The sequence below is a fragment of the Megachile rotundata genome, chromosome 12, assembly GCF_050947335.1.
Source record: "Megachile rotundata isolate GNS110a chromosome 12, iyMegRotu1, whole genome shotgun sequence".
Classification (NCBI taxonomy): domain Eukaryota; kingdom Metazoa; phylum Arthropoda; class Insecta; order Hymenoptera; family Megachilidae; genus Megachile; species Megachile rotundata.
This window is the reverse complement of record NC_134994.1, coordinates 9,447,959-10,601,391: the sequence shown is the minus strand read 5'-3', so window position 1 is coordinate 10,601,391 and position 1,153,433 is coordinate 9,447,959. Positions and strand designations below refer to the sequence as shown.

Genomic DNA, 1,153,433 nt, shown 5'->3' with positions numbered 1-1,153,433 from the left:
ATAAGGATGGAGAAGAAAGATCGGGAACGGAAGAGACGAGAGGGATTCGGCTGAGGGAAGCAGAACAGGAAGAAGGATGCGAACGGAGGCGGAAAGAAAGACGCGTTGCAGCCGTATCATTCGGGAGATGGTCGAGAGCTTAGACATCTGATATTGACAGAGGTGAGATACCTTATCGCGAAGAGATCATACGTTACATTTCTCGGTCGAATACGGATATCGAGGATCGGTCGAATAGAATCTCTTTCTCGTTTCTCGAAACTCGGTCGAACTCGGACCACAATTCAAGACTCTCCGCGCGAAATTACACGTTCGCCTCGCGATACGCCAGCGAATTATCGTCGTTTCTGTGTTGCTCACGACCCAAGCCTTTAATCCTTGCTCATCTTCGAACTTCGACTCGAACCCATTTTCCAGGGAAGACGTTTCATCGATACCGCGGTATACAGCAATTACTTCTCTTGCAATCGCGTTAACCCTTTCGGATCAACCGACCAGATATCTCGTGAACTAATTTTTATACTCTCGCCAAGAGGAAAAAATACGCCGGGTTTCCAAGAACTGGTATCTCATCAAAAGTGTAATTAAAAATATCGGATATTCCAGGTAAAAGTTCAGTAAATCAATATCAACGGATCTCGTTTCCTGGAAGTTATAGAATATCAATTTGCTATCGATTTTTGTCATCGATACCGCCATTTAACAGTCGTATAAATGTTATTGCTTCAATCAATTATGAAGATCGTTTCTTTGAAAAAAACATAGTTTCTTGTGTACACTCATTTCTGAGCACTTTTAGCTCGCATCGCGTGAAACGTTTCGAGATCTCCATCGAACCGGTAATATTTCACCGGATAAAATCAGTTCGCGAAATAGTCCGGTTCTCGTGTTTGCGTAGAGGATGTTTTTGTTAAGCGCTCGGTAATTAACGGTTGAGTCTTGATAAGCATTTACAAAACCTGAAGAGGCAGTCTCTCGAATAATACTTATTGCTCCCTTCTTCTAATACCACTCCCGTTGCTGACACTTCCTTTTTTTTTTCTTGCGCTTCGCGGCCGTAATTGACGCGGTTTCCTTTACGAGACTTTCAGCCTCACGCTCATTACGAACGGAAAGATGCCGTTTCGTTACACCGATGTCCTTTTATTTCCGACGTTCCAACCCTTGGGAGCACTGCCTGCAAGAAGGAGCGTCCGGCTCACCTTTTTCAGGGCAACCGTGTAATTTAATGCGTTTTATCCACTATCGCCATCGGGGCTGATTTTTAGCTCGCGCTGAAGTTAGACCTGATATTTTGTAGCCTAGCAAACTATAATCCTCGAGCGGAATCGAGTGGCGCAAACATTATAATCGAAGCGAGAACGATGATGGAGCAATCTTCGAGTTGCCCTATCATAAATTATCGCAACACCTAGTTTCGGCATTCTGCTCATTTTCGACCATCGTGCTCATAAACTTCGCGTTTCAAGGTAGTTGAAACTGGGCCAAGTCCTTTAGTTTGATAGCGTTAATTCACTATGTTACCTAGGTTAAAAGATTTGGAAATTTTTGAATTAGACTACAGGAAAGGGTATATGGAAATTTAAACTGTTTGCAAATGATAAAATTTCAAAGTTTAAGAAACCTGAAAAATCGGATATTTAGGAGTCGTAGAAATTTGAAAATTGAAATTTTGTGAACTTTGATGTGAAAGTGAATATTCTATACGCTAAGGTAAATTTTAGGGAGATCTAGTTTTTTCCTAAACGCGCAAATGGCGTCAAATTATGTCGAAGCTTAATGGTACCATTTCAGCTTCATTGGTGCAACATCATACTTGCAGCCGGCAACGAATTCCCGTTGTAAAGTGAATTGCTCTCGAACACGGGCGGCGTGCTAATTAAACGCATCAAAAAGTTTGCTTTCGTCGATGAATAAATTACTGAATCTACTTGCTGAATTACCGGGAAGAAAAAACTTCTTTAATTTAAACCGTCCGTAGTAAAAAGAAGTCTGGAAAGGATTCTCGCTAAGAAATTACATAGATACAATCACAGAGGATAACGGCTGTTCGTTTTCGAACAGGATTAAAACTTCAGGGCGAGGCAAGTCATCATCGATCCAGGCTGACAGACGGGAAACAGTAAACCGTGGTGGAAAGTTAAAACACATGGGAACTGTCGGTGCAATAACGAGCAACGTTCATCGTCCTTGATCGTGCTAGAAAGTATCGGCACGACAGGTATCACGGTTACACCGTGGAAGGTCGACTGAAAGGACATTCGTGTCTCGAATGAAGAAGGCTCGAACGAGTTGCTCTATTTGTCCAGGTTGAACCGAAAGGATCCAAGTGAGCTGTCCTTCGGGAAAGTTAGCTCAGAGCAAACGACAATAATGCTTTAATGAGGCCGGTGCACGCGATCCGCTTTGCCACTCTTGCTTCCACGTCGTTCTCTGTGTAGATGTGGAACCTTTGCGGTGCTCAACGTGTACCCGATCGCAATCGTTGCATCCACTTTGGTCGTAACTGCACCGCCGAGCTCGTTCGCGGATACGTTCAAACCTCTATCGACCGGTCTTCCCTCGAATGTTAGCCTCATAAGGCCTTTTCGCGGAAAAACACCGCCGTTTCTTGCCATCGCGGTTAATACAATTCTTACTTAATTGATTTGCCAGATTCGATGTTTACTCTATTTACCAGGACATTCTCTCTGGTAATTCCATGATTCGATGCTAATTTTATATAATATAACATGGATTATCAACCTTCAGAAATGATTTTACTGTCCTAAATTACAAAACTGACAAAACGCAAAGTTGGGTTTAATTAAAGACAACCAATTTGCAAAGCAAGTTGTGTAAACTAGTAGATTACTTCAAAAAATTTGTAACATAAAACAGAGATATATAAAGTCATTATACCTCCATACAATTCAGACGACCTCACATGAACAAATTAAAAACACCAGGAACAAAAGTAAACAGTGATTCTCGCAAACGTGTCGAATTAACATAAGAAACCCATGAAGTTCAAATGGGACAAGTTTTTGAACATACATAATTAAAGCAGAGAGCGAACGGTGACAACTTAGCCATTGTACATACATCCTCACAGTTTTTTTATTAGCAATAGTGTTTGCCTCACAGTAATGACCATTAAGCTTGCATCACAAGTTGCATGAACGGCGAAGCAGCAAAGCAGCTGCTGATCCGAACAAGGTCTGCGAAGATTCTCAGAAGATGTGGAGGATCGGAATGTCCATCGGTCTTCCATCTTGGCCGACCATTTTCTTTCTTGCGCGTCGCTGGACCGATATTACCGGCAGCTGTCGCAAGCGTCGCGATCCACCGCGTACTCGCAACCGGCCAGTCATTTTAATTATTACTCGATCATTGGATCACGCTACGTGCCGCAACACGCTTTCTCTCCGAGGCTTCATTTAATCAAGCTCATTGTTCGCAAGAATCTGGCGTCACTTTTACACCTTCGTACAATTACGGACTTATTAAGTCAAACGCGTCGACATTTAATTTAGAAATTCGTGAAATCGGAATTAGCGTAGTTACGGCTCCTTTGTTGAAGCTTCATTGGAACTGTTTGAGAACCTTTGTGACGCAGGTGTCAAAAGGAAAGAATTCTCATTTAGTATCTTTGACGACGTGAACGGTGGCTTATCTGGGACGTGAAGAGTTATGAAGGAAATATTGTGAAAGTTGTGTGAAGAGTGGGGTGGAGTTTTCTAGGGCGAAAAGTTTTAGGGTGATTTTTGGGGGGTTTGGAAGTTTCAAGTGGGGATTTGGGAGTGTAGAGATTTGGGATTGTAGGGATTTGGGATTGTAGGGATTTGGGATTGTAGGGATTTGGGATTGTAGGGATTTGGGATTGTAGGGATTTGGGATTGTAGGGATTTGGGATTGTAGGGATTTGGGATTGTAGGGATTTGGGATTGTAGGGATTTGGGATTGTAGGGATTTGGGATTGTAGGGATTTGGGATTGTAGGGATTTGGGATTGTAGGGATTTGGAATTGTAGGGATTTGGGAGTGTAGAAATTTGGGGGCGTAGAGATTTGAGGATGCAAGTATTTGGGGATGTAGGAATTTGGGAATATAGGAATTTGTGGATGTTGGAATTTCGGGGACGTAGAGATTTGGGGATGTAGAGATTAAGGGATGCAAGGATTTGTGGACGTAGGAATCTGTGAATGTTGAGTTTTGGGGGCGTAGAGATTTGGAGATGTAGAGACTTAGGGATGCAAAGATTCGTGAATACAGGAATTTCTGAATGTTGGGATTTGTGAACACAAAAATTTGGAGCACAGGAATTCGATGATGTACGTATTCGCTAATATAGAAACTGCAAATGCAGAAATTTCTGAATGCAAAATTTCTAAATATAGACCTCAGTCCCCAAGAAAAACCTCAAACTCCCGTTAACTCCGATACAGGAAACATCCTCCACAACTCTCCTAATTGCCATAACAAATTTCAACCGCTGGAACTGTAAAAGAGAGAATAAATAAAGCACCCGTCGCAATAGAACAGAATGACTAGATAATAAATAGTGATGATACGGTGTTTAACGCGATACTGCAAGCTGTGATTCAGAAACGGCTAGAGGCGTTAGAACATCGTTTTCAGCGATAAAATGAAACCGCAAAAATTCAGATTGTCGACTATCACGAGTATCATTGAAAGGTACACCGTGTCCGACACGTCCCGAATGATTCTCAGCGTTGAAGCGTATGTAATCCTGTCACGGACATGATCCCGTCTCTTTACACGCAACAGTAACAATGTGTAATGGGACATTTAACCGATGAGAATATTTTTTACCTCGTGCATCGAAAATAGAGCATCGTGCAAGGCGGTAACGAGAATATAATCAATTTCTTTCAGCGTTACGAATTCTCCGAGGGTGACTCATCGGAAATCATAACGTCGGTTAATAACGAGGTTTTCTATTCTAAGGTGCTTTTATCGCGCTGGCGACGAAAAATAAAGTAACCAGAGTGAAATGAGAAAAGTCCCTTCAACTCGCGTCATTCAAGTGTTTTGTATGCACGGTTAATGCGGTGAAATTGAAAAAGGTCGTTGTACGAACATTACTCGTTATCGAGTTTACCATTTTACATCGCTATGCGTTTACCATGTGTTCAATTTTGTACAAACAATGCCCTGTTACTACATTAAAACTTTAGTATTCAGGGCTTTGATGATTTATCCTTGATTACTATATATAGATTTTAGAGTTTTACATCGTGGTTTTGACGCTTTGTAAAATATTCGTAACTTCAGGATTTTGGAAGTTTAGAATCCTGTTAGAATATTGATACACGTTGTAACTTTGGACGTTAGTTTCGAAAATATTTGCAATTTTATAAATTTGAACTTTGACAACTTTAACAATTTGAACTTTAACTTGGTAGTAAATGTAAGTTTTATTTGGTGAAATGATCAGTTGCATTTTATCGGCAGGTGACGATGGCTCAGCCCTATTACTGCACTGTGTGCCATAACCTTAAATTTTCCGGATCGACGCCGCGATTTATAGGTAACGCTTGTTGACACTGGTACAGACAGTTTGCCATGGTAACTTCTCCAATTACGGTGTCAGGAGGTGCGCGAATAATGGCGAGAAAACATCTCGTTGAACTTTTCTAAAGGGCTAACGTCCTAACGGGGCGACGTCTCTCCCGAGTCACGAAACTTTGTGACACCGGTCGAAATATAACTTTTCCTTGGCGAGCAGTACGTGTCATTCGTGCGAATGCATGCTTGACAGAGTGCACTGGCCCCGTTGTATATGCAATATATAACGTGCAGCTTCGAGCAGAGAGTGCTCTCCCGTGAATATGAAAGTTTAATGCTTGAAAGATAGGATCAAGTTGGAAATTTAATGACGTTTTATCCGCGTCGCAATGGCCGTCTGGAATTTTTGCGAAACAGTCGCGTGAAAAGAGTCGTTTCGCAAAAAGGATCTCTATAAATCTCTCTCGACCGTATTATTCAATGCATCGATATCGTTGAAACCTGCCGTCCTGTATCGACGTTTAATCGCATCCGTCGTTATAACCGGAGCAGAAAGTTCGCCGCAAAATGAATAAAATCTAAAAAGGAAAAACAAACATCGAGTAGGTGTATCGGGGGTATGTGTACGCGACAAGTTTCGAGCGCACTCGAAAATATTACCGGATATTATCGAATGTTTTCGACCCAGTAGTACACACACGCCTGCATACACGATACTCCTCTTTTATTTTTTCAAAATTTCCACGGAAATTTCATTACGTATATTGCTAAACGTCCCGGATTTGAGTGACGTGTTTCCGAACGTATTGGAAATCCCATCCGAGGGATTAATACCGATAATAGCGGTGCCGAGTAAATCGGCTCGAAACATCAACGCATATTGCCGACTCGTTTTTTCCTCCAACTATCGCAATTTCGACGTGTAAGTTTGCGAATAAACAAGCGACCTACAAGTAATGAGATGCCCGCGGGCATGTTGCGTCGAGCACCGACACGCTCGCGTTTTCCGTCTGCCAACGATGAACATTAACTTTTCCGTCGGTTTCGAAGCGATACGCTTCGCTTACGGCTCGTTCGGGTGACAACGGACAGACGTGACACAGACAATACGCCAAGATTTGTGGCTGTTGCGATATTCCTGCCGCTGAATTCTCAAAGTTTCATGCCTCATATACTGCGCAATTTGCAACAGCTATTTTACGCTGTACCGCTCGTGTAATTAAATTTAAACCGAGCAATAACGTCAACGACATGTTTCGCTTGCTGAACATTTTGTCGCTTTATTGCCTTTTCAGCTTGTTGTAAATTACCACGGAATTTTGGATTTTAGACTTTCGGAGATTTTATTAGGGGTGTAGGAATTTGAGGATGTGGGTGTTTGGAGATGTCAAGATTTTGGGGGGTGGTTATTTGGGGATGTAGGGATTTGGGGGCGCAAAGATTTGGGGAGGTAGGGATGTGGGACGTAGAAATTTGGGGGAGTTGGAATTTTGGAAGGTAGAGATTTGAGTGTGTAGGGACTTTGGGGGAGTAAATATTTGGGGGAGGTAGAGATTTGGGGACATAGAAATTTGGGAAAGTACAGATTCGGAGATGTAGAAATTCCGAGGTGTAGAGGTATAAGGATGTAGAGTTTTGGGATGTAGGGAGTTGGGGATGTAGAAATTTGGGGGAGTAGGAATTTGGGAATGTAGGGATTTGAGGACGTAGAAATTTGGGGATGTAGGGATTTGGGGATGTAGAAATTTGGGGGAGTAGGAATTTGGGAATGTAGGGATTTGAGGATGCAGAAATTTGGGGATGTAGGGATTTGGGGATGTAGAAATTTGGGGGAGTAGGAATTTGGGAATGTAGGGATTTGAGGACGTAGAAATTTGGGGATGTAGGAATTTGTGGATGTAGAAATTTGGGGGAGTAGGAATTTGGGAATGTAGGGATTTGGGGACGTAGAAATTTGGGAATGTAGGAATTTGTGGATGTAGAAATTTGGGGGAGTAGGAATTTGGGGATGTAGAAATTTGGGGGAGTAGGAATTTGGAAATGTCGGGATTTGAGGACGTAGAAATTTGGGGATGTAGGGATTTGAGGACGTAGAAATTTGGGGGAGTAGGGATTTGGGGACGTAGAAATTTGGGTATGTAGGGATTTGGTGAGTGTAGGAATTTAGGAACGTAGAGATCTGGGGGTGTAGGAATTTGGGGACGTAGAAATATGGGGATGTGAGATTTTGGAGATGTAGATATTGGGGCATATAGGAAGTTAGAAAGGTATGGACTCAGAGGCATAGGTATTTGGGTGTAAAGATATTTGGGGATATAGGAATTGGGGAAAGTGTGGACTCAGCGGTATAGGTATTTGGAGATGTAGTGATACGAGGTTGTAGGGATTTGGAAATGTAGATGTTGGAGGATATAGGAATTTATGAAGGTGTGAACTCTATGGTATAGGTATTTAAGCGTGAAGATGTTTGGTATATAGCTATGTTTGGAATTATAGCTACTTGAAATTATAACCATATGAAGATACGTATGTGGTGATACAGACATTTAGACTTAGAAAAATTTAGAAGTATAGGTATTTAAGCCAATATTCCTTTCGAGGCTACAGGTATTTGAAGATATAAAAATTTGTCAATTCATTTTGTCAAAAAACATATCAACTCATAAATTCACAAACCTATTTAAAAATTCACAAACACACTTTTCAACTCAGAAATTTCAAAGCTTCACAAACTCGATAATTTCGTAATTCTCCTCGGCGATTATGAGTGCCATTTTGTCCACAGGCAGAGTTTCACCTAGAAAAAACGTTAATCCAGTAATTTAAGCGTGATCGCGGTCCGCAACTGTCTGGAATCACACACATTTTAATTTCTCTCATAACAGTTTGAAATTCCGGAATAAAATGCAGCGTGTTGATACAGTCCAGCTCGATGGCACAATTTGCCACGAAAAAGCTCTTCTCTCCGGTACAAACAATTGGATCAATGTATGTAAGTACTGTAGATGTTGGTGTTTGGTACGCATAAAAGGTTTGATTGCAACGAGACGGCAAATTGTCCGGCAAATAACCAGGTAGCACAGACTGGACGTGGCTTCTCTGAGGTTTCATTCGCGCCAGACGTGTAATTATTATACGTATGCAAAAATTTGTGGCGTATGCTGGCACTTTAATGAAATTTGCAATATGCTTCTTTTTGCCGCATTAATATATGTCAATTTCTGAAACGGAGAAAAAGCCACAGCCATTAACGTAATCACGCGTGATTGACCTATTTTGGTAATCCTTATTTCGAATTTACATATTCAAATTGTACATTACACAAAAATGTCCGAGACGAAAAAACATTCGGATTGTAAAAAAATGTCACCAGACTAGTACAAAATGGCATTTATTATTCGATCAGAATGACACGTTGATCGTCGATAATAGCAAGCTATTTAGCGTACAATGCGAGAAAATTGAGTCCATAAATTATCTCCGCACGCAAAGCCATTTCGATTTCTTTCCAGCGTACACGCGCGATTCTCACGCATTTCCATCGTGGGATATCCGCTTTCAATAACAATTCAATCTCGCGTCCTCCGCGGTCCTAAACTGACACCCTCGCCGTAAAATCGGCCGTTGGTAATGCCTGTGTGCGCAATGGAGCAAAGTAAATTTGATTAAAGCCACGAATACAAACGTTCCGCCCATCCGATTGGCGTCAACGAAACGCAAACTGAATCCACCAACAATTTGTTTTTTGGCGTCATCTATACACACTTTTGATTATAAAGCTGCCTGTACTCGCAATTTTAAGCCAACGTTACATCGATTTGTGTTGTACGAAATGGCTTTGCAAAAATGTGCACCATCAGAAATTATTGGAACGACGTAGGGGTTGTATATTTGAGGATAGAGGGATTTGGGGAGATGGAAATTTCGAGGGATATAAATTTAGGAGTGTGGGAATTTTATGTGAAGAGGATGATAGAAAATAGGGATTTGGGAAGATGGGAATTTGGGATGGGATTTGGGGATGTAGGGACTTGGGGAGATAGAAATTTGGGGATATAGGAATTTGGGGGCGTAGAGATTTGGGGATATAGGAATTTGGGGGCGTAGAGAGTTGGGGATGTAAGGATTCGAGGGTGTAAGAATTTGGGATGATAGGAATTTGGGGATTTTGAGATTTGGGAAGGTAGGAATTTGGATATATAGCGATTTGGAAGGTAGAAATTTGGGGGCGTACAGATTTGGGGATATAGGAATTTGAGGGCGCAGGGATTTGGGGATGTAAGGATTCTAGGGTGTAAGAATTTGGGATGATAGGAATTTGGGGATTTAGGGATTTGGGAAGGTAAGAATTTGGGGATGTAGGAGTTTGGGAAGATAGAAATTTGGGGATATAGGAATTTGGGGGCGTAGAGATTTGGGGATATAGGAATTTGGGGGCGTAGGGATTTGGGGATGTAAGGATTCGAGGGTGTAAGAATTTGGGATGATAGGAATTTGGAGATTTTGAGATTTGGGAAGGTAGGAATTTGGGAAGATAGAAATTTGAAGATGCAGGAGTTTGAGAAAATAGGAATGTAGGGATATATGGATTTGGGATGATAGAAATATAAGAATGTGGTGATTTGGAAAAATAGGTATTTGATATAGAAATTCAAAGAAATATACATTTGGGTCTATAGAAAGGGAATGTCCCTGAATACATAGTAATTTAAGAATGTACAAATACCTACATATGTGGAAATATGAACTTCAGAAATTTTGAGGTTAACTTCACAGTTAAGAAATTTATATATTTCAGAATTTGTAACATTTGTAAATTCGATAATGTAAAAGTCAGTGAACGTAATAGAAATTTAGCAATTCGAAAAGTTTCTATTAGTTTACAGCAAGGTAACAAGGTTAGGTTATCGAGTTTCTTAGGTCCGAGTAAAGTGGCGGGAAAAGAATGGCAATCGTGTAATAGCGAAGTCGAATGCAGCGGTAGGGTAATGTACGTCGTTTACATAAGCAAACTAATTTCAATGAAATTTTACGTAGCGAGGGAACATTTGAATTTTAATTACTTCATAGAACGAACGTCGGTCGTGCGTTAGATTTAACTGTAGCACGTGAGCCGCACCTTTCGCAATCTTGCTTCCGTTATTAACGGTGGGATGTCTTTGAAAATGGACTCACGATTCGCGGCTCTTGAAACGGTCTCGAGGAGGGATTTAAACGTGCCTGGAGTAAATGAAATCGCGCTAGATGTAGTTAAACGGTATTACGCCTTGATATACACCGAATAGAATGGAGAGCTGCAGACATTACGGATCCAACAATGTTCTCTTAATTTCCCTGGCAAGCTTAATCGTTCGTAGTTACGCGTTAGGAGGGCCGGCCAACACATACGCTCGTAATAGTGCACGCGACGATGTTTTAGGAAGTATTATGGTCATGTGAAACAATTGCGAAAGGAAATGCTCTCTCTTGGTTCCATCGATCATCCTACGGACGCTTAGTAATTAAAAGCGTTGGGACCTCCGCGCCGCTTTTAAGCACGCGTACTTCCAATTTCCACCTGTGCCTCCTTCCCTCCACAAAGAACTTTTCAACGTTCATAATTTCTCCGACCGTAATTGGTTTTTCCCATTGGTATTTATTCAACAAGAACTTTACGTCTGTTTTTACTCTCATTTACACAATGTTCAAAATGTTTACCATCCAATTTTCTCTCCTAATATTAAAGAAATCTTCAGACATTAATGCTTGAAATTTTATCTGTATTCTGAGAGTTGATCATTTTATATTTGTGCACATGTCAGCGAAGAAATTTATTTTAACACGATTAAAATGTGGGCATTTTTTAATGATACGAAGAACATTGGACATTTCGGTAATCATCCCGAAACATATAATAAAAAGCACGTTAAGAGTGAAGCTATCTCCCTATTTCTGCAAGCTCTGCCGCTGCAGCACTTTTTGCATTACTTATTTAGGGATTTGTCCGCCCATTAGGCGGCCGTTGCAGGCATTTTGTGACAAAGCTCATTTTCAAGTGGAGGAACATACGTATAATCCCCTAAATAGGAGTTTTATGCGCCTATTCTTTTCTCGGAGAGTTCATACTTTTACACAGTCCGGAATTCAGTAATAGAGAACATATAACGAGAACACTGACTAGTAGAAACGTATCTACGTAAACAAGGATGTTACCGTATTTCTTTCAGTTACCATTAGACTAATTAAGAAGATGCCAGCCGGCTGGAATAGTGCATTAATTTGGATTATACCAAGCAGTCCCTAGGCAACATTAGACCTGCAAATATCTCGCGCAAGAGCCGTCAGTTCCATTTCACGTGTAAGTCTCGTGATCGCCCCTGGCAGCCGAGGGCTCCTCATATAGTAGCGTACCAGCTCGTAAGGCTATTAGGTATGCTTTCAAGGAGACCGAGCCTTTTCTGCATCGAGTGGGTCTAGATTTAAAATCTATCCCCTTGCAAACTTCCCTCTTTTCGCTGTCCTCTCGCAAGGCAGCGTAATCGTGAATAAATTAGCAAGCAACGTATTCCAGAAAATACTGTTGCGAGAAACTCGAAGGAACTTTGTGCTCGCTTAATCTATGCAAATGGAACTCTGAATAAATTCGAGAATAGGTAACGGCGGACTTGTCAATTATCCCACACGATCAAATTATCGATGGATGACGAAATTCGATCATTTTTAATTTATCGCGTTATCGGCAATCAATCAGTGCACGGCCAGTAATTGATCTCTCGTTTCGACCAATGTGCGCGATGCATGCGCGCGTTTGCTCCGATTTCACAGGACGATATTCTGGTCATGTTACGAATATAGATGGTCGAAGAATTTGAAAATTTAAAAACATATCCCACTCGTGGACTGATCCACGGAAGCATCAGAATGTCCGTTTAATTAACTAAACCCAGAGGGTAACTGGTGAAGGACAGATAAGGCTCGTCAAGTTAAGCCGGCAACATGATCGCTGGTGATCCTAAAGCTCTTAACGATATCCAATGTCCTTGGGTAGCCGATTCTTTCGACCTACCCCATAGTTTGTTCTCCAGCGCCTATTTATTCGTTATTTTTTATTCGTTAAGCTCCATTAGCTGTAATAGTGCAATTTGTGTAATGGCCAGACTCGGGACTTTCCGTGGACGCTCGGTTAGAGTCGGCCACGCGAGCAACACGCGATCGGCAACCCGGCTGGACCAGTTCGAGATCTTCCAGGTAGGTCTGGTGGGGAAAATAACCAGCCTGATCCCCGATGTGCGTGTGACTCCTCGCTTACGGGTGTACGTGTCCGCTACTTTTTTACCGCGGTGCTGCCGGAGAAACCGAAGAAGAACGGGGTCCAGGACGAGGATGGTAGCGAGGAGGACAGAAAGCCGTTCTCGAAGATGCCGGGAGGCTTGACCCCGCCAAGAATCTTGCATCTGCTCCGTCCTTCTCGCTTCCTCTTCGCGTTCGCTCGCTTTCCCTCCTCACCCATTGTATCTTTCTCCTCTGTCTCTATCCACCGGCTTAATCCGCTCCGATCTTCTCCTTGCCCCTCTCGTTTCACAACCTGGTGCTGCTCAGGGACTAATTTACCGACTCTGAGTCGGTTCTACCTGCCAGCTTCGCAACATCCACGGATACGGGAACAACGTGGTACTTGCGCGCCGATGTGTCGGGGTTTTAAAGGGGAGGAGCTTGGATTTATGTCCCAGAGAAGTTGTAAGGTCGAAGGTGGGAGTTTCATGATGCTGTTTGCTAAGATTTGTTGTCGTTTTGAGTGCGAAACACGCGGCTCTATCTCCCGGTTAATAACTGCCCCTCTTTCAAAAGGAACGGTATTGATGCGCCCTTTTTTTTACAGCTACTTAGCGGAACTTAGTCGCCGCGTTCGTCACGCGTGAATTCTAATTAAATTAATACACACGTAAACGTTAACGCGTTTCGACGAAATTTCGCGCCCGCGGAAGGTTGGTCCCGGTCAAAGAACCATGCCCTCCTCTATTTTTCAGCTTTTCTGTGCGTTGTTCCCGCGCTCTTATCCCCCGGGTTCTTTGGCGAGATCGCAAACGAGTGCGAAGAGATGGTGTACGTTATACGGCGAGGCGAAAAGAAAAGGCGGAAACGCTGCACCATTCAGCTGGTTGTACGCGTCTCTAAGCTCTGAACTGAATAAGCACGCCCGACGACGGATGGGAGCTTCTCTTTAATTCATTAAAACTTTACGCATGACGTTTTAGATATTTATCTCGGCAACCCCTTTTATCCACCATAATTCCGCGCACTTTGAGTCTGCCTCACAGCCTCGACTACACTTTTATTCCTGCGCCGCGATTTCGCTTTCCTTTTTCTCGTTACCCTTTCTATATGCTTCTCTTATTTCGTCTTTCCTTTTCCTTTCTTCACCCTCCACCGTTCGCCTTTCTGTCTCGTCATTCTTCTGTTTCGATCATCTAATTGTATTACGTAAAGACATTGATCGAGCCAGTAAAAACATAAACTGCTCTCAGCATTTTTATTGAAATATTCGGTTCATTGAAAATCCCTCGGAGATTGCAAATCATCGGTAGTCCATTTAACTTGTTCATTGTTCGTAAACGTTCAACCGTTTAAAAAGTTTGATCTGATATTGATTTCATTGCTGAACGATAAATGTTACATAGCTCATCGTCAGAGTAGCATGAAGCATAACACAAAACAATATTTTTTTCAGTCGTTTAACTTAATACAAATCATCGTGTATTTATAAGAATTCAATCAGTGGAGAAACATTAATAATTCAGAAATCGATATAAATTCCGTGCTGATCTAATACTTTAGATAAATATTATCGAGGTTTGCTAACCTAAACGCTTTCAATTCACGTACGGTTATCGATAAGATTCTACACGCTGTCTGCGTGTCAGAGAATCGAAAATTCTCGTTCGAACATCGCAGATCGAGACGTTATGAGAAATTTCAGACATCGTATCTCTTCGCGAGGGGTAAGTGAAATCAATTTTCAATGCTTTGAAATGGCAGACGTGAGAGGTCGTCGTTCGATTGAGATTCAAATTTTCGATCGATATTATAGCAAAGAAAACGGGTTTGTCTCGTGATTTCGTGTTCCTTTTTGCGCCTTGTTGTTTCCTTTTGGCCCGTGAACGATATTTACAATTCTCTCGCTGAGAAGGGTACACCTGAAACCACTTCTCCAGCGTACACAGCTATCGACGATTCGTTCGGAATGCGTTGTATTGGTGTATCGCGTGAAAAAGGGGGATATAAAACGACGTCTTTATCGAATCAAGACTAAGCAAACTTTCAATCGACTTTTTACGGTCTTGTTTGTACAATGTACGAACAAAATTTCGGTATTAAATTGAGACTTTAATTATAGCTGTAGATATTTTTATAGATATATGTACATATTAAACTTTATCGCATTGTCACTTTTATGCAAACTATTATATTTTATATTTTACGTTTTTTTATTATATTTGATGCGTTGTATCATTATGTTAGATTGCAACTTTATTTTACCAGCATTCAACTAATTTTCTAAAAGGAAGTTAAAGAACTATAATTTTCGAGCCTATGCTAATCTGCAGGGAACATTTGTCCGTGATAGTTTGATTTCTTTTTTATTGAAATCTTTATAACCTTTCTTTATATTCGCGGAAACGAGTGTCTCTACGACTAATACATTTTACACAGTCTATTATAACAGAGCATAGGAAACGTTAAAGTTTTACGGAGCTTTCCAACCCCTCCGGCTCTTCTCATGAATTATGATAGTAATCTCAAAGCTTTTTCATACGATGTGTTTCTTTATGAGCAGAAATTTAAGTACCATTCACACGTTTGAAAGAATAAAAATACCGAAAAGGTCGTACACGGAGAACGAATTAGAGCTGGATTTAGAAGAACGTTAAGTAACGTTTTAAATCGCTCCGCAGTTAGAGAGTTGGAAGCATATTGCTACATTTACATCTTCTTTTATCATTAATTATTTTATACAATCTACTAATCTTTCATAATTCCCTCCTTTGCTGCGGAATTTTTAAAAATTGCAGGTATTTTTTAACTCTCCTAATAATTAAATAACGAGTACTTTTTGTTAAATAAAATTTGCTTGAAATTATATAACATTACGAATTAAGTCCTTTGAAAATACGAGGTGAAATATAACTTCGTAGTGCACATTATTTTTTTGTGAGAAAATGTAACAGAGGTTAAAGAGAATTTTAACCCCTTGTCTTTGAAAAAGTAATGTTCGCTTTTTACATGTTCGATCGATTGAAGGTTGTGAATTTAACGTTTGAAGTCCGAAGAAGGTATAGCACCTTTTTAACATCTGCAAATATTTCTTGCTTCGGTTAAACGCAAGGTAGACGACGTTACCGAACATCGGTTCGATTCGTTGAAGCCAAGCCTCTAAACGAAGGACGAACGAGTTTCTTGGCTATAACCTGCTGTTATGATCCCGCAGAGGGTTTAGCCGGTTTTGCAGGTTGAAATTGGCTAGTCGTTCGTATTATGGTGTGTCATTACGTTGCTCCTTTTGCGGCAATCCGGTTGCTGCTTCGAAATTCGAGCTAAGGATAGGCAGCCTAGAGACGAAAAAGCAGATCCGAATAATTATATCTTTGCACCTTCGACTGTTTTTATTTGGAGGACCAGCTAATTTCGGACAATCAGGTTCCTCTTAACACTCGATGCCGTATCGAATTCAATTTCGACTCGTTTCGTAACCTACAAGTCGTTTTATTAGCGAACCTAATGAACGTGCCAACTCTATCATTAGCTCTATCTTTCCTCCTTTTTTCTTCGTTCAACTTTCTGACGCCAGAAATGTTCACCGCGATTGGTAGACATTCGATGATTAAACGGCAAACGTCGGTCCGTGTAAAATGTTCTGTGTTAATATCCGGTATTTGATTGGAACTGTGACGTGAAATCACCGCTAATCGATTAACGAAACGTACACACTCCCTTCGAAAATTCTGTGTACGCGTGCGCACACCGACTTTGTTTAATAATATTACAATTACGCGTTCGATTACTTTTGAGCCAATTTGATGCTCCAATTAACCGGTGTCCACGGAGAGGTTACCGTATATTGTACTGTGTGTATTATTTTAGGTATTTAGTTTCGCTTATGTCGATATTAACGTTTTTCAATATTGTTACGTACTTAAACATTCGAAACAATCACTGCGTTTCCACCACTTTAGATGGAGTAAATTAATTCCACTTTATGTTTCGTACACTGTATAATAGAAAGGTTCTAATTTTTAAATTTACAGAACACATTTAATATTCTCTAATTTACAGATTGTCTCATTTAAGCATTTTCAAATTTACAGATGGTCTCACTTAAGCTTTTTCAAATTTACAGATGGACACGTTGAAACATTTTTAAATTTACAGATGGACACGTTGAAACATTTTCAAACTTACAGATGATCATTTTGAAACACTTTCAAATTTGCAGACGGTCATATTGAAACATATTCAAACATACAGAAGTACTCAAAGCATCTCCAAATATTCTGTTATTTCGAAATGTTGAAGTATACGGATTACGCAAGCAATTAGTATGAAATTGCCAGTAGCGAAGTTCAGGTGGGATGGAAACAGGGTATGTTCCACAAATTGCGATGGAATTATAAGGTAAATAGTATGCGATTAGTAGACGGTGTGAATGGTTGCTTTTGAAATTTCAATCGGATCACGATATCTGGAGTTTCGGCGTATCGAGAAGGCAACAGGCAAGAGTTCGCGTCGTGTTTAAAGGCGCGGAAGCCGCTTGCACGAGCAGACGGTTACCAAGCATTCAGCGTCGCGGCGCGGTTTTCCCCGTCTGCCATGAAACGGCACGTATTCAGACTAATCGGCCTAAAAGCATTTCAAGAGTGACTCATCGTCATTGCGACTTTCGCGAGCGCTCGCGAAAGAAGGGTTGGAACGAAAGGAAAATAAACAGCTGGTTCTTGCACAAAGTTCGAATACGCTAGCTTTTCCGAGCGTGTTCCACGCGGCTGGAGAACCGTTTGAAAATCAGCCCCTTACGACAGATCCCCTTGCGTAATATAAATCAACCTTTCATTGATTTACTCGGTTACCTTTGCCATTCATTTAATCGCGTATCTCCACTCTTTTATCGCCAGAAGAGGTATTTCCTTTGAACGAAGACAAAGCTTTCGACAGTAGTTTATATACAGAAAGCCTTGTCTTTGCTTACAAACGGTACAAAGCTCAATTTGTTCGCACTGTACAACGATTCCAGTTCATCCAACTATGATCTTGCTTTACAAATTCGTCGATGAACATTATCTAATGAGTCCTTTCGACCAGCAATTTACTACGTTTTATTACGTATAATTCTGGAGCACAAACGAGCTTGGCACGTGCAAATAATTGTTAAAGAAATATGGTCCTGGGTTCGGGAATATTTTACGACAGTTCATCGAAAATGGTCCTACAGAAGCTAGGCCTGTAATTTTCCCTCGATCGAACCTTTCTTCGAAACAATTAGGGTTACGAGTTCACCTTTCGAAACCTCGTCACATCTCTCCCATGAAATACCACCTTCACACCTTTCCACCATCTTTGATATTCGACGTTCCTCCATCAAATTTCTTTACATAAATATTCGAGTTAATATTCGTATTAATATTCGAGATATATGTAAGAAAGGTTCTGTCGGTCACGAAAGGTTGTATTCAATTTTGTGTACCCCAATATTGAGATTAAAGTCAGACACTCAACTATCACATACTTCGACTGGAAACGTCCCGGATTTATATTACTGTAAGTATTCAGAGACTTGGTCCGCAGTTTCCAGAGATACCTTGAGGAGAAATTGTTATTCGTGGCGATAGTCGATGGTAACCTTTGGTCGACTGTGTCTCGCATATGGAATCGCCGTGGTACCACTTTTCCATCGATGTAACGGCCATAGTAGAGCAAGCGTACGTACAGTTATGGCCGTTCTCGTATCGGTTCCCAGTAAAACAGAACAGGAACACCGTTACGCGTTGAAAATGGACTTTCCTCATTCCCTTAAACGTATCTCGCAGAAATTCACTCTGAGTTCTTCTCCGTCGTCCTATTAAGATCGATAAAGTCTTCTGTTTACACCATTTTCAATTCCTTTCAGTAATCTTGTTCTTTCCCACGCATCGACGCATTATTTCCGGCCTTAACGAACGTTTATCGCCGAAGGTTCAATCTCGAAAGAAACCGTCGTTGCTATTCTACGCCACGATATTCGCACACGAGCGAACAGGCTTTAGATCCTCACTGTTCGCGCGAATTGTAACGTAAAATTTCTCGTCACCCTCTCTGATACGTGGATCGCTTCCGTAAGTACAGTAAATACAGTCGGAAAATTTGCATTAACATTTACATAATCAGCGTATGTACATTTTCCCGGATGTTCAATTCCGACACACAATTTCGCCGATGCGAGCGTGAAACGGGGTCGGGGACTTTTACATTTCAGGATTTGATTATTTTGAAACTTGTGCTTGCTGGTTTTTAAACACTCGAGGATTTTTAGGTTTTCGACATGGAAAAAAATCAGAGATTTCAGGATTTGGTTGTTTGAAAATTTAGGGATGTGCAAACTTCAGGATTCAGAAATTTAGACTTTTGGAATTTTAGAGGAAGTTTGGTAAATAATAAACTTATAAGTTGTTCATTTGGAAATTAACCATTTGCACTATTTAATGTCTGTCTCTTGTCTGTGATCAATTTTTTTTGAATTTTATATACATTTCAATTTTTCTTGAATTTCATATACATTTCAATTTTTCTTGAATTTCATATACATTTCAATTTTTCTTGAATTTCATATGCATTTCAATTTTTCTTGAATTTCATATACATTTCAATTTTTCTTGAATTTCATATGCATTTCAATTTTTCTTGAATTTCATATACATTTCAATTTTTCTTGAATTTCATATGCATTTCAATTTTTCTTGAATTTCATATACATTTCAATTTTTTTTGAGTTTCATATACATTTCAATTTTTTTTTAATTTTATATACATTTCAATTTTTCTTGAATTTTATACATACTTCAATTTGTAATCCAAGTTCAATTTGCATAGTCAATAATTGACCTAACATTTTATCATTCTTTTAACATGGTGGCTGTTCTGATGCATCACAAATAAATCATTGTGCAAGTTAATTTCGAGACAAATCTGTAAACTCGAAAATCAGAAAATGTTAAAATTTTAAGATGCATAAACACGCGCGAAAGATCCACACTATGAATCCTTAAGTACACGGCGTACCACATCTACATGAATGGTGTCTAAATAAATAATCGTGGGTAAGGTCGAAGGTGGAATTAATTCTTAGTGGTCTGATACATTCGGTAGGCGAAATTTGGTGGGATTAGCAGAACTTTCGGTCGTGTGTCGTCAGCAAACGAAACCGCAGAGTGGACCGATCTACGGGGAGATCCGTATGCACGTGGCGTTGCATTTCATTAAAACGAAGGGGATGGGTCGCGAATGAATCCTGGAAAAAGAAAATCGTGGTCGGAGAAGGAAGGAGTCGTGTGTCCACGTTGCTCCAATTACCAGCGGGCTCATGAAATTCACCGGCCACCCTCGTTAACAAAGCCCCGCGCCCGTGGTGCATAATAAATTTCCATGTTTTTCTTTTCCACATAATTAAAATTTGAAAAGTTTCTTCGAATTAACGCTCGCGGTACCGTCGTCAAAATAGCTGCTTCTTTCGCGTTCGCATATTGAGGTATTCCTGGACATAATTCTCTATTAAAAGTGGGTTAATTAAAATTTGTCCGGGATAATTCGCTGGATGATCTCGCATTTTGAACAAGATACCGAGATAATATTCGTAGGTAACTTTCGACGTGAAAAGCTTAACGAAACAACGCACCAATTTTTCTCACCACCAAAGGGTCATTCGGTCGTTTTACCGGCTTACTTTTACGCGTTCGTTCTCCACAAAGAAACCGGGGAAAAATAAATTTTTTTCTTTACAACGGCGTAGTTTGCGGCGGTGGAAACTCCTCGTATAACGTCCAATGTATCGACTCTTCCTTGGGAATATCAGAGCACACGTGGTTAAGCATGTATCGCTTTTTCTTACTTTTTTTCGGTACAATTGCAACTGCAGGAAGAAGCTAGTTCGAGAGTCGAGAATAATAGATCTCGTGTGCTCGTTCACGAAACAGTTAGCCTGCTTCACGGTATTTATTCGTAAACTTAATAATTCTCGCAATTACTCGCCAACTTCGGAACGTATTTGTCTCGCGTAAATTTACGCGGCTGATTCTGCCTCGAAAGTTCGCCACGTTCGAAAATGATGTTCATTTTGCTATTGTTGAGAAAATGTGACAAGTACAATTACTGTTAAAAGTTCCAAATGGTGATTCTGGAGGTTTGGAACTCAGGGACAATGATATTAGATATTACGGACTTTGAGACTTCGTTTTGAAATTTGATCTATGATGTTGGATCTTGACCTTCATACTTTGTGTTTTAATGCTTTGTGTTTTAAATTGAGACTGTGGGATGTAACTTGATACTTTGAGACTTCACTTTGAAATTTGATCTGTGACTTTGGATCTCGATCTCCATACTTTGTGTCTGAATGATTTGTGTCTTAACTTGAGACTGTGAGATGTAACTTGATACTCAGAGGTATGTTGTGATATTGGGACTTTGCGACTTCACTTTGAAATTTGATCTATGACATTGGATCTCGATCTCCATACTTTGTGTCTGAATGATTTGTGTCTTAACTTGAGACTGTGAGATGTAACTTGATACTCAGAGGTATGTTGTGATATTGGGATTTTGCGACTTCACTTTGAAATTTGATCTATGACATTGGATCTCGATCTTCATACTTTGTGTCTGAATGCTTTGTGTCTTAACTTGAGACTGTGAGATGTAACTTGATACTCAGAGGTATGTTGTGATATTGGGACTTTGCGACTTCACTTTGAAATTTGATCTATGACATTGGATCTCGATCTCCATACTTTGTGTCTTAATGCTTTATATCCTAACTTGTGACTGTGGGATGTGACTTGATACTCTGAGATTTGTGATATTGGAACTTTGTGCCTTCAGTAGTAAATTGAAATATCTGACAATAGCAACAGAAGGAATGTTTTGCATTTACGTCCAACTCTGCATTCTTTATAACAGTTCCGTGTTAACCGTCCGAAAGCGTCCCTCGTTGCTTTTCCATGGTAAACCTCGTCGAAAAAGTGAGACGGAAGTATTCTACGAATTCAGGGAATTTACTTACGCGTGTCCGTGTGTAAGTACACGTGCAAAAAACAGTTAGCGTTGAAAAATGGATTCGTCTCTGGTTTTCGTACAAACGTGAACGTATTTAAAGCTCGCGGAACGGAACGACGAGGCAACAGCAACAACAGGACGGCCACTTAGTTTGAAATTCTGAGTGATTAAGTAACACGTTAACACAACGGTCGTGTCTCGCGTAGAAAACAAAGCGGTAAATGTTACCGAGGGCGCGAGCAAACGAAGACCGATGAGAACGAACAGCCGCACTTTCTTTTTCCCTCGGTGTTCTCGAAAAGGCAAGACCGGATACGCTCGGTCGAGTGCGTCGTTACAGAAGCTTAGGCGAAAGCTCGCTCTGCCCGCGAGTGCTAACGGTAGAAACGGCCAGGAACAGATAATGCTCGCGTGAGCGCTTAATGCATTACCACAGGAGGCGGAAAAAAATGCTAACATCCTGTTTTCGCGAATAGTTTAAGATGTTCTGCGAGGTTCGTAATGTAGCCTTTACACAAGGACTGCTCGAGGATCTTTCAAATTTTACACTCCGCAAATTTTCAAGCATTTCAAGTTTTCGTGTATGGAAATTTTCATGGCTTCAAGTATTTGGAACATTCTACATTCTCTCTGGATGGAAACGAGAAGGTGCGAGATCTTATTACACATGTTAATCCAATCGCGTTACATTATCTGGAGCAAGCTCATCTTATTTAAAATTGAAGTTCCATCTTGTCAGACTGAATATTTTAACGATCTAGGATTTCGACTACTCACCTTCTAGGTTCTCCAAGGTTATGCAGATTTTAGGATTCACTTCCAAGGTATCTCTGATTCTCTCTCTTTTTCCTAGGTTCGTAGACTACATATTTCAGATTCTTTATTTCTAGAGTAGACTTACTTCTAGAGACTCATAGATTGTTTCTAAACTCTAGAGTGTACTTCTACTTGTATTTATATTTTTGTACTTATACTTGTATTTATATTTATGTACTTATACTTGTCTTTATATTTATGTACTTATACTTGTATTTATATTTGTGTACTTATACTTGTCTTTATATTTATGTACTTATACTTGTATTTACATTCGTGTACTTTTACTTGTCTTTATATTTATGTATTTATACTTGTATTTATATTTTTGTACTTATACTTGTATTTATATTTATGTACTTATACTTGTCTTTATATTTATGTACTTATACTTGTATTTATATTTATGTACTTATACTTGTATTTATATTTATGTACTTATACTTGTATTTATATTTGTGTACTTCTACTTGTATTTATATTTTTGTACTTATACTTGTCTTTATATTTATGTACTTATACTTGTCTTTATATTTATGTACTTATACTTGTATTTACATTTGTGTATTTAAACTTGTATTTATATTTGTGTACTTATACTTGTTCATTTTAAAGTCTCTCAAAACTAACGGCAGTAAATCTTAATTTAGGTGAAAATCGTTGCAGAAGACTGTACCAAGATATCTGAAAAATCGAAGACTCAGCGAAACAGATCAATAGCGTCATTTGGTATTACGATTCCAAGGAAGCGCCTCGGTAAAATCGTAACGTCGAGTACTTTATTCCGTTCATAAACGCGAAATGGATTCGTAGACTATTCCTGCTGGCTATCTTCGTAGGATTGTTCGCAATGTCTCGAAGCAGGGTTGCGTATACCGAATTAAAATAACGTAATCACAGCGTCTCGATCTTGGAGGTGCATTTTGCAGAAGCGAAAGAAGTTTCGGAAGAATGCGGATTGGATCGTTTGCCGGTCTCTTGATTCTCGATAACGTCCCGGCGAGGAAAGGGGATTCGTACTCGGGCGAGTTAATTGTCCGTGGCGCGATTGCGGCGAGGACAGAAGCGCAGCGCGCGGAATTCGCACGGCCATCGAGACAATGTCGTTGCCGTGGACAACGTTTCGGTAATACGGCGACGAAAGCACCGGAAACCGTGGCGAGCGTTTTGCGAGACGGCGAGCAATAAAATTCTCATGAAACCGGGATCCTCTCTCTCGGAAGATCTCTCCACCGTCTTCGGCATTGTTTCGCGTTATCATTCCGTTCCGTTTCTTCCCGTCGTGATTCGCCACTAAGAAGCTTACTTTCAATACGAGAAACCGAGAACTTGTACGGTTGGAAGGTTCCACGATCGTTGGCTGGCTCTTTGTTGTTTCATTTCTGATCGTCCGTCTTCCTTTCTTCGTCGTCGTGCTCGATCTTTCGTCGTTTCTTTGTGACCCTCCCTCATCAGTTCCGCGAACCACGCTGCTTCCCTACCGTTCTTCCCTTTACCCTCCGCTGTCGATCCCACTTATATCAACCTGTTACTGTCCGCTCGTCGAAACTTTCGACGGATCTGTTTTTACCCCGTTATCGCATTCCCAGGCGAGCCTTCGTGATAAATCGTTCACCTTGAATCTAGAATGATGCGCGGATATCTCTTCCGCTCGTTAGCTTATTCGTCCGGTCCGTTCTTTCTCATCTTCTTCGACCGCTGTCCGTCATACAAACTGCTGTCTACCATCTACGGCGAGTCCTCAATTACCAACGTTGTATCGTCGCGTTAACTTTCGCCGTAGCTAAACGCAATTAACGAGACTTTTCTTCTGCCATCGCCTCATTTTTTCGCGGTTTGTCAGCTTACGTGACCATCGCTGGGTCGCGTTTAGAATCCGTGTGTCTCTTTACTTGTTGCACGCTCGCTGGGCACGTAGCGAGCCACCGATTCCCAGCTGCAAAAGTGTCGCGGAATACGACTAGCTTACTTTGCTTTTTACGTCGATTGTTCTATTTCTGCTACCACGTATGAGTCTCTATCGATCGCATCTTTTCTTGCGTTATTTGGCGGATGTGACATTCGCAGCTGGACAAATAATTTCTACACCGTACTGTTTGTCCGCGAGCCGAAGACAAATTGCACCATTATTTGAAGCTTCGATGTCGTATATTTCGAACAGGGAAGAATCATTGCACCAACGAGGAAATACCTTTATATATCGTATGATTTGAAGACACATTCGATTGAAAAGTACTGGGACTTTAAAGACATAGGATGTTCCATGAATTGAACAGTGATCTCGTAACGGGAATTCTTGTTAATTTCTGTATGTGTAAGAAAACAGAAGTATCTACGATCTCTTGTCCACGACTAACGTCTGGTCGTTAATCATAACGATCGTTTGGAATTACGTATAATAACTAGAATTTGTTGCCGGGAAGAAAATGCTGCTGGATAATCAACGAGTGTTTTTAGCGTAATCGAGTACGAACACTTTAGATGCGGGAAGTATCAGAAAATCCGTAACGAGACTTGGTACCGAAGTATTATTTAAACATTATCATTACACTTGGGAAAATTATAATTTTATTATATAAAGGAATTTCAGATTGCTGTATTCAATATTAACGTTGTAAATTATACTTTTATTTACTGTTTCTATGACAAGTCATTAGAGGTATAAATTATGTTGATGATGGAAGAGTTCTCGTCTTCTTTTTAGCACGAGCTGATTCCAAAAATAATTCTTCAAAAACTTGGAGTTCGTAAGGTTTAAAGACTTCAAGTTCGCAAAACTTTAAAGACTCGAGTTCCAATATTGACTGCGGTAATTTGCGTGATCAGAATAATCTTTTCCTGGGTCCCTAACTCAAGTCTCTCCTTTAGCTTCAAAATGTCTATAGGCTGCTGCTAAACGTTGTCTCAAACTTTAGAGTAAGCGATCATCTCTGATTTACATTAATAGAATTAATAAAAAAAAAATAAGTGTTCCAGTAACTTTGTTGTTCACGCGATCATTAGAGCAGTGCGCTGACGTCTTATTACGTCTTCCCATCGTTTCCATTTACGTGTCCCGGCATATTAATGACCTCGGCAATGTGATTAAGCAAAATGAGGATACGGGATTCGAAAGCTGCTCCGGCTCTCCTCACGAGTGTCTCGTAGCTTAAACTCGTTCATTGAATCTAATCCATGGAATATTTAATATCTCATCAGTCGAGGTATCGGTTAAGCATTTAAAGCGTTTTCGTGTTAAACAATATTCACCCCGGGATGATTGTAGACTTGAAGCAGCCACATTAAAGCTCACCATGGGTGGTATACTGAACGCGCGAATGAGGAACTTTAATGAAAGTGTTTAAACGTTTCGTCGATCTGCGGAGTAAGACAAGTAATTATACGATATTACGCGATGTTCTCTGCTGTACAATCGTTGAGACACGCTGCGTTGAACACGAAGGAAACCGTAAACGCAATTTGCACCGGGAATGGTAATATATTTAAAGTGTCACATGCAAGGGCGAATCGTTGCTTTCTTTTGCATTTTCAACGACGTTGTTAATGACCTTGCGGATGAATCATGATCACAATTATTCATAAGAGCAAAAATTCGATAACCTTCGATGTTAACGTCTAAATGGCGAATTTTCAAGCGATGTTTTTAATGCTTGTGGATCTACGACTATGCACGTTGCGCCGACAGTTTGATGCCCGTGTTATTCGATATAAGCTGCATTGGATATTCCGGAATTCTGTTCGGTTGTGCGATATGAACGAGAAACACGATATCCTTGTAATAGTATTTGCTCGGATGGGAACCGATGACAGCCACAACAGCTCTTAGCGCTCTATTCTAACTTTGCCAACATTTTTGCTTTTAATTTGTTTGTAACGTAAATCAGGAAATGTTATTGATAAGGTATCAAATAACTAGCGGGCGATTTTAAAAAAAGTAAATTGCAATTCTTTACTGACGTTTCACGGCAAGAGCTAATACAAGAATGTCTTCATTGACACGATCCTGTTTTGCGGACAACCCCGTCAGCATGATTGCTTAGGGCACTTGGGCCCAGCGACGTTCCCTGAGGAAGGGAAAGTGCAATGACAAAAAGCGGATGGCCTGTGTCGGCTAATTCTCAAATCTCCAAATTCTGAATGCTCCAAATTCCCAAATCTCCAAATTCTCAAAGCACCAAATTTTCAAATCTCCAAATTCTCAAAGCTCCAAATTCCCAAATTTCTAAATTCTCAAATCTCCGAATTCTCAGCGCCCCAAATTCCCAAATCTCCAAATTCTCGGCGCCCCAAATTTTCAAATCTCCAAATTCTCAAAGCCCCAAATTCCCAAATCTCCAAATTCTCAACGCCCCAAATTCCCAACTTTCCAAATTCCCAGCGCCCCAAATTCCCAAATCTCCGTTCGTTAATTTCTATTTTCTAACATGTCCAAAATCACAAACTTTCTTTCAATGGTTTATAGGGGTTAGTAAAATGTACTTCATCTCTTGGTGCACCATCTTTCCTCCACCTCCCTCTCCATCTTTGCAATGAGAATAAAAATAGTCCTAAGTGTAGATTTAATGTCTTGTTCCTTGGTGTAGTCCTTTATATTTGAAATTATTATAAGACTCCTATCAATAAACCTCGAATTTCAGAATGTTTGAATAAAATTTTGAGCAAAAATTTTTCTCTTCATTCCAGTATTTCCGCGAGAGGTAGAAACTAATTTCAGCAGAAATTCATGCGCTGTTCAGCCCGCAAAATTATGTTTCGCGTGCGCGAAGTTACGATGGATATTGAAACAAAAAATACGGGCAGACGAAGTGCATTTGCGCATATGTCAGCTTGTTATGACGGAATATGTTAAAACGTTCGTATTTGTTGACAATCAGTTTGTTTACAAGAGTTTCACGCAATAGCGAGCCGCCGTTTCGCAAACACGCCCGGGCTGTCCATCAAACGACACCGGCTCTTTCGCGGAGAATTATTGGCTCTCCGTTGGAAGTAATGTACCGTTTTTCCTTTCTCGCGTTACAGTACAGCAAATAGAATTATTTCGAAATTCTGCCTCTATTTGGTCCGTTACGTACTTTCCGTTATTTGTTCGCGATGCCGCGCTGTCGATTCCGCTATATTGTTTCCGCAACGCAAACATCGCGAATTGATATTTTTCCGGCACAGTTTTTATTCTTCGAAGGCTCCTCAGTTTTCATTGTTTGTACAATTTTATCGAGTTGTTCGGGAACTTCGCTGCGAAATTCGATAATAAAGTTTAGATAAATTCTTCACAATTATTTTGTGTTACACGGTACTTTACTTCGATACGGTCTCTTTTATAAAAAATTCTTACAAACTTAAAAGTTCAAAATTAAAATGGTAATTGCATGTCCAGGGAATGACAATATAAACTACTATATCATAATACAATTTTTAATATTCATTATTCTGAATAGTCTTTACAAAAGCTCTGACCGAAATTTCGAATAAAGCCCCAAAATTTAGGTTTCAATCTAACGTAGCATAAATGTTTTCTGTCCCAAAATCGGGTCAAATGCCATATCCCGAAAATTACTATTTGCATAGTAAGTGCTATAATGCAGGTTAGTTTTTCACTGAAGTCACTAAATTGTGTGGACGCCATGGACCGTCCAAAAAATTTCTCCGGTTACTTGGCTGGAACAACGAAAACCTTTTTCCAGCCTTCGGATTCCTGCACGCGTACGCTAAAAATGAATCTTCTCGCAAACACGAATTCGCGTATAGTCCGGGAAATCGTACTCCCGTTTCGCAACGATGCGCACAGCCAACAAGGTATGCGTCATAAAATATTCATCAGCTCATAAACGAACGTAAAATCTTCAGTTTACGGTGATTATTGTGCTAATCAAACTGTTTTATGCGAATTCCAGCGAGCAATAAACAGACATTGAGTGCATGCAGATTGCAGAAGGATCAAATTGTGATGTTTAGGTTTCGTATTTTATGCGTTAATGGGATTTGATGTGTAGAATATTCATTTGGGGATATTGGATTTAAATTTGATATGTGGGATGGTATTGTTTTAAATTACTGTTGTTTGATGGTGCTGTATTGTTGATGACTATGGACTGGGCTGAGTGTGATGGAACTAAGATGGCGGCCGACGGTCTCTGACTGAGGGGAGGTTAGGGTGGTGATTTAAGAAGAGGATAGTATTCTCAAATTTTGTAGTTTTCCAAATCAACTAATTCTCAAATCTCTGAATTCCCTAATTTTCAAATTCTCAAATCTCCGAATTCTCAGCGCCCCAAATTCCCCAATTTCCAAATTCTCAAATCTCCGAATTCTCAGCGCCCCAAATTCCCAAATTTCCAAATTCTTAAATCTCCGAATTCTCAGCGCCCCAAATTCCCAAATCTCCAAATTCTCAGCGCCCCAAATTCCCAAATCTCCAAATTCTCAGCGCCCCAAATTCCCAAATTTTCAAATTCTCAAGTCTCCGAATTCTCAGCGTCCCAAATTCCCAAATTTCCAAATTCTTAAATCTCCGAATTCTCAGCGCCCCAAATACCCAAATCTCCAAATTCTCAGCGCCCCAAATTCCCAAATTTCCAAATTCTCAAATCTCCAATTTCTCAGCGCCCCAAATTCACAAATTTCCAAATCTTCAACTTCCCAACTTCCCAACTTTCCAATTCCCCAACTCCCCAACTCCCCAACTCCCCAACTCCCCAACTCCCCAACTCCCCAACTCCCCAACTCCCCAACTCCCCAACTCCCCAACTCCCCAACTCCCCATCTCCCCAAAACTCCAAAATCCCCAATTCACCCCAACCCTAAAAATCCCAGTCCACGCGACAAAGAGCCTTAAAAACTGTTTAAAACGGAAATGGCTCCGGTGAAAATTGCTTTGACAAAGCTGTCCATAGGTGGTCACCGTAAGAAGGATTTGAAGATCACAGTGGATGGTATTCCCGGGTGAATTCAAAAATGTATGGGGAGTCGATAAGCGGAAGACGAGTTCCCGGAGTTTCTCGAGCTTTCTCTTTGCTGTCGTTATACTATCGAAACATGCTTCACGTAAGATCACTGGCACGAGAGGAAAACTTGTTGGAAGAAATGTTCTCTCTTACCATGGTGTCTCTTGGTCTCGATCGTCAGACTGCAATTTTTATCGGTCCCGTGGCTCGATACGTAGCTTACAAGCTACAGCAATTTGCATTCCAATGTCTAGCATCGACGTTTCGGATTGCTTAACGTGCTGCCTCTGTTTTCTTCTTCTATCGATGTTTTTCCGTGTGTCACGACGCGACGTATTGACAAGCAGAATAATATCGAGAATATGTACTTAGCGACTATTGATAGCATGTTATATTTATAAAGGAGGCACGAGAAATTACGTTTTCAACGTCTCGAAGTCTTCTTATTCTTCATTTTGTGGATCAAGTGTCTTGCTGAGACATTGATCAAATAACGTTACATAAATACATACAAATGCGCGGATCAAATATACAACGATTACGTAGATCAAGCATGCATATGTGATCCAGCACGTGGATTATGTGAATATGGTCGAATACGTGTTATCAAGTACATATGATGTACATAAATTAAATACACATGATTACATACATATGATCAAACACATGTGGTCAAGTACATATGATGAAGTACATAAATTAAATACACATGATTACATACATATGATCAAACACATGTGATCAAGTACATATGATGAAGTACATAAATTAAATACACATGATTACATACATATGATCAAACACATGTGGTCAAGTACATATGATGAGGTACATAAATTAAATACACATGATTACGTACATATGATCAAACACATGTGGTCAAGTACATATGATGAGGTACATAAATTAAATACACATGATTACGTACATATGATCAAACACATGTGATCAAGTACATATGATGAAGTACATAAATTAAATACACATGATTACATACATATGATCAAACACATGTGATCAAATACATATGATGAAGTACATAAATTAAATAGACATGATTACATACATATGATCAAACACATGTGATCAAATACATATGATGAAGTACATAAATTAAATAGACATGATTACATACATATGATCAAACACATGTGATCAAGTACATATAATGAAGTACATTACTTACAAAAGAGTGTCTAAACGTAGATTAAGTACATATGATCAACTACATGTGATCAGGCACATATGATGAAGTACATTACTTACAAAAGCGTGTCTACAGAAATTTTCAACTTGATCATGAGAAAAGATGGTTCTATCTGAGTATTACCCTAGCCGCCATGTGTATGTCTCACACGGTGCTCACAGTTCAGCAAGATCGTTTTTACGTTTCTCTCGTCGATGAATCAGAATTGAACTTAGTCGACGATTCACCGTGGCTGCACTTTGGCAGAAGTTCGACAAGGGCTCGAAGATGGAGCACACAAACTGCGATAACTAATGAGATGCGCGACGCGACGCTTTGAAACGTCGGTGCCAGATATCTCGACTCCCAGTTACCAACTAATTATCTAGTAACATGGAAATCGTGGCCAGACACGCGTGAACGATCGATCTGAATTGTTCGAGTAACTTTCGCTCGCATCATTCAGGCCGATTATCTTTGATTCGTTTACAGGGAGGTTCCCCTTTTTCGTCGTACAAAGCCGCCGTGATTAAGTTTCCCCGTTGTAAATTACACGCGAACGAACAACACTGCTTTGATTAAGGAATTCGCCGGGGGGATCGAGCTAGTCGTATAGAAACAGAATAAGGAGACGAGAGAAGGTGTAACGAACCGGCGGAGAGAGAGGGAGAATTAATGTACCTGGGTGAAATCACGAAGAAATAAATTAGAATAGCGGGAATATTGGACAGGGCCAACGCGAGCTTGTGATTTTACGAATAATAAATTTCGATATCTTTACGAGTGTACATAAATTTAATAGATAACAGTAACTACGCTCGAGTCTGGCCCACCCGGCTTCTCTCTCCACCTCCTATGGATGCTGTCTATTGGTCGCGGGCGAAACTACGGTAACTTTTATTCACAAGGTCACTCGATATCGTAACTTTCGAACGGACGAGTAGCACGTGTCTCGATCATGTTCCTCGGGATTTCGCGCGATATACGTTAATAGGCCTCTTAACGATTCCGAGATGGTTTCTCTAATTATTCCGTATTAAATTGCTATCGTATCTTCAATCTCTTAATCCCTCAATCCCGGCAATTAGTACCTTATTTGGTGATTTAGCGGAATCCGTACTTGGAATATTTGAAATGCTTGAAAGAATCATTAGCTACAAATGTTACTAGGCAGACTTCTACATAGGGTCTCTCTTCAGATAGTATCCCTGAAAATCCTCAAACTTTTATTCCCTTAATGACTTCCAAATTTCTACCTGATCAACTTGTAAAATGTACATACTTCCAAATTATCTAATTTCTAAACATTTCCTAAGTTTCCTTCCAAATAGCACCTAGCTTTCCAAGATTGCAGTGAAATTTAAAAATTCCGAGGCTCTCGTATCTGCGAATCTTCATATTAGCAATTTTTCTCCGTTATCGCGATTATTGGCTATTACTTAATTCCCGGATGGTTGTTCCAGATCGTTAAAGAAAAACGAAGTCGTTGGATAGAAGAAGAAGCTTATGTTTTATGGCGGTCGTTCACGAGAGGAGCAGAAATTTTGTAGAAAGGCCGTTCCGAAGGTCGTTAAGGGATGTTGGAAATGATATTGCTACGTCTAGTTGGATCGCGAGCTGTATTTAAAGGTCCCCGGAGGCGCGTCCTTGGCGATGCTGTCCTTGAAGCAGTCCTTTCGTGATACAAACTGATCATTATGCAGACACGTGATCTGTTCGAATTCTCTTTTATCAAAACGAACGAAGCAAATCTTCCTCAACGAGGAATCGAAAAACTGTTGTCCCGACCACAATTTACGAGTATCAACTTTTTTCGCTGTTAGGCTGTTGTTACTCAAAACTGAAAATCCCCGTGAAATTAACCAAAGTATGCCCGCCATTAAACGGCAATAATTGCGGAACACCTGCGCCGTCGCGTAAATCAGTTTCCCTGGATGCACCGTGCAGAAGTGTAATTCGCTCGTGCATTAAAATTTCTATTTATAACCTTCGCGGTTACTCTACTTTATAACGCGTTATGTGCGGGTGGCCCTGTGCGGTAACATTTCATTTTCGCTTTGGTGAAGTTATCGAAACGGGAAAATGAAAAAAGGATTAAGGCGGTGACGAATCTCGAACACTGGAAATCTAGATTGCCAGATCTTCAGGACACTTGGATTTTTAATTTCTGATTTTTCTAGATATGTGGATTATCTCTAAACTCTAATGTTCCTTGATTATATCTCAACTAACGCTTCCTAAAATTCTTCATATCTCTGGATACATGTCTGGATCCACATATGCACCTGAGCACCACCTAAACACGTTATCCACCCCATCCCTAAATGTCTACATCGTTAGCTATACTCGAGATTCCCATATACCTAAATCCTCAAACCTCCAGATCCACATACAGAGTTAGATACCTACCTTACTAGATCTCTACATCCTTGAACCTCTACCTGCTCCACATTCTTACATCATATCCCCATATTCAATATCTCTATGACCCTAGATTCAGACATTTAAATTCATGTATTCATACACCCGACTGTTCATAAACCCTTCTCATACCGCATCCCTAGTTTCAATAGAAGTTCGAAAAATCTCGTTTTCAAAAAATTCTCTCTACCCGAGTTTCATTAGACCTCCGAGCAGAACCCCATAGTCAAAGCACGAACCGTGTACTTAATCGAAAATTACCCGAGATCAGAATGTCGGGTCCAGTACCGAGAATGTCGTCGAGTTCGCTGAAAGTCTATCATCAGGCATTGAACGTAGCCACCGAGTGCTGCGTACAGGTTTTTAATCTTCCATAAAAGCGTGTCGAATGATGCAGCTACACTTTGTATTACAGCGTGTTAATACAGGAGGACATTACCGTAACACATCTACGGATCTGCATCCTGCGTAACCAGATTGCGACAAAGGAATCGTTCCTGGTCGCCGATCGAAGAACAGGGTCGAGCGCTGGTTGAGGAGGAAAGAACAGTTTAGACAAGAAGTACCGTGCTGCCTGGAGGTAAGCAGGTGCGCAACAACCTATCGCCCCTTCTGTAACTTCGTTCGTATCTTTCTTTCTCCCGTGGTCTCGCTGTTATTTCTCTTCCACTTTATCGCTCCCTCTCTTTATCGGCGCTCTTTTTCTCCGTCCCGCTCTATCTGTTCGCGACGCGCGCACACGCTCAGTAGGCGAGGGATAGAGAAGAATGTAAATTGTGGTCGCACACGAGGAAAATAACCGGCCCTCCGTTGATGCGTACCTTACGACCATTCGTAATTTCGTTCGCTAGGGTAATTCCTAGTCGTTCGTCCCCGATACGATACTCACGGGCGCTGTACGGGCTTCGAAATTTGTGGGAAGCGTAGCATAGCGGAGCCCATCGGCTATCGTATCGTAGGCGGCAGCTCATCTCCCGACTTAACAGTTGGGGAGAAAATATTTGCCTACAGCCTTAAATTGGTAAAGCAGTTACACGGAAGATCCTCAAATCCCAGTCCTGCAATTCGATCAACGTCCCTTGGGGATCGAAGGATACGGGACGTAATTATATAGGGATATAAATATTGGCGTATTGGGGTATGCATAGTTTCAGGTACGGAATATAAACATATATAGGAATTTTTAAGATGTCTACGAATTTATGAACGCAAGAATCTATGTATACATGCTCGTGTGTCTGCATCTATATCATAAAAAAATTTTCCAAAGAAGTCAGCTTATTAAAACGCCCATAACAGTAAATCTTGTTCGAGCAAGAAACTCGAGTAGCCTTGAAATATTTTGCAAGATGCTTAGCCACAACGAGGTGTAATCGTCGCTTATACAAGGCGGAATAACGTCCTTACAAAGTAGCAAAGCATGTATTCTCCGTAGAGTAGCGGTATAAATTAAACATGAGATTGATCGAACGGGTTCTTCTGTCGCGTGTTTCCATCCTCAAACATTGACATGTCCAAAATCCAAACATATGGAGCAAAAAGGCAGCGATTAATGAACCGGTGCAGCCAAGATACACAGAGTGGAGGAAAGAAAAACTCGTCCCGAAATAAAACAAGTAAGACACGGATGTTGGCAATCAGCCGTTCGATTGCCCCGGTCGTATCGCTTCGAGATGAGCTAATAAGCGGTATTAGACACTGTATGTACGCTGGATAAATCATTGAATCGCGGTTAAATCACGGGTTCCAACGATGTTGCTCGGATAATTTCTATGGCGCATGGTCCGAAACAATTAATCGGTCATTGCGATCGTCGACTTTGCATGTTTCGATGGAAAAGCTGTATTTATGGAACTAGTTCTCGACCAGATGCCGCGGTCTTTCCTTCCATTTTTCCGTCGACCTTCGAACCGTTTTTGCTGCCTAATCCTATTAACAGCGTCCTATTAAATTTTATTGAAATCGTATGCCTGTTATTACGTCGGTACGCGAGAAACGCGAGCATCGGAATTTCCGATCCTTCTCCCATTTGGCAATTAATTTACGGCTATCTGTTTGCTACCGGGTCGCGTTTTAATTGCTCCAACAACCAGTTGTTTTTATATCGCTAAATTTTATTCCGCGAGAGTTCTCTCTAATGAGAAACTCACGGTTAATCGTTGCACTTTTCAATTTTCGAAATTTTTAATTACAGGGGTTGCAAACTTTTAAATTGCCGGGTACTTACGTTTACAAATTTGCAAATGTGCAAAATGGCATGTACTTGTATTTGCAAATTTTCAAAATTGAGAAAGATCGAAAATTTTCGAGGGTGTAATTTTGGAGATGTATGAGTTGATTATGTTGTCGATTGTCGCATCAGAGATGTAACAGTAGTCAACACAGGTGTCTACAATAGACATAACGCAGGGACAATAACGTCGAAAATTTGGTCGTGAACTGCAGAAATTCTAATAGCAACTCTGTTTCTACTTACACGTTAAGTTTCTTCTCGCGAATCTTCGTAACAATTAAGTCGACGATCAACTCTGTGAATTATCGTCCGAAACGTGCTCGAATCTGAAATCTTCCATGCGAAACAGCAGAATTTAATTAAAGCCAGACTTAACTGCCTCTCACCTACACGCCAGGGCAATGTAATATCGGGAACCTGTGTGCAGCCTCTGATCAAAGATATAGAACGTAAAAGGAGATAATATTAAATTCTACGTAATATTTTATAATTTCTACCCGTTATTCAATTAACGTAGGGTATGATTATCTAATATTATTGATGTGTAATCCTCTTTTAATAGGTAAACCTAGTTAGAATCGAGATACATTATATCTATTTTTCACAAAATGTTACAGTAATTATAGAAATCTAATATTAAATCTGAAACAGTGAAACTTTCATTGATACATTTAATACTTGTGCAACTTTAATTTCTACATATGCGGACATAGGTGAACATACGTGGACATATGTGAACAATTATCACATGTGAACACTTTATTATTATTATGAAAAAAATTAAAAAAAAACAGTTCAACAGCCAACCTTAGAAATCACATTTTATGATTTTTATTTTCATTTTAAAAATTCAGACACGAGTTAACATAATATGTGTCCACATAAATAGCACGTGTCACATGTTCCACTAACTCTTCGTACTTCGTATCAAATAAATTAACTTTTTATTCAAATCTCTTACAAAACCCAAATTCCTATCACGCTGTGTTTTACCTCGTTCAAAGAAGTTTATAAATAACTTGTTTCTCTACCGCTTATTCATTTCGACTCTAATCGCGTAATCATGTCTTCGGAGAACTCGGAACAGCGGGAGACTCTTTGTCGAGATATTTCTTCATTGCCATGACAGCGTTGTATCCTCTAGAAAAATGAGGAGGGAAGAGGATCACCGCAATTTGATCAGATATCCACTCTGTTTCGTGAAATTATCCCCTACATTTTTGTGGTATTGCTGATTCTGCATTGAGATTTACGATTTTATCTAGCGGCTATAATTTGTGAACATTCTCGTAGTTTGCCGGAAATTGGTCAATGAGAGGCGATTAGATTTTTCTGCGTCGTTAGGGAATTATAGGGAGGCAGGGATTATAGGTGGGTTTGAAAGGGATTTCTAGGTTTTCAAGTTTGCAAATACTCAAATTCTCAAATTTCCAAATCCTCAAATTTCCAATCTCTCAAATTTCCGAACTCTCAAATTTCCAAACTCTCAAATTTCCAAACTCTCAAATTTCCAATCTCTCAAATTTCCAATCTCTCAAATTTCCAATCTCTCAAATTTCCAATCTCGCAAATTTCCAATCTCTCAAATTTCCAATCACTCAAATTTTCGAATTCTCAAATTTCCAAATTCTCAAATTTCCAATCTCTCAAATTTCCAAACTCTCAAATTTCCAATCTCTCAAATTTTCAATCTCTCAAATTTCCAATCTCTCAAATTTCCAATCTCTCAAATTTCCAATCTCTCATTTTTCCAATCTCTCAAATTTCCAAATTCTCAAATTTCCAAATTCTCAAATTTCCAATCTCTCAAGTTTCCAATCTTTTAAATTTCCAATCTCTCAAATTTCCAATCTCTCAAATTTCCAATCCCTCAAATTTCCAAACTCTCAAATTTCCAAATTCCAAAATCTCCAAATTCCTAAATTCCCCAAATTTCCCAAAATCCCAAATTTCCAAACCCCCGACTTCTCAAATTTCCAAATTCCAAAATCCCCAAATTCCTAAATTCCCCAAATTTCCCAAAATCCCAAATTTCCAAACCCCCAACTTCTCAAATTTCCCAATTCCCAAAGTCCACAAATTCCTAAATCCCCAATCTCCCAGATCCCCAAATTCTAAACTTTCCCACTTCCCAAATCTCCAAATTCCAAACTCGCCAAATTCTCAGCTTCCAAATTTCCAGCATCCACTAAATCACGCCCAGCGTAGAATCCTCGACCTGTTACTAAATCTACAGGTCCTGACCTATCTCGACAAGAATTCTAGTTACGCCAATGTCAGCAATCCGAAGGTTCCATACAATCACAGCTTCTTCGCAATCTTCTTCTACAGACATCAATTATCAACAGATATTATACATATTACAGATATCAACCAACGATCATCAAATCAAAATTCAAAATTTTTCTAATAATAAAAAAGAAACTTTTAATCGCTCCCAGAAACAGAAGCATTTTTGTCAAATTTTTTCGTGGCTCAGGCGTTTAAAATTTCGCCACAACGACAGGTTTGGCAGATTAGCAAACATCTCACGCGTTCGCGGTGCCAATTTCGTTGCTAAAGGCAGACTTCTCGGACGGTGGCAATGAATTTTTATCGGCTTAACGCCAGTCATTTGTTCCGGCTTGAACGTGGAACGGTAATACTTAATCTCGCTAGAAATTCAACCGCAGTCGGTTCACGTAGATCCCTTTCCCGAAAGGATATTTAAATGTATTACCACGGAAGCTGGCGGGCTCATGAGAAAATTCACGAAAAAATTCCTTCCGCTGACGAACCTCGGGGAGAATTATTCTCTTTTATTCTTTCTGTTGTTTCCGCCACGAGTTTCTTAACTTTTCGAGCTATGTTAATTGTTTTGCTTACTTGAACAAACCTTGTAATTATGGGATTTACTAAATTTTAAATGTCTTTGTAAATTGTCATTTTAAAGTACTTTTCAAGTTGTTGGTTTATTAAATTTTGTGAGTTAACTTATCAAATTTTTAGGCTAGAAAATTGTTTAGTTTACAAATTGATAAAGTAGTAAGTTGTTAGTCTACGCTTGTTTTAATTTCACAAGTAATTAAATTATTGTTAATGATGATCAAATTTAATTTTGACAACGAAGAGTTCAATTTTGACTAACTTTTTATTCAGTGACATACAATGTGAAATTAGTAAGAACATCAGTTAGAATGTGTTTGAACATCAATTGCAGAAAATTCTGTTCAATGAAAGTTCAATTTTGACGAAATTTTTATTCAGTAACTTACAATGTGAAATTAGTAAGAACATCAGTTAGAATGTGTTTGAACATCAATTGCAGAAAATTCTGTTCAATGAAAGTTCAATTTTGACGAAATTTTTATTCAGTAACTTACAATGTGAAATTAGTAAGAACATCAGTTAGAATGTGTTTGAACATCAATTGCAGAAAATTCTGTTCAATGAAAGTTCAATTTTGACGAAATTTTTATTCAGTAACTTACAATGTGAAATTAGTAAGAACATCAGTTAGAATGTGTTTGAACATCAATTGCAGAAAATTCTGTTCAATGAAAGTTCAATTTTGACGAAATTTTTATTCAGTAACATACAATGTGAAATTAGTAAGAACATCAGTTAGAACTTGTTTGAACAATTGTAGAATATTAAGTTCATTTGAGGTTCACTTTCGACAAAATTTTTATTCGGAAGCTTGTAAAATTCGTAAGATGTATCAAATAGAACATTCTGCTTGTGCATTCTACTTTATCATGGCGTAGCGTATTGGACCTTTATTATGCTATACTTATTTATCGACCGCTGCATATACATGGCGTATCAAAGGAAATCGCTCCGTAACCAAGAAAAAGAACGACCATCTTACATCGACCTTTATTCTGCAACAGAATCCGAACAAATTTGAAATAAGATTAGCCTTTTCCTCCGAGACATCCTTGCAGGATTTTAGCATCGAAATTCCTTTGCATTTTTGTCCACCGTCATTTTTCGTTGTTCAGCCTCTTGCGATATCTCCAGCGGGGATGATCGATATCGGACTTTTCCACGGCAATAAAATCACTCGAGGGGTCAACGACGGAAAAACGACGGGGCAGAGAATCGCGAAGAAGCGTTTCAAGATGAAAGTTTGAAAAGTCAAAGTAAACGGCAGGCTTCCACTATGTTTAATTGGGTTCAGCGTGGAACTCGATGGCGTACGTGGCCGATGGCGTAAGAAAAAAGGAGAAGGTTCAGATTTTGCGGGATATTGATTTCTGGAATGCCTGGTATTCCCGACACAAGGATGAAATTTGTACCAGTCACGTTACCCAGGATTTTCGCTTTACGGCCCCGCGACGTTCTTTTTTTCCATCTTCGTTCATTCGCGCCCCGCCATTATCTCGTACCGACTCCGTTTTGCTCGCCTCTTATTGCCTCGACGAAACGTGGCTGTAAAGTGAAACAAACGATTCCACGGGTTTTTACGCTCGTTCGAGTCCTCCACGTACGAGCTCGCGTTAAGAAGACGAAGAGAACGGACCGTGGAGGGCAGAAGTAGCCGCTGAACTCGTAAGTCACTCCGCTAATTTCGTTCGCCACCGGAAGATTTCCAGCTGCCATTTGCGGGGATGAAGATTTATCGACTGCTCCGGGCGTCCGGTCTCGCCTGTGACTATCGATTACCGATAGCTCATCGATACCTTATTGATGCACGATATATCGATAATATCGGCTAATCGCTCGGACTACATCAATTTGTTCGAGATAGTGTGTCATGCATTTATTATTGCATGTATGAAACATGTGCGTATGGAGAAAATTAACTTCGAAGATTAGTAAACTGTCTTTTATAAAATTTTGATAAATATAAATTTTATGGAATAAGTGCAAAGGAGTTCAATAAAATAAGCAGCAACGTTAATTATAATACATGATGTATTTTATACATATGTACTTGACTGCACATGTGTGTATGAGTATGTTTCTCATAATTTGTCAAGACTTAATCATATTATTGAAAATTTGAATAAATCTAAATTTTATAGAATAAGTGACAAGGAGTTCAATAAAATAAGCAGCCACGTTAATTATAATACATGATGTATTTTATACATATGTACTTGACTGCACATGTGTGTATGAGTATGTTTCTCATAATTTGTCAAGACTGAATCATATTATTGAAAATTTTAATAAATCTAAATTTTATAGAATAAGTGACAAGGAGTTCAATGATAGCAGCAACATCAATTATAATGATGAATTTTACACATATATACTTGACTGTACATATGAGTACGTTTCTGAAGATGGTGCGTAATTTATCAAGAATTAATCAAATTACTGAAACTGAGTCTTCACGTCTACATATCTGTGTCTTTAAGCTAAATTGTTTAAATAGCATTACTGTTGCATTACTATGTTACTGCAAATAATTCAGGAACCCAGAAAATGAACTTCCTACCTGAAAAAATTGCAATCTCGAAGCTTAAAAAATTTGAAACAGTATATAAAAAAGAGAATAAAAATCTGAGTTATTAAAAAATAGCAAACTTGATGGATTTCAGAGGAAAATCTCGTATCCGGAATATTCGTGATCGACTTTCTCCGGGCGTCAGCGCGATGAAAATTTTGTGGAAGTTCCAAAAGCGAGGCTGCTTATCGTTCGCTAACGAGCAACCAAGGCCTTTAAGTCGCCTCCTTAGTTGGGCTCGTTTAAGCGTGCAGGTTAATGGAATTAGTTGGAAGCGCGGTCGACTTTTCCACCGCAATAATTGGCCAGATTAATTATGTTTAGCTTATCGAAATCTCCCTCTCGTCCCTTGATCACGATCAATGAAATCGCGTATTCAAGAGAGGACGAAGCCCAAACTCCGAGGACCTTAACGGTAACTTTACTCGAAGAGGCTCCATTTCGAGCGTGTCATTAAACATTCCCTCTTTCATATCGAGCTTCGATTGAATATTTTATGAGGTTTTCTTAAGATGAATCGAAGAATCCTTGATGAAGAGAAAGTTTCTTACTCTTTTTTTGCTACTCGTTAACCCTTCTTTGTAACCGCCTGTAGATGGGGCGTGCTTTGTATCGGAAATGAACTTTTATTGTATTTGGGAAATGTACTCGTAATTTTATTGTTTTTAAATTGTTGGATTTTTCTGGGTCTTTATATTTGCAAATTTAGATATTTTTATAGGTTCAAGTTTCCAAATTTCTGAATTTTCTAATTTACAAGCTTTTAAATTGTCAAATGACCTAACTCCCAAGCTTCCAACTACTCAAATCCCCTAATTCCTATATTTCCAAATTTTCAAAACCCTAAATTCTCAAATCTTCTAATTTCCAAATTTCCAAATTTTTAAACCCCTAAATTCTCAAACCCCCAAATTCTCAAAACCCCTAGACTCTAAATTTCCAGCTTCTTAACTTCCCCAATTCCCAAGTTTCCAAATCTCTAAATTTCCAGCTCCTCAACTTTCCCAATTCCTAAGTTTCCAAATCTCTAAATTTCCAGCTTCTCAACTTCCCCAATTCCCAAGATTCCAAACCCCTAAATTTCCAAACTCTTAAATTTCCAATCTCTCAAATTTCCAAACTCTTAAATTTCCAATCTCTCAAATTTCCAAATTCTCAAATTTCCAATCTCTCAAATTTCCAATCTCTTAAATTTCCAATCTCTCAAATTTCCAAATTCTCAAATTTCCAATCTCTCAAATTTCCAATCTCTCAAATTTCCAAATTCTCAAATTTCCAATCTCTCAAATTTCTAATCTCTCAAATTTCCAATCGCTCAAATTTCCAAATTCTCAAATTTCCAAATTCTCAAATTTCCAATCTCTCAAATTTCTAATCTCTCAAATTTCCAAATTCTCAAATTTCCAATCTCTCAAATTTTCAATCTCTCAAATTTCCAATCTCTCGAATTTCCAAATTCTCAAATTTCCAATCTCTCAAATTTCCAAATCTCCAAATTCTCAGATCTCCCAATTTCCAAACCCCGAAATTTCCAAACCCCAAAATTTCCAAACCCCTAAATTTCCAAACCCCTAAATTTCCAAACCCCTAAATTTCCAAACCCCTAAATTTCCAAATCCCTAAATTTCCAAATCCCCAAGTTAAATTTCCAAACATCAAGTACCTCAAATTCGTCAATTTCGAAATATCCCTAAATCGTGCAAGATGTCAAATACCTCCGAATCGAAACAAAGACAGTGTTGGAACAAATTGACTAACGACGAACGAGGATCTTTTTCTCTCCATTTTATCGATATGTTTCTGTTAACACGGGCGTTGATAATTATTGAATTACCAGCTGCATCAACAGGCCGCGTTCTCGCAACGACCCATGCATATATATGTCTGCATTTATTGGAATTTGAATACCTTGCTGGTGATAATGCACATACGGGTCTGATGATGAGTTTACCGCTCCGTACTGCGTACATCATGGAGCTGCATTAATTAACGCGAAAATGGATACAAAACAAGAGTTGTTCCGTTCGATTTGAAGTCAAGGGAATGGCGCAGAGGCTGGGGAATGGTCGGCTGGAAATGAAGAACGCTCAAAGAGGAGGACTTCAATTAAGGGGAAAAATTTATTACCGCGCATATATTTATTTCAAATAAAGGTAAAACGAATATCTTGTTACAATTGTAAAAAATATTTCTTCATATATTTTATCAACGTGTTGCAAATTTATTTGCATAGCGCCTCGAGTGCAAATATACATTTCAAATTTTCACTTTCAGAATTTTGAATTTTTTAGTTTTCAAGATTTGAAGTTCTTAAGTATTCAAGTTTGAAGGTTTCGAAATCTTGAAATTAACTAAATTGTGGAACTCTTAGATTCTTATATGGGGATATTTGTAAATTGTCGAATTATGAAATTTTTAGATTTACAAGATCCTAAATCCTAAAAATATTTTTGAGTTCATAAATTCCTAAATCCACTTTCAAGATCTCCAAGTTTCTGGACTACCAAATCCTTAAATATGGACTGCCATATCTTTAGACCCCTAAACCCTTAAACTTCCACCTCCCTAGATTCCCTTCCAGTTCAAATTCCTGAATTCCTTATCCTTAGATCTTCAAAGCCCAAAACTACCAAAATCCCCTAGACTTCTATATTCTTAAACCCTTAAATCCCCAAACTCTCAAATCCTTAAACCTCTAAAGTTCCATATTCCCAAAATCCCTCCTCAACTCCCTAAACTCCTCATCCTTAGACCTCCAAACTCCCAAACTTCCAAAATCCCCTAGACTTCTATATTCTTAAACCCTTAAATCCCCAAACTCTCAAATCCTTAAACCTCTAAAGTCCCATATTTCCAAAATCCCTCCTCAAATCCCTAAACTCCTCATCCTTAGACCTCCAAACTCCCAAACCCCCAAAATCCCCTAGACTTCTATATTCTTAAACCCTTAAATCCCCAAACTCTCAAATCCTTAAACCTCTAAAGTCCCATATTTCCAAAATCCCTCCTCAACTCCCTAAACTCCTCATCCTTAGACCCCCAAAATCCCCTAGACTTCTATATTTTTAAACCCTTAAATCCCCAAACTCTCAAATCCTTAAACCTCTAAAGTCCTATATTCCCAAAATCCCTCCTCAACTCCCTAAACTCCTCATCCTCAGACCTCCAAACTCCCAAACTCCCCAGATTCATCCCTAGAAATAAAAACTACCAAGTCTCCTACCTCCATCCTCAAATCCACAGATCTCCAAATATTAAAATTCCCATAACCCCAAATATCAAAATCCCAAACTGTCCCAAATGTAATCCCCAAAATCCTCAAAAAACCCTAAAGAGTCGACGACTAAATATCCACAGCTTGTCACATTTTTCCCAGTGAATATACCCGTCCGTTCGTTAATGAAAATTTTTCCGCGATAATATTAAAGCGAGCAGGAATTAATTAACCCAACTCAAACGATCGTCGGTTTCACTTAGGAGATTAAAAAATCAATTAGCAAGTGCGTGACCGATGCTCGTTGCTCACCGTGTGCAACAAATTAGATAAAGTCCCTCTCTGAAATTAATCCACCTTTTGAACGATTTAATTGAGTCACATCTTGATTTATAGCTTGTTACTTTGCCCCGACTTCCATATATTCGCTCCTCGAGCTCACCTAAGCTAAACGCCTGACGAAACTGGTTTTCCAGGTGTTAAGCTTGGCCGACTATCGCGCACGGCAATCACGTGCATTATTGTCCTTTCGTTTTGGTCCCTCCTATCTAATCAATGGCGGAAGGACGGGATATCGACGGAAATATCGCGCAATTGCGGTAGAAAAACCTGCTAGGCTTCTATTTGCTTTGGGATGGTTGAACTCGCTCGGGTAATAATAATTCGTCATTTTCGAACGAATGCTCAAGCTTAATGGGTCGTTGCGAACCCTCGGATTCGGCTATTATGAGGTAAGATCGCAAAAAGAAGCTGAAGTTTACAGCTGTGAGTTCTGTTCTCTGATTTGTTCGCTTGGTGGCGGTTTTGGGGGAAATCGTGTTGATTTGATAGAAAGATATGAAGCTTTTGTGTTTATGGGTATTAGTATTTTTGAGTTTGTTGATTTTTGGATTTTTGAGGTCTTGGATTTGGGTGTTTCTGGTTTTTTGGCTGTGCATTCTTAAGTTTGGAAATTTTAGACGAGTTGCAATTTTTCTAGTGTTCAAAGGACCAATACCTAAATTATAAAATTTTCACGCCTCCAATTTCTCAGATCCCCAGATTCTCACGCTTCTCAAATTCTCACACTTCCAAATCCACACATTCCCAATTCTACACATCCCCAATTCCACATATTCCCAATTCCACATATTCCCAATTCTACACATCCCCAATTCCACACATTCCCAATTCCACACATCCCCAATTCCACATATTCCCAATTCCACACATCTCCAATTCCACGTATCTCCAATTCCACACATCCCCAATTCCATACATTCCCAATTCCACATATTCCCAATTCCACACATCCCCAATTCCACATATTCCCAATTCCACACATCCCCAATTTCACACATTCCCAAATCCACGTATCTCCAATTCCACACATCCCCAATTCCATACATTCCCAATTCCACATATTCCCAATTCCACACATCCCCAATTCCACACATGTCCCCAATTCCACACATCCCCAATTCTACATATCCCCTATTCCACACATTCCCAATTCCACACATCTCCAATTCCACACATCTCCAATTCCACACATTCCCAATTCCACACATCCCTAAATCCCCACATCCTTAAATCTTCACATCCCCAAATCCTCACATCCTCATATTCTTACACCCCCAAATTCTCACACCTCCAAATTCTCACATCCCCAAATTCTCACACCCCCAAATTCTCACATCCCCCAATTTCAAATCTCCCAAATTTCCATGTCCCCCAATTTCTAATCTCCCAAATTTCCATTTCCCTCAATTTCTAATTCCCAAATTTCCACGTCCCAAATTTTCACATCCCTTAATTCTCCTACCCTTAAACTTCTATACGTCCAAATACCCACATCTCCAAATTTCTACACCCCTATTTCCATCTCTCCAATTATCCTCAAACCTCTGTTTCCTCGAAACCATAACCTCAAGCTCCACAACCTAAACCTTCATAATCTCAAATTCCATCCTCCACTCAAAAAATACCATAACTACAATTGCAATATTTGCAGCAGGCTTCTAATTATCCACCTCAACGACCACAAAGGTCATTAGAACACATAAGCACTTAATATGTCAACGTCCTACCCATTCTCTCCACTAGTTCAATCGAGTATTTTTTCCATACACGTCCATCGAAATACTTCTTAGGAATATTAAAAGTTCTCCTGGAGACACGAGTCATTTAATCAACTTCAAATTCGCGACACCGTGACAAGCAGTTAACGAGTTTCTCCATAAAAGTGTTTCAGTGAAGTTGATTCGATGCTGGAAGATAAACGGTCATATTGGAAAAATGTTAATGTCCATCTTCTGTTATTGCATGATTGAAGCCTCTTTAATGTCCCAGTACGCTGTTTTATCGTTTCATTGTTCCGAATAATTGCGGTCTCTATTTAGAGATATAAGGATACAACGTTAATGTCAATTAGCAAGTTCTTGAATATTCATCACACGAAAGTCATACTGTTTATCAAAGTCGTACATCAAGTGCCATAATCATGTCACTATCAGTCGACATTTTCCAATATCAATTTTTATTCAGAGCTCAACGATTAGCTTTATGAATATTTGATACTGGAAGCGAAAAACAGTTGAATCCTCTGTTCAAATACGTCAGTAAAAAGCTTTCATGCTGTAATCATTTTTTTCTGAAAGCTTTGATATCGAGCAAAGGGTCTTAAAAAAGCTTATCTCAATTAGCTGTCGATTAAAATTATTAATGAAACATGTATCGACTTCGCATATGAGAGGTTCTTAGAATAGAGAAATTCAGGAACATGTTGGCCGAAATAGCTCCATGGTATCCGGCTGTGAAACACCAGTGAAAGAAAAGACTTCAGAGTCTCTGTTCGAATGGAAAATGGACTTTTCGTGACGGAGGAAATAGCTCGGGAATCGCGCGATGTTTCGATTGGAATACTTACATGTACAGGGCGTTCAACGTATTGGGGTCCTTGGGAAATTTTGATGCGATTTTTAAATTTTCAAGTTGGGAACTTATGAAGGAGGTTCCTAAGTAAAGTCTGAGAGTAGCAAAATACTAAAATTTTGGAAGTATTGAAAGGTTCAAAAGTATTGAAATTTTAGAGTCTTCTGTTCTGATACTTTTAAATTTCTCTGTTTCATAATTTCAACTTCAAAAGGCTTCAAAGACTCAAAGTTCTAAAATTCAAAAATACTTTGAGGTTTAAAAGTACTGAAATTTCAGAGTCACTGCAACATTTTTAGCTCCCTCAGTTCCATAATTTCAACTTCAAAAGGCTTCAAAGTCTTAATGTTCTAACATTAAAAAATACTGACATTCTTCCAACATTTTTACCTCTCCCAAATCTTCAAGCTTTATAAACACTTCCAAATTCTAAAATCTCCAAAGTCCCAAAGGTTCAGAAATCTCAGCATTCCAAACTACCAAAATTCCCAACAACTCAAAAATTCCAGCAAGCACTGTGATTTCACGACGAGCAGAATCGGTCGAAAGAGCCAGGGGGAACCCCTCGAAAGTGGGATAATGAGGGATAAGGTATAAGATTGCGTGGTTTGCCGAACCGCAAAGATCTCCCGCCATCTCAGCTGCGAAACCGATCGAAAGGAAACGTGGACAGTGACAGAAACACTGAAAACTGCGAACAGCGTATAAATGAAATTTCAACGAGACACAAGGTGAGCCGCATTGTTGCCTTCTCTTTTCTCTATTTCGTTTACTCTGTCTCTCACGCCAGCGGGATGGAATACGAAATATTTCCGTGGTTTTCAACTTTTGAACGAGGAGTTTAACGTTTCGGAATATTGTAAATATAGTCGAAAATGCGAAAAATCTTGATAGAGTAACTGTGATGTACAGACTAGTACCGATAACGATTATTGTAACGATAGCAGAGAGCCGTGTACTGTGTCGGGTAAAAAGGAAGCAAGAATGCGTTCGGTTTATTCGACGCTGAAGTTTAATTTAACCGTGCTCCATGGAAACTGGAATGGATGTTATGGCACTGCTTTAACTCGCCGATAAACGAGCGATTATGGGGGAACTATTTCACTCGGGTGTTTTAGAATCTTTTCGAGCTCTGCTCTTTTGCTTTGTGAAATTTTAGTAGAAGTTTAAGTATAGCAAGTTTAAGTTAATGCAAGTATAGTTGGATATGTAAGGATTTTTATCTGGGTTGAATTAGATTTTCAAGGTTCTTCAAGATCATACAGGGTGTCTCACAACTAGTGTCTCTGAAATGGGGGTAGCTGAGGTTATTTTGAATAATATTTTACTTTACAAAAATGGGGTTCGAAGCCTCCTTTTTGAATTATTAAACAGAAACACTGACCAAACACTGATTGACTATGTAGAACAAATGTATATTTATTAATATATGGAATACAAATGTATATTTATTATTTATTAATATATGGAATATGAATATATATAAAAAAATTTCTGTATATAGAACTTTCTAAAATGTAATTGTAGCAAATGTAAATGTAGTATGTATGTATATCTTCACACCTGATGTGGATATCTGATCTACTCTGGAATTAGCAGTCAAAATTGCAGAAAGATGTAAAATAATAATTGTACACATACTAAATGTTCATCTTGAGTGCATTCACACAAAACCCAGTTACAAATTTTCATACAAAAAAAAAATTGAATAAGATCCTTCCTACATAACTTCAGTAATAAAACGTTTTAATGAGGGATTCGATAAATGGCAATAAATGAAAAGTGACAACAGTAGGTCGAACAAGAGTGGTATCTTTTCAATTAAGACCACTTCCGTGATTCTTTCTCTGGCATCCAGTTTCCAAGTGGCCGTTCGTCGAGCGAAGAAAGTTGACGGCAAAGTGGAAATTGCGTTGTATTCTCACTTCGGTACCGGAAGGCCGGGTACTGGGAGGGGAAATTGCGGCACATAGCGTGCATCCTAAATATTTACCCAGCTCTCGCCGTTACATCGTGCAAATATTCCGTTTGCCACCGAGAAAACACGCACGTCCAACAGTTCCACGAATTGTCGCCGCAACCCTTCAGGCGGACTCGATGGCTCCTCCAATGGCTTGCTTAAATACTAAAAGGTGCAAACAACTTGCCTGCCTTTTGGCTATCGTGATCGCTCGTTTTCCCTGGATTAAGACTAATGAGAACCTATGTTCAAGGAGTTAAATCACTGTTTAAGGTTAGGTTACTTTCGGCGTTTCGGAACATTTTTTAAATTTATTTACAACTGAATATTGATTATGGGATATCACAGTTTTTATTTGAAGTTGTCATTTTTATATTTCACTGCGATATAGTGGTTCAAAATATAACATAACCTCTCAGCCTGTTGTCACCTGCAGTGAAACATAATTTGTTAAAAATATTAAAGTTGTACACCCACTTTTTATGAGACTTTAATTTCAATCTTACAAGGATAATTGCAAGGGTATCTCAAAAAAGAAACGAGGTCTCGAAGTAAATGCAGAGAACGATGGGAATGGTATGACGATATTTGCCGCTTATTACATTTGTTTTTGTGCAAATTTTTGCAACCATGTCTCGTTCAGAAAATTACCAGTTAATACGAACTGAAAACACGAAGATACGGACTCATTACGGTTAATGATTAATTAAAAATAAGTACCTTAATGAACGAGAATATGAAATATTGGGTTTTCCTGTAAATTTTTTGCGACTCGTTCAAAACATTATTATTCATTAGCAATTACACGAAGATTAGCACATCGGGTTATCGATGAATTTACTGGTTTCATTAGCTTCGATATTATAAATGAAACGAAAATGAGCCGTCGAGGCTGCGCTTAAACGGATATTTTATGAACTATCGTTAAGAGACGAAATTTCACGAGATATTTCATGCTCGATTATCCTATCATCCGCCACGTAATATGGACATCGTTGATATCAGACAGATTCGGCCCCATGAATGACAAGCCAATTAATTATCAATCAGTTTTAATGAGTTTATCACAAACTCGAATATCGAGTAAATATAACTGGTTGATCGTTATTCTAACGAGGCTGATTCGATCCGGTTATCGGCCGAAACTTTGACCGTTCCACCTCCTATATAGCCAGAACTTTCTCCATATTTTTCCTCGATAAATTATTTCCATTAGAGCAATAATCTCGCGATTTATAATATCTCTAAGCGAACTATATCTGGATCGGCTATTCCCACGGTAATGGCTGGCAAAGTTCGTTCCAATAACAGTTAGGAAATTAATAGAGGAATAGTATCGAACGTTTGCTTCCTATATGCATACCTTTCTAAATATATTCCATTTCCATAATTTTCATTCTACTACGATTGCTTTAGATGAACTTTCTTTTGGAAATTCATTTTATTATCGGGGGGGAAGAGGTGCTATGTGCAATACAAAACTTAAGTTTTTTCAATTTTAAAATTTTATATGTTCTGGCTCTCAATGTTCCAAAAATCTATGTATTGAAATTTTTACTGGTCAAAAATTTTAAAGATATCAAGGTTCCAAAATTCCATCCTCTCGGAATTCCAAAGTTTCAAAATATAAAAGTTCCAGAATTCCACCCTCTCAGAGTGCCAAACCCCTAAAATATGAAAGTTCCAGAATTCCACCCTCTCAGAGTTCCAAAGTTCCAACATTCCACCCTCTCAGAGTTCCAAAGTTTCAAAATTCCACCTTCTCAGAGTCCCAAACCCCCAAAATATGAAAGTTCCAGAATTCCACCCTCTGAGAGTGCCAAATCCTCAAAATATAAAAGTTCCAAAATTCCACCCTCTCAGAGTCCCAAACCCCTAAAATATGAAAGTTCCAGAATTCCACCTTCTCAGAGTCCCAAAGTTCCAAAATTCAACCCTCCCAAAGTCCTAAATCCCCAAAATATAAAAGTCCCAAAATTCCACCCTCCCAAAGTCCCAAATCCCCAAAATATAAAAGTCCCAAAATTCCACCCTCCCAAAGTCCCAAATCCCCAAAGTATAAAAGTCCCAAAATTCCACCCTCTCAAAGTGCCAAATCCCCAAAATATAAAAGTCCCCAAATTCCATCCTCCCAGAGCTCCAAATCCCCAAAATATAAAAGTCCCAAAATTGTCCCCTCCCAAAGTTCCAAATCCCAAAAATATAAAAGTCCCAAAATTGCCCCCTCCCAAAGTCCCAAATCCCCAAAATATTAAAGTCCCAAAATTCCACTCTCTTAAAGTCCCAAACCCCCAAAATATAAACGTCCCAAATTTCCACCCTCCCAGAGCCCCAAACCCCGAAAATATAAAAGTCCCAAAATTGCCCCCTCCCAAAGTCCCAAATCCTCAAAATATAAAACTTGCAATATTCCAAAGACCCAGCTCTATTCAGTTTCCTCTCGAATCGATCTGTCCATCACTGTCGTGCAGCGACGAAGTTTTACGTCGAGAAGAGTTACCCCTCCATACCGAACAATCGAGCAGACGATCCTTTAACGTCAGCCGGTATCATTTCCCGAACATAATGATCCAAGCCACGATGCTTGGGGATTATTTCGAAAACCGCCAGGTCACCGAAACCCGACTGGTTGTGCGTTTTCTTCGCCGTCGGCAGAACTTGTGTTAAAGTGCTTGCGTAATGCAAGCCTTTTACACGCTGGTATGACACCAACAACTTCTCGACAGGAAATTCGAACGGTTACTTTGAGGGATATCTCCAAGCAGAGCAACTTCCAAGGAGCTTAGGTCAACGGCCGAATTAATGTGCAAACTTCAACATAATAGTTGCCCCTCTTAAAGGTCTTAACTATTGGCTGCTACTCTAAACTCCTTTGGACAAGTTCATTAACTGCCGGTGTACGTTATATCCTGCTTCTTCGATTCCCTGAAGATACTATTTGTTTATTAGGATCGAGTATCAATTGCGGTAGTAATTTTACGTGGTTAATTCGTTAATTTTCATGAGAGTGATTTTCATTACATTTTCAAATTGGCGTATTACTTCAGGGCTTTTGCAAAATCTGTAACTGTAAATTTGCACGATGTATACCGCAATTGTAAAGGCATTCAACAAATGTAGTTAATTATAAACCGTTGCTTTCGAGTGTATAATTGAAATAATTTAACACGTTCCGTTTCATGTTCAGCATGTTAAACCTTTAGGTTCTCGAATAGGGTGATTTCGGCATATTGTTTGAACTCTGTTTTGTAAATTCGTGCCTTTGCAACTATTACTGTCCCGCGCAATTATAGGGTAATTAATACATTTTCGGCGAATTTTCGAATTTTGCTTCCGAGAATTGAATGCAAATTCTTATTCAAAGAAAGAATTGCTTTCTAGGTGCCTTCTAGATTGTGAGTGCACAGGATTGTTAAATTTGAGAAAAATGTACCATCTATTTTTATGCAGATGTACAGAGTCCTGGTATCTGAGGGTTAAAAAGCGGAAGCCCTCGGGAAACGTAATTCTGCGTCAGCAGTCGTGAGTATGTTAATGAAGATCAGAAGTAGCGAGCAGAAATTGCGCGTAATTTTCATGGCAATTATGTAAAACACAGGAGGTTTCATCAATGGTTCCCCGCGTACGTATCTAGCCGAGGCGAAATCAATTACGCGGGAACAATGATCGCCGATGCGTGACGAACGTTGTCGCGCGTTTGCAAATTGTTTATTATGTATAAATTCGAATTAACGGGCATCGATCGATGCAACGTCCCGTTAACCAATGAGGCTGGCAACCGGCGAACCCTTTTCATTCGGCTCTAAACGCGTCCCTGAGTGGTCTGGAACGTGAAGTTCCATCGAGAGATACCAATAGCTGCAATTTATCGGCGATAATTTCATTCACCCGGTTTATCGCTGCCACGAACTCTTCGACAGCTTTAATAGCCAGATGCATCGGTACTTTTCGATCCTCCATTTCGATTTCACTCGTCACGGAGCATTCTACGCGTATGCACGCTTCGTTTCATTCGTGTATTCGTTTCACGGGATTCTGATCGTTTCTTGATAAACTTCGATTTATAGCTACTGTTCTGTCATCTCCTGCGAATATATACAGAATCATTTCCTGAAGATATTTAGATTCGCGCGCTAACAGGAAATGGCTGACGCTCAAAAACTTCTGACATTTTAAGTCCTTTCAATATTTGAAATAGTACAGGTTATATCACCTTTTATAATTGTCATCCTTTATAAGTAAATGGGTTTCCGAAAATTTTTTTAATTTATTTACAACTGACAAGACTCAAGATTTTTATGAAATATGACTGTTTTTATTTGAAGCTGTCTTTTTTATATTTCATTGCAACAAGTATGACGGGTCAAAGTATGACTCTCAGCCTGTTGTCACTTGCAGTGAAACATAATTTATTAAAAATGGGTCGAAGCACATTGATGTATATTTAAATAAGCACCTCCTAAACTGCAGTAGGCCAGTGCTTCAAGAATTAAACTCACCTTTCTTCAGTCATACCAAAAGAGCAATACAGAGATTCATAAAATATCGAAAGCAATAACCGTGTCACGAAAGGCAATGTTAAAGAACAAGCGAGTAAGCGATAAATGGTGACGTCCTCAGAGGAAGAGTAGAATTAAAAGGAACAGGACTAAAGATCCGGTGATTGAGGGATCGTGGGAGTTGATAATTGGACACGTGTACCGTTGAAACACGGTCGCAGGTGAAGTAGTTCTTGATCGGGCGCGTGCACTAATTGGGGGCGCAATTAAAAGCTACGCCATGTATCCCCAAGGGAAGGCTACAATCCGCGTCCTGCCGGTGTGACGTGATCAAAACAAAGTGCGATCCAGCGACAACAAGGGACGAATGGCGGGGGCGTTCGCTGCGAAACAAAACCGACGGAAATAAAATAGAAAGACGGCGGGCCGTTAATTGACTGGGCTGACACGGGGCCAGAAAACAAAACGTGTCGCCGAATGCGTCGATGCTGACACCCTGCGTGTCCCTTGCGTGTCGAGAGCGTTGCCGTTCGAATACTGATCATCATATCCTCTTCTTTTTTCGTCCGTTTCCGAAAAGCGAAATAAAAAAAAAGGAAAATAAAAGCAAGAGAGAAAAGCGGGGATCGACAGACAGATTGCGTTTCGCGGCAACGACTCGTATATCCGTAACCGAAACGGGGATTAAACAATTAGCGGCGGAGAGTGTTGTCGAACCGGGACGAGCGTGAACGAAAAACACGCAAAAAGAGATTGTAATTCCGCGGGAAATTTACAAACGAAAGGTATCGGATCGCGCGGGAAATTACAGCGACGTTCAACGCGCTGGATTAACCTGTCATTTCGTGTGACGAAACTTTGGAACTTGCCAATTTTTTTGACTGATTGGGAGATGAGGCTTGATAACCGTGTTAGTAGAATTTCTTCTAAGGTTCAATAGCTTTTAGCGATATTTGTGACAGTGTTGATTTTACGGACTTGAAACTTTAGGAACTCTAGAATTTATAAACATAGGCATAGAATTCAACAATTTGTTCAGAAGTCAGAGAATCAAATTTGAGGATTGGTGAATTTAGAAATAACTGATTGCATTTCTTACTTTCAAATAAAATGGGGGTAGGTTGAGATTCCAAGTTTCTCCTTCATCTCGTCGAATGTTTAATAAGCAACTGGTAATGACAATCTAAGAAAGCGGAATATTTATTGCGACTCAACATTAACTTCTTTAATAATTTCTGTTCAAAGTAGTTTTCGTTTCCTTTAACCGAAACATCTTTCCTTAATATCGTTTGCTGAAGATACCAAGAAGCAAGCAGGGTTTAATTCCTCGAACAGAAGGAGCCGTTGTTTACAGGGATATTGTTGCAAATATTAAAAGAGATTTTTCTTCTTCATCCGTATCGCCACAACTTTTTCAAGAAACTTTTCCCCTCCTTCGCGCTCGCTGCCCCGCGGTGTGTTTACGGCTGTTACGGATCCTCGGTAGGATTAAATGGATCGGCCCGGATGCCTGGGGAACGGTAATATTAAATTTTATTCAAGAAACATTCTACCCCGGCTTGTAAATTTCCCTCGGAGACCCTGTCGTGCACCTCGCGTGCCTTCTCTCGCGTAGGCAGCTGCATAACTCCGGCCACTTCTCACCGAGAGTATCCAAAGCAATAAGCAATCGATTGGTTCACGAGAATCGTGGTATCCTGCAAATTTCGAATAACCAACCTTTTCGACGTTTTAACCGAGCGACACGGTAACTGATCACCCATCAGCCATTTATCTCACGCGAACGCACGAGTTTTACGCATTTTATTCTATTTTACCGCGATACGAGTATTGCCAGGCCATTCAATGAATTCCTTCTACGGCCGTATCATTTACTATTACAGTCATGCACTACTGCGTGGGCACCGGGATGCTACATGCAAGTGCTGCACATTTACGATGAATTATTTATTCGCAAGTTGCATTCATAAGTTGAATAATTTCATTCAGAACTTTCTGCATTTGAAAATTTCTGAACATTCATGGACTTTCATTGCAGCATCGAAACTTAGGAATTTCTGTTTCATCTTAAATTCTCAGTTAATTCTACATACTTTATTTTTTTTATTTTATTCTACTTTATACTTCATACTTTATTTCATTCTACAATTTTATTCTTTTTTATATATCTTTTAATTTTATTTTCTCCTATCGCAAAGTTTCTACATCTTTAATCAGTGAAATTGCTAAATTTCTAAAAACTACAATTTTCATCCCTTATTAGTGCACCCCAGTGTAAACCCCTTGACGAGCACTGAATCTATTTCTGTGTAATATTGCGAGATCTAAGGCACCTGTAATCTAATAACTCGATGTACTTAATGTACAGAGTTACCTCACTTGCATTTTCCAACGATGCGTGTTGCGATATTCTAAACCCCTACCGCTCGGAACCTGATACGTGGCACGTGGAAATATTTTATAGAATCAGAGACATGGAGTTCGAGAGTACTACTACGTTCCATCTGATCGACTATCGAAACCATTTCTTGCTCCAACATTGAAATTCCACGGATTCTTGCACCGATGGACTGAATTAGATTCTGGGAATTGGATTACGAGTTGAAACTATAGCTTTGATAATGAAGCTTTTACGATTCGGATCTCGGAATAATTTCCTTGATTGTACTAAAAATTTGATTACGGAAGTATGTTGGTACAAATATATCGTATAATACCCTGACGTTTTTGTACATTTAGTTCAGGTTTAAAATTCAAGCTCATTTTGAGGTTATGTTATGCTAAGAAGTCGAAAGTATTTAATGTCGTTCAAAGAGGGTTAATATGGTCTTGATTATTTATAAAGAAAACACAATTATTCAGAAATGATTACGTTGTAGATTATAGTTGAATAAAAATTGACTTTAGTTGAAATTATTTTTCTATCTATTACTGGAAGTATCTAAAAGATCACGGTATCCACATAGACCGTCACTTCAAAGAAATTAAACTATCTCCAAACTATCTCGAAACTATGTGAATGTCAAAGGAAGAACTTGCGGACCTCGAAAACTAAGATAAGACATAAAAAGATGGTAGTGTTTGGTACGAACATGAGCTAACTAGCCCGCTTATTATCGCGTACGAGACGGATAACGGGGACCATAGGACATTGGTAGCAATGGCGGAAAGCGGTAAGGCAGAGAGGCTAGAGGGGTTAGGATGACATTAACAAATGACTGCATGGTTGAGCTTCTGCCACCCGTCCCCTTTCCGCCGGTACCTGCAGAGCCTGCAACCCCTCCAGCTCGTTTGAACGACGAACCACCCCTGCACAACCGAGCCTCCACAGCTTAACCGAGCCGGGACCGCGCATTCGCGAAATCTGGGCAAACTTTCGTCATAAATAAAGGGTAAACAACGCCGCCTACCTCTCTGACGTCGTGGCTTCAGCCTCGTAAGTCACTTGGCTACCGCTCCTCGCGTCCTCCGCCTTTCTGGCTTCTTCTTTTCAACCGCGATACCGCTCCGACAGCTTTCACGGCTCGCGAAAGAGTCGAAGTTCGAGGTCGCGATATTTTTAACCTGTTAACTAGGAATGACGAGCTAACTCGTTATTGGAAACGTATAGCGTGTCAAACTACGTGTACCGACGGTCAGCTACTTACCCTTGCTTCGAAAACCACGAGCCTCGTGACCACGGACGTGTACACAGGGTTGTGAACTTTGGGGTACTCTTATTGAAAAGAGATGTGTTCAGTAAAATAAGCTGAGTAGTGTGAAAGCTAACCTCAAAATATTCTCATTCGATATTTTCAGTATTAAGAGACATGCAATTTTTATATCATAGCGCCATTACGGTGATCATGTGTAAAAACCTTCATGCTACTGTAAGCTTGATCGAACTCTGAATTGACTTTTGTAATTAATAAGATTTAAACTCGATAGCTGTACTACATATAATTTAACAACGTACAACGTAATCTTGAGGTAACTTTAACACTTTGTTAGTGTAACATGTTCAAGCAACTTTAACACTTTGCACCCCGTTAGTATAATGGACGTAGACGTAGTTATAGAAGGTCGACATTCGGAAAGCCATGATGCAATTTTTCTGGTACTGTCAGAAGCCCGTAATCAATACAATTGTAGGGTTAATTCCCGCCATATCTGCTCAACCACGTTTATTGTTCCTCCCTGAATTTCGATGCACGGATCGGTGAATTCGTGGGCACCGACCGCGCGATTCCTTTTCTAAAGGATAATCACACGGTGACGTGCGGGTGCATTATCCTCTAGGATCATTGTTCGCACGAGATAGATTTTTCCGCGGGAGTTCGCTCGAAGAACGAAAACAAGGGTCGTTCTTGATGAGTATGACAGATGAGTAGGGACTAATGAGGACAGGGAGACACGCTAGTAGCCGGTGGAAATGCGGCGTTACCGATGTCGAATCGGAGAATAACAAGTGGTCCATCGAATCGTAAGAGAATAACAAGTGAGGTAACTTTCTTTGTCGAAAGAAAACTAAAGGTTCGTCGTTGCGCGAACGCGGCAGACGAAACGGGCGATCTTTGACCCGGCAATCGTCCAACGAACACGACTCTGTGCCCGACAGACATGGTAGAATGAAAAGTCACGGGAAACCGTCTTACAACGTTGGCAGAGGCAGAAGATGGACTTTCGTGTCTGTCGCTGTTGTGTCGCGTCACTTTGGCGGATTAATTCCTGGCCGAGAGACAAATAAACTTGCTCTGAATGCGCCGCGATCTTCCATCCGCATTGAGCGGTCTATGCAGATTAATTGAAGCGTAGCAGTCGAGGCAGCCCCGTAATCACGCCGAGCGAAAGGGATGATGAGGATGAATTCGAGGAGCGAGAGAAAGACGGAAAGGGAAAGGAGAAAAAACGAAAAGAGAAGCTAGCCGGAGATTAATTGAAACGTTCTTGCCGGGACGGTGGCGCAACTATCGTGAAAACGCTGTTACTCGTCTTACCAAACGACCGGGGAGATCTCGTTTTAAAACGTTCGTCTTCGATCGATCGACTACGTGTTTGCGATAAAGAGGAAAGGGCAACTTCAAACGAAACTTGCATACACGATTTTGCGAACCGGTAATGTCCGCCATGATTGAATGTCAAGGAAAATATTTCAAACAGAATAAATTTCTTCTACTTTTCAAATCTTACAAGTTGCACACTTCTGAATTTTCCGAATTTCCCAGAAAGTCCAATTTCCTAAATTTTTTCTACCCATAAAAGTCCTATTTCTGTAGCAAACTTTTTAAATTTTATTTTAGCCGACCAGGCTCTCGTCGCATTCAACGATGCATCCGTTGTTCCCGGTTGTGTGCCTTCAATTATCCCTCTTCGTATCCAGAAGGATAGAAAACCGCGACCACTTATCGAACAACCGACTCGATGGGACAACCGGGAGGAAATACATCTACGTTTGGTTTGGACACTGGTCAGAGCTTTTCTGTCCCATCAGAAACATACGTGGAGAGATGCTCTCGAGCAACGAAAATAGGTGGAAATTCAAGTGGTACAATTAAGATCGATCGCGGTATCGTTGAACCCTTTGGAACGATACAATCGTAACTTTGTTTCGATTGTTCCTCCCTTTTCCCTCCGCTCATCGACGGTCGATCGTGTTCATTTCCTTGAGTGCTTCGAATGCTCGCATCGGCTGGAAATCTCGTCCCGTTTGCATTATTCCCGTTCGCGGTACAAGTGCCCGGGACAGTGGATAGAAACGTAATTCTGAAAATGGATGCCACCGAAATATAATAAATATCGTCGCCGAGACGTATCGCGATTTCACGGCGATAGAGCGCGAAATTACGAAAGTGGAAAGCTACGCCTGGTATATTGCGCGGGGTCTTTTCTTCGTTTCAGATTGTTCCGCCGTGATTTACCCGCGATCTTAATTAACGCTGGTATCCTCGAATCTTTCGACGATGTTTAACCGGCTAATTTATATTTTAATCTCCGCGATTTCCCGCAGCGTTGTCAACTTCCCTATTCATACTTTCTCCACCACTTTACTGTCTCGTAGAACATCTACGATGTCTTTTGTCGTGTCTTAGCATAAAAATAGATACGGTATAATAGATATAATACAACACAATAGACACGACAATATATGTACACGATACAACGTATTACGATATCGATTCATGTTTGTTGCCAGTATAAATTTTTAGACTATAATCTGATGTCCTTGTGTCTGAAATTTTTGAACATTGAGTCTATGTATCAGAACTTTAGAACTATACAGCTCGAAACCTAATGACATCCTAAGAAGCCTAAGAGCTTATAGAGGTAGTACCTAATGAGTGCCTAAGAGGCTAGAGCCATAAGGAAGCCACAAACAGCTCGAACTTAACCTAAATATCCTTCATTCTCCGTCCGATAATGAACGTGTGAATTGTCCAATAGTTTCTCCGCGAAAAGAAGCAATTCCTCGCATCCTGAATAGTCGCACCTGCGATCGAAGTTTTTTCCGCGGCGGATAATGCTTTTATCGTGTCGCAAGACGGAAAGGGCAGGAAAAAAGAGGTAACTAGATGACACGGGTCACACGTGCGTTCATCGGGAGGTTCTTGCTGTACGCGTAATTTTTTCGCTATTAATTCTCCCTTGGTATGCGGTTAAAGGGGATACGAAGGGTTGGATCGTTTTGTGGTCCGCGTCCGCATTGTGCGGCCGACCGGTACTTCTGACAGCGGGCCTTTCAAATTCATAACGCTTTTCCAATATTCGTCGAATGACGCGCCGTCACGAGTACCCGGCCCATCTCTGGCCTGGTTCCTTTCTACTGTTCCGACAACGACTCGACCGAGCCGCTTTCGAAAGGGACGACAAATTAGACGGCAATTTGCACCTTCGTGGCTCTGCTTGCGGTTGAATGCCGAAGGAACCCGGTGGATTTCCAAATGAATATGCCATCGGACGTTCGGTCGATTGTACGATTCGGGAATTACGCTGTGGAACCAGCATGGTGAAATTAATCCGCCGCTACTTAGCGTGTGTTTTCCTCTCACGGCCAAATTTAACCCGCTCAATCATTTTGTCAATTGTAATCGACGTTTGGAAACTGGGTTACGAACTTTATTCCGGTTGCGGACATTTTGAGGTTATGTCGTTTAACGGGACTTTTGGGAATTAGTTTTATAATGGTATTATAAATACAGGGTTAAACATCAGTACGTGTATCAGACGAATAAATGCGGAAATTGAAATGCATGAATCTTATAATCTCCAGATAATAAACAACAAGTAACGACTAAATGGATTAATGTCGCAACTAGACCGCAGATGTTTATGCATTTATGGCGCGAAGTAAATGCACCCATTAGCGACCAACTGTTTAATTTCATTCCATTAAAAATGATGAATATTAAGACATTACGGTTAAAAGTATTTTATTTACCGTCAGTGGATTATACTTCTTGTTCAAGTATTCGTTAACGAGCATAATTATGAAATTGCATTTATGCCATGACACAGAAATCAAAAAATATGTTCACGAAAATAACTTGCCTGGAAACTGTAAGATATTCGTAGATTAATATTTAAAATGGTCCCGAAGAAAAATTGTATAAATACGCGCATTTGCATAATGCGCAGTCTTATAATTGGTTTTATGAAGATAGCAGATGGAATGTAATATGTATAATATTCTTGAAGTCTATAAAAGGAGGAATTAATCTCGCTCAAGTTAATGAGAAACATGCAATTGAAGTTTCGCGAAGAAGTGTACAATTTCAATAGTTGGAGCAAAGTTTATATAAAAAGACTATTTCTGTAATTAACTCGGTGTGTAGCTATAGCGTTACTGTCATCAATTGTAACGATTTTCAAAGTTAAAAGTTTAAATATCTGTCTGGACTAATAACAAAGATGGAAGACAAAGATGTCACTGCTACTTTTAAAAGTGTTACCCTTAGCTATAATTTTCTTCTGCAATTTTAGAGGGTTTAGTAACAAGTGATTGATCGATAATTTTCATCGGTGAAGTATCAAGATTCCCAGCATCAGATTCTGCCAGAAGTGTTAAATGATATGGGGCAGTGACTTAACAGCCTGACCAAATACCGATCTCGAATTCCTGATGTCCTTAGTCCCTTTTTCCTCATCTCCCAATTTGAACCCAGGTGATTGGCGCGAAACGGGTATTTATATTAAAATACCAGACGTTCCTTTGTTGCCCTCCGATATCGAAGTTTAGATTTATTAATTCGTGGTCCCACGCGTTTCGAATAAAAATCCACGGAGATTTATGAACGCCCGGTAGGCACGAATCGCCCTCGGGGATCAAGAAATGTTATTCCGATAGTAAAGATTCCTCTTCGGAATCGGCTGTTTGCGCGGGTCGAAGGTCGAAGCCCTAAGAACGACGATCCTTGTGGTGAAAAATGAGGCTTCGCGTGGCCGGTTCCTCGCGACCCGACACACCGCGATTCTCCTTTTATTCCCGGCCATTACGATCTTTTTATCGTGCCATATCGTCACGATCATCGATGAAAAATGTCACTGAACAGCTACTCCCTCGACGATAATTACTCAACGATAAATATTCCTAACTGGCGTAAAAAGTTAACTTCGGCCAAAGTCGTATCCATTAAACTCTGAAGTGGTAATAAAAAAGAGTACCATTCTTTTTTAAAATTCCTTTTTGTTCGTAGAAAGAGTGTTTATACAATCTTTATGGACAAATATAGATTAGATTGCAATCGTTTTACGAACAAATTTTGATACGGTTTAGCTTTCGATAAATGACATCAATAAAAAATAAATATCAAGTCACATGTGGACATGTGAGAAGAATATCAGGTTTAAGGATGTAGAGATCTAAGGATATGAGGTCTAAGGATGTATGTCTGTAGGGTACTGGAATTTAAGAATATGTGTCGACATGTCACCCACACATATGTATAGTAGATCGATGATTTCTCGATGAATATCGAGTCGTTTTAAAAATCATCCTTAACAAGTATTCGAATCTCCGAAGCTTCTTGCACTGCCAATTAAACTTTCCATCTCGTCGACGAATCTCGGTTAACTATCGCGTGGCATCAACGGTCCGTTTTCCTCTTTTCTCCGCGACTCTTCGATTTATCAACGCGGTTAATTAGCAACGACAGCTGCAAGCGATCGAGCAAAGAAACAATCGATTCGATCGGGGAAAGTTTACCCTTTTGGAAAATCCGCTTTCTCGGATGTGGGCTCGATTTCGAGGCTCCTTGAGACCTTTCAGTCGAGACGAAGAAAAAGCGGGGAAACTCGAAGCGAGAATAGTAAGACGGCTAAGGTTGTCCGAAGAAAAAGTTACCAGGATTAATTTACGGCGAGGAGATGGGTTTGTAGCGATATCACCGACGATCAATTAGCGGAATGGAAGCTGGTCTTGGCTCGCGAGGTCGTGTTCGATTTCTTCCTTTTTTCCCTTCTTCGACTTTGGCCAGCTGTCGCGAATCAGCGCTCAATCGGCTACTCTTTTTTTTACATCTCGATCGATGACACTCTGAAAGGAAAAACCAGGCCAAAGGGCATGACCAGGGATGGCTAAGGGAGTCGAGCTTTTACGGCGAGAACAGAAGAGAAATAGGGAGCAGAGAAGTAACCAAGTGAATCCAACGTACCGTGTGATATCCGATCATACTGATTCAGTGTTTCCATCAAGACGGAACTGCAGAAAAGGTTATCGCGATGATAAAGCCCCCGGGGGTGGGGAGAGTATCCGCTTGTTCTTCAACTTGTTCCTCGAGAACGATCGTTCCACCCTGTAGAAAGAGGATTTCTCCGAACGCCGGATGCGTTCGATTTATAGGAAGAATTTTCTGCAAGAATCGACTCACATATCCGTTCCTTAAATTATGCCATCTACTGACAAACTACCCTTTTATCCGACATGATGCACCGTCGTAAATTGATGCACGTTCTTAATTGAAATTAGAGAATTACAAAATTTTTATTTCGCAGAGCCTTTGCGAGCGCAAAGAATTCGGTGCAGAGAAAACCTTGGTACTTTGCAGTCGCTTTAAATATTTAATAAAAATTAAGCGATATTTTTTATGAGAGCCTTCCACCTTTTACAGTATACATCACAAGTTTTGGGTAACTTTGAAATTTCTGGTCTCTGAAATTACGGAATTTTAGAATCTAGTTCTTTCAATGTTGGAACGCAATCTTGCAGTTTTAGTACCTGATTTTGGAAAATAGTACATTACAAATTAATGGTAGCAGAAAAGTTAGCATTTTCGAAAGTGTCCCATGAAAGTTTGAGAATCCCAAAGAACCTCATTCTTTGGTCCGGAACTTGGAAGTTCCGGAAACGATAGTTCCAACGGCGAAACTATGTCGAATCGAAAGTTTAAGTTTATATTACTTCAATTTCCTATCGAACCTTGCTGTTTGTCTTCCGATATCTGCTCGCTGGGTGATTAGCCGTTCAATGAGAACGAGCTGAAACGTTCATAATGCGTTTCCGCTTGAATTTTCATAGCATCATCGTTTTAATGTCCTGAAAATTGCTCGGCGATCAAGCCCCGATATTTCGCGAGCGAATTAGTTTCTCCTGTATCGATAAACGCGGCGAGTTTGGAACAATCGCGGACGCCATTGAATCGATTCGACCCGTTTCGTGGGTCAAACAAGCAATCGAAGTTGACACGGTTAAACAACGAAGAATAGTCGGGCGCGGGTACGCTTGTTTGCCGCTCATTCAAATGGCCGCAACGAAGTTTCCGATCGGAAATACGATTAATTGACCTCTGAAGAGGGCCCACATCTCGGATCTGGAGAGTTAGAAAAAGGGTGGTCAAGGAGCAAGTTATAAAGTTAAATATCCAATTTAAACTATGGAACCATCTGCATAACCTTCCATAAAATTAACCCCTTGCCGTATAATTTATTTGTCAGATGCGACAGTCGAAACTAACTATTCGTAGGTGTAACGTTCAAACAAATAATAACAATTAAAATGTGAATATTTTATAATCAGCAATCTTTGATAATGCAAATTATAGTTGGACGTAAATTTTAAGTTGAAGACTATTACAAATTTTAGTAAGATTTGTTATGTTTGAGCTGTGAGTGCGTCAAGGGTGAGACTCGTCAAAGTATGACAAGAGGTTAAACCATCATACAAGTTATGAAGTTTCAATTTTGCATATGAAACCCCTATTACGACACTTTGTTACATAATTTCAAGGATGAAAGTAAAAGTGAGATATAGATTGCAGATCAGTAAAGAGTGACCATTGCTCGATAGAACGTGCCCGTTCTTAAAACCGATTTCAATTAGAAAGCCCGGGCGTTTTAGTGCGTTTTTGCCTTCCATTTTAAACCGGTTGGCTGGAAAATGCATTTCGCCGCGTCATTAAATGCGCAGCATCGTTGCTGTCGCTTTCGCTTTTAGCGAAGGCCGCACGGGATACAAGCAGAAAGCGTCCCTGGTATCCCAAAGCTTGTGTGCTTCCTCATTTTTACATTATCGTCGGCCACCGTGACTCTTTTTCTTTCTTTCCGCTCGTTTTTCCTCCAGGTCAAACCGGAGGGAAAATACAGCCTCGTTGCGGCTCCGTAAATTCACCCTTTCGTTTCATTATCCCTCTTTTTATTCTCTTGGACGAACCTGTCGAACACGTGTCTAACGAGCTGAAACTGTTTACTTACTGTTTGAAAGAAGCATTGTAAGGAATTACGAGACAGATGCATTGAGGCGATATGTAAATAAATGATGCAATCAATATATCGGTTAAATGATATTTCTTTATCTCGCAGACTGCGGTTTATTATAAATGCATAAACGTTCGTAGACACATTATTAACTTTTAAGAAGATTAATTTTACATAATCGAATGCACGACAAATAAGAGGATAAGGTAACCTAGCGAGTTCATGTACAATTCAGACCAGTTTCCAAGATTTTGCATCTGAATGTCTACACGCTTTTATCCTCATGAAACGAATACGGAATATTACGCGTTACTTTCGCCTTGTCGAAGTCTATTCGACTTTCAGTGAATCAACCGAGGTATAGGTTTTCCTTGATGCGGTCGATGCGTCGAATTACTCGTTCCGTTGAAAGCTCTTAAAACGAAGGGGTTACATCGGCTCGACGAAACTTATTCACCCGCGATGTCACCGTAAACTCGCCCGCCATCCATGCAGCCCGTATCGGAGTTAACGTATCGGAATCAAGGTATTACGATACACGCAGTCCTTTCACTCTTCTGTCTCTCGAGTTCTCGTTTTTACTCCATGGCTTTTTTCCTGCCGTTACGAAAGGAATTTGCAATAACCGATCAAACAGTCCGCTGGAAACTGGGTCAACCCTTACGCGGGACCTTTACGGGTTTCGTACAATAGTCGAGCGCAAAACTTTCCGAACTAACGTTTCCCCGGCTTTTTTCTTCGAGAAGGAATTTAATTTCCGGGAATTGAACGCTCGAATTTCAGGTTTGATTCACGATTACCTTCAGAAATCGATTTATTAAATTAAGTGGGAAACTCCGTAAGTAAAATGCGAAATTCTTTTGAAAAAGGATTAGTTACTTTTGACTCGCTAGATGGTGAAGACAGCTTGTGGTCACACATACAGATTATTAGCAAGAATACTTAATTGTTCAATTTCATCTTTTCATCTGTGGATATCATTATTTCAATATTGGGAGTCGTCAGAAGTTCGTTGTTTCTGTAAATAATTAATTTGACTGAATAATGTTGTTCACATATGGTTTTAACAGTCATGTTAGTATGCACTCATACGTAGGTGGTCCTTAATCCCCTCAACAAATACATACCACCGAAATCAAAATTAACCCTTAAAATCGAAGAACACAATGTACTATGTGTCCCATAAAGAATTTAAAAATCATACACATGTCTGTCTCATTTATAACACAATAACATGAAAAGTGCAATCAAACAAAGATTTAACGTAAGGTAATATTTGTGATTCCACTCGACCTCATAAATTCGTTTCCCGAAACGAGGACTTTGGAGGTATTTCGATGTCGAAATAAAGACCCGTAGAAAAGTATAGCTCGGAAATAATTCCACGGAAAAGTCCTACTTCCTTTGGACTACAAACGAGACCGTAATCAAGGAGAAACGATTGCGTGAAGAGTTTCGAGCAACTCTTTGTGTACACCCGATGAAAAGCGATTTTTTCCTTTGAAGGAAATTAACGAGGCTATCAAGGATGATCTACGATCGGTAATCTGGGTCAGTAAACAGCAGTTGATCCGTGAAATATCGTTATAACGAAACCGTTATGGGTACCGTGTATCAGCGTTCGCTCGATCGAACGGATATCGTGATACTTGAGGCCGTTTCGGCTCGTAAAATCGTGTACGCGTAATTCCAGGGGGCATGTTGCGCTCGTTTGAGGTCAAGCTCTTAAGCTTGCGGCGGCTTAAATCGTTTTGCGCCCAGGTTACGTTAAGAAGAGATTGCCAACGACAACTAGAAGGCCTCTTTGCTGACTGAGCCTGTTTTGCGGCCGTAATTTTCAAAGGTTTATCGTCGTTGTTCGTGAAACGGCATTGACGTAACGACGAAAGACTTTCGCGGGCACAAAGGGGTAATTTTCGGCCTGAGAGACCGTTGCGTTTGTTTGCGCGATTTAATCGCGGCTCGTAGTTTTTACGGGGCACAAAGGACAACGAGTGGTAAAAAACCAGATTGAACAGACACTCGCCGTGAAATTTCTACGTTTCTCTTGACCCATTCCACCATTCAAGATAACGCGATTTATGCCAAATGAACGTCCGGTTCTTAAGGCCGACCTTTGTTTTTACTAAACGCGAAATAAACTTGTTCAATGGACTAATTTGTGCCGCCATTATGGACACCGATTTGTACATAATTTTTTCAAATTTATTACTTATTCACATATCTAAAAATTTTAAGGTCCTGAGTCATATCTGAAGATTAAAAATTCAGACACTTAAAAATTTGATAATTTTCCAGGCTTGCATCATTTTGATCAGTCTGACGGACTCGTACAGTGATCAATTTTATTTGAATTCTTAATGCAGCTTTTGAGTTCAACTCCAATTAATTGCATAGTCGATATAATCTTTCTCTGTCCCTTTCGACATTGCAGCTGTGATTAGTTCCGACCTCATTATAAATACCAAATATCAAATCTTGCAAAAGAATGCTTTATGTTTGATTCGGTAACGGGATAAAAGCAGAAAGAACCAGCGTAAAAGTAATATGTAGAATTTTCACGGATCGTGATCGCAATCGAATCGCGTTAAGCATCAAAGCAAGCGCAAATGCGAAAAAATTTGTCATTTGCACGACGCCAGCTCGAATTTGAATTCACGGTACGGCGCCGCTCGAACGGGATTTGTCAATGATACTTGCACCTGACCGTCGCACAAAGCTAACCGGAAATAGGCTGGCAGTCGGATTCATTGTGCACGCGAAAGGCAGCCGAACAATGAAACAAATAAAGGCGGGGAACAGTTGCCCAGGAAGCATCGATGAAATTGCTTTTGCAAGAATATGCCGGCTCAGATACGTGGCCGAAAATCAATTATCGGAGTAAAGAGTCCAGTCATCAACATTTTAAGATTTCCGTGCACAAAAGTGTACAATGATCAAGAATTTGTGATAAGATAAATTTAACAGGTTACTAGTTAAATTTTTGTTAGTACTTGACGAAGTTGGTTATTTAGAAATAAGAATGAGGTCAGCGGTTGCTGTTTCAGTGGGTAAATATTTTTTAATTCGAGAGTCAGAATACAAACTTCGAAAGATAAAACCAATTCTTAACTGTACAAAAGAGTTGGAGAAATAAGTTCCTCAAGTATAATAATTGACTTGCTCCTCTAATTACTGGGAACGATTAAAACTTTGTTTCCAGAACAGTACTTTTGTAAGCGTTATTAAACCATCATGGATCAGTGGATTAATTCACGTTATTGAATTCTTTTTTTCGTATTGCAGAAATTTATTTATAATTTCTCTTCTCTTATTCGTCCTATATAACAGGCTTTTATTATACTTGACATAATCTTCACATAATGTGTCTTTACATAATCTAGCATTTGTCTACAAACTTATAGTAAAATACTGTGAATGTTACTTCTAAAAAATTATAAAAGAAATGTGTCTTATATAACAGGGTTTTATTATACTTGACATAATCTTCACATAATGTGTCTTTACATGACGCAGCATTTGTCTACAAACTTGTCGTAAAATACTGTGAATGTCATTTCTAAAAAATTATAAAAGAAATGTGTCTTATATAACAGGCTTTTATTATACTTAACATAATCTTCACATAATGTGTCTTCACATAACACAGCATTTGTTTACAAACATATAGTAAAATACTGTGAATGTTACTTCTAAAAAATTATAAAAGAAATGTGTCTTATATAACAGGGTTTTATTATACTTAACATAATCTTCACATAATGTGTCTTTACATGACGCAGCATTTGTCTACAAACTTATAGTAAAATACTGTGAATGACTTCTAAAAAATTATAAAAGAAATGTGTCTTATATAACAGGCTTTTATTATACTTGACATAATCTTCACATAATGTGTCTTTACATGACGCAGCATTTGTCTACAAATTTATAGTAAAATACTGTGAATGTTACTTCTAAAAAATTATTAAAAGAAATGTGTAAAAAATAATAAAATTAGAAAATGTCATGTGTGACGTTAGTTAAGGTGCGAATCGAAGATTTTTCTCTCGCAATGATTCAATTTGCTCTAAGGTAGAAGGTGTTTGCCAGGAAACAATGCAATTTGTTGTCGCCGTTCACGAAGAACGGAATAAAGGTCCCTTTTAGCGTGGGCTGCGCAACCCACCCCCAAGTTACCGGACCATTCTCACGGCTATAATACGATTCGTATTTACCTATTCGCTGTCGTAGCAGTCAGCATCTTAGAGCCGCCAAGTCGTCGGCCCGGGGACCTGGCAATAATAAGAAATTGATAGTGAAGGGGGCATAATTCCGAGTATACCGTCGGCACTCGTCCCCCATGAATTTTTCATGAATTCCCGGGGCTGTATGTATGCAAATCGGGCTATTTTCACGATTCGGAATGCCTTAAACGGTTTAAATATACGGCCGGGAATAGACGCGGATATAACGTAACACGGTTTGCCTCTCGAGGCCATTAAGTTTTCACTTAACCCTGCCTTTCTTCCATTATCTTGTGTCACAATACCTTCGAAATAACCGTGACTGTTTAACAAGCCTGGATCGCCGTTTCTTTCGATCAATCGATGTTCACATCCCGAACATTTCCCCTTTAGCTTCCTTCCTGCAGACACCTGACATTTCAACACGCAGTTCAATTGACTCAGCATTTTCAACTGTCACCAATCTTGTTATATTTATTGGAAAATCCACAGCTCCGAAAGTGAATAGTCTCTTAAGTGAACAAATCCTAATAATACAAACGGTGCATCTGTACAGAAATTTAAGAAGGGTGTCATATGTGTGACGTGTTAATACAAAAACCTTGTTCAGCTCTGATTTCCGAATATCAAGTGTGGCCTGCACCGCAGAAGAATTAAAAGAACTCAGATGGACAATGTGTTAAGATTCTTATCGCCTTTAATCCGAACGAAATTGATATTCCTCGGGTCGAGAAATCGTTACAGTTGGCAGGCGTTCGACTACCGGAGATTATTACCAGGTTCGAAATTCGTGTCGGATTTCGGGGCGAAGCCTGCAGGGAATCTTGTCGGGATCAGGCAACAGGATATCCTTTTTGCTAATACGTTAGGAACAGGTTTACTTATCGCTGACAGAAAGGAACAGCAATGGAATGCTTTTTCGCGCGTAACTGTACCGTGTTAATGGCTCCATAAGGGTACAGATAAACCGTGAAACGCGTTGCTGGCTAAGGTGTATACGGCGTTAAACGGCTCCGCGAGGATGTACGAGACGCGGGGAACTGTGCCGCGCTTTATTGGCAGTAAAGTTGGCCACTTTCGAAGAAGGAAAAGGAACTTTTAATAAGTAGATGGTACGAACACGAATGCTGCTCCGTTCGATAAGGAGATCCCCTTAGGGATTCAAATATCAGTTGCAAGAACTTCGCTTATAGTATTTAATCATCCGAGATATTTGGTCCCATACCTTCTACAAACGCTGAAGAATTTGCGGCTAGAATTGATAGAGAGTCAGCTTCATAATTCTTAACATATTAAGAATTTTAACATTTTTATACATCGAGACACTTTGCTACATTTGCACGAAAGGACACCTATTTCGGTTATCTGTATGCTTGTCAACACTTTCAGCAGCAAAAACTAAGTTTTCAACGGAGTTGCTAACAAGTAAGTGTTGTGAATAAGGATGTCTTGAAGACTTTCAAGTTTTATGATTGTTCTGTGGACTTGTAACTTCGTATTTCATTTCTTTACAAACATATTTCTGTATATTTTAAAAAGACCATTACTATAAATTTTTACTACCATTGATCTCACGTGTCTTTGGAAATATACGTAACTTTATCGTGTTTCTTTAGAAACATAACAAGTAAGTGTTGTAAATAAGGATGTCTTGAAGACTTTCAAGTTTTATGATTGTTCTGTGGACTTGTAACTTCGTATTTCATTTCTTTACAAACATATTTCTGTATATTTTAAAAAGACCATTACTATAAATTTTTATTGTCATTGATCTCACGTGTCTTTGGTAATATACGTAACTTTATCGTATTTCTTTAGAAACATATTTTTCTATATTTTAAAAAGAACATTACTACATATTTCGTCTACTACAACGCGTCTTTGGTATTCCTATTTAGAACATCCGTATTTTTTTTATTGGACCACGTTTATCAAACCGTCCGTCATAGTTTCCTCGTCATCCGAAGCAAAAGAGTTTCAGCGCCCTATCTTCGTCGACCGTTTAAAAAATTGACTTTCGCCGTATCGAAGTTCGATTAATAAAACAACCGTCCGTTACCCCGACGTAACTTGTCCGTAATAAAAAGCCCCGACGGGTAAATAAAACGAGAAACACGCGGTAACTTTTAAATAGTCTCGGAGAGGACGATCATCGAATACCTTCGCCATCTTTGGAAGTTTCGCCCCCAGGCGAATCGCCCTCCCTCCAGTCCGCTTTCGATACTAACTGGGAAGATCTATAAACGCAGCGATCATCTTAAGGTGTTGTGCAAACCCAGAAACCTCCAGCGATTAGGGAGGAGGATTATCGAAGGGGGAAGGACCGCCTGGATCGAGGTTAAAGGCGCCAGCGATTAGGGTAAGCGTCCCCGAAGGGTTTTCAAACTCTCTCCATTCAATGTTCGTCCCAATCTTGTTCGCAACGTGGTAATAAAGCTTCCTCGAAGCGTAAGCTCGCTCGTTTCCAAGACATTTTCGCGTTCACCCTCGATTCTAATTTTGCGTATCAGAACTGTACTTCCGGATTGAGGACGTCTTCGATTTTTGGGGATCTCATGACAGATATCTCTAAATCTGAACTTTTTAATTTTTAGCAGAGTTGAAAATGTTCAAGATTATAGATTGTGTTCTAAATTGCTAAATACTGAAGTTCGGACAATTGTCTTAGTCGTAAGCTTCCAAATTCTCGATTTGCTGCAAATCCCAATTCCCTGGATTCGTCTGGTTCTAAATTTCCAAACTACAAATCTCCCAATTCGTAAACTCCTGGAATCCCAAGTTTCTAAATTCTCAGATCCTACAATTTATATATTTGCAAACTACCAAACCCCAAATCCCTCAGTTCCCTAAGTTCTACATTTCCAAGTCTGCAGATTCCTCACTTTCCCAGGTCCTGAATTTCTAAATTTCCACATCATCCAACTTACAAATTTGCGAACTCAAACTTCCAAGTCCCTAACCTCCTAAAATCCTAATTTTCCAAATTCTCAAATCTTTCAATTTATACATTTGTAAATTCCGAATCTCTACAACCCTTAAATCCCTCAATTTCCCAAATTCTAAATTTCTAAGCCTTTAAATCTGAAAACCTTTTCCCAAATATTAAAATTCCAATTATCCAATTTGCAAATTGTCAAACTTCAAAATCCCCAAATAACCTTCTAATCAGTAACCTCCAACATAACCTCCTAAAATCCTAATTTTCCAAATTCTCAAATCTTTCAATTTATACATTTGTAAATTCCGAATCTCTACAACCCTTAAATCCCTCAATTTCCCAAATTCTAAATTTCCAAGCCTTTAAATCTGAAAACTCCCCCTTTTCCCAAATATTAAATTTCCAATTATCCAATTTACAATTGTCAAACTTCAAAATCCCCAAATGACCTTCTAATCAGTAACCCCCAATATAACCTCCTAAAATCCTAATATTCCTAAAATCCAAACCTCGAACCCCCGAATCCTCCAAGACCCGAATACCTAAAATAAATTTCAAGTCCCGCCACTATTTCCCCTGAAATAATTTACGCAATCCAGCGTACCATCCGTTCTAAGAAACTCGGTACTCGTTTTCCGCGCGTCGTCACGTTGTTCAGGTTCTTCAGGTCTTCCGCGAGGAAGTTTCTAGCACCGCAGGGTCGGCGTGACCACGAAGTAGGAAATTTATCGAGCCGTTCCTGTTTCAAACATCCCTGCGATCAAACTCGCGCCGCCACGACGTGGCTTACTTTGAAGCCAGATAGGAACGCGGATTAAAGGAGAAGAGATGGATTTTCGTTGACTATTTTAGTGCCACGGTATCAAATATTCGCAAAGGGAAGCTTGCGGATAAAAATTGTATGCCGGCGCGCATTAAATCGGGCGACTTCGGAATGCAACCTCGAGATTGTGCTTCCTTCATTCGATAAAGTTGCTGTTTTTTTATACGATTTACGAGGCGTTCCTAATTATGTACGTCGTATTTGTTTAACGGTGAGGACTGCTGCTGGAATGATTGCGGATGGGATCGAGTTTTTGCGATTTGCTTCGTTTTGTTCGGGGATTGCCATTTTGCAAGACTGCGGTCTTCCGCCTTTTACTGGCAAAACATAGTCCGAAGGACTTAAGAGTTTTTACTGTTGATGGTGTAAAATGGAGAGTGGAAACCTTTCTGAGGAAATTTATATTTTTGTATTAATAAATCTCTGGATCCCTTAGATTTCTGTATTATTAGATACAGGTCTCTCTAGGTTCCACTATCTTTAAATTTTACTACCCCTAGACATTTCTATTTTTTAGATCCTTGTGTACCTATGTGCTACTATACCTACGTCTCGCAGTATTCGTATCTCTCTATAGCTAGATCGTTCTTACATCTCTCTATTTCTACATCCCTCTATATACTTCTACCCCTACATCTCTCTACTCCATAACCTTCTATCCCTACACCCCCACTTTCTATCAATGTTTAAATTCCCCCCAAAAAATTGTACAACACAGAGAACACCTTAATTCAAATCAGACACCATTTTACCTCGCAATTACCTTTTATGAAAAGTTTGCAACGTACGTAATAACGTGTATAATTAAATAACCAATGAAGGTACGAAGCCCCGAGAATAGAAAGAATTTCGTGGGGTCCAAATTCAATTTTCCAAATATATTTTCGTGGCCATTGTGTAAAAGAATCTTTTCTCGAGCACAATCAAGCCACGTACGCGTGCACAAGGCCGTGGCTCGTAAGTACCGTGGACCGTTTCTTTTTCCACCCTCTCTAGTTTCTCTTCCTTTCTTCCCTCGTACCTTTTACTTTTTGCGTGTTTCCTTTTACTTTTGAACGCGATATGCATTGCTTCCCCGGGAAAAAAAAGAAAAACACAGTGAAACCGCTTTTGTGCGAAGGAACGACGTTGGCGGGCGAGAGTCAGCCACGGTGTCTCGTCTCCGCCGGCAGCCTTCCGCGAGCAAAACAAACGTTTTCGCAATCACAGCCTTTGTGACGTGGCAAGCTTTCTTTTTTTTTCTTGTCGCTGGAAAACTGGGCTCCGAGAGAATTCGTTTACTCGAAAGGAACCGAAAGCTCGAAGAGTGAACGGAGACCTGCACGGCCGAGGAAATATCATTCATGAAGACTTTATGAATGGAAACAGCGGTGAGTCGTTCTAATAGGATTCCATATCCGCCTCGCAAAGTCTTGAATATTTCTTTTCCAACAGGAAAACAGAGACTCTGTTTTATGCGCGCAGCAAAAATGGTATTTATGACTCGATATTTCACGCGACCGTTAATAACAAATATCTTCGCGATTATTTCGCAATATCGTACTGTATAAATAATATATTCAACGGCAATAACAAAGAGAATCCACATGGGGCAGTTAATTTATGAAATCGAATTAAACGCCGCTTCGGGGTGAGAAGAATCGAATCATTTTCCAACCTACATTGGCGTAAGTAGTTTCACTCATCTTCCGAAATTTCCAAGAGACTCGTGACTATTCAGCTTTTGGAACGCTAGTCGGTTCAACGCGTGATTTGGCGCGTGACAATTTGACACGTGGCAATTTCACGTGTGGTGGTTGGATACGTGGTGATTTGGCGTGCGAACGTTTAACACGTAGATCGTGGCGAATTTAATACGTGAATGCGTCTGCGATTTAACGAGGTCTAATGCTTGGAGAACTTAACGTAGTAAATCACGCGATGAACTCACTTAAATCTAACACTTATTGAATCTAACGCCTGTTTAAAACTAAACATATCGACATAAAGTGTGTACTTAATTTGAAATTAAAAATGAGGTTCAAAAATAAAAAACAGAGGACAAAACATAAATTAGTAGACACTTTTATTTTTAATTTTAATGAACATCAATTCTGAATTCAAGGAATGTACTTATAATAAGTCTTATTTATAACTCTGATAAAATGTGTACTTAATTTGAAATTAAAAATGAGGTTCAAAAATAAGAAACAGAGGACAAAACATAAATTAGTACACACTTTTATTTTTAATCTTAATGAACATCAATTCTGAATTCAAGAGATGTACTTATAATAAGTCTTATTTATAATAACTCTTATAAAATGTGTACTTAATTTGAAATTAAAAATGAGGTTCAAAAATAATAACAGAGGACAAAACATAAATTAGTAGACGCTTTTATTTTTAATCTTGATGAACATCAATTCTGAATTCAAGGAATGTACTTATAATAAGTCTTATTTATAACTCTTACAAAATGTGTACTTAATTTGAAATTTAAAATGAAGTTCAAAAATAAGAAACAGAGGACAAAACATAAATTAGTACACACAGTTATTGTTAATCTTAATGAAAATCAATTCTGAATTCAAGAGATGTATTTATTAATAATAACTTATTTATTTCTGATAACTCTTATATCTTATTTATAATAACTCCTATAATAGAGACTTATGGAGCGGACATTTGACCGGTTTGGTAGTTTACTGTTAATGTGACAGGTATCCTAGTGAATTTGGTACATTCGTGAAGGGGTAAGATTTGCAGGGGATGTAACTAGGTCCATCTAACCTAATGAAACCAACCTGTAGAAAATCCTATCGTAAAAGTAAAAATCATGAGAAATTAACAATCGTATAAAACCTTGCATAAATGTAATTTGTGAATTTAAGAGAATTTACGTCTAGTAAAATCTGAGACATGAGTTACGCCAATGATCCCGCAATATCTTATTAACGCGTGCAACCATCGTCCGCCGTGATTTATCGTACGTACCGCTTGCACGGTTCAATTAATTAAACGAAATCGTTCGCGTGCATTTAATTACAATCGCGGTCGTGCAGAATACCATCCAGAATATACGATGTAACGTGCCATCGAATAAATCAATATACCAATATCGTTTTCGCACAAAGAAAGTGAACAATGAAAGGTTTACGATGGCCATTGTGTCCGGCGTTTTGGTGAGCGGAGGATAGCGCAATATTATGCATCGAGCCCGTTTATTATTTCGACCGTTTCACGATTAGCGAAATGCGATACGAATATACTCGGTGTCGGTTGTCGTTTCAATTCCATTGATGTGTGCCGCTGATCACGTGTAATCCGTGTAATGTTCAGTTTATTAGCAAATTACGTGCGATGGAGGGTGCCACGATATTATCATTCCATTACCAGGAAACATCTTCCAACATCTGTTTCGCAGCGCCGTTCGTAAACGCTGATACGCTATACTTCTTAACGTTTCGACCCAATTTTTTTCTTCCTCTCGTGATACAATTAACCCCGAGAGCACACGCGTTGAGCTGAAAATTACCACGGAAGTTTTTATAATAATAATGGATAACCGAGGATTTTTCATCTTTTCAGCGGGAAAACTTTTTACTACAACGTTGGCGTGGTATAATCTTTTAATAATACACGAAATTAATATATTGTGCAGTTATTATTTTCGCTAACGTATCGCGGGAATAAGAATACGCGAAATTAAAAATGGCAGAGGTAAAATTGTAACGAGATTTATGGCATTGTGCACAGATCTAATATTATGCTCCGTAGTTTGTCTTTATTACATGCGACAGATTCTGATATGCTCGTCACCGTTATAAATAGCTACACAATTATTTTCAATAGTGGCAATAAAGATATTTCTGAAATATTCCTCGGATCAATATCGTACCTCGATCGTATAGAAGCCTTCCAAGAGTTCGATCAAATATTTAAACCTCCGATACACGATTCTCCTTTTATCTTCAATTCGATCGCACAAAGTCAATTTCCTCATCAAATCTTCCACATAAAAAATCCAGTTTCATAGCAAACGTTTCACGTGATAAACAGCCAATCGACTTGTTCGGAAAGCTTTTAATCGGTAACTTCCGATCTTCGCATTCGCACTTACGATTTGTCCACGTCGTTAACATTTTGTATCGCCTTCTCGACATCGAAAAAGCTCGTTATAGAGCGTACGGTGTGCGACGAATCGCCGTGAAACGAGGCTTCGGTATGTATTCATGGAAACAAACAGAGGTAAAAGAACGCAGGAAATTAAAGATAAGGATGATGTCGCTTTTGCCAGGCGATAATTGCGATTTGCTGGACGAGAAATTATAATTTTTACGCTTCCATCAATTTGGGTAATTTAGTTAGGGGAGGTAGCAGTAGAAATAAGGGGTTAGGTAGGTTTCAAGTTTGGCAAATTGGAAATTTGGAAATTGGAAGATTTGGAATTGGAAGATTTGGAATTGGGAGATTTGGAATTGGGAGATGTGGGAATTGAGAGATTTGGAAATTGGGAGATTTGAGAATTGGGAGATTTGGAATTGGAAGATGTGGGAATTGGGAGATTTGGAAACTGGAAGATTTGGGAATTGGGGAATGTTGGAATTGGGAAATATTGGAATTGGGGAATGTGGGAATTGGGGAATGTGGGAATTGGGGAATGTGGGAATTGGGGAATGTGGGAATTGGGGAATGTGGGAATTGGGGAATGTGGGAATTGGGGAATGTGGGAATTAGGGGAATGTGGGAATTCGGGAATATTGGAATTGGGGAATGTGGGAATTGGGAAATGTTGGAATTGGGGAATGTGGGAATTGGGGAATGTTGGAATTGGGGAATGTGGGTATTGGGGAATGTGGGAATTGGGGAATGTTGGAATTGGGGAATGTGGGTATTGGGGAATGTGGGTATTGGGGAATGTGGGAATTGGGGAATGTGGGAATTGGGGAATGTGGGAATTGGGGAATGTGGGAATTGGGATATGTGTAATTGGGGAATGTTGGAATTGGGGAATATTGGAATTGGGAAATGTGGGAATTGGTGAATTTGAGAATTGGGAAATTTGGAATTGGAAAATTTGAGAATTAGAAGAATTAGAAGTTGATAAATTAGAGAATTGGAAACTTGAGAAATTTCTATCCCAAAAATTCTAAACCCTTGAAACTTAAAAAATCCAAAAACGAATCCTAACAAACATAAAACGGCTAATCACCCTCAACCACACTCTCCAAAGAAACTAAAAACCAAGAAATAAACGTAGAAATGTTCACTAAAAAGCAGCACTGCAAGTCTCCGCATCAAGATCCTTGAATACGTGAAATAAAGCGTGAAATTTATGGAATATCCGGTGACAGTTTAACGAGGTAAACGACGTACACACGAGGTGATTTTTGAAATTTATACGATAGATACACAGAGTAGGACGCGTTTCTCAATCGGTATCATTACCGACGGAGTACAATCGAGGCGCATCTCAGAATAAACGATATCCGCCTCAACGTCTTCGAATAAGATGATATCTCTACGAGAGTTGAGGACATTTCATTTCTTAGCGTGTCTTCAATGCCATCGATTCACGACATCAAATCTTGTTACTGGTGGTTGTACGTCTTTCATCGAATTCACTTTGGGAAATTAAATTAAATTGTTAGTGGACATCTCATTTCCGGACGGTCCTTCTGGGAAATTAATATCAATTCCAAAATACCGAATGTAATTACTGTGTGTTGAACTCGCATAATTTTTATTTCAAACCAGACATCGTTTTCGAGCTGGAAATTTTCGTTTCGAGAGTCGGGAACACGCTTTTCTACTTGACCCTTCATTTCTTTTCCTAACGACCACGAGATGTTTTTTTTTCCTTTTAATATTCCTGCGTGTGCTGTTTCGTTTTCCATTTATTTAAATAGGAAAATTAAAAGAACGATATTAATTTTAATATTGGAGAGGAACGTAATTAAAACTCGAGAATAAACTTACCTACATTTGTTCTTTTTACGGTTAAAAATACTTCTCGACGACTTCGTTTCACCGTGTTGACTGCTGTCGTCCACTTGCTAATTGCTGGCTCAACTTATTTCCAGTTTCATAATTATTAGATACTTTAGGGATTTGGACTCGTGGAGGCTCATAGGTAGCCAACCGTAGCCCATAATTTAAAAGCTCTTCAATTTCTAAGATCTTACATTTCAAAATTAATAAATTTACAATTTTACAAATTCTCACATTCTCCATGTTCTATAAATTCCTAAATTCGCAAAGTCCCAAATTACCAAATTATCGAGTTCGAAAATTTCCCAAACTCCCATCCCACATCCCCAAATCCCCGCACATAAATTCTACAAATGCACTTCCCGCATAATCAAAATACAATCGGACATCATAAACAAGATACAAGGAAGATTTAACAGGACTTAGCGTTGTCGTCGCGCGTTACGGTGCCCCATTTAAATCAACTTCCTCTCGAGGCGTCCTCCGTAAAGAGACACCTCCTGCGAGAAACAGGGTTAGAGGGACGCTAATTATTTCAACACCGGAGCCAGGCTTCCTCGCGTCAGTTTCCGGCAACTCGGCTGCTTTTCCTCCGCTTTTCATCCTTGTAAACAGTGCAGTTTCTGATGATGGAAACGGATGCGAGGTTAGGTCGAACGAGGAAGGAAATGATCGGCAAGAGGCGTCGGATCGCAGGAGGCAAAGGTGGGTCGAAGTTGCCGCAAGTAGCGGGCTCTTCGTGGTTCTCCGTACAGGCTTTATAATTAATTCCATTGTTCGGGCGAACCTTGTAGTGTACGCACACACACACACACACGTGCACACGTGTGTAGTGGCAACAATTACGAAGGACGATCGTGGGCCGCCTTGGCGTTTCCTTTACGTGCCGTAATACCGTTAATCACGTAACACCACGATTGGCTGAATCGAGCTTCTCTGGTCGCACCGTGCCGTGTACCACCACCCCTCGTGATCGCCATTTCACGTTCAGGAAACATTTTCATTCGACCCACGCCGGAAATGATCGCGTCCCGTTCGCTATTACGGAACGAAGGGCGCGAGCAGTCCGGACACTCGGGCAACGCGTTATCGAGAGGGTGGACTGGCAACTCTGATTACTCATTTTGATCTTCGAAAACCGAGAAGAATTTTTCCTTATCACTTTATCTCCTTATCAAAAATTTATTTATCGTTTAGACTTCCGACTTTTCTGTAGACCCCTCAGGGCAAATTTACGAGGTACTAACAGGATCAATACTCTGTTGATAACGATGCTTAATTTTTTTAATAGTCTCCGTGTTAACAGCAGATTTTTCCTGCATACATGTTCAACATGAGTGTTTAATTTCATACGTCACTGCGTTATAATTAGAGTGATTGTATTTCATGAATGCATATTTCATTCATGTATGCTGAATCGTTTACACGTGTACGAAGATTCTTGGATCAGTTATTATCAACTCTGCATTTCGCCCCTCAAGCGTTATGGTTTATCACCGAAAGTGTTCTCCATAGTGGCAGAATGTTTTACCTCCAGCGTATTTATGGATCGTAACTGGTAACTAGTGTGAAAGTAGCTTGTACGTTATAACCATTACCCGAAAGATATGTTGCACCGCATGAAATAACCGTGCAAGATGTGCAAGAAAAAATATAAAAATCTTTATATCATTCCGTGAACGATTTTTGATTCACGTACAGCAGAATTTTTTACAATGAACGTACAACGTGCGCCACATGCAAAGGTCGCTTCGTGACCAATTTTTTGGTGTTTCGACTATTGCTTTCCCCGGAAATCCCGTTCGGAGAGTTTATCCCATCCTGGGCACATCCCCGAAATCCCCTCGTATGGAGGTACCGGGAAGTTGTCAAATTGTCCTCGTGTTGGCTCGATCCAAACGTGGTTGAGTCGCGAGCAAGCTTCTTAACACAGTTTTCGTAAGAATCTCGTAAACCGTGGGTTTGCAGAGCGAGCAAGGAGAAAGCACGCACGTCCGAAACGTAGGGTGAGGCGAGTTGAAGAATGGCGTGTTACGAGCCGGGGGTGGAAGGGCGCTCGAAAGGGTAAATGGACGGCGCTGGAAGCTCAGCGAAGCAGCAGCACGGGATACTAAGGGAGGTTTAGAGCAGGACGAAAGGCAGAGAGAGGGTTACAGGCAAGAGGATATGGAGGCTTCGTTCGCAAAGGAATGATGTATGATCTATCCGTGCCACGCTCTGCGGTGGCGAGATTTTCAACCCCTTCATCTTCGCAGCCGGCCGTATGCCGTGGCCAGCTATCGTCCGAATTGATGGTGACGCCATACCTAAAAATGACCCTAATGTATTTCTGTCCAACAACTTATCCTCGATACACCTGTTCGAAAACCTGTTTGATCGAAAACGTAAATCAACCAACCTCTTTCACGATCATCCTTAAAACGATCATGATTTTTTTATTCTTATATTATAATATAAGTTTCGTACTTATTCATTTTTCGAGACTCTCAAACTCCCAGCGTATTTCGATGAAACATAACTGGGTTAAACATAATAGCGAACAGTTTTAACCAACTTGTTCCTAGTCCTTTTTTGTGTTATAAACATGTGAAATAACGTTTTGCGGTCTTTGAAACTTCCCCGGCTGTTGGTGACACTTTTACCGGAAAATGTTGCCCGCTTAATCTGGATGGTAATTCAGCCACCGATAAAGGCCGCTTTCAAACTACATTTCCTTCCAAGAGATTTTCGAACAAATCTACTAATTTTCATTTAAAACCCTCGCACGTGGCGCGAGTTTGCAAATTTCAAACAGAAGTAACAGTACAAATTGGGAAATCTGGTTAAAAGTAATACTTCTAATATGCTACACATGGTGCATACTGATCTTCTATAATCGTACAAGTCTCGAAACGTTTATCCACTTTATTCGTCGCACAGTTTCCTGTACCTTTCTGTACATTTTGTACCTTTCTATACATATTTCCTTTCGGTCACATATTAACAAATGATTCGAAAGTCTTTCAAATGATCACAAATAGCTCTACTCTATTTCAGATTGTGAAAGTGCAGTGGCAAGAAATTTTATAGGAAGAAATTACACGAAGAAAAATAAACGCAACAGCTAAAGATAGTGCACGGTATAAAGTAAGGTGTAACAAAAAGCGCAAAGTTAGATTAATGAATGTTTTAAACGGTGGCGGCAAAAATGGCCGATAAATCACGCGACGTTGCGGTAGCGTTGGATCCGTCAGTGGGTTAATGAGTCAGAAGCGTTCGTTAAAATTCTTGGTAGATCGCAGAGGGACGTAATTGCGCGACAATAGCGTCATGGCGCGCGTAAAATCGGCCGTTTCCCATAAAATCATCGGCGTCAAGCGGATGGTCTCGGTGGCGACATTCGCCGCTCAACGTTCAACGGTTACTTATATTTTCCATGCCGCTTAATTTGATAACCAACACCGGTGCGGTTCGATAAATCGCGGCTCTCGTGGACATCCGTTTGCACCCGGAGAATTTTACCGGTTCGCTTGGTCCGCCGTTGTCAGCTGGATACACCATTAAAACCGTGTAATTGAACCGGTTATTCTAGATGCATTGCGAGCTTCTAACAAACCGTGTTGCATAAACTTATCGGCGTGACGCGTTTTCCCTGCTGTATTTCGCGGTCGGGTTGTTTTCAATCGCGACAAATGCGCCATTCGAAATTGGCCGGCTTCAATTTTGCACTTCTTTGATAGGCGAACCACGTTTCTCTGTTGTCACGAATTAGATGTTTCCGCTCGACGGATCGGCGCCACCATACATCGCACATATCTCATTTGGCGATTTCGCGTTGTCCACGCACCAGGAATTTGCTATTCCGTTCGACGAGCTTTAATTTCATATTTCTTTGAAAGCGATCACGGGTTTAGCCGTGTTACCGGGACAACGGCGGCCGTGTAATAGATTTCGAAATCACAACGAATCCGTTGTTCCAGCGGACGAGTTTTAATCTCGTATCAGGCCGGAAAACGAATCGCGCTTGTGTTAGCGCGAATTAGGTTGCTCTTCGGTGACAGATTGTTCGTCCGGCATCGAAAAATACCGGCGGAAGGTCAGGATTTTCAATTGTTTCGATTCCCAGGACCGTCATAAAATCTGGACGCCAGTTAATCACGGTTGATTAGTCCGTTTGTTTGCCGAGATATCCGTCAATCGATAGCGCGTAAATCGTATTCCCTGTTCTCCATAAATTCTGATGGGAATAAACACGTCAGCGTATTATGTCGGCGTCCCGGCGGCGCAGAGTCGTTTTTAATGTCCGCCCTGTAAAACTGACAATTCTTCTTTCCGGATTAATGGACGAATAACGAGACGTAATGAAGTTTTCGCGTACAGGACGGATAATAATGCCAGAAAGCTATCCCACGAGCTTCACCGTTGTTCCGACGTATTTCAAAAGTAAAAGTTCTAGCCGCGTTGCTCGAACGTGGCTCGAATAAATATCTCCATTTACTACCCAGCTATCTCAGGAAATTAGGCAAAAATATCGTATACAATCCGTAGAATAATTCCCGAGCTAACTTTTTTATAGTCCCTTATCTACGCGTTTTAAACGATGTCCCATCAATAAATTAAACATTTCTATCGCTAAAAATTCAACAGATTTTCCGGCACCTTAGCAATAAATTCTACGACAGTTATTACGAGTCTTGTAAAGTTCTGTAATTGGTCTTTTATGAATCAAACCGTGTTCGAAGCAAGCCCGTATAATTCGTCTCGCGGGTACCATGAATATGGATTTTTCCGGCGCGAAGAATGCCGGATCTAAAAATTCTGCTGCTCGTAAACTGGCGATTACCGGTACAAAAACGGAAATGCCACAGAAGGGAAAAAGGTTGGCGGATACGCATACAACGCGGCAGAAGAGAGGACTCTTTCACAAAGGGTCGAATCTTCAGACCACCGTGAATGAGCCTTCGGAGGGACGAGAAAATGGAATATAACCCTTTGTGCGACGCGACATCAGTCCGCATGGGATTTGCGCGCCGCGTACAGCTAACATAATACAAGAAGATTGTAGATGCAAGTACCTGTAGGTCGCCAGGACGTGTAGCGTATACCGGTAGGAGGGTGGTCGTTGAAACGGCGGTGGGGCGAGAAGGGGGTTGAGCAAGAGGATACAGTAAGGGGTTGGAGTGGTCGCCAGGCATGGGACGTCCAGGAATGGCACAGAGGTAATGGAATCAGTTGCCGCGTGCCGTGAATCGCGTATGTCCTAGAGGTTCTCATTTGCGGACGGAGCCTTTGCCTCTTAACTGATTTAACATCGTCTAATTACGATCGAGGTTCAACAATTTTACACGTACCGCTTCTTTTGGTGAAATCTTGTTTAATTTGGCTCGTTGAGGTGGTTGGATAATTTTGCGACATTTCTTTCGATAATATGTGAGCAAAATGATGTCAGATCAAGGTTTGGGAATTTTGAAACATTGGGACTTAGGTATTGAGACACTAGGTGTATTGACACCCTTATTGAGACCTTCAGTTATTCGAGTCTTGAAGTGTTGAGACTTTAAGATTCTAGGATCTTGAAGTAGTGGTACATTAATTTATTATGTTAGTATATCAGAACCTAATGCTAGAATAGTAGAATACATCTTATATATTAAAACAAACTTTTAATTACAAAAATTAAAATTTTGTCAAGCCATGGATTACTACACAGAATTGGTTTGAAATATTTAAGAGCTAGTTAGATTGAGAATTTAAGATATCCTGAGGAATTCTATGCTAGATAAGTTGTGAGGTTGGATATTTGAGCTCCGTTGAACTTTGTAGTCTCGGAATTTTTGAAAGTTGTGACATTTAAATCTCGGAACTTCGTGCCGGCGCAATGCAATTGAAATCTGATTAAAAACTTCCTCCCAAACTCTAAACATGCAATTCTCGGGCCGAGATTGGACTATCGTTCGTGTCAGACGTCGGTGCAACCCATGTATTTAATTAAAAAGCGAGTCATGATTGATAATCTCTTAGGCTCTGGTCATTCGCAACGGTGTTTATCAGGGGGTACGTGACTAGTTTTCAGGGTTTCTATCGAGCGTTCCAATTTTTCTCCGTTTTAAAATCTCGCAACGTTGTTTCACGATACGGATCGTACAATACACGAATTCTTTAGAAAAAAAAAGTAGAAAAACGGGAGCGAATTGTCTTGGTGGATGCATTGCGCGGTTTAATCGCGCACTCTGAGCGGCGATAACCTACTTTCGCGAAGCGGTGCGCCACGTTTTTCAACGACAAAGGACCCCGGTTTGATTCGATGACATATCGAAGTCTTGACTACAGAAAAGCTCTTTCCATCGCTATCGCGGTTAAAACGCCGCGACTAGAGCGCGAAGTCTAGCGTGAAACGTGATCGTGCGTTCGCTAAGTGCACTCGTTTACGCCGGCGCTATTTTAATGACGATCCGATCGCGTGGAAGCGTTCCGTGACGCGCGAGTCATCCGCTTCGAATACGCTCGCTGTGAATTGCTCGTCCTCGTTTCTTTTTTCCTTTCTACGTTTTTTTTTCTTTTTTGGGGCTGTTACTTATCCGTGGACGGCAATCCTCGCCGCGCCGAGCTTCAATCACGTCCACGTTTACAATGTTGTTCCCGTTGGAAAGTTTACTCGCTTTGCGATTGATTTTTTCTTGCAATTTACACGTGATTGACGTATTGATAGGGGTTTAATTAAAGCGTCAGCGTGATTCGACGCGAGATTTTCAACCCGTTATCAAATGGTCAAATTTATGGCTCGCCTGACATGGAAAATTTGTATAGCTAACGATTCGACGTATCTCCGATTGTAAATGTGGAAATTGTTTATCGGATGGGAAACTTGTGCAAAAATGCGCGAAGCGACAAATTAGAGATTGCTGTTTATTAAATAGTCCGTATCAATTATTAGCGAGTTGGTACGCTATGTGCAACGAGAGATATTGATCTTATCAGATTTATACGATCTTTTGCAATATCTGAGATAGCTACAATAAAATTATTATTATTAAAGATAAATGTTTGTTGAGATCCTTGTTGCTTACTACAGATGCTGTTGGTTTATGCTTATATTGCTTTATGTTAAGATACAATATCATAGTATGTTATTTTATATAACATATTGTATCACATGTCTACAATGAAATGTAACAAAGGGTTGAACAGCCCGTTAACTTTACAGCAATGTCACATTTTTAAGACTATAACATAAAAGTATTATAAAATATATCTAATCATTCTGCAGAACTTCAATTATGTCCACATAATTCTTCTCACAATTCTACCCCTATTATCACCAAGCATTTGTCTGACCAAAATCAAGAAGCTACCGCAAACATAAGTACGTGGAGATTAGGTATAATAGAATTTCATTTGTGAATTTCTATTTGTTACCAAACTATTAGGTGTGAAACTAATCTGGTATCTAAAGACGAATAACGCGAAGAGTTAACCGTTTGGGAAAACGCATTAAACCTTTACCACGATTTATCCTCGTTCGTTGATCGTGGATCCCGCTTTGTGACAAACTTCTGGCGAAATTCTTCGAGGAACTGTTCACAGCACGAAACAACGACAAACGCCACGCTTACCAGCAAAGCGTATTATGCCGAAGGCGAGGCACGAAAGGGGTATATCTGAAACGCGTTACTGCAAAGCGCGCTGTTTGTTTCTCGAAAGGTTGTCGTGCCCGTCTACGAAACCACAGAAAGGGCCTCGCGTGAAACGCTGGAAACGGAACTTCACGGGATATACGGATAGCGTTCAAACTTTAAGCTACGATTTCGTCCGGACATCCTCTGGCTACGAACTTTCGCGCGTACCTTAAATCGCATACAACAACGCTCCGATACCGGCGAAACTTTCCATCGCGTTTCGGGCTATTTTCGTCATTAACGTCTTATAATACCAAAATTTTAATCTAAGAATGAACGAACGAACCAGATGAACGTGAATGAACATCTCAGATTTTGAGTTATCATCATTCTTTATTATTATTAAGTGTAATACTTAATTATTACTAAGAATTATAGATATATTAACGTTTCGAATAATTATGAACACGGTACTGAACTATATTTTCTGAAATAAAGTAACCTTTTTAAAATTACAGGAGTCTGAAGAAATATTTTTATTGCAATTTTATTTCCTTTCCTGTGCAATTTATTTTTTATTTCTTTTTAATGTTATAACCTTTTTTTAATTTACCGCCCATGTTATATAATCGTAACAGCTGTAAAGTGTATGTAACGATAATCAAGTAATTAACATTTTCGAACGATATCCACACGTCTTTCGTAATAGCGGGATTACCACAAGCGGGTTTAAAGCTCGCGTTCATCTCTGACGTCTTGCTCGAAAATAAAATGAAAAAATAAAGCGCGAAATGAGAGGGCAGGTGGGCGGAAACGCGCAGCCGGCGCACAAATAAAACGCGGCGCCGCTAATAAAACTATTATTTTATATTATAAAGTTTCACAGCTGTAAACTTCACCTCGTGGTCCGTTGCTACAAAAGGGGGCAGGAAGGGAACATGAAAACTGCAAATCCGAAACATTCGGTCTGGCCCGGAATGGCTAGCTGAAATTTAAAGCCAGAAACTTTCGGGTTTCCGACAGGAAACCGTCCAACAAAGCCCATCTGGGTATCCGTAGCTTTCCGGTTCCTGGTTATCCTTTGCCCCGCCAAATGATAAATTTTGTCCCGCTAAATGTCCGTCGCGTTTAACGATGAATTTTCATCGGCTACCTCTTTTCTTCCTTTCGATGTTATTCTATTTTCAAATTTCTCAGCTCGCTAGATTTCTTTGAAAACTAGGATTCTTTAGTCCATGGGTTGCAAGGTTAGCAAATTTTAAGTCAGTAAAATCTCAAACTTTCAAATTCGTAAATTTTTCAAGATTCTCTATATATCGAATTCAGGAATCATTATTGTTATATATTTCTGAATTGATAAAGCCATAGGTGTACAAGTTTCAAAGGTCCCAAGTCTCCAAATCCTCAGATCCTCAACTTTCCTAAGGTTCCAACCTTCAAATTTTAAAAATTCCCTGAAATCCCAAACACCTGATTCATCAAACTCATTAATTTCGAAATTACCAAATTCTCAAACCCTCAAAGCCGCAAATTTTCAAATCTCACTCGCACGCATAGATTTAGAAATTTCAAAGGTCCTAACTCTCCAAATCCTCAAATAAACTCTTCTCTAAAACCCCAATCTCGCAAATTTCTAACTCTCCACCTTCCTAAATACCTAAAAATCCGAGTTCTCAACATTTCCAACAGTGATTCGTCTATCACAGTTTTATCAAACCGGTCAACAATGGTTGGCCACGAATCGCGACCGTGTCAGCGCACGGTCTGGCGTGTCCGCAATTTCCGTGTCATTGACATTATTCGCGGCGAAGACTATAAATAGAGAGAATCGATACTTATACCGACCGCAGAGCCGAATTCAAACTATCAGACTAATCCTAACGCGTTTTGTTCAAACCTCCCTCCTCCCCCGATCCCTAGATTACACGATGATCTAACGTTAGTCGAGTTACGTAAAGGAGATCTCGTCCGAGAAACGTTGTCTTCTTTGATCCCCGGTACGCGGGTATTTTGTGGCTCGTCCGTTCGTCTCTGTCTGCAGAAGCATCTTCTGCTTTCCTTGACTCTTTAGTATTCCCGGGTCTTCGTCGCAACTGGGGCGAAAACCGAAACGCGACCCATAATTCCTCTGTGACCGCTTATCCTTCGTGTTCCACGAACCCGCTCTTTTTCCTCTTCGACATGACTTTCCTCTTTCAAGCGTTTCCTGTTACGCAATCGCTCGGCACCGTGAGAGACCGGCCTCGTAAAAAGCGCCAACTTTCTTCTTTCTCTTCTCTTCGGTTCTGCGTCGTGTTTTACAAAGTCCAGTCGCGATTTTTTTACGGTGCGGACGAAAGCGAGCGTGCTCCAAGTTCTTGCGATTCTTGAATTTTGCCGGGGTTCGAAATTGTTGCATACTGGATATTGAAACTTTGAAGACGAGATAAGAAGGGATTTTATATTGTTTGTCATATTTGTTTAACTTGTGATTTTCGCAGCGAAGACAGGGCAATTATTGTTGTAGTATTAAGACTGAGAGAATGTTCAAATGTTAGGGACATTTTTTATGTGACGATCATTGATGGAGGAGTGGGAATTGAAATCGAATGAGAAATTGAATCGTGGTGAAAATTTGAGATTTGTCCAGCTCCTCTCAGTCAATCCATCTTAACCTATTTTTAACCTAACCTTTTTTAAGTATCTGAACTTTGTGACTCTTCAATTGAACTGTGGACGAACTTACTTTAGGACCATGGAAGATAAAAATTTAGTGATGTTAGAACATCAAAAATATTGCCTAATCAGGAAAAATAGTACGTGATTGATCTCGAGGAGTTTGAAATGTCTATTTTAGAACCCAGTTCCACAAAACCGTGCAGCAGTATATTTCTGCAGCGAAGCTAAAGTCGACACACGATCTTATGAAAGCGTCTATCGAAATCTCTGCACAAAAGCGTATCCTCCGAAGCACGTATATCCGTATAAGTTACAGACAGTGGAGAAGAACGAAGCGCCATAATAACGTCGGAATTATTATCCCATCGGATTGTTGACGGAGGTCGTGTTCGCGAGGATGCTCTGTCCGAACGCCATCTGCTCCGACGAAGTAACGCCATTTCATCTAGCCTTTATAATCTGTCCGCTTCCTTCTCTGGAGTCCCTGACACCTCGAATTTCCGTTTCTCTCTCGGCCTTTTTTTCTCTTTCCGTTCTTTTCTTCCTCCTTTTTTACCTCGGCGCATTCACGGTTAAATCTTTCCTCTCCTCGAACAATGTTTCATCGAGAGAATGCGTTTCACGCCGGGAGACGCGTCCTCGCGAAACTGCTTCCATTTCACATTCGATAATCTCGGATAATCCCGAGCCGGAGCAACTATATTCCTGATTAAGAGCTTTTCCATTCTGGCTGGAAGGAACGCGTTATTGTTCGCGATGTTCGTTCTCTTTTTTCGCGCGCGAACTTTCGAAAAAATGGCAGACAGGAAGGGAAAAACGGACGGCGAAATCGATACGCGGCTAGGAGAAAAAACACGAAGCAGGATTTTTTCATCCAACTACGTTGCGGGGGAGGGAAAAATTTTCGTTTCTGATTGTTCAGGAACGCCGACGTAGCTTTCCGAGCATCCGTCTCGCTTTCTCACGTTCTGTATCTCTCTGATCGTGCGGCACATCCGTTGCTCAGTTTTTCATCCAGCGTCAGGGTAATCTGCCCCGAGGCACCGCCGGCTAGAGAATTCCCGGTCCTCTCTTTTTCTTAACGTTTTCTCCGCCACGCCTTAGAGTTCTCCTTGCCCCGTATAATGTACGCCGAGTTAATTGGATGAGGCGGCCTCCTCGTCGCTGTTCAGGCCACTTCTGCGACTCGCTAAAGCTCCGGCTAAACTCGTGAAACTCGCGATTCTGAAACGCGTTACCGTCTTCTGTCGACGTTAAATCGCGACTCGATCATACGGCCGGCTTTACGACGATATTGCAACTAATTATAACCTAACTTTTTGTGGACGCTACGGTAATAGCGGACGATACAATAATTTGTCGATATAATCGAGCCATTATTTTGATATCGCTGCAATATTTGCGGATAATATACCATTTTCCTTTTATAATTCCCCCTAAGGTGTTATTACAGTCTTTTAAAGACTGCTATTTCGTCGAACATATTTTGCTTTCATTCAATTATTGATATTTCGAATATTTATATCTATATTTATATTTCGAACTTTACATTCATTTGACAGATTTCAATGAATCTATGTTCAGACATTGATCGTTCACCTTATTCACCGGAATTTATATTTAATTTGTTCATGTAATCAATGATGCATGTGGTTTATAAGATTCTGATCTATAATTCACTTCTTCTTTCCATTAATAATTTATTCGATAAGTTCGTACTCAGACACGTTCATGTATCTAATTAATGTCCTCATTCATACACATTCATGTAGTTTCAGAATTTGAACGATAATTAGGCGGATAAACAAAAATCGAGCTATGTATCAATTGCGTTTAATTGAACCGAGTGGCATCGGATTTCGTAGAAATGAAATGCGTGGAAATTGAATAGCGTATCATTGGATCAAAATTAAATGGCTTATAAATGAAATGCGTGGCAATTAGATTGCATGAATGAATTGACTCGTTGAATTGACTCGTGTCGAATCTGATAAAATGGTGATTTAATTGTGTGGAATTGAATCGTATAAAACAAAGTGCATGGAAATTGAATCGTGTGGAATTGACTCGTGTCGAATCTGATAAAATTGGTTATTTAATTGCGTGGAATTGAATCGTATAAAACAAAGTGCATGGAAATTGAATCGTGTGGAATTGACTCGTGTCGCATCTGATAAAATGATGATTTAATTGCGTGGAATTGAATCGTATAAAACAAAATGCGTGGAAATTGAATCGCGTTGAATTGACTCATGTTGGATTTGATAAAATGGCGATTTAATTGCGTGGAATTGAATCGTATAAAACAAAGTGCGTGGAAATTGAATCGCGTTGAATTGACTCGTGTCGAATCTGATAAAATGGCGATATAATTGTGTGGAATTGAATCGTATAAAACAAAATGCATGAAAATTGAATCGTGTGGAATTGACTCGTATCGAATCTGATAAAATGGTGATTTAATTGTGTGGAATTAAATCGTATAAAACAAAGTGCATGGAAATTGAATCGTGTGGAATTGACTCATGTTGGATTTGATAAAATGGCGATTTAATTGTGTGGAATTGAATCGTATAAAACAAAGTGCATGAAAATTGAATCGTGTGGAATCAAGTAGAATTGAATAGGGTACAAATGCGTGGAAGTAGTGGTTAGAATTGAACAGGATAAAAATAAACTGCGCAGAGATTGAAATGCATGAGATTGAATCAGGTAGAATATCGCAGAAATCGCGTCGAATTGAACGGTACCAGATGAAATTGAATCTCGAATTAAATCGCGTCAAATTAAATCGTGTTGATAGAAAAGAAGTGTATGAAATTAACTCAGAACGTAAGTCGAATCAGAATTGAATAGCATAGGAATAGTGTGCAATCGTAGAGAATTGCCTCGAATCGAATCGCAGCAAATTGAACGCAATTTAAATAAAACGAATAATAATGTATTTGCCAAGGTCTCAATTCAAGTCCATTAAACAAAAACACGATCCCCGTTTCATGAAAACAATATGGACGATAATGCTACTTAATGTTAGTTTAATGGTTGCACGTTTCGTTGACCACGAGAGGCCAGAGATCGTCTGATTGAATTTTCCTGCGAGCGTGCAAATGCACACGGATTTCCGTTCCGCGCAGAACTCTGCAGAATCAACGAAGCTTTTATCAATCGGCGAAACGTAGAGAAGATAAATTCCCTTTTAATGCGTTGTAATCGCATGTCCAGGAATTACCCAGCTTCCCAGTCAACTTCGAGTAATTCCATTTTAGAGAAATCCGTTTGTTTCTCAAACGGCGCCTACGTGCACAGATTTCTTCCTCTAACGAGCTGACTGCACAAAAAAACGTTTCTTTAGATCTCATCGATCTCGAACGGAAAGTTCTCACGCATCTACTGTAATCCATAAACGACTCTATTTCTTTCGATAATATAGATCTGTTCACCATCATTAATTTCACACGATTCATTTTGCAGTAAAATTGTTATTACCGTTAATTGATATTGGAGACAGGTAATGGAATTAATGACCTATATACGTGAAGTGTATGCAAGATTGATTCGTTTCAAATTTGACACCGAAATTTGATAATAAACTATATCGGTGCATTAATATTGGGCATTATGAAATTTAGTTTCAAATTAAACGCACCGTCCTTCCTTTTTAATTATGCCTCGGATTCCCGCAATCAACTAATTGTCTTCGAAACAGAAACACATTTTCAGAAATTTTTAATTATAAAAGCTGTTCCAAAATCATTTGTTACCGTTCCGGAAGAAAAGAAGCAATCGATGAAAAGCTCAAGTGCTCCTTACGACAAAAACGACTAATCCAATCTTTTCAATACCCATTGAAAAGCTCCCTATTCAACGTCCCTCCTACAAAATAGACGTCCTCGAGTTTCGTTTGTCAACTTGTCACACGATATTGAAGCAATACCCGTGTATTTATGAAGCATTCGAAACAGTCCCTTTCCGCGTTTTCTTCCTTGCAACAGAAAAATCCTGTTAACCGCGGACTGACCCAATATCGTACGCGTACATCGGTCAAAAGGTGACAACAGCGGTGGAATTTCATTGAACGTTTTTTTCCTGTTTTCTATTTTTTTTTTTCAACACGCTGTGTGGACCGCTTTGCTGCGAGCAAACTGACCTCGTGGATCCTGACGCCAGTTTGTCAGAGCGACAATGCTCGCCGTTGTTACACCGCTAAAGTATTGAGCGGGTGTGTTTACATAGGCAGATCTCGTAAGCGTTGGATATCAGCCGTCAGGCGTCCGCGTGCAAAATTGCTTCGTGACGTGTTTGTCGTTTCGTCGCTCGTGTGTGCGCACCGCGACAAAATCACGACCAGAGTCCGTTCGTCGATGGGGTGTGAACCGGTGGTTGGGACAAGGGAACGCGTGTTCCGAACCTAGCGTGGAAAACAACCTCGAGGTGCCGACGTCCACAAAGGATTATCCTCCCTTGTCACGGAAACGCCATTTATTCCTAAGTTTTATTTCTACATTCGCAAATGGGATGACCTTGACATACATTCCAGGTCTCTCGAGTAATCTGAAAGTCTCATTGTTCTTTTACGAGTTATTTGTTAAAAGTAGGACATTTTGATTGTGAACAACCTTCAGTTTCTAGTATTAAAATGTTATGAGAAGAAATTTATGGTTCAGTGATTGCAGGAAAGCATATTGGGAACAGATGCGAACTTGTAACATTTCTCTGTGATTCTTTGTGACCTTTTCTAAATCTGCTGACTCTACTGAAAATATCCTAAAATTTCAGTACTCTCAAATATTCGTATCCCCAGAATACTTTCTCAAATTTACGAAAATTTCAAAATTGTGAAAGTACCAAAATTGGGTGACCCAATAAGCTCTTGAGCACTCATCGGAAAATGTTTATCCAATCAAAAGCTGTTACTCGTCCATCATCCAGATGCGAAGTTAGCCGAGGATTACATTATCGACAATACAATCTCGCAGCGATTAAGACAGATATAGGCGTCGATTTATCCGCAGATTGAAATCTTCTATGGGCGAAATTGCCACGTGGAGAAGGCTTCCGCTTTATTGAAACGTTCGCGTGTTTGGAGACCGACCTTGGCAATTCTCGAAGGTTACATTAAGCTGTTATTCGCGATATGTATTTATTACGCATCAACGAGTCTTTTTGCCACGGTTTACGATCGATCGCTATCGACCTGGGAAATCGTTGATTGAACCTGCGGTGGATACTTGCAGATACCTGCTCGTTTCCCCTCTTGAAACGGGATCATTGACTTCACTCGTTGCGTAACATTTATGCGGCCTCGAATCGTGTCATGGCGATGTCAATGCCTGTTAATCCATACAGCGCGTGAAATTCGCTGCACTGTCACTGACAAGATGCTTCGTCACACAGGATATTTCACTTAAGCGATACGATCGCTTAGAAAGCATGAATCATTAATTTTACGCGTATCTCTTTAATAAAAAGCGGTACCTGATATCAACTATGATATACTACATGCGTTCTGCTGTATTTCTTTAAAATTAGAGAGATTTTTTAACGAGTTTGGTGTCAAATACCATTGTTGAAAAGTTTAAATTTATTTTATAATAAATTTGATGTGTTCTAATAATTTTCTGTTAACTGTGAAATACTACATTACTGTGAACTGCTGTATTTCTTTAAAATTAAAAAGATTGTTAATGAGTTTGGTATCAAATTCCATTGTTAAAAACTTTAATTCTATTTTATAATAAATTTGATGTGTTCAAATAATTTTCTGTTAATTATGAAATACTACATTACTGTGAATTGTTGTATTTCTTTAAAATTAAAAAGATTTTTTAACGAGTTTGGTATCAAATTCCATTGTTAAAAATTTCAATTTTATTTTATAATAAATTTGATGTGTTCAAATAATTTTTTATTTCTTGTTCAATAATTTGACTACATTTTGTATTTTTAGTCAAGTAAGTAAAAGCTTGTAATAGGTCAAAAATATGACTAACTTCTGGAAGTGAAATTGGTAAATGTACATCGAATTTACCGTACGAAGAGGGAACGTAAAGCTATGAATGAATTTCATGGCGTTTAGTCGATAAAAAAGGGAGGGACAAAAACGTGGAAGCAATGATGCGTTACGACAGCGTAATGAAGAGAAACACGACGTTACACGGTGACGCGTCAATTAATCGAATTAGTTAGAACAGCCCGTTGTCAAAGTACACCGCAAATCGCGGCCCGATCACCGTAAACGCGCACGGCAATCGCGTTTATTTTCCAGTTACAATTCGTATCGACGTTTCTGCCTCAATCAACGCTTCGGAAGTTCGATTCTCGCGCGGCTGACCGTGGCGTTGTTTCGTGAAGGGGGCGCGCTGACGCGAAATCGCCGGAAAGGGGATGAAACGAGGTCGTCAGGTCAACTACGACGTTGGAAAGTATTTTAATCTTTTTTTCTCTACCCGAGAAACTACCCTTGTTTGTGGACCACTATAGTGCCCACTTACGTGGCAGAAAGAAGTTTTCTATCATTAACCAATCCTCTTTCTATCTAAGCTGTTTTGTAATTGCAATGTTTTCTTTTTCGCTGTCTCTGAATTCTAGAGATCTTGAAAAATGACAGATTGTAATACTCAAAAATTCTCGAGTAATTTTAATGACTCATTGTCTCTGAATTCTAGAGATCTTGAAAAATGACAGATTGTAATACTTAAAAATTATCGAGTAATCTTAATGATTCGTTGTCTCTGAATTCTAGAGATCTTAAAAAATGACAGATTGTAATACTTAAAAATTCTCGAGTAATCTTAATGATTCGTTGTCTCTGAATTTTAGAGATCTTGAAAAATGACAGATTGTAATACTTAAAAATTCTCGAGTAATCTGATTCCATATTCAGCTGTCAGACATTGCATAATGAAAAAAATAGCAGAAAAATTAGTACAGAAATCGTTACTATTCGTTCAATCACAGCTGCTAAAGAAGATAATTTTAATCTCGTGATAGTACGGTTAAATGATCTATCCGGTTCTAAGATACGGCAATTGAAGGGAAGAGTTAAACGCTGGATAATCCAATAACTCAATTGTCCCGTCGAAAAGAGGCGAGATTATCAGCGGCGCGGTTATCAAGCGGCCGTCATTGATTTACATCTTCGAGCGTATCGACTGGGAACGTGGCAATAAATCCACAGGTCCCTCTTTCCCGACTATGCATATTAATTTACGGGATTGTTGTTTTAACCGAGTTCACTGAAACTTTGCGTAATAACCAGACAAGCTTAAACACCCCGGCGTCGGGGCGATTAGAGTCGCCATTGCTCCATTATCGCTTCCTGTCAAAGCTTCAATCTGATCGATAAGTCTGTATCGAAATAAACCAAAAAGCGTGAGCATTCATAATTAAAGAAAGTGATACGATCGATTGATTCAAGTTGGGAATTGTTCAGTCAGAGAACATACTTTTTCACTGTCAGATCTTAATAACTATGGGTACTCAATTACGCACATGATCGAGAACAAATCGAGAATAATTGTATACTGAATAATTATATACTTGAAAGTGACTGACGTACTCAGGATACGACTAGAATATTTAAACGTAATGTGATAATGGTGCTATAATGCATGGCGATATAAATGACTTCGTAAAAAACAATTCAACGAAGAGCATTTGTTTAACGCCTTTCTTCGTTTCCAATTTCCAGTACGCTTGGAATATCGGAAACCGTCGGTAATGTTTAATCAATCGCGCATTGATTATTTATAATTAGTAAATTGAAAATAAATTAGTCTGCCACTCACGGTATCGGTTAGCCAGACCGGTCGATTACTTTAGGATTCATTATTTCTGTAATCTATCGATCTTCATTTACACTCGTCACACATAATTCTCTAGAGTTCACAGTTAAATAGTGTCCAAAGTTAGCTGCCCGCGCAAATAATTACATCCGTAATTGAGCGCGATCGATGGTCTTTTCAAACACACACACCACTGCGATGGTCAGCTGATCAATCAAAAAACGGGAAGTCAACACAGGCACCACTGGGAATCTTCGGTGTTTGATTGTTTAGCTGCTTAATTAAAAAGTGTGTCTTCATATTTTTACGAGGGCTGGCATTTTTTGCTGTTTAAATATTTTCATAGTTTTATGGTCTTATATTACGGTGGGGTGGAACTGGGAGAAGTGGGTTTGTAATGAAATTTCTTGGAGCTCAAATTTTTACTTCAGTGAATTTGTACGGTTTTAGATTTCTAAGTTTTCAAGTTTTTGCATTTTTGATTTTCAAATTTGGAAATTTCAAGGTTTCTATGTTCCTGCAATACGAATTCTGATATTTCGACATTTGCAAGTCCCTAAATTCCGAATTAGTACATTTCCAAATTTTAAATCTCTCAATTTCCCAATCTCTCAAATTCCAAATCTCTCAAATTCCCAATTTCGCAAATTCCAAATTTCTCAAATTCCCAATCTCTCAAATTTCCAATCACTCAAATTTCCAATCACTCAAATTTCCAATCACTCAAATTCCCAATCTTCCAAGTTCCAAATCTCTCAAATTCCCAATTTCTCAAATTCCAAATCTCTCAAATTCCCAATTTCGCAAATTCCAAATCTCTCAAATTCCAAATCTCTCAAATTCCCAATTTCTCAAATTTCCAATCTCCCAAATTCCAAATCTCCCAAATTCCAAATCTTCCAAATTCCAAATCTCTCAAATTCCCAATCTCTCAAATTCCCAATCTCTCAAATTTCCAATCACTCAAATTCCAAATCTCTCAAATTCCCAATTTCTCAAATTTCCAATCTCCCAAATTCCAAATCTCCCAAATTCCAAATCTTCCAAATTCCAAATCTCTCAAATTCCAAATCTCTCAAATTCCCAATCTCTCAAATTCCCAATCTCTCAAATTCCCAATCTCTCAAATTCCAAATCTCCCAAATTCCAAATCTCCCAAATTCCAAATCTCCCAATTTCCAAATCTCTCAAATTCCCAATCTCCCCAATTTCCAATCTCCCAAATTTGCAACTCCCTAAACCCCGAATTCTCACACGTTCCCAAATCCTCAATTCCTCAACGACCCAACCTAACCTAACCAACTTCCCAACCCCTCATCTTCCAACCCCCGAATTTCCAAATCTCCAAACCTCCTCCAAAACCTTTCCTTCTTCCACCTTTCCCAAAATTTTAAAATTCACAAAAGTCGCCTCACGCAATTCGCGAGGAAGTAAACCTAATTTTCATACACTCAATTACCGCGAGATCGTAAAGCAGCGGATTAAGAGCTCAGCGTCGAAGCTGGCCGAAGCTTTGCTGGCGCGTTAGTTTCAAGAATAATTAAGCCGCACGTTGGGGAAAAAACGTGTGTTTTTCTCAGTGCCAAACAAGCTGGCCGTAAAAACGAGCCCCGTTTCTGTTGTGTCGGTCGTAACGAGGCGCAACGAGATGCAACGGCACAAAGTAATAACGAGAAAGAGCAACCCGTCTTCGAGCTCGTGAACGTCGCCGGTAGCGCAGGCACAAAGGTAGCCCGCGATTTGTCGTGTGATCATGTACGAGTTTCACAGGTAAACACGGACGAGGATCCCGTTTGTCACGGAGATTCAGTAAATGCAACGCGATAATTTCCGCGACGCCGCTGACCGGACAGTTTGCTCGTGATTCCCGTTGTTTCGTTACCCACGATCATATATCGTGAGATTTCCCTACGTTTCCTTTTCCGTTACTGTTTCTCAGACTCTTCGGGGACCAATTTACGAAGACAAACTTCCAGTTTGTTATATTTTTCAATGTTTGCTAGGAACGTGTTTCCTTTTTCTTTAGGTTATGTGTTTTAGGTTATACAGAATTTTAGGTTGTAGTGAAATCGCAGAGTCTGCATGTTTGAAGAGAATGTTAATGATAAAGAATTCGGGAATAATGAAACATTGCTTTTGGGAAGAATTTCTTTTAATGTCTGACGATTCTATGTTCCATCTCTGAAACTGGATCATTAGACAGCTCGGGTTTTTGTTGTTAATGAAGTTACGTGATACTTCGTTACATGGTTAGAGTTACGGAGCTTTTTCGGCAAGGGAATTGGAAAGCTTGAATTTCGTGCTGGTAATCTGAACTACACTATTCTTAATTGATAGTGCTGTATTATCACATATTCTATCCCTTCAATCATTCGAAGACAAATATCGTATAGACCAGTGCAGTTGAACGCAGATATATGTATGTATATGTCTATACATGTGTGTAGATACAATTTATCTGACAAGTTCATTTTATCTCCTAAATAAGTTTCATTTCATCTTCTAAATAACATTGAATTAAAAAGAAAATCAAGTACCAACAATATTTTATGTTGAAAGCTGCAATGTAAAGAGTTCTCGAAGTAGAGCAATTTTCTTCTAAATTATTTAGATAATTTCAAGGCTTATACGTGTTTGTACAAAGGATACAGCACTCGTTATGATCGGTAAAATTTATCGGAATTTAAAAAGTTTAATCTTTTCTAAACGATACCGACATGCCTCCGTGGCAAATATGTTTCCTTGCAAGAGTTGCTATACCATAGGGAATTATCCGACAAGTATTTTTGAACGAGCGAGGAATGTTTCGTAATAAAACAAGGTTTCTTTGAAAAACTCTGCTACGAAAACAACGTTCAAGAGTATCGGCGCTTTTGCCGGGTGAACGGGTACAAAGGAGATCTTTGTACCAGATTTTAAGAATTGATTTGTTTCGATCGATTTTCTGTTCTACCTTCCTAAAATAGCAGGTTTATTGATCCGAAATATGCGTACATATTGTTATTAAATTTCTACCTGTCTAATTTTTTGAAACCTATTTATAAATTGTGGAGATGCTTTATTTTCTGTTATGCACGTTTTATAAAAATTTTGCAAAGAATTTTTTCACGTAATAAATAGTAAGAATTGTAAATAAAATCTTTTCGAACAACAAGTAATAAAATAGTTGCAATAAAAGTTTTGAAGAGTGTCGTAAATAAAATAGTTTATCTAGAAGAAAGCTCTTCGCGCGTACTTATAAAGTTGCCGGGACCGTTTATAGAGTAACGGAAGATAAAAAATGATTCCGGTCGTATCATTAAAGCGCACCTCCGAGCATTTTCGCCGTTTCGTCGGGAAGTTCGCAAAAGCGTCGCGAAAGGACGGGAGGATTTGAATGTTAAGGATGCTTAGCGAGAGATTAGCGAAATCTCGGGGCCAAAACTGTACAACGATTTTCGACTCTTAGCAGGCGCCGGTAATCTACAGGCAAGTCGGAAGAGAGCGGAAGAGAAGACTCTTTGCGCCTGGAGAAGTCCAAGTAAGTTTGAAACTAAGTTAGTAACGTAGATCCTATTAACTAGTAGGGTAACACAGGCCAAGAGTCTTATCGTTGAAATTATCTTCACTTTATACGATTCTTTTTTAAATTCTTCCTTTTATGCCACCCTTCTTTGCCCCTCTTCTCCGCTCCTTCCTTCGAGGACGTAATACGAGATTCTTAAAGTCAATTCTGGGACACGGTTACCTTTGAGCACTCTTCCGCGCGTAAATTGAATAGACGCGATTTATCGCGCGACCCGTAATTGCGAACAAAGACGAGAGATTGTAAAACCCTTTGGAAACAGGTGGAAAAAAGAAACAGAACGATCTCGGAGGTAAACAAAAATTGAAAGGGAACAGGGTAATTTCATTTCACCTCGACCTGTGTAGTCAAAATTATTCGAGACTTGCATCCTTCCCTTATCTCTCTCTCTTTCACCCCCTGATTCTCGACGCTGCCTCTCACCAAGGGAGAAAACTTTATTCCCTAGACTGCAGCCAAGAATACCGCTTCGCATCAAATTCGCCTCTCCTGCTAGAATTGAATAAGCAATTTGTCGTAACAGCACGCCTGACACTTCTCTCACGGATTTTTACTTCGCATTTAAATGCGCAGGAAATTAGAAATCACACAGCTATTACTCTCGCTGTTTTTATTAATCTTCACATAATTAAACTGCTAAAACTTCCTTCTCTAATACATGAAACTTAAATATCAAGTTTCTCCTTATAACTCAGGCCGTTGTCGAGTAATTTTGTAACAAACATACACTTCTGAAATTTCATATCCCTTGCAGATTTTTATGATGATGCCCAAAACCATCATTACGTATCTCTGTATAAATCATTAATACTACAGACTTTATTTTACATTAGATATAGATTTTATTTTATTTTATATAAGTGCTCGAACACCTCCAGTGCCTCAAAAATGCAACCATTAGAGAAAAGGATGACTTTGTGACAATTCCGGGATCCCCATAGTACTTTAGCTGACCAGGCCTCTGGGACGGTTGCGGCTGTCAGGTAGATTCATGGTGACGCAGGTGGCGAAGGAAAAAAGTGAATTTTCGGCGTGACATCGGTTATTCCGGTCGTGGCTACGACGACATAAATCGTAAGCCACCGACTGCCGAGCAATCAATACCAAGTGTGTGCGTCCACGAATGTGTTCGTGCGTGCCTCGAACGTGTGCGGATCGTTCGACAATGAGTCCTACAGATCCCCGGAGATACGATCGAGCAAAATGTAACCGGGGAGAGTCCATCATCTTCGATCTGTTGGACTGTTCCAAACGCACCATGTACGACCCGCTGACGCAAGCCTCTTTGATATATTGACGTTTTCATCATAAACAAGAGGGGTTTGAGTATAATTCTGCAATCGGTGATGCTACTTTGTATTTATTCTTCGTAATTTATTAATGGAGGAGGTAGCTGAAAATGGGACTGTGCTGGGAGATTTAGGGACAATTTACGACTGTGCAGACAGTAAAGAATAATAAAGAATATTACTTAATACAGTAAAGAATCCAGTTTGACTCTTGGTTGTTACTAGCGTGCTCCACATTTTGCAGTCACCAGTTTTCCAAAATGACCCAAAGCATCAAAGTTCCAATATATCAATGTTTCAATATCCCAAAGTTCCCATGTGTCAACGTCTCCATACGAGCGTTCCACATCCTGCAGTCATATCTCGAAATCAGCTCTCGAGGTCTCCAAGTCGTGAGTCTCCATACCAGGTCCACGTCTCAATCTTCATATCTCAAAGTTCCCATACAAGGTTCGAAAGTCGAAATTTCCGAAAGTTCCCATGAAGACATACCGGCGTTAATGTTCGAAAGCTCGTACACGAAAGGAAATATCGGCTCGTGTCGGTAGTTATCATTCTATGAAAGGTAGTTCGCGTATTGGGATCGAGCAAAGTTGTCGAGGGTACATATCGAACACGAACCCATCGCTACGCAACAGTCGGAGGCAATTATAAGAGTGGATGGACGAGGGTAAGCGTCATCGAAGTCGAGACGTCTCGTGAGCTCGTTTCGAAGTCATCATTCCCCTTTTCATTAGTCTCCTCGAAGCATTTCAAGGAAATCGTCAGAAGTCTCCACTTCTCCCCGCTTTCTTTCTGCTCTCGTGTCCCCGTCGTCTTCGTTTCCCCGACACTCGAGCAGAAACGCTGCCGCGGCACTCGCCACCCTTGCTCGCCACTCTTTCGAGCCCTTCAGCACCCTATGCCAGCCTCGGAGGCCCTTCACATCCACCACCACCAGCGTCATCGCCATCAGCATCGTCGAGCTAACCCAGACCAGTGTCAGCCAGCGTCGTCGACGCCGTTACCACGACTAACACCCTCCCTCAACCCCTCGTTCCACTAGTCATTTCAGGGGCGGCCACTCGCGCCATCGAGCACGGCTGAGGCGCGTCTGAAACCTCCGCCGACCGTCTGCGAGGTTTTTTTGCGATTGCATCGAAAAAGTAGAAACCCTTGCGCCCTCGTTGCACTCTCAGCGCCCTTTCCTTTTTAGCTCGTTCGTTTCGAGCTCGCTGCTAAACGCGCGATGGTAAACGTCGAGGGCGAACCTAGAGGCTGCTGTTTCGTAATTGGGAGATTATTAAGCTGCCATGCTCGTCCGACACAATGCGCCCGTTTCTTTTCGTGCGTTATACCCGTTCTTTCTGCGAAAGGTCGCCTAGACGAGCGGGCATTTCGTTAATTGAAACGCACCGGGCTATCAGGCTACGGGAAACTTTTACCACTGGCGTAACCATGCAGGGACCTACGTGGGCCAATCCCAAATATACTTCACGAGGAACATAACACGAAAGTCAGACTTTTCCGCTCTACATTCTGACTTGCAAATTTTTTGATTTAGAGATTCTCTGGTCCCCAAACTTTCAAATCCTCAGCTACAGTTTATTGACTGTAGCTTTCAAGTTTTTAGATTTCAAGCTTGTAGATCAAATTTTTACATCTTCCATTTGCAAGTTTCCTACTATTCAAATAGCAAAATTTTTTAATTATTACATATTTAAACCATCATCAATTTTATCAGTTTTTAAGTACGTGTATCTTGTTCAGATTCAGTAAACGTTCAAATACCAAGTGCACGATTCTTCCAATTACCCGGTCGAAGATAAAAATTGTGGTTACGCCAATGTGTGGACCGTTGATCCCGAGTATACCGAAGCTTCATTCGCGTTAATTGAGATTGGCCCTCAACAAATCTCCTTAGGACCGCGTAATTTCATTCTCCGGGTTACATTTGATGCGCCGCCCGAACGAGCCAAGTTTTTTCATTCGTATTCAACTTTGAACATCGTTGCCTCTTAAACGTTTATTTTCGCTAAAAGTGTGGCCGGTTAATCCCGCCTTCGCTTCTAAGCCCCTTCGATCGGGAACTCTTCGACCTTTTAACGTCGCTTATTTTTCAGCGAATTTGTCGACCGTGAGAACGCATTATCGCCTAAATATTCGTTCGAAGTAGCCGTGTAGGCGCAATCCGGCCATCGACCGATGTAAAAGCGTTATCTTTTTAAACTACCTCTGCTTTCAGCCGCTGCGCTGATCGAACGATGGCAAATCGGGAACGTGTTTTTTCAGTGGACCAGCGAAGAGCCTGACACGACGTGAAAAAGAATTTCCAGAAAAGGAGAAATACCGTTAGTTTTTCAATATTCTCTTTCGTTCGTTCGCTTTGAAGGCCCTTTTTAGATCCACTCGTGCTGGTCTTTGCCATTTGGCTTCAGATTGTGTCTGTGTACAGTCCGCCAAAAAAGGTTCTTCACATCGTACTTCAAAACCGACAATTTTTAACAAAATTCAAGTTGTCACAAAAATCCTAAAATGTCTGGTCTTCGAAGTTTCGTGAAACACCCTGTTTTTAATTAGAATCACCTAGAACTTTGTAAAGAGGAAGTTTGTAGATATTGTTTAAAAGTAGGGTCCATGCAAAAGCGAGAATGTTGGAGGTTCCGCGAAAAAATTCTAATTTCCAGGACTATACGTCTGAAGGAATGGCGGGGCGAAAGTTCACGGCGTAATCCAGCGAGCGTTCATTGCGCGGCGTAATCGGGTCTCGTTTGAATTTAAAATGCACTCCCCGGGCAAGTGTTTTTCCTTCTGTGTGGTACGCGCGCCAAAAAGGATCCAACGACCTATTTACCGGTTGTACACGTGTACAGGGGGATGAGGCGGAAGGACGAGAAGTAGTGTCCGGATCGTAGAATCCTCGTGAAGCTTCCGACGTTTCTCTTCCGTGCAATTCTAACCGAGCTCGCTATCTCTCCCCGTCGCCATTAAAGTAACCACCGGTTACAGCGGCGCGATTTGAATATTAGGATACATTTAAAGGTTTACGTACCGCGGTCTCCTTTTCCTGGAGCGTCGGTGCAGGCCCTCGAGGAACAAAAAAATTGCTCCCGAGATGAGAACAACGTTCGATCGGCCTCAGAGAGGCTCTATCGGGTCCAGATCGTTGCGTCGATATGATTGCAATTTGCATCTAAATTGCGTCGCTTTTTTTCATCTTGCTTTTTCGGAGGCTTCGATCATTTTTTTGCGAGTAACTATCGGCTTGCTACGATAATTTAGACCCGCTGGTAAACTTCAAACCAATAATGAATTTTCGAATACACCTTCCTTTGAGAATTGTGCCTAAATTTGATGAGCTATTCGGACCCGCTGGTACTTTCGAATGCAGCTTGCTTCGAGAGTTGTGTCTGCGTTTGATGATACGGTAGGGGATCGTTATGTACAGGTACAGCTGCTGTGCAGAGGCGACTTGTCAAAAGGGCCATACAGAAACACCTACATCTCTTTTAACATCTCTTGACCGTCAAGGTAAAAAAATTTCTAAATTCGTAAAAACTAAAAATGAACTAGACTACATTTCTGAAATATAGTACACCTACAAGAGTGTACCCTTTGCGCGCGAACGTAATGTGACTGTTTACAAACAGCAACTTTAAAACTTAAATTAAATGAATTCTCTTGAGGTTATTATTTCTCTACTAATAATTTCTACTATTGTTTGTTTCTCTGTGTTTATACATCACACGTGTCATATTATAGAATCAGTTCAAAAATGCTTATTTCAAGTTATTGTATTAAATAAAATGGCGACTGAGAGTAAACATAAAAGGAGGCCTTACAGGAGCTTCGTAGGCGCCGCTCAGAAGTGTACCGGTATTTTTGATACCTCGTTAACCTTTTTCCGCTTATCAGAGCAGGAAAAGATAACTGTTGAACTGGGTCTATAGAACGGAACGCATCGTCGCGTGTCTATCGAGCTTATTTATAGCGGAACTGCTCGTAAACACGAGGAAGTCGCTCATAAAACGTCGAGCTGTACGCGATTTCGATGACAGGATTCTCTTCTGGAATCGATTTTGTGTTCCCATGCTCGGACTTCGAAAATCCCCGTTTCGCTCTATTTCGTACCGCGAACACGCGATCGAAGAAACGGCTGTCGAACGTTTTATCGCGGCTGCATCAGGTGCGGCCGATCTTTAAGTCGCCGTTATTCGAACAACGCTAAAATAGCCGTGAACGGAAACTGCGAGACCGAGTGAAACGTCGTTCGTCTCGATGGAATTAGAGTCTACGTCTTGACGCAGGAAGGATATTGTTCTTTTCTTATGCTGACGTTAATCGTTATTAAACGTCCGACAATTTTGACACTTTGACGGTTATACGCTTAGCAAAATCTGATTATTGCAACTTTAACGCGTAGAGTAGCGGTTCACCGGAGCAGATAGTAGATGCACGTTGAAAGCACGTGCGGTCCAGTAACGAGGAGGTAAGTGCTTCAGGAACATTTCTCTTTGGAGAAATGATTAATAAAATAAAATTTTTTGATGTGTTCTTTCGAGACACGGATTCAATATGGAGACTGGAGATGAAGCTACTGAAAGTATAATGCATATAAAAGATTCAAGCTGCTTTCATATTGAGAGTATTAATGATTCAGTCTTGCAAGAATTTTTCTATGAAATTTTGCACAGCAATGTTCTATTTCATATGATATCAGTATTAAGCAATCCGGAGTTTCGCTGGAAAGTATTCAACATAAATCTCAATGGCTCGTTTTTCATAGACGAAGCGTATGGATAGGGAGTCACCTGAATAGGATGGCACTCTGAAAGGACTTAATATATTCACTTTGACAAATCGCAGACACTTTATGCCGCCATTTTTCTTTGCAGAGAAATTGCTAATCCTGATGAATATCTATCATGTTTAAATTACATACTTTCCTTATACCCGGACAATTGAAAACGAACGATCGAAAGCGTATTACGAACGAATCTCGAAGGGTCTGCTGTAAAAATAGTCATCGACAGGATATCAGACACTAAAGTAGGATTGGATCTGGATACAGCTGCTCGTTCGGGACGTACGATGTCCGGGCTGCGATGGATAAAGGGCGATTTGTATTGCCAGTACTTTACACTAGTCCACATTTCACATTTCTTTTAGTGTCCAAAATAATTTCTTTAAAATTTCAAATGTACTATGTTAACCATTTTACAAGACTTAAGATTAACCAATTTTCATTGAACCATAATTGTAGCACATGGTGCATCACCTCAATTTAACGATACCTTTTTATGAAGTTGCTCGAGTCATCCAAGCAGAAACAAGAGGGTGAGGTTGGTCAACCTATGAGACCTCCGGGCTGCGATGGATAAAGGATTTGTATTGCCAGTACTTTACAGTCCTCCACATTTAACATTTCTCTTAGCGTCGAAAATAATGTCTTCAAAGTTCCAAATGTACTATGTTAACCATTCTCAAAGTCTTAAGATTAACCAATTTTCATTGAACCATAATTGTAGCACATGGTGCATCACCTCAATTTAACGATATCTTTTTATGAAGTTGCTCGAGTCATCCAAGCAGAAACAAGAGGGTTAGGTTGGTCAACCTATGAGACCTCTGGGCTGCGATGGATAAAGGATTTGTATTGCCAGTACTTTACAGTCCTCCACATTTAACATTTCTCTTAGTGTCGAAAATAATTTCTTGAAAGTTCCAAATGTACTATGTTGACCATTTTAGAAGACTCAACATTAATTTTCATAGAACAATAATTGACATAGTGCATCACCTCAATTTAACGATATCTTTTTATGGGGTCGAGTCATCCAAGAAGAAATAAGAGGGTCAACCCATGAGACCCCCTTTATTTTCCTATGAAAGAGTGGCATAAGACCCCACGATAAATCCACCGCGAAAGACCTTTGACTCACGATGTCAGACTAACGGTTGTACAGTCATCGCGAAAATCCATCCCCTGCGGACCTGTCTAGACGCTTGCCCCTCTATTATTGATCCTGCCGCTGCAATGGGATGAAAATCCCATTGACGTAAAACGTCGAATTTGCGGGAATTCCTGACGTGACCGGCGCGTCACGCGCGCCACAGGATTCCACCGGTTCCATGGCTCGATAAACAACATCACCGTTCCAAGATTTATTTATATTCGCGTCTGGCACCCTCGTCAGTCTAGGAATTCGCGAACGCGAAGCGCTAAGGGGCTGGCATTCTATGTTCGCAAAGTTTTGAAGCTTTGGTAGGCTTGTCGTAATTGTTCACTAACGGAGTAACGGGAGGTTAGGCTAAGGAAAATAATCCGACTCTGGCGTTACAGATAACTTCGGTAGTTTCTTGTCTTATTTCGTGAATTTCAAGGTACTTGATCTTTGTTATAATAATAGTAATTTGTATAGTAATAGGTCTTTGTCATAGCAATATTCTGATGTGGAGTATCAGGTTCATTTTGCTCAAATTGCAGCAATATTTGTATTACTTGTGGAGACACATAGTTTGATTTTTAGATACATTGCAACTTGTAAGTTATGTAAAATGGAGGTATAGAGAGAATGAGAGAATTTCAAAGCGAAGCAAGTTTGATCAACATAGCTGACCAGTCTAAACACGTTTCGCTGCATCATCCAATAAATTGTTGGAGAGTGACATTGTACGACACCGTATCCAGCCACGAAGGTTAGTGTCGGAAAGAAGCTCAGGAAAGTTTCGAAAGCACGCTCTCACGATGGGAACTCAGTGAATTCGATTCGAACTCGCAAGTTGGTGGTCGTTTTAACGACGGAGTTCTCGCGTTGGCGAAATTTCGGCGCATCGTTCTCGTATTAAATCTGCTGCTATCCTCGGGCGACAAATTCGAAGTTCGTCTCTTCGTGGAACAAATGAGAGTTGATCTTTCACTACTGTTCCATTTAAAATTCAAATACGAGACAATTAAATATCGACGAGTACATCGTTCCTCTTCCATAATTCTACAACTGGTACGTCCTTTCAGTTCTCGATTTTCAAAATCGATGCAACATTTGGATAGATTAGATCATTTGAAAGTTTCAGAATTTTCATATTTATCTAACTTTTTAACTTTCTTTACTGGTCTTCATATTGTAGTAATTTGTGCATGGCTGTCTAGAAAATTGTAGGCTAGGGTGAACATCCCTAATGTGGAAATTTCCAAATCTAACAATTTTCAAACAGTTAAATTCCTAAACTATTAAAGATTTGATCGCTGATTAAATATTCTCCTCCGTCCATTAATTTAGACCATAATCTTAACAAGGATAAAAATGTGAAGCTCGTAATGACTTCCTTTGATTTTCAAAAGTTTGCATAAGAGCTAACGTGCAGCGTAAAAGCACAATGTATGTATAAGTGCATACATGCAGTGCAACGCTGCGGTTAAAAGTCGCATTACACGCATCCACGTCATTCGACGACGAGATCTTACGACAAGGATGTTAATGCATGCTGCTATTATAGCGTGTTAACAGGAGCACCGAGGAACGTAATCAAATTGCACATCGGCACAAATTAATATTGACGTTGCTAACTGTGTTACATTGTCTGTGCGTGTTAACCACGACTGGATAAAGCTTCTTCGACGGATTAATTAGGCTTCTCATATGAACGAATATTACTGCTATTCGCAGGGACTATTACTGCAACATCTCCGGAATTGATCATTTGATGGATTCGGTGGAAATCCTTCTTTCAACTGTTCTAAAATTCACTATCAGCAAATTTCCTCTTTAAAATTAAAATAAGTATGAATTTATTCATTGGCTGTTTAAGATACTTTGTATATCATACGAGTATGAGTATGATAAAATTTGTATGAAGTAATTAACCTATTTTCGAGACACGCAACGAAGATAAACGCGAAAAAATCGAATAATAAAATACAATTCCAGCAAAGTGAAGAATGTATCATGAAATAGAAATATTTTTGAGAAACGTGTTCTAGAAGTTGAAGAAAAAGAAATTGCATTCCATGTATTACACGAAGCGCACGAATAGGTCATTTTCTACATGCTCTATGCATCACTATGCAGGATATCAGGCGAACGTTAGGTATATCACACATGATGCATGGGACAGGCAAAGGGTTAATGTTAATACTGACAACCAAATTCAATTTATGGCGCTTGAAATTGAGTGCAACTTGCCAATCGATCAAAGAGGTAAGATTGCTTTGACTACCATACCTTGTCATTCGATACGAATACCTTAACATTAGCCTGTATTTCTTGCGGAATAATAATTTAACAACCTAACCGAGTTTCCGTAGCAAAATCGATTATGGAGGTGCTAAGGAAATTGATGGATTTGGTGGTAAAATTCGATGTGAAATTTTGAAAGAAACATTTTGTGAAAATAAGTAAAGTAGTCTACATATGATTTAACACATATGGTATTATATATGATACTACATATGATGTTACATATGATATTACATATGATATTACATATGATACTATATATGATATTACATATGATATTACATATGATATTACATATGATATTACATATGATACTACATATGATATTACATATGATATTACATATGATATTACATATCATACTATATATGATATTACATATGATATTACATATGATATTACATATGATACTACATGATATTACATATGATATTACATATCATACTATATATGATATTACATATGATATTACATATGATATTACATATGATATTACATATGATACTACATATGACATTACATATGATACTACATATGATACTACATATGATATTACATATGATATTACATATGATACTACATATAATACTACATATGATACTACATATGATACTACATATGATACTACATATGACACTACATATGATACTACATATGATACTACATATGATATTACATATGATATTACATATGATATTACATATGATATTACATATAATTTAAGACATTAATATATTCAAAACATCAATATTATTTTCTTAATTTCCAAATTAGAAAACAAGTACTACGATCAACAAGTCATTGTCCTCCGTCGCCATTTTCCTAAGGAAGCCTACCCTGCTCATACACACTTAGTAATCGGTGACTCCTTGGCTTCGGAAGCTATAAAAATTGATCGATTGGAAACTTTGCACCTTTCCTGATTCACCTCAAAATCCAAAAACCCTGTTTCGAAGGTTTCGAGAGAATATAATAACCACGGTAACAGAAGACGGTGTTGAAAGACCCTGATTTATGTCGACACGTGGAGACCTCTTACAGAATGTCATCCGAGAACGTACATTGCTCAGAGGAAATGTCCAGCTGTGAATTTGGCCCCGACCGTTTCGAACCTCTAAATGAAAACCTGCATACTGTCTTCTACTCTCTTCTCATACTTCTTATGATTTAAGTCTCAAGGACTGAACCTTTCGTTGTCATATAGCGAGCAAGAAATACTCAGAAAATTATTTGTGGCTACATTCAGAGGATTTACCTCGAATACGATCGAAAATGAAGGAAATCACTGTTGGGCATTCAGATATCCCCACGCAAGAAACATCATTCAATTACGAAACAACGGAGTACAATCGTACTATTCAACAACGTGGCATCAGAACGTTGCCACATACACGGCTACAAATGGATACAATGTACTGTGCATTATCGCCGAATCCGTGGAAAAGCAACGGCATTATCGTTATCGAGCAGGCTTTAGTAGCTGTACGACAAGGTGTAAGGGCATGCCGAATGTTGTTTCCGAAATTAACACTCCACGAAGGGGACACGCAGTCACGGCCGTTTGCCATAGACACCGATTAGCGCTATTCACGTGCATTTCGCGTGGAACACACGTGTCTGGCTCGAACGTCATTTCCATTCAATCGAGATCCCATTTCCGATAAGGTGATCCGATCAATCCAAGCATCCCAAACGAATCTTCCCTCTGTGTCGCTCTGTATCTTTTAACTCCGCCCAAACGCTGCTTTTAACGTTCTGAACATTCGGTTGATTTGGGGATTTGGGTTGGAGCTTGCGTAATGGGAATTTGGGGATTTTGCAATTTGAGTGCTTCAGATGTTAGGAACAGGTACTGTAGAATTTGAAGATTTTTGGAATTTTTGAAGGTAAGAATTAGTAAATATAAAGATTAATTGGTAGGTTCTTTGGGGAGTTTTGGATTTCAAGGTTCCAGATTTGTATGTCACAAGACACTACAGCTCCAAATTCATATATCATCAAAGTTTCATATGTGGATATCCACACATTCTTAAATATTTGTATCTTGAAATCCATACATCCTCATATTGTCACAACTCGAAATCCACACATACGCAAATTTACATGTCTCTGGATCTACACATCTCGAAATCTACACATCCCCATATTCTCACATGTTGGAATCCACACATCCGCATATTCTCACATCTAGGAATCCACACATCCCCAAATACTCACATATCGACATCCACACATCTCCATGTACTCACATCTCGAAATCCACACATTCCCAAATTCTCATATGCTTAGATCTACACATCTCGAAATCCATACATCCCCATATTCTCACAACTCGAAGTCCACACATACACAAATTCACATGTCTCTGGATCTACACATCTCGAAATCTACACATCCCCATATTCTCACCTGTTGGAATCCACACATCCCCATATATTCACATCTAGGAATCCACACATCCCCAAATACTCAAATATCGACATCCACACATCTCCATGTACTCACATCTCGAAATCCACACATCCCGAAATACTCATATGTTTAGATCTACACATCTCCAAATTCTCACATCTCCAAACTCCCATTCTCGACTCCCACATATGCAAATCTCCACTTATCCAAATACCTCACAACACAAACACATCCCAAATTTCAACATTTCCAAATCTCCCCAAATTTCCCACATCTTGAAATATCCTCCTCTCAAAATCTGGATATATCCGAGAATTCGCAAGTAGGAAAATTCCCCAGTTAAAAAGTAACGAGTGCTTCCCGGCATTTTCCCTAGGGAGTCTACCGTGCCCGCCACTGTACAAACGGCAGTCTAGCATGCCTCCTATTTGCATAATTTTCTTGCTCATCTATTCTCGACTCGCGTGTACGATTCCCCGCGTCGGAAAGCGAAAAAGTCGGTCGATAGAAACTTTATTCGCTCTCCGATGCTCGGCTTTTCTCGTCGATACGACTTGGACTACTCGTTAAAAGTTTCTCGCAGACTCGCGCGTTCCTCCGCTGTCGCTCGCTTTGATTTCGTTCCGCGTCCTGCTCGGGATCTCGTCGAACGCTTGCTTCTCGGAATCCAGCTGGGTGTACCTACGACAAAATTCACTTAGCCGCGAGTCGCGTTACATAATTCGCACGATTTCGTCCGACTTACCTCTCGCTTCTCTTCTCTGATCCTCGTTAAACATTCTTCGCGCGAAACATCGTCTCACGTATTTCTTCCTATCCTTCCAGACTCCTGTGAAACATCCTCGAACGAGATTCCTTGTAAAACACGGACCGCGTGACTCGTTCCGAAACGTCGTTTCTCTTTTGTCTCGTCCTGTTTCAGCGTGCTTAAATGAATCACGCTCCTTCGAGAGCGAACTTGCAAGTGGAAATAATAAAGAGGAATGCCGCGCTGATTTCTTTGCGACGAATCCTAATTGTTTAGGAGTTATTGTCGGATTCCGAACGAATGGAATCCGAACGATTACTGCATTTCAAGGGATAAAGCGGTACGCTCTTTAACGCTTTTTCCTCAATCCTCCTTGTCATTCATACTTATGTAATCTTGCATTTAACCTTTTGTGTTCATGTGGGTAGTAGATTAGTTATGTGTAGAGTATGTGACATGTCTTTCATTTATTATAAATAGTGAATATATGAAAAAATATGCAACCATCTATTTATGAGATCCAAGAGAAATGTGATATCGAACCTCACTCGACATAGTACTGCTAAGAACCCTTAGTATAATCTCTACTAGTATATACTATATAGGTTAATCTCGTATTAACTCGTATAATCTTGTAATTATTAGTTAAAGAACTAGTAAGAACATACGCAGTCAAAAGTCAACTGTCCTCCACATAATTTAATTTGCAACGTGACACCCGTTGCCTCAAACGTCCCAAGTCATAGATCACAGCTTTTGCAGCCAGTAAAAGCTAAAATAAAACTGTTTCCTCTATTTCCTTGTTCGTGATATTTTCTCGAGCAAGAATAAACACGGAATAAGGGAGAAAAGGGCTTCTGCACGTCCAGGACGCAGCTGGCGCGGTGTCACGTTACTCTAAAAATCTTTCAGGGTCTCTTCGTCGATAGTCGACGATCAGAAAATCAGTCAAGGAAAAAAAAAGATCGTTTTTCCGACGACGAACTTTCCCCTGCGGTCGGCTCGTTTAATGCTCTTATCTAAATGCTAAATACTTTTAATCTCGGCCCGTTTCCACGAAGGGCGAAACTATCAGCGGATATTGGCTTCGTACCGGTAACCAATGGTTCTCACGCAACTGCGGTTGCACACGATATTGGAAACGTGCATAAGCCCGTAAAGGAGCTGTCCGTATCGAGGAGCTCGTTGTTTAACAATGCGAACGTACCGCTTCCAATTGAACGGAAGCTGCCGGGAAAAATTGATTTATTCTGGCTCGACGATTTATCGGCCACATCGTACGTGGGGAATTGCGATTTTTGTCTTTGCGTGAATTTTTGGATGTAGCGGTCAAATTCAGTTAGGAGTGAAGGTTTAGGTTGGGTTTAGAGAAGGTTTTAGTTATGGAGATTTTTATTTGGATCAAAAATTTTATGGATGTGTGGTTCTAATTTGGCGCCAGATCCGTTGGACACGTTGGACACGTTGGATTACTACGTGCTGAATCTCCAAGCACCGAATTACCACGCGTTGGATTACTACGCGCTGAATCTCCAAGCACCGAATTATCACGCGTTGGATCACCACGTATCGAATTACCACGCGTTGAATCACCACGTATCGAATTACTACGCGCCGAATTACCACGCATCGAATTACCACGCGTTGGATCTCCAAGCGCCGAATTACCACGCGTCGAATTACCACGCATTGAATTACTACGCGTTGGATCTCCAAGCGCTGAATTACCACGCGTCGGATTACCACGCATTGAATTACCACGCGTGGAATCACCACGTATCGAATTACCACGCGCCGAATTACCACGCATTGAATTACCACGCGTTAGATCACCACGTATCAAATTACCACGCGTCGAATTACCACTAGTTGGATCTCCAAGCGCCGAATTACCACGCTTTGGATCTCCAAGCGCCGAATTACCACGCGTCGAATTACCACGCATTGAATTACTACGCGTTGGATCTCCAAGTGCCGAATTACCACGCGTCGAATTACCACGCATCGAATTACTAGGCGTCGAATTACCACGCGTCGAATTATCACGCGCCGATTTATCACGCGTCGAATTACCACGCGCCGAATTACCACGCATTGAATTACCACGCGTTAGATCACCACGTATCGAATTACCACGCGTCGAATTACCACTAGTTGGATCTCCAAGCGCCGAATTACCACGCGTTGGATCCCCAAGCGCCGAATTACCACGCGTTGGATCTCCAAGTGCCGAATTACCACGTGTTGGATCTCCAAGCGCCGAATTACCACGTGCCGAATTACCACGCGTCGAATTACTATGCGCCGAATTACCACGCGTTGGATCACCACGTGTCGAATCACCACGCGTCGAATCACCACGTGTCAAATTACCATCCCATAATTCCACAACTCCCAAAAGATGAGAACCACTGCAATAAATCCTAACAGACCAAAATCATTAAATTCTCACGCGCTAATTTTGGAAATTTCAAATTTGTAAATTTATACTCTGTAAATTTGAAAATTTACAAACTTGAAAATTACTTAATCTGCAAATTTCATGACCTGAAAATGTGAACATCTGTAAATCTAATATTCTCAATTCACCCCATTCGTTGCCAATCAACTCATTACACAAATCGCAATTAATCCTCATTTACTCGAATCCTCCGCTTGCATCGAACATTAAGAAGTCTATCAAATGCACAATACCTTCCCCAGCAATTTTCCATCCCACTTAATTACACGCCATTGAACATCTCTCATTTAGATCACCGTTGAGCAACGCTCAAAAGTAACAGTTACAAAAAATTAAGAAACTAGGTTAAGGGTGGAAAAATTTGGTGGGTCGCCAGGACTAATTATCGAGAAACATTATAGCCGAGACGGAAAGAATTCGTGGACACTTAGCCAGGCGAACGACGAGGGGAATATTGCACGGGCCGTTTAATCGCGAAATAATGCAACCTTTTGTTGGCCCGGTTATTATCATGATTGAGGAAGCGACGCGTTAGCTACTTTACTGTAGCCGGTTTTCTAATTACACGCCGTAATGAAGCGTTGGGTGTGGCGTAACGAAAGGTAATAGCCGTCGCGTGGCCTTCGCGAACAGAACCCTGTATCACTTTTTTCAATTGCACGTAAATAACCCATCAATATACGGTAACAATATGTTGAACGGTAATCACCGATCGATAAGACTTGATACATGACCGATTCAGTTGGAACAATTTGTTACGATGGAGATGTTCGACCGGTTTTTACAATTTATCGTGGGTTCTTTATTGAAACTTTCATGGAAGCATATTTTATAGAAAAGTATTTATTAGAAATGAGCATAGTTGATTTTACATGTAATGAGTTTTGTTGATGAATACGTCTAGTAAGAAACACATATGTTTCTAGTAAACACATATGTCTAGTAAGGATCACATATGTATATACATTTATTCTTACATAATTTACAGAATGTGTAAGAAATGCTGTAGAAAGAACAAACCGAGAGTCAAATTAATTCAGACAGATTTGACCATTTATTCATACCCCTAATTTTTGCAGAAAATAAATTTAAGGGTTCCCTAAAATATTTGCATAAAAATATATTTCCAGCAAATAAGAAAATAAGTGTTAGTGTCAGTATAAGTGTTCCTAGAGGGTTGCGTCTAATTGTAATGCACGTCGCGGCCCCGCAGATAACGTCACACTAATTAGGTTCCAAGATAATCGAAAAATGAAATAAAGAAGAGAAAACGTTTTATCTTATCAGGGGAGATTTGTCGCAAACTTGTCCGTATCACGGCCACGATCCTCCCTATCTCCCTCTGTTCCCAACATTCATCGAGTTTCCATTAAAAGCATCCAATTACGAGCGTCTTCCTGGTATCGTAACAGAAATGAATGACCGACTCCCGTCTATTTCACGCAAGCCACTCGTGTTCGCTTTGATTAATGCCTACTTTTTCATCCGCGGTCTATACTCCTGCTTTAATTACCGCATTAATAGACGTCGGTGATTAAACACCTCGCGATTAAACGACGACCAAGGCCATCGTGTTCCATCGAAGGGTACAGTTTAATCCTCCCTGACGAGCGGAACATTACTGTTTTCACGCGTAATAAAATTACGAGCAACATGCGAGTGTATCAGCATCGATGTCGCCTTCGAGCTCGACCGCATTAATCTTCCCAACCGAAGAAGGTTCTCGTTAACTTTTTGACGTCGTAACGATTTATGAGACTCGACGCTTTTCTCACTTTCGAAAGAATCGATGTAGCTGCGGAATTACCGATCTCGAAATTAGTATATAATCCAGTGCGCAATTAGGACTAATATGTGACGGCAGCTGTCAAAGAGTTCACACCGTGCCACGTACACGGGTAGTTTACCTCGATCGATACTGTCTGCATCAGTCATTTGACTCTGCGATTTGATGTTTTGACGTAGTAATTCACGATATGGAAATGCGTTAGATTGCCACGCGTTGTATGGCCACGTAAATATTTGTGGTAGATGTATTCCTAGATTCACATGTGTCAAACCCATGCGTTAGATTCTCGCGTGTTAAATCGTTGCGAGACCACGTGGTAGATCGCCACGCACTAAATTACCACGCGGTTGTGTCACGCGCCAAACTTGCATGCGTTGGATTTCGACGCGAAAGATTACAGTATGTTGGATTACTGCGCGCTGGATCTCCAAGCACCGAATTACCACGCGTTGGATCACCACGTATCGAATTACCACGCGCCGAATTACTACGCGTTGGAGCTCCAATCACCAAATTACCACGCGTCGAATTACCACGCATCGAATTAGTATGCGCCGAACTACCACGCGTCGAATTACCACGCATCGAATTAGTATGCGCCGAACTACCACGCGTTGGAACACCACGTATTGAATTACCACGCATCGAATTACCACGCGCCGAATTACCACGCATCGAAATACCACGCGTTGGATTACCACGCGCCGAATTACCACGCGTTGGATCTCCAAGCGCCGAATTACCACGTGTTGAATTACCACGCGTTGGATCTCCAAGCGCTGAATTACCACGCGTCGAATTACCACGCATCGAAATACCACGCGTTGAATTACCACGCACCGAATTACCACGCGTTGAATTACCACGCGTTGGATCTCCAAGCGCCGAATTACCACGTGTTGAATTACCACGCGTTGGATCTCCAAGCGCCGAATTACCACGCGTCGAATTACCACGCATCGAAATACCACGCGTTGAATTACCACGCACCGAATTACCACGCGTTGAATTACCACGCGTTGGATCTCCAAGCGCCGAATTACCACGCGTTGGATCTCCAAGCGCCAAATTACCACGCGTTGGATCTCCAAGCGCCGAATTACCACGCGTCGAATTACCACGCGTTGGATCTCCAAGCGCCGAATTACCACGCATTGAATTACCACGCGTTAGATCTCCAAGCGCTCAATTACCACGCGTTGGATCACCACGCGTCGAATTACCACGCGCCGAATTACCACGCGCCGAATCCCCACGTATCAAATTACCACCCCTTAAATTCACACCTCCCAAAAGCTGAGAACCACTGCAATAAATCCTAACAGACCAAAATCGTTAAATTCTCACGCGCTATGTACACTGCCATCTACAATCACTTAGCAACAGCATATCGTATTAAACGAACCTTACAAGCAAACACAATATAATACTCAAGTTCCATTGAATGAAATTTCTACACGGGAATTGACCCAGTTTCATCGACTATGTACATACTAAATTCGATTCTATCTTTAGCTCCACTCAAACCTCCAGATAATTCAGCGATTCTAATTCACGCGTCCGTCAGCCACGGAACACCCGTGGGTAGACCAAAGTGACTCAAGAAACGTGTAACTTGGCTCGTTAGCCGAAACGAAGCGTCGTCGAAAAGGACAAGTTCGACTGTTAGCTGATCCAAAACGTGTTCGAGGCCATAATTCTCTGCCGTCTCTTTCAAGAGTTTCACGTTCGTACGTAGAAATAGCTGCGTCGACTAAGTTCACGGTCGACGCCCCAGACCTATCCCTATGCAAACTCTATGTACACTTCGGTGCAACGTAGGCTTACTTTATGTGAGGACTCGGTGGAGCGGTTCTCCATTGCTTGATTTGGGGAAATTAATATGGAAGCTGGGGTTTTTGAATGTTAAACATCTTGACTCCTAGATATTCACTTCTGTAAAGCACTAAATTTATGTTCAAAGCCTTAAATCTTCATTCTTATAATTTCTTTTAAATGTCTAAATCTTCAGGTGGCTACATTTCTCAACTCTACAAATGTTCACCTTTGCAAATGTTTATAATAATTGAATTTCTAATATGTCAAATCCTTTCTAATATGTCAAATCCTTTCTAATATGTCAAGGTAACAAATTAGGTAATTTCTAATATGTCAAGTTTTCAAGCTTGCTAAATCTGTTACTCCCCAGAATTGTATCCTCCAGTGAGGTAGTCAGACTTTCCAATCCCAAACTCGTCAAATATTCACTTGGCCAAGTTTTCAAGCACCCCAAATCCCAAAATCGTCAACTATCCCCCTGTCCAAGTTCTCAAATACTCCAAATCACAAATTCGCCAACTATCCGCCTGCCCAAGTCCTCAAGCACCCCAAATCCCGAGGCCGCCACATATCCAGCTGTCCAAGTTCTCAAGCACCCCAAATCCCAAAATCGTCAAATATTCACCTGTCCAAGTCCTCAAGCACCCCAAATCCTGAAATCGGCAATTATCCACCTGACCAAGTTCTCAAATACTAAAACTGCCAACCGTTCACCTGTCCAAGCACCCCAAGTCCCAAAAATGTCCTAAGTTCCCTTAGTTCTTGTGCAAAAATTTAATAATAAAAAATCAGTGAATATCATTTTCCGCATCATGAGAGTTCCGCTGAAGGAAGCCTACATGTTCAGGAGTGTACCGCAGCAGCTCGGTGCTTTCAGGCAGGAACCGATGTTGCTCTCGGGGCCGCTTTTAACTTTTAAGCGTACTCACACGCTGCCATGGATCCCATGCACGTGTGCGGGAAAGATAGTCGAGCGAGCATAGTCCATCTTCTGTCGGTGAACATCGTCACATCCGTCGCATCTGTGCATCACCATTCACTTTTTTTTTGTCAGGGTCTTTCCTCTTCCCTTGTCTCGTACACCCCACCCACTTACCGCCACATGACGCCCTTTCCTCGTCCTACGCGTTCGACCTCGTACCCTAAACGTTCCATCGACTCGGTGTACAGGCCCGTACAAAAGGGAGGCTGCCACTCGAGTCTTTCAAAGGAACTGCCAATAAAGGAGAAAGCAGTCCTTTCTGCGAGCCCTTACACGCACCCTCACGATGGTGCTAATGCTTTTTGTGGTTCACGACACTGGCAACCTCGCGTTGCACCTGTAATAATCCTCGTTGAATAGACGGATTCACGACCCCTACTCCCTTGTACTTTATTTTTTCAAAAAGCAACTCCATCCACTCGCTGAATATTTACGCGCGGTTCTTTGCCGTCACTTTTAGCCCTTAGTCGCGTACGATGGGTTAATTACGAACGGATGCGCATTAAATCCGCAGCTTTCGTTCTGAAAGATTTATCTCGTACTCGGCCGTCGTTAATCGTTGCCTCTACGGTTTTCTTTCGGGAGAATGCAAATTGCGGTTGGGTTTCTTTCGCCGGGATGCTTTACCATTTATGGGAATCTTCGTGTGTAATTTCTTGAAGCTGCTTGACGTTGAGATTAAGAATATCGAGGATTTTTTGAAAACTTGAGATTTATGAATGTCGTAATTTGCAAGTTTTCTGAGAGTTTTGAGATATAGAATTAGAGAAATGTTGCAAATAGAGAAATCTACAGTGTTACCTTCGGATATACCCTCGCGTGTTCGCTCAATTACGGTCTTATGACAAGCAGTATTGTAGCAAGAAAGGGAAACATAATTTAAAGACGTTGATCAGGAATTCCCAAGTCGTTTCGGTTCATTTAACAATTACCCTTTGTTATGGAAGCGAATAATTTACGGGGAAAGTTTCAAGCGTCCACGATAAATAGGGTAGGCCGAAATGAAAAAGCGCGAAAGTTGGATGACAAGGGTTTGCCGGGTTACTTTTGGAAGTAAGTTAGCACGAACACGGTGGCGGCGTAGGGTGGAAAGAAGGCAAGCGAGAAATTTAAACGGGCCAGCAGGTAGTCGGTAGACTGTAGACATTCGTTTTCATGAAAATGAATACGGCGACGTCCGTATTCGCCGGCGTGGCACGAACTTTCGGCCGTATTCGATTTATCTGCATTAAAGCTACGGGGTCCCTGTGTACAGAAATTTGCTCGGCTCTTTTTTTTCTACCGCGTTTCGTTCGTTCGTTTCTCGTCGCGCGAGTACACACGAGATACAAGCACGATATTATTTCCCCTTCGATGGCCTGGGTCAGTTTAATATTTCAACGATGCAACTAGCAGGCGCCACGGTTCCGTGCAAACGAATCCGTCGGCCATTCCGGCTGCGATCCCGAGCATCGCTTTAAATTTCCATTTCCCCCGAAGCTCTCGCGCTTTATTTCGTTTTGGCCGTCGAGCAGCATTGAGATTGGGAAAAAAAATGCCGAACAAATGAGGGAAAAAAAAGGGGGAATCGGTACGCCTTTGATAGCGATTTTTCGCTTCCATGGCCTTTCGCGTAGCTCGCTTTTTCTCTTGTACCGGCAACGCGTATTCTCTTCGTACTTGCCACCGCTGTCGTGATATTTTACCGTGCAACCCTCCCGCCTCCGATTGATATTCGCAGGGATTATTTTTGAGCCCGTTCCCTCGCTGAAAGACTCCGGAAGAAGCTAGCAAAAAGAGAGAACAGTTTCGTTGAACGTGGCTAGCGAAAAAATGCCGGGGAAATATTGCGTCTCCGTTCGAGCAACGACACGACATACAGCCAGGTTATTGCTTGATATTTTAACGAAACACCCGCTAGATATCCGGCTATACTATCATGAACGTTGTACCACCGTGACGGGCAAACTGTTTCGTGTCTGTTCATGGCTTTTTGCGGCCGTGCATTGCCCTCCGCGATCGTTTAAGACCGGGTTATTACCGAATTGCCTTCATGTTTCGTAGCTCTATCTTGCTACACTCGTACTTCTTATTATTATCAGTTATGATCGTTATCGTTCGCAACGGTATCCTCCCACTTTTTAATTTGCCAAACAGGAGGAGAGTGCTCGAAAGTTAAGTACACTTTGACCCATTTTCTCCGAGGAAACAAATGGTAATCCGATAGAATAATTCTTTTCGTATATTTGCTGTCACGCGAACTTCAGCATTTTCTCGATGATAAATTGCTCCTTTCCCGTCGACTAATCCTGACCTTTCGTAATGAAACGTTTTAATTTAACCGGTCGAATGGTAATACCGTCGGGAGTTAATAGTTTTATTACTGTAATTCTACAAACGACAAATCTTCCGTGGCTTTTCATTTACTGATACACGAAGTATAATACTTAAAGTAATACTTGAAGTATATTCTTAAAAGTATTTTATAAGTAGATTTCTTTTTTCTTAAATTTTAAGGCTTTTAAAAATTCCCGAACTACCAAGTTTCCTCCAACAGTTTCGCAATTAAAAATTTTGAAATTAATAGCCTAGGGAGAGAAATTTCTATAATACATTTTTAACGATGTAACTTGTTGGTTTAAACGTTGAAGCATTTTCCGATTAAATAACTTTCCGATCAGCAACCAGTCGCGAAGTTTCTCTTGTGCTGAAGTTTAAATACGTCGAAAATCTGGGTTGCTCACTTTTGTTAGTAAGCAAGCGTTAGATTCAACCCTTTGGATACTTTGGCGTGTATCTCTCGCCCTCTTAACGCTCAGTTGGCGTCAGTAGCAGTTAGTTCACGTCAGAAGCTCGTCAGGTCGACTTAACCTTCGAACTCCGTTTTCACCCTCGTTATCGTTGGAAACTGTTGCTGAAATATATTTCATCGTTACAGCGAACTTCGAACCTTGTAGTCTCTTCTCTCGACGGCCCAATTATTACCCTTCCACGATCATTATTTTAATTTTACACTTAACGCTCTGATCTTAAGTTACCTGAACACAATGAAGATTAATATTCCGCTGCCATTTATTGAACCACTATCTTTCATCTCGTATTTAAAAAAAAATTATTACCGAAATCATATCTATATTTGCAAATATAACTCCTCTACTTTGATACAATTATACTCCAAGGAAATGAAATTGAAGAATAATTGTATAAAATAGATGATACGTATAACTTCTGACTGAGTCCACAAAAAGTTTGATTTTGTAGCGAAAATGTCGATCGAGAGGATAAAGTCAGAATCGGTAAGACAAGAAGTTTGAAGGCGGAGGCTGTTCGCGTGTCAGCGGGTCGGGTGGTCGTTTTCTGTGACAGACTGGCAGAAAAATTTGTCGAGGAAGCTCGTTACTTTCGTTTCCGGATACTTCCGTCCGCCTTGTTTCCTCCGCGTTCTTGAATAACCGAAAATAATTCTCTGGGTCCCAGTGAGGCCGACGACCATAGACGTTTCTCGCGAGACGTCGAACGACAACTGCAGGAAATGAATCCTCCAGAGCACACCGGTTCCGTCGAAGGAATTCTTCAGGTACCTCTTTTCTACGGTCGCTAGTCTTCTGCGACGTTAATTTTTTCTCCTTTTCAAGGAACAAGATCCTTCGAAACGATCGCAGTTGCCTTCTCGACTCGTTTTCTCTCGAGACTGCGACGCATCAGAGAACACCGTCGAACGACATTATTCTAATCAAAAGGATTCTCTTTCTCTATTGTCATCGAATGCATAAAAGAGCACCAATAATTTCTTAACCAATAACTTTGAGAGGAAAAGGGAGAGCGCGATAACAAAACCGTCAACTGGTACGTATCAAATTTGGTTGAACGGGTAAATGGAAACGAGGGATTGCTGAAAATAAAGCAGCAGAAAAGTTGGTGGGGAACGACTTTATCCAGCGTGCGCGACCTGGCCGGCTGTTTATTACATTTTGAATACAAAGTGAAACAAATTGCCGCGGCGCACTCGACCAGACTATCGATCTTGGCGCGCGCCGAGCTCGTTCACTCGGAACCAAATAAAAAGTCACTAGAACTTTTCGTTTCATTATATCGTTGCGAAGGCCTTATTTTCGGAATCAACTTCGATACTGTATTTATACGATATTATGCAATATTTGCATAAGGCAAACAAACTGCGGTCATCAGGCTCTGATACAATTAACAGGACTTCAGGAACAGATGCTCCAATGTGACAAACTTTGGTTTCAATTCATGTGTTAGGTAGATTTGATGCTTCTGTAGACTCTTGTTACATAGTCAGCTTCATATGTAATTCTATACAGTAGAAGTGTAATGATATAGGTTAGGTAAGCTTGCCAGGTATCAGGGACCGAATAGAGGATGCTTGATAGAAGTTATTTTATCAAATTAAATTCTGTGATATTTTCTTAAGTGCTCTTTGAATTATAAGTACACCCTTTTCGTTTTTAATTATAATCATTAATAATTGAACATATAGTATGTTATGTTACACATTGAATTCATATCATACATATTATAAATTGAATTGCTTTATGCATATGTAATATCACATATGTGATTCAACCATTAATAATTGAACATATAGTATGTTATGTTACACATTGAATTCATATGATGCATAATATAAATTGAATTGCTTTATGCACATGTAATATCACATATGTGACTCAACCATTAATAATTGAACATATAGTATGTTATGTTACACATTGAATTCATATGATACATATTACAAATTGAATTGATGTATGCATATGTAATATCACATATGTGATTCAACCATTAATAATTGAACATATAGTATGTTATGTTACACATTGAATTCATATCATACATATTATAAATTGAATTGATGTATGCATATATAATATCACGTATGTGATTCAACCATTAATAATTGAACATATAGTATGTTATGTTGCACATTGAATTCATATGATACATATTATAAATTGAATTGATGTATGCACATGTAATATCACATATGTGATTCAACCATTAATAATTGAACATATAGTATGTTATGTTATACATTGAATTCATATCATACATATTATAAATTGAATTGCTTTATGCCATGTAATATCACATATGTGACTCAATGATTGATAATAGAATATATAGTATGTTATGTTGGAAATCAAATTCATATGATACATATTATAAATTGAATTGTTATATGTACACCAGTATACCACATATGTGATTAACAATTAAAAGCATACATTGTACCTGTAACTCAAGTTACACAAAAAAATGAATTCAACTCTACCCATATTTTCCTCCTATCATTCTACACCTTGAAATTTTTGGGAAATGTTTAATATTCATTTTACAGCGTGTTACATATTTCGCTCATTGACGAGGAAGCGTTTGAACGAGGAACAAACAGAACAAGAGTCGCCCGTTCGAGCAAAGAATCGATTTCATCGTCGCGCTGTGTGCACGCGTCTTCGAGGCTCCGTTCGGCAAACAAACGAATCAACGAAGGCTCGCCACGGTCTTAAACGGCGCGCGATTAAATCCGTCTGAGTGCAAACATTTGCCTCGATCCTCGACGAGCTCGTTCCTCCGAGCCACGGATTTTTAAGCATCCACCGTCTTCTGTAAAGGTTTCCGTGGCTGGTATATCTTTCGTAAATGGGTGAAAGTAGAACGTTCGCTGAATGGTCCGGGTATGAACATTTCGGGTGCACTTGACAAACGTTTGACACTCTTAACCTGATTCTACTCAGCTACGTCTTATTAAGTTTTATTAAAAGTGTCAAGTGTACACCGCTGACAAATTTTAATCCGGCTTTTATTTTATATTTCGCTAAGAAGATTATGAGCTTTTGGACTTAGCTATTTTTTCAATTAAATCTTTAATGATGTAACGTGTCGACAGTTGATTTGAATGTCATGAAAAATTTAATAATCCTCAAATTCTATGACCAACAAGTCCTGAAATTCCCAAAAGTCTAAATTAGCAAACCCTAACTTTTTCTCTACCACCATCAGACGCTAACTTTTCTTATAAACTCTATCTTCAAAGGGAACATTCTAATCCTTCCCTCCGTAGGCCACCCAAGTCGAGACTCTCTACTTTCTAGCTCGTCATTCGTGAACTTCCTGAAGGACTCACCACATCTAAGCGAAAGAAAGAGAGAAATCGAGGGAAGTAGAATGATAAAGGGGATGGCTGGAACGAATGGTGAGGAACGAGGGAGAAAGAAAGGGAGAAGGGAGGACGCAATTAATCTCGAGGCTGAAATTTTCTGGTACAAGTCGGTCAGCTAACCGGGCCGGGTGAAAGGGTTCCCCTTTGTTTTAGCTAGAAAATAATAAAAAGGGGGTAATGGTCCAACAGGGTGAGCCGAGCTTCGTAGCGACTGTCGGCCCTGTCAGTTGTACGCCATCCACCACTCTAACTCCACCCCCGTTTCATTCTCCCCTTTTCCTCCTTTTTTTTCGCTTCTTCTTCTTCTTCCTTTCTTTTAATGCTCTTCCCCGCCGATATTACCGAGCCGGCCTATTTTATACTCTGTATATTTATCCGGCCGTTTCGTTTCCCTCGAAGATGCTCGTCGTTGCAGCTCCACTGTTTTATTGTCCTTACGTTCCGCGTTGCAACGCCTTGAAAGACGCCGGTGAATCGCTCCGCCGGAAAAGGAAAACGTACACCTCCCCGTTCCGTTGAATACATCCTACCAGAACAATCGGGGAATACAGCTGTGTTCCTGTCGGAAGAAAAAATTCTCAATTCTTCGCTCCAACATTTTTAGTATACGTGTTATCTCTGTTTCTGGATCGTACGACTCCATTAGCGTTTAGTAATTACGAATTAATTGTTCAACTGGTGCATTGAGTACTCGTCTTTACCATACGTTGTGTCAGGTGTTACACTTGTATTTACATGTGTATCCACGCGTCGTATTTCCACGCGCCATATTGTCTCGTGTACTTCCACGCGCCATATTGTCTCGTGTACTTCCACGCATTCTCATGCACTGTATTACTAGCTGCTATAGCTTAACTTTCATGCGTAGTATTTTCACGCGTAGTATTTCTACACACTATATTATCACACGTCGTATTTCCACATATCGTTTTACCACGCGTTGTATTTCCACATATCGTTTTACCACGCGTTGTATTTCCACATATCGTTTTACCACGCGTTGTATTTCCACTCGTTTTATTTCCACGCGCTGTATCACCTTGCGTTTCATTTCTACATACTGTGTGCATACGCGTAGCATCTCCATGCATGGTATTTCCACGTATCCACATGTGTAGTATTTCCAAGTCCTCACGCTTACATCCACGCGTTATACCGTCACGTTTAGTATGTCCACACGCTGTATCGTCACGTTTGGTACTTTCACGCGCTACAACCTCAGGTACCGTATTCCCACACGTCGTATAGTAACATATCACATTTCCATGCACTGTACCTCACGCAGCACTTCCTTGCATTGTACTTCGTATCGTTCTACGTGTTGCATTCCCAGCATCATCACGCGTGATAATCCATATTATCTTATCACGCGTTGTATCATATAATCGACACACCATTACATGCTATAATATCCGTGCAAAAATAACGTCCCTATAAAAGAACATCTGGAGAGATACTTAAGACACATATTCCATTAAATATGTGTATATGCATATAGGCAAAGATAATGGATGCTCAAGAAAGGCTTCAGCACGGATTTAATGCGCATTAACATAATTGATAAAGGTAGACGATAAGGCTGATGCGACTTGTCGAAAATATGAGCGCAGGTGATTATCGATGTCGGTTAATTGGTTCTGCGGTACTTATCGATTATAAAATCGTGCGTCGGCTGAGCTCGGCCAAGTTTCGCGCTGGTCGCGTTCGAAACTAACCGGTGCTCCGGGTCGCAGTATAATTTGCTTAATTCTCGCGGCACAACGAGCTAACTTACGTCTCAGGTGTAACGACCTAACGATAACTCGGTTTCCACAGGGAACACGTCGCGACGTGGTTGTTTCAGCTGACCGGCTCAACTGAGCTCTGATAAGACTGTCCGTGCTAACGATCAAACCGAACGTATTCGCTAGATAATTTACTAATAATTAATAGTCTTGCAACTTCTGTAAATTAGTCGACGAATAAACGCACGTAGCTTCGTGAGAAAGTTTCAAGACGTCAGACTCGAAATTGTTGATCGCAGGAAATTGTGGATGAGAACGGCAATATCGGTAATCGAGCTCGGGTTTATTCGAATCAATCTCTGGACATCTTCGACTTCTTTTATTACTGGGTCTTGGAGTCCCAGTACAATATTGCTTCTCAGTTGCGCGGCAAGTATTGATACAAAGAATATAGGCTAGTAAAGTTTTCAAATTTTAACGTTTTTCAATATTTAGAATGGTGGATATTACGTTTTTCAATATTTAGAATGGAGATGCTTGACCATCGTACCTAACCGTGAAAAATTGATTCGTGATTTAAAAACTTATACGAATTAAATATCAGAGAATATGCTGAGCAGTCACAGAGAACTAAAAAGGGAAACGAGATCAGTCGAGTGCGGTCTGCTTTTGTGTCGCACGTCATCGCAAAACGATAAATCATCGTCGCTCTAATTAACGCAGTCGTTCGGTCGCTGAATAAAATTAACCTCCATAAATAACCCGTAGCTAGTCTCGATGTTCGCAAGCCATCCAATCATGCCAGAAGTTGAAATGACTAATAATCCATGACTCTGATGAACTTTTCGACCATTGGATATGACATTACGCAAACAGGTTGTTTGGGAAAACAGAACATTTCGCTGCTTTCTTGATGACTGTTACTTTTACGATAATATCGTTGGGACTAGTTCGGCATGGTTCGAGTTGTCGCAGTACGACTCGGAGTTGCTTAACAGGATTCTGTGGGAAGAAATAGGATCTTATCATACCGTTGGGACTGGGAACCTCGGTCTATCCAATAGTGGCTTCTAAGTTATCTGAACTGTCAACGAATTCTTAATCTTTAAATTCAACGATTCCGTAAATCGTTTCGGAGCCTTTATGGAATTTTTGTCGTTTATTTTATTTACTTGGATTTTTCATTGGATACTTTGTTAGAAATTCTTGAACGTGCAAATATTTCTTTAACACTAAAACTACTAAACCGGTCAAATGACCGTTCCACAAGCTTCTTATTATAAGGAACACATTTTAACAAAATGCATTTCTTGAAATTAAAATTGATTTTCATCGAGATAAAGAATAAATGTGTCTACTAATTTATGTTTCGCCGTTTGTTTATTTATTTTTTAACTTCATTTTTAATTTCAACTTAAGTACACAATATATGCCGGTAGATTTAGCGTCAATCCAATACGGTTTTAGAAAAATATTCGAAGTGAATCCATCGAGGTTTACAAAGTCCTCTAAAAGGATTTAATCCATCGAGAGTGCAAGAAAGAAAAGTATCGTTCTGCGTAAACGGAGCGGCGAAATTCCTGGAGTTAAATCGAGGACCGGGTTTATGCACGAACTTTGATACAATGCATTTATATTTAACGTCTACACGGCGCGTCAATTACCAAGTTAAATTGCTTCGTAGGTCTTTTTCTTTTTTCGTTTAAGATGGATTAATTACCAAAGACGCTGCATAATGAGTCTCCGAATGCGGGGAAAAAGAGGGCGAAGGGCAGCGAAGAAACGAAGAATCACGGTCGTTGAGAAAAAGGACGAAAAAAAAGAAGAGGAGCAGGGGATACGACGGGTAGAAAAGTGGGGCGGGTAGAAGGAATCGTGGAAAATGAGAAGTTCTTCGTATTCACGGAGCATCAGGATCTTCGTGGTCCATCCGAGGAAACGACAGCAGACGCCGGGACCGGTTAAATTCGTTTAATTACCCTCATTATCCATTTCAGCTTTGTTCAATTCAAACGTAGGCCACGCTTCGTCCCTGGGAACATCGTTCAGCTCCGTAATTATACGTCGGCTTTACGACGTGCTACCGAATCGGGTGCAACGTTGCGCGTACAAAAGGCTTTTTGAAATTGAAACTGCGTCGACGGACCAACTCGCTCCATCGCGTCGCGAGAAGTCGCTTGTGAAACCCAAAAGAAGGGGAACTAATTCCATTCCCTTTTCTTTTACTATCGGGAAGAATGTGCCTCGGGCCAATTATGAACTAACTTGAAACGAAGTTGAAATTCGGAATGCAAGACTCTTGAAACCCTGATCCGAAGTGAACTTCATTTCTGAACAATCTTAGCTGACCGATTTTAAGTTTTAAATTTTCCTGGGACAATGGGTTTCATTTAAAAACCACATTGATTAATTTTGTATTAGAAAGAAATTTTTAAGAGATTATTTGAATTTCACAGATTAATTGAAATTTATAATTAAATATAATTGTAATTGGGGAATTATTAAAACCATACAAATTTTCAGATAAATTAACAGTTTCATACAGATACACAGATATGTACACATATGAAACTTTTAAAATTGACTTTAAAAAAATAATTATTGCAATTTGTTATTAACATAAGTCACTGAAATCATCCATTGATAAATTACCAAAATTAATCAAGAAATATTGAGATGCAAAACATCGATACAAACACAAAAATTGAAATATCGAAAGCAGGAATGAAGTCCATATTCATAATTGGCGGCGAAAAAGCGAGGGAAATTTACAAAAAATATTCATAAAGAAACATCACTACATATTAAAACAATAACGTGCTGTTTTACTTGGAATATTGCGTTTTTATTGAGCGTGTATTATCATGTAAATAAACTTGCATGATATACTGTTTATTAACAGGAAATAAAAGTATACTGATCGATAGATGATAAGCCCGCGGCTATAATAATTGGAAATGCAGCTGGGAAATCAACAATTTGTAACTCAAACAAAAAGTGTGTGCACGAAATCACTAGTTGAAAGTTCATTAGCGAAGGTTGAACAAAAACGCGTAGTGAAAGGAACGTGAATACCGTAGTAAATATAATGCATATAGATGGCAAAACACGCGTTTCAATTAAAATGGTCTTAAGAAAACGTTTACGCAAGAAGGAACCCGTGGTTACGGCTTACGAAGTTAAATTTTGAATACGAAACGGTTATATGTCGACCTAGAAAATGGTCGACGATTTTCTACTTTTCGCTCCAATTTGTGCATAGTTTTATGGAGACGAATCGAGTTCAGGTTTTTCGATTCAGCGACTGACGCATTGTTTTTTCGTTTCTGTTCGTCACGCAACTGTCGATAAATTGCGGAGTAGAAACAAAAAATGGCGAAATTGTCGGTGAAGCTGGAATGAGTCAACCATGGATAGAATATCGTCATAAATGGCGTGTAAAAATATATAGCGGTTCGATGAGGAACGCTTACCCTCTGCATGACTCACGATTCCGTGGCACCCGCACCCGTTAATCCGTCGAGAGGTTCGTACGAAGTTCCGGCAAAAAGGCCGACGAAATAATTACGTTACCGTCGACGGTTTGGCAGGGAAAAAAAGAGAACGAACCGCCGGCAAGTCTCACGAGTTTCGTTTCGTTCTTTCAACGTTAATTTATTTCCGCTAATTTTTACATCGAACGTATCTACCTGTACCTAATTAACGGGAACTTCATCAAAGACCGATGTTACGTCGGATATTCGAATAGTCTGACATTTGAAATTCGATGTTAACGTTAAAAAATCAAAGCTGCGAAGAAATTCACCCCTCACGATCGCGGGCCAAAGATCTCGATTCCACCGCAGAGAGAACTCGCGTTACCAATGGGTACCGCCTACAGCGATGAATCGACCCGTCGCTACCCTGCTCGGATTAGCACAAAGACGACTTTACCCTGCTTCCTTTTCCTCTTTCGATTGTAAACGAGCTCCCCGGTAAGCGTTAGCGGCGACGATTAATCTCGAGAAATTATCGAATGACATGGGCCAATGTAATGCGTGAAAATATAACGCGCTGACATCTTAGATGTGAGAAATTACCATAAGAGAATTTAACTCGTAGGAATCCGACGAGTCGGTATGTAACGCGTGAGGATTCAATGAGTAGGAATCTATCGCGTAGGGATTCAACGGGTGGGAATCTAACGCGTAGAGATCTCACACATAGGAATACAACGTGTAGGGATCTCATGTGTAGGAATTTAACATGTGGGAATCTAGCGCGCAGAAATCCGACGGTTGGAAATCTAACGCGTAGGAATCCAACGGGTGGAAATCTAACGCGTAGGTATCCAACGGGTAGAAATCTAACGCGTAGGAAATCGACGAGTGGGAATCTAATGTGTAGGTATCCAATGGGTGGAAATCTAACGCGTAGGAATCCAACGGGTGGAAATCTAACGCGTTGGAATCCGACAGGTGGAAATCTGACGCGTAGAAATTTAATGGGTGGATATCTAACGCGTAGGTATCCAACGAGTGGGAATCTAACGCGTAGATATCCAACGGGTAGAAATCTAACGCGTTGAAATCCGACGGGTGGAAATCTAACGCGTAGAAAATTAACGGGTGGATATCTAACGCGTAGGTATCCAACGAGTGGTAATCTAACGCGTAGATATCCAACGGGTAGAAATCTAACGCGTAGTAATTCACCACTTGACCACATAACACATATTGGCGCAGTCCATCAACTTACCAATGCCCATCTCTCCATCTCCTCCAAATTTCCCATAGAGAATTTCCCATCACATAAAAGCATCCCTTATAACAGTATACCATACCTAATTAATCATCGAAACACAAGCCTCAGTCATCAACGACGTCAACTGGAAGTCCAAATAATCATACGGAATTGTGTACTATCCTAATTCGCTCGAAACAATCCTACATCAGTATTCGCAAGCAAGGTCCAAGCAACACGCATTCCCCGTTATGACTCATTATTACGTCCCGTATATACACGCTGTTAATGGTCCGACAGAAGGAGGCGAGCTACGTACAGCAAACTGCCTGTAATCACTTACCACCTCCGTTGGACAGTGGTGGTTGGTTCCGAGACACTGTAACGGGGGTGAGTCAGAGGTGCTCGCGTTGTCACGCACGTGACGTGTCGTACGATTATCATAGAGAAACCCGGCGTACATCAGGGTTAAGTGACACGCGACACGTTTTCGAAGGTCGAACGTGGTGTCGTAGACTGGACGGTTTAGGGCTGAGACTCGAAGACAGCCATCAGGGGGTGGTTTGCTTAATTGGCTGGCGCGTGCCACGTGGCTGACCGAAGGTGGCGAAATTCTTTCTTCGAGTTAATCGACCTGAAATTGGAATTGTTCTGTTGACTGTAGACATTCACCTGAAACTCGAACGTGAAAGCACTGATATTTAGGTAGAATTTGAGTTACATATTAGGTAGATATTAAATTAGATATTGGGTAGATGTTATATTAGATATTGGGTAGATATTAAATTATGAACTGGATAACTTCGTTTAAAATTTACAAACTTCCAATTTCGAAACTCTGATTTAATACTAAAACTACTAAACCTAACTGCTCCACAAGTTTCTGATTATAAGGTACACATTTTGTTAAAATATATTCCTTGAAATCCACAATTGACTTCCATCAATATAAAAGTTAAATGAATGTTCTATTTTATGTTTCGTCGTTTGTTTATTTACTTTTTAACATCATTTTTAATTTCAAATTAAGTATAAACTATATGTCGATAGGTTTAGTGTTAAGTTCCAAATAAAATCTTCATCAGAATTAATGAGATTCGAAGTTCAACGTGAAAAATTTGGTGCAGGCTTTGTCAACGGGCGCGTTAAGAACACAAGCAGAGGTGGAATTACAGGAGGCAAATCCGGCGATAATATCGAAATTAAATATTTGAGGAGCGCGGCACAGTTTACCCACGATATTTCAATCGGATTCAAACTGTCCCGTGATAGAAAAACGACGAGACGCCGACGGAGTATCCCGGCACCGTTTTCCACCCCCGTGGCTTCTTTGTGCGCTCTAATCCCGGCCGGGACGTCGATGCAGCCTCTCTTTACCGAGTCCCGTTGTGTAAATATTAATAACGCACAGAGGCGGCTAAACTTCGGAACAGTTAGCGAGGCGGAATGGCGCGCGCGTACACGCGAAAGTATATTTAGCGGCGGTTATATTCGAGTTAACGCGATAAAGGTGGTCAGGTGAGGCTGCTGGTCGAACGGCTGGCAGCATGGATTCATCGGCGGATTGTTGCGAAGAGGGGACATCATCGATTGATTCAACGGAATCGATAACACGCTATACCGCTGGCCTCGAGAGCTTCTTCGGTCGTTCGTTCGCTTGAGCCGATACCTCGAACCGTGTTCCTTGGAGATCAATTCAACGATCCCAAGAGGAGCTCGAGGATTTATTAACACCGTAAACGATCTAGGTCTTCTCGTTTACGCAAAATTTAATGGCAACGCGTTCGATCGTCGAATGAAAGCTTTTCGCTAACCTCGGTCGATGACGAAGAATTTACTTCCTCCGCATTGGCGTAACTACTGTTTTTATAACCGGATTCTACATTTTCTGACAATGTCCATATCAGTCGATTTTTACGAATTTGATGCTTCGTGGATTAGAAAACGGAGTTTGGGGATTTAGAAGTTTGGACACTGAAGAATTCAGGAATGGAGAAGTCTGGACTTTGAAGGCTTTGTGGATTCGGAAGTTTGGACATTCAAGAATTTGAGAACTTAGGGCCACAAGAAATTTAAGTACTTGGAAGTTTTCGCAACTCTGAAATTCGAAAATTCGGTACTGAAATCTAAACACTTGTTCATTGCAAATTTAAGAATTTCGCTTACGAAAACTTGAAACCTCGAAAATTTGAAAGTTCAGATTTAACACGTTCCTGCCACGTGTTACACCGATGGTACACAAACTTTCCATTCAGGCCGCGTACCACCGGTGTTACACGCCGGCATATTTATTTAATGCGCCAAAAATATTCCATTACGAGTTTGTGGAACATATTTGCGTTAAAAATGCAATATAAAAAAAATCTAAATATTTTCTGAAGAAGTATACGAAATATTCTTGAGCCCTTGTTGTTATGCGAACTGGACCATCTAGGGTGTTCTATCTAGTTACGCCAATGTCTCTCGTGCAACACGGTTGTGCGGCACGCGATATATCCTGCAGAGATTTTTTTTCTGGTTCACTGTTCGTTGTTCCGTTCCGATTCGCTTCGTTTTCATACCGTTGATCGAATCAATTTGCCCGTGTCCCATGTATATTCGCGTGTTTATTAAATGGCCGCGTCCAGCATTTGCATGGAAACGTTAAAAAATCCAAATTGGTCGAATTATCTGGAGGCACGATCGCGTAGCTCACGGCAGTAATTACTTTAAGCGAAAAATGTATTTTCGCCGGTGGTGCTAGGGAAAAACGACGAGTCGCGAAAGTGAAAGATAGAAGGACCCGAGGAAAAAAGCTATTAAATGCAGGGAAGAAACGTGCGGGAAAAACAGCGGCCATTTCGCGCACTTTCGTTCGCGCACATTGTTTCTCGTTTTTCTTGAAAGACCAACGCCATTGCGGCTGTCAATCGACGCGTTTCAATCAATATTCAGGATGACTCGTCCTGCTCGTAAATCAGTAACAAATTCGATACACACAATCGTGTTCGATCTTGGAAATTGGTTAATTACGGCGTAGTCCATCACCTATCGCAGTTCCATATTTTATTCCCGATATAAACATGTCCGACGGACATACGTCGTTTATATAACACGGGATTTATTGATCAATTTCAAGGACTGTTTATATCGACGGAGATTAATAAAATAAATCATCATTTGCAGCAATTTATTTGACGAACACTTTTCATTTATTATTTATATATTTTTATAAAAATATATTGATATGAAACAACTTTTAGAATGCAAGGGTTAAACAGGTGAAATCATTTTTGAACTTTGTTTTTTCCATCTCTTATTTTATTGTCATGAACCTTAAGACTCAATGTACTTCTTTTGCAATTCCTCTGCGATTATGTCTTGCATTTTTATCTTTCTTTGTATTTATCAATTATCACTTTGGTTCTTGACAAGTCCAATTATAATGAATGTCTTAAAGAAGCAACGTGCAGAATCAAAGAATGAAGAAGAGGTATACCGCGAATTCGGTGTTAAATTTTGTAAATAGAAGAATCGGTGCGAAAATTCCGCCAACATCTCAGACATCCGTTCCCGGGAATCAATCTCGAGAACGTTTGAAACGTATCAAGAAGGAAAAGCTGGTGCATCGTCTATCCACAGATTCGCGTTTCAGAAGGCTGTTAGCGTAGCACGTCGCGAGAAAATTCCCTGACGTTCGATATTTTTCCCGAATCTCGTTGCGAGCACGTCACCGCGCACGTATGTCCGTAAGAGCATAATCTCGCCGCCTAGACACTCGACGTTCGACGGATTTCGCGCTAGGGTCCCGTTGCAGCTGGTGACGCGAATAATTTGCACCCTCGGCGCAAACGAAAGTGGAAGACGACAGGGAAACACGGGAAAAATAGAAGGCTCACGAGGAATATTTCTCGATGCGAAACGAGCACGTCAGAGCGTAGCCAATGTCGCGCACGCGTTTTCATTTTCCCTCGAAATATGCTCGTCGAGAAATGCATACATACGTTCCGGGAACACGTACGTTGTTCCAGCCCACCAAACGAAGAGATTGAAGTCCTCGCTTTAGCCCGACAAATCCTCGAAAATCCGCGCGAAATTCTTTCGCCACTTTGCGATATTGCCGGCGCAGATCGAAATACCCTCCGAGATGTTATTATCGCCTCCTTCGATTGCCACGCGATTTCGAACCTTCCAAATTTCATCCACCGACGATTTCACCGCAAGTTTTTTCACCCTCACGTTGTTATCGAACTGGTACTCTACCACATTTAAAGTCATTCTCAACTTAAGGATAAATCATTGCTTCACAATAAAATAATCTTGAACGAAATATTATATTGGACTGTTAACCAAAAAAGATTTTGTACTGGACACCTGTCTAGCTATTAGCTAAGTGTTCGGACCTCTTGAGGAACCACCCTCAATATCGTCTATCTGCGAAATTATTATTAATCTAAACATTCACGGTTTTTTACCAAACTTGAACTGGTATTTAAAAACCATTCTCATTTAAAAACAAAAATATGTTACCACTATTCGAATCCCTTTTATGTAAACATAAAATGTAGGTGTATGGGGGATTAATAGACCTTGTATTAAAAAAGGTATGCAAACTGAAAATATACTTTGGTATAAAATCCGTTGCCAATCCATGCAAGTAATAAAGGAATCAAATATTCTGCTGCGTGTCGACAAACTGTCTGTTGAAATTCCAGCCAGTCCCATGTGTTATTTTGGGAGTGAAGGTGAAAAAATTGAATCGGAACAGGGAACAATCGGCAGAATTTCGCTTGTGAACAAAAAAAAAAGAGGACGATAAGCCGAGCCGACCAGGCGTTGCGTCGAGTTCGTTTGACGAGTTTATCGTTGACGGATTCCCGTATATTTCGACGGTACCAATAGACCCCCGAAAGTGGCGCACTCCGTCATTTCGACGATTAAGTCGCCGTTGGCGATGTTTCGTGACGCACTGTCGTCGACTGTTCGAACAAGATTCATCTCGAAACAGACGTGTAATTGCGGCGAGCGCGCTCTTCGTCTTGTTATCGCGCGAGTCGCATCGCGAACACGAGTCTCCGCGAATACGCTCGGAGAATTCTGCTATTACGCGCGTATCTGTGCGCGACCATCGCCGAATTGACAGTTTCTCGCTAGCGGAGGAAATCGACCTGTTCGTTCTTCGCTCGTTTCTCATCTCGAGCTCCCTCGGTGTTGCATCGTTTTCATCGATAACAACGACCAAAAAGGAAAGCGTCGAAGGAAGCAGCTTGAACGTTTCTCTTTGCAGACCGTATGAATCGATAATCGAATGTATCGAGATTCTAAAGGCGGTTAAAAGCTTAGAGTGAAGTTTGTTAATCGAATTCGATCTGTTTGAATAAGTCAAGTAACCTTGAGACACCTTCTATTGCAAACGGAAGTAATAATGGACATTTTTTAGCGGATATGAGATTTAACATAGAGTGATAGCCAGGTAGCGAAGGTATATAGTAAAATATAGACTGCGGGATATTGGATATGGAGAGTCTATATTGTATTACAAATTTATTAATGTACAAATTTTCGTGATATCGAATTACTGGAAACCCGAATACATGAATCTTAACATTTTCGGAGTACACTCTCAAAGTTTCAGTATCTGATGTTTCTGCATGGATCGCAATTCCTAAGTTCCCATTTCTTTATTCTTTAATTTCAAAAATTACAGACGTTTGTAAATTGATGACTTTCTAAATTTTCATGTTCTTAATTCTTCACATCTTTAAACTCTTATATCCCCACATACTCACATCTCCACATATATACAGTGCCACGTACTTATATCCCCTCATACATATGTTGCCACATACTCACATCCCCTCATACATACATTGCCACATACTCACATCCCCATATACATACATTGGCACATACTCGCATCAGCACATGCATACATTGCTACATACTCACATGGTCTCATACATACATTGTCGCATACTCACATCGCCTTATATGTACATACATTGCCACATACTCACATCCTCATATATGTACATACATTGCCACATACTCACATCCCCATACACATACATTGGCACATACTCGCATCAACACATGCATACGTTGTCACATACTCACATGGTCTCATACATACATTGTCACATACTCACATCGCCTTATATGTATATACATTGCCACATACTCACATCCTCATATATGTACATACGTTGCCACATACTCACATCACCACATACGTACATTGCCACATACTCACATCCCCATATATGTATATACGTTGCCATATACTCACGTCATCATATACATATATTGCCACATACATACATTGCCACATACTCACATCTCCACATACATACATTGCCACATACTCACATCGCCACATACATACATTGCCACATACTCCTCAAACCATCAAAACTAGCTCACCTTCCACACACATCCTAACTACTCCAAATAGTTCACAAAATTTCCATCGAATTTCATCGAAACATCATCCATAAACAAAACCCATCAGCAGAGTAGAGAAGAACACCGGCGATATTTGTCTAAAGTTAAAATTATATCCCCGTTAAATTAATTTGTAACAGGGTGAAACGTCCGTTGTAAATCTATTCGTGGCTTGAAATGAAACTGAAACTAGAATCACGATACAGCGAGAAGCTACATCGGATTTTGAACGATGTTCGCGATCACGAAAGGAATAGTTTCGTGTACAGGCACGATGTTCTCTCAAGTTAATCGACTGTTTTTTCTGGTCATTGTTCCGCCATTAGCATGGAATCGTTCCGATGGGGAAGTTTCGTTTTCGCTAGTGGATGCTCGGAGCTTCAAAACAAATGGGCTGCACGCCGCTCTAAACTGTTCGGATATTTCCCGATCGAATTTTTTTTTCCACGGCTACAACAGTCGACAGCTAGAAAAATCGAGCGACAGACGTTGATTGTCCTCGCGCTAGCCAGAATTCGATTTCGCTTCCTCCCCTGTCGACCTGGTTAATTGATCCATTTACGATCCGTCACCTAGTGAAAGTTGATTTCTATTCGCTCTGTGACACTGTAAATATTTTCCTTCGAATTAACGTCACGGCTCACGCGTCTGTCTGCAGCTATTCATCGCGAAAATTAATAATTCTAATGACCGCTTGAACGAAGTCGCTGACAACGACGGATTTGTTGGACCGTGATCAATTCTGAAGAGAATTTCAACGATTTTCTGTGTATCAAAATTACTTTTGAAAATCAGGTACTTCAGATGTAGTTCTACACAATTTCATATCAGAATCTAATTTTGAATCCTAAGTTTTTTTACTCCTAAAGTTTTTGTACACCTAAAGATTATTAACAACTCGAAGCTATTGAACATTTCATTATCATTTCTGTTTCTGATTCATTTTCATAATATTATGATACACGTTATACATTTCAAGCAGATATCTGATAGGATTATTCCTAATGCGTATTAAATAAATCACCATTAAAAATTTTTTAATGAACCACAGTGAACGCATGAGCTACGAATCATGATGCATTTAATTTCCGATTCTGAATAAGCTACCAAACAGTCTCGGTAAGTTGTTCGATCAACTCGCGAGACATGTAGTGTGTCGAAGATCAGTGCAGACAGTCGGTGACGCATGAACAACCATGCAACCATTACTTCTGACAACTTGACGTGTTGAAAGATGGCACGATAAAGATCGTGAAGGATCTACCATGTTCCTATCTCCTCGCACGGGCGTGTCAACGTCTGTCTTTCGATGAACTGTAAGGTAATTCAGATAATTCTCTATAACTTTGTACTCAATAAGTTTCGTCTTTACAAAATATCCAAATGCTTATTTCGAATTGAACGCTTCTCATGAAGCAATTAATCAGATCAGAATGTGGAATATTAAAGCTGAAATGTTAGTATACATCTCTGATTATATTCATAAGAAATATAACTCATTAGAAATGAATGCTTCATTAAATCATCAAATAAATTATTGCCTGATATGAAGATTACGGTTTCAGAAATAAAGTGAGAGATGATAGAAGTTTCCCCATAAAATAAAATAAGAAATAAAAAGTTTTTTGTCGTGGACTGCGCGCAGTTGAGTTCTTGAACGTTACAAACTCGCAATGCTCGTCGATACGAATTAACTTCTTTTACCAAGAAATGTCCCGGTAGGTTACCTCGAAGCATTTCAAGTTGCTCGATACCAGAAATTACTGCTCGATCGGGTTTCGAGTATTCGGTATTTCGAGTGGTCGAGCATGCGTGCTATTCGCGGTGGCGTCGTGCGAATGAAATCCATCGAGCGCAATTTACCGTAATATTAATACCTCGATACAATAAATCATATTCTTGCGGGAAGGTACACATAAACGATCCCCCAGATACGTTTATTAACGCATTACCCGTTTATCCTTTCGACGTCTCGCTTCGCACGAGTTTTTGATAACCTCACAGAAGGCTCCCTCCTTCAACGTCGATTGTTTTTCCATTCACGTCTCTCGACGAGTTTTCTATTTCGCGGGGAAATTCTTCACACGTTGCTCCCTCCATCTTGGGGATTTTCGAGTGTTTCAAAGTTGCGTCATTTGGATGTGAAAATGAAGGGGAAAGTTGCGAAGTTTTGGGGAGGATATTTAGAAATTTGGGGGATTGGATGCTTGTGAGTTTGGAAATTTGGGAATTGGGGGATTTGAGGATCTGGGGACTTGAGAGTTGCAGAATATGAAGATTTGAAAATTTAGGAATCGGGAGATTTTAGAGTTGGTAGTTTAAGGATTTAGAAACTTGACAACTGGGGAACTTGTAGACTTAGAAATTTGAGAATTTGCATACTTGAAAATTGATTCATTTTACGGTTTCGGAAAGCATTGTAGAATTTGAAGATATGTAAACTTGAGAGTCGATTTCTGAATATATAACTGTAAAAACTTTTATCTTGTGGCCACTAAAATATTCCAAAATTTACTTTTCCAAAAAACCTTGCTAATACATAACTTCAAAGAATCAACATATGTAAAGTAAGTACATGATTTTGAAGACGTAGTCATTTCCTCCTAGCGATACATTTACGATCAGTAGAGTTGAAGAGGATTTTACTTTCGACATGGCGCCGTTCTTCGTCGTTTACCTTAATAGCGCGTAACGAGATTTCTCCCTTTTCTCTCTGGACTCGGTAATTGAATCCTTCGCTGTTAACCACCCGACAAACGCAAACACAAACACAACCTCCGCAATAACATCCATCGGATGGAGCGGTCTCATGGACGACGGCGTAAATCCGTCTCTTTATCCGTCGGAGTTGAAGTAGCAGGAACAAGCTCGTCGATGTCCATCTCCTCGAAATTTTGTCTAAATATTTCACGCTTTTACGGCGTCCAGCGTCGAAACTCGTTGGCCCATGGTGCTTACCGTTCACGGGATTAGGTACACGAGGGTTCGTAAATGTTTCCGGGGCCACTTAGCGGGGGCTAAATCCTTGGTCGTATTTAAGCTCGATGTTACTCGCTTCGGTATAACGCTAATTGCGAACCACCGTGTCCGTGGTAATTAGAATTTACTTTCTTCCGGAAGCTCGTTCGCGTTTCGTTGTCTTCGTTGAGGGTGTCGCCAACCCTGCGAACGCGTTGTTTTCCTCGTTAAATGGTAACGAAAGACTATCGAAGTGGTGATTTCGCACTGTGATTTCTCTATGTTGGAACAATATCCACTATCTTATGGGACAATAAAGTGTAAACGAAGTACAGTCATTTTATATATAATTTTATGAAAAGCGAAATTTGCACTCTTCGTTAGACTGATTTTTAAAGGTTGATTATTATTTGAGTGATACATGAGTGGATAAATTAATATCTATTTTAATGATTCATTATATGCGATTATATATCGTTTAATTAGCGATGTTACCGTTAATAGGATCTGATAACAGAATATTTGTAATGGTTAATCATCCGTTGTATCAAATATTGCGCCATATCGATTTATTTCTGCAGAAGTCCTCTAAATTTCATTGTGTCCGGAATTAATGGAACTATAGTGTGGATCCATATAAGTCTACATTTCACAAGTCATGAATCAACAAAAGTGCAGTAAGTATTTATATAATTTGCAGTGCAATTATACAGTTACTTTGGTACATGTAAAAAATAATACAGGAACTTGATTACGTGTAAAAAATAATATTGTAAATTTAATTAATGTTATCCGTAATGTTATAAATCTGCAATGCTATGTAATGCTTTTCCGAACGAATTTATACCATCAAAAACATTTGTTCTCTCCCGATTTAAAAACAGTATTTTCGTAAAAAGATTGGAAGAATCATGCAACGAAGGATTAGCGGGACGCAATAAGCAACGCATCCGTACAAAAGTAACTGTACACGTGTTTGTTTTACTGGGAATAGCTTAAACGATAAGCGGATAAAATCGTATTCGTTAATCTTCTTTTTTTGCTAAAAATTCATTGTTTCAACGACGAGACCGGTTGTCCCGATTGTTAAAATTTCCATTGCGAGGAGTCAGGGCGACAGAAATTGGAATCCAGAAACGGAATATCCGGTGCAAACGAACACGATTGAAAAATATTAAATAACTCGAGCACTGTACTGATTCGTGTCTGATCTCGCGGGCGCATGACAAACGTTTGCCCTTTGTAATGGAACGGGAATGGGAGTACGGGCACTGTTCCAAGCCCTTGATTTCCCTAGATTTTCGGGGCTTAGCGTGTCGCTCTATATTCCATCCTTTTTACCTGGGTCGAAACAAAGTTATCGAATCTGGAGTAATCTTTCGAGAGTTCTCGACTCCGTTCGCCAATCGCATTCGAATCGCGGAATTTACTACGGGACGAAGTTACAAAGTCTTCTCTGATCGCTTTTTAAATATTTTTGAGGGGCATCGAATTCCTTCGGGCAACTTGCACGAGAAATATGACGGAATAAGAACGAGAAGGAAGGTTTGCTTTATCAACAAACAGAATTTCAACAACTTGCCCCGGATGTTTTCGAGCATCGTCGAAAGCAACCAGGATATTTTGGACGTTCACGTCAGATCCCTCGGTTCGAAGTTAAGTACGAATCGCTCTTACGATCAAGCTTTTCATTCCTCGATCCAACATTCTGTCTCTCTTATTTTTAAACAACGGTCTCCGGACGATGGAAACACTGGATTGCGCGCTTCGGTTATTATCGAGGCCTTTCTCCATGGTCCGTGCTCTGGGGGTTACTCACCGAGCCACGCTAAACATTCTTAGTTAAACATTGCTTGCATTTATTTAAGAAAAATACAAAATTGACAGGTAATTATTCCTTACATTTAACACTAATTTAATTAATATTATTAAAAAATATATATTTAATGAAATTGTATATATTTATTTCTCTTAAAAGGTTGTGTTATGAATGAGTGATCATAACGTGTAAAATGTATGAATACAAAGATTATTTTCATAGGTATTTAAAAATAGAGTGCTATTAGATGAGCAAGCTTGTCGTAGCCATCGTCAGCTCATTAGTCCATCAACGTTAAATGACGATCGATGACTGTGAACGGGCGACGATTATACTGGACTAGCTGGTTAAATGTTGACAAAGTTTCGTTAAATAGGCGTTGATGCGGTATATCGAATCGCTCTGACGTTCTGTACATTAATACGTAATAATATCAGGGATAGTATCGAGAATAATATCGTATCGTTGGTTTGGATATGGATACAGGAATGCAAGCGAAATTGAGGGAACAAGATACGAGAGCGTGTGTTACTGATCGAAGGAATCATTTCAATTTCACCGATCAAAATCAATTGAACACCGGAGCGTTTCGGGTTACTGATACAATTTCCATAGATCGAACGATCGATCGATGTACGCGAAAACCGGGCTAAATTTATGAAACACGAGTGACACCTCAAAGCTCCTTTCATACGTTCAATAGCGGAGCGTATATTTTTGAAGTTCTGAAATTTGAATGTGAATTGGGTTTTAAATAAGTTTTGTGACAAATTAGTTTACCGTTGGGAACAATGTTATATCCGAGGAACAATACATGTAGAGCTAAAATTGAATTTACCTAGAAACTAATTAAATTTTTATCGATCACCGTGGTATTTGACTTTTCCGATGTCCAGATTCGTTTTTGAGCGATCGATTTTCGATTCTTTTAGCGAAACGAGGAATATCAACGTTGCTATTTGTTTCGTTCACAAAATCTACCATTCACCGACGTTTTCTGGTTTATTAAAGCTGAAATTTCGACGAAAGGAACGAAATTTTAATGAATCTCAAGCATCAAAGCGTTTGCACATTTTTCAATCGCGGTCAATATGTACAGACGTGGGATTACCAAACGATTTTTGTGACGAGCTATTCATGTTTTCTAGGCTTAACAACAAAATTCATCACGGGTTTGAATATACGATTTCTGAACATACAGATTGCTATTTCGGAATCATTAAACTGTATGCACCAAAACAACATTAATATCTTGGAAAATAAATACTCGAACTTAAAATAAATTTCATACTTTCAATTTTGATTAGTGGTCCAGATTTTAGATTTAGCCAAATGACCATAATTTATTTATCATTGGCAACCCAATCCCGTATTTATTTTTGTCTCCATTACAGTTTCAATTTAATTACCTCTAGATTTCATATTTCAGTTATTGGTTCGCACACAATCTGTATACATAAATTTTCCTGAAAATAGATGAAACACCAAAACGATATAAATTTTGAATACGTACTTTAAACAAAATAATTTATTCAACACTTATTTGCGCAATTAAAATTAATGGCTATAAATGAGCAAGTATTTACCCATAATATAAAGCAATTAATTATTCAACCACTTCGTTTTTATGACATTAACAATTAACTTCTACTGAATTTTCTCAGGTAACTTAGGTATTACATATTTCTGAGGTGCAGAATTATGCAACATTAATAAGAATAAACGTTAATATTCTATACTCAGATCCTTCACTGTGCAGCCTATAATTTGATTAAAAAATTATATATCAAGAATTTGAGGAAGATTCTGTGCGTCACGAATGAAACGACTTTAACATCCCTCGTAAACGGAATATCGTTCGAACGATAATGAATGTGTTCCAATCACGGAGGCAAAAGTAAAACTGGCAAGAAGGGAGGCTCTTTTTAGTTGCGACTCACGTAGAGGACATCACGTACATCCTCGCTCACCGGTTTTATTTCCGTCGCGAGTTAGAGACGAACGTTCCGCTGTCCGGAAATCCGTGAGACGTTCAGCTTGCGTTCGTCTTGTAGTCCCCTCTCTTCGTCTACGATCTTGGTTTCCTTTCCTCGCGTTCTTCGGGGCCAGAAATAACCCGGCCAGACGTTGCGACCCCTACGAGTTTAAACCGATCAGCTGCTTCCATGGAATCCGTTGCTCGAGGCCGCTTAACCCTTCGTCCCCTTTTCAAGCTTCGCCGTTTCGACGAACCCGTTAACCCTTTCGACGGCGGATGCTGGGTCGTTACAGACCCAGTCTTAAACCTACTTTATATCGAGTTCAGACTTTCGGATAATTACGTTCGCTTCCTCCGTTTAAGTCTTAACTATTAGGGGTATAGGAATCCGCAGAAATACAGTGACCTGGTACAGCAATTTGGAGCTCTAGATATGAACTTACAAGTTTCAGAATTACAATTCTGGGGTGCGGGTATTAATTCGAGGAACTTAAGGAATTTGAAGGTTTTAGAGATATAAGAACTCAAGGGTGTACGAATCTGGAGATGTAATTTAGGTGATGTGGAAATCTAGAGTCGTAGGGATTTGTACATATGTGGAAAGGGGAGTGTTCAGAGATTCTGGATACGAAGTTTGAGAGTGTGGAGATTCGAGGACACACAAATTTGGGTTTATAAGGAATTTAAGATGTGGTATAGAAATTAGAGGCTATACTCATAGGTACACTTGCCTAGGAGTGTAGCAACCTTAAATTATCAAAATTTAAAATAATCATCCAGATGAACCTCCAAATCCTTATAATATAAACCTCAATACGTTTCCCTAATATTTTAAAGTCTGAATACCTCTTATAACTTATAATAAATGTTCCTACACCAACCGAATATTCCCCTCTCCTTTGAGATTTCGATTATCGTGGAACGTAATTGCTTGCAATTGTCATGATAACTGTAATATCGGTGGTCGTCCTCTTTTTCCTCGCTAACTCGACACGTCTACTCTTCAGGCACTCCTCTCTCTGTTTGTTTATCTCGGTTCATCTGAATCGCAACGGGACCGTGGCTCGCTTCGGAATTCTGCTAGTGACAGCTCGTCCCGATCGCTTGACTCGTAATTAAATGACACGCGTGCACCGTCGGTTTATTCTGTATATTCGACGCGATCCGCCCGGAAATCCATTTAACGGGAAACTTTGTAACGCGATCGCGAGTCTCGCGGCATAAAGCAATCGCAACACGCTACTGTTTCGACGATTCCCTTCCGCTGCGGTGTTTGTTGTACAAGCATTGCAAATTCATTGATGTACAAAACTTCAAGAGCTGTTCACTTTCCATCTGCAATCTCTATGCTGATTTACTGTCAATTAATTCCATATTCTCACACCAGCCTTCTATACCGATAGAATTAAATAATCATCTTTAAGGTAGCTGCAAGTTGTTGTTTATTATTGAGGGCTACAAGTCTTTGATAACATAATTGTCAGAAAAATATTTGCATTGTTTTAAAATATGAATTAAATGAAATAATTCTACCTTGATTAAACAAATGACATTTTCAACATTACTGACAGCTTCAAATTGTTATACAGACTTAAACTTATAGAATCGTCTTAAAACTTGCTATACACCATTGAAGTATTGCATAAGTTTTTATTATAATATATTAAGTCTTATGATTATTGCTTGTGATAATCGAAAAGCTTCATAAACTTTCAACTACCACACCAAGAAGTGACAATGAAGAAAAATATTCAAACGCTTAAAAAGTGGAAGTTACGCTTCGTCGATCTCTTCGCAAATGGATTTCTTGCCAGTCAAAAGTTTGCAGTAGAAATTTGTCGACGAAACAGGGAAACGCAATCTTCGTCGGAGAAATGATTATTGCCGAGGAATATCGATTAAGATTTGAGCGACTACGATTTGAGAAACTGGATGCAGTCAAGAAGAAAACATTTTATTGTCGAAACGTGACAAATCCCGGTGCAGGTCGCCTTAACTCGGTCGAACTCGTAAAACTCCTGAAATGATTTTATACTTCGAAGTTATCGGGGCTTACTCAGTCAGTCACGTAAACAACCCCTTGAACCCCCGGTTAAAAAGCCGGTATCCATCTTTCACATACTAATCGCACCACCGTTTAATATCCACCTTTGTGCCGCCACGGGCGTTCGCACAAATTGTCAATTTGCCTGTCGATCAAGCGGTCCGCTGAAAAATTCAACTCCATTATCCAGTTGGAAAACAATGCAATCGATTAACCTATTTTTCTCGCGTGGCAATCGGGTTCGTGATGAGATAAAAAAAACATCAAAACGCGCCCGGTTTTAAGAGCGAACTTTGTTCCCGTCAAAACAATTTCGTTTAGCGAAATAATTGAAACGCGTGAGATAATGGACGTTAGGTATTAAATGGCCAATTCCGAAATGTGCAAGGATGAGTGTCGCGAAATTACACTCGAGTTAGAGCTTATCGAGCGTCAACGCAAGCTTAATCTTCCTAATTTAATTGCTACCGAAGGTAATTTGATCTGGAGGGTCAATAATATTTCCAACAAAATTACAGATGTATCCTTAACATTTAATTCTCAAAAGTTCCAAATAGCAAGAAAAAATACATCCAGGTATTCACGTAGCTCCCTTAAAAATGTACACGGCAATTCTAAGCTCGATTTCATAAAATGAACATGGAAGGAGGTTCCCAAAATATGGACCGATCAGATTCTATAATCAGAAGTTCGAATTTAACGATCGCTATAAAATTTTCATAAAATCTCGACGTTAGGTTCATTGTCCCTGGAAGATCTTCAGATTTCAACTCTCCGTGCAATTATTCCAATCCCCTCTAATCGCGATTCGTCTGGAAGCCCAAAATTTCCTGGGCACGCGTTAAAATGCCTATCCATTTGCGAGAGTGTCGCACGGAGGCGGAATACCGAGTGCACCACCCGGTTGAAGGAAAAGAAGAGAAGCGACCGGGAGAAGATGAAACTGAAGCAGGAGGGACAAAGTTTATCGTCCGACAAACGACACGGACTTCGCACCGACGAAAATATCTCGGAGCAGAGGAATTCGTTACCAGTCCCTGTTTTCTCTCTCTTTTTCTTTCTGTGGACGCCCGCTTCGCGCGATTTTAAGCCGTGACCCTCCCCGGGGCTACCTCTTTGATACACGCTTTCCGCTACTTTTTTCTGCTTCGGTTAATCGTTCGTGTTCGGTAAAAATACTTGTAAGGGCGCTCGATTAATCGCTGCATTCGACATTCAACTGGGTTGAAGTTGGGGTGGTGTGGCTCATGAGTGAAGTTTATTGGAGGATTCTGGGGGATAATTCAACTCTTGGTTTTTTAGAATTTTTAATGTATGAAGACGTAGATTCGGAAATTTCTACTTTTCTAGATTTTTAACAACCTCAATTTTCAAAGCTAAAACTTTGAAATCCCTTGAAACATCACAAGTTATGAAATGATTTCATCCAATGACATCTAATATCAAAGCATGTCATCCAATATGTCATCCAATATGTCATCCAATATCAAAGATCAATATCCAAACCTAAAACCTTGAAATCCCTTGAAGCATCACATGTTACGAAATGATTTCATCCAATGTCATCTAATATCAAAGTATGTCATCCAACATGTCATCCAATATCAAAGATCAATTTCCAAACCTAAAACCTTGAAATCCCTTGAAACATAACAAGTCATGAAATGATTTCATCCAATGTCATCTAATATCAAAGTATGTCATCCAACATGTCATCCAATATCAAAGATCAATTTCCAAACCTAAAACCTTGAAATCCCTTGAAACATAACAAGTTATGAAATGATTTCATCCAATGTCATCTAATATCAAAGTATGTCATCCAACATGTCATCCAATATCAAAGATCGCTGATTATATCGTATACATTATATCGTTGATATATATCCTTCTGTTAATTGCATCAATGAAGAAGAATATATGAGAAGATTCTTTGAATTGCGAGTATAAAAAGATTTCTATGCAAGTTTGGCCACAGCGTGGATTATTGGCAACATTCCCAACGAGTCGTGGGTGTTGCACAGGAAATGGAGAAGGATAAAGATTAGAAGAGCGTCGAAGAGAGAAAAAATCGTTCCATTGGCTAGGAACGTAGTTTGTGGAGGAACGAAGATATCCGGGGGGATTGAGCGTGAATCCCGGCGACGACTAAGTAATTTTAGGCCACCCTTCCTCGCTCCGTTTTCCCCTTGAGTTTCTTTTTTCCGATCCACATCCGGCCTCCTCTCAACGATTCTCTCAGTTGCAACGAGGGAGTCGTACAAAGGGCTTGCAGCAATTTCTGGCATACGATTCTCAAAATTCGAACGTAATTAATTAGGCGAATAAAAAGGACAATTCTCGAATGTAAACACTTGGAAATATCAAAGCTCAATTTTAGAAGTTTTAAAAGGATGCTTATTTAGAACGAGTGGTCGGAAGTGGATCATAAAGAGTTAACGTGTAATTATAGCAATTCCTTTATTATGCGAGTTTCCGTTGTTTTTCCGGATATTTTATACGCGATAAAGTCCGCAATAAAACGGATGTTAACTGAGAGTACACAGTAGAGCGTAAAGAAGGAAACGGCGATCCGTTGTATTAAAACGGTCCCGGCAACTTTCAAATCTTGCCCAAACACCAGAATTTCTTTGGAAAGCTCTAAAAACTTGGGCCAATAGCGCTATCTTTACAGTGCCGGTTCAAAGATACCCCGCAAGTTTTATCCGTGCAACAGCTCGGAAGATTTACTAAAAAGTTGAAGGTAGTCAAAGTTTGATTGCACGAGTAGCTCGACGGATCCCTCCTCGGTCTGGGCGCAGTTTCGAAGACGCGCGGAATTCGCGTTCGTTCAAACCCTCCCCGGAAACGTCATCGAGTTCCCAGCTTTTATTTCGCGTTTCCTCGGGCTTCTATTCTCGCCCCGTATCGTCGGCGAAGACGCGACGCTTACACAACAAAAGACAGATTCCACTGACGAACTCTCCTCCCTAAAAGGCGAGGGCTGCGTAACGAGCCAGTGTCGCGCTGGTATTTACGAGATACCGTGTATTCCGACCGTTATACTCTACACGGAATTTCGGATACGGATTTGACGAGAGTATTTTTCTCCCTCGAGTCGCGGAAGACGTTTAACTGTCCCTACAGAAAAGTTACATGTTTTTTATGGAATAAGAATATTTCGGTAAATACAAGAGGATATTTTCACTGTACTCAAGATTTATTTTATTTTTAAACAATGTAATAGGTAAAATTATTTAAAGGTTACAAGGGATGAATGACGTTGACATCCTGAATAAAAATTGGATGTCATTGAAGCTCAATTTGTATCAAGTAAATAATTCAATTCTAATATTTTATTCTTGAACCTCTATGACTCTTTGTCGTTTGTCTTTTCATGAGACTATTTTAATATGCATGAAACTCGTGTTTAAAATACATGGCTCTTATTTTTGACATTTCGAAAATGAAACTTTAACATCTGTTACCTTCTCTTAATATTTCATCAAAATTGAATTACTGTGAACAGAAATGTTTGCTAAACTTTGCTACAACAAAGTTCTAATAATTTATTACACTAGACATAAATATTCCACCTATTTTATACATTAAATAACTATACTGAAATAAGTGTGCTTTTCTATATAATTTAATGAGTTGTAATTATTTTTGCAAACCATGTCTAGATATCGTTGCGTCAGAATGTTTGCTGCATCAAAGGGTTACAAGGGTAAACGTGAATCTTGTGTAGAGAGATGTAACAGAGGCATTTAGTTTCTATTATGGGTATCACTGCACTGTCTCGACGACGATTATTCTCGCTTACCTCTTGTGCTCGTAAAAGGGCGACGTTGGAGAATGTAGTTTATTCAGAAGCGAGCTGGATTATGACTCCTTGCAATTTATTACGATCGCGCAACGTGCGTGAATTTGCCCGTGTTTCTACACTCGAATATGCAAGAGGAATGTACGAAAAACAAACGAATTAAACTTTCACAGGTTCAACAAACTTTTGGCTTGAAATATTGAAAATAGACGTTGGCTCGAACTTATGGTGGGAAATGAAGATACGGAGATGATAAATTGGTTGCAAACGCTGGGAAGAGTGCTTGATATTTTCTTGCGCTGGGGGCTTTGGGTGGAGGCTTTACTGTCAATGGCGAATGTCATATTCGAATTCTTAAATTTCCAAATTTCCTTAAATTCCAAATCTCCGTATTTTTAAATTAGCATGTTCCCAACTTCCTATATTCCCAAATTCCTTATTTTCGAAAATCTTAGGCCTTCAAATTCTCAGATCCCTAAATTCTCACACCCCCAAATTCTCACTCTTCCAAATTCTCACACCCCTAAATTCTCACACCCCCAAATTCTCACTTTTCCAAATTCTCACACCTCCAAATTCTCACTCTTCCAAATTCTCACTCTTCCAAATTCTCACACCCCCAAATTCTCACACCCCCAAATTCTCACACCCCTAAATTCTCACTTTGCCAAATTCTCACACCCCCAAATTCTCACTCTTCCAAATTCTCAGATCCCTAAATCCTCACATCCCCAAATTCTCACTTTTCCAAATTCTCACACCTCCAAATTCTCACTCTTCCAAATTTTCACTCTTCCAAATTCTCACACCCCCAAATTCTCACACCCCCAAATTCTCACACCCCTAAATTCTCACTTTGCCAAATTCTCACACCCCCAAATTCTCACTCTTCCAAATTCTCAGATCCCTAAATCCTCACATCCCCAAATTCTCAAATTTCTAAATTCTCACACCCCTAAATTCTCACACCCCCAAATTCTCAGATTTCCAAATTCTCACACCCCTAAATTCTCACATTGCCAAATTCTCATACCCCCAAATTCTCACTCTTCCAAATTCTCACACCCCTAAATTCTCACACCCCCAAATTCTCACTTTTCCAAATTCTCACACCTCCAAATTCTCACTCTTCCAAATTCTCACACCCCCAAATTCTCACACCCCCAAATTCTCAGATCCCTAAATCCTCACATCCCCAAATTCTCAAATTTCCAAATTCTTACGCCCCTAAATTCTCACGCCCCCAAATTCTCACACCCCCAAATTCTCACTCTTCCAAATTCTCAGATCCCTAAATCCTCACACCCCCAAATTCTCAGATTTCCATATTCTCACACCCCCAAATTTGTAGATCCCTAAATCCTCACATCCCTAAATTCTCAGATTCCCAAATCCTCACTTTCCCAAATTTCCGAATTCTCCTCCCCAAACCCTGCACCCCCAAATTCCTACTACAGATCCCTAAATTCCCACCTTTCCAAAATTCCAAAACTCCATCACAATCTCCTCCCAGATCAACCCATCATTTTCCAACATCGAACACGTTTTGCAGGTGAATTTCATATGAACCGTAAATCCTCCAATAGAATTTACCACCGTATCTAAACCATCGATCTAATGCTAAGAGCGAAGCGTATCAAGTGTCCTTTTTCCTACGCAGCAAAAAAAAAACCGCTGACATCCAATTCGACGTAGTTTATCGTTGAATCTATCCATTCACGATCGATCCTCTATTTATCCCATTATCTCTCTCCCTGTTTTAAACTCTCCCGAGATTCCAGCAATCGAGATTTCTAAATACGAATCTTCGCACCCATCACGATCAAAACAATTTGGAATCGATCGATTCCATCTCGGCGTAATTTCCACCGATTGATGTACGAGCATAGCCTAGGTAGCTCTCGATAATTAGGATCCCGTAGGCAGCCGTAACTTCTCCGCTTAGGTTCACTCTATCATTGCCAAGATCTACCCGCTGGTCCAGCGAAGCATGTTGTGGCTGGAGGGCGAGGATGATCGCATGATGCGTTACCGAACCGTGTGTTGTCCACCTTAGAGGCCAAGAATGGCTACGGATTCTCCAAAGCAATTACTGCTGGAATTCCCTAGGATGGAATGCGAACGTGGAGAGTAAGCTACTGAAATAAGATCTGTTTCCGTTGGTTGATTCGGAATGAGGGAGGGATAGTGTGGGGGAAGGTGAATAATTCTTGAGGTTAAATAGACATGACGGTAATAATATATTCTAAATAAATTGTGACGAGATAATGGATATGAATAAACAGTGACGAATAAACAGTAACATAATAGGTAACAAGTAATGGGAACAAATAATTGCCTTTGACATAGACTTTAGAAGTGGAGAGCCCACTCCAAGTGCAGGCAAAGATCTGGCTACTTAATTAGATGTTTCTCCAGTAGTTCATAAAAATCAGATGTGGGAAGAATATTGTCTTTGCAAGAATCTGAAGAGTCCACACAAAATGTCCAACCACGTTCTTCAAAGTCTTCTACAGTAATTTATAAGTAAAATAATGTCAACTACATAAGTGTGCAGATCCAAATGACTTGCATCAAAAAGTACTATTTTTCACTAACTATAACTTAGTTCATGTTAGACTTATATGAACGGATATCCGACGCATTCTACCACGCTCCTTTCCCTCAAAAAGAACATTTCCAAGACATACGCTCTGAAAAGAGTATCCGCTCGAGGATGAATTTCACGCCTTTCAATGAATTGCACGGTAGCGGCAAAAACAGGATTCCCGATAGTCCACGGACTCGCCTATGCGCCAGCCATTTTTAACTAAAATAATGACCAGACAGCGTAGACCTTGAAGAGTGTTCAGGCAAAAAACATAGCTAATTAACGCAGGAGATTCACGCAGGCGTCTGCTACGAGCATCGTCCACTTTTGCCGGACAACCGATGCAACCTGAAGAGGCGCGTAGAGGGGTTCCATGGTCGATAACATCTAAGAAGTCCCGCAAATGCTTCCGCTGGCAAGAGCATCGGTCGACCGCTTGATAAACGGTTAACCTCGAGTCAAAGAGGTTCCTGTGCTCGCCCAGTGGCCGCTCGCGAACGGAAGACGAACGTGGCACGGATGAGTGCCACTGATCCGGTCGACCGGTTGATTAACGATCAGGCTGCACTCTCAGCGCCGCTTCCGCGATCTGAAACGGAGAAACGGATTAGGATCGCTAATCGGTTTTGATGCACGATAAATCTGTAACCTTGCAGTCAAACTCGGGAGAAAACCTTGCTGTCAAACTCCATTTTGCGTATAAGCTTTAGTTTTCGTTTATTGAGGTTATGGGAGCGCCATAAGGGGAGAACAAAGGGGAACTAGTCAAATCTAAAGATTAGCAAGGTTAATTCTACACGATAATTTTACACGTAATTTGTCTCAAATTTATAAATATGTAAATTTTGATATCTTCAATGTACCACGCTCCCAAATTCTCAGATCCTCAAATTCTCACATTTCCTAATTTCCACGCCCCCAAATTCTCAGATCCTCAAATTCTCACATTTCCTAATTTTCACAGCTCCATATTCTCACATTTCCAAATTCTTACGCCCCCGAAATTCTCAAATCCCCAAATTCTTACGCCCCCAAATTCTCACTCCCCGAAATTCTCAAATCTCCAAATTCTCACACCCCCAAATTCGCACTCCCCGAAATTCTCAAATCCCCAAATTCTCACACCCCGAAATTCTCAGATCCCCAAATTCTCACATTTCCAAATTCTCAGATCCCCAAATTCTCACGTCCCAAAACTCTCAAATCCCCAAATTCTCAGATCCCCAAATTCTCACTCCCCGAAATTCTCAAATCCCCAAACTCTCACGCCCCAAAACTCTCAAACCCCCAAATTCTCATGCCCCCAAATTCTCAAATCCCCAAATTCTCACGCCCCGAAACTCTCAAACCCGCAAATTCTCACACCCCCAAATTCTCACGCCCCAAAACTCTCAAATCCCCAAATTCTCACACCCCGAAATTCTCAGATCCCCAAATTCTCACATTTCCAAATTCTCAGATCCCCAAATTCTCACGTCCCAAAACTCTCAAATCCCCAAATTCTCAGATCCCCAAATTCTCACTCCCCGAAATTCTCAAATCCCCAAACTCTCACGCCCCAAAACTCTCAAACCCCCAAATTCTCATGCCCCCAAATTCTCAAATCCCCAAATTCTCACGCCCCAAAACTCTCAAACCCCCAAATTCTCACACCCCCAAATTCTCACGCCCCAAAACTCTCAAATCCCCAAATTCTCACACCCCCAAATTCTCACGCCCCAAAACTCTCAAATCCCCAAATTCTCACGCCCCCAAATTTTTCACCTTCCCCAAATTCCCACACCTCCAAATTCTCACCCTCCCCAAATTCTCACCTTCCCCAAATTCTCACACCTCCAAATTCTCACCCTCCCCAAATCTTCATATCCCCAAATTTCCAAATTCTCGCGCCAAATACCCAAATTCCAAAATTAAAAATTCCTCCAACTCTTACAAATCTTTCTAAACTCCCAAATATAAAATTTTCTTGCATCTGCCGTATCCTCAGCCAATGCAAGATTTTCCCGAGGGCAGTGAACGTGCCCATCACTATCGTAGCCCATGGAACGACGCCAGTCTTCTATCGTGATTTACGTCGATCCCGAAAGGATGGTTTCTCACCGTTCGGAGTCGGTATAACACGGACTTTGTCGAACGAATCGATGATCAAGGGAACAATTTATTTCCATTTTCTTGTGATTGTTTCCCGGAGTGCTAGGTTAGCTAGGCCAGTTCGTGCCCTGGTCGTAATTGAGACATTTCTCGGCTTTCGCGCATAATCGTATTGTGTGCTGGAGGAATACACTCTTGAATTTTGTTCGAACAACGAGCTTACAACAATAATAATCCTATTATACACGATGCAATTAGCAGTTCTTTCCAAAGACAATTTCAGGTTAGTCTTCGTTGTAACGAGATTTAATCCTCTTTCGAACTTCGTGCTACATATTTTGTTTTGTAAAGTAGCAATTTTCAACCTCAATATCATATTTTAGAATTAGTTTTTTGAGAAAGTGCAATTCTTTTTTGTTAAAGAAGGCAGCAATTTTCAACGTCATATTTTAAAATCAGTGTTTTTTGGGAGAGTGCAATTTGTTTGATTAAAGAAGGTAGCAATTTTGAACCTCGACGTCATATTTTAGTATTAGTGTTCTTTGCGAAAGGACAATTTTTTTTATTAAAGAAAGTAGCAATTTTGAACCTCGACGTCATATTTTAGAATTACTGTTTTTTGGGAAAGTGCAATATTTTTTATTAAAGAAGGTAACAATCTTGAACCTCCACGTCGTATATTAGAATTAAAGTTTTTCGGGAATGCGCAATTTTCGCGTTACATATTTTACAGAGTCTTATATTTCACCCGACATCGAAAGTGCAATAATCTCGTAACGTATATCAAAAAGGCAAATAAATGTTTAGATAAATCGACGAAGAAATTGTTGCAGTTTGCACAGTTAAACGCTGCAAATTGCCGGAATTCGTGCAGCCTCGCCAAAATCAACAACGATCATAAATCGTTCGCGGAAAACCGGAGACGTTTACCGAAAGAACTTCACGGCAATTTGAAAATCACGACAGACTATTTGCGAGCGTTCGAAGCCGTGACTCGTTGACGGACTCGGTTCCGCTGATGATAAAATACCTTCGTTCCCTGGGGGGTTGCGACGAAGATCGATATCGCGATAGCTAGTTAAAGAAGAAAGTCGACGGTTCTCGGTCCAATATTTATACTTGTTTGCCCGCAGCGGAAAAGGGTGGAAAAAAAAAAACAAAAAAAGAAAGGAAAGGAAACCGGGGTGCTCATTGATTCATCTTCCCTACGTTTCTTGTATCACATTCTATTATACCTGGGATATCTGAAAATCTGATATGTTTGGGAATATTTCTGGGGAATATTTAGTAATTGGATATGGAGATTTGGAGAACGTGGAGATCTAGGAGCATGGAAATCTGGAGGGGTAGAATGAGGAATAGGGACGTGATATGTGGATGTAGAGATTTGGACGGGGATCTAGGATCGTGGAGATTTGGACAAGTGGGGATATGGAGTTGTAGAGATTTGGACAGGTAGGAATTTGGAGATGTGCTCTTCATATAGAAATTTAGGCAAGTAGACATCTGGGGATATAAAAATCTAAGAAGACGGAAAAGGCAAGTAGATATTTGGATATGTAACATTCCTACATGTGGACGTAGGAATCTAAGAAGACAGAAATTGTGAAATATAGAAATTTAGGCAAGTAGACATCTGGAGATATAAAAATCTAAGAAGACAGAAAAGGCAAGTAGATATTTAGATATGTAACATTCCTACATGTGGACGTACGAATCTAAGAAGACAGAAATTGTGAAATATAGAAATTTAGGCAAATAGACATCTGGGGATATAAAAATCTAAGAAGACAGAAAAGGCAAGTAGATATTTAGATATGTAACATTCCTACATGTGGACGTAGGAATCTAAGAAGACAGAAATTGTGAAATATAGAAATTTAGGCAAATAGACATCTGGGGATATAAAAATCTAAGAAGACAGAAAAGACAAGTAGATATTTGGATATGTAACATTCCTACATGTGGACGTAGGAATCTAAGAAGACAGAAATTGTGAAATATAGAAAAGGCAAGTAGACATCTGCAGACATAGGAATCTAAGAAGACAGAAATTTAGGCAAGTAGATATATAAAACTCTATCGTGAATTTACACAGGTAGAGATCTAAGGACGCTGCACAGGATACAGAGAATATAGAAATCTAGGGCAGAAGTGGATATAGAGATCTGACCAAGAAATTTTGAAGATATCTGAGAATATCCGATGTATAACAAACCCTTAACTGTTTCAATTCCTAATCATCAAAATTCTTCATCCCCAAACATATGAAGTAGACGTACTTTGAGGTTATGTAAATTAGTATTATATTTTTAGTCCGTATGGAACGCACAAGCGAATATTTTATACAGCACGCTCTATTACGGCATTCTGACCAAGCTAATGGCTCTATTTACCCAACACTTGAAGTTATTTCAATACACACACAGCGGGCAACCAGTCCAGCACGCCGGGCGTTTTATACCGTGGAAAACTCATTTCGCTTGGCGCGCTTTGCGTTCACGCTCGTAACATTGTTTCGTTTATTAGCGGGATCAATGCCACGCGCAATATCGCTAGATTTTCCGCGACAGTCGTGACTCTACTACTAAATGCAATTAATTTATTTGTATTACTCTTTCGCTTATTGTTCACGGTGTCAGCTGGATACCTCTATACTCTAACCTCTCCTTTGCTGATACGTTATTTCTGTTGTCAGTTATGATCGCAAAATTTCAATTAATCAATGTGGTATCTGATCGAAATTATCTGGTTCACGTCGCTGGAAAATGAATCTGATTTTTAGTAAATTGTTATCCCATAAATCTATTCCGTGACATCAAAAGACTTGATATTATAGATAGCTGATGTTATAGTCAACGTTTAATTTTTTCGAGTGCGTATAGCTGCGTTATAATCCAGCTTCTAATATAATATTAAATATCATATGTATTCTCGCAAAACTCATACTTGTGATATTAAATTTTTAATTCAATCCTAATTATAGTTTGCATAGCTCAGGAGGTCCAATGCAAAATATGCATAATATTGGATTCCAGTTTCATTTAGTTGCCTTTATATTGCAAAAGGGTACGTTACCTTTATCAAGCACAGCTGCGGATGAAATCGTAAGGCAATTATTTTAATCATAAAAGTTTGACTACGAAGCTACGAATTCGAAAACAAAGCTCCCGTTCTTCAGTCATGAATTACTGAAAGCATCTCCACGAAACATTAGAAATCAGACCTTTAATAATACCCTATATCCCCATGTTTTTAATCCGATTTTCATCGTTAAACGGCAGCAGATTGTTTCGCGGATATTATTATGTACACCTGCCGTTGATATTTAAAGAGAGACTCGGTTCAGCACAACCGGTTCTGAATCACAAACAGCGATTATTTGTTTAAAATATTTGAGCCGCGGAATTTAATTGTTGTACGTTTCAATAGCCCGCATACTTCTAAATTGGGACATTCCTTTTTTATGGCAAAACAAACCAATTTTACACTTTGCCTCACTGTGTTTTTCAACTTTTGTGAGCCTTCATTTTTTGTTACCCTTTATGTTATATACAAATCACGTTTATTTAACAAATTTGTCGACAATGTTTGTTGTATTTTTCTAAATAAATTCTGTCTATAATTTTACAGGTTCTGTTAGATATTTAATAATTTATTTGGATTCTTATAATATTAAATCAGAGATGTATAAATAGAATGCAACAGATTGGATTTAATATAAACAGCATTTAATCTTTAAATTTATTATCTTGTGTTAGTTAAAACTTTACTCCAAATATTTCTCCTGGATCTTTTATTTACATGACTGTATTAGTACATTGTATAATAACATGGACCATGAAGAATATTAAAAAAATATATTATAACTTCCTAATTATCAAGTTCTTCATAAATATATGATTCTCTATATTGTCTTAAGTTGTCCATTTGATCAGACTGTATTTATCCACCCCTTTTAACTACCAGATCAAATAATTAATTGGTCAATGACAAAAGAGCACTGAGGTCCATGCAGTTCCAAAAGGTGGCAGACGAAGAATCGAGTGAAACAAATAATTCGAGTTTCGAAACGTCGCGATAAATCTGCTGTCGGCGATTTTTGCAATTACCTCAGCCTGCCTCTTGTTACCCAGTGTAAAGTACGACGGGACTTCCGGTGAATTACGTTCCAGCAGCGATCTTTAACCGGGAGCCTTTCGGGGCGCGAGAAAAGACGCCGGCTAATTCGGTCCACAAATTAACCGTACTTGTCCCGGTAAATTCGTAATTAGACCGACGAATGGAAACGGGTCAGACGAGGGAACGAGAGGGTTAGACCGAGATTGCGGTGAGAATGGTTTGACGATCTCCGAACGTTCGCTATCCCCGTCGATAAATCTCCGTGCTGGCCTCGTAACGCCTCGCGGAAAAATTCTAGGTGTAACGAAGAAATTACGAGACCGTTGGGCGTCGTTTCAGCGGCCTGAATTTCCATTTAAAAACCCTTGATTAATTTTCATCGCTCATACCCTGTTCCAATATTTATTGCGCGGCATTGAGGGAGCAAGGTTTTGCGAACCGTAAATAAAATTCGTCCGGCGATATTACGTTGACGATATGTCTACCTGGTCGTTAGCGTTCTTATGTTTCGCCAAAACTTTTCTATTGTATATGTAAAGTAACTTAGGGGTGAGTTATGTGGACAAGAATAATACTGCTTTCAGAATTCTTACAAATAGACTCCTTTAAATTATCTCAAATTTTGTCAGTTCATAAATAAATAAATCAACCCATGTCTTCGAATAATCTTCGTCTATTGTACATTCGCTATGAAGTAACTTAGGGTAAATTATGTGGACAAGAATAGTAATACCGCTTTCAAAATTATTCTCACATACAGACTCCTTTAAATTATCTCAAATTTTGTCAGTTCATAAATAAATAAATCAACCCATGTCTTCGAATAATCTTCGTCTATTGTACATTCGCTATGAAGTAACTTAGAGGTAAATTATTTGGACAAGAATCGTAATACCGCTTTCAAAATTATTCTCACATACAGACTCCTTTAAATTATCTCAAATTAATTTTGTCAATTGATAAATAAATGATAAATCAACCCTCGATATCTTCGAGGCAAATGAGTGCACGCACGATGTCGCAAAACCCCAACAACAGCACTCATGAATATTCAAGCTGATTATTTTGCAGTTATTCATAGGTTAAGTTCGGCAAAGTCGGCGCCGCCAGCAAGTTAGTTACAGCGGTATAGTTAAGAAGTTTGCACCCGTCGATGGGAGCCAATGTCGTTCGTCATAACCGAGATTTAGCTGGGCCAGCGGAACCGCTCGATTTATCGTGATCTAATATCTCGACGACGGATACCGGATTTTCGGTAGGCGACCGCTGAGGGTGTTCGACTTTTATCGCGAACGGGAAGTATGTATCGGCACAGTTTCGATGTTAAATTCAGAGACCAGAGGGACGAGATGCACTCGAGACGTCTCCAAAGTAAAGACTAAAGTTTCTCTTGGCTCTGAGGAGACCCTTCTTCCCTTTGAACTCGCCTCGCCGGGAAGTAAATCATGGATTTAGCGCATGGGCGTAGGAGCCGTCGTCGACCGGCTAACCTGCTCTAACGATGAAATAGTGCGACTTTCATGTGCGCCTTTTTTTCGACTCGATTAGGGTACATTCGAAGCGCTTTACTTGGATGAGCAAAACACTTGAAGGGAACTTCGGATAGGTCAGAAGAAGACCTTCTGATAGGTCCGATTTTTAGTTTCAAGAAACAAATGTTTATGAATGTAGATATGGCAGGTGCTAATGTAGGGGATGGTAACAGGGAGATAATTTTCTGACTTTTCGTTTTTCATCATGCCCAACGAAAATTTCATTTTGCCACGTTTCGAGCAAATTCGCAGCGCGTTCTCGCAGGCTTCGCCCGGTTTGAAGCGAACTTTGAAGCGGCGAGAATTGAAAAAGTTACGCCCCGTCCCCGCGATCGTGACTATGGGGATTTTAATAATTCGCCAGCGGTTGGAGGGGCAGATCGAGGTCGACGCAAAAACGGAAGGTGAACCGTTCCGGATACGACGACGAGACGGCGGAATGGAAGGGATGGAAAGTTCCTCTCTTTCTTCGGGCGTCAACCACGTGCGTGAAACAAGCGGCAAATCAATGCTCCAGTTGGAGAACTGTCGGCTGCGATGAAAGAGTTTACCTGGCGACGCAATCCCGAAGGTACGAATTGTAAAACGCGAAAGACAAAACTGAAGCGGAAACCGTGACGAACGAATTTCAATGGATAATCGATGAATTCGTCCGCGTGGATACCTCTTCAAAGTGCTTGACATTGTTCGACGGTGACCACTGTATCAGAGAAATTTGATTGCTACCGTGTCCTCTATCCTGTGTGTTTATTAAAAAAGCAAACAAAATACGGGAACAAAGGGGAACAGGAGAAAAAACGATACCGTTGTTCGTGCCTCTGCGAATTCGAGGCTTTTGGAACTTTTTAAAACGCGTATCCGCCGAACGTAACCGACGGATCAAGAGGGATGCTTGTGGCGGGATCGGGTTCGTCGAGATCCCGAGACAGACGCCCAAGCATCGATGTTATCCCAGAAGAGGCAAATCGATTCGATTCGAATACGGAGAAGTCGAACGAACCTGGTCGACTGTGAAAGCTTCCGTTCGCTTTCGATCGCCGCTCTTTTTTGTTTGAAACTTCAACCCCCGTACCGCTCGCTCTTCAACCCACCCCGACTCGGTCGCCCATCTTTCTCTTTATCCAAGAATAGCTCGGCTACCATAATAACCGCGTGGAAAGAATAGATGAGAGGAGTGTAATTCGTGCTCTGTGAAGAGTCGCATCGCGATATACGGGGTGGCGTGTAATTAGGATTTACTAGTCTATTTCACCTTCTTTATAGTTTTTCGCGTTCTTCATAGGTTCCATATGACAGGGGTTTGGTATAACTTTATTTAGACTCGTGCTAGAGGTAGCAAATTTTTATATTTAAACGTTGCTAAACTTGCAGATTTGTAAGTTAAACTTGTAGGTTTTAGAGATTTCAAATTGCTAGATGTGGACTTTAGTGAAACCTAAGTTTCAAAGTTTGTGGACCAAGCCCGCAGATTCTCAATCTTCCGCATTTTCAAATTGCTAAATTCTCACATAGCGACCTTCTTAATCTCTAAATTCCCAAATCCCTAAATTCTCAAATACCACAATTTTCGAACCCCCAAATTTCCAAATCCCACAGTTCTGAATCTCTACATCCCCTAAATGTCCACATTCCAAATTCTCATATGTCCGAACCCTTAAATCTCCAAATTCCCACATTTCTAAATCCCTAAATCTTCAAATTTCTAAATTCCCAAATTCTCAAATTTTCGACTCCCTAAATCCCCAAATTACCAACCCTTGAATCCTCAAATTCCCACATCTCCAAAGACCCAAATAATTTTAAAAATCTCATCTCCTCAAATTCCCAACTCCCTAAACCCCTAAATTCCCAAATCCCCAAATAATCTCAAAAACCCCATCTCCCCAAATTCCCAACCTCCCCAAACCCCCAAATTCCCAAGTCCCCAAATAATTTCAAAAATCCCAGCATCCCAAATGGCTACTCCCAAACCTCCAAATCCGCGAATGCTAAATTTCCCAATTTCCGTGTTATATCGCCGTTTACATGCCACCCTGTACATTCATCCCCGACTCTGTCGCTCTTTCAGCAACCCCTCTCCGTCATGTTTTGTCTCTCTGTTCCTCTTTTTAACTGCAGTCCACTGTTTGTCACCGCAGTTTCTCCGGTTAGCATTGTGCTCGCTTTTCTCCCCTTCTTCGCTTTTCCTCCTGCACCCCTTCAGCCCCTTTTCTAGCCCGTTCTCTACGTTCCTTCGTTCCCTTGTCGTCTGCGTTACGTTTCTCGTTACGACTCTGTCGTTCGTCCTCGGTTTTCGTGTATTTTTGGAACATGGACCCGAAGAAACGGTTCAACGACCTCATTCGTTCCTGTACCGGCACGTATATGCAGGCGCCGACTGACGAGCACCGGGGAAAATCGTGATTAATCGTCGTTTCGACGGACTATGGTAGCCTCTTTACGAATGGGCCTTTACACGATTGCTTAGTTCTCGCCGGATTTGTAGGCCTCGTAACTGGACGGAAAATCGTGGCTACTAGACTTTGTAATTAGTCGGAAATCGGTGATTGATTCGTTGGGGGTTGGTGGACCACTGAGGACTTCTGTTTCTAATTCTGAACTTTGAACGTTTCCAAATGACAGAGACAAACCTTTAAGTAAATCTGAAATACTGAAAGTGATTAAAGTAGTGAAAATAATAAAAATGAGAATTTGTAAGCTTGAACTTTTATCCTTTTGAAGGTCCAGACTCAGAAACCCCAAAGTTGAAGAACGTACAAGTTAGAAGATTTGTAGACATCCTTAAAATGAATATTTATAATATAATTACTATGAATAATTTGTTGACATTGTAACATAAGTTAAACGGTTAATTAAGTCCAGTCGGAAGTCACGAGAAGGAAAAAGAGTTTCTTTGCATTCGCAAAGGAGTTTATAATGAGTAAACTAAATTGCTGCGTAACCATTTTTTCCCTAACTTGCATAATAAATCTCGTATTACTATTAGCCTCGTTTTCATTTGATTCAGAAGGGCCGCGTTGAACTCTGCCCTGCGAACTTCTTGGTGGGAAGTTTTCCTTCTTTGAGTCTTAATTTGAAGTTCCATGAATTTCAGAACGCGCTGCACGCGGCCGCAGAAGAGGGAAATAAAATTTTGCTTTCAAAGTTCCCAGGAACGTTGTGTCGTTTTATGCGTTGATAAGAGCTCGTTGTCCTCACGGATGCATAAAGCGGAATCAAAAAAAACTTCACGTACTTTAAAACGTGAAGTTTGGACAGTCAAATGTCACGGAAGCATATTTCAACTTCGCGAAAATCAATTCCTGATACTTTTCTGTTCGCAATCCTTCGCGCATCGGACACGTAACGTTTTTCGAAATCCCTTTCTATTGTCACCGAACTGTCGTACTTTCGTAAACGTTTTCCACTTGGAAATCCGTCACCGAGAAATAATCGATAAAGCGGTCGGTTGTTTCATCGAAATGGCGGCAATTCACGATCCGTAAGCGTCTCAGTCGTGAAAATTACTGTTCGACGATAACGTTACTTCCCTGAAACGCTTCGCTTTACAATTCCATCCCCGTTTTCGAGCGTCCACTATCATTATCATTCAGTGACTACTCAAATATTTGAGAACGACTCGGCTCGAATACGTTCTCCCATTTAATGTGAGTATTAATATCTGGGAAATCTTTGGTGAAACATTTCGTGAACCCTGGAGACTCGTAATCTGGATTGGACACGTTTTATTTGATGTGATAATAATTACGATGTTTTGCTGTATGTAAAACCATGTGGTGAGATTTACTTTGCACGGTTTGATATGTTATAGACAATCATGCAGTCTAATAATAAAGCAGTAACAATTAATAATTGTTTCAAGTAAGTTTATCTAAAAATAAGGTTATGTATAGACACAATATTATTTGAGAAATTTATTTGCTTCATATGAACATACATGATATACATGAACATACATAACATACATGAACATACATGACATACATGTACATACATAACATACATGAACATACATGTATACATGTATTTACACATATGTGCAGTGAATAGTGAATTTATTCGAACAGAAACCATACAATATTCAAAATTAACCTTGATAAAACATTACCATTCAGTATAAATTTCACACTATTTTCATTTCACCTTACCAATGTATAGACACAATATTATTTGAGAAATTTATATGCTTCGTATGAACATACATGACATACATGTACATACATGAACATACATGTATACATGTATTTACACATATGTGCAGTGAATAGTGAATTTATTCGTACAGAAACCATACAATATTCAAAATTAACCTTGATAAAACATTATCATTCAGTATGAATTTCACACTATTTTCATTTCACCTTACCAACACAACCGGAAATTCTTCCAAATATCTGTGCAAAAATATGACGATTAAATATTTGACACCCGCAGACGAAACCCAGCAGAAATAACAGATCAAGTTGAAAAAAGTGAAAAACGAAACAGCTCAAATTTTCAATGGAATCAGGGAAAAGATAAATACGAGATTGGATGAAAATTTGGATGACACTGTTCTATTTGCAAATTTCTTTTATCGTCGAAAAAGCCGTTATCGGCGAGATTATCGATCTCGCGTCAAATTAATGGGGAACGAGTGTAATCTCGTGTATGAAACCTGTGCCCCTCCGCCTTTTGCCCCTTCACCCGAGGCTAGTGGACGTAATTCCGGGACTGTACGCGTTCCGGACAAATTGACCCCATAGTTTAATGGTACGCCGAGTTTCGAGTAGTTGTGCCGCGGCAGATAATGGAGCCAAATGGTGGATGGGCAAGGGGCGAGGGGGATGGGCATGGGGTGAGGGCTATATTCGAATGATAATATTCGAAAGGCGGCCTCCTATTTCGAACGAGTGGAAATGGGTCGTGCCGGAACCGCTTCGTTGCCGGCATCGTCGATGGCGAAACGGACCGTAAATGACTCGTATAATCGGATCCGCCGTTAATTCGCGGTCCTGAAAGCAAGGATAACAAGGTGGTTGCGGTGGGGCTGTTCGTGTCGACCTTTTCGACCTCTTCGATTTCTGAACCCGTTTCCAACCACTCAACTCCCGCCTCGGAAGGTAAAAATCGATTACTCTAAGGGAATTTTCAAAAATTACTGCAAGTAACACTCGCAAGTACATTCCCTGTTCCTAAATTACATAATTTCCGTGTTCTCCAATTTCTCAAAGTGAACTTTCAAACTCCAATTTCTCAAATTTCCAAATCTCTAAATACTCAAAATTGCCAGATTCCCTAAACCATTCTTCAATATCTTCAAGTCCTTCTAAACTCCAAACACTGTATATTCCCAAAATCTCAAAATCGTCCACCCCGGTCCTCATCGACGAACCTGCCACTGGCATTTACAAAATTTATCACTTCATCCTCTCGATTACTGCAGCAATTTGAACCGGCGTTGACGCGCCCGCCACACGCACATAAATACAGAAAGTTGTTACGGGGTTTTAATGGAATTATTCAAAGGTATAATGAAACTTAACGAAAGTTGCGAGATAATTAGCAGCGGAAGTTCACAGGCGTCCATCTAGTGTCGAGTAGTTGAATTAACAGACATTTTGATTACACAGCTTGTTCCTCCGTCGGATTAAATGATACTCGTTTGCCTGTCCGTGTTTTCATCTTGTTCTTCCCTTCCGCGCGGGTTATTTCTTATCAAATACGCAGCTCTTTGTTGCTTTCATTGTGCCCGCTTTATTAAGCAACATCTTCCTCTTTTTTCCTGGGTTTAACTCGGGTCGCATTTTGAAGGGTTCCCGCATCTTGCCAAAAATGTTTCTCGGAATTTGGATAATGGCCGAGGAACACGCTACCATCGACACGCACGCAACAATGGTGGCGAGAGGATAAAACCACACTCTCTAGCCTCGTCTTTTTCTTGTTCGATCGCCGGGAAATAACGGCAATCCTCGACGAGAGAGCAGACATTTCTCGTTTGTACCCGCCTCCGATTCCTGACATTACGGTATCGAATTGTACCCCTCACCGGCCCTTTGATCCTACGTGACCCTTTTTTTCTACTGTTTTATTACTGTAAAAGAGAATCCAGCGATGGCAGGCAACGGAACGCTTATTAATAGGCGAATATCGAGACAAAGAGGCGGGCGAAACACGACGAAAAAGGGTCACCGTTGTACCCCGCTAAAAGAATTCATTAACGCGGAAACCGTGCGGTGGTCTCGATCAAAGAACCCACCGTTCCTTTCAAATCTCGCGGTTTAACTCGTTACCGCGTTGCTGTTACATTTTCCATGCACCACGAAACTATTATTTTTCTCTTGTCGCTTTGACATTTTCGATCAACTACCCACGATTGCCATTACCTCCTTGCATAACTTATTTTATCGTCCTACGTACGTGCAAATATTTATGTTCGCTGTGTACGATAAGACTGACATCTTAATTTACAGTAAGTTGGAACTTTTTATTAAAAATTACTACTTGCTGCGCAATGCTGAATATGTGTGTTGTATATCTGATAATTCTGACAAATTTCCAGTTCAGGAATTTTATATTTGGTCATTCTAAAACATGGTCATTTGGACATTTAGAAATATAGGTTAGGTCATTTGGAACTTGTCGATGTATATTTAGAAATTTAAATCTTGCCATGTAGATATTTAGACAATTTAGACATGTAAGAATTTAGACAATCTAGAAATGTAAGAAGTTAGACAATCTAGAAATGTAAGAATTTAGACAATCTAGAAATGTAAGAATTTAGACAATCTAGAAATGTAAAAACTTAGACAGTCTACACATGTAAAAATTTAGACAACCTAGAAATGTAAGAATTTAGACAATCTAGACATGTAAAAATTTAGACAATCTACACATGTAAAAATTTAGACAACCTAGAAATGTAAGAATTTGGACAATCTAGAAATGTAAGAATTTAGACAATCTACACATGTAAAAATTTAGACAATCTAGAAATGTAAGAATTTAGACAATCTAGACATGTAAAAATTTCGACAATCTAGACATGTAAAAATTTCGACAATCTACACATGTAAAAATTTAGACAATCTAGAAATGTAAGAATTTAGACAATCTAGAAATGTAAAAATTTAGACAATCTAGAAATGTAAGAATTTAGACAATCTACAAATGTAAGAATTTATACAATCTAAAAATGCAGAAATTCGGAAATCTAAAAATTCGGAAATTTATAGAGTAACTTTGGTGAAAGATAATTAGGGCATGTATAAAAATAAAATGATCGGTAAATTTTCAAGCGTAGAAAGTGCCAGTCAGTGGGCGTGATTGCAGAACGTCCACGCACTCCGTAACGACGGTTCCCCATTAGCGAGCAATCGTAATTTGTTACGATGACTTCGATCGATCGTTTCGTCCATCGCGATGACAAGATCTATGACGAGAGGAAGAAACTGCGAGGAGAGGAGCAATTTGATTCGGCAGACGTTGATAGAAAGGAGGCGAGGTCAGAGCGAGGTAAAAGAGCAAGGGAACTGCAAATAGAGTGTAGCAGGGATAATTGCTCTCGTGATGTCACGGCATTTATCAAACCCGCTCCCCGTGCCCTAACCGAGAATCAACTCCGTGCTTCCCTTTAGCTTACCCTATCTCGCTCCTTAACGATAAGACCGATTCTCTTCGATCGTTCATCCCTTTCCATTTTTCTTATCCGTCGAACTTTCGCTCGTCGCTTGTTTCGCGATTAACCCCACCCCTCGGCATCGGGAGTCGAGGGTGACAAGCAAAGCCACCCTCGGGCTCAACCGCGAGTTTCCGGAAGATTTGTTCGAGATTTACAGAGACAAGCGGCTACACGACTCGGCGTATTGTGACTTAGTGGCTGGATCTTCTCCGACGCAAGTGCTCGAGAACGGGCAAGATTTTTCCGAGCGAAAACACCCGAGGGTTCTTGCGTCTTTAAGGCGGTACATGGCCACCGAAATTCGAAGGGTCACGACAGTTTGGACGCCAAGGAAATTCAACGAGTTTCGAAAGTGTCGTTCGAAGTGCAATACCCAGGGACGGACTCGTTTTAACAAGTAGTCGCGGTCGATCATCGACGTTCTCGGAGGAAGCCGAGACGCTTCATTTGCAACGATGGCTGCCACGTGGCGCTTTCAATTAAGACGGGGCAAACACATACGGCTGGATTAAGACCTCAAGTCCCAAACACTCGACTTACATATTCATATATCTTCCCTCGTATGAAAACTATAGAGTGACATTTTATTTCATCGTGCGATTATGTATTTCAAGGTACTGCAACTTTGAGACTAGAAATTTTTGGTACAAAAGTTGAAAAAATTTGATCTCGCAAAAATATAAGAATTCGGAAACAGAAGATATAAAATTTGAAAGAGCATCCTCTCAGCATGTAATCTGAATAGCAAGTTTTCAATAGGCTGATCCCATTGTCACCGATATAGATCGATGAAAAAAGCGCAGATATTTCATTGAGAAAACGTTACATAGCGAACCCGTTTAAAAACGATGTCCCCCATCCGATTTCCCCTCATTAGGATCAAAAACGAGGACGAAGTTGATTTCGGACGCTTAATTGAAGTGAACATAATCGGAGTTTCCGGTCGCGGAACAATGGGGGACAGTTGAAATGCGGTTGCATTATCCGACATTTCGTCCCGATAAGTTGCGAATCCCGTAGTAATTTCGCGTCATCGATCCGGCAGGGATATCGTTGCCTTATTACCCCGGAATCATGCGGATCCCGTACGCATCCAATCCTTCCGATAAATCTCGTACAATGGACTTTCATTGAAAACACACGATCGCGCTTTAGGATCGGACAAATTATATCCCGCATGCACGAGCGATTCCGGTTACGAGGAATGCATTCGTGAAACCGGATCCATCTTTCTTACCGTTACCGATTCATTCCGACATTTCTTACGATTTTATCGTGCATTTAGGAACGTCGTTTTTCAGGAATCGTTAGATAAGACGATTCTTATATAATTGCGAAACGTTGTCGATTCAATCGTTCTCGAAACACGTGGCGTTCCATTCGATCCACTCATTTTATCGTTCCTTCCGTGTCGACATACTTTCTTTACTCCGATTAAATATGTAAGTGTATTCTCTGAAGTACACAGAAGTACTTGATAATCGTTTTGACTTCTTTGACGATGCGATTTAAATGTCAGACGCTTTGTCGTTCGCTTGATGAATAAGCAATGCAGTTCTTTGTATAACACTTCGATATTGGGAACAGACGTGTCAGGGAATATTTTTTCGTATTTATTAGTCGACTATTTAAATAGAGTCTCTTGTATTGTAATCTTCTTGTAGACCGACAAGTACAAATGTCAGGTTCAAATACACATATACATATCAGTACATATACATATACTTATGTCATACAAGTATGCATGTATATTACATATTATTTGTTTCACACATTATTTGATATTAATATTTGATGTTATTGGATTATGTTCGAAATCAGTTCTTCGATTCTTAAAAAAAACGCAGATACGTTTATGGGCTGACTCTTCGAAAAATTATGTACAGTCGCTTAATATGTAAAACATTCGATCAAGAGTGAATGTCATCACCAACTTGATATATCAATCTCGTGTCAGTGTCGGACTATTCCCGTAAAGATTCAATCGACTGAAACACACGTCAAGAGGCACTTCAATATTCAACAATCTGACCGCCGTAAAAGAAAGTGTTTACAAGTGATTCCACGGAAGTTTAAGTATCCTCGAGAGGTTCAAAAGCTCGGGTAATATTCACGACGAAATCCATAGGCACAATGGCGGCAAGGATCACTCGAGGCAGCGCATAAACTCGTTAAAAGAAAACTCGTGAAGAAGCAATAAGCAGTTTTATCGTCAGCTCCGTATGGCACTTGAACGTTATCGAGACTACTTGCCAGTCGTAATATTAATTTCGACTTATCCGAGGTCGCGGCGGGTTCGATGGCCAGAAGGGCGAGGAGGGTTGGACTGTCTCTCGCATAAAAGTCGAGAGCAGAGCGACCCTTTTGAACGCAATAATTCGACAAATTGGTATTTCTTTGAAAGCGCGCCTGGAAAAGAAGAAAACGAAGGAAGCAGGGAAAAGGAAACCGTCTCTGTGGTAGACGGCCAGCAGGAGGGGAAAACTTAAAACACATCCACACCACTCGACACAGTTTGATACGATAGTCGATGGAACGTTACGATTCTTCGGGTACGTCTTTACGTCGCCGCGAGAGATCGTCTTGAAAATGAAACGGATAAATCGTCTGCGAAGCATCCCGCTAGGAATCGTTTCCTCCGCTGTCGATAATATTACTTTCGATAAAAAGCCTGCCTGTTGTTCCAGTTTGCGGTCCATAGAAAACGGAATCTAAAAAATGTCACGACTAAAAAAACGCCGGTATTGTTCTTGCAAAGATGCTGCGAATCGCGAAGCTCTCCGAGCGACGAGCAAAAGTTTGCTGAACGCTTTTTACTCGTCGAGAGGAAAGAAGTAATGGCTTTCCTTTGGAAACGCGAGAAAATTATTTTTTTTTACCATTTTTACGCTTGGGAATCTCGGAAATTTTTCCAGCTGGAAATTTCAGAATTTTGGACCTGGAATACTTTGAAAATTTCATTCCTAGTGTGAATATTTAGATGCGCGAAAATGTTAGTATTTGGGAACATAGACACCGCAAATGGTGTTCGAGAACTTCGACAACGGAAATTTCGAAATTGAAAATTTTCAAGTTAGGTAACTCGTTAGTTTGACTCTGTAGGAAATGTAGATTTTCCTTTGAAGATATTTAAACTATTCTACAGCGAACGCAATAATTTCTGCGGGAATAACGCGATATTTGCCGTTGATAATGGCAAAGGAAAATCGCGTTCTGGAATCTCTTTACAGGGAAATTCGGTTTAATTTCCCTTCAAATTAACTTGCAGCGCGTACTGTCGAGAAAGTGAATCGCATTAATGAAGCTTGTACCAATAGGCGAGCGTAACGATAGATCCGACTCGAAATACGCGTCGGAATTCGTTACATATGTACATACGTTTGAACGCGGTGGAGTAATATTGACTCGGAGAAATTGTAAAACTCGTCGATTAGCGATTCATTCGTTCCGCACGAGTGGTCTAAAAAAGAAGGAACGATTCAACAAAAGTAGTGTCGAAAGAACTTCTACAACCCCCGTCTTCAAGAATTATTCAACGCCGAAGTGAGTGAAATTTATGACGCTTCCAGCAAAATATAGGGTGGATACAAAATACAGTTACGAAATAAACGCGCATGGTAGTGAGTGACGACAAAATAGCTCGATTAAGAGGTTATAACCCGGCAAGGAAAAATATATTTCCTTCGTAGCCAACGTTATTGGCAATCATCTCCGTTCGACCTGGCAAGCCTTGGAAATGTGAAACATCGGCGTATCGAGAATACGAAATCAAAGGTATCGTAAAATAAAAATAGCCGTTCGACGATCGAAAAGGGAATCGTTGAATTTCGGAAAGCCGGGATTGTACGGGTAAGACTGGATTTATATTTCAATAGAACCTATACTGTAATATCAATTGGCTGCAGAATTTAATATTTTTAAAATTAACAAATTTTCTGTACAGTTTCAGCTGTCTTCGAGAAATATACAAATAACTTTGTAGACCGATTAATTTGTTTTGATGGTCGGTTGAACGTGGCTGTTATATAAAGGCGTCTGCGATAATTTCCACGACAAGGTCGCGTTTCATTTGTCTGGGAATTTCATTGTTTCACGGATTCTGCACGCCCTGAATGAGCCAGTTGCACGATCCAGGTCAGATAGTCGCGAATGTGTCTCGTAATCGATTCGTTGGACGACATTATGGGGCGTCCGCAACGGAGATCTCGAATTATCAGCTGGGAATTTATAATATTATCGGAAAACACTCGGACTCGGTCGGAAATCCTTACGACCCTTATCGCGTGGGTTCGGATGTGTTATCCTCACGGGGAACATCGATACACGTGGCGCTAAAGCACAGCTCGAAATTAAACGCGAATAAAAGACGATCGAGTTGGCATCGGACGAGTCATAAACATACTTCGTAGCTTATCCTGGAGACAGTCCTCCCGATTCAATTTACGTTCGAACGCCTCGCGGAAATTCTACGGCTGGCGTTATGCCATCACGGCAATATGTCCGACCTCTTTTTTCCGCTAGCTCCATCTACCTTTCGTACTCGTTCGTTTCTTGCCGGGGCCAAGTCGTAGGCAAATATGGACCGAGTTTATCTCGCGTGGCGCGTGCTGCAAAAATCCTGAAAATGTTCGGGCACGACGACAGCCGCGTTCATCGTTCTTCATCTGCGTTTACATTAAACGGGAACGTTGAGCAAAAGTACGAGCGCTCGTTTGTGAGAAACTTTAGCACCGTTGCGTAAATTGTTCGGATGTATTTAACTCCCTACGGGAATTTGCAGTTTGCGAATTTGGGAATTTGAAGGGTTTTGAAACTTTTGAGGGTCAGTTGTAAATTTAGAGGGGTACTTGTAAATTTTCGAATGTGGAATTTGAGAAGCAGTATCGCGTGAAAATTGCAGTAAACTGAATACTATCAAATTGAGCCCCGTAGGATTGAAAAGTGTCTCGTTTACGCTTGAATATAAGCTCAGTAGGCTAAGAATGAGCAATCGGTGTAACCCATGCCAAGACGTCTGATCGCGTCTTCTTCGGAATAAAGCGATTCCGAGGCGTGACCTGGAATTTGTTCGACTTTTGAAATTTACTCTCGTTGCCGGAAAGGCCAGGAGGATCCCGGCCGGATAAGTAGTTTTAAATCTGGCTTACAAGCTTCGCTCCGTAACATACTGTTCCTGATATAAATTTGCCTTTTAATAGGCGCCTAACGATATTTCACCGGTGTCCCCGAGCTATGGGATACTCCGTGAACATTATAAATAACGCTTTCCGTTGTGACGCGAAGCAACGATTAATTTATGAGCCGGGCGAACGCTTCCCGTTAAGGAAGCTGAATAAAAGATGAGGGAGGAGAACGTGGTGTACGCGAACAGAAAGCTGTATTTTTGCGCGGTAAGATGAAGAAGCGAAGTCGATTGTTTTCCTCGATTAATTCCGCGTCTAAAAGGGACTTTGGAAATATTATCGACGATGCCGTGACTCATTAATTACGGAAACGAAGTTACGTTCGTACAGGGAGTCGCTTTTGCTTCTATTAAGTTATCGAGTCGGCCCGCGATCGTTCTTCCGCGGTTGCATCGTCAGGTTCGAACACGCTGCTCATCAATCACGACGCTTCTTGGATTACAGATATCGAACGTGCACGCTCGATCTAGGATACGTTTCAGACGCCATTTTTTTTCGTGCAAATCGAGATTTGATCTTAACCCGCGACCATATAACAGTCGCAAATCAATCTCCTCGAGAATTCAACTTTTTACTCACTTTTTCTGGCTGCCGCGATACATCTTTATTCCTTTCTGCCTGAACATCGATTCAACGTCGCCATTGACAATCTACCTTCTACGACACATGTTCCAATAGGCAAGATTTTATGATACTTCTTTTGTTGATAAATTGCTTTCGATACCTCGGTCGATGCAATGCACCCTGTGGACGGTTGTGAATGGGTCTGTTTAGAGGTTATGTTAAAATTTCATTTCAATGAAAATATATCGATACACAATATCCTGAATTATTAGCAGCTTTTACACTATTCAATTATGGTATTATATAAATATATTAATTCTTCATATTATATTAAACAAAGTCTCTGACTATTTTAACCCAATAAATATTAAAGAGAAATCCAAGCAAACTTAAAATCTTTTCTTCAACTCGAAAGCAATTCGAATGCGAAAAAGGCGATATTAAGTGCACTTACCCTAAGCTATTTATGCGAGAATATTCGACTGCGAACATTTCTGGGTGAATCGGTTCTAATGGCACCACGTGGGACCATTTTTCCGCCCCGGTTGTCAGCTTCGACGGAAGAAAGACGGATAGCGCTTAAAATAGGGAAAGAAAGCGGCTGAAAGTGAAGAGAGCGAGGAAAACAGTTTTCAAAGAAAACACCAAGAACGAGAGGAAGTCACGACGGGGACAATAAGCGGTTTGAAAATTTAAACTATACGAAATGTTCGAGCGTCGCGTAGCTGGCATTAAACCGTGAAAACGTTGTCTCCCGAAGTTTCTGTAATATTTAAAGAGCAAGTCCGGGCTGAACTGAATCCGTGATATTTTACCGCGGGAGTTACATGATTTTCCGATGAAAACGGAACTTCTTCAAGAGGATTCTTCGGAACGGCCGTGCATTGTCGTTGAATTCGAATTTCTTCGATACTGCAGAAAATGGTTCGCCGGTTGAAGTTTTCTCTTGTTTCTCCAACTACTAACTACTTGAATTTTTCACCAATGGTGACTGCACTTTGCAAATCTTATTCACGGTAATATTCTTTTGTTATAGTTTTAATATTCAGTTATTCTGTATTATTGAATTGGAGGGTGTAGAGACAGGGAAATTTAAGGATGCAATTTTGCAAAGGAGTTTAGATGTTTGATAATTTAGGGATTTGAAAATTTGGAAATTGAGGAGTTTGAGAATTCGGTCAGAATCTATTAAAGTTGGGAATTTGGTGATGTGCAAATTTTGTGGTGTAGAAGAGGGATATGTCAACTGAAAATTTAGGACTCGTGAAACTTGAAAATCTGCTAACACAATTCGCAAACATGGTAACTTTCAACTTCAGAAATACATATGAAGATTGAAATAATTCAGAATTTTGATAATACGAATACATAGATAAAAAAAGGTGTAAAAATGAAAAATGCAGAACGCACCAGTACCCACTAATGCACCGAAGTAGCACATTCATGCAGGATGCCCTCGTGGGCACAATTTCCCATTACTGGGTTAAACGTAGAGTCGCTATTAAGACAACAGCGATCGTGGCTCTGGGTCGTTTTGCGACGTCATTACTTTCGGGTAATTACTCGTCGTTTCGCACGGTTCATCGACTTTTCGTCGCTGAAAGCGATAGCTAGGTGGCTGGATGATTTCTAGGGAGGATGGGCCACGGTCGTCGGCGTCGGTCGATCGCGCGACAATAGCAAACTTCGAGGTCGTCGCCTCGGATCAATCTATTAATACGGCACATTAGAAAATCAATTAAGCCGCAGTCCCGTTTAATCTCGTGTCCGAGGATTTGCCAGCGAGCAGGCTTCGAGCAGGAAGAGGACTCTCGTCGCCCGAGAGCTGACGGTTCCCGGGGCAAAAAAAGGATGCACGAGAACGGGACTTAACCTCTCCCTTCCTTACTTTATCCCATACATTTTTACTATCCCGCAGGAGTAAGCACGCGCAAGCGTCGTTGGCTGGTAATGAAAATGGACGAAGAAAATCGCTCCGCTGTTTGAATTTTTGCAGGAAATGTTTGCATTAAGGAAAGAAGGAAATACGGTTACTAGTACCATGTTGGAATACATTTTACCGGACATTATTCTAATTTTATTGATAAATTTCACTCTTTCAGTAAAAGTATTTAAGCTACCATACATTTTTTAATATTATTCAGTTAAAGCATAAATGGTAATATATTTCATAACCAATTTGAAAAAGAAATTGCACAGAGGTTTCTAAATATTGTTCCTCAATGTTATTTTACGTGACACGGTGTAGGTAAATATGCAGTTCCATCAAAGAACGAATGAAATGTTTTCGCGACAACCGGTAGCTTGTTTTGTCAGACACAGAGCAGACAAGTGATCAATATTTATCAGCTGATTGATACGGGGACAAGTTTTTAATCGAGAAGTTTGATCGATAAAGTATAAGAGCACCGATCGAATATATCGACGGTATTCATGAGGATGAATTTCAATGAAACTGGTTACTACCACGAGCAACGCGACGGAGTTACAAGTTCAGTTCCCTTGTCGCTGTACGTGGTGCTCCTTACTTCCGATATCTCTCTGTCTACATCGTAGTACGCAAACTTGGAAGATCCAACGGACTGAGTGCATCATTACGGATTAATATCCTCTCGAGGAAGCACGTAACCTCCTGCTACCGTTCCTCGTTATCACCGTTGGTTACGTCAAACGAAATGTCACTCAAAGCTTTGCTCAGCCGTCTCGTAATTTCGCCGTCTCGGAGGTTGGTCACTTTTCGGGGGCCGAATTAAATGAAATCGATCTTGATTACGCCCCTTCTATCTTATTCAACGGTGGCTCGAGCCGTTCCACTTTCAAACTTGATTCACGATTTTTAAATATTCAAGACGAGTATCCGGCAAGATCCACAAGGTAACTGAAATTTTTCGATTAACTTTCTCGATGAACGATGCTCGTCCCAAAACTTGCGCCGTCTTACTCTCCGGGTCTCTTTATCTTTACCGTCATAAATTCCGGAGTTTCGTCGTAGGGAAATTTAAATTACAAAGAAACATAAAGCGTACAACGCGCGGCTATTTGTACGAGAGATCTGTTCCCGTGCTGCGATTCCATCCTCGTCCCGCTTCGCGCCCCCTTGAACGCTACCCTCTCGCGTTGTCCGTCCTCAGCGTCGCGCACCGCCGTAAAATATTCAGCGGCGCCGAGTACCCCGGTTACGAGACCGGATATTCCCTACAGACAACGTGTAACCGGCGCTGGATTAACTATTAGACAAAATAAGCGCGTGCTTAGAGTATCAAGGGAAGGGAATAACACAGGAATTTTGCATTGTTGGATTTATCACGGACCAAATCCGAGGCCCCTAATTATCAAAGTTTCGTTACCAAATACCCAAATTGCTGGAATTCTAAAGTTCCAACTCTCAAAGTCCCAGAGTTGTAAGAAGGAGACATATGTCTGGACATTTAAGGGACAGAGATAAGTATGTTGTGTGATTTCGCACCTTAACTTCGGGTGATTGACCACTAGATGTCGCTGCACAACGCCTTTCTCGCTGCTACTCTGGCTCGGAATTATACAAAGTCCCAAAGTTTCAAACTTCCCTGAAGTACCGAAGTTCCCACAAAGTTTCAGCGTGAAACTTTTAAAATTCCAAAATTTCCAACCGCCACGAAATTGTACAAGTATTCGCCAAATGTCTTAATTCGTTCCTGCACGAAACATCGCTATAAGTCTCGTTGTCCTCGTAGTCTCCGTCGTTGAGTAGCTTTTCCTGGCACGGTCCCCGACGTCGCGATAGTTCCCCTACATACCCTACATTTCTGGAACCACAGAATCCGCTGACGCACGCGCATTAATTCGTCGCACACGCGTTACCAACAAACGAGTTCCGATGCATTCAAAATTTAATGACGAGGTCCCTACGAGTCGGACATGTTCCGGGGCCGAAGGAAGCGGACGAGTATCTCCGGCCGCGAACGAGCTCAAATATTTGTCGATGGCAAACGTTTACCCTTCGGTAGAGCGAAACCTAAGCTCTAAAGACATATCGCGCTCAAGGCTGCGCTATTATACGAGCAAACTTCTGCCCGGCCTGTTTGACGTTCCTCGACATTCCACGTCGCGATTCTCTTCTTAACCGGTTCGCCCGTCTCGAAGCTCATTAATCGCTCTTCTCGAACGACATCCAAACGATCGGACGGCGAAACGTTTCGACGTATCTGCAAACGGGATGGTCGAAAATTAAACTCAATGGTAGTCGTTATCTTCTGCTATCACGCGAGTGCTACCTCAGGAAAAATAGTTGAAATTCCACTTGAGAAAAGGAATGGAAAATCAAATTTGTCTTATGTGGTCTGCTTTTGAAAATATATATAATTATACAATATTTGATTGTTTAATGACTTTCTTTTTTTTTATAAATTGTACTTCTGTTTTTTGGCTTATTATTTATGACAGAGTGACAATAGCAAACATATCAGTAAATGAAATCACATAATTCATGTTAGTGTACCAGTGTTTGCGGACAGCAATTAAGGATTTGCACACGTATAGTATACATGTAAAGAGTATATTTAAATTTGCAAAAAGTGGTAACAATTACGTGTGCGAATTTGTAAAGTTTGGAATCGAGATCCCGCGACACGACAGGTCGTATAGGTGGTCAGCGGAGTCAGCGTCTGTGCATGGTTGGCGGCATAACAGCAGAGGTCTCTGCACCCGCGGCCTTCGTTATCCCGTACGTACTTACCGTGCATTTCACGAGGATGCATTCCCGCAGGAGAGCAGCGCGTCTGCGCGAACGCACCGAGTTTCTTTTCGTCTCTGTCCCACCGGTTCTGTGTCGTTCCCCTTTCGTTCGGATGGTACCCCTTTGCCCTCTCAACCCCCACCGCAAGGGCAGCCCGCCACGCGACCGAAGCCCCCACCAGGAGCGTGAGCGTGTGTCACGCTCCGGGTAGCTCGGTGCGTGCCTATTAGAAGGAGGGGGTAAGGGGCGCGTGTGCCTTACGCGAGACGAGTGGTGGGGGGTTGCTGAACGAGCGGTGGTGGGGATGCAAGTACGGTCGACCGAGAACTCGCCACTAGTTTCGTACCAACTCTCGCGCGAGTCGGATGTCGGTTAATATCCCGTGTAAGTTCGCCCCCGTCGTCGTTGGTTGTTCGATAAACAATCGGTTCACAGGGCCGATAACACCAAGAGGAGGGACACTGGTCGCGATCGGTCACGTTTCCCGCTGCCTACCGACCCGGTGTTCGTTCGCGCCCGTTTTCACCCCCGTATCTGTCCGTCCGTCCGTTCTCCGAGCGCAACCCCGACACGTATCCTCTGTGCTCGATCCGAACCCCTGGAAAACACGCGAGTGTGTGCGACGTAACGCTACGCGAATGCCGTGATGCTGCACGGTGACGGACAACGATCGTCGGGGCAGCTCGACACCGTCTCGGTCGCATCCTCCTGACAGTATGAGCCTCGTGCATCGTCCTCGCCGATAAGATAGTGGTGGTCCGCTCTAAGGACGATGTCGTCGCAGTGAGGAAGATCGCAACTTTCGACCCCGCGAATGGATCGGGATTACGTCCGTTACGCGATCAAGTGGCACTCGGTGAGACGCGAACAGTGTGTCCGCGACCTGAAGAGTGTGTGATATATAATATAATATAATATATATATACAACGTACATCGCGTGTGAGTCGTGGTACTCTGCAACACGTGTGACAGTTTCGAGAAAGAGGGAGATCCACTGGGGAGGTTTGTCAACGAAGACGGTGTTCCTGGACGTGACCGTGTTCCGCATTTTGCCCGCGGATATCCTCGTGATCGGGATTGTCTCGTGACTCGCTCACGCAGATTGTGCCTCTTCGAGCAATGTTGTTCTAGTGCGTTAGATTTGCAGTGACGATGGTCGGATTCTACGCCGCGGACACCATGGATTTCTCTGCTTCGGTCGCGGTGTCGCGACGCTCTTTTGCCAAGGATACGGAAGATCGCGCGAGCAGTGGATCGAGACATCGAACGACGAACAGGTAAGACCCGTGGAGCTTTTTCCCTGATGATATCGGTGTTGGTTCCGTGCGGGGTTGCTTTCCTGGCGAACAACTCCATTGATAATTCTCCGGTGACGTTTCGCGTGTGCTTTCCGCGAGCGCATGTGTGACTGTGTGTAGAAAACTCGGTGCAACGAACCTCCTCGTGTTTATGTACACGTGTTATCGCGGCCGTGGCTGCGGAAAACGGAACAAATTCGTCCGGGCGAGCAGATGCGACACGACAGGATGATCCGACGCTCGCGAAACGAAAAAGACCGTCGAACGAGCTTTTTTACCCCGACGACGATTTTTCTCGTGTGCGCGAAACGGCTCTTGAAATATTCACGCGGGATCGATATTCCACGGTTGTCGCGATACGTGACCCGACGTGGACGACGCAACGCGTTCAGATTGGGCTTTCGGTGATTCCGGAACGGAGCACGGAGGACAGCACGGAGATAAATGTAAGGCACGCGTCGTTAAAGTATCGATCTACGCGGAATAGGCTGGCACCGCATACAGAGACCGGGAATTAAATGGTGCGAGAGGGAATTTAACGGCATCGGACCTCGAAGAAATTTACGCGGTCGATATGAAAACGCGTTACGCGTTAGATACGACGCCGCCAAGACGTGCTCTAGATCGCTCAGTGATTTATGGTCGCGTTAATGTCCGGCACGTAATTAACGAGGAAAAGGCATTTGTCCAAAGAGATTTCACTGACTTTCTGTCCTCGGCGTTGTATGATTGAATTATGAAAGATACACGATATTTTGCTCTTTTAGAAAAATTCTGAAGGACAATCGATCGAGTTCACTTGTTAATACATTATTGCTTCGTGAATATGTATCTAACAATAAATAACTATACGAGTCGGTTTCATCTCTTTCTGTCAATTCTGTCGAATTGCCTCTGAATTGCATCAAAGTGCACTGTTGCTTTTGAACTGTATCGAATAAAAAGCACAATTTATTGGTTTATTGATGTTTTAGCGATCAAATATGTTGACATTGTAAATATCAAAAAGTGGTCATTGAACCGAAAAAGAATGCGTACGCACGCGTATGCTCGAACAGGTTAAACACGTCTTCCCGTCAGCGAATCTTAATTTGCCACATTAAATCCATGAAGAGTTTCGCTTTTTCTTGAACGATGAAAGTGCACTCTTGCAAGCTCGCGAGTGAAGAGCCCAAGAAAGAAGAGAGTACTCGTTTACGAGTGTTACAGTTTTGATATTCCAGGCGTCAAACGCGAAGTCGGTCAAATTTGAATTCCAATTTCCGGGGATATTAAGCGGCCGCTCTTAACGTGTCTCCCTGTAATCTCGCCTTAAAGGCACAGGATTAGAACGCGTTGAAAAAGCCGCGGGAGGCTTTGAATAATCTCGAGACAAAAGCAACACGAGAACAGGTCCCGGTGTAACCTGGTAGCTGGTACCCTTTTTTGCTTGGGGTCACGAATGTCAATGCGTCCTCTGCGTGGGCGCATTTGCCTAATGCTGAAAATCCTCGTGACCCGGTGTCTCGTAATCCGAGCGTGTATTTTAATTGGCTCACCCAGGCTACATTTTCCATGACGCCACGTGAAATAACGTTCCAGAAGTTGTAATCGCGGCTCTACCTTCTTCGTTAACCTACCTTCACTTTAGCCCTCTATTTCGTTCCTGTTTTGCCCTATCAATTGAAACTCTAATTATTCGCAAACAAAGGTACTTTGTTTCGAGGAGTCGGAGCTAGGGAGATAGGTATCTCAAGGTTTAGGAATGTGGACACGAACGTACTTGGGGTATAAGGATGTGGAGATGTAAGCATCTAGGGATGTAGGGATGAGATGATGTAGGAATCTGAATCTTTAGAGACCTAGATCTAGAACGTGTTTGGGATATAAGGATGTGAAGGTGTAGGCATCTGAGGACATAGAGATGTGATCACATAGTGGAGGTTTAGGGATCTGGACATAAACGTATTTGGAAATATCGTGATGTTTAAATACATGAACCCCAAGTCTAGGTGTCTGAGGATTCAGTTATCTGCAAATCCAAGAATCCTAGCAATCTCGAATCCTAGAACTGTAGAAGTCTTAGTGACCTAAACATCCGAAGATGTAAATCTCTAGTGATCTGACAATAAATCTAAGAATACAAAACCTGCCAAATATCTTCTATTCTAAGAATCAGCACATCTATGAATCTTCTGTTATCACATCTTAAATTTCAAAGTTAATTAAGTTTCAACAAGCTAATTTAGCAAGATGCCACAAAGAAAATGGTATCGAAATAAGTGTTGAGCTAATTGATGAGTATCTGTTGTTTCTCGATAGCAGAAAATAAATTGTGTCATTGCGGAAACTCTGTACGTGAAAACGAACGAACGAAGATAACCCAACGTTCACGACCGACAATGTTATCAATGCGTTATGGCATGGCATTACCGGTATCCTTTCTTCCCCTGGGTCGCGTATTGTTTCGACTCGATGATGATAACAGGCGAAACAAGGAATAGGTTTTTGTTCAGGCTTTCAATGAACTGCCGGCTCCTATTTTCGTTTTCCGCAAGCTTAACTATGTGTCCTTTTTGTTCGTTTTATCCGCGCGTACGCGATTTTTCAGGGAACTTTCGAACGAAGTGATCCTACCGCGAACCGTTAACAATACATTCAATGCGTATTATTCATTCGATAGATGCTTTTTTGAAAACAAAATGATCTCCATGGTATTTTCGGTGAGTTCTTCCATTTTTTTTTTTTTTAATAAAAAATCGGGGAATATTCACGATATCGCGTAACAATTGTACGTCAGGATTATTATTTCCTTTCGTTGGAAAATAATGAAAACGCGCGATACGCGAAAATCAACGCGACAGGCGCGTTGTCGACATCTCGTGGACATCAATATTTTTGTTTTCAATCGAATCGCTCCGATCGGCCGCAACGAGATGTTGTCTATTTCCGATGAAATTACAGCGAACGAAAAAGAAATAATAAAATAAAACGAAACGAGAGGGAAGTGGGGCGGGAGGGGTTGAGAGCGGTACCGAAACGAACGACACGCAAGGGGAACGGGGTATATAGTCGGAGCATTTTAAACGGCAACAAAGACTCGTCCCTGTTGAAAATTCGAGCTTGGATAGGATCCTCTCGTTTCGCGAAAGCTTTCCCTATCGCGCGATACGGTATCGCGAGAAACGATACGGCGTGCCTGAATTACTATATCGAAATTCTAGCCTCGACGAACCGTAGCAATTTCGAATCGAAAATAATCCTTTTATTTCCATGGCCCGTGGATCCGTTCGGTGCTCTTTGTCTCTGTCCGTTGCAACGAAATTTCAGCTCGCGGTGCTGTCTCGTCCCGATGAGAGACAGACACACACAAAAAAAAAGAGGAAGAAACGAGGCCAGGCATTTAGAAGAGATCGGCAAAGGGGAATACGAACGACGAAACGGAGTTTGCCGTAATAAAACGAAGGGTAAAAAAGGAAAACGCGTCGCGGCGTGTCGGAGCCGTCGAAAGTTTGACCCGGTTTCGCGAAATTATCCTTCCATTTGGCAACGATGCTGCCAGGCTCCCGTTGCGCCGTAAAATCCACGAAAAGAAGGGTGGAAGGGTGAATTCGCTTCTTGTGTGTGTGAGCGTACGTGTGTAAAGAAACGACGTTCCATTCGTGGAAAGGAAGAAATCGTAAAGAAGCATACGTTGTCGTAAAGCTAACGTAATACGGTGCCGGTGGCAATTTTTGCTCCGAGAACGATAGCCTCGCTGTCTTCTTGTTTCGTGGCCGGGTTTTTACTGCGCTCCAGGCAGCCTGACTTAGCGACAACACTCTTTGACGTACACAAAGGGGGCCCAGGATGGGTCCGGTCGCATACATAATGCAAACTGACCCCCTCATCAAACGCTACACAAGGGAGGAACAATCGAGTCAATTTTCAGTGGTATCTAGATTTGTCAGATCCTTCGCGTACCTGATAATATTATCATCTTTGTGACCACTAGCTTTTGTGCTAGCGATTCAAAATAATTTCTCAAGAACATAGTGTTTGCGCTCGAGAGGTGACTCACAGTCACCATTATATTTAATACAATAATTTTAAATAAGCATTTTTCAACTAGTTCTATAACATAACATGTGTGATGTATAAACATAGTGAAATAGTGGAAATTATTAGTAAAGAAATAATAACCTCAAGAAAATTCATCTAACTTTTTGACTAAGTTTTAAAGTTGCTGTTTATAAACAGTCAAATTATCTTCGAGTGCAGAGGGTTAACATTTAATATCCTCTTGAAGAGTACATCAAAATCTAGCACGATGTGAAAATTTCACGTTGAACTTCAAAGTGAAGGTCAGCTGTTAGAAGACAGCTCACTGCTGTCTTACAGACTTACATCTTGGGTGTACAATTGCAAGATAGATAAGGATATTCATTTTAGACATAAATGCTAATAGTAAAATATACGACCGAGGAAAATAAGTATTCTACGGTCAGGGAACACGATATCCTCGGCCAGTGGATCCCAAATCGAGCTGCAGTGCAGCAACGCGCTGAAGCGTTATTAACGCGGCTTTAATTCGCCTTGACGCGTTGCGTTTCAGACTGCGTGCGTGGGTTCTCTGTGTAGCGAATGGAATCGCGAATACCGCGAGGTTAGAGCATAGTTGCGAAACATTTCATCGGGTCCGTTAAATAGAAACGCAGCAGCGTGGCATCTGAAACGCGAACTACCCTCGAATTCGAACGATACCGATGCAACCTGCCGAGCGGAAGTAGCAGAAAGTTAGAAACCGCGAACGTGTATCGTTGTTTTGGTAGCTTGGATGCTCCGATCGGCTGGAGGAAAGTGTTCACCGCGTTATTTTCGGTCAACGAACTGAGCTTTCAACGGGTTATGCGAACGGAAAACGTATTCTGCTGCTCTTTGATGACTTTAGCTCTTTTAGAATATGGTCGGCAGAGATATTTTATATTCCTTGTATTGGGGAAGCTTTTGAGGAAAATATTGAGTATAAAATTTATTTATAAGGGTTTTAGTATGTCTGGAGATGGTTGTAAAGATAATTGTTCAAATTGAGGTATAGTTTAGAAGTTATTCAAGATTTGTAAATATTGGAGTATACATGTGGAGTGTATCTAAGGGTCAGAGTTCAAGAGCAAAATGCAAGAATCTGATAATTTTTATATTATCGTGCATGAAGCTACGTTGAAATAATTTTTGTTGGAAGTTCATACAGTAATATGTGTATGAGCAGTGGAGATATTTTTGGAATAATTTTGCGGGGTTCCATTCGAAGTTCGAAAGTTCCCTGACAATTATCCGTGGTCCAGCTTTGATTTCGCGTCTGGAGCATACTCGGCGAACTTGTCGGGGATGTTTCGGAGCAGCTTTCAGATAGAGAGTTTCGTTGTTCGCGTGTCGTGATCCCGTTGAATATTGCGGAGTGGTTGGAAAGAAAGTGACATGGAAAGAGATCGGATGTTCCGTGGAACATTATATTACGGTAATTCGGCGGTGTGCCGAAGAGAGGCGGCGAAGCGTGAAACACGGGACGCGTAGCGAGAGATGGAATCGGTTGGAAGCGGCGTTCAGAACGATATGTCGGCGTAAATTCACGACCTTCGAAGGAAGTAGACGATGATATAACGACGAAGGAACGAAAGGCCGGGCCGGGTAGCGAGGCCACGTAACTCTTCGGGTTCGCTGTGCCAGGATTGCTGGCGACCCAGCCTCTCCCGTTTCTCCATCCCTCCGCTTCTCACCTCCACCTGCCGCGGTCGATCGATTCGCTAAAAGTAAATAAAATTCGCCCCTCGTCTGGCACCGAGAGCCAGACCTCCGGCGCTAGTGTAAGTGTCAGTGTTGGGTGTAATGCAATAAATCAAGGCGTCGATGGAGAGCCGAAAGTCATCGAACAAAGTCGGCCCACATAATTCTCCGTCTCGCTTCGTGCCTCGTCGGCCCTGGGAAACGAACGTCTCTACGTTTCTGCCGACCTGCTACCGATCGCTGTGAAACCGGTAAAAGCATGGAAATTGATCGTACCGTTTCGCTTGACCATCCCCCTCGAACGGAACCTTTCTAAACTCCTCCATTTGACCGACCTTTACGACCCCCTTTCTTCTAAATCAAGAGAAGCTACGATGTTGTAAAACTTTCTAGCGAGCGTTTAGGTATTACAGAATGTCACGTTCAGAGTAAATTCTCTGATTCCAACTTTGGAGCTTGGTCCATGCAGTTTGGAGACGTAAGTCCATAAGTAGGTCCACATGTACTTATATCTTCACATACTCGTCTCTACATGTGGAACATTTAAGTCCTCTGCATCAGAAAAGGAGGGCCAAAGTTTAATCCTAGCTTTGCTTTGAATGTCATGTTTTAAAGTGAAATATTTAAAATCAAAATTATTTGATGATAACCTTGAAATTCGTAGCGATCTTAGAACAAATTGTCTATGTCGTCATTGAACATAATTTGTTGAAATTATATGAGCTTCTAGTTATGTTGTCTGCCCTAAATAATAATAATAATAATCAGACATCCATCTGGATATGTATACCGTAACGGAAAGTGAGACTACCTAGTTGCACGATACCCTTCGATTTAATCTGTAGTCACGTTTCGAGTTGCAATTCCGAATTCATCGATTCGGGTCAATTTGGTGGGAGCAATCGTCCGATAAACGAAGAAACCTGCCTGAAATCAAGCTACAGCGGTTCGATGCAGCAATTGCCCCTTTAAACAACACCGTTTTTACTGACGCACCGTGTTCGTTCCCATTCGACGAGGAACTTTTCTTACGACCCCCCGTTTAGGTTATATTCCAATGCAACTCAATTTACTCGACGGTTTCCGAGTTGTTTACCCGAGAATGGCAATCGAGAGCAGGAAGGTTCGAGCTACGAAGCAAATTAATTTGACGCGCGCTGTTTCCTTTGGAAAATAAGCATGGCTCCTTGTTCGCTAAGATAATAGGATAATGGGCTGTTTGTTAATGTTATGGTGCGCTACTTGATATATTGCCATGTTTTGCGTCGTTACGCATTGTTCGACGCGTTTTGGTACTAATTATTAGGCTGACACGCATTCTGTTACTAAATATTGAGATGTGTACTGTATATTTGTGACGCGTTGTATATCTACGTGTTGAAAATTAATGTGTTAGATGTCGACGCGTTGCATATCTACGCATGGAAAATTGACGCGTTGGATATCGACGCGTTGGATACCGACACGTTGGATATCGACGCGTTGGATATCGACGCGTTGGATATCGACGCGTTGGATACTGACACGTTGGATATCTATGCGTTAAATATCGACGCGTTGGATACCCACGCGTTAAATATCGACGCGCTGGATACTGACACGTTGGATATCTACGCGTTAAATATCGACGCGTTGGATACCCACGCGTTAAATATCGATGCGTTGGATACTCACGCGTTAGATATCGACGCGTTGGATACCCACGCGTTAAATTTTAACGCGCTGGATACCAACACGTTGGATATCCACGCGTTAGATGTCGACGCGTTGGATACTCACGCATTAGATATCGATGCGTTGGATACTCACGCGTTAGATATCGACACGTTGGATATCTAATTCGTGCGTTGGTGTGGGGATTTGGGGGTGTAGGAATTTAGGGGTTTGGAGATTCAGGAATGTCGGAATTTGGGGAAGTAGGAATTTGGGGGTGTAGGGATTTGGAGATACAGTGATTTGGAGAAGTGCAAATTTGGGGATGTAGGGGTTTGGGGGTGTAGAGATTCAGTGAGGTATGACATTAGAAATTTAGAGATTTAGAAGATGTGAAGAAATTTAGAAATTTGGGAGGTGTGATTCAAAAATGTGAGAACTTGGTGTTTAGACATCCAGAATTTTAGAGCCTAAAAATTTGAGAATTCACAAATTAAAAAATTTGGGAATATAAAAATTGAAGACCTTGAAAATGAAAGAACATCAGAATGTGACAATACAGTATATCTAACACAAAGCATATCACTTAATAACGTAAGGGTTGCACACCCCTTACATGATAAGTATCACTTCACAATTTAAGGGGGTGTGAGCTTGTTCTCTCCGCATATAGTTACATCAATACAAACAAAGTGTTCACCCCTTGCGTTTGAGCACACCCCATTGAAACGATACCCCTTTTTCATCGTCCGTTTGAACGTTTCGCCTCTCCACATTCAGGGCCACCATCCCAGTTTTCACGATTTTCCTATTTTCTTGTCGACCGTGGAATACGGGTGTATTCGTATACCATCCTCGACGACTCTCGACTTCTCGCTGGCACGCTGATTTATCGACGAGAATTCCGCGAAGCTAGCGCGACCCGGGAGTGTCGCCGCGGAAGAATAACAACCAGAAGAATTGGAAGAAACAACCGTTACTATTCTCGCCCGCGGCATGAGATGCATGTTTTGCTTCAGGATTGTGTGCTTTCGATTACTCAGAGCTTCAACGCGTTCGCAAATCCGAAGAAACATCCAAATACTCGAATATTAATATACCGGATGCCATGAATACCAATCGTTCAACTTTGCAAGTTTAATGTTTGCTTCTGTTTGCGATGTAACGCGGTGATGTACAATGCAACGTTGTTTAGCATGCTGAGATATAACGCGAGGTGATATGTAGTGTGTGAAGATTTAACGTAGAGGTACAACCAGTAGAAATACAACACGTAAAGATACAGTGCTTAGAGATACAATGCGTAGAGTTACAATGTGTAGAAGTACAGCACGTGGAGCTCTAACGTGTCGATTTTCTACGCGTAGATATCTAACGCATCGATATCTAACGCGTGCATATCCAACGCGTCGATATTTAACGCGTAGATATCCAACGCATCGATATCTGACGCGTGAGTATCCAACGCGTCGACATCTAACGCGTGGATATCCAACGCGTAGATATCCAACGTGTCGGTATCCAGCGCGTCGATATTTAACGCGTGGATATCCAACGCGTCGATATCCAATGTGTCGGTATCCAGCGCGTTAAAATTTAACGCGTGGGTATCCAACGCGTCGATATCTAACGCGTGAGTATCCAACGCATCGATATTTAACGCGTGGGTATCCAACGCGCCCATATGTAACGCGTGGATATCCAACGCGTCGATATTTAACGCGTGGGTATCCAACGCGCCGATATGTAACGTGTGGATATCCAACGCGCCGATATATAACGCGTGGGTATCCAACGCGTCGATATCTAACACGTAGATATCCAACGTGTCGGTATCCAGCGCGTCGATATTTAACGCGTGGATATCCAACGCGTCGATATCCAATGTGTCGGTATCCAGCGCGTTAAAATTTAACGCGTGGGTATCCAACGCGTCGATATCTAACGCGTGAGTATCCAACGCATCGATATTTAACGCGTGGGTATCCAACGCGCCCATATGTAACGCGTGGATATCCAACGCGTCGATATTTAACGCGTGGGTATCCAACGCGCCAATATGTAACGCGTGGATATCCAACGCGTCGATATTTAACGCGTAGATATCCAACGTGTCGGTATCCAGCGCGTCGATATTTAACGCGTGGGTATTCAACGCATCGATATCTAACGCGTGGATATCCAACGTGTCGATATGTAACACACCAAATTTCCACAATTCTAAATTTCCACCCACCAATTTCTAAAATTCTCAACTCCCTAACCCCCAAATTTCCGTCTCCCTAAACGTCCCTTGTCGAAACCGTCCCTCGCAGGCAAGAATGCTATTTGCACCAGCGATTGAATTTTTTGACCCGTCCACAGCTGCTTAATGAGAATTTGATCGCGCGTCCGACGCCTCGCAACGTGTCAGCGAAATTGAATGGGCATTTGACGAGGTATAAAGATTACTGCCCGTTAATTTAGATGTTTTGCGACCGTTCGAAACGAGTTACACGACGCATACGTAAGAAACGATTCGTACGGCGGTCGTGTAACAGGTGGTTCCTGGTGGAATGAAATGAAATTAATTTTTGGCCCAGCTGAACGGCGCCGGCGAACTCTTCTGCAGTTCATCACTGTCGGTGTTAATGGAATTACGGCGCGGAATGCGGCTGTTCGGGGGAGTTCGATTTCTTTTCGAGAAAGAGGACAGGCTTGGGCGGTGAGCCGAGGACCAACAGAAATTAGTTTCCCACAATACGATAAATTGCAATAAAAGATTGATGATGGTTTGCGGAAAAAGCGTCCGAACGGAAGCTATTGAAGTCGATAGCCACACAGATGTTCGCTCGCAGAAGCTGTCGCGTTCGAATCAATTTGTTCGTGCTTCGCGAATAATCTGACGTTAATTCGATTGGAAAGCTGCTGGCTAAAAAGCCGGTGACGGGGACTGCCTTGGAACTTGATAAGTTTAAAGTATTATGCGGAATATGAGGCTGGCGTATTTTATTATGTTGGGGTAGAAAATTTAGGTTAGTTTAAGATTTTGTGGTGGTGCATTTGGGGGGTGATGGTTTTGCATTCTTTTGGTGTTGATGGTTTGTGGGTTTCAGATTTTTGAGTTTATTAATTTCCGAATTTTTATATCTTCGAATTCTCGGGTCCCTAAATTCCAAGCTTCCCAAATTCCAAGTTTCCCAAATTCCAAATTTCTCAAATTCCAAGCTCCCCAAATTCCAAGTTCCCCAAATTCCAAGCTCCCCAAATTCCAAGTTCACCAAATTCCCACTTCCCCAAATTCCAAGTCGCCCAAATTCCAAGTTCACCAAATTCCAAGTTCACCAAATTCCAAGTCCCCTAAATTCCAAGTTCCCCAAATTCCAAGCTCCCCAAATTCCAAGTCCCCCAAATTCCAAGTTTCCCAAATTCCAAGCTCTCCAAATTCCCACTTCCCCAAATTCCCACTTCCCCAAATTCCAAGTTTCCCAAATTCCAAGCTCCCCAAATTCCAAGTTCCCCAAATTCCCACTTCCCCAAATTCCAAGTTCCCCAAATTCCAAGCTCCCCAAATTCCAAGTCCCCCAAATTCCAAGTCCCCCAAATTCCAAGTTTCCCAAATTCCAAGCTCCCCAAATTCCAAGTCCTCCAAATTCGCACTTCTCCAAATTTCAAGTTCACCAAATTCCGACTTCCCCAAATTTCAAGTCCCCCAAATTCCCACTTCCCCAAATTCCAAGTCCCCCAAATTCCCACTTCCCCAAATTCCCACTTCCCCAAATTCCAAGTCCCCCAAATTCCCACTTCCCCAAATTCCCACATCCCCAAATTTCTACTTCCTCAAATTCCCAAATCCTCGAATCCCTAAATTCCTACCCTCCCAAATTCACCAAACCCCCAAATTCCCAAGTCCCCAAATACCTTAAATCTGAAAATTCCTGCACCCCCAATCCGCCAATTCCTAAATCACCTCCCGAATTCCCGAGGTCTCAAGTTTCCGAATTTAATTAACAATTGTTAGCAATCGCGTGCGGTATTTCTTCGAATTATTAGGTTATACGAGATTCATAACAATCAACGTACTGATGTATATACAAAGCGAGTATATACGCCCGGCGAATTTCGCTCGATACAACACATTTCCTCATTTACCGAACTGATAGATTATTGAACGTATTATTACATAGCACATAGCAGCAGCTCGGGTAATTGAATATCGAGTATTACTTCAATGTCTTCTTGTTTTTAACCGTGCGGTTTGATATCAATTTCACTGTGGCTGTAATCGGATTGCGAGTTATTCTCCATGCACACTTACTATCCTGTTACATACGTGTTTATTTCGATTTTTAATTGTCGGTTCTTTTTATTCTATTATAAATGAGTATTTATAGCAAGTCATCTCGATCGAAATCTTCTTTACACGTATCAATTTTTATTTTATTTAAAAGATTTTGTATTGATTGAATCTCCAGGTTGGAAGACAGAATATTTTAACTAGCCTATCTCACCATCTTTATGACTTGAAGCACCTTGAAGGGGCTTGCACTGATTATTAATTTAGCACGATATTTCTCCTATTAATATTTCTCTTATTAATGAGACTTTATCAGATCGACAAGTCATATGAGATTTGAATTTTCATAAGAGTTGTCGTACGAATCTAAATAGAAATCTAGCAACCGTATCAAGTAGTGTTATTTCATTAATCTAATTAGGCTGGTATTTAAATAGCGTAACAAGCTCGCGATGACCGAGGCATTTTACGAAGGCGTACATACAGTCATCTTGCTAATTTGAAAGGGTAATTGTTAATAGACTTAACCCTTCGATAGCATTCTTTCCCGAGGGTATTCAAAAGAGACCGTCGAAAAGCTCCATTATTGGTCGGTCATAAACGGAAACATCGTCTCGAAGAAAGTGGCATTTTGCTTTCTTTCCTCACGCAATCCTCTCGGATAAATTTGCATAAATCGAGGGAGATTCAACGCGGAGGTCTACCTTTTTCGTCCCGGAACGAGATGCAAATATCCACCCTTCAGTCCCAACTTATAAATCGGGATCTCGAGAGGTAAAAGTCAACGAACGAGACGCCTAACTCGATTCACCGTCGAAGGGAAAAGTCGGCCGCGGACAGTTTGATTTTCAATCGGGATGCGTCGCACGTCCGTCACGATTCGCGAGGAAACCCGGAAACCCACTAACGTCACCCACGTAAAAGCGTAAACGCGTTAAAGGGACCATCCCCATTGAACGAGTCGTTTCTAATGGACGGCCCGAAAGAGAATTTTTGCGATCCCGACGGTAGAACGCGCTGAAATTAACGTTCATTAATTTAATAATTGACCTTCGGCGCAATTCTAATTAAGCACGAGATCGCTCTTCTTTTCAATATCGGTTTAATATCATATTGATGGTCGTTACTTTCGTTTTTCTGGTTGTTAGGGAATTTTGAAAGGGAAATTGTTTTCATGTGGGGCGGAGATTGTAGAGTTTCGGGTAGCAGAGATTTAGGAATTTTTTAGGTTGGAAGTAGGGAGGTTTTGGAAACCCAAAATTTATGGTTTTTAGGTTTCTAAATGTCAAGGTTATGTGGGTTTCGAATTTCCAAATTCTCAGGTTTCCAAATTCTCAAATTTCCAAATTTTTAATTTTCCAAATTCTCAAATTTCCAAATCTCTCAAGTCTCAAATTCTCAAATTTCCAAATTCTCAGATGTCCAAATTTTCAAATTTCCAAATCTTTCAAGTCCCAAATTCTCAAATTTCCAAATCTCCCAAGTCCCAAATTCTCAAATTTCCAAATCTCCCAAGTCCCAAATTCTCAAATTTCCAAATCTCCCAAGTCCCAAATTCTCAAATTTCCAAATTTCTCAAGTCCCAAATTCTCAAAATTCCAAATCTCCCAAGTCCCAAATTCTCAAATTTCCAAATCTCCCAAGTCCCAAATTCTCAAATTTCCAAATCTCCCAAGTCCCAAATTCTCAAATTTCCAAATCTCCTAAGTCCCAAATTCTCAAATTTCCAAATTTCTCAAGTCCCAAATTCTCAAATTTCCAAATCTTTCAAGTCCCAAATTCTCAAATTTCCAAATCTCCCAAGTCCCAAATTCTCAAATTTCCAAATCTCCCAAGTCCTAAATTCTCAAATTTCCAAATTCTCAGATGTCCAAATTCTCAAATACCCAAATTTACAAATTCCTAAATTTTCAAATCCCCAAATTCCCAATATCCAAATTCCTACATAACCAAATCCCTTTACCCCAAATTTGCCCCCAAAGTCCCTCATCATCAAATTTCCAAATCCCCAAACTTTCACCCACTAATCTTCCCACCTCCCTACACCCCATTTCCTGCCACCCCAAAATTTTCCACATCCCAAATTTCCAAACCCGTAAAATCCTCTGCCAATATCAGTAAAACTAAAGAACCTCCCTAAATACCCTACCAATAAACCCAACCAACGAACACATAAATCAGCATAAGTCAACTGGATCATAAAAACTAAATCTATTCCGCACTGTAAAAGGGGCTAGAGTACATCATGATTTCACCGCCACTCACAATTGATTATAATCGATTAATTTACGAATAGCAAATATTCTTGCGGCTAACGTTATACTACCATTCCGGGCAACGTTCACGCCGCACAAACATTGCGGCGCATGCCTCGTCCATCACTTCCCTCGGCCACAAATTAATTACCTCGTAAGCATTATTTTAATTAACGCGACCAACTCGAAAGCCCGTTGGCCGCGCCGTATTCTCGACGTTTTTCATCCCGTTTTCCATTTCGCTGTCCCGTTTTTTTTCGTTAGCCGATGACTTTTGCGCGCGCAAATAAAAACGAACGATTCCGTTAACGTTGATCCACGCATCGATGACGTTTCGCCATTGCGGTAACGACGATGATTAAATGAAATCAAATAAAGCCACGCTCGTATGAAGTGGTCGTTCCGTTTCTTTTGTTCCTTCTTCTTCTTGTTTTTGATTGTGTCTTGTTTCACGGACGAGAGAACATCAGAGAGCCTGCGAGCACGGTGGCCCTCTGTGACTCGTCGTCATTACAAGACGCTAATTGCGAGTTAGGCACGAGGATACTCCACCTCCGAGAACAACGTCGCTTTAACGTCGGCAAAGAAAACAAAGAGAAACTTGTATGGACTCGGTAGCTAGTTTAGCTGGACGATGACTTTGCAACGATTCACTTCACAGGGAAAATGAAACGAAACGAAAGGTGCGACGAATTGTTCGCTGTAATTATGCTGTCCGTTGCAGCAGCTTGCAAAAACTTAAACTCTTTTGTCCGGACTCTAATTTCACTCCTGATTCTTTATTATACACACCCTTGTCTCTAAATTAACTACTTTATCATTCGATTACTGCCTCTTCACAATTTGTCTACTCTCTCAACACTTATTCTCTCTATAAATCAAGTAGTATCATTTTATCAATAATATCAGTCAAGTACATCGTGTCTAAAATTTACAAATTAATAACCATATTACACTTAGGAAATTTTTGCTCCAATTTTATGTCTTCGCATGAACTGCAACCTGCAAATTGTCTACAAAGACCAAATTTTGTACCGTTACAATCACTGCTGGTTTAAACTCCACAAACATGCAGAACGAAATGAATGAAAATTACCAGTTTCATTCCTCCGGTCATTATTCTAATTATATCGATGTTCGGTGCGTCAAGAATTATCATGACCGATAATGCTTCCGCGCAATCAATTACCCGCGTTAAACAAACGTTTAATCGAGAACACCGAGGATGGAAGTCCTTTCTGCTACACGAATAATTCCTGTCAGCTACATTCCCATTCTGTGGAACAAGGCGGTTAAAGGTTAAGGCTATCCCCGAAACGTAAATAAATGTCTGTACAGTGTATTTGCATAAGCATACATTTTCTCATCGTACGTCCCGGTGGTTTGCATAAATAACGAACGGGAAAATACGGAAATGTAAAATAGCCCCGATATAGTTTCCTGTCGTAGTTTCCACTCGGAGGATGCGACAATGAATTAATAAGCGTGGAAGAAGCTACAGCTTTTGTTCCGTTTCTTATTCCCGTTCGATAAGGGTACGAGGTAACGAAAGGTTATTGAAACGCGTGAGAGCAAATATTTTTGAGACTTCGAGGACCTCTGAAGAACCCTATTTGGAAAAATTGTTATAATTTTATCGCTGTTGATATTAAACGGAGAATTGAAAAATATTCTCGTGTAACAAATAGCACTTCAGTTAACAAGTATTTTAATTTCAGCGAAATTTTTCATATACCTTTGACTCGCGTTGCGTTTTATTAACTGTTTCCTCATTAATCAAATACGTATGTGCAATTTTTGTGAGCATAAAAATTCTCGAACCCTGACCCTTGAATGTCCTCTAAAATTACAAAAGATATTCAAACGAGACGGACTCGCATCGATCGAGCTGACAAAAATTCGCGGAGCGAAAATACTGCGGCTGAATTTCGCGAAAGGTCAACCCACATCAGTTCCCGTGACCGAGATAGAAAATTCCTTTGAAATGGAAAGCGCGAGAGGACGCGAAATGAAACAACGAAAGGGAAAGCGTAGGAACGAAGATCGTCGTGAATTTTTCTGCCCGCGGCTGTTGGTCGAATATTCACGAGGAGTCCCGAGGATCGATCGCACCGGAAGCGGAGGCGAAGTAAAGAGAGCGATAAATGCCGTGGATTAACCCGGGGATTTCGCAGCGTTTCTCGCGAGGAGCAGACACTCTCGGCGCTCGAATTTCAGGATCTTAAGGTTGGCCGGGTCGGAAATGCAAACCGATGGTAAGACGCCTTAAGCGGAGCGCCATTTATCGTTGCGACCGGAAGGAAGTAAAAAGTGGACGCTTAAACGGCCGCCGTTTATCGCGCCGCCGCCGGAATAGTTGCTTTTCACCCCCGGCACGCTTTCAACAATCCGCGGGCTCACTCCCCCCCGCGTTTTGTTTTTTCCCTTTCTCATTTCTTTCTGACCGACTTTCCGCTAATTACCACCCTCGGGGGCCAGCCAACTTTCCCGCGACACATCGTTATTTTTCCTCGAACCGCTCGATCGAGCCCGGTTCATGACCCTTATCGACGGTTACCATCGACTCACGACACCTTTGACCAACTTCGAGACGACTTATTTATTCATGCGGAGGAAAGAAACCCTTTGTGTATGTTAAAGCACGTGACAATAGCGAGACCGACCAACGCATGCAATTATTATAACAGCTTTAGTGCACCTCTGACATAGTGAGACGGTACCCGTTAAACGAACGACTTGTTTGTTTAGATTTTATTGACCTAGTTGGCATCATTAACCGTTGAGGATGCTACACCGGTGTCATAAGTGTGTAAACAATTTAATGCACGCTAACGACCATCGGTGCATACGTGCACCTAAGACACACGGTACCTTGACTTTATCACGTGACCTCTTTATCGACTCGGAAAATTCAAAGGGTTCTCCGCAGTGAAATTCAACGCTCTACATTCTATACTCTTGTTTCAATAATCCTGCTCAGTGTCAACGGGTCACGTGATATTTTCAGGGCAAATCTTGAAAATGACGTGTGACTGTCCCGTTGACCTCGATTCCGACTACCATAAACGAGCCCGTTTTTTATTTAGAACATTTCGTAAATTAACTATTACAGTTACTTCATTCGTGTCATTTCACCTCGAGAGACCATCTATTAAAATTGCAGAATGGCGATTCATTAACTATTTTCATGGAAATATCAAGTACCCAATAAAGCTTTTAATCAAACGAGATAAATGATACGTAAATTAATGAATTAACTTAATGAAAAATTATTACCCGGCGATCAGTTGATATTCACTAGGTCAAGCTTAAAGGTCGATGATTAATTAACATCGTAGAAGATTAAGATTTTGAAAATGTTAAAAAATGTCCAATTTCTAATTATGTTACTCGAAGTTATTAATCACGTCGACGACGTATCACCTGTGCGCCATCTTATAAAGTTGCGACCGTGTCGTGACTCGCGTGCCCAGACACGTTCCACCGAATCGATCAATTGCCATGAATTGGCCCCTTCGTTATAATATCGTAGAAAGACCGTTAATCAACCGACAACCACCACCCACGTATCGCACCCGCCAATTTCAAACAGGCAATCGACGCCTGCCGCGACTAAAATTCAGTTGTGCGAGAATCGTTCAATTTCCTACCTATTTTCATTCCGTTTTCTTTGACGCGAAACAACCTCACTGTAATTGACGAGTTGAAATATACACCGGGTAAACGCGTGTTTGTTATTTACCTCGTTTATCATTCGTTATGAACTTACCTTTGCGTATTTAATACGGAATAAATAGAAATTTCAGCTAACATATAGGGGCGTACAAAAATTAAATTTGTCATAAATTCATTCTCGAAATTAGAATTTAATACAAATGAAAATAATGGAAATTGCTTTTTCGGTACATTATTTCAATTTGCCGTTTGTAATAGGAACGTGCAATATTGGCTTTTCGAAAATTGGTTATTTATTAAAGAAAATCGCTTTTCTGTGTCAGAGCGGCCATTTTGATGACATTCGTTTAACGAGAAATTGTCTGTTCACGAAAAGAGAGATAAAGTAGACTTTTTTCCATATGTCGGAAATTTTAAAAAGTATTCGATTTGTCAAAAGAACCTTTCGACTCGCAATCGTTCCGCGATTACGAACCCGGTAAGAGGATAAGGTAGCGTGAACACGCGTTCGCATCCAGATAAATCACCGCGGAGAAGGATGGTTGCTCTTATCGAGACATTATCATCCTCATCGAATCGTTCGCCTTTCGTCGAGCGCAAAGAACGTGACGACGATAATCATTCGCGATTCGATTATTGACGAGGGCGGGGAACAACGCGAAAAGCAAGCAGCCGCACCCTTCCCGATTCTTTCTGGCCGGATACCGAAATCCGATGGCCTGATTCCGATGAGAACACGCCCGCTGTCGGTCCAAACTTTTAATCAAAATTTTCCACGCTCCGGACCGGATTCTAGGGAACTCGATTACGAACTGGCCAAATCCGTCGAAATTCGCCGGTGATACGTGGGATTAGCGACATTAAAATTTTAGTTGGAGACAGTCGAAAATTCGCGTGCTCAGATAATCGGAGACAGCGCGAACTTCGTCTAGAGATTACGCCGCAAAATTCGAGCGTCACGATAACCATCGAGGCAGCATTAATACGTCGACGTTAATAAAATAGAGTGTTCGCTGCTGTATAATATATCTGTGACCCGTAATTTGCCTGCAATCTTCCGCGCTGAGAGTAATCCTCGTGAATTATCACCCCTGTTGCAATAATTATCCTTCCATGTAAAAGCGTATTGATCTGTTATGACCGGACTTGTTATGTTGCGTATCGATGACCGATGAATTATCGAATTTGACCCGTCACTATCAAACTTCAATAATATGGCCACCGAGAAAAATGGACGTAATGGTTTCGTCACTGATCATCTTCATTAGTAATTTAGTTTAATTTAGCCAAATTAATTATTTGTTGGAAAAGAGCAATTTTTGACTCTTCATAAATAGTCATCATAACCTATAATTTTCTGGACAGCCTCTGTTAGCTAATTATTACTATAACGTTGATATAAAGGAAGTTAAAACATTGGATACATTTAGTCCTTGATTATGATTAAAATTGAATGCAAAATCCAGTGAAATGCAGTGAAAATACGAGTCAGGTTTATTATTCTGTGGAGTGCGTCAGTGTGTCACATCTGTAGAGTGACAGGATATTGTCAGGATCTAAACAGATTAACCTAACTATGTGCATCATGTGGAACAAATTTTAAACTCCGTAAATTTGTTAACATTCAAGATTTCATCTCCGTATCCTTGTTATTCCCCAGGGAAATTGCTTGATAACCAGTTTAATCGACAAGTCGCTGATCTCGTAAATGGATTGTCCATCGAGAATTTTTCTTGGTTTTCTCCTTAACGTTCCAGGGAAATATAACGGGCAATTCCGGCCAGATTGCATCCGACGTGTTCTCTGTATTTATAACGCGGATCGGTAGAAAGTATTGCGGCGTTGCATGCGCTCGCATGGGGAATATGCATATCGCGTTGAACGTATAATTAACAAGCTCGGTGGAAACGGGATTTTAGCGTGGTAATCGAATTACTTGGTTCTACTTGGAAGACCTGGACGCGTAGCAGCTCGCCAATAGCCTCCCGGAGACCACTACTGTCGTCCGATCGATTTCTTAGCAGTCGCTTAAGCGGTCTAGCCACGCCATTACGCGACATATCTATGCAGCCTATCGTAAAAGAAAGAACAAGTTGGTTAGAGAGTGGGTTCGCTAAGGCTAAATCAATAGACAGCCCTACACGAGTTCCATGGTCAGCTAAAAACTTATGACTCCTGCTGCACGAACGTCTTCGACCATCTTTCTTGCACACGATTTCATCTGGGTATTTGTACGTGTCAAAGAATGGAATTAACGAAATTACACTTGCTATACGAGTTTTATTCGTTCGACTACACGAGTAGCTGTGTTCGGATGTCTCAGAAATCACTTGTATTATTGCTTCATTATTCTAGTCTTTCTAGAAATGTAAGAATTTGTAACTCACTGAGCAAGAATCTCTTTTTAACGATCCATCGATTTCTTCTAACAACCTGTCGATCAATTCCGATCCACCAATTAAATTCTCCAAAAAAGAATGACTCAGTGTATTTAATGGATGCTATAAATACAACATATAGTTGAACGAAATGTTTTTGGGCTTCTGACAATTTCCCCTACTGTCAATCATAATTTAGATCTGAACGTCATATTTATTGAACAGAGATAAATAATTGATCGACAGAACGAAAAAGAAAGGGAAGATACAAGCAACCTAAATGACGAGGTTAAATTGATCATTAAGTTGCGTGACTACACGATTCAACCGAGCCGCACAATCACCGAACAGAGTAACTATTTGTAGGTCGAAATCTCGGTAGATAGAATGGGATGATCGTAGGGCTAACCAATTAATAGCGGATCAGGTGAATCAAAATTAACAGCAACGTCAATTTCAGTAGACTGCAAGGGCCTAGCGTTGTTAATTACATGACGTTAATTGCACAGATATCCGCGATACGCTGGCAATCTGAGGAGGCGCGTGCTAGTGTTCGCAGAAGCGTGCACTTAAACGGTGCACTCGTTATTTCCAGCTACAGAATTATCCGCGAGCTCTTAGATGTAATGCGGTTTTTCTTTATTTTTCAAAACACTTTTCTTGTTTATACGTAAAATATGCAAATTCGCGGCTACAAATTATGTGCGGTAATTGCCAGATCAAATTCTTATATCAAATTGTTAAATCTCCAAGTTCTGTCAGATTCTCAAATCTCCAACTTTTTTCAGATTCTCAAATCTCCATCTTTTTTCAAATTCTCAAATCTTGAAGTTTTTAACCAAATTCTTAAATCTTCAACTTTTTTCAAATTCTCAAATCTTCAACTTTTTTCGAATTCTCAAATCTCCGACTTTTTTCAAATTCTTAAATCTTCAAATTTGTTCAAATTCTCAAAGCTGCAACTTTTTTCAAATTCTTAAATCTTCAAATTTGTTCAAATTCTCAAAGCTGCAACTTTTTTCAAATTCTCAAATCTGCAACTTTTTTCAAATTCTCAAATCTCCGATTTTTTTCAAATTCTTACATCTTCAAATTTGTTCAAATTCTCAAAGCTGCAACTTTTTTCAAGTCTTCAAATCTTCAAATTCTTAACCAAATTGTTAAAACTTCAAGGTCTTTCAAATTGTCAAATCTCCAATTTTTTTGAAATTCTTAAATCTTCAAATTCATAACCAAATTATTAAATCTTCAAGGTCTTTCAAATTGTCAAATGTCCAATTTTTTTGAAATTCTCAAATCTTCAAATTCATAACCAAATTGTTAAATCTTTAAGGTCTTTCAAATTGTCAAATCTCCAACTTTTTTCATATTCTCAAATCTTCAAATTTTTAACCAAATTGTTAAATCTTTAACTTTTTTCAAATTCTCAAATCTTCAAGTTCGTAACCAAATCGTTAAATCTTCAAGATCTTTCAAATTGTCAAATCTTCAAGTTCTTAACCAAATTGTTAAATCTCCAACTTTTTTCAAATTCTCAAATCTTCAAGTTCTTAACCAAATTGTTAAATCCCCAACTTTTTTCGAATTCTCAAATCTTCAAGTTCTTAACCAAATTGTTAAATCTCCAACTTCTTTCAAACTGCCAAATATTGAAATTTCCAAATCTTAGATGGGCAAATCCTGTAATCCCCAAACTGTCAAATTTGCAATTCTCCAAATCCCAAAACGTGTAAATATGTGCATTGCCTAAGTGTTACCTACTCACCAACCATGCTCAGTGTATTTGTAGTGGAGGCAGTGTAACCGGTTAGTGCAACGCACGTACAGTATCCAGCCCGAGGAAACGTTGTATGTTTCAGATTGTTTGATCTGCCTACAAGATGTAGCTCGCGACGCCTGGAATGTAACTTACGATTATGGGTTTCCATTCTCATCTAGGCGGTATTAAGCCCGAGGATCTCGAAGACACGCTCGTGGCACGGTTGAACGATCCCGCGCAAGTATCTGTTCTCCAGATGGAACTCGCGGAATAATTTTCTTAATCAAGCACGGGTATAAAAATTTGATTGGATGAATTGTGCTAACAGCTACCTTGCGTTTATCGTTCGATTTCGAGGACGGTATTTATTGTGCGTCTCGATATCAGTTTCAAGTAGATCGTAATTACGAGTCAATTGAATCGAAACGTTTTAATATCCATCGTTCGAGCAATTGGAAAAGGCTGTTAACAAGCGCGATATAAACTCGACAATTATTTAATCGAGTCGATTGCTTTGGCCGTTCGTCTCTGTTTTTGTATGCGTTACCCGGCAAACGGAACCTTTGCTGCTGCCCCAAGCTTAATTAAATAAAGTACGAATTATTCGTTCGATAATGTTTGCTCGGTCTTCTTCAAAGTAATCTGACATTGCGATATAAATTCGTGTCGATGGATTTCTCAAACAGACCTTGTGACGCGTTCGAAAATGTACCTTACGTTTTTTGGTGTAATTCAAGATTAAACATTCATACTTGCACACGTAATTTAATTATATTTCGATGTTCCTATAATTTTATTTCTCACCGACGATTTATCATTTTAATAGCGATTGCTCGGAAACCAGTTTTATTAATTCCGTGTTTTCAATCGTTCAGAGATGTTACCGTGTAAAAGACAAGTAATGCATTCATCTGAGACGTCGTGGCAAGAAATTATATCTGTCGATATTAATGCACTTACTTCTATCTTGGATAATCAATTTTATGTCCGCTTGTCAGTATCGATGCTTTGTCATCTGGAGCCCCTGCAAGTAACTACGATTCTTACGACCTTATCGATCAAGGATTCTTAGGATCTCACGCGTGTCGTCCTCTAATGAACACGATCAAAAAGAAGGGACAAAGTGGAACGAAAGAAACGAGGTAATTAGCGGTGTAGCGAACGAGGACGTTTATTAGCGTGAAACAGCGTACCTTCTGGTCGCCATATTTAGTTATGCCACGCGCATTCTTCTCGTCATCGACGAGCGAAACCAGTTTTTCCGCGGCGCGACTCGGATCCACTAATGAGAAAACCTATCCCCCTCGATATCGATAAGATATTCTTGTATCGGTTATGTACAGCATCCATGTTCCACGGGATCCTGATTTTCTGCCGGTAATCCCGTGGGAAGCGAGCCACTGGCCGTCCGCCATTGGCAAAAGTGAAAAGTTGCACGCACGAGCTCGGCTATAAAAACGCGGACTTCATTACGTTCCACTGAATATAGCCGCGTTTGGCCCGCGACGAGGATTCACCGTGCCTCGTCATAAAACACTTTTAAACAGAAAACATTGTAGAGTTTTTGGTGCAGTCTGCGCCCGCTTGGATGACCAGCCGGCAAATTTATCGGCGAACGGCGTCGCGACGCCGAGCCAACCGTTACTAGTTTCGAGGATGCTTTATATAGCCGTTCGCGACGACGATCCTTTGCCAGCAGCTTGCTTGCACAGACGCATTTTTATCGCGTCGCGGGCAATTTCATACGCTCCCTGGAAAAATTGCGGCGCCGAACGGATTCTTCCGTAAGTGCCAGCTTTAGACCGGGCTGTTAGCTTTTAATTTCCGCTTTCATATTTATTTCTTATTTTAGACATTTCGGCTACACTCTACTTAGAAATTATTACTTTTTGAAGAACATTTGATAGATATATCCCCATGCATTTTTACCATCTGTGTCTTTGCACCATGCTATGTTTTTTTATTATATTATGTTCTTTAGTGTTGCGCAATGTTTACCATGTTATGCATATACTTGTATTATACTTTTTTATAATCATGCGTTGACACACGTGATATTCCTCTGATTAAACGTTTTAATAATCGCATTTTGTATCACACGTGTGATGCGTCACATATCTTCGTATCTTCACATGTGACATCGACGCTCCTCACACTATCGATGCTTCGGTCACGTTGTGATATCAACTGCATCACACGCGAATAGTAATATCCAGACATTATATCGCTATATATCGTAATATCTACCTGACATCCTACTCGTAGTAACGCATAGTAGCTTTACTCGGCCCTATCTTCTCATCTTCCACCATAAGACACATAGATTCACCGAGACACTCATAATGTCAAAGGAGAATACCTTTCACCCCACCTAATATATTACCAACTCCAAGAATTTTCTGCTCCTGTAGCTCCGGAAGTGGCAGTATAGCGAGAGTCTATTATACGTGCAATATACTCGTCTAAATCATAACTGCAGCATTTAAATTTCTTGAATAAATTTTCTGTGTACAGTCAGATGTATGATCAAACGATTTATGCTGTAATCTTGACCACTATAGGGTACATATAATTTAAGAATAATGTATGGAGTCTTAATACAAAAGGACTGTTACATACAAGTATACATATTATAACTGATACATGTATTCTACATATACATATGTATATGTTATTCTACATACGTATATATATGTATGTAGGATACATATATTCATCTCTGTGTTCATTCATTAAACCTTGACCTAAAAAGTAACTTTGCCTCTTATAGCATTGCAGGGTAATTGCAGAATACTATTTCCTACAATAAATCATAAACATTAATATTCCACAACAAGGCGCAGTCTAAGTGAATCGATCTGGTCGATCCATTCTCGCCCCTTTGTCGAGGGTTGTCCGATAAAATCTCAGAGAAGGAGACGCTGTTCTTTTGATCCACTCGGAAGTCTTTTACGATAACTCGCCGGAAAATGGGATGCGTTTCCGGTACAGCCGCTGTCAAAGCTCGTCGTCACACGCATTTTTATCGCGCTCACGATGTAACCGGGATGTATCGCTTTGTCACCGGACTTTCACAGACTGGTCAAACGAGAGAATGTGAACGTTGTCTGCTGAATGCATCCTCATTACGACCACGCCGTCGTAATGTTCGAGGGAATCGCTGAGTACGCGAAATTTTCACATCAGAGTCCACGTTGCTCTCTCTACGTTCATTCACATCTTTATTCAAATACCTTGCCACGTTTATTGCTCCATTCATCGGTTTTAGTGTTTTGACACGAACGTTCTTTCACAGTTGATCTAACATGTGCTATTATCTATTAATCTTCTTGTGCAAAATAAATTTTTATAAAAGATTTTTCTAACTCTTTCGTAAGATGAAACTGACTCTGACTCGTTTTTCACATTTTATCATAAATCGAATTTTCTGCAAGAACACATGATTCGTTGTCAGTCTCAAAATTTTAGCAAACACCCTTACAGTGTATAGATAGATTAAAAACTCACTTGCACAAGGGGTATCTTTGATCCTTTCATAGTCAAGTAAGCTATCAAGATATTAAAGTAACCTTATACTTGAATTTACGTGATATTAAAGTCATGTCAGCTACCAGCCATCTACAGAAATTTGTTCCGGAAGAAAGGGAGATGAAATTGTTTTTCGATTACGCAATGCGGTTAATCCGCGCGGTGTTTGCTCTCCGACAGGAATAACTGGGTAACACGATCGAATAGATCGAAACGCATTCTTATTATTCATAGCAGCGCACTCGGAGCAGTCACCCAGTGTACGACCGAACGCGTGAAATTTTCACACCCCAGCATCCCCATTCCATCGCATTTCCTTCTCCCATATCCGATTCTATTCCGCGGCGCCGGATGTTCCCGGGTCTAGCAACGCCAGATATCATTCGCCTTATTTTAGTCCCTGCCTAGACTACCACCGCTGGCTTCCATGAATTTCCACGCGAACGAAGCCGCACCCTTCGCCTGTCCATTTCTCTGTCATCCTTTTCACGATATTCGAAACGCGATGGACAGACTCCGTCTAATGCCGGGGATCGGTCAAAGGGAGCGGCGAACTTCCGATCGATCCGCAACCTTCATTATCCGTCGCGGCTCGAAATATAAATTCTGCCTTGATCCTCTCTAAAGTCTCTATTCCTTTGATCTCTGTATTTCTGTTCTGATTCTTTCACCTACGCTGCTACATTTCGACTGCAATCTCTGCTCTATGCAGTTCTTTATACTTCTAAAATACTTCGCATTTTTTGCAACTTTACCAGAATAATCTTTGCAATTATAGATTCATTAAATTCATCGGACACCTATCTTAAACTCCGTACAATTAAAAAATCATAAAGCTAGTTTTGTATAAAGCTAGTGTAATCAGACAGCTTCAGGTTATTCATATGGATTATTAATAATACTCGATGAAGTCATACGTTCTTTCTCTGAAGCACTTCTTTAAATTGAACATCTGTGTTTAAGCAGATTTTAATTCGCGACTACAGAAATTCTAGTGACCCGCACAGTCGCCTCCAAACTGGAATTTAAATTTGGGGCGGATTCGCCGCCACGGGCACATCGATTTGCGTGAAATTTTGCTCGCTGGTCTCTCCTGTGTCCGTCGATTCTGTGCGCCAGCACGCTTCGACGAATCGGGTAACCCGCGTCGCTGCATCGTAACACGAGCGAATTCTCTTGCCAACGGGCCGCATTCACCGCCTGCCACTCTATCTGCATAATGTCGATGTATCGAACGGTAGCCACGTGCCTGACGGCTAACGCTTTAGTCTTCGACGTTTCACCGTTTCCGCGACGCGTTCTCGAGGACGGAGTTCGTCACTTAACAGGTGCCATCCATTTGCCTCAGAAGCCTTCCTTGCAATCACGATCCCCTTGCTAGAGCTTCGGGGAAGAATTTTGACTGCAAAAACGATAGTCGAATGGGGTTTCTTCGGTATTGTTGTTTACGTGGTTACTTATTTGGCTTTGGGGTCTGAAATTGGAGAACGAAAGTTTTAGGTTGACTGGTTTCGTTGTTCCGTTGTAATATTGCTAGGTTATTCTGTTGTCTTGTTACGGTAGTAGTTTGCTAGTTTATTATTTCATCCACTGTTTCATTATTTTAATTGCTGTAATATTGTTTAATGTCTGTATACTTAAATTGAAACCCCCTTGTAAGACACACATGACTATCTGCATGAGGTATTTAAATAAGAATGATTGTGAAGTGTGTTCAATTTGTAATATTTCATACGTATATTGTGGTAATTTATGTCTGTATGTTAACAAGAATTTTTAAACTTATTCTACGATTTCGCGATAAATACAAACTTTGAAGTACAGTATTTACAAGGACTCGCTATTGAAAAGCACGAGAAAAGATGAAAGGGAAGTACACGCTGTTTGCCTCGCTGATTAATTTAATAGTTTCCCTACTTCTTTGAAAGCTTCGTCTTCACGATTGCAGCATTTTTCATATTAATATCTCCAAGTCGATTAAGCAGTAAAAGCAGAGAGGTAATTATTGTACATATTACGATCTATTAAACTTCGTACAACCACTTGTACTTGAAACGCAGCGAGAACAGTATGAATCATTTTTAATGGCATACGAGGTAATTAAGAGGCCGTACAATTCCAACAATCGTATTGTTACAATTAACGTAACACAATGTACGCTTGAATTCGAATATAGGGTTGTTAGTTCGGAACGCATCGTTTCCCTGACCGGAGGTCAGCCGATCTCTTCTGAAACCCCTGTAAAGCATCGTGTATCATGTATTTTGCTCGTTAAACAACGGTTTAACAATCTCTTACCCGGATACTCGATCGATTCTGTCGAATGGTTCTGAAACGTGATCCTCCCAATTGTTCCCGAACCGGCGTACAGAAAGCTCGGCACCAATCACTACTGACAGCCAACGAGTTAGGAGTTACTCGAAAAATGTTCTCGACCATCCACCCGGTGAACGTCCACTCGCATCGATTAACACTTGTCTACGAAGTTACATTTTTCACATTCCCGAATTTTCTACATTTTTTATTTTCTGCGCTAATTCGGAAATTGGGGACAAACTACATTTCCAAATTTTCCGAATTTCTGAGAGGACAAGTAGCTGAAGTCCAACCTTCCAATCCCGAATTTCCACATTCATTCAGTTTTATATGTTTTTGAAATTCACAAACATATAAAACTCCATCTAAAATTTCTAAAACTCCACAGTGCTCAAATTCCCTAATTTCCAAATATGTAAAAATTCTGAGAATTCGAAGGTACTCGCCGTCCGCCATCTTGAAGAACATCGAAATAAAGATGTCCATTAAACCTTAAAAGCAATTATCGAGTGTGAGTAGCGCGGAAACATGGGTAGAGTCCAGCGGACGATCGTAATTGTCCGTGGCGGTAATTAATAGTCAGAACGAGCCATTTATGCGGGATACGAGCAAACGAGTCGAAGGTAAATATAATTACAGTCGCATTATTCGTATAAAATCGCGAGGTAACGCGGCACCAGCGAGCAGGAGAGACAAAATCGGGGAGAGAAAGACAGAATGGGTTCTCGAAAATTATGAGCCCGCGCGTTTCCCGTAACCACCTTTCCACCCCGTCACTTCTCACCCCAGGGCACCGTTCTTCATTCGACCTGTGCTAGGGGTGCATTCATGCGTCTCGTCGTGCAACTGCAACACACAGAGCCCACTCGTATTACCCGTGCACCATTGTACCGTCTCTCCCTCACAATCTTTTTTCATCCCCTTCTTTTTTTCTGTACACCCTGTTTTCGTCACGCCGTCGACGTTTATACGCGGTCCTTCTGGTGCACGCTTAACTTGGGTTACGTGTGTCATTACTTTGGGCGAGTGAGGGATGTGGAGCATCGTTTTGATTAGAAGCAAGGGTGCACTCGACGTACACGCTAAACCTTGCAAGGTGTTAGATCGCGCGGTTTTATTCCAACGTTTTTTAGTTTCTGTCTTAGGTCATCGCGAGTTGTTTCGGTATCTAATTAGATCACCACGTGTTTCAACATATGTGGTATCCACGTGATACACACGCGTTATATACACATGTTGGAATATTTATGGGGTGTAACACTTACTCATTGCGTTATCTACGAGTTTAATCGCGACACATTGTGATACTTTCATGTTAGAACACCATATGTAGTCATGGTACAATATCCACATATTGTATAATCCACGTTAGTACCTGGTCATGTTAGTCGCATGCTCATGTTCATCACATGCTTCATTACTGAGGCTATCTCTTTCCTACATCATCCCAAAATATTTCTTAAATCTGCTTAAGGCTCCCCCATATTTCCCACAGTAACTAAGCCTAGATTTTTCTGAATCTTCTCCAGCTTTTTATATTCCTTGTGCTTCCGAATATGTCTCTAAATTTTCAACAACTTTTTTATCCCTTGAAGAATTTCTGATAAGTGTTACTACGAGGAGATTTCTGTTTCCGTGATGGAGCGAGGATCTGAAAGGATGCCTCCGCGAGTCGAAAAGCGAAACGTAACAATGGCGTGTTAAAGGAGTTTACAACGTGGCACGGTATCGTTATCGCGACTCGTTACAAGGGGATTAAAACCACGAGATAAACGAGTCGCCAGCACGTTACACTCCGCTATCCTTCTGCCGGGTCTCGCCGACTGTAATTTCGCGTAATTAAAGCTTTCGATTTCGTACGTGTCCTCGATTCAGCGTTGGCTCTCGAGAAACGAAACACGTAAAAAGATCAATCGTGACCTTTCGTTCCGTTACTCGGAGATTCAACGTTTGAAAATGCTGTCGGTCTCGTTACTGTATTGCGAAACTTTTCTGTTCGCCGTGGTCCCTGTTCTATCTCGTTTCATAGTCGGAGCGTGGTTATCGAGGACGGAGGGAAAGTTAAGCTCGGTTTGCAACGAGCACGCACGCCGTCAGAATTGTCGAGTCAGCGGTACGCCGCGATCGCAGATAGAACCGTAATCGAGGATCTTGAAAAGCGGCAAAACGGCAGTCGCGAAAAACGAATTTCACCCTATATGACTCGAAGAAAAAATGCCGATCGCTCGGCTTACCGTGTCAGCGGTAAATTCGATTTTGTAGTAGGTTACTCTCGATTGAGATCACTTTCGAACCTCTCACATTATCTGATGACTCATGAGGTTTGATAAAAGCTCTTCAAAATAACTCCACTTTTCATCACCACTTTTCACTGCAATATTTTGTTAAATAATTTCCTAGTGTAATGAATAAACAAGCGTGGAAATGATTATCCAAAAATAACTTCAGTAATTCTTTTTGAAAACATGCTTGTTCACAATTACGTCTGGCTCGAAGCTGTCGCTATTGCGTCCGGGCGCGCGCTATTCTTGCGCTCTGATTGGTCATCAATTATATATAAGAAATATTATGTATGTGTGTGAAATTTGAGTGGTGAAAGTGTGTTCGAGTATCAAAAAATTTGTTGCATAGGAAAAGTTGTCAGCGAAGGAACCGAACAAGTAGAAAATATTTTCGAGCCATATTCCCTGAAACGATTACCGTCATCCAGCTTGTCAGGACTATAAAGCCGGCATTATTGGTTGGCAAAAGGTTAAAGTTCGCAAGGCGACATACTCGCGGAAAGTTATCGAGTCGAATGTATATCAATAATATCCGAGAAGTTGGAGGGTATTGGGTCGCAAGTTTGAACGTGGTCGTTCCACGCGAAAGTATCGCGAAAGTTCGTCTCCTCGGGAATTTATACCCCTTTTTGCTCTCTCTCTATTACGGTCGGTCCGCTCGAAGGCGGAACATTATTGCCAGCGGCAAGACGAAAGACGTCCACTTCACAACGAGCACAACGGGATTTCTCCGTCGAGACTAACTGTCTCGATTTTTCATCGTATTCTCTCCGTGACCCTTCCTAATGGCCGCGTCGTATCAATGAAATAGCCGGACGATTTTGCTGATTAACGGGACGCGATACGTCTCGGAACCGCGAAAACTTACTTTCCAAAGGTTGAAGCCTTTTCCAGGGAAAGGCTCTTTTCGCTTTCTCTCCCTATTTCTTCCGGTCGAAACGTGACTTTTCACGTCCGCAACAATGGTGCAAGCTGTGTTTCCGCAACGGTACGTGATCCGAAAGCGTGCTCGCCCTTTCAACTTCCGGCCACCGTTTAGACCGGCGACCACTAATTCGCGCGTACAACTTTCGCGCGATGGAAGTTGCGAGAATGTTGCTCGTGCCACGATTACCATCGTATATACACGTGCACGTGCCTTTTTCATCTCTTTCTCGTACCCGGGTGTACCGCTTCCTTCCGTGACGCCGGATGTTGGCACTTGTTGCAGAAGTGACGAGTTAATTCGGTAATTGCCCGCCCAGGACCTTGCACTTCCGCTCCCTCTTCGCGCGCTCTCCTTATGTGTCACCTGTCTTGTTTCGTTGCTTTCAAAGTCACCCCGTTTTACCAAGGAGAATTTCACGCCAGATATCGAGTTTCCAGTTTGCTGGCGATAATGTTACGTTATGGAGGTCAGCAAGTTTTGTCCTTTACCAGAATGCCGACGATGGCCCACTTTACTAGGAGTGTTGGTTGACCTACGAATTTGTAACTGCTGCGGGAACTTTTTCTAATGGCGACCAATTCTATTGAATACTATTAATTATTTAGTGTCGGCTTGGTCTTTGATGTTAGGTGTAATAAGGTTTTGTCATCTTCGTTTCATTATAATGTTCCAATTTTCCATCGTATTATTCTGTTTCCTCTAAATACATGTAACCAATGTTATTTAACTTATGTTACTTATGCTACTGTTATTTTATTTCAAGATTACAAGCACAACTTCCAAAATGCAATCTTGGTAGCAAGAGCCGAAATACTTTTTCAAATGTCGAGCAATTCTGTGGAATACTATTAATTATTTAGTGTCGGCTTGGTCTTTGATGTTAGGTTAATAGATTTTGCCATCTTCGTTTCATTAAAATGTTCCAATTTTCCATCGTATTATTCTGTTACCTCTAAATACATGTAACCAAAGTTATCTAACTTTACAACCTACAGCTATTTTATCTGAAAATTACAAGCACAACTTCCAGAATACAATCTTGCTAGCAATCTTGATAGCAATCAAAATATCCGTGACAAATCGAAATCAATTCTCCATCCGGAGGCCGTAATTTTCCGCGCGGAAACGTTTATCGAAAAATTCACAGAATCGTCCTGAAATTAACTCGTTTAAGAACGGTTTCGTAATTAAAAAAGAGATCCAACCCCAGGGAAAGCGTTGTGGTTTGCTTTGAACGAGCTTCCCGGTTCGATCGGCTCTGTCGCAACGAAACGATCCAATTATGCCGGAAGGAGTGTCGATAACCGAAGGATCGCGAGATCTCGAAATTCAGAATCGTGTTAGCGATGCCGAGGAAGCCTGCGGCAACCTCCACCGCCGAGTCGTGTCACAATTTCTGCCTGATAATGTCAATAATGTCAATAATGTCGGCCGCTCTTTGTGCGATAATAGGCAATCACGAATCTTGATTAACGTAAAGCGTTTCTGTTACCATTCCCTTTGCTTTTCGGTCTGATCCGATTCACCTACGGGCTAAATTGCGTCGATTGTTCGCTAGGATATGTGGCAGCGAAACGAATCTTTGAAGATATATCTGATACGATATGATAAACCCGGTTTCGTGGGGATCGGGATAGTGGAGTTGATCGAAAATCGTATGCAACCAGTTAGCTATTCATTTTGATGACTTCCAAATTCTCCTGAACGAGTTCAGAATTTTCATTTAACATTATAACACTGTTTCGGTGTCCCCAAATTGCCATATTCGCAGATATTCAGATCCTCGAATCTTTAAATTTAAATTTCCGATTGTATACCAATGGTATCAATCGAAGATGCTAACGAATGCAAATAAACGATTCCGCGCGTTTACAACAGCTGAGAAAAGAGGTTTAAGATTACCGGACAATCCTGTTTCGTGGTCGAGTGTTTCGATTTTCTGAAATCTACTTAGCTCGGTTTAACTCGAATGTAAATTGATGCGCTTAGTTAAATTTAAGCGAGAAGCTCTTTCAAATCAAAGCGTGCATTTAAATCGCGACAAAAGTTTGACTAGATTGAAGGAAGCTGAAAGATCTCAGAAAATTGGTCGCCGGTAATGTAAGCGAGGCGTGGCTAAAATATTAAAAGCTCGGAGGAAATACTTTTCCGAGCTTCGAAACAGAGTTTCCCGTATAATCTTCGAATCGAGCCATTCGTGGAAAATTGATTTTCTAGGACAATCGGATGGGACGTGTAAGCAGAATTGAAATTCGAGATCGCGCTGTCGATACGATACGTTCCTCGTTACCAATCCTGTTAGGTACGTAGAAAGCATTGATTCGATCATCTGATTGCCAAGTTAAGCCGCATTTGTCATGATTAGCGGTTAGATGAATGACCGCGTAGGCGTATCACGTACGCTGTTGAGCTCCGACGAAAATCTGACAGCAAGCAGCTATATAACCTCCATTCATCTCCTTGTGTTATTCTTACATTTGTCTCGAACGCTTCCTTTTATAAATTCTCGTATTCCGACCTGTTTTAAATTCTCTCTCCGAAAATTCCCAGAGTACTTTAAATTCCTTTCGCAAGAGATTCATAGTCGAACGATAAAAGGTTCGACAGTCAGATGCGACGCGCAAACGTGTCTACTTATTTCAAGTTTGGAAACACCTCCCTTATTTTTCGTGCACTGAAATATTGCAAATTTTCCCGGAAATTGATGCACTGATTTTTTGCGAGTTTCGACAGATGTTTGTATTGTAGCTAATATAATTTTAAACATAGAGTGTAAATTTTTTAAATCGTTCTTTAATTTTTGTTAGCAGAAATCTTTTCGTGCTTTGTAGAAGCTAGGTCACGGTGTAAATTTTCTATATCAAACTTCTTTAATTTTTGTTAGCAAAAATCTTTTCGTGCTTTGTAGAAGCTAGGTCACGATCAAATATACAGAGTGAATCGATATCTGTAAAAGCTTGTATGACTTAGCATTTGTAAAGCACGTTAATCAAAGAATGAACTACGTATCGTAAATAATACGTGGCTCGAAAAATCGATGTCAAGATAAAAGGCAGCGAATAATCATGAAGCATAGAAAGAGTAGAATCGAGGGAAGCAAACGACTATTAAAAGATAGTTATCGCCTGCAACGCGTCCCTCGTGGCGTTAATGAAGCCAATTTGTCATGGAGGGTGAAACACTTCGCGGGCGGAAGCCGCGAACAGCTCAACGGCCGTTAATTCCGTAATAAAGGAAAACAGAGGAGAATTTGAAGCGGAGATATTCGAGTCCATTATCGGTCGCGATCCGAATTCATTCTAATGGAACTCGCGAGGCGTTCTAAAGTGCCATCTCGTGTCTTTCACGCGGTCGAGGAGCCGGTGCTAACACCGCGTTAATCGTATTCCGATCGCATCGCGTTAAAGTTCAGCGGCGCGTGGCAAGAACGTGGTAGCCGCGATCAAGATATGTGATGCCGGTTTGCCGAGGGCCAATTAAAATTACAAAGAGAAGCTGACATGAGAGCATGGTCGCGGGCATTAATTGAACGAACGATCACTAATTCACTAGTCTGAAAGCCGCGAGTTCCATTCGATTAAACCTATCCTCGTTTATAGCTTGTTGCCTTCGGTGAAATCATTTTTTATTACTTTCAAATTAGCAACTTTAGCTACTTTTGGGGTTTTCGAAAATTATGGATTCTGCAGATTTGATTTGTTTCATAGTTCGAAGGATGCAGACATCATGGAGAGTGACACGAATTAGATAGAGTGCTCTTGGTTATAATGTGGGGTAGGAAGTAGTAATAGGGAGAAGAAACAAGTGACTTCTATTTTTGAATAATATGACATATTCCAAAATTCTCAAATTTTCAAATGTCCAACTTCTCACATTACCCAGTTTCTACATACCCAACCTTACAAATACGTTCCTACGTTCTCAAAATTCTACATTCTAAATTTCCAAATTGCTGAATCACCAAATCCACTTGTAATATATCTAAATTTCCAGATACATCTCCATCTTCGAAATGTCTAAATTTGTAACTCGTTAGAACCGAAATCTTGTAGTACCAGATGTCTACGAGTAAATGACCTACATCTTGGTAAAGTTGAAAATTCCGAACTTCCTGATTCCGTGAAACGAGCGGTGTCGTCATTGCCTTGAAATAAGCATAGCACGCGTAGCGCCATGAATAATTAATCGGTTCCGTCGCGCAGTTATCAGGGATTCCTGCGAGCGTATTTCGTAGGAAAGAGAATCGAGCGATTTATTTTTATCCGTGGAACCGCCTGGGTCACGAGAGAAATAAAATCACGATAGGGAAGAGGCTTTGGGAGGATTGGGAGGCTCGTAACTTCGAACTAATTTTTAATGCCCTCTCGAGAGACGGCGTAGAGAGGAGGGCAAGCGTCTTGGCGCGGTTGCGCGACTTTCTGCAAACTGCAGCCGTGTCTGGCATGATTTATTCAGAGTGGCAACCGTACACGAATAAATAGTCGGTTGGTAAGTTCGCAGCAGCGACCCCGGGCCGAATAAAAGGCATCGGAATTTCATAAACAACAGACCCCCATTCCGTTGGCCGAGTAAGAACCTTTCGCTCGTTGCAGCCGTGCTCAATTTGCATACACGCTGCTATCGATTGCACGACCACTGAAAACTCATAGCCCATTGAACGCCGTATCGGCTCCGGAAGATACACTAAATTCAATTACGTGTTTATCGGAAAAAGCCTCTGACCCGGCGCCGGAGAGCGCTATCATTCATCAAGTCTACGAATCTGCTCGCGCCGTCTTCCTCCTGCGACCGTATTATCAACGCAATTTTCAGCGGGAACTGCTGAATCGGACGAAAATAAGAAAGATTGCAGAAATCGCAGACAGACAGAAATAGAAGAAAAAGAGTCGGGAAAAAGCGAGCCCCGGGATCTCTATTTTCGAAACGTTTATCAGGAATAATTATTTGTGAATGCGTTCGTTACTCTATCACAGAAATTGTCATGAATTTTACTTATCGTAAAGAAATTCACAGAATCTTCATACTAAAGGTGTATGCGTTATTGTCCTCTCGAGGGTTAGTTCTACTTCCACGTGAAGCTGTATATCTAACTTACATCCTAAGTCTATTTACAAACATTTACATGTATTTACATTCCCAGTCACGGTTTAATGCATTGGAAATGTAAATCACGTCCATCTATTAACCTGAGACTTATCTCTTAAAATCATCACTGAAATAACAGTAATTTAATAAGAAAATGAAAGAAAAGTAATTGTAGTGCACTAAGTTTGCAGTGAACTAAGTTTAATAGTATTATTGTAGAGAATTGTGTAGTATGGAGTTTCAATAGCGTGTCATCAGAAGTAATCGATGAAAATCAGGACAATAAAAGGTGATTATCTGACGCAAGCATAGATAATCGGGCTAAACGACAGCAAATTTACTCGCCGATAGCGCGTTTACATAAGATAACAGAATTACATGATTCGTTACAGGGACAGCTAATTTTAATGAACTAGCGTGCAGCTTGAAAATAAAAAAGCGCCGACAATCGTCAGCTCCATCGATCGGGTGAAAAAAATTTGTTCGCAAATCTACTTATTCCGTTCAATGACGTCGCATCGCGAGTGCACCTGAAAAAAGGATCGATGACGCGTTTTCTCGCGCGGACCGAAACGGGATTTTTAGTCTTTTATTTTTTTTGTGCCAGAGTTTAACTAAAGCCAACAAATCGCCGTGATTTTTTTCGGTCTCGTTTCCGCGAGACCTGCGATATCGGCTCGTTGGTTTTGATAATAAAAATTTAGTGCAGTTACCGCGAACTCTCGATCGAGCCCATTGTTGGCGATGCACGGATGTCCACGTAAAAATTGTATTCGATTCGGCTGTGCTCGATACAAGAGGCTAACTCGAAAACTGTGGAAGTTCTCCTTTGACTTTCTTTCTTTTTGACAGAATTTACTTAACTGATCGTCAATGTTGGTTTGTCAATTTGGGTTAATCAAATTTACAAAGTTAAAGTAATTATTTTGATTAATGATAGTTGTCAGAGCTAATAACGTTGATCTCTACTACTGAAGTCTGACATGCCTGACCACACACAATTATTTTCACTGCGACACGTTGCTTGTCGCAATAAGGTATAAGATTTTGAGGTTATTAGTATGTCAGTTTTTTAATTCATTAATATACGTTATTAGTTGAATATTAAAAACCTTCAAAAGCTTTCTTCTAATCTTGTTAAAGCACCAGTCATCGATGACAATCGTGGCAGGTAACATGTTAATCACCGTTGGTTATATTTTTAACGTATAGAGATTCTACCAGGTTCCTGCTTATCAAATTATATAGTAAGCTAGATTGGCGATTAGCAACACGCGCTTCTAATTTGCTGATCGATCATAAGTAACCGACGACGTTTGCTAAACCTCATTCCGGTATAAAGAACTCTCAAGCGAAAATACATGTGATAGGAGAATATATAAAAAAATATATTAAAAAGAAAATTTTTAGAAATAGCAAAGTTATAAAAATAATCCTAAAACGAAGTTTTCATGCCAATACAATAAGTAGAAAAGAACCTCTCGTTAAAAACGAAAAACGATAATTAGATTCGAAATTGCAGCAAAGTTTGAACAGCGAGGAAGTTGGTAGAAGCAATAATTCGACGAGTAAAACGATTCAGCTTCGACTAATCGCTGAGCTGGTACGTAGCAAAGCTTTCTGGTCGTCCATTAAACAGTCAGTTAACTGGCAGCCATCGTGCACGGCAGATATTGTTGCTCGACTTTCCATCAGTTGCAGCGAACTTCACGCGAAACAGGCTTCCGCAACGAACGAAGTTTTCCGCGTAACTTCACCGCGGACACGTTTAAACGATAGAGGATAGAGACTGACAGCGATACGACGCAACCACGGTAAATACGATAATAGACAATATCGGTAAACCGAAGCTACCGTTGCTTTCGAGCTATAAATTTCGCCAAGTTACCAGTAGTTAAGAATTTATATACGCGGCCGCTAGATATACCGTTTCGCTGTCGGTTTACTGATCGTTTCCCGAAGTTAGAGCTAACACGAGAACTTTTAATCCATTAAGAAAAGATATTTCATGATATTTGTGGTTGCTTGTTCTACGGTTAACTAGTTAAGATTGCTATACACTAGATTAACACACGTTAGATTACTATCTGCTAGATTACTACGCGTTGGATTATTATCTGCTAGATTACCACGCGTTAGATTATCTGCAAGATTACCGCGTTAGGTTATCTGCAAGATTACCACGCTGGATTAGTACTTGTTAAATTACCACGCGTTAGATTACTACCTGTACGATTACTACACGCTGGATTAGTGCTTGCTAAATTACCACGCGTTAGATTACTGCCTGCAAGATTACCACACGCTGGATTAGTACTTGTTAAAATACCAAGCGTGGAATTAGTACTCGTTAAACTACCATGCGTTAGATTACTACCTGTAGGATTACTACACGCTGGATTAGTGCTTGCTAAATTACCACGCGTTAGACTACTGCCCGCAATATTACCACACGTTGGATTAGTACTTGTTATAATACCAAGCGTGGAATTAGTACTCGTTAAACTACCACGCGTTAGATTACTACCTGTAGGATTACTACACGCTGGATTAGTGCTTGCTAAATTACCATGCGTTAGTTTACTACCTGCAAGATTACCACACGTTGGATTAGTACTGGTTAAAATACCAGGCATGGAATTAGTACTCGTTAAACTACCACGCGTTAGATTACTACCTGTAGGATTACTACACGCTGGATTAGTGCTTGCTAAATTACCGCGCGTTAGATTACTACCTGCAAGATTACCACACGTTGGATTAGTACTTGTTAAAATACCAGGCGTGGAATTAGTACTCGTTAAAGTACCACGCGTTAGATTACTACCTGCAAGATTACCACACGTTGGATTAGTACTTGTTAAAATACCAAGCGTTGAATTACTACTCGTTAAATTACTACGCGCTAGATTACCACCCGCTGAATTATCCCGCGCTAGATTACCACCCGCTGAATTACCACGCGCTAGATTACCACCCGCTGAATTATCCCCCGCTGAATTACTTCGTGTATTCATACCCGCTAGATCATCATGCTACGTGATTTTAACGCGTTGACACTGAGGCACTTTGTGAATACGTAGTGATTTCAATGCTTTGTAATTTCAGCGCTTTGCGATTTCAACGCACCGTGGTCGCAACGCGTTGTAATCTCAACGCATCGTGGCACGCTGTGGATTTCGATGCACTATAAATTATGGCGCACTGTGAATTACGCATTGTAATCCGTGACCTCAACGTTGTGATCTCGTCCGGTGAATCTAACTTATGATGAAAAATGTAAGAGCAACTTTGAACCGTTACACAAATTTCAATGAAAAATTAAATTTGAGGTCTCAATCAGAAAATCATTGAATTAATAATAATTATGATCCTTCAGAAATTAAATGCTAACAGTCAGTGCTCCACAGCCTACAGAGCCATATATCAAGACTACGGCATATAAACCATTAAATTAATAATCATGATCCTTCAGAATTAATAATAATTATGATCCTTCAGAAATTAAATGCTAACAGTCGGTGGTCCACAGCCTACAGAGCCATATATCAAGACTACGGCATATAAACCATTGAATTAATAATCATGATCCTTCAGAATTAATAATAATTATGATCCTTCAGAAATTAAATGCTAACAGTCAGTGCTCCACAGCCTACAGAGCCATATATCAAGACTACGGCATATAAACCATTGAATTAATAACCATGATCCTTCAGAATTAATAATAATTGTGATCCTTTAGAAATTAAATGCTAATAGTCAGTGCTCCACAGCCTACAGAGCCATATATCAAGACTACGGCATATAAACCATTGAATTAATAACCATGATCCTTCAGAATTAATAATAATTGTGATCCTTCAGAAATTAAATGCTAACAGTCAGTGCTCCACAGCCTACGGGGCCATATATCGAGACTGCGGCATATTCTTGACCGGAATGTTGCTTTGAAGCTAATGGATCGATGGAACGTGTAAAAGTGATGGTGTTCCTTGCAACGTATCATGGTTCGTGAACGTGGAGCCAGAGTTAATTGTAAGACGGATTGCGTGGTAGCAAGTAGATGAGAGAGGAAGGGTGTTTGGCAGCGAGTTGCTCGCAAATCAGAGAGAATCGGGTTAAATACATGCATGAGGTAAACTAGTATCTGCCTTGAACGCATCCTTGTCACTACTTAATTCACGCAGTAATTTGGTCGTGGCTATAAAACAGGAGTGACTGCTCGCAGACCGATCGCGTCGTGTGCGACTCCTATTAAGCCCCAGACCACACGAGCGTTTACATGTGACGTTGTGGGGGCGTTCGCGTGTGTGTAGGGTGATTATACGTACATTGATTCGAATCAACGTCATTTAAACCCTTGTGTTAATAACGGGGTTGGCCTGGGTATCCATTTTCGCCTCGATGTAACCCAGATATAGAAAATCCCTGAACATTTTGATTATTAACGCAAACTATTGCGCAAGCTATTGATTATTAACTTTAACTTCCGAGTACCGTCAAATTGCCCTCGGATAATGAATACTCCACAATTGTGGGATTAGTTTTATTCGTAATACCGGGATAGCATTTGTAGCTGCAATTCTGCAGCGCTTCAATATTCCATCATCGCGGAGTCACTTTAATTCCTAAAAAATTTAATTATGCGCACCGTGGAAGAAGGAACTCTGTATTTACAAATACGTGAAAGCATTTCTGTGTTTTTACTTATTTTCGCCGGTACGCGATTACACGAAGCGTTTTTTATCAAATTCTTCAGAAAGTCATATTAATTTATAAGAGAAATTTTATCGCGAGGAATTTCATGCCAGTATTTTGATTAAATTCTATTGTATTATTCTGGCAAACACGTCGACGAGCTTCCTTCATTAAATTGCAATGTTGTAAATAGGTTGTTCAAATTAGCGCTGTTAATTACTTCTTCCTCCCCGTAATAAAGTTGCATTGTGTTCGTTGATTTTTTCGAACTCATTACAGTCACGGAAAGAGGTGAAAAAGTGGCGAACGGTGAACCGTAATGGTGGCCGAAGAATTTCGAACGCTCACCGGAAGTACGGTTAAACCGGGGTACATGCGTCGCATCGTTGAGCCACGGTCAAAGCCTCGTCGAGCTTTATCGCGTCTTTTGTGGGGCTTTTTGCGAGATAGCCTTTTAATTAAGGCGAAGTATCGAGCTTTTCTTTTTTCCACTTCCCTGACCGACCAGATTCTGTTTCGGCGTTCGATCAATCGAGTACGGTCTTCTTGTTTCGCTCGGAGAATTTGTTACCGCGAAGGCAGCGATAACTTTTAACGATATTGACGAAAATGTTGCAAGATGCGTCCAAGTGTACCAAGATGAGCTCGATAAAAATTCACGGACGGTCGACGAAGACGTCTTTTATTTTCTCGCAGAAGTATGTAAAAGTAGCGGTCCTTTTAATGGCGGTTGATGGGCAGCTTCAATTCCGTTCTCATTTGTCTCTTGAACGGTTCTTAAAGAGCTCACCCCATCGACTACAGATCCATCGGGATTATCAGTCGATGAGTGTACACCATTTTCTTTTTTCTCCCTCCTCTCTGTTCTTTCTTCTCTCGCCCTCATTCATCGAATCGTTTCGCGGTGAAATTAGCAATGTCCTACCCTTCGTTTTTTTCCCGCTCCTTTTTATTCCATGTCCATCTTTTCAACGAGGTATTCTTTCTCGCTTCGATGCTCCCTTTTTTCTTCTCTTGCCTTTGTCCGAGTCGAGGACAAAAGGAGAATGTAATTTCTCCAGCTTGCGTTATTTCTACGACCCTCTGGGCGCTCGACTCGATTCCGTCCCTTTTCTACCCATCCTTCTTCTACCTTCCGTATCCGGTTGTTTTTTATTCCTCCTTTTTCTTTCGTTTCGCACAAAGTTGCTTCATGGTTACTGCCGGTGACAAGCTGCACCGAGTCATTGGTGTCAAACAATTTGCCGGGGACTTTTGTGCTGGTTCTGGATCGAATGTGATGTGTTATGTTACGCGTTAGCTACCTGTTAGATAGCTACCTTGTATAGATCGTCGAGTATTAAATTACCTGGGGTCACAGTGGGGTACCACGCATATTATGTATTAATTCACTTTGTGTAGAATCATTACGTGTCAAATTATTGTGGAGGATCGTAGTATTACCACGTGACAAATCACCAGGCGATGGAATTACTACGTGTGATATTAGGACGCGTCAATTCACCACGCGGTCGAATTACCACGCGTCAAATCACCATGCGATCGAATTACTATGCGTAGTATTACCACGCGATCGAATTACCACGCGTCGAATCACCACGCGCCGAATCACCACGCGATCGAATTACCAAGCGTCGAATCACCACGCGATTGAATTACCACGCGTCAAATCACAATGCGATCTAATTACTATGCGTAGTATTACCACGCGATCGAATTACCACGCGTCGAATTACCACGCGATCGAATTACCACGCGTCGAATCACCACGCGCCGAATCACCACGCGATCGAATTACCAAGCGTCGAATCACCACGCGATTGAATTACCACGCGTCAAATCACCATGCGATCGAATTACTATGCGTAGTATTACCACGCGATCGAATTACCACGCGTCGAATTACCACGCGATCGAATTACCACGCGTCGACTCACCACGCGCCGAATCACCACGCGATCGAATTACCAAGCGTCGAATCACCACGCGATTGAATTACCACGCGTCGAGTCACCACGCGATCGAATTACTACGCGTAGTATTACCACGCGATCGAATTACCACGCGTCGAATCACCACGCGTCGAATCACCACGCGATCGAATTACCACGCATCGAATCACCGCGCGTCGAATCACCATGCGATCGAATTACCACGCGTCGAATCACCACGCGATCGAATTACCACGCGTCGAATCACCACGCGATCGAATTACTACGCGTAGTATTACCACGCGATCGAATTACCACGCGTCGAATCACCACGCGTCGAATCACCACGCGTCGAATCACCACGCGATCGAATTACCACGCGTCGAATCACCACGCGATCGAATTACTACGCGTAGTATTACCACGCGATCGAATTACCACGCGTCAATTCACCACGCGATCGAATTACTACGTGTAATATTACCACGCGTCAGTTCACCACGCGATCAAATTCCCAACCATCGAATTACCACGTAGCACCATCACGCTACCACCACTCATCAAATCACTCTGAAGTACCACTACCACCGTCTATATTCTATAACTTCATGGCAATATAACTAGTCTAGTAAAGCTCCCCAACTAAGAGCGTAGAGATCCACGAAAGTAGGTGGAAAATGCGCAGAGAAACGAAGCAGGAACAGTATTCTGTCCATATTGGAAGAGCAGTATGGAGCAAATAGACGTGTACGAATCGACCCGTGAATAAACGTACGGTTCTTCGTTTTGATCGAGATGGTCTTGTCCCCGTGAAAAGCTCGATGCTTCTAGGTTGTTCGGCGAATGCATTTGGATGATGCTGTCACTCGACACGCAGTTCCTTCCGCATCGGAAATTTGTCGATGTTCTCGTACTTGTCGTTTCGATCAAACACAGCCGCATATGAATTTATAACGAGTATTGGTTAAACTCATGGATAATCAATCCGTTGAAAGTGTGGAATGAATTAGCGAATGTGTCCAGTGTTTGACAAAACGTATTATAGCACGAAATATTTGATCAATTATTCAAGAGAATTTTCATTGATGGCTTTCAGCTTCTCTAACAGATACGATTACTTTCACCGGTGAATGGTATTTCATTAACCGGTATATAGCATGTAGGCACGTTGGGACAGTTAGGAAATTCCGTGTTCGGGCTTGATCGATCAAGCATAAAACGAGCACTTAATAGCCTCGATCATGGAAACATGGACGCTTGTAAACGTAATTGAGACAGTTAAGACACTTCAACGACCTGACCATTTCTGTATCCTCTCCCTCCTTTTAAGAAAGCGTAACGCCTTGAAAAATGGCAGGAATAAAATTTGATGCCAGCTATTTCGATCTTGCCATGGTGCTCAGCCTCTATTTTATACCTCGCTCGGGCTCGTTTTATTTCTTCCTACCGTGTCATCGATCACGACCCTTTTTCCACATTCGTCGCACGAGGAGAAGTGGCGGCGGAAGTACACGGTGACTCTAAAGGACAATCGAGAAGCAATTTCACGAAGAAAAACCGTGTCAATTTCATGATTACCATTGGTAGATTCAACTCTCGAGGGACTCGTGCCTTTACACATTTTTTCGACACCATTTATCTATCTGTTTATCTCTATAGTAAAAACGGAACATGTTTGCGGATTATATCCTGACATATCCTAGTTGTACTTCTATGTCTCTAAATCCCTTGATTCATGTGTTACAGCGTCATATGTTAGATGCAAATGTATTTCAATATTCGTAGATAAGGGGGTTAGATTACTGTGTCTAAGCAACCATGTATTTCTAGATAGCTACATATGTTTTTATATTTCTGTGATTTTAAGCAAAATATTTCGGAATGACGTAAAATCAGTGAACGCAAAAGGATGAAATTATTTAGATCCTTTGAGGCAATTCGTGTTTCTCTAGTCTGTTATCAGGATGGTTGTTTGTCCCAGTGGAAATCTCTGTTCCGGTTGGCTGTCTACTGTGACCGGTTAGCCGTGATCTCGAGTAGGAGTCTAATCGTTAGCCCGCGGCGAAAACGGTGGCCCGTTTTCGACGAAGATCGATCGAGGGCATCGTGTCTCGTTAGCCTTTCGCTTCCGGTCCCGGGAAAACTCGCGTCTGGTCGCGTCGCTTATAAAAATGCGGCATCTGTCGGGCGAGGGAACGCTTTTCGCGCAGCTGCACGCTTTTCCGTGTTTAATGGGTGTCGTAAAACATTTTACAACGGCCACCATGGGATCCGATTTTCCTTCGTGGGTCGTCAAGCTCGACGAGCGTCGGCTCGCTCCTTTTTTTTCTCCCTTTGCCGCGTCGTTTTTCTTTCTCCTTTTATTATTTATGTTTGAAACGACCGACAGGATACGACGGGAATTATCTCGCTTCATCGATGGAAATATCGTTATCAGACGGGGAGGAGTTCTTTGAAGCTTTCAGCAACCGCGTTTCCGTAGTTAAAAGGGTTATTGGCGAGCCACGTAGATGCAACGTCTCGAATGTCTGCCGTTGACGTTGAGTAAGTGTGACGTTGAAGAAACGTTGGATACATTTTCCTCCGAGATGCAGCGGCGAAACGCTGCTGCGGCTGCTGGCTTTGAACGGTTTTAATCGCATCAGATGGAATTTCAGCTTCTGTTTCGCGACGGAGCCGATTGAATTGCGTAATACTGGCTTAACCCTTTCGCTGCTATGGGCGTGCATGCATGTCCGAAGTGAAACGCTTTTCCTATACTATCGGTGTACGCAGAGCATGCCCCATTTCGAATTATAAATGGAGAATATCCTTCAAACAGTCGCTGAGTAAAGTACGCCTTTCACAGAAATATAATCTGATCTTTTTTAAGTCTGTCCACATTTTTATACACAATATTTAATTCCATTTAATCTTTTAATACTTGTTATCAGAGCTTCTGATACTTTCGGAGAAATTTTCGATCCTTTCTTCGATACCTATCAAATATCCTTAACCGCCTATATTCTCTACAAGATTATTGCGATTAAGATTATTAGATTATTACGACCTCCAGATACAAAGAACAAGTGCATTTTGATTTTATCTACGAACTCGTTAACTCGCCAAGCACCACTCAACGTTTCCTGGCAATTACCTATATCGACAATAGACGAACAAGTCACTGTACGTTCATTCCGCCGGCGCGAATCAACACATGTTTTCACTTCGGAAAATAAACGTGCTGATCTGAAAGTTCCCCTCCGTCTGCGACTAACACGATTACACGGAAAGTTCCGCTTAATTCGACCTAGACCGCCGTTGCTAATCAAACCGGGCAACAGTTTTAATTCGACCGTGTTCCCTTGAACACGTTCAACACGGCCGGTGTACGGCTCTCGATGAAATCGAGTTAGCCAGTATAATGAACGCGGAATTATGCCAATCTCGTGTCGACGGCAATTGAACGCGAGTCACCAGCCGACGCGCCGTTTTGACGCGAGAAAAAGCGTACTGTAATTCACGCACCCAATTTACTCGCCTGATATTGGTCCATTTGGACTCTGTTGGGAGGAGGGTACTTCGCCACGCGTTAGATCACCTTAGGTTGTGGGGTGGATTGTTATAGGTGGAGGAGATGAAGGCGCTACGTTTTTATTTTTTGAGTGCACTTTGTTGGAAATTTTGAAAATTGAGAAATTCGAAAATTGCGACCTTAAATTTTGTACTTGTCTAATTCCCAAATAGCCAATTTCTCATATTCTTACTGTTCAAATTTCCAAATCTCAAAATCTTGAAATACTCAAACCCAAATTTAGAAGAGTGTTAGCCACAAAATTTAGGAACATGGAAACTGAGAAAATTCCAACTTCCCAAATCTTGAAATACTCAAACCCAAATTTAGAAGAGTGTCAACAAAATTTAGGAACATGGAAACTCAGAAAATTCCAAATCCCAAATCTTGAAATACTAAAACCCAAATTTAGAAGAGTGTTAACCACAAAATTTAGGAACACGAAAACTCAGAAAATTCCAAATCCCAAATCCTGAAATACTAAAACCCAAATTTAGAAGAGTGTCAACAAAATGTAGGAATATGGAAACTCAGAAAATTCAAGCCCCTAAATTTTCAAATTTATCAAACACTGATCACGAATGTCTTATAACCCAATTACCCGCATCGTGGTTTCGCGAGCGCAATTTTCGACGTTCATTTTCGAGGATCCGAAGATGCGTCGAAGAAGAAATTTCAAGTTATTTTGAGACGAGCAAAGTGCTCGCAGACGCGCTGCCTCGGTGGTCCGTTTAATATTTCTCGCAAGCTTTATTAGCGAAAGGAAGGCTGGCGCCGTTGTCTGACCCGACAGCTTCTCATTCTACTTGAAGCCGCTGCCGGCGAAATCGAAACCGCGAAGAAACACTTCCGCGAAAATTTCATTTCGATCGTTCACTTTTTATACCTCGATGTAACTCTTGCAAGTAATACCTTAACCTGTGAGCGTTATTTTTATCGCTAGCTAAATTTGGATGGGAATAAAAATACCGATTTGTCAGTCGGAATTCGACACTGGTTTTTAATCGTTCATCCATCGTCCTCGAATTTCAGTCGCAGTCGGAAGGAATCTGTGACCTGAATACTTCGTTTCGGGATCGAAAGATCCAGGATTGGAATCCTTGGCTAACAATCCGATCGAAGCATTCTTCTGCTTTTTTAACCTACAACGTATGTCAGCTCCATATTTTTCTGCCAAATAAATTCCGGTTACAAATCTGAGGTTTTGAGCAAAATTAAACAGACAATTTATAGATGAATCATTTTTAACGTTGCTTAATTTTTTCTTCGTTTTTTACTCCCTTTAAAGCTCCCGCCGCAGGGAATTATAAATTCCAAACTTCATATTATGTTAATTCGAACACGCGACATTTTCATACAAATTACTGTGTATTTGTCCAGTAAAATTCTGTACAGCATGTTCTACACTGAATATAAGGTTTTAGAATATTAAATAAATATTTAAAATGTTATATCCCGGTGAATATCGTACCGCAAAAGTCTGTCGTCCTTGTTAGTCGCAGAGTTAAGTTTCTTGCTTCCGCAAGTTTCTTCTTCAATCTTTTTAACTTCCATCTACTATTAGTTCTACGTTTTTCGCGCAGATCTGGCTAACATCATTGTGCGCTTTCGACTTTCCAGTTCGCACGTTTTTGTCTCCACTTCTAGACTCGGAAGAAACCTTCTTTGCGGACCAGTCTGTTCTGGACCAACGAGCTCCACGATTCCAAAGTAATGGTGCCCATTTTTTCACCTTTGTATGTCCAGTAGAAATTCTTTAATTTAATCACGGAATGGAAACAGCATCTGACAAAACTCTATTCGCTGATATTCGTATACTGTTTTGTAGAAGTGAGCATATTTAACGATGTTGCAAATATTGGCCGCAAAAAGTCGGATAATTCACATGCACAAATTATGTCTGCATGTGAAAAGAATAGACATAGGTGAAATGTTTTAAGAAAACACGTCTCTGACAACAAAGAAAAATATGAAATTCAATTAACCTAAGTGGCAGCGTTGTTAAACGCAATTTCAGCCTTAGAAAGTTTACGAGAGTCATAAATTCATTTTCATTATATTCGTTCAAGAGTATAAACAACCTAGTAATAGGATCAAAATTCTCGAGGAGGAGCAAAGCCGAGGTTTACAAGATGAAAACTTCCTAGAATTCCTAGATACTCTGGAGAGAGAGAACCATGCTGATCAATAAATTAAGCGTGTAGCAAACTTCAGTCCTTTTCACCGACCGAGTCCGCGAATAGATTTGTCTGGCCTCTGTCTGCTTTTTCTGCCACGTCCATGACTCACACATTCCAAGTTCAACTCGCCGCGTTTGCACATTCCAAGGGTTAATCTTATTTCGTGACGTCGGACAGTTAGTGCGACGAATGGATTATTGGCATTAGAAATGCGCTTCGTTGTGACAGGGAACAAATGACATCCGGTGACATCGAACGTCGCAACGTACTTGGCGATACACGTATTACAATATGTATATTACATATCATTACATGTGAATATATTCAATTTTCATCATATATTAAATTAAATTCAAGGTTATATGTTATTTGAGAAGATTTAAAGAGAAAATGTTGCATGGTATCAAAAGGCGTCAGGTACAATCGAGTTAGAAGTGGTAACGGGATTACAATTATGTCGATCTGACGATAATTCATTGGATCTAGCCGAGCTGATGCGGCGCGTTTACGAGAGTGTCGAATATCGAGAACAGGGCCGAAGACAGCCGGCTGTCATGAATGGTGCGGTAATGACGATAATTCATCGCGTTCTACGTCATGCTTATGAAAAGCTCGAATATCGAGAGGCTATTCGCGATCGTGCAGTGTACTAATCGAGATGCAACGAGGGAGAAAGATAGAGCCTTTCCTCGATACGGTTTCACCAATATTATTGTACAGGAGGGAAAAGAATCCTCTTAGGACTCTGTTAGGGTGGATTACTTTCAAGTTTAATACGTGTTATGTATTAAGTTATGAGATATTAAATTTCCAAATAATGAGATGGTGATGTGGTACCTAGTAGGTATTGATGGATTAAGTGTGGTGGTATCAAATACTGGGACCGGGACTATTAAAAGCTAAGACCTCGAGTATCAAGCACTAAACTGTCAAGTACCATGCTCTCAAATACTGCACCCAGATACGAGTACCAAGTTCTAAACTACCAAACTAATTTCCTAAAATATTGTAATGGACATACTGTCGTAAAATACTGCAACATGTAACGTATTACATACCAAGGACTAAATTCCTAAATATATAGCAAAATAACAAATGTCAAATGTTCAAATATTAACCAGTACCAAGTTCCAAACTACCAAACACTAATTTCCTAAAATACTGTAATTGACATACTGTTGTAAAATACTGCAACATGTAACGTACATACCAAGGACTAAATTCCTAAATATACAGCAAAATACCAAGTACCTTTCCTAAATATTAACGTAATGTTTCACCCTAAGCACCTCCTCAAACCCCATTAAAAATCCCCAAAACCCCCAACCCCGAAATATCCAGGTTCGAAGAATAAAATAAAATCGAAATAGGTTTCTCGTGGCAGGATCGAACGAGGCTATGCAAACGGGAAAGCTCGTATTTGGAAATCGATACTTCCGATATCGTCCGGAAAGCGCTGCCTTCAACTTATTCCTCCGTTCTGGTTTCCCCACGAAAATTCCCGCCCATCGTACCCTTCCGTAATTGACTGCTTGCCAATCGTCGCAGCGAAGTTTGTCGAAAATATCGACGAGTTCGAGGATCCGATAGAGTTCCCTTTGTTTCACGTTCTATTTCGCCACGGTTTCTTCCTGCGGATTTTCTCGACGCGCCACCAAATCCTCCCTCTATTCCCGCTCGATTTTTCGACCGTATCAGTTTCTTTCGCCGTTGCATTCAAAAGTGGCGCGAGGGTTCAGATTACCGGCTGACTGGTTACCTTTTATGCGCATTTGCTTTCGCGTTTCACGCTCGGGCGCCTCCGGCTAGGAGCCAGAGAAGCTTAGCTGCAAGAAAAAGGTTGGCCCTAAATGGACGTGACGAAACGCGGTTTATACACCGGCTCGTGTACACTTGGGGATAGAGGATGGTTTTCAAGCTGTTCGTTTCAGGGACTCTTGGAACCGTCGGTTTTGATTCCGCTGGGTTTACAGTCGGTTTAAGGAATCGACACTCGGGAACAACTAACGGTCTTAGAGATAGTGGGTTTTAGAAAACTACGGGAGCTAAGTTCTCCGTTGAATCTTCGGTATTATCCGAAAGCTATCGGGGACTGATTCGTTTTATATCTTCTCGTTCGGAACTTTCGATCCATGACCTTTTCGAGCAGAACTTTCAAGGTCTGCCGCGCGTTAACGACCTTGAATGTCCTCGCATAATGAAGTCACCCAACTGGTTTTAAAAAGCTGCTCCCATTACATCCTTTTTAAATGTACCATCTCTGCGGGTACCCGATCGCAAAACAAATATCACGTTTAATAATGATGACAGTTTAAAACGTACTTGTACAAAGATATGTTTCGAGATAGTGCCAGTGGTACTCTAGGATTTTAGATATTGAAAATTTATTACTTTAGAAATCTTTGAGGGTTGGGAATTTTTTTGGGACTTTAAAATTTTGAAAAAATTTGAAGCTGAAGTATTTCGCAATTTACCTTCTGAAATCACGAATACTCTAAATTTTTTAATTTTCGAATTTGTTGTCTTACAAACAAGTAACGAAAAATTACATCAACACGATTTCCAAGTACACTTATTCGCAGTAATCCCTAGAACTGAATGCCCTATTCCTTTTCATTTTCCAAGTTTTTCTTTTACTTGGAAGTTGCCAATAGGTCAGTGGTCTTATCACGTTCCAAGAATCAGTGCTGTTACTATCGTTTAGCGGCTATAAGATCTCGTGGAGTCTCGCCGGCCGTTCGATACGATCGATACTACCTCCGAGTGTTCTTTATTAATACACGCGCTCCGATTTATACGGTGTTCGCGCCATGTATGCACGTTAGTCGATAACACTGTCGGTGAATATCTAATTCAAACCGCGCTATACTTTATACGTTTCCATTGCATTCGTTAACGACGTTACTCGACGTAGTACATTCATTGCGTCGTTTGGAAAAACGGTATCTCGATAAGAGTTCAGAACTTTGCACCTAGAGACGCACTTACATTTCTATCAAATTTAAGCGCCTCAAAGATGTCTACAAAATTACTTACATTATTTATAAAGAGGTTCAACTTTGCACACTATTTACGTACTTATTTATATTTATATACTAACAAGATTTATGACTGTTTCATTAATGAAGGAGATGTATGCAATCCTCTGTGAAATTTTTTTCATTTGCTCCTCATCATTGTGAAAATGACTGAACATATACAAGACTACAATAAAGAATACAATTTATTCATTGTTGTAATATTAAACTAGACAAGGATAAGTTAACATAAAAATCAAAAGGTCTATTCCTCTCAGCACCGTGTAAATTAAATTGATCAGCAAAGCTGCAAAATTGCGGCTGCCTGAACCTGCATAATCTATTAAACTTTAAATTGAATTTACGAATGTAAAATGTTCCTGTAAGCGCGCGAAGTAAGAAAAGGTGAAAAAGTGCAAGTTCGTCCGGTCCCAGTAAGTTGGTAAATTGGACGCGGTCGTTTAATTGTTCGTCTGTCGGTCGTTTGAGCGTCGATCGTGTCTCAACATTATATCGGCAGGTTTTCGCGAGGAAAGTTCGTGCGGTCGACGGTGCTCGTCGGTGCTCGAGCGGTTCGACCTCTCGAGCTGATTTAATGAGCGAGTGGCTGGAGACAAGAGGTGGTTTTCGGTCGCGCTGCTCTTTTCTCGAAGCTCCGCCTCGCTTCGAGGAGCTGTCGGGGTAAAATCAAGAAATCGAGGGAACACGGCGGCTGCCGCTGCCACTCGTCGGCCAACCGAGGGCCGGGTAATTTTTGTCGAGAGAAATTGGTTATAGCGAATGTAGGCCGCTCGAAGAAGCTGACTGGCGGAGACGCGATCGCGCGGTAATCTCGACGAATCGAGCCGTTGTCGGATCCCTACCGATTCACGCTCGCTAACTAGGCTAACGGAATAATCGGCCGTACTTGACAGGTTAATCCGACGGATAATGAGGACAAAAGTTGTGAGAGTCTTTTCGTGTCCGTTCGGGCCGACGTTATGCGAATAATTCAGCGTGGCGGCTGTCGGCTTTCGTTATCAGTCTGGCAGTAACACCCTAATGGATTCTTACTTAATAATGAGTCTGATCCGGACGGATTTCTTTGGGACGATGTCTAGATATCAATTCTGTCGGCCAACTAACTCTTTTTCCATGGAAACCACCCGGAGACAAAATAGTTGGGGGGCTAAAGACCTTTTCCCTGTTCCTCGTAAAAAGGAGAATGAACCGAGTTTTACCGTCGAGAACGGTGCGTAACGCTGCAACGTAATCTGGCTTGATAAAATTTATCGCTTGCACTTCACGGAAATCGAAAGGACCCACTAAGTTTCGAGACATTTTTATAGATTCTAACGATATAATTAGCTGCAAAGACACCGCCGTAAGAGTATAGTAGTCGATTCTTCGATTGGTGTCGACTTCTTTGACGTTCGTTAGCGCGAGAAACGGTAACGAGCGTCAAACTACCTTGGGAACGTTAGCATCGAAAGAGGATAATTCTGACGACAGTTTTTGTCCCCGAGCTGGCAAGAAACCGCTCGTTCCCACGCCTCGCAAAGACACATGGGATCCCCATTTAGATCGAGACGCAGAGTTCGTCCACCGAGCGGTCTTTGAGCAGCAGCGTCGCGTCGCCTCGAAGAGACAGCGCGTCGTTTTCAATTTGCTCGCCGCGACGAGTCAAGAGGTCGAAAAATCGCGAGAACAAGGAACGCGATGCAAATTGCTTTCATAAAATGGTGTCTTTATGGAAATCTTTTTAATTTACCGCCGACACGTATTATTCCGCGCGTCGAACAACGTTTCAGCCGAGTTTTTTGTGCCGTCGTGAAAAGCTCTGAAAACGTCGCTTTTCACGGACATTTTCGTTCCCGCCATTCGCTTCTGAGCCGAGTTCTTCGCGTAATTTCTGTAATTAAAAGTATTCCGCGAAACAACGCGACGAAAACTGTCGCTTTGACGCGACCCTACGCTCATGCTCGCGGTTCTTGCACGCCCTGTCTTCGCGCCCGACCAAAAATACGCCTGGCAGGGTTGTTGATCCTCGAGCCAGACGCAACGAAGACGAGCTCGATCCAAGTGCAGCGAACAAAAACAGGGCGAGATTCGAGATTTTCTAGGGTACTTGAAATTACGTTTGAGGGCCACCGCTTCGTGTACTCGCGCGATAATTAGAGAAGTCTGCTCCGACTGCAACGATGAGTATTTAGCTTTATCGTCGAATTTACTGGACCGTAGCTTTTCGACGATCGTTGAGTCACGCGGAGAATGCTGCCGGATAGTTTTCGCTTTTATCGGAATGAAATTAATCCTTTGTCTGAGGAACGTATAAACTACCCTGTGGTTTTTCGACTGAAACACGGAGTTTGCTGAAATCGCAATTATATTGAGTTAGAAACAGATTAGTTTCGTACGAATTTTATTGACAAACTGTTCAATTTTTTAGAACTTATATAATTCACTTTTATCTATACGTATAAAATGTGTGGATAAAACAGTTATATTGAGTTATTCGATTTTTATACAGAAACTGTACAATTTTTTAGAATGATATAATTCGCTTATATCTGTAAATGTGTGGAAAAAGCAGTTTTAGCATCTGAGTATATTTTGCTAGAATATCAAGTATACATAAAATATGATGATGTCTTAGCTGTACTAAAAAACAGATGTCACAGATAATCAATATCCAAAACGACTTTCCTTAACTTCACCTTTTTCTGTAACTACTTTAACAGCATTTTTCTTCCTACCATAAACTGAATCTAATACGCTTTGTGGCCTCCTTTAAGTAAAAACAATTTCTGCAAGGTAGCCCGTTCGTTGTAATATTCAGGTTCTCTCCGTCCTCGTAAACGAACTTAGTAACTTTATTTCGCCGAATTATTCAAACGAACAGCAAGCAAAAGGAACCTTAAAACGTCGAAAGACAAGGAAGAGCGGAGATTCGGATCGGAAGGGTTGCTTTCGGTATTATTCAGTGTTGTCTCCGGTTGCGATCAGAATGCAAGCGTTCTCCACGGGAAAACTGGTGCTTCGTAGCATTTTGTTGGAGCGACGCGCCTGGCAACTCGATTTGTCGAGGTAACGAGCCGGCCCCGTGGCCTTTTTATCGAGAAGCTCCCTCGGCCTTCGCGTTTCATTTTTCGTTCCGGGAACGACGGATCTTGAATCAGGATTAAATTGGCCCGAATTGGCTGTGGTCGCGTCTGTCGCGCGATCGGACGATTCTTTCTTTCTTCGAGTAGCTGTTCTGGAGGCAAAGGGCCCCGGAGCAAAGCCTCTATAATCCGTTTACGACGGGGGTAGCCGAGCAACGAGAAAAAGCTAATAATCGTGCACTTTTCATCCGACTCGCTGCGCTTGCAAAACGCGATCTTTCTCGAGATCATACTAGAATTATACTAGATCAGAATTAGAAAGATTATCAGAAAAATTAAATGCGATATTTCTGAATTTGCTTCGTTGTGAACCTCTTTTGGCCTGTATTTTTTCTAAATCGATAATGTATAAAACTGTTACGCTACACTAAAAACTAACTTATGGATGTTCGAACTTTTACAGACCCTAGGCCAGTTTTTAGCTAGTAAGGATATTTATGATTCTACTAAAATAGTCACGCTATATCCCTGCTTCATTAGGAAGCTCTGAATTAATTCGAGACAGTCGATTTACATGGAAGAAGCAGCCCATTTAATTCTGTAATGTTTCTTGCTGCATAATCGCTGACTCGCATGATCCATCCCCGCCCAGTTCCGTGAAACGAGCTGTAGTTGAAACGATGGCTCCGCGATAAACCATCTGTCCCTTTTAACGCGGAATAATAGGCGACAATTGCCGGGAATTATTAGATGTAAACTGATTACTCGAGTCGAGGGGAAAAAGGAACGGGTTACGAGAAGATTGAGGACCGGGAGAAGCAAAGCTAACGAAGATCCGCTCGAACCTGATTCCGCGTTACGGTACCAGGTAAGTCGATGGATCGTGGAAAGGGAAACGTGGGAAAAGCTGGGAAATTCTGCGACCTTACAGCGTGAAACTTGTTAGCGAGAACGGTCTTCATTGACACGACTCGCGTTACGGATAATTTTTAAATCGTGTTACATTTTCGCTACACTTTCTAAATGGACTAACGTCATTAGTCGTTCTGGCACTAAATGAAAACTGGCCTGTCAAGCTTATCGACGACCCGTTTCACGGATTTGCCACGACTGTTTCTTTTACGGGCGATCGATCGTAAATTTTATAAACTGGCGTCGAGGGTCTGGCAAACAAGCCGACTAGTTTCGAGTGTCGTCCATTAGAACGGATGGTCGCGATTTTCACGATCGCTCTTTCGCTCGAGAGGAAATACATGTACGGATACCAAATAAAATAGCTTATGCACTGATCATATTCATAAACAATCTCGATATTTCACATCGTACTTTGTCGTCATAATTTTATCGATCATTTACTCTTTGGTTCTCATTTTTTTGAACTTCATTTTACAGAGAATTCATTTACATTTGTATGAACAGGACAAAAATGGGATCGTATGAAATGACTCGAAAGATGACTCACAGTCATTCAGTTTAATACAATTTGAGATAAATATTTTTTAATTATATCCATAGTGTTATACGTGTATATACTTGGAACAGACAATAGAGACAATTACTAATAGAGAAATAATTATTTTAAAAGAATTATGCAAACATTACAAATAAAAACTTTTCTGACTAATATATCTCACAACAGCAAAAATGACTTCGAGTACAAATAATTAAAATTAAAAACTCAACAAGCTTAATACAATATAAAATTGAAAAAAGTTTCAGAGTTTTCATGGTTTTTGAAGGGAGGAGTATAAGAGAGAACAAAGAAGTATCGCGAGGTTGACCGATTTTCCGCGCGTCTTACGTGCTCCGTTCGCGTAAAAGCCGAGAAAAATCGATGATGGAGGGCAGAACCGGAAGTCCTGGACGAGACAATGCCCGGTCGGGTTCACTTCGCCAGTGACGTTCGTTCGTTTGTCGCCTCGAAAGAGCTGGCTCCGCTAACGGTACAATTTCTCTTCGTTCGAGCAACGTTTCGCGCCGTCTCATTCAGTCCGGGTTTTCGCTCGTGAGCGAGAATATCCAGGATTCCAGGAACGCGAGCAAACGCGGTGAACAAATGTTCCGGAGAAGTTCCGAGATTTTCATTAATCTTTCACCGGCACGGGCATATTGACATTCTGGCCATTTTTGCGCGAGCACCTTGCGGTCCGTATTCGGAAATTTTCGGGGTGAAAAGCAACGATACGCGCGGCTGAACAATCCCTGTTAATTGCCTTGCGGTTGGTCAAACCGAATTCGGTGCATCGACGTAAAAGGGAAGAGGCGATCAATTATTTATCGATGCTTGATTAGCTGGCCTGAATACACCTTTCGGTACGAAGGACGCGTATATTCGCTCTCTGAGAACGCACTGTTGGTCTCGAAAATCAAAAGGGCGTTTATTATTAACCGATATGGACTCTCGCTATGTGACCACAGACAGGCCTGTGTAGTGGAATCGATGGTAATTTAATTGGATGGATATACAACTCGTAACCTAAGGCATTAACGGGTACTAAACTTTATATTCGAGAAAGTCAACATTTGTAATTATCGAATAGAACTGCTAGTTGAAAAATTGACTCGGCCATTCGGCCGGGTTTAACGAGTTTTTAATCTACCCGGAAGGCGCAATTATGGAAGCAAGTTCTTTAGAAACGTAATGGACATTAACCGGTCATGCTGATAGTGGGTCGCTCGTGAATCCACGCATTGTAGTGGCCGTCCTTTTGAATATATCGATCGTCTGCAGTTGCGGGGGAGTAAAAGACGTCGTGGAGGAGGAACGTGTAGTTCCGCGTAGGAAATTATTCTTCGGAACGAGACGGAAGGTAAACGAACGAGAAGAAAGGGAGAAAAAAAATCGAACAACGACCGTTCGAATAAAATGCTCTTATCGTTGGAATAATATGTATCTTTCTCTCTGTTCTTCTTCTTCCTTCACTTTCCCTTTAAGCCCCCCTGCCGTTCGCGTGCATCGTTCAACGGCTATCGTAATTATTTGCAGTCGATTTAATTTCGCGTGGCATTAGTGAAAATATTTTTCATGCTGAACGGGACCGGGGGAAGGAAATGAGCACCGAGGAAAAACGTTCTCCGTCGACGGAGAAATTTTTGTTCCAGGTAATCGGATCGTCGCGATTCCGTTTCTGCAAACTGCCAGAGAAACGCCCGGTTGTTTCAATGGAATAGCGTTTTAACAACGATTTAACGAATATGGAAACACTCGGAAAAATACACCTGCGACGAGCCGGATCGAGCTATTAACTGCTGCTTCAAATTTATTTTTATCTTTTGTTGTGTTGCGATGCAAATACTTCTCGCAAATATTAGCGAATTTATTGCAAATTTTAAACATTTTATAAATAAATATCCAAAACGTTTCTTATTAATACCAGTTTTGATTGAAGAACGTTGCAATTTTATTTCACTCGTTTATTCGCAGTTCTAAGGGTTGAAAAACATATTTTTTGAAAAGAAAGTCATGTAACGAAGATTGAAGTCCGGCTTGTCGCCTGTCAAACGCACAATGAACGTTCAGCGAACAATAACTTTCCTACTCTTTCGATTCTGCTTGTTAAAGATTTAATTCGTGTTCGTTAAATTGCAACACAATGCAAGTGGCGTGAGAGTGCGTCAAAGGCCCGAGTTTAAACAGCGCTCGTAAGAAAATTCTCTGGCTGTCCGTAACGGGTTATTGGCGAACGGGTTGAACACGGGGCGAAACAAGAGGGAAAAGGAGTCGGAAAAGGGATTCGTTATTAGAAAAGAGCAAACTACGTCTAAGTCGGACGTTGCGGGGTGGCTCGAGTGCTCCGGGAGTTTTAATTTAACGCTTTTCCTCCGGTGATTTTAGTCGTCGCGCCTCGAGTTTCCTTAAAAGATTTTCTGCCACGGGGAACTCGGTTTTACGCCAGGCTGGTTGCGCGCGAGCCACAATATTACACTGGCGTACAAATTAAAAAAAGAAGTTTCGGAACCGGTGCCGTCAGAGAGGAGAAAAAAATAAAGAACGAGAGCAACGAGTCGGGCTAATCCTCTTGACTCGTCCACTTTTTTCACTCGAAAGTCGGCCGACCGTGTAAAAATTGCTAATACAAGTAAAACAGAATATTTCTTAGTCCCGTCAACTGCTATTTCGCGGCCGTTCCTTCTTTTTCCCCCGGCGCTGACGCCTTTAATCGAAAAAGGAACACGTAGCTGCCATCGTTCCCGCTCTTAATCGAGAGACAACGGACACCCATGAAATTGGACGGTATTTGCGAACACGGTTCCGGCGACGAAACGGGCTAGTTATGTCTGAAATTAGCATTGAAAATCGCACATACGAAATCGTTATCCCGTTCCGACCCCGATGCCGCAAAAATAAAACGACCGAACTGCAGACTCGCTGCTGTTGCATCGATAATGAGCTCGAAAAGCGAATTTAAGAACAAAGCCAAATGAACGTGGAGCTACGTGAAATCGTATAGCGGTGCACTAATTAAATATTAATACTTGATATATTAAGAGTATCTGGAAAATTGAAAATGTCACAAACCGTTAGACGCACCGTATGCGTCAGCGCAATCGAACGAATTTCCGTGAAAAATGTGTCAACATATTTCGAGGTTATAAATCCGCAAGATAACGGAAGTTAGCGCAAATACGGGTAAATTGATAGGCACGACGCGACAGCGATTTGTATCGAGACACGAGACTCGGATGGTGTCGCTCGTCGTTACCGGTAAACGCGATGTTTTCCATCGGATGTCTGCACGCTACGCGCTGTCACGATTAATGTCGCGACGTGGGCGTGACTCCCCCGTGCACACGCAGCAGAAAACCTCGAAGAAAGAAAAAGCCGGAATAATGGAATATCAAAAATTAGCCGGGGATTCGATCGAGCCCGTGATTAAACGCCACGATTCGATTCCGGCGTGTAACGATAATTGTTTGGCCCCCTTCCAACACGTGGCTCTACGGGGGAAACAGAAGCAACGAGAGTTCGTTAATGTTACCTGAAAAAGGAAGTGCCGGGGAATAAAATGGAGACGAAACGACCGTAGTTTCGTCGAGGATAATCGATAATGCTCGTGAAACGAATGACCATTTTCTACGATTGTAAACTTGCTTTAAGATTATTATGTGCTTAGTTATTTTTCTGTAGAGTGTTTCTTTTACGACGCTAAGAATTATATCTTTCTCTGAGGAAAGCCCAATGGTCATCAATTTTTATTTGAGTATAAAACTTCAAGTTGAAAAATTTAGAAATTTGGATATATCGAATGTAGAGTTCAGAGAGTTTGATATTTAAGAATTGAAGAATTTAGAAATCCAAGTTTAAATATTTGATGAAAAAAGTCGAGCGGTAGTTTGCTCCTACCGCCATACTTATGCAAGGAAGCCTACGCTGCAGCAGAGTTACGCTACCCGTAGTCAACTAGGGAGTTCTAAAATTTTGCTCGAGTATTCCGGAGTCGGGTTACAATCCTCCCATGTTAGCTACCGGTATGAACTCGTCGTGCTATATTTGTGGACCGTGTCTTGGGCCGAGCATCTTCCTTTATACGAGAAGGGAGAAGCTTACCGCGTTGTATACCGAGAAAATGTTTTCCTTGGCCGGTCGGTATCAGTCCCTGTCCAGCTATTCAAATCCCGCACTCGCGCAGTGGCGAGATATATTCATTAAAATCGAGTCGGTAGAAGAAACAAGACAAATACGAGTAAGAGGACAAACACGAAAGAAGTGTCGGAAGTTTCGCGCTAATTTAGTCGTTAACTATCGAGTTTGTCGCGACGAGGTTTCTGAGAGAAAAGGGATCCTGTCGGCCGACGACACGAAACAAGGAAACTTAACGTCCAGGAGAGGGCGTCTTTGCGTTTACACGATCGGAAGCATGTCGACACACTTAATCCGGCTTGCTCTCGACGTCGTTATCCCTTGGGCCGTCGTATACGATCCAGACATATCCGCGTGTACATATCTACGATGCCGGCGCATAATCGTCTTACTATATATCAAGAGGGTACAGATGGAGATGGCCAATGGGTTCAAAGGGACTAGCCAATGCGTTTTCGCAAACGGCACTCAAAGCCTCGGCGCGGAGAACGGTCCTGTACATGATCTCGACATTCCTGGCGCCGTACAGCTGGCTAAATGGAGTGGCGTTAGCGCTAGTATCGCCACGTGGTGCAGGTTACTGATCTAGAGGGTGGGCCGAAACGGAGGCCGGGATAGAGAGCGAAGATTCTACGCTAAAGTAAACGAGAGAGTAGACGAGGTTGGAGGAGACACGGGCCGGAACGAGGCGGCGGATGAAGCTGCCTGGAGAAAGTGAGAAACGGACCGGTGTGCACAGGAGGAAGACAGAGGAGTTGGTCTCGTTCGAGTGAACATAGCAGCGAGTGGAGCGCTATAACACTCCCTGGAGGAGGTTCGTAGTGTGGGTGGATGATGTAGGCAGGGTGGGTCGAGCACAGAAGGGGCTGAAGGGGTTGGTTGGGGCCGAAAGGTGGGGTTGCCGCTCGATACCACTGCGGCACAGCCAAAGTTGAAGCTATACCTCTCTCTTTCTACCCTCTAGTCGCCTCCCTTTCTTCTTCCCAACGCGACGCTTTCTCTTTCTCACCCCCGTATCTCCGTCTCTGTCGCGCTGTGTATATTTACCTTTTTGTTTCTCTTTCTCGTTTCATCCCCGTCGCTCCAGCCGACCGGTAACCCGTGTTCTCCTCTCTCGTGCACACCGGCCGCTATAGCAAACGGCCTACAGCCTTCGTCCGGTATCTACCCCCGAAATCTACCCTCCGTTTCCTCTGTCTCTCGTCTCGCTCGGTACCATCCCTCGGGATCCCTCGAGGGGATCTACCGACTGCCCTCTTTAAACAACGAGACACCTTTCCCTCGACTACGTCTCAATTCTCGCCCGGAAGAGGCCCGATCTGCCTCGTCTTCCGGGTAACTTGCACGACCCCCTCTGCGATCTCCTCTCTCCCGTCTTCCTTTATTCCTTCGCGATCTCGATGACCTGACCTTTCTCTACTCGACATCGATCTACCGTGATTCCGAAAAATTTCCCCGCCGTTCCTCGACGTCGCTGACGACCTTTTCCCCGTTTAGTTGCTTGTTTACCGAGCAGCTACTTCCGGCTAAGATTCGGCGAACGGTAATTGCGCGAGCGGAGGAACGAACCGGCGCGTTCAACTCGCACGGAAACGTATTCCGTGCTCGCAACACCGACGGTAATTACAAGAACGCCGAATGAACCGACGGCGGTAGAACTGGAACGCAACGGTTCGCGTCACGACGTCGCTAGGTCGTTAACCGTGCGCCGGTTACGTTCATTCGCGTAACTAGTCAGCTTAGGCCCTGGACCATCCTGAAATGTATACTAACTCTTGTTACATTCATCGAGATAGTAGGTCCTAGGACAGCTGTAAAATGTGTGCTCTTATATTTATTTACACTGTACTCCTGCACAATATTAGAAGGTTAATTCTTAATTAGACTTGGTAGGTACTAGCAGAGTACCTTAGAATGTAGACTACTCTCTACGACATTCATTCATACAAATAGGCAGAAACCAGAGCCTAAAACACCTCAGAATGTAAACTAATGCCACGTTCATTGACATAGGCAGAGCTTGGAACGCCGTAGTCCTTGTTACGTTCATTGACACAAGTAGGTAGAAACCAGAGCTTAGAGCACTGTAGAATGTGGATTAGTCCTTGTTACGTTCATTGACATAAATAAGTAGAAACCAGAGCACCTTCATTGGCTAAGACCCAGGGCCTGAACCATCCTAAAATGCAAGCTGACCTTTATTACTGGTGTAACTAGAGAGCATTCTGAAATGTAGGCTCTTGTTAAATTCGTGGAAACAACTAAATAGAAATCAGGACGAAGACCAGTCTATGATGCAAGCTGGCGCTGGCTGGAAATGAAGGTATAACACATGGTCATATAACGTGTGGCTGTAGAACGCCTTGTGGTATTCATATAATATTGATACACAGAAATTAGAGCTTAACATAATACGTATTTTGTTTTTTTTCTTTATTAATACTCCGTACATTAATACTCTCTACAGTTAAACTTTTGGTATTAATATTTTTTGATATTAATGTGTTGCTTCAACGTTGGAACATTGTCTGCCAATTAGTTGTTTTAATGGCGCAATTTGGCGTATTGCTTAGCTCTTGCACGTAAATCTTTATGAAGAGATCCGCTGCTGAATCATGGTACAGAGGTTATTATCCTGAGTGGTTTACTTTAGGAACGTTGTATTATGTCAATGTTAAACCTTTTGCCTCGTAACAGAATCTCGTATTAATACTGAAATATTCAGTATAATTCTAGTTACATTGAATTTATGAATAAAACGAATTAGACATTTGTTAGGTTATTAAAATTTTGTGTTAAATTGTACGATGGTACTAAAGCATTTTCATGCAGTTTAAAGTTGAGTAAATGATTATTTTATATTCTCGTAATCATCTCTTGATTAATATGTACCGAATTATTCATGCCCTTCCATTTCGAATCGTTTCAATTACTTCACATTTTCGTTAATCCTTCATTACGGATTACTAATGACTTGATTTTATATATTCATAATCTTTAATCCTTAATTAAATTGAAGCTCATGTTCATCGAAGAATCTATTTGAATTAGTCATGATATATCATCGTGTCAATATTCTATAACTCCATCCGTTACCAATCAATGTACCAAATTCTCAAAGTGAGGACTAAATGATTCCACGATCGCACGATGAACCTGAATTAGTATTACATAGAATTCCCATTGCTCGATGAAGCACAGCAATTGGATGATTCCATTGTATTAAATCAAAACGTGTTCGAAAGCGACAGGCACAATAGACCGACGACACAACAGGGGAACAAAGACGATAAAAACGAAAAGTTTATTTGTTGTACCGCGCGTGTAAATAGCGTGACGCGAAACTTCACCGAGGGAATTCGATTGGTTCACGCTAAACGCGTTCGTTAGAGTATCATATCAGATATGCCGAATTTATATCAATGAAGGGATTTGCAGTTAATGCGGACCGGCCGCGAGAGAATTTAATTGGAACACTCGTGCAAACGAGTATTCCCAGAATGCCGTCCTATTTCAGCGAGCGGAACCGCGCGGGCGAAAATCCTCTCGTCCGTTTTTGCACGGTACACGGATCAGGAAGGGGAACTTCTTTGCCGTCAGAAGAGAGAGAAACCTAACCGAAGAGGATAAAAGCAGGGAAACCAAAACCTCGGGGAAGACCACCAAGGGAGAATTTCGAGATAGTCAACGCGCGTGAAAAATAGTACCGATCTCCTCGGGAGAAAGAGGAATCGAACACCTGACGCTGGATATAATTCACGCTCCACAAATATAAATTTCCGATAAATTCGCGCCGGAGGATTTAAGCGAGAGGACAGACGGTCGGCCACGGGCCAATGATTAATACGTTCGATTTCATAGTGTCGCCGGTTCCTGTAAATATGTTTAATTTATACGAAAGTGCGGCAGCCAATCAAATTATTGATCGGCACCGAATAAACAGTTTGCTTGGCTAAACAAACGAACTCGCGTAAATATCGCGGTGATTCGTCGATGCGACAGATCATTTGGCGTGTTGACGCTATTTTAGAATTACTAGGACTTTTATATTTTAGACGGAGAATACGTATGTCATATATGATCATGCGATAGGTCAGTGTATTGCATGGTACTTCTATGCGTTATGTCGTTACAAGTGGTATACTGTATCAGTACAAGTGGTACGCTATGTCACTATGAGTATTGCTACGCACTGTATTACTACGCGTTGCACTACCACGTGTTGAATCACCACGCATGGTATTCATACGCGTTGTATGGTTACACGTGGTACGTTGTATCACGCTATATTGCTACGTATTGTATTACCACACGCTGAGCTACCACGTGTTGTATCACCATGCGTGGTATTTCTACGTAACCTATCTTCACACAGATCTCGCTCTATATGGTATTCCTATGCGTTGTATCGTTGCACGTGGCATTGGTACGAGTGGTATTGTATTACCTCACGTTGAACTACCACGTGTTGTATCACTATGAGTGGCACTACTACGCACTGTACTACCATGCGTTGAACTACCATGCGTTGAACTACCATGTGTTGTATCACCATGAGTGGTACTACTACGCACTGTACTACCATGCGTTGAACTACCACGTGTTGGATCGCAATGAGTGGTACTACTACGCACTGTACTACCATGCGTTGAACTACCACGTGTTGGATCACCATGAGTGGTACTACTACGCACTGTACTACCATGCGTTGAACTACCATGCGTTGAACTACCATGCGTTGAACTACCATGTGTTGTATCACCATGAGTGGTACTACTACGCACTGTACTACCATGCGTTGAACTACCACGTGTTGACTTCTCACGTGCTGAATCACCCTGCGTGGTATTCCTACGTATCCTATCTCCACATAGATTTCACTATATCCATCACACAATATCAATGCAAACACAATCCTACTCCTCATATCATCAAAATTTCACCAATAGATTTCTAATACTTTCCTCACCAAAACTTTCGTCACCAAGCGAATTCAGTGTCCAACTTTTTATAAAAAAAAAATATGGTTAACCTTGCCCGAACTTTTGCTCTGTTTGCACAGCGTCCTCCCGAACCCCCGTTATTCGTAATTGCAGCCCTCTCGTTTCACAGTCATAAACCGTTCCTCGTTTCCTTTGTACCGCCGAATTTTCGACCCTGTGATTTTCTTGCCCCAACGCACGAGAGTCGAGCAGACAACTGTTCGTATCAACCGTCCCCTCGACACGAGCATACAAATTATACAACGATTCCGAGGTAGCGGCTAATTTGATTCGCAGGCGAAACAGCGTCGAGCACCGTGCGCGCAATGAAGCGGATAGCGAGCTCAAATAGCCCGCGGCTACCGCGTGACCCGACCTTAAGTTCGAGGAACGTGCACGATGTGCTTTTAAGAGCGGCCTCGTTGAAAACGTTTGCCCAGAATCGCTTAAACCGCTCGTACTTCGCTCGGAACATACGATGCGGACGAAGAAACTCACCAGATACACGACTTTGCTGCAAAAAGTTGCGAAACTCGATGAACTTGCCTGCTGCATGTACCTACGCGTTTCCGGCTAACTGTAAGCCGAGTTGTGGCAGTGACTAGACATCGCTTTTATGAACGGCGTGTACTCATTTTTCTAAGGTCATGAACATCATGATTTATGTTTCATCATGACTAATTTTGACAGCATCGATTTTAATTGTTAAAATAAATTGCTGAATTGTTAATAGAAGATTACTCGGGGTTTTAATGTTTGTTGATACGAACTGATGAGTAGCTTTCAAAGATGTAATGCAACACTTTCATGTAATACAAAACCTACAAGGAGCTACTTTCGAAATAAAATACTTTCAGTAACCACGTATGAATTCTGAAGTTTTCAAATTCTCACGTTACAAGTTACATCAACTTCTAACTCTAAAATTAAACTTCCAAGTTTGAAAATTTCCCAAATTCTTTAATGTCCACTTTCATGAGACCTGGATCGAATAACTATCCGAGTCGACCGAAATTTATTTCACACCGCAACAGAATTGCTGGACACACACCGGTACCTGGGTGCTTCTGTTGTTTTGTTTGTTCGCCGTTGTTTCACTTGCTGGGACAAAGCGGGTGAAACAAAAGCGACTAGCATTTGCCAGTAAAAGTAAAGGGGTGAAACACGGTGACCAGCGTTATTTTCTTATTCGTTATATTTCCAGCCGCTTTATACACCTCGAGCTTTTGCTAGCGATAGGATCAAACTCGACTATGCATGTACCACAGCTTTTTCAGGCACGTAAACATATTTACTAATCCGAATCAAATACAATATCGTGTACAGTTCAGGAGATTCGAATAGGCAGATGTGATTCATTTATGAAATATCTTATGATGAAGCACTCTTATGAAGTATTTTTAAATGTATATACATATGTGTACATTCTTCCACATGTGTACATATGCAGACTTCTGAGAGCAGATGGTGACAAAGCTAAATTTCAAGTTCCTCCACAAAACAGAGAATTAAAAGTCTTCCTGAACGTCACCGATCTTCAAAATCTTTAATATCTACATGTACTTGGTGACAGAGTGAATAATTTCTAAAACCCCCTAAAGATAGTCTAGGTCAAGAAATATAAACGTAGACATACCAGTGAGAACCATAGTGTCATAAATAATTGCAAAAATAGTAAATGTAGGTTAGAAGAGTATTCATGAAAGTTTCGTAGCTACTCGATCAATGTTCTACTCAGAAATATTGTATTCGCGAAAATCTATCACGTTCGGTGAAAATTCGAGGCTGAGTGCGAGGTGCTTTATTCCATCGCTAGCTTCTCCATCACTGTACGAAGGCTCGATTAATAATTTTTTCATCGCGTTTCCACCCATGTTAGTCGAGCAGATCTGAAAAGACGATAGCGTCGAGTCGAAGCCAGCGTCGGCAGAGAAACCTATGGAGCCAAAAGGAGATCAGCTTGCGGCTCGGTCGAGTTTACGGAGAATCCTGGAGAACGTTTTCTCGTTGAAACAACCGCCTGCTCGATAGCTGCGTCTAAAATATTCCTCCATGCTCGATAAACGGTGAACGACGAGCATCTCGAACAGCTTCGATACTCACAGGCTGTTTGAACGCTTCGTGAATCGCTTTATTCGTCAGCTTTTATACCGTTTGTCATTTGTACTTGATTTTATACGTTGCAGCATACGTTGATATTATAAAATACAGGAATATCATTTGCGATACTGTTTGTTAACTGTCGATCAATATAAGCGACAATTTCTACTGTTTGAATATATCATTATGCACGGTCTGTGTAACGTACCAATATGTCTGCTCAGTTGTACGGATAATATTTAAACGAAAATATTAGGTGTGCAACTAGATTCAATATTTTTCGCTGCTGAACAGTTTCCTTTATTTTAGGGTCGTAAATTATAGAAGTTAAAAATCACGGAAATGTAGAAGAGCAAGGTGATTTAGTGACGCAAAAATATCTGAAAATGGCGTCCATCGACTTTGCGTATTTAATTTATTGATATATTACAATATGTGATAAAACTTGTTAAAATGGAGTATGAAAGTTTCAAGATGTATTTAAAAACATCTTTTAACAAGTAATTTTATTTTTCTGTTGCAGGTACATTTTACGACCGAGTCTTCCTAGCCTAATCAATGAGCTTGTGATGGAACAGTGAGTAATAGAATTCCGTTGTTAAAAAAGATATTTACAGTAATTATCGTCAAGCTTTAACCTTCTTGCTTCTCCGCAAGTATTATTTTCAGACAATTTTGTATCGAAACGGTAGCAACCTATCGAGCCGAGCCGTTTAATAATTTAATTTACTTGATTTACACTTGAATAACTCTAAGAACGATTATTTCCATTTTTCCTCCACAATAGAATAATCCTTATTCGAACGGCTGGAATTACGAGGAAGAAGCCATTGATCGGCAGGGGCTTGCTTTAAGCACTCGAAGAAATTCCCTCGTTTTTTCTCGGAATATCGTATTTTCCTTCGGTCAGCTCGCTCGAGCTGAAGATGATGGAACGATCGCGCCACCGAGTAAATCACGGTTCTCGACGAATTCGGTGGCAAGTTAGACCGGGCTCCGAGCAAATGATCGATCACGGGTTTCGGCCAGGCAACGCTTTGAAGTATGCAAGCGGACAAATATGAAGTTGTCGCGAAATCGATGCGGTAGCACGCTCATCATGGCAGTCCGCTTTGCCGGTTAACCAAGCCAGACCTTGTTAGCAGCGTTCATCGAAGCGTTTGTACAACATTTCGGCATAAAGCCGCGGTGTCACGCGCACCCAACGCGTTTCATTACGGTGACAGGGGGTTGAACGGTGATCGCGTACGTCCCTCGTCCGGCAACTTTGTATATCGCCGAGTTACCGTCAATCCCCGTCACGAACACTCCGCTCACATTTTCCCTTTCGTTCGGTTACTTCGGTTCGCGTAAACACCCGGGGTCCCAAGACGGAGTGGATGTGCACGGCCTGGGAAACGCGAGGGAGCGACGAAATATCGACAAATATTTAAATAAGCTGGCGAAGATGGATTCTGTTTTGCTGCCTGTCGCAGCAACACGCCCTCCACTTTCTGTTACCCAAACGCGCGACATGTGTTCGCGTGGAGGCGGTTGAAATTGCCCCTGTGGATAAAACAAACTATGAACTTCACATGACTCGTGTTATACTTCTGTTGATGCTCGGTGAGTTAGGTGTGGATGCACCACATGGATTCGATGTTTAAATGAAAGACCATGTATTTCTGTACTTGAGGACTGATCTAACCCAATCTTTCGTTACTTCTTAGAAGAGATGGACTTCTTATATAAAATGGTAAAAATGGACTTGGACCTACCCCTCTGGTACAGATATTCATCTTAACCCTTTGCGCTCGAGAGGTGACTCTCAGTCACCATTTTATTTAATACAATAACTTGAAACAAGCATTTTTTAACTGATTCTTTAATATGACACGTGTGATGTATAAACATGGCGAAACAAAAAATAATGGAAATTATTAGTGGAAAAATAATAACCTCAAAAGAATTCATTTAACTTTTTAACTAAGTTTTAAAGTTACTGTTTGTAAACAGTCAAATTATCTTCAAGTACGAAGGGTTAAAATTATCAACTTCACAATGTTTATCTCGACTGTGTCATGTGAACCAGTATTAATCTGAATTTGTAAACGATAAAAAATGATATGTCTATAAGATTAAGCAGAATTGAATGAAAATGGTAATAACGATCCACATCGCAAAGTTATCGAAGCCCCTTGCAATTGATCAAAGTAGTCTCCTCTATTTCGCGTAAGTAGTTGATCCGAAATCACAGGTACAACTTTCTCTTTTCGTAGCAACAAAGTTCGTGTTCCGGACAGTCGATAACCGTGGCGATCGGTTTATCGGTTCCAGGCTGTTCTCGATTTATCGAGAGCGCACGGTTCTAATCAAATGGCTCATCCAGGCCATCAGATTCCAGCGAGTGTCCGCCATCGACGATATTTCGTTTATCGTCAATCAGCGAACCGGTCTACAAGACACAGAGTCGATGATGCTTTTTTTTCTTCCTACAAAGTGTCGATTGTTTCGCAGAATGTCCATTTCTGGGACAACGAGGGGCGGTTACGGAAGTCCGCTCGTTTTTCAACGTAGAAACGAGCATTCGTGATTTCACGTCGAGCCGATGGGGAACATCGATCGTAAACGTCGCCGAGGCTCGTTTCTCTCTATCTTTCGAGCGTTTTACGATCTTGTCGTCGTATTATGCGAACCGGATCGACGCTACGAGCAAGCTTTTTCATCGCGCTGCTCGTCGGGACGTTTCAATAATGGCGAAATTAACGACCGGCCCACGTGGCGTTCGAAGAATTAATCGTTCGCTTTTGGTGTAACTAGCAACTTTGTTCACCGTGGGCCAAATCAATTAGATTTCCTAATAGTGTCAATATCCCACGTCGGATGTGAATAATCGACTTTAACCGGTCGGCAGTTTCCGGGGTTTGGCGATTGAGATATTTGGGATTTTTATTTGGGGGTTGCAAATTTTGGACTTTGAGCAATTCGGCAGATTGCAATTTGAAGGTTTAAGAATTTGGAAATTTAGATGCAGGGGATGTCACAATAAGGGGTCTAGTAAGGTTAGTCAGGTCTAGGTTTTAGAAATTTAGCAAAATTTAGCAATTTGAAAATATGAGAATTTGGAGATTTTAGTGAGGTATTTAAGAATTTAGGGATTTGGGAGTTTGGACATTTGACTCACCTTGGAAATTTGAGGATTTATTTGCAAACGTGATTATGAAACTTGAAAATTTGTTGCTGTAAAAACTTTCAAACTAGAGGTAATTTACATACTACATCCTACATCCTACATGCTACATCCTACATCCTACACCCTACACCCCACATCCAACATCCTCCACACTGTCCTACCCTTATTTTTATTTTCCAAGCCCGATTATATCCTAGTCCTAATTGCAAAAGATACGTCATCCAATTTAATAACCTCAGAGTTCTCTCCGACAAAATGAATGGAAAATAGAGAAAAAGTGAAGAGTAAAAGAGAATGGGACAAAATAGCGAATTCTTCGATTTCTCGGTTGAAAGGGCAGATTTCTCCGGCTTCGGAACTTTCTGTTCCATTTTTACACGGGACCCGTGGTATAACTTTCGACGCACTGTGCATTGTTCAGAAAGTTCACCGCGGCTCATTTCGACGAAGTTTCCGCGGCTTATTGGATTCGCGAGCCACCCAACGCGCCTTCCATCCTTGATCCTCGTCGTAGTCACGACAAATAAAATTCACTTGACACGACGTTTCATTTCGGAACTTCTGTTCTCTAATTCGTCCATTAGCTCGAAGCTCAGCGATGATTAACGTCCTTAACAGTCACTATAATCGAATATTTAATAAAAGAGAATAAATTATAATGTTCTTATTAACCAAACTGTGGTTTAAAACTGATAGTTCGTATCCCCGTTAATCGGTGTTAATTAGCCTAACAAATTTTCGTAGCCGCGAAATTTTCCTTGCTAATTGTCCGGAGTACGGAACTGGACTTTAGTCTCCAGGGCGTGAAGAAGAGCGAAAGAACAGAGAAGATCGTAGACAGAGAGCAACGTACAAAACGGGGAAGGGCGATAAGTTTCAGGACGATGAAAGTTGTTGGTCGAAAGTCGACCAGGAAAAAAACCTGGAAGAAACATGTTGTTTCTCCAGTCGAGTGCAGGCATTTTTATCGACAGAAAGCTGCATCGTTCTCTTCACGGTCCAGATTCTTCCTGTTACTACCATCCTCTGCTTGTTTTCCTTCTTTATCGTTTCAACGATGCTACGTCGGAGCAACTGAAATTAAAAACAAAGAGGAGCGCAATAAAAATTCTACGATCGTGGCAAACATTTATATTTCTTTCCTAGGTATCGGGGTATATACGGAAGATGGAAGTACAGTGATCTAGGGATATGGAGTTTTCAAAGTATCGAAATATTGGGATCTGGAGATGGGAGATTCTAAATATACTGGAATCAGGAAGATTTGGAAATGTGTTTGGGGATATAGAGATTGATGTCGGAATTTAGAGTTTTAGAGAAGTACTGGGTATAGAAATCTGAGAATGTAGGAAGGATATGTACAGATCTGGAGATCTATAGATTTGAGGATATAGAAACCTGGAAATGTAGGGATCCTAGTAGAGATACAAACAACAAAGATATAACAACAAGGAATTTACTCAGAACTTAAGAACACATTTCCATTTGTACTCATATATCATTTTCAAATATTTCTAACTTTTTGAAATGTCCATATTTTACATCAGAAAGCTTCAAGACTTAAATGTAATATATGAAATATAAATGTATCGAAATTATTACAAACAATATTCTATATTATAATAAATCCTACTTGCATATTACAACAAATCCTCCAATGCTAATCCATTCTCTGAAATACCCGAATGGCGGAAATCGACGATAAACTATGTATCATCGATAATTCAAAAATGCATAATTGATATTTCCGTTGGTGCACAATCGATCAGGCGGAAATAGGCAGACGTCGAAAACTCTCGTCGACGGGACCTCGGGTGAACCTAGGTCATAGGCCACAAAGATTGCCACGATTTGCATAATTTATCGGGGCAACGGGGTTCGGATTACCCGTCGGCTATACATTTCGCGAGAAAAACTAGCGCAACAGCGTTGTTGGCCGAGGGGAAAAAGCTCCTCGCCGCGTCGGGAACAATACTTCCTCTTTCTCCTTTACGGGGACCCGGGTCCGGGTACAAAAGAAAATGGAGCGAGCGAGCCCGGTCCGCCTCTTCCTGCTGCTCCGCCAGCTTTTTCAAATATTATGAAGTCCGTAACTTATGAAACATTCAAAATCCAACCGAGTTTTCCGCCATTGTCCTCGACCTTTCTCTACCTCTTCCTATTTTTCCCGCCCGCTCGTCAATGCACCCTCAACGCCCCCCGCACTGGGCCAAACGAATCTGCCTAATAAAACTTCATTTTTTCCTCCTTTCTTGTTGTTCCACTTCTACATCCTTAATAACTCTAATACATACTTGAGTAAAAGTTCTGTTAGCTGCGATAATTTGAGGTTGCACAGCTCCGTGTATCGTGTAGCTATAATTTCGTTTTGTGTCAGAACATTCCTAAAAGCTAACATTCTTGAGAGACTTTTATTTCATATAACTTTCTAAAAATATAAATCAGAATATTCCTAAAAGCTAACGTTCTTGAGAAACTTGCATTTCGTATAACTTTCTAAAAGTATAAATCAGAATATTCCTAAAAGCTAACATTCTTGAGAGACTTTGATTTCGCACGACTTTCAAAAATATAAATTTGCAACCTACCCTAAAAATATGTCTCCTGCAAATTTTTTAGATAAATGACACAAATTCCTGTGACACCAGAGAAGATGGTAATGTAATTAAAATAAAAATGGTAGATTGATCGAGAAAGATCGTCGTTCCGACCCGAGGCACACATTTCAGTGTCGCGTGTGACCCGGTGTAACCGTAATCCTGAATCCGGGTTAAAAGCTGTGTACACCTCTCGCGCGTGCAGTTTCGAAAGAGCGAAAAAAAAGGCAGAAGTAGAGATTCCTGGACAAAGAATCCGAAGAGAGAGAGGGATAGTTGGAGAGAAGGAGGGAGGACAGAAAATTAGTGAAAGGAGAGAAGCACGGAGAGGACCGATGCCGGATCGAAAACGGGGCGAGAAAAAAGGTCGGAGATTTTTTTGAGAAAACGAGAGAAGAGCACGGCAGAAGAAGGAGCAGGGGGTTGCCGGGGGAAGATTAAAAGAGGCAGCGAGAAGAAACGAAGCGAGAGGGCGGAGCAGAGATTAATAGAAGGAGAGAGGCGGAAACGCGGAATACAGCATCTGGGGCACTCGAGTTTTCCTGGCGAACGTTTCGGGACTCGCGCGGAAAATGTTTACCGGAAAAGGAGGCCTCGCCACGAGTGTTCGCTCTCTCGCGGTTTAATACCGAGACGCAAAACGAGAAAAGTGCGGAACAGAAAGTGCAAAACTGCGCAACCGATCCGGCTCGGCGTTGGCTCCGCCGGAAGTGTGTTGATATTCGCTGGTAATGAGCTCGTCGAACTTCTGTGCTCGTATGTGGGTTAGAAGCTAGGCGTAGGTGGATTTGCGTGTTCCAGGAGGGGGGTGGAGTGTACGTACCAACCACTCGGTCGAAATCCACGGGGTATAAGCCCGCGACGACCGAAGCGTTTCCGTGGTTGCGCGAACCGCCACTGTGAAATTAACAGAATTTCGCTCGCCATCCTTCCGTCGCCTCGCAACGCCCCAGCCCCCTTTCTTCATTAACCCTCCACTGTGTTTCTCTAATTCGTTTTACGGGTTAATGAAAACTACGGCCAAAATTGCGCGACGTGACGCCTTTGTCTTAACCCCCGAACCAAAACTTACCGTTCTGCTCATCCTCTACCCCCTCTCTAATAATCCCTTTTCCCCCCAGAAAATTTCGTCAATTTTTTACACCTAGGACATTTTTTAAAGTCACTTGAAACCAGCGAGAAATTGCAGGAGCACAAAATCCTTCGAGGGACATAAATTGCTCGATAAACAGTATTATCAGAGACAGTCTCGCGTAAAGTCTTTTATGCGTTTTACTGGCGCGATTTTTTCCGCTCGTTTGTACCGACGGAAGTATTCCAGCCAGTGTCTTAGCGTGAAAATTATTAGGGTCGAGGAGTGTCCGTATCCTCGGTCGGTTTTAGTTTCGAGGGGTCGATTTGTTTGTGTGGGAGTACGCGTGTTTGCCGGTACCGGCAAGAGTGTGGATTTCCGTGGAAAAGTCGACGGAGAGTGGGCTCGGCGTGGAAAGAAATGTCGGAAAATTGAGAACCGTGAGAATTTTGAGAGCGGAGATATTTGGGTCGATCTCTTATTACGTTCACTTTGTTTTCGGTCTCCTTTTTCTTCCACTCGTTTTTTTAAGAACTTCTGAAAACAGAAATCCTACGAGGAACCTGGGAAATGGGATGTTTAAGTAACATGTTCTAGCGTGACCCGGTAAAGTGCATGTCACACAAGACAATATGCATTTCTGTTCCTTAATGAAAAATGTATATGACGAAGGGAAAAGAAATCATGAGGAAACGAGGACTATTGTTCGCATACCCTCCTCTTCTGTTCAGGAAAATTAATACTAAATGCGTCTGAATTATGTAGATACTCGGCGAGCACGCGTGTGTGTACGAAGTAGGACACCTTGTTCATACAAATCCTCAAACAATTGTTTATAATCCTTTAACATCCTTCGAATTTTCTACGAATATTAAAATAAATTCAGATCATTTTCTGTGATATATTGTGTTAATTTTAAAACGATAGTTGATAGTTAAAAGATAGAAAATTAATGAAAGAAGTTTGATCAAGTTTTCGTGACACTCTGAAGTAAAATAAATTCACGTTCGTGGAGTTTGTACTTTTCTCCACAATTTAATGTACAAACACCATTTTAATGGAATGTTCCGACAATTATTTCTACGACTGTTTCACGAAGATCAGCTGAATTATTTAATGCATTCCCGTTCTTCGTTTGTTTTCTTCTAACCCGCGTCGTCCGCGTTCCACGTGCCACCCTTAATTTCCTCCTTTTGTGCCGCAAATGAAATCGCATGTCGTGACACTCGACTCGACGAACGCGTTGTTTTTGTCTCGTAGACCCGTTGGAATTTTTACGAGTTAAATTCCAAACACAAGCTGCCGATGTTCCTCTCTGGGAGAAGCATCCTTTTGTTTCCACCCTGGTTAATTATAGTCTGACCACGGACGTTCTACTGCCGATAGACAACCCGTACGAGCATATTTTATCTCTTTTACAATTTTACAATTAAATTCATTCGTGATAAACATAATTATTCGAGGTTACTTCCTTTGTTAACACTGAGTGGCAAATTAGGGGAATCCTTTGAATCATTAATTTTATTTTTAATTCATTTAAGAACTAATTTTTATGAGACTTATGGGGCATTTTTGTTGCGTATGTTTTGTAGAATTTGAGGAATTGAGGAGTTAGCAATTTAAGGATTTGAAAAATTAATGACTTAAGAATTTCAAGATAGACGTGTAAATCATAAATCCATAAAATTCTAAATTTAAAAATGGAAAGACCTGCGAAACCTTAGAAAACAAATAACGCTCGATACCTTTTGTCGCAAAGAATTCCGTGTTTCGTGCCGTGCATATTTCAGAGAAAACAAACGCGGAAGCAAAAAGTGACGAGGTCTGAATTCGACAAAGCGTGTGGTTTAAGTATATTTTATTGAAGAGAAAAGAAGAGAAGCGGAGCGGAAACGCGCACGATCCCCTTCCGATTCGTGAAGATTCGTTCGCGACGGGTGTCTCTACCGGTAAACGATTTATTTCCTCCGTCTCGATTGTGTGCACCTATGTACAAAGCTACGTTTGTATTTGTAACGGTACAGAAAAATCTTCTCTTTTTCTCCCGTTCGCACTTTGTCCCTCGTTGAGGATTTAGGAAAGTTCCGATACAGGCGAAAGGTGTACTTTTATACCTACCGCCAGTGTCGATTTAATTGAAAAGGTGTCGACCGATATCGACATATTGAGCCAGTCCCACGGAACGAATCAGAAACCGAGGCAAACCTGTGAATGATATTTGGCGGAATTTAAGAGGATCGTTTGTTGAATGCGAACCATTCTGTTCGATCGATTATTGATTTTTTCTTTTGTGATGTATGGGTTCAAGGGATATTTGATCACGTGTCACATGTGCTAGCAAATTTCTATAGCACAAAGTCTACAATTTTTTATTTTCTAAAATTTGCAAGTTTCATGTTTTCAAATTTTCTAAATTCTCAAATTTTTAGATTCTCAGATCTCTAAATTTCTGACCTCTTCAAATTCTAAAATTTCCAAATTCGATATCTTCAAATTTCAGCCCTCCCCAAATTCTCAGATCATCAAATTTCAACCCTTCCCAAATTCTAAGATCACCAAATTTCAACCCTCCCCAAATTCTAAAATTTCCAAATTCTCAGATCACCAAATTTCCACCCTCCCCAAATTCTAAAATTTCCAAATTCCATATCTTCAAATTTCAGCCCTTCCCAAATTCCATATCTCCCAATTTCAACCCTCCCCAAATTCTAAAATTTCCAAATTCCATATTTTCAAATCTCAGCCCTCCCCAAATTTCATCCTTTCCCAAATTCTAAAATTTCCAAATTCTAAGATCACCAAATTTCCACCCTCCCCAAATTCTAAGATTTCCAAATTCCATATCTTCAGTTTTCAGCCCTCCCCAAATTCTCAGATCTCGAAATTTCAACCCTTCCCAAATTCTAAGATCACCAAATTTCCACCCTCCCCAAATTCTAAAATTTCCAAATTCCATATCTTCAAATTTCAGCCCTTCCCAAATTCCATATCTCCCAATTTCAACCCTCCCCAAATTCTAAAATTTCCAAATTCCATATCTTTAGATTTCAGCCCTCCCCAAATTCTCAGATCACCAAATTTCAGCTCTCCCCAAATTCTAAAATTTCCAAATTCTCAGATCACCAAATTTCCACCGTCCCCAAATTCTAAAATTTCCAAATTCCATATCTTCAAATTTCAGCCCTCCCCAAATTCCATATCTTCCAATTTCAACCCTCCCCAAATTCTAAAGATGCCAAATTCTCAGATCACCAAATTTCCACCCTCCCCAAATTCTAAAATTTCCAAATTCCATATCTTCAGTTTTCAGCCCCCCCCAAATTCTCAGGTTTCCAAATTTTAACCCTCCCCAAGTTCTAAATTTTCCAAATTCTCAGATCTCCAAATTTCTGCCCTCCCATCTTTGACATGTGCAAATCCCTACATTCCCAACTCCCTATCCCCATTCCCAAATCCACCCCTTCCCTCCCCTAAAATTTCCAAAGTTCTCAAAAATCACACACTGTATCCCAAACATAATACATCACACCGATCAATGGCTACTCAATTTATTTGGCAACAAAGAATATGATATATGACTTTTGTGGTCCATCTCGTAGCGCATGGTAGAAGAATAGAAAAGTGTACAAAGGAGCGTCTCGACGCGGGCCGGCGTAAAATTCAGGACGTTTCCCGATGGAACGGCGTAATAAATATCCATCGGACAGGCCAGGTGCTAAGAAAATAGATCAACTTAGCGTCGCGGATAAAATTGAGTGCAGCCGGTGAGTGCGTTTGATTTATAGCTCGATCCGCGAGATATTACTCACTCGACGCTGACGCGCATCTTTTGCCTGACCTTACGACGCCAACACGATCGACTCGATGCCGCTTCAATTCCTCTCGGCTCTCGTTTTTCCTCCTTCTTGCGCTCCGTTATTATCGCCGTCAGCTCGAGAAAAGGAAATAACGCGGTTTTCTTTCGCTCGTTTCGCTCCGAGCTGAAACGTCGCCCCGACAATTTATCCGGACGAATTCGTCGAGAGAGATTGCGAAACGTTATTGGTTCATCCGACGAGTCCGGATGCCGATTAATTCGATCGCCAGTCGATAGTCGGGAAATGCCCACCTGATGGAAGCTCGGCTGCAAACTAACGAAAAAAACAGCGACCTGAAATAATACGACACGATGGTTATTATTTTAAGAGTTCGCTTAACGTAAATCCGATAGACACTCGAAAATACGAAATTTATCAGATATCCGATATTAAATATCCGGTTTCGGGCTCTGAAATCGTTAACCTAGTCGCGCTTGCTTATTTTTAGTGCAAACTGTGTTATCGAGAATCTAAGACTTTGAACAATCGGAAATTTCACGATTTACAAATGTGAAGATTTCAGGATTTTGAAATTTGCGGATGTGCATTCTATCATATAAATGTCCTCAGACGCGACAATCGAGTGCAAAGGATAAAGAATATTTTGTTAAATTTTATTCTTGGAACTCGGAAGTTTCAAGAACATGTACACTTGAGGGTTGGAAAAGAACTGACTTGAAAAAGTTAGAACTCTAATCTAAGAAGAAGCATTCTTCACCCTACATCCCTTCACCCTCATGCTACATCTGAATAATAAAAAGCCGTTTTACATCTTGGGGTCTAAATTCCAGCCCTGTTGCTTCTCAGACATGTATCATATCATAACACTTGATCTTTCAAAGAAAATAGGCAAGAGCGGAATTAAATCGCGCGGAAAATTTTCGATACGCTGTCGAAGTGTCTGCGCGTCGTTCCTCTGTAAACGTACAAACGTTACGCAGCCTCGAACGTCAACGTTCGAATAATTTGTCGTTGCTAGATAAAACGTCGTCGGCGAAATCTAGCGAGTCGTGACGCTTGCAGATTCTGCAACGGTGTCAAAGACGGGTTGAACCCGTCGGCGAACGAGTGGCGATTAAACGCGCGGAGCGTGGCAAAGCTGGCGAGATTTCCGCTCGTGAAATCGTCGCGCAAACGCCGCGACCGGATTACGAATTGAGAAGATCTGTAATCCTCGCCTAGCGTTCACGGCTCCGTGGAGACGCTCTAAGTGGACAAAGAGGGAACTTCGACGTATATTCTCGTTGATATTTTAAACCTGGCGCATGCTGTTTTAATATTTTGAATAACGTGCCAGACTTGTGAATTAGAAATGGCGCTGGTCGAAGTGCTTTGTTTTTACAAATACATGTCTTACTTAAATCTGATATTGTACTATATATTATGACTGCGTATTTGTTATATTAATTATTTAAGTGTAGGAGAATTATTGATGTCTTCGTATATGTTCAGTCTTCATGTATACATACATATTCATTAACTAAATATTCATAGCCATACTCTAGAATATGATATTCATAGAAGTGTTACCAATGCAAAACATCCTAAAAAATTGACACCTGTTAGCATTTAATCTAACCTCACAGTACTTAAACTCATAACCAAACCTCATAACCTAATCTCATGACCTAACCTTACAGCTCTTAACTTCATAACCTAACCTCGCAGTACTTAATCTCGTAACCTAACCTCGCAGTGCTTAACCTCATAACCTAACCTTACAGCTCTTAACTTCATAACGTAACCTCACAGTACTTAACCTCATAACTTAACCTCGCAGTGCTTATCCTCATAACCTAACCTTACAGCTCTTAACTTCATAATCTAACCTCGCAGTGCTTAACCTCATAACCTAACCTTACAGCTCTTAACTTCATAACATAACCTTACAGCTCTTAACTTCATAACCTAACCTCACAGCACTTAACCTCATAACTTAACCTCTCAGTGCTTAACCTCATAACCTAACTTTACAGCTCTTAACTTCATAATCTAACCTCGCAGTGCTTAACCTCATAACCTAACCTTACAGCTCTTAACTTCATAACATAACCTTAAAGTATCTAACCTCATAACTTAACCTTACAGTACTTGACCTCATAACTTAACCTTACAGCACCTAACCTTATAACCAAACCTCTTAACTATACATCTCTCCAAGTGAAAATGGCACTAAAAAAAAATAATCTCTTCCGCATTCCTTTCACACGTATTTGCAATCGCAGCAAATCGATGACAGTTCAATCGAAGAGATAAATTTGACTTGTCTTCCCGAACTTGTAGAACCCATGTGCATACACGTTACCGAAGAAGTTTGTCGGTCAACTCGTTTTCGCTGTTATTCACGTGAGAAATTCGCAGACCGAGAAAATTTCTATCGATCGCAGGTGGAGTACCCTCTTGCGGGGGGTGTCGGCCCGGGGTCGGCCCTGGGTGTCGTGCGAAAGCATCCCTGGGCAAACACGTGTGTTTTTACTCCGCCTGACATGTCTTGACGGTTGCAGGCTCGTTGAACGTGACGCTGTAACAATCGCCACGATCACCCCTTGCTTGCGGTGTCGTTCCTCGATAGGGAAACCAGAGACGTCCCTCTTTTTTCCCCTCTTCTAATCCCCTAAGCGCATCTCACGTACTTGCCCATTCACTAGTCGTAATTTCGCTACAAATTTCAACTGGTTTTAATCTCCCGTAGAAGTGGGAGAATTCGAAATTCCGTGCTGGAAATCGACTTCTACAAATTCGTAGGTCAAGTAGGTCTGGATAGCTTTGAACCTGGAATTATCGAGTTTCCTCGAAGCTTCACGACGGGAACCGTTATCTGTCCACGCTCGATAGTCAGAAATGCTAATGTGGGACAACGTTCCTTGCGCTCGATAACGTAGAACCGACGAAATTCGGGACTTCTAGACCTGGTGATTTGAGGATTTCGGACAATTCAGAATTTGGGGTTCTGACATTTGAAGACTAGCGGTTTAAGAAACTTAGACATCTGATAAATTTGATAATTTACAATTTGGAAGTTTCCATACAAGAAATATTTGCACCTGTAAGCTGAAATCGAAGGTTCAGAGGCTCGTAACATTGTCCCTCGTGCAAGAAGCGATCGATCATCGAGATGCGCCTTACAGGTGAACAATCGAGGAAGACCTCTCAGTTTGATCCGCTCTTCCGGCGCAAGAATAGCCGGTTCAAAGGGTTGTCATTAGAAAAAAAACATTAGTGCTTGACGTTAGCGAGAGAACCGCACGACTCAAAGGATACGCCGTGACCGTTAGAGGGTCGTTCCGCGGGACGTGACGTTCTAACAATCGTCAGGCTGCGGCCCCACACCCTCGACCAGCGTCCTTTTTCGAAGAGGAAAATTGCGACGTGTCCTGGTGAAAACGTGACGTGCCAACCCGACTGCGCTTCCAGCCTGTGGCCCAACCAAACCCGGCCCTTTTCTTCCTTCTTACGAGTTCAGGGCACGATCCTCCCTGCGTAGCCCTATCGTTTCTTTATTCCGGCTGCGTTGTGTCTCCCGAGGACCGGTTACACTAAATGTTTCTCTCGATATCGGCTGTCTCGATAACGACGGACTAATGTCGTTCGCTCGAGACTCGTCTGGAATTCACTTTCTTCTCCAGATGTCCTCCGACTGTTAATAACGCCGGCGAATCTAATCAGAATCGCGCAAGAAAGGACACCGGCGATATAAAAGTCCTCTTCGTAGGCTATCGTATCACCCGCTGTCATTTTCTTCTTGACGTTTTATTATTGAGCTCTCAGGATCTCGTGGAACTACGTGTTAGGAGGAATTGCTGCTCCTCCTTGATGAGAATTGTACTGCTGGGGCTATAAGCTGCAGTCACGAAAACGGAGTGTAAAGAAGTTAAGGGAAATTGAATTCAAGTAGTACGAACACGCTTTAGTCAGACCGGGCGGAAACTTCGATAACGATTAACCGCGATGTAAAACCTTGATAATGCGGTAATGTGTCGGTTCATGCAGTCATTTTTTTGGAACTTCAGCTTCAAATTAATCTTGTATATTTGATGTCACTTTGAAGTTACTGACTTGAAGTTACTGTTCGCTGACCGGTCATTTTACAGTACATTAATAAAGTGTAGTTCTGAAAACACTAACGTGGAGATTGATGTGCTACGCGATTTTCAAGTACATTGTCAACCTGCTCACTTGTTAAAGGCATGTTTTAAACTCCGTCATAGTTCGGTAACTACCCACCATTTTATACCGCAAACATTACCAACTTCAGAGTCATTTTCAACAAACTATAGTTTGATATACCATGAATGGTAATCGCTTATAAATGTTAGTTACTTTTACAGATATCTAATTTTAATTACTGAAGTCTGATTATAATTACTACTTAGGGATTTTAAATAATGTAACTTGAGTGACGACGTTTTAACATTCTTTAATGAAGAAAATGGCGACTCGCATATTCTCGATCCTGACTACCTAACCCGAGAAAATGAGAATCCGTGGAACGAGCGGCGTGTGGAGCCGCAAGGGACACGCGACCCACGTTCAACATTTAAGGCACGATCTAACTCGGCCGCCGGCCAAACGCCTGCTGGATTTGAGTAATTAAACGCGACTCGGCCGATGTTATTCGCGACGAACCAGGACGACGTAACGTTCCGCAACGAGCTTGTATTCGTCGCCGGTGAACCGGCACGGACCTCGTAAATCTTCTCCGGCTGCATTATTAAATATATTCGTCGCATTTTAGGCGGGACGTTACCTCGTTCCGGGGACAACGTTGCGAACCTTCGTCAACACGTACTCGCGAACTGTTCTCGGGAGACTTTTGGCCACGCGGCCGCGGACGTGACGCTTCGAAACTGATCGATGCCGCTGTCTTCGAAAAGTATTACAAATTCTGTTAAAGGAAAAAACTTAAATCGTTCTTTTCTTGTGGGTTGCATTTTTTTTAATTTTGGAGCTTGTGAATTTTTTAGCTTTGAAGTTTTTTTTTTGTTCCTAAATTATCGACTCTGGAATCATCAAACCTTATACTTCAAATTTCTCGGGTGTTCAAATCCCCAAATCTCCAAATCCAAAATTTTCATTGCCACGTCCTCTAATTACCAACTCTTCAATTTTCAAATTTTTCAATACCCAAATCCCGAAATTTACAGCCCTAAATTTTCAAAATTTCCATTACTGCATCCCCGAATTACCAACTCCCCATATTTCAAATTTCCCAATATCCAAACCCCCAAATCTCCAAACCCCAAATTTCCAAACCACCAAATCTCCAAACCCCCAAATCTGCAAACCCCCAAATTTCCAAACTCCCAAGTCACCAAACCCTCAAACCTCCAAATCCCCAAATCCCCAAATCTCCAAACCCCCAAATCTCCAAACCCCCAAATCTCCAAACCCCAAATTTCCAAACCCCCAAATCTCCAAACCCCTAAATCTCCAAACCCCCAAATCTCCAAACCCCAAATTTCCAAACCTCCAAACCTCCAAACCCCCAAACCTCCAAATCCCCAAATCAAACCCCCAAATTTCCAAACCCCTAAATCTCCAATCCCCCAAATCTCCAATCCCCCAAATCTCCAAACCCCAAATTTCCAAAACTTCCATCACCACATCCCCAAACTACCGACTCCCCAATCACCAACTCTCAACTTCCAAATTTCTCAAATCACCAAACCTCCAAATTCCATTTTCACCTCAATCTCCCCATGGAGTCCCAGAATATTCCAAAGATTCCTTGCAATCACTCTCCAATCTCAATCCGCAAACACAAAAGCAAATTGAAAGGATAATACACCTTAAACACAGCGACACATAGAACCGTGTGGCAAATCCAAGCGAAAGTTACGTCTCAGAAGCAGTGAATCGTGAACCTCAGGGATAAATACTCTTTCAGGCACACGTGCTAGCACTGTACTCCTTCTTCTGAAAGGAATTCACGAGTTTCGACCATGTTTCGTCCCTTTGACGATGTTTCTCTCTTATTGACACTATTTTCCAGCATTGTGTGCGTACTCGGAGGAACCAAAGTCTGAGACCAGAGCCCAATCTCTGTAGATCTTCCTATGTTCTGTACATGTTGTCCAATCAAAGTTACAACCAGCAGGGAAATACAGTTACAACAGCTGCGAGCTATAGTCCGGGGTCTTCCTTGAGCTGCAGAGTCCTGCAGCAGGGACGGTTAATTGCTCGTTTTCTAGCCTCGCTTTGTAACGCGAACGTGCGATCACGTCGTTACGAAGACGGTGATTTGCTCAAGGCGAAACGCTCGCTTCCGCTCCTCGCGTTTGTCTACCGCTTCGAACGGCTATGAATTTCAAAAGTTCCCAAAGTTCGTTATAACAAATTCTCTTACACTTAGGAAGGTTCTTACGGAAATTTTAGATAAGACACAAATTTTTGTCTCCAAACTCTCTACTGCGATAAATTTTAAGTTAAAAAAGAGTCTTTGTTGATCGTAAAAAAATACTTGGAAAAATATTTCGCACGAAAATTCCCCGAATCAGAATTGCAGTGTAAAAATTGGTATTCGGAGTCAAATTTATTCGAATAAAAATAGAGTAATGAAATGAAATTGAGCCCTTTGAGCGCAGAGAAATATTGAATAGAAAAGCTACGGAACGCAAATTTGTTGTATTAGCGATAGAACATGGAAAAAGCATGGAAATCCCTGGTCGGTTTGCGTGAATCGAAATTAGAGCGTGATCGGAACGGTTCGGGTTCGATCCGTGTAATTAAATGCTGGTCTCGCGTGAAAGTCGAGAGCAATCGTAATCCGTGCACGTTCGTCCGCTCTGAAACGTTGCACCGCGAGCGAGCGAGCTAAAAAGCAAAACCACGACGCGTGTCGACCGCGTAACGCCGATACACGAGCCGCGAAAAATCACACCAGTCCCCGGATAGTTTTACGGTTTTCCATTCGACCGCAAACTTTCCTCCGCGTTTACGATCCTCGCAGAACGACGCTGTTCGTCCTCAACGTCGAGACACCCGTGGTTTCAACCACGCTAGGATCGCGTGTCAGCGGAAGCTTCTCGTCTTGCGGACAACCTGCTATCTCAGCACCGTTTCTTTCTACACGAGTTTGCTGCCGATTTAACGGTCTACGTAAATTGCGACCTGTTGGCTCAATCTCCTTCGAACCTCCATCTTGCAGGTAAATGGCTTGAGGGGTGCAAATGGCGATATAATGTGTGATGCTCCATTACGGTAGGGTTGTAACTTTCAACTTTCGGAACTTGTTCTCACATTCTCACGTTTGCAAGTTCTCAGATTGTAATTTCCAAATTTCTGCTGCTCGGTAATAATGCGCCCTCAAATTTACGTGTTCAATTTCTAAATGTTCGGATTTCTAATCTCCCCAAATTTCCAAATCCAAGTCCTCAAACTCCCAAATCCACATGTTTCTAAATCCCTCAAATTTACAAACCCCGATTTTTCCAAGTAAAAATTTTCAAGTTCCCCAATCCCCATCTAATATTTCCCCTAAATCCCTCAAATCTCCAACCCCGAATTTTCCAAGTAAAAATTTTCGAGTTGGCCAAACCCCGACTAGTACTTCCCCTAAGTCCCTCAAACCTCCAACCCCGAATTTTCCAAGTAAAATTTTTCGAGTTCCCCAATCCCCAACTAATATTTCCCTTAATCCCTCAAACCTCCAACCCCGGAATTTTCCAAGTAAAAATTTTCGAGTTGGCCAAACCCCGACTAGTACTTCCCCTAAGTCCCTCAAACCTCCAACCCCGAATTTTCCAAGTAAAAATTTTCGAGTTCCCCAATCCCCAACTAATATTTCCCTTAATCCCTCAAACCTCCAACCCCGGAATTTTCCAAGTAAAAATTTTCGAGTTGGCCAAACCCCGACTAGTACTTCCCCTAAGTCCCTCAAATCTCCAACCCCGAATTTTCCAAGTAAAAATTTTCGAGTTCCCCAATCCCCAACTAATATTTCCCCTAATCCCTCAAATCTCCAACCCCCGATTTCCAAGTAAAAATGTTCGAGTTCTCCAAACCATAATATTTCACCTAATCTCTTCAAGAACTAAAATTCCGTGAAAATAACTTACTTATCGTGAAAAGAATAAAATGAAGTAGGTGCGAGAAAAGTTAATCGGAGATCGCAATCTCAGAAGCGACACGGCGCGCGAACTCGATCGCGCCTGATTATTATACACTCGCTCGAGGTGGAATTTATATTCAGCATTTCTGCGTCGGGATTCCGTGAAGCTCGTAACCTGGTAGGAGGACCCGTGAAGCTTTTAATAACTGCGATTATCGAGCACGGCAGTACTGGTGTTGTTTGAAGGAATTTTTAACGAGCCGCGAAAGAGCGAGGCGGAAATTTATAGCGCGTTCGTTTATTAACACGTAGGAAGATTTCCCCAGGCTGCGATCATTGTTTATGCAAAAGACGGCCACAGAATGCGCGCGGTAGCTGCGGCCGTTTCGTTGCGCAGAGGTTGCAGGCGGTTCGAGGCCCAATTAACGGCGTGTCGTGTGGTCGGCAAACGAGTTTTCGTCGGCGTGCAGGCGTCAAAAGGTGGCCAAGCTTGTCCGTTCAATCCTGTAACGTAGTTACGCGTTAATTGCGAAAACCGCTCGAAAGGGGTTAAGAATTAGCAAGCAGCCGTGCGGTTCGCCGTCGAGTGCGAATCGTCGATTCTGTGAAGCGTGGAGAAAAAAGAAGCGAACAGAATCTATTTTTCTGCCGTCGAACGAAACGAAATGTTTTTCTCCTGTTGTTCCGCCGTCTCTGAACATTTCGGGACAATCGGCGTCTCGTTTCGCGGCGACGGGAACAAAACGAGTTGGAATTGCGTTGAAACGAAACTCACAGCGGACATGTTGTTAATTACAGAAAACCGCGTCGAGGATGTTTGCTCGCGCGCGAACCCGCCCAGGAAAAGCTGCTTGGAAAGTCGAATAAATTAGCTCGATCCGCGAGAGACCGTGGGATATTCAACGAGTTTCGCGAAACCATCCCGCTTTCAATCCCGCCCGCTGGCCGCGCCGATGGTAAATAGGAATGAACGAAAAGACCGAGTTCCAGCTCTGAAGGCAGCTGTCTTAATCGGGACTCGCGGGGTTCCCCGTTAAAAATTAATAACTTTGCCCCTCGTCGGCTGTTAATTTAGCCAGGAGCGGTCGACGAACTCGACGGATCCGTAACCGGGCTAGGCGTTCAGAAACGAATTTATCGATGCCGTTTGGTCGACGTTTAACCTTAAACCGGGTAATTGGCAGTCATTGAGGGACGAGGCCGGCATCGCGACAGAATAGACACTCGTTATTCCCGAGAATTATCTTTCGACGACGTGCCCGGCTGAATGACGTTCCGCGAGCTGGCTGAAGCATATTGGCAGCGGAACAATCTCTCGCCTCGGGGTCGTTAACCAACCCCCGTCATGGTTTTCACGGCGACGACGACGAGAGCAGGGTCGATCCGAAAGTACGCGCGCCGCTGAAAGATTCATCGTCGAGAGGGAAATGGCGCGAAAAGAGAGGCTAGACGAGAGAGAAAGAAAGCAAAGTGGTCTTGCTAGTGGATTCTGACGCGTTTTCAACCTCAGTGGAGGTGCAAACGCGTATTCTATCGGTCATGCTAGAGTTCACTTCCCTTTACCGATAATACCTTTAAGACATGCGGATATTCAGGGATTCGACAATTTGAAAATTTAAAACAATCTCTAATTGGGTCATGTGACAGTGATGAGTCCTTTCATGCATGTATGATAGAGCTCCTTCAGCTCCGGTCGATTGCTTTATCTCTATCTAATAATAAATCTTTGTGAATAATCGCCTTTCCAATCGAATAACGCGTTCAACGGATTAGCACATCGATATCGTAGTTGTTCTCGGGTAGACTCGCAATATAAGGTTCCGTAACGAGCTGGCTAGTTTAGCCGGCCACGATAACGAGAATAACGGTCGATAATAAAAGTGCGAGGGTGCAGGCTGTGTGTCACGGCATAATAACGATTCCGGCCGGTCGAAGAAGTCGTGGTCGCGGCAACAAGCCGGGTGAATTTTACGAACCCTTCCTTCAACGGCAGACGTCTCGACGGCTCGACGAGAGGGTGCGGTGTTTGTTCGCGTTACGTAGCTCGTTGGTATCGGCCTCGAACGACGGTAATGGGGTTCGAGACACGGCGCGGTGCGGTGTGGTGCGAATGCGGCAATCCGGAATTCCCTTTTCCACCCTTTACCAACCGCCAACCCCTGCGGGACTCGCCAGCCGCCAGACGTCGGTGCTGCTTTCCAAGCTGGTTAGTTTGCTCGCGATAGATTGCGAAAAAGGAGAGCTCTCGGATAGAGTCTGAGGGATTACCACCCACCAAACTTCCGATCGTGTCTGATTCGGGTAGTTTGCGGGATTCTGTGATCGTCGAACGATCTGTGTCGAACGGTATCCGGGTTGTTCTTTCCGAAACATCTGCCATTAACGATTCTCGACGTCATGAATTTTTGAACACCTTCGATTGCAATTCCTGGTGAACTGTATCCGCATTGTGGATGCATATGAATAATTTCTTCCCTTCAAATATTGTTCAACGTGAATTGCTGTTTGATTATTTTCTCCGTTCCTCATTTAATATTGGAACCTTACATTTAGTATGAAGCTAGCAATAGAGACGATAAAATAATCATTATGAACTGGTGTAGATTGTGAACTAAAGTGCTCACTACTACGTTTCGTCGCCACTAGATGGCGCACATCGAGAGCGCCTCTCGCTAGTACTGCCTTACGAATCCATCAAACGTTCTCCATCATTATTCTACAGCCAAAGGTTGTTCACCTAGGTATTTATATCAGTGACCGATAACATCCTCGAAGGATCAAACGTTGTCGATAATATCACTGTGATAATATTACTCAAACCTATCTATTTTCATTTCCATTCTGACCTGACTCGAGACACAATTTTACCTTACAATCTATTTCTGTTTTAAAATAAGGTAGAGAAAACTTGAAATTCAAACAGGAATTAATAGAATGATAAACGGATTTGAACATAATGTATCATGTTCAAATTAACATCATTATGTATTAGGTTACAGTAGGTTGGATTCTAAGTTCACGTTTAATAAATCGTTTCATAAATCACATTACGATGGAAAATATTTTGCTTCAAATTCAGCCAATCAGTGTTCTAACAAAACATCATAATCGATGTAAGCCCAAGCAAATTTCCCAATAATTCGATATCTGGCACGACTGTGTTATAAAACGCCTGCAGCGTTCCTTTGATTTCGCCGACCCGATGGCTGCCACGCATTCGAATCATCCCCTAACGATTCAACGTCAGAGTTGACGTAACGGTAGTTTGCACGGAACGTCGTCACAATTCTGTCGAGCGAAGCTCCCAGTCCCACCAGGAACTATCCTGACCACGTAACTGTAGGAGTAGAATTCGCGAAACACGCGGTTAAACGCGACAGTCATCGTGTCCGGTTGCCACACGTGCCTGCAACGAGTTTCGAATGGCCAATAGGAAATTCTACAAAGTGGTTCGGTAATCGATGTCCTAACGGCGGCTATTAATTGAGCGGGGAAGAAAAGTGATAAAAGCCGGAGGAGCACCGAAGAACGCGGCAAAGGTGGAGCAGAGGGGTCGAGTTTCATCCCGAAAAAAGCGTAGGCAGCCGCAATGCGTCGAATAATGCACCGATGTGGGCGTAGAGGTAGCGGGGGTGGAAAAAAAAAGGTAGAAAAGGGAAGAAGAGCGAATGTCACGCTCCGCGAACTGCCAACTCTTTTTACCCGTTGCACGCGAATGCATTCCTGTCGAGCATACCGCGCGCGTGTGTGTTATGTGTTCGAATAAATTTGAATGCGAATGAGCGCTATGAAAAAGAACGGAGCACGAGAGGGACAGGTAGAAAGGGAAAAATGGACGAGGAAGAGGTGGCCGGGGGATCGAAGAGGAGGGGATGATAAAGTGGGCGGTGAAGAAAAAGAATGGCGGGGAAAAGTGTGAGACATCAAGTGGTTGTTGCCAGAGCTCCGCTTCTATCTCTTGACCCTGGGGAAAATTAAAATAAATCGTGGACCGGCTAGAAAATCGACAGTCGAAATCCGGCAGCTGCCAATTAACCGATTGAACAGTATCCTTTTCCGTTCGATACCGTGGCTTCTATCTTTTAATTGGAAGGACACCATCCGGCCAGATTAGCCGCTCTAGGTTTTCGAGGATCAATAAAGCCCGGCTACTTGTGGCAACCCTCGAAACCGTGATATCTACGCTCGATATATAAATTACTATTACTTTTCGCTTTTTTCTCGCTATTTCAATTCTATACAATTTTTAAAGATGTCTAATAATAATTAGATTTCTGCAAGACATTTGCAAATATGCAACCTAATTTCAAATCAGAAATCAATCAATCGTCTACATAGGAGCTGGTAGTGTACACAGGTTCTCTGTATTTCATCTACAATTGATGTGTCAAAAATAGAATTGATTCTTCACTTTTTATCTCTAGATGTACCTCTGAGTACGTTCCTTTTATCTAAATTTGATTTGGAAGCCCGAAAATTTAGGACTACCTCGCTAACACCCTTAACTCTAAAACGCAGAAGTTGTTCTTCTAAATCACCGTTTTCCTTGCCTACTTTTTCCACCATACTCGGTACTGCACCCTCAGACAACGCTCCAGTCAAAATTCATTTACACACAACCGCGATACAACCCTCTCGTTTCATATTAAACCCCCAAGAAGCCCATATCAGTCCACGAACCTTACAATTAAAATTTAATATCTCCTTAGGCCATTTCGAACGAGTTATCGCTAGCATAAAACTCGAGCGTGTTCCAACAGCCATTAGTTCAATTTGAAACGTAAAAAAGTAGCGCGAAAGGGGTAAACGTGAAAAGGGGTAATCTCCCGTGATAAAAAAGAGTGGTTCGTTTAAATGGCAAAGCGAAGAGTGATAAATTAATCGGCGGCAAGCAGCGAAGTTAATTGTTCCCCTCGACGGGAAATAAATGGTAACGGGGCAGGGTATTATCATTAGACCAGGGAAAATATCGCCACGGATAAAACCGTGCAGTTGGATTATAGAGATATATATTTAATTAGCAGCCTGGTGCTCTCTATCTGCCAGCAGACAGGGGCGAGTTTCTTTCTTACCGCAGACCCTTTTGTCTCTAGCTGTTCCGTATAACACACGAGCGCGATAGGGGGTATCGTAGCCCCGAGGGTGAACCTCCATATTGCGGACGTGCGTGAAGGGTGCTACCTGAACACACGCTTGTCTCCATTTCGTTCGACAAAATAGCTTGTCCCCTCGCTAACGCGACAATGTACTAGCGATTGAGGACCCTCCTTTTCCTCTTGCATAAACCAAGAAAAACTTGTAATTCCTGTCTCCTATACGATCAAAATATTCGATAATTATGCGATGCATAGACCAACAAGAATTATACTTCTGTTCTGTTCTGAACCATGTGGAGTCACAATGTGCAGAGCTCACCGCTTTAGGAATGATTTAGGAATGAAGATGAACTTTAGGAATTCAGAGAGGCTTTCTTGCAGGAGGAGAGGCTTTTCTGGCTGGTACATTTGACCTATTATATTCAAAATTATCTGTGATGATCACTTTTTGCTTGAACATCTTGCTGTCACCTTATATCACCTATCAGCTTGATGTTCTGTATTCTTATTTAATTTTAATATGAGTAACATATCAGCTAGAGCAGCCTTTGTCTGTCGACCGTCAAGGAAGTGTTTTATTGACACCCACTTCGGATATAAAGATTTCGAGCCCTGACGGGTGGTCCCTTGACATCCCTTACAATATCGTTCTCCGAACGTCAGACTAAAAGTTTGATAGTTGTTAAGGCACCGTGCCGTATTCGAGCGTGTATCCCAATCGAAGCCTAATTTCGTATGCGCAGGAGGCGAGTAATTAGTGCAGGGGCATGCGTCAGATCGTCGCCAGTTGGTCTGACTCCTCCTGGCTCGTGGATTCGCGTCGAAGATCGACGGGATTGATAAACGATTCGCAGCCAGCGTCGACCGTTAATTAAACCACGGTACCCGTTCGTGATTTGCATACTTGCACCAGAAAGTGCGTATGTCAGAGTTGCGTAATTCCGAACTTCGAAAGATTCCCGACGTCTTTTGCAGTGATTCGATCGATCGAGTTTATGACTGGGTAATTAGTTTTCGAGTTGCAATTTGTCAACGGTACAGCTGGATTGTATACAATTAGTTTATTGTTTGAATGACGAGCGACAGAGAAGTGGTTTATCGGACGAGAACGCGGTAACACCCTTGCCAAGCATAATTAACATTTATGCTTCTATGCTGCTTGTTTAGCTCTATTTTATCTAAACGTGTATAGATTGATTACGTCGATACGTTATCTGGAATCTGTAATGTACCTAATGGTTTCGGCCATCAGGGCTCATCCCCATCTAAATGTGCTAACAACGAATGCGGAACATTAGTCGTTATCTGTTACGATCTTTTGACTCGTAATTAGCCACATTTTATTGAGTGTCGTCATTTGGGCAATTATCTGTGTTTATACTTTTATCTGTATAGTTGTGTCATCTTTATATGTTATATCTTTATACGTATGTTACATCTTTATATGTTATACCTTTATACATATGTTATATGTTTATGCATATGTTACACCTCTGTATATTATATATTTATACATATGTTACATATTCATATGTTATACCTTTATACATATGTTATATCTTTATGCATATGTCACATCTTTATATGTTATATATTTATACATATGTTACATCTTCATATGTTATACCTTTATACATATGTTATATCTTTATATGTTATATATTTATACATATGTTACATCTTCATATGTTATACCTTTATATGTTATATATTTATACATATGTTACATCTTTATATGTTATATTTTTATACATATGTTACATCTTTATATGTTATATATTTATACATATGTTACATCTTCATATGTTATACGTTTATACATATGTTATATTTTTATACATATGTTACATCTTTATATGTTATATCCTTATACGTTTGGTTCTTTAATTTCTCTTATAATCACCCTCCAACCCGTCCCTCATGAATATTTCAAAAAACGACAGTGTTTAAAGATTCGGTGACATTCGGTCATAACCCAGAACGTATATTCGAAAAATGAAAGATTCAAAGGAGCATATCGGGGCAGAGTCGAACAAGGACGATCCGTTGAAGCCGAAAGCAAGGATCCTCGGGATCAATGCGAAACACCGAATGCATAGGAGAAGGTACGGGTCACCGCGGTCTCGAGGAAGCCCGTGAACGATCGTCGAACGAAATCGCGACGCATTCAGTGGTGCAGAAAACTCCGACCTCGTCCGAAGCAACGAGACATATCGTGACTTGGTCCCTCCTCCTCGAGGAGGATCCATCCGACCAGCTCGTGCGTTATAACTTTACGACAGAACGAAACGGTTGGTCGGATCAGCCAACCCTGACCAATATTTTTGAATCGTGTGCTCGATACGTTGGCGGTCGGTCAACGGACTCGGATCCGGATACGTCGAATTAATCGGATTGCAGACTCGAAATCGTGTCGGGCTGCGCCGGAGGAACCTGCACGTTCGGGGAAGATAAATTATTTGATCGCGCGACGGGCTTTAATGGATCGTCGGAATTTTTCCTACCGATAACCTCCGAACGATTTCCACTTGCAATTCCGACGGAAGAGCCATCGAAATTTAGAACGGGTGACCACGCACGGATTAACTGTCAAGTAGGGTTAGTGAGAGGAAGACTTTTTTTAATATTGAATTTAGTGGAGACTATATTTTATGTGATTTTGAGGTATCGAACTTCGGAATTTTTTAAGTACTATGTGATGAGGTTTTTAGGTAGCAAAAAATGGTGTGCAGATCTGATGGTCCAAGGTTACGAAATTCCAAAGTTTCATAGTTGTTGGATTAATTTTAATGTTCCAATAGATTTGGATTTTAAATGTAGTAAGACATAGGATAACAAAATTTCAAAGTCTCAGTGGTCCGAAATTTCAAAGTCCCTAAGATTCAGAACCCCCAAAGTGACAAATCCTTCAAACTTCAAATGCCACAAATTCCCAGTCCCACAAACTCCAAATCCCATAAATCCCAAATCTCACAAACTCCAAATCTCACAAAATCCAAATTTCACAAATTCCAAATCCCACAAACCCCAACTCTCACAAACTCCAAATCTCACAAAATCCAAATCTCACAAATTCCAAATCCCACAAACCCCAAATCTCACAAATTCCAAATCCCACAAAATCCAAATCTCACAAATTCCAAATCCCACAAACCCCAAATCTCACAAAATCCAAATCTCACAAATTCCAAATCCCACAAACTCTAGATCTCACAAAATCCAAATCTCACAAATTCCAAATCCCACAAAACCCAAATCCCACAAACCTCAAATCTCACAAATTCCAAATCCCACAAACTCCAACTCCCACAAACCCCAAGTTCCACAAATTCCAACTCCTCAAAACCCAAAAATTCCAACCTTCCACAACGCCAAACCCCCAAATCCCACTTCCCCAAAATAAAAAATTCCACAAATCCATAAACTGACTTGACCAACAATCTCAACCCCTGCACCGCATTGAGCGACGTATGAATACTTACGCACTGAAATTGAAAAGACGAGTCGCGGTAAATGCGAAGGAAGTTGTAAAGCAGAATAAAAAGTCGCGTTCCCTTGAGTACGTTGAATTCGATAAGATACGATATCGCATGGAAAAATATGCTCGGTCAAGCAGAGCTTCTCGAGTCGAGGAATTGTCAGGACAGAAATCGTTATGCATCCCGCGTTCCTCGCGACGAGGGAACGTTGAAACACAGGTATCGAGAAGGAAGATAAAAATGTATTAGAGACGTATATCTCGAAAAGAAAAGGAGCATGTTTCGTGGACGAGTAAAGGAGTATACGTTAGCGGGGAAAAACGAGAAAACGGGGACACACCAAGAGATTTCTCAAAAGAATCCATATACCCGGTTTTATTCGCGAAAGCCACGATGAACCTCATGTCCCATTGGTTTCGATGACAAAGGATACTGTCCTATTTGTACAGTTCTCCGCGGAACTGTCAGGGTTTCCAGAAAAATTCTGACGTTCTTTATCTCGGAGATGTGTATTCGCAAATTCGTAACTTTTCAAATGACCTGTTCAAATCGGAAGATCACTTCTGTGTATCATATCTCGATTTCTAAGATACTAGTTCTATGGTCATACAAATTAAGGTACCCTAATTTCTGAATTTCTGAGTCTCCCTAAATCTTCTATAATTTATAACCTAACTCTCCTACATAGCAATACATTCTTCAATCAATGCATTCTACATTCTACTGCATTCAATACGTATCTTTCTACTTTATACATTGTCGTGTTCAAATCTCCAAATTCTCAATTAACTGTCCTCAAATCCTTAAACCACACGATCCTCAAATTTCCGTATCCTCTCCTACATAGCAATACATTCTTCAATCAATGCATTCTACATTCTACTGCATTCAATACGTATCTTTCTACTTTATACATTGTCGTGTTCAAATCTCCAAATTCTCAATTAACTGTCCTCAAATCCTTAAACCACACAATCCTCAAATTTCCGTATCCTTAAATCTGGATTCGCAAATTTTATTTTCCAAGGTTCCAAGTATCAAACCCCAACTTCTCAAATATTGAAGTGCTAGTTCTCCATCTCCCAAAACTCCACATGTGACAAGAAGTCGAATTACAAAATTTGAAAGATTGTATCTAAGTTGTCCCAACACAGAAGCACCGAGTCCTACCAGCACTAAGATAATGGCGACAGCCACTGATAGTTGACTCCATCGATACCCGTCGTCGAAGAGGATTCGAGTGATTTGGTCGATGACCAAAACTAGAAAATAGCAGCACGCCCCGAACGGAAGCAATTATTTCGCGCCAAAGTCTCATGAAGTACGTGCGACGACTCAGAAAGGAGATCCGCATGGACGTAACCATGGTATTGTGTTTCTCGTCCGGAGTTTTCTTTCTTCCCGTTAGCCTCGTCTACCTCAAAGGGCAGCTCGAGCTCTGTAATATTTACAAATTCCTTGGCTGAAACTTCTCGAAGTTCCAAGACAAAGGAACGATACAGAGTCTAACTTTGTATACCGTTCGCTTCCTCCGTGTACCAACTTGCCCCTTTTTCGTGTATATATATGTATAGGTATATATAGTCGGAGACAAAGAGTTTGCGAATTTCTTAGGACGATCGACCACCGGAGAGGTTCGAGTTTAGTTCGGATGCGCATTCTTTGTCCTCTGTGCCCGGTACGGGTCAATATTGAACCGTGGATGCTCCAAAGATAGAAGAAAACGTGGCCATTAAAACGGGAATCTCGTACGATTTCAATAAACGGCGCAATACGATAGCGTGAGCAAACACGTGGCGGCCTTTCGTGCAAATACAACACTCGATTAAATATAAACGAGAATGTTTGATAAAATCTCTGTCCGCTTACAAAGTAACTTTTCAAACATTTTTCTGCACGGTATATTAACGTTTGCATACTTTTGATACTTCGTCTCGCTACCAGAGATAATTAGATTAAAGTATCGCTAGCAATTTTCTTTCAAACGGATTTCAAAATTATTATAGCAGTACTCATAAAAGTAGCGCTCATTTCAATCGAAGTCTGCTGAATTTTAACCAGCACGTTAATTTTTTATTTTGTAAAAGAGGAGTTGAAATTAGACTCCAAGAAATAATATCGGTTCTTTTGTCTACATAAGACGAGGTGTACAGACAAGTATATATCCATTTTGCTCAATAGTTAATCTTATGTAAAGGTCGCGAATTTAATCGATGATCTAATTCATTCTTAACGGGGACTGTCTGAGAAAATTCCATCTTGTACTACTGCTAATTCAAGTTGTACTCTATACTATGATTCGTTAATTGTTTATAGACCTAACCGACGACTCGCCACGTGCGTCAGCAAGAGAGATTAAGAGTTATTAATCTGGCTCAGCCGAGACTTTGTCTTTCACTTGGCATAACGAAGACCCCGCATAAAATATTGACTTTATTTTAATAGAAGCACGCCAAGTTGAAAGTTTCACCGATAACATTGCCTATTCCAACGGACGGTTATAAAGTAGTTAAGCTCGCTCGTGTGATTTATGGTCGACACAGCAAATCTCATTTCGCTGCACCTTTTTCGTTCACCCTCTCTCTCCCTCTTTTTTCATCCGTTTGTTTTATTCCGTTCTCATTGCGCCGATACGAGTAATGCGCGAGCCAAGTTGGCAAGCAACGGCTCCCACCGAGGGAGCTTAATTTGGTAGCCCGGATAGATTATCAATCATTAAACAATTTTCCCGAGCGAACTCGCGAAATCGTAGGCGAATACCTCGGTGAAACGCGGCCATTAATCTTTCGTCCGGTCGCGCGCGAAATAAAAACGTTTCTTCTCGCGCCGCTGGGACACGCGAGCTTTCACGAATCCGTGTTTCGCGCTGGTAAATCGAGCAGAGATCTAACGGCTCCCAGTCGTCAAATTCTCCTGAATTTCATTCACTGATCGCAATAATAACTTTCACCTACTTTGGCACAGTCGTTTTTATCTTCCTACAAAGATGGCTGTAAATTTGTTTTCTGAAAATTGATATTACGGGACAAATAAATAAAATACAAATTGTAGGAAATGTAGGGGATTTAAAATTCTAGAGTTGTACGCTATCAACCTCTCAACGTTTCAAAATCGTAAAATACCTCAGTCTCATGGTTCCAAAATAGCAAACTTCCAAAATGATAAGCTTCTAAAATTAAAAAATCTCAAGCTCTTAATATAAATCCCAAAATTCCAAACACTCGGAGGCTATCAAACCCACAAATCCCAAAATACCAAGCTTCCAAAATGATAAGCTTCTAAAATTAAAAAATTCCAAGCCTGTGATATAAATCCCAAAACTCCAAACACTCGGAGGCTATCAAACCCACAAGTCCTAAATAGCAAATCCCCAAAATAATAATCTTCTAAAATTAAAAAACCCCAAGCTCCTAATATAAACTCCAAACCCCCAAAAACTCGAAGATCATCAAACTCACAAGTCCCAAATAGCAAACCCAAAGAATCACATGAAAGAACTAATAAAAAAAAAAAACAGAAGTTTGTTCGATTCGAAGAGTATTAATCCCAGTTAAAATTCTGAATGCAGAAGTTGTCTTCCAAAGTAAATGCTAATAACTGATTCGGTCGCATCCATGAACCCGTCGTGACCCGCTATTTCTGATCGGCCGTAATAAATAGGCTGTCTGTCTTCGTTACGGGTCGAATTAGCTGAAAGTGGAGAAAGAACGAATGGTCGGGCAACGGACGCAGTAGAAACGGTCGACACGTTGTCAGACGCACCAGTCTCGTCATCGTTCACGTGCACGGTGACACGAACAGCTCTACCCGTCCTTTGTTCAATCTCGTTCGACGCAATTAACAACGAAGAAGGACGAACAGAATACGTTCTGACGAGATTTCTAAATGATCTAAATAATTCGCCAAAATGACGACGTAATTTCGTTTCACGCTCCAAATATTCGTTAAGACGACGTTCACTGCAATTAATTCGTTTATCATTCGGTTAATTCCTGCATTTCTTTGTTGCTTGCCAAAATTACGGATTTTTAACACTGAAACTGTTTCGTATTTTACGAGCAACTCCTCTGTTACTTATTGCAGAATTACGTTGGAAATTTTCATTAAACGCTCGCTGCAGAACGACTCATTTTCAAATTATAATAATCTGACAAAGTAGATCAAAGCAAACAGGGGTAAGAAGTTAAGCTTCAAATTTGCAATTATGTGACACCGTCCGCCGCAACGGAATTAATTTAAAACATCAGAAGCTGACACTTCCTTTACAACGAAACGCAATAATTCCATTTAATTACCCTTTAAAATTACCTACCCGATCGATAACGTTCGGACAACATTCTACGAGTTCGCAAAGTCTCTATGAATCAATCCTCTGGCGAGAAAAATAAAATATACGATATGCACGATCTCACGGCTCGACCTCGCAAAAACAAAGGCGGGAATAATATTTGCTCCAGCTCTTTTCGAGCTTTCTTTCTCATTCGTTAGGAGAAGCTTTCTCTGATCGATGCTCCTCGTATTTCGTCGGCTTTCGATTCCCACTGTTCCGCTTATGATTTATTCATAACGACCCCGGAGCATCTCCGGAGGTTACGCGATACGTTAAATGTTTGTAAATATTCATCGTAAACTATCCGCCCTTTTTTTTCGCCGGTTTTCCCTTCTTTTTTCCCCGTGTTTTCCGGGTATTCGTATCGCGTTTGTTACCCGGCCATTGAGGCGAGGAAATTATTCGCGAACATTAAAACCGCCCCGGGGAGCACGGGCGGAGGACGCGACTACAAGGATCAATTAAATATTCAACAACGTCGTACTTCAGTTCTCGTGACCCAGAAACGTGCAATCGACGTGGCCGATTACGAGCAGACAACTTATACCTTTTTCTCCTTTTTAACCCTTTGTACGCGAATACTCTCTCTCTCGTAAATCTTTCAACGACTCTTTCTTTTTTCGGTGCGTTGTACCTGGCTCCTTAACCGATTGCTCGAAAATGTATTCTCGATACACGTTCAAAGAAATCAAAAATAAATTACACGGGTCCGATAGTTTTCTCCGTGAATCGACAGTTTTATTTACACAAGTACTCTTTTATATAGGTCAGTCGTCAAGTATTCTTCACGGAGAAATTTATCAAGGTACAATGTTAAATAAATCATAAGATGAAGGAAACGTAGTTAAAAAGAATAGCGAACTTTAATCTTTTTCTGGAGTGATCTGCAACGGCCTGTATAATAAATGAATAAGGATGAAAAATTAGGAGCTGTATATCACGCGAACTCACGACATCCACATTTCATGTGCGGTAGCGTGAGGGATGGTTCGAGCGCAAAGGGTTAAATCGAGTCGCCGAGGGCAGAAATGTAGTCGTTTGTTCTCTCGCAGGTTTTTTCCGCCGGAAAATCGACGCCCCTCGGCGAGGCCAGGCTTATTTTTAATTACCCCCACGACGAAACAAGACTACGAGTATGAAAGGGAAAATTAGCGGGATGGGATGAGAAACGTGTGGCCCGTCGTAATCCTGCAAAAGTCCGCGAATTACGTTTTTTAATTCCCGCAGCCTCGCCCGATTACGTCATGAGATACCGTCGCGTATCTGCTTTAATTTTTATTTGCGTTTCCTGAGAGACCTTGCTACGCTCGTACTCCGAAAACAAGCATTATTCATAGCCCGTACATCTTCGCCCCTCGCCCCTTTTCCAACAGTTTCTTTACGCCGGGAAGGAAATGTACAAGGAAAAGTACACACCAACTGCTGGAGTTTCTACTTATCGAATAATTATGGTTACTTATTCATACCAACTTGGGTTCGCTCAATTTTATACTGTAGATGAATTTTTTAAAATGTGAAACTTTTGGAGTTGTTGATTTGATACTGAATTATGTGGACACACATAAAGATTTCTGTAGAATTAAATTATTAATTGTTCCATTTCTTTTGAGACAGATTTTTATTGTTGTTTTCGAGGGAAATTTTTTTGTGAACAAGTTTGAACGAAGTTATCAAATTTTACACCGTAGATGAATTTTTAAAAATGTGAAACCTTTGGAGTTGTTGATTTGACACTGAATTATATGGACACACGTAAAGATTTATGTAAAATTAAATTATTAATTGTTTCATTTCTTTTGAGACAGATTTTTATTGTTGTTCGCTAAGCAAATTTTTTTGTGAACGAGCTTGAACGAAATTATCATTTTTATACCATACATGAATTTTTAAAAATGTGAAATCTTTGGAGTTGTTGATTTGATACTGAATTATGTGGACACACGTAAAGATTTCTGTAAAATTAAATTATTAATTGTTTCATTTCTTTTGAGACAGATTTTTATTGTTGTTTGCTAAGGAAATTTTTTTGTGAACGAGCTTGAACGAAATTACCATTTTTATACAGTAGAAGAATTTTTAAAAATGTAAAACCTTTGGAGTTGTTGCTTTGACACTGAATTTTGTAGATACACGTAAAGATTTCTGTAGAATTAAACTGTTAATTGTTCCATTTCTTTTGAGACAGATTTCATTATTATTTACGAGGGATATTTTTTGTGGACGAGATTGAAGTTACCAAATTGTATAAAGCAAATTATGAAAATGATGGTATAGTTTGCCAACATTATCTGGGTAGAATCAACGTTCAACTAGATAAGAGAAGTTAAGCATCCTTCGCCCTTACCGTCGAAAGACTGTAAACAGTATAATAATGATTGTTCTTATTAACATCGCGCGCAAGGGAAGTTTCGCGAATACTTGCCAGTTTCTGCCGGTAGTTTGGCGAGCAGTCTAATTAGCAATGCTAACGAAAGTTAGCGAAATAACGAACACCGAAATCCGTATCGAATTAAGTGGATGCGCGAACGCGTTATGAGTGTCAGCAGGACCAGAAATTCGTTTGAATTTCTGGAACGCGATCGGTTATCCTCTGAGAACGGAATTAAAGCAAAATAAACACGGCCCATTTAATGTGCATATCACAGAAATTCATTGGCAGATTTTCTTTGATGTCCCAATATTCCGGATTCTCAAAGCTGTATATTCACGAAATATTAAAATTCTGAGTTTATGATGTTTTTGAAGTTCTTGAAGTTCAAACTCTGGGGTCCTAGAGTCCTCAATCTTGAAATTCTTAAATGATCAAAGTACTACAGTCTCAAATTCTTGAAGACTGAAAATTGTTACAGGTTTTTAAGACTGAAAGATCTTGGACCAGTAAAATTAAAGAAAAAACGGAGTTACAATAACAAAGGGTTAAAAACCCCAAACTTCCATGACTTGAAGCTACTGAAGCTACAAAAAATAAGGATTCAAAGTCCTGACCCAAAGTCTCAACCTTAAAAGGAGAGCCACTGTAAAGTCTGAGAAAGTTAAAAGCTGAAAGGTGAAAAATGTCGAAAATGCAAAGTAGCGTAGTTAAAGAAATAAGACGTAATTTCGTTTCTATTTAGGCATATAGGTAACCACGAAAATGTTTGAAGCGTCTGTAAAGATGTTAATCCGTCTCCGGCCTCTGGCACCGTTTTCATTCGCTTCTTTCAGGTCTCTGTTTCTCTTTTTGCGAGGAACACGACGGAAGGAACAAGAAATTAATACTAGTGGCTACTAAGCAAAATTGTGCGCGGTATTACCCTCTTTAAAAGGTACGCTGATTAAGAGCACCCTCAACCTACTTAACTCTTTTTACCCCCCGAGGGAATAAAATAATCGTGAAATTAAACCCGCGATGACTGGGTCTCTCATTGAAAGTTAAATCCGTGCCGCGACGAGCCGGAGAAGGGCAATCGTGTTACGTGGCTGAACGTTCTTTTTTTTCGCCGGTCCTTTCGATGCCTTTCTTCTCCCTTTTCGAGCCGTGTCGCGGGTTTCATTGACGCCGCGGGCTTTTTATCCGTACGTCTACTAGCTCGTAACATCCGGCAAAGAAGTAACGGATGAAAAACAAAGTTTTCACGAGGCGAGTGCTGCCGTTATTGTTCGCATAAATAAATATCGCGCGGATAATAGAAGTGCCTAGACATCCTCTATAATGGAGCCTATTTATCTCGCGTTTCTTTCGGGCTCTCGTCATCGAACGGTTCTTCCGCCGGCTGCCGAGTTTTTGTTCTTCCTCCTTTTTTGCGCCAACCACCAACCCCGGCTGGATGTGTTAATCTATTACGCGACGACAGGATTAGGTGCGGCATCCTGTTATCCCTTCTTTCTCGATCGGAAACGGATAAAAAAGCGCCCGGGCGAACCGCAAATTAAGATCGAATCGCTATTTGTCGTCCACGAACCCATCGGGACCGCTCGATCGTTTTATTCTCTACAAGCTGCTCCGAATCGATTCCCGAATACGTGACGAGAATGGAAAAATGTTGCTGGGTGATTACCGATAATCAAGTGCCTGTAATAACTTTCAACCGCGCGTTCGTTAATCAACCCATAACTTCTCCAAGAAAATTGGGGCATCCAGAAAACGGTGACGTTTATGGACTCTTTTAATTTAGAATTTTAGTGTCCTAATGGAAATGTGAGAAATTTGAGAATTGCAGAATTAAATTTATACTTTCGATGCTTGAGTCTATACTCTATACTCGAGGTCCTCAAGAGATCAAAATATACCCGATCCTCAAAATCGAAAGCAAAAATCCTGCTTCTCATCAAAAGAAATATCGCACCTACAAGAAAATGGACAACAGATCTTGAATAGAAAATCTGTTTGATGGTAATAAAACAAGACTCGCCCCATCGAACAAGATTATACTCCGATTATTCGACTGGTAAACGTAACGATGTTATTGTTTGATCCGTTCTTGTTTGCACACGACGGTGATACCTGGACGAAATTCCTGCGTCCTTCACCCACTTTGTTCAGTATGCTTGGTTAGTTGTCGAGCTCGTTAAATATCTTGAAAACCGCTGAAACCACCGATCGATTGCGCCACGGACGTTCGTGATACTCCAGGGGCTACGAGGGGCAAGGATATTCAATCGATTCGTTCATTCGGAAAAAGAAAGAAGTAAAATGAAGCTAATTGAATGATGCGCTTATTTGGGCCGCGTGCGGTTCAATAAATAGACGTAATTCTGAAAAGAATTATGATAAAATTGACGGTCGAAATATTTGTAATATTTCTAAATCCTTGCAATTACACTTAACAATTTCTCAATTACCAAATTGCTGATCTAAATTTTGGAGTTTGTAAATTTTTCTGGACTTCTAGATTTATGGATCTTGAAATTATTTGTGGCATCAAAGTGTCGAGTCACCAAGATATCGTAGGGTGTTAAATCGTGTGACATCGCAATATCGGAGTAGAAATATCCGAATTCCGGAAGCAGTAATAAGGACGTCTCGATTATGATCGAGAGCAAGTCCCGTGACATGTTCTGAATCGTTAGCGGTGCGTCATAAGACAAGATACGGGTAGCATATGGCGTGATCCATAGTCGGTAATTAATTGAAGATTAATCAAATTAGCCGGTATCGCCTTGGCCTTAGTGTTCCTAGCGATCGAAACGTCAATCGCAGAAAGGGCATCGAGCCGCCTGTGTCATCGTTAATCCATTCGGTTCTGCGATGCTCGATACTCCTCGATTATGTCGCAACGAACGGCAACGACAACGACGGCAGACGTTGCTGTTCAAGCGAGATAACCGATTTATTCGTCCAGGCGTTTTCAACGATAAAGTAATTTACGAGGCAAATGGAGGCGTGGATCGTAATGGAATAACGATGGCCCGGTTACGATAATGGAGTTTAGTGTAATACAAATGGCTGGGCAGACGTTGTAACGAGCAGCACGCGGCCCGTTTAAACGGCCGGGCGTAGGAATAACGCTGGACGCGCGATAATTTTATACATCGCGGAAGTATTTCATATTTCCGGCAAGGTGAATAAGGAGACGCCACCGAGCCGCGGAGGATCGTTCTTTCTATCTCGTTTCACTGGGCGTCGCGTTAAATTTTCATCCCGCTAAAAGAATTACTACGGACGAGACGTAGCTCTGTTTCTATTCAGACCCGCGTTTATTAAAATCACGGAAAGACGGTGTAATTATCCCGAGACAGTTTCCTCGGGCTCTACAAAAAACCATGGAAGGACCAGAGACGTATCTTCCCTTTTTTCCCTTTCGCTTCTATGTTTCATATTCTTTCCCCATTTGCTCTACACGTATGAACCAACCTCCCATGTACTGGGTGTCTCTTTAACTACTTCTCACTAGTTCTTTTGGGGAAAGTGCTTTAAAATTTTCAAGATTACCTTCATTGTTTATAGACAATTGTATGTCGTTATGCAAGCAGACATATAGCCGTAGATTGATGCCTTAAGCTACATCTCTTTGATGTGTCAAATTACTTCTCACTAGTGCAATCTTTTGGTGAAAGTGCATTAAAATTATCAGGATTATGTTCATTGTTTATATACAATTTTATGACACAATTTAAGTAGACGTATAGCCCAAGATTTGATATATTAAGCTACAACTCTTTGGTGTGTCAGATTACTTCTCACTAGTTCAATCATTTGGTGAAAGTGCTTAAAAATTCTCAAGATTATCTTCATTGTTTATATGCAATTTTATGACACAATTTAAGTAGGCGTACAGCCCAAGATTTGATTCATTAAGCTACAACTTTTTGGTGTGTCAGATTACTTCTCACTAGTTCAATCATTTGGTGAAAGTGCTTAAAAATTTTCAAAATTATCTTCATTGTTTATATACAATTTTATGTCACAATTAAAGCAGGCGTATAAGGCAAGCTACAACTCTTTGGTGTGTCAGATAGATGATCATTTAGTTTTATGATAAAAGAATGTGTTTCTGTGTGACATTTATTTGAAGCCTGTAGTTGTAAAATCACCCTGTAGGTATCATATTCGGTGTAATCTCGCATGAATCATTTCCCTCGCGGACGGGCCGGCACCGGTAATAGACAATCTCCATTTTTGTTTAGTCTCTTTTCGGCGGAATTCGCGAACTGTTATTTTTTCGGCGCGGAAATTTATACACGCGCGAATCGAGATGGCAGCTCGCGACCGTAATGAGGAAATATCGTTTCACGATATCGATCCGCGCGGCGAAAGGTCAACCCTAGAAGGGGTTGCCGGCTGACAAACCCTCCACGGGCACACACGTACACGGGTGCGGGCACACGAGCGCGCCCCCTCTCTTCGCACTCGGCTCGTACGCCGATACGGCCGCCTCTGTCACGGATATTTTGATTCTAGTAATGAGACAGCCCCGGTGATTAACGCGAGAGCTCCGTTGACAAGTGCTCGTTCGAAACTCGTACGCTCCAAGTTGCTTTTCTCCCCTCTTCCGATCCGCTAGACGACGTTTAAATATGAATTAACCGATCGATCGTTCCGCTTTCGGAAAGAATTTCGCGAATCGCCGGAGCCAATTGTGCAGACCTATGAAAACTTTAGGCGATCTGAAACGATATTAAGACGAGGGTGGAAGAGAATTGACAGTAGCGTGCTACCTGCGGTAGATTGCTACCGCGGTTCGTTGAAATATTTACCAGCGGTATTATCATGGATTTCTACGACGTGGGAGTAGTTACTGATATGTAGGAATCATCAGACACGATATTAAGAGGAATTATTGAATAGGAATGATGGTCGAAACATAATAGCTAGATAGTACAGTGTATGATATTACAGCTATTATTTTAACAGAAGTCATCGAGGGTGATGTAGGACAGCAATGATAGATTGTTCTATTTCTATGCTGAATTGTCGATACCTTTATTGTTATTCAACAATATGTGGTTAAAATACTGTAAAGCATCGTGACCCAGATAAATGTGATTTCACAATTAAAATCTATCTGCGTTTAAACTTAACCTTAAATAACCCACTTGATATGTAATCAACCCATATGTGATCAAATAGGTGATGTTATATAATTCGTGCCATTCCACTAAATACATAAGTACAATTATACTGAATACATAAGAACGAATCAGGAATTTAACCGGGTGAGCTAGTACAAATACTCCAGGGGATCTCTCATTGTAGATGCATAGCCGCGATCATGAAAAGTGAAACGATGCAAATTCGCCTTCGGGATTAACGAATAACCAGTTAAAAACATGTTGCAATTCGCCGCTGGCCATTTTGATGCAGCAGCCATAACGATAAGTGTGTAACCTGTTCCAGCACTTCTTGGGATGATCGTACTATCGCGGCACAAATATTGAATTTGCATGGTCGTCTCGTTTCTGCATTGCAGATATATACGCTCCAGGGATGTGAACCGCGACGATGTACATATTGTACGTACGTATGTACGTATGTAGGTATGGTGTGCCGGTACGTGGAGACATAAACGCTCACGAAGACAGACAATCAGTTAGACAGAGTGCAACGTTTACTGCCTCTTTGCGACGATGTCTTGTTGTATCAACTTGTGTCTAATGAAATCTGATTCGCAGAACGAATGCTATTGGTACGATTTAATTCCGTCGAGAAGCATCCTCGATCAGCCGATCACTTTTCCGATAACGATCGTACTTGTCGCACACCGAGAATTGTACCTTGACGTTTATGAGCTGTTTCGGGAAATAAAGTTGTACGCGATTTAATTAATTGACAAATTGGTTATCGAAGATTTTGCATTTCGTATGAGGAGAAATTTCAGTTCGTGAAAATTAGAAAATTTGAAAATTTAGGAATTTAGGAATTTGGGAATTCGAGGGTCGATTCGGAGAATTTGGGTAATTTGGGGAATTTGGGAAATTTGAGGGAATTTGAGGGATTTGGGGAATATGAAGAATTTGGGGAATTTACAGGATTTGGGAAATTTGGGGATTTGGAGAATTTAGGGAATTTGTGAGAATAGGGGAATATGAAAAATTTGGGGAATTTGGGGATTTGGAAAATTTGAGGAATTTGGAGGATTTGGAGAATTAGGGGGATTTGGGGAATTAGGAGGATTTGGGGAATTAGGGGGATTTGGGGAATTAGGAGGATTTGGGGAATTAGGGGGATTTGGGAAATTTGGGGATTTGGAGAATTTAGGGAATTTGGAGGATTTGGGGAATATGAAGAATTTGGGGAATTTGGTGGATTTGGGGAATTAGAGAGATTTGGGGAATTTGGGGATTTAGAGAATTTAGGAGTTTTAGTATTTGAGAATTTAAGAATTGTGGGATGTGAGAATTTAGGGGTGAGGTATTAATATCTTAGAAATTTAAAGATTTGGACATTGAAGAAGTTGAGGATTCGAAAATGTAGAGGTTTTAGTATTTAAGAATTTAGGAATTGTAAGATTTGAGAATTTGGGGATGTAAAGTATTAATAACTTAGAAATTTAAAGATTTGAAGAATTGAGAAATTAAGGATTTGAGAATGTAGGCATTTTAGTATTTGAGAATTTAGGAATTATGTGTTTAAGAGAAATGTAGAAATTCAACATTTCAAGAACTCAGATATCCACAAATTTACAAATCTAAAAATCCACAGACTTAAAAATTGAAAAATTCAAAGACACAAAGCCACGACCCATAAATTCCACAACATTAAAATATATAAAATCAGTTTACAAAGTTTGTGCCCATTAATTTTCACGCAGCCCTATTTCACCGTCAGAAAAATAAAAAGATCGATGCATCGGAGTTCGGAGTTTGCTTAACGGCCCCTCTAGAAATTGAACAATCTAACCACCCTCCAGTTCGCCATTCGAATACCACAATTGTCTACGGTAATTTGGAATATTAAACTTGGCGAAGAGAAGTCTAGCAGCGAATCCGAATAGTCTGGGTTGGCATTCCTCTCGTTCTTCGATATCTCCGTACTTTCTCGAGAAACAATGAACATCCAGCTTTCTCCTGGGTCCAAAAGATTTTTCGATCTCTCTCTACAAGATCTTAAATCACATCGGTACAGTTGGAGTGTTCTCATTGTGATCAATGTACTGTCACGCCGAGCAACTTCGACGTTGTACACTTCCTGTTCGGTGGTTTTCGACGTCTTGTGGATACGAAAAAGAAGACGAAACTACCGAAAAACTTGTCGGGTACATAAAAAGACATGTAACGTTGTATCGAGACCTGTATTGTCCAGCGTCTTTACAATCGCCTTGTCAAGCACCCTCTGAAAAGCTGACTCGAAACGATTGTCCGGATAAAATACAAATTCGATTGCTACTCGTGCTGGAACATTGTAGAATAACATTTTCGAGGGATTTGAGAGATAATTTAATTCAAAGGAATATTCATTGTTTGCTCGAACTCCACTTCAAACATCTAGATAATATTGAATCACTATTTTTTGGAAATTCAGTAGAGTACTAAAGAAGTAGTGGAATTTTTAACGAATGATAGATTCTTTAACGAATGAAAGATTTCCTCTTCGATCGCTTTTTCGGTAGGAGCTAATATGTATGCAAAATTGGAGCCAATACAGCGTCCCCGGATGAAGCATGGACCAAGTGCTCCCCTGTCGTTTCGTGTAAAATCAGCAACGGCAGAAGGAAGCTATCATTAAGAAAGGAATTCGAGCGTGAATCGGAACACGGTCCGATTGTCGACAGGGCGCGAACGTGGAGGAAGAGAGATAGAAAGACAGCACAGCGAGAAAAGTCAATAAAAGGAACGCGGTCGCGGCGCCATGTTTCGGAACGCACGAAACTCTCGACGCTAAACATCGTTTTCTCGACACGGGTTCTTTTTATGGTACTAATTTGTAGCATGAGGTTACGCCGTAAGGGGAAGATCGGAACCTTTCGACCCCGGCCACATTACCCTGGCGAGCGTGTAAACGTTAACCCCCGGTATCGGTTGTAACGGAAACAAAGTTCGGTTCACGGCCAGGGTTTCGGGATTCTTGCGATGTTTACGGATTCCATAAAAATAGTTCGCAGCCGGTGAAACTGGTGTCGAGTCTCACGCCAGTTTGTACAACATTCGCCGCTTAAATAAACAACGAACGGACTGGTAGACGTAAACCGTGCAGCGGTGGACGGCGTAAGGTATCGCGCCATTTCCGGTGCAGTTGCAGCACCGCAGCCTCCGGAACCGCTGGAAACAGTCGCATGATGTTAACACGTGTGGAGGTTACTTATGGATGACAACGGTGTAATTCCTTCCATTAATTACACTCTAACAAAAATCTAATATGAAGCGGTTATGCTTTCGATTACTCTTTTCAAACTCTACGTTAAAAAAATACACTCTTTGCAGTGGATATATTTTGTTACACGCATCGGTTGTATATAAACAAGTATTAGAATATTTTTGAAAAAACTAACGTTCGAAATTTTTTATGCGGAACATTTCAATTTTGAATTTCAAATATCGCTGTTGATTTTAAAAATTTTATACGCCGCTACCTTTTTACCGGGGACACCGCAAAAAATCAATTTACATGAAACTGCGGTGTACGGTTTAATTCAGAAAACGGGTGCATTTTGATTTTGTGGATGAAATGTAAAGCCTATAAAAAAGCAAGAGTGATTACAATCTAGCATAGGAGATACAATTGTTTTTATTCCAGCGTTGTGGTCCACGCACAGAAAATTCGGTGAGCATACAACGCGTTAATTGAAATGCAATCGAACGAGAAATCCCGCACAATGCCGCGTTTTTTCTACGAATCATTGTCTGATTTCGACTTGCTCTGGATCACTCGAAACCGTATCTCGAGTCACTCGCTTCGCTATTCGTGTTTCTCGTGCAGGCATACGCGTCAATTTAGCATTGTCGGGCCCGTATACGACGACGGACCACACACAGCCAATGTTCATTGTTGTGTGAGCACACAATGCGTCCCCGTTACAACAGCTGGCTGCATCTAGCCAAGCCAGCTTGGCTAGAGGCAGAGGCTTAACAATTTTCGTTGCTCCGTGAATACTGATACGAACAAACACGCTCCGGGAAAACGGTTACGCGATAATAAATCAATTTCCTGGGGATACGTGCATCTTCGACGAGCAAATCGAAAGAAAACTCCCCAAGATGCTCTCTTACAGAAATCCACGAAAATATGCTTCATCCACTGCTTTCTTGGGTGGCGAACTTTCTTCGGGCTTTGCTTTCTCTTTCCCTGATAATTTATGGATCTTTCTTGAACTCTTGGATTTATCAAATTTAAGGGGATTCGTGGGGATATTACTTTACCGCATTGGTACGTTTTGCTACGGGGAATTTGAAAATTTAGAGGATCTAGATGTATTTACGAGTTTCAGATTTCCGTCTTCGTGAAAAAATAAACCTCCTTCAGAAATACTTGAAGAGTTTACATCTGTGTACCATTAAGCGGTACTGCAGATGGAGATGAGATTAAAAATACAAGCTCGCCATCGGACGAAAGAAGCGAGGCTCGTTAAAAACCACGCAGAATTTACATGTTAAAAGGCTGGCACTAATACGGGAAGATTTGTAAAAATTGGTCCGAAAGCCGGGCAAAATACCGGCAGCAAGATGCAACCTACTTCCCTTTCGCTTTTTCAGTGGCTCGCTGAAAAAGCTGGCCAGCTAATAGATATTTAATCGAAATCCGTCGAAGCGATTATAGATTATCCGTTGGAGGAGGTGGAGCTAGCTGTTGGCCCGATAAAAATGATATGTTCGAGCGGGTTCAGCCCACTCGAAAGGTTTTTTCGCGCGTCAGCTGGTCGACGTTGATCTCCACTGGCGCAAACCTCGCAGCCAGCTAAACGGAAGCCGGGAGAAGTTAAGAAAGTACTAATGGCTCCGTTAATGCCGGCAAATCGGCCCGGGAATAGAGCTGGAATTTTCAGCTTCATCCCCGGAAACTTAATCCCCTTCTCGTGGTCCATTTTTCGGCTCGGTTTAAAGCCGGCCACGTTCTCGAAGCCAATCAAAAAATCAGACGCTCGGATTGTACGACGGCCGAGGGACATTGGCCGGAAGAACAGATACACGGGCTGTTGCGATTGCACGGGCAAATTTATTCATCGGATTATTCAAATTGAAAGGCGTACACACGGGAGGGATATTGCGGTTTCGTAGTTATCGGCGGCCGACGAATCGAGGGCGTAGCAAAACAGCGACGAACGAACGGAAGCTACTCGCCTCGTGTCTCTTTCGAAGGGACCATTTATCGTGATTAACACGTTGCCTGCCATCGTGGTTAACGCCGACCGACGCTACAAATTCACCTAAATGAAACATCCAGAAGAAAGATACCTTTTACTGCTCGAACATTTTCTGCGCGGAGAAATGTGTCACTCGGAACTAATAGAACACGCGTTATTATAGATGCATGTATACCTCTCGCATCTATTAACCCCTTTCCGTGCCATTTATCAGATGCGTCAAGACTATTCAGGGCTGTAACATTGAAACGAACAAAGAAAATTAAAATGTAACTATTTTATATTCAGGGGGTAACTATTTTCTATTTTATATTCTTGATAATACAACTTATAGGACCTAAAGAGTATTCACATGACTTGTCACATTTGAGCTGTAAGTCACGAGTGAGACTCGTCAAAGCATGGGAAGAGGTTAAGGCACTTAAATATACTACATATCAAAGTTTTCATAAATACTTTGACTGCTATTGCTGGCAGAAAAAATTCATCCTAAACTTGCTTATTATTGAGAGTCACATACATGATGCTAGTGGAGTACTCTAACTACATTGTACAATGACTGAAGGTCCAGGGTCATTCAAATTTAAAAAAGTACTTATGACATAACTTTGTCAATTAGCTATCCTATAAAATAAAAATCTGTCTTACTCAATAAATCTCCAACGTAACAATATCATCTTCGATATCGTGTAATTGATCGACAAAGTGGGCGGAGTCGAATGGCAGAATATCGTTGATGCACGTGTTCGCACGAACGCCATCCGGTTCTGATCGTCCCCAGAAACATCGTCCCTAGGGATTCTTTGATAGCAATTCGAATCAGCCTTATAGGTGGACCTCTGGCATCAAACCGAATTTTAGTCAGAACGAGTTTTTGAAGCACGTGGACGCCGTTCAAGGAGTTACATAATTTCCGCGACGAGAGTGGCATTCTCCGGCGATGGAACACGCTGGGGACTCGATTAAGCCCCGCTCAACGAACCTTTTTATCCAGGCTCTCGTCAACATTTCGATGGCTCGCGTAAGCAGCCGCGCGACAAACGAGTGCGTTTGTTCAACGCTGTCCCTGCGTCGTGCTGATAATTGCCACGGCATTCAGGTGTAATTGTTCGGATGAGCAGCGGCCAATTAATTATCGCGAGTCTCCGTTGTGTCGCGCCGTTTTATCGGTGGAACATGATCTACGGCCTGCAATTGCGCGACAGCTCGATCGCGCTGCGAGAGGAAAGAAGAGGTTCGGTTTATCGAAAGCAGATTGTCAGATGTGGAACCATTGGTTGGAATTTGAGATATTGCTGGTTTCATACATTTGATCTCGGACTCTTGAGAGTTTGACGATTTGGTACTTTGATAATTTGGGAACTCAGATATTTGAGACCTCGGGTGACCATGGAATCTTTAACGGCGTATAATGTGCACTTAACTTGAAATTAAAAATGAAGTTAAAAAATAAATAAGCAAATGAAACATTAATTAGTGCACACATTTATTCTTTGTCTTAATGAAAACCAATGTTGATTTGAAGGAATGTATTTTAACAAAATGTGTACCTTATAATAAGAAACTTGTGGAGCGGTCATTTGACCGGTTTGGTAGTTTTAGTGTTAAGCATTTGATCTTTAAGTTTTGATGATGGATCTTTCTTAAGAATTTAAGAATTTTATTCCTGTGGAAATTTCAACAGAAATTTCATAAACAGCATGAAAAGATGTAACTCTCAAAAATACTCAAACCACAAATGTACATCTGGCTCTGATTTGTACGAATCGAACTTGAATTAGCAAAATTACAAACGATTGATCGAACGGTAAATGCTTAACGATAAAAGAACACGACCGTAGTGCCCGTTTCCATTTAACGACACAATCGACGTTAGTTTACGTTTCGATGCAACTGAAATCCAGCCTTGAGTTTTGTAAGCCCGGGCACCACGGGGCGTCCCATTAACCTCGTTACGTGTAGCATCGGAACTTTTAATTACCTTTCAACCGTTCGTTGGATAAAAGCTAACGAATATTTTGCCGCCGCCGTGTTTTTTTTGCAGTTCGTGAAATTTTTTAACGACTCGCCGATCCATTTGTTTCGGTCGAGTTGCGATTATGCCTCGTATTTGTGAACGTAACGAACGACCGTACAGGGACAACGAAATCGCGACGCGGCCGGTAATGGTTAAAAATCGTTGATTTGCGAGGCATCGTTCCACAGATTGGACCGTCGATGGAACGCTGTTTGGTACGCGGAAAAATGCCGATGGCCGGCCGATAAATTTTCGAAATTTTTGCTGTCGATGATTATTTATCGCGTCGTCGTTGGCCGTTACAACGTAATCCCTGAATTATAATGTCAGACTGGTTAAATAACAGGAGAAACCTTCGGTTGCTGTTCGATCGAAAACGATTAAATGCCAATGATTAGAATTCGTGTACCTTTTGGAAGGTTCTTTTTGGAACGTTCTTTAGTATCAGGACAGAGTTCGGGCGTAGCAGACCATTTTGTAATCGATTCAAAATAAATTTGGACGACAGCCATTAGGATCGTCCTTCGAATAAATTACAAAATATAGTTACATTTGGTAATCTGTAAACTCGTAACCTCTGTGTATACTACAGTGAAGATTTTGACCTTGACCTCTAAATTCAAGGTCAAATTTCCTACTTGTATTATATACTATTCGTGAAGGAAATAAAACGTCTCAAAGGACCTATGTATCAGAATTCACTTCCCTCGGGAAACGACGTTAAAGAACCGATGTAATTAAAGAAAAATACAGAACGGGAATTGCAGTCGTTGCTGGAAAGAAATTACGTGAAATTGGAAGAAACAATCAGACACAACAGTTTTGTCCTTAAATCCGACTTAACAGAATTAAAGTTGGACTCGAAAGAATCGTTCAAAACAAGACAATTCGATCGGTTAACCTAATTTTCATGAACTTCAGAAATTTCGCTATTCCGTTAGCGGGTCCATTCCGACTCGCCCGGAGGCTGATTGGTTCGGCGCGAACATCGAGCTTATTTCCAGGCGAAAATAGAAGCCGCGACAGAAAAATATCGGTCGTTTAATGGAATCTCGCTTCCGCGGCGTCTCCTTTTTTGTTGTCCTCGTGCGCGATCGTAGGCGTTTCTCTTTATCCGTTCTCCACGGAATTGGTATGCAACATCGAGATTTCTTCGGCTGGAGGAAACGTTCGCTATTTTCATTTCCCACGGAAACGAGGAATCCCTGAGAACGGCGTTAAAGTGCCGCCTATCGATTCGTGCCGCAAAACCGCAACCGATCCAGGCATTTGTCAACGACGACAGGAAACGTGGCCCACATAGGATGCGTTACCCGGACACGTATCAAAGCTCCGTTGTGCAGAGAGAACGACGGGCACAAGCGCAATTATTATTACGCCCATTACGTGTATTGAAACGGTTCGGTCGGTAGTCCGACCATCCGAGGTTATTATCCTATTCAGCTCGTAAGACGCAGCAGGCCACGCGATGTCGTACGAGCCGTCTTACGACATCCTTCCTTGTGTCGCGAGCAATGAGACGCGACCGTCGCTCCGACGTTGTCACAACAGACGCCTGCCTCCAACTTTCCGCCCCTAAGAAACACGACCGAGACGTGTAACCAGCGAAATGCTTTCCAAACGGTGCATGCGTGCCGTGTTTACGCGCAGAGCACAAAAGATGAGAAATTACGGACAAGTTGACGCACGTGTGCCGGGTTAACTTGCCGCCGCCATCTTACCCACGTTCAACGAGCAATTTATGACGATTTAAGTGTACCGAAGCGAGAAACGAGCACACGGAGGATTTCGTTTAGAATCCAAGATGGAATACAAATACCTGCGTGGTAATCTACTACGTTCAACTCACATGTGAGCTTGTGTTAGAAATGTGGAGCCTTCAGAAACGTAAAAATATAAAAATAAAGAAATTACAAGCTAATGTTCTAAATTACTGCTGAAAGATCGATTGCGACAACAAGAGAATCTATTCGTAATCTTGTATGCAACTCCATCGATAAATGTGCGTTGCCTCACGAGCAACCGCTGGAGCCTGATCGAAAGTTCCATATGAACTCTGATGACTATCAAACGGTATAACCATAAATCTTTTCATCGAGACAAGCGGACAAGCGGTACAGACGCGACGTGGAGCGATTCGAGCGTCAGCCAGACGAATGAAAGTTAATTGAGAGGTCGATGGAACGATTAAGCGGACCACTCGTCGCCTGACTGTTGCGTTTCTCGTTCGAACTCGAGAATAGAGAGAAGAATCGAGGAATTTCTACGTAATAGCAAAGCCGGCTGACCGATCTGTTCGATTACGCGAACGAGAAAGCGCAACCAAGTATTCGCGACGAAAAATTTCAATATCGATCCCATCCCTCCGAGCCACGAACGTAATTGTCGCAGCAACGACGACGGAGTTGATCGAGTTTTATTAAAGTATTTCTCGATCGTTTAGCGTGGATCTTCCACTGGCGTCGTTACCCGACAAGATCGTCGCTCTTTGTCCTCGTAAAACGTCGCCGACGTAATAATTGCCGGCAGCGTGTTGTATTTTTCGCTGTAACGAAACGGAATTACCTTCGTGAAGGAGAGGAAAAAACAAACGATGGATAAAGTCTAACGCTCTTCATAATGGTGGCATCAGTAACGATGCACTGTAACAATGGTTCTTCACGGAACCAAATTCTACATCTTTCAGATTTGTAACTTTGGACATTCATTATTTTTATCTTGACCCCAGAAAAAAGCTCCTGACAGAAGCTAATAAAAGTCCGCAGTCGTTGATCAAAAATCATAAATTATATCAGTGAGAAAGGGAAATATTAATCTAAATAAAAACCGTTTAACATTGAACTTAAATTGATTTACATCTGCTGATAATACGAAGCACTTGTTCGTAGAAGTACCGCTGTAGAATGCAATAGTAAATTACCGGTACCTGGTATAGTTTTATCGCGCCATTTGCAGCGACGACTTTTCCCGGGGCCTAGGTTCTCGTTTCCGAATCCGATGGGACCATAAAGATAAATAAGTACGGTTCGAAGGTAAAGCGGCGTGTACAACCGTCTGGGAGATCGTTAAACAAGCTTGAACCGTGGAACGAGGAAGGGAAAAAACGGGGGTGAAGAAAGTTAAATAACGAACTCGCCCAACCAGCCCTCGCTTTTAACGACGACCGAGAGAATATTATTGCGACGCTATAAGTGCGTTACGAGCATCGCGCTATTAATGCCGCCTTTATGTCGCGTTCGGATCGGTGAATCGATTGTTGACCTCTTCTCGATCCGACTCGAGCGTTAATTTACGACGGCTCCGCGTCGTTCGTAAGCTACGCGCAAACATTGTCGCGTTTTAAAAGCACAGGTGATTCCTGACAACGAGCCTTAAATTTATGGCACGATGCTTGTTCACGCAGCTACGACTCTGTCGGCTTTTAATCGTTCAAACCGCTTCGTTATGGGCTGCTCTATTTTCCTTTAGAACCGCCTGACTACCCCTATTTGTTCTACTTAGGCATTTGACTGCCTCGATTTGTCTGAACTTCGCGAAAACCGCGCTTGAACATTCGGATTAGAACACTATCTCGATTTCAAATATATTTTGTTAAAAATTCTGCAGTCACATTGAGACGAATAAAAAGTTTACTGTGGACGATATTTAGATTGTACTTTATTTGCTGTTTTGAAACATTAGGTTCCTAAAAAAAGGCTTAATCTTGCAAGTATACTTTGGGTAACATCTCAAATTACATACCCAAATTATACATATAATTATATTTATATTCATATAATAATTTTGAAACGTTCACTTATGTTCTCAGAAAAAGTCTTAATCTTGCAAGTACACTTTGGGTAACATCTCAAATTGCATGCCCAAATTATACATATAATTATATTTATACTCATATAATAATTTTGAAACATTCACTTGTGTTCCCAGAAAAAGTCTTAATGTTGCAAGTATACTTTGGGTAACATCTCAAATTGCATGCCCAAATTATACATATAATTATATTTATACTCATATAATAATTTTGAAACATTCACTTATGTTTCCAGAAAAAGTCTTAATCTTGCAAGTACACTTTGGGTAACATCTCAAATTGCATGCCAAAATTATACATATAATTATATTTATACTCATATAATAATTTTGAAACATTCACTTATGTTCCCTGAAAAAGTCTTAATCTTGCAAGTACACTTTGGGTAACATCTCAGATTATATAATTATATTTATATTCATATAATAATTTTAGTAACGATGACCAGATTTTTAATTTAAGATATTTGCATCAGAGAATTGTTGTAATAAATATTAGAATAGTGAAACAGTTTTCAGCGAATGACATGACAATTTGATTTCCAGCAGGAGAACAAGGGGTACACGATCGACGACGCCGTTTATAATCTGGCTGTCGTTGCTACTGACATTGGGAACCAGGACAACGTCGTCGGCGGCGAACATGACGAACGTGTCACCATTCGCATCCACTGTGAAACCAATCACGACTACCGAAGTAGTTTATCAGCGATTCGCGATCGAGCCGATGGATCAAACGGCGGTGATTGGCAGCCGAGTGACGCTTCCTTGCCGGGTCCTTGACCAGAAGGGACCTATTCAATGGACAAAGGACGACTTCGGTCTGGGTGCAGTGAGGAACCTCACAGGATACGAGCGTTACGCCATGATCGGCAGCGACGAGGAGGGTGAGTCAGATACAATTTCTATAGAACTGTATTGCTAATACACTCTAATGGATTCTTGAAATTTATGACGTAAATTTGTGAGATAATTTTAGTTAGACAAGGTTAGAAGTAGAAGTTCAGGAGATTCGATGGACTTTAAAATTTGAAATTTTCGTAATTCATCGAATCACTATTTTCGCTAAATGAGTTTATCTGACCGACCTTGATCTTATCAGTACCTTTGTAGTTTTGAAATTTTTTTCGCCGCACCATTGCTTTTAATCTGAACGCCTCGGTCGACCTCGCGAATTCATTTTCGCGAGCTGTCTACGAAGAACGGAATAGCGTTCGTGTTTTCCGAGATTCCGTCGCGATGTCTTCGCCGTGTTTAAATTACACCGTGTCCTCGAGGAGAGACACGCTTCTCCGTAGGCATTCGCGAGATTGCTTTCCTCTTTGTGCGGTACACCTAACACGGGGAACAAGACGGAACAGTGATATTGAAAAATACTTAAATACGTCAACGAGCAGGAAGCAGCAAACAAATGGGAAAAGGAAATGGCCAAGTATTGCCTTGTAAGATCTCTTTTGCCACGGAAGCTTTATCCCTGTTTTAAAGCAAAGCTCCGTGGAATGCTACCTTCGAAATTTACCTTTCTTCGTACGAGAAAAGATAATTTAAATATCTTTCTTTGATTTCTAAGGAAATGTTGACTATGAATTTAAACGAATAGGTATAATGGTAACATTTTTCATGTCAGTCAAATCTGAGGGCATGAATTTTTAGATCTCTTATTTCAGTAGAATTTAAATTGAAGGTAATATTGTTAATGCTTGATATAAAATTACTGGCTAAAATTGAAAGGATCTTCTATGAATTCACAATGATATTCCGCATATTAAGAAATGAAATCAATCTAATATCTACAGGGTACATTAATCACTTCACTATCGATATCATCCGTTAATAGGGGACCTTAATTGGACCATCACCTGTGTGGGGCCATTACTATAATTTGATATGTATAGGCGCTAATTGCTCCAAAGTAGATAGACTACATTTCTTAAAGAGTTAGCTCACAAACACTCCACTTATTTATTAATTTAGTTAAAAAAATGTTCAACTGCCTCAAACTTATGATCGAAACTAAGAAACCATGCATTTCTTCTTGATTCACGAAACTCTAGCCAAATTGTATAGGAATGGTTTCCTCTGTCGAATTCCGAGTTATCTTGGTATTCGAACCCTTCAACCCTCGAGCAATGAATTCACCCTTGGAACTCGATCTGGAATAACGTCGACTAACAGACTAACTCGTGAATCGACTACGAATGACAAAGACGGGAGTTCGATATAATCGATCGGGACGGCAGGGTGCGTTTAGGGGTGCCGGAGTTAAAAAGAGAAACCACATGCACCCTCTATCAATCGCATTCAGTGTCAGCCTGGAATAGATATCCAGCTCGATGACCGGGAACAGACGGTGTAGAAGGGTTGAACATATTTTCAGACTAGAAATCGAATGAATCTCGATGGAGAATCGGTCGCGTTCCACCGACAGCGCCATTTCCTTCACGCTCGTTCTTCCTCTTTTTTTCTCGCAGTAGCCATCGGCGGCACGCAGCTGCGATACACGCTGGCCAGTTTACGCGGGTCGAATTCAATTTCCTGCGGCCACCTATTGATTTCCTTCTCTTTTTTCCCTCTTTTCTTCTTGCTTCGTCCGACAGAAAAATGAAGGAGAACAGAGGAAACAGGAAACAGCGACGCGACGAAATATTTTATGTCGCGACGTGAATTGGCCCGACATCGACGACGCTGCTCGTGAGAGAAACATACGTAAATATTCAAACCAATATTTTCAGACATCAAGTAAAATTGCTTATGTACATCTTTTCACTTTGAATGAAAAGTATTTTACATAGATTCTTCAGACCCTGTACAAATAGGTTGTAGGTTAGGTTACAGAAAAATAGCTCAAATGTTTACATAAAATATCCTACTTTTAAATTTGCTGTCTATCATGAATTGTTAATAATTTTAACATTGTACACTTATACGTTTTTATTGAGAACATCTAGAGAAAGTTGTATACGTAAAAAAAGTTATTTAGAAATCTGTGAGATATTCGGCTAGACAAGATTTTACCATGAGATGTCTCGAGGCAGAATAACTTTTGCTTCACAGATATTTGATAGAGCTTCACATAATCCTCCCTACCGCATCACTTGTCTCTTCCAAACAAAAAGCGGTAATTCGTCCCCGTTACGGTCCGAAAAACATTACGAATTTTCGAAATGACCTGTTAGCCACGAGAGCCACAATGAGCGGGCGCGTCGACGAAACAGTTACAAAACGAAGGCGAAAAAGGAGAAACAAAACACGAGAGGTATCCCACTGAAAATTCAAATGGCCCTCCGAGCGTTGTTTAGGACAACACGACGTTCGCGGGCTGGAAGTTGAAGGCGGGAAAAGTCGCGGAAAGCCGATAACGTGGTCGTATTAACGTGGGACGCGAGCGGACAAGTTAAATTGCCTTTCTAACGAGTTCCGAAAAATGTGTGCCTCGCTTACGTAACATTTGCTCGTCCGTGCCCGACCGTTTACCATCCTACTTGGGTTGTTCGTCGGAGGAAGGGAAAACTCGGCCAGAATTAACGACGATTCACCGGCGAAAGTTTTCTCTTTCGACGAGTTTAGAGATCGGTAAAATCGGGGAAAGGTGGGTTCCCCTGGGGAATGTTTTTCGGGAGAGTCGGATACCGCTGGAATTCGCGCACCGTTCGCCAACAAGGATGAACCGGTTGGCCATTTATTCGATTACCTGCCAATTAACCGACGCGCGTACCGCAAAGAATTCCTTTGGCAACGCGGAACAGGCAATCTAATCGATTCGCAGCCGCAGGTTATTTTCGGTGGCACGCCCCATTGCGGCCAGCAGATTTAGCAATTTCTCCGTGACCAACGCGGGCCCACCAATGTGTGTACACGCCCGTACATGTACCCTGGCGATACTAATATCATAATAACGCGGGTCTTTTGGGAGTGTTGAACAATCGCTCCAACCTTTCCATCGCCCATAATTATCTTAAGACATACGCTTCGCTCCACGCGTGTAAGTGTGAATTAATTCGATGCTCGAACCGGTGGGCTCGTTAAAAAATTGCTTCGAGTGTTACTCAATTCTTTGAGGAATAAACTTAATACACTGAGAAAATTTCATTATAAAATAATTGAGAACAGTAGACACAAAGTACATAAAAGTTCTGAACGATAAAAGCAGCCCTAGTATGCTTATTATCTTGCTTCAAAGAGTTAAGACAGCGCAGTAATTTGATGTCGTTCAAAAGGAGCTTGACCAAAAGATTCTTGTACTGTACGTAGACGTGATGTTTATTAGCCTGCAATATTCTGGACTCGTAAAGGACTAATTATTGCTGCGAGATGAATAAAGAAAGTTAAAAAATAAGACATGTAAACTGTCGATTAGGAAGGTAATTGGAAATGCACCCAAAATTTGTGATGAAAATCACAAATTTGATGATGTCTTATTAAGTATGACTGTAGTGTGCGTCGAGTAGGACAAAGTGTCAAGACACAGTCAAGTGTCAAGTGTCGATGTAGGACAAAGGGTCAAGATAAGATTTGGCTGTTGAAAAAACGTGTCAAAAAAGGTCAATCTCCAAGAATCATCCGATTAGCATAACGAAGTGCGAAGACTAAAATCAGGGAGGTTAATGAACGAACAAGTCGCAGGAGTCGACGAGGCAGCAGTTTCCGGGGTTTATCCGGTGAAAAATTTGTTCGCCATGATGAAACGTCCGCCATACGGTTTTTGGATACGCGCGTACGGGCAGCTTCCGCCGGTTCTGTCGGCTACACGGCGCTTTTGCTTCTATTTGCTCGGCGCGAGCGTTTCGCGCGTCGAGGATTAAACCGACAGCCGATTCTGCGATACATCGTGTACCAACTCGAGTATCGATATTATATGGGTGCACTCGTGCGACCTCGCACGTACTCGCGCACGATTGCGCGGAGAGAAATGCGAGCGAAAGCCGTATCCAGCACGCCATGCAGCCGAAGCGAGTACTCGTAACAATCACGCCGCCCCCCGGCCGATAAGATTCGAGCGGGCGAGAGGCAATTTGAGCCAACGGCCCCCGTCGTATATACAGGGTGTACCAACTCTATTATCCCGGCTTATATCCTCTACTTTTCGACAACGAAACTTGCGTGTGACGTCTTGCCTACGTAAAACGCCCGATACGCTTTGGACGCTGACGACGCCTGAAGTATTTCGCCCCAAATCGAGCGAACCGTACTTTCTCGATTTGACTTCTACGAGATCGCTCGGTCCCCGAGGACTCGAGGGAATTTGGTCACCGTGTGCGACTGTGTGCGCCGGTTCGTGTGTGGCGAACGAGAGCGGAGCCTGATGATTATCGCCTCGTATTAGCATAAGAATTTAAACGATCGATGTTGAATTTAAAAGCGCTTGAAATCGTGGGGCATTGAACCCGTTAAAAAAAGGAAAAGACCGAGGATCACCTCTATATACTTTGCATGTTTAATCCGATGAAATGTTTCAAGACGTTAATGCTGCAAAATCTCGGATGGAACGACCTTGAGAGAACCTTGAGATTATCTTTACGACTGTTGCATGGTTCGCATCTTTTCATACACTCGATTTGAATAACTGGGATGGTTATGCAAACTACGTTTTTGTACAATAATTTACCTTGTTAGGTAACTTAAAATGCAACCTTTCAGAATTCAGTGCATAAGAGTAATTTATTTCGTGTTACTTTTCTTTTAACGTTTACTGTTCGCTAATAGTCTAATTTTTTTGCATCTCTGGAACAAAATGCATGACAGAGATAAGTGGTATGAACGTTGCACACAATATCGCTTGATTGAATTGCAAACAAATGCGTAACAGGAACGCGAAATCATCCGATGTTTTCGTTCCAGTATTATTCATATTGACGTGTAGATGTTTGTACTCCACACGAAAGTCAATTCTTTTTGATTCCGCAATTGGAGTTTGCATTGTTTGCTCAGCAGGTGCGATGTACAGATCGATAATTTTAATAACAATTTGCTCTTATAATATCGGTAACAGTATACGTATTCCAACTCCATACGTCATCTTGGAATTCGTGTCTGGAGAATTCGTATATGGAGTTTCGTCTCAAGAAAATTATTACGAAAGAAATGGACAAATTTATTTATGAGAAAGCATGTAAAAATGTTCCCACTCTCAATGAAAGATTAAGTCAAAAATTTTAAGTTATGCGACTAAAAAATTAACTGTAGGCCAATTTGTTCGGTCGTACTAATTGACGAAGCAGAAAATCTAAATGCTTACAGCGTCGGTCCGCGCATAGCTTTCGTGTTCAGTAGCACTATGTCACTCCATTTCCATAAGATTATTACAATCTCTGCCTTTGTAGTTCGGAAAGGGACGCACGACAAACGAAACAGACACCGTTGCGTGTGTTAGTTGGCGAACTCTCGACGACAACCTTTAACTCCATCGAGGTTCATTGCTCTATGCCGATGTCCAGTTTCGGACCAGCATAGTTTCCACCGTTTAATTCCCCTTAATTCCGTCGGGATTAATTAATTTAGAAGCGTTTCGTTGCAACGTCGGAAGAATCGTCGAGTTTCGCTACTCCGAATTCCCGCTGGAAACAGCCGAGAGCCCGGAATCAACCGTAAATTGCGGCGTGTATCGTTTGTTTTCTCAAACTAACAACCTCTGAGTTCGACGCTCGCTTCCGTTTCCGGAATGCTACGGTCCCTGGGACCGTACGGTCAAAACTACGGGAAACAATCGTAAATCAATGAAAAAACGAAACCGACGACGCCGCAACTTTATGCGACGCGCACTTAAACCGACACTTGTTTACTCGCTTCTCTCAAAATTCCACTGTGTTACTTTATAGACTAGCTTTAACTCTTTGAACCGCTATGTAAACTCACATTTTTTTTGGATCTTAATGATTTTAATAAATAGACTGAATATATATATTTATTTACTACTTACAATAAAAGAAAAACTTGTCACATATGCACTGTTGCAATACATTTAACTATGAAGCCCTTTCTTGATCTACTTTGCAGATTAAAGAGTTGATAGATAAAGGAAGAAACATTTTAGACATTTACAGAAGATACGTATCATACATGAGATGTAGTAGTTGCACTCTTAGCTAGTCCTTAACAAATTTGTATTCTTAAGGATTCTCATTTGAGAATTTGTTCTCTTATCAGTCCAGAAAAAAGGCACCCCTGTTCGATCACCGATAGTCCATTCTCTCGCAAATAGTTCGACGCAGCGATTGTCTCCTTTTTCGCAGTTTCCATCAAACTCGGGAACAAATATTTTCCCCGGGTCTCGTGTTTGCGATTTACTCGGCAAACAAATCTTCCGCCTGTCGATGAGTCGGAATCGAAAAGTCGAGGAAAGATGTCCTCGGCGAAATAATCTCAATCAATGGCACTTAAATACGCAAACACCGTCTCCGTGTCCCCGGTAGCTCTTTTGCCCACGGGGTCCGTACAATAGTTCGAGTCTTCAAGTTACTCTGAATTCGCGCGGTTGTGCAGATTGGCAAACAGGTGCCGCACACGAAACGACGAAACAGAAACTTGAAGTGGAAGTTGAGCCTGTCGACACGATCCTATCGATGTATCGAGCAGAGAAAGATGGAAGAGCGGCTTTCGGCTTCATTTGGCCGGCCACAGCCGGTCTCATGTACGTGTCTCTGCTTTTAATCGACGGATTCGCACGTATCCGCCTGCAAAGTCTTTAAAACGACGCCGCCTGTAGCTGCGGCTAACTTTAAATTAGTTCCGAAACATTTGCCGCACATACACACACGTGCTTGTTGGCTAATGCGTTTCAAGAGTAGACGGAAGATCCGAGACTTCAGCTATATCGCAATATTTCAGGATTCTCGATGTACCGGATATTTCACTTTAGTCGAACATTTGAATTATTTTCATCGCTGTTACAGACAAGAATAACTACCGGAAACTTGCACAGTTCTCTAAGGTATTTAGTAACGGAACTAAGCTTCTGTCGCTTTTACGGTGAAAATAATTTAGATGTTCAACTAAGCTAGACACTCTGGAGATTCGTGATGTTGTAAATTTGAAAACTTGCAATTTTCTCTACTCGCAATTGTTCTATTATCTCACAACGTGGCTTCCCTATTTTTTAATTCCGAGCTTAATTAAAGAAGTTATTAGGTATCAGCCTTGCTTTAATAACTGAATCGATTTCGAGTTGTTTAGCTAAAAGGTTAGCCTAATCGTTTGACCGCAAGTTAGCCGATGTAGCCACTTTCTCCGAGCATCCAGGATTAAAGAGAAGATCGTTACAGGGGATGGCATGTTTGAAAAGCGTTAGCGAACGCCTAAACGAGTAAGACATTATCAGGATGATCCTCGACCGAATAACCTTATAATCCTTTAATCAGCAATTACATTAATAGCAATACTTTTGACATTTCGTACCGCTATTAATTACACGCTGGCTCCCTATCCGCCTCAATTTCGCGATCGTTCGCTTAGACTCGTTGCAGCTGGTGGAATCGACTCAGGTTTGCTCGTAAAGTGGATTCTCGGCCGTAACAGGATGCGAAACCTGTACGACCGGATTGGTGAAGATTGACGAGAAATAATCGAAAGAAGGCGACCTGGCTAGCCTCGATCTCGCGAACAAAGATCAGCCATCTGGTCCGAAAGGGAGAATCGTAATTTTCTTTAACATCGCTGTGCTCAATTTAGCGGGACCCATCGTCGAAACGTAGTAATTTCTTCTAAATAATCCTCGTTATTGCTCGTTAATATCGTGGAACGCCGTTGGCTCTCATCGTGCCTTTATATTCGTACACACCGATCCCAATAAATACATTTGATTAACACGGTTAAGAGCGAATTTGCGGTTCATGCGGCCCGCATTAATTTTCTATCCGCATATTAATTGGCCACGCGGCTCCAGGCAATCGAAGCCGTTTTTCGACCGGTCGTGGTATCAATTATCCGTGTCCTGCGAGCTTAGACGGTGGCAGAACAACGCGAACGGCAGCAGAAACGGCAGCAACGTCGTCAGCAAGTGGAAGCAGAATCGAGCAACCTGCAAGACCGGCTCCGCCCGTTCCTCCTGCTGCAACCGACTCGATTAATCGACCTTACCGGTTTTCAACGCTCCTCTCTTTCTATATCTTTCTTGCTCCTCGCCGCAGGCTCGCTCGACAGGTATCGCATCTGCGCGATGCGTCTCGTTTAAATTACGATCCTCTTTTCTCCTCTCTATGCTGCGAGAGATACGCGATCCTATGAAACAGGCTGCAGGAAAGCGGTGTCCCGACTGTGAACTATTACCACCGAGAGAAAAATGCGATCGGTAGAAGTAGACTCGATGAAAATCCTGCCGGGAGGTTGCGACCCCTTTCATGAACGTCGCGGGATGAAAACCGCCCTCATGAATGGTGAATTAGCTTTTCCCGCCTCGCGATTTTTTGCGAGTTTGCTTAAACGAATTTTGACGGTCAGGTCTAAAGCAGATGCGTTCCGTGCTGGATTCTCGGCATTGAAAAACGAGGGGTTGACGTTTCAACGTTATTAACGCTTTTGATAAAATATACATCGACGCAAAATACTGGTATACTGTTTATTTTCTTTTAATTCTTAATTTAAAAGCGGCGAAGTGCTTTTTCTCGACTGGTAGTTGAACTCGAATCAGTTTAGATCGTACTGATCAGAGTCAGTCAGCAGTTGTAACCGTTTCAATAATCGGTAGCAGCCTAGAATATTAATGCAAAACACAGTGTTCTTCGAATAAATGCACCCAATTGCGAAAAATATTCAGGAGAAACAAGTTCGAGTAAAAAGTTGAAACCTAACCTGTCGTTGCACGGAGGTGGAGTTAATGGCAACATCCTGTAGAACAGGAGGCAATTACTATGATAGAAGTCCGAGCAGTTATAATGGGCGAAATTATATCGAAAATGAAGGAGTGGAACGTAGCTCGATCGTGCAACTTGCTCCCAATATCACCCAATATTGAAACTGACGGTAAATAAGCCCTGCTCGTTGCTAATTTTGAATTCCCTCTGCGAAATGGAGGGTGTGCGGTTAAACGAGCCCAGATGCGTTTGCGTTTCACGCGTCCCACGTCAAGAGGTTCGGTCACGTCCTCATAATCACGTGCGATCGTTTGCCCTCCGAAAAAAGACCCGGTAAAAGTACAGGCAACGACGTTCCGTATCCAAAGTTTATCCCTTAGGTTGCGTACTTAATTCCGCTCAAACTCGAATCGGAGAGTATTTTAGCCGGGTCGAAGAGGAACGTCTCGTGAAATGCAACGCCCCATTTAACCGCGATGCTTTAAAGGAGAAGAATAGGTAGCGAAACTAAGTTGGAAAAGCGACGAATAAAAGTGTAGCTTTCGAGATTTCAACGGTGGCGAGAGCATCGAGGGAATTGCTCGCGACGGTAGACTGCTGGCCCGATTAATCGCGAAATCTCTGCCGGAGGGTGGGAACTAGGTGACGAAGAGGGAACCGAAAAACAAGAAATTGCGAGAACGAACAATTGGCTCCGGCAATAATGGGTCCGCGACTCCGTTGTCGCAGATTTGCCGCGATAAAGCGACGCCGGATGTCGCACCGGTTATCGTCCGTTCCATCGTTTCGCCGTTAAACTTCGCAACCGCGTTTGTCCCGCTTTTCGCGAGCCGGTATCTTTCTATTTCATCCGCTGATACATGAGTTCAACGCCTCTACCGAAATCGTCGATTCCCCATGTCACATCATCGATGGATGTGTCGCTGTTGAGCCCCGAGGACTCTCTACATTCCCACAGAAGACACCTGACAAAGTCACCAATGAAAATTTAGAAAGGATGATTCCATGCAGAACGATTAAAATTTTCCTGACAATAAAAAGTCGGAAATACTGAAGTGGCACAAGGGATGGTTAATATGGATGTATAATTTTTCGGTAATAAATTCAGGAAGATAATCGCGGCCCCGATCGGTATCGCGTAGCTGCGATTCGAGTCTAATTATCCGTTATCTCGACAACCATAAATCCGAAGACAATGTGCAATAGCTATGTGGCTGCTCGATCTTCAGAAGGCATCCGTTATTAGATAGAGCAACCCAACCGATCGTGGTGGCTGTATTCTAGCAGCGTAGCGCGCTTCCGTGCGATATCTGATTAATATCTCGCTCTCGAATGTGGCACGTGTTTGCTGGTGGCAACAATATTTGGACACCCGATAGATATCGGGATACCAGGCGGCCAGTATAATTGCCGCCAGCCGACACGTGTCATGGCCGCGATCGAACGTCGCATGGGAGCTGTTTCATGGGGTACCCATAACAACCGGGGGTAAGAACTAACCATCCGTACGGACGTTGCCACGATCAGGATGCTCGAGCAGACTGGCTGGCTTTTTCGAACTGGGACACGACGTGATGCTTTTGTAACGAGATAAACGGAACGGGGATGAGTAAGATGAATGATCTAATGGGATTTGGGTTTCCGCGATATGAGCAAGGAAATTTGTCGGTGGAATCGAGGCTGGAAGGGTTTCGGTGAGGATGATAGGGTTTATTACCCGTTTCAGGATCCTAATTGTTTTTACTCTTTCCTCTCACGTCTGTAATTCTCTTATTTTATAAATAACAGTGCTCTAAAAATTTGTTTTATGAATTAGTCTCTTTGATGTACATAAATGATTCTTATAGTAAGGTTCTGTTAGTATGGTTTAGTTAGTATGGTTATTTAAAAACAACAGTGCTCTAAAAATTGATTTTATGAATTAATATCTTTGATGTACATAAATGATTCTTATAGTATGGTTCTGTTACTATAGTTTAGTTAGTATGGTTATTTATAAATAACAGTGCTCTAAAAATTAATTTTGTGAATTAATCTATTTGATGTACATAAATGATTCTTATAATATGATTCCCTAGTATGATTTAGTTAATATGGTTATTTATAAATAACAGTGCTCTAAAAATTGATTTTATGAATTAATCTCTTTGATGTACATAAATGATTCTTATAGTATGGCTCTGTTACTATAGTTTAGTTAGTATGATTATTTATAAACAACAGTGCTCTAAAAATTTGTTTTATGAATTAGTCTCTTTGATGCACATAAATGATTCTTATAGTAAGGTTCTGTTAGTATGGTTATTTAAAAACAACAGTGCTCTAAAAATTGATTTTATGAATTAATATCTTTGATGTACATAAATGATTCTTATAGTATGGTTCTGTTACTATAGTTTAGTTAGTATGGTTATTTATAAATAACAGTGCTCTAAAAATTGATTTTATGAATTAGTCTTTTTGATGTACATAAATGATTCTTATAGTAAGGTTCTGTTAGTATGGTTTAGTTAGTATGGTTAGCACACTATGGTTCTGTTAAAAATTTCACTGATACAAGCTCTTACTATAGATGCATATTTGCTCTTCACAAAATTTGTTATATCGTTAATTAAATCTGAACTTTTCGAAATATCAATAAAGTTTTTGCAAGATAAAATTGCAATTAATTTTTGCGACAGATAATGGACGAGAGGAAAGGAAATAAATGACATACGTAGCGAGAAATACTGGTGGAATTATTTGACATAATTACTAATGGCCATTAACCTCGCCATCAAACTGAACGAAATGCAAAGTCAGGCTCGATATGTACCGATATAACAAATCGATCGCACCTTTAATCGATTGCACCTTTGGAGAGGTAATTTCTGCAATGACAATGCACATCTTTGTATCGCAAAACGGAATGTGATTTCAGCGGAAGACATTAATCCCGATGATTGAAATTTCCTTTCATTTTTTCACTACTCAATATTGCCCGCAAAAAGTTGCGAATCGATTATGAATGTTCTTTGTAAATTATGTTGCTACCCGAATTTCCATTGCTTTGTTACTTTCAGACTTTTGTTACTTTGAAACTTCAGGAAGCAATACGAGGGAATATTTTCCATTAATAATAGAAAGGAGCGAAGTAAAAATAAAACGACCACAATGGTTGCAAATTCCGTTAAATTTTTTGCCAGGGAAAACAAAGGAGAACTTTGAAGCTTTTAATATTGAGACAATGGTATAAAAATGAAATATTCTTCATGATCCATATTATAATGTATTTCAAATGGCAGTCAACGCCATTTAACATCAGCAAGTGTCAGAAACAACTTTTACAACCAGCATAAATTATGTAAAAGACAGCAGTAGATATTCGTAAACAGGTTTCGAATGAACCAATCCTTGATTTTCAAATCTGAGTGGTCTATGATGATCGGACCGACAGCGCGTTACGTGGTGCCATGTTGTCGTTGTGGAGCAATGGCCACCGTCCCACCATGTGCCCGGGCACACAGTAGCTACGCCAAACCGTGCTTTCCCGAAATTTACAGACCAGATTAATGTCACGGCTCGCTCGTCCGACGTCCACTCTCTCTCCTGCCAGCCGATTCTACGCCTAACCGATACTAATTTCGACGCCGAGTTATGGCCACACAGCGGTTTACCAGCCTATCTACCTGTACAGAGGTTTCATTGGTTGCGTGACGAGTTTTTTTACGAGCCTCGACGATCAGTTTCTTACGACCGCCATGGGTCATTTGGGTCACGACATTTTGTGACGGGAGATTTTGTCGACGACTCAGGGACGCCTTAATTGATGGAGCGGTCTGACGAGATGAAGGTTACCGATCCTGTTTCTTTCCTATCTCTAGAGACAGGTTTAGGAGCTTTTACGTCATGTTTGGGACTCGTACGCATTCGAAATTCGGGGCCATTAACACGCGACAGTATATACGGCAGTGGATGAAAGAATTTACTACTCATTTATTTTCTGTTGATCAACGTACAAATTTATATACTTTCTCATTTAGAATGGAGAAGAATTTGAGAGAGAAACATTTAAAAATTAAATGTTCTTAATGTACAAATGAAGGGAGCAACCAGCAGAATTGTATAAAAATTATTTTATATTTCATCGACATTTGCTCAGTTTTACATGTTTGAATATTCTAAACGTCTCACACGGAGATATTTCGAAGAGAAAGTTTCGAAGTAGAATCGCTGGTACATTTTTGTGTCTCGTATCGAACGTTGAAAATAATGTATCCATCAGAAGTTACACAAATGTAGGATGTATGATCGACGGTTGGAGTGTGGGTTGCGAAGGAAAGAAAGTAGAGACGGATGGTCCGTTGTCAGACACATTTCACCGTCGAGATAAGAAAGACCATATCCGACTGATTCTAATGCATACAGTTTTTGCAAAGTGTTTGCAATGTATACGTCTTCGTGAATGTTTCTTGTGCGATTGTTACGTGACAGAATACACTTGAAACAGCGTCGATAGAGTTCCGGCAAAAAATGTTAAGTAAAAGATTCGTTAAACACAAACAAGGAGTGCTTAATATTTACTTAACCTGAAGTAGTAAAATGAACGATAAAATTGAGAAACGAAATTACGACTAAATATTCTTATATTGAACTACTTAACGGCAAGGTAAATTTTTCGCTCATCGCACAATATTTTTCCAAGTCTCAACAGTATTTTCCTTCCTGCTTGCGATAATCAGCACGAAGTTATTAAGCGAGGAGTAACTTAAAACGGTTTAAAAATTAATTCAGTGCAGCGAAAGCAAAGAAAAATGTATGATAAAGGACGTGTAAAGGTAAAATGGATTGCCCATAACCGGGAGGCGTTTTCCACTGAAAATGAAGATTACAAGGGTTATATCTCTGAAACTTCTGACGCGTACTCGAGTAAAACTCAGCTGGATTAATAATTCATTAATTTTAAATTCCATTTAAAGTTCGCAAGTAACTCCTCACTTTTGCCCCTTCCAGTCGCGAAAGGGCCCAAGAAATTGCTCTCTATCGTGTCTACGAAAGTTCAAAGAAAAATCCTAATAGCATCGCGATTACGGGCGCTGGAAAATCTGCTTGAACCCCATTGCCGCTCGAAACAAGCGTTAGAGGACCACGTGTATTAACACGCAACCTGTTCGCGAATCTCTCTCTCCCTCTCGATGCATTATCAGCGTCTCGCTGATTTGTTCTTGCCATAAACGCCGACCCACGATGCGTCCAACGGCGTATGTTGTAATTATTGTTCGCTGCAGCCTCGAAGCCCTCGATGACGCCGATAACGTCGCCGATGAAACGGTTACGTAGTCCGCCAGGCTTTTAATCTGTCCGTTAAATCGGCTCCGATAGTCCGACAGAAAATTAATGAAAATTAATTTCGTGCACGTTCGTTTTTTCCTCGTAAACGCCTCGAGGAACGTCGATGAATCGATCTCGCGATACGCGTTAAGAAACGACCTGACCGTTTCGATATTTACGGCATAAACCTGCCCCTTATAGGTAAGGTCAACTGTACATTATCGAGATCCATTTGATTTACCGTAGCAATAAAGGCATTGCGTAGCCTGTGCTCCCGTTAGTACAGACGTTGTTTGCTCAGTTGCGGTACCAAACGGCCGACGATTGTGCCAGACCAGCCAGAACTACGTTCCTGATTAAAGGATTAGTGGGTTTGCGCCAAGAGATTCCCGATTACACATCCCGTGATATCGGCAATTCGCTGATACCGAAGGAACTGGGTTCCAACACTTGCAAAATACTCTTGTTTCATAACAAAGAATTCTCCACTTACCAAAATTTACTTTCAATTGTGGACATCGTGTATTTAACAATTTAGATATTCATACTTAGGGATGTTTTTTAATTTTAATATCGAGTATTCAACTATCCAGGAAAGCATTTTGAAATTTAGGTAAAGAGGGTTAACTCTTCGCTGTAGAGGCGCCTCTCAGGCACCATTTGATTTAATACAATAATTTGAAATAGGCATTTTTTATCTAAATCCATAATAGTGCTCGTGTGATGTATGAACATAGTGGACAACGCGTAGAGTTCCAACGCGTCGAATTCCAAAGCGTAGAGTTCCAACGCGTGGTAGCACAACGCGTAGAATTCCAACGCCGTAGAGTTCCATCACACATAGTTCCAAAGCGTAGAATTCCAACGCGTGGTAACACAATGCGTCGAATTCCAACATGTAGAGTTCCAGCGCGTGGTAACGCAACTCGTCGAATTCCAACGCGTAGAATTCCAACGCGTGGGAACACAACGCATCGAATTCCAAAGCGTAGAGTTCCAATGTGTCGAATTCCAACGCGTAGAATTCCATCACACATAGTTCCAACGCGTGGGAACACAACGCATTGCATTCCAAAGCGTAGAGTTCCAACGCGTGGTAGGACAACGCGTCAAATTCCGACACGTAGATTTCCAGCGCGTGGTAACGCAACGCGTAGAATTCCAACGCGTGGGAACACAACGCATCGAATTCCAAAGCGTAGAGTTCCAACGCGTCGAATTCCAACGCGTAGAATTCCATCACACATAGTTCCAACGCGTGGGAACACAACGCATTGAATTCCAAAGCGTAGAGTTCCAACGCGTGGTAGGACAACGCGTCAAATTCCGACACGTAGATTTCCAGCGCGTGGTAACGCAACGCGTAGAATTCCAACGCGTGGGAACACAACGCATCGAATTCCAAAGCGTAGAGTTCCAACGCGTCGAATTCCAACGCGTAGAATTCCATCACACATAGTTCCAACGCGTGGGAACACAACGCATTGAATTCCAAAGCGTAGAGTTCCAATGCGTGGTAGGACAACGCGTCAAATTCCAACACGTAGATTTCCAGCGCGTGGTAACGCAACGCGTCGAATTCCAACGCGAAGAATTGCAACGCGTGGGAACACAACGCATCGAATTCCAAAGCGTAGAATTCCAACGCGTCGAATTCCAACGCGTAGAGTTCCATCGCACATAGTTCCAAAGCGTAGAATTCCAACGTGTGGGAACACAACGCATTGAATTCCAAAGCGTAGAGTTCCAACGCGTGGTAACACAACACGTCGAATTCTAACACGTAGAGTTCCAATACAATAATTTGAAATAAACATTATTTAATTAATTTTATAATAGTGCTCGTGTACAAACATAAAATACACAATAGTGGAAATTATTAGTAGAGAAATAATAACCTCAAAAGAACTCGTTTAACATTTTAATTAATATTTTAAAGTTGCTGTTTGCGAACAATAAAATTATCTTCGAGTGCAAAGGGTTAACAATGCACTTTGAAAATGTAGAAACTAACTTTTGGATTTGTGAAAATCCTAAATCGATAATAGTTCACCAAAGTAATCTGCCCGACCATCGCTTCATCCCCTAAGAAGCGAAACGCACGAACGATGAACAGATAGCATCATCAAATTGTGCAACGTCCAGTGGTTAGAACATCGATACCGTTTAATGGATATCGGTTCGATCAGTTCGCAAGGCGATATCGCGATACAGTCGCAGGAGGGAATATTAGCATTTCATAACCGCTAATTGTCGATGAAGATAGCCGCGAAGAAACGAGGCACTTAAACGCAGCGTTAAGTAAACGGTGGATGTTGTTGTAACGTTTAAGAGCAATAGAAGGTTCCACGATCGTTTCAGAACTAACGAGCCTCAGGTATTCGTCGTATCGTTCACGGTGTACGTTTGAAATCGTCCCTCGGAGCGATTTACGAAAGTATCCGTCGTTTCGTTTTATTTTTTCCCCGTAACTCGATTCTCTTTGTCCGATTCTCTTAATGGAACGCTCGTCCGTCGAGTTGTAATTATGTAGTCGGGCAAAAAAAGTCAAAATGCGTGGGAAGAACGAGAAAAAAAAGAACGGGTGCAAAAGGGGGCGGAAAAAGGGGCGGGGGTGGTAAAAACGGGCGTGCGGTGGCCACAATGCGACAGAATGCGGTTTCTCTCAACGTGGCGAGATTCGAAACGATAATGCCATATAATTCCCGGTGTACGCGAATGTAACGGGAAATTGTGATCCAATTAACCGAAATAATAATGGCGGTAATAGCCTCGCTGATTGACATACCGCCGCGGTTAAATCTGGATTATTAGTATTCGTACGTATAAAACGAGTACGTGCGGAACGGGTAATCCGTATGTATTCGACGGAGAAAATAGCCACTCAGCGCTACGCAACCCGGCCATTTTCCTCGTTTATTCAAATTTTTCGTTTTCCGATTATTGCCCGACGCCACCAAAATCTGGCCGGAAGCTCGGCCTGATTTCGAATTCGAAATTTTCCGGATATTGCGCCACGAACGCGGCTATGATGTGTTCGTTTCCGTTTGCTGATAAACACTATCGACGTTTTTGCATTCGCACGCTTCTTCACTCGCGTAACTTACAATTTTTCTACAGATTGCGTGGACACTTATCTGGAATCTTAAGTCTACTAAACTCCTGAGATATCAAGCTTAGCTATTTGTAAGCCATCTCACATGAAAACGGTCGAATCTACGGAAACTACACATAGAACCTTTTTGGTAGAGAATTTCCTAAGCAATAAATTTTGTAATAACCGTTTTTGCCGTAGAACTGATACATCACGAGATATGCACGAATACGTACTTCTACCTTTGACCGATTTATCATTTGCAAAAGTTTTATCGGATTTTTTATTTATCTCGCAAATATCTCACAAAAATTGATACCTCGGTAGAGAATTTCCTATGCTATAAATTCTATAATAACTATTTTTGTCATAGAATTGACGAGATATAAAATTTTCTGTCACTTTTGACATGTAAATTTGCCATCGACTAGAACTTTCAACAGAAACGGTTTCCTGCTTAAAACGACAAAAATCAACTTCGAAATTAACCACAGGTCATATTTTTGGTACGTGAAACGTTCATTTCAAAAGTTTTCCAATTACTGTCGTACTAGTCACTCGCTTTAAATGATTTCCAAATGAAACGTATGTTTCTTGTGAAGTGATATGACTTATTCGCCATTTGATATATTCCGACTGGCTTTTCTGTAGTCACTTAGACGTGTTAGTTTAGCTAACTTCCTTGAAGCCACGATATGTACACCTCGAATAGATCATAATTATAATGCAATTACGTCGGGGTTCCTGCGCGCCAGAAGAATCGTTGATCTACCGTTCCTATTTAAAGCCGTTGATAAATCGGGCGCCGACTGGGAATTTGATTAACCACGCTGCTCCATCTTCTTCAATCTATGATTTAATCTTTTGCTTATTTTTATTCCGGTTAATCGTTAACAATTTCACTCCTGTATGATATTTTTAATCGGTACTTTTAATGACGATGTAAAAATATTATAACTGATGTCACTAATGAACGTACGAAAATGTGAAAAAAATTTTATAAGAACGTTACGAGGACGTTAACCTTACAAAGATGATCTAAATTTTGTTAATATCATTTGCATGATTTAAATGCAAAACTATTTACTGAATTACAGATTAAATGTACAGAATGAAATAAGAAGTTTAATTATATGAAACGAGGTTATTCTTGAAAAAGCTTTTAGAGGTACTTCTATCCGAAGTAGCCTCAGTAATGCGATATAGCGAAATGGTTTAAGAGCAGCTCTTGTCGGACAATGAACGCCATCTGTAAAGTAGAGAATAAGCTATGAAATGGCGTTGACAGCAAGACGAGTGAACTATTAAGACACATAGGCGAAACTCAAACAGATCCACCAACGATCTATGCCTTCAAGCCTGACAAAGCGTAATTAATCATAGTTGTAGGTAGTGGAGTGCTCGTTACCTGTACCGTGTAATTAAAATTAATTATGGCCGTTTGTAATATCACCGACTGAGCTGGGACTAACTAATTGTTAGTGATGCATTGTTTCGTCGCATCCAGTTAGTCCTTGCAGCTCTTCCCTGCTGTTTTCCGCTGTAAAGAGTTGTGCACTCCTTTTATCTCGCCCACGCTTTGTTCGGAAGCTCGGAGGAAAATTTCCAAAACGGCTTCTTGGAAAGTCAGATTTCTCAGAAGATTCGGTTGATCCACGTTTATTTGCTAATTTAGAAATTTAACCTTTCATTTGGGGGTTATGCAAAGTTTAGTTTAGGAAATTTAGAAATTCCCATCTTGCAAATTAAGGGTGTAAAAAATCTAATATTCAGCAACTTGGAAATTTGAACCTTCGCGAATTTGAAATTAAAAAATTTACCAAAATGAAAATGAAGGAAACTCGCGAATTAACTAAATTTAGAAATGCAGTGTTCCGGAAGATGCACCTGAAAGCACTTTCTTTGCGTCGAAAATTGCTACTCCTGCGTCCCCGATTCCTTTCGGTGTCTGAAAACTTCAATTCTCCACACGAAGTTCCGAGACGATTCGTGTGACGACAAATGCAGAAAATACCGTCGCAATCTGGTTATTTCATAAACTTCAAAGCACGGCCTCGCGTGACGCAAACTGCGGCGACGAATTCGACGTTTCTCGTCAGGCTCGTGGTCGTCACAGTTCGCAGGAAATTAACGCTCGTGGAGCAAGTTCGTGCGAGTTCTTCGTCTCGTTGGGCTCGCAAGTATGATTCGCGAGCGAGTACGTCGCGCAAATGATCGTCAAAACGACGAGGAAACTCGCGTCGGTTTTCCTGAACATCGCAGTTGCCAAAAGTTCCCTGAATGGACTCTGGAGAAGCGCTAATTATTGTCCTACGTGTCGGAGTTTCTCTCGAGCTTGAATCATTTCTGCGTTACGAAGAAGCTCTTACAATTGGTCCTCGTGACACGATTCCCGGCGAAAACAACGGGAGTTATTTACAAACGAAAACGGAGTAAAATGAACCGCGTTTCGATTTCTATTCGTTTCTCGTTGCAGTCTCGACTGCGTTGCGATAACGCGTCGACGATACGTTCCAATCCAATTTTCCGCGATATTGCGACCTGCTCCGGCGGAAAAACCGGGAAACCGCGCTGTGGAAATCCTTTTTGTTTTCGCGATACGTTAATACGTATCTCGCGGGGCTTTCAACGGGCTCGCGCCGCGTAAAAGGAACGAAACGCGACGTTTATTGCCTCCTTGGATGTTGCTGTTTGCGGCATGCAAAAACGACGGGAAAGCTCGTAAACTCTGTAACCCCCTTGAATATTTGCGTTTCCCTGAAACGAGCTACAACCTAGATGATCCACTTTCCATGGGCTCTCTGCTCGTACGAAACCATACAGTTATGCCGGCGCAGCGTTGCTGACCGAATTAATACTCCAACTGACTTACTCCATGTTACTCGATCCTCATCTTTACTTACATTTTTTAAACTCTAGTTAAATTTTAGTCGTGTCAAAACTGTGTCACATGTTTCTTTAATGTTATTAAACGTGCTATCATAGCACCTTTCTTGTAAGAAGAAAATTAATCCAAACAAGATATATGCTGGATTCATGGAAGTCATCAAAATGGCGGACCTTAGAGTCGGCCATCAAAATGGCGGATCTTACAGTCTTCATTTACACAAATTATTAAAATAATTCAAGTGTTGTCTTTGTCCCTTGGTATCGAGATAAATAACAATTTTACAAACAATTTTACAATTTTACAAACCTACATTTATATTACTGTCTCATCCCTTATTTATCATCCCTACTTGATCTTTAACTTAACCTATCAGTGAACTTCTACTGTCACAACTGCATTATTACCTGCATAAGGTCGTGTTTAAATTGACTTAATTTAATATCGTAAGAGAAGGTTCATGCAATTATAAAGAAAAAAAGGAGAACATTGAAAGTTGGGTATTCGCTTTAAAAGAACATTTGAGTTATAGTCGAAGATGGAAAAGATGAGAAAGATGAATCATCCTTTATACGAGGAAGGGCTGTGAAAAATTTGCTGGAAGTTTTCGTACGTCTTCAATAATTCCGACGATGACACCGGGGGGTGAAACTTCGGGGGTTGCTTCAGCCCCGAAACTCAAACTCCCGCGGTTGGAAAAATACGAGTCCCTTAAGATTGCTTGCTCCACGAACACGCAGGCCTTTGCTGTTATATCTTGGGGAATGTTGTACGGATGTTTTCTGGTTTCTGATTTTACACCGTTTTTATTCCGTTTTCTTGATCATCGATTGTAACAGATTTCTGTAGGACACTTTCACTCGAGTTGAACAAAATTAACTGTACGATTTTTTTGGTGTAACTGAGATATTTCTTCCAGTTTGAAAAACTGAAATTACTGTACAAGGAGGAGTTTAGGTTATGTTCTGTTTGATCTCCTTTTTTATTTATCTTCTAAATCGAACACACATCATAACTTACAGAAATTGTAACTATTTTCATTTGCTAAAAAACCGTGAACCGTAGAAAAATATCCAAAGAGAAATTGAAAGATTGAAAAAAGAGAAGAATTTGACCGAAATGAAAAGAGCCGTTAAGGGTATTTAGGTCACCATAGAAAGAAAGGAATCGCTCTCGCAGTCCATAGAAACGGGAAAGTTTAGATCGCAAGAACGCGATTTATCGCGCAGGCGATCGGTCATTGCGTAGCAGTGAGACGATTTCATTTTTCCATTTGCCGTTTCCGCTGCCCACCCCGTCGGTGTCTCTCGGAACGACAACCCCATCTCCGTTTCCGGATCGACGTCCGTCGGGATCGTCCGGTTGTTCGTTCGTTTCGGTTTCAACCGTTCGCTGAAGCCGAAGCACAATTGCTTCGTCGTGCATGCCGCGGAGAGAAGCGGTTCGTGAAAGTTGCATGAATGGAATGAAAGAAACGCGAAGAGGGTGGTAGAGGGAATTGGGCAGATAGATGGGGGACAGAATGATAGATGTCTAGATGGATAGATAGATGGATGGATGGAGAGGAGGACGGGATGTGGAGTTGAGAGCGGAAGGGTGCAAATAAATCACGCGACAGGACGAATTTACTTGAACACGATTGGTCGCTCCTGGTGGCGATAATCGCCGCATGGAGACACTCGCCGAGAACTTTAAATGCTGACTCGATACTCTGCGCTCGTCATTTTCTGAAACCCGGGTTGACATTCAAACATGCACCTGACAAACATGGACATACTAAAAATTAAGATCGTTAACAAATTTATGATCTATCACATTTTTTATAGTATATTAAACGCGGTAACTGATGAAACCAAACTGAAATTGCAGAAGCGAAATTATGAATAGTCGAAGTGCAGCCAGTAAATCACACGAATAAAAGTGAAAAAGTGTTTTTAAAAAAACATTTAATCCCCCGACCATTACTCTGCGTGATTATTAATTGTCTCTCCAAATGACCATTTTATCAGTTTCATTTCTCATTGTGGCAGAGCTGTATATCAGCGGTGTTTGAGATTCGGAATATAGAGGCGCGAGGGAGGAAAACGAATGAAAATATTGTGACTTTCGCGAGGGAAAATATATTGATCAAAAGGAACGGAGAAGGTTAAAATGGAATTTATATATCGATTCGGGGTGGTAAAAAAGGGGTAGGAGTTTGCTGACGCGGCCAGCGACGGGCCGTTCTAATTCGCGTCGATTCGCGCTGCAACAGCCGCTGCGCGTTGTTCCTGACAGCTAACACGTATATGTGGAGATTTCAAAATAAAACCGTCAGTCGGAGAAATTCCCTACGTACGGGTTCTGACGCGATACGATCGAGCAGACGCTCGTAAACCGTTAGTTTCAATCAACGGGGGTAAATGGCTTTCTATCCCGATCCCTGCTCCATTTCTCGTTCCTCCTCGTTGCGATACGCGGCCTCGTATAAAGTGAAAATCTCCGGCCCGTTCAATTTTCCCGCGGATCGCCTCTCCAAACCTTTGGAATTCAGCTCGCGCCCCGACGCCTGGCTTCGCTAAAAATTCATCGCACCAGCCAGACGGTTCGATTACACCCAACAACCGAAGACGTTACGCGGCGTTTTGCCAGCAAAATTCACACAGATCATTTCCTTTGTTTCGTTAGGATACCCGTTTTAACGACTGTTTGCGAGCTACGGAAACAGTGGAGTAAATAGACTCGCTTTGCGATGCGCCAAGCATGGCTATATCAATACTGTCGACCACCACAGCCCTGGCCAAATTGGCTTGTGGGAATTTGGGAATTTGAAGAGTTGACGAGCTGAGAATTACGGAATTTAGGAATTAGCAAACTACGGAATTCGCAAATTACGTTTGTCCAAGAATGTGGGAATTCGAAGTGTTAGGAATTTAGGATTTATAGAATTTATGACCTTATGAATGTGTGGAAGTTCTATCTTTTAAGCATCCTAATATTATACAAAAAAATAAATCCTAGCTAAAAAATAATACACGCTATTTTGTGGTATATCAAGACGGAGTGAATAGACTCGAATAGAGTATGTATTAAAGTATGACGATTAGCGTGTCGAAAATAAACGACGTCCCGTTGTTCCAGGTGATTTCTCGTTACACATCTACCCAGTGGAGCTGGAGGATGACGGCACTTACCAATGTCAGGCGTCGCCTACGAACGACGGGCAACCGGCATTGCGCTCGAGATTCGCCAAGTTGAGCGTCCTGGTTCCTCCTCAGAAACCGAAGATCCTTCAAGGCGACTTCCTTATCACGACCGAGGACCGAGAATTGGTGATCGAGTGCGTCAGCGTGGCTGGCAAGCCGCCTGCGGAGGTAAGTTTCTCTCTCTCCTTCGTTTGCTTTGGAATATCGATTCGAGCGGATGTTAAGAACTGCGAGATTGCTCTAAGATTCACCGACTGGTAACATGAACGAGGTTTACCAGCGAAACGCGTTACGGGATTGAAAGCTCTTTGATGTTTCTTGACCCCGAAAACGTTTAATCGATATAAACTGTGTTTGAGTCTTCGGAAGAACGTCTTGTCAAAGGATGAAATTTTGCGTTAAATTAAACATCGATATTGTTATTGAAGATGAAGCTTCGAAAACTTGATATCTGAAGTTTAAATGGAAGCCTTGTAGCAAATTTCTATTTTCACTGTGTTATTTCTGTTACCTATATTTCCAAGCGATTAATACGAGAGTTCCCGGTTAGATAAAGTGGACGGCGAATTCGTATGGAAATTGGAGTATCGTTCATATCTAGGTGAAGTAGCGAACGCGTTAAAGAAATATCTAAAATTTATGAAATGAAAGAGAAATTTCAAATTAAATTTAAATTTCTACTTCAATACGGCTATAGAAAACTTAATCCATTTCAGATTATCTCCTCTAGATATAATCCCCAATTTTTTATAACTACGCTTATCTCCTTATTTTCGGTATAATAAATTATTTAACGAACGGTAATTATCTGTGAAAAAGATGGTGGATAAGAACTCGATTAGATGAAAAAGTTGGCAAGTTGATGCAGAAAATTCTCAGTGATTAAATCGCGTTTTCGAAAAGGAGCAGAGACTAAAGGACCCACGGTCCCTTCCATAAAACAGGAACTAATTTAAAAGCGGAAAGAAAGCGCTTGGCCACGTAAACGCGAGAGCCTGGAGGCCGCAATAACGCGTTAAACCGCATTACGTCGGACACATAATTACCGCGCAAAAGCTTTTGGTCCTTTCCTATCCGCGTGACTCTCACAAAAGGGAACCTTGCGTGTTCCCTGTGTATACCGGGGACGAAAAATCTTTTTCGAGTGCCTCGGGGAATATACGGACGCCGTACTCGGATGCTACGTACATTTTCTTTGCCGTAACAGGTGTAGGATACCTTACGATACTCTTACGTTTCTAAGAAATCAAGTGTGCAAGTATTGTCGAATCTCCACATTTTTAAATTTACAAATTTCCTAAGTCCTCGAATTCTTAGAACTCCAAATTCTTAAACTTGCAAGATACTCAGACTCCTATGTTTCAACATCCCCAAATCCGCAAGCAGCTTCCAGATCCGAAAATTTGCAAAAGAGGCAAAAACCGAGTCACCGCCATTTTCCCCAGAAAAATCTGGCATTCTAGGCGAGGTAGAAGAACTGGTAATGCTTTCGGACATTTTCTAGGCACGAAAACGATAACAGGCCGCTTTTAAACCAGAAGCGATTCGCCGAAATGGCAGCTTGACCGAGTTCGGATTCGCTTGGAGGTTGAAACAGCTGCGGTGCCGTTGTTGGAATATCGTGAAAGAGGGAAAAACGGATCTTTGAGCGTGCTGCGGCCTCGTGCATCGTCGAAAAAAAAAATGGCGCGAGTTAAAAGAGTCCGCGAGCGGGCAAAAGCGGACCGCAGCAGCCCCCCATTCTCTCCGCTCTTTGTCCGTTTGCTTTGGCAACGGCGTTATCGCGCGACTCGTGTGCGTGCGTGTCGGTGTTTGAAATGGCAAAATGGCGGTGGCGACTCCCTTTCAATTCACCGTGGACGCGATGATGTTCGAATAATGGTATCATTAATTCCGCTGAAAAGCGTACACGGTGCCGCGTGGCAACCGGCATCGAATTATCGAGCCGAGCCGCGATCTCGCGACGAGAAAGACGATTCGGTGGAGTTAATGCTGTTCCAGGGTTACCAATCTTTCGCGGCGGAATCGAATTATCGGGGATGATCGATTAAAAAGCTGCGGTCTGTGACCCGTAATTCGTGAACGAAATCAATTTACGCGGCGAGTAATCAGGAAATACAGAGCCGACGTCTGTGTATTTCTTCGACACCGGAAAATGTCAAGATGTTTCCACGGTTATATTTTACGGATACTTTTAAAACGTCGGGATTATTACCTACTCTTTTTCGGACGAGATGCGTTTCATGCTCGACAATGAGTTGGATAAAAGTTACTTGTTAATCAGTTTAACCCCATGTTTTATGACTTCCTTTGTGAGGAAGCTTGATTAAATAGAGGAAAGCTGCGAGACGGGATGTAAAATTGATATTTGTCAGACTGAATGTACTCACAATGCTTTCGTGAAAGATCTGATTTTAGACGCAAAAATAACATCGTTAGCTCGAACCTATGACATATTTCATTGAAAATAAACAATTTTATTTGTCATCAATTTATTTGAAGTCAATACAGGAAACAACAAAAGTATTTCATAAAGGTTGCGGGAATTTCATTTAATAGTACGGTTCGTAATATTGTTCGAAGAACAATAGGAAACGGACAAAGACTTTTTTCTATATAACAAATTAGAATTGCAGTATTTATCAAAGAATATGTTATTGCTGAAAAGCGCATCGCATTGATCTCTTCCTGACAGAAAGGGTTAATTAAACAAATCTTTTGATTAATATATATTCATCATATGTATTCATCGGTAGTTATGAAAGCGGTCAAAATTCCAAAGGAATTAAACCTTTCACTTTTGTACTGTATTAATTAATTTTATTAAAGTAGAATTTTTAAAAAATAGCTGAATCGAGAGGTAATCATGCGATTACAAATTTCACGTTTTGATCGGTAGTAGATCACATAAGTAGCGAAAGGTTCAGTTCTCTCGGAGTGTTGCCTCAGACCACTCTCATAATCGTCGGCACATATCCAGCGAGAAAACGCTCGAGCAGAGAGCAGAAACGTGACCGTGATGAAAATTGCCCGGGTTCTGATTTCATCGCGGAGCCCGTCGAATCGATGACGTAATAAAGATCGAACTGACCAGTGGATATCGATGATGCGGCGTTAATGCGACGGCTGATTCGCGACACCGCGAACAATTTTGCGGCGGCCTGGCTTCGCCGCTAATTCACCGTTCGTTCGTCGACCGCGATTGTGTTCGTTAATACAGAAATCCGCGTTCGATCGCGCGTAGGACGCGCACCGTCCTAGATAAATAACGAGCCGCGGGAATTCGTCCTCGAGACGGATCGATGCCACGCTGAAAATGCCCCCCGACCCGCTGAAAAATTAATTAAATTTGTTTCACGACCGTTCGCGGGCCACGCGGTTTTTAATTAAAATCACGCGAATCCCCCTGATTAATGCCGTTACACGGAGCGCAGGGATTTGCGCGGGGCCCGATGAAAAACGTTCGAAATGCATCGGTAAACATTTCTGACCCGGACTAAACGTGTTTCCCGGATTTACCGATCCGAAAATTCCTTTCACCGATCACGACGCTCTCGGCATCCTCCGAATATCTCGTTGCGAGAACAACCATCCCCCGTGAACGAGATTCAATTATCACCGGCCGCTACGTTATCGTTTGCTCGACCATCGGATCGTTTCTCCGCTTTCCGAAACATTATCGTCCCGCGAACGACCGGCTTCCACGACCCTTGTTTCATGTCCGTGGAATTACCCCGCGGTGCAAACGGTTCTGGAAACTATCGGCGAGATGAACACGAACGACCCCCTAGATACATTGCGCTACCTAACAACTAAATCGACGGTGCAGGTTATACGATATGCAACGGCGAAATTTATATGGCAGTTGTATCGAGTTAACTATGATATATCGTTGACAACGGGCCGAACATCCCCTATGAATTCTACCGAAACTGTTACCTGTTAAGAATTACGCAACAAGTACTCGATTCTTGTCAACCCTAGTTAACGTAAAAAACAGATATGTCCTTCGTAACTTGTGTTATAATATTAATAACTTTGATATATACCCTGCATGTACTGTATTTCTTTGTCGTGGGTGGAGATTTATTGGAAAGCGAAGTCCTAGGCTGCTCATATTTAAGCATACTGTACTTCTATTGGTACAATAGAAGATTATACTGCTGTCTGCTTATACATTACTACTATTACTATCTGCTTATACGTTACTACTATTACTATCTATTTATACATTACTATTATTACTATCTACTTGTACATTACTACTATTACTATCTATTTATACATTGCTATTATTACTATCTACTTGTACATTACTATTATTACTATTTACTATCAACATTGTACTACTATCCCATTATTTCACAATAGTATTATAGCACTATTCTATTCCTTTATATCACTGCTACACTACTACAACATAACTCCCATTATATCCCCATATGCTTGTGTCCCTATGTCTCTCCATATCCACGTATTCCTATACTCACATATGTGTATGTGAGTGTCCTTATATCTCCATGTCCCTATATCCTCACTCCCCTGTATCCCCATATTTCTATTCCTCCACATCCTTATATGTATATTCAAGTCTATATATCCTTGTCCCCACATATTCATAGCCCTACGCCGCATCCCTGTACCTCTAATCCCTTATACTCCCACGTACCCATATGTCCCCACATCCTTGCAATATATCCCCAATTACTATAATATCCACCTCGAAGCTTGTCCTCAGAACGTTTGATGTTCCAATGGAAACCGTTTATTCAATTATATGCAGGTAATGGAAACACCACGACAGTACGGTATTGCAAACGGTAAAAAGGGAAAAAGGAATGAAATTTTGATGTGTACTCGTGCCGCGGAACAACTGTCACGAGCAGCTCAATGTTTCGAGTGGAGAGCGGAAGATCAAACTCGACTTGCTCGTTCAATTCTTTTTCATCGCGTTACGACGACCTCGATTCGCAATATAGAACTTATTTAACCGTGTCAAAAAGAGGAAAAAATATAAACGAGAAAAACGGGTCGCGAAATGGAGGTCGAAATAGTGTTTCGAGTAGTCGGAACGCGTGCGACTTCCTGGGGATAGTGACCAGCGAACGGTTTTATTCACCCTCGATATCCCGGTCGTTTGCCACCGCGACGATGAAAGAAATATCATTGGTCGGTATGCGTAAAGCGGAAAGATAGTTGCACTCTGGTTTATGTTGCGCGAAAAAATAACTACCCTTGATCCCGACCCTTTTTTGTCGCAAATCCTGCCCCAACGTTGGATCCCTTTCAAAAGAGAAAACAAAAAAAAAAGCGGGAGATAATACTCGAAAACAAAGCAGGAATAAAGGGCAAAGCAAGAGAGCGTAATCGGGGAACAAACCGCTTCCCGATCCGTTGTAATTCGTCGATGACGCGAGTTCCCGGTCCTCCACGGTGCACGAGGAGGGAAATAATCACGAAAAACCCCCGCAAAATTCCGGCCATTGTTCGATCGTTGAAAGCTTCGCGGTGGCGCACAAACGCTTCAGGATTGATCCGAGCAATCACGCTAGCCATCGTAGCCTGCACTTTAATCCTTTCTTTTTCCCCTTTTTTTTTTGGAAAATACCGTTTCCACTTGAGTACATCGCCACAAGTTGTCTGGGATTGTACAATTATTCCGTACAATGGCAGAATTTGGTAAACAAAGGCTTAATGAGAATGACGGACAATCGACAAAGATAAATGAACGCGCAGATTATTATTACAAATGAAACGAACACCGGATAGAGTTCTCTTTACCCGACTTTTCGAACTCGATATTTTTCGTACACGATGAAATTTTTTTTCGCCGTTACACGCTTTCTGTTCCTACCGGGACAAAGCAGAAAAATATGTATTTTAACAAAACCGTGACCATACACGGGCAAAAATATCAGTTTTATCGCGAAAGTTTTAACTACCTCAGGCGATAGAAAAACTTGCAAATATTGACATAAATAAATATTTAGGTGAGTCGATTTTTTGACACGCCATTGAGGTACCGTTTTTTTCAGTGACATACCTTTCTGCTGTTTTTACTAGAGTAAAAATTTTGACGGACAGAAAAAATATCGGTTTTATCGTAAAAGTTTTCTTCAGACAAAATTGTAAATATTGACATCGATAAATAATTAATGAAATTGATCCGTGGATGCACTATCGGAGATCATGTTGGTAAAAGGAAACACGTTTTACGGCCTCTCGTAGAGTTTTTAACGTGCATGTATGTATCGGTGACACTTACCTTTAATCTGCTATTCTCGCTGAATAAAGGGAGCTCTTCTTTTCCATAAAAATTCATGGGAAGCCGATTTTCCGCATCTCTGAACTATTTTTGCCGCTTTTACCGTCGGTGTTCCATCCCACGGACATACATATTCTCCATTCTGTTCTTGCTTGGGCAAATAAATTTACTCGACCAACGTGGATCTTCGTTTCGGACATAGTTTGCGGAACAAGAAAACCTTATTGAATATGCAAACCGAAGCCATTTTTATTATTTATTTTCCACCTGATCTGTCCATTACCGATCCATAGGAGCATCGTAACAGATAGCGGAAATTTCTATTCAACAATTTTCCGTCTATCGGGTTAATATTAATTTCTGAATTACACGACCGAGATGAGGATTCACCGCGGGAGCTGCTTTATCCTCGGAAAACTCATGAATTAGAGAAAAGATGCAGGCAACCCAATAAACCATGCCACGGTTGCATTCTAATCGCGCCGAATAGTTAATTAATGGACCGGCAAAATGTTAGAAGCCAGAAGATAAATTTCCGTAGCGAGTTTCCGCGAGCGCGGGAAAAAATGTCGAGTGTCGCCGGTAAAATCCGCGAAACTTCTAACGATCCGTTTCAGTCGAGCCTTCCTGTGAACTAACTAACGCGATGAAACGGTTATCGACGAACTTTCGAGTTGCAAAACATGGACCACACTCGTTACGTTGTAACGCAAACCATGAACTCGTTGGTACCTCTCGTAAGCGAACCATTTGATATGGAAAAACGGTGTTTAACGAACAGAGGGGGAGTTTCAAAAGTTCCGAACTAAAATGGAAGCTTCGCATGACGATCTGTTTTCAGAAAGTATCGCGTTTTTGCGAGAGACCGCGAAACGACTATTTTTTTCTCTCCTTTTCATTTCTCCAATTACAGTTTGTTTGAGAAAAAATATTAACACCGGAATAAAAGTACAACGATATCTGAATTTTTTAAGTCCGAAAACAAGAATCGTAGCTCGTACTTTAACGAGGATATCGGCTCGTCCGTAACTTGCACACAGTTTCGATCATTACGAGTCTTCCACGACTTTTCCAGCCCCCAAACAGTTTGAAACTACCCCTCGATCGTTGTCTGTTCTCCCCTATATTCTCTTCTATTTCTTCGTAACTTCTTGCCGCAACTTTCTTTCATATTGTTGCGGCAAGTTGGCCGCGAAACATCGCCGACTTTCCCCGCCAACAAAATTTTAATACCCCTGTCACGGTTTTAATTCTATTACGAGGATCAAAAGAAACGTTCTTCACCCCTGGCCGTTACGGGAGATATAAAATACACTGCGGGGGAAGAAAGTCGTGAAAATCGCTGCATAGATTCATAAGGGAGGTTTCGTTAAAACCGATATCCCGGTGGCGCAGAAGGGGGCCGATAAAAATTAGGCGATACGGGGGTTAAACGAATCGAGCCCTGGACATGAGCCAATTGCGGCTGCCGAAATTAACGGGATATTTGTCCGGCAGTGTTCGAAACGGGTGCATTATGCGTATCGTTGTGGCAGGAATACCGTGGTCAAATACGAAGCCTCTAATTTTTAGGCTACGTCCAAAGGGCTTGTTTGTTTTAAGCTAGAACTATCGACTGATTAATCCGTTATTTTACCTCGATCTAATTTCGAATGGATTCTGTTGAGGCTATTTGTTTTTCGCGCTTCAATCATCCATGTTGCGTTTTTCATTTTATAATAATATTCTTTTGTTCCCTCTAACGCGTCTCTTCGCCCCAGTCGTCGTTAACACGCAAGCGTGATGCGTGCATTTTAGAACAATAAATGTTTCTTTTTGATAGTGTGTTTCGTAGTTTGATTTTTGCCTGAGTCTTTCACCCTTGCGTCGCGAAAATGCCAGACAATTTATCTCAACAGATTCTATTAGTAGAGGGTTGAATTTACGTACTGGAAATTTTAACGTGTAAGAGTGAATGAAATATTTCGACGATTAATAGAAAACGAGGGTATACTTGGTGTAACGAATGGCGATATTATGCGTGGATAATGCAACGTGGAAAATCGAGCATTTGCATAAAATTTCGTAACACATCTGACGAAACGGCCGACACATGGGACTGGTCCGAAAACAAGCCAGCTAGCCGAAAGTTCTAACTCGCCAGCCGTTGGAGCAGAAAGCTGCTCGTTAGGAAGCGTCGCGTGGCCAATTTATTCGATCGAATTACTTGGTCGGGACGCAATTAAACGCGAAACTGTGAGACAGATGAACGATCATCCACCCCCCGTTTCAATCGTTCGATTTCTCTATTTCTCGTTCGTAATTCGTCGACAGCATTCTCCGAGAGTTGTTTTGATCGCGTTAATAACGAACAAACACAATGAATCTCGTTGTAAGTTACGTCTCGGGTAAGAAACTCGCGACTAATATTATCATTTTCCCGGAGCGTGAAACGCACGATAAGTTTGAGATGTTAGGGGCTGAACAGTCGAAGTGAAAAGCAGACGAAGAAGGACTTAGGTGCGCCGCTGCTTGGAGATTCTAAATTGCCAACGGGATCTCGTGCATCCTTTGCTTTTCCAATTAACGTCGATAAGACTGGCATACGACGTGGCCTCGTATAGAAACACGTGACGCTTAAACGCTTCTAATTCGACGTCGCTACATAGACAAGCTGATTGAAGCGATTTATTCCTTTCAGTCGTTTCCGTGAATCAACCACGGATGAATAGCTTCGATTCGTCGAATCGGAAATGTCGCGTGTTTAGACGGCTCGAAATTTCATTTCCAGTTTAGACCTATAAATTAACCCCTGGCTATCAATCCATCGATTTTGATAAAATCTCTACGAATTTTTTGCACAAAATGTCGTATGAAACTGACGTGCATGAGTTTAAAAATTAAAGTTGTTTGAAACCCCTCGTAAATCGTATTTTTAAACCGAGGCAAACATAGTTGATTTCATCGAAGAGACTCTCGCGCCATCTTGTTATCTCTTTCCATGCAACGCGTCGTTCCCCGCTTCTTAATTAATTCCATAAAGGAGTATAAAGCACCCTTTAACGAACCGGCGCGGAAACCTTCGAAGAGATTACCCGCTTACATGGAATTATAAAAATATAAGAGCGTTAGGGGAGGCTGCGCTGGAAATAAACGACTGGTGCCAAGGTTATGGAGGCACGATGTCGCAGAAAGGGGCGAGAGTGGGGCACGATCGGCTCACGTCCATCATAGGGATATTTAGGTCGTAAAAAATCGCTCGACGGAAGAATCGGTGAACGCCGCCACGAACGTTTACGGTGCATTTATTTAGGGGAGGAAGAGGGGTGGAAGATCGAACAGCTCTGACGTTTATATTCGCGATCGATCGTTCGCTTTTCACTGATGAAGCGAGATATTCTTCGATCGCCCCGACTATTGGGACGTTCATTGGCGCTGGAATTGTTGTATGAGGTTAGATTAGAAACTTGCAAAGGGATTTGGAAATTTGAGCGATTGGTAATTCGATAATTCGGAAATTGGAGAACTTGCGGGTTCGGAAAGGAAACTCGGGGATTGCGATTCAAAAATTCACAGGTTTCAGAATTGGGGTGTAGAGTTTCTGAATTTCAAAGTTTAAGGTTTGGAAATCTGAGGAGTTGTTAATTTGGGTATTTAGAAATTGAAGACTGAGCTTTTAAATCTTAAAGGTTGGAAATTTGATAATTTGGAAAGAAGGTTTGGAAATCTGAGGAGTTGGTAATTTTGGATATTTAGAAATTGAAGACCTTAAGGTTTTAAATCTTAAAGGTTAGAAATTTGATAATTTGGAAAGAAGGTCCAGTTTTCTTGTAAATTGTGTCACTTCCTGATCAATTTCTAATTAAAATAGACTGGATTTACTATTAGCTGAACCTCGTTGTATTGAAGTTCGAGTACGAACTTCGAGTTGAAGTACGAAAATTCTATGAGATCCGAAATTTTAACCGAATCCGAGAAGGGTCTTTTATCATCCCTCCGAATGATTTCGTATTGACCCTGAAGATGGACGATCCACGAACCAATGGCCACTTGCCTGATCGCCGACGAAGCTGGAATTAAGTCGGTGACCGTTCTCGAGCGAGTTCTAGCACGTAAGGCCGCTACGCGGAGTACGTATATTTTCCCGAGCGAAGACGCAAGAAGAAAAGTTCCTTTGCCAAGGGGTGGAGGCGCTCATCGAATATTCATCGAGCAAGGAAAGAAATTTCAAAGACCGTCCATCCAGACCCGAAGATCTCGCGTCATTATTTTTTTCTCTTCTTTTATCTTCTCCTCTGCTTCTTTTCCTTTGTTCGTCTTCCACTTTAGCCGCGTAATTGCTGCGCGTTTATTAAAATTACAACGCGTCTTAACTGACGTGTACTCGATAGGCATAGTCCTCGTTACGAACTGTTTAATTGCGAACTGTTGCATATCTATGGACACTGAAACACGTACCTATTTCTTTTAAATTTTTGTAGCTAGTGGATAAATGTTCGAATTTCGTTTAATTTCTATCGATCTGAAATAAAATTTAATTGCGCGAAAAATTATATCGCTAAAGAATAGTAATTTTATTTTAAGCGAGGTATCGATTATTCAGATATTTAAATACTTTCGAGCATTTAATGGAATTATGTATTATTGTATAAGGTACGAACTACTTTATCCCCATAAAATGGCTGACTAGCTAACGTGTAAAATCATGCATATAAAAAATGTGTTTAAAGTCACTTTTTTACCGTGAAATAAAATTACTGGAACGTTGGAAGCAAGCTATAAAGAATGCAAGAGAATACATAATTGATCGAACGTTTACCTCCATCTATAAAAAAATAGATTGGATCGATAACTTCAGCGGACCGCGTTATATCCAGTCATTTTAATGAGATCGCTTTTCGGATTTTCGTAAAATTTTAGTAGGTGCAACTTTCGAACCGACGTGTGTGTGTACATTGGGTGGTAAGTGTCGTAAATAGTGCTCGAGCAAAGGGAACTCGGAACTCGAAGCGATAGGAGAGTGCAGCAGCACTGACGCAGCATGCCTAATTATAGACGATACGATCGATTCGCGTCGGTGCAGCTACGGTAGAGCAACCACTCTCGCGTGTACACGTACACACACTCGGATCATCCAGACGAATAATGGAGGAGCTTCCTGGAAAAGTGTGCGATGCTCGTCAAATGCAGCTGGAGAAGATTTTTTCGGCGATGAGCGCGCTTTCATTATCTGGATAGTCGAACAAGTACTCGATCGCGAGCTTCGATTTTCCAGCTTTCCTCCGCAAACGTTTGATGTTTCTTTCGCGAACTGTGCCGCTTTAATCGCGCGCCTGGCTAATTAGCGGCCGGAAAGAACTGCAAGTTCAACTTCCTCCCCACGATTTTACAATCTTACGACAGTTTCGGGAAAAATATTTCTCATACTCGATTTCTCAAATCCGCTTCGTACGATGGATAAATTCCGAATGAACGATTATCATTCAAATAATAATACATCAACTGCAGTTGAACTGCAAGTTCAACTCCCTTCCCACGATTTTAACGACAATTTCGGGAAAAATATTTCTCCTACTCGATTTCTCAGATTTGACTACAATCTGCTTTTACAATGGATAACAATTTCAACGATTATCATTGAAATAATAATACATCAATACCGTTATTAACAATTAATTTACCGATGTACAGCTTATGATTTCTATTTATTTTCAATCTGCATTCTGGTATTTATGAACTGAATCGAATGAACAGTAAATATATGTACATTGTTCTTCGCAAAGCTGTGTCTTTCATTAGAGCATCGTTACAAATGCACACGAAGTTATACAGCACAAACAGAATCCAATCATATGCTGATTAATGTAATATCCAATCATATTGGACATTACAGTCCGCCAGAATAAAATCGATGATCAATTACGTTGGACGTACAGCCGCAAAGGGTTAATTATCCATGATACACGATTTCACAGCCTCTTGTTAATTATTATTATTATTATTATGTCCTTATCGGTGGAAAGAGATATTTTAATCGGGCTAATAAAATAACAAGATATTTATCGCGTGGGGAGCAAATAACCTCGTATAAATTTTGTCAAATAATTGGGGCGAAGTTTTGTAAAAATGGATAGATTAGGTTCTTTATAAATGGTGAACATTAATTTAGAAATTTAGACTTCAAATTCCCTGCATCTGTAAATCTCTACATTTCCAATGTCCATACATTTTAAAGTTCACAATTATTGTAAGTTACTAAAAGTTTTCTTAATCCAGTGTGTGAAGACTATCAGTAAACGTAGATCTCGTTCTTTGGAAAAATTTAAAGGACCCGAAAAAATATACTTGAATAATACATTTTTTCGTATACTCATTATACTATTCTTCCAAAATTTTATTGACAATGGTCATTGACGAAAATTGTTACTGACAATCATCGTTGTGCAGAACATATGTGGAGTTAATAGGTAATTGATGAAGGAAAATTCAATCAGGTAGATTGAATTAATTTGAAGGAAAATCCGAAAGTTTGGAAAGCTCGTGGTCGCCGGAAGCTGCTTCCAGCTACTTTCAAGAGCGGTCGAAGCTCGATCCGGAGGATCGATTGTAGCCGAATTATTGCATAAAATATCGCAACGTCCGTTATAATGAAATAACTTCCGATAGGAGAGTTTCCGCCCTACCTATTCGCCTGAACTTCTAATGTACTCACCGAAGCCATTACTTGGAAAATCCGGTGGACTTCTTTGACGGAACGAAGCAACTGCCTTAAATTAATGATCAACGACGAAGCAGGTATAATGGTCTCGAAACGGAAACAGTCTGGGTCCGAAATTTGCATGTCGTTTTAAAAACTAAATGGTTTCTCTCGTTGCTGAAATTATTTAATACTCTGTAATCAACGTTGGGCTTAAATAAATGATTCTGTGGAGAGTAAAAATAAAGACGATCGAATCAGACTTGTTTAACGATCGGTTATTGATAAAAGTAAATTTAGACCGAATAAATAATTGTCGTTCGGAAATCTTTCAATGATTAATTAGATGTCATTCACTTCTTTGTAAATTGAATCAATTTCATTCACGTCTGGACAGATATTAGTAATTATTTGATATGAGTGTACGGTGTACTATATTTGTTTTAAGTGTATACATGTTGCATGTTGTTTTTTTCGTTACAGATCACGTGGATCGACGGACTGGGGAACGTACTGCACAGAGGCATTAAAACGACCAAGGAACTGTTCGACGACGGGCCTCTGTACACCGTGAAATCCGTTCTGAGGGTGATGCCTCGCAAGGATCACGACAACACGACGTTCACGTGCCAAAGTCAGAACGCGGCCGACCGCACGCCGCAGAACGCGAAGCTACGCGTCGAGGTGAGTAACCCTAGAAAAATCAAATAAAACAAAATCGGATTCTTCAAGAATAGCAGCAAGTTTTAAATTTACCGAAGTATCAAATATCTAAAATTCTGAAATCAGATCTCAGAATCCGAACATTTAGAAAAGTCCTGAGATATCGGATACCGAAACTGACATCCGAAAAAGTCAAAGTTATGAAGTTTTAAACTGTTCCAAAAATCAAACTGTCTGGATGTCAACGTCCTAGGATTCTTAACTTCTGACGTTTTTGTATAATTCAAGATTATAGACACAAGTAGCTGAGAAGTCATAAAATTCTGAAATCTGAAGATCCTATCTCCTTAAGATTTCCTCAAGTTCTCAAGGTTCAAAGGTCCTGAAATCCCAAAACCTGAAGATCCTACCTCATCAAGATTTCCTTAAGTTTTAAATCTCTAGAGGTCCTAAAATCCCAAAACCTAAAGATCCTATCTCCTCAAGATTTCCTCAAGAAGTCCACAAATCCCAAGTTTTGATAATTCTAATATCCCAAAATCGTAAGTCTTTAATATCTCAAGGTAGCGAATCCCCAAAGTCTTAGAACCCCAATGTTCCCTACTCCCAAGTTCTCAGCAACCCTCCCAAAACAACAAAACCCAGAACCTCGAAAAGTCCAAAAATCCCAAAGACGAATAATTACAATATACGAAAATTCCAGAAACAGTAATTTCTCGCCACTTAACTTTAAGAACCGTAGATTGCACCGAAGCATGAAGGAGTAGCCATAAGCACGTATCCGAAGAAGGATAATTAAACAGGAACGCGTGATGGCTGGTTGTCGAGTGCATCGTTTACTCGGCAGCTTGTCAACGCGCTATATTAATTGTCGAGAAATTACGTTCGTCGTCGAAATAAAGTGCGTCGAGTGTTCCGGGCGTCACGCGAGCGCCGTCGCGGTGCTCGAGGACGATCGATCGTACGCGACGACGATACTCATGAAAGTTTGAGCATCGGTTCACGTGACACTTGGGGAATCTCGTGTTCGATATCCTCCTGCACAGTTATCGAATAGACGTGTCTTCGATTGCAGGTCCGTTACGCGCCGAAGGTCTCTTTGAGGATCCGCTCGGGCCTGGGCAAGAATGGACGTATCGTCGAGGGCAGCGAGCTCCGCTTCAAATGTCGTGCCGAGGCCAATCCACCGAATGTCGAGTACAGGTGAGTGGTGGTGTAACACGAATTCCTCGTTCTGCTTCCTCGTACGCCCCTGGCGAGGCACAAACTGGGTGGCTGATGATCGATACCCAAGGCAAGAACGCCCCTCGAATTTGGAACGTTGTTGTTACGTGTGACTGCATATCGATGCCGATGCTGCTCGTATTTCTCAGACCTGTTTTTAACTCTTTGAATCTCCACTCTATGTACGATTTTCACGGACAACCGTTTCTGGTAATTGCACCGATTCTCCTCTTCTTTACTACTACCTTTTTTACGTTACCTATGTATAATAAATCTACAGCGTTACAATGAACAGAACCACTATGTTAGGTTACTGCAATAATATAAAGGCTCATACTATTGAATATCACAATTCAAAAAAGCAATTCGATCGTTTTTTTTTGGGTCTATCGATACCTCGTCGAACGAAAAGAACAGCTAGTACCTTCAGCTGATTCGCGCGTATTTTTTGTTCCAATTTACCGTACCGTTTAATCCAGCGTGTTTTACACGGCGCACAGAACGCGTTATCTATTAGCCAGGATCGGGGAGTACGCGGACAAAACGGCGAACGCACGCGGTCACAGACCTACTCTGTAGAGAATGCTTAATTTGAACGTTTTTAGCGGCGAAGCGGAGGAACGATTGCTTTATCGAACCGGCAACAGAGTGGTCCGACAGCACGCGGGACAAAAGGAGAATTAGCAAGCAATCGATCGTACCACATAGCGAGGGAATAATTGATGCTCGTTTCAAACAGAGCACAATGCGAAGTTTAGGACAATGTTAGCCGCTCGTGTGTGTTGTCTTGTTGCTCGCTCGATGGTTCGCGATTTCATTCGTATGCCGCGTTTGCCTCAGACAAATAAAGTCGAAGTGTTAACTGCTTTCTTTAGAAATTTTGTCGGTACACATTTCATGCTGGTTGTTTTTGGGGAGTGTGAGGAACTGGTGAAAAACGGCTAACAATTAGAAATGATTTTTGAATTTGGGGTGTTGGGAATTTGGGGAAGTGGAAATTTTGGAAGGTGGGAATTTGGAAAGGTGGAAATTTGGGGAGTTGGAAATTTGAGGAGGTGGAAATTTGGGAGGGTGGGAATTTAGGGAGATGGGAATTTGGAGTGTTGGAAATTTGGGAGGGTGGGAATTTAGGGAGATGGGAATTTGGAGTGTTGGAAATTTGGGAGGGTGGCAATTTAGGGAGGTGAAAATTTGGAATGTTGGAAATATGAAGAGGTGGAAATTTGGGAGGGTGGGAATTTAGAGAGATGGGAACTTGGAGTGTTGGAAATTTGAGAAGATGGAAATTTGGGAGGGTGGGAATTTAGGGAGATGGGAATTTGGAGTGTTGGAAATTTGGGAGGGTGCGAATTTAGGGAGATGGGAACTTGGAGTGTTGGAAATTTGAGAAGATGGAAATTTGGGAGGGTGGGAATTTAGGGAGATGGGAACTTGGAGTGTTGGAAATTTGAGAAGATGGAAATTTGGGAGGGTGGGAATTTAGGGAGATGGGAATTTGGAGTGTTGGAAATTTGGGAGGGTGGGAATTTAGGGAGATGGGAACTTGAAGTGTTGGAAATTTGAGAAGATGGAAATTTGGGAGGGTGGGAATTTAGGGAGATGGGAACTTGGAGTGTTGGAAATTTGAGAAGATGGAAATTTGGGAGGGTGGGAATTTAGAGAGATGGGAATTTCGAGTGTTGGAAATATGAGGTGGAAATTTGGAAGGGTGGGAATTTAGGGAGATCTCAATTCAATTTCAAAATGAGAGATATTTGAGGAGTCAGTAATACGTCAGTTTGCGTTTCCCTAGATATGCAGTGCGTTAAATTCGCAGCGCGTTAGAATCGTCACGCACTGCATTCGCAACGCGTCGGATTTGCTAAGCTGTAGATTTGCTCCGTGCTGAGATTACCAGATCGTATTACCACGAGGTTAGATTCGAGCGTTAGGAAAAATTTCTTGTGGTATCTCTTGTGCATCAAATTCGCCACGCATCAGATCAGCCCCGTGACTGTGCTATAATTATCAACTTCGCAATCCATTCATAGATCCACAAAGTTGCTACGTAATAGTATTCCCGTTCCCACGTCCATTCCCGCTAAAAAGAACTCTAACAGATAAGAAAGCTATGCAGGAAACTAGCGTGCAGAAATGTGGAGCAAGAAATGTAGTGCAGAGGTGTTAAAATCGAAAAAAATTGATAATTATCTGCAAGTTTTTGCGCGAACGATTGATGGGCGGGTTCTTGCGCGGAAATCGTGCGCTGGTTATTCAGCACATTACACGTCCGTCATGTTGTATCCTTCTGATTTCCCAGGTGGTTCATCAACGAGAAGAAGGTGATCGGCGACTACACGACGGAGATGATCATCCACAACGCGACCCGCGATCTTCACGACGCGATCGTAAAGTGCGAGGTCCACAACGACGTCGGCAAGAGCGAGGAGACCGAGACCCTGGACATCACGTGTGAGTGACCCATACAGGTTGACCCCGTTCAACGACAACTTTTAGTTCGGCTTAAGGGGAATCGAAACAACCTCGTATGTCGGGATTACGTGGTTGTTGCTCGAACGGGATAGCTTTACGAGCTCGCGGATCGGCCGTGCCGCGTTATTATTCGCTGACTCCGGAGCTTTTTCCATCTCGCTCGTTCATTTACGAGGACGTTTCGACCTCGTCGCATTATTTAGCCGGGGCGTGCCTTAATGCCACACGAAAATAGGGTCGGGTAAATTGAACCCTCGGATATATTGCTCAAAAACATTAGATCACTCAATGTATACTTTCTTCAAGGTGTTAATTCACATGTAATTTGATTCCTTTTGAGAATTTGTACATTTGCGAGTATTGAACATTTAATGCTAACTTTTTTGAAAGGAATTATTAGAACCAATAGTCCGAGAAATAAAGTATTCGTCAGCATATTTCCTAAGAGCATTCGATTTAGTACCGCTAGCCAAGAAAAAGGGTGAGCATGATCCCGTGTAAACGATCTCGAAAACGAGTCAGATGGAACGATTTCGGGACGCTAACAATTGTACTCTTTTTTCCCCTTGTCCTTTCTCCTCATCCCTAATATCAATCTCGAGGGATTGCCGAGGTCAAAATTGAATTTCACAGACGGGCCGCAGTTCCGACACCCACCAGTCTCCGTGGAGACGCAATACGGCGCCACAGAAATTTTGCAATGCGACGTCGACGGGAACCCGACCCCGGAGATACACTGGTTCCACGAAGACTCCGATCGACAAGTCGCCACCACGCCTAACATAAGCGTGGTTGTGAATCACGAAACTGCCGGAAAGTATAGGTGTACTGCTAATGTGCCTGGTTTTCCGGATCTGACGGGGTACGCCAACATCTACATACGGGCGCCACCTAGCATCGTGTCGCAGAGGGTGCAGTACGTTCCTGATGAGGAAGTTGTCAAGGTACTTTGCTATTCTCTGGAGTTTGTTGAGGAGATAGGTGATTTTTTTCAGAGATGTTAGAGAGTAGAAGTTATCTGATTTTTGGATTAATGTATATTCAATTCTTGAATTTCACGTCCATGTCCCCAAATTGGTAACTGGACAAATTTTCAACTTTGTAAATTCTCAAATTACCAAATTACCAATTCTTCATATCTGAAATTCTCAAATTCCCAACTTACAGATTTCCACCATCTCAAATTTCTAACACTTCAAACTTCCATCTCCTCAAATTTGCAACTCCCCAGTTGCAAATTTCCACCTTCTCAAATTTCCAACACTCGAAATTCCCATCTCTCTAAATTCCCACCCTCCCAAATTTCCAACACCCCAAATTTGCAACTCCCCAAATTTCCACCTCCTCAAATTTCCAACACTCCAAATTCCCATTTCTCTAAATTCCCACCCTCCCAAATTTCCAACACTCCAAATTCCCATCTCCCTAAATTCCCACCCTCCCAAATTTCCACCTCCTCAAATTTCCAACACTCCAAATTCCCATCTCCCTAAATTCCCATCCTCCCAAATTTCCAACACTCCAAATTCCCATCTCCCTAAATCCCCACCCTACCAAATTTCCAACACTCCAAATTCCCATCTCCCTAAATTCCCACCCTCCCAAATTTCCAACACTCCAAATTCCCATCTCCCTAAATTCCCACCCTCCCAAATTTCCAACACCTCAAATTCCCATCTCCCTAAATTCCCACCTTTCCAAATTCCCACCTTCCCAAATTTCCAACACCCCAAATTTCCACCTTCCCAAATTCCCTCTTCCCAAAATTTCCACTTCCCCAAATTCCCAACACCCCAAATCCCTACTACCCTAATTTACAAATTCCATTCCCCGAAACCATACAAGTCCTATTTCCCCGAATGATCGATGAACACCCGGCTTATGGTTGTAGAAAAAGCCATAGCAGTACAGCGAGTTCCCATCAATGAAAGATATCTGCATAGTTGTTTTTCCATCCCTTGTTTTGCGTTTGGTTTTCGGCGTCCCGTACAAAATCGACGAATGGTCCGCGGGTACGATTTATCCATGCCATAACTTGACCCGCGGGAATCGAAACGAGGCATTTATGGAAAATATACGAGAACAGACACGCCGTCTCGAAATCTATGTAACGAATTGTCGAGACTGCAGAACGTGTGCGGATATTTTTCGATGAAATGTAGGCTAGTATATAGGGGAACACCCATAGATCGGTTAAATATCGATGAGGCACGTATTTTTTTTCTGTCCTCCATTTTTCTTGTACTGTCGCGTGTGGGCTCTAGAAATATAGGGCGGATATCTGGGTTAGGCACTGTTTACCGGCATTCCTTTATGGATTAATAGGATTATTATTGCGAACTTTTATTTAAGCCACTTTAAAAACTGACATGGAATTTCATGCAGATGAGCTTGTAATTTGATGTGCATATTGTGGGGCACGAAACAGCGTCAATTATTTGTTGCAATAAATGATAGAGTCTCCGAAGACAATTTCCCGGTCAGTTAACGAGACTTTATTGCGTCTACAAGTACCTATGGTTCGTCATCGGAGTTGAAACTCTAACTTGGGTCTAACTAGGGTTTATGTAGATCAGAACTTCTCGAACTATTATGGACCTTGTCTCCACTCAAACTGATCTAGATCTGAACATTCAAAAAGCACTTGGCTCAAATGTTCGAAGATGAAAAAGGACTCAAAGGTCTGAAAATTCTAAATTTCCAAAATCACAAATGTATACAGCGTAGAATGTCAAAGATCAAATATCTGGTGTTCCACAGTCCCAATGTTCCAAAGTGCCATAATCTCCCACAAGCAGTACCTGCAAGGTCCCAAACTTCCAAAGTACCAAAGTACTAAATTGCAAAATTCCAAAGATCTAACACTCCAAAATTTCAAAACCCCAAACCCAAAATTTCGAATGCCCCAAGTCGAGAAAATAAAATTTGCAAAATTCCACAGATCTGACATTCCAAAACTTCAAAACCCAAATCCAAAATTTCGAACGCCCCAAGTTGAAAAAATAATAATTGCAAAATTCCAAAGATCTGACATTCTAAAACTCCAAACCCCAAATTAAAAATTTTGAATACCCCAAATCAAAAAAACGAAAATGTCAAGGTTCGCATATTTTCTGCAAGCTGTCCCCATTTCGCAGCGTCTCGCCAACTTTTCATTTCTGCACGATACAACACGCAGCGATGCAAAAGGGTAGAAAAGGTGAAATAGGGAAGTCGCGTGAAAGAGTATCGGTCGATTCGTCGAAGAGGGCAAGCGACAAACCGTGGACCTTTTTTTCCCTCCCTTTCTATTCGGCTGTTCTTCCACGATTTCGCAGGTGAAGTGTATCGCGATATCTGTGCCAAAAGCGGACTCGGTGGTATGGAGCTTCGCCGGTCGCGAGCTCAATTTCTCCTCGAACAATACGCCGTTCTACGTGCAGGAGGAATACACCGGCGAGAGGGTCGTCAGCACTGTTACGCTGCTCGATCCCATATCCACGTACTTCGGGGATTACAACTGCACGGTCACGAATAGCTTCGGCACGGATTCCGTCATAATCAAGCTGACGGCACACAGTAAGTTCATATCCATTATAAACGACAGACGTTTCTCTTCGGTTCGTATTTTCGTTCGACTCGCGCTTTTTCACGTGCTCGCGAAATTGCCAGATTTCCGCTCGACAAGACCCCCGGCAAAACGTTGCGAATTCTAACGACGTCTCGAACTCAAATTCCCAAAACGCAAATTTTTTCATTTGCAAGTTTGACATTGGAAAAGATTTCAATGGCCGGTTTCGTGATTTACCGTCAGAATCCCTACGTCAATCTTGCTGAAACGAAAACTCGAGATCCCGATCGATCTGATTTTGCATTTTTCGAAACGCTATGCGATCCACTCGATCAATTTGTTGGCTCGCACGCGATACGGAACGCGCATGAATTTTTTAATGCGTCCAGCTTAAAACCGAACCGACGCGACGAGGATAAATGCAACTCGAAATCTGAGTTTCCCGTGATATATCTCATCGTACCTGTCACTGTCTCCCGTTTAGAACGCGCACATATTTTTACCATTTTCAAAAAGTACGTAAACAAGCGTTCGTAAATTTATCCGCGAACGTAAGCAAATTTATCGGTGAGCCTAGGCGAAGTTATCCGTAACCTAGGCAAATTTATACTCGTATCTCGTCAGATTCTTTCGAGATATTCGAAATTTTGCAAATTCCGTTGCCGGTGTTTTTCAATGCTTTGTAAATTTTTACCGGTAGGGTAGTAAATTCCCTTGGATTCAATTAACAGGCCCATTTTGCGCCCGGCGAAATTTAGCCCGCGTCGTTAAGCAGTCGTTCGCATTCGACGCCGCGAATTTGCAGTTTCAATTTTATTTTGGCGGCGATCATTAAACGCCACGTTATAGCCTTCGTGCGATACAGGTGAGATTTTAATCAGCCGTGACGCTTAGCGTTGATTCCAGTCGATTGGCAACTGATTTTGATCATCGGCGGACTGGTCATCTGCGTGATCCTGATTGGCGTGATCGTTATACTCATTCTGCAATGCCGCGACCGCATCAAACAGCCACGGCCCAGGACAGCCCAGACCCAGGAGACTGATATGCGTGAGTGGAATATCATGTTCGAATGAATTATAACGCCATTATTCGCGTCCCCGTTTCCCATTGTTTTTCCATTCGTGACTCGTAATTTCGTCGTTTCTGCCCGTTCGATTCTTTGCCTTCTGTATCTGCCGTTAACGACCCCGGCTGAGAGATGTGTCATTGAATGCAAACGAGTTTCATACTTAGTCCTTCCAATCCTTTCTAAACCGTTTGTTTATGGTTTATTGCTCATTTCTTTCGCGGTGATCATACCAGATACGATTTACGGTTTCATAACAAGCTTATCTGAATAGAATTATGCGCTCGTTTGCATAAAATGTTCTCTTGATTGCATTCTGCTCGACTCCACCCATACAATTGTTTCTCGCGTTACTTTGCGATTAATCATTTAGAAGATAACTGTAACATATACCGCGTTTTTTAAAACATGGAAAATGTCAAGCTTAATTTATTGAATAAATGTCTGACATAAGGAATCTATTCGTTACGGAAAGTCCATAATCTTTGAAACGTCCTGTATGAAATACGAGGTACGGGATGTCAGATTTCCTATATTTCAGTCATTGCGGTAACCAGCCATCGATGAAGGACTCGCGTAATTTCAACGGAAATTCGAAATTAATATGACGTAAATATTTGTCGATACTTTTGTGTCAGTCTTTCGTTGCACAATTGAATAAACCAGTTCTTTTTATTTTGTGCACCAGTTTGAAATTGTAGTCTGTCAAAGAATAGTCGAAATAGGAGCTTCGTCTTTAGTCAGCCGATTTTGTTCGACAGAAGAAACAGATTCGAACGCGGATCGATATCGAGAGAGCGATAGAAGCAGCAACCTCTCCGATGTCAAAGCGGATATACGAGCGGGTTCGAGTGTCAGCAACGCAGAAAGCGTGACAGCACTTGACAGCGAGGGCGAAGGAAGCACGAGAGGTGTCAATGCTTTGGCGCTGGCCGGCCCTGTTCCGAATCCTCTGGGTTATCGTTACAGCGCCGATTACACGGAACCTTCGTTCCCGCCGAAGAACAACGTGAGCGATACACATTTTATACCGTCCATATAATCCAGTTTATCGCTAAAAAAAACACCAACGCGAAATAACCAGGAAATTAATCCGACACAATTTAATTAACAATCCTCAAAAATTGTCCTCAAATACTGAAACTCGTGGAACATCCGAAGCTTGACCGTGTTTCGAACGTTTCCATTAAAATAATTAATAGCGGTCCCAATTTTTGTACGAATTATAACGTTGAGACTCATTAGACTAATAGCAAATTTCGTGAGTCACTGAGCCAAGTTAATGTCGGGCGAGCACGAAAGCCAGTGAAATAATGTAATAACCTTGTGTCGTGTCGAAAGAATGAATCCCATATTTCGGATATTCGAGTTTATCATATAGAAAGATGTCGTTTGTTCGCAAATCCCATTTCCATGGAAACGAAATAAAAATATTAACAATTTATGGAATAATTCCCGACAGACAGTATTGAATTTTATCTCGTCATTGTACTTAATCAGTTAATCTTGCATCGCGTATAAAGAAGAAAACAATTGCTCCTATAAAAAAAACATACATAACTCATTTATAGAGAACTTCCTAAGCTACAAATTCCCTAATAACTATTTTTATCATAGAACAAACAGAAAACGAGATATTCGCGAATAATTGTTTCATATCACCGTAAGATTTTTAAGGTTCACCCAGGCGGACATTTTTAAAAACACACTGAAAAATATAGGTCGCCGAATAATATTTCATGGTAAAAATGTCCTGGACTAATGGATCGCTAATACTTTTGTTATCGTTTTCCGTTGCAGGATGGCAGTAACAACAACGGTTACGTGCCATACGTGGACTACACACGCGACTACATGCCACCCACGACGCAAGGGGTGGGTGCGTCGCGAGAATCTTTAAGCAGGATACCATCGGGTGGTATCCTGGCGTCAAAGAAGATCGGTTTGAGTTCCGCGAATTTGGGCACACCGAGCCCGCAAACGACCCCCGCGATCGACCCTCGTTTCTCCGCAACGTATGGAAATCCCTACCTCAGGTAAAGTTTCTGGAGGACTTGCAGAGTATCAATTGAACCGGCGTCGTTGTCTGTGTCATCGGGTCCGCAATCTAGTTCGACGCGTCGGGTAATACAGGAACCTTTGACCAGCCGTAATTGTGTTTTAGCGCAGTAATCCTACAGAGGCGCGCGGATTGCAGCAAAGACGATTGAATTATAGTCGGGAACGTGATATTCCGTGAATCGATGGAAGCGAGATCCGTGGCGAAGAACGCGTTCGGAATATAACTAAGAGAGACGATACACTAGCAAATTCGATTTTAACTCTTTGACTGCGAATAACACCGTGCGCCTGATCAGCACATGGTCCGAATTTCTTTGGATAGAAAAACACGCTCGTGTTAGAAATTTCGAAACGTTCAAACATTTCCTTTACCCAAAATTTCCAAATGATAAATTTCTAAAAATGATACATGCGGAGCGTCGTTATCAAAGATATGCAGATAAAAATTGCTAGTCACGTAAATGCCGAATAATATTTCTGTGTAAACCGATCCAGAGGCGTTATATGCTAATCGGCCGTTTCGTTAAAACAATCGACTATAAAAATGAGGGTACTGCAGAATGCCTGTAAATACGCGGCACGTGTTAACGTTACAATATTTACGAGCTATTGATCAACGGATTTGCTGCAACGCGCCCAATTGTTTCTCCGGATTAATTATATCCCGCGTAAATTATGAATCGTTCGTCTTGAATATTTATAACTGGCGGGTTCGATCAGCTCGACACGTTTAATATTAATCCGAGCGAGCCCGCACAGCCGCGTTCTCCGACCCGGACCGTTATCGCGATCATTTGTAACAACCGCGGCGGGGACACACGCGGCCCGTCTACCGCGTACGAGAAATTATTCTGATCGTTTTTTTCCCCTGTGCGAAACAATAGAATGTCAGCGGCGGAACAACTGAGACACGCGCCGCACACGGCGGTGCCGGGAGTAACACCAGCACCACCACCCTACACGCAAGCAATGAGAATGAATAGCTTGAATACCTTGAACGGAGCTGGACCGCAGGTTAGTACAATGACAGCGGTGAATGTGTGTCAAATTCCAAGACATAGTTACGACATCTCGGCTGCATTCTCTCGCTCACCTGAACTAGTTAGAGCACCGAGTTTTGCTGCGGGCGATTGTGCAAGGAATCGATTTAATCGCCTCGATTAAATCACCTGGCCAATTTTTCATTCGGTATTATCCCATCGTTTGCTAATAATCCGCGAGTAAAAGGCAGCAGACCAACGCGAGCAATCGCTAATCGTTAGATCGTGTGATGGTTGTACTATTGGTTCACTGCTTTCATAGAGTGTTATATCTAACGTTAATTTAACGGGGACTGTTACTTATCTTTGATCGATTAATTCTTCTGTAGAAGTAGTTCATTTATGAACATATGTTCCTTTGACATAGGATAGCAATTTGTGACTTGTTCAGAATTAAAGATGATACATCGCATAGGTTGGGAAATATTGCTGTACAGTATTTACAAGAATGTACCAAGTACAGTACTTAGCAGCTTTAGTGAAGGGATTTAGTAGGTAGAACTAACGCAGATCGAACGTTATTAATTTTTGCAGGCTCCACTATCGGCGCACTACATCACAGGCGGTCCAAACGGCGGCGTCGCGACGGTGAAGCGCACTTCGGCGGTCGGGACGTTAGCGACGCATGTATGAGGCCAGGGGGTCTATCCGAACTAGAACCGTCGACGTTCGGGCCTAACTATCACCGCCTTCGAGCATCGTGGAGCTATCGAGGAAGCTAGCTCGCGTTGGAAGTCGCACGAAAGCTTGATCGCGGATCGCCTGGCCAGGAGCTGTCGTTACCAGACCGTTGCCCGACGGGCCGCCAGCGTCGCGCGGCCGTCGGAGGTCGAACGACTGCTCGGGGAATCGAGGCTGGCTGACGATACGAGTGCGAAGAAGTTTCGCGTCAAGGGACGTGCACAACGAATGGCCGAGAACGGCGAGGCGCTCAAGTACATCGAGTCGGTGCTGCGACAACTGCGAAGGGCCAGTCGCGACCATCGGCAACTCGTCGAGCAACGTCATCGGGTCGACGTCTCGCAACCGTTTCGTGCCCCGTCGACGACTTACGAACATCCACGGAGTTTCGCGCAGACGGGACTCTTCGAGGAGGAGCGGGTCGACCCTCGGGAAACGCCTCGAAGAGGGTACGGTTGGCGAGAGGTTGACAGGATCGAGGAACCTCGGGAACTGGACGAATACTCCGTGCTGGACGTCGCGACGAAACTGTTGGCGAGGAGGAAATCGTACGCGAGAGGCGTCGACGCGATGGAAACGATGCCCAAGAGGATCCACGAGAGGACGAGTCTGACCAGCCGACACGAGTTGCGATACGTTCCTGCGTACCAAGGAATTGATACCACGATTATTCGATGAGCCGCGTGTTCGACTAACTTGGACCGTGTAGATCTCTGTAAAAACCGCCTGTCGCACCTGTTGGACCGATATGGAGGATCTGAAAGAGACTTCGGATAATGCAAACGGCAATGGAGATCAACGCCGAGATCACGGGAGCAGATTGTCGGAGAGAACCCGCTTGGAAGCACGTGGTATTCCATTTAAGAAGACTGAAGTCGCGGTAGCAAAAAAATTCCTTCGACGACTCGGGAGCACGAGAGTGTATTTTTCTCCCTTCATCCGAATAATTGACTTTGTACTTCGAGGACAGAAGGCATCGCGAATGTCGAAGCGCCATGAGCTACGGTAATCGATCGAGAAGAGGAAAAGAAGAAAAGAGGAGCATTGGGGATCGACGGTCATCGGTGTTCTTCGGAGGTTCGCGAGAACGAAGGACGGTGGTTAGGTTCGTAAATCGAAGGAGCTCTTCGGAACGAGAACAGACCACTCGGTATCGACAATCTTTTATTCGCATACTTTAGATCTCGATAAGCATTTAATGTTCATTCGAAACGTAACAAAAATGGGAATTGAATCTCATCGCGGATCACAGTAGCAGTCTGTTTCGAGGGAAAATGGCGACGGCGAACATCGGTACGCTTCGACGGATGTATTTCGCTTTTCGAATATGTGATAATACAGACGGGTGTCCGGCTAGACGATCGACGAATCGTTGGGTCCTTAGTAGGGGTGTGCGGGATCGAGGAAGATCGGGAAACTTCGGGTACGGTCTCTATAGGTGGAATTCTGAAAGATGGGGGACAAATTTTCAGATTTAGAAATTTAAATGGTTCCTTTCCAAATTCCCGAATTCCATCTCAAATTTCCTAAGTCCCCAAACTTCCAACTTTTTAAATTTCCAGATTTTTTCAACGTCTACATCCCCAAATTCTCAGGTCTCCAAAATCCTGCTTCCTTGAATTCCCAAACCCCTAAAGTTCTAAATACTCCAATTCCAATATAGTTCAAATTTATTCACATTTCCAAATCTGGAAATTTAAAACTTTCCAATGTACGAAAAATTGTAAATTAGAAAGTTAGAAATTTCAGAATTAATCCGAGAATGGAATTTGGGAACTTGTAAATTTGTAAATGTGAAGATTCAAAAAAGCCTAAATTTCTATATCGAAAGACTTGTAAATACGAAGTTTCTAAATCGTGAAATTTGAGAAATTGAAATTTCGAGATCCGTATCGAAGTGCGATCGCGAGAGTCACCCGCACGCTTCTATTGTTAAATGTCGGACAAGCAACGTCTCGGCTGCTACTTCGACGTTACTGTGTCGTGCTGCCTTTTTTTATTTTTAGGAAAAACTGTTAGATCTCGCGCAGTATTCGCAAGCAAGCGCACTAAAACGAGAGCAAACGATCTCGAGTATCGTGAGCGACTTGTTTGACAAGATGGCCACGGTCTCGAGCCTTCTTCCGGCCTGAGGATTCGATCGCGAATGAATACGCGTTAGAAAGGACGCGTTCCGCAGGCCGACATTTGTAAAATAGATAGCGAAAATGATTAGGTATATATATATATAAATATATATATTATACACCTGTTGTCAATATGAACATAGGGCCTATAGTTTGGTGGCGCTACGAGAGCAAAACTGTATTGAAATAAGCTCGTTCGTAAGTGGAACAGCTTCGTGTAAATAGAACAATCTAAAGCGATATTAAGGAACATGGACTCTGGGGGAGAAAAGAAAAGAAACGCGTGAAATGAAATTGGTCGTGAGTTTCGTTTCGGGGGAACGAAATAGAGCACGACTTCTAAAAAAAAAAGAGAAGAAAAATCGATCATGAATTCTCCGTTCAATTACGCTCGTTATTGAATCATTTTCGTTTCTCGTTTCGTGTTAGAAATTACATTGGTTCGTCCTTTCTGTTTGTTCGCGATGTCTGTAGTTCATGGACGAGGATGTGAGATGAATTTATCGGTAACGTTTCCTCGATGATGATCTACGGGGCGGCCTCGAATTAGGGTCTTTCGATTAAAACAAAAAAAAATGTGAATTGATTCGCGTCGTGACGTACGACGAGGATAATACCATTGATTACGATAACGAAACAGGGTAGCCTATCAATTATTGAAACGATTCCGAAAACAGAAGGCTGCACACTAAAAGAAAGGAGACGGGGAAAGAGAGAACGTGTCGGCGTTGACGACTAAAGGAATTCGAACGAGCGACGAGTATGTTCGTCGCGCGTTCAGAACTAGAACGAATATACATTTGTATCGTGAAAAGATATCTTTATATTACGACGTCTGTAACATAATTTCTGTACATAACTGGAATTATTGCTCACCGTATCTCGTAAGATTTAGTTAGTTTTGTAACTGTGAAAAGGAAGATGAGGAAAAGGAATACACTATGTGCATATCTGATTCTGCGCGAGCAACTGTACGACGGACGGTTCCTCTCGAAAAAAAACTATCGACTTTGTCGCCGGAGATCAAAAAATCAGTATTCGTGACGATATCTTCTTATCGGGGAACCTTCCTCGCATTCAGGGTTTCACAGAATTATCTTCATTAAATCGAGCAGTAATTATCAATTTATGTTCATTCGGAATTAAATCCTTAGTTAAGAATTAAATTGTGCTTACTGATTCAGTCATTTCTTAATTAAAAATTAATATTTCATTTTTAGCTCAAACTTATTAAATTAGAAGCTTCTCTTCATCCCCAATTAATAGCTATATTTTAATCCTTCAATAAAAAAGTATCAATTATAATTTCATTGTTAGTAGCTAAAAATTTTGAAACCCTGTTCACATTCCACGATCGACCCTCGCACGATGATCGTTAGAAAACGATCAGTTCCTCCGTTCGAAAATTCTCGACGAGAAGAACGATCGGTCCGAACCAGATTATACAGTGTAGTATTATCTTATTCGTAAGCATTTTCAATTTTCTCGTGCGGACCGCGCGTTCTCCTCGCCGCGAGGCAGTCTCCATTTTTTTCGGGTCCCGGAACCATCTGCCGTGAGGTCGGCTTTATTGTACATCAATCACTCTGTACAATGTTCATCCTGATGTTACTGTTAACTATTTAAGTGAGCGAGCGAAAGAGCGCGTGCGTGCGAGCGAGCGAACGATTTTTGAAAGTTTCAATTCGAAGCGCGCAAATCGAAGTCCTCTGTGCGCGTGCGCGCGTGCTGATGGCGCATGCGCGGTTACGACAGGCGCGCGCGCATGCGCACTCGTCTGTTACACAAATAACGCGTCTATGTATAAATGCTTGGCGGAATTCCGAACTGTACAGATTAAAACGGGGAGAAAGAGAAACAAAAGACATAGAAAAACACGTACAGGAGAACTCCTTTACAGGAGCGTGTCCAGAGATACGAATACACGACAGAGTTTAAAAACGGCGCATGGCCATATTGGTGAAAGAGAGAGAGTGAGAGAGAAAGTGTGTGAGAGAGAGATCTATTACATACAGACACATGATTTCTATTATAAAAAAAAAACGTAGGTTAACAAAGTATACTGCGGGAAGTAATTACAATCAATGTACTGGATGGTCCGTGGCGATGTTAAAATTAGAAAAGTTTATGTCGTTTGAACCTTAGAAATTTACGCCTTCTTGCCGCTGGGCCATCCTATACGTATTAATTGGTTATCTGTCAATTATTAATTAAATTAATATCGATTTCTTCGCCTTTAGTCAAGGAAAGGAACGAGAGCCGACGGGTTCCAAGCATTTTTCTTCTCGTCGCGCGAGTTTGCGCTCGCGTCGCGCGCTCCTCTTCGCGCGCGCAGCTTCACTCGCTTCCGAGGCTCGCCGCGAAGAGGCAATCACCTATACGAATAGCTTATTTTTCTATAGTGCAATCATTTCGTTTCGTGCAATTCCCCAACGTTGTTTTTTCATTGAAAGTTTATTCGCGCGTTAGAAAAGAACGAAGGATCGCGGGCTCGCGCGATTTGACGAGAAAACTTGGCGAATCGGCTCGGTCACGCTGTGTTGCAAAGCGCGAAATTCTTAGGCAATTTAAAGAGTCCTTCGACGAACGATCATGCGTTCTCTAACTATGGCGCGATACGAGAAACAAAGGAGAAATGAAGAGATATGTTGCCTAATCGGATGAGAGAGGGAAAGTTTTTCAAATTTGTTGATACATTTCATACTTTACGATTAGGGATTATGGCCTATTACTACTATTTCGCAAAGTTTATCCGACGACCCGAGCGTTTCTCATTCCTTCGCGTGGCGCGTTCGGGTTCGATTTATTTTTCTTTTTTGAAGAGAAACGAGGAAAAAATAAAACTGTTGACGTAACTGGGTTAGAAAATGAATTTGAGGATGATGTTTTACATGTCGGGAATTAACGTGTTACAACTCCCTCCGAAACTAGTTACTCCAACAGTAGGATTTCGATTCAACAGCATGTGCCATACTATTCACGTGTAAATAAGCTTTGTGGAACTAAACTGAATGGAAAATGTGAAATAAAAAGTTATCGATCCGCAAAGGAAAGCTGCATCTCCGAACCCGATCACGCGCACGTACCGTGGAAACGATCGAGTCGTCCGCGCATATTTGTGAAACGGAAAGTGACTTTTTAGGAAATGAACACTTTTTCGCGTGCTATGGAGCTGCGTTAAACGCGTCGCGTGAGCATTAAAGAAAAAAAAAGTGGAAAAGGAAAAAAAATAACTATTTCGAATTCGACTGAGCGACATATAATAGAAGATACGATATATACCCCCATATTTTTCTCGATGTTAAGCTTTTTTCTCCGAACGCGTGCGAACACGAAGAATTAGGCTGCGTGAAGGAATTTCAAGCGAATCGTTGCGAATCTAATCGGCGTACCGTTTGTACAGTAGCGGGGAGGACACCGAGAACCGCGATCGTTCTCGCACGAGTAACACAAGGGCGAAATACAAAAAGAATCGAGAGATGGTTGTTCTGAAACGACGCGAACACTTCCGGTTTAGAACGATCATCTGTCCGCGATGTAATCGAATTGCACCCCGAGTTTCGACGAAACCCCGTTTTTCTATTGAACCGATAACCTTTTTCGCCATCTTTTTGTACGGAAATGAAAGGAGAAACACGTATTGGTATCTGGGAAATTTGTTCCGTTTTTATCGAACCTCAAGGTACACTGTGTGTAGTAATCTCGACCAATAACGCGATACTTCATTCTCCTACCGTGCTTGGGAACAATTAAAATCATCGCACTTTTAATCATACCGATAATGAATTCATTTTGCGAACGGTCCTGATCTATCTTAAGCAGACCTCGGATGGTGGGTGAACTTTAACATGATCATTCGATGTACTTTTTTTGACATCCTTCCTCACAAAGTTTCAGAGATTTCCAATTTTTTGTAGACTCCTTTACGTCCATCTCACAACATAACCTAACACGTAATTCATTTTTTCGTCTAACTTTAAACAATAGCAAAATCTGCTACCTCATCAAAACCTCTTCCTTTCTTTCTTTCTTGCGAAAGGTAACAAAACCTCATAAACCCTTTCTCATTTTGAAAATAGTTTCTAAATAAACAGAATGACGGAATAATTTAAATTGATCATGTCAGATAACTCACCCTATAATTGAACCCATAACGAGAGAAGTATTGATCATCAATATTGAAGTTCTCAAACGATTAATACATACTGTGAGTATTTTAAGGTCTTCATTATTGCCCCAGCAAAGTTCCCGCACCGATAGATATTGTCAATAAATATCGAACATACTGGAAAATACAGTTTACCAACAAACATTAACAATGTTGAATTGACTATGTATATTGAATGCCCCCTTTATCATGTACAATAATGGAACCTTGAAATATCGACATCACATATGGAGGATCCCCTAACGAGAGTTAATGGGAAGCAAAATACTTTTCCTCTCAACTAAACGTCGCTGAATAATAAATCAACAGCGTATCGGTAATATATCAATCGTTTGATCTCCTAGCATCGAGGTCTTCTTAAGATAAATGCAGATTTGAAATATGAGCAGCATTGACAATACACACTGGTCTCGACACTGTATCGCAAGAACAAAAAGACTGTAACCGCGTGAAATCGGCTGTCCGTTGTAATCAAACGATAAGGCCGGATGACAAATCCGCGAATACGAAAGGGGTCGATGCACGAGTCGCGTGACTAGCCTCGAAACAATCTCTCGTTCCAAATGCGAATGGCAAAAGGAAAAAAACGGGACACGACGGAATAGCCACGATAATAATTAGGAAGCACGTTGGCGGTATCTCTGAAAAGATCGTTCCACGAGGAACACGTGTTATTACCGTGGTTTTTCTCTGTCGTGCGTTTTCCGTCGCGTGTTTGTTTTCCCCAGCCCTTCGACACTCCGCGGAATCGCGACACGGTTAAATCGCGCACAATAGAATTTCAATTACGTAGCGCCAGGATTCTTACCCACGTAATACACGGTGACGAAAAAAGCGCGGGAAACGTCTCGAGGAAACGCGTTTCGAAACAATTAGCGATGTCGCTGATGAGAATCGTCGGCGATAAAAGAGAACAGGAGTCGAAATATCGAAACGGAAAAGTAAATTAACCGAATGAAACGTAACTCGATCCGAAAGAAATACAACGGGAAACTCGAAGGAAACTCTCGTAACGCGATCGATGCCGGAACTTTTGTTGCGAACCCGCCACGTTATCGCGCATCGAATTGGCAAAGTTCGCGAGTCGAAACGCGTGCCGGATGAACTTCCCCGAAACGCTATTCCGTCGATTCTCCGCCAACCCTCTTCCTGTTTGATAACGAGTTTTTATCGATCCGTTTACGCGCGTTCACCAAACGTTCGCCAACGATCAACCATTTTCTACCAGCTCGATTCTTTCGCTAACGGAGGGAATGTTTCGCTGTGATCGAGGATCGATTTCTCTTCAGGAACGAGTTCGGGAAGTACATTGATCAGCTTCGAACAACCCTTACAATTATTATTTGTTTCATAATTTAAGACACGTACATATTTTTTTGTTCATGAAGAAAGGATTCGTTGACATAATTCTCGAATTTAATAGGAAAAGTTTATGAACATAGAAACGTCCATTATTAATTGTACCTTAAAATTTCAGCAGCTAATATGTCATTTAAATTCTTCAACACGAAAGAATTTACTTGCATATTATTTCTATCACTCCTCGAATTATGCAAGTAACAAATTGAAAATATGTACGAAATTATTTAACAAAATTTAGTGAAACGTTGTTTGAAATTGATTATTGTACAAATATCTTCACATCCATCGACATCGAAAATAGCAAAAATTCTCGACAAACAAGCAATAAATTTTAGAGTTTCATTTACGATGTAGTAAAAGGTTTAAGTACAATCACACTAAAATAATTTGTTAAAAAATTCGTTCCTGAAGAGACTAGACGTTAAAACTACTTATTTCGCCAGCGATGTTATCGATTGTCCTTCGACGAAGCAACGGAAGTGCGCCAAGTGAAAATATTCCAAGGGTGATAAAAATAGGGGAAAAAAGAGGAGGAACACGTGTACATATTTAAACACTAGAGATTTGACTATAAACAGCGAATCATCATCGTTTTTAGTGTACATTACTTTGTATCATAGCCTACGAACGTTTAGCTAGATAACTTTTTTGAGGTCTTACAAAGAACGAAAGAAGAAGAGCCACAGGTTCTGGGATTTTTCGTTGACGATCGATGATCATAAATCTTTGTTATACCGTTGTGACAATGTAGCAATCGATTTAATTAAACTTCACCGAATTTCGTATCTCAGAGGATGACGTACGAAGAACGAGAGTTCATTCAAGATCCTTTTGTACAAACGAACGGAGTCAATTGATCAGAAACGATGCTCTTTTTTTGGTGTACTTTAATCAAGATTCTTTCCCTGTCTTTTCGCGGTGTTCGATAAATCGTTTCCGTGTTCGATCGCGATTCAATCCCGAATTCCTCGCGTTGGGAACACCTCTGGAAAATCATTGGCGTAACTAGGTACTAAAGTGGGCCTGATCTCAAATTTCCAAATTCTCGTCAAGCTTCCAAAGTTCCAAACTTCCAAATTTCTGAGAGCCAATTTCCAAGTCCCCGAATTTCTAGATTTCCAAATTTCAGACGAAAATCCTGACGATCATTCGCACAAGATCTTCCGTTAGTAAAGTAAATTTAGTAAAGACAGGGAGCTGGAGTGAATGAAAGAGTGAATGAATGGAACAAAGATTTTTTTCCTTGAGAATCGAACGTAACGCAAAATCCAGCAGTCTACTCTTCGAAAACGACAGTGTGTGCCAACAAACCTTTTTATTCCGAGTGTAGCTAACGTCTGACGTGTTTCGCGATAAATATACCCGTAAGAATATGTAAGTACAAACGAACGAAAGATAACGGAAAGAAACTGGAGGTATCGCGACGTGTTGCTTTCAAATTTTCGATGTTTTCCGCGTCGCGGCAGTCGACAGGTGTAATAACGCGTGCCCTTATCAACGTTTGCGCTTTTCATCCCTCCCCGTCCCAAAAGGATCATCCTTTAGAATTTCGTGCATTTTGCTTCTTCTGTTCTGTTTCTTTTGTTTCCCAATGCAAAGGACCTATGTTTCAGACGAGACACGTTCCTTTTCTTTCTTTCTTTCTTGCAAAAGATAACAAAAAAACGACGAGACCAAAGAGATGTTTATTTTAATGTTGTGTATATTATTATGAGTTTATGTCGTATAAATCGATGCATTTATCCATGCGAGTGCTTTATACTTTTTATTCTTTTTCTTCTAATTATTATTTTTATTATAATAAGTTCCATATCGTAAGTTTCATCGAATAAGTTTTTCGTTGTAATCATCGATCGGCGATCTTTTATATTTAAGATGTACATTTCCGTTTGTCCATCATTATAAATGCTAACAATTATTATCATCATCATTATTACAGTTAATTATTATTATTTATAGTTAATTGATTTACGTGCTAATGATTAAGCAGCCAGTGCCGTTTATACTTCTCGTAGAGTGTAACATGTATCAGCGCTGTTATCGTATTTTATTAAATCTTTGCCATATAATAAGTTCCGACAGTCTCACGTTTTCATCATCCCATTCACGCGATGCAGTCTTTTTCCTTATTCCCATTACTACCATTGGCGTAACTAGTTACCTGAGGGCTACGTTCATAGTCCTCTATATTTTTAAATCCTCAAATTCACGTATCCTTTAAATTCCTTGCTTTCCAAGTTCTGAAGTTCTTAAAACTCCAAATTCTTAAATAGCCAAATTCCCACAATGTTCTCCAAATTTTCAAGCCTCTAAATTCTCAAATTTCCAGATCATTTAATTCGTTTAAAACGTAGTTAGTGACTACATGATACTCTTAGTAAAACTAGAGGATCTAGCCCACTGTAAAAAGATGCTAATTACGCCAGTGGTCGCAATCCTTTTCACCGTCCCCATCATTTCCCGCACAACGAAGTCAATCTTTAAGAACGCGTCCCCCGTGGGTTGTCCACGTTGTGCCGCATTTGCTTTAATTTTTTAGCGAAAGACTAACTGCAAACAGTAGGGAACTGGGAAATGAAAGTAAAGATACTACAATAATACCGGAAGAATAAAAGCCTTTTGAGACGCGAAGAGAGAACGAGGAACAAGTGGTCCGGATGCACTCGAACATTGCGTCTTTCGCAGAAATTTGCACGAAAAGCATCGCACGCGTGCAATATCGAGCGATTCCGCGTTTCGAAACCGCACACTTCGGAACGTATTGTTGCTTTGCAGTCCCGGAAATGCACTTGAGCACGCATCCCTATTTCGCCGTAGCAGTCTTTCGTTCCCTGGTGCGAGAAACGCAATTCCTTTGTTCGCCAATCCTCCTCCCTGGTTAACAAGGACTCTTTTCTTTATCACGCGAACCTGCAACGTGTACTCTGCGTTTTACTGCTTCTTGGAGAGACCTAATATTACTTTCTGTCTAACGTGGCGATTATTGTTTCGTATGTTCGAACTTCCGGGCCTTGCAACTGGTGCGCAAGGTTTAGGCTCGAACTCGAGGGGTAGCTGCAAGGCCTGGAATTTCTGTTCCAGTGGAGTCTCGATATATGGCCGTGACGTAGAAAAAGTCATATAAATTCCTAAATTTGAAATTTCTAAATTCGCGAGACTGCACTGCACCTCCCGCGTTACTTCCTGATTGGATCGGTGACTTTCGTTCGAACCGTAAAATATCGGTTCCGGGTAAAAATTCCAACTGTCTCTGTTCACCTCGAGGGAAATAAAATAGATGATTTTCACACAGTACGCAGTTCAGTGAACTGTAAACAAAAGCAATGAAAGAAAATAACGCTATTTTTATATGTTGCATCGTCAGCCGTGGTAACCTATAGTTGTACGGAACTGTGCTTTGAGTTCTTCTCCTCTTTGTATTCGTGTATCGATTGGGCCAATTTCGTGTCACCCTCATTTCGATCCTCCCTCCTTGATGAAAAAGAAAAATGAAAAAAGTAATAATTTTTCAACGCGATCGCAATATTGCAGCGTACTCGGATGTCCACCGAAGAACCGCTGTTTCTTTGACTGTGGTTTCATGATTTTGACGAACGATATCGACCGTATTTTTTTATACTTTGTAAAGCTCGGGTTAAATATCGTTTCAAACGGTGTCGTTAGAAATTGTGAGAGGCATTCTCGTATGATTTGACGAAGAGTGTTCCGTTAATATTAGTATCATCATTAGCAGCTTAGAAACGAACGACAGAGATACAATTTCGGAAGATGATCCAAAGGATGCTCTTGCTCACAATTGATCTAGATTACTACATTAAGATTTACTATTATTGTATTATTATTACTATATCTACATTCCTTTTAAGAATCTACCACTATTACTTTACGAAACCATCTGTAAATAAGTATTTTGTATTCCTGCAAGAATAAAATTACGAATCATTATCGTTCGTCTAATAATTTCCACCCGCATGTAGAAAGTACGAGTCCAAGAAATCTTCTTCACAAACTTTATTCATGCATTCTTTCGATAATGGTTACAATACGTTTTTACTTCGGATAAATAACATATAAAATGTTACTAACAATTGACTTCTACAATTTTTTAACATTTGTAGTATACGATAATATCGTTCAAAATTTTAACATTAACCACAAAGAATAATAAACTAGCAATCCAGATATACGTGAAAGTATTCATTCCTTTAAATTCCAGTAGATAAGCGGCCAATAACCACAGAGCTTGGCTGAAGATCCAAATAAAACATAAACATAGTGATCTACGAATGCTTAATCCAAAACGCGGGAGACACAATGGTAAAAGCGATAAGTACCAGAAGAAGTACTGAGATGTTAACACTGGATTGTATGTTACCACCACCATAGCTTGCGTGAACATTGCAAATGGTAATTGAGACTTGTCCGAGTATTTGTACGACAATAACAATAGCAATAATAACTGAGGCAGAAACGTAAGGGTTTTTTGAATTATACTCGATGGTTGATTCGCCGATAAATATAACATGTAAAAATAAACCGAGAAGTTATGTTTCGTGTCCTTGCGCGTTAAGTGATAAAGGAAGCTCTCGTAAAGATACTTGTAACCATAGAAATAGTAATTTATAACGGCTAATAAAACTGTCAGACAAACGCAACTAAGTACCAACTTGATCTGATTTTTGTTTGGCATCAAGTAATTTTTGCTGCGAAGAGAAAAATACATGGGTATACTAAAAATTAGAGGATATAATCTAAAGTGAATTGATATAGCGTGCAAGAAACCTGCTTGAATATATTTGTCTTGAAGAAACGTGTATAAGGTTAACATAACTAAAAGAACGGCTACGGAATCTGCATTTCCCCTGGTTGAAATTATAATTACGAAAGGGTTGTACAACCATAACAAAGTACAAATACTCTTTAAGTTCTCGTTGGTATGCTGCAATGATAAAATTTTATGTATCAAAATTCCTACTAAAATGTCAACAAAAGAAAACAGGATTTTTCCGAAACTCTCGTGCAGAAAGATATTAGGCGTTAAAAGCAAAGCTAATAAGGGTGTGTAGCGGTAAGTAGATCGTTCAAAGGGGGATGATCCTTGTACCATGTGTCTCGCTGCATCGGTAAACACTGTATAATCAACATCAGTGTATGGAACACTGAATGTTTTATCGTGAAAATATGAGTAAGTAACTAAAGTTATTCTAATTAAATAAGCTAATGTACAGTGTCCCTTAAGTGATAGTTTAGCCATTTTAAAAAGCAAAATATACTTTTTATAAAATCTACCAATTAAACATAAAGTCTCTGTTCCATTTAATACAAGATCACTTTTTATAATCTTGTATTGTTTTTTACAGCAGCTTTCATCAGACAAGCTTTAAACTCCTTGAATTCACTGTCACAATCATGTTTGTTCAAGTTAGATTTTGCCAATACACACGCAGCATATTTAGCACCAGATTCGTGACACTGTGCAACTATAATTGGATATTTTCTAAATCGTTCTTTCGCTTTTTTTACTGCTTCCATCTTTTATAAACAAACTATATTAAATATTGTTTAATATATGTTTTTACTATCTATTGATACATTACTGGTTTGATAACATTGTCTTGTTTATGTATGTATGGGTTTGTTTTTACGTGGAGGTTCATTAAATCCCATTTCATAGATTGTCCACGCAGCATAAGCTACTCCACAGGTTATAGTAATTCTACGATAGAATCTTATTTTTTCTGACAACATGATGGATTTATCTTTGAACCTTTCTCTGAAATGAAAATCAAAAAACAAATGGTGGTTAATGGTTCCCAAGGACGAAATAATTAAAAAAGATTTGTTAAACTTACATAATCTACTGTGTTATGCTCGTAAGGTTTTGAAGTATCTATACCGTCGCAAACTATTGACACAGCAGCATGTACCATGCAACACTTCCTTATTTCTTCTATTACCGATTCACAGCGTGACGGTTGATAAACATTGTCTGAAATATAGGTTAAAGATATAGGTTAAAAATAATAAATGAATTAAAAGGAATCTTAAAGCACGAACCTTTTAAGCACTGCTGTAATTTGCATGCAAATTTTTTACAAGGATCAACTGTTGTCATGCGAAAATCGGGGATATTCTTCCTGATCTTAAAAAATAATTAAATAAAGGTTACGTAAGTTCACCGATACAATCGTCACAGTTGCGTTTTACAATCAGAATTAATCAAATTAAAATTCTATAATTTAGAACAAATGAAATACTAATCATTTAATAAATAACTACTTGGGCGTTAACAAAAGACGTGGAAAAATCTTGATTCTTACAAGTTATTGTAAGCGAATTACGAACTCAACATAACCTCACCTATGACAAAAGTTGCTGCCGAATGTAGATGGCACCTGGAGTGTCCTCCTAACAGCAGCCGACACGAACTTTTTTTTATATACATAGTCATCAACGAATGTCTTGTTAGGTTAAATTATACAAATTGTGTATCAGTATTTACAACATTACAATGTTGGGGAAAATTAAAACGAAGCAAGAAAAGGGAGGTAAGTAATAAAGTATCAATTAATTCGTTACTCCTAATATTTTTAACAATTTATATTGCTGATCGTTTATAGTGTTTACTACAGGTTATGTTTTGTTTAATGACATTGTATATACATAAGTATAAAATGTTCTTTATGTATTACAATTCAAATCAGATTAAAAATTGTTTATAATCTCTGTACTTTATTCACCTACACAACAAACAATATAACTACTAGGGTACAATATACATTTATTTTTTCCAGAGATTATTGCATATAGCGAAGCAGCTGTTGTAAATAATGCTGCTGTAGTAGAATATTGCAGGATATCAATGGCAGCTTTATCAGGTGGTACAGCTGGTTTACTAGGGTTAACAGGTTTATATGGCTTTGGTTTTTACATTTTTGCTGTATTTGGATTATGGGTAAGTATTAGGTATTTGGTGGGATTAAAATACAATAATGTACATCAACAATTAAGCTTGAAATATATTTGCAGGCAATGTTACTATTGAAAGCTGGAGGACAGTGGAAAAAATATTTTATAAGCAGACGGAATCTCTTGACAAGCGGATTTTTTGGAGGTCTTTTTGTATCCTTTAAATAATTGTCAAATAATGCATTTCAGATTGTTATTAAAGTATTTTCCTTAACAGAAACTATTGAAATGAACAGACATATGTGCTATTTTGGACGTATCCTTTAAAACCATAATTATCTTTGTTTCAGTATGAAAATGAGATTAGATATTCATCAGGTATATTGTCTATTTTCCTTAATTCCAAATTAGATTTTTATATGGTATGGTACATGTATACTGATCAAAAGTATATTTAGGTCTAAGGTTTATATTTTTTAACTAAATAGGTATGTCGTTAATTAATTGAATATATCACAAACAATTGCCAGTCGCTGAACAGAGTAATAACATTGTTGAAAAAGCACTATGTGATTTATTGTATATGTATGTACATAGGACACTTTCAAAAATATATTTATTCCATCGTTCCATCCGTTTAATCGTGTTCATTATTGTACCTTTCTTCAAGCACAAATTGTTGCATTAAATATATTTATATCTACATTTATTTTCTTGTGTATGTAACATGTATGTAACGAATTATATATTAGACAAATAATGTAAAACAGTGAATAAATTTGTTAAATGGTTAAAGCATTGTTCTAATGAAACATTTGAATCCCTCCTTTATTTAATTATGGACGTAAATAAACGAATACATATTTCGCATCAAGTAAAACATTCCAATTTAAAAATAAAGCTTTTTACAATCTCTTCATTTTCGAAAGGACGATCGACAATAGCACTGATTTGTACTTAATATGCTCAAATTTTTATTATAATTTTGAGTTACTATGGTAGTTACAAATCACGAATCGGAAAGAGTTATACTGGCAGTGAAAAGATAAATTTCGTTAAGCGTCGTCAGCGCAAGAGTAAGCAAAATTTTCTGTTACATCGTCGTGTGGGTAATTGAAGAGGGTCAATGATCAAGAGAATTAAATTTTCGTTTCGGAACTTTGTTCAGGAACAGGTGCACTCTCGCACTGACAATTTTCCGAGATGTCCTCCAAAGGTGTTCCCTTTTCGAGGCCTTCCAGCTTCCTTTCTTGATCCATCTTCTCCAGTTCGTTTTTGCTCAAGTGATAAACTATTCCAGCACCGTATCCATCTCCTAGCACGTTTATCGAAGTCCTGATTCGGTCCCTTAAAATAAAAATTGAATTATGTAGCAATTGTTCGATACGATTTGAATAAAAAAAAAATTGTAAGCTTACAGTAACCAATCGACTGCGAACAACAAAGAAATATCATCGGTGGGCAAACCCAACGCCGTAAGCACGATCAACATTGTAATCAGGGCAGCACTGGGAATACTAGCAGCCCCTATACTTGCCAAGGTGGCCGTAAGGCTGTATGTACGAAGGAGAGCGTAAATAGATAATGAAGTTGGTACTTGTAGCATTGATTCTACTAACCTGACTGTTATAACTTCGCCTATTCCCAACGAGATTCCATTCACCTGAGCAATGAAAATCGCGGCTACGGCCTCGTAAAGAGCCGTCCCGTCCATGTTCACCGTAGCTCCTACGGCTACCACGAACCGAGTCACTCGTGGATCGATTTTGTTATTTTCTTCGAGGCAACGGAAAGTTATGGGCAATGTAGCGGCACTGTAAACATCGAACACGAACATAAACCATTTTTCCAGGAGTTTAAGGTACACTTTGGTACAAGAAAAGAAGAGCTGATCGCTACCTCGACGCTGTTCCCAAGGCTGTTACCCAAGCCTGCATCATACCTTTGAAGAAGATGGCAGGATTCTTTCGAGTCAAGAACCAAAATATCGCCGGCAGAGTGATTATAGCGTGAATTAATAATCCCAGGATAACGGTCAGCATATACAGACCCAACATTTGTGCGGTCGCCGCCAGATTGGCGATCGACATTATCTTGCCAGCTATCAGACACATGATTCCGAACGGAGAGTACCTGTACGACATTAAAACTCGAACCGACGCTCTTCTCGGCCTGATCACGATTGGGGCGAGTAGCAAGGCCAACTACCAAGCGTGAAATTAAGTTGTGTCTCGATCGCTCACCACATCACAATGATGCCGACGAGTTGCATGATTATTTCGTTCAGTACCACGAAGAAGTCGACCATCAGTCTTCCACGAGGACCGATCTGTCCCGCTAGAAGGCCGAACGTGATACAGAACACTATCATGCCCATCACATTCGTCCCGTCCTTGTAGACCAACGTCGGTTCTAGGACGTAATCGCTTTGGTTCGTGCTCCCTACGACTATCACCTTCTTCTTCACGTACGCGGTCTGAGCCTGCTGGAAGCACGCCTGTACCAAGTTTTCCGGCACCATGTTTCTAGAAATGACATCCATCATTGCTGCTCGATAACTCTGTGCTTATTTCACGTACCTAACAATGTCGAGAATGGCATCCAAGGTGGAAACTTTAGCGTCGTCCGCCTTGGGTGCACTTATCGTGATCTTGATCCTGGGATCACCTGGATGGATCATTAGCACCATCATGATACCGACCACGGCTGCTAGGACGGTAGTCACCGTGTAATACGTTAACGCTCTGAATCCCATTCTTCCCGAACTTCTGGCGTCCAATTGTGCCATCCCTAGGGAAGATAGAACTTAGCAATTCAACGAATGACCGTTGGAATGTTGCATAATCACCAGCGATAAGCGAAGAAATAATAAGCGGTAATATGAACATCTTTAACAATCGCATCAGGAGTTCTCCGGGAAAACTGATGAGAGTAATGGCCTGTGGCGAAGGATTGAATAACCGACCGAGGAATCCAAGAATCAGACCCAACAGCACTCCGGCAATCGTCAGGATCAGGAGCATATTCTCCCTCATCCAATCTACCACCTGCTCGGCAACATCGTGCATACATACACTTTAGCAAACCTATTCCATTATTGGAAGATTAAGTAATCTAAAATACTTCTAAATTTTTAAAAGTTTGAAACCCCAAATTAAACATCTAAATTCCAAATCTTCAAACTCTCAATATAATCTGAAAATGTGATAGTTTGAAAACTTTTTAATAAATTCCCAAATTTTCCCTCGGGTAAATTGCTGTGCAGTTACTAACTGCCTGCAGTCTGTCAAGTGGCGACGTCTGCTGACGAACTTTCTCCTCGACCACGGTAGTTATCTTCTCGATCTCGTCGGAGGATGATCTGCAAATTGTTCCCGATCAGAAGATGGTTCAGAAACAAGTAGAAGATTGCAGGTCTTACGTGGCAGCTTCTTTAACCTCCGAGGTGCCCCTGAGGACCGCGACGGCCCCAGATATACGTTGACCCAGCGTCATCGTTGATTGATCTGGTACAACACGTCGCCTTAAGAATACGCGTTCAGCCTTCCTCTGGGCACGAGGAAGATCGTGGAAGACTTGTCCTCTATCATCCCGCGACTCTCATCCTTATATCTGCTTCTCCACGTATCATCGCCGTATAAATTATCATTGATCATCAAACTCTAACTCGAGGAAGATCTTAAACTGCAATTAGAAACTTGATTTTCATCGTTTCGTTCCGTGACGGTTAAACGTTAAAATTGTCCCATCAAGTCGTTCCTCGACGAATCGATTAACGAAAGGTCGCGAACGTCGAGGAGTATTCATGCAAATCGACGCAGCATCCAAACCGGAACGAAGAAGATTTGGTTTCTCGCAGAAGGTCGCACCTGAATCGCCGAGTAACCGATGCACCGTTTCAGGATCACTGAACTGATACGATAGAATCGTATAACGAGCTAAGTGACATCCGTAATCCGTGGATCTTGGCAGGTCTTTTACGCGCAATGGACCACTGCCGAGCGACTACTACCGTATGATCGAATCCCCGGGACTTGGCTAGGTATCGCGTCGTTACGATCTGCCATCACGTAGATAATGTGCCCCATCCAGGAAGCTGATTAGAGCTCGCGAGGAGACGGAGGGTGAACGCTGACGGAGGAAAGGGAGACGCGTCGGAGAGCGAAAGAGACGGCCGGCACAGGAAGAGGGCACTCATCACAACGGGTCGCACGGCACTGAATAAGCAGAAGGGAGAAAAATATGTACCACGCGAGTCTGTTTCATCGAAATAGATCCGTCTTTATTGGGTCCACGGCATCGGTTAAATTGCTCTAAATGGAGAACACCAGAACGGTTCATCCCTTGACGCGCAACCCCCCACGGTGTGATTGAAACGTGTGTTACGTACACGAAACGATGTCATCTTCTAATCGTTCTTACATTCCTTCTTCCACGAAACTCCTATATTTTACCCGTAACAATGTTCAATCATCGTTGCAACTACGAAAATGGCTTCAGATTTCTTACTCGCATCGTTTCGTTAAACGAAATGTACATAAACTTTCATTGGGATTTAATTATTTCAAAATAGCTTTGCGTAAATACGACATATTTTAGAGACTTACTCTCCCAACTGTACGAGCGATTATTTGTAGATGGGACAAATCTTAATCGAGTGTCCGACAACTCGATACGTCGTCACGTATTTGCCAGCTAACGAGTCGGAGTATTAAAGTACACTCGGGAGAAAGATTGTAGGCGTACCTATTGTATGCACGTGCTATTTGGAAGACCTGGTTCCGTCGAATCAAAAGCAACATGTTAATTTGTTCTCCATTGCCAAGCTGAAGAATAAATCACGTCCAGTGAAGATGCGTATCGTTTTCGCTTCGTTGAAATGTTCATCAAGAACTCTGCAGCCTTGACCAATATACAGAATCGTGCAAAATGGTCATTTGAAAATATACGCAAGATTTATCGTCGCGTTATTATAGGATTTCTGATTATCGAATTCGCGGAACGAATTGTTGAAACCACAATGGAATTTGCTGTTACATTTTCCGTAATTGATGACCAGCTCGTTCATTTTAATCTCGTTACATTCATCAGAATTTTTATCAGATCGAAATTGGAACGTTTATGGTGACTTATTTTGAAAGCATGTAGGATATGGACCAATTTGTAGGGCCCCTTTGTATATCCGTTGGAAGGTAACCTAATTTCTGCAACGATGGCTACGTACGTCTATATACAAACCAATATCAGGCTCACTATGGATCGCAGATGTGTAATACGAGAATAAGTCAATTGTCATCTTGAAGCATTCTACACTTTATTAAACATGGTGTACAAAAATTCCCTTCTTGCAGGCGTCTTGATAGCTGAAAATGTTGAAGTCATCCTAATGTCTGTTTCTTTAAATTCGTATTTCCAACAATTCACATACTCGCAATATGTTTTTATGCTATTCTACGCAGATGTCGAATGTATTTCGACGGAAATGGCCCACGAAAACATTGGCGTAACTCAAACTTTTGTATTGACCACATTTCTTTTGCTAAACAAAATCCTCATAAATACATGCATAAATGTAATGAAAGAACTATAAAATGGCTTCAGGAATTAAAAAAACATTGTATTACTTTTCTCATCACTGGATCAAATGTTGATTTTGTTAATTTTACTGCTACTTATGCCTTTGTTATTCTTAATTTTGTGAAAAATACCATATTTTGGAAGAACAGCTTCACCTTAGTCAGTTGTTACGCCAATGAAGATGACACATGCCAGTCCAACTCGATAACATCAATACTTATTTTACCAAATGTGAAATATTTTCAAGATGGAAGGGCGCAACCTTAAAATAAGAACGACGTTCGACTCATCTCACAATCCTGTGCCTGCCCGAAGAAGATTCACATACTTCCGTTTTACAATTTCCTCAAATTTTGTAGAAACATGTGCGGAGTAATTACAGTTAAAATATTAATTCTGTGTCTGGTGCTCGATGCAGTCTGCGCTTATCAAAGAAGACCATGGAACGCTGAAAATACAGAAAGACCAGGGTGAGATTTTAACATTTTAGCTTTTAAGTACATAAAGGTAAAATGTTGAGCAAGAGATTTAAATTATCTAGTCATATGGTAATTACATGTTTTCTTTTTTAGACCCAACGTGTGTGCCGTAGAAGTGAACGACGATATAAATTACACTTATTACACCGAGAGCCAGCAGTGGAATCCGCGAAAAATTTGCGGCAAGCAAACGTAAGCATAATTTCTCGTTGATTTTAATGCAGCCCTTATTTGTATACTTCAGTACTTACATTTGCTTTGCAGATTTGTCAGATACGAATGCTGCGCAGGATATTACAGGGTCGCTGGTCATCCCGGTTGCACGGGAGGTACTTTATTTAATTTACTTTAAATCCTGCACATAATACCAAGTTATTACTCTGTCTTTTTGCAGTGAAGCCGTTAATTAATCTGATAGAAACAGCACGACGTGCGGGTGCAATGAAATTTGCAAAACTGATCGAAAACTCGAATTTTGCGGAAGAATTGAGGGGTGGCTCTCCGTTGACGCTATTTGTTCCTTCTGACGTTGCTTTTGATGTAAGTTAAAAACTGGTTTAAGTCATTTGTATTGATATTACAATGTCTAAGAAATTGAAAATTTACATACTTAAGTCTGAAATCAAAATTAAAAATAGGTGGTAATATACTTCTTGCACCACTTTTCGATGCAACCGATTCAATTACCCATTCATAACTACCTCAGCTAATTTTTTTGTTCACAGAATTACCTGAGAGTAAAGGGTATTCAACCAGAATGGCTGCACGACGGCAACAGGTACATAAATTTAATTGCAAATCACATAACGAATAAACGGGTGCTATCGAGTCAATGGCAAGAAAACTTATTGATCCCATCGAGACTACAGGGAAACGTTCTGAGGGTTAATAAATTTCCCAGTGGGGTAAGTAGCACCTCGCGCAAGGTTGCCCAACATAAACGATACAAATTATTCACCAAGCGATCCGGTTCGCACAGATGGAAACAGTAAATTGTCATCGGATTATTCGCAAGGATCAAATTGCCTGCAATGGAGTTGTACACGTAATTGACGGTGTATTGGATCTTGCATTGGCACAGAATTCGGACATAATTCAACTTGCTGCGAGGGACGGTAGATTCCAGATATTTATGAAGGCCCTTGAAAACAGCGAATTCGCGCACAGGATTAGGTACAACGAAATGCCCTGCACGATTTTTGCACCCACGGATGATGCTTTTCACGGCATTCCTCGGGGACAGTTGAATGACATGCTCGCAAACCGAGATGCATTAAATGGTAAAAAATTAAAATCAAAATATTCATCTGCTCATTTGAATTGTTTGATTTTACATTTTTTATAGCAATGATTGCTCATCATATTGTTACCCATCCTGTCTGTATGTCTAACGTTATTTCGGAGTACCATGCACCCACCATGCAGCAGCAGTTGCTCACACTAAATTGTGGTCCACATGGACCGATCGTGGATCATGCAAATCTAAGAAATGAGATGTACCATGGAGAAAATGGAATGTTGTATATTCTCGATCGTGTATTGCTTCCGGATCGAGGTAAATATACTTCTGTATATGACACTGAGGAATTTACGAGCTGAATCTGTTTTAGCCAAATCGATTATGGATTTGATGAAAGAAGAAGGGGTGTTTACGTTCCTGAAGATAATCAGAACAGCTGAGTTGGAAGAAACGTTGAGACATTTGAAACGTCTTACAATATTCGCTCCATCAGAAGCAGCGATGTATTGTATGTATTTAATATAAATAGAAATATGTTCTTTTTAATCTTTTAAAATATTTGTCTGCAGCTCTCTCGAAACACCAGCTTGTAGAGCTGCAGAGGAATAAGGAAAGTGCTAGGAGATTCGTTTTCAATCACATAGTTCAGGGAGCGTATTTCACGTACGAAATTAGTAACAATCAAGTAAGTTACAGTTTAATTTCTTCGTGAACACGTTCTTATTTTAAAATTTATTATAGGTAGCCAGAACTCTTGAAACGGAGATTCCTTTACGCTTTCAAGTATACCCAGGAAACTTTGGAATAGAGAATGCTTTGATTGTAAAAGCCGACAGAGAATGCACCAACGGCGTTTTACATATTATAAACCATGTTTTACATCCCGCCGAGGAATCTTTAGATAATATTTTAAGAAGAGATGGTAATTTCAGGTAATTTTCATATTCCACAAATTATGCTTTTCAAACAGTACCGTTAGCGTCATCTGGAGTTGAGTCTGAAAACTGACAGAGCATAGTTCTTTTGTTAAACAGATTTTGCCGTTAAATTAACAATAGTATATTGTTCTCACACGACAGTAGCGCATTGTATTGTTAACAAAAGAGCACAGAAGCTTATAATAAAAGGGGAATTGTTAACTTGTGGTTTGTTAATTTCACCGCTTCCCAGGTGATGACGACACTAGTACTGTTTGGAGAGCGCGCAGTAATATGAAATTTAAAAACGTAGAAACCTTGCATATTTTACGTATATCAAGTATAATATTATCTCTCAATAACTATTATTTATAAATAGTTACAATTTCCCAAGTTACAAGATGTCTCAGAGCTTCGAAACAAGTATAAAAATTCATTTACATCAATGTTTATTTAATAAACAGCATTTGCCAGTAAAATAAATTTGAAGTTACGATGAAAGAATGACTCGTGCGTCGTATAATTTCTGTCGCATTTTATATTATTGCTATTCGACTTTGTCGAATGTCTCATTTACGTAAATATCATTTACGTAACCTTTTCTTCTCAAATAGTTACGACGATAAGATATATACAACCTACTGCATATAAAAGAAGCATTATCTTACACACCATGTAGTTATGGTTAAGATACTATTTACCGAGCGTTCTATACTATTAATTTTTGTATAAAGTCCACGAGAAATGTATAAAAACACCAGATATTTTGTCATTAACATTTTATTATTGAATCGATAAATTACTACTCTTGTTGCATGCAAAGTTCTCTTCAATTATGATCAAAGAATTCGTCGTCAATTGGTTTCACTGTTTGCATTGTACTCTGATCAATTACATGCTGCGACATTAGTGATACTCTATCTGTAGTAGTGTGTAATAACAGATAAGTTGCCATTATAGATATCTAACACCTAACGCCTGTCAGTTATATCAAGATATGTATTTCCGCCTACTTTATCATCATGACTATTTGAGAATATCTAATAGGTTACATAAATGACATTAGAGACAGTAGACAAAGTCATATAAATGTGGAAACCAAACACGGTAGGACTTATACATCAATCTATGAATCACATCTTAATAACTTCAGTACACTTCGAATAAATGTTTACTCAATTTTTTTAAAGCTAGACTTCAACCAAGATCGTCAATTTTTCCTTTTGTTTATTTCTGTAGTTAGATGTCTAAGACACCCAGTACAAACTTTTCATTTCTTAAATACAAATTACTGTGATGCAATTTTCCTTCTAAAATTATTGCAGCATTTGGTTGGATGCAATGGAAAGAATAAAAAAAGTCCAGCCGCAAATATATTATCAATTCAAACACCCAAATTCTTCGTGCACGTACTTTATACCTTCTGACCAGGCATTCAAACGGCTGGGGAACGTGAAACTTCAGAAATTGTTGCAAGATAATAACTACTTATCGAAGGTACTATCGTGAAAGAAACATTAAAATTGGGAATAAGATTTTTATTATTTTTTAGGTGATGAAAAATCACATCGTGGATAATATGATGATTTCCGAAAGCTTCAGACCGGACCTTCAATATACCTTGAAGACTAAAGGAGACATGGTATACGTTGTACGAAAAGACAACAAAGTATTGGTGAGTAATTTCATTTATTAAAAAAGTTAGAATTTTATAATTAATTTGTTCTTTTAGGTGGACGACGCAACTCTCGTGAAGTGCGATATTTTAAATAAAGCTGGAGTGGCTCACGAAATAAACTCGGTACTGCTGCCTGAACATTGCTCGCGGTACAGAAAAACATTTAATGGAATGGGAAAAAAACTATGCTAATTAAAATAAATCACAAATGTGAATATTTAATGTTATTTTAACTTTTTATGAGTTATAAATATAAATGTATTCTATACTATTCTGCAGAGTAAAAAGTGTTAATGATTATTCGGACAACCTATTTATAAGTAACACAGAAAAAAATTTGAACTCTGTATACGAGTGAAATGCTGCTAACTGCGCAAAATGGCTATAGGTATTTTCGTTGCTTCATGCAGTTGGCCACTCTTACAAATTTGTTTAGTCGCAAGCGTCTACCGGGATTAGTGTATGCCTAATTGTATGAGATCATGACACTTGACACGAACAAAGAAAGACACAATTTGTTTAATAGCCTCTCTATTTTATTGAAAGCCGTTGAAAATGAACGGACAATTGTGGATCTTCGGAACGAAGCGTCAGTATGTGGGATCGTGGAGCACGCAGACGCGTAAGCGGTTTTCATTTGAGTATAGCTTTATTATTGGTCTAGTTTGTTCAAGTGTTTTTTTGCTTTTTTCCTATTGCAGTTACATGAATATTGTAATGAGAGATTGCGTCTTTACTGATCCCAGAGGTGATTCATATAATTATGACATGTTTTTCGTTCAAGCACGAAACATACGTTTCGTTCATATTCCACCGAAAGTGAGTAATTTTAAAAGTTGCATTTTCCCGCAATTCCATGATAGAGTTATATGACATTATTTTTATTTTTAATACGAGCAACATCAAGTACATATAAACTACGTATCAAATACAGAAAATAACTAACGTTATAAACAGGTTATTTCGGACGTATTATTATACATAAACATATCTAACTGAATGTTCTTTCGTTGCATCGAAAAATTTATAAAAAAAAGTGTAACCAATTCAGATAATTTTGATTGATAATGCACTAACGTTAACACGTTATCTAGGTACTTTTCAATTCATAAGTTGATAACGTACTTCCTAGTTAGATTATCAAGTAAAAATTTCGAAATTTTATTCACAAGCAAATATTGATATTTACAGTTTAATTACTTGGCGATAAAATGCGCACCTTATAAACAAGATAACCGTATTCCACGTGTCAAGAAATGTTAAGGACTTTGCTCACATTGTCTAGTCAATTGAAAACTTTACAAGTGTATAATAATTTGAATAGTAAAACTGGTGTTCATTTAAAATCTTTTACTTCTTTCTTGTCTTTTCTACGTTTGAAAAAATATTCCACAACAGTGTCAACTATCCCAGCAATGCAAGTTAATATGAATGCTTTTAAATTGACAAATTATGATTGTATCGGATTTGATTTAGATAATACGCTTCTGAATTACAATGTGACAAATTTGGTGCATTTGGTATATAACACATTAGCTGATTACTTGATAAAAGAAAAGGGTTATGACTCAAAATACTTATCAAAACCATTGGAAAATAAAGATTTAGATTTCATGCAGAAAGGATTGTTCTTAGACTTTGAAAAAGGAAATTTACTTAGAATCAGTGCTGATGGTACAATTCAAAGAGCATGTCACGGTACTAGTTTATTAAGTATTGAACAAATTAAAGAAATATATTGTGACCAAAGGTGGGAAGCCACAGATGCATTTTCTAAAGACATGCTATCAACATGGAATGGACCTATATCAATGAAAATGAGAAGTTTATTAGATTACTTTGATATTTCTTCATCTGTTATATTCGCAAGATTAATAGATACTCTTGACGAAAAACATGGAGGACCTCTAAATTCTTATAATGTTTGGCCTGATATGTTAGATGGATTGATTGAAATGTATGATGCAGATCATTTTAAATTAGACAAAGGAGAATTCTTTCCTTGCTTGAAACAAAATCCTCATAAATACATGCATAAATGTAATGAAAGAACTATAAAATGGCTTCAGGAATTAAAAAAACATTGTATTACTTTTCTCATCACTGGATCAAATGTTGATTTTGTTAATTTTACTGCTACTTATGCCTTTGGGGAAGATTGGAAGTCTCTGTTTGATATTACTATTTGTTATGCAAGAAAGCCTGGCTTTTTTACTGAGCAACGTCCATTTTATGAAACTATAAATTATGAAAAAGGTGCTATAATAGAAAGTAAAGATTTAAAACGGGGTGGGATATATAATCAAGGTAATTGGAAAGGTCTTGTTGATTTCCTAGAATGTGAATCTGGTAAAAAAAATCCTCGTTGCTTATATATTGGTGACAATCTTATTCAAGATATTTATGTACCTAAAGCATATGTTCAATGTGATACAGTAGCTGTAATTGAGGAACAGATGGCTGAAGGAATGTTTCATCAGGGATTGTCACATCCAGATGAAAAAGTGTTAAATTCCACATTCTGGGGTTCTTATTTCTGCTTGAAAGATTCTAGAATTAATACTGATTCTTTATGGGGTTATGTTATAAAAAAATATTCGAAACTTTGCATACCTAACATAGATATTATAGCTCAAGAACCATTAGAAAAAACTTATTTATGTTTCGTGGAAGATGAAAAGAAATACAGTGGATATTATCCTGCAGCACCTCTCAGTATATCAACTATCTAAGCTTATGTACATGTTGTTGCTATAGCTCTACTTCATGTAAAATCATTGTACAAATGTTCTATTACATTTATAATGTATTCTTAATTTAAGATACGTATTATACCAGCTATCCAGGAACAGTTGCAACAATTACTAAAGCCCAAAAGAACATTGGTACATCCTAAGCAAACATTTAGAACAAAACGAACAGAACAGAGGCAACAAGAAGGGCTAGCAGCAGTGGAGAAAATTTTGGAAGAAAGAAAAATGGCTGACAACGCTAATACAGATAAAAGGTTAAATAATAAATAATTTATATTTTTGCAGTATATTTATTTACAATTTGATTCTTCATGTACAAAAATAATTGATTTGTACAAATTTTAAATATAGTTGGCAAATATATTATTAAAAATGTACTATTTCATAAAAGCAAATAAAATGATTTTACTTGCGCATACTGGTATTAGCACTTGGCTATTCTAACTTAGTTAAGAAAAATGGTAGTATAAATGTATGTTTTCGACATACAGTCATGCTTTTTACACATTCTACTTCTTATAATATTAGCTACTCTTTATTATAGTAGTATAAAGTCATTTAATACTTTAACAAATACTTGATAAAAATAACAATAATAATATGTGATTTATTCACATACCGTCATGTCATAAAATAACTATGCATAAATGCCAACAAAATTCTGTTCCTACAAAATAAGCAAATTTAACTAGATCAATTATTTGCTATTTTCTTTGAACAGCAATTGCTATTCCCATTCCACCACCAATACACAAGGAAGCAACACCTTTATTTCCACCAGTTTGTTCCAAAGCGTATAATAATGTTACTAATACTCTGGCACCTGAAATACATTTATAACAATAATAAGAATAGAATCGATAAAATACATGGAAGTTTGGATATTTTAAATACCAGATGCACCAATAGGATGACCCAATGCAATAGCCCCTCCATTTACATTAACTTTACTTCTATCTAAGCCAAGAGAATCAACACATGCTATTGCTTGTGCTGCAAATGCTTCATTTAGTTCATATAAGTCCACTTCATCTTTAGTCCAGTTTGCTTTTTTCAACTGAAACAATAAAGTTCTTTTAAATGCACAGATTTCAAATTACAATATATGAATCTATTTTAATATACTAACCACTAACTCAACTGCTGGAACAGGACCTATACCCATAATCCTTGGTTCTACTCCAGCTTGGGCTACAGCAACAATTTTACCTAATGGAGAAAGTCCTCTTTGAGCTGCAACTTCTGCAGACATGAGAACCACTGCAGCTGCTCCATCATTTATACCGGAAGAATTACCAGGTGTAACAGTGCCATTAGTCTAGAAATAACATGTCATTCCAAATAATGATTACATGATCATTTTTACTTATAAAGGAAACATGTATGACAGTTCTTACTTTTAAAAAGTTTGGTTTAAGTTTTTGAAGACTTTCAATGGTTATCCCTAATTTAGGAAACTCATCTTTGTCTACTATGGTTGATTCTTTCTTAGTAGGTACTGTTACAGGAACAATTTCTTTATCAAAGAGGCTTTTATTAATTGCAGTTTCTGTTCTTTTCTGAGATGTCATTGCATATTGATCTTGAGCTTCTCTACTTATATTATAATCCTTAGAAAGATTTTCAGCTAGGGAACATTTATACACTTGTGAATACAAGTTTATAATAAGAATAAAGGAACAAAACATAAAAGAGATTTTCCTATACCTGTTATTCCCATATGAATCCCATGAAATGCATCTGTTAATCCATCATGTAGTAAAGTATCTACTAAAGTACCGTCTCCCAATCGTACACCATTTCTAAGATGCATTGCATGTGTTGCCTGACTCATGCTTTCTTGACCACCAGCCACAACAATTTGACTTTCTCCAGCTTTTATGGACATATAACCATTTATAATTGCTCTAAAACACATGCATTTTATAAAAAATAATCTACACAGGCAAAATGAAATTAAAACTGAACAAATGATAACAACATTCAATTTCAAAGTTAATGAAAGTTTACATTAAATGCTTACCTTAATCCAGAACCACATAACATATTCAGGACATATGCAGGTACAGTTATAGGAATACCTGCTTTCATAGCTGCCTGCCTTGCTGGATTTTGTCCATGACCCGCAGTTAATACCTAAGATAAGAAATATTTGATGTTAAAATTATTAACTTTGTTTAATCTATATTCATCAATTAACATAACATAAATTATTTATAAATATTATCAGCATGTATTCATTATCTTTGTCTCCCACCAACATCTTTTTATTTCAATTAAATTATAATAGTCTTCTTTTCAGAAGCAATTGATTCAGATATCTAACTGTAAAATCATAAAAATGTTTTCCCACAGATAGGAGCAAATTAGAATTTCAAATTACTTGTCCAAATATAACTTCAGAAACATCTGAGGCTTGAACATTGATCCTTGCAAGACTTTCTTTAATAACAACACTGCCCAAATCTGATGCTTTCAGCGATGATAAGGATCCACAAAATGATCCTGAAAATAATAAAATGTTTCTCAAAGGCAAGCAGAAAATATAAAATAAATTATTATGATTGTACAATTTTATATGTCTTATTGCACACGTAAAAACAGTAAAAATCTTTCACTGTTACAAATGGAACCTTATACTGTTTTAAATACAAATTAATATCATTATATCCAACAGAAGAGCTCTTGTTAATTTACAATTACATTCATTGTTTATATGATGTCATTTAAACTGATTTAATATTGTACTATATAGTAGATTTAATTATTATTTATTGTCAATATGTTAAAACTTGCAAAGCATAGTGTTATACCTATGGGAGTCCGGACAGCCGATACAATCACAACATCGTCACTACCCATGTTGTTAACTTCTTTAAAATTACGTCTAAACTTGACAAAATCTGAACGAAGACTGCCGCCACGAACGAGTATAACGGAAATAAGTAGTTAAAGTGGTTAAACTGTTGGGGACGTACACCAGTAACGGCTTAATGAAAGTATGTCAAAGAAAATGTAGGCGCATTCTTTTGTAGATAGTTCCTGGTACAACTCTTAAAAGTCTTTTTAGTACAAGTTTTATTTATTTTAAAAACATTAAAAAAAATCCCCATCGGCTACAGATACAAAAAAAAACGCGTATAAATTATGTTCATACATAACGATGTTACAAATCAGATAAAAAAGTAGGACACATTGATGAAACGATTAAACATCAAAGATACATAAAATTTCGTTAAAATTTTATATCATCCAAGAAATAATTCGGGGGATTCGTTTAGGGACCTCTACAGATCCAGGTAAGCACAATACATCCCTGTCCAACGTCACCGGCTGATTGACTTCTACCTCATCGTACAGGTGGCGCTGAACCACCAATCGTTGTGCCGTGGTGATGCTCGTTTGTTTTTACCCAGCGTGCATTGTGAACAGTGACTGGTGCTAAGATGGCCGACAACATGGAGGAGATTTCAGAGCTCGTCGAAAAGCGAGGTATTTATTGCAGTTTCTCGATTTACTTCTCGTGATTGCCGTTTAGAATAAAAGCTCGATACACGGCAAGCGCGTCGACGATCATGGCCGGTCGGGATGATCCGTAATTGCTGCAAAAATCACGCCATCTGCACGCACAGTACCCCAGGAGGAATGATCGCGAAAATCGTCGTGAATATACCAACGAATCGGGCCCGTTTTCCCTACCTTTCGCAATATTCACGGTACTCGTGGCTAAGCTAACCTAGGTTACGTTGACAGAACATGCCTGTCATAGCGACGTCAATCGCGGCCAGTGCCAAACATGCCACCTTTTTGACAGGCTTACATACGTGCACATTCGGCTGCACGACACCCTTCGTACACAGTGTGCGTAGTACGTACAAGCAGACAGAACACCGTGTTCGTTCTCGTGTGTCCGCCTAAGCGCTATGCTCGTTACTCATTAAGGTCATACGTCGACGGCCTTGCAATTCGCACCATCGCTGAGGTAATCTCGACTCGAGATTACCGTTATCTCTTACCGCGAATTTACTGCCGGCTGATTCGTCTGTAACACCTACGTTCTGGTGCCGTGGTGAGCGCGTGTTGCCCACGGTTATCCCGATCACGGTATTCGAACTTCGCCCAGCAAAATCGTTAGCATCGGGAGGCGCAACGTGTTCGCTGATAATCCTCCGGTTAAACACCGACACGATACGTGCTACCTGAATTTCCTCCTGGAATATTCGATCCTCGATATTACACGCATCCTTGTACTACGAACTAGTTAATTTTATTGCTATCCGATAAGAGATTGCGCATACATCAGCGATGTTTTTGCTTTTGTTTTGATACCGAACCGCAGGGAGGGGGCAATTACCGTGTTTAGTAACACGTGGCGGTGTCTATTGTTCCTATCACTTCGACGCGTTTCGACTCGGCGCGATTTAATTCGACGCGATTCAATTCGGTGATACTCCGAGCGATTTAATTCGACGCGATTCCATTTGCCACGATTCAATTCGAACTCATGATTCAATTTGCCGGCTTTCAATTCCTCGTGTTTCAATACTTCCCACGTTCAGATTCAATATCACACATTTCAATTATACGGTTCCGGTGCAATTACGCTTAGCCAAGATTCAATTACGTCTAATTCGATTCATCGTTTCAATTCGATCCAATTTACTCGGTTCCATTATATTCGGTTTCCAAACTTTATCGTATTAATTTGAATAGGCCGATGACGTTAAATGAGCAACGCTCAGTGTAAACTCGTATTTTCAATATAATGCGTTTAATTCTTTTAACCTTTAATACGCAACGGTATCAGCCGTGTGTTTAGCATACGAGTCATTATCTCGACCATCTCCGTTCGACATATAATGATATTCTTTCGGACAATATTTTCCGATTGGCCATGTCACGATCGCGAGGTGATCAATCGTGATTTCGTGGTGCAGCTCGCTATAATGCGATTAACTGTCACACACGCATCGCACGTACCGTGTGCCAACGTCCTGTGGTACATCGGTGTACACACGTCGAACCAGTTTCCATGCGTCTTTATTAGAATTTTCTCGTGAACATATCCCGCTTTTAATACGTCGTCGACGCGTATTGTAGCAAGAAGGATATCGAGTCAATTCATTTCGCGAATCGTCGGAGGTGTGTCCCGATCGCGTGACTGCCACTTCGATTCTTCTCAACGTTTTTCCTTTAATATCCGATGAATCCATTCGGGAACTCCTTTGTCGATCCTCTGACGCTACCAACATCGTTATGATAGCGATCTTATGCAGACTAACGGATCAATATCCTGGCTCACTATTTTGTGCCGTTTTCTATGAGCGTTTTTGCACAATTTCATCAATTTAGACGTCAAGTTTTTTTAGTGTCCCTAATGGAGATGTCGGATGAATTACAGGATTTACGCATATTTACGATCTTGTCTGAGTATAATTAATGCGTTGTGTTTTTAGAAGTTCAGTTGCAACAGTACTATTGCATTGTTTGAACTGTTACAACTTTGCTATGAATATTTCGCTAACTAGCCACCACGTGTTTTATGCGGTTTCTTCGCCTTATCGCTGGATCGTACCAGCTGGCATTACACATGCCTCAACGAATTTCAGCGGAAGGAAGTCAGCCATTTGTGCATGTCGTATGCTAGTAGTTAAATTTCGAATTTCAAGTTCAAGTCGAATCGTTAATCTCTCCTTTCTGCACCAAATATTTTTGCAGCAGATTTAAAATTCACTTAAATTTCAAATTTGGTGAAGATCAAGTTGAATCTTTGATCTCCTTGCTGCACCCAATAAATTTATTTAAATTTCAAATTTGGCCAAGTTCAAGTTGAATCTTTAATCTCCTTGCTGCACCCAATAAATTTACTTAAATTTCAAATTTGGTCAAGTTCAAGAATCTTTAATCTCTCCTTGCTGAAATAAATTAGTTGCCAAAAGCCCACATTGAATTTTTATGAAACCGATAACAAAAATATTATTGTTATTGGTGGTAATTATTTTGAACACTGTAATTTAAAATAATTGTCTTAACCTTTTTAATTGACTTAATGCCCCATTTCGTTTCTTAAGTTACATAATAGTTTATTATTATTAGGGCACCTTATAGTTCGAAAATAAGGTCGTTTGCGTTTGACGTTCTCAATTTTGCTATCAGCCTAGTTATTAACCGGTATGTAAATCATTCTTTTCCGGCTTAACGGAAGCCACCGAGATATATTTGATACCATCCAGTTTCGACGTGCAGCTTTTTATTTCCACGTTTATCCTGGAATCTCGCGTTGGAGCACTTGACATTTTATAAATCAGACTTCTTGGTGCGTGGGTCGGAAAAACAAGTTTTCCATTTAATTTCTTGGAATCCATAAATTATTACTTTCACAAGCATTATTCCTACTTCTGACAATCAATAGCATAATTGTTGCTCGTGATTAGAAAATAAGTTTGATCGAATATGTGACAGGGCGGTCAATTCGATGGGTCGCGGCTTTTATTACCAATTAACTCTAACAATCGTACAATTATGTACAATTAAATCATTGTCCGAAATTACCATTGTAATCCACGTTAACCGCGTGGTCGTAAGTAGCATTATACGGAGCATAGTTGTCATGATATAGCGAGGTCGTAAAACAAAGCGCTAAGACCTCGAGTTATCTCGTTATATGACGATCATATTTAGAGTATGACTTTACAGTAGAACTTTATTATACTGTCACCTTTATATCATCACTTTTGATTTTGAGATATCATCAGGTCAAAGAAAACTTGCTAAAAAAATTTTGTATAACGCCATGTTGGTGACAATATAACGATTTCTACTGTACTGCTACGTTTCCATATGACGCGGCGCTAATAAACGAAGCCTCGATAGATATTTCCCGTTGATCTGCTCTATTTGCCGTTCCATTCGTTCGGTACGTGCCAGCGATAGCGAAACAACGTCCCGAACATCCAACGTATTTTCTCTTAATATATTACGATAAGCATGGGGACCATAGGTCGATAGCTCGACAAAAATCCTTCTTTATCTTTCCATTTTCCCCGGACGTTTTCTCTAGCGGTAAATAAACCCAGACCACTCGAGACGATGCAGTTGCAACAGATGACGGGGATGCTTAAGTAGGCTGCATTTATTTATTCGTGGTGTAGCGTAGAGTATTCGATAACGGTACATCATTGTTTTGGCGTGGTCAGAAGCGTTTTCAGCGAGCACGGTAATCGTCGACTCAATTCTCTCCACATACTTTATTCATACGTCGGATGCATTACGTTTTTTCTCTCGATAGTCGCTTCCTCGAGCGGATAAATGATCGGCTTTCGAGGGTCCGTGTGCGTGGCCGCAAATCATTGCCTCGTCTCGTTTCGTTCCACTTTGACCTCGAATCGTCGGTACATGTAGTCTGTTTAACAGAACCGTTTGATAATCGGACCTTTCGAATCGATACGTTAACTGACGCCTTTCATTCACCGGTACCAATACATCCAAGCATAGAATCGAGTAAATCGAAAATGAGCTGTGAATCATAAATACTCAAATCGTCACATGGTCCCCAAATTCGGACGAAATTTCTACAAGACGGGTATCATCTAATGGGACGAAATTTTTACAAGATGGGTATCATCTAATTTGCAGCTTCCATAAGACATTGCAATTTCCGTTTCGAAACATATCTTTCATCGGAACAAACCATAAACGAAAAGCACCCGGTTCCTGCCATTTCGCCGGTTCCTACGGTGCCACGTGCACACGAGGGGATGTAATAAACAGGAAACGATGCAGAAAGCTTTAAATTGGTCGGCATTTGCGCGACAGCGAATCGTCAAAGGGAAGGTAACCCAAGCGTCGTTTAACGAATTGTCCCGTTCTATTGACGAGTGCTAGAGCCTTCGACGCAATTCCACATGTGGTGGCTCCTCGCGCTACGAGAATATCGATCCTCCCACATCGTTTCTTCGTCGTAAACTTCGTGTTCGTAGCTACTGTCGCCCCTTTCACGATAAGTTTCACCCGTGTACTCGAACGTATTGTGTTTCCGATCGAGATCGTGGCTCCATGGGATGACTACTAATTACCAACGCAACGCTGCACCGTGTAATACGCACTAATTATTTTAACACCGTTACGTAATCATTGACCGTTTTCGTTTCTAGTCTGGCAGAGTCGTTCACGGAATTGTGCGTGGAAAAAAGAAAACGAAATGAATTACATCGACATTAAAACTATCTTTTATTTTAATGCGATAGAACTACTATTTTTATTTTAAGAATGGTCATCAACAAATTTTGTTATATTTTAACAAAAGGCTTATCGCCTAAGTTTCATTTTCGAAATTCACTTATCGAGGACATTCTACAGCTCCTACTGACACGAATATTTTTGTTGTCAGAGTCAGCGAGACAGGCTGTTTACATTCTGCCTCGATAAATATTCATAATTCCAGCATTTAACACGACCGATACTCGCTGTTCGAGTATTCAAATGTACGAATGTTCTTGTCCGATTTTGAATCGCTAAAGGTCGCTTTTTCATCGCGTCCATACGATAGAAAAACATCGACTTTGAAATTCTATGAAGTCTCACCAGATTTCAGTCTTGTAACAGTCTTTTTCAAAACGAATTGGTTTGCACTTATCGAATTTTACTCATTAAAAAATAGAAGCAGTTTTGAAGTTTCGTAATTGTTATAAAATACATGTTACGAGCAGAGCCTATCGTGAGTGGAAAGTCACTGGTAATCGGTCACACCGATAATTCTTTTTATAACCTGCGTATCGAATCTAATCGGTTCTGTAACAGCAATCGAGTCGATCGCTAATAACTCGGTATTACAAGTTTATTGCTCTGGAAGCCTTAGCGCGAATTAGACTACATTACGTAATTAATCGGAAAATATAGCACGTCTTATTACAGTAAAATTGCATTCGGTGCACCCTTTTTCGCGGCGTATCTTTTGCACGGAAAGTCGAAAAGAACCGCTATGAAGAGCGTTCGCACGATTTATTAGCGCTTAAATTGGCGTATGCGTCACTCCGCGGGTACGTGACTAACCGGAACTTTCCTCGGTAACGCACGTGGTGTGCCCGATCTTTTGCGATCTCTCGATAGAAATCGTCGGAGAAAAGTTCGTCGCTCGTGTTTTCACGCATCACGGTCTTTAAACGTCGCGAACAGAGATTTCTGTGTCACCGGTCTACTCGGACGTTTTGTCGTTCGCGCCGGAACAAAACGGTTTATTTCATTGAAAGACCCGTGAAAGTCCGCCGGCGAACGTTTTGTCCGAGCGTTAATCCATACACGGTGTTTATTGTTCGCATGTGCGAGTTGTTTCTGCGGGCTGATTCATGGGGGATGTTAAGAAACTCCCGGAAGACTGGTACCAGTCAGAATGACGGATCTCGAGTTTCGTATTTTCAATTATAGTATTTATCAAGCTATCTTTGTTCGGTGCTTGCTTAACTGATGAATGATGACTATGTATACTAATTTATTCTCCGTGTCATTTATTTTATTTTTTGATTCAGTTCAGGAATGAGCCTATCATTCCTGGTTCGTTTATCTTAGATTCTGAGGCTACGAAAATTTCACCTTGAATTTGTAGGAAATTTCAGTATTGATATTTCAAGTTTTGATAATATTCACATAAGTGTCTAGGAAAATTATTTCATCTTGAATTTCATATTGAACTTCAGTTTGTTCCAGCATTGATAATATTTCAAGTTTTGATAATATTCACATAAGTGTCTACGAAAATTATTTCATATTGAATTTCATATTGAACTTGAGTTTGTTCCAGCATTGATAATATTTCAAGTTTTGACAATATTCACATAAGTGTCTACGAAAATGATTTCATCTTGAATTTCATATTGATCTTGAGTTTGTTTCAGTATTGATAATGCTTCAAGTTTTGATAATATTCACATAAGTGTCTACGAAAATGATTTCATCTTGAATTTCATATTGAACTTGAGTTTGTTCCAGCATTGATAATATTTCAAGTTCTGATAATATTTACATAAGTGTCTGAATGTAAAAAGAACACTAAAGATCAGTATCCTGGAAGAGGTTAACCCTTTCGGTTCAACATGCTTATTTTGCGCGGGTGAAGTCTATAGTCGCCCATAATGTATGTAAATTGATTTACGGCGAACTGCAGTTACCGGTAGCAACGAATGGTTTCTGAAACTTGGGTTACGTTCAATTATATGAATTAAACGACTTAAAAAATGTTCGATTACAATTTGTTGGTCTTTTCGTGCCCTATCATAAAATATAGAATGCTATAAAAAGAGATTGTGTAGGAAACGTTTAATGACGTAAGCTTAGGCTTTTTTTAACGTAGCCCCATAAGAAAGTATGTTGCAAACTTTTATGCAAAGTTGAGGTAAAAAGATGGTGTCTATTAAAAATAGATACTAGACAACAGGAAGAGAAATAGACCTTTATACATGATTGAATTGTCGGACAACTTTATTAGATCTTCAGCTATATCGAGATGACCCACTTGCGTCATTTACCTTTTACAAAGGCTATTCGCAAACTTATTTTTATTCTCGAAATGGTGGCGTATTTTTGCCAGCGATTTCAAAAAGTTTGCACAGTACGGTTACGCAAGTTATATTTAGGGAAAGCTGAATAAGAGTGGTGAATTGAACGCGATGTACGAACCTGAGAAGCACGCGATAATTATAGTCGATGCGGTGTACGGTTCCGTTGTCGGTGGACGTCGGTTTACAGAACCGGGCTGAAACAACTGGGTTCAATTACCGTTAATTTAAATAGGTTCGCTGTAAATTTAGGTGGTCGCAATTTTGTAGGGCCAGGTGTCGTGAAAATAGGAGCAAGATTCGTCAACTTTTACGCATTTCCTGCGCGTTCTTGACGCAGTCGTTGGCACGATGCCTGTTGGAAGTGTCGTCACGACTCTCCCAGCCAGAGATCGGAAAAAAGAAGAAGCTTCCATCCGCTGATGGAACGCAACCTTCGTGCTTTCTATCCTCCACACGACCAAATATGTTCTCCGTCCACTTTCCATTACTTGTACCAACTTTTTCTGTCCCCCGGAGTGATTAACACGTCGTATCCCACGTGGTCCAAAAGCACATATTTATTTAAGCCGGAGAAGGTATTCCCCGGTTAAGCTTCGAAAGAGTACGAGGGGAAAGCGAAACGAAAGTGTGATGAACGTATCGTCGCAATTTTCAATAATTAACCCCTGAGAGCCTCACCGTACTATTAACCTACATTTCTTTAATCACACCTCTTTCTGTACATCTATAAGATTGTAGGAAACGTCAGTATTTGTCGCAATTATCAAGGGAAAAGGAGGGGATACGTGTTAGTTTTAACGCGTGCAATCTCATTTTTTGGTCAACTTCGAATAGTTCGAAACCTCAAATCTGAACACGTTCGGTGTGTAAAAATCGCTACGCTCGGTTGGTCCGCTCGTAAAAACTTCTCGCTGTGGAAGCGACAAGAAAACGAACGGTCTCCGAAAAAATTCAATTACTGAATCTATGTGTGCTGAAATGGGAGAAAATCGGGCGTAACAGAAATGTGTGTCGTGTTCTTCGTTTTTTGCAAAAATTGTAATACAGCATCGATATTGGTCTTAGTTAAAATTCAAGTAAAGGCAAATACTTTTTAGTAAGATTGATTTAACTTAGAAAAGATGTTGAAGCAAGAGTGTTTTAGGATATCAGGTCATCTTGATCTAGGATCTCAATAGGTTCTATTTTTCTTTAGACTCCTCATATTTTCTTATGAGGAGTTCTCTTAAATTTCTGTATGTCTGACTCTTCTAAGATTATTATTAAAATCCCATAGGATCACGTTAGTTCTTAGAATTTTTCTAGGATCAGATTCTTCAGAATCCACAGTTCATTAGTCTCCTGCGGTTTAACATACCACGTATTTTCCTCTGATCTAAGATTCTCTTTAGAATCTGCCTAGGCCCTCGAGATCCTTCTTACAACTTCAATAGGCTCTCCCTAGTCTCTCTCGGGTTCTTATTCTCTTTCGAGGTTCATCTGGGTTACCCCCAAATTGAAGACAAGTGGAAGTCATTTCTTAGCTTATGACTTATCTGACTTTCAGTCATCGAATTTATTTCCTAATGCATTTGGTGTAAACTTCCTATTCAGGTCATATCATAAAATGCTTCTAAACCTTGCCTCATTATAAGCACCCTTGGCTAATTTGCCTAATTATAGGCAATAAACCTTGATAATTCCAAATCCTCAACCTGTGTAAAATATCAAAGGAGTATACATTTCAAAGTTCTAGTGTCTATTCAAGTAGGGTTTATGAAGCTACCCTGTGTCTCGAAATGCCAGAGTATCGGAATCGGGTTATAAAATTGAGGGGGTTTTGGTCACGACGTTCCGCGAGGGTGGAGAAAGAATGACGAAGGTGAGCCGGAGGTGGGAAAGCGAGGAGAAGGGGCAGCGTGGTGCATCGACTCGGCAAGGAGAGAAGGGGGTTGATTCATCGTGCGGAGGCCGCACTTGGTTTCACGCAGTCGTAGAACGAATCTCGTTCATCGCGATCCTGGACGAGCGGGACGAGCCAGTTACGCGTGTTCCACGCGAAAGTCAAGGACACGACGGAATTCCGGTTCCCGCATTCTCGAGACACGCGAGAAAGTTGGTACGCGACGTTTGGCTCTCGTCGCTGATCAGGGAAGAGGAGACCGGCCGTTTCCTGATCTTTCGACCCCGCGTTCTTTTTCTCCGCTGTTATCGAACTGTTCCAAGGTTGTTAACGGTCCCGAGTTCGCGAGTCCAACAGTCGATTGGTAATCGCTCAGCTCGTCGATTATGGAAACGAAGAGACAGAAGCTCCGCTAGTTTCTATGACAATGCGTGCCTACACGTTGGGATGATTCATTGTTTACACGTGGAAAGTGTTTTGTCCCGGTTACCATTTTCGGTCAGTCGTGTTTCGTCTCCTCTTGCCTCGCGATCAGCTGACAAATCGGTGTGCTTTTGATTCGATTTTAATGAGGTTTCCTGTGCGATAGTTTCTCCACGCTGGATTGTGAGTGCTTATGATGGTCGTCGCGATGCTGTCCGATTATAGACAACCTGATTTAGGTACGTCATACTCGTTACGCCGGCAATTATGAATATTTGCGGTGCAAGTTTTTACAACTTACACGTAGTTTCAACATGTGACTCATTTTGAATCTTAATGGAACTTGTCTTAGGGTGACTACTTTCACGTTGAGTTTATACAAAAATACTCTAGTTATGAACTTCAAGGAATTTAAAATATTAATGATCTCTGAGAATGAAAAGCCTTATCACTGTCTGAGTCAGCCTGCACCTAACGTGATGTCCGATCTATCTGACATAATCTAATTTCGATCTAGTTTATAATCTCAGCGAAATGCTTCACCGATTAAAATTGACGATAGGCAACCTACACATATTTCTTTTCTACTATAATTCAAATAAACCAGTGGACTGATGAACCTGTTTAAGTGTCAAATTAAACTTAAAACAGATTGTCTATGTCCTGTATGTAGCATATGATATAATTCAGAATAACTATCATTATATATTAGTTATAATTATATATTAATTGTGTGTTATTTGCTTATTATCCTAAAATTACTGCAGGAGTAATATAAACGAAAATCACCGAGGCAACAAGTGCAGATTAATGCAACGAGGAAAAATTTAACGTTGCGCGTGCAGGCATTACAGCGCAACTCGCGATATCGATCAGTTAGTTAGTTTCTTGCAATTTCTGTATCTTCGTGTCCGCGAAACACGTGCAAGGTTTCTGTTCCGCGGAAAATTGCCAGGTGTAACGCGAACAGCGTGTAAAACCTCTCAGTTGCACGGGGGTTTCTTTTCGAAGAATTCTATCTAGTCGAACAGGGGCATTTCTGAACCAACAAAAAACAACATTGAAATTCATCGCGGTGAATTTGCAAGTCCGACGTTCAACCGGTCCTTCGGATTATGCCGTTAAATTGCACGGAACGTTGCAACGGTATCACGAAACGGCAGAATTCTGTCGTTTAATTCAATGCCATGATAAAAATTCTTGTTCGAGTTCGAGGTACCGTGACTCCGTCATTGTTACGAGCACACGAGACTTCCAGGTACAAGGAACGTTCGGTTTTAACCACTAGTCGATTTCCCGGTGAAATTTCCTCGTTTGCGAACTGGTTTTGTTTGGGAGCTTGCTGGGTCGATTTCCTTTGATGACTGTTCATTAATGGACTACCTGAGGATATTGGTCTGGGATACTTGCCAGTATTTTGTTAATCTATGGATTTGGGAACTTGGGAATTAAGTTATTCAGGAATTTGGGGGCTAGGAGGTTGGGGATGTGAAAATTGGTCATTCAAGAATTTAGAAGGTTAAGAATTTGGTGATGTGGTAATTAAGTTATATAGAAATTTGGGGATCTAGGAGTTCGAGGATCTTGGAATTTGGGGATGTAGAAATTTGGTCATTCAGGAATTTGGAGAGTTAAGGACTTGGAGGTGTGGGTATTAAGTTATATAGAAATTTGGGAATCTAGGAGTTCGAGGATCTTGGAATTTGGGGATGTGGAAATTTGGTCATTCAAGAATTTAGAAGTTTAAGAATTTGGGGATCCAAGAATTTGGTGATGTGGTAATTAAGTTATATAGAAATTTGGGGATCTAGGAGTTCGGGGATCTTGGAATTTGGGGATGTGGAAATTTGGTCATTCAGGAATTTGGAGAGTTAAGGACTTGGAGATGTGGGTATTAAGTTATATAGGAATTTGGGAATATAGGAGTTCGAGGACCTTGGAATTTGGGGATGTGGAAATTTGGTCATTCAGGAATTTGGAGAGTTAAGGACTTGGAGATGTGGGTATTAAGTTATATAAGAATTTGGGGATCTAGGAGTTCAAGGATCTGGAATCAGGATGTGAATATTTGGTCTCTCAGGAATTCGGAGACCTAAGAATTTGGAGATGTGGTAATTAGTTATATAGAAATTCAGGAATATTAGAGTTCGAGGATCTTGAAATTTGATAATCTGAAAATTTGATCATTCAAGAATTTGTAGACTTAACTTTGCACTCTTCAATTTCTTTTACCTACCGACTCCTTAATTTTCCAAAAAGATATCAAGATAGGGCTTCTCAGTAAAATGTATTGTAACAGTGCGAAGTATGTGACAAATACATTTTTCATTTATTATAAATAGCGAATAAATAAACATATATATATTTAACCAGTCTATTTATCTGAATTATTTATAAGATCCAAGAGAAATGTGATGTCGAGCCACACTCAACATAGGAGTGCAAAGGGTTAAGAATGTGAAGATGTAGACATAAAGTCATACATATAAAAATTTATAAGTTTGTCAAAATTCGATGATGTGTCAGCTTATTCCAGAATCGTCAGACCTAAGTATCCGATGATCTAATTGTATGATTCGTAAAATTGAGACCGTGAAGAATCAAAAGACCCCCAAACTGTTTCATATTTTGCGTTGCAACCTCCCAGGGCCAAGTGAATCACCGATTTGGCTCATTGCCCCAAATCTCGTGTTGGAGGTGACGCGTCTCGCAAACGATTCTTAATCCACCTGGGTGATTGTTTGAAGGCGTCGCACGTGACCCGGTATGACGCCCGCTGGCGCAACGCGTGCTCATAAACCATGGCCTAGGTCAATAACAGAAACCGTATATCACACGCATTAAAAATACGTACTAGATTGTTTTCACTACCCTCCGTCGCGTGTGTTTGCTCAGAAGGGCACGTATTATTGCGTTTACTTAACCATTGTTCAGCGACCATTCATCGTGACGCAGCTGTGTTCCAAGAACATTTCGGGAAGACATCTTGACAGCAGGAAAAGTCTAATTCGTGTTTGCATTCTGGTTACTTGCACAAGGCGCGAAACAGCATCGGATGTTCCCCACGGCTGAATGTTTGATTAGTCGGATAAATATTTGACCCACGACAACCACGAGACGCGGTTACATCTTCGGGAACTTTGATAAGCCTCGAAACGCTTGAGAACGCGCGTGTGACGTGGTCGGAAGAGGCTCGCATTCTGTGCGCGCATTGTCGCGAGGCCGATTCATGAGCCGCCATTGTTCTACTCGCTTTTCAGGCCAGACCAGAAAAGTGCAGCTGCCTTTTCCTTTTGTACGCTCCGTCAGACTAGATTTCGCGAGATCACAGATTAAGCCATCCAAACGCCCTACACACTTTTCCAGCCCTGGATTAACCGCTTCTTTAATTATCCGCGTTGGTTCGTCTCGTTAGCGCGATGAGCGATACCTTTCTGTGCCAACGTACGCTCTTTGCCAAAATTTCGCTGCATCGAGGATGCGAGATAACCGGGTGAAAGGTCGATTTTAACTCTTTCATGAAACAGATAGATTGCTTTGCTCAGATTATCAGTGGAGGAGAGTCCTTAGTGGAAGCAGTTAAGGTTCAGTTGATCACATTTCTTGGTGATACTTCTCCTGGTAAATCTGCTGTTGGTACTCTAAATATTGCACGAGCTGTGGAAGTGTTACTTTTACAAATTACGGAATGTTCATATTTTGATATTCTGAAAGTCTTTGACCAAAGTCTTAATCTTCCAAACTATCAGATCTTCAAATTCCTAGGTTTCTTGAACTTCTAGATCTCTAAAATAGTTAAGTGCCTAGATCCCTAAACCTCCAAAATCTTAGAAACCAAACCTCTCAGGTTCTCCTATCTTCAAAGTCCCAAAACGTCCTCCAACCCCTACATCTCCAAGTCCCAGAATCCCCAAATCTCCAGATCCCCAAATTCTTCCAAACTTCCCAGATTACCTAGCAACAAAAATCTCTAATGTTTCGCAAATTTGCAATTGGTATAGCGTTGACCAAAGGGGCTGACTCGTGCATCCCTCCACATAGCACAATTACCACGTCGCTGTTTCCGCTCCATCGACCAGTGACGCAACAATTAACGATCCCTGAATAACGAACTGGATATCGTGCTGTCCGACCAGGAATTATCCCAGTGACCGTCGAACCACGAACAAAGGTCGACGAACCACATCCACCGGCCGAATTTTGTCAGGCTAAAAGTCAGCTGGTTAATTGAACGTTTCTCTGTCCCTGATCGCCGCTTATTGCACCTGCATGGCCGATTACAAACCAGAACATGCATAGAAACGACGCATAGCGACGCTTAGGATGATTATTATCCGGTGTGTGGTAGAGTAAGCGCGTTCCAACTGGTAATCAGTGGTCTGGCGGCGTATAATTGAATATTAGAAACATGTATCGCGAGTCGTACGAGCGGCATTAAACGAGTTTTTGCGCTCGGAACGAGTCAGACCTACCGGCAAAGGCCGTCAGCTGTAGATATTATGCAATTATTACCGCACGGTCACGAGTTGCTTTTTATTATTTTGAGGAAGCGATGCGTGGCATGTGAAACCGGGGATGTTTATGGTATTTCTGAAAGTTAGGCTTCTTCAATTCTTAGCGTTAATTGACTACGTCTGGTTCTGTCGATTCGTTAGCGAAGTATGTGAGACGCTAGGCACTTAGAATTTTGCTTTCTTAATTGTTTTGTTGGTACAAAGTGTGGGTAGGTATACGAAGGAGCTTCAGAGGTGCCAGAGGTATAGGTACTAGGACTATCTACATCTCTTTTGTATTTTCAACACGGGTGCATCAATCACATCGCGGACATAAAGAGATCATACTTATGTCTTGTAGCCAATCTGTCTTTTAAAGTCATTGCAATTGTGGAAGACATACGAAGGAGCTTCAGAGGTGCCAGAGGTATAGGTGCTAGGACTATTTACATTTCTTTTGTATTTTCAACACGTGTGCATCAATCACATCGAGGACATAAAGAGATCATACTTATGTCTTGTAGCCAATCTGTCTTTTAAAGTCATTGCAATTGTGGAAGACATACGAAGGAGCTTCAGAGGTGCCAGAGGTATAGGTACTAGGACTATCTACATTTCTTCTGTATTTTCCACACGGATGCATCGATGACATCGAAAATAAAAGAGATCATACTTATTTCTTGCATCCAATTTGTCTTTTAAAGCCATTGCAATTGTGGAAGACACAGGGTGTCTCAGTGATACATGTCATTGTCAAATAAAATTGAAATCAACAGAAGTTACGTTCATATTAAACGCACACATTAATGCAGAAGATAACCCGAAACATCCTGTACTTTATGTAACATCAGCATAACATAGATACAAACTTCGCACGTCAAGTCTAAAAGGAATAAACAATAGTTCGGGTTTACACACTAATTTAGACCTGCACGTGAATCAATTCGTTTTCAAACCCAAGGTTAACTTACGAGAAGGAAAGTTCCATTTGTTCTCCTAAAAAAATTGACTCCACCAAATTAGACACGTATGTGCACGATAAAATTCTATGGTGTAATTTGCACACCAAGAAGGCTTGTCGAAATATTTTTGCAGCACGTTTTAATTACGATTGCATAAGCGGTTTCACCGAATCGTAACCCGATGCAATATTAGTCAAGCGGGAAATCTTTCGAACGGGTCGACGGCCTTCGACGTATTTTCGATAATAAATCGATTTTACGAAGCCTGCCCTCGTTGCAAAAGCTCTGGTCACCGCTCGTGTTATACGCTTGACCTATTCGCGCAGCTATTTGCGTGGAACGCGCAACAAAATGCTGCGCCCCTCTCGTTACGAGCTGACTAATTCGTCACGAGTACCCGTTTCTTTGCATACATATTCCTTTTTGTGTCACGGTATTTTATTTTCGTGCCTTTTATTTTTATTCTTTATTTCCCTCAATATTTCCTCACTGGTAGATCTGTATTAGTTAGCTTAGTATTCGAATTTTAATAGAATTTGCATTTGGATCATATTATCAAATACTTAAGTTTCCAAGTCTTTAGACTCTCAAGGTAGAAGGTAGATACTCTTATATCTGCGAATTTCTAAATGTTAATTCTTAAGTTTCCATATTTCTGAACGCACAAGTTGGGAGGTAGAAGACACTCCTATATCTAGAAATCCCTAAACCCACAAGTGTTTAAACCTCCAAATCCATAAATCTGCAAATTAGGAGTAGGAGGTGTTCCTATATTTCCAAACCCCTGAGACTTCTTAATTTCTAAGTTCCCAGGTCTCTACACCTTTAAATACCTAACACCCCAAATTTCTAGATCCCCAAATTTGGAATTAGCCAACCTCCTAAGTTCCACATCCTGAGATCCCCATATTTGTAGCTCTCCAAATTCCTACTCTCTCAAATTTCTATCTCTCCAAATTCCTCAAACCATGGACCTCCATAAACTTCTAGCTCTCCAAATTCCTACACCTCCAATTTCTCAAGTTTCCATACCCCTAAAGCCCCGAAACTATAAGTCCTTAAACTTCTAACCCCCAAATTTGCAATTACCCAACTGCTCAAGTCCCGAATCTCGAGATCCCCAAATTTGTAGCTCTCCAAATTCCTACTCCCTCAAATTTCTATCTCTCCAAATTCCTCAAACCATGGACCTCCATAAACTTCTAGCTCTCCAAATTTCTACACCTCCAATTTCTCAAGTTTCCATACCCCTAAAGCCCCAAAACTATAAGTCCTTAAACTTCTAACCCCCAAATTTGCAATTACCCAACCTCCCAAGTCCCGAATCTCGAGATCCCCAAATTTTTAGCTCTCCAATTCCCACATCCCCAAATCCGTAGATCACCAAATTCTCACATCCCTAAATTGTCAAACCCAAAATATCCAAAATCACATCCCTAACCCTAAAATATAGTCGGTTCCAGAATTTTTTCGCTCGTTTAATGTGACTGGTAGAAAGTGATAATCATGCACGTCAGATCTCGAGTCCCCTTTCAGATCTTTATTTAACCCTTCGCCTTATAACGCCAAGTCACTCGTGTTGCACGTTAAAGCGGGAACGCATAAATTTCCTCGGCGAAATGGCAACTGTAAAGCGACTATGTACATAGGCGGGTCGTTTAAAGAAATGTTCGGGGTATAGAAATCGCGGTCACGTTGACGTTGGGGGTCATCGGTTAACCTCCTCTATCTATAACAGCACATACGATAGAAAGTTCCCTGTGACGTTATTAATTGGCGTTATTAAATTTTTATTTGCACGCGTTTCTCACGGGATGATGGTCGTTTTCTGTGAAAGGAGTGGTTAGCCTTTATCGAGCTTGATCATCTGAATGATGGTTTTATTAGTACTCGTGTGCTAAAAATTTGGGTCAATAAAACTGGTTTGAAAACTAGTTGTGACTTAATTGTCAGGCAAACGAGCTGGTTCATAGAGATTGCAGATAATTTACGAGTCCCTTTGACTTCCATTTTTACTTACGTCCCTCAATTCTCAAATAAATTTGTCAAAAACTGGTTTAAAAACTGATCTCACGAACAAGCTTCCCGCAAATTGTAACTCGTGTCTTTCTGTTTTCAGGTAAGCGAGATGAAGAATTTCGTATCCTGCGTGCGGTGAGTTCACCATCGTCTCGGTTTCTCGATTGCATCTGAAATGCGAGTCGGTCGTTGCTTCTATTATGTTCCACGATGAGGGATTCAGTCGACGTGATTCGTTAATTAGAGTTTCATCCTGGCTCAAGGTTTTTGTACTTTGTTTATACGATGAGTCAATTAATGCAATTATCATGGTATAACTGCCGGATCGAGATCTTTGATGATTAGACGATAACGTACAATTAATCTAGTCTCGGTTATAGGAATTAAACCTGTACATTTAACATACCGTAACCGCTGACGTCGTGTTGCGTCTCCTGATGAACTGCTGCTGGATAAAGACGGTGTACCATTCCTGTAATTATCGCTTCAAGTTAATTCGAGCCTTCCGCTTATAAACTATTTGCATTTCGAACATTTTAGCTTGAGATGTCTTGTTTACTAGCCCAAGTTACTAGTCTAAGTTTAACAGTATTGATATTGGATAATATTGAACAGTAAGAATAGGAATACAATACACGTTTACATTCGCAACATTACTTTCAATCTTGATCGCAGCTCGACTTTAATATCGAACTCGGAAGCCAACACGAATGAACCTTATCTCCGGGTTAACTTTCAAGCGAACATCTTCTTACAAGATCGGAGATACTTCCGCTTTCCTCAGCAGATATATCGCAGAAATTAATTCCGAGTTGACTGAGATAGGTAGATCGCGAGGCTGATAGAGGGGTTAACGAACGCCATTTGTAAGCATCGCTGCGGTTTTTCGAGATCGGAGGACAGACAGGTGTACGAACGGAATTCATGGACGAGTGATAGCGCGTGTACAGTCGAACCAGAAGGTTAATTCCCGGGATAGTTTCTCACGATAGGTGGGTCATCGAAGCGCGTTCGTATCGCTGATCAGAACCGGCAGAAATCGGTGCCGGGAAAAACGGTACCGTGAAACCTGTTATCTCGACCAATAATTTATCGAGGTTATATTTGAACTCCGAGAATTAATCGCGACGCGTGTCACAGCAAAGGGTTATTGGATTCTTGATTAAGAACACGATGTTATATAACCATGCAGTTATTACTTGGGGTAAATGGTACTTTTAATCAATTTCTGCAACTTGGTAATTTATTTTTAATTAAGGTGGTGTTAGGATATCATTTAGAGAGACAGGTCATTTAGCTGAGACAGCTCTGGGTTAATCATAGAAAACTTCAGGGATTTTTAAATTTATAAATTTTAACGGACTTAAATTTTATGATTGGTACATTGATAAATTACTTCTTAGGTACTCGATTCGTAAATCAGTCAGTTCTATTTTTTATACAATTTTGTTGTATGTCATATGCTAGTTCATATGTGCATCACACATACATCACTCAATACATTATACACATACATCATATATTACATCATACACTACGTACATGTCACATACTACATTATATAGTATCTCACATAGTGCATAACATACTACATACATGTCACTATGTCATACACTACTTCACATATTACATACATGTCACTATATCACATACTACATACATGCTACTATATCATAAGATATATAATATACTACATATATGTCACATACTACACCATATACTACATCATATAGTACATAACATACTACATACATGTGACTACATCATACAAAACATCACATACTACATACATGTCCCTACATCATACACTACATGAAATACTACATACATGTGACTACATCATATAAAACATCACATTCTACATACATGTCCCTACATTATACAAAACATCACATCCTACATACATGTCCCTACATCATACACTACATCAAATACTACATACATGTGACTACATCATACAAAACATCACATACTACATACATGTCCCTACATCATACACTACATCATATACTACATACATGTGACTACATCATACAAAACATCACATCCTACATACATGTCCCTACATCATACAAAACATCACATCCTACATACATGTCCCTACATCATACAAAACATCACATCCTACATACATGTTCCTACATCATACACTACATCAAATACTACATACATGTCATACCACATACAAAGATACTATCCAGTATACTTACTCCAAATTTTTCCAGAAGATTAAAGTTTCGTGCGGGTGGTACAAACTCTACTAGGAACTTACCTGTTAAATATCTCTAGAGCACGCAATAAATGCATGAAGAACGACCTTGTTAAAATGCGTCCGTGAAACACGAGCGAGCTACTGTACGGTTTGAGAGTCGCATTAAGACGAGCAGCGAGCGTTTCGACTGCTCGTTAACATGCGCGAATTAAATGGTTCTAATTATTCCCATCTCGATGGATAATTCACCGTGACGAGTTCCTGCAAACGAACCACCGCGCAAAATAAAACGGTTTTTCGAATAAAAGGGTGCCCGATCGCCGATGGAATTCTTCGATTCCGTGGCAGAGAGGTATTAAGCTTGCGCGGAAACGATGAGCTTCCTTGAGCGTGTCCGACTAATTTTCTGGATCGCACTCGACCTGACGATAAGAGGCTCGTTAAATTTCTCTTAATTGCTCGCCAAGCTCGAGAGAATGACTTTCGCGCTTTTCTTTTTTTTTCGTTTTTTCTTTTCCGCTTTGAACGGCGATTTTTATAGTCTTCTGACATTTCTTGGTAACTGATTGTAAAGACTTAGGCTACTAGGTGGAGTAAAGATTTTTGATTCGTAGAGTGGGTCCTTGTGGACTCTTAGAGGATGGACTCCTAGGTCAATAATTCTTCTCAAGTTCTTGGATTTCTATGTTCTCAAATTCCTAGAGTTCAAACTCCATCAAATCCACATGTTCTAATTTGGTATAATTTTAAATTGCTAAATTGCTGAAGTCTCACACCTCAAATTTGTAGATTCCCAAAATTTCTACGTCCCCAAATCCACACGTTCCCAAATCTGCACGTCCCTAAATCCACACGTCCCCAAATCCACACATGTCCAAATCCACACATGTCCAAATCTCCACATGTCCAAACTTTCACATGTCCAAATCCCCACATCCTCAAATCGGCACGTCCCCAAATCCACACATCCCCAAATCCACACGTCTCCAAATCCACACATGTCCAAATTCCCACATCCTCAAATCGGCACGTCCCCAAATCCACACATCCCCAAATCCACACGTCTCCAAATCCACACATGTCCAAATCCACACATGTCCAAATCTCCACATGTCCAAATCCCCACATGTCCAAACCCTCACATGTCCAAATCCCCACATCCCCAAATCCCCATATTCCCAAATCTTCACATCCCCAAATCTGCACGTCCCCAAATGCACACGTCCCCAAATCCACACATGTCCAAATCCACACATGTCCAAATCTCCACATGTCCAAATCCCCACATGTCCAAACCCTCACATATCCAAATCCCCACATGTCCAAACCTTCACATATCCAAATCCCCACATCCCCAAATCTCCACATCTTCAAATTCCCACATCCCCAAATTCCTACATCCCCAAATTCTCAGACTTCTCAACAACCCTCAGACCCCTCAAATTTTCAGATTTCTAATTTCCCGCCTCTCCAAATGCCTATATCTTCAAAATCTTCCTCGCAGAACGTTCAGCTCCACAAATTGAAAAACTTCTCCGTCACTCCTTAATTGTCACCAAGCTACGCGGAAGAAGTGCGTCTGATTTCGTGCTTCGTAACCAGCAACTTTTACAATAGCAATTTCCGGCCGTCTGCTCTCAGCTTAATTAGCATTCCCCTGAACGGCGGTTCCCGTTCTTCGCGACTATTCTCGTTAATAACGCGTCGCAATAATCGCAGACACGCGGCGAATTAATTAGTGTCTCCGAAAGAGGTAGCCAGTAACCAGTGGAACCAGGTGTTCTCCCATAATCCGCTTTCGCAGATCGAACCTCGATACAACGTCAGTTATAATTCTAATTAGCTTTCGATAAGTCGTAATGACACGGTTTCATCGACGACCAAGTTAACCGTGTCGTGTTCCTTCTGGTTCATTTGGAACGGAAACACGTGTAAGTTACGTTTGAATGATAGATCGAGAAATCGGTTCAATATCGAACACGTTTCTTTCTTCCTTCTTTTTTATTGCTTTTCAGATTACGTGTTTTTGTGTGCTCGATATCTTGCGGCTGATCGAAGATAACACTTGCACAATTTGCGGTATCGAAATTTAATCGAACCGATGTTTAATTAATTGTTAGAATGATGTCAGAGTTTTTCTTGGTTTAAGCTGAAATTTATATCAATTTTAATCTCTACACTTTCTTCCTTTGGAGATTGCTATCTGGACTTTCACATTCTTTTTCTACGGAGTTATTTATTGAAACTTTGAAGCAGACTGTAATATATTTATCTGATATTAGGAAACATAGGTGAACATATTCTTGTGTGGATTGTATAGAACGTCGAAAAGTAAAAGTACAATGAACATCAATTTTTAATTTCTTCTTAAAGACGGGAAGATCTAATTTCTTAGATCGGTTTAGACACAGTCGGTTTAAAATTAGTTAACAATTGTAAACCAGGTTATGCAAGGTTAAATGAATGACACAGTGACTGTTAAATTAAAGAAGGCACTACATGTCCACATGGCATCATCATTAAAGAGGTCAACCAGAATGAGCACCATTCAGTAAACTACATCCACCAATACCAATATATCCACCAATAGTTGTCATTGACAAGCCAGTATGCTAGTAGTACTATACCAAGTCAGAGTACTAAACTAACTAATCACCGTAATTTTTCGAAAAGCCAGAAACAACGAGATCCACGAACTCTCCCTTCGAGTTATCGACCAGAACGAATCCATTAGTCGTTGGTTCTTCCAGGTCGTCGTTTGCTGAAAGACGCGTGGAAAGGCAGAATGGACGACCTCGCCCACGTTCCATTACCCGATTACATAAACCCGACAGACACAAACCTCCTCGTAGACCGACGAGTTATCCGGCCGGCCAACGCTACTCTCGCCGAGGGCAACGATGTTAAATGCAAAGGCCTACTTAACGTCACTTTATGTCAGTCGGGTATGACTGTCTCCGCTATCGGCACGATGCTTCAACCTATGTACCTCCATGTCAATCAACGATGTATACTAATTACCTCCTTCCTTATTCTCCTTCGTGTGCTCCTTCATCGTCGGTTTACTGTTATAAAATCGAGTTGGGTAGCTACGTCTAGGTTGGGTACGTCTAGGTTTACTTAAGTTCTACTTTACTTAGGTTTACTTGTATTCTTTATTTAGGGAACTTTTGTGATTCATTGTTTTGAAATATGATGATGGAGTAGTGGAATGTGGGGGGTTTATTGAAGGATTGACTGTGGAAAAGTATAGAGGTTATGTTGTGTGATTTGAAGTATTGTAACTTTGAGATGTGGGCTCTGGAGTGTAGGGATTTTGAGACGTGGGCTCTGGAGTGTTGGGATTTTGAGATTTGGGGCTCTGGAGTGTTAGGGCTGTGGATGTGGGGCTCTGGAGTGTAGGGATTTTGAGACGTGGGCTCTGGAGTGTTGGGATTTTGAGATGTGGGGCTCTGGAGTGTTAGGGCTGTGGATGTGGGACTCTAGAGTGTTGGGATTTTGGGATGTGGGCTCTGGAGTGTTGGGATTTTGAGATGTGGGGCTCTAGAGTGTTAGGGCTGTGGATGTGGGGCTCTAGAGTATTGGGATTTTGGGATGTGGGCTCTCGAGTGTTGGAATTTTGGGATGTGGGCTCTGGAGTGCTGGGATTTTGATATGTGGGGCTCTGGAGTGTTAGGGCTATGAATGTGGGGCTCTAGAGTGTTGGGATTTTAGGATGTGGGCACTGGAGTGTCGGGATTTTGAGATGTGGGGCTCTGGAGTGTTAGGGCTGTGGATGTGGGACTCTAGAGTGTTGGGACTTTGAGATGTAGGGCTCCGGAGTGTCGGGATTTTGAGATGTGGGGCTCTGGAGTGTTGGGTCTGTGGATGTTGGATCTTTAAGATGTTGGGGCTCTGAGATCTTGGAACTGGAGAGGTACTGGATCGTTAGGATATTCTAAATGTGAAGTGCTGGGGTCTTAGGGTATTGGAACTGGTGCAGTATTGCAATTTTGGTATATTATTCAATTTTGGAGGATTGGGGCTCCCAATGTTGTGACTTTGAGGTATTGAGGTTTTGACATCTTTGCCATCTTGACATCTTCAATACCTAGAGAGGTATTGAAACATTAGGACATTGTAATTGTGGAATATTAGGACCAGATATCGGACCTGATGTAGTATTGCAATTTTAGAACACTCTACTTTGAAGTATTGGTACTTTGAAATCTAAAATTCCATATCTCCATTTTCTCTGATTCACCACATTTTCCGCTGCGTCCAGACCACCCACAAACTGACCAAATGACCGAAAAGAAAGCCGACTATCTACATGCTAACGTAATTAACGCTACAGCCTTTGCCAGTCAAACGAAAGCCGGCCTTTTTTCCTTTAAACAATACACACTCTCGATTTACTTTTTAATATCGTTCCAAGCGCCATGACGATCAATTCGAATGATTAACGATCACCGTGTACGCAACGCGTCGAATGATTTACAACGGCACACGAGAATCGAGAGTGTCGAGACGCGAGGAACGCGAACAAGAAGGTAACGAGCCAATTTCATCAGCGTTGCCGGTTAACCGATCGCAAGAAACCATCGTACGATCGGGGCAAATTACTCCAATCGTCGTCAGCCGTTTTTACAATAGCCTTCGTCGGAAAAGTACAATCGTCGGCTATATCGTCATCTCGCTGTAATGCAAATCTGGCGGCCTTTTGATCTGCTTAGTGTTTTAGAATTGAGACATAATGAAACATTTTGAACAGATTTGAAAAGCGTTTTGAAGCAGACACTTTCGGTCGATGTGGAGATATTGGGAGTTTGGAATAGTGGAATTTGGGTGTGCTGTTTATTTGGAGATTTAGTATTTTGTGGATTTGATAATGTGGTTTCGAAGGTTTGGAAGAAATCGGTGTAGAAAGAAGAGGTCTACAAATGTGTACTAAAGAATTTGAAAATATAAAAACATAAAAAATGTACAGAGACATATATTCAAAAATGTATAAGTTTAAATGTATATAAATGTGTACTGAAGAATTTGAAAATATAAAAACATAAAAAATGTACAGATACATATATTTAAAAATGTATAAGTTTAAATGTCTACAAATGTGTACTAAAGAATTCGAAAATATAAAAATATAAAAAAATATAAAAAATGTACAGATACATATATTCAAAAATGTATAAGTTCAAAAGTCTACAAATGTGTGCTAAAGAATTCGAAAATATAAAAACATAAAAAATGTACAGATACATATATTCAAAAATGTATAAGTTCAAAAGTCCACAAATGTATACTAAAGAATTTAAAAATATAAAAATGTACCTATACATATATTAAAAAATGTAAAAGTTCAAAAGCTCATATCGCTTGCAAAGCGATGCAACGAAAGTTGTAAAAGTTTCCATCTTATCTGCTTATTATACGAGTCCGGCAGCAACGGGAATAATAATGACACAATCGTGAATTGGCATTCTTTGCGCGAAAACTATCTCGTCTCGCGTAACCGTTATTATTACTTATTACCGTTGCCCGATGGAGAAAATTTTGTGATTTCTGATCGTGACTCATGCTTATCATCGTTTACGTTCAATAAACAAATCGAGTATCAGCGGAGCTTCTCTGAAAAGCCATATGGTTGCCAGATAGCTTATCAGAGCACCCACGGCTCGCTTTTGCGAGCGAATAAAATTTTATTTATATTTTACGTTCCTCCGAATGGCACATTGAAATCATTACATTGTTGCTTTCTATTCTGAATAATTAAGCGAAGTCGGTCAGTTGGAAGGAAATTTGAATAAGAATGTTAATTTGATCTTCTGAATAAAGTACGTTCGGTTTCTAAGCGAGTTACGAACAAAGGGAAGCAAAGAAATCCATCGTATTGATTTCTATAATTTTATTAATCGGAGTATGATATAACAGCGACCGTCAAAGTGCTACCTGATCAAATTCCAGAGATAACGAAACATATTTTTCGTGGCCATGTCACGTTCGTTTAGTATCCGAAGTAGCTTTTATCTCTGTAAACTGATAACACGTGTACCATGGACGTGCTTATGTAGAATAAAAGATAAAACAGAAGGTTCGCAGTAGTTTCTCATTATTATAATGAGGAATTTGTGATTATGTAATATATGTGAATATCTCCAAAAATCTGGAGATCTCTAGAAACCTAAAGATCTAGAAATCTAAAGATAGGAAGATGAGATTTTGATCGAAAGAATTTCGCAGATAGGATCATGTTTTGGATAACCAAAGAAAATAACAGTAGCGATAGTGAAATCAGAAATAAGGTAAAGATTCAATTAACGAGGCGTTGCTTTATCGGCAAGTCGTTGCTGTAAGTTACCGTGTAATTGCCGGCAATTGCTTTACAGGGAATACATAGTGGTATTACGGTTAATTGGAATCTTTCATCGGCTGCCCATGACAGCAGGTACTGTAGGTCGTGTAATTCTAATTAAAACTCTACCCTCAAAGCGGTATCGCGTGAGCACGAATAAAGTTTACGCACGAGGGGAATGTCGTAAAGTTCAAGAACTGTATCATTATTTCTGCCGTGTGAATCTCGAATCATTAAGCGTGTAATTGAGAATCCATTGAAAATCGTTCGTATCGATACGTTTATCGTTAGCTCATTAATTATAACCTTACTATGTTCCATTGTAGCGCGTTACACGTGTGTTATGTATTAGTTTTATGTGTTGAATCACGTTAGATTTGTCACGTGTTAAATTGCCATGCGTTAGATTTACGTGTCACCTTCACTGCGCTTCAAATATCTATGTCACGTGGTAACTTCACTGCACTTTAGGTATCTACGCAGATTTGCCACGTGTTAACTTCACTGCACTTTAGATATCTACGCTAATTTGCCACGTGTTAGATATCTGTTAGATATTTCTGCGTGCGAGATATCTGCGCGTTAGATTTCTATGCGTTGGATTTGTACGCGGTGGATATCTGCACGTCAGATATCTGAGCGTTACATTTCCACGCGTTAGATGTGTATTCTTTAGATTTCTACGTATTGAGAACTCTGTACGATGGATTTCACCGTGTTAAAATAGTCGTATCATAGATTTCTACGCGTAGGATATCTGCTTGTTAGATTTCCACGCGTTAGATTCCTACGTGTCAGATATCTACGCGCTGGATATCTGAGCATTAGATTTCTGTACGATAGACTTCACCATGTTAAAGTCGTCATATCATAGATATCTACGCTAATTTGCCATGTGTTAGATATTTGTTAGATATTTCTGCGTGTGAGATATCTGCGCGTTAGATTTCTATGCGTTGGATTTGTACGCGGTGGATATCTGCGCGTCAGATATCTGAGCGTTACATTTCCACGCGTTAGATGTGTATTCTTTAGATTTCTACGTATTGAGAACTCTGTACGATGGATTTCACCGTGTTAAAATAGTCGTATCATAGATTTCTACGCGTAGGATATCTGCTTGTTAGATTTCCACGCGTTAGATTCCTACGTGTCAGATATCTACGCGCTGGATATCTGAGCATTAGATTTCTGTACGATAGACTTCACCATGTTAAAGTCGTCATATCATAGATATCTACGCTAATTTGCCATGTGTTAGATATTTGTTAGATATTTCTGCGTGTGAGATATCTGCGCGTTAGATTTCTATGCGTTGGATTTGTACGCGGTGGATATCTGCGCGTCAGATATCTGAGCGTTACATTTCCACGCGTTAGATGTGTACTCTTTAGATTTCTACGTATTGAGAACTCTGTACGATGGATTTCACCGTGTTAAAATAGTCGTATCATAGATTTCTACGCGTAGGATATCTGCTTGTTAGATTTCCACGCGTTAGATTCCTACGTGTTAGATATCTACGCGCTGGATATCTGAGCGTCAGATACCTGTGTGCTAGTTATCTGAACGTCAGATATCTGGGCGTTACATTTCCGCGTGTTAGATGTGTACTCTTTAGATTTCCACGCATTAGACTTCTGTACGATCGACTTCACAGTGTTAAAATCGTCATACCATAGATTTCTACGCGTAGAATATCTGCACGCTAGATTTCCACGCGTTAGATTCCTACGAGTCAGATATCCACGCGCTGGATATCCGAGCGTCAGATACCTGTGCGTTAGATATCTGAGCGTCAGATACCGGTGCGTTATATTCCCATGCGTCAGATTTCAACGCGTTGAATATTCAGAATTGTTAGAATTCTAGAATAGTTTAGAATAGTCAGAATTCTTAATTAATTCTGAATAATTTAGAACAGTTAGGATTCTTAATTAATTCTGAATAATTTAGAATAGTTAGGGTTCTATGCTTCAGATTTCCCTCAGATATCCATGTAAGGTAGATTTCTATAAGTTTGATCCCAGTGTCTTACACTCAAATGTATTACATCCTCACACATTGTACGATAACATTGTCATTTTATGCTTTCACCACATGTCCCACTACGTTGTCCACTAAATTATATTTTAACCTGTATCTGTACCTACGTATATTTTAACCCATATTACCACTTCAAATTTTTGTAACTTGTCCATCCACAAGAACCTAACTGCATATAAATCATCATAGCAATAAGTCAGCAATGAATGCCTATTCAAGTATCCATTATAACACCGCAGTTACGCAAGTAACGAGAATGTCGAGGAAAATGAAGAATAGACCGCAGACAATGATGAGAGTCTGTCTACGAGGATGACACGTACACGATAAAATGTTGTTCCGTCTTACATAAGCGTGGAAATCGTGCATTATACTTACGTGGCGAGTCTGTTCGACTCGCAGAAGTAGGTAAAGGCTCTCCTCGTCTGTCCGTCCGGTTCACCTTTGCTAGGACGGTCGGTGCTCTTCAAGGTCGAGGTGAAGGCCTCTCGTAACCCGTCGTCCCGGCACTCGGTCTAGGTCGTCGGTCCGGATGGACGGAATCGTATTTTAGTCATATCTTTTCCTCCTTTAGAAATTTCCGAAAAAGTCACTCCACAAAATTCTAGTAAAAAATACTGCTTCTCATACTGTCCCTATAAAACATATATGTTTATGTATTAGTTGATGTATCAGTTTATGTATCAGTTGATGTATCGGTTTATGTATCAGTTTATGTATCAGTAGCAAATGTTGAAATAGGTACAACAGTATTAGGTAACATTGATGATAGTTATTTTAGACATTAGTTAGAATGATTTTGAAAGACCATCTTGAGGATCTGATTGGGGTCTTCCTAATTTATATAACATGTACAAATAGACTCTTAGGCTTGTTATTTGCGTTACATTCTTCCTCAGACTTGGAGGCATGTGTCTGTATCCTTTGCTTTGTATTTTCGCAAAAGTTTAATATTTGAGAGAGACTCTATAAAGCTAGGTAGCTACCTAGGGCATTTAGATGGCCTTCAGCAGATTATAGTCAACATAATCTTGACTTAACATCTGTATCACAGAGCCAGACTAATCCAGGTCCACTTTTCATCCACCTTTTGTTTGATCTATTTTTATGCAAGCAATATGAAGAAATTCTTATTGTTCTCCTTCTTTGAAACCTGACAAAACTGTACCTGGATTAGTCTGGTTTTTAGATTATAAAATCATATTATGAAGAGTGTACATATTATTGGGACACTATGTATGTACCTTCTTCGCTAACAATATGAATGCCTTCACTTTGCTCGACCATTAAGCTTCATGTCACTCAGAAATAAAAATATGCACGTTAACATAACGTTAACAACTGAAAAGGAAAATCTCATTGAATCCAGCCAACGAAAGGTATTCCTACAAAGAAAAATGTAGACGAGAATTCTTGGAAAGGCGCGCGGAAATAATCGCCAGCAATGGCGAGAAACCGTAACTTTCTTGGACAAACCAGTCTCTGTAAAGTCTGCGTGACTGACATAACGTTACTTCCATTCCAAGGACGTTTCTGCTAATTTCATTCCGTTTTCCTTCGTTTCAAACTCGACGACGTTCAACGTCCGCGAAACTTTCTTTCCCGATCGTTCGAAATAACGACGCTAAATATAACGACGGTGGTATTCGCGAAGGAAAGAAAAAAAATGGCGAATCGTCGACGTTCGACATTCCTGAACGACGGTGAATCGCTTTCGCAGCCAGATGGTATTCGCGATTCGACGGACATTCGCAAGAAATTCGCGCTCGACCTTTTCGATACCTACTCGCGGGAATAATAAATGGCTATCGCCGATATCTGGTAGCGTTAGGGGATTATGAAACGCTCGTTAGACCGCGTGCATTGATGTATCGAGAGAAAGCTTCCTTCGCATCGATGAACAGAACGTAGGCTTTCGTTTGCTCGGGGAAACTTGTGGAGGAAAATATCAGTTATTCATTAGCGAGGTTTAGTTATTGTAGGTAGGGGCAAATTTGTTTTTTGTGGAGTTTTAGGTAGGGATTTGGGAATTTGCGAGGTGGAAATTTGGAGAAGTGGGAATTCGGAGAGTAGGAAATTTGAGGCGATGGAAATTTGGGAGTAGGAATTTGGAGAAATGGAAATTTGGAGAGATGGAAATTTGAGGGAGTAGGAATTTGGAGAGATGGAAATTTGGGGAGATGGAAATTTGAGAGAGTAGGAATTTGGAGAAATGGAAATTTGGAGAGATGGAAATTTGGGAGAATAGGAATTTGGAGAAATGGAAATTTGGAGAGATGGAAATTTGAGGGAGTAGGAATTTGGAGAGATGGAAATTTGGGGAGATGGAAATTTGGGGAGATGGAAATTTGGGGAGATGGAAATTTGGGAGAGTAGGAATTTGGGGAAATGGAAATTTGGAGAGATGGAAATTTGAGGAAGGAATTTGGAGAGATGGAAATTTGGGGAGATGGAAATTTGGGAGAGTAGGAATTTGGAGAAATGGAAATTTGGGGAGATGGAAATTTGAGGGAGTAGGAATTTGGAGAGATGGAAATTTGGGGAGATGGAAATTTGGGGAGATGGAAATTTGGGAGAGTAGGAATTTGGAGAAATGGAAATTTGGGGAGATGGAAATTTGAGGGAGTAGGAATTTGGAGAAATGGAAATTTGGGGAATTTGAAATTTGAGAAGATGGAAATTTGGGGAATTTGAAATTTGGGAAGATGGAAATTTGGGGGAGTAGGAATTTGTAAAAATAGAAATTTGGGGAATTTGGAATTTGGAGAGATGGAAATTTGAGGGAATAAGAATTTGTAAAAATAGAAATTTGGGGAATTTGGAATTCGGAGAGATGGAAATTTGCTAAAGTAGAAATTTGTAAGTGTAGGAATTTGAAGAGTTAAAAATTGAGAAAGCTAAAAATTTGAAAAGTTGTTAATTAAAGAACAAATCTTGCAAGTAGTAAATTCATCAGTATTTGCCCCACCAAAAGTGACCACGTTACATCGAACGCACGTGCGAATGTTGGAGCTCATTCATAGAGATTTATTACGAACCGAATTCCTGTTATTTTTTCTTTTCCATATTGAACAATGTTTTCGAGATGGAAACCGGTTACACGTGAACACTAGATCACTGTCACCCATTAAAGTTACTAGCAAGATTACGAACGATTTAGTTTGTCTTTGTACTTTCACTCGGGCTGTGTACCGTTATGACCCCTCGGGCAAAAATCGATCGATCGTGCTACTTGCCCCTGGTTTCATAATTTAAGCACTTCAAGGCCTTTATTGATATAAAGATAACGAATTTAATAACTTTTTGTCTCTGCACAACGCTATAATTTTGCAAATCTAATAAGACTATAATTTTGAAAAAATATTTAAAAGAACATTTTAGAAATCATGTTCCTATAATTACTACTTTTATGAAGTCAAAAAATGCACTCTATCTTGAAATTTAGTAATCTCTAAATTTTTAAATAACCTATATTTTAAATAAATTTATTATAAATTTAGTTCTTCTATTTTGCACCTTCAGCAAAACAACAGTAAACGAGACAGCACAATAGTCACGCCGGACAAATAAAAGAATACAGACACCATCGTATTCCGAAGCATTCTAGCACACTGTAGATCGATCTATTTCGAGCAGCAGTCGAAGAAGAAGAATGAAGGCTGAAAGCCGATCAACTACAGAGAAGGCATCTCTCGATTTCGTCGAGACGATTCTTTGGCTCCCCTGTTTGTTCGTTTTCTTCGTTGACTCACGAATTTGCATGAACGAGATTCCTCCCTGCCGCGCCCTGAAAACCGGACGTTTCAAGGTCTCGTCGCAGGAAGGGCAAGTTCAAGGCGAGCTGCGAAAACGGAAATGAAGAATGATCCTCGAAATGGATCCTTATTGAACGATTGTCACTCTCAGTTATAATCAGATTTAAAAATAAATTGTGTAGGACTCTTCAGGTTCTCTTGTCGATATTTCGATTAACTTGACACTTTACAAGTACCACTTTCCTCCAAATTATAAATTGTAACTGGAATTTGGAAGATGTGACTTTATGTCGTCTGCCATTTGCAAAGGTTGTAACATTTTCTCGCCAGGAGCTAGGTTTAGTTGGTCATTCATCATCACATCAAATTAATGTCCACTATCTTCCTGTGTGCTTCGATATCTCGAAGTAAATGCAGTGTTCAGCTGCACCTTGGTTTCGACAAATGGCGTGATATGTGCTCCGTTCCCACGTGATGTACAGCTAACTCCTTCCAAGATAATTGCCGATTATTTAATGATGGCGATCTCGGTAAACCTTGACGGGCACACGTCATCCTCCAATATCGACGAAAGGAACAGAACACTTTTCATGGCATCTATAATTTCTTACGATCCGATTCATGGAATCAGGTAGGTTTCCGTTTCTCGTTCGATATATACCAAGCAGTTCATTATGAAACCAGAGCTATATTTAATCGTTGGACTACGCCCGCTGTAATTGCCAAGCATCCGACGTGTTAGCAAACGTATTAATTGACCTCCTTCATTAATCGGTATACGTTGGAAGAAAAATGAGCAAACGTTTCCCACTGTAAAGTGATCAGAATTGTGGCTAAACCCCCTATTACGGAAACATAGTTGCTCAAGGACTATGGGAATTTAATGATGTGGATGGTGGATGTGGGGATTTAATGATATGTGGATTGGGATGGGTGGAGATCTGGTGATATGTGGTTTGGGGAATGTGAGGATGTGGAGATTTGAGGATTTGGGGAGCAAGGGATGGTGAGAGGTAGGGATTTTGGGATGTGGGGAGTTGGGGAGATGGGAATTTGGGGATTTGGAGATTTGGGAGGGTAGAGATTTGGAGATGTGGAGATTTGGGGATTTGGAGATTTGGGAGGGTAGAGATTTGGAGATGTGGAGATTTGGGGATGTGGAGATTTGGGAGGGTAGAGATTTGGAGATGTGGAGATTTGGGTATTTGGAGATTTGGGAGGGTAGAGATTTGGAGATGTGGAGATTTGGGGATGTGGAGATTTGGGAGGGTAGAGATTTGGAGATGTGGAGATTTGGGGATGTGGAGATTTGGGAATTTGGAGATTTGGGAGGGTAGAGATATGGAGATGTGGAGATTTGGGAATGTGGGGATTTGGGGATGTGGGGATTTGGGGATGTGGGGATTTGGGGATGTGGGGATTTGGAGATGTGTGGATTTGAGAATGTGTGGATTTGAGGATGTGGGAATTTGGCCATGTAGGAATTTAGCCATGTGGGAATTTGGTCATGTGGGGATTTGGGGATGTGGGGATTTGGGGATATGGAGATTTAGAAATGTGAAGATTGGGGAATGTAGAAATTTGAATATGTAGGAATTTGGGAATATAGAGATTTGGTCTAATATCTATCCAGCATTATAGAAATCTACACACACTGAAAGAACCTAGAAGAACCTAGTACTGCACACATCTCTAAGAACACAAGTCCCTAAATCTAAGCACTCCACACCCCAAGTATCTAACCATCCAACTACCAAAAAGAACACTAACCCAGAAATACAAAGACCTACTTTCCAACTGAAATTTCGTCCAAAACCCCCAAATACCATATATCAAATCTTGCATACTCCTCTGAATCCTCCATCAAACCACAAAAGATCACTTCAGAACACAACAGAGATGCAATGTTTGATTTTTTTGCTGCCTCGTTGAAAGGAACGCAGACACTGAAGTTCTGGAAAGCCCAGCCGCGAAAATAGCCAACAGGCGACGAATCGCGCTGCTTTTCAACGGGTCACATTTGTCTGTCGTCTGGTGGAGAGCCTTGTCTCGTACGCAGCGTTACCCTGAAAAGTAGTGAACGCTTTCAAAGCGTGCTCGCAAGAAACTCACGTTGTTTCTTCTAGTCGACGATTCGAAGTAATCGGCCATTTACGTTAATGATGTAATGAGGCTCTTTCAGTGGCTTGCATCTCGAATTATCTGGAGGATGGACGAGATTCGAGCGATCAATTAACGTTTTTATCCCGGACGAGATCTGAAGTGTTATTTCTTTCCCTTCGATAATTTCTGTGACTCGTGAGTTCACATTTCGTAATTCAAAGTTTGTCAAAGACTTCAATTAACACTTCGATAGTCTATTTTTAAATTATTTTAAAATCACCCATTTTTTTTTAAACCACCCATTCTTTGTCTTCTTTTTTATTAGAGAAAAAGTCATAATTGCCTGAAAGTCTCTTCAAGATTGCCAGTTTTCACATCCTAAGTAGCACAAAATCTACCTATAACCTACTTCTTTCAATTTTCATTAACAAATCCCAAAGAAAAGAAGCTCGACTAATGATTATGATCAATTTCCCCGTTAATCTGAACTTATCGTTTGAGTGATATATAAATTACGCAACAATTTTGTTTAGCCCCGAAGCAAAAGCCTGATTTCCTTATTATCAAATAGAGAGTTTCCTCCGGTGTATAATAACGATTCTCGGATGTACCGCTTATCGATCGATCATCTCGGCACGAGTTTAAACTAGATCCCTATCGGCGCGAAATTAGATGGGATCTCGAAGTATGGGATAAATCATGGTAAATAACCATGATTCAAGCATGAGCTTATCACGACACCGACGATCAGGAAAAACGTATGACCGGGAGCTGGTTCTTGGTGCAACAGTAATGACGATTCGCGGACGATAATTATCTCGTCAGACGACTTATCCGATGAAATGTTTGGTCTTCGTTATCTGTACAACTCTTATCGGTCCTTATGGCTACTTACAGATGGACCTCACAAACTAGTATACTTTATTACCTTCATTTTATATTTAAATAGATGCAATTCTACACGTACTTCTTTATTTATGTGCATTTATTAATACTATGAACTACAACTAATATTATGAACTACAACTTGGGATTTAATAATATCTTTTGTATATAAAATTTAGTTTGACAATTTGTAACTTAGATTGAATGATTCTTCCAACAAAATTACGCCGACAAAGTTACACAAATGGTAGCTTATGCGTTCTATAAATTTGTCCGTTCTGGGTCTTGCAGTAAGATTTCAGTGCTAGGAGGAACGAAAGATGGAGACAGGTCCGATTCGCTTTCCTTAATAGCCAGCAAGACATTAGCAGCGTGTTACACACACGAATATATTGCCGGTTCTTGTACCGCTGCCATCTGCGAACGTGTGCACTCTTTATCCGCGAGTTCCGCGTGTTTTCGTGCATGACAACCAGCTCATTCCTCGGATGAGATATCGCAGAAACAAGAACGTGCACACGCGGATACTGTTCAACTTTGTTGTAGCTTACGGTCGAGATTCCACGACGAAACTATGCACACGCTCGGTATATTTAGAGACCCGGTGAACGATCCTTCCGGAATTTTCTTCAATAACCGCCTTTCGAAACGGCGAATTCTCGTGCGGCCTGGGAGAACCAGATCGTGTCGAAAATTTCACATATATTCGCGGTAGAGATGGGTATTGTGTTGCGGGGCTGTGCGGTCTTTTTACGCGGTGGCTGCTCGCTAAGTGATCGCTCGGTGACTGCTGGCTAAGTGATCGCTCGGTAACTGCTCGCTCGGTACGGGTACGCTTGCTAATGGCGGGGGAAAGTGACGATGTAGGGAATGTTTGATGGAATTTTTTTTCGATTTTTGGAATTTGGAGGTTGAGAGGTCAAAAATTTCGGGTTTGGGGATTTGAGAATTTGGGAATTTGGGAATTTGGAAATTTAGGACTTGGGGGATTTAGGAATTGGGGGATTTAGGAATTGGAGAATTTGGGAATTTGGGAATTTGGGAATTTGGGAATTTGGGAATTTGGGAATTTGGAAATTGGGGAATTGGGGAATTGGGGAATTTGGGAATTTGGGGATTTAGGAATTGGGGGATTTAGGAATTGGAGAATTTGGGAATTTGGGAATTTGGAAATTGGAGAATTTGGGAATTGGGAATTTAGGACTTGGGGGATTTAGGAATTGAAGGATTTAGGAATTGGGGGATTTAGGATTTGGGGAATTTGGAAATTGGAGAATTTGGGAATTTGGGAATTTGGGAAATTGGGGAATTTGGGGATTTGGGAATTTAGGACTTGAGGGGATTTAGGAATTGGGGGATTTAGGATTTGGGGAATTTGGAAATTGGAGAATTTGGGAATTTGGGAAATTGGGGAATTTGGGGATTTGGGAATTTAGGACTTGAGGGGATTTAGGAATTGGGGGATTTAGGAATTGGGGGATTTAGGAATTGGGGGATTTAGGAATTGGGGGATTTAGGAATTGGGGAATTTGGAAATTGGGGAATTGGGGAATTGGGGAATTGGGGAATTGGGGAATTTGGGAAATTGGGGAATTGTTGAATTGGGGAATTGGGGAATTGTGGATTTATGAATTTTGGAATTTGGGATTTAGGGAATTGGGGAATTGTGGATTTATGGATTTGGGAATTTAGGAATTTGGGAATTAGGGAATCAGGGAATTAGGGAATTTGGGAATTAGAGGATTAGGGAGTTCGGGAACGTAAAGAATATGAAAATTTGGAAATTTGGGAACTTACAAATTTAGACATTTAATAACTGAGAAATTAAAAAATTTCCAAATTTCACTGCCCACCAATTGCTATTTTCTCTAATAAAATCCCATAATGCACCTTCCCTATATCAATCTATAAAACCAAACTTGTCTTTCTCAGTCAAGCTTCTCATACAAAAAGCTCTATTTCCCTATCTCTCTAACTCTATATAACAAACAATATCCTGAAACGCGAAATGTTTCAGTTAATATTACGGAAATTGAAGCACGAGCCCCGCAATTAATGCCAGGGGTTATTAACTCAATTAGTCTTCCTCTGGCGTTTTTTCTCTCCTTAGTTGAGGTATTTCTAGAATTCTCGCGGGAGAAGCTTGCAACGCCGTTAAAGTATATAGTATATACGCTTTTCGCCGTCGATTTATTTCTCGTATCAGAATTATCTCATCGACTCATCGCTGGCAACCGGCTACCTCGCCGTTCTCTCACGATCGTGTTCTTGCTCGCTTTGGAACCTCTTTTGAACGCGTGCGAACGAGGTGTGTCGTTAACCACGAACGACACCCTCACCCTTACAACGAACCGGAAGCTCAGAAAACAAAATACAAGAAGTTTAACGCAGTTAATAAAATGAGGCTACCTGGGCCCTCACTCTTCTCACACGACTTCCACACCAGTCGAAAGATCTACACACTTTTTGCAATTAGTAAAATAATTATAATAACAAGTTCTCTTTTTTCTAGCTATGTAATCCAGTTTCCTATTAATGTAATAGGCATGTGTTCAGCATGTGTCTTATAATGAGTGAATAAGTTTATTCAGTCATCGAATAAATTCTTCAAGTCGGAGTTTAAGTAATAAAATATAACAGTATCAGTGTCAGGTCCGAAAGGTTAAACGTGATCATTTTTTCATCACGAGTCGTGACACTGTTCTTCCATGAAAATCCTAACACGCGTTCGAAGCTTTGGGCACGAGGATAATTACAGCCGGGTTCAGCGGGCGCAATAAATTAAGTGGACCCCGGATCACGTTCGCCTACTCGTGGAATTCACCGGATACCTCTCCTGCTTCTTTTTTCATTTTGGGCCCCTGCAAACCCGTAATTTGCCCGTTTAATCCTATCGTACCTCGACCCAGAGGCTATAGCAGCTCGGCTACTTGCTTCTGCCTCCGTGTTAAACCTGTTGTATCGTACCTTGAAATTCTTACGCAATTACGTTGCACGATCACAGCTTTTTTTACTCCTTTGTATTTCGCCATTTGTCGAATATTTGATCGGCTGCGATATTTTTAGAAGGAGGCATTTCTTCAACGTTAGGTGTATCGACAAATATTTCTAGACAGGGTTATTAGGTTAAGAATTAAGTAAGGAAAGCATGGTGATATAACGCGTGATTTAGCGGATCGGCGACTTCAAAGCACACCTGGTTACAAATTTGACGTGTAATGAACGTAGAAATCCTAACGCGTGACAAATCTGGTGCGTGGCGAACTCAACGCGTAGAATTCTTATGCACGGCTGATCTGAAGCGTGGCGAATCTAACACGTGGATCTAACGCGTAGAATTCTAATTCGTAGAAAATCTATGTAGAATTGTAACGCGTGGGGACTTGAGCGCCGATATCACTCGTGATTTAACATATGGTGCAGCGCGTGGGTTCTAACTCATGACAAATTCAATGCGTGGTGTAATGGGAAATCTAGCGTGGAGCCCTCACGTGTAGAAATAAGCAGTAAAAATCTAACACATATGTCGTGCTTGCTTCTAGAAATATCCTAGCAATGCACATTAAATTTGGTCCTAATTTCAAGTACTTAAATTTGTCAAAGTTAAACGTGTCAGTTGCACATTTCTGCGTTGAAAGTCTATCTTAGAATTCAATAGAATTCCAGTCACGTTTTTATCGCCTCAGCAGCATTGCTCGAAACATGTTGCAATTTTATTCTCTACAGAATTTCGATGTTATCGAATGATTCATAACCGGTCTTCTACAAATTCAAATAAATAAAGCTGGCACCACACTCCCAATACCCGACACTCTGGAAATCTGGTTAAAATACCTCTTGGTAATCTGAATGAAAATATTTAAGGATGATTCACGGGGTCGATTGCGTTTGCAGAGACAATCGGGTCACGCCATGAGATTCGTGTACAGTAAAAATGACGCTCGTCGCCTTCGTAACTCGAGCAATCGATAACCGAGGGAATGGAAAGTAATGGTACACGGGTAGGACAGGCTAGATGCGATATATAAAAGGACTCGAAAAGGACGCTGGTGCGTTCACCTCGGGTTATGTCTGTCTCAAGCCAGTCAGTCTGGCGACCACGTGCTTTTATGGTGTTTCGCGTCTCGCTGCCCTTATGTTGCGCCTCCCTATCTGCCCGTCTCTAGTTTTTATTCTTTACGTTTCTTCTCTTGGATATTTACGTTCGTGCCATGCTGTTTGCACTGCTCTCGATATTCTCGACAATCGGGCCACTTTGGTCTCCCAAGGAAAACTGTTGCCGATAGCAAACAAGGGTAAAATAATATGAACTTGAAAAAACTTCTTTGGATAATGGGGTTCGAAGTGGACTTATGGTCTAAGCTGATTCGAGAATATACAGGATGAGGAAGATTAAGGATGTCCGGAGAGAATTTGGAGTGGTAGCCACATTCCTAAGTTTTGCAATTTGAACTTCTTAAATTCACATATTTGGAAAGTTAACATTAGTACTTGGGTATAGAGTGTGTGGGGACTAAAGGGACTAGAGTTTGGACTAGTCTTTTGATCTTAGAGTTTGGACTAGTCATCTAGAAGTCTGGAGAGACCTCCCTAATTCCACAACTCCGTTGCTAGGATACACTGTAATAGGGAGTTCACATTGACAATAGTTCGGCCCATAAATTGATGAACCGATCACAATCCCCCGGTCTCAAGGGTACATCCCAGCAGTCGTAAAACTCAGAATTCCGTGGACTTACTGTCCCTAGGTATTGTCCAGTCCCTGGAGTGTTGCAACACTGCTTGAATTCCACATCGTTAACGTTGCTATCAGGGTCGTTAGGAACCGTGAAAGAGAGTAGCGATCGAAACGATTCTCGGAAGCGAACGCTAAGGAAGAAAATCGATCGTCCCTGTCGCACCAGCAGGCCACGAAGATCTTACTGACGTCACAAAGATGGCGACAGGCATGACGTTGAAGGCCCGACCAAGGATAATAAAAGCGTACCGCGATGCGAAGGCTCGTCAAGGTCCCCGTGGTAGCCCGATGCTCGATCGAGCAACCCTCCTGACAACACCATCTTCTGGTTTCCCATACAAACTCGAAAAGCAAGCAGCCAGTGAACGAAACGCATCGTCTATCGACCACAGGCGCCATTTGCCGGCGCCGTGCTCCGTCGCGACGCCAAGTTCACTGCGCTCCCCCTTTCGACCGAGCCGCCACCGGACTGTGTGTGTTTCCACGCACGACCGTAGCCACGTCTCACCGTTCATTCTCGATCAAAAAATTCTCTCTGTTTTCTATTTGCGAGCCTAATACACTGGCCGGACAATAATACTGTCGACCGAACTCGTCGCTGCGCCATGTGGTGTTGTAAGAGGCTCGATGGTTCCGATTGGCCTGTCACTACCATCGTTCGAGGTAACGCTTCCTTTTTGCACGTCGCTAATTTGGACGCCTCTTTCCGCTCGGCGAGCTGCATCGTCCACACCGAACCACACGCTGCTGTTGCCTTTTCGTCGACGCTTCTTTTTTTAAAGGCTTGCACGCTCCGGTCTCGTCCAACTTTTGGATCATTCGCTGACATCCACGTTTTTGGTGCTACCACACGGGAACTCTCACCTTGCAACGGCTTCTGGTCTACGCTTTTTAGCTTTAAGCCTGAATGGCGGATTTTAGGACCTTCCGATTTATTTATCGTCGCTTCATTCTTGTCTTTACAAGTGTAGACATTCTGATGTTTATTCACATCAGTTTAACATTCTGATGCTGCATTAGGAGATGCCTTTTTACCGTAGCTTTCGACCTTGTCGGGGTTTTTAGGTTAGAATGTCCTGAGTAAGTTTACGACTGAGATAGAGTATGTTTGACTAGAGGACGTTGTAGAATGTTAAGGGTGTAACGATCTTTAAAGGTTAACCTTTATGATCGCTTAATCGATACCAATTAACTTTTACTGCTTTATGAATCATTTGTCATGTCCTTAATTACAACTGATGTATGAATCATATTGTATCAGGCATGTCCTTATTTCTGGCAAGGATATTCCTGATTAAGAGATCGTTTATACCTGTTGAAACACTAAAAATTGAAAATAAACGACAAACTAGTTCCACACTACATGTCATGGCATATCCAAATTCGAATCGAAAGAGCGTGATGCGCGATAAGTATCCAACACGTACACATTTGTGGTCTATTATCGTTCCGTTTGGTCAAAGTCGTGAATCTAGGATAAGATCGACAAAGCAGCTCGAGTCTAAGACGGCAGGCTATTTTAGATACGTACGTCGGGCTCTAGGATGTAGATAGGAGCCAGATTAATCCGCGAATAGAACTCCGTGGAACTCGAAGAACGCGAATTACCGACGTTCTATCGATCCATGGAAGTGGAGGAACGCCTCGTAGGAAGAAAAAAGACAGACTATACGGCTAAAAAGTTAATGCGACTCGGTGTTCGATCTTGCGGCAAACGAAGCCTTACAGGCAACGACAGAAAACGTTTAGCTAATCGCATCGCTCGGCCGAATTGCTTATTCGATTTAATTCCACTTGTGATGCAACGGACACTGAATCTACATTCTAGATGTGATATTTCGCTTTGTCTTATGGCTGTAAGTGCTCAGGCAGTGGTATTAGAGACCTAGGACAGAAGATGTGGAGTGAGTGGATGTGACATGAGAGATTTGGGTCTAATTTTTAATTTTTGAGTTTAATAATTTATGTAAATTTATATTGGCTTATTCCAATTTTCAAGTGAGCTAATTGCAGAAATTTAATTCACAGATTCAAGGACCCAAATTCCTAGATCTTCACATTCTAAGTGTCAGTCTCTGAGGTTCCAAATTCTCAAATTCCCAGATTTCCATATCCAATATCTAGGCATTCAAATCTTCACATTACCAAGCCTCTGAGTCTGTAAATTTTCAAATTCCTAAACTCCCAAATTTGTGGACCCCCAACTCCATCCCCAACTCAACCCCCTTGATTGCTAGATCTCCAACTTACATTGCCAAAATCCCTAAATTTTCAGATCACTCATCCATGCACATTGCCAAATTCTTAAATTCCAAATTTGCTAAATGTTCAACATTCAATTCCTAAATTTCCAAGAGTTAATTCCCGCATTTCATTTCTAACTTCAAGGGTTCGAGGTGTTTTTCCCGAATGACGCATACGACGGAAATAGAGTACGTCTCTATACAAATGGTAATCGTGACTTATCGGAATTCATCGTTCATGAATAGTTCCAGCACAAAGCTTTACAATGAAATCACTCGAAGGTCGAGAATGGCAAAGTGTATTTTCGCCCGAAACATCTTTTTAAATAGTTGCATCTTATTTCGGATTTCAGTAAATCCACGATCGGTTGCCCTTCGATCTCTTTCCTCCTCTCGAGTCGTTGTTATTCAAATATTCTCGCGTAATGCATATTTCAGCGAGCCGGTGTCACGCGACGCGCTTTACAGCATTTTACAATCCCTGTTACCCTTCTTTTCCTGGAAAACGAACCTCTTGGAACCGGGTTTTAAATCGTTTTAAAACACCGGACGTCGTAAAACAAACCACCGGATTTAAACCTACATCTGGGACACTTTTGGTGGCGTCGATGACGCGCCAGAAAGGAAAGCAATGACTGTTGCATCAGTATGTCTGCACGTTCACTCTTCATTTAAGGCTGATTCACACTGTACTCATACTTTCGTTAAGACTGGAGGAACGTCACGTACTTTGATACTCGAATCACGTGCTTTCATATGTGGATATATTTATGTAACATTCTTAACTTTGATTCTAAGTCAAGATAAATCATGGAGGTATCAGAAAGTGCATTCATATGACATTTTAATTTGTGGAGTTAATTTTTTCTGGAGATGTTCTTCCTATGTAACTGCTACATTATTGGGTGATAGGTTAAAGCCAACCTCATCAGATTAACCTGACCACAGTTAACCTTGTAGTTCAATATTGGATCAACCCTCACCTAAATTCAACAAACCAGCTTCAAAATTAAATCCAAACTGTACACATGGACCGAATAAAGTTTGGGTACGTTGCACTGGACAGCATACTTGCATCTACTGAATTTATTCTTGTATATCTACTTACTGTGTATCTATTACATTGTATATCTACCGCATATTATATTGTACTTCTATTGTGAATCTGTTATAAGAATATTGTACATCCACTGATAAATATCTTCAGTGTTTCAAAAATATCTTAGCAACGTTTCAAGAATGTATTCACATGAAATTTGAATTCTTTCATGTCAAAGAATGTGTCGTACCAATTTTACCCTCAATGTTTCACATCGAATGATGTCATTTGTCCAATGAGTTTTGCGACTGTCAAGTTGACGAGAAATTGAAAACACGAGGTTTGATCGACCGTTCGAATCGCGAATTTGAGATGACTCACTCCTCGCTCATAATAATGTGACGCGCGTCATTGAGACATTAAATTGACACACTTCTGAGTATCTAGTGGTCAATTACATTGGACGTGGCCGGTTGCATCAGGCGTAATTGGATGAAGACGTATGTACCTTGAAGTCAATGTAGTCTCGAAACGCTCCTCCTACTCTACAATTTAACTCTTCAAATTCTTTAGAACGTTGGACAGAAAAACAAGGTTACATAATGAACAAAAACTTTGCTGAAACAATGGTGTGCCACGTAATTTATTCCTGGATAGCATTTAGATCTGGATGACGCGTTTTATGTACGTGAGTCACCCTTTTGTGCTAACTATTTTATAAAATACAAGTTTTGTAAAATGCAAGCTTATTCTACATAGAAGAAAATTTAATTAGAAATTCAAAATTTAAGAGTTAAGATTTGGACTTAGATTTAAGAGTTTAGAGAAGAAAATAGATTTATTAGGTAACTGATTTAGTAGATTTATCAGGTAACTGATTTAGTAGATTTATCAGGTAACTAATTACACTTCATTAGATTTAATTTCAAAGTAAAATTGATCAAAGTAAAATCTCCAAGAAGATTTGCCCAGTTATGGTAAAGTGTGAATTATGCACAAATTCGACAATCTCGCAATTGCAGAACGTGGCTCCAAATGTATATTCATAAGATGTCACCACCTTCACCCCTTTGTTCCCGTTTCAAGGTGCAAATTTTCCTAGAGAGACCGCAGTAGAATTCGTACCTGAGGAAACGCAGAGCAAAGATACGAAGACCATCATCGATTCTTGCTGACATACTCGATGTAGTGCCAGCGTGAATCCTGCCGCAAAAAATAAGCCGCGGTAAAAATAACGACTTCCGTTACGAGTCGGTGGAAGTATTTGGCACGAGAGTGACGTCATGTCCGCTGTCTGAAGACGTTGCCGTCTTCTTTCTTCGCGTCTACCATGGATACTCGATTATTTTTAACCGTCAGACGATGGCGCCACTCGTCGATTGATATCCTTCGATTGCAATTTATCTTCCATGTTTCGTTGGGATTTGCAAGTCTTCAGTTTCTTGTACGATTGGTAGTAAGCTGGGGAGACTGGTTTCTTTTTCATTTTTGGGATATTTTTAAAATTTGATCATTTTCTGTATTTGACGTTTTATGAATTTTGCTGTTATAGATTTTTGTTTTAAATTTGTTACAAATTTCTAATTTGACAAGTTCTCAGATTTATGGATTTGTGAATGTTCGAATGATACACAAATTCATAGGTCCCCAAATTTCTAGGTTTCCAAATTCCAAGGTCTTCAAATTCCAGGGTCCCCAAATTTCTAGGTTTCCAAATTCCAAGGTCTTCAAATTCCAAGGTCTCCAAATTTTAAGGTCCCCAAATTCCAAGGTCTCCAAATTCCAAGGTCCTCAAATTCCAAGGTCCCCAAATTCCAAGGTCTCCAAATTCCAAGATCCCCAAATTCCAAGGTCTCCAAATTCCAAGGTCCCCAAATTCCAAGGTCTCCAAATTCCTAGAGCCCCAAATTCCAAGGTCCCCAAATTCCAAGGTCCCCAAATTCCAAGGTCTCCAAATTCCTAGAGCCCCAAATTCCAAGGTCCCCAAATTCCCACTTCCCCAAATTTCTAGAGCCCCAAATTCCAAGGTCCCCAAATTCCCACTTCCCCGAATTCCCACTTCCCCAAATTCCAAGTCCCCCAAATTCCAAGGTCTCCAAATTCCTAGAGCCCCAAATTCCAAGGTCCCCAAATTCCCACTTCCCCAAATTTCTAGAGCCCCAAATTTCAAGGTCCCCAAATTCCCACTTCCCCAAATTTCTAGAGCCCCAAATTCCAAGGTCCCCAAATTCCCACTTCCCCAAATTTCTAGAGCCCCAAATTCCAAGGTCCCCAAATTTCCACTTCCCCAAATTTCTAGAGCCCCAAATTCCAAGGTCCCCAAATTCCCACTTCCCCAAATTCCAAGTCCCCCAAATTCCAAGGTCTCCAAATTCCTAGATCCCCAAATACCTAGACCCCAAATCCCTAAATCCCCAATCTCTAATCTCCCAAATTCCCACATCCCAAAATTCCTAACTTTCCAAATTCCACAACCCCCAAATCCCCACACCACCCAAATTTTCCCACCCCCAAATCCCTAAACTACCCAACTCCCAAGTCTCCAACCCCTCACACCCCAAATTCCTAAATACAAAAATTTCTCAGTTCACAAATCAACACCCTCCCAATCCAAAACCTCCCAAACCTTCGTCTTCACAAATTCCTACATCCCCAATTTTCAAGTAAATGTTCCAACAACTTTGCCTCAACGATCGACTCGAATTTGCGAGTGCATGATCCAATCCGCAGAAACTGGTTCGACTCGAAAGTACGTCGAGGATTTCATTCACGAATCGTGACTGGTTCGTGCTACTGTTCTCTCGTGCGGCTGAATCTGATCTATGGTGAAATCTTTATCACGTACCAGATATCGTTATCCACGTGTTTCTTTGAAAACGGACATTACAAGGTTTCTATACAGATATTCTATGTCCGCCCACAATCTATTTTTTCATGGTACGAGTTGCGTACATTCTCGATGTTTCAGACATGGGACACCGTGGGGCAAGGTGTCGTTGCGTGTTGCCGAGTATTGACATTTTTACCCTCATCGATTGCACCGGAGTCAACGACACGAATTTCAAAATAAAAGGGGAATCGACATAGTTTAATCGTTTAAAATTCAACGAATTCAGGTCGTAATTGAGTTATAAATAACTCATGTTCATCATTTTATTTTGCATTCAATTGTAATGTAGTTCGCTTGGAGTACACTGTAATTGATTCGGAATTACTGTTCGAAAGCTAATTAAACTGGGAAGCGGCAGAGAAAATCATGTTAAGTTTCATGAGAAATTGCTGTTGCGATTAGTATGACGTTATATTCACGATATCTGGAGATGTGCATAATTCATTTACAGTATTGATAACAGTAATTTGGTGATGAGTTAATTAAGTTAGAATGAGGTAATTCAAATTGCTGCGTAGTTGAATTACCATGTAAATACGCTAATATAATTATGATGTGAAGTTAATTTTGCTATACTGCATCGAGGATTTGCATATCACTGTGAGATGCTTGGTGTAAAGAACTGAAATACACGGTTAAAAGTTTATGCAAAAATTCATTAATCCTTTGCATTATGACTTATTTGTGAGATGCATCAGTTAGAACTAATTAATTGCAGCTGCAACATTGAAACAGACAAAGAAGCTTTTAAAATGTTGTGTCAGTTTGGTTAAGTAGTTTGGTTATGCATTTTAGTTATGCAATTGTTCACTATGAAAATTATAGTTGGACTTGAATTTTAAATTGACATGTAATAAAAATTCAAACTTGTCAAAATAGTGCAATTGGTTAAACATTTCCTCAAAATAAAATCTGCAAGAAACTCATATTTTTCGAACTGCATCTCTAGTTGCATATACCGAATCTTTCAGACAACTTCCTTCCAACAATCTTTTCCTCGAGGTAGTATATATCTCAGCAGAAAATTACACCGCCCGTAACCGGATAAAATCCCCAACAAATCCAAAATAACTTAAATGTCAGAGCTACACGTCGAAATATGTGGCACTCGTATTCTCTTGAACGTTCCCTTTGGAAGCAACGCTTTTAGCTTTGTTTACGCGGCAGGAAAGAGGAAAACGTTTCGAAATAGCTTACGGAAAATGGAGCAGAATGTGCTCGCGAGACGTTATCTAGCACGAAACGATGCTCGTATATAAATCGATCGAGTTCGCAAGCGCCACGATGTCTGCCGCGATGTATCGCGCTCGTTCACGGACACGTAATAACAATTACATTGCAACAACACGAGAGAGATCGAGGTCGCAGGTACATAACCAAGCCCTGGATGTGTCGATTGCCGTGTGGGCTCGATTTCAGTTATCCGGACTTTTCCTCGATGAAATTTACAGGAATTACCTTCTAGGCTGATTCGTGACTCGTGTCGCTTGAAATTTAGTGGACTGGGAATTTTATGGGTTAGGTATGGGGAGTTGGAGAATTCGAGGATTTGGAGATTTGGGGTCGGATAAGTTTGGGGGTTTGAGAATTGGGGGATTTGGAAATTTAAGCTTGTAAGAATTTGGAAGTTTGAGAATTCGGGGATTTGGAGATTTGGGGTCGTAGAAGTTTGGGGGTTTGAGAATTGGGGATTTGGAAATTTGAACTTGTAAGAATTTGGAAGTTTGAGAAGTTGGGGATTTGGAGATTTGGGGTCGTAGAAGTTTGGAGGTTTGAGAATTGGGGGATTTGGAAATTTAAGCTTGTACGAATTTGGAAGTTTGAGAAGTTGGGGATTTGGAGATTTGGGGTCGTAGAAGTTTGGGGGTTTGAGAATTGGGGGATTTGGAAATTTGAACTTGTAAGAATTTGGAAGTTTGAGAAGTTGGGGATTTGGAGATTTGGGATCGTAGAAGTTTGGGGGTTTGAGAATTGGGGGATTTGGAAATTTAAGTTTGTAGGAATTTGGAAGTTTGAGAATTCGGGGATTTGGAGATTTGGGGTTGTAGAAGTTTGGAGGTTTGAGAATTGGGGGATTTGAAAATTTAGGCTTGTAGGAATTTAGAAGTTTGAGAATTCAGGGAAATTTGATTCCACAAATAAATCCATCAAATTAACTACAATGACTTAAACGAACAAAGTTAGATAATTTCTGTTGAACAGTAATCATAGTTATATAATATCCAGAAGAGTTAGAAAGTGTATGGTTATCCGTATCGGCGTGTTCCCATGGATAAGCCTCACGCAGAACGTTGGCCAGATGAAAGGTCCTGTCGCAAGCGTGACTACGCGGTTAACGGAGAAGTCTCGACCGGTTTGTAATTAGACCGCTAATGAGTAAGGTTGCCACCCTAGCTTTTTGATCGCTTCCTTCCTCTCGCGCAATCTGTCGCAATCTGTCCCTCGAACCGCCACTGTGATGTAAGAGACCCGACTGTCCTGTTTGAACAACCGTGGAAATAAGGCCTAACGCTAGTTAACAACGTTACCTGAGATATTACCCAGAAGGAAAATTGAAGCGATGTAATTTAACTTGATTCAACTTTGCTTAATTTGCTTTAGATTACTTTGCCTCTGCTTCGTTTATTTTAGATTACTTTGACGTTCTTACCATAACTTTCGTTTTAGTTACTCTCGGTTAGTTACCTTGATATTTATTGGTTGGGGTTATCAATTTTTTGGATTAACTAGTTAATCTGAATTAGTTTGAGATTTAAGTAGGTGAGAATTTGTATTGTGGGCTTCCTAGGTTGCAGAGGACTGAATTTTCAAATTCTTAGACTGCTTATACTTTAATTTTCAGATTTTTATGAGTCGAAAGTTCCTTAAAGTCTTCAAATTCTTGAATTTGCTAGTTTTGGAATGTGCAAATTTTTGAATAGCTCAAGTGCAAATTTCCTAATTCACAAATTCACAAACTTGCAAACTTCTATGAGTCCAGATCTCTAATATCCCAAATTCTTGAATTCTCACATTTTCAAACTCTCAAACTTCTAAGATCCTGAGTCTGCACATCTCCCATTTCTCAAACTTCCAAATTCCTACAAGTTCAAATTTCCAAATCCCCAATTCTCAAATCTCTAAACTTCTACGACCCGAAATTTCCAAATCCTCGAATTCTCAAACTTCCAAATTCCTACAAGCTTAAATTTCCAAATTCCCCAATTCTCAAACCCCCAAACTTCTACAACCCCAAATCTCCAAATCCCCGAATTCTCAAACTTCCAAATTCCTACAAGCTCAAATTTCCAAATCCCCCAATTTTCAAACCCCCAAATCTCCAAATCCCCGAATTCTCCAACTCCCCATATCTCTAACCCATAAACTGCCGAGTCCACAAATATGCGGACATTCGACATATTTGAAATATCTGTTGCCATTTAATATGGACTTTAAATATCTCCGTGAACCGCAAACATAATTGCAAGTTAGATCGTTGCGATTGATCCCACGTTCATAGACTATTAAACCTTGCTCGAGGAATACAAATCCTAAGCGCAGTTGAACGATCCTTAAACAACCGATGTTAGAGGTCCATGATTAAATTATGCAAAGTAGAAGAATCTCCGACACGAAACTACCGAATCCACTCAGCGTGCTGTTCGATTTGTATAATCGGTCTCGCAAAGTGGCGAAGAGATTATGGTTAATTAGCTGACCCCTGGAACGAGGGGTTATTGCAGCCGCATTGCAGTCACGTTTCTGGGTAATAATCATTAGGCAAGCAGCGGAGGCACTGTAAACAGCGTATTCGAACAAATAGCATTAATCTTTTCCGGATTTTTGTATCAGGCTATTCCAGATGTTAGTACCATCTTGCGTTTACCTGCTTCACGGTGTATTATTTAAAACCAACAGCTGTAACTTGGCCGTAATATTCCAGATACGTTTACGACCGAAGGTACCTTTAGTTTTGTAAATTATGGGATAATATAACTTTATTGTACTATTCTGGCTTTTAAAATTTTCAAATGATCTACAATCTACTGGCTTCTAATTCTATTTCCTTCTATTACTGACTCTTGCAATTTTCACAAGACAGCAGCTCACCAAACTTTTACTTTTCAAGTTTTAATTTTAACATGTACAGTATACGAAAATTTTCCTGCGGCAGAAATATTTGTAAAGGCATGTAAGCGAATAAAATTTACCGAATGAAAGTCTTCAACTCTGGCGAAAGGGCTAACCATCCGAGTCTTCGTTAACATTCTGTCTAATTAAAATAGCGATCGTGTTCGATCATGTAACTCGCATACCGGCGTTTCGAATATTCCCCAACGTGGCGAAGTATTAAATCGTGCGCGTAAATCTTCGTTCAAGACAAGAACCGCGACAATGAGGCTGGTTCTTCGGACATTTTCGAAAGTGAAGCAAGAAAAAGGTCACTTTCGTGTCTGTCCGTAAGATCTTTCGTGGTTGTCGTTGGTGGTCGAGGGTCTTTTATAATCGTTAATTACCACCGTTGCACTTGTATCTCGTTCCCTTTCGCTCCTCGTTCGTCCCGGGTGTTGCATTTGCATCCATTGTGAGGCGATCGCGGGACAGTGGCTTCGTAATTGGCCCCTCTAACTCTACGGAGACATTAGAATTCGCTGGTTCCATGTCGAGGTGTTAGGCAACCTGGAGAAATCCGATAGCCACTTTATTTATCCGATCGAAAGGTTTCTGATGGATCCTCTTGTGAAATTACTGGATTTTTAGTTGGGCGGTGAGGCGTGTGTGGATGTAGAGATGATGTGGGGATGTGGGATGTGGGGATTTGGACATGTGGAGATTTGGGGACGTATGGATTTGGGGAGGTATGGATTTGGGGACGTGTGGATTTGGGGACGTATGGATTTGGGGACGTGGGGATTTGGGGATGTGTGGAACTGGGGATGTGGGGATTTGGACATGTGGGGATTTGGACATGTGGAGATTTGGGGACGTGTGGATTTGGGGACGTGGGGATTTAGGGACGTGTGGATTTGGGGATGTGTCGAACTGAGGATATGGAGATTTGGACATGTGGGGATTTGGGCATGTGGAGATTTGGGGACGTGTGGAATTGGGGACGTGGGGATTTGGGGATGTGTGGATTTGGGGACGTGTGGAATTGGGGACGTGGGGATTTGGGGATGTGTGGAACTGGGGATGTGGGGATTTGGACATGTGGGGATTTGGACATGTGGAGATTTGGGGACGTGTGGATTTGGGGACGTGGGGATTTAGGGACGTGTGGATTTGGGGATGTGTGGAACTGAGGATATGGAGATTTGGACATGTGGGGATTTGGACATGTGGAGATTTGGGGACGTGTGGAATTGGGGACGTGGGGATTTGGGGATGTGTGGATTTGGGGACGTGTGGAATTGGGGACGTGGGGATTTGGGGATGTGTGGAACTGAGAATGTGGGGATTTGGACATGTGGAGATTTGGGCACGTGTGGATTTTGGGACGTGTGGATTTGGTGATGTGTGGAACTGAGGATGTGGGGATTTGGACATGCGGAGATTTGGGGACGTGTGGGTTTTGGGACATGTGGATTTGTGGACGTGTGGATTTGGAAATGTGGAAATTTAAAGATGTAATAAGTTTGAGTGGTTATAGTTGTTCACATACTTACATATTAAATATAGCCCACATATGAGTACCTAAGAATGTAGACACCGAAGAACCTACCAACCCACGAATCTACCAATCCATGAGTCTATGAATTTATGAATCTAGAACTCCCATGATGTACATGTACACAGACCTCCAGATCCAGAGACCTAAAAATCTAATTGCATTCTGATTCAGAAACTTATTAATTCATTTTGAAGATTCATTATCTCAAGTTATTATAACGTCAGCATCTAAATCCTCAACCGGGTCGCTCAGCAGACGTAATAACAGAGTTAACAGATTTAATCATAGAACGGTAAATGGAGCGACGCGGCGTGTTAAGAATTCCATTCTCTCTTTACTCTGTAGCATCGTTCAGAATTCAAAAGCCACCAGAATTACGAGTTCCGCGGCTGTGGTGCTTTTTCACCTGCTCGAAAATAGTCACTCGGAAACTGGTTTTTCGCTTTGATTATCGTTCTGGAATATGTTTTCTAAAAATGGTACTCCACTAACGGTACTAGTAGCTCTTTTTGAACATGAAATAAATTGATGAATGGTGCATAAACATTGTATATTCACTTTTGACTTTTTTGAAAATAAGTTGTAGAGGTTTGGTAGTAGATATTTTACATTAGTATCTTATTCTGTATTAAATAAATGCTTGGGTTGTTTTGTATAGTCAGTCTAAATACTAGTCACAATATTTACTCAGCAATGCATAGAAATTTGCAAAATTATATAAAAATCAACTCAACTACTGTACAAGTGAAACAAGATATTAATGTTAACAATTCCTAAATGTATTCTATATACAACACAAATAAAATTGATAGCTATTTGTTAAAAAAAAAAAGAAATCAAATATCACAAAATGGTGGAGATGTAATATTTATGCACTGTGTAATATACTGGTTCAAAATAAAACAACACTTGATCTTCCAAATATGTAGCAATATCTCGCACTAAATCTTGATAAACGTTGCTGATTAAGCTTCAAAGGTCCCCGTCTTTTCCCGTAAGGTAAACAAAAGCAGAACAAGCACAGAGGGTCTCGGACCCCGCAAAGAAATAGATGAACGAAGGGAACGTGAATCTCGCTTAGCATGTGGTGGTTCTAATTATACATACGCCTCGACTTTCCACCCGACAACCGTGGCTCTAAAAACGTCTTTCGGTTAGAGTGGCAAGCGTGACTGCGCGCCACGGTGTTTAAATAATTCCCTAGGTTCGCGTTCCTTCCTCCGACATCCGCGACGCTGCGATCGCCTAGTGAAGTACGCTGCTAAACTAGCGACTCGTCAGCTTCTAGAGTTACGAGCCGAGTTTCGACTATCGGTACAGTAGAACACTGGTGTACCTATTATCGTTAGCTACGTTTGTTATCAAAGGTAGGAACCTTCGCTCCAAGGCGCCACTTTTGAATCTTGCTTATTTGTGAAGACACTTTTTGCTGCCAATTGTGTCTTAACTTTTGATCAATTATGTCTTAACTCTTGATACGAAAAATATATGGTTGTTGAACATAGAAATGTTACATTATTATGTTTTTATATTATCAAGTGCTTATTTGTGAAGATACTTTTGCAGTCAATTGTGAAGATTAACTCTTCATATAAAAAATGTTTGGTTGTAGGTGAACATAGAAATGTTACATAATTATGTTCTTATATTATCAAAAAGTTTAAATTCTTCATAAGTATGTAGAGGTGTTGAAGTGATGCCTGTAGTAAGCTTAATACTAAATTAAATTAGTTGTATCACATTTGTTGTAGCAATAATTGAAAGGTTTCTATCAATATCATAATTGATGTTCATAAAATGTGTAACTCCTACTTAATGACAAAATGGCGACGGTTAGGGAGAAGAGAAAAATTGTAACATTTTTATTCAACATTATTATGTTTTGCTATCGTATGATAATGAACTCATTCATATAAGAATATGTTACATATGTGTACCTCTGTCATGTGTATTTCTCATTCATATAAGAATATGTTACATATATGTACCTTTGCATTTGTATTTCTCATTCATATAAGAATATGTTACATATATGTACCTTTGCATTTGTATTTCTCATTCATATAAGAATATGTTACATATATGTACCTTTGCATTTGTATTTCTCATTCATATAAGAATATGTTACACATATGAGCCGTTCAGTGCACACATTGATTAACTCAATTTTTTGAAACATCTTAAATTTAAGTGTTAAAGCATTTGATATAGTCATAACTTTTTCTATTTATAATAATTTAAGATTTTTCAAAAAATGGAGTTAATGTGTGCACTGAACAGCTCATATGTACTCTCTCACATGTGCATTTCTGATCTTCATATCTCCCCTCTGATTAATACAACAAAGTTTACAAAATTCATCAAATTAAACTTCACGTTAAATTAATCAGCCCAACAAACTAGTTACTCAAGTTCCATATAATTACATCTTCCTAAGGTATCCTTACCAAAGTACATAAAAGCAGGAAGATGCTCACGGTTGCTCTGGTAAGGTAATTGCACCCTAAGTCTAAACATAGCGGTTTTTCTCGGCCCGTTTGCGACTGACACGTAGGCACAAACGATTTAATTAAATTTCCCTTTGAGGGAGGACTCGGTCCGCCGATTTGTCAGGGTATTATCAGTAAACACGGGACGCGACGTGTGTACCTCCTTTTTCGTCACGATCCGCCGATTCCGTTACGATTGGCGAACGTTGAAAAGAAAGCATCGAATCGCTTCTTGCACGACAGTAAACATACACGGTACCTTTCGTGCTTTTTCTTAATGTTTGCTCAAACATTCACTGTGTCGAATAGGTAAGAAACACGGACAGGTTTTTCATGCAAATTTTAACTTCGTATCTCTTCTTTCTGTTATAGGTGAGTCACTGTTGTGGGGGACTGATGCCTTTGCTTGGGAAAATGGCTGGGAGTGCTGTCAACTAGGATGAGTGGTATTAACTATTACTTTGGGGTTCCTCTTGGGGTTGTCGGTTTTTGGGGGAGTGATATTTGAGAATTTGGGAGTTGGGAAATTTGGGAATTTGGGCGCTTGGAAGTTGGGAGTTAGCAAATCTAAGAAATTAGGAATTTGGGCGCTTGGAAGTTGGGAGATGGGAATTTGGAGAAATTAGGAATTTGGGCGCTTGGAAGTTGGGAGATGGGAATTTGGAGAAATTAGGAATTTGGGCGCTTGGAAGTTGGGAGATGGGAATTTGGAGAAATTAGGAATTTGGGCGCTTGGAAGTTGGGAGATGGGAATTTGGAGAAATTAGGAATTTGGGCGCTTGGAAGTTGGGAGATGGGAATTTGGACGCTTGGAAATTGGGAGTTGAGGATTTGGAGAAATTAGGAATTTGGGCGCTTGGAATTTGGGAGTTGAGAATTTGGCGAAATTAGGAATTTGGGCGCTTGGAATTTGGGAGATGGGAATTTGGAGAAATTAGGAATTTGGGCGCTTGGAATTTGGGAGATGGGAATTTGGAGAAATTAGGAATTTGGGGGCTTGGAATTTGGGAGTTGAGAATTTGGCGAAATTAGGAATTTGGGCGCTTGGAAGTTGGGCGTTGGGAATTGGGAAATTTGGGAATTTGGGCGCTTGGAAATTGGGAGTTGAGAATTTGGCGAAATTAGGAATTTGAACGCTTGGAAGTTGGGAGTTGGGAACTGGGAAATTTGTGAATTTTGAGAAATTAGTAGTTTGGGCGCTTGGTCATTCATCATGATCTCCACACTGCTCAGTGTACATCAGCTATCCTCCAACCTCTCGATTTTCAAAATCTTACTACTTCTGACTTGTTACTCTATAATTTATCTCGTTATCCCAATATTTCAGAAATACAAGTTCACGAATGATAACCAATTTTAATTTTATTCGATTTATCGCTACCGATTTTCTCCTTTCCCCACAATTAAACCGGATAAGCACCTAGCAATCCCATTATCATAATCGATAAACACCAGATTAGAAATTCGAAAGATAAAACGAGAAATTGCAATTCATCATTTGCATTAATTAACACAGAAATGCGTGCCACTTTCCACGTATTTTCCAACGTCCGAATAGCGCGAATTTAAAGAGCCTACGCCACTCCTCGAATCGAAGCCAAATCTATTTCTGCGTATGATCATTCCTGCCAAATGGAATCCATAAACGAGAAATAGAAGTGACGATTAACGTAGGAGCGTTGTTTTTCAACGATGTTATCGAGGATTCGCGATAATCGCGTGCGCACCTGTCTTCGATGTGAGCTCACGTTTAACAATTCCAGCGGAGGGTTTCATTGCGGTATTTATTGCGTTACGCTTATTAGGACGAAACGCATAAATGTCAAACGGTCTCGTGGCTATTTTCACTGTTTGCATCCATAGCCAACGCTGTGCACGTCTCGAAATCCCGCAGTGAAAGCGTGATCATAAATGCCAATTCCTCTTACTTTTTCCAAGCGTGCACGCATCGTCTTTCGATTGAGATGTTTGCTCAATGCGCCCCCAGGAACAATTAGAATTTATTATGGTTATGGATACATAGTTTCATTGATATTCAAATTTTTCCATTCTTGAGATATTTTGGATTTGCTTTGGATAGTGCTGAGAGACACCTTTTGCTATTTTGGGTAAATTCAGTGTTTCAATTTTGGAAATTTTTGGTGTTTAGAATCTTACAAAATTCAAGCGTCCAAATTCCCAAATTTTCCAATTCCCAATTTTTAACTTCCAAGCGTCCAAATTCTTAATTTCTCCAAATTCCCAGCTACCAACTTCCAAGCCAAATTTCCAAATTTCTCAAATTCCAAGCGCCCGAATTCCTAATTTCTCCAAATTCCCAGCTACCAAATTCCAAGCGCCCAAATTCCCAAATTTCTCAACTTTCAAGCGCCCATATTCCCAACTCCCAACTTCCAAGCGCCCGAATTTCTAATTTCTCCAAATTCACAACTCCCAACTTCCAAGCGCCCAAATTCCCAAATTTCCCAGCTTCCAAGCGCTCAAATTCCTAAATTTCTCAACTTCCAAGCGCCCAAATTCCCAAATTTCTCAACTTCCAAGCGCCCATATTCCTAAATTTCACAACTTCCAAGCGCCCGAATTCCTAATTTCTCCAAATTTCCAGCTACCAACTTCCAAGCGCCCAAATTTCCAAATTTCTCAAATTCTAAGCGCCCAAATTCCCAAATTTCCCAACTTCCAAGCGTCCAAATTCCCAACTCCCAACTTCCAAGCGCCCGAATTCCTAATTTCTCCAAATTCACAACTCCCAACTTCTAAGCGCCCAAATTTCCAAATTTCTCAACTTCCAAGCGCCCAAATTCCCAACTCCCAACTTCCAAGCGCCCGAATTCCTAATTTCTCCAAATTCACAACTCCCAACTTCCAAGCGCCCAAATTCCCAAATTTCCCAGCTTCCAAGCGCTCAAATTCCTAAATTTCTCAACTTCCAAGCGCCCAAATTCCCAAATTTCTCAACTTCCAAGCGCCCATATTCCTAAATTTCTCAACTTCCAAGCGCCCGAATTCCTAATTTCTCCAAATTCCCAGCTACCAACTTCCAAGCGCCCAAATTTCCAAATTTCTCAAATTCCAAGCGCCCAAATTCCCAAATTTCCCAACTTCCAAGCGCCCAAGTTACCAACTCCCAACTTCCAAGCGCCCGAATTCCTAATTTCTCCAAATTCACAACTCCCAACTTCTAAGCGCCCAAATTTCCAAATTTCTCAACTTCCAAGCGCCCAAATTCCCAACTCCCAACTTCCAAGCGCCCGAATTCCTAATTTCTCCAAATTCCCAAATTTCCCACCTCCCAACTCCCCAAATATCACCACTCCAAAAATATACAACCCCAAAGTGGTACCCCAAGTTCATCATTAACAGATGACTGCTCTTATAAAATAATCCATCATTGTTTCGTTTACAAAAAAGATGCGCCAATACTCTTCGTAGTCGTGTTATCAGAATGGGCTATATTCGACGGTCATTATTTATTGTCTTAATATCGAGCAATTAAGGTCGCACTATTATTCCACGAAACAATATTCCACGGATCGTTCATCGAAACGGACGCTTTCTTCCGATTATTTGCGCGATTCACGCCGCGTTGCTATTTTTTTTGCCTTCTCTTTTTTCTTTAGAAAACGCGCGAAACGTATTTCGTTGCACGGATTTTATACGCGCTAGAAAAACCGACTTTCTCTCGGTGGGTAGCGATCATTAGGAACAAAAATCCTGTTCTTCTCTTTTTCGTGTCATTAATAACAAAACGCTGCGTCCGAACGGTCGTATGGAACCAGACGATGCCTATTTCGCGGTTAATTATCACCGAGCAATGCTGAAATAGTGTGGTTAATACGATTGGAAGTGGCCAATTAACCTTAATTATGTCCATTAATTGCTACGTTACACGATGCAGCGATTCTCTCGTATTCGTAGACGATCTGTTCCTACGAAAGGATAAAAACTTGAATAAAAGAGCGGATACATTCGATCATTCTTCGTGATGAATCGTTCGATCGTAGGGCAATTAGGCTCCTTGGAAGGATGCAACTACCTTTTCGGTTTCTTTAATTATAGCCTGTAATAAAGGCAAAGCAAATATTCTGCGACGTTTAATACGTTTGATGCAAATCGAACAACTTATTGCAATTTTTCATCGGGATACTTTCACAGATAATGATGATGAATTTCAAGTACTTCCTTTAGACATACAATTTCAGTGTAGTTTTTCGTATTCGATCAATGAAAGAATGTTTATTATGCGTAGTTAAAAATCAAGCAATTTCTGTGCAAGTATTTATGCAAGTTTGCAGCTGTAGCTTGTGTCAGTAAAATACATACATGACTATCAAAATTAAACTTAATAGTTACAAAAATATTAAATGACTATACCATGGCAATATCTGTTCGTTCTATCTTTCTGCATGATTTTTTAAAAAGAGCTGACAAAAATATATATTGTTACTTTCAATGCTAGTAGTTAATAAAAGCTAACAGTTCAAAAAAAAATCTTTTTGTTATCTTTTCATTAAAAATAGGTTTGGCCTATATCACATCATGCACTTATAGATATAAGAATACAGTTTAGTATTTTTGTACAATGTTTGGCTTTCAGCCATTATGCAGAAAGGGGTTAAAGTAAAAATATAAAATACGTATGTTCTTTAATGACGTTTTCTGTTTATTTGAATTGCCACTCTTTGGTATTAACTCAACGGGATTAATTTGATGAACATTTGTATGTACCCGAAAGCCGATAAGAAGGAGCCAGTTAGCCAGAGTGCCGTTTATCCCTTGATTTACCGTGCAATAAATTTGGAGGCAAGTTCCCGAGATGATTCCTCCGTTGTCCCATAAGTATGACAAAAGATCGCGGAAAGTTTCTCTGGATGGGGTTGCTCTCGTGGATCCGAGCTAGTAAATCACGGCCGAGATCTTAATCGATCGATGGCGGAGGCGCTTCTGAACGGAACAAATTGACCCACTTAACGATCGCTCCGTTTCAACGATACCCATCAGCAGGGAAATCGCGAGACCGCCAGGATTCCGTTTTATTGAGACATCGTTCGTGTTTCCGTTGCGCTCGTTTCCTCGATGTCCAGGATCAGCGGGGTCAAGGAAAAGCGAGAGAGATTCCGGTGGTAGCGAAGCGTTTCCCGATTAATGGATATAGTTTCAGCGAAGGCGTGTTCCGTGCACACTGGGAGCGTGACATATGTAACGAGACTTTCCTTCGTTGCACGCTGCATTTTTAAAATATGTGTTAACCGAGTATGAAAGTAGTCTGAATGTTCTTTGACGGAAGATGGCTGCGGGCGGTTTATTAATCTCGCAATTTTAGCGCCATCGTGTTACGGCACGGTACATCGCCGTCAGCTCTATTGCTGAGCTTCAGTTAGGGTGCGTCTGGGAATTTTTGGGAGCTTGGGATGTGGAATTTATGGATTTGGGGACTTGGAGGGGCAAGGATTTGCCAATTTGAGAATTTGGTGATTTGGGGATTTGGGGATTTAGGGATTTGGGGATTTGGGGATTTGGGGATTTGGGGATTTGGGGATTTGAGGATTAAGAGTTAGGAGTGTGAGAATTTGGCGATTTGGGGATTTGAGGATTAAGAGTTAGGGGTGTGGGGATTTGAGGATTAGGGGATTTATAAATTCTGGAATTAATAGAATTTGGCGATTCCAGGTTTTGGGGATTTTGGAGATTTGGGAAATAGTAGATGTGGAGATCTGAGGATTAAGAGTTAGGAGTGAGGGGATTTGAGGATTTGGGAATTTATAAATTCTGGAATCAACAGAATTTGGCGATTCCAGGTTTTGGGTATTTTGGAGATTTGGGAAATTGTAGATGTGGGGATTTGAGGATTAAGAGTTAGGGGTGTGGGGATTTGAGGATTTGGGAATTTATGAATTCTGGAATTAACAGAATTTGGCGATTCCAGGTTTTGGGTATTTTGGAGATTTGGGAAATTGTAGATGTGGGGATTTGAGGATTTGGGAATTTATAAATTCTGGAATTAATAGAATTTGGCGATTCCAGGTTTTGGGGATTTTGGAGATTTGGGAAATAGTAGATGTGGAAATCTGAAGATTAAGAGATTTAAGGCTGTGACTTAGCGAGTTGGAGAACTTAGGTTGTTAAGGAGATTTAAGGAGGGTTGTGGGTTGTGAGGATTGTGGAGATTTGTACATTTTGAGATTCGCAAATTTGAACATTTGGCACTTTAGAACATTATGGATTTGGACATCAGAATTAGAAATATGTGGATGAACATTTAGAAACTTGATAATTTGATAATTTTTTAATTCAAGCATTTGCAAATTTCAAACCCTAATACCTTGAGAGCCTACCAATGTACAAATCAATGTTCCAGTATCCAAATTCCAGTATCTCAAAATTTCTTTCTACATAAACACAAGTTCACTGACTCTTTTCCCAAAAAACCGCATTCCGTTACACATCTTGATACAGATACCTCAACCAGCTTGTAATTTACTGCATTTTCACGGTCCTTTTCGTAGACGCCTCCCGTTGTTTAACACAAGAACAAAGATAATCCGTCAGTGTCCGGTCAGCTCATGGTCGATCCGATAAAACGTTACTACATTGCGGTAACTTTCGAAAGCGTCTAATTAGTTACACTTTCAACGAGCATCGTAAGTAGGACGATGCAGCAATGGGTGCTTGCACAGGGTACGCAGGATTCAGGAGGGTGTGATGTTTTTGCTAGCTGTCAGAACGGAAATTTATTTCCTTCAACATTTTCTATTACATGTATCGAATACTTGATTTATTTTCGAGCTATGCATCGGTTATTGCGGTAATTGTATAAAAAAGAACGTTATTAAAGTCGCTTAAGTCATACGTGATTAATAGGAGTGATAGGAAATGTATTTGCAGTTTGTTAGCTGCATAGTTGTATTTTTATAAGAATTTTGGGAAAATAGAGTGTTCAACATTTTTATGTGTGTAATCAAACTTGAGATGTAATTTGTATAATTTGTATAATTTGTATAATATGTATAATTTGTACAATATGTATAATTTGACTCAATATAGTTCATCTCATTCACTCAGTTTTCCAATGAACCTGTAATAGCTTGTAAGACCTTTAATCCCCAAAATTCATCTTGAAACAAACATCACTCAATTCAATAATAAAAAACTTAAATGAACCCAATTTCTCTATCTTCCAATCTACACCGAAAAATATCATTCTGGTCAACACAATGTATTCCAAGTTACACAGCAACGTACAACGTTATTTGCCCCATCGATCTTAAAGACCTAACGGCAGTGCCACAAATTAGCGCAGGCTAACGACATACGGCCTACAACAGTATGTAAATGGTGACCCCCTCGGCGGAGCCATCGTATGTTGTATCAAAGAGGGCAAGTTTCCTAACAATCGAAATTGTTCATCGAATACTCAACCCAATTTTCCCAGCAGCAAACTCCAGCTCGTCTGACTCGTGCACGGATGCATCCACTTGCATCTACCCCAGTTTACAGTACTCTAGCACACGATATTTCGCCTGTGGTTATCATCCCGGTAAACATTCGAGTTCTGACTATTGCACGACGCTTGTTAACTGTTCCATGCTGCAGCTACTTGCGCCATCCCCATTAACTGTAACGCTGCGTTCTTACGGCTAACGAATGGTCTCTTGTCTACTGTTATTACTTCTTACCTGAGGTATGTTGACACGGAGTCAACTCTTCTCTGGGTAAAGCTCTGGCTAAATTGTTGGTTGTTGTAGGATACATTTTTTAATAGGACTCCTAGGATATTTATGTCTGGAGTCATAGATTGCTGGGTACTTAGATGTAGAAGGCTTAGGTTCATAGGTAGCTTGGATAGATATCATAGGTGGCTTGCACAGATATTAGATAGATAGACAGGTGCCTAGGTCTGGTGGAGATCTCAAGATTTCTAGATACCTAGATGTCTAAACTCTAGGTCTACAAATTCCTTCATCACAAGGTACCTAGAACACCACATTCGGTGAACCCCAAATCTCTAGATATCCAAATCTGCAGTCTCCCACATCTTACATCTCTCGATACCTAAAATTCCAAATCCATAGTACCACAAATTCCTACATTTTATAATTTTCACATTTTCCGATTTCCACATCCTCCAGTTCCTACATTTCCAAATTCCTAACATCCCTGATCCCTAAGTCCCCAAATTAAAAAATGATCAAATCTTCATATTGTCCACATCTACCCCAGATCTCTACAGCTCCAAATACATTTGCTATCACTCCTAAGTTCTAATAATCCCAGTTCTCTACATTTCCAAGTTGCTATGATTCCATATCTCTAACTTTCCACCACCATCGATCCCCCATACCTTCAGATTCGCTTTTTACCAGCGTCCCAACCTCAAGAATCGTTCATCACGATCTTAGAGACAGGTCGATCGTTCAGCACGAACGAGCATTGTTCTCGACCTTGCGTCCTTTCAGTTTTTTATAACCGGGCACGTGAACGGTCCACAGGTGGATCCTGGACCTGTTTCGTCCAGCCTAGGACCTCGATCGATATCGCGTGTTCTTTATCTGACCTTAAATTCAGCCTCCCCTTGTTGGAACCTTTCTATCTGATCATCGTCCGATCGCTTTCTATTCGATTGCCCAGGTGAAAGTCCCCGTGTATTCTATATATGTATAAAATTAGCGGTTCCTCTTTTTCTTCATTTTTTCCTTTCTTTCTTCGCGCGAACAATGGCAGAGACAGCGGCGTAGAAAAGCGGCGAGCGACAATAGAGAACGCGTCGAAGATATCCATCAACGGTGTCAATAAAGTCGGATATTATCTTTATGCTTCCTCGTAGCCGTAACAATGCCTCTGTTTCGCGTCGTTAGGCGTGTTTCGCGGGTTACTGGGACGCTCGTAAAATCGCGCACGATCGGCGCTTCCGCCCGCGATTAAGCTGACTCTCAATTGCAAAAATTACCCGCTTCGTGGCTCGTTTGCTCAACAAATTCGTTCCAATTCCGTTTGTTCCTAGGATTCTTCCTGTTCGACAACGGGTTCTCTTCCTTTTGCTATTCTTACGGGTTGCCCGCACCGCAGGCTTTCCTTCAGCGATTGACCTCACGCTCGAGGAGACCGTCTTTTAAAGCACGTCTTAAACCCGAATCTGGGACGACGTCGAAAAAATCTGCTTTTCTTCGCTAAAAGTGCAGGCTTACTTTCGTATTTGTCCTCCGGTAGTGCACGAGTTCCAGAGATGCTAGTTCGTGGAACACTTTTCTTGTTCACCGTTTAAATAACCCTTTCTGGACTCGTTAATTGGGTAATTTTTCAACGGGCAACGAGCTACTTCCCTCTTGAGCGTAATCAATGCTGGACGAGGCGAAAAACGCTAATGCTATGTGTTTTTCTTCTAATGCAAGTTTAATGGTACTATTAGAAGTAAAAGTCATTTAACACGTCCTGACATTGGATGATGCTTCATGCTTAATGTAAGATAGAAATTTATGGAAGTGGTGTATGAGTGTATAAACATTTAGGAACAGGAGGAATGCTAAATCTTTATATAGGGGTTCAGAACAAGAATTTTGAGGAAACCTGCAAATCCAACTATCAGATGCAACCAACGATCTTCAAATTTGTCAGTTCGAGATAATTGATAATATTAAAAAATCTGAGATACTGAAATTTGCAAATTGGTAACAAATGAAGTTCACATGTCAGCCAGCCGGTGCAGTGTACAATGAAGTGTCCGTCTTCCGGAAGTCGCGGAGAGTTCTTGAGCGTCGTGGCGCTAATGAAGAAAAAGCAAGGTGAAAAGATGCTCGTGGGCACCACGTATGGCGCCATATCTTGCGGGTTGGCTTTCCTATGCAAAAGTAAATGGGCGAGGGTTGCCAGGGTGACGCTAGCCGGCGCCCGACCGGGAGGGTCGATACGACCGCCCCGACGTCACCGAGACTTCCGCGCTCGAACCCCGACTACCATCCTGTGCCGAGGGAGAATACTTCTGTTTACAATGCGAGAACGTGTCCTTCGGGAAAGAGTACCGAATTTATCGGCCACCACGTGACTCCGGTTAGATTGCAGCTGGAACACTGCGGCACCGGTTCATCCCCGATTTTCTTCCGGACGAAGATATTTTCTGGATAAGATTCGTGGATCTAGTATGTGGGTCAGATATGACAGCGCTTATTTAACCCGGACGAAGACGAGCTTATTGTGTTCCAAGAATTCGAACTGGGTTAAGAGACTTATTGTGATCCGACTGGAATTTAATTTAGATAAATAAGATGCTGGATACCAGAATTGTATCAACAGTTGCTGTGTTTTCTTATGGTTCTCTTACAACAATTGCTAACAAAGTGCACGAAAACATTGCATCTTCTGAGCTGTACACTGTAGTACATTCTACGTTGAGCGATCGTCCGAGTAAGAGGAGAAGAATGCGTAATTCGAACCTGCCAGTGATTAATATCCGAAGTAACTCGATGAAGGACAACGGCCTGCAAACCAAGCGTGATTTACTATTCAGAGATGTTTTCAGTGACTGTTCATGTACAGCACATATGTAACTTTTATATAGCGATGTTGGTGGATTTCATTGTAACAAACGATCTAAACAAGTACAGTTTGAGTCAGCATTTGCACACTTATCAAGAGATAGGTGTTTGAATTATTAGTACAGCTAGAAACGATTATTCGAGTTGAGTTTCTTCATCGCAATAAATTCATAGTCTTCCCTCCAGAATCGCGCGAGCACTTATCAAGGGACGAGTGTCATATCTTAGCAATAATCCAAATAAGCAATGGAGTCTGATTAAGCGTCTGGACATTTATCAAGGGAAATTGATGTTTCGAAAAAAGGAGATATTTATCACATATATGCTTAGAGTCCATTAAGTCAATTCTGTCGAAGAAATTGGAAGGGATGGTCATTTAATCAGACTTCACCGTACTCGAACGATTCCAATTTACTGTTGATGGATACCGATTGCTCGATGATTCGTTTAATCGAGATCGTACTTCACGGGCGATCTGCGATGATCAACCATATCGTTCTGACGCTTATTTATTATCGAGATACAGGAAAACATCGATTCCCGCTCGAGGCAGGGCAACCCTTGATATGCTCGTATCGGATGCGATACATTATTCACGATATTAGCTTTTGATGTACGGTCAACGCTCAAACTTATCGTTCGATACATATTGCAAGCTTCTCGTTTGTTACCTTTCCGTGCACTTGCGTTTATAAATATTGCGAACGGTGCGGGTCAAAATTACCGATTGATCTCTTAAAATTTTATACTAACGGTCAGCTAACTATTGCTGGAAATTGGTTCTCAGAAAATGAAGCATTTAACGAAGATTACTTTAGTATATAGTATAAATGAAGATTTTATTAATATATAGTATAAATGAAGATTATCTTAATATATAGAATAAATGAAGATTATATTAATATATAGAATAAATGATTATCTTAGTATATTTTTATATGAACATATAAATATGCACATCAAATATGTGCACAGATAAGGAATGCAAAAGAAAATTTTCTTGTAAGTAACTATAATAGTGAATGTTAAAATAATATTAATTGAGATAGTATAGTAATGTTCCACTGTATTGGAAAACATTATATCTAAATGATCTAAAATTTAGAAAACGAAGATGAGAACTTATCTTTTCGCGCAGACCATCACAGATGAATAGGTTTGTTTTCACCAGAACAAAAGTGGGTCGTTGTTTCCTTTTCTTTCGATGCTCGGTTCAACGTGAATCGAGGATGTAATTTAGAACGATGCTCCTAATTGCTTCCGATTAGGCTGTCTGGGAGCCTCAAAAGCCCTACCCAGGTAGAAAGACGACGAGAATATGGTGGGACGTCAAAGTGGAAGGTGAAACACAGGTGCAGCAGGAAGTCGATAAAGTGACACACACCTGTGCTTGTACAGACCAAGTAGTGGAACACGAAATTCAAGTTCACGGTATTCAATTATCTATCAATTTGTCAAGCTACTGTTCATCGATATCAATTTCGAGTATGGTCAGATGAGTTGCTGAATATCCACTACTTGTGTATACTTCAGTTATTAATTTTGGACATGTTGAGTTATTTTTATGACATATGACACGTAGTTTGAGTTATTTATTTCGAACAGTCAAGTTATTTTGAACAACTTAACTTATTCATTAATATTTCCGGTATTCTAATATTGACTCTTCAGTCTGTACATATCTTTTTGTATTTGTAAAGTTGCCTCTCGAAAAGCAAGTATGTAATATCCGTAGATTGTTTCAGCTGCGAAGCAGACACGTGTTCTCTTTTTGACGGGTTTACGAGACGTGTTCCGTAACAATTGGAGAAATACGTCTGAAGCGTGTCCCAAAGGACAATGCAAGCTATATCGACAATAAAGTGTAGGATGCTGAAGAACAGAGTAGTTCTCGGAACAGTGTTACGAAGGATTCAATAGCAGAACCCTGTACTTACTCATAACGCGAAGGTGGAGAACGGAGTGGCATTACCATAAATTTTCCACTGCCGATTTCCCGTTTCGTGGCCGCTGATGCGCGACTGATTCTATTAAAAGTAACGCGCTCGTCGTGTTGCGATCATGACATTCGTTTCGAGCGCAAAGGCGTCGCGACGTCCGTGACACTCTTTCTGAACATTCTCCAACTTTACGCTTTCCATAGTTTATCTTACGTTCTACAATTTCTCTAAAATTGTACTTTTCCTTGGGATTTCAGTGGATCTCAGAATTGGAATTTTACTGGAGTTTCAGTGGAAATTTAGGCTTCATTCAAATTTTTCTTTAAATATTCTTAGGTCTTCTGTACTTTATTGGGATTTTCTGGGTTTTCATAGCGTTTCTTCTTGCATAGATTTTTCTTAGATTTTCTAGGTTTGATATAGGCTTTAGGTAGGCTCTCCTTAGTTATCTAAACTCTAGGTAGGCTCTCCTTAGTTTTCTAAACTTCAGCAAAGGCTCTCCCTAGTTTTCAAACTACTCCATCGACTTTTTCTAGTTTACAAATCTCTGCATAGGCTCTCTCTAGTTTTCCAAACCTCTGTATGAGCTCTTCCTAGTTTCCGAACCTCTCCATCGACTTTTCCTAATTTCCAAATCTCTACATAGGCTCTCTTTAGGTTCCTGAGCCTCTGTATGAGCTCTTCCTAGTTTCCGAACCTCTCTATCGACTCTTCCTAGTTTCCAAATCTCTACATAGGCTCTCTCTAGTTTTTCAAACTTCTGTATGGGCTCTCCCTAGTTTTCGAACCACTCCATCAAGTTTCTTAGTGTCCTAATCTCTACATAGGCTCTCCCTAGTTTTTCAAACTTCTGTATGGGTTCTGTCTAATTTTCTAAATTTCTGCATAGGCTCTCCCTTCTTTCCTATCCTCTCTACAGGCTCCTCCTAGTTTCCCACTGTCTATATAGGCTCTCTCTAGATTCCTAAACCTCTGTACGAGTTCTCCCTAGTTTTCGAACCACTCCATCAAGTTTCTTAGTGTCCTAATCTCTACATAGGCTCTCCCTAGTTTTTCAAACATCTGTATGGGTTCTGTATAATTTTCTAAACTTCTGCATAGGCTTTTCCTTCTTTCCTATCCTCTCCACAGGCTCTTCCTAGTTTCCCAATCTCTACATAGGCTCTCCCTAGTTTTTCAAACCTCTGTATGGGTTCTGTCTAATTTTCTAAACTTCTGCATAAGCTCTCCCTTCTTCCCTATCCTCTCTACAGGCTCTCCCTATTTTCCTAGTTTCTCCACAGGTTCTTCTCAGTTTCCCAAGTTCCCTCTACGTTTCGTAGGTTCTCCCCATGCTTGTAAATTATGCGAGTGAGAACAATTAGCGAAGTAATTTTCTGGGAGAGTAGTTCCATGGGATGCGAAGAAAGGTGGTCAGTACTGAAAGGTACATAGAGGCGAAACACGCATCCTTCCGTCGAACGACAAGGCACCGGGTGTGCTTTGACCCGGTGAAGTGGTTGATGGGAAGCCCCCCACGTGTAAGACCTGAACTGGAATGCAGCTCGAGTAGCTGCGTACGTAGCCGCTTGTCCACCTTAATCCGTTTACCAGCGTCCAATTTCCTGCGTACTTAGAGAAATTATGTGTTTCTCGTAGCGACGTCGCTGCCGAACATTCCGAATAAATCGCCTGCCGCTTGAATTACAGTCATAAAACGTGATTGAGAAGCTACGGAAGAGAACAATCTACGGAGTGAAAGCTGCACTGAATAAGGTCTAACCGTATTATTCTTCTTCTGTCAAAAGATTCGACGAACTTTCGCATTTACATATCAAACAAAACTCCAGTGTTTGTCGAAATATTATCGAAATCGTTATCGAGCCATTAATAAGTCATTAAAGCAACATTATCCTATCGATAAAGATCGCGACAGGTTGTATTTAAAGACTGTCTGAAAATTTTTAAACTCGAAGGTTTTAAAATTTGTCAATGTTTAAGTTTCGAAATTTCCAAGTAGGAAAGTCAGGATAATCCAAGTTGAAAGGATATCAAAGATTTGTGATATCAAAGAAAAGTGACGTGGAAATTTAAAAATGTATAAATTTTTACAGCTACGACCTGCATCTAATACGAAATTGCTTCATTGTTAGCCGCTTCAAATATCCCCATTTCTTCAACCCCTCGACTCTCTAACACTCGTTAAGGACTCGTTAAGACGTATTCAGGCTGACTCATTTCATGCACCGGTTGTCCTGCACCCGCTGCGCTAATATCGGCCATTTACTGCTACAGTGCCTTGAGATGTTTCGAAAAAGTCTTCTACAATCATTTCCCGCATCGATCACTGTCAGTAAATAGAAATTCGATTTTTGGTTGAACTTTTCAACTGACTCGTAATCAGCTCCATTGTGATCGAAAATTGTACCACTACTTTAGTATACGACACTTGCAGTTTTTCTTAAACCTACATAAGATAACATTTCTGTTAGTAGTTTATTTGGACCGTCGAATTATTTGAAGAAAGAAGGAAAATAAGTACGTGCTTCCGTAAGAAGGCTGTGTCAATTGGTCACGCTGAATGTATTATTTTAAAAGAAGGTAACGGAGAAAGCAGCGCGGGACGAATAAAATCAAGACCCAAACGTGGTCCAGAGTTCCTCGAAAACGAACAAGATCTCCAGACAAGATGTCTCGAGCGAACGAAACACTCTCACCTCGTGTTTGCGTTTCGGCACGTGACGGCACGCGATTCCGCTGCTTTTCTCTCGGCTTCGTCGCAGCTTAATTAGCACCACGTGTCATCTTCGCTTCTCCTTCGATTCATCAGGTGACACGTTTCACTTTCTCTGTCCTTTCACTACTCGAATTTTGGTAGTAGCACCGCCTTAATTTTAACTTTCAAGTCCTCAGCGATTTGCTTGGTTAGTATTTGGGAAGTAAATTATATGAGGCGCAAAATTTGTATTTATTATTTTAGTAAATTTTTAATTTTTAGTTTAATTAGATGGGTATTAGAATTTTTAGGATTTTCGAATTCGTAAATTGTCGAAGTTGCAGTGAATATACAGCGACGTAGATAACGTGTGGTTATCCAGCGCGTAGGTAACTAACGTATGGTTATCCAACGCGTAGATGTCTAATGTATGGTTATCCAGCGCGTAGATATCTAACGTGTAGAGATCTAATGTGTGGTAATTCAACGCGTGGGTATCCAGCACATAGGTAACTAACGTATGGTTATCCAGTGCGTAGATATCTAACGTGTAGAGATCTAATGTGTGGTAATTCAACGCGTGGGTATCCAGCACATAGGTAACTAACGTATGGTTATCCAGTGCGTAGATATGTAACGTGTAGAGATCTAATGCGTGGTAATTCAACGCGTAGATATGTAACGTGTAGAGATCCAACGCGTGGTAATTCAATGCGTGGTAATCCAACGCGTGGTAATTTAACGCGTGGTAATTCAACGCGTAGTAATCCAACGCGTGGTAATTCAACGCGTAGTAATTCAACGTGTGGTTACCCAGCGCGTAGATATCTAACGTGTAGAGATCCAACGCGTGGTAATTGAATGCGTGGTTATCCAACGCGTGGTAATTCAACGCGTGGTAATCCAACGCGTAGTAATCCAACGCGTGGTAATTCAACGCGTAGTAATCCAACGCGTGGTAATTCAACGCGTAGTAATCCAACGCGTGGTAATTCAACGCGTAGTAATTCAACGTGTGGTTACCCAGCGCGTAGATATCTAACGTGTAGAGATCCAACGCGTGGTAATTGAATGCGTGGTTATCCAACGCGTGGTAATTCAACGCGTGGTAATCCAACGCGTGGTAATTCAACGCGTAGTAATTCAACGCGTGGTTATCCAGCGCGTATACCATATATCTAACGTGTAGAGATCTAATGCGTGGTACTTCAACGCGTGGTTATCCAGCACGTAGGTAACTAACGCGTAGTTATCCAGCGCGTAGATATCTAACGTGTGGTTATCCAGCGCACAGATATCCAATCATCTCCAAATTTAAAACCTTCCCAATTCCCAAGTTCCCAAATTTCTAAACATTCCAATTTCCAAGTTTCTAAATCTCTACATCCCCTAATCGCTAAGTACCCTTCCTAAGCACTCCAAGTTCACAAATTTCCCACTTCCAAACTTTGAATATTCCAACCTAGCAAACCCCAACTAAAAAAATTCTCCAACTCCCTAACTTTGAAAAGCCACCCCAACAAAGACGCAATCCTTGCCAAGAAGACAGCCATTTAAACCATCGTTGCATCGTCGGTGGCGTCGCATGATGGCGACAATTTACGCATAATGAAATTCTTCTCGAGCGTGTGAGCGTCTCGAATTCAAAAGCCGCTCATCCCGCAGTTTATCATCGTCGGTACAGAACCCGGGTATTATCGAAGAAGCCTTTCATAAAACAATCGTCGTTTGAACGTTGTTCTCGCGATGCATCGAAGGGGAGAGAAAGAGAGAGAGCGTTGTTCGCTCGGCGAAGCGCGTAATCCGCATCCTTCCTTCGCATCGATCTCGAAGCTGGAAGAAGCGGAGGACCAAGTGGAAGCGTCGAGGGCACGTTTCATAGTTTTCTTTTTCTACCTCTCCGCTGTCCGTAGGCGTTAAACGCGAGCCAAAGGAAGGAGGATGCTGTCGATCGATCGAACCTATCATCTGGGTCAACCTCGCGTCGTTTCCCCACGTGCATGTCCCTTTTTATTATCCTTCCGCTGGCTACCGGGCAAAACCTTTCTCTGAACAACTCCTCGCTTCTTCGAGCCGCGCTAATGAACTCGCCGGAGATACGGTGCGCGATTAATCAACGAACTCTTCAGGAATTTGCTCGATCGTCTTGTAATTAGCAACGATTTACCGTACAACGGAATGGATGCGCAAATCTGTTTCGATTCGGTTGCTTCAAACCACTCTATTCTCTACATTGTGGATATTTTTTCTTTTATTATTGTGCTGAAAGTGCTGGGAATCGATTTTGTTCGAAATTATCTCGGTATATGGCCCTCGAGTTTTCTGGAGCGGTCTGGACACAGTCGTACAAGCATAGTTGCAAGTTTGTACAGAAACTTTAAATTTGCAAGAAACTTGAGAATATAGTTTCTGAAGTTTTGGCAATTTGGGAAAGTCAAGATTTAGCAATTCTGTGGATTTGAACATTCAGAAATGTTTGTAGTATCTAATTGTATGTAAAAATTGAAACATTTGGATGATCAGTTTCGGAATGTAAATTGCTGTACCAAGAAAATGTGGATGCCGTGTAGTAATTAATTCCCGGCGTATCAAAGCGTAGTTCGGTGAAAGCTTTAAAAGGGGTAGCGTCGGTCACGCCTATATCTTGCTCGGAATGTTTGCGGTTCGCGATATTTAGCGAATTATTTCGTTCGACTTGTACGTATCCGGAACAAGATAACTTAGCGTGTTACTTTCTTATCTCGGAAGAACGTAAAGGTTAACGTATTAACTGTTCCCCGGAGCGAAAGACACGTGGAAAATTAGCATGCGTTTGTTAAGAGAAAGTCTTTAACCCCCTTATGTCTGGGTCAGTCGTGACAATATGCTCGAACTGTAAATTTTTAAACGAAAGATCGCAAACAAGATAAATCTATCTGTCTACATTAATCTTTCGCTAGGCGCGTGAGAAATAATTCCTTTCTGCTTGAACAATGACCAGGTTAATAGGTTAAGGTACATTTTCTTCGTTCAACGACACGGACGATATTTCTTCATTAAAGAATCTTACTGTGCCCGATCGATAACGATGCGTCAGAATGTTCAAGCAAGAGACACGGACGCCGACTTTCCGGCGATCAAAGCGAAATACGGGGGCGAACGACTCGGCTGCCAGATGCAGGGCCAATTTAATCAAGGAGATGGAACTAACGAGGGGGCAACCTTTCTTCGATCCTTTAATCCCTGCTTCAAGAAACGCCCGGAGAAAAGCTACTCTATTGTCAAGAATTAAAAAAGGATACTCAAGATAACGCGGTTAATGTCATTCTTTTGCGAGAACGTCTGGATTTAGCTAAATTAGTGTCCGATTGTATTCGATTTTTGCTACTTCACCATTTGTAATATCCTTTTAATTCTATCACGATTTATTTTGCGGTGATGTACGTTGCTTTTGTCTACCTTCAAGGTTAGCTTTTGGGTCTGGCTTTGTGACATGTGGTGATATGGAAGCAATTTAATTTGGTGTTGGTCAGATGTTTGAAGTCCTACATTTTTAAATATCTGCAATAAATTGTCAAGTTTTAAAATTATCAAATAACCAAGTGGTAAAATTATCAAGCTTCTAAATTTTCAAGTGGCTGACTGATAAGTTTGATGAGTTTTAAAATTTTCAAATGACCAATTGGTGAAATTATCAAGCTTCTAAATTTTCAAGTGGCTGACTGATAAGTTTGATGAGTTTTAAAATTTTCAAATGACCAATTGGTGAAATTATCAAGCTTCTAAATTTTCAAGTGGCTGACTGATAAGTTTGACGAGTTTTAAAATTTTCAAATGACCAAGTGGTCAAATTATCAAGCTTCTAACTTTTGCAGAGACTGACTGATAAGCTTGACGAGTTTTAAAATTTTCAAATGACCAAGTGGTCAAATTATCAAGCTTCTAACTTTTGCAGAGACTGACTGATAAGTTTGACGAGTTTTAAAATTTTCAAATGACCAAGCGGTCAAATTATCAAGCTTCTAACTTTCGCAGAGACTGACTGATAAGTTTGACGAGTTTTAAAATTTTCAAATGACCAAGTGGTCAAATTATCAAGCTTCTAACTTTTGCAGAGACTGACTGATAAGTTTGACGAGTTTTAAAATTTTCAAATGACCAAGCGGTCAAATTAGCAAGCTTCTAACTTTTGCAGAGACTGACTGATAAGTTTGACGAGTTTTAAAATTTTCAAATGACCAAGTGGTCAAATTATCAAGCTTCTAACTTTTGCAGTGATTGACTGACAAGTTTGACGAGTTTAAAAATTTTGGAACAACCAAATGATCAAAATACCCCACTCTATTAGACTTCTTTTAACGAAAGACAATGAAATTCTGCGTGCAACAACTTCTCCAGCGTCCTCATGCTGATTCAGCTTTCGTCGAGCAACGAGATACCAGCAGAGCAGGCGAGATGCGATACGAACGGATTAATTCCCCAAGATTAAAGACACACGGGGACGATTGTCCGCTTGGCACGTCATTGTACCACCCTCTTTGGATTTCTAAGAAGGAAGCGCTTCGTTGTTGAACAACGTTTTTATTGAAACGAGAAACTATAACGGAACTGCTGGCCAGTTCGCGATTACAGCTGGAAGAGATTATACCGTGCACGTAAAATATCGATTACCTCCTCGATAATGTAATGAACGTTTCAACGCTCTGACGTCTACACGTTTCATGGGTTTTATAACTCGTGTAATTCTCTTTGTACCGTTTTACAAAGGGTTGTGGGAATTAAAGACTTCACTCGACATGTCTATGGTTTCTGAGTGCACATTTACTGTTTGCACAGATCACTTTTAATCGAGAGACAGTTCTCTAACTCTTGAATCTTTCAATTTTTAATCTCCAAATATTTGCATGTTCATCCTAGATTTAAATCTTCAAATTTTCCAATAGTTGAATCTACGAATTTGAAATTCTAAAAATCCCAGAAATACAATTCAGATCAGGTAGCATTTTATGATTAGTCGATTCGAAGAATTTGCAGTCTTCGGCGTTTGGCAAACCAACAAGATTTGCAAACCAAATCCCGCAAGGTTTGTTACCTCCCCGGTTCAAGATTGATCCATTCTCATTTGAATTCCTGAAGCCTTCGCTAACTTCCGCAAAAGGTAGATCGGTTTTGGACATCGAAAGCCTTTTTCGTACACGAAGCCAGAACTTCACGCGTGATCCATCAAAGATTTTTCCGACATCATCCTTTTATCTAGCGATCAACTTAACTCGAAGATGCTCGTTTTTCCCTGGTTCCTGACTGTTGCTCCACTTTCGCCGACCACGGCCGGTCATTTAATTTGCAGAGAGGCAAGAAATCTCTTCGCGGAAGCTCCTCGAAGTAGCCTGGCGAAGAAAGGAGAGAAAAGGAAGAGATAGAGTTGACGGTGTCTTCCTCGATCAGGTGCCTTCGAGCCCTCCTCGCTCGAGATATTTATTACGCCGGAACGAAGTTATTGCCTGTCGAAGCCACGATCCGGGGAACGATCATCGAAATCATTCGCGTTCCTTTCACGCTTTCCAGGAATCCACCGTCGCCCCAATTCCCATAGACGCACGTTTTGTCTACTGATAGATTATTCGTTTCGCATTTGGATTGCTGCACGTTTTGTGGCTGCCAAACCACTTTTACCTGTAATTCGCCATTTGCTGCGCGATATACAAAGTTATGTTAGGAATATTTGACGATCTATGTTCACGTAGATTATCATTACAATTGAACTCAAGAACGTGGTGAAAATAGGAATTCGTCACATTTGAAATACAATGAGCGTCATGTGAGAGGTGCAATAGTATCACATGTTAGGGAGGGGTTGAAGCACACATACGAAATTGTGAACCGCATCTTTCGATACCCATTGATCTCCCTCATCTATATGCATGAACATTTGTTGAAGATGCTTAAAAAACATCTTCATCTTCAATCATCGATCTGCATAAGTTTACTGACATATGAAGGAACTTAAAAAACATTATTCCCTGATGCTCGTAAAAGAAATTAATTGCAAGTTAGTTAAAATTAGAGAAAATGCAATTAAAGATACATTTTATTCTCTCTATATTAATATATATATTATTTTATTCGTGCTGCATCGTATTCTTCATGCTTTTTAGCGCGTGAACCTCTTCATCATCTAACTAAAGAAGTAAATGATAGTCATATAAATTTGAGCATATCTAAAAGTAGAAAGATAGTGGCTCTATTTCTGGTTATGAATAATCAGTACCCATTTAACAGAAATAAAACATTCCAGCAAAAAGCAATTTCGATTCAGGAGAAAAATCTGAACGATGAGTCAATGTGGTTGGAAACGAATTTTATGTTACCTTAATGTTTACGTAAGAACTTATAAGACCATACTCTTATTTAACGAAGGAATCGATGTAAGTCGAATCGACGATAAAGCGATCACGTACTTTTTGATAATCATTAGACCCAGTTTGAGTGCCACGATTCGTGCCAATTCGGTTCTTGCGATCATTCGAGGACAAATGGGCCGTTGTCGATCAAAGTGGGTCGACGACGTGCGACCATTTGGTATTTTCTCGTTCGCTTTCTCGGTGCTGGAAAACGTTGAGTCGTGATTAGCGACGGAAATCGTGCGGTTAGCAGAACATATCGCGGTGGTCCGTTGATAAAGAATCTAATCGCGACGCTCTTCTTTTGTACATGCCGGGAAATTGACTCTCGTTCCATCGGAAGAAAAACACTTATTTATCCTGCGAAGAATCGCATCGCTGATTGCGTATCACCGAGTCACTGAAAAACATCTCTCCGCTTTCACCATGCTGTACCATCTGCTCGCGGAACGAAACAAATCCGTGCTTAGATATTTGTCTTGCTTTAATTAATCTACGTTAATCCAATTGGATTAACGAGATTCGCTGCCTTTCAGTTAGGAGGAGAACGATGGATTCACTGTTTCTGAAGATTCACGATTTTTAAATAAGACCTCAAACTTTCAAATCCTTGAAGTTACAGAGCTGTGAAGATTCTAATTTCTATAGGTCCCAAGATTTTCAGGTCACAAATTCTCAAATTCAAAAATTCCTGAACACTCCTGGATTCTGAAATTTCAGAGTTTCTAAATTTTCCAATTCTTGAACTCCTGCATTCTTGACATTCTAAGTCTTTGTTTTGTCTAAGTTTGAGATTCTTTTCCAAATTCACTCTCTCCCTGAAACTTGTGCAAATTCCCAAAATCGCAGAGTTACGAGTCCAACGACTAAAAAGCTAAAATGAAGTTGTTGAACATAGCGAACGAAGAAAGCCAAGGACCCCGGTATGTTTTATAATTTTCAGAAGATCGAGCAGCGACGCGGAAGAGTTTTTGCTCGTCCAGCTTTTTAACGAGCTACAGCTGTACGATGCACGACCGAGCGAGAAGAGAGGTTTTTGCAACTCGCAGATACATTTTTGCGCAAGAGATGGGCGCCCGTAAAAAAGATGGTAACTAATCCGAACGGTACAAGGCGCTACTTTTGGCGAAGCTGAACTACGGATTGCCGTCACGTCCCGACGTCCCTTTTCTGGCCGATCGCGTATCGAGCATTACAATGCCGTAATATCGTACGCGGTACCGTGGACTAACGGATCCATATGCCTGGCGGATTCGACGATGATTCAATCCTCCGCTTCGCGACTTTTCTATGCAGCTGCCTGGCTGCTTCGATTCGCGCCTTATGCAATCATCGTAATTGTGTTATATGCTTTGCGATTTGCCAATCAGCGAAAACGACGATTACGAGGAAGCTCTTACCTGGTATTTGGTGATGGTGGAAATATTCTTTGTTTGAAGAAAAGACGGTAGACTAGAGCTAAATAGCGAACTGTACACTTCAGGGATGTAGTTTATATGGTGTTGTATGGTGTTTTGAATACATCAATTTGTACATGAAAGTTGGACAAAAGATACTCTTGTTTTATTTGTGAGATAAGCTAGGTAGACTGCTATATAGCTTATGTCATTCAAACCACTGTACACTTTACACGTATGCTTCATATGTTACTGTATAGTATATTAAATACATCAAATTGTAGAGAGGAGTTGGATCAAAGATATTTTCGTTTTATTTGTCAGATAAGCTAGGCAGACTGCTAAATAGCTTATGTCATTCAAACCACTGCATATGTGTACTTCATATGTGATTGTATAGTATATTAAATACATGAAATTGTAGAGAAGAGTTGGACCAAAGATACTCTTTTATTCGTCACATAAGCGAGGTGTCTACCGATCTACCATAAGATCTAGCAGTCTTGCTAAATAGCTTATGTCATTCAAACCAGTACACACTACATATGTGTACTTTATATGTTATTGTATAGTATATTAAATACATCAAATTGTAGAGGAGAGTTGGACCAAAGATACTCTTTTATTTGTCACATAAGCTAGATGTCTACCGATCTACCATAAGATCTAGCAGTCTTGCTAAATAGCTTATGTCATTCAAACCAGTACACACTACATATGTGTATTTCATATGTTTTTGTACAGTACATTAAGTAAACTATACAGAAGAATTGGATCAAAGCTCTCCTATTATTTATCCAGACAGATTCAAGTAGAAGCGAGATAGAAGCTAAGTAGCTCAGTTCAGTAAAGTCCATAACCCATGTGGTCCATATGAGTACGTATAAAGTGCCCATACACTTTAAGTGTTAATACACGATATATTGAATATATCAACTTACACAGAGTACTCAATAAACGCTATTTGATATTTATGCTTAGATAACGAATATGAACATGAGACAATGTCGTACAAAGGTCGGTTAATTTAGGTCAACCGATGGCACGAACAGATAATCTACGAACCATCTTCCTATTACACGTATATTTTGAACTATGGTCCGAAGACTTAGAGGATACAATTCCTTGTTTCTTCGATGCATTCGACCCAATTCGACTGGAGATAACGAAGAAAATAGTGGGTTCAATTTTACCTTCAAGGATACTAAATGTCGAACTGCACGATTCAACGTGAACTATGATCGAGTGAACATACGAAGTGAACATCTTCAGAAAATTTATAATAGAAAGTTGGTCGATATGGATTAAATGATCGGATAAAAGAAAACGGTTGGAACAAAATTTATTTTGTGCATTCACCGTTGAGTTGAAATTATGCTCGGTGAGATTATATTCATCAGCTAGCGGATACATTCTGCTCAATAAGATATGATCTTACTAATCTAACTTCAGAGCGCTTGAGATATCAAGATCAAACAGACACATTCTGACCATGTTATTCACTGTGTAAATTTCGTTGTGGAAATCGATTCTGTTTCTGATTTAAAGGTAGACAAATGGACAGTCAGAAAAAATTTGCCCTCATTCTGTTGTCTGACAGAACAGTTAAAAAATGTATTAAGTAGTATTTTTATTGTTGACAAATCTTACCAACAATTTTCACAATATTTTTCTGTATTTATTATTTACAGTCCTGAGTAATTAATACGAATATCTTAAACCGAATAAAGTTTCAACAGATTTGTGTGAAGTTGGTAGTCGACACAGTTGAAAATGCGGAGAGAAGGCAATAAAAGTAGTAATGGAGGGACACTAGAATTTTATTAAAGCGTACACGGTTATCAAGTAGGAAATCGCCGTATCGTTTCTTGTCGCTAATACCGATCCTCGCGTCCATCAACTATGGAGCTGAAGTGACAGGATACCGTAAGCAAGAACGAAGAAGATCTCTGTGTCAATCACTGTCCGGCCTTGCTTCTTAACCCGAGGCTAGCACCGTCAACTCGTCTGGTTCGATCGCGCCATGTACAACAAGGCGGCCTCTATCAGACGAGTCGACTGCTGGACTTGGCATATTACTCCCTGTAAAGGGGCATCGATCGCCATTTCAGCGACTTCGTACACGAGGCACGCACGCGGAAGATCAAGCCGCAAGAAGTGTCCGAACACCGCCGAGCGGGTAACAGTATACGAGAATGGAACTTCGATCTCGCGAAGAACGACGGTGGTTCGACTTCTTGTCGAACACTTTTCTTTTTATTTTTGCGACTTGCGTGGGATCCATGGTCTTCGAACTGGCAATTACGGGCGATAAAGCGAATTTCTACCTTGTACCTTCACCTCATCCCTAAGTTGCCACTTATCATTTACAGACAATACACACAGACAGCATTTATAGACAGTATTATACACACAGACAGTATTTACAGACAGTATGGTACACATAAAGTAAAACATGGTAATATGATGACTATATTTGTGTGAATGAACAAACTTGCAATGTGAGGAAGTTGGGACAGATTACTATTAAATTCTGGATGAAAAATTGTTATATGCAAGTTTTATTCTATTTAAAGATGCAAGAATTACGCATCTGCAGAATTGGCCAAATTGCACGTGGGTCTGGCGTAAGACCTTATTAATTATTTGGCTTTATTACCTCGGGGCTCGAGGTTAGGGATCAAGCAGTCACATGTGGTCAGTTCTGGCAATGATCGAGTATTCTATTATTTCAGTATTCCTCTCTAACACTGTTCTACTATTCTACTATACTATTATCTTACTATTCTACTGTGACATTATTCGCTATTATATTCATACATTATTATTCAAATGTGAGCTATACTGTAAAAGGCTAACGGAGGTGGGAGTCTATACATCTAACGTGTGATAAACTTACTAAGATTTAGTGCTTGGTCATCGACGTGTACATATGATATGTAGAGATGCAACCTGTGATTATATAGCAAGGAGATATTTAACTTGCAGAGATCCAACGCGTGGTTGTATAGTGTGTAGGTATCTCGCATGTAGAGATCCAACGCGTGGTTGTAGAATATGTAGATATCTATCGTGTAGAGATCCAACGCGTGGTAATTGAATGCGTGGTTATCTAGCGCGTAGATATCTAATGTGGAGAAATTCAACGCGTGATAATTCAACGTGTGGCTATCCAGCGCGTAGATATCCAACGTGTAGAGATCCAACGCGTGGTTATCCAGCGCGTAGGTATCTAACGTGTAGAGATCCAACGCGTAGTAATTCAACGCGTGGTAATTCAACGCGTGGTAATTCAACGCGTGGTTATCCAGCGCGTAGATGTCTAACGTGTAGAGATTGAACGCGTAGTAATTCAACGCGTGGTTATCCAGCGCGTGGTAATCCAACGCGTGGTAATTCAACGCGTGGTAATCCAACACGTGGTAATTTAACGCGTGGTAATCCAACGCATGGTAATTCAACGCGTAGTAATTCAACGCGTGGTTATCCAGCGCGTAGATATCTAACGTGTAGAGATCCAACGCTTGGTAATTCAACGCGTGGTTCTCCAACGCGTAGATATCTAACGCGTAGAGATCCAACGCGTGATTATCCAGCGCTTGGAGATCCAACGCTTGGTAATTCAACGCGTGGTAATCCAACGCGTGGTAATTCAACGCGTGGTAATCCAACGCATGGTAATTCAACGCATAGTAATTCAATGCGTGGTTATCCAGCGCGTGGTAATTCAACGCGTGGTTATCCATCGCGTGGTAATTCAACGCGTGATTATCCAGCGCTTAGAGATCCAACGCGTGGTAATTGGACGCGTAGTTATCTAACGCGTAGTTACCCACCGCGTAGTTACCCAGCGCGCAATTATCCAACCCGAGGTTACCAAACGCACAGAAACTAATCATACAATGATCTAACATAGAAATCCAGCACGTAACAACCCAACACATGCAAATAATCACACAATCCATGTTAATCCGTCAGAATACAATGTTCCATCAAACTTTCCTCCTATTATGTTCAGACATCGAATTGTTATAGGTTGATAGAATTTGGCGTAGGTAGTTACGTAACGGAAGTTCCGTAACCAGGTATCGATAGTCTTAATGAGATTCCCAGTGTTTGACGATACTCGAAACTCGCAGAAGCATTGTCAGATCACCTTCAACGGGAATTGCTTTAACACCGGGACCGATTTGTGTAATCCCGAACGGACAAGATCGTGACTCTCCCGTTCAGAAATAACGGATCAATAATTTACTGTTATCTTTTACGGGGGTTGAAAATCGACAGGTTACGCGTGTTTTTGTCGAGCGTCTTCGGATCGTAAGATTTTCCGGGAAACCGTGTAACGACCGACACGTTACGCGGGATAGCTTCGGTGGAACTTCATGAAACATTCTGTGGCCGTAAAAGCGAACTTGGGGCAAATTGCTAACCGTAGCTGGTCATTTCACGAGGCTGGGATATTCTTGCTACACTATCGGCCACCTTGCATCTCCCACGTTCTTTTGCACGTCTCTGATATTCGGATTATATCCAGAAAATTATGGGATGACTTCGCAAATAGTGAAACGATGAAAGGAATTTATTACTCCATTTCAGACAGATGATCGGAATTCTAGTTTACTTTGATATTCCAGGAATGAAGATTTATTTATTTATTTTGTTTTACTCCATTTCGTACGAGTTGAATCTTTTCAAGATTGAAACTTTTCAGTTTTTATGACGTTTAATTTGAATGAAAAGTATAGGTTAATGGGATTGATGAAACTCTTGTTAATTGGGATATTAAGTTGCGCTTTAAACCTACAAACCGAATATTCAAGATTAACCCAATAGTCTAGGTAAAGTATCATTGTTCTCTTTTTGCACAGGTGTGCATCGTTACAGATATCCGTTGCGCTGTATAAATATGTATTTGCTTTATTGTATTCCAACAAACACTAATGGCCGATTCGAAATCACTTCCTTTGTAGTTGCGATACATCAAAACGGTCATAATTATCGTTTAACTATATAACTATAAGTAATTGCCGTTGATTTATCTACAGAATAATTCTTTAATATCAACCTTTTTTACGGTACTGTTAGACTCCTCAACCGTGTACTTGATCTAAATCGAGCAACCAAATATTTCAGACCTTCTGAATTTTAAAACGAAACGATTATTTCAGTTTATTGAGGAGAGTGGCGGAGCCATTATTACATTCACCTTTCACAGTAACGGCGCAAGTGGAGTGTAAAGGATTAAGAAAAATTATTTTCTTTTTAACGTATGCAAATACCACCATGAATGTGGGTTGACGAATTCATTTCATCGAGCAAATTTTTTGCATGACAAAAAAAGTGTTACAATGATATTTTATGTGGGATCATATTTTAATCTTTATGGAGACAAATGAGAAATTTAACACGGGAATTAGTGATTAGGATTAATAGTAATGTGTAGTTAGGAGATAACAATCTATGTTATCAAACATGGGTTGATTGCATTTCATTTTTCCGCCACCTGTCTGTTCTATTAAAAGCACCCGTTTCTCAACGTCCGTTTTCCGATCGCTATCAAGAGGGTGAGGACAGGGACGTAGCTAGGGATGGTGAACGAAATACGATTTGTAATTACGTAGGGACGTGGGATGTAGGACTGTTCACGTATTTGATATTAGAAATTTAGAAATTTTTATGTTTTCCAAATTCTTATATTTCTACATTTTTAAAACTCTAGATTCTTGAAACTCCAAACTTTCCAATTTTCAAGTTCTTGAACTCTCAAATTCTCAAATCTCTAAGTCCCCAAATTTCCAAATCCCCGAATTCCCAAATCTCCGAATTTCCAAATCCCTGAATTTCCAAATCCCGGAATTTCGAAACCACCGAATTTCCAAATCCCCAAATTATAAAATCCCTGAATTCCCAAATCCCCGAATTCCCAAATCCCCGAATTTCCAAATCCCCAAATTTCCAAATTTCAAAATCCCCAAATTCCAAAATTCCTAAATTTCAAACTCCCCAAATTCCAAATACCCCAAATTCCAAATTCCCCAAATTCCAAAATCCCCAAATTCCGAAATCCCCAAATTCCAAATACCCCAAATTCCAAATCCCCCAAATTCCAAATTCCCCAAATTCCAAATACCCCAAATTCCAAATTTCCCAAATTCCCAAATCCCCAAATTCCAAATTTCCCAAATTCCCAAATCCCCAAATTCCAAATCCCCCAAATTCCAAACTCCCCAAATTCCAAACTCCCTAAATTCCAAACTCGCCAAATTCCAAACTCCCCAAATTCCAAATTCCCCAAATCCCAAATACCCCAAATTCCAAATTTCCCAAATTCCAAAATCCCCAAATTCCCAAATTCCCAAATCCCCAAATCCCCAAATTCCCAAATCCCCAAATTCCAAATCCCCAAATTCCAAATTCCCCAAATTCCAAAATTCCCAAATCTCCAAATTCACACTTCCACAAAAATTCCAACTTCCCAACCTCCAAAAGTTCCTAACTTCCCCATTTTTACTGAAGAACCCTAGCGATTGCGTGTAGAATAGGTAGATACGCCAGTGAGGAAGGGTGAACCGGGTAGATTATGGTACGAGGGCGAATGTCAATCGAAGTTATCCATTCGTTGGATTTACCCGGAGATTTCTCCTCGGCGCGTATTCAAACGCACTCGAAACAAATGAAAAATCGGAGTACACTCGTAGCGAGCCGTGTCTCCATGTGTTCGGGAATTTCCGACACCCCTCGGTGGGGCTCGTGAGCGCGCTGTACCGCGGCGTCATTCAGTCGAACGCTGACCGCCACGCGTGTAGGATCGCGTTGCGCTCGGTACCAACGCGTCACCACGAGTCATTCCCGGTTGTCAGCCAGCTGTCTACCTGACAGCCAATCGCGTCTCGCGTATCGTCAGGTGAATCGTGCGTCATCGTGACAAGTTTTTGTCGTACGTTCGATCGATTCTTTTTTTCGCGTAAATTCTCGTCGACGTGGACGCTCGATCGATTCGTTCGCGTAGTGCGTGTCTGGCGACCTCCCCTCCGGGGCACGTGTTTGCCCAAAACGGACTAGCCGACCAGTGCAAGTGCGTTGAATTATTCGTCAAAGGATCGTAAGAGATACGACAACAAACAGGTCTGTTGGCAAACAGAGCCGATATACGGAACACGTTCGATTCGCGATCAAGAGATTCGTCGACCCCGTCGCATCCTTTGATACTCCTTAACGAATTCAACGAGGCCACTCGTCCGCGCGGTCAATTCGTGCTAACCCGCGTGGACGATACGTCGCATTCAACTTGCCTCCTCGCTCCATAGAGTTGACTGACCGAGTGACTCACGAGATCGCCCAGAGTGCTCGTCTCGTCTCGACGATCGAAGATACGCGACGCGCGTACAATGCGCTCCTTCTGTCGCCGCTTAACCAGGAAAACAGTCAGATAAGGGAAGTGGACCCCGACGTTTCGTGGTCGCCACGCGAGTCCAAGAATCGCCGACCAGACGTTCCGTGATCGGCAAAAGCGTCGACGGTAATTAGAAGCGGATTAATTGGACCGCGAAGCAGCGCGCGCCGGACGCGCGATGAAAGAGAAGAGGAACACCGCGGGACGGTCGATCGAATAAGCACGCCGCGCGTGCTTTACCTCGCTTCAGGGATTCCTTGTCTTGCCACCAGTTCCGCTTCGTTTCGAAGTAAATATTTATCGGGCGAATCGTCGATGAACTCTGAAAGCCAGCGCGAATACGCTCCGGGAATTGGGGATTCGCAGCTGATTCGAGAACACCGGTTTACTCGCCTGGAGAATCTGCCACCGAATCTCATGGAACGAGATTACAGAACCTGAAACGACTATTTGCCAGTTTGAATTACAAATTCCACGGGGTCGAAAGTTGATGGAACAGAAGTAAACAATCTTGGGTCGTACCTGACTAGGCAACCCGCGGAATTTGGAAGTCTGTCGCAGTCACGTATTCTGTATGACCTGGTAAGAAGGTACAGAAATAAGGTCGGACCTCGAACGTTCTTGGAATAGTCCGAGGCTAATCACAAGTTTTGAATCCAAATTTGATCAGGAATAAGTTGAACGCAAGATCCAGACAGTCAAATTTCGATACTGACTGTAAAATCTGATGGAACAATAATTGTACCTAACATACTCAGACCGAGTTTACAAATATCAGATTAACTGGAACAAAATCTGATGGGCCAAGGTTCCTAAAGCGATCCAAGATTTATCGAGCCGAGAAAAACAGAGCGTTCGAGAGCAGAATCAACCGGTATTCGAATCGAGACAGAAGAGTAGAGAAAGATCAAAAGAGGAAGAGTCGAAGAGCCGAAGAGGGTGGTAACGCTCGAATCAGTCTCACGAGAGGATATCCGACAGTCAGCGTGTCGGGAATCGGGTCGGATGATGCGCCGTCGCGCGACAACGCGATTTTCGGCACTCGTAGTGGTAGAATGTTGACAGCCCGTTCTGGGCCTCTTGGGCTCGGAGTACCGCGAACCCTGGGGCCTGCAGAAGGGAGCGATCACCTGTTCCTATTGCCGGAGAGAGCACTGATCATGGACAGCACTCACCTGCGACAGGACCTGGCCGGTCTGGACTTCAACCTGCACCTGAATCTGCTCCACACCGCGCCTCGTGGCAACGTCTGGCTATGTGAGTTACTGTTTTGCACTAGGTCACTGTCGGGTTTGATGGGACCGCTTTTTGCGGCTCCATCACGCAGGAATTCCGTTTGGAATCTGAACTGTCCTTACGATGTGGATATGTAGGTTCATGAAACCTCTTTCGCGGAATTACGAGAGATGGAATGTGTGGAGAGATGGGATAGGTGGTTAACCCTTTGGTTAACTACAGTTACACTTTGACCAACCGCGTTATTCTTGTGACCACATATGGGAATCGATTTTTCACGGAACTGTTTGCTAAGTAATTTAAATTTCATCTTTTTATTGCGACGATTTATTCTTTGAGGTCTTGAACCTCTTAATAGCATCGATCTGGGGTAGCAGGTGCACCCTGCGATGAACCTAAGACATTTTTCTGTGAAGTACACTTTGCTGAGCCCGTTAGATCTTTATCGTTCTTATATCATTTTCGTGTGTCTTTTAAAACGTGTCTTTTCTCAGAGATCGTTTCGGTAAAATGTTTATAACATAGAAGGTGTTAACGTTGCATTAAATGTGCGAATAATAAAAGGACTATGCATCGAACAGTTGCACGTAAATTCTTTACAGCTGCGACTAATGAATAAATTATAAAAGTAATGTACCGTAATGGTGATCCAACGTTATCTAAACAATTTTAAGCAATTTTATAAACGATCAAATGATATAATTGACCCGTGGCAATTAAATACTCAGATATTCAGTACGTTAAGCAGACGTATTATACAATGTTTCTTTTATCCTTGATGTTTAATTCCCGTTCGCGTGATTCATCCAGTTGGACTGAGCTTAAACAATGAACCATAGAACGTTAAACAGACACGCATTGAAATAAAACGCGTAAGATGCGTCAGAATGCGCTCATTCGTATTACACAATCATTTTTCACAGCATCGCATTGTAGTTTCATCAAAACATACGAATTTTCTCGTGTCGGTAACAAGTGTTCGATGGAAGACAAAACATCGCTTCTTCGTGTTGTACAGCCCCAATCGTGTCAAGATCGGAGCTCATTCAAAACATTTACTTTATTGCCTTCGTGTGGAAACATTGCCATTCAAATATTTTCGTTCATCGAACATGTTCGATAACTTTGTTCTTTCGGGAAAACACGCTCAGCTGTATTATACGTTTTTCTAAATTTTTTCTGTGCAATGTTATAAGTTGAGCTCCATCAATCACCGAGGGAAGAAATATTGTCGGGTTAATCATTTTCTCGCGTGTCAAACTCGAATTCTGACGATTCTGCAAACTATTTTTAACGTTATAAATTACTGTAGGTATAGAAATTCATTCAAATATTATAGTTGTTGGATTATTCATTGATGGTACTTATTATGGCTTTTCACATTACGTTTGCGAGGCTACCATTCATACTTTAGAAGATAGAGTGACGGATGCTAGGAGTAAGGGGGATTTAGGGATGTGGACATTCCTGTCGATCAGAGAGAAAATAGAATTTGGGACATGAGAGTTTGGGTACGTAGGAATTTTGGGATATAAGAGTTGGAGATCCATGCGTTGGATTTCTACACGTTAGATATCTACGCGTTGGATTACCACGCGTTGAATTACCACGCGTTGGATTGCCACGCGTTGAATTACCACGCGTTGGATCTCTACACGTTAGATATCTACGCGCTGGATACCTACGCGTTGGATCTCTACACGTTAGATATCTACGCGCTGGATAACCACGCATTGAATTACCACGCGTTGGATTACCACGCGTTGAATTACCACGCGTTGGATTACCACGCGTTGGATTACCACACGTTGAATTACCACGCGTTGGATCTCTACACGTTAGATATCTACGCGCTAGATACCTACGCGTTGGATCTCTACACGTTAGATATCTACGCGCTGGATAACCACGCATTGAATTACCACGCGTTGGATTACCACGCGTTGAATTACCACGCGTTGGATTACCACGCGTTGGATTACCACACGTTGAATTACCACGCGTTGGATCTCTACACGTTAGATATCTACGCGCTGGATACCTACGCGTTGAATCTCTACACGTTAGATATCTACGCGCTGGATAACCACGCATTGAATTACCACGCGTTGAATTACCACGCGTTGAATTACCACGCGTTGGATTACCACGCGTTGGATCTCTACACGTTAGATATCTACGCGCTGGATAACCACGCATTGAATTACCAAGCGTTGGATCTCCACACGTTAAATATCTACGCGCTGAATCACCGCACGTTGAATTACTACGCGTTGGATCTCCACACGTTAGATATCTACGCGTTGGATAACCACGCATTCAATTACCAAGTTTTAAAGTACATAGAAATGTTTTGAATATAGAAATTTTGGAATAAAGTATATTTCACTCTGTAGTTTGAAAATTTTGTCTCGCGGTATACGAATGAATATTTGTAGATTTTGGGATTCAAGTGCATATGAATATAAGGATTTGAAGAACATACGCTCCATGAGAATTTGCAAAATGTAGGAATACAAGGATTTGGAGGTTTAACTATCAATTCAGAACAACATCTACAAATCTAGGAATAAACCCAGACAAAAGAATATGTTCCAGTGTAGCTCTCTCCAGCCTTTCGATTTACCAGTCCATGGGGTTTACGGTGTCATTTTTCGAGCATTTTTCCCCTGGTTCTCTTATTGTACAGTTAGGTCACTTATCGTTCTAGAGCAATCTGACGGTTTTTAATAGCTCCCATCGTGGCCCGGGTTAATATTCCAACGGTGTTGGTCTAGAAACCTGCAATCTTGTTTAATGGGACGCTACACAGCAATCTCTCTTCACTGTTCCAAATCTCTCGTGTGTTTTCTTTGTGTAGAGTCCTGGATCAAGAGAGCAAGATCCTTTTTTTAATTATGTACAGACATTATGACAGACAGACTAGTCTCTGAAGAAACAAAATTATTTGAAAATTTATTTAGTAAATCTTCTGTTAGACATATTTGATAATCGGGTTCTCTGATTTAGTCATAACAAGGATGTTTATGTACTTGTATCGAAGTCTATCAAATGCAAATCTTGTAGTCCATAGGATCGACAACCTAAGTTTACATGATCTGATAAGTAGTACATAAGTGATTTACATTTTAAGTACATGTTTCAGTGTAATTATAACAATGGAAAATGTCTCTCAGAAACTGTGTTCAGACTAACAAATTTACAGTAATATTTCAATATAATCTCGAAACCGTGACCTTCACGTTTTTGCTAATTATCGTCTGCGCTTTTGTTCGTTCCTGTCCGACGTATCGACATACTCGACAAGAAAGCAGTGTAAAACTTCACTGCACGTCCAGTAATGTATCGCGTTTCACGCGTCACGTATAGAATTTTCCATCTTTCCCGGCGACCACCGAGCGCTTTCGAATAATAATTTCCCTTTTTTTCTCTGAACGTCCGACAGAAATATGCCGCGAGTAAGTAAAACGGCGGGAATTCGCGTAAAACCGCGATTGCGAAAGTTAATGACGCGAGGTCGTTGAAAAGTTTTCTCGGTACCGTGAAAATCCGATTGCACGCGAGAACGGCTACCGATTCCGATGAAATTAATTGCGATATTTTGAAACCGTTGAACGCAATCGATGGATAACACGGCGTTAACCTGTAAGGTAGCATGATTACCTCTACACATAATGCGGCCGCGCTCGTTTCGTTTACGTAACGCGAGAAAGGTGGAAACGAACCCGCGGTCTTTTCATTTTTCGCGAATGAATCGTTCAGCTGTGACCCGTTCCAAAGAGCAGAGGGCTCGCTGAAACGTTATAATTATAGGCGTGGAAAAATTGAAAAGCTTCGACTGTAAACGAAAAACTTTCCCTTCAAAATTTCAGACCTTTTCTCTGGTAACAAAACGCGCGTGCTCCCTTAATGTTTCTAACTAAACGTTGCACGGTATTCAACCTTTTTATGCTTCACGCGCTTTCATACGTGGTTGCTACATTTTTTACGTCATGTTTGAAAAAATTGAATTGAACTTCGTGACTTCGATTTTTTATTGTTTTATGCATTTGCTGGAAACATGGCGGTTATATGTCGCTACTAATAATTTGCGAATATGAGGGATATAAATGTACAAAGATGTTGTACGTAAGAAATGCAGAAAGTAGACATAAGTAAAGATATGTACATATAGATACGTCCATATGTAAAAATATATACAGAATATGTAAAATATATAGAAGTATATAGAAATGTATAAAAGTATATGGAAATATACAGACATATAGAGAAATGTATAGAAATATATAGAAATATATAGAAATATATAGAAATATATAAAAATATATAAAAATATATAGAAATGTATAGAAATGTATAGAAATGTATAGAAATGTATAGAAATGTATAGAAATGTATAGAAATGTATACAAATATATAGAAATATGTAAAAATATATAAAAATATATAAAAATATATAAAAATATATAGAAATGTATAGAAATGTATAGAAATGTGTAGATCAAGCTCAGAACACATATATCAATATATCACCCGTTTTATCATTGACGTCATCTTACAAATTTATCGAACACAAACTTACCATCCAAATTAAACAAAAAAAGAAAAGAAAGTGTTATATGACACTGACCGTCAAAGACTCCGTGCAATCGCATTCCTCTGAATTACTCAGAACCTGTCCTCCTAATTATTTCAAGAACTTGTTGCAATCGCAGCAATAAATAGCGAGTACCTTTCGCACGAAATAATTACACGGGCTCGATCGTAAAGTTTTATCGTCGTTCCTGGCAAAGGAACAAAAGTTGAAATGCCTCGTCTTTATCGTTTTGAGTGAAACCAAGCGGCGTGACTGTTCACGGTGTCAGACTCTGTTATCTTCGCCGGTTATTTTAGCCGTATTTGCTTTGCAATCGACTACATAACATCTTGCCGGCTGAATTTTTTAAGACTTTTACCTTCGTTAACTGCGCTGTACTCGACGTATGTATTATAAATTGTAGGAATTTTATGTCGACATATTTTTGAATGTTTGTTTCGAGTTGTCTCGTTCTGTTTTATTATCAATGGAAAATATTTAGGATGTTCCAATAAAATATACTTTATTAATACTATACTTATACTTTGTTAAATATATCGGTAGATATGTCAGTCCATAGAATATATCAGTAAAGTGTAATATATTAAATATAAATTGATTACACATAGTCTCACGCTGTTATATTGTCGATGGAAAATATTTAGGATGTTCCAATAAAATATACTTTATTAATACTATACTTATACTTTGTTAAATATATCAGTAGATATATCAGTCCATAGAATATATCAGTAAAGTGTAATATATTAAATATAAATTGATTACACATAGTCTCACGCTGTTATATTATCGATGGAAAATATTTAGGATGTTCCAATAAAATACACTTTATTAATGCTATACTTATACTTTGTTAAATATATCGGTAGATATATCAGTCCATAGAATATATCAGTAAAGTGTAATATATTAAATATAAATTTATTACACATAGTCTCACGCTGTTATATTATCGATGGAAAATATTTAGGATGTTCCAATAAAATGTACTTTATTAATGCTATACTTATACTTTGTTAAATATATCAGTAGATATATCAGTCCATAGAATATATCAGTAAAGTGTAATATATTAAATATAAGTTTATTACAGACAGTCCTTTGTAATTTTGTGTCCCTGTTCATCTATCAAATTATACGATAATAAACCTGTGTTAAGTTAGATAAGTGTATATTACAGCGTCGAAAGAACGTGAGCAGCGTGAAAGACCCGTTAGGGCGACGATATAACGAGAATCTACTGTAATTGCAGCAACTCTGGTCGAGCACTAACGAAACCTCTGCAGCGATTAACGTAAAAGACACCTCGTGAATTTTCCTCGTGAACTCTCTCCGGTACGCAAACACCGGTGAATTGTCTGTAAAGTCCCTTCGAGCTGAGATTTTACTTTACTTGCCAGTATTCCGCGCGAAACTTGGGCTCTGTTAATCTCCAACGAAATATTCGAATTTGCTAGTTCTCGTTGTATCTATTAACCCTTCTGAATATTAATTCTGGTTATGGTATTCACAGACTTCAACTGCTTTTGTAAGATTGCTTGAAAGTACCTGAATGTGGTTTTATATAATTTATGTACCTGAAGAAGTTTTACAATGAGCACCTTTTCTTGGTAGTCAAAAAGTGCATTATGTTCAGCAATTAATTTTTGTTACAGTTTCATAGTAGGACAGACTTCAATTATTTTTGTAAGGTTGCTTGAAAGTACCTGAATGTGATTTTATATAAATTTATGTACCTGAAGAAGTTTTACAATGAGGACCTTTTCAAGTGATCATAAAGTGCATTATGTTCAGTAATTAATTTTTGTTATAGCATTCATAGTAAGACATAGTTCAACTACTTTTGTAAGGTTGCTTGAAAGTACCTGAATATGATTTTATATAATTTATGTACCTGAAGAAGTTTTACAATGAGGACCTTTTCAAGTGATCATAAAGTGCATTATGTTCAGCAATTAATTTTGGTTATAGCATTCATAGTAAGACATAGTTCAACTACTTTTGTAAGGTTGCTTGAAAGTACCTGAATATGATTTTATATAATTTGTGTACCTGAAGAAGTTTTACAATGAGGACCTTTTCAAGTGATCATAAAGTGCATTATGTTCAACAATTAATTTTAGCTGCAGTTTCAAAGTAGGACATACTTCAATTATTTTTGTAAGATTGCTTAAAAGTACCTGGATGTGATTTTATATAAACTTATGTACCTGAAGAAGCTTTACAATGAGAATCTTTTCTTCATAGTCAAAAAGTGCATTGTGTTTATAAATTAATTTTGACTACAGCTTTCACAGTAAGACATACTTCAACTACTTTTGTAAGGTTGTTTGAAAGTACCTGAATATGAGTTTACATAAATTTATACACCTGAAAAAGTTTTACAATGAGAACCTTTTCTACCTAATCAAAAAGTGCATTATGTTCAGCAATTATTTTTTATTATAGCATTCACAATAAGACATACTTACACTACTTTTGTAAGGTTGCTTAAAAGTACCTGAACGTGATGTCACATAAATTTAAATACATGAAAAAGTTTTACTATGAGAACCTTTTCTTCGTAGTCAAAAAGTGCATTATGTTCATAAATTAATTTTGACTATAGCTTTCACAGTAACTACTTTTGTAAGATTGTTCAAAAGTACCTAAACATGATTTCATATAAATGTAAATACATAAAAATATTTTACAACTATTTCCCGCAATAAAAAAGTGCATTCCGCAATTAATTCTTTGAACGACTTTCGGCTCGTGTAAATCAAGTCATGCCCTCGAGGCTGATAAATCGAACCCACTCGAATCAGCGATAATCGACAAGTTATCGTAAACCACACCTTAAAGGTGACACGGTTTAATACCCATGATGCTCAGGGATTATCCATGAAACGAAAGAGAAAAAAACTGTGGTCGTTTGGATGGAATCGAGTTAATTATTTTTAAGCCGCGCCCAACGGGTTGAGCTAATTAAAGACGCGACCTTAACACAAGCCTTGGAAACGCAGGGCTCGATTTACGAAGCTTGTTGAACGCCGGTATCTTTAGAACGAAATTTCCGTGTCCTTTGTCGCTTACACTAATCCAATCGATAGTGCGAGTCTGATCGCTGCTAATCCTATCATTCGCGCTGCAATTAAACCTTCCGATACGAGTATAATAGTCGATTATTGTCGATAAAGTCTGGCGCCCGTTTTGGCTCGATCTTCCTTGAAATATATTTTTCGATGAAATTTTAATTTAACGATTTTGTGGAGCAACGGCTGAATATAGTTTCTTATGAAGTCTATTCTTGGCTTCTGAGGCTTTAATATAATTGTCCTTTGACATCAATGTTCGCAATGAAAACTATTCATGGTGAAACTCGATGGTTTTTCTGCTTTGTAAATTGACTCTCTAGAGGACTGATAATACTTGCTAAAGAACTATTTAGCTTAAAGAGCTTTGGATATTAAAATTACCAAGGTAAAAATTTGATGGCTCAAAAACGTGTTTGAAATATGACATCTGTCCCCGTTTCGAGCCGCCCTTGTCGATGTCATTAATTTAATATAAAGATAGTCTCGATTCGGTAACCGCTAATTTCCGTCCAGTTCGATATATCGACCAACGACACCATTCGCGTGACACTGAATAATCCTCCGGGACGCTTTTGTCGGGGATCGATTTCTGTATCGCAGATCCTATCGAGTGTATAATTGATTACGGAAACGTCTTTCGTGGATTCGCGAGCAATCGAGCGGAACGCAATATTTCATCGTTGGTAAAACAAAATTAGAGGATGACCCAGATATTTCCGGCGTACGAAATAATTAGAAAGGATCGTCTGCGCCGGATGGATGATTTTATTTCTTCGCGAGACATCCAATCTGATAAAAGCTTTGCTCGAAGATTGTTAAGTGTATCTTGGACGAAAAATCGCTTCGATCAATGGATTACGGTTTGAATATGGATCATTGAGGACGGCGAATGATCCGTTTAATCCGCCGGATTGTTCAAACTGTTTGCCCGATATCGAGATGTGGATTAAACGCTCTGCCATTGCTTTGTTAAATGAACCGATTCGTCCGCTCGAATTAGTCTGTAACATGATTTTTCCCTGCTCTGTAAATATCGTACAGATCACGGTTCACTGCGGATTAACACCGATTTCATGTCTGAAACGTTTGGGTCAAATGTATGTGATCTTTGATGTACTTTCATCTACCCTGATGATGTTAAATCGACTTCGATCTTCAAATTAGAGCATTGTAACAAGTATTTGATTATCGAAATTTAAAGAGATACGAGTCTCTTGTAGTTGCTACGAGATTTGTAAAGTGTTAAAAATTTGTGAACTCAAATTTAAAACCACCCATCATCCATCCCCGAGTGTCCCTTAATTTTCTGTTGGCACTTAACCGAATTTCTAGTCAATTGGAATAGTTGTTAATTAAAATTTCTTCTGTTTCAGGTGAGTATCTGTACCTACAATCTGGTAACAACCTGTCGACCCGAATAGACGTGAGTACCTGATTCACTTGTAAAAAAATGGGGCCCGATTTTGTAATCATCATTAAACATAACGAAGCGCCACTCGAACGGGCAGGATTTTTGTCCCGCCTCAATTAACACGCGTAAGGGTACAAAAGTCGATAACGAGACGGACCGAATTACCGAGTTAACGAAGTTAATCAACAACGTAACCAGGTGGTTGAACCGCGTTACGGATCGAACCTGGTAGCGATTTTCAATGCCGGAAACGCTCGTCGGATTCGTTATCCTTGAACACGTGGAAGTTATCTAGTTATGCAATCGCGTTACGTATACCGAATCTTTGTCCGATGGGAGGCGCGGTCGCGAATGATCGATTCTCCCGGAATTCCACGTGGATGTTGTAACCCGGGTCAGATTTGGGTTAGCGCTTAATCACTCGAAATTACGGAGCCAATCCACGCTGGCCATTTCCAGAGCCATTTTCTTTCCGAATGATTTAGCGAGGGAAACGCGATCTTGTTCCATGGTAAATACGTCACCGCTATGGAATCCTAGACAAGTTCATTATCATACCGTTCGTATGTCTTCGTTGCGCTCGTTGCGATCGTGGGCGTTTGATAGCATGCTCGAGGTTTAATGCAAGTTTCAAGAGATTCCGTCAAGGATAAATGGGATATGATTCGATAATCCTCTTAATTGAGTCGTTTTGCTGACGGCAAAGTATATTTTATTTCGCATACATCGTTTATTGATCTACTCGACGGGGTTGTTATCGAACTGTTCACTCATATGTCATAGTTTGAATATTGTTCATTTTGTAGATATTTCGTATCTATCATCAAGGTAATAAATTCTCATATGATGTCAATGTTGCACCACTTCAAGTAATCTATTTCTTCTGTTTGAATGAAGAATTCTAGTCTTGCAACGTTTGGACCTTGTGCTCGATTTCAAATCCAAAATTCTCCGACATTGATCGTGTCAGAGGAATAAAATTTAAGCTCTACAGTACAATTTCAAAGTAGTTTTACGAAAGTTGATATTTCTGAAGTACATCTCAAAAACATGCAAGTCAGACATCTCTGTTTTGGTATCTTATTCATAAATGATCTTCCGATACCAAATTTCTGAAGTTTAACCTTGAAGACATACGTGTAATTGAGTAATCGAATGATGGCTATTCCACAAGAACGAACACAAGTATTTGAGGAGCAAATATTGTGGCAGTGAGTGTTCAATGAAGCCGATGTTAATTAAGATTAGGCGGCACGATTCTGCGTACTGGTGCTCGAAACTGTTAATGGCGGCTGTCGAGAAATCCAAGGATTTAGAAGAGCCCTTTCGGATATTGATTGAGTTACGTGCGCGATGATTGGGTCAGGTTAACTCGCCCTGTAAAATCGCGTCGCAAATATGGACAATCTCGATGAGAGATAAATTGATTCAAGGTCGTTCAAAATCGGTCGAATTCTTTTAACTCAGTCATTGAACAAATTTCTGTTAATTTTTAATTAAAAAATATTGAATAGATTTCAGGATTTCAGATCAATGTTTATGCTTAATATTTTAGGGTAAATGTTTAAACGATTAATTTCGATATTAGCACAATGTCGATATTTCAATATGGTTAAATATTGAACGGGCAGGGAAATACAGTTTGTAAATAAATATTGATATTATTTTTCCGATAATATGAGCAATATTGAGCTTCCCTTTAGATCTGTTTAGCCACCTTTTCCGTTTATTTGCTTCTTAATTAAAAAAAGTAAAAGCTTCGATCATGAAATACTATTTCAACTTAATTCTCAGAGGATGAAGAATCTCATTTTTGTGTAAATAGAATAATATAGAAAAATGTTGTATACCCACTCGAAAATCTTTATAACGCGCAATTTAACCGAGTGTTTTTAAGCTCCGCGACCAAACATCGAGGGAAATTAAAATAAATTGCAGCGAAGAAAATTGCGATGCATAGGATTAGAATAGGGGCGAGGAGAAAGCTTTTGAAAATGAAAATTGAACGATACACTTGAAGCGTTTTTATTTCGCAATTACCTGCCGACTAGAACGTTGAATCTATTCAGTTTTATCTTCGCCGAAACTTTTCAATTTCATCTCGCCAGATAACGTGTATATTCGTTAAAAGAGAACGCACTCGAGGAATATTCGCGATGGAATCGCTGATGCCATTAGCTATCGTATTATTGTCTCGACGACGTTTTTTGCCGGGGGAAAATTCATCCTCGAATTACTGAGAGGATTAAATATTCGTTCGTCCCTCGAGGAAGTTGTTTTTCTCGTGGAGACGCCAAACGGTCAATATTTCAGGGGGGTTTTTATTGAAAATTTGTGTTTGAGGGTTGGGGGTTTGGAAATTTGGGAAGTTGAGGATTTGGGGATTTGGAGACTTTTGGGGATTTTTGGGGATTTTGGGGTTTGGGAGATTTTAGGGTTTGGGGATTTTGGGATTTGGGAGATTTTAGGATTTGGGGGATTTTGGGATTTGGGGATTTTGGAATTTGGAGGATTTGGGTATTTTGGAATTTGGGCGATTTTGGGATTTGGAAGATTGTGGAATTTGGGAGATTTTGGGATTTGGAAGATTTTTTAATTTGGGGGATTTTGGGATTTGGAGGATGAGGATTTGGGGATTTGGGAATTTGGGGGTTTGAGAATTTAGAAATTTTTGAATTTGGGGTATTTTAGGATTTGGAAGATTGTGGAATTTGGGAGATTTTGGGATTTGGAAGATTTGGGAATTTAAGGGATTTTGGGATTTGGAAGATTGTGGAATTTGGGGGATTTTGGGATTTGGAATATTTTGGAATTTGGGGGATTTTAGGATTTGGAAGATTGTGGAACTTGGGGGATTTTGGGATTTGGAAGATTTTGGAATTTAGGGGATTTTGGGATTTGGAAGATTTTGAAATTTGGGGGATTTTGGGATTTGGAAGATTTTGGAATTTGGGAGATTTTAGGATTTAGGGGGTTGAGGATTTCACAATTTGTAGATTTGGGGGTTTAGGAATTTGGAAATTTTTGAATTTGGGAATTTGGGATTTTGGGGACTTGAGGATTTGGGTATTTGGGAATTCGGAAGTATAGGGATTTGATCATTTTGAAGGTTAGAAATTTCAGAATTGGAGGTTCTGAAATTTGAAGATTTAGGAGTTTGGAGATTTATTGATTTGGAAATAAAGGAATTTAATAAGTTAAGAATTTGGGGTTGAGGATTAAGCTATTTGAAACTTTGAAAATGTACTAATCTGAAGCTTCAGAATTTATGAATTTGAGAATTCCTAGGAAAATAATTAGGAATTTGGGGTTCTGAAATGTACACATCTACTCATATTAAAATTAACAAATTAAAAAGCTTGAGAATTTCAGAAAAATTAAGAAGTTTGGTAAATTAAGGGAATATGTAAACTTGTGTTCCGAAAGTTGCGCATGTAACTTCGCAAATATACCTATCTATTTAACATAGAAAATTTAATATTCCTATTACATTAACATCACACAATTACAAACCCCTAAAATATAGTCAGCACGTATTTCCCTATTTCCCTTAAAGGGAATTAAAAATACCCCATCTCCATTAGTAACCCCCGTTTTTTTTTCAAACATCTAATTTCTGTCGACCTCCCCAAAGAACCCTCGAGTAGGTAAACGCATTTAAACGTTCAATTTCAGCCACCAAAAGACATATCGTTTTCCAAATTTGGCACTCGCTTGGCAAATTACGTGCGACGCTGTGCGTGCATGATACGTAATCTAATTTATAGATCAGAAATTGGGCAAGGCGGGTCAGCAAAGGCCGATCAATACGTTTCCTGTCCTTCTCGTTCGTTGTTAAGATTCTTTCGAAGGTCGAGGAATTTTTCCAACAGTCTCGAAAACTCCGAAAACTCGCCCACCGTTTCTGTCGTTTATTGTTCAAGAGTTGTTGAATCATCGGTGAATTTTGAAACGGGTTACAAGTATTTTATTGCTTTATTTATTTTCGTTTCTGTAGTTTTACTTGTTTAGTTTCTCTTTCCGAAGGGAATCTCTGTTATTACCTGTAATAAAAATCCACGTCAACTCACAGATATATTTTTAACATAGTTTGCAATACAATTTTGGGATTTAATTTGCAATTTTTTTTTATATATTTGTACATAAAATTTATTTTTAAAAAATTATTTATTGTCAATAGGAATGAATTGTTCGTAAGAAATCTATTTTTAGTCTTCCAAAATTGTGTCCTTAAAATTTTACAAACTATTTGAAATTATTTTTTTATTTTTTAGAATGAAAACCCTTGTGTGAACCTTTGTCACATTGCAGCCCTTAAATTTCAATTATGATGGAAGGCAAAAGAGGATGTTTTCTAATTTTACAATATCCACAGTTCCATAAATTACGATTAAAGCAGAAACGCGATAAAACAGTGATTTTAATCAGCGAAGAGTCCGATATTAAAAAGTTGGGTAGTCATTTCCCCGGGCGCCAAGAAAATTCAGACCGCGAATGTCTGCAACTTTATGGCCGATTCTCGGTCGAATAATCGAGGAGATGACTCATCATCGATTGCAATAACAGCGTCGATGAAGTTCGTCTAACGCTGGATTTCGATGTTGGCCTGCGATTTCGAAGAATCGTGGGGGTGGAACACGATAAGTCTTATCTAAGACCAGAATATCTCTTTGTTTCGTGCTGTGCTCCCCACCTTATCCGAAGATCTAGGGAAAAAGGGGAATAAAGTGGAATTTACGTACGTTCTGCTTTATCATTCCGCTACACGTAGAAAGTTGGCATATATTTTCTTTTTTATCCGCCTCGTGACTTTCTCTGTTTTAATCTTTCGTTGTTCGCGTATTTTATCGATGTACCGTGTCGAGAATTAAGAATTTCAACTGTTTCATATTTTTCTTTCGATGCATCGAAGATTATTTGTAGAGAGCTTTTGGATAAAATGAATTTGGAGGTTTAGAAATGTGGACATTTAGGGATTTGAGGGTGTACAAGTGTGGAACTTGATGGTCTACAGATATGGTACATGGTCTTGAGGGATAGGAATTTAGAAACCTACAAATTAGAGGATTTAGCAATTTGAATATAGCACCTCGATGTACCAAAATGTCTGCAAATTCTCAAAATTCCAAATTAGGAAACTCGAACACTTCAGGAAATGAATAATTCAGAAACTTGCGAATTTCACAAATTCAGATACTTGAAAATATAGAAACCTACGAGTGCAATTTGAAGACAAATTGCAAACCTATTCTACCTATATAGAAACCAAGATTTGCAACCTTGAAATCTCTAATTGTGAAAACTATAACTTCCAAGTTGAGAAACTTGAAGACTCCCAAAGGAGCCTAAGAAACGATCAAGTTCGCAAACGTGCCTTCGAAAGTAAGCGATCGAATTACCCAGAAGCCCAGCGAAATTGACGGTCGAATTTTTGGTGAAGTTCGACGACCAACTACGGACATCATCTCTGTACAAGCGTATTAACGCTTTCATTTCGGTTTTTGCCAGAGCTGAATGATGCGGACGTTCGCCTCTTTTTACGGTCATGTTCTGTGCGAGCTCGTTTTTGCACCGTGTTGAACGCGAAAAAAAAGATATTCAATTGAACGTTACGGTGTGTTAAAGCGTGTACAAACGATAAATTGTCTTTCAGGCTTTTTCGATGAAATTGCACGGACGAGAACGATACAGCGAGACAATGAGTTAGGTAATGGTTCTGACGCAATGAGATAAAAAGATCGTGTGGGACGTGTAACGATTTTGAAAGTATCGGGTTAATCGCTGAATATACGTCGTTTTAAATAACGGTAATTAAAACGTTCACTGACACGATGAAAATTTGCTACGTGCAGCCACACACACAGGAATAAAATTGTCTTATTTGTTAAATTGGTGCTCTCGGTCACGGTGGTCTTTAAATTCCATTATTTTTCACCTTGTTTTTATTTATGATTGCGATTCAAGAACCACTAATTGGTAACATTAATTAAAGTAATTAGCAAAATTAATATACGCATTGGACGACGTTCTCGAGCATAATTCCGGTCAATCTATTAATAAGAGCAGAAAAAATATGTAAATTGCACGAAGTAGACTCTGATCGCTTTGTTTTACGCACATTGTGGCACACTGGACTTGAAACTGTTTTAATGAAACTAGTGAACTGTAAATCAGAAGTTGTGGTAAAAGTAGTCTTTCTAGAGATACATTCTTATAGTAAAATTTCTGAAATTCTGAAATTCTTAAATTGGAAATATCTGTATTTGCAAACTTTCAAATCCTCAAATTTCTGAATCAAAAATTTTCAAGTTTCTAAATTAGACGTTGAATTTTTATATTGCCAAAGTTCCTAGAACCAAAATTATCAGATTCCTAAATTTCCTAGATATCAAGTCCCAGATCCCCAAATTCCTCAAATGCTAAAATTCCAAAACTCCCTAGATGCAAATCCCTACATTCCCCAATTCCCAACTCTCCAAATTCTCAAATTCCGAAATTCCATAGATGCAAATCTCTACATTCCCAAATTCCCAACTCTCCAAATTCTAAAATTCCAAAATTCGCTAGATGCAAATCCCTACATTCCCAAATTCCCAACTCTCGAAATTCTAAAATTCCAAAATTCGCTAGATGCAAATCCCTACATTCCCAAATTCCCAACTCTCGAAATTCTCAAATACCAAAATTCCCTAGATGCAAATCCCTACATTCCCAAATTCCCAACTCTCGAAATTCTAAAATTCCAAAATTCGCTAGATGCAAATCCCTACATTCCCAAATTCCCAACTCTCGAAATTCTCAAATACCAAAATTCCCTAGATGCAAATCCCTACACTCCCAAATTCCCAACTCTCCAAATTCTCAAATTTCAAAATTCCCTAGATGCAAATCCCTACATTCCCCAATTCCCAACTCTGCAAATTCTAAAATTCCAAAATTCGCTAGATGCAAATCCCTACATTCCCAAATTCCCAACTCTCGAAATTCTAAAATTCCAAAATTCGCTAGATGCAAATCCCTACATTCCCAAATTCCCAACTCTCGAAATTCTCAAATACCAAAATTCCCTAGATGCAAATCCCTACACTCCCAAATTCCCAACTCTCCAAATTCTCAAATTCCAACATTCCATAGATGCAAATCCCTACACTCCCAAATTCCCAACTCTCCAAATTCTAAAATTCCAAAATTTCCTAAATGCAAATCCCTACATTCCGCAATTCCCAACTCTCCAAATTCTAAAATTCCAAAATTCCCTATATGCAAATCCCTACATTCCCAAATTCCCAACTCTTCAAATCCCTAGATTTCCACGTGAAATCCACGTAGATTTTCCACGTAAATCTCCAAATCCTTGGATACCCATATCTGTAGTTCACCAAATCTTTAGACCCCCACATCCGTACCACCCCAGGTCCAAAAATTCGAAAATTCTCAATACTCCAAAAGTCTTCGAATTGCAATCTCCTCAAATGCCCACATTCCCAAGTTCCAACTCCAACTTTTCAAATTTCCAAAATCTCCAAAAACGCCATTAGAAAACATCCTATTAAATTCCACAAAATGAAAACTAAATGGTGGAAATTTCTCCGTGTATACATACGTTCATATCAAAAGGAAGCCTGTGCGGCAGCAGCGTGTACCGGTGTTTCGAATCGATAACACTTTGCGTAATACCCCGTGAATAGAGCCCTGTGACCGGTACAGGTTGCGAGAATCGATGAGAGTATCGTTGTTGTTGCACACAACCGCGTGATTAGTGATTAATCATCCGGTACGACGGTCGCGTTTGATTAATTAATTGTAGGGATTAGTAGAACACGCGTGGAGAAGACTTCATAGCAAAAAGAAGGAAAACGGATACTTGCGCTGTTTCATCTCCGCCGATTCGCTTTTCATTCCGCTGCCTCACTTTTCATTACGTACCAATGGAAAAATCCTCTTTTTTAATACCAGACTGTTTGCACGGAACATACGTTAAGGTCTTTTATACGTGAGTATCATTTGAAAATGAGAGTCTGCGAGTGTATCGGTGCGATGTGTGCTTTTTTTATCCTCTGCAAAGAGTACTTTTCATGCTCGATTTATACTGGCCGATTCAAAGTTTGTCGACGATTAAACTTTCCAATCTTCTTGCTGCAAATCTCTCTGTTTCAAAGTGAATCAATTGTACTTGATTTCGTAAATTAATCTGCACCTGGTCTATTGATTGAAATGAATCTTGTTATTGTAACACGTGTCAGAAGTCTGACTTCTGATACTCCATTAATTGAGAACAAATTTTGCATCGATAAATCAATACATCAGCTGTTACTCGATAAAGTAACCTGATAAACCTTCCTTCTCTTACTGTATACCGTTTCGTAATGGCTGTTTACACAGCCGTGAACCAGCGAGCGCGTCAAACTCGAATCACCAGAAAATAGACAGGGCTCGACCTTGCAAGGTTAATTAGACCGGAACAACGAAGCTTTTCAATGTGTTCGACAATTAAGCTCCCGGTGTAAAACGATCCGTTTTCATCAATAGTCGCGATTCAATAGCGAAAGAAAACCTGGCTTTTGGTATTCACGTTTTACGTTGTGAATTGCGGCCCGCTTTAACCATGTGATCTACCGATTCAATTAGACCTACTTAGCGATTTGTATAGATTTTTAATGTTTGCTGATGTTCAGATGCAAGGATGTTTGTTATATTGTGGTTTGAGGATTTGGGGATTTACTGTGCGCACTGAGGGAGTAGTTTTGCAATTTGGGGGTGTGTAGATTGGGGATGTGGGGTGTTGAGTGGAGAAGGGTTTGGAGATGTAGGGATTTGGGGTGTGGGAATTTGGGATATGGGATTTTAGGGTACAGGGAGATAGGGAGCTGGGACATAGGAAGACAGGGACGTAGGAGACATAGACATAGGAGACAGGGACATAGAATGACAGGGATATAGAGAGACAGGGATATAGGGAGCTGGGACATAGGGAGACAGGACATAGGGAGCTGGGATATAGGAGACAGGGACATAGGGAGACAGGGGCATAGGGAGCTGGCACATAGGGAGACAGGGACGTAAGGATATAGAGACGTAGAGAGACAGGGACATAGGGAGCTGGGACGTGGGGAGACATGGACATAGGGAATTTGGGATATGGGATTTTTGGGTATAGGGAGATAGGGAGATAGGGAGCTGGGACATAGGAAGACAGGGACGTAGGAGACAGAGACATAGGAGATAGGGACATAGAGTGACAGGGATATAGGGAGACAGGGACATAGGGAGACTGGGACGTAAGGAGACAGGGACATAGGGAGACATAGAGAGACATGGACATAGAAATAGGGGATATGGAGGTTTGGGACATAGTGACTTAGGACGTAGGAATTGGGGACATAGTAACATGGGATATGGAGGTTTGGGACATACTAGTTTGGGCTACGTAGGTGTGGCACATAGGGATTAGGGACATAGGGGTCCAGGACATGGGACTTTGGACTATAGGCTATCTGCATATAGGATGTAAGGGTTTGGGACATAAGCATTCGAGACAAAATCCCCCTATCAGCACTCCCCAGATCCACATCGCAAGTGCAGATTGGCCCAGAATATTCGTATCGAATCGTTCCCACGTAATTTCGGGCTGATAATTCGTGTCGAATCGATCGAATCGCTAGATCGGGAATGGTCGAGAACCGGTTCGCAAATGATGGAGGAGCACGTGCTGGATGACGAGGCAAACTCGTCTGGACGCTCTCTTCCCAATTTGTGCCGTCTTCTCCTCGGTTTCCGTCGTATCTGTAGTTACGAGCAAAAGGCACACGAGGTGCACGTGCTGTTACTTCGTCTTCGTCGCAAATAAGCGTTTGCGAGCTGAACTTCTCGCGTGGTGCAAGGTGAATTGCTTTAGAGAGGAGAAAGAAGAAGACGAAGAGGCTCGAGTGCGGAGCAAAAAGGGGCTTCCTCGAGCGTGTTCGAGCTGCGGGGGCGAGACAATCCGCCCACATCTTTACACGACTCGTTCGTCTTCTTGCACCGTATATTATACCCTCCCTTTCTTGCTTTATCGTGGCGTTTGCCGTTAAAACGAAGATTGGTAACTTCGCTGAAATACGGAAAGGATTCTTTTCGGTTGAACGTGGATCGTTATGTTTAATGATGCGTATGAATTATTTGCCTTCTCGTTTCTGAGGTCGATTATACTGTTAGTCATGTGCTTAATAATAGTGTTACGTGATATTTTAACATCTTAGATAATTATTCTTTGATCTGAGAAACATTTGTTTACTTCAGTTTATAATAAAGATGTATACTAAGGTATACATAAGGTACACTAAGTGCAATGGTTGTAATAATGTGCTCGTACAGTAATTATATAGCCAGATGAAAAATGTTAGGCTTCGATTTTTTAATTTTGAATGACGCGCGTTTCAGGTAAAGGACTGCTAGCGCCATCTAGTGGCGAACGACGCAAGTGAAAAGGAAAATTGCATTATTCTGCAGGATCACCGGCTTTTATGCTCTTTTGAAGTGGTCAGATCATTCTATAGACTTAATGTAACGAATATAATTGGATTACGATGTGCTGAAAACCTTCAAACGGAGTTTTAGAGAGACTAGCATTTTATGGACCAAAAATTTGTCGTCCATCTAGCGGTGGAAGCCTGGAACTAACGGGACTAAATTTTACTTGTTTCTGCAGTAATAATTGATTTTTTAGTCTTATTAGAGATGTTATATCATTAATGTGTTGTGACGTTAAAATGCATAAGTACGTGGAAATTGTAAGAATATGAGAAAATAAGCTTCTCTCGAGTTTCAGTGTGAGTGGATCAATTTTTAGTGCTGGCAGCACCATCTAGGTGCTGACTAATGAATCATAGGTGTTCTACAGTTCACGTCTGTACCGACAGATGGAGCTGGAAGTACCGTGATGCATATCGTCTTTCATTTTTGATAATAATTGTTAATTTTTACTTATTAAATGTCTTTTAGTGTCACTACATAAATCACATTATTGATATTTAACGTCTGACATGATTAAACAATTCTAGAAAGCTATATATTACAAGAAATGTATGTAACATTGCAGAATTTTAGTTCTTGCTATCCACCACTAGATGGCGATACCATTTGTGTATCCATAAAATGCAATTTTTTAAATTATTGATTTTAACTCTGTTAGAGAATTATGATGCTGTTATTCTGATAATACTGCGATTTTAGAATGTTGTGCTTTCTTTAGGAAGGTACAATAGTTGTCGATTTTTAGGAAAAAGGCAATTTTCTGTTTCGTCGATTTCACAATTCACCACTAGATGGCGATAGCGGTGCTTTTGTAAGAATAGTATTGACTTAAAATTAAAAACTATGCAAGAATATGAATTAGTATAGTTGTCAACTTATAGAAATAATTATATAACATATTCATTAAATGTCTACATCGACAAATTGCAATCATATTAAATTTTTTAATATAATTTCAAATAATCAAGTAGTCTGCACATGTTAGTTTGATCACCATTCCATGTTAACAGTTATAAATTTGCGGTGATAATTCTCTTCAACTAATTCCGATATTGTCACAATTTGATCCACCTCATTTCTAAAGTATTCTTAAAGCAAATTGAAAAATTTATTTCAATCAGACTAACAGGGGTGTTAATACTTTAACACGCAAACCACCCCCCGTTCCATCTTAATATTTGTACCTCATTGAAGTCTACAGTAAATTAATAAACACCTAAGAAATTACTTGAACCGAAACACGAATTCGAGCATGAACGATCACTATGCACTACGGCCCCGATTCCTGCTTGGTTGCACAATCGCGCCTCTTCTTCGTTATGCATAATCCACGTCAACGAGTTAATTAACAGCAATTAGCGTGCATCTCCGTTACTCGATGCCTGACCTCGACTTCCTTGGAGATCCCCATTTTTACCGGCGACTGTTCTCGACGCTCACAAAGCACCCTCCTTCTCCACTGTCCCTCTTTTTATCGTTTAATTTCTACTTTCTTTTTGTATATCTCGCAAGATTTTTTCATTTCTCGCCTACTCCCACGATAACAGCCTTCCCACCACGCTCGAGACGGTATTTTAAGAAAATTAATGGGACCGTCTCGCGTCGATCTCGTTAGCGACCCGGCCATGTATCCTGGGGATATTAATGGTATTAAATTTATGCATATAACCGAGCTTCGTTATTTAGTCGCCGCCATGCTGTTCGCTTGCTCATGCGTTCGTTCCTTATCCTCATTGTGACGGTGCCATCGCTCGTGATACTTTTCCATTGTACACGCATCCAAGACAATACGTAAAACCTTGCCGGTACCATTTTACCTACAAATGGTGTCAATCTGGGGGTGTGACACTCCTCTGGGGATTTGCTTGCCAATCGTGTGTCGCCCTGTTTACCGTCTGCCTCGATATCAGCGGATTAAAATCACTGATGCGGCTGTGTAATCTTCTGCTCGATTTACGGATGTATCTCCTAACGCAATTAACCTTTATAGTTTTCTACGATACTCTACATATATGTAACGTACTATGATAATGTGTAACATTCACAACTTTGTATTTTATCAAATCTGTATATTCATGATTTTAAATTGTCAGGTCTCAAGTTTGTATATTTTTAAGGTAGTAAAGTGGTGAACTTTCAAACTTCTCACATTTTCATGTGTCTTAGCTACCACATATCTTTGAATATTTAAGGGTTTGGACATTTTCCTTGCGAATTCATAAACCTTTAAATTGCTCCCTAATTTTTTAAGTTTGCAAGTTTCTGAATTCTTAAATTGCTGGGTCTGAGTTCTCAACCCTCGAGTTCTTGGGTCCTCAATTTCCAAAACCTCCAAATTCTTCACCCCCCTATGTCTTTAAATTCTCAAACCCTTAACACTCTAAATTTGCAAACTCACAAATTCCAATTCCATGATATAAAATTTTTAAACTTCAAAATATTCAATTCCTCGTAGCTAACCCCTTTGTGTCTGAACTCCCACAACCCCTAAATCTAAACCAGCAATAAAGGCTCCAAAAAATGTTCCATCAAGTTGTAATATTCGGTGTACCATGTAACAAAATTCGTGTACGATTACACATGTCTGCCTGCGCATATCGCGAAACGAGTCGCTATAGACGGCATTCGAGCATATTCCGCTTCCGCAAAGGGGAAAAAATATTTGCAGGGAACGAGCTGGCGCGAATCGCGACCGAGAGACGCACGCACCTCGGGTCGAGGTTGACCCACATTTCGCGTAAAGCCTCGGCTCTCGAGCACCATCACCTGCTTCCTACGTCACGTGCTGCGCCAACCACCTTTCGCGTATTTCTCGTGGAAATGAGCAAAGCCGAGAAACGAAACGCGGTTTGCATCGGGCACGATTGTTCCGCGGAGAGGTTGCGAACCATTGAGGGGAAAAAAATCTTGCAAGCTTCAGCCTCCGAGAGGCTTCTCGGCGTTTTCAACGACGCGACGCGGCTCTTGCAGCCGTCAGCCGTGAAACGCGTGCTACTTGGACCGGTAAATCGAACCGGCGTTAACGAAGTTTGCGCAGATTGCCCGACACGTTCGACGCCATCTTGGTCAACTGGGCGACCATGTTTTACTACTTTGACGAGATTATGGGTGGTAGGATGTTTTGGAAATTGGGGTTTGGAGGGTAGAGGATTTGCGAATTTGGGAATTTAGGAATTTAGGAATTTGAAAGCTTAAGATTCGAGGGGTTGAAAATTTCATGATTTAGGAATTTGAGGATTTGAGAGTTTGGTGGATTGGAAATTTGGGGGGGTTGAAATTTGGAAATTTAGGGATTTGGGAATTCAGGAATTTGGGGGTTGGAAATTTAGGAAATTGGGGGGTTGGAAATTTGGAAATTTATGGATTTTGGGGGGTTGGAAATTTGGAATTTTTGGAATTTGGGGGGTTGGAAATTTGGAAATTTAGGGATTTGGGGGGTTGGAAATTTAAAAATTTAGGAATTTGGGAGCTTGAGAGTTTGAGGCATTGGAAATTTGGAAATTTAGGAATTTGGGGGGTTGGAAATTTGGAATTTTTGGAATTTGGGGGGTTTGAAATTTGGAAATTTAAGGATTTGGGGGGTTGGAAATTTAAAAATTTAGGAATGTGGGAGCTTGAGAGTTTGAGGCATTGGAAATTTGGAAATTTCGGAATTTGGGGGGTTGGAAATTTTGAAATTTAGGAAATTGGGGATTTAAGAATTTGGGGGGTTTGAAATTTGGAAATTTAGGGATTTGGGAATTTAGGAATTTAGGGGGTTGGAAATTTAGGAATTTGGAAGCTTGAGAGTTTGAGGGATTGGAAATTTAGGGATTTTGGAATTTAGGAATTTGGGGGGTTGGAAATTTGGAAATTTAGGAATTTGGGAGGTTTGAAATTTGGGAATTTAGAAATTTAGGGAGTTGGAAATTTAGAAATTTAGGAATTTGGGAGCTTGAGAGTTTGAGGCATTGGAAATTTGGAAATTTAGGGATTTGGGAATTTAGGAATTTGGGGGGTTGGAAATTTGGAAATTTAGGAAATTGTGGATTTAGGAATTTGGGGGGTTTGAAATTTGAAAATTTAGGGATTTGGGAATTTAGAAATTTAGGGGGTTGGAAATTTAGAAATTTAGGAATTTGGGAGCTTGAGAGTTTGGGGGGTTGGAAATTTGGAAACTTAGGAAATTTATGAGTGTGAAAATTTGCAATTCGGTAATTTGTGAGTTTGAGAATTTTCAATTTGGAAATTTGTAACTTTATTAATTTGCAATTTAGGAATTTACAAATTTGAAAATTTACAATTTGGTAATTTATGAATTTGACAATGTGCAATTTGGTAATTTCTAAGTTTGAGAATTTGCAATTGTTGAACTTGTAAATCAAAGAATTTACGATTTGGAAATTCATGAGTTTGAGAATTTCAAAAATTTGAGTTCAGTAATCGAGACATTCATAATTGCAAAATCTGACAAATTAAAAGACCGTAAAATCGAAACCCGACGTTTCGAAAGGGTCACGACACCTGGCTGATTGATTGATTACCTGAAATTTCCAGCGTCAGCTGTCTATAAATACCTGCATATTTAGTTGAAATTCCTTTACGCTCCAATTTGCATATAAAGTTATACGAAAAAAGATCGTGTGTTCACGGAGCGTTCAAGGAGAGCGATTGGAGAAAAAATGGCGTACGAGTCTTACTGTCAGCGTTCTCAGAAGTTGGTAACGCGATAGCAGGTTGTCAAAGTCGTAAGAACGATCGTCGTAATCCAATGCGTGTTCGAAGACATTTAAACCGCAGCCATTCCGTTCCACTCGAACCTTCCTTTTTGTTTTACAAAACTCATCGTTAATACACTCTTTCTCGATTGCCTTTTTTTTCAAACTTCCAATTTCTACCTTGATCGTTGGCTAATTATTAATTGCTCCTGACCTTTCTTTGAAATCCATCTGGATGCTCGCGTTTTAAAATGAATAATTCAGTTGAAAAATTGATGTCCGATGATTCACTTTGACCTTTAGTTGGCTATTTCAAACGATTAAAGCTACGCCAATTCGTCGACCTAAATTCTTTTTTCGCATATCATTTTTCGCCTACGTTCTTTTAATTCGAACTTCGACAAAGTTAAACTGCGGTATAAATTATATTTACAATTCAAACAGCTCTCGCCGTTTTCGATTAGAGCAACTCAAAATTAAATTCTGTTCAGAAGAAAAAGTTTCGATGATATTTCAGAGTGGATCTCGAAATATAAATTCGATCCTGAGTCCGCCATTTTGTGTCAGTTTTGATGAATTAAAAATTTGCTGATTCTCAAATGTGCAACATAAAAATTTAAGGACTTTGAAATCTGTAAATTCGAGCTCTTAGAAATTTTTTAATTTGAAAATATAGAGACTTCAACACTTTGAAAATATTCTGAAGATTATACCTTTGAAGTCATACCTTTAAAAATTAATTTAGAAATTTTTATGAAGGTACATCTCTTAAACCCATCACTATTTTTCCTTGTCATACTCAAACTCTACTTATCACTCCAAGATTTGTTACCCCAACGTGCTAATCTCTTTCAGATCTTATCACGTCCGAACGAAATAAATTATGTTACCCTTAAAAATTCCCTAACTTAATGTTCAGAGGGTGCAAACCATCTCTCTAATTCGCTCGAACGAGTTTCGAATTCGACTTCTCTGGTCGTAGAAATGTCGAAGCAAAAGGCCGTTTCACGTGGCTCGTAGATCGAAGATCAGTGGTCGTAAATAACGTCACGTTGCTGCATCGAAGTATAGCCAGGGATTCGAGGCTGAGTCCGATTCGTGCCAGCGGACCACGCGTTTTTGTCTATCGATGGATCGAAACGTGCTCGAACCGGGTCTCTTCTCGATGAAATCGAACGATCATGTCACGCGCGAGCTACCGGAGGGAATCTGTTTCCTCTTTTCGAAGAAAAATTTCCTGTGGGAGCCATAAAGTTTTAGTCATCATTTATTCATTAATATTTATTGTCAATTATAATAGATGTTATTGTAAAAAAATGTGGGATCAAAGATTATTCTTGCGCTTTAATTTAAAAGCAACCCTTAAGTCCTCTTTTCGTGGAGGAAGAAGCTATGGAATTTTACACATCATTATATTTGATGAATTCACCTATGGATGCTTCTTAAAAAATGTAATAGACATTATTGTAAAAAATACCGGATCAAAGATTATTCTTCTGCTTTAATTTAAAAGCAACCCTTAAGTCCTCTTTTCGTGGAGGAAGAAGCTATTGAATTTTACACATCATTATATTTGACGAATTCACCTATGGACACTTATTAAAAATTATAATAGACATTATTGTAAAAAATACAGGATCAAAGATTATTCTTCTGCTTTAATTTAAAAGCAACCCTTAAGTCCTCTTTTCGAAGAGGAAGAAGCTATTGAATTTTACACATCATTACATTTGATGAATTCACCTATGAACATTTATTAAAAAATATAATAGACATTATTGTAAAAAATACAGGATCAAAGATTATTCTTCTGCTTTAATTTAAAAGCAACCCTTAAGTCCTCTTTTCGAAGAGGAAGAAGCTATTGAATTTTACACATCATTATATTTGATGAATTCACCTATGGACACTTATTAAAAAATATAATAGACATTACTGTAAAAAATACAGGATCAAAGATTATTCTTCTGCTTGAATTTAAAAACAACCCTTAAGTCTTCTTTTCATGGCGGAAGAAGCTATTGAATTTTACACATCAACAAAATTTCACAACTCACTCAACACTTATTTTCAAAAATACAGAAATATTGTTTCAGTTTAAAACTAGCCCTTAAGTCATTGACCTTGTCGACTGACTTCTCTTAAATTAATCTCAATTGCAGCGATATCATCATGTATTAGTATCAATCTATTCATAAATGAAGAGTCAGACGAAAAAATATCATTTTACAATTTTTACTATTTCAGATTCATTTTATAAAATTCGAAATTGAACCGGAATTGAAACATAATAAAATACAATTCACTTATAAAACATTGCTTCACACCGTGTCACTTATAATGAAACAGTGTCGCTAACAATGAAATTCACAATGAAATACAGTGTCATATTGAGCTTCCATCAAAATATGGTTACATAAATATAGTCCCATCGTCCACGTTTAATGAACAAATAGCACTGCCAAATAGACATGTCATTCACACTCTGTTACCGCTACAAAGGGTTGATGACGAGTGTGCGTCATTTAGGACAGCTAAATGTAAATTGATCGAGTAACACGGTCAATTGGATCTGTCGCGTACATTCTTACGAAGACAGATATTGTATAATGGAAGTTCCTTCAGCTTTGTTTGGTTCGTGGAAGGTATCGACTACATCGATTCGCCGGTTATTCGGAGTAGCGCGTTACGCGAACGACGGGCAACCCCGTTTGGGTCTCGTTAAGAGTCCTTCTTCGCGCGTCACTTAGAGAAACTGCAATTAACATTTAGCGAACTTCCGAGTCTGATAGAAGTCCGTCGTGACTTGTGTCGGAAATTAATATCGACTTCGTCGGTAAAATGTAACGATCTGTTGCCTAATTAACCTGGTTGGTTTGCAACGTTAAAGCTTGGAAAATTTTCCTTTTGCATTATTGTTATTTGACAATTATAATTATTGTTTACTTTTCATTCCATCAAACCTCATCATAATGCAATTATTATTATTCTCACTTCGTTGTAATTCATTTACGAGTCATTTTTCACTTCAGTCAGTTATAACATATGTTCTGTATAAGACGCACGTGGTGCGTCATTGACTGCTGGTACAAAACTTGGACTGTTTATTTTTTATTCCATCAAACTTCGTTTCAATCAAGTTGTTATTATTTCTACTTCGTTATAATTTATCTTTGAGTCATTTTACTTGGGCATTTAAACACATATATTTCAGTATAAGACGCATGTGGTGCGTCATCTACTGCTATTACAATACTTGCACTGTTTATTTTTTATTCCATCAAACTTCGTTTCAATCAAGTTGTTATTATTTCTACTTCGTTATAATTTATCTTTGAGTCATTTTACTTGGGTATTTAAACACATATATTTCAGTATAAGACGCACGTGGTGCGTCATCGACTGCTAGTACAAAACTTGGACTGTTTATTTTTTATTCCATCATCAAACCTCATTTCAATGAAGTTATTATTGTTTTTACTTCGTTGCACTTCATTTTTGAGTCATTTCACTCAGCTATTTAAACACATATGTTTCTTATAAGACGCACATGGTGCGTCATTGACTGCTACTACTTTGGAACTCGTTTCAATAAAATTATTTCCAATTCGTTGTAATTAATTTTCGTCTTACTTCACTCTGTTAACTAAGAACATCGTTTTCTCTACAAGACGCACGTGGTACGTCATGAACCATTACGTAACCATGTTATAAACGGAAAACGAATTTCCCGTCTCACGATAAAACCCGAAGAGGTTAATTTAACGGCATAACGTTCCAAGCCCCGCGAGTTTACGAACAATATCTTGCATCGTAAAGTAACGAGGCAGTCTGTCGAAATGTTTTCAACGCAGAAACACGAACAGTCTACACGTGATCGCGATACAACGGAGATGGAAGACGAAGAAAGCAAGGCTTATCGGGAAAACCTTAAACCGCCCACAGGCTACTTAGAAGTGGCTCTTCTGGTTACGAACCCTAACGCAATTAGGAGGATCTCGTACATCGCCGCAACGGCTTCCATTTCTTCTCGACCTTCCAGAAGTCGCGAGATAAGCGAAAACTTTCAACTCGATGGCCCAAAAATTTAGCGTTACTTTAAATCGACATGAAATATTCATGATCGAAGGACTTGTGCTTCAGTGACTTCAAATTAGAAGCTTTGCAATTTTTAATTAAGATTTCGGTGTAGGTGTAGGGGTGCAGGAAGTGTAGGAATATTTGGGGTATGCCTTTGGGGGTTTAGGGATTTGGAGGACTTTGGGATTTGGAGGATTTGGGGATTTGGAGGATTTTGGGATTTGGAGGATTTTGGGACTTGGAGGATTTGGGGATTTGGAGGATTTAGGGATTTGGAGGATTTGGGGATTTGGAGGATTTTGGGATTTGGGGATTTAGGGATTCGGTGATTTAAGGATTTGGAGGATTTGGGGATTTGGGGATTTGGGGATTTGAGGATTTAGGGATTCGGTGATTTAAGGATTTGGGGATTTAAGGATTTGGGGATTTAAGGATTTGGGGATTTAGGGATTCGGTGATTTAGGGAGCTAGAGTCTAAGGGTATAGGAATGTGGGATATAGGGATGTGAGGTTTAGGCATGTGAGGTATAGGGGTGTGTGGGGTATAGGAATATGGGATATAGGAATGTGTGGTATAGGGATGTGTGGGGTATAGGAATGTGGGATATAGGGACGTGGGGTTTAGGCATGTGAGGTATAGGGAATGTGTGGTATAAGGATGTGTGGGGTATAGGAATGTGGGATATAAGGACGTGGAGTATAGGGATGTGTGGGGTATACGGATGTGTGGGGTATAGGAATGTGGGATATACGGATGTGTGGGGAATTGGAATGTGTGGTTTAGACATGTGGAATATAGGGACGTGTGGTACATATGAATTTTGGGGCTTAGGCATGGGGGATGTAGAGATGTAGTATATAGGGATATACTACAGAGATTATAGGGATCTGTGGTATAGGGATGTGGGATGCAGCGATTTGAACTTCCAGAAATGTTAAAGGTATTACAACATAGAGTGAATACCATACATCAAGGTTTAATAATTTACATATATCCCTCCATGTAACATCCGCATATTTCCCTCTAACATAACAGACCTTAATAAGCGCAACTCACTCAACATTTTGAAACTCAGCAAAACATCAGTGGTTTTCAAGCGCATCTAAAATTCCAAAAAGTTCGAAATCTGCTTCTCCTTATACACAGTGGAAGTTCGTGAATAGAAGCTTGGTCGCGAAGGGTAAAATCGATGGTAAATGCATGAAAGCGGCGGTTAAAAAGCAGACTGGTTTCGAGCGATGTTTTCGTGCTTAAACTTCGAACGAAAATGTTTGGAACGATCGCGAAAGGGAGGAAATATACGTCGAATTGGTCGTTTCCGGGTGAAAGGAAACGTCTGACGGATCGTTCGAGTCCCCGAACAATGAAAACTCCGGAAAACTGCCCTCGCGACTATTAAAATTCCCTATTTCGCGTTTCGCGGCACGTTTACCAGACAGAAACTTCACTTCCATGTATTCGTTCAATTTCGTTCACCCTTTCCCTCTTCCGTTCGATTATAAACATACAAACAGTCGATAAAAGAATATTTTAGCTTCATTTTGATCGATATTGGTACATACTTCCAACTTCCTTACTTTTTTTTCTTAAGAAAGCTCTCAAGATTCTTTCAGAATCCTCGTTAGGCTCCTTTTAAGATTCAGTTTCTGGATTCACTGAATTCTTAAGTTACGGGATTTCTAGACTTCTGGGTTTCTTCAAGATTCTCTGAGGTTCAGATCTTTTCTATGATCCTCTAAGACTTCAGATATTTTACTATCCTAATTTCTCTAGGACTTCAGAGGATTCTCTTGAAGCTTCCTCTTTCCAAAGATTCTCTTCAAATTCTCTCTAAGATCCTATCTACTCCGGTTTCCTCTTAGGTTATCAAGTTCCACAGTTTCACCTACATTCTCTTTAGACTTCATCCACAATCTCCCAAAATTCACTGGCTGTCCACAAGTCGTGTTGCAAGTCTGTTCACAAGTCTGACTACATGTCTTGTCACAAGTCTGACCACATGTCGTGTCACAAGTCTAATCACATGTCATGCTACAAGTCTGACCACATGTTGTGTCACAAGTCTATTCACATGTCATGTCACAAGTCTGTCTACAAGTTTGACCACAAGTCATGTCACAAGTGTATCTATAAGTTATGTCACAAGTCTATCTACAAGTCATGTCACAAGTCTGTCCACATGTCGTGTCACATGTCTGTCCACATGTCATGTAACAGGTGTGTCCACAAGTTTGACCACAAGTCATGTCACAAGTCTATCTACAAGTCATGTCACAAGTGTATCTACAAGTCATGTCACAAGTCTGTCCACATGTCATGTCACAAGTCTGACCACATGTCGTGTCACAAGTCTGTCCACATGTCATGTTACAAGTGTGTCCACAAGTTTGACCACAAGTCATGTCACAAGTGTATCTATAAGTCATGTCACTACTCTGTCCACATGTCATGTCACAAGTCTGTCCACATGTCATGTCACAAGTCTATCAACAAATAATGTTACAAGTCTGTCCACAAGTTTGACCACATGTCGTATCACAAGTCTGTCCAAAAGTCATGCCACAAGTTTATCAACAAATAATGTCACAAGTCTGTCTACAAGTCATGTCACAAGTCTATCAATAAATTATGTCACAAGTCATGTCACTCATCTTAATAGATACAGGTACTCTCCCATTTCGCAGATACATTTTCCCAACAAGAAAATAAATATCGAGACACCTGTCTTTCCCTTCATCTCAAACCAAGAATTGCATACGAGTGTATAGATTACCCAGTTTAGTCCGAGGATTGCGAACGATATGGGTGTGCGTGCAAACCGTGAACAGCCTTGCCTAAAGGCATACTTTTTATGGTGCTGTAGTACTCTGATATCGACTGCACAAGCTGCTGGACCGTTATGGTATAGTCGTGAGAAACCGGTAGCTCATTGGCACCTCTTACTTTCCAGCTACAAACTCGATATCCTTCAAATTTACAGTCTCGTTTTCGCGTGCGACGTCTTTTTCAGCGAGGAGCTCGCGTCGGGCATCGCTGATCAGGTGCATGGTTTCGCAATCCATTTGGTCGCTTCTGTCTCTTCGTAACATCAAATTGTTCCTGTACCTTGACGATCTATCGGTACGATTCATTCTGAGTCTTTTTATATGCTTGTTTGAGAGAAACGGGAGCTATGATCATTTTTTTGAAGGGTGACACTGGACCATATTTCTTCAAGAGACAGAATATCATTTCAAAAGATATAGAGACGTATAAAGACATTTTTTCAAGAGACACATTTTTTCAAAAAATTTCTTTTAGGCAGTTCAAAATTTATTATAATAGAAAATTCACTTGATGAGTAACGTTGAAATTTGTTATAGTATAAAATTCATCTGACAGTCGGTCTTTTAAGAGTTTCAATTAAAATATCTCCTTTAAAGTCACTCTCAGTCTTTAAGGTTAATCAATGAGCGTTGTTTTAACGAACAGATTAAAACTGACTAGTTTCCAGTAAAATTTCAATAATACAATCAGAAAACAGATGTTCACACGTACACGCACAGTCCTTTGAACGCCGACAATAAACGTCGAATCACTTGAGCAAACACAAGGGGAAAGCTTGCAACAAATCGAGCTGCGAAAACGCTCGAAACTCTCTCGTTCAGCAGCGGAAACAGAATCTAGAAACGATGGGTAACAAGAGTGACGGAAAACCGACTTGGACTTTCAGTTATGTAAAACGTTTCACCGGCAAACACGATAATAGACAGATTCGCGATCGCGTGTTAGCTGCATCGTCGATGCATGACGTGTGCATCGTGCTCGAATCCGTCGTCCTCGAGTTATCTGAAATTGAATAACCGAGCGCCGCTAACTAACCCTCGCCGTTTATCGTTTTTCCTACCCCTCGGCTTTTACCTTATTCCGTTCTCCAACCTTCTCTCGAAAATCACCCTTAGACGTTTATTACGGGGACGATTTAAATCTCTTGGGTTAACAATTTAAACTTTGGAATTACGGTTTAAATGGGGGCCAAGCGGACCTTACCTGTTGCGGATTTATCGATTGGGCGTGATCGATTTTGGTGGAATTTGGGATTTGGGGGTTTGGGAGTTTGGGAGTTTAGAGAGTTGGAGGGTTTGGGATATGGAATTTGGGGAATAGGAGAGCTGGGGAGTTTAGGGTTATAGAGATTTGAGATTTGGGAATTTGATGATTTGGGGGTTGGAGGTTTAGGGATTTCAGGATTTAGAAGTTTGGACGTTTTGGGATTTGACGAGTTGGAGATTTGGGAATATGGAAATTTGAGGGTTTGAGAATATGAAGATTTGAAATTGGGAATTTGGAGATTTCAAGGTTTAGGGATTGAGGGTTGTAGGAATATGGAAATTTGAGGATTGGAGAACTTAGTCATTTGGGAATTTACAAACTTAATGATTTGGTCATATTGAAATTTGCTGATTTGAAACTTTCTGAGTCCTACCTTGTCACATTTCTCACAAAAGGCTACCATGCCCTATAGTTCACCATCCTCTCTCATTTTGAATAAATAACCTCCACCTCTCCACAATCATTCACAACTCAAATTGCAAGAAGCAAAATCCCCTTAACGTCAAGCAAATTTACGTATCATAAAACGCATCTACCATCCCACAATTTTAATAGTCCGTTGCGTAAGAATCTGACTGGCGAAAAAGAGGATTACGCAAACTATCCGTGGACATTTTCGTCCTCCGAACGAGCATCGTTTTGAAAGGTGAAATCCGATGCACCGGCGCAGCAGCCCGGCGCAAATGCTCGCGAGCTCGTGCCTTTGTAGCTGACACGAGAGGATTGTATCGTCGTGGAATAATTAACGACGTCCATGCACGACGAGACTATTAAAGCGTCGGACAAATTGAGGCCGACCTGACTTTGTTGCGAATTATTGGAACAGTTTTACGGGCCAGCTGTCGATGACCGAGAAATATTCTGGCTCGACGCTGCGTTTACGCTCGGTGGCCTCTAAATTTTCGCCGATTTCGTATTCCACGTTCGAACGACTGTCGATCGAAGAGCTACAAGCGACACGTGCGCGTCCCGCGACTAGCATGCGACTGTGTAATCACGGTATTTACAGTCCGTAACTTTCCATTTGTTCTATGGGGTACTCGCATGACATGTACTATTTATACTGATAGTGATATATGCTATTCATGGAGATATTCATGTGGAGAGATGCGTGGTAATATAGGGTGGACATATGGCAATATAACTGGAGGTACTACGAATTCAATGGGCTGTGAATTTAATGCGGGGGAAAGTGGACACGTTACTGATCTAATATACTACTGATCTAACGCGCCGCAAATATAACACGTCAAGAATTTAATGCGTATTCAACGCGCCGCAAATCTAATGCGCTGAGAATTTAATGTGTGGTGAATCCAACACGTTGAGAATTTAACGCGGGGCAAATTCAAAGCATCGAGAATTTAAAGCGTGGAAAATCCATCGTGTCAAAAATCTGACGCACCGCAAATCCAACGCACCGCAGATTCAACGCACCGCAAATCCAACGCCCCGCAAATTCAACGCATCGTAGATCCAACGCGTCGCAAATTCAACGCACCGTAAACCCAACGCGTCAAATATTCAGCGCTCCGAAAATCTGACGCGCCGCAAATTCAACGCATCGCAGATTCAACGCACCGCAAATCCAACGCACCGCAAATTCAACGCGCCGTAAGTCCAACGCACCGTCAACCCAATGCGTCAAAAATCCAGCGCTCCGAAAATTTTACGCGCCGCAAACTCAATGCGCTGCAAATTCAACGCACCGCAGATTCAACGCGCCGCAGATCCAACGCACCGCAGATGCAACGCGTCACAAATTCAGCGCACCGTAAACCCAACGCGTCAAAAGACCAAATTTCGAAAATTTAATACACTGCAAATCTAACGCGCCGCAGATCCAACGCACTGCAGATCCAACGCACAGCAGATCCAACGCACCGCAGACACAACGCGTCGCAAATCCACCGCGTCGTAAACCCAACGCTTAAAAAATCCAGCGTTCCGAAAATTAACGCATTGCAATCCTAACGCACTGCAAATCTAACGCACCGCAAATTCAACGCACCGCAATTTCATCTCACGCCACATAATTTATTCCATCTAGAGTTTTAAACACAACTTCCTAAAACAACGAAATTCCTCAGAGGAAAACTTGTCCTGTTCCCAAAGTGTCTTTCACACTCTCGAAAAGAGTAAAAAGATACGAAATTACGAAAGTTTCACCGAGGAACGAAGAATGAGTCGGAAAGACACGAGGAGGAAGCGATGTTTTTTCTTCCTCGATAACGAGCGAGGCAGTTTTACGCGTACGGAGCTTAATAGCGGCCCATTTCCAACGTCGTTGGTACGAAAACAGTCGCGGATTAGAATTTTAAATGGCACCGGCCGCGTATCGACGATCCGTGAAAACGAGGATTAAGGATGCAACGAGCAAGTTGCCGAAGAAACTTCTTAATGGCTCTTTTACGAACTTGCCAGCTGCTGATAGATTCGAAGTTCACGTTTAACCCCGTCTCTATGGCGTTCCTATTTTTGCCTCTCTGTTTCTAAGTAATTACCTTGATGCTCTTTCGTCACCCTCCCAAAGAATGTGCCCGGGCCATTAGCGTCCTTCGTGGATGGGGATAAAACAACGTTGACGAGTTGTTTCGTAATCAACGCGTTGATTGTTAGAGAGAAATCGTAATTGGATTGTCAGGTGCAGTAAAATAATAATTATCCACGATCTGATTTCCTAATTCGACTGTACATTCCAGTACATTTCAGCATAGGAGTCAATAACTTCGGTACTGTTTTCAGTATAAAACACGTTTCTTGCGATTCCACTCTTATAAGTCTCTCTTTAACTTGGACAAAAGCAACAAAAATTATAGCAAGAAGCGGCTCCTGTGCATCGCGTCTAATCAGATGGCCAGTTCTGTTAGCAAAAACACGCAACCGGTTTTAACCTACAGTTACAGTGTTCAGATCATATAATAATTAAGAAGCGTTACTGAAAATAAATCTTCCCACATTATTTGATTCGGAACGATTTTAAGGAGGTTCATTAAAAAGCGGAAACTTAATCAAGTTCATTAAACGTACTCTTTAACGATTTGCTCGTGGTAAATGAGAAGCAGTATCGAAAACGCATCGAGATACATTTGCAGTCGAAGGAAGGTCCGTCGTTCAGGTTTTCTCGATAGCGCCGCTGGTTGGCCACAAAGGCCGGATGCCATCGGCGGTGGCTGTGTGCAGGTGGACGCAGTTCTAATGCCAGAGACGCTTTGCATCGCGCACGGCATTGCAAGGCCACCCGGCCGCAAGAAATCGTCGTCGGGAATACCGGCCTCTCCGATTCGAGCCGTAGAAATCGCGATTCTTAGTCGTCGTCTCGCAAAACCGTGCCGGCTCCAGACGAATCTCTTGCGTAACCGTGCGGATCGCCGCAGAGTCGGGGACCAGTTTCCATAGACAGCCTCTTTCGTCCGCAGAAGAAGATTCTTCATGCAAATCGACGTATTTCTTTGCCGATCGTCATATGATACTCGGCGATATTTGTACGATCAACAAACTCGGTGTTGCATCGTTTCATCACTCGTTTCATCATTTTCATCGTTTGAATTATGTCATCTAGCACATACGGATACTTTTATGATTAGGGTCGCAAGTAGAAAGTTCTGTAGTTCAGGTTATAATGGGTAGGACAAGTTGGACATAGGACATGAATTTATCACGTAGAAATGTATTATGTGGAGATACAACGCGTGGGAATTTAACACGCGGTGAATCTAACATGTAGTGAATGTTAACACGCGGTGAATTCAATGTGCGGCGAATCTACTGCGTGGGAAAGGTATGCGTAGATATTTAATGTGCGACAAATTTGATGCGTTGCAAGTTTAATGTGTTGTTAATCTGACGTCCTGCAATTTTGACGCGCCGCAAATTCGACGCACTGCAAATTCGACGCGCCGCAAATTCGACGCGCCGCAACTCTCAGTCGCTGCAATTCTAATGCGCTAGAAATCCTACGCGCTGCAAATTTAAAGCGCCGTAAATTCTACGCGCTGCAAATTTGACGCACTGCAAATTCGACGCGCCGCAAATTCGACGCGCCGCAACTCTCACGCGCCGCAACTCTCACTCGCTGCAATTCTAATGCACTAGAAATCCTACGTGCTGCAAATTTAAAGCGCCGTAAATTCTACGCGCCGCAAATTTGACGCACCGCAAATTCGACGCGCCGCAACTCTCACGCGCCGCAACTCTCACTCGCTGCAACTCCCACGCGCTGCAATTCTAATGCGCTAGAAATCCTACGCGTTGCAAATTTAAAGCGCCGTAAATTCGACGCGCCGCAACTCTCACTCGCTGCAACTCCCACGCGTTGCAATTCTAATGCGTTAGAAATCCTACGCGTTGCAAATTTAAAGCGCCGTAAATTTTACGCGCCGCAAATTTGACGCACTGCAAATCCAACGCACCGCAAATCCAACGCACCGCAAATCCAACGCGCCGTAAATTCAACGCATGACAAATTTAACGCGTGCTAAATCGGACGCACCGAAATCTCACATCTATAGTTCTAACGCGCAACTACTTTAACGCGCAGTAAATTTAGCATGCAGTAGATCTAGATCATGGGGATATAACGCGTAGACCACTGCCGTGTCCAAACAAAAAACGTCACAGAAAAGATGTCCCATGTTCCATTTTCTTTTTACCCAAAGATTTTTACATCTCAAGAGAATCGCCCGCAGCTTTAACCGGTTGAATGTCAAAAAACGGGGTCATCTTCTCGAAGTAGCTTTCAGTTTTAAAAAAAAGTGCTAGTTACCACTTTCTTAGCTTTACCGTCGCACACAGAATCACCCGTTTCCCTCTAGTTCTATTATTTCACGAGATTCTTTGCTTCTACAGTGTTTTCCTAGTGGCTCGTTTCATGGTCATTATCATTGGAGTAAGTGAATATTACGTAAGTAGCTTTGTAACGAGTCTGACAACGTTTTTCCATAAACTCTTCCTGTTACTACTCTTTTCATGGTTTTACACCTAACTGTGCTCGTGAACATCATGTTCCATTCGACGATCCATTGAAATTCCGCTTAGAGTAGCATAATCGCGTTCAATTATGAATTCGTTAACTACCAGCGTTACGATACGAGTTCTCATGTTGCACTTTGCATTTGGAACTTCGGTTGTAATTATGATTCGTGGCTAAGGATCATTAATTTCGTAAGGTTCTCTCTTAATGTTTCCATTCAGGATTTACGGGGAATCTAACGCGTTACAAATTTAACGCGGCGTAAATTCAACGCGCTGTGAATCTAATGTAAGTTAAACTTGTACCTAACGCGTTGTGAATTCAACGCGCAGTAAATTCAGCGTGCAGTAAATTTATCGCTTGCGGCTTCAACATGTAGCAACTTCAACGCGCAGTAAATCTAACGCGATCTCAACGCACGGTAAATTTAACGCGTCGTAACCTCAACGCTCAGTAAATCTAATTCTTCGTGATTTCAACGCGTAGTAAATCTAACGCGCTTAATCTCAACGCTCAGTAAATCTAACCCTCTGAGATCTCAACGCAGAGTAAATCTAACGCGTAGTTAATCTAACGCGCCGTGATTTCAACGCACAGTAAGTTCGACGCGTAATAAATTCAACGTAGAGATTTTACGTGTAGAAATCCATTGCGTTGTAAACTTAACGCATTGAGAGTTTGACGCGCCGCAACTCTGACGCACGTCGAATTTGACGCACCGCAAATCGGACGCACGTCAAATTTGACGCATGTCGAATTTAACATACCGAAAATCTGACGCACGTCGAATTTAACGCACCCCAAATCTGACGCACGTCGAATTTAACGCACCGCAAATCCGACGCACGTTGAATTTAACGCACCGCAAATCTGACGCACGTCGAATTTAACGCACCGCAAATCTGACGCGCGTCAAATTTATCTTGTAGTGTATTTAACTGCTCGAAAGTCTAACGCGTGGCGATCTATGGGGAGACAATAGTGAAAACTGTAGTATTCACAAGTTGTTGAAGAGAAACGGACGTCACGGATTCGTCGAAACGGTTCCCAAGGTTCGTTATTTAGCGTCGAATCGAGTTTACGGATGATTTCAGATTTCCACGCATCGGCGCGTTCGCCTCGCGATAACCCGCCGAGGAAACATTCTGAACGATTCCGTTCCATGGAGCAAGCTCGGAGAAAATGACTAACCCGGAAATTGCTTGGTAATCTTCTTGGAATTAGAAGGATATAGAATAATCGATGCTGTTCCTCGACCTGGTTACTGCCAGAGGGTCACGATTTACCTTACAAATTGCGTTCTTACCTGCGAGACGTCGGGACAGGTTACTCGACACGCTGAAAAAGAATCTCTTGCTTCCGTTCTTGTTTATGGGGTCAGAGTCAGCCTGGACCCCACGTGCTTACCTACTATAAACGTTTTCGCTTTATGCATGATTTACGATGTTCACGGGCCACTGCTCTTCTGTGTGGGACGAGATTATCGGCTGATATCACTTGGATACCGGGCTTGTATATCGTGGATCTCGCTTTTTAAACTTCATTTCATTACTTTTTATGAACTACGTTCCACTCGTGACGGTCTTTTGGTACAATAAAAGAAAAGAGTCTGTTAATTTATTTGAAAATAACATATGTGGAGATCACGTATGTGGTTTCAATCGTCGTTGGCTATTTTTTGAAATTTACGCAATAGTCTTTTAATATCAAAGAGGCAGGATATTTAGATAAAACTCGGTTAACCTCATGCATGCTGACCACATACGAGTTTCATTTTTAATTCTAAAGTTGAAGAGAAGGCTGCATAAGGTTAATGCTTTGGTATCGTCCCTATTGAACCTGTTGTTCATTGTTTTACCGGGAAATTACGACTTATAACAGAAATGGTATCATATTCTAGTCAGACTTCCAATGAATTCAGCTGAGCGATAAAACCGTTAACGGTCATAAAACACTCACGTTTCATGAATGCACGCAGTAAAATGCTTATGACCCAGCATAGATAAAATCACGTAATTACGAACACTGAAATATTAATTTTGCAATACTTTCGTATTCATGACGAATCTCGACCAGAAAGAAATACCTTCTCCTGAAATTCCTTTTTTCGAAATCTCTATAATTCCAGCAACGTTAGAATAGCAGAGACAAAACGAAGGGAGTGCCATTTAAACGGGATCAGGCTTAAATTATAGGGATCAACGAGCGTGAACAGTATTTACCCAGCCATTGAATCGAGTCGACTTTTCTCCCAACGCAGTCTCTGACCTCGTTCGAATTGTACCGTAGTTCGTGACATTTTAACGTCAAGACAAAACGAGCTTCACTTAGACTACACCCAGTTGAAACTTCCCTTTTTATTTTTGGAATTTAAGGTCACATTAACGCTCTTGGTTATTAGCATCGGCGTAACTAGCGACTGGGCTTGGGTTTCTTAAAATAATGCTGGAACTCGGGTTGCGTATGGGACTGGGTTGGGTACTTCTTGTGAGGTGTACTGAAGTTTATATTAAATTTGTGAATTTTAAGATCAGTTTATTCAATTATTTTCTTGCTTTATAAGTTTGCAAATTTTAAGATTAGTTTATTGAATCATTTTCTGTGTACTTTGTAAGTTTGCAAGTTTTAATATGTGGATCTTTATGTACCTAAACTGCTGGATCTTCGAACACCTAAGCTGATGCATCTTCAAACACCTAAACTGCTAGATATTTATATAACTAAATTGCTGGATCTTCAAATACCTAAATTGCTGTATCTCTAAATAGCTAAATTGCTGGATCTCTGAATAGCTAAACTGCTGGGTCTCCAAATACCTAAACTACTGTATCTTCAAATACCTAAATTGCTGCAGCCCTAAATACCCAAACTTCTGGATCTCCAGATAGCTAAACTGCTAGATGTCTAAATACCTAAACTATTGTATCTTCAAATACCTAAATTGCTGTATCCCTAAATACCCAAACTTCTGGATCTCTAAATAGCTAAACTGCTGGATTTCCAAATACCTAAACTACTGTATTCCTAAATACCTAAATTGTTATATCCCTAAATACCCAAACTTCTGTATCTCTAAATACCTGATAGATGTCGAAACACCTAAATGAAATTCTGAAAAGAAAAACGTACGCCAGTGTAATCGTTCATAATCCAGCAATTATTCTGTAATTCGCTTTATTGCAAACGATCCATGAAATGCGTACGATACTTAATGGACCGTGTCCATCATTATTATCCGTTTAAACAATAATTCATATTCTGAAAGCTGCGCGTCGACCAACGCCACAGCTCCGCGAAATTAACGAGCGCTCTCGATTTTACTGCTCGGCAAATTACCTATCCCATCGAAGATAGAAGAAGCTACTTTCCCATTAGCGGTGAGCTGAATCACAGAAGGAAGGAGTCTTCGCTTTTTAAATCGAGCGTTACGCTTTTCCATGCTACTTTATCGTCGACAGGCTTCTTTTGCCAGTATCGATCAACGAGATGTTTAACCAAGCGAGGAGATACACCGGGTTCAAAGGATAAAACCGAGCGGAAACCAGTTACTCGCCTGTTCGATGTGGCCGCGTAGGTATTTCGAGGATCGGTTCATCGATTTATCGCGAACGAAATTGTTGTCGTCGCCTTTTAAGGGGTTGTTTTCACCGTTGCTCGATGGAAAAAAAAAGAATATAACTCGAGGTACTATGAATTCGATGCGCTGTGAATTTAGTGGGGAAGCGGACACGTTACTAATCTAATGTACTACTGATCTAACGCGCCGCAAATACACGTCAAGAATTTAATGCGTATTCAACGCGCCGCAAATCTAACGCGCTGAGAATTTAATGTGTGGTGAATCCAACACGTTGAGAATTTAACGCGGTGCAATTCAAAGCATCGAGAATTTAAAGCGTGGAAAATCCATCGTGTCAAAAATCTGACGCGCCGCAAATTCAACGCACCGCAGATTCAACGCACCGCAAATTCAACGCACCGCAAATTCAACGCATCGTAGATCCAACGCGTCGCAAATTCAACGCATCGCAGATTCAACGCGTCAAATATTCAGCGCTCCGAAAATCTGACGCGCCGCAAATTCAACGCATCGCAGATTCAACGCACTGCAAATTCAACGCACCGCAAATTCAACGCATCGTAGATCCAACGCGTCGCAAATTCAACGCACTGTAAACCCAATGCGTCAAATATTCAGCGCTCCGAAAATCTGACGCGCCGCAAATTCAACGCACCGCAGATTCAACGCGCCGTATATCCAACGCACCGCAAATCCAACGCACCGTAAATTCAACGCGTCGCAAATTCAACGCACTGTAAATCCAACGCGTTAAAAACCCACCGCTTCGAAAATCTGACGCGTTGCAAATTCAACACACCGCAGATTCAACGGGCCGTAGATCCAACGCACCGCAGATGCAACGCGTCGCAAATCCAGCACTCCGTAAACCCAACGCGTCAGAAATCCTACGCTCCTAAAATCTGACGCGCCGCAGATCTAGCGCGCCGTAAAAATTGTCGTCATCGCCTTTTAAGAGGTCGTTTTCACCGTTGCTCGATGGAAAAAAACGAGAAACACGATCGAGACGCGAATTAGCTGATTTTCGCGTGTTCGAGATAGCTCGTTTCCCCGACGATAAAACCCGTTTCTTTGTGCTTACACGTCGAGTATCGTGTCGTTATCATTATCTGGGAAACGATGACGAACGCCACGTAATCAAGAAACGCTCCGGCATTGAGAATCATCCGGCCGATTTGAATATCGAGGCGAGGCACGTCTGCGTCATCTCTTTTTATCCTCTTACGAGGCTGCAGGTGGATAATGAGCCGATGGATCGCGGTTCGATATCGAATATTCATCGACATTGTGTTTTTCTCTATTTTTAAACGCGGCAATGAATCTCAATATTATTTGCGTCGCAATATGGTACTCGTTTATGGAAACTCTCCGCGAATCGTGTAATTAAGGTGGCTCTGCCGGAATAATACGCTGTTATTAAATTTCTTTCAAATTTGACTGCACCGGGCTAATAACGGTATTTCGACGATAATGGAAATTTTAAATGCTAAAGCAAAGTATAATTGCGTATCGTGTTATTGCATGTTATACCATCTTAAATTATTTCCGAAGATTTTTCTACTATTCATGGAACCGTAAAGCAGTCTATCAGTCATCTTTTCTTCGCGTGTAGTTTCTCGCACTCTTCATAAATCTCTCACAAATTTGACGTTCTTTATATTTTTAGAGTCAGGGAAAACGTGAGATCGCTGTCACAAAAGAATATATTGTACACTTCTATCAACACGTTTCACCTGGAGTTTCACTAGCTTCATTTTTACTGGATATTGAGTTAGTTCATAATTATTAATATATTTAAGTCGATCTTTGACAGAAGATGATGTACTAAATAGTTGTCACCAAGACACATTTCAGCTGAATGTTCACTAGCTTCATTTTTAGTGAACATTTAGTTTATTATTAAATAGCGTACAATGATTAATATATTTAATTTGTTCTCTGATGGAAGATGATGTACTAAATAGTTGTCAATAGACATATTTCACTTGAAGTTTCACTAGCTTCATTTTTACTGAACATTGAGTATATTACTAAAATAGAGTACATTGATTAGTACATTTAATTTGTTCTCTAACAAAAAATGATGTACTAAACAGCTGTCAATAGACACATTTCACTTGAAGTTTCACTAGCTTCATTTTTACTGAACATCGAGTATGTTGCTAAAATAGTGTACCATGATTAATATATTTAATTTGTTCTCTGATGGAAGATGATGTACTAAATAGTTGTCAATAGACATATTTCACTTGAAGTTTCACTAGCTTCATTTTTACTGCACATTGAGTATATTACTAAAATAGAGTACATTGATTAGTACATTTAATTTGTTCTCTAACAAAAAATGATGTACTAAACAGCTGTCAATAGACACATTTCACTTGAAGTTTCACTAGCTTCATTTTTACTGAACATTGAGTATATTCCTAAAATAGTGTACCATGATTAATACATTTAATTTGTTCTCTAACAAAAGATGTACTAAACAGCTGTCAACAGACACATTTCATCTGAAATTTCTCTAACTTCATTTTTACTAAACATTCAATATATTCCTAAATAGTGTACAACTAATAAATTTAACTCGACCTCTGACAGCAGGTACCCTAAATTGCTGTACTTCCATCAAGCATTAAATCGAGTAGTGTTCCCAGCAAATTTCTACCCCATAATTCCATCCACCAAAACTTTCCTAATTACTTGGAAACAGTACTCGTTAGAGGTCCAAACGCAGGCGAAAATAAAGCATCCCAATAAGCAAGGTCTGGAAGTTGTCGATGCGAGGGAAAACAATCCGAGCCCCACCCCTTGTAGACAAACCAGAAGTGCGATACGGTACATTGTCGAAGGTATACGTTAGCCAGCAAGTGTCCGTCGAATCAGACCGACCGGAAGAGTGGGAGAAGCTCAAGGAAGGAGCAAGAAAGACTTGCGAGCAAGGAGGGACCTGTGGCTTCTCGAACAAGTCAGTCACACGGTCGAGTATGTTCCACTGGGACGTCCGTTCGTTACCGCGATCGCGATTCCGCTGTTGGATCGATTGCTCGTGTCAGTGTCCAATCCTCTCGATTTCATCCGTCCAAGTGTTCTCTCAAATTGTTACTGTGAGCATCGAGCGGGAAATTTGAAATTCCGAGTGTGCGCTGCAGTGTGGTGCGCGTGCGCGTGTGTGAAGTGACCGTTACTGTCAATGTTTTCGCGTGTGGAGCGTACAAATCGTAGCTTTAAATCGATTGGTACTCTTCAGTGACACAAAGTGACCATTAAATCGATTTTTGTAGCCGTAGCTTACTAGTAAGGATTTTTGGACCTGTTTATGTATAGTCACTTTGGGGCAAAGTAGACTTTGCTTTAGAATACAGTGTAGAAGATTTTGATCTTGGGTCTACATTCCTACATTGCCATTATTTGGGTCTAAATTTCTGAGACAAGTGTTAGAGTACCTACATCAACGATCTCGTTAATAAGTACTCATATCGCCCTTCCGAATTTCCAGATACCTAAGATTGCAAGTTTTTAATACATTAAATTAGAGAGACTGTCTGACACACGTGTTAGAGTGCCCACATCACCCGATTCATTCTTAAGTACTCAAATCATCCAACCTCCTGAATTTCCAGATAACTAAGTTTGCAAATTTTTAATACGAAAATTAGAGAGTTGAAAGCAGTCTGGGAATGTGACAAAATGTTGTGAATTATATCGTCTGTAAACTTGAACTGTGTCCTCGGTGCAACGAGCCAGGTTCTACAAGCTCCCTAGAGATCTACCTTGCTCGCGAGTGTACAGCTACGCCCGCACACGCGACCTTTGCAGCTCGCTTTCGAGCCGTCAGTCGTTAAACAGTCGATTAAATTTACATGGTGACGCAACTTGGCGCGCTCGTGGTCGTCGACGGCCGATGAAGAAGCCAGTTACTAGTCCGCGTGCATCGCGGTGAAAAGAATCGTCCGCCTCGCGCGATCTCGCCTTGAAATTCCTAATAAACGCGACCGTTCCAATACCGACACCTTATATCACCGTGTTTCGCTTGTAACCGGTGACTCTCGAGAGATCGGGTCGCTTCGCGACGTCGAAGCGTGCCAGGAATCTCCGAAGCATGCGAAAGGATAGTGTATCGATTGCGACATGTCGGTTGAAGGTCGGGTGATATGGGAGCCGGCGATATGAACAGGGAGATACCGAGCAGCACCCTCGCGACTCTTAGGGGGATCCTGGTGAGCTCGCTGTCGAGGGAGAATTTGGGACCGCACGATCTACCTCTGGAGAACAGACACCGGCCTTATAGAAAGGTGCACTTTCATGAAGGTACTTGTCACATCCTGTCGCCGGGCATTTAAATATTAATGAAGGAAGCGATTTTGGCGCTACTGTTGCTGTTACCATCGATCTTTTGTTAATATTTCATTGTGTTTTATCGAGATGAGGACTTGGAATATGCGAGGTGTTTCAGTAGTCACTTTATGATCACTTTAGTGGTCATGGTCAAATTTAACCTACAATTTTGTGGATAGTCACACAGCTAGCTAATTATTATTGCAACGTTAATATCATTGAAGGAAGTTAAGATGTTAAGCACATTTCGCCTTCCAACTTCGATCAAATTGATCTAAAATTCAAGAAGAATCTAAAATTCAATTCTAGAAGTATGAATTTATTACACTATTATCACAAGTATATTATACAAGTTGTTAACTGTACCCAGTTTTATCAAATTTCTTTCTGTACGAACTTTGAGCATCTTCAACGCAATTTCAAGATAATACTATGTCAGGCATTTTCCTTCAGTTTAGGCTTGAGAAAACGTTAAGTCAAGGTCACAGTTCAGATAGAAAGGTTTTATAGTCTGAGTAAATTGAGAGCTACTCGGAAAAGCTAACTAATCAATATTACGTGTTACATGGCGATAGCATGTAACCGTATCACTGTTATTGTCCTCACATGTATCTGGAAATAAACTGAAGTCAACTGTGCATAATCATCGTTTTTTGCGCACGATACTCGCTCGATGTATTTTATATCGTCGTAACTGATAACAGTACATTAAACGTGACCTAAAGCAGCAACAATTTTCCGATTCTGTTTACTTCGGTAAAAAACGTATCTGTAACGCAGTATGCTTAAAAGATTATTAATTTTGATCTCTGATACTGGGGACATTTATACATAATTTTATATGCACAGATAATTGCTAACCAAACTCTAATTGAAATTTGATGAGATAGAAAAAATTGTAAAATTATTCTACTATGTTATAAATGTAATAAAAGAGTATAAAATAAATGTAGTACGTTGAGATATGATATTTAATAATAAATTAATAATCTAAATAATAAAGTATCTAAATATATCTAAATAATAAAGTATATACAGTTGATGTAGTATATCTAGTGTATCGTGAAAATAGTAGAGAAGTGTACGTTGCAGAGAAAGTATCAGAAAATTCCACGCACCGACAGTGAAAACTAAGGAGTGGAAACGAATTTCCCCGCAGTCTCGCGTAATTTGCTAATAAGGTTTACGCGATCTTCGCCGACTTTGCATACTTGCTCATTCAGGCGCAAAAACATGGCGTGATCGAAAGCGTCATCGATCCTTCGTTCGATTCAATAAATTATTCCCTGCACGATCGCTGTTGCCATCCTTACGAGGATGCCGATGTACTTTCTATGGGACCTTAAATGACAATTTCGTTGCGCAAAAATCAACGTCCGAAAACGACCTGGTAACAACGAACGTGTGACGTTGCCAGGTCGTTTGAATAAAATATATTCCTGTAATTTTCCTGGTCGGATTGCTCGATGTTCCCAATTGCGGCACGTCTCTCGGGTAGCTGCGTTTCTTTAAAGAAGACGAATGTACGCTATTAGACCTTATTTAACTTGTCCCTGGAGCGAATTCTGGGTTCAGATGGAGCGATAGGAATTTCTGGGGACAAACTAATTTTAGTGGGGATTTGGCTTTGGCTGCTTTAGATTTTTTGTTTGTTGCAGTTGTAGGGTGTCTGAGATGTGGATTTGGGAATTTGGGGATTTGGGAGTTGGGATTTGGAGAGATGGGAATTTGAGGAGATGGAAATTTGGAAAGATGGGAATTTGAGGAGATGGGAATTTGGAGAGATGGGAATTTGGGGAGATTGGAATTTGAGGAGATGGAAATTTGAAAAGATGGAAATTTGCGGAGATGGGAATTTGGAGGGGTTGGAATTTAGAGAGATGGGAATTTGAGGAGATGGGAATTTGGAGAGATGGGAATTTGCAGAGATGGGAATTTGGGGAGATGGGAATTTGAGGAGATGGGAATTTGGGGAGATGGAAATTTGGAGAGATGGAAAATTGGAGAGATGGAAATTTGGGGAGATGGAAATTTGGAGAGATGGAAATTTGGAGAGATGGGAATTTGGGGAGATGGGAATTTGGAGAGATGGAAATTTGGAAAGATGGGAATTTGGGGAGATGGAAATTTGGAAAGATGGGAATTTGGGGAGATAGGAATTTGAGGAGATGGAAATTTGGAGAGATGGGAATTTGGAGAGATGGGAATTTGCAGAGATGGGAATTTGGGGAAATGGAAATTGGGAGAGATGGAAATTTGGGGAAATGGGAATTTGGAGAGATGAGAATTTGGAGAGATGGAAATTTGGAAAGATGGGAATTTGCAGAGATGGGAATTTGGGGAGATGGAAATTTGGAAAGATGGGAATTTGGGGAATAGAGAACTTGACAAGTTAGAAATTTGGAAATATAGAAATTGAGGAGTTGAAAATTTCAACCCTTGAATATTGAAAGATAGGAATTTGACAAATTTGGAAACTAGTGAATCAGTAAACTTGTAAACTTCATACCCTTCATCCTCTGAAACTTAAAAACTGCACAACTTCCTTCCCTTATTTTTTAATTTTAAAACATCAAAACTCGTCACTCGTACTAAAACAGCAAGACCAACCACAAGAGTCTTAAAAGCCGCTTTTTGAACACCATGATCATTTCGCACGTCCATTTTTAGCTGACCATTTCCAGGAGTTCACGCTGAGTTATTTATTTGGACTCTCGAATTAGGGACGGTGGAAATGCGGTTAGGTTGCACGGGTAACGGCTCGGTGCTGGATTTTTCTCGTTAAATCTTAATGAAAGGTTTCCTCGGAAAGTAACGTTAACCCGACATTGTTTGCCCTTACGGGATAGACGTCGTTTCCTTTCCAGATCTCGCGTAATTGCTGCTCGTCACGACGAGAAGAACTCATCGTCAGGTCCGTGACTAATAGAACTGCTGATGTCACGCGCTAAAAAGTCCGCGTCTTTGATAAACGACCAACTCCTCTTGCTCTTCCAGCATCTTTCCGTGTTTGATTATCGTCGATGATACAGGAACTTCGATTCGTTTCTTGTCAAGATGTACCTTCGAAGGAGTGTCACGAACTTTAATAAGATTTCGTGCCTTTGCACCTGGTACATTACGATAAAATACAGAAACTTTTTATTTGAGATATACGTAATTACTGAGGTCATTTTTTCTTTACACACAAGTGAATTCATTAACCTTAAAAATATCTTCCGGATATTTAATTATTTTATTTCTAAAATATGCTAATTAACTTGTTCAAGGAAAACTTGATAAATGTCAGTATGCAAGATTGTTCAGCTAACACGAAAAATACATCCTTTTTAGTGCCCTTCGAAACGCTTAATAAACGCTTTCTGGAACGGAATGTACGAGCACGTTATTAAGATGCTTACGCATAATTATACACACAATAAAACGCGTCACGCCACGTTGATCTAATATTTTGCTAACTATGATCCTTTTTTCTGTTTCAGGTGAGTACTCGGCTATAAAGAGAGGCTATCTATGGTAATCGCTACAGAGAAAAACGCACGGTATAGATTCACAGGTACGAGCAGAAATTCGATCGGGATAAGCCAGCCGTGATAAATGAATTCATTACGTCCTCGCCGCGTCATCGCGTTTAATATTAAACACCCCCGTGAAATTGGGTAATTACGAAACTTACTCGCGTGATCGATCGAGTGGAGTTCGTTGTGACGAAAGATAAACGTTTATCCCTTTGACTGCTCTCGTTCATCTCTTGACACTTTGATTACTCGTGTGAATAGGGAATCGGATGCTTGGAATTCTGTGAAAGGGAAATTTGGGTTATTTGGTTTGCGAGCGTGACGGGTCGAGTTTTTGGGGTTGTTTCTGGGTGCGATTTGGCGAGCTGGGGATTTGGAGGGGTGGGAATTTGGAGAGATGGAAATTTTGGGGGATGGGGATTTGGAGGCGTGGAAATTTGGGGAGATGGGGATTTGGAGGGATGGGAATTTGGAGAGATGGGAATTTGGAGAGATGGGGGATTTGGAGAGATGGGGACTTGGAGGAGTGGGAATTTGGAGAGATGGGAATTTGGGGAGATGGGGACTTGGAGGAGTGGGAATTTGGAGAGATGGGGATTTGGAGGGGTGGGAATTTGGAAGGGTGGGAATTTTGAGAGATGGGAATTTGGGGAGTTGAGGACTCGGAGGGGTGGGAATTTGGAGAGATGGGAATTTGGTGAGATGGGGACTTGGAGAGATAGGAATTTGGAGAGATCGGAATTTGGGAAGATGGGGACTTGGAGGGGTGGGAATTTGGAGAGATGGGAGTTTGAGGAGTTGGGGACTTGGAGGGGTGGGAATTTGGAGAGATGGAAATTTGGGGAGATGGGAACTTGGAGAGATGGGAATTTGAGGAGATGGGGACTTGGAGGGGTGGGAATTTGGAGAGATGGAAATTTGGGGAGATGGGGACTTGGAGAGATGGGGACTTGGAGAGATGGGAATTTGGGAAGATGGGGACTTGGAGGGGTGGGAATTTGGAGAGATGGGAGTTTGAGGAGTTGGGGACTTGGAGGGGTGGGAATTTGGAGAGATGGAAATTTGGGGAGATGGGGACTTGGAGAGATGGGGACTTGGAGAGATGGGAACTTGGAGAGATGGGAATTTGGTGAGATCGGAATTTGGGGAGATGGGAATTTGGAGAGATGGGAATTTGGAGAGATCGGAATTTGGGGAGATGGGAATTTGGAGAGATCGGAATTTGGGGAGATGGGGATTTGGAGGGGTGGGAATTTGGAGTCTCGGTTCATCAAAATCTTGCGTCTTATCCAAAACAAACCTACAATACTATCTCTATCTACACATCTCGCACATCATGCCCAGCAAACCGAACCTTGATCAGCTAATCCCGGCGAAGATGCCACCACATAACATAATTAAGAATACGTTCGATTAAGGAAATTAAAGCGAACGTGACAACAGAGCCGAAAGATTTATCTCAAGTTCCTCCCGTGGTAGATTAATAACGCGTTCGTGCGAAATTGCAACGTTGGTGCAGCCGCATCCTGCATTCTCGTTATATTTCATATGCACTTTGTCAAGCGCCAGGGCTCAAGATGAGACGAGAGGATCTCGCGAGCGTGAAGAAGCCTCCTCCTTGACACTTTATCCCCCGAGTCCCGTTGTGGCAAAAGGGGAACGGTCCGTGACGAGCAATTAATTTCGTGCCCGTCGAACATTTGACGGCACTTCTCTGACGAAACTTCCCGCTGTACGCCAGCTAGTCGATAATTCCTTGAGGGTGGTCTTCGCGTTAATGAGCAGTCAGCCGTCAAAGTTGCCGCAAAGACTCGGATCTCTTTGTACCAAACACGAACAGACTGTTGTCCTTTTTACGAGAAAGAGGAATGTTCCGCTGAACGTTTGACGCATTCGTGCTGTTTAATTTCTGATAATTCACTGATAAGGTTCTGGATGTTTGTCTTGCTCGGTCGGATGATATTAAGATAACGTATCGATGAGTCATGCTTTGATTTTTATTTTCAGTGCATGGAATTGCTGTTAATGATCTAAAGTGATCTCGGGTCTCTGAGCATTTAACCATTATATCTCTTAAGTGTCCCATGAACTCGGTTGAAAAAGTTCATTTGTAGCTCCTCCAAGATATTAACCTCTAGACTCGATACAAATTGAACGAACCGAATAAGAAATCTGTATAGACGTTATGACACACCGGGCGATTACCACCGAATTGCCACAGCTTATGGGAAACAGGAGCGGATATTACGCGTTGGAAAGCAGCGCCTTACGATTTCGTGTCATTGGTCTCACGCTGAATAATTCATCGCCGATTCGAGATAAATTTCCAGCGCGGAAAATTACTGTCGCGAAATCAACGAGTAAAGTTTTTAACGATCTACGCATCGACAAGTAGATAATGCGATCACAGGGAAGATGCGATATAACGTTAACGGAGTTCCGCGATGTAACGCGATGAAATTTCCGCGTTGAATTGTTAGACGCGGCCAGACAGCCGAGCTCATCTCGCGGATACGCGTCAATCATCGTAACATCCCGCCGTCAATCGAACGAACGATACTTTTCAACGGGAGTTTCACACGTTCGCTGCCTGCGAGAATCCTCTATTTCCATAGAAATGAACGAGCTTTCGATGAGTGTCGTTTCGATCGCGATATTAACTCGCTCCGCTCTGGAACCTTGTTACAACTCGATCCCTGAAGCTGAACATTTTTTCTCGTATATGTATCTTCTTTCTAGGCTAACTATTTAGTATGTTGCAGCAAGATATTTATTATAAGGTAGAATAATCTCGATGTAATGTTTAAGTCCTTAACCTATGATGTACTTGTCTGGTGCGTCAATCAGGTGCGTCAGTCAATGCGACATTCAGGTGCGGTCAGTCAGTGCGTCAATTAGACGCTTCAAACTGGCACTTAATGTCAGGTGCGTCAAACTGGTGCGTCAGTCAGATGCGTCGATTAGTTGCTTTAGTCAGGTGCGTCAGTTAAGTGCGTCAGTCAGTGTGTCAGTCAAGTGCTTCATTCAGGTGCGTCAGTTAAGTGCGTCAGTTAGTGTGTCAGTCAAGTGCTTCATTCAGGTGCGTCAGTTAGGTGCGTTAGTTAGGTGCGTCAGTTAGTTGCTTTAGTCAGGTGCGTCAGTTAAGTGCATCAGTCAGTGTGTCAGTCAAGTGCTTCATTCAGGTGCGTCAGTTAGATACATCAGTTAGTTGCTTCAGTCAGGTGCGTCAGTTAAGTGCGTCAGTCAGTCAAGTGCTTCATTCAGGTGCGTCAGTTAGGTGCGTCAGTCAGATACATCAGTTAGTTTCTTCAGTCAGGTGCGTCAGTCTGGTGCGTCAGTCAAGTGCTTCAGACTGGTGCGTCAGTTAGGTGCTTCAGTCAAATGCGTCAATTAGTTGCTTCAGTTAGGTGCATCAGTCAAGTGCTTCATTCAGGTGCGTCAGTCAGATGCGTCGATTAGTTGCTTTAGTCAGGTGCGTCAGTCAAGTGCTTCATTCAGGTGCGTCAGTTACGTGCGTCAGTCAGATACATCAGTTAGTTTCTTCAGTCAGGTGCTTCAGTCAGATGCGTCAGTCAGGTGGATCAGTCAAGTGCTTCATTCAGGTGCGTCAATCAAATGCGTCAGACTGGTGCGTCAGTTAGGTGCGATTTGAGCACCAAATTGAAGCAAATTAAAGAGTGGAACTATTACTTAAATTTGTCCTACAGAGACGTAGAAGTTAAAGTACGTAATATTCGAAGAATAATCTCGCAATATTCGACATTCGCAACTCCATTAATATCTAATGTCCGATCTTTCGAATCGAAAGAAAAATTACATCGACCGGTGCATTAACCGGAAAGTTTTGCAAACTGGTTACACAATGGTGATTACTTTTCTTATTCCCGGAGAGATAGCTTTGTTCCCGCTGGTGGGGAAGTTTGCCAAACACGGAGCATGCTGATGAAACGACGCGAAGTTTTCTCGACCCGTGTTCGAATTTCAGCGCCGAAACTCTTGTCTCTGCTCGTTTTCCGTGAGATCGTGATTGCCGAGTTTAGAGAAACGTCGAAATCAACATTTCGGGGAAACCGTTGTCAAGATAAGAAATATCGATAAAGTCGTTCGGTGGAATACCCCTTAGACAATCTTGCTATCTGAAGCGTACACAGAATTAATCAGCAACATGATTCTAATTTTGAACAGGCAGGGAAAGTAAATATGAACATGGTATCGATATTTGCTCTATCAAGGTTTTCCCCGACTTGCCTTTTTGATAACCTGACAAATCGCACGTTTGATATCGTGCTCCACCTAAGATATTAAACGCGTCGACTTTTCTGAAAGAGGACACCCTCTCAACCTCGATTTCTGAGTAACACAATTACTCGATATTGTCTGTCACGAACGCGTTCAGACGAAGAGGGTTAAACCGGCGTGTGAAATACGCTTGACCCCACGTTCAAACCTAAACGGATTACCGTCAACAGTCGTCGAATCACGAAGTTTCAATTACCCAAGTAGAATTTCCTAAATTGTTCTGGCAAGAAGTAACGAAATTTCCTTTCGACTAACGAGATTGCTAAAAATAGAATATAACGAAACGCAGTGATCTGTCGGCGAATGTAGATGACTGAGTCAGGTTCGATGAGCGTGGCAAATAAAAGCCCGACCCCATCCAAACGACGATCCAGGATAATCTTCTTGATCCGTTTATGCCGCGATTCAGTGCGGAAGGGGTCTCGCGAGATATTGTGTCCTCGTTTGCGATTCACGAATTCCAACTACGCTAACAATGGCCGGATTAAGATGCACAAACGAAGCATCGGATTGTTCCACGTTTCCATTCAACAAGATGAACTTACACCGTTGCGCCCCTGTGTCGGGCTTTGTGGCGGCTGCAGCTAGACTTCCGCTTCACTTCTACGCACACTGATAAGAGTAATACTCATTCCGGCAGAGCAATCATCGTCCTAGGAATTACCATTCGTTTTCACTTTATAACGAGAGATACTTTGATTCGTTCATTCATCGAATATTCGCCTTGTGAGGAAGGTGATCATTGGACATTGTCTACAGATGTCTTGAAATGTTTGTGGAGTGTCTTTGTTTTTGATCTAATTGGTGATCCAATTGTTCTATCAAATATGGGTGTCTAGGTAGCCATTTTTTTATACTGACTATTTGGAGCTGTAGCTCTTCTAAACAATCTGGGTTAGCTTCTTCGTGTGACAACTTGTGGGTTGACATCGATACTTGGATCAAATAAATTTATTTGGTACCTGGAGCGAATTAATCCATACATTACTTCCTTAGAGTTAGTGTTATTTCATAGCTGGATGGAATAAATCCATCTGCTAACTAGATCAAATAAATCCGTACATTACTTCTTTAGGATTAATGTTATTTAATACCTGGATCAAATAAATCAATCTGTTATCTACATCAAATAAGTCCATCGATTACTTCCTTAGAACTAGCGTTACTTCATAATTATGTAACAAGTAACGATTACTCATATGAAACATCATCAAACACATGTGGTGCTGTCTTCATCATATCAGTCAATAAGTCAATTTTCAAGTCAAGAATATTGCCATAGCTCTCATTCACGAAACGACACAGGAAATTACTATAAAACCTCACACTCCAAGATTGCGAATCTCCGTACATTGCATTCATGCAAAATGCTGTAGGCCTGTTTCGGAATACTTCGACACTTCCGTGAAAACAGTCTTCTTCGTCGTAAACGTGACCGAGTTCTGTTGCAAGAAGCGAAATACATGATCTGCATAAAATATTCCCAAGTTTGCTATTGCTCCAGAATGTCTTGTATTTCTCCCCTTGACAGTATATTTTTTAGAAATTTATTTTATTAATAATATTATATTATTAATGCAACACTTGTTGATTGTGCATATGTGTATGAATTTTGTCGACGAATGTCACAGTTATAATTTCAGAAATTTTTCAAGAAATGTACAGATCTGAATAATTTAATTGTTCCTACTTTTACGTTGATTTGAAGCAAAATGAGATACTACATATAATAAATGAGGAACATATGATTAAGAGAGTGTTTAATAACCTCCGCAAGGGTTACCATCGGTCCAACCACGAAGCCAGCGAGGGTAATAACATTTTTCCCCAGAATTTTTTTGTTCGATTCCTCGCGAGTCTCCGTTGGTACAGTTCCAAGTGGCTGCTGAAAAGGTCGTTGGACCAGCGGTAGATTTAGCGATGTTCCGTGGTGGTCGTCTTTTTTCGCTAGATGCTGACAGTCTCCAGCTAAGCAAGACGTATTCTGCTGACGCTGGTTTCCGGTTATTAAACCGTGGAAACCGGAACTAATTCCGTCGAAATTGTCCAAACGTTCATCGGCTGCGTTTCACCGATATAAACGTTACTTTTTACGCGATATCGAGACGAGGAAGCTGGCCTCGATATTTCGCCTAACTTCCGTACTCCTAACGAGGAAACGTTAACGAGCTCTAGATCCTATAGCTCATTACGCTATAGCTATTGCGCATTTCGGTATCTCTTAACGGAGATAATTACTTTGATACTGTGGATTTGGGTAATCGTTTCTGCTTTCTCATCGTTGCTGTTTAATATGTATTGCGTCATGGTATTATCTGTTGTGTGGCTACGTGTTATATTTCTGGGCGATCGCGTTAGATTTCTCATTAAATTCGTCGCGTGTTAATTTCCTACGTGTTAAATTCCTATGTGTTAAATTCACCAGGTGTCAAATTTCTGTGCGTCGAATTCACTGTGTTAAATTTCGATGCGTCAAATTCACCATGTTTTTCTGTGCGCCAAATACACCATGTGTGATATCTCTATGCGTTAAATTCACGACACGTTAATTCCTACGCGTTAAAACCCTACGCGTTAAATTCACCATGTGTCAAATTTTTGTGCGTCAAGTTCTCCACACGTTAAATTTCTATGCGTCAAGTTCTCCACGCGTTAAATTTCTATGCGTCAAGTTCTCCACGCGTTAAATTTCTATGCGTCAAGTTCTCCACGCGTTAAATTTCTGTGCGCCAAATACACCATGCATGATATCTCTATGCGTTAAATTTCTACGCGCTAAATTCCTACGCGTTAAATACCTACGCATTAAATTCACTATATGTGAAATTTCTATGCGTCGAATTCAGCACGCGTTAAATTTCTATACGTCAAGTTCTCCACGCGCTAAATTTCTATGCTCCAAATACACCACGTGTTATATCTCTATGCGTTAAATTCCTACGCGCTAAATTCCTACGCGTTAAATTCACCATGTGTCAAATTTCTACGCGTCGAATTTGCCACGTGTTAAATTTCCATGCGTCAAGTTCTCCACGCGTTAAATTTCTGTGCGCCAAATACACCATGTGTGATATCTCTATGCGTTAAATTCCTACGCGTTAAATTCACCATGTGTCAAATTTCTACGCGTCAAATTCACCACGTGTTAAATTTCCATGCGTCAAATTCTCCACGTGTTAAATTTCTATGCGCCAAATACACCATGTGTGATATCTCTATGCGTTAAATTCCTACGCGTTGAATACCTACGCGTTAAATTCACCATATGTGAAATTTCTATGCGTAGAATTCAGCACGCGTTAAATTTCTATGCGTCAAATTCTCCACGTGTTAAATTTCTATGCGCCAAATGCACCACGTGTTATACTTCTACGCGTTAAATTCCTACGCGCTAAATTCACCATGTGTCAAATTTCTACGCGTCGAATTCACCACGCGTTAAACTTCCATGCGTCAAATTCTCCACGTGTTAAATTTCTATGCGCCAAATGCACCACGTGTTATATCTCTACGCGTTAAATTCCTACACTCTAAATTCCAACGCGTTAATTTCCTACGCGTCACATCTCTACACACAGCAAAAGCACCTTCCACTACAAAGGGTTAACAATTTCTACTTACCTCATTTACCAAGCTGCACCTCGCATAAAATTATCATTCCAAAGCACCCTGTACCCGTTCATTAATTAGATGGCATCGTACAATTTATAATAATTGCGATGCACCCCAACGGACGGAATCGTTGGATTTTAATTAATCAACGGAAACAGGAAGAAAAGCGAGCTGATAACAAAGGGGTGGGAGGTAAAAGCAAGACGTTTCGACGATGCAATTATCGTCTCGAACCAACGGGCCGGCTATATCGAACCGTGACATCGAAGCTATCTTTCGAAGGCTGCTTGGCTCGGTAGTCCCGCGAAGAGCTCGATAACTCTCGATAACTCTGTCGACCAGGTCCGCAGAATCGGCCACGGTTACCGGAACAAAGGAGCTGCGGCGTCGACGTTATCTCGATCGAATAAAAATGCCAAAGTCTTCCGATACACTTGACATAAATCTACCGTTCGATAAAGGGACTGCGGTAACGAGCGGATACGTACAATCGTTAATCGGAACCAGCCTGGCCATTTCGCGAAAAACTCAACGAGCTTTTGAACCATCCACAGGTTTTCCACGAGTTTTTGTTTATGTTCACTTTTTCCAAAATTCGGGGAAAATACTGGCTTTGAATATCGAGCCAGTTTGGAGAGGGTTGAAGAGTTTGCTCGTGTTGTAAAGTAAAGTATTTTGTTATTTTGAGTTTCGTTTTAGTCTTCCAAAGTTTGTATATTAATTTTGTATATTAATCTCATTAATATAGTTTTATTCAGAAGTGTATATATTCTTTGTACAATTAAACTATGGTGCATCATGATAAAGTTATTCCGAAAGAAAATTATTTTCAACAGACGTATTAGTTACAAGAGTTTACATACTAGTTGAGTACGTAATGAAGTTCTATATTAAAAAGTGATATTTCACACGAAGTACTTTTTGCGGAAATCTTTCGGAATTAATGATAACCCCGCTGTCAGAGGTCCAAGTGCAGGGTTGCAGAAAGGGTGGCTGGTAATTTCGACCCGGAATCAGGCTTCCCGAATGCAAAAGTTGGCCCCGCGATCCATAATCGATGATCTCCGATTCTGCGGCAGTCGCGACGGAAAAATTGAACGTGTAATATCGGCGCCGGCACACAGGGGGTGGAAAGATCGATGGGACTAGACTGATGCAGACGTTCGACTTGTAGACGGATCAGATGGCGGATCGAGCGGTGCTTTTACCTGAAATTCGTTTATCGAGTTCATAGGATGCATTCTCTGCACGGTCGAACGAGGGCTGCCTGCAATTTCATCAGCGCAAGCTTCGGATTCGCGTGGCAACGCTCGAAAACGCGTTCTACCCTTGTTGTATCCGACGCGTGTACTTCGACATTTTATCTTTGTGAGCATTCGCGAATAAATAGTTTGAAATGTTTCCAAATTTTTATTTTACCTCTTTATTTGCGAAATGAGAGGCTGCTTGAAAATTCGACGTTTGAAAATGTTACAGATGTAAATATTTTAAAAATGCAAGTGCCAGATTAATTTTAAAAATACAACTTGCAGATTAATTTTAAAGATACAACTTGCAGATTAATTTTAAAAATACAACTTGCAGATTAATTTCAAAAATACAACTTGCAGATTAATTTTAAAGATACAACTTGCAGATTAATTTTAAAAATATAACTTGCAGATTAATTTTAAAAATACAACTTGCAGATTAATTTTAAAAATACAACTTGCAGATTAATTTCAAAAATACAACTTGCAGAGTAATTTTAAAGATACAACTTGCAGATTAATTTGAAAGATACAACTTGCAGATTAATTTTAAAAATACAACTTGCAGATTAATTTTAAAGATACAGCTTGCAAATTAATTTTAAAGACACAACTTGCAGATTAATTTTAAAGATACAACTTGCAGATTAATTTTAAAAATACAACTTGCAGAGTAATTTTAGAAATACAACTTGCAGATTAATTTTAGAAATACAACTTGCAGATTAATTTTAGAAATACAACTTGCAGATTGATATTAAAAATACAACTTGCAGATTAATATTAAAAATGAAACATCTGATAATGTGAAGATTTATTGGATTGGAACCTTGAAATAAACGATGTAACTGGTGAATATTTTTAAGGGATGCATTTTTTATGAGTTCAGAAAGCAGCGTAGCAACAAGGGGATGTTCGAAGGCAATGACTCGCGTCAAATGTTGAGTTCTTGCTGTGAATCGATTTTTCGAGGGTTCGCGAAAATGTCGACGGTGTCAGAGGTTGACTTTGCTTTTGTCTTTTGACCTCTTAATATTCTCTTTGGTAAAAGTGTGTACGTAGTAAAAAAATCCTTTGAATCTTGATTGGAGCACTTCCCGTATATTTTACATCTTTGTGCAATTATAACGAATTGTGCTTAAGAAATTAAATTCGAGGAAACATATGAAGGATAATTCGTTTGGACGTAAGCTTTAATTAGGAGGATTAGGGTATGGAAGGAAATAACTGGAAATGGGAAATCGATGGCTGAGAAGAGTGCGTTCGCGATCCCGGATATAGCGTGCTGGAAATTACGTTGAAGTCTTTACAGAACACTACAGAGAGTTTAAGTAGCTGCATTAAATCAGATTATTCCGGGATGAAGCGAAGCGATGTAGCGGAGAATTTGATCGCAAAATCTGCGATCAGAGGGGTACGGAAAAGAAAACACTATCAGCTCCTATCTCTGTTATTTTACAATATTAGCTCGGTGTAAAGGCAATAACTCGAAAATAAGTTACCTCCTCTGTGATTTCTCTTTATCTTACTACTGTTACTTTTGCAATTCTGTCTCTTGTCTCCTTATTATTTCTGATCATCTGAGAACATTGGGAGTCTGAAACAATTTGACGATACAAAAACACTGCAAAATTATGCTATGTCCATATTTTTACTCAAGATATAACTTTTACTCAGAGTACTGAACTCTGTTCTTTCATGTATGATACGTCAAAGATTCCTGTGTCGACCTTCGATTAATGTGACCATGATTCGATGAAATTGACATCAATATTCTCCACACAATATAATTCAAATAAATAACTCCACCAAATTATAGCTTGCAAGCCAGTTCATGTTAATAATAAGTACAAGCTTTATAATTTATTCGCCAGAGAAATGAGACGATTATACATCATAAAATGAAGGTGTTTCTCATACGTGGATCGTAGCCATAAATGTGATTGGATGTTGGAATTAAGTGACACGCTCCTCGATTTTTCATCTAACGATCAGAACCACTTGCGACTCGAGAAAGACTTCGATGGAGATCGCGTTCTTGATCGATGTCGTTTCTTCTCGACAAGCAGCGAAATTAATTCCCGATAATTAACCTCGTACACCAATGGAGCTCGAGAGCAGGCTGCTTGGAGCTCAAGCACCTTCCACTTGATGGGGTTTCCGTGGAATTTAGAAGAAACTCTACGACAGCACTTTTTATTCCACGGAGGTTCAGATCGGTATAAATTCTGTAGTTCAACGATCTAACAATTATCAATCACCTGTGACTAATTACACTCGTGCAGAAAAAGGACTTCTATTACCTTGTCAGTTTCGTTAAAATGTTATCGTTACTTTGTTTTCATTTTTATTTGTCTTATGTGTATAAATACATGTAGTCATATTACATGTATGAATTTGTTCTTTATACTGTATATATAAATTTGTTCTTCATATTTATAAATTTCTATAATATAAAGGGTGAGTTACGTAGCTAAACTAAGTAATGATAAAAGACGAGTTAGATCCAGTTGTTTTAGATAATGGAAGCAGCAATGTTAGGCAGTTCTTTAACCTAGAAATCTACAGCTTGAAATTCGTAGTTCACGAAAGAATAATTTCACCGACGAGATAAGGCAAGGAGGATGTTTGCGAGCAAATATTTAAACGGAAGGGATGAAACTAATTATTCTCGAGTACGAATTCTCGTCGTGGAACTACACCACCTCTCAAAACTATTTGATCATGTGCCGGATGGAATAAATACTTGGCTTTACTGATTAAAGTAGTTGCAACCTTAACATAGTACATACTCGAACAATAAAGCTGTACAAAATTTATATAGATTCAATCCTATATCAAAAGGAATACTTTTGGTATTCGTAAAAAAGACGTAAATATGAAACAAAGACTAGTTTATTTTTCATTCAGAAACGAAGTAGATTTTTCAAGGCTTTATGAAAGGTGGATTTTGTCAAAGTGTTAATATTTAACCAGTCAGCTTTTAGGAACTGAAATTGTGTATAGAATATTTGAGTCATACTGTTATTTAATTTATTAGAGATTTTAAAGCGAATATGTTCACTGGAGGAACTGGAATTGATGGAGGACTGTCCCGAAAATTCGGGACTGATGGAGGAAAGAAATCGATGGTCCCAGATGAATATTTCTTGATCGGGGAACGTCGTGTCGGTCCGCCGATTACTCCGGTTTCTCCAAATGGACGTCGAGAGCCTATCCTGTCAGACACGCCCGGAATTTCGGGAGAACCGTATGTGGATTCCGGTCATGTCACTCGTGGGAGCAATGTGGATGAGTCGAAGAGACGTGCCGAGGGATCGACGAACGTCCTCGTTCAGACGCGATTTCACCAACGATCTTGCGCAAAAGGATCACTCGGCTCGTTATTCGCCATTTTGTTATGGTGACGAGCACGAAGGGTATTGGAAATTTAGCTTCACCAGATTTATTGTGGATGGAAATTCCTTACTTCTCATAGACCGAGGTTCCCAAACCTCCAAATCAACTTTCCAGATACCAAAAAATTAAAAATCCTTAAAGTCCTAAAATCTCTAATCCTCAGAGATTAGAGTCTGAAAATCCCAAAATCCTCAGAGCACCAAAACGTGAAATATCTCAAAATCTCAAAGTCCCCAAACCCCCTAATCAACTTTCCAGATACCAAAATATTAAAAAATCCTCAAAGTCCTAAAATCTCTAATCTTCAGAGATTGGAGTCTCAAAGTCCCAAAATCCTCAGAGCCAAAACCTGAAATATCTTAAAATCTCAAAGTTCCAAACTCCTAAACACGCCAAAGTCCTAAAATTCCCAGAGTTCCAATTCGAAAGATAAAATCGAGCAATCGTTATTCAGCGCCTTGATTAAATGCTATCTAAATCTTCGAATTTATCGGTTCTCCAAAGAGGCAAGTTTTTTGCTCGTCAAATAGTACGTTATACGCGTATCGGGTTTTAGAATACCGAAAGTCGAACGTTTCTCTACGTAGACGTTGCACGTACCGATGGACCAAAAAGTTCGATCGTTTCCCGATCGAAAGTGCGCGGATATTATCGAAACGCTGGCAGACGAATTGAAAATGTAAGAGGAACATTTGCCCGCGTTATTATCGGAATATCGAGTCCCGTTTTATTATTCTCCTGTACACATGTAGCCATTCTTTTTACGCATATTCCGTGGAACAATTGCAACGATGTATTTAAATTAAAACCCCTGATGTTTCTTTATTTTTGCTTGTTCGATTACACTTCACAGTTGCTCGGTTATTTCCTGTATCTTTTGTTCAGTCTCTAACGAGAAGTTTCCCTAAATGGGTGTGTGCGGTTGGGTCCCGTCTGACCCAGATATCCGTCTGAGTTGCATCATTGGAGTATCAAACCTTTTATCCGAGACACACTCGAATAATTTGTTCGTTCGTTAGTAATTCAGTAAATGTTCTGCGGTCAGAGCAGTGCTCGTGTTGATTTTGAAAGCTAAAATGAACTTTATTTAGGAGTTTAAGTCTTTTCTAAGTGAAAGAAGCAGTGTTTGCACGATCAGTGAGCTTTAATAGACCGCACAAAGCTTGTAGCGGGTCTCAGCTTTGAGGAGTATCTCTGATAAGGGTCCTTCGCACTTGTGGCGACAAGATCCTCGGAAAGGATGATACTCCTCTTATATATGCCTTCGAATCCTCGCCATCCCCCGGTAATCCGTCCAGGGATCCGAACAGAAGACTCAGAGCGGATTCCATGTCTTCAAGGTTATCGATCCTCGAGAACTTCGTCGTGGGAGACGGTCGCATGGAAAGACCATTGCGTGAAACCGGCCCTCTTTCCTCTTCAAGGTGGGAAGGTTCGCACGACCCTTCCAAATTCCCTGCTCGTGTCTCTTCCCGCCAAGGTCACCCTACTCACCTCGAGTGTTGCTCGAAAGCGAGATCGACCAGAGAGGAGGGTTCGATCAGCGATCATCGAGCCAAGAGATATTCCTCTTCCGCTGATCGTCTGCTCGGCCGCTCAAGGTCACCGGCGCGAGGACCACCCCCGCGATACAAAAACATCCGGCTCGGGCTGTGTAACCGCGATGCGGCACGTTTAGAGTGCGCTGGAGGGGGTGGGATAGAGGTCAAACAAACAACGTCGGAGCACAGAAGGGTAATAAATCAGCGTTACGAGACCGGTGATAGAGTTCGCGAGAGGTAACGAAGAAGATGGAAAGGAACCGAATGGAAGCGAGAGAGAAGGAAGACGGGTCAGCTGGGAGGACTAAGATCAACGAGACGGAATTAGCCGGTGCGCGCAGCTACACGCGAAGGTGGCGCGGCCACAGGCTGCACACAGAGAGAAGGAGTAACCGGAGGCGGAGGGTTGACCATTTCGGGAGTGTCGGAGGTGGTGGCGCACGGCTGATCGATGCAACAGCAGCGCCACCGCTACCGAAAATATCGGGTGATACTCTCGCTACTCGACTACAAAGCATACACCCTTAAACGCGCCGTTCAACCGGTCCATAAACACGCGTTTATACAAGTAACACCACCAAGTGATCAGCCCCAAGTAATTATCCCTGGGCCGGTTTGGTACTTGATGTAACGGCTTAGTCTGGTGGACAAGCTGCATAAACCTGATACACAGATGCCTACTATATTCAAAACATGGGTCTCACAGGATGTATTCGTCACTCCTGTACTTCGATACTTCTGTAGCCTAAGTAGATCCTAAAGACGTTTACAGTAGGCAAGTGGGACCAGGAAGTGGTCGCTGCTCAGACAAGTAACTGAGACAATTGGGTATCCTGTTGGGTCTTGCAAGCTTATCTCCTGGGTTGCTTGACTACTTGTCCGACTTTAAACTAGATAAATGGTCTAGTTTAAATGCAATCCACAGACTCGTTTACATCTGGCAAGTCAGTCAGAGAGGTATACTACTGAGCCTTGTAGACTGCCTTTCTGCTTCCTAGATGTAATAACAAGTCCTGATATCTCGTCAGGCTAGTCACCTATCTGGTCCTTTGTTTAGTAGATTCAAAGGGCTTACAGCAGGTGTGTCAAAATGTTTCAAAGTAGGTTCAAAGATGTTCTTACACTAAGCAAGTATGTTTCGATGTGGCTAAAGATAACTTAGATCTGGTGGGTTTTGCAATTTTTCTCCGTCCCAAGTTACTCATCCGACTTGCTCTTCTAGTGCCGTGCTACTTGCCTAATGTAAACGCGTCCTTAAGACCCTCCGAAGGGTCCCTCGCAGGCCCTTACCAAAGGATCCAGCGAAAGAAATGTCGTTGACGGCACTCGGTAGTCTACTAGCGAGAGAATGTGTGTAGGAGGTTTGAGGAGGGCAAGAGCATGCAGAGGGGTGACGTTCACCGTCAACAGAGCACAGTGGCTCCCTTCTACTCCGTCGACCTTCCACCGCATCTCTCTAGTTCCCACCCTCTACGACTGCTGCACGCGTACTAACCGCGCAGCTCGCATTGGGCTTCGCCGTTGGACTCCGTGCATCCCCCTCCAGAAGCTGTCGGTCTCCACCACCCACGGCACACCGTCAGATAGGGGTTGCTCCGACGCGACGCGCCGTCTCTTTCTACGTGCCCGTGTTTCTTCCCTCTCTTTCTCTAGCAGCCTCGTTCCCCTCCCTCGCGGGCTCAGTTCTCGCCTGAAGACCGTGCGGTGTACAGGTGATACGACCCGTGCGTGTTCACCCTCTCTCTATGCTCGAGTTTGTCCGCCCGCTGGCCGGGATGACGTGCCGCGTCGCCACGAGGACGACGCGCTTTCTGTCCTGCCGCGACGTCGACCAGGTGCGCTTCCTCCTAAGCGCCCTTTGTTCTCATCCTTGTTTCTCCTCCACGACTTCCTTTATCCTACGGTATTTCGCATCCGTTCAAGGAGAGTCAGTCTCGTTTCCGTGATTTCAGTCAGCCATCCTCGTGTTCGTGGATGTTTTATTTATCCCCCATGGTGATCTGCGAAAAGTGCGTGGAAATAGAGATCCAGTGTGTCGACGCTGCTTTTTGCACAATCCTGCGGCATTAATGCTGGCTTTTCTTTGATGTTTCGATCAGAAGCGTCGCGACGTTGGGATACGTTAGGGATTACGTGCGACGCAATAGTTCGAAGATGAGATTTCGATCACGTGGGTGGATGGTGGCTGATACCGCTTGCTTCGAAGTTACTTGAAGGGTCTGGGTAATCTTACGTAAGGGTGGTATACCTCGAGACAATTTTTACTCGATTCTTGTACTTTCTCCTTGAGGAGATACCGTCTCCTAGCGACGAGTTCCGTAGCTTCTGCCATTTATCATTCCGTGCGTTTCAGAGCAACGGTATCGTAGGTGTACAGATAGTACAATCGTGCACAGCTGGATTCTTTCTACAAAAATAATCCGAAAATATGGAATAATTTTCTGCTCACGTATATGGTTACTGATATCTATTTTAATGAAACTCTTGCATCATCCCCGTCTATTATCGCATTAAATTTCTTTCGAGCAGCATACAATCAACGTAATTAATACTCGGACAAATTACACGTCCCCATCCCGAGACAGGATGATATATCCTTACGTGCATCGTGCCCTAAGCACCGGTATTAGGCGGCTACCAACCGTTCTCACGCTGCTAAATAATACGAGGTACTAAATTAGCTTGTATTTGCGGGATGGCGTTTCGTCCTTTTTCACCTGAAACTCGTCCCGTTTCACGTGCACCCAAATTGGTTTAACCGCGAAACTTGGCCCGTCCATGTATCTTTCTGGCCTCCCATTGTTTCTTTAATTGGTTGCTCGAATCGACATGGCTGCGAAACCGCGATATTCGTTAACGTCCACTGTCAGATAGATGCGTTGTGGGCGAAAAAAAAGGAATAACTCGACCGGTTGGAGATGAAGCGATGAATTACGCGTGTTCCATGAATGTCTCCATGCGCGTCAGACGTCAGAAGAACGGTGCCATTGTGGTCCATTTCTAAAGCTGACGGAAGCTCGACGATTCGCCGGCTTGCAAGGCCGACTACTCGATGAGTCTGTTTTTAGACGAACGCGTGAATTGCCTTCTAGTCGTATGTAGATGACGTTCTTTATTTCTTATTCAATTTCCGTCACTTAGTTCTTGTAACAATAAGTCACGAGTGTGTTTCTAGGAATCTCTTTGATGATGAGTTATTAGTCAGTTTATCGATGATGGATAAAATTGACAGCATTTTAGTTTGATATAAATTTGCGTTTGATTCCTGACGCGTTTTACACGTCCTTGTTCAGAGAGTTGTAGAATCCACATCAAAGTGTCAAAACCAACTATGTTGGGAACAGTTCCTCGTTCGATATCGACCGTTCCCGTGTTTCCTCCACGTGTCACGGTGGCTGCCATTAGCCCGTAGCACGTAAAGGGAACCGAAGACAAGTTTCTCATTAGTCCGCTACGAAATTCAGGATCCATGCGGTCTAATGGTACATCGAATCGCGTATATCATCTCGGGGCAGTCGCAGCGGTTGGCAACGGTACTTCTGTCGTACCACCGGTTACAATTCACCGAAATTGGGGATTTCCATTAGGTCACGAAGGTCAACCATCCTCCGCAATTCGGTGGAGAAGAGCCAGGCTCGAACCGATCCAAAACCATCGTTATCCTCGTTAACGCGGCCACGTCAAAGCTCGATAATCCGATGATCGTTTCACGCGTGCTCGAAAATTACCCGGACACTAACGGAACGGGACTATCGAAACGTTTTTCCCGGTTATCGTCGCGTTGTTGATATAGTTCCGGTGGCGTGCAACAGCACTCGCGGCCATAATTAATCCAGATTGATTCGAAAACGAGAACGCCTAGCTGGCGTGAAGCTTCGCTCGTTTCGAGAGCGATTTCGCGATACAGTTTTCGAGAACGCTCTCAAACGTATCGTGGACTTCGAGAGGCTCGAAAACAGGCGATCGGAAACGCGTGCATTGTCTGACGCATCGATGGAACGGATTAAATCGACAATTGTCTCGAGAATTTCCAGGCAAGCGGCGTCCGGACAGAGACACCCATCTGCGTGTGGACAATTATCGGCCAACACATAACGGCTTCGATTACCGTAACGTGTCGCAGCTGCGATTTAACGGTTCCGTGACGGTATTCCCATTGGTCCATAATTCTTGCGATTCGATCAGTGCTACGATGAAGTATCATTTCCCAGGCATCCGCGTGGGTAGTACGTTTCTGGATTAATTATGACGCGATGAAATTTTATTGCATTCGCGACGGAGTCTTGTGCTTCCGACCCTTTGATGGGGTGCTGAATGCATTAACATGTTGAATGCCGCCTGGGTCAATGGTGGTTTTAATTATGACATAACACGGGAAGAGCATGCGAGTATGATTCAGTTTGACTTCGTTCGATTCAACGTGGTGACATTCGGTTCGATGAAATTGAGATTTATTGCCATTCAAGTTTGCCGTAATCGAAACTCAGCATTCAAGTTCTGATTCAATTTGACGCGGTTCGAATTTGGCGCCATTTCCGCGTGATTCTCGGTGGAATTCAAGGTCATTCAATTAGATTCAATTCAAGTTCGAAATTCTATGAAATTCAAATTTCATGATTCAATTTAACGCGATTCAAGCTGAATGTAATTCAAACTGTATAATTCAGCGCCATTCAAATTGCACGTAATTCAGTTCCACGCGATTCAATTCTCACTGAACCAGTACCATGTCTGTCAGTGTCCACCTGTGCAGTGGCCCATTAGTTGCATTAATCCCCAGGATCAACGAACCACAAACACCCCAATAATCAGAATTGCACTCTCGGTCCCGCCGAAAAACGCAACCTCATAAAAAGACTCGCATTCCGAAAATGGATCGTTAAATTGTCAACGACCTACTGATTTTGTAGCGATACGTTTTCACCGTCAGTTGCTTTTTCCCCGTGCAGTGTCCACATATTTGCTCTCGCTAGTCCGGTAGATCGATTCAGTTTGTTCGTATTTAAACAACAGCGTACGCGAACGAAATCCAAATACGGTCACCACCGGCGAAATCAACGCTGCTCGACCCGTTTGTGTGTTTGAGCAAAACCAGCGAAAAGGAAAAAAAGGAGTCAGTCTCGTTAATCGTGGGCCGCATCGACGCGCAGAGTATTTCCATCGGGACACGGAATTAATAGCGTGGCTCGTTTAAAATTGCTCCAGCATAATGCAAACGAGCCGATGCACTTCCGCGGCACGATATGGTGACCCGTGCTTTGTTCGGGGCTCACGATAGCTCGCGTTGTCAAGGCTGTCATGGCCGGAGGGTTGCCTGTAAATTTTCAAACAGCTGGCAACCGGCCAGACATTTTTATTACGTCCCACGCCTCGCGTTAACGTTTCCTGGCCCTCCTCGCTAAATAACACCGTTTTCCGTACGGTTATATGGTGTTACCCTTGTCCGTGCTTCGCCTTGTTTTATGGGAACTCGAGGAACTCGATCGGACTCCCTTGTCCGGTTGTCTCGTAAACGCTCCAGTTATCTGTAACCGAGTACACGGTTATGGGGGAATTCGTAGCGTGAGCCGAGTAAATCAGAGCGCGTTTTTATCGAACGATATCCTCGGGCACGCTAACGCTTTAACCCTCGGTTCTCGTTAAAGCTAAACTTCGATGAAGTTATTTCTGCCGGAATTTTATCTGATTTTATGGTGTCTGAATCGGTGGATTAAGGTGTGGAAGCCTGTCGGGGTTATTAGGTTGGAATATGTATGAGTTTAAGTATATTTGTCTTTACCCTGCTATTCCAGCGGTTCTTTAAGCTTCTTAAATATCAGGGTTCAATGGGTCAAAGGATTTCAAAAATCTGACCTCTTGAGGACTTGCCTACGTTCATCTCCAAAAGTACACTTCAACCTTGCAAAACTTCGAACAAATTACAACCCTCATTCCTATCAACTTACACTGCCTCCCATTAATTTCGTCTACCCATGGTCCAACTCTCTACCGTCCCAGTTAACGAAATATCCTTAGCTGTAGACCGGATGTGACGATGTAGTGATCGCGAGTGTGGGTGCACGGAATTGCTAGAAAAAAACCATGATCGGTTTATGGTGAATCAGTCGAAGAAGCACTCGTGTCAAGTTCAAGAATCGAGCTTCGTGTTCGAAGAAACGTAGAAGAAGATCGGAGGTGGTCCGCGAGGGCCCCGGCCATGGGGGAGGCAGTATGTTCTCCGAGCTGTGCAGGGAGACTTTGCGGAAGGCAGCCGTGTGCTACAGTTCTGGTCGTGCAGGAAGTCCATCACCATCGCCACCAACGTCTCCGCCGCCATCTCCCGCCAAAGAAGCAAAGACTACTGCCAACGTTGACCTGGCAAATGTCCGTGACACCTGCCACGAGGCCAGAGAACCAGGGACCAGCGGAAGAAGATCACCGCAACCGTCGTCGTCAGGGACGTGCACGGAGTTCCGTGACTTCACTGGAAGAAAATCACCAACCCCCTCAAACGACTCCAGGGAGTACGTTTACGACACCCTGAAATATCCGATGGACGATGACCCCTCGTTTACTTCTATCTCGACGTTTTATTACCTTCTTTTAATTAGACTGCGATTTTCAACTATTTTTGTTACTTTATTCCGGTGTTTTGTAGTGGTAGATACCGGGATATTTGCTTGCATTCCCTTTTTTGAACTTGAGGAACTTGAGGATTTAGAAATTTGGGATTTTAAGTGTAGGAGCTGTTTTAAATTTGGAAACGTAGTCATTAATTTTTTTCTGAATTTTTTGATTTCTACCTAAATCTTCATATCTCCATATATGAATTCTCCATAAATTTCTAAGTGTTAATTACTTCAAATTTCCAAATTTTAATGCCCAATATTTAGCATTTCAAATCTCTCAACTTCTGAAATTTCCACCTAAACTTCAAAGTGTCTAATCGCCCAAAGTATGCTTAACCCTTTAAGTCCTCTCTGACCCTCTTAATCCTTTCCGTAGACCCTTCTGTCCTACCCCTTAATTTTCCCAAATATTCTACCTTAACCTCCCATAAATCTAAAAACAGCAATTCCCTTAAACGAATATTCCGCCAGTGAAATAGCGTGCGCGTAAACCGCGAGGAGTCATCGTGCCAGGAGATCGATCGTTGCTAATATAACTTCCTATCCAATTCGTCGTTCGTTAACGATCGAATTGGCCGTATATTGGTCGATCGGAATCGTGAACGTATTCCCGTCACGGAATCCCCAGGAAACGTACGACGATGTCCATCGATTTCGGCAAAAGATTGTTCTGCCTCGAGGCAAGGGAGAGGAAACGGGGCTCGTTTCCGGCGGACCCGAGGGACGCACGATCAGTGTCCCCAGAAAAGGGACGACAGTACGAAGACAACAGAGGATCAGCTAGTGGAGGATTCGAGTATGGCCGGCCAGACTCGAGGCTCGGTAGACAGTCCCCCGGGTCACCAGGATCGTCGCCTGAACCAGAGGACAACTCCTCAACTTCTGGCGACGAAGGTATCTTTTTCTCCTATTCTTTCTTTGTTGTTGCTGAAACTTCGATTAGAAATCAAGAAACAGGTATCAACTTCGATGAGCTTTAGATAGTAGAATTCTTTGAGTTTCTGCTGGTGTCTGGACCGTAACATTACAAGTTTTATACTTTACAGGAACATTATGTAATTAAAATCTTGATATAAACTCGTTTAGAGCTATTGAAGGAATATGCATATTCTTGTTCGTACTTACTATGTACTCTAACCTATCACTATTTAAATTCCAATGAAGCTAGATAGAATTATTTTTGTTACTTTCTGCTGGTGTCAGGATCGTAACATTACAGGTTTTATGTTTTGCAGAAACATTATGTAATTAAAATCTTGATATAAACTCGTTTAGAGCTATTGAAGGAATATGCATATTCTTGTTCGTACTTACTATGTACTCTAACCTATCACTACTAAAATTCCAATGAAACTTGCCCCTTTCTATATAATTAATAGTGGCTGTACCAGCAAGGAAGAGTGAAGAAAATTTGATACAGTTTCGGTACCAAAATTGAATACCGTAATTATGGTACACGACAATTTAGTAACCGGTTACAAAGAGCGTTATGGTGGCCGGTAACCGTCTAAGTAATTAAATTGAATGACTCGTTGGTCCCGTATTCGTTACTGATAGCGTAATTAACGAAGAAAACGAAGTTTGCCCGAGACCCGATGGCTGCAACAGTTCCATCCGGGCAAATTAGCGGGCTGCGGACACGCGGGCCAGAGAATCTGGAAAGTTAACGAGGGTCGCGCATGCGTTCCTCCGCAACACCGTTCAAAACGAACGTGCAAATATTAGCGAACGTCGGTTAGAAAAGATCGCAAAAAAATTCTGAGCACCTACGAGCTCAGGGCTTTGTTTGCCCTCCTCCGCACGCTCTCGAGTCGGGTGCCGCAACGTGTACTCGAAAAAGTGGGCAACAACTGCAGAGAACACACGTATTCGCGAGTTTGCCCTGGCTTCTTCGTCTCGAAACACTCTGACTTGGCTTTTTATTTCCCTAACGCGATTTTCTCGGCTCGCAGGACCTCTTGCAGGGATTTGGAAGCTTTTAGGACGTCAGACCCTAAAGCTTATGCTTGTAAGCCTTCTTACTATGTTTTCAAGTTTTGTTAAACCCTCGATGGTAAACACTGTAAACAGTACATTATAATTTTTCTGTTAAATTATTTATTAGTCTGCTACATGTCGAATAAGCAGCTCTGAAGTTTGGATACAATTTGATAACATTTATCAAACTCTCAGGACCTTAGAGTTTGATCAAAGCGACCACATTAACGTTTTATTATTATTGTTCACAAAAATGTACAACAAACGTCTCCATTGAATAGCACATATCTGGTCCTCAGTTATCAAAAAAGTAAAAAGTGGTTGACGGAAGAGTGCTCAAACGAACGTGTAGAGTGTGGATTGCAGACAGTTAACCTTCTATCAACTTTAAAACGTTCTCTGATACTTTCGCGAGAAATTCGTTTGCAAAAGAACATTGCGATTTACCGCGACACCGAGCGATTCGGAAGTTCTGCACCCACCACCTTCTTTGTTAGAGTTCCAACGACTTTCCTTCCTTTTATCGAGCTTTCCTTTAGCGAGTCTCGCCCCGAGAATTTACCCCGGCACTGGAAGTAAAGGCGAAGAATTTCGCTTCACAAAAGTACTGGGGAAAACTGGCCGACCTCTCAAAGCGTTTTACGAATGAATCCATTACCGAGACTTCTTTAAGCTTTGACATTTATGCCTATCCTTTGCGTCGTCCAATTGGATGCTTTTATCATGCTACACTGTGTTTCGATCCTAAATAACTGAGTTTATTTGATGGCTTGTTTCAGCGTTGTATATTAACACTTTTAATTCTTTTTTACTCGCGGAACAGAAAAAGAATTGAAGTCAGGAAAATTATCGAGGTTTTGGGAATTTTTTTATCAGAGTTGACACTTGGTTTGAACACTGGAATAATTAGTTCTGCAGTTTCGAAATCTGAAGATTTATATATTTATACATTTTTAGATTTCTAAATTATTTTTGCTTCAAACTACTTTGTTTGAAAATTATTTCTGAAGCCAATCATCGAAATCTTTCATTATCCGCTTCCGTAAATTAAATAATTTTGTACGTCCCGACGAAAACAAATCATTTTTGATACGTATTCGATCAGGGGGATTGAAATGGAATTGGGCCGGTACAATTCAGCGTTCATCGAGCGATGCAAAATTTCGCCGCAGCATCGATGCTTGTTTGGCCCAATTTTTCTGTAGAAAATACTTGGCAACTTTCGGCCATTCGCGAGCCACCAAATGAAACGCAAAGTTTCTGCACCACCACTGTTTTTCTCCCAGATGCAACTTCTTCTTCGCCGATGGCTCGTTTCGACGAGTAGTTTCCGCTTTCGTGGTCGAAGAAAAACTCTCTGTTCATACAGCGATGAGTTTCCTTTGAGACGTCCTCATCTTCAAGATATTTCCAGTCGCCGGACAATTTTTTTATTAACACTCGATGTTTGCGTATCGATTTTGGCCGGTAATCTCGACGAGGATTATGTGGAGGCGAGCGACACCGTGGCCAGGGAAATCAATAATATCATGGACGATGATGCGCCAAGATATGCGATTAAATCGTTCTGTAATTGCTTACGAAATGAGATCTTGCATTTGTTATGTTCAACAAGGGTGTTCAACCCATATGTCCTATATGGTTGTCTTCAAAGTACGATAAAAATAAAAAGTAACGTTCAGAACATGTTAACTGTAAATGTTTCATCACAAAGTTCTAAACAATTATATGAGGAAAATAAATTATTAACATAGAACCTTAGTTTTCATTCAGGAATGTCTGACTTTTCCTTCAAGATTGATCAAGTCATGCAACGAAGGACACATTAGCTTTCTCCAAAGTTAAGTGTACTCTATTGAAGAAATGTGCAATTCACGTAAGAAGTGCAAATCAAAATCAGAGAATGACGTGCAAAATGCAGAAACGAATCGTGGTCAACAAAAGAGGACGATCATGGTTATTTGAACGTGCTTGATACCCGATTAAAATTGCAGTCTGGAACAAGAGATTCCGATCGTCGGCAAGTAATTTCCACCACGATAGCCAGTTGATCGTCGTCAGAAGTTCGTAACCAATGGAATTCGAGATCCCATGGTTAGGATGTTAGGTATCGGCTCATCCCTTTCACGGATTTCGAAGAGCAAGTTTCGTGGGAACTCGACAGGGGATATGATTGATCCTCCGCTCGCTACAACACGTGCGGAGAAACTCCTCTTCTGGAAAAGGTTACGTCGGTGGAACTGGCGCAAGTGTGTTTGCCTGTCCCGCTGTCGAGCTGTGTTTACGTAACGCGGTGAATCTCTTTCACGACTATCTTCTCTCGAAATAGGTTGCAGAGGGAAAATGAAAAAGATAAAATGCGGGCTTGTAGGTCCGTGAAATTCCCGCGTCCGAACGGGCTTTTCTGCACCGCGTCTGAGTTTGCGGGAGGATTGAGGACACTTTGCGCTCTCTTCTCGCGGTTTTCCGTGTCCTTCGGAAGGTTCGTTTTACTCGGGTAAACGCGTCGAGATCGATACCCATCGCTATCGATACCCGTTTTTAATTGCACCCACCATCTGTAATCCCATATTAATTGCCCTAATCGGGAACGACGAGCGAGATTAGATCCTTGACACGTAATCCGCGATACTCTTCTCATTTTATATCCTTTCGAGTCGTTCTAAGAATAAAATTTTCCTCCAGCTTTTAAGAGGGTAGTTGCAATATTCCGTAAGATGACTTTATTCGAACATTCTGTAAGATGAGTTTATTCGAACATTCTGTAAGATGATTTTATTCGAACATTCTGTAAGATGATTTTATTCGAACATTCTGTAAGATGATTTTATTCAAACATTTTGTAAGATGATTTTACTCAAACATTCTGTAAGATGATTTTACTCAAACATTCTGTAAGATGACTTTATTCGAACATTCTTTAAGATGATTTTATGCAACATTTTGTAAGATGACAAATTTTATTTGTGTGCCTCGTTTCATGCTGCCGTTTGAATCATTTGGTGCTCTCCCTTGATTGACAGGGAAATTATGTCCACATATAGTGTCGTCAATCTATGATGATGACATACGCTGTCTTGTGTTTTCGTACCTATGTAAAAGATATGATTCTATCAAAAATCACCTTGATGTAGTTGATACAACTCTGTCATCGATCTATGATGATGACACGTATGATGATCTTGTGTTTTCATACCTATGAAAAAGATACGATGCTATAAAAAATCATCTTGATGTAATTTATACAACTGTGTCATCAACCAATGATGATAGCACATATGATGATCTCATGTTTTCATACCTTTGAAGAAGATCCTATCAAAAATCGCCTTGATGTAGCTGATACAGCTAATCAAAAAACAAATCACAAAAATTGTAACCTCAAAATTGCAAAACCCCAATGTCCAAATGTAAAAACTTTAAAACTTCCCTTCAAAAATGCGAGACGTCGTAATATTTCCACCAGTTTAGCCCCAGTATCGAATGCACCTCGTAGGTTACATAATGTGAAAACGTGTCGATCTCGAGTATACTGTAGAATATTGAAGCAGATGTCAGAGGGCAGATCCAGGGGTCATCGTAAGGGATGCTCCTGGCAATGGAAAGCAATAAGTCGGTGTGTCGGCGATAGGAATCGCTGACTTCGGTCTGGCTTCTTCGAGACGAGCAAGTTGTTCACGCTGAAGAGGGAAACCTTTTCTTCCGCTGCCGCGACACTCGAGCCGCAAAAGTGCCGAAGCTGCCTCGCGGCTTGCCAACTTGAAACACTCGAGACCCGCTTCAAGGCTTTGCTTTCGTATATGCGATTTGCCATCCTTTTTTCCTCTTACTTGGCCGAACTGCATATGAAGCTCTCGTCACCTGTCCTGAAGCTCCGTCACGAAGTCAACCCGTTTATCCGTCTGTGACACTTGAAAATGATCGGTGGTTCGTATATCAATTCCCGTGAGCTGTTGGACCACTTTGGGAATGCACTCGATATATTTATCGGCGAGTGAATCAAAGTGTTAGCTGGGACGCGAGGAGATTTCTTATGGATCTTAGGGGTTCGGATTGAAATATTGCTGCTCTGAAATTCTCTCCTTTTCGAGTGATGTATTCGATACTATGCTGCAGTCTGGAACCACTGGAGAGCTCTCTCTACTTCTCCAAAAGCATTCAGCTGTCTAAACAGCTTCCTGACTGTCTTCAGGACTATTTTCGCAAATTTTTGTAATACAATCAGATTTACTCGTCAAATTATTATAACGCTATATGTACTCTACCACTTATTTATTCTTTCCTCCTTTTCTGTTGCAGGTGAGTATTCGACTGCGTGCCCAAGTCGCCTGAAAACCCCGGTGAACAGGTAGGAAGCATCGAACTAAGAGAAGTAGCAACGCTACACGGGAAATTCATTCGGTCCAACTAATCACGGTTGGAGATCTCTTACGTTTTCGTCGAGGTACTTCCGCGTTTTTACGCTCGTCCGCTATTCCGCCAAATTAAAAGACTCTTCGCCACTGCTGACTGTGGTCGATTCTTGGCAAGTCCTCGCGAGGCTTCTTCGCGAAACGACTCGATTGTTGGCGTTGTCTTCGTGTTCCCTTGGTTTTTAACGAAACGTAGAAGAAGGCATTGTATTCGCGCCGCTTTAGGACACTCCGCGTTTCCCCGCAGACGAACGGAGCATCATCTGGTAATTGGAGCAAGCCCGGCGAGAGTACCAATTAAACTTATATCTCGTTGATGTCTTCATTGTTGCCGGTGAATGCGGTCGCGTGCCTGGATTCCCGGGCTAAATGAGTTTCCCGCTCATTGATTCGGTAACGATATCTTCCGGTGAACATTTTGTCCTCGTGCGCGGTTACCTCTTTGGATAATCGCTGCCTGTAAATGAATTTTTGGTACTTGCGATCAGACGTGCTCCAGTCATTCTGTGGCTAATGGCTACAGATCTTTTAGACCTCTGGGGAGTTTCAGAATTTGGAGATCTGGAAGTTGGAGAGTTTGACAATTTGAAGGTGTTGAGTTTGGAGATAATTCTGGGGCTTAGGATGTGGACAATCATGGAATTTGCAATGTTGGCAGTTTGGGGATATATAATTTGGATGTTTAGGAATTAGGAGATTGAAGACTTGCTGGATCTGGGTGTATAAGCGTCTGAGGATTTGGATTATTTAACTTGGACGTTTAGGTGTTTGGGGATTCAAGAGTATACACATCTAAGAATTGGGGTTGGGGCTACTATAGCTTGAGGCATTATCAGTCTCATAATTTCCAATTGTTGAAAGGTAACAATTCAGGTCTAAGAACGCAGAGTTCAAGAATCAGGTTCAAAGTATCTAAGGTTTGACTACTTAAGAATGCCTTTGACTTGTGGATATCATTTCATAATTCCACAATCAACTTTCAAACGTGGAACTCACATAGAGTCCACCATCTTTCAAACCTCATATATGACAATATAAAAACATGAACACAGCAATAAATAATTTTGTAGAAGCATTCCTAGTCCACCTAAACATATGATCATCTTTCTTTAGAGGTGATATTCATATCCTCGGTATAATTCCATTCCCATCTCGCTCTATTCAGTATCTCGATTGGATCCTCGTTCCCTCGCACGCGTTGCGTCTGAGAACTGTCACTAATCAAAATCAGCTGCCTTCCGTTCTGAATCGTGGTAATTGCTAATTGCGGATGGATGCATGAATGCACATATCTCACGGAACACGCGAACAGATGGTATACAGCAAATCGCGGAGCTTCTTCTCTTCCCGGTAGCTGGCGATCGATCATCGATGGCGGATGCATTTCGTTAATAGTTTCCTTCCTTTGATTAGTGGCATTTATATATCGATGACCCAGAAATCCCTCCCAGATTTTGCAGCCTCGTACAGCTATAAACATCTCGTCTTTTATTTATTTACCTCTTTTTTTCTGCGCGTTGGAATTGCTAAAGCTTTTACAATGCTATTGCATTGTTCGCGGGGATCATTGTTAACCTGTCGGTGTCATTCATTCTTTACTATTTTCACCGTTCACTTATTTTATCTTGTTCAATGTGTACCATGTTTTTTGTCGAGGAGTCAAATATCTTTTTTGTAGTTTAAGACTTGCAAAGTTTAATAAATTTTATGAAACGGTAGATAGTGTTATGTACGATCTGTAGATTTGAAATTTAAAATTAGAAACTCTGGAAGCTCTTTTGTTTACAACAGTCGTTTCACTACCTTTCAGCGAGAGTTTCCACTATTTTTCTCGCTCTACTCGAAACATTTCGGGTCAACGCATCGAATAATTAGGTTCGCCGGAAAAAAGAGCATTTCGCCTTCGAAAAATCGATCCGGAATTCCTAATCTCTCGCAATAAATCTCGAATATTTTAAAAAACTGTGACTCCGTGCTGACTGTGCAACTTTCGCGATTTCTCCGTGAAAGCAAAACGTGCGTTCGCTCTCGTTGCATTTTAAAACCGTTTCCTCCGTATCGCTGGATTCCCGTCGACATCGAGCTCCTGCGATTCCGTTCGTAAAAAGAAAAGACCAGTCGCGCTCGTTACTTCCGGAAGATCGATCAACCAAGAAACCCCCATCTGGTCGGAGTTCCGCCGGCGCATCTTCTCCCTGGTGTTTTAATTAAATCCGGAGGGTGCGTATTTCGATGCTCGGGACGTGCCTAACGTTTCCATGTCGCTCATTCTGCCCGCTCTCGTCGCTTTCCTAGGAGCGAGTTACGTGACGTTGACGAGAGTACTCGTCGAGGAGACTGACGCGGTGAAACGCATTCGAAAGCCAAGGAATAGACATCAAAGATGTGTCACGACCTGTTCTCTGCTTGACCGACAGACTGTGCAAGAAGTACGCCTCTGTCCATCATGCCTGTCCCGGCTGTTGTGTATACTCTAGTTTGAAAGTTAGGTTCAGAAGTATTACAAAATTTCGCGTTGGATATTGACGCGTTGGGTATCGACGCGTTAGATATCTACGCGTGGGATATCGACGCGTTGAATTTCCACGCATGGGATTTCTACGCGTTGGATTTGCACGCATGGAATTTCTACGCGTTGGATTTCCACGCATGGAATTTCTACGCGTTGGGTATCTACGCGTGGGGTATCGACGCGTTAGATATCTACGCGTGGGATATCGACGCGTTGAATTTCCACGCATGGGACTTCTACGCGTTGGATTTCCACGCATGGAATTTTTACGCGTGGGATATCGACGCGTTGGATTTCTACGCGTTGGGTATCTACGCGTGGGATATCGACGCGTTAGATATCTACGCGTGGGATATCGACGCGTTGAATTTCCACGCATGGGATTTCTACGCGTGGGATATCGACGCGTTGGATTTCTACGCGTTGGGTATCTACGCGTGGGATATCGACGCGTTAGATATCTACGCGTGGGATATCGACGCGTTGAATTTCCACGCATGGGATTTCTACGCGTTGGATTTGCACGCATTGAATTTCTACGCGTTGGATTTCCACGCATGGAATTTCTACGCGTTGGGTATTTACGCGTGGGGTATCGACGCGTTAGATATCTACGCGTGGGATATCGACGCGTTGAATTTCCACGCATGGGATTTCTACGCGTAGGATATCTACGCATGGAATTACTACGCGTGGAATTACTACGCGTGGGATATCTATGCGTTGGAAATCGACGCGTTGGATATCTACGCGTTGGATACCTACACGTGGAATATCTACAGGCCGTTGCGTATACTCCACTTTGATAGTTATATTCAAAAGTATCGCAAAATTTCGTTCACTTTGAAATTTAACGTAGTTTGACGACGTTTGATGCAGTTTGACGCTGCTTGAAGTAGTTTGACATAGTTTGAAGTAATTTCGAAGTTTCAAAATGGCGGACTCTTCGTTATCCTAATGCGAAATGGACAGTTACTGGAAACAGGGTTGAACGGTTTGATATGTAGGTTAGAAGTTTGGAACCTACTGTACAAACTCTTTGTTAATATTGCTAATACATGGCTGGATAGTTGCTGAGAGCTGTATCCAAAATTGAAGTGCATAAACAAACCAACATTCGTGACATAAAAGAACCCAAAGCAATTCATGATGTGTCACTTAAATGTTTAAAGATGGAAAATAACAGGCTCTGCAAACATAGTCAAACATCCTCATAAATGTATCTCAGTTTGTAACATTTAAGAGTAATGTACTGAAACTTGATGTATAGTGACAAAAGGACACAGAAGATTACAACTCAGAATTACAGTGTGTTCACTTAGAGTTTATTGTTGATTCTAAGTGATATGTGACTCGTTAATGCACGTAGTTTGTAGGAGTTAGTCAGTTCTGTTATTAAATTACACGTTCAGAGCAGCGGGGCGTGAAGGTGTGACTAGGAAAGTTAACGGGTACATAGATTAACGCATTTTCGCGAGGATTTAGCCTGATCCTTTGAATGGCCGTACGGGGATCTCTTTTTATAACGAAGCTAGCGGAAAGTATCGCTTGAATAAGAGGGATGAAAAAGTGGCGATCCCGTAAACTTGATAAATACCTCTGACGTAACGAAATAATCGTGATAGGGAATTAAGGCGAAACGTTGCCCGTAAATTCTCTCACGGGCTGCCGGTAGATGGTTATCTATCATTGCGAGCCAGCGCAATGTGTTCCGTATAACAATTACCGAACACCATTTATTTTTTCTTTCCTGGTGTTATCAATCACTTATGTAACATGCAGCGTTGTGCTATTCGTACATTAAAAATCGGAGTGGCACTGTTCTGGCATTTTTTGATTCATGGCGCAACATCTTGTAATTAACCTTTTCTGGTCGTGTAGGGTCGCTTCATATGTGTCCATTTAAATGATTTTCAGTCAGAAGGTCCTGATAACAAAGGTCACTCTCATACGTAATGTACTAAAGGACAATATCACTTCAAGATCTTTTATTCTATTGTGAAAATATTTTCCTTCAAATTAAGTAGAATAATGTGATCTTCAAAATTATTCGTACAATTGCATCACGACGAGCATCATGAAAATAGAAAAACAGTGACAGTATCTTTGTCAAGATTTCTTTAGTTACTGACTCATGTAGCAACGTTAGATCACTGTGATCAGCCATTAGAAAGTTGCTCAGTCATTTTTAATTACCAAGATCCAATTGTATGTACAAAGGTCATACATCGGCAAGTAAACGTTTAATTTAAGTATACGTTACTCCGATTTTACCAGAAAGGTTCAGCATCTTCCTAGTGTTTAATCTAGTGTCCATCGTGAAGCGTAGGCGGTCGTTAACCCAGATGAACGAGCACAGCTTCGAAAGAGTTTGCTTGCTTGCCTTAATTTCGTCCTCGTTTCTTCCTCGACTTGGTATTATTTTCGCCGAGGAAACCAGCTCGTTCGCGTTCACAAAAGATTCGCGGCAAAACACCGCCCTATCAACCGGCTGCCTGCAATTACTTGAGGAGAAAACGAGAGAAATAGGATGTTTGAGGCTCTGTGTTCCCTTTCTGAAACCAGCCAGAAACTACGCGATTTTACGCTTCGATGGTTCGAGGTGTGAGGCGTGCATCAGTGATGTATAGGATTTTTATATGGTGGATCGTTAGGCGCTGGATATCTACGCGTTGGGTATCGACGCGTTGGATATCCACGCGTTGGATATCTACGCGTGGGATATCGACGCGTTGGATTTCCACGCATGGGATTTGTACGCGTGGGATATCGACGCGTTAGATATCTACGCGTTGGATATCGACGCGTGGGGTATCGACGCGTTAGATATCTACGCGTGGGATATCGACGCATTGAATTTCCACGCATGGGATTTCTACGCATTGGATTTCCACGCGTGGGATATCGACGCGTTAGATATCTACGCGTTGGATATCGACGCGTGGGGTATCGACGCGTTAGATATCTACGCGTTGGATATCGACGCGTGGGGTATCGACGCGTTAGATATCTACGCGTGGGATATCGACGCATTGAATTTCCACGCATGGGATTTCTACGCATTGGATTTCCACGCGTGGGATATCGACGCGTTAGATATCTACGCGTTGGATATCGACGCGTGGGGTATCGACGCGTTAGATATCTACGCGTGGGATATCGACGCGTTGAATTTCCACGCATGGGATTTCTACGCATTGGATTTCCACGCATGGAATTTCTACGCGTTGGGTATCTACGCGTGGGATATCGACGCGTTAGATATCTACGCGTGGGATATCGACGCGTTGAATTTCTACGCGTTGGATTTCCACGTATGGAATTTCTACGCGTGGGGTATCTACGCGTGGGGTATCGACGCGTTAGATATCTACGCGTTGGATATCGACGCGCTGGAATGCTACGCATGGGATATCTACGCGTGGAATTACTTTGCGTTGGATATCTACGCGTTGGGTATCTACGCGTGGGATACCTACGCATGGGATATCTGCGCGTTGAATATCTACGCGTGGGATGTGGACGCGTGAGATATCTACGCGTGGGATATCTACGCATGGGATATCTGCGCGTTGGATATCTACGCGGTGGATACCAATGCGTGGAATACCTACGCGTTGTATCTCCACGCGTTCGATTACCACGCTCTATATAACCACGCGCCGTATCACCACGCGTTATATCCCCGTTACATCGTCAGATTAAAAATTCTACTTCATGAAATCTCCAACCCTCAAATTCCATAACCCCAAATTCCCAAATATTTCAAACTTGTCAAACCCCAACTTTCTAAATATCTAACTCAATACATCCCCAAATACTTAAACTTCCTAAATTCCCATGTCCTCAAATTTTTAACTGCCTAACTATAAGACCCACAAAAAACGTTTCTCTCTAATCCATCTTCCTGAGTGTCCTCTCTATTAAATTAGTAGTGCTACTCTTCAGTAGTGTACACTCCGTTTGCAGTAATGAAGGGTTAATCCTCTAAACACAGCATCGCCAGCGAATATTCTCGTTTGGAATCATATGTCCTTTGAGAGGGTTCGTGTAATTGCGAGCTTTCGAGGCGGATCGATATTAGATTCACGGCATTTTGGGTCAGGATAGGAGAAAAGTAATAACAGGCCGAGCCCGTTCGAATGATTCGCAAGGGATATTGCTCTTGGACGTAGCTCGTGTGAGACTTGTAATGAAATTCTCTTGCATAGTAACTGTGACCGCAACTCGGCATCCTTTGCTCTTGCTCTTAGCGCTGGACACGAATGGACACACGCGTACGTACACATCGAAGCGTTCGGTACACGTGTTCGTGTGTGAACACCGCTTCGAAACATGGACCTGGTTGGTCAGTTTGACGTTCTTGCCTCTCTTACGTTCAAAGTGGATCTTCTTGATACCCAAGAAGAGGCTGACACTTGTGCGGTCGGTTTTAATAACGGTTGAGTAAGAATGGATCCAAGTATCTTGAAACGGGATCGATATTGATTGCGTTCTCCGAGGAAAGTGACGATATACCGAAAGTTTCGTTACACAATTTTTGTTCGTAGTTTTTAATTTGAAGTCTTTCGTATTTACGAACTTTTAAGCTTCTTAAACGTTGATCGACGTTTTTAAGTAGTATTTATTAAACGATCGTTTCTTGAGATCCGCACCAAGTAATTCACCGAAAGGATTATTTCTTAGGACCATTAAACTGGTCAAAATTTATCTATAAAGCCTTCAAGACGATTTAGTTTGTACTAGCAGACAAAATATCAATTAAGAAATGAAATATTTCATCAAATTTAATTCAACAAACACCTTGCGACAACCTGTTAATTTGTAATGAAATTCTGCGTCTGTAAAATCTGAAATTCCCAGTAGAGATATCTCTTTTGCAAACAAAAACCTTTCTACGATGGAACTCGTACTTCAATCTCGTTCGCTAAGTGAAATTTCCCGAGGTTTCGTTGATTCTCACGATGGACTGCTTTTCCACATTTCTAGGCGTTATACCGTCTTTTTAGCGTGGATCTCTACACGAGTCCATTAACTTTTTTCTTGATGGTTTTCTTCTTATCTTTTTTACTTTCGCCGGATTTCTGTGTCCACACCTCTGCTGGTCTGACACGTGAACACCACTTCTACTGCTGGTGCGGTTGTACACGCCCCTTGAATTTGTAGCGGTGGATAGCTATGTGTTGGATGTCCGCGCATGGGATATCTATGCGTGGGATATGTACGCGTTGGATAACCGCACGTTGAATATCTACGCGTGGGATAGCTATGCGTGGGATATCTACGCGTGGGATAGCTATACGTTGGATATCTACGCGTGGGATATCTACGTGTGGGATATCGACGCGTTGGATATCTACGCGTGGGATATCTACGCGTGGGATAGCTACGCGTGGAATAGCTACGCATGGGATATCGACGCGTTGGATATCTACGCGTGGGATATCTACGCGTGGAATAGCTACGCGTTGGATATCTACGCGTAGGATATCTACGCGTGGGATATCTACGCGTGGAATAGCTACGCGTGGGATATCAACGCGTGGGATATCTACGCGTTGGATATCTACGCGTGGTATATCTACGCATGGGATAGCTTCTCGTGGAATAGCTACGCGTGGGATATCGACGCGTTGGATATCTACGCGTGGGATATCGACGCGTGGAATACCTACGCGTGGAATACCTGCGAGTGGGATATCTACGCGTGGAATACCTACGCGTTGGATATCTACGTGTTGGATATCTACGCGTTGAATCCCCACGCGTTGTATACCTACACATTGGATCTCCACCCATCAAATATCTATGCATAGAATCCCCACGCGTTAAATCCCAAAAAATATCGCACGATCCGTCCCTCAGATTCCGATTCGAACAAGCGCCGCGTTGCTCCTGTGATTGGCCGTAATTTATATGTAGATTGCGTGTACGGTCTGTGAGGTCTTTTAACGAATTTTCGTGGATACTGTGCTCTGCATATTTACTAGCCCCTTTAGACGTTCTTCCAACGTGATATTGTCTCTCTTCATCCTTTTTTTGACATGGTAAACGCGGGACAGTGACGTAGCCATGAACCGATCGAACGGAATCGAGAGGTACGTGCTGCATGGTGGCTGATAACGTTTCTTTGTTTCCTGCGAAGTGGATTCTTCGAGGTGTATGATTCGCGGAATTCGTTCCACGGAGATTCTCGTTTCGCCTCGCGCTTCGCTCATAAATAAGAAAAACTGGCAGACGGAGTGGAATTTAGGAAGCTGAAGCAATTTCCGCTGAACGTGGGAAATCTAGGCTCATTATTCCAGTAATCGGTAACTTGTAAACTGTGCCGCCGTGAAAAACAATGTGCTCTTTGGAAAACGATGGGTGGTTCCGGTGGAAACGGATGTGCAACTACACTTTATCTGAAAATGTAACTCTTTTTACATTTATAGCTGAAATCTTACATTTATCTCTTTACGTGAAATGTCTAAAAATTGACAAATACGTTATTTCATAATTCTGTATGAAATATCTTATGTCTGAATTAGAAGAATCTCACTTTATAATTTGACAATGATGATAGTTGGTATCACTTTGTTGGTATTATGCATTAACTCTTCTTGCACATATGAATCGATAAAAGATGAGCTTTGTGGTCCTACTGACTCAGTACTGCACTCTCTAGGATTAGTACTCCATCAACAATACTCATCCAAAGTTGTACAGAACTAAATGTTTAGAATTAACCACAGACCCTATCATTAACCAACATCCACAATTTATTCCACCACTATAAACCCATAAAACGTAAATCCCATTTTTCTCAAATAGATCCGAGCTATCCTCAGTTATAAAAAATAGCCCAACCACTACCCCAGATAAATAGCCCAGATCCTATTATCCTGGAATAATTGATGTCCACACCCAGTCACAGTGTCCACCGCATCATCGCTGTCGTTTCAACTTTAATGAGCCTTCCTGGGGGAGAAAATTCCACCTGCAGATGGTTGCCGACGTATAGGAATGCCATTGAAACGTGCGATCCATGGCGACACCATTAATCAGCTGGCGCGGGTAGCAGGTGGAACGATAGTTAGACTTGGCTGGCGCAGCAGACCGTCTGACGTCTGGCACCGCCGATGCTAATGACCCGACAAATTTTCTGATTGTTCCCTATCATCGAGTCAGATCACCTCGAACGGCGGGGCTTGATAAACGACCTTGATCACAATGGATCAGAGTTCCAACAGAGAGCAATCTGCCAACTCGTTCGATTGTTCGTTGCTCCTCGGGAGCTTCTTCGATGGAGCGTCTCCCCATTTGTAGGTCAGAAGAAAACTTATCAGCTTTATGGTCTGTGTACTTCGTTTTATTGTGGCGCAATTATTGCACGACTCTTTACCCGTTGTCGTCCCGTTTTTATCGGCGACCTTTTTGCGGGATCTGTCTGTGAGATACCAGGGTTGAAGTATCGTTCCAGGCGAGCAAATTACACGGGGCCAAAGAAAGTCTGCCACGAGGAGGTATGCAATTTACCGGAGTAACTCGGGGAATTCGTGTGAATATGATTGGATCTAATTTGCTGATAAATGGAAGACTTTTTACGATGTTCGATAGATGCTTTTTATTGTGGCTGTTTGAAGTTTGCTAAATTAGGTTGAATTTGCGGAGATCAGTGGTGAATTTGTTGAGTTGCAATTTTAACTGGTGTTACTGTAAATGCAACGCACGACGAATTTATAATGCGTTGCAAATTTAACGCACCGTGATTCTAACGCACCGTGATTCTAACGCACCGCGAATCTAACGTACCGCAAATCCAACGCAACGCGATTCTAACGCACCGCAAATCCAACGCACCGCGATTCCAACGCACTGCAATTCCAACGCACCGCGAATCTAACGCACCGTGATTCTAACGCACTGCAAATCCAACGCACCGCGATTCTAACGCACTGCAAATTTAGCGCACCGCGATTCCAACGCACCGCAAATCCAACGCACCGCAAATCCAACGCACCGCAAATCCAACGCACCGCAAATCTAACGCATTGCGATTCTAACGCACTGAATATTTAGCGTACCGCGATTCTAACGCACTGCAAATCCAACGCATCCCGATTCTAACGCACTGCAAATTTAGCGCACCGCGATTCCAACGCACCGCAAATCCAACGCACCGCAAATCTAACGCATTGCGATTCTAACGCACTGAATATTTAGCGTACCGCAATTCTAACGCACTGCAAATCCAACGCATCCCGATTCTAACGCACTGCAAATTTAGCGCACCGCGATTCCAACGCACCGCAAATCTAACGCATTGCGATTCTAACGCACTGTAAATTCAACGCATCGCGATTCTAACGCACTGAATATTTAGCGTACCGCGATTCTAACGCACCGCAAATCCAACGCAACGCGATTCTAACGCACCGCAATTCTAACGCAATGCAAATCCGACGCACTGCAAATCCAACACACCGTAAATCTATTGCACCGCAAATCTAACGTATTGCAAACTAAATGCATAGAAACCTACTTCACAGAGACAACAATCAGCACTAATTATTCTTATTCTCAATTCCCAACATAAACGACATACCAGTAAAATTACAGCGCACTTTCGCGCCCTCTATTAAGCTCTGATTTACCGCAGTCGGAGATCACACGCGTGTCTTGGAGGCCACGTACAAAGGACAGAAACAATTGGCCTCGCAATTACAGGCACAAAGGGTCTGCACGACGAGACGAACAATGCGTTTTCAAGCATATACCACGTAGATCTTGACAACAGATCCTTAATTTGAATTCTGTGTCGAATCAGAATGAATTATTTTTCCATCTTTCTTTTTCGATATAATCGAGTGACCTGATTCTCGAACAAGCCCAATCCAGCCCGTTCTGACCCATTTAGGTAGCAAGAAAAAAGGAGGTCCCTCTTAGGGTAGGGTCTCGCCAATTGAAATCTTGCGGCAAAAGGAGAATGAGGTAAGGTGAAGAAGCGATGGGAAAAGAGGGTGGGTCACCTTTGGAACAGGAGCTAAGTAATGGACGGTCTCATCGAGAATCGCCTGTCTACTTTTTCTTCTGCGAGTACCTCCTTTGAGAAGGAAACGAGCAGCTGCTTTGGGCCGTAAATGAAAATCGAGAGTAATCCCAGCTTCCTTTAGGGAACTCGCCTCTGTGAATGGTCATCTCGTTTGATCTTCTTTTAACCCTTTAACTGTTCAGTTTATACGTCGCGACTAAGATCAACTGTTCGCTTCGTCGAAATTTCGATAAGTCTCAAAGTATTCCGAGAAAATCGTGATTCTTTAGCGCGAAAGTGTCAACCGTTCACAAAGTGCTTTAAAACGCGGCTAAAAAGTTCGTATCGCGGTTTCAGCGCATAAAGCGACAAAAAACGCTTTTCTCTCGGCAAATGTGAAACGATCAAAAAGAGGGTTTTATTTCGCCGTATTGCCGCTCTCGAAATTAATAAACGAAAACAGAGCTTCTTGAATAATCGGAAAGCTGAAAGGTCCTGCAGTTTAATTCACGGGTCGATGAAAACTTTCAGCTTCGTTTTTTCTCTCGCGTTCGTTTTATTCTGTCTTCCTATTCCCGTCAGACTCACTTTTCACGAGTAAATGGCACAGACGACCACGTTTCGCCCGTTTGAATTTCTGTTTCTTTGTTCGCGTTCGCGCCCTCGAGAACTTTCAACCCGTTTAAGGCAAATCCGTGAATATTGCACCGCGCGCGCCGCCACGAAGAATGCTCTTCCTATTTTTCGTTTTCTTCGCGCTGGAATTTAGGACGTATACACCTGCATGTATGCGCACGGCCTTTTTTTCCGTTTCATCCGGCGCTGAATAGGTGTTTGCGTTCGCGATTCCGAACGCAACGAATGGAAGGACCCCGTAGCGTTTTGATACGTTTGAAAAATCCGAATTCGTCGGCTGCGAATAAGCCCGCCTTTGTCTCCAAATATTCAACGATACGCGCATAGTTTTCAGCCGCACCTTTTTTTTCCCTCTTCTCTCATCCGTTTCATTTCATCGCGAAATACCGTGGCGCACAATTTGCGATTTCGGTCAAAATCCCCTTCGGTTCAGAAAAATTATCGAACCGTACTTTTGCGCAAAACTCGTTACCTATCAACTCTACGACAAAAATAGTTATTATACAATTTGAAGCTTGGAAAATTTCCTACAAAAAAGGTCATATGTGTTCTCTTCGTGGGAGTAGCCGTTTTCGTGATAGCCAAGTTTTTGACCCTTACTGTTGATTAGTCTTTTGAACTTTTAAGTAGATATTCAAATTTCGCATGAATTCGTTTTGTCCAAAACTCGTTATCTATCAACTCTACGACAAAAATAGTTATAATACAATTTGAGGCTTGGAAAATTTCCTACAAAAAAGGTCATATGTGTTCTCTTCGTGGGAGTAGCCGTTTTCGTGGTAGCCAAGTTTTTGATCCTTCCTTTTGATTAGTCTGTTGAACTTTTAAGTAGATACTCAAATTTCGCAGGAATCCATTTCGTCTAATTTCCCTGAATTACTAGCAATTATTAAAGTTACGCTTCTATGGAAGCAAATGCAAATGTGGTAAATGATCGTGCGATTAGACAGCTGAAATTTTCAATGCAAATAAGCCGGTAGGTCATATGTCCACAGGTAGGACTTGGAATGAAATTACTTGGCCGCTCCTCGAAGGACAATGCGTTCTGTCTCGTGGTACGCGGATAGTCAGAAGATGGAACCGAATCAGAGCACGAAACTGACGTGCATTCAATTAGGCTGTAATTGCGTTTCACGCGCGCGTACGACGGTTAACGCGTTCGCTAAATAATTTTAGTCAGATTCTCAGACGTCCGTTAATTGAATAAATTAGTAACAACCTGAAAACGATTTACACACTGGCAGCCGTGGCGACAGCTTTCCCTGGTATTCAGAAAGCGTTGAAATCGCCCTTTAAACGTTCAGACCGTACCTGAATCGATAACTCACTGTCAGCAGCGGAGCTCAAAGTAACCGAGCGATATAAAAAGACCGTGCGAATTTTAATAACATAGAGGAAGCGTCAATGCGAGTCATCGACCTGCAACTATAAAAGAACTCGAATGCAGACTATTTTAATTGAATGAGAAAATGTGTATTACTTATCGAACTTTCTCTCCGGCGTAAAACACGGCCATACGTTCACTTTCCGTGAACCGTTAATTAGGAAAAACTGCCGTTAAAGAGTTCGTTCACGTAACGAACTTTCATCGTGATCACCCTGACGATTGAAATGCGCATAATCCGAAGACAATCGCATTCGCATTCCACGCGGAATCTCTTTCGATTGCAGTTTGGCAAGTACGATAAACGAATTGGGTCGGGCAATGTACGAGCTCTAAAAAAAAGGAGCCGCATCTGGCATCTTATTGTTCTTGCGGGATGAACCATTTATCACTGCAGATGCTTGCACCTGACACGCGATGCTCCCGGCATAGATAAATGTCATGAGCCTCGTGACAGGCCGTCTTACTATGCTTTCGAGCTTCCCTGATGCTCGTTCAGGGACTGCAACATTCTGCCGGGCAAAGAAAGGTTCTACTTATGTGCGTCGGGAAGTTCACGAAGGTTAGCGATGGACTCGATCCGTTAATCTGTCATTTTTAATAGGGTGTTTAAGACTGCACACTATGTCACATGTCTGATAATTCAAAAGTTACTCGATGATTAGAGAGATATTATAGAAAATTTTATTTATAAATTATTTAGTTTTGTTCAGAACTTGTGATGCTATTAAGCATCAGGTGCCAATAAAATACACATGCATATTAACATGTGACCACCACAGTGAAAGTTGACGTTTGTGGTCAGACTACTAACTGAATCTTTCAATTTCATCTTTTAACTGCCACTATCTTGAAAGCCCTAAAAAATTCTATTTGCTTTTGCATAATAGAACCGAATTTGCGGTCACATATAACCACTGATAATGTCAATGAATATGATAGGAGAAATACTTTGATAAGATTCGAGCATTTAAACGATAATAAAGCGTGTATAATAATATTGGTTTAGTGAATTAATACTAAAGAGTTTACATTTGGGTGCCATTAAGGGAGATAGCGATAGATCGAAAGAGATCAAGGTCTGCAAAGTGGTGTTATCTCGGGTCTAAAATTAAAATCGTTAAAACCGGTGCATTACGGTGCCTAGCTCCATATCGTGCCGCCATTTTACGTGTCTGTAATAAAAAGGAGCTTAATCGGTCGGGCCCTGTCATTTCGACTCACGCGAACACGAGAGAGCAGTTGAGCAACCTTTTTCTCCTCCCGCTGTTCTTCCTGGTCGTTGTCGTCGTTGATTAAAATTTTCTTTGCTCCCGTTGCTTCCAAGGAACTCGATAAGCGACTCGTTTTTTTGCACGGATCGATAGCCGGAACCGTTCGATTAATGTAACCGGACAGAGGGACTGTTGTACGTGTCATCTTTATTTTTCGCGTTAATTACATCAGCGAGCTGTTGCGGTATCCGTTGGCTGCTTTCGCGCCCCGCGGCGGTCGAAGTCATCCGATTCCTCTTTGCTCCCTCGAAAAATTCCTTTCGGAGTATCGATCGATCTGCGGCATCTCGCAGATCGACACAGACAGCGCTCTGGATCCACGGATTAATTACTTGACGAACAGGCTCATCGATCAACGGGGATATACTGTCTCTTGATTACTGTCGGAGCGTATTCATCGGTAAACGGAACGTCGTTGCTTGTCTGTCGATTATTAATCACTCTCAAGAGAGGTTAATGATACAAGAGAAATCTTCATTGAATCCTTCAGATTTCTCTTTCCTAACCTTTTTCAACCCTTACGACTTGGAACTTTTTGAAGATTTTTCCTTTGCGGACAGTTGGCTCTTTTGCTGGGTACGTAGGGCCTAAGGCCTGTCAAGTTTATTAGTGGGACTAACCACTTTGACTAGGGTCACATTCGTTCTTAGACTGAGAAGTTTTACTTTTTGGGAAAACAGTTAAAGGCAGTTAGTTGCTGTTCCTCGTACTAGACACATCGAATATAATAGAACACATTGATAATTACGAATTTTATTTAGAAACCCCACACCTTTATCTTGCCATTCATCGAGAAATTTTCTCGATCGCTTAATGAATATTAAAGATAAGAATCACCGAGAAGCTTTCGAATCTGCACGACCTAATAAACTCTGTAGATGAATTCGATACTGTTATCAATGAAACACGAGTACCAGAACTTCCTCTGAGCAGTCAGCAAATAATATTTCTCTGTAAATGCATACTCGTTTAAGCTTCTAACTGCAATTAAAGTTATCTCGATTTTTCTTCTTTCTCTATCGATGAGATTGATATCAATTAAACGCGTCCCACATTTCGGAGAACGAGCAAGTATTGACAACGGATGGAAAAGCACGAGGGCCACTAACGAGCTGTAGTCAGCGAAAATTAATCGAGCCGTTCTCTCGGTTCAAGCCGGGGACGCGTTTTATTTTCGGTCTCGAAAAACACCGGCGTGGACGTTACGCAGCAATTTTCTTGACACGCGATTCATCGCGTGTTTTTACTTGTGGAATTTTAATCTCTTGGAGATTCCCTATCGGATCATGGCAATTAATATATTCATTAGATTCGGTCGACAGATTCATATGCGTGGACGTTAACCCCTTGTTGCACCTTGCCAGTCATTTTATAAATTGTCTTCTTTTAACCTGGCTTTTATCTTCCTGCTTTTCTTCTTCTCTTTTTTACTTCCGCCGGATTTCTGTGTCCACACCTCTACTGGTCTGACACGTGAACACCACCTCTACTGCTGGTGCGGTTGTATACGCCCCTTGAATTTGTAGCGTTGGATAGCTACGCGTTGGATAACTGCGCGTTGGATATCTACGCATGGGATATCGACGCGTTGGATATCTACGCGTGGGATATCTACGCGTGGGATATCTACGCGTGGAATAGCTACGCATGAGATATCGACGCGTGGGATATCGACGCGTTGGATATCTACGCGTGGAATAGCTACGCGTGGAATAGCTACGCGTGGGATATCGACGCGTGGGATATCTACGCGTGGAATAGCTACGCGTGGGATATCGACGCGTGGGATATCTACGCGTGGAATAGCTACGCGTGGGATATCGACGCGTGGGATATCTACGCGTTGGATATCTACGCGTGGGATATCTACGCGTGGGATATCTACGCATGGGATATCGACGCGTTGGATATCTACGCGTGGGATATCTACGCGTGGGATATCTACGCGTGGAATAGCTACGCATGAGATATCGACGCGTGGGATATCGACGCGTTGGATATCTACGCGTGGAATAGCTACGCGTGGGATATCGACGCGTGGGATATCTACGCGTGGAATAGCTACGCGTGGGATATCGACGCGTGGGATATCTACGCGTGGAATAGCTACGCGTGGGATATCGACGCGTGGGATATCTACGCGTGGAATAGCTACGCGTGGGATATCGACGCGTGGGATATCTACGCGTTGGATATCTACGCGTGGGATATCTACGCGTGGGATATCTACGCGTGGGATATCTACGCGTGGGATAGCTACGCGTGGGATATCTACGCGTGGGATATCGACGCGTGGAATACCTAACTCAATGCCAATTTTATCAAATCATCATATCGAATTATTAGAGGGAAACAATAAATTTAAATTCAGTTGCATTTTGTATATTACAGAGTATTTTCATGTAAGCAGATTTTAATCTTGCAGTCTACAAATTGTATATTAAGAGTACGACTATCAGAAATTGGTTTTAAGATTCTCACTTCGTGTCACAAGATTTTGTCGCTGTTTCTGTTGAAATGTTTGTCACATCTTGTGGAGAATGTTGATGGTTCATTTTCATTTTATATGTACATTCAAAGATTCTAATATAAAATCAATTAATTTAGTCATAAGAAGAAAGTTGTATGCAATATCGATTTATACGAACTTTCAATTTGTTACGAAGAAATTAAATCATTTGATCGAGTTGCCAGAAGAAAATCATAAATCAGGGTTAAATGCAGCTTGGACGTATTTTTCTGTGAAGTATTTTTATCGCAGCAATTCGCTCCACACTGCGTGGAGATTAAATCATTTTATCCAGTTATCAGAAGAAAGTCATAAGTCAACGTTGAATGGAGGTATAATGCATTTTTATGCGAGTAAATTGCACGTCCCTTTTCCTAGCATTAAAAAAGTGTCCAAATGAGCGCACAGACAAGCAGAAAATTATACTAGAAGGGAGAAATCAACTTCCATTCGCGGTACATAAGCCGTCCTCGGAAAAGAGAAAATAACTTTAATTTCCAGGTCTGAAATAACTCTCCGTTATTTATTTTCACGCGAACGTGACGCACATTAGATAGGCGTCGTTGAAGTCCTGGCGCTAAGTTAAATCGATGGCTGCACGAATCGCTCGGTTCATCGAACGCAGGAACAGTTAATTACTCTTCGGCGTCGAAGCGTTGAAGAAAACGCAGCTGCCCTTCGTGCTTTTAACGTTCTAGCTAATTACCGACGACGCATAAATTCCCCTTTCTAGGCTGCCAGAAAAGCCGCTTAAAATCGTAACATAATACTGTGGAACGCGGGAGTAATTTTTTTCGAATTTAATTATCGACTAACAGCAATGGATCGACGTGTAGCGGGTCGTAGATAAATAATTTTATATTCGTGAAAGGTAACTGGGGATACCTTTGAAACAAAAATGCCTTTGACGAGACTGACGCACTGGTACTTCGTCTGTGATCAATTTTATTGGAATTTTTAACGCACTTCAATTTGGAGTTGTCCAATTATTTGTTTAGTAAATGATTGATATCGAGTTGATATAATATTTCAGTCTCTTTGGTCGTTTTAATATTGTGGCTGTGGGTAGTTAGTTGACTGACGCACTAACTGACGCATCTCATTGACGCACCTGACTGAAGTAATTAATTGGCGCATCTGACCGACGCACCTCATTAACACACTAGTTTGACGCACTTGACTGACGCACCAGTCTGACGCACTTGACTGACGCACCCGAATGAAGCATTTGACTGACGCACCTAACTGACGCACCTGACTGAAGCAACTAATCGGCGCATTTGACTGAAGCATCTAACTGACGCACCAGCCTGACGCACTTGACTGACGCACCTGAATGAAGCACCAGCGTGACGCACTTGACTGACGCACCTGAATGAAGCACTTGACTGACGCACCTAACTGACGCACTTCACTGACGCACTGTCTGACGCACCTCACAATTAATGCATAGAGCAACTGGTTAAAGTCAGCATCACTATAATATTTATAATACATTATGTCTGTATAGCATTAAAAACATTATACTCTCCATATAATGTTAACAGTGTTACTCTGTCCATAAACAAAAGATGAATTCATTAATGTGTGTACATTTTGCACAAAATTTTTCCCATCTGCAATGTTTCACGAACTGTAGATCTTCATATACAGTGCATTGTTTATCTGTATACAAAAAATGCAGTTTCATTAAAAAGAGGAGCATTTGTATTTTTTAGACACTCGTTACGCTGCATACCAGAACACAGCAAGAGTGCAATAATTGGTTTTCCAAGGAATCCCAGTAACTATTAACCCTTAATTGCCACGGTAGGGTCCTGAAGTACCCCATTAACACTGAGTGTCTCGGTAGTCTTTAATTAGGTTGAACCTTATAATTTGTTGGTTACATGTCTGGTGACAGTTTTCGTTTAACAATTACCACGAATAAAATTTTAATAGTGTATATTGTATACGATCAGTCAATTTTTTCAACCCTAAATGCACATATGTTGAATACACTGAACGTGAATCTGCAGTTTTTTGATACAATTATTAATTAGTTGAACAATATTGAAATATAAAGCACTTAGCGTAACCTAACCAATGAGATGAAACAATAAACTGACCTCAAAATTTCAAAAGAGACCTCAAAGTGTTCCAAATAAGACCTCAAAATGTTCCAAAAGTATATATTCAAGATCTGAAGACACCAGAAGAAGATATACCTACAATTCCTATATATTTTTCGATCATCTTGGTACAATTCGATTGTTTTCCCGATTCGTCTTGAAATTAATAATCGATTGTCCCTTGGGGCCACGAATGTGTACCTTGGTATTTCGACTAGCTGAATGGAGTGGAGGCCGCAAGCTTAGCTAACGCCCCTTTAAACGCGTTAACTGATGTTTGCCAACTAGTTAAACGGTTGATATTTGCTCGCCTGGTCCTTGAAACGTATTCGTACGTATATATGTATATCGCGAACGCGCCAAACGATAATCACGAGTCATGGTAACGACGTGCAAATGAACTTGTCCCCTCTAGCCGGAAATGAAACGACGAAGAATTAACTGGTCCACGTAATGCGTTCATATCCGCGACCCCATCCGCGTGATTGGCTTCTCGCGCCGCGATTCAATTGCGCGCGAACCTTGCCCACTGCTAGCACAGTCATTCGATGATCCATCTCCTCTGATATCGATTTTACGATCGATCTTGGCTGATCGATCAGTTTGAATCATGTGAAGTAACTTTGTGGGAGAGAATTTTGAGAAGGAAGAAATTTGCTTTATTGATAGTTTGAAGATGTTTGAAGATTCACATTATGATGCAAGTTGTTGGATTTTCTGGGTAGCTATATTTATTACTGTAGCTTTCGTAGTCTCAGGTTTTGAAATTTCAAGGTTCATAAATCTCTGAACCCCCAAATTACTGAATCTTCGAACTCCTACATTACCGAATTTCTAAACCCCCAAATTTCCAAATCTTCAAATTTCCGAAGCCCCAAATTTCCATTTCCCCAAATTTCCATCTCCCCAAATTCCCATTTCCCGAATTCCCAAGTCCCCCAACTCCCATCTCCCCAAATTTCCATCTCCCCAAATTTCCATCTCCCCAAATTCCCATTTTCCGAATTCCCAAGTCCCCCAACTCCCATCTCCCCAAATTTCCCAAATCCCCAAATTTCCATCTCCCGAATTCCCAAGCCCCCCAACTCCCATCTCCCCAAATTTCCCAAATTCCCAAGTTTCCCAAATCCCCAAATTTCCACCCCCCAAACTTTCTAAATCCCCAAACGCAAAAATCTCTCTCTCACCCTTTATTCCTCCTCCAACGACCCTGAACCATGTTCTCTCAATATAACATATTCTCCCCGATCAGCAAAATCCTTCCGAACCAATAAAAGTCCGTAATCGAAGTTCGTTGTTCCTCGAAGGAATATCAGAGAGTGCAACGCGTCGCATTCATTGCCCTCGATAAATTTATTGCCGCCTGATAGCGTGCATGCGGCGCTCACATTAATGGCTCACCACTGCGGAACATTGCGACATTCAATGGTTTACAGTGGCTCCGTATATTCGAATCGCGCGAATGCAGATTCGGGACGATCCGGGATCGCCTGAAACAACCCCTCGTCGGACCCTTTTGTCCGCGACACGAAATTTATGAAGCGCGAACCGTTGTTGCCTCGGTGGAGTTACGAGCCTGCTCGTTGACTGGGATCATCTTTAATTAATGCAAGGAAGCTGCGGAATCTTATACTCTGACGTGATATTGCTTGTAATATTCTTTGGAATTATTGTCGTAGTACATATTACATATTTGCAAGGTTGTACATTTTTTTTTTATTTCATTAAAACTGCGTTTCGAATATTCTGCGAACGTTAGTGCTTTTGGACACTGTATTATTTCAAGGTTTTGAAGGACTAGTAGGTTGAAAGATTTATAGATTGAAATTATGGATGAAAAGATTGAAAGAGCTGGGTCAAGGTTTTGAAGACTCAGAGGTCCACAATCGCAGTATTCTGAAGTCTCAGAGACCCACAGTCGCAGTGTACTGAAGTCTCAGAGACTCACACTCGCAGTGTACTGAAATCTCAAAGGCTCAAAATCACAGTGTCCATAAGTCTCAGAGACCCACACTCGCAGTGTACTGATGTCTCAGAGACCCACACTCGCAGTGTACTGAAATTTCAAAGATCAAAAATCACGGTGTCCAGAAGTCGCAGAGACCCACACTCGCAGTGTACTGAAGTCTCAGAGACCCACACTCGCAGTGTACCGAAATCTCAAAGTCCCAAAATCACAGTGTCCAGAACTCTCAGAGATCCAAAATCGCAGTGTCCACAATTCTCAGAGCCCCACAGCCTCAGTGTACCAAAATCTCCACAAATCCAAAAATAAAAGAATCCCCAGCGCGCCAAATGTACAAAGTCCCACAATCCCACGATACCCTAGAAAATCCATCAAGTAGATCATCTCAATCATCTATTATTTAAAAAAATTTCGTCCAACTCGCGTCACATTAATTTTCCCTAACAAGCTGCGGCCCTCGTAGGCTCTCGCAAACTCCGTATTACCTTTGTTTCTTTTCACCGTGTATCCACGTAGTCGAGGTAGCAATTACAGGTTCTTTGAGAAACCGAGTTAGCAAGTATTCGTTAGCCGGTGGTGTGCAAATGGCGGCGTTTTAAGGTTCGAAGCGTTAGGAAAGGCATTCGTCCGGGTAGCTTTCTAACTTGGTCGGATTATTTCGACGTCGTTAAATGTTGCCGCGTGGCGAGAATTAATTCCGGAAGGAAAAACGCCGGAAGCTCGTTCGCGAAACAGCTCGAGAGGATGATTATTTGCAATTCGTGGGCAGCGGGTAGTAAATCAGGGGACTGTTTACCGGAGGACCTTTTCGCGAAGGTGTTCGCACGGGAAGTCGAAACGAACGTGCTCGTTATACGAGTGGTGTTTCGTGTCTCATGTTTATTCCTGTCATTGTTTCCTTTTATTCCATTCCATATCCTTTCCTTCGTCGATTTCGTGTCACGTCGTTTACTTCCATGCATTGACACGTAACGTTTGTCGAACGGATTTCGATTCCTCTTGTCGAACGGTTTTCGAACGATGCAAATGCGTGCGAAACGTGCTATTTTCGACTGCTGGAAATTATTTTTCCCTGTTATACACTCTGCACGCGTTATGTCGTTTCAGTGAATCGGGTTTTTTCGGCGTTGTTTTATTGCGAAGACCGTTCGACGCTTCTGTTTATTCTATATTGTTCTGGTCATTAGTCAAACTTTCGCGTCTCGAGCGATAATCGATACCTAAACAATTCATATATTTCTACAAAAGTACTCCCTCCTTTTTAATTTTTATTTCGCAATCGATTTTAATCCACATAAAAAACTACGGAGTGGGAAGTTTGTTTTAGGAAGTGGATTGAAAAAAGTAAATTTGGAAAACTTTATTGTATGAGCATAATAAAATACAACACAATACATTCACAAATCATGCATGTATTTCAGGGTGATCTATAATTAGTATAAAAGAAAGCAGGAATATTTCGTAGAATTTATTTTCATGTTACAATAATAATTTCAGGAAAGCCTCTGCTGCAAAGTAGTAAAAAATATTTGTTTTTTAGAATAACGTTTATGTTGATTATGGATAAATGTGATTAATGTGTTCGTGTCACTATCGCTTCCATTTTTATTGCTCGAAACTATACTATCGCAATAATTGCTTCTATAAAAGACAGGGACGGAATTATTAATGGTAGCATACCTATACATTATTTTCAGGGACGCCTAATGCAATGAACAACACGTATAATGATAAACGCGTGATAATATGACGCGTCATGTTATGCGAAATACTGCCAAATGTTTAGCAACTTCTCGAGTTCCAATATACAACGTAAAATGCTTCAAAGCTTCGAAACATGAACCCAAAGTCCCCCGATTGGTTCCGACACAAAATTGAAGCTAGAAAACTTGAGAGGCAACAGCGTTTTTTTCGACAATTCCAACCTGTACTTGCTCAACAAGGAAGATATACAAGACTTCATCTGAAGCTTGGCCAGTTTTACTCCGGCGCATATCCTTGGACCCTGTCCAAAGGGAAGGAAAATCAATTTTTCTGTAGGCTGGTTATCTCTGAATCGTTCCGGATCAAAAACGTCCGGATCAGACCAGTATTCCGGGTCCACTTGTAGTCCATGGTTGGATATAACGATTTCTACGCCAGGGTCCACATGCAACACCAGCCCGTCCGATCCTCGCAGCTCGCACCTCTGCGTGCAGACTCTGGTTAAGAAGCCTATGGCAGGATAGCACCTTTGCGACTCGCTGATCACTTGATCCATGTACGTCATCTCCTTCAGAGCCTCGAACGTTATGACCCCGTCGTGTTTCTCTAATTTGGACATCACTTCCTCTCTCACTTTTTCCTGAATGTCTGGATGCGATGCCAGGTGGAAACCGATGAAACTCAGAGTGATACTGGACGTTTCGTAGCCGTCCATGTAGATGGAAAGCGCTTCGGAGGCAATCGTCTCTTCGTCGAACTTTCCGTTTGCCGCCAATTCGTAGTCGATTATCGATTGCAAAAAGTCCTTCCTAGGAACCGATTCACTTTTTCTAGTAATGAGAGTCTGTCTGACGACGTCCCTGAAGAATTTGTCCACCTTTTTCGGCACGAGTCTCAATTTTAAAATGTCGTTGAGTCTCGGAGCGAACACCACCGTGTTCTCCAGCACCATTTTGAAGCCCGACTTGAATAGCAGGTCCCCGATCCGATCGAAAGCATCGGGATGCGATTCGTCCTCGAAACAGAAGCCCTCCACGCCTATACCGGCGTTCGCCACCACCTCGCCGGTGAATTTCGAGAAGAACCATTTCAGTTCGATTTCGCATTCGTTCTTTCGTATTCGCCGGTCGAGGAAGTCCTCCATCTTCTTGCACACGCCGTTCACCACACCGGACAGCATTTTCAGCTTCACGTTGGTGAACGCGCTCACTAAACGCTTCCTCGAGTTCGACCATACTTCACCGGTGGAGAAGAACGGGTTCGTTGACAAAAGTGGATCTTTATCCGGATGGATTCTCACGCCGGTGTCTTGGAAACTGGAAAAGTTTTTCTGCAACACGATCTTCGACAAATGTGGGTCGCGAATCAGCAACACTGGGGTGGTCATCTTGTAGAATCCGACCATACTGACGTCCTTGTTCTCGGTGTACATCTCGCGTATTAACTCGGAGACATTCACCTTAAAAGTAAACACAGGTAACATGTGACCCAGGAACGGAATGACTCCTTTGGCTGTTGGAATTCCTCGTCTCTTCCAGTAGCTGTACGCCTTTACCACGTAGACCACTAGTAGAACTACTACAACCACCAAAAGCTTCAGAAAAGTAGAAGCCATGATTCTTGGATTTGAGGCTTAGAGGTTTGATACTACTCTTAAGGATTACCGAACATTCGAGCTTATATAGACTTTTGCGCATGAGCACATAGTATGCGATAACTTTAGAAATGCGTTATTACCGATATGGTACACATTAATATTTATGAGAATGAATGAGGAAAATTCAACTACGTACTTGTTCGACATTTTACTTCCATACTAAACGAAGATATGTTTAATTGGTCAGATTGGTGGTCTGTAGATAAATAAATAATTATACCTGGATATAAATGACCGAGTTCTGCTTTTATTTTTTAACTCTTTTGCTGTCTGACATTTTTTTACACGACAAGTAACGAGACAAATCGTTGTATAAAAATGACCGATCTCATCGCAATTACGGCTTCTCGGTTTTCATTATCGCCCCAAGACGATCCGCGATAGCGACGTTTTAACAGCTTTGGATATCTCCCATTACTGCAAGAGACACGAGAACGATTTCTCCAAGGATATACACCTCCTGCAGAGAAGACGAGCACTTAGAGGCGAAGAGGAAAGTTTGATAAACTGATTTTTCCTTAATACGGAGTTACTCGAACCCGACAAAGTCGTTCGTCTTTTCTCGTCCGCCAATATCGCGACTCGTAAATCACGAAACGAACTTTGCTTCACGACGATTCGTTTACGAGACCCGAGCATATATTTCGATACCGTTGCCCCGTTCTTTAGAGCGCTAATATTTAGCCAGACCAAACGTTATCGTACTAAGGTTCAATTTATGGTCGGCATCGTTTACGCGAATATCTTTCTATCACGGTTAGCAAAAGTGCAAAGTTTACGCCGTTTCGAAAGTTTCGCGGTTGAACGCCGTATAAAGTTTTGATAGCTTGTTTGTATTTCTTGATGTACATATTTATACATGGTAATTGTTGCGGTGAAATTCTGTTTGTGAGGGCTATTGAAAAACTTTCGGCTGGGAATGACAGTGTTATGGAAGGACAGTTTTAGGCTGAGGTGCGTTTGTTGAATCGTGGAGGACAAGCTGGGAAGTTATGACTTAGAGAGGTGATGTTTTGTAAGGATTTTGAGTCGAATTGAGTTTGAAAGGAATCGAGTTAAACTTATGTTGGATTCTGTGCTGTCGAATTCAGTCGCGTCAAATTTGGATAACTATGAAGTCAATTACAGCAAATTCAATCGCGTCAAAATTCAGTCATGTCGAATTCCACTTGTCTCGAATTTACGTCACATCGAATTACATCGAATCGCCTGCAATTTAGATCGAATTTGAATAACGTCGAATTGCGTCAAATTCAATCTTGTCGAATTTAAATCACATCAGTTGCATTCAATCGCAATCGAATCACATTAATTCAAGATTGAACGTTTGAATTAATTTCTATCGAATTCCTTTCATCATCAACCTTGATAATTTACATAGAAATACCTTGCATAGCAAGATGAGGTTTAGATCTAGCAAGTTTCTGATGCTTTCTTTAATACTAATTTACATATAACTACTGTAACAAGCAAGTTTGCCCAGAACTTACAATTCTACAATTCTAACAAATCACATCTCATTATTCCAAGGCAGAACACAAAGAGTAACAGTTCAATTCCACGAACTAAGAAAAATTTCAAGTCGGTGAAACTAAAGAGAAAATCTCAAGTATGCCAAACTCATTTGTTTGCCATAGAAGTTGCACATACCCATTTCTTCTTAAGCAGATTCATCTCGCGTACGAATTTCGGTCTTCTTCACGGTTCATAACACAGGCAGTTTCTGTACGCTCGACTTGGCTCGCGTCTATCGATAATGGTATACGCGAAGGGCCATCGTTGGCCCGTTCAAATGTCGAAGTTCACTTGGCCATTGTGTTGTTAAGCTGAATTCGCACACACACCTGGGCCAAGACGGCGCATAACGTAGTTTGTTGACGGTAAATGAACGTTGGTCCCTTCGCCTTGAATTTGCCTCTCCTACATCCAGAAATTACGATCTGCTACGACGTCTTAATTAACGCCTTGCAAGATTATTAACTTTTCGTGTTTCATTCTTGTCTGTCGTAAATTTTGGGTTCTGGTTCATTTTAATTTGTCGATTTTAGGTATTTTTATTCTGTGTAGTGCTTTATTTGGCTGTGTAGTATTTTCATTTGATATGTATAGCATTTTCATTTATTCTGTGTAGTATTTTTTTATATATGGCATTTTAATTTGTTTTGTGTAGCATTTTAATTTGTTCCGTGTATAATTTTCATTTGTTTCGTGTGTTATTTTCGTTCGAGTAAATATAATAATTTTGAGGTCCGGACATATTTTAGAGATAGTATCAACTGAAGTGCTGATAAGAGATAATATCGTTGAACGTTTATAATGACAGCATAAATAGATAAATATGTAAAATACGAAAATTGTTTTGAGTTCTAGTATTACTCCACAAAATGACGATGTCACATGAACTTGAATGTGTGAAAATGTAAACCATTCCAGGTGTCAGTTTTGACACTTATTCTTTTGGTGAACGTCACATTTTAGCTATTTATAGCGATGATTAGTGGTGTGACCTTGTTGAAGGCTAATTCTGTACATCAACGTTAAATAAGGAGCACTGTGTCCGCATACATAAGCATACTGCACCACTGTGTACATGTACACAAGCATATTGTACACCACAGTACATGTACACAAGTACAAGGTGTCTCACAACTCGTGCAACTCTCGGAAAGGGGTGGTAGAGGTCGTAATTCTGAATAAAATTTTCCTTTGCAAAAATCGGGTTTGAAGCTTCGTTTTTGAATTATTAAGCAAAAACACGGACCAATCAAAGCGTGAGGATTACGCCCAGTCGGCCATTATGCTCGAAGGCGTCGCTCTCGCGACTGCGCGCCGTGATTGGCGCCGAATCCTCGCGCTCTGATTGGTCCGTGTTTTTCTTTAATAACTCGAAAACGAAGCTTCAAACCCCATTTTTGCAAAGGGAAATCTTGCTTAGAATCGCGCCCTCTACCACCCCTTTCCAGGAGCTACACGAGTTGTGAGACACCCTGTATACTTCTCACCACTGTAACACATTAAGTGCATTTCTTGCAATATGTAACAGTAAATATTAAATTTGTGCTTGCGACTGTAAAAATAACTTTATAAACCTAGTGTTGAGGGTCTTGAGGACAAAGAGCATAAATTGAGCAACTATTTCTTCGTACAAAATATTGAACCGTTGGCAGTGGAAACGGGAAACAGAGAATCGATTGTTGGCTCGGCTAAATCGCGTTATTATACGTTACTGACCACGAAAACAGGCTCCCTGATTTATCTTGGCCGTGCTCCGGCCTTTTGTCTTTCTAAATGGTCGTTCCGAAGTGAATTCCCTGAAAGGGTTGGTCGGAGTGCAGCGAATGGCGAGGATGAGATAGCCAAGTTCTCGCTTGTTCGGATACTTTATATCGAAGAAAAGGTAGAGCAATCGTTCTTTGTCTTCTAATTTAAGTTGTCGTGCAAACTTTATTCCCGGAGAACAATCCAGCTTGTTGTTCTGCTTTTGAAATATTTTTAGAAACGCTCTTTGGTACAAAGCGATTACTTTAATAATTCGAAGTAGCGAAAGTTGTGAATACGTTTGGATTCTCTGGGGAAAATTGTGGCATCGATCGAGTTCTACAAATTAGTTTGCGAGTTGATAGGTGAACTGGATGATATATGAGTTATGAGACTGTTATTGAGATACTCTGTTTGAGGATTTCTGGATTAGGTGGAATTTGAGGAGTTCGGGACGTGTTTGGAGGATTTGAGATTTTGGGGATGCGAGGTGTACTGATATTGACAATTAGAGACTGGTACTTTTGGAATTTAGGGTTTCAGAATTTTTTAAGAGAAGGAAAGAGAAATAGGGATTCGAAAGATGGAAATTTAGTTGTCTGCAAAATTGGGAAAATAGGAGTTCAAGAATTTCAAAATTTGCAAACGTAAAAATATAAAATATGAGGCTTGTAAAACTTGAGTATCTGAGAATTTAAAAATCTGTAAATAATTTCAGAAACTCTTGAAATTTATACAATTTTTAAAAAAGTTTCCAAATGTAGAAGCATCTCATCATTAATTTGGTAAACTCGAAAAATAATTAAAGCAGTCATTTATAAGTATAAACTATGCACGCGTCGGTGATTCGGTATCACGGAAGCCATAATTAGAACGAAACTCGTGCTCCGTTTGCCGGAACGATGAATTTCTCGGCGAAAGATGATTATTAGCAGCAAAGAAGGCTTAACGAAGACACCGTTAATAAGCTTGTTAGCGATGCGACCGAAAGACGCGAGCACCGCGATAGTTAGCCTTATATAGAGTCAATGGATGTCATTATTTCGTGTGCTTTCTCGCGGGTAACTTTGATGAATAGTTGCGAGTAGCCGACGTCAACGCTGCAAACTTCTGGCTGGTATTTATTTAAAGACCACGCGTGACCGAACACGTTGAAAAGGAAACTCGAATGTCAGCGATGAAGTTTAAACGCGATATTCTCACTTGTACGAACAATTTCGACCGTTTCTAAGCGCCGCAACGGATATTCTATTTCACCTCTTTGTTGGAAAGATCACAAGTTTGAAAAGGTCAAACTTTTTAATGGCGGAGTTTTGAGGTTGTGGATTTGGAAGGATGGGAAGTTGGGAATTTTGAGATGTTTAGATGGAGAATTGGTGGGTTGCTTAATTAGTAGATCACTGAATATGTGGATTTAGATGTACCTGAATTACCGAATCCACATATGTGAATACATGTATGAATACGTAGGTCTTCATATACATAGGTCTCCAAATATGTTAAATGAATATGTTAAATTCAGATGTATTTGGATTATTGAACACACATGTATGAATACATGTACGAATACGTAGGTCTTCATATACATAGGTCTCCAAATATGTTAAATGAATATGTTAGATTCAGATGTATTTGGATTATTGAACCCACATGTATGAATACATGTACGAATACGTAGGTCTTCATGTACATAGGTCTCCAAATATGTTAAATGAATATGTTAAATTCAGATGTATTTGGATTATTGAACCCACATGTATGAATACATGTACGAATACGTAGGTCTTCATGTACATAGGTCTCCAAATATGTTAAATGAACATGTTCGATTCAGATGTATTTGGATTATTGAACACACATGTATGAATACATGTACGAATACGTAGGTCTTCATATACATAGGTCTCTAAATATCTACATACATCCATGAACACCTAGATCCCTGAATGCTTAGGTCTCCAGATTCCTAGATCTCCAAATACTTAGATCCCTAAATCCTTGCATCCATGAGTACCTAGAAGCTTGTATACCTAGGAGCCTAAATTCCTGGATCCCCAAATACTTAGGTCCCCAAATACCTACATTTCCAAATATTTCTAAACCCCCAAATACCAACGTCTCTGAATACCTAGATCCCTAAATACCTACACTTCCAAATACCTACATCTCCCAATATCTCTAACCCCCAAATACTAACGTCCCCAAATACCTACGTCTCCAAATATCTAGGTACCCAAATACCTAGGTCCCCAAATACCTAGATCCGTGAATCCCAAAACCCCAAATATCTACATCTCCCAATATCTCTAACCCCCAAATACTAACGTCCCCAAATACTAACGTCCCCAAATACCTACGTCTCCAAATATCTAGGTCCCCAAATACCTAGATCCCAGAATCCCAAAACCCCAAAACCCCAAATTCCCACATCCCCAAACCTCGCAACCTCCACATCACTGCACCCTCCAATTTCTACATTTCCAACTCCTTAAACCTCAAACCTAAACCCCCTAATTTCTACCAAATAGCACCCTTGCTATCAAACCTCCAAATTAATTCGACCGAACCCTTTCTGTTCCAGCTGGAGCCGCTTCTGAGGAAACTATCCAAAGGACCAGTTCTGCACACACTCGCCACTCTATCACGAAGGGTAAGCAACCACGCAAGAACCGTGTTGAAACTTAGTGCACCAAGCATTCGGCCATTCTCTTCTCAGTCACTAATCCTTTATTTCTCGTCGACTGCACGCGTTAGCAGACATACATCGTCGATTACGTTGTGCATGATCGTGCGGGAAGAAACGCGAAGATTTTTTCGTAGACTCGCATGTAAGCGGTAAGGTGTTTCGTTTTATTTCCCCGGTCCGAAAGCTTCTCGCAAATATTTTCTGTCGCAGCCAGGCTGCGAGCAAACTGCCAGAGAATCCTTTCTCGTTGATCAGTGGCTGTAAATTCGTGAACAAAGGGGGAACGTTCGTTCCAGATACCCGGGAGAGACCGGCGTAAACTTTCGTTGTTTTTATTTCGCGTTGAATTAAAAAGGAGAACGGAAAATTTGAACCGCCGAGAGGATGGATGTTTCAGTTGTCACAAAAGTGGTACGATCTCTTTTGGAATTCACGAGCGAACGTTTTTCAAGGTCGTCCCCTTTGTGCCTTCTCGAATTAATTCGCTAAACGGGACTTCCACGGGGTCGAAAGTGGAACGAGTAAAAATTCAATAAACGTTCCAATATCGCGGGACACGGGAATCGTGATTTTCGAAATCGATATCGCAGATTCGAGGCACGGGTTTATCTGACCGGTGACACACAACGATTACAGTATCTGCACACGTTGTGACGCGACGAATGGATTTAATAGTGCTTTAATTCCGTCATCGAGTCCGGATCTCTTGCATGCCCGGGGAGCCGGATGTTTAATCAACCGTGAGAGATGCATCCATGAAATTGATAATAACGGGGGCATTTGTCTGGAAGGATAATGAAAAATCGTTGAGCCTTGAAAAATCCGTTTTCATCGGGAACCTTGAGGAATCTGCTCCAAATGTGTACTCGCGCGAGTTTCCATTTGAATGTGAACCCGATAGATCGCGATAAAAGTGCTTTTAATTGGAACGTACACGATTAAACGTATATAGTTGGCGAATAAAGCGAAAACGCAGAGAGATTTCTCTGCTAACAATTCAGTTGAAAGGGTTATAGTACTTCTCCATTGTTTTCTGCACTTTGCGCTCGCAAGTGGGTATTTTCGAACTCGACGATCGGTTTCCTCATTCGTTTATATTTTCCTACTAAATTTACACAGCACGATTTTTATTATTTCGCTGTTTCGTGTTTGAATTTCGACCATGAATGATAAAAATAAAAAGTTATAGCCTTCGCTTTATACGAGTTCGATAACGTTAAACGTTTGTTATTTTCTTTATTCCGGGATTTACTCGATATTGTCAGTGATTACATTAAATTTCCTTGAAGATAAGTGGGTAAAAACTAAAGGTTGATAACGTAATTAGAGCCGGGTAGGTCTCGCGTTAAATACGGGGATAATTACCAAGTGTCGGGACCAGAAACAGAAACAAAGTCGTGGATCGTTGCGAAACCTCGTTCGCTCGTTAAATATTAGTAGAACACTCCTACGTGGCGTTAGGATGAGAAACCAGGACAATTTCGATCGTCACAGCCAGACTCCGTTGTGGTTCTATTAAAATGGAATACGAGCCACTCGACGCATTGCGTTTGTATCGCGACACGATGAAACTGCATTCAACCCTGCTCCTGGTAAATAGAAACAACTCAACACTAATTCAAATCTACGCTAACAGCGTTGAGTGTCATAGGAATTACTGGCGACTGCTGATTTTGTTGAATTTACTACGTTTACAAGTTTCCGACATTTTAGTTTAAAATAATTTTATGTACACGCGTTGGATTTATGCACGATGGATACCTGCACGCTAAATTACTGCGCGGTAGATGACTGCTCGTTAGATTTGTACGCGTTAGATAACTGCTCGTCAGATATCTGCACACTATTCTCCATGGATATTATTTACTATGCGTTTAATTTACTATGCATTAAATTTATGACGCGTTACATTTGCTGTACGTTGACTTTACCGTACGTTGATTTCATTGGGTCTAAATTTGCAAATCTGAGCCAATATATTATTAACAATCTTCTACTGCTATTGCTGTACTTGTGACAGTATAGCAACCCTCCATAAAATGTAACAAGTTTCAGGATATTACGAATAAAATTTATACAAAATATGTTCCCGATGAAACTTTTTCACGTCACGTTGAGAAATGTAAAAGTGTAGGTCGATCGCATGAAAGTTGCGACAAGCCTGTTTAGGTCGTTCCTATTTCCACGCTGGCAAGGTCGCAAAAAAAGAAGAAAGAAAACAAAAAGAGAACCGTCTAGCGAACAGTACGTTGAAAAATCTGTCAGTAGACACAGCCAAGGGACTGTGTTAATCTTCCAGCGTTAGGAAGTGGGTCGGAAAACAATAGGAATCTGTTCTCCCCATCTACCTTGAGCGCACCGTTCTTACTATTTTTCTGTCCTCGCGGCGCTTCTCGAGTCGGCTGCTCTCCACTTCAACCACCCTTCTTCTCTATCCTTGCTCCTTCAGCTACTCTTCTGGCTCATCGGTACAATATTCACGGTGCTCCTCGTATAATGCATAACGGCAAGTGGCGTTCGCTTTTCCGCAAGGACGTCAACGAACCATCGATCGTGTCTCGAACAGATTGCACGTCACGACAATCATGGATTACCTCGATATAACGTACCACTACTTAATTCGTGCCGATATGCGTTACTGTTTCATGTATCGCGATATAAAGCCTCGATGTTTCAAGTATCGCGATATAACACCCTACTGATTCAAGTATTACTGCTTTACGCAGAGCGATATAGCACGTTGCGAATATAATGGCCAGGGATTTAATGAGTGGTGTATTTATCCCGCAGATATTTAACGCGTTGCAAATTCTACACATCGAAAGTTTAATATGTACTAATTCAACGTGACAAATTTTACGAACTGTGGATTTAATATGTAGAAATTCAGTGCGTTGCTGTCCACAGAAATTTAACGCATACTTATACAACGTGTAGATATCCAATGCGTAGGAATCTAATGCGCCGAGAGTTCCATGCAAAGAAATCTAACGCACTGAAAATTCTACGCGTAGAAATCTAAAACTCCGCAAATTCTACGCGTAGAAATCTAGCGCGTAGATATCCAACGCGTAGATACCCAACGCGTTGAAAGTTCCACGCAAAGAAATCTACCATGCTGGAAATTTTACGCGTAGAAATCTAATGCATAGATATCCAACGCGTCGATATCCCACGCGTAGATATCCAACGCGTCGATATCCCATGCGTAGTAATTCCACGCGTAGATATTCCACGCATAGCTATCCCACGCGTAGATATCTCACGCGCAGATATCCCACGCGTAGATATCCAACGCGTAGTAATTCCACGCGTAGATATTCGACGCGTAGCTATCCCACGCGTAGATATCCAACGCGTAGTAATTCCACGCGTAGATATTCGACGCGTAGCTATCCAGCGCGTAGCTATCCCACGCGTAGATATCCAACGCGTCGATATCCCACGCGTAGTAATTCCACGCGTCGATATCCCACGCGTCGATATCCCACGCGCAGTAATTCCACGCGTAGATATCTCACGCGCAGATATCCCACGCGTAGATATCCAACGCGTAGTAATTCCACGCGTAGATATTCGACGCGTAGCTATCCAGCGCGTAGCTATCCCACGCGTAGATACCCAACGCGTCGATATCCCACGCGTAGTAATTCCACGCGTCGATATCCCACGCGTAGCTATCCAGCGCGTAGCTATCCCACGCGTAGATATCCAACGCGTAGATACCCAACGCGTAGAAATCTAGCGCGCCAAGAATTCCACGCAAAAGAATCTAACGCTCTGAAAATTTTACGCGTAGAAATCTAAAATTCCACAAATTCCATGCGTAGAAATCTAACGCGTAGATACCCAACGCGTAGAAATCTAACCCTTGAACCCATCAGTAGTCAATATATCACCCAACACCAGCAACCCAAAATTATGACCCAAATCTTTTGTCCACCCCGAATTTGTCTAATTTAGAAGACCCAGTTTTTTGCTCAATTTGCATTTCCCCAAAGGAGAGATATTGTTGTAGTTCTATGCACAGCTAGAGAAAAGCAGAAAAAAGCTTTTATATCCACGCATGGATGTTCCAGCTTCTGAAGATCCAAGATACACCGAGACTACGTTGTTTCATGGAACGGTTGCGTCGCATTGTAAAGCAGCGATCCAGCAAGGCGTATTTCTATTGGCAACAACAATGCCTCGCTATACGAACGTTCAATCGGCTGAGCGCTCTTTGTCGTTTCTTTTCCGTGAAAGAAGAGCGTGTCTTTCTGTCGCTCGGTTACAGAACACACCTTCTATCCGTTGCTGTTCATTATTCACGCTATCTGCAATTGGTTTTCGCGCTTCGATATTGAATACATTTAAATCCGACACAGATACGCCGTATCTTGCCTCAGTATCTTTTCTCCAAAAATATGTTTGCCTTTCATGCTCGAAATAATTGGTTTTCACGATTTTTGTCGCTATTTTGGGGCTCGACTATTGACTTGTACTACTTAATTATTCAGTAGCTCGAATAACATTCATGGCACGTCTTTCTTTTAAAATACGTGGGATGTTCATGCGTTCACATTGAAACGCAAGATAAACAGTCGCGTAATTTGTATACCGCAACTGTACACGATGTGTATATTGCGAACTTTGATGTATACGTAAATGTCCGCAGACTATTAATAGTTTGTTTTGATGATGTACATTGTGGTGTCGAACAGATTAGAAGCATGATTCCTAGCGATATCACTTTGTATTCTTAAAATCATATTTTGATTGCATGAAAAGTTACAAGGTCTGAAAGTATCTAACGGGAGATTAAACGGAACAGGTTCGAATCTCATCAAAAGTTTCCGTTTTCGTAAAGATTAGTTGGATCGATTAATAAGTTGGCAATCAAACATTGCGGTCTGTATCCATCGAGCGGATTGAAAGCTTTCAGCGGAGTTTTCCCGAGTGCAGAGTAACGTTCTTACGGAGATAAGGGACCGGTTCAGAAATGGTTGGAAATGATCTCTCGATCCACAATTGGGTTCCTTCACGGTAAAATTTCAATTCCGGCGTCGGCTTAACGGAAGCGGATGAAAATGCTGGATTTCCATTGTTTTCCGGCTCACTTCCAGGCGACGGAAGATTAACAGAACCGACGTGTGTACATCCAGCGCCGAGGGCCTCTCGACGTTTCCGCGGAAAGCGGGACCCATTGTGGCTCCCAGACCGCTGTAATTTAAAATCATCGTCCAAAGATATTTCTCCCGGAAAAAGGAATTTTTTTCCTCTCGTAACCATTTTCGAGAGGTCGCGAAATTAGGCTACGAAAAAAGACAACTAGACCAGAAACTGGAGCGTCAATATTAATTACGCGGCTTAATGCTCGGCCACGTTTTTCAATAGTCCCTGTTTTCTTTTTTTCTTAATTTGCAAACGTTTGCAGTGACAACCCCAACTGAATTTTATATCCGTAACGTCGCAAACGCTTTCAACACGTTTTCCTTTCTCTCGAACACGTTTCTCTCTTCTCCGTCTCTCTTCATCCCTCGTTCGATTTCGCATCCGCATTGCTAATGAAACGTCCAATTACCATCAACGGTTGCCACCAGGCGGTCCACGGCTCCCCTTTCGCTCTCTCGCACTTTTTCTTCGTTCCTGACATTTACAGTCACCAGCCGGAAACAACATCGGCAGCTACAGACCCCTCGTTCGCTGGAAACCACCGGCTTCCGAGTACTCTCGTTCTTTATGCTTCTTCGTTTCTGATCGACGAGGTCATGAATGCGAACGCGGCAACTTATCGGAGCGCAGGAAGCTGGGTTTCGAAATTTAGGGCTACGGAAAATCACGTAAATTGAATATTTTAGGGGTAGAAAATTCGACGTTTGAAAATGTGGAAATTTCAGTCCAGTGATCCTTCAAGTTTGAGAATTTAAAAATTGCAGTCCACTGATCCTTCAAGTTTGAGAATTTAAAAATTGCAGTCCACTAATTCTTCAAGTTTGACAATTTAAAAATTGCTGTCCACTAATCCTTCAAGTTTGAGAATTTAAAAATTGCAGTCCAGTGATCCTTCAATTTTGAGAATTTAAAAATTGCAATCCACTGATCCTTCAAGTTTGAGAATTTAAAAATTGCAGTCCAGTGATGCTTCAAGTTTGAGAATTTAAAAATTGCAGTCCAGTGATGCTTCAAGTTTGAGAATTTAAAAATTGCAGTCCAGTGATGCTTCAAGTTTGAGAATTTAAAAATTGCAGTCCAGTGATCCTTCAAGTTTGAGAATTTAAAAATTGCAGTCCACTAATTCTTCAAGTTTGAGAATTTAAAAATTGCTGTCCACTGATCCTTCAAGTTTGACAATTTAAAAATTGCAGTCCAATGATCCCTCAAGTTTAAAAATTAAAAAATTGAAAAATTCAACAAAGTAACCCACCATAAAAAAATAAGAAAACTTCGAGACATGCAAATCTGAGAATAAATTGCTTCATGATCTATGTATTTGACATATCCTGAATATCGACAAGGCAACAAAAGTAAATTACGTGAGCAGCAATTAAGCTAAATATATAAAGGGTCCATATAATCGATAGTCAGATGAAATTCCAGTCCATGTGTGGAATTCTGCATGGAAATTGATATGGCATTTAATTCGATGCATAATTAACACGTTACTTCATAAGTAACTTTGAATTTAATTTTCAAACAAAGCCTTTTATCCACTGAAAAAAATGATATTTAAAAGAGTGGTCGAAAATGAAATTTAAATTGGCGCTGTTTCGGTAGTCCATTGTCCAAGGATTAATTAAGAGAGGAATTTTGTTTTAATTTTAGTAAAAAAAACGGGAGATCTGTGGGGTGGAACAAACGTAGGATTATCTTTGAGTTTTTATAATTAAACTCTCTGTACCAATTTAAAAAAATAAAAATATTGTTCAGCTTGCGTAATCCACAAATAAATAACGGTGGATTAAAAATTTATTTGAAGAAAAATTGCAACATGAAAGTGAAGCATATTTTGTTTACGAGTGGAACAAGTGTTTACGATTCGTCGATAACAGAACACTTCATTATTAACAGAATGCAATATTTCGCAGAGTTGCAGAATGATTACCTCTCATATTATTATAACAAACATGAACTCGTCAGAGTTTATTACAATTACCCAAGTATTAACGACCGTAAAAATATACGATTCCAAGATTTATTGTGTCCTCTTCAGGAATAAATGGACCTGCACTTAGGTTAAGTACACGAGTCCTGATCAGATAAAGATTAACGATCGTCAAATATTTGAATTAGCACAAATAAATTTCAGTCAGCAAATGAATCATTCGTGAAGCTGTTTTCGGTAAATGGTATCGCAATACAGGATAGATTTAAACTATTGATAGGTCTCCAACATCCACTTGCGAGTACGTGAATTGTTAGCGGGCATCAATCGCGTTCCAATGCCTATTCGTGGTCGTTTTCCAATTATCAATTATCGTGGACGATGATCGCGACATTCCATGCTGTCGTGCTTTTTCCCTCGCGACATTCGCAATCAGCGGGCGGAAGCATCGCCGTCGAATGAAACGCTCCTCCTGTTTGCTGAAAGCGAATTCGACGAGTGTCACCAGATGTCGAAAATAAGCGGAGCGGCTCGCAATTAACAGCAGCCGTTTGCAGATCGTGTCGTTAGCGCGAAAATACGATACCTCGTCGACGGCTCGTTTTTACGACACGGCTTTCAACTTTATTTCGCTGCCTTGATATATTGCCAATTTCGACCGTTTGCTCCATGGCGATATTACAAGAGGATGTACATACGGTTTCAACTTCAATCTATTGTGTATTTTTCAATTTACATAAAAACCGAGAATAAGTGTTTTAGTAACTATACTACTTGTGAGACACCCTTTTTTAGTTCGCATGAAAACTCTATTGGATGTAATAGTTTCTCTTCATTTAATCAGTGTGACATGTAATGTAATATAATAATCGTAATTGTTCAAATAAAACCATAATTTATTACTGTAATTATTAATTTAGCAGTTAGACAATCAGTGTCCAGTATTAATAAAAATTCTGACCTCAAAAAATATTCAAAATTGTTTTGCAAATTGAAATTCATTGGACTCTAATTAAACCCGTGCATAATTAATTATCGAAAGTAACAGGTGGAAAATTCAACGCCACAGTACGCAACTGTAATTATTCGGTATACTGACATTGTCCAGTTTCAATTTTCCGCTAACTAGTCCACGAACTAATTATAATACATTTTGAAGGAAAATATATCTTAAAATTGGATATATTCGTCAGCCGATGGCTAATTAAATGCAAAGATTCTGTAGGAACAAACCTTCGAATTTATATTCCGCAGAGCAAACGATGCATTGGTTCGCCCAGATTGGAGGTGACGATGCCTCTCCCGATTCATCAGGTAATATTTAGCTTGGTAAACAAGTGACGGTGTGCTTTGGCAAATTCGTCGCGATATTTACACAGAATTGCATTCCGCCGTGTGACGAGTGCGTATTAATATAGTAATCTCCCGTCGAAATTGGAAATCATGCTCTACTTATGCGTGTGTTTGCTCGACGAATCGATTGTGATCACGTTTGAAAATTAACAAAAAGAGGAATCAGACTACTTAACCCAGAAAAATATCTTCGCGCTTATACCGTATATATCAAGCTTTCGCGAGGGAAGAAAAATCGAGCTCCACTCGGTACCCGAGCTTTTTGAAACACCGCTCTATGTGATGCAGGCTTTAAAGCAATAAATCGAGCGTTTCCGTGTGTCCTATTTTTAATAATCGCATTAGCCTTCGAGCGACTGAAACGCGTTGATATCGCGGAAAAGCGGTGACCTTCTTTTTCAGGATGTAACAGAGAAGAATTTATTTCCCTTCTGTTTCTTCCCAACCGTAAAAAATACCGTCGACACCCTGACTCATGAAAATTATCTTAGATCGAATCGATCTTAACTGTTTCATTAATTTTCATCTAAGAACTTGGACCTTTGTTCAAAATTTTACGCGATAACTGCATGACGCATGACTGATTGTTTTTGTGAGTTTATGTATGCTAAGGATGTGTGGGTACTTTGGTTGAAATCGAGTAAGATTTATTTCAGTACAAGTCTGGGAAATTCAGAGTTTTGAGAAGTTTGGATAGGTTCAGATATGAAAACTTGAAAGTACCTGAAGATTCTCAGGTTGCCAAGTTTCTAAGCAGTCGTGTAAGTCTAAACATTCACCCATTCACACACTCAAATCTGAACAGCCATACACAACATACTCAACTTCAAACAATTATTCATAGACCAAATCGAAATCCTCAAATTGTCAAGTTCCTAAACTTCCTAAACATCCTCAAAGTTTCGTATCATAAAACAAGTGATGTGCTTAAAAGGTACCCAGCTCGATCTCAACTAAAACCCAAAGTGGACATCCACACATCCGTAGAGTACCTGCGCTTCCGAGATGCATCGATGTTGGCTGCATGTTCTTCGCATTGTGTCTGTCCATATGCGAGTTGTGCTCGTAATATATTCCGAATCTCACGTGCGTACGCACATATTCTCGCTTTCTTCTCGACAGATGTGAAGCGCCGCCAAAGTCCCTACGACGAGGACTCCCTCGACGGCGATCATCCATCCGAGAACGAAGGTATCATTCGAAGGTTTTCAACGGTCGAGACTAATTATTCCCTCGTTTCCCCATTATTTAAATAACATCAAGTATTTCGTATTTTAAAGACATTCTGTAACTGCGGAATTTCGATTTTTGAAATCGCCGGATATCCGAGGGAACGATTAACGCTTAGCAATAAAGAAAATGGCGCTCGCGGAGCGGGAAAAGCTAATCGATGTCCGCGGTTGTTCTCAGGACGCGAGTCGGCGGGAGCGAAAGACGTGGACAGGGCGAGGCTCGTCCGTGAGAGACAGAACGAGGAACGACAACGGAAATTGGAGGAGCTGAGACAGCAGGCTTTGGCCGCGCAACGCTTCCGGGAGCAACGGGAAGAAGAACGCCGACGGCGCATCGACGAGCTCAGATCGCGTGACAACGACAGGTTCGTGGTTTCATTTTATTCTACGCTAATGGAAATTACGACACGAGTTTTTACGCTTCGTCGGTACAGCACGCGAGAATAAGCAATTCCCGAATCGCTCTGTCTTGCTTTCTCGCCCCTTAATCGTCTAATGACAGGTTTCTTACAATTTTAAGAACGCGGTCTTACTTTTTACTTTTCGTGATTGCCTTCTTTATACACGAGCTTAATTAATCCTTTCTCTTTGTAATATGGACATGTAGTACTTTCAGATAGGAGTCATAGTTTTTATTAGAAACAAGCCTTCTGATTTTGTCATTAAATTTTAAGTTTCATATTTGCTGAATTTGAGACTTCAACACCTTGTAAAAGTATTATCATTGAGCTATAATTTGTTAAAAAAAATATGACGAGTAAGTTAAAGCACACCCATCAAAGACGTCATCAGCAATGCATTCTATCTTCACCACATAAAAAATCACCCTAAAAATAATTCTCACCCTCAAATCCATTATACAATATTTATAAGTAAAGGTGAACACTGCATTTAACGTAATTAGGTAAAGTTTTCATAGCCTTCATACATCATAAAAATTCTGTAATTGAAGTTACCTTGCAAAGTAAATGATTACCAGTAATAACAGTAATATCAAATCGATGAATTAACCTTTGCCTCTGAAACGGGGTTACATTTTACATATTCAAACGAGGGTTTAAGTGCAGTACACCTCTGAGAGCGTGTCTTTTTTTCGAGCTCTGACACGCGAATTTAAAACGACACGGAACACAACATTGATGTGTTTAAACGCTCTTTACAAGATTACCTGCTCTACGAGGTTATAAGTTGACCTGGTTAATATGATGCCGGGCTAAACTGTTTCGCCACCGCAGAGAAGCCCGGGAAATTACCGCGACACCTGCATAAAATTCGCCCTCTGCAGAATCGCTTTTACCGTTCGCAAAATATCGGCTTAAGAAGGCACTGATGTTTGGGTACTTCAGTTCATATATGTTCGAGTGGAGAGAGAAAAAGTTAGGAAGAGATAACACAGTAGAATATTCATAAACACGTGTAATGTGATCGTTAATTCTTATTACAGCTTACAAATGATGCAGAATGTAGCTCAATATTAGAACCCCAAGATCCTTGGGAACCCATAGACCCCCAAGTCCTTAGGTCACTGAGTCTCTAATTGTCCAAATTCCTAAACCTCCAAATCTCTGGACTCCTGAATTCTTATATTTCTAAATCATCAGATGTCCAAATCTACACGTTGTAATTTCACGCGTTAGTAATTCCACGCGTCATAGTTCCACGCATCATAATTCCACGCGTTGTAATTCCACGCGTTATTAATTCCCCGCGTTGTAATTCCACGCGTTGTAATTCCATGCGTTATTAATTCCACGCGTCGTAGTTCCACGTATCATAATTCCACGCGTTGTAATTCCACACGTTATTAATTCCACGCGTTGTAATTCCACGCGTTGTAATTCCACGCGTTATTAATTCCACGCGTTGTAATTCCACGCGTTGTAATTCCACGCGTTATTAATTCCACGCGTTATTAATTCCACGCGTCGTAGTTCCACGCGTTGTAATTCCACACGTTATTAATTCCACACGTTATTAATTCCACGCGCTATTAATTCCACGCGTCGTAGTTCCACGCGTTGTAATTCCACGCGTTATTAATTCCTTGCGTCGTAATTCCACGCGTTATTAATTCCTTGCGTCGTAATTCCCCGCGCTGTAATACCATGCGCTGTACTTCTACGCGCTGTAATTTCACGCGTTGTAATTCCACGCGTTATTAATTCCTCGCGTCGTAATTCCACGCGTTATTAATTCCTTGCGTCGTAATTCCATGCGCCGTAATTCCCCGCGCTGTAATACCATGCGCCGTACTTCTACGCGCTGTAATTCCACGCGCCGTACTTCTATACGCTGTAATTCCGAGCACCGTAATTCCACGCGTCGTGGTTCCCCGCGTCATACTTCCACGCGTTACAAATCCTGAATCTCTAGATCTCCCTACACCCCGAAACTCCTCTACACCCCCAAATGCGTACATTCTCCACCTCCAACCTCGAATCCCTCTATCTTTATATTCGTAATCTTACTGTGTCCCTATATGTCTACCGCCATATCCCCGCGAAGAATTTGCCATGATTGCCTGACAGTTCCCTGTTCCATTGCAGACGAAACCAAGTGGAAGAAAGGAAACGGTTGATATGCGAGGCAGAAAGAGAAAGACGGGAGGCCATCCTCCGCAAGAACCAGGAGAGAGAGGCACGCATAGAGGCGAAGAAGAGGAGCGAGAGGTCGCACATCGTGTTCGCGTTCGGAAGTTCTACCCCGAGGATGTTGGAGCCAGCTGATACCGGTGGTTCCACTTTCTGGGGAACACGCAAAGCTACGTCCACCACCAACGTTATGATGTTCTCGGCTGCTCAGCCGTTAACCAGGAGGTCCTCCGAAAGAGAGCTCGACGGAAGCAAGAAACGAGCCACATCCGCCGGTGGCCTCGACCGGAAATCTGGCGAAGGTTAGTCGAGACTGTTACAGATTTATGGAACGATGCGGTCGATTTCGGGTTACTCGCGAATGTAAGTGCAGGGCGACCAGTGTCGTGATGGTGCAAAGACTTCAAACTATATTTTTTTACATTTGCAACTTTACTATATTTGTATGATAACTTTACATTTGATGAGTTAAGTGATCAGTAAACTCTCTGTTTAAGTTAAGTGATTAATATAACTCTCTGTTTGAGAAGTACACATATCATGTACCTCTTCTTAGTTATTTATATCAATTGTTAATTGTTTTGAAATTCAACACCCAATGACTTTTTCTTGCTGACAAAACGTGTGTCAATGATATTGACATACCTGCGTGACTTCGCACGTATCTTCAAGGTCACACCGAGTAATTCTCACGCGGCCCTAATCACATTGACGTGTTAATATGTCGTTAAGGTCATTCTCCCTATCCTTCAAACTACTTTATAGTCGTGCTGGATTATAGCCCGTCATTTGCACCATTGGTCACAAATCGCCGCAAAAACGGTCTCGTGTAAAAAATCATTAGCGAATCGTGTCGTTGGTGTGAGACTATTATTTCACGTTGTCATCCGAAGATGATTGGAACGCGCAACGAGGGCCGCTTTATTTTTCTCACTGCGTTCTTTCCACACAGCGCTTTTAGTGCTATAGTTACGCAATGGATGCGCTGCAGTGGGTAACGCATGGATGCACAACGTTCCAGACAGAGATTTACACAAAATGGCGAACGAGATACCGATATTTTCGTACGTTGCTTGGACGCTGTTTTTCAGTTTAGTTTTTATTGATCGCGATCAAAGGAAAAAGAGTAAATGGAATCGCAGGTTGCTCATTGTGAGACGTTGTTGACCATTGAATTGTGTCTCCACTTTTAGATTTAACCATTTTTACTTGATGTCATATTTATTATTGTTACTTCTAGTCTGATTATACCTTGTAATATTTTATTTGTTTGAATCGACTGAATAAATGAACGAAACTTTCATAATGAAAATTAATAGTAGATGTCATCAATGAACATCTTTATTCTTGTCAATCAATGAACAACACAGTATAGTTACAAGAAATGTAACAATGATTTTATAATAATATTTAAAGTAGTACAACGAACTAGATCTCCATATTTTATGTCAGACTAATCCAAAACTGCATAACACTATTTCGAGAGCAGTTCGATCGGTCAGCAACGTTGTATTTCATTATTTACATTTCGTTAGTAATATTTGAACACCACACATCGATCACCAACACACGAAACTTTACACGATCACGCCACGAAGCATGAACGATCGAAGTATTCAGAATCGATTAGACTCGTGATCGTATTCTATATTCTGTTACCCACGTTTTCTTTCAGGTTTTCATTTTCCGTAGCCAATCCACCGGTTTTTAATTTTTGACCGCGTATTCACCATCGAACGATATTTTATCGACACACGAGAAGCACCTCATCTTCGCTCGCCGATTTCTCTGTAATTTTGTACGCGTTATCGCGCGAGCACTTATATTGCGTTGTGTACCATAGAGAATTCGTAGCGAGAGAATATGCCTGAGTAAATGTAATTTCGCTATAGAGTAACTTTGAGCCAAAGATATCCTTTGGTAATTAAGATCCTTTGCATCCGCTATTTTATCTGTACTTAACTGGTGGTGGCTCAGTCGAACCAAATGTATTTTAACCCTTCGAGTACGGACGTTAAATGGTCCCGTGGTGGTCCGTGAATGGGTCTGCTTCATTCACGTATTGATAACATGATTGATATCTGTTGACATTTATTAATATCTGTAATTTTTCATAAACATATGAACTACAGAACTGGATATATTTGTATCAACCCTCTAATGCACTTTTCCTGAAGACAGAAATTCAAAAACTTGTCTGGTAATTAAACTATAGTAGTAACTGGCAATTTAGAGTTGTTAAAATTTGTGTTGTTCCTTATGGAAAAATTTAGAAGAAGGAGAAGATGTGTGTATAATAAAAAATGATTAAAAAATGTACTTATGCGTGTATGAAGGAGTCGTCACATATCTCTATTCTCAAAACTGATTGCAATCTGTAGAAAATCTTTTCTGTGTGGATCTAGACCCAATCACGGACCTCCATCCGTAAATCGCACTATATCTAACTCATGCTAATAATATACATTCCTCTCCCCCTTTCGAATCCCCTACTCCCCCAAAGAACAAAAGAAAAAACGAAGAATAAATCAATTGGAAAGTGCCTAATGTTGCAGCGTTCAATGGTTTGTTTGCAGATATGCGAATGTCCTCGTCCATGTACGAGGTGTTCAATTGGAATTCTAGCCCTGATCCTCCCTTAACCCCTGCCAAACATAAGAGAGCCAGCCTCTCTCTGCCTCCTACAACTGACATCTTTGCCATCGATGATAAGTCTGATAGCGACACTAGGCGTCCGATGATTCAGCGGGCTGCCAGTGGTGAGTCCTGAAGTCCAAAACGGCGATACAAAATGGAAAAAAAAGAAACAAAGAACAATTGGAATTTGTCCGCAACGGGGAGATTGTTCTGCTGTTCCAGAATGAGCTGTCGATACAAGATCCTTCTGTCTCTTGTTCATTAGCACATCGGGATACATTGCAAGCATGTCACTCCATTAGCTTTCATCTTAAATCGTATCTGTACTCTTGCGGGTACTCGTGGAACACCGACTTTAGATTTCATAATTTTAAATATTATGTCTCGTAAACATTTGCGTTTATTTCTTTTTGACAAAACGTATCTGTACATGAATTGATTTTTAACGTTTAATGTCAGAGGATATTAAGAAAAGTTAGCTCTATGAATATCTTAAGTCGAAGACGTAAATATTTCATTCTTGAAGAACGAATTTAATATTGCATCTTCACGTGTCTTTACACTGACTGTTTCAAAGAATTGATGTACATGTAAGATATGTACATGCATTTAAAACAATAAATATGACACTAGAATCATTGCTAGAAACGTTCTCGAGAAGAAGTTGCATATGTCAACCACACGATATCGAGTGAGAACCAATCTTTTATCAGAGTTCAATAAATAACAAGAATAGAAATTGCTAAAACACAACAGAGGCCATAGGAAACCACCAATTTATTGCATGCATGCTATGAACTTGCATAGACTGATTTCTTAACATCGAAACGGTTAAAACAGTAATAAAATGAAATACTCTTACGTTCATCACATGTCGGTGTTGCACGACGTACCATTAGTTATGACTGCATCTGAAGCTGTTGAAATTTGTTTACGGTACTAACACTTTTCCACTTCTCCTTGAAATTATCACCATATAGTTACAAACTAGTATCGTAGTTCTACTAGTAGTATTTTCCAAGTAGGATACGAAGAAGTTGAGGTGCCTCAATAATTAAATATACTTGACAATAACTTGCAGAGCACAAGCATCACACTCATAATCATTCATGAACTCGCTACATCTTGCATTCACGATTGAGTTTCGATTTTAATCCGCACCATGAACATTTTGTCAACCGAAACTCGTAGTAACGATTTCGAGTTTGTGGAATTCTTTGTACCGCTTCATTTTTCGCAGTGTCTCTTTCGTTGATCTTTTTTTCGCGCAAATCGTGGATATTGAACAGGAACACTTTGCCGTATCCGTTATATGCATGCATAGGATTTTGATCGCTTCGACGAGCGTCGTTTGCATGCGTCGTTTCGTTTTACACCGCTTTCGCAGTCGTTGTAGCTCGTGCACGTTCCCACTTTCGTGCGTTTCCCCGATTACACTGTTCAACTACTATTTGGATTTGTAACGTTATTAGAACCGCGTATACACCGAACACGACACTGAATTTTTATCCATGTTTGACAAATTACGGAAGTTATGGTCTCTTGTATATAGACTCAATGATAGACTCAATTTTTATGGTACATTGGAATGGAGACTTTGCAAGTCTCTCATGTTTTGAAATTCCTGAATCTTTGTCATTTTTGTACGGGTTATACAAATTTTTGTTGTACAGATTACCAGAAGAAATGTTCCAAGTTTCACAATTTTTAAATATATTCTCAAGTGTCTACATCTTCAAGTTGTCGACACAAAAACTTTGCACTTCAAAATGAAATCTCGAAAATGTATAAAAGTTCCATAAAGGTCCGAAAGGTTGAACAGCGTGATCGCAGTATAAGTAGATCCGCATGTCGCAGACCCACGACGTTCCTCGAAAGATCTTTCGCTTGTACGCACCGCAGCATGTAGAAGACGAAGTTGTAAGAGAGTAGATCCTAAGGGAATACGCTCGAATTTTGTTGTGTTTGTCGATGAATATTCGTACCGGGAGGTGCGCCTAGTGTTCTGTATAGTGCGGCGATTTAGTTGGTGGTCGCTTTCCGCTTCGCTTCTTAAGGGCTACCTCGTTGCAGGTGAAGAGAGCGACGGAACGCCGGGAACACCTGGCTCGGTTTATCTGCGAGTGAACAGGAGACGCACCGATCTGATGCCAACGATACCGTCGCCACGCGATGGACCACCGTCTTCAGGGCGCAGCTCGAGCGCAAAGGCCTTCACGCGTTCGCCAGGTAGGACTTACTCCATGTCCAGGCTGGACCAGCTGGCGCAGCCTCGGAAACGTCCGACAGAACTTAGCACACTGACGGAACAGCAAAGCCAGCCTCTGAGCGCTTCTAGCATGAGTCGCAGCATGTCACATTTAGCTGCGTCCGGGGGCAAGAGCCTGAAACGCTCAGATAACTCTCGTAGCATGGGCACATTGCCGGGCGCGGTTCCGGTTCCGAGACCAACCAGGGCCGAGAGACTTCGTCGCAAGGCCCGCGAACATCAGAACCACCAGCAGCAAGGTAAGATCGTTCTTGTGCACTCAACTCGGTGAACTTACATTGATCGTTTGAGCCGATGTGGTAAATATGTTGGAAGAGCTTGGGACACTGGGGTGAGTACTGCGATTTCTTTGTGCGTGCAGTAGGCTTGTCCCTAGTTTCTGAAGCTTGTTTAGATCTGACCGTAAATACGTTTCGAGGTCCTTAAGATATCCTGAAACCTGCAAGTGCTGCAGTCTCAAAGTTCAAAATCTCCTAATCACTACATACTGCAGTTCAACCATTTTGAAGCTCCACAACTCAGAAGTCTTATAAGTCAAATCTCTGGGATCCAAAGATTCGTCCAAAGTTCAACTATCTCTAAACCCCAGAAGTCCTAAACATCTAAACTTGCAGAATTCCTATCTCGCAAAGTTAAATCTAAAAAATCCATCAGTGTCCCCAAACTCCAGTGCACACAAGCTCTTCAAGAATCATTTCTTCAACAATTTTCAAATTGAAACAAAGAATAAGTTCACTAATAACAACGCTCAAACGATTAAATTACACTCTTGATTCGAAAAGGTTGCAAACAGGTTCTTCGATGATGAAGTTATTACAGTCCTGTTATCGACAGAGAAACATCCGTGTCTTATGCGACAGTGTCGCAATCTTGTTCGCTTTATACTAATCTTCGGTATAATCTAAACTTCTTACAGTATAATCAATACCGCACTCGTTCTATGTAACTTGAGTTGGGTGCACATGTGCATGCGTGTGAATGGAGAGTAGAGGAGCCATTGTGAATCAATAAGACAGAAAGTAACTACTGTCTTCGACGACGTGTTCGTTTATTGTCCGTAAAATTTATCGAGTTTTTAATAACGCTTAAGTGCTTCCATGTTTGTACAGAGACTAACAACTGATTTCTTAACGTTATTTCTTTAACAATTGTTCTCTTTCTTGTTGAATAATGATAATTGATTAACAAAAAGCTCCTACTAAAGAAAACGATCTCAGTTCTCACCGGCTTTTCGGTACCAGGGGTGAAGGTACGCTCTAACGTTCTCGGTAAGCCACATAATTTTTTATACTTATAAATATTATATATATATAAATGTATTTTATCACGTATACACACAAACACGTATTGTGCACGAAATTATTTCTGAGAATGTACAAAACGAACCGCAATCGTATTTAGTGTGCAATACATTTATAATCGCTCCACTTTCGTTTTTTGATTCTTTACTTTCTTGCTGTATTTATGAACAAGATTCCTTTTAGTTAATTTAACGTTGATTTTCGTTAGCCTGTTTCTTTCTCTCGATTATCGATGTACATAAATACATTTCACGACACGACCGACACGATCATGTATATTTTTTTTTCTATTTTTGGTGGCGGTGCTTTTCTATTTTAATTTCGCTACTTTTGTTTTAATCTACGCCCTAACGAAAGCAAATGAGTCAAAAACAGAGAGCGAAAGAGAGAGCGAGAGAGAGAGAGAGAAAGAGAGAAAAAAACGGAAAGTACCATCGAAGAGTTTGTCAACGTTTATTCTCTAACCTGTGCACCAACGCGATCTGACGCGATAATTCGACGGATGAAATGTCGCGTTGAAATTGTCGCGACATCGCCAAGGTGCAGTGCGTGTTGCACGACAAACTTACGAGCAAGGGTCGCAAATCGTCTATTTTCTATTTCAATTACACTTTGTTGACTTGTCACATTAAAAACATAACTATTCTTTATTAATTAAGATCGAAATTTAAGGGGTAGATTCATCAGAAGTGTTTAAAGTAGGGGTTTAACTCCTCTCAAATTTTGAGAGACTCAAGTTTCCCATCTTCAAGACAGCCTAGAATATTTAAGTCTTTACAAAGTTTCATTTTTCAAAAGCAGAGCAGTTTGCGTTTGCATAAGTTAGAATTCTGAAATGTCCACATTTACACTTTGAAAATACAAGAATTTAGAAATTTAAAAATCTTGAAAAAGGAGGATCTGGAGGATCAGAGTGAATTGCACGAGTCGACAAAGTAAAAAAGGAAGGTGTATAATTCGTGACCCTCGCTGTATAATTTTGTTCGGTGTTAAACGCGCGAACAAAAATGCACGAAACACGGAAATGAAGAGATGTTCACCTTGGGTGGGTACGCGTAGGCATCCGCAGCGGGGAGGTGACACCGAACAGCCCATCTCGGCCTCACAGCTCCATGAGTCAGCAAAGCGCCAGCAGTGTGGGCAGCAGTAACGTCAATCTGCGTCCTCGTACATCTGCCCCGCGTCGACCGCGACCTGCTTCTATTGCCGGTACCGGTGTTTCGATCACAGAACGACACAGTGAGCATCAATACTCTTCTTATTAATCGTCTACACGATATCCACCATTTGTATGTTGAGAGAGAACGAGAGCGAGAGAGAGAGACAGTCATCCCTTTCTTCCTTGAAAGAGGACTTTCGTTTAGATCTCACGTCTGATTGAATCTTTCCATTATTTCACTTTTGATTGGTTCCATTTTTGTTGTATTTTTTTTTACGTTACATTTTTACCGTTCCCGTTTATTTTTTTTATTATTATGTTTCGAGATTGCACATTTAAATACTCGCGTGTGTAGGATTAGTTTGGTTATTGATGTTGATCGTGAATTATTGGCGCAGATCTGGTGAGCGATACGAAGCTGACGAAGGATTCGAAGCCGCCACTGCCAAAGGTCCACAGCACTCCAAAGAAATCTTCTACCCCGAAAGCGACCGAAGTGAAGAAACCGACGGAGAAGTTGGTGAAGAATGCGAAGGCGTCACCGCGGATAACGCCAAAGGCCACTCCGTTGCAGAGCCCGGGCGCTGAGAATGCACCTCTTATTCGAGAATGTGCTGGGGAGATTATAAAGAACGAGGGGAAAGAGGATGCGAAATTGGAGGACAAGCATGAGGAGAAGAAGGATCAGGGCACCGAAAAGACACAGGTAACAAATACCAAAACTTTGTACAGTTGCTGAGTCACTTTCAAAGAACCTACAAGAGTCTGAGTCCCAGAAGTTATAATCTCCTATAATCCCAAAGAGATCAAGACCTTAAAGTCCTCAGATTTTAAGGACCCAGAGTTCTGAAATCTCAATGAACCTCAAAGTCTCAATAGTCCAAATTCAGCACATCCCAAAGTACCACATTCTCATCCACCCCACAGCAACACCATTTTCATAACATATTAAACTACTAGTTCATACATGAATTTTTGTTTTGCAGCAGGAAATAAGTGCAGCCGAACAGGGTAACGACGACGTGAAAAAGCAAGTGATTGTCGAGCAGCCAGTGTCTAAGCAAGCAAAGGACGAGACTAACTTGAATCAGGAGGCTCACGAGACACCTAAAGCCATCAAGAAAGAGGACACGAAGAACGAGAAGAAAGAAACGGAAGCGAAATCAGAAAGCAACACGGAAGAGCAGGTCGACATGTCAGGTAAGTTGAGCATAGAATTATGGAGTATGAATTATAGGCTGACTATGGACGTTTTGTAGCCTCAATGATCGCGAAGATCCGAATTACTACCGAGGAGGAAGCTAAGGCAGCCATAGCGGAACGCAGAAGATTGGCCAGAGAGCAGGCTGAACGGGAAGCGGAACTCGAACGCCAACGACAGGTAATTCGTGTAACTGTTTCGTAAACTGTGTTAACGAAGAAAGGATTCATGGAAGAATTTTTTTGAACAGGAAGAAGAAGCGCGTTTGGAAGCCGAGAGATTGCGTGCCGAGGAAGAAGAACAGCAACGTTTAGAAGAAGAAACGCTTCGTTTGGCCAATGAAGCTCGAGAAGCCGAGGAACAGAGACTGAGATTGGCGATCGAGGAAGCAAAACGTCGCGAGGAAGAAGATAGGAGAAGAAGAGAAGAAGAGGCTCGTCAGAAACAAGAGAAAGAAGAGGCTGAGCGAAAAGCGAGGGAAGAGGAAGAAAGGTTAGATGATTTCTTCGAGATCTGATAATTTGTCTGGATCAATGATGCGTTGAATCGCTTAACGATGGACGTTTAATGTTCTTGTTGCAGACAACGGATCGAAATGGCGGAACGGCTCAAAAGAGAAGAAGAAGAACGAATCGCTAGACGCAAACGCGTTGAAGCAATTATGCTTCGAACTCGGGGGAAGAATCAGAGCAACACACCTACCAAGGTACTATTTTAAACAGTGCATCTTGTTTTTGACCCAGTGTTGGTTTTGTCGTAAATGTGGGTAATGGTTCAGTTGTAATTAGTAAGATATAAAGATTGTAAATATAATTTTTACTTACATCGTTAATTATGGTAGCTTTAAATATGTGTGAGATTAATTACGTTTGATGCTTTCATGACTACCATGATTAAAGATGAAAGTAAAAAGTAAATATATGACGTCCATGTTGCGCAGGGAGAAGGTGGTGACGGTGATAAATTGAAAGAAGATAGTCCTAACGATGAGAATAAATCAGCGCCAGGTAGCAAAGTCGAAGATGTTATGACAGCCAGTCTGATATCTGAAGCGACCCAGCAATTTATTAGCGGAGAACAACGGGCTCATCATACGGAAAACAATACAACTACGGACATTGTGCATAATGGCACGCATAGTAACGGCATTAATGAAAATAAAATTGTATTGGATAATAATCAGGGTAATGTGGAAGGAGAACTGAACGGTCATCATACGAATCACGGAAACGGTATCAACAGTCAATCGATTACACTGGACAATGCCACCGTGTAAGTATATCAATTAAAAGTTACAGATTTGTGACGAAACATTTACATTAACATAAGAGTTACATATTTACATCTACCAACCGTCATACAAAAAAATAAAAGTCCAAGATATAACTGGATTTCTCATCGATAAAAGTAAAATGAAACACTGAAAGATTTACACATCGAAGAGCATCTCAAAGAATTGTAAGTTCATTTGTTTTTTTAAATCATTCGACAATAATATTATATGAATGAATGCCCGTGCAAGGCTTATATTTATCCGCTGATACTCCTCGACACGATGTATACTCCCATACCGTAGGAACTTTTCATAAATCTTTGGAAGTAATCATTTTTTCCTTCTCGGAGCGCTTTTTTCACGATTAGAGTAAGGAGATATTTTTCCAGATACGAAAAAGCCGTTCTTCTGATTCGCCGGTCGCGTAATTCCTATTATCGAGCATTTTAGAAACGTTATTTCTACGAAATCGATATTTTATCTAGAGTTTTGTGTGAATACGATACGTAAATATAATTGTATAAATATACATTCGATGCTAGGAACTATATTTATTAGCGTGCAATTATGATTAATTTTGGAAACGAGTTACGGCTAATAATGTAATTAATATAATATAAATAATTGCACAACACTAGCCATTATCTACGAAAAATGAAAAAAGAAAAATTGACTGATTTTTAGTGTTATTCACGCAAATATGTATGAACATATTCGTCGCATAAAACAAAGCAAAAAAATGTGTGATGCAGCTCATAAAACGATAGAAATCAAAATGCAAAAAAAAAGAACAGGAGAAATTAAATTCCAATCAAAACATGCACCACACGATGTTTGTAATGTCAGAAATATATGTGTTGACAAAATAATGTAAAAAAAAAAATGAAGATGCTTACGAAACGAATATATTCGTATACGTATATACTCTGTATTTCGAATTATTCAGGGTAATGCTCTAGTCATTTGTATAACGAAAGTTATTTATAGATTCACAGTGAATTGACAAAGAACGCACATGCAATGTGAAGTATAAATAACTGCCTGTGAAATTTTGTAGTGATTTGTCTGTTATCAAATGATTGTCTATAATAGTTGCTTTTTATCTACACTTTACGCTACATTGTCAACTACGATTTTAATAGAATTATTTTGCATCGTAATTTCGTCTTTTTTTCGAACAAAACATTGAGTGTAATGGCTAGAGTGCGAGCATTGTTTTCCAAAACATGAGTTATAACGAGATTGGGGTATACGCCACGTTAAATATACACACAGTAAGCGTAATCATTTTATAGCCAGAATTAAAAAGAGAAAAAAAGAAAAAGTGATTAAGTATAGTAACGTGCTTAATTGCTAAACTGAAGCATTCGCAATTAAAGAATAGCGAGATGCAGAACTATAATCTTGTACGTTTATTCTAAAATACGAAAGCACCAGTGGCGTAACTAGGAGAGGGGTCCGCAAGGTATAAAAATTTCCAAAATTCCAAATTTCCAGTTTCTAAATTTCGAACTTTCCAAATTTCTAAATTTTGAGTTCCTCAATGTCTGATTTTGAAATTTTGATAAACCCTAAATAGAAATGCTGGTTACGCCAATGGAAAGCACGTAATATAACGAGAACGTATTACCGTTAATGTGTACATAATGAATTTTGTTGTTTGAGATGTTTTTTGTGGTATGCTAACGAAAAGTGAAAAGAATGAATATGTACGCTATTCGTACACGCTATACATAGTCACTTATGCTTTCTTGAGATTTTTATCAGAGGGAACTGCTTATGAGATTTCATTGAACTCGATAGTGCTTTATATAAATATTATTATAACGCAAATGATTTAACCGTGTATTGTACATTGCAAAAGTAGTCAGAGCAATGGTTGACAGACACGAAGATGAATTTGATGGTAATTTATCGCTACTAAAGAATTCACCTAATCGCACGATTATACCAACAACTAACAAACTAATTACATGAAATATTATGATATATGCATATAGATATATCATCGGTAATACGAGAGGTACGAAAGAATGTATATTGTATTGTCTAATTATACTTATATATACTTATACATATATATTTTATAATTTGTATTTAATCCTGTACTAGTTAAAAATATAATATTTTTAGGTAGACGTTTAAAAGAAATCCGAGAGAAAAGAAAAAAAAAGATTAAGAAATTTAACTTATTATTGTACGTCGATTCTTTTTAGTGAATATGTTAATGGCATAAAACGTGTAATGTTATACGAAGCATGGAAATGTTAAACGATTAACAGAGCTATAGCGTTAAAAACCAACTAATGAATAATAAATTCAGTGTACATAATGTAAAGAAAGATAAATAGCATAAATTGAATGACTCATCTAAAAAAGTTTTCGTTGTAATTTTATCACACAAGCTCATCAAAGATACACGAGCTCAATTATTACTTCGTCATTTTTCTATCTTTTTTTCCGTTTTCTGCGATGAAACGGCAAAGTCATCTTTGATGAGCTATTACTTTATCTTTATCCTCCAATTAGTTACCATTTCAAGCTGATCATCCATGCCTTAAGTATATAATTAGTGTTACTACTAACAAGTTTTCTTATCGATTTTATTCTCACCAAATGCATGTTGTCAATTAATTCTGTTGTATCGATATGGTGTGGCTTGTGACTTTTCTTTGCTCTACTTTGTACACGTTCTTTATTGTTTGTGTTGTGTATCATCCAGCAGTACGTGTCAACTTACTGTCTACTTTTGCTATGTACTTATCGACCTTCACACATATTTTTCGACGTTATTCTTTAATGTGTGTTGTCGTTTTACACGATCCATTCCACGATTCCTATAGGAAACGAATATCGAAACGAGGCATGAATATCTGAACACGGTATTATTCTTGGCTATCAAATAAGAGAAATCCAGATAGCGAAATCAGGCGAATACGAATTAATCGTTGCAGTCAGATTTACGAACCTGCTGTATGGTAGTATCTTTGTACAACTGGGTGCAACGTAGGTTTCCCTTGCACAAGTTAAGGGGGAGGAACCTTTATTAAATAAAATTGAAAACTTCTCCAATTTTTAAATTCTCGAATCTCCAAATCTCACAATTGTGAATCCACGCTATTCCAAAAGAGCTTCCTTCCCCTACACAGCCATTTCCTAGGGAAGCCTATGTTCGCTGCTGTACATACATTATTCATTACACCTACTATAATTTTTATCGAGAGAGGAAATTTTGTTGCGTCTCAATTCTGTTTTATATATGGGGTGACAAAATTTGCTACTTTCATGATACAATAAAAGTTAAATGTCACCCTGTATATGCAGTTTCCGTTATGCTATAGAATTTTCTATAAGTTCACCAAGCGTATACGAGTGCTTTTTATAGCTGCTTTACAGTATCAAAGTAGCTGCCTTTCAGAATATTAGACGGCAATCTAGCATTGATGCAGAAATAGGAATAATCCGATTAATCTTTGTAACATTTTTCTTTCCAAAGATTTTTCTTTTTTATAATTCATATCTCGAAAAAAATAAGGTACATAGTTTATTTCTTTTCCTCGTTATGGACAATTTAGACACCTTAGATCTCATACTAGATTCCGAATAAAACGATCAAAATAATTAGACAACGCGTGTACATAATCTACCATCGGCTTGATCGACTTAGCTAATTGTAATGACGCGTTAGAAAATGCGAACACGAGGCAAGTAGTTTAGCGTAATTCGGCTATTATGTTTTTTAGTGTCTGTATGTTTCCTTTCGCTGATTTTGTAGCAAACAAAACAACGTGACCAACAACCTGTTAGACCTAACGGAATTCGACTCTCTCAGTAATAGCGGTAGTGGCCCAATACTCCAACTGACATCAAATATGGCCAACGAAGACACCCTCAACTCGAACCTAAATCCAGCAGCTATACCTTTCACTCCAATGGCCAACACATATATGCCTACCGCTGCTAATGCCAATGTAAATCCGTTCCAGGATACGTTTATCAACAACAAGCCACAAGATAATAGTCAAGTACCAGGTACGTGTACTTGTTAATCAATACTCACGTTGGGCGGCAGACTTTCGTTATACTGGAACGTCGGTATTTTATATATGGAGTGGGGTTATAGTACTAGGTGGGAATTATTCGGCGCGTGGAGTATTCCACGCATAGAGTATTCGGCGCGTGGAGAATTCGACGCATAGAGTATTCGACGCGTGGGGAATTCAACGCGTGGAGTATTCAATGCGTAGAGAATTCGATGCGTAAAGTACTCGGCGCGTGAGATATTCGACGCGTGGAGTACTCGGCGCGTGGAGTATTCGGCGCGTGGAGTACTCGGCGCGTGGAGTATTCGGCGCGTGGGATATTCGGTGCGTGGAGAATTCTACGCGTAGAGTATTCGGTGCGTAGAGTATTCGACGCGTGGAGTATTCGATGCGTGGAGAATTCGATGCGTGGAGTACTCGGCGCGTGGAGTATTCGGCGCGTGGAGAATTCTACGCGTAGAGTATTCGGTGCATAGAGTATTCGACGCGTGGAGTATTCGACGCGTGGAAAATTCGATGCGTGGAGTACTCGGCGCGTGGAGTATTCGGTGCGTGGAGAATTCTACGCGTAGAGTATTCGACGCGTGGAGTATTCAACGCGTAGAGAATTCGATGCGTGGAGTACTCGGCGCGTGGAGTATTCGGCGCATGGGATATTCGACGCGTGGAATACTCGGCGCATAGAATATTCGACGCGTGGAGTACTCGGTGCGTCGAATATTCGACGCGTGGAGTACTCGATGCGTGGAATATTCACGCATGGAGTACTCAGCGCATAGAATATCTGACGCGTAGAATACTCAACGCATGGTGCTTTCGACGCGTATAATATTGTCTCGAATTGACAAAAGTCCACATACAAAAGTTACTCAAGGCGCAGCATAACGAGAGTCCGCCGCATCAACAGCACCGTAATATGCAATATGTACAAAATGTAACACCAGTGTTCTTCATCTGCAGATCTTTTATCATAATCCTTGTGTTAAACAATTCTGGTGAAAGGAAGAAGAACGATCGGAGGTTGAGAATACCGTTGTTGCATTGCAACGAGCAATAGGTATATATATCTGTTCGAAATGACGTCATTGATGAAATAATGTAAATAAGCGCTATATCGATGTGTAGAGAAAAAAAGAAAAAAATGGAGATTTAAGTAGAGAATGGGGGCACTACGTCAGACAAACAAACAGACAAAAAATGAACACGAAAAAGAGACTTTTCCTTGAACGTTGTCACGAGAGATGTAAAATAATATATAATGTTAATTAATAATATTACGAAACAGCAAATAGGCACTCTGTTATAGTTTGCTATTAGACAAATCGAATCTTTTTAGAGGACCTTCGAAGAGAATTTAGACCTAAAATATTGATTTGAAAGTGTACGCGGATTATATATATATTTTATTGTATCCAATTTCGTTCGATTGATTTTACACTGTTTTATTTTCGTTTTTACTGTACTGTGAATTTATGGTCGAAAATTGAATTATGTCGAATCGGACACAAAAAGAGGAAAAATCGATATATTCGCATTTTTGTGTAACGCGTCGTGAACGAGTGTGCAAAACGGCTTGGCATAAACATAGCACAAGATTATGCATTGGTTGAAATTTCTTACAGAACTACATGTATCTGCCAAAATGACGTAGGAGGTAAGCTCCAATGATTGTTCTTACATAAGAGATAGTATAATATTACCTTATAGAATTCGAGTATAGAAAATGAATATATGTATAATCATATCTAGTAAGATCGTTCGCAGATATGATGTAAAAACGAGAAAAAAAAGAAACACATTTCTTCCATATTACATTTTGGGGCGTGCGCTCACTAGTCAAGCAATTTTACTGTTTTTTCTTGTTTTTTTTTTTTGTAATATTCTCTTTTTCCTTTTGTTTCTTTCTTTTATTTTTTTTTTAGAAAACTCACCTAATATTGGTACTCTAGGTATCCACTAGATTTCATTACCGATATATTTTCGCGAATCTAACATAAATTTTCTAGCTGTGATGACGAAGACGACAAAGACGGTGATTTGCTTTGTGAAATAGCCACTGCATACATTTACGGAATAAGAGAACGATAGCTATCCCGTTATTTTATTTGTTAAATGATCTTTTGCTAGCCGTGATAGTTGAAATGTATGAAATTGCGATTGACACGTTTCGATTGCAAAATAGCGCGATACGATGCAAAATCTAGTGAAGAGCTCAGCCTCGCCAGAAGCATATTTCATCGATAAATCAAACGAGTAAAAAATTAGATGTGGTCACGTTGCGTTGTCCCCAGTGGTGGCTGTTCATTATAGTGTTATCATACTAGTATACAGATTAGAAAACGATTATTCTAAAGCCTGATGTTATCGAGTAAACAACATTGTAATTGGGTGTCTAAGACACGAGTTATTTGTTACTGTTGTGGCATACTATTGTAAAATCGATATCGTTAGCATGCTTTGTGTTCAGAACGCTTGCACAAGTGCAGGTGCATAACACATCCGGCCCGTAAGGTCGTTCATACGAAAGATAATATAGTGATTCGATTATCCCGTAAGTCTTCAAGAAGCATAAACGCGAGAGAGGAGTATCATCGACGTGTCTGAAACGATAGAATATTTTACGCTTGTTCGTTTCTTTTTTTTTTTTATTTACTTTGCGTTGCGTTTTGTGCTACACGGGATATCGCCAGTTCCCCCGACTATCTTCTGCGACATATTTTTATTCGAAGGAAAAGAATTGTTACGCTGCACGCTTGTTGTCCAGTCTTTTATCCGCGAAATTCTTCTTAATCTAAGGTCTTCGAGCACACGTATACGTATTATATGCCGCAAGAGTTTTTTAAGTTTCTCCTCCTGTTTTGTATCGAAAACGATTCCGAACGATTTCGACGACGAACGATCATGTATTTTTATCGGACATTATAAGCACACTGCTGTACAGAAGCATACGATCCTAAGACATTTTTAATTGCCTAAGCTTCTTTGAGCGCGTAGCTTACGATACCGCGAAGAGGAACTGTCAAATTTCTTTTACGTAATTACGACTCACATTCATGAGGATTTATTTTTAACGAATAAAAAGAGGCGTTGTTTTCTCGCGACAGAAGTATGCAATGACTATATATGGAGTTTATTTATTCAAACTATTCTATTCGGTCTAACTAAAACTACTCTATAAGGACATGTAATAATAATAACTATAATAATAATAACAATGATAATAATAATAATCTCAATACATACGAAAGAATTTTTCTAAACATAAAAATACTGAGAATGCTAAATATCATCAATCATGTCTAAAAATACTTCGTATTGTATAAATGCTTGTATGTAATAAATACTTAATATTGAAAATAAAATGCGAGATACTATTTAATCCTCCTAAAAGTACATGTATTCGTTGTATTTACTCCTTCAGTGCTTTTAATTCTTCACCTATAATTCCTTGCTATATTTTACGTACCTGAAATTTATTTTTGAACTGAAAAAGCTCACTGTTGTTCAAGTACATAGTTTGTATTAATATAGATATTATAAAGTAACATTAATTTCATGATCCTACATACACTGTTCTAAAATTTTCAACGTCATTATTGCTTACTCAAATCTGTACTATTTATTGTTAATTTTTGCTCGTGACTGTTACAATTTTTTTGTATCAGTAGCACTGCTGTCTTATTCTAATTCGAGTCGATAATGTCACACGAGTTACATTATTATAAGGTGAAGTAAAAAATTATATTATATGACATCTTCTCTGTTTATATAATTGTAACCATTAAACAATGTTTCATTCACATTAATAAAGTGCTAAACCTTATTCTATCAGAAATTGCAATTTTCTGTCTAACTTCCTCAACTGTCAATCGATGGCGCTACCAGTACTGTCCTTACCCCCTACATAAAAGTAAGTACTAAATATCTTTCCACAGTCAAAATCATTTTTATTATCATACACTCATTCTATCTCTTTTATTATACAATAATTCATCTCTGAACCTCGTGTGTCTTCTACACATCTATGTTTATATAAAAGAATGATTACATGAAATCCAATATGTGCTTCATCAATGTACATTCACAAAATTATTTATCATCCCTTATCGCGTGCGAAAGACTTGTTTCTCTACATAATTTCATTTGTGTAAACAAGAAGTAAATGATATCGTTTTCCCCGTTTCACGATACATCGGGCACCCTCTGGCCGACGAAAGAACGGAATCATTCACGGGCTTCGTAATCCAGTGTTGCGCCGGTGTAAATTAATTAATGAAACGACGTAATACCGTGAGGTTCCCTTTGTGCCGGCGTTATTATGGTCGAAAAGACGAAAAGGATCGCCGGCCAAGGGGCGGAGGGAATTTAGATACGCGCGTTTTCCAGCGGATGCATAATTCCGGAAAATTAAACCGCAGCACGAGATTACACCGAAAACTTTCCGCCTTCTTCCCGACGTAATTTTTGGCCAACGACTTAGTTTCCCCGTTTCCTGCCGCCCATAACACGACTAGGCGAGAAACATTTAGTAGAAGTTCTTTCTTTACGATCCGGTTTTTTTTCGTCGAGAACACGAACATTCCGTGTTACGAGAATGCTAAATTAACGTACAACGACCTACTTAGCACTGATCGATTCGATTATTTATTCATCTCTGATTCCATTATTTAGTGCTGTCGAATTCTGCAAAATAATCGGTTCAACGTTTCTGAATTCACACTGATTATTGATTAATTCTATATATCGTTCAATTTAATTGACGAACTGTTAATGTCATCAATGCAACATAATTCGATGCAGATTTATTGTACATTAGTTACATGATATGTGTAATGATTGTTTGGTAAATATATCTGTAGTTGATTGAATGCAAACATTGTCGATTACCACTATATTCACTTTTGTAGAGATACGAACAATTAAAACATCAAGAAGAGTTCATGCATACAGTAATTTGTCAAATTCAGGTAAATTTAATACCATCAATTTTCCCATTAATTTTCCGCAAACTTTTGGTAGCTAATTATACACGAACGTTTTGGGAAACTAATAACAAACAGGTTACCAACATTCGTAACAGCGTTTAACACGCTGTATACCCGTTGCAAAATTAACATCCATAGTTTTCCGGGCGCATATTTGTCAGCGTGAATTATTGCAGAAGTATGTGTAACGATTATGAAGTTAATTTATAGAGAGACGTTAATTAAAATAAATGAACGTTCCGAATATGCAGCGAAAGTCGTACGTGTTCGAAGAAGGAACATTTTCACGCATTACCGAGTCCCAATAATTGTCTAGCTAACGACAGTTAATATTCTTCTCCCTAATTTATCTCGGTGAGCGTTCCGTTTTCGAGAAGGGCAGGCCTGGTATTCCAGCGGAAGCTTTCGCAGTCAGGGGTGTAATCCAACAGTCTTGGGCTCGCACATTCGCGTGGCAGCAAGGGCGGAGGTGTAATTTGCGGCTTGTAATACCGTGCCCGTCGTTTGTAACCTGTTCAGGGATACGCAAGTACGGTTAAAGGTACGAAGGGTGCAAGAAGGAGGAAAACCGACGTAACCGCATCGTCTCATCGAGGGGATGTTTTCCACATCCGAAACGAGCAAAACTACCCCCGCGCACTCTTCGTCATTCTGCCCGTCACATCGCTCTATTTCGTTCGTACTGTCTTTACGCCTTTCAACCGAATGTCTTCGCGTCGTTAAACGCGTACGTTTTATCCTACAGCTCCAGTTTTCGGTCCGTCACGAAGAGAAATTGTCTCGTCAAAACTTTATTTATTTGTAGCTGATTTTTTAGAGTTTTTATTTTAGAAAATGTAGAGTTTAATAATAGCAGAACTTTTATACTGTTCCAAACGTTTGTAATTTACATCTGAACCTAACCTAAAAAACCACGTTCCTGCCCTTTTATTCAGACCTCAGTTAAATATTCCAGAGAAGAAAAAATTGCAAGGGGTCCGATACCGGGTTGCCAGTTACGGGCTAACCGCGAATCGTTTGTGCTGGTATTCTTGTTCGTAATAACTCCGTTTCCTGGAACAACCCAGGACAGAGAGATAGGGGCACTGTGACTCGTTATTAGCTTGATGGAAATGGCGAAATAAAAAAAAGAACAGAGGGGATGGAAAATGGAATGCGGATCCATTAAAAAGTTTAGACGCGCTCGTGCAGAGAGAGGAGGCTCGATGAGGTTCGTTAGACATTCCAATCAACCGAACAATTAATGTTTTGCCAACCGCGGCGTTGTTCGAAAGGATAATTAAACGAGCGAATCCACGCGTAGGAAACTTTCCTGGCACCTTCCGTTGAATCACTGCATCTTTGATCCGTTTCGTGTATTTCCTTAGGGAACGTGCAAGATTGCTGCAAATGAAATATCTCGTTCTACAACAAATTATTGTCGAATAACTTCGGAAATTTTCTGCAAGAAAGGTTATATGTAAGTTTATCGTAGGTGTAACCATTTTTGTGTACGATGGCTAACAAGCTTTCAACCCTCGTACTTTAACCTTTATACAGCTATCGTACATAAAAATCGTACTCCTACGAAGGAAACTCGTATAACCTTTTTTGTAGAGAATTTCCTGGGCTATAAATTTTGTAATAACCGCTTTTGTCGTAGAACTGATAGGTAACGAGATATTCGCGAAGAACTGTAACCTTCTACTCTCTGTAAAATAGCGGTCGATAAGAACTAATTTTTCTGCAGTATTTACAATGCACATTCTCGTATCTCTTTTATTAAACTTCTTTCTATAAAATTGCGGAAAAATGAGCATGAGAAAGGAAAATATTGATTAGGTTTCTTCGTTGTTAAGAAAACCGACGTTTGAAGTTTGCATTATAATGCCGGAATAAATTTTTCGCGACGAATGACATACCACGCTTTCATTCGTTCGCTGTTATCGAAAAACGTGAAGTGGGTATTGAGGTAGATGCTTGGCGTATTTTTTGTTTTCGCGAGGATTCGTCGAACAAAGGCTCGCGATCGGAACATCGAATTGAAAGAGGAGATCAACGAAATTATTTATGGCCCCGGGGGAATTCCTTGCACGCAACGATCAACCCGTAAGAAGTCGTTGCATGCAACGGGTTTGCATCAACATTTCATGTATAGCAACGGAACCTTTCACCGCGCATTGCGTTTCCTCGAGAATTTGCCAAGAAGTGTTCAGCGAGAATTCCTGGTGGTCGATGAGCAGAATAACTCCTCCCTGAAGTGCAGTAACCTCGGCAGAAGAGTCTCGGGGCCTCTCCGAGATCGCAAGGAAGTCTTATGACCCGTGCAAAATGAATGCATCCCCTTCGCAGGTTGCATCCTTTTCATCCCCCGGTTCGGCCTCATCGCCATTGAACCGCTCGCTAAATCGAGCGTGGCCGTAAAACGAAATACGGAATTTCATTTGAATCCTCCGCCGTTTCGGTCTCGCCTCCTTTTCGTTCGACCCGCCTCCATTTTTCCCCTTATTTATTCTTTATCTTTACCGAAACACAGCGAGACGGTTTGATAAAATTATTTACATAGAAATTGCTCTGCCGAACGAAGAAAAGCGAAATTGCCTCGTGTGACACTCTTCCATTTATTCTTCCTTCCTTTCTATCTTTTTTTTTTGTTTCGAAGTGAAACTTATATGAGGAGTTATGGATCGACAGGTTCGAATAACGCAAATTCTAAAATTTTCGGTTCCGACTACCACTTTAGAACTCCACTACTTACGTTCTGGCACGATTTCCACTTCGCAAGAAAAAAGACACGTCACTTTTTATCAAACCATTCCCGCTCTCGTTCCGATTCCACGAACGGTTTTATTTGAAAAGTTTTTTCCCCAAACTAAAACAAGCGAACGCGAAAAACGCCGCATCGCGTCGCGCCGTCTCGTTTGCAGAAGGTATATAAATCGGGACGCTTTTCATATTTCCCCTTTAATATCCCGCTGTTCCGCGTCATTGTTCTCCTCCGTCCTCGACTCGCCTTCGATCGGCCATCCTTCTCCCGGCCATTGCTCATCGGAAATCATGCCCACACCGCCAATTGTCAATCGCCGGCAGCCCGGATTGGCTTCGATCCAATACAACTAAGTTCCTCGATTCTGCGCGGCCACGATCGTGTTATCCGAATTGTCCGTACATCCGGCACGGATCGAGACAATCGATGCTACCCGCTCGAGACGCGAAAACCTACCGTTCAATCGGCGCGAGGTGCCGCCGATTAATTTCTCCCGGACGTCGGATTAAAATATTATCCGACCAGATCGAATCTTTCGTCGTTGATTTCGCTCGGTATAGCTCTGGAAATTTAGATGAAAAGGACAATTTTTACTTCGCGGTATTCTGTCGATGGAAACGTTATGCAGGATAGATGCATTGGGGGTTAATATTATTTTAATGATGCGATAGAACTGTAGAGCTGTAGAATACTACAAAAGCAGGTATTCGTTTAGGACTGCAGGTGCTCTAATTAGTTTGTCAGTTACTCAAGATATTCGAGTATTGGACGCGTGGAGTATTTGGTGCGTAGAGTACTCGACGCGTGGAGTACTCGACGCGTGGAGAATTCTACGCGTAGAGTATTCGGTGCGTGGAGTACTCGACGCGTGGAGTACTCGACGCGTGGAGAATTCTGCGCGTAGAGTATTCGGTGCGTGGAGTACTCGACGCGTGGAGTACTCGACGCGTGGAGTACTCGACGCGTGGAGTACTTGACGCGTGGAGAATTCTACGCGTAGAGTATTCGACGCTTGGAGTGTTCGACGCGTGGAGTATTCGACGCGTGGAGTATTCGATGCGTGGAGAATTCTACGCGTAGAGTATTCGGTGCGTGGAGTACTCGACGCGTGGAGTACTCGACGCGTGGAGAATTCTGCGCGTAGAGTATTCGGTGCGTGGAGTACTCGACGCGTGGAGTACTCGACGCGTGGAGTACTCGACGCGTGGAGTACTTGACGCGTGGAGAATTCTACGCGTAGAGTATTCGACGCTTGGAGTGTTCGACGCGTGGAGTATTCGACGCGTGGAGTATTCGATGCGTGGAGAATTCTACGCGTAGAGTATTCGGTGCGTGGAGTACTCGACGCGTGGAGTACTCGACGCGTGGAGAATTCTGCGCGTAGAGTATTCGGTGCGTGGAGTACTCGACGCGTGGAGTACTCGACGCGTGGAGTACTCGACGCGTGGAGTACTCGACGCGTGGAGTACTTGACGCGTGGAGAATTCTACGCGTGGAGTATTCGACGCGTGGAGTATTCGACGCGTGGAGAATTCTACGCGTAGAGTATTCGGTGCGTGGAGTACTCGACGCATGGAGTACTTGACGCGTGGAGTATTCGACGCGTGGAGAATTCTACGCGTAGAGTATTCGGTGCGTGGAGTACTCGACGCGTGGAGTACTTGACGCGTGGAGAATTCTACGCGTAGAGTATTCGGTGCGTGGAGTACTCGACGCGTGGAGTACTTGACGCGTGGAGAATTCTACGCGTAGAGTACTCGGCGCGTGGAGTACTCGGCGCGTGGAGTATTCGACGCATAGTATTATTAGTTACTCGATATTATTAGAAGATATTATTAGTTGCTCAAGACTTGAGTACAAGTCCTTGTATTTCGTTGATGTACAAGTGCTTAGAAAGGGATGGAATTTCAAGGACCTAAGAAATGAGGAGATCTCGCGATGTAGCGAGTAACGGAGGTGTGAGATGCTCGTAAATTCGGCATAAGGGTAGATGACGGATGTAAAGCGGAAATGCTAATATCGAGAAGTCCCTTTAACGTTCGAATAACAGGTAACGCGTTTGTGCCTGAGCCAATCCAGCGTACCACCGGCTGACAATTGGCGGCGTGGCAATGATTTCCGATGAGCAGGTCGAGAAACGTGGGATGGTGAAGGGAGGAAATTGGAGAGGGATGAAACACCGAGGGTACAGCGTCTAGATGAGGACACGCGTATAAACGTACGAAAGAGAACGGAGAAAGGGACGAATATATTCGTTCGTTCGGCATTTGTGGTTAGCCGCGCACGGATTGCACCCGATTTCCCTCTTTCTACCCAATAATTTCGCAAACGGCCATTCAACCCTCGTTTGTCTCGCTCTCCGCGTTTTCCAACCCTTCTCTCTTCGCTGGCTCTGTTCGAGCGTGATGTTCGCGCCGTTTCGGACACCGGGACGAGAAAAATTCTCGGAAGATGGGTGGAAATTTTTGTCGCGCGTGTTCGTATCCGGCGCCTCCCCGAATCGCCGGATAAAACCGGCGCCAGCGGACGGTTTGTAACAGATTTTTTGTATCGCAGGGATTAATCAAGCGTTATTCGCTGAAACGTGTTCGTCGATAAAACTGAAATGTACGTGGGCATACGAGCAACGAATCATCTTTCGTGTTTACAATACGCGTTTCAATTAATGTTGTACGCGTTCATCTTTGGGGGTGGCGAAAGAGGGTGGAAATTGCGTTCGCGTTCGTCATCGGTTAAATTACAACTGGGATTTTAATGTGCAAATTTAATACAGAAATCTGTAACATTTTAATGGATTGCAAAATTGGTCGAAAACCAGGAATATTTTTAACTTATAAACAAAAGCTTCGCTTGAAATGCCGTTCAATGCGAAACATTGCTGTGTTTTTTAATGTTTAAAAAAATGAAATACTTAAATTTTATATTGAAGGTAAATTAAGATATAAAGTATTTTGTTTTTTTAATACATCTGAAAAGTTTTAATATCAGATGTTGCACATAAAGTGCACTTACCCCGTATTCGCGTTTCCATTTAAAGCGAAACGTTTGCTCACTCGATTCGTTCTATGTTTTCGAATATCTATCCTGAAAAGTAATTTAGAAATTGAATGTACATAGCGTCGAAATTCTTTTAAAATTTATAGAAAGATTTTAAAATATTCAGAGAAACTTGAGAGCAACAATAGGTCGTCGAAATGAAAGTTTAACGAATCCCCCGAAATCAACCCCTATATATTCAATTTTTTTCCGAATCGACGAACCGTCGAGATAAATCCATTTACGAGCAAAAATGGATCATCCTGTGTGTAAAACTCCCCGGACAACTCGTGAGTTTCGCTCGCGTAATTACACGTCTAAATCTTTTTTCTCCCCTTCCTGTTGGCAGACGTTCGTGGCCTTTGTAAAACGCAACGATAAAGCTTACTTCGAGCAGCGGTTCGGAATTAAAAGTGAACCGGTGGCTCGTCTTTAAATTACATTTTTTGCATTCTACCCGTGACCGACATCGGAAGCTGAAACAGAATCCCGAGTAAATTCATATTTACCGATTATTTACCTCGAGATAAAAAAGCACGAGAAATTAAATTCGATGTCGCTCTGAAAGATATTCCTCGATGTGGATCTCCGAGTCGGAAAAGGCAAAAAAAAAAATAGACTGGGTAAGAAGTAAAGTTTTGATAGATCGCCATACTTTCCCCTATCACGTACTACAACAGACGGAATTGTAAGAACACTCGGAGTTGGCCGTGTTACTCGATTACGAGGGAAAAGGAAAAAGGAATTTACACGAATCTAAGGAACGAGTAACGAGGCATCGATTGGAGAAACGGTCGTAAATTCAAATGCACGCCGCTCAAATCCAGAGTTAGAGGCAGGAGAATAAATTCGAACAAAATGGAGAACCGTGAGGGGCGGACGAGAAGGAACCAAACGACGGTACGTAGAAAGTTTCTCGAAGGGAAAGTTAGTTTCTCACGATTAGAGTTTTAACCCCCTTCCCGGTACCACTACTTTCGCTTCCGGCAGCTCTAAACCGCCTCGAGGATCCAGAGATAGAGAAGCTGGGTTCTGGCCGAATGAAATTTTAATTTTTGATAAGGCGCACCGTTCCGAACTCACCCCCTCTCTCTCTCCCTCTTCCCTTTCTTTTTTCCGCCCTTATCTTCCAGCTTTTTCTGATATTGCGAGGTTAACGCCGGTTTAGAGGTATTAAATATCACTGAAAGAAGCGTATAAAGGTTTGGGGATACGAACGACCCTTCTAAATGTTTAAACCTGTCTACGGAGCGAGGAGTCGTCTCGCGCAAGAAAACGTGCATCCACCCTCTCGCCCCCCGCCGAAATGGCGAACAAATGGGAACGTAAAGCACGAATGCGCCTCGGAGTTATGCAAAGTTTGCGTAGGAATTAATTGCCGAAACTATGCGAAGATAAAGTGCATTTAATTAAAGGAATAATCAATAATCCCCTGAGAGCGACTTGTGCTTTTAATGAACAAACTTTACGGAGTGTACCCCCCCGAAGATGCACGAACTTTCAAGATTTGCATAACATTTTCAGAAATTGCGAACTATTCGCTCGGCCTATTAGCTGTTTCACCGGTTTCCGTTTAATGTTCGACTTTCGATGCGAGTTCGAGAAAATGTTATTAACGAAAGCACCCTTTGTAACGAGATCCATTTTCCCAACATTCACTCACGCTCAATTTTAATGATTCGTACATAATTTTTCTATGTAGAGATAAAAAGTATTCAGTACATTGCTATTGTCAAAAATGTGTATGCCAGCTCTCTCAAAATTACTCGTACAGCAGCATTGTTATTTTCTCGGCCGGAAATTTTAATCGGTACAGAAATGCATTGCTACCCACCGACCTACGATTCTAATCCGAAATATCGAGGACAAAAGATGGAGGAAGATGCCTCTGGAAACAAGGGCGATGGAAACAAGACACTTACTCTATATTTTGTAATTTCTAGATTTCTACATTCTTAAATTTGGGGTAACTAGATTTCTAGGTCTGTGGATTTTTAGACTCATGGGTCCTTAAATTTCTAGATATTTAGATTAGTAGTACATCTACAGGTTTCTGGATCATTAGATGATCTGCTAATCTCTGCATCATTAGGTTACTATGTCTACATCCCTAGACTTCTAAATCAGTAGATCTGTGATTACTAGGTTTTCCTATTAGTATCTGAGTATTTCTATAATCACCTCTATATTCTTAGATCTTTGCACTCGTAGATCCCTACACATCCCTACATACATACTTAGATCCCCACACAACCTTACATACTTAGATCCACACATCCACACATCCACATATCCATACATTCTCATCCCCAAACCCTCATACCCTCAGACGTCTATATCCTCCCAGTTGTCTTTCAAGCACGTAAATATAGACGTTCTGATCAACTCGCAGAATTTCAGCTAATGAATTGCTGTGTGCAAAGCAAACCGTCGAAATCCTAGCCTGTGTCTGACGATAAACGTAATACCTAATGCTTTTTAACCACAATGAATCTGCCACCTGTGCCTAATCCGTCGTCCAATCCTTCAGCTATATCCGGCAGCTATCAGTGTCGCGCTTTCATCCGAAAATTCTAATCAGCACGGCACCATCAGTCAGTGTTTAGTCACTGCAGACTAGGCTGCGGTTACAGCGTGATGCTGGTAGCAAGCGAAGACGGCACAGAGAAAGAGGCCTCGAAGTGATGCGCGTTAAACAGATAGAGCAAGGAACAAGGAGATACAGGGGAGACAATGATGAATGAGGGTGCAGCGGATGAAGCGAGAGAGAAATAGCAATACAGTGGAGCGGCTTTTCCATAGTGTGTACAGTGACGCCCAAAAGTATTCTTTCTTTATTGACCCTCGATGAAGTCAACCATAGAAGTCTATGTTGAAAAATTTATCAGTGTAGTTTGGTCAAATTTTCGATCTCATTTTGTGGGTAGATTAACACACGAAATTTCAGTATCTTAGCCACCATTTTACATCTGGATGACTCGGTTATAGGGTTAAATTTCTGCTCGAATTACGATGGAAATAAAATTTCCATCAGTTTTCAAAGAAGTAGGCTCGAGGAGGTACAAATACTTATGCGACCCACTGTATATGTAGATATATGTATAGCGAACGTACGAAAGCAAAATACAGTGGAGAGGCGAGGTGATGTAGAGGGCTGGTGACGGCAGAAAACGTGGCAGGGGATGCGTTACGTCATGTGTGAAATTACAATCACCCACCCTTAATGCGCTCGCCTTGACTCACCCCATTCTGTCCACGCATGCTCGTGTGAGCGTCTACATGTACGAGCGCGTTACAACTATTTCTATGAGTACACGCTATTATTATACATTATACACACGTATACGGGGTGTTTCGCATATTCGGTCTGATATTACAGACAGGTGTTGGATCTCGTGGGTCACATCGTCTTCGTTTCCAAGATATGCACCGCATTAACTTTACTATGTATTCGAAATTGTGCGATGTTTCACTTAACATTCACGTATTCCTGCTGCAAAGGAGGAATTGATGTGTTAATATTATCTAGTTACTATCACGAGATAAAATGTATTTGTATAAATTAGAAATTAAATTGACTGTCAAATTTGTTAAAAAATTCTTCATGTCTTAAATCACCATGTGTCAGTAAAATTATTGTGACCTATTGAGGTTTATGTTATAAGAATAAATATAAGGGTAACATATGTTACGTATGTGTAAAGGTTGTACATAATAATCGAACAGTCATGCAATTAATTTTAATGTTAGATTCAAAATTTTAATGTTTGAAGAATAAAGAGGTGATCAAATTGTGATCACCCAGTATATAACGAGGAGTAGATGTGTCGGTGTGCGCGAGCACGTTGTTTGGTATTCCGGGTATCTCTTTATATCTACATATACAGGCGATAATGAACACCAGTGGCTGGGAAGAGAAGTGTGCACCGTACGATGCGAAGGTTCGGTGCATCGGCCCTGAAGAACCTTTGGTAAACTTTGACGTGTAAACTGGCCGGTACGGAGCCGATCAGCGTGTTCGCTTATACGGGGCGGCTCGAAAATATAATCGTTTAATGGCCGTGCATGCTTTCACGCTACAAGGCCGGTAGATGAACCTAATAAATTGATACAACGCGACGATACAATGCTTGTTAATTTCCTGTCAAATCCAGTGGCAGCGTTAATTAATTTTACGCAGCTTCGATGTAATCGGAGGCGATTCAAACAATAGCGTTGTTCGTGAAAGATATTAGTAATTCGAAAATTTAAGCTTAAAAAATTTGAAGGTCAGAGAATTACAAAATTTATAAATGTGAAGAAGGGTGGATTTGAAGGGTGGCTTTAAAAGTTTCGCAGAGATTTTATGTTCGATGATCGAGCAACGTCGGGAATATCGATTGAAAAGACAGGGTGTTCAATATTTCAGCAACCGATTTCAGACAACCGAATGCCCGATGCGGAGTGCGTGGCCGTGCCAAGAGCGGTCAACACGAATGAGATTAATAAATATTAGAGGGACAGGGATACTCGAGGGATGCGCGTGATTTAAAGAGGTCCATGCCGCTGAGTGTTTTAATAAATAAACGGCCGTCGGAGTTGCAGTACGCAAAATTACTTGGGTAATTGTACGTTTTTCTTTTTTCCTTTCACAGCTCGACGGGTAATCGTTTTTTGTCTAACCTCCCGGTTGGATAAATTAGCGAGTCTGGAAATTGCGAGTCGGGTATTTGTGACTGTCACGGGTCGACTAACAAAGAAATATAACAATTAAATATCAAACTTCACCCTAAACTATCAAGATAAAACTAGTAAATCTAAATACAAAATGGAAAAAGTGTATCAAGAAATTAAACCTTATCTTCAACCCTTATTAGAACAACTTTTAAGTGTCACACTATCTGATTATTTTTTCTACACTGACATTTACAGAAAGAAAATAACACTCGTGCAAAACGATCCGCATCGAGTCCTCGCGGAAATTAATTGCGAGTAATTGCAGAAAAAACGAAGTGGATGATATGAAACGACGAGAGATCATTTAAATTAAACCGACATCTATCATTTCGATGTAATTACTTCATGACGTGATCTTTTAATGAAAATTCCGCAATTTAACCGGGCTGCTAACCCTGAGCCGTGGCTCGTTATTTTTATGGTGTTTGAATTTAACGCGGTTTAGTTTCGCGTTGACGGTTTGCGAATCGACATGGGGTGCTTTTCACCCGACCTACTCGTTTTCAAATATTTTATTTATCCAAACATTCGCCGTATAATCTTACACATACAATCTATATTAATTCTTATAATTTTATATTAATTCAAAAGATACTAATTTATAAGAGGATTAAGAATATGTAGATTATGAGAATATGAGATCAAGAACATGTGTTGATTTTTACAAAATCGTAGAAGCGTGTTTCAGTTCTGTATTCCTGTTCCCCTCTGGCGAGCACACAATTACACATATGGCCTCGTGCCACGTTTCCTGAGCCCATTGTCTATTACAATCATTAACGGTATACCGATTATCCGCTAGAATGCCTCGCAACTGCACAGCTTTTCAGATTGTTACAGATTTTATCGACTGTTCATCCCTTTATTAAACTCTTATGTCGAGCGATTTTTTATAATTACTAAATTTCTTGCAACTTGCGATTAAATCGGAAACATTGGAACTTACCCATCTATCGATGTCACCTAACCTCTTTTTCATCGGACAAACGATCTACTGCTTCCTGCAGACTGCGGATCTTTTCACATCTTTGATTCCTGCTTTCCACGTTCTTGCGCTGGATTTCTTATACGTACGCCATGTTATACATGAATTGCTGCGAAAAGAAAATACGATTTGTTAAAACATCTTCTATTTTCTGGGTCGTAATTGTTAACGACTTTCACCCTATGAAAGTGTAATGTAAACGAGGTAGAATAAGGGTAATTAAATGGAGAAACATTGGATAGTTAACGTAAGGGATTCACCCTAAAATAGACTTCATTATGTAGAAACGAGGGTGTTACATATGTTGGATATTTAGAAATTTTCCAAGCCATCAATTTTCTAACTTAGTTCCTAAATTCTGGAAACTCTAAATCCCCATAAATTCCCAGATCGCATATTTTCAATCTCCAAATCCCGTTTCAAAACTTCCAAATTAAAGCCCTTCAGTGCCAGGGTGTTCACCCTATAAATCTAAAGACCCGATCGCACTCCGACAAAAATCCAACTTATTAATGACCACCGGTTCCATTAAAAAAGACTTCATCATTCTTTATCCTTTGAGGAATCAACTCACCATTTTAGCGTGATCGCTAAAAGGCAAGTATCGGTACTTTTTATCAGCTGTGACCGCCATATTGAAAATTGCATAGATGTCAGATTACTATAAAAATTTAATGGTCAATTAGACTGTGGTCAATATTTAATCAAGTTGCAATATAAATGTACCAATTTATGAACAAATGTAGATTATTGTCAAAGAAATCTTACCGTTTTCATATCTTGTACTCTTCATAGTCCAAGTAATTAACCCAAATACTTAGCAAAGGGAAGAAATTCTTGTGTCATCCATATGTGGTAGTCAATATCGTGGAATCCCTAAAAATCGATCGGTTAGGAAGGTAATGATAGAAATTAGCGAATAGGCACGGTCGAAATATCAACATACGTATCTGACCGCGTTGATGGTGGGGAAAAGAGATGCCGAATGGCGTTTGCGCGGGAGACGGCCACGTAACGGGGGACAGATTCGTGGGGGAATCGCAGGAACGCGGTCGCATAGTCGTCCGGCAGCGCCGCGACGCCCTCGAGGCGAACTAGACGCTTTACGCTCTGTGCTCGCTAGCGAGACATTTCGGCGTTTCTAACCTTGTCCCGACGCTGCGTGTCGCTCCTACAGTTCGTACAGTGTGTAACGAGTGGTGTCGTGCGTCCTCATTTTTCCATCTTCTTTCACGCGTTCGTTCTTTCTCACCTCTGTGCCGACCTGTTCCGAGTGAATCCGCCAATCAGTGAACAAAAGAAGTCAGCTGACGAGAGACGACTTTACCGCACATCCTGTCAACGAAAATACTCCTCGTTTACACGGTGAGCATTTTTATTTATTCCTGTATGAACTTTCTCCGGAATGGGCGCGTCTTTTACGACACTTTTAAACGACTGTCAGCGAACTCCGTTTAAATCGCTACCTTTGAAACAAACCGTCTCATAGGTCCACTCGCTTTAGCGCTACTTTCGCGCGAAATTTTTAACTCGCGCTGCTACGACCTGTGCCGCACTTCAGTTTTGTTGCGTGCACGGGAATAATTGATGAGTTTATACGGTTGTATGAATTGTAGCTGTAATATAATTAATAGTAATATAATTTGCACTCAAATTTAGTTTAATAATTCAAATGTAAGAATAGTTCAAGTTTGAATGTAAAGATAGTTTTTAATGAGAGAAATTAATTAAATGTTCATTACTGAATTTTGTTCAGACATATTCCAAGTGACCATACAAGTCTAAGATTATAATTTCATTTGCACATTTTTGTACACAACTCAGTATCAGTTCGGAGTTATTTCAATATTGATATAACTATTTCAATAACTGAGCACTCACATACTGCAGACTTTACAGGTATCAACTGATAAAAGTGTATCGCCTATTTTTGTGCAAACTGTTGTATAAAATATCTATAAAAGATGTATTAAAAAATAGGGACCCAAAGTAGGTCATGCTAACCCACTCGGTACTGTCAACTTCAGCCGAAACAGCATTGAATAATTTCGCGAGTTTGAGTCACAATTAACCCTTCACCCAAAGGTTAAACACGAAAATCCTTCTGAAAGAATTATGAACGACGTTAGCTTATCAACAGCTGTTTACACAAAATCTGCTTTGTGATTATTTCTGTATGATGGCTCATCAGGGGTTTTGCCTCGTAAATTTGCGCGTGGCGAAGGACACGATTACGTTTCAAAGTCCGAAGAATAAATGTTGTTCCGCAAACAATCACGCACCCGAAAGTTAATTTCTATTTTTAATATCGTGGCAAGGGTAAGAGGGTACTGAAACGTGTTTTTCTATGGAGAATAATAGCGTAATTTTCTTGTGTGCGTCCTTGACACGGTTAATTCGCCCACGAACAGTCGATAAGCTGTGTACGGTTGTAAGGACACAGGGTGGTGATCTTGAGAATGTTGACTAAAGTATTTAGAGTTTTATCAAGGTCCGTCAATTAACGCAGAACTTTGCTATAATTGTACCTCGCAGAATGTTATAATAAAAGTTTACAGATCTGAGGATAACCAAATAATTGGTCTGACGTATTTTAGGGTAGCACCACGTGATCGCGGTTGTTCTTCACATCTTTCTCTCGTGTTTCTCACAGTTCGATATTTTTACACGAAGCGCGTACTCCACCCCGTCCAGGAGTGTATGTAAATAAATCGTTTAGAAAACGAGTCTAATGACGATCAACGCGGCGCCGACAAAAGAGAGCGCAAGCGACAAAGGGAGTACAACCGCAGTTTCGCGTCCCGTCGCTAAACCTCTCTTTTTCTTTTCTTCTTTTTCTCATTTTCTCGTTTCTATTCTCTCGGAGCGTCGAACGTGTCTCTCGCACAAACGACAGAACCCTGTGCATTAGTTTTTGCCAGCTCCCTTCGTTTCGTTTTTTCTTCGCTGTAATAGCAAAGGGAGGGAAACAGGGTTGGAGGACTATATAGCCACGTGTGTTTTTCTTTGCCAAAGTATCGACAAACGGGGGACAAAGTTAAAATTGAAAAGTTACCGGATTACGCTCTTTTATATCATTCTGTAACATCGAATCAAAACTTATGGCAAATGGCGGAATTTTTTGTCACGCTGTATAGCCACGTGCTAGATCGCCACGTGTTACATTTCCATACGCTCTATTTCCACGCGGAGGATTACCATATGTTGGATTTATTCTATTTCCACGTGTACGCAGTTTATTTCCTTTTCTGTTACATAGTATTTGTTATAAAAAATAATGTAGTAGATAGCAGATAGAAATTCTCAGTAAAATGGGCTGAACTAATATCTCTCCATTTGTACATTAACAAGATTTGAGTTTGAAGGCAGTAAAAAATAAAAATAAAGAAGGTGAAAAATCAGGAATACTGGAGACGTCAATGCGTTAATAAGATTGGGTATTTTGAGTGTAAAAAATGGCACGTTTTTCCCCTTATTTCTTAGGACTGCCTAGTTTTTTCTCATTTCCACTCGTCGTTCCCGGTCTCCTTCCATCTTCTTCCGTTCGAGTCTCTCCTTTGTCTCCCTGGAAACCTTGCGGTAGTTATGCGACGTTCGGCCCAGCCGCTTCGCTGGTGGGGTTAGAAAAAAGGGGGTTGGGGGTTGACTTGAGGGGTTGTAGGTGGGTTGGTTGGCAGTGGGTTGAGAGATGGGAGTAGAGAGGATACGGTCCTGAACGTGACTTGGATGCAATATTTAAAAGCGGCACAACGTCAATACTCCACTCTTCTTTTCTCTTTCTCTGTCTACTTTCTTGTTTCCTTTACCGTGTTTCCTCGGCGACATCTTCGCGATCAACCGACCACCCCTGTTACGATCGGTTACAACAAGGCGATCCCGAATCGGCCGCTTGGTCTGACCTTAACCCGACATCATCCCCTTTGTCGACCCTACGGTCCGTCACGAAGGGAGCCTAATGTTTCCTGAAATTCGTTACCTCGTCCCTTGTCGCGAACACTGGCCGGCAATTCTCTGCAAAATTTCCCCGTTTAACTTGGACATTCTTCGGGAAATCTCGAACAACCCTCTTGCCTTCGGGGAAATTAGGTTGGGGAGCTGCATTTGCAAGATAGGAAATATGAAATACTGCTTCATCTAATTTTTTCGCCGATATCTTCTGAAATTACTACCCTTATTAAGCTGTATCGTATACTTTATTCGAGCAAGTTAATTTTTTATCAGGATGGGTCTTTGCAGGAAAACCGAGAAATATTTCTAATTAACAATAGCAAGATCGGTTGTTGAACTAAAGGGTAATTTTTGCAATTTTGTCCATTTTTTGTCAGAAATCAAAATTTTAGCCGAGGGTGAAATTGTCGATGTGAACGCATTTAAAAGTGGTGCATCGAGGATTGAAGAAGAAATGGCGGATAAAGGATGTAGAATTGGAGTATAGTTTATCATAATTTACATAAATAGAGGGTGCGAGAATTGCATCGGAAGAGTTACCCTCTTTCCGTTCGACGTCTAACAGAATGCGTTAGAGTTCCACCCCTCGCACGACCTCTTTCTTTACTTCGTTTTACGCCCACGCCCTTGCCCTTGACTTTCTCACCCTTACTGCCTTCGGATACCACCTTATCCCGAGCTTAATTCGTGAAAGGAACGGTCGATGAAGGGCGTGTCTGGATGTTCGAGAAGATCAGTTAGGAGGGAAGAAAAATTTTTAGGGTTACCCGGGTTATATTCTTCACTTTTTTTTTTCCTCTCTGATCAAACTTCGATGGTATTTATTAGCATTCAAATATACACCGACGCTCGGTATACTCATTAATTTCAACTTTAGTGAACGATCAGTTTTCTTATATTAAACACACCTTTTGAAGGATGATCTATGTTCAATCTTGAAATATCTTAAATATGATCATGGTTATATTGACGTATATTTTTAATTAAACTTCGTTTCCCATATAATTGGTTTGTTCGTGTCAATGTTGAGTGATGAGTTTTTGAAGAAAACAATTGACGACGTTCATAACTCAAAAGAAGTAAGCAATATCAAAGATCAATACAATTTGTACAACACAACACAATACAAAAAGGAAGCAATTTCAACACATGTATCACATACGAGTTCAAAAAGCGTACGAAATTTATCGTTGTATGAAACGTGACATAGATGTTAGTGTGTGTTCAAGGTGTTCTTTATCATTTTCTCCTGAAAACAGTTTCCCGTTTCTTTGCATATTCATCGAACAACCACAGTTGCACCATTACGTGCCTCCAGCTTAATGTCGGTAAATGCATATTCGAGCTTATTCGCGATGCTTTAACCAAGGACTATCTGTAATCAATATTTGCGTGTCGGTTTCACGTGCACCGTTAACTGCTATTGACCAGAATGCCACTCGTTCCGAGCATCGTTTCCTTCGATAACGACCCTATAAGGATTCCGAAAGGGATCCTCGAATCTATAGGTTTACACTTAATTCTGATACGCCGGCTACTACGGAAACCCCGTTTATACGGTAACTGCTCTCCGATGTTGGATTTATGAACTTGCCTCTATCAAATTCAATAATACAGCAACCACCGATGATTTACAGGAAGGCCGTGAGCCGTCGATGGATCGCAATAATCCGTCAAAGCGATAAATCTATTTTAAAAATTCAACGGGTATAGTTATATCTACTGGATGCGAGAGGACACCGATTTCATTTATGTTTCATTTAGGACGTAGGAACCGACGAATGAATCTACGACCGCATAGGATCACGGGTGAAATTTTTATCTTAACATTCTTGTAATTAAGTTGTCATGCGTGAAATTTGCTATACGTTATATTGCTACTTGTGGAATTTATTTTGCGTTATATCGCCACTTGTGGAATTGGCTACGCGTTATATTGCCACTCGTGGAATTTGCTGCGCGTTATATCGCCACGCGTGAAATTTTCTACGCGTTGTATTGCCATGCGTGAAATTTTCTACGCGTTATATTGCCACGCATGGAATTTGCTACGCGTTGTATCGCCACGCGTTAGAGTGCCACTCGTGGAATTCGCCACGCGTTATATCGCCACGCGTGAAATTTTCTACGCGTTATATTGCCACACGTGAAATTTTCTACGCGTTATATTGCCACGCGTGGAATTTGTTACGCGTTGTATCGCCACGCGTTAGAGTGCCACTCGTGGAATTCGCCACGCGTTATATCGCCACGCGTGAAATTTTCTACGCGTTATATCGCCACGCGTCAAATTTCCAACGCGTTATATTGCCACTCGTGGAATTCGCTTTGCGTTATATCGCCACGCGTGGAATTTGCTGCGCGTTATATCGCCACGCGTGGAATTTGCTGCGCATTATATCGCCACGCGTGGAATTTTCTACGCGTTATATCGCCACGCGTGGAATTTGCTGCGCGTTATATCGCCACGCGTGGAATTTGCTGCGCATTATATCGCCACGCGTGGAATTTTCTACGCGTTATATCGCCACGCGTGGAATTTGCTGCGCGTTATATCGCCACGCGTGGAATTTGCTGCGCGTTATATCGCCACGCGTGGAATTTGCTGCGCGTTATATCGCCACGCGTGGAATTTTCTACGCGTTATATCGCCACGCGTGGAATTTGCTGCGCATTATATCGCCACGCGTGGAATTTTCTACGCGTTATATCGCCACGCGTGGAATTTGCTGCGCGTTATATCGCCACGCGTGGAATTTGCTGCGCATTATATCGCCACGCGTGGAATTTTCTACGCGTTATATCGCCACGCGTGGAATTTGCTGCGCGTTATATCGCCACGCGTGGAATTTGCTGCGCGTTATATCGCCACGCGTGGAATTTTCTACGCGTTATATCGCCACGCGTGGAATTTGCTGCGCGTTATATCACCACGCGTGGAATTTGCTGCGCGTTATATCGCCACGCGTGGAATTTATTGTGCGTTATATCGCCACGCGTTGTATTGCTACGCGTGAAATTTTCTACGCGATATATTGCCACGCGTTATATCGTCACGCATTGTATTGCCACTCGTGGAATTTGCCACGCGTTATATCGTCACGCATTTTATTACCACTTGCAGCCAAATTTCCAAATTCCAAAATTTATAATTTCCTGTTCTTCAAATTTCCACCTCTCCAAATTACCAATCTATCACCTAATAAATGAAATCATATGGAAATCGTCATAAAGTCCACGCTTGGAAGTATGGAAATAAAAGGACCATATTTAGCAGAATATTTTTTTGGTTGACGAGTTAATTGGATCATAGGAGGTTCATTACCTGGGCGCGTGTCGCGCGACACGATGGCAAGAAAAAGAAAATAAAAGGAAGAAAAACGGATGAAAAGAGGAATTCCATCTGTCGAACTTATAAACGATCACCCTTCGTCCCGATTTCATTTCACGAGCCGTCGCGCATCTAGACGTTTCTTCCTTCCTCAACCCACTCATAATTGTCATAACTTCCTGCGTTTTCTCGCCCTTTTATACCTATCACCGTTCCACCTCCGTCTTTCTTTCTTCCCGTTGGTAAGACCGCCACAGAGGAAGACATTAGAAATAAATTACCGAGACGCGTCAGGAACTGATAAAATATTCCCGAACTGGCGATATTAGCGAAGAAGGAACGCGGTAATAATTTTCTACGGGTGATCTAGAAATTTAACTGTCACTCGAAATGAATTATATCGCTCGATAAATCGTTACGTTACTACCGTCCTAATATTCAAACAGTTATTGCTCGATATTTCTCATTAATTGATCTTTTCTTTGATATCGTCTATTTGAACAAATGGTATTTGCCTTTGTCGATATGTTTTTTTGAGCAAAGTTTGAACATGCTTTGTTGGGATCCTAAAATAACTGTCTGCTTAAATATTAATTTCAGTAGGAAATTAATAACTCGTAATTATACGTTTGTTCTTTGACCCAATTGGTAATTAAACATGTAGTACAATTTCGATAATAAACTAATTTGATCGTTGATTCGTAATTACATTAAATCCAAGAACGTCTCGCACTTTAATAACGAACCAACTTTGTATTAATTCCTAATTGTCAGAAGATGAGACTTATTGTTATAAATTTATGTTTGCAACTTTAACGAAGCCCGTAAGTCTGCTTAACTTCTGGTAATTCAACAGAAAGTATTTCATCGAGCGACTTGACTTCAGAACTGAATGAAGCAATTTTAGTTGTTATCTGGCCAGAAATTATCATCGCAGAAACGTTCACAGGTCGAGACGTAAATTTCATTAATTACGATATCGAAAACCTAATTAACATTTCCGCGATGTTTCACAGTTCCAGCGGAGAATCAGAAACTTCAGACCTGTATCTGTGACTTCTACTCTTAAGGGGATTGGTTGATAAATGGAAAATCTAATTGTATCGTGTTAACTAGAAATTCTCATTTTGTAACAAATTTTCAGATTGTTAAAATTACACCTCTCGAATTTTTTAATTCTTGAATTCTCAAGTTATCAAGTGTTTTAATTACTAATTTTTAAGTTGTGAAATTGTGAATTTCTAGGTTGTGAAATTTGGAAATTTTCAGATTATTAAAATTATTACACCTCTCAAATTTTTAAATTCTCAAGTTATCAAGTTTCCTAATTCCAAATTTCTAAGTTCTGAAATTTCGAATGGCTTGTGAAATTTTGGAATTTTCTCAAGTGAAAATTCTAGGGACGAATGGTGTAATGGCACGAACGAGATAACGAAATTTTGTAACATTAATATTTGCAAATTTTTAGATTATTAAAATTTCTCAAATTTTTTAATTCCTAAACTCTCAAGTTATCAAACTTTCTAATTCCAAACTTTTAAGTTATAAAATTCCGAATTTCTAGGTTGTGAAATTTAAAAATTTTTCCAAGTGAGAATTGTAGAAACGAATGGTGTAGCGTCACGAACTGATAACGAGATCACACGTGAAGTTCCCTCCGTCAGCGATATTACTAATTTGGAAAGAAAAGTTGTGTCGCAACTTGTCTCTATCAACCTGGTGAGACTTTGTCTTCTAGCCGGTTTACAGAAACCTTTCCCGTTGTGTAACTAGGGGGCCAAGTAACAGAGGGAGTCTCCCGAGAACTTTCGACCTGAAAATTCAATTTCCATCGCGAGCTTCGCAGCAATGTCTCGCGACCTTTTTCCCTTCTTCCTCTTCGTCGTCCTTTTCTTTTTTTCTTCACGGATCTTATCTCGCCCGAGAGACGCGGAACACCTAGACAGACGATTTTTACCTCTTTCTCGAATTTTTTTTTCTTTTCGGTTTCTCCCCCTCGTGTGTCAAGAACGGGAGGTGGTGGGTGATAAGAAGAACGACAAAACGAAAGGGAATGCTCCCTTCGAGACAACGTTTTGTGCCAACACCATCCCACTACTTACCTGTCGTTGTAGACATTCAAAAGCGTAGCTTCTTGTGGATTTTATTTTACGATTGGTTTCTAGGTAACGGAAAACGGGAAATCGATTTCCAACGTAACTTTATGGTCGCGTGTAATACAAACTGGATGATAGAAACGTTGCCAACGACAGCTGTCAGACGTATGAAATACGGTTTGACTGTTGCATTCGATACTGGACACGTACACAACCTGCACACACGCAACTTTTTAAAGCCTCGAAAGTGCTCGTCTAATGAAATACTTTGAGACCGGCGTTACCGGTATTGCGATATGTTCGACAATATTTGTGCAGTGTCCTGGCATTAATACGTGTGGTAGATTGAACGGAAAAGGGAGGTCGTATCTCACCGCAGGAAAGGAGTACACCTGTTACGCTGCTGAATACATGATTCTGTGCTTCCATGTACCTATGCATATGCATATGCAACTTTTTCTGCGATAGAAACGAACGTACAATTACTCGTATTCGAAACGGATATTAAACATGCGAGCTCTTTCAATTTTCTTTATTGATAAGCTGTATGAAATTACTGAACAATATTCTTTGTTCTTTAACACTTGGGCCAATGATCATAAAATCAATCTTTAACACCTCTCTACGGTGCACCTCTTCGTCAGTTTATTTTTACGATTATTTATTTTTAATACAGTCGGACAATTTTTAAATTACATATGATCGATTAAATAGAAATTCAGAGATGTCTAAAAAATGATGGAGCTTTTAAGGAGTCTCTACCGAACGTGAAGGATGTCGCGCACAATTTCGACACCTTCAGAGGAGGCATTGTAGGAGGGTTGGCTTATCCTTTCTGTCGACAATATTGAGGTTTGTACCGTCCAGCAGGGTTCAAGGGTGATGCTTAAAGGCTGATGTCCTATCGCTATCCTAGTATCTCGACTAACTGGTAGAGAGGGTCCATCGTGTTCAGCCCAATACCTGTGTCTCGTATAGGTGTGCGTGTACCATCTTTGCTAGAGAACCAACTACGGAAGGATAACACCATTTTATGTCCCCGGGAGGTCGTAAAGATACCGAGCAGACGTGCCTTCCTACGTCTTTTCCTTCCTTCTTCAACGTCGAATCTATCCGCCCATACACGCACGAAACGAACGCGCAACAGAATTGTTCTTATCCTTCCTTCGTGCGTCTCTTTTCGCACGTACCTCGGAGATCGATTCGTTTGTTAACCGAACCGGGTAACGCGATAAATAAGGGGGTGGATAAACCGTGTGTATATTAGCTTTTGTGCGAAATTGAATTTAGAAGGAGAAATACGGTTGCTTGGAGGGGGATGTGGGTGGGAATTGGGGTGATCGAGATTTCTGGAAGGCGGGAATTTTGGATGTGGGTATTTGGGGTGGGAGGTATTTGGAGATCTGGGTACTTGGGGGTGTAGGTAGGTGAGGACGTTGGTATTTGGGAGTTGGTGGTATTTGGAGATGTGGGTATTTGGGGATGTAGGTAGTTGGGGACGTTGGTATTTGAGGACGTTGGTATTTGGGGGTTAGGGATATTTGGAGATGTGGGTATTTGGGGATGTAGGTATTTGGGCATGTAGGTAGTTGGGGACGTTGGTATTTGGGGGTTAGAGATATTTGGAGATGTGAGTATTTGGGGGTATAGGTATTTGGAGACGTTGTTATTTGGGGGTTAGAGATATTTGGAGATGTGGGTATTTGGGGATGTAGGTAGTTGGGGACGTAGATACTTGAGGACGTTGGTATTTGGGGGTTAGAGATATTTGCAGATGTGGGTATTTGGGGATGTAGGTAGTTGGAGACGTTGGTATTTGGGGACGTTGGTATTTGGGGGTTAGAGATATTTGGAGATGTGAGTATTTGGGGGTATAGGTATTTGGAGACGTTGTTATTTGGGGGTTAGAGATATTTGGAGATGTGGGTATTTGGGGATGTAGGTAGTTGGGGACGTAGATACTTGAGGACGTTGGTATTTGGGGGTTAGGGATATTTGGAGATGTGGATATTTGGGGATGTAGGTAGTTGGGGACGTAGGTACTTGGGGACATTGATATTTGGGGGTTAGATATATTTTGAGATGTGGGTATTTGGGGGTGTAGGTATTTGGAGACGTTGTTATTTGGGGGTTAGAGATATTTGCAGATGTGGGTATTTGGGAATGTAGGTAGTTGGGGACGTAGGTACTTGGGAACGTTGGTATTTAGGGGTTAGAGATATTTGGAGATGTGGTTATTTTGGAGTGTAGGTATTTGGAGACGTTGGTATTTGAGGGTTAGAGATATTTGGAGATGTGGCTATTTGGGGGTGAAGGCATTTGGAGACGTAGGTAATTGGGGACGTAAGTATTTGGGGGTTGGAGGTATTGGTGAACGTAGGTACTTGGTCTTTATAACTATTTGGAGATACAGGAATTTGGAGATTTGTCACTTAGGAATTTAACAATTTGAAATTTATGAATGTGGAAATTACTTCAGAAATCTTCACTTTCTGCAAACTCTGAAATCAACACCTATAAAATTTCTAAATTCCCCAATGAAATCATTCCACTTCCAGCCTTCCTATTTATCATTTCTCCGTACTTCCACCTGCTAAATTTCCAGCTGAAGACCATAACTTCGAAGTAGAACATAAACTACAAATGTAACCACGCATTCCATCATTACATAATGAAGATAAATGAAACAGTGCGCAATGATTAATCAGAGTTGCATGGGGTAATTAACACTCGGGACACGAATTTTATTGTACAGTCTGAGCAACGCTTTCTGTTCTCAAGGACTTTCTCAATAGCAGAAACGCAATGGCCGATGAAGCCTTTATCGGCTGTCAGGCAACACTGGTGACCAGTGCATTGTAACTGGTGGAGATTAAAGCTATTGTTTTCGTGATTGCTCGAATCCAATGACCCAAGGGAGCACGTGAAACGAGAAATAGAGAAACTTCTTTCGAAAGTAGCCTCTGTTCGTTTGTTAGCTACACGTAGCGATCTCGTTCAACGGTATACGCTAGCTTTGTTAATTTCCGGTAATAGAGTATCCCGTCTTATACCGGGGCTGGCTACTTTTGCTGAGAATCGACTTTTATCGGTGCTCGAACGGTTATTCGTTTCAGCTCGTTACTGTTCGAAAGATTCGTTTTATTCTCGGTTCAGCAGTCGACCGAGTGATCGATACTTTATAAACTGGCAACATTTTCTGTATCGGTTGCCTCTTGTTATTACGAGTTCGTAGTTGCATGTAAACCGTCACAAAAGAAATAAAACGATTCGGTTTTCTGTCGAATGTTACAATGCAAAAATGTTTCTCGATCATGTTAATCTTTAAATAAGTTTAGCGCGAATAATAAAAGATACTGGGATAAATAATACATATTTCATGATCTTGCACTATTTATGACGCATGTAATTTTAATATTCACTATCATCATTCATTAACCGAGAATTCATTTTGTATCCAAGATCGTTTGTATTCTGATCTATCGTCGAACGTGTTAATCATTCGACACGAAATCGTCATGCAGCGAATAATTCACACATCGACAAAGGCAGAAATGACTTATTCTTTATAATCTGCCCAGCGATCCCCCAAGCTCAGGCCAGACCTTTGCCGGCTAAATGAACCTCTAAATCACTCAGACACGATTTATTATCGTTATTACGCGTCGTCGCTGGGTGGGGCACGGCAGAACAGGAAAAGCCAGCAAAAAACGAGAAATAGATAGACAGCGGAAAAGAGAAGGAAAAATAGGATTGGCGTTAGTGTTTACCGGCCGTTCCCGCGGGAATCATCCGTCGGATAGCACTGAATGCCACTATCCGCTGCACTTTGTTCACCCGTTCGCAGTAGCAATGTTTCAAACCCGTAGTTTTTTGAGTTTTTTTTTATTCTGTTTTACACACTTTACTATCCTGCCCATCCCACCTTTAATGCGGTTCCCGTTTCACTCGCAGCTGCACAACCGCGTAAAAATTTCCGTATCATATCGCGTTAGACAGGAAAATGAAATTTTGCAGTTCGAGCCATGCGATTTGTATTGTGGCAAAGCTGCGAAACGTGGGACGATAGATCTGATGAATCGTTGTTTTGTTGTGTGAGGGACAATGCGTAGAGATGCGAGGTGTGGAGATACTAGGTGGAAATATATCGTGTATGGAGGTGATAGGTATATCATGCATTGGAGAGATATCGCGCGTGGAGATACTAGATGGGGTGCCACGCGTGGAAATATTAGGTGGTGAGGTGCCACGTGTGGAGATACTGGATGATACGCGTGGAGATGTTAGGTGGTGAGATTCCACGAGTGGAGATACTGCGCGGGACGATACCGCGCATGGAGATACAATGCGTAGAAGTATCATGCGTGGAAATACCACATATGGAAGTACCATGCGTCGAAATACCACGTGAGTAGATACCACGCGTGTAAATACCACATATGGAAGTGCCATGCGTCGAAATACCACGTGAGTAGATATTATGCGTGTAAATACCACATATGGAAGTACCATGTGTGTAAATACCACATATGGAAGTACCATGCGTCGAAATACCATGTGAGTAGATACCACGCGTGTAAATATAACATATGGAAGTACCATGCGTCAAAATACCACATATGGAAGTACCATGCGTCGAAATACCACGTGAGTAGATACCACGCGTGTAAATACCACATATGGAAGTACTATGCGTCGAAATACCACGTGAGTAGATACCACGCGTGTAAATACCACATATGGAAGTGCCATGCGTCGAAATACCACGTGAGTAGATACGACACGTGTAAATACCACATATGGAAGTGCCACGCGTCGAAATACCACGTGAGTAGATACCACGCGTGTAAATACCACATATGTAGTACTATGCGTCGAAATACCACGTGAATAGATACCACGCGTGTAAATACCACATATGGAAGTACCACGCGTCGAAATACCACGTGAGTAGATACCACGCGTGTAAATACCACATATGCAAGTACCATGCGTCAAAATACTACGTGAGTAGATACCACACGTGTAAACACCACACATGGGATCCAACACGTAGAATTTCTTCCGCGCAGTAAACTAATGAGTGGAAAACTAACAACAGGTAATAAACTAACGTGTATTAAGTTAACGTATGATAAACTGATCCAATATAACATGCTCCCACCTGCTTCTCTGACCTAGGTCTTTCAAGATTTAAAGGTAACAGGTGCTTAATAACGTAACGATTTAAAACGATTTTTCGATTCCCGAGAAGACATTCAATTTTCCAGCTACAGTTTCCCGATATTTCCCGGGTGGTGTGTGTTGATAGGCGCGAGAGGGAGAAAATCTGTGTATACAATCGGAACGGTAGAAGAAGAACGAAAGACAAAGGAAATAGAGAGTGGAAGGAGAGGAAGGATAACAGCAGGAAGACTGAAAGAGAGGGATCCTTTCCAGGGCGATGCTAGCTCCTAATTGCATGCCAGAGAGTGACTGCATCTCCTCCCTTTTCCATACTATTTTCACCCTTCCTACCTTCTCTCTCTCTGGGTATTTGCAAGCTACCCAACCCTCTAACAGCACGCCACTCCGGAAACGTGGCATAAGAAACGTTATTGCGCCACTCCGTGAAATTTCCTGGTACGACCCTGTCGCTGTCCCCTTTTCTCCATTCCGTTGAACCACCCCCTCTCGACGATGTGCATTCGGCAAAGCAAGTATATTACGCTCGGGGTTGACGTTCTTCCGGTATCCTTGCGACTGGCCTGTTAATATCGAACAAGATTGCGCGGAAAGAAAATACTGGAATCACGAGGGGATGAAATTGATTAACGGTGCTCAATTGGGAGTTGAGTTTTATGTGCTATTTATTACGGCAATCAATCCTTTTCGACGCATTCGGATTTTCTTGTTATTTCAGTTAAGGGTTGCAGAAATATGTACATTTAGGAATTCGGTGATATTGAAACTTGGATATTTTGTAATTTGAAAATTTGTTCCGTGCTAATTTAATTTGGAAGTTTGAATATGTAGAAATGCAGGAATAGTAAATTGAGAACTGTGAAAGCGTAATTCGAGATTGGTAGATGACTCGATACCGAAAAGTATCAATGTTCGAAAGGAATTAATTTATCGCCGTGGCTTTAGTCAAAAACAATCGAATTCATCTGTCGTCCTCTGTACATTCTGATAGTAATGTTCCATTTAAGAGGATTAGTTCGCTTCGTAATTTTCAATTTACTGCATCGCTGTTACCGGTGTCCGTTTTAATTAAATCAAGACCAACTTCTGCCCGGTGCTTCTATTCGATGCAACTGTACACTGTGTGAATTCGCGTAATTCGCTCAACTGATACATTTACAGGACATGATAAACTTCCAGCTATTGTTTGCTTTGCAATGATAACGTAATTATCAATCAATTCGTCCAAATTCATATGAGAACTAACTTCCACTTATTACTGTTATTATTCGTAAATTCAATTACTTTTCTCTGCTATGTTGCTAGCTTCAAAATTATTTTTTTAAACTGATGATATTTTTATATATACTATATACTTTAAATATATACTAAAATATATCGACATATATTAAAATATAATACAATCTACTGAAGTGTATTAAAATACGTTAGAATATAATGGAGGATTAATTTCACTAATTAAAATCACCCCTTTGTATTTTCGATGGTTATAATTTAGTGCAAATATCTTAAATTTTCATCCTATCCAAAATAAATGTTATACGACTTGTCACAAGACCTCGTTGAAAATTGACCATGTATGAATGAAGAAATGCATCCATGTCGAACCGCTAGCAAAGGGGTTGAAGAACTATGATTCGATTTCTCGACACGGTCGAAGGATACTAACGGTCCTGTATACCTGTTGATCCCCTTCGTCGGATCCTGTCCGTCCAACACGCTGGAGGGGGGTAAATAACTGGTGGGCAGGGATCAGGGGTGGAATTATGCTAGCTTCTCGAAAAGCAATAAAATAAATCATGCTACGGGAGAGGGCAGGAGTCGCGACTCTATCCACCTACCTCTGTCCTTCATTCTCTTCCGGCTTCAATAGGAGAAAGCTGTCGAGGAGACTCCTCCCTCGGGAAATCAGAGAAAGATGCACTACGACGCGAACAGCCACCTTCCCATCCCCTCTATCCTTCGTCGTATCCATCCTTCTGTTCATAGAACGACGATACACATTTTCGCTTTCTATACGGCACCGCGCGTGTACGATCTTTCTACTTTCTTTCGTTTCTCCACGGACAAACGTAGAACCGATCGGTCGTGACGGGAGATACGGCAGAAAGAAACGAGATAAAAGAACGGTGCTACTATCTGTTGAACGGGAAATGTACCGTATTCTGTCCTGGAAACTTCTGATCGCGTTTCTTTTATAATTTCAACGGGAACGTTACGTGCAAAGTGGATGAATATAAATTGAACGGATGTGATACTGGATTTCTTTGTTGGTGTTACGGTGCAAGGGAAAATAAAGAAAAATGATTTCAAAGATTACGATACAGTAGACTCTTGATATATTGCCACAAACCCGCACACTGATCTCTATACCTGTAGTTGAACGTTCAGTGTCCCATTTAATAAATTTTCAGACCTGTAAAAACTTTCAAAAGCATCGCAATCTTTCTGTGAATAAAGAACACCAACCTTTTATTAACAAATTTTTTATTTCATAAAAAAAAACGTATGATCGATTACACAATTTCACCTAAACGTCCCACAAACGCTTTCTCGGATTCTGTGATGGAAATAGCCTTGAACTAGGCTGTTATTTACTGCACAGCGTCAAGCTAGACTACCTACGTATAAAATATGAAATGTTTACACACACTACATATATTTTACGCAGTTACGTGTACATAACGATAGTGAACACGGAAGACCACTCAGAAAACTCATTCTTGTCTGCACATTCTGAGATGTGCGACAAATATACTTGAACTCGGTACACACTATTTTACTGCCGTTCTTATGTTACTTTTATATTTTTTCCTTGTCTTTACACCGCGCGAGACATCGATATCGATATCTAGATCTATGTTATCGATTTCTTTGATAGATGTACTTATTGAAGATTAATTGCTCTGTTTGTTACTTTTTATGAAATGGAGGCGTTAACTATCGCGCCTCAATCGCTCTCGTATACGTAATCATATCGTTGAGGTCTTACCAGTTTATCGTTTCTCTTATTGACGCAATTTTTATTCTTGTCACTCTGTAGATTGAATATTTACATCTTTATCGGCTATTATCGTAGTTAGACTTCACGACAACAAATAAACTTAATTAAAGATGTGTATACTAAATTGAAAACTAGTACACTGTGCAAAACATTTTTAAGAATAATTTGTTTATAACAAGTTGCAAAGATTTTAATTTAAAAATGCAAGTTAAAAAGATTAGGAGTCACAAAACTTGGAAATGTTTGGAAACTTGCAAACTCGTTATAGTACATGTTTTATTCCTTTCAAGTTCCACTACATATACTACAAATACCAACAATGCTGTCTGATCAGCGTAACACAAAATTAAAAGTTCGTTTAGACTTTCGTAATGTAAGCCCACAACCCTCCCACCGGGGCCATCAGGAAGTAATAAGGTGACATCTTTAGAGGAAGTTTCGTCTTAGGCGATAATTCTAGTTTATAGTTGTTTATCAAAGTAGCCAGAGCAGCTTTCATTTGCAACTGAGCCATTTTCATTCCGACACACATTCTTGGACCTTCTCCAAAAGGTAGGAAGGTCATTTTCACAATGCTTTGCTTCCTGTCCTCGCTGAATCTATCAGGATCGAATACCTCCGGGTTGGACCAGTATTGCGGGTCGTTTTGTAGTCCCTGATAAGCTACGACCACCTCTGTGCCAGGCTCCATGCGACATTTCAGTCCGTCTGATCCTTCCAGCTCGATTGTTTCTGTACATATCTTTGACAGTCCACCTAAACCGCTGTGACATCTCTGCGATTCGTTGATCACTTGATCCATGTATGTCATCTCCTTCAAACCATCGAACGTCAACACACCGTCGTACTTAGCGAGTTTAGACTTCACTTCTTCTCTCAGTTTCTCTTGAATGTCCGGATGTCTCGCTAACTGGAAACCGACAAAGCTGAGAGTGATGGCGGACGTTTCAAAACCGTCGACGTAAAAAGACATCGTCTCCGCAACGAGCGAATCTTCGTCTATGGTTTCGTTCGAATTCTTCGAAAGGTCCATCATCAGTTGCAGAAAATCGTTTCTGGGTGTGGGGTCTTTCTCTCTGAGCTTCAGGTTCTCCCTGATGGCGTTCCTGAAGAAAGCGTCGAACTCCGCGGTTATGAATTTCTGATTCAGGAGATTTCTCAGTTGCCTTATGAACAACGCGTTGTTTTCTATGGCTCTTTTCCAGCTGGACGAGAAGACTTCCTCGGAAACAGCGTCGAACGCCATGGGGTGCTTCTTGTCCTCGAAACAGAATCCTTCGATGCCCAGACCAGCGTTGGCTATAACTTCACCGGTGAATTTCGAGAACAGATACTTCAATTCGACCTCGTATTTGTTGTTCTCCTTTAGTCGTCGATTTAAAAAGTCTTCAAACTTTTTGCATACTCCCGCGACCGTCAGGAACAGCGTCTTTAGCCTAACGCTGGAAAACGCCCAGGTCAGACGTTTTCTAGCACGCGACCACTGCTCGCCGTAGCAGAAGAACGGGTTCTTGGAGAGTACAGGATCCAAATCTTCTCGAACTTCCAAGGCGTTTTTGTGGAAGCTCGAAAAATTGCTTTGCAACACTGTTTTCGCTAACTGAGGATCACGTATCACCAACACAGGATCCCACAATTTGTAATATCCGACCATGCTGTGCTTCTCGTTATCCTCGTACATTTTCGTATGCATGCAATGGAAATTCATTTTTAACGTTAGCACGGGCAGTATGTTACCGATCAACGGAATACATCCTTTGACGGTCGGTATACCGCGTCTCTTCCAGTAACTATACTTCTTCACTAGGTAAAGAACGAAAAGGACTATCACACTCACGGCGAGCTTCAAAAACACGGACGCCATACTTCCGTCTCGTTGTGCTCGCGGTTTGATACTGCTCTCGACTGTTAGAACGGGATTCTGTCAACTGTATATATAGCGTCGCGATTATAGGCGTATCAATTTAAAACGTAACACAGATATCAGGCACATGCATGAGATGTTGTTATCTTAATAGCTGACGTACGTCCTTGTGAACTCGAATGTCACTCTATTATTATTGTAAAATCGCTACTATGTGGCTGTTCCAGAAATAAAAAATGAGAGTGATAATGAAACTCCTGTAAATAGAAATTTGCAGTAGATTGTAGGAAATCTTGGGTTTAGGGAAATTTGCAAATTGGTGATTTGGATTGCAGATTGTCAAGGTGATTCTCTTTGGTGGTTCTCTTGAAAAATTGGGAAACTTGAAAATTTAGTTATTTGCAAATTTAAAATATTTTACAATTTCCATAAGGTGGAAATGTAAGAATTTTTCTGATCTCCAAAAAATTATAATTTTTTAAAAGTCGAATGAAATGATTGAACGTACAGTTAACAGGAAACCTTAATATCATAGTTTGTGCTCCTTCCACATTAACCATAGCCTTTTTCTGTTGCAGTGGTTCGTTTAATGCAGTGGCCTTCTTTAGGCGGTGAACTTCATGAAAACTTTGGTGAGTGCTGCTCAGATTTGTAATCCATCCTCCTCCTACGATGATACATGCCAAGTTTCTGCTGTTACCACACTAATGGCTAAGCTTCGCGAACTCTGTTCGTTTTCGCACTAGCCAAACTATCGGAAAACTGTTTTGTATTCTGAGAAACTCTTACCGTTTCGTTTCCGAGATGCAGCGCGGTATTATGCGGGTAGGATAAGTACCTAACGAAAGTATACTTAGATCCAACTTTGCATGGCAACTGTATTTTGCGATCTGCAAATCTGATCTCATTTTCAACGATGTTGAATCACATATAGGGGACAGTTCGCTCGTTATATTATTACGAGTAAGGTTGCAGCAATTGACAATGATACTTGCAAATTATTTTTATAGGATTTTGGCAATTTGATAATTGGAGCATTTGTAGAGGGAAGAAATTAGTAGAACCCGAAGATAAATTGAGCAGTTTAAATTTGTATATCTGGAGTTCGGGAAATTGTAATTAGTTAGCTGAGTGTGTCTAAACGTTGGGGATAGTCGATAGCTGTTGTCGAGGCTTCGGCGCGTTAATTAATTTAGGATGTATGGGCATCGATTTGTCGGCGAATTTTCCATTCGTCCGAGTCAATTAAATGGAGCTTAGATGTAGGCTGCTTCCGATAAAGGATCCTCTTGCCGCTCTTCCGTTGTCTGCCAAAGGCAGCCTCTGTAATTAAGTCGAGCCCACAGCAACGTCGCCTCCATTGTGCAGGGCAAATGGGCTGTTTAGCCCAGATACATGACTCCATCCCCCTGTTATTGTGCATGTACCGACGCAATCGATCAACCACCCCTTTGGCTCGCCCTCCGTCTGAGTCCCCTTCCTCTGAATTAGGTCTGTCATTTTACGTATTTCTATGTCATCTTTGATATAGAATTTGCATACTATCGTGCTTTCTTGATGGAAACACCATTCCAAAAGTAAGGACTTTGATAATTTTACAATTTTAAATCATAAACGATGTCACAAGGGTTTGATTTTAATTTTAGCGAGTTATACGACCCACATAAGCGTTTCATAGTTTTCGAAAATATAAATTTATCAGAAATGTTACCTTGCGGCAATGTACTCTATACAGGTTAGAAATTGCCATTTGATGAAAGTATGAATAAATGCGTCATTTAATATTTGAATAGCTTCCAAAGAATATTGCGTATTAAAGTGGTAATATAAGAACGTGTTTGATAAAACGGAATCCCAGGATTTGTAAACAACGTTTTACTTGGTCAGTGTGATAACAAAACATGCATGTCATATTCGTGTTCGCGACTTATCTTAAAAATGTTTATCTTCGAATGTTTGTATGTTTAAAGTTATCAAGCTGCTGTAGGGAATTTTCTGCGGATGTTGTTACGATGTATGCTGTTACCGTGTAAAAAGCTCGTTACACTTGTAGTTTAATAGTTGGGGTCCCCCTTGCAAGTGAGAATAATTTACACGTGGTTTGCGTGAACGTGTAACGTGGGTTGATAGAACGATCGCTGTAAATTGATGGATGTTCTCAGGTTCACCTTGAAGGAGCGTGGTTTGACCGAGGTCAGCCATTTATTACTGTGATATGTTTTTTATAGTGGACAGATAATTTGGGAGAATATTTCTACATTTTCCAAGTCAAAGTCCCCGAATTCCCAAGACGAAGAAGCGTTGTAAGCTTGCGAAGATCGATCCAGAATACTCGTTCCAGGAAGATTGATAAAAACTCTGGAAGTCTTTGCGTTGAAACCTTAGAACATCCGCCCGAAGGATTTGTGAAAGAACGAGTTTCAAGACGAAGTCAAATCTCGTCGAATGAAACCTGATTCGACGATAATAATACATGGTTTTCCCTTTTCGAGTGTATCTCGCCAAACAGTCCGAATCTCGTAAAAGGGAACGAAAATATTGTTTCAGGAAGATACATCGTGTCACCTCTTTCTTACCCTTTGTGTCTTAGTACGTGAGTGTGTGTAAGCACACGCTTATGTTGTGAAATGTACCTGGCTGAAGGATAGGAAATCCAGTTGAAACGAATTCAGGAAAATCCTCTCTAGGGAGTGGACGATTCGTGCAACTTCCCTGAACAGTTCCAGCGAACTCTTTGACACGGGACGCTTTAAAAACGTGCGAGGAATATCCAAACTACGTCACTTTGCCGAGTAACTATTTCTACCGATAAAAGGGATCCTCCTTTTTATACTTGTTCAAGAGAAATTACTTTCCATCGAAGATCAACTCTCTTCGACTCTTAATTTCCAACTTACCTTCGAATGTTTATCATCGTCAACCTCTGCGCCGCTCGCTGGAGATTCTCCGAGTTGGATGTTTGACGAGACTCTCTTTTAATTAAAGCAATTTTTGTTGAAAGGAGCGATGGAACGTGACGTAATTAATCCTGTAATTATTTATTTTAGGATCTTAGTTTTATGATCTTGGAGTGGATACTTTTCTCATTTGCAGTTCAAAGCTGCGATGGTCATATTTCTCGAATCTCTAAATTCCTAAATTTTTTAAACTTTAAATTCTCTCAAATATCTACAGACATCAAAGTTCTTCAAATCTCCCAATTTCCACAATCGCAATTTCCCCAATTTTTCTCAATTTATCAACTCAATTTGCAAATTCCCAATATCCTCAAGTTTTTCCAATTCCCCACAATATCTGAACTAGAGCAAATATCCAGATTGCCGTATACGGAACCGTGATAGCACCATAATTCCGCGAACGAATCTAGTTTTATAGGAAGCTTCCCCATCGTGAACTTTGGCGACAGGTTGCGAATATTTTAGCTACGTGGAAAGAATACGAAAAGTTGTTAGACATTGGCATCGGAGGTGTTACAACTACCATGATAGACGGTGACAATTACCGTCGACCCTGTACAATCAACTTCATGTAAGACGAGGGATATCGGATGTCCATCGATGCTCCTCTTGTCATTAAACCGCGTTTCTATCGATCAGCTGCGGTCTCGGAACCACCTGACGCTCCGAGAATCCGTCTCGTTCCTAAGGAATTACACGATGCTCGGATACACCGATCCGGAGTTGAATAACGGCTTCCTGTATCGGGAAATCTTGTCACGAATTCTTAAATCGATAAATCAATCGATTAAACACGCTGTTGCGGCGCTACGCCTCGTGCGAATTCTCGGTGTGTGACTATCCTCCTATCACGCTTGGATGTCCATTTTGACACCATTCTCACACGTGGTACTTTTTATTATCTGTGAGGATACGAAAGTAATTTTAAATCGCTTCAGAAGACATCTGAATGTGATGCAAGAAATAATAAGTTTAAAAGAGAGTTATCGAAAGCGTGCTGTTAATAAAAAATTGTTGATATACTTCTTTTGTTTACACGACTAGTGATTCGTGCTTATCGAACGATAAAAGTGATATAATCATTCCACGCCAATGAGACCTATCATGTCAGCGGTGAAAAATGTGAAGCAATTAAGATACAGCGATTTAATGATACGCCTCAAATTATTTTTGGCATTTTATCTGAGTTTAGCACAGATACATTACAGCTAAGTGAAATAAAAATTCAGAATATGTAAATAGCAATGTTAATATAAACTGCTATGTAACTAAATCTTTGAGATGTGAACCCATATTCCTCCAACGGGTGTCAACATGAAGGAATGAGACACATATTTCAAAGGCTGCTGCGTTTTCTTCGACAATTCCAATTTGTACTTGCTGAGCAAGGTAGCCACGCACGATTTCATTTGCAGCATCGCCATCTTCATGCCCACACACATTCTCGGGCCTTCTCCGAAAGGAAGATGAGTCATTTTCACGATATCCTGCTTTCTCTCTTCGTTGAAGCGTTCCGGGTCAAACAGTTCAGGGTCAGGCCAATATTTCGGGTCCCGTTGCAACGAGAAGTTGGGTATCATAACAATTGTGCCAGGCTGCACTCGACAGGACAGTCCATCGGATCCCTTCAATTCGATCGTTTCGGTACATTGCCTCTTAAGCGCGGATACAACGGGACAGCATCTTTGCGATTCGCTGATCACTTGATTGACTTGATCAGTTGATCACTTTGATCACATGTACGTCATTTCCTTCAGTGCTTCAAACGTCAGCACCCCATCATATTTCGCGATTTTGGACTTCACTTCCTGTCGCAATTTTTCTTGTACGTCCGGATGCGTCGCCAGATGAAAACCGAGGTAACTAAGGGTGATGCTGGATGTCTCTAAACCGTCCATGTACAAGGACAACGCTTCGGCTGTGATCGCTTCTTCGTCTATATTCTGTTTGTCCGTCTTTTCCATGTCGATCATCACCTGCAGATAATCGCTTCTTTCTCTCGGATCATTTCGTCTGATCTGCAGGTTCTCCTTCACGATGCCTCTGAACGTTTGATCGAGCTCCTTCGGTATGAACCTCAAACGCAAGAAATTTCTCAGTTCGGGAACGAAAAAGATAATTTGCAAGATACCCATGAAGAGGTTCGTTTTGAAAAGCGGTTCCAACATCGCATAGAACGCCATAGATTTCTTGTTATCGTCGAAGCAGTATCCCTCGATGCCCAGACCGGCGTTGGCCACAACTTCGCCGGTGAATTTCAAGAATAATTGCTTCAACTCGACCTCGTACTTGTCGCTGGTGGACAACTGCCGATTCAAAAAGTCCTCGAATTTTTTGCAGACTCCGTTAACGGCTCCGTGGAGTATCTTCAATTTCGCGTTCGAAAACGCGTTGGTCATTCGCTTCCTAGCGCGCGACCACGCTTCGCCTACGCTGAAAAATGGATTCTTCGAGAGTAGCGGATCCAGGTCCGGTCGCAGTATCATTCCGGTGTCGGCGAAACTCGAGAAATTCGTTTGCATCACTGTCTTTATTAGCTGCGGCTCGCGAACTAGCAGCACCGGTTTCAGAAATTTGTAGTATCCGACCATACTGTGCTCTTTGTGGTCGTCGTACACTTTCACGTTGTAGCTCAAGTGGCTGTACCTCAGGGTTAACACTGGCAACATGTTACCCAGAAGAGGAAGAACTCCGCTTGCCGTTGGAATTCCTCGTCGCTTCCAATAAGTGTACTTTTTAATTAGGTACACGGTCAACAGGACTAGGGCACCGATTAGAAGGGTCAAACACGCGGATGCCATCTTGGCAAAACGGTGCAGCGATGCTGTGTGCCACTATTCTGAACGACAACTGGCGCAATAAAATTGCTGTTGGGATGAACGTAGCATGATAACTCGTAGGAGCTGTATAGTCTGCGCAATGTCATTAATTAATGATACTACGTATATTTCAAATAATCGATACTCTTCGAATTGTTGTGCGTAATGTACCGAGGACTTATGTAAAATTTATGAGGACGAGCTAATTATGTAAAATTTATTCAAAGGCATTATTGTAATCGTAATTGTTGTTAAATTGCAAAATTTGCAATAAGTATCGATGACCTTGACTATGACTTTCAAAGTGGAAGATATACGCAGTTGATAATGGAAAGTGGTGAACGATATTCTTCAGACTATCTAAATATGTTGCAAAATTATAACTTTACTGTACATAATTATTTAACGATGGCGTATTTTATATATTACAAAAATACGTTTATGTGTGAGAATATATGATCACACTGTCTTCAGCTGATATTTGAATTGGTGTAACCAATTGATTCGGTAATAACCCTCGTCAGGTTGTTACGTGGAATTAACCTTAACTACCTTTTCTGTTGCAGCTGCACCTCGTTTAATGCAGTGGCCTTCTAGCGGTGTTAAACTTTATGAAAACTTTGGTAAGTACTGCTCAGATTCGTAATTCATCCTTCTTTCACGATGATACATGCCGAGTTTCTGTTGTTCCCACGCTGATGACTAGGCTCCGCGAACTCTGTTCGTTTTCGCACTAGCCAAACTATCGGAAAACTGTTTTGTATTCCGGGAAACTCCTTGCCGGTACGTTTTCGAGATGGATCGCCTATTATGCCAAGGAGATAAGTAACGGAAGTATGTTCACGATGATACTCGAATTTGTTGGGTAATTAACTGTTTCGTTCCCCGTGATCCGTTGCGATTTCAAGCAAATACGTTTAGATGCAATTAGACTTAACTCTGGATTAATTCTTACATTTTTCCATTTTCGAATTTTTAGATACGTATATTCGCAAGTTTTCTAATCTCTACAAATTACTAAATTCTAAGGTTCGAAACTTCAAATTTTATTTGCAAAATTTTTTCACGACCGAATTTCATGCATTTATTTCTGAAACAGTTCGGTCACAAACAGTACAATATTATCGATGTGCTGTTGTAAAAGATTTTATTGACGTATGCACCAGATTTATTGACCCAGTGATAAGATAGAAATTGTAAATAATCAGTGACAAGTAGTTTTGCATACATCGTATTATTTACATCTCAAAGTACATCATAATCTCCGCCAAGTCGTACATTGAGATACAAATAATTTTCATCAGTCACAATGATTTGCAAAATTTTCCCGAAGTTGTATGTTTTGATCGAGTAATTATGAAACTATATTATGAACGCTACTTTCGACGCTTAATAAGAAAATGTTGCCTTCATAATAACTTCGCACGAATGTCAACATTGTACAAATGATACTTTATGAGATGCTTGGTATATTACGAACACAGTAAACGCGACACATTGAAATGCGACTATGGCCATTTGAGAAAGGTAATATTTCAATCAGAACGTTCGGAACAGAAGAATGTAATTCATAGGTAGAATCCGACCACTAATATAAGAGGCATTCGTTAGAAAAGCTCTCGAGACGATTATACATCCGAGTAAAACGAGGTTAGTTCCTGAAGAGTTTTCGACCAGCTGGGGATTAATCTACATATTACCATTCACGTCGAGTACATTTGCATTCCTCAGACGAATGCCTGACAGATCGTGCATCGTCTGATATATGCTCACATACTTCCTCTGATTCCATAATGATTCCTCTGACAAAATTGCGGATGTTCATGCAAATTGTTGCATTCGCAATTAATTGTGGATCATCGTATGTATCGAGGTAATTGGGAATTGTAGTCTCTGTTATGATAAATTTTATTGGATATCTCGAAGATAATAATGGAACAGAGTTTTAGTAAGCTTATGGATATTTACGGATCCTAAAATTTCTATCATTTCTGAATTCCCAAATTTCTACACTTGTCTTCAATTTCATATGTTCTTAAATTCACGCATTTCTAAATTCATCATCAAGTTTTCAAACTTCTCATGTCTAAATTTCTACATGCCCAAATTTCTTCGATTGTCTTCAATTTCATATGTTCTTAAATTCACACATCTCTAAATTCATCAAGTTTTTAAACTTCTACATGTCTAAATTTCTACATGCCCAAATTTCTTCGATTGTCTTCAATTCCATATGTTCTTAAATTCACACATCTCTAAATTCATCATCAAGTTTTCAAACTTCTACATGTCTAAATTTCTACATGCCCAAATTTCTTCAATTGTCTTCAATTTCATATGTTCCTAAATTCACGCATCTCTAAATTCATCATCAAGTTTTCAAACTTCTACATGTCTAAATTTCTACATGCCCAAATTTCTTCGATTGCCTTCAATTTCATATGTTCCTAAATTCACGCATCTCTAAATTCATCATCAAGTTCTCAAATTTCTACATGTTCTGAAGCAAATTGTTGTAGCAAATTGTTGAGTTTATGGCACATCGTCAACAGTCGGTAGTAGAAAAATGTTTGGTTTTCGAGATGAAGCAATTGTGCGATACACATTACCTGGACAAAGTAAACAATATGTAGAAAATGTACGAAACAATGGTATGCAAATCAGGATAGTTCACATATTCCCACATTGCCGAAACGTTTGGGCAGTGTACACATTGGCCGGACATTACGCTTTGTAGGCAGCGTATGCATCGCAGCATCCCGCATGAAAGCGCGATTCAGCGAGCATCCTTTGGGATTTATTTCGACAGGGAATTTGCCCGAGTTTTGTCAAAATTTCGGGGCTGGTTTGTTTAGCAGCACGAGACGGGGTAGGTCCAAGTAGAGCGGAGTTTTCTCTAACTACGGTTCCGAGGACCGTAAACTGGAACAAGCTTGCCCTCTCCGTCTTCTCTCGAGTGTGACGAAGTGGTCTACAGTTCCCTCTCCTCTCTTTTGCATCCAGAACTCTTCCTGTACACCCTCCTCTCCGCAACCCCTCTGCGGTTCACGGTTTTTTAAACTTACATTTCCGAGGGTCAACTTTCTCGCCGAGTTGTCGCAACAAGTTCCCAGACCTCGATTAATTCGACGATCGAACGAGCCGCGAATTACCGTGAAAGTAGGAATTTCAGAACAGAGAGGATCATCATCGGACTCGAGCGAGCGGAACGATTTTTGAAAAGCAGCCACCTAAAAGCGGAAACCCGAGGAATATTAGTGGGCGACATCGTATCGCGCACAAAAGAGCGTTAAGGGTGGCGAGGTGGGGGGACAGTGCATTTTATCGGAAGCATTTTCACGGAGCGAAAAACGCGGAGCTCGCGGACGGGCCAGTCATGAATGTTTGATGGAGCGAGCCAGATCGGTCGGAAGTGGTGGAGCCGCCTCTTTTTCCAATATTACCCCCGATAACGTCACTCGTCGATCAAATAAAAAGCCTCCACGGTGGAGAAGAGCGCCAAGGAATAACTGACTGACAAGAGCCACGTTGATGGAGACTGCCGATCTATATCATTTGTATCTACCGCTTTCAACGGTAGTTTAACTTGGGGCTTTATGCGGCATTGTCACATTTTTAGATCTGAGATTTTAGGTTTTTAACATTCATAAGCTCGAAAATTTTTTAGTTAGAAATTTCCAATTTTTTGTTAAAAATTATTGAGTTTCAAAGTTCTAAGTATTTAGCTCTTCAAAGTCTTAAGTTGCTAAATGTCCAAACATCCAAATTTACAAATTTCCAGCTCCCTAGCTTCCCTCCTTAAATTTTCCTATTTCCAAATGTCAAGATCCTTAAATTTCTAGTTGGAAATGCGTCTACTGTCAAATTTCAAGCTCCCTAGCTCTCCAAATTCTCAAAGTCCCAAGTTCCTAAATGTCCAAACACCCAAATCTCCAAATTCTCAACTCCCTAACTTCCCTCGTCAAATTTTCCTATTTCCAAATGTCAAGATCCTTAAATTTCTAGTTGGAAATGCGTCTACTGTCAAATTTCAAGCTCTCTAGCTCTCCAAATTCTCAAAGTCCCAAGTTCTTAAATGTCCAAGCACCCAAATCTCCAAATTCTCAGTTCCCTAACTCCCCTTGTCAAATTTTCCTATTTCCAAATATTAAGATCCCTAAATTCCCAATTGGAAATTCGTCTACTTCCAAATTTCAAGACCCCCAGCTCTCTAAATTCCCAAAATCCCAAGTTCTTAAATGTCCAAACACCCATATCTCCAAATACCCAGCTCCCTAACACCCTTCATCAAATTTTCCTATTTCTAAATGTCAAGATCCCTAAATTCCCAATTGGAAATTCGTCTACTTCCAAATTTCAAGACCCCCAGCTCTCTAAATTCCCAAAATCCCAAGTTCTTAAATATCCAAACACCCAAATCTCCAAATACCCAGCTCCCTAACACCCTTCATCAAATTTTCCTACTATCAATCTTCCAAATCCCTAAATTCCCAATTTGTTTCCATTTCCAAATTTCAAGATCCCTCCAAGCCCCCAAATTCTCGACTACTGGCTATAAGATCGCCATGGCCACCGTAATTAAATTTGCCGAGATAATAAATTCGATATCAACGGCGTTAAACGAAAATTTATTCTTGTTCTCCACAGAGTAGCCAGCGAATAACGTTCACGTTCGTGGAAAATATGAGTCAGGAAATTTATGCTTAAATGTCGTGTAGATAAGGTAGCGAGGACAGATTGTATAGTGACTTGTTGTGCAGAAGGTTGACTGGCGCCAGGTTGAGAAACTCTGTGCTGGCGCCAGGTTGGCTGGAACCTGACACGCGATCAATCAACCCGTTGCCCTGTCCACTAGCCGGGGTTTACCTGCTGGTTTACCTCATCGCTTTAGTTTGAATTCCCGCTCTAAATGCGTTGCAGAATTTCTTCCCCCGGACTGAAACAAAAAGTTTTAATTAAAACAGAATAGTTTGCTCGTTTGAAAGGTGCACGGTATTTAACGAACGTAATTATACGATTATGACGTGGTCAAACCTGCTGTAAAGGAATCACCCTTTGTTTGCGGGTATGTTTGGATAAATATATATTTCCGACCTTGGAATTTCTGTTTACGAAACAGGGTAATATTCAATTTAAAAAGTGGCATTTTCGCTTCTGTGCACTTGATTCGTAATTTTTGCGAGTCACTTTATTATTCAATTTATTTACTTATTAATATATTGTGATTTGCTTCTGAGTTAATCGTTGTTAATTGAGATACAAAATTTTAGCGGACACTTTGTTTGAAATTATAAAAATTGTCAAAGTGATTGTAATGTATTTTAATATTAATCGTCTGTAATTGTGTTTCCAAATTAGTCTCTTGATTGTTGAATAAAAAATCTCTCGCAGAGTCATCGAAGCGCATTTAAATTTCTATTGTGCAATATGTCAATTTCAAGCCCCTTTATTTACCCATCAGAAAACTATGTAAATCCGCGTGTAAATTCTCCTTTCGGACAGGGATAACCTCGACTCGCGGGCAAATCCTATCGCTAAACTATCGCGGTATCAGGAGTCGTTTCCATGTAATCGTCTGTCGCTGATCGAAACGCGATACCGTGCGCACTCTGTTATTGCTCCTGCTAATTTCGTATCAATTTGATCGGCGATACTGTTTTTCGTCGAATAGCACGCGCGTGGGCTCCTCTGGAGTAAATGGAGAGGTAGGAAGTTGCATCTATCTATAACAGGTGCGATATAACGTGTGGCGATTAAATTCGAGGGTCAATTGAATTTTGAAATTTGATTAATGTAGAAATTTAATGGTTTTTAATTTGGAAAAATGAGGAATTGGCCAGTTTGGAATATGGGGGTTTGAAAGTGTGGGGATTTGGAAATTTGGGGATTTGGAAATTTGGAAAATATGAGAATTTGGGAAATTTAGGAATTTGAGAATTTGGGGAATAGGAAATTTGGCAAATTTCAGAATTCGGAAGTTTGGGGATTTGGAAATTTAAGCATTTGGAAATTTGGAAAATATGAGAATTTGGAAAATTTAGGAATTCGGAAATTTGAGGATTTGGGGAATAGGAAATTTGGGAAATTTCAGAATTCGGAAATTTGAGAATTTAGAGAGTAGGAAATTTGGGAAATTTCAAAATTCGGAAATTTGAAAATTTGGAGAATAGGAAATTGGCAAAATTCAGAATTCCGAAATTTGAAAATTTGGAGAGTAGAAAATTTGGGAAATTTAGGAATTCGGAAATTTGAGAATTTGGAGAGTAGGAAATTTGGGAAATTTAGGAATTCGGAAATTTGAGAATTTGGGGAATAGGAAATTTGGCAAATTTCAGAATTCGGAAATTTGAGAATTTAGAGAGTAGGAAATTTGGGAAATTTAGAAATGCGGAAATTTGAAAATTTGGAGAGTAGGAAATTTCGGAAATTTAGGAATTCAGAAATTTGAGAGTTTGAGAGCATTCAAATTTGTCTCTCCCTATATCGCACTATTCGAGCCCACTTTCAACAGCACAGTCCCACCAAATATTTCATGCACCCCTCTGCACCCCTATGCTCCCCTCCCTTTATATTGCCACAATTCTCCAGAAACCCAACTACACCCGTTGAACTATTTCTCCTATCTCGCAGGTCACATCAACCTTCCTTCTCGTTAAAAAAAACTCCCAAAGAACAAACGATAACGAGAACACGCAGAAGGTGCGAGAAAGCGTTCAAATCTCGTGTAAAGCGTTTTATTTTCATCGGAGTCGTTGTTAGCGCGTGTCGCGTGGAACAGCGAGTACCTGACGCAAGGTAAAATCTCATTTGCCCGAAGGACGAAGGGCGTACGGGCATGTGTGTGTGCGAGAGCATAGGCGCGGCCAGACGGGATAAAATTACGTCGAGTTTGTCGTCTTTACGAGCTACGCCACGACGACAGGACGTCGTGTGCTCGGTATAACAAGCAGAAACCGGTAAAATTATGTCTTGCCTTACCTGGCGGTGCTGCATACTGCGAAATCCATTTCAGCTTCACCGACTAAGCTGTCCCTTGACCCGAAAGCTTCTCGCGGTCCTGAAACCCTGATTTCTATGATGTCTCTTCATAGAAAGTCTCAATAGGAATTGATCTGTTCAATGAAAAATTCAGTGGTTTACTTCTTTAGTCGTACTTCTTAAATGATAGCAATTAAATGGTACTTCGTAAATAATATCTTTTGGATGATGCTTTTTAAGTGGTGGTTCTTCAATGATAGTTCTAAAATAGTACCTTTTATATGGTAATTTGTGAAGGTTTTGAAATAATATTTTTTATGTGTTACTTCTTCAGTGGTACATCTTAAAGAATTTCTTTCAAATGATTCTTCTTAAATAATAAATTTGTAGTGATGGGTTTGTAGTGATAGCTCTTAAGTAGTAGCTCTTAAATGGTACTTTTTAAGTGAAGGGTTTTATATAATATTTTTTATGTGTTACTTCTTCAGTGGTACTTCTTAAAGAATTTCTTTCAAATGGTTCTTCTTAAATAATAAATTTCTAGTGATGGGTTTGTAGTGATAGCTCGTAAGTAGTAGCTCTTAAATGGTACTTTTTAAGTGAAGGTTTTTATATGATATTTTTTATGTGTTACTTCTTTAGTGGTACTTCTTAAAGAATTTCTTTCAAATGATTCTTCTTAAATAATAAATTTGTAGTGATGGGTTTGTAGTGATAGCTCTTAAGTAGTAGCTCTTAAATGGTACTTTTTAAGTGAAGGGTTTTATATAATATTTTTTATGTGTTACTTCTTCAGTGGTACTTCTTAAAGAATTTCTTTCAAATGGTTCTTCTTAAATAATAAATTTGTAGTGATGGGTTTGTAGTGATAGCTCGTAAGTAGTAGCTCTTAAATGGTACTTTTTAAGTGAAGGGTTTTATATAATATTTTTTATGTGTTACTTCTTCAGTGGTACTTCTTAAAGAATTTCTTTCAAATGATTCTTCTTAAATAATAAATTTGTAGTGATGGGTTTGTAGTGATAGCTCTTAAGTAGTAGCTCTTAAATGGTACTTTTTAAGTGAAGGGTTTTATATAATATTTTTTATGTGTTACTTCTTCAGTGGTACTTCTTAAAGAATTTCTTTCAAATGGTTCTTCTTAAATAATACATTTTTAGTAATGAGTTTTCAGTGGTAGTTCTTAAATGGTACCTTTTAAATGGTACTTTTTAAGTGATGGTTTTTAAATTATATCTTTGAAGTGATACTTCTTCAATGAAACTTCTTAAATAATAACTTTTTAATGGTTCTTCTAAAACAATACATTTTAAATGACATGTTTTTAGTGATACTTTTTAAGTGGTACTTTCTAAATGGTTCCTCTGAAAGAATGCATTTTACATGGTACTTTTTGAGTGATACATCTTCAATATTTTTGAAATGATACTTGTTAAATAATGTTTTTTAAATGATACTATTTTAATGACACTCTTTAAATGGTACTTCTTAAATTACACTTTTTGAATGGTACTTTTTAAAAGACTCTTTTTCAATGATACTTTTTAAGAGATTCTTTTTAAAAGATTCTTTTCGAATGATACTTTTTAGATGACTCTTTTTTAATGATACTTTTTAGATGACTCTATTTTAATGATACTTTTTAGATGACTCTTTTTTAATGCTACTTTTTAGATGACTCTTTTTTAATGATACTTTTTAGATGATTCTTTTTAAATGGTACTTTTTAGATGACTCTTTCTAAATGATACTTTTTAGATGACTCTTTTTAAAAGGTACATTTTAATGTCAGAAGCTTGATGAATTCCTGCACTCGAACCAGACAGATGTCGTAATCGCCCCACACGCGAAGTAATTATAAAAGTTTGTCTTGGGACTCCGAAGTCTCGCAGAGTTTCCCCGGCGCCGTTTCGTGGGATGAGGTCTATTTCCCATGTACGGTGTGAAATATCTGGGTGAACGGGGAGAACGCAGATACGGAGAGCTAGCAGCCTATTTGCATTCAGATCAAAAATCTTAACACGCAGATTCTTGTCGGACTGAGACTCATCTTCGATTTAGAAGATTTCGTTTCTCGAATCCGTGGTAGGGAGGCAAATGATGTTCGCTCTTTATCGAGCAATAGCTGTTCCAGGCATGGTGATAAAAAAAATTCGTTCAACCTTCATTTCCTGTGAAAGCCCACATCCCCTTTTTTCTCCTCGTTGATTATTCGAATCGTGGTGAAGTAAAATTGGTACATTTGGGGAAATGTAGGTATTAGGGTTGCAAGGTGGATATTTGAGGAAAAACTTCTTTTCATAGTTAGAGTTTGACAGGAGATGAACCTTGGGTGATTCATACAGCTATGACTCAAATTAAAAGATTGTCTCTACACATATGTTTCTGATAGAAGAATAAATAGTTCTAGTTGTCATTCACATTTAGAAAACAATAAGGAAGGTGCAATTATCTCCCTGAATTCGTATGACAAGCTTAATAACACACATATGTAGACATTTCATATCATTCTTATGCATCATCCATTCCACCAATTGAGAATTTACATTGTTGTTACAGATACAATACGAGTAAAATTTCAGGAGAAAATTAAATTATTTCCCTCTCTACTCTGACCATTCATAAAGACTACCTACCTATCTAAGGTTGTCATCTAAAAATGATAAGAAATAAAAAACAAAGAATACATTCAACCTGAAGTAACCTTGCAATAATTAATTCTATAGCAATTTCAGTAAAAAGTAGGAAGTCGAACTCGTCGATTTTCACGACTGGTTATTCAAAGACCGATCGACGTTTCCTTAGACACATATAAGCCCGGAGGCCTAGAAAGGTTATCAAAGCGCCTCCACGGTCGAAGGTAGGTTGCCGAAGGCGAGTCAAGGTTCGCGATATCGAGCACACCGGTTTACCATGTATGAGCTCGTCCCGTCGACGTCACGATTTTCCGGCAGGTGATATCGAGTCCCGTCGGATTTTCGCGGGTACCGACGAGATTGGAGCTGGTAACGACGCGTCGACGATGTTTACCCAGACACGTGGAGGGTGGAAACGATCCTACCAGGATACCGGTGTGTACGTGCTCTCGCAAGAACGCTCACCGGGTCCTGTACCGAGAAACTTACGACTCGTTTATATATCTATCGACCCGCGCGAACTTGCAGCTACTTTGTGAATGCGGCAAGAGTTCAACGGCCCTTGGGAATCGAACCAACAGAGATACGAGTTACTTCGAAACTAAGCGTGGTTCGATTTCAAAATTTAACCCTGTTTTCGGCTTGGTTAACAGGTAATTTGGACTTAACGTTAATGAGCCGGCTAATGTTTTGTTGAGTTTGAACTTTTGTTTGGAGTAATTGATGTATGGGGCTTGATTTATGAGGATTTAATTTGAAGGCTTGCAAATTGGCAAATCTCTATATCTTTGAATTCCTATCGGACTTACACGTCTTTGAATCCCCATATCTTCAAATTCGTTCCATGTCTTTAAATCCCCACGTCTCTGCATTCGTATTTCTTTGACTTCCTATATCTCTAAATTTTTACATCACATGTATGTTCCATGTGTGTGTGCCACATATATAAATTCTTATATACCCAAATTCCTGTACATCAAATCCTTATTTTCAAAGCCTTCTATCCACAAATCACCACAACCCCTAATTTCTATATCAGTAAATCCACATATCAGTAAATCCACATATCAGCAAATCCACATATCAGCAAATCCACATATCAGCAAATCCACATATCATCAAGTCCACATACCCCCACATCTCTGTATCCCCAAATCCACATATCCTCCAGCTCTCAAACTTCAAAATTCCCATAACCCAAACTTTCCAAATCCAAACTTCCCCCATCGACCTCCTAAAACTCCCAAAGACCTTCATTTAAAACCTGCATCTAACAGCTCGGACCATATTCTCCCCGTATTCAAAGACACTACAATTAATGCCATATTAAAACATTTCTCACGGTTGTTAACGAAGCGTTCCGCTGAAGGCGAGGATATATAAATCAGAACGTATTTAACGTTTAAAAGCCGCGTTTAAGGTTGTTTTATGAATGGCCAGGAAGGTGGGACGAATATCTCGTGTCCAGCTCTCATACGTTTCGTGCTCTCGAGGCTCGGAGCAAGAGGGTTGTTCCAGTTTTGGATAAGCTGCGCTGAATAAAAGGGGGATCGCGAGGGCTCGGGGGTGTACAGGGGTGGCCACGGCGCCCGTTCGTCTGCCGCTCCTGGTCGATGGCTTCCTTCAACCCCTCCTGTTCCCCGCTGTTATCCGCAAACTTCTCAGTACCGGTATCGCAGTATTCCTAGCCGGTCATGATTCATTCCGCACTCGTAACGGTGTAATTCGACGATCATGAACGTTACCTGAATCGCGTGCGATCCGTGGAAAAAGGTGAGTTACCCCTCGCGTTTTCGACTGTTTAACTTTTAACGCTGTTACCGATTTAACTTATCAACCGGTTATCAATTCTCTGCCGCTGCGTTTGTTTCACCCGATAATTCGTACATTTCATTGTTCTGACAAAATTCACCACAATGTTGCGCTCTTATTTCATTTTTCATTTTTATCGGGAATTTTGGAAATATGTCATGTTTCTGGGCAAACGAGCTTCATTGATGTACCGATATTTGTACTGCGGCGGCCACGTATTGTGATTATTCGGTTGCGAAAATTTTTCCTTTTATTAGTGATACATGCACAATATTTTATTACTGATACCTTTTATTATCTCGGGGTATGCTATCTTTTTTTAATTTTCGTGGATTTTTAATTTGCCAGCAAAGTGCACTTCGCTTTACAAATTTCTAAATTTAAAAATATAACTCAGCAATAAAATTTTGTTAGGTTATTTGAAGCAGTACGATCAGGGAGAATAAAATAGATTGCAAAGTTAAATTTATACTCCAAATCGTTCGTCGGGTCAGCGAAAGCTGGTTCATCGCTCATGTGTTAATATTTGAGTATAGAAAGCAAACGTCGATAGCAAACTATATCGCAACGAAAAACTAGTATCGATGTTACTATTTTTGCAGCACGTAATATGTATTAAATTCAGCGTATCGGATTTCTCGTTGCGAACGTCTATCGGGAACCATTCTCACTTTGAAATACAGTAAATTCCATAGTTTATTAATCTTGTGGAGGCAAGATTTAGAGATCTTGGACATTTATTTTACCGAGCTTAAATTATCAAAAAAAAAATTTGCAGTATACTATCGAGTAACTGTTCCCTCTAAATATATTGCACCGCCACTACGTTTTTCATATCACGTAATTCGTATTAAATTCAATATATCGGATTTCTCGTTACCGAATCATTTTCAATTTGGAACACAGTAAATCTCACGGTTCATTAATGCTCAATATCGTTAAACAAATTCTCGGTGCGTCGATATCGAGGCGTTCGATAGCGATTTTCGAAATAAATTCGTGGCCCTGGTCACGTCGCAATTCCAAGATTTCGTTCTGTCGTCGAATATTCCGTTCGCGTGCTACCGCGCTATGCACAGTATGCTTTTTCGCGAAAATAGCGCCGAGGTAAAAAGCTCGTTCTTCTCGCTGTTGGATTCGCCATCTTGCTACGGCGTACGATCGTGCACGTGTTTCCGGCAAATTAAATCACTTTGCTAAGCACCGACTTGCCTATCTTTTGCCGTCGTTCCGTTGCGTACAACGAACATTTCCCCGTATTCGAACCGAATAATCGTTTCGCAAGCCGCTCTAACGTTAACGAAAAGATGACCGTGAAACTGCGTTTGCATATTCCGGCTGTTACGACGACCGGGTATTCGAACCATGTACACTGCAAATTGTATTACATGTCTGCCGTGGCTGCTGTAATTTCTTCAGCAAGAAAGGAGATGGAATCCTTGGATTGTCGCTCCTGAGGGTAGATTTGGTTTCACGGTAAAGATAATCCGGGGTGAAAACATTTTTCCCTCTTTCTTAAGTTTTTTCATCAGATTTGCGCGACACGTTCTACCCCTTTTTAATCCAGGTGAGCTACAAACTCCCTTTGATCATTCTCACAATTTACAAAGTTGACTTTTGTATTTTTTAATTCATGTCTCTTCAAATTTTTCCAAAAAAGATCTTTGAATACTCAAATTTCGAAACCCATTCAAATCTTCAAATTCTCAATAATGTACAGTCTTTGAGTTACATTCATCGCATAATTTTTTAACAGAGCTACAGGAAAAGATTGAAATATCCAGAAAGAGAACTTGTTGCGATAAAATCTGAACTTGAAAAGAATTGTGACTTGCAGCCCGAAATGTAAAGGCGACATGTAACGACTCGGTCTGTAAAAGATGCGACGATTGGTAATCAATCTCTTGGTGTGCTACGCCACGCTCAAAATTCCGATCAGGAGTTTCTGGAACTCGAGCTCTGCAGCGATTTCTCGCGATGTAATCTGAATTCCCATGAAATATGTATGTATCTCGTGGATGATTCGTGAGTAGACGATCGAATTAACGGGAGATCATTTCCCCGGGTGTTTCTTGCGATCCGTCACAGTTCACTTTGCTGAGGAAACGTCTGCCAGCTATTACGATCGTAATTTACCAATTCTATTCATTAGACTTCTTCTTTTGAACACAAATAATCTTTTATATAATTAAATACGAACTTTTCAGAGAAAAATATTTAACTTTACGAGGACCTGCATGATTAACGTATATTAAATTTGTATTAGTTTCATGGTTCTCATCTACTGGCAAGGCTTTTGATAATTTTGTGTTCATCGAAAACAGTGAAATATAGGAATGCTAAATTTGAATGTACTTGTTCATTAAACGTAAACAGAAGCACCTATTAAAAGCATAACAATAAACCGATCAATATTAAATCCAACAACACATGATTGATATACAGACATACTCATCCGAGGTCTCCGCGAAGTAAGACGTATATCATAAGCGTGTCTCAAAAAATATTGGACATAATTATAGAAAAATGAAGTACAAAATATAACAAATAGTTTAGGACCCGCAAAATACATATTATCGTACATTCGTACAACGCAGAACAAGTCAAAATTCACTGTACATCTGGAAAGGCATTACACGTACCGCCATAAATGCACCTGCTACAATAAATGTTGTAAATGTCCCTCTCGAGACATGCATCCACGCATCTGATCACATTCGCGGCGGCACGTATCAGCTGCAAATGCAGAAATGTTGCCCATAAAATACACTGTCCGAATTTAGTATTATTCTTCATCTTGCGGTACACAATGTCAGTTTACCTCGTACTTTATATCACCAACGCGTGTATATATCCAGAGAAATAGCGTATGGGTTTTTTGCAATCACACACGATTAAGTCGATCGCGTTTCACGTTATCACGAATCCTCCCACATTCCTTCCAAAGCGAAACTTTCTATGCGTTTCAATACGAAGTCTTCCATTCTATTTCCCTCCCCCCGTTCGAAAAGCGATTTACGCCGGAGATAAGGCACAATCGAATCGATTAAACGAACGGTCGAAGGAACTCTCTGTGCAGCGAACGTGAGATCATCAAGCGTGTACCCACCCACGCGAGTGACCGGTGACGTCAGTGCGACAGCATGGCACCCACTGGTCGGCTCCAGAAGAATGTGCCAGTTACCATTGGATCTGCTTCTCTCTTCGTCACACTCCATTTACCCGGGCTCCACTGTCGCGTTACCGGTTCTCCCGATCGAACGTCTCCGCTCTTTCATCCGTGTCCGTAAATTCCGCGCGAATGTGCCCGGTACCGAAATGGTGGGTTCAATATCGCTGATTTCTGCCGCGACTTTACGACCCGACCACGTGCGTTTCGTCGCATCGGTCAGACGGAATTTTACGAGCCAGTGTCCGCGTTATTCCGACCCGTGTCGCATTAATCCGCGCGATAATTGTGCGGAAACGCGTGTGTGTCTGTGGATCGCTGCATTGTTCCGGACTCCTCGGTGTCCAACTCTTTTGTCATGCAGATGGCCTCTAAGTTTTGCTCTCAACGGCGCATAACGCTTCTCGTTGCCAGCGCATTATTCGGTTTCGTGGCAAGAGTAACGACCTTAAGTTACCTACGTAAAATCGCCGTTTCACGGAGCACACGTTACGCCTGTTTCTCTTCCCCGAACGCTCTCCTCCGCCCCTTTGTTCCCCGTTGATTTAAGGGTCCCGTGAAAATCTGCTCAAAGCCGCTCTGTTTGACGAATTTGCATGCTGACTTTGTTGACCCTTTTAGTACTGAATGATATACCACGAGTGTCGATCGTAATACATACTGCGAAAAATCTTTGTAGACTCGAGGAAAATGTGTGGTTTTATCATGGGTTGAGATCAGATAACCTTGTGCCAGATGATCTAAACTGGAGTCTGTATGCATATGATACAGAAAGCAAATTTATGATTCCATCGAAACCTTTGCTCTATTATTCATTCTTATTGTGTATCATTTCTAAACTGATCACGTGTTCATCAGTCATATTGCACTTTGTCGAATACAATGTTCTTTGGAGCAAAAAAGAGGCAGCTCCAATATTCAAATTTATTAGTGCTAAATATAATTTATAATGTATGAATTTATAATGTAACAATGTTAATGTCTACTAATATCAGTTAACTATAAATTTGTAGTACATTTGTAAAAGTATCCATATATTTTTTAAACACTTTCTAATCTACCAAAGTTGCCCCTTACAACCCTTATAAAAATATGAGACATTTGCACAATGTCGATCGATTCTGATTGACGGGTGTTTGTTGACGCAGATATTGCAGATCGAGGCGTTGCCAAGGTCACGAGGGAGGAGCTGAGGTCATCGCTGCACCTATGTTGTGCGGCGAACTCCTGAACGGTGGCTTCGTCAGTACCGGAGCGGTACCGGTGGTTTCCTACAGTCTCTTAGGATTCTGGTTACCCGGCTGTATACGTGCCACCAGTCCTACCTCGCTGAATTCCTCGTATTTGACCCTGTTGGCCGAGCTGCTGGCCAGGGGCCACCTGGACCTACGAAGCGAGCTGATGGACCTCGCAAAGAGGAGCCATCAGGCTCCTACCAACGGTGCGGTCGACCTTGACATCGATCTGCACGGCGACGACATCGACGAGAACGTCTTCCTCGGTGAGTACTTGACGCCATCCTTGTTATAACGCCATTAACCTTTGACCGGACAAATGGCGTCCAATATTCGCTTTCGCACTGCGTACACTCTTCATGTTCCACTTCAAAATCATACTAGTAAATTTACCAGTAAATCATATACTTTTTAATCACTTGGGAATATTATTTTCATTTGAGAATAGTTTTGAAGTATTGAACAGTAACATATTTTATATTAAGGTATATTTTGTCTTTTAACTTTCACAATTTATAATAGATAAAGTAATAAAACAGTTGAAATGATAATTATATGTAGATCGTATGTACATGATAATCTGACAATGAGTCACATAAGATGAATGATCACATCAATGACAAGTGGTGTTTAAAAATTTGTATTCTCCGCTTAACCGTTTGATTACATCGATTTCGTGGTACCAATTGCGATCAGATTTATCAAGTTGCCCTGTGGGGTAGCCAACTCGTTTGACACACGTAGCCCCATAAAAAAGCACAGTTACAATGAAGTATCGCGAATGGGTTTATTTCGAAAGCGAACATTGCGGTGTAACGAAGGCGCCGTATTTCTCGTTAATGGGCAATACGCTGGCATGACGACATCGCGAAAGTAGCCACGCGTTGGCAGAAGTGAGTGGCGGAGTTACATCCACGGATAAATACGTCCGTCGACTGAAACTGTGATATTTGTCATTTTTTCTTGCTACCTTTTGGCACGACATGTCGCCATTAAATTGGTACGTTGAATCTCTTCAAATGTCACGGCATGACGTGAATATAATATGCATTGCTGGATCCAAATTTGATATACCTTACGGGAATTTGAAATTGGGTTACGGAAACTCTGTAGACAGTTAATTAATGATGGCTGGTGACGCTTGAGATTGTAAATATTTGAAAGAATCATGTACTAAAAATATCGGCGAAAATTCTGCAGCCATTTGCATCAAACTTTGATGGGTAATATTTAAATTGATGTGTCAGTTAGCTAGTTTATTTTTTAAATATTAACGGAATGTTCAGCCATTTGGGTAGAATTGATATGTACTGAATATTTAGAACTTTGTGTCACCTAATCGTGTCGGCATTTATGATCAAACCTATCAGATTAAGAATTATATACTGTCTGAACATACTCATTGTGTTTAACTTTGAAATAGTCAATTTAGAGGTACAAAGGAAGTGAAACAATAAATGTTCTTATAAACTTTGGTCGTTTTTAAATAGTGAAGTTGACCTACGTAAAATTGATATAAGTCAAAAGTATCGTTTATCTGGATCGAGCCAATTTTTGCTATAGTAGCAAGCTTTAAACCGTGACATTCATCGTCGCATGCATCTCAATCATCCCGGTGACAAAACGTTCCCGATGCTTTCAACGTTGTCCTAAACGATCCGCCTTTGGCGATCGTCTCTCTATTCAGTCCTGGAACCATAGTCTGGCTGGCATCCAAACGCTTTCTTCTCTTCCGATTCTTCTCCTTTCTCGCCGGTTCTTTCCGTGATGGAACTCGCGAGAATGTCGGCGTCTCCGTTAAATAATGGCAGAACGTTAACAATCTTCACAGTTGTTTATCAAGATTTAGACCCCGACCGAGTCGTTACGTTACCGTTTCGTCTCCCGACGAGAATTTAAGACTGCTCTATATTAACAGGAAGCTTTCTCGCCAGACGGTACGTGATTCTTGCCAGCCACTTCCGCTTCATTACTGTCTGTCCTCGACGCGTTACTTTTAATTTCCACGATTTCTTCTCGAGAGCCTCTGCAGTCATTGCTTTCTCACCCTGCTCTTCGATGAAAATGTGAAGCGAGTTTATAAATCTCTTACTTCGAGCAACAAGTATATTTCCAAATTTAATTGCTGGGTTATGTAGTTTCTCTGGGTTCACAAATTTCTATGAACCCAAATTCTTATACAAGTCTCTATATTCATCAATTTCTATATCTTGAAATTCATATTATGGTAATTCTTGTGGAATCAAATTTCTACATATTCTACATCTTCAAATCTCTACGTATCCAAATGCTTATATCTCTAAGTCCATCTCCAAGTTTCTGCATCTTCAAGTCCCTACATTCTCGTAATCCGTACTCGAATCTCGAGAAGCTAAGATTCCTAATTAAATGGTAATAAAACGTGATAGTATCAGAATAGATAAAATAATGAGACAAGTTTAACAAATCGTCTCGTGAGCCCATTTGTATTCGAAGATAAATGGAGCATCGTCAGATACCCGTAGAAATTATCGGACACCATTGTACGCGACACTTTTAATCCGAAGATAATTTAACCTTATCGGAGCGCCATCGATGTAACGGCCGGCGATTACGGTAATTTCTCCGACGATGGAGGAAGGATGATTTTGCAGGCCGAAGTATTTTATCGCCTCGTGTGACACAAATCGGTGTTATCGAAGACTTTGATGAGGAGATTATCGCGGTACGGAACGAACGCTTGAACAATTGATCGATCGTGTTGGTTGAGTGCTTTTGTGTAGTTTTTTGTTGTATCCTGTTTGCAACGCAGAATTGAATACTCGGTTGATTCTTCCGGCAAATTAACGGCGGGAGTGTTCTTTTGCGATGGCTGAACTATTCTGAGGATATCAGGTTCGATAAAACGGTAGAATATCGATAACTGATACTTCTACGATTTTCGGAATCTAACTTTTCTACCAGAAATTTTCTGTGGAAAATTTTACTTATACGTACATTATACGTACTCTCATTTATAATACTGTATACTGGTTGTAACACCAATTTCATTAAATCCTAATAACTCTTTACAATAATCTGAACAAAGTTTCGCAGGAACTTATATGTCCACATATGTCATCTCATACAATTGTTACTAGTCATGCTCTTCTTTTGCACAGAAAACCGTATTCAAATAGTCGAAAATCTGCCAAGAATCTTAAGAAGATTTACCATCGCAATTGCGAAACGACGGTGGATCGAAATCTCGCAATTATCATTAAGCTTTCATGCAGCCCGTAATATTCGATGCCGTTCACGTTTAGCCCTGTGTCTCCGAGAGCAAAGTTGAAACTATGTACACAGACACAAGGTAACAGGATCAGAGCACGTCCTGAGAAATTTCGATGGTGTTTCCGCGGGGTGCACGGGTCTGGACAGCGTGTCGCATAATTCACGTAGCAAGATCGTGGCGGGCCATTATGTCGAGGATCGACGGTGCCTGCATTAGACCAGCGAAATTGGAATATTATTCCTCATCCGTCTTGTTCGACGGAATAATGCATCGACTAGAAGTGGAGCTCAAAGCTGGAAAGTGGATTTTCGCGATCGTTGCACACAGCACACTTGTCCTCTCAGCTGGTGTAAAGTGGATGCGAGTTTGATGACAACGCTTCGTGCCGCGCAACGACCGGCAACTTCGTGAAATTGAATCGAACTTCTGAACTGGCGAGCTACTTTTATCGGTCACTGCTTACCTCGAACCCGTACAAAGCGTCCCGTCGGAAAATAATACTCGATCGAAACGCTGCCATATTACATTTACTACGGAACTTCTTTCTAATAGAAATAACCCTCCTTTTGCAATTTCGGGCACTGAGAAAAAAAGACTGGTATTTCGTTGTCGTGGTTGCTTATTGTTCCGCGTTATATCGGCACGCGCCGTATTTCCCGCGTCGAATTCGCCACGCACTACGTTATCACCTTATGGAGTCAATTTTAAGGATTCGAAAATATGAGAATTTTGAATTGAGGAATGGTGAGATTTAAGAAAACCTGGAAATGAAAGTTTGGATTTGTGCAAAAAGGATTAATTTGCGAATGTGATTTCCTAGTATCTCAAACTCGACCAACAAGCGCAAATAAAAAATTCCCCAAACGGGACAAATACGGCGTTTAATCAAACACGACACGAGGTATAACGAAAGAGTCCTGGCACGAAGAGAATTAAGCAGCCAATGATTTATTCGTTCGGTCAAACGAAACAACGTCGACGAGACGGGCTTATTCGTTTATCTAGCAAATATCGAGTCCCCGTAATCTTGGATCCCGGTCCAAAAATATGATGTTATGCCGTTGTAGCGACAGGAGGAAGCTGTAGCAGACAGCGAGGCTGGCGGAAAAAGGAACAGAGAAACGTGACGAAGATAACGACAGAGAAAGAGAGGGTGAATAAAGGGAGCGAGGGAGTAACCGGAGGGTGGGTGGTTGGTCTGACGCAGCAAACAGAAAATAATACCGCGGCCATTGTTCCCGTTTCGCTTTTCTGTCTCGCTTCATTCACTCTCCACTACAATCGAGCCTCTATCCTAGGAACCCTCTTCCATTGTCGTGTTTCGCTAGTTTCCTTCTCTCCCTCTTTCATCATTTCCCTCCGTCTTCTTCGTCCTTTACGCTTCTACCGTCTGTCTCGTGCCTCATCTTTATCTTTTTTTTTCACGAAGGGCACTCGTCCCCATATTTTAGTACGCAGCGATTAGAGTAACGTGGCTTTACAGTCGATTTTATTAATTAATAATTTGCTATTGTGACAACTTAAAATAATTTGCTATTGAGTCAACTTCGTGAGGATTATCAGTGTCAATCATTTACATGAAACTTCATATGATTTTACATATGTCTGGATGTAAAAAGCCACTACTGTGAATATAAGAAGTGTTAGATGTTAGTATGAATGGTTTTGATAGAGTCCTATTTATCTCCACATGATCCAACAGGTTTCTAATCATCATGGACAAAAATTCATAATAATTGAACAGTTTGAATACAGTTCAGATAACAAAACAGAGTATTCTCTCGTAAGATATGCAGTACGATTGTAATTTCACAATCGATTATAGAAAATGTAAGTTTTTGTTAGATACACAAAATATGTATTATAGCGTTTTTCATAGAAATGAAGAACCACAGAAATGAAGTTGCTGGTAATTAATTGTCTAGAAGTATGTCGCTTTGCATAAATTCGTCTCGTTCATTTGAAATGTCTTTTACGTCGCAAAATTTAATGTGATTCGTTTGCTCAGACCTTTCATCTCCCGCGACCGAATTACGAGCGTAAAATCAGCTTCATCGAGTTCCGACGAGACAATATTAAGTTGTTCTCGTTCCATTTTCACGTCGTATCAGCGAGCGCGACATGAAAGGCCGCGGTTTCATCCCGATCAAACCGATTCGTACTTGAGCGATTGTTCGAGCCCGGAAAGGATATGTTTATAAATCAGCGACCACGGTACCTTTTGTCTCTCCCTCTCATTTTTTCCTTTTTTTTCTGCACGCGTGCTCATATTCGATTGTCTCCCACCGAGGTGGAACGAGGGGAATGATACACAGCGAGATGAATTGAAACGTTTATTCAATCGATAGGAACAGAACGATCCATCGTTCGCGCGCCTACTCCGCCGTCAAACGAATTAATTTGCTGGGTAATTTTCAATATGCATCGAAAACATCGATTCAATCGTGTTCGCCTGTTTTTTCCTCTCCGTTCATTTACCGTTCTACGCGGAGATCGGATAATCAAGAAATATGTACTCGCGTCATTCAGCCTGTTGTACCGAACAGTCATTATCTCCCTTGTGCCAGTGTGAAGCTCCAGATATTTAACAGGAGACATCGATAAAAGTAATCCGCAAGTTTCATTCGATTCGCTCGGATCGGAGCGGATAATTGAAGAATTAAATCCCCGTCTACAAACTTTTGTTACACCTCGCATTATCGGATGTGGAAATTCTGTCATTGCTCATTCTTCAAATCTTTTATCAACCACGTTCACGTCAGTAATTCACTCATTTTATTAATTTGTAATTTTAAGGACTTGAAAATTTTGCATTTAACTTTTTGGTAGATGTATAATGTGGACACATCTATCTGGACCCATTACGTGACCAGACAGAGGAACACAAAAATATTTGGATTTTGTTGAAGATTAAGAATCACGAACTTATAAAAATATTCACAAGTCCCATCTTTACAAGCTTAAATTTTTTAGAAGTGCATGATTGTTTAAATTTTGCATTTAATTTCATACTTTGTGGTAGATGTATAATGTGGACACATTTGTCTGGACACTTCTATCTGACCAGACAGAGTAACACAAAAATATTTGGATTTTGTCGAAGATTAAGAATCATGAACTCATAAAAATATTCACAAGTCCCATCTTTACAAGCTTAAATTTTTTAGAAGTGCATGATTGTTTAAATTTTGCATTTAATTTCATACTTTGTGGTAGATGTATAATGTGGACACTTCTATCTGACCAGAAAGAGTAACACAAAAATATTTGGATTTTGTCGAAGATTAAGAATGATGAACTTATAAAAATATTCACAAGAAGTCCCATTTTTAGAAGCTTAAATTTTGTAGAAATGCATAATTGTTCAAAGACAGTAATCACCAATCGGAAAAATCGTAACGTACAGAGAACTCGAGGAATTTCGAGCTAACAGGATTAGTTAATATATTGTTACGAGCCGGTCGGTTGATCGCGTGCCACGTCATATTTTTACAAAGTCCATCGATCCGTACGCGATCGCGGATAACGAACGCGATGTTTGCCAAATAAACGATAACTCCCCTCGTGTCCCGGATGTTTAATCCGTGAGGATGAAACGACTCGTAACCCGTTCAGTTTTATCAAGCTCGTTTATCAAAACGCGTGTAGGTAGTTCTTCAAATTAGTAGTGCATAACGTCACTCGAGAAATCTCTTCTCTCAAACTGCCACGATTCTTCTTTTTAACATACTAATTATCTACTTGTCACTGATCTTTGACAGTACATAATTTTATTTATTAAGACATGTCCTAATTGAGAACTTTTAATTGTAGAGAGTTTACAGTTTACTTTTTCACACACGTTGGTGGAACACATAACATACAATTGCTGTTCTTTTAACCTATTTATAAATGCTATGTAGCTTCAATAACATAGTCAAAGAAACCTGTATACTTTATGTGAACTACTCCATGATAATATTAAAATGTGCAATTTCAATAGAACTTACAGTTTATAAATATAGATTATAAAAATGTATTGTTCAGAAAATAGTTGTCAGACATCGTGGTAGAGAGAAATTAAAGGTAACCGTCAATGATTAAAATGTTCGTAGCGGTCGATCCGTCGATAGTTTCGAAGTCACGGATAATTGCAAGGTCCTGTTCATTTTGTTCACGTTCGAGATTTATTTCTTCTTTCGTTGAACCGTCTCGTTCTGTTCGCGACGATCCAACGGAGACAGGCTTTGTCGTTAATCATTTCCGTGCTCCTCGTCAGACCGTCTGCTCCCTACTGGAAACGAAACTGTGCTCGCAATTAAGCGCATTCAAAGGAAAGACCTAGCTTCCTGCGGAGGTCTCTGGTACACGTGCTTCCGGCGTTGCTCGTTTTGCGGCTAATTCTCGGTCTTTTCCTACGTTCCATCGATGTCCTCCAAGTAGGACAACGTTCCTCTCGACCCGTCGTTGACACTGATATTTTAATATCCTTCTGATTTTCATCCTTTTATTTCGGTATTGGGATCGATCCATTGCTTTCTGCATTTTTGGAATTTTAGCTATTGATGGAGTTCGAGATTTGGAAGTTTGAGACGTTCGGTATTTGGAGCCATGGTTTTAAGTTTGGTGCTTTGAAAGACTGGGACATCTTCAATCTTCAGGATATTAAAATAAAATCAGAAATCTTGTACCTTCGAGACTTGAGATCTCTAGAATTTCATAATTTCGAAAGCATGAAAACTTCTAGACAACAAATAATAATATAAATAGTAAATATCACAAAAAATGTTCATTTTAAAAAGCGAGTCTCGACCCACAAAAGTTTTAAAGCGCGAATGCAGACTTCTGATGACTTCAACATAGCGGTGAGATTATTAAAAGCAAAATACCTGCGTTTGATGAGAATCTGAAAAATACAGTGCACAACTTTGGGAAAAATCTATTAACCTACATAGACGAAGTTTGAGAAGTTGGTAACTAGGTGTAGGTTTCAACGATACGAAACTATACCGTTGTCCGATTAATTCCACGAGAATGATTTCGTAGGAAATCGGCGTACCATAGAAAGATGGCAACGAACGACAGGAGTAGAATTGGTAGGGAAGGATTCGGGTCGAGTTTTCGTAGCGGGCATAGAAACTATGACGCCGGAAATCACCGGTAGGCTTTAAAACGAGGACGAGCATGCAAATTGCACCTCGTAGATGGGTATATACTGTACATAGGCGTATGTACACGATGGAGAGACTCGTTCCGTGCCAGTTTTGCCGCGGGGCTTTGGAAACGCGGCGTACGAGTCCTGTCGGGGGATCGAAGTGGCGTATAAGGTTTCCCTCAAAACTCACGGTACGTGAATATCAAACGACTCTGATGAGAGAAACAGAGAGAGAGAAAAGAGCGAAGTTCCAGTCCCTCCAAGCCAGATTTTCAAAGTGTGAAGAGAGCCACCAAGGCATTCACCTGCATCCACATGTGGACTCTCGGTGCATCGGCTACCTTCACTCCTCGAATTTCATTTATTTAGCGATTTTATTTTTTGGGGGCTTTCGTATGTGTTTGAGGTTTTTAGTGGAAGTAGGATTTGAAGAAATTGGGATTTGAGGGATTTGGGATTTGAGGGATTTGGGATTTGAGGGATTTGGGATTTGAGGGATTTGGGATTTGAGGGATTTGGGATTTGAGGGATTTGGGATTTGAGGGATTTGGGATTCGAGGGATTTGGGATTTGAGGGATTTGGGATTTGAGGGATTTGGGATTTGAGGGATTTGGGATTCGAGGGATTTGGGATTCGAGGGATTTGGGATTCGAGGGATTTGGGATTCGAGGGATTTGGGATTCGAGGGATTTGGGATTCGAGGGATTTGGGATTCGAGGGATTTGGGATTCGAGGGATTTGGGATTCGAGGGATTTGGGATTCGAGGGATTTGGGATTCGAGGGATTTGGGATTCGAGGGATTTGGGATTTGAGGGATTTGGGATTTGGAATTTAAGGAACTCGGGATTTTGGGTTTGAAGAATTTGGGATTTAGGAAATTTGGTACTGTGAGAATTTGGAGTTAGAGTATTTGATCTTTAGGGAATTTTGGATTTGGGATTTAGGGAATTCGGTACTGTGATAATTTGGAGCTAAAAGAATTTGGTCTTTAGGAAATTTGGGATTTAGAATATAAGGAATTTGGGATTTGGGGTTTGAAGAATTTGGGATTTAGGAAATTTGGTACTGTGAAAATTTGGAGTTAGGGGATTTGATCTTTAGGGAATTTTGGCTTTGGTATTTATGGCAATTGGGATTTGGAGTTTAGGTGAATTTGGCACTATGAGAATTTGAGATTAGAAGAATTTGGTCTTCAGGAAATTTGAAATTTGGAATTTAGGGAATTTGAGATTTGGGATTTGAACAATTCAGGATTTGGCAAAGTCACTTGAGGAATTCGGAGGATTTAGAAATTTCAACTTTGGACATTCTTAAATTTCCAGTTCGGGGATTTGAAAGTTTTCAAACCAATTTCCAAATCATCACTTCCCATATTCCCAATACAAAAGTTTTATAATCAAAAATTTGCAACTCCACGAAAAGTGTAGATCGATATTGAGGATAGGGGATAAATTTGCTAGTTCGGGATTTTCAATCTTAAAGTTCACCATTTGAAACTTAGAATTTGACATTTCAGAACTGTCCAATCTCCCAAACATGCGAATATGAAAATGAATTATAATTTACAACAATTCCCTTATGAATTAATTAAAGTCCACAAATATTGTCCTTACGTAGTCACCCGAAATTCGATGATTTTATGAATGGTAAATTTGAAACACCTTGAAATTCAGTAGAATATCTATCGCGAACAAAAGCGACCGAAACGAGAGGTTCACGGAGGCAGTTGAATTGCAGCGCGAGTCGCAAATTGATGGGTCCGGAAAACAGAAGCTAATTAATGCCTCGAAAAGATATTACCCGGCAGTGTAATTCGGCTGGTGAACTAGCTGTTAGCCGGGACGCTGGAAGCCTCGAGGAATCGAAATGGCTGCGCGGATAATGGGAGGAACGGGAGATTGAAAGCTTTCGTTTCCCTTTTTCATCCTTTTTCCTCTTTTTTTTTTCATCCCTTCGCCTCCGTCATTTACGCCGCGCTCGAAACGAACCGTTTTCTCCCCCGTAATTAAATATTTGTCGTTCTCGAATCCGATTGGTGTTTGCGCTTCTTGCGGTTATTTTTACGGGCCGGTTTCTCGAATTTACTTTCGTCGGAGAAATCGGACCCGTCGAAGCTTTATCGCGGGTAAAAAAGCGGAGATCACGTACGTTGGTTAAAGACTCGGAGGGTACTCGAGGGGTGCGGCGGTTAAGAAGCAATTCTGGTCGGATGAATTTATGGCCGTCCGAGATTAACACGGTCCGCTGCAATAAAAGTCACCCGTTCTGGTCACTCCTCTTACCCCCTTCTTTCTCTTCTTTTTCGCGTTTTCACGAAATACTCCGTCATCTGTCGCCTTTATCTCCGGCCCATCCCGCTTACCTCGCAAAAGTTTCACCGTCCAAAACGGTTTGTTCCTTTATTTCTTCGTTTCGTCGTACTCTTTGGATCCCCTCGATTCACTCGAGGAGAGAAAATGGGGAAAGAGCGAGACCTACCCCTTTTCTGCGCCGTTCAGAAGCAATGGACGATAGCGACGCGAAGCGGCGGCATTAAACCACCGGAATGTTCCTGTTTTCGAGACACTCTGCCTGCACTCGGTGAATCTCTTTCCTTTCTTCAACCCTCTCTGCAGCACTTTCTTCTTGAAGCAGCGGATAAAAAGCCTCGTACGGTGATACAATGCGTCGTTGCATGCAGATTGGTTTTGTACGGCCACGAATACGAGCATTCGCCACGGACAAAAGGCAAAGAATCTCCCTGAGAGGGATGATCAGCGGAACGCGAGAGGGTGGAATTAACGCATCGTGATTTACGATCGCGTTAACTGTTCAACGAGAATGTTTCCGCTCGGGGAACAATCTTGAAAGATTCACTATCGTACACCTCCTTTTTCCTATTCAAATTAAATTTTATACGATACAGCATCTCTAATTGCACCCTTAATAACCGGAACGTTAAATTGCTCTTCAAAATTAAATATCTTTATTACAAAATTTAAATTCAGATATTTCATGATTTTGCTATTTTAATTCTTCATTTAAATTTATTGACTGACTTCAAATTTTTAAAGGTCTCTTGAAGTGCTCTTGAAACATCTTTGTATAAGTTCTACATCTTTAGACGTTACAGATCGTCTCATTTTGAATATTTTTATAAATAAACATTTCTGTACCTGAGAGTCTAATTTAAGTTCATTTATAGAAACTACAACAAGTAATACTTGTACATCCCTTATATAAAAATATGACAAAAGTGAAATTGACTCTGACTCTTATCAAGTTCGATACTTCATATTTCACCAATATCACCTACACACCTTTGCATAAAATATTTGCAAAAATCCATTAGCATAAACCTCAAATAAAAATACAAGAAAGTGCACAGGCATCACCTTCTCACCCCAATTGCACTGAACAATCTTACTAAAAAAGTGAGACCTCTAAAAGTAGCATAAATTTCTTCCTTCAGAATTTAGTCATCGATGAAAACATTGAATAGATTCAATCGAACAGACAAATATCATCAGATTCCGTATGTTGGGATACCGGGTTTCAAGGGGTTAAAATCGTTCACGTACACGATAGAGGACATTCGAATCAGCGATTTCCAAGCGTTTCGCGCAAATCTCCCCTAACGTTTTATCGAGCAACTTGGAAGGCCGGAAATACCGATGCACAGGGTGAAATATCCAGGCCGCATTCCTCCGTATCGGCTCGTCGCTTTGCGAGGACACGGAATGGAGTCCGGAGGAGCTCTTTCAGCCAGATACGCGATCGAATAATAGACGTACACTCGCAGACAGAGTTAGATACTCGGCTTGCCGCTCTGACGGATTTAATTCGATTGTGGAGAAAGTGTGCGGTGCACTGGCGACCGAAAGTGGATGTCGATCTTTCGAGACTCTGTCCATTACTTTTTCTACTCGGAGGGAATCTTCTGATTCACCAATCAAATTTGAGGAAAAGTAGTAAGGGTGGTTGGTGATTTTGGGAAAGGGATTAGAGAGTACTGTTATGCTGCAACAGGAGGTTCTTTTAGAGAACTTTTACAATAAAATAGCTTTTGTAAGCAGCGTAGTAAATCCACAATTCTTAAAATCCAACCCCCGATTCGAAATTGGATACAGAAGCATTTAAGCTACAATTTCGAGGAGCACATAAATCTCTACATGCATCGCAATATGTATCAATACAGAACGAAGGAAGCGGAACGTGTTGCTAATGTAATAACATTTCAATTCGAGGACGGAAATTGTCCAGAGAGCAGACGTCACGTCCCTCCGCGTTATCCGATGACCCTCCTGATCTTCGCAATCCTTGCATTCTGTGTTTGCTTCAACAAAAACGCAGACTAAAAAGTGAATCCGGTTCATCGACCGTTTTCGAATGAAATCGAAAACGCTGCTCGACAAGTTCTAACAGAATTTCCGTTCGTTTCCCTCGGGAATTTAACGTTCCGTTAAGTCGAGCGTTAATTACGACCGCCGGAATAATTCCCGAAGAAGCGTGTCATGATATTTTCCGAAGCCTCGTCGCACGCGAACCGAGAAATAGGAAAGAGCCCGATGGGGGCAAGGAAACGGAAAAGGGAACAGAAATAAACGAAAAAAAGAACAGAAAGAAAGAAAACAGAAAAAACAGGTTGCTCGGTGAAAACGCGAGGCTACGAATGAACCCAGAGCGTCGTCGCACAGCCCCCGTAATTGCGTTCACCGTCGGCGTCGCTTTTAATTAATGCGACATACTTTTTTTCATCGCTAAAAAGTGCCACATCCTCGTAATCCACACCTGCCCCGCGCCCCTGCGCCCGGTGCTCGTTGCCTGCAGGGAGCACGACCGGTGGGTGATCGTTAAATGGATGCAGAAGAAAAAAGAAAATATGTGAACCCTCCAGGCGCCCTTCTGTTTTTCTTCTTCTCCGTCTCTTTCTCTACGACCTACTCGCTCATTTCTACCTTCTCTTTCTTCTTTTTTTCAACGTCTTTTGTCGTTCGCTATTTCCCTGTGCCATCGTCCGGCGCGTCCTTGCGGTCGAGGACTAACTTTCATTTTCCTTGGAGTTTTCTTATTTTAATTGTCGCGGTTTGGCAGAAATATTTGGGTGAAAATGTTATCGTATGGGTAGTGGATGAGAAGCAAATTTTAGGGGTTGGAAGTTTGGATGTTTGGGAGATTTAGAAGTGAAGGAATTGATGTTTGCGAGTTTGGGAATTTGGGAATTAGGGGTTGAGGGATATGGGGATCTGGGAATTTGGAGATTTGAGAACTTGAGGAGCTATGGGTTTGGAGATCCAGGTGTTTGGGGTCTACGGAATTTGATCCTTTGGGAATTTGGAAATGTGGGTATTCTAGGTGCTTGGAAATTTGGAAATGTGGGAATTCTGGGTGCTTGGCAATTTGGAAATGTGGGAATTCTAGATGCTTGGAAATTTGGAAATGTGGGTATTCTATGTGCTTGGAAATTTGGAAATGTGGGTATTCTGCGTGCTTGGAAATTTGGAAATGTGGGTATTCTGCGTGCTTGGCAATTTGGAAATGTGGATATTCTGCGTGCTTGGAAATTTGGAAATGTGGGAATTCTGGGTGCTTGGAAATTTGGAAATGTGGGAATTCTGGGTGCTTGGAAATTTGGAAATGTGGGAATTCTGCGTGCTTGGCAATTTGGAAATGTGGATATTCTGCGTGCTTGGAAAATTGGAAATGTGGGAATTCTGGGTGCTTAGGAATTTGGAAATGTGGGAATTCTGGGTGCTTGGAAATTTGGAAATGTGGGTATTCTGGGTGCTTGGAAATTTAAAAATGTGGGAATTCCAAGTGCTTAGATTTGGAAATGTGCGTATCCTAAGTATTTAGTAATTCGAAGATTGGAAATTTGGTAATGTGGGTATCCCAGATATTTAGTAATTCAAAGATTGGAAATTTGGTAATGTGGGTATCCCAGATATTTAGTAATTCAAAGACTAAAAATTTGCAAACTTAATAAACTGCGAATATAGGAATCTAAAAACTTGTGAATTTAAGAATTTAACAGCTAAAGAATTTGAGAATATAAAAATTAGAAAATTCCAAAATTAAAAGATTTCAATCCACAGTTCACAGCCACTCCGGTATTTTTTCTCAAGAGTATTAATCCGCGTAATCTACATGCGAGGAGGGGTTGCGTGAACGATGAAAAGGACGACGATAAAATCCTCTACATACACGTACCACCATATACCTATCCCTGTGTGTATATACATGTGCGAGAGTCGAGGTACTGTCGACGACGTGCTCGTCGTAGAAATATGACGACCAGCTCACCGTCTGTGATTTTCCTATTTTTTTCTCCGTTGCCCGAAGAAAAATCCAAGTCTCGTGATTTCCATGCAATCGTTTAATTCCGTAGCAGAGTCTCGAATGACCCTCGTATGAAATGTCATACAAGGCTTTCTCGTTTGCGTTTCATTCGACACCTCAATTTACATTTTCTCCGCTTCCTCTGTTCCTATTAACCCAGACGAGGGTGCATTTCATGGCGCTGATGAATTGGCAATTTTTACGATTGAAAATTTGCAGAGGTTTTTCTTTTTAGTTTTCTGTGTTTTTAAGTCTAATGTATTTTTTTATTTTTATGTAATTACGTTTGCGAATTTTGGTGTTTGGGTTTTTGAGTTTCTACATGAAGGTTTGAACTTCTGAACTTCTGAATTGGTCTGTTAGTTTTGGAAGTACTTTTCCAAATTTATAGATTTCTGGTTTTTTGGATTTATAGATTTCTGGATTTCTGGATTTCTGGATTTCTGGATTTCTGGTTTTTTGGATTTCTACATTTCTAGATTTCTACTTTTTTAGATTTCTACATTTTTAGATTTCTACATTTCTGTATTTCTACATTTCGGGATTTCTACATTTCTGAATTTCTACATTTCTGGATTTCTACATTTCTGGATTTCTACATTTCTGGATTTCTACATTTCTGGATTTTTACATTTCTGGATTTCTACATTTCTGGATTTTTACATTTCTGGATTTCTACATTTCTGGATTTCTACATTTCTAGATTTCTACATTTCTGGATTTCTACATTTCTGGATTTCTACATTTCTGGATTTCTACATTTCTGGATTTCTACATTTCTGGATTTCTACATTTCTAGATTTCTACATTTCTAGATTTCTACATTTCTAGATTTCTACATTTCTAGATTTCTATATTTCTATATTTCTACATTTCTAGATTTCCACATTTCCATGTTTCAGTATTGCTACATTTCCACATTGCTACATTTCTATATTTCTACATATCCACATTTCTGCATTTCCACATTGCTACATTTCCACATTGCTACATTTCCATATTTCTACATATCCACATTTCTACATTTCCACATTGCTACATTTCCACATTGCTACATTTCCGCCTTGCTACATTTCCATATTTCTACATATCCGCATTTCTACATTTCCACATTGCTACATTTCCACTCTGCTACATTTCCACATTTTATTACTCTTAAATTCCCACATTTCCAAATGTCTATTTCCACCTCTCTAATTTTCAACATTCCTAATTTTCTAAACTTGAAATCCAGAATCTCCATCACTATACCTTGATCTCATCGTGCTACTCGACAATTACCTGCAGTTTCCCAGACTCGATCCCGCCCGTTTCGTTAAACTTCATATTGGATAACCTCGTTACTTAACCGTTTCGCGAACAGCGTTACCGGTTATTGCGTTCACAATCAGTGACAGCTGCACCGCTCAAGTTTTTCGCGATCCTGTCACCTGCAGACAGACGAATATTCAGCGGTTACTGGATAGTGTGCCCAGGGTGATTTGTGTCGGCAAGCCGGCAGCTGTTTTCGTTGCTACGAGACAAACACAAACTGGCAAACCTACTGAAACTTGTGTGGCGAACTCTGATTTATTTGCAACGACTAGCCTCGGGCTGTGTGTGCCTATGGCAAGTGGAGACGTGATTCAAGTATTGAATTCGTGTGAAATTTTTAACACCTCAGAACGAAACATTGTACACATAAAATCATACAAATATAAAAAATAAGATGTGCAAAATTAATGAGCTTTGTCAAACATTTTTTGAGACATCTTTGATCAAACATTTTTTGAGGCACCTTTGGTTAAACATTTTTTAAAACATCTTTGGTCAAACATTTTTTGAAGCACCTTTAGTCAAACATTTTTTGAAACACCTTTGCATCAAAGGTGTCTCCTTTTAATGTAACAATTTTAAATTATTGTTTTTTAACTGTATCTATAGTGTACATGTATAAGCAGTTGACGATAGAGAAATAATAACTTCAAGAAAGTTCATCAAATTTAAAAAGTGAAATAATATAGAAATTTTTAAATGAATTATATAGAAATGCAACTTCCAGTGCCACGGAAATTATATTTAATATAAAAGTTTGCTTCTTGAATAATTATCAAATTAATTTTAATACAGCTAATCATGTTTCACATGTACTCACCATGCTACAAAAACCGAGTTATCAATAAATAATAATTCAGAGGATTAAAAATGACTACACGAACTAACAATCACATATGTACAAATTTCCATAAAAATTTCGTTACACAGCAGCATTCGTAAATAAACCATCCCCTAAATAAATAAATCAGAAAAGGTTCTGTCAGTGATTAAAATTCCAGCATGTCCTACACCATCCGTTTTTACAGCCGCGTCCAGGCAGCATAATTCAGCAGTTCTCGATAAAATTTCAACAAAATTTTTCTATCAGCAGTCGTAACTCCTAATCCAAATTTCAATAACAAACGCGAGTACATAAATTCGCGTTACCAATTCTGAATCGCTCAAAGGAGAAAGTATCGGTTACGACTCGCTCTTGTTACCGGCTATCAACTTTATCACCGATGAAGCGCGATCTCGTTTTTTATCGCAACGCCGTCGAACACTCCGCGGGGATCGTAAATTTATAACTGGTCCCTATCGACCGTACTCCGCAGATCGTGCCTGAAATCTGTATCGAACGACTCGGTGGACGAAATAAGGAAAGGTGCAACGGGGAATAGAGAGTCTGTGCTTGATTGATACATAATATGGAACAGAAGGTCGATTGTAGAACAAAGGTGTGGGTTGACATTTAGTAGAAGGGACGTTGATTTGGAAATTTAGGGTTTTGGGAGTTGAAGGTTTGGAGAATGGGACTTGGAAAATTGGGAATTTGGGGAGTTGGGGAGTTGGAGAGTTGGAGGGTTGGAGATTTGGAAATTTGTGTAATAAGGTTTGATACTTAGTAATTGAGGAATTGGGGGATTTGGAAATTTGCAAGCGTGAGATTTGGAAGTGTAGAAATTTCCAAGCTTGGAATTTGGAAATATAGAAATTTGGGAATTTGGAAATTTGCAAGCTTAGGATTTGGAAATATAAAAATTTCCAAGCTTGGAATTTGGAAATCTGGAAATTTGGAACTTTAGAAATTTGCAAGCGTGAGATTTGGATGTATAGAAATTTCCACGCTTGGAATTCGAAAATATAGAAATTTGGGAATTTGGAAATTTGCAAGCTTGGGATTTGGAAATATAGAAATTCCCAAGCTTGGGATTTGGAAATATAGAAATTCCCAAGCTTGGAATTTGGAAATATAGAAATTTGGGAATTTGGAAATTTGCAAGCTTGGGATTTGGAAATATAGAAATTCCCAAGCTTGGAATTTGGAAATATAGAAATTTGGAACTTTAGAAATTTGCAAGCGTGAGATTTGGAGGTATAGAAATTTCCAAGCTTGGAATTCGAAAATATAGAAATTTAGGAATTTGGAAATTTGCAAGCTTGAGATTTGGAAATATAGAAATTCCCAAGCTTGGGATTTGGAAATATAGAAATTCCCAAGCTTGGGATTTGGAAATATAGAAATTTGGGAATTTGGAAATTTGCAAGCTTGGGATTTGGAAATATAGAAATTCCCAAGCTTGGAATTTGGAAATATAGAAATTTGGGAATTTGGAAATTTGCAAGCTTGGGATTTGGAAATATAGAAATTCCCAAGCTTGGAATTTGGAAATATAGAAATTTGGAACTTTAGAAATTTGCAAGCGTGAGATTTGGAAATATAGAAATTCCCAAGCTTGGGATTTGGAAATATATAATTTCCACGCTTGGAATTTGGAAATATAGAAATTTGGGAATCTGGAGATTTGCAAGCGTGAGATTCGAAAATATAGAAATTTCCACGCTTGGAATTCGAAAATATAGAAATTTGGAAATCTGGAAATTTGCAAGCGTGAGATTCGGAAATATCACAAAAAATTTAGAAATTAATTTCCTTGTTAACTTGCCACCCCAAAACCTCCAAACCCCAAAAATCCAAGAAACGTCCCCATCAAAAAATCTAAAAATTTCTAAATGTAAGAGCGTGTTACAAGGCTTTCTCCCCTAAGTTTCGCTTGAAAACCCGATAGTACAATATCAGTGAGAGCGTGTGTCAAACGGCCGACGCGAACGAGAGGTAGGTAAAACGGATTTGAAATTAAATTGCGGCCTGCAATTATTAAGCGGTGGAACACGCTTTTAATTACGCGTCTTTGCTGGCCTCGCTTTTTAGCTTATCCGTGAAATCAAAGGAGTCGCTGCCGCCCGTGATATTGCTCCGGTTCCTGGTTTTTCCGTGAAAACCAGCTCCACTGACCGAGTCCACAAAGTCTCCAAGAAAGAAAAATAAGTTATTCCTTTAACTACGTTGATTTTAATTCGATTTATGTATACGGTGAATCAATTAACATTAGCGCATAGCGCACAGGGTAATAACCAATAATCGCGCTTATAAACGTCAAGTTAACTATGAACGAGCTCGAACGGTGTACATTTGCAAAATGCAACGAGTTTCGTTGCCCGGAGAAGATTGGGCGGACCTGTTATTCCCAAAACGTTTCTATCTCGATCCCATAAATCGAGGCGTATCCAATGGACGTCAATATATTGTCAGATTATACAGTTTTTACGATGTTATCTAGCGTCCGATGCCTTTAAAATAATCCCGATGATCTCTATTCACGCGATAAACCCCTGTTAATAGAGTCATCGATCGTTGGATGACGTTTCGACAGAGAGGAACAGCAACCAACGATTGCGCGTTTCTTTCGTTCGCCATCCTGCTTTGCAAACGGATTACGCTCGTTTTGATATTGGTTCCACCCCTCTGCTTTTACCGATCGATAATAGTTTTCGGGTCGGATAAACCATTCTTGACCCAACAAGGCCCGCTACGATTTTTGCCGCCATTTTGTACCATTCGTTTAGCTTCGAAAATTGTACAAGTATCACATACTTTATGCTTGAAAAATATTTTTATGGCTAGTCTGATAGAAGGTACATTTGTTCATTTTTGACGAGTTAATTTATACTTATGGCTACAGCTAAAAATTGTTGAAATTCTTGTGACAAAACATACGGGAGAATTTTTAAATTTCCACCAAAAAATCGTGTCAGGAAATATATCCTTACCATACACAAAAATTATGTTATCACATTCTCGTATGAGAAGAGTAACGAGTACGTCGGGAAATAGGTGAGAAAGCGATGATCGATCCAGTCCGTGACACGCCGATCATTTGCGGTTGATGATCTGTTTACGGCACGGATTAACTCGCATTATTTCGCCGGGCGGAAGATGAGTTACGATCGTGTTCCGCAAAGCCCGCGGAGAAATGCAAATAAAAGGAGAATGGAAAATTTTTACGACGTACAAGATTTACGAGGAACTTTTTGGACGCATAAAAGTTTGCCAGTAAATCCACATCTGGCAGCTCCTGTACCGATCGCGGTGTGACGGTTGAATCGGTAGGTTGAGGAGTGGAGGGGATACCTCCGCCGCAGTTAAGGCGATTTTCCCTGAAAATTTTTCGGAAGAAAACACCTACAGCGTTGATTTACCACCGGCTTCTTTTACTCTCTTTTACCCTTGATCCATCTTCCTTCCTCTCTGTCGCTCGCTTTGCTCTATGGAATTTCATTTCGACGACGACGACCTCGTAGCCGCGACGCTGGAAAAACCTCGCTCGAGTGTGGAATACAAACAGGAAAGTTTTCGGTGCTAACCTATTTTCACCGGGTCCGGGGAAAAATGGGGCTTGGCATGCGTTGCATTGTGTCGCAATTTATGGAAGCTACGCCGCGCCACACCGTCACGTACTGCGATCTCTTTTAAATGCTCCAATCGAACCGTTTCACCCATCAACCTTATCGTCCTTTCAAAAAAAATTACACTCTTCAACGCATAGACTCGTTCCATCAATCCTCGGATCAACCCTTTAATCGAATGTTAACAATTTTCAAATCTGACGGTTACAAAATTTAGGATTTGGTAATCTGGGATTAGGGATTTGAGAAATTTCGGGGATTTAAACTTAGGAGTTTGGAGTTTGAGAAATGCAGACTTAGGGATTTGGGGCTCGCGGAATTTGGGGATTTGAGGTTTGGGCAAAATTCGGGTCTACAGAATTTAGCCCCTCTGCAATTTGCAAGAGTTTAGGAATCCAAAAATTTCGTGTAATCTTAAAATTTAATCATCTAAAATTTTTCACAAATATAAATTTGTGAAATTCGATAATTTGTAAATTTGATAGCTCAAAAATAATTTAGGAACATAAAAATTTCGGTGCTCGTCTATTAACTTTGCTGCTTATCCAAAATTTTATATCAATGCTTGACATCAGCATACTGTCGGTATATTTGAGAATCCTGAAATATTGATCGTATAAAGTCTCCATAAAAGATAAATTTATAGCAGAAACAAATGATCCCAGCAGACTGGGTCCAAAAGCAAGCTGCATCCGTTAAATTCGTAAGGCGAGAGAACTGCAACGTAGAATCGCGAAATATCAAAGCCATGAGAGTCTCTTTTGTCGAACGCACACCGGCACTTTAATCCTTCCCGAAGGATCTCAAGGATCGACAGTAGCATTGCGTCACACACATCGTTCCATGATCGAACAGACCACAGAGTCGTCTATCCATCCCTTCCCCGTTCGTCGAAGTTCGCAAATACGTTCGCGTTCGACAAACTATGAGAACCCCTGCGGATGACGTCAGCCGGCGCATGATTGGCCGAGGTAACGGTCACGTGACCACTCGGTTGGCCAGTGTCTGGGGGGTTGTAGGGCGGCTAAAGGAGAGGGTTGAAACGCGGGGGAGAAGAACGTCGAAAAGAAACAAGACGGACAAAGAGGAAAATATGGTGGATGGTCGTAGAACAAAGAGGGCGAATAGGGGAGGAAGAAAACGGCGGACAAAGTTGGCAAGATAAAGAGACAGGGGTTGAGAAGAACCGAGAAGGAGAATATAGCCGTGTATAGATAGCGTACTGGTGGGGATGAAGCCGGAGGGTGAACGAGAATCGTTGGAAGGGGTTGAGATTGGAGGGGGTAGCCGCGAGTCTCGCCAGTCACTGCGACGACCGCGACGCCCCAACGTCTCGGGGTGCCATTTGTCCGCTACTGACCTTAAAAATCGTCGTAATTCTCGCCGACACCTACTTTACCGATTTCGAGCCGAGTACAGTTCGCCGGAGAATCTTAACGGGGGTGCAATTTTTACGAGCCGTGTACGAACACGAGGGTGATATTCGTCGTAGGCGCAAACTCGTTGTCAGTGTCGAGGCATAACTCGGATCTTCCTTTTCGTTTTTTCGTTTCTTAAAACCGAGGCTCGTTACCGTGACGCATCTACGAAGATGCGTTAGGAACTCTACTCTCTCCCGTTTTCTTTTTTTTTCGACCCGTTTTGCCGGGAACTCGGGACGGTCCGCTCCTCTACGGGGAAGTATCTTGTCACCTCGCGACAGAAACAATGAGCTAACCTCGTGAGAGGGTGGAAAGCACCGAATACTTCGTGCACGAGTTCGGGAAACCAGTGGACCTGTCGAAGACATTTTTCTAATCGCTTTAAACACGACCACGATGGTCCTCCACGGAGTGAATCGTAAGTTTTGTGTCCCCTTCGAAAACCCCGCTAAGCATATACAATGACTTTTTCTATCCTCTCGACGACGTCAGACACTTTTAATAGCCTCGAAACGAGCTGCCGAGAGATCCAGCAATTTCCAGAGGTTTTTTAAAAGTCATCGAGTATGCTTCCCGTTATATACCTCCTCGTTGATGTACTCCGATTTTGTCATTTGAATATTTTTTCGGTAATGATCGAAATAACTGTACGCGTTAACGAGTCGCAGCGTTAACAGGTCTCGTTAGCGTGCACTCGTGTTGTTTTCCGTCAAGGACTTTTTTCGAGCGTGCTCTTCAGGGGTCTTTGCCACCGGTGGACACCAACGTGCGTGTGCGTCGACCCTGACCAGGCGCACACACCAAAAACGGGCTTGTTAGGTCGCGTGACCCACGAAACGACGTAGAATAACTTCCGACAACCACTATTCTGGGGGGTGCAACCACGAGCTGCTGCTATTTCACTTCCAAAACGTTCACAATTTTTTTCGATATTACATTCAACAATTACTGAATTATTATATAATTTCCAAATATCTCAAAAATTTTTTTATTTTCATATTTGTCAAACTTCTTCAATTTTTATCATTTTTTACTATGCAAGTTTATTTTGTTTCCAAATCGCCGAGTTTGTCAAATTATGTTCCCAAGTCATCAAGTTTATTAAGTTTCTCCAATTTACCAAATTTTTAAATTCTCAAATCATCGAATTACGAAGCTGAAAAAATATTGAAATTAACCACCCATGAACGTTCCACGTCAGCGTTTCCCGAAAGGCTCGCAACGCTAACTCGTTGCACTTGTTCGAGGAACGTGACGCGACGGTATCGTCAGATTCTAGAACGATAACGAAATCGCAACTTGTTTCGTCGGTATCCAAGGAACCGATGTACGCGCGTGGACGCGCGACGAAAATACGCCTCGATCGTCGAGATTCCTGCTTGTCGTGTTTGCTCGCGGTTCGTTGAATTTCAAAAGACCGCCAGCGTTAAAAATACTCGAGAGGCTTCCTCTCTGGCCACGATCGATTAACGACTGACTTTTACTAAGAATTTACGAGCCGTCACCGCTGAACCTGTCCAACACGCGATCCTGCAGTCGTTCGTCTCTTTTTCATGGCTATCGATCTCTCGAACGTAGCCTGTTCGACCGCGACTAACTCTGAAAAGAAACGAAGAAACTCGAACAAACTACCTAAAACTCGAGTCCTTTTTTCTGTTGCGAGTGCAAGCAAAATTACTGGTCCATTGTGAATCATTATATGCACTTATGACTTAGGGTTGTCCATCAACGCTGTGAGTGTTAGGAAAATTTTGTTCATAGTTTTGTCTTGAAACAGCTTTGTTAAATTGTCAATAAATTTTGATAGTCATTCAAGGTAATGGTTATCATTTTCAGAGGATCTGCAATTATTTGATGGTCAAAGATCTTTTGAGTTTGAGTTTGAATATGTTCTTTCGAGATGACTGTCACATGTGTGATCCACCATCCACATACTGTAACATATGTGTACTAGCATGTATGAGTCTGATCACGTTCATCAGATTTTTTATCAGAACGAAACTTTGAGTTTGAACATGTTGTGTAAAGATGACTGTCACATTGACATGTGTGATCCACCATCCACATACTGTAAGATATGTGTACTATCATGTATGAGTCTGACCACGTTCATCAGATTTTTTATCAGAACGAAACTTTGAGTTTGAACATGTTGTGTAAAGATGACTGTCACATTGACATGTGTGATCCACCATCCACATACTCTAACTCTAACGTATACTAGCATGTATGTATCTGACCGCATTAGATTTTTCATCACATCACTAAATATGGGAAACTCTCAATTCTTCCAAATAATCAATTTAGCTGCCAGTGGCATGTTGAAGAGAACGCATAGCTGAAGGGGATATTTGGCCAGAACAGTTTTGACCTACAATATTGCTTCTGAAGTTTCGTTATGTTCAGCCTCATATTTCTCGATAGTGTTGATATCCGATAATTGGGGTGGCCGGCGCATTAATTATGGCTCTCCATTTTGTTGCAACTGTTCGAGATAGTTCATACGCATTCAGTGGTTGACGTTATTATCGCGCACAAACATGGAATTACTGCCAGCACGCTGTGTGAAATAAATAATGAAATGTATAATCCGGGTTTATTGCTGAATAACACCTTCGATTTCCCATGGATCGTGACCTTTGTATACTATGTTATTTTTGTAGTAAATTATATTCAAGCTTAACTATTAAAAAAGCTTAGCTATTAAAAAAAAGTATAATGCAGTCTACATTTTTGGTAAATGAGAAATGAAACGTTTGTACTTTTGAGGTTAGGTTTGCAATTTTAAGGTTAAGTTTGTAATTGTAAGGTTAAGTTTGGAATTTTAAGGTTAAGTTTGCAATTTTCAGGTTAAGTTTGTAATTTTAAGTTTATTTTGTTTTAGATGAACGATTTAGGTGTCCACTCTTGCTCGAACCAAATTTTTCATTAATAAACGTCGCTATCGCAATTAACAGGCTTGACGCAATTCGCAACGTCCGAATTTATCGTCGCTGCTAATTCTCTCGAAATTTTATCGCGTCGCATTCGACGGGAATCGATTTTCCGGTGAAAATTACATTTTGCCGGTGTATCGACCCATCTCGCGTAACGGGCTAATTATCGTCGACGTGTATCCAATTCGTTTATCATTTCCGTTTGCCTTACAATCCTCGGCGAGCCAATTCTCCGACCGGAAATTGCCCTAAGTAAATTTGTCCCGATAGATATCGGCTATATCGAATCTCGGATACTTGCAATCCTATCTTCCATCGCGAGAAGCGTCGTCGTTGCGATTACGAATGCAATATCGCACTCCGTTCGTTAAAATGGACAACAGAGTTTTATCGAGAGTTAAAAGGACGTTTTAATGAGAACAGCGGGCACGGACGGTAAATTAAGTTTTATTTGGAACACAGCCGTGTAACGTGACTCGTGGATTATCTCCGTTCCCAGTCAAGTACATGGGTTACGAAATAATGCACTCTATAGGATAAAGAGTTTCGCAACCTACATATTGTAACAAGGTTACACATGTTTGCCTAGCCTGTCGTTGCCGGTCGTTTAACTCGTATCCTACTATTTTTTATTGACTGCAAACTGTTTAAATTCGCAAGCTTAAATTTGTACTTTTGCTCGTCTTTATATTACAAAATCCTCAAGACTGATTCTTCAAGTTTCACATATTTTTAAGTTTTCAAATTCTTTGATTGTATAAATGTTCCAAGTTCGAACATAACCTTCAAATCTTCCAAATACTCAAGTTCCCAAATTCTCTAATTATACAAACGTCCATATATGATATTTATGTGAATATACAAATATCACACATAACCTCCAAGTCTCCCTGATTCTCAAGTTTTCAAATTCTTTGATCGTACAGATGTTCACACATGATATTTATACAAATGTACAAATATCACATGTAACCTCCAATTCTCCCAGATTCTCAAGTGCTCAAATCCTCTGATTATACAAATATCCCAAATTCACACATAACCTCCAAATTCCCATACGTTTCAACTACCCGAATTTCCAAATAGCTAACTACTTCCAAAACGAAAGGCAACAATTAGGCAAAGTTTGCTGCACGAATCCACAAATCCAAAATCCCGTACAGATTTGAAGGTTCGAACCTGAAGGGAGTATCTTGTAACCGCACAGTTCCGCAAGGGATGTTCAAACCGGAGAGATTTAGACGTCTCTCACAGGATTAACGATATTTGCGGAAAAACAATGGCGGTAGAGAAACCGCGTATGCATATTGAAAGGTCGAACACGTAAGATAAATCTTGAGGAGGGTGTTTCAAGGATTAACACCAGATAAATCTTCCCGGAGACTTTTCTTGAAAGCTAATTACCGTATCGAATAACGAGCAGACGTCTAAACTTTCGCAAATATTATTAATATCGCGACCTTTCGGAATACCTTCAAGTACCATGGAAGGCTGTCTAGCAGTTCACGGAAGAGTATGTCACAACCACCTCTCGTCGTTATTATACCCTGTACCGCGAAAAGCACCCTGCGATGTCACACTGGATGGGAAAATGGAACGACAGCCGTACTTCTAACTTTCCAGTAATTAAGTGCGTCGAAACTTGCCTAAGACGTAATTGTGTTTTATAAGGAAGCGAGATAGCTCTCGAAGACGGTGACTTGCTCGCCCGGAGGTAGATTCTTAACAAAGGGAACTATCGAAACACGACGATGGAATTTACAAAGAACCGGTCTAGTTTAATATCCTCGCAGACATGATATGCATTCAGAATGTTATATTGTTTGACGTAAACATTTTATGTCGAACGATATGAGCTTGTGAAGCTTTCGAATTTATAAATTTTCTGATATCGAAATTTGTGACTTTGAGCATAACTTCTCAGATTTTCAATTTCTCAAATTTATAGTCTATATTTGCTACATCTCATGTTTACTGCATTTCAAATTTGTTAGGTGAAATTTGCAATTCTTCAAATTACCATCTTTCTAAATTTACAACTCTAAATTTGTTACACACCAAATTCTTAACTCCACAAAGGTACACCCTAAATTGCTAACCCTTGCTACACCCCAAATTCTCAGTTCCCTGTATTACCATCCCCCAAATTACCATCTCTTCAAATTTCCAACGCCCTAAATTTGTAACTCTCCAAATTTGCTGCACCCCAAATTCGCTACAGCCCAAGCTCCTACTTCCCCTAATTTCCAGCTCTTCCAATTCTCAGCTCTCCAAATTCCAAAATCCCCCAATTCTCAATTCTCCCAATTCCCAACTCTTCAAATTCCAAAATCCCCCAATTCTCAATTCCCCAAATTCTCAGCTCACCAAATTCCAAAATCCCCTAATTCCCAACTCTTCAAATTCCAAAATTCCCCAATTCCCAATTCCCCAAATTCTCAGCTCACCAAATTCCAAAATCCCCCAATTCCCAACTCTCCAAATTCCAAAATCCCCCAATTCTCAATTCCCCCAATTCCCAACTGTCCAAATTTCAAAACCCCCCAATTCTCAATTCCCCAAATTCTCAGCTCATCAAATTCCAAAATCCCCCAGTTCTCAATTCCCCCAATTCCCAACTCTTCAAATTCCAAAATCCCCCAATTCTCAATTCCCCCAATTCCCAACTCTCCAAATTCCAAAATCCCCCAATTCTCAGCTCACCAAATTCCAAAATCCCCCCATTCCCAACTCTTCAAATTTCAAAATCCCCCAATTCTCAATTCCCCCCATTCCAAATTCCCCAAATAACAAAGTCCCCAACTCTCCAAATTTTAAACCCCTACCATCCTACCTCACCAAATATGAATTTCATGCACAGTTTCCCCCAAAATCTGCGTCCCTCTAGCATCGTCTTCAAGCACCCAGCCTTTAAGTCTAGATCCTAAATTTCCCCGCGTTCGGCATAAATTGCTGTACGTATGTAACCAGTGGCAAGTCGACGGAGCTACGATGCCTCTCACGAAATACGAGCGTTGCAGGGCGGTGAATGCATGCATGCATGCATCAGACACGATGTAACGCCTCGGAAGGTTTGTTCTACGCTTCGCTCGGGTGCATGCAACTTGCATTCTGTAATGGGAGCCGAACGGAATCCTCGGGATGCATTCGCGATGAGCTACCGCGATTTCGTTTGTTTGCCTTTCGCGATGAGAATCGATCCGTTCGTTTTACCTCGCTCTTTTAACGATCGAACGTTGCTAAAGTTCGGGGATCAACTATCGATATAGCGCGGTTGTAAAATCGGTCGAAGTAACGTTCGAACACTGGAACGAGTTTGACGATGTTCTAACGACTTGAAGTGTTTTACTTGCTATTCTGAGGTTTACAGCTGGTTTCATCGTGTCGTAAAGTGACCTAATAGCACGAATTTAACAATTAATCTAACAATGAATCTTTCTTCTCTATTTTTTTATTAGGAGTAATTAATAACATGTTACCTCAGCAATATTTATAATAAATTATTAAGTATTCAAGTTTTTATAAAAACTGAAATATTTCTAACATTCTGTATTACGGAATACGTCAACTAGCACATACACTTTTCCTGTAACGCTTCGGACATCAAATAAAATTGCAATTACTTTCAAACCGAATTTGTATTTTTAAGTATCCCTTATTGCTATGCAGTGAACGTCCCGAACGTGCATCTTCATCGAAATTCCATTACAAAGTTCGAAGTGCACCAGCGCTTTCCTTCTTTCAATGTTTCAAAACTTACGTTTTTACCATAGTTACATATTTGTCGGTGTAAACTTTGGTCGTAGGTAATTAGTATTAAATTCGGTTAGAATAGAAGGTTTACGTGAGGCGAATACGGGCAAACATCCCGCATGATTGAACGGTTGCATGGCGTATTGTGCACGTCCCACGGGTGTATGCTGGTTGCATCGCATAACGCGAAACGAATGAGATTCTTGAGGCGCATCCTCGATGAGGTTTCGTCCTTTCTGCTTTTCGTCGTTGTTTCGTCTTTGCCTTAATATACTTCGCTAGAATATTCTCTGACAAGAACTCCTTCAACTACACCTCTCAGATTTTAATGAGCTTTTGTTGATAGATGTCTTTGTACATGCTGTCTGGTGCTATGTGTCCTTTAAGGGTGCTAGTGCATGAGATTCGTGTTTTCCATTTTTGGGTTAGATGTATGTACAAGATGTTGGAGATTTTCGAATTTGTGAGTTGCTCAGTTTTCAAGTTTTGAACCCTAGATTTATAAAATCACTCATATCCAAATTCATGAGTAGTACATATTCTCTATATACAATATTATCAGAAGATATTAAAAACTCTACATATTTATTGCTACATATATGTATTTATCAATAGAACTCTCCACGAACAAAAATCTGTCATAACCTCAGCATCTTTTCAATTACCACCAAAACCTCTCACATTTCTACCCCTAATCGTCCTCCAATTCCAAATCCAATACATCGTCCTCCATTTGCAATATTCCGCAAAACAAACAAAAGTCTAATACATATAATATTTGCTCGGAATCGCACGCCTGTGTCCACACAGGGTTCAGGGGTTGTTTCTGGAGGCTGTCGGCGGAACACGCTTCCCGAGGACATTATCGGTTTCGCATCAAGCTTATTCCGCTTCCATCGGTTTCCAACACGCTCGTACACGTGTACGCGTTTCAGTTTATCCGATAAAGCTGGCTCTCGACGGCGTCTCGACGCGGACGGTAAAGTCACCGCGTCGTAACGTTAGCCGGTCGTCGCTCCGCTCGAAAAGGAGATTTTTATTTGGCCAGGGACGAGTTTACGCGGTGTAAAAGGGGCTGAAATGGTTGTATTTAAGCGAACGGGGGGGTAGGTTAAAGGTCGGTGTCGTACGCGTGCTTTTACGACCCCCCTTCCGCCGGATACGGCTCGGAGCCCTCGAAACACGACGAGGGGCTACTTATTCAATATCGTATACGCTCGTCCGTGTTTGCACTCGCGAATTATATTCCGCTTTTCATGGCGCGATAAAACACGCGGCCATGGGGAATCGCTGAGACCACCTTCTACGTTTGCACCCCACGATGAAAGGGACGTCTTTATCCGATACCTCGGCTTATCTTGGTCCCCCGTGATTCTGCGTGGGCGGACAAGGTGAGGGTTACAAACGGGATCCGTGCAACCTAAGTTGACGTCACGAGTAAATAAAGACAACCACCTTTGAATTATCGCGCGACGATCGACACTTATTATTAGGACGAACCTAGAATTGTCGGGGGTCAGTTAAAAATACGAACTTCGGGTGGAAAATACAACTACCCCGATCAATTATTCCTATACCTATATCTACCTGCTTCTCACCACATTTAGACACATCGACCAACTCCACATTTTTTTTTATTTAATCTCCAAGCTAATCTTTTATTTAATCTCCAACCTTATACTTCAATCTGATTGATGTGAGTAACCGTTATAACCTAACCTTAAATATGTATCAAGCTCGAAATATATTCTTTAGTTGAACTTTATGTTCGAGTCTAACAGCATCTCTCATGATCCACTTCTCTACAAAAAAATCAATGAACCATTTTAACTTTATTTGTTTTAACACAGTAGCTCGTGAGTGACATGTCAAATAAATCACATCACAAGAGATTAAGCTGCAACTGGCAAGGTGTTAATCTTCGAAAAAGAGTACAAAGGCGCATGTCACATGGTGGCATTGCAAATGGCCGCCAGTGAGCGCGCGTTCAAGGTAGTCCATTCGGGATTGTTTTTCGAGTCGCGAGGCTAACGACGCACGGAAAAATAATTTTCAAGTGGGGACGGGCGAAGTTTCGGGTTAGTGGATCTCGAGGAGCGTGGTTCTTGCGAGAAGGAAACAACGGCGAATCTCGTCCCTAGCCGGAGGCAGTGAAATACTGCGGCGAGGCTTGGAAGCGGAGATAGCCGGTCTGAAGGGACAAGAAGAAGGATTCATAAAACAAGGGAGCCAGGCGAGGGCGACATATTGCTGCGCGTGGCATGTATTATGCATGAACAGGCCAGGCCTAGCCACTTCGCCTCTCTGCTTCCTCGCTTTAAACGCGAGTCTATTAATTCCAAAAAATTCCGATGATTTTAAGAATCATTGCTACTGCAAATTTTGTGAAATCGTAAATTGTTACACGAAACACATTCAGTCGACTAATTGAAAACGCTGGGAAATGAACCTCGAATGTTTCCCAATTTGCGAAATTTCTGTTCGTTACTTTCGACGATATCCCTCGGCGCTCTAAATAAACCGTGGAGCAAGTCGCGAGATACTCGACTCGTCTGCGAACGTTCCCTTTTCATCGTTTCCCGTTCCTCGGTCCAAATTTCTGTCAGAGAGCTTCAACGTCGTCGACGACTGAATTATGCCACTTTCGCCGCGGATATCCGCCACGTTCCTCCCGGTAATTTTTTCCAGATTCGCGAACACTTACATGCGTCTCTCTTCAAACTTGGAGATGTTCATTCACCGGAGGATAAAGAAAGCATAAATCCTGCTGGAAAGCGCAGCATATAAACTGAGAAAATTACAGTGCATATTCTGTGGCAGTTTGTTTAAATATTTTTCTTTTAAAAACTTTATATTATAGCTGCATTGCTATATTAATTAAATACGTATTCATTTTTATGCATCTTTGATCAGCTGATCGTTTACTTGTATTTACAGATTCGTTCATAAATTGGTTCATACACATAATCATTCACTTATGTCATGAGCAGATAAATATGTTTAAGATAATATATTTAGAATACGTCTTTGACAATATGTGTACAATAAGTCTATGATTTATAAACGTCTTTGCAAACATCAAAAATTAGCAAACATCAGTGATATGTTTCAGACTCACAACTTTTTTAGAAAGCACATAAAACTACAATGACGAACGATGAGAAATATGTGTAATAATTGTCTCGATGACGAAATTTGCTATTAACTCATATCTGTCGAAGTACAATAACTCCATGACATATTCAAAAAGCAATACTTGCAATGTAAAATTAAATAGGTGTCTTCCGATCTTTTCAAAAATCGTTGCACGATATAACGGAGGAATAAATAACGTTTCGAAGGCAGATAAGAAAAGGAAAGAGGTGGATTGCTGGCAAAATCCTCCGTTTTGCACTCACCGATCCCTCCTTCGACCGTTAGCCTTCTACCTCAAGAAAATTTATGGCAAATTGTTTTAACCGTCGGCGTGGTAGCACCTGGTGCACGAAATATACCGGGAACGCCGTGTCTGACGGTCTCGCAGATTTCGCGAAGATACCGTGTTCTTTTTGCGTCTCGATACGCGAGAAGAAACTACGCGAATGTCTTCTTTCGGCGGACACGCGCACCTGGTATATTCTCGCCGAAACCTACAACACGGTCGATACGTCGGACAATTACGAAGGAACAGCTTAATCCTATTAACAGGGTCCGCGAAATTATTATCGTCGTAAAGTTCACGCTAGACGAGCGAGCCAGAGAAAGCTTTAGCGAGGAAAATCCCGGGAAGAAATGAAGAAAAGCCTGGCCACGCCGGGACAAATACTTTGCTGTCTGGTCACAGAAAAGAGGACCGTACGTTTCGCCACTTTATTACGAGGCTTACGTCGAGTTTCCTACCTATTAACTTCCGCGAACAGAGGGACGAGGGGGCTAAGATGAGGAGACTAGAAGAGAGTTCGCGTACGCCTTGAACTTTTTTCGTTCTAGCACCGTGTCTTGAAGTTACAAGAACCAAGAGTGCCTGCAACGAGTAGCAAGAAAAATAAATTGTGTGCTTGCGACGCCCCGAGCGTTCTGAGCTTTCTCTTTATTATGGATAGAGACGGACGCGGTAATTTTGCTTCTTTGCTGTTTCGACGCTTGGAGATTTCGAAATTTCCGAATTTCAAATGCTGGAATATAGATACTTAGGAGTCTGTGAATTTGGAAATGGACTTATGGAAATTTGGGGATGTGGATTTGGAAATTTGGGAATCTGGGGATGTTGAGATTTGAGATTGCGCACTTGGGAATTTGGAGATACGTGGACTGAATGTAGAATTTTGGGAATTTGAGTATTTCTGGACTTAGATATTTAGGGACCATCAGATCTGATAATGTAAAAATTTAAAAATTTATAAACGTATTTGAAAAGTTGAAGATTTAAAAATTTAGAGACCGACGGCATAGAATTTTGCGAACCAAAAATTGTGAAACAAACTCGCGAGTGTAACGACCCGCAAATACGAAAGTAATCCCTAAATTTCCGCGCATTAAAAATCCGTAATTTAAGCTTAAAACTTGCGTTCCGCTGTGATAATTTTCGCTTGAATCGAGGCAAAAGTTGCACTCGAAAAAATAATCACGAGTAGAGGGCGCATTATTATTCCTTTTCCCCGTTTACCTGCACATAAATCGGAACAACGGGCACGTTGTTAAACGTCGCCGAGTACGGGACAAATAATTATAATTCGCGTAACGTCCGCGAGTAATTAATGTTCGTGTAAAATTCGAAACGAATGAAAGTTGGAACAACGAGCTGCGACCAACATACTGGACGACGTTACGGTCGCGCGCGCAACACGTACACACGGTGCAATGTATCTTCGAACGGCATTTTTAATTACGTTGAAACGCGACAGGATGCGCAAAGTTAATAGCGGGGCGTTCGCGGCTCATTATTTCTGGAACGAGGCGCAAACTTCATTGTCGTCGAAACGACGAGGCGATCCGCTCCGAGGTGAGCATTGTGCGACCGCCACGACGGCGAGATCGTCGCCGCCGTTTCAATTGCCGAGACAAAAAGCTGGATTCCTCGAGAGTCTGCGGAATGTAAAGCTCTGCGAGCGGCACGCCGAACGGAGAAAATTGAAACGCTCGGAGGTCCTCGAATGACAAAGATTCTCGAAGAAATTGGAGCAGAAAGTGACGCAGGTATTAAGCCAGCGGGGACAAAGCGTGTTTAGCCTGCATGAAGATGGAAAAGAAAGAACCGTTTCCCTACTTTCTCTCTCTCTCTGCTTCTGTTAACAAAAGCGTGCGCGTACGCTCGAAACGACTCGGTCGTTAGACCAACAGCTTTCGAGTATTACGTGGAATTCGCGCAACGGCACAACGACACGAGGAAATTTATTCGGTCGACTAAACCGACGTTAAAGGTTGATTTATAACACTTAAGAGGATAAGAAAGAAGGAAGGAAAACGGGAGGACGCGTGCTAGTACTAACAAGAATGAAAAATGGCTGCGAGAGGGTTGTTTGGACACGCTCCATTAGCCGCCTGACCGTATCGCGAAAAAAACGCGTGTTCTCACCAACGTCATGTTTTCCGAATTTTATGAAACTTATACTCAATATATTTTCTCATTCATCGGAACTGTTATCTCATTTTTCTTGAATCCCCAAATCATATCCATCGCATTTAATATTAAATTTCTACAATTTTAATATTTTTTAAATAACCAAAGGCAAAAACCATCCAACATACATTCCAAGCTTCGCAACTCCCTTAAGTCACCCATCAAGCTTTCCCTACCCATCACGCTTTCTCTAATTCACCACAACTCCTGCTAATGCACCTTGATGCCCCGTGTATTAAGCTCAAACGTGCTCAATATATATTTATGATTGTGTCAAGAAATAGACGCACAAACAAGAGACAGTACCGCAGCAGAGGCACCGTATGCATACGTATGCGTACATATTACCTCGAGAATTTCGTGGCTTATAAGGGAGAAATGGAAGCCCTGCACAAGTGTGTCTCAACTCGAAATGTACCCTTCGAGGGTTCTACCGACCGCAGAATATTAATACATTTTCTGGTCTCTTCCGCGTCTCGCTCACCAGAGGTTTTTCCGTGTCTGCCCTTTGCCTGTATACCATCTCGAAATTTGTGTTCTCTTTCGTTCCGCGACGAGGTTTATGGTAAAAGGAACACGGGGAATTACTAGGGGACTAGAACCCAAGATCCATGTTCGAAAGAGGTTCTCGAGAGGGTGGAGTAAATTTGAAAGGGAATTCAAATTTTCTTGTTGCTTGCGGCGTTCGAAATTATGTCGATATACATTAAACTCCAAATCCTAATAGCTTCATTATATATATTTTATTGATTATGTATGGTAATTTAGGACCTTCAGATTTTTAGGTTATGTCATATGGAGAATCGCCTGACACTTTCACCAATGCTTTGCATATAAATAATTTGATATACACTTATGAATATTCATTTATATAAACGAAAATTGTCAAAAGTCAAAAAATGAATATTCACAAGTATATATATAAGACTAAAATTATTTATAAGTTAATGTTCAGAGCATCGGTGAAAATGGTAGCGTCAGGTGATTCACGTAGTACGCGTTTATCACCCGTTTCCATCGCGTTCTTCCCGCATAACTCGCAAGTCACGCAAGAAAACCGAGGAACAGGAATATGCAATAAAGTCAGGGAAGGTGGTGGAACGAAAAAAACACTCTCCAGACTGAAATGACATTCCGATAGGATTCTCCGTCGAGCGTTCCTCTCTTGTTTCATTCCCTTCTCTTTTTTTTTCACTTTTTCCACCTACCTGGTTCGTCCCTTCTGTTGTTCTCTTATCCTCGCTTCAACGGACTCTAGCTGTTCCCCTCCATTATCTCTTCGCCCTTCTGGTCGGTTTTAGCCGCGGCGCAGTTGGCACAACCCCATGCAAATGAAATTACCGCCCCACTTTTCCAACAGCACGGAGATCATCGGCCTGGTTGGTCGTCAGTATCGTCTCTTTCCCTGCCAACAGAATCTGTCACGTGTGTTCTGGCACACCTGTCCATCTACACGCATCTATCATGTACACTCTTTCGCAAAAATATTCGGACAGCTGTGAAATGATCTTGCAAATTTATCTTTTAAATTGTTTGCACATCAAGTTTGGGTAAATTGTATTGTACTTTCCCTTAGAGAGCTTTAGTGTCCAATGCTACTTAAATCAATGCTACTTAAATTTAGAGAGTTTACAGGCATGATAATTGCCACATATTAAGATCACTATGTATTATTATGTTATATTACTATGTATTATTATGTAATACTATGTATTATATACTATGTGTTGTTTCCCTAACATTGATTAACCCTTACTCAGTCCCTGATCGTAATCTCTTATTAGATCCCTAAACGTAAATGTACCTGCACATAGAAAGATCGCTTTACACATCAGGTCCCCACATGAATCCTTACAACATTCGATCTCTAATGCATTGAATCCTTAAACGCTTTTTCATTCTGGATCCCTTAACACGCTCTGGGTCCCTACGTGTTGGACCTCTTTGCGCGTTGAAACCCTATTGCATTGAATTACCTACGCTGAATCCCTATTGCGTTCAAGAATCCACATTGCTTTGGATTATTACACTTTGGATCTCTACACGTTGAAATCCTATTGCGCTGAATTCGCTGTGAGTTGAAAATTTTTATTCACACAGACTCTTATTGTGAATATCTTAACGTGTTGAGTTGTCTGCGTGTTGAAATTCCTTAATATACCTGAGATCTCTAATAGTTAATCATCGTTGAGGCTCTAAAATTGTCTGTGTTATGGATTTTTTCCACGCGTTGTATTTCCACTCGAATCTCAACGCATTAATATCCCTACGCTGAATTCCTGCACGCAACACCTACACGTGTTAAGAATCCCATCACGTTTAAACGCATTCCTAAAACGTCACAATAAATCTCCCCATGCATAACCTTTAAAGTGCGTGAGATACGTATATGATACATCTACACATCTATATAAAAATAATTCCATATTTTGGATATATCCTAACTCGACCACCAGCGAGAAACAATGTCCCGTAAAGACATCTCGCGGTCGTAGTTCGAACGTAAAGTGTTCGTGAAGCGTTAACCCTCATCTTCCAAAGCTTTCTCTTCATTAGCTTACTACAGCTGGTAAAAAAGAGTGGCAGTCGATTTAGAGATGTGCTCCATTTCCAGCGAGGTCGTCAGTTATAAAACAGTCCGAGGGAAGAGTCGAGCGTGGGATATTCGTGCGTTAATAGTTGGGGATTCAAGCAAAGTTGGAATACTTTCGCGAATGACTGTAGGCACACACAGCCGACGAACGCGGCCGACAAACTCACACAAAGAGGTAAAAGCTTAACGCATCAAATGGAAACACGTATTTGCTCTTCGCCTGTCGCGTGCAAACAGCCACGCGTGAACGTGCCTGTAATACTCGCACGACCGATTTGCCGCGATCTCTCTGCCATTTCTCTATGGGTCCCTGTTCCACATCCTGCGAGTTTCCACGAGTTTCTCGACGTTCAATTCGCCTCTCGCTTTTGCACCCTCGCCACCGGTGTCGAACGGCCACCTTGTGATCTGATTAACTCTTGACGAAGGACGAGATCTACCTCTACGAGCTAACTTTGAATCGTCCATTTGATCGTCGACTCGATACCGTGTTTGGAAATTTGCTAATCTACGCATTTGTAAATCTTAGGATTACGGAAATTTGAAGATGTAGATACACTTAAAACTGCAAAAAACTGAAACCTTACAAATTTATAAATTTTGCAATTTGTCCCTCAAGAACTTGAAAATTTACAAACACACAAAACATGATAAATGTAAAAATCTATAAATTTACTGACTTAATTTGAAACCTTTTAAGTATTTTAACACACCTATCCTCTAGTATCCTCCATCTAAATCTAACATTGCCCATTTAAAATCAAGAACTGCGACTCCAAGATATAACTCCGCAAATATACAATGTACGTAATATTCATCGCGAGCAATACAATAGTACATATATTAAAATTCCGCACCGTCAGTAATTACCGAGTTCCATTGTTAAGAAAGACCAACAGCGAGGCAAGAACGGATTCCAGTTAACGCGACATAGCCTGCAGGCTCCCTTGGGTTTGGCCGAAGTATCGCGCAGCATTTTAGCGTTAATTTGAGACGGCCAGGATCGTGGGTTGGCCATTGTTTGCTCTATCGTAGGTCGGGGAAGAAGCTTTGGGATGAAGGTGGCCATCTGTGTCGCGGTAACGTTGGTCCGGTCCATTCTGAATGGCGCGAGTTGCCTCAAGGGTCGCAGTCTCTATTACGACAGAATAGTCTTTGTGGACCTTGTCAGCAGATCAAAACGCGCAGATCAACCCTCTACAATATAACCGGTCCGATTCTACTTCCCATTACCTCCGACGTCGATTTCCCTAGCCGATCGACCATTATTCAATAATTTTCTTTGTAAGAATCTTTAACAGAGTAGTGCACTAATTTTTTATTAATTCTAAACGTATGTGTAAGTATTCTCCAGGAGTATATTTATGAAAAATATAATCTGAACGATGTCAAGAAGATAAGTTAAATATGTGGAGCGATCAATTTCTCTGCTGGAATAATACAAAATCGTATTTCAAAGTCAAATTGCAACTCGCGACCTGAATCGCACAAAAGTATCCTCGATATTTTTCTTCGTTGCATATAAAAGGTACAGAGAATCGTTTAAATGAGAATCAACGAGGTCGACGATCCATTTGTAATAAGCTTTAACCCGGTTCGGTATCAAAGAACCGTTTCACGAATTCTCGTTGACTAAATAGGAACGCGGCCACGCTGATCCTTTAATGGACAGGATCCCCAGTTCGCGATTAAGCCACTGTATAATATACGAACGCGTATTCCCGTTGCTCTCCCGTGGGAACGTTGAACAGCCTGTACTCCTATTTGTCTGCTCTAATCGTGACTGATGCGGAAGCGAGTACGCTCTTTTCAACGCGCTTCATCCTAAATCGCTGGAAACTTTAATAAACCGGGAACTTATTATCGATAATCGTTCCGCTGCTCGAGGTTAACAAGCTTGCCGACGACCGTGTCAATCGATCCTCCAATAACTCGGAAATCAACTTCTCGTTCTTGCGAAATATCCGTTTCGTTATTTTGCGAATAAATTACTCGATCGATTCAATTTGTAAAGTCTGTTCCTTTTCTTGTATACAATTTCACCAAAATCAATCGAGTTATCGAAAGAAAATTGTCTGCTCAACGCGAGTTAGAGATGTCGATCGAATACGTAAGGATCTGCGTATAGGATTTTAACCGGTAGGGATTTAACGCGCAGGGAGCTATGGATCGTGTAAGGATTAAACGCATAGAAGAATGCGTAGGGACTCCACACTCAGGAATCCAATGTGTAAGACTTACGCGTAGAGATTCAACGCGTACGAATGTCACGTAGGAATTTAATGAGCTGCGATTCAACGTGTGGGAATTTAGCGCGTAGGGATTCAGCGTGTGGGAGATCAGTGCGTAGGGATTCAACGCGCAGGAATTCAGTGCGTAAGAATTTAATACGTAGATATTCACAGCGTGAAAATTCAGCACGTAGGAATTTAGCGCGTAGGAATTCAACACAGGAATTTAACGCATAGGAATTCAGTAGATAGGACTTCAACGTAGAGGTTCAGCATATGACGCTATCTTGCATAGAGTTCCAGTACAAAGATACTTAATAGCTTCAGACCCAATGCATAGATCTACCCCATTCAACTCATCATTGATTACAACATTGATTATAACATTGATTATAACATTGATTACAACATTGATTACAACATTGATTATAACATTGATTATAACATTGATTACAACATTGATTATAACATTGATTATAACATTTATAACAACAAATCTCCCACCATAACTCCACGAACAAAAGTCACTTGCAGATTAAGTGATATAGCATAAATCGATAACTCAGTAATCGAAGAAATATAAAGATGTAGAGAGTCCCTACAACTCCGATCACGAATCCAAGTGAACCCCACATCCAGCTAATGAAGCAGCCTTCGATGAACGTACAGGTTTCGAGAATTCCTGCGTTAGAGATTGGCAGGCTGGTTCGGTGAACGATTAGGTGCTCGTTCGTAGACAAGCTCCCACGGATTAAGAGGGTAGGTATCGCCGGTAACAAGATTATCCCGGAGAAGAAGCACGAGCTGTGGCACGGTGGAGGGTGAACGGGAGGGACCGGGTTCGAACGTGGTGGACTGCCACGGATGAGTGTTGCCGAGAGGGTGGAACCCGCGTGCTCTACTTGAAGCCTTATCCGTCTAGGTGACTGGCGTAGAAACGAACGCTGATCTCGTTACCGTCTGAAAAACACACAGGAAAATCCAGCCGGTGTGGCTTGGCGCGACGGTCTTGCTCTTCAAGTACCAAAGTCAACTAACTTGCTTGCCAAGCAACCGATCGATCCTGCGGAATTTATTCCTTCTTGCTGCGCGGCCTTTCTTGCCTTTGGTCCGAAATTTCTACGGAATTGTTAGCATGCCGGAGACGCAAGAGCAAACCACTCGCGTAGATGAAGTTTTACCAAAAACTTCTCAAAAACTATTCCATCTCTGGTTTCATTGCTCAATGCACAGCTAAAATGTCAAACGCGTTGCCTGTGAAAATTTTAACCTTTTCGGGCGTGCAAAATTTAACATGACATTTTGTTCCGTATGAACGTGTAATATAATTTATTTCGCCGACACAATTTACCTGTTAATGCACCTGTAGCGTCGAGCGCTGACTTTTATGTGCTTCTGTCCAAAATTTAATTGTTCCACGCACAATTGTTCTTTTCATCGTAAAGAAAATCTGGATTGAAATGGTTCAAAAGAACATTCAAATGCAAATTATCAACTTTGATGCATTTAAGTACTTCATATGAATAAAAGTTGCAGTTCGTAGATTTTTGTATTGCCTTCAAAAAATTATTCCACTTCACGTTCCGTTCATAAACAAGAAAAGTGAGAAAATATTGAAACAAGATTTCAACCTTGGTATTTTACAAATCAAGAACGTTACAGCGAAGCCGAAGCGTTTCTCTCGCGCATCTTGACATAAATTTCACTCAAGAAGAATAACTCAAAAACTTCTGAGTATCCACCTTGAAGGGTGATTTGTGAAGAGCGTGGAAGTTCGCGTGCCATGAATGGTTTGTCATAACGAAAAAGGTATCAAAAATAAATAAATCATGTTTTATCGGATTCGAGAAAAAAGGTTCGTTTTATTTGAACGTGGCGGGACGGTTTTTCGGAACTTTTAGCAGCTTAAGCACGCCGGAAGCTTCCGGAGCGCTTTTATCCCGCGGCTACATAATTTACCTGGGGTGCTCGATTCAGCTCGAAATTCTTCGAGTGGATTAGCGCGGCACGCTTTATAGACCGCAGGTATTAAAAGGAAATTCGAAGAGAGCGCAAAAAATTTCATTTTCCTTTCCATTTTCTCTCGCTAATTTGATTTAACTGCCTCGTTATCGTTTTTTATCTTTTCCCTTTGTTTCACGCCGCGGCCATTTCGGAAACGTGCACGCGCCATTACGAACACCTCGGAGCCTTCTATCGATACGCGCTTCGAAATATCCTCTCGAAGAAACTTCCATCCAAACGAGTATAAACTTTCACCCCCCTGAAACTTCATATCAGAAGGGTCTTCCGCTGACCTCGAATCGTTATCGAAACTTCCAATCGACCTCTCCCCCAAGAATTTGCATGTTGTCGACAACTTTTTCCCTCCGTGAAAAGAGACGGCTCCTGTCCTCATGAAACGCGGGATTCAAGACACTGGCCTTCGGCGTTTTCTGCCTTCCAAGACAAATTTTTAACGCCTTGTTTGACTTCGGTCAACTTACTCGAGAAATCCTACTTTTATTGACAGATACGACAGACTGGATACTTCTTTTCTTTAAAATTTCTGTTTTGTCGCAGTCGCTTGATAAAAGTTAGAAAGTCCTTCTGTTTCTTCTTTTTCATCATTGAAAACATAACGTGCAGTATATTTTTGTTGGTTGGGGTATGAATGAAAATTTGCGAATCTACAAATTCTGGTTTCGAAAAGTACTCGAACTGAAAATTTAAACCTTTGAAACTTTAAAACTGCAAAAATCTAAAAAATTGAAAAAGATAAAAAAATTGTGAATTCACAATTCCAAACCAGTATGTAAAACCACGAAATAAAAGTAAAAAATATAGAAACGTAAATTGAGAATTTGTTCCAGCAAGGGATTAAAGCATTAACAGTTCTTCCTCGTGTAACATTCAATGGAGAAGAGAGATTTATTCGACGTTTTCCGTTTAGACGTCTTTTCCCGGAGTTTTCGCGTTCCATCAGATTATAATTTCATTGAAACCGCTGCTCGAGATGCAACATCGTCGCGACGTTCGTTTTACTCGTCAACGTTTACAGAAAGCCCGTAACACGAGCCATGGGCGGAAAATTCAATAAAATCTTTCGCGTTTTGCGACTGCGTTGAAAATCAGGAGAAAATTATGAAATACTGCGTCGTACATATAAATTTTCTCTCTTCGGTGAATTATTGCGGGCTTAATATTTACAGGAAAATCTCCGTTAAACGGAAATATGATTTGGATTATATTTATTGATTTTTAATTGACGATTGGAAGTATTAAATAAACGTGTACAATTTTAAAGTATTAAAATATTAATTAAAATGTTAAATGAATTCTTTTAAGGTTATTTCTCTATTAATAATATCCATCATTACCTATTCGTTATGTTACCACGCGCTGGAACTCTACACTTTGGAATTCGATGCGTTGTGTTTCCACGCGTTGGAACTCTACGTGTTAGAATTCGATGCGTTGTGCTACTACGCGTTGGAACTCTACGCTTTGGAATTCAATGCGTTGTGTTCCCACGTGTTGGAACTCTACGCTTTGGAACTATGTGTGGTGGAACTTTACACTTTGGAATTCGATGCGTTGTGTTTCCACGCGTTGGAACTCTACGTGTTAGAATTCGATGCGTTGTGCTACCACGCGTTGGAACTCTACGCTTTGGAATTCAATGCGTTGTATTCCCACGTGTTGGACTCTACGCTTTGGAACTATGTGTGGTGGAACTCTACGCGTTGGAATTCGACGCGTTGGAACTCTACGCTTTGGAATTCAATGCGTTGTGTTCCCACGTGTTGGAATTCGACGCGTTGCGTTACCACGCGCTGGAACTCTACGTGTTGGAATTCGACGCGTTGTGCTACCACGCGTTGGAACTCTACGCTTTGGAATTCAATGCGTTGTGTTCCCACGCGTTGGAACTATGTGTGATGAAATTCTACGCGTTGGAACTCTACGCTTTGGAATTCGATGCGTTGTGTTCCCACGCGTTGGAATTCGACGCGTTGTGTTATCACGCGCTGGAACTCTACATGTTGGAATTCTACGCTTTCGAACTATGTGTGATGGAACTCTACGGCGTTGGAATTCGATGCGTTGTGTTCCCTCGCGTTGGAACTCTACGCGTTGTCCACTACATTCATACATCACACGAGCACTATTATAGAATTAGTTAAAAAATGCCTATTTCAAATTACTGTATTAAATCATATAGTGCCTGAGAGGGGCCTGTCGAGTTCAAAGGGTTAAAATAATATTATGAGTAGTTTGGTAGCGACATACGAGAGTGAGACACTTAAATTCAACAGAATTTCGAAGGTCTGTAAATTTAATTTGGGAAAGTCATGTAAGTGTGAATTTTTAAATGGAAATATTGGTACAGATTGATAAGACAAAGCGATAAGTTAATTTGTTCTTTTAATTCAAAGAATAGACGCGAATCGAAATACGGTTGGCACACCGGTTTCAAAGCAGCATTCCCGTTTTCACGGGTGAGCGTTCCCGCAGTTTGTTGGCTATCGAAAAAGTGGAGGCACGAGGCAGCGTGAAAGGACAATTATAACGGTCGAAAGAGTCGCTTCGGGGACGCCCACCGGTTTGCCCTTTTCCGATTTTCCCAACGACGATCGACCAATAAAACTTCGATCGAGTTGTCTGCGTTGGTCCCTGCGATACGACTGCATCCGACAAGTCTCTTCTCCTGCGCGCGACAATCGGACGCAAGAATTTAATTAACAACGTAACAGTTAATTTCCTGAGAATTTCGATCGAGCTAACAGAATACGAGGCAGGCCGTCGAACAACACGTTGTATTTCAGTAAACATCGGCGTTGTTGTTGACCACGGTTAATATACTGCATTAGCCCTGGAGCATGTGTGTACCAGGTTAACACGCATGTGCGTATTCGACCTTCGACGTACGCTCACATACGCGACGTGTGGCTGGTCTCGTGTAAATACGAAAGGCGTGTGTCGGCCTTAGGCCATTTATAGGTGAGATCGAGAGTGTTACTTCGTCTTTACTTCTCCCTTTATGCCCTCATAACCCTGCCATAATTACGATACTGGCTTAGGCGGCCGTAAAGGCGGCGGGGCAAGTAACACGAGCAACAAGGGTGCTCCTATCCGCACGGTGACAAATATCGACGATAAAACCAGCTACGATACGATCCTATAATGCTCTCTGCAGAATCGCGCAATTATCGTCAGCCAGCTAGTATCGCTTCATAAATTCGAACCACCCAGGGTTCACCGACTCCTTCGCTTTCTCCGTACTTGACCTTTTACTGCCGATTCTGGTTAACCATTAATGTTCGAACTTCTGCTGCAACGTTTTGCTGCACCTTCTGTGGTCACTGATTTGCATCGTCTTCTTAACACTATATTTCTAACTTCCTCTTTCGCTTCGTAAATTGAGGTTGTCGTAATTCTCGTAATTTTACATGTGTCACTGTAGCACTGCACGTTGATAACAGTGATCCGATGTAGTACAGGTATTATGTTCGTAAGATATCTCGATCGAAACGAACGGAATATTAAATTATTCGGAGATCAACGTTAAAAGCGGGTATACTTGAGAAAGTATTCAGAATTATAATTAACCATAGCGGAGCGTTGTATAATCGTCAAGCGCGAAACGTCAGTGATATATCATAAAGCGTGAATTATTAGCGCAGCTACTCCCGAGTCGGTAAATTAACACGCAACGCAGTTATCGTTTTATTGAATTATTCATACCAGAGAACGATACCGAAGTGCTTTACTCTCGTGGCTGAAACGCGATATTTAATGCAGCGACGTCTTTAACAAATTTATCTGACTGTGCGCGAGTATTCGCTTTGCAAATGTCTGCTTTCAGTCGTAATTAAAACGTAGTTTATTCCTGACGCACATTTTTAGATATCGGAGTTGTACTTTATGTTGGATAAATTTTATAAAGCAGGGAAGTTCATTGAACTCTGAGTAGAGGCTGTAGTGTAGGGGTGTTGGGTTGTAGTTTGTTAAGGGGGTTTAAGTTGAATATGTTTAGTTGTAGCTTAGTATTCTTTTTGATAAACCTTCCTAATAATGGGGGAACTATTTTAGGAAGTTGGATATTAAGTTTTCTGATGTAGATCTAGAAACTGAATTTCTGAGCTCAGAAATTCGTTGTGTTAATTTGCGCTGGAACTCTACGCTTTGGATTTCGATGCGTTGTGCTACCACGCGCTGGAATTCGACGAGTTATGTTCCCACGCGTTGGAACTCTACGTATTGGAATTCGACGCGTTGTGTTACCACGCGCTGGAATTCGACGCGTTGTGTTCCCACGCGTTGGAACTCTACGCTTTGGATTTCGATGCGTTGTGCTACCACGCGCTGGAATTCGACGCGTTGTGTTCCCATGTGTTGGAATTCGACGCGTTGTGTTACCACGCGCTGGAATTCGACGAGTTATGTTCCCACGCGTTGGAACTCTACGTATTGGAATTCGACGCGTTGTGTTACCACGCGCTGGAATTCGACGCGTTGTGTTCCCACGCGTTGGAACTCTACGCTTTGGATTTCGATGCGTTGTGCTACCACGCGCTGGGATTCGACGCGTTGTGTTCCCATGTGTTGGAATTCGACGCGTTGTGTTACCACGCGCTGGAATTCGACGCGTTGTGTTCCCACGCGTTGGAACTCTACGTGTTGGAATTCGACGCGTTGTGTTACCACGCGCTGGAATTCGACGCGTTGTGTTCCCACGCGTTGGAACTCTACGTGCTGGAATTCAACGCGTTGTGTTACCACGTGCTGGAACTCTACGCTTTGCACTCAGAAATTCTTGAATCTCCAAATTTCTAAAACTAGAGTTAATATTCTAAATAGCCAAATTTCTAAGTAACGAGATCCTTGAATTTCCCTATCTCCAACTGGCGTTTCCCCATCGTCATCTCCCCTAATAAAACCTAGGAAACTTGGCACAGTACACATTAAGTTCCTGGCTGACTCGACATAAATTGCCGCGAAATAACATCATGAAAGGCAAGTAGACACGAAAGCGTCCAAACATGTCAGGATCGAAAAAATACTTATCATTCACTTACACGTAACAAGATGTCGTCCGATACACGCGAGAAGATGGATGACGGGACGAAAGCATTTGACAGATACTCGAGAGGTTATCGGGATCGAATCTTTGGAGACGTTCCGTTATCCGAATGGCATCTGGGTCGAAACAGCTTATACGATCGAAGGAACGAAAGGAGGGCCTGGATGAAATAAAAGAGCACTTTTCCTTAATGATTCGGAGACTCGTCCATTAAAATCCTGCTTACTCACCGAGTACTCCGCCATTGTTCTAATTAGTCACGAATTCTTCGAGAACCCCTTGTCCTCTCTCTCTCTCTTTTTAATCTTTTTTTCCCGGGGTCTATCTGTCGTCCCTGAGCTGACGTTCGCGATCCAGGATACCTCGGCCAATTATTTTTCTCCTCTCCGTCTAATAGCCCGCCGAGCAAATTGCTACGAATTAAAGGTATCATAATCCGGATGAAGTTGAGTCACTCGAGCAGTCTTCGAGGAAACTTAAACGGCCGGAATGTAGCTTTCTTCTTCAGGAATCGTGACACCGAAAGGAGTCTCGACGGTGGAGAGTTGCGTCGATGAGAAGGCGAGAATCAACGAGTTTACTTTCGTTTTGCTTTTTTGCTCGGTTACCTCGACGAGATTTTTCGTTTCCTCGCGGTTTTTTGCTCCTCGAAACGACGCCACACCCGTTAAATCCTATCTAAGTCGTTTCTCGCCGGCTGCATTTTGCTCTCGTAAATGTCTCTATCGCTTCGCGTTCTTTATACCTTTATCTTCCGTTGCTTTTCCATCGGCCCGATATTCGTGCCGTTAAAGTCCTCCTTGTAACGGGAACTTACGAGTTCCGTCCTCGGCTTATGATGCCAGTTACGCCCCCGACCGGGGGGTAACCATCCGCCTATCAAGTATCTTTTAACTATTTTCATAAATGGATTTACGCGCGGAACGACGCGTTATCACGATATCGGAAGTGATTGCCTGACATCCCCTATTGTTCTACCCCTCCTCATTTTTGCTCCTTTTATTTGGGATACTATTTCAGACGACGACGGTAATGTGAGCTTCTTACGAGCTCTTTATAGCTAGCCATTCTTTCTCTGATACGTCTTTTCAGTGATAACGTAATTGTTGCAAATATTTTTTGTTTTAACAAACTTTATCTATTGTCTTCTTATTTTTATTATTCATGTCTTAATCCTTTACGCTCGAGAGGTGACTTTCACCATTGTATTTAATACAATAAAAAATAAACATTTTTTAACTGATTCTATAGTGTGATGTATAAACATATTGAAACAAAAAATAGTGGAAATTATTAGAATAACCTCAAGATAATTCATTTAACTTTCTAACTAAGTTTTAAAATTACTGTTTGCAAACAAATTATCTGCGAGTGCAAAGGGTTAAATTATCATTATGATGGATACAATTAGGGGCAAGTTCTATGAAAAGAACATTACTTTTGTATTAACTAATTTTGTAACATATTAAGCTACGAAATTGCCGTAATCTTTACCAGTTAAATATAGGAATTGGAAAAGTTAGAGTTCACCTTTTAAAACTAAAGTAAGAGAAACCTAAGGGGTATCTGTGAAAGAACAACCGAGCTAAGTCAACGTAAAAATATTGCGCGAGGTTACAATTACGGCGGTGAACGAGAATTGAAAGAGAAGTTTAAAAAGCGAAAGAGAAATAAAAATAAACGGCGGTAACGACGCCGCGGCATGAAAAGGAACACGAGAAGGAACGGTGTGTCGAAAATTCGCAAAGTTGCGTCCTCCGCGTCTGGTGACACCTGGAAACAAAACAGCAGCGGCGTGACAGCTGGATATTAAATTGCGGAGTAAAGAAAGGCGAAAAAATAGAAGCAGTCGTGGGACTTCCGTCATAATTCAGGAAGAACGTTTCACGCATCGGAAGTTTTCAATGCGCAACGTAAATAACTTGTAACTTGGCGGTCTGAATTCATACTTCCGCTAACGTTTGCCTCTCTTACGTCTCGATGTTTTATCGATGCCGCTTACATGCTCGCGACGAGGCAACGTATCAAATTTGTAGAAACTCCAAATCGATTTTCTAGCTTGAATATCGCGTTGGATTAACTTTGCACAACTGTAGCGGAGAGATACGGAATACCTTTATGCGATTGGTATCGATTCGAGACGCTTGGGGATTACGAAAATAAATTCCAGAAGAAATCTCGAGACACCTGCGATTCTATTACCGAGCTGCTTTATAAGTTATTCAAATCTGCTGGGCTTGAATTAGTTATAAGGGTATATAGGGTTGTTTCTAATTTCGGGGTGGGGGTTCAGGAAAAGGGAATCAACTCTTTTTGACACCAGTGCTTTGGAGATCGATTCATTCAAGTTTATACATTCCTAAATTTTCTTGTTTCAAGTATTTTCCCAAATTCTAAATTTGACATGTTCCTAAATTTTCTTTTACGTTTCAAGTACTTTCCCAAATTCTCAATTTGACATGTTCCTAAATTTTCTTGTACGTTTCAAGTATTTTCCCAAATTCTCAATTTGACATGTTCCTAAATTTTCTTGTACGTTTCAAGTACTTTCCCGAATTCTCAATTTGACGTGTTCCTAAATTTTCTTGTACGTTTCAAGTATTTTCCCAAATTCTCAACTTGACATGTTCTTAAATTTTCTTGTACATTTCAAGTACTTTCCCAAATTCTCAATTTGACATGTTCCTAAATTTTCAATCGTAACAATTCATTAAGCATTAAGCTATCAACGAGTGTACCAAAGTCCATATTGCAGAGCCAAAAATGCGGGATACGTGCGTGAATGTATTGCACGCGTGAAAAATCGGTTGCGTTGAATCGCGAAATAACGCGCTTTAAGGGTGAGAAGGATGAAGGGTAGGGAAATAAGGTAAAAAATCGGCGCGGTTAACGCGAGCGTAGAGGAAAGGTATGAGAAAAAAGCTGTTCGGTAACTGCGGCGTGCACGCACCGCTTCGAGGGTGAAAAAGCACGACGATAGAGGTGGTACGTGGCGTTAACGTAACTACGAGGGTGGAATTACAAGGGGGTTAATCAACGTGCACACACACTGGCTTTGCCTTTCGAGTCCAGGGGTTGTAAATGCGCCCCGCTAGTCCACCGTGGACTTTATGCTCGTGGAAAATAGAGAGAACTCCGAAGTAGAAGGAACGGGGAGGCCAAGAGAAAGACGGAGAGGGTTGGAAGGAAAGAGACAGGCATAGATTTTACGAGGTGGACGCGCCACTTGTCTACGAGCTCGCGGCGTTCCTCGTAAATTTATCTGGAGATCTTTCTTTTTCCCCCTTCCCGTCGACCTCCATCCCTCGTCTTTTTTTTTATAATTTACTGCTAGCCAGTCGCGGCTACGGGAATACTTATGCCTCATATTTCCTTATAACGCGACGGTAACACGGTCCGATGCAACCACGCGTAATTAAAAATGTAATCGTATCCGGCTGACGAATTTATACGGGATTTCCACCCGCCATTCCGGACGATTAAAAACAAATTCTGTGCTTCACAAATTTGGTAACTTTGGTATTAGAGAAATAGATTTTAGATTTCTGAAACTTATCTCAAGATTTCTCTTGGTGATTCCTCTTCATTTTTCTGTAATTTATAGTTTACCAATCGTGCGTCATATTTCCTTGTACACGGTCCTGCGACGCAACCACGCGATTAAAAATGTAATCGTATCCGGCTGACGAATTTATACGGGATTTTTACCCGCCATTCCGGACGATTAAAAACAAAGTCTCGAAATTACTATGCTTCACAAGTAACTTTGGTATTAGAGAAATAGATTTTAGATTTCTGAAATTTATTTCAAGATTTCACCCCTTCCTGATTCTTCATTTTTGTATAATTTACCAATCGTGCGTCATATTTGTACACGGTGCTGCGACGTAACCGCGCGTGATTAAAAAAACGCGACGTGACGAATTTATACGCGTGAAGAATTCCCGGGACGCGCGATGTCGTTCCGAACAATTAAAAGCGTATTTTCGAAATTGAACGGGGCCGCGTGTCGCCGACGAAAGGGGCAAGCTGACGTAGCAAATAACAATCATTTATGTTAATGTGCCGGTTAATTAATTATTGAGCATTTTATGCGATAGCCCCGACTCGGGCGAATAGTTACATCGTGGCTTGATATTACCGGCGATGCAATTAACTATTTCCGATAAGTACAGACGGCGCGGTAAGAGCCGGCGAACTGCTCCGCTGCCAGCCGGTAATTAATTAGCTCGAATTAATGTAGTTCAACGTTCTCGCGGTTCTCCACGGTGATATTTCAATATTTCAACCGCGACATCGCGGAACCGCTTTTTCTCCTCGATTAACCCCCGCCTCTGACTTACGCTTTTATCGAACGGGAACAAAAAGAGGGCCGTAAGAATTGAACGTCCGAGGAAAGAAAAGAAAGCGATAAATACTTAATCCTTTTACTACCACCTCTACTACGATAACCTTTTCATGAACCATTTCTTACGATCGTACATTACTATAATTCTCTATTACTTTTCTTTCTTGAGGTAGAAAATATTACTTTGTACTGCACGAACAGTAAGACTTGTTTCAAAGATGTAATTTAACACTAAACCTACCTGCATGTGTACTTAATTTGAAATTAAAAATGAATAAACAAAGAAACATAAATTAGTACACACATTTATTCGTTATCTTTATGAAAATCAATGCTGATTTCAAGGAATACATTTTGACAAAATGTGCATCTTATAACAAGAAACTTGTAGAGCGGTTATTTAACCGGTTTGGTAGTTTTAGTGTTAATGATATAGGCGTTCAGAATATGATAGACGATCATTTGATAGAAATTGTGAAATACATTGGTTTCAGAATACAGAGATTATAAAGACATACATGTGTATACATACATGTACTTCAAAAACGAAGCTTCAAATCCTATTTTTGCAAAGGGAAATCTTATTCAGAATCCCATCATCTACACCCCATTTCAGGGACACTAACTGTGAGACACCCTGTATACCAAGAAGTATTAACAAATATTAATATTTAAAAATTTGGTGGTCAAAATGCATCAATTTTAAAAAATATTAATTATGAACATAGATATGAAAACTAAGTATAGAAATACGCGAATATGTTAAACATAGACCATCAAAAAAATCTGCCACCATAAAAGTCCATTACAAAATTATAATACAGTAACAAAGAAAATAATTGTAACATAAAAGAATTTTCCTACGGATTTATAATAGTAAGGATTTATTATCGCGCTATTTTCCGCGTAAGAAACAGAATATAAATGACCATAGAAGTCATAAATTGACGTGATACGGTTATTCCATCTTACGAGTGCCGAGGGGAAGCAACTTTCGCGAAACTCAGTCCCGTCGCTAATTTCAGTCGCCAGTATATTAATTAACGAGCACGCTACGTTTTACATTTGCATATCGCTCATATTTTATTTACAACGGGGCGCCCTCGCGCGATACCGTCGCAATTTCAGGAGCACGCATAATTCTCCATAATGTGAGAAGTTCGTTTTTCTCGCAAACACCGTTAAAAGAGACTTACGCGTAGCTGAGATGATTACCGCCCGGGCTATTTAGGTATTCCGGCATGATTAGTATCGCGATGCAATTTACTGACGCCAAAGATGGTTATAACTTTAGTTGGATACTTCTTGCTGGTACTTGACACCGTATCTTGTCCTTGCAATTAGCACACTATGTTCTGTAAAGTGGAAATGTGTGTCTGAAGAGAGGACTCTACGCTTTGGAACTTTACGCGTTGGAACTCTACTCATGGGAAATTCACGCGTTGGAACTCTACGCTTTGGAATTCGACGCGTTGGAACTCTAATCATGGGAATTTCACGCGTTGGAACTCTACGCATTGAAATTCGACGCGTTGGAACTCTACTCATGGGAATTTCACGCGTTGGAACTCTACGCTTCGGAATTCTATGCGCTGAGTTACCCCGCGTTGAAACTCTACGCTTCGGAATTCTATGCGCTGTGTTACCACGCGTTGGAACTCTACGCGTTGGAATTCTACGCTTCGGAATTCGACGCGTTGTTTTACCACGCTTTGGAATTCGACGTGTTGGAACTCTACTCATGGGAATTTCACGCGTTGGACCTCCACGCTTTGGAATTCGACGCGTTGGAACTCTAATCATGGGAATTTCACGCGTTGGAATTCTACGCTTCGAAATTCTATGCGTTGTGTTACCACGCGTTGGAATTCGACGCGTTGTGTTACCACGCGTTGGAATTCGACGCGTTGTGTTACCACGCGTTGGAACTCTACGCTTTGGAATTCGACGCGTTGGAACTCTACGCTCTGGAATTCGATACGCTGTGTTACCACGCGTTGGAACTCCACGCGTTGGAATTCTACGCTTCGGAATTCGACGCGTTGTGTTACCACGCGTTGGAACTCTACGCTTTGGAATTCGACGCGTTGGAACTCTACGCTCTGGAATTCGATACGCTGTGTTACCACGCGTTGGAATTCTACGCTTCGGAATTCGACGCATTGTGTTACCTCGCGTTGGAACTCTACGCTTTGGAACTCTACGCGTTGGATCTCTACTCGTGGAAAATACCTACACTCTACTCATGTAGGTATAGAGAATTAAAATTTTGTATTTCTGCCAAGTGGAAAAAATGTGCCTCAACTCTAATTTGAACTCCCGTTTTCGACTTAGGAGAATTATTTAAGGATCGATATGATCGTGCAAACACCCGAAGCATTGCCTTATTTTCCCGAGCGTGTTCGAGCGCAAGTATTTGAAAAACAGTCGAATTGCACGGGCGTTCGAAGCGCCCGAAGGAGCAGTATTTTATCGCCGCCTGCGGGCATACAAGGAGCTTCAGCACCGCATAACCATCGATCGATCGAAACGAATAAGCGTTTCGTGACTGGCCACGAGAAACCTCGCTCTTGTTGCCTCTTTTTGGCGGCTGGCCGATAGCCAGCAAATCTCCTCTGCAATTTCTTTGGACCGAAGACACAAAGTCCGTAAGTCAATTATAAGGTGGGAAATGGCTCGGCTCTTGCAATAACTGAACGATATAAAAGGAACACTGGCTTCGTGACGTAACTAGTTATCGAAGATTCCCGGGGGATGAAGGACTTGCGGAAGTATTATCATCGGGAATGGATGCTCTTTTCAAATGTCTACTGACCGACTGCTTTTATTAACTTCTGGAAAACGGGACAGCTATGTGAAATACACTTCTGAAGAACAATTTAAGTTTCATTCTCGTCTCGCTACAGTTCGTCTTTCTGATATGTCTGACTTTTTTGTTTCGATCTTTCATGTGATATTACAGGGACAAATATAATTTTATTAGTTTAATTGAAGTCGCACATTTTACTTTACAACAATTTTATTTGTTCATCAAGTATTATTTCATCCCTTCTTAGTGTCAACATTTTGTACATGTGTACATATATTATTACATGAACTCTAGTAAAAAATTTTGTCTGTAAGTTTGGTCAAACTGTAGCTGTACATTTTATAAGTATTTTGTACTGGTCCCTCAAGAATAATTTCATGACATGATCCTCCTTTGTTTCAACTTTTGTAATATCCGAGTAGTGTTACATATGTGAGTAACATGGTGTTACATGTGCGAGTAGTATAAAATTTTGTGTAGGTTAGTTGAAGAGTAGTTGTACATTTGTAGGTCTGGGTCACGATTCGATCAGAATGTTTCAGGGTTAAATCGATGATATCGATACGTCGTTCTGCACGTTACACAATTTCTTGTCATAAAGCGAATATATGGACTGTCAACCGAATGCAAATTCAATGCTGCTTGAATTTCCTCTTCCTGATTTATGTCAGTATTTGGAGATTTAGAAAATTGAGAATCTTTACTGTTTTAATAAATTGAATATTTCGAAGGATTAATTTCTGAAAATGTCTAAGTTTGAAATTAGATGCACTATTTATCTACATCATAATTTACCTAATAGTAACCAGATTTCATGTCCTTGTACAACAATCGATAGACCCTGTCGAAAGTCCTAAAAATAACGCGGTCTAATACATCCTTCGAAGCCATAAGCTGTCTAGTTGGCGTCAAAATGAAGAACGACAAGGCAAACAGAAAGTGGCCCCGGTTCCATCGATTCGGAGGTCGAAATATCAGGAAGCGGGTTTTTGGCTGGGAGCTAGTTCTATTGGCGATTCGCCAACGATACGATTCGACGATTTCCAGGATCGCTGAAACTCAACGGCGGCCTTCTTCGCGGCCGTTAAGGGTAAAAGGCCGGCGTGAAAAGCGGGTTGGATCAATTAAAAGACGCGAAAGTGCAATTTACGGGCGGGTGAGAAAGAGAAAGAAATAGGTAGCTGAGAGAAGGGTTGGCAAGCACGAACTAAACGACTAGCAGCTAATATCGCGAGAAATACTGTTATTGCCTCTAATATTTCGCGAAAACTTCCAGCACCGAAAGCAGCCTTGGAAAATCTTCTTATACCCTCATCCTTTCCATGGCGAAAGGATTGCGAACGATACCGTCCACATCGCACCTCGTTCCACTTTTAATGCTTCCATGGGGAAAACAGACAATTCAGATTGCTGAGAAAATATTCTATCGAATGGATTTGCAGTAACACTGTGAAACAACAACTGCGTAATTCATTGTCTGATTTTGTAGTGGTTAGGTTAGGTTAAATTTATTTATTTAAATAGGAGAGTTGCGTGAAATTCGTGTGAGTAGAGTTCCAACGCGTCGAATTCACATGAGTAGAGTTCCAACGCGTGGTAACACAACGCGTAGAGTTCCAACGCGTAGAGTTCCAACGCGTGGGAACACAACGCGTCGAATTCCAACGCGTAGAGTTCCAACGCGTGGGAACACAACGCGTCGAATTCCAACGCGTAGAGTTCCAACGCGTGGTAACACAACGCGTCGAATTCCAAAGCGTAGAGTTCCAACGCGTGAAGTTCCAACGCGTCGAATTCCAACGCGTAGAGTTCCAACGCGTGGGAACACAACGCATCGAATTCCAACGCGTAGAGTTCCAACGCGTGAAGTTCCAACGCGTCGAATTCCAACGCGTAGAGTTCCAACGCGTGGGAACACAACGCGTCGAATTCCAACGCTTAGAGTTCCAACGCGTGAAGTTCCAACGCGACGAATTCCAACGCGTCGAATCCCAACGCGTAGAGTTCCAACGCGTAGGAACACAGCGCGTCGAATTCCAATGCGTAGAGTTCCAACGCGTAGAGTACCAACGCGTGAAGTTCCAACGCGTCGAATTCCAACACGTAGAGTTCCAACGCGTTGAATCCCAACGCGTAGAGTTCCAACGCGTAGGAACACAGCGGGTCGAATTCCAAAGCATAGAATTCCAACGCGTGATAACACAACGCGTCGAATTCCAAAGCGTAGAGTTCCAGCGCGTGAAATTCCCATGATGTAAGGATTTGAACATTGAAGACCGGATATCTGATGACGATATCCAGAGGGTTGCAATCATTGTTTCGGTCATAGTCACAAATTTAGTTCAACGTTACTTTTAATACAAAATTTGCAATTCTACCTGTTCAAATATATGAAATTAATGATGTCGATCAACCTTCGTAGTAATTAAAATATTGACAACCTGCTACGTGTGACACTTGTAAATGAATAAATTTCAAATGCAAAAGACATGGCGAATCTGATGTAAAAAGTAACATTGAAGCACTGAATGTGCTAATATAATGGAATAACTAAGAGAAACGAGAGGAAGAAAGTTGGGTAGCGTTCATATTACATTAGTTTGAAGTTAGCAAGTGAAAAGTTTAAATTGGAAAATGAAACGATCGTAGCTTGAATAATTGTGATTATACCGGCACCGTGCAACACACGTCCATTTTCGGTTCAGCGTTTAACATGTTAATGTAATGAAGCAATTTTAAGTAGCGTTAACATTATATTAATTACGCGGAGAGTTTCAATTGAAAACCGAAACGACTGTGTTTCGAACAATGGCAATAATATCGTGCCGCGATTTCAGTAATATCGTGCGACTCTTTTCATCCCGATAATCAATACGCTAATACCGTATTACATTCGCAATTATAACGGAATAAATTCGCCGATTAAATCGTTTTTATTATAACTCTCTATGGTAAACAACGCCGGGGGAAAAAAGTATACGAAGTTTTCGCTGTCCGGATTATCAAAGTTAACTCCCTTTGAGGCTTCCGGATTTAAACCGTGTCTACTTTGAGAATTTTGCCAACGTTTCGCTCCGATGAAACCGGCGGTGCTCGTGAAAATCCTGAAAGTAGAGGCGGCTTGAACTCGGAAAACCTCAAACAGAGTTAGCATGTTAATAAATTGTTAAAGTTCATCTTTTGATGTAAGCCAATTCCAACTGCGTTTCTTCCGTTTCAGAGATTTCAAAGGGAATCGTTCATGGTGCAATCTTTCAAAATACATGTGGTTCGTGTCAACTGACGATGAGAGCATAATTCTACTTATTTCTTTTTGAACAAGTTTTTGAATTATTAACAAATGTGCAGGGATGTGAGAATATTAGATTACTAGAAGTTAGAAGTGTAAGAATAGGGTATGAAGGTTTAGGGATGTTGAGGACTTAGAGATTTCATGAGGAATTTTAACGCGTGGTAGCATAAGGCGCCGAATTCCAACGCGTAGAGTTCCAATGTGCGTAACACAACGCGTCAAATTCCAACGCGTAGGAACACAACGCGTCGAATTCCAAAGCATAGAGTTCCAACGCGTGGGAATACAACGCATCGAATTCCAAAGCGTAGAGTTCCAACGCGCGTAACACAACGCGTCAAATTCCAACGCGTTGAATTCCAGCGCGTAGAGTACCAACGCGTAGAGTTCCAATGCGTCGAATTCCAACGCGTCGAATTCCAACGCGTAGAGTTCCAACGTGGCGAATTCCAACGCGTAGAGTTCCAACGCATGGAATTCCAACGCGTAGAGTTCCAACGTTTCGAATTCCAACGCGTAGAGTTCCAACGCGGCGAATTCCAACGCGTAGAGTACCGACGCGTAGAGTTCCAACGCGTCGAATTCCAACGCGTAGAGTTCCAACGCGGCGAATTCCAACGCGTAGAGTTCCAACGCGTCGAATTCCAACGCGTAGAGTTTCAACGCGTTGAATTCCAACGCGTAGAGTACCAACGCGTAGAGTTCCAACGCGTCGAATTCCAACGCGTAGAGTTCCAACGCGGCGAATTCCAACGCGTAGAGTTCCAACGCGTCGAATTCCAACGCGTCGAATTCCAACGCGTAGAGTTCCAACGTATAGGAAGACAACGCGTCGAATTCCAACGCGTGGGAACACAACGCGTGGAAACATAACGCGTCTAATTCCAATGCGTAGGAACACAACGCATGGAATACCAAAATGTAGAGTTCCAACGCGTTGAGTTCCAACGCGTGAAATTCCCATGAATCAAGGATTTGAATATTAGATCGATATGAACATTTGAAGATATACGTATGTAGGTTCCGGAGATATAAGTATCTGCAGATATAGAGAATTAGAACTGTAGAAAACTGAGGACGTGGGAGTCTGAACGTGCGGGAATTTGCAAATATAGTTACCTCAAGGTATACGAAATTCAAAATATAAGAATTGGAGCGGAGATATGGAGATGTAGATCTGAAATTATAGATACGTAGAAATGTAGAAGATAAGGTGGATGCAGGAATTTGGAGATGTGATTTTAGAATGCAAAGATCTGATAAGGTATCTAATGATATACAGTTCTGAAGATAAAAGTATTCCAAGAGATAGGACCTGCACAGGTACTAAAATTGAGATAAAGAGATATGAAAATATAGCTATCTATGCATATAAGAATATGCACCTATCTAACGAACCCAAGAATCTAAAAATAAAAAAATGAAACTAAAATACAAGCAGACATCTCCCATTTTCCAAAAATTCACCGTAAAAATCAAAGTAACAGAAGGTAGCGAATGTACACGAAGAGACAAGTTTTCGAATTCGATTCACCGAAGAAGGAAGTCTGGAACAAATTTTATCCAACATTTTTGGCTTTCTTTCTTACGTAAAGTTTGCACATGTAGCACCGGTTACACGATATCCTTCCATATATTTTAGAACGTGTTCTTGTCAAGCCGGTTCGAATCTTCGCAAGCGACCCACTATTCCAGCGCAGCGTTTCGAAGCTGTTCTTAACTTACTTTTTCCAATAAACGTGTTCTCGTTTCCGTAATACTTTCGACGTTCTCCGCGACTCTCGCTAAGGCGATATTTTTACACGCGCCAGTTCGAGCGTGTCGACGCTGCAGCGCTATGTGTGCCGTTTCTGGTCAACAACCAATATCACGCCAGATATCCGTTATTGCCGTTAATATTTCCACGGAAGTTCCAGGATCTTGGAGAATTTTGGTACTTTCTGGCGAATTGCGTTGTTGAGATATTGGCTTTTTCTAGTTTTCTTTATTTACTTGGGGTGCGAGAGGAACTTGAGGATTTGGTGATTTGGAGATTTAGGCAGATTTGGGGATTTGGGGGTTTGGGGGTTTGGAGATTGTTAATTGGAAGTTTATGAATTTGAGGTCTGAGGAATTTGAAAATTTGAGAGTTTAAGATTTGCAGATTAGGGGGTTGTTAATTAGAAATTTGAAAATTTGAGGATTGTGGAATTTGAAAATTTGAGAGTTTAAGATTTGCAGATTAGGGGGTTGTTAATTAGAAATTTGAAAATTTAAGAATTGTGGAATTTAGAGATTTTAAATTGTATCAACTATATTTAAAAACCTGAAGATTGAAATATTAGGAAACTCACCAGTTCGGTAATTTGACAACATTTAATTTTACCAAATTAGCATTCACAATTCAGTTGAAAAACTTCAGAATTTCACAACAAAAAGAATGAGTGTGCTTAAAAATTAAATAAAAGAAAAAAAGAATGTAGAAATTCAAAAAATTTGCGTCAGGCGAGAAAAGCTCTTGTCCCACTTTCCCAAAAAACGGAATCCTAAAAGGCTTACATCCCCGGTGAAAAAGTGCTCCATTTCAGCGCGGTCTTTCAAAAGACCATCGCAGCCTCGCAACTGTCCTAATCGTTCACCGCCCGGAACAATTCAATTACCACCGCAGCGTTGCGTGTGTGTGTGCACACAGTACTGTCAGAACGTTGCAGCGATCCGCATTTAATACGTAACGCAACACCGTGTTAAAGTAGCGTGTACGACGGGATAATCAAAGCTTGGTGTACCTCGTGAGCTGTAATCCGGGATAGTTTCTTACTCGATACACCGTACCGCACGATTCCGCTATAATCCCGTAATCCACCGGCTCTGGAGTCTATTACGTTCTCTTTACATAATCTATATACGATCTGGGCCGGCGAGGGGGGCACCAGGAATAAGTTCGTGCGTTGGCCGGGATAATAAACAAGTCTCCTCTTGGTATATACGTGTACGGAACGCGTTACAGCGAGGTTTATACGGTCGTTCGCGGAACGACTGCACTTTCGAAACGACAGAAATTATTTCGCGAAATTGATCTTGCTCTCGGCGGTACCAAGGGAGCGCGATAAGTCTGCCGAACGAGAGCAACGGAGTCAATAAAAACGGCGTGTCGTAAACGTAACGCCGTCGGAAAAAGTCGGTGAGGCCCCCGTAGTTAAAAGGATTAAGTCCGGATACCATTGAGCTGAGGCTAAGAGAAGGACGACGATTACCCGGGGTAAAAATTTCACCAGCTGCAATATCGGTTTTACGGGTGCGCGGTAAAACCGAAAGATGCGTCTAAGCTCCTCGTACGAGCGTACGTGCTGCTTGACGGGTATAAAGGGGTTAAGGCACGTGAGAAACAGAACGATAACGGTCTCGTGCCGGTATCGGTCAGACTTTTCGAGTCATACGTCGTTTCCTTAGGAAATTGATCTTTCAGTTCAATAATTGAATGATATACTCAAAATAAAATCGCAGACTTCAAATACCTTCATACACTTGCTAAAGTTCAAATTTCAGCGCTATTTCTGCTATGCTGACGTCTTTAAGTCAGACTTCTATTCCGAAATCGATCATTTTATAATTAAGACTTGAGGTTAGCTATATTTGTGAAAGTTCAGATTTCACACCAATATAAGAGCTCTATCTTATATTTAAAATAGCATCAAGCTTCTTATTTAAATCACTCATCACTTCATCGTTTCTAGATCATATAGCAAGGTATTTCCATATAGATCTAAAGCGTAGAGTTCCATCACATATAGTTCCAAGGCGTAGAGTTCCAAACGCGTGGTAACACAACGCGTCGAATTCCAATGCGTAGAGTTCCAATGCGTGGGAATACAACACATCGAATTCCACAGCGTAGAGTTCCAGCGGGTGGTAACACAATGCGTCGAATTCCAATGCGTAGAGTTACAACGCGTGGTAGCACAACGCGTCGAATTCCAACGCGTAAAGTTCCATCACACATAGTTCCAAAGTGTAGAGTTCCACCGCGTGGTGACACAACGCGTCGAATTCCTGTGCGTAGAGTTCCAACGCGTAGAATTCCAGCGCGTGGTAACACAACGCATCGAATTCCAGCGCGTGGTAACACAACGCATCGAATTCCAACGCGTGGGAACACAACGCATTGAATTCCAAAGCGCAGAGTTCCAGCGCGTGGTAACACAATGCGTAGAATTCCAACGCGTGGTAGCACAACGCGTCGAACTCCAACGCGTAGAGTTCCATCACACATAGTTCCAAAGCGCAAACTTCCACCGCGTGGTAACACAACGCGTCGAATTCCAGTGCGTAGAGTTCCAACGCGTGGGAACACAACGCGTCGAATTCCAGTGCGTAGAGTTCCAACGCGTAGAATTCCAGCGCGTGGTAACACAACGCATCGAATTCCAGCGCGTGGTAACACAACGCATCGAATTCCAACGCGTGGGAACACAACGCATTGAATTCCAAAGCGCAGAGTTCCAGCGCGTGGTAACACAATGCGTAGAGTTCCAACGCGTGGTAGCACAACGCGTCGAACTCCATCGCGTAGAGTTCCATCACACATAGTTCCAAAGCGCAAACTTCCACCGCGTGGTAACACAACGCGTCGAATTCCAGTGCGTAGAGTTCCAACGCGTGGTGACACAACGCGTCGAATTCCAGTGCGTAGAGTTCCAACGCGTAGAATTCCAGCGCGTGGTAACACAACGCATCGAATTCCAGCGCGTGGTAACACAACGCATCGAATTCCAACGCGTGGGAACACAACGCATTGAATTCCAAAGCGCAGAGTTCCAGCGCGTGGTAACACAATGCGTAGAGTTCCAACGCGTGGTAGCACAACGCGTCGAACTCCAACGCGGAGAGTTCCATCACACATAGTTCCAAAGCACAAAGTTCCACCGCGTGGTAACACAACGCGTCGAATTCCAGTGCGTAGAGTTCCAACGCGTGGGAACACAACGCGTCGAATTGCAGTGCGTAGAGTTCCAACGCGTGAGAACACAACGCATCGAATTCCAATGCGTAGAGTTCCAGCGCGTGGTAACACAACGCATCGAATTCCAAAGCGTGGAGTTCCGACGCGTGGGAACACAACGCATCGAATTCCAAAGCGTGGAGTTCCAGCACGTGGTTCAAAGGTTCAATCTTCAAATTGGCACTCCACAAGTGGTTTGTTTACGTCATCGATTCATGCGAGATTTTACGTGTATCGAAACCGGTCACTCGACACGTCGGCACCTAATATTTGAGCAGTTAAAGGGTCACAGATCAATAATTCGGAAACTAGCCGCAGTTTCAATTCCCAAACAAGATGGTTTCGTGCTTGGAACGCAATTTGAGAGCTTTATCGAACGTCGTGGTCGCGTACCACCATTTTCAGATCGTGCTCGGTTCACGGCGGATCGTGTTGGCACATGTACTTAAGCGGCACGAGACCGAGCTATTTCGTACAAGCGGCAAAGCTAGCAGCACGGACGCTTCTGGTCGTGCTTTCGATCGCCGTTTTTCACCTAAGACCCCAGACGCCATAAATCAGCTCGCCTTTAACTTTTCATGTCGCGAAATCCCCTAGTACTTTTCTCGTGTCGTGTATTAGCTGGTCTTGTGCTTGTACCTCATCTGCTCTGTTGTTTTTCCTCTTACACTTTCGTTGCCTTTCAAAATGAAACTGAGCTTCCCTCTTCGTTATCTGATCATAAACATGTCTTCTTTCACCGTGACAGCCAATGATTTAATACTGTTGTTTATAGGTATGTCTGACTATTTATGTAACATTTCACTGTGACTGTTAATGATTTAATATGTACAGCTGTCCTGTTGTCTATAAGTACGTCTGACTATATACGTCTTTTTTCACTGTGACAGTCAATGATTTAATACATACATATAGCAGCTCTGTCGTTTGTAAATATATCTGACTATTTATGTAACATTTCACTGTGACTGTCAATGATTTAATATGTACAGTTGTCCTGTTGTCTATAAGTATGTCTGACTATATATGTCTTTTTTCACTGTGACAGTTAATGATTTAATACATACATATAGCAGCTCTGTCGTTTGTAAATATGTCTGACTATACATATATGTAAAATTTCACTGTGGCAGTCAATGATTTAATTCAAGTAGACCTGTTGTCTATAAACATGTCTCATCATATACATACGTATAAAGTTTTACTGTGATAGTCAATGTATCAATACACACAATAATTCTGCTGTTTATAAATATCTGACCACATACGTCAAGCTTCACTGTGACAGCCACCGTGTTACAGACTAGTCCTAATTTTGAGCATGTCTGACCACATACGTCAAGTTTCACTGTGACAGGGTACGAAGGGTAGTCTTGTGACAGAAGACCACCTTCACCTATTCTATTACAGAATTCACTCATTTTAAAAGCTTCGTCATGCGAACATATTAATAACGTATCTCGTGATATTTCTGATAATATTTTAATTTTGCAACGTAATGGAGAGTGGACAGTAATATGGTTCGAAGAGGAGGAAATAATTCGGTTAGATCGGTAACATGGAGGAAAATTGTCGGAAACTCGGTGATCGCCGCGACGATTCCCTAGAGGAAGTCTTCGACATACTTTCGAAACGAGTTCCCAAAAGTTGGCAAGCCTCGTTGGTCGAAATCGGGCCGCACGGAATTACGAGTAGTAGTTGGTAGCTGAGAGGGATCGCCACCGAGCAGGGAAAAAAATGATGACCAAACTTGGGTTATTACCGGGCCACCGAGTTTAATCTAAATGCGAATCTAACGAGGACTTGTCCGTGTGACGGTGTACACTTCAAACTGGTCGACAATGGTGCTTGGCGTGTACAAGCACAACTTTCTCCAACGTTGTTCACTCTTCGGATACGGTTTCTGTCTCGTCGTTAACAATCGTTTCTGATAACCGTGCGATAACTTTCCAGACTGTCTTTCGATCGAATTAATCACCGCAACTTTTGTTTTGGCCTTTTGTCGTTTAACACGGTGGTATATTGGAAAGAAAAGGAGACAGAGAGGAGAAAATTTAGGTCTTCAGGACGTGTTAAATCGATTCCACAGGGAGCGTGTAAAGCAGTTGCGGGCATATGCCCCGGCGGGATCTTGCGGGCAACCTTGCGGTCAAGTGCAGATGTTTGCAGATTTCGGGGTTAGAAATTTCGGAATTTGGGAATTTGGAAATTTAGAAATTTGGAAACTTGGAAATTTAGAAATTTAGAAATTTGAGAATTTGAGAATTTGGGGATTTGAGAATTTAGGGATTTGAGAATTTGGGGATTTGAGAATTTAGGGATTTGAGAATTTGGGGATTTGAGAATTTGGAAATTTGAGAATTTGGGGATTTGAGAATTTGGGATTTGAGAATTCGGAAATTTGAGAATTTGGAAATTTGAGAATTTGGGGATTTGAGAATTTGGAAATTTGAGAATTTAGAAATTTGAGAATTTGGGGATTTGAGAATTTGGGGATTTGAGAATTTGGAAATTTGAGAGTTTGGAAATTTGAGAATTTGGAGATTTGAGAATTTGGAGATTTGAGAATTTGGAAATTTGAGAATTTGGGGATTTGAGAATTTGGGGATTTGAGAATTTGGGGATTTGAGAATTTGGAAATTTGAGAATTCGGAAATTTGAGAATTTGGAAATTTGAGAATTTGGAAATTTGAGAATTTGGGAATTTGAGAATTCGGAAATTTGAGAATTTGGAAATTTGAGAATTTGGGGATTTGAGAATTCGGAAATTTGAGAATTTGGAGATTTGTGAATTCGGAAATTTGGACATTTGGAAATTTGGAAATTTGGAAATTTGGAAACTTGGAAACTTGGAAACTTAGAAACTTAGAAATTTGGAAATTTAGAAACTTAACTTAGAAATTCAGAAATTTAGAAACTGAGAACTTGAGAATTAAAAATTTAATTTTGTAATCTAAAAATTAAAAGATTGAGCACATCATGAGAAACACGTTTCACAGCGCGAAACAAAAGAAATTCTCGATACGATGCAGCGATTTATCGTTAATTATGCGTGCTGCAGTCCGTCCTTGAAATATCGATTTGCAACTACGAGTACTTCGAACGGTTTCAAGATGGCGGTGACGGGAACGAAGCAGGCCAGAAGACGGAGCCAAATTAGATTATCTCCGTCCTGGATTCAAGAATATCCCTCGTCTCACTGTTTTCTTCGTTCTTAAGAAAGCACCGGATTTCTGAACTACCTCGAAACCTAGTCCAACGCTATGGTCCGCATACATTTGCATAATTCGTTCTAATAGTGATCGAGAGTAATCCTTAGAAAGCTTCCTTCTCTAAGATAGTCCTTGATCCGACAAGATGAGATTTATTTATTAAATTTTGATATTCGTTCTAGTTATTTTAAAACATACCTATTATATTTTACAAATTGTGTAGATATTTATATGTATAATATGTACTTCACTTTGCATTCTAAACAGCAAGTTTAAAAAATGTCTTAAATAATTAAACTTTTCTGTACTATCCCAAATGTTACAAGTTATTAACCTCTTGCACTATGACTTGTCAGATGCGTCAATTAGAACTAATCACAGCTACGATATTAAAACAAAGAAAATTGATATGTCATTTCAATTTGGTATTGATTGATGCAAGTAATTGGACCTGAACTCCAAATTGCAGCTTACTAAAGATTCGAGTAAAATTGAAGTACCAGTGACATACAACTGAAGTACCAGCTATTGTCAAAATAGTGCAAGAGTTAGTATTTCGTAGTCTAAGTTGTATGAAAACAGAAAAGGTGAGGAAGAGAGGTGAGAATGCATCGGAAACGCGCATGTTCGTGGTAGCACATGCAGTTTGATTGATCGGTCCGAAAGTCGAACGGTCGTTGTCTGTTGGCCGGCAGTGTCATCGAGCCGATCTTAATTCGAGCGGAATCGATCAGTCCAATTGGAATTATCTGGCACGCGGAATGCAGGCGAAACAACGCCTCAGATAAGGGAGCCATTTAGATCGATAGCTCGGGCTGGCGTTACCTCGACGTATGGCTTTGCGCCAGGACTCGGTCACTCGTGTTTTGTTGCAGTCTTCTTTTTTCCCCCCGTCAGTGTTAGCCGGCACACCGTTTCTCGCCCACACACGTACCGTTTTTCCCTCGCCACAGCATCCTGTGCCGAACAACCGGCGTTTCGTGGCTATTTTTACGAACCGCCCTCGAATCGAACCGGTGACGAAGCACCTGTCGTCGTCACGAAGGAAGCCGTTTTGTCAAAGCCCTCTCGACAGCCTCTCTATTGAATTCCCACCGCCGAAATTCCTTACCCGAGGGCTTTCACGGACCCTGTGTCACCGCTCGCTTCTCGAAACACCAGATACCTTGTTTCGATGCCCGCCGAGATATCGACTCGGGACCTCTTCGTAGATCGCGTTGTTTCTTCGGAAATTCAATTCTCCCCGATTCCCTTTTCTTCTTCGGTTTCAATTAGTTTCGACTTTCTTTGATGCTGCGCTGTTTCGTGTCGACCGAAAATACACTTGCTCTGCTTTTGTTCCGTGACTAAAGATATTAGCTCTAGTCTTATCACGTGAACGTATGTCCTTTGTTGCACATAGATATGTTAATATATACATGGACATGTTTAATTATGAAACGCTATGATGAGATCGAATTTGTTCTGTTAAAAATATTTTCTATTACAAATATGACTGTGGTTGGTTTGATGTGATTACCCTCTTTGTAATTGTACTTAAAAATTTCATCCTCAACAAGCTCATCAAGATTTACACACAGTAAATCATATACGAATGAAGTTATTAAACCTTCTTCTGAGTGAACATCTTCTGAAGTGAATAACTCTACTAAACAGTTATATACAGTCAGTGTAAAAAGTATTCGTACAGTAATTAATTTCAACAAAAATGTTGTGAAACGTCATTTATTAACAAAATTTGAACAAATAAAAAATACATACATATTCTTAGATGTCTATGTATTCTATGTAAGAATGTGTATGTATTTTTTATTTGTTCAAATTTTGTTAATAAATGACGTTTCACAACATTTTTGTTGAAATTAATTACTGTACGAATACTTTTTACACTGACTGTACATTTGACTATATTCACCCATATAGAACAAACCTTCTACAGCCTCTTAATAATTTACAAAACGCTTTACAACCCATTTACAATTCACAACATACAATTTCAACAAAATAAGTGATACAACCACCTATAAAGTCAGACCACCAAATGCATGATTCTGTGTTAATCACTTTGTGTTAAAGTGTATGTTTCAATAACCCGAATAACAAGAACCTATTAATCCCCGAAATAAATGGTAGCTAAAATTCCCGACACTATCGTATGAAATTGAATAGTCGAGATCCTTATAGGAGGAGGTTGCGAGGATACGCGAGCGCGTCTGACTAAGCACCGACCGTTTTCACTTAAACGTACGAGCGAGACGAGGGCACGGTTAAAGCACCGTTGGTGGTTTATGGCTCGTGTAAAGTAGAGACGCCCAATGAATATGAATAAGTGTCCGCGTAATTCGCGGGGAGTCTATTTACGAGGCGGCGTCAGGTGTCTCCCGTTCCTTCCTGCGTTTAGCCGTTTTAGCTTTCAGTTTCCTCGCGGTTCCCCGTCGTCGCGGCTACTTTACCCGATTGCTGTTTGCTGATGCGTTAACGAAGAGTAAATGCTTTCAGCAGCCGAGGACTGCTCGATTCCTTGCTGTCTGCGTCACGGCGACTGCAACCGTGCGTTTTAAAAATGCACCGATAAAAGGATCAGTGTCTGGATTGAGAACTCAACAGGAATTAGTTTGCGGAATTAACAGGAGTGCTGGTGATAATTATTTTGGGTTTGGGGTTTTGGGACTTTGAGGTGGGATTTGCGGAATTTGGGAATTTGGGGATTTTGAGGTTGGAGGATTTTGAGATTGGGGACGTTAGAAATTTGGGGGTTTGAATGATTTGAGGATTTAGAGGTTTGAGAATTTTGGGAATTTTGGGAATTTGGAGAGTTGGGAGCTTGGGAGTTGGAAGCTTGAGAGTTGGGAGCTTGAGAGTTGCAAGCATGGGAGTTGGAAGCTTGGGAGTTGGGAGCTTGGGAGTTGGAAGCTTGGGAGTTGGGAGCTTGGGAGTTGCAAGCTTGGGAGTTGGGAGCTTGGGAGTTGAGAGCTTGGGAGTTGCAAGCTTGGGAGTTGGGAGCTTGGAAGTTGGAAGCTTGGGAATTGGGAGCTCGAGAGTTGCAAGCATGGGAGTTGGAAGCTTGGAAGTTGGGAACTTGGGAGTTGGGAGCTTGGGAGTTGAGAGCTTGGGAGCTGCAAGCTTGGAAGTTGCAAGCTTGGGAGTTGGGAGCTTGGGAGTTGAGAGCTTGGGAGTTGCAAGCTTGGGAGTTGGAAGCTTGGGACTTGGAAGCTTGGGAATTGGGAGCTTGAGAGTTGCAAGCATGGGAGTTGGAAGCTTGGGAGTTGGGAGCTTGGGAGTTGAAAGCTTGGGAGTTGCAAGCTTGGGAGTTGGGAGCTTGGGAATTGGGAGCTTGAGAGTTGCAAGCATGGGAGTTGGAAGCTTGGGAGTTGGGAGCTTGGGAGTTGAAAGCTTGGGAGTTGCAAGCTTGGGAGTTGGGAGCTTGGGAGTTGCAAGCTTGGGAGTTGCAAGCTTGGGAGTTGCAAGCTTGGGACTTGGGAGCTTGGGAATTGGGAGCTTGTGAGTTGGGAGCTTGGGAGTTGCAAGCTTGGGAGTTGGGAGCTTGGGAGTTGGGAACTTGGGAGTTGCAAGCTTGGGAATTGGGAGCTTGGGAGTAGGGAGCGTGGGAGTTGGGAACTTAGGAGTTGTTAGCTTGGGAGCTGGGAGCTTGGGAATTGAGAGCTTGGGAATTGAGAGCTTGGGATTTAGAGATTTCCGAATTTTGAAAATTTGGAAATTTATGGTCTTGAAGGTTTGATTAGTTAGGAATTCGCAAACTTCAGAAATTTGGAAATTTGAGGACTTAAGCACTTGATAACTTGAAGATTTCAATAATTTGTCAATGTGCAAATTTTTAAATTTTTAAATTTGTGTGGTTCCAAAATTTTTAAGTATTTTAGAACTTGAAGGTTGGGTATTTGAACATTTAGAAACATCGGATATCCGAGGTTTGAAAAGATAGAAGGAAAAATATGATAAATCGCACAAAGGTTCCCCACATCGGCAGAACATATGTCATCGTCGAGGGGAGTCATTCTCGACTATCGATTGTTGTTATCCACGGTAATAACAGCTCGCTTGCTATGCAATTTTCTTTCCGAGTCGTAGTATCACGCTCGATAAGGTGGCGATAAGCGTACAAGCACAAGTCTCGACCTTCTAATCTAACAGAAGACTTTATTGGTCCACCCGTGGTGAATGTTCGACGGTATCGAGGAGCCAGATAACACCGTGTTGAAGGCGGTGGTGGCGAGGGCTGGTAGAAACGTCAGGGGTGAAGGTTACATTCTTCAACAAAATTGTAGAACATGCAGAAATCTTCAAATTTTCAAATCTTTAAATTTTAAAATGTTCAAACTTACAAATTCTAGAATTTATGTATTTGAAATAAAACCTTGAAAATTTGGGGAATTAAAAATTTATTAAAATAGGTGATTTTAAAATTTCTTAATCGGAAAACTTGAAAGTTTACAAGTTTGATAACTTGCGAATTGGTCATTTGAGATTTTACAAAGCATAAAATCCATTCTACCTTATCGCACCCTTAAATTAAAGAAATGATGTCAGCGCTGACCTTCATAAGTGTCCACAAAGGAAAAAACTGAATAAAATACAAAGTTGCTTATCGTATAATTTTGCGAGGGAGTGTAGTTACGGGGTGGGTATGGCGGGTGTAATAGCGTTTAAGGGTTGCGTGCGGCGCCGTAGGTGAACGGCGCCAGGACGTCTAAGCGCCAACGAGACGATCGTTTGCAAAGTACGCGTCGTTCGATCGTGCTGCTTGTTTCTGAATGTCTTCGAGAAAAAGTAGGCATAAGCGTCTCTTTTGCGAGGGCCAATCTACCTAACCGTCGAACTTGGCGTCGCCGGGAGACGCTTTTGCGAGAAAAGGGCGGAAAGGCCAATCGGCCTCCAACGAGATTGTTCGTAGCTTGTTCGACGAAAATGAACCGAGGGGGAGAACCTCTTGTTCCCTGATTCCTGTTTTCTCTCTCTTTTTTTCCGCTCTATTTTATTCCATTGTCGCTCTTGTCGACCAGAGACCCTTTCGTTGTCTCTCGAACGGATTTCGATGGCCATTGAAACGTTTCGATTTTTTCGAATATTTTACAGTTTTTTATTTTGTTCATACTAGGCTGCAATACTCTTTCAACTAGAAGCATTTGATTATGGCTTGAGAGGAATAAACATGAATTTTTGTCGATTGGAGCTTCGAGAGATTTTTAACGACGTCTCATAGTTTGAATATTTTTGGATTTGATGACTTGGATGGATGACGATTTGCAGGTTAGCAAAATTTGGGACAAATGGAATATTTGAGTTGTGTTCCAATGCGTTGTGTTTCCACGCTTTGGAATTTGGTGCGCCGTTACCACGCGTAGGAACTCTACGCTTTAGAATTTGACGCGATGTGTTCCCACGCTTTGGAACTCTACGCTTAGGAATTCCATGCACTGTGTTACCATGCGTAGTAGCGCAATGCGTCGAATTCCAAAGCGTTGAGTTCCAACGCGTCGAATTCCAAAGCGTTGAGTTCCAACGCGTCGCATTCCAAAGCGTTGAGTTCCAACGCGTCGAATTCCAAAGCGTAGAGTTCCAACGCGTGAAATTCCCATGAGTAGAGTTCCAACGCTTGGAGTTCCAACACGTGAAATTCCCATGAGTAGATTTCCAACGCGTAGAGTTCCAAAGCGTATAGTTCCAACGCGTGAAATTCCCATGAGTAGATTTCCAACGCGTAGAGTTCCAAAGCATAGAGTTCCAACGCGCCAAATTCTCATGAGTAGATTTCCAACGCGTAGAGTTCCAAAGCGTAGGGTTCCAACGCGTGAAATTCCCATGAGTAGATTTCCAACGCGTAGAGTTCCAACGCGCCAAATTCTCATGAGTAGATTTTCAACGCGTAGATTTCCATCGCGTAGGTTTCCAACGCGTAAAGTTCCAAAGCGTAGAATTCCAAAGCGTAGAGTTCCAACGCGTGGAGTAACACAGCGCACCGAATTACAAAGCGTCGTAACACAATACGTCGAATTCCAAAGCGCAGAATTCCAAAGTATAGAATGTCTGACCACGTCAACATCTACTGTGACTGCACTGCACTCTAAACGTAGTCCTCACAATAAATCCCGCCACGCTTGGTACCAACCATCTTAACCTTCATATGACAGAATATAACCCCCATCAGAATTAATTTAATACAAAGAAACAAATAAAAAAATTTGAAAATATTATAATTACGAAAAATAATTTGAAAGACAAAATAATTAAAGCTTGATTTCTACCATAGAGTCGTACTTCAAACAATATTTTCGACCAACCCGGTTTTATAACAACTTCGAACATGAAATTTAATCCGGCCATTTTCTACATGTCCAATGAAATTACGAATATGACGTTTAATTAAATGTGCACATTTAATATTCGAGAAAATCTTGAAGCTCCAATTTCGTTAACGAAGATAATAAAAAGCGAAGTAAATTTTTCATGCATGCAGATTTTCCGTGGCAAGCATTATTCCGCGCATAATAGAAAATAACCAGGTTGTCGTTCAGCGCATTTCATTCTTTCCGTTCACGGTTCACCGCGATAAGATTGTTCATAGGCAAAGGAATAAAGTGATTCTCGCCCCATGGTCACCCTTTCACGGAATTCAACGTTTATTCGAGCCCAGTGTTGCGATTATGCCCAGAAGCAGCGGGGGTCGATGCTGTTACCCGCACCACCTCGCGCTCCAGCTTTTCCCTTTACCCCCATAACAATGGAGTTACGGTCTTAAATGTCTCTCGCACGGGAGACCATAGAGAATGGGGTGCGAAGAACCAAGTACCGTGTCTCGTTACGGCGAAAAAAGGCCGGGGCAATTTCAAAAGCGGTCGTTAAGTTTTACAGCCAGCCGAAAATGCTGGCGGCCCTTCGAAAAGGTCAAGATTTTTCAGGTAATAGTGTCTGACGCTGCTTTTCCCCCGTCACCCATTTACGCTGCCCGTTCCATACCGTGAATTTCCATTCCGCTCGAATTGTCGATTGTCGTCGTTACTTTTCCATGTAACCAAACCGAAAAGAGACCATTATATGAGCGGAACGGTGCTGTAACTGGGTAACGTGATTAAATTGAATTGTATCGAAGAGGGAGAAAAGTCAAAGAGGGTTGCAATTTGAGAAATATATCTTCACGATTGGGTATTGTAAACTTGGGTGCGATGACTGTAGTTTTTGACGAGTGGAGGAAGTTCGGTTTCCATGCTTTGGAATTCTACGCAGTGGAACTCTACGCTTTGGAATTCCAAGCGTTGTGTTACTACGCTTTGGAACTCTACGCGTTGGAACTCCACGCTTTGGAATTCGATGTATTGTGTTACCACGCTTTGGAATTCGATGCGTTGTGTTACCACGCTTTGGAACTCTACGCGTTGGAATTCTACGCTTTTGAACTCTACGCTTTGGAATTTGACGCGTTGTAACTCTACGCGTTGGAATTCGACGCGTTGTGATATCACGCGTTGGAATTCGACGCGTTGTGATATCACGCGTGGTAATACAACGCTTGGAATTCCAAAGCGTAGAGTTCCAAAGCGTGGGCACACAGCGCGTCGAACTCCAAAGTGTTGAGTTCCAACGCGTCGAATTCCAATGCGTAGAGTTCCAACGCGTCGAATTCCAAAGCGTAGAGTTCCAACGCGTCGAATTCCAAAGCGTAGAGTTCCAGCGCGTCGAATTCCAAAGCGTAGAGTTCCAACGCGTGGGCACACAGCGCGTCGAATTCCAAAGCGTAGAGTTCCAACGCGTCCAATCCCAAAGCGTAGAATTCGAAAGCGTGGAACTCTGAAGAATTCCGAACTATGAAGAATACAATGCAAGCATTGCCTTTCATCTTTTCCTCAAATAAGTAATTATTAAATGTCCTATAAAAAGGACATAAAAATAAACATGAATTTACTTAAAGAAGACCAGTTATTTTTTTTTCCTAAGAACGTTGAACCATAAGTGTAAAATTATGATGGCGGAGCGTTGACCTTAAGTAAAAATTGATTCGCACTGCGTCACCCTGATAAAGAATGAGTGTCTTGTTCGATCCCGAGAGTACTCGACGGGCAATCGTCTCCGGTACTTATGAGATACGTGACCCCTGCAGTTCCGAATGGCTAAGGAACGTGGCAGAAGAGGTTGCTCCGCGCCCATGAAAGTTAATATTCCATGGAAAGGACTTACGTAAGGACGTAAGGGAGGGACGAAGAGAGGGGAGGAAAAAAAGGAAGGTGCTCGCTGGTGGTAAAGAGCCCCTTCACCCCTTAGACTTCACCTAGACTCTCCGGCCGAGGAATCGATAGGGTGACTCATCGAGGGGCGGTGACGGAGTTTCCTCCCTCCTTTCTATCCTCCCCGTTCGCCCTTCCCACGCCCTTCTCCTTCTCTCTCCGAAGCGTCTTGCTTCCGGTTCTAACGCCGAAAGCGTGTCCAAACTTTCAAACTCCCTGTTCGGCCCTCGTTTTCCCTTCTTCTTCGCGGAGGACTTCTCCTGTTTGCCAGCGAAATAACGAAATGCACTCGGAGGCTTTGCGATCTCTGTTCCTGGAATTCGCTGACTCGGTCGTTACTTGAAAAGTTGCGTCCTTCTAAAAGGGACACCCCACTTCCGCCCGTTCTCTTGCTTCGAGTCATTCCAGCCGCACTGCAGTCTTCCAGTTACGGCGAATAAAGTTCGCGAATAAAGATAGCTTCGTTTGAATCGCTGCTACCTTCCAAACGGTCCTTCCCTTTTTGCCTCTTATCTTCTTCTTGGAAAATGGCTGCCAATAGATGCCTTAACGGCTGAGCAACGCTTTGTCTTCGACTTCGTAATTTCCTGTACTTTGCTTTTTAGACAGATTTTACGACCTAGCAGAGACTTGCTGCGTGTATCGACATAATTCTACATTACGAATAACGTTGAACTTTTCGAAAGAATTTTCTCTGGGAACATTTTTCTTGTATTTTCATTTCTCGTAATTGTTTGAAACTGCTATTATTTTAAACGAATATTCCAGAATTGACAATAGTATCGGAATATTATCTCAAATAGGTATTTCAAATGTTTCTTCGAGACGAAACGAGAGCTGCACTCGCATGCACCTATAACGAGCATGCGGCAAAACGACAGTCGCCAGCCAATTTGTCGCACACGGATGACCCACCCTGCTGAGTCATCCCGTGTCCCTACTGAATTAACGAAATCTTCGGATCGACAGAAATAACGCGAGTTAAACGTTCTTCCGATAACTTTCCGCTGCAAAATAATTAATTACCCGGAGATTACAGGGTGGATTCGCGTTATTGAAATATTCACCGAACGGCGAGTTAATGGAAGGTAAACGAGCGCTTGCCATCATCGCGAACGATTCCACGGATCTTCTCTTTTTATTGCTCCGTTTTGCCTGCATTTTCTTGCCAACGATAGCACCTTAAACTCTGTCTTCAACTCCTCTTCTTTGCGTGAAAAGTTGTAAGCTTTTTCAAGCTTCAAATATCTTGCTTGCTACGGTGAGTGGAATTTAATGGGACAAGTCACATCGCTAGTACATTTTTTTGATACTTGTTTTAATTACTGGAGTAACGTTATTTTTATAATTTTGTTATACTTCCGTTTGTTGTACTATTCTTTGTTATACTTCCGTTTGTTATACTCTGTTGTTATCCTCTTAATTTGTTATACTCTTAAGTAGATCTCTGTCAAACAAGCAGATCGTCACCTGACGGTCCAAGTCCACTCTTGTACTGATTGTGTTACCACGCTTTGGAATTCTACGCGTTGGAATTCGATGCGCTGTGTTACTACGCGTTGGAATTCTACGCGCTGGAACTCTACACTTTGGAAGTCGAAGCGTTGTGTTACCACGCGTTGGAACTCTACGCGTTGAAACTCTACGCGCTGGAACACTACGCGTTGGAATTCGGAGCTTTGTGTTACCACGCGTTGGAACTCTACGCTTTGGAATTCGAAGTGTTGTGTTACCACGCGTTGGAACTCTACGCTTTGGAATTCGAAGCGTTGTGTTACCACGCGTTGGAACTCTATGCTTTGGAATTCGAAGCGTTGTGTTACCACGCGTTGGAACTCTACGCTTTGGAATTCGAAGCGTTGTGTTACCACGCGTTGGAACTCTACGCTTTGGAATTCGAAGCGTTGTGTTACCACGCGCTGGAACTCTACGCGTTGGAACTCTACGCGCTGGAACTCTACGCTTTGGAAGTCGAAGCGTTGTGTTACCACGCGTTGGAACTCTACGCGCTGGAACTCTACGCTTTGGAATTCGAAGCGTTGTGTTACCACGCGTTGGAACTCTACGCTTTGGAATTCGAAGCGTTGTGTTACCACGCGCTGGAACTCTACGCGTTGGAACTCTAAGCGCTGGAAATCTACGCTTTGGAATTCGAAGCGTTGTGTTACCACGCGTTGGAACTCTACGCTTTGGAGTTCGAAGCGTTGTGTTACCACGCGTTGGAACTCTTCGCTTTGGAATTCGATGCGCTGTGTTACACGCGCTGGAACTCTACGCTTTGGATTTCGACGCGTTGTACTCCCACGCATTGTAACTCTACGTTTTGGAATTCGACACATCCCGATCTCGGCAGGTTGTGAAATCGACGGACAAGATTCTCGACGGATCGAGTGTCGGTAGGAGAGCTTTGGTTACCCTTTTGTTCGGAAAACGGGCGTACGAACTCGAGTCGCGCCAGTCGATGGTCGGCAAAAGTGGTGGAGGGTCGCGACAAACGTCGAATTAGCCGAAAGAGGCGTCGTCAAAGGGTCGTCGCAACTTTCATTCGTCCCAATTCGATCGACTAATTACCATCGCTCTTGTCTCCTGAAATCTGAAAGGTGTACTAGAATATTCGTGATAGTGAACAGGTGTGAACATCGAAAGTATTAGAAATGGTCAGTTAGCTTGACATAGTTGCGCGGGAAATTTAAACGCGGTAAAAGTTACTATATCCTCCAAGTCTACCCTCAAGTGTGTTATCAAGATATCTAAGTTAGATATCATAACAAAACTAAGTGCAGCAGTGACAGATAATCTGTTTTTCTATCTCGTTTCCATGTCTCTCTAAATATCGGTAAATTTCGTTCGATGAACGCAAATTGTCCCTTTGACCGAAACAACGAACAGAGCCCGCGGTTGAATCAATACCGGGAACAGAGGGATAGGTAGAGAAGAAATAGGAGTGTCAAGGATAGAAGACGGAAAGGAAGAAAGGAAGGAAGGGACAAAGGAGGCCAAGGAGATTCGTCTTAGACACCCACACACACACTCGCACGCGTTCTCTATGTACACGGGCGTGCATTTATACCGTCTACGTGCCAATAGCGTGTCGATAAGTGCACGAAGCTTCTTGACGACGTTTTACGATTATCGAGATTTTTTAACAAAATGTCCGACCTAGCGTCAGCATGGATGCATTCTGTCGGTTTCTCTACAACGTTCTACTAGCCACTGTGGTCTTGGTCAGGAGCATCAGTGAGTAGAACGCAAGAGCATTTAATAATCTCGGTGTTCTCTTTCACTAGAACGCTTGAACCTCGTTTTCTATACGCTTCTTAACTTTCAACCTCTTACGGCCCGGTCAATGTTTTTAATCCTCTTACTATAGGCAGTTCGCTTTAGAGGATTCTTCGGGGTGTCTCTGCTGACGAGGTCGATTGATTCGTCCACGTCTTCGTCTTATTTCGCCTTTAGCTTTCGTTCATTTTTTGTTTCGTATCTTCGCTCGATTTTGAGATACGGGTTTTTGCGGACACTCTATTATCGATCAGGAGCTGGGGGATTTTTTTGGACCTCTTCCCGAGGGAAGAGGCTGATGGAGAGGCTGGAGGGAGAGGTTTTATGTATAGACATGAATTGATCATTTTTCAAAGCTTTACAGTAATAAATCATAAAGTTTGTAAATTATTGTATTGACAGACTTGCAGACTTAAGTATGTAGATTTTCTACTATCAAAATTGAGCACTCGTCCAAGTTGACTTGAAAAGTCAACAAGTGACATAACCTCTCCCTGGCTCACCATACTCTCTACAAGAGTCTACGAATTATAAAAATGTACGAATTATAAAAGTATACAAACTATTGTCATTCTACAAAAGTCAGCCTTCCAGATTTAATAATTTACACAAACTCACGCTTCGCATCAACAGCTACCTCGACTGTCGCTACTCATCGCTAACAGTCTCTTTCAGACCTCCATAGCACGCGTAAAACCTCCACGTTTAAAGCTTCCAACACTAACCTATCCACCATTGAATGTTACAGAAAACGGTCTGCTCTCCTTCGAGAATCCCAACTACCACCTCGATCCAGCCCGTCTGGACGATGCCCTGAACAGCAACGAGAACGGCAGTTCCCTGTACGACGAATTATATCAAGAGCTAGTTGGAAATGGCGGCAGAGGCGGCGAAGTAACCGGTGGCGATAGCGGGGGTGGTGGCACGAGGGTTCAAGCACGCAGAACATACGCCACATTGGATCTAGGTAGCATGGGAGTGGACGTCACTCAGGGTCCTCTCACGCAAGATTCCGTGACGGATGATGCGGCCGACAACACGGACAACCATAACCTAGGGTGAGTCGATGCTCGTTTTCACGGTGGATATTGAACGAATCACGTTGTCTCCGAGATGAACGTGACGATTCTTGATGCCGGTATCCTCGTGATATATACGCGGATACGCGACAAGAATAATGAGGATTCAGATAATTGAGCTGAGACGAGTAACTAGAGATAGCCTGGCGCGTTGCTGACTCTAATGTCATTTAGGAGAAAATTTTTGAAATGAGAGAGGAAGTTTAATATTCAGAGGTTGAGTTAGACAAAAATGTACGAGAGATTATAATAGCATCGTTATATGGTCATCGAATGGATTTTGTGAGGAATATATGGATTTGATAGTGAATTGGACTAGTATGGTAATGTTGAGGATACAACGCGTGCAGTCTTAATTTGTAGAGTTTAACGTGTGAAATTTTGTGAGGAGATATCTAATTCGTAGAGTTCCAAAGCGTAGTAACACAACGCGTAAAGTTCCAACGCGTAGTAGCACAACACGTAGGGTTCCATTACACATAGTTCGAAAGCGTAGAGTTCCAACGCGTGGCAACACAGCGCATCGAATTCTAAAGCGTAAAGTTCCAACGCGTGGTAACACAGCGCATCGAATTTCAAAGCGTAGAGTTCCAACGCGTAGTAGCACAACACGTAGGGTTCCATTACACATAGTTCGAAAGCGTAGAGTTCCAACGCGTGGTAACACAGCGCATCGAATTCCAAAGCGTAGAGTTCCAACGCGTGGTAACACAAAGCGTCGAATTCCAACGCATAGAGTTCCAACGCGTAGTAACGCAACGCGTCGAATTCCAAAGCGTAGAGTTCCAACGCGTGGAATTCCAACGCGTGGTAAGACGGCGCATAGAACTCCAGAGCGTAGTGTTCCAACGCGTCGAAATCCGCAGCGTAGAGTTCCAACGCGTGGTAACACAACGCATCGAATTCCAAAGCGTAGAGTTCCAACGCGTAGAATTCCAACGCGTGGTAACACAGCGCATCGAATTCCAAAGCGTAGAGTTCCAACGCGTGAAACTCCCATGAGTAGAGTTCCACCGCGTAGAGTTCCAAAGCGTGGTAACACAACGCATTGAATTCCGCAGCGTTGAGTTCCAAAATTGCACAGAAATATAACCCATACCTAAATTTTCCAACACATCTGCCTATCAACCTTCATAACACATCAAAATATCTACCTCCACATTTCACATTCCACCGATCTATCGCTCATAATTGTCCAAGTACCCCCTGTTCTTAATTAAGATTCATAATTACCGCGAGCAAAAAGCCCTCTCGTTTAAAGAGCACCGCGACGTTAAAATACCAACGCCGATTAAAGAACGCCTTTCATCGATCGTCCATTGAACTCTTACGGCGCTAAACTTTCGAGATACTAATTGCTCGAGGTCGATGCTTCATCCCTCTGTATCACGGCGGTGTTTCATCTATTCTGTTCGCCGAGCATTTAACCAACCCGTGCAGTGAATTTCGGTCGAGGAAACGGCAGCCAAAGAAGAGGTAACGAAGGGTGAGGAGGGTAGCGAAACGGCCAAGAAGAAGCCACCTTTCACGACGGGAAGAAGTATGCAGCCCTCTGTGCCAGACGTCGACCGTTTCCTTAATTGCATTTTTATGCTCGCCCGGATTTCCGGCCGGCAAAGACGAGGCTGTTCCAAAAAGGGGACTCTGAGAGACGAGAAGAGAGCAGTTTATTATCCTGCTGGAGGATGTTGGCATCGCGAGTGTCCATTAACCCTTATCTCGATCAAATATGCTACGGATAACGATTTCATATCTAACTGGAATAGTTAATAATTCAATTTATAAATATTCATATTACCGTGTCAACGAGGAACGTTAATTAGAACTGCATTCAATTTCATTACGTCGATTTTCATTGTCAGAAACAAATATGGTTGTATCAATTACATACACTTTTGAAATAATTTAAACTCTGATCGACACATAATTAATGTCTGATGGAAACAACAATCCAGTAGTACCGTGAATTGGGGTTGATCGAAAGAACGGAGACATAAACGATGCCAGCCTATCTGGTACATTTCGAAGATCTCGTTTGCGAGATTAACGAGCCAGAATGGGATTTCGGTAATTCCGAGCATCGTCGACACAAAAGATCCTCTCCGGATGAAGGAACTTAACGCGTGAATCAAGAGGGAGACTCGAAGTAGCAAGGAAAATTCCGACCCGTTGAACAATCAGAGACCAAACTCGTGTAACTTTGAATCGCTCTCTAAAGTTGTCCCGTCTTCCTTTACACTCAGCTTATTTTCCTTTTGCAGCTAAGTCTTGATTCGCCAAAGAACAAGAACGCTCGATCAAACTTTCGGACTTAAAAAAACAACGTAGCTACGATCGATTTTTTGCTCCAGTTTGCGTCAGCCAATGAAAATCGCGAGGGCGATTAAGCGTGGGGAATTTTAATTCGTGCAGTTGCTGTATACGAAATTGGAACTAGTAGAGCTTTAGTTTACAGTGTTTTATAGGAGTTAATAGACGCGTGGAATTTCGATGAAGAGAGTTCCAACGCGTTGAGTTTTAATTTATAGTATTTTGATGCGTGGTAACACAACGCATCGAATTCTAAAGCGTAGAGTTCCAATGCGTAGAGTTCCAAATTGTGGTAACTCAACGCTTCGAATTCCCAAGCGTAGAGTTCTAACGCGTAGAGTTTCAACGCGTGGTAACACGACGTTTCGAATTCCAAAGCGTAGAATTCCAACGCGTGGAGTTCCAAATTGTGGTAACTCAACGCGTCGAATTCCCAAGCGTAGAGTCACAACGCGTAGAGTTCCAAATTGTGGTAACTCAATGCCTCGAATTCCCAAGCGTAGAGTTCCAACCCGTAGAATTTCAAATTGTGGTAACTCAACGCCTCGAATTCCCAAGCGTAGAATTCCAACGCGTAGAGTTCCAAATTGTGGTGACTCAACGCTTCGAATTCCCAAGCGTAGAGTTCCAACGCGTAGAGTTCCAAAGCGTGGTAACACAACGCTTCGAATTCCAAAGCGTAGAGTTCCTAAGCGTAGATCTCCAACGCATCGACACGAAAGTGTACCAGCTCTGAAAGCGTATATCAAAGTTAGATAGCAAGATTGGAGGGACAAAGCGGCATCGATGAGAGTGTCGGACCAGAAGAGGAGAATTTCGATCGTAGGAACAAATAACCAGGGGTCCTTCCGAGCCCATGTAACAGGCTGGAATAAGTTCCAACTGGCATGTAGCATTGGCCATTCGTTCCTTCTGTCCGAGCCCTTTTTCACGGGTTCGGATTTATTGAAATTTTATGCGGTGGTCCGATGAAGTCCGACTGGAAGTTTTATCAACGGCTCTACGTGGTCGGACCTTATATTACGATAGAACGAGAACGATGGGTGGGTCTATTCTCCGATCTCGCTACTGGGAACCGATTTTCCCGTTCGTTCCACCGCTACGCGGGTCGAACAAAAGCAGTTCGAGGATATTTCTGTCGGCTGAATAAAGAAAATTTGGTCTGGAAGGCTTTCGAGGGCTCATGTTTAAAAGCTGGAGCATAAAAATATCCTGGGAATAAAATGGACGATGATTATTGGGACGAATATAAATCGTGGATATTACTTGTGTTCGTTTGTTAGGTAGTTTGAGGTGATCGCCAAATGTAGGAGATATTTTTGAATTGCCGCGCATTGAAAGTCACAATGCGGTAACTCGTGATTTGAGGAAGAATGTGTTGGAATTTGACGCGTTGTGTTACCACGCGCTGAAACTCTACGCTTTGGAATTCGACGCGTTGTGTTATCACGCGCTGGAACTCTACGCTTTGGAATTCGACGCGTTGTGTCACTACGCGTTGGAACTCTACGCTTTGGAATTCGATGCGTTGTGTTACCACGCGCTGGAACTCTACGCTTTGGAATTCGACGTATTGTGTTCCCACGCGTTGGAACTCTACGTGTTGGAATTGGACGCGTTGTGTTATCACGCGCTGGAACTCTACGCTTTGGAATTCGACGTGTTGTGTTCCCATGCGTTGGAACTCTACGCGTTGTTTTACCACGCGTTGGAACTCTACGTGTTGGAATTTGACGCGTTGTTTTACCACGCATAGGAACTCTACGCTTTGGAATTCGATGCGCTGTGTTACCACGCGCTGGAACTCTACGCTTTGGAATTCGACGCGTTGTGTCACCACGCGTTGGAACTCTACTTGTTGGAATTGGACGCGTTGTGTTATCACGCGCTGAACCTCTACGCTTTGGAATTCGACGCGTTGTGTCACCACGCGTTGGGACTCTACGTATATTATTACCACGTGCTGGAACTCTACGCATTATGGTACTACGCGTTGTGTCACCACTCGTTAGAACTCTACGCTTTGTTTTACCACGCGTTGGAACACTACGCATTGTGAATCCATGCGTTGTTACCACAAATTGGCACTCTATCCATTATGTAGAAAGTCCTCTAACACTATTCGTTGGGTCTCCACGCGTTGCACAATAAATCTAATATCCCACCATAGAACCCTATGACCATATAACGATAGCAACATGTACTCCATAGTAAAATTAGCACAGTGAGACTTGAGGAAAAATACGAAGCAGATAACGACACATTCGAACGTTATCAATTCAGGACAATCGTCTCGATAGCATCGAGATTTCCATGTCTGCTCGTCGCCGGAGTGGAACAGCAAGTTAACGAAGCCATCAGCGAACGACAATCCGTTGCAGTTGATCGAATTTTCCGGTCGAAGCAGAGTGGAAAAGCGAATTTCCGTGCCTGCAGGCCTGGTCGCTTTCATCGGCGCTGTAACGTTAACTCGATTTACCCTGATGCGCCTGAAACGTACGCAACGTTATGTTATTAGGCACTTGACGTGCCCGACTAATTCTATGGGGCTCCATGCAGGCTGCGACATAGTCGCGCTTCCGGAATATCGGTAATCTAATAGCACGCTCGATTATTCGGCAATCGGTTGCGGTAATTGCTGTATCTTGCAATCTTTTCGGGCTCGTTTCGTTAAACTTCGTTTAGTCGAGCAGGTGTGCTCCTTCGCGAAACGTTAGACGCTGAGAGTCTGGGAAACTGAAGGATTCACAGTTTCTTAAGGAGATTCGATTTCGAAGTTCGCCGGGGTAAACTGCTCGGATGCTTCTCTTTACGGTCTTCAAGAATTGAGTTCGCTATCTGATATCTCGGAGCTCCGGTTTCGTGGGGATTTGTAGGACAAGAGGCTTGTCCTAAATAATTACCCTTTCAAGGGTTTCGATGCTGTAGAATATCCTTCTTACAAAAACGAAATCGATGAGATATTTATCTGTCGTTCTACCTCTCGGAGATGTGCATAGTCAGACATTTTGAAAATGCACCTTGTTTAGCTGCCATAAAAGCGGAACATGACGTGACTTATATTACACATCAATTTTGGGATCTGTTCTTTATTTTGATATGCAGGGAAAACTGGCGATAATAGACAGATACTTGAACTTTATCTTATGTATGTATTGTAGGTACATACATATATACATGTGTATGTATGTATCCATAATACACGTACGTATGTGTGTACATATACACACACATGTACATATACACATATTCGCATATACACATATACACATATTCATATATACACATATATACATATACATATGCATATATACAGATACATACATTCATATGCACATATACATATGCACATGTACATGTACTCATCAACATATACATGTACGTACATATATAAAAATGGTATTCATTTTTCTGCCATTTATTTGAACTCACGATGATCAATTTCCTCAACTGCGAATCGCTTTACCTTGAAGGGATTTTCCGGGTAAAAATGTGTCGATTCGCTGCAATTCCCATCGCCGCCATTTTGTCAACTGGAAGAGAACGTGTGGGTCGAACAAAGAAAGAAGTCTGGACACGAGACGTTCTGATATTTCGTTTCATTCTTGGATATTAGACGATAAGCCTCCGAAGAAGGAAAATCAAGGGACGGTGGAGCAATGATCGCTCGGATCACAGATTGAACCCAATCTAAACTTGTGACAAACTTTGCTCTTACTTCGCGCTATCTCTCATACTTCTGTCGAATCCCTCCGCCTACAATCCTTAACCTTGTTCCGTTTTGACAGACTTACGACGATCGATCCGAGAATATTTTCGCCAACATTTTTGCCTGGGGGCAGATGAAAAATTAAGAGCATAATTCACGGGGTCGAAATGACAAAAGACTATCCCCTTTGAAACAGAACGCGAGACAAGAAATACGTCTCAGAAGTTTGCTCGAACGATCAAAGTACAAATCAACTTGAAAGATACCACTGGTATCAATTAACGATCCGTCTTTGATATCTGTCTCGTGGGCTTCCAGGTCTTCTTCTTTAACGAGCTCGTTTTCTCCTGACGAGGAGATGGACGTGAAACTTGAGTCAGTCGTAGACAGCCAGTCGCAGGCTTCCCCGGGGAAAATGGCGGAATGGGGTTGTTGGTCTCTAGTTAGCTCTTAATTTTTTAATCCTGACTGGGTTTGCAGATTTTGGGGATTCGAACTGTTGGTAATTTGTGCATTTGATAATTTGCACGTTTTCGGGGTTTTTAAACAACGCTACGAATTCCAAAGCGTTGAGTTCCAACGCGTGGTAACACAACGCTTCGAATTCCAAAGCGTAGAGTTCCCGCGCGTAGAGTACCAACGGATAGAGTTCTAGCGCGTGGTAATACAGCGCATCGAATTCCAAAGCATAGAGTTCCATCACATGGAATTCCAGCGCGTGGTAACACAACGCTTCGAATTCGAAAGCGTATAGTTCCAACGTGTAGAGTTTCAATGCGTAGTAACACAACGCTTGGAATTCCATAGCGTAGAGTTCCAACGCGTGGTAACACAACGCTTGGAATTCCAAAGCGTAGAGTTCCAACGCGTAGAGTTTCAATGCGTAGTAACACAACGCTTGGAATTCCATAGCGTAGAATTCCAACGCGTAGAGTTCCAACGCGTGGTAACACAACGCTTGGAATTCCAAAGCGTAGAGTTCCAGCGCGTGGTAACACAGCGCATCGAATTCCAGAGCGTAGAGTTCGAACGCGTAGAGGTCCAACGCGTGGTAACACAGCGCTCTGAATTCCAAAGCGTAGAGGTCCAACGCGTGGTAACACAGCGCTCTGAATTCCAATGCGTAGAGTTCCAACGCGTGGTAACACAGCGCTCTGAATTCCAAAGCGTAGAGTTCCAACGCGTGGTAACACAGCGCATCGAATTCCAACGCGTAGAGTTCCAAAGCGTAATATTAGAAAGTTTCAATGCTATACTTGGACTATTACTCGAACTAATACAAAGAGTCATCCGAATGTATATCGATGCTGAAAGTAGGAAGCTCGGATAGTCGACGTGCTTAATATGTCGGCATTATTCTTCGTCCAGTGGAAACTGGCTCGATCGTGACGGCCATAGTAGTAGCGGTAAGAACAGGCCAGACAGAGATAGATTAATGCAATCCGCATCAATCTCCATCGGAGTTGAAGGGCCGTCTTCCTTCTAGGAAACCATCAGCATCGCCGTTCGTATTCACTTACGACTATTCACCGTTATTATGCATCATTCTGCGCTTGTTTTTTGGGCTCAATCATCTCGACTTCCGGCTGGTGTTGGCAAATTGACCGATTACTTTCGAGTTGCTGTCTGTCAAAACATCCGGCTTCTCTTCTTCTAATTGAATTTTTATTCTTTTGGTGCTTGCTTTTCGGAACAATTTTTAGGATGATTTAAAGAAGAATATTAGTAATGAAAAATGTTAGAAATATTCATAACTTGAAGAACTATTTTAGTTCATGAATTCTTCAATTTAACTGAAAACCTGTAAATAATTAATGTGTTAAATTATCCAACTGCTCTTCCATATAATTCTATGTCACAGAGCTTAAAAATAAAAAGAGTACAGCGAGTATAACACGAGGTAAAAATCACTTCACGTGTCTGACAGCTTTTCAACCCCTATGTTCCCGGAGGATTATCACCCAGTTTATCGAATAGCATCAACCGCATTGTGAAGCCCTTCCCCGTGTACAGAAAAGATTCCCGTGTTATCCTGTTCGTTTCTCTTCCGCGAAAGATTGCAATGGCCATGATCCCCGCGGCTTTCATTTTTATTACCCCGCCGTTATATTATGCAGCGCCATACGCCACGAAGGGTTCGGTTTTCAAGGACACAGCGCACGCTGCATAAAAGCTATCGCTCGACGGCAGGATGTGTCCCGATAAAGTCGTCGGGTAGGCATTCAGGAAGCGTAAACTCGTAAGACACGACGTCCTCCGCGTCGTAGGTTGGCTGCGAATTGCGGGTCATCTTGTACAATATCGACCCTTCTCTATCGACTCCACCCCCGTTCGCTTTCTTATCTGCGGTATCCTGTCGACAATACGTCCCCAGGACATTAAGAGCCTCCAGCGATCCCCGGTATTATCCTCGTTATATTTTATATCGACTTCCAAACAGCGCGATATCTCGTATGCTTTACAAGAAACGAGGAAGGAGTTTTTCGGACGATTCACGAGCGCCGGAGAGCTTCACCGGGAGACGTAAGTCACCTCGACAGCACCCTCCGGAGCACTCGAAGCCGAAAGGCACACAGCCGTGTGGAGGAACGAACCATTTTCGAGGGTTCCGTGAGGGAAAAAAAAGAAAAGAGGGTCGGAAGGGGGGTGGCGGAACTCGCACCTCGCAAGGATAGGTATCTTAACGATCGTGTCTGAGGCGGGATACATTGGGCGTGAAATAAGGCGCCTTTGTTAGGGCAGCTTTTCTTTAGAGCCAACCCCCACCCTTTCCTGACACTCAAAGCATCCGCCTTTAGTTTCCTACGTTGCCACCCTCGCAACCGCAACCACCAGGATCACCGAAGAGGGTCGGCCGTCTTTGACACTCCATAGTTTCGCTCGTTCCCGAGCTACAACATGGAAAAGGAACTGTGAAAACTACTTTCTTGAGCCGGCTGCAGCGGCCACCCTTCCCTGCGGGCTCGCAAACTACCAGTTTGCTTGTTGGCCGCACGGAATATTCTGACTATGTCACTTTGTCGAATTAATGCATTCTTAATTGAACTATCGCGATTTCTTCATTGTCATTGCTAACGAAATAGGGGGTGTTTTTTCATTATTATTCAATCTTAAATTCAAGTTACTCTGTCGAGTATCATCTGACAAAAAATTTCTGCTGACATGTCCTGACATTTTCTTCTGACATGAACGTTCAGTTAATCGTTTTCTATGAAGACGTTCTTGTGTACCATAAGTACCACTAATGAAAAAAGTAGCTTGTTTCTGTTTGATACATTTCTGCATTTATTGAACACAGTGATAGTGATCACAATGAAGTTGTATTTTAATAAGTCTTTTATGAACATTCATATATAATATATTAAAAAATGTATAAAATATATAAATACTTCAAGAGTCAGATTCCGTGCAAAAGTGATTAGCATCATACATTTTCCACGTCACATTAAAATTGACTTACTCCTTCACCTTACAATTTGTCTCTACGCCTCGCATCATTGTCGCACACAATAAATCACGAAAGTATCTCGAATATATTAATAATAATAGCTCCTTGATCGATGGCGAAGTCTGTAAAATTCGACTGCCATTTTTAACGCTCAGAATATTCTCTCGCTGGTATCTTAACCTTGAACCTAAATCCGGACATTGATAGACGCGTGATATCGTATGCACTCCGTACGCTCGTCACAGTATCTTCAAGCCCGTCACGTGCCATCCCCAGTATACGGGGGTGAAAATTTATGATAGGCTGCCAGGCGACCTAGCATCCCTCTAATCCCTTTACCTGCATCGCCTCTTTCTTTATTTCTCCGCTGAAATTTTCGTCCTGATATTGTCGTCGATCACGCGTCGACGTGCAACTTGATCGGAATAAAAAATTTGGGAAGCTGAGTCGAAAATACACTGGAGCAACCCCTCCTAAAAATCTCCATATCTTCAAATATTCTGATACGATGTTTTTGAGCATGGCACTTCGTTTGGGATTTCTTTTGAGATATTACGGAAGTGTGGGGGGTATTTTAATTCTGTCGAAGAGAGAGGTTTGATGAGGAATCAAGTGTGAGGTTCGGTAGAGTGGTTCCAGTAGTATAAGTCAGCGCGTGGTCAGACATGGAACATGTAAACAGCAAGTTCTCATTGAAGAAGTTAAGCAGTTTGCCTACATTAAATTTTTAAGATATTTTCCAATCTTTGGATTTGCTAAATTCCTAGTTTTCTTATGTTACTAAATTTCCAGTCTCAAAACCTCAATTTTCGACCCAGCTCTCCTGAAGTTTTAATTTTCCTAATTACAAATTAGGAAGCGCTCAACTGCTCAAATCTACTATTCCTAAATTCTGCTATTTCCTAAGTATTCAAACCTGAAATATAAATAATTGGAAGCCTCCTAAGCTTGCTTCAGAAAATAATTACGCGAATGCATGACGAAACGCAATAAACGGAGAGTGGTACGCGCACAAGAGTATTATTTGAAAGAGCAACAACCAAGCCAGGGTAAATGACACATTGTTCGCGTATTGTGCACACATTCGTCGGATACTCAGCGGACGTGCCTCGCGTAGAACGCTCGTGTACGCTCGCGAGTGGGCCGAGCTTACGCGACCGTAATGTCGAACGCTTAAATAATGCAACGAATGCATGCAGAAACCGCGCATACGCGGTTCCCCGTCAACCGCGTTCCCCGATAAAACTTGCACGAACCGTCCGCGGATCGAACTTTTATCGCGGCTTATCGATTATCTGCCATCCGAGTAATTGGATGATTTCTCTGCTCGGGACGTTGATGCCCGTTAAACCGCCGCGAAATCGAACCGCCCTCTTTCCTCGTTTTTCCCCTCCTGTAAAAGCGACAAAACCGAGCCACCGGATCATTTTGATGCTCTTAACTCAAATCGACCGACACTTTTGTCGCGTTCCTCCTCGTCGTAATCGCTCGGAAATCATTTCCCGGATTGATGATGCATCGCGGGGAAAATAAAACGTTACGTTCCGTTTAAAATTTCCGATCCGAATGAAAGCTTCGTAATGGTAGACTCGAGGAGGCACTAATCGATCTGCGGAATACGAGAGTGGTTATTATGTGTTCGATATCCAGGTCGAAGGCGGTTTTAGAATCGCGTTCATTCGTTATTCTGCAATTAACTGATTTGCTCGCGAAAATTCGACAAAATTTTTGCGCTATTAATATTATTTTATTACTCAATTTTATTTACATATGTGTACAGTTATTATAACCAAGGTTCTTCAAGGTTTCTCTTCAAATCATGTTTGACGTCCATTTTGTTCAGTTTCAGAATTAAAACTTCCCGGTCCTTCCTTCCTCCTTCCTTTTCTAGGAAGTTTACTTTAAAGAGGCTATATCACTGTTCCCGTCTGGTTTCATTAGCAACGTTGCAAGAATGTGACATTACGTGCATTGTGCTTCGGCGCCGTTTCATAGAGTAGATATCGAACCGCGATACAATTTCTGCAACGCGTTTACAGCTTGCTTTTGTACGTCATAGGTAGGCGTCACGGTGGCACCAGGTACACATTCGTTCCACACCCATGAAGATAAACGCGACTTCACGGTGCACTGAATGCACCCAGTGTTCTCGATACGTGGTCCTCAAAGCGTGTATACCACCTATGTGTTCCGTACGCGTGATGTTTTTCCAATCAGATTTAATCTTGCTGTTACCATAGCTCGCGGAAAGCGCAAGAAGAGTGCGAAGGTGTCGCTGTCGATTTCATGGAGCGCGATAACTTTTGTACTTTCGATTAAATTTTTTCTAATTTAACTTGGAGCGGATTTTCAGAGAGGTCTTCAGAATTGTAGAACATTGGGAGATGGGACTTTTAAGTTTTTTAGTTTGGGACTTTGGCATGTAGGACAGTTTGTGAATTTTTGTACTTTTGAATTTTTGGTATCTTGGGGTGCAACCAAAGCAAAATGATGAAACACGACATTCTTGATTTTTTTCAGTTATTACATCTACACTGTATCAAACGTTTTTGAACTAAAAGCATATCCCTCTGCATATGAATGTTTCTGGTCATAATTTTTCAAGGTAGTCAGCAAAAAGAATCAATCAATCGGGATATAATTTTGTACAAAAATACAGTGCGTCTAAACTTTTGTATGAAAAAGACAGTCTGATATTCTTGAATTTTCGATAAATGAGTTGGATCTGAATAGAACGTGATGCTTGAAAGAGCCGGTAGAAGACTAGCATGCAGCGTAGACGGATTTGACTCGATATCGATCCAGTCTGAAAAAGCAGCGCTCGAGGCAGGTCGCGCGCGCGTTCACGCACGAGGAGACACGCTCGCCGGTCGTCTGAAAATTTCAATCCACGATTTCCATTCTAACGAGAGGTCGGCAACGGGCTCCGATCGTGGCACAACCGGCCCGAGAACCTTTCAATTTCATGCAAATCGTCGGGCATCGTTGCAAGAGGCAGCACAAACACGGCACGACGTCGTTGAGCGTGCGAGCGCCAGGGAACGCCGCGCCGGTTGCTTGTTATTAAAATGCTTACACCGGCCGAGGGTCGCTGAAACACACCGGATATTGCGGATTTTTCGAGCCACCGACCGACGTTCACGAAAATTTCTCTACCTCCCCTCCCTTTATTCCTCTCTCTCTTTTCGTCTTATGAAAGACCCGCCTCCCTTCCTCGATAAAAGGGAACCTGCCCTGCGTTTTCCCCGACTGCACAATTTTGTGGCCAAGAGAGGATGTTCTGTACGTGCATCCGCTAGATAACAATCGTTTCTTTGTTGCGGTAATACACAATACTGTGAAATTTCATTTGTGTTATTCTTAATCCTTTTTATTTCGTTCGGGAAGCCCGACTGCGCTGTTTGCACAAAAATTAACGTTGCTCTTTCGTATTGTGCTACTTTCTTTTATTTCTCTGTTTTTCTTATGTGTTTTTGGGTTTATACCGAGTTAGTGAAATTGAAATTCTGTTCGACTTCTTGGTTGTCTACAATTTTAATCACATAGGATATTGTCAGACTAATTTTAACGAAATTTAGACAGGAGTACATTAATGTTATTTCTTAAACCTATCACCATGTGCCTAAGTTCAGTGACATGTTTCATAAGTGTTTGCTATACATTTATAAATTTATGTGTACATTGCAATGTACATAGAACTTGAATATTACAAATAAAAAATTCTAAACTGCAAGAAGAAAACTGTAACAGTGCTACTCCAAATATAATCATAAATTATAGAGTCAACTCAGAAATATATTACATGTTTCCTATAAATATAAGACTGAGCTGTCTGCCTATAATGTGGACATACTACTGCACATATCCTACAATATAATTTGTCTCCTACAAAAATTAACATCCATTTCTAATTTCCTTAAAATGCTGTAGAGGCTGTAAATGATGTTCCTTAATTCACCCCTCGGTTTCCTAATTGATCAAATTGTATAAATGATTATAGACGAGCAAATGCGTTTAAGTAGTATTGTACAGGGTCGAGCAGATATCGATCTGACAATTTGGTCGGGTCTCAAAAGGACGAAATTATATTGGGGTTGGCAAAGTTTCGTTATTCCAGGGCGGCAATAAATACTGACCTATTTTATGCAAATTGCTGGTTACAGGCGCGAAACTGACTGCCTCCCTTCAGGCCCGTATAAACGCGCTTCCGACGCCCGTTATTAAAGCCCTTATAGCGTGGTGTAGTTCTACCAAAAAGAAGCATCTCGTAGGGGATGAGCGGAACGGGGAAAAGGAGACGAGGAAGGGAGATAGAATTGTAACGACTAGAAATAAAGGGAGTAAAGTAGGAATTTTATGCAGAACAACCTTCCTACATTTACATTCCATACATTCGGAATCGTGCTGTAGATTGCGGTACAAAATATCGCAGCCACTTTGGCCTTCTTCAAAAATATCTTGATATTGATCTAATTATACTTATGCTTGACATCTACTAGTTTGATGTTCAAATCTCATGACAGCAATCTTTTTTATTTCACATGGCAAGTTTTAGACTTCTGTGAGTTTTGGAAGTTAGTAATTTGGGAATTTGGGAATTTGGGAATTTGGGAATTTAGGAATTTGGGAATTTGGGAATTTGGGAATTTGGGGAATTTGGAATTTGGGGGGTTTGGAATTTGGGGGGTTTGGAATTTGGGGAATTTGGAATTTGAGGGGTTTGGAATTTGGGAACTTTGGAATTTGGGGGTTTGGAATTTGGGGTTTTTGGAATTTGGGGAGCTTGAAATTTGGGGAATTTGGGAATTTGGGGACCTTGGAGTTTGTGGAATTTGGAATTTGAGGATATTGGAATTTGGGGGGTTTGGAATTTGGGAAATTTGGAATTTGGGAATTTGGGAATTTAGGGAGCTTGGAATTTGGGGAATTTGGGAATTTGGGGAGCTTGGAGTTTGTGGAATTTGGAATTTGAGAATTTTGGGATTTGGGGGATTTGGAATTTGGGGTTTTTGGAATTTGGAAATTTTGGAATTTGGGAAGCTTGGAATTTGGGGAATTTGGAATTTGGGAATTTGGGAATTTAGGGAGCTTGGAATTTGGGGAATTTGGAATTTGGGGGTTTTGGAATTTGGGGAATTTGGAAATTGGAGAATGTGGTATTTGGGGAATGTGGGATTTGGAGGGTTTGGAATTTGGGAATTTTGGAATTTGGAAAGCTTGGAATTTGGGGAATTTGGAATTTGGGAATTTGGGAATTTAGGGAGCTTGGAATTTGGGGAATTTGGAATTTGGGAATTTGGGAATTTAGGGAGCTTGGAATTTGGGGAATGTGGGATTTGGGGGTTTTGGAATTTGGGGAATTTAGGAATTTGGGAATTTGGGAATTTAAGAATTTGTGAGTTTTCGAATAATAAAATTTGGGGTTTAGGAATTTGATAACTTTATAACTCGAGAGTTCAGAAGTCGAAAATATAGTTATTCGAGGATTTACGAATGGAATTTAAAAATTATATAATTTGAAAACTGTGTATTTGAAAGATGTACCGCCATAAATCGCATTACAGCGCAAGTTATTAAGAGCGTGACATTCAATTTTCTCGTAACTGCAGCGTAGAGATTGTTCACCATAGTAATCGATTTCTTTGTTATCGACAAGATTTACAACTCACCCGTTTATCATCGCGTTTTCGTAATTTCCCGGCCCGGACATTATTGACAAGGTACCGTAATTCAATAAACAGCTACGTAAATATCGTTTTTTCGCGAGGATAATAGGAGCAGGTTGTTCCTAGCCACGAAAGAAAACGTGGGTAACGAGAATTTAAACGCGGCCGAATGAGCCGACGCTCGCAGGCCGTGTACCCGTTTCCGGATAATGCGATTTATCGGCGTTTTGCGCACTGCGGCGAAAATTGGCGATGAATACGAAAGGAGGCGAGCAGGAAGAAGGGAGGCGATCGGCAGGAAGGAAAATCGCCGGGATGGATACTACGGCTTAACGGGAGCGTTTAGTTCGCCTCGTTTCACCAGGCTGTTCAAAACCAATTGCTACCATCGTTTGCCCGGCCCGTTTTGATGCTCTATAATCGTTTAATAAGTCGACGGACATCGCATCTGATAACGACTATTCCCAGCGACACGGTTCGCAGTTTGTGTTATTGAACGATACGGGATAGACACGTTTCGTTATTCAACGACCTCGTTTCCATCAAACTGCTGACAATTTTAGGACGATGAACTTTTACATGTCTCGAGTAACGTGATACACTTTTCAGAAATTTTACTGTCACATTCTGCGGTTTAAAATTACTCTTTGATCTGCTTTTAATAAACACAATTTGACGCCAGGTCATTTTCGCTCAAAATTTCGATGAACTTTTCACCTAGTCATATGTTGATCACATATGTGTCTACACGTGTGTGTTGGTCAATTCATCTTTTCAAATTATAACAATTCTTAATTTGATCTGTTTTTAAGAACTGCAATTTGACGCCATGTTATATTATTCGCTTAAAATTTCAATGAACTTTTCACCTAGTCATATGTGGATCACATGTGTGTGAACATGTGTGTTGGTCAATTTACTCTTTCAGTTTAAAACAATTCCTAATTTGATCTGCTTGTAATAACTACAATTGGACAGCGTAATTGTCATCTTAGATTCACTTAAAATTTCAATGAACAACTTATCATCTGATCATATGTGGATAACATGTTGACTGCATATGTGTGCTGCTCATTCTCCTTATCAGTTTAAAACAATTCTTAACTTGAGCTGTTTGTAATGACTACAATTGGACACCACCATTGTTATGTTAAATTTATTAAAAATCTCAATGAGCAACTTCTCATCTAATCACATGTGGATAACATACTGACTGCACATGTGTGTTGCTCCTTCTCCTTTTTAATTTAAAACAATTGTTAACTTGATCGCCTTGTAATAACTACAATTAGACAGCATGATTGTCGTGTCAAATTTAATCAAAATCTTAATGAGTAACTTTTTATTTAATCATATGTGGATAACATGTCAACTGCACATGTGTGTTGCTGATTCACTTCATCAGTTTGAAACAATTCTTAACTTGATTTGTTTGTAATAATTACAATTAGACAGCATGATTGTCATGTCAAATTTAATCAAAATCTTAATGAGCAACTTTTTATCTAATCATATGTGGATAACATGTTGGCTGCATATGTGAGTTGTTGATTCACTTCATCAGTTTGAAACAATTCTTAACTTGATTTGTTTGTAATATTTACAATTAGACAGCATGATTGTCATGTCAAATTTAATCAAAATCTTAATGAGCAACTTTTCATCTAATCACATGTGGATAACATGTCAACTGCACATGTGTGTTAATTCACTTGAATTGACATGAGAATGTAGAATGTTTAAAATTCCGAGATCTAGACAGTCATTTTCCCAACCAAAGGAACCGGAATTCGCAACAATGATAACGAGGTATTAACACGATCCTCCGAATTAAACAATGAACCGTCGGGCAATTAAAACTTGCCGAAGTTCGGAGACAGAGGAAGAGAGAAAAGTTTGGAAGCGTTAAATGGCGCCCCCGGAAAATAATTATTCGTATCGGTCGTTATCTTGTGGCGTTTACACGGCGTGCCAGGAACGACGATAAGATGCTACGCGGTGGCATTCACTCGCTGCAACTTCGTCGTGGCCATTATCGGCATTAACGGGCAAATTCGACGATAGCCTCGAAGCCGAGTGCAACTGCAATTAAGGCCGTCGGAGGAGAACCGATTCGTGCCAAGTGCATCCGCAACGTTCTTGGTCCTTTCCGCGTCGCGCTCTTCCGTCCTCCATCTTGCTCGTTTAATCGACGAACGAAGAGGAAGGAGTAAATGCACTTCACCAAGTGATCCTACTGTATATGTTAGCGTATGTGAGAGTCCTCGACGGGTATCGGTTTTCAGCTGGCACGTGTGAAGTGCTTCGGAAAGTTGCGATTCGATAGAGCGTCTATTTCCGGACTAATGAGACTTTGTGCTCCTCTGTCACGCAATGGTTTTCCCTTGGGAAAATTTTTAGAAAATAGAAGTCTTCTACTTATACAAATTTTACCACTGCACTACTTCAAATCGATAAATATACGAGATGACGTCCACATGCCAATTTGGAGTAAATTCCAGGTACACGTCAGAGTAAAACGGTGTAAAGTTTGCAGACAAACATGGACGTTTTGCCTATGGATCGATAAACCGCTGAACGTCAGTCAGGTTCATAGGGAATTCCGAGCAGACGAACGCGAGTTGATCGGAAATTTCGCGAAGCCTGCGAAAGAATGAGGATGGTCCCCAATCGGCTTTGGTCACACGTTGGCATCGTTTTCCGTCGTGTACAGAATGCACGGGGACAGAGTGATCCTTCCAACACCAGTATGTTTCCCCGGACACGTTATTTCGCCGTACAAAACCGACCGGCTCATTGACATTCTGCCAACGGTGCCGGATTGTACCATTGCTCGTACTACTTCCTCTCACGGTTCCGTATCGGCCATCGCATTGTACCGACTCAATTAACGACGCCATAAATGATTCATACCGATATATTACACGGAACGGAAATTACGGGAATGGAATTGCCGCGTGTTCCGCAACCGTCTGCCCCTACGGCGAAATAAATTGACCAGGAAAGTTCCAGCTAATGACGCACGGCCGCGATGAAATCGCACGGATGCATCGATTTGCATCGACGCCTGCTTTTTTCGATCCCCCCGTTATCGCCCATGAATCAGGACAATATCGTTTCTGCGTGTTCTGTTCGTTACATTCATTCGCTTTTATTGCTGCTTTCTTTCGTATTTGTCACCGAGTATGACGCATATACCTTATTCACCCTCTTTATCGACTCCTTGGGGTGATCGACTCGATAACAAGTTATTCACTCTATAATATAATGAAACCTCTAAACACATTTGTTGATGTAACTAAACTTGTCAGACTTGATGCAAATAGTTTTAGACTGTGAAATTCTTGTGTCCACTTTAACACTATCTGTCAGTCCTTGTCTTTCTTAACGCAGAACCCTCATGTATCAAAAAAATGATGTGTGTAGAATATTTACACGTAGAGACCAAAAAATGGTTCAGACCATTCCAAACCAAAGATATGATGATGAAAGATATAATGACGAAAGATATGATGATAAAAGAATGAACTAACATTTACAAATAACGATATAACAATAATGATCCAGAATATTTTCAAATAACGATGATGAGCCCAACAGATCTAATCACAGTTGTCTAACATTCGATTAACCAATACAGTGCTAACGTGAAAGAAATACCCGAAAAGTCAGCGTCCCATTTATCCAAACGAATGGAAGAGTATCGAAGATGTAGCCATTCGAAGGCCAAACGTGTCTCGACAGAATGTTTCGGGTAAGACGCGCGTCTTGCACACGCGTGCAACATCGAAATCCTGAGTCGTCCATTGGCATTCACCGGACCACGGCGAATTTCATTTATATGCTAACTCGAAGCCACGCGCCCGTCCCTGTTTCCACCTCGAGATCCCCGACGAAACGTGTCAGCCGCACCCTAACACGCTTTCCGGCGAACTACTTACGAGAACGGTCGGATCTTCGCTAGCAATAATTGATCCGTCTTCACTTTCTCGTCTTTCACCGCCAATAAATTATTTTCATGGACGGAAAATATGGTTTCGGAGCTTGTATTATTAAAGCCTATCTGACGCACGGGTCTACTAAATAATAAAATAGTAATAATATTATATATAATTAATATATTATTATATATAATAATATTTCAAGAGAATATTTAGGAAAACTATCTGAGGTGTACGATTAGATCTTAGCTAGGGGCCATTTTGTCTCACCGTTCGGTAAGATGGTGTCCTATGATAATGTAGATACACAATGCAAGAATAAAAATGTATAACTATATCTATCTAGATAAATACATATTTATAGTATTTAGCATAATAGTCTGTGGTATATTAAACGTAAGAGTAGAATATTTAGGAAAACTATCTAGATCATAAGATTAGATCTTACCCGGCGGCCATTTTGTCTGACTGTTCGGTAAGATGGTGTCCTATGATAATATAGTTATACAAGTATATGAATAAGAATGTATAACACTATATCTATCTAGATAAATACATATTTATAGTATTTAGTATAATAGTCTCTAGGTATATTAAACATAAGAGCAGTCTTGCACATAAAGTTTATTTAATATTAAGTACTGACAAACGGTACATAGTAGAGATGTAACTTATCGATATCTGCAACCCTTCAACCTGTAAATTCTTGCTTAAATCAGTATTGAACAGAATATGTATTAAGTTCATCATGAAGACAGTTTATGCGATCAGACTCCACAGAGGTTGAACTCATTGAATGATGGTTCTCGCGGGAAATTCAAATTCCCAGGCGGTTTGGCACGACTGCGGTCGCTTCGTCGGTCGGCTTAATCGCGGCGTAATTAACGCCGTGCGATAATTGGGCGGGGCACGATGCAGCCACGGGAGGACGTCGTTATAGCGTCGGGACCGTCGCGTTGTGTCCTTAAGCGCGATAATTCGTCCTGACGCGGTCGCCGTCCTGAGACGTCGTAGAGGGAACGTATAACGAACGCGAGTCGACCGACCACGGTTCGTTAGCGGTGCCGACTCGTTAATTGAGAGTTAAATTTCTGTTCTTTGCGGTCTTTGTTTACGCGGAGCCAAAAAGGAACGCGCGGCACGCGTCAAAGCTCGCCGAAACGCTCGCTTTGTTCGGAGGGGTGGATGCGTTAATTAAAGTGATTACGTGATTTCGTTCACTCGTTTATACGGTGATCGTTAACTGTGTCGAGTGCTGACATCCTTTGGAAATTATATATTGTTGATCGGATTTATGAGTCTTTGAGTAAAGTGAAATTAAAAGGAAATGGGATTTTCGTATCGAATTGAAAATTCGGGGATCACTTAATCTTTCACGAACGTCACCTTCAGCAATAATACTATTCTTGTAGTTCCCCTTTTTTACAAATTTACGCGTTGCTTCGCGGAATAATGCAACGGGCGCATGGCGAAAGAGACGTACTAAAACGGAATAAGAAACGTGGAATGAATGAAGACTGTATCATACGGGACACGCGTCACGTCGTAAACTTTTCTTCGGCGTCGTTCGCCCTTTCTGCTCATCTTGAAGCTGAAGATAGGTGAGGGAAAAAAGAGAACTTCCGAAGCCAAAGCAGCGTGTTGACGCGTGTTACGCGAACAAATACCTTCGGAGCGACGTAACGCCTCGTGCGATGCCTTCATGGCGAGCTTCATGAGCGGAAGCGAAGAAATATTCATTTTAAATTTTTTACATGCATTAAATTTTATGTTTAACCCTTTAGATTAAAAAAAATTACAAATATTAAATACTAGTTAGGTTACATGCATGACAAATGTGTACACGATCTTTATTAAATATATGACAGTATGAGGCTTTCATGAAAGTGAAGATTATTATTTCTCCTAGTTAATTCTACCCTATTTTGGCTTCAAAGAGCTAGTTTAGAGGAAAAGTCGGCAGAGCTTGAAAAACTTGGCAATTTCCGGAGACAAAAGTCAGCGGTGCGTGAGCGACATCGTAAAGTCCCGTGATCCGCATACTGTCCGCTCGAACGGAAACATGGAGGGACGTTTCGTACGTTTTCACCTGCAAAATTAACTGCGCTTGTTTTTCTAGCGTGCCACGTGGACAGCCAGATCCTTAGATCCTTCTGATCCCAAATAGAATATTTATATCTACAAATACAGTCCCAAATTCGTACCCAGATTTCAATGTCCTCAAATACCTCAAATTCCTCAATTAAAAAAAATTAACACAGTGGAAAGATGATTGCAAGTCAAACTAAATTCAGTGATATATTTCTGACTTATGAACAGTGGTTCCTGACTAATAAAAGAAATACAAAGAATGAAGAGAAACGACTCCATCAAAAATCTAGGACGGTCTATCGTACATAAAACCTCCCCCTCCGGCGTGGCAAAAAAAAAACTCGTAAAGTTTACGAGACGATTTTGCAATTTCGAAGCGAGACAGCCTTCCAGATTGTACGGTCGATTTGCTGCGACTTTGCGTCTCGAAATTTCGATGGTAAAAAATTCTCCGAACAAACTCGTTCTTTCATAATCCAACGGGTGTAGGGTATGCATACGAAAGATGCACTCCGAAGATAGAACCAAATTCGCGTCCCGAAACAAAATATGCAAACGTCTGTGTATCTTGCCTTACCGGAGTAGCTAATAATCAGATGAACGGATCATCGTAAACTTACTTGCGGAGAATAACCGATTTTTGGTAAGTAATCGGGAGGAGATGAAAGTTAGATGGGTGGATATAGATATTGGTTTTAGGTTAATGAGGTTTGACGTGAGAGCAATTTTTTCAATTTGTTCATCTACTGATTAGAATGCTTACATTCTACAGAGCTATATTTTTAGATAGCTTTGTACCCAAATTTCTATATCATCAGATGTCTATATTCCAAAGTCTAATATCCTCAAATCCATATGTCGAAATCTTTATGTACCAAACCTCTATACACTGAGTTTGCTGTACCCTAGATTTCTATATTCCAAAATGCCTCTATGTCCACATCTCTATATCTCCAAAATTCCTACATCGACCTCTATATCCTTAAATCCCTGTATACGCCAAATCTCTACATGTCCCAAATCCGTATATATCCCAATCTCCAAACATCCCGAATTCCTACACACATCCGTCCACATCCGAAATCCCCGTATCCCTCTTTTACACTGACCAATTTCAATTGGTGTTTGAAAGCGTGACTTCTCGCGCGGGTGTAATCGTCGATCGTCTGGCGGGTCGGGAAAATAAAGTGGCGACTGAAAGTGCAGGGGCGAGGTTGTAGCCGCGTGCAGGTAAATGCATACAGACAGCACAGGTTGATAGTAGGTGACCTGTACACGATGGTAGGGAGTTGATCGAGGGCCAACGAACCCTTCTTACCCTTTGACCCTTTCGTGCACCCCCCTGGAGGGAGTCACGATGAGGAGGATCCTCTCGACCGGAAGTGCTTTGCAATGCAAGTCGGTGCCACGAGTGCGCAGAGGTCTTTGTAGCGAGGTGCAGCACGAGACTGGCAACGAAGTGCATCGAGGAATCGATCGACGGTGCGAAAATCGAGAGGTCGAGCGATGCGAGGCGACTGCGACGCGACGCTTTTTCATCGGGTCCGTTAAATAGAGACGCGTCGATGAGAACGGCAGCCTACGATGCCGCGAAACCAGAGAATTACCGGTATACACCGTTTCCGTCGTGCTTCCTTCGACTTTTCAATTTTCATTCTGAGTCTGTTTCTGAAAGGCTCATTGAATATTTCTCCCTTTCACGAGCTTTTCAGCGAATTATTTCTCGCGACGATCGATAACCCGTTGGATCGCGATCGCGACAGACTCGCGTGAATTCGCGGCTGTGCAAATTATTTTACGCGCTCACAGAGACGGTATTCGGAACGAAGTGCTCTTCACCGGACAATCCACGAAAGTCTGAGTGGTATCGAGCAAACCGCGACTGGAAAAAAAACTATGAATAAATATTCAACCCTCGTCCACCCTTTCTGTTCGTCGTTTCGAGGAGACCGCCACGTTCGAGTGGACCCTCGACACGAGCCACCGAAACGTGTTTCTTTTTCTTGCTTACGAGCTCGTTTCGTCCATCCCGCGAGGATCGTAACGTTGTCTTATACCTACCCTCTCTTCTCCTTCCTCCCTTGTTTTCTTACGGTTGTGCGGCTGACTCGATGAACGGGAGCCGTGACACGAAACGAAACGCACGAAAGGAAATTACCAACAACGCGGAGTCAGTAGTACCTTTGAAAATCGTATTATTTCCGTCGGAAACACGCTGCTCTTGGACGCTACGTGAAAAGTGGCTAGGTCGATAAGACGTGACAACCTGGATATACCATGTCGTGTCCTTGTACCGTTTTATCTCCTCTAATTTCAAGTTCTGCCTTGAAGAGTATCATATTGTCCTGAAACCTGATTAACTCTTTTGCTGACTTGTGCCATTTCTTTTACTACCTTATATAATTGCTCGTGATAATTATATAATGGAGAACATTTAGGACATAACAAACTATTTGTTTAGTAAGGGATGCAGTATAAATTTTGTTGGTTCAAATGTTTGTTCAACAAAGAAATGTTTGAGAGGCACTGTTGCAGACACCTATAACAAAATATTTATGACATAACAAACTACTTGTTTAGTAAGCGATGTAGTATAAATTTTGTTGGTTCAAATGTTTGTTCAACAAAGAAATGTTTGAGAGGCACTGTTGCAGACACATATAACAAAATATTTATGACATAACAAACTACTTATTTAGTAAGCGATGTAATATAAATTTTGTTGGTTCAAATGTTTGTTCAACAAAGAAATGTTGTTTGAGAGCCACTGTTGCAGACACATATAATAAAATATTTATGACATAACAAACTACTTATTTAGTAAGCGATGTAGTATAAATTTTGTTGGTTCAAATGTTTGTTCAACAAAGAAATGTTTGAGAGGCACTGTTGTAGACACATATAACAAGATAATTCGATGACCAGAAAGGCCGAACAAATTTAGTTGACCCGGTTTAAGTGGCTCGCTTCGAAAATCCATATCGCGAACTATTTGAAGAGAGACCAATATGGCGTCCGTCCATAATGATGGACAGAAATTACGGGACGGAAGGAGATTAAATGCAACACGATCCCGAAGCACTGCTCCAACGAAGACGATAAATTAAATCCGGGAGTTAAGCGCAGACTCGCGTGAGCAATGAAATTGCTGAACCGGAAGTTATCGCGGCTCAAAGCGGCGTGGCCCGTTGGATCTCCTGAAATTTCGTTATCGCAGTGACCGAGGGAACAAAAGAGAGAGGGAGAACGAGAGGGAAAGGTCCCGGGATAACATGGAAATGGTTTAACATCGTTTATCGCGTGTCAAGAAGCGGAACGCTTCCGAATCGCTTTGATTCTCGCGTCGAGTCGCGTCGGTTCGTTAACCGTTCGACGAGTAAAAATATCACGACGCTCCTCGTCGACCTACATTTTCCATACGCTGCACATTGATCCTCTGATCAATATTGTATCTTCCTGAGCAAAGAATTGCTCCGAACTATGGAAAGTATTTCTGTGAACTTTCTTTACCTATCGCGACTCAGTCGATAATAGTTCACAAATTTCAGTAATACCTTCAGTAATAATACCTTTATGAGTTTCAGTGCATTTATAGGTGTCAATAGTACCTTTACAAGTTTCAGTAAACATCAATTTACTAAGAGCTGTCTTTGAATGTTTCAATATTTATTCAAAGGCAGAATATTCATAGGATCTATATAGTCTGTGGCTTTTACCGACAATTCAAAAGAACTTACCTTCGGCAAAAGACCACTCATAGACTCCAAATAAAAGATAGAAATATCTTAAGACTAATATGAATTAAAAAATCATGCATAATAATATACGTGCATATCACATGAGAACATTATAAGGCTAGAGAGCTGGAGAGAGAAATAATATCAACTACTGAGCATCTGGTATATCACAGAACCGCGAAGTTTGTGAAGAGAGTCGAGCCTGTTCCAAGGTGTCGATGATCCTGTAGGTTGATTAGAAATTCTGTCGCGAGACCAACTCGAAGACTCGAGGGTATTGGCCGTCCTTATCGAGTTTGCCACGAGAGTTATCGAGTCTCGTAGACTAATTAAGTCGAGCAGTTGGGAATTATGAGACGTGCATTTAACGCGAGGGGTATGTTCATTAACATTACACGAACATTTTGTTTGTAAATTGTCGACAATGTGATTCGAAGCTTGGGATTTATCACCCTAGACACTGTAGGGCCTTAGGTACCTCAACAGAGGATCAGTTTCTATATTTCTAGGTTATGAAGTTGTCGTTCAAGATTTCTTTCATTTTTCAAGTTTGTTCTTGTATTTTCTATCTGTTAAGTTTCGAAACTTCCAAGTATTGTTCCAAGTTACAAATCTTTTAGGGTCTCAAGTTCTGAGTCTCCTAAATTTGACAAGTTTTAATTTCTCAAGTTCTCAGTGAGTTTTCCATCTTCCAGATTCCCAATCTCTCAAGTTCCCATCTCTGAACCTCTCAACCTTTCAAACATCTCATCTCAACCTTGCACTCATCCAAATTTCCATTTACCAAGTTCCATCTCCCAACCTCCAGATCGCTCAAACATCCAAACTCCCAAGTTCCTAATCTCCTAAGTTCCCATCTCCCAAGTTCCTGATCACCCAAGTTCCCACTCAAGTTCTCCATCACCCTCCCAATACCCTAAATATCCCATCTCCCAACCTCCGTTTACCCAAATATCCAATCTCCCAAGTTACCAACTCTCCAATATCCCACACTCACGCATTTAACATATTAAAACGTTCTTTCCGCGTGAACGTTGAAATGGCGACAAGTGACTGTCGAATAGCGACAACCCAGTTTCCGGCGAGGTGTCGTTGAATAAACGCAGGAATTAAAGAGAGTGGCTATCAATTACAAAGTCGGCGGAAATCAAGGTGAATATCACGGTGAAACGTCGCTATCTGAGGGGTCGGGGGAGTCGAAAGGGGGATGGTGACGAATGAATCCATAAAACTCCGCCTCCCTGCACGATAGCGCCACCGTGGCTCCGAATAGAATCTGCAATTATGCTTACGAAACGTTCCAGCTATTTTACGTGTTACGTTCACGGTGCTTAATGACGGAAACTATGCTCTTTCCAGTTGGCTTCTCTTGTTCATAGTTTTTATGTGAGTCGTGCGAAATATCTGTCTCGTATGTCATCCCTTTGTAAGTGATCGCACTTGCCTGTTACTCCTTAAGTGATCACGCTTTGTTACGTACATATTTCTTTATTTCTGAAATGTCATTGTCTTGTAGAACCTGACATGTGATCTAAATATTATTAGTCTGCTCTTTGATAGTGTGTGAACAGTTCTAAATTATGAACATGGTAAATTTAAAATAAACTTGTTTTAGAAAAATCAATATTCGACTGAAGTTATTGATAGTCATAGAGTCAACCGGTATTTTATGCATGAAACTTCATAATTTAATTAGAAAAGAGACTGTCTATAAATACTTAATAGTTGAGTGCAAGAAACCAACAAATTGAACCTAATTATGCAATATATAAAATATATTGAACCTCAAAGTAATGGAAGTATAGTTAGATGTTTAACTGTTTTGTCACTCTGCATTGCTGACTAACATGCTACTTTGCACATAAATCCGAAGCTAGTCCGATGAGTCATGTATGTGCACCCCTTGCAGCACAGTTTCCCCATACAATAACCTCTTTCCATATAACCGTGCAATTTCATTGGCAAACGAGCCCGCCTCCGTAATCGACTCCACAACGAAACGATCGAGCAACGACGACTGCGACAACGGCAAGCCAAATGCATTCTCACCAGCACGAAAGAAGAAGAAAAAGAGAACGAGGGTGGCTCGATTATCGATATTTCTTCCCGAACATATTGTTTCGGCAACAATGTTGTTATCGCGACAGCAAGATTGCCGCTCGTCGACGAACCGTTGCTTTATCGCCGGTAATTTTACAACGGGCACAATAACAATTCCCCGAGAAAGAATATCGGGAGAAAACGATTTCTAGCCTGGCAAGCCGGTTTCTCCCCAGGGAACGAACATGGGTTTGTCCCGCGTTATTATCAGTTCGTCATCTTTGTCTCAAGCGTTGCCAACGAGCTGCACCCTTCCTTTCTTCCTGTTTCCGTCTTCGCAGACACTGTGGCGGCTGGATGAGGGTGCAACCCCTTGCAGAGAATGTCGACGATGTATTTTGATCATTTGGGCAGAAAATTCCTAGATTTCTATATTTCAAGATTGGGTGCATCGTTATGTCATACTTTGGGTCACAATTTTTGTCAGATTACTGTTTCATCGAATCACTCTTTCCTGGGTAGATATATTCATTGTATTCTACTCTGTATCCTTCTATTACACTGTATTCTAGTATCCCTATATTTCGGTTTCCCTATATCCCTATGTCACCTATCTCCATACATAGCTGTGTCCCTACATCCACATACCTTTACATGTCCTTATTCCTACATCACTCTATCGTTACGTCCATGTGTCTCTACATACATGTGTGTCTATACATATGTGGATATCATTACGTCCATGTGTCTCTACATACATATGTGTCTATACATATGTGGATATCATTATGTCCATGTGTCTCTACATACATATGTGTCTATACGTATATGGATATCATTACGTCCATGTGTCTCTACATACATATGTGTCCATACATATGTGGATATCATTACGTCCATGTGTCTCTACATACATATGTGTCTATACATATGTGTCTATACATATGTGGATATCATTACGTCCATGTGTCTCTACATGCATATGTGTCTATACATATGTGTCTATACATACATGTGTATATCCTTATATCTCTATTAACATATCCTTATATCCCTACAACCCCAAATCCCCTCTCCCTGTCACCTGTCTCCACGTATGCCTACATCCACATATCTCCACATGTCCCTACATCTTCATGTGTGCCTGTACCCCTATGTCCCCAGATCCACAAACAAAGAACTCCCCTTCCTCGCATCTTTTCAGCCATTCTATCGGGCAAATGAGGGTGCAACAACCCCTTGGTTCCAGAATACGTAGACGGCGCACTTTGGTCACGTGGACGGGAATGCAGGGCTTATTCAGGGAATATATCTGTGATCGAGAGAATGCACTCGATAAGGCTCGAGGGGAACCAGTGTACCCTATTGATTGGGCTGCGGCATTTCTCTGTCGAATTCTGTGTCCTCTAATCTCCGGATCCATTGCGTGCACGCGTGCGTCCGTGCATTCGAAAGGAATCCGTTAATTTAATAAATCGTGGGGAACAATAGATTAGATAAACCGATGGACGGAATTTGTCGGCGCGATTTGTTGGTTTTGGTTAGCCGATTGGGGAATTTTGAAAGGGCGTATGAAGCCATTTTGTTGACTGTCGGTGCAAAGAACCGGTCGCTGCGTAGAAACTCACATTGGGGCTTTTGTTCGTAGAACGTGATCGGAACACGTGTTTTGCGTATATTGATTAGATTAGATGCTAATATATTGATTAGATTAACTGTTCTACATTTCTGTGGCTACCGTATTAATTCCTTAAACGGATAATTGAATGTGAAAGGATTTGATTTTTATTCTTGCAGTTAACCTAATTATTCACGAAAATTAACATATTATTTCAACATCAATTCGAGAAGATTAGCAAGCTTCCAGTCGTTGGTTCGTGGATTTATCATCGTCACGTGCAGTTTGGCTCTATTGATTTCGTCAGCGATGCGCCACAAACGAGGGTTCAATGAACAAGATAAAAGTTATTTCGTTACGATTGAAATATGCGTGTAAACAGCATTGATCAGAGGATGCCATTCTTCTGCTGGATTTCCCGACGTGAAATCGCGTTTTCATCTTGATCGTTGTTTTCCCTGCTATTTTCATTATTTCGCGTCGGAAAATATTTAATCCGCCCCCTTTGGGTAATGAATTCAATCGCGATACATGAATAAATAACGATCGTGATACTTTCATTTCATTTTTCGCGTTTACTCTGTTGTTTGTCATTTCCGGATCCTTGTTTTCGTTCATTTCGTCACGTGTCACCAAACGAGATACATTCTGCAATTTCTATATTGTCATTTTGTGAACAGATAATTAATTGAGGCACTGATATGTTAAGATCATTCTTACGTTCCTAGATGAACGAGTAACCAACTGATAATCAATATTGACTCACTGAAAATCATTCAATTGTAAAGCTCCACCCGCATGAAACAGATATAGTAGAATCTAGAATTACCCTAACAGAGTTGCGCAAAGGTGTACAAACGTTTCAGCAAACAGAAACACATTACTTTTCGTCCGTTGTTCGTTCCCGTAGAACCCGGTTGATCGCAGGGTGAATATATCAGCCGGCAGTCTCGTTTCTTGCGTAAACAAGTCGTTTCTGCTGTCGGCAACTTCCACCTTATCTACTCAATTAGACAAACTACTTCTTCGCCGGCAAACATCGTTGTGAAAACGCTTGTTCGTCTTTCCTCGCTTTGTTCAGCCGGTTTCCGCTCTGCTTCGCCCTCCCTGCCGCTTGTATACGTATGTATACGTGTGCGTGCGTGCCAGACGAAACTTTCGAATTTACTTTGTCGAGTTCTCGCAGAGATGCCCTCGCTGGGGGGCAACCGACACAGCCACTTGCTCGCGTTTATTAAGAGCGGGGTGAAAAGTTCTGCGAAAGTAGGGAAATGAATGTCTCGGAATCGTTGCTGTCTTTAGGATCATAATACTCTGTCAGTCTTACACGTTACAATTCTTAACAATTAAATATTATGTTCTTGACTAATAGTTACTTAGCATTGACGTAAGTGGTCAAGTCTTGTGATAAGTGCATTTTTGTTAAAATACAGGAAGAAACTCTTCAGTACTCTTAATACCTTGATACTCTTGATTAATAACATACACTAATAAATTTAAAAAAAAGACAGAAAAAGCAACTATCTGTATAATAGCTTGTCTGACCACCTACGTCTGATTCTACTGCAACAATCTCCACTCTGATTCAAATAAAAATTCAACTAATCGTTCGCACATAAATTTACAAATACACATATGATTATCCCAGAAGGTTCTTTATTTCACAAGATAAACGAGTCTGATTAAAATGATCAATTTTAATAAACCATCATAAAACAGCGAAGTCAATTTTGAGTCGGATTTTCTTCAGAAGGTTGATATCAGACTTCACAGTCCGTCGTTTGCACCGCGAGACTTTTATGACCCTTTACGACCTCCAGCCAGCTCGTTTCCGATGGCAATTCGTTTCTATTATAGCGTCCGCGCTGGAATCGCGATTAAAAGCCTCGATGAACAAGCTACAAACTCGGGGCGCTAAACGGCTCAGAGCTCCAAGGATTACGCGTTTTCGTCGTTCAGCGATCCCACTTCTGCACGTAGATTACGTTATCGAGATCGGGGTAATTTAAAATTCGCGTGATCCTGACTAATGTCACCAACCTGGCAACGCACGCATGGCTTTCGTGAGAACGGCTGCACGACGTAGAAGAAAACCAAAAGTACTCGAAATGCTTCGTAGATTATGAATCGCGTGCTGATACGTGTTACATACTTCTTTGTTTCGTGAAAGTACCAGAAAAGTTAATCCTGTTGTAAATTTTGAGATTATGGGTCTCGTGGCAAATGTGAAGTTGCAAATTTGGGGATTTGGAAAGTCGGGAGTTCGTTGAGGTTCACAAATCTGGAAGTATGAACTTTCTGAAATTTAAAGAACTTGAGATGTCACAAATTTGATAACTTGCAAATTTAAGGTTTCAAGAATTGAGGAAAGAGTTTGTCTGGATTCTTGAAATTAGGGTAGCTGAGACTTTGACACGATTTAACCCGGCAAATTTGAAAATTGGATAATTGGCTAGCACTTTTCGCGCGAATACCGTGACAGTCGTGACTAATCGCACCCTCGGTTGGACATAAATTAGCAGGGTCGGTGGTGTGACAGCACGTCTGACCATATACGTGAATTTCCACTGTGGCAATCGATATCTAAGGACATTCCGCTAGCTGCCATAACTCAAATGCCACTTTGCGAACTGTTTCGCATTCCTCGTAAGCAGATTCCAAGAAATGCAGTAAAGAAACGGTCACGGGCTATTCGCGAGTGAAAAATACATCGCGGTCCACCTGCGGCGACCGCAAGGCGCCAGTAGTATGGACACGCGATGGTACGGCAGAATGACGTCATGGCCCGCGGTCGAATTTAGCCGAGGTTCCACGAAGTTGTCCGAAATGTGCCGCTCGGTTCGCGAACGGCGCTCAGTCTGTCGTGGGCCGTCGTAGGTTCGTGTCGTGCACACGCCGCGTTTCCCACCCCCGTAGTCTCTTTTTTTTTCACCCCCTCTGCGCGTATCGAACAATCCGTCTCGATGAAACGTTCGCGCGAGCTGACGATTGTCCATCGACTCGATCCGGCGATCGGGTGCCGGTGAAACGATAACCTCGTTATCGGTCCTGTTAATAACGCGACGAGCGTTTCGAAATTACAAAGGTTCCAGCGACGGCGGTCTCTCCCTGGCCGAATTCGGAAGAGGAGAGTATTGATTGCGCGATTCTAAATGAATAACAATCCCGGTTCGGTGGAAGTCGAACTTGTGCCGCGGCTACCGTCGCACGCTGATCTCCGTGGCAGCTGACTGTAAGTGCTCCGAATGTTCGCTCCAAAGTTCATTGACCCACGTATGCGATATGACGAGCTGCACCCTTGCCACCTCCCTGCCTCCCTGTCAGTCACCCTGCTTCTTTATCCAAACCGTGTAAGTCGGCGACGCCGAAGCGTCTGGAAACGAGTGGCGGCCGGTAATCGAAGTTTCAAGCCGCCGGAAGAAATATTGATTCGTTCCACTGGCGCGAACAGACGCTGCTGGATCTACTTGCACCGACGCTTTCGTATCTAACCTTCGGCGTTTTACTGCCCATTGTGTACGAGATGCTTGCAGAACTATTGCATAATCACACAAATCTTACTAGATATTGTGTACATTACGAAAGCTGCGTACAAAATAGAGCCTACTTCTGACACGATTACACACACACGAGTCGCTTTCTCGTTTAAAATCTTCACACCTTGTTTCTCCTGTAATCACAGCGTTCACATGTAAATCACTAAACACAGAAAAATCTTTATTCCAGCGTGAAATATCTCTTACGATTGAAAATGCGTAAGTCTCCCAATTTATCTCGTGTGAACAGTAAGCGAAACTGGAACGCGAGCTTTGAAATTGCCGCGAACGTGTATCGATCGACCGACGCTGTCGACGCTGATCGATATCGCCGTCGACGAGATGGTGCAATCGACGACGATGCGTCCTCCGACGCACACGCTTCGCTTGTCGGAGTGCGTGTGTCGGATACGTAGCGCAAATTCTTGTTGCAGGTTCGCGTTTTGCTCAACATCGCGTGAAATGGATCGCACGGCGGAAAATAGTTATCCAACACCACTTCGTTGACCTGCGACCATTGTTACCGATGTTATTTTATTTGACTGCTGTCAGTCGTCGAACCGTACCCTCTCGCATCGATAACTTTCAGAAATACTCTGCTGTTTGTTGGAACAAGCGTTCCACGAAATTGAAAATCAAAAAACTTGGTAGTCGGATACTTTTCTGAAACTTCTTGGGGAACGCTTTCATCTTGAAGAAAAAGATAGGATTCAAGAACTTCCAGTTATTTAATTCTAGCTGTGAGCGCCTTTGAAGTTTTGCTTTACGGGAAAAAGCATGATAATTTAATTTTCATTCAACTCAGAGTCGAGGGTTGGAGAGAACCGATGCAAAAGATATTGTTGATAGTATTGAATTCTTAGATTCAGCTTTGATTTGATTTTCTGATTTCTACTTTAAGTTAACTTGTAATTTCTCAAGTTGTAAATTTCGTCTTCCCCGAATTTCTTAATTAACACATTTAAAGATGCACAAGTTCCTCGTATTCCAAACTGCTAGATTTTCAAATTCACAAGTCTGGGAATTTCCTAATGTTCAATTTCGTAGCTCTACAATTTGTAAATGTTCAAATGTTCAGCTCTGGAGCATGGGAGATTCCAAATTTGCAAATTCGTAAATTGGGAGATCAGAAAGTTAGAGCGCAATGGCCCTAAGTGGCCCATTTGCCGGTGTTAAGTAGAGTGCCAGCAACGGTGTCGAATTAACGAACGGTGTACTGGTTAAAGCGATCGCTAAATAGTAAAATGGTGGTACGTCGATAAAATTTAAAGGGGCGTCCGGCTCGCCGCTCGAGCGATCTTTCGTGCGAGTTAAGCAACGCTACTCGAGGCTCGTGTTCCTCTATTTAACATTAGGGGCGGTCGTCAAAGTTGCGCCGAGTTTACCGCTTCCCCGGAAGCTTGGCCGACTGAAAAGAGTCTGGTGGGAGTATTCGAGGGGTGGATAGAAAGGATAGGGGGTGGCCAGGCTAGGAGTAGACTAAAGGGGGTGGTCGATAAAAGCTACCCTCGCGTGGCTGCGTTATTACGTATAAAGCAGGGATTGCGCTCTCGATGACTGCACTTCGCTACTCGCGTGCACGCGCTTCGCAACGCTCTCGATCTCGCGCGCTTTTCACTCTACGCTCGATAATAACGATCGAACGATTAAACCTTATCCGTACGACGTATCGCGAACGAGTTTCGCGTTGCGTCGTTGTTATGCGAATATCGATCCGCGTTAACGGGAACCGCGATCCCGTTGCAGCCTTTTCTTATGGCGCAGTCCTTAACACGCTCGCTACGAGTGCTCTTTACCTCCTAAATTAAATCTACCGACTCTTCGCGCAGGATTCGTTAACGCCTCGATGCTACCGTGGAAATTAGCATAGTTAGCGGATATTTTTAACCGCCTAATTGACGCGTATTTTTATACCGTATCTAGGTGACGGGTCAACAGCTTGCCGTTCATTTTACATTGCTTCTTATAGAATTTAATATGTATAATAATTTCATTTTTGTGAAATAGTAAAATCCTTTCGTGATGAAGGTTTAAGTAAACTTAATATTAAGCTTCTCTTGTGTGACTGTTAATGTGTTTGTTAAATTAAGGTGTCAGCTAGTGAGGTGCTCTATGACTAAATCTTTCAAACTCTTAACTTTTTAAGTATATCTTTGTGTTCTTATATTTTAAAGATATTCTTGAAGTATAACTTGAAAATATTTCTTCGATGCATCACGTTAATTTAATGAATATTGAAGAAGAGATATTTATCCAAAGGGTATACTTGAAATGTCAAAAATGAGAGGCTAAAATAAATACAATTGGAATATGAATATTTGTGGTTCTTTCAGGCGAACCTCAAAGATGAAGTATGTGCTTTACAAATAAGAAAAGTGCATCCTTTCTCGAAATGTCCACCCGTTTGCCACTTCAACCAAAACGCAGCGAAATCACGATTCTCGAAACGCAAACAGCAAGGATTTATCTAACCCAGTTTAGGAATCCGAGAATATATGCCGGAGGTTAAATTGTTCATTGTGTCAGGCGAGTTTCACTTATAAACAGAGATAATAAAGTTTCGCTGTACGAAAATTATGAAGCGAATCGATATCGCATAAATTTATGCACCCCTTAACCTAATTACGGAACGCTCTTCGGCTAACCACGTTCCTTCCCCCCGAAAAGTGAACACCATGAACGATATTTCACTCGATTACTCGAACCCCCGTCATTCGAAAGAGTCGTATCGAGAAAGCAGAACCCGTCATCAATCGAGATACGAATATTCAATTAATCCCGTTTTCGAAACGGGAGGGTTGCGAAATGGGAGGAAAGAGCCACGGAGGGTAAAGAGTTTTTTCAGGTGGAAACTCACCGGGGAACCGGGACACATTCACTCGGGCCACTTCGCCATTCCCCGGTTTTTCGCGACAATCGTTAATTAAAGCCGAATGTCCTCCAGAGCACTTGCACTTGCACTTGGGATCGTGGCTGGTCGATCCGTGGCCCTTCTTCCCCTCGTTTCATACGCGTTCAATACCTCGTTAATCGTGGTTCGCCGCCGGTGAAATGGATTTTATGAGGCCGCGATTCGAGTATAATCGGCTTCAAAGGATCTATAAATAGTGGTCGCGTGGCGTTTCGCCGCACGGCCAAATAAATTTCGCGCGCTCCCGCTGCCAGCGGCACGTGACGCTTCGAAATCCGCGATATTATTTTTCTATCGAAATGTACCCCCGTAGTGATCAATTAACGTTTATTGCAACTGATTCAGATCGTTCTGGTAAATTCATAATAATTTTCAATTTTTTTATAAAATTATTCGATAACGTTACTTCTATCTTAGCTGAAGATAGTGGTACAAATTCGGTGGTAATGAAGTGATGAGACTTAAACAAGATTTAGGGTTAGATACTACTGAATGGATTCAGCATCTCTAGACCCCTTAAGCCCAAACATCCTGAGACCAATATCTCAAAATTCCAATCTCCTTGGAGCCTAATAGCCTTCTATATCAATATTCCGAAATTCCAATATCCCTATCTGCGAATATCCGACTAAGATCCTAATATATCATTGCGTTTCAATATCCCTAGATCAGAATATCTCTGCACGCCGTTACCTACATCTTAATATCGATACGTTCTAATGTTGCTAGATCTCTGAATCTCAAGAGATATGTAGGATCTATAGAGACATATCCTCTATAGAGTATATTGCTGTATGTGGATCATCCTACATCGTCATATCTCTACATCTCCATACTTCTTGATCTCCATATCTTTAGATTTCATTAACGTCTAAATCCCACTAATTCGTAGATCTCAGCAACTTCTGGATTTTAGTAATCCTGCATCTTAGACACTAGATCCAATTGTAGAACTCAGTAGTCCCTAAATCAGTAGTTCTTAAATCCTAACAGTCCTTAGACCTTGATAATCCTCAGATCTCAGAAATTCGTTGATCCAGTAATTCGAGGATCTGAGTAATCCCTAGATCAGTAGTTCTTAGAACTCAGTTCCTAGATTCTGATTTTCTCTGATCCCAGCAATCTCTATAGCGATGCACATCTATACCTAGGTTGCAACATCTCTGCATCGAAATATTCCTAGAGACCAACGTTTCTAAAGATCAATGTTACTACATTCTAGTATCCTAAGATCTCCATATTCAGTGAATGGAATACTCCTACCTCCAAGTATAATTAGATACCACCGAAATAAAAATTGGGTGAGTTGAAGATTTGGGGAGTTGGAAATTTAAGGAGGTGGAAATTTGAGAAGGTGGAAACTTGAGAAGTTCCGAACTTGAAGAGGTGGAAATTTGAGAAGGTGGAAACTTGAGAAGGTGGAAATTTGAGAAGGTAGAAATTTGAGGAGTTCCAAACTTGAAGAGGTGGACATTTGAGGAGATGGAAACTTGAGAAGGTGGAAATTTGAGAAGGTGGAAACTTGAGAAGGTGGAAATTTGAGGAGTTGGAAGCTTAAGAAGGTGGAAATTTGAGAAGGTAGAAATTTGAGGAGTTCCAAACTTGAAGAGGTGGAAATTTGAGGAGTTGGAAACTTGAGAAGGTGGAAATTTGAGAAGGTAGAAATTTCAGGATTTCCAAACTTGAAGAGGTGGAAATTTGAGGAGTTGGAAACTTGAGAAGGTGGAAATTTGAGGAGTTGGAAACTTGAGAAGGTGGAAATTTGAAGAGTTGGAAACTTGAGAAGGTGGAAATTTGAGAAGGTAGAAATTTGAGGAGTTCCAAGCTTTGAAAGATGGAAATTTGAGAAGCTAGAAATTTGAGGAGTTCCAAACTTGAGGAGGTAGAAACTTGAGAAGGTGGAAACTTGAGAAGGTGGAAACTTGAGAAGGTGGAAATTTGAGAAGGTGGAAACTTGAGAAGGTGGAAATTAGAGAAGGTGGAAATTTGAAAAGGTAGAAATTTGAGGAGTTCCAAGCTTTGAAAGATGGAAATTTGAGAAGGTAGAAATTTGAGGAGTTCCAAACTTAAGGAGGTGGAAACTTGAGAAGATGGAAACTTGAGAAGGTGGAAACTTGAGAAGGTGGAAATTTGAGAAGGTGGAAACTTGAGAAGGTAGAAATTTGAGGAGTTCCAAACTTTGAGAGTTGGAAATTTGAGGAGTTCCAAACTTGAAAAGGTGGAAACTTGGGAAGGTGGAAATTTGAGAAGATAGAAATTTGAGGAGTTCCAAACTTGAAGAGGTGGAAACTGAGAAGGTGGAAATTTGAGAAGGTTGAAATTTGAGGAGTTCCAAACTTGAAGAGGTGGAAACTGAGAAGGTGGAAATTTGAGAAGGTTGAAATTTGCGAAGGTAGAAATTTGAGTAGTTCCAAACTTGAAGAGGTGGAAATTTGAGGAGATGGAAACTTGAGAAGGTGGAAATTTGAGAAGGTGGAAATTTGCGAAGGTAGAAATTTGAGTAATTCCAAACTTGAAGAGGTGGAAATTTGAGGAGTTGGAAACTTGAATAGTCGTAAATTTGGGAAGGTGGAAATTTGCGAAAGTAGAAATTTGAGTAGTTCCAAACCTGAAATGTTCCAAACATTCCAACTGCTCCACCATCGCAAGAGCTCGTCCCCACTAAAAATTTTCTTAATTTTTCCACGAAAATGATTACTGCTATGAAAGCCCCGCATTCAAATGAAAATTATCGGGGGTATAATTAGATCCCACCGAAATACACCGCCTGTTTATTTAATTTCGCCTTTTATTATTATTAAAAAAGTTTCATTATATCCTTTCTCTCGCAGCGTCATAATTATCCGAGTAAATTGGATTCGCAGCGACGGTTACTGTTAACTGCAGTAACAGCGAACGTGTGGAACAAGCATCGAATGTTTTCGCCAATTACCACCCGGCTCATTCTACTCGACGAAAAATCGCCTCGTTGTATCCGGAAGCTTTGAACAGCCTGCAATTTCTACGCGACTCGATGAGGATTTCGCCGTCGTCGTCGTTGTTGTTGTTGTTTGCGAAGTACTCGCGAAAGTGGCGAGCACGCCGTAATCGTATTTCATTGCAAGACTGCACTTCAACGCGCTTTCATATCAGTCGGCCGACTCTCTGTGATCATCGAGAGAGAGAAAAAAGCTTGATACAGAGTCTCTCTAAAATTAGAATCCACTTCGCTTGTCTGATCCTTCCCGTCCTTTTTCCCTTTCGCTGTATTCCCTAGCTGCCTAATCATCTCTCCTTTGATCGTCTCTTCTCTTTTCGTCTTCTCAACCCCTACGCCGTATAAAATTCATGTATAAACGCGTGTTTTTTCCCGAAGATTTCATCGTCTCAAACTGTTTCCACGGATAAATTCGCTTTTCATTTCGTTCCTTTAGTTTGATACGAATGATATCCATTTAACATTCCTCCATGCAGCGATACCTTGCGAAACAATTTTCTCGAGCACTCTCGTTTTACTACCCTCGCTGTTACCTAACCTTTTCCATGTTCTTACTCTTTACTCCCTACATGTGAGGGGATAACATTGCACTTAATTCCTGGTTCATGAAACTGAAGATTAAACTGATACAAAATTTTCTTCTTCAAATTCTGCTGTGTGCTAAACAAACTTTACCAGTTTCTCCTTTTAGGAACATAAAGATTGCAGCACTATGTGTATCAGTATTTTAAGTTTTATTTAAGCTTATACTTTAGTAACAGACTCAAACTTATACATATTAAAAGATATTCAAACTGAATTGTACTGAAAGTTGTGCATCGAAGAAGACATTCAAACTGAACTGATCTGAACTTATTCATAGAAAAAGATCTTCAAGTTATACTGAAAATTGTATATAAAAAGAGACGTCCAAACAACACTTAAACTTATTCATAGAATAACATTCAAATTGAATTCCACTAAAAGTTCATAATTAAAATATAATTCTATTGAATTTTACTGAAACTTGTGCATCAAAAGATCAAAGCTGAACTGCACTTAAAGGTATTTATTGAAAAAGATTTTCAAACTCAATTATACTGAAAGTTGTTCATAAACAACGACATCCAAACTGAACTGTACTGAACCTTATTTATAGAAAAAGATATTCAGACTCAAGTGCACTGAAAGTAGCTCATAGAAAAATATATTTAAATTGAATTTTACTGAAACTCATACACAAAGATATTCTAACAGGGTTTTTGAGCTTATTTATAGAAAAAGATATTCAGACTGAAGTATACCGAAAGTAGCTCACAGAAAAATATATTTAAATTGAATTTTACTGAAACTCATACACAAAGATATTCTAACAGAGTTTTTGAACTTATTTATAGAAAAAGATATTCAGACTCAAGTGCACTGAAAGTAGCTCATAGAAAAATATATTTAAATTGAATTTTACTGACACTCATACACAAAGATATTCTAACAGAGTTTTTGAGCTTATTTATAGAAAAAGATATTCAGACTGAAGTATACCGAAAGTAGCTCACTGAAAAATATCTTTAAATTGAATTTTACTGAAACGCATACACAAAGATATTCTAACAGAGGTTTTGAGCTTATTTATAGAAAAAGATATTCAGACTGAATTTTACCGAAAGTAGCTCACAGAAAAATCTATTTAAATAGAATTTTACTGAAACTTCACAAAAATAATTGAACAGCTGAGCTTATTCCTAGAAGACAATCAAACGAAATGAATCCTGAAACTCTAAGACCCATCCTCGTTTTGGCACCGCATAAGTGAACGTGACGCACGGAATTAGCATAAGAGCCCCCCTAATTCAATACGGTTTCCGATGCCTAATGCAATGAATTCGAACAAAGAAAAGCAAGCAATTACCAGCGCTCAGAATAATTCTATTTGGCCTTAGTCTTGGAATCCACTTTGCTCGTCTAATCCAGCTGCAACCCCCTGTCGTTTCCTATCCTTTCCCCCCATTTCTATTCACTCGCTATTCCTATTCCGGCTGGAATGCAACCTAGCCGGAGAACACAGTCGAAGGATTAACGTGTCGCCATTGCGTGCACGCACGAATAGAATCGAATAGGATTTCAACGAATCGCATGGAATTTCTCAATTCTATCGCCGTACGAAGTATAAAGAAACACACATGGGAAAATATGTACCTGTACACGTGTATGCAGCGAACGATCGATTCAAATTCAATCTCGATGATGCAGCCTCGTTAAACGGAGACAATCTCGCGAAGCTGTTTCGTTAATTGGATAGCAGATCCAAACGTCGCCCCGTTAATCCCTCGAATCAATTATGAACGCGTTGCTGCACGTATTTGTTGCGATGTGTTCGACGAGGATTGATGTCCAGACTCATTAACGAGGCCTGCGAGAATTTCGGGAGACTAGTTTACTATTTGCGATTTAATAATTTGGGGATTGGGGGGTTGGGGACTTAGGAATTTGGGAATTTAAGAATTTAGAAACGGGGTAGAGGGTGAGGTGTAGTAAGGTGTAGAAAAGTGAGATATAGAAAAGATAGGTTATTTAGAAATTTGTGCAGTGGGAACTTGGGGAGGTGGAAATTTAAGAAGATAGGAATTGGATGAGTTAGAAATTTGGTGAAATGCAAATTTGATGAGTTGGAAGTTTGAGGAGTTCTAAACTTGAAGAGTTGGAAATTGGAGGAAGTAGAAATTTCAGAAGGTAGAAATTTGAGGAGTTCCAAACTTGAACAGGTGGAAACTTGAGCAGGTGGAAATTTGAGGAGATCCAAACTTGAAGAGTTGGAAATTTGAGGAGGTAGAAATTTTAGGAGTTTCAAACTTTAAGAGTTGGAAATTTGAGAAGGTAGAAATTTGAGGAGTTCCAAACTTGAAGAGGTGGAAACTTGAGAAGGTGGAAACTTGAGAAGGTGGAAATTTGAGAAGGTAGAAATTTGAGAAGGTAGAAATTTGAGGAGTTCCAAACTTGAAGAGGTGGAAACTTGAGAAGGTGGAAACTTGAGAAGGTGGAAACTTGAGAAGGTGGAAATTTGAGAAGGTAGAAATTTGAGGAGTTCCAAACTTTGAGAGTTGGAAATTTGAGAAGGTAGGAATTTGAGGAGTTCCAAACTTGAAGAGGTGGAAACTGAGAAGGTGGAAACTTGAGAAGGTGGAAATTTGAGAAGGTGGAAATTTGAGAAGGTAGAAATTTGAGGAGTTCCAAACTTGAAGAGGTGGAAACTTGAGAAGGTGGAAATTTGAGAAGGTAGAAATTTGAGGAGTTCCAAACTTTGAGAGTTGGAAATTTGAGAAGGTAGAAATTTGAGGAGTTCCAAACTTGAAGAGTTGGAAGTTTGAGAAGTTAGAAATTTGAAGAGTTCCAAACTTGAAGAATTGAAAATTTGAGAAGATAGAAATTTGAGGAGTTCCAAACTTGAAAACTTAGAAATTTGAAAAGGTAAAAATTTGGGGAGTACCAAACTTTCAGAGATGGAACTTTGATGAGTTCCAAACTTAGACAGTTCTACATTTCTTCCACCCCCACACATGCACTCTTCAAACTATCTCCATCAACCCTAACCCCATCTCTAAATTCTCCGCCATAATAAACCTGCTCAATACGTCGAATTCCAGCAGAACCAAAGAACCATAGCCTTCATTTCCATGTAACACTGAGAAATTACCAATGTCGGAGACACGCCAGCACGCAAACGCCCGTCCTCCATAAATCCTCGAAATGGAATCTTCTATGCTGGCTGCTCCTCGCAGATCCTTTTTCTTCCTTTCAGAGATCCTTTCTCTTCCCGGTAATGCCTGTACTACGTAATCGGTGATCCAAGGAAGTTGCGCGCTTGATAAGTCCAGCCGCGTCTCACTTTGAAAAAGCTTTTCCGATTCCAGGGAAAGGGAACAGACGCGTTTCCTGCTGGAGGGTATCACGAACAGGAGAAAGAGTAATGCTGGAAAAAGTCCTGTCGGAATATCCAGCCGGGGCGAGATTATCGGGCTAAACTGAAATCCGGAACGGGGACGAGACCAGCTGTCCGATCTCTGTTCCCGATCCTGCTTCCGGTCTCTCCTTTCCTTGTTTGTTCCAACGACTTACCAAATAACAAGTTAAGGACTGCCTTCGTCTTTGCTTAAGCGATTATTTTGTCGGGGACTTCAGGGACTATGTGGAATTGTTGTATATTATAGAACTGCACTTCAGTTTAGCTGTTATTTGATTCTCATATTTTGTTTGGTAAATTTTTTATTTAATGTTGTTAAATGCCAGGATGAACGACAATGTATGTGGTGTCACACTTATGGATAATATCTGATTTAACGCCTTGCACTATTTTAAAGAGTCTGACTCGTGACGCACCCTTTGCGTCATACACAGCTGTGATCAATTTAAATGTTCAACTCTCTTCTGTGAAGAATATCTTGCTTTTGGATACTTTGTCTACATAAAATGTCATGCTTAAGTCGAACATCCACATGTGTCTACATATGTCCACGTGTGTCCACGTATACTGTGGATGATCATATATTTATGATATATCGAACTCTGCAAACATTAATCATTTAAATCTTGTTTGTCTCAAAGATGTACTTACATTTTGTTTAATATATCATAAATACATAAATGCACATTTATGCATTCTCTATGAATAAACATCCACATTATACTACAAATGCAAGGACATCCACATTTATGCATGTCACAATGCATTTATAATATACCTATGATAAACGTCTTTAAAATGACATTCACAATAACTTAGTCTTGCCCGAATGTTCTCCGTAAAGTGGAAAAATGTTGAATAGAAGCTCGAGTGCAAATAGATCCTCGAATCGAAAATGGTAGTCCACGGAAGTGTAGCTTGAATACTTCGGTATTAAAGTCCGACGCCCCAAAGTGGTTCAGTGAACTGTTAAAAGGTCGTCTGCGACGAATAGACGAATATACTTGGAAGTGCGAGTCTTAAAAGGATATATTTTTAGCAAGCCAGACGCCGTGAAATATTTCGATAGAATAACCAGTCCAGTTTTATCGCGAGCTGAAAGCGATGGACTCGAGAGCTGCTACTGAATTCTTCACGGTTCGTGGATCGCTTTTGATTGGCTTACGTTTTCATAGTGTTAAGTCGCCTGCGAAAATTTGGGGTATTTGGAAATCCACATTTGCTCTAGTGACAAATCTTGTTAAAGTATGGTGCGAGGTTACAATGAAATCTTCACGGTTCAGATTATTCGATTTTAACGAGGTACATTTGAAAATTTACATTTCATAAGTTTAGCATGATGATAATTTTGATGCTCTACAATGTAATCGTGATGGGCATTACACATGTGATGCACATTCACGCAAGACGCATATTCTACAATATAATTGTGATGCACATTACATATGTGATGCACATTCACACATGACGCACATTCTACAATATAATCGTGATGCACATTATATATGTGATGCACATTCACACATGACGCACATTCTACAATATAATCGTGATGCACATTCACACATGACATACATTCTACAATATAATCATGATGCACGTTACATATGTGATGCACATTCACATATGACGCACATTCTACAATATAATCATGATGTACATTCACACATGACGCACATTCTACAATATAATCGTGATGCACATTACATATGTGATGCACATTCACATATGACGCACATTCTACAATATAATCATGATGTACATTCACACATGACGCACATTCTACAATATAATCGTGATGCACATTACATATGTGATGCACATTCACACTTGAATTTGGGGAGTTGGACATTTAGTGGGGTGGAAGTTGAATATTTGGAAACTTGAATAGTTGGAAATTTGAGAAGATGGAAATTTGGGAAGGTGGAAATTTAAGAAGGTAGAAATTTGAGGAGTTCCAAACTTGAAGAGTTGGAAATTTGAGAAGGTGGAAACTTGAGAAGGTGGAAATTTGAGAAGATGGAAATTTGAGAAGGTAGAAATTTGAGGAGATCCAAACTTGAAGAGTTGGAAATTTGAGAAGGTAGAAATTTGAGGAGTTCCAAACTTGAAAAGGTGGAAACTTGAGAAGGTGGAAACTTGAGAAGGTGGAAATTTGAGAAGGTGGAAATTTGAGAAGGTAAAAATTTGAGGAGTTCCAAACTTGAAGAGTTGGAAATTTGAGAAGGTGGAAACTTGAGAAGGTGGAAATTTGAGAAGGTGGAAATTTGAGAAGGTAAAAATTTGAGGAGATCCAAACTTGAAGAGTTGGAAATTTGAGAAGGTAGAAATTTGAGGAGTTCCAAACTTGAAAAGGTGGAAACTTGAGTAGGTGGAAACTTGAGAAGGTGGAAATTTGAGAAGGTGGAAATTTGAGAAGGTAAAAATTTGAGGAGATCCAACCTTGAAGAGTTGGAAATTTGAGAAGGTAGAAATTTGAGGAGTTCCAAACTTGAAAAGGTGGAAACTTGAGAAGGTGGAAACTTGAGAAGGTGGAAATTTGAGAAGGTGGAAATTTGAGAAGGTAAAAATTTGAGGAGTTCCAAACTTGAAGAGTTGGAAATTTGAGAAGATGGAAATTTGAGAAGGTGGAAATTTGAGAAGGCAAAAATTTGAGGAGTTCCAAACTTGAAGAGTTGGAAATTTGAGAAGATGGAAATTTGAGAAGGTGGAAATTTGAGAAGGTGGAAATTTGAGGAGTTCCAAACTTGAACAACTAGAAATTTGAGAAGGTAAAAATTAGCAGAGTTGGTACTAGAAAATTGTAGGTTAAGTGTTTAAAGCACGTCACAATACTATCTCCACTGATGATTAATTACCTCACTAATTTCAATAAAACTCAAGTGGTAAAATTTGGAATCTGATTTGGACATCTGCCCAACGATCTGTCTAAACCATATCACTCAATATAATATGCATTTCCACATATGTCCCTGTCATATCCCTACAACCAATTTCCAAGAGAAATTAACACAGCTCAAAAATTTTACAAACGGCGTTAACGAAGCCATGACCACTGCCCTTGAAGGATAATCACGAAAAACGAGACACTCTGCGACAAAGCGTCGTGTTTCACGAAGTTCGAGCCGCAGAGTCTAAGTGCGAAAAGTTTCGCGTCACCGGCCATAAACTTTTATTATTGGCGTCGCTAAATCGAGCATTCTTTCTCGTCACGGAATCCAACACGTAGCAGCCGGTTAATAAACTTTTGAGTCTGAAACCTCGGCCCTGGCACGCCCACGCTCTGCCGCGTCGCTTTACGAGCGTTTTCCTTCCTCTTTTTTTTACGAGATTCTGGAACTCACCGTTGCACCCCCTAACACCTTTGCCTGTCCCTTTGTGCGAGACGAGATTTTCATTCGACTCGCGTTAAAAGTACCGATCAAAAAGGAATCAACCGCGCGTCGCCGACCATCCAAAGAGGTAGATTTGATCGATTTTATTGGTCCTCTTTTTGTTTTCATTTTTACGACGTATCTTTCCGCGATGGAAATTCCGGATCTTTTTTTCCTCGAATATTTAGGGCTTTGTCGATCCGTTTGTCGTTTCTTTTTTTATCGCCGGTAAACGACGCGGAAGAGAACACCGGAAGAAGGGCAGAGAAATATTATGATTGGGACGAATATCGGCGACCAACATTCGAACAATATCCGATAATTGAACCTTTCACGGTTTAGATTTTCACGGACGGTATTGTTTGATGCTCTCGAACGTGTACGATAGCGACCATTTTCGATGCGGCGAAACACCGATATTTCGTTGTAAATCGCTACGTTATCCTGCTACAGGATAGCTTGTACTCCACGGGTTCGAACAGCACCGACTGCAGACGAACGTCGTTATCCTTCTATCCGCGTTCGTGTAATATCAACCCCGGCTGCGAGGGTGGAAATAAATGATGAGAGAACATAATCGTCCGTCGCGTTTAACTGCGATGCATACAAAAGTCTGTATGAATTATCTGCCACGGCACACAATTACATACGTCATTAAATAATGGAAAACCTCCGTTTAACGACGATTCCTGCAATATCTCAATTTATGCACAAAATACTTTATTTTCGTGTTCACAATATTTTACGTGTCGACTGTTTTAATTATTAGACTACTTTCATAATTTACTGCTACCGTACACTGTTATTAATATTAACATATTATATTCTGTCCTGGTTTCTACTGCTGTTATGTGTTGCTAAAAGTGCGTTTAAGTGGTCAGATTAAATATTCGAGAGTACTTATTATATCGAAAATTACCTGAGCTTGTTTTCATAAGTATAATAATATGAATGTTCAAGAGTAGTTAGCAGTATTTAAATAATTATCAAACTGCGTCCTTATTTTCATATGTAAAATAATTTGTATGAATGTTCAAAGGTACTCAACGCTATTTAAAAAATTACCGAACTGTGTCCTTATTTTCATATGTAAAATAATTTGTATGAATGTTCAAGGGTACTTAGCGCTATTTAAAAATTATCAAACTGTGTCCTTGCTTTGATAAGTATAATAGTACAACGAATACTATGGCTTTCTAAAAGTAGTAGCTTTGAATATACAAAATACTTCTATATACATCCACAATATATATAGGGTGTCTCAAAACTAGTGGTCTGAAAATTATGCTAAAAGACGTCATTCTGAATAAAATCTTCCTCTGCAAAAAAGAGTTTGAAGCCTCATTTATATATTTATATGTATAAAAATTCTAAATTAGTGTACAGTAGCTTTTAGCTTGACAGACAGCTTTGAAAGAGTATCCACAAAACATAATGCAATGAAGGTACACTTGAAGATGGCGCATAGGAATCCTCAACTTTAAAGGGACAATTCTACGTCCTGCGAAGTTGCTCCTTAACCGAGGGCAATTCGTGCACCTGTTGTTATCTGCAAGCACGAGGCGAGAGCCGCCATTACCATCAGAATGGCCAACGTTCGTTGGATGTTAATGGAAAACGGACGCGTTAGAAACGTTTCAACTGGCTCGCACAAAATCGTTGTCACCCTCGTTACGTAGACCGTAAACTCCTCGAACCTTGAACGATCTGAATGTTGATTCGGCTCGTTGTCCTATTTACGACTCTTTCGAGAGTTGCCACGATCGATTACTTGAGAGGTTAGAATTAAAAATTGGGATTTGAGGTTAGGGAGGTGGGGATGTAAGGACTTGGTGTGTTGGGAATTGGGGATTTGAGAAATTGGGGGTTTGAGAATTTGGGGATTTGAGAATTTGGGGATTTGAGAATTTAGGGGTTTGAGAATTTAGGGATTTGAGAATTTAGGAATTTGGGAATTTAGGAATTTGAGAATTTGGGGATTTGAAAATTTGGGGATTTGAGAATTTGGAAATTTGAGAATTTAGGAATTTGAGAATTTGGGGATTTGAGAATTTGGAAATTTGAGAATTTAGGAATTTGAGAATTTGGGGGTTTGAGAATTTGGGGATTTGAGAATTTGGGGATTTGAGAATTTAGGGATTTGAGAATTTAGGGATTTGGGAATTTAGGGATTTGGGAATTTAGGAATTTGAGAATTTGGGGATTTGAAAATTTGGGGATTTGAGAATTTGGAAATTTGAGAATTTAGGAATTTGAGAATTTGGGGATTTGAGAATTTGGAAATTTGAGAATTTAGGAATTTGAGAATTTGGGGATTTGAGAATTTGGAAATTTGAGAAGGTAGAAATTTGAGAATTTGGAAATTTGAGAAGGTAGAAATTTGAGAATTTGGAAATTTGAAAAGGTAGAAATTTGAGAATTTGGAAATTTGAGAAGGTAGAAATTTGAAGAGTTCCAAACTTGAAGAGGTGGAAACTTGAGAAGGTGGAAATTTGAGAAGATGGAAATTTGAGGAGTTCCAAACTTGAATAGATGGAAACTTGAGGAGGTGGAAATTTGAGAAGGTGGAAACTTGAGAAAGTGGAAATTTGAGAATTTGGAAATTTGAGAAGGTTGAAATTTGAGGAGTTCCAAACTTGAAGAGATGGAAACTTGAGGAGGTGGAAATTTGAGAAAGTGGAAACTTGAGAAGATGGAAATTTGAAAATTTGGAAATTTGAGAATTTGTGACTTTGAGAACTTGTAATCTCACAAATCTATAAATTAAAAAACTTACAAAATTGACAAACTAAAATACCTAAAAATAATACCTAATCAGATAAACTTTTATACAACATATCACCACACAATATCTCTAAATTTACTGCATTTAAATGAAGACTACAGGGTGTCCTAAAATGCACCAAATAGCAAAGTTTATTCCCGAGAATTTGCAAGTAAACAAGTGACGCTTCGCATACGAGAAGACACTGTTCTAAGCATTATCGTCAGGAGTTGGCTAGCTGGTACAAGAAGGGTGGCTAGTTAGGTCTTGTCGAACCGACAGCGTATTCCCTCGGGCCTTTGCACCCTTCGAGAGGGTTTCAGGGCCGTACACAGTGAACTGAGGTAATTAAGTTTCGGGCCGGGTGGAAGGAACGCCATGAAGTTCGGGGAACACGCTCTTGGTTTCTCTATAGACACCGTCTGCTTTCAGATTAAATTCTATAAATATCCTGTTGTGTCAGAGAAGCCGCGGCGTGAATTTAGATCCTACGGAAGCAACAATTTCGCAAGTTTGCTCGAACGAAACCAATTAACGGCCAGTTGATTCGCTCAGGATCTGATTACCGTCCGATATTATAATCGCTGTGAAGTTTAAGAGCTTTTTAATGTTCAACTCTTTTCAATATTTCAGATTTATAAACTTCTCAGTTTATAATTTCCTTAATTTTATAATTTTTACGCTTGGAAGTTTACGAATTTTTTAAAGGGGTTGCAAGTTTTCTAATTTTCTATTTGAGGTACTTGGATTTTTAACTATTTGAATTTGTCAATTTTGCAAATTTTCTAATTTATAAATTAGCTTTGAAGTTATGAAATTTTTAGATTGAGGAATTTGGATATTTCCAGGTATAAAAATCTTGTAATACTCAAACCTGCAATATTTATATCTATTTTAAATTCTATTAAAAAATACAATTCTTGAAATCATCAAGTGTTAAAATTTACAAATTGATTTCAAGCTTCAATAATTGCTTTGAAGATCAATAATTAATATCTTGCTGATTTTTCATGGACATATAAAATTGACCAAGTTGACCACAGAAAGAAATAAATGAATTTAAAAAAAGATACAAAACCACCCTTAATCCAACAACACAGCAAACATTCAGAAAAATAAACCTAACTCAAAATTACCTCGAAAAAGAACCTAACCTAACCGATTACCGATGTCGAAGGTGATCAAAAGGAAGGTAACAGAATGTAGGACATCGGTTTTTCTTTCAGCGGAAACCGCGAGGAGATAAGACGGACGCTTTAGAAGCGTAGCTAAACGACAGCGGTGTCGAGCGTCTAAACCGTGGTAGTAGGGGTCGTTCGAAATGGAATGAGGGGTGTAGGGGTTGGAGATAGGGTGTCAGGGGTGAACGAAATGGACGAGGGACGGCGTGGGACGCAGAGGGGTTGCTGGTAGTGTGTATTGATCGAGCTAGGAGAAGAGCACCCCCGACTCTACTGTACGAACGCCCACGTACGCGCGTTCTTTCGCTCGTATACGATTCTTTCTTCTTATATATCGTCCTTTTCCATTTTAGCCTCGCCACCCTTCGCTCGTTGTTCCGCATCCCCGTCACATCGGGGTGCTTCTTTGCCATCCGCGAATTTCACCCTGTAATGCCACCGCCTGATCACCCTTTTCTACTTTTCCTTACGGGGTAATTAATTTGTTTATAAAACTTCGTGACGTGAAGAATTAAAATATTGTATAACTTTTTGGGGGACGAAATTGCTATCTGTTGTTACGAGTTATATGAAGCTATACATAAAAGTGTCAGTATGAATTAAAATTATAGCTTATCGAAATTTTTACTTAAAATTAGAATTTTTAATTTTTTCGAGTAAATTGTTAAATTGTTCATATAATTAGTTGATAAATAGAAAATTTCAGGTATTAATGAATAAGCAAGTACCTCATTTTTAAGAACAGAAAATTGATTCTACACTTCTATGAGTCAGTTTTATGAGTCAGTTTTATGAGTCAGTTTTATGAGTCAGTTTTATGTTCATTTCTAATATGTAAATATAGAATAATATGTAAATATAATTTTGCAAAAGAGTACAAGTATTAAAAATAAATTTAGAGATAATTTTACTGAGTATATAGTATGTGCATCATCGATTGATGTAACGGTTGATTATCGATATCAAGAAGCGAAGCGAGATGCTTAATCGTTGTCGATAACCAGCCTGTCTAACAGTAACTGTGTATACCATAATCATGGTTGCGGTAGACAGAGGAGTTGCGGGTGTAATTTACGGTTTAGCCAGGTGCGTCAGAAGTTGCTCACCTTACTACCTAATTGGGTTTAATTACACCTCACTGAAAGTTACGACGACGAGCGTTTGCCCATATATCGGGTGGGTTACAATTAGCTGATTTTAGTTTCCACGTCAATCAAATACTTATTACGTGACTCACTATGGTTTCGAACACTTATCTTCATAATTAAAATGGTAGATGGATCGATTCATATTGCTTTTGTTAGGGTGAAAATATTGGAGACAGGATTCTTGTTGTTTGAAAATTTTTGGTTAGAGTTGGGTGAAGTTTTTCTTGTCTGTGATTGTAGCTGATGTTGAGATTTCAAACTGGCAATGTTGCAAGCTCCAAATTTCAAAATTGTCAAGGTTCTTATCTCTCAAGTTTCAAAGCTCTCAGGGTCCCATTCTCCCAAGTTCCAAATCTCTCAAGGTCCCACTCTCCCAAGTTCCAAATCTCTCAAGTTCCAAATCTCTCAAGGTCCCACTCTCCCAAGTTCCAAATCTCTCAAGGTCCCACTCTCCCAAGTTCCAAATCTCTCAAGGTCCCACTCTCCCAAGTTCCAAATCTCTCAAGGTCCCACTCTCCCAAGTTCCAAATCTCTCAAGGTCCCAACCTCCCAAGTTCCAAATCTCTCAAGGTCCCACTCTCCCAAGTTCCAAATCTCTCAAGTTCCAAATCTCTCAAGGTCCCACTCTCCCAAGTTCCAAATCTCTCAAGGTCCCACTCTCCCAAGTTCCAAATCTCTCAAGGTCCCACTCTCCCAAGTTCCAAATCTCTCAAGTTCCAAATCTCTCAAGGTCCCAACCTCCCAAGTTCCAAATCTCTCAAGGTCCCACTCTCCCAAGTTCCAAATCTCTCAAGGTCCCACTCTCCCAAGTTCCAAATCTCTCAAGGTCCCAATCTCCCAAATTCCAAATCTCTCAAGGTCCCACTCTCCCAAGTTCCACATCTCTCAACGTCCCAATCTCCCAAGTTCCAAATCTCTCAACGTCCCCCTCTCCCAAGTTCCAAATCTCTCAACGTCCCACTCTCCCAACTTCCACGTCTCTCCCTAGAACCTCCCCATCTCTCCATCCTCCCCATCTCCCCATAGGCTCCACTAGATCTGCAGTTAGATTCCTGTACTTCGGCGTATCACCATATATGAATCATGTGTGAATTTTAATCGCTCACCCTTCGTCGAGCGCGTCGTTCGTCCGTTTGCGAACACTTCTTGGGTCGTTAGCGAGTATCTAGGGGGTGATCGTGAGCAAAGCAAATAGACCAACTAATCGATCGTCAAGCCAGTCCCTTAACGTGTCTCTGACTCTCGCTTTGATTGCTAAGCTTGCGATTGGAAGCACAAATCTGGTCTTTGAAATTTCCGTTTACGGGGTAATGAACGTACTTACGCGTGCAATTAAACCCTTTGAGACCGGGTGTCGAGATGTTCCAGACATTGACGTTGCGTCCCTTGGTATCGAAGTATTTTCGGGACTGGTAATTGTATTTACTTTCATATGCACGTTGTTTGTACGTTCTGAGGGAACTATTAAATTTTCTTCGTATATGTCACTGTATAAAAGTTTGGAATTATCTGAAGGTTCTAAGGAAAATCGGGCACTGTATTCGATTTTTGTATTTCATGAAGTTACACGTGCGTTAAAACATCCTTTTAAGATCCAAATCTCTCAAGGTCCCACTCTCCCAAATTTCAAATCTTTCAAGTTCCAAATCTCCTAAAGTCCCAGTCTCCCAAGATCCAAGTCTCTCAATGTCCCACTCTCCCAAACTCTCCCAGTTATTAAATTGTCCGTTGATGTACATATGTAAATAACTTTTCCTGTACCCTTACACAAAACACATAAAATTACACAAAATATAAAAATCGATCAAATAACCTCATTCCACAATTTCATTATGAACAATAACAATATATTAAATAGATGTCTAATTTTTGTTCTGAAGGTTAAAAAATACTGTCCCCTGAATACGAAATCTGATAGAAACGTATCAACCTACCCACAGTCCAATAGTCTTCGAAAGAAAGATAATATTACTGAGTGTCAGCCTCCATTATTTTTCTAACTTCAAAAATAATATCCCGTGTCCGCAGTTTCCCGGTGCAGTGCTTTCGAGAAACACCGCGCGAGAAAGAACTTTTCAGCACGAAGGAAAAGGAAACTAAATATTGACGCTCTCGCAAGCCACACAATGTTCTTAGTGCCACTTGAACTCCACGAACCGCATTTCCGTGACTTGCACTCGTGCGAACCACGCCTCGAGAACATAATAAGAGACTCGGAATAGAATCTGGACGCGTGAAACGTCTCGCAAAAGTTGACTAGTTACCATAGACATCAGTCGTGAAATGACTTATGTACAATGTGTATGTACATATGTTAGAATACATTACATATGTTAAAATAAGAGCAAGGTTAGGTAAGATTTTAGGACTCTAGATTTAATATTTCTTCTGAAGCTTCTTACCTCAAGAAGTAGGTTGTTATATTTCTGTATTACCAACCAAATTTGATTTGAAGGTCTTTGAGATTTTTGCAAGCTTGCACTGCAAAGTGCACATCTTTGGTGTCTTCCAAATTCTGAATTTAGAAAGTTTCAAATCTCTCAAGGTCTCTAACTTGCGAATCCAGAATCTCTCAAGTTTGGAACCTATGGAGTTCCAACTCTCTCAAGGTCTCTATCTCTGAATTTGTAATTCTGTATAATTCGGTAACTCTGAAGACACCTATCTGCAAAGTTCCAAGTCATAGTTTGTATCTAGGAAGTTCTGACTCTGATAAATTCTGAAACTCTCAAGGTTTCTATCTCTCAAGGTTCCTATCTCTCAAGTTCCAAATCTCTCAAGGTTCTTATCTCTCAAGGTTCCACTCTCCCAAGTTCCAAATCTCTCAACGTCCCACTCTCTCAAATTCCAAATCTCTCAAGGTCCCACTCTCTCAAGTTCCAAATCTCTCAAGGTCCAACTCTCCCAAGTTCCAAATCTCTCAAGTTTCAAATCTCTCAAGGTTCCACTCTCCCAAGTTCCAAATCTCTCAACGTCCCACTCTCTCAAGGTTTCACTCTCCCAAGTTCCAAATCTCTCAAGGTCCCACTCTCTCAAGTTCCAAATCTCTCAAGGTCCCACTCTCCCAAGTTCCAAATCTCTCAAGTTTCAAATCTCTCAAGGTTCCACTCTCCCAAGTTCCAAATCTCTCAACGTCCCACTCTCTCAAGGTTTCACTCTCCCAAGTTCCAAATCTCTCAAGGTTCCTATCTCTCAAAGTCCCACTCTCTCAAGTTCCAAATCTCTCAACGTCCAACTCTCTCAAATTCCAAATCTCTCAACGTCCCACTCTCTCAAATTCCAAATCCCTCAACGTCCCACTCTCTCAAATTCCAAATCCCTCAACGTCCCACTCTCTCAAATTCCAAATCCCTCAACGTCCCACTCTCTCAAATTCCAAATCCCTCAACGTCCCACTCTCTCAACTTTCAAATTTGCCAAATTCCAATTCTCTCAATGACCCCCTCACCCAAGTCCCACCATCCCCTCTTCCCAACCTTGCAACTCCCAAATCCTCCACCTCCCAAATATCCCAAATTGCCCCAAATAGTCCTGCTACGCCACCCCAAAAATCCTACGCCACCCATACGTCACACGTCCTACCTCGCCATTTCAAAATCACCAAATCTCTACTAAAAAATAATCCTCAAACAACATCCCTACACAATATTCACAACAATCCTCAAGAATTCCTGTATCAAAATGGCCGTTCATTGACAATCCACAAACCATCGAACAATCGCAGAGACGGACAATTGGAGAGCACGAAAGTTGTCGCATGGAAGATAATCAATAGAGAATTGCCTCGATTCGGTATTGGATTTAATCGATCGCGGTGCGACCGCATTTATGCACAATACCATCCTGCCGACAACTTCTGGCGAATTTCCAAGCGTCTCGTGCCTTCGCTAACCTACATACTTGCTTAAAACGGTGTTATTAAGCGCTGGCCACCGGACCGCGCGAAACATACCACCTTTCCTTCTTCCACGGCGACACGTTTCTCTCTTTTCCGCGTTCTCGCTGTAGTTTCTTGTTCTCCTCTGTGCGGGCCGCTCTAAAGAAGTCTTTCTTGCGAAATGAAAACAGACGAGATTAAACGTCGCTACTCGTCGCGCGGAGAGAAAGAGCCTCTTTGTGAGACACGCGACTCAAAGCGAGCTGAAACGAGCTAACAATTTTATAACGGACGACCGAGGATCGAAAAAACAATTTCAACGAATACTCGAATGCGAGGATGGTTTAATGTAGTTAAACCGAGTTACCTGGTTAAATTTTTGAATTTTCGACGGGTCTCTGAACAATCTGATATTTATAGAGAATTATGGTAATCAAGTATGATAATTAAGTGCGTTAATAACGGATTGAATTTGGGAGGCAATTATTGGTAGCATGAATTATAAAATACCTCGAGGAAAATTAGTTGATTTAATTACAACTGATGTTACATGTGGTGGATAGTTTAAATACAGTATTAATTATTAATATTACTTGATGATTGTTTGGGCGAAGGTGAAGGTTTAAATTTTGAAACAAAAAGATTTTTAAATAATCGCAGGAGAACATTTTGCTGATTGATGAATATTGATCATTACTGATCTATAGCGAACCGTAATTATCGTTTGTCGCGGAGTTCCGTGGTCATCGTGATGTATCATCCCTTTAGTCCTCATCGCGAGAAATTTAATATCGAGGCGACGAAGCCCTGACAGTTCGGGTCATCTGAAAATATGGTTCAGCCGAGAGAAGAGGGATAAGTGTCATTCAAAGGCAAGCACCGTGTCTGAATAAAGGATCGAGTTTCAGCCTGTCAAAAGGGATCGAGAGTAACCTGGAGTAATCCATCTTCCCCTTTTTCTTGTATCTTCATACGTTGTGAATTAATAACTTATTGGCTTCTGATAGCTACTTTCGTTCTTCTTTGCCGAGACAAACATTTTTTGTGTTGTGTATTAACTCTTATATACTGTAATCTTATTTAGTACTTTATTATTATATTATTTACTTTGGAAATTTTAGATGAAGTGATGGATTTATGTGTAGTTTTTAGCTTTTGTAATTTGACAAATTTTAGGTTTTTTAGTTTTTAAGTTTTGGAAGATTTTCACTCTCCCAAGTTCCACATCTCTCAAGGTCCCACTCACCCAAGTTCCAAATTTGTCAAGGTCCCACTCTCCCAAGTTTCCAATCTCTCAAGGTCCCACTCTTCCAAGTTCCCAATCTCTCAAGGTCCCACTCTCCCAAGTTCCCAATCTCTCAAGGTCCCACTCTCCCAAATTCCAATCCTCTCAAGGTCCCATTCTCCCAAATTCCAAACCTCTCAAGGTCCCACTCTCCCAAGTTCCCAATCTCTCAAGGTTCCTATCTCTCAAGTTCCAAATCTCTCAAGGTCCCACTCTCCCAAGTTCCAAATCTCTCAAGGTCCCACTCTCCCAAGTTCCAAATCTCTCAAGGTCCCACTCTCCCAAGTTCTAAATCTCTCAAGGTCCCTATCTCTCCAGTTCCAAATCTCTCAAGGTCCCACTCTTCCAAGTTCCAAATCTCTCAAGGTCCCTATCTCTCCAGTTCCAAATCTCTCAAGGTCCCTATCTCCCCAGTTCCAAATCTCTCAAGGTCCCAATCTCCCAAGATCCCAATCTCCCAAGGTCCCATTCTCCCAAGTTTCCAATCTCTCAAGGTCCCACTCTCCCAAGTTCCCAATCTCTCAAGGTCCCACTCTCCCAAGTTCCTAATCTCTCAAGGTCCCACTCTCCCAAATTCCAAACCTCTCAAGGTCCCACTCTCCCAAGTTCCCAATCTCTCAAGGTCCCACTCTCCCAAATTCCAAATCTCTCAAGGTCCCAATCTCCCAAGATCCAATTTCTCAATTGAAGAAATCTCAAAACCCCCATCACCTATGCCCCAAGCTCCCTTATCCCAAATTCCTATACTCCGAAACCCATGCATCCCAATCTGAAAAATTCCCAAATATCTACATTACAAGTCAGTCCAAGTCATTACTCCCTCAGTCCTCTTCCTCAGTCCTCTTCCTCAGTCCCCTTCCTCGGGCCTCTCCCCAGAGAAAACAGATTTGCCATACAAGGTCATTATTACCCTTACGCTATCCGAGTTATAAATTTCGCAAAGAGCGGGTTCAATGCTAAAACTTAACTGACCGTCGCGACTAAGGTACCGTACACCACAGAAATTACACGGCTGCAAGGAAGTGCCATTTTAATTAACGATCAGGGAACGGAGCCAGGCACCGACGCGGTTAGTACAGGGTCGCTAACCATGTCGAAGTAATTAAGGGATTAGCCGAGCGGTTTGCTGACTAACGCCGCTCGCCTCTCTTGAGCATCGTTCGAGCCCGTCTTCTTCGACGTTTCGTTCGGGTTCGAAACGAGCAACTTTTAATCCCACGTTGCTTCTGAGGCTGCTTTTGTTGGTAGCATGTGTAGGAAATTGGAGGATGGTCACTTTTATTATGTCTTTGTCATGTTCTTATTTGTTTGTTTGAGTTGTTGATTGGGTGCAAGGTCTTTTGGTTAGTGTTAGATTGTGAGACTTTTAAGGATGTTGTTATAAGATGTTTAATTTGGTTGATGATATGTGGACATTTTCGTTGGGGATGACTACTGACATGTGGACGGGATATGTGAACAGTTATCACACATGTAGATATTTCCTTGTGAACAGTTGACACACATGTGGACATTCTTATTTGAACAGCTAACACACATGTAGACATTACATCCTCTTGTGAACAACTAACACACATGTAGACATTACATCCTCTTGTGAACAGCTAACACACATGTGGACATTCCTATGTGAACAGCTAACACACAAATGTGGACATTACATCCTCTTGTGAACAGCTAACACACATGTGGACATTCTTATATGTACAGCTAACAGACATGTGGACATTCCTATGTGAACAGCTAACACACAAATGTGGACATTACATCCTCTTGTGAACAGCTAACACACATGTGGACATTCTTATATGTACAGCTAACAGACATGTGGACATTCCTATGTGAACAGCTAACACACAAATGTGAACATTCCTATGTGAACAGCTAACACACATGTAGACACATGTAGAGGAGGAAGATTATCTTTGAGCAGCACTGGTATACTGTGTGATCAATGTATGCACACTTTGAACGTTAATGTTGAATATGCAACAGTAGAATTGAATGACACTGATCCTGATCCTCATGTGATATTAACCCAACGTTTTAATGTAACAATTATGTGAATGCAGAATGATGCTACGTGAGGGAGTCTTCAATGATGGATAAAATAACAAGAGCAAGAATAACTGGAACATATTTTTTTTTAATTTTACTCATACAGAAAATGACAAGTGACAGCTGAAACTCTTTGATTGCTACCTAAGATGACATTGACATACCAAAATCATTAGTCCTCTAAATACTTATTTAATAATGAAAATAAGGAAGTATACATTTTATCATCATCCTATATCAAACTGACTCGCACAAAGAACAAAATTATTAACAACTAAATTAAATCCGCATCGGTAGTCAACGTGCATAATGTGAAGGATGCGTCTACTCGTGAACATGAATAAATAAAATTACAAGACATTTTCAAAACCTATTTATCAGACACCAATCTCACAAATAGTAAATTATTTGTTACAAGACCCATACAATAAGCAATTACCATTAGCAATATTGAACGACGATATGTAATGTCTAATGATCGAATTACTCGATGATTGAACGCAATTGTACATTCGGCAACGTGGTGATTCAGGTACGGCAGCGAGGGTGTTGCGGAGTCCGCCCTCGTCGACGACACCCTCAACGGAAATCCTCGATCTTCACCGTCGTCTTCTTCGATTCTGCCTCCCCTTCAGTCAGGATCGACTTCGGACACGATCGACGCTGAAAATCTAACCGGTTCGAGAAAGTACGTACGATAGCGCCTCGTCGTACCCTCTCCCCTAGATCGCTGCACCGTTTCGATAGAAACGATTGTTGCTTCACTGTTTGTTTAATGTTGTTGTTGTTGTTTATTGTTGTTGTTATTGCTGCTGCTACTGCTGCTCCAATTGTATTACCGCCTTGTCATACCCGATGGCTAACTCGTTTCGTAATCTGTTATCGCTTTTGTAGGCTCCTCATCCTCGTTTGCAAGTTTAGCTATGGGGTCACTTTGACCCGTGGTTATCGTGGTTTATGGTAGGGTGCTTCAAGAGTATTGCAAGATTGCAAACTTTTTTGGAGCTTTATTTTATCAAATTTCGGAAGTTTCTTGAAGATTTCAAAATTCTAACCGAGGCAAAATTAAGAAGTTCATTAAGTTGAAGTTTTAAGGTTTCAAAATTGTTGAACTTGTAATTTATTCAGTCCCACATTACCAGGGCTGCAAAAAATTCTTGATATCTGAACGTGCCAAACTTCTAAGGTTGCAAAAGTCGAAGTATGTAGAGTCCCAAACTTCCAAGAGTATTTAAGTATTCCTATTAGTATTTAAAAGTCCTAAAATTCTTTCTTCCTACCTCCCCCCCTCCCCACTTCTCGGTTTTCTTTCTTTCTCCTCTTCACCATTCCCCACTGTCCCGTAAAGCTCAGAAAGGAAGGTTTACAACTATCTTCCACGGACCCACAGAGGGAAACCGATTCTCGATTTCGGAAAAGATTTTTCACCCGCAGGCGGATTCGATCCGGTGTCCCTCGGATCCTCGATCCGACTCCCTATCGACTCACCCACCGACGCCCCATTCTTGGTACTTCATTAGAAGGATATTACCATACAAGACTCAAACGGTATTCTCAATTTCCCATTTCCTATCTTTCTTCCACTTCTGGTTATTTTCTTTTTCTTCCCCTCCCCCACTTCTCTTCTTTCCCCCACAAGTTCCACAATTCACAAGTACGAAAACTATAAAATTCCAAAACTGCAATGTTCCTGAATTCAAAGCTCCCAAAATTGTAAAATTCCAATTTTCTCAAGTTCCAAAATTCCAATATAGAAAATCCCAAAATTTCCAATATTTCAAAGCTCCAAAATCCTAAGATTTCAGCATTTTAAATCCCCAAAATCCCCAAATTTCCAACATCTCAAATCCCCAAAATTCCAAAATTCCATCTCGAATCCCCAAAATTCCATATGAAATTTTCCCAAGTTCCAAAATTCCAATATAGAAAATCCCAAAATTTCCAATATTTCAAAGCACCAAAATCCCAAGATTCCAGCATCTTAAATCCCCAAATTTCCAATATCTCAAATCCCCAAAATTTCAAAATTCCAACTCGAATCCCCAAAATTCAATATGAAACCCCCAAGCTCCCATATCCCTAAATCTCAAAATTCCCCAAAACTCTCAATCTCCCTAAATCCCTAAACTCCCCAAAACTCTCAATTCCCCTAAATCCTTAAACTCCCCAAAGCTCCCAATCTCTCTAAACCCCTAAATTCCCCAAAACTCTCAATTTCCCTAAATCCCTAATTTCTCCAAAACTCTCAATCTCCCTAACCCTCAAACCCCCAAAATTCCAATTTCCCTTAACCCCAAAACTCCCACCCCGTAACCTCATAAAATTTCCCTTTCCCCCGATTCCCATGTCCCTACCGCATAGGACATCCTGTACACCCACATCCACAGTATACAAACAAGATGTAGTACACCCCCAGTCCAAACGACCCATTCGGCATGCTAGCGTTAATTACTAAACGATAGTTGCTTAAAATACGTGTGTATACAATCGTGGAATTGTATTGATCGTGAGAGTCGTGAGGCTTCCGAGCAGCAACGTTTCCCTATTTTGATTCGGTATAGAATGTTTATAGAACGATGCGCCAGCAGTAAGTCCTGATGACGCGCAATCGAATCGACAACGCTATTTGTCTCTGTCGATGTTAGCCGTGCGATCGATAAAACTTTACGAGCCAGCCAATGGCCAATTACGCGCGAATCGATTCATCAGGCTGTACGCGTCGAAGACGATAAGTAAATGTTAACGACCATGATCCATCTGCAATGAGAGCAGCAGTCGATCCTTGATATTGGATGATGCGATAGATCGTGGTTCATTTGCAAATTGACCTTACGAGGAAACGGTGTCAAGGTAGACCTTGAAGATATCTGGTCGATTTCTTCCTTCTTCGGATTCTTGATAGGTGTTTTATTCGATTAGTACAAATTTGATCAGCTTAATTTTTTAAACTTTTGAATTCGGTTGGAAAATTGCTTGTCATTACTTTTTCTTAATATTCTGGTAGTTATAAAGAATTACGAATGAAGATTTATATAATTAAAGAAATCGTACAACGAGGGGTTTTCAAGCAACCTTAATAATCCCAAGGTGTGTTTTCCCATCCATATTGATTGCCATAAAGCGAATAAAGCGGTTAACGTGACAATTTCATGCATTACAGTTATTGCGAGAAAGCGGATAACGAAACGACAGACATGGGCGGCGTTCCTCACGTGGAGGGTGGACTGAATAGCGAGCTATACGCGGTTCCTGTGAAACGAAGGCAACCGAAGGATCAGAAGAACAATGCGAGCCTGCAGAACAATGCCCAGGAGAAACCGTCGGAAGTGGATACGAACGAATGCGAGGATAAAGATGAGAATCTACCGCCCGGATGGCAAAAACACGAGGGTGGGTGTCCAAGAATTCGCGAGCCAGCCAATTGTACGAGACAGATCGATAAACCATTAGAGCGTAATATAATAGAGGCCAAAGTTAATGAACTATATCGTTTATCTTTTTATTTCAGACGAGAACGGACCTTATTACTGGCACGTCAAAAGCGGCAATATTCAGAGAGAGCCACCGGAGGCGCTTCCACACTCCAAGAGGGAGTCTCGTAGGAGCCTTATCAAAGATAATGATAGCGTGAGTTTTATTTCCATAGGTTTTTTATTTTTGTAGAATAGAGAATTTTAGAGGAGGCGTCTTCATTGTAGATAAACAATTTCCACACTTTGAGCGGCATGGTGAACACGGTGACCCGTAGCAACACCAGCTCGGCTTTGGATCAGGAGTTGGAGAACAAGAGGAAGGTGGAATTAGCTCTTAAGTAAGATAATTTTTATATCCTTGAAATTTAATATTTTGGCTATCAATTTGCAGACTATCAAATCCCCAAATATCCAGATATCAAATCCTCCACAAAATCCATGTATCGATCTACAATCTCATGTTACATATACATTTTAGACGAAGAAGCTACCCCGCCCGAGCAGATTCAGAGGGCAGAGACAAACCGATCCGCTTCGCCGTGCGTTCCCTCGGCTGGACAGAGATCGCCGAGGAGGATCTGACACCCGAAAGAAGCAGCAAAGCGGTGAATAAATGCATCGTGGACTTGTCACTCGGCAGAAACGATCTTCTGGACGTGGTTGGTCGATGGGGCGACGTTAGTATCAATTTAAACATTATTTGCTGTCCTATGCAACTTACGTAAGACCTGAAATCTTGCAGGGCAAAGACTTGTTTATGGATCTCGACGAAGGTGCTTTGAAGCTGATAGACCCGGAGAACCTAACCGTGCTCAACACACAACCGATTCACACGGTCAGGGTGTGGGGTGTTGGTAGAGACCACTGCCGGTAAGTGGATCTTTGAATTTTTAAACCACACTCGGACAAGATTGAACCGCTTTAATAACTCGTTTACAATTCTTTTCATGAACTTCTGTTGGATGGCTCATGTACAGCGAAAGGTAACGAGCATTACTGAAGTATAATGTTTACATAGTTGACGACGTTTGGTAAATGGGTTAATGGGATTTCTTTATCAGGGACTTCGCTTATGTGGCAAGAGACCGATCGACCCGGAAACACATGTGCCATGTGTTCCGTTGCGACATACCGGCACGTACGATCGCTAACACGCTTCGCGATATTTGCAAGAAGATCATGATCGAACGGTCGCAACATCAGAATCTGGCGAAACCGGTGGACATTAATGGGAGAACGAGCCTCGCTACCAGACCTACTAACTTGCCTACTGAGCATCGACGATTTCATAGAAACGGACAAGCACTAGTCAGTAAGTAGATAAATTATGATGCGATAAATGTATGTTGACACTGTGAGGACTGAGTACTCGTAGAGAGTACTGTATGCGACGAGATACCTCTTGTAAGTACAGAACGCGTTGAATGCTCTGCTCAGTGATATCACATGTGAGTACCATATGAGTGGTGATACCACACATGACGATACTACGAATAGCAAATACCGCTCATGGCAAATATAAAACGAATACCACATGTGGCGAATACCACATGTGACGAATACCACCCGTGGCGAATACCACGCGTGATGAATTCCATGCATGACGAAGCCACACGCGAATATCATGTATGACGGTACAACAGGTGGCGAATACCGTGAATAGCAAATAGAACACATGACGAATACCACGCGTGATTACCATGTGTAGTTATTAAACATAACGAATAAATGTATATACGATATATTCATGCACCTACACATGTATTGTATGAAAACACCATACAAACGTTAATCTATTTACAGCACAATCTTTCCCAACGCCCATGGAGGAGCCGAAGAAAGTGCTACGGGCACAGTATCTTGGATCCATGCAAGTATCTCAGGCGACTGGAATGGAAGTTTTAAACGACGCGATAGATCACATCGTATCCAACACCCCTATCAATCAATGGCGAAACGTGAACGTTGCTGTGGCACCCAGCATGATTTCTATCCTTACACCAAATGTAAGTGCATATCCATGTGTGTGTACCATCGTGATGATAAAACAACGAATCGTATCGATGATTGTGTTGCTTCAGGAGGAGAAACTTATCACCGAGTGCCGAGTACGTTATCTGTCGTTCCTCGGTATCGGCCGCAACGTGAAACAATGCGCGTTTATAATGCACACCGCGCAAGATCTCTTCATCGCACACGTCTTCAATTGTGAGCCTAGCAGCGGAGCCCTTTGCAAAACCATCGAAGCCGCTTGCAAGGTAATTTTTGACTTGGAACAAAAAATTAAAGATGGAGAAACTTGTTTGTAGTATAAAATGTATTTGATCCGATTCGCAATATTAAGTCAAACGCGTTGAATTAAAAGTGTAAATATATTTTTGATAGCTGAGGTACCAGAAATGCTTAGACGCACATCCTCAAGGCTTCAGAAACGCCAGCAGTCTGAACACTCCTAGCGGAAAAGGTCTTGGCGCTACCCTGAAGTCGTTGGTTGGTTCACTGACTGGACGTAGAAATAAGCAGGGTGAGTCCTGAGACGAGGCTCTCTCGCTGCAGGTAAATGATCACGCTCAGCCGTTAAAGTACGAAAATAATGAGATCCGCGACAGGAATCTAGTGAAAATTACACGCGAACGCGTACCACGAACGACACAGACAACGCGATCGTCGAATCGCCGAACGACTATGTTGTAGTTGACAGGTTCGCTCGTTCCTTCGCAGGAACTGTGGCCGCTGCCTGCTGAGCGAGAGGTGATCAGACACAGACATCTGCAATCGCCGCTGACCTTGAAATACTTTAGCGGATCGCCACCAAGCGCGTCCCTCAGGTCACTCCTTTCGCCGTCTCTGGACAACAGGCGTATTCAGTTAGCCCGTTGGGAGAGCAACCCTTAATATGGAAATAAATACCAGCCGCAGTTCAAGCCAAGTAAGAAAGAAGCACGGAGGAACGCGAACAGGAATTATATTCGTACGTTTAACGACTGAATCGTGAATTCTGCAGAGTGCTATAACTAATTAACCACAGCTATAGTGGACTACGCTTACGTGTGTCGATATGATGTTATGTATGTTACACGCAGTGTCCGAAAAACAAAAAATGATTTCAAATTAAATAAGTCGACGAACGAGGCCGAGCTCGTGGATCGACGTCACGAAAATTCTCTTTTAGATTCGAGTCGGCGCGAACGACGCTGATGACCTTGAAACGAGAGAATCCAATCGCGCCGCGAACATTACGGAACCTTCTAGGGGGCAGAGTATCCCGCGAACATATGGGACGACATAGTAAAGAGCGAGTTTGTATATACATACGGGACGGTAATTTATCGCGGTAAATTTAGTTGAATTCGCTGGATCGGACGGGAGTCTAGAAGAGGGATGAAAGGGGATACGATCGTACGAGTGAGTGAGGGAGTGTGTGATGTAGCGTTCTAGCGTATCCACGAGGCATTCGACGATTTAAACGATCGACGACAGAGCTATAGAGAGCTTAAATGTATAACTTACATGTGTATTCTCGGGTGTACAGATTAGGGAAGCGAGACGAGGATGACCAGACCACACGAACTTCTAAACACGTAAACACGAATAATTATATAGGAGAGACACGCATAGAGAGATTACCACGCGACGATACACTATTATAGTTAACACGCTAAATATACAGACACACACGGTGACACACACAGGCAGGTAACAGGGAGTTTATTTTTTATGGCGAAATAAGTAGAAGAACTTGCACCTTGTGAGAGCGAGAAGACGACACGGCAAGCGCTGTACGCGACCGTCCTTTTAAATCCATGGGGAATAAACAGACCGAGACGAGCTACCTACCGATCTTGACACTCGCAATGAACGGTACACACGTATTGTCGTACGCACAATCGCTGTGCAGTAACGCTATCGCCTATGCAAACACTCATTCTCTGTTAACGTTGTACCGAATCATTCATCGTCGCCATGGACAGTTTCATGAATAAAGTTTCGTGAGAAAAACAAACTACAGAAACCGTCAGCGACTCGTCCAGAGAGTTTATTCACCGTCACGACTACCTTTCTCCGACAACGTTTGCACGCGTGTTCACGGAATAGTAAAAACGTACGCGTACACAACTATATTTACTCGCAGATTCGTCATTAATCGCACGTGCACAGCATCGATCGCACCGTCACACGGTAGAGTTAGGGCGAAATCGAGTTTATTCGATCAAACATCGACGATGAACAACACCGGATCCATCCAGTTAACAAACCGCTGGCTGGACGATCGTTGACGATGCCTAACGTCGATCAGTAGATTAAAATGCGTGTACCATCGTGTGCCGTTTTCCTTACCGTTCATTTTCTACCGATAGCTCTAGGCTGTTTTCCAAATATTCGACAACAACGGCAGCGAATTGTACAGAGAAGAAAACCAAGATATTTCGTCCCTCGATCCCTCCCGATTATTTTCGTACGATAGCCTCGCGATTAGACTACCTGACGATGTAGTGAACCGACGTCGCACACATGCTGTTCACCGGCGAGATTGATAAACGATGCATGCAACTCGTTTATTCGAATCGATGTTTCGCGTGTTTTCGCTTGTTCGTGCATGCGCTTCTCGCGGTTGCTTTTAACGGGACTTGTGGACTTGGGTGAATGGAATCAGGATGAGGTCTACGTTACCGATACTTTGATGATCGACAAGTCGCTATTTCATTTTTATCTGTGTACTTTAGCTGGTGCTAATCGCAGTTTTGAAAATACGTTTCGCAGCGTATGTTGAATAAAGTATCAAATATGTTAATAACAGAATGACCGCTCGATAATTAACTGACAGTTAACTTAATGTCAGAGGCTAGGCTTTATGGGCTGAAACCCTTTTGCAGAAAGTTCCAAAGTACCTTCAAGTTCCGTAGTCCTAAAATTCCAATATCACATTTACCTGCCAGCTACTTATCGAGCGGCCAGTATACTGATTAACACATCCTCGACGTCCACAATACTCTACCGTCCCAAATAGCAAATCCAATGTAGCGAACAAGCGAAAAACCCAACTATCTAGAACGTACCAAGGAATTAGAAAGACGAGAGGATCGTTAAACTAATACGTGCACTGTCAGCAAGAATTGTCCGGGGCGAGAAATATCTTGCTCGCAGGGCAACGGTCGTCCGTCGAGGACGGTCATCGCGTCGTGGGAGCCATCGTCATTGCGAAAGATACAAAGTTGTGCGGGACCCAGAACGAAGAAATATTTCTAATGTAGCGTTTAAATAAGACGGCTGGCAAGGTAGGAGAAAGCTTGCGTGAAGAGAGCATGAGTGTACGTGTGTGTGGTTACATAGACTGCATGATTACGAGGGTTGCCTCTCGCGACAAATATTTATCTAGATGAGGATGCGTAACGGAGAATAGAACCGCGATGATGGATCATTATTTGTACATAAATACATGTTACGATCACCCGCCTTTCACCATAACGGACGGGAGAAAGCCTATATTGGGCTGAATGTTAACTTGAAAGGGCACTTCCTAGGATCCGTGCATTCGTAGGATTCTTTTGGATATTCATGGACGTCGTCAAGGAGGTCAAATTTTAGTTGAGATTCGTTTTGTAAGACTGAATTTTTTTTATTTATGAATCATTGTCGGATTTAAAAATTTCTAAATCTTCAAATACCCAAATTGTTAATGGTAGTAAACATAATTTTAAGATGAGGTGAGAACCGGTAGTTCTCTTGGCTACGTCCATGTGTTCCCTTTCGACTTTCACGCCGCTTCGATCTTATTTTCACCTGTGTGCATCATGTTGCGTTCCTTCCATTTACCCGGTGAATACACGGGTAGACTTGTCACGAACAATAAACGAAAGGAAACGTCGCGCGACGAGGCCTCCCCTGCGACCCGCAACTCGAATCTCCAACCCCGAAATTTTACACGAACGAACCAGCGACGTTTCTTCTGCTATCGATATGTCGTTGATACAGTTTCATTGCTTTGGTATTCATATATATATGTATATATAATAAATATAATATATATATGAGTATAAATATAAATAAATATAAATATAAATAAATGAATGAATAAATGAATATATATATAGTTGTTGAATTTGTATTACCGTAAAGGTATAAGGGCGAATCGAGGGTGGTACGAGACAGCCTCGAGAGCGCGACGACAAATGTGGTGTGGATGTAAATAATTATTATTAATTATACGCTCGTATAGAAAATTAAGAGACTAAAGGGTGAAGGTTGAACAGTACGGAGGTCGAGGACACATCGTTGCACATCGTTGCGCGATTAAATTAAAACACACGCGATTCAAATACCCGTACACGCGAAAACGAGAGAGAGAACATGTACACACACACATGCATACAGATACACGAACACACGATACACACGTAAAAAATTGCGCGTAGCTTAACTGTCTCCTTAATGTAGGTGTTGAAACGTCGCCGGAAATGCGAGACGAAAGAGTACCCTCGAGAGGGTCGAAAAGAGGTGACAAGGAGGTGGAGGAGGGTAAAGGAGAAGGGAAGCCACTTGTAAACTGGACTAATAGAATAGTGCAAACCTAACTATATTTAACTGTGACATGTAATATCCTTAACGAAAGCGAAAAACGAAAAAAAATGCGATCTACTGATAGAAAAGAGTTGTTCTTGCACAAACACGAATGCTTCATTGATAATTATAGTGTCTCTCTCTTTCTCTCTTTCTCTATCTCTCTATCTTCAGAAGTACATACCTCTCTGTACCTTATGGCAATTCAATAATTAACCGACACAACATATGTTTCGGCATCGAAGACGAAGAGAAAATATTAATGAAATGTGGAACGCTGAACCGCGCCGCGAACGATTCTCGTCATCGTTTTAATTCGACCTCATCGTTTGAGTAATCGATCACCGGAAAACACGCACCGATCATTGTTAATCATTATTATTATTGTCACGATCATTATCGTCGCGTTGATACGGAGAAACGAGTGTCGAGAACTCGGCATCGTCGTCTGCTCGAATAATGTTACTAGCAAAATGATCCTCATCATCGACTAGTTGAGATAGAAGGAGAGGAAAACGAATGTGTTCGCGCAATTTCTTGCGCGGTCAATTTTCTCGCAGTGATAGGCAGATGGTGAACGAAAATATTAATAGCTGCATTACTAGTTTAACTATTATATTTCCAAATGTCTTGAGTTCGTATTGAAAATTATTATCAAGCTTCTAATTCAGCAAAGTTCTAAATCTCTTAATTTCCAAACCCTCAAATTTATAAATTTTCAAGCCACAAATTTTTTTATTTTCTAAGATCCTATCTAATTTGAAAATTCTCGTATTTTTAAATGTTTTAAATGAGTGATTTTATGCATATCTGCCGATCACTGAGACGATGAAGAGCGATCAACATATTTGTCGACGTCACACGCGAAATGAGAAGGCCAACGAGATTCTATTTCGCGTTTTGATCTTAATTTTTTTCGAAATAGAATCTCACTCGTATCTCGTGGCCGAAACAAGTTGCAACCTATGAGGAGAGAAATGAACGAGGCGTTTTGTAATATTCGACGTCCGTGTGTCGTTTTAGAAGAGCGTACGAAAGGACAAAGCACTTTGTATGCACCCAACACCCTCCCTCTCTCCCATTTGTTCATGCCCATTTATATCGCGTAGTTGGACCGGTCGATAATTATAACGGACGTGAAAATACTATTATATATATATACGTATATATACATATTATATATATATAAATATATATATAAAAGCGATAAGAATGAAACTACTGTAACTACACCTGCCTCTTGTGAATAAATGCCTATTTGTTTCTTTTCAATCTTGTTTCGATAACACCCCCTTCTTGACTTTCCTCTACAAAATATAATAATTTTTAATTATATTTTAGATTCAGTATTGAGAAAATATTTGAAGGAAGCAAACGTAGAAATTCATAACATTTTTTACATGTGCTTAGAGTGCGTTATTGCAGATTCGAAACTGATAAGGAAAATCCGTATTAATAATGGTTTGTGGAAGGTACAACATTCAGAAGTTAATTAGTTTTGCATTCTGATGTAATTTGATGCATGTTATAGTTAATTAAATCAATAAAATCAATATTAATTGGGTTTTTATAAAAATTGAATAAGTGGCGCCATCTCTCCGGCGAACAGGGTGAACTACACGGTTTTGAAACTGTAGTTCCATTAGTTCCCATGCGCTGCCGCTAGACGGCGCCACATGCATCGTTTACGATTCAATTCCATTAATTAAAGTTAATTTTTTTTAGTTTAATTGACTATAATATGATAATTATTTATTATAAATTTATTAATATTGATATTCTGCTGGTATCTCGTCGGTAATGAGAGAATATCATTGCATAATGTAATAATTATACACATATGTATATAAATACATACCTTACTGTGATAACGACCTAATTGCAGGATGCACTTATCATAGAAAAATGATTGTAATACTATGGGCATAGGTGTACAATCAAACAAACGTATAAAAATAAGGCTTGCACAATATTTTCAGCTTGTTACATTGATTACTTTACAATAACACTTTCAGCTACTGTACAAATGAAGGAGTTGCATTTTGATTTAGAATGTAAAAGACAGCGATAGAAAATAACCCATCTTGCAGAGTTAAAAAGATGTTCTAGAATCAGACTCCCATAACTATATTATATCTGGTAATAAAGCGTTAAAACACACGCGACAACGGTGGAGTCTGATCTATCTCAAAACAGAATTTATGTCATTCTACAAATTGTAAAACATCGACAATTGTTGCATGTATGGCTAGAATAGGTTTAAGAATTATAATAAATAAATTTGGACAATGCAACAATGATTCTCACTTAACAATTTTTAAGTCAATCAAATGCAAAATTGGTCATCTTCCATCACTGTCCCTTATCATAACAACGATAGAATATCCGTATCACAATCAACGATAAATGACCTCCCTTAAAAGTCTACCGCGTGTCTATCACAAATTTTATTTACACCTTGAAGAAACAGATTCGAACTGTTTAGGCCGCGTAATTACATCTCGTCACAGCAACGAGGAAATCGGCTAGTTTCGCTTAAACGAAGCGTCGAGAATCACAACGATTTAAAATCCAGAGATCTTTACAAGAAGGCGTCGTTCTGACGAGCCGTTCCATTACCTTCTTTGAAACGTTCACCATGAAACACTTCAGTCCCCTATTTCTTTCCTCCAACGTTACGAAGAAATGCTCGTTGTTTCAGTTTCGAACGCGCTTAAGTATGCTACATATTCCGCAACTTACTCAAGGAGAGATTAAAAACGTAGATATCTATTGTCGAGAATCTTTCTTTGAGAAAGTCCTAGTTCCGCGCCAAAATTATACAGAGGAAGATCAAGACACGATCTCGTTGACGAAACGAGATTTTTCGTCGGACCTGCATGCACGAGCAGCTGGAAAGTAGGACGAAATATTTACGACTCGTCTGCTCCAGTAGCGTCGTGGAAAGTGATGCACGCGGAACGATTTATTGCGGGTTCGCCGCTGAAATTCCTATCAGCGATGTGCGAGTTATCTGTCGGGTACCCGAAACGTATTGGGAGCACATCGTCGGGGATTCTAGACATGTGGACTCTCGAGAATTCTCTCAATCTTAACTTTCTTCGAATTCCCATTTACACTCAACGACTATGTTTCAGAACTTCTAATACGAGTCAAAGTACGAGTAATCGAGTGCACAAGAATTTGTGTTCAATTCTAACTCCACCCATTAAAACTCCATATGTCTCAAATAACCATACCCAACGCTCTCCATCAGGTACCCTCGCACAGTCTACAACGGTTGGTCCCATTACACTGCTATTGCTAAAAAACGCGAGGAATATCTCGAGCACAGTCTTCATCTCTCACCGTGCACCGGTGTCTCTTAGCTTCCGTTTCGCGCAACGACTCCCACGCGAACAGTCATTTTCGTCAAAACAGTCCAAACATCTTCCTAGACGAGCCAGTGCTCCTCTTCTTCCTCGCAGGAGCCACGATTTCCGCGTTGTCCCCATTCGTCGCTGCGATATGATTCGTGACAGGCATCAGTTTGCTCCGCACCTGCTCATCCAGCAACGACTGCATGTCCATCTGCCATTGTTCGAGCTGTTGACTAAGTTCGATCTTCTGTTGTATCGCTTCCATCAGTTGGCTGTTGGCTTGCAGCACGTCTATCCTCGTCTTAGCAAGCTCTACTTCTGCCCGGTTTTTCCTGGCGACCGCCTGGTCCCTGACTTGGTACGCCTGAGACAGGATCTCGTCCTTCGTCAACTGAGAATGGTCCATGTCGTTGCGGGCCCTGTCTCTCTCTTCTTTCACGCCGCGGAGTTCAGCTTCGCACACGCTGAGCTTGCTGGTTGTGTCGAGCAGGGTCTCCCCGCGCCTCTTTAACTCCTCTTGCGCTTGTTTCAACTGGTCCTTCGTGTTGTCCAGCTCTTCGCGTACCTTGTGAAGCTCCACTGCCAGGCCGAGCTCTCCGGGGGCTCCTCTTCCGGAGAGGGTTAGGTTGTACACCTCTTCCACCAGGTCTAACAGAGCACCGGGACAGTTCTGCAAAGGACAGAAAGGAGTATTTAGTCAGATAGGATTTACTTTGAAGAATTAGGTGTTATGATTGCTTTATTAAAATTAGTCGAAATTAATTTCAACTTAGAATTTACTTTGAGGAATCAGGAGTTAAGATTGCTTTATTAAAATTACTCGAAATTAATTTCAACTTAGAATTTACTTTGGAGAATCAGGAGTTAAGATTCCTTTATTAAAATTAGTCGAAATTAATTTCAACTTAGGACTGCATTGTTTATTTTCACTTGGTGCCCTCATCGTTTGCTCTATCTTATACTGGACATTTACTTCCATTATGATAAGATTTCTGTTACCCAGTTTATGAGTGAATGGAAATGTCTTCAAGGTCATCGTATTAGATTAAATTCGTTATTACAGAATGAAAACCAATCAAAGACGTCACATGACAAACACGCTCTATAAATAAGCAGCTGTACATTGAATGCTTATCTCGGAAGCACCAATCACGGTCGATTATTTATCGCAAGATCTCCGTGGTACGATCGGTGAGCGAAGCACGTTCTGCGATACTTAAGACTGCGGGTGTGCTGGAACCGCAACCGGAAACCGGAAGCGGAGGGACAAAGGAGAGGGTGGTGAGTCCTTACCGAGTTAGGGAGAGTCTCCTGTCCATTGGTGTCCGCCACGTCCGCTTCCGCGGTGTTGTTCACGATCACGAGCATGGACTCGTCGCAGTCGCTTTGTAGCCCCGAGTCGTCTTCCCCTCGCCTCAGATGGACGCAAAGTTCCTTCAACCGCTTCATCGCCCTCGCCACCTCAGCCCGAAGGTCCTCCTGCTCTTCCAACGAACTTCCGCTCTCCTCGCACTCCATCTCCGCCTGCAAGGACCTCGGCGGTTTCTGTATCGAGCCGGATCTTCCTCTCCTCTCTGCCTCGATGACCGCCAACGTCGCGACCAACTCGTCTCTGCGAAATTTAATTGACGATCACCCTGCGACCACCTACTTTATCGGATGACTGAATAAACGGTGAATCGGTGTTTGCTTAACGCTCGCAAACAGACAATGAGGCAATCTACACGTGAATAGAGATAAAAACATGAGTCCGAGCTAGTGGAAAATGGACACGTGACTGCAGTTTTATTCCGTTTCATGGTTCTAGTTGATCGCGTAGAGTAACAGTTTGAAGGGAACGTATTCTTTGCGTGGGTCGTGAAATGTTATGGTTTGAGGTGGTTGTGATGAAGGAATGTGTAATGTGTGTTATGTGAAATTGGGTCTGTAGCTAATCTAACAGGTCACAAGATGACCCTCAAGAAATCCACAAGATGGATTTACTGCTTGTGACATTGCTAACTTGACATTGCTTGTGACAACAGCATGTTGTGTCTCGATTGTCCAAAAATATGAAGTGACCAGAATGTTCGAATACCTCTCTCGTTCAGCCAGTCTCGCCCTGTGTTCTGCTTCGTGACCGAGGCGTTCCAAGGCCGCTGCTCTCTCTTCGGCTTCTTCGAGGGCCGCGATCGCCCTCGCCCTCTCTTCTCGCAGCTCCAAGGACCTCCTCTCTAATTCTGTTCTTTGCGCGGACACTAGCTGCACCTGGAATGTTAAGCTTAACCTTACGTTTTGTACTACCGGACTGCTTTGGCAGACACTTTTCTGCCGATCAGCAAATATTATGCACGAATCGCGTGTTTTTGCGTGGTCGTTGAAAACACGCGAGTTTTCGTAGTTTTATGATTCTAAAGGTGAGTAGTCTACGTATAAAGGGAAATGATACGAAGGATTTTGTACGCAATTATTCTAGTTTCTTAAATGTTACGTTTCTCCCCGTTTCCTCGGCGTCCTTGTAACGGATACAAAGAAACGCAGCTAGACTTTCGTTTCGTTTCATTACTAAAGAATTCATGGTTATTTCACGGTCACCTTTCGTTCCCATTCTCGTGGATACAAGAGAACCGGAAAGTTAGAAACTCTCATCCACTTTCATAATTTCTTTTATTGGACACAAAAAAGTCATGATTGTCGAGGTCGTGTCCCATAATGTCCGTGATATAATCGATAACATTGACGTAACGCGTAAGACGTAACGAAGGGAATTCGCGCGTGAAGAGCATTTCCTGAAATTCGAGAACTCGGTACCCGCTGTAAGCAGAGAACAAAGGGTACGGGATCGAAGGACGGGCAAGTTAAGTCGATCGTCGAGGGTCACCAGTGTCTCGTTCGCCGGATACTTGTCTCGTACGAGGATTCCGAACGCTCCTCGTAAGCTAAAACATTGATACTTCACGGCGAAACGAGTATTCGACTCTTTAATTTACTCGGATTGATAATTCGATACGTCTCACGTTCGATGCGCTGCAAAGTCCATGTCTATTCTGTAGGATTTTGTGAGATCTTGCAGGATTTTGTAGAATTGTATAGGATTTTCGTTGAGATAGATGCTGTTCAATTTGAGGTAACGCAAGTTTATGGAAAATGGGATGTCTAGAAAGATGGACTTCATGAAGCGTTAATTTGAACAATGAGTAATTTGGCGGTATAAGAATATGAGAATTCGAGTATATTTCAAGTAAGGTTAGAAATTTAGAAAAATTTAAATTTCTGTCCAAGAGAGTGAATTCACAAATGACATAACCTAAACGCACCCTAAATCTACATGGCTATAATGAATAACAATACCAAAAAGCTTCCTATTCCCCGCTATCACTTATCTAGCAACTATCGCTCTAGAAACCGAAGTACCACCGGTACTACCCTGAACACGCTATATCGCGTGTAGCATCTACAAGCAATTTCCACGCATCAATCACGCGATATCGCGTGTTAACAAAAATCACCATTATTTGCATGGGATAAAATTCCAATGAGAAAAATTAGAATAATTTTGAATGAGGAGGTTGCAAACGGAAATCGTTAATTTACCTCGTCCCTGAGAACCTCCAGGCTACTGACGTGATCCTGGAGTGTGGTATTTCTGAGGGCACACTTTTCCCTGAGCACCTTGACCTCGATGAGCAGCTGTTCTTCCTGTTTCGCTGCTTCTCTCAGCTGATCGGCCAGCCTCGCGTTCTGAGCTGTGAGCTCGGTAACCAAAGTTGCCTGATCTCGTTCCGCTCTTCTCGCTCGTTCATTTTGCTCCTCCAACTGGCTCCTCAGAGTCTCCACGTCGGTTTGCAGCTCCAAAGTTCGGGCCTCGCTCTCGCCCTTGACTTCTTCTAGCCTTCTACGAAGCAGGTGCCTCTCTTGTTCCAGACTCTGTGACAACAAACCGGGAACACGTTAAGAGCATTACTACTGATCGATCAAAGCCAATTTGCCGTCGCGTGATGGCTAGGCTCTTGTGTCGCATGCTGCGACACGTGTGGACGTATTTGTCGGACATATTTGTGTAATATTTAGAGGTGCTATACACCTCGGAGCATTGTCTACGGGTGTGGGAATTTGTGAGTTCGATGAACTGTACGCCACGAGTTTTAATTTTAAAAAATTTAAGATTGTAAGCTAAATTAAGAGTGTGTCTAGGTGACTTGTGGATTAAGTATTGAATACCATTATTTTCTTGATCTATTACATGTACATTCACCGTGAAACTTATCCAACAATATCACCGTGGTCGACGCCGTAAACAAGCACCATTTCTTCACGATTTGTGAAAGTGAATGATTGAATCGACTACGTTAAAGTGTTGAAAGAACATCCAGCAGAGAACACCGAAAGAAAGAAAAAGCCAGAATACAAACTACAGATGATTCACCACGGCGTTGTTTGTAAAATAACTCTCGAATCGGTTGGTTACTTTCGACCTCGAAACGCGCGTTCGACCTAACGAAGGCTACCGCAAAAGTCCCTGACTGGAATATCAAAAAACAGGATTCGATCGAGCGTTTCCCTTCTCGAAATTCGCAGCTTTTAAAACTGACTCATGAACAATGCTCGGCGACTTCTGGGAGAGGAACAAGATGGAGACCGAGTTCGGTGAAAGGACAATGTACGAATGTTTCGTAAGGATATAAAATATAAAGAGCAGATGAATTATGATATGTTCTGTTGTAGAGAAATTTTGTTGGAAACTTAAGGGATATTTAAAGAATAAGAATCGAAGAAACGTATCGGTGATAATTTGTGCAATTTTACAGATCCGCATTCCGGTTGAGAGAAAGGAGATTAGTGACGTAATATGAGGTTGCAACAGCCTCCTCTGATTTCGGAGCACTCAACCTTGATATTTTGATGCTTAAGATGAAAAGGCCTCCAGAATCCTTGAAGTCCTGAATTTTATATGAAAATTGCAAAATCTTGCCTGAGATCTCTAAACTTCCCCTGATTTTCTGTTCCCAAAATTTCTAAGTGTCCAGTCTTCTCAATTTTCTAAATCTATATAATTCTAATTCCATATAAAAATCTCGACATCCTAAATTTCCCAAATTTCCAAATCCTTAAACCTAACCTCCAAATGTCCAAATCTCAAAACTCCCAAATTTCCAAAAATCCCAATTCAACCTAACCTAACTTCCTAACGAAACCTAACCCACCCAGAAATATTTTTAAACTATCAAATTTTGAATAAAGAAAATTTGCAGATACACATATCACTATAAAATCGCAAGTAAAACCATAAACCAATGTTTCCTGCGATTATAAAATGCCTACAGAATCTAAGGGAAAGCATTCGACGAATCTATCATCTCGTTGAAAAGCATAGAAAGTGCTGAAAGGGTTGATAGGCAAAAAGCGGGCAATTTTAATGCGGTTACATTGGTGCAATCTCGGATACGATTCTGCGGTACAAATCGCGATGCATGCCCGAGTGATCGAATGAAAAGGCGGCTATAATGCGGGCATGTGCACACAAACAATCGCACGGTTCGATGTCGGTGGAGTTTATCGAGCTAGAAGGTAAGTATATACGGCCTTGGTCTCCCGTGGTTACACATCGACCGATCGTGAAGCCAAAGGTTCTCGAAAAGTTCGCCAACGATTCGCCGATCCCTTCGAGATCGTCAACGGCTATTACGATCGTTCGAATCGATTACGTACGCAAACTTATGGGGATGTAGAAGGAAATTTCGTTTGACTTCCTACTTTGAATAATTTATGGCCGATTATTTGGGAGCGGGGTAAACAAATTGGAAAAATAGTTCCAAGAATTTGTTGGTTGACTGGTGGATCTCTGACGATCGACGCGTCATCAATATTTCAGGAGTCAATTAATATGTATCAACATTGTCGATTATACTTAAACATTGATGAGAATGAGACATGTATGATTATATTGATCAGGTGATCGTCTGAAGTCTCCATTAGTCTTCGTATATTGTTTTCTGTCAATTCATATGTAAAGTGTAGGTGTACATTAATTTTGTTGTTGACAAGTATAGCTGTTCGTGATAATGGTTAACTATTAACTCCACGCATACTAGCATGAAGATACACTTAATTATTGTAAGGACATTCTTAATTATTGTACGCTTGATTGTTAGAACGTTATTAAGAATACGAACCATCCACATAGACCATTAACTGCCTTAAATATACTTAACTACGTACATACTGTTAGGACATGTCTAAGTCTCATAAGGACATACTTAATTATAACGACATACTCATAAGATTCAATGCTTAACCACCAGGTGTCTCACTAAAGTACACGCAGCATTTGATACGTTCGATAAGAAGGGTAATTCACGGAATGCAGCAAAAAGGATAAATTGACACAAATTATCCGGCAAGGGATGTGCAGATTGTGAACGGAAAGACAAACGGATGTGCATGGGAGCGACAAGAAACCTGTACACACGCTTTTTCAATAAAGTAACAGAGCCGGAGGCAACTAACGGAGTACCATGAGTCACAGGGCTCTGATTGTGGTGGTTTCACCATCGATGACGTTAAACATTCACCCACGCTGTTCTCCTGAAAACAGTGTCCATTTCGCGAGATCTTAATCGTGGACGCTGTAAAAAATTTTTCTTATGTTTACGTAAGCGTCCATTTAAAATCTGCTGATGTGTTCTTGTAAATTTAAATTACACTTGATGTTAAAGTACATTCAATATTATTGCTACATTCAATCGATATTAAAGTTCAGTCAATAAAATAAAACTTCAACTAAAACTTGAAGTTCAATATTAAATTCTGAAGCACTTAACCCTCAAACTATTCCAAGAAATGTTAATATAGATAAACTTAGCGATATTCTCTTCATTTTTAAAGAGCTACTCCATCAACACAAAATAGAAAGTATGAATAAAAATGAGAACATCTTCCATTTCGAAAAAATTATATAATTAAAAGATAAGGTTAATCTCGTAACACCAATCACCGATGATATCGCGATGTTTAAGCCCGATTAAGCTGGAGCCCATTACCTGTCGTTATTAATATCGCGTGGAGTGAGTCATCGACGGCCATTAAACTTGCATATCCTCTGTAAACTCGAGCATCTGTTGCTTTCGGCTAATCCAGCGTTCGATTATGGACAACTTAGGTATCCGTGAAACAACCGGTCTGCTGTGGATAATTGCCATCAATCGCTAAGCACGTGACAAGCTCTATTGACTCACGGATCCTGTTTGATGCTCGAGACTCCACTTCTTGCCTCTTTCGACATCTATTTCGATATCGTTAACACTGTGAAAGTTCTGCAGTGAGAACAATTGAGAAACGTGGAGAGCTTCTAATACTTTGAAGGATATTTATATGATTCGGATATTTAGGTCACTATGATCTTGATTTAGTTAGCAAGGGAATGAGTGTTTGGAAGAAATCTGTGTAGGGAAGATTTCTGGGACGCAGGAAGGTTTGCATTTTGGTTTGGAAGCTTCAAACTTGGAATTATGGAAATTTGGAACTTTGGAAGTTCACAATTTTGAAACTTTGGATCCTTGAAATTTTGGTGTTTGTTGAGTTCTGAACTTTGGAAGCTCAAGTCTTTGGAATATTTGTGAGTTTGAAAGCTGAGAATTTAGACTTTGGGAGCTGAGAATTTGGAACTTTGAGAACGTGGAACTTTGAGAATTTTAAAGATTCAAGACGTCGGAATTTTGTAATTTTACAAAGTGTAGACATCAAGACTTTGAAAATAAAGTTTGAAACATGGAAACATAACTTGGAAGCCCTCCACACTCCTGCAGAAATACAACCCCACCTATAATCAAAGTAACAGTACAACAGTACCGGTTGTTTGGATGTAACTGGGTCATTCGATCAAGCTTCAAATCAATCGACATCTACGATAAAAAGCTTGCAGCACAAGTCCATTTTCCCATCCATTAGCAATGTTTTTCTGGTCATCGAAAATGAAAGTACAGTGGACAAGAAGATTATTCTAATTATACGGCTGGAACGCAGGCAATACATCTTCCGGCACAGTTTAACGGACTTCTAATTTAATGGCTGAGCTCCTGTCGCTTTCTGCTCGAAGAAACAGACATCCGGTCGGTAGAAAGGGAAATAACCGAAACGAGGAAGCAGAACAGCGACTGGTACGAATGGCCGCGGATCTTCGATTTATCGTGGTATTGACTCCACCACGTGGCCACCTAACCAGATCAGCCCATTAGTTGCTGCCATGTGACCCCATCGATAGAGATTAAAATCCTTGCTTTATGTGCGCGGTTAACTTCAAGGTTGGCTTACCTTGACTTAGAAGCTGTTATTTGTATTCCACAAGTGGATAAAGAGTGCTCGGAATAGTGAAACAAAGAACTATAGGGTGGCTTAAAATTATCAAACATAAAATTGGCTTTGGTTCAAAGACTGCAGTAATAATAATAAAACCAGAGGTAAAACAACGAAGGTGAATTTATCTTTCTTGACAAGTTCTTCAACTTTGATTCTAATGCAATAACGATGAATCAGTTTTACAGCAAAAAATGCTTCGGCAAATAGGTTTCAAATGATCGATTACGAAAAAGGAAAAGTGAGTCATATTTTCAGCGGCGCACGTGGATAAAACACAACGATTTTTGTACCGTGTCTAACGTTGTTATACGGTACAACGGTTAAGGCCTTCTCGAAAATCTGTTTCCTGTAACGAAAGATCCTTCGTTTCTCTGTTCATTGATCCTTGCACGTCGTGAAATAAAAGGCATCGAGCAACGGCATGAAATTGTGCAACGGTGAAATCTGAACGATTAATTAACGTTTGCTAATGATAAATTTTATATACCTTTTGTTAAGACAGTTCGGTTGCCTAATATGGCATAAGCCTGGCATGAATTATCCTTGCAGGTAATCCTTACAGGTGTAATTACATAATGAAATTCCTCGAAATCAATGTATCAAACATATCAGTATTACGGTACTGATATACTCTTTGATAAAAATTATAAAATATTTTCACGATAATTGGATTACAATGTAATCGAAGTAAAAACGAAGCGTAAAATATCTCTCGTTTATGTTATTAAATATTTCACACTTATTTTGTTTACATTATTCCGTATAATTTTGCGATAACACGTGTTGTTTCACAAGACTTATTAAACGAACATCCAAGAGCTACTGTTCTCCCGAAAGTTCCAATGTATATACAAAATATTTATCCCCGATAAATGTTATCCTAGATAACGCGATCTTATCGTATCGATACGAGCACGTAAAAAATTATTTTTGCAGCTGATAGAGCATGCAGTGAGTCATATATTGTCAAATACGGCGCACGTGCAACGTGGCGAATAAGAAAAATATCCGTGATAATTGCGGGTTAATTAACACTTCGTATACATATGTGCACACGTACATGTATACTCTGTATGTAGACACGTACATGTATACGTACGCGAGCACGACTTTCGGCGCGAGCAACAATCCCAGCCACTTTTCCCCGAGAAGAAAATGATTATGCGAGGCGAACCCGTGTAGGCAGAAAAAGGAAAAGGAGCATAAGGAGGGATCGTAATCGAGCGGCAATGGCCCGTGACGAGCACAGCAGTGATCGCATACTATCGCAATACAGGCCATCCGCGTATTGCGCACTCGACTTTAACTAGGAACTGCACTGAAAAATCGCTAATGATTCAGAACCGCTTTTTTCGGAATTCTCTAATAATATTATTGGCTAATAATAATTTGACGTCACGAGTACAACTCTTGTTATATTATACCGAGGCTGTAGAAATCTCAACCATATGTGTGACACATATGTACCATATATTATATGTATACTTTTGTACATTTCTAAATTTCAATGTCTCTATATCATATGGTTGCACCTCAAATTCTGATGATCTTCAATATGTTCAAATCACTGTATTTATAAATTATTCATATCACATGTCCCTATATGTATATCCTCCCCATATGTTCATTATTAGAACATCATACTCAAATACCCCAATATATATTAACATCCATAAACTCCAGGACTCTCCCAAAATTATATCTCCAAATTCAGTAAATCCCTAAATCCCCATACCTCTAACACCTTTCTCCCGATGTCATAACGTATAAACAAATGTGTAACTCGTGCACAACCGGTTGCACCTAGCCAGATAAGGGAGATCTAAATAACGAATTAAAAACATGTTAATTACTCGAACTTGATTTACCAGTCCAATGGTAACAGAAATAAATAAATTAGCCAATATGGCATCGAGTTTTTGGAAAACAAATTATTGAGCTAGAAATGTAAAGTAAAATGTAACGCTAGATTTTGAAACGTATATAAGCATTAACTGAGAACGAAGCAAAGGAAACCCGTAGCGATCGGTGTTAACCGTTGTGTAATTTCTGCTGGCCTATTACGGTCGGAATATCGCTTCATCGGGAAAAGAGAGGCTAATTGGATCGAAGCTCGGCTTTGGTTCGATTGCATTTGATTATCGAACGAGTAGCCGTTTCTGGCTTCTCGATGAAGGCTCTCTAACGCTAAAATTATATATTCCCTCTTACAATATGCATCGTTCTAACAGAATACATTCACGAATGCAACGAAGTTAATAAGTTCGATAATTCGGAAGTTATTACTTCAGAACATGACGTTCATAGACCATAGTTTTGTGAAACAATACACCGTGTAATTGACGCAATGAACGCATTTGCGCAGCTGTGACAAGTCGAACAAGTGTCACAATTACCTTTCATCGATATTCGATACACGTGGCTCCGGTATTGTACTACGTAATTATGGTAGGTGCACAATGTACCGAATAACGGAGTAACCAACTTCGATATCGCGTTATCGTTTTACGTAAGCGACAGCCTAACTCGATTCTATCTAACTCCGTTTACACGACCGAACATTCAATGCACTGTGACGAATCGTAGTAAAAATCGTTGCGCAATTTCAACCGAACGTGGGCAGGCGAAACTTGCCAGAAAATAAGGTCGGGCATATGAAACGGACTGCAGTGGTTTAATATCGACGCTGTTGGGTAATGTGTGGCGATATTACGGGTGGCGATATTATTAGTGACGATAGGTAGATTGTGGGTGGTATTATTACTTGTATTATGGGTAGCAACATGTGATGAATATAACGTGTGAATGTAATGAGTTACATATGTCAAATACGACGAATGATGGAACGTATGGTACCATGTGTGACAAATGTAACATATGCCAAATACCATGTGTGAGAATTACAACGCATGCTGAATACTTCGCGTGCCAATTACGATGCATGCCAAGTACCACGCGTGACAGATTCAACGCGATGATATATGACACGCGTCAAATACCATATGTGACAATTTGACATATGCCAAGTACCACGCGTGAGAAATACGACGCGTGCGTATATGACATATGCCAAATACCATGCGTGAGAAATACCACGCGTGGGTTTACGACACGTGGCAAATACCATGCGTGAAAAATACAACGCGTTAATATACGACACGCGTCAAATACCATGTGTGCCAATTATGACATATGCCAAGTACCATGCGTGAGAAATACGACGCGTGGGTATATGACACGTGCCAAATACCACACGTGCCACATACCACACGTGCCAAATACCACGCGTGACAACTACAACACGTCGATATACGACACGCGTCAAATACCATGTGTGCCAATTATGACATATGCCAAATATCACGCGTGGGTATACGACACATGCCAAATACCACGCATGAGAAATACCACGCATGGGTATACGACACGCGTTAAATACCCATATGTGCCAATTGTGACATATGCCAACCACGCGTGAGAAACACGAAGCGTTGACGTACAACACGTGCCAAATACCACACATGCCAAATACTACCCATGCCAAATACAACTCACAGCAAGTTCCACACGAGCCAATACAATACCTGCCAAATACCACACATATCACCTACAACACATGTCCAATCCCACGCGTGCATAACACGTGAGAATCGATATAAATAAAACGGCAATATAAGACGTAGTAGCGTACTAGATTACTATGTGAATTCGAGCACAATGTTTAACGGCACATCATTGTTAACAACGATACGGACCGTTACTAAGTAATTACCGATAGAAACTCATTAAAATTAATCGATGTAAAAAGCGAGAATGCGTCGGTATTTGTTATCGAAACGCGCTGAAGGCGCATCGTAACAAGAAAATCGCGGTTGTGGCTAGAAAACAAGGCCACAGATTATATCTGTAGAATTCGCGAAAGTGGGTATCCGAGTAAACGATTAACAAGATTACCATCCGATTACCACAATGCAAAAGGTAGCCAGTGTCGTAATCGTGTCAGCGACAGTTACTGCCGTGGTCACTATTGTTGTTTACAAAACTTAATGTGACTCACCAACAATTAAAAGGCTGTTGGGTAACAACGGGTTTGCGGTGTCTGCACCTTTCGAAATGTATCAAGGCTACCGTGATGCGATTCGATCGTACAGGTACATACATATTTGCACAAGGTGTTATCTTATCGTGCGATTAACATCGACTACTCGAAACGTTCGGAGATTTTTATGAAAATAAAACCGCCTCTGCGTTTAACCTACCAACTGTAATTTCATTTCATTTCGCTGGCTCGATGTTTTGTGTTATTATGTTACTGTGCAGACTGTATTACTGGAATAGTAAGTATATTATACTGCTTGGAATCGTACTGTGGATTTCACTCTTTGTAGCAGACTGAATGAGTAGTCTGCTTGTATTGGTGGATCTGGAAAGCTAAGATTTCTGGAGCTTCATATCGATGGATCTATGCATCACATGTCACATGTGTCTGCATCCCTATGTCCTTAAGTCTATGAACATACATGTACTTTTATACTTCACGTGACTACACCTCCACATCCTGAGTTGATAACTGCATCTGTCTCTCTCTCATATCTACATCCCTATGTCCTTAAGTCAATGAACATATGTGTACTTTTATACCTCACATGACTACACAACTACATCCTAGATTGATGAATCCATGTATCTGCCTCGTGTCTACATGTCTATGTCTTAATATTCCTCTATCTGCATACTCCTGTATCCTCATACACACATCTATCCACATATCTTTCTATCCCCACTTCCCTCCACCTCCTCAAATTCTCAAATCTCCCAAATTTCAAATTCTCCAAATTCCAAAATTCCCAAATTCCAAACACCCCAAATCCCAAATTCCCCAAAGTCTCAACTCCCCAAATTCCACAAGTCACCAAAGTTCCACCTTCCCAAATTCTTAAACCTCCCAAATTCCAAATTCTCCAAATTCCAAACCCCCCAAATCCCAAATTCCCCAAAGTCTCAACTCCCCAAATTCCACAAGTCATCAAAGTTCCACCTCCCCAAATTCTCAAACCCCCCAAATTCCAAAATTCCCAAATTCCAAAAACCCCAAATTCCAAACCCCCCAAATCCCAAATTCCCCAAATTCCACAAGTCACCAAAGTCCCACCTCCCCAAATTCTCAAACCCCCCAAATTCCAAAATTCCCAAATTCCAAAAACCCCAAATTCCAAATTCCCCAAATTCCACAAGTCACCAAAGTCCCACCTCCCCAAATTCTCAAACCCCCCAAATTCCAAAATATCCCATATCCCTATGTGTCCATTTTTGTGTATCCTCATGTCTCTGAATCCCCATATGTCTGGGACCCTCTGTAGCCTCATATCTATGTATCCCCATGTCCCTATAGCCTTGTATCCCCATATCCCTGTGTGTCCATATTCGTATATCCTCATGTCTCTGTATCCTCATATGCACACGTCCTCGTATACCTATATCTCCCTATATGTCTACCACTAACAGAACTACATATACAGTTAAAAGACAATGAGTGTAACCTGGTAACCGCATCGATGAAAAATAATTTAATCCACATAACAGTGTTCCATATTAGGTGTGTCTATTTCTACCGTGACGGTCAACGTGTTTAATTAAGACAGAGTCATTAACGGGTCACGCTCTTGTTTCTAGTCGATTGGAGACTCGAAACGACGGTATGAAATATCATCTAGAAGAAGATGCAAGACGACACCTGACGCTTCTTGATTTCTAAACTGCTGCTCGAGAAATCTGCTATCGCGAATAAATCGATTGCCAAAGTAGAACGAAAAACGAACAAAATACTCATGGTGAAAATCGTGAAAACTTTTACGTTAACTACAGTCTCTACGATCAAGGACATTTTCGAACGCCCCGATATTCCTCGTGGGAAACGAGGAAACGATCGCCAAGCCGAGAAAAATCACTAGATTGTTTTACAATGCTCCCTTAAGCGGTAAACCGCGTCTCGAGAAAACGAGCGTACCGATCTCCCATTTCAATTCGTTATTCGACACCGACACAGGTGAGAGTGCACGCACTTTATGCACGAACCATGGCCGTGCAAGTGTTACATACGAAGGAAAAACCGTGTCGAAATTTTCCCGGCTACGAAGTTCACAGGCGTGCAGGCACAATTGAATTAACCTATCGTGAAAAAACACCGACGATCCGAAACAAAGGGGACAATTAACCCTTTCGTTCCCATACTGTAATTATGCAGCGTTTAAATTATGAAACACGGCTTCGTAGCTCTTTATATTCGATATTGAAGTGAAACTAAAGTTTTCAATTTTTTTATGTTGTGGAGGATTGGTAGATTTTTTCATTTTGGAAATTTATTCATTTTTATAAGTATTCGAACGAGTAAGTGAAATTTTAAATCCTTTTAAGGATTTTTCAAATTTTGGAATTGTTAAGTCGCGGAATTTTTAAATATCGAATTTGTTTATTAGGAAAGTATTAGATACCTGAATTCTCAAGTTCTCAAACACCACAAGATGCTGAAGTATCAAATCCTCGAATTAGAGATCCTCAAAATGGTTTAATGACTGAAGTTCCCAAACTACCAAAATCTCAAATTCCCAAATTCCACATGTCACCGAAGTCCCACCTCCCCAAATTCCAAATTCCCCAAATTCCAAAATTCCTAAATTCCACAAACCCCAAATTCCAAACCCCCCAAATCCCAAATTCCCCAAAGTCTCATCTCTCCAAATTCCACAAGTCACCAAAATCCCACCTCCCCAAATTCTCAAACCCCCAAATTCCAAAAACCCCAAATTCCAAACCCCCCAAATCCCAAATTCCCCAAAGTCTCAACTCCCCAAATTCCACAAGTCTCCAAAGTCCCACCTCCCCAAATTCTCAAACCTCCCAAATTCCAAATTGCCCAAATTCCAAACCCCCCAAATCCCAAATTCCCCAAAGTTTCAACTCCCTAAATTCCACAAGTCACCAAAGTCCCACCTCCCCAAATTCTTAAACCTCCCAAATTCCAAATTCCCCAAATTCCAAAATTCCCAAATTTCAAACACCCCAAATTCCAAACCCTCCAAATCCCAAATTCCCCAAAGTCTCAACTCCCCAAATTCCAAAAACCCCAAATTCCAAACCCCCCAAATCCCAAATTCCCCAAAGTCTCATCTCTCCAAATTCCACAAATCACCAAAGTCCCACCTCCCCAAATTCTCAAACCCCCAAAATTCCAAAATCCCCAAATTCCAAACCTCCTAAATTCCCAATTTCCCACCTCCCAAAATCCCAAAATCTCTAAATCTCCCTATCTCCAAAAACCCCAAATCCCAAGTTCCCAAATTCCCACCTCTCCAAGTCCCGTCTCACAATAAACATCATCGACAGTTTCGTAAACGAACACAAATGTTTACCGAAGCATGATTTTCGTTTATGAATGAAGTTTTCAAGCAGCAAAGCCTGTCCGTCTGTTTAATTACTGCACAGATGCGGCTCTCGTTAAAATTTTACGGTACAGTTACAAGAGGTCTCGCGCAAGTTCATCGTCGATTCAGTTTCACTGCAGCTCCTCTATTTTGCAGGGAAACCATTGGTGTAGCCACGCGTTCCAACGAGGATGCTCAGCCTGTACAGCAGGTAAGAAACCCGTAGAACAATGGGGAGAGATAACGAACGAGGTGCAACAAGATCGAAAACAAACGCACCAGAAGCGTTTCCGTCTAACGGTACGAAACGGTTGCGCTAACTAGCTTATTTCGTGACAATCCGCGCTGAACTTGTTCCATCGTTATTCTTTCCGGTCTTTTAATTTTATCTGCCTCGAGGGTGTCTCTACGGTTATCTTCTGCTCGTCCAATGGCTGAACCCTTGATCAATCTCTAACGGACTGTGACGACGAAAGTTTATGAGCCAGTACATATAAACACGGAAGGAACAAAATAGTAAAAAGTAACTAGAAGATTCGGTCTAACGGTGTCGAAGCCGATTCCCGAGAAATTTTGTTCCCGATTGATCGCGTGAGACTCGCTTGGCACCGATGAAGTCCTTTCCGGTTCACGAAGATTTAATATCAGAACGACTGGCCTGATTCCAGATACTACTTTTTATCCGATTTCTTGGCCAAGGGTCTGGGTTTATGACGAACGTTGACTCGCGTTATATCGCCAGTTTTATTGGTTTGGTGCAAGGAGGTGTTTTTATGTTAGAACAAGGTGAATATTGCTATGTTGGATTGTCACGCGATCGATTACTGCCTGCTGAATTATTGCGCGTTGGGTAATTGTATGTTGGATTATGACGCGTTGAATTACTACGCGTTGAGTAGTTACACGTTGGATTATGACGCGTTGAATTACTACGCGTTGGGTAATTACACGTTGGATTATGACGCGTTGAATTACTACGCGTTCTATAATTCCATGTTGGATTACGACGCATTGAATTACTACGCGTTGGGTAATTACACGTTGGATTATGACGCGTTGAATTACTACACGTTCTATAATTCCATATTGGATTACGACGCGTTCAATAACTCCATGTTGGATTACAACGCGTTGAATTACTACGCGTTCAATAATTCCATGTTGGATTATGACGCGTTGAATTACTACGCGTTGGGTAGTTACACGTTGGATTATGACGCGTTGAATTACTACGCGTTGGGTAGTTACACGTTGGATTATGACGCGTTGAATTACTACGCGTTGGGTAGTTACACGTTGGATTATGACGCGTTGAATTACTACGCGTTCTATAATTCCATGTTGGATTACGATGCGTTCAATAACTCCATGTTGGATTACAACGCGTTGAATTACTACGCGTTCAATAATTCCATGTTGGATAATGACGCGTTGAATTACTACGCGTTGAATTACTACGCGTTAGGTAGTTACACGTTGGATTATGACGCGTTGAATTACTACGCGTTGGGTAGTTACACGTTGGATTATGACGCGTTGAATTACTACGCGTTGGGTAGTTACACGTTGGATTATGACGCGTTGAATTACTACGCGTTCTATAATTCCATGTTGGATTACGATGCGTTCAATAACTCCATGTTGGATTACAACGCGTTGAATTACTACGCGTTCAATAATTCCATGTTGGATAATGACGCGTTGAATTACTACGCGTTGAATTACTACGCGTTAGGTAGTTACACGTTGGATTATGACGCGTTGAATTACTACGCGTTGGGTAGTTACACGTTGGATTATGACGCGTTGAATTACTACGCGTTGGGTAGTTACACGTTGGATTATGACGCGTTGAATTACTACGCGTTCTATAATTCCATGTTGGATTACGACGCGTTGAATTACTACGCGTTCAATAATTCCATGTTGGATTATTACGCGCTGAATATTTGCATATTCGATTACTTGGCGTTGAGTTACTATACGTTGAATATTTACTCGTTGAATTACTGTGTGTTGAATTGCTACGTTCGATAATTCCTCGCTGCATTACTACGCGTTGAATAATTCCTCATTGTATTACTACACATATTCACTAATTCCCCACTCGTACCACCAGGTGTTCTATAAGTATGTAAACCCTAATCCCTTAATTGCGGGTTGAAAGACGCCTCACAAAATGAACTCCACGAAACAAGTGAACAAAAACAGGGTCCCAATGACCCCATACCGCATACCATTGGTTAGATAAAATGCATTTACGACGTGCGAACTCGTCAACGTTTCGTTCAGTGCACTTCTAAGTAAACAAGCAGAGGAAAGAGGGTAGAACATAGTTAACGGTCTGCTTTTTCGAGGATTTCCGGTCTGTTTTACCTTAATCTTTACCTGAAATCGTTGGCTCGTTCCATGACAATTAATTCTACGTATCTGGGAAACACCACTGCAAATCAAGATATATTACACCAGCGTTTGTTTCTCAATGCGAAAATTGTATAATTGATAACCTCTGGGTGAATTTATGCGATGGAAACGATGCATGACATATCTTTTGTATTCGACTTAACTGTATCTTCTTTATTACATCATACATATTCACTTTCGTACACTCCTTTTTATACGAATCATTAGAGGCGTGAGGAGGAGACATTAATTTCACGTCTTAGGAATTCCCATTATAACTTCGTCAGTGTAATTAAGAATGGATCGTATTAACAGCGACTGATTACTGTTTTTAATGCCTCGGTTTAATGGCAATTTAATTGCGTTCGCTATTTATTTCTTGACTATTTGGTTAAGCTTGATAGCTGGGGTAATCTTGGGCAAAGGTTTGGGTCTTCCATATCTTCATTCTTAAATTCCTAAATTTCCAAATTCCAAGGTACCCAAATTCCAAAATTCTCAAATTCCAAGGTTCCCAAATTCCAAGGTTCCCAAATTCCAAGGTTCCCAAATTCCAAGGTTCCCAAATTCCAAGGTTCCCAAATTCCAAGGTTCCTAAATTCCAAGGTTCCCAAATTCCAAGGTTCCCAAATTCCAAGGTTCCCAAATTCCAAGGTTCCCAAATTCCAAAATTCCCAAATTCCAAAAACCCCAAATTCCAAAGTTCCCAAATTCCAAGATTCTCAAATTCCAAATTCCCCAAATTCCAAGGTTCCCAAATTCCAAATTCCCCAAATTCCAAGGTTCCCAAATTCCAAATTCCCCAAATTCCAAGGTTCCCAAATTCCAAGGTTCCCAAATTCCAAAGTTCCCAAATTCCAAGGTTCCCAAATTCCAAGGTTCCCAAATTCCAAGGTTCCCAAATTCTAAGGTTCCCAAATTCCAAATTCCTCAAATTCTAATGTTCCCAAATTCCAAGATTCCCAAATTCCCAAATTCTCAAATTCCAAATTCCCCAAATTCCAAGGTTCCCAAATTCCCAATTCCCCAATTCCCAAATTCCCAAATTCCCAAATTCCCAGATTCCCAAATTCCAAAACCTCCTAACAACACTAATACCCACAAATTAGATGATTCAACCACGACAATACAAGTAAGATCACTCCCCTCTAATTCTCCGAGAACTCCAAACTAGTCGATCCATTATACAGCCATTTAGAATACCGTGGGAAAGTGCGAATCGCAGTTAGGACTGAAGGTTCCGCTTCTATGGCGCGGGCTTCAGAAAGTGGCTGGTGAGATCGCGATTATAAGGGAGATCAAAATTATACGCCTTTCCTCTTAAATATTTATTGCATTTCCTCCGAGATTTTATACTTTGTACACATAACACGAAACGAGTCAATGCTTTTCACGTTCGTATTTCTCAGATAGATTAACACGAGTATTGCTGGCCGGTCACGCTCGGACTCCCGGGACGTTTCTTTGTTCAAACGATCCGCAGAGAAATTCACTTTTAACAAAAAGACCCTTCGGTTAAGCGTTGAAATCGTGAGAAGACGCATTTACACAACAGGTAGACAAGTACTGAGTTTACACGATAGGTAGACAAGTACTAAATTTACACGACAGGTACACAAGTACTGAATTTACACAACAGATCAAGTACCGTTTTAAAACTACAAGCTTTTCTGTCAGTAAAAGTATCAGAGATCATTGTTTAAGTTACTCGTTTTACGGCGAGAACTTTTGTGAAGTATTTATGTAATAATTTTTATGAAACTTCGAACTTTAGGTTCATATACCGCTAGTAGTATTTTGAGATACATTTGTCAGCACATCGTTGGTCTTTCTATTCTATAAACAACAATCTAAGACTTGTACTTCCGTTTTGGTGGCAACGTTTGGGGCTCCAAAAATACTTATCCAAACAACGTGTTAACACCTACGACGATATTTCACGAAAAGCCAGATGGGCGATGTTGGGGTAAACACACAGAAAAAGAGTTTTCAAACTTTTCACATTATTGAGATTTTTCACATATTTCTTACATTTTTATGTGGTTGTACGTTTCAGTTGAGTTACATTTCCATGTGTTACTAATGTATCAATGAGAATTCAACAAACAATGGTTGACGAGTAACAGAAGAGGTTATGTTCAGTTACATTACACCAAAATGGCGTCCGGGCGACAAGAAAAGTCAGAACACCAAAATGGCGGGTAGCAAGTTCCAAAATACCAAAAGTGACAATAAACATCAAAAAAGCTTTACAATTTCAAAAGAAAATAATACATAATTTCAGTAAGCAAATAAATAATTTCAGTAAGGAAATAATAAATGAAATTCCGAATACCAAAATGATGAAATTAAATTCAGAAGACCAAAAAGTGGCAAGTAAACCGCAACTTTCCCAACGAAAAAGGCTCGAGCAAGAAACGTTCGCGAGCGTGAAGCGACGCGTGCAACGCAAACAAAAATGATGATAGTTGTCTGCGATTAGTTGCAGCGAGATTAACGAGCAATCTTAATTTTTGATAGAAAGAATAACGAAGCGATTGCTCGAGCGAGAACCAAACAGCGAGCGAATCGCGTAATTCACGCGCTCGAGATTCCCAGGTCGCTAGCTACGAGCAACTCGTGGAATCTCGGCTTTCTAGATCTCCTCCGTTGTGCCAGCCGTGTTAAGCGGGCTTTTTATTGCCGACACGGTGCCGCGATTATGCCGCAGCTGCTTTCAGACCGTCAATTATACAATAACGAGAAGCTAAGTTAGCGGCTCGATTTTCATTGCTACACTCTGACCCACTTCTTTTCTTTTTTCACTCTTTGTCGACGGCGTGACGACGCATCAAAAGTCTCACGAAATCGACACGGGGACCGTGACATTCGATGTTTGGGTGCTTGTTTAGTACGGTGTTCTTTCGGAGGAATCGTTTAGACTGTAGACTGATACATTTGTGGACAGTGGATGCTCAACAATGATCTTCCACAATATTCTTGGACAGAAGAGTTTATTTATTTCTATGTTTTTTGTCCTAGACTATATTAATTATATTATTGAATGTATGAGTATTCTCAATCTTTCACTACCAATGTAATTTGATGATAGTCAAAATGTATTTCAATGATCTCCCACAATATTCTTAGTCAGACGACTTTATTTCTATGTACGAATATTCTCAATCTTTAAATATTACCAATGTAATATGATGAAAGTTAAAATGTATTTCAATGATCTTCCATATTATTCTTAGTCAGACGACTTTATTTCTATGTACGAATATTCTCAATCTTTAAATGTTCCTAATATAATTTGATGAAAGTCAAAATGTATTTCAATGATCTTCCACAATATTCATAGTCAGACGACTTTATTTCTATGTATGAGTATTCTCAATCTTTCACTACCAATGTAATTTGATGATAGTCAAAATGTATTTCAATGATCTCCGACAATATTCTTAGTTAGAAGACTTTATTTCTATGTACGAATATTATCAATCTTTAAATGTTACCAATGTAATTTGATGAAAGTCAAAATGTATTTCAATAATCTCCCACAATCTTCTTAGTCAGACGACTTCATTTCTATGTACGAATATTCTCAATCTTTAAATGTTGCCAATATAATTTGATGAAAGCCAAAATGTATTTCAATAATCTTCCACAATATTTTTAGTCAGACGACTTTATTTCTATGTACGAATTTTCTCAATCTTTAAATGTTACCAATGTAATTTGATGAAAGTCAAAATGTATTTCAATGATCGTCCACAATATTCTTAGTCAGACGACTTTATTTCTATGTACGAATATTCTCAATCTTCAAATATTACCAATGTAATTTGATGAAAGTCAAAATGTATTTCAATGATCTCCCACAATATTTTTAGTCAGACGACTTTATTTCTATGTACGAATATTCTCAATCTTTAAATGTTACCAATGTAATTTGATGAAAGTCAAAATGTATTTCAGTTTCGTCTGAAAATATATTTGGGAATACTGAAGGTTCCAATACATAATGCAGTAAATGCATCTTATGACTAAGTGTTAACATCAATATATCAATAATGCATACAGCAAATCTAAGTTCTCAGTAATGATGAGAATACTACACAATAGTCCCATATTCCCTATCTATTGATTAAGAGGTTAGAAGTGCTAAAATGCGCACGTACTTGCGAATGAACAACAAACGGAGTTAAATTAAATTTATGACGCATTGTTCGGGCAGAAACAAAAATTACCTCATCGAATTTCAAAGTGTACCTTTTCATCGAGATTCTACACGATTTCTACACCCGCGCAAAACGCCAAGTTCCGCAATTAAAATTCCTACGCCTCGATTGACCGAACGAGTTAGTTTCGAAAACATAAATAATATTTCGTAATAAAATATCAGACTACTTTTACTAGAAGACGTAACGATGTTTATCCGCGGATTATGCATAATTAACGCAATGTGAATAAGGAATCAGAGTGACACGCGAGTATCGTGGCAAAAATGGATCTATCGAGGAAACAGAAATGCTTTCTACCGGTTTTACATAACTGAATTTTTAACGATAGCACGTGCTATAACGCCGGATACGCTGTCTGTAAAAGTAACACGGTTGCAATTAAAGTAACCGGAAATGTAATGAAACCGGCGATACAGGACGGTCTAAAGAAAAAACACCGTGCCCTGTATTTCTATCTTCTTTGAAATTTCTGCGCGTACATTGTAGATGAGTGTTCGCACGAATTATAACGTGATCGTGCGTCGATTATGATCGGGTTCTGATCGATGTGAAAGTGAAATTATGCTTAACACCGCTGAAAGTAAATAAGAAAAATAAGGTAGAAAGAACTGGTGCACGAACGAACGGTTTCGCATAGATTCTAGGAAAAATGCATTCTAATTTACTTGATTAAAACATTCCACGTTTATTATAAAAAAGGCAATTATTTATTCGTGAACTTTTTTATTTAAGTTTCTTTGAATTTTTACGAGACAAAAATGGAAGGATGTCAATATTTAATAAAATAGAGCTCGTTGATTTGGTTTTCTCTGAAAAGATTTATTTACGTAGACAATAAGTGATTGACATACATGACATCATCAATCGATTAGACACTGTATTCTAATTGAAACAAGGTATACAAAGGAGATATGAAATTTTATTCGTTTCGAGGATTTGAACATTTTTGCGGAACTGACGCTAGGAATAATTATATCCGGAAGCAAGGCGGAAGACGCGTAGGTTTGTTTGATAGAAAGCACACCCGTTCCTGTAATAGGCATCGTTAAACCATAAAGAGGATCATAGAGACCGTAGAATCGTGACTACGTGTTGCTTTCGTAGTGGTACCTTCCCTATATCTGTACAATTCCCTACCAGAAATTCATCCGGATCGTACGGTACTTGAATTTTAAGATCTGGATCGCAATTCTAGACTCCTGTTACTCTTGTAGAAACTATATATAATACCCGCCATATATCATATGTGTAATTCAATTTGAACGTAAGTCGAACAGCGTTGAATAACATAAAATTAAACATATACATATGAATCACATATGTGTCGATGTGTGTCCATGTGTCCATGAATCTAATGAGGTGGAACAGGTATGAAAGAAGAATTAAATCGACTCTGAAACATGTCGAATCGTTTGGAATCAAGCAGTCAGCAAACTGTAAAGTAGCCCACTGATCTGAATCCAGGTTTACAAGCGTGAACCGCGCCATGTGTAAGCGAACATTGTAATCGAAGACAAAAGAGAAGAACACAGTTGTTCGTCGGAGGTCAAAAATACGGTGACAGGCAAAACGCGGAAAGATAGCAGAAGAAGCGGGTACGAGGACAGGCAGAGCGTGATGCCGGGCATTGTCTTTGACGTTACGTTGCCTAAGTGACTTGTTTCCACGCTTTCGTGGCTCTCTACCTTCGTAAACTCGTTGCGCGTTGGATAAGAAGCTCCCTATAAAACCGATAACTTTCCTTCTCGAGATGTTCACGTCTTACATGTTAAAAATTGACGTTACGTAGTCGAAAAGATCGCTCTTCCAACGCATTCGCGTATCGATTGCGCGCTATCGTGCCACCGCACTCGCGTGCGAGTCTTCTGCGGAAAGCATTCGTTCGAAATGCATCCTGGATACTCCAGAAAATGCTCGGATAAATATACGCACGGCAATTCAGTAATTGAGATGATATTTATTCGAAACGCGACAAATTTACGAACGCCGTGACTAATCGTTTAACGAGCTCGTGTTAATGAAAGTTTGACGAAACAATGTGTTACGTAGGACCGCGAACTGACGTAAGAAAATGACTTGGTAAGCGATAAAATTAACGACGTTGAAATTTCTAATTACGATAAAGACATATTCATTACTCGCGTTCATTATTTTATAAGCACCGTGAACGTAACTTTCGACCGTCGTAATACCGAGCATTTGTCTTGTAAGAAACTTTCGTAGATCAACTTTGATGTCATCAATGTTGATATCATCAGTAATTCTGTCTCGAACTACGTGGACCAGAAAACTATACAAAGGTTAAAATAATTTTAGAAACGAAGTTCAGCAAATATCTTACCTCCAACTTGGACGAATACTCTTCGGCAAGGGCCTCGCTCTGCCTGGTCAACTCCTGGTTCCTCTCCAGAAGCGCTTTGCCTAATTCCGCGGCTAACACAAGATCCCTATCTCGTTTCTTCAAAAGTTCAACCGGGTCCTCAAGATCCTCGTGATCCAGGGAATTTCGTCGCGTCTGGAGATCAGAGATCATGTCCTCCAGAGCGTACGGCTCCGGTTGGCCGTCCTTTTTGGGCAGCATGGCGTCCACGTTGTTCGATTGTCGCTCGAATGTCGCGTGTACAACCTACGCGTGACCTTTAACGTTCGTAATGACACCAGGTGGTCGGGCAACCACGCGTTAGCATCATTTGTAACGTTCGTTGAAAAAAATACGCTAGTCAACGTGGACGCCCCAAGTGGACGTACAACGTCGATTCAGCGCCACAGGTCGATACTCATGTTGCGATCGATTTACTTCGAGAAACATATCACTTCCCGCCTTTTGTTCGAGCGAATCGAGAATCGATACAGGAGAGATCGGAAATATCGATTACACAACGAAATACACTTTCTTTGTACTTAACTTTGATAACCAACCTCCTTGAAGACGAGTTAAAAAATTGTTTCGTAAAACACGACGGAATAATTGAGCGATCGATAATCCATGAATGAGTCATGCAGTTCACCTTCGAATATCGTCGATAAATTCTACCTGCGCGACAATAAAAGACGAATGCTTCACTTTTTCTTTCTGCTTGCCCCGTGCACGTAACATCGGAACAGGTTTCCGTAGATCGTTAACAGTCTCTCACTACCGGAAACGATCAGCTGTGATCACACTCGCCGGCATAATTTTCTTCGTCAAGTGTATTGCTTTCGAACGCTTTCGTTGATTGTTCGATACATCGCGCACGCGCACTGCGATCGATTCGCAAATCGACGAAACCGGCGGTATTGTGTTGGAACTGATTGCACGCTAGCGTCGATCGATATCGTATCGTAGCATCGATCGTACATCGATGCGATTCATATCTGTCCACGCACTGGAAACGAGGGTAAACTGTTACAGGATTAATTCTGTTATGCTCCGTTTGCAACGCGCGCAAACGGACGATTCCTCCTTTTACGATAGAAAGTCAACAATGTTTACCACGAAAAACTGCCAACGTAACCCCTCTACTCCGTCCTTTGTTCGTTTCCAGGTACAGCACGCACGCAAACCTGCTGCAGCGTAAAACTGCGATCGCTATCGCCACGAATTACACTTGACTGTCAAAATCTCTAATTCCTTTTGACGCTCGAGTAAATTAGACTGACACATGTATTAGGAATATCTTCGTAACGAGCGAACTTACGATGTCCATAATTACGAGCACTTCGAATTCGACGGTCCGCACGAAACGCTTATGTACTTCTTTCTTATCACGAATTTGCACTGATAACGAATTGTTTTTATGCATTCACTCCAGGAATTTTGGCTGGTGCACTCACTGTTTGCCATAAACACTCCGAAAGGGACGCGGACACGCGAGGCGACCAACTCGCCGCACCGTGGTCGGCCAGGTAGTGACTCACTAGCCGCCAGTAGAAAATAAATATTACGGAATCGTGTGCTGTACTTCCCAGCCAGGTAGAGATTCTCCCACCTCCGAGACTCTGGCTGAAAGTAATTTGTTCTACTCGAGCTTGTTCCGCTACGAAAACGTTCGCTAACACTGTTCAAATTCGATCCGGTACAATTATCTCGATTTTGATCTTTCGAGCCGAAAATTTTCTGGTTCCATTATCTCTCGGATAAGGTGATATTCGCGTCACGTCGACATCGACTTTTTCGAGCGGCAATCATAGTGGAACACTCAGCAAAATTATGAAAATATTATGTCGACGGTTTACGTATTCATACACACGCGAGACAATCGACCTGTCGACCTTCCCCTCTGAAGGCATACTAACCTCTCCCTTGTCGGTACCCACCACCACCCAAGCGTTTCTCCCACCACGTGACCCACCTGGTCGAACCACCACCTGACTCGATCTCACGAAATCGATGGATCTTGTTTAATGCACGATCTCCCCGTGTTTGTCCCTTAAACTTTTAAACTTCGTTCAATTCTTTATATGAGAAAGTTAAATATAAAACTGTCAAGTTAGAACAGTAGAATTGAAGTAACTAAAATTTTCGTGTATGCTAAATACTTGAATTTTGAACTGTTCTGTATAATGAACTGATATTTAATCTAGATTGGAGTATCTGAATTGTAGATCGAACTGAATATTCAAAGACGCGAATAACAAGCGCAAAAATTATGTATATGTAACAGGACTATAACAAATATTCTAGATCTTACCCAGCTAGAAAATACGTTCCATGAAATGACTCACAGTCAGATAGTTTCACTATAATTCCAACGTGAAATCGAACGGATACATAAAACAAAACATCATGCGAAAAGAAAACGTATATCCCCACATGTGCAATATACTGCAACAATAAACTGTGCAAATAATTGCTTCGTGAACTTAGTAATCATCCGATACGAAATTACTTAAAATCGTTAATCATTATCTGATTAATTATAAATGTAAATTATAGAGCAGTATGAACCTCGTTGAGTGCTCCAATTAGCAATCGCATACGTGTAATAAAGTAATAACCAATTATATTCCTGTATCCCTGTTATCATTAAGCCAGTTGCACCATCTAGTGGCCTTTTAGCTAACTCGATTTATCAGTATTCAGATAAACGATTTTCAATTTCCGTTATCTGTAACGATGGCACAAACTTCTGCATTTTCAGCGATTAATCATTTTTTTGCATGTTGTGAATTCACGGGACGTTATATCGTGAAATCAGAATCCCGGTTATCGTACACCCCTGAGAGGGTGCTTGGCAACCGGAAGCACCAACAAGAACAACGGTGTCGCACATACAGCTGGCAGAGCTATACAGGGTGGCAGATGTCTTTCTCAAATGTCGCCGTTGAACATCATCGAGACACACGTCTGGAAAGTGTTTTCCTCCCCTCCGTGGGTCCTCAATATCATCGACGAGGAAGATACAGACAAAATCGTTGACAACTTTCGGATTCTTCTTTGATCCGTCGATCGTTAACTTTCTAATAAATGTTTGACAAATTGTGAGTCGATAACCTGCATTCTCGGGTACCAATTGGTATAAACAATCTTACGCAACAGGTAGTGTATAAATTTTATTTACTTGCTGTAATAAATCGTTTGACATATCTAATTTGTAACCGTTGCGAATTTAGATACGATTTGTCTTCGTTTACTGTTAACATATTGCTGGGTGTCAGGGATACACGTGGTGTAACTACTCGTGACGATGTAACGCGCAAAGTCAACGCGTTGCGAATTTAACGCGGAACAGATTGTGCGTTGCGAGTTCAATATTCAACGTGTTGCAAATTTAAGGTTTTGCTAATTCGATGAGTGGCGAATTTTACGCTTGCAAATTCAATTTGGTGAAAATTTGACGTGCTGCAAATTTAACGCGCTGCAAATTCAACGTGCAGCGAATTTAACGCGCTGCGAATTCGACGTGTTGGAAATTTTACGCGCTGCGAATTCGACGTGTTACAAATTTAACGCGCTGCGAATTTGACGTGTTGCGAATTTGACGTGTTGCAAATTCAACGTGCTGCAAATTTAACGCGCTGAGAATTCGACGTGCAGCAAATTTAACGCGCTGCGAATTCGACGTGTTGGAAATTTTACGCGTTGCAAATTCAACGCACTGAAAATTCGACGTGCAGCAAATTTAACGCGCGGCGAATTCGACGTGTTGGAAATTTTACGCGCTGCGAATTCGACGTGTTGCAAATTTTACGCGTTGCAAATTCAACGCGCTGCGAATTTGACGTGTTGCAAATTCAACGTGCTGCAAATTTAACGCGCTGAGAATTCGACGTGCAGCAAATTTAACGCACTGCGAATTCGACGTGTTGCAAATTTTACGCGTTGCAAATTCAACGCGCTGCGAATTTGACGTGTTGCAAATTTAACGCGCTGCGAATTTGACGTGTTGCAAATTTTACGCGTTGCAAATTCAACGTGCTGCAAATTTAACGCGCTGAGAATTCGACGTGCAGCAAATTTAACGCGCTGCGAATTCGACGTGTTGGAAATTTTACGCGCTGCGAATTCAACGTGCTGCAAATTTAACGCGCTCCGAATTCGACGTACTGCAAATTTAACGCACTGCAATTTCAACGCGTTGCAAATTCAATATGTAGTAAATTTTACGTGCTGTAAATTCAACCCAGCAAGTTCGTCGCGTTAGAAATTCAACATGTGGCGATACAAACGCACGAATTCGACGCACAGCGAAACCACGCGTAGCAATATAATTCGTGGAAGTCCAGCACGTGACAAATGCAGCACATGAAAGTACAACACGTAGTGCATACAACCCATGGCAATTACAACGCACAGAAATACGTGACAATACGATACGTAGAAATGCAGCCCATAACATAAGTCGCGACATAATTGAAAGTATTTCTGAGAGAATATTAATGAGACTTATATTTTGCAAGATTACAGTTAGCAAAGTAAAAGCCCAAAAATGGCGCACAAAACACAGCACACGCCAGATGAGACAGAGCTGGAGATGATGGCGCAAACGGAGCTCTCGAGGCTGAAGAGACAGTACAGAATAATGGAGAACGACCGAGTCGCTTGTGTCGAGGATGCAAAATTACAGCTTCGTAATCAATTGAACATAATCGACCGTTTGGAGTACGAGAAGGCGGAGCTGGTGCTTCATATTAAAACAGCTAGCTCGAAAACGTTTATCCGCAAGGATAGAGATATGGAGGAGGACTTGAAGTGTCTTCTGAAGACTCAGGAGAAGTACGATGAGATGCTGCAGACGGAGAAGCAGGAGATAGCAGAGTTGGACGAACACATTTTCAAGGTTTGTCAAATAGAAATTTGTTAAATATTACTTCTGATATATGTCTTACATTCGTATGTCTTTCAGTTAACGAAGGAAGTAACAGTCTTGAAGTCGAAAGTCCGAACAGACACGCAGCTGAAGGAGATGGCTATAAGACAAGACAAGGTGGTTTCTATGTTGGAGAATCGACTGGAAGTAGCGACAAAAAGATTCAACGTTGTGATTGCTCAGAACGCGAAACTGCGTGAAGAAATCGAAGCGTTGCTCAAGGAGAGGACGCAATTCACGATTCTTTGGAACAAGCTCATAGGTCAACTGAACGCTGGAAAGCAGATTATCAATGATCTGATAGAACAGGCTACCATCGCGTTTAATCAAAGGGACGAAGAACTGAATAAAATACAAGCGCTTCGTGATAGGTAATTCGAAATGTAACGACACAAAAATCTTGGAGTTAATGTTGCAGTAAAATCACGGGTCCAGTAATTTTCACAGAACAGGGAAAGTTGAAAAGATCGTTGGCCCCATAATTTTCAGTTGCGTTAACGACCTGAAAGTCATTCGTATTTCGTACAGAATGATTTATTCTTTTAGGCGAATTAGAAACTCGAAGAGCAATGGCGCGTGTTAGTGGCCTAACAACCTCGATTTTATTAGTATTTCCTCGTCCACTTGCACTTTCTTCCGCTAAAGATGTAATCGTACAAATAAAAGTCTTCCTTTTCAGAGGGATAAGAGATCTGAAGGCACACGTGTCGGAGATGTGCGAACTGCAACGAACTTTGGACAACGAAATGAAACTGCAAGAATTCCTCGGGGTGAAAGGACAGTACCGCGAAATGGCCGATTTGAATGCGAAACGGGCCGCCGAGAAGAAAGCGAGAATGGAAGAGAAACAACAGAAAATTAATTCTTATAGACAGATTTTGGAAATGATCAAAGAATTCACAGGTATTTTTCTTCGGTCCTCGTTGATCGTGGCTTGGAAATTAATCGTATCGAATTATTAGGTCAAGACGAGATCGACAAGCTCACAGCGCATTTCATTAAACAAGAGGAAGAAAACTTTGCGCTGTTCAGTTACGTGAACGAATTAAACGACGAGCTGGAGGGACTCCAGGCGAGGATGTCTCAGTTGACGATTTCGATCGAGGAGGCGCGTGTTCAGTGCGAACAAAGTGGACAACAGCACACCGAGACATTGGAGAAGCTCAAGAAAGAACTGGAAGATCAAACCACTCTTGCTGATGCGGCTGAAGAAAATCTGACACAGGTGATGCTTCGTTAATCTCATCGAATATCGAAAACCTATAAAATCAGATTAAGACTACTCAGAAATTATTTCCTTTTTAACCTTCGAGTCTAGACGTTACTGTTATCGAATCTGAAAATGTACATCAGTTAAAGAGATTTTTTGTTGCAGTGCGACGACGTGATGGAAAAGTTACTGAAAGGAATAGATTCTCTGTTCAAAGCGATTCGTTGTGACAATTCACCCATTCTGGAATTACTGGGAGACAACGAACAGATAACGAGAAGCAACGTCATGTTGTACCTGGGAATTATCGAGAAACGTATAACACAAATGTTCCACAAAGTTTATTGGATAGATAAAGCCACCAAAGCGCAACATTTACGACTAGATGAAGAGAAGCGACCTAAGCTGAAAGTGCCTCCTATTGAACACATTGCTCCTACACAACCTTGTGCCCTGTGAGTCCTTATCTCCATTTATTTCCTCTGTATTCCTTTTATTTCCTAATTCCCTCTCGTGCAGTATCTTTTATACCTTAATTACTCCTGTTAAGTGTTTAGAGAATGACCTTGACATATATTGTCAAAGATTGAGTAACCTTAATATGATCAAAGTCATTACAGATGTACTAAACAAGATATTTTTGGTAAATTTTAACTACTCTAAAAACTTGCACAGATGTGTCGAGAAAGCAGAATTGCAAATCGTATCCGAAGGTTTGGAGCAACCGTTGACACGCGATGAAGCCACTAAAAAGTTGAAGGAAAGGCTGGAAGAAGACTATTCAGATCTTCTGCATAACATATCAGGTTGTCATTTACCGGCGGCTAGGAAAGTTATACAAAAAAGATATCAGTAATCGAAGGACACAAGTTGAATATCATCAAGAGTCAAGATTAATTCTTCGATAAAATGATAATGTTCACTTTTTTATTTATAGCAGACGGGTGATTATAAAATATTAACTGTAATCTGCTTATAACCATCGTTTTAGTATCTATTATTTAAAATAGTGGCATAGCGTTTATCAGTATTTACTTTATTACTTTGCGATAAAATATATTTATTTACAAACAACTTGAAATTGTTCTATCAAGTCTTCTGCGCTTCTTTGGGCGCATCCTTTTTCGCGATCTTGAGGAGTCGTTTTAATTCGAGGATCGTCCGTTTGATGTCGTTCAGCTGCTGCTCGACATCGTCTTTGTCCGCGGTAACGGGAACACCCTTTCTTTTGCAGATCTGTTGATACAGATTCCAGCAACACGTTTTTACCTGCGTATGCTCTAAATTTTTCTCCGCGGCAGTCACTTTTATCTTAGAAACGATCGTCTCCCATTTGCGAGCTCGCACCTCCGCCCTGTCCCGTCGCGCTTGCAATTGCGCTAATTTATTGTTCAGTCCCATAAATTTCTGTGTCTTTGATTCCGTCATGTGATACTGTAAACAAAGATTTCTTTCGTTACGTAATTACGAGCGAAAGGCTGAATAAATTTTACACTCTATATTTACTAGTTCCGCTCCTCGTTCCTCTAATATCTGAAGATTCTTATCCTGGTGCTCAGATAAAATCGTACGCGCCTCCATTAGAGTTTCGTAACGATTAAAAATTTCTGCGATGGACTGAAATTCTGAGGTATCGTTTATAACTTTATCCAAGTACGTTTGATACTTTCTGTATTCTTCCACGTGCGTCTTCATCTTGTCGCGAACTTCTTTCATGTAAACTAACTTAGCGGTCAACTCTTCGATCTAAAAATTATGTACTTGTTAGTGACTTTAATTAACAATTTATAAATTTATAAATATAAACATTTGAAGAATTTTACTTCTTCGAGCCGCTTCGCTTGACGTTCACGTTCCTCTTTGATCTTCGCTTCCGCGCGCTCGCGTTTTTCCTGATTTTCCCTGACAAATCTATTGAATTTTATAAACGATTCACGCAATATCGATTCCTGCAATCTCATCTCGGCCCACTGTTCGTCCATGAGTTTTCGCCTTTTCTCCTGTTCGACCCATTTTTCGCGTAATTTCTCCTCAACTTTTGTTAAATCACTGCGAGCTCTGACCACTTCTAACGCTGGATAAACTCTTGGCTTATCCCATTCAGGATACTTTCTATTATAGAAAACGGATTTCGTATTACAAAGCGTTTCTGCGAGTGCTAATTTTTTCGCAGACTAAATGAATGAAAATAAAAACATGAAAACTTAGAGGACCTTTTTTATACAGAACTTTTACATCGATTTTCCTAATTGTTACCGAACTGAAAATAAAAGAAGGTGTATTTGCGATGTACCATTGATTATAATAAAGAATTATTTTTACATTACTTAATATTGTGGTCTTCTTGCTTGGATAAGAAATATTCCACAACTCCTTTTTGCGAGTTTGTCACGACAGGTGCTCTTTGGACAAAATGTTTCATTCCTTTATGTTCCGTCGTCATCTTTACTGTTATAAATTAATATTCGGAGTCAATATTCAATAAATTTTTAAGAAAACCAAACGATATAATTGCTTGTGAAGTATTGATCAAACGATTTGAAATGCAGACGTGCTTCCTTACCGACAAAAAGTCCCTAGGCGGCAGAAATACAAAGGGGTGGATAAATAATATGGAAGAATATCTAAAATAACTAATCATATTTTATTTATTTTACATTTTTACAAGAAGGCAATAACAACAATATGAAAAATCGGCGTACGTTATAAGAAAAGTAGACGATAAATATTTTTTCATATATTCTATAAAATTTAGGAATGAACTTCTTGTCCCAAAAGTGAAAGTTGCTTAAGTAATTGTTTTGCGTTAATAAATGTCGTTGAACCGTATGTGATTCGTTTGTTAAAACCAGCCCCACTCTTTTGCTTTACATAGTCCACTAGATTTTGATATTCTATGTAATTTCCACCGCCAACAATAAAAACAATTACATCTTGGAATGTTGGTCGATTCTTTGGCATCTGTTCGGTATGCTTCAACTGCTTCGGATCTAAGTAACAGTAATCGTCCGTTTGAGACGATTGTCTTGATTCCATTAGTTCATCAACAATTTTTGTGACTGGCAAATTATGCTTCTTAACGACTAAATTCTTTACTCCTTCCATTACAAAAGAAGATCCTTGATTCATAAGCTTTGAGAACATACTGACTGTCTTGGTTCCACCACCTTCATAACTGTTTTGAATTTCTGTTATTCTGGTGTAACTTCTCAATCTTTTTATGTAAACTAGAGGATTCAAGTCACATCCAGCAGCAGACAATGCTGCTTCAAGTTTGTTATAGTCAGCATCTGACATATTGGTACAAAGGTAATATATAATAGCAAGCCGTAACTTGTCTTCTGAAGTACCACAATCTGGGTCACTTATTGTTTCTAATACGCTTCTATCTAATGTTTGTTTGCCCATTATTTTCTCTTCAAGTTCAAAAAATGTATCTAATCTACGAGATTTTATGGAATTTAAAATACCTGTTGCAATTGATGTATGCATATCTATCAATCGCTTCATTTCTAAAAGTTGTGGCAGAGAATTTACAGCATTTGTCAAACGTGCTGTGTTATTGGAAACCATTGATAACGCTACTTCACTTTCATTATCAATACCCATAGAAGATTTAAGTTTCTTAACATCCTCTTCGAAAGTACGGTACTGTTCTAATTCTTCCTGTATAGCTTCAGCTACTCTAGGAAATGGACTGCCTTTATGTTGACACCAAAATCGATCTCTATTGTCTAGCTCATAGGCTCGTGTCTTTGAACGGGTTCCACCTGCAGGAGATCTTCCCACATTCTCCTCTACAACTAACCTATTTAGAGCCATTTCTAATACGTCATGTGCTAGTGCTTGGTATGTCCAGGTATGATGTAATGGTGTGGCCATGTCTATGTTACGATCCAATATTATAAGAAGAGGTCTCTGAAAACTGTAATGACCAGTTGTTTCACTCTCAAATAAATTATTTCTTGTGTCCCATACATTTTCTCTTAGTTTCTTGTCTATCATTTTAGCAACCATTTCAGCTGCATTTCCTCTTGGACATCTTATAATTGGAACAGTTCCCAATGTGACAAATACTGAGAACAGGCAGTCAACAATAATATCCATTACCGATTCCATTTCTGTGTCTTTTACTTCACCCCGATTAATCGCATGATATGATATTATATCACTATTTTGATGTCTAAGAATAAACAGATCATCTTCCAAAGAAATGAAATTTAAATACTGATCAAATACTTTGTGAATATTTGACACAACACCTCCAAGTATTGCAGCAGCTGCTAAGTCCTCCATTTTTTGTCGAGTTATTGGTGAGATGAAGTTTAAATGATAAATATCATATAAACCACTTTGTAAATCCTGCCCAATCCTACCAAGATTTTCATCTGTTGGTGCACAGAAGTAAATAGCTGGTACTTCAGGTATAGAATCTCTGTCAGAATGTAATTGCATGTGGAGTGTAATGCCAAGATTTCTCAATTCTTTTACCGATATTAACGGCGAAATGATATCTTGTCCAAGTCGATCGTAAATTAAAACTTTCCATACCGGTACTGCTTCTTCTAATTTCTGTTCCGGCTGATTTAAATTTAACATCTGTTTCAAGGCATTTATTTGCCTGTCACGTAGACTCATCATGGTTATCTCGTTTTAAAAAATTCCACTTCTATGTACAAATCTTTTATTAACAAGTATTGTACTTCTACTTAAATGAGAAGTTTTTACAAAATTAATTTATGTAATTTTAAGACTACATACAGTAGCAAATGATTGAAAATAACATATCTCAAATACATATGTCAACATTCGATTTTTAACTGTGAATTGTCAAAAATGGTGCATATACTACATTCATAGAGAGAACATACTGTTTTGCGCAATACGACTAACTTCAATTGATGCTTTATCATAGGCAAAGCTCAATGAGCTCAAAACTAATATATTGTCAACTTATAAATGTAACATTCCCCATATAGGTATAAATATCAATCTCATATTTTCAAAGCTGCACCTCGAAAGTTATGAATATTCATTTTTTATACTATAGAAAACTTGGCATTACATAATTCAAAGCAACTGAGCATAAATATTATAACTTGAAATGGTTCAAAGTTTTTTATGATACTTATTGGTAGCATTGACCGGCAGCAAAATGGCGACCTCCTTTTGCTGGGAAAGTAAAATCACAGAAAAGTTCGATGTTAATATAAGGCTATCGTGCGTGACATGTAAATAATAAATAAAATTTCAATAATATAGCATTAAAAGAATTATTTTAACGTTCACTACAAAACATACATTGAATATTCGATGAGTTTTCGGTGATACGTTTCTGACAGCGTGTCCACAATGGCCGATGACTCTACTTCTCTGCCAAAAAGGCGTCAATTGGTAAACAAACTAAAGATAACTTTGTAATTGAACACTGGATAGAGTTGTTCTGTATGAAATTTTTCATTAAATTTGAATGAAAATTTTCTATTTATTATGAATTTTATTATAGCGGGAAAGAACTAGAAAGTTGTATACAGATGACTGGGCCATAGGTGATGAGGAAATCGAGGGTCGTAGGACTTTTCAACTGGATGAAAAAATTGAATGCGAAAGATACAACCTAAATAATTTCAGTGGATTATTCCGTGAAATGAATGGTTCTGAATTGACTCTAGCGTTCTTGCAGAAACATGGACTCAGTATACCATTGCTCTTCAAAGACAAATCTGGATTGGGATTGCGAGTTCCCAGTTCAAATTTTACAGTTAATGATGTGAGAACGTGTGTTGGTATGTTTATAATAAAGATATATTTTGTTATATGCTTATATTATAATTAAAGATGTACTACTTGACACGTTTTATTTTTAAAAGAACAATTTATTATATGTGTTTTCAGGTTCAAAAAGAGTATTAGATGTAATGGATGTTAATACACAAAAGAATGAAGATATGACAATGAAAGAATGGCAAAAGTATTATGAAGATCCTAACAAAGAACGGTTGTTAAATGTAATTTCTTTAGAGTTCAGTCATACCAAGTTAGAAAACTATGTACAGTCACCTTCATTGGTACGACAAGTTGATTGGGTAGATGTTGTATGGCCAAGACATCTTAAAGAAGCACAAGTGGAATCTACCAATCTTTTGGAAGACATGATGTATCCAAAAGTGCAAAAGTATTGCCTGATGTCTGTGAAAGGTTGTTATACAGATTTCCATGTTGACTTTGGTGGAACTAGTGTGTGGTACCATATCCTAAGAGGTGGAAAAATATTTTGGCTTATCCCTCCTACTGAAAAAAATTTGTCCCTTTATCAAGAATGGGTTCTAAGTGGCAAACAATCTGACGTTTTCTTTGGAGACATGGTAGACAGATGTGGTAGAATAAGTTTGACAGCTGGCATGACTCTATTTATCCCAACTGGTTGGATTCATGCAGTGTATACTCCTCAAGATTCTTTAGTGTTTGGTGGAAATTTTTTACATAGCTTTGGTATTGAAAAACAATTGAAAGTTGCACAAGTAGAGGAACACACAAAGGTTCCACAAAAATTCAGATATCCATTTTTCACTGAAATGTTATGGTATGGTTATACAATTATTGAAATATAAGTTTTTCAGAATCCTTTAGTTTATTTAAGTATTCATTTTGTTGATAGGTACGTCTTGGAGAGGTACGTCCACGTTCTGCTCGGCAGGAGTCATTTAGATATTTCCGAATCTCACCGTCAACATTCAGTTCCACAACACCATCAGCACTTACACCTGACACCGTTCGAATTACATGGTTTAAAAGCAATAGTTATGTATTTACATTCATTACCTTCTACTAAAAAGAATGTGCCTGAGCTGATTCGCGATCCCGTTGCCTTAATTCACGATGTTCGATGTCTGGTAGAACAACATCGACACGATAATCCGGACGCGGCTGTAACAGGAAATCCTGTATTACCACCTCCACCTCCATTAACTATTGCTGAAAGGGTAAGCGAAAATTTCACATACTTATAATAGAATATCTTTATTTATCATTTAACTGATTAACAGGAACGTCTAAGGGTAACTAAAAAAAGTTTTGCAAAGATACAGAGGCATCACTCACAAGAGAAGTCTGAAAGAGCTTTCCCGCGGCGAAGGCGTACCAGGTGTAAAAAGTGTGAAGCATGTACAAGGACTGACTGCGGGGAATGCATGTACTGTCAGGATATGGTGAAATTCGGTGGGAGCGGTCGTGCCAAACAGACGTGCTTGATGAGACAATGTTTGAGGCCTATGCTTCCGGTCACAGCAGCTTGTAAAGTTTGCCGATTAGATGGCTGGGGACAACCACCTGCTCCATTAATGGGTATGTACTTTTTCGTTATCGTGTCGAGCGAATAATTTAATAATAAGGACAGATATTTTAATTTGCAATCTCTGATCCAGGGAAACCAACGCCGACAGCTCCGTCGAGTTTGTTAGAATGTTCGATATGTTTTGACATTGTACATCCCGCGTGCATAGGATTGGATCCCCAAACAATAACCGTTAGCGACGATTTACCGAATAGTTGGGAATGTCCCGAATGTTGTGAAAGCGGTCGAAATTTAGATTGTAGGCCACGTCAACCTAAGGCTCGTGCTCGAAAACTTTCTGTATCTAGTGCAGCTTCATCCGCACCCACTACAGATTCTGAAAGGGCTACCACACCAAGTAAACGTTCAAGATCCGATCCCAGCGATGTAAGTCCCCAAATGGAATCTGAAACGGTCTAAGAATACGAAATATTCATGGTTTCTATACAAAAAATTCCAGGCATGGAATGACAGAGAACCGGCTGAGGGTGAACAGCGAACAGCTTTGCGTACACAATTAGCTGTACAATTAACTGGTTCAAGTAGTAAGTCATTGAAGAGGCCCCACGTGGTGGTTAGGCCTGTTCCACTTCCGCCTGTTCAAAGACCAGGGCCTGATTTTAATGGACAATCTTTAGCATATGACAAAACAGCATTACTTGCTATTTTTAGATTTTTAAATGCAAAGGACCTGGCGAATTGTGCCTTGGTTTGCCGTACATGGGCCAGATATAGTATAGATCCTAGCTTGTGGAGAAAATTGGACATGTCTCATTCTCATCTGACAGCTTTGCATTTAACTGGTATTATACGCCGCCAACCGGAAAATCTGTCTCTTGACTGGACAAATGTAACTAAAAGACAATTAGCCTGGCTGTTAAGTAGATTGCCGCAGCTTAGAACATTATCTGTACAAGGTTGTTCGTGGGCTGGAGTCTGTGCTTTGAGAACTTGCACTTGTCCGCCGCTTACCACTTTAGACCTCAGTCACGTATCAGGACTGAACGATTCGAGTTTAAGGGAGGTCCTTAGTCCACCTACGGATTCGAGACCCGGTCTAATTGATAAAACTTCAAGATTGAAGCATCTTAAAAATTTATCTTTGGCTGGATGTGATATAACTGACGTAGCTTTAAGATATATAGTTCAACATTTACCTTATCTGGAGACGTTGGATCTCTCTTCTTGCGGTAGAGTTACTGACGCCGGTGTAGCGCAATTGGCGACTCCACCGGCGCAAGCAGTAACCAACCTAGCATCACTGAATCTGGCAAACTGTAGATTACTTACGGAAACGACGTTAGATCATTTGGCAAGATGCAAAGTGCTTAAACGTTTGGATCTCAGACACACGACTCAAGTTTCGACTCAGTCTGTAATTAAGTTTGCTGCGAAAAGTATTCATAATTTACATGTGACGGACGTTAAACTAGTAGAAGAAAAAAAATTTAAAGTCGAGGTTAAAGTTACGTGAAAAAAAATGTATCTGGTTATGAGGATTTTCGGCAAGTGCAATTTGGTTACTTTGTAAAACCAAGAACAATTATGCCGAATATCAGTCAACAATTATTTATTGTCATGAAAATCCATCAGCACTGTATCGCATCTTCATAATATAAAAAAGTGGACCTGACTAGTATAGGATTTCTATTCGATAACCTTCAGTTTTATCGATGTCACTACGCGATATGAGCAACAAAATACTTCAATTCGAATTAACCAAGGATTACTTTATTTTTTGCTTATTTTAACGTAGATTGCTGTCTTCCTTTATGTCTGGAAAACACCGTACACGTTTCAAAAATATTTTAAGATATTAAATCTTAACGAGTACAGGATATTAAATAAGTAATGCGAATTCCAGGAATGTTATATCACGAATCACAACTTTAAAGCTGCGCTAGTTGCGATTTTTCGCATTCCTAATTATAAAATTACGAGCAAATTTTCAGAGTTATGTTCAGTTTCGCATCGTATAACGAAACAAACCATTACTCGTTTAATATTCAGTATTGTATTAGAAAAGTGATGGACAGATAAAGTGCTCGCCAGACAGCTCACCGGTGTGCACTGTGCACGCAGTGATAAAGCGAAATTTGGGAATTTGCGAATTTGAGGATTTGAAAATTTGAGAATTTGAAAGTTTAGAAATGTAGGAACTTACGAATTTAAAAATTTAATGATATACAAGTTTCAAATTTTCAAATAACTGACTACCCACTCAATGCACGTTACTTGCATACCTGTGCTGTGTCCTCGCGAGCGCAATCGGCCGTCACCATGTTAACGGATATCAAATGCATCAATATAGAAGTTTTTACTGTCGTACCGAAAGACGAGCGTACAGTATTTGTTTTGCAATTCTATACGGATGTAGGAATACGAATGCGGGTAAAAAGAGATAAATGTTGACGTCTGTAGTCTTACGAGGAACTCAGCGAAGTAGCATATCGACGCTACCGATCGCCTATATATATTAATAAAAAAAGAAGAAAGAGGTATATTTATTTGTATGTGTGATTGGATAAGTTTCCAACTGACTTCGTTAAGTCGCAAAAATGAAGGAACCTGTTGACCACGTAAACTCATTACTCTAATTATAAAGACGGAAGCGCGCAATGAAACATATTCGACTATACCATTTCATAATATTAGATAGGTACGTTAACATTACGCTGAAAACGTGTACATTATATTAATGTTTTAATTATTGACCTAAGCTACGTTCAACGCAAAGTGTTCTTTTTTTTTATATAAACGAATGTACATACGATCTTTTTTTTATTTTTTTCTCCTATAAAACGAACTTTTTAGTTTCATCTCATTAACATGCACATTACGTGCGTAATTCGTGAGCGATAATAATACCGAGCAATAAGAAATTAAGTACTTGCACTTTAAAGCTTTACCGTTAGCTCATAAATTCGTTGTACAGTTAAAGTATCACGTATTGTTTGTATTATATCTGTGAAAATACTTTGTTTAGATGGACACGAGTTATCACACTGAAAGTTCAACGTATTGTTTCAATTTAGCTCGCAGTGCAATGGTTTTCATTATACTCAATATCGATATTGTTCGTCATGCATTCATTTTTATAATTCAAGCATGTATTAGAAGCACTAAGCTGCGGATGTTCTAATTCTAAACTATGACACTACTGTATAAAGTATGTAACCCACAGAGAACAATAGTGATATTCTGATTTTCAAATATAATTTTAAATTTTAACGATAGCGTTATCATCACTACCCATTCATTTTCGCTGTTCCTTTTTTTAGTGTTGTATTTTACACGTTAACATAATGTAAAAAATAAATAAAGCTTATTTAAAAAAGAACGGTGTGATTGTAAAAAGGAAGTTTTGTATACTAACAGTAGCAACTAATAAATATGTATAATATGCAAATTGTACGCGACGCTAATGCAGATCGAGAAATAATGCTAGGGATTTTTTCGTACAGCATGCGTGTATCTTTTCTTTACTACTTTGAACGATAAAATAGTTATTTGTGATATTTGTAATATACTTGTTTATATTATTGTGTATTTTAAAGTAAAGATATCGTCGTTGGAAAAATAAAATTTATAAAACACCGGTACTACCTGATCATCGATTAATTTCAGTAATAAGCATGTGAGTTTTGTGTTGATTTTTCGTTTGTAATAACCTATCAGAAACTGTCATTGACTAAATTATTCGTCTTTATTAAAAAATAATTTTACAACTTGATAGCAAAAGAAGCATATTAATCATCTTTTATATAAACGTTTCTTACATCTGCAAAGAATGTTACGTCGGATAAATTAATGACTTATATAGAAAATATACATGTTAAAACTCCTTCTGTCTTTTGTTCTGATCGATAGACATGTTTTGATGTTTTCTCGTCAGGTCGTTGCGCATGCAGATTATTTACCATAGATACTATAGAAAACAAAGTACTGCGTACGTTGAAGTTGAACGATAGTAAAAAAATGGCTGTTCTGTACTGCGCATTTGATTTGAATGAAAATTCTGTTTTGAGTGTAAAATCCTCTACAAAAGGCGTTTAGGTGAGTGTGCGTGTATTAGTTTCGTGTCTGTTCTTTTCAGACATAAAATTTTCTATATTTTCATATGTAATACTTATATGTGCATGTATACAATTGTCCATAATAATATTTAAACTGTTTTTTACATTAGCTTAACCTAATTCCGCTAAAACAGAGTCAAGATCCTCTTGTAATGTAAGGCTTTCTTCTCGTTGCTTTGCTAAATCATCTTTCAGTCTATCAACTTGCGCTTTAAGTAAATAGTTACCCTTCTTTAATGCAGCTAAACGTCCTTCACGTTTTTTGGCTTTTTTCTGTCAGAATATAAAATATAGAGGCATGTTAAGAAGGTCATTAAATATATAATAAATGTTTATCAAATATTTTACCTGTAAAGAATTTCTTTGTCCTTCCAAAGAATCATCTTCATCTTCTGTCTCAGTTTCCTCGTCCTCCTCTGATTCCTCAGACTCAGACTCTTCTTCGGACTCTGTTTCTTCCTCCTCCTCTTCTTCTTCATCTTCAGTATCAGCTTCACCCTCCGACATCAATTTTGCCATTTTATCAACTTCTTTCTGTAAGTGCTTGAATTTCTTTTTCTCCTCTTTCAATAATTTCTGTTGCTGCTTAATTTGATCTTTCAAGGCATGTCGTTCTTTTCTGGCATTGACCGCTTTATCTCTGTTGAATAAAGATATTATTTTTTCTATCTTGTACTTAATCTGAGAACATCAATACTTACTTGGAAGTCTTTATTTTTGTAGTTAGTAGTTTAATTTCTCTCTGTAACCGTTTCTCTGATGCCTTTGGATCTTTTTCGTCTTCCTCCTCCGAACTCTCTTCTTCTTCTTCCTCCTCTTCGCTTTCACTAGGTTCTTTCTTGTCTATGCTTTTCTGTGAAGCAATTTTTGCTACGTCTTTTGCACTTGGACAACCAGCCAGTGCCATTCCTGAAACAGTGTACCATACTGCTTCGTCGTAATCATCCGCTAGCTCTATAACTGGCACAGGCTCAAGCTCTTGCTCTATTTCCAAAGCATTTGATAAAGAAGCAAAATTAATATAAGCATAAGCATTTGAATATTATTTAATAATGGATCAAGGATATTTGTGTTTAAGAATGTCCTAAATTTTTCATTAAAACTCTGAGTTTCCATGATCATTTGGTGGTACTCAAAGTATTAAACGACTTTCTGGTAAATGTTTACAAATAGGGAGCCATGCAGCGTTAAAATATGCGCGAATGCGGTTTTATGCCCGCCCATGTTATTGCGACGTTCACGAATAAATTAAGTTACAGGAAAACCGTGATCGTACCGGCTTTCATGCGTCGCTCCAAATTCGCATACATTCTCTTCATTTCCTCGAGTTCGTTCTTGAATTTGTCTCTCTCTTCCGCAACGCTAATATATTCCTTCTCGAATTTTTCTGCGTCCTTTCTGGCTTGTTGGATTTCCTGTTTCAACGAGGTCGTGAGTGCCTCATCGAATTTCTTGTGTTCCTGCACGCTCTTCTTGGATCTCTCGCGTTCCACCTCAGCTTCCAGATTTAAAATCCTCGCCTGCAACAAGAATATTCAGTAAGAATTAGTTATTTATTCGACGTTTACGGAATTTGCGAAAAATTGCAAATCAAATTGTACTTGTAGTCTCTTGTTCTCCCTTTCCAACGCTTCCTTGTTTCTAAGCTCCAGAGCAAGCATTTGCTTGGTACTTTGCAAATCGTCCCTCACCGCATCGATATCGTCCATATCGTCCGAGATCGAGTCATCGGTGGGCTCCTCAGCCTTCTGCATTTGCTCCTCTATCGTCAATTGCCTTCGGAATTTCCTCAGCCCTTCCAGCATCGGTTTCGATCGGTCATTCGTCTGCACTCTCTTTAGCTGTACACCCTGCTGAATCTGCTTCAGCAGTTGGTTATGCATGTTCGACTTTTCGGATTCGAACACAAAGTGTGCCTTCCCTAGTTAGAAACACCCAATCAGTACAACTAACAAATACCCATAATACATAATTCATCTTGAACAAATTCGTTCTGTTCCTCGATGTTTCATGCAACTTCGAGTCTGGTTTAACAATTTTCAGTTAGAAAACAATCACAATACTCAAATTTATCAGATATAGAATATCAGAAGCCTGGAACCACATGGTCCAGTGTATAACGTAATATGAATAAAAGTTGTATGATTAACGGGAACGGGGGAACAGGAACAGGAGGATTTATCGACAAAACTCCAGGAAGTTAATTCAACGATTATAATATTATTCAGCAACAAAAACTAAAGGGTCCCCTTGCGGGAGAACAGGGACAGAACAATAGTCTACGTTCTACAAACAGCTCATATCACAGTCTAAAAACAAAGGCTAATTGAATGGAGGTTCATTAACAATTCAACTAATTACACTTGTCGATACAGGCGGCCCTTTCGAATCAACATTCACTAGAGGGTGAAAGGGGATTTAAAAAGGGGTATCACGAATAAAACAAAGGGTCTAGTAAACGGCTAAAATCGATGACGGAACCAGTTCTCCCTAAGAGAATCTCCCAAGGGGAATCGTAGTAGGATCGAAGTTCGATCGACGATCACCTGCTGGGTCAGCTGTAACCTTGTTCACCCTCTCGATCAGGGGTGCACTCCTGTCGTTGCATTTCACGTGTCTCAAACGTTTACCGCTTTCGACCTCCTTCATCATGCTCGCCCAATCCGGACGTTTCCTCGGTCGCTGCTTCAGCATTTCCAACTTTTGTTGTTGTGTTTGGCTGAGCGGCGGAAGGTCCTTCAAGATCGTTCGAGCCGGAGGCGGTGGAGGCGGTCGCGGTGGTGGCGGTGGTGGAATCGCTGCTCTTGACGAGCTTTTTGATAACGTTGGTGCACCTGTTTGCAAGAAAATTTACTTGTGCGAATGCGGAAAGATTCGCGCCGTGTATATGTTTGTTGGAAGAGGACCTGGGGGTAAGTAGATTATTGGTACGGTGGGGTTTCGTTATGTGGCCTTGGACGGGGATGTGTAAGCACTCAGACAAAAGCTTTCAAATTCCTAAATTATTTCAACATTTTTAAATCCATGATGGTAATCCAAAGTTGAACACGTGTAATATGAAGGCGGTCATATAACGGGACTTCACTATTGAGTTCAAACATAGCATCAAAGTAGAAATTGCAATATTTGTGATGGGACAGTTAGGGTAGTTTTCTTAGTATCCGATCAAAAGGGTAATGAGTCTTTCTTTGTTTTTAGGACACACCGGGAGCATTCGAAGAGATTAAGATGCTGTTACCTGTGGTGCTCTCGCTCTTGGAGAGAGGTATCGTGTCACCCCGAGATCGAGACCTCTCGATTCGAACCTGTCGTTCGAGCTGTGGCCTCGAAATTGGCTCTTGTCGTCCATTCTCGCGGAGCTTCGTTGGTGCTGGTTGACTGGTCGCATTCTTTTCACTTTTAGGCTGTGACGGGATTATCGTGATCTTGCTCTGTTTACGGGGTTGCCCTTCCGTCGATGGCTTCGGTTCCGCTTTCGGTACACTCTACAAAAAACCTTTGTATTAGAAACACGCGAGGTTAACTACTCTTCGCACTTTTACACATACTGTTCTCGAAATACCGTGTATTCATTGCTACTATAGAAAAGCGTGCTCTTTGTACTTGTAACGTTCGACTCGAACACTATCACGTTATCGTTCATTGTCAACGTTTACTACATTTGAACTACTCGCTAGTTGCATGAGTACCTATACGATCGCTTCCGAGAACTGTTTGATGTATCGTGAAAAATAGAAGGGAAAAAAGTACACCCCCACCTTCTTCTATACTAAAGAAAGAAAGTCTCGAGAATTCTGTTGGCAAGTGTCGATGTTCGGTCGTCTTTAAATAATCTAAATCGCACTTCCCTCTCGATCGCTTTCCGAGCTGCATTACATTAATTATTAGTCTATCATTTCTTCTTCCTTTGAATCATATGATAGGATCTGCACAAATATTGTACCTTCGCTTTTTAATATTTTCAAGAACAGATGTAAAGACTGATACTTTATATCGCATGAAATCTACACTGTATTTATCTTATATATTTAGTGCAACTGTAAATTAATCCTTTGCATTGCAGTCTCAAGTATTTGCATTACAAATATGTATCAAATAATACACCTTGCAATTCTATCTTGAAAATCATCTTGAAATTGTATCATTAAAATTCATTTTTCTTATCTCTTTAATGTTTCAATTCTTGTACAGACTTTTGTAAATCATCGACATGATGGAATCCGAATGAACTTTTGAACTTTTGTTTAGGCGTGGGTTAGAACATAGAGGTAGGAGGATATTTGGCGTGGAATTTAGCAAATTCGATGTAGCTTATCGGCAAATTTGCACGAAAGCGTAATATAAACTCGTTAAGAAACTGGCGGAAGACGCAGCTGGCAAGACATTTGAAATAGAAACGCGTGTTCTTTAAATAATCGTGACCCAGAGGCTTATATGCGAGGACCCGTGAGGCTAGCCTTCTCTCTGATCTCTGTCGTATCGAGAAAGTGAGATTAATCTACGTTACTCTCAAAATATTTGTTTACTACCGTCCAATTTAATAACTTCGTTTCAAACGTTTGAAATCGTGTCATGTTTAGACTGATCATTTATACTGATTTTTAGTATTGGTAGTGGTATTTCAAATGATGTGCTGATTTTTTAATTAATGAAAATTCTTCAAGTTCTTCAATTTGTTTATAAAATTTGTTCTTTATTTTTATGACTGCATCTGAAGGGTTGCACATTTATAAACATTGTCTATGAAACAGTAATGACTCTCCAGTTATGTTAACGATTTGAATGATAACAAATGTGATGTCTCAAGAATTGTGATCTTAAATATCTATGGTTCAAGAATTTTCAGAAATCAATGTTGTATAAAATAATTTTGAACGAATAATATCCATGTACTCATTGTTTGAAATTTGAGATCAAGCAAAACATATAAATATAAATTTTATTAGGTGTTTGTTTTCACAACTGAGATTTTCATCAGTTTGTAAATAAAATACATTTGCAAAAAATATCTCCTCAAAAACCAAATCTTTTTCGAATAAATTCGTTCTCAAATAACGATCGAACGATCAATAAATTACAGTAGAACGCGATACAATTTTATTCGTTATTTGAACAGCGCCCAACACTGGAACGAATAAAATGATATTTTTGTAAATTTCCTGGATATGCTTGTTGGAAAACTTTCAACCATAAATTTTGTTCTGCGTCGTATTACATCGATTCCGAAGTGTTAGCGGATCCATCGTAAATTGCGAACAGAGCCGTCGATGATCTAACTGCATGCGACAATTGTAAACAATTGTTTGACGTGAACGCTCATGACGTAGCCACGTGTCTTCGAAACTTCGAACCGCATGTTTTCGCGTTTTCCTCGGATCCGTTTTGCCTTTCGGTAATTCCACGTGGCTCGTAGCCAAAATATCGAAAGTATGCGTTTCGGAGACATTGACGTAACTAAGATTTTTCTTTGGGGTGGTTTAGGTTCCCTATTGGTGTCAATGACCTACTTCGAGTGAGTTTTGGTGGATTTTTGAGGTGGAAAATTGGGGATTTGGAGACTTAGGATTTTGGGAATTTGGGATTTAGGAGGTGGGAATTTAGGGATTCGTGGATTTAGGAAGTGGGGAGTTAGGAATTGGGGAGTTTAGGAATTGGGGGATTTAGGGATTCGGGGATTTAGGAATTGGGGAGTTTGGTAATTGGGAGGTGTTGAAATTGGGAATTTAGGAATTGGAGAGTTTTGGAGTTGGGGGATTTAGGGATTCGGGGATTTAGGAATTGGGGAGTTTGGTAATTGGGGGTTTAGGAATTGGGAGGTGTTGGAATTGGGAATTTAGGAATTGGGAAGTTTTGGAGTTGGGGGATTTAGGGATTCGGGGATTTAGGAATTGGGGATTTAGGAATTGGGGAGGTGTTGGAATTGGGAATTTAGGAATTGGGAAATTCTGGAGTTGGAGGATTTAGAAATTGGAAGGTGTTAGAATTGGGAAATTCTGGAGTTGGAGGATATAGAAATTGGAAGGTGTTGGAATTGGGAAATTCTGGAGTTGGAGAATTTAGGAATTGGAAAGTGTTGGAATTAGGGAGGTCTGGAATTGGGGGATTTAGGAATTGGAAATGTGAGAATTTGGGAATTTGAAAATTTGTGAACCTAGAAATTTGTAACTTTCAACATCCCCAAATTCCCAATACCCAACATATTTTTTCTCTAACTTTAATCCACATCTATAATTGACACATGACAGTAAAAACCCACAAGAAACCTCGTTAAATACAATATCGCAAAATTGGCATCAAAATTCCCAATTTTTCGCATAATTTGCATCGACATTAGTCAAACTCCTACTACACAGTGGAAGCAAAGTGAGTTGCCAACTGATATTTCGAAAACAGATTAAGTGTGAGTGAAGTGTCACGGACTCATGAATCAAACTTTTCAGAACGCAAAATCGAATCGTCATTCTCTAATAATAATTTTACAAGTAGTAATTGGAATGCAACGCCCTTGTAAATTTCTCCGTGTCAAAATGTTTATAACGCGAACTTGTTACACGACACCCACATGGGTTATTAATAGTGGAGTCCGGTGACTTTGAAACCTAATATCTGAATGGCAAAAGACTGCAGATTGTGGGCATCGTTTGTGCTTCTAGTAGAACAAGCACGTATCGAATCAGACAACGTGTCTGGGTTATTCTACTGAAACGGAGGACAATAAATTAGGATTTATTTCAACATCTCAGAAATGAACACACATTAATTCTAGTTAGGATTATAATTTAGTAGTCTGGTTCGAATAAAACTACTTTGGCAAATTAGCTACCTAGAATTTTCTTTCAATATGTATATAGTGTATGACGCTCTCAAGAGTCAGCACGCTTTGCCATGTCATCCATATCTGCATGACGTATGAATCGTACATGTCACTTATTTTAGCTACAATTACTCAGCGTAATAATTTCGAAGTTTGTCTAATAGAAATATTAATAGTAATAAGATTAATATTCGGCTTGAAAAGAGTTTTTAATTCAAGTAGTGAAAATTCTTGAAAATTTAATTCAAGTAGTGTATTTAGGTGTTTTAAAATACTCACTTTCAGCGTGACTTGAGTAAAAGCAGGCGGTTCTTCGGCTTTGGTTTTGGAGTCCCTCCTAGAGTTGAGGGTCCAGGGTGCAGTGGGCATAGGCAGAGGGTTCGGACCATCCTTGACCCATGGTGGCCTGAAGGTGGTCCTCTGCGGTGGTTGACCACCGGCACCGGGCATTCTTCGTTCCTGTCACAAGCTTCTCTCTTCCTCTTGTTCTCGACTGTTATCGAATTCCACGCTTGACACTTCGGGTCCTCCAGGGATCGCGAGCCGTGGATCCTCTCGAGGATGTGTACGATACGCCACTGACGGACTTCCTGGACGATGAAAACGAAATTGGTGGGAGATGATCAGTTTTACGTGGGAGACGACCCACTTTTCTCGAGACGTTTTCACAGTCGGGAAATCTTCCGGATTGTGTAGTCGCGCTCCTGTCAGATCTGCAAGGTTCACTCTGGATCTCCCTTCGTGGGATTCGGCAGGAATTATCGAACTGCGAAGTGGTTGAGAATTTTTGGGAGTCTGGGAAAGATTGAGACCTGGACCACACATCAGGGCCACGACTGCACCTCCCTAACCGTATGATATTTTCGGCCACGTGACGTCACAGAGACGCAAGCTCGAAATAGAAGACGGTCCTCTTCTTCTAGGATGCTCTCGGTGACTCTCTCGATTCAAACTCTTCTTGATCCAACCTACGTATCCACCATGTCTTGTTTACGATGCAACCGTCGATCGACATGAAGGTCGATCGATATTCAGGGCCGCCTCTCGTTTGTGCGAATTGTTTTTAATATTTATGATCATGAACGTTATGGTCATAAACTATGGTCATGAAATACATGTTCTTTGTAATCTTTTATGATGTACATCATTTAGAAACATAGTAAAGGACGATGAAGTTAGTTAAAGGTTGAATGAACATATAAATTCATCATCCACATCATTTTTTTATATTAATACTACTTAAGTACCTACATGTTGATTTGTATGAGGATCAATTGATATCCAGAAGTACCTAGTTACTCGAAAGCTTCTTCATGTGAGGATTGTTTGGAACCGTTTTTAATACTCTGACGATCGTGAACTTCACGAGACATGTATTCTTTATAATTCTAATTGCTTTTGTTTATTACAAATTGTAAAATTATAATTGATCACTGGTACACAATATATAAACAGAGGGAAGAGAACCTCTTGTACTAAACATGAACCTATCAATCATGTATTCAAGCAACCATTGTATCAATGAAATAAAGATGAATCTCAAACCCTGTTGTAACGTTACTCCAAATAACCCAATGTTCCCCTAAAAAATCACTGAATCTATATATTTTTATCAGATCTGATTCAAGAGATCATCGAGGCTTATCGTGTTAAAGGGTGGGTCGATTCCGGGAGCGGCAGTACCAGCTAGCAGCCCAGAGGCACAACGAGGAGTATCTCAAGTACAATTATTACCAGCAAATCGCGACATACTTCGAACGTCAGTGCAGAATCGCGAGGCAATACGATTCGTGGAATTCCAGGGGTGTAGATCCCAAGGGAGAGCTAGCGAAGGCCAAGAAGGCAGAGAGACTTCTGGTGAGACGAAACAAACTACGGCATCTGTTGAAGGAGGAGGATGAGTCATACAGGAAAGAATTGGAAGAACAGAAAAGACTAAAGAACCGTCCCGAAGTACCTTCGTTAGAGCAATTGAAGCAGAGATTGAAAGAGAAACGAGCGGAGCAGAGTTTATATTTGCCTAAGACCTGTCGAAGGTATCAGTCGTACTTCGCGTGCTCAAAGGAACCCGACAGCTCCCGTTCGAGCACCCTCAGGGATACCAACCTTCAATATTCGCGGGTCTGTAGGGATTCGACTAATTTGATTCGCGAAAACGGATATTCTCGTCACAGCAGTTCTGGTATGAGCGAGAGGAGCAACAAGCAAGAACAGGAAAACGTAGAAAAGAGACAGGAAGTTCAGCGGAGGTCGTCGTTCAGCAACGAACTCGTCCGGCCTAACTCCAGATACTCCGCTCGCTACGCACGCAGGAGTCTGGAGAACACCAACGTGAGGAGCGACGATCTGACAGACTACGGATCCAGGTCATACAGCAGAACGTCCTTTGGCGACAGATATTCGCCGAGCAGCGCGACTCCATCCCGCATGAACGACAAAGAGAACGCATCAAGTCCAAAAGTCCGAGCGAAGATGGATGAACAAGAAGTGAACACCAAGGATCTGGCTCACCAGAAGGAGAGTCCTCACCGAAGATTCCAGGAGAACGATCACACGGAACTGAACGAATCGATCAAAAGCGATAGTGCACCGGAGACGCCCACGGAGGAACCGCTGCATCAGTTACGGGACCTGCAGGATAAATACAGCTCTAAGGAGGATACTAACGCTGAGGTAGACGTGAAAACATCAGAAAAACGGCAATTCGAGGTTGAGAAAAGCATGCCCTGGTTGCGAATGGATCCTAACGATAAGAATCTCTCGAAACAAATGTTCCTGTATTTGACTCACAATGAGTTGAAGAATAAGATCGAGGACTTGTCGATCAGAGAGTCGCATGCTTGCAAGAAGCAGTGCTGGGACGAGGCACTTCGTTTGAGAGATATGAGAAACAGACTGGAATTGCTTCGAGAGAAGAAGTTGTACAGCATTGATAATCTTGAGCTGGATGAAGAGACGAAGAAGTTGGGATTGATTAATATTGATAAAAGGGAGAACGAGCTGGCTGAACGCGAGGATGCTTGTACGGATTCAACGATGTATAGGTAACTAGAAATTTTAATTTTTTATTATTGATCTCATGAGTATGGAAATCTTTACCACATGTATCACGTATGGAAATCTTTTATTCTACTCCTAATCCAATTTCATAAATCTATCACTGGTCTCATTCAGACAGGAGTTGTATTTCAAGATCCCAAAAAATAATCGTCACTTTTTTGTCTCCGGAAGAACGCTTTTAGAGGGTGAAACAGCCCTCTAAAAATAGCGTAGCCCTGTATATTCTACTACATCTACGTCCTTTAATTTGATACAATACTAGAGATGATCAAATTAAATTGATACATATGTATTGATTAATTATGTCATTTGTTATGTTTGTCGAACGATTAAGTTGCAATCTCGACACGTGGCCATGAGCGATACTAAGGGTCTAGGACGAACAGCACATCTCGCATCTCGAATTAGTCGAACTCTGTCGATGTTGCAACTAAAAATCGTGAGTCATTCACGCCTCTCGGTATATACACTCTTACGCGCATTGAGCGCTTTGTAAATGCTTGCCAAGACGTTCGTCACCCTGCAACGCTCCACATTCGTTTCTCGATAGATCACAAATAGGATGGACATCTATAATTGAGTCTAAAAATTCGGGTAGCGTGAAAAAAGTTGGGAATTCGGTTGCTGTCTGAACATTGAGAACTGTGCTGGCAAATTCTCAAATTTGCATATACTCAGATACATAAGTCTACAAATTTCTAAATTTTCATGAGACAAAATTTTACAATTTTCAACCCCTAAAATCCTCGATCTTTGAACCTTCGCTTTCTCAAATTTCCAAGAGCCTTCTACCCATATTTTTTTTAAACAAGATTCAACCTAAGAGCTTGGTTTCTTATAAATTTTCTCTTTCAGCGAGGATGCGAAGGCGCTGTGGAAGAAGTGGGTTCACGAAGACGAAAGATCAGTGATCGAGTCAGCACGAGCACAGCGGGAGAAGTTGATGAGCAGTTTGGAGAAGGAGTGGCAGAATCTCGCAATCCGCGATAAAGAACGAATTTCTCAATCGTATCAGACCGTAATGAGTGAACCCGCTTTGCAAGAAGCTCATAATCTTATGGCATCGAAAATGAAATCCACTTCTAATTCATACAACTAAGTACATTGTCGTTTTGCTCGTTAACAGGCCTGATTATACGGTGCCAAGCTTGATAATAGTTTGCGTTTGAACTTTTGTATCGAATACTTTTTCGTCAGCAGCCCTGTATGCTGTCAGACGTATTGCATTTAAATTATTAACGTATCTCAGGTATTTTATAACGTAGGGAAGAGGTGGTGTATACTTTCAACGCTAATAACAGACTAAACCAATTACATGGGTACTAGTTTTTAATGAACAAATGATATCGGAGCCGTTCCAGATTGATAGTACAACACTTCATGTACTTTGAGATGCTTGAACGTATATTTGAATAAAAGTTGCTTGAATATTTTATGCTTGAAGGGACTGTACTTGATCAATGAAATTATTTCGTATTTTTTATTTGTCATTTCGCTTTTGCTCTAGTCGTATTTATACTGGCAATATCGTGGTACTGTTACCTATTATATGAGCTTCGTTGTATTTGCAAGACTTTCAATTATGGAATCGTTTGAAACAATATTTTGGTAATGAGATTGCTGTATGTTGGATTATTGAATAAATAAAGAGCTTTATGTGGAAATGATTTTTATTGTTTTAATTTACAAATTGGTTTGATAAAAATTTTGCTGCGTATTTTGAAAAAGGTGGCATTAACTTCATCTCATGGAGTAAAGATATTAATGCTGAAAATAATGAATACTGATAAAGATGTAACTGAGAATGGTTTTTGGTGACTCAGAAATTTTTTGCCATTCTTGTGTCATTTTCTACATCATCGACGAGACACAGTACAGTATGCGAACTGTTCTGAACATATAATCCACATCCTTCGACCCACGGAATGTATTGCAAACAGCATAAAATCAATACTAATAAATATATATAATTAATCAATAAAATCAATATTAATTGCATTTTTACAAAAATGGGACAAATGGCGCCATCTCTCCAAATAGGGTGAACACTTTTGAAAGTGTAGTTACATTAATTCGCAACTTCATCCGAAGCCGGTAAAACATAAGAACATTTCTGATTGAGCTCGCAAGATAGCGCAACGTGGCTGAACAACTCATTCATGAAAAATGGCGCGTAGAAACTGTGTTCTTAATATTTGAATCCCATATATTTATAATTATCAGCATTTAAGTGAAAATATACTAATCTCATTTGAGAAGAATAATCGTTTATAAAATAACATCATGCATGAAACAGTATAAATCCTTCGAATGGTGAATTTTAAAATAAAACTTTGAAAAGAATGTACAAAAAATTTATTAGACATATATGATTATAACTCGGGCGTAGAATTATTGATCTACCATATAAAATACTAATGACGTCATTTGGCCATTTTCAGTAGCCAACTAAATCGAAAGATCTTAATTATTTTATTTCTTTAGATAGACATATGGTTGTCATAATACGAGTTTGCTTTTTTCATCAGCATGTGTGATTAGTCACGACTCAAAGCGAGCAAATCGAGGGTAGCAAAATTAGCGCTTTATTATTGTTCCTATTCGGAACTCTTAATTAAGGGTTCTTGGTTTCTCCAAAGAAGACGCGAAAGAATTTCCAAGGAATTCGCGGTAGCGTAGGCTAGGTGGTCGCCATTAATCCTCGGGCATACTCGGTGACAACGACCAAATTAGTCGGCCGATCCGTCAAAAAGAACATTTCCGTGGTAGGCGTGCATTATATCCGCCGCGGTCCCGGTCACATGGTATTTCGCGCGCAGTTGCGCATGCGCAATCATTTTCAAAGTCCTCGGTAAATTTTATTTATATACGTGTGCTAATTTAAGCGTAACATGATAATGATTTTTGTTAATATTTACACTAACGTCAAATATCCGAAATAAATTCGTAATATAGGGACTTTGCCATTTTGTTTAAAATATTCTGTTTCTGATGAATGCAACAGCGCGCTATGTTCGATAAAGTACAAGAATTACATTATTACCGAAATTATCGGAAATTTTCTTGCTGCCACGTCTGAGAGAACAATATTCACAATATTCTCTGGCTCGCAATTTATGTAGGATAAAGAAGAAAAAAGTAATTATATGATAATTTGTAAACAAAAGTTAGGACAATAACTTTAACGACCGTGCAAGATGCATTACGTGATATTTTTCAGCGGGTCATCGGTCTCGAATTTTCGTGTTAACGTTTAAATCACTCCCACACTGTACATAGGATGGCAGAAAGAGAGGAAGGAAGGGAAGAGAAAGAAATATAGTTTGTAATACGTGCATCGTGCGTGCAATGGCCCGTGAAAGCTGACTGTCTGCTCGGCACCCAGGAGAAGAGGGATGCAGCCACGCCAGCTATGTTAATTAAACGCGTTTCTAGCCCCCGCATAGGAAATCAGAGAAAAAAGGAGATGAGACGAGCGGTGCTCGAGGAGATGGGCCAACGTGAAAGAGGGTGCCGGCTAATAACACGTCCCGTACGACGAACGCACGCCACACGCCCGTCTTCTTCTTCTGCTTCTTATTCCTACTCTTCCTCCACCTACTTCACTTTCTTCATCTTCGTCTACTTCAATGTCACTCTTTTTATCTTCCTCGATTGACTCCTGCTGGAAGAAATTTCAACAAACAATATTTTGCAAAAAGATGTAAATGGTACACTGATAAATTACTTGAAGTGACGAATGGAAAAAAACAAACACTAAAATTTAATTCTCGTTTATGATCTTATCAAATATTTTCAGTTCTTCATTCTCCGCTTTGTTTCCATTTCTCTTCATCTTCTTTTGTGACTCTTCCTCGATAGTACACTTATTTATTTACAATCCTGATGTGGATATTATGTTATAAGAGTTCAGACAAGTAAAATTGCAAAAGCTTTCAATTTATGTTCGATTGAGGATACTGCAACCATTTAGCATCAATTACTTTTCAAACTTACGAGGAATAAAATCTGTTTTAATAGTATATGTATATTAATACAGGCCCTTATCAAACTTTCGTGCCATTGAATTTTCAAGTTTGAAACCGCAAATCCTGAAAGTTTGAGAAATTACTCGAGAATTTCCCGAGCCTAAACACGTTCTTATTCCCATTTGTTTTTGCCCGCGTATCAGGGCAAAGGGGATGCGATCAACGTTCAAGGCCGACGCGAAACTTTGCGATAACGAAACGAATAAATTTTCGACGAAAACTCGCGAGCGTACAAAGTTTCCCTACGAAGATTTATCATCTTTGGTCTCGCCAACGATTCGCGTACTTATATGCTAAACAACCACGTGTATATCAAGCGTGCACCATACTGAAGTACAAAAGACAAATACCGAAGTACCGAATAAGGTACAATGATCTTGGTACAAAAATAAAATAAATAAAGAGCAAAGCGTAATTTTAGGAGAACAAATATAATTAGCTGCTTATACTGTTTATGTGTCAATTTTGGATGCTAATACTATTTATGTCCAGTATTAATTTTACATATGTACAAATTCTTTTCATGTACCAAATTTTTTTATTAACTTTATACAACGTGTTATGTGCTGTCATTTAACGTGTCAATTTCAACCTAATTGCAAAGTAAAGGATACTTGCTCAAAGAAGTAGCAAAAAATGTGACATGAAAGTACTTAGACTAACCATAAAAATTGTAATTTTTATACAAAAATATTGTAAGAACCATGAGTTATGAAAATGTACAGGATGTTAAATGGTTACAAGGAATTTCATTTGGTTTTATCTTTATTTCCCGGATTAACGAAACTAGGTACGTGGCACACGGTGTTGTTCTCTGCCTATTGATTCCATCGGACTCGTTTATCGTATTCAATTATCGGTTCGGTAACGCGATTAAAATCTGCCGCCACTATGACACCGTAAACACCAATTATAATATATTATTTTATTTAACGTTTATTTAATACAGCGGCAATAATCGCGATTTACCGGTCTTGCATTTTACGATCGGGTTTCCTCATAGAATGTATTACGAACTTTCAAAATGTTTCATATTGATAGTTGGTCTCATTCGTTTCGACATTGAAGCTTTCTCATTATTTATTCACGCTGAATTCTCCCTTCAAATTATGTTCACACGTCACACTGCATTTTGTACATTGGCGTACATTTTTCGTCAGGGTTGCAAATTTGTAACCTGTGGCATACTTGCAAATTTTCTATTAGATACTTGGTTATTTTCGAATTCAAAATTTTTGCGGATTCCCAATTTCTGTATTCTTGAATTCTCACATTCTCACATTCTAAATTCTTGAATTTCTGAGCCTACAAATTTTTAAAGAATCATATTTCTTAAGTCCCAAATCTTAAAAATTCTTAAATCCTTAGACCATCAATCTCTAAATTCCCAAACTACATGTACAAATTTCCTACATCTTCAAATTCTTAAATTTGCAAATCTCCACCCTCTAAATTTACAAATTCTAAAATTTCTAAAAACCCAAATAAGTAAAACTAGGTATTCTGTCCCACCCCCAGTAGAAGTTACGCCAATGACGACACACAATGTTCGATTTTGAACGCTTTCATTGCGCCTCGTTCCACCTGAAATCGGGTTTAAAGTGACCTAAATTGCGTTCGAAATTTCTTCGATACCGAAACATTATGTGGCACAATTTGCATCCTGATTCTCTCCTTTTTCGTTGTTTCTCGACTTAATTGCAGTCGCCTGGTCCCATTAAGTTGTCCTTTCTTGGAAGCGTTCGAGAAAGAAGAAGAAAACGCGGGAAAAATTGTTCGATCGCGTATTCGTTGGGGGCGGTAAAGCGAACATGGTAAAGCGTTAGGTTAGAGAGTTAGATTCTAACGCGCGGCTAATCTGTCGACGACAGAGAATTTTCCCCGATGATTAAGTGCTTGTCAGACATATGCCGTCTTCGTCGCTTTCCTGCACGACCAGCCACGTGGTCCGTGTCTGCGTTTCCGTGAAATCTATATACCAACCCCTCGAGCCACTCGTACAAATACACGTGCTATTGGTTCACTAATTTGTCGCCGGTGTAACTTTAGACGACTAAACTACCTTTTTTACCCCAGATACGTTTTCGCGTTAGCGTTAAACCGGAACGACTGTAATTTCCGTGTTACTTCAAACGCCGACATTTGGCTTCATGCAGTTTCCAATTTTTTTACTTTCGTTTGTGGGAGATGTAGGACTTTGGAATTTAGCTTTTGGGATTGATGGAGTTTGGGGTTTGCAACTTTGCTATTGGGGTATTGGGATATTGCTATTAACTCTGCAATTTTATAATTGAGGTTTGCAAGTTTGGAGTTTTGGAACTTTGGAACTTTGGGACTTTGATGTGGTGGAATCTTTAAATTTATGAATTTTGGAAGATTGGGAGATTGAGAGATTGGAATTTTGGAGGGTTGGATTATCGAATTTTGGCACTTTGTGACAGTGGACCTTGGGATATTGGGACTTTGGCACGTTGGAATTTTAGAATTACTGAACTTTGAGACTTTGGGACTTTGACGTGATGGAATTTTTAAATTTATGAATTTTGGAAGATTGGGAGATTGGGAGATTGGAATTTTAGAGGGTTGGATTATCGAATTTTGGCACTTTGTGATAGTGGACCTTGGGATATTGGGACTTTGGCACGTTGGAATTTTAGAATTACTGAACTTTGAGACTTTGGGACTTTGACGTGATGGAATTTTTTAATTTATAAATTTTTGAAGATTGAAAGATTGGATGATTGGAATTTTGGAGGGTTGAATTATCGAATTTTGGCACTTTGTGACAGTGGACCTTGGGATATTGAGACTTTGGCACGTTGGAATTTTAGAATTACTGAACTTTGAGACTTTGGGACTTTGACGTGATGGAATTTTTTAATTTATAAATTTTTGAAGATTGGAAGATTGGATGATTGGAATTTTGGAGGATTGGATTATCGAATTTTGGCACTTTGTGACAGTGGACCTTGGGACATTGAGACTTTGGCACATTGGAATTTTACAATTACTGAACTTTGAAACTTTGGGACCTTGACATGTTGGAATTTTTTAATTTATAAATTTTTGAAGATTGGAAGATTGGATGATTGGAATTTTGGAGGATTGGATTATCGAATTTTGGCACTTTGTGACAGTGGACCTTGAGACATTGGGACTTTGGCACGTTGGAATTTTAGAATTACCGAACTTTGAAACTTTGGGACTTTGACGTGATGGAATTTTTAAATTTATGAATTTTGGAAGATTGGGAGATTGGGAGATTGGAATTTTGGAGGGTTGGATTATTGAATTTTGGCACTTTGTGACAGTGGACCTTGGGATATTGGGACTTTGGCACATTGGAATTTTAGAATTACTGAACTTTGAGACTTTGAGACTTTGACGTGATGGAATTTTTAAATTTATGAATTTTGGAAGATTGGAAGATTGGAATTTTGGAGGGCTGGATTATCGAATTTTGGCACTTTGTGACAGTGGATCTTGAGACATTGGGACTTTGTGACAGTGGACCTTGAGACATTGGGACTTTGGCACATTGGAATTTTAGAATTACTGAACTTTGAAACCTAAGGCTAACCTTGACATATTAAATTTTTCAAATCTATAAATTTTAGAAGATTGAGAGATTCAAACATTGGAAGATTGGTTGATTGGAAGACTGAAATTTTTGAGGATTCTATTATCGAACTTTGAAATATTGTGGCATTGATACCTTCTCACTTTAGAACTTAAGTATTAAAAATAGTACTATCCCCAAATAATCTATGCATTGTCAACGCATTAGTTTTCAACTGCACACAATAACCCTAAGCTCTTCTTCAGAAAATTAATATTCCTATTTCTCGATTGCAACGCGTCAGTAAAAAAGAAGAAGAGAATGATTCTTTTTGTCTTCTACCTCGAAACGATTTTCTCACGGCATTCACGGCCAGATAATTAAAGCGTGTCTTTGAGGACGGAACGGAATGGAAATGCACTCAACGTGATTTTCGCGAAACAGTTTGCGGTCTGCGTTAGTTCAGTAGTCTTTTTTAAGTCTCAAATGAGCCGGCAACTTTACCTTTTTTCTTTCTTGCTGGTTATTATTTCCAACACGATTGGTTGCGACTATTTTCCGATGGACGACTTTGATGATTACTAATGATTTGTTATTGCATATTATATAGTCAATTTCTTGTTACTTTTATAAAATTTCAAGCTTCGAATTAATGTAGTGTAAATACTAGTTTCTGACGGTTTTGTGTTGTGTTACAAAATTATGTTGTTCTTTTGGAGATTTTGTCTGTCAGCCATTTTGTGTACAAGGACTTCATTTTGTTAGTGAAGTGTTTATAAAGTTTCAATTTTAAATTGATATAAAGAGGCGTTGTGTTATGACACTTATTATCAATCTTTGTTAAATTGTCATAAATTGTGTCAGATTTTAGAGATTTTGTCTATCAGCCATTTTGTGTGCAAAGACTTCATTTTATTAGTGAAGTGATGAAGTTTAAATTTTAAATTGACATAAAGAGACATTTTATTCATCTTCAGACAATACTACTGTGTATAAATGTAAATCAGTTAATACTAAGAATATCAATCAACCAAGTTACACAGACATTTTCCCTGATATTTAAGCTACAAATTGCTACAAAAGTTACTGTCACGAAACTCGTCAGACTTCGTCCACATAAAAAACGTTCATTGAATATGTAACAGGGCAACTTTATCACGATGATCGAGGCTCCCACACGATGACAGATTTTCTTTTTCGTAACGACAGGAAAGAGGAATTCGCTTCGTTTTTTCTCCGTATGATCATCTCCGGGACTGTGTGTAATTACAACCCTACGAGCATAGGGGACATTAATTGCAGACCCGTGGATTATGATTAATTGCCGCATCGATAATGATTCATTGTCGCGTCTAACGATACTTTACCGGTAACATCTTTCTTAATAAAGAGCCTATAATTACGCGATCGAAGGACGGTGACCCACGATTTCGTGAGTCCTTTCAATTTTCAGATAAAAGGATCCTGTCGTACCGCGTCTGGCTGAATTATCCTGACCGGCACGAAAGGAACGTTCGATTAAACCGAGCGTTCGCTGTTACATAATTTTCTAACAACATAAATTGAGAGGTCGTATCTAAAACGCCCGATCGGGAAATTCAACGAACCCCCTGCGGGAAACTCGCAAACTTCTCGTTCGATATTAATGAAAAACATGAATTACGTTTGTATAGAAGTTTGGAGGTTCTGAAAACCTACTGTATAGGGTGTTTAAGACGTGATCTTGAAGTTACGAATGCCATTATGCAAACGGACGTGAATAGACTCGATTTTCATTTATAAATTATCAAACATTCAAATTATTACATTTCTGCATTTTTAAATATCCTACTATATCTTAAAATTCGTTTCACTCCTAAATCATCAAGTTGCTAAATCTCTACATAAATTCATTTCATTCGTAAATATAAATGATCAAGTTCCAAATGTTCAAGTACCTGCATTTTCATGTCCTCAAATTTTCAAGCTTCATATGTAAGAATTTTCTAATTGCAAATCTTTTTTTAAACAGCTAAATCTCTCCATCCCTGAATGTCCAAATTTCCAAGTTACCAAATGTCTTAACAGCTAAATTCTCAAATCTCCAAGGTTTCATATGTAAGAATTATCTAAATCAAACCCTTTTTCAAACAGCTAAATCTTTGCATCCCTAAATTCTCAAATGTTTAAGTTACCAAATGTCCTAACAGCTAAATCCTCAAATCTGCAAGCTTTTATATGTAAAAATTATCTAATTACTAACCTTTCTTCGAATAGCTAAATCTTTGCATCTCTAAATTCCCAAATGTCCAAGTTACCAATAGTTCTAGCTAAACTCTCAAATCTCTAAGCTTCCATATGTAAAAATTATCTAAATCAACCCCTTTTTCAAACAGTTCTCTGCATCCCTAAATTCTCAAATGTCCAAGTTACCAAATGTCCTAACAGCTAAATCCTCAAATCACCAAGCTTTTATATATAAAAATGATCTACTTACAAACCTTTCTTCAAATAGTTAAATCTTTGCATCCCTAAATTCCCAAATGTCCAAGTTACCAATGGTTCTAGCTAAACTCTCAAATCTCCAAGCTTCCATATGTAAAAATGATCTAAATCAACCCCTTTCTCAAACAGTTCTCTGCATCCCTAAATTCCCAAATGTCCAAGTTACCAAACATTCCAAACCCAAATGAGCTAAACTCAAATCAAATTCCTGCCAAATCTTCAAATTCACATGTGCATCCAATTTTCTGCGTCCCAAAATCTGCCAGCAAATTAATACTATTTCTTGCTACGAGTCCACGCTCTAATCAAAGCTCTAATTAAATGCAAGTCAATCGCGAGAGATTAACAGATATCACCTCGCACTTGCATACCGCTTTACTCGAAGTTCGGAAAGAAGTCGTCAGAAAGGAAAATATATTTATAAAATTCATGGCAGACGGTTAATCGGTTTCCCGAGGACGTTGATCAATTTCTAGAAAGAGACGCGCCCTTCTAAACTTCCCAATCCTTCACCCTCCCTTTGGCCTTGCTCCACGGCTTTCGTCCCTTCTTTCGAGCCGCCGAAAAAATGCCCCTTTAGGGCAGGACTCTGGTAGCTTCCGTCGTTCCGAGATGCTCTTCCCGCCTCCGTTTCGATCCTCCACCTCCGCCACTCTCTACTCTTTCTGTTAAAGACACGCAAAAGTAAGGCTGTCTCTCCGAAACCACGCGGTTCTCTGTACCGGTCCTCTTGCATACAATACCTCACAAAAGTTTGCGGTTCTTTATATTTTGAGGATCTTGGGGATCTTTAGGATTTTTAGGATCTTAAGGATCTTGAGGTTAAGAAATTTTTTGGGGTAGTTCAATCTTATTTATAATAAATTTGGTATACGGAGATTCATGTATATGTGAATATCTACATGTGTGTATACATATTCATGTATATGTGAATGTATACATGTGTGTATACATATTCATGTATATGTGAATGTATACATGTGTGTATACATATTCATGTATATGTGAATGTATACATGTGTGTATACACGTATGTGTTCATGTGTGTATACACGTATGTGTTCATGTATTTGGATTTCTGTAATTTAATTTGTGTGAACACGCCTCCAGATTTGCGTATATGTATCTCCAAATTTTTGTGTTCATTAATTCTCTCATTTTCGGTTGGTCATCAATTCTTCCGTCGTCAAATTTGTCCTAAGTTGGTCTTCGAGTTGCTACATGGCTATCTTGATCACCCAGATGTTCTCAAATCTTTATATCTCCAGATTGCTGTATCATCAAATCTGTACTTCGAATCAAATCAAATCTCGCATTCCTATATTCTCCCCAAATTTCCTACATAGTTCAGATTTAATTTTCATCCAATTCCACAAATGTATCAAACATGAACCACGATTTAAAGAGAGATGAGAAATCTAGCAAGAGATTAGCACGTGTACCGAAACTTTTGGGCGTTATTGTATTAAAGAGGCGACATAAAAAGTAGAGGAGGGGAGAGAAAATAAGGAGAGGCAATGGTATAATACACGTAAATACGGATGCAACGTTGCACACGTATGCAAGCGGCTTTTCTTCTCTCGCTCTCGAGGCTGTTATGTAGAAAAATAAGTACATGGAGCCACCTAGGCACCCAGCGTGAAGAACAGAGGGAGATACGAAGAAAAAGGGACGATCGTTGGACGAAAGGAGAAAGAACGAGACACGGACGCAAAGTCCTGCACTCTCAGCCCGTTCACCACCTCTCTTTTCCTCTATCAATGTCCTCTCTCCTCTCTTCGCTATCCGTGTGTTCACATGTACCTACGTGTTTCATGTTAGTGGCCCCGTACGCTCGTCTTCGCCGGCCGGCTCTGTCTGCGTACACGTACATTAGGTACCTGCGCGTATATATAGGTACCTATCTATAGGTACCAAATGGTAAATGAGAGGGTAGACGCGAGGTCCGGACGCCCGCAGCTAGCGGCGACCCAAAGCTTCGTCTACCGCGGGGCTGTATGTGCCACCACACGTACCGGGTGATCTAGAAATATACGCTAATTTTTTTCATTGTTAATAGCATTCTTTATTATTTTTTCCCACTTCAAAATTTCACCTGCTACATTTAGATTCTATAATTTTATACCTGGCAGGTGCCTGCTCGAGAGATACGTTTCGATTTCATCAAGATTCGCTCTCAACGGTTTTGGACTTTCAAGTTTTCATTTTTGTATATTTTTGGTATCTTCACATTATCAATTTTGTGCACTTTCGATAGCATCAAGCTTTTAGTTTTATACATTTTCGATAGCAGCAAGCTTTTAGTTTTATACACTTCCGATATTATCGGATTTTCAATTTTATACATTTTCAATATCAGATTTGTAAATTGTCAGATTTTCGAATTTTTAAGTCCTGAAATTTTTAGTTATCAAAATTCATCCTTAAATTTTTATATTCTTAAATTTTCAAGTTTTCAACCTTAAATGTTTCAATACAATAAATTCTTAGTTCATAAAAATTTTAATAATTTGCTATTTCATAACGCCTCTCTTAATTCTTTTGCAGTTTGTATCAACACATTCACTGAAACTCAATCAAAAATTTAACCACTATGAATTTGTTCTAAGCAAACGATAGTATAATATGATTTCGGACCATTTTAAATCAATCCACATATGTATACATACGTGCAGAATTAATCTATTATAACCTCATACAGAAAATCGTCTTAGTGTCTCCTATAATTTAACAAGTTGTGAAACATATTCGTCGATTACATCTATTTTTACATTATTGTTTATTATACATTTTTATTATGAATTTAAAATCGAAAAATGATGCGTGATTTTTGCGTACGTTTCTTTTATTACTCCTTTGTTTTTCAATTAAATTTCCATTAAATTGTATTTATATATAGATACAATTTGTGTGAATTGCAGTTTGCAGAATAAATGCAAACAATAAATGTACGGTAAAAGACCACTCCCTTTCAAGCACGAAACTATTCGAATATAAGTTATTTGTCCGACGTAAATGATTTTCGTCGAAATAGGAGAAAGAGGACAGAAAAATGTAAAGTCAATTCGTGCATCGCAGTCAGAGATGAAAAATTTTCTATATCGCGGACTATTATCGTTGCTTTAACCGTATTCAACCGGTGCGCTTTTTCAATCGCGCCGCCGGCTGTTGAGTGCATTTTGTTCGTAAATCGGAATGGAACAGTGGACGAGGGACAAAGAGGGTGAAAAAATTGCTACGGTTGCACGAAATTTCATATTTTCCCGCCCCGTTCACGATGGACGATAATTCAGGAGCAGACCGAATGCTGGATCGCGTGATAACGCGAACGCGATAACGCTATGAAAATACTGCACAAAACTGTATCTTATAAAAAAAATATAACGATAATTACGTTGATGCGTTATCTTAATGATTTGATTTCTATCGAAAACTTTTTTGCAATGTATTAAAGACAATTTCTGGAAAATTAAAATTATTTGTTAAACTGAAGTTTTTGGACACAATGAGGTACTTTGAAAATATTTTTTTAATAAGGTATACGTGTGGATATTTCTTTTCTGTTATATTTGTTTCAATGAATAGAACATATACAAATTTTTTGGTTTTAAAAAAGTTTCGAAGAGACCTCGAGTTGCCGCCATTTTAGTTGCTGCGTAAGTATAACGTTAGATCACATCTACCCTGGTAATTCTTTTTTATCGATGCTGATATTTGCGAAGTCGTATATTTGAGAAGCCACAGAATCTCTTCTAGTGTCATTGCACACGTGCAAGTAACGATGGGGCTTTTCCTATACGACTGATTAAAATCGATTCATATGATACAACATCACTACTGTTTCATTGATCGTTTTTACTATCTTCCATTGTAAAATCGATAACACTATTCATCCGCGAATATTCATATAAATATTTAATTTCATACACACATTTTTGTATAATTTGTCAATGTTTTAATTTTTTACTCATTTGACTAGAAGGGTTGTAAATTACACTTGCTAAATTTATAAAATTAGTCCCTACTTTAACTTGACTTTTAATATAATGATTAATAAGTATATATAGAATATACATTTGATTATGTACAAGTTATAAATTACACTCGTTAAATTTGCAAACTAAGTTCCTACTTCGACTTGATCTCGAATATAATTAATAAGTGTACGTAGAAGATACATGTCATATGAGTTACATATGTATAGTAACATACAGATATGTACTTATGTATATGTATACAGAATCTCAAAGTTTTTCCCTGTCTCCTAATCACGATAATATCATTGACAGTGAAAGTTGCGTAATTCCATCGATTACTTAGATAATCAATTAAGTGCACCTAATTATGAAAATTGCACACCCGTTGGATCCCTATCCTCTCGAGTCAGGTACTTAAGATAGTAACGATGACTCGAATCCTTCGCGGATCCTAGCATCGGCAGGACGTTGGCGATTAGAAAGATCCTTTTTCTCGTACTTGAAACTGACGGTGCGGTGATTAGCAGAATCTCATCGCGGCGGTGTTCACCTCTCAACGTTCTCGCACGTGCAATCATGATTTCACATTCTCAGTTATTCCCGCGATGCTGACTTCACCCTTTGACGTTCTACAATCCGAAACAATTAACGGCGAATAATAACACCCGGCATGCGAAAAAGTATGAAACCGCCATCGTGTTTTGTCCTGTCTTTGTGCTTCTCAGAATCTCGTTAGATTCATGAAATTGATACACTTTTATTACCTTAGGATTATTCATCGATTTTTTTCCGATGTGCAATTTTTTTTTGATAAATAATTGCTAAAAATTTTTTGGACAGTTAATTATAATTGTGGTGTTAAGAGGAGGATATTGTCGATGCAACTTTTTGAGAAAAATAATATAATGGAAGTTTATATTATTAATGTTGTTATGGTATTTATAATAGCAATGTTTATCTCCATTTTATAATTGTCAGTGCAAATAATTTTTATTCGTATAAAACATTGATATTCATATTATAGCTTTGTGGAATATTTACAAGAACTGTTTAATGTTTACAGGTTAAGTCTTTCCACTTATTTTTACGGAAAATAAAAATTGTACACGTCCTTTCGAATACGAGAATAAAACTTATCAGATATGCGTTAATCATCGATACAATTCAGCTTTAATTGTATTTCCGTCCCGTTATCGATTGTCAATGCAATAAGCGTTAAATGGAAAATTTCAGCTAAAAATTCACGTAAAATAACGTCACAGTATTCTCGTAATTACGAGTTTCAGCTATAATTGTCAAAGCATCTTTACAATCGTAAAATTCGTAAGGCGATGTAAAGTTTAAAACTAGAAAATTGCTTGAACTTTTCCTCTGGTACGCGACAAATGTTTCAGTAAGGAATATTTGTCGAACATTGCAAAGTTCAACAGAACGGTGTTGTGATACACGATTTACGGGAAATCTAATATTCCAGGGAACGTTGTTCGCTAACACCGAAGGCTACCGGGATCCGAACACCTGTTATCAGCGGTTCCGCACTATTCGACATTACACGGTCCTCCGTTATCAAACACGCGGCTCGTAACCAGACGCGGCATTGTGCGGCATTTTAAATCCGAAATGGAAAATAGGGTCCGGCTACGCGTAATTTAAACTGCAACCCACGACCCGTGCTGCGCTATGCAAAAACGTGCATCGAAACGTGCAACCGCTCGTCCTTTAAACATCAGCGCATTACTCTTTCACAGTGTTCGGCGACGAAACGCATAGAAATCGAGCCAAAAAGCGAGCCTCGAGCCGCGTAAACAGGGGATAGTGACCGGTGCTTGTTCCAAACCGTGCAATCCGTCTCTGTAAATAAAAATTCACCCTCCTGCATTATGTAGACATCCTCCTGGCAAATAATTGTTCGATCGATTACGCTAACGTTCAAGAAACCAATTAAACGCACTTAGTGTCAAAACTCGCTCAAAAATATTTATGATGAAGTCTATCACTTCAAAGTCCTAAACCTTTTGGAACATTTGCACTTTTCAAAAGTTTCGAGAAGTTTTTTTTTAAATACATTTTTTACTCGAAATTATGTTGTTTTGCAGTGAATCTATGTTCAATTAATTTTAATATCTTGGTAGACTCTTTGTAAAAATCAGCAAGAAAATATTTGTGTTCTATTCTAATTTATTAAGTTAGGTTAAATTATTAGATTAAGTGAGGTTATGGTAGAGTAGGTTAGGTTAGGTGAAATTAAATGACTTGTTTTGATTAGCTTTATTTGGATCCATGTTCAATTAATTTTAATGTCTTGATAGACATTTTAAAAATATTGCTATTCAGCAAGAAAAGATTTGTGTCCTCTTTTAACCTGATATATTAAGTTAGGTTAAATTATTAAGTTAAGTGAGGTTACGCTAAAGTAGTTAGGTTAGGTGAAATTAAATGACTTGTTTCATCTAACTTTATCTGAATCTATGTTCAATTAATTTTAACATCTTTGTAAACTTTTTGTGAAAATCAGCAAGAAAATATTTGTGTTTCACTCAAATTTATTAAGTTAGGTTAAATTATTAGATTAAGTGAGGTTATGTTAGGTGAAACGACTCGTTTCGATTACCTTTATCAGCCAAAATTATATTACGTTATAATTGCAATGTTCCAAAATTTCAGTTATTTCCAAACTGCGTACATTTATGCATTTGTAATATACCGAGGTCTGCAGACTATACATAAATCGCGTTTCGGATTCCATAGATTACAATGTTAACGTGTATTCTGCAAACTTCCATATATCACGAATGCGTATACATCCGCTGCCTAATTATTCTTATACAAATTTCCCAACTATTTCCTGCGTCGGTGCTTATTACGCACTGATTAAGTGACGAATAAATTCTATCCATTTTCCACGCGAATTAAAGGTGAAGTTATATTAATAGTCCTTGCCGTTTTGTACTCTTATTGACATTTAAATAATGTTACAAATTTCATGGAAAAAACATCAGTCGAAGGTTTTGCATTCCCCTAAGCGATCACTTAGGGTGCATCCCTGTACAGTGACATTTAACCCCTTGCCTTGTAACATCGTTTACTTATAACACACATTCAAGACCTCGTATTTTCACCACGATTTTACCTTCAAAATATAATCCAAACTCTTAAAAAAAATATACCCAATATTTCAACTCTTCCTATTTGTCCTAACATTGCAGCAATTGTCTGTTACTGCAATTATCTAAAAAATCAGTCAAATCTATATCGAGTCTTCGTAACTCAAAAAGTAAATACATAAATATCTGAAATTAGTTCAGAATGAACATCCTCTACGAAATTGCATTCTAAGTCATTTGTTTTGTATGTATTTGAGAGGGGTTTATAGAAAAAGAAGAAGTAGAGTATGCATCTATGGTCAGACGTTGTCGAGGGGTTTTTAGTCGAGACACCCGGTACAGAACGACCCGTGTTCCCGTCCACGAACACAGTCGAGCCAGGCCGCGGACTATATCGGTGTAAGAACGGTCGGTCGATGGGATGAGAGAGAGAGAATCGTCGTCCGGACCTCGCGTTTACCCACCGAGTTGATAGGTTGTTCGAGCGAGAGAGCCGGCACGAGTTGCAGAGCGAGGAGGACGGCTTGATACGAGGGTGCGAGCGAGAGGTGAAAACAGGGATGCCTCGAAAGAGACAAAGAGGCGAGTAGAACGCGAACGAACGAAGCCGAGGGAAAGAGAGAGGCCGTTCGAGCAACGAGATAGAATTAGAAGAAGACGAAACGCGGCCGTTGCTTGCCTCGCCGTTGCGCTGTTTCGAGGGTTGATGCGAGCAGGAACGAGCGAGAAATCGACGAAGAGGAACGGAGATGTCACGAAGGAGAGGAGAGTCTCTCTCTTCTCGACGGCTGCCGAGCGTGTGTATATGTATATATGCAAGAGAGGCAGGAGGTGGAGCGAATAAGAGAGAACCGTGTTTCGTTTCGTTCGGCTCCGGCTTTGCCTCGGCTTTCGTTCGGCACGAAAACCAGAAGGGTGGAGAGGATGAGGTGGTACGCGCTCGAAGAAAGAGAAGAAAACGAACGGAGGGATGGGCCACGTAGAAATCGTCCTACCGTACCCTGCTACTACCTGCGATCCTGCGGTGAATCCGCCTTCCAGGATCCCTTCCTTCCTTCCTTCCTTCCTTCCTGACGCGCTTCTTCCTTCTTTGCATTCCCCTTTTCCGCGCGATTCTCCTTCTGTTTTTACCCCGCGACGCTTTGCGTCTCTATTTCGTTGCCTTCTTCTCTGCGCCCCGAACTTCTCTTTCGACGCGCTGCCATGGTGGTCACCGCCGCCTTCCAATTTTATGTAATCGAGTAATTAAACTGGAGGAACTGAAATTTTCACTCCAATTGTTACACTGGTAACATTCTGCACTTACAATATCATGCCATTCTATTTCGGAAGATTTCTTTCTTTGGGACCTCCCATTCTGACCTTATTCTATCTGTACAATACTTTGGTATACCCAAAAACAGGGAACCAAACATTTTAATATATTCTTGTTTATCCTGTTTAATATATTCCACACATACATTGTATGTCTAATAAAAATAATTTTCATATACAATATGTAAGATTCTGCGTTATTACCTAAAGGGACAACCCTCTTGAGACAATACCCCAACGTGAGACATGAACGTAAATAAATTAATGACACAATAGAATATAATAAAATTAAATGAACAAGTAAGTAACAGACACTTTTCCGATCGAACGTTAAATTTAATTTATTCCTATTATTTATCGAAAGCCTTTCATGAATTTGAGTATCTAATTTTAGTAGCATAGTTTCGTGGGTCCGGGTCACGACTGACCCGGCCACCGTAGCTCGACGGACAACATTAATCACCGTGAGCGTCTAGAAACCGTACACACCCACTCCCCGGCTAATAATTGTTATTATAATGCGTCTTAATACGCATACTCATTTTCTCCGTGGTAGTCGACGCGTTGAATTGAAAAAGAAACTTCGAACAGAGGACAACTCGCAGAAAGCGGATCACCGGGTCTCAAGTAGAAGCGGATCGTCTGACAACAGACAAAACTCTGAGACAGGTGCGAGTAGAAGCGTGTATGGGACACGGCCAAAAAAGGTACCGTAAATAAAGTTTTACTCGTTGAAAAGTTTATGTCGTGAATGTGGAGGGTCATTATACCGTTGCTTAGTTGTAATATAATAATTACTTGTAGTTTCTCTAACTAGTGTAATATTCTACATTTTATATTAATTTGCATAGATATTGCGTCGCGAGTTAGATGGGAGTGGATTGCCACGCGTCGATTTTGCTGTGTGCTGAATTTGCTAGTCATTATATTTTCATTGGTTGTATTATCAGGCATTGGACTTGATGGATATTGTATTAGCACGGTGGGTTTGCTATTCGTTGTATTTGCAGGACGCTGTGTTTCTTTGCGTTGAGTTCAATGCATAGTGAGTTCCATGCGTGGAGTCTGTAATGCGTTGAGTTCCATATGTGTTGAGTTCCATACGCGTTGAATTCGATACGTATTGTTTTTCCACGCGTTGAGTTCCACACGCGTTGAGTTCGATACGCATTACATTCGATACGCGTTGTATTTCGACGCGTTGAGTTCCACGCGCGCTGAGTTCCATACGCGTAGAATTTCCACGCGTTGAGTTCGATATGCGTTGAGTTCCATACGCGTTGTGTTTCCACGCGTAGAGTTCCATGCGCGTAGAATTTGCACGCGTTGAGTTCTGTACGCGTCGTGTTCCCACGCGTGGAGTTCCATACGCGTGGAATTTCCACGCGTTGAGTTTCGTACGCGTTGTATTCCAGTGCGTAGAGTTCCATGCGCGTAGAATTTCCACGCGTTGAGTTCCGTACGAGTCGTGTTCCCACGCGTGGAGTTCCATACGCATAGAATTTCCACGCGTTGAGTTCGATATGCCTTGAGTTCCATACGCGTTGTGTTTCCACGCGTGGAGTTCCATATGCGTGGAATTTCCACGCGTTGAGTTCCGTACGCGTTGTGTTCCCGCGCGTGGAGTTCCATGCGCGTAGAATTTGCACGCGTTGAGTTCCGTACGCGTTGTGCACCAACGCGTGGAGTTCCATACGCGTGGAATTTCCACGCGTTGAGTTCGATATGCCTTGAGTTCCATACGCATTGTGTTTCCACGCGTGGAGTTCCATATGCGTGGAATTTCCACGCGTTGAGTTCCGTACGCGTTGTGTTCCCGCGCGTGGAGTTCCATGCGCGTTGAATTTGCACGCGTTGAGTTCCGTACGCGTTGTGTACCCACGCATAGAGTTCCATACGCGTAGAATTTCTACGTGTTGAGTTCCATACGCGTTGAGTTTCACACGCGTTGAGTTCCATATGCGTTGTGTTCCCACGCGTGGAGTTCGACACATTGTGTTTTTACGCATAGTCTTCGAAATAACTTACATACCCACGCATTGTATTTCCTAGTCAAATACTTCGCTACGCATTCCATCGCGTTGTACCCCTACTCGTCATTTTCTCTACCTATGTATTCCACCGAATTTCCGCCGCTTCATATTTGCCCCACCACGCATTTGCTACGCGCTATAAACCCACGCGCTGTATCAGACATCGCATTGCTACGTGTTATACTCCTATTATTAACCAAACTATGCATTCTAAGATCAAAGCTATCCTAATTAAACCAACGCACGTGAATCTGAATATCATCCAGACTTCATCACGCCTTCATCAGACTTCACCTACCTGCAAAAACAATCACAGACTTAAGTAAGGTAGCTAAATATCTAAAATACACTTTGCGAATGAAAATCGGGTTGCTCGATGTCTTTGATACAGGTAAACGAATATCGCCTCGCGAGTATTCGAGGACAAGATTGTCCGTTGTTTTCCAAGTAAAATCACCGGAGGGTAAGGTGTTTCGCACCGGACGAGATTTCAAAGGACGCGCTACGCGAGGATGAAAAAGCGCTCGGTGCAAAGCCGTGAGCGAAGCGAAGAGTGGAAGAAGAAAACGCGACAGAGATGATGCGCCAGCTTCCACGCGGATTTCAATCTCGAAAAAACGGATATCCCGGCTTCGCGGCTGGAATTTAAAAGCTTCGAGCTATGGGAACCGGGGCAAAAGGAAAATGACGATAAGGGATGACGCAAAGAATGGGTAAGAAGAATCTTCTCGCATGCGGAATTCAATTTTCGACACAGGATATTCGAATTTCAGTTTTCGAATTTAAAATGGCGTCTCACCTATTCTTCTTTCATCTCTCTTTGCTGTACAGAAAATACCGCAATGTTGCTGGATGTTATGTTTTACTTTTATTTATTATATTGTTCCCGTATCTCAGACTGATGTTCTTGTAAAATATAAAATGTTTAAAATTCATTACATTTTACAGGTGTAAACACAAAAGTACGTCTGCTAGGTGTACAGTATTTAAGAAGGCGCTGTTAAAATTCAATTCCATAATCCACCGATCTTGTCACCAAAAATTAATTCTAAACGAAGAATAAAAGCGATGTCCCGCAAAATTCTGTACCTTCGATACCATCGAATCTCGTATAATTTTTAACAGCATGTTCGTAAAACGTTGTCGAGGGAATATAACCGACAATTTCCGTGTTGTCGATTCTAATCGAATCAGCCGCGGCATCTGGCGACGATCGTGTCTGTAGATCGGCAGCATCGGAACGACACGTCGTCAACTAATTTTTAGGCAATTAACGAATACCGGATAAAGACGAGCGCAGAATTTCGATAGGATTCCGCGAGGATCGTCGGCGAGTCGCAAGGGATATCGCGATATCGTGGCATCCACGAGGTAGCCGTGTCTCGTAGCTTTTACCTTTCGAACTCGGTGGTCCGACCTGCGGCTAACGATTATCATTATCGCCTCGCCGCCTTTAACTTCCCGAACGACCGTCTTACGCAATCCTTGAAATTGGCGTTGAACACAGCCGGCGAAAAAAGGGGAGCCCAGGAACAACAGGAAGATCGACCACAAAGAATCCAGCATGTTTTACGGTAATCCGTTTTACGATTTTTCGCTGACATTTTTGTCGCGTTCTTCGGACGTCCATTTTGATTGCTGGACACGCGCGAAACTCCCGCGCTCGTTCCTATAATTATTGCTACGTTTAATGATTGTGTAACATCATAGTTTGTAGCATTTTTATTTGGTGGTGTTCGATAAGAATTATGGACGATTTTTTATTGTAACACTTTTTGTTATTGATGTATTCACTGCGTCTCCCCTTGTGATTTTCTTTATGTTCCAATTAATGAACCTAATGTTTTATCAAATTAATTACTGCAACATTCAGTGATTGTACAACATGATGATTTGTAGCATTTTTATTTGATGGTGTTAGACAAGAATTATAGACAACTTTGTATCATAACATTTTTTATTATTGCTGTATTCACTGTGTCACCCTTATGATTTTCTCTGTGTTCCATTATGAAGTCTGATGTTTTATGAAAACCTAACAAAACTTGTACTATTGCTATATTCACTGTGTCTTTTCTTGCGATTTTCTCAAAGTTCCAATATGAAACCTAATGTTGCGTCAAAACCTGACAAAACTTGATGTTGTATGAAAACTTGGTAATTCTGGTACAATTGATTTCGTCACAGCGTATAACTTGTGAAGACTGAAGCAATGTAATAGTATAAGATGATATTTTATTTTGTGTTGATGTAAATAGTATCAGTTGGTGGGCGATGAATTTTTCAGATAAATCACACGAAGAGATGCAGCTTGCATAGAGTTCGATAAGACGTTATTTGCTTTCCACGACGGCTTCGTCATCGCCGGCAACTGACGATCCCCGGCTTTGAAAGCCTCGGTTACGACGTTCGATCGAGGGCGTTTTGATCGTTCGAACAACCTTCCCTCGGCTCCGTTTTATTTCTCTGTCCCTTGGCTCCCTTCTTCGCGTTCCTGCGTGTCGTACGTGCGTACGAATTCGATTTCACGCGATTCCATTTGATCGACTGCCACGTACAAACTATTTTCGATACACCTTCCTCGTTCTGTATTTCTCCCAGACCGAAAAGAAACAACAAGAAGACAATTAACCGGCGCGCGAAGCTGATCGTGAATTTGGACTTGGATCGTTCTCGTCGAGTCTTCGAAAACGAGCAGAACGAAGGAAGGGATACCTTCTCGAGACGGACAGAATCTTACGGGCGAACTGTTTCAGTTTACTCGACGAAAGGTTCTTCGCGAACGGATCGATTCCTTACCGTTAACAGGCTGCTTCTGTATCTAATTCGAAAGTTAAATTGTACTGTCCAAACGGACGGGATCATTCTGGCTAACGTTGCGCAGTTTACTTCTTTTCGATATGAATTAAGCATCGATTTTCCCAGATCAGTTTTCGTCTGATTTTGCTTCTTTGATCATTTTATTATTTACGGGGAAAGTGGTTAAGACAGATACATAAACATATACATATGCATATACGTATACATATGCATATGCATATGCATATGCACATACATATACATATGCATATACATATACATATGCACATACGTATACATATGCATATGCATATGCACATACATATACATATGCATATACATATACATATACATATGCATATGCGTATACATATGCATATGCATATGCACATACATATACATATACATATACATATACATATACATATACATATACATATACATATATGTACATATGCATATACATATGCATATGCATATAAATATACACATACACATATGTTTCATATAACAAAGAGAGAGATACACAAATGCTTCATACAAACATTTCCGAAATTAAAACTAAAACAGTAGCTTTTTAATAACAGCAGAGGAAAATCAATCAGTGACCACTCGTTTAGCGAGGAATATTCTCCCGGCGAATAAATGATTAAAGATGGCCGATATTTATGCAAACGGTAATGATCTGTTCCGTTTGGCAGGGTAGATACCCAGTGTTGCATAAATCCGAGACGGTTGTTTGAAGCCCAAAAGGCGTGGCACGATAATAACGTTAAATATTATTCTTGCTTCAAAGCGATTTGCAATATGGTTGCCAAAGCAGGTCGGCGATACAAGAAGAACCTCTGAATATTTACAGAATTTCTCTTTGATTTAAACGCGAACGGGTTAATTTAAAATTTCGCACAAATTATAATAAGAGCCGCGTTCGCGATTAATTCTTTCGACGGTAGAAATGTTGATTTTCCCGGTATGTCTGGGAAATCGTTTCCGCTTTTCCGTTTGCGGGTATCGTTGATATTTAAACGACGCCAGAAAATATGCTCGGTGAGGAGATTACACAGGGAATGCGTCGGCGGGAATTAGAAGGTAGAAATGCGGCAACGAAAAGGGGGAAAAAGGAAGATGGCAGAACGCGTAAAAATCTGCTCGAACGATGCGGTGACATTGATCTCGGCAATTCCAAACACTCGCCGTTGTCGCACGCGTTATAACTCCAATACGAGTCATGCAATTATCCGATCTTATCTACCATCGATTCCGTGTCTTTTCTTTACCCGATTGTATCTTTTCGCGACTGAATTAATTAACTCTAGATGCTATCTAGAATTTAAAATGTACTACATTGTATTTAATATCCTCGTCAAGTATAATTGTACTCGTAATGACTTAACTCTTTGATCGGAGTCGGTGTGTCATTAAAGTAGTTACTCTTTTTGCACTAGACAGATATTATATCTGGGTTTCTTCGAGGTTACTGATCACTTTGAGACTCCGGAAGAATTTACAAATTTATACTGTTTAAACTTTTGGAATTAGGGATAAGATGTGCAAACAGTTACAAAATCCTCGACCCGAAAAACAATTTAATCGCGAGTCCAGAATAACCAAAAATCCCTTTACAAAATGAAAACAGGTTCTCTTGATTGTATCTTTCCATTTGCCCCGGTTGTTTAGTCGGTACTAAACAATTAATTGCAACGATACACAACGAAGTTATGCTCCCTAGAAACAATCGAAAATTGTAGGCACATTTCTGAAGCGGTATAAATCGTTCAGGATTATTAATAACCGGCTGGCCGCTCTGGCCGTAGCGCCGCTTCTGCAGCGTTCGGAAGCGGAGCTTTTGGCAGGTACAAAGCCACGTTTTATGCGGTTACATACGGCTCGTTTCGAATGTATTAAATAATGTTCAACGATGTAATATCGTTGAAATAATTAAAACGGCGGGACGATATGTAAGAGAAAAATAAATCGGATCCGCCGATTTCGAGCTTTTCAAACGGACGTAATATTATTGGACGCGTTTTCTAATTATTACATAAATTAATACTATTAACGATCGATTTACCAAGGGTTTTATTGCCTGTGAGTATTTATCGGAAAAAAAAGAATATAATTCCGTCGTTACTGATCGATGTTGACAACGCGAGATGAACTACCGATGTAGCCACACATGTGCGTACATAAACACGAGTATACATCTTGATTGATCGATTAAAATCTCGTCCATGTGACTGACCGTATAAATATTCCATTTAGAGCTGCTAATGAATGTTTCTCGCAGAAGCTCGCAGACGCTGATGTTTCAATTAAAAGCACCCCTCGAGAACTACAAAGTCGGAAAACCGAAGTTTCTTGCAGCGGTAATCCGTGAAAAATCATCCGCCCGTCGCACTTTTTACACGCACGTGATTATCATAATTACGACGTTTCACGCGGAAAACAAATTGACCACGATCATTATCGCCCTTCACGATCGCCCAGAAAACGATGCTCTTCGAGCTAGGCGTCACGCACGCGCACATATGGTGCATCATCCACTTGAAATTCGAATTCGTTAAGGTGGAGTCTTGGAGAGATTGACTTAGAGTGATTTTTCGTCTACAATGTACTATATGGAGAAATTCTCTAAATGTCTTACATGTAACAAGTTCTTTAAATGTCCCATATTTAACAAATTCTCTAAATGTCCTGCATGTTTCAAATTTTTTAAATGTCCTACATGTTTCAAATTCTCTAAATGTCCTACATGTTTCAAATTCTTTAAATGTCCTACATGTTTCAAATTCTTTAAATGTGCTACATGTCTCAAATTCTCTAAATGTCCTACATGTCTCAAATTCTCTAAATGTCTTACATGTTTCAAATTCTCTAAATGTCCTACATGTTTCAAATTCTTTAAATGTCCTACATATTTCAAATTCTCTAAATGTCCTACATGTTTCAAATTCTCTAAATGTCCTACATGTCTCAAATTCTCTAAATTTCCTACATGTTTCAAATTCTTTAAATGTCCTACATGTTTCAAATTCTTTAAATGTCCCATATGTAACAAATTCTCTAAATGTCCTACATGTCTCAAATTCTTTAAATGTCCTACATGTTTCAAATTCTCTAAATGTCCTACATGTTTCAAATTCTTTAAATGTCCTACATGTTTCAAATTCTCCAAATGTCCTACATGTCTCAAGTTCTCTAAATATCCTACATGTTTCAAATTCTCTAAATGTCCTACATGTCTCAAATTCTCTAAATATCCTACATATCCCAAATTCTCTAAATGTCCTACATGTTTCAAATTCTCTAAATGTCCTACATGTTTCAAATTCTCTAAATGTCCTACATGTCTCAAATTCTCTAAATATCCTACATATCCCAAATTCTCTAAATATCCTCAATGTCCTAAATACTCTAAATACCCCAAAAATAAAGAATTCCAACCTAACCCAGCATGTCAAAGTTCTAAAATCCCAATAAAACATCTATACAGCATCCAAATAATGAATTTCTCATAAAACACAAAACGAACAAATCAGCGTATCAGAAAGAGCGAAACATACGAAACTAGAGAATCGATATCCGAAAGGATGGCCCGACAATACGTTTCCAGCGAGGAATCATCGATTTATTTTCCCCAGGAAACGTGCCTAACCGGCATGCTGCTTTAATTATTCCAACGAGATGGCAACAAGTGCATTAAACGTTATTTAATCTATCTCAAAACGCGGCACGTACGTATGCACGGCCACATAAAATATCGCTTTGTAACTGCCAAAGGCTTGGCACTCGAAACGAGGAGGGCGTTAATGATCGTGACCAATTTGTTTTCTGCATGAAACGTTTTCCCGCGGCGACTACCCGGATCGAATTCTTTTTTTTCCTTTGTTTCACTCGTTGCATCGTATTGTTCGATTCTACCGCTCGCGACGATCTTTCGGCAAACAGGCGCACAAAAATAAACCCTCGTGCAAATGTGTTCATCGCAATATGATCAAAGCATTTGCCTGCAAATAGATTTAATGTTAGACTTGATTTGGACTTTGCTTTTAATCGAAAACTATACAATAACTGTATGACAAAATTTATAAACTGTAAAGTTTCTAACTCAGAAACTGTAAAAGTTTCTAACAGATGGAACATTGCTAGCAAACAAGAATATCGGGCTAAAAGAATAGTAGTAGAAGAGTGACAGAAGATTAGTTGTATATCATAACATGAATGATTAGCCTCAATTTTATCGCTGATTGATTAAAGTGTATGTCAATTTTATCGCTAATATAATTTATAGAATGACCACGTCAGTAATTACTATTTGTTTGGAACGAAGCTCGAAGAGTTAGGGTGACACGGATGACACTCGAACAACTTTTTCTCGGGACCTTGACGCACGTGGACAGGAGCTACCATGAATTCCGGATGCGTTTCAGAACGAGTGGGACGACACACCTAAGGAGTCGTTTCGATCCTAATCTCGAGACCATCTGAAACCTCTCGTCTTATTCGGATGCTTTAAATGTATCCTGGTTCGACGATCACGTGGGCAGGATTTATGCGTGTACCTTAGGCGCGAGTTTCACCGTGAATACATTGCATACAAAATATCGTACGTTTCGTCGCAGAAATTCTCGTAAATTACTGCGCGTCGTTCAGATAATAAATTGCTCTCTGAACGATTAAAAACGCGTCGCACTTTTATCCTGAATAATTACCAACTACCGTAACGTTTTCGATTATCGGCGCTGCAAGGCTATACGTAGTCCGTTATGGAACATGTCTTGAATGAAATCTTTCAAATACTTCGCGCGTCGCTGGTTCTTACAAATAAAAAAGTTTAGAAGCTTCATTCATATTGTAAATGCTGTATCGGAATACTTTTGATGTTGAGACGTTCTTATGACTCTTGGAACTATTGCGATTAGGAATGTGGGGATGTGGGCAAATGTGGAAGTTTAGTGATATGTGGAGAATCTGAAGATATGGGAGTGCAAGGTATTAGCTTAGAGATACTAGTATTTGGGGATACTAAGGAGTCTATAAATACTGGAGTCTAAGCGTTACTAAGATTTGGGGATTTTCAGATGTACAGGTATTCTAATCGGATCACTTCAGATCTAGGAATATGGAGACCCACGATGTGGGAGTCTAAGAACACTTCTACGTCCTCTTAGATCCTCTAGGTCTCTTACATACAAGTGATAGTCTAGGGATATCAATATCTAAGAGTATTCTGATTTAGCAATTTTGGGATGTCAAGATATTTGGACCTAGATGTTGGTATCTATGTACTTCGTGATCTTAGGATGTCATCTGAGGGTGGTATCTGGTATCAAAATCTAGAGATGTTCAGATCTGAAGATACTCGTGGTCAACAGCTCTGAACATTTCGTATCAAGAAAGATGTGTAAGGATGTTCCAGGTGAGTTTGTATGTAAGAATATTTGGATCTGGTCACATGTGAACATATAAACATTTGAATCTATATGTACACCCATATGTATATGTATACGTATGTCAATATGTATATGTATATCTGTATATCAATATGTATACGTATATCTATAGCAGTATTTGTCACATAATATCGTATGTAAGAATATTTGGATCTGATCACATGTGGACATATTAACATTTGAATCTAGATGAGTATGCATATGTATATCAATATGTAGTGTATGCATATGTATATCAATATGTATATGTATATCTATGGCAGTATGTGTCACATAATATCGTATGTAAGAATATTTGGATCTGATCACATGTGGACATATGAACATTTGAATCCATATGTGTATGCATATGTATATCAATATGTATATGTATGTCTATAGCAGTATTTGCCACATAATATCGTATGTAAGAATATTTGGATCTGATCACATGTGGACATATGAACATTTGAATCTATATGTGTATGCATATGTATATCAATATGTATATGTATATCTATAGCAGTATTTGCCACATAATATCGTATATAAGAATATTTGGATCTGATCACATGTGGACATATGAACATTTGAATCTAGATGAGTATGCATATGTATATCAATATGTAGTGTATGCATATGTATATCAATATGTATATGTATGTCAGTATATCAATATGTCATATATGTCTGCATATCAATATGTATATGTACATCTGTACATCAATATGTACATCTATATCTATATAGCAGTATTTGCCACATAATATCATCATATCGCCAGTTCCATTTTGCAGTAGAATTCAGCTAAACCGCAATTTCCAGAAAATCATCGTAGTAATCGGCTTTGCGGCAATATAGCGGAAATCTACTGTTCTATAGCATGTAACGAATAGAATTGGCAATATCGGGTAGACTAGCAAGCCAGGATCAGGCATGGAAAAGGCAGGAAAGCAAGGAGGCAGGCAGGCGTCGGTTAACTGCAACTCCGTTGCACACTGCGCCCGTCACTTCTGCATAAGTCGATTACGTCTCGCGGGATCACGATCGCGAATATTTTTGCGTCAAGCCGTCGTGGCAGCGTGAAAAACTTGGAGCAGCCAACTATCCTGACTGAACGCTCGTTATCTACCAGGTGTATCTTTCAATATACGCGCGAACCGTGGTGTAATATACTTTACAAGTGTTACTTCCTCGAAACGTTCGATAACGTAACAAAAGTATTTACCGAGGTTATCTTTACGTTCTGACTCTAAAAGCGTAACGAAAATTTACATGAATTCTGACAACCTCTGGACATATTCTGGTATATCAGGGATAAAATCGCGAGCTTTGCCGTTCGGTTAATGTGGATTTAATTAAATCGAATGCAACGATGGCGTCAATAAAGAATGTAATCTTATCGCGTGACGCCGGGGGCTCGCGAGTTCTTGAAATTGTTACGACGCTACCGTAGCCGCGTGTTCGACACTCTCGTTCACACGGATTCATTAAGATAACCAGATATTTTTCCCTGCCTCGAAACGACGCGCTATCGGTGACGCATTTTGTATCTACCGGTCAATGGAATGCCAAGTGACGATTCGTCGCGGAGAAATTATACTGGGTGGTCGCCTCTTGCCCGTTTGAAAGCATATAATTTTGTATCCGTTGTCCGTGGAGAAAGAATCATTGGGACCAAAATGAATGGTAGCCTCCACGGTAGGGAAACTTCGCCCGATCAATATCCTGTTTTTGCCAGCTTTTTTTTTACTCGAACTTCAAATTACAATGATCATTAAAAAAGAACATATCTATTATTCCACACTTATCTATCATAGTACAACATATCGTTTATATTCTGCTACAAATTCTGAGTCAGTCAAAATCATTTGATAAGCGGTTTACATCTGCAATATTTGGCATAACCCCTCGCAGGAAAGCGCAGAATCAAAAGTAGAAAACAGACACGGAAGGACAGCTGACAATGAGGAGAAGTCTATCGTGGCAGTAATGCACGGTGTGTTACGTCCACGGGTCACCGGCGACGTACCACGATAAAAAGTCGGTTTTCGTTCCTTTCTCCCTCTCGTCGATTTGCCTCGAGTCAAAAGTTACGAACGGGCTGACGGACAGGTGACGCAGACGGATGCCGCTCATTTGTCTCGCTTCGGAGATGAGCGACGAGAAGAACGAGAGAAAAGGTGTGCTACGTTCACCGAGCGTAACAGAGAGCGATATATAAAGGTGCTCGAAGCGAAGAATCGGGACGGAGAAGGACGGAAGATTTTTTGGGCAAAGAAGACTCCCCGTCGCGTTCGGCTTCCCGCTGGCAGCGGTCAATTTGCTGCTCTTTTTTTTCTTTCTCTTTTTCTTTCATTACGCCAAAACTCTCGACCGCGAGGTATCTCTGTTTCTCTTCTTCTTCTTCGTATTTTTTCTCTACACTTCGTCTTTCAAATTTCCTCTGATTTTTTCTAACGATACCACCGGGATCGATAATCCCGTTTCACGTTAAAGTAGATTTATGTTCGATTAATATTCGACTGGATATTTTGGCAAGGATTCTGGGATTTTCAGCTGAACCTGGATTATTCCTTAGATCGCGGATTCGGGAAGTCGGATTTAGACTTTGCAACTTCGAAGCTCTACCTCGCATTTAGACAAAATAGGAAACTTGTTAAACTTCGGCTCTTCAATTTGTACTGCACAGTACTATTTTTTATGCAAGCATCTCGATCTGATTGAATTTCAAAAAATTCAACTTCGCTTGTGATCCACATGAACATCATGGACATAAGGTAAAGGCATACAGTTAAGAATAACCAGACTAACTGCAGCTGAATAAAATTCTTTTCCTATAATTTTGTACATATTTCATGAAATTAAATAACATTGAATCTCATGAAGTAACAACTTAGATTTTTGTTCACCTCTTTTGCCATGTGTCTATCATGTAAACAGCAAGGATGCGTCTAAAGAGATGGCGACGCACATTGTTTCCCAATTTCGCGATCTTGCTCATCAGCTAACCATCTTGCTAACCAGAATAGTTTCCTGTCTGAAGCAACCTTAACGCAAACGGTGAACGATGATTCCGAGCATTCGTTGCCACTCCCATGCTTGTTCCAGATTCCGCAGTCGATAATTGAGTTTCTCGGATCGAACGATCGGCGTTCCTCGCGTTTCCCGCAGGAGTTCGAAAGGGTTAGCTGTCTTCGAGAAAATCGCATTCGGCCTCCGTTGTTCTTATTCCGTGAATGAAAAAGAATCGCAGCGACGCACGGAACGAGATTCTAACGGTGCGATAAGCTATGAAACTTCTCTTCCCTTTTAAAAAGACCGTGGACCATAATGTCCTTAATCCGGGAACGAGGAACCGTTTCCTTGCAGTTTCTCTCCTCCTCTTCTTCTTCTTCTTAAATTTCTTTTCTTCCATGCGAAACGACACGGCCGAACTTTCGTCCTCATTATTGCAGTGCGCCGGAAGGAACGGTTCTTTTTATTATCGCCACCTTTTCAAAGGATTCCCTAATGGCGTCTCGTCTCGCCGATAACGCTCTGGCGTTTCACTTGTTTCGAGAACTTTTCTTTCTTACCGAAAAGAATGGAAATCGCAGAAGGAATCGTGGACGAAGAGATCGATGCTACTTGTCGTTTGATTTCCCTGCAAGAATACTGTTGCAGGAGGATACTGTTGATAAATAGCCGGACCATTTATCGGACTCTTTAAATCGAAATCGCCTATCGTGCGATTTCATCGATGCTCGATATTGGTCGATTTACTTTCGACGTTTCGATCTACACATCCTTCTTTTGCTATATTGCATGCCATGAAGTTTTCCTTTAGATCTCTGAAACTTTGAAACTGCACATTTCGATCTTGTTAACAATTTTATGTCATATTAACACATGGCAGTCCATATTTTGAAGAAAATCGTCTGCGCGTGATTATCCAAATGGTTCATACTTGTTATCAGAACAACAGCAAACATCGACGACAGTTCGAAGGATGCCAGTACGTGCCATAACGTTAGCTCACGTTTCCCTTTCTTTCTTCGCGCGATCAACGCGACTACTCACACGTGAAATCGTCCCAAGATAGTTGAGCCTCCACGGTGGCAATATAAAAAGGAGCGTGCGTATCTGCAGGCATCTCCCCGTGTTATTTCTGCTATTATGTTTACTCACACTTATTCTTCGGAGCTCGCTCCGTACACGTGGTTACACCGCGAAGTAGGCGTTACGAGCAATCCCGTTTTCTCGAATACACACACCGTCTTCGTCCGCGACCAGGAAACTCGTCTCGATCGTCTTCGAAACGGGTTCTCGATTCTCCTCGGTTCGTAAAGATCCTTCCTTCCCTTCCATATATCTATCGCCGTCCACCTTGGACCACCTCTTATCGATTTCTTCGATTTCAAGCTACGCGGCTGGCGGTCTTCTATTTGCGTAACCACGGAAAATGGATTCCCTATTGCTCGCCGGTTTTATTGGCGGCCAGATCGCTCGTAATTAGTCGATGAAACAGATTAACGGCTCTAGATTCTCATTACGCGCTAACTCCGACGCAAAAGTTTTATGCACCCTGAAATGCAACCCTCGACTTCTTCGCTCACACGATTAAATCATACACACGAAAAATTATCTTTGCACGTATTTAAATTTCATGTGAGACAATTTTTAAGTAAGCAAGTTTTAGGTAAGAAAGAATGATAAACAAGAATGTATCGTTTTTAATAATTTAATGATGAAAGTTCAAGGTATGGAGGCAAGGTGTATTATATTGTGTAGAATATGCAACAAAGGGTAAATCCAAGAAGGTTCATCTTGAATGTTATTAACGATAATTTTTGGAGGCACCTTGGACAAAAATATGTGTAAATTGAGATCGAAAAAATTGACAAATCCGATAACCGCGAGTACCACACCTCCCCCGTCTGCCCTTTCTCGTCTTTCTGCGTTTTTCTCGTGTTTCACGTCCTTCGGTCCAGCAGTGGTCCGCGCCGAAGAAGAAGACCGTGGCGGCGGTCTCGTCTTTCTCCCTGTTCGCGTCTCGCTCTTATCCACCCTCGGCCGAGTATCCCGTTCTCTCTTTTTCTCGCAGGGCCAAAGACTTATGGATATCCATAGCAACGAAGTCAAAGCCATTAATAACTCCGGTGGGAACGCCCATCCTCATCTCGTGCCTTTTCTTTTAAAGTCGAGCGTGTGCAACAAACGTTCGTCTCACGTGAACGCGCGTTCCCCGTCTCTCTTTATCTCGGTTCCTTGGCGGAGCGCACGTCCGCGTGAAACGGAGAGTAAAACAGAAACAGAAAGAAAGGGAAATAGGGAGACGTAGGGAAGCGCGAGAGGGAGAAGGATGATGGGACCAGGTAAAAGAACAGAAGAGGAACAGGAACGGAACAGATAGAGAGAGAGAGAGAGGAGGCGCGGAACAGGTAGATACGCACCGCGGAATATATTGGAATACCTGAGAAATTTAGTGGCGGGGCACTAAATTTCACTGCCGTGACTTTGCAGGAGGCGATGCTCGCTGCAGGGTAAGAGCCACCGGGCGAAAAATGCCCCTCTACTATCCTCGCTCTCTCTCGCCCCGGTTTTCTTTTGCTCACGTGGCGCTCGAAAGATCTACATTTTTTTAATAATTACGTAGTTTACGGTCCACGGACTGGTAAATGAAAGGCAACCTGATGACATAAATCATTGCCAGTTTATGCCATTTTTGTAGCTCGCGCTAGAACTGGAAGTTCTTGTAACCCCCGGTCAGACGGAACGTCGGGAAATGCTCATTCGAGTTTTCCTTTTTTACGTCGTTAAAATTCTTTATACTGTCTGAACATTACGAATAATTCATAGACGTGTTATCGAGCTATGAAGTATACTGAACTTTACTTTGGTGGAATTTTACAAGTTTGAGATCAGTAAACGTTAGGAAAAGTTTGGAATTTAAAATTCTTCATAAATGGAAATCGAAAATTCATAGATTTTTCTTATTAGACTGTGTAGCTCTCTGATTAAAATTTGGCATATAATTTTTCATCAATTTCATTTAATATAAATGAATCAGTTACACAGTTTTCGTTCATTAATTGGTTATTGAATTCCAACAAATAATTTCCTTGAATATGGGAACATTATTCGTTGAAAATTCAGCAGAAAATTGAAAGTCACCTGCGTTCTAATTAACCTCGATATCTATACGAAAATGAATACTACATTTCCCTTTATTATTAGTTTCTTTGATCGTTGATTTGCGAGACGAGAATATCGCTCCGTCAAGCTGCCGCCGACGTTTTTACCCTACGTTCTATTTCGCCGTCACGGCATGATCTCACCGGTGCGGAGGAGGAGCGAAGGAAAAACGAGAAAAAGCAGCACGGGGGTGAGAAAAAGGAACGAAGTAATCAACAGGGTAGAGTGAAAGGGCAGCGTCGTAAGTACGGAAACGACGAGTCGACGGTGTCGAGGAAACGAATTTTCATGGAAGCATTTTCGCTCGCTTCGAAATGAAAGTGGCGAGGAAGCCCAGGAGGTGGAGGAACGTGGGCGTGCTTGCACTCGATTACGCGTTCGATAGACGTTGATTATCGACAAAACACGTCGCTTCGACAGCCCCTGACGATGACGAGCGATCGCCGGTACAAATGTGTGTTTACGTATTTTACGTACACGACGATGCGTGCTGCGACTTCACGATAAATAAAATCGTCCCAGTGTAGGCTATTTTCATCTTCGATATTATGCCAAGAAAATGAACTGGGTCGAGAGGATCCTTCTTAACGATCATTTTTGACCTAATTACTGTAATATCGCTGCGATTGTAAACGTTCGAGTGCTCGGTCATTTTTCTTTAAACACAAAATGGCGGAGGGAGATGTAGAGAGATGCTTGCTACAGGTGATGTTCTATAGAATGGTGCTAGATTTTCATGTGTTAAATACGCTACGTCTGCCATTATTTTTCCGTGCATTAGGATCACATGTTACCTCGTTGTATCCACATAAAACACATTACACCTCCTCATACAAACCCACTAAATATCAATTTATCATTGCAAACATTCCCCGAAACTATCGATGAAAACATTACACCCATTAAAATAATTAATACAGCAACCTATTTGTCCTAAGCAAGACATCCACAAGTTTTAAAGTTTAGTATATAGCCAGCATTATCGCGCGATCAGATGACATTAATCACCAATAAAACGCGTCATTTCGAAAGGCAATGTCGATGACAAACGTGAACGTGGGTGCCGTATTCGTCGTAGGGGGTCGAGCCATGGTGACGCGTATCTTTCTTTTTTATGGGGTGTCAGGACGTCTTGTCGTTGCAATCATTGCCAGGTATGGGACTCTTCGGACAGGTGTACAGTTCTACCCCACGGTACTTCGCTCGTTTCGTGTTCGTTTTGTTCCTCTCGTTCTCGTTCATTCTTAAATATCGCGCATAAACTCTCCGGCTTGACGTTTGTGACTCCGATAGGAACTGGAACCTTCGGGTCTCATCAAAACTCACCGGCTCCTCGAGGCTCTTCGATTACGACCTGGTGAATGAAAATATTTAATTGAATGAAAAAGTGGGGTATTTAAGAACCGAGGGGAACGACATTATGAAGTTCCAGGGAGTTTTATGTGCACGTGTGAGTTCGAAAAATTCGAACGAGGGAATTAGGGAGTAATTTGAGGACTTGAAGAGTGTGGTTTGACGAATTGCACATTTGGGAATTTGAGGATGTGAAGAAATATTTCTAAGAAGTTAAAAAATTTGGTCACGGTTGTCAAGTGTGACAGTCTAAACGCCCCCGAGACTAATCACCCCACTAGAAATTTCGTGGAAAGATCAATCGTTGAACGGTTCGTTTACGCGTGTTACCCAAATACGGTCAATTATTACTGATCACCGGAGTGTAAAAAGGAAACCGCTGAGATGGTTGCTGAGAAAATCCTCAGACCCGATTCCCAGAAATCTCTCGCGGTACGATCTCACTTATCGGTTAATACGATTCCGGCTTGTCGCTGCGGGCCACCGCTTCAAAACGCTCGTCTCCTCTCGCGATCGGTGAGCGAGTCGGTAGAAAAAGAGCATCGTGCACTCGCGTAATACTCTCTCGTTCTCTGTCGAGCCGCAATTCCGATTTCATTAAAAGATGGAGATGGAGCTTCCAGGTGTAGAAACAGAGGGAAAAGAAACGAAAGAAAGGTGGGTCGAGAGCAATAGAGGAGCAAACGGGAGAGGGAGGTAGTCCTAGGAGGCAGCGTGTGTCGTGTGGCGTGGCCTATCGTGTGTAAAGGTAGCCGGTCGTCGTCGAAAGAGCCCGCAGAAGAAGAAGAAGAGGGCTCAGAGGCCAACTGATCATCGCATGCATTTAAATTGGTTCATTAAAGCCCCACGGTCCACCCCTCTCTACCCCTCTTCTGGTCGACTAACCCCCTCCTCGATACCCCTCTCGTTCCCTCGTCACGGCCAGCCTCCGACTCGCCACCGGACGACCCTATGGAAACCCACAACACACGCTTCTCTTTTGCGTATCCGGCCACAACTCTCTCTCTCTTCTGCAACCACCCGAACTACGGGTGCATCCTACTTATCACACCGACCTAACCCGCGACTAGTTGGCGCAACCGTACGTGTTAAATCGTCTATGCAATTACTGCGACTGACCTTCTTTCTATGCTACGTTGCGTTTCCAGATTCTTGGATACCTCGATGACTCTTCAACTCTCTTACAGCTTTAGAGTACAATATCCCCATTTTGAGATAATTCGGAATATTTAGAGTAGTTTAGAAACCCAATCTGAGTACATAGACTCTATTGTATCTATGGATCTGCTGCTTCTAAATGATTAGTCAAGACCTTTCGTGTTGTCAATTTTTATCAAATTATTTTTATCAAGTTCGAAGAGTTTTGTCGTCAATTGTTATCAAGTTAGAAAGAATGTATAACAGGAATTTCTTTGAGGTACTATTGAATTCTCATCGTTAGAACAAAACTGAAGACACCAATAAATAAGGGTATACATTTCATAATTAACATCTCCAGCAGCACTATGTCGTTCTTTACCTTTATCTCCCTTAATCTTCTAACTTCGTATTTATAGATGTATCTTTCCCTTTTGAAAATTTGTAACAATATTTAATTTTACTGTTTCAATAAAGAAGAAGATATAAGTACTTCTATAATCCCATCCATAACAGTACACATACATTATGGTTGTACATTGTAATAATAATAATTGTTGTACATGTCGTTTACTAATAATTATTATAGACACAGAATGCATATGTTATGCTGAACCCGTCCCAAAATCCTTGAATTAAAAATATGTTTTATAAGTTTGACTTAACCAGTCGTAAGAGTTAAGGGTAGTTTTTCAGAAGAATTCGACAAATTTGTTTCACAAATTTTTCTGCTGGTGATTTATAAATTGTCGGACGATCTTCCGTCGAGTTGGTCGTTTTAAGTCTTTAGGTTTCCCCCTTGTCCGACGCGGTTTCGGTGTTTGAAAATCACATGGAACGATGTTCGATGCCCCGCCTGATACGTCGGCACCAGAAAAGATGTTCCGCGGTACGTGGTAAATCGTTGCTGCAATTACGATGTCTACGGACGTCCCTCGAATACCTAATTTCAATATTCCTTGTACGGATAAGTACGTTCTTCTTCTATTTCAATAGAAAATCAAAACCAACATGTATTTATATATTCTTCGTTAAAACCAACAATAAAAAATTGAATCTTCAATGGTCTTCAATGGTCCGAAATATTTTTGCATTTGAGAGAGATTGCTCCTTTTAAATTTAATTTGTAATTGTCCCCAAATTAAGAGACTACAATGGTCCGACATTCGACAAATAATTAAAATGAAATTTATCGCGGGGCAAAAGTATTATAATTTCAATAACGCGAGATAAAACGTAACAACTCTCCCCAAAATCGTATTGCAAAGTTAAATCGCTGGTTCGGAGCCCCCGGTGCAGTCTATATATCGTGTAACGTTCCGCACGGTCGAACATTTCTCGTATTCGTACTCGATTTTCGGTACGGACGTCGACGATGTAAAAATTGCACGGCCAGATTTATTTTTGCGTGTTTGCAATCTGGCAATCTACGATCGAAAGGTTAACGCACCCCTGCCGCACGTCTGATTACCTACTGGAAATGTGCGTGCGTGCATCACGCCCGGACACGTGTGTTTTCCACGCGTGTGCACAAACGCGCACACGTGGCCGTCGTTGGTAAATTTTTTAGTGGCCCATCGGTTCAAGCCTGGATCCATAAGGTGCAAATCGAATTGGCTGCTTCTCGCGTGAAACGCGACGATTCGCTGCTCTTCCTGCTTTATTTCTAATAATTTCAGAATATTAAAACAATCAACTTTATTGGTCATCTCTGCCCCGTGTAATTTCAAGGAAATCATTAATTAACGTTTATTCGCTTGTAAACGTCATCCGGCAGCTGTGTAATTAATTATTTATTAACATATTGCACCTGTGCAAATATTTATTCGTAAACAGGTTAATTGTTTGTTCTGTCAATTGGCAGCTTGTAATTATTTATTTGTACACGGACAGGTTATAATTATTTATTTATAGTCAGGGTGTAATTATTTAAGATAATGAGAAGCAGATATCGTTGTAATTTACGAAGGCGTTATTTTTAACCTTTGTAACACCAAGGAAATTATACGATGACAAGTCTTCTTAAGAATATCCGCTTCACGTATCTATCGATAAAATAAGTTGCGTCTCGATAAAAGAAGCTGTTACGTATCGAAATAACGAGTGCCGACCTTATTTGTTCTACAAATATGGCGAACTTGTTTCGCAAAAATGTCGGCAAATACAGGTTGTACGTGAAAAAACGGTACAAGAGTTCACATCCTCTAGTCGGTCAACGATTGGCCGATGCAATTTGTTAAAGGTGGTTAAGGACGAGAGTTCTTGTACGTCCCTGCCTCCAGCCTGCTCCGTTGCTTCCCCATTAAGATTCCATGGGGATCGGAACTTCGGCTTCTTCTTCTTATATACGCACCGGTAGGATACACATGCATGAAATGGGGTTTAGGTGCTTCTTCGACAACGATTACACCTGAATTGATCCTTCGATCCGGCCAAGGTCGGACATAATTCGAGTAAATTAGCATCGATTCCTTCCATCGGGTTCGATGCACCACTTCCAAATCAACATGTCGTCCACACTACTTAACAACATTTTTTACTGACATATTAAACTACCATTAATTTTTAACCCCTTGACCTATGATTTTTTAGGTAGGTGAATTAACTTGAAATATTATAAAGGAAGTTGAAATATTATGTATAATTTGTATTTAGGAATTCTTGATCAAATATGATTTTTATTTGCTGTAGCTAGACTATAATATCAGTATGACACCGTAAACGAAAGTTCATCTAAAACGCAGTTAAGATTAAAAGATTACAGTGGAAGTAAATTTGTGAAGCCAGTAAAATTTTATGAAATAAAAAAGTTGTCGAAAAGAGATTAAAATAACGAAAAGATCAGCGTAGAGGGTGAAACGTCGAAACTCGGAGCGAACGTATAAACTGTCAATTACAATCAATTATCGAATCTACATCGAAGCAGGACCTTGGTCCGGTCGTTTCATTTTACGAAACAGATATTTCATGGAACAATAATGATCGCTGTGGGACGTGATGCATGATTCTCGCGCGATTACGAACGAATGATAGATAATAGATTTACCCCCTGCGAAGATTTCATCATCACGATCATCATCATCGGTACCGTACGTCTAACACCTTCCACGTCGACTACCTCACAATGCGATAAATTGAATTTCCCGTAACGCGATAATGTTATCATTATTCGCGCGTAAGGATGACGAATGACACGATCGACCGCTTCAGGGCCCACTAACATCATTTTGAATATTAGCATAAGATGTTTTTCCTTCCACATCTGGCTACCGAGTTCGTGATTTATAGAAACGATACAGAAAATTTGCTTCGTGGCCCGTGTTAATTTGTTGATATAACGGATCGCGATGTCAATGAATCAAAGCCGACACAGTTTCTCGCCGAGTTGCCGGTCATCGATCGACGAATTCGGGACTAATGTACGCGAATTACCCACCGACCTTGACTGCACTACAGTGCAATTCCGATGGAATTAACTTCGATGAAGAGGCAAACGCGCTTCCTCTTATTCCATACGGTTCGACGAACCAAGAGAACACCGACATTTACTCCTATCAATCTTACCATGCAATATGCAATATGCTGTCGTAAATTACTTTCAGAGTTTCTTTGACCTTTGCTTTCTCGATGAATTTCCTGCCTTCGAGTGATCTTCCTTCTGGAACTTCTTCTTCGGCTCTAAATTTTCTGCTTCCTCGCTTCAACCCTCTGCCTTCATCCACTACTCGTTTCTACTATCACTGAAAATTATACAATGATACCCTTATGACAAGTAAAGAAGGGTATATACAAGGTGAAGAACTTAAAACCATCTGAATAATTTAGCTGCTAGTGGTGAAAGGAAATATGTATCAGGCAAAAATTATTTGGTATCGAGGGGCTGATAGGATGATGGACGACCTCAGTCAAGGTGTACATTTTTATTCAATATTTTATTTATGCCTTGCAAATAGAACAAATTTACAGTAAATTTAAGGTAAGTAAAGGACAAGAAGAAGAATGTACATAAAAACTAACTAATCTATCATCTAACTCTAGCGTCTTCGTTCGCATAACATGTTTAAGCAATATAATGTTTCCGAAGATGCAATGAAATATCCCTGAATAACAAGTGCGGATAAAATTATGGAAATATGGGTTAGTTTATATTTAGAGTGATCAGAAAAAGTTTGATCAACATCGATGAACAACTGTGACGTCGTAGTAGGAAAGAAACGCGATAATCTGCGCTCGCCATAAATCTGAACTGCCTACAAGCAGATCCGCCCTAACGACATGCAAGCAAATAGCATCGAGCGTGTAAGGTGTCACGTCACAAAACGATCGCGGGACAGTAGGTGGTTATCCCATAGAGTGGAAGAAGACGGAACGGATGGGGGAGGAAAGTTTTCGAAAGAGACAGGCGCGTGACCCGTGTGGTGTGCAGCCGTGTGCCGTCGGGGGCTGTCCGTCATGGCAAGCCCCAGTAGTTACCGTCACGCGGTCGTCCCTGCAATCATCCACGGATCCACCACCACCATCACCGCCACCACCCCCGTCACTATCGCTCTCTTCTCTTCCTCCCTATTGTAGCCAACCCCCTGACTAATCCCATTCCCTTTTCAGAGTGACGGTTGCACGTATAGGTGAGCACGCGATGCACGACGTTTGCACCGAACAGCACGTGGGAAACACGAAGTGTGCGCGTTCCTTCTCCCTCTTCTCGTATTTCCATCCTTCTCTCTTTCAACCCTCGTTGCCTTTTCTCTCTCCACGTTTCTCCTTGTCGAGCATGCGAGTTTCCGCGGTCTTCTCTGCACGAGGGCAAAACATCAACGATCAAGCTAACCACCCTAAGCGGACCACCCCTAAGCACGAAGAAGCGTGTAACTGCCGCGAGCTGGCCAAGTGTCGGATCGGGGGTGGATGCGTGCACGGGACAGGACGCATTCCTGGTACGTAGGGGTTCAGGCCGCAGGAATGGTCTTACGGTGTTTGTCGATGGCCCTTCGCTTACTTCCACCCTTCGGCCGCGCGTTGAGTGCGTTCTCAGGCCGTGTGTGCTTAGTTTCCGAACGACGCTGATCCTGAAGAAGATGGAGTCAAGTGGTTCCTTGATTAAATTCCAATTAACATCAGCTGCTTCGTGTACTACATACGTTAGGTGCTCAAAGAGGCCTTCAAGGTGTAGAACAAATGTCATTATACATCGTTAGAAAATTTAAGATTATTGTGTAAATTTTCTGTTTTTTCAAGTAACATTAAATGCATCCCTTGCAGATGCACATAGCCTTTGCTGCTTTAACTGACTCATACTCAGTGGTCGAGTAGTGTTTTAAACTTGACAATCAATAGCCATGTACATGGATATTATCATTTTTTTTACTTTGTTCCTCAGTGGCTTCATATTAAGTAAAATGTAATTACACAAAATGAATTTACATCAAAGAATTTATTTAAAACGTTAGAATAAACCAGAATAAAAGACATGATTTGAATGACACCCATGGTGAAACATCGTTTACTGAGGAGCCATGTATATGGAGCAATCTCTTTTATGTGACATCTCGAAGTCAGCCATTTTCGAATGAGTCGGATTTCGGAGCTTAATAAAGTAGTCGCAGCCAACAAGTGGGCGCACTCGATTCGCAGTCAGAATTCCTTAGTCGAGCGAACAATCAATTGACTCGTTTGATTCCCTTCGATATCGACGAGCAACGCGCTCTCAATTATCGCAACAGCCTGTTCACGGAGTTGCACTTGCCGCGCTGCTTCGGGGCAACGAAAATATTAGTAAACGTTCTCGGATCGGTTGCGGGCGGCAATAGAAGGAGAGAGAAGGATATTTGTGTGGGTCTCGGGGCAGGCAGGGACGGGGAGGTTAAAGGGGGTTCCACGCGGAACCCCTGCCGCGCAGTTTTGTACCAGAAGAGGCCCTACGCCCGAAAGGGGAACCCCCGTAGTGATAATTAGGGGGCCAAGCGAGTGTTTCTGGCCTTCGTGAAGGTCCTTGAAGTTTCGCCGCCCTGATCTCGAAAAAACGGATCGCCAGTCATCGTGTTTCACCATCACCTACGTTCTTCCACCACCGCCACCCCGTCTCTCTTCAGGAGCGAAGGAGAGGGTGGAACCGACGCGGGAACATCAATTTTTCAGTGCCTCGTCCGACGTATGCCTCTTCTCCTCCCTTCCACCTTCGTTTCGTGGGATTTCCTAGGTCATGGCTCTGTCATCTGGTGGCCGACGGCTCCGCTTCTTCTTTCTTCTTGCTTTAAAGACCCTTCGCCTCGGTGGTTTCTCTGACCGGCACACGCCGAATAGCCCTTCACCCTCGGCACACCCTTCTCGCTCCACCATCTGTCTTCATTCGCGACTATCGACAGTCTGCGGTAATTTTCCTGCTTCCCGGATGTAAGAGACCGACCAACTGCACCCACGGGGATGAAGCACATTCCGCACCCTGGCTTCCTCCCACGATTCACTTAATTAACTCGTTCCAAAAACTAGAACACGTCATTTTCCTCTTAATCTTAAAAATCAAGACAACTTATTCACTCTATGTCTATATAAACTTTTCACCTGAAGTCCGACAACGTCACCACCACCCCTGTAACCCACAACCCCTATAAGGCTAAATGAAAGATCTTATAAATTTCTTTCTTGACGAACTTGTATTTCACACAGTCTCTAAACATTTGCGCTAAATTTGAAGGCCAAAATAATCACATATTTCATGGGCAGTATCGAGCTGTTTAATTTCGAGGGTTTGAAAGTTCGTGTACGATTTGAATGGTAAACACTCAAATAGGGGGATTTAGTTCGAGTTCGTCGCTTCCCCTAAAGATACCTAACCTTCTTTGGTACACAGAATAATTCCCGCTCCGATGATCCTACAATATGCGATTGATCTCTTAAGCTCGCGAATTAAGAGACCACTTTTGTGCGTCATTTTTGATACCGTTTATGTACGACAAGAATTTATTGGCTAAAAATCGAAGACAAGTGATAGGAGGTTTCTTAACCGAAAGAAACGTTCGAGTGTTCGCGTCGAAGTCGATGTTATCCCTACCTTCCAGCCATCCTGGACGTCCTCGTTCGTTCCAGCTGCTCGAACAGACGCGGCTGCGTTTCCGCGAACGCGATTATTCTTCCTGCTACGAAGGCGGCCACCGCTGACTGGAACTAATGGCACAGAACGGAGAAATCGGTTCATCGGTTCGACGGCGTTATAAGTTGGCCATCTTGAATCATGTGTCGATGACGTTCTCGCGAACTTGTACGCCTTTTTCACCTTCGAAAGAAACGAAACCGGAGATCGTTCAGATAACGCACAGGAAATAGCGAATAAGAGAAAACAACTTGAACTGGTACTTGGTAAAAATGTATTTCCATTCTGTACCAAGCTGTCGATGCCGTAAATGACCGGTGCGGAATACAATGACGCGGGGAGATGTGAATTTAGGAGCATATAGAGATACGGGAATGGAGGGATATAGAGATGGGAATATAAGGATCTTAGAATGTAGAGATTCAGGAGAGGAATCTGAGGATATAGTCTGGAAATAGGAATTGGAGAATGATCCGGTGAGATTTGAGAAAATGGAGACTTGGAGAGGTATTTGGAGATATAAGTAGATGGGAATATAGCGATTCGGAGAAATGAGAATCTGGGAGAATAAAGATCTGGGGATGTAGAGGTCTAAGAGCAGAACCCAAAAGATCTAGAGAATCTAAAGATTTAGAGATCTAATAACTCAAAATCCTACAAACCTATAAATATCATCCCTACATACAATTACTAATATTTCAAGACTTTCAAGACTTTTACTGTCACAAAAGATATGATGTGATCAAAAACGTTTCGACCAAGAAACAGGTGAATATTGCGATTCATTTGAATCTGTCACACAGATTCCGAGGATCCCTTTAACACCCAGCATCCTGTGGTCGGTGACCGACAAACGAGCGTAAAACTCGTCGTCGGGAACGCGGTGCGTGTGCCGCATTTCGGTGGAACCGCCTCTGTCGGCGTGGCCCGTGTAGGTAAGTGTATATCATTTGTGCGCAACAGTGGTTTCGATCGTGCATTATAGGGCGTAGAAGGCAACGCCGGTCTACGTCGTCGGCCCCGTTGCACGCATGAATCAGGTTAATCAAGTGGAACTGTCTGCCGGTTATTGCAAAGGGTGCAGAAAGACAGGATGGCTGCGTGAGCGACGGACAGCACCTACGCGATAGCGTGCAGGTGGCATGATTCCTTCTTCTGTTATTTCCTTCGGATCACACGATAAAACTGTCTACCCCTATATCGATCATTGTTGACCCTTCAACTATCTGCATCCACTAATTTTATTTCGGGGATCTGCTATATAACGCTACGGAAATAGAGGCATATGTGGATAGGAATATAGGTAGGGTATGTGGATGTGGAGATATAGGTAGGATGTGTGGATGTGGAGATATAGGTAGGATACGTGGATGTGGAGATATAGGTAGGATGTGTGAATGTGGAGATATAGGTAGGATACGTGGATGTGGAGATATAGGTAGGATATGTGGATATGGAGATATAGGGACATGGACATGGGGTACATGGATATGGTAACATAGGGATGTGGAGGTATAGGGACATGGATATTGTCCATCCAAATATCCATGTATTGGGGGACATGGATATTTGTATAACAGTACTTAGCGACATAGAAATATAGGGACATGGACATACATGAATTGGCAACATACATAAGCATATGTGAATACAGAGATATTGTCACATACGATTATAGAAATCTACTTATGAAGGTATTCATATAGGTTCTTGCTATGTGGATCATAGAAATCAGGAGTATGTCTATGAATTTAGTTGAAGTTTTAATAAACATCTTAAGTTTAACTCGTCTCACAAGTATAGCTACTCTTTCTTCAATCACTCAATCGAAACTCGAATAGGCTATCAAGACTCGATGCATGATTCGCAGTTATGAGCAGTGATCGCACGACAAAATTCAGCCCCCATTTCTTTCGGTATGGGCCAGTCGAAGCTGAAAGTTTGGAAATTCGTGGGGGGACGATCAGTCACCAGTCGGTGAGATAAATCTGACTCATAAGTTACCGGGGAGCTCCCGTAGGCCAAGGGGTGGCCGTATCTGCAAGGATACCGACGCGACAGAGGAAAAGAGAGGAGAAGAGCAAGAGGGCTTCGATGTAGCCCGTATCAAGATCTCTTTGCATCTCTGCTAGGCGGTGGACGACGACGGGGTGTGGGCGAGAGTGGGCTACGGGGGTGCTTATCTCCGCGTTATTCCCGAAGGGCGAACCCCGTCAGCCTGGGACCCGCCAGATAACGTTCCCCCGTTCCGTGCTACACCCCTGTCCTATACTGGGTGTCGAAGTCGTCGAATTGACTGTGCGCTTTTGCGTTACGTAAAAAACTGACAGATTCTGTCCAGCTATTTTTTTGTTTAAATATCAGAACTTTGACGGGAAAGAACGACGAAACAACGGTCTCGAAAGAGACAATTATTGTCGATGCTAATGCTATTGTGCTCGGCGAGTTCCGTTTTACAGAAGTCAGTCGCCCTGAAAAACGTCACTCTTTCTTCAATACTAGGGAAATGCATTCTTTCGGAATTGAAATTCTATCAATTCTGTGTTGAAATAGTTGCAATTTAAAATACGAGGGATTATTAGGAACTTTTCTTTATGACAATCTGTAACTTTCTAAGTATGCAACAGATATGTAAGGTGTCCTAATTTTGCACCCCCAGGGGTCAGTGTATATTTTCAACCTAGATCTACCTTGAAAACTTGCGAGCAAAAATTTTTGTTTCGATAAACGATGAAAGTGATACTTAAACAATTTCGAAATCATTAAACACAGATAAGAGGCAGTACACCCAGTATAGGATGATCGAGTTTCACTTCTGTACCGAGCTCCTCGGTACTGTCGGGGGTAAGATAAGCCACCTTCTCCGTCTCTTTTTCTCGCGGGCCTAAGAGGGGTTGCCGAGAGGCGGAGGGGGTGGTTAACAGAGAAAGTGTGTGCAGAGACACAGAGTCGAGTAGGGTGGCCGGTCGTTCGTGAAATAAGCTCCGCAGGGTTTCGGTGGTCGCGCTTTGGGGCGGCTTAGGGGCGCCTACACACTCGCCTGGAACGACTGACTGCCGTAACTCCCTTCCACCCCCTCGACCTTCCTTCTAACTTCGCCAAAAATACACCCTGAAAGGGCACCCGCGATCCCAGCTGCCGATGATGTTTCCACATGGATACCCGCGAGGCTCGCGTGTTTTCGACGTTACCTCGATGATTTCAGTTACTCACCCTTCTTCTTCTTCATCAACCATTGCCCTTTTTTCGCTACTTCCCGAAATCGCTCCTCCACGAATTTTCCAATATGTCCAAGACGGATTTAACGATTTGTCATGCCGTTGGAATTTTGTCACCCCTTTCTCCTACAGAAACCTTACATCCTTAACTTTCAGACTTATCTAATCATAAACTTTAAACTGTATCTGATCATAAACTCTAAATAACATCGACTGCTAAAAATTAAGCGAATAAAAATATCTATGTATATCTTCTAGTCATCCAGAAATATTACATATCAATTTAGAGTTGGACGAATCGCAGGATCTGGCCCCCGAAATAAATGCGTTCCCAGAAAGAGATCATTTCCCGGGCAACATTGATGGATACGAAAAAGTGTGTCGAACTAGTGGTCGCACGAGACCCGTTTCACGTATCGATTATACGGCGGTGAAGATTTCTGGCCGATATACACGTGCACGGTAGCAGCACCTCGGGCCCCGTAGGATCACCATAAGTGGTCCTCAACGAGACATTCAGGGGCCCTCTACGCTGCAGGGGTCCAGGACACCAGATATGCATCGACACCCACTCCTTCGACACCAAAGTCGAATTTCCAGCAAGCATAAGGAACTTGTCGTCGTGGTGGCGACAAGGTGTGGTTCCAGAGGCTGGATCTTGCTGTGTGTAAGCGGTGGCCGGCCGTTCTACCTAAGCGGTTTCCGGCTTTTTTCGATTTATAATCGACGAACGATTACCGGAGGTAGCGTTCTGGGGCTGGACCTGGCCGCCTACTGTTGAGGCCTTTCGCCCCGAGGGGATGTTCGATTATTACCGGTTCCTCGGCGTAGGCCCATCGCGGATCAGACATCGTCTGCTAAATTAGCACCTCTTATGGATCAAGGACAGACGAGGGAAATTTATCTACAGTATCCAGGAAGTGTTATTTCTTTGTAGATCAATTTTGATCATTCTTATCAAGATTTAGCAGACTGTCACTTCAAATATGTACCTAATACAAGTAACTTCAGATGTACCATCTCTAACCCTAACATCCCTAACTTTCTAGATGCTCAATACACGTTCTCAGATTTTCAGCAAGCCTTTATTCCGACATGCTAGATCATACCGCTCCTGGATTTCAATAAATGTTCCAAGACTCCCAATAAAGATCTGAAGATCCTCAATAAATATCCTCACAAATATCTCCGTATCTCAATATTTTTATACTGCATAAGTTCTTAAATACCTAACTCAACCTAAGATAACATCCTAAGATTAACATCCTTACCTAACACGTGTCTCTGACATCCTAATATCTGATATACCCAATATATTTCACCATTTCAAAATCGCTAACTAAAGAAAAATTTGTAGATTAAGATAAAAGCCTTCAAACAACGTTTTGAAGGAATTTCCGAGACAGCGGATATCGATGTTTATTCTTTTTACGCCGTTGTTCGAACAAGACAATTCTCCGATGTTGGCAAGGTGTGGTTTCACCGACATAACTGCCATATAAACGCCACACGGTATCGGACGTAAGTGGTTTCCGGCTTTTTCGGTTTATAATCGGCCAACGATTACCGAAGTAGCGTCCTGGGGCCGGTCCCTGGGTGCCTACTGTTGGACTTCACCCTCCCCCCTACATCGGTTCAGGCCCGACGGGGGTGTACGATTAGAGGTGTAGCTTTCCTATACAGGACCCTTCAGCGATCATCAGATACGAACACGCACCTTGAACGCTCACCTGATTCTTTATCTTTGTTCTGGAACGACGACACTTCCGACAGGTTGCTCCCTAACAAATCGAGGGTGATCAAAGAGAAATATTACCAAGGTGTGTCACGAAACTTACTATTATTCATCGCTTATATGGATAGCTTTGCTGCACTTGTCTAGCGCTGGATGCAGGGATATTAAACTGCTTTTTGTACTCCGGTTTGACAAGTTTCTTCAACGCAATTTTCTACTGGATTCAGGGGTATTAAGAGTGCTAAGGTGTTTTGGGAGAAAATTGTGCGATGATCATGAATTTGGTGAAGATTGAATTTTATTGTTCTTTGTGGGAGCTGACATTAAGTTGGTACAGGACGAAATTATAATTTTGCAAATTGGGAGGTTCTCAAGTTTACAATTCTTCACATCTTAGAGTCCTCAATTTCTAAATTTACAAATTTCAAGATTTTACTACTTTCAAATTTGTATCTTTTCAAGTTCCTATATCTGCAAATGCACAATTTTAAACTTCTTATGTTCCCAAGATATCAAATTCTCAAATTCTTTCACTAATAAATTTTGTAACTGCTGAAGCCTCAAATTTCTAAATCCCTTAATAGACGAATCCTCCAGTCTCCTTCTCAATTCCTAAATCCCCAAATTTCCAAATTTGCAAGCACCCGTTAATGTTCCTACAGAATAACATCTAAGAAATATCAATATTGCTAAGTATAATAAAAATGTGGTCTATCACTTTGAAATGTCCTGTATGAGCTCCTAACCGCGTCCACCGGTTAGGCGTGTAGGTGTACGGTGGGATAGAAAGCGGTGGGGGTAAAGGTCGGGGGAGGGTGGTTTAATCACGGGGGCTATCACAATCCCTAAGTGGGCTTCCTGCCCGCTTCGGAATTATAGATAATGTCAGATAATAATAACACACCCTGTAGGGGCAGGCCCCGGAGCCCACCAGAGGCAATAAGTATAAGGTAACTCAAAGAAGAAGAAGAAGAAGAAGCCGAAGAAGAAGAATACGAGGACGCAGCGGAAAAAGAGAGGAGGGGGAAGAGGCAAAGGTGGCAGTGGTGGTGGCGGTGGTGGTGGTGGTATTAGTAGGAGGATAAGTATAGGCTGCGAGAAGGCAAGTGGGTTGAGGTGGACGAAAGAGAAACGAGAAGAAAGAGGTACCCGAGACTTCTTCAGGGTTAGCCTTCTGGTAGAAGCTGGGAGTCAGGAGTCGGGCCCAGCAGTCTGGGGGCCCCATACGTGCCAGGCCATGGGGTCATCCGGGACCCCCGTTTCCCAGCCTCACCCCTCCTGCACCCTTTCGGAACGACTTTTTCTTCCTCTCGTTCCGTACACCTCTCGCGACCCCACCTTTCCGACTGCGGGATATCGCATAACATACTCCCTCGTCCATTTCTTTTGTTTTTCTTACCGTACCCCCTTCTTCCTCTCTTTTTATATACGAGGCTATTGCATGAGAACGCCGGAAACTGCAAGGGAAAGTCTCAACTTTGCAATTTTACTTCGCACTCTTTATTCACCCTTTTACGGCCATTTTGCACGGACACCTGTTTCGTCGTTACAATAAACGAGTTATTCCGAGAGAAACAACCCCACGGTGATCTCACCCGGTGCGTGCCTTGACGCGAGGGTAGCGTCGCGACGCTCTCCTGCAGAGATCGAAGCGTGGACAGATGGGGGGCGTATCTCCATGAACGCCTCTACGTATCTGTACAACGCTTTTCCACCCCCTTACACGCAGCGTAAGTGCCTCTATGACCACCACCGGTGTCTTCCTTACCCGTCGATTCGTTTTGTGCCCCGTAAACACCGCCCATCTGTAGGGGAGTCGCTAAAGAGAAAAATTATAGTTATAACCGGTGTACCGTGTCGCTCTGGGTAATTGTCGAGGCGAGGGGTGCGTTATGTCGGTTGCCTATTATTGCTGCGCTGAATCTGCGACAATAAAGATTGGTTTATTGCGTGTTAATGCTATGCTTTTTTGACACACAGCCATGTAACTGCGGCGACGAAATTTTTCTTGTAATTTATTTTGGAGTCTATCTGAAATCTCAATATCTTCTGAGTCTCCTTTTGAAGACTTCCTTAAAAATTCTGCAGAACTGAAATTTCTTTGGGATTTCATAAAACTGAAAATCTATGTGAAATCTCGCTAGTCTATCTCGCTTAGAAACTCAGAATTTCCAAAATGTTTTGTAAAATCCTTTAAAAAGTTTCTTAGAATCTCTATACCTTAGAATCTATCTCTTGCTGAGAAGGAATTCTTCAGAACATCTCAGAATATTGTTAGCATCCAGAAACACGGAATTGAAATAGAAGCCAAAGTTTGCAAGATCATATTCAAACTAGATTTACAATATCCTCAGAGAATTCCAGCAGTTGATGGAATATTTTTCCAGCGGCGATAAAACTGTGTACCAAACTCCGGCAAACTATGTTAATCCCCCTATAAGACCCGCTAATACAATTAGGAGAACACGAAACGCAATTATCCCGCGACGCGGAGTCAACCCCGTGGCATCCTGGAATTACGAATCGACGGAACAGAAGCGACAGGGAAAATCAAGTAACAGAGAGAAAATGCAGCAAACAGCAATCTAAGACGATCATACGCGATATTGTACAGTGGGAGGCTCGATTTCAATGGCGAACGTAAAATATCGCTCAACGATTCTCCGACGAATATAAATATCAACGCGTATAATATTTACGCGGAATCGTGCAAATAAATGAACGACCAACATTGAAATTGCGCGACGCGATATCAAATTATTTGACATCAAAGTTAAACGAACTGGTCCGAAATATCCATTGTATCCACGGTAAAATTAAAAACGGACGGGGTGCGACTTGTTTTTGTGTCTGGGTCTGGAGTTTATGCTTTCAATTTTTCCTGCTATTATATTTTTGATATTTTTAAAAGTTTTAGAGTGAGGACATTTGGGAAGTCTTTCGAATATTTAGGGTTCGAGAGTTTGAAGTTTTGCAAATTGCTTCTAATACAATTTTCTTTGAGACAAAATTTCTAAATTTTTTAATATAAAGTTAAATATCAAGTTTTGATAATATGAGGTTACATTCACACACTGGTTAATAAAAGAACATTAACGTTGTAGAAGTAATCAAGAAATCATCAACGGCGCAAAAAGGACAAAGAAAAATAAAAGCGGAAAGCTACCGTCTACAGGGAAAATCGTTTACATGTAGCAAACTGAAATCACCTTCGAAGGGTCGGTCGGTGATTTTCGACTACCTATCGAAAGCCCTAAAGGCATCGGTCCGCTCGTAGAATCGCGTCGTCATCGTCGATCGACCGTAATAGTACCTGTTGTTAATAAAAACACGAGGTCAAACGTGCCGTAACATCATCAGCGAGGGAGGGAACATGGGGATGGGGTTTGGAAGCGGAGTGTGATTTCACTGGAGTGTACTCTGTCATGCGCCAGGTGCCAGAGGATTCTCGTGTCCATGGGGTGGAACAGAGAGGGTGGTGCTGATTGCGCCGCTAGAACTTCCCGAGTCGAAATATAAATTCTAGTTTGACCCTCTAAAGTCCGATACCTTTCATCCCCTATTCTTCCGCAAATTCGGCCATAGGTCATTTACAGAAAATTAGTTAATGCTGCATTATTGTCTGCCATGTCGGTTCTTCATCTTAGGTCTTTTTTAATCTGTACTCTGGTTTGATCAAGAAGTCCTGTACATAATTATTATTATTTATACATAATTATTTCTTATTATGCATACTGTGACAAATGATCATTTGTACAGAATAGCTAACTAGAAGTTGCCTTCTTTAATTAAAAATTTCAATAATCTTCAAATCCTCAAATGTGTTAAATATCTAAATATATGAAGAGTAGCAATCTTCACGATTATAATAATAGCCTACGATTAATAAGTCCTCGAAGTTCCACGTCCCATACCTTGAAGTTCTACGTCCCAGACCTTGAAGTTCCATGTGTATTAACCCTTATAATTACAAGAATGGAAGAGTCAAGTGGGGTGAGCCTCCGGTCACCACTTGTAGCTAGGTATCGAGGTGCAAGCCGGTTATTTTCGATTCACCCTAGCGATATTAAGGTTCGTTTTACAGCCTCACCCCGCGGTACCGACCCTTTCGTCTCTTGGAACACCCCTAACTGGTGGGCCACACCAGCCCACGAATCGAGACGGTGCCTGCCACGCAGGACTTAAGAAAGAAATATGAACGGAGATATTTTATGAATGCGTCCGACCGATGGAAAAAAGGAGCCGCAGAACCGTGACTGCTCCCGTACGCTTTAAACGGGAATGCATTATTGAAGAGAGCGATATGTAAACAGGATCGCGTACAACTGCTGCCCCGAATAAATAATTCCTGACAGGGAAGTTTGGGGAGCTGATGGTCGAATTGACCTTGCGACTCGAAGGAACTACTTGTCACGTTTGGTTCATTCATAAGGATCATAATGGAGGAGAGAAAAGATTATTTGGGGGCAGTGTGCAATTGGGATAAAAATTAGGATTGGGAGAAAAATTAGGTTGTCATTTTTGGGAGATATGAAGTGGATTGTCGAGAAAATTATAAAGTTGTCAAATTTTTGAATTATTACAAATCTACTTTGCTTTGCACATTAGTTTCTGGTTTTCTAATTTTTAAACATTCGGATGCTATGTCAAACCTCTTCGAATTCCTAAATTCTCAAATCTCAGAAATACCAGTTCTTCAAGATCATCTACTAGAAACGAAAAAGTGACCCCTTTTCTTTGAGATGCAATTTTCGCTAGAAAAGCGTATGAAGCTCGACCAGTCAAAAATCTGCCACCTGTTTGCGAAGTTGTATAATTGCGACCTGTTATTAGGCAGGTAATTCTGGTATTGAGGTTCCGACGGTAGCTCCGAGGGGGTGAAGGTCTGGGGTAGAGATCTAGAGAGGGGTGGCCGGTCGAGATTGCGTGCGTTTACAAAGCAAATGGCTTGAAAATAACCGAGCTGTGTGCCCCGTGGGCTCCGCGGGGAGAAAGGCTTTCGACGAGCATAAGAGGGTGGCCGAGTAACGAAGACAACCAAATCGAAAGAGAGATGGAGACACATTGTAGGGTGCGGAGGGGGTGTAACCACCCACCGATGGCAGAGAATCGAGAAGAGAGCCGTAAGGAGCGAGAGAAACCGTGCGACGAAACGAGACGGAAGACACAGAGGGGGTCAGGAAGGGGTGGTATAATCGATGCGGACATGTGCAGTTCCCTCGGGGGTAGCAACCCCTAACTCGCCAAACCTATTTATACAACAATACCCGGTACAACCCCCCATAAACCAGGCTGACGGTGGACCGCCGTGGCTGCTGTTGCTGTTGCACACTCCACCACCCCGCTCTCGATGCCTTCGGTTTATAATCAACCCCTCTTTCTCTTTCACGGCTCCTAACCCCTCGACGATGCATGAACAGTTTATCTTGGGGCCCGCGCGACGAGGACTGGTATTTTAAATAGCAAATACTTATCTCGTTGCCGGGACGGGGTGGAACGATAAGCAGGTCGAGAGGGTAGATATGCACAAGCGACAACGCGTTGGGAAAAAACATAAGAATTCTTCTCTCTTTCTTGTCGAATATTGTTCGCTAGTTAATCGCTTTGGGAAATCAAAGTTTTTTCCGATTTTTTTAGAACTATTTAATAGGCGAGTACTTCAAAAATCAATGTTCTAAGTTTTGAAGTCTCAGAACGTCAAACTCCAATGTCTTCAAATTCCAATGTCTTTGAGTTCTGAGAGACTTCTGATGTTTTAACCCTTTGCGCTCCAGAGGCTCCTCTCAGGCACCATTCGACTTAATACAATAATTTGAAATAAGCATTATTTAATTAATTCTATAATAGTGCTCCTGTGATGTATAAACATAGTGAAATAGACAATAGTGGAAATTATTAGTAAAGAAATAATAACCATAAAAGAACTCATTTAACATTTTAATTAATATTTTAAAGTTGCTGTTTGTAAACAATAAAATTATCTTCGAGTGCAAAGGGTTAAAATATTGAACATCTACAGATCCCTAAATTTCAACCACCACAAAATCCGTATGTCTAAAGTCCGAAAGGTCCAAACATTCCAAAGTCTATAAGTACGTAAGTTCCACAATTTCAAAGCCCTCGTACCGAACCAAAGTCCATAACTCTGAATGTCCCAAAAATCCTAAGTTCCAGAGAGTAAAAATTCCAAATGCTTCAAAGTCTTTAAGTTTCCAAGTTCCTAAGTACCAAAATTCCAGATGTCCTAAAGTCGCAAACCCGAAGTCCTCAGGCCCCTAAAGTTCGTAATCCCAAGTGCTAAATTTCTAAAGTAAAAAAATTCCAAATGACCAAAATTGTAAATCGCCAAAATTGCAAAGTGATGAAAGTGGAAACGTGGAAGTTGCCAAAACCGACATCGAAGATCTTGCGAAATGTACTTGACGCGTTACGGAAAGTTTGAAACTTCATCGTCGTTCGAGATCCGCAATACGGGCCCCTTATCATTTAATGCTGTACTCATGGAATAACGTATGTATACTTAACACGCGAAATAAAGCGATCCACGCACGACGACGACGTCGTTATTTACATACGTACGTCGTCGAGTGGCTCGGTAATAAGAACACGCCATAAGAACTTCCGTTCGGAACGGACACGCTTATAGGCAGGAGTGCGTGTGTGCACGTGATTCAACGGATCACCTCGTGCAATCCGTAACAATTATCATAAGTATATTTTATGCATATCGTGTTCTTAACGGATATAAATTCGGAAACGTATGGAACCGACGCTTTTTCCTCTGACAAACGAAATTCGTATGGCCAGATCTCGAGCTAATCGAGATCCGGGGATAAAAAGAAACGAGAGCGAGGTAAAGAAAGAAACACGACCTATCGGTGTTACACGACCAGTACCCGTAAGACTGGACCAGCTGAGGCACGAGTAATCCGGATTTCGGATTAGCCTAAGCCAGCCTGAACACCAGGAGGTCGTTCTGGACACTTCTGTCGTGTCTGTCCGGTTCAAGCCAGACGAAAATAAGTCGCGCCACGAAAAGACACGTTTCATCCAGAGCCGTTCTCGATCGCTGACAACGTCCCTTAGACGTTTCCATTGTGTCTCGATATTCAAGAAATTCGGACGCTTCCACGAACACTCGCTTCGCCGAACAATCGAAACCGACGTGAAACAATCAACCAACTCCGCCATGTTTACGGAAGAAAACGAACAATTCAATTATACTCTACGATACGAGTGCAACTTTAGGCTCCTCTACTATTTCTACGATTTACGAACTTTTCAAGGTTTTTGGAGTCTTTGGGACTTTTAGGGATTTAGGAATTTGGGGATTTGGAGATTTAGAGATGTGGAAATTTGAGAAATTAGAGATTCAGAAATTCAGCAATTTGGAGACTTAAGAATTTAGAACTTCGGAGATTTGAGATTTCGAGATTGTGCAATACTTGGACTCGTAGATTCACAAATTTGAGACTTCTGAGAGTTGGCAATACGGGAATTTGAAGAAGTCGAAATTTGCAAGTGTGGATTCAGTGTCCAGCGGTCTGCAAACTTTGCAACTGGTGACTATGAATTTAAAAATTCAGGAAATTGCTATGTAAAAGTTTGAGGATGAGAACTTCGTGAATATAGTACTTCAAAATTTGAAAGTTTGGATACTTCTAAAAGTCTATAATTTCCCAGCTCCAGCACTTTGAATTTGTAACTTCTAAAGTCCCGAACTTAATTCAAAAACACAACAAAATTTCAAGACCGTAATTTTGGCATTTAGAATTCTAATCGTAAGCAATTTCGAGAATCCAGCGATCAAACGGCAGGGTTAAGGGTTAATTGTTCCGCTTAATTCGAGACAGCGAGTTAACGTGCGAGGGTAACGTGCGTAAGCAGGGTGTGATTTTGTAATGTCTCCTTATATAATGATAGAAGAAAGACAGCAGGGTATGCGGGACAGGGGTTTGTTTCCCGACACGTGTTCGGGCACGTGAGTATTCGAAACGCTTTCGACTGTGACACGTAACAACCCCTACGTCTTAGTTCTCCCTCGTCCCGTATCATTTTACGATAAAAATTCGTCTCCACATTGTATGGTCCATACCGATCGATTATCAATGAAATTGACAATGTGCACCTGACGTCAATTTGTTCCTTGCAGAATAGTTTATTAGTGATATTATGTTGCGTAAGAATTCCGACTGAAATACTGTTCTTTACGTCAACGGAGGGTTAGAAAACTGATAGGGTGAATAGCGACCCGCTGGGACGGTTTGTCTCTGCACGAGTCCCGCGAGAATAGTGGTAGATCCTGGGGGCGCGGAGGCGGACACGCATCTGTCGAATCTCCCGATGGATCTTCTACCAGAGATCCGTCAGGACACGCATTACACGCTACGCTGACGCCCTTCGTACTGCGAAATCGTTGTTACAGTGTACACATCGTCCACGAGCTATTCGCTTCATTCCGACACTCGGTCAATAATGACCTTCCACTTTTGTTACTTTGCAAAATCAATCATTGAATCACATTCGCAAATTTTCCTGTGAAATTCACAGTCCTAAACTTCCAGGGTTTCAAGCTCCTTTTTCACATTGAATCAGTTTGTCAAATTCCTGAATTTCTTGAATGTGAAATTTTATGGTGCACTTCAAACTGCATCTTTCCTAATCTTGCATATATATTATTATTAGATAAAAAATTTTTAATGCTTCTCTCGAAAACAATATATAAGAAGAATTCGAAGCTTGAGATGTTCCAAAAGCCGAGGATGGTAAAGGACGAGTTAAATATTTAAAAGACGGTAGTCGCAAGGCACGTTTTCACGCCACTGAAAAATAGACAACTACCTGGGGAGCACGGTAAACTGTGACAGCGTGCCAGTCTCTGTACACGTACTTAAGAGACTCGTAGGAGTAGAGGTCGTGGGGGGTCGACGACGTGTACACACGTTTGTACGTGGAAACACACGGGGATGTAGCAAGCATCGTTTCTGTCCCCAGCGGGACTGTCATGGGATACAGAAACGGCGCCCCGAAGAACCGTACCGACCCCTGGAGGGCAGAAACACATCAAAATCGAATTCACCAGATGTCCAGGAAAACGAATCTACCGTCCCTTTCCTACTAGAAAACGACGTTGCACTGGATAACGATGTTAGGGCACCAGAAGAACCCCCCAGGCGCAGATGCGTTTGCGGACCACGATTTAGAGGGCAAAAGGATTCGATGCTCTCGAGCTCGATGGTCTCAGGTGCTTGGCCCGTTGGGAATCAAAGAAACACAGATTTTAGGGATGAAACCGATTCGAAGTGTATAAGTTTATCGAAGTTGTTAAATTTTTTTATTTTATGGGACTGATGGAAACACTGTCCAAGCTATTTCTTTTAAATAACATATTTATAATGTTACATGTAATTTTTATTAATAATGTAGATTAATTTTGTGACCTGAAATGTAACTTAAAATCAATACACATGTGAACATATGTTAAGTGGAATATGGTGAAATACGGTCAGGTGTAACCTAACCTAACCAGGTTACATTTCACTATATAATTCTATCAAATTATATAATGTTAGGTTAAGTAAAATTTTACTAATAAACTTAGCTTAATTTTGTAACCTAAAATGCAACCTAAAATCTATACACATGTGATCATATGTTAAGTGGAATATGGTGAAATACGGTCAGGTGTAACCTAATCTAACCAGGTTACATTTCACTATATAATTCTATCAAATTATATAAGTTAGGTTAAGCAAAATTTTACTAATAAACGTAGCTTAATTTTGTAACCTAAAATGCAACCTAAAATCTATACACATGTGATCATATGTTAAGTGGAATATGGTGAAATACGGTCAGGTGTAACCTAACCTAACCAGGTTACATTTCACTATATAATTCTATCAAATTATATAAAGTTAGGTTAAGTAAAATTTTGCTAATAAACTTAGCTTAATTTTGTAACCTAAAATGCAACCTAAAGTCTATACACATGTGAACATACGTTAAATGAAATATGGTAAAATAAAGTCAGGTGTAACCTAACCTAATCAGGCTACATTTCACACAACTCTATCAAATTATATAAAGTTAAAATTTTACTAATAAACATAACAGTATATAAAACACTTTATCACAATACTCATGCAACTTGCATAAAGTTGAAAGTACTTACCCTTGAATCTCGAAAGCAACATTTCCTTCGATAAAAGGGAACAAAAGAACAAAAGGGTTGGTAATAAATTGCGACACAACTGTACGTATACGGAAATACGAGGTGGTTTATTATAATAATATTTATAATCATTATGCATCGCGGCGGCGTGTCTCCTTCTCTCTTGTGACGATTGCAATGCAGTTACAATTACAAACACGATTCGGTGATGTAGAATCCAACCAACGTTTAAATCGCGCGCTCTCTTCGCAACGGAAAAAAGATAAAGAAAGACAGTTTATTTACATCGATCGCCGCCTTAACAGTTACAGGTTACACATTCCTATTTATATTTATACTTTAATGATAATTAGTACAACGTTGTTAAGTGTAATTACGCACGTGTTCCTCTGTGTCACCTGTATTCGAGTAACTGTTTCGCGGTGTTTGTGTTGTTCACGTTGCACGTACTTCCGTTCGAAAATTTGGAGGCAATTTTGAAATCAACAAGTTTCGTTAAAAATATTGCACTTATGACTTCGTAGAAATATTCAAGTTAACCTGATAGAACCTGAGAAAAGATACATTTCTGAAAATTTATTTCTGTACCGAAAGTATCTTGGATGAAAATTTTCATTGAAGACTTGTATGGGTCTTTCTAATTTTTCCCGAGGGATATGGTGGTCAAGTACCATCGTGTTGGACGGTAGCCATGTTTGTTTCTAGCATATATGTTCAGTGTGTATACCATTCACACAAGTGTTCATGAAAAATTTTGATCGAAGTATTTCTAGTACTTGGAAATGAATTTTCGATAATAAAGTATCTTTTAAACTGGTCAAGACATTGAAATGCTCCAAACTGTTGAACAGTAGAAAACCGTACGAACAACGTGCAATTGTGTAGGTGTCTCGGTTGTATAGAACAGCAGATATCTACAGGATGTTCCTTAAAGTAACGTCGAAAATTAATCAACAGGGAGGGTATAATATTACACGATAGGACATTCGAAATTTTATACACAATAATATTAATAATAATATTCAATAATCCATAATAATAATAATAATAATAATAATAAAATAGTAACTTCGATGTTAACCGACGGGCATAATAATTAATAATAGAGAATAATGTTAATAATGGACAATGATAACCGTGAAAAAAAGTAAAGAAACGATAGTTAAACGATCGATCGTTATATCTTACAGAAACGAAAACTTACAAAGATTTAAAAAATATCGACTTCGCGAAGAGCCATGCCCTTCCTTCGGCCGTGGACAGAAGTCTCGAACCGCAACAAAGTCGAACGGCTTCGCCATCGGGTGCGAGCGATCGATTTTTCTCGGAACTATCGACTTGGCTCGCTTTGTGGGCCGATGGAAAGCAACGAAATACGAAAACGAACGATAATTAAAACTCGTACTACCAGGCCAGACCTTCGCTCTGCATCTGGTGCGGCTCCAGGAACCCACCCCCGCCGCCACCGCCACCTGGACCACCACCGTTTCCACCGGCACTGGGATTACCCTGTGCTCCACCTGAGAAATAGCCGTCCATTCCATTTTAAAATCGCCGTGGGATCAACAAGATGATAGACACCATAGACTTTATTTCGAATTAACTGGGCATTAATTCTGATCAGCTCATAATGGATTATTGCACGATGAGAACATATTATGCTCATAGAGCGATTAGGCGGATTTAGGTGAGTTTGGAGACATTGAACGTGTCTGATATGTAGCGTGGTTAACCCCTTAAGAACTTAATACGTGGACTGGGTCACAGACCTCTAGATTGATTGATCATTTTATTTCAATTTTCTCGTTTCGCAGTCTTTAAGTTTGTAAATATTTGAGGGTTGTAAATTTGTAAATTCCAGAAACCCCACATATCCAAATTTCTAAGCATCTAAAATTCCTAAATCTCCCAAAATTTCTAACTCCACAATCCCCAAATACCGAAATATCCCAAAATTCCCGAATCACGATGCTTCAAATATTCCACATATTAGTTCACCACATTTTAGATCGCCACTACACTTGTGATATAACTCACGCGTCTCCACATAATTTCATTTTTATCATGTCGTATTTATTAGCGCCACCGTAAATCTCGCGCACACGTTCAACATCCACAAACGAACCTTTATATATAAAACATATAGGCATTTAGGACATAATTTCCAACCTATACAATTTCCAGCCTACATAATATATTACAGAAAATATTATAATAGTAAGATTGACTAGTCCTTTGTCAAAAGGAGCAGGTCGTACCTGAAGGTGCTAGGAACTCAGGACTACCGCCAGGAGGTGCAGGGGGCCCCTGTCCAGGAGGGCCCGTGAGAAATTCCGGAGGGCCACCTCCCGCACCCGGAGGTGGATATTCCCCTGTCACCGCCACTGCGGCTGCCATACCCGCTAAACTCGCCGGGTCCAAACCTGTCAGAAACAGATTACGTACTATTCAGAGAGGATCGTATCCGACCAGCTATCTCCGAACCCGGCTGTCATAATTATCGCGACCTACCTACCCGCTACGATGTTTATTATAGGCGCTATAGAATTTCGAGACACCGGTGCCGATTTCGAGGACACCGGTTGCGAAATCTACCGGTTAGACACATAATTCCTACTCGTGGAATACTATTCAAATTTTGCTTCGTTATTTACGAATTATTCACTTATGAATTTGGGAAGCTTGCAGTACTTGCAGAGATATATTTTTGCACATCATATATGTTCTATTTGAACTTGTATTCGTTTGGGAACAAATTTATATTTTGAACTTTAATATCGTAATTTTAATATCGTAAGATTAGAGATACTTGTAAGGAATGCTTGTAATACTTATACTCGAATGAATACTCGAGCAAGTATTATTCTTGTAGAATGTATAAAGAAATGTTGAAGAAGACTTACCAGGATTACCGGGTCCGCTGAAGGGCGGTCCATGAGGATGAGGAGGTTGATGAGCACCGAAGAATTCATGGTGAAACGCCATGGGTCCGCCGTAACCAAAATCGAATTTTTCCGCGCTGAAATATGGAAAACCAGGCGGTGGTCCGTCTTCGCCGCCCAAAGCACCGGGATTCAGGTTCAATGGGAAACCCCTCATTTTTCTGGAGCCTCCGAAGAACGGGCTCCTGCCCATCGACGTCAGTTGTTTTAACCTACGCTCCTTGCTCCTTTTATTTTGAAACCAGACCTGCAACCAGACGATTCGACCGACTGCTTTTTTATTGAATTTATTGATTTTAGAAAATGCTGTTTCAACCATTTTCGATTTCGTGTATTCTTTGAGGAGAAACGTAAAATGTATAGAGTGAAACAACGACATGAAATGAAGTAAGACACGAAGAGCATTAAATGATACAAATGCATCGAGTGCACTAAATGCATGAACTGCATCAAATATACTGAATGCACTAAATGCAATGAATGAACTAACTACGCTACGTACATCAAATGCACTAAATGCATCAACTGCTTTAAACGACATGTATCAAATGCACTAAATGCACCAAGTTCATCAAATATACCGAACGCACTAAATGCAATAATTGTAATGAGTACTTTAGATGTGACAAGTTTATGAAATGTATCAGATGTATCAAACATGTGAATGTACCAAATGTATCAAGTATGTGAAACGTATCAAATATATCAAATATATGAAATGCATCAAATGTATCAAATATGTGAAATGTATCAAATATATAAAATATTTGAAATATATGAAATGCATCAAATATGTGAAATGTACCAAATATATCAAATGCATGAAGTGTATCAAATATTTCAAATATTTGAAATGTATCATATGTATCAAATATGTGAATGTATCAAATATATCCCATATGTGAAATGTATCATATGTATCAAATATTTGAAATATATGAAATGCATCAAATATGTGAAATGTACCAAATATATCAAATGCATGAAGTGTATCAAATATTTCAAATATCTGAAATGTATCATATGTATCAAATATGTGAATGTATCAAATATATCCCATATGTGAAATGTATCAAATATATAAAATACTTGAAATATATGAAATGCATCAAATATGTGAAATGTACCAAATATATCAAATGCATGAAGTGTATCAAATATTTCAAATATCTGAAATGTATCATATGTATCAAATATATGAATGTATCAAATATATCCCATATGTGAAATGTATCATATGTATCAAATATTTGAAATATATGAAATGCATCAAATATGTGAAATGTACCAAATATATCAAATGCATGAAGTGTATCAAATATTTCAAATATTTGAAATGTATCATATGTATCAAATATGTGAATGTATCAAATATATCCCATATGTGAAATGTATCATATGTATCAAATATTTGAAATATATGAAATGCATCAAATATGTGAAATGTACCAAATATATCAAATGCATGAAGTGTATCAAATATTTCAAATATCTGAAATGTATCATATGTATCAAATATGTGAATGTATCAAATATATCCCATATGTGAAATGTATCAAATATATAAAATACTTGAAATATATGAAATGCATCAAATATGTGAAATGTACCAAATATATCAAATGCATGAAGTGTATCAAATATTTCAAATATCTGAAATGTATCATATGTATCAAATATATGAATGTATCAAATATATCCCATATGTGAAATGTATCATATGTATCAAATATTTGAAATATATGAAATGCATCAAATATGTGAAATGTACCAAATATATCAAATGCATGAAGTGTATCAAATATTTCAAATATTTGAAATGTATCATATGTATCAAATATGTGAATGTATCAAATATATCCCATATGTGAAATGTATCATATGTATCAAATATTTGAAATATATGAAATGCATCAAATATGTGAAATGTACCAAATATATCAAATGCATGAAGTGTATCAAATATTTCAAATATCTGAAATGTATCATATGTATCAAATATGTGAATGTATCAAATATATCCCATATGTGAAATGTATCAAATATATAAAATACTTGAAATATATGAAATGCATCAAATATGTGAAATGTACCAAATATATCAAATGCATGAAGTGTATCAAATATTTCAAATATCTGAAATGTATCATATGTATCAAATATATGAATGTATCAAATATATCCCATATGTGAAATGTATCATATGTATCAAATATTTGAAATATATGAAATGCATCAAATATGTGAAATGTACCAAATATATCAAATGCATGAAGTGTATCAAATATTTCAAATATTTGAAATGTATCATATGTATCAAATATGTGAATGTATCAAATATATCCCATATGTGAAATGTATCAAATATATAACATGTCTGAAATGTATCAAATGTATCAAGTACATGAAATGTATGAAACGTATCAAACTTCTTAAATGTATCAAACAAGTAAAATATGTAAAATGTATGAAATGTATGAAATGTATGAAATGTATTATAGAAGTAATAAAGTATAAATAAAAAAAAGGTTGAAGGTATGAACCTGTATCACTCTCATGGGTAGTCCAGTCTCTTTCGCTAACTGTTCCCTGATGTGCCTGGTGGGCTTCGGAGTCGACGAAAATGCGGACTTGAGAATCTCCAACTGTTTCGCCTTTATGGTCGTTCTTGGACCTCGCCTCTTTGAGCCGGCGCCCCCATCGCCGCTACCACCGCCCGCACCACCGTCCGGACTTTTGTTCTCCGTTTGGCTATCCCTCGTCTCGGGATCTCCATCCAGGGAACCTTCGACCAGACCAAACAAAACCCGTTTAATAATCGATTATCGACGTTCGGCTCAGGCAAACACTTGTTTCGTGAGAAACAAGTGCGATTGCATCGCGTTGCTCTACCTCTCACCCATCTTTAGGATGTACTTTAAGTTTGAATTAGAAATAGGAATAATTTTGGAGGCTCAGAGAAATTTAGGTAGAGTTCAAATAGACTGGTGTTTAGGGACATTTGTTTAGGAGAAATTTTGGTAAAATAAGTGGAGGATCAGGGAGAGTTTGAGAAATGTGGAGGCTAGAAAGAATTCAAACAGAGAGATGGAATTTGGAGACATTTGTAGTTTAGGAGAAATTTTGGTAAAATAAGTGGAGGATCAGGGAAAGTTTGAGCAATGTTTAAGTGGACTAGGAAGAATTTAGAAATAATATAAATAGGGGTCAGAAGAAATTTAGGGTTAATAAGTTTGGGGTTTAGATAGTCTAAGCTTGTGAGACAACTCAGATGAGAATTTAGGGGATTCTAGGAAGAGCCCAAGAAGAATTTGGGGAAGTCTCAGTAAGTTTGAACCTAACCTAACTTAGCAACATCTACTCATAGGTTTCCCAATTAGAATATTTGTCACCATCGCTACTCGAGTATGCACCCCAGTACTCCGCAGGCATTTGACGTACAGTTCATAAAATTTGATAGAAAATTAAACCACGATTACCCACGGGGATAATCAGTTCAGCCACGATTTGGCTAGCACCTAAACAATAATCTTTTTCGCCAACCGCGTTCTTAGCAACAAAGCATTTCATAATACACATATCTCGGAATCTTGATCGGTCGGATCGAGGTAACAACAATCGTAGCCAATCCCCCGGAAGCGATGCGAAACCCCCATCGGATTATCGTGGCTGCTCTACGCTTGAAAGCTATACTCCATAACGTGAACGTGTGCGTGTGTACACGTACAATGAATAACGCGGGTAGACAGGCACACGTATAGACAGAATAGAAGGCCAACTCTTCACGATAATCTATATATACCCGGGGAGGTCTTAACCACGGGACAAAGAAAATGTTTGGACAGTGTCACACCGCACTACAGGGGCCACCCTTCGCGAAAGGCACCCCAAACACCCCCTCTCCCTGTCGTCGTGCCACGGAAGATGGTTGTACCGGGCATAGCGTGCCTCGAGAGAGGTAAAATCGAGGGGTGATTGTTACGGTGTACACGATAAAAGAGCAGAATAGACGCGCTTAGTAATTCGGCACCAGGTCAAGCCACCGAATTTCTACCCTCCTTAGAACAAGATTAAGTCGTTTGTCTCGATTGTCTTCTGTAAATCAAATTCATTACTAATTCTGCTGTAACAGGGAATCAATTGTTTGGGTCTAAGCACCCGAAATATGTACCGGTTAAAACTTTGACGACGATTATTTCGCTTGTCGACGAGTATTGCGATTTGAATGTGCTTGAAGGATCGTCTGATCGCTCTTGCAAAAGTACATCAAAATCAAAGAGTCTGTACTCTTTCTGTATATATACTGTATTGTATGTATCTTCTGTACGTATGTTAGTTTTGGGGATGTATGAAGTAGTTCTTTAGGTGACAAATATCCTATGTACTCTCAATTATTCCAGTGAAAATTTGTACATTATGAATTATAAATAATTTTGATAAATACAAGCTTGTCCTGAAATATCTGACATGTCACCCATTAAAAATGAAGCTCCTTTATTTTAAGAATTTATTTTAGGTAATAATTGACAACGGAGTTATGGAGGTATAACAAAGAGCCAGAGGAAGAAGAGAGCTTTTTTTAGCAAGAAAGAATAAACTGTAAGAGTACATTCGAGAGTGATAAAGAAAATGGAACTTACCTTGATCCTCGGAGTCCTCCTGCTTACAAGAATCACTTCCAAGAGGTAGATCTCCAGAGTGGCCGACCGTTTGATCACCAGGACCACCTGGACCCAGATTATGGGGTCCCAGGTGAGCACCTCCGACACCGGTATGATGGTGGTGACCACTACCGTCTTCGTCCTCGTCTTCCGATCCTGAACCCATCAACGAGTCTCCTCCTGTCGACAGGTTGGACGATTCTGCTCGTGAACGATTCGAATCGTATGTTTTAATCATTTCAGTCGTCGAATCATTTTGAAAAGAAAGTCACCTTTCTATTCAATGATTTTTTTTTTGGTTTAGGAGACTTTGGAAGAGTTTGTGCCAGATTCGGTGTGGTTTTAGACTGATTTTAGATTCTCCCGATTTGCAGTGCTATTGACGTTTATTTGTATTAATATAGTTTTCAAATTTGCAAGTTTTTTAATTTTTGAATTGATATATTTTTAGGAGGGTATATTTATGGATTCTGTGGATATCAAATTCCTAAGTTTCCAATTTCTCAAATTTCCAGATTTCTATATTTTCAAATCCCATGGGTCCCAAATTTCCAAGTTCTCGAGTTCCTAAATTTCCAAATCCATGATTTTTCAAATTTCTATATTTCCAATTTCCCAAATTTTCAAATTCTCAAATCTCCAGATTTCTATATTTGCAAATCCCTTTGATCCCAAATTTTCAAGTTCTCGAATTCCTAAATTTCCAAATTCTCAGATTTGCAAATCCTCCACCCTCCAAATCCCTAAATTTCCAAATTCCCAAATTTGCAAATCCTCCACCCTCCAAATTCCTAAATTTCCAAATTCTCAGATTTGCAAATCCTCCACCCTCCAAATCCCTAAATTTCCAAATTCCCAAATTTGCAAATCCTCCACCCTCCAAATCCCTAAATTTCCAAATTCCCAAATTTGCAAATCCTCCACCCTCCAAATCCCTAAATTTCCAAATTCCCAAATTTGCAAATCCTCCACCCTCCAAATCCCTAATTTTCCAAATTCCCAAATTTGCAAGTCCTCCACCCTCCAAATCCCTAAATTCCCAATCTCCCATCTGTCCAATCCAAACCTCTCCCAAAAATCCTTCCAACCCAAAATTTCTAAGTCCCCAAATTCCTAAACATCCCAACACCTAAATTCCAACCCTCCTCTCTCGAATCATTATTATTCCAAACCCGCCTAAATTCAGACGCGAAAGAAAAATAAACGCCCATCAAAACGATCGAGATTTTTCATTTTTTTTCTCGAAACAGGCACAGGAGGCAAAAGAGAGGGAGATCACGGTCCGACGCGTTCGACGCCCGAGATTTCACGGAGTCAGGATCGCTCTAAAAAAAAGCGAGGGTCCGGGGGTGGGTTTTTCACGGAGGTTTCACCCCGGCTGAACGGCAAGCTGTGAAAACAGCGTGCATGTAACCGACCGTCAGCCACCAGCCGAACGAGAAACAGAGAGGCGGCATAAAAGGGAGAGAACGAGAGATAGAGAGAGGGCAACAGCTCGGTTTCACGAGGGCCACGCTGATGTGTAAGCCGTGAAACGAAAACCGAAAGGTCGTTAGGCAGGGGCAAACCTTTTGTCGCTTCGATGCCGACGACGTCGAAACCGCAAAACGTCCGGCAAGTCGTTTTCGTTTTCTTCTTGGGGCACACGGTGCCCTCTTCTTCAGACGATGCTTTCGCGCGCGCCAGACCGTCGTAATCGCTTCGACGTCACGACGCGTTCACCGACGATTATTCGACGCTTTACATCGTTTAAAATCATACTGAGTTTATTACGGTGAAATCGATTTGTTCTATGAACCGCAGATTTTGAGGAGATAGGGACATTATGTGAGATGACGTATTTAACTGAAGGGGGTTGATGATTGGGATCTTCGCGTGACAAAATGAGGAACATTTTGTTGTAACACGAGAAGTAACGGATCAGATAAAAATGACAAGAATTTATTTTATGGTCTCATTAAACATTTCTGCGATCAACCTCTTATATCTGACTCTTGCCAAATACTTTGCTACTATTAAAACATTTATTTATTAAGGAAATCTTAAATGTTAATCAACAAAATAATTTCCATAATTTCTTAACGCTTTTTGCCAGCGTATAGGCAATGGTTCCAAACCTTCTTAAAAAAAGTTCTCCAATTTTTCATTAAAAAACTTTGAAGTCATCGAAGAAATTTTGAATACCTTTCACTACCCCTAAATTTAAATACTATGATTTTATGCATCTCTTAATATACGAGCAACGTAATCTAAATTAAAAAGCAGGTTCCCAAAAAAAACAGCAAGTGTTCAACCCTCAGGGTGACTCCACAAAAACGATAGGCCATAAAATCGCTCAATAAAGTTTCATCGAAATGTCACAATTAGAATAGGGGTAATTAAGCTGATTCGAATAGGTTTAGGAAGCAACATTTGAAAGAGAGAGAAAAAAGTACGCATAAGGGGACGATTACCTGTTTCGATGATCAAACATCATGACGTCTGGATGTTCCAACGCGTTTCCGACATTAATCTCTATCACCGAGCGGCCATTTGTCAGTTGTCGAATTCGCGGTGATCGTCTGCGGCGCACGTGAAAAGCGCAGCAATTACGCGGGCCGCGCGTCGATTAATCAGCAACGTTTATCGATAACTTTTAGAGTCTTTTGTCGGTGAATACGCGAAATTACGATGCGAAACGCTCGGCGGTCGCGGGAAAGGACGATTTTTCGAAAAATCATAATGAACGCGTACGCATCCCGCGATACACGCTTCCAGAAGCGAATAACCGTAATCACGTTTAATTGCTAATTTCGTACGGAACATCGACAAATTTACTCGTCCCGTTGATAAATTATGTTCTATTTACTATAGCGGATATTCGTTGCTTTGTACGGCCGCGTGTGACGTTGATGGACGCAATTTTACAACGAAATTTTGTAATTCTGCCCTCTACTACCGTCGTTTTTATTGTACCCTCGCGTTCCACATAATTACAGGATTTTCACATAATTTCTGTACCAAAGGAATTTTCAAAGAGTTTGATTATGTTTTTGTTCATGTTGGAATTTATGAATTTGTCCATGTGGTAATTTATGAATTTGTCTATGTTGGAATTTTTGAATTTGTCCATGTTGGAATTTATGAATTTGTCTATGTTGGAATTTATGAATTTTCCCATGTGGTAATTTATGAATTTGTCTATGTTGAAACTTATGAATTTGTTCATGTTGGAATTTATGAATTTGTCCATGTTGTAATTTATGAATTTGTCCATGTTATAATTTATGAATTTATCCATGTTTATATTTATGAATTTGTCTATGCTGTCACTTACGAATTTGTCCATGTTTGTATTTATGAATTTGTTTATGTTGTCACTTATGAATTTGTCCATCTTGTAATTTATGAATTTGTCCATATTATAATTTATGAATTTGTCTATGTTGTCACTTACGAATTTGTCCGTCTTGTAATTTATGAATTTGTCCATGTTGTAATTTATGAATTTGTCCATGTTATAATTTATGAATTTGTCCATGTTGAAATTTATGAATTTGCAGACGTGAACATTTACTTTGTGAATGCAAAAATTTGTGATTTTTTAAGTCCCTATTAAATAGCAATTTGAAAGTCCATGAATTTGTAAGAATACAGAAACTTAAGACCGTAAAGATTTAACCATCTGAAAATAGAATAACACATAAACTTCTAGAATCTTTAAAATTCTCCAGTAATTTTCTAAACCTCAAACAGCAGAACACATATGCAAAATCCCTATCCGCATAAAAGTCCCACCCTAAACACCTTGACTCTGCAAGCCGATTCCGCGCCAAGTACAGACTTCAAACAGTCCTCAAACAACAGTCCATATCGCAGTAAAAGTACGAAGAGTATTATAGAAGAAGTATAAAATTGCGAAGGTTTAAAATTCCGTCATGGAAAGTTCGATCGATATCCGAGCTCTGCAAATCCGATTCAAACGAACGAATGAAATGAAACGGACAAGGCGATTGTTATATCTGTTAGCGGTGGATAACGAGGTACAATGACACTTGTAACTCACCATGATGACCGTGCACGTGATGCGTGTCCGGCAACGGCTTGCCCGACAGGTAGTCCTGCTTGCAGACGAACTTGTTGTCGTCCAGGACGTAGAGCTCCTCTCCGGTGCTCATCTGCTTCCGACATACCAGGCAGGTGAAGCAATTCAAGTGGAAAACCTTGTCCCTTGCCTTCCTCACGAGGTCCTGGGGGCTTATCCCTTGGAGGCAACCGCTGCATTTCGTTCCGTATCGCCTGTAACAAACGTACACCCTCCATTTTACATATCTCATTTTTACTTTCATTTCACAATTTTGGGAATTATTGTTGATTGAAGGGGTGTTGAATTTGGGGGACTTGGGAAATGTGGAAGGTGGGAAATCTAGGAGTTGGGAAGGCTAGGAGTTGGGGAATCTGGAAGGTAGGAAATCTAGGAGTTGGGAAGGCTAGGAGTTGGGAAATCTAGGAGTTGAGGAATTTAAGAGTTGGGAAATTTAGGAGCTGGGGATTCTAGGAGTTTGGAAATCTAGGAGTGGTGGAATCTAGGAGTGGTGGAATCTAGGAGTTGGGGAATCTAGGAGTTGGGGAATCTAGGAGTTGGGGAATCTAGGAGTTAGGGAATATAGGAGTGGTGGAATCTAGGAGTTGGGGTATCTGGGAGTTGGGGAATCTAGGAGTTGGAGACTCTAGGAGTTGGGGAATCTAGGAGTTTGGAAATCTAGGAGTTGAGGATTCTAGGAGTTGGGGTATCTGGGAGTTGGGGAATCTAGGAGTGGTGGAATCTAGGAGTTGGGGAATCTAGGAGTTAGGGAATATAGGAGTGGTGGAATCTAGGAGTTGGGGTATCTGGAAGTTGGGGAATCTAGGAGTTGGAGACTCTAGGAGTTGGGGAATCTAGGAGTTTGGAAATCTAGGAGTTGAGGATTCCAGGAGTTGGGGTATCTGGGAGTTGGAGAATCTAGGAGTTAAGGAATCTAGGAGTTGGGATATCTGGGAGTTGGGGATTCTAGGAGTTGGGGAATCTAGGAGTAGTGGAATCTAGGAGTTGGGGAATCTAGGAGTTAGGGAATCTAGGAGTGGTGGAATCTAGGATTTGGGGTATCTGGGAGTTAGGGAATCTAGGAGTTGGGATATCTGGGAGTTGGGGATTCTAGAAGTTGGGGAATCTAGGAGTAGTGGAATCTAGGAGTTGGGGAATCTAGGAGTTAGGGAATCTAGGAGTGGTGGAATCTAGGATTTGGGGTATCTGGGAGTTAGGGAATCTAGGAGTTGGGGACTCTAGGAGTTGAGGAATCTAGAAGTTTGGAAATCTAGGAGTTGAGGATTCTAGGAGTTGGGGAATCTAGGAGTTGGGGACTCTAGGAGTTGGGGTATCTGGGAGTTGGGGAATCTAGGAGTTGGAGACTCTAGGAGTTGGGGAATCTAGGAGTTTGGAAATCTAGGAGTTGAGGATTCCAGGAGTTGGGGTATCTGGGAGTTGGAGAATCTAGGAGTTAAGGAATCTAGGAGTTGGGATATCTGGGAGTTGGGGATTCTAGGAGTTGGGGAATCTAGGAGTGGTGGAATCTAGGAGTTGGGGAATCTAGGAGTTAGGGAATCTAGGAGTGGTGGAATCTAGGATTTGGGGTATCTGGGAGTTAGGGAATCTAGGAGTTGGGGACTCTAGGAGTTGAGGAATCTAGAAGTTTGGAAATCTAGGAGTTGAGGATTCTAGGAGTTGGGGAATCTAGGAGTTGGGGACTCTAGGAGTTGGAGAATCTAGAGTCTGCAAACTTGAGGGTTCGATGAAGAATGTGAGGGTTTGGAGCATTCGGAGAATTTGGGAACTAAAGGTTTGAGGGTTTGAAAGATTTGGAAATTTCTGAAAATTAGAGAAATACAGGAATTTGTGGATTTGTAGAATTTAGGATATGTGGAGAATCTGAGAAGCTTGGAAATCTCCGAAATTTGAGGACCATAGATTTGAGAATTTTGCCAATAAAATACGAATATCCCACAAATTCCTCCAAAGCACAAAACAGTTCCCTACGCTTCCTTCTCACACTCCAGCCCGAAAATAATATTTAACGAATAAGTACAAAATGGAGAAGTAAATATACCGACATCCAGGGAGTTCAATAAACTTCCAGGTGCATTGCATAACTAATACTTGAGAGAACATGAATCGCGACTCGTAAAATTCACTTTTCTGTCATTAATACTCGTTTTGTCTTTTTTTTTTTTTATTTTCGGTCATAAATTCGTGGACGAGTCGATGCCTCTCGAACGAAACGAAAAGGAAAGTCAATGTTACAGGACGACGACGTTTATTGAGCAGGGAACTTACAAGTCCTGTCATTAAGCCGCGCGACTCGCGAACGTCGATAAAAGAAATATGACGCTTTTAAACAGATAGGACTTTAACGTACCGATAGGGCATAAAAAGTTAAAACCCTTCAGTGCCGTAAAGGCGACTGGTGGTTACAAGCCTGTTCAATATTTTTCCTTCTTTTTCCTCGCGGTTTGCTACGTCCTACTTGTTAATTTCATATTAGTCGTTTATTATTTTCTATCTTGCCTTCGAAGCACCGATTCGTTCATTTTTTCTTTTTTATATGTTCAAATGTACAAGTACGAAATATTTTTAATATCTACCATTTTTATTAACTATTTTATATCCAGACAATTGCGGGTACTCAAGATTTTGAATCTTAAACTTCATTGTTTTTTTACTCTGACAAATAGCTATTAAAAAGTTAACGATTTTGCAGCGTATATTGAATGACACTAGCATACAAAAAATGTGAGTATGCAAGAATTAAAATACAGAAGATCGATCGTAAAAGTTAGCCTAAAAAGTCGATCCATTTAAAACCACGGCGCCATTTAACTTACCAAAGGTTGCACAGCAACATACACTTGAAATGAAATACGAAGTTTCAAACATATCAAATTTTGTAGAAAATGTATTATTTATGTAATACATCTAACAAAAAATGTTTAGGTAGTTCTACACAAGATCAATGTTGCCAGTGCAGAGCAACATTGTAACTTGAAATAAAATGCAAAGTTGATTTCATTGCAAACATATCAAATTCTATAAAAAATGTCTAATTTATGTAATACATCTAACAGAAAATATTTAGGTAGTTTTACACCAGGTATCAGTCGATGCTGCTAGAGCAACATTGTAACTTGAAATAAAATGCAAAGTTTCATTGCAAACACCGAATGAGTTAAAAAATATATTATTTATTACACAGCTAATTCAATCAGTTTAATACACTTGAACCGGCAAGATCTTAGAATAAAAAAAAGTGAAATAAATTCGGCAAGTAGCAATAAAAGAAATATTTATGCAGTTTATCCCGCCAGGTGTTGCAGAGTTCGAGTTAATAAATCTGAGCGAAACGATTCGTCTGTCCGATCCTCTCGCGGCCATATTATTACGGAAGCATCGGAGCCACAGACTTGCAGCTAGTAATTCCGATTGCTTTAATTACAGGAATCACGCGATTAATTATAGCAATTACCGCAATCCCTTAGGGCTGCCGCCTTTCGAAAGTAAATATATCTCAATCGATGCCTACTCCTCTCGCACTTCCGTTGCATTCAAATTCCCTGTGGATGTCTGTCGCGGAATTTTCCTGTCGCTTTTCCACCTATAGCTACGTGTACGTGTATAATACACAGGTATCGGTTGACCCGATTCGCGACCCTCGCCAGCTGCTACCATTTTATTGCTATCGCGTTTCCCGACGGAAACTCGCGTCCAACGTGACCGGCGACCCACATTGCTCTAATATCGCCGATTCTTATTCGACGCGAATCGAATCCTGAAGAAAACTATACGTTGACGGGTGCAAACGGACGGTAACCGATCAGATACCTCGCGAGCCAGTTTCCCTTATTTAGGAATCTGAAGTTAACTGCAATGCTAGACTGGCGAGAGTTTGGACATTTGAGGATTTGAAGGAGTTGGAAATTTCAACATTAGGTAGTTTGTAAATGTAGAGATGTAAGAATAATTTACAAATTAACTTATAGATTTCTGTATTGTCTAAATAAAGTAAATACGAATGCCCAAGTTAGCTAGCCATCGACCCTACTCCACAATTGCCCAGTATTTAACCCTCCCTAATTAACCCCACTCCCGACCTTCAATTTCGAAAACTAAAAATCCACCCTCCGTAATAAAGTAATTTCCCTCTCAACACCTGCATCGAAAAAAGCGATCGCCTAAAGAAACGATACTCCCATATGATAACTAACATCAAAATGGGCCACGGCCATTTTGTATGCTCAGAAGAGGTAACAAGGAGCGAACACAGCAAATTACAAGTATTATTCTCGTTTATCGATCGACACGGTCATCTATAACTATTACACCGCGTACTTACGCGAACCATCCTATAATCAACCGGCACACTTTTTCAAAGTATTCATCAAGCTGTCCAAATTAGCAGTCCTAAGCTCAGTTCCCTAACAATCTTCTCACGGAAGCAGAAGCCGTAGATATTTCTTGACCAACGGTCATTACGCTGCCAGTTTCGCTTTCTCCCTCGTTCAACGTGTCTATCCTCCTCTCGTTCGCTCCTCTCCGCTCGTGTAATCCCTTTCGTCTAATTACAGGAATTATTTAATTAATTATAGCAATTAGCGGGCCCGTGTCAACTTCCACGAATGCATACGTCACCGTACAGCCGGTCACTCTTTTTTTTCTCGCCCCGGTACACGCGGTTCGGAAGACGCGCGTCCGATTTCTTTTTTTTTTCCTCCGTATTTCTTTTTCTTTTGGGGCTCGCGCGAGGGGCAGCAGCCCGGCTCCTTCCTCGTGGAAGAAAAAGAAACGGAGGCCGGCCGTAAAAATCATTAATAGAAAGGCTTACGCGGTGCTTTCGTGGCTCGTTCGTGTGTGAGAAAGCGGACCCGAGGGGCAATCAGAGGGCAGAAGAAGGGGGTGTGGGCCCCGTTAAAGAGGAGAGCGTAAAGAGCCTGGAATTCTGGCGTGTAGCAAGAAATATAGGACAGCCGGGTCTGGATAAAAAAAAGGGGGTGGGTCCCGGCTACGATTTGCCACGGACCCTACAGTTTATGTATGTGGTGCGTGCTCGAGGTTCCACGGGGTCCCGTGGACGATCCACCATACTTTCCTAGACATTTTCTTTCTTTCAAAAAAATTTACAAATCTAGTTCTATATTCGCAAGCTAAGCTGAAAGTCACAGCAATCTAATCATTGACTGTCTTATTTTTAAACATTGTCTTCATTTAACATCCTTAATTTGTACTTTGATGGAGGACAATTTGTGATCAAGTTTTGTATGACACGATGAAGTTACATTCGTGAGTTAAGTCCAGAGACATTGAGCAAGCTAATCATTGATTACTTTGTCTTATCTTTAGTCATCGAAGATCATTGTCTTCTTTTAACATTTTTAATATGTGTGTACCTTGATAGAGAACAATTTGTGATCAAGTTTTGTATGACACGATGAAGTTACATTCGTGAGTTAAGTCCAGAGACATTGAGCAAGCTAATCATTGATTACTTTGTCTTATCTTTAGTCATCGAAGATCATTGTCTTCTTTTAACATCTTTAATATGTATGTACCTTGATAGAGAACAATTTGTGATCAAGTTTTGTATGACACGATAAAGTTACATTCGTGAGTTAAGTCCAGAGTCATTGAGCAAGTTAATCATTGATTATCTTGTCTTATCTTTAGTCATCGAAGATCATTGTCTTCTTTTAACATCTTTAATATGTATGTACCTTGATAGAGAACAATTTGTGATCAAGTTTTGTATGAGACGATGAAGTTACATTCATGAGTTAAGTCCAAAGACATTCAGCAAGCTAATCATTGATTACCTTGTCTTATCTTTAGTCATTCAAGATCATTGTCTTCTTGTAACATCTTTAATATGCACTTTGACAGAGAACAATTTATGATCAAGTTTTATATGGAACGATAAAGTGAAGTTAACTTAAGAACCTGAAGATTAGGTACCTTAACAATACCTCAAATTTATTGATCAATTTTGAAAATGTTCATGGATGATACATGTTATACATTGTGAAAAAGGGAATAAAATCGATGAAGTATCCATCACACCTTGACCTATTAGAGAAAACGCAATTACGTTCCAATTCATTATTTCTGTGTAAACATTCGAGCAACGCGGGTAGCGCAAACGCCCCGTTCCGTCGCGCATGCGCGTTTCGTGCGGATTACGCGGCGATAAAGGGAATAAACAACCGCGATGTAACTCGTAAGGCGGGAGTCTAATTACGGGAATCCAATTAGCAAGCGTAAGCTCGAGCGCTTCCGTGCTCGTTCGATTCGCTATTTCGTCTGATTCCACGAAGCGACCGAGAAGAGTCAAGGTGACGACACGTTTCATACCGAACGTTCACGATTTCTCGCTGTAATATCGTGCTGTAGGATCGTAACGCGAACGGATCGGCCGGTTATCGGGACGAGTTTCAGCCGAGTGCCGATTAATTCGTGAAATATCGTCGATTACGGTCAACAGAGGGTTGAAGGCATGCTTACGAAACGATTCATAACAGTTATGCTAATGCACAGCGCGCTCGAATACGCGCGGCACCGCGACACGCCGTTTGCATAAAATACCGGGAGCCGCGATCAAAAAACGAATTTGGACCATTCCTTTTCATCTCCGATTCTTCCTTTTCTTGTTATTCCTTCAATTTTCATGGAGTTGTACCGCGTTCTTACTCGTTATTCGCCGGATAAGGAACGCGCAAACGATCCTTAAACAATTCTCACACGAACGCGATTATGTTAGTCTCTCTCCACTTTCCGTCTATTCAAAGGGTCAATTAACAGAGAACAAAAGCAAAATTGGTTACGCCCTTTCCTTCTAGGGTTTAATCCTTCCGGTAATTCGGATTAGACCTCGACTTGCAAATTTGACAATTCAAGAAGAGTTAGGTATTTGAAGATCTTTTTGTGGAACTTCTAAGGTACACTTGAGTTACACAGTGAGAAATATGTAGATTCATAAAATTGAGAATAGGAGACTTTATGAAACAAACTTGCAGATTAAATAATATCATCCTTATCCCTAAACCTCTACTCCAACCGAGGCGTTGGATTAGACTCTAATTTTGTGTTAATGGATTAAGATCCATTATAAAAAGAATAAAATGAAGCATGAGTGACCTACGAAAAGGAGGCAAACTCTCGTGTGACGCAAGAGTCGGTGGTTGGCAAAAACGTAGCCCGTGCAACCACTCATCGCGATTATATGTACATATGTAGCATTGCCGAACCTTCCTGGAAGGGAAACAACTCGAGGTCTCTCTGTTGCTCCTTCTCCTTGTTTCTCTGTCTGTCCGACCGCGCCGGCCCCGTCACGCCCAACAAACTTCTCCTACGGTTCGTAGCGGGCGTCACGCCGCATTTATAATGTTTCCACGTTCGAGTTTCGACGGGTCTACTCCCGAGGAGGCCAGCACCGCGGGTGGAAAGCAAGGACAATGGAGCTCTCGTCGGCGCCCTTTCGTGCCCGCTCGAGGAAAGCCGCGGCGATCTATGATTGCCTTCGATCGTTTCGCTTTGATTTCCAACAGGGACTAGCCAGCTTCTAGCGTCTGGCTCGAGTCTGTTTTCCCCGTCGGCTTCGAACTTTACTCGTCTACCACGGAGAAAGGCTACGCAACTCTAACGGTAGACGAAATGACTCATGAGATAACGTTTCTAATTAATCCCAACTTTCTAACGATCCGATCGTTCGATACAGTTTGATCTACCAATTAACCCTGTGGCGACCGTAATCACCCGTGGAGAATGATGCTGTTCTTTTCGGGTGTGTTCGTATACTTTCGACAATGATGCATGTTGTTATACAAGTTGATCACTACGTTGTATTCAGTACATGGTGCACTAGATATATTTGCCATGCATTGTATTTACTATGTGATAGACTATCACGTGTTGTATTTCCACGCGGTTTAATTTCACGCGCTATAACTCATCGCGCTGTATTCGCCACGCGTTGTAGTCGCTACGTATTGTATTTTCCACGCGTTGCATTCGCCACGCAAGCTATTTGCCACGCGTTGCATTCGGAACGCTTTATAGTTCCACGTGTTGTACTTCCACGCATTATAATTTCACGCGCTATAACTCCACGCGCTGTATTCGTCACACGCTGTATTCACCACGCGCTCTATTCGCTACACGTTGTGTTCACCACGCGCTGTGGTCGCTACGTGTTGTATTTTCCACGCGTTGCATTCACCACGCGCTGTGATCGCTACATGTTGTATTTTCCACGCGTTGCATTCACCACGCGCTGTATTCGGTACGCTTTATAGTTCCACGTGCTGTACTTCCACGCGTTATAATTTCACGCGCTATAACTCCATGCGCTGTATTTGCTACACGTTGTGTTCACCATGCGCTGTGGTCGCTACGTGTTGTATTTTCCACGCGTTGCATTCGCCACGCAAGCTATTTGCCACGCGTTGCATTCGGTACGCTTTATAGTTCCACGTGTTGTACTTCCACGCGTTATAATTTCACGCGCTATAACTCCACGCGCTGTATTCGCCACGCACTCTATTCGCTACACGTTGTGTTCACCACGCGCTGTGGTCGCTACGTGTTGTATTTTCCACGCGTTGCATTCGCCACGCAAGCTATTTGCCACGCGTTGCATTCGGTACGCTTTATAGTTCCACGTGTTGTACTTCCACGCGTTATAATTTCACGCGCTATAACTCCACACGCCGTATTCGACACACGCTGTAATCACCACGCGCTCTATTCGCTACACGTTGTGTTCACCACGCGCTGTGGTCGCTACGTGTTGTATTTTCCACGCATTGCATTCGCCACGCAAGCTATTTGCCACGCGTTGCATTCGGTACGCTTTATAGTTCCACGTGTTGTACTTCCACGCGTTATAATTTCTTGCGCTATAAGTCCACGCGCTGTATTCACCACGCGCTCTATTCGCTACACGTTGTGTTCACCACGCGCTGTGGTCGCTACGTGTTGTATTTTCCACGCGTTACGTTCACCACGCAAGCTATTTGCCACGCGTTGTATTCGGTACGCGTTATAGTTCCACGTGATATACGCTATAGTTCCACGCGGGCTATTTACCTTCTGCTGTATTCGCTCCGCGTTGTACTTCCATGTGTTCTAACGTCCCACGTTGTATTCGCCATTCCTATATTCATCACGCGTTGTATGTACCATGCGTTGTGTTTGCTACACGTTGTATCCCAACACACTGCATCCACCATACATTGCATTTGCTCGTTGCACCTGAGCTCGTATTTGTTACGCGTTGTACTCGTCACGCGTATCTCACCATATATTTATTACGTATTGTACATCAACTCGTATTTGTTACGCGTTGTCTCGCATTTTATCTCACCGAGCAATGTGGCAACGCGTTACAACCATATTTGCATACGCTCCTCACCGTTGTTTCGCAACGGGTTGCGAATTCTTGCCCAATTTCCATCCCTGATATAACTAGAATCTTCCATATTTCACTTGGGCTACTTAAAAACAAGTACAGCAACCATATACAGTAATATAAAACGAGTCATGTACAATCAGTTGCGACAACGCTGTCGCAGCATGATTTATTCGCAAACAGCGGCGTAGCAATTTCTTGGCGACCCGAAGTACAACACCTACTACAGAGCGTCATCATTAATAATTCCAACGGACTGGGTAACGATGTAACTGCATTCTCCACGTAATTCGGTGAATATTCCCGCGGCAATTTACAACTCGATAAGAGAGAGAGAAAGAGAAGTTCTCGAGGAGGGAATCTCGAAACTCGCGGACGGGCTGGTAGCTCGACAGTTAAGCGGAGCATTCTAAGAGCCGTTGGATCTGGTGACGCAGCATCCCCCTAGCTTTGGAGTTAATGTTTTCATCGGCGTATTTCGACGACCCGGTGGACCATATTTTAAGGTAATAATTTTCTCGGCGGGTACACACCGGGCCATCGACCGCAAGATACGGCAGTCGAGGCGGCGCTGAAACGGGGACATCGGTCCTTTTGATCCTGGTCCCTTTCGGGCCCCCACGGCCCATTATCGACCTTTAAGGACCTTGCTGCGACTCGTAGAGCCGGTTACCATAACCGCGTACCGTTCTTTTCGCTCCGATACCTCGGACCTCCCGGAGGTGTTACAGTATTCCCGACAGCGATTCGCTGAAAGAAAGGGGGACGCCTTCGATTCGAGAAACGACATCCGATAGATTCGTCGCGTCGTGGGAATCGATTCACCTTTCATCCACTGTCTTCCATGAATTCGACTGATCCGAAGATTCGTCTCGCTTCGTCTACATCTTCTAATACCTAATCTCACTAACTCTTATTTTCTTTCATTTTTATTTACGTTTAATTAGAACTGTGTATATTTAGGTGTCGGTAGATGCTGTGGAACAGTCATGAACAAATTTATTGCGCTCAGGACTTTCGAGCAATGGAGGAGATGCAGTCTGCAGCCGTTAAGAGATGCATGCATATTTTCAATTCCCAAACTGCGAATGTTTTGAATTTGCACCTTGAGAATATGGAAAACTTGAGAACTTGCGAACTTACAAATTTGAGATAGAAATTGAAGGATATAAGAATGTGAGAATTTAAAAAGATTTAAAATATTTGCAAATGTGGAACTATGGAAGCTTCCAATTAAAAAAAATTTCAAAGGTACAAATCTAAAAATGACAAGAACTGAAAATTTCCAAAGTTGTAAATGACAAGAATTGAAAATTTTTAAAGTTGTAAATGAAGAAGTGTAAGTACATAAAATTTGTAAATTGCAAGATGAAACGTTCGGGAGCAACATTCACACGTGTCTGCATCGACATCACTGATCGAGAACACGGATAATTTGCGGATCGAAGTTTGTCCGCGCGTCGAGTAACGGTGATAAAGAGGATAATGTTAATTAACGGGACGGGCGAGAGTTATTTTTGACCCCGAAAGCTTTTCTACGTCGTTCGAGCGTGGCCACTTCTCGCGCTCGTCTTACATCTAATGAATTTTTCATCGAGATGAAATGCAAAGTGGCTCGTAAAGTATACAACACGTTCGTTATACACTCGTTCGTACAAGTATCAAAGGGCCCCCCTTTTAAACGCCTTCCCCTACCCACTTTCTGCTTGTACACGGTCCTTAGTTATAAAGGAGATCGTTCATCGCTTCCAGAAGTCACGAAACAGAAACGTCTCTCTGGTAACCGGAAAGGTAAACGATTTCATTCGCCATCGTGAACTTTGCCAACCCTTTTCCCTGAAATTAACTTTTCTCTCTGGCGTCTTCTTACTTCAATTTGGCATTTATTATTGTCTAATGTACTAGCTAAGACTGTTGATTAACAGAAATGTTTATAGAGATGTTTATTTTATTTACAACTTTAATCTGAATCTGATTTTTAATCATTTTTTATTAATGTCGATAATGATAAGTTGTGAACAAATATTCGTTGAATTTTTGTAACAAAATATTGTATTTAAATATTATTGAAGAAAGTTTCAAGAACTCCCTCATCGATTAATCTGAAACTGATTTTTAATCATCCTCGATTAATGCCATTAATGATAAGTTATGAACAAATATGCTATTCTTGTATTTTTATAGCAAAATATTGTACGTAGATATTATTGAATTATTATAAATTTCAAAAACTTCTTCATCGATCACAGATTAATTTGTCAACGCACAAACTCGATTAATATCAATAATCAATAATCAAACCAGACCTCATTGTCCGACATTTATTGCGATCATGATTTTCTGCGTGCGTATTCTTCGGTTCGTTACGTGTTAATTAATAAAAAGAGGAACGGAAAAAGAACAGCTAAAGACACGACAACGCCCTGTCACTCAACTCCTAATTAACTTAACTCCCCGCTAGTTTTTCTGGCGCGATTTCTTTTTGTCAAGCTGCCACAAAAATCGCGCAGCGAAACATTTAAAACACTTCCATTCAAAATTCTAGTCGCTTTAAATACCTGGGACTATGATAATTTGAAGAGTTCGTAGTTGCAAATATAGAGCAAGCAGAGAACGTAAATTCGAAAGAAATTCGAACTAAAAATTGTATCATTGAAGCAAATTGTAGAGCATCGAAGTAACCTGAATTCGAAAGAAATTCAAAGTAAAAATTGTATCTATGGAGCAATGGAGGTGCATTGGAGATGAAGCAAATTGTAGAGCATCGAAGTAACCTGAATTCGAAAGAAATTCAGAGTAAAAATTGTATCAATGGAGCAATGGAGGTGCATTGGAGATGAAGCAAATTGTAGAGCATCGAAGTAACCTGAATTCAAAAGAAATTCGAATTAAAAATTGTGTCATTGGAGATGAAAGAATTGGTAGAGCATGGAAGTATAAGTAACTTAAATTTGAAAGAAATTCGAACTAAAAATTGTGTCATTGGAGATGAAGCAATTGATAGAGCATGGAAGTATAAGTAACCTAAATTCGAAAGAAATTCGAACTAAAAATTGTGTCATTGGAGATGAAAGAATTGGTAGAGCATGGAAGTATAAGTAACCTAAATTCGAAAGAAATTCGAATTAAAAATTGTGTCATTGGAGATGAAGGAATTGATAGAGCATGGAAGTATAAGTAACCTAAATTCGAAAGAAATTCGAATTAAAAATTGTGTCATTGGAGATGAAGGAATTGATAGAGCATGGAAGTATAAGTAATCTAAATTTGAAAAAAAATCGAACTAACAATTGTATCAGTGGAGATGAAGGAATTGATAGAGCATGGAAGTATAAGTAACCTAAATTCGAAAGAAATTCGAATTAAAAATTGTATCATTGCAGATGAAAGAACCTGTAGAGCATCAAAGTCTAAGTAACCAAAATTCTAAAAAATTTCAAACCAAAAATTGTATCATCGAAGCAATTGGTAGAGCATGAAAGTATTTCATATTTTCCCGCGCAAATGTCAAGGTCCATCGGGTTATCAGGAGCGGATGAAAAGTTTGTTGAAAGTTTCCACGAAAACGATCCACCGGGACGGTTCTTAAAGTCGTTGATAACACCGGACACTTTGAAAACTCTGGTCACGCGTTTCCTTTTTTTTTATCACGCGATTTATTCGCAACGACCGCACGCTGCCTAGCCACTCCGACTCGACCTGGGACCATCAATTTTCGCTACACTATAAATATTCGATACGAAGTCCGTAAATCAACGTTCGCAACAACGCTTTACGACGTGACTGACGTTCTTCCACTCCTCTAAAGATCCCGCTTTTTATTTCGCTTTTCGACCCGCAAGAAGCGTACTCGATCGTTTCGAGATTAGTTCCGTCTACTGTTTTATCCACGTTTTTTTTTCCGTTTCGAACGAACTACAAGATTCTTCGAAGGTACCCGTTCGCGACCGGTGGTCCTGTGATCTTCACGAGCACACCGTGCAACGTTTTTCTTCCATGTCCTTTTTTCTTTTCGCGAAGTTGCTCCATTAATTAAAGTCCCGTTTCTTGCGTGATTTATGCTAAAACCTGATGCTTAAGGGCAGAGAGGCATTTTCATTTTTCTATTACTCTACATTATCCTCGAAATCACCCAAAATCTCTGCAATCTATAGAATTTTTTTGCGAAGCTATATTTCGTACATCGAAGATGAAGCTTGCACAGAGGATATTCTTCGCAAATATCTCGTTAACTATCAATTCTACGACAAGAAACGTGATTACGAAATTTGTAGCTCAGAAAATTCTTTACAAAAGACGTTCTATAAGATGTTTTTGTAGAAGTAACCATTTGTGAGATAATATCGTGCGAATTTACAATCGAGGATATTAGGTCGTTATGTATAAATGCAGGAAAATGGTTACTTTTATGAAAAAAACTCGTAAAACCTTTTTTGTAGAGAATTTGTTAAGCTATAAATTACGTAATGGGTGTTTTTGTCGTATAACTGACGTGCAACGAGATATTCACGATTCGAAGTTTTTTTAGCTCTGATCCTCTGTAAAGTTGTAGGGTTTACATCGATTTTGATATATTGCTTAAAATAAGGACTTGGTATATTGTCTGAAATGAAATATATTGCTCAAAGAAAAAACAAAATAAAATTCGATATGTCGTATAAAGAAGAAATAAAAGATATAACATGAAGATGAAACAAAAGAACATAGAAAAATATGTTAAGAATTTTGAAGTATGCTAATTTCCCTAAAATCGATTGTAACGCCGTTCATGATCGATCTAATCAGGTGATCTCTGCTCGAAAGTAAAATCGTGCTGGGCTTGTCTCGGAAAATGTCAAGGCCTCCCTTCCATTCGCGAAATGCTTTTTTTGTCGCTCGAACAACTATCCTTTGACGCGTGCAGAAAGAAACAGAGGGCACAGATATCGACCGACAAATGTCGCGCCGATTGTCTGCTAATTCATCGATCATAAATCTTTCGATTTCCTTACGTGTTGACGAGCGAAACTGGTTGTGCCACGACTGTTTATCTAATTATGCAAACGGGAAACAGTTTGACGTTGCGTTTATTCCTTGTTGGTTTTATTTTATTAGAAAACAAACGAAACGATCTGCCATCGATATGTATGGATTTTATTTGTTAATCGGACAATTATCGGAGGAGTTGGAGTAGAAACCGATGACTCAAGCGTTGTGTATATTATGTATAGGCACCTTGGATATTGACGCGTTGGATATCGGCGCGTTGGATATCAACGCATTGGATATTAGCGCGTTGGATTTCCATGCGTTGGATTTTCACGCGTTGAATTTCCACGCATTGCACTTCCACGCATTGTATTTCTACGCATTAGACTTCCACTCGTCGAATTTACAGGCGTTAGATATCGATGCGCTGGATTTCGGCGTGTTAGATTTCGGCGCGTTAGATATCGACGCGTGGGATATCGACGCGTGGAATATCGACGCGTTGGATATCGACGCGTTGGATATCTACGCGTGGAATATCGACGCATTGGATATCTACGCGTGGGATATCGACGCGTGGAATATCGACGCGTTGGATATCTACGCGTTGGATATCTACGCGTGGGATATCGACGCGTGGGATATCGACGCGTGGGATATCGACGCGTGGGATATCGACGCGTGGGATATCGACGCGTTGGATATCTACGCGTGGGATATCGACGCGTGGGATATCTACGCGTGGGATATCGACACGTTGGATATCTACGCGTGGAATATCGACGCATTGGATATCTACGCGTGGGATATCGACGCGTGGAATATCGACGCGTTGGATATCTACGCGTAGAATATCGACGCATTGGATAACGACGCGTGGGATATCGACGCGTGGGATATCGACGCGTTGGACATCGACGCGTTAAATATCGACGCGTTGGATATCTACGCGTTGGATATCGACACGTTGAATATCGACGCGTTGGATTTCAACGCGCTGAATATCGACGCGTTGGATATCGATGCATTGGATTTCGGCGTGGAGGTACAACCGAAGGTTAATTCATTACACGTTTGCTTTTTCATAAACATACACAGTGATTTAAATTGCAGCGTTCAGCCCTTCAACCTAATCCTTAAATCTAGATTCCTTAAATTGCATATCATTTCGCTGTTTTCGTTAAATATATTTTTAATTCTATCCTAAGTGACTTTCAGTCAGATAGATAATTTGCAGAAATTTATTTTTAATTTTCTATATGGTAATTTGTGTGTTAATCAGTAAAGACAGAAGAGTGAAATATCACAAGTACCTGAAGAAGTCCTCCCTGCAGAAGAGCTTCGCCTCCCTGGAGAAACACTTGTCCTGTAACGTGGTTCTGCAGTCGAAACAGCGGACGCACTCGACGTGCCATGCTCGGTCCAAAACATTCAGCAGGTACTGATCCATAATTGGTTTCTCGCATCCTGCACATGACAGGAGCATCGCCAAACCTCGTCTCCCTGCTTCGAAAAGAAAGAGCATCGGTGAATACGGCAGCTCGCATGCGAGCATGTGTGCTTCGTTCATCTCGAATAATTTTAACCCTTCCTAAGGGTGGTCATAATCGATCGGGTATACTGAGCAGTGGTTCCGACTTAACATTTGAAACTCGTTTTACGTTTCTTCTTGTACAAATCCCTCACTATTAGCGATATGACTTATTTCAATGATTAAATGAAAATTTGTACATGTGATCATATATAAATTTCTACATATGAAGACTTGTACATGTGATCACATATAAATTTCTACATATGAAGATTTGTGACTTATGTGATTGACATGAGTTATTAAAATGTTGTGTTAGATGATTTGATAGAAACAGTAAAGGAACATTGATGAAGGTAAAGATAGCCATAAGTAAATGGTAATAATTTTACTTATTAATAATCCAGGACTTTTCGCACGTATCGAATTTATGTCGCAAAACAAGTTCGGAAAAAATCGGTCCAGAAACGTCGGGTAGAGAAAAGTTGATGAAACGCAGGTGCGATCTGACGAGGCGTTTTAATTTCAAACACGAACTCGACATGGTGCGAAAAAACGAACGGGGGAAAACATGGAAAATTTCTACGTCCAATCGTGTCGTATTTTCAGATCGCCTTATTTTTATTTCGCAGTCAGTTTTGCAAATGAGGGGAAAAAAATGTTGAACGTTATATCTCGTCGATTATTCCATCTCGTGTTAATGTTGACAGTAAATTATGTACATTAATGTTATACGTATTTAATGAAAAATGTCGTATCGTTCTAGAAAAACCGATGTTCGATTAATTATACTTAACTATAGTATCAATATGATAATTATAGTTCCGCTATAATTAGGAAACGGTTCAAGACAAAAGCAACACGTGTTCGATTACATCTGGACGTATCCCATTGTCGATTAAATTCAAAGTCGTCGGAAAATCGGTTGCACTTGTCGTGTCTGCGCACGTGCATAACGAACCAACGATTGTATAGTAACTTTTTTGTTAATTGCAACGCTTTGATTACCGTGTAGACTAGGGTACTGTATAGAATGCAGCTCAGGCGTGAACACAGAAGTAAGACACCGTGCAACTTCTTCGTCATTATTGTCGTACTTGGGGGAAAAAAGTGTTACTGAAACAACTAACAGCGAGGAGTTTTATACCGAGTGTGCATCGTCATGTTAAACATCGATACATTGTAGGTCGTTGGTTGGAATATCGGGGCATTATATTGCCACGCGTTGATATTGATGCGTTAGATATCGGCAAGTTGGATTTTGACGCATTGGATATCGGCGCGTTGGATATCGGCGCGTTAGATATTGGAGCGTTGGATATTGACGCGTTAGATATCGACGCATTGGATATTGGCGCGTTGGATTTCTACGCGTTGGATATCGAGGCGTTGTATTTCTACGCGTTGGATATCGACGCGTTGGATTTCTACGCGTTGGATTTCCATGCGTTGGATATCGACGCGTTGAATATCTACGCGTTGGATTTCCATGCGTTGGATATCGACGCGTTGTATATCTACGCGTTGAATTTCTACGCGTTGGATATCGACGCGTTGTATATCTACGCGTTGAATTTCTACACGTTAGATTTCCACTCGTCGAATTTACACGCGTTGGATATCTGCGCGTTGGATATCTGCGCGTTGGATTTTTACGCGTTGGGTATCGACGCGTTGGATATCGACGCATTGGATATCGACGCGTTGGATTTCTACGCGTTGGATTTCCATGCGTTGGATTCCCACGCGTTGAATTTCCACGCATTGCACTTCTACGCATTGTATTTCCACGCGTCCGATTTTCACTCGTCGAATTTACACGCGTTGGGTATCGACGCGTTAGATATCTACGCGTTGGATTTTTACGCGTTGGATATTGTCGCGTTGGATATCGACGCATTGAATTTCGACGCAGAGGGTACCGACGCGTTAGGTATCGATGCATTGGATTTCGGTGCAAAGACAATCGACGCGTTGGATATCAACGTGCTGGATATCGACGCATTGAACATCGGCACGTTTGATATAGACGCGTTGGATATTAACCAATTGTATCATTACGCGTTATACACCAACAAATAGTATCACAATGCATTGATCCTCGTCTTAATATCACCACGTGTTGAATATCAACATATACCACCACACATTGAATATCAACCTACTATATTACCACGCGTTGGACATCAACATATTGTACTATATCATCGTATTATACCATCACACGTTTCAAATCTTTTCACACAACTCAATATATATCATCAAGATTTTACCGTTCCTATCCGTCGGTGGCAATATAACGGGAACCTACTATGTATAGAGATATTAAAGAAAGATATAGGGGTGATGATTGAGTAAATGAGAGGTTAAGTAGAAGATGCTCAAAATTCAGCCATACCGTTTAACGCGACTGTCACAGTGAAAGTGAACATATGTAGTCAGACAAGTTGAAACTTTAATTACCTATTAACACGTTGTCTATCCTGGTGAAATTAGATATTTGAAGACATATTAAACTGTAATTAAGTTAATTTTGAAACCTTCAAATTTATCTCGTAATTGATATAATTATGGTATTCAATATTTTTGTTTTACTGTTGTTAATTATTAAATTATAATCGAGTTAGAATTGAAACAACAGAAACAGGAATCAAATAAAAGATAACAGAAATAATCATCAATACATTGTACATAATGTATTAAAAAGAAATTATACAAATTAAAAAAAATAATACATGAATCACATGGAGACTCAACCACTAGATAATCATCTACGACAATTTTTGTATAATGCTCGAAATTTATACTTGAAAAATCCTGACAATCGACGATATTAAATTTAATGATCGTCTTTATGGTTTTATGATTGTTTGTCAATGGTCATCAAAGCGTATACTCCAACGAGTCTACTCGATTCGTTGTTAATTAACATTCGCGAACGAGATTGCCCTTTATTACTCGATTCAACTTGGTCTCTCTCTCGCACTCTATTTCTCCATTTATTTCTAAATCGTTCTCCTCTCTCGACCTCTGACTTCTTTTTTCGCCATTATAAACCCTGTAGGGTTCACTCCTCTCTTTTTTCCGCGGTTTCCACCAATGGGCGGAGTTCCAACCCTGCTGGCAGGGTTGTCAACCTAGCAACCCTTCTCCCACCCTTCAAGTCTGACCTTGCGCATCTCATCTCCCTCCGTTTCGCGGGAGGGCGAGAAGAAAAAAGGAGAAACACGAGTCGAACCGAGCCAACCACCCCGCGGTTACCTCAAGATTTAAATCGTTCCAACGCGAAATCGACTTACGAGTAATTTCCACGGTGAAATTGGGTTCCCACGAAGAATTTTCTGTTTTACGGGATGTGGCGTTATGCTCGTGATTACTATGACAACCTTAGCTGAACACGAAATAACGAGATATGACATCAAATACATTCTTACTCATTTTACAACTATCATTTAACAAATAACGTATAATATCGGTGCATTATATTGCGATACGTTGATATTAATGTGTTAGATAGCGCTGCGTTGGATTTTGGCGCGTTAGATATTGGCGCGTTGGATATCGGCGCGTTGGATATCGGCGCGTTAGATACCCGCGCGTTAGATATTGGAGCATTGGATATCGACGCGTTGGATATCGACGCATTTGATATTGGCGCGTTGGATTTCTATGCGTTGGATTTCCATGCGTTGGATATCGACGCGTTGGATATCGGTGCGTTGGATATCGACGCACTGATTATCGACGCGTTGGATATCGGTGCGTTGAATTTCAGCGCGTTGGATATCGACGCGTTGGATATTGGCGCGTTGGATTTCTACGCGTTGGATTTCCATGCGTTGGATATCGACGCGTTGGATATCGACGCGTTGTATATCGACGCGTTGGATATTGGCGCGTTGGATTTCCATGCGTTGGATATCGACGCGTTGGATATCGACGCGTTGGATATCGACGCGTTGGATATCGACGCGTTGGATATCGACGCGTTGGATATCGGCGCGTTGGATATCAGTGCGTTGGATTTCGACGCGTTGGATATCGACGCATTGATTATCGACGCGTTGGATATCGGTGCGTTGAATTTCAGCGCGTTGGATAGCGACGCGTTGGATATCGACGCGTTGGATATTGACGCGTTGGATTTCACCGCGTTGGATTTCGGTGCGTTAGAAATTAATGCGTTGGATGTCAGCGCTTTGTATTACTACGCGTTGGATATCGGCGCGTGGGATATCGACGCGTTGGATATCAATGCTTTGAATTTCGGCGCATTGGATATCGTCGCGTTACATATCGGCGCGCTAGTAATTCTTGTACACAACAAACTAAAAGTTTGAACATATAAAATGCCGGTAAATATTTTAATAATATTAACAATGATAAGCGCCTTCGAAAAACTTGCAACTTGTCCATAGCGCTAAAAAGCATGAAACAGCTGATCTATGACTTCAGTATCAAATAAACTTTATACCATAGAAAACTATGAACACTCTATACCATAATTATCAATTTGTCGCGCAAAAAGCTTGAAAGTGAGTAAATTATTTTGGATATAAAAATGAGAAACGATCGGACATAGGTATTGAAACCATCAACCGCATCCTGCTTCGCGGTGTAAGGATTAATTGACAAACGACTAACGAAGTAGCTCGCGAATGTAAAAGAGTAGAACATCTGTCAGAAATACATTCCCTGATAATCCAGCCAACCTTCCTGCTTGTTAAGTCAGATATCACGGGGCGATTTCACGGCTTGAATCTGACGAAAAAAGGAAAAAGGCGAAGCCGGGAGAGAAAGATTTCCTGGAATCGTCCAAACCAGATCAGGATTAAGCGTACGTGATACGAGAACCCTTGGACGGGCAAACCGAATACGGGACTCGATTAATCCAATTCTTTTCTATCAACCGTGTGACGCGTGCCACCTTTTGCCGCCGTCATTTTAACCTATACGAGGTCCAAAATGAAATACACCTACGCGTATGCTCGTTTTATACCGATTAGAATTTCTGAGTATAACTTAATCAATTTTATAACGTTTTAATCTTTGAGAGGTCATGTTAAGACTGTGAACTTAAATGAAATATACAGTGACATGATTAATTGCTTTTTGAGGGGATACACTTTATGTTTTCTACGTATTGGCACGCATAAAATTGTCATGAGTGGAGATAGTTAAGTTGACAAGTTTTATAGCTCGGAGATATTATGTGTTGGACTACCATATGTGGAGTTGTGCGTTAGATCGCTGTTTGTGGGGTTAGCTCGCGTTATATTGCCACGCGTCGAATTACCACGCGTTATATTGCCACGCGTCGAATTAACATGCGTTATATTGCCACGCGTCGAATTACCATGCGTTATATTGCCACGCGTCGAATTACCACGCGTTATATTGCCACGCGTCGAAGTACCACGCGTTATATTGCCACGCGTCGAAGTACCACGCGTTATATTGCCATGCGTCGAATTACCACGCGTTAGCTTACCACTCGTTAGATTACCACGCGTTATATCACCACGCATACGTATTACCACGCGTTATATCACCACGCATACGTATTACCACGCATTAGATCTCCATGCATTATATCGCCACGCGTAGATATTACCACGCATTAGATCTCCACGCATTATATCGCCACGCGTAGGTATTACCACGCATTAGATCTCCACGCGTTATATCGCCACGCGTAGGTATTACCACGCATTAGATTTCCACGCATTATATCGCCACGCATAGATATCACCACGCATTAGATTTCCACGCATTATATCGCCACGCGTAGGTATAACCACGCATTATATCGCCACGCGTAGATATCACCACGCATTAAATCTCCACGCATTATATCTCCACGCGTAGGTATTACCACGCATTAGATCTCCACGCGTAGGTATAGCAACGCGCTGCATATCCACGCGTTATATCGCCACACGTAGATATTACCACGCATTGGATCTCCAAACGTAGGTATAGCAACGCGCTGTATATCCATGCGTTATATCGCCACAAGCAGATAATTCTACGCGTTAGATTACCACGCGGTATACCTATACATTAGATCACCACGCGTAGATATTGCCACCTATTATATCGCCACGCGTTGGATCTCCAAGTAGGTATAGCTACACGTTAAATCGCCAAGTGTACAGTCATGGTCAGCTCTATCTACACATTAAATTACCACCCATATCTGTAGATAACTACATTGATTCATAATTTAAGCTCGAAGTAAAATCCACAGTTAAAAAATGATACCCTAAATAATTCACAAGTACAATTTATTCTAATTAAAGATTTCTATCTATTACAGATGTAATAGTTTTTTTTCAGTCATAAAAAATAATAAATGAGATGTAAATGAATAGTAGCATACGAAAATTAGTGTCAATGCAGAGCGTCAATGTCGAATCTAAAAGGTTAATTGGTTCAATAATTAATACAAGACAACGAGCAATCCTCACGGTGAATTGATAATCGATAGGTAGGATTGCGGGTGGACGTAAATCCACGAAGTCAAGTGTGATCCGATACGTTCAGTGTCAATATTTTTCTTCGAGCCACCCTCTGGAATATGGTAATACGCTCTCTCTGAAACCCTTTCGCGGTTTAAGTTCGCGCGCTATCTGCGCCGGGGTCTTGAAAGAATAAAGAACAAAGAATGTACCATATAATGGAATACCGAAAGTGCGGGATGAAATTTTAATCTACATAATTTTTCACCTCTTTTCCTTTAGTGCTGAAAATTTTAAACCGTTTACAAATATCTTTCGTTTTATGAAAATCTGAGTGCGATTTTAAAAGCTTGTGTATGTACATATGTTCAAATTAGAACATATTCCAAAAGTCATAGAATTTATATAATTTGTACACATGTTTAAATTAAAATATATTCTAAAAAAATTTATCGAATTTGTTAAATGTAAAAATTTCACCCTCTTGGAATTTAGCTGAGAAAGTTTGAAAATTGCAAATTTTATAATTTGGAAATTTTTAAGATGAAAAGTTTGAAAGTTTAGAAACTGAAGGTAATCCTCCGAATAAAGGAACACCCCTTGTTTTAAAGAAGCCTACATACCAGATGATGTATGTGGGTCACAACTGGACCTCTACCTCATGGTTAATTCACCCTCTTCTGAGCGTGTAGCTTAATGAACGAAAAAAGGGGTGTAGAAGTATGGTACTTGTGCAGTCGTCGAGAAATGTTCATTTTTAATCGGTGACATAAACAGTTTTCGTTAATGTGACTGCACTGTGTCTTACCGTCGCTAGAATTACGAACCGATTCTACCCCCTCGAATTTTTAAATATGAAGTCAAAGTTGTAGTACGCTTTTTCTGTGAAATATTCAGCATAGACTACTTCGACACATATTACAGAATCTGGTACAAATTACTACCCTTAATATTTTCTGAACCATAAGAGCTGGTTCAAAAATTGTTAAAAATTGTACGGTAAAAAATGGACTATAACATAAAATTAATAATTTTGTAATTAAAGTCATATTGGACAATAAAGTCATGTTTCTATGGTTTAGAGTTTAGCACACAGGGTGGTATTTACTATCAAATATCTCATATAAAGTACAAATAAAAGATAAGAGTTTAATCAAGAAAAATTTCTGTATACAGAGGGTAAGAATCCCTTATTGCCTTTCAATTAAGATTCCAACTAAATGTTTTCGGCATAAATCATCTTGTCGAAAATAATTTCCGCATAGGTAACTAGGAAAAACTTTACAGAGATACATTAGATTTCGAAGTCTCCCCTTTTTTAGGTTGGTATTATTTTACAAGAAGAATAGCGGGGAAAAGGTGTTGGATAATAATCCCGCGTGCATTTCCATCCACGAAGATTACGATTTCCTCGAATCGCTCGTTCGTCACGCACAATGACGCGTATTTCGACGAATGTTCAACCCTGTCCGAAAGAAATTTATCCTCGTTAGATTCGAACCGCGGGATAATCCATCAACGAGGATAAAAAACGCGCGTTCCTATGACATCCAAATTACAGTACGATCAATCACGATAAGCGAACGGAACGGTGTTTCTACCGGCCATAAAAAAAAGAATCTTTTGAGGAGGAACCGTTTCTCCCATCGCGAAAAACTCTGCGGACTTTCGAAAGAGAAAATCGCGGCCATCTCGAATTTGGACGATGCAAACTTTGATATTGCAGAATTTTTTTAACTAAGTAAATGTGCATATTTCTCGATTGTTAATAAGCCAGTACGATAAATAAAATCCCAGAATATACAAAAGAAACATTTGCGAAAGAAACATATTCGTTACACTACTTTTCTCCGAAGACCAAGTTCATCGCAAAGAATCATCCCTGTTTATTGCCCATTACTCTCTAATCCAATTAAACGGCATTAATAATGCTCGCGACTCTAAAACGAAATTAACCCTTTCGCTATGGGAGAGTTCAACGCGAAATTTGTAACAATGACACATTCTTCCACAAATAAGATAGACGAAAAGCTATTAGAAAATTTGTAGATGTAGTGACGTATTAAACGATTTATGACAAAAATCAAGAAGCGACGATGCAATTAGCAAGTTTAATTGTACGCTTGGAAACATCTATAATACAAATAAATTCCTCGAGGGTTCATACTGATAATGATGATGAAGATAAAGCTTGCAATTTCTTAGGGAATGTTAACTTTTAAATGCGTATTGCTGTATCAATAGTTATGCAGTTTTTCGTCTCTTGAACTTTTCTACCCTCAAAGTTTACTTATCAAGAAAAAATGTTTATTACAATACATATATCTTAGAGGTCATAATACGAGTTACAAATGTTAAGTTAACGACTTCGATTCCGGAAAAAGATCATTCGGAGATGAACTCAGAAAAGGGTTAAATCATACGAGATATATCGATGGTAATAAATGGTATTAAAAAAGATGTACTTACCAATGTTACAGGCTTGGGTGACGGGCAGGGGTGCGCAGCAAGGCCCGCCGAGGGTCGCGACCCTTATTCGGGGGGTACCAACCCCCCCGGGGCCCCCTCCCCCGCCCCCGGCGCCCCCGTAGCCCTCCACCTCCCCAGCCGCGACAGCGGCCACCCCTGTCCCCACTCCCTCGCCGGGCCCGGGACCACCACCAGGCCCACCTTCCACGGGCCCGTATCGGCCGAACGGTCCCGAGGGCCCCAGTGCACCCACTTTTACTGCGGTGTTATCCCAACGGCCGTTAAATCGCACTTCTCACACTTCCCCCCTCGTCTGCCAGTTTTTCTTTTTTCCTTGCCAGCACGCACTCGATGTTTCGACGATTCGTTCCCTCGAGTCTAACGTCGATCTTGTCCGTGATCACTTATCGACAATGTTTCGTTAAATGATTCATAAAACGATCGTTTAACTGTTAGATCAGATTCTGGTAATGATATCGTTATGTTATGGAATGTTCTCCGAAGTCACTGAACCGATAAGTGTACCGATTGTACGCGCACCGTTTTTCATCCCTCGTGTTTCTCAGCTGATGGGCCGGTACCGCCGGCACATTGGCACCACTGGTTAAGATCGTCCCTAGGATCTAAACAGTCCGCGGTGGATCATGGCGGCGATCGGACCGGTATCGCGGCGAATCTCTCAGACGCGACCTGCGCGTCCGCGCGACGGCCAGCATCAAGAACCCCCGTGCGCTCGTTACATTCACAAAGAAACGTTTCTGATCGGGTGAGCAGCGTGCGATCGTGCGCGATCGTTGTTGCAAATCGGCGCTCGGTGTTCGTGTGTCAATTTGCGTGGATGGTCGCGACGGAAATGCGTAACGCGACGAACGAAAGAAATCGGTCGGACGAATCGGAAAGTTTAATCGGCGACACGCAACGAACAACGCGGCAAACCGAGCATGCTCGGCTCGAGTTCGCCAGCCAACTGGCTGCACCTGTGACAGCCGCGAGGGCCCCCCTCTACCACGGCGAGCCGTCGCGCGCCTCGCTGAAACGGGCTACGCCCATTGGCCACGACCACGGCGCGGGACCTCTCGCGCCTCTCTCCGATTGGCCGAGCGGACCCCGCTCGGGCGTAACCAACCCCGTGCGCCGGCAGACATGGCCGTAGAATGGCTGCGGCTCTCTCGGCGGCGTACGGGACGCTTCTGTCGTTGCTACTGCTTCTGCTGCTTCTGCCGGCGTGTTGTTGCTCGAAATAGCCTGCCGCCTGATTCTCCTCGTCTCTGACGAGCCGCTATCGATCCCTGTTCGGCGTATACCGACGAGAAGAGTGCCTCGCGAAATGCCACAGGTTTCACGAGAATCTTTGCCTCTCTCGCGCCCGCGAAATACAACTCGCTTCCCCTCCTCTTTTATTCTCCCTTCGAACGGTGCATCTCCATCGCACTCTCTCTCCTCCTCGCTCCGTCTTCTTCGTTCTTGTTTCTCTCTTTGTCTCGTGCAGTTCACCGGATCCTTCTCGCGACGACCGAGCCACCGCTCTTTTTATCCGTCCCGTTTCTTCCCGACGAACGTTCTTCGATCATCTTTCTCGCTCGCACCGTTATTCGCACCGATAGCACACGTAAAGTATCCCTTGCGCTGGTGTGCGTACGCGCCCTCTGTTCGACTCGCGGGACATAACCTTATCGCGAGGCTCGTTTTGTGACGGAGGCGTGTACCGAGGCGACGCGTTGCTTTCTATCGATTAAAGACCTCTCCGCGTTATTGTTCGATGGTTTAAAGGACCGATGCGTTGGCTAGCTATTTTTTCGCTCGGTTACTAACCGCTGAAGGTATTGTTCTAGGAAGATGCATAGTTATTGTTTGTGAGCACCGATTCCATTGCGATTGACAAGTTTCTGACGTACGACGAACCCCGAGGTTTGTTCCTTATTGTAAACAATGCCGGCGGATTTGCATACGGGTGGTGAACTCGGTCTCCCTATATCCCTCACGTTTTATACGATAAAATGTTAGATTCACTTTTATTTCTGCATTGACTGTAATGGAATTTGGACGGAGTGTGCAATTAATTTATTTTAATCGGGGTACTATTTAAGAACACTGACAATTGCAATGTAGGGATTTAAGATACTCGAATGCTACAAATATTATAGAGCTATTTGGAACCTAAGGATATTGAAAAATCTAAGGATACTCAGGTTCAGAGAGTATTGACAACTAGTTGTGTCAAGATGAAGGGATGTTGAAATGTAGAGATAGTAGCATTAAGAAAAAATATGTTTTCCAGGACAGTAAGACTCCGAAATTATAAATATTTTTCAAAAATAACTCAGAACTGTTTCTGTAAATTTTCATAATGTTAGCTTGAAAATTGCTTCTCATGAATTGTATCACTTTCCTTGCAAGTAAAAAATATAACTCATGTTTCCAATCAAAAATTAGTAACGCCTCACGTCTCTTAAAAACCAAGTCCATCAGCGATAAAAAAGGTACACGTTTTCGAACTAACATGATGTATCGAATGATCGCGAATGTGTTACATAAGATTTGATCCCGATCCTGTTAGAAATTCCACAGGATTTACAACGTAATCCGAAACGCGTGTCACAAAAAAATGTTACGGTTGTCCGCGTGCCGCCATAATTAGCAGTAAACAAGTGGCCTCTATAAATTATATCACGGTGGACTGGTTAAGCTTATTACGAGGGTCGGCCATAGACTACTGAAAAGCTGTCAAGATTATTATAGGGTCCCGTGAAAAATCGACCGCCACTTAAATGTGTCAATTCGTAACGGGGCGCCTGAGCAAGTATAGTCCTTTATTATCCTTTCCGCTCCTTCTTTTCTAAGTAGTAATTGTACACTTTTACAACACTATATATTTTAATTCGTGTTCGATTTTTAATAGCAATAGTACAATTCGTTTTCTGATTTTCGAATGAGTCAAAACTTTCAGCTTATTTTAAATTACAAAATTCTTATTATTTATATTATGAAGATATTTCATAAAACTAAAGAATTGTATGGGCTTTATGTTTTATCCTTTATTTCTTTATTTTTAAATAATTTCAAAAATAAATATCGAAGTAACTATATGTCTTAAAAACTATTTTAGAAAACTTTTCAATCGTGACTTAAAAGATGTACATGGTAAAAGGAATTATTAATTCGCCGTTTTATTTCGCTCATTTACGCTGAAACGCTACTATAAAAGTAAACTATGACTTGTATGATTACCTACGACCGATCGTACGTTACCGCCGATATCAAAATACTTCTCTTTCAATGCATCCCGTTATTATTGTGCCATAAATCCACCGCCGAAGACGGATACATGAAATTTCGTAATCGCGTGAATCCTCAAGCCTCGAATTCCTTGCACGTTTTATTCGCGACTCGAACATGCAGTAAATTGTATTACGCTAATTCCTCAAGAGGCAGTATAATGCGGTAATACGCAATAACTGTACGGGAATTAATTAACGAGGAATTAATGCCACTTCGCAAATCAACTTCTACTTAACCCCTAAATATTTTGTTTATAATGCGTTTCAGCGGATATTGAAAAAAAAATCTTGTTTTTTTTTAACGCTTGCGAAATACGAACTTATTTTTTATTTGGGTACAGAGATCATTCTGAAATATATTTCATAATTGATTTTATTGAAACAAGAATATATGGTACAAAAATTTGATGAAAAGTATTAGCAGGTTCTGTTATCCCCCATCTTGTTTCGAACAGGAGGAACAAAGAAGTCCTCTCCAAAAAATCTTTCCTTTGTCCTAATCCTCAGATCTCCTGATTTAATTTTTAGAAATTTGATAATTTAGAAATTTAGCATTTTGATAATTTAGAAATTTGCAAAGAAGATTTTTGAACCTTGTAAATTCTAATGATAGCAAAATATTTGTATTCGTCTTACGAGACCACGAGGTTAGTTCCATGAACAAAGAAATACGATCAGTTTTTCTTGTTGACTGACGTGGTGATTGTACTTGCGACAAAAAAATATATGTCACAGATATGACAGGCTATTCGTTCCTACGCAATGTCGAGCCATTGTTCTGCGGCTAGCTCGTCCGGCTCGACAAGACGATAAATGGGAAAAATAAACGTAGCCTACGAGTTTATGACCTTCCGCATACGGTAATTATTATTGGTTTTCCATCAGACTCGTTTAGCTCATTCAAGCTTTCAAGCGACAAACTTACGAATTGAGACTTCAAACTCTCGAATTTTAAGATTTTCTAATTTTTCAATTCTCAAAATTTCGAATCCTAAAAAAGTTACATCAATGTATAAAATAAATTAAAAGTACTTTCCGAGTTCCGTAATTGGTATATTCACTGCGGCTGACTACATACTGAACTATTCTACTTCACTCTAGTTTCAAAATACTACCGCTACGATATGTACGTGCAAATAAATGGAGATAGAATTCAATAAACACATGCAAAGTCTGAAAGATATACGCTATTTTATTTTATATTACAATTAATAAAATTTTACCTCTACTTTTACTATGATTTATGGCAGTCTAAATCAAGATGAATAAAAATTTAAAGCATTTTATTATTATCTACAAACAATTATTGTTTCAGAGTGTATATCTAATGTACATTGTTCTATAGTATTAAGATAACAATATTTAACAATGTAACAAAATGTACATAACTTTCAATTGCTCTACTTTTAATAAATTGTATAATAAATAGCAATACTTTCGTTTTCTTTGTAAACTGATCAAGCCTCAGATATATTTTTGGTAAATCCTACATCTTTGTATATGTGTTTTACAGCAGTGGTCATTTAGGATAATATCCTATCCACTTTCTGTATGTCATATTCATTGCTTCTTCCACTGCAGTATCTATAGGGTGTATTATAAAAGGTATGGATATTAGACCAACAATTGTGGGAATCCATCGATTTCTTAAGGCCACATTTCTCTTTTGTACATATTGAACAGCTCTGCAGATTCTATTAATTGTAAAGCCAGGAATGATCACAGATGCGAATGACTGCCACAATAAGGTGTCAGTCATAGAAATTAATACATTTTTTGTTGCATTTGGATTAATATTGTCCTGAAACATAATATATCATGAATTACATAATTTTGACATTACATAACTTTCTTTATATTTAACTTACACGATAAGTTTTTAAACTTTTATCAATTGTATCTGCAAGCACATATCCAGAGGCCACAATGTAACTGGACCATACAACTGACTTTGGGACTATGGACCTAAAAGCTTCTCCAACCTCATTTGCATATCCTAAAAAAATAATTATTTTGTAATATTGATTATTTTGTTTCGTGCAGCTGTATAAAAATAAAATAGATGCATAAATCATAACTTGTTTCATTCACAGCAGTCCTTATAGTAAAGCCATTCAACATAACATAAAATAATTATAAAGTTAAGACATTAACTACAAGCATCAATTCAGAAAGACAACTAATTAAAAATCAAATGAATCAATGAAAAGTTAGATAACAGCACTTGATAACCTGTTCTTTATTACCCAGGTATCTGACAGGCGTGTCCCGATATATGTCCACCTTTCCTTGCATTTCCTTCATAATAAAATATTTGCTTTTTTAAATATGTTTTATGTTGGAAGATATAACCTAACTTAACGTGTTGGAAGCATGTTTGAACTGGTAGACTATTGGCACGATCTGATTCATATAAAAAAAGATATAAATTATATTTTTACTGATTAAATACAAATCCGGTAAACTATTTAAAAAAAGAAAACAATCGGTTTAATTGAATTATAAAGTGGAATGTAAAAAGGGAGAGCCCTTTAAATATAAGCAAGTATGGCGCTCAATCCAATTATCTGGTTGTACAACATAACCTTGCTATGTTCTTTCAATCAAAGAAATTTTATCTTAAATTTTGAAGAGACGACTCACTCTTCCAGAAGTATGGCAGGACCGTGATATTTGTAAGTGAAATAGATCGTAATTGTCGTTCAAAATGGTAGATCTCGATTTGATTAGAGAATACTTTAGTATGCAAGTTAACGAAATAATTTGTTGGTGGTGGTATTACATTAAAGAAATTTCATGGCAATTGTTAATAGCTATTGTCGCGTACCTTTGCGTTTGTATTTTTCTCTATTCGATCTTGAAGAAAGTTAGCCACACAGCGTGGCAGCTTCCAGGTCCGCCTGCCAGAATATTGTTAGTCACGGCTCATCCTGATGATGAAGTCATGTTCTTTGGACCACTATTATATTGGATCACAAAATCAAAGACTAGCGAAATTTATTTACTATGTCTTAGCAATGGTATGCAAAAAATATAACTTATTGATAAAGTAAATGTTACATTTATAAGTAGCATACGTCAGTAATTTTTCTTGTAGGTGGAGACAAAAGAAGAAAAGGAGAATTATGGGATTGTGCAAAAATATTAGGAATTCCAGAAGCTAATGTGACTATAGTAATGTGAGAAATGTTTTCGTTTACTTAATCCATAAAACAAGTTATCATTTATTTGAATATGATCAAAAACTATCCTTTTAATCTTCTATCTTAGTTCAATAAATACATGTATAGGAGCACAGAGTTACCTGATGATCAAAATGTACAATGGCCAACAGAGGTAGTGGCAGAATGTATTTTACAACACCTAGAGTGTTATAAAATTAATGCAGTAGTAACATTTGATAAGTATGGCATAAGCCGTCACAAAAATCATATCTCCTTATATTATGCCATAGCTGCATTATGTATAGAAAAAAAAGTACCACACTGTTAGTATTTCTTCTGTTTATTAAATCAAGATTAATGGAATACTGATGTAATCTCTTTGCAGATTGTAAACTATATGTGTTAGAATCTGTGAATATAATTAGAAAATATATGCAACTCCTAGATTTACCAATTAGTTTATTATGTGCTTCATATTGGTATTTAGTGACATATGATCAAAGGAAAGTCATAAGAGTGAGTAATTACTTTGTCCAATTTCATGGGGATACAAAGCTGTAAATACAAAGTTTTTGGAATTCTGTTTTTTGTTTCATAGAATGCCATGACTGCCCACAAGTCTCAATATGTATGGTTCCGGAAGTTGTATATGATATTTTCGCGATATACATTCATCAACACTTTACAAGAAGTGAGTGCTCTTGATTTGGAGTTGGACCTCCAATTTGATGATGAGTAAGTCATGCTTAGTCATAAATTTGTACAAACTGTAATTAATTGTACATAATAAACCGCGATCTTTATCTACTAATGTATAATAAAATTTAATTGGATTGTCGAAGTACTTTTAACACGTTCACTGCCGGTTGGAGTCACCATCATATGAACGACATAGTCAAGCGATTCCGATGCGGCCAGCAGCGAACGTGTTACAGTATTCTTAAAAATTACACGTACGCATCGAATAGAAAGTATTTTTTATTTGATCTTACAAGAATATACAAATATTTAAAAACAATAATATAGAACAAACTTAATAATAAATCCATTTTTCTCATACAGTTACATCATCATAACTTTGTATAAATGAAATTTAATGTTCAATTTGATATGTATTTATGGAATGTGCGTAATACAGTATCTTTTTTAAACTTACCATATAATAATAAAGAGCCGAAATTATGAAATAATTTGAGCAATTATGAAATTATTGCAAATTGAACTTGTTACATAATTTTAAGTATATTTACGTTAAGTTTTGTCTCCCAATAATAACACGTAATATATGTGATTATTTTCTTTTCCATATAGATATAGATTTAAATTGCATAAATTTGGCACAGTTATGTCTTGTGCATTAAAAATACAATCTGAACTAATTTGCTATTGTCTTCTCTGATAATTAACATTACATTTAATCTCTTCAGGTAATTGTAAAAGAGTGATAGATCTATGATATATAATACTTAATTTATTCATACTGGAAGAAAATGTAATTGTTCAAACCGCAGTTTGTGAATATATTTTTTAATACAAGTGTAATAATCGGCAAATTAAAAATATAAGAAAAACCAATCTTTCTTTTTTCACTTTCCCTCCAGCATGATTACTTCACTCTAACTTATAAAAAAAGAACTGTATTTTCATCAAACAAATTTTAGTATTACTGATACGAATACCACTTAACAATATAATTTGTATTTATAAACAGTCTTATAAACACATCGTTAATCGAAATTTTAACACGAAGTAATACTTTTAGTGCATATATTATGTACCTAATTCAATAATATGTATATATTTTAATATATCAATCAATTTAAAAAGTATACTCTGTGCGTTTCTATATCTTAAACCTTCGCGTATACTCACTACACATTTGCGTTCAAAATAAAATAGTCTATCTCCGTATAAATATAAATTATGGAATGTTCTCGTGTATGTATTGAACTTCAACGATATAAATGAAATTTCACTTACTTCTAATCACTTAATCAATTTGTGACTTTGAAACAAAATAAATGCTTACAAGACAGTCGCAGAAAATGGACGGCATGAAGTGTTCCCGCAAGATCCTCGGTCAGTAAACTACTGTAATGATAACTGATTAGTAGAATACTGAGTTTAGGTACGTAGAGAAGAACAACACCAAAATCTCATCAATCCTTCTAGAGAAAAGAGTCTCGTAAACAGGAATGATTGATTATAAAGGATTCATCGCGAAGATCTCGCGGGCCGTATCCTAGAACCTGTCCTTAGAACGATGCGAACTTAATGTTCCCATACCGGGCTGAGGAGAGTCTGGGTCTCCAGGATCTTGTAGATATTGAAGTTCCTGTAGTTCTTGGAATTTCTCGTGATCTCTGATATGTGCGTAATTTGCAGACAAACACATTAAATAGTGTATCAAACTTAAAACCACCAACATTGTAGCTACTGTGGCCAAAATGAACATCACCACTGCTCTTTCAACAAAATCTTTACAGAACAATTTTACTTCTTGTGGTCCACATACTTTCATGTCCTCTATTCTTGTATTATTTGGGAATATGAAACCTGTAATAATTAGATTATGTATACAATTTTTTTTATCTATAAAAAATTTTTTTATCTATAATTCAAAGAAACTTACTGAATTGAGTGAAATCAATACACTGTTCATATTTTGAAACACCAGGATTGTTGCATAATCCCCAGAATATAGTGAAAACCCATGTAATTATAACCAAGAATGCAAAGATTACGAGCCAACCTAGTTGAAGTATGTATGTGATTGTCATGAACTGAAAAACAGAACATATACTGTATTGTGTTACTTCTCTTCTAGAAGTATGTGGTAAAAGAAATACGTACAACAGCACAAGAAATACGTCCACCGACTCTGGATCTCCATGCTTTGTACACTTTATGTCTAGTAGCTCCGGTTGCTAGACAACCAACACACAATATCATAAAACCTAAAGCTGCCATACAAGCACCAATTGTTGCAAAAGTTAGCTGCACAGCTTCTAACCACCCAAGTCGTAAATGAAATACCTTATAAATATATAATTATTAGTAAACATTTTAAATGTACAATAAAGTGTGTCCCAACATTGCAAGAAGTTACTAAATCCTACCTGATCCATCATTAAAGATCCCAATGTAACACCTCTGTACATTGTACCACAAAATATGCCCACTCCTAAGCAACACATTATAGTTGCAATAAGAGTTGCATATGGTACTCTGGACATACAATCATTGCACACGTTCCCTGGAAAAGGTAAATATTGTTTCTATAAATGAAACTATCCTTACGATTTGTCACTGGACTGTGCTATAGGATATATATTTCTAAAAAGTATAAACTTACTACAAGACCGATCTTCACTATCAAGATCATGAAGACTTTTTTCAGAAAATCTATCAATACTAATATTACTTTCAAATCGTCTACGCAATGGTAAACTATCAATTATGTCTTGTTGATCTCTCATCTTTAACTATAAGTGACTTAAACACCTGTTCGAACGAGGCGTGAAACGATGACTGAACCAATGAATGAGTAATCTTGTATATAATATATATAGATAAGATTACGATGTGCATCGTACGCGTTTTTCTACGATATCTAATTCTGAGTAACGAGGGTTGAAATTCAGTAAGAAGCGCCTTTTCTCAAACAAAATATATTCTGAAGTATATAAAGTTTACTTACCCATGTTTCGAGTTTATTGTTGTTCAGGGTTAGAATAGTTATAAATGGACACTGTCCGTAGCTGACTGAGAATATAATGTTAGAATTCTCTCACTTATTGTTGCAATTGAATGTCGTTCCGCTGTATTAGTGAATAACATCCCACGTCCCACACACTTCTCTTAATTATACATCCGCACGTCATACCACTCATTTATGAAGACCTCATTTGTTGAAGACCCTTCCAGTACTTCAGACAAACTGTTGCATATTGATTTTCAGAAACGAAAATAATTTTGTGTATTTTATGTATGGAACTTGAAAGAAAACTTTGAAACAGAATGTAGTGTATGGTGCTGGTAACCGTTTAAGTTACAGATTTTTAATTCTACAATATCGTTTCTGTGTTTTTCAATGACCCTTTAAAACGAGTCAAGATGGCGACGGGAGGTAAAAGTGAATGGGACGTTGGCCTCATACAACCTTACGGATAATTAGAGGGAATGCTAAAACGTAGTAAATCAAATTCAGTATTTTCTTGACAGAAATTTACTAAAATTTTAATTCATATTTTGATAGCAATTTTCAAAACTACAAATTCCCAAATTCTGAGGTTTTAGAGGTCCATTTGATCACAATAGACACATACACACATAACACAAACATAAAAATATTAAAATATATATTTTTTATTATACTTAAAAAGTCCATCATGTTGTAAGTAGGTAATATAATATACTTTATAAATCTATAAAAATAATTATTTCTATTATAATTATACTACTCTAAATCTATATTCTATACAAAATATTCAATTCCCTAAATATATAATATAGTAACAACTACCGGATATTCTTGTGCTTCGGTTGAACAAGATATTTAATAACTACCGGCAGATGACGCAATTTTTCCCTAACAATATGTGGCACTTCCGAGTTTTGTTGGTAATTTTGATTATATTTTGTAACCATACCATTGTTACTCTCGTAAACTATGCCACCACCATAGGTTTGAGGACTTACCTAAAAATATCACATACAGTTAATCAAGATATTCTCGTTGTATAAAAATAAGTACTTACAGTCAAAGCAGAACCATCCTTATAATCAACGCGAATATCTCCAGAAGATAACTGCGTCGCAGTACCTATACCCGGGATCATTATCTTATAAGTATTAGTGTTTAAATTACTTATAGAATTCATTTTTCGCGACCGCGATGCCACCGTTGAAATGACAGAACTAGCATCAAAAGATGGCATCTGAAACACCAAACAGTGGATTACATTTTGCAAGAAACTTATATACATTTTCTTGAAGACCACATACCACAGGCGTACTGTTCGTAGTCTGCGAAACATTTTCTTTTCCTTGCATGCAAGGCGAATCATTTAAGGCCGTACTAGGCCTACGTCCAATTATAACAGGAAAACAAGAATGTCCAGTAGCAGCTTCTAGAGACGTTAACGTAGATTCGAGCAATAAGCACCGCTGATAGCACTCCGAATAATGTTCATAATATTCATCAAAATGAGGCGGAAATTCACCTTCTATATAAGTAGGACCGTCACTTCGTTCAGATATTTTTACGTTACCGTCAACGCGCACAACCTGCAGCAACGATCAAAGTCATCATCTATCGATCACCAACATAAAAATCATAATTATTTTACCTTTACTCCATTATAGAAGTGGACTTCACAATCCGGATGTGGTCCATTTTCCATAAAAAGGCACTTTGATCGTTGCGTATATAGCGTTAGTTTTGGCGTTTTAGCTCTCACAAGTTTTATAAAACGTGAGGCATACACGTATTTCCTATGATGACGTAAGGGTAAATTTTCATAGGAGTAAATGCTATCTGCACCACGAGCTGGTAATGGGGGTGGTTGATTACCCACTTCCGTTGAAGCAACTGGTTTATACAGAATAACTCTTAAGCCATCACCCGATATACGACACACTTCGCTTATTTTTTCCTGTGACCAGTGAACAATTACATTACAATGATTCATTACACTTATTTTAATTCTTTATACATACCACACCATTCCGACGTTTAATAAATTCAATGCACACTTCTCCGTTGTCTAGAATAGTAAGGATCGCATTTTTCGTTCTATGTCTAGTAGGTTGAAGTCTCTCTGAACATAAAGGCGAGACTTGTAATTTTCCGCCGTCTTCAGTATTCTCAAAACAATGCTCAGTCTTTTCCTTTTTTCTATATTTCTCCTTCTTCTGTTTCTCGCTGTCTTCATACGCGTCGCAATTACTGTATTCATTCTGTGAAAACACCCTACTTTGGGGCGGTGGAATTCCTGTCAATACAGAATTTTCTTTTGCACGATAATCAACACAATTTGCCTTATATAAATTTGTCTTTGTAATGGGTTCGGATAAAGCTTCGCTCCTTGCACTGAACATTGGCCCAAGTCCATTGGACATCATAGGCGCCGTTGACATTCGTTCTTCGGACTTGGAACGCATTCTCGGTCTCCCGTAGGAAGACAACGTTCTTCCGACTCCTGAATCGAGCATACCATCCACCAATAATCCTTTACCCATACCATTTTTCTCCTATCAATGTGAATATTTAATATGATTGGAGGATCAATTTGTATATAAAACGTATTGTGTAGATAACTTACATTCATCAATTTGTTCCTTTCTAAATTAATTATAAATGGATGTTTCGGAATGTCGCGCAAACGAATTCTATCTTTCGGATTCTTTTTTAATAACTTATCAATGAGATCTTTAGCATTGTCTGATAAATGAGCCGGCATTACATAATCAGCCATCACAACGCGCGTTAAAGTACTCTTAACAGCATCAGTATCAAATGGTGGTTTGCCAACCAGTAAGGTATATAACATACATCCTAAACTCCATACATCTGCTTCCAAACCATGTGATGATCTTGTTGCTATCTATATACAGACAAATATGTTCTATCTACACCAACTTCTGCACAAAGTTTTTACATAAATTACTTAACAAACCTCAGGTGATATATAATTAGGAGTACCACACATTGTTAAGTGTTTCTCATCAGGCCTTGTCAATTGAGTAGCCAACCCAAAATCTGCTATTTTCTATAAATTAAAATTTAACTGTGCTTAATGCTTCTAGGTCAGTCTAAGAAGGTCGACAACATATTCATTTTTCTTACCACTTGCATATCTCTGGTTAGAAGTAAATTAGACAAGGACATATCTCTATGAAGTATTTGGTGTGAATGTAAATATAATAAACCCTGTACTACTTGTCTAATTATACGACCAGCTGAAACAAGAAGACTTTGTGCAATATATGTGAAACTATCACTTGCTTTCACACTTATATTATAGGTACCTTGCTCTTCAGGTAATGCATTAGAGCCTTGCAATTTAAGAAAACGTTGAAGCTCTCCATTATGACACAATTCTAATACCAAATAAACATAATTGGCATCTTCAAAAAATGTATATAATTCAAGTACTGCTGGATGTTTCAATCTAGAATGTATTGCTACTTCTTGACGCACTCTACCCACCATCCCAGCAGCCTGCATCAACTTTTTGTCGATCTAGAGAGATATTAATATGCATACATAAATCACATACAATTAATCGGAGGAATTTTGAACGACGCGTCAGTATTTAACCTAAAAAAAATGAATTACCATTTTTATCGCAACTTCCATGCCGCTGCGAAGACATTTTGCTCGATATACACTAGCAAAGCCACCCTTTCCAAGTAAATTTAATACCTCGTAATCCTGTAATTGAGTGTAATTAAATCGAATGTTCTAATAAGAGGATGAGCGTATAAATTTGAAAAGCTAACCTCTATCTGTTCACCGAAACCTCCGGATAGCGGTGGCATTTCCAGTAGCCAGGGGATAAAACAATAGGACGGTTTCAATCACCCTGGTCACTAAATAGCACTTTTTCAATACATAAAATTAGGTCGAAATGATATATATTTAGGAAATATATCAGTAAATTTGTAAACAGAGATGACATGGCGCACCCGCCATATATAAATTTTGATACATTTCTTATCATGATAGATGGCACTCGAATAAATGAATGTTTACTACCCTTTACGATATAAATTGTAAATTATAATTATCAAATAATATACAGCGCATTTAAATTAAATGGATGAAACATCCAACGCTGATTAGAGTTGCAGATTTGTTTATTGAAATCAAACAGTTGCGCATTTATATATGCGTCTCAAATAAATAACATAAAAACATGTTTTAATCGATAGAAAGCGATACGAAAATAGTACGGGAGCTTTCTGAATGATACGAAAGAAAAATGCATTGTAACAGATACTGAGCCAGCAAATGAGAAACAATTTTTATAAATTTAAACATATTTTTTTCACAACTGTAATTTACTCTAAATATCTACAATTACAAATTAATTACAAATAATATACAGCACAATTTTTACATTATGCATTTGGATTGAATGTTAATGTTTTAGCGAAAATGGATGAAATATCGAAATGCTGCATTATTTTTTTTTGTTATTAGTATGCAATTATTCTACAATATAAATATTTTGATGTCTAGGTAATATAATAAATACCTTACATTAATGTTTTTAGCCATTAGTTTCACTTTCAGTACATAAGGAAATGAAGGATATAATTATACACATATTAGATGTTTAATTTATGAGTTATTTGTGGCACAAGACTTATTCATGTCGCGTCTTAAACTATTGACCTATTGACTTAAACCACCATACATAAAAAGTATGCCATATTTTTCTTATAAGGTCAATTTTCAAAAATAACACAACTACAATCAATAATTTAGTGAAGTTCAGTACTTTCGCTAAAAACTTTAATGTTACATTAAAGTAAGGTATTGTTCGGAGTATTCATAGGCATAGAGTTCTGGCATCGTTGTGCTGGAGGTTGATAAATGGGCTGTGTACTTCGTTGCTGATTACGTTTCTTATTATAACCACCAGTTTTATTCGCCGGAACGACTCCATTTCCGCCTCTACGAAATTCCATTCCTGCTATAAAAATTTTTATGAATTAAGTAAGTTCTTACTTATTTTAAGAAAAACAGAAATATCTATCTTTCATTAATTTACCAGTTATATGATTTTGTGTTTGATCGTAACGAAGTTGTCTGTTATTAAATCGCTGATCCAACTGCTTTTGATCCAACGCGTAATCTTGAGCAACTTGATGCTAATGTAATTAAAACAAAATGTTTATTACTTGTTCTACATAACAAATGATAAAATTAAGATTATTCTACGTACATCATTTGTTAAAGGTAAACAGTCCACTTGTAGCACTTCTTCATAGTTCTCAAATCCTTTGAATTGAACAACACATGTCCTGTCGGATACACCGGTTACTTTCGCGGTGTAATACTGTATGTTAGAAATATCAATTAAAATAATTATAAAGAATAAATTAATGTTTTAACACGCACATAGATGTATTACTTTACCCTGTTATCTTCCCAGTATTTGGCTAGACATTTGTCACCTACTCGCCAAACCCAAGTACTGCCAACAGAAACATTCGCATTTTGATTGTTACTGTATTGATTTGGACCTCTTTGGCCGTTGGGTCCAATAGTCCCTTTACCACCGGAATTGTCATTCGGTTGAAATCTGTTCAGTTGGTTTTTGTAATTTTTATCAGTTGTACTCGGAGGGTAAGTTCTATGTGTTCCATCTTCTTGTGCTCGATTATGCCTACCGTAAGAAGCATCATAAGTTTGCCTATTCCTGGCATCAAGCTCATGATGATTATAATTCCTGCTAGTACCAAAACTTTTTCCCTGTTGATCTTGTGGAGCTTTATAATAATTACTAGCATTGGTAATATTTGTTCCGTCTGTACGCGCGTGTATACCGGAAGTTCGGGAATCGTTAGATTGAGATTTCTGATACGTTTTAATTCCAGTATCTTGTTGAGGGTGATTATGACTGTCTTGATTCCGTTGGAATCTTGGCGGCTTATTTTGTTGGGAATGGTTTCCTCCATTGTACTGAGAAAATTGTGGAGTTGCAATGCTATTAAAATTTGATTTTTTACTGCTCCTGTTTTCTTCTGAATGCCTTGGGGGTACTTGATATCCACGTCCACCTTTTTGGGCTCTGTTAAAACATTTTTAGTTATTGTTTTAATCACGATACTCAACCGTATTACAAAAATATACCTTCCACTTTTTCCGCCTGGTGCTTCGTTATTTTTAGACTCAATTCTGTCATGACTATTTTCTGTATTTTGTGTATAACTATTCTGGGATGGAATACTTGTTTCCACAGATTCAGACTGCAAAGGTAATTTATCTTCAAGAAAATCAAAAAGAGATATTTTTCCACTACTTGGTTTACTTTCTTCAGATTTCTTTTCGAATCGTTTATTTCGTGGTTCACGCGGTTCGCGAGATTCTTTAAATGTACTGAAATGATTAAAAGTACTGGTAAGAAAGGTTGTTAATATTCGATTTGTTCAAATAGCAGCTGATAGACATACCTATGTTTACTGTCTGCTTTTTGCAAACTTTTCAGAGCTTTATCAACATTATTTCGATTGACTTTTAATGCATATTCTGCCTGTTCTACAGAAAATCCTTGGTCTACTATTTTTTGTACACTGTAATCTAAAAGCTGTGAAATAAATGTATGAATTTAAGAAGCTGCAGAATGCTCATGATCACCTTGATATCCATCTCTTTGTTAGTCCTTAATGTAATATACCTGTTTGTTTCCACCACCAAATACTTTCTTGCTACCTTGCTTAGCAGCTTCTGCTATAGCATCCTTACGTTGAGCTTCAAACTCTGCATTTTCTTTACTAGCTTTTTCTTTCTCAGCTAAAGCTTTAAAATTTTTATCATGTTCAGAAACTTTTATAATCTTTTTTCCAAATGGTATCCACGGTGGTGGTCCACCTTCTTCTGTAGACCTTGCTCTTGTATGCAATGCCAATTTCTGTTGTAAAAGGAGATTTGAATTCCATGTATATTAATACATTCACATTCAGCAGTTTGGAGACAAGACTCTTAACCGAACACTAAATCAAGTAACCTACTTTGTTCAGTTCCCATTTTTCCACAAGATTCGTCACTTTTCCTCCAAGCACTTGTGCTATATGTGATGGTCTAAGTAAGATAATTCCATGAGACATTGGTAAACTACCCAACCCAAGCAATATTTTTGTCCCAGGAGGTGTATTTAAACTACAATATAATTAGTTCCATTAAACGTACTTGCTTTCTATATAAATGATACAAGCATGCAATTTTTACCTCAAAAATGAAATATGTTCAACTTCTACAGCTTGATAATTATTTTTACCATCGGTTAAAAATAATTTCAATAAACGTGGAGCTGCACGCGATTCCTCATTGTTTTTAGGGGCAGCAACATTACGTAATTTTTGTATTTGCAACACAATATTACCCTGATTAATATCTCCGAGTCCACTACCAATTTCTCTTAAATCGAGCTACACAAGAAGTAAGGAAATAAAAGTATATCGTTATGTCTATAAGCCAAAATTTAATATACTTACATCCAATAATCGTTTAACGATCTTTTGCAAGTCAGTAATATTTCCAGAGTCACTCGCAATAGTATAACCATGGTCTGTAATGTACCTAATTAAAATGTTCATATATATTTATGTATCCAAATTTAAAAAGATATTTTGTTCTTTACAGTTTTAACAAACATCACCATGTATTAGTTTCTATACGCACCACCCCTTATCCTTTAACTTTTCCATAATATCCACAGTCATTTTGTTTTTTGAGGCAAATTTTTCCAAAGAAACAATCGGTTCAGTTTGCCAACTTTATTAGGAGAAATTTCATGAGCGTTACATGCATGTATTCAACTTGTACATAAACATGTGTCAGCTGACGTGTAAACCAATAGGAAATATGTTTTTGAAAAATCGACGACTATAAAACCAAAATCGAATGCTTTCGCAGGTATCGAACACCGTTTATTATACGGTTTGATGCCACCTGCTTCTTCGAAGTAACGAACAAAAGGAACCGCGCCTATGGAACCTCCAATTTTCTGCCACCATCTTGAACATTTATTCTACCGTGATTTTAAGATCGATATATCGGTATTGTACAGTAATACGTCACTATCGATACATCGTTTGTTGTTTAAACACTGGCATTGTCATTACTTTAATAATTAGCAACAAATTACCTATCGTGGAATCTTTCAGCATTGCAGACACACAATTTTCGCTTATGTGCTCATTTTACTAATTACACGTATACACAATTTATTTTTCTTCTTCGTTGTTTATTTATTAAAAAATTTAACGGTATTTTGTCTGAAAGAAAGCAATTAAATAAAATAGATGCTTGTAAAAAATTTAAATAATATAAAAGTGTAAAGTTGTGTATAAATATGAGAGAGGTTATGTAATGAAACAAATTCTAAAAGTAATTGTGTTTAATAAGTGCAAAGTGAAACTAATAATGTAATAGAGATTTCAAAAGAGATCGCAAAGAACAATTTGTACAGATTGGTATAATTGCATGTAGTAGATTATTTAAGAATGATAGTGAAAATGATTGCACGAGCAGAAAATAGGTCACGTTTTACGCATCAAGTTCTAAAATCATGTTTCAGCGAATTGTGAGAGCAGCGTTCTTCGAATCCTTGAAATTCCATCGATTGTACAGCCGCTATTCCTACATACATAAATTAAATCTCATATGTAAATTGACTAAAATTTTAGTATCAGGAGAATAATATAGAATGCATAAATTGTGCGTGGTTGAAACGTTGAAAAACGAAGCAGAAACCTGTAATAACGCTCGTAAACCAATTACGGTAGTTTCACGAGAGGTCACTATCACCGACAACCTCTATAGTAACGAAGTATAAAAAAGTCATTAACTGCTGATCGGTCCAATTTGAGCTGACGATTATTGCTCGGGTGGAGCTCCGTTTGAACAACGATGGAATTAGATCAGATAGGGACTAACTTAGGAGATGACGGAAGCATATAGGCATGATTAAGAACAAGACCCACCCATATTTCACCAACAATTTACAATTGTTCAAATGTAAAAACACTATTTAAATATAACCTTATCGTGAAGGTAGGCCAGTCTGGATATAAATAACATCGGGGGACATTTATGTTTTTTTTGCGAAATGAAGTTATCACTCGCACGCATTAATTAAATTATGCTCACGATATACAACTTGTTGCTGCTATTTATAAGGATTAACATGAATTACGAAATCGATAATAAAAAAGAACCTGTTTTTGTCTACCTACAGATATTCACATTCACACATATGTATATTCATGTATATGTACATACGTTGTGATGTGAGTTGTATTATATCACATGTAATCACATCCATGAGTTATTTTATCGTGTACCGATACGATTGTGTTTCTGCACGTTATATTGCAGTAGAAGTTTACTTCTTGTACGAAATCAACTAACTTTTTACTTTATATCGTTAATGGAATATTTTTGGTTGCATCTACTAGTATTGTAATATCAGAATATAGCAAATTATTATTAAAAGACATGCTACTTATATTATTAATTTTTATGTATTTAAAAACTTATGAACATTTCTACGATGTAGTTAATGTATTAAACCAAGAGACAGATAGAAAGGTGCACGAAATATAGCGAATATCGACCAATTGAAATAAATGGCTACATCGATATGCGGACTAGTTGGCGACAACGGAGACCTTACTCATTGTCAGATTAGTGTCCCATATAAAAGTACCTACATACTTGATATCTACTAGCTACACGAGGGTACTTCATCTGGCACGCTACGAGAATACGAGATGTATCTTGGTGCATATATTTCACACGCAATGACTAGAGACGCCATGTACAATCTGGTGCAATGTTGACTTTCTTCAAATTGTTAGAAATGTTGTGGAAAGCGCATTCCGTTTGCTTCAATTTTGGGTCGTGTAGTGCGAAAACATGCGGATTTCTAAATTCCTCATTTAGCTTGTTAAATTAATTGTTTTCAAATTTCCAAATTCCAAGCTTCTCAAATTCCAAATTCCTCAAATTCTAAATTCCCCAAATTCCAAGTTCCCCAAATTCCAAATTCACTAAATTCCAAGCTCCCCAAATTCCAAGTTTCCCAAATTCCAAATTTCCCAAATTCTAAGCTCCCAAATTTCCAAACTCCTCAAATTCCAAACTCTCCCAATTCCAAATTCCCCAAATTCCAAATTCCCCAAATTCCAAATTCCCCAAATTCCAAATTCTCCAAATTTCAAGCTCCCCCAATTCCAAATTCCCCAAATTCCAAATTCCCCAAATTCCAAATTCTCCAAATTTCAAGCTCCCCCAATTCCAAATTCCCCAAATTCCAAATTCCCCAAATTCCAAATTCTCCAAATTTCAAGCTCCTCAAATTCCAAGTTCTCCAAATTCCAAACTCCCCCAATTCCAAATTCCCCAAATTCCATACTCTCCAAATTCCAAACTCTCTAAGTTCCAAATTCCCCAAATTTCAAGCTTCCCAAATTCCAAGTTTCCCAAATTTCAAACTCCTCTAATTCCAAACTCCTCAAATTCCAAATTCTCAAAATTCCAAACTCTGCAAGTTCCAAATTCCCTAAATTCCAAACTCCCCAAATTCCAAGCTCCCCAAATTCCAAGTTTCCCAAATTTCGACCTCCTCTAGTTCCAAACTCCTCAAATTCCAAACTCTCCAAATTCCAACCTTCCCAAATTTCAAACTCCCCAAATTTGAAAATCCTCCGATCCCAAGAAGAATAGCAAAATATTAAATTTGCAAATGTGGGGATAGCCGGATTTTTCCCGGCGTTGTACCCCACTTTCGGTAGCTCCCTCCCCGGGATTCTCCGCACGTCCGATGGTACAATGGGTACACGCGGCACATAGAAGCGAAGACTGCGTTGTGTACACACAGGTACAGTATGGTAAACGATGACTCGCGGTAGAAAAGGGAGATTCGAATAAGAACATAGAGCGAGAGGTAAAAGGAGTAGGACAGAGCATTTAACAGGGAACGAGGAGAGAAATAATATGTGAAAGAGAGGGAGATAATCAAGGAGACCGAGCAACACAGAAAGCGTTGTAAGAGAGAGAGGGAGAAACAGGGGGAGAAAGAGAGAACTCGAGTCGGTTTTACCATTTCAGTTTCACTCAGACCCGGCCTGAAATCGCGCGTGTCCACAACGATACTTGAGTCGCAGCTTCGTGTCCGAGAGGTTAACGTGCCAATTAACGAAAATCGTGAAACAAATCGGTCAGTGATTTTTATCGTATTAACGAGCAACAGTCAGAGCAGTGTTACGCGAAACGGTGTCACGTTTCATCGACAAAGGAAATTGTTTATCTCTGTGAGAACGAAATAGGGTGCTCGGCATACGACACGATGTGAGTAGAAACCCTTTAACGACTTTCCCGGTTATGCGTTCCAACGTATATCTGTAAGGCGATCGACCTGTAACCAGTTCAAAATTTTCTATTTATTCAAAGCGTCGAGTCTGCAAATTTATCGATGACGAATTCCTGCTCAGCTTTTTTCGGACAAAGGAAAATTCATCAGGAAGTGCAATCTCGATAATTCGTGGATTATGAAGCGTGGTAACGCTCCAATTCGATTTCGACATACGGCGCGCGAACAGGATTACGATTTCGATCGTTCGATCGAAATGTTTAACAAACATGGCGCATGCGTTGAAAAGTACATATTTGAGAAAAAAAATGGGGAAGATGAATGTGGTCATAAATCTTGACCAGAGGTTTTCCAGCATCCATATTGTTACGAGCGTACGTTTGTCGCGACTTTATCTGTGCGTTGTAAATGCGTTGTAGGGGACTGCAGTATGGCACGATTTACATAACTGCGATTATTTAGGTTTGATTCAGGTTTTAATTTGTTGGGGATGCGTAGTTTGCATTCTTATTGCATGACTCAGTATGAGTTATCATTCGTATTTTCGAGTGTTATCTTCACACTTCGCCACGTGTTGGATTTGATGTATTCACACATCATATTTGGTATGGGTTGTTATTGTGTTCTTATATGTTGCATTTGCTATGGGTTGTATTCGTCATGTGTTGTATTCATACATTATATTCGACACGTTGTAAATTTGTGTATTCACACATCATATTAGGGTTGTTTTCATTATTGTGTTCTTGTACGTTGTATTTGCTACGCGTTGCATTCGTCACGTGTTGTATTTGCAATATATTAAACTTCACATGTTGTATATGCAATATATTGAATTCCACATGTTGTATTCGCAATATATTGAATTCTACATGTTGTATTCGCAATATATTGAATTCCACATGTTGTATATGCAATATATTGAATTCCACATGTTGTATTCGCAATATATTAAACTCCACATGTTGTATTCGCAATATATTAAACTCCACATGTTGTATTCGCAATATATTAAAATCCACATGTTGTATTCGCAATATATTGAATTCCACATGTTGTATTTGCAATATATTAAACTCCACATGTTGTATATGCAATATATTGAATTCCACATGTTGTATTCACAATATATTGAATTCCACATGTTGTATTCGCAATATATTGAATTCCACACATTGCATTTATTTCTCATTGTATTCACCATGCGTTGTATCCACCATGTGTCGAATACCACACGTATACTAAATTTACGATCGCATATTCACCTGTTGTAAACGTGCCTACCGCAATATTAAAAGAGAAAGTAATCAGCTCTTGCCCAAGGCAATATAACGAGAGTAATAGTATAATCTTATATCGTTAAAACCGTAATGTCTCTTTTAATAAAAAAGTGTATAAGACTTCAGTATATTACAACGTAGAATATAGTAACGTATGACTCATAAAATGGAAACAAACTATCGAAATTGACATCATCGTGTATACCTGCATCATTGACGCACAGTAAGACGCCCATTTTACGTCGCGGAGTCATGACTTCACGAGAATCGTTTTCTCCGGAGACATTTGCCAAGCATCGTTTGCTAAACGTCTAGCCCGTTAAATTATGCCGGAGAAGGAACGTAACGACTGGAGAATCAACGGAACCTTGGTGAAACATTCTGCTTTAGAGCGATTTTTTCTCGACTAAGAAATCGTTAAAAATACATTTCTCCTATGTACAAAACGACTTCTTGAGTTTTAAGTAATTAAATACTAATTGAGTGATTAAATAAGAGCACTTGAAAAAGAGAAAGCAAACAGTATAAATTAAATTCCGAAAATTTCAAAAGGAGTTGGTTAATTAACGAGGTTAATATTGATTAATAACGTGAAAGTGATGTCTGGCTACGCACGCCCAATTCCCCTGCGGCAGTGAACTTGTTATGGGTTACAAGTAAAAACTATTGAACCCGTTGAATCTAATTGACTGCAGGTTAAATATAGACCGTTTGTATCGTCGTATGAATCGAAATCGATGAACGCGAGAGCGAAAATATTATTTCATAGCGGCGATACGATCGAACGGTATCCGCTGAAAGGTACGTTATAACATGGAGAAGTCTGACCTACAAAGGAAAGAAGGGTTGCCGGCTAAGAGGCGAAAAAAAAAACGATCGAAGAAAAAGCCAAAGGGAGGGATCCTTTCAGTCGGTCGAAAGTTACGTTGGAACCGAGGTCGTCTGGTTTTATATGCTCCGTATTATATATTACGATCACTGGGCTCTGGTTATGATGACGCTTGCTGCGTCTACCATTACTTCTTCTCGATTTCACTTGTTAACACGTTAACTGCAATTGGGGGTCATCGGTGACCGGCACCGCCAACACACTGATACATGTTTTCTATAACCTCGATCAATTGACGATCTTTAGATTTGATCTAGGTTCAAATGTATCTCTTCAGACACCTAGATCTGTTTAGACTACAGGACTCTAATACTCTCAGACCATCACTTGATCCAGATACTCCTAAATCTAATATCCATGGATCCAAATGTGTCCACATCATAACAGTACTAGATTCTAATATAGACCTTCTTCCTCTCATTCTGAATATGGCGCGTGGAAATACGGTACAATATAGATCTCCACGCGCCGTATTTCCACGCGCTGTAATCTCCACGCGCCGTATTTCCACGCGCTGTAATCTCCTCGCGCCGTATTTCCACGCGTTGTAATCGCCACGCGTCGTATTTCCACGCGCCGTATTTCCATGCGTTGTAATCGCCACGCGCCGTATTTCCACACGCTGTAATCTCCACGCGCCGTATTCCTCCGCGCCGTATTTCCACGCGCTGTAATCTCCATATGCCGTATTTCCACGCGTTGTAATTTCCATGCGCCGTATTTCCACGCGTTGTAATCTCCACGCGCCGTATTTCCACGCGCTGTAATCTCCACGCGCCGTATTTCCACGCGTTGTAACCGCCGCGCGCCGTATTTCCACGCGCCGTATTTCCACGCGCCATATTTCCATGCGCTGTAATCTCCACGCGTCGTATTTCCACGCGTCGTATTTCCACGCGCCGTATTTCCACGCGCCATATTTCCACGCGCTGTAATCTCCACGCGCCGTATTTCCACGCGCCGTATTTGGAATGGGAGGAAGGAGATCTATATTGTATTCTATATTCCATTAAATACCTTGTTACCTCAATGCTCCAAGACTTCAGATCCAATGATCCAAGAATACAACTAATATAAAAATCGTCCATACCCTAAAATATCTCCAGATTACTATCTCTGAACCAAAATCTCAGATCAGTATCTCGTAAATGTTCCTAACCCCAGTAAATATTCCTAATTCCTAATCCCATAATTCCAGGAATCTGAATCCTATAATGACGATTGCAAATATGAAAGGAATGTGATAATTGAGATAAGTCTTAATTATCATTAAACATCTACCTATCAGCCAAGACAAAATAGAAAGTGCGTCGTTTCGTTAGATGAGAGTAATAAGGCCGGTAACGACGTTCACGAGAGTGATCGATAAGTAGAAGTTGCTTGGACACGTTCGCGACGAGAAAAGGTACTACGCTGCCCTAATTAAAGTTCCTTACATGCCGGCCAGCTTCTATTACGTGTTAGAAGGGGGAAGGAAGCGTCCAGTGACGTCACCACAATGCAGGTCCGGTCGGTTTTATTATTTTTACGTTTTACATCGCCCATGGATTACTTAATACGAAGGGAGCAGCTCACTTTCTCTCTCCAGTAACGTGCCTTTAAGCCAGTATGCCGGTGCGTGACCGAGTCTCCACTGAACTTCTACAGACTGTTGCAAAACCAGTGTATCAACATCGCAATACCATTACCAACATAATGTTATGCAATGTTAACACACTTCTAGTGATTACCTGTTGCGTGGTTTGCGACGAGTTTAGTGTCGGGGTTATCACTGATTGACAACTTAACTTTTATAGCTGGGTACTGTAAGGACACATTACTTTTCATGCACCGTGCAAGTCTTGATTTAGGACATTGGTAGGAGAATCACGCACTGCCTAAGTAATTATGATGATTAGTAATACTTGGTGTAATGGTATTTCTATGCGTCGTATTTCCATGCGCTGTAATTTCCACGCGTCGCATTTCCACGCGTTGTAATTTCCACGCGTCGTATTTCCACGCGCTGTAATTTCCACGCGTCGTATTTCTACGCATCGTATTTCCACGCGCTGTAATCTCCATGCGTTGTATTTCCACGCTCTGTAATTTCCATGCGTCGTATTTCCACGCGCTGTAATCTCCACGCGTCGTATTTCCCCGCGCTGTAATCTCCATGCGTCGTATTTCTACGCATCGTATTTCCACGCGCTGTAATCTCCACGCGTCGTATTTCCACGCGCTGTAATCTCCATGCGTTGTATTTCCACGCTCTGTAATTTCCATGCGTCGTATTTCCACGCGCTGTAATTTCCACGCGTCGTATTTCCACGCGCTGTAATTTCTACGCGCCGTATTTCCACGCGTCGTATTTCTTACGCGTCGTATTTCCATGCGTCGTATTTCCACGCGCTGTAATTTCCATGCGTCCTATTTTCACGTGCTGTAATTTCCACGCGCCGTATTTTGTCGCGCTGTAATTTCCACGCGCCGTATTTCCACGCGCTGTAATTTCCACGCGCTGTAATTTCCACGCGCTGTAATTTCCACGTGCTGTAATTTCCACGCGCCGTATTTCCACGCGCTGTAATCTCCACGCGCTGTAATCTCCACGCGCCGTATTTCCACGAGTCGTATTTCCACGCGCTGTAATTGCCACACACCGTACTTCCACGCGCCGTATTTCCACGCGTTGTATTTCTGCACGTGGTATATCTACGCATCGTAATTCTACACAGACTGCATTTCCACACGTCATAGTTACTACGTGTAGTATTTCTACGTGTCGCAATTCCACGAGTTGTATTTCCACGTGCTGTAAACGTCACGCATCATATTTCCACTTTCCACACCTACTCCTTGCGTACTATATCTACCACGCATTTGCCTCGCGTTATATCACCTCGCATTGCATTTATTACATACTCTACTCTATTACCAGACTCATCCACGAAACTCACAATATCAAAAAAGTCATTTGTTCAATTCATTTCCAATTCACCAATTACAACTCCTTATACTCTTTGTGGTAACATAAGGGTCTACCGTAAATAAAGAATGCTATACACCTGAGAATAACGGTCAAAGGTCATCGGTCGCGAACACGAAAGGCTTATCTTTATCAGGATCGCAAGTTAGAAAACTTCTGTCACGATTATGGTATTAGAACGTTTTTCCATGGTGACGAAGGAAATCGATAGACAAGGACACGTATGGACAATGTCACGCAACGTTGTATTTTTATTGTTTTCCGGCACAGTAAACTAACATTAATTGTGATGTAACTTTGGGTAATCAAGGATAATGAACAGTGTGCATCGTAATTGGAACGATTGACCTCTGGAACACGAAAGTGTCTTCGTATCTGTTGCATGGATTTTTATTATAGTCGGATTGGACGATGGGTAGAACTTATTGTAAAATAACATTTATGCAAGTCAGTTGCAGATGTTTTTCACTTATGAAAACTCTTATAGAAATATTTTTTATGTTGTGACCATTACCTACTGTGTGGACAATGATGGTCAAAGGTGTATTTTCTTTAAATTCTAAAAATGAGTACCAAGCTCTTTAGCTTATTATTCAGATAATAGTTCAATAGCTCAAATTTATTAGCTCGCAATATTTGAATCCATACTTCAGTTTTATTGTAATTATTCCTTAGATGACTACCATTGTCTCAGTTACGTCACCGTAATTACCTTTTTGATGCAACCATTGTAAATATCTTTTCGAGTCGCGCGAAAAAATAATACTATAATTTGATTTGAATACTATAATTTCCACGAAGATACAAATGAAGAAGGAAGTCGATGGTTGTCAATGAGAAACGAAGGTCGAAATATCGGCGTCAGGATGCTGCTATCGTTGTTTCACGTAAACAACGTAATTCTTTTTCCTGTCACGAAGCATCCGAACTCGACTTTTCTTTATCTAGGTCAAACGAGTTGAGGAAAATTGTGCGAGATAACGCGACTGCAATTGGATAATGTCTACAAAATTGACATCATGAAACTTTAAAAATATGGAGTCGTTAACAGATACGATCCTCGAAATTCATTTTTTAACGCTTCGAGGTGACCTACATCTCATAGCTATCATCGTACGCCTCCAGGAAGGTCATGATGGCCGACAGGTGTACAACTAATTCGTCCCATAAGGATTGAAAGTTACCTTCCGATCGTGCTCAATGGTCACGATATGCAAAGTAAATCGATCGCGACTGTTACGTCACGTAGATCCGTGAGTTAGTTAACAGTAATAACGCGTGTGGATGATTCATGCAACAATAAACGCTTCGCTGCTTACTCATCGACTACGATGATCTTGAAACTGATTTACAGCGCATCAAAACAACAGGATTTGCGTGATCTGTTTAATGGATGCTGTTTTTATCGTCCTTCCGAAATCTGGGTCGTAACATATTTCATAAATACAGCTTTTCAGAATTGTGCAACTTACATTGTCGCGTTAAGGACTCGTGAAAGTCTCAAGGTTGTCGCGTTGGTCATATATGGAAATCCGAGGAAAATTCAAGGGGAATGAATAAAAGTTCATGGGTCGTCACAAAGGTTGAGCACACGATAGGTCTTCGAATTACTGGAATATAAGATACGTATCGATCAGGTTGGCACGTCAACGGGTCTTCGAAACATCAAAACTTGCGTTGTTGATCGAACACTTAATTGATATAAAAATTAAAGGTAATCACGACCAATTGCTAATAAGAATGTAGGTCGACGGAAGGAAAAAATTGAGGACGATCATCATGAAAGAGTCTTGCTCGTGACATCAGCGCGGAAACAATTACTAAACGTCTGGTCGCCTTTAGGAATCACAATGACGAAGATTACGCGATCGTTCGATCCTTGTAAGGAATTGTTGCACTTGCAAAACAACATTCCAACACTTTCTAAGTATTGCGGACTCGCTTCCAAAACGACTTGCAGGGTCAATCTTGAGAAATTGTGGGAATATTGGGAAAAAAGTTTACATCACTACTTGCGTTCATAGCAATTATCTGTCATTTGTATATTTAATTTTACCGGTTTGTTTGCAGCTCGAGTAAGCAACGAAAATGGGATACGGGACGGAAATGGACAGCTGCGGACGCTGTATGAAGTACTCCTTGTTCTTCGTCAACTTCGTAATTTTTGTAAGCTGCCATTTTGTACATGAGTCATTATTATTGATTAGTATATTTGCGTGCAACGTAGAAAGCGTTTAGATAGAGATAGGAGGAGGTTTTGACATTTGCTGTTCTCAGAGATGTTTGCAAATACAAATGAAAAACCAGCAAGTACAATTCTCTTCCCTTATATCATCATTTCTTCTATGAACATTTTTTACGTTTGCAACTATACATCAATCGTTGTAATTTAATTCTTTGGAGTACATTTCATGATCCAGATGAACTTCATGATCCAAATGAACTTCATGATCCATATGAACTTCATGATCCACATGAACTTTCTGATCCATATGAACTTCATGATCCACATGAACTTTATGATCCGCTCCAACTTCATGATCTACATGAACTTTATGATCCTCTCCAACTTCATGATCCACATGAACTTCATGATCCATATGAACTTCATGATCCACATGAACTTTATGATCCGCTTCAACTTTATGATCTACATGAACTTTATGATCCTCTCCAACTTCATGATCCACATGAACTTCATAATCCACATGAACTTCATAATCCACATGAACTTCATGATCCATATGAACTTCATGATCCACACTACCTTCATAATCCATACAAACTTCATGATCCACATAAACTTCATAACCCAACAACTAATACAACTACATTTTCAGATCGGTGGAGTTGCAATAGTCGGACTAGCAACATGGGCCCTGCTGGATAAAGTTCCATGGATAGGCGAGCTAGTTGGGAACGATTTGCTAACAGGTGCTATATACGTGTTGCTGGCTGGCGGAGTACTCGTAGCCATCATCTCCTTCTTCGGTTGCATCGGTGCATCTCGTGAAGTGAAATGCATGCTGCTTACGGTAGAATATTTATACACTGTCTAGAATCAATCCAGAGTTCGAATAAACGTGATGTGATTATGATTTCAGTACTTCATCATCGTATTCCTTTTGTTCGTGACGATGTTAATTGGCGGAGTGCTCGCGTACGTGTTCCGTGAGAAGCTGGTGCAGGGCCTCGAAAGAGAGATGGCTAGTTCGATGAGGGTTTATGATAGTCGTAAATCTGTCAGGGACGCGTGGGACACTACGCAATCCACGGTGAGTAGGATTGAGAGCGTTATAGTTAGGGACTTGTAGAATTGGGGATTTGGGAGTTTAGGTATTTGGGAGTTAGAGAAATATGGGGACTTGGGAATTTGGAGAGTTGGGAATTGGGGAATGTGGGAATTGAGGAATGTAGGAATTGAGGAAAGTGGGAATTGCGGAATGTGGGAATTGGGGAATGTGGGAATTAGGGAATGTGGGAATTGAGGAATGTGGGAATTTGGAGAGTTGGTAATTGGGGAATGTGGAAATTGGAAAATGTGGGAATTGGGAAATGTGGGAATTGGGGAATGTGGGAATTGGGGAATGTGGGAATTGCGGAATGTGGGAATTGCGGAATGTGGGAATTGGGGAATGTGGGAATTAGGGAATGTGGGAATTGAGGAATGTGGGAATTGGAGATTTGGGAATTTGGAGAGTTGGTAATTGGGGAATGTGGGAATTGGGGAATGTGGGAATTGGGGAATGTGGGAATTGGGAAATGTGGGAATTGAGGAATGTGGGAATTGGGGAATGTGGGAATGTGGGAATTGGGAATGTGGGAATTTGGGAACGTAAAGATTTGAGATTTAAAAATTTGAAATCTTGAATATCCAATGATTTGTAGATTTGGGGCTTTCAGAAATTTGGGAGTGCAAAAACTTGAAAAATTTAGAAATTTAAAATATGAAAATTTCCAACTTTCCCCCAAAATCAAAGCCTATGCCCTCGTCACCCTAATAAAGGCAAAGAAATTCGTTTGAAGCGTTAAAAAAATTTCACGCGATTAATTCTATATAATTTGAAGTAGGTTGGCGTCTGACGACTTTTTTTGCGTCTCGATTTCAGCTCCACTGCTGCGGTGTAAACGGTTGGAGAGACTGGGGAACTCAGGGACTGAACGTGCCACAGAGCTGCTGTCGCGAGATACAACCTAACCAGGTAAGCCTTAATTTTCTTAACGAGCTCGTTCTTCGGATACCGTTGACGAATCCGTGCATATGTAATTGCAGTAATTAGTGATTTATGCTACTCGTGCACCTCGTCCGTCTAGCGTTATTACCTTCATGGGATTCAATTATATTTGAAGAACTGACGAGAAAACTGAATTTGTCTGGTATAAAAGCTTGCTTCTAATTTGCGTCTGCTTCCATAATTCATGAACGTCTACGAACAAAAGTATCCACGTTCTATATCTTTGTCACATAAATTTCGAGTGGGTACTTTCACGAGAGATCGTAAGTGAAAACGATTTGAAAACTGAAAGTCTCTCGGACTTTTTATTTAATTGCAAAGATACCTTCGGCCGGTTTAACAGATCTCTAATTGTATCGACTGTTGATAATTGTGATTAAACGTTTCACAAGAAAGCGTTGTAACTTTAAGTCAATTTTAATGAAAAATGATAGTTATTGATACTATGAAATATTTATAGTGGTATAGCAGTGTATAATAATTTACTACTAATCTAATACTGCATGCACAACGTATCCACACGTGACCAAGAATACCGCTTCCCTCATTATGTGTAATAAGGTATAATTGTCTCGTGACTCGAATCTGACTGAAATCATTCGTAAATCTACTCGAAACAATCAGGAAAGACCCGACAAACGATTCCACCGAGTTTCGAAACAGTCACGATCTATCGATTACGTCCAGAAAAGCATCCGCTCCGTGGCAATCTCTTAATCGACCTCGAAGTTGTTTCGCCTCTCACGCTTTCACCCGGTTCGATCGACTTTCTCAGGCCGAATTGTTTCCTCACGTTGCCCTCATCGATCTTTATTTGCAGAGATTCAACTGTAGCGCTGGACCGGACACAGTGAATCCCTCGAACGCCTATCTGGTCGGTTGCATCAATGGAACGCAGATTTACATGCAGAAGCACGCAACAATCATGGGTGGCGCTGGAATTGCCGTCGCGTGTCTGATGGTGGGACTTTCTCTTTTTCATTTGCATTTTAATCGAATCTGCCTTCGGTGAAAATTCATTAAGAAACGCGTTAACTTAGCCGCCAAAACACTTTTCCTTTTATGCGCACTCGTTAAATCCGATATCGATGGAAAATTGTTTATTATCCAAAGTAATCTGAAGTTTGAGATCATTTGACTGTTGATTCACTGGTACGTTCATAATGAAGCCGAGTGCCACAATAAAATTTATTTTGTAATTCGGCAATATCACAAGTGGTACTTCAACACTTGGTAATTGAACGCGTGGTAATTCAATACAAAGAATTTAAAATTGCAACTCCATGCGTAGTAATTTCAGCCACGGCGATATAACGCGAGGAAATATAATGCGTGATAATACAGTGCGTAATAACTCCACGAATGGCAATATAACACCTGGTAATTTTGAGCGCGGTAATATAACGCATGGTAACTCCTTGAGTGGCAATATAACGCGTGGTAATTCCACGAGTGGCAATATAACGCGTGGTAATACAGCGCGTGGTAATTCCACGAGTGGCAATATAACGCGTGGTAATACAGCGCGTAGTAATTCCACGAGTGGCAATATAACACGTGGTAATTCCACGAGTGGCAATATAACGCGTGGTAATACAGCGCGTGGTAATTCCACGAGTGGCAATATAACGCGTGGTAATACAGCGCGTAGTAATTCCACGAGTGGCAATATAACACGTGGTAATTCCACGAGTGGCAATATAACGCGTGGTAATACAGCGCGTGGTAATTCCACGAGTGGCAATATAACGCGTGGTAATACAGCGCGTAGTAATTCCACGAGTGGCAATATAACGCATGGTAATTCTACGCGTAGTAATTCCACAAGTGGCAATATAACGCGTGGTAATTCTGCGCGTAGTAATTCCACGAGTGGCAATATAACGCGTGGTAATTTTACGCGTAGTAATTCCACGAGTGGCAATATAACGCGTGGTAATACAGCACGTAGTATTTCCACAAATGGCAATATAACGCGCGGTAATTCTACGCGTAGTACTTCCACAAGCGGCAATATAAATCAATTATTAATTCTAGTATCAAGAGAGTCAATTTTCCATTTTAACGTCTGGTAATTTTGAATGTTGCAGTTCTTCGGTATGATATTCTCTTGCGCGCTCTTCAAGATGATAGAATGAACACAAGAGAGTTGTGTGCTGTAAAGGCAGCTTCGTTCTTCAGCGTCGAGTTAACGAAGAAGAAGTGGATATGTCAGCCGTCCTCGAGCGACTCATGAATTCATAATCATCGTCATTTGAGTGAACCTAAGCTGAAGTACGAGAATCAAAATGCATCTTCACGCGCATCTACTTTCCAATGTACAGATTTCACCATTTTTGTTACGCTTAGAATTACTTGTACCTCTTACGACTTTTCCCTTTATTTTTCTTTTGTAATTTATAAGAAACATTTTGAGTATTCTCGTTTAATTACATAGCGTATTACGTGTAATTTGTATGGTAACGCAGATATGTACCTTATACGTGTATTAAATAAACAAACGTGTACAAAGATCACCGAAACTGCATTTCAAGGTTTACTCCTGGCAATTTTATATATTCGTCTCGTTAAATTTCGTTCGCGCTGTAGCAAACGACAGACCTTTCACGAACCAAGCTTTCTCTTCTAAATCTGAATACTTTCCCTACGCTATCACGAAGTTCATCGAATTTTCCACCGTTGATTTTGCCGAGGACACTCGATCGTTGGTTAATTTTGTTAGCGGGTCGTGCATGCGTCAGGGCGTTTTCCCTTTCACGATCCCTGTTCAAATATTCCCCCTTGCATTCAACACATCTCGCTCATCCACCGAAATGGACATGCATGCAATAATTCTCTTTGAACGATTTGCCCGTCCGTACACAGGACGTGATATTCCACCTAAACAAAGTTAACAAACAAATCGATAATAATCCAAAGATAAATTTGTTCTTATCGAAGCAAGAATTTCATAGAGGTGTATCGACTATTCCACATTTCTATAAATATAGTTCCACAATTTTTTTTAATTTATCGTACTGTACATCTAATGCACATAGCGTCTGTGGCGTTCATTATGGTTGCAGCTAGAATTCGAGGAAGAAGCAAAAGAGCCGGTCCTATTTTCCTCGTTTTCTCCATCGTAGCTTGTGTTCTGCTGGAAATGGAAAAAAGTCGAGTAACGTGGCTACAATCTTCGGTAATGAGAGAGCGTATATAGCTTTTGTTTCGGAAACAGCCGGTACGCGAATCTCCGATAGAAAGACACCCATGGACCGAGTCCCATAGAAGCCGTGTCGCGCGTCGATATCCCGTCTGGTCATTGTACACCGGAAGGAAGAAATTTCCGTCTGAATAACACAGCAATTTTTTCATCGATTCGGACTCTATTCATCTTTAATCGACTCACATTTACATTTCAATTATTGTACGCATCGAATGCATGAAATATGTATCGAACACCCTCTGTTTAATTCAACCAGTGAAATTTTAACGACGCATATTCAGAATTCGCTGTTGGTTTTCAATTGTCGAATTAAATTTAGCTCGCAGCGAGAATGATAAATGAAACGTTGAGCGGGCTAGAGATGGATATAGAGTTAACTCTGGTAAACTCCAAAGCAAATACGAAATCAGACGTAGTATATTAGTAGAAGGACCGAAGTTTAGAATTTCAAAGTCTGCGTTTCCAATAAGCGGCTGGCTGCTCTATGTTTGCCTACAGCTTATTCACCCCTTTGTTGTCAGGCTGTGCGCCTCCTTGCATTAAAGCACGACGGGTTGCCGTAATACAGGCGTCTCGCCAAAATAAACCTTCATCGCACTCTATCAGCCGTCTTTTTATTTTCCGTTTAATTATCGAACGACGGTACAGTCATTCGCGAAAACTTTCGATCATTTAACGCGTAAAAATCTAGACAATTTTTAATTCTCGTATACTTTCAATCTATGTTGCATACGCCATTACCTCTTCTTATATAGCCACTAGTTATATGGTCATGGGGTGTATTTGTCATGTATTGTATTTACTAAGAATTGTATTTGTCACCGACCCACATTACCAATTCAAGAAGTCACCTCAATAAACAATTGCTATCACAGCCATATAACGAGACTCTACTACACCCTACATATTTCAATATTATTTCGCAACCAAAATGTAAATCCAATAAATCTCAACTCGCTCCCAAGAACAAATAAAACATTCCTCACGCCGAAACATTTACAGGTGATTTTCCGCAACCATTTTACGTTATACCTCCCGGCAGGACCACGTCTCTGTTCGCGTATTAAAACATTCACGGGGACACGTGCGCATGGAGCTGAATTTCTGTCAAATTTTTCATGACTCCAGGGCAAGTTGTACAGTCCCCCAAAAATTTGGTGCACCAAAGACACTGTGTACAATCTCCCAAAAAATGTCTAGATACAATTCCATTTCGATCGAGCAACCTCGTTATGAAGGTTTGATGGAGTTTCCTCGTCGACAAACTAAGTATAAACGCGTCTATACCGTAATTCTAATTATTCCGTGTCGAGACTCCCTGCTAGACAGTGTGAGTTCGTAATTTTCCGCTCGTGTATCATGGCCGTTGTGCGACTCAACACGTCCTTGCTTCCCTTTAGGTTTATTCACCCCAACATGCGTCACCCTACGCGTGTCTTTGCGCACAGGCGTGACTGGCTGCCATTCTGAAGGCGCTCTAACCACCCGTGCGTGTTGTAGGCTTTTCCATCGTCGATAATCTTTCACCTCTTTTCTCTGTTTTTCCGGGTAATCAGTTTGGGGCAATTGTTGTCTTTCATCGGGGAGCTATTTGTTGCGATGGAAATGTTTTGAGCATGCGAGGCTCAAGTTCTTCAAATATCATAAATCGATTTTGGCAATTTCTAAGTTTCCGAATACCACATTCGACAATTTTTGCATTACCCAATTCCATACTCTCGAATTTTCATATCTACAATTCCACATTCCCCCAATTCCACATGTCCCAATTCCACATTCCCCATCTTCCACATCCCCAAACTTTACGTTCCCCAATTCTACATTCCCCAATTCCATCTTCCTCCAATTCCACATTCCCCAACTTCCACATTCCTCAATTCCACATTCCCCTAATTCCACCTTCCTCCAATTCCACATTCCCCCAATTCAACATCTCTCAATTCCACATTCCCCAACTCCACATCCTCCAACTTCCACATTCTCCAACTCCACATCCTCCAACTTCCACATTCCCCAACTTTCACATTCCTCAATTCCACATTCCCCTAATTCCACCTTTTTCCAATTCCACATTCCCCTAATTCCACCTTCATCCAATTCCACATTCCCCAACTTTTACATTCCTCAGTTCCACATTCCCCTAATTCCACCTTCCTCCAATTCCACATTCCCCAATTCCATCTTCCTCCAATTCCACATTCCCCAACTTCCACATTCCTCAATTCCACATTCCCCTAATTCCACCTTCCTCCAATTCCACATTCCCCCAATTCAACATCTCTCAATTCCACATTCCCCAACTTTCACATTCCTCAATTCCACATTCCCCTAATTCCACATTCCCCAACTCCACATCCTCCAACTTCCACATTCCCCAATTCCACATCCTCCAACTTCCACATTCTCCAACTCCACATCCTCCAACTTCCACATTCCCCAACTCCACATCCTCCAACTTCCACATTCCCCAATTCCACATGTCTAAATTTCTAAAGAGTCAAATACCCAAAACTCTCAAACTCTCAAATCCCAAAACTTCCAAATTTCCAAATACTGAAAATTCCAAACTTCTAACCATCCGAATCCATGCATTCCCCAATTAGTCTCGGTGGAATAAATAGCGATACAAACCGCACTGAAAATCGGAACGAAATTCCACCGTCCGACGACGGGTCTTCGTTTTTTTCAATTTGAACACGACTTTCACCACGATTTTCTGCAGTGGTATTATTTGCCCCGCAGGTTCGGGCACACGTCGGCCCACATACTTATACACGATTCACGACAAGTTTTCACGCTGTTTCGCCGTTCTAGGTATATACGCAAAACGCTCGGGAGTGTGAAATCGTGTCGTAATCCCACGCGTGCGTGCGTGCGTGCGTACGCGATACACGCTTGCGATTATTCTCTTTCTTCACCGAATAAGCTCATATGCCGTGTGCGATTCCCGCGCGTTGCCACAAAGAAGGCCCCTCTCGGACAATGACAAATGAATCGCAACACGCTACTCGTCGATAATGCTACTCGTCCCGAGATCTTCTCGGATACCCACGTATACAGGCTGTTTCACAATTAATACTCTCATAGTCAAGTATCGGTGCAACAGGATAACTCACAGAGCAAGTATATCAAAAGACCTTTATATTCGTTTATTATATTTAGAGGACCTTCATATTTATTTATTGCATTGAGAGATAAAATTGTCAGCTTCAACATCAACTTTTTGGGGTTATATTAAAATAGGATGAAAGGACAAAAAATTTACTTGTGGATATTTTACAACTTTCTCACCCTTGAAGTTTTATTTCAAAATTATTTCCAAGACGTGTTAAACTTGTTTTATTCTATATTTTCGTATACGAAGATATTCACATAATATTTCATTTGAAAAATACTTCAAATCCAAGAGTGAGTTTTAAAATATTTAAAGTAAAGATTTGTTCTGAAATGATAATGATAGATTTTTCAATATTTTGAGACACCCTGTATACTTCCGTCCATTCTTTCTTGCGTTTCTTGCACACCGTCCCACGCCAGGACAATTGAAAATCGTTCGAACGATTGAAATCGAGAATGATGCCTCTTCGTTCCCTGATCTATCTCAATCTTTACCTACTATTTGCTTCGTTGCGAAACACCAGGATAAATCTTTAACGAGCGATTTGCTTTTCGTGTTCTTCTCTCCAGGTGCATTAGGTGTGCAAATTACTTGGACGATGACAGAAATTGCGCCGGGTATTAAGTGGGTGTGATATATCGGCATATTATGTCTTTCTATTTGTTTTGCAATTTGTCTAATTTAATTTTGATTCTAGCGATAAATCAAAGATGGTGAAACAACATGAACATGTTAAGGTAGTGAGGTGATTGTACATGTTCAGATATATTTTTGTAAATTTTTACACTTTCTCGTTTAACTTCGAACTGCAGAATAGATCTGCATGTCTGAGCGAAAAGGAAAAAATTGAATTTTATAGCGAGGATTTTTCGTTGTTTCTAGCTGCCCTTTTTTTCTTTATTGGCACACTTTCCGCCCTGCTGACGTTGCCCCGACAGAGAGGAAACAAGGGAAGAAAGAGAGAGAGAAACAGAGAGAGAAACGTCGGATGCAGGGAAATAGAGAGTAGACGAGAGATATCTACGTATTGATTTCGTCTCGAGCATTAAATTCGAATAGGCCGGAACCGAGGGAATCGTCCAGGTGAAACGGAGAACTACGGAGCCACTTCAGTCTGTGTTCCGTTGCAAATTAAATTGTACTCGAACTCGGGAGGCAACTACGAGTAGGCCAATGCAATTGGCTGCAGACCTAACTATTATGCAAGCTAATATCGTCGTGTTTGCATCATGTACCTAACCATTGTTGGCGGCGCGACATTTTCCTAAACGCTACTACTGTATACAACTAACAGCATTAACCCTGCTAATCGCTCTGCAACTTTGTATCTGCACTTCTCGTTCTGCAATTTATTTACACGTCATGAGCTACATTGTGAGGATTATGGGCTACATCGTAATTTCAATTTGTTTGATGTATTGTATATGTGAACATATGTAATGTAATGTATGATAGGTGTAATACATATGATATGTATAATATGTATCATATGAAGAATGTGCATAATATGTATCACATGAGGAATGTATATAATATGTATCATATGAAAAATATGTATAATATATAACATAAGAAGAATGTGTATAATATGTATCATATGAAGAATATGTATAATATGTAACATATGTAAAATGTGTATAATATGTATCATATGAAGAATGTGTATAATATGTAACATATGAAGAATGTGTATAATATGTATCATATGAAGAATATGTATAATACGTAACATATGAAGAATGTATATAATATGTATCATATGAAGAATGTGCATAATATGTATCACATGAAGAATGTATATAATATGTACCATATGAAAAATATGTATAATATGTATCATATGAAGAATATGTATAATACGTAACATATGAAGAATGTATATAATATGTATCATATGAAGAATGTGCATAATATGTATCACATGAAGAATGTATATAATATGTACCATATGAAAAATATGTATAATATGTAACATATGAAGAATGTGTATAATATGTATCATATGAAGAATATGTATAATATGTATCATATGAAGAATGTGTATAATATGTATCATATGAAGAATGTATATAATATGTACCATATGAAAAATATATATAATATATAACATATGAAGAATGTGTACAATATGTATCATATGAAGAATGTGTACAATATGTATCATATGAAGAATATGTATAATATGTAACATATGTAAAATGTGTATAATATGTATCATACGAAGAATGTGTATAGTATGTATCATATGAAGAACGTGTATAATATGTATAACATGTATAACATGTATAATATATTATAATATGTAATGTATAATATGTACCAAGTTAATCTTACATGTTCATATCACATATCAGTATCCACATACATGTGGATATCGTAGTGCCATTTTTGGACGAGGACAAATGAAACGATTGCTCGAATTGCAGTATAAAACGAAAGGTATTCGTTAACAAAAACGTAAGAAACCCAGAAAGAGAAAAGTTCGTAAACGGATCGAGCCTGGTCGATCGAAACGAAGAACATTAAATTACACTAATGATGATAACATTTAATACACCGTGACCATGGCGAGGCCGCTTTCGGTCATGCTTTATTTGACGTGTCAATTAATCAACCGAGTTACGGGAACGTTTTTTCAGCCCGGCTTCTTCTCAAATATTTGCGTTTCACCGTTATTCACCGCGAAAAATGGCCAGGCAGCAATGGGAGTGATTCACTCGGCCGAATTCACGTGGAAAAAGTGCATCCACGAGGTATACACGGGTCCGGTGGTGCATTCTCGTTTCGAAGACGAACAAGAAATCTCACGGGGCTAAAAGTAGAGCAGCAAAGAGATTTCCCGTGCAGTACGGTCTTAGCCTTCGGGTGGAGGGTGGAAAGAAAAATAGAATGCTAGGAGGAATTAAATAGAAAAGCAAGTAATAACGAAAAGTTCTGAGGATATTCCTGACCTCACTTCGACTTCGTTGCTACGCGAAATGAAAAGGATGTTCGGGGGAGAACGCGTAGATTCATTTCACTGTGGTCTGCTTGCTTTCATGACAAATATGGCTGTTTTCAAGCTTCTAACAGGTTTCCAATTATTATGAGTGCAAGTTACGTCTTTTGACTGCCAAACACATATATTCACGTACTATCAATTTTGTCGAACACATACTGTTGCATACATTGGGATTCAATAGAATTTTCAACCGATTTAAACTACCAATCGATCAAAAATTCATCACGTGACTACCTTTTAAGGTGTGTTTCCTGCATAAAATGTCGACAGATTTTCAGTATTCGTAACCGAGTGTACGGAGGCTGTTTGATCGAGTCAAACGATTCCTTCCTCTGTTCCCTTTTTCGAACACAAAGCACGTGTGTTGAACTTTAATACGTTCTTGTAGGCGCCCGTCGCGATTACAGCATCAGGATAGCGAAACCACGCAAATATATTTTCCTCTCGGCGTATCTGCCGTCAATCGCGTAATCGGTTATAAAACGATCCGCCTTTTTCCTTTACCACTTCACCTGTATAGTAATCCGACAGAACGTGAGCCGCTCTGCAGAGCACGTACGTCAAATCGGTAAGTCGATCTTGCAAGGTTGCAATTATCAAGATCTATTATTCGATGTATTTATTCAAGACGAAACGGTCTGTGAATCCTACATTTCTCGACGGTACAATTTTCTTCGTAATTTCTTCGTCTACCAGAAATTCTTTGTAATTTTAATAAATATCCCTCGTATTCAAAGAAACTGCACAATGCGATCGAGAGTTAAATCGAGGTTTCTTATTGTGCATTTAAACAAATCGATAAAGGTTGTACATTTTTCGCTTCTTTTCTTGCGTCAGAAAGCATCTCCGAAACCTGCCGCAGACAACGAAGAAGCTGGTTTAAATGGAGCTTCTTAATGCACCAGTCTTCTTTCTGCGCTATGATTATGCTTTTCTACTCTTCTCCTTCGTTATCTTAGCAGACTTCGCGAAACTCTATCGAGAGAGCTCTTTGCTCGAACAATCCATCCTGGAAATCCCGCGTTTGCAGAAACTCAGTGCTTCTGCTGATTATTTTCGGTCCGGGTAACTCGGGATCTTGATTAAATTAATACACGTGTACAATCTTGTTGCTTCTTTTCAGAAACGGATTTTAGCGGAGATTGAGTGTTTCGCTGCAACTTCTTTCATAGCGGACGATTTTCAAGTCCTTGTATAACATACCCAATCCTTGAAGATCAGATCCTGCAATTTTAATTTTAACAATTGTTGGATACACAAATTTCCTGGTCTCCAAATTTGAGACTTGAAGAGCCAGCAAAAGAGAACTACCAAATCTTAGGATTCTAATTTTCAAGCCACCAATCGTAAATTCCTGAAAGTCCAAACCAAATTCCAGAAATTGTTGCGTTGTCAGATCTTGAAATTTTTAAACGCACAAATTACAGATCCGAAATTTGCAATGTATCTAAATGATGAGATTGTAAAATATGAAAAAGTTTGTGAATGTAATATAGAGTGTATGGAGGTGCAGCATGTGAATGATCCTTAAGGCTGATTTCCATGAGGCTGTTGTGAACGCGGCAGCCATAGCCGGGCAGACGGTTTGTTCTGTCAATCCCCACCATCGTCAGAGCTACCGGGCTCCTCCACTGCACCACCACCACCTTCTTCACCATCACCACCACCACAACCACCACCACCACCACCATCACCAGCCACTACCATGGAAACCGACGAATGCGCATTCTGACTTCAGTTCAACCGACGGTTTCAACCTGCCAAGTCGTGCAGGTGTTGGCACACGGTTGTTGCCATCCACGTACCGATACCGCGCCAGTTCCCCCGGGATACGCGCTCGCGACTACGTATCTGGAAGATTCGTAACGCGGGAATCGTCACACCCTTGGCTGAGAGGGTGCAGCGGGTGCCACGGCGGGCAAACGGGCGAGTGTTAAAAAGCCGTGTTACCATAGGAGGGCTGCGATTTATGGAACCACCACCCCATGGATAGTAACATGTCGACCGCCTTCATGCACCGGTATGGGAAACTTTAAGATCGATAAACTCGAGTCGCCGGCGAAGGCTTCGCCTCGAGAGCCGGGTCCCCTTTTGTCTCTCGACATCCCGAAAAAACATTGTCAAAATTGCCAGCCCGGTTCGATCGATCGGTTTGTTGCTATGCAGCTCGGCTTCCCGGCCAAAGGGTTCGACGAGGTGTCCTCCAACAGCGGCGAAGTGTTCGACCGGTAGATCGACTAGCCACACTCCGTTTTTCTACCCGGCTGTTTTCGTCCACGAAGAAGCGCGATCGAAATCGATTTCACCGGCTCCGTTTAAGATCGGGTGAAAAATGGAGTGCGGCAGGGAAAAAGTGTGCCTTTGCACGGGGCGGCTGCTGTTTGCACGTAGGGCGTTGTGCCCGCCGCTACGACGTAATCGAATCTTTCAATTTCCGTACGACGAGAAAATTGCCGGTCTGTTTCGCGTACGTGATCGATAAGCCCCGTTGCAAAGTGCCTGCGAATGGCTCTACCTGTTTACCAAAGACCTCCTAACAATAATATTTGTTGCCACGGTAATGGAAAACGCTCGGTTATCACAGGTGATTAGCATGTTTCGATTTGTTTTACATTGTGACGGTGGTGTATGTTTGTGAGGGGCAGGACCTGGGCATTCGTGTGCACGGTGTTGTGATGATTCATGTTCTCAAAGTCGATGCTTCAATTTGACTTAGAAATTTAGGAAATGTAGGAAACTGGAGTTTCGGGAAATTGTAGAACTTTTAACTACTTTGCAAAGCTGAGAATTTAGGTGTTTTGTGAAATTGGAAATGTATTTTGTTACACTGACTATTCAACTATTTGACAAATTTAAGAATTTAGATACATGAACATTTAGGAAATAGAACATAAAATGTACAAATTTAGAAATGAATAATTTAGAAGTTTCTAATCAAAGAATTTGCAAACCCAAAATTTTTATACGATCTACAATAATATTAAAATTAGAAGAACAAATATTAATTAAATGGAATTTGCAATTATCGATACAAAGGTAAAAATGGCGGTACAATGTCTGCAACAGCTATTCGACACGGATCGAGATGGTATTTCAAAACGTTTCTACGAACGAGAACGCGTGCCATTAATTCCGAGACTCTTTCTAGACGGCATTCTATTAACCTGTATTTTCATGAGCGCGTCACCTGTTCAGTTCCACGCAGAACGACACGATGTCGAATCGGACCAGCCCGCTTTCCTTGAACCTGCGGATACCGCAGCCATTGACCGCGGCATATTCCTACGCTCCGTAACGAAAGGACCTAAGTGCGGTCATTCTCTATTCCTCTTCTCTCTCTTTCCCTCTCAAACTCTCCCTTCTTCCTCCCCACACCCATGCTTCTCTCTTTTTTTCTCTCATAACCTCGTCGTGTCTATCTGCACCCATGGTGTCCCTAACTCATTTGAATATCACAGTGACGCCCTCCACTTATCGAAGGCCACCATTATAAATTCTGCCGAATTTTATCAACCACATTTTTCACAAAAATCTAAGCACCTTTTATCTACGCAAATGTATTGCAATATTTCTGTTCTTATCACTTAACGATACTTCCTGACATAAGGTGTATAATAAATTATCTTTCCACAGTAAGTTTCAACCGTGACAAATTAAGCAACTAAAATTTGTTAACCATCCTCGACGCTATTTCATAATTCCGTAAATAACTAAGGTAAATAAAAATAGCAAGGTACAGGAATGAGAGAAATACAGGTACCAGTAGGAATATTTTATCAATAGAACGCGTGCGAGCGGTACGCTCCTTGGTTCCGGTCGATAAGCAGCTTAGTCATTCCGCATTAATTTCAGTCGCGTTACCCTCGGTATCTTTGACCCCTCTACGACTGGCATAGAGTGCATCCCCGTGTAGGAAATGGTTCTTGTCCCCTGCACACTGTCTGCCAGCGAGCGGCGAGCTCACAATCGATACATCTCTCAGGATCACCGCTGATTCGCGATCGAAAAATCTCGTTAGTCTTCGCAGATCGTTCCGTATCACGAACAGATAGTAAAGGCTACGATTATAATTCCCGATACGCGACCGATGCTATTTCCAAGCTGATACGCGCTGCTGCATTGGCGTAACTGGGATTCTTATCTGTCTAGATTTATTTATAACATTTCGCAATAGATCACATTGTGGAAAGTTCGAGGATTCGCAACTTGGAAAATTTTAGAATGGGATATTTTAGAATGGAATATTTTTTATGATTTTCAATTCTCATACATTGGGATAAATTGGTATACATTGGATGTTCATTAAGACCTACAGATATTGTTCGAAGTCTAACTTGGTCCAAGGAATATTAGAAAATAAAGCAATTTTATCTGAAATTATTGTTATGATTTGAAATTCTCATGCATTGGGATAAATTGGTATACATTGGATGTTCATTAAGACCTACAGATATTGTTCGAAGTCTAACTTGGCCCAAGGAATATTAGAAAATAAAGCAAATTTATCTGAAATTATTGTTATGATTTGAAATTCTCATACATTGGGATAAATTGATATACATTGGATGTACATTAAGACCTACAGATATTGTTTGAAGTCTAACTTGGTCCAAGGAATATTAGGAAGTAAAGCAATTTTATCTTGGACAATATAAAACTTTAACCAGTAGTACAGAACAGAGAGCAGAATTTTCCCGTAACAGTCAGAGTGTATCGATAACAGTAATTTTTCCACGAGACGTACACGCCAGGAATGCGTTGCTGGTCAGCTAATTTCTTAACGTCCTTGCGATCCCAGGAAGTAACGTTCGAGAGGGTTTGTCTTAGCGTTCGTTGCTCCGTGTTCAGTGTCTCGAATATGGTGCTCATGTATGATTCATTAGCTGGGATCTCGGATGTAGGCCGCGGCCGGTGCTGAACGGAGCACGCCTGTAAAGCCCGTTTGAACTCTCTATTGTCATCGAAAAAGTAACTGTTCCAACGGATGACTGCCATAGAATCGTACGTTTTTCTTGGTACATAAGTCAAGCGTTGTTGGTAGCTGTCGACGTCCACGGAATTCGAGGCGGCACACGATCGCCAGCCGGATAGCCGTGGAACGAAAGTCGATAAATTCCACGTAATCCCGTTTTCTATGGACACCTCGCCACTCATATCGAGCATCTACTTTTTCCCTTGAACCACTGCATCACCCGTATCGTCCAATCTAAAGCCGTTCCATGTTGCGTCGAAGATGATATAAAACCGCCAAATCCAGGCGGGAAATCCTCGATGGGTATTGCCAGACGTGCTTGTCTGAATCTACTGCGGTCATCTACCGCAGTGGTAATTGATTACTATCTGTAATCATTCCGATTGATTTGCTGTATTTTATACTTCTTGTGCTTGCAAATTTTAGCTCCTCCATCAATGCATTCACCTTAGGTGAACATCGATAGCTTGCCAAGAAAGCTTATTCGTATAGGTGTATTTTTATGATCTAAAACTGCTACAATTGTATAGAATAACATGGCTGTTGGAATAACGTTTATGATCAAAAAATGCTACAATTGTATAGAATAACATGGCCGTTGAAATAACATGAACGTAAAAGTACACGAAAAGAAGGTAAAGCGTAGGTACGTTAAAAGGTGATATCGCGCGAACAAGTGGAGAGACTAAACAAAGTTGAACGTTCGAGATGGCATTCGGAGGAGAACATTGTTTAACTGGAGCAAGCGGCGAAAAAAGGAAAAGAGGGAACGAGAATAACACGTCGACCGGTCGTCCTCTCTACTTTTCCAAGATAAGCGTGACACTTGGCGAGGCTGGCGGAAGAATAAGGCCATAGTCGCGGTCGTATTAGGCCGATGCGCGTTGCGTTGTTAGAAGTGCATTCACACGCGGCCATGCAACTACGGTCTCGCGATGCGCTCGATAGGAGGCTGCGTGCGATACAGCCGGAGCGTCGTTGTTGCAACCGGCGTTACGTTTTGCCTGTATCCGTGACAGGGAGCCAGGGACGCGAATCCGGTAACGGAGAGCTGCAAAGTGAAACTCGTCGAAGGTTTCCTATAGGGTTACACGGCCAATCCATGAGAGAGTGTCTGCCCTGTCTGCCCCCTTTATGCCCGCACCGAAACGAGTTTTACTCGTCGGATATCGGTTACCGCCAAGTCGAGCGTTTATTACTCCCATGGAACCCGGAAGATCGATCGATCGGAAGTGGTCCACGAGCTTCCAAACGTGCCTCACAAAATATCACCAAAGCTTTGAAACTCTGAACGTTGCACAGTTCATATCACATGTAGAATTCTCTACAACTGAGATTACGTAGCATAGGACTCTACATTCACTCTAAGGTTTCTTAGATTAATTTAGGATGATCCTAGTGCTACGAGGACTCCCTGGTATTCTGTAAGTTCTCTGGAGGATCTTGAAGTTCTCTGAATCCTCAGCACTTCCAAGATATTCTAGAATAATTTAGGATCATCTGAGAGCTCTCTAGATACCCTAAGTCCTCCATGGGATTCTCTGGGACATCCACCTTGATTTGTATGATTTCATATCCTCCTAGAATAGCAGTACTTCACAATTCCACTTCACGATTCCCACGAAGATTTTTCACTATTCGCAACGCTTCGATTAACATCTACATGAACGATACACTAGGCTACCTCTAGAGTCTCAAAACTCAATGAACTCGGTATATCAGTATTAAACAGCGAACGACCGATACAACCATAAAATAGCATTAGTCGTATTTATCGACTATACTCTCCTTCATCTATTCCTTATTTAGAGTTAACAAAAGTTGTCCGTTGATCAATACACTTTCTATATCACCCGTAAACGGTTTATTTCGAGGCACGTTAACGAACAATCAAGTGATTGATTTAATCACTTCGTCTCCCGTTGGCGAATTAAGATCAATCGCGCTGAAACTGGAGACCCAGTGATTCTAAACGCGATATAAACTTCAAAGCAACGAGCCACGCAATTAATTACTGTCGCCTATTTATGAGAATCAGGATCGATGTTACATGCACCACTTCCGTCCAATCGATCTTCCGGGTTCCACGTAAGTAGCGAGCGAGGCTCGATTCACCGGTATTCCATAACGACCGACTAGTAAAACGAGTTTCGATTCGATACGACGCAAAACCAAGTTAACTGCGATCTCTCTCTCTTTCCCCGGATAAACAACATTATTGAAAAAGGCTTGTTCTACGGGAGCCGCTTCTTCTCTCATTCATATGTCTACTACGATCATTCATAAAATCGCGGGATACTTCCTTCGGTAATTACGCCGCCATCTTTATCGTGCAACTTTAGAAAAACAGGAAACTGCACGAAAATTATACTACTTTATCGACTTGGTTGTTAGGCGTAATAACACGGTGCGGATGGTAGGAAATATTTCTGCATTTGCTAATCTTTTGATGGAGATTCATTCGCAAGTTTTCTGATGGTCTTCAATTTTTCTGGGTTCGAACTTTCTGGTTTTAGACTTTCGTATGTATATGTTCTCCAAGTTCTCATATTCGCAAGTCCCTATATTGTCAAGTTCCCACATTGCTAAGTTCTCACATTCCCAAATCCCCACATTGCTAAGTCCCCACATTTCGAAGTCCCCATATTGCTAAGCCCTCACATTGCTAAGTCCCCATATTGCTAAGTCCCCACATTTCCAAGTCTCCATATTGCTAAGTCCTCACATTGCTAAGTCCCCATATTGCTAAGTCCCCACATTTCCAAGTTCCCACATTGCCAAGTCCCCACATTGCTAAGCCCCACATTCCTAAGTCCCCACATTGCCAAGTCCCCACATTCCTAAGTCCCCACGTTTCTAAGTCCCCACATTCCCAAGTTCCCAAACTCCTAAGTCCCCAAATTTCCAAATCCCTAAATTCCCAAATATCCAGATCCCCAAATTTCCAAATCCCTAAATTCCCAAATCCCCGAATTTCCAAATCCCTAAATTCCTAAATATCCAGATCCCCAAATTTCCAAATCCCTAAATTCCCAAATATCCAGATCCCCAAATTTCCAAATCCCTAAATTCCCAAATCCCCGAATTTCCAAATCCCTAAAATCCCAAATATCCAGATCCCCAAATTTCCAAATCCCTGAATTCCCAAATATCCAGATCCCCAAATTTCCAAATCCCTAAATTCCCAAATATCCAGATCCCCAAATTTCCAAATCCCTAAATTCCCAAATATCCAGATCCCCAAATTTCCAAATCCCTAAATTCCCAAATCCCCGAATTTCCAAATCCCCAAATTCCCAAATATCCCAAGCCCCCATCCACCAAATCCTAAAATCCCAAAGCGCCCAAATCACCAGCTTCCAGCTTTCCAAATGAACTCGAACGTTCAACGGACAATGGAGAGTCTCGACTCGTTTTAGAGAAACGATATTGGTTACGAGCATTTACCGCAGGAACCCGGAAGATCGATCGAGAGGAAGTCATTCACGAGTATAAAACCCACTTGCCCCTCTTTCCTTTCTTTTTTTTCATAAGCGTTTTTACCGCCACTTTGGAACTCCTCGGGCTACCGCGACTACAGCGGAGAGAAGCCTCGGTGCTCGTTTTCGAGGAATTGATTAATCGCAACCGTTTCAGCCTTTCGTTCCTTTCTAAAACGGCGCTCTCACCGTCGCTGAGTCTTCTTGTTATGTGGTTCAAGATTTGACGACAGCGTCAAGGAATTATAAAAAAGTTTTGCTGGACGTCGAAGGATATTCAACGCAGGGGTAAATGATCGTTCAAAATGGAAGTCTCTTGTCGATACTGCGAAGAAATTATCGACTGTGGGGACTTGTCGAGGCATTTGCATTTATTAATAATTGATGCCAATTTATACACTCTGCTAGCTGCTCCTTTTTTACTCTATAATGTACTTTTTTAGATTTTATCTAGATGAACCGTCTAGATGACGGTGTTTGATGGTGTTTCACGGTGTTTCACGAGCTTGAGACAGTGGTCCTTGAAAATTCAGAGATATTCCAGTTGCATAAAATATTTCAATCTTCGCCAAAGTCTGAAATTTGAAACGCCAAGTAAATCTCAGCCCATCTTTTTCATCTACCTTCTTCAAGTTTCCCATCGCATGCAAGTGGAACATCTATATTCTTTTCTCCGGCCTGAATTGCTCTAATCTTTTTTCTCTCCATGCAAGAATATCAGCGTTTGGAATCTCGATATTCCATTCGGTGTCTGCGTCTCGGTATTCCATTAAAAGCAACGCGATCTCGATACGTTTTCACCGATCGCGAAAAAAGAAACTTGGGCAAAAAGGAGACGTTTTCTGCGATTCTCGGAAGCAAAAAATCGGTGGTATCGAGCCCCGTAAGGAAGCCCCGGTGCATGCACCTCTCTCATTATCGTCTTCTCCAATGCATGACGCTATGGTTAATGCACTGTTATTGCCGTGTCTCGTATACACAGTCACGAGTATAATGACTGTACCCGATGCATAATCCTTTGCTCCTCCCTTTGTCGTCGTACGTCTCGAAATACCTGGGTACTTGAATCGATGAATGTTAATCCGCTTCGTAGAACGCCTATGTGGCTTTCGGGTATTTCGCGAATCGACAATGCGCCATTCATTAGGATAAACGGTGTTGACACGGATGATATCGATGACCGGATTAAATCGGCAGAAAGGGAAAACAGGAGGCATCTCCAGGCAATGGAGGTACAGAGGTGCAGTCAAGGAAAATTTAAATTATGCGATGCTATTGTAGAGACTCAGTGATTAAGTTCTAAGGGTGCTTGGCCTTAAACTACCAAAGTTTCAAAGTTTCTAACTTGCAAAGATTTCTAAGTAACTTTAAGTCCAAACAGAATTAAATTTTAAAAATCACGAAGATACAAAAAAACTTGAGATGTAAACTTCAAGTCCTCCAAGGTTTCAAGGTTACAAGACTTCTTAGGAGTCATCTGCAAGACTCCTCAACTTCAAGGGCTTCAAAGTTTCAAAATAACAAAATTACAAATCCCAGTACTTTCAAGTCCCAAAATCCAATCCCACAAAGTACCAAGTCTTTGACAAGCCCCAAAATCTTAACAACTCCAATCAGGAACTTCCAAATAGAATTCTGAAACTGCAAAGTCGCAGATCGCAACACAATCGAAAACGAAAGTGCAGAATCACCGATCGCGGTTTGCAACGCGAGAGGATTCCCCGTTAAAAATCTCGAGGTTGCGTCGTGGTAAGGTCGGTAGATTAGCACGATGCAATTTAATGCAACAACAACGTCGGCCTCGATGCACGTATCGGTGGCATTAAACAAACAAACGAAGGGCCGCTGACAGTTCGTAAGTCATTATTAAAGCCCGCGTATAATTACACAGGATACGAGTTTCCACCGCAGAGTTAGGAAAAGAAGTCACTATACCACGGAAAGGTATTTAAATTGGCTTAGTATAAAGATACACCTCGTCGTCCTTTAAGAACTTGCCGCGCGATTATCTCGACCGCTCTTGATGTGCGAGCGAGTATCGGTATGCGCGTACCGAGACATCGTGTTATTCGATCGAAGCATTCCCATTCGGAACTGAATACCGATAACATCCAGATGCGAGTAGAATCTTGGGAAGCAGGTGATGAACGACGTGGACTATGGGATTTGCGCTATCGATTTTAAATAAAATTCGTGAATCTCTCTTTTGTAGGAAATGGAAGGATCTACAGGGTGTTTCAGAATTAGTGTAGGTCTTTGAAATGGGGGGTAGCTGATGTGATTCTGAATAAAATTTTCCTTTGCAGAAATGGGATTTGAAGCCTCGTTTTTGAATTATTAAGGAAAAATAAGGAAGCAGTCAGAGTGCGAGGATTACGCATGCGCAGACGCTAGGCAAAGCTGTCGCTCTCGCGTCTGCGCATGCGTAATCCTCGCACTCTGATTGCTTCCTTATTTTTCCTTAATAACTCAAAAACGGAGCTTCAAATTCAATTTTTGCAAAGGGAAATCTTATTCAGAATCACGTTAGCTACCCTCCAATTCAAGGAGATAGTTTAATATTTTACTTTAATATTTAAATGTGAAACACCTTGTATATTCATTCCTCGACTCTGTGCAAACTCTCCTTAAAACGACTTTCAAATTATAAATTTTTAATGAATAATTCTCCTAAAACAACTCCTAAACGAAGTCCTTATGTCCAGAGTATCCTTACTGATCCACAAATCGCCAAATTTCAAATTATCTGAATCACTGACCAAATCACCGATCCCAAAGCAAATACCAATTACCTCCAGACCATTTGCTCCGTTCCATCAACCCCGCAGTAACGTACAATCCGTCGATTTCCCTCTTTTTTCGAATAGATCTCTCAAGCAGTATGGACCTAACGATCAGAAGTTTATCGTTCGCAATTACGACAGATGGCTCTCGCTTTTCCCGGATGGATGACAATAATGATTCGCGTGTACTTCATCGCGAATCGAACGATGGCTCTTTCGACAGCTAGCAACGAAAGTTCCAGTGAAAGTTATAGTTTACTATCGCAAATTGCAAAGACCAGCAATTTCACTTTTATTTACACTGCTCAGGTGACCGCAAATAAGAGCTAGGAAAAACGGCCGCGAATTTTTACCTGCTACTATCGAAAGTGTGTAGAGACGCGTTTCGAGAGTTTGCGAGCAACAGGCTCGTTTCACGAATAGATATCCGTAAGCTGGATTACGGATACTGTCGATTTCTACTCAAGGCGGATCCACGAGATTTCAGGATTTCGTGATTCCGAACGAGTTTATCCGTGCTTATCACGAGCAAATAGTTTCAAGGACGACTTTCTCCTTCATGATCGTTTGGATTTACGAGATTTACAAGGTTGAAATTGCAAGTTTACGAGTTTAGTGTATTTTTAATATTTTATTAATATTTTTAGTAAAATATTAGTATACATAAATATCAGTATAAATAAATTACATGAATTAATATAAATTCGTTAATAACGTGATATTGCTGAAAGCTACCAGATATATTACCACGCGTTGTATCGCAATTCCTCCTGTACGTGGACGTGAGAGTTTCTTGCTGAGTTGTTATCGTTGCATATCCATATACTCGTATAGATTATTATATCGACGCGTCCTATATCGATCCACTGCACCGCGTTTTATAGAGACGCGTCGGATATCAAGGCATCGTACATATATCGCCCCACATTACAACGCCTTGCCGGTACTAAAGAACACCTGTGCTCGATTCTCACAGCAAAACGTTGCATCCAGTACAATTCTGGGATTCTTGTTACGAATCCTTTGCCCGACGCTTTTCTACCTTTTCCGACAATTGTGTCGCGACTTGTGCAACGGTCCATTGTCTCGAGTTTCAGTTAATGACAACGCGAGCAAGACGGTAATAGCGGTATGTAGCGTGCCGGGATGAGCGTTGAACAAGATTAATCGCACCACGCTCGCTCATCTGCGAAACGATCCACGTATGCAGTCTAGTTCGCGTCCTGTCGTTTGAATCACGCAATCGAAATGCTTCCCAATATCAAGAATTCCGAGAGCGAGTTTCAAGGCTTGCATCGAGGTCGATCACCCCATTTGTTTACAATTACCTACTCAAGGCTGAACCACTTACTCTACAACACAGTGGTGGCACGACAAAAACAACGAACACTTTTTAACCTGTGTATTTGAATCGTTTCTTCGCGCGTAAAAGTCGAACGATAAATGGCGGGAAATCTTTCTTGGAAAATATCGACGAAACGTCTAATAAAGAATTCATAAATTTTAATTCATGGTAATAGGTTCGTGCAATTTCTAGTCGCAAGTGAAACGCTTAGTCGATAGTCGAACCATTAAGGCGAACGATAAATATTGCGAATATTTCAGACGTTGCAAAATAAGCACTTAGAACGTGCAACATCGCCTCGCGTGAAAACTTTGCTCCTGACTTTCCCATGAAAACGCATACTTTTTTCGTGAATACTTTTCTTTGACTCACCCTTTCGATGATACTTTCACATCAGCTTCGATCGGTGACGTACACGTAACCTCCTCGAGTCCTATCTCCTTGCCGAACCTCTCATTAATAAGATTCTTCTTTCAATTGTATCCTCTTTATTCCAACGAACAACACAATTTGTTTCATTCGTATTGACAACGCGGTTTTGAACGCACATAACCTGCACGCATCGATCGAAACAGAATCCCGCGTAACACGATCGAAGAAACTCGCGCACGAAGAAATTCCAAAGACTACGTCGTCCTTGTATGCGTTTCAATGTCAATTGGGACGTGGAAACTCGAGACACGTTCATGATCGTTATCGTTTCATTACCACACTCACAAACCCCGACACGTAACTGAATATTGAGCAATTGTTTCGCGAACGACAAATTAAACGAACGGTCAAGTCGCGACTGCTAGATCATCACACTGCGCATGCGCGGCGGCCATTAGAAATTTTGAATTCGCGTGGGCACTGACACGATTCTTTTAATTGAAAGTGAGAAGGAGAATGAAAAATCCAATTGTGATAGTATGTATATATTTAAAAATTTACTGCAGAAGAAAAGCTATACATTTAACTACTTTATAAATGACAAATCAAATTAATTGTTCTCAAGTAAAGACTGCTGAATGTTGCGGTGCGCATGCGCAGTAGATAATTATAGTTTTAAACATGTGCGCACTTGATTTGTATTACTTTTAATAAAACACAAACAACGAGTAAACAGTTTTCAATTGCACCAAAGTGCAGTTGCAAATTTAAAAAGGGTTGCACAGTTGTTTTATGATTAACGTATTTAACTAGTTTCGAAATTGACTACGTGTCACAGTGAATATGCGCGGCAAAGTTTGAAATTTCAAACTCACGAAGATACTGCTCCCAGTTTATTTCCGCCTTAAATAAGAACTGCGGCAGGAAAAGGTAATTTAGTTGCTGCAAAGTGCAATTGCAAACGTCTGACATAAAGAAAAACTATATCGCATGCGTTCTATTAACAGGTGTTAAACAGCGCGCAAAATAGTAGAAATACTGCGGTAATAGCGATCAATCGAGTTCGGCATTCGGAAACTCAGGTGCGTGAGAAAATTCACGCTACCTTCGCGGGCAAACCAAGAGAATATCGACGGGAGATATGACTTGGATGAAAGAAGAAGAAGAAGAAGGTTGCATAATTAGGGATTGCGATGCCGGTTACGTGGTGGCTAACCTCTCGTGGAAATGAAGCAAATACGTGGCGCCCCTCCTTTTCTATCGTCCTTTCTATACGCGTCTTTTTCCCCCCGTTGAGTATCAGCAATTCCCAAGCGAATACCACGGCATTTTTTTCATTTCACTTTTTCCCGACGAGATCGAGGTACCCGTCATACTCTCGTACAATAAAGTTGTTAATACTCTGATCTCTGTCAGCTTTTCTTCGATTCAAAGGAACGTAATTCAGTTGTTTTCCAATATCGAAGCTCGGAACCTGACCTAGATAGAGTGAAAGAGTAATCATCGAGTAATTGAATTGATCATCGAATCACTCGTGTAACGCATCGAGAAAACTCTCGTGCTTTTGTTTTCCTTCTCGATCCGTTATCGAACAATTGGCTAGTATAAACGAGATAAACGTGTGCGAATGCACGTAAGAACACTTCGACGGTAATTTATCCGCAGGTTGAAGCAACGCGAGTGCGAGCACTTGTGTCATGGGAAAGGTCATTTAAAAATGTTAGCTGACTCGATACGTCGGCACAAGGCAACATTAGCCAAGCAGAATTTAGTCGTTAGAATGTGGTAAGCTGTCAGTTGTTTCATCAACGGGCTAATCTCGATGATAACGCTCGATACGTCGCTTTCACGTTACCTCATCGAGGATGAGTAAAATCGCTCCAAATAGAAAGCCGTGTTTATTGCGAGCAGCCTTCTCATGATTTCTTTGTTTTCCATCGCGGCTAGGGGAAAAATGGAGCGATATTATTGCAAGCAGTTGAAGACCTTTGGTAATTAAAGGAACAGAAAAGGAGGTCGTCAGTCGCACGGTTCGCTGAATTTACCGAAGTGGATTGCCAGTGTTTTCGTAGTAATCAACGCCGGCAAAGGTCGGCTCACACCTTTTCCTTCCATGCCCGGGCTGTTTATGATCCATGAGTGTAAACACTCGTGTTCTCCTTTACACGCGAGAGCCGATGTGTGGTCGCGATCTTTACGTGTCAATGACGTGGTGCATTACCATTGAAAGCACGGTCGATCATGATACGGTACCTGTTATAATCTGCTAAGCGGAGGAACAGTAGTTTGGAACACCGGTTCGATTAATGAGAACGAATCGTAGCTGCTATGAATTTCTAAGGAACACGAGGTTGCTAAATCAGTGTTGGACAAAGATCGAAACCTTAATTTTACCACAAATAAAATTTGCAATTTGAAAATTTCCAAAGAATTTAGAAATGTAAGAACTTTCAAATTTTCAAATTAGAAACTGGCAATTTATCAGCTGACCATCACTGTGTTAAGCCACACACAGTATCGGATCGAATTCCTGGGATTGCATATTACGCCCAGCGATTATAACGAATAGGAATCGTTGCGCTTCGAGCGTTGCGTTACGTAACTTCTTCAAGTAGGTGCATATCGACCCAACAGGGTTACGTGTATACATTCTAGCCCGAAGAGGTTGGATTAACGAATTGACGCCTGAAACTTTCCTTTCCTTATAAGACACACCGGAGAAAACGGAGTGCTTAAATTAAGATCCCTTAACCATTAGACGTAAAAGGAGACTCTAGTTCCCGTTCATTTTATAACATTGCTAGGGATCACTTCCAGTTGGTTATTCAATCTCTTGGTAAATACTTCGTAACTGTGCTCTGTTTCTGCGACGAAGCGTAAGTAATAGGCGATGTTTCTGACGATACTCGTAACTCGTAATTAATTCCCAACCCTTAACTCGTCCTTGGAATCTTACATTGCAATTTATCTGTGTTCTTAGTCAAAGGATACGAGCGAGTCGACACTTATTCATGGTAGACGATAAAAAGCTCATGGACACTTTGATCGAGGTATTCGAAGGCGTCCGAGCGATCGATCATGATAATGTACGCGACGTATCGATCATAGATCTCTGTTTCTCGCGAAGAAAGGAATGCAGCCGTCGTTTTGTTTCCGCGATTCTTTTGAAACGCGAGCGATTTACAGAGCTCGTTACCGTTTCTTTTCATCGTTGTCGTAGCAAGAGATGAAACGTCGAGGAGAACCACAATATTGGTTCGCCGTGTTTGCGGTGAACGGTAACGGTGATCATCCGACGATCGTAAAGTTTCAGTTCGTCCCTAGGCGTCCGATTATGGCCTTTAATGCCGCGCAATACCGATAGAATGGTAAATAATTTCTTTTGCGTGTCTAACGGGAATGCCTGCCGATAATTTTCGCGAGCCTTCCTTTCGAGACGCCTGCTCTGGCTCTCGTTCGAAACTTCATGAAATGCAAATGCGTTCGGACGTCAGGGCAAATATTTCCTCGTTAGGCTTCGAGCTTCGTTCTTCAGCAATTTGTGCTTGTTACGCGAAAAGCGTATCTGTAGCGTTCGAGTGGCTTTCGAAGGCCGATCCGAGTGGCTCGTTAACAGAACCACTTTTGTTGTTTCGTTCCGCGTTCCAGAAACGACATGTTTCAACGGAGAACGTTGATTAAGATGCGAGTTATTGTTACTGTCACGTTGCACTAATGAACCAATCATTCTTGATCACTCTTCTATTACATTTTGGTTATTACATTTCCATTTCGGATATTTTATTCTAATTTCCGAACGAGCTAACTCCCTGAACTTTCTATCACATACAATAAGAATCATACGTCTAAATTAAAATAAAACGAGGATCGATTTCCCTTTGTTTATTGCGAAACTAACGCAATTTATGCGCGCCGATGCGCATAGATTATCGCTTGCGTTTTTAGATGTAACTTCTTTTACTTTCCGTTGCATAAAAAATTTTTGCATTCTTCACGTTTTGAGGTTGCATTCAAATAATCAGGCATGAAAATGTCCATACATATATATGAACATATGTATAGATATATGTATGAATATATGTATAGACATACATATATATGAACATATGTATAAACATATGTATGAACATATGTGTACGTACATATATGTATGAACATATGTATGAGCATATGTATGAACACATGTATGAACATATGTATGATCATATGTATGAACACATGTATGAACATATGTATGATCATATGTATGAACACATGTATGAACATATGTATGATCATATGTATGAACACATGTATGAACATATGCATGATCATATGTATGAACACAAGTATGAACATATGTATAATTATATGTATGAACATATGTATGAACACATGTATGAACATATGTATGAACATATGTATGAACACATGTATGAACATATGTCTGAACATGTATAAACATATGTATGAACATATCTACACATAGATATATGTATGAATATATGTATGAACACATGAATGCATCTGAATACTTCAATGCATATGCATATGTGAATATGTGTTTACTTACGTTGCATGTACATGTCCTCAACTTTGTCGTACATCTCCCGTCATAAAATGTTTCAAGTCTGACCGCATACGAAAGATGTCCCTATAAACAGTACGATATCAGTGAATCTCAAGAAAAATTAAGATGTTGCGGTTTAAATACATGACTCAAGAAAGTCCTGCAACCTTGCAGGTCTTTTCTTCTTCTTGTCGGGGAGAATCGCTGGCGGTGTAACACGAGCATCAATTCGACCGGTGTAACTGACCACTCGTGTCCTTTTTGGACTTATGAAACGGAAGATTCACTTTCACGCGATGGAAAGTGAGACGTGTTACGACGGTAGATCATATCTCTGCGTTAATTTTCGTTACGCGATTCGTATTGAATAATTAAAAGGAAAAACTGTGGGCTCGATGTCAAAACAACGAATTACGTGATCCTTCGTGAAAGTAAGTTTTTGGTTACATGGGCGCTGTTATAAATCTTCCGATGACCCACCATTTATTTTCGTTATGTCAGAGTCATATGCGAGATCTAGACAACTGGACCTAGAAAATCAATAAATCCTTCAAGTTGAGTCTGTTTCTTTTTTTTGTGACTTCAAGTATCGATATACGGATCGACAGAACGATCGTTGACATACGGTGGCTTCCTATAAAAGTATCCGCGAGGAAGTAAGCAGCCGAGCAAGAAACCTGTGAGCACCTCTCCAAGAGGACGATGTGTGTCAGCGGGTCAGTGACACCCATTAAGCGGCCACAAACTTCGATATTTAGCCGCCTGGTTATCGACCTTGTAACGTCCACCTAATTGGAGTGCAACCGAACCGTGAATCGCGATAGTTCTTATCGATTTAATACCGTCTGTCAATTAGAGCTAATTTTCTTACGGGTACAACTTTCTCCAAGGACGACCGAGGATTTTTTCGACAACCACACGAGTTTCTACAAATCGATCGATTTTATAAAACAAGATATCCGTTACGAATTTCTATGTAATTTCGCACACGTTTCAGTATAACCCACGCGACCATAAAACATATGGCGGTTCAAGACAGGACGCAGCTGGCACTTACGACTTTCCGAGTTAATGACATGTCATTATAGACTGGCGCTAAACTCGTTCGTTAGACATCGACGTTTCTCGCTGATCGACTCGATAGAACAAAAATCGTTAATTGCGGCGTTCAATTTTCACGTGTAATCGAGATATCTGGCGCGGGCTCGCTAATTGAATTCGTTTTACTTGCCATCGCTTTCTAAAGCGCAGATGGACATTTGTAAACTAGAGATTTTACAAATTTCCAAATTATCAAATAGACAAATTACCAAACTTCAAATCGACAATTTAACAAACTCCAAATAGACAAGTTCCATGGGTGAAGTTTAGGAATTTGGGAATTTTCCACAAAACCGCAAATGAACTCTGCCGTAACGCTTTCTATCGTTATCCGTGCTCTCTCTCGTTTTGCTATCGGACAATTGTCCCTATCAGCATTTTTACCGAGTTTTTCTCTTCCTCGGTGAAAGTTGGAACACGGTTTTGTCCGGCTGTAACGAGCACCGAAGATTCAGTATAATCGTTATTATTCGAGATTCCTTTATTGAGTATTAACAGCCAGTGCTTCGATACGCTCGATGCGTTTCGCTGGAAATTAATTATACGGAACTACAGTTATGCACAGAATCTGTGTCAGGATGTGGTGTAATATTTTTAACGCTCCAGTATAATCAGGGAATGAAATGCTAATTTTTTTGACGTACCCTCTTGAACTTTTTATCGACACCGCTTGAAAACGAGTAACTACACGCGTTTGCACTTTCATCAAGCAAAATACGGTTTAAATTTAAATCAGAGGTTCGTGTGAAACCCAAAATGGCGGAGTAACACGGTCGAAAGGTTAGGATTAAATTTGAAAGTTCTTAAATCTTACAAATGCATTCCATTAACCGTGTATTATATCTGGTTTGAACTTCTACCACGTTCCTTAAAGTCACGAAGTCGAACAATGATCCAGTGAACTTTAGATCGTTCGCTATCACACTTTTCAACGCTCCTTCTTCGTGGTAGCTGTGCATCCAATAAACAAGAATATTGGAAATATCTCAAGGCCAACGTCGGCCGTTCAATATCGAGTTAATGGCAAATAAAAGGACGCGAAGGAAACTTGATTACAGTAATTCGATTCTCTGATCAGCGATATCCGGTTTATCGACTTTACCGACAGGCGCTATGTAATTTTTCACTCATCCCCGGATTTGACAAAAAAACCACGCGTGAGTCACCGAATTTCTAGCACCCGTTTAACACCCTGACTTATGTCAATATCTTTCGGTCTGCAACCTTATAGATTACTAACCGCCATCTTTCTTTTGATTTGCTATGTTGGGCACCTGTTAGCATCACTAATTATAAAAGACGCTTAACTCAAAGATAAGAACTTGCAGATGTTGAACACGTTACATGCTAAATCGTTCGTCGTCAAATCATGGATCGTTGCTTTAAAATCTGCTCATCGATCATGTATCGTAAACGTTCGTAGACAAAATGATGAATGAACAGATTTTGAAAAAAACCTTCGAACATGGAGCTGGTTCTGAAATAATTTTGATCAGGTGCATACTTTTATGAATTTGGAAGATGAATGTTGTTCTAAGGAGGAATTGCGACATCGTGGATCAACGACCCCGTAGCGATAGATCGATCAGAGGCGCGAATTCTCGAGATCGGTCGCGCGTGAAGAGAAGAAACGCGAAACACGCCCGCGATTCTAAATCGTTGCCCTTTTCTTTCCTGGCTGCCATCTGATTCCTCGAGGCTTCGAGCACGGTTAAGCCGGCAATTCGGCCGTAACGAAAATGAATTTTGCTCGGAAATTGTAACGCGATGCGTGATTCACGGTAACAGGTTCCCGGGATGCCGGCTAAACGACCGCAATTTCGTTCTGAACACACTTCGATATCAATTACCTCGTTTCGCGACGGTACAAGAATATTGCCCATCGACAATTAACTTGTACAATCGAACCAACTTAGAAATTAGTTGCTCGCTTCGGCACAATTTATTAAACTCGTTTGCAGTAAATCCAAGTTTTACTGCTTTGGAGTAATTGAAGAGTGGATAAACGGGATCTGTTTTTAAAACTTTAGGATGTTTACTGGAGTACACGTGGATGAAGCGTTAAAACAAGTCACTGTTAGAACAAGTTTTGACATATTTTGACAGAAGGAGATAAACTTGAGGCAGATTCATTAAGACTGTCATAACCAATTTAATTTCTGTGCTCATATTACGTTTTTGAATTTCCCGCCAAAATGAACAACAATTAAAAACTATCAATTTAATTGAAAACAAATTAAGATTCTTTTCAAATAAAATGGCCAGAAAGTATCTTGAGGAGAGAATAAATATTTGTACAAAGACTGACTATTTTATTGACTGACTGCGACATCTTCTTTCTTGGCGCCAAATTCAAAAGCTGATATTACCAAACTTGTTTATTTCTGCGATATAGAAATAAATTTCAAAAAATGAAGCACCGAGCACTTAATTAAACATACAAGACATGCTTTCACCGTACACAAAAGACTGTATCTATACATCTAGTGTAGTGTCTACACATGCACATATATGCATGCATGTCTGCTACATATATTTAATGGAAGAAGTTTAGCGTTGAAGGTCATTATTCCTGCAGTAATTTATTCTTCCCGATTGGCTTTGTTCTATCGTTCTTTTTGTCCATTAATCCTTTTCGATGCGTTTTACCCACGCCGGCGAAAGAGAAACCAGAAAAACCAGTAATATGCAATTTTTCTGAAATACAAGCTCACTCGATCTTCCCATTAATTTGCCGTCCGTGGTTAATTACACGCGTGCACGAGATAGGGAATGTATTCGTGAAAGAAGAAACAGCCACGAAAATCATGTAATCGAGAAACGTCAATTAAAAGAATATTATCCTCGAGTATCGGTACTCTGAACAACGCTCTATCTTATTCTTACATAATGGATCACTCGAGTATCGGAACACCGATATTGGTTTTCATTGTCAGCTTACAAGCAATTTCGTGGTTTGATAAACTTTAGACTACGGGTCTCTGACAGTCCCTAGCTTTGATGCAACATCGATTTGTTGTGGCAAGCCTATTTTCATGTACACCATTGATGCATATTCGCTCGAGAGAAACAAGAGGAAGTTATCGGATTAACAACAGTGGGAAATTTTTTGTAAAATTGCAGATTCTTCGTTAACGAGATACTCGTAATTAAATTCAATTAAGTAAATGATTAGAGTTATGAACGCGATCAGATCTTAATTAAAGCGTTTAACATTGGGGTTTGACTCGAGAGGAAAAGTATTAATTCGATCTTTGAAATTATTTTGCGGTTGGAATTTTCAGATACACTTTCGTAATTGTATAAATATTCGCTTCGTGTCATTTCTTATTTTTCCTGAGAATTTTTTTAAATTAGACAACTACCTGTTCGGTATAATTCACTTACAAGAACTGGTTGATAAAATGTAACTTTATCAGATGATATGCAAAGAAGTTAGAACAACGTGTCAATACACAGCAGATGTTAAAACAAATTTTTTAAAATTCGATAATAATTCTGAAATATCGAGTAATGCACCTATCGTTGATTTCAAAGTCATAATTACCGAAGATCCACGTGCCACGAGATCAATTTACAAACGTCATAAAATCATAAACGTCTCGAAAGAGAAAATAAAAAATGAAACATGTACAGCAATAAATTATCATTTCTCGCAGAATAAATAGTATACAAACGGTACAATTATCCAGTCATTCCGTAATTAATTACTGCCGCTCATCACGGCACGTTTCGCCAATAATTTACACACCTGAACGTATCGATGTTTTACAACAGTCTGTCCAAACCGCACGGCTGCTTTTTTCCCCCGATCTCCTTGGAATTCCATAAAAATGAAATCATCGTGTGGCAAAATCGTGACCCGGCGTTATTTATGTATTTGCAATCTAATACGAAACGAGAAACGGGACTCGAATACTCAGGGCGTGTCTTTCCGTGTTCTCCGCAGCTTGCATCCACTTTCTCTGCATTGTTAGCGAGCTGGACGTTCCGGGCATCCCTCGGCGAGTAATATGAAAGCCTGAACTCGCGTGATCATACGAGAAACCCGTGTCACGGACTGAGAAAGAAAAAGTGAACGATTTATAAACCGAGCCGATCAATTCGATATTCGCTTTCTTGGAAACATGTCGGATCTCACTTTCTTACGTAAAATCGCGCTCTTTGTACGGGAAGCACGTACCGATGGAGCAGGTTCTTTTTGAGGAAGTTGACAAATGTGATTGAGGTATTTGGGAATTTGGAGACTTGGAGATTTAGGGGCTTTTAGTGTTGTGCAGGAGAGTCTTAACTAGGTGATTTAGGGAGTTGAGGATTTTGGAGGGCTAAAAATTTCGTGATGTGGAAACTTGAAGATTTAGAATTTTGGATCTGGCAGAACTCAATGACATGGCATTTGAAAATTTAGGATTTTGATAGCGTAGCAATGTGAAGATTTAGAATTAAGTTTAAGACCTTAGAAATTGAAGAATCTGTAAGTTCACGTGTTTGAAGATATCTAAAAAATATATAGACATACACAAAAATATGTTCTCAACACATACTCAGCCCTGCGTATCCATCCGACTAGCATTAATGTCTCTTAATGTTCCTCTGTAATTGAGCAATACATTCATTCTTAATAAGCTGCATTACAACAGCGTCTCGCATAAACTACATTTAATTTCCTATTTCATAACGCATCGAACTAATATCAGATGATTACTTAGCAGTTAATTAAATTACTTATTAATGATCATATGATGGAAAAATTAATGACCAATTAATAACGTCAAAGGAATAATATATCCAACAATAACATTTCTAGGAAAAATTTCTTGTGTTACTTCAAGGAACTATCTACTTCTGTTATTTCAAGGAACTGTCTACTTCTGTTATTTAATAGAGAGTCTATTAATTATATCGAAACGTCATTGATGAAAAAGTACAGCTACGTTTCTGTTGCGTTGGAAGTTCAATGAGACCCAAGACCCTTCGCACGTCTCGTAATTATCATAAACCGTGAACGGAATCTTGATTCGATAATTCAAGGGTCCTGTTATACTTCATTACGTTTACGCTCGCACGAATGATCGGTATTCGAGTGCTACGTGCTCCGAGAGCATTGTAATTGTCTCGCCGATACAGCTGTTTGGTACGAGCGACATGAATGCGAATCAAGAGTGTACACCCTTTTTTATTATATGAAAGTTCTTTTGTTTATTTTCAAACTTTCTCTAGATGGAACTTCTAGAGTTTCCATCTTCTAATATTAGAAATACGAAATTTCCATGGTTCCTAAATTCTTAAGTCGCAGTATTGTAAGGTGCTAAATGTTCAGAGACGTAAACGTAAAAAATTCCATAACCTTAAAATATTAGAATATACTTCTAATACTAGGTCTTCCAAAACTCTGAAACTCCAATGTTCCAATCTCACAAAGTCCCTAAATTCTAAAGTTCCAAAAGTACCAAAATTCTAAAGTCTTAAAGTTCCAACCTTCAAAATCCCAAACTAGCAAAGTCCTTAAAGTACCAAAATTCCAAAGTCTTGAAATTGTAAATTTCCAAGGTCCTAATCTCTCGAGACCCCAAGAGCCCCAAGTTCCCAAATTACCAAATTCCCTAAAGTACCAAAATTCTAAAATTCCAAAGTCCCTTGAGACCCCAAACTCCCAAAATCCCAAATTACCAAATTTCCGCAAGTACCACAATTCCAAAGTCTTGAAATTGTAAAATTCCAAGGTCCTAATCTCTCGAGACCCCAAGAGCCCCAAATTCCCTAAAGTACCAAACTCCCAAAATCCCAAATTACCAAATTTTCGAAAGTACCAAAATTCTAAAATTCCAAGGTCCCATCCCTCGAAACCCCAAACTCCCAAAATCCCAGATTACCAAATTTCCGCAAGTACCAAAATTCCAAAGTCTTGAAATTGTAAAATTCCAAGGTCCTAATTTCTCGAGACTCCAAGAGCCCCAAATTCCCTAAAGTACCAAACTTCCAAAATCCCAAATTACCAAATTTTCGAAAGTATCAAAATTCTAAAATTCCAAAGTTCCATCCCTCGAAACCCCAAACTCCCAAAATCCCAAATTACCAAATCTCTGCAAGTACCAAAATTCTAAAATTCCAAAGTCCCATCCCACGAGACCCCAAAATCCCAAATTACCAAATTTTCGAAAGTACCAAAATTCCAAAGTCTTGAAATTATAAAATTCCAAGCTCCTAATCTCTCGAGACCCCAAGAGCCCCAAATTCCCTAAAGTACCAAACTCCCAAAATCCCAAATTACCAAATTTCCGAAAGCACCAAAGTTTCAAGGTCTCAAAATTCTAATATTCCAAGGTCCTAATCTCTCGAAATTCCAAAATCCCAAAATCCCGAAGTCCCAAATTACCAAAATTTCAAAATCCCAATACTATCCAAAAACTATCAAAACCTTGAATCCTCAAAATTCCCAGATCTCTAGACTCCGCCTAACCCTCCCTTCCTCCCTAACACTCCCTCCGACAATCAGCACCGAAAGTATCCAAGAAAAATGGCGACGATTCGTTCCGCAGAACCGCTCAGCATTCAACGGCCATAATTCGCGCGTGACGCTTCGAACGCATCGAGGTTGCCTCACGTTTATTACCGCAACGGTAGGCACTTACGTATTAAGAAACGGAATAATTCCGTTGAAACGGGCAACGTTTATCGTGCAACGTTCCCTCCGCTTTCCCTCCAAAAGCAGCAGCAACGTTACCCCGATAAAAACATCTCGTTGAATATTACTTCTTCACCTTTGGACTCCGAGGTCTTCCCTGTTAACATAAAATGTGAACGGAATACTGGATTCTGACGGGAATACATGTGATAATGGGCCAACGAGCTCTTTGACAAGTTGTTCGGTCTTTTCAGATAGAAACGGCTACCAATATCGAACTGAAAGGCGTGGAAGAGGTTCGTGACAGTCGTAACACTTTCGTGGGTCGATCGTTAAATACCGATAGCGACGACAGTAACGGTATGTCTGTTTATATCGATGGCCTGGCTTCTTGTACCGCGAACATTGACAATCTACACGCGTCCGTTGTCCTCGAGATTACATAAGAGATTGCGTTCTTCAAGACCTTTTTTCCGATGCAGTTCGGCCTGAGACCTTGGTTATCATTTATCGGTATTGATAATAGCTTTAATAGAGAAGCACGTGTATTCATTCTCGTGTCGAAACCTGACATTTATGAGAAGTATCGCTTAACGACGCTGTATATTAATTTATTTCTTGAGTAACGAAGAAATCTTGACTACGTGAATTCATGGATAGTCTTCAAACTGCCTTTGCTAGTCCTAGTAGACAGTGTTTCTCCAGAGCTGTCTTAGTCTTCACTTGATGACACAAAGGTATCTCTAAATGACTTACAGCATATTTTAATACTTACAATTCGACAAAGTCTGTCTAAAAGTTTCATTAATATTTTAAACATAAAATGACTGTCTCCACATCTGATTAACTCAAACATTGTGTCAAGATAGACTCAGTGGGTCTATCTTTTATTGCAACAAAAATCAGCCATCTTGAATATCGACTGCCTCAAGTGATCATTGAACTCAAGTGATCATCAAACTCAAGTGATCTCTTCATCATCGAACTCAAGTCACCTCTTAAGAAATACATTTGAAGCATCCATACCACAAGTGCAATTCGATGTCCTTAAATCATGTCAGCCTAAATCTTGGACAAAAGGTATAATTAACAGAAAAGCGCTCGGAGCTCGAAGCTTAGGGATCGTTAGATGAACGCTTTTTTCGAGAGAGGTTCTTACGAAAGGAGGACACATGGTCGCGTTTACCGAGCTGTCGAGCAACGGCGCCAAGCGTAGTCGTTGAAAAGCTACTGCAAGTCCGACTATTTTCCAACGCGTCCATGAAGACCACTTGAACAAAACAGCCAAGACTGTCTTAAGAAGACGTCGCGAGGAACACGTTAAAAATACGTTAACAGCTCGTAACAAGTTGCCTTCGTGTCAGTGATCCCTGAACGAGAAATCTCGGTAAGATCGCCTGTAGGTGTCGTCGTCGACAGGTATTTCACCCGAGAAAAAGAGGATGTCTCTTTTTATGCCTTTTTCGCGCTACTTTTCTCTTGTCTGCCGCTGATCGATGAATCAGGGGACCCGTCTTTCAACATCGAACAGGGGGAGCGTGTAGAAACACGTTAACGGAGCTGACTATATCTTGCATTGAAACTATGTTTCAGGAACATTCTCGATAAGGAAATTTGTAATTTTGTCTATAATAAGTGCTTGAGGTAATTATGTCGTAAATAGTATTTTACGCGAATAGAAAGTGGGATACTCCGAAATCTATTAGTACCCGGTGCAGTTGTAGGAATTTCTTTGTGTAAGAGACAATGTGTGGGAGGAATGGATAATGATTTTCTTGTGTTTGGAAATGGTTGAAGATTGAATACCTAAGAGTTCGTATCCCCAAATCCTCATTTCTTCAATCATCGAATGACCAAATCCTCAATTTCATATTTGCTAAATAGCTACATTTGGACCCCGAGATCTTCAAATCTAGAGACACTCGCATTTTCAAGTCTTCACATCTCCATATGTTCACATCCTCAAGTCTTCACATCTCCATATGTTCACATCCTCAAGTCTTCACATCTTCATATGTTCACATCCTCAAGTCTTCACGACTCCAAACACTCACATCCCTAAATCCTCATATCCCCAAATTCACATATGTCCAAATCCTCACATCTCCAAATCCACACATGTCAAAATCCTCACATGTCCAAATCCTCGTATGTCCAAATTCTCACATGTCCAAATCCTCACATCCCCAAATTCTCTCATCCCCAAATTCTCACATCCCCAAATTCTCACACATCCAAATCCTCACATGTCCAAATCCTCACATCCCCAAATCCTCATATGTCCAAATTCTCACATGTCCAAATCCTCACATCCCCAAATCCTCACATGTCCAAATTCTCACATCCCCAAATTCTCACACATCCAAATCTTCACATGACAAAATCCTCACATGTCCAAATTCTCACATGTCCAAATCCTCACATCCCCAAATTCTCACACCCCCAAATCGTCAACCTCCAAAATTTCCAAAAGCCCCAACTACTTCCCAACGATACTAACACCGTAAACGTAGAAGTCTCAATCCACCCCCGGAAGAGTTTCACAAAACCATGAAGCACAGTTGAAGATCTAATTCCATTACGGATGTTTGTACCGGAAAAACTAAAGACACGTAGTCAGAAAACGTAGAAAAAAGCAAAGGCGGCATAGGAAACTGCAGACGATGGAATTTCCTTTTGCCTTCAGTACGAACGTTCGACGAGCAAAAGAAACGAAGGCACGAAGCCTCGTAGAAGACGTCGGGCCCTCCGGCGAGGCGGAGTCATTTTAAACTAGTGTCTCGTTCTTTCTAATGACTGTCATTTACCTGGGTGTCATCCTCGTGTCCTGCAACGTCCGACAATCTACGACGGCCCTTCATACTGCACGTAATCTTTTCAATGTCCGACGCAAGATGGATTCCCGACGTCATTAGGGAGCATAAAGTGTCTCTCTTTCCTTGTTCGTTCGCTTCCATGTAACCTCCTCCTTTTGCCACGGAGTCTTTTCCGTCTGCCTGCTGGAATTTGCCTCGACTCCTCCGCTTCTGTCAGCTTCGTTCTCTCTTCGCGGAGACCGGCAATAGTACCGCCAGGTGTGGCCATTTATTTCCCAGCTGGAAAAACTTACTCGCGAACGTACAAAGCTACCGTGCTCCATTATTCGTCCGATTATCACATTTTTCATCGACAATTATTCGAGCTACGTCGAACTCGTCACATTATTATACTGTGTGCTGAACGGATTTTCCTGATTGTGGATTCATTCCTGGCATTCTTAGAATTGTAGAATACTTTTAGATCTAAAGTCAGGTTCTCAGAGATTATGATTTCACAGATGGAGGGATATGAAGTATAACGCATGTGCTAGAAATTTATTATTTTTTTAAGTCCTGAAGACCAAAGAAAAATTCCAATTTCCACATCCCATAATTTCATATCCTAGATCCTAAATACCTCATGACCCAAATAACCCAGATCCTAGATACCCTAAACTACATCTCCCAAAATTCCAATTTCCTGAAGTACCAAAACTAGCAATTCCCAAAGGCATAATCGCTCCGTAAGATCTCATGAAAGGTTAATTACCCGATTAGCAGTAAAATCGAGAGTAAATCAATCGATCGGTAAGGTTGAAACCGCGACCATCACCGCCACCCTCGATAGGCATTCGAGTCGCATGACTGTCTCGCCGCAGGTATGCAAGTTAATGCATCTACGGTATATCATATTCGAGATACACGTGTAAACGCATCCTGACTGACACGGGAATCGAAACTTTCCACCGTTCGCTGAATACGACCGCACGATGTTCAGCTGTAAAAGTAATTGTCGTTATTAGCGAGCCGTGTACTGTCTCGTGTGATTTCGCAGAACGCGCAACGCACGGGAATAAAACCGTGAAAGTAATGTTGCTAGTTTTACGTAACGAAAAGAGGAGGTTCATTAAAGTCGCTTGTATTCTGAATAAAATAATATCGAGTGAATACGTGTGCTCGTGAGCTTGTTCGATTAAATGAATCGGGCTCGGTGATAACGTTCGACAATTCGTATTTAATGACGCCTGTTTGCACGGTTCGATAGCTTGCTTTTGTTGCAATTTACCTGTTCATTTCATGATGGAGTCTATTGCATTTTCAGTGCAATTAAATTTAGTCATTTTCGTAGTTATGGAGTTTTGGGTTATTGAATTTTTGGGGGTGGTTAATTTGTGTATTCTGGAATTGAAATATCTGCAATTTGTATAGTTCGAATGAATGCGTACCTATTCATATGTGATAAAACCATGTGTGCTGAATTTCTATGTTCCCAGTTTCTGTATCCTAAATTCCAAAATTTCCAATTCCAAAATTCTCAATTCCAAAATTCCCAATTCCACTATTCCCAATTTCACAATTTCCAATTCCACAATTCCCAATTCCACAATTCCCAATTCCCAATTCCAAAATTCCCAATTCCACAATTCCACAATTCCCAATTCCGAATTCCACAATTCCCAATTCCAAAATTCCTAATTCCACAATACCTAATTCCAAAATTCCCAATTCCAAAATTCCCAATTCCACAATTCCCAATTCCACAATTCCCAATTCCACAATTCCCAATTCCACAATTCCCAATTCCCAATTCCACAATTCCCAATTCCACAATTCCCAATTCCACAATTCCCAATTCCACAATTCCCAATTCCACAATTCCCAATTCCATAATTCTCAGTTCTAATATTCCCAATTCCACAATTCCCAATTCCATAATTCCCAATTCCACAATACCTAATTCCAAAATTCCCAATTCCAAAATTCCCAATTCCACAATTCCCAATTCCAAAATTCCCAATTCCACAATTCCCAATTCCACAATTCCCAATTCCATAATACCCAATTCCAAAATTCCCAATTCCACAATTCCCAATTCCACAATACCCAATTCCACAATACCCAATTCCACAATTCCCAATTCCAAAATTTCTAATTCCAAAATTCCCAATTCCACAATTCCCAATTCTAAAATTCCCAATTCCACAATTTCCAAATTCGTATATCCCAAATTCCTACATCCCCAAATTCTCAACCTCCCAGAAATCTCCCGTCCCCAAATCCCAACCTCCCAAAAATCTCATATTTCCAAATTCCCACATCTCCAAATTCCAATCTCCCAAAAATCTCACGTCCCCAAATTCCCACATCCCCAAATCCCAACCTCCCAAAAAATCTCCCCTCCCCAATTTCCTATGTCCCCACCACCAATCATCCAATGCAACCTCGACGACATCTAACATAATATATCCTAAATTGCGATAGGTCCGGTGGTTCATCCGGCGCGCCCGGTGCTATGGTCCCATCGGCCGGTGGTCCCGGCAATCCCACGGGAGGCGGTAGAATGGCCGTCATAGGTGTCACCCGTAACGTGAGGCTCCGAAGGCGTGGAGCATCGGGATTCGGTTTTTCCCTGAGAGGCGGCAGAGAATACGCAGCTGGATTTTACGTGAGCGACGTGCAACCAGGAAGCGAGGCTCATAGAAACGGATTAAGGGTAAATGCCTGTTCTAACTTGATAGCGATCCAACCGGTTCATTCGATACGCATTAAACGATACGAATCGATGTTGCGATTGCGAAAGTGCTGGCCAGCTTTCTGCTCCATTTCGCGGCGTCTTTCGTTGGTTTCACTTTGTCAGCTTTTTTGCGCAGGTCGGCGATCAGATCATTAGGGTGAACGGGTATCCGGTGGAGGATGCGGTCCACCAGGAAGTCGCGCTACTCGCGAAGAATCAGCAAGTGCTCGTCCTCAAGATACGAAGTAATTAACCCACCTTTCTCACTCTTGAATATGCTTTTTGTACGTTGATCATGCGAACTAATTCCGACGTTGTTTCTTACAGGCGTGGGAATGATACCTGTGAAAGAGTAAGCATCGTTAAATGTGGAACGCTTAAGACCTGCTTCCTTCAGTTTTTTTTATGACGTTTTACGGTCAATGATTTTTTTAACATTTTACGACCTTATGCTATTTCGTTGAACAAATATTGCCACAGATACAAGTATTGCAAGTGATATTCAAGAACTGGCAATTTAAGTACAAGAAAAAAGGGACTTGTTCAAGAATGAACACTTCTCTGTATATTTGTCTATTAACCACATGCGTCCTCTTGTGTTTTAGTATAGACAAAATTTATGCAATAAAATGATTGTAGCTCAAGAACATTGTTGTACCGTTTTATAAGTAACGAGTTACAGTAGGTACAATGTTTCCACGTTTATAAAGGAACTTTATGGTTCGCACAGCAATCCAAACGATCCGGTCACCTGGCACATGGTACAACAACAACAGCAACAGCTACAGTACAACGAAACTGGTTTGGGTGCTGTGCCGAGCACTGAAGTCAGAATTCGAATTCTTGTCGGAGAGAAGGGCCGTTTAGGTTGCGGAGTGTGCAGAGGCATCGTACCCGGCCTCACCGTTCAGGTTAACCATAATTTACATTCTACGTTCATTAATTAACCAGACGTTAAACTATGCTTCCAGTACGAGCGTTTTCTGACAAATAGGCCCGAGATATTTCTCAGAATGTATTTAGCGTAAACAGGCCTTCAGACCTTTCAAACCCTGTGTAAAGAACCTTTGCATGCAAATAAAATACAATAACTTCTGGACGAGCAAATTTCTGACTTGTGTTAACATTACTAATTTTACATTTTAGAAAGTGAAAAATCAAACTTAATTATCTTTGACATGTTGCTTTGTTTAAAATAAACCTCTGTAGGTCCCCTTTTCAAGCTCCCTTTTTTCTATTAATAAACAGACCCTACTCGTACGAACAAATTTGATCATATTTGTCAGGAAACACTTGAGCAGATAAATGGATAATGAGCTGAGAGAATTAACGAGGGAAAATTGATTTAGGGCACAAGAGACGACGGGCCAGCCAGAGCAGCAGGCTTGAAAGCAGGCGACGTGATAATTTGGTGCAACGGACAAAGACTAACCGATCTTCCGTTCGAACGTGCCATCGAGGTAATGAGAAGTTCTGCCATTCTGGACCTAATAGTGCAGCGACCCACGCCAAATCACCTTTACGACTGCCCGGAGCCACTGTGGACTCGTGGCTCGAGCGGTTACGACTCTGAAACCTCGAGCATGGCCGCGGCAAGTCCACAGCCTCAACAAAATTCTTCCTACTCGCCGCAGCATCACCAGGACCCAAGAATGCATCCTCGGTATCCTCGCGATGACGTCTGCAACAGAAACGGAAGGTCAGTAGCTATAAATCTTACGTGTCATATATCAGAAATATAGCTTAGCATAGCTTAGATAGCTTAGAAATTGAAGTTTAGGTAGCATAAAGATTAAATAGGTAATTAGAGAGAGAGTACATAGACTTTAGAAGTTGTATAGTTGTGTATAGAAGTGGTATACATTGTAGAAATTGTAGTGTGGAGATAGTATGGAGATAGTGCAGAAATGGGGCAGTCATTTATCGGGATGCCACATATCAGAAAGGGGGAGTATAGAGATTGGGGAATGTGGAGATATGGGTACATGGAATTGAGGAATGTATAGAAATTCGGAGATGGAGACAGAAGGGGTTATGAGTATGCAAGTTGGGGAAATTACAGAGCAGGGAAATATAGAACCTTGAAGATAGAGGGAGTAGAGAATACAGAAAGGGAATATAGGAAAAGCCTAATTCACCACTGGATGCTTACGACTTAAACCGTTTACATTGCATATGTCTATGAGTGCACCACAGTATGGAAGTGAATTAGTATTGAACTAGTATTGAACTAGTAATAGTAATGAACCAGCACTGGAATTAACATGAACGGGTCGAGCGTTTATTTGTCGAAATCAGGCAAACTATCGCCCGCGCTTTACGGTACCGGATATCTATCTCGTTAGCAACCGTTATCGAGGCATCGGTGAATTTATAGTGGGAGAAAGTCGTTCTATTAATAGGACATTTCGCGATAACAATCGTTACTCCTCCACGACGAATTCCTGGCCAAACGTTCATCCTTAACCTCCTCCTTTAATTGGAATTAGAAAGTACCACGTGCGCTTCGTGAACAATTAAACACGTGTTCACCAATATTTCAGGATCTGCTGCCCGCTTGCTTTGTCCACCAGCAGTTGCAGTTCCTCGGAGTGGCCCAACACTGATCAGGTAAATAAGTTATGACAAAATTTCGCTGTAAAAAAATTAAGAGTGGAAGAATGACAAGTTACGTATTCACAGGGGCAAGAGTGGACACGAAAACCAAATAACACCACCGTGATTCGTATAAATCAGAACCAGAATCAAAACCATAGGTTTATGGGAGGACCGGGTCGCCCGAATTCGCGTGACGCTTACGAGGATGACATCGACAACGAGCCACTTTACGATCCCGTGGCTCCTAGGATCGATTACGAGGTCCATGATTTTGATGCCAATCCACGTGACGAGGCTAATCGTCGTTTGGCGTATCGACGGGATAATATCAGGCAGGATGTCATTTATGATGGACCTGCCGATGATATTCCACCGTATCACGCTCCCAAAGTAAGTATATTCTCACATATTTATCTTCTGCTAAAATGTAGACGTCATCAGATAACTTATCGTATCGTAGTTATATCTATTACTGAATTTCATGTGTAAACACATTGTCATATTATTTATAATGTAGTCAGAATTATGTCTATCATGTAATTGTACAATTTCATATGTATCATGCAATTATAATTATGTCTCTTATACGTCCATGAATTGATCAAATCATTATCGTATAATTTAGTGAAAGAGTAACATGTCACCCATTTTGTAATCACAGCAATGCAAAATGGCCGCCATCAACGCCAATTCAATATTCCTACCCTCCATTCTTACATTTAATATCGATACTCAAAATGTATTTCATCGAAACAAATATGTGAATGAAATATTTTTAGCCAAGAAAGTTTAAGGAACAAAATAGAAAGGATCCTTGTAAATTGATAATTAACGAACGCTCGAAACGCGCTTTCTAACTCCGAGTCCTCTCATAACCGGCTATTAGGTCGAATTAGCGTGATTTATCTAATTACACAGCGAAACTATGATATTTCTATATACGTAGGAGACTGAGCGTTATTTGATCTTGTTCCAGGAAAATGGCACGCAAGAAGGAGAAAGGAAAACGGTGACGACAGTGGAGGTTCATCAATCAGTGTGTCCACCTGCACCTCCGCCACCGCTTCCTTATAAATGGCCTGCAGGTTTGTTAATTAATTTTACTGACACCTTCATTAAAATATGGATTACATCTTCGAGGAAAATGAGACGTAAGATGTATCAGACAAAAATTTTCAAATTGAAAGCTCACCAGAGTTTGAAGTTTCCAAATACTTCAATTTCTCATATTTCTAAATTCCTAAATTTCCAAATTCTTCAAGTTCCTGAATTTCTAAATTCCCAAACAACAGCAAAACTTTCTGATACAATTGCTATCCCAGAAAATACTTTACGGTTGCCATAAAGGGACACAATGTTTTACAGAAACGAAGCCAATGAACGCCATGGGTATGCAAATGGGTAGTACGATGTCGATGGGTAGCACAGGCTCGACGGAAACCGAGTCGAGCCTGGAGTCGTCCTGCAGCAAAGATTCAGCTTCGACGTCCTCGTCGCTGTCGACGTCCTCTTGCGAGCCTCCGTCGACGGTTTCTTACGGTTCGATGACTGCCACCTCGACCGGGACCAATAAAACCAACGACACAGCGACCACCGCACACCCGACGTCCCGCAATTGCGCCACAAGGACATCGCCGATCGCCTGCACCGACCTAAGCACCGCCATAACGCAAGAATTGCAGAGGCGGGCGCAGCAGGTACGATCATGGGATCTTCCTTTTTTCTTTTATGAAACCGAGTAATACGCCGATCCACGCACCGCGTGTGTATCGCGTTACTCGGTTTGCTCGCGAGCATTACTGGTTGCGTTACTGGAATGCCGATTTTTCAACCGATCGATCCTCGCCGACCAGATTCTACGATTCCTTTCTCCGATCTTGCGGACGTTTATTACTTGCCGTTTTGGTACAGTCTACACAAGCTCGTACAAACTATTTTCATAATAACTTTCTTCATTTTAAGTGATGACTGACCGAACTGTTATTTTAAAGATATAATAACCTTGTTCATTAAGTCTTAGGTCTGACTAAATTGTTATTTCAGACATGTTCATATAATAACCTTGTTCATTAAGTGTCAGAACTGACTAAATTGTTACTTCAAACGTATTCGTGTAATAACTTTGTTTATTAAGTCTCAGAACTGACTAAATTGTTATTTCAAACATATGCATATAATAAACTTGTTCATTAAGGTTAGAACCATCTGTCAGAACTGACTAAATTATTATTTTAAACATATTGATATAATAACCTTGCTAGTCTTAAGTTGAAGTACAGTCTGTCCACAGCGACTGAAGGAACTATTACTTTAAAGATAGTGGCTTAATGACTTTGTTTATTACTGTCGTTGAAGTACTGTCACTCCAAACTGAATATACCAAACCGTTATTTTAGAGATATTGATTTAACAACCTTGTTTATTGCTTCCCGTTTAAATACAGTCTGTCCAAACTCAGTATACTGCTATTTTTATGAGACTGACTTAGTAACCTTGCACAATACTTCTCGTTTAAGTGCAGTTTTTTCAAAATCAGTGTAGGTATCGTTATTTATTATGGTACTGATGTAACCACATCGTGCATTACAGTTTGAAAAATCTTGAAAATATGTTCATCCACAGATTATACACTTTTGAAACAAAGATTAGTACCTTAGTTGTGAACAGAACATAGATACATGTATATATCTTGTAGTAGGATGTTAAACCTTGTATTTCAACATTATAGTCTTATCTTCAGGTACAGTAATGGTTATTTCGAATAAAAAGTTCCTAGAACATCGTGATTCGTACTGATTATCCTGCAAGATAACGCATTATCTCTGAAGATAACAATTGTCTTTATAGTTCGTTTCCAAGATAACTGCAACGAATTATTGCAAGATTAAATAATTTCGTCTTGCAAGAAATTGGAAACTGTTATCTCGAGTTATCGATTATGACGTAGCCACCCCCTCGTAATAAGGATGACTAAGTCGATCAGTGTTTCACGAGACACCGTATTGTCGATACGTAGATAGGATTACGGATATTTGTGATTTATAGAGGAGCATGAACAACGCTGCTAAGACGGAAGCCGCGAACAAGGAGAAGAATATGGAGCCACGGAAGCCGCAGAATCCGGAAGCTTTGCGGGCGCAGGAACAGAAAGTCACGCATGACAAGGTCAGTAACCTATGAGATATAGTTTCTCGTTTGCGTGTGAATTTATGTCTGGAACATTTGGTAGGGATTTAGGGATTTGGAGATTTGGAGCTTCAAGGATTTGAAAATTTAGGAATTTGGGGATTTAGGGATTTGGGAATTTAGAAATTTAGGGCTTTAAGGATTTGGAGATTTAGGGATTTGGGGATTTGGAGATTTGGAGCTTCAAGGATTTGAAGATTTAGGAATTTGGGGATTTACGGATTTGGAAGTTTAGGGATTTAGGGATTTGGGAATTTAGAGCTTTAAGGATTTGGAGATTTAGAGATTTGGGGATTTGGAGATTTGGAGCTTCAAGGATTTGAAGATTTAGGAATTTGGGGATTTAAGGATTTGGAAGTTTAGGGATTTAGGGATTTGGGAATTTAGAGCTTTAAGGATTTGGAGATTTAGAGATTTGGGGATTTGGAGATTTGGAGCTTCAAGGATTTGAAGATTTAGGAATTTGGGGATTTAGGGATTTGGAAGTTTAGAGATATAGGGATTTGGGAATTTAGAAATTTAGAGCTTTAAGGATTTGGAGATTTAGGGATTTGGGAATTTAGAAATTTAGAGCTTTAAGGATTTGGAGATTTAGGGATTCATGGATTTAGGAATTTAGAGGTTTAAGGATTTGAGAATTTGGTTATTTGACACTTTAGAGATTTGACAATTTGGATATTTGAAGATTCAAATATTTGAACTTGAGTATTCGATGGTTTAGATTAGATATTTGGACATTTGGGTATTCAGAGATTTAGGGCTTTGAGAGTTCAGTATTTGGGAATTTAGATATCTGGCACCTTATATATTTAAAGCTTCAAGGATTTGACAATATAGAAATATTAGAATCTGGAAAGTTGAAGAGATGAACATTTAAAAATTTGACTATTAAAAAGTGCCAAGTTGAATGTTTAAGAATTTGACAAATTAAAAAGTGTCAATTTAAATGTTTCAGAGTTTCACAAATTAAAAATTGCCAATTTGAATGTTTAAAACCTTGACAAATTAAAATTGCCAATTTGAATATTTAAAAGCTTGACAAATTAAAAATTGCCAGTTTGAATATTTAAAACCTTGACAAATTAAAAAGTACCAATTTAATGTTTAACAATTTAACAAACCTTGACAACACAAAAATGTACAGTACACACCTCGTTCATAAAGTCAGTATAAGAACACTCGAAAATCCATACTAATTGTGAGAAACGGATAAAAGTATATCCTCAATAAATCGCAATAATGATTCCTTCCATATATCACCTCCGTTCGCAGCGAGTTAATTCAACTCTCTGACCCTCCAATTAAACTCGATTACACGCATTGACTTGATCGCGCTTTTAATGCGATTATACTAACACAAAGGACGCGAATCATTCTACCCTTAACGTGAGAACCAGATGTTGTTATCAGCAACACCCACTCAATCTCTTCCTATCTCGAACACTTGTACGTATCAGTGCAAAAGGTTCATTCGCTTCCAACGTTGCTTAATTGCCCGTGTAATTAATTGTCCATTACGTTGTACATCAACTTTAATAGCAATCGACGTTCGATCGCTGCTACAAAAAATGATATGCACTCTAATAGAAGAACTCTTACTTTTCTAATGAACATGAGATACAAAAATGAAAAGAGGTAATAGACGTCGTTAAAGACGTTGTTGAAACGCGCGGTAATAACGAGTAGAGAGTCGATCTAATTAAAAATTATTGCACGATGTTGCGAGCTATCGAAGTTTCGTTGATGAACGCCCGAAACGCGGATTCACAGGCGCTGCTCGCTCCACTACGCTCCAGACTTCAGTTTATAACCGAACGCGGATAAAGCTGGCTGCACTCGCTACTTTAACGTGTACCATTCTTTTTGCGGAGCCTTTTGCAAGTTTACAAGTGAAATTGCACTGGTTACTTTTACGTGCGACTTTTTCACGCTGTTCTTGCGGTATGAAATATCTCAGGTGCTCTTTATATGTGATGGTAGTTTCATTTTAAGTTTCTAGTGTTTCTAAATCCTTTATACTCTATATTTCTGAAATTGTTAAGCAAACTTCAGATCTTCGAGTTTTAGAATTTTTTATTTTTATGTTGTCAAGTATTTGGATGTTAAGATTTTTAAATGATGAAATTATCAAGTCCTAAGTTCCAAATTTCCCAGGTTCCAAATTTCTCAAATGCCAAATTTCCCAAGTCCCAAATTTCCCAAATTCCAAATTTCTCAAGTGTCAAATCTCCCAAGTCCCAAATTTCTCAAATTCCAAATTTCTCAAGTTCCAAATTTCTCAAGTGTCAAATCTCCCAAGTCCCAAATTTCCTAAGTCCCAAATTTCCCAAGTCCCAAATTTCCTAAGTCCCAAATCTCCCAAATCCCAAATTTTCCAAATTCCAAATTTCCCAAGTTCCAAATTTCCCAAATTCCAAATTTCTCAAGTGTCAAATCTCCCAATTCCCAAATTTCTCAAGTGTCAAATCTCCCAATTCCCAAATTTCTCAAGTGTCAAATCTCCCAAGTCCCAAATTTCTCAAGTGTCAAATTTCCCAAGTCCCAAATTTCCTAAGTCCCAAATTTCCCAAGTCCCAAATTTCCTAAGTCCCAAATCACCCAAGTCCCAAATTTTCCAAATTCCAAATTTCCCAAGTCCTAAATTTCCTAAATCCCAAATTTCCCAAGTCCCAAATCTCCCAAGTCCCAAATTTCCCAAATTCCAAATTTCTCAAGTGTCAAATCTCCCAATTCCCAAATTTCTCAAGTATCAAATCTCCCAATTCCCAAATTTCTCAAGTGTCAAATCTCCCAAGTCCCAAATTTCTCAAGTGTCAAATCTCCCAAGTCCCAAATTTCCCAAGTCCCAAAAAATCTCCCAAGTCCCAAATCTCCCAAGTCCCAAATTTCCCAAGTCCCAAATCTCCCAAGTCCCAAATCTCCCAAGTCCCAAATCTCCCAAGTCCCAAATCTCCCAAGTCCCAAATTTCCCAAGTCCCAAATCTCCCAAGTCCCAAATTTCCCAAAACCCCAAATCCCTAAATCCCCAAATCCCTAAATCCCCAAATCCCTAAATCCCCAAATCTCACCTAATAAAACCACCTGAAATCACCACATTCTCTTCATAAAAAAAAAAATCAGTACCAACGATGATGATTTTAAAGAAGCAAACTAAGGCACGTTTTAAATTGTTTGCAGTTGATGGAAGAATTCAAGCGTGCTCACCGAAAGATGTTCAACTCCACTCAGCAAAAAGTTCATTTTTCAGATCAGACACCGGAGCAGGTAAGAGAATGATAAGCTTATCTTTATGGTAAATTAGCGTTCCTTTCGTATACCGCAGTACGTGATCCTTTTTCAATATTTTTTTTTTAAATCATTCTCCACATCTATTCACACCTGTGTTATTAATAATCTGGTGCACTGTGTAACAATGTTCGTTTCTTAAATTTCTGTAAATTTTTTAATTTCGCGAACGGAATGTTTGCTTTTATAATAATATCGATGATGAATTGTGTTATTGTGTTTGCAAAAGATAATTAGCTAGGGAACTTTTGTAAGTATACTTCAAAATTGTATTCATTAGACTGAATTAACATTTACATTGTATTCAATTGCATTGTGTTAGTAGACCACTTTTGATCAAATTCTCAAGCGTGTCAAATATAATTGCGTATTTTATGATACTCATTTTTTACGGAACACAAATTACGGAAATCTCAGAATTTTTAACCTGTTCGCAGGATTAAAATGATTTTCTACTGATCCAAATATCTTAACTAATTGTATTTCATCAAGATTTTCGATCGTCAGTGATCTAATGGCGAATCTGATGATCTAACAGAAAGATTGTTCGATAACGATCTTGCGTCGTCAAGATGGCGATTTTCAAAGAGATTCTAATCGTATGCACAGGATATTTAGCATAGCCATTTAGTATACTTTCACCGTCCTTTCTTCGTCTACCAGCATCTAATTAAAGAAAAGATCTCGAGCGTAGGTAAAATTCCTCGGACGCGATCGCGGAGGGCGATGCTCGGAAAAAGCGGAAACTAGGAATAACCGACGAGCGTCTAATTAAAAATCTTATTAGCACCACGTGGAATTAAATTTGCAACGAAAGAGAAAGAAACGAAGGAAAAAAAAGGGAAACGTATCTCGAACAAACTCACTGCTTGGCAACCGAGGCAAATTAAATATTGATATAAAAGAGAAAAAAAGTGGGGGAAAATATAAAGGCAAATACGGTCTCTTTCGCTTCGACGATATTCAGCCACGGTTTCTTACGATGGTAATTACACAACCACCGAGGAGATCTGCCAAAGCAAACTTGAAAGATAAAGACTCGAAATTACAAAGACTTCGGAACAGTCATTGTTTGACGCTCGAAAGAAACTGAACTCGCGAGCGCACCGGTGCTCAGCTGCGGTTCAATTTATGTACGAGCCACGTTTCTTAAGTGCGTATCTTTCTGCATCGTTCCTGCGATGAGATAATATTCGTATCTTACGATCACGCTTGTTTTTCGTGCGTTTCCGTTCGGATCGATCGCGATAAAGGTGAAGATACGTGTGAATTGATTTTAAAATCTTCGAGATTCTGTGCTTCATTTGTATCATACATAGAAGTGATATCTTGGAAACAGATTTCAGGACGATATTAAAAAAAAACATGTTAAAAATGTGGCATTAAAACTGAGATTCTATAATGTTTATGTCTAACAGACCTAAAGTCAAAACCTTCTGATGTTATCCTAAAAACCAACATCGCAATTGTCCAACAATTCAAACGCCTATATTCTTGAAGTCAAAAATCCTTTACTCCTAGCATTCTAAAAATTCTAAGTCTCATTATCTTCAAGTCTGGACATCACCAAGTACTAAACTTCAGATGTCATATCCTAAAAACCAAAATTGCAATAGTCTAACAATTTACACACCTATACTCCTAAACTCAAAAATCCTTTACTCCTAGCATTCTAAAAATTCTAAGTCTCCTCATCTTCAAGTCTGGACATCACCAAGTCCCAAACTTCTGATGTTATCCTAAAAACCAAAATTGCAATAGTCCAACAATTCAAACACCTATGTTCCCACAGTCAAAAATCCTATACTTCTAGTATTGCAAAATTTCTAAGTCTCCTCATCTTCAAGTCTGGACATCACCAAGTACCAAACTTCAGATGTCATATCTTAAAAACCAAACTTGCAATAGTCTAACAATTCACACACCTATATTCCTAAACTCAAAAATCCTATACCTCTAGCATTGTAAAATTTCTAAGTCTCCTCATCTTCAAGTCTGGACATCACGAAGTCCCAAACTTCAGGTGTCATATCCTAAAAACCAAAATTGCAAGAGTCCAACAATTCAAACACCTATGTTCCCACAGTCAAAAATCCTATACTTCTAGTGTTCCAAAATTTCTAAATCCCCTTATCTTCAAGTCTGGACGTCTCCAGGTCCCAAACTTCTGATGTTATCCTAAAAACCAAAATTGCAATAGTCCAACAATTCAAACACCTATGTTCCTACAGTCAAAAATCCTATACTCCTAGTGTTCGAAAATTTCTAAATCCCCTTATCTTCAAGTCTGGACGTCTCCAGGTCCCAAACTTCTGATGTTATCCTAAAAACCAAAATTGCAATAGTCCAACAATTCAAACACCTATGTTCCTACAGTCAAAAATCCTATACTCCTAGTGTTCCAAAATTTCTAAGTCCCCTTATCATCAAGTCTGAAAAGTCTTCAAGTCCCGAAGTCCCACAATAAAATGCAAAACTACCACTTTCTGGGTACTCCCAAAACCTTCAATTTCTTACGTATTTCCCTCTTAAGGACCCCGCCATCTGTAATCAGAATTGTGTCCGTCCGAATCCACCAAATTCACCAAATCCACCAAATCGAGACTACGAAGCATAACCACCTAATTAAGACGATGAACGATAACAGTGTACCAGTGAAGGCTTTCTAAATCGAATCCCAGGTTCCCTCGATTTCATTAATTAACGATCTGCCAATCGCTAGATTATCGTTACAAATGCCAATCGAACAGTTTTCTTTCTTCGATTACGTTCAATGCTCCTACGGAAAAAGTTTGTATGTATGTTCGTCGCGGTTACATAATCGAGTTATCAGGCAATCAAACGTATTTATTAGACGGTTCAGTAATTTATCAATCATCGGCCTCGCTGCCACGAATACGTCCGCTTCTTCCACGGTTTTCCCTATCCGACCGCATCTTACAATTTGCGGCAAAAGTGCAAAATAATAGAGTTTATGTAACTGCTCGAGGAGCTCGTGACTTCAGTCGACTCGAGTGCGGCGTGCGATCGGTTTCAAGGTGGTCATCGAGCTAATACCGCGAATGTAATTAAATAAAAAGTGTGATCTGACCACAGAAACTCTTTATGGAATATAACAAGCTACTTGGAAGAATAACGTAGTGATCGTGTGTGGTTTAAGAACGTTATTAGACTGGCAATTAAGTGACGATAACGCTGCAAGTTACGCATCGCTGCCGGAAAGGAAAGTTAATAGAAAAAATGGTAGCGAAGCTTTGAAAACATGAACCATCGAAACAGTGAACGGAAGAGAAGCGGAGTGTTGGTTACCATTACGCCGTACAATGTTAGTTACGTTTTGTGATATTTCACGCTTCTGATTAATATTGTATCGCTGAAAGGAACGTTAATTTACGTGTTGTGGATAACAATAATTAATGGATATCGATAGCATCGCCTTAACATTTCAACGCAATGTACAAGATTTATTACCTTTCGTAACTTCAAAGAAATTGAACAAATATTTTAAATATACAAGTTTTCGAATTTTCAATTTGACACTTTGTAAATTCAATTCATAATTTCATTAACGTAGATATAGTAGTTCTTTTAATTGCTTCATTCTCACGCTATAGAGTTAAAGTTAAAGAAAGTGTAAAACGTAATCAAACAAGTCCTACTTTATAAATGCACTTGCGATTCCTAGGTTCATTACCGTAGGTCATATTTAATGATCAGACTGCGAATGTTCACGCATTTATAATACACGAGGTCTGCAAAAGATGAATAAATCATACACATAAATTATTCTGTAAATTATATCTATGTTTACTACTATATGCTACTATAAATATACTATGTATGTTTGAAATGCATAAACATCCGTGGTCTACTAACTACTTAAATTATACAGGAGGAATATTCATATACATATATCAGATTAACAAACAAATTTATGAGTAAAGAATTATCAATGACTGTCCACTATTTAAAATACAGTTTAAGTTCAGTACTATTTAAAGTACATCCAAAATAAACATTTTACTTTATTTTATAATTAAAACACTTAACCTCACATTCTTTATTTTGCAAACTAAAATATCGAACATTAAACAGGAACAGGAGAAAAGGGTGTTAAACACAGCACCAGCAACAATTCCCCCGGCACCACCCGCACCTCCAGCACCCCCAGCACCCCCAGCACCCCCGGCGCCTCCCGCTCCACCTCTTCCGCTTCCTTCCAAAGCCAAAACCAACGAGGACTCCGTAGAGATGCAAAGCATCGAGTCCTTCAAATTAAAAGAAGCGAACCCAGTGATTCCGAAACCACCGCCAACCTATTTCCCCATCCAAAATTCCGCGCCGACGTCGAACGGAAGTCCTCGACACACCGGAAGCAAGCCGCAGGTTAACGGAAAGGAATCCACGAGTCCTGTAGAAAGTTCGAAGACGATACCCGCACCTCCGAACCCACAGAACTTGAAACCTGCCGCTGGAAAAGTGGCTATTAGAATAGGAGCGTACGAAGGGGAGGCTAAACAACCCTCCAAGTTGGACTTCCTGTCGCAGCAGCGATCGGAGAGGAACGGAAATGACGAACTGGCGAACGGGCCAGTGGTCTCCAGGTTGCAGAACGAGCTCGCTGCCACGTTGCAGAGATCGAATCTAAGGAAAAAGACTGACGGGGTGAGTAGGATGTATTAACTTTGGTGAAACTGTTATTGGAATATGAACTGTGGAAACAGAGCGGAAGTGTGTTAATGAAGATATGCAGTTACTATCGCTCGTAGATAACGGTACCGGCTTTCGCAATGTTGTGGAATATATTTGTTCCGAGAACAAAGGTGTCCATATTTATTGTATGAATTGCTTTTCCAACAGACTTCTAATTTATTTTAGGAATTTCTAAATTTTTTAATTTCTTAGAGGAACGATTTTTGAAAATTTCCAATATTGCTAAAGAAACAACCCAGTACTGACCGAAAGAAGCTTCCTATTAAAAAACATGAAAAAGTCGGAGAATAATTGTATTATCTTATTGCCAAGTTCCAAATTTTCCAAATTCCAAATTTCCCAAGTCCCAAATTTCCCAAATTCCAAATTTCTCAGTTCCCAAATTTCTCAAATGCCAAATTTCCCAAGTCCCAAATTTTCCAAATTCCAAATTTCTCAATTCCCAAATTTCTCAAGTGTCAAATCTCCCAAGTCCTAAATTTTCCAAGTTCCAAATTTCCTAAGTCCCAAGTTTCCCAAATTCCAAATTTCCCAAGTTCCAAATTTCCTAAGTCCCAAATCTCCCAAGTCCCAAATTTCCCAAGTTCCAAATTTCCTAAGTCCCAAATTTCCCAAGTCCCAAATTTTCCAAATTCCAAATTTCTCAAGTGTCAAATCTCCCAAGTCCCAAATTTCCCAAGTTCCAAATTTCCCAAGTCCCAAGTTTCCCAAATTCCAAATTTCCCAAGTTCCAAATTTCCTAAGTCCCAAATTTCCCAAGTCCCAAGTTTCCCAAATTCCAAATTTCTCACGTGTCAAATCTCCCAAGTTCCAAGTTTCCCAAATTCCAAATTTCTCAAGTTCCAAATTTCTCAAGTGTCAAATCTCCCAAGTCCCAAATCTCCCAGTACCGACCAAAAGAAGCTTCCTATTAAAAAACGTGAAAAAGTCGGAAAATAATTGTATTATCTTATTGCAGGAAACTCAACCATCGATCAAGCCGATACCCGAGAACACCCCAATGTCGAACAACGAAACAACGAACCCAGAGCCCGGAAAGCTGCCTCAAAGCAACGTCGAGAAGCTAGCATCCGCTCTGAACAACAAAGTCACCATAAAAGTGAATCCAGAGAATAATAATAATCGATAAGAAGTTAGCCGTCGTTTAAGTCGAACATACCGATTAGGAGTCCACCATGTACCTCTGCCACTTTGTACATTTTTGCACGTTCTTTGAACCTACATCGATTTTATTCTAGATGAAAGACCGCTCCCCCTATTGGCGAGCTTCTTTTTTACGTCTTTTACCTGTACGTCTTTTTTTATATGTTATTTATTACCGTATTATAGCGAGTAAGGAGTTAAAAAAAAGGCTAAACACCCTTAATTAACCGGGACAACGCACTACGAAACCTTTTACCACCGTAGAATACGTTGTCTTTAAAGCTTAGTCTCCTCCGTCGACGACTATGTACGAGTCGTGCTCGATGGAGGCATCGAACTGAAAAATAAACACGATTGTATGTAATAAAGTTTGTTTGTTTTTTATTGCATATTCCCTGTCAGTGTCAACTATCGTCGTAGGTACTTGTAGCTCAATATTTATATTGTACTTGTACTTGTAGTTTTATATTATTACATACTGCATATATGGTTGTACCATCATATGTTCGAAGTCTCAAGGTTTTAAAGACTCTAAAATTCCAAACCTCCAAGTACCTAAATTATAAAATTGGAAAGCACCAAATTTCCAAACTTCCGAGTATCTAAACTTCAAGATCTGAACTTTCAACATTTCAAACTTCCAAGTACTTGAATTTTAAAATTGGAAACCTCCAAATTTCCAAACTCCCAAGTACCTAAATTTCAAGATCTGAACTTTTAACATTTTAAACTTCCAAGTGCCTGAATTTAAAAATTAGAAACCTCCAAATTTCCAAACTTCAAAGTACCTAAATTACAAGATGTGAACCTTCAAAATTTCAAACCTCCAAGTACATAAATTTAAAAATTGGAAACCTCCAAAATTCCAAACTTGCAAGTACCTAAATTCAAAAATCCGCACCCTTCAAGACTTCAAACTCCCAAAACCTCAACGTACCAAATTTTCAACCTTCGATCTGTCGTCTCCCGCCATTTTCTTCAGACGAGCTACATCTGCACTCTACTGTACTCGTAACTTACAATTTCCTACAACCACATTCAAGCCTATCCAAGAACACAGCAAAATAAACGCCCTCTGTCATGTCTCAACTATTTGAGCACACGAGACTCGTATATTAACCTCTCCTCAAAAAACAACCTCCTCAACAACCCGTCGCAATCAAAGTGTCAAAAAAATTCTCCAGTCCCGTCGAATTCTTTAGATGATTCCTTCTAACGATCCCAGTATTTCGTTAAACAAAACGCCATGAACGCAAACAATAATCTTGCTCGTCAGAGAAATCGCGAAATGGAAGAGAACAGAATACAAAGGCTATTAGCTTCGGAGTACACAGACTTTTCTGATACCATCATCGTGGAGTCTTCTTTCGCTGAAACAACTAGAAGCGGACGAGGAATCCGTCAGGTTTCGCTTGGTCTCACGTCCACTAAGTTGATCATAGCTGCGGATGTTTTTAGAGGGACACCAGATTTTATTTGTCCTCATGATCTGGACCCTAGTATCGAGAGCTTTGAGCTGATATCGGTGTATCCTTTGCAATATGTTACCCTCAGCGTTTTCAACAGGAGACGTCGCAAAACTTTAAAGGCAAGGTAGACGTTTAGTAAAAAAGGAGACTGCTCGATACAGATAATTCTTCCTTTGAAATATTCCAACTTGTTACAAGACGATTTGCTACACGATTTAAGTATATGAGAACATGTTCTATATATGTAGATCTAGACATACCTTAGACCTAGACATATCTAAAAATACCTAAACATAGAACCCTTCTTACTATAAAAATTCTGTGACATAAACATAAATTCCATTCTTACACTTCCACTTAACTAAGAAAAGCCTACATCACCTCAACGTAATTATCTCGTAATTATCAACGTACTATCTAACGTAATTAGATTCGTCGATGGAAGGACGACTTATTACGAGCTCTCCGGCATTCAGAGAAGAAACCTTATGTGGCAGAAATGGTGCAAACACATAGACCATCTACTCTCAAGAGCAGTGGATGGAAGTTCCCTATCAGAAACCACAGCCGCAAGCTCATCGAGTAGTTCAACCCTGTACATCCTATCATCGGAGATCGAGATCCAAAGAGACGCTGACAAAGGAAAAAAAACAAAATGCAGGTGGTGCAAGTACTTTCTTTTTATATAATCGTATTTCACAGAAGTTATACCGAAAACAGAATATGGGCCCATTACGGAGGAGCAGGTGATCATATACCTCCAACGTGGACCAGAAAGGACTTGTACCTGGGTCCTTCTTACAACGAGTTGGCCAATGGTCACTACACACCGATTCCCGTGCGATTTGCTGGCGCGAGTCTCGAGATAATCAAGGATGAACTGAGAGATCTGTCTCCGAACCGATTGGAGAAGGCCACCAAAAGTTGGCCGACCTGCAGATGCTCTAAGGACAAGAACGGTGGACTGTGTGACGTGCTGTTCATTAGGGACCACAGTCGCAAATATTACAACGCGAAGAAGTTCTCCGTGGCCTGTCAGAGTTGTCCTTGCAATCGCCTGCAGGGGAGACTCTTGGACGAGAAACGGAACGTCTGGTACAACGAACAGACACTGTACGAGTCGTCAGCAAAGAAAGAAAAACAATCCGAAAGTCCCGACAAGTGTTTAGCAAAGAGGATATCCCGTTTCGGAATTGGAGTTCCAGAGAAATGCCACTCCGGGTTGGTCCTAGGTCCCACACGCAGGGATCGACAGTGTTACGAAGCTTCAAGGTCGAACGAGAAGAACATGATGAATCTGTACGTTCTCATGGAGAGTGGCGTGAAAGTCTGGGAAGGCGAAGAGAAAGGTCGGTGCAGGTCCACGAAACGTTTCAGACACTTCAGAAGATACGGTCTCTGCACGGCGGCGCATTTTCTTTACGCTCTCGGCCCCTGGTCCGTGCAACCTGGAGAGAGGACGCTTCTACAAGGCCGTAGATCGTTCAGTCTGGTCACCGTTCGTAGACAACCCGTTGACTCGGAACTGAGACTTCCTGTATCGCGTAGACAACTCGGGACCAGTGTTTCTCATACTTCTTTGCAGTTGGGTAGGTTTGGGTCGGTTGGGACCGCTGCCAAGGGACGAGTGATATTATTTTGGACTCCGGATTATTGGTACAGACCTAGACCTGCGGCGGCTGCTTACAGGTAGTTGGTGACGGGTATTCGCTTATTGCAAATACGCGTGCTTCTGTCAGATTTTGATATGAAGTTGGATATAGATATTGTTGTGTGCGACAGCATCTGTATGACATCAGCTTCATTGTATTCATTACTTTACAAATAAAAATATAGCATTGATATTCATTAACAATATGAATGGTTTCAATCTGACACTGTCCAGCTTCAATGCTATTAGGTGGACAAATTATACAGCAACCTATTCAATCTGACTATCATCCTATTTCAATCTGACACTGTTCAGCTTTAATGCTACTAAATGGACGAGTTATCCAGCAACAAGTGGATACCCGTCTTAACAAAAACGCAAGTACAAACTGAAACTAGGTCTCATTAATCCTCTCAGGGAGCTGAGGCAACACTTGAACCACCTAAGAAATTTTCGCCAAGAAAAGGACCGACCGAAACGCAAACTATTTCAGAGAAAGAAAAAGTGTCCGTGCGAAGAAGAGTCCATCATCAGCACCGAAGAGAAACCCAGTCTTCTAGGACGAATCTTCTCAAGCAACGGAACATACAGAAAGAAGAAGAAAGTTCAAGACGAAGAGTCAAGTGCAACTCTACAACTAAGAAGATTATTAAGGATGGACTTCAGAGTCACGATCTGGGATATAGATAGTACTATACTGGCCACGCAACTGACCCTCATAGATCGTGATCTTTTCGTCCGAATTCCCTCCGAGGAGATCGAGATCTTGGTCTTCCAAAGAAACTCCAGAAACGCTCCTAATTTAGCAGCCTGGATAGCCTTCAGTCATCGAGTGTCTTGTTTGACTGTTAGCGAGGTTCTAGCGACGAGGAAGTTAGCCATGAGGAGTAGAGTCATCGCGAGATTCGTTAATGCCGCTAACAAGTGTTTCGCTATGGGAAATTTTCATTCGTGCAGGTCCATTTTGGCTGGGTTACAGGCGCCGCCTATTTATAGGCTACGGAGCAGTTGGTCCTATTTGCGAACGCATCATGCTAATAGGTAGGTAATCGGGTACAGTGAATAGAAATTTGGACACATAGCTAATTGGTAGTAACGTGGTACAATGAGTAGAAAGGACACGTAGCTAATTGGTAGTAACGTGGTACAATGAATAGAAAGGACACGTAGCTAATTGGTAGTAACGTGGTACCATGAGTAGAAAGAACACGTAGCTAATTGGTAGTAACGTGGTACAATGAATAGAAAGGACACGTAGCTAATTGGTAGTAACGTGGTACCATGAGTAGAAAGGACACGTAGCAAATTGGTAGTAACGTGGTACAATGAGTAGAAATTTTGACACGTAGCTAATTGGTAGTAACGTGGTACAATGAGTAGAAATTTGGACACGTAGCTAATTGGTAGTAACGTGTTACAATGAACAGAAATTTGTACACGTAGCTAATTGGTAGTAACGTGGTACAATGAGTAGAAATTTGGACACGTAGCTAATTGGTAGTAACGTGATACCATGAGTAGAAAGGACACGTAGCAAATTGGTAGTAACGTGGTACAATGAGTAGAAATTTTGACACGTAGCTAATTGGTAGTAACGTGGTACAATGAGTAGAAATTTGGACACGTAGCTAATTGGTAGTAACGTGTTACAATGAACAGAAATTTGAACACGTAGCTAATTGGTAGTAACGTGGTACAATGAGTAGAAATTTGGACACGTAGCTAATTGGTAGTAACGTGGTACAATGAGTAGAAATTTGGACACGTAGCTAATTGGTAGTAACGTGGTACAATGAACAGAAATTTGGACATGTAGAAAATTTAACGCTTAGTGATACCACGCGTGGTAGTACAATATATCAGAAAAAATAACATATGGTGATCTAACGCGTGGAGATACAGTGTATAGCAAATGTAATACGTAGTAATCTGACATGTGGTAATACAACGGGTGAATATTTGTAGTAAATCTAATTCGTGAATACAATGACAATCTAACACATGTTAATCTATCGCAAAAGTAATCCTAACCTTCCTCTTCCTATAAATCTTACGATTCCTATAAATCCAGATACGAAATGATGGAACGGCTCAGCAAGATCTACAAAAATCCCTGTTGCTCCGTATATCGCCGAGCATGGACAAAAGCGGAAAGAAACGTCCCTTCCCTGCCGTACGTCGGTGATCTTCTAACAAGAGTTCTCGGTCTAAATCCAGAATCCCAACAGCAAAGTAATTCCAGTCATATGAAAAATGCAAGTCGCAGTCCCAATCGTTTCATCCAAAAGTCACTCAACAATGATGCATGTCTGAAAAGTAATCAGGATTTAGAACAAAAACAAGGATTGAGTAAACGTATACTGGAGTCTGTTTTGACTAGAATAAAAGGGGACCAAAAAACGATTTACGAGGAGAAGACAGATTTGTTGTGGACATCTAGGGAACAGGACTTAGCGTGGAAATATTTTTACCGGTGGAACAATATTGTTCTCCAACGCAGGGCTTGTGTGGAAGAAGAGGAGAAGTGGAGGAACATGGATCCTAGGATGAGACGAGTCCTCGAGGTTGTATCTTGGTTGGTGGATTGTCAGAAACGAGCTTCGGTGTTCGATTTTCCGGGACACTCGTTCACCCGTGAGTTTCTATTAAAAAATAGATACAGAGAGGATCGAGAGAACTTCTTTATTAGTATGAAACTGGAACCGCCGATGATCACTTGATCGAGAGTATTAAAGTAGAAAAAGGACGAAGTGAAAGAATGCTAAAGATACTGGTGGGAAAGTATCAAAAGTATGGTGGCGAACCTTGTACAAAATATTTATAAATAATAATCTAAAGGTTAAAAGTAGAACTATAAATTAACGAGGCAACAAAATTTTTTAAAATAGAGTTCGTCACCATTGTACGAATCGAGGTAGAATTGTTACGTATTATATCGAAGAACCTTATTAATTAAAGTCTCCCATAGAAATGTTCAGGTTTCTCAACGCAACTTAGGTACTCTTCGAACAATCCGTCGCCATTGTTAATCTCGTCATCGTCGATCAGGGGTATGCTGTATTCTGTAGCACAGATTAAAAAAAAAACGACTTTAGAGAGGAAATAAAAGATGCAGAAGAATTGTAGAAATTAAGTAAATTTATATATATATAAAGAAAGAGAGAAAGAGAGAGATTTATATATATATACACATTTTATATACATCGAGCGCTTGCTGGCACAGTGTATCTACATATGCTTTCTTTGTACTTACATATTTATATCATTGTTTTTAATAAAAATTTCCGATCCACTTATACACTCAAGCTTAATCGAACAATCCCGACAATGATAACAATTGTAACCAGATAACATCAAATTTTTCATCATCATTTTATTCCGAACATAGTTTATATATATATATATGTTATGTATATATTTAGTATACGTATTTCAAGCATAATGCATACAATTGTTGCTATACATATGCACACACATTGTCTCGTTTAACAAATCTCCATTCAGTCGTTACAAATCAAACGAGAGTGTTCATGATGGGCGGAAGAGTGAATCTCGAACGGAAAGATTCATGTCAAACTGTTGACTAGATAACAACGCAATCGTCGTATTTACAATAATAAAATATACAGTCGAAAATTTAAGAAATAAGGATTGATGGGAGGAGAAACACAGAAGTCGGAATAAACTTTCACTGGCACGTTTTTTCATGTATCTCGATCAGTGGAACATCGAAATCTTTACTTAACACGTTGAGTTGTATGGCGAAGTCTTAGATCTACTATGGCACACCTTCAGTACTGCTTTTAGGGCGATTGCCCTGCATTTTTTAGGGACTTGCATTCATCAGGGATTTGAGGTTTGGAACTTTTGGATTTGGAAATTTGAGTAGTGAAAGGTTTGAGGATTTGGAGGTGGAAGGATATGGAGATGTGGGGATTTGGAGGTGTGAGAATTTGGACATGTGAGGATTTGGGTGTGTGAGAATTTGGGCATGTGAGGATTTAAGGATGTGAGGATTTGGACATGTGAGAATTTGGGTGTGTGAGAATTTGGGCATGTGAGGATTTAGGGATGTGAGGATTTGGACATGTGAGAATTTGGGTGTGTGAGAATTTGGACATGTGAGGATTTGCATATGTGAGAATTTGGGGATGTGAGGATTTGCGTATGTGAGGATTTGGACATGTGAGAATTTGGGGATGTGAGGATTTGCATATGTGAAGATTTGGGTGTATGAGAAATTGGACATGTGAGAATTTGAGGATGTAAGGATTTGGACATGTGAGAATTTGGGTATGTGAGAATTTAGACATGTGAGAATTTGAGGATATAAGGATTAAGAGATGTGACAACTCAGGAATTTGAGGATTTGTACATTTAGAACTTTAAGATTTTGGAAATTCAAGGAGTTGAAACTCTAGTTTGGAACCCAAATACTTTGGGAATTTGCAAATTTGTCCATTTAGATATTTGATCTGACTTACAGTTCTGAAACATCATAAACTGCAAGATTTGCAATTAGTTACAATAGAGTGACACGTTAATAAATCTAGGTTAGTACAAGTAAACGTTCCCATCTCACACAAAATACACAATAGCATACACTGTCAACGTGTTAAGAACATAAGAAAATATAGACTATTGTTAACTATGATTTTCTTCAACGTGTATACAATTTCATCATCATCCTCAACAGAACAAAACTGTATCACTTTATATATTGCCGTTTGCATAAAAATGAATCTTTCCATCTATTAAACTCTACATCGTTTCTATTCAACGCAATAAAACCAAGTTGAACCACGAAACAAATGAAAAAGAAATCTAAAGACATCTCAGCCGTAACATCCTAAATTTCGAACTAATCGTAAGATAAAATGCGCTCATCACAAATGCACGATCAGCATTTCGTGTCGCCACGAAGATTACAATATGAGGTTTCACAAGACGAGGTCCGAAGTTATACGATTAAATACAATACAATAAATCTCGTAGAGTATCAAAAAGAATTATCTAAGGTACCGTTAAAATTCTCTGTCTTCATTCGCGCGTGATCTAGGAGTTCAAAATAGATGAATACTTCTTGAAAAATTTTCGTTTTGATAGTCTTTCTAATACTATTTGTTGCGAGGCCCGTCGATCGTGGAAAACGTTTCTCTCTTCTACGCATTCGCGTAACCTTCAACTAAAGTGACCAGGCATCCTCCATTTTTTTCAGACTATCAGAAAAATAAATTTACTGAGAATTTAGAAGGTGGGACATTTTGAGAAGGTGGATATTTGGGATTGGGAGATTGGGAATTTGGGGATTTGGGGATTTGGGGATTTGGGGATGTGAGGATTTGGATGTGTGAGAATTTGGGGATGTGAGGATTTGGGGATGTGAGGATTTGGATGTGTGAGAATTTGGGGATGTGAGGATTTGGGGATGTGAGGATTTTGACATGTGAGAATTTGGGGATGTGAGGATTAGGACATGTGAGGATTTGGGGATGTGAGAATTTGGGGATGTGAGGATTTGGACATGTGAGAATTTGGACATATGAGGATTTGGGAATGTGAGGATTTGGACATGTGAGAATTTGGAGATGTGAGGATTTAGGGATGTGAAGATTTCGACATGTGAGAATTTGGGGATGTGAGGATTTGGACATGTGAGAATTTGGACATATGAGAATTTGGGGATGTGGGGATTTGGACATGTGAGAATTTGGGGATGTGAGGATTTAGGGATGTGAAGATTTCGACATGTGAGAATTTGGGGATGTGAGGATTTGGACATGTGAGAATTTGGACATATGTGGATTTGAGGATGTGAGGATTTGAACATGTGTGAATTTTGTAATTGAGGACACAGGAATTTGAGGATACAGGAATTTGACAAGTTTGGAATTGTTGACATAATAATTTAGGTATATAGGACCTTCAAAATTTGTTAATGTAGAACCTTGAAAATCCAGAAAACTATTTATGACTTAGAAAAAGTATTAATTTAAAAATCAGAAGATATGATATCAGCTAAGTTAGCAAAATCGATATGCTAGAGGGTATAGGTTCATCCTGGTCCCCCTATAGTTACGCCAATGCTTTTACAAGTATTATAACCATAACAGTCAGTCGTTGAAACGTAGACAGGCGTTACGTAGGGCATCTTTTACGAGACCATATTTTCCCAAATACCTATTTTGTTTTTTTGTTCATTCGCTTGAATAAAATTATCTATTATAATGTACATCCGTATAGTTGTTTAGTTACATTAAGATCACATGCCGCCAGGTTTCGGAAGATTTGTATCGTAAGCTCTGATCACGTCCGTCTGGGTCACCGATCCTCCTTCCTCTTGAGAGAATGCAAATCCATCTGCATGGCGTAGCATGCGCAATAATAAAGAGCGCAACCTATTAATCTCCGCTGTTACAACATTTAACTAGTCAACATGCATGCACTACTGGGTTAGATGTTAAAACTACGTTTCTACTGTTAGAAGTTTAATATTCTACGTTAGAGAATTAATAGATGTTAGACTGAAAAGAAGACTTAACCTTCCGCACTCGAAATATCATCTTCTTCTGAAATATTTCAGTTTTTAATTCCAACCCTACTGTTTTTAAAAGATTTGAAAATTCTAAATGATACAAAATTCTAGGTGACATGAGATGTCGCTAGATTCCTAAGTCCCCAGGTTTCAAAGTTTCAATTCACCAAAGATTCAAACTTCTAAGATCACAAAATTTGACGAGTCTAAATTTCTAGATCCAAAGTTTCAAAGCCAGATCCCAAATTTCCAATATACCCAATTCGAAAGTCCCCAACTAACAAAAAGAGTCCTCAACTTCATAATTCTATGAACAAAGTCCCACCATTCAAAAATCCCAAAACCTCGAGCAAAACAATGCTGCTCAAATATTTCTAAATCACCATCAAATATTTATAAACCACTAATAACCTTCGAGTGCAAAGAGTTAAAGAAACTACAAGATAGCCTAAGTATAACCGTAAAGCGTATGTACACAGTTAAAAGCGTACGTTAGTAAAACAGTGCGCGTGCGAGTATTTGCCCGATCGAAGAACTTTCTATCGAATAAGGCGAAAGCCGTGAAAGAAACGAAGCGCGTGCTCTGAGATTACAGTGCGTTTAGTAAGAGATAAAATAAAAAGAATATACCAAACGATGGAGCTTAATCAGACAAAGAAACTGTACAAAAGTTCTTCCATGTTAATTCATTCCGTTATTTCTGTTGGCCCGTCGTGATACTACAGATAAAACAACTTACGTGATAGCTCCACCTCGACATTAACTCTGGAGGCGGCGTTTGATCGCCTGGTGAAAACGCTTTTTACGTTTTTCAGTAGCCGAGCCGTCTCCGTCAATCTGTAAAGCCGTGCATTCAAACAAAAATTCGTTTTAGAAACACTCGTCTGGATAGCGGTTGTCCTCATCCTTACGCGTCTTATCTAATTTTTTTCCTCAACTTTCTGACCGGTCTGATGGTTACTTTGTCTATGGTACATGCGGTGCGATCGTTAAACAGACGGTGCACGTCTTTCTGATTCACACCCTATTTTATTTTACATCCCCTGAACTTGATGCAAATTAAACTTTTAAAACCTTGACCTTCAAAATCAAGGTGAGGTACTACCGTTTGCTTGAGAAGATAAGTCTTCAGAATCTGTAATTTGTATGTCTTTCTGATTCACACCCTGTTATTTTATTTTACATCCCCTCTAGATGCGAATCAGACTTGTAAAACCTTGACCTTGACCTTTAAAATCAAGGTGAGGTTCACTACCACTTGTAGCGCTTGAGAAGATAAGTCTTCAGAAACATAGAACTTTACCTCTTGGAAGTAATGTTGATCATTGATTCAGAGGTGTAGAATAACACTGTACATTCTATATCTAAAACACTAATTTATCATAGACTATTCACTGAAAACTTGTTCTAATTTATCTAAAAATTAGAACAATGAAAATTTGTTAGCACCAGTTTATCTAAAAATTTTCGTTGAAGAAAATCCTACACAGAAAGACCATATTTGAAGTGATAGAAAAATATAGTGAGAGTGATTACTCATACCGCGGTGCTGTTGCAAGCGAAACGTGGAACGATCATGCGAATCGATTAATTAGCGGTGCTTTCGCCTGTAAATGTACGATTAACAGGAGCACTGTGAGTTACCAGCTACTGGGGGTACTTACACCTCGCGAGGTCGGCGATGGCATGCACAGGCCTTCACGGGATACCGCGAATAAAACATACCAGAAAACCGCATTAACAAACAGCACTTGATACTGGACACGTATGTAATCAACAAGACAATTAATTCAATCTCAATGTAATTAGTTACAATGTTCCTGACTTTCTATGCACGGACAAAATTAGAATTGTGCAGTAATAAAATATGCATGGTATCGTTAAAAGCTTCGACTTATACTACTATTCACACACATGAAACATTCGTTACTTACTGCTAAAAATTCTAGAGAGAATGATAAAATGTTAGATGTGATATATTATAGATGAAGATGAGACGTTTTATGATGTTATTTAAAAAGAGCTATGTTAAATGAATATACTCCTTCGTTACTTGCTACTTAAACTTCTAAACTGATGCTAAATCTATAGGTGGGAAGAGAAGAAAACATTATTTATCTCATTTATATACAAATGTATAATAGACGTTGTACTACACATGTACAAAACAACACGATACATATAATACTCGACATTGTATAAAAATAGTTAACAGGTACAATTTTGGAAGCTAAAGGATAAAGGATTGTAAGATATCGGAATGCTTACGGAATCCACATTGGACAGGAGTTTGTTGAAAGTCTTTAGGAAGATGGAACATGGGATGATGTAGACGAAAAGTATTCTGTATGATGAGTGAACCATAAATCACGCGCCGCGATCGTTAGTGGGTAGATTCTGATCTTATTTCGCCTTCTTGGCGACCAGACCGAGGCCCAACACCAAATTAACCATCGCCTCCTCGAACATGACCTCCTGTTGCAATTTTTATATGTCCACTCAATCGAGAATTCTTAATAATTAAATGTAGCGTTTTTGTTAAAAACTTTTAAATAAAAATATAAAAAAAATGATTGCATTTTGAAAAAAATTACTACGAAAGCAGATCAGAAATATAACTCATCAAGGCTGAGACAATATACCGCTATATGCATGCACCTAGATGATTGGTTAGTCGAGATTAAATTTTGAAAACTATGAAAATCAATTATCGTATGCTGATAAATAGATGTTCATTTGATCGACCTTTATTTTTACAATATGACACTGATTAAGCCATGCATATTGAACATTAAAAGAATGGACTTTTTCCAGATTATCTACCAATATTTCATGCAGTATGTACACCATCTTAATATAGGCAAATTTATAAACATGGGAGAAATATTATTAGTACTTTATCGATATAAATTACTAAGAACATTCCTCATTATTGAGAATCACGCGTACTAAACCGCTAATTTTATTTTATATAAAAAAATAATATTAAGTGTAACAATACTTACGAGCTTCTGTAATCATGGCTGTTGAATATGTCTCCGGGATCAGATTTTCTAATTTCGTTTTCCCTGGCTGCCGCGGTTACAGACTTCCATATTGTATTTTTCACTCTGTAATTGAAATTATTTCGTACACATTGTACTGATTATTTAGGGATATGATCTACCGATATCGATACTGAAATATAACTTACGCTTTAACTGTAACATCCAAGAGCAGTACTGCCGATGGTATAAGTATCAAACTCAGCCAAAATACGGGTGACGAAAACAACATCCGATCGTTACCCACCATTACAGCTCCCACGTTCAAAGCAGGCCAGAAATTGCTGAAATTTATCAAAATAGTTTCGATGATTCTCTCAACGTGAATATAAATGCAAATATATATCATGAAAATTACCTGTAAATCAAAATAAATAAGAACCAAAGTGCAATAGATCCCCACGTTGCTACATGAGTAACCCACGTCCAAGAATTTATTATTAAACCTGCCTTCCCACATACAGTCACTACAACATACTATTGACGAATCTAGATATAATGATATTTCCAATAGAAACATATCAACCGTAGTAAAGTAAAACGTACAGTATACACAAAATTCCCTAGCATTATATATCCACCATCTCTACCGTTCGACCAGATGACGCCTTCTTTCAGAACCATCAACGACAACCAATAGAGAAGAGACGAATGTATTAAAGCATTTGCGATCCAAATCCAAAACACCTGTATAAACAATTCGGTGTAAGGCATAATGTTATAAGCATTAACTAGATAAAGACTAAGATGGGCCTGAGGCCCATATTGCGAAACATATTGTTGAGATCACCTTAATATTAAACGAAGATTCCCCAGTATTCTTTGTTGCATACAATGCAGGATGAGCTAAATGAGTCTCTGCGGAACATACTTTATCAAAAAGTCCCATCGCTAATGGAGGTGCTGCCGTAAATACCTGTTGTGAAACACCTCTATTACATCTTGCGACATTTTAAATTTGCACTGTAATTTGCACAGGGACTCTGTTACTTACAACATTATAGAGACCTATAGACCATCGTTCAAAAAGGATTTGTCCGGACCAGCCGGAGGAAATAGCAAACCACAATTCAATAACGTAGAGGCAAATATTTTTGTAAAACGAGTATAGTATCAATTTACACATTCTGCTATAGTTCCAAGAACCATGGACAAATAATAAACGTTTCAGAAAACGAAACTGCGCGATAGAATAGTCTGAAGCGCAAGCTGCCTGAAGACCTTCAACGCCTGAAATTCCTACAAATAAATAACATATGTTAGTAGCATGTATTCTTCTTCCAATAGAAGTAAAAAATTAGTAAACTTACCAACACCAATATGAGCTTTCTGAATCATGGCTACATCATTTGCGCCATCTCCGATTGCAAGTGTGACGGCTTTTTTATTACTCGTAATTAAATCGACAACCTGGAAAATTATTATGTTACTAAACTGTGTCTTTCTCCTTTGAGAAAGTAACATATCAAGATTTATTATACCTCTGCCTTTTGCATTGGTGAAACTCTACAACATATAACAACTTTACAAGATGAACATAAATCCAAAAAATCCATTCTAATATCACAGGATAATGCGAAGTCTAATGTATTCCCATCGATGATGAGAGCTACATCGTTTTGACATTTTAGATCGATCCCAAAATCAAGACAACGTTGAATTATAACCTCTCTAGTTTTCTGTAAGTGCAAAATATTATTCTACAAAACGTCCACATGAATTTATACGATCAAAAATAATAGCATTCTCCCTTACATCTAAAGATAGTTCATTAATAATATACAATGGCATTCCATGAGTAATCAATTTACAAGAGTAGCCAATATTAATAGCAGTTTCCTGCTTGTCACCAGTTAATACCCATACATTAATATCAGCTTGTAGAAGAGACTGTATCGTTTCTGGTACCTATGAAATCACGAGTATTACAATTACGCAAATTACAAACACGAAAATATATATAAATTCACTCACTTGATCTTGTAATTGATCTTCGATAGCAGTCGCTCCTAATAACCTTAATTTTGTTTCGATAAGATTCGCGGCGTTTTCGATCATACTTTCACGATTTGCTAAACTAATTGTTGCATTGTGATAAGTTTCTCGCCACCACTGATTAAGAAAAAAGTTTTAATAAATGCAAAATGAAGTGTGATAAAGTAGATATGACGCTTACCTGATACAAAGTTTCAGGTATATCCGCAGCAGCGAAACAAAGTGTTCTTAGACCTTCAGTTGCAAACGCTTCCAAATGTTCCAAGGTTACATCACGAAAGTCGTTCGAACCAGTCTGTTCGGGATCATTATCTTCTACAGAGGGTGGAGATAATCTTTCATAAATAACGGAATCTGCGCCTTTACAAAAAAGTTTGATTTTTCCGTCTGGCGTTTTAACAATTACCGACATTCTTTTCCTAGCTGACGTGAATTCTATTACATTTAATATTTCGTACCGAAGCCTTTCGCCTAGAGCTATTACTTCCACGTAGCTAGGCGTTCTTGTATCGAACACGTAATTAAATTTGCGTGCTCCATCTACTAATGCCCTTTCATCTATGCAACAAATAAAATGTAGATAAATAAATCAGAAATCGTATATTAAGGAACAGAACTGTGTGTAAATTACCAGGAGATGCAGCATGATATATGATAGTATCATCTATTTTTTCGGGAATAACAGTGTGACATACTGAGAGCATGATCATAAATTCGTGGAGTATCTTTGCATGATACGCGGCTTTTTTATCGGCAGGACGAGAAGAATCTTGTACTGATCTTCCTTCGATAATGTCCTTAATTAATTCGCTATTAGCACTACTGCCACCTTCATTCTCATTTATAGGATCTGGCAAACTGTAAGGCATTACTATTTAGTAAAAAATAATGGGAATAAATATAAGACAAAAGATCACATGTTTTAACATACTTACTCATACATCTTTCCTCCAATTGAACACCTTTTAAATTCCATCACGTTTTTTGTCAGAGTTCCAGTTTTATCGGTAAAAACATAATTAACCATACCAAGTTCTTCATTAAGATTACTTGTACGAGCCATTGCAGGAGTGTCAGTTTCTGCATGGTACATTTCAATGTCCATATTGATAAATGTGGCTTGAACAAATCTTACAACTTCCAATGTAACTTGCAATGAAATGGGAATTAAATTGTTGAATAAAATAATGAATGTTAAAAGATTAAAAGCAAAATTTTTAGTCATTTCCTCTGAAATAAATAAAGATTATTCAGTTATAAAATCGTGACTTGCAAAAACATAAAGAAGATCAATAAGTTACCTTGTAAACCTAAATACCACAATCCATCACTATTACTTTTCGTCCATATAACATTGCATACTGCAGACAGAAGGCACAATAAAAGAAGTATAAAGAACAACATGAGTATTTGTGTATTGGTCAGTCGGTCCAATGTAGACCTTTTGAGAGGTGCAGTTGTAGTATTATTCTGCATAAGTTTTGTATCATGCCCTGTATAGATTACTACACCAAAAACCCAACGCGTATTCCTTAGCATTGCTCCACGAAGCAATACTTGATCAGGTCCCAAAGCTACGCTTCTAAAGAACATATGCTCATATTGTTTCAATGAATTTCAAACCATTTAATTGAAAATGTATACAGAAAATATCCATACTGTTTATTAGTTTCCCTTAATACTCCATGAAACTCATACAGATGCCTGTTTGGTGGCTCACACTGAATATTTGCACGAAAATTCATTAATTCTGCAGTATCCAAGAGACTGGCAGTGTCAGGATGGGCTTGCCGTATCTTCAAATTTGTTTCTCCATCCAAATTGGCAGTCTCTATGAAAGACATACCCTGTGGCTCCGATGATGATAACAAGATCAAGTCAGCAGGGAAGAAATTATTGTTACGGACCTATGCATATCAAACAAAATGACTCTAGAATGCAATGAACAGCGGTAGTATGAATAATCTTGATGAAAACAAGATCTAACCTTAACTACATCACCAACTGCAACATGCCGCCACTGAATCCATTGCCAATGCCCATCTCTCAAAACCTCTACTTCACGCATATTGATCTCATCATCTGCCCTATGCCTTTTCTGTAACAAATAATGCTATTCAAATATCTAATAAGAATTAAGATACAACTATAGTGAAAAATACCTACAATATCTTCAATTATTTCTTTCAATGCAGACACACTAAGAATAAAAATTAATGGAACCAAAGTTGTATAACGACCTGTAGGTGATACATCCGGTATTTGCTGAAATTAAAGGTGAACATTAGAATCTGAGAAATATTAACATGGATGTATTTGTAAATTTTAATACCTGCATAAGGGCGATGAACAGGAAGAAGCAATTACTGTATCGACGAAATTGTTCAAAAAGGAACATAGGTATGAACGAAAGAAATGAGTACTTTGCGGTAGTAATGTGATTATTTTTGTATTTTGCAGGCTGATGAGGAGCATTTATGAAAACCACCCTTTCCTCGCTACTATCGTGTTGCGATGACCGCCGATCGTCACCTTGGGACCCACCATTTTCTGCTCTTATAGGACCAACTATAACAAAACCAATACACAAGACTTTCGTATTATCCTAATATTTTTTGTTACAATTTACAAAGTTAATTTTTATATACATTTCCCTAAAATTAATTCAATAGACATTACAAAAAATTTTTCGCTTAGAGCTATCCGAACCGGCGCGCAGAGGGTATATAAGTCCTTTATTATATTATAAAAAATATCTTAAACCTATAAGATTTATTACATAATTTATTTATTCGATTGGTCATGAATTAAAAAGACCCAGTACGCGCCGGCCCTGCTCATATTTTTTACCAAGCATCTCTAAAAATGTTTCTTATCTGTTTATCTAGTGATCACGTGGTACTTCAATCATGTTACGTTTTCGTAATATGTTGACTTACGATTTTGAGCGTACAAATAAAGATGAAAACGAGCTCTGAGTTCGTTGAACCATTGTATCACCTTCGTACTCGCTACTTCCATATTGTTGTTTGTTAGATGAAATGTCTTTCACATCACTTCCCTTCGGCAATATGATTCAAATTTAACACGCGATAAGATAACATACCAATACAACTGATCATCACGTATGGATTAATCGCCAATAATTCAAGGTTATAAAATCAGAAATTCTATTTGACTGTTATTACATTTGTTCAAATTATACGACGTGGACTCGATGATCAAACTGTGAAGAAGAACTTGGTCACTGTGCTATGTTATTCAAGAAAACGTTGACGTAGCTTGCGCTAACATCTTGGAGGTTATAGCTGCATATCTAAAGAGGAATTCTATAAAAAATTCTTATCGCGGTCAATAAATACAGACCGGTAGAGAATTACTTAAACGCCGGTTGGACGAAAATAATTTCCCATTTGATGTGTGCTTATACAATAATCGATTTTACGATTATACAGCAAAGAAACAGCATAAAATAATTAACAAAATTTACTATACGTTGTGAGAATTAAACTTTGGATTTTGACTTCATACGTAACTTTTTGCTTATCATAATTTAAACGTGTCGGAATTATAAATATATCGAAGTGTCTTAACGTATACGCCCAATATCAGATGCATATATACACAGGTGCAACGAAAACTTTTTTAAGAAAGTTGGAGGGGGTTTTCAAGTATCTACACTAAGTTGAAAATTTAGTGAATTGTAAAAATTGGAGAAACTAAAACGGGTGGTGCGTTTCTTACCCCTACGTAATTTGCTCTAGGGAAACCTATGCGTCATGCTCACCACTGAACATGTGAGTTACACATTGTTACCAATCCCACGTACCTAACATTTTAAATTACATTACAGAAAACAAACATTGTGTAACATCGAGCTAGTCCGTAGGCGTTAGATAGTTATTCTCTGATACTGTCACGTATCATATCGCGAGATGCGTGTACACAAAATGTTTGAGCTCATAGATCCCATAGTTTCTCGGCACCAATCATTTAATAATTACTTCCGGCGATATATTATCCATTCGTACGTCACCGTTACTAAGTTGTGTAACTATGTAGAAATCGGAGGTGGAGTTTTGAACTATCAGATTAAATGGGATCAAGATAACCGTGGAACAGTAAACAAATTTACACTCGAATGCTTCACTGTCGACCAAATTAGATCGAAATTAATTCACTATATTAGTTTGGCATTTTTTCATCGTCCCCGAGAATCTCGTTAGCTCGACGAAGAAAAGATAATATGCACATTTTGTGGAAACCTGTGCGTCTGACAGTTAACATACACTAACAGAACACTTTTCTGTACGAGATAACGATCGGTTAAACAAGCTACGTATCTGCGTCATCGTGCCGGAAGAAGGCTCGTGCTTGACGCCACACCCCTACCATACTCGGCATAAAACGTGAGTACGCGTAATACAGTACACCGTATTAATCCGTAGATAATAATATTAAACCGAAACCGAGCCTAATTCACGAACATTCGCCAGTCAAAAATATCCATGACCACATTACGCTTGCAAATTTCCTCGTCAGACTGACTGTAGTACGTAGGTGGCACTAGCCATCAGCTACTTCTTTACCGAGGTATATACGGTTCGATAGGTCGTCAACGTTTCACGAATAATCTTTAATCCTCGATTTATATTCGATTATTCAGGGAATCAATGAAAATACAAAAGCAGAATTTTTATTTATCGCATGACGAGTTGTCGAAAACATCCGCCTTTCGGATTCGAGAAATATGCAGTGTAGTAACTGCGGTGCCGGGTCAATCGTAACCTAGACCTACGAAGCGCGTATAGCGACGGATCGACCAAAATGGAGCACTTCAAGTTTTGAACTTGCACGCTAGCAAAATATTCTACTGGTTAAAAAATTATAAACAGATAAATTTAGAGATTCATGAAATTAAATATAAATTTGAAGGGCGTCTAAAAATGCGGGGTCTAAAAATACTCAGAAATTTACAGACATCTCCAGGTATTTTTAAGGGCATCCAGATTTAAGGAGATCAAAGAATATTGAAAAATATCTGCAACTACCTGCAATAATTTTAAGAAATTCAAATCTGAAAGTATCTAAAAAGAATCTATACATCAGTATACAGTATAGGAAACTAGAAACATAAATTAATTTAAAAATTTCTAAAAAAGGTTAGAAGTGTGAACCTCTAATAACAATCGGAATTGACTTATGAGGAGGGCTCCTCAATGTCTTGATACGTCAGTGTAGAAACTGCACACGTGTGCAATTTAAAACAATGGGACCTCGAACCCTCCGCAGCATTCAAGGATGAAAACTCGAGTGTTTAGAAAAGGGTTCCAAAACGGTGTGATACGCCAGTGTTAAAGGGGGGGATTGTGCGCAAAATGCGACAGCACTGCACACGTGTTCGCCCTAAAACGCATGCGCCTGGTATCTGCAACAAGTTGGCGTCAGCACCGTGCTATACTCGAGCAGCACTCGCCGGGAATACAGGAACGTTAAGGTTGCATCAATAAACAACCTCGACGCGAGTAGACTGTGGGCCAAGGACAGTTCCGGCTAGGGTGAGAGCCAAAGGGGGTGGGTAGCTCCGCACGAATGATATCAAACCTTATTGGAAAATCCGCTCATGCCACTTTGATGAAAACATAACGATGCATCGCGTAGTTGCGAGGAAATATCAGATCAAATGAACTACTTTGCAACGATATAAAAACATAGATGAAATCAAGCAATCGATCCTGTTCGTTCAACAATATCGAACAGGTTTTGAATTAGAGCATTAGGCATTCCGATAGACTTCCAGATATTCCAGCGTCATAGAAAGTTACGTACTTGACCTTCGTCATTACGGATGCCACTGAGACTATAAACCTTATCGATGGCTATCGTTTTCGCGTACATTTTTATGAGAACGTGTATCTTTACGATCGTTCAACGTTGCGATCTCAATCTTTCACTACGTACGTCAGTATTTTCGTTGTACTCATTTATTTTGCATTCGATGAACGTTATCTAAATCGACCAGCGAGTACAATTCAAATAAGAGAAATTTTCCTGTAGGTTAGTTTTTATAACGTAGAAAGAACTTACCTTCAGAAGTGGTCTCGCCAATCGCAGCCTCCTGTAGTTCGATATGTTCTCGATTTCGACGTCCACTGGCCAAAGGATCTATCCGCAGGCCGATATTATCTACGTTGTCGATACTCCCTAGGTCGATAGGACTACCGATGATATAAGGGCCGGTTTGTTCGTGATGTCCATCGTTGGCTCGAACGGGCGCAGGTGAGAAATTGTTACGAACACTGTTTTGAGATGGCGTACCGTCCATATGAGGTATGGAGGAGAGGTCCGGAGGTGTGAATGGACGTAACGCGCCAGGACTGGGAACCCGGGGGCTCCCCCTGGCAGTTGGTTGCATTGAATGCAGCGGGGCCTAAATTAATACAGATTTGTTAATTCTGGTTACTTCTCTCAACCTTCAGATTATAGGATTTACACGTAAGGGTTCTTAGGGTTCAACCACATTAACCTTTTTTTATTCGCACATGAGTTGGCAAACGGTGAAAAAAGGGGAGTGCACGACCTTTTGACCACATTTGGTCCAAACTTTTCACGGTTATGGACCTAAAAGTAATGTTACAACAGCAAAATATTAGTTTTATGTCAAGTTAAATCTCTGTATCTGTGTCCATAAACATCTAGAACTCCAATACTCAATTTTATGTCTCAATAGATTTACATCCAAAGCTGCTAACTGTTCTGGGACCACTAATGAGTTAAATCACTTTAAACTTTAGATCTGTATCTCCATATCTGTGTCCATAAACATATAGGAGCCAGACACTCAATTTTATGTCTCAATAGATTAACATCTAAAGTTGTTAACTGTTCTGGGACCACTTTAGATCACAAACGTTAGATCTTCATCACCCCAACCCTAGATCTATCTATCCTTATGTATCCTTACATAATACTCCTACATCCCAGTAATGCATAATTAATTATTTAACCAGCCTCAGATGCAAAATTTCCTGAAGTTGTAAAGCACGAGCTAATCAACGCGATTATGGAACATAACTAGCACTCTGTAACGGATTAACCTGGATTTTCCATTAACGCAATTTAAGTCAACTAGATATGAAGAAAGTTTGTAATTTCTGCAGAATTTCAAAGAGTTTATTTCGGAGAAATATTACTGTACCGTAATTGCGCGAAGTTTGGGTGAAATCAGTGTCTGGGGCATACCTTGCCGTTGTTACTGGCAGTCTTTGTTTGGCATTTTCGCTTCATAACTCGTAGGCGGCGATCATTATTAGTTCCGGAGATTACATTAACCTTTCGTTGCTCCTACCCGGTATCGAACGATACAGCGCGTGTATTCGATTTGTAAATTAAGCCAGTCTCTTGATTCGCTACTGTTAATTACCTGTCGCGTGCCGCAATCGTCTAACGCGATGAATCGTATGACACGAATTTATTACGTGACGCATTGAAAGCGTTTACGAGCTGAAATATGTTTATTACTAGAACTCGATGAAACGTAAAGAAACGATGATATAACGAAGTCAAGAATACACGATTCGTATGCTACATATTTTAGGGGAGCTTGATGAGCAAACGTTTACGAACAATTTCGAGTTCGCTGCACGAGTCATGGTTTATTTAATGGCGCTTCTTTGTACGCGATGAATCACGAATTACGATTAAATATGAGTACGAAGCGATAAAAGACCCCCCTCAAAAAAATCCAGAATATTTTTAAAATACCGTCTCCATGCTTTGAACGATATCGTTCAAAGCGATAGCAAATATTGATACTATGGGCGTGCACGGGAACAATTTACGACCCAAGCACCGTCATGCTCCGCGACAATTAACGGTTACATTACCAACCGTGATGATAACGCATCGCTAATTGTGCATATCGGTATTTTATGTATCGGTAACTTCACAATAGTTCACCTTGCAAAAACTCATCGTACTGGCACGAATAGGTAATGGAAACGAAGCATCGACGTCCTGGTAAATAGAGAGAAATTCTATTTGCAGACGTCTGAAAGAAATGAGAACAAAATGATTGTTCGGATACTGGACGTTAATAAATCAACTGTCGCTGTACCAGTACTGATGATTGTCTGCAACTTTACGGAAAATTTCCCTTGACATACTAACTGTCTTTCGAGTTCTATTTCCGTTTCAGCAGAGGCGTACGCAAAATTCGAACATCATATTTCCGATCGACGATCTATGGATCTCGAAATATTTTATTCACTGAGCATCTTCAATGGTAGAATATTTCATGCTTTGTGAAATACTGTAGAAATCTTAGGATATGGTAGACTCTCGTTATATTGCCATTTATAAGATTTTTATATACGTTAATGATTTATATTGGTTTTTAGTTATTGTACGGGTTTCATTAAGATTACGTATCTCAACACGTCGCGGATCATAAGATATGGTAGACTCTCGTTATATTGCAGGTTACAAGATTTTCACACACGTTGATGATTCATATCGGTTTTCAATTATTGTAAGGGATTCATTAAGATTACATTACGTATATCAATGAGTTGTATCACGAATCATAGGATATGATAGACTCTCGTTATATTGCCATTTAGAAAATTTTCATACACGTTGATGATTTATGTCGGGTTTCAGATATTGTACGACTTTCATTAAGATTATGAATCATAATACGTTGTGGATTATAGGATATGGTAGACTCTCGTTATATTGCAATTTAGAAGATTTTCATACGCGTTGATGATTCATATCGGTTTTCAATTATTGTAAGGGATTCATTAAGATTACATTACGTATCTCAACGAGTTGTATCACGAATCATAGGATATGATAGACTCTCGTTATATTGCCATTTAGAAAATTTTCATACACGTTGATGATTTATGTCGGGTTTCAGATATTGTACGACTTTCATTAAGATTATGAATCATAATACGTTGTGGATTATAGGATATGGTAGACTCTCGTTATATTGCAATTTAGAAAATTTTCACACACGTTGATGATTCATATCGGTTTTCAATTATTGTAAGGGATTCATTAAGATTACATTACGTATCTCAACGAGTTGTATCACGAATCATAGGATATGATAGACTCTCGTTATATTGCCATTTAGAAAATTTTCATACACGTTGATGATTTATGTCGGGTTTCAGATATTGTACGACTTTCATTAAGATTATGTATCATAATACGTTGTGGATTATAGGATATGGTAGACTCTCATTATATTGCAATTTAGAAGATTTTCACACACGATGATGATTCATATCGGTTTTCAATTATTGTAAGGGACTCATTAAGATTACATTAAGTATCTCAACGTGTTGTACCGCAGACCATAAGATATAATAGACTCTCGTTATATTGCCATTTATAAGATTTTCAAACACATTGATGATTCACATCAGTTTTCAGTTATTGTACAGGTTTCATTGAGATTACAATATAACGTATCTCAACACGTTGTATCAGAGTGCTTTATATACCGTCGTCTCAGTTGTTTTGTGAGGTTATCGTAGCTTGTACCACGCGTTATTTTGCGACGCTCTGCATCAAAACGTAGTATTGCAACGAGTTGTTTTACGACGCTTTGTACAGCGACGTATCGAATTGCCATGTGCGGCTTGCACCGCGTTCCATCATCGAGAGTTATATCAGGCGTTATAATTAAAACAGCGTTTTTAATAGCGCCAGTAAATTAGTAATGAGATGGAAATGTCACCGCAAACTATCTACGATCTGAGTATTAATTATTCTCTAATCCAACAAACGCCCGTTTTCACCGCGTTACGATTTATGAATTAATTTATGGTTGGAAGCTGAATTTGCTACTCACGACTTTCAGCCGAGTAGGCCAAGGCGGATTTCTAGCAGCCGTCTTCGATCCGTTTATGATTCCTGTCGTTGAAACTTATTATCACGTTATCGGGTCTTAACTGACATGTACACGCAAACGTATACACTCCATTCCTGCACTTTAAGTTACTTGGCGATGTTATCTCACTTGTGACGAAGTTGTTCTTGAATAATAAACGCCAATTGTGTTTGTAGAGAAAAGAAAGTATTGTTCACAATGTTTCATAGAGTCACTGATTACGATTATTCACGATTCAGTAGTAAACGCAAGCTTCTGTTAGGCAAGTCTTGAACAGAATTTTACGAAGTTTGAAAGTTTGCCGCGCAATTTTAGTTGAGGTACAAGTTACTCCTGGTTTGAAACTCAAGACTTGTTACTCAAGATTTGAAACGCATTCGCCGAAGTGCTAGAAATATGAGCACGGTTCAATTTTTGAAACGATAGTATCGGAAGATAAGGCACTCGAAACTTTTCTTTGAAGAGAAGATCTATTCCTAGAGATCGAAATTTCAGGTTATTGATTATCAGAACTTATCACTTTTGTAACACCTTATCGAAATTATGCTTGAACGATGATATCGGATATCAGCGAGAATATCAGCAAGTTTCAGAAAATATCGTAAAAGTCATTTCGTAAGTAGTGACTTCGTTATTTCACTTGGGACTTCAGTATCAGATCAACAGAAAATACAATTAATCAGTAAATTACAAATTTTGTAATTACTTGAACTTTTATGAAATACAACAAGCAAGAATTTACTTCATTATTTAATTTCACTTTGGACTTCAATATCAGATCAACAAAAAATACAAGTAATAAGTAAATGACAAATTTTGTAATTATTTAAATTTCTATGAAATACAACAAGCAATAATCGAAGAATCATTATTTAATTTCACTTTGGACTTCAATGTCAGATCAACAGAAAATACAAGTAATCCGTAAATCACAAATTTTATAATCATTTAAATTTCTATGAAATACAACAAGCACTAATCGAAGAATCATTATTTAATTTCACTTTGGACTTCAATGTCAGATCAACAGAAAATACAAGTAATCCGTAAATCACAAATTTTATAATCATTTAAATTTCTATGAAATACAACAAGCAATAATCGAAGAATCATTATTTAATTTCACTTTGGACTTCAATGTCAGATCAACAGAAAATACAAGTAATCCGTAAATCACAAATTTTATAATCATTTAAATTTCTATGAAATACAACAAGCAATAATCGAAGAATCATTATTTAATTTCACTTTGGACTTCACTGTCAGATCAACAAAAAATACAAGTAATAAGTAAATTACAAATTTTGTAATTATTTAAATAGAAATTTAACTTGAAATATGCAGTTTAACTTGAAATTCTAGCACAAGTAAGAATCGAAGCAATGAGGTAGGATTCCATTCAGCGAGATCGATAGTAAACACACTTTCATTGATTTTTCTGAAACGCACGCAAATTGCAACCTCTCGATTTATGAACAAGCATCGTTAGCTGCAACGTAAGGCAACTTTTTCGAGTTATTACATTAACATCGTTTAGACTCTATTAATAGTAATGAACGAGATAATAACGGTGCACCATGATTGAAATTGAAGACTTAATCTTGTTAAGCACTGCACGAACAACTTTGAACCTTTTCTTTTCGTATTCACTGAATACTAATAACTCTGTTATTCTAGTACAAATTCTCTAAAATTTCATGAACCAACGTTGGAATTCTGAGAATTCAAAGTCAGAAGTCAAAGTCCTGAAAGTACAGAATATGTAACTTCCAGCATGCCAAAGTTGCTTCAAAATTTCAAAGTGAACCAATTGCAAACTTCCGAAACTCGAAGCACCAAAAATTTCAAACTCCAAAGTTTCGAATACCTAAACTCCAGTTTGAAGCACCTCGAACTTCGAAGCGGAAGATTTTTCAAATATTTAATCTCGAAGAAAAGCACTGGTCGATCCCCATAAAGCTGTCAGATACAAATCAGTCGAGAGCATGTATTATAAAATTTTACGCCGATAAGCTCCACGCGACACCCACTATAGTTTCTGTTTCACTGAATCAATGGTAGCTCTTCTCCGCTGGAAACCTTGTCGACTCGTGGCTCGGTAAAATGCAAATCGCGTACCAGTCCTCTTTGCACCTTCGAGCGACTATTATCGCGTCGAAGAAAACCGAGGAAAAAGTGTTTCGAGCAAATTAACCGTCGACGAGTGACGGATTTCGTAACTGCACTTCGGAGACACTGTTGCTCGACGGATATAACGGTAATTAAATCGTGATTCGTTTGCGGAACGTTTAGAAAAGATACGACGAGGTTCAGAGTGTGTAGTCCATCGTAATTTTAATTTTTCCCGGTGCTCCTTCGGCCAGGCGTACACGTGTACTACTTCTTTGTCTCCGTTCCTGGACGCGGGTTTCCATGTCGACGAGACGACGTATACTATTACCTGACAGACGCGTCGGTTCCTCCTCTCTCTACCTTGATATAAAACACCACCTACGATCATTTGCGCGTTCTACTTGCTCCCACGAACTTGGCCATCATTGACTCCGGAGAATTAGGCGAATCACTCTCTGCGTGACACTTAATGAGTCGCTAATTATTGCATTGACGTAACTGGACTCTTTTTGGACTAGGTTCGTTGATACTGGAATTAGCAAAAGCAATAGTTTTGCAGGATTTCTGGATTTGGGAATGTGGCAGGCATTTTATTGGGAAATTTGGAAGTTGGGAATTTAGGAATTGGGACGTTTACGTGTTTGGAAATGTAGGTGATTGTGGATTTAAGAATTTGGACTTTTAGGAATTTGAACGGTCAGAAAAGGAAGTTAAGAATTTAGGAACTTGGACATTTAGAAGTTTGAACGGTCAGAAAAGGAAGTTGAGAATTTAGGAACTGGGACATTTAGAAGTTTGAAAATTTAGGAAGCTGGGAATTTAGGTACTTGCCAATTTAAACACTGGATATAAGAATATCAAAATATACAAATTTAAGAATTTAGGAACTTGCAAATTTAAAAACCTGAAAATTTAGGAAGCTGGAAATTTAGGTACTTGTCAATTTAAACACTGGATATAAGAATATCAAAATACACAAATTTAAGAATTTAGGAATTTGCAAATCTAAAAACCTGAAAATTTATAAATCTAAAAATATAGAAACTCCGTGAGTGAAATCTAAGAATTTCTAAAAATAAGTGGAACCTCTATTTCAATACCCAGCCCAACTCCACGTCCAACTCCATAACTTCGTCAATAATTAAGCACTAAAACAGTAATTAACGACGAATAGTACGAACTCGTTACTCCAAGAGTACTCGAGCTTGCAATCACTTCGAAACTCCAGCCCTTTCTAACCCTTGAAAGTTCACTGACTTTATTCATTTATTTGCGTCCGTGTAGCATAATTATTTTATGTTTACGTTCTGACCGGATAAACCATGCAACATCTATTTTATCAAATTGGACCTTGCAAGTGTTGATTTTGCATATACGATCCATAGTTTATGAACGCAGACGTGGGTATACAAAGTGAACATACACACAAGAGAAGGTTACATGAAATTGTTTTTACTAGGAATGTTATCTTTTCCGCTGATTATATAAGATGTCATGTATGACTTTATTTTGATACCTCAAAATTTCTTTATCGAATGTATATTGTTAGAGAGAGGGTTTTAAAGAAAACATTCAATAAATGGAGAAGGTCAGATGTTCTTAGGAAGAAATATCTGTTAATCGACAATTTGTTAAGCTGCCAGAAGTTGAACGATTGAGACGACAGTACAATACGTTTCAAACCCACAAGAGAACAAACTTAAACATGAATATACATATAAAGATGAACATACAGAACCGAAAATACAGAGAGAAAGAGCAAAGTTCAATATTAGTACAGTAAATTGCATGCCACCATAGTAAGATAGAAATGCAGTATTGTTTTCGTCTTTCCTTCGTCCCGTTGCAACTTTAACTAATCCACCGAAAGATAATAACAGAGAACGAAATGCAGGAAAGTATTTATAATGAAAATAAATCGATCGTCGAACGTTATAAGAACGAATTGATCAAGGGGTTCGTCGAATAATTGAATTTTATCGATTCTAAAATATAAGAGCATAGAGGCTCGTGTCACGGAGTAGAAATACAGTTTCTTTAAAAAGTCGATATTACCAAGGATCGCCCTTTAGCGATCTGGGTTGCTAGGACTCGTAAAGGACGTTACACTCTCTATCGGTACAAATGTCAATTCTCCAGAGTGCTTTCGCATACATCGATTTTCTCGCGAATAACTGCATACATGCTTCCACCCTTCCTGGGAGAAACGCGTTCACATATGTACACGCAACGAGTAGGATACCTTTGGGGAAAGCTAAATGGAGGCCTATTTTGCTTTGAGAGGAGTACGATACATTTGAGGAGAACCTGAGGATTATTTAGGGAATGGTAGCGGAATCTAGGGAGAACCAGGTGATTAGGGGAAAGAAGGAGTGGTGGTTTTAGGGTTGATTCTGGGGTTTTAGGATTTTTATAATTTGGGGTATTTAGGTTTGGGACTTTCGAGTTTGAGGATTTGGGGGTTTTTAGGTTTTCTGGCTTTGGAATTTTAGGAGTTTGGAATGGTGGAACTTTGGCATTTGAGGAGATTAGAATTTTGAGGATTTGGGATTGTGAGAGTTTGGAGTTGTGGAGCTTTGACATTTGGGGAGATTAGAGCTTTGAGGGTTTGGGACTTTGAGAGTTTGGCATTGTGGAGCTGTGGCATTTGAGGAGATTAGAACTTTGAGGATTTGGGACTTTGAGAGTTTGGAGTTGTGGAGCTTTGACATTTGGGGAGATTAGAATTTTAAGGATTTGGGACTTTGAGAGTTTGGAGTTGTGGAGCTTTGGCATTTGGGGAGATTAGAACTTTGAGGATTTGGGACTTTGAGAGTTTGGAATGATGGAGCTTTGGCATTTGAGGAGATTAGAATTTTAAGGATTTGCGACTTTGAGAGTTTGGCATTGTAGAGCTTTGGCATTTGGGGAGATTAGAGTTTTGAGTATTTGGGACTTTGAGAGTTTGGAATTGTGGAGCTGTGGCATTTGGAGAGATTAAAACTTTAGAGATTTAGGATGTTGAGAGTTTGGAATTAAGGAGCTTTGTAGTTATAAGGTTTTGAGACTTTAGAGTTTCAGAATTTCAGAATTTTAGTACTACAGGATTCTGAGACATTGAAGTCTTGTTACTTTAACATTTTACAACATTACAATTCTTAAATTTTGGTACATTGAAATTGTAGTATTTGTGGATCTTGAAAGTACAAAACATCATCAAGCCTCTCTCAAAGTCTCAAAATTGTTAAACACAAAGGTGTCCCTCTACATAACCATCCTACAGAAACCCACATTTTTCACTCCAAAAGTAAAATATCAATAAAAATGTCCACTGGTAAAGTATTAGTAAAAAAATTAAAAAAAGAAATACAAATCAATTTTCCAATATTTTTAATTATAGAATCCATGATTTTTTCCGATTCGCTCTCTGAAAATGAAAGCAGATTTTATGGAAGGTGCGGCATTTCGCGTATCGTATCGACGGATCAACACGACTACCGATCGCAAACACGAAACCCACTACAGTGCACCATAAATATGTACATGGTCACCTACACTTTTCCGTGCACGCGCCCATAAAAATAATGGATAAAGGGCCGCTCCTGTTTGTTACGGTTCTTTCGACTTATCTGCTTTCATTTCAGATTCGAGACTCACGGTTGCGCCCATATACCAATTACACGGATCACGCGACTTTTTTGCCTGTTTCCACCACATTAGCGTTCACATATTGCGTTCCGAGGGAATTGTGATAATTGCGGTTTAGGTGTACTATAAAGTACAAATCAATGTGAACTATAACTTTAACATTGATTTCTTTTGTAAGTAATTTCATTCAGAAATCTTTGGTAATCCTTAAAATATGATGGCTAACCTAATATGAAACAGTGATTTTTCACATGAAATTTAAAGATAGAATTTGTATTTAAATTATGAGCTAGGAGGCTGAACTCTGAGAACTATAAGGCATTTTATACACTGAATATCATTTGATGAGAAAGCAATGTTTTATTAAGTTAAGTGCAGTATTGAACTCACATTTTTAAGAGCTCCTAAAAATATTTCGGTATCAAATCTTTTTACAAACGGTATGTTGACGATAAACCTGTGTAAATGAAATCCTCAATGGAATACTTGGTACATAAATTTCTTAGGACGCACGAATCAGTGGCATAGCGTGCCAAAGCTAAATCTTCGCGGTTTTTAATATTTCACCCTGCAATCAGCAGCGGAGAATCTAATCGACAATTTTACTATAGCAACACTCTATCTTATTATTACATCTCTATAATTTGATTTCTCAATTATAGTATGCTCATAGCTATCTGTAGAAACTGCTCGTAAAGTAAAAATGTATCTTAAAATTCGGACATTATTATCGACATATAATTTGAAAGACATAGCTCTTGCGAGAATAGTAAATGTAAGAGACATAAGCATGGATCATGGATAACGAGCGTCAGATTTAGGAACGATGCCGATGAATTACGCTTTAATCACGCATGCAGGCAATCTTCCAAATCACGTTTTTGTAATTGGCACTGTGCGAGGATCTTATAGTTGTCAACGCGATCATGTATCTACAAATTGCAATGAAACAGGTTGCCTTTGAAAACATCTGTTGTGAGCACGTGATCGAAACGGGTGCTCGTTCTTTCGCGAATATCGAACAACCTGTTGGTGCGACGTAAGAGCGATTTTAACCTTGGCAAAAAGTATTCTTGCGAGAATTTTTCTCGAGTCGTTTGAAAATGCTGCGTAACATGCAGTCTCTCGTTACTCTTTTTTTATAAAAATCATATCGCAAATATTCGGACGATGCTTTTCCGTAACATACTGCAGAATGTAACTTCATACAAACGTATTAAAAAGTTCATTTCGAAGTTCAAAGAGGAAGTAGGACGCTTTTATCATGTTAAATTGACGCTCCAAAATGAAAAAAGGACGGGCTATTTAGATGATCCAAATAGTTCGTGATATTATCATTTGGCAGAATTCATAGCGCAGTATTCCACTGACAAAACAACTTTACGGTCGAGACTGGAATTTCTGCCAAGGTGATTTTTACAACACTGACACGAATTCGTGGATACGTGGCGCAACGAAACCTGTTCCTGTTATTCGCGCGAACCTAGATACGCATTGTGCGCGATCACCGCGCGTTTAAAATCAATAAATCCTTTGACGAATCTTAAATAAATTTTGCATAAATGTTCCGACAAAAGATACAGAACTTTCGCGATTGATTTCGATGCTTCTGCGAACGGTGACGTGCTAGATATGAAAAGCCCGGGCAAAGCCGGGTGGTTTAACCCACTAACCCTCCTTAAAATTAGGACAAACGAAAAGAAAAGCTGGCCAACGTTCAGCAACACATGCCGCTCACGTGAGCGAAAAATCTTTCTTCTGTGTTTACATGTACGATTTACCGCCACGCATTCTTTTCTTACACGTTTTATCGTTATATTTCAATCGAATTATTTCGCGTTGTATTTCGATGGATTTTCTTTCTGCCTGCTATATGGTCACGCGTTATATTGCCGCACGCTATTCTTCTACGTTTTATATTTTTACGCATTGTTAATACGTTCTATTTCGACAGATTTTATTTCCTCGCGTTATAATGCCACGCGCTATATCGCCACATACTATTCTTCTACATATTACATTTTTATACGTTGTATTGTAATACGTTCTATTTCGACAGATTTTATTTCCTCGCATTATATCGCCACGCGTTATATCGCCGCGCGTTATATCGCCGCGCGTTATATCGCCACGCGCTATATCGCCACATACTATTCTTCTACATATTATATTTTTATACGTTATATTGTAATACGTTCTACTTCGATAGATTTTATTCCCTCACATTATATCGCCACGCGTTATATCGCCGCGCGCTATATTACCACGCGCTATATCGCCACATACTATTCTTCTACATATTGTATTTTTATACGTTGTATTGTAATACGTTCTATTTCGACAGATTTTATTTCCTCGCATTATATCGCCACGCGTTATATCGCCGCGCGTTATATCGCCGCGCGTTATATCGCCACGCGCTATATCGCCACATACTATTCTTCTACATATTATATTTTTATACGTTATATTGTAATACGTTCTACTTCGATAGATTTTATTCCCTCACATTATATCGCCACGCGTTATATCGCCGCGCGCTATATTACCACGCGCTATATCGCCACATACTATTCTTCTACATATTGTATTTTTATACGTTGTATTGTAATACGTTCTATTTCGACAGATTTTATTTCCTCGCATTATATCGCCACGCGTTATATCGCCGCGCGTTATATCGCCGCGCGTTATATCGCCACGCGCTATATCGCCACATACTATTCTTCTACATATTGTATTTTTATACGTTGTATTGTAATACGTTCTACTTCGATAGATTTTATTCCCTCACATTATATCGCCATGCGTTATATCGCCGCGCGCTATATTACCACATGCTATTCTTCAACGTATTATATCTTTACGTATTGTACTTTAATATGTTCCATCTCGGCAGATTTTATTCCTGTGCGTTATGCCGCCGCGCGTTATATTGCCGCGCCCTATTCTCCTACGTATTATATCTTCACACATTAACACTACGTATTAAATTCCTACGTATTGTATCGCCAAATCTTGTTCTTTTTACGCACTGCATCACCACGCGTTGTATTTCGACACGTACTTTGCCGCATTGTATTTCCACGCACTATTACTATGCGTTGGTTCGCTAAACATAGTAGCGTTGTATTACAAATTGAATGGCATCCTATACACGTATCAATATTTCAGGAACCTTGTGATCAATGTATATCAATATATCAGCAATGTTAATAAATATTGAATCTATGTATGAATCGTCCGAAGTTCCCATTGGAACCAGTCGAAATTCACGAAACAACTGACGAATACCTGAGTAGATACGAAAGGTGTACTTGTAGTAATCAATCTCTAAGAGGTACCAAAACGAACGGTTCGCATGTCGCGTGAAGATTAATTATGTTTTCGTGATTCGTAAGGGCAATAGTTGGATGGATGATAGAGCGAATCGACTCTAGTATTTAGTATTAACACGCTAGGTATATTATCGATCATCTCTGGTGAAATTATAACAAGGCCACGAGTCCATATTGTTGAATGAAAGAAATGAAACGAATATCGACTTTTCGTACATTAGAATGTGTATACCGGGTGTTCTAACGACGCATACGCGTTACAATGTAATCATTGCGCGTAAGAAAGAAACGTCTACGCAAAGACATTGCAGATATTAAGTCAGGTTTCCGTGATCGATGCATTATGCAACAAGTAGCCAAGTGCAACGTTCAGCCTATTCGCGCGAAAGTTCCATAAATATAGGTGAGAAGAACGTAGGTGGTATCATTGACGATCATAGTTAATGTGACGTATAAACAAAATAATTCTCGCGTGCGTGTAACTTTGTCCTTGTGTAATCGTTGAACTTAATTAAAGATGATGAACGTAGACACCGTGAATGCGAAGTATCGAGAACGACGGGAAAAATAGATTCGTATCAGACTATTGATGCTTTTCAGACTTTCACGGACCCAGATTTTTGAACATTGCTTTTCTGCGATTCACTTAAATCTGATACATTATTTCCTAAGTTCCAAAATACCAAAGCACTGATAAAGTATTCCTGATTCCCATAGACTCTAGAGACCTTTCAGCTATACACCTTCGTCTGGTTTCATTGACATTGAATACTACACAGCATCAATTCAATGAAATGTAAAACAGTAAGACGTTCGATATCGAGTTTGTGGAGCGTTAAAAATTAATAGCCGGTGCAAACTTTTCTACTATTTCAAGATATTAATACTATGTCAATCATTTTTCCAGACCGAATGCATTTTTAAATCGTACAAACTAATATACACTACTGCATATGGTATGCCATTTATGCCCATATCCGTCCTACTTGGTATTGCGAAAGAAAATCCAAGCTAAACGATGACAGCAATTAGCATAAAAATTGTTTAACATGAATTAAACTAATCCGTAAAATCTGAATGAAGTAGTTAATAAGCAATCGCAAATCTTAATCCACCGATCCTTAAAACAATATTTGTTACATATGGATGTAAGGACTCAATTTCTATGGCGTATATTTATGTTGTATCCATCTTTTGTTCAACGTGAATGTCAAATGTGATCGTGTATATAACCTCCAATATTTTGCAGATATGCAAGGAATTATATGAAAGGATTCTACTTACAGGTACTAAACCGTGTGTCCGTATCAACTATACTGCCGTACGCATGTTGCCATCTTGTCAGCATTTCACAGCGTCAGAAGATAAATCCAAGTAAACCGTGAAAAAATTCCACGGCATGCACGTATACACGAAACGTAACCACTGTGGTACACACCCGTTCCGCACCCGGGTAGTGATTGACAAAAGGATGAACAGTTCAGCACTCAGCTCGATGGGAATATATAGCATCTGAGCACATTTGAACCGATCATCAGTAACGGCTCAAGGATCCTTGAGCTCGCTTTCAATCTTTCACTCTTTCTTTCTTTTTGAAACGCTTTAGAGACCTGCACGAATCGGTGGCTCGTAAGCTATGCTTTGAAGAAACGCAAGCCGCGTATGCGACACTATCGAGATCTACGTCGTCTGTCATAGGCGCTGCCTAGGATTCTAAAGACTAGATGTAAAGCACGTAGAAGTAGCGTACATGTGACGGAATCGGTTATTTATTATTAACCCCTCGAGCCATGGGCGCGAAACAGCGTCCCTCTGCAAGTGTCATGGCGCGTTGCGCTCAGATTGAATTCTACTAAGGTTGCAAGATGCCGCCACGTATCAATATAAGCGCTATCTGTAAAAACTGGACATAATTTTGTAACTAACTTGTACACACGAGACAAATCTAACTTCCCTAGGGAAAATAGCGGTCAAGTGGTTCCCACTATCTGCTATAGCACGAGAGCGTTGGGATACATTACGATGCAATTCATAAAAATCGATAAATAAAATTTTCTCAAATAAATGCGTATTTTTGAAAGATATTGTAGCCATCTAACGATAGAAAGAGAAAAAGAATGCAAATAAACTTTAAATAGAATGTCTGTATTTATTGATGTTTCCAATTTGCTAGTATTTGTAAAACATTCTAACTTGATTTAGTGTTCCTATTTGAAACATACTATTGTCGAATAAATCGGAAAAGTACACACTGAAATTACAACTGTAGATAAGGAGGGATTCTAGAACTACCATATCGATTGCCTAAAATCTCGAGTATTCTCTGTTTCTCTAGTCATCGGTTCAGATCGTTGGATGCGAATTCTTATACGGTGACTGTCTATTTCATATTTTGTCTATGATGATATTTTGAGACGTGGATATGTTGTACTTGTCAAACGGGCAGTAAAAAGTGAAAATAAATATGGATGGAAATCAAACAAACGTCAACGATCCTCAGTTTATTTCGTTCCAAGATTTTCCTTCGATAAATCATGGAGGAAATATTGGGCAAGCACAATTAAATATTAATGCTTCCACACATCAAGGTTTTAGTAACCTACCAAATGACGCTACTGGAATCGGCATTATCGAGGACTTTGAAGGAATGCCCGATAAAACTGAAGGTTTATTATCTCATAATATTTACTATAGTTCTAAATACACATTAGAATTATTTTTCTTCTCACTATGTTTTAGGTATAGAAAGTATTAAATATTCATACACCTTTTCAGAACCATATTTTGTTCTCTTTTAGCTACATCAGCACCCAACTTTTGGACCATAGAATATTATCAAAGATTTTTCAATGTCAATACAAAGGATGTAGGGGAAAGAATTAAAAGGTCTATGTTTCCTTGTAGAAGCGATTACTTATTGATATCGCATATCAGACCAAATCCAGATTTGTATGGTCCATTTTGGATCTGTGTCACGCTGGTGCTTTCTATAGCTGTAAGCGGAAATGTAGCTACTTACTTGCAAACAACTACTTCAAATAAATATCTCTGGAGGTCTGAGTTTCACACTGTACCCAGGGTTGCAACTTGCATATTTTTATATGCATGGTTGCTTCCATTCACATTATGGGGTGCACTGAAATGGACCAATAGTTCAAGGGATACAGAAGAAGAATTGAGCGAGGTTTGGTATATTACATTATCCCTCTAAAAGGTATTATACTTTCTCTAAAACAAAACTGTATATTTTAGTCACATTCCACACCTAGCCTGTTGGAGCTATTATGTCTTTATGGGTATTCTTTAGCCATCTATATTCCAATAGCTTTTCTATGGATAATACAAATTGACTGGCTTCAGTGGAGTTTAGTTGTGATAGCAACTGTATTATCTGGTGGAGTATTATTAAGATCTTTGTTACCTATAATAAAAGGTACTATCTATTGACAAGTTAAAATTTTTATAGCATTAAGAAAACACTAATATAGTAAATTAATTTTCAGGGAGGTACAGATTAATATATATCGCCATAATTCTTGGAATGCACCTCTTAATAGCAGGGTTTATGCTATATCTGTTTCATGTGCCGACAAATAAAGATACTGTTAAACCAGAGAACTTGGTGACAGTGACTATGAAAGCCAAGACTGTTGAGACTGGAACTACTGTACGTGGTATCTGATTTATATGACACTTTATATGGTACATGGTATTTAAGAGAATCGAGTAGTACGAATCGCACATGTCCGCTGATTAATTCCGTCTTCGTGCAAATAGAAGTAGCATTTATACCATACCTGTGAACGAAAAAAGAAAAATAAATAATAACTGAAATTTGTGGAAACTTGAGGCACTAGTGTTTATTAAAAAACATTTCAGTCGGCCCGTATCAATTAATGAATTATATATATATATGTATATATATAATAATAATAATAATTCCTGTGTCAGGGCAATATAGAAGGCCAACAAAGTGTCTGGTTGATTTATTTTCACAGCCCCCATTTTTAATAATAAGGGACGCGTTTACATATCAACGCAACACATATCATTTACAATCATACGAACCTTCATGTTGTACACAGTAATTGTTATTAGTAATCGTAATACAATAGATAGTAATTGTTATTAGTTGTCGTTAATACAATCGTACGTGATTCAATAATATTTTCTTCTATTCTTCCGTTTACAATTAACCAATACGACAAAAGGCAACATTCACTTTGTAACAGTATCGTCGTTACGTTAATTATTATCATCGCTCTATCGGTACATGTATGTATACCAAGACAGTAGTAATTTTTATTACGAAAAGAATGCGACGACGACGCGTGTTATCAAATAAGGTTAGCCAATTGATTTACGATCGTTTCACTCCGATATTCATTTTCAAGCCTCGCGAAGAAACTCCATTCGTTACAAACTTACAGATCTCGTGTGCAGACCTGATTGCCAGTTAAAAAGTCGTCTCATAATCGGACAGTCCGTCGAGCGATTTGCAAAAGGTGTAGCGCGATAGAGTAAAATTTAGCATACGTTTCGAGGTCTACGAAAAGTCTTCCATGTTACAAGCCCTGTCGATGTGAGCGTGTTTTGTGTGTACAAAATAGAAAAAAAGAAGTTCGAGCAGAGCTTGACTCTTTCTTTTTGTCTCGAAGAATCAAGTGTCTCTTGTAGCCTGTATTGTCCAAAGCTTCTTTGCTATAAAGAAAAACATTTATGAATAATTTTTGTCCTCGAGCATAAAAATAATAATACTCGAGAATGTTCCATGCATTGTATGACGTTTGAGATTGTCAGAAAATTTATTCGAACAAAGTATAAAAGATAATAAAGGACATCCTTGGCGCTTTATGGCGCAGGCGCAATTGGAATTCTCTTTAGAATTTTTTTCATTAGGAATTTATACTTCTTGCGACGATAAAATGGATTTTTATGCTCGAGAGATACATAATCAATGGATTGCGACGAAACAGGCATGGAAATTACGTTCTGAAAATGACGTTGATTCTTAGTATTGTAAAACGATTCGTATTTTATTACATCGTTTGGACATTGATATTTATGAGGATACAAGCTACCAGAAATATGTTCTCTGTTCGAGCGTGAGCCCCCGCACCGCTTACGTGTGCAAAGCGTTTCGACGATCACGGAATCGTTTCGTCGGAACGATTTCTAATTTATCAGCTAAAGAGAGCTCACAACGACTTGGTCCAACGTGTTTACAAGATATTACAGTCAAAGATTATGAATAGGCAGGAGCAATAATAACGAATAATAAAATCTACGACAGTCTACCAAGTTACTTGTTTTTCTTCTCTCAACGTTACACGCAACGCTACTTTGTTTCGTACCGTTATTCTTTTTTGTTAAATGTTAATTTTAAATCTTGTTCCTCGACGCGTTCGCGCGAGCGTAATGGCGCAGTCAACGAATCGAGAAACAGCCTCGTAAATGTTTTTCTTTACTTATTACCGTTGTTATTTACAGTAAGATGTGTGTCGGGCGTATTTATCGTTATTATTATTAATAATATAATGTACAGTTTTCTCTCCTCTATTTCTTAAGTGCAAACACGCATATTTACTATTACAGAGACACACACGGAACCATCGTGAGCGGTGAACCGCACACGGGGCGCTCTTTAAATATTACACACACAAATAATAATAATGTTTACCCTGGTTTTATCAATTATTACAAGTATACGTATTTATACATATATATATATTTATATAACAATGCTCATAAATGTCGTACTCTTTATACAATCGTTGACTATTATTCTCTACCGTGTTACGCGATATTGCAATAATTTCAGGTTGATTATTCAGTCGCATGCTTAGACAGTACGTGAAATTATTCTTATCTCAAGGATTAAAAAATTAAATTAACATGTTGACTGCCGTAAGTAATTCAGTCAAAGAAACATTTAGATTATTAGAATTAGACTGTTCAAAAGATCCACGATATTCTGAATTAAGTAATTACCAGCTATTCGAATTATATTAAGCATATGGCAGACAACATGTTAACGAATGTAAATGAAATTTCTCGAACGAGTTCTCTTCTTTTTAAATAAATAATTTTTAACACCCGTTGACTGACACATTTGTTCATATGTGGACAATTTTTTATGGAGCCAAATTATAAATTCATGGAAGCTTGAATTCTAAAAATTTCCTTATAATTATAGAAAATTTATTAGTTACCAATTTTTATTTTTTAGAAAATATGTTGCTTTTGTTAATCCAAAAAATATTGTGAACGAATGTGTAAGTCGGTAACTGAAAAAAACGAATGACACGGGAAAACTTTTTACTTAGTAATTTGTATTTGAATTGCATAAATTCGAAATACTTTCGTATCGAGGCAATTTTCAATCGTCGATCGAAGAGAAACGATCATAGTATCGCGACAGATAGAAGCTTGTGTATTTAAAAAATTCTTCTATTCGAACCGCTACACCTAATGTTTGTAATTATCGTTTACACGGATATTTAGAACGCGTTTCGTAATGAAAAACAGTCCTGTTTCATAGCGTATTTTGCGAGGAACTTCTACTCTTGTTGTACTATCTAGGTGAACGATACACACTTTCGAGAAATGAAACAAACAAGAATGAACGAAGAGAAATGAAACTTTTTCTTAGATCTAAGAACTCCAATTTCTAACACCGAACAAAAACAGAATTGTTCGAAAAACAAAACGAAGTGTTGAATGCCCATAAACTAAAGAATAACAACTACCCCACTTTCGTTTCTAAACAGAGATGACAAAAATCGTTTTTCTCTTGAAAAAATCTGATCCTCGATTTTTCTATCGTCGTCGAATCTCTTTCGTTTTCTTGAGTTTTGAAATCGTTTCCCGCGTTTGCAACGAAAAAGAACGGTAATCGTAATAAATAAATAAATAAAAATTGAAACCGGTCTTACCATAGCATTCCGAAAGATAACTATTATCCATTTGGTCGGTTACTTAGGACAGATATTTATCCTTATCGTCTAACGATTGAAAAAACTACGAGAAACTTACGTCGAAGAGTACACAACAATTTTGTATCGTACAAGAAGTGTTAAATTTGTTTGTTCGCTGTTTAGTCTGCGCTAAATCTCCTTTTCTCTCTATCATTCTATTCTATCGTACACACGAATTACGGTTCTAAACATATCTAGTTAAGAGCTTCGTAAAAATCTGCGGCTATATACACGGGTGAAACTGTTTCGTGAATAGTATCGCGTTAACGCTAGAACAACCGATGTTGAACGTCTGTTTTTAACGCAAATTAAATTATAAACGAAAGACCTTCAATTTCCATATTAAAGTTTTCAAACTTCCAAATGCAAATTTTCAAGTTTCATCAAATTTTTAAATTTTCATATTCCTATATTTCAAACTCCAAAATTTTCAACTACTCAGTTCCCAAAATATGTTTTCTTGAATCACCACATTACAAATTCTCGGATTTGAAAATTCTGAAATTCCCCAATCCCCGAGTGAGCGTAGCGAAGTATAAAAATAAAAAATCGAAAATTCGTCACTCGGTTATTCCAGTGTTAATAAAAGCATGCCAGAGGATAGAAGAAACAGGTGTGGAAAGAGGGTTTAATATTGTCTCATCTGTTCGACAGAATTCATGGAGTTCGCTGAATTCGATGCAAAGTTATAAAAAAGGGACGTTTTTCGTTTACTCTAAACTCTTTTGATCAGTGTTCCACGTTGATCGATTCGTTGGATCGATCGAACGGTTGCTTTGATATACAAACAGGTACGTCGATTACGTGTGATTTGAATCTTCATATGTTTAATATGAATCGACTGGGGACACGCGTGGAAAGTGGAGAGCGAAAATAAAAATAGGAATTTGACAACGAGAAATTATAATACAACCGTAACACAGCGAACTCTGTTCAAAAAAGGTGTCCGAGCGAAAACACGGACACGTCTGTATTTATTAACCATTTAAAACACAGTGATGCCTGTATCGCTCTACGTGTACCTCTCTTTCATTTGCATCAAACGTTCACATCTTTTTTTATCATTTTCCAGGCTGCATAGCAATATCTCGAATACATTACGCAATATCTCGATCACCTTAAGCATTAGTCTTTAGTGTTTGATTATTATACTACAGTAATATACAGAAAATCGTGGTTCTCGACTCGGCAACCTGCTCGTCCACATTTTCCGAACTTTCAAACAGTTTGCAATTTCTGGACCAGCAACTCGTCGAGGTTATCGAATAATAATTACATATACGCTAATTATATATATATAATCGGCCCGTGTATATTAAAATATAAATATCAAATAGACTTCTTGCCCCCAGGATATAATATGTGCACCTACGGCGCGCGACTTAAAAATCGAGAAACGTTCGTTCAAGTAAGATTCTATTTCTTGTCGAACAAATTCGAAGCTCGCTACTATCAGAATTAACTAATCTTTTTACAGAATCTTGCGACTCAGAATTTTAACGGTCTCATACTGCCACGTCATATACTTCTTACCCACACATTCACGCGTTTTAATTTTACTCAACATACTTCGACAATTTTGACATCAGTGGCAATATAAGTTCACTTACATTAAAATTATCACAAAATTACAATTCATATTAAGTTGATCATAAAATTATTAGGTTGCAACATTTTGCGATAGTAAACGAGCTAGAATTAGAATTTTGGCCGTTTGAAAGACAATCTGACACTCCGATACGATCACCGGTTGCATCAAGTATGACGAGTTTTGGGACCGGTTGCATTACGTAAATCACTCGCACGTTGGAGTTCACAATTTAAAGCCTATGTTTTGATTTATCTGCTGATTGATTTCTCGTTTCTTTCCGTCGTTTATTGTCGTGTATACAAAAGCCAAACTGACAAGACTCGCAGCTCGATAACAATATGATCGTAACGCAGTGTTCTCTTACTTGACGATTGGTTCTCTAACGTTCGACACTTTGACATTTCGTAGTAGAATTATTATGTATATTTCGTAAACGTGCGCAAACTATTTCCGAGACCAAACTAAACCTACGCTTTGTACTCTGGTCGACCTCTGAAATAATTCGTCGCACGCGCAAGCAATGAATATTTTCTCCCTTTTCTTGTTTCTTTTTCAGTTTTTTTTTTTAATTACACGGTATGTATAGATGTATATATATAATATGTATAGAGAGAAATAGAGAGACGTGGTGTTCAACGAGATAACCGAGTAAAAGAAACGTTCAAATTGGTCGAACGGAAATGTAGAAAAATCCAGTATGGATATAAGGCACGCTCTACTGCTAAATCAATCGATTGCCGAACTTTTCTACGATTATTTCTTGTACGCACGTATCTTTTAATGAAATTCTCGAGTTTACGGAAAGGAATAAACGATAAAGGTTATCGGTTGAACACCATCTTCATCTGACGACTCCTCGACTGTGCGCCATCGGGCGCAGCCTGAGAGTTTTAATACTTTGAGACAGACAGACTTCCTGCGAAAGCTTTAAAAACAAACGAAAAAAACACTCTTCGCTCTTTTGTTCTATACGCTAAATACCGCCGTTTAGAAACTTCGTCTTTAACGATTTGGGCGATCGATTTATCGGGGTCTATGTTGCTGGATGTACGAAGAGACGATGCATTCGTATTGTAGTCACGTTTAAATTCCTTTCTGAATATATAAATTATACATATAATTTAATCGGGAGTTTAATGGAGTCAGATGGACATTCAGTGCCGACGCCATGTTTGATTTAGGTGTCAGGATAGCGAAAATACTGCAATTACAATTATTTCAGTTTTTGTAATAATTTAAATTCTCAAATCGAATTGTCAAAGGTCAAATTTTTGAATTCTTTCAATGACAAAAAATTGTTGAACCTCGAAACAGCGAAGTTTGCTAAATTCGTGGCTAAATTCGAATGCACGTGTCGATGATAATTTACACATTTATACAGCTGTTACATCCACACGAATAAAGAAGTTTTGGCAAACATTAATCGACGGCGCGCTTATCTTCTCAACGTGTGTGTATACGTGTGTTACGTGTAATGAGTGTAACTACATTATATACATATATATCGATGGTAATGTAACAATCGCGATAAGGCAATGCTTGATGAAAATTCATCGCGGAAACACGCTACGAAAATATAGGAAATTTAGAAGAAGAAAAGGAGATTCTGACTGAAACCGTTACGACGATCATTTCGAAAGATTTTTAGAACCAGCCATTCTTCTTTCGAACCAAGACCTTCTTTCGATCAACGAAAAGAGAAAAAAGAACGAATACGTTCGATCACTGTCATTGTGGAAGATTGAAACGAACCTGTACACATGCTATATGCAAATCTTTCGTAGAAAAGAAAACACACTTTGACGGTCACATTTCATAATTTCATATTCTGTCTAAAATGACTATTGATAAATTTATATTTCACAGAGCTACGTTATTCACAGCGAACTATTTCTCAAAGTCTTACATTGTGAGTAAAGAATCAGTACGTGGACCATCAAAGTGTCAACCCCCTGCCGCGTCACGCATAACCTCGAGTTCATTGAAGCTTCCCAAATTATATCAGACGAAAGAAATTTACGATATCACATAATAAAGTCATTTTTCTGTACAATAAGTCCTGAATGACGCAGCAAGGGGGTTGAAAACGTCTCCGTTAATAAATCAGTGTTTCGTGTTAATCACGATGGTTAACGATTATTAATAATAGTATAAATGACGCTACCACTATCATAGTACAATTAAAATACACAAAAGACGAACATTCAACATACGGTATATAAATGTACAGTACTAGCCATTATAGTGAATAGACTTGAATCTGCGACAGCAAGTTTCCGGCTTATCCATACGATCGTAGAAAACTCTATATTACTAGAACAGTTTTAAATAGACCTGTTTTCTCTACTTGTCTTATATTTTCTCTGTATTTTCAACGCGTTCGCTGCAAATCACTTCCGGGGGAAATAATAATTTGATAGTTTTGAGAATTGTCTGAGAAAAAGGATTACTTTAAAATGTTGTCGAAACTGTGGTGCTTGGACGTGAATATTAATATTGTTGCGACGTGAAGCCAGCTTCGCGATTGAAGAAGTGAAGCTAGTCCTGGCTACGAATTGAAGAGGTCCGTGGAAGTCGTCAGGACGAGCGGATCGAGTGGCCAGAACTTCCGGTAGCTGGGAGCAACCGCGGTGTTTGAATATCAGAACCGCGCCAGACCTCGAAAGATTCAGACGTGTGAATACTTTGTATATTTCAATAAATCGTTCTCGTTGCTTTAAATTTGTGTATTGCAATCGATTATGGCAACTCGAGAGGGAACACCTCGGCGCAACAATATTAATATTAATAGAGTAAACTTTCGTTATGTTGCCACCTTTGATAATTGTGGTTTAGATCTCGGAACCATTGCCACACGAGTGGCAACATAAAGAAACTGTATTTTTAATGTTGATATTAATACGATTTCAGCGAACGGTATTTAAAACTCCCTAAACGTTTCGAAGACGAAGAGACCTGGTAGAAAAACTTGTCCTACTTCGAAAGTTTCTACGAAAGGATCGATCGAGTCCCTAAGCGAAGAAACACAAAGAATCAGAAAAAAATATTTGATAAATCGTACGAACATCGAAACACGAAATTTCCTACTTTCATCGACAGCGAAGACTATTATTCAGCTAACGCCAAAGCCGTGATTAATTATCGATCTAAAAAATTCCTTCACCCAATAAAGACGAGAAATATCGTTAACGATAACTATAATAACAACGTCTAAGCAGTGATGTGTTTGTGTGTTAATTTTTTTAACATTTTACACGAGTTGGTTGTCCTCTTTCGAAGCTACAATTAAATCCTTAAGATTAGCATTATGCATTAAAGATCGACAAACTTTTTTATAATACAAGTACTACCGTTAATATTATTCTGCGACATATTACCATAGTATAATAGTGAACATTTAAGAACATCGAAGAACAGTCAGATAGGTGAATCGTCGATTCTAGCCTAATTTTTCTTTCTTTTTTCCTAGTTTTTTCTTTGTTACGCTTCTACTTTGCTTAATCGGACATCATTTACTCGTAGCGACGAAAAAAGAACGAATGATTCTCGTAATAACAGATCTGTTTCTTTCGACACTTTGACGATGAACTTTAAGTCTATTTCTACGTACTGTAGCAATTGTCGATTGCGATTTAAAAATTAGTCATTTTACAGTGTATATTGGAACCTTCTGATATTAGCGAGTAGGCTCCATTTAGATATTAAAGTCATTCCACGAACGACAGATTTCGTAAAACTAACGATCGTCAAAGTGTCGATCCACGAATGGCGAAAATGACCCAAATTTAATACGAACTGAAAGGAAAAAAATTCTCAGTCTCGTTATCTGAATTTTGCACTATTTCTTTAGACATTTTTCCAGTGATGGAAATTTGGAAATTTCAATCGTTTGGAAATTACACGACGTACTTCCTTGGGTCAGCGTCGTCATTCGATGACTGAATCACGCTTGACACTTTCCAACTGTGTAATCACAAGTTACAGCGAGGGTCATAACCCTCGAAAGTGTTAAACGAATTCGTTGAAGTTTTCAGTGTGAATGGATTGTGTGAGCAAAGTTCTAAAAAATAATTCTTTTGAACAAATCGATGTAAATGCGGTCCGATCGCGAACAATCCTCCTCGACGATTTCAATACCAATAACGTAAGAAGACGTTTCTTTTTTAAGAACTTACAAAGCACAATTACGATATCAATCCTCTAGTAGTAACTCCAAAAATATGTTCTCTCCTATATATATATATATATATATATGTATATATATATATTTATTATAACTACCGCTATTTCCTCGCAAAAAAGTCAGTTACTTTGTTTGTTACAATGATATAATGTATATATATATAATATATATATAATATAATTTCATATGAACTATTCATACAACGCGATGAACATTAAATCCTAAATCCACGAAGAAACGTAATCCTATCCGTGGATGTCCCTTTGATTCCTTTTTCCTCTCGTGTTCTTTGTCCTATCTCATTTTAACGCGAACAGCTGTCTTCAACATCCCCATTCGTAATTTCCAGCATTCTCAAAAGGAACGAAGCATCAACTTACAAAAATATGTTCTTTGTTGACCAATTTTATGCGAGACGATGCCTCTGTTCCGTTTGAGGACGCCGTATCGATCGTTTAGAGATTCCACGCTAAATAAAATTTACTATTGGACACAATCTCGTTAACATTTTAGGCACTACACCTAGACACTAAGAAATCACGCACAAACCCCCCTAGCCCTTTATCCTAGCCCTGATGCGATTAAGAAACCTATGTACAAATTTAAAAACGATTCAAATAATCGTATATATCTCTAGCTTCGAGCGTGTAAATAGGGGTGTCGAAAGGAAGAGGTAAACTGTTACGCTCGCGGCTCAATTTCGATTTATCTTTGTATGAGAATTTGTGATTTGCGATGAAACACGGGCGAAAGGTAGAATCCCCTTTATTCACATTTGTGAATTTCTTTTCATTTACAAATCTGAAAATTCCTACAGTATCAACTATGTCTTTTGAAATTACGAATTCTCAACTTCTCATGATTCTGAAATTTACCCCTATCGAAATGTCCAAATTCCGAATGAGTGAATGAGGAGTTCTACCCTGCAAGAAAAGTGAAATTCGAATGAACGGATGAAGAGCAGCGTATCGGAAATAATTTTCGAAACTGTCCACGTGAAGATGGGAAACTGGGTCTTTTCGAGAAAGCAGACCAAGGATAACGCACGTATATCGACACTATAATTAATAAAATATCACAACTAGAACCATCATCGTTACGATTACGGTATGCTTTTCTTCCTCTCTGAACCTTCGGGTATACATGTTACTACACGTATCCATCAACGTGTTCTTTTTTTACTATTTTTGTCCCCCATTAAAAAATAATAACGACTGAGGAGTTAGTTAAATATGACTGTGAGCTTGTACTGACTGACGATTCTATCGAAACTAAAATTAAAGAGAAACAAAATGAACGTATAACCGCGTGCGTAATAGTATACATTTTCTATAATCGATAAGCATTTTTTCTAATATTAGTAGTAATGACATCGATCACGATATTCTAAGAGTTAAAGAGAGTAACGGCTCCGAGCGAGCTAAACAAAAAATCTACACCCAAATACTTTGTGTTTTTTCTTTTTACTCGTACATCGATAACAACGTGAAACTAATTAAAATAACAATATACATCTACGGTAATATACATACACATACATACATATATATATATATCAGCAGTTAATCCGGACACGGTTCGACAATTACAGTCTTAATGCGCTAACGTTACAAAGAAATAAAAAACAAGGTTAATAAATGTTACAATATCGTCAGTCAAAACCAGCTCTTTGGATGAGAAACCCGACGAACCTGACTGAAAGCTTTTCTTTTCTCCCGTCTATCCACGCAAACGAACGATACAGATGCGAAAATGAAGCATGATATGACTATAATATGCGTATGATCGTCACGTGTATACATACAATCTATACGTGTGTTGCTTTGTGCATCATGTACGAGTTCGAAGAAGAAAAAAGAAAAGAGAACTAATGTTTTATAATACATTACACGCGCATCAACAGTTTTGTTCCTTTTAAATGGAACGCGAAATCTAAGGATATGACTTCTTTTTATCTCACGACTTACGGAGAAAAGATGGTAGGGTAATGTTTTTCCTCTACGCGATTAAATTTCTACATGGCTTACATGGAAGCATACGTATAATATATGTACATGTATAGGCGCGCAAACGTGCTTGTGTTAATTAATAATATATATATCGTATTCGTAAACGTGTATTGTTGATATTAACACGCAACACTTACGTTGATTGTAATTTCATTTTGTTTTACTGCGATCTCAGTTAAATACGTGTATCAAAGAGGCGGTCCTATTTTCTCCTTTGCAGTAAATACAAATCTTCAGTGTAATATGATTAATCGTTAAACAGGCACATCGACTTGGTTACACAATTTTTCCTTTTGTATCGTGCAAATAAAAATTACCGAGGCCAATCGTTCTGACGGGCTGCACAGCAATTTGGTACGGTTAAAAGAAAGGAGCCTTTTGGTTTTGAGAAAGTATAGTTCCATTTTTTAACACCTTACCAGCTCATTTTATTTAACATAGATGAAACTAGCGTCTGTAGGCGTATGAGTTCGCGCTGTACACCTGCCATAGTGTACACCTGCGTGCAAAGGTAGCTTCAAAAGTGGGAGGGGCCGACTCGAGCCGAACTGTGTCGAAACGAACCGAAGTGAACACTAAGGTGCAGTAGACTAAGAACAAATATAACAAATCCCGCATTTCAAAGGTATAAACTTGAAAATTTCTAAATTGATTTCCAGATTAATCTGACGGTAAAATAATTTACATAAAGTAACAGCGAGCAAGGTGTTAAAAGTGCCCCCGTTGAAATTTAATATCAATTGAAATTATTGAATTGGCAGCACCGTCGTATCTATTAAAAAGATTTTTCTTTGTGATTATAGTAACGTACCTAAAAATTCACTTGTACCATTCATCACACACCGCGCATGCATTCGTCTCACTTGCTCAATCACACTTGCTCGTTCTACGTGTAAAATACTCCTAATTAAACTCTGGACATGGATCACTCTAATCAACATACCACGGCTGATATCCCGTACGTTTATCATACAGCTATGTATATAAAATAATTAGCAAAACAATGCCTAAGCGTCATTCCATTTAAAAAATCCACGAGATACACACGTCAGCACGCGGGAGAGAAACCTTTCATATTTTTTTAGTTTTATTTTCGAAAGTGTTGCGAGTCGAAGAATGGCGCGTGCGATCCACCCCTCGGAGTTGTCGAACATCGAAAAAAGATAATAGGAAGATAGATATCTCCGGATGATTATGTACAAAATCGACGTTCATGCACATCTACATCGAATGCGGTATGAAGAATTACGAGACAATGGAAACTGCTCTCTTTTTACACTGACGTGGACAAAGTGCGCGAAGGAAGAACATGATTCCACGAATGTAAACGTAGAGGAAATTGCTAGAAAAAAAGAACTTCGCACCAGAATATATATGAAAGTACTGTGTGTATGTGTGTGCCATTCGACATCGTAACATTTGCAATGAAGGCTTCGTTTTCTCTTTTTTATAATCTCACCAGACACCGAACGAATTTCTCACACCCTCCTTGTTGATCATGCTAATTATATAAACCAGAGATTTGTGCAATGTACGTGAACAAAGTACATTCTTGAACTCTACAACTCTCGATGAAATGCAAAACACTGAAACGAATTAAATGAAAAGATGAAATCCTACTTGAAACGAATTCTAATCAGAGAACGTGGTACCTACGAAAAAATCTGCGAACTGTCTAATAAAATTATCTTAAAATCAGTGATGCCTAATTGCAATAATAATAATAGTAGTAGTAGTAGTAGTAGTAGTAATAGTAATTATAATAATTAATAGTAATTACGATGACGACAATAAGAATCACTTAATAAAAATAAATAGTGTTGAGGCTGCTGCGAGTAGGCACAGCTTTTGTCAATAACGAGAATTACACACGTTCCAATCGAAATGGACATCGAAATCTCAAACTTCAAAAAAGATGGGTGCTCGAATACATCACCCATGCTTAAGACAACACGAACCCTCCCTATCATCGATAAAACTTCGAACACATTTTAAAAATTCATCAATGGTAAATTTCAAAACTGTCTGTATGTGTGTTTCTATGTAATACGTGTATATGTGTATACGAAACGGGAATCACCATCGACGATGGTCCACTTCACAGAAGAGAACGCTCTTGATATCTGTCAAAAAGCATATCAGTACACGCTCGTGAACAAAAATCCATTCGGTCGAAATTCAACGAGCAACAAAAAAAAATTATCATGAATTCTACCGAGTTGAGGATAAGTTTGTTAACGAGCATTCAAGAACGTGTGTGCATGATACGCGTTCGGAGACGTATCATTTACAAAAAAAGAAATGCAAACTTATTCCCGTTACGTAAAAGCTCGAAAGAAAAAATTGAAATTCATCGATACAACTGTTGCACACCGAAGTACAGAACAGTTTTGTCGAATCATCGACACACATCGACCATTTGTTTGTTTCATCAGCTTAAATCGTCGCGTTGTCACGACGACATCGCATGATACTTTTTTCTACACGCGTCTCTGTATGTGTGTGTGTGTTCGTAAAAATTTCTTGGCGCGATATTATTCTCTCTTCCAAAAGCTTATGCACAAAACGTCGAGCGTATATTATTATATATATAATAATGCATAATATCGTCGTCACCTATTATTATCGACATAATATGCGCCGTCTAAGTCGAATAAAATCGTTTACATCGACCGTGTATATCACCAAACAACATTTGGACAAACAAATAATACAAATTACAAATTCATCGAAGCAATTGGTTGTTCTCGTACAAAGGAGGGACGACGAAAGAAACACGGTCAAACTTTCTCCGCGTCGTTCTCCTTTTATCTTTCGATTTTGCGCTCTCGTTTCCGGCTCGCGTGATCGAACGAAACGGAAACAAAGAGAACTGGTTTCGTTTTCGCCATCGAATCTACGTACTAATCATCCAACCTATATATGTTTCTGTTCGCTTTTTCTCCCATTCAAATGAAACAATGATTCTCTGCGTGCGGGCAGTTCGAAGGGGACAATCGCGCAGCTTAAGGACGGATTGTCGAAGAAGTTCAAGTCGACATAAACGACTCTTCATCTTGTTTCAAGAACTCGATCACATACACACGCACACATACACGGATCGAGCCTCTTTTTCAGTCGTAGCAATTTTGTAGTAGGCGATCAGCGTTTTCACTGCGTTTCTTATTTTTCCCATAGTTGATAATAAAACAGCGTCGCGGAATCGTCCCCTTCGTTCACGGATAAAAGAACGTAACTGAACCATCCTTGAATTCCCTGTTTCCCTCTCCTTTCCCTTTCGTTCGATCGTTTTCTCGCGTTTAAGTCAGCACGCGCAACGGGAAAAACAGAGAAATAAATTGCGTCGAAGCGGATCTATAGCGGCTTCGTTACACGGCGCTTTGAGCTTCTTCTGAAAAACCAGACAGACAGGGGAATAATTTATTTTTCTTTTGTTTACTCGGTGAACCACAAACCAGAAGGTTGATATTGATGTTTGGCCGGCGAAAGAGGGGCCAATCCGTATACGGCTGTTGGCTGCATATGTGCAGGCAGTGGATGCGCTGCATGACTTGCCAGCAACGGCCTGGCCGAGCTGTGATGAGCTGGTGGTGGCAACGCTCGACTAGAATCATACAACGTTAATGGAGACGAGCTGTAAAAAACGGGATGATGAACGTTAGAAAGTCTCCGTAAAGCTCTAGAAAAAAAAAAATAGGAAAAATGAGAAACATTTGATTTAGAAAATTATTTCTTCGTTCCATACGCATTCGACTTTACAAGGAACAATATATATATATAACAAAAAAAATAACTTTCTTTACTTAGAATTGTCGTCTGTTTAGGTTCACGAAACGTTGGTGCAATTTTTAAATCTACTACAAAATCTACTACATTATATCGACGAGTTATATCGAGCAACGAAGTTTTCCCTAGAGGAATACTCTGGACTCTACATACCAGGGGTACCCATAAGTAATCAATTGTTTCAAAGTTAAATACAATCATTTACATATTTATTAGCTTTCGATTTCTTATAAAAATGTGCTGACTATAACTCCATATTAAACGTATCACTTAATTCGAATAACAACCGACTATCGGATAAGCTATGATAACGATGTAATAACAAATGTCCGCCATTTTGTTTCGGAGTAATAAAAGCTTCTTTTATTGTTCAAAAAGATAAGTCCACAATTTACAATGTACAATATACGCCAAGCACTCAACTTAAGTCAAACTAATTGACGACTTATGCATATCCCTAATAAAGTCGTGGAAAGTTTAAAAATGTACTAACGGTCTACACACCGTGACGTCTCGTGAAGAAGAAATAAATAAATATAGTCTGATAAAAAATAAAAAGTATCATACGTTCTACAACGTTACATGCCATCGACAAACTAGTGAGAAACGAAGTTGCATAGGAACGCTCTAATGTAACTGGCAACGAGTCTACGGTATAACAACGATCAGGTAACAAACAATACGATGATAAACTATCGCTAGAACGAAAATATAATAAATGGTACACACATGCATGCATCAACTAGGTGTCTAGGTACCCACCCGGGTGTGAATCCCTGATAGGTGGGCACTTGTTGCTGCTGGATAGCAGTGGGAGCCTGAGAAGGAGCGGCTGTTACGTACACCGGGGGTGGCACGGCATGGGCTCTTGAACGCACATGGGCGTACTCCTGGTACAGGGGTTGTCCCAGGTGCTGGGCACTTCCTATTACAGGCCCCCCTGCAGGACTTCTGCCCCCGCCACCGCCCCCAGGACTCAAGTGGGCCGGATGCCCATGATGACTGTGGGTATGACCCGGATGGGCTGCCGTACCCACCACTTGGCTCTGCCTACAAAACCCAAAACAAAATCCATCCCTTCGTTATGCAATTTCCATGCGACTGTTACTTACTTTAAGAAGTCTCTCTAAGAGGATAGAGACCAAACCGACAGAGGATCTCGTTTCTATTCGGATGAGATCCTTATTGACCATTTGCGTTACCACTCAACCTGCTAAACTTATCGACAGATCACAATTATACGTCAATTCTTATCTACTCTGCGGGTTGTGACAGCGCAAATGGTTATGAATGATATAGAAATTCATGCTACGTTTACTTGCCCGAGCTCGTCTCGACGGCGTGCACATCTCGTCATCGGTTTGGTCATTTCTCGTTCGAAGAGAAAACTTACATGCATTCGATAACTACGTGCACATAATTGTCGCGATACTCTATTTGTTCTATCTCTTATCGTTATTTCTCCTAAATCTATGCAGTGAGACGATATACTGCATGCTTCGTGTGCGTGTTGATTAAATGACATGCTACGCGTATGCTCACCTATACTGATGCACAGTATTCGCTACCGCCCATTTCTGATGGTCTCTCGAATGAGCAGCAGGTGGTTGAACGTATTCGTGTTTGTACTCGGCTCTTTTTCCAGGCCACGATACCCGCTTGTCCGTGCCGGTCGTGTACACGATGTGCTGCTCTTGAAGGTGGGGATGCGCGCTACTCGTGGTCACATACTGCAAGAAGTAGTCATGCATGTCATAGGCATCATCCTAGAAAAACATTGCCAAAAGAATGATTACTAAAACGGGGGACTAGGGATCAAGCAGCTGGCCAAATATTTTTCTCCCTACACAAGGAACGTAAGTACCGCAACAGAAGAAAAAAGATATATCGATATTCGAATGAATTGATTTTTAACCTGATAGGTCGGTGGCTCTTTGCAGGCTGGCGCGTGACACGGATGTGGAGCGAGGTACTCGACGCCGGGCTCTGGTTTTGTCGCAACATTTACCATATTGCACTCGGATTGTACTTTTGCCAATAGCCGCTTCTTTTGTGACTGTGAAGAATATCCGGAGCTGCTACTGCAATCAACAGAAAGATTGACGTCACACACAACTGCTATACTGAATACTGTCATGTGATATGAATGACATAATTTATACTATCATATTCTTAATTCTTATATCTTTATAAGTCAAAAGTATTAGTCGTTTCGATTAAAATTAATTACCTGCTGACATGGTGCTGTTGTTGGGGCTCATGTTTAATTAACTGCGTGGTTTGTTGATGCTGAGGATGTTGCGGCAAATGTTGGTACAAATGAGTATGCGCTCGGCCTGGACTAGCTTCGCCATCGCTGTCACCCACGGTTACACAACTGATGATGTTTTTCCGTTGTGTCCTCTGGGACGTGCTATGCGTCGTAACGTGCCCGTTGGTATGAGGCTGAGTGGTCGAATGGGTTTGTTGGATCGGTTGAACGACGCGTGGCGTTGACTGCGTACTGAAATGAACAACGAATAGGGTCAATTGTATGGGGAACAAAGTGTACCGATCTTTTTCCCACAGAACTCATAACAAAGATTACACAGAGCATGAAAAAAATGGCATTGAACGCTAGAGGCTGTAGAGTGAAACGTTGTTAGTTCGTAGCCGAGAAAAATCGACGCTCCAAGCTTTGAATTATTCGTATTTTTGAAACGCAGCATGTGCAATCGTTTGTCCTGTAAAATTTTTCCCCCGCAAGCATGAATACTCGAAGCACTCGTTAAATATTCGGAATTTTCGGGAACGTTATTTTGTTACAAGCATTGTGTTAGATGCCATATTCTTTAGTGATCGTTAACCATTTTACGTTGTACTAGTGCGTAAGATTACGTGTTACTGCATTACAATTAATGTACCTTCGAATGACTTCCTCGCGGACTGGACGTCCATCGCCAGACAGGCGAGTTGCCAAATTTTGACAGGCTCCGCATTGGCGATCTTCACAGCTGTCAATGATATTCATGCATGATTCAACTACTTCTATTCTACTAATAAATTACTAATAAATACGGTCTACATAAACGAAAAACTTGTTGGCTGCGAGACTACTTTGTACAGAATGATACGTCTGTACACAGACACACTGAATAAACCGTGTATCATCGTATGATCACATGGCTATACTAAATTTGTTCTCACGAAGCAACTGAACAGGTACTAACTGAATTTTCCAACTTAGAATGTAATGATCGCGTTGCATTCGCGTTAAATAAGTCTTATAAAAAAACTGCGGGCAGTATTTGCGTCTAACTACTTTTTGACGGTACCAGTTCCAAAAAATCGTTAAACGGTAACTTACCATTTGCCCGGTATTTCGTCTTCGCTATCGCTAATCGTGATAACAGAAACGGCTGGCGATGGAGTATCGTGGATCGTGATGGTTTGCTGTCTACCGGATGTAACTTGATGATGTTCTACGTTATGGCTGCTGCTGTGTTTGCTGCTGTGATGATGCTGTTGCATAGGTGGTTGTTGCCAGTGACCACTCGTAGGCGAATGCCGTCTCATGTTGCTAGGCGGTGTACTTTCCTTTACCCTCTTCTTCACAGGACTTAATTGCTGGGTCTCCTTTTTATGCTCGTGCCTGTGCTGAGACTGTTGTGGTACCGTCACGTGATGCTGATGGTGTTTCGTCACGCTTCGCTTGCCCCAACTTTGTGAAGGATGTTCAACGAGGGCACTAGTATTGTAGACTTCCGTGACAGGGAATACTGGCCGCTGATCCTTCCCAAAACGAGGGAAATTAGTTAAAAATCGACAAGTTTTAAACACGAAAATCATAGGGGCTGGGAATCTTCAGTAAGATTAAGAGAAATGGATGGTAGTGGATTATAATCTAGATTCCCAAGGTCCCTATTCTTCATGCAACCACTCGTACCTGCAGAATAGCAGAACTGTCCACGATAAGAGGTCTCCCCCAATCTCCAGCGTCGCTCAACAATGGCTGCTGTATGGCTGCGTGTTGCGGTGGCAACTGCTGCCAGGATGGTACGATGGCAGCCATTTGACGACTTCCACCAGGCCAAGACGTTTGTACAGCGTTCTGCAGATTAAGGGTAGAATCAGCATTTTTTCGTTTTCAAATGTGTTCAATTTGGACTTACCGTTAATAACATTTGACGTCCAGTTTCCACCATTGATACCGGTACCGCCGCGTACTGTTGCTGAGCAGCTGCAGCTGCCGCAGCAACAGCTTGCTGCGATATAATCGATGGTTGGATCTGTAGCGGACCTTGTTGTGCTTGCGGTGGCTGCAAGAGGAGATTGAAATATAAATGAACGATCAAGAACAAGCGAAGAGGATGCGTTGAATCACAATGGTAATCAGCATATCGCACTTACTTGAGCAACGACTACGTGTTTTGCAGGACTTGGCATCGTTTGATAACTGGGTGGATGACAAAGCAGACCAGGCACCAACTGATGCGGAAAGTCGTGCACTCCGCTTCGTCCACTATTCGATCCGCTAGACGAACTACTGTACTGAGTCGCGCGACGACTACTGTTACTGTATATTTGATACTGGAAAAAAATACATCCATAATAAGAATAAATTTTTGTTGGATATATGACATCGAGTGTGATGCACTATGCTAAAGAGGATTTGTCTATGTACCAGATTGTCATATCCTGTTTGTGCAGTGCGATGTTCCCTGACCAAACGCTGTACTTGATTGGTCAATTGGTTGTTAAAGGTGAAAGTTACGGCACTGCCATTCGTCGTCGGCACAAAGTTAGCTACCAACGATGTTGGTGGAGGTGGCTGAGGCGCTGGAGGAGCTTGGTGATGCGCTGGGCTTGCAGTGAAATCACCTGCCCGTCGACAAACCTCCATCATTTGGACGGAAGCCTTAACATTGTTACAGTGTGCATAATCGACTAAATGGGCCAGCGTAACAAAGGCATGGTTCAGAGCCTCCCCGGGTGTTATGCGGCGCTCCTACAAGCAACAAAGTTACGCGATGAACAAAGATATATTTTTTCGTACGACGTAAAAGCAGAGGTGATCCTTCGATTACGTGCAATTAAAGCATCAATTAGATATTACTACCTGGTCCATTGTGAGCATCCTCTTCAAGAGGTCAATGAACTCTCTTCTATCCGCTTTCTCAGCCAAAAGTTGACCACCCTCAAAATCAGTCGGAACATTCACTTGACCAATATCGTCCAAACAGTTAAAAATATACTTCCTTGCCTCCTTAGATTTAATGCCCGTTTCAGCCTCGTGCTCTTCAGGTGTTTTCAATCGCCAAAATGGATATGTACCTGTAAGTAGATAAAAGATTAGCATCTACTCAACTGGAAACCCGATGACCTTGATCAAGTCTCGATTACTCACTGTCCATGTCTCTGTAAAAGAATTTGGTTGTTTTACTGGCATTATTTAACATGTGCTCCGTTGGTAGGCCTTGAGTCTGACTTATATATCGAATCTGATCGTATTCTGAACTACCAGGATACAGAGGCCATCCTAAAAACAGTTCTGCAACCACACAGCCGAGCGACCACATATCTATCGCTTCACAATATGGAAGTCCAAGTATAATTTCAGGTGCACGGTAGTATCGCGATTGCAAATACGTGTTGCAGACAGCTTTGGACACGTGGGAGGCTGACCCGAAATCAATAACTTTGACACGATAAGGTTGACGTACTGGATCTACCAGCATGATGTTTTCTGGCTTAAGATCCGCGTGAATCAACCCCAATTGCTGTGAACATTCGATAAACCCAGTTCGATGAATCGCCCACACAATGATACCATCGCTAAACAATCAACTTACCTTCAGTTTCAAAAGAGCGGTGAGGACTTGTTGAAGGATAGGTCGGATGTATTTGAGCGGTAGGGGTGAAAATTTGTTCTGTTTCAGAAAATCATACAGATTCTGTTCTAGCATCTCGAAGACCAAACACGTGTGGGATTTGTGCTGGAAGCACTCGTAAGCGCGCACAAAGTTGAACTCATCCGCGTTTTCCTGACTGAGTCGAGACAGGATGGAGACCTGTTCAAAATTACGATTATATTCAACCAGTGGTTAATGTGATAGGTCGCATAACAAAATAATTCCGGACATTTGTTAGAGTGCGTACCTCAATCTGCCCTTGGCGCGCATACGATGGATGGTTCTTTAGAATTTTGATGGCCACAATCTCATTAGTTCCTTTTTTCCAGCATTTTACGACCTGCAGACAAACCAAAAGAGGACAATTGAGTTTCAGGTAAGTTCCTGCGCTACAATAAATTCGGGGATAATTCCTTACCTGTCCAAAAGTCCCTCTGCCCAAAAACTCGAGGACCTCGTACTGATTAGTCATAGAGTATAAAACTTCGTGCTGGACCAATTGGTAATCTCCATCGCCCTGGGGGTTGCTGCCACCGCCTCCATTGGCAGCATTGGTCACTTGTTTGCTGTGCGCCGTCATGCCTGTCTGCTTATGTTGCTGTTGTTGTTGCTGCTGCTGCTGTTGTTGCTGCTGCTGCTGCTGCTGTTGTTGTTGCAGCTGCTGTTGCTGTTGATTATGGTGTTGCGACACTACAGTACTACCCACTGCGTTCGTCGCGTTGGCGGAGTGGACTGCCAGGCCGTCACCATTACCCTCCCTCGACCAAGTTTTTCTCTGTAGGAGGAATACACCTTATACAAAAATTTTTGGACGTTAAGATATCGTAAAGTTCGCTTCGATAGCTTTGGTTGGGAAGGGACGAGAAAACGACGAGCACAGGAGAAGTGATTTCGAACTTGACGAGGGGATGATCAACAACCACGCCGATCCTTGGGTCCGTCGAAGTGGGGTGGTCTCGACGGGTGCATTATAGGCGCAAATGTTGCTGAAAGTTAGTCGGACACACGGGTGCATACGTTGCTGAAAATTAGTCGATCACACGGGTGCATACGTTGCTGAAAGTTAGTTCAACGCGTTGTTCAAAATTATTGATACTTGAAGTATGCATGTATGCCACAAGATGAGCTCTGGTTTTGAAAGACTACTTTTTTATTGTGTTATCATTGATGTGACACCTGTAATCAACTATTTGCTCCCATACGAAAAACACGTTTGACTTCAACCAATAGGAGCATCGTTTCAGAGCTCACCTTGTGCGAACTATGCACATAGTCGAAACTTTATGGAGTTAAAAATCATTGTTCCGGTGTAAACATGCATTGCTGATTAGTCAAGGTTGCCGTAAATTTATCGAACACCCGTTGCAGATTCATCGAACGTTGATGAAAATTCGCTGAACACATGTACCGCGAAAATAGCACTTGCAGAAGAGGAACGTAATAGCGAACGAGGAACATGGAAGAACGAGGAAAGTTTCCATGAAACACGTTTCGCGGTATCGATCCCCGTTTCGGCGAAAATCCTTGGCATGAAATTTTTCGCGGGTATTAGGATCGCTTACGGAAGTGCATTGCAACGAACAGTATGCAATATGAAATAGAAGCCTTGACGGTAATCAATACGCAACTACGCCATACGGAAAAGTCACCTGGCGAACGACCTGTTCATCCTCTGTGCTCGAAACCAATTATTTCAATTCGCGATTAGTTCCACCCACACTCGAAACATTGATCGAAAGAGGTCTTTGTGGTGCTTCAAATTTTCGACTTCATTTTTTCAGGTACTATTGATCGACCACGATAACTTTTTCGACGAAGGATACGTGTTATTTTTAGCGACCGCAAACATTGTAACGAGTACGGAAACGAAGAGAAAAACAAGCGAAGACAAGCAGACAGTATTATACAAAATAACCATAATGACCGTAGTTCTACGGCAAATAGGGTAATTTGGACGTCAGAATAAGAAATCAGGGTAGAACGTGATTTTGAGAATTAATGTAGAGTAGTTTGTTCACACTGGTTGTTTACAAGGATGTCTTAGGGTTTTCATAGGTTCACAGATTCCTCTAGGTTCTCTACAACTTCTGCTGTAAGTTTTAGAGAAAGTCTATAACTTCTGAAGATCTATGGCTTCTACTAAAATTTTTCTCAAAATCCTTGGACTCTTTGACAAGAGTCGATCTGACGATCTGCCAAGTTCTGCTTAGGCTCTTCCTAATTTCTCCTGTGACCTCGGACAGTTTCTAGGTTCTTTCAAGGTTTAATCGAACGGTGGGAACCTTCCAAGCTCCATACAAACTTAGAGTAACCAGGTGGATGCAGAAATAGGGACATACTCGGAACATAAGTATTGAGCCCAGATTCGTTACTAGCCGTGAAACCCGCCGTACCCTCGAAAGCGGCAAAGAAACGGTCTATACAAAGGGGACAAGAAGCACCTGGAAGGGTACAATCCCTAGGATTTGGGTGCTGAATGTACCCCGAACGCGATACTTGTTCGAAGATTTATTGAGACATCGTGAAAGTCGTCTCTGAAATATACCGTTAGCTGCGAGATTTAATGACCATTTCTTAAAATTCGTGTCTGAAAGATACGACGACAATGATTTATAGTACACGTAACTTGACCTGGAAGAATGACAATTTCATACGACTGATACGAAAGAAACTGTGTACGATCTACGGCACGCGATACTTTGACATACTTCAACTTGCGTCACTCGTAATAGGCGATGATATTCAATTTGCGCAAAACAATGCCATCCGTCGATAAGGCGTTAAGAAGATTAGGTAGAGATACAAGGATAGCTCGATTGATCAATCGCAAACGGTGTTCGAATTTTCCAGCTCGAAGAGTTAGGGGTTAGGTAAATTGCTGTTGGCCTTATGTGTGCTATTGGAAAGATATCCCTACAATTTAAGTCCTAGGTTTCTTCTTGGATCCTGTAATTCTAGATCGCTGTATCTTGAACTCTGTATCTGTACCTTTAGATCTTGATACTGCTGTATCTTTAGATTCTTAGATTTCTATGTACCTAGACACCTACATCTTGAGAATAGCCTCCAGGTCCATACTCTTAAAACCTATACCTCTAGATACCTTATACAAGTTTTCTAAATTCGTGGATCTCTATACTTATGGGCATCTAAAACATCTTTATGTCCCTAAAACCTCTACACTTCTAGAATCCCTAAGTTAGACAAGTCCTAAACCTCCATGCTTCTCTCCCTATACCCCTAATCCCTAAACACCTACAATCCTACTCCTCAAACCCCATAACTCGATCTAATGATCTTGATCTAATTAACGGAACTCGCGATACCCAGTGCCCTGTAATAGCAGCATCATAGAAACCCGCGATATCGAGTGCGAGACAAGGTACATCTATATCGCAAGAAATTGCATTTGTTCGTCTACGGCACATAAAATAGACTATCCAGATAAGAATTAATGGAGCTGGCTGTTCTATCTGCAGCGTTCATCTTGAAGCGTTATACGTTGGGCGGCAAGAAAACGAGGAGAGAGAAGTTGACTTTCCTGAACGCGATGCGATCAGGCGGGTTAGAAAGAGGAAGAACGTTATCGGTAAGAGTAGATCGCAGGAAGTGGCACCAACCTTCTGGCCACAGCGTTGGTACGTGTCTAAGAGCTTGATCGTCGAGGCTCGTACCAGGGTCTGTTGGTTCGGGCTACTCTTCTGCAGCGCATTATTGTTGTGCAGCGAGCTAAACGCGGTATTAGCACCGTTCACGGAGTACCGTTGTTGCAGACCGGTATTGTCTAATTGGTAGTCGCCGGTCGATTGGACCAATGCGTGCTGGATCACCGGCTGACTCACGTTGTACTCCAACTTGCGTTTCTTGCTGTGATGGTGAACGGTGTTGTTACTGCTGCTGCTGCTGCTGCTGCTGCTGCCGTTGACGCTACTCGTCTGCTGTGTTTGGATGAACATGTCACACATTCCCTGTAATCACAAAACAGGGATACGTCCTTATTATCGAGCTACTTTCAATACCGGTGCGGTGGACTCCATTTTGGTTACACTTTTATCATAGACCTACAGGCTGACTCAAAGCTGGCAATTCCATATTCTTCGCGATTCGAAATATCTTTCTCGGGTTAATACAGGATGATTCAAAAGAAATGACAGCAGTTTTCCATGACATAGATACTTCGAACTTTTTCTACAACAAATTCGGAAATACAGAAGGTGATTCATAGGCACAGTCAAACTTTCTATGGGAAATTAAGGATTTACTCATACTGTCAGAATTTATTTTTGACAACAGAGGATCTACTTAGAAAATATGGTTTGAACGAAGGAGAAACTTTCACAAGTTCACTAGAAATTGGCAGGTTCTAGTTTGGATACGTGACAATGTATGACAGGAATCTACAATCTGTATCTACACAGTTCCTACACAAAGTTTCTAAATTACTCAAAACCGTTCGGTCATCGTGCCAAACGATAATGTCCAAGTGTGTACCGGGCTTAAGGAGCGATTTGGGCGAGCGGTAAACAACGGAAAAATAGAAGCAAACTAAAAATAAACAGAAATAAAAATGGCAAACGGCGAACGAGAAATTCGTGGTTATTTGTTTTTTTTTTTAATGTCGGAGCAGCAGGGTGTATCCTAGCGAAAGAAGAGGGAGGCCGTGTCTTGTCATTCTGATTTAGGCGAACCAGGAGAAACCGAAAGAATCCGTGGTTCGCCATTGCGGCCAGGAAACCACGCGACATATAAAAAGTACGAAAGCACAACTAAACACCGACGACACACGACTATGAATATTTTAGTGTCTCCTTCACGTACATGTGGCTTTGTATGGTTCCACGCTGATTCGGGCCAGCGGCTCTCAAAAGGCATCTACCGACCGAATATCAGGTTTCCGCGTGATGACAGTGTCCAAGTTAGCTGCAACAGGGCAAAGATTTTTCGGTTGGTTTTCAATTTTCATCCCCGCCGAATTTAGACAGTTCCTAACCCCTGTTCATACTTTTGCACAGACAACTTCGTTGCTTATTTTTAGGAAATTTTGGCGTCTTTGGTTAACTTGGGTGAAATTTTATTTCGGACAAGGATCGAAAATTTGGACAGTTCCCTAACCCCTGTCCATACTTTTGCACAGACAACTTCGTTGCTTATTTTTAGCGAATGGCGTCTTTGGTTAACTTGGGTGAAATTTTATTTCAGACAAGGATCTAAAATTTCCAAAAATTTTCAAACCTAACACTAAGCCTACGAACCCCAAATTTAAAATAGAACCAATCGAATATATTTAACCTATCGAATTACGAACATAATTTATCGAACATAATTCCAGGGAATAGAGGATCAAAATTTCCATAGTAATGAATTGAAATTAGCAGATACAGCGTACAAAAGTCGGTAGAAAGTTAATCTCTGGAGCGTAAAGCTGCAATTTACGAAATTTAACTTTCGATAAGATAAGGTCGTTACTATATCCTTATCGATCGCCTAACAGAAAAAAGAAACTGCACGTAATCGGCGTGAAGTATACGCTCTATCGGCGTTGCGACTGTAAGTTTCAGGATTCCTATTTTTTTTTTGTTTCTCTGGAAACTTTCCACAATTTTTACTCGATTTCACCCACGTGTCTTGACGATGCTTGTTCTTTTTTCTCTCTTCCCTTCGTTCATCCGCATGCACGACTCTAATTATAGTGCCGTTTGTCAGAAATAGTGTTGCTCCGTATTATGAACGATCCGCATGTACAGTTACGCGTTAAAGACCGGTTAACTGCCAATAATTTAATTCATCAATCGATCGCCTTTCCAGTCATTTCGTTTATCTGTTTCGTACTTTTTGTTAATTATATTATGTTCTTATATCCTTATTTTCATAAGAATGAATACAAGCTCTGATAAAGTGTCTGATGAAATTAAAATTATTTTTATTCCATACAATTTCGACGACTCGAAAAAATTGAGGGTTCGTGACCTCTCGGTGGAAGTCAAGCATGAAAACGGTTGCTCGTACAAAGAAAGTCCATATAACCTTTTTTATAGAGAATTTCTCAAGCTATAAATTTCCTCATAACTATTTTTGTCGTGGGACTGATAGATAAGGAGATATTCGCGATTAACTGCGTTTTGATCCCCAGAGCAGAGGTCACACTAGCCATCTCGTGCTTTCGAGTAAAAATATTTGTTTTAGTAAAAAGGTAAAGAATTTCAACCCCAATGCGACCCTTTTCCGGGGTAAAAATAAGTGAAAGAGTGTTGTACGATATCTGTGATCGTAAAAAGTTCCACTACGCAAACGATTCACGGAATCGCGACAATAATCAATACTGACGAAAAGCGGGATCAGCGAAAAGTCATTCGAGATACGTCGTAATAAAAGGAACTACTTTACGTAATAGTTTTGAGCGGAGATATAGCGGATCAGAAGGAGTTTCGGTTTACTCCGACCTTTATTATCGTGTGCTACAGCAACGGATGTAAAAAGCAACGAAAGTAAAAATGTAAAAAGGAAAAAAAGAAAATACGCTAACGGAAAATCTGGATGTACATACGCCGTCTCGTCTCGACGATAAACGCAAAACGCACGAGGGCAAACTTTGCAATGCAAAGTCGCGTGGTCGGTGACGCTCGACGCTGATCTCTTGAGTTATCTGCAAACGACTCGTTTAATCGTTTTGGAGCCGCCAATAACGAGAGTATGTCGCTCCAGAGGCGCCCAGTAGCAAATAACCAGGCTAGACTCAAAAGTACCGACCATTTCATCTCTTTCCATCAGCTCTACGAAAAATTTAAATTGTAAACTTGCCACTGCTGTACTATGTACTTTGCGCATATCGTTAACCCTTGGATGATGAATCGGGTAATGTGACTTTTAAAGATTTTAATTAGATGGAGGGTCAGATAACTTCGCCGGGAAGGATATGGAAAATTTTTTATTTTTTGTTGGTTTCAAATTTGGAAATTGAGAAATTATTAAATAAGGAAATAGGGAAAGATATGCAAACTTTAAAATTTTTTTGCTTCACGTTTGGAAATTGAAATATTCTCAAATGAGTTGATACTCACTGGAAAGGATATGGAAACTTTATATTTTTTTTGGTTTAAGTTTGGAAGTTGAAAAATTCTCAAATAAGTAGAACTTCAAACTTCAAGATTTCTATGTTCTCAAACCAGAGATTCTTAAATGTACAAAATACTCGAATACTCAAGTACCTAAATTTTTAAATATTTAAATTCTCAAAGTCTCAAGTTTCTAAAGCACCAGTTTCAATTTCCAAATTTTTAAATCGCCAAATTTGTAATTTCCAAATTTTTAAATCGCCAAATTTGTAAATATCAAATTTACAAATCGTCGAATCCTCACCAACCAAATTTACAAACCGACGAATCTTCACATCCCAAATTTACAAATCGTCGAATTCTCACACCCCAGATTTACAAATCGTCGAATCTTCACATCCCAAATTTGCAAATCATCGAATCTTCACATCCCAAATTTGCAAATCATCGAATTCTCACGTCCCAAATTTCTAAATCACTGAAATTGCAAATCATAGAATTCTCACACCCCAAATTTACAAGTCATCGAATTCTCACACCCCAAATTTATAAATCATCAAATTCCTCATATCCCAAATTTCCACACAATCCCGAATTCCTAAGTTTCCAAACCCCAAACTTTCCAAACCCTCAAAAATCCCCAAATCTCCAAATCCTCAAACCTTTCAAATCTTCAAACTTGCCAATCCCTCAAACTCTCAAATCTCCAAATTCCCAATCTTTCAACCCCCGAACCCAATTTTTCCAAATTCCCAAACCACCAAATTTCAAATCCTAGGCTCTAAAATTCGAATGTCCCAAGAGAAATCATATTCGCATGCGAGTGTACAGTTGATCTCATCGGTAATACGGATCGCGTGAAACGGTTCACGTGTTCTGTTTGCATGCTGACTCAAACCCGATAGATAAGCGGGAAGCCCAAAATCGAGCCAAGCTTTTTCTCTGGTTAGAAAAGTTCACTACGGAGTATGAATCAACGATGAGTCACGAAGAAATTGTGGAAATCGATTCGTTTCTACTAAAGGTCCATAGTAAGGCAACGTTTAGAAGGGTATCGGAATGATAGCGAAAGTATCGAGCGTAGGATATAGTAGGATATATACATGTTTATAGCATGTTACTATAGTACTGTACTGTTCAATGTATTATTCTAGTAATATGAAATATAATAGTAGTTGTTAGCCTTTTGACGTAGCGTTTATTTATGAGGTGCGTCAGTCAAGACTATAACATTAACTATAACTATGACTATAACTACAATATTAACTATAAATATTACTGTGACTATAACTATAACTATAACATTAACTATAACTATAACTGTGACTATAACTACAATATTAACTATAAATATTACTGTGACTATAGCTATAACTATAACATTAACTGTAACTATGTCTATAACTACAACATTAACTGTAAATATTACTGTGACTATAGCTATAACTATAACTGTGACTATAACTACAACATTAACTATAAATATTACTGTGACAATAGCTATAATTATAACTGTGACTATAACTATAACATCACCTATAACTATGACTATAACAGTGCGTCAGTCAAGGCTATAACATTAAAACGAACAAAGAAAATTAAAATATTCTGCGTACTTTATATTCAGGGATCCTTGATAATGTAATTTATAGTTGAACCTAAATTTGAAGATGAAGAGTATTCGAAATTTGAGTAAGGTTTGTCATATTTGAGCTGTAAGTGCGTCACGAGTGAGACTCCTCAAAGTACAGGAAGAAGTTAATATGAAAGAAGGAAATAAATATTAGTAATCAAGCAAATAAGTATTAATAATTAACTAAAAGTAACAGTTAAGAGTTCGAACGTCCTCCACACGTGGCAACGAAATAAATGTCTGTTACGTGTTACATTGCCTTTAGATCGCAAGTACGCTTGTACAGTTCGTCCACAAATTGGATGATCACGAGTTAGGTTTCGTTTGTACTGTATCACGTGAAACGACGATGTTAACAATCGTAGGAGCAGGATAATGATAAGTCGAATGTTATCTAAAACCCTGTTGGATGTCTCAAACTGGTCGAAAAAATCCTAATATCTCTGTGAAACTGTGAACGGAACTTTCGATTGCAAATACGATAAAATTATAGAAACTGTTACTGTGTCGAGCTCCAATTTTCAAAACTTTTGTAACCAATCGATAAGTCTTTCAATTCGAAAGCAGATTCTGTTAACGTAATTTTGAAGTAATTGTAAGAAAGTACACTTGAATGGTGAATCGAGCTTTAATCACACGCACCACTCGAGGCTCATGTTATACTGGTGAGCTTTCTACGCTACCCCGATTGATTTCTTCTGAAACCGCTACGCAATATTTTGCAACGCGTAGTTTCTGTTTTCCACGCTTTTCCTATCTTCGCAGTTGTAGCCAGTTAGTCAGAATTCGGTTATTTGATAGATTTGATAGAGGTGGCCCTATAACATTTTATTTTTCCCTTCAACGAGTGATATTTATCCTGCAAAATTCTTCCGAGTTCAAAGATTTTGTGACTGCCGAACATATTTCATATTGTACATACATGTACCCAAGAAATTTGCCCTGCGATAAAAATTGTTAGGAAAATGTCTTTACTTTTAAAATTCATTGGACTTGCAAGCAGGTCAAATGCTCTAACTAATTTGGTCCGCATAAAATATCTGAAGAACCAAAGCCCATTCTGAAGAAACCAAGGGTTTTGCAATACTAAACGTACTACAAGTTGCGTATCGAAAAGCGATTTCCACACCCGAGCCCCTCCTCGAAAAAGAAAAATATTACGCCAATGGTAATAACGCATGTGCAAGTTCGAATTGGGATGTCGAATCGCTGATACGAGGTATCGCCAGCGTGACCGATTATAATTTTTACGCAAATCCAAAACGAGCGAACAAACGAGCCACATGGTTTGTTCGACATTACATAGAATATTATGTAAGACGGTTTGTTCGAGGAACAAAGGCTTTACAGGGACTCCACAAGCGGGCCGGTCCGATTGTTAAGATTACCACACAATAAATACATTATACGTTTCGACGGGCCTTGGTTTCCCTGTAAAATTCCATGTTTTCTTCGACGATACAGTTAAGAACCAAAGATAACGTTAACCTCGACCACGGAAATTTCCACCTAAAACACACCCAACTTTTCTTGAAGCCACTTTTTCGTGATCCCAACAAAAATGTACGAGCGATGTTTACGCGTACAAATCGAGGCTGTTGTTTGCCTAGAACGCTTCGCCGTACGAAGGCCAGCAACGCATTGTGTTGGTCTTTGAATTTTCGTGCCGTTGATGCCAGTTTCAAAACTGTACGACCGGAAACTGCAGATTCATCTACAGCGAACAGACGGAGAACTTGGAACAAGTTCTACGGATTCGTACCAGACAATGCTAGATAAAGATCGACGAACTGAAAAGGCGAATTCTACGCGAATGATAAACGATTTGGTTGGCTTGTTTTGTCATCTTCTCTTGGAGGAATTCATGCGCGATGCCGTATCGAGTGGCAAATGCACGAGTGAGTGTACTCTGAATTTACTATGGTATAAATAAACTAGCCGAGTTATGTGCAGGACGTGTCGTTATATCGGTTCGAAACAAAAAATGCATTTAAATGTTCACTGTCAGAGTGATTGGTGATATTCGTTTCAGAGAAGAAAGTTTTCGGAGTTTGCGATGTATCCGTTGGAAGAGTAATGTATAGAATTAGAACGCCGGGGAAATATATAGTGTGGAATTAGGACGCGTGACGGTATAATACGTGAAGTTTAATGTATGGAGATGTAACGCGTGGCGTTGCAAAATGTAGAATAAGAAGGGGTGGAATTAGAACATGTGTCGATACTATGCGTGGAGTTAAAATGTATAGATGTACAGTAATGTGTGGCGACATGATGCGTGGAATTATTACGCGTGGAATTACTACGCGTGAAGGTACTATGCGTGGAGTTACTACGTGTGAAAGTACCACGCGTGGAGTTACTACGCGTGCAGGTACCACGCGTGGAGTTACTACGTGTGAAGGCACCACGCGTGGAATTACTACGCGTGAAGGTACCACGCGTGGAATTACTACGCGTGAAGGTACCACGCATGGAATTACTACGCGTGGAGTTACTACGCGTGAAGGTACCACGCGTGGAATTACTACGCATGGAATTACTACGCGTGAAGGTACCACGCGTGGAGTTACTACGCGTGGAATTACTAAGCGTGGAGTTACTACGCGTGAAGGTACCACGCGTGGAATTACTACGCGTGGAGTTACTACGCGTGAAAGTACCACGCGTGGAATTACTACGCGTGATGGTACCACGCGTGGAATTACTACGCGTGAAGATACCACGCGTGAAATTACTATGCGTGAAGGTACCACGCGTGGAATTACTACGCGTGCAGTTACTACGCGCGAAGGTACCACGCGTGGAATTAGAACGCGTGGAGTTAGAAAGTGTGGAATTACTACGCGTGGGGTTACAACGCGTCACATAGTAACATTCCACAGCATTCATATCGACCAAACAACGTAACGCACGTTTAATATACTCCTTTAATATACTCATATACGTTTAATATACTTTAATATACTAATGTGTAACTTCGTTGTAATAACTAGTTACTTATGACCAGTGTATCATAAAAGCATACTATTAGAAGAAGTTGAAATAATCACACAAGGACAAGCACGATTCATTAAGTGAACGGTGAACATTCGAACGGTAAAAGGAAAAGCCAGGACAAGCTTTCACCGGAAAACAAAAATATTTTTGTGGAGACCGTCGGTAGAGATTATTCTGTCACGTCAATGAAGGTTGTTTTATAAATCGATTTCTAAGAATAAGTATTTTGTTTATTAGTTCATATAATATACAGTTCATTTTTATTTATAATTCAGGTCAACGTTGAATTCTTTATGAGACATACAAGGTGCGTCATGAATTGCTTAGCGTGGGACGCATGTGCTGCGTCACTGGTTAAAATTTATAGAACGCACCAAGTGCGTCACCAGAGACATATCACAGAACAAGAAGAGAAATTCTTTATTCTTACTGCAATATACCCTTGATATTTTAATTTTTAATACAGGCGTAAAATTGTTTAATGTATCAAAGAATTACGCTGCTTTTATTTTACAGATTATATGATCTTGCATTATAACGTTTAAACTGATTGTGAATATAAATTGAGGCAATCGATCATTTATAGTAATGAAACGTTAAATACTTTTCGACGTCAAAGGAAATTCATTATTAGATAAAAAAAGAAAGAAGGAAGAGCGCGCGTTGGTGGGCGAACCGCGCATGCGCGATAAAAAAGGAAGGCGTTCAAAAATGCGGCATCGGATATACATATACGCGACGTGTCCTTCTGAAAAAGACCGCACGTGTCGAGTCACAAACCGAAGGCTCCTTGGACGAAATGACTGTTCGAAAGGCCACATTTAAAGCAACGTACACGAAACGGCATAAAAATGTTTCCCGATCGCGGCCGTCGCTTCCGATCATTCCACGTTTCGCCAACCGACAGACGCTGGCCGATAATTAGAAAACGATAATCAAACGGGGAAAATATAGAGCACCGATCGATCTGCAGATGAATCGAGGCTGTGGAGGGGCCAGGGAACGGATGAAACTAATTGGATTTTGAATCAGAGTTCCACGAGAAAAAGATTCGATTCGACGATTATTTTTTTCCCACCTTAAAATCGCTTTTCCCCGTTGCGTTCAATCGACGATGGTTTTTCCCGACTATTCGAGAACTGTTTCTTTATTTCTCATGATCGTTTGACTTTACAATTCTGATTAAGGAAAAAACTCTTAAGTAGAATCTTTGATTCGGTTGTGCAATAGCTTCAGAAGAGAAGGTGTTAGTAATAAATTTACATCAACATTTTTGTAAATAATATATTACACATTTTGGAATTTTTTTAAACATTAAAAATGACGTGTTAATGATTGACAATGTGTATTAATATGGATCTGCCTATTTCTACTCTGAATTTTAAAAGTTTAATTAAAAACAGCAGCTGCTCTTTCCCTTGACAGCTTCGCAGTCATGACGCTTATTATGAAATGCGGAATACGATCCCTTCGATGAAACGGAAGCGAAAAATATCATTCCTGTGATGAAAAATGCAAACGAGCGCGTGTTTGTAGATGATCAGAACGTATAACACGCTGGGTGGAAAGTTTCCACGCTACTTGAACGTCACACGAGACCAACAGAATCGACGAATAGTCTCAGCAGAAATCATCAATATGTGCGACGATCGACGTAAAACGTCGTGACGAGTAAAAATCGGTACACGAAGACGTTTCAACGATGCGGCTACCAGCGTACGTTGACGCCGTTACTTGGCCGACAGATGTTTCGTCTCCGGCGTCGGGTTTTGGAACGCAGAAACTTTTCCACTCCGTCGGCAGAAGTTCGCTCGCGTTACAACGAACTTTGGGAATGCAACGTGTCGACGTAACTGGGAAAATCAGGCCCGAAACGACGATTACGGTTACAGAATTTCATAAACGAACAAAGTTGTTTATCGAGTTCGAACGCGCACGCACACACCCGTCGTGGTTCGTCGCAGCTAACGCGTATCTAGCTTTGGAGGTTATGTTCACCGTTTCGACTCTTTTTCGCAACAGATGTTCTTGATTCCGGGTTGAATTTCGTAACTTTATGCGTGTTCGTTAAATCGACGCTAAAAATGTCGTTGGAGGAGAAAACTTGAACTGTCAGAGCACGAATGTGGATAAATTACAACGACGTAAAGACGAGCGATTGTTTCGGGCAAACGCACGGTTGCACGATCGAAGAATTTGTGTAACAAAAATTATAACTCGTTGTTTAGTAAGAAACATATGATAGCTCAGGTAATTGCAAATGCCTGTTGGTACATTTTTGTGAGAATTATTTAACCCATTAATTCTCGGAAGAAAATGGAAACTAAATGGAGTAAATATGTATTTAATTAAGTATACAGCACGACAGTTGTTTTGTAACATAGAAGGTAATACAGCGATGTACGAGAGCAAAATGAGATAAGGTGTATAACAGATGCTAATGATTTAAATTGGCAGTTTACAACGGACACTTTATATTTCCCTCTTTTTATTACAACAAACACATAATCAAGAATTACCAACTTAAACAAATTCCCAACGGCATTTACAATTACCCCGCCTGACTTGCGAGGAGTACGTGAGGCGGTGGAGTCTAGGATCGTCGAAAGGAGACAGGACAGCGTATGACACGCGAGCGTAGTCGCATCTCCGGCAACCTGTCAACCGCAAAAGTCCTGGGAAAAAATTCAAGAAGGCGTCGTTTGTTCACTGTGAGCAAAGGGGAAGGAATTGGTTAGAAAGAGCGAAACGAAACAAAACGGGATGACGGTGTGAAATGAAAACTGTAAAAAAGAGAAACGTACCTCTCGTTTCTTGGCCAGTGTCTCTCTCTTCAGGGACGGGCCCGACGATCACGTAGCAGCATGTTCCGTTTATTCCCGGGTTGTCTTTTGCCCGTCTGGTTTGTCGGTCTCTCGTTAGCGACACACAGCCATCTTGCGTAGTGCCTGGCCTGGCTCGGTCGCTTTCGGTACGATGGCCTCCGTAGGAGCGACGAAGAGGGCAGTCGCGGTGAACAGAGGGATAAGAGAGAGAGAGAAAGAGGGAACGAGACGGGACAGCAGGAGAGAGAGAGAGCGAGAACCACGGCCCCGCCGAAGTGCGTGTCCCACCAACACACGCGCGCATACACACCGAAGTAGCACCAGCAACGCCACACCGCCACCACCACCACCACCGCCACGACCACCACACCACCAGCACCACTACTACCAACACCGCCACTGCCACCGACGTGGAGGCACTGCACCTCTCTCACAGTTTTTGCCACTTTTTCGCACGGCCCTCGCCCACCTTTATCACGTACATATTCCGTGGAGCAGCCAGCGTTCACGCGCACCTTCTTCTCGCGACGGACGCGACGTTATTTACACGCTCGACGATGTCTGCCGACGACTCGAACGGTCATACCTCCTCTCTCGTTTCGTTTCGTCGTTAACGTTGCGCCACCGTCGCTCCTGCTGCTGCTCCCGTTGCCGCTAATCCACTACTGACTGGCCGTACCTGCCGTTCCAGCACGCACGACCGCGATCGGGGGATCGCTCGGGCTCGACTGTCGCACGACGGGGTTGCTTCGGCCATCTTCGGAAAGGCTCGTCGCTCTACGCTCACTTTCCGCGCAGGGGCGACGATATCGTGGGCGCACCAGGCGCCCCGTCCCCGTTTCCTCGAGAATGACTCATGTGCCGGACTCTGACGTATGCGCTCAGCCGCCGTCGCTTAAGAAACCATCGTGGCCTCTTTATCCTATGTATCTGCGAGACATATGGACGAATCGCCGCGCGAAAAATACATTTTATCGTGTACACGCGTGCAAGTACTTACTTTTGGATAAGAGCAAGGATAACAGGCCATCGTCTCGCTTTCTATTTGACACGATTACGCGAATCTCACAGTTTGCAAAAATTCAAACTTTCAAATTCGAAAGCTTCCCAATTCTTCGAATGCCTAATTCGTAACTTTGCCTAGAGAAATCTATTGTCTTCGCGTAGGTACGTCTTTTGTTCGATCGTGCACGTTAAACTTTCCATACGATCGTTTCGAACTAGAATTGCGCTGACGTCGGTAAATGACGCGATTCGCTAATGCTGGTTCGGCATCGCAAACGTTTTGCGAAATTTTGTTTTCGTTCGTGGACATTCTTAAATTCGCGGCGCATGCGCGGAAACGTTCCGAGTGGGTTCGAATGTTCGTTAATATTGTAACGTAAGGTACATCGAAATAAAACAACGTATTTCGTGCATTCGTTTTCACCATCGATTTCTCGTGCGACCGTGCGCCACGGTAGGCCGATTTTCGACGAAAAAACACGAGGCAACGGTGTGTACGGGTGGTCGAAGCGGCGATTTGTGACCGTCGTAGCGAGACCACGGAAACGAATAAAATTTCAAACGATCCGACCACTTTGACGTGGCATGGCCGTGCCACGATCGACGCCAACAAAGAGAAACGCGCCTAGCGATTAATTGTTAATCTAATCGAGTCATAACCAACGATGAAAGGTCGAGTGTCTGTTTTTTGTACGAGGCACGCACGATCATTTTTCACGACAATGCCTGGACGAAATAACGCGAATATCGGCTTTATCGGAACTGAACTCTGAAGTTTCGCAGCAACGAACGTTGTTGCAACGTACTTGATATGTACCATAGGAAGGATTTAACGCACGTTCGATCGGAAGGACACCGCACAAGGATCCAACCGTGCATCGTGGAGGGCGATATCTTTATGGCTACTTCGTTGGAGTGACGCAGTATTAATAACCGCGGTGGCTGTCTTTTTGTAAATCGCAAAAATAGAGCCCCCGCCCCCTACGCGGTGCAGGCGCCCTCAAAACTAACTCGTTAGCAGCAAAACCAGACCTGCTATTAATAATAATGTTCTCGATTATTATCCAAAGTTTATACAGGATTCGAATGATAAAATCATTGCCTCAGCCACTTCCATTAGCCGTAACGATACCTTAATTACGTTGTCGATATATCGCTGAATGCCGATAATTATATGTCGCAGTATCTCTGGACCTGGTTAGAACCTATGGGGATCCCCCGACAATTTGCCCGACCGCTCGCGCGGCTGGGAAAGTAGGCGATAACGTGCGAAAAATTTCGACTCATAGATTAGAAGATAATCCGTTTGCACGCGAGCCAAGTGAAACCGGATCTTTCCGACTCAATCGCCATTTAAAGACAGAGCCGTTCTTTTTCTACCGTAATCAAACAATCGACGTAGTCGCTAATCATTGATGGAAAAAGAGATCGAACAGAGAAAAATTTTGTGATACAATTTTTAAAGATATGTAGTGAACATGTATGTGAGTAGTCCGCCGTGTACAGAGCATCGAACGTCACGATCCCATTAGAGGCCACCCGTTCTAATCACGTACCTGGTGGCGCGTGACGTCATTGGCCATTAGAGGATAGCGGTTCTTGAGCAAGTCTCAATTTTATAATTCGAATCAGAAAATTCCCGCGCGACAATGCTTTACGGTACCCTCGTTATATAGGCTTCCAATCAGGGTGAGACTTGCCTTGAATTTTACGAGATCGACACATGCAGACTTTGTTTTCAAAGTTGAACACTTGACAGATCACCAGATTCATCATTTTCAAATTTGTAGTCTTGAAAGGGTTTGTACAATTTCCAAATTTGAGTCCATACGGAAAAATCAAAGTAGGATGAAATAAAATGAAACCGTATCCGACATAATAAACATCAAAGTCTTTTTGAGGGTACAACCACATGCTTATCAAGATGACCATAAGTTCTGCTTTTTTGCTCGATACGGAGAAAGCTGCTACGCACAATAAAAACAATTGTTTTCAAAGAGGTATAGTCATCGGCTATAACTTTGTAAATAAACTCATAAAATCGCGTTTGCAAATGGGCGTTCAAACGGAGAAACCCCCTTGAATTATGGCCTCGCTATACCGCGGCTACGATTATACGCCCCTTTTCTCCCCACCCTGTATCGTCCCTGCTGCGCCTCGACCCACCCCACTCCATCACTTTGTTGTGCACCCTACTTAAAATCCCTCAACGGTTCCACGGGAAGTACCTTCGAAAATGGACAAAGAGAAAGAGGGGTCCTGGAGCCTGCGGGCGGCCGTTTTTCGTACGAAAATTCACGCGCTCCCGTCTGACCTGGAAACGCAATGAACGGCATTCGGCCCGTTATTCTCCTTTCTCGGACCGACAGACCGTCGACCACGCTGTTTCCGAGAAAATTACAGCGTCTCGGTATTATACGCATAGTCGTTCATCCAAAAGGAAACGGTCGTCTAGACGACGCTTTTTGGCTTCTACTTTTCCCAAAGCGACACGCGACACGGAGCGTGGTAATTCGATCGCCGAGAAAATCCTGCGAAACTCTGGCCGCGGATTAGAAAGTTCGCTGTGACGAAAAAATCAACTCGAAATGGAGACGGTGTTCATTGTTTTCATCATTTTTATGTTATATCGCTAGAATATAAGCCCCTTAATCTTAAGGTCTCTGATGGCGGACACTTCTTTCCTAATTGTCAATGGTTACATTAAAAATGATCATTTTTGTATAACATGAATGTTCTTAGAATTTAATTAAATTTTAAAAGTAGATCATATTTCTTCTAACTTTAAATTCATTCCTAGAGTGTCAGATGAACTTCGTGGTACCAATAGTCACTTTTCAAAAAAGAGTTTGATACTTTGACGAAGATTTTTGCACCTGTAAATCTTGGCAAAGAGTTCAATTGATACCAAAGCGCATTCTGATGACCACGTAGAAGACAATGAAAATCATCGGTTATTTATGTGCACCGGCGCCTCGTGGCCCCGACAGATGCACTTTTTCCTCTGCCAAAAACGATGTCGCGCTTCTGTCATCATCGATATTAGCCCGCAAAGTCACCTAGCGTGTCGCTGATTCGCCTCCTCCACGATGCATGCACCGACAAGATTTTCCACGTGTCACTGGGTCACTGCACTTGCCGCGTTGCGCGAGAACGTGAATACAGATCGCTCTCTAAATATCAGAGTACCCACGGCTCCGTATTCATCGGTCGTCTCTAAACTTTGGTCAGGACCGTACGAGGCACCAAACAATTTTTTTGAAATCTGTCCCACTTGAGTTTCGCTGTTCACCGCGATCTGTATACTCCGGTGCAACGTTGACTTCCTTACTGGGTGAGGACCAGGGGAAGTTGTAGTAAATGGTAGTTATACCATTTGGAGTCTTATTCATTTTGAAGGATCCAGTGTGCAAACCTGGACTTTTAAACTTTTGAGGTTTCAAGCTTTGTAAGATGGGTTGCTGAAATGATAGGATGTCAAATTCTTTAAAGTCGAAATTCTTGAACTTTCAAACCTTTATATTCCAAAACCTTCTTATCAAATCCTTTAGATAAATGATAACATCCCAGGTCCCTAAATTTCTACGGTTTCGAATGCACAAACCCTTGAGTCCACAATTCTATAAATTTCCAGACCTTTAAATCCCTGATCCTCAGCCTCTGAACTCCAGAATCCACAAATTCCCAAAGTCCCAAACTTCCACCTCTCCAAATCGAATTAAACAACAATAAATCCAATTTTTTCCGGAAAAACCGCCAGACTTTTCAAATGAACCCAGTTGTGAGAAACATCACCGTTCCGAAAATAAAAAAAGAATCATTTCTGCCGAAGGTGATCTGTCTCTGTACCCTTCCGTTCGTGTTGGCCGGCCGTTCCTTTCGTGCAATACGAAACGAGTTTCCAACGATTCAATGCCTCGGTCTTGCAAATGTGAAAGTACATTACTGCGGGCTCTGAAAGTCGTTTTGCTCGAAGGTTTACCTCTCGAGCGGCCCTGGACCGTTCACCGAGAAAAGAATCACGAAGTGAGGACGAGACGAGTGCGGTGAAAAATCGCCGGGGAATACCAGGACCCCCCGACTGACCGTCTACTAAGGGGAAATCGTGGTTGCGTTTCGAATGAAAGCGCTTTTCCACTGTGTTTTACCTCGGGTATACCTACTCTAATGACTGGCTGCCGATTAATCCTTGGTTGTAAATTTCGATTTCGAACCCCAGGTAAAAATCGTTTGGGAGCAATTGGACTTTCGGAGAAAAAGGTTTAGATACTAAACAGGGGAAATAAAATAATTCTTCGGGTCGGGAATTAATATTGTCGGAGCCTAGGGATTATTCTTGAGTCATGCGAAAACATTGTCGTAAACTTTTCGGACCTCTATACATTGTATGGGTGCTAATTTGAAATTTATTTGGGTCTGCACAATTTTGGGACCCTGTCATTGTTCGCTATGGCCAGCGTAATTAAATAGGAACAAGGGTTGGGCTCAATATATGACGGTCTATTCATATGGGGTGAACGTAGGGCGTAGATTATCTTATACTAAAATGTTGTAAATTTTTAAATTTTCAAATTCCCTTCCATATTTCGAGATTGTCAAATCGTAAATTTCATGACCCTTGATCTATTTCAAAAATTCATCCCGTAGTCTAATATCCCGATTTTTCAATTTCCTTCCAAGTTATGGTTTCATTTATGTCCCATCTTCCCGGCAAAACCAATTTCACTCGCGACACTCTAGAAGGAAAATTCTGTGCACTTGACGAATCGAAAGGAAGACGATTGCCTGCAGAACGCATTTTTTCAAAAAAATTATAGTTCACTGTATCCTCTATTCTCTCCTAAAATAGAGACTCATACAAGACACGTGTCTGAACCGTAAACATTTGCATTTGAACAAAGATGAAATTCGATGTTATCACTAGAAGAGAGTGTTTAAGTGCGATTTAATTTCGATTACCCGCTCGAACCGACCCTGACGATTTTTTTGACAACAGCGTCACGTTCTTAAGGAAAAATAGCCGAACGAAAATACACATGTCTCGGAAACACGAGAACCGAAGTCACGCGCGGAAAAGAGAAAGAGGACATGTCGCAGGAGACACGTAAATAGAAATTTCTATGGTTGTCAAGATTAACGTCGTTCGGGAATAAGACGAGACACGAAATCCGATTGATCCGGACGAGACGAGACGTCTCGGTACCAGGCTCGTCGCGCGGATTCGATTAGAAACTGATCGATCGATTTGCCGAACGATAGGTATTCTGTCAGCTGCAAGCATTCGAAAATTAATCCTTCACGCTCGAAACCTGGCATATTGCTCGAAATCGTTAATGTAACTTAGGAATATTTATTCCTAAATAGTACCGTTTAACAAATTTTATTTGCATTAAAATTTGCGTGACCTTGTTACAGGCAGGTATTTTAATTTTTATCTAAACATAAATCTACACTAATTATTTCTGAATATAATTTTTGTTCCTTATGTGTTCTTTGAACGTTCAAAACAAGAAGACCGCGTGGTCTTTAGTGTAGCTTTTCAGCAATTAATTGTGTAGTTACATATTGACCATTCCTTTCATCTTTCAAAAAGCTTCCCTTTCAATTTCTTCGCAAATGTGCACAGAGTGCTAAGTTAAATATTTCAATTAATAAAGTTTCTTACGAAAGAACCTTGAAATACAACCGGAAATGAGTGTTATAACCTCAACTACATTCACCCTGAAGCATCCCAGAGCCGGATGAATTATGATTTTCGTATCGCGTTTTAATCCATCTTCATGAAAGTAACCGACGATAAACGAGCAGTAACGTCAAATTATAGTGGCAATTGCTAACAATTTGTTGCCCTCCGTCGGTGAAGGGACAGTGAACCACGACGATTCGTTTTTCGTCCTCGCATTCGAAGGACCCAGAAGGAAAGAAGACCTATTTTCCCGTTTCGAAGTCGAACCAATGCGATCTGACACGCTGGACGCGCCTTTGCTGGTCGATACCGAGTTAATCGCGTTAAGGGACAAGCATATAATTTTATTACGGATAAAACTGACGCGAATTCAACGACTAGAATTTCTTCCGGATCGACCGTCGGATTTGCGATGCCAATATGAGCCGCCCTCAGCGAGCGGAAATGACGTTTATCAGTTTCCTCGAGACCTCTGATATAACCGTAATTACTCGGGTTGTTCTGTTGAAAAGGAGTTTCTCGATTTGAAATTAATTCTAAATGTCCATCGACTTTATGGAAGAAAAACTGGTGGTTTTTCCGGAAAAGGACTAAATGGTAGTATTTGATTGTTACCGGATGTTGTAGTCGTAAAGGAGCGCGAAAAGGAGTCACGGAAACGGTGACCCTGCTGACCGAGTCGGCCATCTTAAAGTGCTGCACGTACCATTTATCTGTTGTGCTTTGTAACAAGTCACGATAACTTCTTTTGCAAGCTGAACTGATAGGTGGCTGAATATACTTAACAACCCTTCGATACTATGTTCAAACACTCAACACAGGTCGATTTAAAATCTGTACCCCATAGATGTAAAACTATAAAAGCATTCAAGACTGCATCAAATATTTCAAGACTCTAACAAATATTTCAATACTCCAATAAATATTTCAATACTCCAGCAAATATTTAACTCCAATAAATATTTCAGAATTGTATTAAATATTTAAAAGTTGTACAGGTCAATGATACTAAATTCTGAACTGTAATAAGAAAATGTTAAAAAAAAAAGCAGAGAATAATTTCAAGATTTTTATCGCACCCCCACCAGATGTCGCCATCATCCTATTTATTATTCTCTTCGCGCCTGTGCCCTTCGACCTCGATGAAAAATCATCTCGCCTTTTAACCTCCGCTTTTCTTCGTCCCTTCGACCGACCACATAACCGGTTGCTTGTCGTCACCGGTTTCCGTCTTCCTCGCGACAGCGTTCGGCCCGCTTTCTTTTCGACCGGTTCCACGTATCCAGGATTTTCTCGCGCCTTTTTTAGTCCTTCCGTCTACGTAAAGGATTAGCAAGGCAGAAACGACGACAAGCCTGAGATTGCAGCTGGGAATTGCAGGATACTCGCTAATGCTCGCTTTGGTCTGGTTGCTCGACGATAAACAACTTTGTGGATATCGTTCGGTAAGGTAATTAATGGAGAGATGTCGCTCAAGATTTAAAATGGGTGTGATGGAAAAAAGTGGATGTGATGTGGAGGAACACTTCAGTTAGAATTTCAAGTTTGGAAATTTCTATATTTCCAAAATATTTACGTTCACAAGTACCTACATTGTCAAATTCCTATAATTCCAAATACCTATGCTCCCAAATTTTCAAGCTCCCAAATTCTTGAGATCCCAATTCTCAAGTTCCCAAATTCTCAAGCACCCAAATTCCCAAATTCCCAATTTCTCAAGCTTCCAAATTTTCAAGCACCCAAATTCCCAAATTCCTAATTTCTCAAGCTTCCAAATTCTCAAGCTTCCAAATTCTCAAGCTCTCAAATTCTCAAGCTCCCAAATTCTCAAGCTTCCAAATTCTCAAGCTCTCAAATTCTCAAGCACCCAAATTCCCAAATTCCCAATTTCTCAATCCTCCAAATTCTCAAGCTCCCAAATTCCCAAGCTCCCAATTTCTCAAGCCTCCAAATTCTTAAGCTCCCAAATTCTCAAGCTTCCAAATTCTCAAGCTCTCAAATTCTCAAGCACCCAAATTCCCAAATTCCCAATTTCTCAAGCCTCCAAATTCTCAAGCTCCCAAATTCCCAAATTCCCAATTTCTCAAGCCTCCAAATTCTCAAGCTCCCAAATTCTCAAGCTTCCAAATTCTCAAGCTCCCAAATTCTCAAGCTTCCAAATTCTCAAGCTCCCAAATTCTCAAGCTTCCAAATTCTCAAGCTCTCAAATTCCAATCTCCCAAATTCCCAACCCCCCAAATTCCCAATCTCCCAAATTCCCAACACCCCAAATTCCCAACCCCCCAAATTCCCAACCCCCCAAATTCCCAACCCCCCAAATTCCCAACCCCCCAAATTCTCAATCTCCCAAATTCCCAATCTCCCAAATTCTCAAATCTCCAAAACCCCAACGACCCACTTCCATAAAAATTAATTTTCCTCAACTCATCAGTGTCGTCAACCCCCACCCTCCTTGATCTCAGCGATATCAGGCAGTAAATTAAGAACCCTAGCCGAGGGTGGGTGAAGTGGGCGTAGAAAGAACCTGGAGCACCTAACGACCTAACCGAGGAGAAAACTACTTAGATTTCCAGCTTTGGAACAGCGTATAGTTAGGAAATCGTGGCGTACGTGTTAGTTGGTAAACTCGTGCACGTGCACTCAGCTGGAGCTGCGCCCATAGAATCGATTATCGATTCGGATGTAAATAGGAACGAATGATAAATTTATCGGTGGATAGAGGCTAGCACTTCGCCGTTTATCAGCGTTCAATTTTCCTAATTTCCACAAATATTTTCGCTATTTCATCGGGTCTTCCTGATCTCTTTTCGTGACGTAGAAGATTGTTGTTCGAAGATGGAAGTCGAGGGAGATTCGTCAAAAAGCTTCGTTCACTCGGATTATTGTTTCGTGCGATTGTTTCTTCGCACAGTTCCTTGAATCTTTTTATAAAGTAATCGATACCGCTAAACGAATGTATCGCGAACGAAACTGAGGTCCTTGAAGGAAACTATAGACACCTATAACGGGACTTCAGATAAAACTGTCAGGTATCGAATGTGCGTTGCAAGAAATAAATTACTTCATTTGCTGTGTCTCGTAATGTATGCAAATGGAAGTAACGTTCAAACACTATTCAGTCACGGTGTCCTGCCATTTGCGCGTCAGATCCTGTTGCGTCTAGCGATTAAAGTTCTGCATTTTACGTAATACTTCATAGTATATAATTTACTGAAGGTGTTGACAGGCTATTTAGTTACGTGAAGGATTAAGTTTGATGAGTTTAAATTATTCTATGAGTATTTTTATGTTTTTTAGTTACATATTCGCGGGAATAAAAAAATTGGTTGCGTGGCGCCATCTCTTCGGCGAACGGGGTGAAGTACACGGTTTTGGGATAGCAGTTTCGTTAGTTCTCTTTTTTACCACTAGATGGCGGGTGAGACGGAAAGAGACTCAGGATTAACCTAAGAATGGTTAAAAATTGCTAATGGTTTGGTAAAGTCAAAATAATTCAAAGTTAATTGGTCTTACGCTTCAATGTAATTTAATTTGTATTATTGTTAATCAAGCTAATAAACTAATAATATTAACTATATTTAATTGTATCGAACAGAAAGGATACACGTAGCGCCATCTAGTGGCGAGAAGTAGGAACTAACGAAAGAGCAGTTTCAAAAGTGTCTAGTTCACCCTGTTTGCCGGAGAGATGGCGCCACTTGTTCCATTTTTTTTAAAAGCCCAATTAATATCGATTTTATTGATTAATACGCTGTATATTCATTAATATTGACTTTATGCTGCTTATAATATATTTCTATGGTCTAAAGATGACGATTATGTGTTCAGAATAGTTTGCATACCATACTGTATCTTGTCGATGATGTAGGGAATGACAACAAATCTTTTTAAGTTGCTAAACACTCTCACAGATATCCTTTTGCTAATAAGAGCTTATTTTTGAAGTTTGGTCCATATAGAAGTATTGTACGACTTTCCGAAGTTTCCCTAAAAGATCAAGTATTACAGGAAAATTTATTAGATTTAGTTCCAGCGACCTACCGCTAGGTGGTTGTAGCATTTGTCCACCCAAAGCAATTTTTTTAAATAATCGTTATTAACCATCTAAATAAAGTATAATAATATCCTGCAGCTCACGTATTTATCACAGAACAATTAACAATCGCTTCATAGTCCAAGAGTTATTAATTTCTCAAGAAAAAGCGACTTCCATTTTCATTATCTTGGTTCTCCACAAGATGGTGGCAGTGACACCATTTTAAAAGCGCGCGTCAGTACAAAATATTATCATCGATCTCCAAGCAAAATATCTTTAATTTAACACCCAATAGAAATAAAGGAAACCTTGTAATCAAAATAGAATCTAGCATACCCTAAATTATGTCGTCTTATCATCCCCTTATGATTAAAAGATTAATCGTAAGATTAAACTAAAAAAGATTAATCCACTAACAGAAGTACTCATCGGTGATTTTAATAACAGATTACTGTTCCAAATTGATCCAATTTACGAAGGAATGTTTCCTGCCAGGAAATTAACTTATAAACTGCTCCATAGACACCTCCGCGAGTTTCCTCTTTGACACGCTTTCGTAACTTTTATTGCGCGTGTTGCACGCGTGAAAGTGCAGAAAAGCACAGGTGAACCGTGTACACGGGGGAGTTCTTCCGCTTTTAGCAATCGTAAAGTGCAGGTGCACGCGGTTGCACAATGAACAATGCACGGTGCGGCTCACACGAATGCCGTTCTTGTAACGGTCGAGCTCGACCACGAAATCTTTTCTTTCGCGCAAAAAAAAACGAACGAACCGAACATGAATTATGAATGATATATAATTGTTATACGTAGCTGATCGTTCGTGGGTTGATTTTTCATGAGATATCGATTTTTCATCGGTTGACAACTGATCTATAAATAGCTTTGATAACAACAATTTGCGAGAACAATGCTCGAGAGATTAGTCGTTTAACACTCGATGCAAATTTAAAAATTTTCATTGTGCTGAGCATTAAATCTATTAATGTATTAAATTTATTTACTTATTATATTTATTTTCCTCTTTAACAGATTCTTATTTTCTTTACGAATTTCAGTAGGCAAATTTTTGTATTAAATTCATTTACTTATTATATTTTTTTTTTGGTTTTTAGCAAGTACATTTCTTTGCGAATTTCTGTGGAGAACGTTTTCGCAGTTTGAACGCAACCGATCGAATTATACATAATTTATTCGCACAGGGGACAGCATTGTGCAAAATGTGACCAAAAAGAACCACGTTTCGGGTCGGTGAAGATCGATGTATATTTAACGCCACGCTTTGGTGAACCCACCGTTAATTGCTATGGGTTGACGACTAGATCGTCGAGGGTTAAATTGCTTGAAACAATCACGGAATATTTGAATTTCAACCTTTCGCGGTTCGGTTCTTCTGTATGGGAATCCAGTTTGTCAACCTCGGTGATTTTCAATTCGGAATAATGACTACCTATGGCATGGTAATTTAGATGTCATCTGAAGGTCTAATTTGCGAAAAGAATAAATTGGGTAAATCGTTGTATGTATTTTAGGAGAATTATTTTTTATAGATATTAAAAAGTACAACAGCAGGAGCATACACCCCTAGTATACCAGTAATTATAAAACTATTTCCATTTTTATGAGAACATAGTACAGAAGTTAATACAGGAACGGTATCGAAATGATACTAATTTGGCTCAGGACTGATTTGGTTCGCTGCCAATGCTAATGAGTTTCAGAGCTAATGTAGAATGTCTATGGGATTTGAAGATTTTCAGAAATTAATTTATGTATTAGTTTTTTCATGCTAATTATTTCATTATTGTTAATCTTATTAAATATTGCATTATCTTCATTCATTTTGATTATTGTATTGCTTTCCTTCATTTTAATTATTACATTACTTTCTTTCATTTTAATAATTGTATTATTTTCTTTCATTTTAATTATTGTATTACCTTCCTCCATTTTAATAATTGTATTATTTTCATTCATTTTAATTATTGCATTACCTTACTTCGTTTTAATAGTTGTATTATTTTCTTTCATTTTAATAATTGTATAACCTTCTTTCATTTTAATAAATGTATTATTTTCCTTCATTTTAATTGTTGCATTACCTTACTTCGTTTTAATAATTGTATTATTTTCATTCATTTTAATTATTGTATAACCTTTTTTCATTTTAATAAATGTATTATTTTCTTTCATTTTAATAATTGTATAACCTTTTTTCATTTTAATAAATGTATTATTTTCCTTCATTTTAATAATTGCATTACCTTCCTTCATTTTAATAATTGTATTATTTTCTTTCATTTTATTTATTGTATTACCTTCCTTCATTTTAATAATTGCATTATTTTCTTTCATTTTAATAATTGTATAACCTTCCTTCATTTTAATAAATGTACTATTTTCCTTCATTTTAATTATTGGATTACCTTGCTTCATTTTAATTATTGTATTACCTGCCTCCATTTTAAAAATTGCATTATTTTCCTTCATTTTAACAATTGTATAAACTTCCTCCATTTTAAAAATTGCATTATTTTCCTTCATTTTAACAATTGTATTACTTTCCTTCATTTTAATTATTGTATTGTTTTTTTCTACATTAATACATTATTTCCTCTCGCATCGTATCATTTTGTCTCCCCGTTAATGATACAATTATTCACGGTATACACGTGTTAAATAATACAGAAAACAAGGAGAGTGAAGTAATGAAAAATTCATGCGTGGGCTTGAAACTCGAATATTTCCATGGGGAGAGCAGAGGGTAAAAAGGATATTCAGAGACACGTTGTTTCCCATGAAGCCAACGAAGCGCGGACGGAGAGAATCGATCGCGCGTGCAAAGTTTAAATTTCGTGAATTCGATAGCTCGATCGGGTATCGAGAACGCGTGCATCGTCACGTGGACCATATGGTTCATGTGCCCCCAGCATGGAAGTAATGGGTCACGATTACACAAAGAAGACCCTGACGAAGAGGATAGACACTCCATTACGTTCTAACAAATTTTATAAAATATTCCTTAATATTATTTTTAATATTTAAAGGCTCTTCTTCGCTTGGTGCATATGAGATCCGGAAGGTGTCTTGATCAGCTAATATTTACATACATAATTTCTCTAATTTGACTAGCCTTTTGATAATATTTTGTTAATAGTTTCTTGATAACATTTCATATTGTCGAAATAACTGACACATAATTCAGAAAAGAAATGTCACCGATTCACATAGAAAATGTCAACTTCAAGGAAACAGCGTCGTAGGTTCTTTAGAACAACAGAAAAAAGCGAACATCCGAAACCTTTTGTCGACAAGGAAGACACGTGCCTATCGTGGCTTAATCCGGAAGCGAATATCAAAGGAAACGTTTTCAAAGGATTCCTCCAACGTTTCCTGTCGGATAGACTAACAAAAATGTTCTCTTTCGATCGCGACATCCTCAAATTCTTGCAACGACCACACAGTTAAAATACATTAAACCCACTTAGTAATTACAGCATAATTTTTAGCACGCAATCAAAGAGCGAATTATTCAAATTACAAGAAGCTACAATTGTTTGCAGTTTCACACGAAAATTATAAGAGGGAACTGTTCAACAGGGGTGGCTCATGGAACGTGAAGTTCACGCGTGAAAACGATGCTAACGTTTTTGCAGGTGTCGTACTAGAGAAAATGTTCAATTCTACCTATTGTCTTATGCTAATACGTGCTCAGGAAATTTAGTTGGAGTTAATGTCCGAGTAATTGCACGCAGTACCGTGTAAGAGGAATTAACTGTGCACGTGGTGCTGTAGGTTGCGAAAGTTTCGAAATTTGCATAGTTCTGATTTTTAGATTTATAACCTTAGTTTTGCAAGTTTAAATTTATAAATTTTCTGAGTTACTAATTTTTTAATTTCCAAATTTCAAAATGTCTAATTTACCAATTCCAACTTCCTAACTTGCAAAAGTCCCAAATTCCCAAATCCCCAACTTGCAATGGTCCCAAATTCTCAAACACTCAATTCCCCATTTTCCGAATTCCTATTTCCCAAATATCTAAATTATCAAAAGTCGACGCTTCTAAATTTCTAATTTTCCAATACCACGCCCCCAACTTCTAAATTTCCCAAATCCCTAATTTTCCAATTCTCACGTCCCCAACTTCTATTTTTTCCAAATCCCTAATTTTCTAATTCTCACGCCCCCAACTTCCATTTTTCCAAAATCTCTAATTTTCCAATTCCCACGCCCCCAACTTCTATTTTTCCCAAATCCCTAATTTTCCAATTTCCACGCCCCCAACTTCTAAATTTCCCAAATCCCTAATTTTCCAATTCCCATGCCCCTAACTTCCATTTTTTTCAAATACCAAATTGTCCAATTCCCACGTCCCCAACTTCTATTTTTCCCAAATTCCCAATTTTCCAATTCCCACGCCCCCAACTTCTATTTTTCCCAAATCCCTAATTTTCCAATTCCCACGTCCCCAACTTCTATTTTTCCCAAATTCCCAATTTTCCAATTCCCACGTCCCCAACTTCTATTTTTCCCAAATTCCTAATTTTCCAATTCCCACGTCCCCAACTTCTATTTTTCTCAAATTCCCAATTTTCCAATTCCCAAGTCTCCAACTTGCAAAGGTCCCAAATTCCCACACCCCCAATTCCCCATTTTCCGAATCCCCATTTCCCAAATTTCTAAACCATAAAAACTCAAAATTCCCAAATCCCTAATTTTCCGATTCCCACGCCCCCAACTTCTATTTTTCCCAAATCCCTAATTTTCCAATTCCCACGTCCCCAACTTCTATTTTTCTCAAATTCCCAATTTTCCAATTCCCAAATCCCCAACTTGCAAATGTTCCAAACACCCAAGTCCCCAATTCCCCATCTTGCCACCCCCCTTTTCCAAATACCAAAACTCAAACTCCCGAAATCCCCAACCCCCAAATCCCCAAAATTCCTCCACAAAAACCTCGCCTATATCCACAACCAATTTCACCGTTCGTAATCGTCGAAGAACGAAGGGGATAAGAATTCATTGTAGCGCGAAAGAAAAATGGATGGTATAATGTAATGGCGTTATCTGATGCTGCTTTCGTTCCGGTAAATTTCATCGACCACCGGCGAGGGATTCGCGCAGTAAAAGCGAGAGTAACAAGTTATTATTTTGCATATTACAGATACGCTTTGCTTCTCCGACAAAATTCCGTTCGTCCACTTGACGTTAATATCACTACCTCCCGCGTTATCCTGTTAAACGGGCGCATACTTGCCTTGTGAACATCATGAGCATCGAATCTGAACTTTACTGGTTCTGGTGATTCCTTTCATACGAGCCGACTTTTGATTCTATTTTGATGGACAGATACTTTTGACTTCTTGTTTTATCTAAGAAAATTTATCTAAGAAAATATCTAAGTAATTGAACTGCACTTTTGTCGTTTTATCAAGAGATACAAGATGATAATGGCACAATAGAATGTTCGAGAGTTATAAACAAAGGGTTGATCATTTTTTGTATTATTTGTAAAAATTATAAAATATGTGGATGATTAAGCAGAATTATGTATTCGCTTTTAAGTATTTATTATACACTGTAAGCATTCTAAACTGAATTGTGGCAGATTCTAAATTGATGATGTCAAGAAAAACTTCATTGACTACATCACGAAAAACTTCAAACCATCAAGATGAAAATTTAAGAAGTTTCACAAAACCTTTGTACAAGTTTAAAAAAATATCTCTTTTAACAATGTATACACAAACGTGAATTTTAACAATGTCTATGTAAACGATAGTCGTCGACACAGGAAACTCTCGTCACGCGTCGAACAATCGTATCCGTTCACCCCTTCGTCCACGTGTACATTTCGCGTTCCATTGTGGGTAACCACTCGTCCATAAACGTCTTCAAAGGTCCAGAAGGGTTGTCAATCCCCGAAAAGTGTCTTTGCCAGATGGTCGATCGAGCAATATCGATCCTGTGGATCGATTTGCAGAGATTTATTTGCGATTGCGATGGTTCAATGGATCGTGCCGTTGAATGATGATGGACAGATAAACTTGAAAGGGGTTGTTGCTGTGTCAAGCAGATGTATCGATATCGTTCAATGAACTGCTTCATGCTGCTGCAATTTTGATATTCGTTAGAAGGATCATTTTTTATGGACGGTGATGATGTTATTTTTATATGTGTAAGTATGAAGTATATGTAGAAGGGTATTAGAGTTGGCGACGTATGGAATTCATCATTTGAGATTCGCAAGTTTTGTTTTATGGAAATTATTAGATCGAGGGGGGTTGTTTTGGGGTATTTTATATTGGGAGGTTTCAATTCGTTGTGATTCAACTCGAGGAGGTTCAATTCGGAGCGAATTAATTCGACGTGGTTCAATTCGGCGCGTACTAACTCGACGCGATTGAATTTGGCGCGAACCAATTCCATGCGATTGAATTCGACGCGTACCAACTCCATGCGATCCAATTCGACGCGTACCAACTCCATGCGATTGAATTCGACGCGTACCAACTCCATGCGATTGAATTCGATGCGTACCAATTCCACGCGATCCAATTCGGCGCGTACCAATTCCATGCAATCCAATTCAGCGCGTACCAACTCCACGCGAACCAACTCGATGCGTCCCAACTCCACGCGAACCAACTCGACGCGTAGCAATTCCACGCGATTGAATTCGACGCGTACCAATTCCACGCGATCCAATTCGGCGCGTACCAACTCCACGCGAACCAACTCGACGCGTACCAATTCCACGCGATTGAATTCGACGCGTACCAATTCCACGCGATCCAATTCGGCGCGTACCAATTCCACGCGATCCAATTCGACGCGTACCAACTCCATGCGATTGAATTCGACGCGTACCAATTCCACGCGATCCAATTCGGCGCGTACCAATTCCATGCGATCCAATTCGACGCGTACCAACTCGACGCGATTGAATTCGACGCGTACCAATTCCACGTGATTGAATTCGACGCGTACCAACTCGACGCGTACCAATTCCACGTGATTGAATTCGACGCGCACCAACTCGCCGCGTCCCAACTCGAAAGCCCCCAATTCGACGCGTACCAACTCGCCGCACCCTCATTCACATTCCACCCCTACGCGATTCAATTCGACAACAAATCAAAGTCACCCAAACCTATTTAGCTAAACAAAGATGTTTCAAAAACTTGAACCTCTATTTCAAAAACTAAATAATTGCCCTCACAACTTTTTGTGAGTCATCAATGCACTCGCAACAAAAGGTAACCTAACCCAAACACGTGTACTGTCGCAAATGGCCATCCCTTTTTGTTGGAACGATTTGTAAACATCCAACAGCGCAACGCACCCTAATGAACACCCCCGCCAAGCAGTGGTTTCTGGTCGAATTTGGAAAATTGCCGGAACGAGAATTACAATAGCCAAGGGTCGTGTGTCCAGCAACGGCCAGTTAGATCATGCTGCTAGCTGGTTTCCATGCTATTATTTCGAAACGAGCAGGCCATGTCGTTTATTGCGGGACAAACAAGCAGAATCGAAAGGACGGTCAGTCTGCTTTCGTAATAAAGAGATCTGTTAGCGGGATCCTTAGAAGGGACCAAACAAAGGACAGCTGACATTCGGAATCTGGATCGGGTCAACGTGTAATGATCGCAATTTGTCTGTCATAGAGACGTTTGGGATGATTTCATTTTTCAGGGAATCGTGAAACCTTGTGAATATCGATAATTGAACACGTAATGTGTACTTAGCGATGACTTAACACGTTCGTTTTTTCTAAGACACGATAAGTTAAGAGCAAGTATGGTATATGGGGAAATGCAATGAAGGAAAGAGAATTTCTAGTTGGACAGTTTGAAGAATTTTGGGGGGTTAGTTTGGGGAGAGTGGTTGAGGGGTTAGGTAGCTGAGAATTGGGGATTTATGAGGGTGGGAGCTTAGGTGTTTGGGGGTTTAGGAATCTGGGAATTTAAGGAGTTGGAGGAATTTGGATATTTAGGAATTTGGGGATGGAGGTATTTGGAGACCCTGGGATTTGGGGGTGTAGGTGATTTGGGGATTTAAGTGATTTGGGAATCTAGGTGGTTTGGGGATCTAGGTGAGCTGGAGATCTAGATGAGCTGGGGATCTAGGTGATCTGGGGATATAGGTGATCTGGAAATCTAGGTGACTTGGTGATCTAGGTGATCTGGAGATCTAGGTGATCTGGAGATCTAGGTGACTTGTTGATCTAGGTGATCTGGGGATCTAGGTGAGCTGGGGATCTAGGTGAGCTGGGGATCTAGGTGATCTGGGGATATAGGTGATCTGGAGATCTAGGTGACTTGGTGATCTAGGTGATCTGGAGATCTAGGTGACTTGGTGATCTAGGTGATCTGGAGATCTAGGTGACTTGGTGATCTAGGTGATCTGGAGATCTAGGTGATCTGAAGATCTAGGTGACTTGGTGATCTAGGTGACTTGGTGATCTAGGTGATCTGGAGATTTAGGTGACTTGGTGATCTAGGTGATCTGGGGATCAAGGTGATCTGAAGATCTAGGTGACTTGGTGATCTAGGTGATCTGGAGATCTAGGTGACCTTGGTATCTAGGCGATTTGGGGATTTAGGTGATCTGGGGATCTAGGTGAGTTGGAGATCTAAGTGATTTGGGATCCAAGGATTTACACACCTTGAAATTTGGAAATCTAGAGATTCAAGGCTCCAGAAGTTCTGAGACCCAGGAATTTTGGGACATAGGAGGTCTTTGAATTCAGACATTTTCAAACTTAGTAATAAATTTGGTAATAAACTTCAACTTGATAAGAAGAGTGAATGTGGAAATTTAGAGACAACAAACTGTAAAAATTCACAATTCACCTAAGACCTTCAAGCTCCATTAAAACACGAAAAATTTCGTACATTCACACATCTAATATTTGCAAGCTTTACAATTAGAAACCCAAATAATTTTGCCATTTAACTAAAAAATTTGTCAACTCAAAAATAATTAAATCCATATGTCCGAATGAGCACCCGTACTATGGCTACTGTAGTCACTGCCGAGTACAATCATCTCTCCCTTGCGTTGTTTTGCAACATTTATCGATACCAGCTAAAAAACATAACCACGTGCCGAATAATGTGGAACAATAAGTTTATCGATTCGGCGCGTCACTCGTTATCGACATTCGATGATCCGATAAATTTGACAGAACACAACAAACGGCGAGCCAGTAGCCAACGGCGAAAGAAGAAAAATCGGACGAAACCGTGAATTAGGCAGCTGCCTAGGAATAATGGCTGGTCAGAAAGGAAGCGAAGGGTTGCACGCGTTTAATACACGGTTAATACGGATTGTCGTGGGCGCGTGCAACCACATCCGTTGCAATTTTTGTCACGCCACGCTCTTTCTTTTTTCGTTTATGCATTCCCTCTTGCGTAGGGGGTATTAATCGAAAAATCGTGATCACAGAAATCAAAGGGCTGTTAGGTATTATGGTTACCGATAATCGTTTTACGAGTCCGTGAACAAAAGTCTGTTAGTGGACACGTTGCTGCGTACGCCATTTTGTTTCCTCCGAGATACCAAGATCTTGGAGCTGTTAAATTATATTTTAAAATTATTTAATGCTTGTCCAATGAATTTTTTTGTATGTCTTTGAATATTATTTTTACTTTGAACCATTGTTATTCTTAAGATCATGTAATTATCTGTTACGTTAGTGTGCAGATACCGTTATCGATATCAAATTAAAAAGAAATGATACAATGTGTTTATCGTGCGATCACATTAAAAACTACTTTAAGAACGTTAAGACTGATATTGGATTATGAACTAGCTGACGATCGCTCAGCTACTGTAATTCACTGTTATAACCTCACCTATATAAGCTTTCGAAATTTCGAAAGTATAAGCTTTCAACTATTTAAATCGAAAATAAAATCAATATTAACAGTCGATAAAAATTCGAATTGCACAAATTGCAAGTTTGTGCTAAGCTTGAAACATTGTTATCTGCTTATTGATTTCTGCGCTGCAAGGCTCGCAAACGTCAGATAATTTTGGTCACAGTATTGATCGGTCGATATCGAAAACTGTGAAACGCGAGCCTCGTTGCGCGGTCGATCTGTCAAGCTTCATGAAGGAATCGATAAGTGTAATACTGCACGATGATCGAATAACAATTCCTTTGTCTGCAAATTTAATTCATGATGTATCGAATGCTACTTTTGTTGCAATCAATTTTATTAAACTTTCAAACAAAAATTATTTTACAATTACCTCATTTAATTGAGATTATTTAATCTTCAAGTTTGTAAAAAATGGCAGCTTTAAAAGGAAAATCACTCACTTAGAATTAACTTATGATTTATCGGTAAGTTATGATCATACAAGCGATTAAGTTATAGTTATAATCATGACTTAAAATAAATACACGTTTCTTACTGCGCATACAATGTAACACGATTCGAGATTACGTTTTTTAATTTCTACCTGTGCAGACATACCGATCAGAAAGTGTTTATAATACGAGATCCAGCAGATTGGAATTACAAAAGTTCCGTATCGTTACGAGGGCTAGATTAGAGATATAACACGTTATCTGGTTCTACTCTAAAGCAAACGATAACGTAAAAATGTGTCGACGGTAGGGATACGTAATCTCTTCGCTTTATATCGGCAACTTCGAACACCTTTCCTCATTTTCCCTGTTTTTCTATCGTGAATATTCGAAAAACCGGAGTACTGTTAGCGCGATCGTGAAACATGGCGCGGAAACACGCGCAGTTTTTGCTGCTCGCTGCTTTTCTGATTGTTGGTGAGTTTCGTGATTTCACAAGTGGTGCAAGGATATTTGAGGAAAAGCTTTCCGTTGTGAAGAGTATGAATCATTAGGCTGATTTCTTGTGAACAGTATGATGTATTATAAATATTAAAGCTATGAGAAAGTGAATTCATTTGTAATATTAATTTATCGTTTATTTAATTTGAATGTCGGGAAATAAGAAAGAAATAAACAGTGTAATTGTACAGGAAGTGATTTCGATGTTCATAGTTTCAATGTGAATTCAAGTTCGTGAAATTATGCTGTTGCACGAAGATTAATCGATCAAAGTCGAGTTTCCAAAGACAGCATACTTGAATGATTTCGATGAAAGATTTCATGCATTGTTTTCCTAAAAATTTCCTGACGAAAGTTTCTTGAATCGCATCACAATGTCCATCGATTCAATGTAACAATTTAATTATTAATTAAACTTAACCATACATTTCAGCGTCGTGCAGCGCTTACAACCCAGTGCAAATAATAGAAACGAATGAGAATTTGATGCAAGAAGATATCTTAGATGTGCAGATGACGAAGGATGATTTCCAATACCAAGTTCCCAACAAAAGAGGTGTACCGTGTATCCTGGCAAATATGGCAATAAAAATGACGGTACCATACACAACGGAGAATGGGGTAAGAATCTCGATACTTGATTTCTGTTTGTTACTAACTTATTAAGTTAACTCTCAAATCCATCATTTTTACAAGAATAAGAAAAAATAGCGAAACCTGAATTCAATACATATTTTATTAGTACGTAATGTTATAATTCCGAACAGAGCATATTTCACATATGTGCTGAAAATGTAACTAACTGTAATAACTTCTGCAATTTTATATGTCACTACTCAGTATGATATTATGAAATAGCTTTTTTAACCGCAAAGAGAACGTCTAAATTGTGTATTGCTATTCTGCAATATTAAGATAGTTGATTAATGGTAAACTGTAAATAATAAGTTGCAAATAAATAAGAAGAAATGGCTGATTTATTTCCACGAATAACAAAAGTTTCATTTGCAGACTGTACCTGGATCTTTAGAGGTACCAGCAGATGAAAAGCCCACTGGTACTTGTTCCGATGCAAAATCCGAAATGACTTTTACTTGGAAACAAGGAAAGGACGAAAAAGTCAAAAATAATGTTGTTACGTTTACGTTTATCAACGACCATACTAACTTCTTGCTGTACTCGATCACAGCTCGTATTTATTTGGATAACACGAATTTCCCCGGAATCACGGAAAAAGGTGATACAATCTATGTACTCACATTTGTTTTGGGTTTGGAAATGGGTACAGTGATGGGATTAGTTGTTCTCCGAGGAACTTGAAGACGCTCGTGGGGAGTGCGGTGATAGGGTGACGGGGATGTCGATTCCTTTTTATGTAATGTTTGGGATTGTGGATTTTTTAAATTAGGTGGTTAGTGATTTAAGAATTTGGGAATTTGGGGATTTGGAGATTTAGGTATTTGAGGATTTAGGAATTTGGGAATTTGGGGGTTTGGGGGTTTGGGGGTTTGGGGGTTTGGGGATTTGGAAATTTAGGAATTTGGGAATTTGGGGGTTTGGGGATTTGGGGATTTGGGGATTTGGAGATTTGGGGATTTGGGAATTTGGGGATTTGGGAATTTTGGGATTTGGGAGTTTGGGAAATTTGGAAATTTGGGAGTTTGGGAAATTTGGGAATTTGGGAATTTGGGGATTTGGAGATTTAGGTATTTAAGGATTTAGGAATTTGGGAATTTGGGGGTTTGGGGATTTGGGGATTTGGGGATTTGGAAATTTAGGAATTTGGGAATTTGGGGGTTTGGGGATTTGGGGATTTGGGGATTTGGAGATTTGGGGATTTGGGAATTTGGGGATTTGGGAATTTGGGGATTTGGGAGTTTAGGAAATTTGGAAATTTGGGAGTTTGGGAAATTTGGGAATTTGGGAAATTTGAAAATTTAAGAATTTGAGAATTTGGGAAATTTAGAAATTTGGGAATTTGAGAATTTGAGAATTTGGGAAATTTGGGATTTTGAGAATTTGGGAAATTTGGAAATTTGGAAATTTGAGAATTTGGGAAATTTGGAAATTTGGGAATTTGGGAATTTGGGAATTTGGGAAATTTGGAAATTTAGGAATTTGAGAATTTGAAAATTTAGAAATTTAGAAATTCAGAAATTTGCTCATCACTGTACTACACAAAAATTCCATAAAACTTAGTAAATTTATTTAAGAAAACTTAAATCATCTATAAACAAAATTTCTCTAAATCAATGCTTTCTTGTTAAATTAGAGGAAAACAGAACAAGGGATTGGTTTTCGGGCAATGATCTTCGTTTGTTAGTTGCACCTGTGAAAACTGGTCTACACAAGTGTGAGAACGAAACTATAAAAGTTGGCGATATTGAATTTGAAATGGCCAATATTTCTGTAATTGCATTCAACAAGGTCAATGATTATTCCATGCGTAAAGGTAAAACGATCATTAAAATTCTGTTAATAATGGGGTAGGAATTGAACTCCGTTTAGACTGGTGCTACATAAGCTTGCTAAAATGAATAAAAATTGGGAATTTTCAGATAAACAATGTTCTAAGACTGAAAATAAAACTGACACGTTTCCTTACTTTCTGAACAACGATAAAAACGAATCTTGCATCTTAGCAAAAATGGACATATCTTTCACAATTCCATATCCTACGAAAGATGGGGCAAGTATTTTTAATTCTGTGCTACAGAAACCCATTTCATTATTTTTTTATTATCATGTGTTATATCACTACGCGTTATATTGCCACGTGTTGTACTTCCACGCATTCGATTACCACGCGTTACTTTACCATATGTTAACTTTCTATATGTTACATCCTCACATGTTAGATTTGCATGTATGGAATATCTCGACACGTTAGATTACCTCGCGTTACATCACCACACGTTACATTGCCATGTGTTGTACTTCCACGCATTCGATTGCCACGCGTTACATCACCACACGTTATATTGCCATGTGTTGTACTTCCACGCATTCGATTACCACGCGTTACTTTAACATATGTTAAATTTCTATATGTTACATCCTCACATGTTAGGTTTGCATGTATGGAATATCTCGACACGTTAGATCACCTTGCGTTACATCACCACACGTTATATTGCCATGTGTTGTATTTCCACGCATTCGATTACCACGCGTTACTTTACCATATGTTAACTTTCTATATGTTACATCCTCGCATGTTAGATTTGCATGTATGGAATATCTCGACACGTTAGATCACCTCGCGTTACATCACCACACGTTATATTGCCATGTGTTGTATTTCCACGCATTCGATTGCCACGCGTTACTTTACCATATGTTAAATTTCTATATGTTACATCCTTACATGTTAGGTTTGCATGTATGGAATATCTCGACACGTTAGATCACCTCGCGTTACATCACCACACGTTATATTGCCATGTGTTGTATTTCCACGCATTCGATTACCACGCGTTACTTTACCATATGTTAAATTTCTATATGTTACATCCTCACATGTTAGATAGCTATACATGTCATATCTCCACATGTTAAATTACCACATGTTATATCACCAAGCGTTATACCGCCATAGATCTTCCCTTCATCAGGACATTTAGTAATGTCACCGTGAATTCTAATTCTACTCAATCCTCTCTCTAATTACTCCAATAATTCGAAATTCAAAACATTCTTATTTCGAATATCAACATCTAATTTTATCTTATTCCACAAACACTTCCAAATACAGGTTAAAGAAGGTATCAAAAGCATTCCGAGTGAAAGAACAGTAACTGGAAAATGCGGCGCAGTACGAACTACGATGATCATAACTTGGCCGGAATCAACAAAAGAGCAATCAGCGTTTGTTACCGAAAACACGGAGAATTCGGTTACAATTATATTCATGAAGGATGGACGAACATTTGTTAGCGGCATAACCTACGACATATACGCAGACAGCAAAAATTTCCCTGGCTCTACTAGTACGTAGAATAATTCTCTTTTAGAAGTAGAAATGCAATTTATTTGGACAAATGGTTAACGACTTGCATATTGCTTTCCATACAGGCACAAGATTGAAGGACCGTTCGCCAATCTTATTTCAGGAATTAATCGCGCCAGAAAATGGACTGTACAGTTGCGCGAACAAAGTTATTTCTTTAGAAAATTCTGTTATGAACGTTAGCAACCTGCTGTTAGTCGCCTTCGATACTAACAGCGATTTCTCGAAGAAGACAGGTATCATGGTTTCATAATAGTTTGCAATTAACCCGAAATAATAATTCCTCTCCAAATTCTGTCATAAGTACCGTAAATTTTATTGAACTTCAAAAATAAAAATTAGAACTTCGATAAAAAATTAGTCGTGACATAAATCTTCGCCAGCTCAAATATGTTGCAAACTTTCCAGCGGTGGATTGTAAATCAGAACTCAGCCCTAAAGAGCAAGACTTCAAGTACGTTGTAAAGAACTCTGATGGCGTACCTTGCATTTTGGCGAGCATGGACATCACCATAGACGTGCAATACGAAACAAACGATAAGGTAAAGCGTAGAACACAATGATATTTGTAAAACTCAATAACAAACAACAAATATTTTCGATTATTAGAACGACAGCAAACCTATATCTGTGCCATCTCCGCTTAAAGCCACCGGCACATGTGAAAAGTTCGCATCAACAATGCGTTTAGACTGGTCCTCGGGCTCCACAAAGAGGTCAATTCTATTTTACATACGTCGAAACTCGACTATCTTCTTCGTGAATCAGATAGAAGCCGAAATTTCTTTGGACAAAAAGGATTTTCCGGACGCAATTAGTACGTACCTTATACGTATATACTTGTATAAGTGATTGATTTGATTGATATCGCGTTTCACAGTGTTCGTGTTGCATAATCATCCTGATGAATTTTAGAGCAGGATACAATATTATCCGGCGAGTCAGGGGACTCTGAGACGTTGTTCGCTGCGAATGCGGTTAATGGAATGTACAACTGCACGAAAGAACAGTATGGGATACCCATGACGGGGGGCTTGAAGATGACCATAAGCAACGTCACATTTATCGCTTTTAATGACGATGATGACCTTTCTACGAGACAAGGTAATTTCGTAAGTTAAGGAAATTTACGGGTAGTCTGATAAGTTATATCTTAATCCACCCCTTGCAATATTTTTATGAGTTTGACTCGTACTTTGTGATTAATTTTACTCGAGTTTTTAGTAAGCTCCATTTTGTAGTTCAAGTTTATTTAGTCTGACGCACTTGTACTTCGTGATCAATGTTACTCGAATTTTTAATAAGCTTCAATTAGTAGCTCAAGTCCAATGACTCTGACGCACTCGTACTTTGTGATCAATGTTACTCGAGTTTTTAATAACCTCCATTTTGTAACTCAAGTTTAATTAGTCTGACGCACTTGTACTTCGTGATCAATGTTACTCGAATTTTTAATAAGCTTCAATTAGTAGCTCAAGTCCAATGACTCTGACGCACTCGTACTTTGTGATCAATGTTACTCGAGTTTTTAATAACCTCCATTTTGTAACTCAAGTTTAATTAGTCTGACGCACTTGTACTTCGTGATCAATGTTACTCGAATTTTTAATAAGCTTCAATTAGTAGCTCAAGTCCAATGACTCTGACGCACTCGTACTTTGTGATCAATGTTACTCGAGTTTTTAATAACCTCCATTTTGTAACTCAAGTTTAATTAGTCTGACGCACTTGTACTTCGTGATCAATGTTACTCGAATTTTTAATAAGCTTCAATTAGTAGCTCAAGTCCAATGACTCTGACGTACTCGTACTTCGTAATCAATTTTACTAAAATTTTTAATAATCTTCAATTAGTAGTTCAAGAGCAATTAGTCAACGATTGATACCAAAGTCACATAACATTTCGACTTTGCTTCAATATTGCTATGATTAGTTCTGACGCACCTGAATAGTGCAAGGGGTTGTTACTATGGCTTGTCCATTTAGTTCAGACTTCAATTCTTATACAGAATTGTCCTATACAGAATAAGTCATGTTAGCTTCACCGTTACTTTTGATCAATTTTAGACGAGGGTTGTCCGAAAGAACCGGAGACCACCACAACTACGACGACCACAACTACGACTGAACCACCAACAGAGCCACCGACCGAACCAACGACCCTTGCACCCGAACCTGACCCATCCGTCAAGAAATCCACCTACTTCGTGATGAAGACAGGAACAGACATAGCTTGCATCATAGCAAACATGACGATCTCACTGCGAATATCTTACGACAAGAGCGGTTCAGGGGTAAGTCATACATTTGTATACATGTATAATCTTGTACGTCAACTATCGATTATCATCGTTTATTTCAGACTAATGTGAAGACGTTAACTGTACCGAAGGATATTAATGCAGGGGGCAGTTGCGACAACGCAACATCTACGATGAAATTAATCTGGCAAGAAAAGACTGATGCTACTTATGACACGGTTGATACTAGGAATATTGTCATACTCACTTTTCAAAGAACTGACTCGAGATTTTCGCTTCATTCGATAAATGTTAGTTGGTACATGGACGAGAAGAATTTTCAGGATGCGAAACAAGGTACTTTGGAACAAGTGGCATTAAAATTTTGATGAAATTGTTGCTTCAAAATTTAAACGAAATTAGGAGATTTATGAGGGACTGGTATTTGCAGATTCGTACATTTGATACTCGAAAATTTGTGACTTTGTATATCTAGTACTTGAAAATTTGTGAATTTCAACACTTACTTAAAAGCTTGTAAATTAGATTGATCCCATTTCTAAATTTTTAAATAAGTGTCCAAGAATATTAATTTTGAAACTTTAATTTTAGTAAAACAGAGAGCCGTGGCATTTTCCCAAGATGCTAATGTATTCACTTCCTCCGTGAGTAAGCTGTACAAATGTGCTCCTAAGATCACAAAAAAAGTTGAACGCGTCGATGTGACTATCAGCGAGATGTCTTTGATCGCGTTCAATACTGACAAGATAGTAGCAACGAGAGCAGGTAAAATGAGTTCTAACAGTAGTCTTCTTAAATAATTTCTTTATGAAAGTTCATAAATCACTTGAGTGATAATTTTTATTTTAATAATTCGCAATTTTTAGTGGAGAGTTGCGAAACCGAAGAATCAGGCAGCGATGTTGGTGCAATCGTCGGCGGTATTATAGGAGGTCTCATTCTCGCGGGTTTGCTAGGATATGGAGTCATGTGGTACCTGAAGAGGAGAAGGCCGACATAATCGAAACTTAGTGTACGTATTTCTGTAAATGTGTTGTGAATAAATTATGACAATTTGGATACAATACTGCGTTCAAGCTCTTACAGTATTAATATCACAAATTTTGACACTCGGTTGTCCTTGGGGGACATTTTAAATACCAAGTTAAATTTCTGAGTTAAGAAGCTCCAAAAGTACATACACTCTCTGTTTCATTAATAACAAAATAATAACGTTTGGTTCAACATTTGATAAAGGTAAATTGTATAATTGTAAATGACGAATAAAATGGTTTAAAAGCCAGGTGCTCGAAAAACTATGATTCCCTATTCAGATAACTTTTCAACAATATCTATTGTTTCATTTTTCCTATTGACTGTGCGATTGTGGTTGCATTTTTGTGACATGTAGATGTGTAAGTATGGTCACATATGGTGCTGGGAAAGTAGTCATTAATTAGCCCGTTTTACGAAACAATTCGATGCATCGACCCTTTAGGTCCCGTCACGGTTACGCCCACCCCAATTATCTGTTTACCTGGTGAATGTGCATGTTCATGCGAACGGAAATCGATTTAAATGCAAAAATCGCAAAATTTTGTGTGCTGGAAATAATGAATATTTAGGTATAAAGATGGGACTAATAGTGAAGGCTTGTTATTTAATAAGGGTTGCCGTTGAAGGGTGGCTTCTACCCTTGTATAACAAAATATAAATACTTTCGCAAAGTTCCAATGTTCAAAAATCCCGAAATTTTGAAATCAACCCAAAAGTTTCAAGATTTTAATATTTAAAAATATTCTGAAAATTCCAAAAAATTCCAAATTCTTGAATTTCCATTTTGGAAGATGGTAAATTTTTATCTCTTTTGTTTTTCGATGCGTACATCGCCGGAAAGGGATCGTATTTCATGGCGATTCCGGTTGAAATATTATCAAAGATTGGACACACCCCCTATTTAGCACCTGGATATCATATCACGAACAGCAGATGCCGTCATAAAATCCACGATAATCAGCGTTAATTTGCCTGCACGAATATTTACGATCATCGAGCATCGGATGTAAAGTTTATCGTGGGAACCGAAGTTATTAGAAAAATCTATTAGCTGCTAGAAAATGGCTCGAATTCACCCCCGCATATACATCGCTGCTTCCCACGTTAATCAACTAGCTCCATTTTTCATAGAAACGAAAGAAATTCTATTTTGAGAAAAAACTATTATACATCTGTATAGTAACATCTGAAATAGTAACGATATGAATTTTAAATTGAAATATGAAGTGACAATACAGAAATCGACTATCATTAAGCAGAATTTAAATGACCAGTTCTGCAAATACTTAGAAATCATTTACCTGAGACCTTCTTAGAAATCAATAAAAGCCTAACTGTGTATTTCGAACAAAAACGAGATTTATGAACTCGTATTCCGGTGGGCTCGAAGGTACACGGTTATTAAATTTAAAGGGCACTCTTCAATTTAAGTCTTTAAATAACCTGTCCCCCTCAGGTCTCCGAATGGTAAAAAATTAATTATTACACCGTACCATATAATCTTTACTTTAACAAGTGCCTAAAATTAATTTAAACCGATCAAATTACACGATTACGCCTTAAATTACACATCGTAGCTCTTCTCTCACGAAAGTTACGATAGTTGAAATAATTGCAGAGCAGACGCGTTTTCCCGCCCTTTTCGAGCGTCTTCGTCACCTTTTCGTCGCGTAAAATCTTTTGAAAGCGTACAAAATTTATCAGACGAATACCTGGCTACCTTAAAACGCGTCAGCTGTTCGAGGGTCGTCCCTTTAAAGTTTAAAGGTCTTGGAAACCCTATTATGCACCTCGTTCCTCGAGCCTGGGTCGTCTTTTACGATGTCCTGCCGATCGTAAGCTGCGGAAAATACCTAAGCACCACCTTTTGCTCGAAGACGGCAAGTTCATGGGAAAATAGGGAGGGACGATTTTTCCTGGGTCCTTTAGTAGTCTGGCAAGTGTTCCTTTCAATCGCATTGTGCCGCTCGGTGCACGGTATGGTGTTTGCTTCGATCGCTATCCTACCTTATCGCAGATTCTTGCAATCTTCATTGCAAATTATTTACGATGGAATTTATTTATGATGTATAACACAAATTTATTAGACTGCAAAGTAGGTTCGTTACGAATGACATGGACTACGAACTCTGGAGCTCCCGATGTCTTCAAATCCCAAGATCCTCAAATATCTACTTTACCAGATTACTAAACCTCCGTATTACCACATCCCCAAATTCACCCTTGATTCCACACTGTTATTTTAGAGAACAAAACTACCATCAAGACGCGGAGTTACGCAAATTCGAACAGCGAATTAAATATGAGAAATATACGAGTTTAAAGTAAAGGTAAATTTCGATAATTGGGACAAGGATGGTTCGAATCGATAATGGTAAAATTTTGGATTCGTATCCTGTTTCGTCTCACGTCGGCAGACGGTGTCCGGATATCGATAAATCTTGAAGGTCCAAAAGAAGCAGGCACGCGTGCCAGAAGGATCTGCCACGTGGCTACATCTTCCTTCCAAGAAACGATTTGTGTTTTAACCGAAACTGTTCGACCAGGATCCCTTTTCCTACGAGTTCCATAAACTACCAAGTCTGGTCCTTTACAAGAATACTCTCTTCCCTGTGAAAATTCGGTATCTGACTCTGACACTTTTCGACATCTGCAGGAGTAGGGTTCATAAAAATCTTTAAAGGGAAAGTCAAATGCTAAATAGGTAAGAAATCCTTTTATATTTTACTTTCGTGTAGTTCATTTGAATTCAAGACACATTAACCAGAAACTTCACCAGATTTTTGTTAAGCTTATAAGTTTGCTATAAAATGGCTGCGTTGGCCATTTTATATTAAATGGCCATCTTGGTCAACCTATAAAATGGCTGCGTCGGCCATTTTATATTAAATGGCCATCTTGGTCAAGCTATAAGTTTCAATAGTGAAGTGCTCTTTCCCGAAATTTTTATGCAATCAATATATTTCAGAAATTACTTAACGTTGCAGTCAGTCTGATCATTCGTTGCTATCGATAATTAATTTTATATACAGACTATTAACTAACCCCTTGCCCTATAGCTTATTTGTCAAGTGCGTCAGTCAGAACTAATTACAGCTACAATATTAATACAGACAAAAAAATTTGAAATGTTATGTTAATATGTTATACAATCGTTGACCATGCAAATTATAATTGGACATGAACTTCAAATTGAAGCGTACTAAAAATTCGAGTAAAATTAATCACGGCCGAAGTACGAGTGCGTTACGAGTCTGACTTGTCAAAATAGTGCAAGTGGCTAAGTAGCTTCAAATTTGCATAACATGAGCATTACTTCATGAAACCTTCCTGTCATAGACCTAACCTGATAACACCTTAAAGATAGACCTAAACCTTGATAATACCAGCAAGCTAAACAAGAGCTTTTCGACCACCAAAAGAATAAGAGTTCTACAAAACTTCAGATTTACGTCGAAGATGATCCCATCAAAATTGTGCCACGTCCGTTTAAGCGCAAAAAAAGATTGAAATGCGTTAACCGACAGTTTTGGAGCTTCCAGTTCTTCCTCTTCTTTCTTCGTCTTGGGACAGCAACGTTGGCAAGACGTTTTGAAAGTATGAGGGCGCAGATGGGATTATGTTTAATGAAGTTTGGCCCAGGTTGCACCTGCCACTTTCGAGGTATCTCGGACCAACGGCCGTTACACTGCCTCGAGCACACTTTAAGAAATTGGCGGGAACCTTGTTCCCAGGCATCTTCGAAATTCAACGATTTCCTTCGCTTCCGTTATCGTTCTCCCTTTTATTAATCAAATTAACACTTTGATCCTATCGCATACTGTGTCACATATCTATGTTCATTTTATCTTCGCAGATTGTGACGGCTAAAAAATGTGAACAGAGATCGAATTTTCTTTATATAGATCATCTTTAGACCTTCCCGAATGTGTCGTTTTTTCTTCCGTTCAACGGATGTGTCCTTCCTGTTTCTTGTTGGACCGACGAAACACGAGAACCCGTCTAATGTCAGATCGACGGAAGTTCAGTCAACGATTTAATTGCCATCGACATCTGGCTGTAACGTGACATTCAATAACCGCGTCATGTACAGTCCGGAGCAAATCTTCCTTAACAAGATTTTCACAACAAAGCATGAAATACTTTCATTTTGTTCTGTCTACAAAAATCTACAAACTTTTCATTTTTGAAATTTGATTGTCTGTTTAAAAACGAGTATAAGAAATGGAACCTTCATTCGCGTGCTGTATGACACGCAGGAACTTCGAAAATAGTAGCAGCCCGAGGGCTGCCATCCGTCAAGCAACGTGAAAGGTTCTGCTCCTGTTTGCGGCGATTTAATTACCCTCGGCATCTGGCGATCCTGCGTTTCCTGACCCAGCTTCTTCTCTTTCTTCTCTCCTCTTTCATCCACCCACACGAGCCCCAACCGCTAACGTTACCGCATCCTTAAAAAATACCGATAAAATTCTACTACCAGTTCCTGTCTAGCTTTCATTTCACGCTTCAACGACTTTTACAAAATTAATTTTATTTACTACTTACATCATTTTACAGATAACCTAAATAATTTTACTTCAACATAAATAATGATAACGACACTTTATAAAATTATTTTTTATAATAATTTAATGCTTCATATTCAATAATTTAATGTACTCTATCTCATAATTTTGTAGCTAACCTAAATAATTTTACTTCAACATAAATAATGATAACAACACTTTATAAAATTATTTTTTATAATAATTTAATGCTTCATATTCAATAATTCAATTTAACACTATTTCTGTACTCTATCTCATAATTTTGTAGCTAACCTAAATAATTTTACTTCAACATAAATAATGATAACAACACTTTATAAAATTATTTTTTATAATAATTTAATACTTCATATTCAATAATTTAATTTAATATTATTTCGTTTGTATTCTATTTCATAATTTTGTAGTAATAGTTTCACAATTCTTATAGAACTAATAAATTAATAAATGTCGTTCAACCCCCATAATAATTTCACTCAGTTTCGCGCGATATGCATAATGATATTCGACAGGAACAGGTGTGATCGATAAAGTGTAAAAAAATCGCGAAATACAGAAAGTACGTCGTAGAACACGTAGAAGGGCTCTGTTTCCAAGGGGAACAGCTGTTCCACCCCCTCCGGGGCGTCTTTTCGGGAGATCTGCTGGTATTCAGTCTATCTGAAGAAACTATCATGCGGAGGAGGTTTCGAGAGGGCACCGTTGAAGGAACGGGCAGCTGGATGGGCAGACTCGAAAACTTTCCGTCACGCCTTCCGTCTACTATTGTTCGTATCTAACGCTGCTCTGTTTCGCCCTACAAAATCTCTACGATCAAATAATTCCGCGGGAAGACATAACTGCCGTTTTCTTTTACTTCGAATTTTATGCTAATCTTCCACAACTTTTTTGCAAGCATGTGTACGAGGTCCGTCGAGGGCAAAGGGTTAATAAAGTGCGCTTAAATATACATTTATCAAGCGGTGGTCTCGCTTTCGCACGAAAAGCTAATTTAGGGTAGCGGGATGGCAGGAACAACTATCAACAAGAGAACATCCTGTGTTAAATGTTCTCGCTGTTCCCCTTCTGTCTCTCTGTTTGGTTACACGCTTTTCAGATCAATTACACGCTGTTCTCGTTGGATATTTTGTTTAAACCTTTGTTGTAAACCTACTCTTGAATAGTTACCTAACTTCCTCGAGTGAAATTTTATGAATTTGAAGTGCAACATTTGTTTAAAATTTATTGTCTACAGAAAGTCTGAGGCTAGAAAGTCTGAGTTGAGGAAGTCTGTTAAATGAGTGTCTAAGGAACGTAGATGTCTTGTCGATTTTAAATGGTAGAGTAAATTAGTTGTAGCGCGAGCAGCAACGTCAACAGCATCGTCGGCACAGCACTTTTCCTTCAACGGTTTAACCTTTCTGGTTGGCGTGTGCCTCGATTCGTGCTATCCTCGGATTCCACATTTTTAAGAGCATCTGCATCCCAAACAGCTGGGACGCCACCCCCTTCGTCACTCAGCCTCGTAGTGGTCTGTGACTGATACACAAACAAGAAATTTCCATCTGGCAGAGGAGACTGGACCTTAACGAAATCGTTTCGTCGATTCAGGTAGTGGAACCAGAAAGGATTACGGCTGGCATTTATCGAAAATGTTTAGAAATTTGCGTGGTCAGGGCAACTGCTGGGGCGTGGCACCAATGTGAACGTGCGGTAGTGATGGGTTAGTCGATTTTTCATTTTTATACTTGCATTTATGAATTCCTAAATTTATAAGTTTATAGATTTTGAGTCTTCTTAAAAATTTGAAGTCTTTCATGTATCCCTAATTTATAAGTTTATAGATTGTAAGTCTTCTTAAAATTTTCAAGTTTTTCACGTATCCCTATCGCAGTGCACCAGTGCCTCTGAACATTTGAAAGAGCATTTGATCATTAAAGACAGGAATGGAAGCGGATGATAGGCGAAGGACCACGTGCCCCGTGGACAGATGACCAAACATGTTGGAATAGATCGAATTTCCCTGTAAAGGCGCACTTACAAACGGAACCCACGCGAGGGATTCTGTTTGTTTTCGGCTTCCTTGGCGGGTGAACGTGCACGTGGAAAGGCAGCTTTGTTTTCTTACGCGCTCTCCAGGATACCTGAGTGCACAGGTGATTGCCGACACGTCCTTCTTTGTTCGATCTTTATCCCCCTCGTTCTTTGCTTCATCCAGGAACTGCATTTGATAACATTTTGCAAAGACTTCCAAGTACGCGAGGACTTAAATTGAACATCTAGTGTACGTGACGAGAATGATAGATTGTGGTCATTATAATGATTACCTAGGAATTATAGTGATTAGGATAACGTAGAGGGTAATGTAGCATGTAATAATAATTGAGTGTGTAATAATAATGTAGAGGATAATATGAATGATGTAGATGCAAATAACGATGTAAATGAGGTGGAAGATGCAACAAACAGTAAGCGATGTTAACTAGATTTGCTAACTAGCACATTTAGTCTTCTGAATACAAGTGACAGCAACAAAATTTTGATTTCAAAGAACCGTCCATCATTTCAGAGATGAACGAGAAATTTGACTAAAGGAGAAAAGCTATTCGCCGAATAAAAGTTTCCTTTTCTTTATTTCGTTTGGAACACATGCTGCCAGCTGCTCGGTCAGCGATTAAAGGATTGAGTCCCAAAATTTTCAAATTCCATTATTCGCGATTTCTGTGTCCGTGAGACAGCTGTTTTCTTCTCGAATTCGTGCCTTCCTGCACTTCCCAACGATTTGCGATTTATAGGTTAGAATCGAACGACATTCAAAAATTTGAACTCCGTGTTTTAAAATGTAGGTTCAGTGTACTGCGCACAGTGTAAACCGCTGTGTACGGAAACGCTATAGTCGAAGTACCGTTTGGGTCACGATTGACCCGGCACCGCCATTTTAGGGTTGAACATACTATCTATTAGAGCGTTCAGAAGCGTGGAAAATGATCGAGGCATAATCGTCTTGGTTTCGGGGTATTGAAATCGACAGTATTAACTACATCCTGACGCAGAACCCCTGCGGATCGGTTTCTCTCTAATTTTCGACCACGCACTGACGTCAATGCATTCCCCGTGTGTTCCGGTCTGGCTAGCCGGGACCGGAAGCAACGGACTCGTTGGGGAGCGCGGAGCCTTCAAACTGAAAATCCCCCACGGATATCGATGTTCCCGCGTTTAAACGACCAAAGGAAGTAGACATTCCCTGGAGGACCCAGTTGCTCTTGGAAAATGATGCTGAAAAACACCTGCATCATGTTCACATTCTACATAGTACAACAGTGTATAATCAAGTCTAGACAAAATAACTAATATTCAGATAGATGTATGATTTCTAACTAGCAAATGCAGACAACGATAATTAAACTCACAGACTATTTTTGTAAACAAATTTCTTTGGATAGCACGAAGAATTCTCTTAATCAGTTCCTTCAGAGAACATCGCTCAAATTTTGCAAGTTAAAGCGTACGTTATGTATGCACAACATGAGCGTGAAAGAGTAAATTGAATAATTACCAAGTAAATCTGATAACCTCTCCAGTATTTACACCAGTTAAACTAATAGAAGCGTATTACAATGAAGAAAAAATCGAAAGCGTTACTCTTCAACGTTGCCCATATACGATGCACTTCCATAAGATCGCATACAATTAAAACTACCCACTTAATTAGACACATTCCTCAGACACAGATGAAATTAATAGATCAAGATATGAAAATAAACAGCTTTTGTTAAAAATAAAAGTAACGTATGTAAACCACTTACTTAATCAACGTGTTAACCGTACGTGTAATTCTCAGTTACTGGATTAGAAAGTGATAGTGCTTATCCATTTTAATTGCGTGTAATAAGTGTTAAGGCGTGCAACGGATATCGTGTCGTCGTAATTCTACGATTGCTGATAAAGATGGGTACGTATGCAGTTCGCTGAAATGTTGCAAGAAATCTACTAAAGCAATCACAGAGCTCGGTAATAATCGTTACGCCGGCTGACCATGGTGATCACGATGTTCACCTGTCCATTCTACTCACACACGTAAACTGTCGTGCCCGCATCATCGACGGTATACGGTGTTTTTTCAACTCGGTTTCTGTAACGGTCGAATTTACCCCCATCGCTTGGAAACCGTGATACAAACGAAACACGTTCGAGTCCTTGAGTCGTGATCGATCTACTTACCAAGTTTCGCTTCATTCGCAGTTGCAACATTGCGCTTCATAATTGCTTGCACGAATTTTCAATCCGATTGGTCGTTGCCGATAATTTGTAATAATGAAGCAATTATAATGATCAAGGAATTATGATGGTCAAGCAATGCGACACATGGGTTAAGAAGTACAATGTAGCAGTTATTAGACTCAAAATTTGACATACTTCCAGTAGGTGATTTTTGAGGCCAACAAGGATTAGGGTCGTAAAAAACGAGACGCGCCAAGTAGCCCCCAATGGGATATCAAATGCGAGACCTTGTGCTGAACTAAAATGTTGACCTTGAACGATTTTGCTGACTGACATTCACAATACCCCATAGAAAACACGAACCCCTATCCTGTTGCGTATCGTAATACAATTTACGTATCCGAATCGAGTATCACGATCCCCGCGCGTTTGACTAAGACGTAGGTTCAAACGGAAATTACGATCGTCAGGTTTAAATACGATCATGACTTAACGGATGCATTGTTGCAAAAAAAGACCTGTTCGCGAAAGGAAAAGGAATTGCAACGTTTGCGACGGTCAATTTTCAACGCGAAACTCGTTCTTTCGTTCCCTCTCCCTCCTTCTGTCTGGTCCACCTGCTCTCGGACGATCGTTTTTTCCTTTCTTTTCGTCGCAGAACACCGGACTTCCCGCGAAAATACATACAAAGATTGAACACCTCTCGAATCTGTGAGTCGGTAATTCGAAATAATTGCGATCCCCAAACACCTGTAGCCTAACGAAACCTTTCGAGGACGTCCCCTTCGAGCGACCCTTCTACCGAACTTACAGGAAGGTTCCAACGCATTACCGGTCCCTCGCGATATTAGAAATCTATCTGATTCGAACGAAATTGAACCACCCGAAAGAATCAGAAGAAAAGTAGGAAACGATTTTCGAAAGAAAGCGCGGCCCATTCGAACAACGAAGCCAGCAGCCGCGATCGTGATCGCTCTATACGACGTGCTACTTAGAAAAAATAAAAGGTAAGCTTTATGGCGCGAGTTTCTTCCCTTCTCTGGCCAAAATCGTTTAGCATAATCCGTTGGACGGTTCGAGGAGCGAAAGAGCGACAGGGACGAAGAAACGAGGAGCGAAACGTGGTCGGTTAGTCAGAAGAGGTTAGGAACAGTTGGCGCGAGCGAGACGGCGGTACAGTAAGTGCGCGCCATTTTTACTGCGCATTCGCGTTCGCGCACCAATCAGATTTGAACTTGAAAGGACGATGGTGGGGTGGCGAACCTCGTGGCTTCGGTAAACGGCGGACTCGGAGCAAGCTTCATCGTCTTCGAGTCCCGAGCAGAACGAGTCTGACCGTCGAACGGTGAGGACCAAGTTATCTAGTTCAGTTTGCGTGCCTTTGTGAGAGAGAGCGTCGCCTTTCCGAGGAATTCTGACAGAAAAGTCGAAGGAAATCGATCGGAGTACCCTCGAGACCAGTCACCGAGGACACCTGTGCACGCGGGAGCGAAGAAAACGGAGCATCCCGCGTTTTTTTCAAGAACCAGCCAAGAGTCGTTTCTTCAAGAGTCGAAGCGATTTCCCTGCTCCGATTCAACTCTGTCTCGATATCGTCGAAACATAAGAAGTTCTCGAGATGCTGGCAGCTTCGATCTGTCGCGAAGTTCACTTCACGGTGTTGTCCAGCTCGACCATGGCCTCGCGCGTACCACGTTGCTTGTTCGGCAAGCCGAATTCGAGAGAAACCGTGGAAATGCTGCAGGAGGCTCTCGACGCGGAAAGGAGCAAGTTCGCCAAACGATGGGGCGTTGATCCGAGGTCCGAGGACAAGGAGAATAATTACCAGAGAAAGTGCAACGACAAGTACGAGCAGTCGCCCAAAAAACGGAGCAATCCGTACTCTAGACAGACCAATATTCATGGTGAGTACACGCCTCTCGATAACGTGACCAAACTTCGCGTCGAAAATCTTTGGTATTTCCCGTGTCGGGAGATAATGGAGCCGGTGGGTTCTTGGACACACGTGATGCATCGAGTGTGACTCAGCACTACTTAGGAAACTCGGTACCGCGGTGCTTCTCGGAATTTCCCATAAATGGTAGCAACTTAGGAATAGCCTAAATATTTTAACCAAAAAGTTGCAAAGAAAAATCATTTATTTACTAACCGAATTTATTTATTTTGAAATTATTCATTTACGTATGAACGGTCGTAGATCTGGAATTCGATTGGGAGGGTCGGTACAAGTCGAAATAAAGTGAATAAAAAGTAGCGTGGCGGTGAAGAGTATCGCATAGGTTTTTGGCGGGAAAGCGACCAAGTTCGGCGAGGGAAGGGAAGGTGCAAGGCGCATGCGCAGAGCCGGTCGCGTGGCTCCGACCTGTTTTCTTATAGTCTAGCCTCGCTCCTCCTCACCTCTTCCGCCTTCCCTCTTCCTACCGCTTCCAGCTTCTGGTTTTACGCGGCTGTCCAGAAACTTTCGACCCTCCGCTCCCGACCACTATCGCTTTCCAAAATTACAAACCTAACATGGTAGTCGGGATCCGCCTTTTCTCTCTCTTCCTCGATCGTCGCGTCGCGTCGCGTCTATCTCGAATGGTCTGGTCCAAGTTTGTTGGATCAATTCGCGCGAAACAAGTTCCTCGAGCGTATTTGCCGAGGCATCGACGTTAAAACGCTCGATTCGGTATAAATACGAGGGCGGCTTGCGAAGAGGTAGAAAGGTATCCGAAGTGTATCCTCGCAGGTCGCCCAGTGAATCACGCCGTGTGAGTCACCGGCGTGTTTGAAGGCGGACAAAATATCCGAAGGGTCCTCTGAGTCATCGAAGGGCTTCAGTTTTCGAGTCAGAACTTCGCGATCGCATTCCTTGAATTTCTTCGGGTCTAACGTGTCCTGTCGAGACCACACGTATATGCAGCATGCAGCCCAACTATCGCCCCTGCACTATTGGATATCGTTTCAAGGCCATGTGCACACTTTCTTGGCGATCGTTTGGGAACAATAACATCTTTCGATTCATGCATGATTATTGAATTAACTCCTTGGTCCACTTGTAGATGCATGCTTCAAAGGATGAATCTTCTTATAATCAAAGTTCTAATATTCTGTGAAGTCCCACTAAATCTTTAGTAAACCTCAAATTGTTAAACCTTATTCCACAAAAGATAGGACGTTACAAGACCACTTGGTTTGGTCATGCTCGACCTGTGTTAAACGAAACAGTTTACTCACCTTGCAAGAGTTTGTTCTTCAAGCAGAAGCATACGAAAAGTCAACGGTGCGAGACGCTGTAACGAGCCCATTTTTGACCGACACCTGTCAACCCCTTCTACGACACTAGGACGAAATCGACTTTTCCCACGATTAAATCAAACTCCCGTACACGCGATACCGTCAACGGGACCTTTGGAAGGTCGTACGCCACCTGTCGCAATAAGGGTACTCCTTACGTTTGCATTAGCTCTATCTATTCGAAGCTGCACCTTTTATTCCTCCACATGAATGTATTACAAGGTTACACGATTTCGTGTGAGAAACTTATTATGAAATTCCATATAAGTTACATCGACTTAGAACTTCCTAATTTGTTAAAAATGGATTCATACCTACACAATTGTCTACACAAGGGTTAAAAGGCAAATGCACCTGGAATTGCAAATTCTATATTAAACTTAAAAAAATATTTCCAAGTTAGAAATTAAAAAAATTGAGTTGAGTTTAAATCCTGAAAAGTTCTCGGGTGCATTCGGAACAGAAGGTGGATTCAGGTTCTTCACGTGTGCTCTTTAAAGCCTCGAAAATAGACTGACCTCCTTTTAAGGAATCCTCGGTTGGAAATCCTTCGATTGAAAAACGTTCGAGAAGGAAGAAAGAGAGAAAAGTGGGTGTAGTTTCACGAGAGGAACCACGGACAAAGGTAATCTCGATCTTTGTTCCCGAATCTCGTTTCGAAACATATAGACAGGTAGAGGTTGGCCCATTGCTGGACCAAAATTTTCTGGATACTAGGCGAGGAAACAGATGTTGACAGACGAAATCCTCGACACGGAATTCAAGCCGAGGGAAGAAACCAGAGGACGTTGGTTAAGGTAGCTCGGTTTCGCGCACCATATGGCGAACCAGTGCGAAAAAGGGAGAACCCGAGGAAAAGGATCGTTGCGTCCTCGACATATGGCCTCAATCCTATGATTTGTCGAGACTGCACTTGTCGCTATCGAAGGACTCTTCACTTTTTTCAGACCATAATGAATTAATTTACAATCGGTTCAAAGTCAGAGGGTGCATAATTTATAACTTCATCGTAGTTCATCTGAGTCTAATGGATCTTAACATTAGAAGTTTCAAACTTTATTTGGCTTGTTATTGCACTCACAGCAAAATGGAGTACGATAGACTCACATTGCTCCGCAAAGTAAATAATGACCGCATTGTTGGTAATCATTTCTGTTTCACTTGATCTCTGGTTCTTTCAATCTGGATCGCTACTTTCGGTCTTGTTACAAAAAAAGAAAGAAAGAAAAAGAAGCCGAACAATGTAAACAAGAAGTTGCCAGCGTGATACCATTAACGCGGAATCGCACCTGCCTAGTTTGAGAAAGGGACGAGAGATCGAGTAAAAAGGGAAACAGCAAGGGCGCTCAGGTGACTACCTGATCAGAAATAGGTTGTCCACAAGACGTTTTGTTCGTTCGCGGCTTTTGTTGTGGAAATTTTCGTGCTTCACGCGTGGTGTATTCCCCGTGCATGGTTTTACGCTACGTTGCAATAAGCTGACCCTCGATTCTGTGACAAAAGTCTCTTGATGATACTTTCTCGCGAAGTTAAACAGGTTATATGGTCTTAGATTTGTTTATTTTTTGCGTGAGATTTTTTCTCTTCTGGAAAAGCGAATTTAAAAAAATTTGATCCGAATCCTGCTCACAAAATTTCTCCTAATTTGAAATTTCGTTAATAAGATTTCCTTGAAGTTTGAACGCCAACATTTACTGATCTAAACCTTGTCCCGTTTCGTGTTGCAGATTATTGGCGAGCTCGAAAGGTGTGTGACGCGAATAAAAAGCCTCTCGCAACGTCGATGGACTCCGCGAAGCAACAGAACGAGAAATCAACGAAGACGACGATGAAATCATCGAAGAAAGCGGCGCAGAACTGAAGAAAAATCGCCGCTATTCCGAATTCTGTATATTTATTGCCGCTTGTAAATTATCGTCGACCAATGTCCTTCGTTAGAGCGTATCAATTGTTAACTATAATATTATTTTCTGTACATATCACAAATTAATTTATGGAGGTTTGGATGAGCTCACCGATGCGAAGCGTAGGAACCAATTTTATATTTCTTGCTTTCGAGAAAGGGTATAAAAATTTCTCGTATAAATAACCCTTTTGCGAACGACGTACATATGCGTCCCAACGAGGCAATACGATAGTGATCTTCCATGAAATTATTTATTAATCATTAAACGAGGAGTTGCTTTGAAGCATAAGTGAGCCATCGAAAGCCTGAATCGATGCTTCCTCGAGCGAAGCAACAATTGCAGCACCTCCAAAGAATAATCGAATACTACAGGTGAAACTCCACGCTGTTTAATCTCGTCTTCCGAGAGAGAATGGAGAAAGTCCTAATGTATATCTGACCGTTTAGAATTATGGAAAAGAAAGTCTAGTCATTTAGTTGTTTAAGTGGAAATTTAATAAACGATCGTGCTTTCATACTACACATTGTGTCCTCGATTACCATTACCCTGTTAAGGTTTATGTTCCTTCGTTGTTCTGTATTTAAATATTGTATGTACACGGTGTCCTTCGTACAAACTTTGTATAATACTTTTGTAATTAACATTCGAGTCAATTTGAAACGTGAACACGCGTAGATACGTGTCCCACATACGTCGTACTTTCATTTGTAAAGCTGGCAAAATTTATACGAAACCGTGTAACATCCTGTATATCGAACAACGTTAGGAAAATGGCCGAGTACAATATT

The 1,153,433-nt window shown here is 40.3% G+C and overlaps 36 protein-coding genes and 3 long non-coding RNA genes across 134 annotated transcripts; 20 read left to right on the top strand and 19 right to left on the bottom strand.

Moving 5' to 3' along the window:
• Window positions 1-180,738: 180,738 nt before the first annotated feature.
• Window positions 180,739-358,632, top strand: LOC100881270 (irregular chiasm C-roughest protein). 4 transcript variants are annotated; one of them, XM_003702238.3, is made up of 13 exons: window positions 180,739-181,719; window positions 299,488-299,828; window positions 323,138-323,370; window positions 336,627-336,827; window positions 337,882-338,009; window positions 340,330-340,481; window positions 341,136-341,446; window positions 343,820-344,060; window positions 344,959-345,102; window positions 345,883-346,130; window positions 346,922-347,157; window positions 348,067-348,196; window positions 348,757-358,632. In XM_003702238.3, the coding sequence occupies exons 1-13, from the start codon at window positions 181,595-181,597 to the stop codon at window positions 348,853-348,855; spliced, it is 2,589 nt and encodes an 862-aa protein (XP_003702286.3). In that variant the 5' UTR covers window positions 180,739-181,594; the 3' UTR covers window positions 348,856-358,632. The 4 variants fall into 4 exon arrangements, with proteins under 4 accessions (XP_003702286.3, XP_012138241.2, XP_012138240.2 ...); XM_012282851.2 differs by having other exon boundaries at window positions 180,740-181,719; window positions 299,491-299,828; window positions 344,947-345,102; XM_012282850.2 differs by having other exon boundaries at window positions 180,747-181,719; window positions 344,947-345,102.
• Window positions 358,633-360,555: 1,923 nt separating this feature from the next.
• On the bottom strand, window positions 360,556-361,813 carry LOC100881382 (Phosphatidylinositol glycan anchor biosynthesis class M). Its single transcript, XM_003702239.3, has one exon. The coding sequence runs from the start codon at window positions 361,811-361,813 to the stop codon at window positions 360,665-360,667; it is 1,149 nt and encodes a 382-aa protein (XP_003702287.2). The 3' UTR covers window positions 360,556-360,664.
• LOC105662183 (uncharacterized) lies at window positions 361,703-362,091 on the bottom strand. The gene has a single exon (XM_012282855.2). It carries the CDS (start codon window positions 362,089-362,091, stop codon window positions 361,894-361,896), a length of 198 nt encoding a protein of 65 aa, XP_012138245.2. The 3' UTR covers window positions 361,703-361,893.
• Window positions 362,092-362,115: 24 nt separating this feature from the next.
• On the bottom strand, window positions 362,116-363,010 carry LOC100881490 (cx9C motif-containing protein 4). Of its 4 annotated transcripts, none has more exons than XM_012282852.2 (4): window positions 362,920-362,994; window positions 362,617-362,701; window positions 362,412-362,548; window positions 362,116-362,332 (listed from the first exon to the last, which is right to left on the bottom strand). In XM_012282852.2, exons 2-4 carry the CDS (start codon window positions 362,672-362,674, stop codon window positions 362,315-362,317), a joined length of 213 nt encoding a protein of 70 aa, XP_012138242.1. In that variant the 5' UTR covers window positions 362,675-362,701; window positions 362,920-362,994; the 3' UTR covers window positions 362,116-362,314. The 4 variants fall into 4 exon arrangements, with proteins under 4 accessions (XP_012138242.1, XP_012138243.1, XP_012138244.1 ...); XM_012282853.2 differs by having other exon boundaries at window positions 362,880-362,934; XM_012282854.2 differs by lacking the exon at window positions 362,920-362,994 and adding an exon at window positions 362,839-362,861.
• EMC6 (ER membrane protein complex subunit 6) lies at window positions 362,967-364,109 on the top strand. Its single transcript, XM_003702168.3, has 5 exons — window positions 362,967-363,107; window positions 363,354-363,514; window positions 363,589-363,681; window positions 363,765-363,784; window positions 363,880-364,109. The coding sequence occupies exons 1-5, from the start codon at window positions 363,071-363,073 to the stop codon at window positions 363,908-363,910; spliced, it is 342 nt and encodes a 113-aa protein (XP_003702216.1). The 5' UTR covers window positions 362,967-363,070; the 3' UTR covers window positions 363,911-364,109.
• Window positions 363,765-367,511, bottom strand: Eaat-2 (excitatory amino acid transporter 2). Of its 2 annotated transcripts, XM_003702241.3 has the most exons (10): window positions 367,338-367,509; window positions 366,890-367,152; window positions 366,742-366,829; window positions 366,317-366,515; window positions 366,048-366,258; window positions 365,712-365,993; window positions 365,368-365,601; window positions 365,088-365,282; window positions 364,887-365,021; window positions 363,765-364,815 (listed from the first exon to the last, which is right to left on the bottom strand). In XM_003702241.3, exons 2-10 carry the CDS (start codon window positions 366,961-366,963, stop codon window positions 364,608-364,610), a joined length of 1,626 nt encoding a protein of 541 aa, XP_003702289.2. In that variant the 5' UTR covers window positions 366,964-367,152; window positions 367,338-367,509; the 3' UTR covers window positions 363,765-364,607. The 2 variants fall into 2 exon arrangements, with proteins under 2 accessions (XP_003702289.2, XP_076394215.1); XM_076538100.1 differs by lacking the exon at window positions 365,368-365,601 and having other exon boundaries at window positions 367,338-367,511.
• A 1,492-nt stretch (window positions 367,512-369,003) lies between these two features.
• LOC100881708 (periostin) lies at window positions 369,004-373,646 on the top strand. Its single transcript, XM_012282877.2, has 13 exons — window positions 369,004-369,515; window positions 369,618-369,716; window positions 369,789-369,853; window positions 369,919-370,064; window positions 370,250-370,429; window positions 370,504-370,804; window positions 370,870-371,079; window positions 371,135-371,272; window positions 371,334-371,449; window positions 371,506-371,696; window positions 373,007-373,178; window positions 373,234-373,356; window positions 373,414-373,646. Exons 1-13 carry the CDS (start codon window positions 369,409-369,411, stop codon window positions 373,549-373,551), a joined length of 1,986 nt encoding a protein of 661 aa, XP_012138267.2. The 5' UTR covers window positions 369,004-369,408; the 3' UTR covers window positions 373,552-373,646.
• A 54-nt stretch (window positions 373,647-373,700) lies between these two features.
• On the top strand, window positions 373,701-374,705 carry LOC100881924 (U7 snRNA-associated Sm-like protein LSm10). Its single transcript, XM_076538103.1, has 3 exons — window positions 373,701-373,981; window positions 374,061-374,178; window positions 374,551-374,705. The coding sequence occupies exons 1-3, from the start codon at window positions 373,842-373,844 to the stop codon at window positions 374,620-374,622; spliced, it is 330 nt and encodes a 109-aa protein (XP_076394218.1). The 5' UTR covers window positions 373,701-373,841; the 3' UTR covers window positions 374,623-374,705.
• Window positions 374,706-374,786: 81 nt separating this feature from the next.
• On the top strand, window positions 374,787-376,399 carry Nt5a (5' nucleotidase A). Its single transcript, XM_012282875.2, has 2 exons — window positions 374,787-376,097; window positions 376,182-376,399. Exon 1 carries the CDS (start codon window positions 374,787-374,789, stop codon window positions 376,089-376,091), a length of 1,305 nt encoding a protein of 434 aa, XP_012138265.2. The 3' UTR covers window positions 376,092-376,097; window positions 376,182-376,399.
• Acat2 (Acetyl-CoA acetyltransferase 2) lies at window positions 376,383-379,071 on the bottom strand. Its single transcript, XM_003702169.3, has 8 exons — window positions 378,926-379,071; window positions 378,496-378,617; window positions 378,136-378,248; window positions 377,820-378,019; window positions 377,510-377,739; window positions 377,242-377,430; window positions 377,007-377,169; window positions 376,383-376,935 (listed from the first exon to the last, which is right to left on the bottom strand). Exons 1-8 carry the CDS (start codon window positions 378,972-378,974, stop codon window positions 376,817-376,819), a joined length of 1,185 nt encoding a protein of 394 aa, XP_003702217.2. The 5' UTR covers window positions 378,975-379,071; the 3' UTR covers window positions 376,383-376,816.
• A 387-nt stretch (window positions 379,072-379,458) lies between these two features.
• On the top strand, window positions 379,459-599,153 carry LOC100883133 (uncharacterized). Of its 31 annotated transcripts, none has more exons than XM_076538075.1 (19): window positions 388,617-388,763; window positions 389,137-389,209; window positions 570,980-571,048; window positions 579,423-579,482; window positions 580,644-580,712; window positions 580,932-581,118; window positions 583,282-583,646; window positions 585,921-586,103; window positions 588,055-588,489; window positions 589,492-589,518; window positions 590,611-590,790; window positions 591,109-591,416; window positions 591,697-591,910; window positions 591,970-592,091; window positions 592,162-592,403; window positions 592,494-592,617; window positions 592,852-593,183; window positions 596,960-597,216; window positions 598,188-599,153. In XM_076538075.1, exons 2-19 carry the CDS (start codon window positions 389,164-389,166, stop codon window positions 598,199-598,201), a joined length of 3,234 nt encoding a protein of 1,077 aa, XP_076394190.1. In that variant the 5' UTR covers window positions 388,617-388,763; window positions 389,137-389,163; the 3' UTR covers window positions 598,202-599,153. The 31 variants fall into 31 exon arrangements, with proteins under 31 accessions (XP_076394189.1, XP_076394199.1, XP_076394195.1 ...); XM_076538059.1 differs by lacking the exons at window positions 388,617-388,763; window positions 389,137-389,209 and adding exons at window positions 533,182-533,880; window positions 534,614-534,879 and having other exon boundaries at window positions 591,700-591,910; XM_012282860.2 differs by lacking the exons at window positions 388,617-388,763; window positions 389,137-389,209 and adding exons at window positions 533,193-533,880; window positions 534,614-534,879.
• LOC143265507 (uncharacterized) lies at window positions 415,400-428,936 on the top strand. Its single transcript, XR_013040133.1, has 2 exons — window positions 415,400-424,692; window positions 424,771-428,936. It is a non-coding gene; the product is annotated as an uncharacterized LOC143265507 (long non-coding RNA).
• Window positions 563,125-565,113, bottom strand: LOC105662184 (cytochrome P450 9e2-like). Its single transcript, XM_076538101.1, has one exon. It carries the CDS (start codon window positions 565,096-565,098, stop codon window positions 563,602-563,604), a length of 1,497 nt encoding a protein of 498 aa, XP_076394216.1. The 5' UTR covers window positions 565,099-565,113; the 3' UTR covers window positions 563,125-563,601.
• A 705-nt stretch (window positions 599,154-599,858) lies between the features above and the next one.
• Window positions 599,859-633,181, bottom strand: LOC100882032 (cytochrome P450 6j1-like). 2 transcript variants are annotated; one of them, XR_013040132.1, is made up of 4 exons: window positions 614,642-614,762; window positions 614,464-614,571; window positions 613,657-613,804; window positions 599,859-602,723 (listed from the first exon to the last, which is right to left on the bottom strand). XR_013040132.1 is itself a non-coding variant. In XM_003702245.3 (3 exons), exon 1 carries the CDS (start codon window positions 633,120-633,122, stop codon window positions 631,617-631,619), a length of 1,506 nt encoding a protein of 501 aa, XP_003702293.2. In that variant the 5' UTR covers window positions 633,123-633,181; the 3' UTR covers window positions 599,859-602,723; window positions 613,657-613,804; window positions 630,096-631,616. The 2 variants fall into 2 exon arrangements, 1 of the variants encoding a protein (XP_003702293.2); XM_003702245.3 differs by lacking the exons at window positions 614,464-614,571; window positions 614,642-614,762 and adding an exon at window positions 630,096-633,181.
• On the top strand, window positions 614,799-800,942 carry LOC100883355 (protein Fe65 homolog). Its single transcript, XM_076538106.1, has 17 exons — window positions 614,799-615,060; window positions 633,701-633,754; window positions 639,465-639,521; window positions 654,642-654,994; window positions 731,701-732,010; window positions 790,172-790,327; window positions 792,800-793,029; window positions 793,148-793,266; window positions 793,338-793,450; window positions 793,591-793,789; window positions 793,855-793,982; window positions 794,090-794,095; window positions 794,174-794,424; window positions 794,916-795,118; window positions 795,194-795,370; window positions 795,498-795,636; window positions 795,834-800,942. The coding sequence occupies exons 4-17, from the start codon at window positions 654,703-654,705 to the stop codon at window positions 795,854-795,856; spliced, it is 2,346 nt and encodes a 781-aa protein (XP_076394221.1). The 5' UTR covers window positions 614,799-615,060; window positions 633,701-633,754; window positions 639,465-639,521; window positions 654,642-654,702; the 3' UTR covers window positions 795,857-800,942.
• On the bottom strand, window positions 637,225-638,952 carry LOC100883243 (Cytochrome P450 309a2). Its single transcript, XM_003702171.3, is given in 1 exon segment — window positions 637,225-638,952. A coding segment is annotated over 1 exon segment (1,533 nt). The 5' UTR covers window positions 638,881-638,952; the 3' UTR covers window positions 637,225-637,347.
• Window positions 800,943-801,620: 678 nt separating the features above from the next.
• Window positions 801,621-829,693, bottom strand: LOC100883466 (bicaudal D-related protein homolog). Its single transcript, XM_003702173.3, has 5 exons — window positions 827,755-829,693; window positions 806,603-806,935; window positions 805,107-805,276; window positions 804,323-804,641; window positions 801,621-803,699 (listed from the first exon to the last, which is right to left on the bottom strand). The coding sequence occupies exons 1-5, from the start codon at window positions 827,992-827,994 to the stop codon at window positions 803,082-803,084; spliced, it is 1,680 nt and encodes a 559-aa protein (XP_003702221.1). The 5' UTR covers window positions 827,995-829,693; the 3' UTR covers window positions 801,621-803,081.
• LOC143265508 (uncharacterized) lies at window positions 807,199-809,766 on the top strand. The gene is made up of 3 exons (XR_013040134.1): window positions 807,199-807,668; window positions 807,817-808,576; window positions 809,311-809,766. It is a non-coding gene; the product is annotated as an uncharacterized LOC143265508 (long non-coding RNA).
• Window positions 829,694-830,402: 709 nt separating the features above from the next.
• On the top strand, window positions 830,403-838,749 carry LOC100883580 (Coiled-coil domain containing protein 114). Of its 3 annotated transcripts, none has more exons than XM_076538096.1 (7): window positions 830,403-830,931; window positions 832,300-832,672; window positions 832,739-833,073; window positions 833,382-833,605; window positions 833,665-833,927; window positions 834,078-834,367; window positions 834,588-838,749. In XM_076538096.1, the coding sequence occupies exons 2-7, from the start codon at window positions 832,322-832,324 to the stop codon at window positions 834,766-834,768; spliced, it is 1,644 nt and encodes a 547-aa protein (XP_076394211.1). In that variant the 5' UTR covers window positions 830,403-830,931; window positions 832,300-832,321; the 3' UTR covers window positions 834,769-838,749. The 3 variants fall into 3 exon arrangements, with proteins under 3 accessions (XP_076394211.1, XP_003702222.2, XP_076394212.1); XM_003702174.3 differs by having other exon boundaries at window positions 830,404-830,931; window positions 832,293-832,672; XM_076538097.1 differs by lacking the exon at window positions 834,588-838,749 and having other exon boundaries at window positions 830,404-830,931; window positions 832,293-832,672; window positions 834,078-834,517.
• On the bottom strand, window positions 834,928-836,561 carry LOC100882140 (coiled-coil domain-containing protein 42 like-2). The gene is made up of 5 exons (XM_012282895.2): window positions 836,476-836,561; window positions 836,240-836,360; window positions 835,736-836,024; window positions 835,419-835,658; window positions 834,928-835,346 (listed from the first exon to the last, which is right to left on the bottom strand). Exons 2-5 carry the CDS (start codon window positions 836,353-836,355, stop codon window positions 835,002-835,004), a joined length of 990 nt encoding a protein of 329 aa, XP_012138285.1. The 5' UTR covers window positions 836,356-836,360; window positions 836,476-836,561; the 3' UTR covers window positions 834,928-835,001.
• On the bottom strand, window positions 836,536-838,553 carry Slh (sec1 family domain containing Slh). Its single transcript, XM_003702176.3, has one exon. It carries the CDS (start codon window positions 838,551-838,553, stop codon window positions 836,664-836,666), a length of 1,890 nt encoding a protein of 629 aa, XP_003702224.2. The 3' UTR covers window positions 836,536-836,663.
• Window positions 838,750-839,063: 314 nt separating the features above from the next.
• LOC100882249 (jmjC domain-containing histone demethylation protein 1) lies at window positions 839,064-844,476 on the top strand. 3 transcript variants are annotated; one of them, XM_076538089.1, is made up of 8 exons: window positions 839,064-839,306; window positions 839,419-839,698; window positions 839,808-840,495; window positions 840,571-840,895; window positions 840,959-841,256; window positions 841,337-841,632; window positions 841,706-843,904; window positions 844,232-844,476. In XM_076538089.1, exons 1-7 carry the CDS (start codon window positions 839,265-839,267, stop codon window positions 842,717-842,719), a joined length of 2,943 nt encoding a protein of 980 aa, XP_076394204.1. In that variant the 5' UTR covers window positions 839,064-839,264; the 3' UTR covers window positions 842,720-843,904; window positions 844,232-844,476. The 3 variants fall into 3 exon arrangements, with proteins under 3 accessions (XP_076394204.1, XP_012138283.1, XP_012138281.1); XM_012282893.2 differs by having other exon boundaries at window positions 841,001-841,256; window positions 841,706-844,476; XM_012282891.2 differs by having other exon boundaries at window positions 840,995-841,256; window positions 841,706-844,476.
• A 146-nt stretch (window positions 844,477-844,622) lies between these two features.
• Window positions 844,623-856,862, top strand: LOC105662188 (uncharacterized). Of its 2 annotated transcripts, XM_076538098.1 has the most exons (4): window positions 844,623-844,882; window positions 853,791-853,856; window positions 853,938-855,179; window positions 856,051-856,862. In XM_076538098.1, coding segments are annotated over exons 1-4 (1,554 nt in total). In that variant the 5' UTR covers window positions 844,623-844,880; the 3' UTR covers window positions 856,295-856,862. The 2 variants fall into 2 exon arrangements, with proteins under 2 accessions (XP_076394213.1, XP_012138289.2); XM_012282899.2 differs by having other exon boundaries at window positions 853,791-855,179.
• LOC100883992 (uncharacterized) lies at window positions 844,933-853,714 on the bottom strand. 4 transcript variants are annotated; one of them, XM_076538092.1, is made up of 9 exons: window positions 852,785-853,714; window positions 852,415-852,725; window positions 848,560-848,806; window positions 847,868-848,155; window positions 846,923-847,242; window positions 846,598-846,841; window positions 846,023-846,305; window positions 845,670-845,961; window positions 844,933-845,594 (listed from the first exon to the last, which is right to left on the bottom strand). In XM_076538092.1, exons 2-9 carry the CDS (start codon window positions 852,583-852,585, stop codon window positions 845,433-845,435), a joined length of 2,007 nt encoding a protein of 668 aa, XP_076394207.1. In that variant the 5' UTR covers window positions 852,586-852,725; window positions 852,785-853,714; the 3' UTR covers window positions 844,933-845,432. The 4 variants fall into 4 exon arrangements, with proteins under 4 accessions (XP_076394207.1, XP_012138288.1, XP_003702226.1 ...); XM_012282898.2 differs by having other exon boundaries at window positions 852,415-853,714; XM_003702178.3 differs by having other exon boundaries at window positions 846,023-846,230; window positions 852,415-853,710.
• Window positions 856,863-914,894: 58,032 nt separating the features above from the next.
• On the bottom strand, window positions 914,895-952,802 carry Lim1 (LIM homeobox 1). 5 transcript variants are annotated; one of them, XM_076537851.1, is made up of 8 exons: window positions 951,305-952,802; window positions 942,157-942,349; window positions 926,455-926,687; window positions 922,389-922,589; window positions 920,292-920,533; window positions 917,710-917,995; window positions 917,065-917,250; window positions 914,895-916,326 (listed from the first exon to the last, which is right to left on the bottom strand). In XM_076537851.1, exons 2-8 carry the CDS (start codon window positions 942,327-942,329, stop codon window positions 916,211-916,213), a joined length of 1,437 nt encoding a protein of 478 aa, XP_076393966.1. In that variant the 5' UTR covers window positions 942,330-942,349; window positions 951,305-952,802; the 3' UTR covers window positions 914,895-916,210. The 5 variants fall into 5 exon arrangements, with proteins under 5 accessions (XP_076393966.1, XP_076393964.1, XP_076393963.1 ...); XM_076537849.1 differs by having other exon boundaries at window positions 922,389-922,610; window positions 942,157-942,346; window positions 951,305-952,797; XM_076537848.1 differs by having other exon boundaries at window positions 922,389-922,610; window positions 951,305-952,793.
• A 2,137-nt stretch (window positions 952,803-954,939) lies between these two features.
• On the bottom strand, window positions 954,940-956,968 carry LOC100884106 (mitochondrial fission process protein 1). 4 transcript variants are annotated; one of them, XR_013040064.1, is made up of 4 exons: window positions 956,829-956,968; window positions 956,451-956,578; window positions 955,176-956,383; window positions 954,940-955,094 (listed from the first exon to the last, which is right to left on the bottom strand). XR_013040064.1 is itself a non-coding variant. In XM_003702179.3 (3 exons), the coding sequence occupies exons 1-3, from the start codon at window positions 956,884-956,886 to the stop codon at window positions 956,102-956,104; spliced, it is 468 nt and encodes a 155-aa protein (XP_003702227.2). In that variant the 5' UTR covers window positions 956,887-956,968; the 3' UTR covers window positions 954,940-956,101. The 4 variants fall into 4 exon arrangements, 2 of the variants coding, with proteins under 2 accessions (XP_003702227.2, XP_012138316.2); XR_013040065.1 differs by having other exon boundaries at window positions 955,219-956,383; XM_003702179.3 differs by having other exon boundaries at window positions 954,940-956,383.
• A 321-nt stretch (window positions 956,969-957,289) lies between these two features.
• On the top strand, window positions 957,290-958,553 carry PIG-L (phosphatidylinositol glycan anchor biosynthesis class L). Its single transcript, XM_003702180.3, has 5 exons — window positions 957,290-957,602; window positions 957,680-957,761; window positions 957,873-958,069; window positions 958,132-958,262; window positions 958,345-958,553. Exons 1-5 carry the CDS (start codon window positions 957,290-957,292, stop codon window positions 958,483-958,485), a joined length of 864 nt encoding a protein of 287 aa, XP_003702228.1. The 3' UTR covers window positions 958,486-958,553.
• A 153-nt stretch (window positions 958,554-958,706) lies between these two features.
• Window positions 958,707-961,913, bottom strand: M6 (neuronal membrane glycoprotein M6). 3 transcript variants are annotated; one of them, XM_003702181.3, is made up of 6 exons: window positions 961,447-961,913; window positions 961,102-961,365; window positions 960,866-961,002; window positions 960,600-960,782; window positions 960,379-960,529; window positions 958,707-960,302 (listed from the first exon to the last, which is right to left on the bottom strand). In XM_003702181.3, exons 2-6 carry the CDS (start codon window positions 961,223-961,225, stop codon window positions 959,989-959,991), a joined length of 909 nt encoding a protein of 302 aa, XP_003702229.1. In that variant the 5' UTR covers window positions 961,226-961,365; window positions 961,447-961,913; the 3' UTR covers window positions 958,707-959,988. The 3 variants fall into 3 exon arrangements, with proteins under 3 accessions (XP_003702229.1, XP_076393969.1, XP_012138314.1); XM_076537854.1 differs by having other exon boundaries at window positions 961,102-961,250; XM_012282924.2 differs by lacking the exon at window positions 961,102-961,365 and having other exon boundaries at window positions 961,447-961,900.
• A 177-nt stretch (window positions 961,914-962,090) lies between these two features.
• On the bottom strand, window positions 962,091-965,447 carry SAK (polo like kinase SAK). Its single transcript, XM_003702182.3, has 11 exons — window positions 965,253-965,447; window positions 965,089-965,184; window positions 964,779-964,992; window positions 964,597-964,709; window positions 964,427-964,519; window positions 964,073-964,354; window positions 963,468-964,001; window positions 963,098-963,403; window positions 962,754-963,035; window positions 962,507-962,686; window positions 962,091-962,447 (listed from the first exon to the last, which is right to left on the bottom strand). Exons 1-11 carry the CDS (start codon window positions 965,289-965,291, stop codon window positions 962,268-962,270), a joined length of 2,319 nt encoding a protein of 772 aa, XP_003702230.2. The 5' UTR covers window positions 965,292-965,447; the 3' UTR covers window positions 962,091-962,267.
• A 636-nt stretch (window positions 965,448-966,083) lies between these two features.
• Tdrd3 (Tudor domain containing 3) lies at window positions 966,084-969,757 on the bottom strand. 5 transcript variants are annotated; one of them, XM_012282921.2, is made up of 12 exons: window positions 969,629-969,754; window positions 969,163-969,497; window positions 968,976-969,060; window positions 968,710-968,909; window positions 968,493-968,640; window positions 968,159-968,392; window positions 967,935-968,068; window positions 967,615-967,860; window positions 966,898-967,552; window positions 966,704-966,817; window positions 966,530-966,629; window positions 966,084-966,448 (listed from the first exon to the last, which is right to left on the bottom strand). In XM_012282921.2, exons 2-12 carry the CDS (start codon window positions 969,201-969,203, stop codon window positions 966,282-966,284), a joined length of 2,124 nt encoding a protein of 707 aa, XP_012138311.1. In that variant the 5' UTR covers window positions 969,204-969,497; window positions 969,629-969,754; the 3' UTR covers window positions 966,084-966,281. The 5 variants fall into 5 exon arrangements, with proteins under 5 accessions (XP_012138311.1, XP_012138312.1, XP_012138310.1 ...); XM_012282922.2 differs by having other exon boundaries at window positions 966,084-966,451; window positions 968,493-968,562; XM_012282920.2 differs by having other exon boundaries at window positions 966,084-966,451; window positions 969,629-969,752.
• A 2,832-nt stretch (window positions 969,758-972,589) lies between these two features.
• Window positions 972,590-984,744, top strand: Tsp74F (Tetraspanin 74F). The gene is made up of 7 exons (XM_003702185.3): window positions 972,590-972,834; window positions 980,064-980,159; window positions 980,834-981,028; window positions 981,098-981,268; window positions 982,103-982,195; window positions 983,049-983,189; window positions 984,319-984,744. Exons 2-7 carry the CDS (start codon window positions 980,082-980,084, stop codon window positions 984,364-984,366), a joined length of 726 nt encoding a protein of 241 aa, XP_003702233.1. The 5' UTR covers window positions 972,590-972,834; window positions 980,064-980,081; the 3' UTR covers window positions 984,367-984,744.
• An 8,509-nt stretch (window positions 984,745-993,253) lies between these two features.
• On the top strand, window positions 993,254-1,037,603 carry LOC100882582 (uncharacterized). Of its 2 annotated transcripts, none has more exons than XM_012282917.2 (14): window positions 993,254-993,572; window positions 1,022,058-1,022,289; window positions 1,022,447-1,022,555; window positions 1,022,638-1,022,662; window positions 1,023,041-1,023,221; window positions 1,023,660-1,024,009; window positions 1,024,854-1,024,920; window positions 1,024,993-1,025,298; window positions 1,025,885-1,025,993; window positions 1,026,274-1,026,605; window positions 1,027,954-1,028,073; window positions 1,031,272-1,031,358; window positions 1,035,475-1,036,044; window positions 1,037,051-1,037,603. In XM_012282917.2, the coding sequence occupies exons 1-14, from the start codon at window positions 993,538-993,540 to the stop codon at window positions 1,037,219-1,037,221; spliced, it is 2,694 nt and encodes an 897-aa protein (XP_012138307.2). In that variant the 5' UTR covers window positions 993,254-993,537; the 3' UTR covers window positions 1,037,222-1,037,603. The 2 variants fall into 2 exon arrangements, with proteins under 2 accessions (XP_012138307.2, XP_076393961.1); XM_076537846.1 differs by lacking the exon at window positions 993,254-993,572 and adding an exon at window positions 1,017,490-1,017,515.
• Window positions 1,037,604-1,037,723: 120 nt separating this feature from the next.
• Window positions 1,037,724-1,043,874, top strand: LOC105662203 (uncharacterized). Of its 3 annotated transcripts, XM_076537844.1 has the most exons (6): window positions 1,037,724-1,038,828; window positions 1,039,135-1,039,365; window positions 1,039,425-1,040,003; window positions 1,040,082-1,040,393; window positions 1,040,773-1,041,396; window positions 1,042,427-1,043,874. In XM_076537844.1, exons 1-6 carry the CDS (start codon window positions 1,038,482-1,038,484, stop codon window positions 1,043,073-1,043,075), a joined length of 2,742 nt encoding a protein of 913 aa, XP_076393959.1. In that variant the 5' UTR covers window positions 1,037,724-1,038,481; the 3' UTR covers window positions 1,043,076-1,043,874. The 3 variants fall into 3 exon arrangements, with proteins under 3 accessions (XP_076393959.1, XP_076393958.1, XP_076393960.1); XM_076537843.1 differs by having other exon boundaries at window positions 1,039,425-1,040,393; XM_076537845.1 differs by having other exon boundaries at window positions 1,038,699-1,038,823; window positions 1,039,425-1,040,393.
• On the bottom strand, window positions 1,043,024-1,073,093 carry ATP8A (ATPase phospholipid transporting 8A1). 14 transcript variants are annotated; one of them, XM_012282903.2, is made up of 22 exons: window positions 1,072,198-1,073,093; window positions 1,058,017-1,058,359; window positions 1,054,262-1,054,497; window positions 1,054,096-1,054,194; window positions 1,053,917-1,054,027; window positions 1,053,589-1,053,836; window positions 1,053,231-1,053,511; window positions 1,052,865-1,053,159; window positions 1,052,561-1,052,787; window positions 1,052,111-1,052,487; window positions 1,051,909-1,052,046; window positions 1,051,690-1,051,842; window positions 1,051,416-1,051,613; window positions 1,051,245-1,051,344; window positions 1,050,929-1,051,173; window positions 1,050,725-1,050,850; window positions 1,050,481-1,050,621; window positions 1,050,293-1,050,411; window positions 1,050,084-1,050,218; window positions 1,049,896-1,050,000; window positions 1,047,630-1,047,727; window positions 1,043,024-1,043,417 (listed from the first exon to the last, which is right to left on the bottom strand). In XM_012282903.2, exons 2-22 carry the CDS (start codon window positions 1,058,342-1,058,344, stop codon window positions 1,043,308-1,043,310), a joined length of 3,870 nt encoding a protein of 1,289 aa, XP_012138293.1. In that variant the 5' UTR covers window positions 1,058,345-1,058,359; window positions 1,072,198-1,073,093; the 3' UTR covers window positions 1,043,024-1,043,307. The 14 variants fall into 14 exon arrangements, with proteins under 14 accessions (XP_012138293.1, XP_012138295.1, XP_076393948.1 ...); XM_012282905.2 differs by lacking the exon at window positions 1,072,198-1,073,093 and adding an exon at window positions 1,061,798-1,062,311; XM_076537833.1 differs by lacking the exon at window positions 1,072,198-1,073,093 and adding an exon at window positions 1,058,456-1,058,550.
• A 210-nt stretch (window positions 1,073,094-1,073,303) lies between these two features.
• Window positions 1,073,304-1,111,751, bottom strand: Hipk (Homeodomain interacting protein kinase). 21 transcript variants are annotated; one of them, XR_013040063.1, is made up of 21 exons: window positions 1,104,019-1,104,137; window positions 1,100,169-1,100,270; window positions 1,099,416-1,099,538; window positions 1,098,971-1,099,318; window positions 1,095,769-1,096,125; window positions 1,095,598-1,095,690; window positions 1,095,291-1,095,509; window positions 1,094,846-1,095,218; window positions 1,094,555-1,094,772; window positions 1,094,123-1,094,446; window positions 1,093,849-1,094,028; window positions 1,093,611-1,093,757; window positions 1,093,385-1,093,549; window positions 1,092,806-1,093,230; window positions 1,092,363-1,092,452; window positions 1,091,690-1,091,962; window positions 1,091,375-1,091,540; window positions 1,091,002-1,091,225; window positions 1,090,189-1,090,509; window positions 1,085,811-1,089,352; window positions 1,073,304-1,074,710 (listed from the first exon to the last, which is right to left on the bottom strand). XR_013040063.1 is itself a non-coding variant. In XM_012282928.2 (20 exons), exons 2-20 carry the CDS (start codon window positions 1,100,220-1,100,222, stop codon window positions 1,089,109-1,089,111), a joined length of 4,344 nt encoding a protein of 1,447 aa, XP_012138318.1. In that variant the 5' UTR covers window positions 1,100,223-1,100,270; window positions 1,109,840-1,109,981; the 3' UTR covers window positions 1,078,819-1,089,108. The 21 variants fall into 21 exon arrangements, 20 of the variants coding, with proteins under 20 accessions (XP_012138318.1, XP_012138321.1, XP_076393935.1 ...); XM_012282928.2 differs by lacking the exons at window positions 1,073,304-1,074,710; window positions 1,104,019-1,104,137 and adding an exon at window positions 1,109,840-1,109,981 and having other exon boundaries at window positions 1,078,819-1,089,352; XM_012282931.2 differs by lacking the exon at window positions 1,073,304-1,074,710 and having other exon boundaries at window positions 1,078,819-1,089,352.
• On the top strand, window positions 1,073,378-1,074,762 carry LOC100882693 (protein YIPF1). The gene is made up of 4 exons (XM_003702251.3): window positions 1,073,378-1,073,579; window positions 1,073,712-1,074,097; window positions 1,074,166-1,074,346; window positions 1,074,417-1,074,762. The coding sequence occupies exons 1-4, from the start codon at window positions 1,073,378-1,073,380 to the stop codon at window positions 1,074,593-1,074,595; spliced, it is 948 nt and encodes a 315-aa protein (XP_003702299.2). The 3' UTR covers window positions 1,074,596-1,074,762.
• On the top strand, window positions 1,104,277-1,109,791 carry LOC143265475 (uncharacterized). The gene is made up of 3 exons (XR_013040066.1): window positions 1,104,277-1,105,933; window positions 1,106,068-1,107,226; window positions 1,107,311-1,109,791. It is a non-coding gene; the product is annotated as an uncharacterized LOC143265475 (long non-coding RNA).
• A 19,324-nt stretch (window positions 1,111,752-1,131,075) lies between the features above and the next one.
• On the top strand, window positions 1,131,076-1,138,962 carry LOC100882913 (uncharacterized). Its single transcript, XM_076538034.1, has 14 exons — window positions 1,131,076-1,131,386; window positions 1,131,844-1,132,031; window positions 1,132,422-1,132,647; window positions 1,133,683-1,133,862; window positions 1,133,969-1,134,099; window positions 1,135,165-1,135,399; window positions 1,135,485-1,135,655; window positions 1,135,828-1,135,961; window positions 1,136,029-1,136,236; window positions 1,136,335-1,136,523; window positions 1,137,487-1,137,713; window positions 1,137,782-1,138,016; window positions 1,138,272-1,138,445; window positions 1,138,547-1,138,962. The coding sequence occupies exons 1-14, from the start codon at window positions 1,131,335-1,131,337 to the stop codon at window positions 1,138,678-1,138,680; spliced, it is 2,484 nt and encodes an 827-aa protein (XP_076394149.1). The 5' UTR covers window positions 1,131,076-1,131,334; the 3' UTR covers window positions 1,138,681-1,138,962.
• A 9,776-nt stretch (window positions 1,138,963-1,148,738) lies between these two features.
• On the top strand, window positions 1,148,739-1,153,164 carry LOC100875707 (uncharacterized). The gene is made up of 2 exons (XM_003702190.3): window positions 1,148,739-1,149,366; window positions 1,152,466-1,153,164. The coding sequence occupies exons 1-2, from the start codon at window positions 1,149,081-1,149,083 to the stop codon at window positions 1,152,597-1,152,599; spliced, it is 420 nt and encodes a 139-aa protein (XP_003702238.1). The 5' UTR covers window positions 1,148,739-1,149,080; the 3' UTR covers window positions 1,152,600-1,153,164.
• The last annotated feature ends 269 nt before the right edge of the window (window positions 1,153,165-1,153,433 follow it).

Coding starts and splice junctions, on each gene's coding strand:
- LOC100883466 (XM_003702173.3), bottom strand. CDS start 827,994: ATGCTGCCCAAAAAGGACGGCCAACCGGAGCCGTACGCTCTGGAGGAC. Junction 805,277..806,602: donor TGGAGGTTCTCAGGGACGAG/GTAAATTAACGA, acceptor TTAACATTCCAG/GTGCAGCTAGTGTCCGCGCA. Junction 804,642..805,106: donor AGACTGGCTGAACGAGAGAG/GTATTCGAACAT, acceptor TAAATTTCGCAG/AGACGAGTTGGTCGCGACGT.
- EMC6 (XM_003702168.3), top strand. CDS start 363,071: ATGTTGGGGAAAATTAAAACGAAGCAAGAAAAGGGAG. Junction 363,108..363,353: donor AACGAAGCAAGAAAAGGGAG/GTAAGTAATAAA, acceptor TATTTTTTCCAG/AGATTATTGCATATAGCGAA. Junction 363,515..363,588: donor TTGCTGTATTTGGATTATGG/GTAAGTATTAGG, acceptor ATATATTTGCAG/GCAATGTTACTATTGAAAGC.
- Tsp74F (XM_003702185.3), top strand. CDS start 980,082: ATGGGATACGGGACGGAAATGGACAGCTGCGGACGCTGTATGAAGTAC. Junction 981,029..981,097: donor TGAAATGCATGCTGCTTACG/GTAGAATATTTA, acceptor TTATGATTTCAG/TACTTCATCATCGTATTCCT. Junction 981,269..982,102: donor GGGACACTACGCAATCCACG/GTGAGTAGGATT, acceptor TCTCGATTTCAG/CTCCACTGCTGCGGTGTAAA.
- PIG-L (XM_003702180.3), top strand. CDS start 957,290: ATGGTAGATCTCGATTTGATTAGAGAATACTTTAGTATGCAAGTTAAC. Junction 957,603..957,679: donor TTTACTATGTCTTAGCAATG/GTATGCAAAAAA, acceptor TTTTTCTTGTAG/GTGGAGACAAAAGAAGAAAA. Junction 958,263..958,344: donor ATCAAAGGAAAGTCATAAGA/GTGAGTAATTAC, acceptor TTTGTTTCATAG/AATGCCATGACTGCCCACAA.
- LOC105662184 (XM_076538101.1), bottom strand. CDS start 565,098: ATGGCTTCTACTTTTCTGAAGCTTTTGGTGGTTGTAGTAGTTCTACTA.
- Lim1 (XM_076537849.1), bottom strand. CDS start 942,329: ATGCTCCTGTCATGTGCAGGATGCGAGAAACCAATTATGGATCAGTAC. Junction 926,688..942,156: donor TGCAGGGAGGACTTCTTCAG/GTACTTGTGATA, acceptor CGTTTGTTACAG/GCGATACGGAACGAAATGCA. Junction 922,611..926,454: donor TCACGTGCACGGTCATCATG/GTGAGTTACAAG, acceptor GTTCACGAGCAG/AATCGTCCAACCTGTCGACA.
- Eaat-2 (XM_003702241.3), bottom strand. CDS start 366,963: ATGACGCTGGGTCAACGTATATCTGGGGCCGTCGCGGTCCTCAGGGGC. Junction 366,259..366,316: donor TATTTCTTCGCTTATCGCTG/GTGATTATGCAA, acceptor TATCTTCCCTAG/GGATGGCACAATTGGACGCC. Junction 365,994..366,047: donor GCCATTCTCGACATTGTTAG/GTACGTGAAATA, acceptor TGTCATTTCTAG/AAACATGGTGCCGGAAAACT.
- Acat2 (XM_003702169.3), bottom strand. CDS start 378,974: ATGGGTAGTGACGATGTTGTGATTGTATCGGCTGTCCGGACTCCCATA. Junction 377,740..377,819: donor GATTCATATGGGAATAACAG/GTATAGGAAAAT, acceptor AATGTTCCCTAG/CTGAAAATCTTTCTAAGGAT. Junction 377,170..377,241: donor TTCCAGCAGTTGAGTTAGTG/GTTAGTATATTA, acceptor TTATTGTTTCAG/TTGAAAAAAGCAAACTGGAC.
- LOC100883992 (XM_012282898.2), bottom strand. CDS start 852,585: ATGCCCGGTGCCGGTGGTCAACCACCGCAGAGGACCACCTTCAGGCCA. Junction 848,156..848,559: donor CAAGAGCGAGAGCACCACAG/GTAACAGCATCT, acceptor TCTTGCAAACAG/GTGCACCAACGTTATCAAAA. Junction 845,962..846,022: donor ACAAAAATAAAGACTTCCAA/GTAAGTATTGAT, acceptor TTTATTCAACAG/AGATAAAGCGGTCAATGCCA.
- LOC100882582 (XM_012282917.2), top strand. CDS start 993,538: ATGGATAGTAACATGTCGACCGCCTTCATGCACCG. Junction 1,025,994..1,026,273: donor TCCTTATAAATGGCCTGCAG/GTTTGTTAATTA, acceptor AATGTTTTACAG/AAACGAAGCCAATGAACGCC. Junction 1,031,359..1,035,474: donor CAGATCAGACACCGGAGCAG/GTAAGAGAATGA, acceptor AACATTAAACAG/GAACAGGAGAAAAGGGTGTT.
- LOC100884106 (XM_003702179.3), bottom strand. CDS start 956,886: ATGAAGGAAATGCAAGGAAAGGTGGACATATATCGGGACACGCCTGTC. Junction 956,579..956,828: donor CACGCCTGTCAGATACCTGG/GTAATAAAGAAC, acceptor TTATTTTTTTAG/GATATGCAAATGAGGTTGGA. Junction 956,384..956,450: donor AAAGTTTAAAAACTTATCGT/GTAAGTTAAATA, acceptor ATTATGTTTCAG/GACAATATTAATCCAAATGC.
- LOC100882913 (XM_076538034.1), top strand. CDS start 1,131,335: ATGGCGCGGAAACACGCGCAGTTTTTGCTGCTCGCTGCTTTTCTGATT. Junction 1,132,648..1,133,682: donor CCCCGGAATCACGGAAAAAG/GTGATACAATCT, acceptor TTGTTAAATTAG/AGGAAAACAGAACAAGGGAT. Junction 1,136,524..1,137,486: donor TGACCTTTCTACGAGACAAG/GTAATTTCGTAA, acceptor GATCAATTTTAG/ACGAGGGTTGTCCGAAAGAA.
- LOC100881708 (XM_012282877.2), top strand. CDS start 369,409: ATGTGCGGAGTAATTACAGTTAAAATATTAATTCTGTGTCTGGTGCTC. Junction 370,065..370,249: donor CTTCTGACGTTGCTTTTGAT/GTAAGTTAAAAA, acceptor TTTTGTTCACAG/AATTACCTGAGAGTAAAGGG. Junction 373,357..373,413: donor GAAAAGACAACAAAGTATTG/GTGAGTAATTTC, acceptor TTGTTCTTTTAG/GTGGACGACGCAACTCTCGT.
- ATP8A (XM_012282903.2), bottom strand. CDS start 1,058,344: ATGCAACCAACTGCCAGGGGGAGCCCCCGGGTTCCCAGTCCTGGCGCG. Junction 1,051,614..1,051,689: donor TTAATGAACTATCTTTAGAT/GTAAGGGAGAAT, acceptor TTGCACTTACAG/AAAACTAGAGAGGTTATAAT. Junction 1,050,412..1,050,480: donor TAGGGAATTTTGTGTATACT/GTACGTTTTACT, acceptor ATTCGTCAATAG/TATGTTGTAGTGACTGTATG.
- SAK (XM_003702182.3), bottom strand. CDS start 965,291: ATGCCACCGCTATCCGGAGGTTTCGGTGAACAGATAGAG. Junction 964,002..964,072: donor AAAGGAACAAATTGATGAAT/GTAAGTTATCTA, acceptor TCACATTGATAG/GAGAAAAATGGTATGGGTAA. Junction 963,036..963,097: donor ACTTCTATAATGGAGTAAAG/GTAAAATAATTA, acceptor TCGTTGCTGCAG/GTTGTGCGCGTTGACGGTAA.
- Hipk (XM_012282928.2), bottom strand. CDS start 1,100,222: ATGCCTTTTGAGAGCCGCTGGCCCGAATCAGCGTGGAACCATACAAAG. Junction 1,093,758..1,093,848: donor AACACGTAGTCGTTGCTCAA/GTAAGTGCGATA, acceptor CTCCTCTTGCAG/CCACCGCAAGCACAACAAGG. Junction 1,093,550..1,093,610: donor GACGTCAAATGTTATTAACG/GTAAGTCCAAAT, acceptor CTTAATCTGCAG/AACGCTGTACAAACGTCTTG.
- Tdrd3 (XM_012282920.2), bottom strand. CDS start 969,203: ATGACTGTGGATATTATGGAAAAGTTAAAGGATAAGGGGTG. Junction 966,630..966,703: donor GTTTACCTTTAACAAATGAT/GTACGTAGAATA, acceptor TAATTACATTAG/CATCAAGTTGCTCAAGATTA. Junction 966,452..966,529: donor AACACAAAATCATATAACTG/GTAAATTAATGA, acceptor AAATTTTTATAG/CAGGAATGGAATTTCGTAGA.
- LOC100882693 (XM_003702251.3), top strand. CDS start 1,073,378: ATGGATGGAAATCAAACAAACGTCAACGATCCTCAGTTTATTTCGTTC. Junction 1,073,580..1,073,711: donor AATGCCCGATAAAACTGAAG/GTTTATTATCTC, acceptor GTTCTCTTTTAG/CTACATCAGCACCCAACTTT. Junction 1,074,347..1,074,416: donor TTTGTTACCTATAATAAAAG/GTACTATCTATT, acceptor ATTAATTTTCAG/GGAGGTACAGATTAATATAT.
- LOC100881382 (XM_003702239.3), bottom strand. CDS start 361,813: ATGGCTAAACTATCACTTAAGGGACACTGTACATTAGCTTATTTAATT.
- LOC100883355 (XM_076538106.1), top strand. CDS start 654,703: ATGTTGTGCGGCGAACTCCTGAACGGTGGCTTCGTCAGTACCGGAGCG. Junction 794,425..794,915: donor AAACGGACAAGCACTAGTCA/GTAAGTAGATAA, acceptor ATCTATTTACAG/CACAATCTTTCCCAACGCCC. Junction 795,119..795,193: donor TTTCTATCCTTACACCAAAT/GTAAGTGCATAT, acceptor GTGTTGCTTCAG/GAGGAGAAACTTATCACCGA.
- Nt5a (XM_012282875.2), top strand. CDS start 374,787: ATGAATGCTTTTAAATTGACAAATTATGATTGTATCGGATTTGATTTA.
- LOC100881490 (XM_076538104.1), bottom strand. CDS start 363,010: ATGACTATGTATATAAAAAAAAGTTCGTGTCGGCTGCTGTTAGGAGGA. Junction 362,549..362,919: donor GGCAGCAACTTTTGTCATAG/GTGAGGTTATGT, acceptor CCTATATTTCAG/ACAATGTTTATCAACCGTCA.
- LOC100875707 (XM_003702190.3), top strand. CDS start 1,149,081: ATGCTGGCAGCTTCGATCTGTCGCGAAGTTCACTTCACGGTGTTGTCC. Junction 1,149,367..1,152,465: donor TAGACAGACCAATATTCATG/GTGAGTACACGC, acceptor TTCGTGTTGCAG/ATTATTGGCGAGCTCGAAAG.
- LOC100882032 (XM_003702245.3), bottom strand. CDS start 633,122: ATGGCGTCCGTGTTTTTGAAGCTCGCCGTGAGTGTGATAGTCCTTTTC.
- LOC100882140 (XM_012282895.2), bottom strand. CDS start 836,355: ATGACGACGGAACATAAAGGAATGAAACATTTTGTCCAAAGAGCACCT. Junction 836,025..836,239: donor CAAGAAGACCACAATATTAA/GTAATGTAAAAA, acceptor TTTCTATAATAG/AAAGTATCCTGAATGGGATA. Junction 835,659..835,735: donor AAGCGAAGCGGCTCGAAGAA/GTAAAATTCTTC, acceptor CATAATTTTTAG/ATCGAAGAGTTGACCGCTAA.
- LOC105662188 (XM_012282899.2), top strand. Junction 855,180..856,050: donor ACGGATTCAACGATGTATAG/GTAACTAGAAAT, acceptor TTTCTCTTTCAG/CGAGGATGCGAAGGCGCTGT.
- LOC100883133 (XM_012282860.2), top strand. CDS start 533,588: ATGTTCTCCGAGCTGTGCAGGGAGACTTTGCGGAAGGCAGCCGTGTGC. Junction 589,519..590,610: donor GGTACGCTCTAACGTTCTCG/GTAAGCCACATA, acceptor GGGTACGCGTAG/GCATCCGCAGCGGGGAGGTG. Junction 592,092..592,161: donor AACTCGAACGCCAACGACAG/GTAATTCGTGTA, acceptor TTTTTTGAACAG/GAAGAAGAAGCGCGTTTGGA.
- LOC100882249 (XM_076538089.1), top strand. CDS start 839,265: ATGGCCGATGACTCTACTTCTCTGCCAAAAAGGCGTCAATTG. Junction 840,496..840,570: donor TTTTTCACTGAAATGTTATG/GTATGGTTATAC, acceptor TTTTGTTGATAG/GTACGTCTTGGAGAGGTACG. Junction 841,257..841,336: donor ACCACCTGCTCCATTAATGG/GTATGTACTTTT, acceptor TCTCTGATCCAG/GGAAACCAACGCCGACAGCT.
- LOC100881270 (XM_012282850.2), top strand. CDS start 181,595: ATGGTCGGATTCTACGCCGCGGACACCATGGATTTCTCTGCTTCGGTC. Junction 338,010..340,329: donor CCACCGAATGTCGAGTACAG/GTGAGTGGTGGT, acceptor CTGATTTCCCAG/GTGGTTCATCAACGAGAAGA. Junction 348,197..348,756: donor TGAACGGAGCTGGACCGCAG/GTTAGTACAATG, acceptor TAATTTTTGCAG/GCTCCACTATCGGCGCACTA.
- LOC100881924 (XM_076538103.1), top strand. CDS start 373,842: ATGACACTTGACACGAACAAAGAAAGACACAATTTGTTTAATAGCCTC. Junction 373,982..374,060: donor ATCGTGGAGCACGCAGACGC/GTAAGCGGTTTT, acceptor TTCCTATTGCAG/TTACATGAATATTGTAATGA. Junction 374,179..374,550: donor TCGTTCATATTCCACCGAAA/GTGAGTAATTTT, acceptor TGATATTTACAG/TTTAATTACTTGGCGATAAA.
- LOC105662203 (XM_076537843.1), top strand. CDS start 1,038,482: ATGAACGCAAACAATAATCTTGCTCGTCAGAGAAATCGCGAAATGGAA. Junction 1,038,829..1,039,134: donor CGCAAAACTTTAAAGGCAAG/GTAGACGTTTAG, acceptor TAACGTAATTAG/ATTCGTCGATGGAAGGACGA. Junction 1,041,397..1,042,426: donor CGAACGCATCATGCTAATAG/GTAGGTAATCGG, acceptor CTATAAATCCAG/ATACGAAATGATGGAACGGC.
- LOC100883580 (XM_076538096.1), top strand. CDS start 832,322: ATGGCGCACAAAACACAGCACACGCCAGATGAGACAGAGCTGGAGATG. Junction 833,928..834,077: donor CTGAAGAAAATCTGACACAG/GTGATGCTTCGT, acceptor TTTTTGTTGCAG/TGCGACGACGTGATGGAAAA. Junction 834,368..834,587: donor CCTACACAACCTTGTGCCCT/GTGAGTCCTTAT, acceptor AAACTTGCACAG/ATGTGTCGAGAAAGCAGAAT.
- Slh (XM_003702176.3), bottom strand. CDS start 838,553: ATGATGAGTCTACGTGACAGGCAAATAAATGCCTTGAAACAGATGTTA.
- M6 (XM_003702181.3), bottom strand. CDS start 961,225: ATGAGAGATCAACAAGACATAATTGATAGTTTACCATTGCGTAGACGA. Junction 961,003..961,101: donor TAGTGAAGATCGGTCTTGTA/GTAAGTTTATAC, acceptor TACCTTTTCCAG/GGAACGTGTGCAATGATTGT. Junction 960,783..960,865: donor GATCTTTAATGATGGATCAG/GTAGGATTTAGT, acceptor TATATTTATAAG/GTATTTCATTTACGACTTGG.
- LOC105662183 (XM_012282855.2), bottom strand. CDS start 362,091: ATGGAAGCAGTAAAAAAAGCGAAAGAACGATTTAGAAAATATCCAATT.